Source organism: Talpa occidentalis, unplaced genomic scaffold (genome assembly GCF_014898055.3).
Source record: "Talpa occidentalis isolate TD23 unplaced genomic scaffold, MPIMG_talOcc4v2.1 talOcc4.8, whole genome shotgun sequence".
Taxonomy (NCBI): domain Eukaryota; kingdom Metazoa; phylum Chordata; class Mammalia; order Eulipotyphla; family Talpidae; genus Talpa; species Talpa occidentalis.
The window spans coordinates 34,640,351-35,784,485 of NW_023605194.1; the positions used below are offsets into that span (position 1 = coordinate 34,640,351).

At 36.5% G+C, this 1,144,135-nt stretch overlaps 3 protein-coding genes and 1 pseudogene across 4 annotated transcripts; 1 reads left to right on the top strand and 3 right to left on the bottom strand.

The window, feature by feature from the left end:
* Positions 1-20,607: 20,607 nt before the first annotated feature.
* On the bottom strand, positions 20,608-923,594 carry NRG3 (neuregulin 3). Of its 2 annotated transcripts, XM_054690694.1 has the most exons (10): positions 923,401-923,594; positions 543,983-544,112; positions 240,582-240,655; positions 139,102-139,128; positions 57,089-57,191; positions 49,986-50,112; positions 33,465-33,592; positions 28,962-29,132; positions 22,917-22,988; positions 20,608-22,679 (listed from the first exon to the last, which is right to left on the bottom strand). In XM_054690694.1, the coding sequence occupies exons 1-10, from the start codon at positions 923,537-923,539 to the stop codon at positions 22,172-22,174; spliced, it is 1,479 nt and encodes a 492-aa protein (XP_054546669.1). In that variant the 5' UTR covers positions 923,540-923,594; the 3' UTR covers positions 20,608-22,171. The 2 variants fall into 2 exon arrangements, with proteins under 2 accessions (XP_054546669.1, XP_054546670.1); XM_054690695.1 differs by lacking the exons at positions 543,983-544,112; positions 923,401-923,594 and adding an exon at positions 249,639-249,734 and having other exon boundaries at positions 20,686-22,679; positions 28,962-29,135.
* On the bottom strand, positions 385,454-385,983 carry LOC119233446 (COX assembly mitochondrial protein 2 homolog). Its single transcript, XM_037495814.2, has one exon. It carries the CDS (start codon positions 385,928-385,930, stop codon positions 385,691-385,693), a length of 240 nt encoding a protein of 79 aa, XP_037351711.1. The 5' UTR covers positions 385,931-385,983; the 3' UTR covers positions 385,454-385,690.
* Positions 416,757-420,628, top strand: LOC119234062 (eukaryotic translation initiation factor 3 subunit C-like; annotated as a pseudogene).
* Positions 923,595-958,891: 35,297 nt separating the features above from the next.
* Positions 958,892-959,766, bottom strand: LOC129145069 (pro-neuregulin-3, membrane-bound isoform). Its single transcript, XM_054690696.1, has one exon. The coding sequence runs from the start codon at positions 959,764-959,766 to the stop codon at positions 958,939-958,941; it is 828 nt and encodes a 275-aa protein (XP_054546671.1). The 3' UTR covers positions 958,892-958,938.
* Positions 959,767-1,144,135: the final 184,369 nt, after the last annotated feature.

Sequence of the window (1,144,135 nt, forward strand, 5' to 3'; positions counted from 1 at the left end):
CTCTGATTCTTGCTCCCCAACTCTATGTAACTCATGTATCTTTCTTCTCTTAATCTCTTCCTTCCTCTCTCCATGTTAATAATTGTTATAATTCTAGGAAATCTTAATGTTCATGTACCTTTCTAGGAGTAAAATCACAGTCACTATGATTACCAGGAGACCCTTAACAAGTGCCCTTCACCTCTGTTCAGCTTTAGCTACACACATTCATCTTGGAGTTAAGATTAACAACTTAACTATGAAGTTTTGACTTCCAATAATACTTTCACACCACAATCTCACACCTGCCCATGTGCTTTGTACCATTTCTACTGCTTTTGATTTCTTAGTAAATTCTAAGCCCTAAAGGGCTTGGAAATTAGACATTGGAATTAGACATATTTGGTGTTTAATCCTAGGTCCAAATGAAATAATCCTGCAAACAAATTTATTGAATCTCCCAAGGCTAACATGACTCAGCTGAACAAAAGGAAGAACACAAACCTCTGAAGTTGGAATGAATATTTGGATAGCTGATGCTTTATGCAGTTCCTGGCACAGAGCAGACATTGACTAGATGTTAACTATGTGATTTTTATATTGTTATTACCCTTCAGTCCTTCAAAGTTCTCCTGGGTTTTCCTCTTTCCCTAGCCAATAATGGATATACAAGTCATGCAATAACTCATATTCTTAACATCCACTCTTTTGAAATTCTGATCTTCTATTACAATTATTAGAGAAGGTACAAACACAATAAACTTTCCAACTTGTTTTCTCCTTTTCATTTTTTTTTTCCAAAGAAAATTGAGATAGGCAACCCCTGCATGTTCAAGATCACCAGATTCAGCTTGGTCTTGAGAATTAACTTTAATCTTTTCACTTGATCACTCCCTCCCATCATTGTTCTCAGTTTCTATGTGAATTGTTTACAGCAGTTGGCCCTTGAGGAACATAAAACTGTATGGGTCCATTTGTATGGATAATTTATTTTTTCTATTAGAAGGTCCACATTCATGGATTTGCCAGCTGGAGATATTGACTGGTTGCATCTGGGGATGCACATGCAGCTAAGAATTCTGACTAGAAGTGACTCCAGCATTGGTGGAGTTCAGTATTCATGTGGTCTTGAAACCAGTCCCTTATGTTTACCAAGGGAGAACTTTAGCTAAACTTATCGAAGTCAAAAGTTATATGCAGATTTTCAACTGCTGAGGATCAGCAACCCTAATCCTCCTATCCAAGGGTCATTCCTTCAGTAGTCCTGTACATTCCTTCAGGAGTTTACCCAAGCAAGAAAGCTTACTTTCAGCATTAAGATTCACTAGGAAGACAATTATATCACTGTATCATATTCTATACCCTTTTTCATCAGTCATTGAGACTGATGTGTCCATTCTCCCAGTATAGGTCACTAATTTCAATTTTTCAATGAGCCCATATTTTCTTGTTTCTTCTAGGATTTTCCTGCACTGGCCTCCCCCTTTAACTTTAATTTCGACTTCCCTTCTTCTCAAAGACTCCTTTCTCTCTGATAGTAAAAATTCACATAATTCTTACCCTGACATATAAGCTAAAGTAGTCAAGGCACCTTTGTCTTCCATAACATAATAATCAAATAAAAATGACTTAGGAGTTTTAGCAGTTTTCCTGTTAATTTCATAGATTAAGAAGCATGAGGATAAGGATCTTACCTTACAGAGGGAATAGAAAGCTCTAAGGTGTCTTATTCCCTGACATCAGTAAGAAGCTTTCACAACAGCTCTGACCTTGACAATATTTGGTGGTGATGGTGGTAGTGTGGGGCCTTGCTATTTCTGATGGTACAAAAGAGTAAGTGGAGTGTTGCTGTAGTATAGTATTTTCTGGTAGCAGCATGTCTGGTCCATTGACCCATTGGATGTTTCAATTTTGCTGAGATAATCTCAAACCCAAAAGAACATTCTTGTTGGCAACCTGCCTATGCTATTGGAAAGGGACAAACAAAATTAAGACTATCTAGCAGATACAGACATCAACACATAGTAATCATTTCAGATCAGTAATTACCCACCATCCCACATGTCCTCACCAATGAAAATGAGAGCTCAAAATTGGCAGAAATTAAGTTTTCACTTTTTACTTTACCAGGGGAATGCTAGAAATTAAATTTGGTTTCAAAGACAAAAATATTTATAAAGCAAATATTTGAAATAGTTGTGAATATCTGACTTTTGAATCGAAAAGTATTTCCACTATTTCTTTAAATGGCAATCTCCTGGCAGCACGGCTGCCTGCCTGTGGCTACGCTGGTATCTCTTTTTCTCCTTTTCCTAATAAATCTGTCTTTTTGAAATGTAAATAAATAAATGGCAATCTCATAATATCATTCCATTCTTTAAAACATTTTTAATGTTTTCTCATTCTTTTGGGACATAATTCCATATTGCCAAGAAAGGTAGTAAAACAAAGGATTCAGCTTATGAGCTCCGACTTTAGATTGTGGCTTCACCATTCATACGTCTGCGCCCTCATCTCTTTTAACCAGGTATTATTTAGCCTTTCTAAATTTCAGTGTTTTCATAAAGTGGGGATGAAAAGAATAGTATGCACCTCATAACTCTGAGGAGGTTAAGTGAAGCAGTTCAATTAAAGTACAGCAAATGGGGCCTTAAACAAGGTGTTAAACACCACACTATGAAGCAATCCGCAGCCTCTGCAGCACGAATTCGATCCCCGGCTGGCAAGAGAGAAATCCACATGGTGAACCAGACCTCTCCTGACTCGCCTGCTGCTCCCCTCAGCAGTGTATTTCAGTCAGTCTGCCTGTTCTGTTCCCTACTCCGTCTCTGGTGAATCCTCTCACCCCCCACATTTCTGGCCTGTACCCCAGCTCTTGTATGCATAAATAAATAAATATTTTTTAAAAAAATAAAGTACAGCCAATCACTGGTGTGGTTCACCAAACACTTTACCTGCTCCTGGAGACACAATCAAACTGGCCTTCCTCAGTCCCTTATAATTAAGTGTGGGTGTGTGACTGGCTTACTCAAGCCAATAAAACACGAGTTTAGGTCACGTGTGTTACCTTCTCATAAGAAAGTTTAAGAACTGGAGTTCATCTTGTCATGCCTTCTCCACTGCAGAGGTGACTTATGATGCCCCACAAGGAGGCTGCTCCATTTGCAAGAGCCATAGAGGGAGATCAGTATGGAACAGAATTCTTGTTGACTTACAATACACATGAAGCATGGGTGAGGAATATACCTATGTTGCTTCATGTTACTATAAATTTGGAGAAGTTACTACTAGTGCATAACTCAGTGCATGCAACTAGTGCAAAATGATTTAAAAATTAGCTCTTGTTGCTAATTCTAGTTGTGATCAACTTACCACCATATACTCCTCCTTCTCTCCTGCCTCCCCCAATCCCATTTTCCTCTTCTTCCTGCTAATCATCATCATTTTATACCTTACCTTTTAGTCTCATTTGCTTCCTCTCCTTGCTTCAGCCTTAGCAGTCATTGTCTGTTTTCTTCATCACCACATTATTATTATTTTTTTTAAATTTAAGGTCCTAATGTAGATATTATTTTGTTTTTCCATGCTTGGATTTCTCTTTAGCTAACACCATCCAGTTCCTTATGAAAACTTAACTTTCTTTTAATAGCATTCCATGACACTTTGGAATTATTGGTCTAAAGTCTTTTACAATAAAGTATTGATGATATTTTTCTGCTAAACCTTTTCTCTCAGTTCTTTTTTTCTTGTAAAGTGACATCTTCATCCACAATAGTAAAGTCTTAGAAACCTAGGAGCTATCTATTTTTCCTTTATTTTCCCTACCTTAACAACATAATGTCTTGTTAATTCTCTCTGCAAAATGCATCTTTGTCAAATTTGCTTAGATATGTCATCCCTACTAAAAGTCAAGTAACCCTTATTCTCGAATCATGAAATGATATCTGTATTTGTTTTCCCCTTTCCAACTCTTTCCTTCTTCCACCCTATTCTTTACATGGTAGCTGGAGTAATCTAGAAAAAAATCCAGCAACCCATAAATCTGATCAGTCTTTTCCTCTTAGCTACTTCACTGTCATTCACATGCTTTGAATTAAAATCTAAGGTGACTATGGTGATAGATGTGAGTGCTATGGTGGTGGGAGAACTACTGGTGCTAAACATCAGGGTGGGGAATCAAATACAGTCCCAAAATCACAGTGATGTAAGAAAATGAATATAAAAGATAGTCTTAGTTTTCTGTTAATGTTTTTACCTGTATTTGAATACTAGACCTCCATATGAGTATATATTTAAAAATAAAATTCCTAAAACTAAAAAAAACCAAAAAAAACCCCAAACAAACACTTTACCATAATTGCAGATTTCAACTTCAACCTAACTCCTGACTTTCCTTTAGGGTTGCTTATCTGTCTACAATCTCATATTTTTCTCTTCCCTGAAAGGCGAATGCCTATTTCCTATCTAAGAACTTATGCATATAAAATTTGCCATGCCTGGTAAATATCTGGAATGCTGCTTCCTGTATACTTCACATGGTTGAAACATGTGTGGGCTTAAATATGTTCTTCTGGTGGAGCCTCACATTCATCTTCATAAATGTATACCAAGTAACCTCTGCTCAGTGTCAGTGGCTTATGCATATGACTTTTGTAAACACATACACCACACATAGAGACTCACACATGCACACATAGTTGTTTCTTTATTCATTGCATTGTCTCAGAAACTTACTGTAAGCAGCGAAGATTGGGACCATTTCTATTTTATTGACCAATATGTTACCAAGTTGTTGAATAAATAAATGTTGGCCACAGTTTCAAAAATCATCATATAATTTTTGTAAAGCATTAATTGTTTAGAACAACAATGGAGGAATTTTTTAATTCAGCTCCTCAACATTACTTTTATTACCCATATCACATTACCCATATCAGCTATTACCCATATCAGCTATCTTACAGAGAGTATCACTGCTTCAGAGTTATCCTGGCTGAGAAGCCACCATGCTTTCTAGCTCTAGAGAGTGTGGGGATTGAAAACACAATTTGAAATATATTCCAATCTAAAATTTGAGCTGTAGCATCTGAAACAGAAAAATAGTACATGATATTCTTTGAGTAATTCTCCAAAATTTAAAGTTTGAAAAAAACATTTTAAAAAAGACATACATGAGATAGATGCAAATGGTGCATTTCTATTTCCAAATGTATTATAATGATTTTGGAGAATTTAAGTAGTTATTGTTGAATACCCCTAATTTCACACATGATTAACCTGTAGAATTTTAGAGTTGGAAGTGACCTTAAAAATTATTTGAGATAAAGCATGAGAAATGCACCTATAAATCTAAAGCACTACATTTGTGTGATTGTTTCCATCCACCTCATGCAACCAACGATTATCTCCCACCTGTGTTACTTCATTGACCTCCCTTCAACTTCTCCTTAATTCACTTACAACCCTGAGGTCATTTTCTACATAGAATCCAGACTCATCTTTTTAAAGAAAATCTAATGAAATCCCTCTCCTCCTTTCTTTAAAATTCTTTAATGATGCCTCATTGTAGTTAAATTAAAATACAAAATGTCAACCATGTCTTATAAAGTCCTTTGTAACCTGGCTTGTGGCAGCTTGGCTTATATGCTTATCTCCTCCACGCTTCCCAGTGAACTCAGCCATAGATACTCTGACCTCCTGGCTCCTGCCTAAGTGAGCAGCTTCCTCCTTCTACTGTAGTTGTCCTTCTCCAAGTCTTTGACTGGGTGATTCTTTTTCATCATCAGTCCTAATTTGACATATCTGAAATCTCCTTGGAGATGACTTTTCCAATTACCTGTCTAAAAGAGCTCCATTGCCTCCATTCTGATTCTCCATTCTTTCTGTTTACTTAGGCTTTTTGACAGTAAGCTGAAATTATATTATTAATTATGTATGTAGGTATTGTCTGTCCCCCCAACCCCCCTCCCCCAGAACTCTAGCCCAATGCAAGTAAGGAACTCACCTGTCTTGTTTATGACTATATCTTGCTCTTAGAACTTGATCTTACACATAGCAAGCACTCAATAGGTGCCTATGTTCAAGGAGGGAGAGATGGGAGGAAGAAATCAGGACAAGTTCACATACAGGGGGACATAGGTGTGGAGAATTATCCCATCCTCTCTCCCTCGCCCTCTCTCTACATAGGGCAATCTGGTCAGAAGGAAGAAGTGAGTGGTCTCACAGGCAAAAATGCTGTTCGACCTCTCTGCTCAGAAAGTATCCTGGTTAGTGATACATTAATTTTTTTCTCATGTCATGTGGGACCTGGCACTTGAGGACTGACTCCCTCTCTGCCCTCTTCATAATCAAACTTCATGTGGTCAAAGGATATAAATACACAATTTAGCTTCACTTCAGAGAGCAGTAATCATTATTGCCATTGTATTGATAACAAATAGAATTCTATGAACCAGCTCAGGATCACATACTATATTCAAGAAATTTTGGGAACATTCTTAATTTATCCTAGCTGTTAGGATGGTAAAAGCTTGTGCAGTTCTGCTTGCCAGAGGCCAACAGTTTTCATAGTAGTTTGATTCTGGGAACTATCTGTCAATTATTAAATAATAGAAAACTATTCATCAGCTTCTTAAGTTGGAAAGCACAGATGAAAGTTGCCATTTACCCCTGGGTGTAAGCGAAAGGAGAGTGAAATTGTTACAGTAACTTGGTGCTGTTGAGGAAATATGTCTAATCTCTGGAAAATAGAATGCCTGTGTGGGGGAGATAATAATATTGTCCTACTTCTTGTTGCCTCCTCCACAACAAACAATTGCAAAGCAGAGGCGTGAAACAGAAGATCCAGTTAACCAAACCAAAGAGGCATGCCAAAAACTAAAAGGCAAATCTCCTCAAAGAAGATACCATAAAACAACATGTTAATTAGGTTTGTAAGGACAGGAAACCAAGCCATTGCTTTTTACGGAATAGTGAAATAGCTTCCCTAAATTAGACTGTTGAAAATTATATTTTGCATATGTTCTTAATATAAAAACATCCATTATAAAAAATATAGAACGTGTTGAAAATTATATAAAATTCTCAATCTTACCATACAGAAAGAAGAGTTATTTGTACTTTAATATTTTCTTTCAAAAATATTGGGGACATTTATTAAAGCACTCAATAATCTCTCTGTGTAGGGTATTTAGTATTTCAATGCCCATCCATTCTTTTGTTACATCATAATTTAATTAAGCATTTCTCTGTAGGTGCAGTTTTGTGTATCATTCAATAGCTTTTTATTAGGTTTCTTTTATTCATATGTATACATCTATATATAGGCAAAAGACAGGAATGAACACATGATATATACATTTATCACTTAAGTTATAATTTGTGATTCAATTTTATTTTCTATATTCAAATATAATTTCTATATTTGAATTCATTGTAATACTGGGAACAATCTCTAAGAATATTTCAACTTTACAAGATTTAATATTAATTTCATCATTATATAAAATATGATTTGTTTAACCATTTGACTTGATTTGTATCCCATTATAAATAAAACTATTAGAAATTTCTTACACATAAATTCTTGTGTAATTTGCTGTATATAACTTCTATTATGAGTGTACACACTGCCATTCCTTCTTTGTTTTGTGTGTATATATGCAGATAATTTTCCTGCTTATGCCATATGTTTATTTTTCCACTCATACTTTGTTCTCACTGAGGCATCAAATTTTCTTATTTTTGTTCATCTCTATCTTTTAGAACAATACCAGGCACATACTAAGACTGCATTCAAAATTTAATTAACTAGTCAATTAATTAATATTGTTAATGGATATTGTTTTAAGAGCCCTTTATTTAAAATAGCAAGTTTCTATGTTATAAACATTATTCCAGTTTCATCATATACTTTATATTTTTACAAACAGGATTTTAATTTTTGTTTCATACAAATTATCCAATTTCAGTTTTTCTTTTTGCTCCCATTTCTAGAAAATTCTTGCCCACTATGTTCTTTCTAGATTTTTCATGGTTTTATTTATTAAATTTAACACTTTAGCTCATCAGTATTTTAGCACAGTAGATGGAATGAGTTGAAGACCTATATTTCTGTTTTTCAGATTGGCCAATTTTATAGCAAGTTTTTGTGACTAAGGTGAACTTACAATTTAAAATGTCCTTAATTTCTGTTAATTTTTTATTTATGAGGACATTTTGGACTTTGCTTTTGTTTTGTTTCTCTTTATAACTATGTTGCCAATGGAGTTAGTTTTGTAATTGTAGCAGTATAATATTTTGTATTATACTATTCTCTCCACATAGTTTCAGTTTTCACAGCTTTTTTCTCTATTCTCATCTCTGCATACTCCAAAATACTACTGATATGCTTTTTATTCAATTGCATTATATTTATGAATGAAATTGGGGTCTCTTAATAAGTTTAGAACATGGAGCTTTCCCATTAAAGTAACAATTATATTCTTATTTATTTATATTCATTAATGTTATTTAATTTGTTAGTCCCTTTAAATTTATTTCAAGGAATTCATTTTTCTATTGATATTGGATGTTTCTTAGCATATGTTTTGTAGCCATTTTTTTCTATTTGTTTATACATTTATCACAGAAATCTCTGATAATATAATTCTGTTGACTCCAGGTTTTTTTTTTTTTGATCATTCTGCTTCTACTTTTGCTATTTTTATATCTATTTACTTATTCTTTTCTTATTGATAGTAGTCATTGTTCATCTATGTTAATGTATTTAATAGTAATGACAGGGGAAGACTGACCTTGTGCTTTTTTCTGAGGGAGATTAATCCAACCTTAATTACTATGTCTAAAAGTGACCATTGATTTTGTGTTGTTAAGAAAGTGAGTTTTTCCCATCATTTACTAAATGCTTCATTTAATCATATCTGATTTTGGCTATTTATGGAAATAAATCATTTTACTAGATACACTAATATTAAAATGTCTGTTGAAATAAACCTGCCATGGCAATTTCTTTTTTCATGATGCTGGTATAATTTGCAGTATTCCACTTAGATTTTTTGCATACATATTTATAAGTGACATTGGACAATAAAAATGTTCACGAAGATAGTTCTGTGAAGCAGTATCAAAATACTAAGTGTTCTTAGATAAAAAGGTTTTGTGAAAAGGGAAGATAAAGGACTCCCTCTTCGGTGCTCATCCTTTATGTTGGCTGACTATGGTTCTGACTACTAATTAGACCCAGGTGGTGGGAAAATAAAACCAAAAAGAGCTAGTTGCCACTGTTAGAGTGAGACAGGTGAAAAATGTTACGTTTCTCTCTGGAACGCTGTTTTGATGGTGGAGACCATCTGCCTAGCACTCTCTGGAGGGCAACTTACCTCACTGAGCAGATGCCTCTGCTGGCGATGACCTCTCCCTACCATGGAACACCCGCAGAATGAGTTACCATCCTCCCCCAAGTACTTAATGCTGCCATGGGCTCCCCCTAAGAGTAGAGGAACTTGGGCCTCTCTGGTTGTGCAAGGGTTAAGATGCAACCTATGAAGAAATCCACAGCCACTGCAGCACGAGTTTGATTCCCGGCCAGCCAGGGAGCTACCCACATGGCACAGCAGACCTCTCCTGTCTCGCCCCCTGCTCCCCTCAGCAGTGTATTTCAGTACATTTGCTTGTTCTGCTCCCCACTTTGTCTCTGGTGAATCCTCTCACCCCCCCACCCCCACCCCTCTGGCCTGTGCCTCAGCTCTTGTATGCATAAATAAATAATCTTAAAAAAAGAAAAAGAGTAGAGGAACTTGCTTCTATGAGAAAAAAAACAATCTCCTCTTCTCATGTCTTTCTATCTTTTCAATTTAGCAACTGGCAAGCAAACTTCAGCCAAAAATATACCGTTTGATTTTCCCCAGGCTTCAAATTTAAGGGGTCATTTATCACAGGACTTACCAGTTTCCGAATGCTCACACACTTGGCTTCGTATGAGACAAAACTGTTCTTTGTTCATCTGAAAAACTAAATAGGACATAATTCTGACAAGTCTAAAAACAGTTCTCTCTCCTTTCAGACTTCTCATTTTTATAGACAGGAACTGAGTGATAGCTGCTAATGTTGGGTGAAATGCTTTTTACGTTGAAGTGTCTATTCCTAAACTAGCTCCTAACACTAGCTCTAAGAAGTGGATGTGCAAGGCACCCACAGTATTTGTCTCACTTATGGACCTCGGTCAAAATTTGGAAAGAATCACATTTTAAGATCGTTTTTATGTGTCTATGAGGCTATGTGTATACGTATACATATATATTAACTGTATAATATCTCATATTGATATGATTATTTATCTGTAATTACATATACATATGTGTACACATATGTACATGTGTGTGCTTGTTATAGGTATATAGCTAAACATATATAGAACATTTCCATACAAAACTGTCTGGTCCTGTAAACTCATTGTAAGTTATTAAGTACTTCTTTGCATGAAGGATTTTTAAAATTTATTTTCTCATAAAAATTCCCATAAGTTGAATTTTCCATTTTAAAACCATTTTGGTACATTATATTTCCCCTGAAAAGTCATAATTTTCATAGCAATAAGCAAAATTCATTTATGTGGTTGAAAAACAATTTGAAAAATAATTACTTTTTTCTCTTGTTTTCCGCTTATAAACTTGTCATTTTATTATTTCATAAATTTGCATCTTTATTTTTTCAAAGATATCACTTCACTCTTTTTCTTATTCCAAATATAGCTTTTTTTTTTGCCCTGACATCACTTCCCTTTTTTCAAAATGGATTAGATTCTTTCTTAGTTGAATTTTTAACTCAACTCTTCCCTTTATTTAATGTTGAATTCATTGAAGACTTTGAGGATACCATAGGGTACAGCTTTGACGGTTTTAAATATTTTTTAGTCTTGCATTTTATTTTTCTACATTTCACATAGCCAACACTTTTAATTGCTGTCACATAATTTATGAAAGCAGAATTATTTTTGTTTGCTTTCTAACATGAACATTTTCTATTTGTTAATTTTTTTTTTTTTTTTAACTTGAAGGCAGTAACAACTTAGGGAGGAAGAATAGGAAATTAGCTATTGGGGCAGATTTTTACATTGATAACTGTTTATTGATTGTGTCAGATTTCAGTCCTAATTTCTTCTTTTAAAATAATTACCTTCTTCCTTATATAATATTTGCTCTTTCATTGATTCTCAGCCATTGCCCATAGTCTTCTATTTCATATTTAAGGATAAATTTTCCTGTTATTCTGATATCACAGTTAATGATATCTAAATTCTAACATTGGAACAAATATCATTTCAAAATAAACTTCTGTATATTGAAAGTGAAATGTTACACTTTTATTCATGCCTACAACGGGCTTCTGAATGTTCTTGCTGAGATATTTTATGCTCTCTCTGCCTTGATTGTGCAGAAGCACCTCTAGAGTTTGTGTCTGCCTAATAATGCCTAGTGTGAGATAGAATGAAGAATCTTATTTATTTCTTCTATTGACAACTTTCTATTCCACAAAATCTCCTTCCAGATCTTAGGCTTGAGGGAAAACTGACTTTATTTTGTATTTAATTTTTTTAAGATTTATTTTATTTATCATATAATAACTGGGGTCTAGACCAGAAGTGCAGGGGGTAAGAGGATTCACCAGAGACAGAGTGGGAAGCAGAACAGGTGGATCTACTGAAATACACCGCTGAGGAAAGCAGCAGGAGAGACAGGAGAGGTCTGCTGTGAGACGTGGGTTGGCTCCCTGGCTGGGGACTGACTCAGGCTGCAGTGGCTGGCTGAGACTTTAACTCCTGCGCCACCAGGGAGGCCCTGAATTTAATTTATAATAACATTTCAGTAATGTGACATTTTGAAGCATATGGACAGGGAAGTACAGCCATTCACAGCATGTCTTTTATATTATTGAGACAGATGACCTGGGGACCACCACTGAATTATCCATTTGTCATCAGTGGAGATATTAGGTACAGCCAAGGCCAAGAATATGGTCCTTCTGACCTTTTTTTCTGGCACTCTGCTTGTCATATTGGGGAAAAGTAATGGGGAGCTAACTGAGTACTGGCTGTGCATGTGAGAATTTCAAATACTCTTTAAAATTGGGTGAATAGTATCCCATTCATTAGTTCTACGGATCTGACCTCATTTCTAGCACTTGTTATATCCAATCTCTAGGATTGGGGTCATCCTTATTTAACCTTGGAGATTTTATCCTATTGTGGTCAGAGGAACTATAATTATCAGAAATTTCTTAAGAGAGGTAATGATTACTAGAAAATAAAGCATAAATCTGCATGGACATTGATTTGAAATCCAGACCTTTGTTATTTATTATCTGTGAAATCTTGGGTAACTAAGCTTCTCTAATCCGTTTTCCTCATCTCTAAATTGGGAATGAAAGTTGCACCTGCTTCATAGCGTTATTATGATCAAAAAAGTTAATACAGTGAAACACCTAGACTGAGCATATTCTTAGTTCATGATAATGGTTTGCTTTATGTTAATATCACTCCTCTCAGGTTTAAAGTTGATTAGAAATTTTTATATCACCTTTTTTATTTTTTAATGCTAGTTTTTTGAGTGTAGATTGGGAATTCAGTCAGGTACACAGATGTTTCTCCAGGTCCAATGGCTTTTTTATGCAGTCGTCTACATTAGCAAACGTTATGATTTTGGGGATCAAAATCCATCAAGGAACCTGCTCCAAAAACCAAAATTAATACTATGAGAGAGCCTAGTATCTCTGTTATAGAAATATACTTATGCCAAGCAAAACTTAATGGATATATTTGTACATGGAATATTAAAAACACTGATGCAAATCAAAGTTAGATAAATATTTAAGATCATATGAATGATAAATATGTTATAAATGTTTAAAGTCCTTTGGAAATATGAGTGCTTCATTCATATAATAGCTTACATAGTCATTAAAAATATTAGGTGTAAAGGTGCTTTACTATTAAGGGAATTATCAGAGAATATATGTAAAGTTAATAAAGCAGGACAAAAATGTTTAAATGATAGATGACTCCAACTTTGTAAATTATATATGGCATATGCCTATTTAATTCAACTAAAAATATTGGAAGAAAATATTCTCAAATACCAATAGTGGTTATCTCCCAGTGGTGATTTTTATTTTTCTATGGTATATTTTACATGTAACCATGTCATATTTTTTCATTAGAAATTAAATTAAAATTCATTGAAATGATGCATTTCTGATCACACCCAAGCCAACTGCATAAATTTAACCACAGTTTATTGCATTGGCCTGAAAGGTAAATAAAAAGTAAACAGTAAAACAAGTTCAAGTAATATTAGACTGTATATATTGACCACTTCCAGAAATCAACTGAACAATGTTTAAAGCAATTTTTTAAAGTGGTCATACTAAAAGGTAAATCTACTGAAACAGCAAAAAGATCAGTGATTCCTGGGAGGAGTGAACTAGAAGCATAGAGATTTTAGAGCAGAGAAAATACTCTGAATGAGACCGTAAGTGATCTCATTCCATATTAACAAAACCTATAGACTGTATAATAACAACACTGCACTGTAATATACACTGTGGATTTTGGGTGATTATGGTGTGTTCATGTACGTTCTTCAATAGTAAAAAATGTACTCTCTGGTAAGGGATATTAATACTGGGGGAAGCTATGCATAGCCAGGGCAAAGTGTATTTGGGAAATTTCTGTACCTTTCCCTAAATTTTGCTACAAACCTAAAAGTGCTCTAAAAGGACAGTCTGGGTAAAAAAACTAAATAAAATAACTTAGAAAAGGTTATAATCCTTGACCTGGCCATATACATTTTTGCAATGTGTAGTCAAGAAATTTTCTAAAGAGGATATTCCTGATCTTGGAAGTTCATGTATTCCTTTTCTTTTAATTTTTGTGTAGAAGCAGCAGGTTGTAGGCCAGAAGTGCAGGGCCAGGGGTGAGAGGATTCACCAGAGACAGAGCAGGGAGCAGAACAGGCAGATTTACTGAAATACACTGCTGAGGGGAGCAGCAGGCAGGACAGGAGAGGTCTGCTGCACTATATTTGGATTAGTTCCCTGGCCAGGGATTGAAGTCAGGCATGGCTCTGATAGCGCTGAGACCTAACCCCTAGGCCACCACAGAGGTCTTTCATGTATTTCTTTACTAATGATATGAAATTATTATTTTCCTCTCTATCAAAAAAAAATACACCTTCTTCCTCTATACAAGCATTACTTACATTTTTTAGTGTTTATAGAATCTACCAAGCATGTAGATAAAACTGCAGTTTCCTTTCCAAAGAAAGAAAAAAGGTGTATTATAATATTAATTGTGTAGTTACTTATGGTTGTGAATAAATCAAAGCAATTTAAATGTCAAATAATGATGATGTCTAAATAACTCAAAATGTAACAATGAATGGATTTATGTAGCTCTTAAATTAAATGTTTACAAAGACAGTGTATTAGCATGGTACACTATGATATATATTTTAAAAACTATAATATAACACAGTGAGATAATAACTCTGAAATAGGTACCTATGTGGAAAATGAGATGAAAAGATACAAAGACAATATTATTATGGTTTTAATATAGCTGAATTCATATCCGATTTTTAAAAATTTTCACACTTTCAGTAACATTAACTTTTAAATAAGATAAATAAAAGCAAAGCAAAAAGAAAGTCAGTAGTTAAATCTAATTGATGCCAATGGTTTCACAGCATCAAATGCCTGTCTCTTCCATTATAGAAAGGACTCACAGTAATGTTTATTCATTTCTTTATTTGGAATGGATATAATTGGCAGGAGAGGCTAATTTTATTATTTTTTAAAAGAGTGCCCCATTTATAAAATGGTATGGTTTACTTTTCAGTATAGTTGGAAAACTCCAGCCCCTTAAATTAGTGCCACACAATTTCCAAAGTAGGTTTGCAACAAGAGGAATGAATGATTTCTTTTTACACATCTGTTTTTATAGTTTCCATCTTAAACAGATATTTTCATGAGTCAAATTGGAAAAAATGGCAAAAGTGTCCATTTAATATGTTTAAATGTTTGAGTGCAATTGGTATAATTAGTCCTCAATAGAATTTTAAACAATGAAATATTATTATGGAAAGAGGAATTCAATTTATAAAATAGAATTAATAAACATCTTATTATGCAAAAAAATTTCCTAATATCTCTTTACATTAGTTTAGTCTTAGATTTTAAGTCAGTATCTTACTGGAAGCCTTTAAGAACATTGTTATTGGTTTATTTTATATTCATTGTTTTAAGAATGACTTATTTATTGTTCTGTTCCTTTACATAAATGGATGCTTTTATCTTTCTCTGACAGAATGAAAAATGCTATTGTGAGAAAACAATAATAATAAGTTTGAAAAGTCTGTTAACACTATTAGGAAAATTAAAAGGCCTTAGGATATGTCTGTGTATGAGAAGATATTGGTTAAGGTCATGAACCTTATTACCACATACATTTGAAATGTTCCTAATTTATTCCTGTATTTTACTAACACAACTCAAAAGAAAAGTTTTTTTTCTACAAAATCATACTGGTCTCTCATTTTAAGTGAAAACTCCCTGACTGATAAAACAAGCAGTAAGAGCACAACCTAGGAAAATCTGAGGGTCCAGCTACATCAAAGACTACTAAGAAGTTACAATAGGAAAATGGTAGTTAAGGAATCCCTCCACATGGGAAAATTTCACGACAAAGTCAAGACTGTATTATATGGATTATTAAACCTGTCTTAATTTTTATTAAGCAGTTTACTATATTGCCCCTGAAACAAAGTATAGACATAAAGGAACTCTACTGCACTGGGGTGTGAGGGACCTGCATCTAGAATTATATCCCATAGCCTTCATATTCTACAGGAAATGGACATGATTTTGAAATGTTTTCAAAATGAAGGAAGAAAGGAGAAACAAATAGACTTATTGAAAAAATATTATCATCATAGGCACAAGAGTTTGTTTTGGTTAAAATTTTAAATGATAACTAAAAATATACTGACCATTTTGCATTTTTAAATTTAAAATATTGTCAAATGGGAGAATAAAATACGTTCTTAAGAAAAGGGGAAACTTTTTAACTTTCTTATGTACAATTACATACTTGAAAAAATAAGAGCAAGCCCAGCCATTTCCTTCCAATTATTTTTAAAATATACACAATGGCCACTGGTAAATGAGTAGTGATTTTAGGATGTTTTATGTTCTCCTATTGTTTTGAAATTTGAACAAGTGTGTCTATTCTCCAGACTTTTACTGGATTTAAAATCACGTTGTGTAGCTAAACCTTAAAAAGATAATAACTATATTTTCTTGCTGTATGTATTGCTTAGGAAACAAATCTGAATACACACCATTCCATGTCATGAAAATTCAACACACTTGGGTGAGCTGGAGAGAGAAAAACTAAGGGAAAGACATATAACATTGAGTTTTAACATGGAATGTGTGTGTGTGTTTGTGTGTGTGTGTGTATGTGTGTAATTGTTTAAGCTCATAGGTAAAAGGTATTAAGACAGAGAAAGCAAAGTGTAACAAAGTATTATAGTATGAGTGGTACATCAAAAACTAAATACATTGAAAATAAATTTTAAAATGTGGATTTTTTTTTGGTGAACAATTACATGCAATAATTATAATTTTAAAAACCATACAACTTTAACTCTCTTTGATTGAAGTATTTTCACATTCTGCATTGCTTTACTGAATAGTAAGGAATTCAGAGTTTGGGATCTTGATGAGGATAAATTATATATGGAAGATTTAGTGCTAGTCAGAAAGTTACTAAAAGAGAAAATGGATATTGATGTGTCAAAAACGGCAATTACAATCAAAGTTGAATAAGTAAACCTTGTGTTTGTTAGTCTATTGTGCCAAAGTCAGGATTATTTCCAAATACGAAGTAAAAGTGTTTCTAGACAATATATTCTCTATTAATTATAGAATTTATAAGGAGCTTGAGGTGCAAATAATTGAGAATATCAATAAATGTCTTATATATCTGATGAGAGTTTTTGACTGCCTTCATGAGGGAACATATTCAATTTCATGACTTCTCTGGAGAACCCCACACTCTGTCTTTGAAGCAGTTCCTTAAAAATAAGTCTGGAGTAAATTTTGCCCCCAAAATCTGGAGCAAATTTTGCTGTTCAAGTTTTGAGATTAGGTGTTTTTTTTTGAACACCCCCTTTTCATTATTATCTGTGCTAGGTAAATTTACTTTAAAAACATCCACAAAAGCCATCTTGTCTACTTCTTCATGGAAATTAAATGGAACATAATAAACATAATATGAGTGAAGTCTTATTAATAGATTAATATATAGGTTCCAGCAATTTTGAATCTTATTAAGATATTTTAACCATTAGTTTTCCAAAGGGTTATGTTGAAATAATTGGATGATAAATGACCAGGCAAAGTTTGAGTTAGGATAATTGGACAGCAAGGTATTCAATTTAGAAGGGAAACAAGATGAATAGAACATTCTCCGTATTTGGCAGATGGGTTTATGGAGCTACTGATATGTATTGGTAAGTTAGAAATTTCCATAAAGACAACTGCAAAATAGCAATTTTCTTATTCATCCCCAACAATAAGAGATTGTTGACTATCACAATAATTCTTTTATAGGCATGAATACACATGTGATCAATACAGGCATTTATGATAAAAGGTTATCCAAAGTACTAGAAGCCTGTTTTCTAGTTTATCGAGATTTCATCTGGGCCCCTCTGCTATTAGCTTTTTATCTTCACTGGGTAGTCAACATTAATACATAATCTCCCCAAATTACTCTGCTTCACCTTGACTCCTCACTAATGTTCATGGACACTGGAAATCAAAAGCACCTGTTTAGGCATCTTTGGGAGAAATTATGGTGAAAGTTGTAAAAAACAGAGCTTAGAAAATCTTATTTTATAGGGACAGAAATCACATATACACCCATAGCTTAGTCTTCATTTCTAAGAGATAATCTGGCAGAGAGTTTGATTCCAGGGTCTTGTGAATTTTCCAACCCAAGCATATTTCTGCTTATCTAAGCAAGAGAAAGAACCGAAAAATGCCTATAATATCTAAACATTGCCAAGTGGGCCGATCACTAATTGATTTGATGTAATTGGCTTCCCATGAGGCAATAACTTTCATATTTGTCAAATTAAGCAAAAAATAAAGCCAACAAAATAATCAAACAACCAAATTTAGCATACACATTGACTATACACATGTATGTTTATATATGCATATGTATATGTGTGTGTGTACAGTCACAGCAGGAAACAATTATAACAGTGGAGACCTTAAGAAATGGATTTCTTCCTTTACGCTCACAACTTCTTTAAAAGGGACAGAAAGAAAAAAGAGGAAAAGATAAAGCTTATTTAAAGGCCTCATTTCCCATGTCACATTGGGATGCATTTAAATCTGAGAAGAGCCCAGAAACATTGTGCTGGTCTTTCCTGGATGAAGATTGAATTTCTGAAGACTAAAGTACAAACACAGTATAGACATGCTATCATTTGAATACACTGCACTGAATCTGTACAATTGAATAATAAAAATGTTTTCTTTATATATAAAATGTTTCCCAGATACTAAAAGATCAAATAAAAAAAATCCCACCCCTCTTGCTGTGTATTCCTAGGTATACTATGTACTCATTTGGGAAATGTTTCACAGCACTTGTCTCAGGGCAATATTTTCTGGTTTATGGGGCTGGATACAAAGGGACCACCATACCCCCTTACTTAGGGAGTCATGGTTCCGATAGCACCATAAAGCAGGACAGAGATGAATGACTGCTGCACACATTAAGCATATTCTGGTGGAGACCTGGTTCTTGACTTGGTTCTTGGAGACCTTAACTATAGTCACTATAGTCACCATTGTAGCTGTCATTCAATGCAGAAGCCAGTGAGCATTCCCTTGAAGTCTATTTGGCCCTTTTGTTCTCTTTTTGGTAGGTTTGATATGTCATTGTGATCAAAACAGATTGATATGTGAAGTCCTAAAAAAAGTACTGTTCCTCCTCCAGAGGACTTTTCTATTGCTACTTAGAAATTATGTAAGTCATTGGAGATATGATAGATTTACAAATATGTAGTCCTTAACCTATAGTAAGGTGGATATTGGACTAGTGTGAAGCAGAGAACACTGAATGTACATAGAAAATCAGGAAGAAAACTTGGATGCCAATTCTCCCACATTATTTATACTATATCTCATTAGGATAAAATTGGTCATATATTTTGAACAACAGTGTTCCAGAGCAGTCACTGCTAAACTAGAATAATATATGCTTCATAAAAAAAAAACACATACCAGAAAATGATTCAGTGTAAAAATTAATGGGTGACATTCACACACTAGTAAACAATGACTATGCAACTTATTTAATTACAAATCTCCAAATATCTTTTCATATAATAAAGACAAGAAGCATTAAGCAAAATCAAAGGTGTCTTGTAGAAATAAGCATTTCTCTGTAGGCACATCAGCTTGAAGGGCAAGGTACCGATGGCTCCAGGTGTTTGCTATGTGAGATCAACTTTGAAAGTCTTGTTGCTATCAGCACTTGTGAGCTGGTGCCCAAAGGTGTGCATTTTGAGCTTGGCCCCTTTCCCAGGAAAGCTTCATATTCTAAAAGGAGACAAATGCCCTCTGAAATTAACCAATAATATTTGTTTTTTTCTGGAGGATTCTGTCTTGACTACCAACTAGGAAGTAAGTATATCTCTAAACTTCACATTACATTGCCAGTGGATGTTCAGACTTCAGAAAACGCAGAGAGGTTCTTAATCTACTTTTAAAAGGTAAGGGGTTGGATCAGGACATAATTCTGACAATTTTGTCACAATAAATAAATATCTTGTCACAATAAATATAGTAAAACTGCAGTGAAGCACAGAGTATACAACCCCCTAATTTGGTAAATTCTGCATGAATTCTTTAGATAAAAGACAAGTAACATTTTAGTGTAAAAGAAAGCTCAGTGAGAAACAAGGTCGATTTCAGCAGAATTTTGAGACTTCCAGCTAAGGTTTGGTATTTATGATAAATTTCCACACAATAACATATTGGATACTCAATTTGTGGGGTTTTTCTAAACCCCTTCATTAAGATCTTTCTAAAATTTCCTCAAAGATATAATAATTTTAAATGAGAACTTAGATGAATTAGACATTAGAAAATTAAACTAATCTTTGAAGAGTCTAACAATATTGCCTCTAAATTCAAAACAACAAAACTATAATAGGACAATTAAGCAATACCACAAACCTTTAGTTAAATATAAAATGCATTTCTACCAAATTGTTTTCAACATTTGAAATCTTGAATTTCCACTAAACAGCACAGATAAGAATGTTCTTTTTTTCCTTTGCATGACATTGTGTCTATTGTTAAAAAATGTTCTTAAGGAGCAATTTGCAATGTATTTTCAACAGAAACAACTTAACCTCAAATAAGAACTGTGTATATTCAATGTTTGATTTAGAAAGAGTTACATTCCATTTCAATAAAAAGTGAATCTTCCACAGGAAATTTTAACCAAGGTTTTCCCAAATTGCAGTAAAAGAAATCTTTTATATACTTTCAAATACTGTGCCTTTTTATTTAAAACAGTGTAAACATAACAACTCAACACCACCAATAATTGGAAAACGACTGATTATGTGAACACTAATTTCCTTGAATGCCCCATGAAAGTAAATAAAACAGACAAATCTTCAGGAGTAGTTTCAGTTCACCTTAGCAGTGGTAAAAATATTGCTTTATTCCAAATGAACATACAACACAATTTACTGTTTTCTTGGGGGCTTCTTGTGAACTGAATAGTCTGGACTTTATGATTTCAACAATTTATTCTTTCCATATTAACCACAGAAGCCAATGTCTTGGTCCACACATAGTAGACTTGTTATAAAATAAATAATAATGGGATGATGAGAAAGCAAATGTTACTGTCAATTTGATAATTGGTTTGTATAAATAATTTAAGTTTGCATGATTCAAAATAAACACACATCCTCAACTTGCCTTGTGATACTGATATCATTAATGAGCCAATAGTTGTTCCTCTCAAAATATTCACATCAGAAAATGATCTAGACATTGTGAAGAATTATAGAACCCCACCATGCAAGTGACCTTGAGTTTAGATCTTACTAACTGAACTTTATACTTAATGGAAAACTTTAAAGTGGACAGATCTAAGAGGGAAATTTTTTTTCTGAATATTAGATTCCCTGATGTTTCAGAACAAATTTTAGCAAGCTTTATACACACACACATGCACACACACACGCACAAAGAACACATGTGCATACAGTTTACCAGTGCTCCAGCGAGCAAGCCCACACACACACACCCTCACACACACACATACGCACACAGGCACGCACCCACTGAGAAGCGCTCTGTCGGAGCCCTAAACGATCTCAAAGGAAAACATTTCTATTAGCATGATTCTAGTGACACAACATTGTGATTTTTTTTTGTCTCTTTTTCCTATAAGAATTCCATTCCTCCCTCTGAGATTCTGTGCCTTCAAATTTCAGAGGAAGGTGGCACAGAGAGTAGCTAAGATTTCCTCCCACACCTTCTCTACCTCCCGGCCTCCTCCTCCTCCTAGTGTCTTTGTGCCATTCTTCAAAAATTAAATAGAAAACACTACATTTGTTGACATGACACCACCTGTGATGAGGCTGTCAAGTGAATAGAAATTTAGGGGTTGGGACTGGCAAGCCAAATGGCAAGGGTTATCTCCTCACTGGCATGTCTACCTCAGGGTACAGCAGGACTCTTGGAAACTGGGTAAACACCGGTGCTTTTTTTATGAGGACACTGGTATCATGGGGCTGAGGGTCTGAATCGCCCACATTTTCTATGAGCCAAAGAGGTTGATGCTGGGACTAACTGAAATTGTATTCAGAATTCTACCCAAAAGCTTCAGTTGTAAGCTTTATCCCTCCTGAAACGTTTCTTTCCCTTTAAAAAAATATTTTGTTAAAAAACACTATGATATGAGGGCGATCGACTATTTGGTTTCTTCTAAGTAGATGCTCTTAAATTAATGCATATAAATAATTTGTATTTAATTTCCTCTCTTTCCTGTTGAGCAAAGCATAGAATGCACAGATTCCTCCATCTCAAGTCACTTGGTCAATGCAGAGTCTCTTTGTTTTTCATTTCTTAAGACAAATTGTGCCTCTCGTTCTGATTTGGCCGTGGGACTCAGGGGGAGAAAGGCCGTGTTTTCACTCGCACTGTCCTCAGTTTCTACGCTGGCCAGTTCATAGTCTTCTGACCGTCTGGCATCAGTCAGAATTCGGATCTGTTCCTGGACAGTTTCTAGCAATATTTTCACTTCTTGTTGTTCTGCTATAAGACAATCGCTGACTGGAATACTCACATTGACAATATCAGCAGAGTAGGAGTTTTTGCACCATTTGATGCTTGTGACTTCAGAAATCCCTGGCATTTGCATGCAGGTTTCTTCTAGACCCACTGAAGGGATGATGGGCACAGAACTGGCCCTTGTAGATGAATATCCCACCAGGTCCTTTTGATCCAAGCTATTAAAATAGGAGTTTGTCTCTCTTGAAGGCAGTTGCATATTTATTGATGCATTTTGTTGGGTTTTTAAACCACTGGATGCATACCTGAAAAAGAAACATTACATGGTCTGCTCTCTGCTGTGTTTCTCTCCAGCAATATTCAGTCCACAAAGCACTTTCACATGCACCATCTCACTGAATTCTCACAGCAACCCCATGAGACGGATAATATGTTCCCAATTAAACAGAGAAGGAAACTGAAGCTCAGATAGGTGAAGTGACTTGCCCAAGGTCACACAGAAAATAAGTGACAGACTGAGACTCAAACCCAGATCTTCTTACTTTAAGTCCAGGGATCTTTCAACACACCACAGCTGTATAGGCAGGTGGGATATAGTCTTCCTGACCTCTATCCTAGAATACAAAGTAAATGGGGATTGAGCAGGTAAGTGTGGCCTTTCCATAGTGACAAACAGGAAACCCATAATGGCATTACTCCACTCCATCAACTTGACCACCCTCTCAGCCCGGGTTTGTTTAGCATATTTGTTGTGGTCACTTTAGTTGGAGGCAATCAGAAGCCTGGTATTTTTCTGCTACACATTGATTTTAGAGGAACCAAATCCAATAATCATTGTCATTCTATTCTCTAGAGACTGCCTTAGGCTTTGCTGAGCCTGAGGATGGAATGGGAGGCATGGAATTCCTCTCCCTGCCCCAGGATGAACTTGAAGTGGGTTTCCTAGGGGCTCTACCAATCTAGCAACTTTCAACACTTGGCTTCTGGAGCTGAGGGTAGCTCATTGGTACATAGCAATGGCTTGCCAACTACGCCAACATGCTAGAATCTGGTTAGCTCTTTCTTGCCTATTCAGAGCTAAATGAATTTTCCAGTGTCTTTCAACTTTCCAGTATCAGAGAATTGGTGCATATATAATACAGATTCATAGAAATGTGGTTTCAGGCTTGAAAAGTAGCCTTTTTAAAAGTTTACAGTTATTCATCCTTAATTTAAATGTTAAAGATTAAAATTTAAACATAATATAAACATGTACCCTCCATATAATAAATGTCATTCCCCTTGTCTTACACTACAGTGTAAGCAACATTATGTTTATATGTTTAAAGAATAACTGCAAAGGAATGTATTGTATACTGAATAGAAGTCTTTATTGTCAGGACACGATCAGAGCAATTTAGAGATAGTTCTCTCCACCAGACAGTGAAAAAAGATGGGGAACAGCTTTAGATGTGGTTGAGCCCTATATTCTCTTACTATATCCAGAACAGAGTTAACAACAATAAATTTTGCCTCAAAGGGTGCATGGTTTTAAGAACAAATCTTCAAGGTAAACATTCCTTTTATATCCTAGCTACTATCTATTTCAAACATAATAACAACAAGTAACATTTTGCATACTACTACTTAAAAAGCACTTTCATTTCTAAAAACCTTATCAAATTAAAAAAGTTTCATTTATTATTATTTTCATGTAATGGATGAATAAATTGGACTTAGAGGTACTCAAATACCTTGCCAAAAATTATACTTTTGATAGTGAAAAAGAAAAAAGTTAAACCTAATTTATCTTATTTTAATCATTACTATCAAATTTGTGTTTCCCCAGAAGACTCTAAGACCATGTGCTTCCTGCATTAGAATGAACTGACTAAATTGAAGAACTGGACTTTTTCCTCTAGATCCAAAGAGTTAAAATGAGTGGGTATGGCGAGGTGCACTAGAAATCCTTTTTGGGGATGTATAATCTTGTGCAAATTGTACAGAGAAGTAAAAGGAAATTCCCAGAGAGGAGGGAAGTCCTTACTCCTTTCTCTTGAGTATTATATTGCTGAAAATCTGAAACCAAAGTTCTGATATATGAATCAATTTCAATAAGAGGAAAGGAGATATCTTTCAAGTTTTTGTGTTCTCAGCACCATTCTGTTAGAACCATTAATATGTAAAAGGGCACACAATGTTTGCTGTCAAGATTCACTAATGTTAGTCAGTGAATAGTGATCTTGACAATATTGTATTCCACATGGATATCATCAGGTTATATTAATGGGAAGAATCTGATAGGCTGAAATGTGATGGTGAAAGGTGCAAATTCTTATACCTGGATTTAGACATTATTTGTAAAAATGCTACATAAAAAGAATTTAGGCAATTGTAGATTCAAGTAGGGAACAATGTGACATGTATAAAAAGTAATCACAGGCAATTCAAGCCAAACTTGGAGCACTCTTCTAGCATGCCTAAGAGCTGAATTAATAAGGACTTAGATGAACAAAAAGGAACAGCAATTGACTTATACACCATCTCATAAGTCAGGTATGGGAAACATGACTGCAGGAATTGAAATCTGAAATGTTACCATAACATGAAAATGTGTTTTAAATAATTAAAGCTCTCTGATGTGCTTTTGTTTTGGATCAGACATGATTTTAAGTCCCAGTGCCACCGAGTACACTGGAATCTCCCACAAATGATAGCCTCACTTTAATTGTCTCATGGTTTGAATCTATCAGGTGGTAAATAATACCAGAGCAGGGGACTGCTCTGAGGACTAACCAGATGTCTCTGCACTATGTGGACAGAGTACACAGGTAGTCCTCAGGCAACTCTTAAAATGGCTGAGTTTTCCAACATTAGCATTTGAATAGAAGCAGATACTACTCTCCAGAAGTTTAAGTGAGAGCAAATTTCTAGATGTGCTTCTGGATTACAAGATGCTCAGAGTTCAGCATCCCACGAGAGTGACAATTCTTTCACAAATTTGACTCACAGCTAATTATTCATTGAGTCATTGGCAGTATGGACTGCCTTTCCTTTGGTCGCTCAACAAAGAAATCACAAGCACATTTTCTCTGTAACTAAGTGTGTGAAAGCATCCTTTAAAGATAAAAGACTCCAGTAATTAGTCACTTGTTCTGGTTCCCAGTATTACAGGAATCAGGCCAAGGAAGTTGTGTTATCCCAGGGGACGCCAAAATCCAGTCCCTGCTAGACATGGCACTAGAGTGAACTGACTACATTGAAGGGGTCCATTTTCCCCTCTGGAGTCACACAATTAGAGATTCCATTTATACATTATCCTCCATGAATGCGATTTTTTTTTTTTGACACTCTTTTTCTGGTATTGGTGGTTTATTTAGTCCGAAACGTGAGTATTCATTCCTAGCTCTTTTAAATGGATTTTGCTAACTTGGGTTATCCTTAGTGTATTCAGCTATAAAATTCCTGAAGAATGGCTGAAGTGAAGTATGTAAAATTTCTTGCTAAGTGAGGAAGGTACTCGCTATTAGTCTAGATCCCTTCTACTTCGAAAGTGTCAGTAGAACATCGGTGATTTCATTTCTCTCTACTTAGCATGTGAACGTTAGCTTGATTTGCCTGACACAATCCGGTTCAAAGCTCTATGAGCCACTGCCATGCTCATCACTCATCCACCAGTCATGGAAAGGCTCCCAAAGAATCTCCTGTCCACCTCTCTACTTCCTGAAACTTCACTAACAGAGGTGGTGGGTTCAATCTGGGTTGAAGTTTGTGCAGAGGAGATAGGTCACATACACTGGGGACATAACTAGTAGACAGTGCCCACAAGCTTGATAAACAAGCAGCAGATGGCTGATGGCTCTTACAAATTCATTCACTAATCCTCCAGGCAAGGGCCAGATTTGAAGAGGACCTTTAGTTGCTAAATTCTATTACCAATCCCATTTCCAATCCAGAGAGACAGTCAGTCCCCCAGGAGTAGAAAATAGCTGTTTTCAAGAACTGAGAACGAGCTTGCTCCCTGAGATTCATTGTGCTGAGCACATAGCAACTTATACTTAGATCATCGTCTATCAACATTGGGTACATATCACACACTGCAAAATATATATTGGTCAGCCAGCTGGAGAGAATATTCCAAACCCAATGATGATTGAACCAAAACAAAACCACCACCACACAGACAATAAGTGTGTCTTTCAGCAGGTAACAGACAAGGCAGTGCCTGAACATGCACAGGGAAGATTTGTGTGTAAATGGTTCAACCAAGCTTGTCCTAGCACAGGTTCAGAACATCCTTACTACTGGGACATACGGAGTGATAGCAATAATAGTGTCTAACAGAAAAAAGACAGCAAACACTGGGTTCTCTTTCTCTTCAGAAAATCTCTGAATTTAATTTTTTTTTAAAGATTTATTTTATTTATATAGGAACAAGGGTACAGGCCCGATATGCGGGAGGGTGAGTGGATTCACCAGAGACAGAGTGGGGAACAGAACAGGCAGACTGATGAAATACACTGCCAAAGAGAGCAGTGGGAGAGACAGGAGAGGTCTGCTCGCCATGTGGGTTGCTCCGAGGCTGTCGGGGATCGAACCAGCACTGTAGAGGCTGCAGACAGCTTCACAGCGCTGCGCTCTACCGCCTGCGCCACCAGGGAGGCCCTCTGAATTTAATTTCACCTCAATTATTCTCATTCTCACATTCACCCCAGGAAAGAATATATATGTGTACATAAGGATAAATATACACACATATATACATATAATCATATACTATGTATATTCCAAATGGCAGATATTATTAATGATTTTGAAAGAAAAGTAATGATGAGATATGATTAATTATAACTATAAGCTAAATGGAAGTTCCTCTTTTAAATTAAGGCAAAAAGAAATTTCAAATGCATTGTACATTTGGACAATCTGACTATTATGTGGAATCTGCAACTGTCACCCCCAGAGCTGTACCAAATACATTTTATAGTCCATTTGGAATTGCTTCAAAATTACAAAACTCAGCCACAGGCTATTTATTTCATATTTTCTAGACCTCCTAAAGAAATGTATTCCTGAGTTTTTTCAATCAGCCCATCACTAGAGATAGCTGCTTTGGCCTAAGCTCGATACAGACAGTATGCAGCAAAATCATCCAGGCCAAAGCAGCACAGACACACGGACTGGCTCAACTAGAGAGATTAAAAACTAGATGATACAATAACCTAGTTTGAGTGAGGGAAAGGATTCCTGAAATGCTTGCAGTAAACCCTAAAACCCTAATTGCATTATTTTAGAAATTAGTGAAAATACTATAACAGTTGCTGTGCCAATAAATATCAGTATGACTTCTCTGCTTACTCTATGTCAGGGACAATTTCTTTACGCATATATGTTTTTTAAATGTGCCCAACAATCCTCAGGAAAGCTGGTATTATTTTGCTTGAATTAGAGATGGGAAGACATAAGCTCAGATGATAAAACATTCTCAAATTCACACAATTAATAAGGGCCAAAGACGAGATCTGAACTCTAGTCTACTTAAGGAAAGGCTACTGTGTAGGCTTGGACAGTTTATGGCAGACAAGGGAATGGCAGCTAAAATTCAACCTACACTCCATTCACCACGCTATGAACTCTGTGAGGATCTGTGTCCACTCAGAGGAAGGAATACCTTTTGCACCGAAAGGACAAATGGCAGCCATGACATCCAAAGTCCATCTTTCCACCTCTGAATGAACATAAAGATCTGAATTCAGGAAGTTGTAATCTGGCAATATGCTGCCAACATTGAACTGAGACATGTTTATGAATGCTATAGGGACGCAGATTGTATATATACACATATATATGTGTGTGCATATATATGCAAATATATACCATAGTTTAGTATTTAGGGCATTATCTATAATATTGATTAGAATATTCACTAACTTTTTTTAATTTTATATATATTTTTACATCATTTTTCATTTTTGCACAATATATGCATTTTCATCTTGGTTATATACCCATACAACTCCCACTCCTCTTATTTTGACCCTAATCCTTCCTCCCCTGATCCCCCCATAGTGTGTCTCTGGTTTATAGTTGCTTGTTGATTTTGATTTTTACTTTATTATAATTAGTCTTTTTCTTGGTCCCTTATTTAGGTTTTAAGCCAGAAAAAAAAAGAAAAATACCAGATGGTCTCACTCATATTTACTAACTTTTTTTTCAAACATAAGTACAAAGGAACACTTTAGTCCTCCAAAGAAGTCTCTGTCTTTTTTTTAAATCAAAGACAAATTCCCAGTTGTTTTACAAACTATGTGATAATACACTGCCTAAATATCTCTATACTTAGTTTCCTCCTATTGTTACAGTTCTTCTCTATTTTAGTTTCCTCCTATTGTTACAGTTCTTCTCTATTTAACATTTCCCTACTATCTATTTCCATTGTACCTATTCTTTAAAGTTAGTTTACCTTTACTGTGTGTGGAACGAAGATGTAAGCAAGCACATTAGCTAATTAATGATTAAATCAATAACAAGAACCCCAAAGAACATAATAATCTAAAGCCTTAGCATTAAGGACACCCTTCCAAAATTCTGTTGCTTTTAAGACCTACCCTTGGCAAGGTAATGTATCCTGGTCTGGGATCCTTGATTCTTCAAGTTGCTGATATGCTGGTCCTACAATTCCACCCAGCCTACTTCGGGGTGAGGGGGGTGTCCTTCTGAAGGCATTTCTGTGGAGCATACCACTCCTTTGCCCTGGGCTGCAGCAAGAGGAGAGACTCCTGCTAGAGTAAAAGAAAACCAACAAACAGATTGATCATAGCAATAACCTCAGAGGAGGGGCTCAGACTTCTCAAAAACTGCATTTTACCCCAGGACCCTGTAGTTCAAAGCCAGATTCCATCCATTGCAACATATCTGTTAGGAGGACATGAGAAGTTGCCCGACTCATTTTACCCTTGCAGATGCTGAAGGAAGAAATGTTTCTTTGTTTCTGACTTTCCAGTCTGGAACATAATGGACTAAAATAGTTGTACCTTTCCAGCCAAAGACAAGAGGTAGGTTTAAAGAATTCTCAAACTTTGATTCCTATCCAGCCTCATTATCCAGGCTGTCTCTCTAGTAGAAGTAAAAATGGTCTTGCTATTAGACACCTGACAAGAACTAAACACAGGAAGCCCTGAAAGGATATACAGGGAAAATTTCATTGTGTAACTCATAGAGTAAAGCTACTTTCATGTGTCATATGTTTCACTAAACATATATGTTAAGGCATCCTGCTTTCAACATATATGTTAAATTACTATGTTTATGACATTAAATTTTCATGTATCTTGAGAAACTAAAATATTTTTCTCTTGGATTTGCTTTTAATAAATAACTCATTATATATTTCATGTTGACTCATACATCCCAATACCCAAATAGCCATATGTTTTCAGATGCTATTAAAGGTCAAAAGGCATCAATGGGATATACTTTAGGTAGATCCTCAATGTAGGTCACTTTAAACAAGAGAACTAGATTCAATGAAAATCAACTTTTAAAAAAAAAGTTTTTTTTTTTAACTTGTCTTCACTCCTTATACTACTGTCATATGCACTGGTGAGAACTTTGCTCCTGTATAGAATTTCATGAAATGCTGGTTTATATGGTTAAAGTGATTCTGCAGTGTTCATGTAATAAGTGAACTTAGAATTGCGTGCTTCATTCTATTTGATTCTGAAAATATAAATAAAATCATATATAGAAAGATAAAAACATTTTTTGATTTTCAATCAACCTGTAAGTATTAATGGGACCAGTCTCCCAAGGGAATTTTACCTATATCACTATATTATTTGGAGTTCTGTAACTTTTCTCCCACCAATGTTATGATTATTTCAACTAATAAATGCAAAACAAATCTCAAATATTATTTAAGCTCAGACCTTAAGAACCTGATATTTGAGTTCTAGTCAACCACTTTCCTGGGTTGTCAAGGTGACTGATTCAACTCCATATTCCTCAAGTGTACATTATACTGAGTTGTGCAAACACCCGATCATATTACTACACATTGAAACACCTTCATTCTTTACCATGATAGTACTTGTGCACTGAGTTCCCTAATGCCTAGCAAGGAACCTCTAGCTGGGTCACTTAGCCAAAACAATGGCTCATGTGCTTCCCTCCTCCTCAGCTTCTATTCATACCAGTGATGTTTCTGGGATTCATAGTGTACTAAGGGGTGAGTGTTAGAGTTAGCTGCCTCTAAGTATGCACCTTGGGCCTACATGTTACTACAAACATGATACTGGGAGAGGTGCATGTCACAGAGTTCCAGAAGGAGTTCTTACTCTTTATAAAGTTCTGTTCATTGTTTAAAGGAACAAAAAGAGCTCCACAGATACCACTCTAACATAGTAACAACAGGACAGTTCTACTATCTCTGTAACTGAAGGAACAAGGGAAAGAAACAATTACCAGAACAGAGAGAGAGAGGGAGTTAAAAGGAGATGACCACTTGGCAGGCACTGTGATGCAGGAAGAGGGACATAGATGAAGCAACCAAGCAGGGAGAGAGGGGGCAGAAATGTCTGCACCTCACTCTCCTTCCATCTTTTCACTTCTTGCTGGTGCCTTATATTGAACTAACAGAAGCCAAAAGACAGGGCAGCTTGCTGGCCACTTAGTGCACAGGGCAAGACAGAAAGGTTAAGATTAAACTTGGGTCAGGGAGGTGCAGAGAAAAGTATTAGCATCATGCTGACATGTTTTCAGAGTTGCTATGGGAGTTAAAAAAGATAAAATGTGCAAAGAGTCCAGCATGGAGGCTGGCACATAGTAGGTACAAATTATTGCTCCCTGTTCCATTTCCACAACTGATGACTGAAAGGATCATGCCGATCATTGAAACCTGGATTTAAGTGGTGAACTAGTGTAGTATATACACATGTCAATTTTCAATAATGCACATCTGAAACTTATATAATGTTATAACGCAATATTTCTTCAAAATCTACATATGCTATCAATAAGTTATGTTGCCAGAGTATAATGTAGAAAATGTGACATGACATAATAGAGATTTCTTCTTTAAAAAGGAAGAACTTTTTTATATTTTGGACTAAACTTGAAAAATAATGACTTTGAATTAATAGCTTTGTTTCATTAATGATTTATTTAAATGAGCCATATTTGCATTGCACAAAATACTAATTATTCATAGCTACCAAACTGTCACAACAAAGTCTACTAGTAAGAACTAGTGACCCATCTTTAAAAATATCTGTGTACCTATGGATCAATCAACTATTCAAGCTTTCTGACCCAGTGGCATTCAGGAAGATATGGAGTAGTTTGCAGGACACATAAATCAGTGACCAGGTTATTAATCATGAAAACATTTAAGTCTACTGCATGTTTTACAAAACAAAAACCATGATATATTAAACTATAATTTACAGGCTCTAAAAGTACTTTATAAATCAACACTTGCCTATCTATCAGGACCCAATGTATGTCAACAAAAACTGCAATATCATTAAACTGAACAAAAAGGAAGGTCTCTTAAAGACATCCTTATTTAACCTAGAGTGATTCATAGAAACCAAAGAAGCTACATTTAGGAGGGGGTATATAAACAGATAAGGAGTAGTGTAGGAGGTTTGCATCTTAAATATATTAAAGGTTGTCATTTTTCAGCTTGACTTTAAAATATCTGATGTAATATAGTACTAAAGTAACATTATTCTGAATTATTTTACTTGACAGGATGGAATACCACTTCTAACACATTTGTGTTAAAATGAGCAGGGAAAAATACCATTTTAGAGAAAATATCCATCTTCTAAAAGGCTGGTAATTTTGGCTTAATTCTCTAATCAGAGAACTTCCATTAGGTCTAGTGAACTGAAATGATCTTTTCATAGGGAAATATCTATAAGTGCCTCAATTGACATAAACCAAAATTGATAGTTAATAATTAAAACAATCATAAAATAACCAAAAATATTTTAATCCTGAGTTTAGGACATTTAAGTCATTAAAAAAAAAAACTTAGCAAATCATTGGTATCTCAATCATACTCACGTAGAGTAAGAATAAAAATCATCAGCAGTACTGAAGATTAGTTTCAAACATGACTGAAATCTCACAGTGCATGTGACCATCATCAATTAAATCCTTTTTTTGAGGACTCATTGAGAAGAAAAGAACTGGATAGTTTCTTTGTACATACATATTTCTGTCACAGGGTTTTGCAAAGTGTTGCTTAAATATGACTAAGGGTCAACATTTACCATTTTTTGCTGGGACAACTATTATTTTTAATGTTTTCTTTTTTAAAAATAGAAACTTTACATGCTTAAATTTTTTAAATATGCCCTACTATAAATTTTAAGAAAGGTGCTTAAATCTTTGGACAATTTCTATACAGATTTAGAATTTACATCCTGATACACATTAACATATTGTCTGTTCTAGCATTAGTCCCAAACTTTGGCCCTTGGCTCAGAACAAATACCTTCAATTTTTAGAGTTCTAGATTCTTTATATATAAAACATAGTGCATGCACTAGAAGATGCGAAGGAAATCTGTTCAATTTTTGGATGTCATGACATGTTTAAGATAACTTTACTTTTTGGCTTCCCAAAGCCCATTTCTATGGTCAACTTGTAAAAAATGAACCATCCCATCGACAAAAGAAGATTTTATACATCCACAAATGTCTGCCAGACTTTTTCCCCTGGAAAGTTTTATTTGTGTGAGAACCATGTTGCAATACCTGGAGCGTGTCACTTTTGCTGCCTAGGGAAGGATTAGTCATTAACTTAGCAGACAGTGATAAGGCAGGCTAGGAAAACTCATGTTTTTAATAGTTTTCAGAATGCAATTGTTTCATTCACTGGTCTGTGTCTGCAGCTTTGATGGGTGTCATTAATAGTTGCTTTAGGCTTCTTATAGGGGCATTGCTGCCTGCTGTTACTGACTGACCTGCTGTGAGCTGCTTGAGCATTTACTTCAACAAGAACTACAGAAAGAGCAAGTAATGTTGCCATTCCTGCACATGTTGTCCAGACTTGTACATAGAATGAACACACCCATTCCCACCATGATCAGCTACCTGTACCTGTGGTGTTTGACAGATTGGCTTCCTCTGTCAGGAGAAGGGACCTCTGGGAATGACTGGGGGCCAGCAAAACTTGACTCCATCATTTTCTCCAATGCAGTCACAGGATGCCTTTCCGCCCTTGAATACTGTGAGAAATCAACATGCACAGAGTTGAGCTGAGAATAGATTATGTGAGGAGGGACTATAACAGTCCAGCTAAGTATCAAAAAGTTACTGGAATTTGCCAGTAACTTTTCAACTAGGCACCTGATCAGGAGAATGATAAAGATATCATTTGCATCCTATTTCTTACACACTGAAATTGCCTCCCTGCCAACATTCTCTGTGATAGATAATGTTCATTCAGGAGAGCTTTCTTTAGAATCCTGAGTCTGTGTTCTCCTTTCAGGCTATACTCCTGGCACACTAAGCCTAAGAGCCAAAAACCACTTATAAGAATGGTTTATTTAATATACATTTAAAAAACTGAATTAGAATTCAGATTACTGAAAATAGGGGCTCAACAGAACCCCTATTATTGGGTGAATAAACCTCACAACACTCTCAGAATTATGGAGGGCATGGACACAGACTATCTGCCCAACATTTCCACTGCTTCTCCTTTCAACCTGTTATCAGGCCATTACCACATCTAAAAAGAGCAATTTGTAAGCATTTCACTCTTTGTAGTTATTAGCCCTTGGCTTCTCCTCTGACTGATCTCTCATAAGGCACAGAAGCCGGAAGAAAATCTATAGAGATGACACATTAAGAAAAACTTTGTCCCCAGGGAAATAATCTGGCTTCATAACCGGTCAGCAAGTTATCAAGTTAACACTCCCTGGATACTTGACACTTGAATAGGTAGCAAGGGGTAGCAGGTTTCTTGTTTAGAAACTGGAGATGAAAATTACCATGAGAAATGATATTTTTAGAATGTTAACCAACCTGCAGGATTTGAAACATGGATATTCACATTTAATTTGTGAAAAGAATTTCACAGAAAATACAAAGACAGATATGCAATATAAATATGAGGTGTAAAACAGCATTCATTTCAAATGAAAAAAATCAGAATGGAAAAAATTAAATATCAAGCATATACACTAAAGGCAAAGATTTGGGAAAAGTAGCATTGGTGCTGATTTGTTGGGGGTGCAAATGGACAATATAAAGCAAAAGGCTAACTATATAAACTCTTTGATGCTGAATACTACTTCCAGGAATTTCCATCTTTACTATGTTTGCAGAATTCTAAAATCATTTAAGAACCAGAGTATGCCAGCAGTACAAAGGTTAAGAACAAAACAGAAATCAAAAACAAAGTGGAAACAATGGGCCACAACAGAAATGAATACTACAAAGTTATTGAAAGGTATAAAAAAAAGCAAAGTGCAAAATGGCATGCATAGGTGACTCCATTTTTTTAAATAAGGGTAGTATATTGATCAGGTATACATATATTGCATGTTCATGTATGTTTGTACATACATACATGTTTATTTCTGTGTTCACACACATGTATACATGTATATATACACCTTGTATGTACATATACACACAAATTTGAGTGTGTATGTGTACATGCATTATGCAATTACACAGGATGCAGATTGAAAACAAGTAAACTATTAATGATTAATTAGTTGTTATCTTTGGGGAAAAAGTATATCAGTAGACACAGGATATGGTGACTAGGGAAAATGTCAAAGCTTTGTAACATTAAGTTCAAAATATCAAGTTAAATGTCTTCTTTTTAAGTACTTCCAAAATAAAGCACATAGTGGCAATAATGACTTCACTCAGAATCTGAATTATACAAAATGGATTTAACAGAAGCTGGTCTATAAATGGATTTCTTGTAAAATGGACAAAGTTGACAAAGTAAGAAAAGTATACATGGACATGATCTGGAAAAAAGGGCTTCTTTGGACAACCCAAAATATCAAAGATCCAAAATAAGATGTAAATAATATCTTCATGTAAATAATACCTTCATGGGTATGTCTTTATTGATAATTAAAGTTGTTTATTACAGGGCCTCCCCTGTGGCGCAGCGGTTGAGCGCTGGGTTGAGAAGCTGCCCGCAGCCTCTGCAGCACTGGTTCGATCCCCGGCTTCTCCCTGGCCACCAGAGGAGGGTCCCGCATGGCACGCAGACCTCTACTGCTGCCCGCTGCTCCCCTCAGCAGTGTACTTCGGTCCTTCTACCTGCTCTGCAACCCGCTCTGGCTCTGGTGAATTTTCTCACCCTCCCGCGCTTCTGACTGTACCCAGTGCTTGTATGTATGTATGTATCAATCAATCAATCAATCAATCTTAAGCTTCCATATGATCCAGCAATTCCAATCCTAGGTATTTACCCAAAGGACACAGAAACATCAATTCCAAAGAACACCTGCACCCCTATGTTTATAGCAGCTCTATTTACAATAGCTAAGCTTTGGAAACAGCACAAATGCCCAAAAATAGATGACTGGATCAAGAAGATGTGGTAGATATATACCATGGAATATTATTCAGCATTCAAAAAAGATAAACACATGCAATTTGCAGCAACATGGATGGTGCTGGAAGGGATCATGCTCAGCAAAATAAGCCAGAAAGAAAAAGAAAAATACCGGATGGTCTCACTCATAGCAGGAATCTAGAAAACTTAAATAAGGGACCAGGAAAATGAATAACTATAAGAAATTGAAAATCAAAATCAACAAAAAACTATGAACCAGAGACACTTTTTGGGGGGTGGGGGGCGGGAGGGGAGGAATTGGGGTCAGAATGGGGGGGTTGCAATTGTATGGGGAATATAAAAATAAAATTTATTATTTAAAAAAAAAGTTGTTTTTTACAAACCATTCATGGAAGATTGGAAGATTTAACTGAATGGACATGTTCCTGAAATGTTATCAACGTCAGTCCTATTAGGGCATCCTCTCTTCCCCAAAGTCTAAGAAATTGGTTTGGAAATCAAACTCAGATGCCTAGAAGCAGGATGCCAGAAGCAAGTGAGATGTTCTGAGGAATCTCTTTGTAAATTGGAGAAGGCACACTTCTGCTCTGATCCTGCAGAGGGCTATCAGGGTCAATGGCCAAGTGTTTTGGAACATCCAGATTCCTAGAGAAATCACCAACTCATTAAAAGTCAGCAATCCACTCACTATTTTCTAAACAATGTATGTTTAAAAAGTTGAATGTAAATTTTGGACCATTAGTTCAGAGTTTCTGGCTTGAATGAAACTTTTGATGCTGAGAGCTAAAATTCTGGAAAAGTCTTGAATAAAATCAGCCTTTTACTTCTGCTATTCATAACATGCATAACAGATAATGATTTCTAAATCTTGTTTTTCGATTATTCCAATTATTGTTATATATCATTGCTGTCAATTGTACTATTATGGTCAATTTAATTGTTTCCCCAGTTTATTGTTCTGGAACTTTTTCTTTCAGTCAGCTTTTGTGAGAATCATTTTCATGTCAGTGACTGCAATATATCTTGAGATTCAGGTTTAACTTGCTGGGAATCCTATACAGGGTTGGTTGAGACAAGTAGGAACACTGAAAAAAAAAATGAAGAAAAAGCTATGCGAATGGCCAACAGGCATATGAAAAAATGTTCAACATCACTTGAAATCAGGGAAATGCAAATCAAAACTACCATGAGATACCATCTTACACCAGTGAGAATGGCACATATTAAAAAAACTAGCAACAACAAATGTTGGCGAGGTTGTGGAGAAAAAGGAACTCTTCTGCACTGTTGGTGGGAGTGCAAACTGGTCCAACCACTATGGAGAGCTGTGTGGAGATTTCTGGACCTACTAAACATAGAGCTTCCACAGGATCCAGCAATTCCACTCCTAGGTATTTACCCAATGAACACAGAAACATCAATTCCAAAGAACACCTGCACCCCTATGTTTATAGCAGCACTGTTTACAATAGCTAAGCTTTGGAAACAGCCCAAATGCCCAAAAATAGATGACTGGATCAAGAAGATGTGGTACATATATACCATGGAATATTACTCAGCATTCAAAAAAGATAAACACATGCAATTTGCAGCAACATGGATGACGCTGGAAGGGATCATGCTCAGTGAAATAAGCCAAAAAGAAAAAGAAAAATACCGGATGGTCTCACTCATAGCAGGGATCTAGAAAACTTAAATAAGGGACCAGAAAAATGAATAACTATAAGAAAGTGAAAATCAAAATCAACAAAAACTATGAACCAGAGACACTTTTTGGGGGTTGGGGGGCGGGAGGGGAGGGATTGGGGTCAGAATGGGGGGATTGCAATTGTATGGGGAATATAAAAATAAAATTTATTAATTAAAAAAAAAAGAAAAAAAGAAAAAGCTAATCCTTCAAATTAACATTCTACACATATTGGTTCAAAATGATTTTAGAGACAATTTTCAGTTCTGACAAATAAAAAGCTGGAAAAGTTTCATTCCTGCCCTTTAAATAAGAAAACTGACACATAATGATTGTTCTTATATCCATCAGACAATTGAGGCTGCCAGGAAAACCATCATCCTGCAAGTTGGAGCAACAGAAGAATACAGAGAATCATAGCCAGGACCCTCTTATCTGCAGTAGAATCAGCAGGAACCATAAGTTGGTAGGAATGCTTATGTCATAATTTGAATAAATTGTTGGAAACTGTTTGTGGACTAGAGTGAGAGTAAGAGTCATCTGGGAGCTAGAGAATATTCCCACACTTTCATGCATTGGATCTTCAGGAAGCACAACAAAGCCTCAGAACAAAAGGCCAAAAATATCATCCTATATCTTTATCATGGGAAGGAGAAACTTTATCAGAGCCTGAGGGAGATTTCCCGTGATGCCAATTCCCTGATTCCAGTCTTCCTGTCTCAAACAAGGAAGAAAAGAAAGAAAGAAAGAAAGAAACATTTGTGAAGGTTAGTACCCAGGAATTTAGGTTCACTAAAGATTGCAAGAGGTTGTAGAGTTATAAGGTCATAGAACCACCACCTTAACACCACACCAACAGGGCTCCTAAGTAAAGAGTAGACAGCAAGCAAGAACAGATGGTTACTGTAAGTAGAGAGATGCTAAGAAATATTTTAAAGTAAATGCTGGGATATAAAGATACTGTAGCAGAAATGATGGCTGCACTTGATAGGCTCATCATGAAACTGGAAGCAAGTAAGGAAAGAATAAATGATCTTGATTTCAATAGAAACCCCCTGAAATGAAACACAAAGACAATAAATAAATAAATAGTAAAATAAAAGCCCAAATAGGGAAATGATAGAAGATAATAATCAGATGGGGGACAAGTTTAAAAGGTATAATATATGCACAATAAAACTATCAAAAAGGAGAAGAGAGAATGGAGTAGGAACAATAGTGATGCAGAATTTAACATTACTGACAGACACCAAAACACAGATATTGGAAACACAAAGAACATCAAAACCACATGCAGGACAACTATCAAAATATCTGTATCACAGCACATCATATGAAACTGTATTAAAAAGAAAAGGAAAAAAAATACAAAAATAAAATAACGAAAATAAGCCAGATAAAATCTTGCCTATAGAAGATCAATATTAAGAAATGCAAACTGGTTCAACACTATGGAAAACTGTGTGGAGGATCCTCAAATTACTAAAAATGGAGTTACCATATGATCTAACCAATTCCACGCCTAGGAATCTACCCAAAGAACACAAAAACATTAATTCAAAAGGAAACTTGCACTCCTATGTTTATTGCAGCACTATTTACGATAGCTAAGCTATGGAAACAACCTAAATGCCCCAAACAGATGACTGGATCAAGAAGATGCGGTATATAAACACAATGGGATACTAAATGATCAAAAAAGATAAACATGCCATTTGCAGCAATACGGATGGAGCTGGAAGGGATTATGCCCAGTGAAATAAGTCAGAAGGAAAAAGAAAAATATTGGATGGTTTCATGTATACGAGGAACATGGGGAAACTGAACAAAGGGTCAGAAAAAAGACAAAGTTGGCAGGCAAACTGTGGATCTGAGGCATACAGCAGGAGAGGGAAAAGAAGCATCAAAACAAGCAGAGAGAAGAACACAAGGGACTATCGTGATGGTTCACAGGTGAGGTAGTGGTAGGAGATTTATCTGAGGGGAGAAATCAAATATTGTACAAAAACAAACAACTACACAAGAAAATAAAGTTTAAAATACAGAAATAAATATTTAATCGTAAAAAAATAAAGAAAAAAATACAGTGGATTTCAAATGAGAAATCATACAAATTGGAAGAGAAATATTTAAAATGAAGTTAAACATTTAAATACTTAATATTTAAAATCTTGAAATAACCAAGACACTAAACTAGGACTCTATTTACAGTGAAATTATCCCTCAGCAATAAAAACGAATAAAGTGAAAGATGAAAAATCTCAGCAGCAGATTTGTTCTGCAAGACCTTTTCAAAGAAGTTTTTCAGGAAGAAACAAAATGATATACATAAAAAATTCTGACATTCATAAAGAAGGAAAAGTGTCAGAGAAGTAACAAATCAAGTAAATTGGAAATATTTTATCAAATAGAAAAATGTTTATTCAAAGTGATGTACAATATAATGGACTAAAGTAAACACATAGATTGTCAGCAATTTTGTAGAGGACAGGAGAGAGGCAGAGGGAATACCCTGTTACAAAATACTTGCACTAGCCATGAAGTGGTAAAGTGTTATTTGTAAGTGAATTTAGTTAGCAAAGAATGTACACTTCAAACTCTTGGGCACCATTAAAAAGTTATAAAAAGAGGTTGTTGAGGGTCTCCCTGGTGGCACAAGGGATTAAGCACCGCACTGTGAAGAAATTCATGGCCTCTGCAGCACGAGTTTGATCCCCAGCTTGCCAGGGAGATACCAACATGGCGCAGAAGAACTCTCCTGACTCACCCACCGCTCCCTCAGCAGTGTATTTCAGTAGATCTGCCTGTTCTGCTCCCCACACTGTCTTGGGTGAATCCTTTCATCCCCCACACCTCCCTCTGCCCTATACCCCAGTTCTTGTATGTGTAAATAAATAAATATTTTTTTAAAAAAAGAAGTGCAAAGAGATGTGCAAAGAGAGGGGGGAAATATAATCTTATTAAACAATTAGAACAAGAGAAGAGATAGGAGAGAAACAAAGGAGTACAATAATAGAAAATAATTATCAATATGGCATATTAATTATATTAATAATCATTTTAAGTATGAATAGTCTAACTACAATAATTAAAAAACTGATTATCATTAAGGATAAAAAAAGCCATATATAGTCTATAAGACACCCATTTTAAATATAAAGAAAAGATAAGACAAAAGCAACAAAGTAGAGAAAAATTTGTCAAAAATGATAAAAGAAACTGGAGTTGGCATTGAGATTTCAGACAAAGCAGACTTCAAAATAAGGAAGATTATTGGGGATAGAAAAAGCATAAAAAAAGTATAATTTACTTTATGATAAAAGTGTCACTTATGATAATAAAATATTTCTTATAATTTATGCACCTAACAATAGAGCATCATGATAAAATTGATAGTATTACAAGAAGAAGTAGACAAATCCACTATTATGCCTGATGAATTTCATACTAAGCTATCAATAACTGACATTGAATTAATCAAAATCTACATTGAATTAATGCCAACATGACACAGGGACCAAGTGAACAGCAGCCAATGGCCAAAAGTGGAAAAAAAAAAAATTTCATACTAAGCTATCAATAACTGACAGATTGACAGGAGGGAAATCATTAAGGATACAGTTGATCTGAACAGTAATTTCAGTCAACTTGATCTAACTGATATTCATAAAATACTCCTTCCAAAATAGGAGACTACACATTCTTCATAAATTCAAAAATAACAATAAAATAAGCAGAAAATAAATAACAAAAATTAGGGTTAAATTGAAAGCAGGAGAAAGAACAGAGAAATTCAACAAAGGCAAAGCTGATTCAACTGATGAATAATACTGATCAATTTCTAGACAGGTTAACTCAGAATAAAAAGAATAAATTACCAATAGTGCTCCTCACTACTCCCGTGGACATAAAAAGGTGGAACACACTAAATAAATAACTATGGCCTCAAATTTGATAAATAAGTTAAAATGGACTAATTTCTTGTAAGACACAAATTATCAAAATTCACACAAGGGGAAATAAATAAATCCCAGGAAGGAATACAAACTCTGACAAGGGAAACTAACTGTATTTAAAATGCATGAATGAACATCAGCAGGATGAATGGAGCATGGGGGAGGGAGCGCAGTCCTAGACAATTTTGGAAATGAGTAGAATCTCTAAGGCTAAAGGGAAAAGTACTATGCATAGCACTGTCTGGATGATCTCTCTCTGTCTTTCTGATCTATCTATAATGTATATTACATGTGTATATATATATCTATATATACAATTATATATATATATATCTATATATATATCTATATATATATATCTATATATATATCCTTGATCTGTCTGTTGAGATGAACTTGAAGCAAGGATGTGCTCAACAAAACTGAAAAATCTACATTGAATTAATGCCAACATGACACAGGGACCAAGTGAACAGCAGCCAATGGCCAAAAGTGGAAAAAAAAAAATTGATCACAAAATAAATAAGAGGGTATTTGATGATTGGATTATAACTCAAAATACAAATATTATCCATGAATTCATATTATTATACATAAATGATGGGATAAATAAATAAGGAAAAGTAGAGACTAACTCCATGCAGTAGAATTCCAAATATCTTATTTACTGGTGCTTCCAAAGGGGGTGTATAACTCCCCATTTCTCAAGTGTGGACTACACATAGTTACTTTCTTCCAAGTAGAATACTAAGAAAAGGGAGAAGAGTAATATTACAATGGAGAAGCCTGATAAACACTACCTCAGATAGATGATAAAAGTAAGCATCAACAGTAATAAGGCATATTGCTAGTGTTAGGGGGAAAGGATGTCCTGCGCTAATCCCAGTATACCCTTTTGATAAAAGGTTATGAAAAGGACACTTTACCTGTTATGTCTTTCTCTCAAAACTCCCTAACTCCAGTCTAATCATGAGAAAAACCCCAAACTAATTCCAATTGAGGAGCAGCCTCCAAAATACTTGACTAATGCTCCAACAAGATGTCAAAGCCATTAAAAAAGGGAAAATCTGTCAAGTTGTCACAGCCAATAGGCGCCTAAGGAGACATTCACAACTAACTGTAATGAGATATCTTTGATGGGCTCTTGGGACAGAAGAAGCAATTAGATAAAAACTAAGGGGACCTGAATACATTGTGGATTTTAGTTCACAATGTATCAATGTGGATTCACCAATTATAACAAATGTAACAAGTCAACATACAATGCTAGTAATATGGGAAACTGAGTACAGGATAGATGGGAACTCTGTACTGTCTTCATGACTTTTCTATCCTAGAAACTGTCCTAAAAATAGCTTCTACTTAAAAACATAAAAGCAAAAGATACACATCAAATAAAAGAATTTAGAAACTAGAGTCAGAATTCTGCCGTCATTTTCCTGGGGAGTTCCTCAAGAATGTACCCTGCGGGGTCGATGAAAGCAATTTAAAAAAAAAAAAAAATTCTTTTATTTTTTAAAGATTTATTTTTATTTATGCATAAAAAACTGGGGTAGATGCCAGAGGTGCAGGGGTGAGAAGATTCACCAGAGACAGAGTGTGGAGCAGAACAGGCCTATAGGTCTTAGAAGATGATAATCCCTCATTTGTTTGTGGGACATACTATATATTACCTATAGGAATCAGTAAGTTTTTGAAAGTAGGGTCATTCTCATTTTTTGTCATCATTATATTTCTGGTTTAAGGAAAGCAGTGCCTATTATTTACAGAAATACACTGCTGAGGGGAGCAGCAGATAAGACAGAGAGGAATGCTGCACCATATGTAGGTTAGCTCCCTGGCCAGTTATGGAACTCTGGTAGCAGTGGTGATAGGTGATAGCCCAGAGACTTAACCCTTAGGCCACCAGGGAGGCCTGGAAAGCAATGTTGATTGTGGGTCTGCTACTCCTAGGCAGCCTATTTGGCCACCATTTTGTTACCTAAACAAGGTCAAAGTGGTCCGGCCGGTTAGGAACAGGAGCCCAACCCTTAAGCCCTTCAAATCAAACAAGAGCACAAAGATGGATCACACTGGGAAGGTTATGCATCACAAGGTATGTCCAGAATGCCCAGGGGCTGAGGACCGATGCATAACATGTGCATCAGGAGGTATGTCCAGAACGCCCAGGGGGCTGAGGAACGATGCGGAACACATACTCCTGACTTATACATCAAGAGGTATGACCAGGAATGCCCGCGGGGCCGAGGACCGATGTATGACAAGGGACCCTAGAACTGATCAGTGGATGCCTTGTTGATAAGATTAGAACCATGGCTGGGGATTAGGGTGTATCATCAAGTATATTAGAAGTGCCTGGAGGGCAGACTCACAATCCCTAATCTTCTATACCCTTCCCCTTTCTTTAATCTCCTTACAACCAATTATGTGAGTAAATAAAAGGGCCAGGATCTTGCTCTTCAGCAGCATCCTGCATTATGTAGCCTGCTCCACGACTCCTGTTTGTTAGTGTGGTGTTGTCCTACGCAACAGTTGATAGACCTGATAATCACCTGCTTGGGTCACCTCCACCACCTACCCTGAGAGCAGTAAAATCAGGAAGGAGGATGTGGGTTTACATGTCTGTCTCTCTGTGTTGTTCCTAATGCATCAATGTCTGTGTCAAAAAGTTCTTTACTGCCAGTCTGATGTAGAAACTCAGAGGATGGTGAAAATGAATGGTTGTGACTTGTTTTAGAGCAGGGTTTCATCTGAATCTCTGAAGCAAATAATTAAAAACAACTTGACCATTGTTGCTATTTTGGGAATTTTTGCACCATCTATCACAGCAAGAAGAACTATCACATTTGCAATCAAACTTGAGCACATTTCCACAGAAGTAAATAATATAGCCAGGCACTTTTCCAGCAAGCACCCCCACCCTCACTACCCGACCACCCACCCCATGCACCTACTGCCCCATCTCAACAGGTGCCCCCTTCAAACCAACTGAGAACATGTTATTTATGCTTTCTCCTCAGCCAGTCCCCTGCTATTGCTATCGGCAGGTTAACTCCCAGACTTGGTTCTATAAATTCATAGTACTATTCACTATTGTCTATAGGCCTTAGAAGATAATAATCCCTCATTTGTTTGTGGAACATACTATCTATTACCTATAGGAATCAGTACATTTTTGAAAGCAGGGTCATTCTCATTTTTGGTCATCATTATATCTCTGGTTTAAGAAAAGCAGTGCCTATTATTTACTAGGTATTAATATGTATGTGAAAAAATAGATGAATGTGTGAATCTATAGTATTGACAAATCAGAAAGTTAAAATTTGATATTTAAAGCAAGAGATCAACTTTTACACTAGACTGTTCAAAATTAATTGATTCTTAGTAACAGAGAAACTAGCTCTTCTGACCAAACCCTCTTAAACTCTCCAATGAACTTCAACTCACTCTCAAGACTCAAACGTCACCCACTTTGGGAGATGTCACTGATTTCCCCAGCCACTTTTAGATGTCCTTTTCCATTCTCTGACAGCATTTTGATTTAATGTATCTGCATTATAGAAAAGGTATGTGCTTATATATTAGCTTTTATTACTAGCCTGTGAGCTCCCTGATCTCTTCAGTTTGTATTTTGTAAGCCTTCATGCAATGATCAATATAGTCTGAAATAAGAATTAGAATAAATAATTGCTTCCTCTCACAATTATCAGAGCTGTGTTAGGCATTAAAGTCATATTATTCTCCTTGAGCATGCAAATATTATTTTCCAGTTCTTTTTCATTATGCGTTGCTCCAATAAACCTATCTTTCCTAAGATGATTCTTGAAGAAAGGGTAGAAAGTGTGTATCATTCTGTTCCCTTACTTTTCACTTATGTATGTATTTTTCTTGATTTTAAGAGAGAAGAATGGATCATTTCTTTTTTGACAACTTCTCTTTCTGCTTCTTGAAGTAAGAAGTTTTACGTCCTTGACTGAAGGTTGTAATTCCACTGCTAGCTCCCTTTCACTTAGGACACAGAAAATGAGGTAAGTTCATCTTCTTGGGTCACAACTGCTTCATTTGTAAATGATTATAATGGGCTGGATGCTTCTAAGGTGCTGCCAAGTCTAGTTCTGCAGCCTCTGAGTAAGTGTTTCCACAGCATCATGTTGCTTTACTGGACTAGGTGTTTCACATCTTGTTAAATGACTGTAAAATGAAACCCTTCCCCATGAATGTTTAATGAACTTAAGGGAATGCCAGACACAGACAATTCATTTGTTAAACACTGCAATTTGCCAAGAATTTCAAGTAGTTAACCTGGGCTTCAAGATAAAACAAAGACAGATTTGCCTGATATGGTATGTAATTTCTCCTCCCAAGGATTGTCCTGTACCAGCCAGCTTCCCTGTGATAGAAAAAAAATGCTCCCCTTGGGATAACTATTAAAGGACTCTTGTTAGGTGCTCAGAATTTCTCAAGGGTCTCATTCTGCAAATTGAGTTGGGACTCTGGATTTCGTCAGCACTGTTGACATTAGAGAAGGATTATTTTCTTTGGTTGGGGGTTATCCTGTGCATTCAGATGTCCTATTAGCATATCTGGTCTCTAACACTACATGTCTATAGCATTTTCCTTCCAAGTTGTAACACCCAGTGTTTTCAGAGGATGACAAATGTTCCCTGGGACATAACTTCCCTTTGAGAACAACTGAGTTAAATGGATAAGTGTTTGCCTCTCAGCTATTCACTTGCTGTCTGACAGAGAATCACTTTCTCAAGCTTTCATCTCCATTTCTGTCTTCTGAACATTGTAGGTATAAATTAAGTAGCTGTTGTTAAGACTAAATGAGACACTGTATTAACATTTTTTAGCCTGATTCTGTACATTTACTTTGTACATATTATTTGCTATTGTCATTATTTCATTATTTTTAGCTGTTATTTTTGGCATTGGTTCTTTATCCCAACTCTTGCCAATGGAAAAAAAAATTATACAGAACCTACAAAGGAAAAAATGCTTTCCCAAACTTTCTTCATTATATTTCACTTAAATGTGAATGCAGAAAATTTCAGTCACACATTAGATTTACTGCTCTCCCTAAGAAGACTTGTGCTACCTGGCCTCCAAAGCACAGATGCCCTAGATGTATCACCTTATATATCTTAAACACAGAATTGAAGCAAATACGCTTTTCAGTTCCTTTTTAGTGTGTTATTTATATCGATTTTCCATTAGTGTTTCTTACCATAACATATGGCATGAAAAATTGTAGTCAAATTATTATATAATTCTTATAACAAAATTATGTACAAAAGCATAATTTGCCAAATAGGAAATATAACTAGAAATACGTAGACAGAGATTATACTACACTACAAATAAATGTATTTTTAAAATAAAAGACCATTTTTCCTATTAAATTAGCAAAAAAATTGTTCACAAATGTGTAGCAAAGCTGGCAGTGACCCATATTACTTTCCAGTACTGAAATGGATACTTGCCTTTGGGAAAGAAACTTGTTCATCAGAGTCTAGTCTCTTTAAAACCTGCTGAGGTGGTCCCTTGAGCCCAAGTTGGCAGAGAGTAGAATGCTATGGCTGCACACATATAACACATATAACTTTTCTATGCAGCTGGCCTCTCATTTTTCAGGGTTTTTAAATGCACAAAATGTCCTTCCTTTTGTATCTACTCTCTGCTTGAACTCTTAATTTCTGTGAAGTTCTTTAGATAGATAATTCCTTGGAATGTGTTATCCTAGCTGCCCATTTCACAACTCAAGAAAAAATGTCCTGTATATTCTCTTTATACAAAGTTGGGATGAACATAGGAAAACACCTTTGCACATCCTATCTTGGCCCCTGAGAGAACAATCTTGTTGACTCTGACCTGACTTATAGGATCTACTGCTGCTGTCCTGTGTTAACATAGAAAACATACTGAAGGGGAGGGAAGAAGGAGAGAAAAAGAAAAAAAAATGCAACCAAAATTCTTTCAAGAGTTGGAACTCCAACAGCTGGTAATATCTTTCTTATAATTCCAGTCAAATGAGTGGTGAGGAGCACATGAGTGAAGAGTTACTGTTAAGAATGCAAATATTTTTTCATTGCACTTGTATGCTTATTGCAGCACTATTTATAATAACCAAATTACGGAAACAACTTAAGTGCCCAACAATAGTTGTGGAATATATACACAATGGAACACTATTCAGCTACACAAAATATTAATTCTTCCCATCTGCAACAACATGGATGACTGCAAAATAAATCAGGAGAAAGACATACACGATGTTTCCACACATAAGTGGAATATAAAGACTCCAAACAAAGGAACAGAAAATAATAATTAAAAAATCCCTTAGAAATTTGACTTTAAACTTGAAGATACCAGGTGGGAGTATGGAACAAAGTGAGGACTATGGTGGAATTATAAGTGTTTTGGTGGTAAGTGTGTTTGTGTAACATACATCTGAACAGGTGTATATGATTTGTGGGGTCCAAATCATCTACAATGTTGTAAACAATTGTTGTTTCAATAAAAAAAAATGAAATAAGTTTAGCTCATAAAATCTGCTTATAGATTCTCAGGACTAATTGCTTCATCCACCCATCCCCACAACAAAAGAATGAACTCTAACATAGTTTCTAACTGCTCAAAGTTACATCCCTAGGGGGACAGGAGCTCTTGTTAAAAAGCCAACCTAAGAAGAAAAAAAAAAATAAGTTCTCAAAAATATTTACTCTTTAGTCTGACCAACACCTGAGCATAGGCCCTGTCCTCACTTTCTTAGAGCACTCACTAAAAAGGACTTACAACTATAAACTTTCTTTCTGTGAGAGGTATATCCATTGCCTACAATTCAAGAATGTCTTTCTCTAGGACCTGAAAGCCATTTATTCAAAATGTAATCATTAGGAAGGCTAAGATATTCATCTCCAGGTCACTATAAAAGTATAGAATTCTAAGTTTAGCAATTGCTAGCTGAGAGACACAGCTCTCTTAATAGCATTTACAGTGACCAACTCATTATTTTTCACTTCATTTCCCTAACTGTCAAGCTCCAGATTTCCTCCCTTCCTACTCCATCTTTCCCCTTTTAAAACACCCAGTTACCTATGTACGAACAGAAGTTGAGTTAAATACACACTGGACCCTCTTCTGCAACAGTGATTGGCTTTGTTTATCGTTGTTAGATGCAGTTGCAAAGAAAGTGACACCCGCTATCACAGCAGGAGTTTTAGTGTGTGGGATAATAGAAATCACTAGAAAAATGATTCCCTCTATTTCAGAAATGAGCATTCCCCACACATAGCCATGAATAAAAGTTTAACTAAACTTTGCTGGGAAGCAATTCTGATTTATGAGTCCCACAATAAACATCTAAGTACATCTGTTGTGTACAACATAATGGTGACTTCTGGGTAATGATTTCTTAGAATTACAAATGATATATAAATTCCCAGTGATTTATGCATTTGGAGGGGTGTGAATATGTCCTGGATGATTGCCTATTATGCTCAAATACTAGGTTTATACCGTGGCCTTTGTTCTTCAGTTTTGTGCCTCAGAATCTGGAAGTACAATCTTCTGGACGGGAAAAGAACTGCTACCCTAAGAGAATATTTCAGTATGTCTTAGGCAGAATTTGGTTGCCTTTGATTTAGTGTTTTGAAATATATCTCAGAGATGATGAAAACGACTTTTAGAAAGAATTTTGGAATTGGAGATTTTGCTTTTAACTTTGATTTCTGATGTCTCTTTGAGGCCCGGTGTTAGGAAGACTCTGGAACCATGAGTGAGTCTACTCTGGCTTTCTCATACACCTTACCTTGGAGTTTCCTGAACATACCAGGCAATCTTGGGATTTCGTGGCCTTATTATTTCTGTTTTCTCTAATTTCTTGTCCTTAGCTCTTTGGCTGTCTGATGAAACTTTATATTTTTTTAAAACCCAGTTCAAACCTGACTTTGTTTTGAGTCAGGCAACATACCTACCCAACCCAATTCCCATTGGTCTCTTCTTCATCAGTCTCTGCTGTAATGTCAAACAGCTCAGTCCACATATCCCCTCTGGTTCTGGTATTTGCATTTTGTACTACACATGAGTTCCCACACAGGAGGGAACATGACATCCCTTGGTTTCCAGCACAATTTCTGATACCAAGTAAAGATTCAGTGTTTACTTTACAAACAACTGAAGCTCTTTTTATACCAGAGATTAATTTATACCGCAGATTGTCATCAAGAGCTGAGAATGAATTTTTCTCTCTTTCTTCCAGCACATGTGCACACGCACACACATAGAACTGCAAGATGATTTAAGCAGAACACTACAAAAATTTGAAAAAATTAAATAAGTCTGGTCACAGGCTCCCAAACCACTCTGAACTGAGCGCCCTGAGGTGAGCTGCAGGAGGAGAGACACAGACATTAACTTACATTCTGCAGTTGGACATGATTCTTCATCAAGTTCTCTGACTTTGCCATTGCACTGGATGATTTAAGACTGTAGTTTTTACCATTTTGTGGCTCTTTCAGCTGTTCTTGGATTTGTTTAGCTTGTTTCCTGTAGGTTTAAACAAATGTATAAATGCATAAATTTATTCTATTCATATTTTTGGATGCTCATTCATATCCAATGTCTATATTTGTCATTTGTTAAAGCTGGGTACCCTCAGTTAACAGAGAAACTTTTTCTCATTTTCAACCCCAAGAAATACTCTCAATTTAAAGAGAAGCTGGTATAATGCAGGTTTAATACCCAATGCAGGCTATCATCATGCAGGGATTAATATCCAATGGCCCTTCAAAGGCAGACAGAAACATAATGTATTGTCTTGGCCCCCTAAATACAAGAGGCCCCTAACCCTGTGTCAGCGGCAAAAAGTTGAAAATGCTCTGAAGAAATGGTCAATGGGAAAAACTCAAGTTTGAACCTGGCAGTGACATATAACACACACTTACAAAGCGACATTATATATGTGCCATTTAAATATACGTTTCTTGATTACATGACTTTCACATATGCTATAATCTGTACATATTTTTTTCTTTTACAATTTAGAAAGAGCTCATTTGGATCAACCCTGAATGTGAAGATTTATAACTGCCTCACAAATAATAAAACAATAGTTAACTGTTAAAGAGTACCTACTATGTGCTAAGCATCACTTTAAGTATTTTACATGCATCAACTCATTTATTTTATTTTTTAAAAAAATATTTTAATTTTTAACATAAATTTTATTTTTTAACAGGTCAGAGGTGCAGGGGTGGGGGGGGTAAGAGGTTTCACCAGAGACAGAGTGGGGAGCAGAACAGGCAGATCTACGAAATACACTGCTGAGAGGAGCAGTGGGGTGAGCAGGAGAGGTTTGCTGTGCCATGTTGGTCACCTCCCTGGCTGGGGATCAAACTCGTGCTGCAATGCCTGAGAATAGCTTCATTGTGCTGAGACTTAACCCCTTGCATCACCAGGGAGGCCCCTCAACTCATTTATTTTTCACAATAATTCTGTATGATGATGCCACAATGCTGTACTCATCTGAAAGGTGAGAAAACTGAGGCAAAGTGTTGTTCAATAATTTCCCCAGAGTCATATAATTAGTAAATGGTAGGGTTAAATTTGAAATGCCTGCATATTCCGCACTTTCAAAAACCACACAGAACTGTCAATTCACTGGTCTCTGGTTCTACAGCTTTTCAGCTGAGAGGATTTTTTAAACTCCAAGTAAAGTGCATATGTGGGGTGAGTGTTAGAAGGTTCATTCAATGGTTATACCAGAAGTTTGAAACAGATTACTGCCTTATTAGATGCTTTAGCCCAAGAGCTTCACAACCATTTATCAGCAGAAAACTGAGTACCACACATAAAGAAAGCTTTGTAGTCTCACTCCCCGTGCAACCCCCTAATCTTTCGCTTCTTCCCCAAGGTTCCTGTGAAAGATGGAGGAGAATGTGATTTCTTGCAGTGAGTTTCTCCTGGAAGGCAGCACTCTATGGAGCATCGACTGCAGCATCAGAGGGGCTGGCATTTGAATCCCTGCTCTATTGACCATCAGTTTTGTTTTGATGTTCTAAATCAAAATAATTGATTTTGTTAACTTTTCTGAGGCCCTGTTTTCTCATCTCTAAATGGGGTTTATAAAAGCAAGCTGTCATGGAGAGTGAGGAAATTAAAGTGAAAGCACATGTAAAATGTTGATCTTCTTTCTTCCTCATTTAGCAAGCTCAGTTGTATGAGCAGATGCTGCAGAGGAATTAGAACGTTGGCCCAAAGATAAAAGGAAGATCATATTAATTGCAACTCTCACAAGCAAGTCACATTATGTGCGACAGGATTTGGAGGCTCTGAGCGTCATTGCCTCCTTTGAATTTACAACACCAATGTGATGTAATTGTTTGTTTAAATATTTCTTTTATCTTTTCAATTATTTGGGGGACTTTTATCTCCAGTACTCTTGGTTACTTTAATCCAGTTATAATGGTCTCTTTACTTCCTAACAGCTAATCTGTAGCCTATTGTGAAAAATAAATCTATCATATCAACATGTTAAGAAGCACATCACAGCCTCAAAATCCCATCAAGGATTCACTGATAAAGCAAATGGGAGATCAGGAAGTTCTCCCTGGTAAATCACCATGAAGCAGTAAGAGGAGGTTTGACAAAGAGGAAGCACACAATTACTCCAAGAATTAAATAGTAAAAATACTAATTTTTCAGTAATTCCAAAATTCAATATCTGGGAAATGTAAACTTTTAAAGGATGTTTGTGTTTCCTAAAACTTGTAATAGTTTGCTTTCCTTTACTCTCTTCTCACTCAAGTCACTAATATTCCAGAATAAATGGACTTCCCTCCTGAGTTTGCCTCCTTCTCTATCATGCCTCCCTTCTCACAAGCACTTATAATATATTTAGCTCCTTCCTCCTTCCCCCAGCAAATGGGAACAGAGGAAAGACACATCTGATTCCATGATATACCATTAGATCTCTGCAGAGAGCAGTGTGAACACTGTATAACACACTGAGTTTTAAGTTTTCTTAGCCTAATGCATCCAAACAAAAATAAGATGTAAGTTGTAGAACTTCAAATGTCACGAGTCCGTGGGTAGACATTATTTGTTATGTTGCAAGTTGGGTTCTGGGGAAGCAGACATTTGAGATGGAAGAAGAATGCAGGATTTTTATTAGTGGTGACTTTTGGGATCAACACATGTGGTAGCAAAAGGAAGGCAACAGGAGTGGGCAGAGGGCAAAGCTGAATGTGATGCTGTCTCAGTAAAGATCTCAGCAACTCCCCTGAGGCCTCTGAAATTGGAAAGGCCTCACATAAGTTGGGGTGAAAGTCTAGGTCTTCAGAACCCTACACTGACCTGTCATCATATGAGGGCTGTGTCAGGGCACAGCATGAGCTGGAGAGAGCTGCTCTATCACAATTATGTATTAGCGACTGGGAGACTAAGACCTTCACTGAAGAAGAAAATCTTAACAGCACTCTGCCTGTCCTTAAGACAATTTCTTTGTGATGTAAAATCTCCTCCCTTAGACAATGATAACTTCCTTGCAGGGCAGGTTGCTTCCATATCTTTCTTTACTCTGGCATCAATTCTGCTTTTTCCTCCTCTGCTTTCCCTGTTGTGATAATTATCAGTCTTGCTGCCTCCTGGTGTATCCCTTCTCCTATTGCAATTCATTTTTAGAATTGAATCATGTCATGCATTTTCAGTCTATTAAGAACTTCTACAGTCATCCTCAGACTTCATAACCACATCAGTTGAAAACAAAAAGAAAATCTAGAAGAATATATAGTTGTCATATGAGCCATATCAATCAGATTGAGAGGCTCAATCAATAGTTTTATTAACTACTTAATGGGAATATATGGGTTTATTGGGAGTAATAAGAAAATTTATTGTATTCTTTAGAGCTGTTGGAGGTTCAATTTACTCAGAATACTCTCTAAATTCAAGAAAGTGTTGCTTATTTCTATCTCATCTTATTACTTCAAACTTTCATCAGCTAATAATTTGCTATAATACTCCTCTGGTGAAGTCAAGGTGACAATAGAGTGAAGAAAGAACTGGAATGGCAGATCTGAGGGACTGTGGGAAGTAAAACAGAAATGACTAAACAAATGTGAGTTTTGAGGTTAAGTCATAACTCTCTCCAGGCAGAAACTATACATCCCAGTAGACAGAACTGAGATTTTAATTTTTTTAAATTTATTTTTATTTTTTAATTTTTTTTTTTATTTTATTGATTTTTTAAAAAGATTTATTTTTATTTATTTATACAAGCACTGGGTACAGTCAGAAGCGCGGGAGGGTGAGAGAATTCACCAGAGTCAGAGCGGGGAGCAGAGCAGGCAGAAGGACCGAAGTACACTGCTGAGGGGAGCAGCGGGCAGCAGGAGAGGTCTGCGCGCCATGCGGGACCCTTGCCCAGCGGCCGGGGATTGAACCGGCGCTGCAGAGGCTGCGGGCAGCTTCGCAACCCAGTGCTCAACCACTGCGCCACCGGGGAGGCCCAGAACTGAGATTTTTAAGTGAATTTATTTGTCAACAAATGATAGAGAAGCCCTAGAATTTTGGAAGACTTGGGACTTCCAAATGAAATAAAAAAAAATTGTGTGTGTGTGTATAACTTTATGGTATGTATGAAAACTAAGATCTACCTATTCAGTTTCCACCCCCCCCAAGGATTTGGGAGGGAAATTAGAATTCTATGAATGAGCATAAAAAAAAAAATCATGCCAGGATGCTATAAGAACTTACATTGCTTTCAGTACTACAGATTAGGGGCTTGGTCTGGGATGTGGCATTCCTCTCAGGCAAAGTAAAATAAAGGAAGACCATACTGGAATAGTACTAGAAAAAGGTCTCTGTAAAAAATAAATCTTGTTCATTTTTTTATTGCTTAATTATATATACATTTCCTTATTTATTCATATTTTAATAAAAATGTACCAGCTGGGCAGGCATAGAGACAACATCTTTATTAGTCTTCCCCTACTGGCTGAGTTCTCTGAGCCTCCCATCATGAATGTGGCATTGAGCTATGTTCCACTAAACCTGCTGACACCTTGTTGAGCCCCCAAAGGAGACATTTTTCTCAGAGTCCATTTGCTGCCCAGGGAAGGAGAGATTGACAGCCCTGAAGACGGAAATCCTCTAGCTACCCAGCTGCTCTCCATTTTTGTGTTAGTCATAAACATTCTTTCCTTTAAATGTGGTACAAGTACAAATTACACTCTAAAAATAGGTGATTAACTACTTTTTCATAGTAATTTGCTTATTGTTAAATATACAATTTGTTTCTCGTACACTTGTGTGGAGCCCTTCGAACACCCTGCCGAGTTTGATTACCCCTCTCGTGCTCCAGGGCACACGCTTCACTTTGTAGTGCCCCAGCCTCTGTGCTCCAGTGTGGAAAGCTAAGTGCTAACAACAGCAAGCCTTCCTGAGTATTTACTCTTGTAAACACTATGCTGTGCTTTTGCAGTATTATTCCATTGAATTGTTAACAAATTCTATGAGGTAGGTATTTTAATCATATTTTACCAGGAAGGAAACAGGTGAAGAGGTTGGATGTGATTTGCCTCGTAATACAAAACAAACAAGTGGCAACCTAATAATTTAAAAATGGGTATGGCTAGTGCATGTGAAACCCTGACCACTGGCCCCATGGTCTCCCCTGGAGAACACTGCGTCCCATGGGCTGCACCAAGCAGGCTGCCCTGATTCTCTCTAAGCAGTGTCCCCAGACCACAGGAGTGCTGTGTGTGCCCATATGATATGGTGGACATTTCAAGAACCCACCTACTGTGTGGTGTTTTTTTAAAAAAGATTTATTTATTTATTTATACAAGAACCAGGGTACAGGCAGATTCGGGGGAGGGTGAGAGGATTCACCAGAGACAGAGTGGGGAACAGAACAGGCAGACTGACGAAATACACTGCTGAGAGGAGCAGCGGGCGAGACAGGAGAGGTCTGCCGTGCCATGTGGAACCCTTGCCTGCTGGCCGGGATCAAACCGGCGCTGCAGAGGCTGCAGTCAGCTTCAGATAGCAGTGCCCAACCGCCTGCACCACCAGGGGAGGCCCTATATTAGCATTTTTAAATGAATACTGATATTATTTAAAATGTTTGGCCATAATGCACAATTGTATTTATTGTGAGCTTTGGAAGATGATACATGCAAAACCTAATTCCCTGACAAAGAGTAAGTGTTGAAAATGGGGACACTAACAACTGTGACAAGCAACAGTTGCCTAGGAGATGTGACAAGTAAATGTAATGTGGAATCCTGGATGGGATCCTGTAACAAAAAACACATTAGGTAAAAACTAAGAAAAGTTGAAGATATGAACTTGGGTTAGTAATACTGCAGCAATACCGTTTCATTAATTTTGACAAGTGAAATGTACTGATGTGAGAGATTAATAACAGAGGAAACTGGGTGTAGGGGATAGGGGATTTTTCTGTATTATTTTCTGTATTATTTTTAGTCATCCAAAAATCTGAACCTATTTTGAAATAGTTTATTAAAAATAATAGTTGCTAATTCTAGGTCTAAGTCCAAGTATCTATTATTATTTTTTTTAGATCATAATTGTTGTCCTTTTTAAAGATCAACATACATGGTACGCAGACAGGGATCACAGACTATATCTGGAAATTGATCCATTTTTAGAAGAGCAAATGAGTAGAAAAATATAGGTCTGATGAAAAGCGATTACACATTGGCTTGGATTTCAGACAAGCTGTAAGAACAGAATCTGTGCCAATTTCTTAAGATATGTGTGCCTTACAAGAAACCGAGGGATTTAATGGTTTTTATCTACATTTCTCACTTTAAGTGCAGACTATGCCACTTCCATAAATAAAATGTCCCTGTCAGACTTCATATGGAATATATATATGTATTATATGTATGTATATATTTTTATTAGTTAAAAATAATCACCTTTCTCTGCAGAAGATCTGGTTTCTTAGCAAAGAAATGATAAAACACAGTTGAGATGTGCATACCAACTGATAAAACAAAATATATTTTATAGTATTCATATTTCATATTTGATAAAAATCTTTTATGGGTATTAGGTAAAAACATTATGAAAGGGAAACTGTGATTTGTTTTGCTTTATCAGAAAAAGCTATATATGGTTGACATTTTGGCTTACATTTTGGCTTATTCAGAATAAATAACCCCTTAGTGACAGGCAGGCCCCACTGAGCCTTTAATTTAGACAAGTGATCACAAAGTGCAAAATAAAGAGAATATTCATCATCATAGAGAGGAATTACAATTATGTGTATCAAAGATAACCCCCATCACACACACACACATACACACACACACAAAACACACACACATACATACACTTGCTGTATACCCTCGCCACAGTCTAAAAAGATTCTAAGTCATCTGTGGATGTATGATGAACCCATTTGCACAAGATGCCTCCTTGGAGCAGACTGAGAACTTAAAGTACTTCCTCTGAGAAGTAACCTTTTAACACTAGAGAGAAATGGTCTTACTTGCTTTTGAAGTAGAATGCTGCACAGAACATGCCCACGATGACAATTCCAAAGATGATACATGAAATTGACAGCACCTGCCTTTGATACACTTCTTCACTCTCTGTGAATTTGAAAAACAGAATTACAATGGATGTTAGCAGGGCACAGCAGAGACAACCTTCATCCTTGTACTTCTGAGCTGGTAGGGTTCTTTCAAAGCAAACTTTTTTGTTCCTGTCATGATAGAAAAACATAAGGAAGTTATGATTTAATTTCTTTTTAATGCTCTCTAGAATAGTTGTTTTTTTTTTGTATTTATATGGCTAAATCAGCAATCATACACTGATAATACAATTATGATTCTTATTATCAAAATATATCCATGACTTTGGGACGCACCAGGAACATACATTTTTTAAGTTATGATGGGGCTCAAAATAATCTGCTAGAGAAAAAAAATGTGTGTTCATCAGAAATTTTCTGTGCCAGTGATGATTTCTAATTTATTTTATATACTACAGATGCCACTGTGTTTTTTGATTTGGTCCTTGGCTGTCAGTGTCCCTTTCATCTACCTGCTATATGATTGACATCACTAGTGAAAGAGAACTTGAATATGCATGTGAATATTTTACTCACGGATTATACGACTTCTTCAGTATCAGTGATCTGGCATGGAAATCACTTCCTATGTTACCAAGGTTATATCCTGGAGCTTATTACAAAAAACAACAAAATTTCAAAAACAACCATTACACTTTTAAGCCACTACCATTTACACTCTCAGCTCATTTTCTACAGTATGTCTACTGAAACAGTACTTTATTTCATCAAAACCATTTTTTCCATAGGCTCAGAATTTTCTCTTACTCATCTTCCTTGTTTCCCTTTTTTATACAGCACAGAGACCACGATCCATGATTACAACCATTCATTCTCTTGTAAAAACCTTCACCTATTGTATCCCTTTCTCCCTTCCTTTTATCCATTTGTTAAAATAGCTGTGTATGAATTCAAGAAACTGCCTTCTTCATGCCTCTACCTTGAGAAGCTCAGAACTGGGAGAGACACTACATAACTGAGAAGACAGATGTCAATAAAGGCTGACAATCACATTGCTTAAGTCAACATCTAATAGTGACTAAAAATCTCATCAACCTGCTTCTACATTTTCCTGATCATTATCCATACATTCTCCACACAACTCAAACATCTGACTTACTCTCCCTCCCTTACTCTCAGATCTTCCATACATGTTATACAGGAGAGGAAGTCAGAATAGAAGAAATCATCTCCATTATATACACAAAATATATGCAACATTAACTGCATCTGTGTCTATTCTTCTTGTATTACTACAAAGCAGTAGTTCTCAAACATTTGTGTGCACTGGAGTCACTTTAAGAGGTATTGAAGTACACACTGTCACCTACTTCCCCCCGTCCCCAGGATTATTGACTTAGTAGATCTCAAATTGGGACAAAACTAATCCACAGTAAGGGAAAACATGCAAGTGGATTTGTGGTGTCAGAGTGGGATATGATGGAGGAAAGTGACATGAGGAGACTTTCAGGAGTTATAGACATGTACCTTATCTGAGATACGAGTGACATTTTATTGGCTGAATATGTCAGAATGTATAAAATAGTAAATTTTAAGTGATTTACTTTATAACATTTATAGTTGTAAAAATATTAATCCTGGAAAATAAATGAATATAGGTCATATGTAGAGAATATACAGACAATAAAATAGCACATAGTCTTCTAGCCTCCTTTTATGATTTTGCTCCTATAAGCCATTCTCCATATAGCAAGCAATATAAACTTTTTAATAGTTATATTAAATTACATGCATGCTTGTATATATATATATGTACATGAATGAATGCATACAAATAGATCTAGACTTAGATGTTTCTTTAAAAGTTTGTTATTGGTTCTCTATTAAACTTATAAAAATATCTCAACCCTTAATATGATCTAAAAGGAACTGCCTGCTATGAGGCCATTCACCTATACTAACCTCTCTTCTTTTCTTTTAACATGTCTAACCTTTAATTCGTCAGAACCTTGATATATGCTATTCTCTTTCTCTCCCTAGAATATTGTTCCCATATTTGTCTTTAAAATGCCTACTCACCATTTTGATCTCAAATTAAATGTCACCAGCTAAAAAAATCCTGCACTATACTTGCAAACATCATTGGTACAGGGGCCACATTTTTTTGTTGATTTATTCATTTGACTCACCACTGTTTCCCTAGCACCTAGTGCAGAGCTTCCCACATAATTGATACACAAAGACTTGTTGCCTAGTGAATAAATATATATCCCTGCCTGTATCACAATTTTCTGCTTTAAGCTGTGTATGATACATCAACTCTCACCCCGGGATGCTCTTAAGGTTTAACACTTCTTCCTTATTCATAACATGTTTCTCCCAGGCTTTAAACAAATCCTCCTTTCCTGAGTTGACTACGTGTAACTGACCCCATGCATTCTTGAATTCCTCTTCTCAATCCCCTCACTGGGGCTTTGTCTTCTACACCTGCCTCCATACTGTGAATTTGCACTCATATCATTTACAGAGGGCAAAGGGTCATAAGGAAAATTGTTCGCTAGCCTCAGCAAGAACTGCCTATAAGACAGACAGATACCTTCATGGTTCAGCTTCTCTCCACACTGCCTGTGTACCCTGGTTTCCTGGGTGATGTTCAGGATGTCTAGATTGGATTTGTCCTGTATTCTCAATGCTCTGCATGCCTATGCCATGCAGAGGAGGTGGTTTTATGTTCGGCCTCAGTTCACTCAAGTCACTGATGCCATCCACAGTCAGAAAACCAGGATGAGTGTTGGCTCATAGACACAGAATTCTTTGTACTAGGGCTTTCTGGGTGCTTCCAAAATGTCCCATAAGCTCCTAGTTCACCGGAAATGAGCCCATGATTTGCAGTGTTCCTCTACCTGCAGACTCAGTTGGACTACTCCCTTTTTAGCTAGGCAAGTTAGTATGACAAACAACAGACCTAGATGGAGACCAACATATACAGAGCCTGAATTCTGGAACCTTTATTTTTTTTTTTCCCTGAGACCATGTACCGAATTGGTGCCTTAAATATGATTGTTCATTTTCTAGTTCCTTTTTTTCTGTGGAAATATTTTGGAAACAAAATTTTATAAGAACTATGCTCTCTTCTCTTCCTTCCTAGGCTTTATTTTCATCATCAATATCTTCATTCAGACTAAAGTACCAGAAAAGAGAAAGTAAAACCTAAAAGTAATATCACTTTATCCACATTGCTGAATAAATGGAGACCAGCAATCATGTGACCCCAGCAAACTTTAGTTGACATTTACATTTGGAAAGATTCAAATTAAAGAAATAAAATATGTGTCACTGAGACATTTTTTGGGGTATATTATCATTTTAAAGAATGTCATCCATTCCACCCCCATGTTTGTTAGCTCATTAAAATTTCCATCTGAACTTGGAAACAAATAAGTAGCTATACTAATTATGAGGGATTGGTTCAGGAACTCTCAGTTCCTGTGAGTGGATGATTATAATTGAATAAACATGAGTTGCCTATTGTAACCTACCCCACCCTGCCTCTATATTATAAAGGATTATGAAAATGATGGATAAAAACATCTATTAAACATAAACAAAACTGTATCCTCTAAACAGAATGATTTCCACATAAAATCTATGTGGTGTTTTGTTCTTATTTGAAGTTAGTCAAATATAGCCTGGGGAAATTTACAAAATCAATTCTGAGTTTAAATCAAGAGTGAAATTAAAACTTTAAAGACTGTGAGTGAATTTATAGAGCCAGGTGTAGTTACAATGATGGTACTATCAATGCCCTTGATTCAGAGAGTGTCACATAAGAGGTGTAGAAGCAAAGGCCTGGCAATCTGGCAATTATAGATCTGACTTTAATTTTAGCTACTTTTAACATGAATGACCACAGATTTATTACTTTTCCTTTATAAACTTCAATTTCCTATCTGAATAAAGGGAACCTGAGACAGGCCAAATGTAATATGTTATAACAAGGAGTTCGATAATTCTACAAAAGCATTTAATACAGAAAACTGTTCTATTCAGAGAGGCCAGAGATCAGAGACCTGAAGTATAAATTCAGGATCTCAGGAGACAAGAGGAATGAAGACAGGGAGAGTAGGACAGGAGAAGAAAATAACTTGTGCAAAGGTCATGTATTAGGAGATAAAATTTCATGAAGAATCTGGGAGGTGTCTTCTATTGCAGGGCATCTGCACACCTGTTTTACTTGTCCTTAGCAGCTTAGCAAAGTAGAGGCAAAGGTGACATGCTTTACAATGAACAGGTCATTACCAAAGCAAGAAAGTATTGAAGGATTTGAAAGGTGAGCAATGTGATGTGGTATTATTTATATTTCTTTGCAATATAGGAAAAAAGATTAGAAGGGTAAGGGAGACACAGAGTCAAGGTAGGAGAATATGACATCATCAGGTAAGGCATGATACATGTTTGTATGACATTAGTGATAACCATAGTCGAGAGTAAAAAGATGGAAATGAAAGGTAGTTAGGCTGAAATACGTAAGGACTAGATGAAGATGCTAGTAACTAAAAACATGGTGGAGGAGGGTTAGACTTGGAAGGAAAGATATGAAACTCAGCTTTGGATGTAGACAATAAGATAACCAGGTAGATATGTAAAGTGGATATTTAATTATGTAGATTTAATTATGGAGATTTGTCACCTCAGATGAGGTGGCAAGACTCCAGATATAAATATTTAGGGAATATACATATACTGAAAGAAAGTGTGTTATAAGCTAGTCCAGGGGAAAATAAAGAATAGTAAGAATATCTGAGATAAATTTTTGAGGTACTCCAAAAGTTCATATAAGGTAGAAGAGGGTCTTGGAGAGGAGGTGAAAGGAGCAGTTAACCAGGCAAGGAAACAACAAGGAGAAACAAACAATAACAACAAAACATGATAGTATTGTGAAGAAAACATAGAGGCTTTTCTAGAAGGACAGCCTATTGAATGCTCTCAGAGGGCAAGTGAAATAAACACCTTTAATTTGGTGAGCTAGAGGCCACTGGAGAACCTGCATAAGCTCTTCTTAGGGAACCATGAATGTTGTCCCATTAACTCTCTGGGCTCCTGTCATGTAGCTTTTATGCACTGGAAGGCACTGTCTCCAATCAACCTTGTCTTCTGTCACTTCAGTCTAACTCCTCCAGAAAGCAGTAAATGCCTTACTTGAGTTTACCATTAACTTCAGTGAGAAGTTGTAAGTTAAGATATACAGTGTGTTGTAGTCTCCAACACAGAATAACCATTAAATATTAGGTTGAACATTATATAATTGCCATTGGGGGTAATAAATGGCTGAACATTGGCAAATTAAATTGGTCCTTCATTATGATAACTGTTATTATTCTATGGGAAGTTTACAGGTTTGCATTCCCATTTATAAAAAATAGATTAAGTCACCTTTTGAGCCCAAACCATCCTCTGGTTAAGTAATTATCAGTAAAGAAAGTTTTATTGCCTCCCAGCTTCCTACTTGGGTTATTTTCCTTTTCTGTATGCACATGACTCACTTTCTTTTAATAGGAACACATTTCAATTACAAAGATGGAAATTAGACAGGGTAACTTTGTGGTAAAATTTCAGAAAGCAAGACTGGACCTGTGCAGAAAGTCCTTTTGGCAAATGTCTTAGCCTAAGATTCCGCAAAAGACCAGTGCTGGCCTTTGCAGAACTTTGTCTTCCTCAAACTCCCCTTCCTTCAGGGAGCAGTGATGTTGGTTGGTGGGTGTGTACATCTGTGTTTAAACAACAGCTACACTGTTTAAACAACAGCTAACTCTTTCTATCCACTCTCATCCGTTTAAAAAAAGAATATACTTTTTTTTTTTAATTGAGGTAACATTGATTCACAACATTGTATATAATTTAGGAGAATAGGTTTATACCTCTTCAGACTTGCATTTCAATTTTTTTTTATCAATAAAATGAGGAAAATACTACAAACCTCATAGATTTACTTAGGGGTTCAATAAATCTAGGATAAATCCTACCATCTAGGATAATGGTATACAGCTGATGTAAAAAATGCCAATTTTCTTCCCTTCTCCTTTTCTCCTGAAGCCAGTTTTCAAGTCAAAATTGGGACTCTAAACTATGCTACTTCTCTTGTGCAAAAACAAACCTTCACAAAGGCAATCAGTGACAATGCCTGTGCCTGAGAACTGTATTGGAGGAATCTATTTGTATGTTATTTTCTTTAATAAAGGTTTCTTGTACTTTTTACTCTTGATAGTGGATTTTTTTATTTTTTATTTATTTATTTATTTTTTAATTTAAATTTTATTTTTATATTCCCCATACAATTACAACCTCCTTATTTTTACCCCAAGCCCTCCTTTTCCCGCCCCCCACCCCCATAGAGTGTCTCTTATTCATAGTTATTTGTTGATTTTGATATTTTCTTTCTTATAGTTATTCTTTTTCCTGGTCCATTATTTAAGTTTTCTAGATTCCTGCTATGAGTGAGACCATCCGGTATTTTTCTTTTCTTTTTCTTTTTCTTTCTGGCTTATTTCGCGGAGCATGATCCCTTCCAGCGCCATCCATGTTGCTGCAAATTGCATGTGTTTATCTTTTTTGAATGCTGAGTAATATTCCATGGTGTATATGTACCACATCTTCTTGATCCAGTCATCTATTTTTGGGCATTTGGGTTGTTTCCAAATCTTAGATAGCTGATTTTTTTAAACTAATAGTTGTGAACTCCCTAGCCAGATGTTTTGATGAATGTAATGCAAGTGGTCTTTCTTGGGGCTTGGACTATGTCTTTCACACTCTCCCTCACAGATATTCTTTGAGAAGAAAATTGTGATCCTGATTCTTAGAGATACAATCCTTGGAAAACCTGTGGGTTAGTGTTATCTACTAAAGTAGACAGTAATTAGGTCCAGTTACGCAAATTTGCCTGACAACTAGGCTTTTGGAAATTGTAAATCTTTAGAATTCTAGAAGTTTCTCCAAAAACAATTTTTTCTGACATTGTCAAAAGAAATGTGATACCAAAAGAAAATCATTGATTCAGTCTTCTTATACCACTTCCCTCTGGATATTAAGGGTGGAGCTGTGTGATCGTGTGGGCTCCAAGTCCTTATGTGTGAGGCAATGAGCAATCCTCTAAAAGGCACATCAACATTCCGTCCAAGCATGGGGCTTGAGGATTCCACTGCCCTCCTGGGAAATTTTCTTTTGTAACACCAGTTTTAACAAAGCCTTAAGACACCAAATTCAAGAATGACTTCCCTAATGTGTAGTCATGCAAGTAATGTCTCTTCCTCTCCCCCTACCTCTTTTCCCACCTCCCTGTCTCCCACTCTCTCTGTTTCACACACACACACACACACATATTTGTCAGTCATATAGAGGAGCAAAAGCTTCTCCATCTAGACAATCTTATATTCAAAATATGCAAATCACACCGTCTGTGGTAACACTACTAGGTGTCAAAAGGAAGCAAGATTATACTGATATTTCATCCTAAAATTCAACCTAACTGTACCACAGAGACTCCTTCGTATCCAAGTGTTCATTATCTGAGACACCGTTGTTAAAAGTCTATGTAAAGAAGCAAAGTCATCATAATACAACAATATTCACTAATGAATGCCTTATTTATGAAATCAGTCACTACAGCAATATTTTTCCTTGCCTAATTCTAAGCATTTATTTTCATTCATCATGTCAACCTCATAATCTGTGTAGGTCAGTCTCTCTTTGATTGTAGTCCTCTGACTCTTTTGTCCTCAATTTAACTGGATTAAGCTTAAGTGGGTTTATTCCAGCATTAAATTATTCTTAGATAAAGAAGACCTCTTACATTTGTTCCTAAAAATCAACAAATGACTGGCATAGATTAAAATATTAGGAACTTGCAATGAACTGCAAATTAACCCTAATTAGGAAATATAATTGAAGGAAAGACAAAAATATTTAGAATGTTGGAACCAGGGTTCCAACACTATTTAACTTGAAGACAAAAATGAAGGAAGAGTTAACTGGCCTGTTACTACTCACTATTAACAAAAAAGACAATGAAATGGATCCTCACCATAAAATCAATGAGACCAAATTCATATTGAAAAGGTGGGGCACATATCAGACATTGTTTAGAGGACTTCCAGGTCAGCCATCTGAGTGCAGAGGAGATGAGATGATCAGATATTGAAATGTTCCATATCTTTAACACTGTGGGAAGTTCCATTATATTCCCTACTTGCAGAACTCCCACCATTAAGGGTTGAATTGGGTCTCCCAAAGATGCCAAAGTACTAATCCCAATCTGAATATGCTCTTCTGTGCATAGAAGTTTTGGTTTGTTTTTGCAGAAGATCATTTAAAATGAGGGAAGTAGGATAGGCCCTAATCCACTATTACTGTGTCCTTATCAAAAGGAGAAATTTCGATACAGAGACAGAAATGCATGCATGCACATACTCATAAGGAAAATGCTATGTGAGATGAAGGTAGAGACTGGAGTGACATAGCTGCAAATCAAAGAAGCCAAAAGATTGCTAGAAAATCACCAGAGGTTAGGACAGAGAGAAGGAACATATTTTGACTCACCGCCTTCAGACTAAATGGACTCTGTTAGTCTTTTTGATCTTATAAGTGTAGACTGCAGAACAGTGACACAACAGAATTTTGCTGTCTACCCACTAGTTTGTGGCCCAATGTTATGGGCAGCCCTAGCACACTAATATATCCTTTAATCCATAAAAACTCAGTATAAATGAATACTCAGACTAGAAAATTTTCTCAAATCTTTCCACATTCTTATTATAGTTTTCCATAATTGCCTTATGCTGGACCAAAAACACATGTATGTCTTTCCTGAAAGTCCAGACTGAGAGCCCCTCAAGGGCAAGGATATCATCTCTATACCTGCCTCTCCGTTCCTGATTCATAGTTGGTCTACACAGGGGAGGGCACTCAAGTTCTTTGTTGAACTCAACAGCTTCTGGGTTGGATGACTAATGACATTTTACCAGTTGAACCTCTGCCTGGTGTAATAGTAAAAAGAGACAGCACTTTTCTTGGCTCAAGGTCCTAAACCCAGGGACTAATTCTGTTGCTCTTTGCAGACCTTTGTAGAAGGGCACCATTTAAAAAAAAAATTGAAAGAGAAAACTAATTACTTCATAATAAAATGTTGATATTCAAAATTATATATTATCTTATTTCCATGCAAAGCGTTCTTAGATGTGCATTAATCCATAAAATTTGATATTTAAGGGGAAATAACAGTTTAAATTCATAAGCACATTTATTTGCAACCTGCAATTTCCTTTTTTTCCCCTGTACTCCCCACCAAATATAAGCCTTCCCTGTAATAATTCCTTATCTCTCTCCCTCCTTTCCAAACAGTACAGCTCTGGCTGACTATAGATAAGTGAAAGCTATAAAACACATTTTGAAAAAAATGAAAAACCTTGGGTCTTCTCATTGATATGTCTAACATGCCCTGGCTTTCCAAGTGCTATTTCTACCACAAATAAATTATAAGTAAAAAAGCAAATTGCATCAAAATAAATCCATTGGCAGGTTTTCAAGGCCAAGGTAAAGCCAATCTTTGGCTTCTTCCTCTACAGTTAAAAGGCCTGAGAACTCATTTTTCCTGAACCTGTTATAACTGTCCCCCAATCCATACTTTTAACCCTAAGTTTGGCTACTAAGGATTCACTCTTCACTGGCAAAGTTATATTCTTAGAGCAAAACATGTGACTTTGAATAATAAACTGCTATTTTCTTGGCAATGGGGAAAATTTGACCTGATGGTTTATAGGAAACTTTCAGTGTTTGATCTGTTTTGACATAATGGGAAGTCCAGTCTACTAAAGCCCTTTCAGCTTTATCATTGGGACTGTCCTGAGTAAAGTTGGGTATCAGATAGCACAGAGCATAATTGTTGACACTAGGCTATCATTAAAAATATCTGTGGAAATCTTCAAACACACCAACGATGAATATCACGCCAGAGCTGGAGATCTGAATCTCTAGTGGTGGGATTCTAGATTTGCATTTGTTCAAATCTAACTAAGGCAGTCATGAAACACTAAACAGAGAGGAGAAATGGCAAACTTTATTTCAGTTATATTTCATTTCACCCATAATCTAAACACTATCATTTCAATGGGAATCTATAAAATATTATTAAAATAACTTCTATAGTTTTGGGTGCTAAGTCTATGAAATCCAGCTTACATTTTTTACTTAGAGTTCATTTCATTCAAGTGCTCAGTGGTTACATGCATTGGACAGTGTAGGTCAAGAGTTAGATAACAAGATTCTGTTGCAAGTCTCCTTCTCTAACTACTAATGTGATTTGACAATTTTATTGACCTTGTTTGTAGCCCAGTTTTTAATGATAAAAAACGACAGTGATCATCTCATTCTGCCTGGGTTATTTGAAAATTAAATGAAATGCTTTGCATAATACATTAATGAGTATAGTACCTGGCTCAATGTAAGTGTTCATGAACTTTAAGTGGCTATGACTATTATTGTTATAATTTTACTATTTCATGATCGTTTGCTAAGAAAATCCATGGATAAAGTTGGATTTGAGAAGTAACATTTAAACCATTTGAAAAGAAATTATCTATCTACCTATCTAATCTATCTATCTTCACCAAGTGCTCACAAATCATTTTCAAAGATATACCATATAATAGGTCACATAAAAGTCTGCATAAACTTATGAAGCTCGAAATCATAGCAAGAATTGTTTTTCTCATCACCGGTATGAAACTAGAAATCAACCAAAAGAAGAAAGAGGGGAAAGGTACTAATTTGTGTGGACTAAACAATGTGCTATTGAAGAACAGCTGGGTCAATGAGGAAATCAAGGTAAAATCAAAGAATACCTGGAGATGAATGTAAATGAAGACATAACTTATCAGAGACAATGGGATGCATCAAAAGCAGTACTAAGAAAGACATCTGTAATAATGCAGGCCTACCACAGGAAACAAGAATCACAAATAAAGCAATCTAATATTACACCTAAAAGAACTAGAAGATAAGAAAAAGCAAAATCAAAATTCAGAAGAAGAAAGGGAATAATAAAGAATAGAGTAGAAAGAAAAACAAGGAAAAACAAAATATAAATTAATATTCATAATTCTCAAATGATAATCTAAAATATGAAACCAAATGTTGGTTCTTTGAAAAGATTAATAAATAGACATCTTTAATCAGATTCACAAAGCAGAAAAAAGGGAAAATGCAAGTAAGCACAATCAGAAATGAAACACAAGTTACAGCAGATATTATAGAAATCAGGATCATAAGAGAATATTAAGAGCTTTATGTGGCAACAAATTGGACAGGTCTAGAAGAAATGAGCAAATTCTCAGTAACACATATTTCAAGAGTGAATCAGGAAGAAAGAGAAAACCTAGATAGAAGCTTTACAAGTAACAAAGTTGCAACGGTAATCAAACTCATCCTGTGAAACAAAACACAGGACCAGATGGTTTCACTCGTGAATCTACCAAACTTTCCAGGAAGAATTAATATTTATAATTCTCAAATTCTTTTTTTCAAACTATTTTTTTTTTTAATTTTTTTTTTTATAGAGGCATGTTATTTATTTATTTGTTTGTTTGTTTGTTTGTTTATACATGCACTGGGTACAGTCAGAAGCACGGGAGGGTGAGAGAATTCACCAGAGCCAGAGCGGGGAGCAGAGCAGGCAGAAGGACTGAAGTACACTGCTGAGGGGAGCAGCGGGCGGCAGGAGAGGTCTGCGCGCCATGTGGGACCCTCCTCCAGTGGCCGGGGAGCAGCCGGGGATCGAACTGGCGCTGCAGAGGCCGGTTAGCTTCGCAACCAGCGCTCAACCGCTGCGCCACCGGGGAGGCCCTCAAACTATTTTTTTTTTTAAAGATTTATATATTTGTACAAGAACCAGGGTACAGGCCAGATGTATGGGAAGGTGAGAGGATTCACCAGAGACAGAGCGGGGAACAGAACAGGCCGACTGACTGAAATACATTGCTGAGGGGAGCAGCAGGTGAGACAGAGAGGTCTGCTTTGCTGTGTGGGTTGCTCCATGGCTGGCGGGAATTGATTTGGCACTGCAGAGGCTGCGCACAGCTTCACAGCACTGCGCTCAACCGCTTGCGCCACCAGGGAGGCCCTCAAATTCTTTTGTAACATTAAGGAGGAAAACTTCCAAACACATGCCATTATGCCAACTTTAACCTGATTCCAAAACCTGATAAGACATCACAAAATAAAGAATTACAGACCAATATCTCTTATGAACATGGATGCAAAATTCCTCAACAAAGTATTAGTGGTCTAAATACAATATATTACAAGAATCATACACTATGATCAAGTGAGATTTATTCCAGGGCTGCAAGAATGACCCAATATAAGCAAATAAAAAGTGTGACACATAATACTAACAAAGGAAAACCAAAAATCATATGATCATATCAATAAATACAGAAAAAGTATTTGACAAAAGTGAGCATTTTGTTATAAAAAGCCCTCAACAATGGAAGTTAATTCAACCTAATAAAGGCCAAATACAACAAACTTCAGTGAACATTATACTCAGTGGTGAAAAACAAAGCTTTTTGTCTTAGGCTAGGGATAAGACAAGGATGTATATTCTTATAACTACTATGCAATATAGTGTTGGAAGTCCTTGTAAGAGAAATTTGAGAAGTAAAGGGTATAAAAAGTATCCAAATTGGAAACAAAGAAGAAAATGATCACTATCAGCTGATGATATGGTAATGTACACAGAAAATGCTAGATATTCCAGCAAAAAAGTATTAGAAATAACAAATGCTTACAATAAAGTGGCTGGCTAAAAAATTAATATACAAAATTCTGTTGCATATCTATAAGCAAATAATGAAACAGCCGAAAGAGAAATCAGGAAAATAATCTTATTTATGATTTCATCAAATAGAAATACCTTTGAATAAATTTAATCATAAAATGAAAGACCTGTATGCAAAACTATATAACATTGTTGAAAGAAATAGAAAAAGACACAAAGAAATGGAACAGGCATTTTGTGCTCATGAACTGGAAGAATTAGCATTGTTAAAATGGCTACATTACCTAAAGCAATACAGATTCAAAGCAATCCTTAAAAAACTCCCAGTAGCATTCTTCACATAACAGTAAAAAAAATCATGAAATATTTGAAGCGATAAAAGACCCCCAAAATAAAATCATTTCTGGGGAAAAAAGAAAAATGAGGGTATGCTCCCCAACTTCAAACTATATTATAAAGTGATAGGGATTAAAACTGGGGGGTGCTGGAATAAAAATAGAAATAAATATAATTGGAACAGAACTGAGAGCACAGAAGTAAAAACACATACATGTGGACAACAAATTGACAATAAAGGGACCAAGAACTTGAAATGGAACAAGGGAAATCTCTCCAATAAACAATGCTGGGAAAACTGGACAGCCACGTACAAAAGAGTGATACTAGACCACTATCTAACTCCATATCCAAAAATTAACTCAAAATGGATTGAAAACTTGATGTAAAACATGAAATCATAAAATATATAAAAGAAAACACAGGTGATGTTTTCCTTAACATCAGTCTTAGAGATGTGTTAGAGGACTCAATTCCAATGGCAAGGGAAACAAAACTAAAGATAGATAAATGGGACAGCAACAAACTAAAATACTTCTGTAAGGTAAAAGAAACTTACATCAAAATGAGGTTATCCTACTAAATGGAAGAAGATATTTGTATATCATAGGTCTTATAAGGGTCTAATATTTAAAATATATAGTTTACAAGATTCAACTATAATAAAACAAACAAACATGAAAAGTTATTAATGAACTCCTATTATTTCCTATTACTAGGGGAATTCAAATCCAAACAACATAAGAATGGCTGTTATCCATAAGTCAAGAAACAAGTGTTGGAGAGCATATGAAGAGAAGTGAGCCTTTACTACCGTTAGTAGTAAACAAATTGGTGTAGCCATTACAGAAAGCAATATTCTGCAAAAAATTAAAATAGAAATTCCCTATGATCCAGTTATGTACTTTGGGGTATTTTCCCAAAATAAAAAAACACTAACTCAAAGAGTTATGTATGTTTATTGCAGCATTATTTATAATAGCCAAGAACTACAAACAACTTAAGTTGTAAAATGGGCAAATTTGTGAGATATATATTATATATATATATATGTGTGTGTGTGTGTGTGTGTGTATGTGTGTATACACACACATACATGCACTGTTGTCCAGAGAGGATGGAAACACTTCTATCATATCACCCCCATAGTCAACTACTCTAGACAGGGTGGGTAAAGCTATCTCCATTTTTTTGCATCTTGCCCTTTGGCTAGAAGCCTCAACCATGTGCCATAGTCTCTAGAATTCTTCCATTGTTTCAAGTCACTGTTACAAGTAGAAAGAAATGTGGTTCCTCTCTTGTATAACCACACTGACAGTGCATATATATGTGTGTAATATTATTCAGGTATAAAAAGAGATGAAATCTTACCACTTTAACAACGGACCTAGAGGAATGGGTATAGAGGATATTATGTTTAGTGAAATTAGTCAGAGAAACACAAACACTGTATGACTTCACTAATATGTAGTACATAGAGAAATCAAACAGATGAACTAAATAAAACAAAAAAAAAACTTTTGGTCTACAAAACTGATTACAAACTGGTCACCAGAAGGGAAGTAGAAAGGAGGGGTAGGTAAATCAGGAAATGGGGTACTGTTAATGGGTGATGTAAATGCTTTAAAATTTATTGTAGTAATGGGTGCACAAATCTGTGAATACACTGTAAGTCACCGGAATTTATTGCATGTGAATTGTAATATATCTCATGAAATCTGTTATTTAAGCAAAAAAGAGCTATGAGCAAAGTGTAATGTGGGATGGGACAGAGAATAATCTGCTGTACAAGACTAGGGAAGTGACAAAGAAAGCTTTAGAGAACAGCTGTCAGTGTGGTTATACAAGAGAGGAACCACGTTTCTTTCTACTTGTAACAGTGACTTGAAACAATGGAAGAATTCTAGTGACTATGGCACATGGTTGAGGCTTCTGGCCAAAGGGCAAGATGTAAAAAATGGAGATAGCTTTACCCACCCTGTCTAGAGGAGTTGACTATGGGGGTGATAGAAGTGTTTCCATCTTCTCTGGACAACGGTGCATGAATAGTGCCACCCTGCTGTTTTCAAGAGCTGAAGATTTGAGAAAATGTGCTTCTTCCATATTTCAGCCACCTACCCTTCCATTTGAATCGCTTAGCATTTCTTGAAAGAATAGAGAAGGAGAGACAAAGAGAGGGAAGAGTGGAAAAGAGAGGGGATAAGAATGGGGTAGGAAAGAGGGAGAGAAAGGAAAGGAACAAGAAACAATTATTTAGAGTCAGTCATTCTTCCTGGATCATCCTCTCTGCTGAGGATCACAATCTCTCTGACTCAGTGATCTTCCTAACCCTGAAAACTATTTAGTGGCAGAGTTGTACTTCTTCCATTCAGTGGGGATGATTTGCTCAGTTTGTATAAACAAAGTCACACAGGGCAGGGGTCACAGGTAGTGCAGACCCTCAACCGCGAGTTAGTTAGACAGAAACAGCTAATGTTTACTGTATCATCTGTTCCTGCTGAGTTTGTCGCTGTCCATAAGCAGAGAGCCCTACTACTCACACACCTCTGACTCAGGATGGCAGAACACCCAGCTGCCAAATCTGCATTAAAAAAAAAAAAATACTAATACTCAAATCAAAAAGACATTCAATTAAAGAGCCCAATAACTGTAAGCCAAACATATGCATGACATGAAGATAATTGTGACATGTCTTGCTGGAATTTACAGAAAGAATAAAAACAGGCAACATTTCCATCCAATTAAAATAGTTTACCCAATGCCGCTGGTAATGCTGAAGACATGTGAGTTAAACTTACACAGAAGATAGAATCAACACAGGTATTTTGACAAAATGATTGACATGGCACAAAGAAGCATCAGATAATAAATTCCAGGTGAGTATCTAAACTATAATTAGTGTCCAGTTTTCTTAAACAAACTTAATTGCTTTATCATAAGGCGGAATTGAATAATATATGTACTTCCTGCTAGAAAAGCTGATCTTCCTGGAGAGGAGACATGAATGTGAGAATATCTGGAGATGTGGGCTGGAAAGCGATAAGACAGGCCCTATGATTATTGTCCATTGAAGGCAAAGGAAATGTGACACAGGGGTGCAGGGGAGAATTACGAGCAAATGGCTGTCATATTTAAACTCAGTAATTCCAAATGGCTGCAATAGGGAAAAAAAGGTAGTGGCCACAGAAGGAAAATGGAAAAAGAATAAGGGAGGGGATGACACTTAGGTTACTACGGCAGGGATTTTGGGGAAATCCCTGTGATCCTGCCGATGGGGCTAAGAGAGAATATTGTAAAATGACTGAGGCAAATGTTCAGCTATGATCCCAGAGACAGGATAAAGTAGGAGGCTTTTCATCTTCATTTTAGAGACAAGAAAAATGAAACCCAAAGCAGTTAATGTAGCTTATTAAGAGTAACAGGCCCAGGTTCTGAATGCCTCTCCTCACTGCAGATAATCATATTCCCTTTGCTTTATCCTAATTTCCTTTCAAAATCCACTCTTAAAGATGCTGAAATGGAAGCCATGCATCCTCCCCCTGTCCTCAAAGGCCAGCTGAACAGAACTCCTGTGCAAGCTGAACCTAAGCAAAAGTGGAAACAAAACATGAGAAAATATATTATCAATAAAACCCCCAGAACAAACATGTATTATCGGTCAACAAGGAACTAAGAGTCAAATAGAAGAGGTCAAGTATATTTAAAAATGCAATGAGAGTAATAACACAAAAGAAATGGAAACTGGAGAGAAACAGAGGGGACATCAACTTCTGTCATTGAATACTTAATGACCCTGTGGCAGACACTCTGAGTGGCACATAATTAGCTTCTTTCTGTCCAGGTTTGAAGGTCTAGAGATATCAAGGGCCTTTCCCAGGGTTGCACAATTAGAAGGTGAAAGGTAGAACCAAGAAACCAACCCAATTGTGTCTTTCTAAAAGTTCAAGTATGTCTTCCTTCATTCTTTGCTTCATTAACATTTACTTAACTAGGGACTTGAAGTCATCAAATGATAAGTACCTTAAAATTAAGTCTGTTTTATAAAAATAAAGGATTGTTGAATATGTAAATGAAAATCATTAAGGTTCCTATCCCTACCAATGTAATAGATGTGGGATATGAAGGAAAATAGATCAATGAGGGCTTTTAAACTTTTAGTCTGAATGAAAACTTGAGGGTAATGTCATTTCAGGAGAAGGGAGGCGAAAGCAGTTGAAAGTGTGGAGGGTGGTGAGTGTTCATCCTTCATGAACCTGTGAGTCCTTTCTTTTAACATTGCCTCTCACGCTCTCAGCTCCAAGCATGTTGTCAACTCTCCATCCTCCTGCTCACTTAAGGTAACTATACATTTTGTTCCTTCTGCTTTGCTCCCCTCTTTTCATCTAACAAGCTAGAAGTTTGTCATTTAGTGCTAAGAGCTCCATGAAGAGGAATTTTCCTTTATACCGCCGAACTCTCATGGGTGAGGTTTTCATTTTCTGTGCTTCTAGAAAACCCAATGGAGTAATCTTAATTGTATCAATTATCACATTGTGCTACTATCTCTCCCTTAGTAATGTTCACTTTAATCTGCTAGCTCAGTGGAGCTTTGCAAATTTTTTTTTTCTTTTTTCATTTTGTTCCTGCTTTGTTCCGTGTTGTTCCAGAAAAATCTAGAAAAGCAACATCAAATGCACTCAGCTTGGACTCTGAACAGGCACACACAATGGCTTTATAGGACATCTGAGAAATTAGCACTTCATGTTCTTGAACCTGTGGACAACTTACACAATTAAATTCCTTGGAGGGATCCAGCAAAGGCAGATCACCCACTCCATCACTGGGTTTGTTCAGGTCCACAGAAACACGAATATGTCTTTAAACTGATACTATGCTGGAATTATCAGTACCCCTGAAATTTACTCTTAAATGGATGATTCTATTTATAATTTTCTGTTAAACATCTTTTCTTAAACGTTACTGACATCCCTAGTTATAGAAAGTATGCTATGACATAGCTTCGTCTATGCATTAGATATTACCTGGAACACCTAAGGAAATTGCTATAAAAGTGGAAACTGAAAGGAAAACTCAATGCAGCACCTCACAATCATGCTGAGGGAACAGAAGGACACCCTCTTCTTTCTTTTCTTCTATCCTCAAAATGCTTCCTGCCACTCGCACACATTATTACCTTGAGAAAAAGTTCACACAATGACATTCTTGGATGAAACCAGAAATTATGAAAAATCTAAAACTACAGGGAAGCTCATGCCCCCAAGGTAGAGATGTACAGAAATTCTGAATTTCCTGTTGACTTTACGGTTGAGACAGCTCAGGCAGGAGGCCCAGAGAAGCTGAAATACATCAAAATCTTCCTGTTGTCTTATACACAGCAAAGGTTCATTTCTACTAGAATCAAATATCACACTGATCATTTCTGACAGATAGAAAGCATATAGTGCCAAAGAAGAAAGACGAACTTTCAAGAAGAAGAATTGTTGGAAGTCTTAGAATAAGTAGTAAACAGTTGGAACAAAATTCATCCAGTAAACAAGCTTATGGGCACTTTTCAGAGACCTACCATTTGGGAAGAGAAATTGTGTATCTGGGAATTGCTTTAAAATTTGCTTTTTGAAAGGTAAAATGGCACTAACATCCCATAGGACATAGACATGACAGCCAGGTTTTGGATAGAGTAGCTAAAAAAACAACTTCATTTTAGGAGAGAACAACAGAGTTAAGACATTTGTCAATGCTGAACACATTATATTTCCCACTACTCCCCAGCCCCTCCATTACCATTCAAGCATCTTACAGGGTTGGCAGAAGAGAATATTATAATTCTGATTTTCAGCAAAATCTGTCTGTGCCTAAGCAGATATGCATGCTTTGTGTGACAGGAGTGCCATTCTCATCATTTCTAGGAGAAAACATTCCATTTGATGCTAGAAATTTCCCCCAAATGCATGCGTTTGTTGATGATTCTGAGGCATCAGATCTCTTTTAGGTAATTCATGTTTTATCTGCACTTAAGAGACCCCAGTGATTACACAACAGAAGAATTCTTCTGCAGTTCTGTAAAACAAATCATTGTCAGGATTTGTGAGCTATGCAATATGATAATAAGGAAATACAGAAGTGCAAAACGAGTGTGGGCTGTGAGTACAGAGAAGCACTCACACTGGGAAAGATCAGGGGTCAACAAACTACAGCTAAGTTCAAATACAGCTGGCTGGTCTGTTTTTATCAGTAAAGTTTTATTAGAGCACAGCTACATCCACTTGCTTATGTGTTGTCTATGGCTCTTTTGTATTACAGAGTGCAGAGAAACAATGTATTCACAATTCAAATATTTACTATTCAGTCCTTTATAGAAAAAAAATTGCTGTTCTTTACATTCCATAAAAAGAAATTCAATGAATAAAAATTACTTTATCATGAAATGCAAATATTTAAATTTAAACAATATCGTCAAAGATTTTTAAAACTTTCTAAAATAGTTTTAGATCCTTTTCTGTGCTCTATTAACATGGAGCCTGCCTCATTAAGGAGGCCTTCTCTATCTGCATCAGCTAATAAGCAAGGCAATGTGGATGATATGGCTAGCTTTGGGACCCCAGTTTCTATAACTAATACCTTGAGGTCCAGTGGGGGCTCCTGAGCAGGCACACATGGGAGAATAGGGTGGGAGGGTCATATAACAGTTATTGCACAAACACTCTGCTGAAGTAATGATGGTGTCCATGAGCTGGGTTACCCAAGGGCTTTTCCAGAAGACTAAACTGGAGACCAGAAGGAGAATGGAGGGCAATCAGAAATTAGGAGTAAAATTAAAAAACGCTTAGAAAATAAGAACAAAAGAGAAACAAAAGCAGCAAATCATGTTAAATGGAGGTATAGTCCAAAGGATTATCCCTCTGGATCTTCACAAGTCATGAGAAAAGTTGTTTTTACTGCTCAGCCACACATAACATTATCCCAGGTTCTGAGAGTGACCAGGTCTTAAGGTCTAAACATTTATTAATGTTAATCTTTATTTCTTATTTTTATTTTTTGCATTAAACAGTGTCCCCAGCATATTGTTTTGTTTTGCTTTGTCTGTCTGTTTTAATTGGAAGAGTTCCACACAGATGATTAAAATGGAAGAACTTTCTTTTTTTTTTTTTTTTTTTTTTTTTTTTATTTTATTTTATAGAGGCATGTTTTATTTATTTATTTTGTTTGTTTGTTTGTTTTGTTTATACATGCACTGGGTACAGTCAGAAGCACGGGAGGGTGAGAGAATTCACCAGAGCCAGAGCGGGGAGCAGAGCAGGCAGAAGGACCGAAGTACACTGCTGAGGGGAGCAGCGGGTGGCAGGAGAGGTCTGCGCACCATGTGGGATCCTCCGCCGGTGGCCGGGGAGCAGCTGGGGATCGAACCGGCGCCGCAGAGGCCGCGGGCAGCTTCGCAACCCAGCGCTCAACCGCTGCGCCACCGGGGAGGCCCAAAATGGAAGAACTTTCTATCAGAAATAATCACCAGACACAACAAACTGTGTCCACAGCAAGATGATTCATCCTAAGAGATATAAAGGAAAGCAGAAAATGACATCAGGGGTTCAATACCTCATGGATGCCCAAGCAACTATCACTTTTTAACAGGCCTTTATTTCTTTGGTCACCAAAATATTATCTAAGGTCTTTGGAGCCTCTTGATCTGAACTACACAGCCGACTGGTGTCATTTGATTATAATATAATCCTTTGGAGCCAATACTATGCTTGAAATGTAAATGGATAAAGAATTTTTAGCTAGAAATTAAAAAAAAAATCTACCTGAATGATCTGTTCGACTACTTGAATCCTCTCTAATACTCTGGCTACATGCCCCTGCCCATCCTGTCACCTTCGATGTTTTAGTTAGCCTGGATTGGCTCCAAAAGAAGACGCATGACAGTCTTCTCTCTGGGAAAGCCTAAGGCCATTGGCCATAGTCCCATTTCAAGTTGCTGGCTCTGCCCCCACGGAGTTGCAGGTAGACACAGTCTTACTGCTCTGACCAAGGAAGAAATAGTTTCCTTTTCATAACTCTAGTTTGTGAATAACTGGATCCACTTTTCTCAGTCATCTGCTCTGGCTTAACCCTATGTGGATTAATAAGAAATAATAATTTATGGTTATGGAATATTCCTATTCCTCTGTGATGAGAACTTCAGAGGACAGGAGTTAGCATTAGACGGTGCTGGTGCTTTGTCCATGTTCTGTGTAGTTGTGCTTCTGTGAAAAGACCCTGCTGACAAGAACAGCAATGCCAACTATACAAGAATGACTGAGCACTCACAACATGAAGTTCTTTTCAGGCGCAAAGTCATTTAGCTCTCTCCACAGTTCTGGGACCATAACTAGCCCTAATTTCACTTGAAGAATTGAGGCACAGAGAAATTCAACTACACATTATAGTTCAAATAAAAAAATAGTTGGCCACAGACAAGCTGGCTCTAGAGTCCATACTTTACACCATCACACTACTAACTAGAGAAATATTGACTTCCTCTACTTCTATAACTAGAAAATCAGTTTTTAATCAAAACCAAAATAGTGTTGGAGAGGTGGTGTGGTAGACTAAAAGGGAAAATACACTGCTGTTAGAATGGCCTGGGTCCAAATACTAATTCTACCTTGTAATGTTACCCTAAAAGGGTAACATTAGGGAAATTCTTTGTTCTCTCTTAGTCTCAGGGTCTTCATCTATAAGATAGGAGTGAGGCTAATGCTTTTCTTGTGAGGTTTTCATAAGTATAATAAGATAATGTATGCAAGGCCCCTAGAATAGTGACTGACACATAATGAGCAATCATTTCAGTAATGCTTTTCTTCTTCTTAACTTGTCTGATGGTATGGGGGAAGCATTAAACCTTTTTCTTACTATTTGCATGTAGATGGTCTTTACTCTTATGTAACCCAGAAAAAAAGAATCACCAAGGATTGCCTGAGCTGCTGAAGCCAACAATTCTCTTTTGGAAAACTGAGAAGGTCATGACCTCAGGGAACAGGTTGGATTCATCAAGATGAGAACACCAATTTGATGAGACATAATTGTATCTTCCAAGCTGACTTGAGTAAAGGGAAAAGGCTAAAAATATTTAAAATTTCAATTATGCTACCACACAAATTTGAATGCTAGTAGGATGTAAAAGAACCTAGAATCTTTAATAGTTACTGTTTTTTTTTTTTAAAAAAGTCTGAATTATTCTATTTCATACTCAGAAGATTTGAAAAATTCATATGGGTAAATAAAAGATAATATCATTAGAATTTATCTGATTTTCCTCCTAGTGGATCCCAAACTCTTCTCCCCCCACCACAGAAACTGACGGGTTATTCTGACCCAGGGTTAACAACCAATCCCAACTAAACTAGGAAAGACACAAGGGATCATTTAGGGGAACACTCAAGTGGGTGTTGAGTGATTGATTCATTAAACTTAAGCCAGTACATTGGTAGTCCATCACTGGTCGTGGGTCATGTCCCTAAAACATTGGTAGCAAAGTTCAAACGTTTTTCTGCATATTGGTAACAGGATCCTTTTAAAATCCTTTTAGGATTCCATGCTCACTCTTGATAAGTAAGTCAAGATAAACTGAGTTTTTCCCACTGAGTTTCACTCACCATCTCCTACATTTTATAAGCACGCATGCACACATGCACACATATATACATGCAGAAGTGATGGGCAAAAAAAGAGAGGAGGAAGACTAATTCTTAATCTACCTTTACCTTTAAAACCTATTAAAAGACTCTTAAATTTAAAACAATTTCTCAAAATAAATTTTTGTCACTGATATAGATCCAATGATATTTCCTTTTCTTCTCCCCATTCTTTTATACACTTATTTATTCATGGGGCCTCCCTGGTGGCGCAGCGGTTGAGCGTTGGGTTGCGAAGTTGCCTGCAGCCTCTGCGGCAGCGGTTCGATCCCCAGTTCCCTGGCCACCAGAGGAGGGTCCCACATAGTGCGCAGACCTCTCCTGCCACCCGCTGCTCCCCTCAGCAGTGTACTTTGGTCCTTCTGCCTGCTCTGCAACCTGCTCTGGCTCTGGTGAATTCTCTAACCCTCCCGCGCTTCTGACTGTACCCAGTGCATGTATAAATAATAAATAAATAAATCTTTAAAAAAAAAACAACACTTATTTATTCATGCAAAAATTATTTATCGAGCACCTACCGTGTGCCAGACATTGTGTAAGGCATTAGAGGCAACTGTAACATTAATATTGTCCTTACTATCATGATGTTACTAGGATAGTTGGGGCCAGAGAGAAAGGATTTGGTGTTATGTGAGGACTGATAATAAGTACATAATCCAGACTTATGTCTGGGGTTTGGAAGACTGAGAATACTTCCTGTAAGTGGTGGTACTCAGATGATTCTGAAAGAAGGGTAAAGATGAGGTAGAGGCTGGAAGTTAAAAGGGGCTGCTAGTAAGTGGGGAAGGGAACAAGAGAAAACAGTATCTGCAAAGCCCATGGTGGGAAAGACAGCATGTGATATTAAAGGAACTGAGAGTCACTCAGCACAGCAGGCACTCAAGCAGCCTGGCTGGGGTTTGCTAAAGAAAAAAAGACCATACTTGCTGTTTAAAAATAGCTTGGATTGTTTTGTGGAGAACCGATTGGATAGGGACAGACAAGGGACAGAGTATATCAGCTGTTAGTAACAATTTCATAAATGGCATTTCTCTGCCTAGATAAGTGGCATTGTAGGTGAACTAAAATGGAAACTGATAATTGTTTAAGAACAATTTAATCAACTGGGTTTGCAAGTTGGGTGGGATACTTAGGGAGGATTCAAAGATGGCTTTCAAGAAAGTGATTTGATCTAAAGAATGGATAGTGGTGTCATTTACCAAGAAAAGGGGGGATGGGTCTAAGGTGGAAAGGGAGTGAAGAATTCACTTTAGCTGTGTCAAATCTGAGGTGCTGATGGGACATTTGCATGTAGACATCAGTAGGAATTGCAATGCACCCGATTTGCACACATTTATTTTGATGACATTCCAGGATCTCCTAACATTCAATATCTCCTCAAGACCCCAGGTATTCAGCTAAATCACATTTATCTACAACATATGCTGCAGAAAATCATTCTGTCTGCAAGACTGCATGGCCTCTATTGTGTACATGTGAATCTAAATCTCCAGGATCTGGTTATCAGGATGAGGGTGGCTCTCTTACTGCATCAGGAACTCCATCCACAGAACCTATAACCATTTCACAAATGAGCAAAAAAAAATCTCAGCTGTTCACAAAACTGATTTGATGCTAGAATCAGCTTTTGAAAGTCAAGCGTAGTCAAAGAAATAACCTTAGCATAATAGACACTGACAGGTTTGCAGACTTGAAATACGTGATCAATTCAGATGGTTTTAAAGACTCTGACACACCAAAGATGCTCTATACTATACTTTCAGGCTGTCTATATGGAAAAATATCAAGTAAGAATTACAGAGTAAACTCCAATAAAGCTGCCTGAGGATGAAAAGCAAAACAGTTGAGGAGGATAGTTTCAGGACCAAAAGTAAGTTTTATTTAATACATAGGCTTGGCTAATATATAAACCTGCCTACAAGAGCTTTTTTTTTATTTTTTTGCATGAAATAAAAAATTAATGAGTCCACAAATAATGACATTACTTTATATTCATGCTGAAATCTATAGTTTATAAAATACTTTGATATCCATGAAGTTATTTAAATCTCTGAATATTAGAACTTTACAAACAGTTCTTTCCAGATCATTTGGTCTATTAGGAAATCCCACCTAAACCTGCAATCAATTTTTCAACATTCAAAATATATTTTGCCTCAACTAAACCATGTTCTCTAAAACTAAAACAATTATTTAAGCATCAGAGAAGATGAAATGTAAATATCTTCACATCTGAATTGTGAAGTTTTGGAGGCTGAATTCTCTTTACAATTTTTTTTGTCAATAATGTTTGTGTGATTTTATTTGAATATTATTAAATATTCAATTTTTTATTTAAATATTTTATTTTATATATTTCTTACATCTTTTTTTATCTTTGCACAATGTATGCATTTTCATCTTGGTTATATTCCCCATACAATTACAACCCCCCTTATTTTGACTCTAGTCCTTCCTTTTCCCACCCCTATCTCCCCCCCTACCCTCGTAGTGTGTCTCTGGTTTATAGTTGCTTGTTGATTTTGATTTTTACTTTGTATTGATTAGTGTGGAGAAAAAGGAACTCTCCTGCACTGCTGGTGGGAGTGAAAACTGGTCCAACCACTATGGAGAGCTGTGTGGAGATTTCTGGACCTACTAAACATAGAGCTTCCATATGATCCAGCAATTCCACTCCTAGGTATTTACCCAAAGGACACAGAAACATCAATTCCAAAGAGCACCTGCACCCCTATGTTTATAGCAGCACTGTTTACAATAGCTAAGCTTTGGAAACAACCCAAATGCCCAAAATAGATGACTGGATCAAGAAGATGTGGTACATATACACAATGGAATATTACTCAGCATTCAAAAAAGGTAAACACATGCAATTTGCAGCAACATGGATGGAGCTGGAAGGGATTGTGCTCAGTGAAATAAGTCAGAAAGAAAAAGAAAAATATCGGATGGTCTCACTCATAGCAGGAATTTAGAAAATCTCTTTACAATTTTTATAAGATTCAGCAGATGATAGAAACACAATAATTTTTTTTCCCAAAGAAGACTGATGAAATGAAGAATAATTTCAATGTTTTTCTCCCATTTATAGCTTAAAATATTTTATTTTAAAACAGTTTAGATTTACAGAATTATTGTAAAGATAGTATATATTAGTACAAAACATTTATCACAATAAACTACTATTGATATAATATTAAAGTCTTTACTCAGATTTTCTGTTTTCCTTAATATCCATTGCCTATTCCAAGATTCCATCAGTATCCCACATATGTAGCAGTCATGCTTAAGTAAGTTCTCCCTGGTTACAACAGTATTGAGATTTGTCTTGGTTTTGATGACTTTGATAATTTTGAGGATTACTGGCCAAGTATTTTGTAAAATGTCTCTCACCTGAGATTTGTCTAATTATTTTGTCATGATTAGATCAGGGAAATTTACTTGTGGGATAAGTCATCACAGCAAATGACTTATCACGTTTGATGTTAACCTTGATCACCTGACTTGAGATACTGTTTGTCTAATGTCTCTCAACTGTAAATTTACTTTCCGTTCTTCTCCCTTTATACAATAGTCTTTGGAAGAAAGTCGCTATGTGCAGCTGACATTTATACAGTTATACTCCACATTTTTAAAGACAGAGTAGCCACATAAATGATTGAACAGTTGTCCAATCATAAATGATTGGATAATTGTTCATTCCCCCTCCCCCCATTTACCTATTTTATCATTTGTTTCTATTACTATATATAGACACATAGTTTTATTTTATACATTGGGTTATACTCCAATAAAACTTAATTTTGTTGCTTAAATTGTTCCAGCTTTGGCCATAGGGAACTCTCCCAGATGGCTTCTGAACACACACACACACACAGACATTGTGGAGATATATATATATATATATATATATATATATAGATATATATATATATAGATATATATATATATCTATATATCTATCTATATATATATATATATATATATAAAACTGTTTCTTTACTTCCTGACACTAAAAGATACTACAGGTCTATCTCACATTTTTTATCATTATTTATTTATTTATTTATTATTTATCTCATACAATTTTTGCCTCTGTCTTAGAACTAGACATTTCTTCAATAATCCCTTCCAAGTAAAAGTTTGAGAATGGTTTTAGAAAACAAGATTTGGGGTCTAAATATGCTTCAGATTACTGGGGTATCACTCTTCTAGGTTCTAGGCTCTCTCTCAACTGACAGAGCAAGGATATGGAGTGTGTATACTATCCTGTGCAAGTGTGTGTATATAAATATGCATATATATGCATACATATACATATTATATATTACTTATAATATATATACACTTAAATGAGTTCACAGTGATGTATCTAAAACTAATTCATCACAACATCAATCATTCTATCATCCCCTCCTTACCCATCTTCTCATTCCAACAGTTGAAAATCTGACTCCCATAAACTACCATCTATTTACTTAAATAGTTATATTCTATACACATCATGATTTCAGAATTGTTAGCACATAATTCTGTGGGGGGCGGGAAGACTTTATAAAGTGGAGTATAGTAATTATGTACAATTCCTTTAAGTTTTAGCTTTAGACTCTACTCTTTCATTTACATAGATCTGTACCTTATTCCCTCATGTCCTTCAAAGTGGTTGTTTTGCATATTTGTAAGCATTTAGTTTCCTTTGTCACATTCCACTCCATTCTATCCTGGAATCCTCCAGTCTCCTCAGTGATTACTTTCAATTTGGATACATTAAAACCCACTCTTTATGCTATAAAGTTCTATGAATGAATTTTGACAAATACATAGCAAAGCCTCCCACATTACACATGCATGAATAGTTACACTGTCTAAAAGTTCCCTATGCTCCAAATATTCATATTCCCCTCCTTCTTTTCAGAAACCCTGGCAACCACAGATCATTTTTCACTATCATCACAGTTTTTCCTTTTCCAGAATGTCATGTGATTGGAATCATAAAGTACAGATAATTGGCACTATTAAATTTAGAAAGTTCCTAGCCATTACTATTTCAAATATTTCATCTCCATTTTCCTTTTTAATTCTTCAGGCATTCCAATGAAGTATATGCTATGCCTTTTGGAATTATTCCATAGCTAATGAATGTTCTTTTTTTTTTTTCTTTGCATTTCAGTTTAGGCAGCTTTGATGGACCTATCTTGAAGTTCATTTTAAGTTCATATTAGGGCTACAATTAAAGATTACCTTCAAAGACTATCAAAGGCACACTTTAAATTTGTTACAATGATTTATTTCCTAGCATTTCCTTTTGATTCTGTCATTGAGTTCACATCTTTCTATGATATAACCTATGTTTTTGCATATTGTCTACTTTTTTGCATATAAGCTCATAGCATTTTAATCACAGCTACTTTAAAGACCCTGTCTGAAAAAAAAAAAAAAAAAAAAAAAGACCCTGTCTGATAATTCCAACCTTTGCATCATGTGAATTTAGTTCTGATGCTTGCCTTGTCTCCAGACTGGTTTGTATTGTCTTTTGGCACATCTTTCCATTTTTTTGAAATCTAGACATATTGAGACATATATTAGAAACTGTTAAATAGTCTTCCAGTGTGAGGATTTATGTTTAATCTGGCTAGAACTCAGGCTTTGTTTAACATACATCAATAAATAACAGAGGTCTCACATTCTCCAGTGTCCTCACTTTTGTCTCCTCTCTCAATTGTGGGCTTCCCTAAATTCTTGTTTTTACAACGAATCACTTTTTGAAGATTTTTAACTGTCATCCACTTTTATTATATGGGGTCTGGCTTATGTGGTAGTAAAGTGTGGGGTAGCAGAAGTGTTCTCTAACCTAATGATTAAATTTCAGTCTTTTAATTGGCTTGCGTCTTTGACCTGTGACCATCACAAGCATTCTTCCTTTATAGCTCCCTCCCATCTCTCCAATGCCTGCCTTCTAACACAGAAAAGCAATGAAAAATATCTCAGCTATGGTTCTCTGGATTCACTTGTCTCCCCACTGCCCAGTTAGGTCTGTGAACTCAGATGAGCTAATGAATCTAAGAAAGCATTGAGTTTTAGTTTGTCCAGCTTTTATTTGTTATAGGATGGAGTTAAACAACAACAACAACAACAACAACAACTTCCAGGAACTTTACATGTTGAATCTGAAAATTGAAGTTTCTCTATTCCATTTTTAAAGATCTTTTATTTTCTCTATTCAGACCCATCTTTGGCTCTAGTACCGATTTACACTTTTTTTTCATTCTAATATCTAAAAATAATTCCAGAAATTTGTTGCATTCTGTCAACTTTACAATTCCCTCAAATTAAGCTCATTTCTAGCTGAGCAAATATCAAGAGATTCTCAACTAACCAAAGTGCAGTCATATATGTTAGGCTGAATATTAATATAAATTACGATATTCTGCCTTATATTTCAAAATTGCAGAAACTTCACTATAAGTCATGGAGACCTAGAGATGCATCAGCCATATAATGTAATAATGGTACTCTGTCTTTCTTACGTGCTGCATGTAATGAGGATTTCATAATGGCTTGTGCTTCTAGAAATTTTTTTTGTCCTAAAGTTCATCTGAAAAAATAATTTTAAAGTTGAGAGAGGCAGTCCTAAAGGTTTTATTTGTATGCAACAATATACAAAGTAATGTTGGAATCATTTAATGATTCCAATATGCTCTTCTTCCTATATATACTAAATCATTGCTTGCTTATTTTACTTTGATGTCACTCAGTGCAAAAGTTTAGAAGAATATTAAAAGGCAGTCATCAAATTAGTTAAATGTGACCTTAGGAAGAAAATGATTTGCTCCTGGACCTGGTCTCAGTCTCAGGGGTTACTGCAGTCTACACACCAGTATGGACAGGGTTAACAACCTGAACAACAGTGACAGTGGGATTTTGTCATGTCATTAGACAGCTTTGCCATTCTGAATGGTGTTGTTGTTTCAAGCAAATGGAGGCTCCTTTCCTGTTCCTAACTCTTAACAAGAACACACACACACACACACACACACACACACACACACACTCTCTCTCTCTCTCTCTCTCTCTCTCTCTCTCTCTCTCTGTATATGAGGCTTGTCCATCAGTGACAAAGCTTACTGGGTGTTTCAATGGTTTTGGCTTTGTGCCTGCTAAAGGCAGTGACTTTTGAGACCTGGGACAGATAGTGTTGTTTGATAAGATAAAGGATGCCTGGGTGCATTTGAATTACAAATAAAGAGTGAATAATTTTTAGTGTAAGTATAATGAATCTTGTTGCCCCATCTACCCTTAAAATAACCTGAGAGGCAAACATTTTTTTTCCCTAAAAATTCAGGTTTTTTTTTTTTTTTTTTTTTTTACCTTATGTAAAGATCAGTTTACAATAATTCCCTCATGGAAAGAAATCTCAGGAGTTGAAAAGAAATAACTGATGGATCACAGGGCTTTTCCTGAAGGCCTGAGGGCCCAGGATAGGTGGGAAGGCTTGAGGCACAAGGAAAGCTGGGCTTAGAGCTGGTCACAGTGTTTACATCCATTAACCGACTTGCCACTTGAAATGAAAAATGTGTTCATACAGTTGTAGGTTGACTTTGGATAGCATTTTAATGATGTGGAAATAGAGGTTCTCTAAGTACTAAATGCCAAGTCCCATACCAAACACTAAAACGAAACTACTTCAGTTAATTCCTACAATGACCCAGAAGATGTGTCAGTATCCCTTTTTCCTATTGTGAAGTGAAGCCGCAAAGCAGTCAAGGAAAGCCATACAGTTAGTATTACAACTTAATGACTGAAATATTCCTGTTCAATTCCTTCCCAGGCTTCAGCTATGTTCCTTCATTTACACGGAGATCAAGGCCTGCATGGGCAGACAGTGCCCGCAGTGGCGAGGCACCGCAAAGGCAGGGGAACCAGGTCCCATGAAGATTTTCCTCAATTTTAAAAGTAAAATATAACACAAAATTCTCGGTGCCCTGAGTCTCACTAGTGACGATGAGGTGTTAGGATTCCATCAACATACATATGTGAAAGATCTTGAGAGAACTTGGAATATCCGTAAGGGAGAAGATAACTTACTTCCCTGAGCAAACCTCACTTGTCAGGTAGTGTCGTAAAAGGTTTTTATTTGATATTTTACTTAACCTTCAACATAATCTTGTAGTTTGTGAACTGCTTCATGTTTTAAAGGAAAATACTCAGAAAGAAGTAAATACATGTGCATATTCTTCTGTTAAAGAGAATACTGAATTGGAATTCAAACTTAAGGCTATTGGAAAGTAAATCCTTTGTTCTTCCTACATATACCTCACCGCTTCTGTGAATGTTTGTCACCTATAACATATGGAAATGAAAATTTAAATATTTATGAAAATTACTCTTGAGTGTGTAATCTTACCAAGTTAAGTAGCTCAACCATTTATTTTAAAATCTGTCAGGGGTGATTAGTGTATATTGCAGGGGAAAAATGTCAACTTTGTTTCTTACTTTGCATAATGCTTTTTAAAAACACAGGAAAATATATATATAGACATTCTTTAATTTTAATCCAGTACAAAAAGTGCTAAGCTGACCACATATCAAGGTTTGACTCTAAACTCAGCTTATAACCTAGTCCAGTGGGAGATTGATTCATTTCAACTCAACCTGAGATATTCAGATGCTAAATTTCTGAATATTGTACAGAGAATTGAAGAGCTAAGCTCCAAAACTTCTAGGAATTAAAAAAAAAAAACACCAGGAATAGGGTTATTTAGAAAGTTAATCAGGGCTATCCAAGTTGTTAGGAAACATATCAGAAATATGGTCCAGTTCTGTCACTAAAGCACCAGGAAGGAAGATGAGGTGCCAGGACTATTAGAGAAATTGGAGGTCAAGGGAAAAGCAGATAGCAGAAATGGCTTGAATGGAGGCGCCAATTATGCCGATGGACAACCTGTAGGAGATGAACTCAGAAGCCATCATCCATCCTTGATGGATACCAGGCTCTGAACAGGGGTGGGAAAATATTCTACTTAATGAGGTCCTGGTTAGTATAGCACTCCTACTTGAGGCTGTCACTTTATTTCATTTCTGCGCCTTCCCTATGAAGCATTCCTCACAGCCACTGGTAGCTGTTTTGGTCAAATGTCATACTCTCAGGAGAGTTACTAAGACTTTAACCTGAGTTAAGAAATGATGGCTTTGTGAGCTCATTCAGCCACCCTGCTACTGTATTATGGAATCAGGAACTTCACTGTAATTATTTCAGTTCTCCTCCAGTGGGTTAATATTAGACCCACATTTAATTTTCTCCCACCTTATCAAATTCCTTACTGACAAAGTCCTTTAAAGCTCAATTAATTCTGCAATATGATTACATTCCCTGAGGAGCATATAAGCATCACTGCTCTGTAGAAATGGAGACCTCCTTAGTATACTTTACTGTCAGAAAGGATCCATGAACAGGAGAAATTTCAACTGTGAGAATTTACTACAATGATGTTAATTTCTATTGTTTAATACTCATTTTATGAAAGTGTCACTGTTAAGATCCGTGCAGTGTGCAATCATGTTTAATATTAATCTGTTTATTCATACCTCTGAGTGAAGGAGAATATTTCCTTTCTACTAAGGTGGGTGAATTTAGATAAGATAAATGAATATTGCCATTCTGCATAGAAGTTTCAATTTCTTCCCTATTTTTAAACAATAAACAATAACAAATCTATTCAAAAGCTAAGGAAGATCTTTTATCCAGATGGAATCAAGCTTAACAGAATATTTTGTTTCTTCATCTCTCTTTTTTAAAATGATCACTATGAGTTAGACTAGAAAAAGTTTAGCATGGGATCTCCAATTATGACTATTTTTATGACTACAACTTGATGACTACTAGAAATTCCCTCATTTCAGAACAATAATATAAATGTTAATTAAATATGCAAGATAATACAAAATATGATAATTAGAAATGCATTCATATGTTCCTCAATATTTATGATACTTAACCTCACTTTATTTGAGGTTAAGTATCAATTTTAGGTGTGAAACCAGCCTAAAATGGACTTCATGCATTACTATTCAAAAAAATCTTATTTGCATATAGTATACTTACACATTGATTTCTCGTACTAGTTGAAAGCTCACCAGGAAAACTTTTTGTTTATTTATTCATTAAAGGGCAAAGAAATTCAGGCAATTATATTATAGCCATAAGGGTTAGAAAATTCATCACAATGTTTAAAACTTAGAAAATACACAAATTCTTTATAACTGTGTGCTAAGAATATTGTTTATTTTAAAAGATATACAGTTTGCACTCATAGAAGGAATTTAGAAAAGCTAAATTAGGGACCAGGAAAAAGACAAATTAATACAAAGTAAAAATCAAAATCAACAAGCAACTATAAACCAGAGACACACTACAGGGGGAGGGAGAGGTGGGGAGAGGAAGGATTAGGGTCAAAATAAGGGGGGGGTGCAATTGTGTAGAGAATACAACCAAAATGAAAATGCATACATTGTGCAAAAATGAAAAATGATGTAAGAATTATATAAAATAAAATATTAAATGAATAAATAAAAGATATACAGTTTGGTTTTTAAGCCATTATTTATTTCAAATCCGAAGTTCTGTGAATGGCATTTCATTTTATCATTGTCAAATCTTCCTATTTTTTATCAATTCATATTTGTTTATCAAAAAATGTCCATAGAACTTCCAGTTTCCCCTCTGATGTGTAAAAATGGTGGAAATTATTGTTTTATTCTCACAATACCAAAGTCAACAACAAAAATTTAGGCAAGGAGAAAATAGATAATTCTTAGAACAGAGAATTAAGGTCACAGTGCAAATTGTTGCCTTAAAAACTGGAATGAAAATTAAAAAAAATTGTGAAATACAGAGTATCACAGTATAGCAGGATCAAAAGCCAACTGCTGGAGCCAGAAACTGGTGAGAACACTTAAAAGTAATTGACTAATAGCTGGAGACTGAGGGTGCACTAACCTGAGGGATGAAAACTAAGAACACAACTTTAGAGTGACCCCCCCCACCCCCAACAATTTTGTGAGATTTCTGTCCAGGAATTTCTCCAGTTTCTTATGGTGAATATTGGAGAAAAATCCTCCTAAGTACCTAATTGAAGGAGAGGAAAATTTACCATTTTACATATTCCCATACTATTCTGTTATTCTTAACAAAGGACATCCTCAGTGGAAATTATTGTACTAGAGCGTAACCACCATGAGAAATGCACAATTCTCATGCCCTCCAGTCTTTGACATGGGTTGAGTGGAAAAACTCAATTACAGATCCTCCTAATCTTCATGTCTCAACTAAGGGGTGAGGAAGGGCAGGAAAAAAAGATGAAATGAACTTGTGGAGACCCCATTTCAAGGTCACAGACCAACTTCCCTTTCTCCCCCATTTGCCACTCACAACACAACATTTGTATACTATGAAAGAATGCAACTGAAAGAACTAGATATAATGGGTCTTATTAAAAAAGTCTCTAGGAAGCCCACGTACAAAGGGACACAATAACATGGGAACCAGAGGATATTTTAACCTCTGACATCTTTAACTACAGCAAACATTAAACACAGCCTAACTCCTTCCAAATCTACAAAAAACTCACACTAAAGTTCTGTTTAACTCAGTCTTTTTTACATCATGTTCAACTTTCAAAAAATAAATACCAAAAGGAGAATACAGGTAAAAAAAAAATTGAAGCAAAGTGCTGAGAATTTTCAAAATTAATGATAAACAAAAAAATTACTCAGTTCTAGAAAGCTCAGAGAACATCAAGCAGAGGATATAAAAAATAATCTCCAATATACACAAAATCAGAGACAAAAGAAACTTGAGAAAAATCTGAAGAAGAAAGGAAATTACCTTACCTATAAAGGAATAGGATCAGGTTATTTTCAGAAACTATGCAAGCAAGAATAAATACTTAAGTAAATACTTGAGAAGAGTAAATACTTAAAAAGTTGAAGCACTGTTTTAGAGGTGTAGAATCACCCCCTTCAGGTGTTGTTACCACGCTACACTCATCATCAAAGCACTCACATCAATGATGTGGATCAATGTTACTGCAATTTAAAAAAAAAAATTAAGAACATATCAACTTAAAAAAATATTGAAGGCAACAATTTAAAAGTGTCAATAAAATAAAATTTTGAAGCAAAACAAAATCAGCAACAACTAAGAATTCTTTATCTATTGAAATTTTTCTTCTAAAATGTAACAGAAATACTTTTCTTGGAAAAACAAACATTGAAGAAAATTGTCACCAGTAGAAATGCTTTGCAAGAAATGTTTAAAGTTCTTCAGTGAAAAGAAAAGTCACTGAAGTTAGACTTGGATCTAATAAGGAACAGGGGTACTCTAGAGAAAGAATAAATAAAAATAAAATAAATATTTTTCTTATACTTTGTTTTTAAGATTTATTTATTTATGCATACAAGAGCTGGGGTGCAGGCCAGAGGTGTAGGGGGTGAGAGGATTCACCAGAGACAGAGTGGGGAGCAGAACAGGCAAACTGACTGAAATACACTGCTGAAGGGAGCAGAGGGCGAGATGCGATAGGTCTGCTGCATGGCAGCAAATAGCTTCAAAGTGCTGTGACTTAACCCCATGTGCCACTAGGGAGGCCCTATTTTTCTTATTCTTAATTGAATTAATGCATAACTATTAAAAAATCATACTGACAATGTTGTAATTATAGGTTATGAACAAATAAAATGAATAACAGCAATATTACAATGGATGGGAGTGATATTCTAAGTTACCTGTACTACTCATGAAACTGTGAAGTGTTATTTGAAAGTGAACTTGTATTACTTGTAAATGTGCATTGCACTCCAGAGAAATTATTAACACAATTTCACAAGGAAACATAATTGACATGGTGAGAGAGAATATAAAATGCTATCACATGAAATACTTATCAGAACCAAAGAAAGGGAAAAAGAATGGAAGGCAAAAAAGAAAAGAAAATGAGGTTAATGAACAGAAGACAGATACAAATAGGGCACATATTAACACAAAAAATATAAAAAAAATCACTTTGTTTCTTTTTATTTAATTATTTAATATTTTATTTTATATAATTATTATATCATTTTTCATTTTTGCACAATGTATGCATTTTCATTTTGGTTATATTCCCCATACAACTGCACCCCCCCTTAATCCTTCCTCTCCCCGCCCCTAAAAAAATCACTTTAAATATGAATGGTGTAAATATATCAATTAAAGAAACGGTCAACATGTCCATGTATACACACAGAAACACACACAAATATATATATATATGACATACTTATGCATTATCTACAAGAAGCTTTTAATATGAACATACAGTTTGAAAGTTAAGGTATTGAGCAAGATGTACCACGCTAACACAAATCGAAAGAAATCAGGTGTGTGGGATGAGGGTATCCAGTCTCACTACTTTATTCACCACAGTACTGATGTCTTGGCTAAAAAAATTTTTAAGAAAAGTGAATAAGAATGAGAGAATAAAGGAAGAAATAAAATTGTCTATATTTGAAGATGACATGCTATTATCTATAAAAATCCATAATGATGCTACCATAAAATGTTAGAAAAAAATGAATTCTGTATGAATGTGCTCACTGGTCAGTCTTTTTAAGGTCCTTGGAACATGATGGATCATGTAGCAGTCACAAACATGGTTAGAAGTACATCAATTCTTACTAAAATGGATCCCTTTTGTATGCCAATTTGCATATTTCATTCCATCCACTTACCACACCTGCTCCTATGTCAGTAAGATCAACCCAGACTTCAAGCACTTCCATAGGTGCATCCTGATGATGCCCCCCTTGGGTCTTGTCCCTTGGTCACTGCCTCTTTTTCCTGCCCTGAGTCTATTTTTATTCCTTGCACCTCAACCCAAAGTGTATAATGCAAGAAGTCAATGCTCATCAGACTGTCACAGACAATAAGGAACTGAGCTGATGGGCAAGTATTTCTCCATTTCAGTTCTTAGCTGGACAGTCTGGCTTCTGAATCATATACTTCCTCAAAATATACTATGGAAGAATTTATAGTCTATGCAGATGTCCAACCAAATAACAATTCATAATATATACTTTTTTCCCCTCCTTGTTTATTTCTCCATCTTTTGCTCATTTTTTTTAAAAGAAAGAAATTTAGTGTAACTATATTAATTTCACCATGTCAACTTAAAAACAATGAAAATTATGAGGAATAAAGAGAGCCATTGCATAGTGATGAAGAGGTCAATGCTCCAAGAAGATACAATAATCCTTACCTATCAATATAACATGAAAATATATGGGCAAACAATGATAGAATTAAGGAAGAAATAAGTAAGTTCTCTATTATAGTTGGAAACATCTATATCCCTCAATCAGAAATAGACAAATCTAGCAAGGAGAATATCAGCAAGGGAAGAGTTAACTAAACAACATTACTAACCAGCTGGATCTAATTGACATTTATAGAAAATTTCATCCAACCACAGCAGAATGCATATTCTTCTCAAATTAATATAAAATATTTACCCAGATAGGCTACATTCTGGTTATAACACACATCTGAACACATTTACAAGGATAAAAAATTATGTAAAATATGCTGTCAGACAACATTGGAATTAAAATACAAACTAATAACAGAACGATAGTGGGAAAATCCCAAAATAATTGGAGATTAAACAATACACTTTGAAGTTACACATGGATGAAAGAAGAAAAATATGAGAAGTAGGAAATATCTTGAGCTGAATGAAAATGAAAATAAAGTTTATCAAAATTTGTGGGAAACAGCTGTTAGAGAGAAAATTATAACAATATATACATATATTATTAAAAAGTCATTTTAAAAATCAATAACCTAGCTGCCACCTTAGAAAATTGCAAAAGGAGAGCAAATTATGTTCAAAGTAAGTAGCAGAAAATAAAAATTAAAGCACAAGACAACAAAATTGAAAATAAGCTATCAGCTAAGGAAATCAGTGAAAACAAAAGCTGGTTCTTTGAAAAGATCAATAAACCTGATAAACTGCTAGCCAAGTTAATTTGGAAAAAAGAGGCAACACACAAATTACTAATATAAAAAAATGAAAGAGGGAACACTGCTGGTCTCATGGCTCTTAAGAAGATAATAAAGAAAAATGATTTAAAAAAACCTCCATGTCCACAGATTTTCAAATTTGATCAATTCCTTGAAAATAACTCTAACAATTCACATAAAGAGAAACAGGCAAGCCAAATAGGTACATATCTGGTAAAGAAATTGAAGTAATAGTAATTTAAAAAAAAGGTATCTAAGTAACTTAAGATTTAGTGATTAGTTTTCAAATACAATACCAAAACCATAACACATAGAAGAAAATTTGAAAAAAAAATTGCCCTTATTAAAATTAAAAATATCTGCTCTGCAAAAGACTTTATCTAGAGAGTGAAAGGATAAGCCAAAGAATGTGGAAAATATTTGCAAAATACATATCTGATAGCAGAGTTATATTCAAAGTATACCAAACCCCCCTAAAATTTAGCAAAAAGGAAACAACCCATTTTTTTAATGAACAAAATATTGGAAAATACATCTCATAAAAATGTTATGCAGTTATCAACAGACATATGGAAAGGTGCTCAAAATCTTCTGCTGTTCAGGGGATGCATGTTAAAACTACGAGATATCACTACATATATGAGAATGACTGAAAACCAAAAATTGATCAGTGCCAAAGGCTGGTGAGGGTATGCTGAAATAGGAGGTCCCACTCATTTTAGAAAAGACAAACTATTGTAGTCACTTTAAAAGAAGCTAGCAGTTTTTAATACAGCTGAATATAGCCTAACCGTTTGATTGAATCCTGAAATTCTACTCCTAGCTACTGACCTAAATTAAAAATGACAAAACCCAAAGCTTATGTCTCCCAAAAACCTACATGTGAATGTTTATAGCAACTTTATTTTAATTACACAAAACTAGAAACAATTTGTTTTTCAAAGATGAAAAAACAAATTTTGGTACAACATAAATGGAATATTCAACAATCAAAAGAAATAAGCTACCAAGTTATGGGAAGATATGTAAGGACCTTGAGCATATAGTTTTCTAGGGGAGAAAAATGATAAATAGGTGGTGTATAAAATATGTTTACAGCGGAGAAACTATTCTGCATAATACTGTTATAATACACACATAATATTATACATTTGGCAAAACCCAAAGAATATACATTACAGAGTGAACACTAATGTAAACGATGGACTTTACATAATAATAATAATGTATTGGTATTGGCTCATCAGTTGTAACAAATGTACCACATTAATGCAAGTTGTTATTAGAGAGGAAATTGTGTGTGGGAGGGACATGATGGGGAGGGAAAGTTATATGGGAACTTTGTACTTTCTGTTCAATTTTATTCTTTTTTTTATCATTTCCCCTCTTGTTTCTGAAACTGAATTTTATTTTATTTTTTAAAGATTCATTTATTTATACAAGAACCGGGGTACAGTCAGAGGCACGTGAAGGTGAGAGAATTCACCAGAGACAAAGCAGGGAGCAGAACAGGACTGAAGACATTGCTGAGGGGAGCAGTGGGCGAGGCAGGAGAGGTCTGCCACACCATGTGGGTTTCTCCCTGGCCGGTGGGGAATTGAACCCACACTGCAGAGGCTGCAGTGTGATTAGTTTGCAAAATATTTTTTTGCAAACTAATAGAGATAGCTTCACAGTGTGGCACTCAACCCTCTGCACCACCGTGGAGGCCCTCAATTTTATTCTTAACATAAAACTGAAACCTTGTAAACCTGGGGTATGTCATGGCTCCTGATTCTTCACCCATGTGCTTATAATTGCAAGACATTAATCAAACGCAGAGAGTAACAATAGGATTTATATACAAATGGAAAGTTGGGGAATATATAAAAAAAGAAAGTTTCTAAGGCCATAAATGACTGTCTGCCCACCTCAGAGAGCGTCCACAGTGCCCAGTAGTCCAAACTAAAAGCTGCTCGCGGATGACGTTGCTGTCCCTCCCATGAGAGTCTGGAGCTGGTGGCATACTGATCAGCGGTAGACCAGTGTGGGTTCCCATGAGCTAGTTACTAGCTGGCCACTCATGGGCAACTGTGACATATTTGCTATCAGCAAACCACAGCAAGTATTCCTTGACTACCTATGGAGTATAGCCCATATCACAAGGCAGTCCCGGGGATGCATAGGCCATTGTTGACCTGATTACATGACTATCTCCATGGTGGTCTCGGGATAACTCTGTGATAACATCGTGCTTTGCTGACGCAAATGTCTCTTGATGTATGGTCACGATGTCCCCTTCCTGTCCCTCGTAAAACTATATCCCATTTCTAGCCCACCCTCTGGACCTTATTCCTCATACTGTTGTTGCATGATCAGCTTTTACTCGCCTGTATGATTTCAATAAATGGCACAAGAACTTCAGCTCAAGTAGCAGAGTCTTGCCTTGCAAACCTGCTCCACAACTGCTGTGTCCCTTATCAGGTTTCAGCTGCAAAGCAGCAACAAAGTTCCTGTTGCAAAAGACCAGGACCCAATTCATGGTGGCAGCTGGGGGTGATCACAGGGGCCCCTGCTGAGGCAGCAATGCGGCATTCAGCAGCAGTGATCTGGAGGCCAGGCTAGGCAGTGCTAACGCAATAGCAACAGGAGACAGTTCCAGGGGTGATGTGGGCAGAGGCCAGTGGCACCAATCAGGAGGCATTGACAGCAGAACAGGCAGAGGCAGACAGCTCTTAAAGGTGCCAGGCATAGGCTAGTGGCACGTGTGAGCAAGGGTACCAACTGAGTTAGAGACAATAGTGAGATTCTGTGATTCAAAGTGATGAGTCAGAGATCTGAAGTGAAGGTCTTTCCAGGTTGCCCTGCTTGTTTTTTATGGCTTTCAGGGTCTTTATCTCATCCTCTTGCTCCCAACAGCAGAGTGGGTGTCAAGTCAGACTGGTCTGTTTTCAAAACTGGCATGGGTTTCAAAACCCAAACCCCACCAAACCGCCCCCCACCCCCGCCCCAAGGCAACCTGTCCTGAGGCTGGATGTGGCAGTGGGCTCAGGGGGCACAGTGGAGCCAGGCACACCCTGCTCACTCAGGGCCCACACTCCACTGCACCCCTGTGCCAGGAGCCACAGAGCTCCTTTTTTGAAAACTGTTCTTAAAACTAGACTATTAATTAAAAAAGTCTCTATCCTACTAGACCTACTCAAAGTTTCAAAACTCTAAATTAGGCAGGCATAAAGAGATCTTAATTGTCCTTGATCTGTCTCATCACAGCAACAGTGCATAAGTCTCTGTTGACCTCTCTGATACGTGATAAAAGGAAAACCTAGGTCAAACCACTATCCTATCCAAAGAATGACAATGTCTGCTGTAAAAAGATTTAAATCTGCTTCTATTAATGGAACTTTTAAAGTCAGTCCATCTGTCCAGGAAGAGTTGAAACTGGTTGCTTTTCTTTTTCTTTCCCCATGATGGAAAGGCAAGGAAACCTCACTGTGGTCATCGGAACTTCGGAGATCGGAACACTGAAAGCAAACCTGCTAATAATGTTTGCTGGAATGCCTGTGTGAAACGCTGCCAGAGATCCTGATGTCAAAGTCAAGAATCCATTTCTCTGCATGAAAGATTCTTTCCAGTAGGCAACAATTGTAACCAAAGTGAAATGGTGAGAGAAGGTTAGCATGGCAGTTTATACCACACAGATATTCAGTGTGGCACTAATGAAGAAGCTGACATATCATGATACGCTGACCATCTGCTCCAAAGTGAAGTCAAGTCCCAGGATGCAAGGTGTCGGCCTCAGTTTTCTGAGATGCAGCCAGGTTGAGGCCTGAGCACTTGACTGGAGCACACTGAGACATTGCTGGCACAGGAGGGGCTGCAGTTCCTGAGGGCAAGCCACACCCCATCGCCTCCATTGGCTTCAACACTCTCCTGACTGCCACGGCTCCTGTCCCTGAAAACAATCTGAATATTCTGGGAAAGCATCCAAATACAACCCTCTTATCTCCTTGGGAACAGAGAGCTTGTAAGCTTGGAGCTGAGCTTCTCTGCCTGTCAGGAGCCCAGGCAGCAGCTCAGCATGACCAAAAGCTCATCTCTCTCCACAGTACACTCATCTGGCTTCCTTCAGTCTTTTTCTTCTTCTCCTAGAAAGTGAGGTAAGCAGAAAGGTTTGCAGGTGAACAGTAAGGAGCTAGTGTGGATGTTCTCATTTTAGCACATTGATTACCATTTTATTTCAGGGTTGAGCAGTAATTACCACTAATGAACAACACGATAATTTGCAGCCATAAATCACCAGTTCCTTGGCTTTGCCAATTAACACAACGAATTAGTGCTTTTTTGTGCCCAGAATTTGGCAGGTCTCACTGTATCTTCCCTTCAGGTCAAGGTGTACTACAGTATGCAGAGGACTCAGGAAGATTTCTACTCAGAGGAAATATTCGGGATTCCTTGATATGAATCATGGTCATAAAGATACACTTGCGGACTAACTGGTTGACACTGAGATATCATTCTGCACCATTTGGCAACTTTTTCTTCCTGAGTGAATTAACTGCTATATTTCTCAGGCCAAGTAGGACAGCATCTGCATTCACTGCAGCTTCTGCACAGGACTGTAAATTGGTTTTCCAGTTAAATATGCACACCCAAAAGTTTCTTGTGCAATGCCCTAGCAGAAGGAAATGTTGAGGACAGGTAACTCTGTTATTGAGAAGCTACCAGCAGTTTTTTATATATTATATATCCACAGTGACTTCTTGAAGGGAAAACTCTTTTAATGAGTCAGTTGAGAATGAGAAATCTAGCTCAAGAAAATCTAGCTTGTCAAAGAAAATCTATCTTGTCAAATATAAATTTATTATTTATACCAAATAAATGTGAGATATCAGGTTAAGATTCAAAGCTCTAATTATAATGTGGCCTGCATAGCTGGCTTTATACATGTTTAGATAGTTTCATAGTTTCACATATTTTCTCCATGTATTACTCTCAGTGCCCTCCAAAGTAGGGCTACCATTCTACTTTCTCTTTATGTATGGTGTCTGTATATACAATTAGTGCTTAAACAATATTTGTGGTGTTAAACGGGAAGCCTCTGTGAAAAAAAATCTTTTATAGTTGATGCACATCATATTACACATTATAATATAGAATAATACCACATTTATTTCTTCATCAATAGCAACTACAAATATTCCATAGTCTCCAGTTATATTAAAATACAAATTTTGGTATAGGAAATGGAGCCAATTTAAATAATTCATGATATATTAATCTTTTTTATTCCATTAATGCTTCTTAATAGTCTCCAGACAGACTACCTCAACATTATATATCCCAATTAATAAAAGGATATGAACTGATTTCAGAAGGGAGGAAACTACAATAGAATCTATGATCCTCAAAGTGTTAAAAGTGGGATTTAATCAAATGTTCTAGAAAACTGTGAAATCGCAATGCAGCTACAACACAACAAAATATGAGTTTTACTTAAGGAGATCCTCCAAAATCTTTCTGTTTAATATAATATAATATAGGAAGCTAGTACTTCAAACCTTCAAAGAAATCATCTTACGAATTTATCCTCCAGGGCCTCCCCAGTGGTGCAGCGGGTTGAGCGCTTCGATTCCCAGCCGGCCAGGGCGATTCCCACATGGTGTGGCAGACCTCTCCTGTCTCGCCCGCTGCTCCCCTCAGCAGTGTCTTTGGTCCATCTGCCAGTTCTGCTCCCCCCGCTCTCTCTGGTGAATTCTCTCACCCTCCTGCGCTTCTGACCTGTACCCCTGTTCTTGTATGAATAAATGAATCTTAAAAAAAAAATTAAAAAAAAAAAAGAATTTATCCTCAAGTAGAAGACTGGAACCCAGAGAGATAACAGAGGAATCCAGTGGCTATGAAGGCCTAAAGGGTCTCATGTGGCCACAGAGAAGATATCCTGCTGCTCTCAGAAATGTGATCTAGAACTTTTTCTTAGGTCATGAGATAATTGAGAATAATAGAATTGTTAACTCAGATTAATTTGTATTGATTGCAGTTTATAATTTTCTGTGAATGCAATATAAGGACCCATTCATTTTCATCTCCATTACAATTACTAATGAAGACATATTAGAGTCATTCTTTATGTTTCCTGCTTTTTAAAAAAATGTGTATGATTACCATTGTTATTCTGAAGTTTCTATGAAAGAACAAAGCACAAGAAGCAATAGTTTTCCAAACTGCTATCTGGAGACTTCTTTCTTAGTTCCTCTGATGACAGGGTGGTTTATGTCTTCCACTCTTTTTAGAAGACAGGAATTTAAGGATAAGGAGAGATTTAGGTTTTACTTGGCTAATGCAATGACTTATGTAGAAAAATGTTTTGAAGAATAGTAGAAAGATACTAATGATGGTAAGTCACAAAATCATGTTCTTACTGGATTTGCTTTATTTTAAATTTTGTGATTTCTTGTGATCTCCAAGTTCTGTCTGGTAATACAGTTAGAAAAAAAAATATATATATCTTTCTAATATTTAAAATCTGACACTAGATTTATATCAGAATATTCAGCAATTGTAGAATAAATTAAATTTTCAGGTAAGAAGGTCGAGTAAAATCATATCACAAATCTTATTCCTTAAAAGCTATATAAATTAATATTTTAAGAAAACTCAAATGTTCAGTAGCAACTGCACAAGGAATAGAGTATGATCTTATGCCATGAGTTTTTCATGGTGCTGTCAAAAAAAGAAATGTGTGAAACTTCAAGCCCTGTGTCCGCTCATCAATGCCAGTACTGGTGAATAATAAGACTAAAAACCTTGAAGATATGTACTAATTTCCCCACTCAATTTTTGAAGATAAACTTGAGGAAATGTTCTTAAGAATTAAAACCCGAGGGGCCTCCCTGGTGGCGCAAGAGGTAAGTACCGCACTATGAAGCAATCCGCAGCCTCTGTAGCACGAGTTTGATCCCCGGCCGGCCAGGGAGCAACCCACATGGTGCAGCAGACCTCTCCTGATTAGCCCACCGCTCCCCTCAGCAGTGAACTTCGGTCAATCTGCCTGTTCCTTTCGCCACTCTGTCTCTGGAGAATCCGCTCACCCCTCGCATCTATGGCCTGTACCCCAGCTCTTGTATGCATAAATCAATAAATCTTAAAAAAAATTAAAACCCGATACACTAGCAGCAGCTCAACAAAGGCAGACATTTTTAAGAAATATACCAAAATGAGAAGTAAAGTGAAGCCCAGAGGAGCAGAATGGATTCAGGGCTGGGTGTTGTAAGCCACGTGTAATAATTTTAATAAGATTTTGGTAAAGATAGTCTGGTCCTGACTTCTAACAAGGGCTATAAGAGATCATAGTTAAGCCATCCCTTCTCATGTTTTCATTACAATTTATAAAATCATGTCTGTAGACATTTTACCAAAAAACTAAGGAAATTAATTTCATCCTCATACTTTATTGTTTACTATCATATAAATATATAAAGGTAATATCAAAATATTGTTAGGAAATCTTATTGATGTGCCTCACACATCCTTCAGTATATCCCTGAACACCTTACAAATATTCCTTTCTATGCTTTCTATGATATGAAAAAACGATTGAGGAATACTGTCTCAGTATATTTTTCTACCTCTAAACCATTACTTTGATGCTTTTTACATGAATTGTCTTCCCTCCTGCTCTCTTTTCTTCCACTTTAGATTTTATTCATCCTCAGGTCCCAGTTCAGAGAAAGCAACATCTTCTGTGTTGAATGATTAATGAGCATCCATGACATGATAAAGAGGAGCTGTGATTATCAAGCCACTGTATGTTATACCATATCTGGATTGTGAGAAATTCCCTTTTGTAGGTTAAAAAATGGTAGTTCAACACAAGGTGACACACAAACTGACAAACTTGAGTGGGGTGGGGATGAAAATATATGTGTAGAAATCAGAGCTGGCAAATATAATAGTACAGACTTCACCCCGTGTCTGAAATTTTGCTTTTTTTTATTATACATGTGGATATATGCACATACATATGCCTCTGTAATATAAATTAGTCAAAGTGGTATATAATTTATCTTTTGTAAATAATTGTTAATATACTTAAGATATGACATATATAGCATGATGATATTGGCAGTGGTCTCGTGTCTTTCACTTGGTCATGTCTGTGTGTGTGTGTGTGTGTGTGTGTATTCCATTTAGCCATCTATGTATTCAGCTATAGTAACAAATGTTAAGGCCTAAAATAAAATGAAAGACTAGTATAAATGTGTCTACTTTAAATCAAATTGGAAGTCATCCCTATTATACTCTCTTTAAATAAAAGCAAGAAGCTTTTGAAAAACATGATGATAAGATCCTAAATCTTCCATAGTGGGAGGATTAACACTAGGTCTTTGAGCAACTTAAACATAGATGTACACACACCAGTTAAGTTCCTTCAAAATGATAAATGACTTTCACATATAATTTTAGTCATTTGATATTCTGTTTGACCTTATCCCACTGTGCTTATTTCACTACTGGTGCTGAAGAAATTTTCACCTGTACTGTAGGTGCCATTCTGTGGCTGTTTAACTATCAGCTACATGGAGTCACTAAAAGGCTCATCATTCTTCTTGAGGAGCACTCCCAGCCTCGGTGGGAGTGGAGGTGAAAGGTTCATCATACAGAGAGCAGTGTTGACATGGCTGTGAATGAGGAGTCCTCTGGGCATTTGCGTAGGAAGGATTCCAGGATACTTTATGAATTATCTTTTTGGCTTTCATCCTTTTAGTCTCTCATCATCCCACATTCTAATTATATTGTTTACCACTCTGAGATATGAGCAAGATGGATCAATGGCCAAAAAAAGGCACACACACTCAATACACAAAAATGAATTTCAAATTTACCTGTGTTTTCCCAACTCAAGTATCAGCTCCATTTCAAAAAGAGGAAATGAGTCTTCCCAGCTCCAAGAATCAAAACTGGTCCCCTAGGAGAGGGTTGCTGGCAGTGATTGCATAATAGTGATTTTACAGCACCTCCACCAAGAATTTTTAAAAGTCTTTAGAGAACTATCCCAGAGAAAGAATTAAAATTTTTATATAATATTGAAAACTTTGAAATGTAAAAAATAAAGGTAAATAAATATGTTACACTATGAACCAGAGACACTTTTTGGGGGTGGGGGGCGGGAGGGGAGGGATTGGGGTCAGAATGGGGGGTTGCAATTGTATGGGGAATATAAAAATAAAATTTATTATTAAAAAAATAAATAAATATGTTGTATATTTTTTGACATTAGGAATGATCTTTGACATATCAAGATACCCAAAAGTAATTCCTATGTAACAGAGAATGAAAACTTTGTGTTTATTTTAAACAAATTCAAAGAGATCTAATAATGCATGTTCATATATAGTTCTGGTAGGAATTATTATTTGAATATCATTATATTAACTCATGTAAAATTTTGATAAAATATGTATTTTCCTTATTTAGATTGGTTTGGCAATTATAGAACTCTTGGAGCTTCAGACTTGAGGTCTCATTTTATGTTATCCTGATCAGCAGTACCAATTCACTAGCAATAAAAGCAAAACAAAAGCAAAATCCATGAAAAGATGCCTTTAAGCTAATTCAAGCATCAAAATGCTTGTAACCTCACAGCATCACATCGTAATAAGGGCATTAGCCTTTAGGATATGACTAGCTTTTCAACGCTACCACTTATTATCTCAGTGACCTTGACAAGCTATATGTTATCTCTGGGCCTTATTTTCTACATTTGTAAAATGGAAGGTCATTTTATAAATGCTCTAAGATCATTGTTTAAAAAATAAGTTAATGCATTAAAAATTTGGCAGAGTATCTGATATAGTGTAAGTACTATTTATTCTATCACCAGTAATAATTGTTTCTAATATTTGTCTGGGAATTAGATTTTATTTCATTTATACCTACATCACATCAGTTAAAAGAAGTCCATGTTTATTTTCAAAGAGGTTATAGCATGCATTCTAAAATTCATAGTCTTTCAGATATTTATAATACCTAACTTATAGTAATGTCATATTAATGTAATGACATTTGAGAAAAACTATTTGTCAACCATAAAATTGTACATGCATTTAATAACAGGAGTGATGCTATTTTGATGATAAGAAATTATATCATAGATGTAATCAAGTTATTTTTCATATGCTTGGTATTCACTGCAATTTCCTCTACCATTCCTGTCACCTCAGTAATTTCATTTACCTTATACTATCCTTATAGTAGATTTGAGGTTATGTCTGATTTATTCAACTTTTCTGATAAGTTTTGTTTTAAGGATACTGTGAAAAATACAGAAATTCCTCCTTTTTTCAAAGACAATTCCCCAGACATTTTCCTATACACCTTTAAATAGTAGTCATTGTCCTTGACTGAGGATACTTTTTAGAATAAAAGTAACATTTTAGTTCCTGAATTGTTATATAAGGTTATAAGAATAACCATTTTATTCTTGAATTCACTTCCATACTCTCTAAATGCATTCTGACAGAGCCACGAATTCTAAGAAAAACAGAGGCTGGAAAAAGGCAAAACACAGAGAAGAAATACCATCACTTTCCATAATCAAACGAAAACCACTGTTTACATATTGTTGTATTTCTTTATAAATCCATTCTCTCTGGTCCTATATTTTGTTTCTGTTTTCATACTTCTGTTGATATTTTAAGCACAGTTGTTATCTCTATTATTCACCTAAATTATAAGAGTCACCATGCTTCTTTGGACTCTGTGCTCTTTTACTCAAGAGAAGGAAGAGGCTAAGGGTAGGTTCAGGAGAACACTAACTCATCTGGGTTGAACACTAAGTTTCTAGCTGGAAATTAAAGGGGAATTTTTAAGTATCTCTTAGGTATAAGAAAAGTGACATTAACTGTTAGAAACTACAATCTTGAAGGGCCTTAAAAATAAATTTATGGGGCCTCCCTTGTGGCGCAGCGGTTGAGCGCTGGGTTGCGAAGCTGCCCGCGGCCTCTGTGGCGCCGGTTCGATCCCCGGCTGCTTCCGGCCACCGGAGGAGATCCCACATGGCGCGCAGACCTCTCCTGCCGCCCGCTGCTCCCCTCAGCAGTGTACTTCGGTCCTTCTGCCTGCTCTGCTCCCCTCTCTGGCTCTGGTGAATTCTCTCACCCTCCCTCGCTTCTGACTGTACCCAGTGCATGTATAAACAAAACAAACAAACAAATAAAATAAATAAATAAAGCATGCCTCTATTAAAAAAAAAAAAAAAAAAAAAAACTACATTTAAAAAAAAATAAATAAATAAATAAATTTATGGGGCCTCCCTTGTGGCTCAAGGGGTTAAGACACAACCTATGAATCTACCGGCAGGCACTGCAGCATGAGTTTGATCCCTAGCCAGGGAGCTACCCACATGGCACAGCAGATCTCTCCTGGCTTGACTGCTGCTCTCCTCCACAGTGTATTTCATTCATTCTGCCTGTTTTGTTCTCTACTCTGTCTCTGGTAAATCCTCTCACCCCACCCTGCCTCTGGCGTGTACGATAAATAAATAAATCTTTAAAAAGATAAATTTATGTAAATTTCTCATTTCACACAAAAAGTAGTTAAAGACCAGCCTAGATCAGCTGCCAATAATACACTTAATGTGACTGGTGAAAAAAAGAAAATTCTCTTAGACAGTGCTCCCTCTATTCGGCCCACTCTTTACATTTGAGAATTCTAAGACAATAAAATAGGGGGACTCCAGGCCCAGAATCTGCCACCTCCTTTTCTCTCCTCACCTTTTGTACCTCTTGACAAGAGTACATGCACATGCATATGGACAACTGGGTTGCATATCCAAACTCATTTAAAATTTGGGTCCTTAAAGAGCACATAGTGATATGCAGTCTACTCTTAAAAAGTCATATCCGAAGGACAGGGTGACCTGAAAAGATGCTGAAAGCAACTTTAGCCCATGTGAATAGGGAACTCTGGGCTCCCTGAAGCCTTGGAGGATGGTCTTGAGACAGTGACATGAGCTCTATAAGGCCCATCCTCTTGGTTCCATGTTTGAGTTGGATTCTGAAAGATTTGAGAGTTGATTCAAGGAAGTAGTGTGAGGGCATGTGGGAATGAGAAAGAAAAAAAAGAAGAACCCAATAAAGAGTGGGTTAATATGCAGCTTATCACTATGGACAGCTAGACTCAACCCCAAGATGAGTGCTCCTAGTGTCTATGTGGAATGCATCTTGGGATTGTCCAGCTCTGGGACAAGAAGCTGGGGTACAAATCCACCTAATGTCATCTCTCATAGGTTCAGGGTCACACTTGGGGCTCTAATTCTCTGCCACTTCTGGTGTCTCCTCAAGAAGGTTAAGCAAGTCTTCTATACAAGATTAAAGGGACCCATAAGAGTGGTACCCAAGGAAGGGGCTCAGTTGCTAGATTGTAAAGGCTATAATGAATCTCTCTTAGGTAGCTGCTAACACACTCCACTGTCTGTCATTACTGTATCATTAAGTCTTTAAATCAACATAACATTTAAAAGTGTAAAGTGAAACATTTCTACTGTACCTTACATGTGAAGATATTTTAGTTAGATAAGTGGCATTCATTTGAGAAATACAGAGATCAGAATAAAGAAAGTCTCTCAGGCTTGTTTCTATAATCTTGTCAGGTTATATTCCAGATGGATCTTTTGTGTGGTGTTGTGAATTCAGTCATGGACCAAAAAGTTTTATTTTTTTTATCTGGACATTGAGCCATATTATGTCATTTAGCATTTAAACACAATTGTATTCAAAATTATTCAGTTCTCTGAAGCATTAGATTATAGTTTAAGAACATCTCTTTGTTTCTCAAAAGCTTATTTAACTCAAGTCTAATTTAAAATTCTGAAGAAAATATTCAGAACTTCTAAATGTTTCTCCTCCCATAAGCACTTACACATTCACACAAGTATATATTTCTTCAAATTTTAAGGACTCTATTTTGCTGCATTTTAATCAAGCCCTTTTGCAGAGACTTAAACAGCACATTGTGATGATAAAAACTGCCCAAGCTGGTGATCTTTGCATTTGCCCTTCACCAAAGCAAATTTCATCTCACATGAGCAGATGGATGGAAACAGACCAACCTGGAGTCGGTGAAGGGCCAGGATGATTTCAGCTGATGACTGACGCCTGCTAATCATGAGTATGGGACTTGCTGCCAAGAAGAATAAAGAATCCAGGTTTCTTTAAAAAGCTATTCCATTTGCCACTCTGAGGCAGGGACTCCAACTCAGCTCTCAGCAGGGACAGTTTCTCAAACTTAATGAATTTCATTCCTGCTACAATCCTTTGGGAAGAAACAACCTTCCATTCTGATTACTATCCAGTTTATTGTAAAAAAAAAAAAAAAAACAACAACATGATGTAATATCTACTTTGAGGTTGTTAGCAGACTTACAAGCCACATTTAGAGGTACTAACTTAAATTTTTTGAAAAGCAGCTGTTTTTAGTTATGTTATTTTAAGTACATCAAAGTTCACATGTATTTCCATGTAGGAAATCAAAACATCATTCCTCTCATTAAAAACTACTTTTAGATCTCCTACCACTATATACAGGCATTTCATGGGAAATAAGATGTGCCTTTATAAATCCATTCACAATAAAGCCTCATTCTTTGCCAAGCACACAGGGAAGCTTCTCAAGATCTCTAGTTCCTTTTTTGGCCCTAGTTATCTTATGAAGACCCTTGAAATCAGACAGGCATGGAGCCTGGTTCCACCACGACTCATATGTTCTTAAACCTGGGCTTCACATTCTCTGAGGATCACTTTTGTTAGCTGTAAAATGGGCATGGTAGGACCTCTTCAGGGTCTGGTTATGAGCATTAAATGGTAGCATATGAGTGAGTTGCCTGGTTAAGCAACCAACATCTTGAAGAGGTGCAATAAATGTTAGACAGCTTCATTCCTTACTTTCCCTCTTATAAACTGCACTTGCAAACTCACATATCTTCTCCTAACCATTTAGTTCCTATTACTTTTTTGCCCCCCCCCTTTTTTTTTTAATTTTAAGGAAGTTAGACTGCCACATGCATACCTGAACATGTCTGGAGTCTTGGAAGCTTGACTAGCCTTTCATGTCCTATAAATGGAACTTGTCTGGCTGTTCTAGCAATGGGGCATAGTTACTTGTATATCCCTGAATTAAGAATGATCAATCTCTATTTGGGGAAGGTCATCCTTTTCAACTGGGACATACATAGCAGTGAGGGGGGAAGGGAATAACTGCCTAACTAGTCATAGTCAAATCAGCTTTACTTTCAAACAGTTTTTAAATCCTTCTCAAACTCCAACTCTTTACAGTCTTCTACTAACACTCATGGTTGGAAAATTAATGCCCATAAATCATAAAAACACTTCATGTGTCCAGCACTGTGCTCAGTACTTAACCAGAATTATCACATTTCATCCTCCTAACAACCTTATGGTATAGTGGAAGTATTTCCAATATTTTACAGATAAGGAAATGAAATTTAACCAGTCAAAGAGTAACAGAACCTTGGCTGCCATTCATTCACCTTCTCTTTTAAAAATCCTCAAACTTTAATTTTGACATTCATTTGAGAAATAGAATTGTACAGTGCTGGATTGCCTTTCATATTTTTGTCTCAAATTGCCTTCTACTATTATTAAAATCTCTTGTCCATCTTTTTATTTTTATGCCATCTTTGTGTTTAAGCTTCTTGGTTACAAATAAAGTCAATATCTACTACCCTCCTTCATTCATTCAACAGAGGCACATCAGATGCTCACAGGATATGAAGTCACAGTGTTAAGAGCTGGAAGTCCAGAAACAAATGGTTCCTACTGTGGAATAGTTCATGGCCAAGTGGCAACAATATCTGTACATTAATAGCAACACCATACAGAAAACACAATAGAAATTTTTTGGGACACAGTGGAACTGGAGAGTAAGTTGTGTCAATACAGGGGAAGGGTTTCCCAGAGGAAGAAATAAATGAACTGAGTCTTAAAGCAAAATACAAAGTTCCAGTGAGGCAAGAGGTGACAGAGTTAGAGGGTTAAGTTGAGTGGAACAAAAGGAGAAAAATCCAAATGGGAAAATGGCACATTAATCTGAAAGCAAAAATCAGTTTATTTTGAGCACAAAGAAAGCTGGAGATGTTGACACAAATGGGTTTATATGTACATTTAGCAGATTGGATTTCATACTTGTATGACTTTTACCCCCATCAATCTAAAGGAAATTGGGTAATAAGTTTTCCCTAATTTTTAAACAGTGGTGTTTTTTCAAGTTATTTTAATTTTTATTGTAAAATGTGAAGATGTATAAAAGATAAGAATACAGTCAATGCAATACATAATATTAGCAACTGCACACATTCAACTTCAGAAAATTAACACAACTAATATCTGATCGGATATTGCTAGCTCTTCCTTACTCACATTTCTTCCCTTCCCCACAGAGATAATCACTTTCATAAAAGGTGTGTAAATTTTAACCATGTATATTTCACCAGAAAATTATCAACAGGAAATCCTCACCTACATAAATAGTCATTTATAATTCTAGCTAAAAAATACATTGTTAATTTCCCTGTTTGTTAACTATAAAACATATATACACATATACATTATATGTATGTAACATATAGATGAATAAATGTATTAGTGTTTAGATTTCTTGTGGAGTGATCTACTTCATTTAGTATTATTTTCCATTGATGTATATCCATTCATGATGATTCTTTTTTCCCTATCATTCTCCTTATAGTACAATACTCTGTTTAGTTACTAATTATACCGATATTTATTTATCCATCTTATTAATTATTGCCACTTAGATTCTTATTACTTTTTTGTGGCTGCTATAAACAATACCATGAACATTCATGAACTTGTGCTTCAGTGTCTGGCATTAGCTTGATAGCACTGTCTTTAACTCCTGTGCCACCAGGGAGGCCCCATATGCATTTCTTAAAGCACATATGAGAGTTTTTTATGGTATATGAGTAGGAATACTTTTATGCTACCAATAATCAAAGAGTTTTTTGTTGATTCAAAAATTTAGCTAACATAGACCTGAGGGGGTAGGAGGCAGCAAATATTGTTTAAAAATGAAGAATGATATAAAGAAATAAAAAATAATATTGAAATAAAAATAAAGGAAAAAAAAAAAAATTTAGCTAACACTAGATAGTATCCAAATTTCTGTTCTACTAGTTTAGTTTAGTAAAGTCAATACAAATTTAGTTGAGTATATGTGCATTCTAAATTATACAGATGTTTATATTAATGCACATGTGAAATTTATATAATACAATGCTATTTCAATAAAAGATTATAAAAGCATCTAAACAAGAAATAGAATACTATCAAATGTGACTCTCCTCAAATTTTGTCTTCTCACCACATCACCCAAAACAATCATTAATTTGACTTCTATCACCATAAATCAGTTTTGCCTGCTTTTGAATTTAATAAAAATGGGATTAAGTAATAAAAACTGAGCCTCGTTAGGTCTGTGCTATTCTTTTCTGCCTATAAGTTGATCTTGAAGTATCTCATCCTGACCCTAATTTGAATTTCCGAAACAAGAAATTATGTAGAACATCTTTTCATATACTTATAGACTATCTACATTTTTTCTTCCTGTCAATGCTCATTTTTCTAATGGACTTCTTGACCTTTTCAAATTGATCTGCAGTATATTAATCTGATGATTGTTATAATGTCATGGAAATATTTTCTGTTAGTTTGTGACGTGTTTTTATACTTTTATGTTGTCTTTTGACACTAATAAGGCCTCAATTTTAATGCAATAATTTTTATTAGACACTTAATGGACATATTTTTATTGCTTGCTGAATAATTGATTTCCTACATTAGTGTCATAAAAAATTTGTTTCTCTGCTGCCTTTTTTCTGAAGTAACACAATTTTTTAATTAAGTATTTCATTTAAACATGAACTTATTTGGGGTATGGAGAGATATAGCTAATGAAAATATTTTCCAATACAAATGTTCAATTATTTTGCTGCTAGTCTTCAGCAAATGACTGCCAGGATTGCAGTTCTCAAATGCTTTAGTTAAGCATTTATGTTTTTCCTTTTGTCTCATTGATCTGTTTGTTTACCTATGCACTAATAGGTGCTTTCTTAACTTCTAAGTTTCCATTGTTAATCCCAACAGTTCCATTTTTGACATCTCGGAGAATAAATACCCCATCTTTTCTTCTGCAGGTAGGCTGTGTCTATGTTTGTCTTATTTGTTATTTCTCTAAAAAGGAAACCTACATCTTTATATCATGTTATTTCTTTCATTAGAATGATTCATAGAATGATTCATGATTTATACTATTTGCTTCTAGAACAAGTATCTTTTGTAGTAAACTATATAGGCATATAACTGACATTATGTTGATTTTTTTTCTATCAACTCTGCTAAATTCTTTAATTGAACCATCATAAAAATTATTGTGGGTAATAGCCCTTTCCTTATTACACTTTTTCTTCTTCTACGACATTTACAATCTACTTCCAATACCATATTGAATGAGAATGGAAGTCATGGGCCCCTTGTCTTAATGATGCCAATAGGGACATTCTTCCAAGATATACCAGAAAGTAAAATTGGACTAATACTTAAAACTAATTAATTTAACTTATTGCATTACTATGTTAAACAGTATGATGACATTGATAAATTCAGAAAAAAAATTGTTGGTAAAATTTGATCCAAATTTATAAAAAAAATCTTAGCACACTAAAAAATAGAAGGAAATTTTCTTATGATAGAGCTAGCAGTAGAGTCATAAGAAACAATTGTAATTAACAGTAAATGTCAAAAGATTCTACTCTGAGAATGGGAAACATATTGTGATAATTTGTAGTTATTGTATAGGAAAGTCTAGCCAGTGCATAAGGACTAGAAGAAATAAAACATTTACATTTAATAAAGAAAAAAATCTTATATTATTCAGATAAGATTTAATGGGTAATCCAAAATATCTACAGGTAATTATTAGAAGTAATAAGTAAGTTTAGCCAGGATGCTAGCTAGAAAGTCAATACAAAAAAAATCAATTGAACTTCTCCCTAGCAACAACAAAACAAAATGAAATTTAAAAATAGATATTATTTATAATAGCATCAAAATTAAACATCAAGGGATGAATCTAACAGAGATGTACAAAACCTCCAGGCAAAAATCTATAAAACACCATTGAGAGAAATTAAAGAAGATCTAAACAAATCAAGGTCTATACTATGACCATGGATTAGAAGATTTAATATTTAAAGATTTATAAGTATTTTTCAGACTCATTCATCTATTTAATGTAATTTCAATGAAAATCAAAGCAAGTTCATTTTTTCTGCTTTTTAAAAAATAGTTGGTTGTAAACAGCAGCAACAACAAAGGACTTAAGTTATGTATTGAATTTGAAGATAAGCCCGTCATACAGACAATATATATGTTTTTTCTTGTGGAGTGCCCTTGCAACTCTTCTTTTTTATTATTATTTTACTTTATTAAAAAAAAAAAACAATATTTGCTTCCTCCCACCCCCTTAGGTTAAGTCCCCATAGAATTTCCTTCCCCAAGGCACCTGTGTACTATCATCACACAGACTTACAATATTAAATGGAAATGAATACACATTTATACAAAGATGGCTACTGAAATATTCAAAGCAGAATTATGTATAATATTCTAAAGTAAGAATAAGCAAAAAATAAAAACAAAAACAATGAACAGTAGAGTGGATGTATAATGAATCAGGTTTAATTAAACTATAATGTTCAGGTGGCAAAATGCTAACCACATACAAGAAAATCAATGGCAGTAGGACAGGGAAATTTTTGTTTATGAGGAAATGAAAGTGCTGTGATTTGGAGGGGGCAAGAGATTGACTGATAAATAGCCAGCACTGTTGTTTTCTTTGACCTTGCTAATTATGTGGTCTGTATTATATAATAAATATTTCAGGTGCACATTTATGTTTTATACTCTTTTTCTACATGATCACAATTAAAAAACTATTAATGTCCCTATACGTAAAGGCCCTGAAATTGATTAGGAAAAAAAAAGAGAAAAAACGTTGCTTAGAAGAGAGATCATCTATATTCCTTTTATTTTCTAATACAGTATCCATAGTAACTGAAGTTACATGAGAATAGTCTATTAAATTCACTTAGAATATTGGCTTTCCTGGTTAGCTGTCACTAGTCTCAAAATAGAAGTCCTTCAGACCGACAGAGAGATGTCACATGCTATCTTTGTCAAAACAGAAGATCTATCGACCGGCAACATTACCCCTCTAAGACTGTATTAATTGAAGGTGCTAAGGGGAGAGTGCTGCTCACCAAGGACTCTTAAGTAAAGCTCCTTCTGTGATGTTTCAGTTGCAGTGCTGAGTCATCTCAAAGCCACTATTTCATGTTTAACTCCACCTTCCAGCCAATGAATGAAAACACATTTGGGTTGGAGGTCATGATTTTGAGATCTGCTCAACCTCTCTTTTTTTCCTGTTTTTATTTTGGCATGCCAGAAGCATGCCAGCATTAAGTTATCCAATAGAATTTAGTTTATGTTGGAAGACTGTGTAAATTAGGATTGGTTCCTAAATCAAGACAATTCTAATTTTGGAATTCTATGCGCTCTACATAAGAATTTACCACTGGATAACCTTGGTTATTTACTTTAGTATTCTATCTGCCAAATCATTCTCTGTACATGAATATCTAAAAGGCATATCAAAATGAGTATGTCTAAAAATGAACTCCTAATATTTAATCTTCCTTCCCCAAACTTGTTATCTCAAGGTCTTCCTCATTCCAATAAGAGGCAGTCATTTTTCCAGGTACTAAAGTCAAAACTCTGGAGTCACTCTTACTTTGCTTTCTTGATTTTCTCTCTCACAAACCCAATATCTGATCTATCAACAAGTTCAGTAAACTTTTCCATTCAATATAGATTCAGAATTTGATTTTAGTTTGCCTACTCCACTGCTGAAATCTTTGTTGAGGACACCATCATCATGTCACCTCTGGTGTGATGACATGTGGACTTTCATCTGCCTGGAAATGTGGACGTTCCTCTGCCTGTAAATTAACCCCCAATTCCATATAGCCTCCTCCTTCAATTCAGTCTTTAGTGTCGCCTTCTTGGTGAAGCCTTCTTGACACTCTCTGTAGAAAGTTTATTACTTGTCCTTACTAGGCATATAGTAAGTGCCCAGATATTTTTGTTAAATAAATTAATGAATACAGTTTCCCTAAATATATTGTACCCTTTATCATTTTCTCCACTTTATTTTTTCTCTTTAGGACTCATTAGATTTCTATATGTGTTAGTTATTTGTCTTGTTTATTATTCTCTGTAGCCCTTACAAGAATATTAACTCCACAAATGCAGGAATCTGCTTCACTCATGCAGTGTTTCCAATGCCAATACAATGATAGGCATATAGTAAGTACTCAGATATTTTTGTTAAATAAATAAATGAACATAGTTTCCCCAAATATATTGTACTGACCACTTTCACTACAAGGGTTAACAATCCTTGTCAAAAAGATTTTTGCTATCAAAAAGGTTCAAGGACTTTGCAAATTTTATTTTGCCCTGGGAGTTTAACAAAGCACCATGCTCATTTTAATGGACACAGGATATATAATTTAAAAGCAAATGCTTATTTTTATTTACCACAGCACCTTCTCAACATATTTGGTCATGAGATTCTGTTATGTGCATATGTAACCATTTATTTTTTTGTATCAAATAAGAGTAAATCTGTGTATGTGTGTGTATAAAACACCTCTTGATAGCTCCAGAGAACACAACATAGGAAATGTTATGTTAGAATTTAGAAATGGATTTGATTCCAAGTTCAATTATATTGAGCCAGTCTCTGAATTGTTAAATTTCTGGTCATCTGGCTCCTTTTACTCAAGGAAATTAGTACAAAAAAGGAACTTATAAACAGACATATTTACTGTTAAATGATGCCATAATGTGTACATATATTTTAAAAAAATGATCTGCAAATTGATCATTGCAAATTAAGTTGTGAACTTACATAAGTAAGTGTTCCTTATTTGAAATAATTCAACACAAATTTTCCTTGTTAAAATGCCTAGGAGTACCATTCAGATGAACAGAGTTCACCTTCTGTCCCTTCCACAATTTGTTTGGATATAAGTTGTAATTATTTTGATTAGAGATGTATATGTCAACAAATCTGATGTTAGCATATCAACAAAACTTTATCGACTGACACCCCCCTGCATGTTCAGGGTTTTCACATGCTCAGTTTCCTCAGTTGTGAAATGGTGGCGATATTTGCATAGATGTGGGTCTGCTACTCCTAGGCAGCCTAATCGGCCACCATTTTGTCACCTAAACAAGGTCAAAGTGGCCGGCCAGTTAGGAACAGGAGCCCAAACCCTTAAGCCCTTCAGATCAAACTAGAGCACAAAGCTGGATCACACTGGGAAGGTTATGCATCACAAGGTATGTCCAGAATGCCCGGGGGGCTGAGGACCGATGCATAACATATACTCCCGATTTATACATCACAAGGTATGACTGGGAATGCCCGGGGGGCTGAGGATCAATGTATGACAAGGGACACCAGAAGCTGATCAGTGGAGCACCTTGTTGATAAGATTAGAACCTTGGCTGGGGATTAGGGTGTATCATCAAGTAGATTAGAAGTTCCTGGAGGGCAGACTCACAATCCCTAATCTTCTACACCCTTCCCCTTTCTTTAATCTCCTTACAATCAATTACATGTGTCAAAAAAAGGGCCAGGATCTTGCTCTTCAGCAGCATCCTGCATTATGTAGCAGGATACATTATGCTCCATGACTCCTGTTTGTCAGTGTGGTGTTGTCTGATGCAACACATAGAGAAGATGAACAGAGATAGAATTTGTTCAGAATATGGCATCGTGCCTAGTGCATTTAAGTTTCTGGGAAAATACTAGTCCCTTTACCTTTCTTTAATTGTCTGTTTCAATACAGTAAATTTAGCTTTACAATATGAGCTACAAATATAAATTACATAAAATACATTCAGATGAATATACCTGTGATTTATACGTGTCATGCTTTCATGCACATTTTCCTAATTACCTTAGAGCAAATTGTAAAACAAAGCCTTTCACTGAAGCTCAATTATGAATGCTGATTGTAACAATTTGCTCTATACAGCAGGAATTGGAAAACTTAATTCAGAGCCAAGTTCTCTCTAATTTACCATAAACTCTTTCAGCCACACTTTTTGTTTAGTTTAGTCTTGATTTTCATTATGAAGGAATTTGAAATATCATCCAGGTAAGGGTGGAATACTACTTGTAGTGCAATAGGAGATGGTGCTAGGGTATATGAGACAAATCTAATCTCTTAACACCATTTAACAAGAACCTGTTTTAGTCTCATCTCTGATCTGGGCACAGGGGACACTCAGATGAATGCAATACACTAGTATGAGACTACCGGCACACCATGAAAACAGCAATGCAACACCAGCATGAGTACGAACTGCAGACTCTTTGTACACCACATTTCTCATTAGTGCATGAGACATTTTCCAATACATTTCTGAAGGGTGGAAAGAACATTTGTGCTACAGCATTCAAAAAAAAAATTGTTTACAAAGGTATCAGCAACCTCAAGGTTAATCATACAGAAAACTCATCGAAGAAGGAATACAACTAGCTAGACTTCCCTATGTAAATAACACTGGATTAAATGAATGAAAGATCCAAATTGGCTGCCATGGAGAGACAGATATGCTGAGGGTAGAATTCAGTAATTCCTAGAAATAGATGGATGATAAATGCTTATGGATTCCCAGGTTTGCTTCTATACATGTGAGTAAACATAGACAAGTCTTTTAATATTCCTGGACCTCAGTTCATAAAACTTATAGAAATCTGGATTCCAGATTCAAATGTCTCAAAGATCCATTTCACTCACAATTTGCTGTGATCTTGCAACTATTCATGAAAATATTCTAAATAAATTGATGGTGCTGACAGTACTAAATCTCAAAGCCCCCAAATGTGTTGGTCTCATTATTACTTCAATAATTCAGTTGGAAAAGATAAAATGATGCATTAAAACAGTTTTCATTTCAATGAAAAAAATCCCCAAACATATTTATCCTATTTGAACTTTAAAAATAGGTTCAGAATTGCCAAAAATACATTCCCCTTCTTGTAAAAGGACTTTCAAATTCAAACATATGAAAAGTGTTGTTAGTCGGACTTGAGCAACAAGACAAGAAAGGCATTTAAAAAAAAAAAAAAAGAAAAATGAGCAAGGGAAATTGAGGGCATATGAAAAAAAAAGACAGATGATAGGAAGAAAAAAATCCACTCTCCTTTGAAACAATGTTGAAACCAAGGAAATGAAATCATCTTTATTTCATGAAAAAATATCTTTGATAGAAAAATGCAGAAGGATAGAAAAGCTTTTATGGCATTTTCAATAATAGATGTTCATACATATGAGTTAGCATCTGTGTGTGACAGATTCTCAAACTGAAGCAGATATTAACCACTTTCATATTTTAAAAGGGTGATCCATTTCCAGGTGACATTCAGTAAAATTTCCCCAAAAGATGATGTATAATTCCTTATTTTTTTCCAAAGGATGAATAGTACAGTATCACATTGAAATGTACTTTATATATATATATAGATATGTATTTAGTGTTATTTAGTGTTAACTACTTCGGTCTCACTTTTACATGAACAGAAGTTTTACAAACTAAAATAGTCTTATAAACTGGGAGAAATTAAACTGGGTTCATGACACCAGCAGACTTTGGAGATATTATGGGTTCTGTTGCAGACTAATAAAACAAATATGACAGTAAAAGGAATTACACAAATTTTTGGTTTCCAAGTGTGTATAAACGTTTACATTAATTGTAGTTTATTAAATGTTCACCTGTAGCAGATGCTGTTTGATAGGATTTCACCCACATTAGAGCTTCTTTCAAAATTTTTAGTCAATACTTTCAAATCCTTCTTCTTCTTAATCAACTAAGTTGATGTAATATTCTAAATCCTTTGTTGTTACTTAAACAACATTCACAGATTCTTCACCAAGACTAGAATGTATCACCAGAAGTCACTTACTTGCTCATAAGAAGCAACTCCTCATGTTAAAGTTTATTCATGAGATTGCTCAATTCAGTCACATATTCAGGCTCCACTTCTAATTCCAGTATGCTTGCTATTTCCACTACATCTGCAGTTTATTCCTCCACTGGAGACTTGAACCCCTTAAAGTCATCTATGAGGGTTGGAATCAACTTCTAAATTCCTGTCAATGTTGCTATTTTAATCTCCTCCCATGAATCACAAATGTTCTTAATGGAATCCAGACTGCTGAATTATTTCCAAAATGTTTTCAATTTATTTTGCCTTGACCCATCAGAGGAATTACTATCTCTGGCAGCATTAGTCTTTTTTTTTTTTGTTTATACATGCACTGGGTACAGTCAGAAGTGCGGGAGGGTGAGAGAATCCACCAGAGCCAGAGCGGGGAGCAGAGCAGGCAGAAGGACTGAAGTACACTGCTGAGGGGAGCAGCGGGCGGCAGGAGAGGTCTGCGCGCCATGTGGGACCCTCCTCCGGTGGCCGGGGAGCAGCCGGGGATTGAACCGGCGCTGCAGAGGCTGCGGGCAGCTTCGCAACCCAGCGCTCAACCGCTGCGCCACCGGGGAGGCCCGCAGCATTAGTCTTATGAAATGTATTTCTTAAAAAAAAAATAAGACTTGAAAGTCAAAGTTACTCCTTGATCCATAAGCTACAGAATGGATATTGTATTAACAGGCATAAAAACAATCATTTTGTATCTCTACATCAGAGCTCTTGGGTTACTAGGTGCATTGTAAATGAGCAGTAACGTTTTGAAAGCTATCTTCCTCTGAGCATTAGGTCTCCACTGTGGGTTTAAAATATTCAGTAAATCATGATGAAGACAGATGTGTTATGATCAGGCTTTATTGGTCCATTTATAGGGCTCATTTGGAGTAGATTTAGCATAACTTTTAAGGTGCTAGGGTTTCAGAATGGTAAGGAAGCATTGTCTTCAACTAAAAGTCACTAGACACATTAGCCCCTAACAACAGACATATTAGGCCCTAACAACTCTATTGTTAGGGGCTAATGTGTCCTTTGAATCTTGAAGCCTGGACTTGATTTCTCTGAAACTATGAAAGTCCTGGACAGATTCTTATTCCAAGAAGGTTGTTTTACTGAAAATCTGTTGTTTAGTGCAGCTACTTTCATCAGTTTTCTTAGATAGATCTGGATAACATGCTGCAACTTCTTCAGTCCTTGCTGTTTCACTTTGCACTTTTATGTTTTAGTCATGGCTTCTTTCCTTACACCTCATGAACCAAACTACTAGATTCAAACTTTTCTTCTGAAGCTTCCTCACCTCTTTCAGCTTTCACAGAATTGAAAGGAGTCCAGGGCCTTGTACTAGATCAGCTTTTGCCTTATGGGAATATTATGTTTGGTTTTTTTTATCTTCTTTCCAGATCACTGATGCTTATCCCCTATAATCAATAAGGCTCTTTCACTTTCTTACCATTCATATGTTCGCTGGAGAAGCATTTTTCATTTCCTTCCATAGCCTTTCCTTTATATTCATAACTTGGCTAACTGGTGCAAGAGGTCTAGTTCTCAATATACCTTTCTCACTAAGCTCAATCATTTCTAGTTTTGATTTAAAGTGAGAGATGGATTATTTATTTTTTGTTGAGTCTCATTAGCTCTTTCTAGATTTTTGTGATCAGTCCTTTATCATTAGTGTTGTGTGCAAAAATTTTCTCCCAATCAGTGGGGTGTCTCTTTGTTTTGGTTACTGTCCCTTTTGCTGTCCAGAAGCTCTTTAATTTGATGTAGTCCCAGCTGTTTATCTTTGCCTTCACTATCACTGCTTTGGGTGATGTGTCTTTAAAGATGTTACTGAGGTGTATGTCATGTAGCGTTTTGCCTGTATTTCCTTCTATATATTTTATGGTTTCAGGTCTTATGTCTAGTTCTTTAAACCATTTCGAGTTGGTTTTTGTGCATGGTGTGAGGTAGTAGTCAAGCTTCATTCTTTTGCATGCAGCAACCCAGTTTTCTTAGCACTGTTTATTGAACAAACTTTCTTTGCTCCAGTGCATATTCTTTGCTCCTTTGTCAAAGATTAGTTGACCATAAATCTGTGGGTTTATTTCTGGATTTTCTATTTGATTCCATTGGTCTGTGTGTCTGTTCTTGTTCCAATACCATGCTGTTTTGGTTATTATGGCTTTGTAGTATAGCTTGAAGTCTGGGAGTGTGATACCTCCATTCCCCTCTTTTTTTTCAGGAGACTTTTGGCTATTCGGTGGCTCCATATGAATTTAATCAATATTTTTCCTACTTCATTGAAGAATGTCATTGAAATTTTTATTGGAATAGCATTGAATCTGCAAATTGCTTTAGGTAGGATGGCCATTTTGATAATGTTAATTCTTTCAATCCATGAGCATGGGATGTCTTTCCATTTCTTTGTGTCGTCTTCTATTTCTTTTAACAGTGTTTTATAGTTTTCTTTGTATAGGTCCTTTACCTCTTTTGTTAGGTTTATTCCCAAGTATTTGAGGTTTTTTTGTTTCAATAATAAAAAGGATGGTTTTCTTGATCTCTTCTTCAGATTTATTGTTTGTGTATAGGAAGGCTACTGATTTTTGTGTGTGATTTTGTATCCTGCTACCTTACTAAACTGATTGATTAGTTTGATTAGTTTTTCTGTGGAGTTTTTTGGGTTCTCTATGTATATTGTCATATCATCTGCAAATAGTGATAGTTTGACCTCTTCCTTGCCTACCTGGATTCCTTGTTTATCTTTCTCTTGTCTTAATGCTCTGGCTAGGACTTCCAGTATTATATTGAAAAGCAGTGGTGAGAGTAGACCTCCTTGTCTTGTTCCAGATCTTAATGGAAATGCTTTTAACTTTTCACCATTGATAATGATATGGGCTATGAGCTTGTCATGTATGGCCTTTATGATGTTGAGGTATGTTCCGTGTATTCCAAGAATTTCAAGGGCCTTTATCATAGATGCGTGTTGTACTTTGTAGAAAGCTTTCTCAGCATCTATTGATATTATCATATAGTTTTTATATTTCTTTTTGTTGATGTGTTGGATTACATTGATTGATTTTTGGATATTGAACTATCCTTGTGTCCCTGGAGTGAATCCACTTGTCAAAAAATGGGCAGAAGAGCTAAAAAGAAACTTCTCCAAAGAGGAAATGCAAATGACCAACAGGCATATGAAAAAATGTTCAACACCACTTGTAATCAGGGAAATGCAAATCAAAACTACAATGAGATACCATCTTACACCAGTGAGAATGGCACATATTTAAAAAAAAAACTAGTGACAACAAATGTTGGTGAGGATGTGGCGAAAAAGGAAATCTCCTGCACTGCTGGTGGGAGTGCAAATGGGTCCAACCACTATGGAAAGCTATGTGGAGATTCCTCAACCTGCTAAAGATGGAGCTGCCACATGATCCAGCAATTCCACTCTTAGGTATTTACCCAAAGGACACAGAAACATTAATTCAAAAGGGCATCTGCACCCCTATGTTTATAGCAGCACTATTTACAATAGCTAAGCTATGGAAACAACCCAAATGCCCAAAAATAGATGACTGGATCAAGAAGATGTGGTACATATACACAATGGAACATTACCCAACAACGAAAAAAAGGTAAACTCATCCAATTTGCAGCAACATGGATGGAGCTGGAAGGGATTGTGCACAGCAAAATAAGCCAGAAAGAAAAAGAAAAATATTGGGTGGTCTCACTCATAGCAGAAATTTAGAAAACTTAAATAAGGGACCAGGCAAAAGACTAATCAATACAAAGTAAAAATCAAAATCAACAAGCAACTATAAACTAGAGACACACTATGGCGGGGGTGGGGGGAAGGGGGAAAGAGGGAGTAGGTTGAAAACAAGGGAGTGGGAATTGTATGGGGACTATAACCAAGATGAAAATGCATACATTGTGCAAAAATGAAAAATGATGTAAAAAATATATAAAAAAAGAAGACTATGTTACTTCAATATTTTAGAACAAGAGCTACTAGGCATAATTTAGAGACTTCTTTAAATTCTAAATAGAGGATCAAAGAAAAGATAAGACTATTTGATAATGCAAACATTTCATTTAAACGTTAACATAAATAAACACAAAATAGGCAAGCATATTAAAAAAATAAAGTGAGAGATATATAAACTTTTCTTTCACTGGAACTCATTGTAGGGTTATTAATTAGTCTAATTTCAATATTGTTCTGTTACAGGGAATAGAGAGGCCCCAGGAGAGACAGACAGATCAGGGACACCAGGTCCTTGGGGCAGTCAGAATATACTCAACATTTATTAAGTTTGCTATTCAATCTAGGCATGGTTCCTACCATCTCAAAGCTATTACAATAGTAACAGCAGAGATCACTGAACACAGATCAACATAACATGTATAATAATAATGAAAAGTTTGAAATATCACAAGAATTACCAAAACATGACAGAAACATTACATAAGTATAAAGCCATCATATTCATATTCTGACACAAATATAAAGTCAAAAGAAATTATAAAATAAATACAAACAAAACTTCAATACCAACAGAACTTGATAACATAACAAAAAGTGGGTTGCACACTATAATCTCCACCAGGTAAAATGTGAATATATATATACTTAGGAAAAAAGATGGGTGGTAAAATACTTATAAAATTAGCATTATCTACACCTCCTGGATGGAGATAAATAAGCAAATGATATTATAAATTGAATTAGTAAAATGACAACATGCAGATAATGAATGAGATGATAAATTAAGATATTCTGGAGTATTTACTGCACATGGGCTACTCCAAGTGCATGGCATGTACTTCCTCACATAAATCTCAAATACATTAGGAAGTAGATTTAGACTTCTGAAGAGGTATCGACAAACCAGTTTTCCCCAAAGTAATGCACAAGAAAGCAGTTGAAAATAATATTATAGCAAGTATTACTAAGGAGATAAAACTTGTAGACAGGCCAAGATAATTATCTAAAATTTTAGATAGAAAATCAGGAGAAGGAGCAGATTTGAGAGCAGATGTAGGTTGACTGGAGAAACAATTTTCAATTATGCTAAAACTTGTTGGGGTATGTACTATTATTATTCCTGTCTTGCAGACTAGAAAACAGCCTAGGGAAATTAATGTACCCAAAGTTGCAACAGTAGTAATTAAACAATGAAGATTAAATTCCAGGAACCTGTGACCTTCTGGCACTGTGCTGAGTAGGGAGCCAGGTTTCCATTCAAAAACGGAACTGACCTGCTCAAGAATCAGTCAACAAGCTGACCTCTGAGGCCTCTCCCAAATTTATGATTAATAATACATTATTTGTTCATAGCACAAGTTTAAATAACTCTTGGAAATACATACCTATAAATGTTGTAATGCTTTGTATTAATAAAAAAAACATTACTTCTTATAAGTATGTAATGTCCAAGGGTTTTTCACTGAATAATCTAAAAAGCATGTCTTCTTATGTAACACATTTTATATCAAACAACCTATCATCCAACTGCATTTTAAACTGTGTCTTCCATATATCTCATAAAATTATAAAATTAAATATGGGAAAGGGTATGTCTGTTTTCTTAAAAATACATCATATATTTTATTCAAACTATATTCGACACTCCATTTTATAGGTGAAGAACTCAGCACATGTGTTAACCTACAGAGAGCTAGTCACTGGTAGCCGATCTGATCCTTAGCTTGTCAGATATTTGAGCTTGAACTTTGCCAGGATCCTACTTGCTAGTAAGTGTTATCCACCTCAAAAGGGAAGTACTGATGAGGTAACCTATAATGACATGTGACATAAACCCTGCTACATGTAGAATGCTGCATGAACCAGCCAAAGAATCTGGGGACATGTGTGGTTGGCAGCTGTGATATCTGCCAGTAAGGTGTCTGCGATGATCTTTGTCTCTTGGTGTTTACATCCTGGGAGAATAGCCTTTCCTCTTGTGTGAGCTAGACCTAGTGACTAACTTCAAGCAAAAAGAAGTTAGTGGTAAGAGCTCACTCTTGACCTAACAGCCAAGGAACTTAAACAAGCACCCTGAGTTAACTGAATTACCATAGATCAGTGACTGTTCTGTGTCTCCCATTCCTACGCCTGCCTTTTTTTTTTATTGCTCATTACTGTTTATTTTTTTTTCCTTCTCATCATTTTAAATTGAGGTAACATTGGTGTACAACACTATATATGACTTAGGAGAATAGGTCATGTATCTTGCAACCTCCTCTAATGTATCTTGCAACACCACACCCACGACAGACCATCTCTCCCTTTTCAAAAAGGAACATCTGTAGTTATTTTGCCTGCCCACCACAGCATGTTGGGTATATGGGAGACAGATAATTTGTCTATTTAGTTTAAGAAGAACTCTACCCTAGATGCTATGCTTAAGAAAATACCCCTAGGGAAACTTTTCTCTACCTGGACTTGGTTTAGAGGATGAGAATCAGACTTTGAGCTGACAGTATAATGGAATGATATTGGCCTTCAAGGGTCTCACATATTTGGGGGAAATATATATATATATATATACCACATTTATACCATATCTACAAAAGTTACAGCAGAAGACAGCGCACCTGACACAGCAGAGATGCACATGATGAAGTGTGAGGAAAGTTGGTGTACCTTAATTCTGTGGAACAGAGAAGGAAATCAAATGCATAGACATTAGACTGAGTTCAAAAAGGTTAAGTGTGATTTTTGAATGGTTGGGAAGGGCATGAGTACAGGAGATGAAATTAGAGAGGTGGTGAGTCAAGAGGGGCCTAAAATGTTCTAGTATTTGGCAACATTCCAGGTTTCAAAAAGCTCCCGCAGTGAAATCTGACAAAAGGATTAGGGAATGCAGGAAGATCCTTACACAATGGAGCTTCCACAGCCATGGAAAAAATACCACATGCTTGATTATTATATTTATATGAAGATTAGTTATTTCCCTGGACTATAATAGGGAGAAGATTTGATTTCCTGTGGAGCCTAGGAGAGATGGAGGTCTACACGTGGAGGAGCGACTGCCCCTCTCAAATCTTTCTCCCCAGCAAATGTCCCCAGAAGGCAACTGAAGAACTAGTGAGGGGCAAGCTACATGAGAGTGCTGGAGAGGACTGTCAAAGCATGTAGATGGTGCACACTTTATCCTCCAGGGTGTAACACACACATAAACACACACACACACACACACACACACACACTTCCATAAACATACCACACAAACAGTGTAAAACATTAAGGAATGCAGAAAGGAAGGCCATAATCTCAGTGCCTAATACATGGCAAAAAATGCACATATGGTGTATTATATCATCTTTATATCAATGTACGTTGAGAGTGATTTGTCTACACACATATGTATGGATAGATAGATTGCCCGTGCCCCACAGTACACAGAAGATGAAATATCTAACTCCATAGTGTGTATACACACACAAACAAATATAGTCTTTCCATCACAATACTTGAATCCCATGACACCTCTTTTTCTCACAGCTATAGACAAGTAGAATCATTGAATCACTATTGCAATTCCACAGCACAACTCTGGGAAACAGACACCTTGATTTTTTTCTGGTAGGAGCAAAAATGCCCATATTTTCATGAAAACATGATTGTTATTGAAGTTAGCAGCCTGAATATAATGGGGAAATGAATGGGTGGTGAGCAGAAAAAGACAAAGCTGTTATTACTTCATTAATATTGCCTTGAACTGCATCTTCTGCTAAGTTAAATACTACTTTCCTTCGCAGCTGATTAACTAAGCTAGCATGCTACCATTTGTTTTCTGAAACATCCATATTAGAGATGCTAAGCTATTTCACTCACAATAAGAACTTGGCTTCAAAATACATCTTCAGTTGCTCTGACAGCAGGACCTTCATGCCAGAACCTGTGAGATTACAGGCTTCATTCCCATGTTAAACAACCATAGCTACTGAGAGATAATTTTTTTTTTAATTTAAATTTTATTTTTATATTCCCCATACAATTACAACCCCCTTATTTTTACCCCAAGCCCTCTTTTCCCCGCCCCCACCCCCTATAGACAGTCTCTTGTTCATAGTTATTTGTTGATTTTGATATTTTCTTTCTTATAGTTATTCTTATTCCTGGTCCCTTATTTAAGTTTACTAGATTCCTGCTATGAGTGAGACCATCCGGTATTTTTCTTTTTCTTTCTGGCTTATTTCACTGAGCATGATCCCTTCCAGAGCCATCCATGTTGCTGCAAATTTCATTTGTTTATCTTTTTTGAATGCTGAGTAATATTCCATGGTGTATATGTACCACATCTTCTTGATCCAGTCATCTATTTTTGGGCATTTGGGTTGTTTCCAAAGCTTAGCTATTTTGTAAACAGTGCTGCTATAAACATAGGGGTGCAGGTACTCTTTGGAATTGATGTTTCTGTGTCCTTTGGGTAAATACCTAGGAGTGGAATTGCTGGATCATATGGAAGCTCTATGTTTAGTAGGTCCAGAAATCTCCACACAGCTCTCCATAGTGGTTGGACCAGTTTTCACTCCCACCAGCAGTGCAGGAGAGTTCCTTTTTCTCCACACCCTCGCCAACATTTGTTGTTGCTAGTTTTTTTAATATGTGCCATTCTCACTGGTGTAAGATGGTATCTCACTGTAGTTTTGATTTGCATTTCCCTGATTACAAGTGATGTTGAACATTTTTTTCATATGCCTGTTGGCCATTTGCATTTCTTCTTCAGAGAAGTTTCTTTTTAGCTCTTCTGCCCATTTTTTGACTGGAATTATTTTCTTTGTTTTTGTTGAGTCCCATCAGCTCTTTGTACATTTTTGTGATCAGTCCTTTATCATTAGTGTTGTGTGCAAAAAATGTTCTCCCAGTCTGTGGGGTTTCTCTTTGTTTTTTTTATTGTCTACTGAGAGATAATTTGGGAACAGCCTAGTATTACTTTTGCCTAATTCCTAATTCCTAATTCCATCTCCACACAATAAGTACACTTAGCTGTAGAGATACATTATAATTCCAATCCTGCCTATTCATCTCCCCATTAATTCTGCTTATCTCTCTGCATTCCTCACATCAATTTTAATTTGAACTTCATGGGAAGTAAGTGTGCTCCCTATACTTATGGCCCCAAAGCTAGAGTTGCCATATAAAACACTCAACACTGAGATAATGAGTTTTATATAAGCAATGGAAATGTTTTTATATACAAAATGGTCCACACATTCATCAAAAATATTCCTACTAAATAATTATTTGTTGTAGATCTGAAATTTAAATTTAATTGGGTATCCTTTTTTTTCTTAAATCTGGCACCCCTACCCAAAATGCAACTTTAATCCTACACAGAAATAAAATTTCAATCCTATTCATAATGCCTCTTCTACAGTTGGGGCTTAGTTGAGAACATATGTCCCTCAATCAGTATACTGGGAATCCAGAATGGGGGTAACAAGATAATATAATTTCCTTTGTAGAGAACATGGCATCTTCTGTTATGCTGGTGGAGGACTATGGGAAGAACTCAGAGTGGGAAAATTTGATCTAGATTATAATTCATCTGTACAATTTATCAATTAAGAATATTTCTTTCACTTCCATCAACCTTGTTTCTTCATATGTGCAATGAGAAAAAATACCTTGCTAGGTTTTTTTGTAGACTTTCTTTGCTCTGCATCCCCATGTCTTTGTTTCTTATTAGTGGTAATCTCACTGATGCACTAGTTCAAATATGGATAGTCCTTGAATGCAGCCTTAAGTAGTTCCTCAAATCTTATATCCTCACAGAATACTAAAATACAAGATCAATTTTTTCCAGATCAAAAATCCAGTCACTTAGATTTTGGTGATTTTCTATATCAAATGTTTAAGATTGCTGATAACTTGAAAGTAAAATGAGGTAACTCATGTGAAATCACCAACCAGCCCATTACAAAGTCATGTCAGAGACGGCAAATGTTAATTCCTTTTCCTCCACTTCTCATGAGTGCTTGAAAGCTTTATTAATAAACGGAATCCATCTTTTACATGCTTTCAACACAGTGTAGTCTTCTTCTTCAAGACACATCTAAGGCAATAAAGTGAAAAAAGTCCTCCTGAGAATCGTGGGTACAGCAAACTAGGGGGCAGCTTCACTGGACAAAGCTGATTTGCCTCTCTTCTCCCATGAAGGTGAGGAAAATCTGTTGGAAATATTAATTTCTAGTGGAAATATTAATGAAGGGAAACAGTCTGCATAATGAGTTGAAGATATAAAACATCTCTTTAGAACAAAAAACTGAAATGGAAACTCTAGATTTCATAGACATTACTGATTTTAGAGAGTGGATCCTGGAAACTTAGATGATGTTCCCTAGAATGCCTGGAAAATGGCTCCCCTTCTACAAGATAACTCATTGGTCTGTATTTTCTAAGGTGAAAATTTATCACATAGTAAAGAAGAGGATATTAATGTTTAATTTCTCTTTTCTAGAGGAATCAGAGTGACAGGGCAAATCTAAAGGTAACTTCAAACAGCATGAGTCAAGAGTTCCCATCAGTGAAGCAACTCCCAGGAACAAGTTACAACAACCAACTCATTGTAATTAGCACTTAATACATGCCAAGTTTCAAGCTACGCTCTTTAAAAACTGATTGCATTCAACCCTATGAGACTGGTAATTCCATCATCTGTTTTACACAGATTGGGAAATCCAGGATAAGAGATGATAAATCCCTCTCCTTAAGTAATACATATACTAAATGGTCAGTCAGAATTAAATAAAATCTGTCCCATTATGTTAAAGTTTCTCACTACGTAGTGGAGATCTCCTCCTTCAGAATCGTATTAGAAACTAGTAATCTGATCCATCCCAGACTACTACTCCTAATCAGATATCTAAATTTCTGTACAGGAATTCACCTTTTTAACAAGGTGACTACTGCCTGGAATAAGAGTTAAAAGTTACATTTGTTGTTTCCTGAATTCTGCTATGCTATCCATTTAGGTTATTCCATTATTCTTAGTCTCTCAAGGCACAATTATGACATTAACAGAAAACATGGTCCTATAAGTGAGAATGAGCAATTCAGGAACTGTTCTGTAAGAAAATACCTAGTAAGTCAGGATCCTTTAGAATCACTGGCCCACTTCTAGGGATGTAGAGAATTCCTGAAGCTGCAAGCTACACCTTTGAGAGGTCCTCTTGTGCCACTTATTGCTTAAACAGGAGAAATCTCCAGAAATAATATTGGTGACTGGCCTAGAATTATCTAGAACTAAAGTACATCACCTGCATTTCATTGAGATTTTGGCTTATACGTTGTATGTAATCATTTAAGTAAAAGAAGTTAAGAAAACCACACATGGTTTAAATTCACTTTGAAATCATAATTCAACAAGTATTTATTGAGTTCTTAAAATTATGCTAAGCATTAGGCTGGAGATGCAAGTTCTGTTTTCACAGAACATATTCTCTCATAGGGAGATGAATAATAAGAAATGCACAAATAAATCAGTTAAGAGAGTAATAAATGCTATGGAAGAAACAGAGGCTAATATGAATGAAATAGGAAATGCATAAAATAGGACGGTTAGGGGAAGTTTCTTGGGAGCTATATTTCTACTGCAGCCTTTACAATGAGAAGGAACCACGCATGAGTAGATGGCTAGTACTGACAGAACAGCTAGTGCAAAGGCCCTGAAGTATCAACAGAGGAATAGGTGAAAGCTGATGTAGAAACAAAGTGGGCTGGAAGGAGAATGTTAGGAAGTGAAAGCAGGGAAATAGACAATGCAGATAATGAAGGACTTTGCATGGCAGTGTATGGTGCTATATTTCATTCCAAATCCTTTAAAAGTTTCATGGAGGGAAATAACATACTTTGTTTTATGTTTGAAATAAAAAGGTATATAGAATTCAAATTCAATTATAACACAATTTATCTTTGGTACTAAATACAAAGGTTTTCAAACATTGACTCATCCTGTTTGTTCTAACAACTTCCTTAGTTCACTTCCTCCTCTGTCCACAGAAATCCTACCCTTCCCTCAAGGATACATTCAAGGTCCACTGTGCCCACTGGCTTCGCTCATTGCATCTCACCCCCACCACTTCCCCAGGTGTTCTGCCCCTGTCTCTCTTTCTCTGTGTCTACACAGACTAAATGGAAATTCTATTTTATTATGCTCATAGTGTTGTTCAGAGAGCAAGCACTTGGTGAATATTTGAAGTAAAATCTTCAGTTTGGCCCATTAGCTGAGACTTTGAATGCAACGCCTTCAGGCAACATCTCCACACAGCTACTGACAGAATAAGCTATTTAAGAGATCATTCCCCTACTTGAAACCTCTGAAGGCTTTCCTTCACAACAAGATAAAAGCATTCCTCTTTCAAAGGGTAGATAGTGTCATCATAATCTGCCCTGATCTGACTGCCCAGTCACACCTTTACTCCCTTTAAACACGTGTCAAGTGTCTCCAATTGCCCATGACTCCTGGCTGTATCTTAAAGCCCTGTGTTCTTCCATCTCTTATTTACCTGTGATTCCTTTTTCCTGTCCCTTGTGTTTCCTTCCTCCATCTCCCAAGTACAGGAATATTTTTATTCTTCCATGTAAAGAAGTCTCCAACTTTTCTAAAGACATGTGGGTGCGTCTTCCTCTCTGTTCCTTGCCCCAGGATTTGGCAGAGGACAGTCCCTAAAACTCTAGCTCTATGAAATAGGCTACTATAAAAAACAAAACAAACAAACAAAAAACTTCAGAAAACACTGCTTTCAAAGCCCTTCCTCTGAGTTTTATGAATGGCTAGAAGTTTCCTGGAACCTTTGAAATCATGCAGCAGAGGCACAGGACCTTGTGCTTCTTACATTTATGTGACTTCAAACCCTTTTATGTGTGTGACTATGAGACATATATTAACATCCTGCAGGTCTGGGAAACCCTTATCTTGACTTTAGTAAAAAAAAAGCAAATACATAAATTTCAACTAAAATTCTTTTGGCATTGAACTGCAAAAATAGGTTTACGAGTCTGTGCTCACACTGAATTGTGGATTATTGAAAGTCTATCCTACTTGTCTTAGTGTTGTTGGCTTGGGTCCACACATTCTGATTGGCTTGACTGTTGTGAGCCCACAAAGCTGATTCTCTGCTGATTGAGGTGACCAGCATCATCCTCACTTTGCTGCATTTTCAGATGTTCTATCTTACGTCCATTTTTCTCTCCTATTCTACACATTGATGTTGGCTTTTGAAGCAACTGACAAGGATAATTGTATATAAAAGTCTATTTGGTTTTTAAATTTCTTTGGGAATCAACAACTTTTTTGATAATATCATATCTATTCACTATCCACACAGAAATGCTCAATTTAGACATTTAGCAACTTTATGAAAATTATCATATTAATTAAGCAAAATGTGTGGTCCTACATTAGTTTTTAATGAGTGGCACTGATTTTTCCAATTGTTCACAACATTTTTTTTTCAGTATCTGAATCTAGTCTACAAATGTATTTATAGATGTCCATTTTCTTCTTTCTCAAATTTTTAATTAATATATCTGTATACATTCGAGTGTATCTCCTAGTTGGAGCCATTCCTGAAAAATCACTGAAAGCTTTCAACCTCATCTGAAATTTCTGACAGAGATTAATTTTATTTGATTTAGCAGTCATGGCTATGTTTACCAACTTTTACTTCTAGACACTAAAGGTACAAATATGTGCCAATGAATAATATTAATCTCATATATATAATTAAGCCAAAATATTATCCTTCTATATGTGGCTAGGTAGTTTTGGGAACAATTAAATCAAATCAAAATATCCCTTAATTGAGAGAGAGAGAGAGAGGGAGAGAGAAGGAAGAAAGGAAGGAAGGAAGGAAGGAAGGAGGGAGGGAGGGAGGGAGGGAGGGAGGGAGGGAGGGAGGAGGGGGAGGGAGGGAGGGAGGGAGGGAGGAAAGAAAGAAAGAAAGAAAGAAAGAAAGAAAGAAAGAAAGAAAGAAAGAAAGAAAGAAAGAAAGAAAGAAAGAAAGAAAGAAAGAAAGAAAGAAAGAAAGAAAGAAAGAAAGAAAGAAAGAAAGAAAGAAAGAAAGAAAGACTCAAAGGTGTTTTTGGTTAAGAGCTAAATTATTAGTACTTATAGTGAGACCTGTATTAAAAGGTTGTAGCATAAACAGAGGAGTGGTCATATTACTGAAGAGAAAAATAAATGAGAAAACAAGATTTTTAAGCAGAGATGGAAAGATGGCGAGATGATTCAACCCACCACTGTACTTAGCAAAGGAAGTAAATGTGTAAGGCCTTTACACCAATGGTTTCCATAGTAGAGTCACTGAACTAATACCCCCAATACAAAAATAATCACCAAGAAACCAAAAAATGGGGCCTCCCCGATGGCACAGCAGTTGAACGCTGGGCTGCGAAGCTGCCCGCAGCCTCTGCAGCGCCTGTTCAATCCCTGGCCGCCTGCGAGGGTCCCAAATGGCTCGCAGACCTCTCCTGCTGTGCCCGCTGCTCCCTGCAGCAGTGTGTTTCATCAGTCTGCCTGCTCTGTTCCCCACTCTAGCTCTGGTGAATTCTCTCACCCTCCCACACTTCTGACTATACCCAGTACTTGTATAAATAAATAAATCTTAAAAAAAAGAAATCACAAAATTAAATACAACTTCTGTAGATTATCTTACATGAGAGAATGCAGTGATTTGCCAATGAGAGACATTCTGTACACATAGCAGTTATCTGAATGAATGTAAAGCTACAAAGTGGCATCTGGCTCTTTTCATTTTCTTGTAGGTTGAATAAGATGAATTATCATCCAAACTCTTATGACTCATGTATTTGAAGAACATTACTTTCAAACCTCAGAACTGGATCAAAAACTGCATGGGCACTTCAAACATTGGATTGCCAGAGTACAACCTTTTTGAGTAATCATGAATCACTCACTGTGTGACATGCCCAACAGCGAGTCACCAGAAAAATTCAAGAATTCTGGGTAAGGCAGATTTAGGTTCAAATCCTGTAATTGCCAACCCTTGCTCTTTGGATGAGATACTTCAACTAAGTAGAACTCAGTTTTGTCATTTATAAGGTAAGTATAAATACTTAACTACCTTATGCTCTTGTTTAAATTCAATGAGATTATGTACATTTTTGTGGCACATACTGAATATTAAATGATGCCAGATTATATTTCTCTGACATCTAATTTCTAATGTGCTTTATCTTTTTTAATTTTCTTTTTATTTATATTTTTACATGATTGTTCCTTTTTTAAATTTTTATTTTATTTCTTTATTATTTATATATTTTTACATCATTGTTTATTTTTAAACAATGTTTGCTTTCTAACCTACCCCCCACACACAGGTGTAATCCTCAAAGAATTTCCTTCACCAATGCACCCATGTACTATTACCACAGTCCTCTGTGCTTATCCCTCCCTCCCTCTTATCCCTCTAATGTGTTTTAATATGGCAAAGGATATATAAGAAAAATGAAGCAAATAATCTTCTTATTGCACACCCTCTACAAACACACATGCAGATAAAGTAATCTGTAAATTACCATTTGATTGTATAAGAAAACAAGATATACTCAAATGAACAAGCAGTTTTCTGTTTCAAATTAAGTATAATATAGAACTTCCTGCTTAAAGAAAGAAAATTCTCACTTCTGCATCTCTAATGCCAATTTCCAAATTTGGACACACACATGAATCTAACATATGAATCTTTTAGATTTAAGAGAACACACACCAATTCATTCATAATAAGCAGGGTAACTTTAAAAAACATTTCAAATTTACATCATCCAGAAATAATTAGAAGCTGATTAACTCTCAGGAAATTATCTTTAGTGTTTACTAAAACATTCAAAACACTTTTTTTAAATAAGAGGGGATGAAGAGATAATTGCTATAAGGTGAAGTTTGAAGTAATAACCCTATCAATTCTAGATCTATACACATGTTTTACACTAAGGAAATTGAATATAAGACATTTTTAATCCTCTACTTGTAGAAAATTTTCCTTCCTTCCCTCCCTCCTTCCTCACTTCCCCTCTTCCTTTCTTTTTTTAACTTCAAAGTATGGATTTATCATAGAATAACTTTTTCAGTTTTTAGTTAAGAATTTGATTTGTCCCAAGGCCTCTAAATCCTTTGACTAAAATAAAGGTCAGAGTTTACTCAATCAGATTTGCATAAATATGTTATCATAAAACAATCTCAAATTATAAAAAAGATATGTAAATGGCAGAATTCAATTTATTTTTCCAAATGGGAATGGATGAAATTTGCAAGAAAGATCAATACAATCTTCACCTCTCTCTAAAATTTTCAAATATATTTGCAAATGCCATTATACATGCTTTTTATAAAAATGTTTTTGATGTCTAGAGCATCAAATACATCAGGACACTGTCAAAGAGATAGCTGGGTAACAAAGAGTTCAAATGGATATAATGAGATCTATTCCATGATTAAGCATTTGAAACAGTGGCCACATGTTTCTCAGATGAGAAATCCCACTTCAAGATCAACGTATTTTTCTAAACTTGACCAGTGACATGCTATTTGACCACATGTGTCATTTGGATAATTCGTTGAATTTCTTACACAACTCAGTGAGAAGTTGTACTTACAAGTCTATCTCTTGATCTGTTTTCCTAGAAAGGGAAAATTTGAACATCTGACCTTAGAAATCTCAATTATTCCTCATGCCTGCATGATTGAGTAGGTTAAATCATTAATTCAGGAAACATCAGTTTAATATAAACTAATTTTAAACTTTTTTTAGAAACACAACTTTGTGTTTTAATGTACCTTCAAATTTCTGCCTGAATTTTATCAGTTAACTTAATATTTTTAAAACTACTATTACAGAGAAGTATTTATTGTTGAAATTTCCATCTTGCAATTCAAGATGAAATTAGCATTATCCAAAACAAGAATGATGGAAGTAGAGAAGAAAGATATTCTAGAACACATTAAAACAGAACTGGCCCTGAGCACTTGTAGGCACTCTAATAAACTGACAAGATTAAATTTATAGAGATTATGCCTACGATTCTGCTTCTCAGATGAATTTATACTTAGAGATGTCATATTACTGGGATGATGACCCATATGGCTTCTAAAATCACAAATTAAATCTGAATTATTTCCCAAAGAAGTAATAAAATTTTTACATATTCAGTTAGCGCAAACTGTGGGTTGAACATTGTCTAGAATTAATGAGATCAATAGAAACAGTTTATTTACTAAGTCTATAAACCTATTCACCATTCCAAACTAACCTTCATGAGTTGCTTTTATCTGCATACTAAGAACTCCCTTTAACTTTGACTTGTTGCCCCTTCCCGTCTCCAAGGGCATTATCTGTTGCTGGCATCAACTATTCAAACACTGAGAACTCATTCCTTACAAAGTTTATAGTAATTTGGCTCTGATTTTTCCAAGATACACAGTCTTAATCTTGAGGATCAAATAGATGACCTACACAACAACATAGTTTTTTCCCCTATTGGTGACTGAATTAATTAAACGGTTTAACACAGACCTCTTAATATATATGTTGCTTCCATAGTAAATTGTTAAGGTGCCAAGACCACTGGAAGCCCTCAGAGAAAGCCGTTAGATGGTGACTGGTCCATTTCCTTTAATGGTGATAATTAACATTGCTGTAACAATTTCAGTCTTCTAGAGCTGTGCGTACATTATATGTGGGGTACATAGCTACTTCAGCACCAACCAATAGGCATGTGGTATTTCCCATAACTGTGATCATTCTACTGCATAACTTCTGATGCCTCTATTCTCAAAGCCAATGGTTGCTATAGTTTAATGGGACAAATATCTCTAATCAGTGAACCAGGGACCCAATAGTCTCAAAGTGACTTGATTCTCAGAACTTCATGTTATAAATCTAGCCATCATCAGTAAATGAGGAAAGCAAAATATCCTTCTCAACAAACAAGTATGCTGCATGACCTTGCCTATAATTTTCTGTACTTCTTCCTCTTTAGGTCACAACTTGTTCTAGGACTCTCAAAATGACTATTCAGTCCTCCCTGGTGGCACAAGGGGTTAGGAAGCAACCTATGATGCTATTGGCAGCCACTGCAGCATGAGTTTGATCCCCGGCCAGGGAGTTACCCATATGGCGCAGCTGACCTCTCCCATCTCGCCCGCTGCTCCTCTCAGCAGTGTATTTTAGTCGATCTGCCTGTTCTGCTCCCCACTCTGTCTCTGGTGAATCTTCTCACCCCACCATGCCTCTGACCTGCACCCCAGTTCTTGTATGCAAAAAATAAATAAATCTTTAAAAAAATGACTATTCATGGAATCCATTTAAAGAGTTATTCTTTTTTCACTTTCTTTCTCATCTACTTTACAATCCATGATTCTTCATTTGAATATTAACCTGAATTTTATTGTCCTTGTAGATCATAATACCTATCTAGGAAAATCCCAAATCTGTAAGAATTGAGCTATCTGCTTTTTCTATGATAAAATGTCCAGATAATGACTATCACACTAATGAGCAGAATCACAAAACAGGCAACATCAATTCTAGTATAAGTATGCAGTCACTAATCTCTATTTAGCTTCTCAAAATGTCTAGCAATACAACTACCAGACTGGTATTTTCTTTGATATATCAAAGACACAGAGGGCTTAATTAAACACCTCCCCTGTTCTCTTCCAGCATTTTTCAGTAAATGGGTCTACTTTGGCCTAAATATACATAATATAACCCTGTGGTTATCCTTGATAATCTCCCTTTTCTAAACGTCAACATCAAATCCTCTCAAATACTTGATGACATCATGTCCTAAATATCAATTTCTTCTATCCTTCAGCAATCCACTTTAATGTGATGTTCATGTTTGATCTCACCTGGAGTAGATTTGAGAACTTGAAATTTTATAATCATTAGTTTTATAATCTGTAAGTTTACTCGACTGTAAGCTCCATTGAATCAGTTTTGTCTATCTTTACTCATTATTTTATCTCTAGGATTTTGAATTTTTTTCTTTGTTTACAGTGAGTACTTGATAAATACTTCCTGAATGAATGGGCAAATTAATACATTTACATATATTATCACAGTAGATATATGCAAGAATGAGGCAAATTTATTCATATTAACATCATATAAAAGACAAATACTAAGTTCAACAAGAGCCAAATAAGTAGACAATAAATTTGGATGCAAAATCACTCAGTTTTACTAACTCTAACTCCTTTGTATCTCTACATTTTAGTACCATGATGCATATCAACCTTACATGATATTTTCTTTTTCATTTTACTCATAGCTTAAACTTAGAAAGCTATGTCTAATTGTTATGTGATTATCTATGAATACAGAAAATAACATCCATGGAAGACATTCTAATGCTTTTTAAAACATGCCATTCCCTGCAAATACATTCAAAAGAGTTGTTTTGATTTTGTAAATAGAAATGTTTATGTATCTCATACTTCAAATTAAGATGGAAACCAAAATGTACTTAAAGTAGTCATCAAGCAAAAGGAAAAGGAGTAAGAGCAGAAAAGAACAAAAACAGACATTTTTAAACCATCACCATTATTTTCTATTATTTTTGAGTGCCATCTTGCAGATATTTCCTAACAATTTGTATTTGCAGTACAATAGGAACTATTATTATCCCTATTTTACAGGTAAGAAAATTGAGAATTAGAGCAATCAAAGCCAAGAGACAAATACAGCTTCTGTATTATTCCAGGGCTGTACTTAACATTAAATTGCCTTCCCAATAAGTAGTTAAGTCTTTCATTTTGAGCCATCAGTTAGTGAAAAATCAACAAAAACATTTTTTTTTTTTGTGGCTAATAGCATCTGATAATGGGGCATTTCAATTATAATCAGAAGGAAGGAAACACTACACACATTATTATCAAAGTTAGCTTTTTCCCCAGATATATAAGAAGCAAGTTTTTAGTCTTACCCATGAATTCAATCCCCAAGTGGTCTGCTACACCGAAGTCAGCATTAAAGGAAGGGAAACAGAAAAAGAGAAAAAGATTAGAAAAAAATCCACATGGAAATCAATGTTTACAAGGCTGATCTTCCAAAGCGAAAAATGATTCTTAATTTTAACCTTGATGTTTGCTTGAAGAAGGTAATACAGATTGCCAACAATTAGGGGTACTCTGAACATACATTGATTAGTATTTCCCAAAGCCTCTGAGCTATAGCCTGGAATTTTAGATGGAATAATATTGCATCAATTACTAATTATACTAAACATACATTTAGCCAAAAAGGAAAAAAAAAAAGTAAAATAAACTGTTCACACAAAGAATATATAATACTGAGTTAATTTCAGATATTTTCTGTAGAATAATTATTAAACATACATGTATTTGGACCTCAATGTTAAGAATAAGTAAGCAGATAACTTCTGCATGATGGGCCTTAAGTAGATGCTCTTCAATTTGGCAAAAAAAGGAATGATGTTGGATTTTTTCCTTTTATTTGTAAGATGAGAAAACTGTTTCATCTAAAAATCTTATAGATACCCCAAAAGCCGACACAGAACTAGGGCATAAATCTGACTCTTGAGTCCTATGACTATGAAACTTGACACTGCTTCCCAGCAAACATGAGTGACAGATGTGTCCACATCTGTTTTCTGTTCTAAATACATATCACCAGTCAACCACTTTGACCCATTAGCTGCAAAAACCAGTGATAAACTGGGCCTGGTTATTCTGGGCGTTCAACCTTAGAATTCATTTATTTAAATAGTGTTTTCTTTTAGTCATTCAATTATTCACTCATTCAGTTTTTATTTATTTATTTTTGTGGGACCCTTGCCGGCGGCCTGGGAACGAACTAGCGCTGCAGAGGCTGCAGGCAGCCCAGCAGCCCAGCGCTCAACCACTGCGCTACCAGTTTCGGTAGCAGTAATATTTTTCTTAAATGAGAATAAATGGCAAAAATGTATTACATAATAGTATTTGTTTCTAAGACTAATTACTGAGCTTTTTAAAATTTCTCTATTGAGCAAAGAAGCTTTATTTTTAGAAAATATGCATTTACTTATCTTGAATACCTTTTTTATTTGTATATAATTCATTTATACATTTTCTTATTATTTGTATATAATTCTTATTTGTATATAATTCATTTATACATTTTCTTATTATTTGTATATAATTCTTATTTGTATATAATTCATTTATACATTTTATTTGGGTTAAATACATGTTACATAAAATATGTCATTTTGGGCCACCCCGGTGGCGCAGTGGTTGAGCGCTGGATTGCGAAGCTGCCCCCAGCCTCTGCAGCGCCGGTTCGATCCCCGGCTGCTCCCCAGCCAACAGAGGAGGGTCCCACATGGCACGCAGACCTCTCCTGCTGCCCGCTGCTCCCCTCAGCAGTGTACTTCGGTCCTTCTGCCTTCTCTGCTCCCCACTCTGGCTCTGGTGAATTCTCTCACCCTCCCGTGCTTCTGACTGTACCCAGTGCTTGTCTAAATAAATAAATAAATAAATAAATCTTTAAAAAAATAAAAAAAATAAAATATGTCATTTTAATCATTTTCAGTATATAATTCAGTGGCATTATTTGCATTCACAATGTTGTGCAACTATAACTTCTCTATTTCCAAAACTTTGCCATCATTCCGAATTCTGCTCAGCAGCAATTCCTCCTTTTTTCTCCTTCCCCATTCATGGTGACCTGACACATATTCTTCCGTTCTTTCATTAAGATGTTAAATACTGGATAATTATTGAAGCTTTAAAGATACTGTTAGACTTTGTTTCATACAGAAGGGTCAATGGAAATTCATAACAAGCACGACAGATAAAAAAATCAATTTTGTCAACTGAGTCATACAAAGAACACAAAACATACTATCAATCGTCATCCTTCACCAGGTATTTCTGGGGATCTCCAGAACTGCATGAAAACATCAAGAGGGATGTTTTCATCATTTAATCATTCATTTATTCATTCACTCAACAGCTATGTGCCATGAACTGCAGAGATAATGGGATGGAAGAAAGGTCCATTGCTTTAGCAAAAGTAGCTTCATATCCCCTCTGGCATATGTTAGAGCATCATTTACATCTTTGGGACAGTTTAATTAACTATTACATGTAAAGATTGCAATTCTTTTGGCATATACATACCTTTTGTCTATATAACAGTGGCTTACATTTACTGAGCACTAAGTATGTACCTGGAACTGCTTCAAGGTCTGTCTCACAGAAACAAAAGTTGCCATTATCCTCATTCCTCAGATAGAAAACAGGCACAGAGAGGTGAAGAAACATTCCCCAGATTACGCTGCTGCTAAGTGGTTAAAAAAAACCAAATCAGCCTAAGCAGCTAGACTCTTAACCACTGGTCTACATATGCCCTCCCTGTGAAGGAAAAAACTAATTTTTACCAAATTATCAGTAGTGAGATATTCAGGGAGGAGTTACTTAATCCACTTAAGAGAATAAATTGTTTTCAAGTATCCTCAGGCACTGTAGAAGCACCACTTATTTACTTGCTCACCCTGAATTTATTGAAGTGTGAATATTAGCTTGGTGGGGGGGGTCCCCTTTCCCTATAGAACTAAAGTGGAAAACTGGGCCTCCCCTGGTGGCGCAGCGGTTGATCGCTGGGTTGCGAGGATGCCCACAGCCTCTGTAGCGCCAGTTTGCTCCCCGGCTACCGGCGAGGGTCCCACAAAAAAACAAAGAAACAAAAAAAACAAAGAATTAATTAATATTAATATTAATATTAAATTACTATTTCTTTACTGGTTACTAGGGAAATTTTTTCATAATGAAACTGGCCTCATGTAGTTATTTGTTTGTATATACATCAAGGGATATATAGTTTTCTTTGAATATGTGTCAAACATTGAATCAGTTATCTTAAAACTTGCAATATACTTAATGAGAGTCAGCAGGTCACCACCTAAACTACAGACCTAAAACATTCTTTTTTTAATGATTGATTTATTTATGCATAGAAGAACTGGGGTGTAGGCCAGAGGTGCAGTGGGTGAGAGGATTCACCAGAGGTGGAGGGGGGAGCACAGCAGGTGGATTTATTAAAATACACTGCTAAGGGGAAGCAGTGGTTGAGATAGGAGAGGTCTGTTGAACCATATGTATAATATGAATGTATATGTGCCATAAGTTATGAATGCAAATCTGATTCTAAATTCCATGTTCCTGCATTAAATTATGCTTCTTAATTAAATAGGTAATTTTATTGTTATTATCACATTTATATTTGAACTTAAAAATTATATATGCTCATAAAGAGTCTGGAAAGTAAACAATCATATTAATAAAAGGAACTTGAAACCTTTCTTACTACCTCCTGAAAGCAATTCCCTTAATTTTTTGTCTAGTCCACTGTAGTCTTCCTTTTGTACATGTAAAATAAGTCAATTTTACACAAAATCACCCTGCATTACATACCTAAATCAGAGGGCTCTCTGTGGCCATTTCAGCCTTATAATCCCAATCCCCTTTCTAACCTCCATCACATCAGAACTGACAACATTTCTGTTGTTGAGAATAAGCCCTGACATTATTACTGTGGCCAGTCTCACACCAGACAGCTCATCAATCACAGAAAAGCAAAACCACTTTCCCAGAAAAACACACTCCCTCCTGGGTCCCAGAGGAGCAAGCACATTCTTCTTTGCCTGGGTCTTGTTATAAAACATGAACTCTTTCCTTTTCTTCTCAAAAGTCCTATCACTGATTCTTGTTGAACAGACACCACTATATCACATTGTCTTCTCTTCTAAGTAAGAAGGTTTATTTGTATTAAAGCAGGAGAAGCAGGCAGCAATGGAGACTCTGCCACTTATTTATGCAGTACAAAGTAAAGATGAACCTTCTGCTGCATAAAATGAAAAATCAAAATAGGGTTGCAGCTGAGAGTTGTGAGTGACCATTTACTTAGGCGGAGTCTCAAAAATGAGTCTTGCCTATTTAGCTTGCAGAATTTTCCAGTGAAGACATCTTGGAATATTAGGCTTAACTCTGATTCCATGTTTATAATCAGCGATTAAAGAAATGAATAAGAGTTACCATTGTATAGGAAAAGGTCTTCACTCAAATAAATTTTTATTTTATAATTAATGATAATACATTTGTATAGGTGAGTACACTTGGATTTCTGCTGCTGCAACTCCTAATAATTCTCCCAGCATTTTTCATATTTTGTTGATTTTCCTCAAGTTCTCATATTTTCTCACTTGGCACTTCTACATACATCATTTCAAATAATTTTTAAAAATTAGGCTGTAAAGTAGTGCTACTGAGCCCCAATTTAACAGTGAAAGAAAATAGACTTGAAAAGTTAAAGTTCATATTTGTAGATTTCTGGACTCTTAAGGTAGAAAAGTTTATTAAATCCCAGGAGTAAAGGTAGTGTTTCTTTTGCTCACTGACTTATTACTCCAGCCTATCATAGAGTCTGACATTTTGGAAGTACTCAATAAATATTTATTGAATGAATAAAATGCCATATGAGTCAGCCCTTTTGCCCACTGCATGAGATATTTGCATTCCTTCAAAGACTATTCAGTTGGTTTTCTGTCACCTCTGATTTTTTAAAGATTCCAAAGAACATGACACCTGTGGTGCTAATTCTTTAAACATTGAACAAACAATATCCACAGATGTTTCTAGAAAACTTCTTCAAATTAAAATGCATTTAATTCCTCCTTTGTGAGTCTTCCTTACTGGTGTACAAAAATTTCCAGATTGTTACTGAATAGATCCAATATATGTATGTCTTAGATTATAACTGATTAGATAAACTGGAATCTTCTCCCTGGCCCCTTCTTCAATTCCTCTGGTCCTTTTCAAATATAGGTGACAGTAAATGGTTTTTGAATGTTTTTCATAATTCCTCCAATTTTCTTTCTTACTGAAGATACATTTTCATGAATTTTTTTAAACATAAATTATATTTATAAACCATAATGCTTCTTCCCAGGCTATATTTGCTACTGTAGGCTTAAGAGTTTCTAGGTACTTTCGATAGGTTTCCATTAAAACACACACATATAAAACAACAGACAGACAGACAGATACACACACACACACACACACAAACTCCATATTTGAAGTTTCACAGTTTATTTGTGAATCACTTGCAGGGGAGAAAAGAGGTAGTCTTTAATTTTGCTGCTCTATACCCTCAGATAATTGAGTCTTTTTCACTCAGGTGATTACTCACATAAGAAGTTCTTATTTTAATGTCTTTTTTTGGGGGTGGGCTGGAGTGGGTAGAAAGCATTGCTAGCCACAAGAGTTGCAGAGAAAAACCTTCCCAAGACTTTCATCCATAGCCACCCATGGCAGCCATGCTTCTCCTTCCTGTGCTCATTCCCTGCCTTTCTTCCACATACAAATCAAGCTATGACACTCTTTTTTTTTTTTTTTCAGATCTTATAAATCTTTCACCTTTTACAAATTGAGTTCTATTTATGAACTAAATGGCAGTACTTTGACACAACATGTTTTCTGTCTTCTGAGAGCTCCACATCCTTGCATGAGCTGCTTTTTCTTGCTCATCTCTTTAGACTCAGCTCAAACAACTCCCAGGAGGTGCCCTCTTTACTAACACTTTTTTTTTTTTGTCTAGCAATCTTACCTTCTTCCATATAGGTGTCCTGTCTACCAGGCAATAACTGTTCAAAGTATTTTTGTTGACTGAATACAGTTGGATAAATAATGATTACCTGAATCAATCAATTCATTTTTTAATTACACTTATTTATGGTGTCTAGTATATAGCTATGCTCTTATGGTATATAAGATCCTGCAACTGGGAAGAAAATGTGGCAACCTTATGATTTGTATTGTTGTATGTTTCATTGCTTCATTCTGACAATTTAACATATTACAATATGGGTGAACATCTCAATTTTATATTTAACAGTATGTTTTTTTTTTTAATAAAAAGCACTAGCATAGGGATATTTTCATAGCTTATGATCCTTATGCTGGATATTTCTGTTACAAAATTTAAAAGTCACATCAATTTATACTTATAAACCCCTGAACACCTGGGAATACTTGATAATGAGCACAACAGACAACATACTTGGGCTCACTAATGGATTAATTTATTACTTTTACAGCCTAACAATGTAGCAATAGGATGAAACTTTTTCCCTCTAAATGTATAATCATCTGAGACTGTTATTTGTGTCATTTAAATGCAAGAATAATTCTTCTTTTGCTACCTGCTTCCTAAATCCATTAAGTAGTTAATAACATAAGGACTAATGCAACCTTCCTTTATTTAATAGAAATAAAGAAATGGAAATTAAATTGGTAGAGCCTTCTCCCAATAATGAATTCCCTCAGAGTAGCTGGATTATTCTCAGTAGTGTAAAAAAAAAAAAAACAAGGAAGGCTCTTTCATTAAAATAATGGAAGAAATCATTATCTAATTTTTCCTATAATTAGCTGGGGACTCAATGGAATCCAGGTACTTAGAAGTTCTAACCCTCATCCTCCCACTATTTTCTTTTACAGTCTTGACACTTTCTATATGTATTTTCTAGATATTTGAATGGAAACAATCCATTCTGGTCTTCCTATTAATGAGATATCCTTTTCAAGATGTTGTGCAGATGTCAGAAGTTGAGTATGAATTAATTTAAAAATTCTGATTTACATCACTCAGGCATCAGCAAGGCAAACAATAGAGGCTCTAACATTCTTCTTGGAAATGGTCATACACAAATGGCATACATGAGAATGTATATAGATGTTTCCTCTTTAGACATCCTCATAGCATCCTTTCTAAGGATAGTATTTTACACATGGGGAAGATGAGATTCAGAGAGTTGGATTAATTATTCAAGACAGTTAGCATCTTGTTCATTAAATCATGTTGTGGTCACCCACAGAAAAACTCACTCTTGTCTAGCATGTCATGAAAATTGAACATTAGGGATCCAGCTCAGTCTGTTCCTCCCACACTACCTCCACATTCTCTTCCCAATCCCAATATTTCACTTGCCCCTGTGCACTTTGGTGACATGTATTCATTTACAGCAATCACTTCAATTGATGCCAGTTCTAAAAAGCATTTTTTTCCCACATAATGTCTCCAACAGAAATTCTTTTTCATGGAATCTTTTCTGTATATTATGTGCATTTATTATATTATCTAGTACATTATATAAAATATAGAAACATAAGTTTCATTACATTCTAAGTATGGTAGCTGTCTTTTTATTTCCCTAACTTCTCCCATATGACTATAAGCAAGTTAATAAAAAGACCACGCTTAAATTGTCTTTATGTTACAGATTCCAGAGTTCTTGGCACAGAGAAAGCATTAAAGTAAATTAAAGAAAACGAAAGAGCAGCATGGATTTTTGAACTTCCGTTCAATGTGGTTTCTGTTTCCAGTAGCTCCTTCTATCCTGCATCACTTCCTTTATTGCTTCAGGTAAAGCAGATCTCAGTAATAAAAACTAAAGTTTTTCAGTTGCAAATCCCTTGTTCCAGAATGAATCAAAGTATAAAATAATAGATTAGATAAGCAAAGTTCACACTCCCTCTGCAGATTATGTCAAGGAAAGAAATGGAGGAGAGCCAAAATGCGTAGGTGGTGAACTGCAGAAATAAAAATGAACATTGCTGTTGTCAGACCATGCAGGTTTTACCACACCCAGTGCCCCAACTAGGGGAAGTGAATGAGAGTTCCCCAACAGGGCCACTTTGTGCTACGCAAGCACTGTCCCTGAAGGCAGCAAGACCACAAAACACCCCATGCCCACTGTGCTCCAAACCTCAGCTTTAAACTGAAAAATATAATGTCTAGAGTCTAGAGACATGGGTCTCAGATATGCCAAGGACAGAAGCAGGTAAGCCTCACTAAGTCCCCATGCACCTGATAGGCACAGTCATTGAGAGCCTGACATATGAGTTATGATGTTGGGAAGACTATAGGATATAACAATGAGCTCTGTGGACAAACATGACAGTAATTGGGACATCTCAGCAGATGCCAGGATGGATAGGCAAGGGTACAGGGGATTTAACCAACCTACAACTTCTGCCTTCTCCTACCTGAAACTATACCTGGGCCCTGTGTAAGTCATGCCTCTTCCCAGAACTTTGATACAAACTGTAAGGAACAGGAGTTAATGAATTGTGATTACATTTTTCTTTAATCCAATGCAATGGAAATTAAAATAGGAAAAAAAAGAAATTCAAATAATAGAAATAATAATACGGATTAAATTTAGGAGGTCTTAATCTACATAGGCACTCCTCTACACACATTACATGTCTATTTCACTAAAAACCAACATAAATTTTATATAGTAGATGTTGGTTCCATTCCCTTGTTAGAGATTAAAATGACACATATAGAGGTTTAACTAGTTTCCTCAAATCTCGACTAGCAGGGTTGGAATTCAGATGGTTCAGTGCCTTTTGGAAGTAGAGGGTACATTTCTTCATCCTAGACTAAGAATTTTTTTAGGGCACAGGCCATGTCTTCAACATTTTTGTTTCCCAGTCCTCAGTCCAACTATTTGATTGCTAGAAACTCAAGCAAACTCAATACAGCTGGATTCAGAGACTGTATTTTGAGTTCACTGAATTGAAAGAACCGAGTTGTTTTTTTTTTTTCAATTATTCTAGTAGCTTCATAAAGCTCCACAATTATGTTATAAAGCTCTTGCTATCCTGTCTGTGGTACTTTGTTATGGAAAACCTAGCAAATTAATATGCAGGTGAAACCTCCCCTTACCAGAGATTTACATTCTAGAGTAGGGAGAGAAATAGGCAATGACCAAAGATACTCTATTTCTTAATGTCTATCTGTTTAAGAAATAAACTGCAACACTAGTGATAAAGGACTGATCACAAAAAATCTACAAAGAGCTGATGAGACTCAACAACAACAAAGAAAATAATCCAGTCAAAAAATGGGCAGAAGAGCTAAAAAGAAACTTCTCCAAAGAGGAAATGCAAATGGCCAACAGGCATATGAAAAAATATACAACATCACTTGCAAGCAGGGAAATGCAAATCAAAACTACAATGAGATACCATCTTACACCAGTAAGAATGGCACATATTGAAAAAACTAGCAACAACAAATGTTGGCGAGGTTGTGGGAAAAAAGGAACTCTCCTGCACTGTTGGTGGGAGTGAAAACTGGTCAAACCACTATGGAGAGCTGTGTGGAGATTTCTTGACCTATTAAACATAGAGCTTCCATATGATCCAGAAATCCCACTCCTAGGTATTTACCCAAAGGACACAGAAACATTAATTCCAAAGGGCAACTGCACGCCTATGTTTACAGCAGCGCTATTTACAATAGCTAAGCTTTGGAAACAACCCAAATGCCCAAAAATAGATGACTGGATCAAGAAGATGTGGTACATATACACCATGGAATATTACGCAGCAATCGAAAAAGATAAACACATGCAGTTTGCAGCAACATGGATGGAGCTGGAAGGGATCATGCTCGGCAAAATAAGTCAGAAAGAAAAAGAAAAATACTGGATGGTCTCATTTGTAGCAGGAATTTAGAAAACCTAAATAAGAGACCAGGCAAAAGACTAATCAATACAAAGTAAAAATCAAAATCAACAAGCAACTATAAACCAGAGACACACTATGGGGCGGGGTGGTGGTGGAGGGAAGGGCGGGGAGAGGAAGGACTAGAGTCAAAATAAGGGGGGGTGCAATTGTATGGGGAATATAACCAAAATTAAAATGCATACATTGTGCAAAGATGACAAATGATGTAAGAATTATATAAAATATTAAAAAAAGAGAAATAAACTGCACGACTGGTGAAATTCTTAAATTAGATAATATATGCAGTTTTTTTTTAAAGATTTATTTATTTATTTATACAAGCACTGGGTACAGTCAGAAGCGCGGGAGGGTGAGAGAATTCACCAGAGCCAGAGCAGAAAGCAGAGCAGGCAGAAGGACCGAAGTACACTGCTGAGGGGAGCAGTGGGCGGCAGGAGAGGTCTGCGCGCCCTGTGGGACCCTCGACGGCGGCCGGGGATCGAACCGGTGTTGCAGAGGCTGCAGGCAGCTTTGCAGCCCAGCGCTCAACCGCTGCGCCACCAGGGGAGGCCCAGTATATGCAGTTTTATAGACATTGCTACTTGCATTCATGATGTCTATACATTATCACACTCTTTTCAAAGTGTCAATGTATCCAACTAAAATACTCCATTTTTCAGTTTTCCTTGCACCATTTAGAGTGGCCATATGACACAGTTCTATCATACCAAATGGAATAGACAATTTGTAGGTTGGGTTTTAAACAAAGTTCTTAAGAAGACAGATTTAATTGACCTTTTAAGAAAAGATTTAGCCTTTGCTAAGTTCCACCTCCTCCTTTCAGCCTGGAGGGTGGATGAGGCAGCCGTCTAGCTATTATAAGGCTATTATAAGACTTGAATGAAGATGGAAGCTACATGTTAAAATGGTTGATGAGAATAACTTGAGAATTTGAATCTCTGCAACAGTTTCTGGTGTCGTACCAGCGTCAGACTCCATACACCTCAGTACCTCTCATAACTTCAGAAAATAAGGTCCATAAATTATCACAACCATCATTTAAGTGGATGACCTGTTTCCTGCAGCTGAACATGATCTAAATTTGTGAAAGTACATGTACAATTTCTCACACATAGTAGACATGTATTTGGTATATTCTATTTGTTTCTATCGACTGCAGAATTCATTAATGATAATTTTAGATAAATATTCTTTATAATGGATATTGTTTTTCTAGAAACAAGTATTTATAAGCTATTATACTATATTACATGACTGTTTTACAATTAATGTTTTATCATCTTTACATTGTATATACAAATTTTTTACATAAAATATATATGTACAAAAGGCACATATATCATTTTTTCTTTAAAAAGGGAAATCATTTATTTATTAATTTTTTCAAAAGATTTATTTATGCATACAAGAGTTGAGGTATAGGCCAGAGGTGCGGGGGTGGGGGTGAGAGGATTCACCAGAGACAGAGTGAGGAGCAGAACAGGCAGATGTACTGAAATACACTGCTGAGCAGAGCAGTGGGCAAGACAGGAGAGGTCTGCTGTGCCATGTGGATTAGCTCCCTGGCCTGGGATCAAACTCATGCTGTAGTGGCTGCCAATAGCTTCATAGTGCTGAGACTTAACCCCTTGCACCTTCAGGGAGACCCCCCGCCTCATCTTCTTGCTATTATTCTCACAGTTTTTATTTCCTTTTGGTTGGTTGATCTGCTTTTTCAGGTAGGGATTTTTCTATTTTTGATTTTTTAGCAGTCCTTCATGAATTAACATTAAACTGCCTGCCTTCCCTTTCAATTCTACTTGATATTGGAAAAAAGTTATTATTCAAAAATCCCTCAAAGTGAGCTCTATTTATTCCACAGAAATATATTTTAATAGGCTTATGGAAGAAAGCAATATCATCTGCTGGTAAAATTTCCCAAATTTCACAATGTTGAAATTGAATATTTTCTTAGCATTGTGTGTTGTATTATTTTCTCTCTCAGCATGTTTCAAATCTCTTTTCTTCTGCTTACAATCTCTTTCTTCTCTTGTAGGCCACAGTGCATTGGTTAGAAAAAGTCCAGTATATGTTCTGCACAGCACAGAGTGCTCATTCGTGCCCTAGTAGCTGTCACAACATAAACTAAAAAAAAAAAAAAGGATTTTCAATTTCTAAGTTGTCCTGAATCCATAATCTCACTCAGAAAACAAGATGAACATCTTAGTATGAAACTCACCTCTCCAGGCATGATGATGAGGTAGAGGGCAACTAGAGAATGTCTCAACTGTGGGCTGTGCAACATCTCTACTAGAATCAGCCAAAATGCATGTTACAAATGCAAATTCTATGAGCTATACTTTCAATAAACTCCCAGAGTTATTCTCAGGTGCATTTAGTTTGAGATCTATGAAATTTTCACTGTGTCTGCTTGTGTGCATGTGTTTATGGCAGCTGAAAGGTTAGGTTGCATTAATATTCTGTATCAGTACTTTTCATGGTTAGATTTCATAGAAATATTCAAAGTAGACAAAACAATATCTACTGCATTGTAGTTTTCTCATTTCAAGAATTTCTATTTATCCTTTTGCTAAAATATTTGTACATTTCCACATCAATTTGTCTCTTTCATATTGCAAAGACCTGAGACAAACTTATTTCCTTATTGGGTTCTTGATTTTTCTGTTTTCATTATATCCACTTGCCCTGAATTCTGTCCTTCTATCAGATATTTATTAGGATTTTTGACATCAATATTCTCTTTTTTGCCTGCCCAGGCATATTTTAGTTCCCCTTGTGCCTTATACATATAAGCATATATTGACATTTCTCCACCCGGATTACAACTTATTTTGTAGATCAGCAATTCCCCCATTTTCAATCATTTTATATATATATATATATATATATATATATATATATATGAGAAAGGAAATCATTTGTTCTCATCAGGAAGATATTTATTGAGCAGGAAAGTCCCAATGGACTATTGTCAGTGTTTGTGGCAGCAAGAGAAATGATACTGCTCCATCAACTTAATTTTATTCCCAGATATCAAAGGAAAAAGATAGTTAATAACTATCGATCACCCATTAGCCAAGTTCTGTAATAAGCACTACTACTGGTGTGTATATAACAAAATAAGCCTGTAACTTTTGAGGTTCTTTAAATTTCTAATCAATGCTTTGGAAATTTGATAAACAGAAGAGATGGAATCTGTTGTTTTTGTTTTAACACTGATTTAATTATCCCTTTGTTCTTTTGGGGAAACAATTCCATTATTTTGCAAAAAGTGTCTGCTTTGACTCTAGTTATTCTGACACAGGTAGAGTTCCTTATTAGGTAAACATATGGCAGAGCTCTGTAGATCCTAGGAGATGAACTACTTGTGCTATTATATAAAAGATTATTAAAGTTATAGACAGATTACATCATAAGAGATGATTTCCCCACTTTCTAGATGAGAACATTGAATTCAATAAGGTTAAGTAAATTGCCTAGGGTCATATAACTGATAAATAATAATGTGTCTCTGAATACAAGTTTGTGATTCCAGATATGTACTATTTCTAATAGTGACATTAAATCACTTTAGGATGGCAAGGTCAGACTTCTGGCCCAGTCCCTGCTCTCCAGAGATAGCTCCTTTCTTAGCATGGGGCTCCAGCTCTCAAGGACATCTTTATATCTGGGTGAGTACATAGTACAGCAGTACAGTATTACAGGACCTAAAAGCAGGGTCCATATTGTGTGTAAAGGAATTTAGTTAGAACAAGATACTTAAGGAAATGTTTTTGAAGCAAACAAATGAGGCACATAAAAAGAGTCATTGACCACAACATATTAGCCAATAAACATGCTTTTATAATTTCTGCCATTGTCTGTGATTTATTTTACTTTAAATATAGAAAATGCACCTAAACTCTGTTTGCTATGCTAGAGGATGTTGCTTAATTTTTATATGTCCTTATATACATTTCTCTGCAGATATCTTCATCTATGACTAAAAAATGTGTTGGCATTTCACATTTAACTATATAATTGTGTGCATGAAAAATTCTTTTAAAAAATAAAATGTATTTTGCTTTATATATTTTGTTGCTTGGTAGATTGCATCCTATTGGTTAATGGCTGATTATCATCTTGATAAATTGTGCTTTCATCATTACTTAATGTCTCTCTTTATCGTGATTCATTCCAATTAACATTACCTTACCTCTCATTAATACTGTGACTCTTTTTTATGTTTCCTTATTTTGAGTTTCTTAATATATTTGGCTAGTATCTTCCCCCTCATCCTTTTATTTATTCTTCCAGTTATCATTGAAGTGTGTTTCTCTGAGACAGAATGGAGCTGTGCTTGGTTCTGACCTAATCTCTATCTTTTAATGGGAGAGTTCAGTTGTTCATATTTATTTTAATACTCAATATGTAAAAGCTAAGTCCTCTGGAATTTCTTACTTTTATTTTTTATTGGTATTTTCCTTTTCTAATTAACATCTAATTGAATATGTTGTAAAGTCTAATATTCTAGATACTTGGGAGACATCAGTGAACAAAGCAGAAAAAAATCCTATGCGCCAAAGGACGGGACTTTGTGTTCATCAAAGCCATTTCACTGTTCTTGTGGTCACAGAGGAAAATCACATGTCCCAACTGCCCTAATAGTTGCTGAATTCTGGCCAGTGTAAGAAAAGGCATATGAAAAAATGTTCAACATCACTTGCAACCAGGGAAACGCAAATCAAAACTACAATGAGATACCATCTCACACCAGTGAGAATGGCACATATTAAAAAAAACTAGCAATAACAAATGTTGGCGAGGTTGTAGAGAAAAAGGAACTCTCCTGCACTGCTGGTGGGAGTGCAAACTGGTCCAACCACTATGGAGAGCTGTGTGGATAGAGCTTCCATATGATCCAGCAATTCCACTCCTAGGTTATTTACCCAAAGGACACAGAAACATTAATTCCAAAGGGCACCTGCATGCCTATGATTATAGCAGCACTATTTACAATAGCTAAGCCATGGAAACAACCCAACTGCCCAAAAATAGATGAATAGATGACTGGATCAAGAAGATGTGGTACATATGCACAAAGGAATATTACTCAGCAATCAAAAAAGATAAACACATGCAGTTTGCAGCAACATGGATGGAGCTAGAAGGGATCATGCTCAGCGAAATAAGTCAGAAATAAAAGAAAAATACACTCATAGCAGGAATTTAGAAAACCTAAATAAGGGACCAGGAAAAAGATGAATTAATACAAAGTAAAAATCAAAATCAACAAGCAACTATAAACCAGAGACACTACGGGGTTGGGGAGGAGGCAGGGAGAGGAAGGATTAGTGTCAAAATAAGGAGAGGTCCAATTGTATGGGGAATATAACCAAAATGAAAATGCATACATTGTGCAAAAATGAAAAATGATGTAAGAATTATATAAAATAAAATATTTTAAAAAAGGGATACACTCTATTTCCAGGCATTTAAACACCTCTCTGATGGCCCTACATAGAAGGACTGATATGTGGGTCACAAATGAATTCCTAGGTTGTTCCCCATCTGATTTTGGCGATGTGGAGAACAGCACTCTCTCCCATGCCCACCAATGGACATAATATTTCACGATGATAACACAAATAAAGCTTTCTTGTGTCAAGCAGCAGATTTTGATTTGTTATAGTTGATAGCTTTATGTATCAATGTGGCTAAACTGAAGTATTCAGTTATTTAATCAAGTGCTAATGCAGGTGTTTCTGTGAAGATATCTAACATCTAGAATCAATAGATATTTACCTACTTTAATTAAAGAAGATTTTTGGCAATAGAGTGGATAGGCCTCATTCCAGACTCAGAAGGCCTTCATTGCAAAACCAGTGATTTCTCAGAGATGAAATTTTTCCTTAATACTATAACATTTCCAATTTGTTGGCTTACCCTACAGATTTCAAGCTTGCCACCATCCACAATTCCCTAAAATAATTATTTTGCATATGATTATTAATTAATCATCACTAATTACTTAATATTACATGCATGTAATTAATTATATTATATAGAAACAGAAGGAACAAACAAAACACATGTAATATTCCTATTATTCCTAAACACCTAAATGATCTTCAGCTTTTATTTTATTTTATATTGAGGTAATGTTGGTTTACAACACTACATATAATTCAGAAAAAGCAGAATAGGCTCACACCTCCATCTGTATGTTACCACACCATACATACCACTTTAGTACCCATAAACCTCCACCAAGTCTACTGGCTCCCCTCCCCCAATCCTCATTGTTTTAGATGAGAAAGGGATAGGGGATTCAATTGGTTGTATTTCTCTGAGGAACATTGACTGATAACAGATTTTGGTACCAGGAGTGAAATATTAGTTTCTTAGGATATCTGTAACAAACGACTGTAAGTGAATGGCTTAAAGCAAGGGAAAAGTATTTTCTCACAATTCTATAGGCTAGCAGTCCCAAACAGAAATATTTACAGGGTTAATTCTTTCTCTAAACAGTATAGAAAGAGCCCTTTGCAGCCTCTTCCAGTTTTGGTTGTTGCCAAGTAATCCTTGTGGCAACATATTGCAGTATTTGCCTCCATTATCATATGAATGTCCCCCCTATGTCAACTTTGTGCCTTCAAACTCTCTTTAAGAAGGTACCAGTCATTGTATTAGTGTCCACCCTAGCCGGGTATAGCCTCACCTTAACTTGATTATTTCTGCAAGGAACCTATTTCTAAATAAGGTTATATTCACAGGTATAAGGGCCTCAACATATCTTTTTGGGAGACACAATTTAACCCATGCAACATGGTCACTAGCATACTATGATTAATATAGAAGCAGAGATCAGGCAGAAGTGATAAACATTAATTTCAGACTTGCTCATACAAATTTAAGTGACTTCAACCCTCATCATTTTAAGTTGACTGGAGGTAGAGAATCCAACAGAGGATACTTAAGTCTTGTGTGAAACAAAGACACAAGAAATAAATAAACCCTTGTTCTGTTAATTTATTGCAACTGGGGAGTTGTTTCCTTACAACATTTAGAATATTCTCTTTAATAATTTTGGATTTATTACTAGCTGAATATCTTCTTCTTGTTTGAAGATAAGTGATATTAGACATCATATTACAAATTTGATTATTTTTCAAATTTCAAGCATTTATCATACAAAACCTAATATACTTTTCACTTTGGAGGAGCCCATTTATTAGGTTGATATATAGAATATAAAGGGAAAGTTTGATTTGCCTCAAAATATAAATTAAATGCACCTGGCATTAATGAAGTTGATATCCACAAATGTTTTATTTTATAAGCTTTAGTACTTTTCTTTTTAAAAAATTGGTATGAAAACAAATTAATGTGTTTAATGTGATAAATTTTCCATCTCAATTCAATTTTCCACTTAGCACCAACTTCTCTAAATCTGTGTTGAGTATGATTCTGTCATCATGAAATAAACCAATGCTCCTTTACATTCAATTCAAAATAAAGAGATGAGTTTCTATTATTGTCATACACTATGAGATGTTTACAAATGCTTGCTTTCAATCTCATCATGAATGCTGCAAAATCTCTTCTGTCTTTGTACAACTTTCCTGAGGAAACACAGACTTACCATGGATAGAGTTTGATATATTTGGACACTGTACTTATATGCAATTGAGTCAGCCTCTGACTTTGTGAAGTGTAAAATGAAGGGAGGAAATTATCAGATGTATGTGGCTCAGAGATAAGACATTAACCCTGGCATTCTGATTCTAGGTAAGCAATATTCTTTTATTTTTCTCATTCTGTTTCCTTTTTTTTTTTGAAAGATTTGTTTATTTATGCATACAAGAGCTGGGGTACAGGCCAGAGATGTGGGGGGTGGGGGTGAGAGGATCCACCAGAGACAGAGTAGGGAACAGAACAGGCAGACTGGCCAAAATACACAGCTGAGGGGAGCAGCGGGCGAGACAGGGAGGTCCACCTTGCCATGTGGGTTGCTCCCTGGCTGGGCGGGGAGCGAGCTCATGCTGCAGAGGCTGTGGATTGCTTCGCAGTGCGATGCTCAACCACCTGCAGCACCAGGGAGGCCCTCATTCTGTTTCCTTTTATAATATCTGATACTTACTAGTCTTCCATACTCAATCAAAAGCATGCATTTTTTCATATGAGTGTTTAAAAGAAATAAAAATAAACTTACGGTAAACATGAATATGCAAAAATGTTGTCTTAGAATGACTCTGTTAGAGACAGTACGGGTATATAGAATTTCCTATCTCCAGCTACCTGAACATGTGGACATTAAAAAAGCAGGGAGGGCATCAAAGTGCAAGAGATTGAGAGGTGTTTGTTGAACATTTTCACACAAGCTTACATCGAAACCAAACCATATTTTGCTTTGATAGGAGAGTGTGTGAAATGTTTTTCTGATTGCTAAAGGTAGCTTCTAGGAAACCACATGAATATGATATTTATGATGAAAGCAGCCAAGCTTCAGAACAATGTGTCTTCCTGAGAAAAGGTGATAGCCTTTCTCCTGCTGCAAATCCTTCTTATTAACATAATATACATTGTATGATATAATGTAATAATAATATAGTATAACAATATAATAAAAATAATATATGTCTGGAAATGAAGGAGGATCAGACTGAAGATGGAAATCATAGCTCCAAAAAGCCAGAGGAGAACTTCAAAACATGACATTGTTTCCAAGCATGCTTTTTTTTTTTTTAAAGATTTGTTTATTTATGCATACAAGAGCTGGGGTACAGGCCAGAGATGCGGGGGGGTGAGAGGATCCACCAGAGACAAAGTGGGGAGCAGAACAGGCAGATTGACTGAAATACACTGCTGAGGGGAGCAGCGGGCGAGACAGGAGAGGTCTGCTGCACCATGTGGATTCCCCCCTGGCAGGCCGGGGATCGAACTTGTGCTGCAGAGGCTGCGGATCACTTCATAGTGTGGTGCTTAACTCCTTTCACCACCAGGGAGGCCCTCTACATATGTTTTTAACATGAAAAGCCTAAAGTAGGTAGAGTCCAAGATGAAAATGATCATGGCAATAATGGGAATACAGCAGTAGTGGCAGCGAGGAGGAACTGAAAGGTCACCATCTCCTAACCACTCTGCCCACCTCCTTAGACTGAAACCAGAAGCCAATTTATTTTTAGATGAGAAGAGAGTGTCAGAATCTGATTAGAGGTGTACAGCAGCCCTGCGATGGTTAGTGGTATTCAGGGGGAGAGATGACCATCCACGATGAGAAAAAGAGGTTGCTCATAATATATCCTTTGCTCTATTAACATTACTTTTTTACTAAGATCAATGACTCTGCTTTATGCTTGTGGTTTTCCTCAAATGCTAAATAATTTCTGGCTGTCTTTATTTGCAATTTACTGATACTCTACCTTGGTCACAGAGTATTGTCCGGGGTGGGTGGGGTGGTAGGAGCTGTTTTTCCTGGATGTATCACTTGGAATCAAGTCAGAGAAAGAAAAAGGCCAGTAATGAGGAGAGGACTCATTATTAGTGTTACCTGCAAACAGTTTAGTAATCTAAGTTCATCCAGCTAGGAGACTGAATTGGTGTGTTTCAGGAGAGGGCTTATGACAGATGAAATCATCAGTGATTTCAGTGTTTAGGAACAGGCCCAACGAGACCAACAAAGAAGGCACAGCTTGAGAGGCAAAGACTCCCTTTCAGGATAGCACAGCTCTCATGCCCTGTAAGAGCAAATATACAAAGCTGTAATAATAATTGATGATCTGGGCTTGGTATACCTAGGGTGACAGAACTACCAATTTGTACTTGCTGATCTAGGCTTTAAAAAAAAGGTGCAGTATATCACACAAAGGAACAGATAAAGTAATTGGCTTTATTATTTTTCTCAACCCAGCTTCACCTCCATTTTCCAGTATAAAGTGGATTGAAGACAGGCATATTAAACCAGCTATATATTTTTCTCATGTCAATCTTTAATCTTCAAAAAAATACACTCAAATTTCAGCTGCTCATTCCTTCCAAATAACTTAATTTGGAGAAATTAGAACAGCTGAAAGATGAAAAATGGGATAGCCTGAGGATGGAGCTACAGTTCCCATCTTGCAACATATATATCATGACATGCAATGCTTAAAGTTCCGTGGAGAAGTTTATGGCTGGGCACGGCAGGGTTAAATGCAGTGGGATACCAGTAGACTGGGACATGGAACTAGACCAGCCAGTTGTGGTGGGATTGGTGGTGTGGGTTCCACTGCAGCTGCTGCAGATGGGAGGCAATCCAGGAGGGCAGGTGGAATATGGCTCCCAGCAAATAGCGTGCTATTGGGTAACTGGTGAGAGGCCAGACAAGCAGTCAAGTCTCAGAGAAGACCAAAAAGGATGGGCAGGTGGAACACAGCTAGAAGCAGCAATATTTAGACCCAGGCAGGCAGCAAATGTTAGTGAAATCTGTCAGTGAACAACAGGATTATCCATGGGTACTAGGTCTGGGTCAGGATTAAAACTCCTTGTCTTTGCAGGGTTGACAGGAGCAAAATAACATCTCAGGTCTAAAGTGACTGAGTAGAATGCCATCTAGCTCTGTTGATGTTCCATATTGATAGAGAAGGAATAACTGAGAAGAAATCACATGGATGGAGTACCTAGCTAGTGACTATAAATGATTAGACATTAGTTTTTTGTCTTCTTCCTGATTTCCACACCTTCATATTAGCAGATAAGATTAAAGTTCAAAAAAGTTTTGAAGGAAGAACTCCTTTCTATCAGAGTGGTAACCCTGAGATTCAAGTAATCCAGTTACCAGAGTGTTTTAATGAAATCCACTCTCAGCAGAGTTAGTGGGAAGAACATTAACCACGAGGCCAGTGAGGGGGAAAATGGTTTACTTAGATTTGATGCTGAGCCATTTTGTATTTGCTTTATGTGAAGGTTATAAAGTTGTCAGGCTATATTGTAATATTGACTTGACTGTGACTTCTTTGTATACACAAACTAATCAAGACCTGTGATTTTCAACACACACACACAATTACATACATACATTTTTATTTCAGTCTTGTTTTAACACTGTCTTCAGCACTTTCTTACTAAATATATTTGCAAATGCATAATTTTATAATGGCAGAATAACATTCTATCATGTGGTTATTTAGATAAACAATCTCCTCTCATTGTATATTTTTAAAAGTTGCCATAATAATAACTATGCAATGTTATTACATCCTTGCATATAAATCTTTGATCACATTTCCATTTCCCAGCATGGAGATTACAGAATCATAAATACAGACTCCTTTAATATTACCATACACATTAATATTGCTAGCTATTGCCAATCTGCTTCCCCAAAAGGTAACACCAATTGCTATTCTCACCACTGACAGCACCTAGAGGATAGTGAATTTTCAATAAGGCTTGAGGGAAGCAGGATGCTTGGGCTGATCAGCAATGAGGAGGAGGGATATTTAGGCTGAAATGATTTCAATTATGAGTTTGAAACTTTGTCCATTGCTAAAAAAAATCTCCATCGTTACAGACTAGCTCTATCATATCAGGCAGAAGGGGAGTCGGAACTGTATTTCAGAATGAAGAGCCATATTTTATTAGAAATTATTTGTTTTTGCATTATTAATGGTAGTAATCCAAATTTCCACATTTCTAACAGATTGTTCCTTGTGTAATTCTCTAGCATCTGCTCCTGCTAATGCATCATAAAGGGAGAAAATAGAGATTTTCAGCAATATGTAAGAGACAGGTTTTCCTGGATATTTGTAGAATACAAATAATTTGGGTACCCGCAGGTGCAAACAGGTCACCTCTTAAAGAAAGTCATAGCATTATTATTCTCATCCCAGGGTGATAAGTAGTGTAAAGGGTACATTAGACTTGAATAGCAATGCTGACCAGAGTCTGGGCTGAGCAGATAGAGATCCAGCTGTATGGCCTGGGGCAAACTATTCTTTTTCAACACAGACTTGTCTCATTATAATAATTATTGTCATAATTCTTAATATGGTTATATACAGTATGCAAAATGCAAACAATAGATGCTATTGCTTACAAAAAGTAAGATTCTATATACATTGAGATGTTTTCCCTTGTTATTTCTAATTAAATAATTACCTGCACACTGATTGGATAGTGGATTCACTTCAAATGCGAGTGAATTCTTTTTGAGTATTGAAAAAGACTGAATCAGCAGCGTCAAGTGCAGATTCCCCTCTTATCATATCACTTAAGTTTCTTCTTGTTGTTGAATCCTCTGGCTCAGGAATGCTCAGGGAGACCTACCCAGATCACTTATATATTGCTTGGGTCAGGTCTCTTCTTGGTCTCTCTGATCCTTTTAAGGACCAATTCATCTCAGTGGTCAGATCAACTCAACAGCTTAAAACAAGGTTGGCATCCTCCAAAACTCTCAAAGGCTAGGTATAGACTTAAATATGAGTCTAGAATTAGATGTAAGCTAAAATAAATAAATAAATAAATAAGCAGAGGAGCCTATGGCCAACACAATATCATCTGAATACCTTTTTTTTCCCCCACAAGCACTGTTCTAGCCAAACAGGATATATAGTGGCGGGTAGAGGCAGTACAGGGAATGTGTTTACCACCAGGGCCAGCGATTTGAATAATACTGTGGATTCCTTCTTTTACAGTCTTATTCTGACTCTTCTTGTCCCCTAATTTGAACCATTCCACAGCTTTACATTTACATTCCAAACTACACAAGGACAATTTGCTTAAGTGGATTCCTTCAACTCTGTTATAGAGCCAGAGTTTGGAAAGTGAGTTAGTTTTTGGGGCAACCTGAGCAAGTAAGTACATTCCCAAGAACATTTCCACCTAAAATATTGCTTTTACAGGTCCACATGTGCATCATCTTTTCCCACTCACCTTACCACTTACAGAAGGATAATATTATATGTATAGGTGAGGAAACTACATTGATAAATAAAAAGATTTTCTATCTAGCCTGCGGTTAACCTAGGGTTTAATTCAAAACTTGTAACTCCCAATTTTCTACTCCTTCTGAATGATCACATTGTAAATCATCTGTATACCTGCAGTGTAGTTCACAAATATATTTAGATTTACTCTTGCATTTCCACTGAAATCAAATAGTGAACCATTGTCTAGAAGAGAAAATACTAATTAATTTGATTAAAGTTCAGTATACTAGAATTAGTGTTTCTTCTACATTGTTTTGGACTGCTTCATTTCTATTAGATGTTAGTGCAAATTATAAGAAAAATGGATCTTTAGATAAAAAAGTTTAAGAAATTTGAATGCTGATGCTAAGCTAAACAGTTTCCTACTGAAAGACTATCTCTTTCTAATATTTCAATGTGATTCATGATTTTGTAAAGAAAAGAAGCTCTAATATCTACCTCATCCATATCTCAATGGAATACATTTGGGAAAATATTATGTTAATGTTAATGTCACCTTTAATTTGATAAAAGATAACTATCAAGTTATATGGAACTCAGTCCTCTGATATGAAACGCAAGGACATTTATGCATTTGAGGGTATGGCTTTGGTTTTATTTATGGCGACCTGTCCTCACTTGTCCATAAAGAGGTAAGTCTATTATTGTCAGGGCAGTGATCACTCATTGTCTATAACCAGGGCACAACCTTATAGAAAAATCAACCAAAAATATAGATTTGACTAGCTTTTAGAATAATATATTAACTTGAACTAGTCTGTCCTGCAAGATTTATTAATTTTCGTCAATGTTAGCTGTAATCACACAAGCAAACAAAAATTTAAAAGATCTAGATGTATTAATATCTAGGTTACTCTTCAGATACCAAATTATATTTCAAAGCAAGTCCTCTTAATCCATTTGCTCATTTGTCTCTCAGCAGTTGTTTCTCAATTTCTCAAATCAAGAATCGGGTAACTCCAATGGTTGCAGAGTCCTTACTCTATAAGTCCTGGATACTTCAATTTGGCTTTTTAGGCTTATGTTGATTTGACTCCACTTTATCTGCACAGCTTTCTGGTCTACTATTCCTCAGTGTATCTAATCGGTCAGGCTGGTTCTTGTTGCTGAGCATCATGAAGATTTTCATTATACTCTTCTCCCAACCTGGGATCCATTATCTTTTCCTCTCTGATTATACAAATCCCAAATTAAACTCACTTCTGATGGAAACCCATCTTTGACTATTCCAGGCCTAGTGTGGCAGATAAGAAAATGGTGACTCAAAGAAGTTCAACTAATTGTTCATGGTCAGAGACTTAACATACAGCTAAGGCAGGCTGGGAATTCAGGAGTTCAGAGCTCCGAAATCCTGCTTTTTTCCTTTGCACACTGTTTCTGCCATATATGTATTATAGAACTTCACTGGAATTGTAGTCACTGAAAACAAAAATAATGTAAACTTTCTAGGCAGTATGGGACATCAAGGAATTGTACATAAAAAGCAAGACCAAAAAATTGACTCTAAAATTCCATAAATAGGGATATCATGAAAACATGATTAAAACCTAATACTCCAGCACACACACCCTGAAATTATTAAAAAAGAAAAAAAGCTTTATAACATTTACTAAAAAAAAAATCTCATTTTCTCTGTAGAACTATACCTCAGGGCAAACTTCACCTACAGGATAAACTGTTTATCAAATGTATTCCTTGTCATATTTTGCAGAGTATTAATGCCTTTCACTTCTCATCAAATGTTCTGCACAACAACCAGAGGACTGTCAACTGAAGAGATAGGGAAGAACTTGGGTTATGCTGGCGTCTGATTTAATTTCATTCCCTTGCTAGTTAAAGTTTGCATCTGTTTATCCTTAGATAACCGCTCACAACCTTATTTTTCAGCTTCATACAGCTTTCATGATTTGTAAAATTCTCATTTCAGTCAAGTGAAAAATCTTATCTGTGATTTAAAAAATTGAGTCATGGAAAAATTCAAAGACATATCTGCTACTCATATTAGAATATTCACATTCTTATAATTGCAAGAGTTGGTTACATCATGTTTATTGTAGTTCCTGAAAGTCATTTGAGACAAATTACGCATTTGCTCTAAAGCAAAGGAAAAAGAAAGAGGTCTCTAAGGACCCAAGTTAGCAGACAAGGTATACCACTCTACCAGGTACAGGGACTAGGACAAGTGACTTAATCTCTCTGCTTGGTTTCATATCCGTATATCTGAAAAACCTTTTCCTGTATTCTTTTCTCCTATAATTAGCCAGGGGCAGTTAGTAAAAAATGTCAGAAAATACTAATGAGTACGTATCTCTTGTTTCTGAATTTTTAGATTGACAATAAACTTTTATGTTCCCAGCAGTATATTTTTATAATCAAACATATTTCATACACATTTCCTCCTTTAATCTCATATTTGCTCTGGCCAAGACTCTAGCTAGGCAGTCCTCTCACTGCCACACTGCTCACCCTGGCCAAGTCTGCTTGGTTAAGGAGCACTCATGCAGAGGGTAGCCAGCTTCTCTTTATCAAGGAAACACAGAATTCTGGTGAACACTACTTGGCAACACTCCTTTGTAGGAGGAATGTTAGAGAGGTGTCCTGCCTCTGGTGTGTGTCAGTGTAAACTGCTCTTTAGCAAAGAAAACATAAGAAAATATTAATAGTGGTTGTCATTGCACAGTGACACTACTGGACAGATAATTAAGTTTATAATGATATATTTAAATTCAGTGAATCATAAGGGCTCACATAAAATTACTTTTAATATAAAAATATGAACTATTGTATTTTTGATTTATCTTGTTTAAATTGGCTCTGGGAGATATTTTGTTATTTGAACCTATTATATCTTGGCTTCAAGTGAATTAGCTATTGTTTTGGTTTCAGGGCAAGGTCAAATTGATTTATGAAAGCTATTTGAGATTTTGTTTTTAAATCATTCAAAGCATCAAGTATAGAGGAATTATCACAGATATAGGCCATTAGTTACCATTGCAGTTTAAAAATCCACCTTCTGCTACAGAACAAGTATTTCCTTTCATTTCTGCAATCACTAAAACAACTTACAGAATCTTTTCTACTGATCATTCCTCTGAATGGAACTGAGGACAAGGTGGCCCATACAGCCAAGCAGTGCTGGGTACCCCACTATCTCAGGAACTGTGTGGATTAAGTCCTCATTCAGTACTGAGAAATACTCACCCCAGATTCCCAGGATACAAATGAACTAAAAGTGAGTCATGTTCATCTTTCTGGTACTTCTAATATATTAATGTCACAACTTGATGGAAAGCACTGCACACCTTTTCTCTCTCTGCTTCTACTCACAAATATCTTAACAGAAACACACATTTAACATTAACAGCATCAGGGTCTCCCCGGTGGTGCAGCGGTTGAGTGCTGGGCTGCAAAGCTTCCCACAGCCTCTGCAGCACCGGTTCAATCCCTGGCCACTGGGTGAGTGTTCATCATGGTGCGCAGACCTCTCCTGCCGCCTGCTGCTCCCCTCAGCAGTGTACTTTGTCAGTCTGACTGTTCTGCTCTCTGTTCTGGCCCTGGTGAATTCTCTCACCCTCCCGTGCTTCTGACTGTACCCAGTGCTTGTATAAATAAATAAATAAATCTTTAAAAAAATAAAATAAAATTAATAGCATCAAGCTACATTGAAAGGCACTCAGCAATAAGACAAGAGAAAGACATACAAGGAATCCAAATAGGAAAAGAAGAAGTCAAACTATCACTCTTTGCAGATGATATGATAATATACATAGAGAACCCCAAAAACTCCACAGAAAAACTAATTCAACTAATCAATCAGTTCAGTAAAGTGTCAGGATACAAAATCAACATGCAAAAATAAGTAGCTTTTCTATACACAAACAATAAATCTGAAGAAGAAGAAATCAAAAAAAAAATCCCATTTATTATTGAAACAAAAAAATTAAATACTTGGAAATAAATCTAACAAAAGAGGTAAAGGACCTATACGAAGAAAACTATAAAACACTGTTAAAAGAAATAGAAGAAGACACAAAGAAATGGAAAGACATCCCTTGCTCATGGATTGGAAGAATAAACATTATTAAAATGGCCATCCTACCAAAAGCAATATACGGATTCAATGCTATTTCAATAAAAATTTCAATGACATTCTTCAAATAAATAGAACAATTATTGATGAAATTCATATGGAATCACCAAAAACCCCGAATAGCCAAAGCTTTCTTGGAAAAAAAAAAAAAAAAAAGGGAATGGAGGCATCACACTCCCAGACTTCAAACTATACTACAAAACCATAATCATCAAAACTGCATGGTATTGGGGGCCTCCCCAGTGGCGCAGCAGTTGAGTGCTGGGTTACGAAGCTGCCTGCAGCCTCTGCAGCGCCAGTCCAATGTCTGGCTACAACCCGGCCACCAGAGGAGGGTCCCACATGGCGCGCAGAGCTCTCCTGCCGCCCGCTGCTCCCCAGCAGTGTACTTTGGTCCTTCTGCCTGCTATGCTCCCCAATCTGGCTTGGTGAATTCTCTCACCCTCCTGTGCTTCTAACTGTACCCAGTGCTTGTATAAATAAATAAATATTTAAAAAAAATAAAATAAAATAAAAAACAAAGATTAAAAAAAAAAAACTGCATGGTATTGGAACAAGAACAGACACAGAGACCAGTGGAATAGAAGAGAAAATCCAGAAATAAACCCACAGAATTATGGTTAACTAATCTTTGACAAAGGAGCAAAGAATATGCACTGGAGCAAAGAAAGTTTGTTCAATAAATGGTGCTGGGAAAACTGGATCGCTACATGCAAAAGAATGAAACTTGACCACTACCTCACACCATGCACAAAAACCAACTCAAAATGGATTAAAGAACTAGACATAAGACCGGAAACCATAAAATACATAAAAGGAAATATAGGTGAAACACTACATGACATGCACATCAAAGACATCTTTACAGACACATCACCCAAAGCAGTGATAGTGAAGGCAACGATAAACAGCTGGGACTATATCAAATTAAAGAGCTTCTGCATAGCAAAGGAGACAATAACAAAACAAAGAGAAACCCCACCGACTGGGAGAACATTTTTGCACACAACACTAATGATAAAGGACTGATCACAAAAATGTACAAAGAGCTGATGAGACTCAACAACAACAACAAAGAAAATAATCCAGTCAAAAAATGGGCAGAAGAGCTAAAAAGAAACTTCTCTGAAAAGGAAATGCAAATGGCCAACAGGCATATGAAAAAAATGTTCAACATCACTTGTAATCAGGGAAATGCAAATCAAAACTACCATGAGATACCATCTTACACCAGTGAGAATGGCACATATTAAAAAAAAAACAAAAAACTAGCAACAACAAATGCTGGTGAGGTTGTAGAGAAAAAGGAACTCTCCTGCACTGTTGGTGGGAGTGCGAACTGGTCAAACCACTTTGGAGAGCTGTGTGGAGATTTCTTGACCTACTAAACATAGAGTTTCCATATGATCCAGCAATTCCACTCCTAGGTATTTACCTAAAAGACACAGAAACATCAATTCCAAAGAACACCTGCATGCCTATGTTTATAGCAGCACTATTTACAATAGCTAAGCTATGGAAACAACCCAAATGCCCAAAAATAGATGACTCGATCAAGAAGATGTGGTACATTGGGCCTCCCCGGTGGTGCAGCAGTTGAGTGCTGGGTTGCGAAGCTGCCCGCGGCCTCTGAGGCCGGTTCGATCCCCGGCTGCTCCCTGGCCACCAGAGGAGGGTCCCACATGGCGCACAGACCTCTCCTGCCGCCCGCTGCTCCCCTCAGCAGTGTACTTTAGTCCTTCTGCCTGCTCTGCTCCCTGCTCTGGCTCTGGTGAATTCTCTCACCCTCCCGTGCTTCTGACTATACCCAGTGCATGTATAAACAAAACAAACAAAACAAACAAATAAATAAAATATAAAAAAAGAAGATGTGGTACATATACACAATGGAATATTACTCAGCAGTCAAAAAGATAAACACATGCAATTTGCAGCAACATGGATGGCGCTGGAAGGGATCATGCTCAGCAAAATAAGCCAGAAAGAAAAAGAAAAATACCAGATGGTCTCGCTCATAGCAGGAATCTAGAAAACTTAATAAGGGACCAGGAAAAAGAATAACTATAAGAAAGAAAATATCAAAATCAACAAACAACTATGAACCAGAGACACTCTATGGGGGGTGGGGGGCGGGGAAAAGAGGGCTTGGGGTCAAAATAAGGGGGTTGTAATTGTATGGGGAATATAAAAATAAAATTTAAATTAAAAAAATAAAGCTAATAACAAAAAAAAAGAGAGTAAATTCACTTTTCAAAAAAAAAAAAAAGACAGACACTCAGCAGCTTGTGAGAACAAAGACCTGGGACTAATTAATTCATCTACAAACTAGGATCAATCACTCACCTTCCTTGGAGACTCAGTTTCCTTAAGTTAAATGAGAGCATCAATTAGCTGATTATAGTATCCTTATATCAAATTTTCTATGAAAATGCATTCCTAATGCGTGACAAAGTTTGGTATAGCTAATCAAAGTTTAATTTAAATATGTAAATGCGAAAATACTGTTTCCAGTAAACTATTGAACAAACCCTGCCCTCTCTTATGATGGTTTTCCCTCTAGACTTTCTAAGCATAATGTTTACTTTATGATTCAACGCAATAAGCTAAAGTATCTCCAAAGTGACAATCAAACTGCAAACATCTAGACCACATAATGTATGCTAAATATACTAATTGGATTTTGTTTTTAGATACATAAGCAAAAGTCTACTTCACATTGCATGCTAGTATATACTATATAGGGAGAAAGTATTTTTACAACTTGGATGACAATTATCTTTATTTCTCATATGACAGGTTCATCATAATATTTAATTGTATGTTACATGATAACAATTGCTACAGAATGTGTATTTGTCTTTCTCCTGCTGGGAGAATAAACAGGTAGATAATTTGATCCAATAACATATTTTGAATATTAACTTGCTTTGATCTCTATAATTGAAAAGATCTATAAAGTAATGTACTTGGGGCAAAGGGGTATAAAAGACTGAATGTCCACTTCTACTTAAGTGTCATATGTTAAATCCTAACACACAATGTGATAGTATTAGAAGGTAGGACTTTTAAAGGAGGTGATTAGGTCAGAAAGGCAGTGTCCTTATAAAAGCAATCAATGTCCTTATAAAAGAGACTCCAATGAACTTCCTTACTCCTTCTGCCATGTGAGGACACAGTGAAATATGGCCTTCTCTGAACCAAGAAGAGGGTCCTGATCAGACATCAAAACTGCCTATATGTTGATGTTGGATTTACTGGCCTTCAGAACTATGAGAGAGAAAATTTCTGCTGTGTATAAGCCACCCAGTCTAAGGTATTTTGTGATAGTGTTTGGAGAGGACAAAGAGAGCAGAGAACAGAGACTTCTTTTCTTTTTAATCCAACAAAAGGCGGCTGCAGGCTGCTTTCTTCTTGGGAGAGTGGAGACCTCAGTAACCTGCCTGGGGCAGTTGATGTCATAATTTTCACAAGGCTCTCAATCATCACACTGTATATGCTGGTTTGTAAGTCATCTGTCTGATCCATGAGAAACATACCTGATGTAAATGTTTTAGTGTAGGGGATTTATTGGGGAATGTGCTTGGTAACAATACTTTAAAGGATTCTAGAAAACAAAACTGGGCATAGGCAGAAGTTAGTTCAAAACAGAGCAAAGATCTAAATGCAAGAGCTGATACTACAACTCTCTCAGAAAAAAAAAAAACAAACCAGATATAAATCTTCATGTCCTTTTGTTAGCCAACTGTTTCTAAGATATGACAACAAAAGCACCAACAACAAAAGAAAAAAAATAGAATGATAAAAATTAAAACATATTTGCTGCACTTCAAAGCATATCAACGAGAAAGCAAGAAGACAAGTCATAGAATGGAAAAGAAGATTTTGTGAATCATGTATCTGTTAAGGGACTTCTCTACAGAATACGTCAAGAAGTCTTATAACTCAGCAATTAGAAAGACTCCAGTTAAACAACAAACTAAAGATTTAACTAGATATTTTTGTCCACAGAAGATATGCCAATGGAAATATACAATAAACACATGAAAAGAATACTCAATATCATTAGTCATGAGGGAAATGCAAATTAAAACCACAATGAGACTTCCATGCCTACTAGGATAGCTAGAATTACAAAGATAGACAATAGTAAGTGGTGGACAGGGTATGGAAAAATTGGAGCATCAGATATTGCTTGTGAGAAAGCGAAATGATGTAGTTCCTTTGGGACAGCTTACCATTTCCTTAAAATATCAAATATAGGGATGCCATCTAATCCAGCAATTTCACTTCTGAATAATACAGGAGAGAATTGAAAACAAATATGCACACCAAAACTTGTACACAAATGTTTAAAACAGTATTATTTATCAATCCAAGCCAGGGAAAAATCCAACAATCTATCAATTGATGAAAATATAAACAAAATGTGTTCTATCCAAATAGGGATATATTATTTGCAATGCAAGTAATAAAGTGCCGATAGGGACTATAATGTGGTTCAACTTTGAAAACATTACACTTAGAGAAGTAAACCAGACACCAAGGCCACATATTATAGAATTCTATATGTATGAAATGTCCATAAATTGCAAATCTATAGTAACAGAAAGTAAATTAGTGGCTGCCAGGGACTGGACACCGTGATAAAGGGAGGGCAGCTACCAAAGGGCATGGATATTTTGTTTTGTTCTATTTTTGAGGGGGGGTAATAAGCATATTCTGGAATTAGTGAAAATAGTTGCCCAACTTTATAAAGACACCAAAAACATTAACTTTTTATATTTTAAAGGATATATTTTATAATATATGTTATGTATCAATCAATTAAAAAAGAAAGAAAAGGAGCACTAAATTGCAATGCATTTGTAATCTGGAGCTCAGCTTAGTTCTCAGTTTGTTCTGAAGATAGAACTGTTCTGGGGTAAGGTGATAGGGGCAGGCTTCATTTCCATTAGCTGCAGGATGCTGGCCATAGCTGGGAGGATGAGGGCCTTATTCCTAAAGGCAGGATATGATGAAACACACTCTGTCCACATATTATAGGTCTCCCTCACTACTCTCTTGGCTCTGTAAGCTGAAGAACAAAGCCTGATAGACTCACCATCTTATTCTGGTGTCTACATAGTGACTGATTAATGTGTTAGATGAATCAATGATGGTCCCTTAGTTTGTTCCATTTCTGGGCCCCTCATCTGTTCCTGAAAATATTTCCCAGTTTTGTTCTGAGAGTGTCTCTTTACCTTAAGAAGTCTACCTTACTTTCAAAGAAGCAAGTCTCTGAAGATGCTCACTTTTTCTTGTCAGTACTTTTGCATCTCCAGACCTACCAAACCTTTGGTACTAGAGAAACACACTTTGTTTTTATCCTATCGTCCACATTCTGAATTACCTTAAGGAAGATTTTGCCATTAGTGGCTTGCAGAAGAACAAAATAAATTGGAGACAGTTTATTATAGAAATACAAATGTTAGAAGAGTGAACATGAAAAAAATATTCAGATGATTTATTTATCACAAAGACAGCAGAATCAAAGGGGGGCTAATAATTTGAGGTATACTAGGCATTAATCAATAAATGGCCAACCAACCTGTTAGCTCCACTATATAGTCAAGCACATATGTCTGCAGATAAACCAAAGAATAGCCACAGTCACTGTTGTGGAATTCAGACCTGCCTTTCACAAGCTTAGGTTAAAGGATGAAAAAGCAACATTCAATCTTATCACCAAGTTTCAAAAGAACAATTATTTGGATCAAAAACAGAAGAAAAAGGATTTAATGTCTGCCTTGAGTGTCAACTTTTTAATGTAATCATGTTAGTTTCACAACAATGGTGCATATAAATTGGTAACATTTTTATATTTTTGAATGAAATAAACATATGGAAGTTCAATGGCTTTACCAGTTTTTTTAAGTTACTAAATGTGATATTGCAAAGCCAGCCTGGGATTTTCAGACTCCCAGATTTGTATTCTGTACACTCTGCAAGCTTGGTTTTCTAAATGGCCTATGTATAAGCATCACTTTTTGTGCTTACTAAGTTGATATATTTCCCGGATCATTCTTCAAAACCATTCAGCAAGTCTTGGAAGGGACCCAGGAATTTGTGATTTTTTTCAAGTTAAGTGTGGCAACACTTCACTCAACCAGATCTTGTTGTTCCTAACCTTTCCAGTGACAGAGCCTCATAATTTAGAAGTCAGCTTGAAATCTTGAAAGCAGAGCAAGATGACTCTGGAAGCAGTGTGCGAATGAATTGGAGACGTAGCTGCAATAAAGAGACCTCTTCAGATAATCTTTCTAGCATGTGATGAGAAGAAATGAGGTCTTGCACTTAAAGAAGGCCAGTAGGTCTGATAAGGGGGGAGGGGACTTGATAATGCTGGGCAATGGTTGGCATAACAGAATGGGCAAGGCAGCCAGTCTGTCTCCTTTGCTCAGGTGAATTCTGGACCTGTTGAGACTGTGATGGTTCTTGAAATAAAATAAGATCATGACACAAAGAATGGAAAAGGACTAGGAAACAAATACCTTACTTGTAGGAAACAGTGGATTTGGAGTCATTTTAAAGATTTTTCTCAGACTTTAAAGTATTAAGAAATATCTTCTCTTCTTAAGATGTTTCAAAAAACATTTTTTATATTGTAGCTACAAGATGCAGAGCAAAACAACACCATAAAGCTAATATGTACAATAGATGGCTCCTCTTATTTTATCATCTTGATCTATTTTCTAGTGAGAAACCACAGAAAAAGATTAAAAGGTCACCTTTTATTTAAGAGAAAAGAATATATGTTAATAGTAGATGTCTTGAAGTAATTTAAAAAATGAAATCAAATCTAGACTCATCAACTCCCAGTAACAACTTGTTTCTTACAATAATTAGATAACAGGAGATAGAAGAAAATACTTAGCTGATAGTATACCTTCTTTCCTGAATGTTATTAATAGATTTCAGATGTTTTAATGCATTTTGATTCAATGAAGCAATTTCAAATTGATTAGCAGCAAATTCAAAGTCTATACTATAGATGAACTTACCTATATGTCTTGCTAGAGAAGTTCTGAGGACAAAAAATTCAGGATTGAACACTAGGATACAGAGCTTACAAATATGAGGCAACTGAGTTGTAAAATCTGCAGGGAGATAATCATGAAGCATTTATACTGTAATTTAAGGTCAAAACCACCATTGTAACTATGAAAAAAGAAAAGTAGAAGAAAATGGCTAAAATAACATTTATTATAAGAATGTAATATACAGGGCCTCCCTGGTGGCACAGGGTTTAGGCACCACACTATGAAGCAATTGAGGTCTCTGCACCACAAGTTCGATCCCTGGCCTGCCAGGGAACAACCCACATGGTGAAGCAGACCTCTTCTGTCTCGCCCGCTGCTTCCCTCGGCAGTGTGTTTCAGTCAATCTGCCTGTTTGTTCCCCACTCTATCTCTGGTGAGTCCTCTCACCCCCCACATCTTTGACCTGTGCCCCAGCTCTTTTATGCATAAATAAATAAATCTTTAAAAAAAATGTAATATACACCAGACACTGTGGTATACATTTTATCTCATTTAATCCTCATAGTAATGAAGATAGACAAATATTCACAGATGGTGCAATTAAGCCTTAGAGTTTGTAATTTGTCCTTACTGGAAAGCAGTAACTAATAAATCAGGATTCCAAGCCATTCATCTGATGTTAAGTGATATCAACTCTTCAAAGAGAACCATTCTATTCTCTCTGCTGTTCAAAACTCAATTAGTTGTTAACCTTGTCACTTATCTTATTATTCTCAAAGTCATTGTTCAACTAGACTGGTATCCTGGGGACATTCTTAGAATAGTCCCACCTTTATTCACTGAATTTCTCATTTCAAGGTTCTGTTCTGCATATCCTCCATAAAATGTCCTCCCAAGGCATTCACCAAGTGCCACCCCATCCCTTCATCATGGGTGATCCTCTTTACAAATGATCTCATTTGCCTTGGGAATTCATAATGACTTCAGCCTAGGAATTCACTTTCCATGCTACTCTATTTTATATATCTTGCAGTGCTAGGGATACTAAGCATGTAAAGCTAACAATGAGACCCTATAGAGCTTTTTTTCATTCTATAGAACTCAGTACAAGACCCAGAGTAAAATGCTTTTCATCATTAGCATAAAATATAATAACTGAAAAATTAACTTAGGTTTTACAAAATGGGATACAGAGGATATTCCATCTATGTTGTCTCATCTATTTTATCATCTCATTAAATCCTCTTAAGAAACTTGGATCAATATTATTATAGCTTAATGTAATTATTATGTTATATATAATAGATATAATTTACTTCATATAAATAACAGTTAAATGAATGTTAAAGTAACAAAGGATCTAATAGGGCATAATAGTCAGCACAAGGTCACATCATGGGGAAATCATACTTATCTTTGGTGTCTCAGTATTGACAATATGATATGTTTGATGAATGAATAAATGTATAACTGGAATTCAAGTCAGACTTTATAACTGCAAAATTTCTACCACACCACTCAGGATGGTTTATTTGACAGTGTTTGTTTGTTTCTGTTTTCCTCATCAAGTCTGATTTCAGTGTGGGTTACATGGTTTTGACTTTGCAACATAATACAGTAAGTTCCAGTGAATACCAAACTCAGCTGAGAGAAAGCAATAATAGCTAGCTTAATTTTAATAGGGCTAAATTTTCCATTAATGATGACAAACAATTAATGGTGACTTCAAACAAGGCTAAGCTAAAAATGTGGCAGTGTGAATGATCCCAATTAGAAAAGGTTTCTTAATTATACTTTTAAAAATTTTCACAAATGCATTAGGATTATTCAGGATTTAAAAAAGCAAATATAATCCACTTTCTTCAAAGTAAATGAGTGGCATGTAGTTAGGGCAGGTCAACAATAGTTTCTATCCAAATCAGAAAAATGAAGTTCAAGTACATTTATATGGACAATCAGGTCCATTTAACATTTAAAGCATTAAGCTCGTGTGGGAAGCCTGCTTTTCTAAAAGATGGTTGGGCTAGAACAAGGCAGGATGAGGTGAGGTCAGTCTGACAAAATGGGAGTTGCTGTATAGCTTCCTCTTCATTAGTTCAGAAATTTGATGGCACATCAGATGGAACTGTCCTGCTCTGGAATGTATATACGGTGATGGTTGGAGGATTTTAATTAGAAACTTTGAACAGAGAAAAAATTGAAAGACTTTTTATAAATAAAACATACAAATATAAAGAAAACTTAAATGAAAATTTAAATTCAAGAGTTGTCTCTGAGGTCTAGCACCTTGTAGGTACATCCACAGTAATTGAAGCAAAGGAGAAATATAAAAACCATTCAAAGGGAAGAATCTGCTTATGCTGGAAGTAAGTCTTCAGTGAAACAGATCTCTGGTATGTGGCACAGTGAATTTCTGGTGTAATATCCTGACATTCCTCCTTAGTAAGAGTAGTTCTATTTATTCCAGTTTAATTCATTTTCACCCAGTGTTGTGGGGCATAAATCTAGATGTGTCTTGGGAACAAGTTAAGTTCCTGGAGACAAGTTTAACTGAAACAAACGTTGGTCGATGTGAGCACAATAGGCCAGGATTAGAAGTAGAAGAAAAGTAAGACTATAGAAAAGATAAAAAGAATGAGTAAGATATGCACCAGAAAACAGGCCACAGAGCACTGAGAAAGGTAAGATTTATTTGGCATGAATATTTACATCTTCAGGCTTAAATATATAGAAAAATTCTACCTTGTAGACCTAGTTAAACCCCTACTCTTGGAGGGGTTTTAATTCAATTGCTGGCACCATTTGACTTTCAGCAAATTATTTAATACTATTGGATTTCAGCTATGTTAGTTATCAAATTCTTCTATTGAAATTTGTGGTCTTGGACTGATCCAGTGTGTGGAGAAGAGGTAGAAGGTGATTCATGAAGCAATAAGTTCCTAAGACCTTCATGATCCAGGAGGGACTATTACTTGGAAGGTTATTAGTGGAATGCTGAATTAAAGGGAAAGAGAAAAAAAAAAAAAAAGACCAAACTGGGGAAATATAATCACCAGTATGAAAAAAGGAGAGAACAGTTGATATTTAAGACTAACTGATATAATTTCCCTACCTCCATAAAGAATCAATATATTTTTATCAGGAAAACATTTTGGTACTTTCTAGTAGAGAGGTCCTTATTTATAAAACTATCTAGACAGTATGCCCTACAAAATGGAACATTCTCAGGACAGGTTTGGGATAACAAAGACTGCATCAAAGAGACTGCATTTGTCTACGTGTTGTAGTGTAAGAGGCATATTGAGATTTCCAGGGCAAAGGGAATGGAGATCAAATGCATCAGAAAGACAGGAAAGAAAATTCTAACTATATGGGGCAAGGGGAAATCCCAAGAAAATGATCAGGAAGAGGAAACTTTGTAGGTGGTAGTTAGGTAATAGACATACAGACACATAAAAGAAAAAAAATTAAGAAGAAAAGTGTCAAATTTTAATGAATTTTTTGTTACAATAAGCTGTTAAGTAAATTCAACTTTTATCTCCCCAAATCTTTGCTATTCCTTTGGCAAATAATGAATCAGGCCCTGTACCTGGGGCAAACGGTAGATAACAGTTATTCAACAGAAAAATAAGCCAGAAAGAAAAAGAAAAACACCGGATAGTCTCACTCATTGCAGGAATCTAGAAAACCTAAATAAGGAACCAGGAAAAAGAATAACTATAATAAAGAAAAAAATATAAATCAACAAGCAACTCTAAACCAGAGACACACTATGGGGGGGGGCAGGGAGAGGAGGGATTGGGGTCAAAATAAGGGGGGTGCAATTGTATGGGGAATATAAAAAAAATCTTTAAAAAATAATAAAAAAAAGAATTCTGTGGATTGAACTCAACTGAGTTGTGTTCCTGAAACAATTATCTTATTTAAAAAAACAGTTATTCAAGATAAGTTGCTGGAGAAATCCCACCTTCAAATAAAGAAAGAAATTCCTTGGCATTTTATTGAAATTCTGGGGAAATCATGATGAATGTCTTCAGGATGCCATAAAAATTAAAAATTAAGTAGCTATTTCAAAAGACAATAAGACCAAAGCCAAAGCTCATTTATATAGGTTTTGAAAGACTCATAATTGAACTAGGAGGATAATAACCATAATGTACAATGTTAGAATAATGATAATAAAAATATCTATCTAAAAGCAGACCAATATGGTTGGTTTGGTTTTTACTTCAGTACTTATTAGTTGTGTGATTTCCAGGAGCTCATGTGTTTGTCACACTATATATGTCAAAGTTAACCCAAAGATGCATCCAAATAGTAAGCAATACAAGGACCTGTTTGTAAAGCTACATATTGATGTAATTTAAAATCGCTCAGCTATATATGTTTAGAAGAAAATGCTGTTTTTCTGATCATTCAATTATATTAAAACTTACATCAAAAGAGATCCTGAGAAGTCTGCACAGATGATGGTGAGCAATGATTTGGGATGAAAAGAAAAGCATTAGGAGTGAACCATGCCACCTGCACATAATACCACTTACTTTCTGCATCCCGAATACATTTTTTCTCTTTAAATAATTTTATCGAAGAAACATTGGTTTATAGCATTATATGAGTTTTGGAGGCACAGCATTGTACTTTGACATTTGTATAAGGTTGTTGTTTCAAAAGTAGATTTTATTTTGTACCCAAGTATCTTCATTACCTAATTTGTTCTCCTAATCTGTCTTTTAAAAAAATGTTTAAATTTGGGTGGGTAATAAATATTCATTATTTTAACCACATGTCTAGGTGCCTTTTTTTTATTGTGTGATGTAGGTACTATGTGTATCAACAACAATTGGGAGCTTTTAAGAAATATAAACTCTTTGGACACAAGGATGGTTCAACATCCGAAAATCAATCAACGTTATCCAACACATCAACAAAAAGAAATATAAAAACCATATGAACAAGAACAGGCACACAGACCAATGGAATTGAATAGAAAATCCAGAAGTAAACCCACAGATTTATGGTCAACTAATCTTTGACAAAGGAGCAAAGAATATGCACTGGAGCAAAGAAAGTTTGTTCAATAAATGGTGCTGGGAAACTGGGTCACTACATGCAAAAGAATGAAGCTCGACTACTACCTCACACCATGCACAAAAAACGACTCAAAATGGATTAAAGAACTAGACATAAGACCTGAAACCATAAAAATACATAGAAGGAAATATAGGTGAAACACTACATGACATGCACATCAAAGACATCTTTACAGACACATCACTCAAAGCAGAGATAGTGAAGGCAAAGATAAACAGCTGGGACTATATCAAATTAAAGAGCTTCTGCACAGCAAAAGAGACAATAACAAAAACAAAGAGAAACCCCACCGGCTGGGAGAACATTTTTGCACACAACACTAATGATAAAGGACTGATCACAAAAATGTACAAAGAGCTGATGAGACTCAACAAAAACAAAGAAAATAACCCAGTCAAAAAATGGGCAGAAGAGCTAAAAAGAAACTTCTCCAAAGAGGAAATGCAAATGGCCAACAGGCATATGAAAAAAATGTTCAACATCACTTGTAATCAGGGAAATGCAAATCAAAACTACCATGAGATACCATCTTACACCAGTGAGAATGGCACATATTAAAAAAACTAGCAACAACAAATGTTGGCGAGGTTGTGGAGAAAAAGGAACGCTCCTGCACTGTTGGTGGGAGTGCAACCACTGGTCCAACCACTATGGAGAGCTGTGTGGAGATTTCTTGACCTACTAAGCATAGAGCTTCCATATGATCCAGCAATTCCACTCCTAGGTATTTACCCAAAGAACACAGAAATATTAATTCCAAAGGGCACCTGCACGCCTATGTTTATAGTAGCACTATTTACAATAGCTAAGCTATGGAAACAACCCAAATGCCCAAAAATAGATGACTGGATCAAGAAGATGTGGTACATATACACAATGGAATATTACTCAGCAATCAAAAAAGATAAACACATGCAGTTTGCAGCAACATGGATGGAGCTAGAAGGGATCATACTCAGCGAAATCAGTCAGAAAGAAAAAGAAAAATACCGGATGGTCTCACTCATAGCAGGAATTTAGAAAACCTAAATAAGAGACCAGGAAAAAGACTAATCAATGCAAAGTAATAATCAAAATCAACAAGCAACTATAAACCAGAGACACACTTTGGGGGGGAGATTAGGGAGGGGCGGGTAGAGGAAGAACTAGAGTCAAAATAAGGGGGAGGGGTGCAACTGTATGGGCAATATAACCAAAATGAAAATGCATACATTGTGCAAAGATGAAAAATGATGTAAGAATTATATAAAATATTTTAAAAAAATGTCAAAGGAATATAAACTCTTTGAACCCCACCTAGACCTAGTGAATCATAATCTACATTACAACAAGATCTCGAGGTAAGGCATTAATATTTTAAAAACATGATCTAGAGGAGTTATGTATTTTGTTATTGGGGGTCATGTAAATCAAATATGATATCAGAGTAGATGCCAATACTTAAGTCACTCGACAGTGCATTGAATTTCTGTCTCCAAATGGTGGATTGGGGAAAACATGCTTGTCAACCTCTGATGTGAGCAAAGACTGTGTGAAATCTAGTCCACAAGCTGTTTTACTTGTTTACTTAATCATCCATCTTAGTTTCCTCCCCAAAGCATGGATTAAGACAGGGAGGTAATTTAACTCTGAACATTTCAGAGTCAGCCCAGTGGAGGCCTGCTAGTGAAAGCAGCCCTATATGGCAGGAGAGGAAGGGGGATTGCATTGGAAGGATCTGCCTCAATCCAGGCAGGTGTTGAGATGTAGGCCTATTAATGCTCACAATTTTATTTGTTTTGTCTCCAAAGGTTAGTTAATTTAGAGGCCATTGCTTTTATTGTTAATATGGAATAAAGATGACAGAAAGGCTTAACCAGGTATGTGCAGACCAAAATGGAGTGTTCACAGTGGTTCTTCTGCTGGTCATATTTATTCTTCAATTGTCTTATATTATTGCAATGGGATCTGACAGAAAGATGGTTCTTAAACCAATGGTTCCCTCTGTTATCTCTCTAGAATTCCTTCATTTTAGGAAAATCAAGACTGGTTAAAACTCAAAAATTTAAGGCCTATTTGCCTCTAAGGAAATACAAAACTCTCTTTTTAAAAAAAGAGAATATATTTCATTGGCATAAATTAATTTCTGCCCATTTGTTTACTCAATGAGTATTTAACGGGCATGGGCATAGGCATTAGTGATATGGCAGTAACCAAATAAATGAAGCTTCTTCCCTCATAGCATTATTAATCTAGTGAAAATATACAGATACTATCAAAATAATCTTGCAAAGATGATAATAAATCATAAGGAATCAGAGATTGCACTGCATATGTGTGTCAAAGCTCAGGGAAAAGACACTACTACTTTATAAAGACACTACTACTTTTAATAAAGGGTACTCAAGGGAGCCCTCAATTGAAAAGTGAATATCAGTTGAGACTTAAAGAGAGGAGACCTGCAAATGTTGGAAGGAACATCATTCCTTCCAACATGCATTCAAGGATATTCAAGGACACCATTCTCCACAGTAAGATAGAACATTTTATTCTGAAATTTTATGAAAGTTAAAGATCAAAATGTTATTACATAATCATTAAAACCAGACACAAAGTTCTCTTTGTAGCAGTAAAATAGCTTTCATGTATTCCTATCTATCTTATTGTTATTTTCCTAATTTAGACCATAGCGTCTCTTGCTGGGACTATAGATACTTTACTTGTCTCTTATCTTATAGTCACAAATTAACCCATCCATCTCGAAGAGAAAATGTGCTCATGCAACAACTCTGCCTAAAATTTTTCAAAAATATCCACTGGATATTTGGTGGTGAGAATGGTATGATACATACAGTTGTGGAGGTAACTATACACCTGAAACCTATACGCTATTGTAAATTATTTTTACTTCAATTAAAGAACAAAAACAAAATCCATGTGGAGACAAACTATTGGAGATCCACCACTTACTCATTCACAAAGCTTAATTCCAAATGGATTTGACATTTAAATCTAAAAAAGCAGATCTTTAAAATTTTTCAAAGAAATTAAAAACAAAACTGATTCATGACCTCAGGCTAGAATTAATGAAAAATACACAAAGATGTAAAATACACAAAGAATAAGGACAGAACTGACAACTCTAACTACAGTGCAATTAAGAACTTTTGTTTATCAAAAACAATCAGTAAGCCATAAAGTGGGAAAATAATTTGCTATATTCATAATTGACAGAGGAATTAGTGTCCATAATATGTAAGGAACAATTATAAATCAATAAGAAAATCTTTTAAAAGCTTTTGTGGGCTTTTCACAGAATAATAAATATAAAAGTCAATCTATTAGAAGGAAAAATATCCACGCCTAATAAGTGGATTATTGAAATGTCATTTACAATCCAATAGATTATCCTACATTTAACAAAAGAAGTACTTGATGACAAGTAATGAAAAGATTGTCGGGACAGGGTATAAATCTGTGAAAATAATTTGGAAGATCATTTAGAATTCTTTCCTAGAAATAGTGTCCTATGTAAAGTCGATACTCTAGAGAAACATTTTTGCACTATGTTTTGTCCATCAGAGGACATACATATATATTTTAGAGTAACACTAACGGTAAAAGTGAAAAAATAAAAATTAGCTATAATAAAGCTAAAATATAATTGAACTTGGAAAGTAAGTTCTCCACAGTCACATTAATCAGCAAAGGTAAATTTCATTAATGCAAGATTGGATATTTAAAAATCACCTAAGTATAATTCAATACTGTACTATTTAAATATGTTTCTGAAATGGGAGTTGTTAAAGTTTCAGTTACACAAGATGAATGAATGCTGCAGATATGCTGTACCAAAATGTACAAGTTAACAATACTGTATTGTGTACTTCAAAAATTATTGAGGATAGGTTGCATATGAAGTACCCTTGTCACAATAAAATAAAATTTTTAAAAATGATTGCATTATATATTATGGAGATATGTGCACAAATTTAACAATATTATTTTTCCCCTCAAGGATATTTAGATACCATAAACTAGAAAGACACAAGCCACCAAAAATAACAACTGATTCACAATGGCAAAATAAAATGAATCCATTTCTTTACTAGGTTTAAATCAATATAGGTATTTATTTCCTGGAACATTTAGTAAAATGCCCCTTATGTGGTCTTGTATCATTTAGATTTAAGTTTGTGATACCCAGTAAATATAAAGTGTATATTATAAGAAACAACTAAAATGAAAAGAGAGATTCTAAGGTGTTTTTTATCCAAAATAACTGCATGATATTGCAGGCGGGTTTTTTTTGTTTGTTTTTGTTTTTTCACTACATGCACTCATATAATTATGCTCAAAGGGCATATACAAGCACAATTACTCAAAGCCCATGAAAATTAATTGGAAATACGTGCAGAATCTATGGATAATTCATAAATGTTCCACCTTCCCAACATGGATTGGGAAATACTAGCTCCATTGCCACCTTGTAATAAAAAGTCATTTTGCTGGAGAAAATGATAATAAATGCTGCAAGATGAAGAAGAAAAGGAATCACCTGTGAGAGAAGATTACTTAAGTAAAAATGAAAAAGAATTTGAATACTACTTTGAGATCCCAGGCTGTTCCTACAAAATTAGATGTGTTTTGCAAGGAAGTAAAAAATGAATTTGCTAAAGTATGCCACGTGATTGTATTTGCAATCATACAAGAGAATAAATAGGAAGAAAAAAAGGCATGCTACATAAATCAGTCTCAGTCTCTAACGTGCATAGGAGTAAACAGGGGATCTTATTAAAGGGAAGGTTCAGATGTAGTTTGGTTGGGTGGCATTCAAGGTTCTGTCTCACTAACAAGCTCCCAGGTGATGCTGATGTTCCTAGACTTGGACCACACTTGAAGGGCTAAGCACAGAGGAAACTACATTGTAGTCCTCACAGACTTGTATTCAGTCTTAGCTCTGCTACACGTAATATGTGACTTGTATGCCTGACAGTCTTGGTGTCATAGGTAGATATGAACAACAACACAGCTCACCTGTTATATGTTCAGATAATGCTAGTAAATCTCCAGACACAAGGTAGGCATCCGATGACTGACAATTTCCTTTATTGAGTGCTTGAAACTATCTGTTCAAATTGATGTGATTGAAAATACAATTATTACATCACAAGTGTAATGAAAATAAATGGGCAAGATGTTAACTAAATAAATGAAAAATTAGATGTCATTCCATTTTTATAACACTTCTCTTTTTATGTACTTTGATAGATTTCTTGTTTATAAGCTGAACATGATTAAAGGGAAAAAACTGTTGAGGTATGGCAAATATTTGGAAGAGCAAGAGGTTATCACACATATTCTGAGATTGTGACTTCCTCCCATGATAACTTTGTCCCACCACTACTTAGGGCTTTGTCAGCAAATAATATTCTGGAGAGTTGTAATTTCAACACATTAAAGCAGGGAAGAGCTGAAGTAAAATGGGATCTTGAGTCTTTCAAGTGTATGTAGAAAATTAGTAGTAATGTTTCAAAGGTAAAATGATCATATGGATACCAGATAGAAATTGAAAGTGTAATAAGCAAATAAATATCACTTCAGAGGTTATATACCTGATGTGCTAAACCTTTCTAAAAGTAATTATATCACAAATACTTATGCTCACATAAAGAGGAGAATGAAACATCTAATTTTGTGCTCTGACTCCAGAGAAGCCACCAGATTGCCATCTACATCATCTCACTCCAGCTTTCTATTTGCCGTTACTTGATTCACCTTTTTTCTCCTCTTATTTAATTAGTCTGGATTTATATGCTAATGGCACATGACAACATCAAAATGTACCAAAAGGTGTCCCTGAAATCTGAAACAACAACATTTTAAAATTAATGGCTTTTCAAGAAAGAAAGTCTTTCTAAAATCTAATAATCGTTAGGTTTGGTTTTAAGTGGAACCTCCTTTAGTCTCCTTTTAAGCAATTTTGGTCTCTGAGAAGCTTGGTTAACTATTCATTGCTTTGTAATCCTCTAATATCATCCACTCACATGCAATATTGAAATGAGTCAGGATTTTTGTCTTTAATATGAATTTCTATAAAAACAGCAAGAACTAAACTAAGACTTCAATTATATAACTCAATAACACAATAAAATAAATAAAAAATAGTGTTTTCTTCCTAAATATTTAGAAAAATCTTTGCTCACAAACCTCCTGGACCACATTTTAGCTCTTCTCCACCTCCTCCACATTGTATAATTTAGATGAGTGTAACTCTATATTCATTTTGTTGTTGCTTTTTAAAAGCCCTTTAAGTACTTCTTTCAGGAGCTTGATATTGATGTATTCGTTTCATTTTTACTTTACAGCTCCTTAGCCTTCCTCCTTTTTTTTTTTTTAAGATTTATTTATGTATGCATATAAGAACTGGGACACAGGCCAGAGGTTTGGGGGGTGACAGGATTCACCAGAGACAGAGTGGGGAACAGAAAATCCTTAGCCTTCCTTCTGCTTGACTGGTAGTCTTGCAAGATAAAGTATTCCAGGTTGAAATATCTCTTCCCATTGCCACTCCCTCTTGCTTATAAAGTTTCCACTGAAAAGTCTACTGCATTGTAACCATTGCCTATAAGTTATTCTTCTATAAGTTATTCTTCTTTCTCTCAATATTTTGAATAGTCTACATTATTTTGTTTGGAACTGTTGGATCTTTTTTTATTTCCCAGATTGTGATGATATTCAGAAATTATTTCTTTTTTTTTTTTTTAAATATTCTTTTTTTTTTTTTTTAATAGAGGCATGTTCCATTTATTTATTTGTCTGCTTGTTTGTTTGTTTTGTTTATACATGCACTGGGTACAGTCAGAAGCGCGGGAGGGTGAGAGAATTCACCAGAGCCAGAGCGGGGAGCAGAGCAGGCAGAAGGACCGAAGTACACTGCTGAGGGGAGCAGCGGGCGGCAGGAGAGGTCTGCGCGCCATGCGGGACCCTCCTCAGGTGGCCGGGGAGCAGCCGGGGATCGAACCGGCGCCGCAGAGGCAGCGGGCAGCCTCGCAACCCAGCGCTCAACCGCTGCGCCACCGGGGAGGCCCTCAGAAATTATTTCTTTAAATATAAATTTTCTTTGACTTTTTCTTTCTCTTTTCCTTCTGGAACTCCCTATAAATGTATTGGATACCATTTTTATTTTTGAGCTCTCACTTTTTAAAATTGTTACTATTTTGTCTCTGTTGTTTTATTTGTATGACCTCTGCCATTGTGCTTTCTAGTTCATTAAGTCTCTCTACTATTTGCATTTGTCTACTGTTAAGGCCTTCTATTGATGTTTTTAATTTGGTTATCATATTTTTTAGATCCATTAATTCCTCTTTGTCATTATCCATTGATTTTCTTAATTTGGTAAGTATGGTTATAACTGTTAACTTAAATTTCTCAGCAGGCATATTCTACAGTTCTGTTGGTTGAGAATTCCTGGATTTGCTTTTTTATGTTCCAACATTTGTGATATGTTCTTCTATTTGTTTTTAGTTTTTATGATTTGTAATGGGAGTTCCTTTTTCTTATCTTAATAAGTTGGTTTAATACCCCCCCTACAAGAAGCTGGGCATAATCCTAGAGTTCTCCCCCTCTCCCCAGGATCTTAGGTGTCTGCTATTTCAGATACTGATTCCTTTATATCTATGCAGATGGTGGTGGCAATGGTGTGGGTAGATAGGAAAGGAAAAGTAGGACCCCAAAAGTTTGCCTCCAATAAACATAAAGTCACTCTTCCCACAGTGCTTCATGTACCTGGGTTGTGTGGTAGGGATCCACAGTCAGCCACCCACCTTGGTCAACCCTTTAGCCAAAACATCTCCCAAGTCTCATGCCAGTCTCAACCTCTAGACTGTAGCTGAGCAATAGATATAGCATTGGGTGGGGACTGTAGTTGAAATGGAACCACTGCTGGGAACTTTTCTCTTTGCTTTTCATGAATGGAGTTGTGCATAGGGTGCTTGCATCTGCTGTTAAGATCTAGGTGCTTCAAACTATGGTTAGTGAGCACATTCAGTTGTCTCAGTTTTGGTCCTGGGTTGGGGGCAGGCAGGTGTATTGCATAGCACAGCCTCAGTATGCAAGTTATGCCTAGTCTCTGAGCAGACACAGGTGGTCCAATCTAATTTGGGATCCAACTGTTCTAGTTTGGGAGATGGGCTCAATCTGGTAATCACTACTATGCGCCCCTACTCATATAGTTCTCCAATGCTGCACCCACTGTCTTGCATGTCAACATTTTGCACCCTGTTTTCCAATGCAGTGCCCAGTTTTTTAAGCCCTTAATGTGGGCATGTGACCTTAACATCAGTGGCGAGGGCACCATTCAGCATCTACCCCTTCATCTTATAGACTGTATTGTGCTGGTGTCATGCTAAACACAATTTAATTACAGTTTTTCCTACCCTTTTCCACCCTATCAATGCTCCTGATCAATACAACAGACATGAGTTTACTTTGCAGGAGTTTTTATGTTTCATTGTAGCTTGGTTGTAACTGTGGAGGTGAGCACAGCATCATCACTTGCCACCATCTTGTAGGACTCCAAACCTATAGAATTTAAACTGTCTTAACTGAGAAAATTAAAGTCAGTTAAAATGGTTGGTAACGACAAAGGAATAACAGACTAAAAGGAATCTATGAATGTCACAAGAAAGTAGAATAATATCTCAATGTTTTATGGAAAAGAGATGCTGGGCTAGAATTTTATATCCAATGAAATTACATTTTAGGAATGAGGCATATAAAGTCATATCTATTCAGACAAACAAAAGAGAGAGTTTGCCACAAGCAAAACTTCACTAAAGCACAGTATAAACATTCCATTTCACTTAAAAATGAGGTCAAATGAAAATGCATAAGAAAAATATATGAAATTATATCCACTAAAAGAATAAAATAATAATGTAATATTTGTAAGCTGTCAGAGAAATAAAAATTGAATGCAAAGAAGGCTATAAGAAGCTTTGCATCAGCCATGTTAAATTAACTAGGAGTGAAATGCAGTCCCCACGGTACACAGCTTGAAAACAACAGTATTCAGACATTGGAAATTTAGCAGTATCGAACTGTGATCACTGATGGGGAAAATGATGGAGCTCAAATGAGGTAAGTCCTCTGATTGTCCTGGTTTTTCACCTCGTCATGTTTTCTGGAACACACTTTGAGGATGAAAAGCAGAACTCAGTGGTGTCACTAAACTGGGGAGATAAAGACAGACATCTGGAATGCTGAAACATTTAAAATCACGGTCCTTGTTGGCTTCTAATCTGCTTTCTGTTTCTTTAAGTGTCACAATGGCAGGGGTGATTCTTCCTGGCAGCAGTGATATAGGTTTTAGCTTTTCTAACATTTGCAGAACCTTTCAAATTGCCCCCAGAGATGCGGTTTCAAGTGACCTGGGCCACTCCTCTGAGCTGAGAGACATCAGAACCCACTGAGTAGGATCCCATCTTCAGAGGCTTGAGTTTCCACACATTCCTTCCATAGACTAATAAATATTAATCACTTCAATCCTTCCCTCTGTTTCTCAAACACACAGCAAAATATACATATGGTAACTGTTTCCTGCAGTTGCTACATCAGTGGTAATTCAAGGTACTTTTTTTAAAGATTTATTTATTTATGCATACAAGAACTGGGGTAGGCCAGAGGTGTGGAGGGTGAGAGGATTCAGCAGAGACAGAATGGGTGCAGAACAGGCAGACTGACTGAGATGCACTGCTGAGAGGAGCAGTGGCAAGACAGGAGAGACCTGCTGCACCATGTGGGTTAGCTTCCTGGCTGGGGATCGAACTCATGCTGCAGTGGCTGCCAATAGCCTGATAATGCTGAGGCTTAACCCCTTGCACCACTAGGGAGGCCCTTTTGCTTGTTTGTTTTGTTTTCTTAGTCACATAGTTATCTTTATATCTAGTTAATATTTTGATATTCAATTAATTTTTTTAAGGTATGTGATTTCTGTCTTTTAATAGAGCTTTCTGATAAGAGTGACACAACAAGAAAATTCAATGTGGAGAGTCTGAATACGAAAGGTAAAGCTATAAAATTTTTGAAGGTAATATGGGAGTATATTTTGGAAAATTCATGCTGGGATGAATCTTATGGAACACACTGCACAAATTGTAACATAGGTAAGTTCTTCATTAAAATTTGTAATTACCCTTTTTGTTCATCAAAAAGCATCATAAATCAAGGAAAAATATAAATCACAGATTGGGATGACATCCCCAACACACACACACACACACACACACACACACACACACACCCACACACCCTACATCCATACTACATACCCAGAAACCCTTACAGCAAATAAAGTATTATTGATCACTAGGTAAAGGCTGGTAACCAAAGAGAAAATTAGGTAAAAGACTTGAAGAAACACTCAAAAAAGGAGATTCAAAGGGCCATAACACATAAGAAAATATAGAGAGGAAAACACAAATTAAATACAAAACAAAATACATTTATATATGTAGGAAAGTGGCAAAACAAGAAAGTCCACTTTTGAGGATGTAAAGCAAATGAAATGTCAGCTGCTGCAACCACTCTTGTAAAAATCATAGAATTGCCTTTCACATCATAACATGCACCTCCCCTTTCCATTCAGCCAAACTATTCTAAATGTATACTCTAGACAATCTCCACATATACAGAATTCTACCTTCTTATCCCTTGGTTTCAGTTGTTGGTTCTTCCTATTTAAAATATGCAACAGTGAAAAATGACTTTTTCTTCCAGCCCTATACAACATTCTCCTTCAAGTACTATGTAAATAGTTGAAAATAAAGGCTGAAACCTCTCTGTAAACATGCAGGAAATCAATGGAAGATTCATTAAAGCACAATATCCAAGGTAATCATAATTTATTTTCTAAAGTGTTTTGAGGAACAGGAAATTTTTCAATAATCTTTGCTGTGTTTAAGATAATAATGCAATTAATTAGTTTTCTTGAGAGACTTCTTGGGCATTTTATAGACGATTTCTTTTTCACACTCCTAGGAAAGAAGTTACCATGCATTCAAATTGCAATCAATGCAGCCTATGCTATGGAAAGTTATAGTCTTCTTCATTCAATGTGTTTCAGTCACATAAGGCTTAAAATATAATACTAACATATTCTACCTAAAATGGAAGGGGCAGGATTACTTTCTAATATGTATATTATTTCAGGGCATTCTTAAACAATCCAATAATTAGTAATAATAAATAAACAAATTTATTGACAACTCCCAAAGGCATTGAGTCTAAATGTGACACAGATATTTTCTAATTTAACATTTTATAGATTAAACTGAAATATGTTAATTTTTATGTGAAAAACTGAGTTCAAGAAAAGCTAAGCTACTTGACTAACGTTACATGGGGTGTGGGGTAATAAGAATTCAAACCCAAGTCTCTTGCTTTCAACAGGACTCTGCTTGTTCTACTATACTTCCAGTTCTCTAATATTATTTTGAATTTTTATTTTAATTTTGGGGGTTACATTTTTGTTCATCCATGTGTGCACATGTTCCCCTCACCCTCCACCAAACCACTCATGCCAATACCCCATCTTCCTCCCTCTGCTTGCTTAGTCCTGTAAATATTTTGAGTGTTGAGTGTCTGCCAAGACAGCATCAGACATTGAGAATTAAATCTCACATTCCATTATAGTGATCTATTTTCATCAATAATATGAAATAGAGGAAAAATACAAAAGAAAAGGCTAACTGCTAAATTTAGTTCTATGCATCATGCCATGGGAGCAAAGTGAAGGAATATATGTGCTATTTGGAGGAGGAAGTATGTTAGGGGGAGGGAAGTTCATAAAGGAGGAGAATTTGAACTGGGTCTTGCAAGAATGAGTAGGAGTTTGCAACACTGAGAAGAAGGATACCAAAAAGATTAAAAAAAAAAAAAAAAGACACAAATGTGTCAAAAGTTTGTAAATACAAGAATAAAGTCCGGAGCCTCTGCAGCTCGGGTTCGATTCCCGGCCGGCCAGGGAGATTCCCACATGGTGCGGCAGACCTCTCCTGCCTTGCCTGCTGCTCCCCTCAGCAGTGTATTTCAGTCTGTCTGCCTGTTCTGCTCTCCCCTCTGTCTCTGGTGAATCCTCTCTCTCTCACACACACACCCCTTCCCCAGCACCTCTGGCCTGTACCCTAGCTCTTGTATAAAAATAAATAAATCTTAAAAAAAAATAAAGAACTTATTTGAAGAGTAGTTAGAACTTTTTTTTACTGAAGTAGCTTTGCAATTAAAGGGAGAGGCTTTCCGGGAGGTCAAAGGAGACATTAGGAGGATTGATAGAATAGGATGTCTAGCTACTTAGTAGAATATTCTCACATGTGATTCTCAGTGATGCACACTTGAAACTTATATAATGTTATTTCAATAAAACATAAAATACTGGAAAAAAAAAAAGGAGGAACAAAGAGTTCAGAGTGGAGAATGTGACTTGAAAAGAATATCTGATATTATCTGGTAGAAAAGGCCCTCGTCTTTGTAGTGCCTGGGCTCATTAACCACCACAGCATGTGCAAGGACTCCAAGTAGACTTCCCACTCAAAGCTCTTACAGAATTTTCATCACCCGGAACCTTATAAACTCAATAACCTTTGGCATTGACACAGCCCTATTGATAGTAAACCTTTCAGTTCTGTCTTTTTTTTTTTTTTTTGATGAAATGAAGGTGAGGGAAAAGGAGAAATTAACAATGGTTCCAAAGTTTATGTTCTAAATATATGGGAAAAGGTTGTTGTTATTTATAACTATGAAAAATATTGGAGAACAAAATTTTTAATGGGAGAAATAAGAGCAGGTGTTAGACATGTTAAATGGGAGATACTCTTCAGACTTCCAAGGGTGACCCATACATTAGAATGTAGAAAACTAGTTCCAGAAACATCAGAATTCATATGGTCTTTAAAAGCTATATGACTGGATGAGATCACATACAGAGGGAGTATGGAGAAAAAAAGTGAAATAGCCCTTAAGTACTTATTTCCAAGAGATTCCACAGCTACCTCTGAGTCAAAAGGAATTTTTACCAATTGCCTTTGAAGAGTTTCATATATTTTTGAGGTGTGTGTGTGTGTGTGTGTGTGTGTGTGTGTGTGTGTGTACTGAGGGGTGTTTTACTCTCTGGGAACAGGTAGATGTTCACAGCGGGAAGTTCACTGATGTCTGATCAGAGTCCAGCATGGGTCAGAGTTCCCATACTAGGTGACTCCTATATTAGGGAAGATTAACTTGAGAATGTATATCTTTCCAGAAAACTGATATACCATAATGAAATGCCAGCGCTCTGGAAACAGTGCCAGTATTAAGCATCTGTGATTCCAAACCTGCCAAAGGACAGTTACTTGACAACAAAAAGATGTCTGGATGGAAACAAGGTGAGAAAAGTCATTCCCATATTAAGTCTCTGTATTATAGAGATTGCTTTATGTATACTTCCTCATTTAAGTTTCACTTTTAAAAAAGGAACCTGAAGCTTAGAGAGGATAAATGACTTTTCCAGGTGTGACTACAACATAACAGCAATAATAATTTCGTAGCTAGCATTTACAGCGCACTTAGTATTTTTAAAAAATTGAGATTTTTGTACCCATTATCTCATTTAATTTTCACCAGAACCTTATGAGAAGATATGATTGTCTCTACTTTATAACCATGTAAATAGAAGAGAAGACAATCTAAACAAGTTGCCCAAAGTCATACAATTATTCTTGATCATAACTGTGTGTGTCTCAAAAGCCCACACTCTTTCCTCAATACCAAAGTAACTTCAAGGGTCATCGTTTGTCCATCTGCAATCTTCTCCATATGATGTGAAAGAGATTTTCACTTTTCTCATGAACTTTCAGAATAAGAAAGGTGAATAATAACAAATAAGGTGAATGATTACAAATAGCAAGTTTGCAGAAATTACAAATGAGATTATTGAACTAATGTTTGTAAGAATGTGCCCTTGGGCCTCCCTGGTGGTGCAAGGGGTTAAGCACCACACTATGAAGCAATCCACAATCTCTGTAGCATGAGTTCCGATCCCCGCCTGGCCAGGGAGAAATCCACATGGTGAGGCAGACCTCTCCTGTCTTGCCTGCTGTTCCCCTTGGCAATGTGTTTCAGTCAATCTGCCTGTTCTGTTCCCCACTCTGTCTCTGGTGGATCCTCTCACCCTTCCCCCACATCTCTGGCCTATACCCCAGCTCTTGTATGTATAAATAAATAAATATTAAAAAAAATGTGCCCTTAAGCAAAGATGAACCAAGCATCCTTTTGTATGATGCAGTTGTCTAGTTGTTTTTATTGATTTATCAGGAGATGGATGAGTAATTGGACTTCCCTATCTGGTCTATCATGGAGAGTCTCATGCAAATAAGTGCAGAAATATTTGCATGAAGTTTTAAAGGATATTATCTATGCCTTTACAAAATAAATGTCTAAATCAAGCCCACACCAACACATCTAATTCTCCAATTACCTTGTCACACTACAACAACATTGATTGGTGGATCTATCTTTATCTAATACAGATACCTTTATTAATGGGTAGATGAATTTGAGGAAATGTAGGAGTTTGGGTGCTCACAAAGCTCTTCTTGAATCCCAAATTCCCATTTCAGAGTCACATGACTTGACTAAAAGCAAAGTCATGATTTCCTCCACCATAAAACAAGTATTTATGTTTCATCAGAAGATTGCTATAATGATTAGACAGAATGACAAAGTAAGGAACCTGGTAGACAGTCCTGTTTCCTGGCTGGTCCTTCTCTTCCACATTAATCCTGATATTTCAGAAAATCAGTACCTGAAAGATGTGTATTTCTATCTTGAAATCAACATATCTGAGTAAGGACCATAAACTGACAAGGATATGAAAGATTCTGAGTAGTTGCCATAAACTCTAGTATTTTATTTTAGTTTTAGTCCATTAGATCTGCATTTACCAATTTGATCACCTTGAACAGTGTTTGTTTTCATTGCAGTTAGATCATGCAGAGTAGCCCCAGGCCGATTTACAAAGTGTGAGGTATGTACAAATCTGCCTGCACATCCATCTTCTGCTGCTGCACACCCACCCCTAACATTCAGTCATTTATTAACATCTGAATTGCTATTCATTTGTGTCAATACACCAAGACTTTCCCTTATCAGGGTTGAGTGACCTCTGTGCTCTTCCTTTTCTAATAGTTAATTAGATATTCCTTATATATATTTGATATCAATGAGGTATTAGAGTAAAATGGATTTGAGTCTAAAATTTCTCTGTACGTGCAAGTAATCTGTGGTGAATTTTGCCATCCTTTTACCCAGATCATAATTATAACTTTTAATATGTAGAATGATAGCCAATCAAATCTATATCTAATGGTGGAATTTTTCTAATTTTAATAAGAGATAATTTTTTCTTTTTTCTAAAATGGAAATTGGTTAGTGTGACTTGTTTATAAGAGATTTTGGTCATGTTAAGGAACCTAGAGAAAGCAAAGCATGGATAGCAATGAGTCACATTGAGTGTTAAATATGTCTATTGGAACAGATAATATGGATTTAATACTACATCACATAGTTAATACATGTAAAGACAAATGCATTAGGAACCTGTGAGCATATCCATCCTCCAGAATATTCCTCTCCTTAGAAATTCTCTTCACACAGAGTCTTGAAAGATAAGCAAAGTTTGCCCCAGCTAAATAGGCTTTTCATTCTCAATATATCTGTTATATTCAATTCTCTGTTGCCATTCACTAGCCTGGCAAAAGGCAGTTGAAGATTACAATTTTCCATTTGCACAAAGTCTAAAATTATGAACTTTGTGGATACCAGTGACACAATGATTAACCCTCACTTCCATAACGCCACAGCTTGACGTGTGTAATTCATTGTTGCAGGGCTTGGCAATCTGCTAATGGCCTTCATTCCAGCTGGAATATGTCAGCTCACTTTTTGAAGACAAAGAAAGGACCAAGATAGTTCTCTAACATTATCTTGCCAGTGTGTAAGGAAACTGATAGAGTCACCATTTCAAGTTTTCATATATTTCAGCTCTGTAGTCTAATTCCCAATGAATACTGATCCCCAAAGAGATAAATTTTTCAAATTCCTGAAAACCATTTAAATGGCTTTAAAATATATATACATATGTATATATATACATAGTGCCACATCTCTGAAGAACAACTTTTCTCTAGTAAAACACACCAATCTCAGCAAAATAAGAATATTGCAGGATGTACCAAATGTTCTAGTATTTAGTTTCCTGAAATATCTTTGCTGTATTTATTTTATTCTATTATTTTTTCCTGTGAGCAAAATGCTTATTTACCTTAATAGCTGTATCTTTGCTCTTTCAGAAAGAATCACTCAATTCTTTCCTACCTTTCAGCTTCCCTAAATTCTGCCTCCCCACTCCACCCCTGTTAAGAATAGTTGCAAAATTTTTCAGGTAACAGCCTTTCCAGCCCACCTAGATCCTCAGTTGCTCTGGGCACCAGCTGCCCACACTACATCAAGTCTAAGGATTTAGATTCTGTTTAACATTACCTTAAGTCCAATAAAAACTCAGATTCTGCTTCACTTTATCTTTAAGTCCAACAAAAATTCAAATTGAATGACTCCTAGCCATACTTAAAAACCCCTTTGGCTGGTAATGCAGACATTGAGATTACTTTATGTCTTTCTCTTAGTGTTGCCACATCTTAACTAGTGCCTTGCATTCTGGTATCTAACTTCCCATATTTTCAAAATATTCTGATACAAGATTGTTAGGGATATTTATGCACTTTCATCATGGTTATCATGAACAGCAAAAGGGTTAATATTGAGAGCTTATGAAGTATAATCCAACAGCTTCAACATGCAACATTCACTCTCTCCTTCCCCATAAAACTGAGTACAGTGACTTATCCAAAATTGGTATTCAACAACTGCTAAAATGAATCAATGACACTCATTTTGGGGATGTTTAAAAATTAAGCCAAATTAACGATGAAGTATGCTTCCTTCCCTTTTCTGCCAATAGACAAAAATAATTAAATTGATATTAATTTACCTGGGCTTACTCATTTGTTAAAACCAAAATCAAGGGCCTCCCTGGTGGCACAAGGGGTTAATAAGCATAGGATTGTGAAGATATCTGCAGCCTCTGCAGCATGAGTTCAATCCCTGGCTAGCTGGCTGGGAGCTACCCACACAGCACAGCAGACCTCTTCTGTCTCGCCTGCTGCTCCCCTCTGCAGTGTATTTCAGTCAGTCTGCCTGTTCTGTTCCCTACTCTGTCTCTGGTGAATCCTCTTACCCCCTGCACCTCTGGCCTGTACCCCAGTTCTTGTATGCATAAATAAATAAATCTTAAAAAAAAATCAAAAGGGAAAAATCACAAAAATCCTAGCTAAAAAAAGATTTTATTTTCCCACTCCAGGAGAGTCAAGATATAGAAAACCACTGTACTAAAAGAAAGTTTTTAATAGTGTTAACTTGATTTTCAAATAAAGGGTGAATACTGATTTATAGATGTTAGTAATGGGCTATATAATACACAGATATTCAGTACAGGGTTGATATGTGCTGGGGAAAGATAAATCATATCGAAAGAGAGTATAATACAAGCCAGAATGCCAAAGGGAAAACAAAGAGAACCAAAGGCGAAAAGTTCAAGGAAGACCTTGAAGTTAAAATCACAGCCAAACTTGGATATGAAAAGCCCATTTCAGGTCTCTGCTCTGGTACACATGGGGCTGTGAAATTAGAACATGTTTAATACCACGACCTAACATCTGTCCTCAGGCATTGGAACCTCAACAGGCCAGAGATAAAACCATGGCAAGTGAGAAAATCAAAGGTGATCATAGAAACCACTTTTCTATTTGAATTGCAGCAAGGGGACAGGAATATTGCATTGCTAGGAGTAGTCAGGAAGTGGGCAATGAAAACTGCCCTGTATCACTGCCACTTTTCCTATTCTTTCAGTCCAGAGCCTGCATGTAGACATTTTGCCACTGGGATTGTAACAGGGTGATCCCCAGGATATGGGGAGGTTCCAGATTTCCTGCCCCAACCAAGGGAGGATGGAGCTGAGCAGGGAGTGAAGAGGCTGCAGAGGAGAATGAGGAAGGAAGAAAGAAGGATGCAGAGCCAGAAGGAGACCTGGAGGAGGCGCATGGAGCCAAGAGACACGTGAAGAAACTACAGTTGCCTTTTGGTCGTGGACTGGGTGACACAGATGTGGGTGAGAGACCCGTAGGGAGGTGATAATGTTCCTTTTTTGTCTTGATTTTGATTTTGCTCTTTTCCTTCCAGACTTGACCGGTTGTTTTTGATCCTTTTCTGTGGGTCCCCACTAGAAGATGCTTTAGACTTGTGATAGGCTTTGGGGCCTTATTCTGGGCCAATCCTGCTTGGGTGGAGTTTTACCCACAAGGGGATGGGTAACTTTGGGTGCCTGATTTAGAAACTATATTCTTTGCCTTTCCTATATTGTTTCCTAATTGTATTAAAGTTCCTTCCCATTAAAGTCTCATATGTTTTGTATTGATGTGGCAGATGGCAGAACCTATTTACAGCAGGCAGGTTTGCTGGTTTGGGGGTACCCCTCTCCCTGCCCTGTAACAGGATTAGAAGGAACCTAGGATAACCAGCCTACCTGTGTCTGGTGCGTGAACCCTTCACTAATATTGCCGCGAAGGGTTCTCTGGCCTTATTCTGCCAGACTAAGTTAATACTGACAGTTAATATGTGTCAACATATCATCTCCCAATTGTCACTCCAGTTTTCAGAGGGATTTCGCTTACATTAGGACACAATCTCTTTACCTTTCTTATTTCTAGACAATAAAGCTCTGCTAAGGAAATATGACTCCAATATTGTTACTTCTTTGAATACAGTATAGATTTGTGAGAAATTCTGTCTAGAGTTTATAGTCTTTTTCATGCTACCACCTTATATACATGTAAATCAGAATGAAATTGGCTTTTCTTTCTCTCTTCTGTATTGGCACAGAAGGGTCTTTTGTTTACCCAGCACCACAACCCACTCTGTATGTTGGTCAGCACTGAGCTGAGTGAGTTATGTGATGCTGTAAATACCAGGGCATAATGTATTGTGAGAAAAAGGAAAATGTTCTTGCATATTTTTCAAGCAGGTACTCAAAGGTCACTGTATTGTAATTTATGCTAACTTGTGTTGTTCAAAACTTTTAATACCTTTGTGTTGAGAACAAAAGCAAGTTGAGACTCTATTGCCCTCAAGGAAGCAAAGCAGGGCTGAAACTTAGCTGTGAGTGGCCACATCCACATTAGTTTCTATGTAAATGGGTCCCTGCTGGATCACCACTCCCAGAGTGATCAAACTAAACAAATCACTTGCAGATTACACAGAGTGAGGTCAGGAAAAGCAAGTAAATGTTAAAAGAGCCCATTTCAGACATGTAGTAGGAGGTGTAGTAATAGGAGAGTAAAAGGAAGGAACAGATTTGGGAAATATTTTGGGAGCAGAAATGAGCAGACAATGATATTTGTTTCAATGGCAGTGTGAGAAAGAAGGTAGCAATGTAAGCTTTTGGAGTTGTGAATCGGAGAAAATGAGAGGAAAAAAAAAAAAACATTTTCCAAGTGATGGAATTTTAGATAAGGTATAGACTTAAGCACGAAGTAGGTGATTTTAGATATAATTCACATTCCAGTGTGATACCAAAAAGACAGATGGATAGTCATTTGTGGAGCATAGCCTGGCATATTTAGAATGCAGGTACACTGAACTTTATTTAAAGTTCATTTCAACTTTAAGAGTTGTTGCTGGCCCTCTACATAGTTGTAACAGGGTAATCCCCAGGGAAAAGGGAGGTTCCAGGTTCCCAGCCCCACCCAAGGAAGGGTAGAGCTGAGCAGGGAGGAGGAGAAGCAGAGAGAGATGGAGATCAAGGAGATCTGGAGGAGGCACATGGGATGGAGAGACATGTGAAGAAGCTGTGCTTGCTTCTTGACCTTGGACTTGTACTAGGAACTTGGGCGACATGGAAGGAGACACTTGAAACAGATGTGGGTAAGAGATCTGTGGGGAATTTAATAAAGGCAGCTTTTCTCTTGATTTTGGTTTTGTTCCTTTCCTTCCAGAATTGTCTGGCCTCTTTTGCCCCTTTCTTATGGGTTCACACCAGAAGGTGCCTTAGACTTGTGGCAAGCTTTTGAGCCTCAGCGGTCCTGCTTTGGGCCAACCCTGTTTGGCTGGGCATTTACATCTATGAGGGGATGGGTAACTTAGGGTGTTTCATGTGAAAACTATTTTACCTATTCTTTCTCTTTAATTGTATTAAAGTTCCTTTCCATGGAAGGTCTTACGTACTATGAGTAGGTTTGTCTTTATAGAGTGGATGGCAGAACCTATTTAGAGTAGGCAGGTTTGGGGGTCTTGAGGTATCTCTTACTCTGCCCTGTAACACAGTGAATTGAAAGAAATGGCTAAGAGTTATAGGGAATGCCATTTTTGTGGCATCAAGGAAGAGGAGCTCCTGAGGCAGAACAGAAGCAGCAGCTGGAACAGATTTAAGCAGACTATCACCTGCTTGAGGCCAGAGGAGAGACTTGCAACAGCAGCAATTTTAATGCAACAAAACAAAAATGAAGATTGATAAAAATGCTTATTTTCTTCTGTATTTTTTCCTGTTTCTTCTCTTCATAGACATTAATTTTTCTTATTAGCTTGTTTTGAGTTTTCTTAGTTCTGGTACATGTTGTTCCTTCATAGCTTTTTCATAGAACAAGACTTAAAAGCGAAAAATAGAAAGGTTAATTGACAATATATTAGATCCTCATTTTCTAGTGTTTTGGGAGCATTCTTCTGGCACAATTTCATTGCCTGAAGCTTTAATTCTTTATAATTTTGTATGGTCATTGACCATGGTTTTTCTCATCTTCCCTTCCTATTTTTCTCCACCTTCCTCTTTCTTCTCCTCCATCTCCTCATCCTTTCCGGGAGTTTCTCTTTACTTTTGGGAAGGCAGGTGGATAAGAGCTGTTTTTCTAATGTTATGGCTCTAGAGCTCCCTCTCCTGTCATTTTGGCAAAGTAATAAGCAAAAAAATATGACCTCACATTCACTGATAGGCTCTCTGCTTCTGTTTGCTTTCCACGCCACCCCTCCCTCTTACACTAATTTCTCCTGCACCCTATTGTATCTATTCTGATAAATTTGGGTTTTCTCTCAGTAGTTTCTCAACAGCCTAGTTGTTTGTTGTGAATAGAAGCTTTATTTGATTAGCTTTGAGAGTGCACATTCCCAGATTCTCCAATATTCAGAGCTCACTGCAAAGACCCCAGCCTCACCCATGAAACAGTCATGCAGCTGCGTCTCTCATGGACCCAGTGGGCTTCCAGGAGGAGCTGTTTCATGATCTGTGGGTATTACTGGGCTTTAAGAATTTTATTTTAATAATTCATGAAGATTTTGCACTGTACTTTATAATTTTTGTTTGTTTTAATAGTACCATTTTTGATGTCTTCTTATTGAGTAAAATATTTCCGTGGGATGCACTGTGTCCATGACCTATATGAGCCTGAAAGTACATATATCACTTTGATTGTCAAGCTCATGGGTCAGTCTTAGATGCTTCAGTGTAGCTGTGGGGATGGTGGCCAAATTTCAGTGGTATTATTTATCCTGCTTTTAATAATATATAAAACTAAACATGATTCCTATGGCAAAGGATAGAGATAAGATTTCAAAGAAATATTACTGAAGGAAATAAGGAACTCTTGTAGAGAAAGAAGGAGATCTTAACATATATGTATTTTTTAAGCAAGAGGAAGAACAGGGAGAAGAGAGAATGAAAAGACAAGCTTCGAATAGAGAATGCAGTTCCAAAGGATGAAATCAAAAAGACTTTGGAAAAAATGATAAACACATGCAATCTGCAGCAACATGGATGGTGCTGGGAGGGATCATGCTCAGCGAAATAAGCCAGAAAGAAAAAGAAAAATACCGGATGGTCTCACTCATAGCAGGAATCTAGAAAACCTAAATAAGGGACCAGGAAAAAATAATAACTATAAGAAAGAAAAAAATCAAAATCAACAAACAACTATGAACCAGAGACACACTATGGGGGGGCAGGGAAAGGTGAGATTGGGGTCAAAATAAGGGGGTTGCAATTGTATGGGGAATACAAAAATAAAATTAAAAAAAAGACTTTGAAAAGACTTTTTATAAAGGGATTAGCTCTGAAACACACACAGATACACAGACATATACATCAGGGCACCTCCTCTTTGGCCATATCAAATTATCATTAAACACTTCTTTGAAGACCTCCAATAACAGCAAAGCATTATTCCAAATAGGATTTCCCTGTAGAGAAGTCTTTATTTTATTGATTGGAGGGTATTTATTTCTTGCATTTTTGCCTGTGAGTTTTAGTCCATTTCCCTCAGTGTCAGTCATAGACAATAAATTAATGTCTTTCCATATGATGGTTTGCCTGGGGAAATTTGAGCTCTTGATAGGGGGTAAGAAGTAGAAATGCACTCTCTTTTGTCTAGCAGAGTGACACATTTGAGTGACTTGCAATTTAAGGAAAAAGCTATGCAGTGACGTACAGGTTAATGGAAGAAAGGAGTACTCAGAAGACCCATGTTAGCTGAGATCCATTCTGGGAAAAGAGTATACGATTCTGCAAATGTGTTTGCCTGAACCCAATTCCATTTTGAGATAGTTGGAAGCCTAAGTAAGCTCCAGGGCAACTTGTTCAATTCTACCCAAGAGTCATTTGGTCTGCAGCCAATCCAAGTTCTTAAAAATATGACAACATTACAGTGTCTACAATTAATGTTATTTTTTTCTGTTTATTAAGCATTGCATTCAGTCAAAAAAGTCTTAGCCTTTAGGGAATAAACAGAGTAAACAAATGAGCAGATTATGCTTTTATGAAACCAGAAATTGCTTGGCTCAGCTGAATAAGCAACAATTTAAACTTACCAATGAGGAAATGTTTCAGGCCAAGAAAAGCCTTTTGGATACATGGAAATTCTACCTGATCAGTTAACACTAAAGAATTGGAAAATAAAGAGATTCCATGTCATACTGGACTCAGGCAGTTTTCATTCTATATTTTGAACCTACGGCTGATGCCAAGGGATATTTTGTAGGGGAGAGAGGATTTAGTCACAGGTTTGCGGAGTTTGATATTTTTCCACCAAAAAATTATGGATAACATTCTGAGTACAACAGCACGTTTAATTTATTATTTGTGGCATTTTTCTATACTCTGGACATACAAGAAGATATAAAAGTGAAAAATAGAACACCAAAGATAGCTGGGCTAAAAACCAAGAAAACATTTACACAGAGTAGAAACAGAGTGATGTTCACAACTGCTTCAGTACTCTAAGTAGTTTGGGGAAATCAAGACAAAAAGTGGTAGTTGAGAGTTGAATTATTCTAGGTTTAAAAAAAGGGAAGAGAAGGGTAGGAAGGGGAGGGGATGCAAGGGGAAAAGGGAGGGAGGGAGAGAGGAAGGAAGAGCATATGGTATCATATCCTAATGTTAAATATGCATCTATCCTCTTGAGGGAATTGTCTAGTTTACTGTGCTATTTGCCTCATGATTTGGTAGAGCAAATAAAATGTGAGTACATGGTAGGGCCCCTTGTGGAGAAAGCTATAGAAGGCAGCAGCCAATTTTCCCATATCCTTTTGGTCAAGAAAATTTCATCCATGGAGATCCATTTGGGTCTCAGAATGAAGGTGATGATGAAATACATCCATAGCACCCAGAGCAGAATTAAGCATGAGTGAGAAATGAAAAATTTTTTTAAGATTTATTTGTATTTATTTATGCATACAAGAACTGAGGTGTATTTCAGAGGTGCGAGGGGTGAGAAGATTCACCAGAGACAGAGTATGGAGGGGTACAGGCAGATGTACTGAAATACATTGCTGAGGGGAGCAGCAGGTGAGACAAGAGAGGTCTGTTGCACCATGTGGGTTAGCTTCCTGGCCAGGGATCCAACTCATGCCACAGTGGCTGGTGATAGCTTGATAGCACTGAGACTTTAACCCCTGTGCCACCAGGGAGGCCCCATGTTGGTCTTTTATACCATGGAGGTAGTGGAGTAATTGGTCAATGCAATATAACCTACCTTATCCTAACGAAAACCTGGACCTGAGGTATTGATGGGTTGGGGAGGGTTTGTCACTGAACACTTTCCAGAGTTGTAGCAACTGGAAGATGGAAGCCAGATACCCACAATGAGACACAAAACTTCTAAGAGACTAGATCTGTCATGTCTCTAATCCCAACCTGGCACACACATGTCCAATCACACTGTAATGATTTTTTTCAGTTGGCTATGGGCCAGGAAATCTTAGGCAGGAAAAAGTGAGCATAAACAGAGAAGAAACATGAAAAAGAAGAAAACAGTAACTCACTCAAAAGTGAACAGGCAAATCCAAATTCCAAAAGTCAGTATGCTACATTTAGCACATCCAATATACAGTAAAGGAATTGACTTCAGATGGAATAATGAATTTTTAAAGAGGTACAGAAGAATTTTTCAGGAGAAAAAAAAATTTAAGTTTGAATTTTAAGAATAAATTCTGAAGCAAAAGCGAAGAGAAATAAAAACTATGTTTTTACCAATAGATTTTAGGAAGAACCAATTAAACATACAAAGAGTTAGAAAATCATTATGGGGCCTACCTGGTGGCGCAAGGGGTTGAGCACCACACCATGAAGCAATCCGCAGCCTCTGCACCACGAGTTCGATCCCCAGCCAGCCAGGTAGTAATCCACATGGTACAGCAGACCTCTCCTGACTCGCCTGCTGCGCCCCTCAGCAGTGTACTTCATCAATCTGCCTGTTCTGTTCCCCACTCTGTCTCTGGTGAATCCTCTACAGAGCTGGCCTGTACCCCAGCTCTTATATGCATAAAAATAAATAAATCTTTAAGAAAAATCATTATGAAAAATATTTAAAAACTAGTCACACTATGAGAAAGATTAGTAAGTGGATGATATATTTAAATTTTCATTCAGAATGCAAGGGAAAGGCAACATAAAAATATATTAATTACTTTTAATTTTTTTTTTTATTTTTATATTCTCCATACAATTGCATCCCCATTATTTTGACCCTAATCCTTCCTTTCCCAGCTCCCCCCCGCCCCATAGTGTCTCTGGTTTATAGTTGTTTGTTGATTTTGATTTTTCCTTTCTTATAGTTATTCTTTTTCCTGGTCCCTTATTTAGGTTTTCTGGATTCCTGCTATGAGTGAGACCACCTGGTAATTTTCTTTTTCTTTCTGGCTTACTTTGCTGAGCATGATCCCCTCCAGCTCCATCCATGTTGCTGTGAATTATATGAGTTTATCTTTTTTGATTGCTGAGTATAATATTCCATTGTGTATATGTTAATGCAGGAAAAGAAACTCTAGAAACTTGTGATATAAGGGATAACAGAGAAGCAATATTTATAGTGAAAAATCTTCAGAATTAAAGAAATATACAAGTTAAATGTAAAATGCCCTTGAGTATGTAACTGGAAATTAAAAGCTAAATTTACATCTAAATGTGTTTTACTGAAACTCTATCAACCTATAAAACAGGGCCTCCCCTGGTGGTGCAGGCAGTTGAGCACCGTGCTGTGAAGTTGTCCGCAGCCTCTGCAGCACTGATTCGATCCTGGCCTGCCAGCGAGGGTCCCACATGGCACAGCAGACCTCTCCTGTCTTGCTCGCTTCTCCCCTCAGCAGTGTATTTTGCCAGTCTGCCTGTTCTGCTCCCTGCTCTGTGCTGGTGAATCCTCTTACCCTCCCGCGCATCTGGCTTGTACCCCACTTCTTGTATAAAATAAAGAAATAAATCTTAAAAAAAAAAACAAAAACATATAAAGCAGAGCAAATATGAGACATACTCCCAGAATGGTGAAGAAAAGCTACTCCTCCAATAACTCTATGAGAACATAGGCAAAAATTATTAAAGTTAACTTTTTTCTGGAATTCTTTAAATTAACCAAAGGTTTGCAACAATTCAAGGATTATTTATTCAGAAAAAAAGGCGAAAAATGAATAAGAACAGCAAACTTTGTACCATTTTAACTAGCTCTGTTCCATTCTCTGCTACCTACCCTCCATCTCCATGGGACTCTTAAACTAATAATTTAGCAACCATGAAAGCTGTGAAAAGCAGGAGCCACTGGAAGGGGTGGGATGGGTTTGGGGCTTCTCAAAGGTTCCAAACAGAGAATTACCACTATTTGACTTGTCCCATTCATAGAACTAGTCTTCTGAAACAGAGCTTGCTTAGTCTCTGGGGAGTTTGTCAAAGCAATCAGCAGCAATTGTTTAACATTAACTGCAGTTGTCTGTGGCAGCAATACAAATTGAGCAAACAAGAAAGTGGTCAAAAAACTTAGAAAATGTGTTGAATCAGATGCCTGTAGTGACAGGATTTTATAGTGTATGCCTTTGAAAATCTTCAGCACATTTTTGAGGATCTAGAATGTGGTAGCCATGCCTGGGTCTGTGCATAGGTAAAGGAAAGATCTGAGTTGGCCCTAATCTTTCATCTTGTACTGATATTGAGTCTTCACTCAAGCAAGAAGAGACAATCGTTGTGTTATGGGGCTGTAAACTGCTAGAGTATGAAGACTTCCTCCAGCATACAAACACATACTCACCCCACAAATTTTTGGCACATGGAAGGAGATACATTGGTTCAAGATATTAAAATATTTAAGGACAACTATAAAAACTGACTATTCAGTTAATGCAGAAGTGACTCCAGTCATCACACATGATGAAGAATACAGACTTTAAAGATAATTCTAGGTAAGTTACTAAACAAACAAAACCCAGCCATTAGCAGCAATTACAAAACATAACAAACAATCTTTTGCAGTTTTGCAGTTGATAACTAATACCTGATTTTCAGAGTTGCTGCCCTATGTTACTTAAACAGTCCCGTTTTCAATAATTATAAAGCACAAAACACACAAATATAAGGACAATAAAAGGGAAAAAACAAAAAGTAGTCACTAGCAATCTCTCTGAGAGAGCTCAGATATTTCACTTAATGGAAGCATATTTTATCAATTATCATATACATGTTCAAATATCTACAGGAAGATATATCAGAATAATTAAATGAAGTCATGAGAGCAATGCCTCATAAAATAGAGATTATCATTAATGATGCAGATATTATAAAAAAGAATAAGAGAAAATATGTCAATGAAATGTGCAACAACTGAAATGATAAATTCACTAGAGATTCAACTGTAGATTTCAACAAGCAAAAGAAAAAAATAATTAATGTGAAAATAACTAAGATGATCTAGTTTGAGGAACAGAAAAAAGAATAAATAAAAATGAACAGAATCTTGCACAACTGTGAACTGTAAATCACATTGAAAAATACATAGTGGAAGTTCAGAAGGAAAAGAGGGAGAAAATTAGGCAAGTAGAATATTTGGAAAAAAAAAAAAAAAACAATAGCTGAAAACTCCCCAAATTTGTTGAAAAACATTAATTTACATATGGAAGAGCTCAGTGAACTCAATGGAGGATAAGTTCAAAGGGAATCTAATTTGAATACCTCATTATCAAACTGTCAAACAAAAATGACAAAGTGATATTCTTGTAAATACCAAGGGAAAAAAATGAGCCATCACATACAGAATGTCCTCAATATGATTATCAACACACTTCTCATAAGATACCATGGCATCAAAAATGCAGTGAGATGACATATGTAAAATATGAGAGACAAAGACTGTCAAACAACAACTCTATATTAACTAAGGGAGAAATTCAGGCTTTGGTGTGTGTGTGTGTGTGTGTGTCTGTGTGGTGTGTGTGTGTATGTGTGTGTGTGTGTGAGAGAGAGAGAGAGAGAGAGAGAGAGAATGAAATTGTCACTAGCATACCTGTGACACAAGAGATACTAAAAGGAATCCTTCATGCTAAAATGAAACAACATTAGGCAGTACCTCAAATCTTCATGAAAAAATAATGAGCAATAATAAAAGACAAATACATAGATATATTAAATGTAGTATGTATTTTATAGCTATTTTATTCTCATTTAAAAGAAAACTGCATAAGCAATACATCTAACTTTGTTGATGAGATTATGACACATAAATAACTTGTACAATAATAGCACAAAGAAAAAGAGGAAATGGAGCTATATTTGAGCAAAGTTTTTGTATACTATTGAAATTAAGTTGTTATAATACAAAATAGATTGTTTTAACTTAAGACATTTATTGCAATATACAGGGCAATGACTAAGAAAATACAAATTTAAAGCATATAGTTAGAAGAAATGGATTTAAACTGTTTCCTTAAATATATCTATTTAATATACAAAGGGTTGTTATGGGAGATTAGGGAACAAAGAAAGACATAATTCATGAAAACAAAGAAGAGATGTTAGTAAATTCTCCCTAATCAGTAATGACATTAATTGTAAATGTGTTTGACATTTGAATCAAAATAAATATATCTCAGACTAGATATTTTAAGATTTATTTTATTTATGCATCCAAGAACTGGGGTATGGGCCAGAGGAATGGGGAGGTGGTGAGAGGATTCACCAGAGACAGAGTGTGGAGCAGAACAGACAGACTGACTGAAATACACAGCTGAGGGAGCAGTGGGTGAGACAGGAGAGGTCTGCTGCACCATGTGGGTTAGCTGCTTGGCTGGGGATTACTTGTGCTGCAGTGGCTTTTGATAGCTTCATTGTGTTGAGATTTAACCCTTTGTACCACCAGGGAGGCCCACAATGGATATTTTAAAAATGATGCAAAATATACTTTAGATTCAAATTCTCAAATAGATTACAAATAAAAGAATAGAAATACATGCCATGCAAACACTCACCAACATAGAGTTTGAGCGGCAATATTAAATAAGACAAAATAAACTTACAATAATGTGAGAAGAAAACCCTTAAAAAGAAATGTTTGTAAATCATACTGTTAATAAGGTGCTAGAATATGGAATGTATAAAGAACTCTTACAGTTCAACTATAAAAGGACCAATGCCTCCTTTCTCTAATATATGTTCTTGCTCCACTGTCAAAGAGTAGCTGTCCATATATGTGTGGGATTACTACTGGGCTCTCAATTCTACTTCATTATTCTGCATGTTTGTTTTTGTTCCAGTACCATCCTATTTTGATCACTATAGCTTTGTATTATAGTTTGAAGATTGGGACATGTGATACTGCCACTTTTCCTTTTCTTATCAGGATTGTTTGGCTATTTGGGGTCTTTTGTGGTCTAATATTTATTTATTTCAGTAGTATTTATTCTCCTTCTTAAAGAATGTCATTGGGACATTGATAGGGATTGCATTGAATGAACGTATTGCTTTGGGTAGGATCACCATTTTAACAATGTTAATTCTTCCAATTCCTGAGCAGGGAATATTTTTCCATTTTGTAAATATTTTTCTCTTATTTCTTTTAACATGTCTTACAGTTTTGGTTGGATAGGTCTTTCACTTCTTTTGATAACTTTACTGTTAGTAATTTAATTCTTTTTGTTGTAATTATGAATGGGTTTGTTTTCTTGATTTCTTTCTAATTCATTGCATGCAAAGATGCAACTGATTTTTGTAAATTGTTTCTGCCACTTTAATGTATTGATTAATTATTTCAATTAGTTTTTTCACATGAATCTTTATGGTTTTCAATGTATATTATGCAACTGCAAAAAGTGATGGTTTTATTTCTTTCCCAATTTGGACTCTTTTTATAACTATTGCTAATTTCTCTAGCTAGGGCATTCAGTACTATACTGAATAGTATGGCAGAAGTAGACATCCTCTTTTACTACTGAGTATGATGTTGGTTGAGAATTTGTCTCATTTGTTCAGGTATATTCCATCAATTGCCAGTTTTTTGAAGGTTTTTAATCATAAATTTAATATAAATCTTGAATCTTATCAAATGCTTTCTCTGCATTTATTAATATAATCATATGATTTTTATCTTTTGTTAATTTGGTAGATTATATTTACTCATTTTTGGGTGTTTGTCATTCCTGTGTCCTGGAATAAATCCCACTTGGCCATAATGTGTGATCCTTTTGATATATTGTTGAATTAAGTTTGCTAAGATTTTGCTAAGGATTTTTCATCTATGTTCATCAGAGAAATTAGTCTGTAATTTTCCCTTTTTTGGTTATGTCTTTGTTAGGTTTTGGTATTAGAGTGAGGTTGGTCTCATAGAATGTATTTGAAAGCTTTCCCTCTTTCTCTTTTTTTTTTGTAAGACTTTGAGAAGGATAGATATTAGTTCACCTTTAACAGTTTGTATAATTTGCTATTGGAACTATCTATCTAGGTCCAAGCTTTTGTTTTTTTGGGAGAATTGATTACGTTTTAAATTTCCTTGCTTGTGATTAATCTGTTCAGGGTTTCTATTTATTCCTTATGTAGTATCATAAGCTTGTAGATTTCTAAGAATTTGTCAATTTCATCTAGATTATTCAATTTTTTAGCATATAGATACTTGTAGTAATTTCTTATGATCCTCTTTATTTCTGAAATGTCTATTGTAACTTAGCTTTCATTTCTATTTATCATATTTTCCTCCCTTTTATGTTAGTGAGTCTAGCTAGAGGTTTTTCTATCTTGCTGATTTTTTTTTAAAGAACCAGCCTTTGTTTTAATAAGAATTGCAACTTTTATGCTCTTAACTAATCTTGTGGAAAAGATACAGCAATTTTTTTTTAAATTTTTATTTATTGATTGATTTATACAAGCACTGGATACAGTCAGAAGCGCGGGAGGGTGAGAGAATTCACCAGAGCCAGAGCGGGAGCAGAGCAGGCAGAAGGACCGAAGTACACTGCTGAGGGGAGCAGCGGGTGGCAGGAGAGGTCTGCACGCCATACGGGACCCTCCTCCAGTGGCTGGGGAGCAGCTGGGGATTGAACCAGTGCTGCAGAGGCTGTGGGTAGCTTCGCAGCCCAGCGCTCAACCACTGCGCCACTGGGGAGGCCCAGATACAGTAAAATATTAACACTTGTTAAATTTAGGTGGTAGATGCACATATTTATTTTCAGTGAATATTAAGATAAGGTACTCACATCTTTAGAGTTATCTGTAGAAACAGGACCTTAAACTTATTATCCTCTACTTCCTTTTTTCAAATGGTAGATATTTGGTACTAGAGCATCAAGGAGGCTCTGGTAATTTATTACCATTATATAATTCTATTTGCTGACAGTTATAACAAAATCAACCTAGTGAATCATTTAGGTTTTCTTACTCTCAAACAAGAAAACAACAAGAAGCTACATCCTTTAATATCAATCAAAATGAAGACAACAACAAACAAAATAAAAGATAATAACTCTTGTTAGAACAATTTTCTAAACTACTTTCATAGGTAATATTTAAACAATCTTAAAGGAATTTTCAGTTTTATTCTTTGCCATATGATTTAATCTGTGGATGTATGTCATATGAATAAGGTCATTATCTTAAGTCTAGGTTTGTTATTCCTGGAGTGGCCTTTGGGAAGAAAGTGGAAGCATACCCAAGTGGTTTTGTCCTCAGCACGTTAGCCTGGATAAGTTAGGCTCAGAATTCAAAGCAACCAGTGATGTGGAATGGTCTTGACATTTGAATTAGAGTTTTGACATTCAGATATATTGATACTCATTCTTCATTCCTATACATTATACTGTAAAGACAAAAGTAACAAACAAGTCAAGGCAATGCCACATGGACTCCAGAGCGATGAATAATGCCATTTTTTTTAGGGTTGCAGGAGAAGTCTCAGCCTATATTTTAAGACAGAGATAGATCATGTTCATGGGATAAAGGAAACTGCTCAGGGCCTCCGTGGTGGCACAAGGGGTTGGGACACAACCTATGAGGCTGTTCACAGCCACTGCAGCATGAGTTCAATCCCCGGCCAAAGAGATACCCACATGGTGCAGCAGACCTCTCCTGCCTCACCCGCTGCTCCCCTCAGCAGTGTTTTCAGTCAACCTGCCTGTTGTGCTCCCCACTCTGTTTCTGGTGAATCTTCTCACCCTCCACACCTCTGACCTGTACCCCAGTTCTTGTGTGCATAAATAAATAAATTAAAAAAAAAAAAAGGAAACAGTTCATGCTTAGTTTAAAAGAAACGAATCAAAACAAGTGATATGTCCATTATATTTTCTTGTCCCCATGAAGTAACTATTTTCCATAATGCCCTTTTATAACTTCTAAGTCCTAGAAAATTCATACTCCTATATTAACTGTTCCATACTTACTTAGACATTAAACTTGTTCTCATCTTAATGAATTCATAGTGTGACGTATTTATCTGGAGTTTTTCAAAATGGATTGCCAAAGAATCATTTTGTTAGGTAATAAGGATAAAGTTTAAATGAGACACAATTTTGCCTTTACAAGACAGTGGGACACAAATCTACTGCAGCTGGCCATAGCATTGGAGTATCACACATGTTATGGTGAATGAACTAAAGGAGAGTACAATATTAATAGGGCATAACCTAAAAGGGTTAGGGACAATTGCTGACTTAGTCCCAAAATGAGACTAAAAAAGTAAAAAAAGTAAATGCACAAAAATGGTGTGTTCATCTGTGTGAAGCTTTGTAAGATAGCTGGACCAAGCTGAGTGAACCTGGGTGTTTAAGCAATAGGAGCAGCAATAAATACTATTGTTTCAAAGATGAGAAAAGTATGGCACACCTAAAAATTTGAAAGCAATTCTGAATGGCTTGTTTCGAGTATAAGGATATATACCAAGAGTGCTTACGTTAGCAAAGCAAGCAGGGTAGAGATAACAGCAGTATTTGAAAATCACTATGATGACACAGATATTTTTTGTTCTGATGCATCCATTACTCTTTTTTGCTAAAAAACAGAAACTTGATTTTTCTTTCTTTGACTATAAATCACTGCTCAGGAAAGAGAAATAAGAAGGGTTACTCAACCCTATCCCACATGCAGATTGCACAGTTGGATAAAGTTATCTAGTTAGAATGAAATTCAGGACTTTTGCTTTGTGTTTGTGTGTTTTAAGGTGGGGGAGCAAAGAACTGAAGATTATTTTCCTTACCTTTGCGCATGATCCTAAATCTAATGGCCCATAAGAAACTGGCATGTATCTTATAAATACTGTGAGAGAGTCAATCAGAAGAAGCAAAGCTAACTGTTAGATTTGGTCATGTAGTTAGAGCTTAGAATGAAACCTTCTCTGATGATCTGAACTTTATAGTTATGTAATCCAAAAAGTAGGCCTTATGGATTATTGTATGAATTGTGTTTTCTGTTACATGTAATAAAGTACAAATTGATGAAATCAGAGTATTTATCTAAAGGTGATGGAAATGATGGGAGTTAACTATATAATTTTAAATGGAGAGTAATAAAATGTGTCCTCTAGAAATATAACCTTTATTTACGAACAAGAAGATGGCATAAACTCATCATTCATTATTCCTTCCTTTAGAAACAACAACACATTGAAAAGAACACTACAGGCAACCATAAGAAACTGCTGACAGGTGGAAAGAGGAAGATAGACTGGTCAGGGAGTACAGGGCTGGAGGAACAACACTGAATCTTGATACTTCCCAGTCCTAACCCACTCCCTACACCAACAGCTGGTCATGATGCGGTATCTCCTAATCCCAAACCAGTAGGAGAAAGCAGCATAGCTTCACCCCCTTTTTTTCCCCCTGAATAAACTAGAATTTTGTAGAAAAGAAGCCAAAGAATGTGCTCTCTGCCTCTGAAGGTGGGAGTTTCTCCTTTCTCTTCTTTCTGAAGACACTAGACAGCCCAGGTAGCCCAGAGCCCATGCATTGATTAAGCAAGAGACCATGGACAACCAAAGTCCAGGGGAAATACTCTCCCATGGTCTATGTAACATGGAAGTCCAGCATGGGGAGGCACTTTATACATCGCGAATGGCACCACCAAGGATTAGCTAAATACCTGACTATATCAGGCAAACTAAACAGATGCAAATAATACCTCAAAGGCCCTGAAAATTAAGTTGTCATTAGATAACTGCAGCTCAAAAAGTAGGTCAGTACTTTCATGCTAAACCTAAAAAGGACAATCACTTGCTATAAAAGAAATTTCAAATAGGATCCAATCACCCAACACAATCGTCAAAATCCAGATTATCACTGAAAATCACTTGTCATATCAACAATAAAGAAAATCACAACTTGAATTAAGAAAGACACAATACTGAGAAGACACAATACTGAGAAGACACAGATGCTAGAGTTATTTGATAAATATTTTAAAGAATCCATTATAAAATTGCTCTAACAAGCAACTGTAAATACCCTTGGAATGAATTATAAAATAATCTTACTCAGGCGCGCAGACCTCTCCTGCCACCCGCTGCTCCCCTTAGCAGTGTACTTCGGTCCTTCTGCCTGCTCTGCTCCCTGCTCTGGCTCTGGTGAATTCTCTCACCCTCCCATGCTTCTGACTGTACCCAGTGCTTGTATAAATAAATAAAAATAAATCTTAAATATATATATATAAATAAAAATAATAAAATAAAATAATCTCACTCAAAAATATTAAAAAAACAGAAAAACAATCAAATTAAAATTGAGCTGAGAAATACAATAACTAAAATTTAAAAATCACTGAAAGAACTCCATAGCAGAATCAATACAATAGAAGAAAGAATCAATAAACTTTAAGATAGAAAAGAAATAGATCCTTGCCTATGGATTAGAGATCAGAAGAACTAGAGAGGTTGGTAGGGATATTAGAATAATGATCCAAGGGACAGAAGATGCTGATATGAAAATGATATAGAGGTAACAAAGAAAGAATGAGAATTTAAAAAAATTGTATTGTTTTGTATTGAGGTAATGTTGGTGTACAACACCATGTATGATTTAGAGGTACAAGATTTTTGAGGTGTTGTAGACAGAACAGAAATGGGTGTAAGAAAAGGAGAAACTGAAAGAACTTCAAATTGTCTTAGGCAACAGAATGAATGATGATACAAATGACAGAAAGCAGAATGGGTTTGGGAAAAAGAAATAATGAGTATAGTATAGTATTTATTTATTTATTTATTTATTTATTCATTCATTCATTCATTCATTCATTCATTCAAGCACTGGGTACAGTCAGAAGCGTGGGAGGGTGAGAGAATTCACCAGAGCCAGAGCGGGGTGCAGATCAGGCAGAAGGACCGAAGTACACTGCTGAGGGGAGCAGCGGGCAGCAGGAGAGGTCTGCGCACCATGTGGTACCCTCCTCCGGTGGCCGGGGAGCAGCCGGGGATCGAACCGGTGCTGCAAAGGCTGTGGGCAGCTTCGCAACCCAGTGCTCAACTGCTGCGCCACCGGGGAGGCCCTAATGAGTGTAGTTTTGAATTTTCTTCATTTGAAGTGCTACTGAGTTGAATGATCTGCCATGTCAGTTACATATCTTATGACTTAGTAATTAACTGATTCTCATTTAATCAAGAGAATCTCGCTTAGTAACTGGCATTTAGTAGGTACTAGTAAGTTTTGTGAACATTGGAATGAATACATTAATGAGTTTTATTTTCCTCAAAGTTTTAAGAACATTTTCTCCTAGTTTTAACCAGCTTAGACACACTTGATCTCCACACCTTTAACCTTGTCATGATGCTAACTTTCTGGAATATCAAATATCCATAGGTAAATGAGACTGGTCAGTAAATGTTGGATGTTTTTGCATGACCTCAAATGGAACCCAAACGCAGCAACTGCATTTAAATCCAGACACTACAGACCATAGGATAAAATATTTGTATCATTTTTTTGTCTTTGTTTCTTTTTTAACACAAAAACAGTTGTTTTTTAAATATTTAAAAGAATTCTTCATTTTATGTATATATATGATTAAATTAGATCATCTGAGACAAGTTCATCAATTGCATATTATTTTATTTATTATTTTTATTTTCTCCAAGATTAACAACTTGTATGAGAAGAAAAACAATGAGCCTAGGAGAAAGTGTAGCAGATTCCTGAATGTTAACCTACGTGGAACCATTTTCCTCTATCCTCCATTCACCTCAGTTAGGTATATCACATGGCTTTTCATTGCTGTCTAGTACTGGAAGAAACATTTTTAGATCATCAGTTCTAGAATGTCTGCCCTACAAATTCAGGAGATTACTAATACTTCAACTAAACCAAGATCTCAAGGGATTCACACCAGTGTCTTACCTCGTACCTCTAAGAATAGCCACCTCTTTCTTTTATCCCTCATTTTAAGAATGCCCCACTGGGGAGAGTCAACCTCCATTATTCTCTTGAGCTCTTTAGTATTCTGCTCCTTCACAATGGCACCCATAGGATAACCCTAGTTTACTCAGTCAACATCAAGAAAGACAAATTCTGCCAGTCCTTCCCATTGTATCTGCTCTGCACTTCTGAAGTTGTGCCCTACTGTGATGTCCATTCAGATGACTGCCAGAAATATGTTCAAATTACCAAACATATTCCAGTGTTTCTTTCCACCGTTGTTCTGAAGGCTTTTCAGTCTTCCCTTGACAAGTTCTGCTTCCAGAAAGTCCCTTAGTTCATCTGAAGAGGAACCTAAGTCACTTCCGGATGAAGATTTACTCTGACACAAATCAGGGGTCCCATTTGCAGTGTTCTTTATAGATGATCACATCACTAGCCATTTGTAGAAAAATGTATGCCAGGACTACAGTCCACAGTAAAAATGTGATTATTGTCTACATTATGGTTTTGAAAATTAGGGTCATCATTTTGTAAGCTTATGCTCAGATTCTGGATACACCCACCTATTTTTCTAAATTACTTCGGAGAAAGGAAAAAAAAAGGAGGCTTTTCCACTATTACACTTATTATACTCATTAAAATTTAAAACTTTCACATTTATAATTTAATGTAAATACCATGCATATTCATGCTGCTCTTTGATTTTCATATTTAAAGATACAAGGTGTAAATGAAACAAATAAGAATAATACAATAGCTCATTTTCTTCTATTCATTAAAGAATCAGAGTTCATGGTTACTTTATATGGATTTATATCCAATTCTACATGCAAAATATTTTAAAATCTTAATACTAGAAATTGTAATCTCAAGCTTAAAACCATATAGAAATGAAGTTTGGGTATGTAATGTGATAAATTAGTTGGTTTACCATATAAAGCAAAGCATCCAATTCATTAAAGGGGTCTTACAATTCCCAAACACTTCATTATTTACAATGTATATGAGTGTGTATAGAAAAATGTTATATATGAATATACACATAAAATTTAGCGAGAGTTATGTCAATCCACACAATAAAGAGAAGTGAGGCTTACAATTATTTTTACTTAAGCTAGCAATTTTTGCATTTCTAACTTTACAGAGCTGACTTAAAATTTAGTTTTCTAATTCTAATCTACTAGTCTTTATCACTTGTGCAGAATATATACCAAAATCAACAATCTAACTCATGTGCATACTAAATAAATACCACAGTGATCAGAACTTTTCTGTACTTCAATTATATTTGATGTATAGAAAAAATATTCCAAATATTTTTTAGTATTATGATTATGTTTGTAATTTTCTGAAATTCAGAAAATTATATAAAAGCTGCTATGGTTTGAATGCTTGTTTTTCCCAAAATTTATAGGTTGAAATTTTCATGCCCAAGGCGATGGTATCAGGAGGTTGGGTCTTTGGGAGGCATTTAAGTCATAAGGATAGAGGCCTTGAGGATGAGATTAGCACTTTATAAAAGATGCCCCTATATCTTTCCCTAGATCCTCCCCCAAAGTGAGGATACAACAAGAAATCTGAAACTAGGAAGAGGGTCCTCTTCCAAACATGCTGACACCTGATTTCAGACTTCCAGCCTCCAGAATTATGAGAAACAAATTTCTGTTGTTTATAATATACCCAGCCTATTGCATTTTGTTAAAATAGCCTAATGGACTAAGACAACAATCTTAGTTGCACCCAGAATTCATTAGAGTGAACACTGGAAATTTAAACGAAATATTTAAACACTATTGAAGTATATTTTCTCAAGCTATCAGCCAATATTAATAAGAAAGAAGTACAGAAAGAAGGATATAGAATATGTATTTGGAACTCAGTTCTGCACTAGTATTTTGAGGTATTCTAGGGTAAGAGCACAAAGAAGCCATGTGGCAAGTATATAATAAGTATATGGTATCTTAGAGGATTATGCACGCAAAAAAATCAGAATTATCTTCAAAAATAGTCCATAATGATTGGTAATTATCCTATTTCATAATATTTATTTCTATTTTCTGTGTTAAAATGTACTGAGTAATTTAGGAACAATTTACAGCATTTTTTTTTGATTTTCCATAACCAACAAAGATGAAGATAAACAATTTTGAATGTTAGAATGTCAGGTTTTTTTTAGTGGTATCTTTTCAAAGTCTAAGTAAATACATACATAGACAACACTTATACATATGTTTCATTTTATTTCATGGTCAAACTGCTTGAAATTTAAGCTTAAATTTGGGAGTAAACTTGAACTTCAGAAATGTAGATACACACAACAAAAGCTGTTTTCAATCAGAAAACCATGGATTTTGTCTAAAAAGCCTTTGTCTTTAAATCATTTGAAATTTAAGTTTGGAAAATCTATTTTAATCAAATGTAAGAAATACAACGAAATTCCACATTAAAAAGGTGAAGTATTTGCTATCATTAAAATAGCCAATAACATTAATTATCATCAACGAATGGATTTAAATGCATGTATTATGAGCATAAATTCAGAGAATGATGCTAGAAGCTATGAATGAAAAAAAAAGTATTAATTCTGGAAGAGATGGGCATCTCCTCAATTACTTGGTGTCAGGTGGTACATATTAACATGAAATTTAAAATCTTTAGCATATTTTCTGCTTAAATGTGGGTGATTGACTACATGCATATATTTTCTTTCTTAGGTCTTACTTAAAGAAAGGTATAAAGATCAACAGGTATAAAGATCATCAGGTTATAAATTTAAAACAAACAAGAGTCTGTTAAAGAATCAAAGTATATAAGAAGTTTCTACAAATTCTGGAAGGTAGCAAGTCCAAGGAAGAGCTGTAACCTTTGCCCTGAGAAGGAGGAGGTTGCAGAGTGGGACACCATGAGGAAGCAATACAGTACTCTTTATAAAACCAAAGAAAGGGTTTTAGAACTTAAAAAAGGTCAAGCATACTTGAGAGTATGAGGAAGGCATTTGCCAAAACAAATGATGGTGTTAAGGGCGGGACAAATACCATGTTTGGAAGTGGAGACATTCTCTACCCTGTCTCCCTACTCCTGACTCAGGAGAGTCAGCATGCAGGTCTGGTCCTTAAAAGATTAGAAGGCACTTCTAAAGAGAAATTTAGAAGGCACTTCTAAAGAGACATTCTGGGGCTCCAGAATAACAACTCCTAAGCCAAGCATTCAAAATGAAGACCTCAATCTATCGGACATTCCACACTAAATAAAGAGCATCCAATAGGTTTCTCATTCTCTGCTCTCAAATGTAAACGGATCATAGAGATCAGAGACAATAAGAAATATCAAATTATCAACAATATTGACTTTAGAGAGATTTTCATTTATTGTGGTAAAAATTCCAGGGAAAAGGAGGCTGTGAAGAGCTCTTAGAGATGAAACAGTTGTGTTTAAAATAATAAGAATTAATAATAGTGTGAAGATACACAAATATTTATCTCAATAAGGAAAATTGACAATATTTTCCAAAAAAGGTAAATCTGAAGCGTTCTCATTATTTTCTCTAATTCCGTGGATGCTAAAACTGATTATATCGTGTAGAAGACTTGTCCTCTGAATAAGAAGTATTTTATTACTATAACAGAACTATATCCCATCCCTCTTTCTCCCCAATAACTCCCTCCCACCAATACCTCTATTACTAAGACAACATTATTGGTATGGGATAAGAGAAAGATGCTATAGTAGAAAATTCACACCTATATTTAAATCAGCTACTACCCTGCTAACCAACCTCAAGCAAATTATGAAACACAACCTCACCCTTAAAACTATTTCTAAGGTTAATATCCTAGATACATGCAAATCTGGAAGAAAATATGTCAAAAGTTGTTGCTCTGCATCATTAACAAGCTGTGGTTATTTTGTTAATGTTCAGGCTGCCCTTCTCAATTTTCAATATCCATGTTAAAAATCAGCATCACAGTAAAAATGAGATGAAAAGTAAGGAAATACTGGTGAAAAATATTTTCACTGCTTTGGAAAATGTTGTTGCCTGCTCTTTACTTTTGAATATTCACAATAAAAAAATAAGTAAATTTGGATCATTGCCTATCAATAAAATATTCACAAATATATTAAAATAACAACTCTGAGCAAACTCTAAAGCCCTCATCTCATTTTGCATTCAGGAGTAATTTCACTGGAACTATGGACTCATACATATATCAAAGGAACATTTAAAAAGAGATTTTTGTTCAAAGAAATAGTCACATCAAAGTAATCAAATAAGAGATAATAGTGACTAACTTCTACAAAGCAATATTATCCTTTCTGAAATGAAATCCTTGAACACACAAAATCTGAGTTGAAATCAAAACTGATATTAAATTTTATTACTTAGAGATGACTTGCTATGTTGGTTAAGAGCTGACATTTCAAAATAATTCCAAAAATCATGTTCTGTTGGATGATATTTATTCTTTCCACAAACTGAAATTCAATCTGCAAACCTCACTCTGCATTATATATGCATACCATACTGTTAGCATTTCATATCAAGATACTAAATTTTTTCAGCAATAATTTTCCTTCAAAGTGAACTGGCATGAGGTAAAGAGAAGAACAAAGCTAATCAATTAGCTGATAATCTGTCATGGCTTTCTTAATGTTATTGTGTTTTTCTTCCTAAAATCCTATCCTTGGTATTTATTACCTCTCCAAGTAGTGTTATCATTTAATGAATGGTGATTTATTTCAACTACAGAGTAATCATCATCTTTTAGTTGATATTTCCTTTACTAGCTGTGAGATTGAACAACTTGTCATTTCTCATTGACCATGTATTTCTTTATGATAATTTCCATTATAATTCCAACACTGGGGCCTCCCTGGTGGCACAGGCAGTTGAGCGCACTGTAAAGCTGTCCGCAGCCTCTGCAGCCCCGGTTCTATCCAGGCCTGCAGGCGAGAATACCACATGATGAAGCAGACGTCTCTCTCGACCGCTGCTCCCCTCAGCAGTGTATTTTGTCAGTCGGCCTGTTCTGTACCCTGCTCTCTCTGGTGAATCCTCTCACCCTCCCAGGCATCTGTCCTGTACCCAGGTTCTTGTATAAATAAATCTTTAAAAAAAATAATCCCAACACTGGAATTTTACTGAAATACAACTCTCTTCAAATTAGTTTATATTTTTAAATAATTTACCTTTTTCCCATTTATAAAGATTTAATCCCCTAAAATTTAATTTGTGTAAATGGTGAGAAACATTATCTAACTTTTTTTCTTTTTACAAGTGGTTAGACAACTCATTTGTTCTTTGCTGACTTAAAAATACCACTTTCATTATCTAATTTTCACATGTACTAGATTTTGTTTTGGAAACAGGGAAGGTACTAATAGTTTTCTAACTTCTGACTTATCTCGCATTTATTCTGATGAACTTCAAAGTAGTTCATCAAATCCCTCCCCGATTTTATCAAATTGAAATAAATTAAATTAAAATTAGTTAAGTGTAGGGACTCCCCTGGTGGCGCAGTGGTTGAGTGCTGGGCTGCGAAGCTGGCCGCAGCATCTGCAGCACCGGTTCTATCCCTGGCCACTGTTGAGGGTCCCACATGGTGCGATGGACCTCTCCTGTCTTGCCCGCTGCTCCCCTCAGCAGTGTGCTTCGGTCTTTCTGCCTGTTCTGCTCCCCGCGCTGGCTCTGGTGAATTCTCTCACCCTCCTGTGCTTCTGACTGTACCCAGTGCTTGTATAAATAAATAAATCTTTAAAAAAAAAATTAGGTAAGTGTATTTACCAGTCACTTTTATTATTATTTTTATAGATATTTTTTAATTTTTACATCATTGTTCATTTTTAAACAATATTTGCTTCTCCCCACCCCCTCAGGTGTAGTCCCCATAGTATCCTTCACCAGCACATATGTGCACCATCACCTCAGTCCCCTGTGATCCCTCCTCCCTCCCTCTGATCCCTCTCCCTCCTTCTCCCCTGCAGCAGGTCTCTGATTTATAATTGTCTGTTTTTGCTTTGTTGTGTTTTGTACTGTTATTATTTTTTACACTGATGCCTTATTGGGTTTCCCTATATTCCTGCTATAAGTGAAACCATCCGATATTTTTCTTTTTCCTTCTTTACCAGTCACTTTTATAAGCAATATTGGTACAGAGCACAGACAGTGTGGGGCAGTATAATTTATTTATTTATTTTTTAAAGATTTATTTATTTATACATACAAGCACTGGGTACAGTCAGAAGCACGGGAGGGTGAGAGAATTCACCAGAGCCAGAGCGGGGAGCAGAACAGGCAGAAGGACTGAAGTACACTGCTGAGGGGAGCAGCGAGCGGCAGGAGAGGTCTGCGCGCTGTCTGGGACCCTCGCAAGGAGGCCAGGGATCGAACCGGCACTGCAGAGGTTGCAAGCAGCTTCGCAACCCAGCACTCAACCGCTGCACCACTGGGGAGGCCCGGGGCAGTGTAATTTAAATTGCACTTTATGATATGTCTCCCAAACCAAGAACATGGCAGAGCTGATTATGATTATAAAGCACAATCTCCCCTTCCCTACTTCTCCCCTTCTCCTCTCTGTCTCTTAGCTCCCACTCTTAATCACACAGTGTTACCTAGTTTTAACCACATAGTTTCTGCATATATCCTATACTATATGTCACAGTATATTTGTGTTCCCCTAACTTTCCTACCTTGAAACTCTAATATCCAGTGTGATGGTACTTGGAGATGGGGGCCTTTGTGAGGTAATTAGTTCTTGAGGGTGGAGCCCCCCATGATGGCCTTTTTGTCTTTATCAGAAGAGATTGACTCTCTGTGAAAATTCAAGATAGCCTTTGAAAACTAGAGAAAAGAATCTGGTGACATCTTGTTCTTAGACTACCCAGTTTCCAGACGGTGAAGAAAAATGGTCCTTCTTTCAACAACCCAATTTATGTTCATTTTTATAGGTGGCTGAGCAAAAATAAGACCCTATTTAAAAATTTTTATTCCTAAATTTTACTGACTTTGCATTGCTTTCATAAAAAGATACAATTTTCCTATCATATTATCTCTTTAAGTTTTATTTTATAGGTGAGTGCTACTTACTGTAAATGAAAGTTGAGCCACATGTTGATTAAAATTTTCTACTAGTCACATAAAAAAGTTGAATTAATTTTTGTTAATCTTATTCAATATATCAAAAATACCATGATTTCAACTTACAATCAAAACTTAGAAAATATTTTACATTTCTTTTTTTTATGGTCTTTGAACTATGGTTTGTATTTTATACTTTAGCAGCACATCTTAACTTGTACTAGCTACTTTCATGTTTTTATAGTCACATGTGACTAAGCACTACTATACTGTACAGCTCAGATATAAGAAATAGAATGATTTTTGTAGGAAGATTTTAAGATGTCACCATTTTGAACATGTAAAGTATATCTAATTGTTTTTCATTTAATATGGGATTTCCAGGTAAAAGAAAATTAAATGGTATATTTATAAAGTTCCTTATCCCTATATTAATTGCTTTGTTATTCAGCTTTCATTAGTTGTCCAGAATAGTTTTATTTTATTATTTCATTTTGTTTTTAGAAGTTTAAGTCTTATTTTGACTCTAGAAGGAATCCTCTAAAATTCTATTACTATTTTGATATTTGTCAGATTGTTTTGGGTAATTATTTCTTATTATCTGAGGAAAGTACTTTACAAATATATTTCACTAAGAGTTTTTAAGTAGGAATAGCTGTTTATTTTATTAATACCTTCTGTTTCTCAGGATAATTATATGGCTTTTTCCTGCAGCCTATAAATGTAATTAAAAACATTTCTAAATTGACATTCTAATACTGTACAATTATTGCAAAACATTTTTGAAATAAGTCCCATATGAGCTTATTCATTCTCTATATAAAACAGTTATTTGTCTTCCCCAAAATTCAAGGAGGTGTAGTTTTCATTGGACCAGTGTATTCAATGAATGTAGAAGAATTGGGTGTCATCAAAATATGTTTGTTAGTACATAAATGCTGCTACTGACTAGGGGCAGAATAACTATAAATCATTATAAGAACCCAGTGCATTTCAGAAAACTTAATTTAAAATGAAGAGTGGACTTCTGGAAACTAGTGTACAACTGATTGTATACAAAATATTTTGGACTTTTTGTAATGCAATTTAGAAAAATGTCATTTTATCTCATCATTTAGAATCTCTACCTCTTATTTCTGGTCCTATTGTTAGGCTTACTAAGAACTAAAAACTAAGAACTATGTTTATGTTGTATGATAAGAGATGATAGTGGTATTTTGCTTTCTTATTTATGTTTCACTTTATCAGCTCAGGCAAGAGGTTTCCAAACTATATGGTAAGAGTATAACAAACCCCAAATCCTAGCCACATGCTAGGATTTGGCTTTCTTTTCTCTTATATTTGACTTTCTTTTCTAAGAACCCAAAGAGGTCACCTTGATTCTGTGATGTAAATGTGAGTACTGAATGGAGTTTTTTCTATTCTTTATTTCATAGGTTTGACATTATTTCCACACTCCTGGATTCAGCCCAAACACTCATTTCCAGCTGCTCTTTCACACAAGACCCTTGGAATTATCTATTTGTGTGTAATATGCATACTATTTTCTTCCTCCCTTTCTTCATACCTCCCTTTCATTTTGCTTTCAAGAACAGTTTGTATTATCAATATTACAGATTTCAATTTTTGAGCAATAGGGATGTATTGAGAGGATTTTTGTCAATGAGAGATATGACTCTTGGTCACAAATTTCCTTTGTCTCAGGACTTATGTGTCTGTTTGTGTTAGCCTAATTTTACTCGAATACAGACATTTTTCTCATCACATTAGTTAGATACCCCATCATTGGTCCCCCCATTTTAGTGTATGCTACCTGTGCCAAGAACAAACCAGGGGCAACCAGAGCAGGATCTGCATGTGAACAAAATGGCATTTGATGGACTTTTATTTCTTTTTATTTTAATTTTTGTTGACCTTGTTAGTGTTTTCACAGTATAGACTTTCCCCCCTCAGATGCAGTCACCATAGCACTCCTAATTCCAGATCACCCATAGTCCCCCACCACAGTCCACTGTACTCTCTCCCACACAAATTCTTACACCTCCCCCTTCCTTTCTCACTCTGGAAGCCTTAAATTATGCTCAGCTTTCAAGCATTGGTTTGAATGTTTGTCTTTGTTTGACCCTTTATTTGGTATCTTATATTCCACATATAATGACACTATCTGGTATTTATCTTTTAAAAGGTTTTATTATGATATCTACTAGCAGACAGTCCTTACAACATATTCTAGTTTTCATTCTTTTCTGCTCTGGGTTAAATATGTTAATGTGGCTTGACTGGGGGTAGAGGTGGTCTCTCACTATTAAACAGGAATTCTTTTTACATTCGTTGAATCACACAGGCTAGTCTATTGATATAACCAATCTCTCTTGCTTATTATTTCTTCTCTGTATACAGAGTATATGGAAAACAACTTTTCATTAGCTTTCCATGCTGAGATAGAAGTGCCTCTATTGCACTTTCCTTTGCCATTGGAACATGGATATGGGAGGCAGGAAATGAATAGCTACAAATTGCTGACCTGGTTCTTCATTGGTGCAAAGGTAAGGATGAACAATCAGTAATTACTAGACTCCCTTTTGTTAAAATTCTGAAATCTTGAAATAATGTTTTTTTCTAGAGGTGAAACTGAGTTTATGAGACATTGCAGTAGGCTATCATACATTAATTCCTAACTTTCATTTTTTTTTATTGAAACAGAATTTACATTCACTGAAATATTTCTCTTTCCTTCTTTTATTCTCTCTAGAAGATTTACTTCTTACACTGCATGACTCACAAAAGCTCTTCTACACATGCTGACCTGGTCATTTATCATTTAACAATGGTTTTGCTATGTATTTTAATTTTTAAAATTCTCTTAAAAACTTGCTATCAAAACAGATGTGCTGTAAACTTCCTCATCTGAAAGTGTCATCCAAGGGTATGCCCAACACTGAGCATTACAGACACTTGAAAAAACATAGATTTGGGAGGCTACTGGAGCATTAAGGTCAACTTCAAGGGAGACAATAAAAGCAGAATCAGACTTGTAACCTTCAGCAACCTCCCTTCCACCTCAACTGCAGTAAATTAAAGATGTTTCCTCAGACATGGATTTGACAGACTACACAGTGAAATAATTTCAATTCACATGAGGCATTTTGTCCAAGCTGACTTCACTGATACCAGTAGCGTAGAGAAAGACTGAGAACAAATTATCCTGGAGATAATTACAACTCTAGAAATAAAGATTTTCACTATTATCAGTTAAAGCAAAATCTCCAAATGAAATTAACAGTTTGGGGTCAGATAATTTTTCGTTATGGGGCACTGACCTGTGCATTGTAAGATGCCTCTGAACCCTAAATGCAAGTATGTTTACTTTAGCCACATTTTCTGTTAAGGAGAGGACCTTTTGTAAAAAGGATGAATAGACCTTGGGGAGCAAAATGTTGAGGTACAAAATGGTGCATAAGAGAGCAAATAAGTACAAATGATTTCTAGGTTCCCAGGATGATTGGATTATATCCCAGTTCCTGAGAGAACTTTGGCCTGAAATCTGATTCACCATCTGCTTTATTAGAGCATTCAATGGAAGACTAAAAATAAACAATAAATTTTCATTTTTAGAGAATACAAGTTTACAGAGGGTGTCCTTAGACTATAAGTCAGTGAGCATTTTAGATCTAACAACAAAGTGCAAAAGTATGTTTCTGAAATATTGGTTAATATTAACAAATGGAAGACATTGGCATCACTGAGGGGCAACCTGGGTTTATGAAGACCAAACAAAATCAAGTTTACCTTATTTACTTCTTTTATCACAATGGTAAGCTGGAAGATTCTTAAGGACAAGAAGAAAATAAAATATGGACCAGATTTTGTGCTGTGAAATAAAATCTGTGTTTTGTAGAGTAATTCATTAATGGTGGAATGGTCTTCTCCATCCTAAAAGATATTCCTCTTCCCTAATCTTTCTCAAATTTTCTTTAGTTAAAGGCATTCTCTTTCACCTCTGAGAAATATCCCCCCTGTGGAAACTAAGGATGTCAAATTCTCCTCTTCCTGTGCCAAACACTGTCAGGAGTGAAGTTTACTGCCTAAGCCTCAATAAAACTTTGGCTTAGTATCTTGCCTGCAAAATCAGCAATAATAAAAATTTTAGAGATTTTGTTTGGGGGGTGGCATGGCAGATTCAGCAATGAAGTGAAATTAAATGAAAATTAAGGGACACTAGGTGTCCTATGTATGGTAGGAGCCAATTAACTGAGGTGGCGTTCTGTTTTGTGGAAATCTTAATATGTCTTCTTCTATGGCTATGAAAAGGCCTAGAAAAGTACTTGATATGCAAATTTAATTCTTTCCTACCTTTCATGTCTTACTTTTTTCCTCACTTATTTTTATCTTCCTTAATTGTATAACCTTGTTTCTTCAGCTTCATTAACTTATGGTCCTTCATGGTTACAGTTAAATGTAATAATCAGCCCAAGGCTATATCTAAAGTTGTAATTAGTTTTGGGTAGGGAATGAGTCATTGAGACCAAAAGAGGAAATTCCGAGGAGGTAGAGGAAGAGGAGAAAATTGAAGGAAGACTTACCTGCCTCCCTCTTATATATTTTAATACATTTAATAAACCTTGATAATTAAGAATATTACATGGATGAACAGAGCAATCAAAAAGAACAGAACAGGAAGATTAGAAATAGAATCAAATACTCATTTTATTTTACATTTTTTATAAATATATGATACAATTTAATTTATCAGCATTATTATCTTGCTATTAATGAAACCATCTTGCAAAATCAATGCAATTATTTGCAAAAAAAAAAAACTACCTTTCTCAAGATTTAAGCATAAAATAATGAAACTATAAAACTGAAATGGACAAGTTATTGACCAACTGGAGTGAGGAAGATATTTTAAAAGTATTAAAATCCCCTAGTCACAAAAGCCTTATATTTATTGTAACATAAGAAAGAAAGAAGGAAGGAAAAGAGAAGGGGGAGGGAAGTGAAAAGGAAAAGAAAATGGAGAGGGAAGGGGGAAAGTCAGGGAAGAAGAGGAAAGGCAGGCTGGCTGGCCTCCCTGCTCAGTGTGAACTACTATAACCAAAGACAACTGCAAAGGTCAAAAGAAGACAACTATTTGAACCTCATATTGCTCTCAAAGACCTAAATTTCCTTACGTATAAACTTCTACAAATCATTAAGAAAAAGACCAATAATTGAATTAAAAACTGGGCAAGGATAAACTCATGTCATTTTCAGCAACATGCATGGAACTGAAAGAGATTATGCTCAGTGAAATAAGCCAGAAGAAAAAAGAAAAATATGGTTTCACTTATAGGAGGAATATAGGGGAACTATATAAGGCATCAGGAAAAAATGACAATAATAACAGCAATAAAAAAACAAATTAACAGGCAACTATAAATCAGAGACATACTGCAAGGGAGGGGGAGGCAGAGGGATCAATCAAAACAGGAGAAGGAAGAGAAAAAGGGACTATGGTGACCTTTCACAGGTGCATTGGTGGTGGGAATTTTACAGGGACTACAACTGAGAGGAGAAAGCATGCATTGTAAAAAAATGAACAATGATATAATATATATATATTTTAAAAAACTGGGCAAGGAATTCTAATTGAGTTCACAGGAATGGGGGTACAAAGGTTCTGAAATGTGAAAAAAATACTCCATGTCAAAAGAAATTAAATTAAAAACTATGGGTGATAACACTCTATTTTGAAGACTGAACAAAGATAAAGATAAAATAGTTTTATAAGACAGTGTTCTATGCTGAAGAGACCCTGAAGAAATAGAGGTTTTGGGAAAGGCTGGCATTTAAATTGGTATCACTCTGAATATGACAGTGAGGAGAACCCCAAAATCTGCAAAGGTGCATATATTCCTTTTCTGGAAATTTATGCTACATACTGTTTAAAATAGTACTGTAAACAGCAAATAACCTAAATTCAAATCAACAGATGATCTGCTAATTATGTCATATTATGTTATACGCAATCAGTGCAAAAAGAAATATGCTATGCAATTATAACAAAAAAAAAAAGAATGCCCTATATATAGAAATAAAATGATCTTGAAGATCCATTGTTAAATGGAAAAGACAGGTACGGAACAGAGTATAAGTCATTACTGATAAACAGGAAAAAATATTTTTTTGTTCCTTTTGCTTTTATAAATATATTACTATATATATATGAATGTATGCAATCACATATTTATTTTAATTTATAAATGTTATATAAACTAACTATTAAGATTTATAAGAAACTAACTTGATATTGATTGCCTGTGAAAGAAGGATTGGAACAATGGGCGAGAGTAGTAGACTTATTGTAAATCCTTTTATATTGTTTGACATTGAACAATGTGGATGCATTACTATCACAAAATATAAACTAAATTAAAAATGTCGCTGTATCTCTGAATGCATACACAGTGTTCCAAACCCATGTTAGCTCAATTAAAAAAATTGAAATATAAAATAAATTAAATAAATAATAAATTAAAATATAAAATAAATAAAATGTAAAGTAAAATAAAAGTAAAAGCAGAACAAATAAAAATGATATTTTAAGTTCAATTTTAAAGTATTGTTCCTATAGTAGTATCCCTAAGATACTAAATGAACTTTGAAGTGAATGGACTGAAAATACATTTAAATGTAAGAACTATCAATAGTAAAACATTTTACCTTGGACAAGACTCTGTTTCATCTATTTAGTTAAAATATATCTAGTGTCCGATATGGAAGTATCTTAGATACATATAAAAGCAACCAAGCCCTACAATTCCCATTCTCTTGTGTAATCTGCACTTTATTTTTCAACAATCTGCTGATTAGGTTTCATAAAGAAACATACATTACACAAGAAAAACAAATAGAAACATTTAATAAATAGTTTGAGGCTTTGTTTGGAAGTATAATGATATAAACTCAATGAACACTACCATTTTACAAAAAATGTCTTGTTAGAGCAGGCTACACCTCTCAATTTATGTCTCCATATAGCCTACAATAATTATCTATATTTTTTCATGTAGAGATAACCTCCTTAGTCTATTTGTATTGCTCAAAAATAAACAGGATAACAGTAACTATTTTATCTTGCACTTAGCAGAATTAAATGACAATATATAGAACATATGTAAATGTACCTGGAAAAGTTTTTAGCTCTTTCGTAAATGTTACTTACATTATAAAAATGTTTGTATTTTAAATTACTAATAGTTCATTCTTATTTCAGGGGCAAATTTACAGATTACCCATAAAACAATCCTATTGGGATTGGAGTGGGGATTTTGACGAATATTTCGGACTATCCTATGGGCATAATCATGGAGTTTTGCTCTGAATCAAGAAATCAGGAAAAAATGGAAATTTGATCATCTCCTCATGGTTTAAAACAGTGTGAATCTCTGCTTATCTTCCAGATCAATTCCACATTAATCATCCCACAGAACTTCCCTAAAGGGATGGAAGTTTTGAGGATTCAAATTAAATGGAGAAGGTGGAGATACCAACTAATACAATTAAACAGTTAAAATCGATGAAAAGATAGAGACTGAAAAGCTAAGAGAAGCAAAAATTTAAAGACTTAGTACCTGTTCTAAAAAATATGTATCCCAATATAAAACAAATTATTGAAAATTCAATTTAACTGCTCATAATTTTATTAAGTACCGGTTGTGTATCAGGAACTGCATCATATCCTTTGTAATACTGTAAGGCTTTATATAGTCATTCTATTCCAAACTGTGGGTATGAACTAGGTACCCATCTTTAAATTTGAAATTAATTTGTAATTATACTACTACCCATGATACTTAGTAAAGACACTCATTTTAAGAAAGGATGGAGAATACTTTTAACTCCTCATGAACAATAAAGGTAGAGAGATAAAAAGATTCTTCCTATAAAACTGGACCACCACATGCAAAAAAAAAAAAAAAAATGAAACTAGACCACTACCTCTCACCGTGCACAAAAATCTACTCAAAATGGATAAGAGAACTGGACATAAGACCTGAAACCATAAAATATATAGAAGAAAATATTGGTAAAACACTACAAGACATATGTTGCAATAAAATCTTTAAAGACTCATCACCCAAAGCAAAAATAGTCAAGGAAAAGATAAACACCTGGGATTACATCAAACTGAAAAGCTTCTGTACAGCAAAAGAGACATTAACCAAAACAGAGAGACACCCCACTGATTGGGAAAAAAAAAAACTTTGCACTCCAATCAACTGATAAGGGACTGATCACAAAGATATACAAAGAACTCACACAGCTCAACAAAAACAAAATAAACAATCTAGTCAAGAAATGGGCAGAAGAACTTAAAAGACATTTCTCCAAAGAGGAAATGCAAATGGCCAACAGGCATATGAAAAAATGCTCAACATCCCTTATCATCAGGGAAATGCAAATCAAAACCACATTGAGATTCCACCTTACACCAGTGAGAATGGCACATATCAAAAAAACAAGCAACAACAAATCTTGGTGAGGATGTGGTGAAAAAGGAACGCTCCTACATTGCTGGTGGGAATGCAAACTGGTCCAACCATTATGGAAAGCTGTCTGGAGGTTCCTCAGTCTACTGAAAATGGAGCTACAATACGACCCAGAAATTCCACTACTAGGGATTTACCCAAAGGACACAAAAACAATGATTCAAAAAAACACCTGTACACCTATGTTTATTGCAGCACTATTTAAAATAGGTAAAACCTGGAAACAACCCAAATGCCCAAAAATAGATGGCTGGATCAAGAAGATGTGGCATATATACACAATGGAATATTATTCAGCTATCAAAAAGATAAACTCATGCCATTTGCAGCAACATGGATGGAGCTAGGAGGAATTATGCTCAGTGAAATAAGCCAGAAGGAAAAAGAAAAATATTGGATGGTTTCACTATAGCAGGAATATAGGGGAACCAAATCAGCCATCAGTGTAAAAAATAATAACAGTACAAAACACAACAAAGCAAAATCAGACAATTATAAATCAGAGACATACTGCAGGGGAGGAGGAGGGAGAGGGACCAGAGGGAGGGAGGAGAGATCACAGGTGACTGAGGTGATGGTGCATGGGTGCTTTGGGGAAGGAAACTCTATGGGGACTACACCTGAGAGGGTGGGGGGAAGCAAACATCGTTTAAAAATGAACATGTAAAAAAATTAAAAAATAAAAAAAAGATTTGTCCTATAACTATTCAAATAACAACATCCTACTTGTCACTTTGTCCTTGAAATGTCAGCTCTTTGATTTAAAAATAAACCACAATATTTTATTTGCCCTGAGCAGAAAGCACTTTAAATTTAAGGTACAAAATCAGCAGATTTGAATTTAAATTCTTAGAAACTGAATAATTTTGGAGGTTCAATTAAATTCTCTGAGCGTCAGCTTTCACAACTATAGAATGATCATGATATGATGAAGGGTGGCCAATAAATGAGGAAGCATAGATGAGAGGCCACACAGTATCTGGCACATAGTAGGCCCTTGTTCCTTGCAAATCCTCCTGATAAAATTTATGCTATGGCCCTATTATTAAGAGAAAACCCCTAGACCCTGTTTCTCCGATTGCTGCCAAAAAGGTGGTCAATTTTTATACTTCTCTGCTAACTTTTATAATCTACATTACGAGGGACTATTTACAATTTGTGTGTTCCATTTTTAAAAACTGTGTAAAAACTGAGTGATGGTAGTAGCAAATTAGAAATAAAGACAGTAATAGCACAAAATTATTCCATTTCAGCTTGTCAGTTACACAAAGTGAAATTGCTCTATCATCTTGTCCTAAAATAGTGCTCTCCTAGAAAGGAGGATGAGCATGTGGCCTGGTACAGCACTGTGTAGGACATTTCCCAGCATCAGCGTGATATAAAACACTTTCAAAAGAAATAAGTAATTCTGCCACTTATCTCTGAAACATAACTGTTCCTGGGCACAAAAGGTAAATAAACAGAAATGTTTAGAAAAGCCTTGTGTGAAAGTCATGTGAAAACATCATGAGCAAGGTGCTCTCAAATGGCCTGTACTGTTGGATGAAGACCAATGTAGTCTCAGGGTAATTTTTTTGCTTTTGTTTTTAATTTTAAAGCTTTTTTTTTAGAGATTTATTTATTTTTATACAAAAACCAGGGTATAGGCCAGATGTGCGGGAAGGTGAGAGGATTCACCAGAGACAGAACAGGGAGCAGAACAGGTAGACTGATGAAATACACTGCTGAGGGGAGCAGCGGGCAAGGCAGGAGAGGTGTGCTGCGCCATGTGGGAACCTCGCCGGCTGACTGGGATGGAACCTGTGCTGCAGAGGCTGTGGACAGCTTCACAGTGCAGAGCTCAACCACCTGTGCCACCAGGGAGGTCCGAATTTTAAAGCATTCTTGATCAAAGTTTCCATCATTTTTCTTTCAATTCTTTCTGACTCAAAAGTCTGTATTTAAAAACTTTCAGATAAAAAAGAGCACTGGAATACACACAAAAGATTGTTGCCTCATAGATTTTCAATGTAAATGCCAGATAAATGATCTGGGAGCAAACTGCATCATGTACAAATCTGGGGGAGGCATGCTGTCCTCAGGCATGAGTAACAAGTCAGTGTGACAAAGGAGAAATAGTGTATGTACAAAAGTGAACTATGTCAAGGACTGAATGACTCAGGCTTTGAACAGCTTATCTTAATGGAGATCCATTAAGATCCCCTAAAGTAGAGCTGGTGGGGCAGGAGCATTGGGAAGACATGGAACTTGAGCACCCATCCTGAGGTGGATGGTTGTCCCAGGAGCTACTCAATTTCTAGCTTACAGCTTCTGCAGGTGCAGGTGCTCTTCAGGGAGTCACAGTGGGCAGAGTGAGGTCCTGTTGGCAGCAAACTGATTACACAACACTCCAACAAAGGGCATGCACACTCTGATAGAACTCCCTCACCTATCTGGCTTTGATTGTGCCCTATTCTGCCAGTGATTGAAGTAGCAAATGGAAAGATACTGCTAGCTAAAACCAGGGTGCACAGCTTTGTGCCAGGATCCATATGCAATCTTTCAGAAGACACCTTAAACTCCCATACAGCACAAGAGTAAAAAATCACACAGAAAAATAATGATGCTCAAAGGAAGGGGATGGGACCAAGCAAGGTATCACACATTTATCACTTGATGGGAAAGAATTGCTATCGACTTTGGAAACAGTGTCTTCATTTTTCATTTTTATACTTTGAAACTTACGGGTTCAAATTTCAGGCAAGTTATTAACTAAATGAATATCCTAAATGCAAATAATTGCATGTACTTTGTCTCTTCATCATTAAAATGAGGGCCTTTATTATATGTTCTTCACAGGGTTGTATGAGGATTACCTGTAAAATGCTGAAAAAAAGAGCTAGCACAATGTGAGCATCAAAAAAGTGTTATCATTGATTTGACATATTCATGACAAAAGATTGTCATTCTTTTAATAGTTAATATATATTCTAGAAAATTGGAAGAATACAGAAAATATTCATAAAAAATAACATGTAATTATACCACAGTTTGCAATATTAAGAGGAAGCATATACATTTTACAAATATGAACTTCACAATGTTTTGTCATTGCAATTATTCAGAGCTCTTTTACTCTCAGTATCCTAGGTTAGATGATAAATTATATGGTCTTCCTATTGACAAAATATATATACTGTTTTGAATCTTACATTTCATTTAGTATCATTAAGGAGTGCTTTATTTTTCATGGTGAGGAAAACTCAAGTATTATTAACTAAATAACTAAAATAGTTCATAAACTAAACTAACTCTGAACTAAAATAGTTCACAGATTTGGTTAACTAAAATAGTTCACAGTAAAGGGCAAAACTTCTGCATGTATCAAAAACACCATGAATAAACAACAGCAATATGGAAAAATTACTAATTATGGAATAGTATATATTTATAATAGCCAAGTTATGGAAACACTCTAAGTACCTAAGGACAGGTGAGTGGATTAAGAGGATGGTATATTGACACAATGCATTACTACTCAGCTATAAATAAAAAGATGAGCTCTTGCCATTTGAAACAACATAGAGGATAATATTAAGTGAAATAAGTCAGATGGACAAAGACAAATATTGGATGGTTTGAGGAAGAAAGAAGGGTAAAGAGCAAAGTATGGAGGGGGTCCAGAGGAGTATGGTGGAAAATCTGGGTGCCTTGGTGGTGGGTGTGTTGTGGTAACATACATCTGATAGGTATGAGTTTATATCCCTGAATCATACACAGTGTTGCAAACAAATGTTGCCGCAATTAAATATATATATGTATATATCAGTATATACATATGCACACATTTTTGTGATAGTACACAAGTTTAATATCCTCAAAATAACAAACTCCTTTAAAGACTTGAATGTGAGCAAAGAATAATTAAAAATCTACAAAAGTACAAATGAAATTGATCAAAATATCTGATTCTTCTAGCAATCAAAGAAATTTAAAAAACCGGTGAGATATATTTCCCGTAATGTTAGTCACCGAAAATTACTATTCATTCTGGTGAAGGAAAAAGTGAAATCAGCTTTCTCATATTGTGCTCATGGAAATGCTAATTGATAAAACATCTTGAGGAAAATTTACAAAGCCTATTTAAAAGTCTAGAAATGTATCCTTAGTATATAATCTGTGCCTCAAGGTAAAGACTTTTGCATAATTCTTGTCAATCACTGTAATCATGAAAAACTGGAAAGACACTAAGTGATCCAGCATAGATAATTGGTTAAATCATCTATATCTAATTCTTATAATGTTGTATTCTTTAAAATAATAATTTACAGGAATATATGATTACATAAGACTCTGGGGAAAGGATCACAATATATTAACAGGAAGGGAAAAAGCAGATTACAAAATATTTCTGTAATGATCCCAACTTTGTAAGAAAAATGAGTATTAGGTGACAAGATGTTAGCATTTAATTCTTCCTAACACAGATTTGATTAAGGTGTCAATAGATAATAGATAATGAAGTATGAGATAAATCACTGTGTGCAGAATCTATAAAGGAAATAAATAATCTAGAACCATTTCATAACACTTGGTCTCCATCACTGACTTTGAGAAGATAAACAAGACCTATGAGCTCTCTTAAGACGAGTCCAAATGGCCCCTGAGCAGGCAGGAAGACAGGTCATCATTTTTCATGCTGTAGGACACTCCTAGTAAAGCACAGCTGAGCTCATCTCTGGAACCATAAACCCTGCTTTCAATATATTGGTTAATAATACATATTTGTGCTGGAATCCATATGCAATACTACATGAGAGGCACAGGATACTTTGGAAGGCTCTGCACAAAAATTATTATTAGTGGTTAATTCTAAATGAGCTAATCATGGGAGATGTTTTCTTTCATAAATATATTCGTCTTAGTGTTCTAGAAATAATACTTGCATGTTTGATTAGGTAAAGTTATGAGCTTTGTACAATTTAAAAGTGCAGACTTAGACTTGAAAATATTAGCAATCAGATAAATATACTGCTGCCCCTCCCCCAAAAGTCCAGTGCATGGCATGCTGGGAATTGTAAGGTGCAGGTGATGGAGGTCAGGGAAGTCAGGGGGTGGATTTTGGAAGCTCCACCTTGTCATGAGCCTCCCATTGGCTCAGTTAGTTCCTCAAAGTTCCTCTAACACTGGCACATTGGGAAGGAGATATGAGGAATTGGTTACCCCAGCACACCATTTGGAAGTGGCTCACTTTCTGGTGCTCCCTGCAGAGCTAGAACCACATGCAATTGCTAATTTATCTTTCAGATTCATGAAGTGATTGTTCCTGGAAAGTTGGGGCACACAAGGCCAGTATGGACTGATGGGAACTCTAAACCCAAGTCATCTATTCTGCTGGCCTTCCTCTCAGGCATATCTGAACCAGGCTCCTGGCAACTTACATGGTACTCTAAGAGCAGAATCTGTGTTCAAAGATGCAAAGAAAATAAAGTGTGAATATAAATCAGTACTGTTAAAGTAACCAGATTAGGTTAGCAGATTAGATTAGCAGAGCAAAACTTAACGAAGTTCTTAGGCTTCGCTCTCCCAAAAGGCCAACCAGCCAGTGCTTGCTGCTCAGCTCAAGCTGTTTTATCTTATCCCAAGCCTTCCCTTTGATTCACAGAAGGAAAGAAACCAAGCAGCATGCCAGTAACTTCCTTACACCTGCTCACTTAAGTCTGTAAAAATCCTTCACCTTTTATAGCTCTTCAAACTCCTTTTTATCTGCTAGACAGGGTGATGCCCACTTCATGAATTGCTGAATAAGAGTCTGTCAGGTGAATAAACTGTGTGTAGAAAATTTCCTATGAACTGTTTCTATAAATCAGATCTAAAAGTCATCCTTCATCCTCACAAACTGAATGAGAGTTTAAGCTTAACAAGTTCCAGGCCAAAGCTTGGGTTTGCAGATTTGTCACCTGAGGTGAGCTGTGAGGACACTGAGTGTTGGATGCAGGTGCAGAGGGGAAGGCAGAGTGAAGGATGGGGATGGTGGCCTCCAGCTATGCTGGAGGAGCACCCTCACTGTGGAAGGATGTTCCATTCTTGGGTTCAGAACAGAACCCATACTCCGCAGTTGCTTTCAGGTCTCCACTGGCCAGTGATGAGCTCTGAATCTTCATAACTCAGGTTGGTGTTTTATCCTACAATGGGAGGCCAGTAAAACATCTGAATCCTTGGCCAGCTCATGCTTCTTCATTTTCATCCCATTCTGCTTCAGGTCAGATAAGGTTGGGTAAGTATGGTAAGGAAGAGAACACAGTACAGGCGTATACAGGTCAAGCCTCTGTTCTGGGGGAAAAGGGACTATTTCTGAAACACATCAGAAGTCACCCAGAAGATACTGGACTTCTGAAAGCTGACAACTGCCATCCACGAGCAGCCTGGTGGCAGCTGCAAAGAAACAAGATATGGATGCAGGTGCTTTAGAAATGCTGCATTAGCTGATGATGTCTTCTCCAAAGTAAGTCCTTTGCTCCAATCTAGAGTCTGTTCCTCTCACCGCCTTCCTTCTGTCCCCTGCTTACTCATTCTTTCTCCTGCTTTCTCATTCTTGTGATGAGAATGTGGCTTCTGTATTCTGAGTCCAGAGGAGGGTTTGATGAAACTGACAGTTACATGCATGAGATGTTTTTCAAAAACTGGATACCAAGGAATTTTGTAAGTTTGACTCTTTTGTGTATTACAGTGTTAATTACAGGCTTGCTTATGGGGGGGAAGGAACTTTGGAAATAGTAGGTGTGAGGACCCAGCCTAGGGGTTTGGCAGCCATTGAGTCTCTTACACTGACATCCTGCCATCATTTCCCCCGAATGTACACAGTTTGAAGTTTTATTTGTTTTTTAATAGATTGGCAAAGGTGCACATTTCTGATCAACTCTGCATTGCCTGTGGAAGAATAAAACAGCAGAGGTTCCAAAACCCCTGTTCATACAGATTTCACTGAATAGAACATGCATTCAGCTACTGGGGAGAGAGCATCAAGGAAGAAGGGATGGAGAAAAGAAAGAAGACGAGGAGAAGTAGAAGGAAGCTTATTTCTTTTGTACAGAGTCATTCCAGAGATATCATCAACAGCAAATTAAACAATCCTTCAGCAAGAATTTTGACAGGAAAATTTCATTAGGGATTTCAATCTCTATGGAAGCTCAAGTTGCTGCATTACAATATGAAAATTGTGCAAATATTGTTCCTTAGAATAATGTTGGCTGCAGGTCATTGAGTCCATCAGTGAAATTTAGAGTGATGAATGTCATAGCAAAAGTAACTTGATGAACGAGAACTCGGGGAAGGAAGGAAAGAGCCCTGTCCTTGGAACTCAGGCCCCAGAGTCATTTGGATCAGAAGTTAGATTCCAGCATTAACTAATTGTGTGACCTTGAGCAATTTTATTTAACAGATGGGAGGCCTAATTTCCTCATCTCTAAGACGTGAGCAATTGCAGTAACTGTCTGCTAGATTCTGATTGCGAGGGTGTAATGAGATAATCCAGGTAAAGCCCCTTGGCGCAGTGCCTGGCACATGTGAAACCTAAACTCATATTAATATGATTATGGTGATGAGTAAAGGAAGTACGCTGGTGTTTATCTGGTGCTGACTTCCTGTCACTTGCTGGGAGAGTTGCTGCTAGGTGTTATTATTGGCATTATTCAAATGAAAAGTCTGAGGTTCAAGGGTCAGATAAATGAGACAAAATCATAAAGGGATAAATATTTCCACAGACTTTTGCCCATGCTTATGTATTCATATATTTTTCTCCCTTGCTGGCCTGTGTGGATCTCAGAGCCTAAAATCCTTTACACACCTTTGCATTAACAGAATCACACCAATTACATGGCCCTTGGTGAGGGCTCAGGGAATATTTTGGAAATGGAGTGATGATTGCAAAAATAAATGGCTGTATGCATGGATGAATAGAAGATATATTTTCTCATTTAAAGTGTGTCTTAGGAAATCATCTATAGGTTTATTTTTCTAATTTAAGGGCATCCTGGCATTTTGAGTCACATGAAGACGTGCCAATTTACAGAAAACATGAGAAAGAAAAACATTCATATACCTTCACAATCTAGAAACTGAAAGTCCCTTATAGAATTTTAGCATATGATATTTTCTACATTTTACCAAAGGATGTTCCTATTGCAATCTTATATGAAAATATTTTCTGTCTTGCTGTTTCACTTTATGGGAATATTTCTTAGAATAATCATTTTAATGGTAGTTTAATAAGATATTATAGCTATCCCATCGATATTTTATTTAAGGATAATCCTGCTGGTTTTCAAAATGTGTCCACTTTTTTTTACCATGATAAATATCATTGCACTAACTACTTTTAATATAAGACCTATGTTCTCAGGCTTACAGACTCAGACCTACATAGTCCTTATGTAGGTCTCATCTACAACTTTTCAGTAATGAATTATGGAATCCAGTCAAAAAACAAGGGCTTGATTAGATTATTTAAAAAATATATTATTTCGGGGCCTCCCCGGTGGCGCAGCGGTTGAGCGCTGGGTTGCAAAGCTGCCCGCGGCCTCCGCGACGCCGGTTCGATCCCTGGCTGCTCCCCGGCCACCGGAGGAGGGTCCCACATGGCGCGCAGACCTCTCCTGCCGCCCGCTGCGCCCCTCAGCAGTGTACTTCGGTCCTTCTGCCTGCTCTGCTCCCCGCTCTGGCTCTGGTGAATTCTCTCACCCTCGCGCGCTTCTGACTGTACCCAGTGCATGTATAAACAAACAAATAAATAAATAAACATGCCTCTAAAAAAAGAAATAATAAAAAAAATATATATATATTATTTCACCCATTTTGTACCAGATGAAGCCTTCCCCCAGGACAAGTAAGGGAGGAAGGAAGATGGGCAAGAAGGAAGGGAGGAATAAATGAAGGGAAAAAAGGCTAAAAGGAAGAAAGAAAATAAAAAAATGGAAGCAATGGGGAAATCAATAGATAGGGATGAAAAAGAAGGGAAAAGAAAGGAAAGAGAAAAACAGAGGAAAACTAGGTACATCAGACAAAATGAAAGAAGAAAAGGAAAAGGAAGACACCGGCAACTCCATCTCCTATGTAAACTTTATAATATTCCAGATGTCTCCAACGGCAACCATCCCTTTCAGGCAACAGTTTGGCAGTGGCCAAAGTTCAAGATCAAAAATCTACAAAACACTTCAGTCACTTCCCCCAATATGGGTAGTTCTGGAGACCAGAGTTCACATTTCTAAGAAGAGAGATAGCCCAAGCTGGGCTCAGAGTTGCTAGCTTTTAGTCAACCTTCATTTTTTTTCAAGGAGAGCGAAATTTGCCAAGAAAAGAGTGATTAATACTCTCTAGTGGCTAACTCACCAAGATAAAATACAATTATATTAAATTTCATATACCTTTTCCTTTTAAAAAAATCACTGTATCTACCTGAGGAAATGTAACTAGAAATTTACAGAGGAAATGAAAAAATATACATTTTGAAAGGATGCTGAAAGAGGGCTGGCATATTCATTATGCAGCGACACACTAACAGAACAACCTCTTTCTGTAGTCAATACACAAATTTTGCTAAAGTTGGTGTTATGTTTGTTTGGTGTTCAGAAAACCATAACATTGCCTTCATGATTTGGAAATGCCTGTCATTATCCTCACTGAACTAAACTGCCAATTTAATAAATGCCCCCTTTCCTTAGTAGTGATTCAATTGTAGCCATCATTGAAAGCACAGACGTAAAAAAAAAAAATCATATTTGACCATATTGGGCATATTAGCATATAGAACATTACTTTTTAATACATATAGAAAGAGAAATTCATGACTAGCATTATTTCTATGGCAAATTGTCTTCTTTCATGAATGGAAAAAAATGTCATTCGTATAGTTATGGTTGATATACAGTGTTGCTAAAATGAAGTTTTCATATTGAAAGTTTCTTACATAATTTTATATGCATGTTTCCTTATTTCAGTGAGTATGTAAAGGTAATTAATTTAACATTATCACAAATTACCAAGTAGAAAGTAAGAACCAATATGATACTCTAATTTACATAATATTCTTTTGGAGAAATAATAGTCCTCCATTGCAAGTCCTCAAAGGAGATCGATAGTGGCACTGAATCTAGAAAACCACCATATTGCTGGAGAAGACCTAGTACTGTATGCAGTTAGTTCTGAGCAAGTTTTCAACTTTAACATCCGTCACCATTTCCACCTTTCTACAATAGCAATGATTTGTTGCTATTTTAACGATCCTGATTGAGCAAAGGAGGCAATGGAGATGTATAACTTAAGCTCTCGATCCGAAAGCACCCACCTGTTTATGAATATACTGATAGAAAAGCAAGAACAGATAAAACCTGGCTGGGCTGAGAGACGAAGCCCAAATTAAAATTAATAGGTGGTCCTTCTAATACACTCCGAAATGTGGTATAAATATAGGTACCCATCTGAAGCATTTTGAGATGCTTACAGACTCCACACCTGTAGTCATCAAGCCTTTTCCAGATTTGGCTAGAGTTGCAAGGGACACTAGCTCTGAGAAGTGTCCCCTGCCCCCTACAGATAAAAGGCTGCTAGGGGCATTCTGGACCAGGTCCCACCCACTCTACAGTGCCAGTTTCTGAATCTTGCCAAGAGGTTCTTTACCACCTCCCTTTGACTGCAAATTAAACTGTATGCTTATATTGTCCAATGGGATTCCCCCCAATAAATTCATACTGAAGTTATATGCATTTGGCTTGAGTGGTACTAAGAAAATTAGCATATTAGAGATCTCCAACCTGATAAAACAATATTTTCTCAGAGTAAGGGCTGCATATATGTTGTGTAAGAGAGAAGAAAAACGCTTGACCTACTTGGATCCGATAAGATGGAATCAGTTTTCGGCAGAAATTGATCACAGCGGACACCCTGGTAGCCTTCTTTGCACCTGAGAAAAGGGGAGAGATGACATATGCATGTGGTTGTGAAAGATCCAAGATTTCAACAAGCAAAATGGCCAGCAATTACATACATGCTAGAACAGTTTGTTCAGGCTTTTACTTTATTTGATTCAGTCTCTTTCTAACACCGACAGATTTTAGAGTCTATTTCTGTTCAAAAACCAGCACTGCTTTGCTTTTATAGTTTTATATGTAGTACCTATCAAACAAATTGAATAGCAATTTAAGCTTCCCTTCACAGCAATCTGAATAATGGTCATTCTCATACAATTCTGGATACAAGTATATTTTTCCTTATTCAACACACTGGTCTCTAAAAGGCTGCAATACTTTCCAAAGCATTATATTGTGAGTGTCATTTATCTAATGAAAAATCATTTTCTCACGTAACTGACCAAATATTATCAACAGATTTTAGCTATTGTTCATTTCCTTTCATTTTTATTACATTGTTCATTTGCTATTTTTATTTTTTAACTTATTCTTCAAATCATTTAAGCCATTTGGCCAGAAATAAATGCATTTGTTTAAATTTGGCAAGTTCTGAAAAGCATCTATCTCTATGGGCAAGGTCTTTGTGCATTTTCTCTAAACTCACCTTTTTCTCTTCTATATTCAGTAAACATGTGCTAAGTGCCTGCTTTCTGCTAGGCATTGTACAAGGCAACTTTGTGAGGCAGGCACCATTTGGAAGCGAGGAATTTGCCTGGAAGCACCCGCAATGAGGCATGTCACCTCGGCCCTGCCAGTCCTCCATCGTGTCCTCACACAGCTCATTCAATCAGGGCTGCTTGGCTGCCTTGGACAGCATCGGCTCATCAGCTGGTAGTTCAAGGAACAAATACAGCCGAGGCCCCAAATGCCTGCCTCTGCACAGTCTCTGTGAGGAAGGAGGTGGAGTTCAGTGGTAGGCTTGAAGCTTAATCTTTCATGCTCAAGTTAAGCAGAGAAGCATACATTGTCGCTTATGGGTAAATCTGTCCTAGTTACAGAGGAGGAAATTGTGCTGCTAGCATAAAAATCAGATTTAAAAAACAATCCTCTGGTTGTTACAAATCTATGAAATTGGCAAAAGAATTCAAAGAGACCATTCTATCAAAGATTGGAGCTATCAGAGACTGGAACTATTCTTTCTTTAGAATATGCTTTGTTTTCTAAGTGTGATAAACTACTAGATAAGGGCTATTGTAACTTCAGGAGCAACACAGAAAGGTACCTAGGTCATTTTTCTACCTTTCCTTGTGAGCCAAATTGGAATGCAGGTAATCAGACAGACTCTCTTTAGTACCTTTATAAGCCTGGCACTCTGGAGTCTATTTGGCAATTTTCCTCATAGACCTAGAACAAAGACTTCTGATATATCAGGCCCCAAATACCCAACAGGCAATTGAAGGAAAATTTTTAAGCAGCCAGCCACATATTTTCATGTATTTTATTATTTTTGATTTCTCACTTCTTGCACTTGAACTAAAGCAGTATAGCACTGGTTCTATACATGTTAAAAGTCGGATAATGTTTAGGAACAAAGCAGATCTATGATGGAAAGAAGATTCCTATTCTCTGAAAGCTGCTAGTCTGTGCTTGTTTAGAATGACCTGAACCACAGTGCTCTAGTATTTTTTCCCTTTATGATGAGTTATATGCTGGGTGCATCCTATTGTGTGTATCCATGTCTTGGAGGTTCCTATTTCCTTCAGATAAGGGAGATTTTAAGCACATTTTACTCTTTGAATCTTCACTTAATATGAAAATGGTATCCTAGGGAGAAAGTTGCTTTTAAGGAGCAATGCTTTTTGGTTTTCTTTTGTATTTTAAGGGTTCTCTGTTACTTAAAATGTATCATTCCATTTGTGTGTGGAAAAGAAAATAAGAGATGTTTAAAACTGTTCTAGTCTAAAACTGATTTTCCACAAGTTTGAATCCACTCTAAAGCATTCAGACCTCATGAGGGAAAACTGCATAGTGAGTGTCTTCATCTTGCATTCACACCTGGGTGTTGTGGATGGTGATGTGAGCCCTAGTCCAGTCCAAGAAACCTGGCAAAAGGCCTGTGATTGGGTCTACAGAAAATCCTGCTCCCTTACAGGGGAGGTAGACCTGCTACTTTTCTTTGGTGCTAGACTTTAAGGACAAATTAAAATTTCTATTTAAAATTCACACCTGGGGCCTCCCCGGTGGCGCAGCGGTTGAGCGCTGGGTTGCGAAGCTGCGCGCGGCCTCTGCGGCGCCGGTTCGATCCCCGGCTGCTCCCCGGCCACCAGAGGAGGGTCCCACATGGCGCGCAGACCTCTCCTGCCGCCCGCTGCTCCCCTCAGCAGTGTGCCTCGGTCCTTCTGCCTGCTCTGCTCCCCACTCTGGCTCTGGTGAATTCTCTCACCCTCCCGCGCTTCTGACTGTACCCAGTGCATGTATAAACAAAAAAAACAAACAAACAAACCAGCAAAAACAAATAAAGCATGCCTCTATAAAAAAAAAAAAAAAAAAATAAAATTCACACCTATGTCACCTGGATAAGATCAGACTCACTGATACCCATAGGCAGAATGTGGCTAACTGGTAATGCCGATGAACCTGTATTGAATTTATCACATTATCGAAGACATGAAGAAAAGGGAAAAGTCTTAATGGAACAGGGTGGTCCCCAGGGAAAGGGGAGGTTCCAGGTTTCCTGTTCCACCCAAGGAAGGGTGGAGCTGAGCAGAGAGGAGGAGGACCTAAAAGGTCCTATAACACTAAAACATATACAGTGTTAGAAACCAGTTACCTCAAAAAAAAAAAAAATTGCTTTTTGAAAGATATAAGAATAAGAACAAAATAAGTTCATACAGCAGAAAGTTCTTCTGTTTACTCATCAGAGTAAAGCATAACAGTTCACATATAACCATTAATCATAAATAGGTATTTTCTAAAAAAGCACAAACCCTTACCTTAGCCAGGTTAATAATCTAATTTTCTGTACTCGACATTGCTTTTAAAGCACCACACAATTGTTCCAGTCTCTGTTCTCTAAATTTCTTTGTCCCTTAAAAGTCTTGCATCACAGTGATTATATTAAAAATCACAATGTTTCCTGGTGCTTTAAGAGGAAAGTTTTGATTCTACAATTAAATGCCCTGAGAGCAGGGGGCAGGTTCAGAACAGGAAATATAGCCAAGATTGCTTAATAGTTGTATAAAAATATTGGGAGAATAATTACTAACAGCATAAAATCACAAAGCAAACTCAGTGTGTAAAAGCTAAGAAATTTTACTTTGAAAGATACTTTTCTTATACATTTTTAAGAATTTATTCTGGCTGTGTTTACTCTTGAGGTGAAGGGGCTGCCACTTCAGAAATCAGCACATTCTTGATCATGTTGCTTAGTTTGATTCCAATTTAAAAGGCAGTAGGGAAGGGCATCCTTGAGGAGGAGACAGCATCCTCAAGGATGAGCAGGGTAGTACAGATGAGAGGTTGGAGAGAGGACAGTGGTAGGGTTGCCATGAATAGGAAGAGATTGGCCCATGGCAATGGGGGTGTAGGGACTGTTTGACTCCTCTGGTGATTCTAAACCCAGATCAGATATTAGCAAAGGGTCTCAATCCTGGTGAGTCTCACAACCAGGACCATCACTTTCTGCAGGGACAGGGTCAGGTGTGTGCTTACAAATGCAGACATCACTTCTTCTACTCTATTTTTCTAGCTTCGTCTTTACCTAAAATAACCCCTTCTATTCATTTTTCCTCTCCTATATTATCCTGAGGAAAATCGCAGTTTTGTGAAAAGCTTAAATGGCAATCCTGGTGTAAAAGAGAAATACTGTCAAAGACGAGAAATACAAAATGCATGATTGTCAGCTAGAATCCAATACTTTGTTTGGTATAATAAAGTAGAAGTTACTTAACATATCACCCAGCATAGATATGGAAGACCTGAAGGAAAAGACTTCGAAAATGTCCAGATCCTTTGCCAGCGTGCGTACTGAAATCAGCATCCTTTGGCTTATAAAAATGATCACTGTCAGGCTTCCCCGGTGGCGCAGCGGTTGAACGCTGGGCTGCGAAGCTGCCCGCAGCCTCTGTAGCGCCAGTTCGATCCCCGGCCGGTTCGATCCCCGGCCGCCGGCGAGGGTCCCACATGGTGCGCAGACTTCTGCCACACCCATTGCTCCCCTCAGCAGTGTGTTTTGTCAGGCTGCCTGTTCTATTCCCTGCTCTGGCTGGTGAATTCTCTCACCCTCACGCGCTTCTGACTTTACCCAGTGCTTGTATAGATAAATCTTAAAAAAAAAAAGATCACTGTAACCATCAGCCCTCCTGCTAACTCTTTATTATCCCCATTTCATCTCTTACAACACTTTAGGCCCATTTCCTGAATAACAACTAAATTAGAGTTAATATTAGTGAGTTTGAGTAAAAACTGAGGAACTCTCACTTGTGACCAATAGCCAGTCTCCCTGCATTTTCAGAATTTTCTGCAATTATCCCTTTCCCTCCATTTAGGAAAACAAAATGGGAAAAAATGTAAGCAGCATAAAAACTGTTCCATTAAGGGAACTACATTAGTCTCTTGATCTTCAGCTCTTGATTCCTGGTCATTTACTCACGAATGACAGGTGTTGCCATTGCTTCCCTGTCTTCACCATCTCTACTCTGCCATTGGCGGCAGGGTCTTGATTACCTGCACAGAGAATCTAGCCCACATTTGGTCTCTGAGCACAGGTCTTCCTTATCTGTATCACAAGTGAGTTTACACTTCGTATTTATGTGGATGTACGTTAGGTAAATTATTAAGTAATCCTATTGTCTGGGTACAATGCAAATAAAATGGTTGTGCTAAAGGAAGAAGGAAAATGAACACAAACTCAGGGCTGATTTTATATACATGCCTTTGGCCATTTTTAATCCTAGGTATCTTATTCTTAGCATATCTTTAAAAGATGCATTTTACATATTTTATAGAGAGAAACACGTGTGCAGAAGCTGGGCTGTGCCTACGCTCCAGAGGTATGCACGCTTCCTTCCTGGAACCTTGATTTTAAACAAAATTTAAATTGCCAGAAATCAATTAACTTCACGAGGGAAATGGTGGCAAACTGCATGGCTTGTTTCCTGACTGTAACAACTTTTATTCATAGAAAAACATGAAATTACTATTTGATGCTACAGGGAAGTAGACACTTTGTCAGTGATATACAACTCTGCCAATTTTAAAGGGCCTATTAAACACTGATTTTCGAAAAAGGAACAATCCCTCCAGGTATTCTTTTCTATCACCTGCCAAATCTCCTCAGTATTAATGTTAGTCTTCAGGTGGGAAAATGGAAAGATCATCAAGCATTTAAACTTTACTTCTCAGAGGCAGGTTGGTTGGGAGCACTGCCTGATTTTAAGCCTAGGATCCGGTATTTTCTAGCTGTTCATATTTCTTCTGCCTCTTTTTCTTACCTACAAAATGAAGATAATGATAGCAGCTCCCTCCTAGAATTACTATTAGGAATAAAGCATAATGACTCATGGTAAACAATCAACAAATGTTAGATTTTTTTTTTTAAGTCTGAATTTGGAATCATCATCCCTCCTTTCAAGTGAGAGAATGGAAGTTCAAAAATCTAAAGTTTCTGACCCTCAAATCACACAGCCAGTATTTGGACTAGGTGAAAACTCAATTGAAGTGCAGGAAACTTAAACATCTTTCTCCCAAATTACATAGCCAGTAAGTGTTTGAACTAGAGGAACTCAGCTAGGGTTGACTTCAAAATCTTTTTGTTATGTAAATTTAAAAGGTAATCACTAACTATGGATGGCAATATATTTCAAGAACACTGCCATTAAAGAATAATAATGATATTTCTTAATTTCAGACTGTCCTCAATTAAAACACTCAAAAAAGAAACAAAACAAACATTTTAAAAAGAGAACAGACTATCAATGTAGGGTAAAGAAAATATCAGGCTTTTCTGCCCTTCCGCCATCAGGATAGATGATGGATCCTTGTCCTGAATGCATGCCTGATGGCGGGCACCTGGAGTAGGGTGTGGGCATAGGTAGATGGGATTCAGCTGAGCTAAGACTGTGCTTTCAAGGGCAGCGTCACGGGGACACCAGCAGCAGCAGTAGAAGCTGAAGCCGAAAGAGAAGCCGAGAAGCAGCAGAACGAACTCCAGAGAGCTCAGATAGAGTGAAGACTTGCCCCCCAGCCAGCACCCCTGCCTGCCATATGCCTGGTGAACCCCAATAAAAAACCTGCAAAACACTGAGGACTCTGACTGCTCCTTTACCCAGTCTGCATGGGATCAGAAAACCTGCACTGTGGCCTGTCCTGCCCCTACAATCAATAAAGTGAATCATCCAGCAGTGTGGAGATGGAGAATATAGGAGTAAGAATCCCAAACAAGGTCTCAGTCTGAATGCAAAGCTTAAACTGGGTACACCAGAAACTTTTCTAGCTAAGGCTCTGCACTAGTTTATTGGCTAAAAAGCTATTTGATGTTAGAACAAATTCCCTTCCCTGTTACTGCTGAAGGTGGAATCTAGCTTTGGCTGTGAAGAATATTGTGACACTGACTAAATTGTATGCTTTCTTTAGCTGGACTGAGAATTTAATTAAGTGGTTTGATTTAAAAGGAGGACTAATTAAGACAGCAAGATCTTTAAGGTATCCAATTGGAATTAAAATCACCTACAGACTGTCTGCAGAGTTACAACCTTTCCAAAATCCTTTCAAATATAAATGGAAGAATTAGGAATTGGAGCAATTTAAGTGACAGATTGACAGCTGCTTTCAAATTTATGAAGGTGTTCCAATGTGTTACCAATAACATTCAGATTTATCAGTAATCCCTTGGCTGAGACAACTGTTGCTAATAAAGTTACTCATCTGGCAACTATGAAGTTTCTTACTAGTGAAGTTGTGTTTACAATCTTTAAAAAATGTTAAGGATTTATTTTAAAATTTCCCTTTAGTTTGAATTCAAAAGCAGGTGGAGGTCAATTCTTTGATCATAAGACTTATGAGTTCAGAGGCAGATGTGGAAGCATCTGCTAAAATTCAGCAGGTGAACTGCATTCTGTTACTATTTGAACCTTAAAAAAAGGGAAAAACTAAGTGCAAGCCTGAGAAGTTAAAAAAATACATAGTATGACAAATGTGTATTTACTCAACCGCAAAATCTTCTCAATCATGTGTAGAGGACTAGGCTTGTGTCCAGCAACCACTGGTACATTTCATTGTTCAATTTTAGTATCAGGGAAGACAGTGCCCATTCACTTGAAGTCATTTTACTCCCAGTTATGGTATATTAATTTCTGGGCAATTAGTAGCTTAGCGGTTCTTATATCAGACTGAATAAACATCTTGATCTTTATAGAGAATTCTGCCCCTACTTAGTCAAGACCTTCACCTCCATCTCACTGTCTCATTAACAAAATTGTAACACAGAACATGGCACGATGGTAGCATAAGGCTATATATTTCAGAGTAGCTATGCAAGCTGAAAAAGCCATGCTATCTAACTTAGCTTTGGTTTTGCTGCATCTAAAATTTTCGAACATTGCTTTTAGGTTAAGAAGGTCAGTAAAGGAGTACTGTGTTCTTCCTCTCACAGGAAGACTTCCTAATTCCATTATCACATTAAAGGTAGTAAAATAACAATTGCCCTTATTAAAAAATGTCTTAGGGAGCAATTTATAACAGGTGGAGTAAGAATGAATCTCACTTCATGATTCAAGTTGAGAAAATGCTACATTACTAATTTCCAAGTATATACAAAATCTACCGTGAGAAATGGGAGAAATTCTAGTTTCCAAAGAAGGTAGTCTTTTGTTGTTGTTGTTATATGGCTCATTTAATGGTCTGATACATGATTTACAAATTGTGCTTGAAGCTAATTTTAACACTTTAATTATTTTTTATTTTATATAATTCTTATATAATTTTTCATTTTTGCACAATGTATGCATTTTCATTTTGGTTATATTCCCCATACAATTCCCACCCCCTTATTTTGACCCTAATCCCTTATCACCCCCATCCAATCCCCATAGTGTGTCTTGCCTTCTCGCCTTCATGGTGGAAAGATGTGTCCTTTGGATGCAGGTCAATGCCCAGTTCTGCCACTTGGAAGTGTGATGGGGGTGTGTGGCTGCTCTTTCAGAAGCCTCAGGTGTTAATATCTAAGTGGTATTACCAAGTCTTGATTCAATGCTTGCTCTGTGCACATTTGCACACACTGAAACATAGCTGAACACAGAGACACACACTCTTTCTCTCTTATACACACGAGCACACTTCCATTCCTAATACATGTATAATAATCAGAAAATTTAGACAGATGATATAGGTTATAACATTAAAGGCAGGCTCTCTTCCTCCACTTCCCTAGTTAATTAAATTAAGTTCCCACGACTGCCTTTGAAATATCCTAGCCAGTAGCAGACCAGGATTTATTATTCATCCACCTCCTATGATTCTTCTTTATTATTTTCAGTTAAGATTTTACTAACATTGAGAAATTAGTCAATCATAGACTTTCTCTAATGCTTAAGGCCAACCATTAGCAGATTCCTTCACTAGTTGCTTAGAATTAGAAGAGTAATTGACTTATATGCCCAGATTAATAAAAGCAGGAAAGGTAATGACCTTCCTTGTCAGTTTATAGTTCAACAAGAAATATAAACTGAGATACAGTAAAATGTCCTAAATTTACTTGGTCAAGAAATCTATGCCATAACAAAATATCACAAATGCCTTAAACAACAGCAATCTGTTCCTTAAACAACAGAATTCTAACAATTTTGAAGAATTGCATTCTAAGATTTAAGTTCCATTGAGATCTGCGTCTGGTGAGAACTCTCTCCTTGGTTGCAGATGGCTGCCTTCTCGCTGTAATTTCACATGATGGAGAATCTCAATCTCTCTTTTCTCTCTCATAAAGCACCACTCCTATCAGATTAGATTCCCACCCTTATGACCTCATTTAACCTTAATTACCTCCTAAATCTCCTGTTTTCAGATACAGTCACATTGGGAATTATGACTTTAACATATGAATTTTGGGGAGATGTCATTCAGTACACAGTAGTTACCAAGCTGGGGAAATGATTTCTATAGAATGGCATTGTCCGGAATTTGGATTCTCTTGTCTGTAGGATGTCACATAAAATACAGAACATTCAGTTTAATTTGAATGTCAGGTGAATTACAATATTCTTCTTCAAATGTATTCTGAAAGTAATATTTGGGACAAACCTCTACTTAAAAATCTATTCATTATTTATCTGAAATTCAAATTTAACTGGGTGTCCTATCTTGTTTTCTCTGAATCTGGCAATTTACCTAAATGAGAGTAAAAGAATTTGAATAGTCAGAGAACTAAGAACTATCAATCCGAACACCTAATTATGTTTCTGTTAGAGCTATATTCGGTTCTGACAAATTTAATCATCTCTTATTTTAAGAATGGGAAAATTAGGGCCTCCCTTGGTGGCACAGTGGTTGAGCGCTGGGCTGCAAAGCTGCATGGAGCCTCTGCAGCACCGGTTCAATCCCCGGCCGCAAGCAAAGGTCCCACATGACACGACAGACCTCTCCTGCCTCACCCGCTGCTCCCCTCAGCGGTGTATTTCATCAGTCTGCCTGTTCTGTTCCCCACTCTGGCTCTGGTGAATTCTCTCATCCTCCCATGCTTCTGACTGTACCCAGTGCTTGCATAAATAAATAAATAAATAAATCTACAAAAAAAAAAAAAAAAAAAAAGAATGGGCAAATTACATTTACTTCGATAAAATGTACAAGGGACACCCCCACTCCCCAGGTACATTTGGTGGATAGAGCAAATAGCACATAGGAAATGCACATGTGGTGAGCCTGGAGACTGCTTTCCTAATTGCCTTTTTGTTGTTTCTCAATAAGCCCATTTTGTTAGTGAAACAACTGGCTTCTTTTGTTTGAGCTCAACATGGCCAAAGCACCAAAAAGCTGCTTCAAGTATATGATGATTATCCAATGAAGTAAGATTGTTTAAAATGTTAGGCGTTTTGACCTTGTGGATTACTAGCTACTACTTTGCATTAAGGTCTGAATAAAAAGAACACACTAACCAGCAGTCCAAGTGAGACCAAAGGAAGAAAGGCGGTTCACTTTTCCTACCTCTCTTTACCCTGCATCTCACTTTATTCAGAATAAAGTTAATACTAACACATTCATATGCTATCGAATCAGTGAACACAGATGTGCAACATAAGGCAATGATAACCCAAAATCAAAGATCAAACATAAGAGAATACCCTTCAGGAGGACTGCAAAGACCTTTCTGGAATTGACGGTCTCAGGAGGACACAAGGAAAGAGTATATCAACAGGAGATCAAGGTGGTCAGCTATTCTTTCTTCCTGGGTATTGTGGGTGATTTCCTTAAGCAAAGCATTACACAGCTTGATAAAGAAGAGTGAAAAGAAAATAAATCTCAGGGATAAATCTTATTTAAAAGGCATCTTTATGATTGGCATTATAAAGGAGAGAGGAAGCTCATTAGTAAAGGAACTGATAAAACCACTCACAGCATGCTTCAAAAAGAAGTGGTAATAATTATTGTCTCTCCTAGAAAGGGGGCAATATATCCAAACAGTGTCATTCACAAATACGTTTACAGACATCACAGAGGAAGCTGCAAAAATCCCATAGCTTTCTGATTTAATTAAGTAAAGAAAAAAAGAAAAAAGTAAGACTTTTATAGTTCACATGCCTGGATCATAGAATGTTCTACATGAAACATGACTTTTTAAAAAGCCATTTAAAAAACCCCTAGAGTTTGCTGAACCCTCATTCAATAGCATAATTTTCCCTGTTTCTCCCAGGATATTACTGTACAATCAACTAACAGGGTGCAGCATTTCTGCCGGCAAAAGGAAGTGGGCAGCTTTGATCAGAATTCACAATAATATATCTCCCTTGTGTGATAAATGATTTACTGCTGAGGATAAATGCATATAATCTTTCATTATGTATGACATTCGTGAGCAACAAGGAAGCTTTAGACTGAATGGAAAGTGATTTCATATTAAAAGCCTCATGCAACTCAAACTGAGATGAAAGAGGTCTTGCATTGGAAAAAAAAAAAAAGACACAGGCTTGCAGGTTTAAATGGATGCTCACTCAAATATAATTGTTACTCTAAGTTTGAAAATCTGTTAGGAGGAAACCAAGGAATTATGTGACTAGATCAACTTTAAATTTGGACATTTTTGAACCACAATATTCTATGTACTTCAAACTGCCATTAAGACAAACTTTGAGAACTGAGGGCCTCCCCGGTGGCGCAGCGGTTGAACGCTGGGTTATGAAGCTGCCCGCAGTCTCTGCAGTGCCGGTTCGATCCCCGGCTGCTCCCCGGCCACCGGAGGAGGGTCCCACATGGCGTGCAGACCTCTTCTGCTGCCCGCTGCTCCCCTCAGCAGTGTACTTTGGTCCTTCTGCCTGCTCTGTTCCCAGCTCTGGCTCTGGTGAATTCTCTCACCTTCCCGCGCTTCTGACTGTACCCAGTACTTGCATCAATCAATCAATCAATCAATCAATCTTTAAAAATAAATAAATTAATTAATTAATTTTAAAAAAAAGACAAACTTTGAGAACTGAAAATTGTGATGCGACTAGGTAGTGAGTAGAGAGGAGCTGGAGTTTAGTGTAAGTGGTTTAAATTCCCAATATCTATAGAATTGCTAGCTAAGTTGGAAAAGGATAGGAAGTGTATGCTGGTCTCGTATGAGAAGGCACTTTCCAAAATGTCTTTTGTTGTTGCTGTTATTGAATAAACACATTTTATTGGTGAAATACCCACTAACTTTTTATTTAAGTTACCATAACTAAAGTAGATAAATCAAGAAATCAAGGTTTACTATGTTATATACAGAGATACAGCTGACAACCAGGAAAATGCCAAACACAAGTGGATGAATATGTTTGCCTATGTGTGTGTGCCAGGGTGGGGAGGCGGGCCGAGGAGCAGGGAATTGGTGCAGACTCGGGGATTTGGGAGCAGGAGAGTTGATATAGGAAGGTAAGACCAAGATTGGTGGCTTTTCATTAAAAGAATTTTTGTACTAACATTTTGCATATCAGGGAAATGCAAATTAAAACAACAATGAGATGCCACTACATACCTGTTAGGATGCCAGAATCTGGAACACAGTCAATACTGTTGGAATAATGGGTACTCATTCACTGCTGAAGAGAAGGCAAAATGGTACAGCCACTTTGGAAGGCAGTTTAATGGTTAACTAAACTAAATATACTCTTACCCTAAGATCCAGCAATCATGTTCCTCAGTGTTTATACAAGACAGCTGAAAACTTCTGTCCAAACTTCACAACAAACTGCATATGGATGTTTACAGCAGCTTTATTTATAATTATCATGACTTGAAACAACCAGGATATCCTTCAATATGTGAATGGCTAAATAAACACTAGTATATCCAAATTATGGAATATTATTCATTGTTAGAAAGAAATAAAATGAACTATCAAGCTGTGAAAAGACATGGAGAAAATTAAATGTATATTACTATGTTGAAGAATTCAAACTTGTATGATTCTAATTACATGAAGTGCTGGGAAACGCAAAACTATGGAAACAGTAAAAAGATTAGTGGTTGCCAGGGGCTGGAGGATGACAGACAAATGGGTAGAGTGCAGAGGGATTTTAGGGAAGTGAAGATACTCTGTATCATACCATAACAGTGGTCATGTGTTAGTATACATTTGTCTGAACCTACTGAGTGTGCAACAACAAAAGTGCTAATGCTAGCTACCGACCAGGATGATGATGTAGGTTCATCAACATAACAAATATGGCACTGGGAGGTGCCAGCATGTATGGGGACAGGGAGTATATGGGCTATCTCTGTAACCTCCCTCAATTTTGCTGCAAACCCAAAACTACTCTAAAAAAATAATGTCTGAACAATATGTATGCATGTGCATATATATATCTTCCAAATTAAACCATATATAAGTATACATTTTGACCCAAATATAAATATTTCCTGATACTGTAAAGTGGTATAATTAGAGAAAATCAGAGTCTGTTCTCACCACCTCATTTCATGGAGGACAGCATTTTAAAACCAAGATGGAGGACTTGGTAAAGACATTAAATGCATAAAGGGAAGAAGAAGGATTCAAGAGCACAGATTCTGTTTCTAAATTCAGTGTGCTTTCTGTTATTTCACATTTCCTTGCCTAAATCCATATGCTAGCCCTGACGCCAGACTTTTCTGAGTCTTTCTAGTGAGCGTACATGTTATGTTGGAGAATTGTGAGCACAAGTCAATTGGATAGAGTCCTGACAACCAAATAAGGTCACATAGAGTGGCAAGATTGACCTCCTAGGTTAGAAAAGATTGGACAGTAAAACATGTTCTAAACCTGGATGTTATATAGAAACTAGGCAAATAAAAACAAAAGTACAGGTAAGGATGGGTAAACCAGAGAAAGCACAGAAGGGGATATTATTTAAAACATTGATATGGATAAGATTATTGACCATAATTAAAACAAAAGAAAATGGAACCTGGTAAAAGTTAAGTTGACGAAAATTAAGTAGCTAGCCATAGAGAGCAATTCAAAAAGGAATTTAAAGGAATGCTATTTAACTGAAGTGTTTGGCAAATTGAAATGCAAACTCCAAAGATGAGCAGACTTGAAATCAATAAAACATGGTAACTATTTTATAAAAGTGAGGGAGAAGAAGATAATTGAGAGAGAGATATTTAATTAAGGTTGATCTAATTGATATTCATCTATGTGTTTTACCTAGAAATAAATCAACAAAAGAATGCCCTCAGAAAATACTTCTGCATCGTGTGGTAGAAGAGTTGACAGCCATCTAACCACTTCGAGGAATTCCTCTATTCAAGTACTGAGAGTTTTACTGAGGTTCCACAAAGTACTCCTCATGAAACTGATTAAAAGGAGATGTGGCTACCACAATTTTATAAATGAGGGGATTAATGTTGAGAGAAATTAACTTCTGTGTTCCTGGAGCAAATGGAAAACACAGGTTAGAACTTGGATTTAATTTGAAGTTAAAACAACCCTGGAGGCAGTGCTTATTTCTATACCCAATGTTGTTCTTGACCAGAGCGTATGATGCATTTAAAGTGCTCTATTATGTTATTAGCTACTGTTTGAGGAAGAGAGGGCTATCATTTTAGATTTAATGTAAAGATAAAATTGAGACCAAGAGTATAATGATTTGCCACAGTTATATAGTGACATGATTTAATCTGGAAATGTCTAAAAGAAAAGTACAATATTTAATATCATTGATAATTAATATGGCTTTAGACTTAATAATAAGTTATATTTAACATCTCAATTCATATAGTCATTCAAAATTCAGTATAGTTAGAAAGAAAGAAGCAGTATATCTGGAAACAGAAACCTCTTTAAATATTTGAAATGAAGAAATGTAATAGCGAATTGACTGCACAGAAGAAGAAAGGATGCGTTAAACAGAGGAGAATAAGGAAAGAGGAATTGACACTAGCATGCAATCAGGCTTATCCTGATCTTAAGATGAATGGCCAAAGGGAGAAATCCAAGGTAGGGAAATCAAGGCAAAGGCAGCATTGGATCTATCAGACAGGATGTAGAATCCTAAATGAATTCTAGCAGATTTGGTCATTTACTCTATATAGCACACAATGAGATATCGTGCTCATATTTTAAAATGATATATAATCAGTATTAAATTATTAATATAGTTATAGGTATTATATGAAGTATTTTATAATTATATAATAAAATTCACACCTATATAAACTATAATGCTTATTAATACAAATTATATTTAATGTATTATATTCATATGTATGTAACATAAAGATTCATTCACATTTTGTGAACACCAGCCACAGGTGTCTTTTCCCCTGACTCTTCCTAGATAATAACTCTTACTAAGTTTATAAAGAACTTTAGTAGTAAGTCCATGCACCAGTATTCATTAGGAATTTCACCTTCCTTCCAGTCTGCACCCAATTCTACCATAAACACCCACTCATGCATAGGGAGAAACACTTGGATTCACATCCTGCTCACAGCACCTTGGGGGAGAGAATTTGCCCCCCTGGGCACTCATTTCCTCCTCTGCCAACAGGACTAATAGTGCTGACCTGGTGTACAAAAGAGAGTCATTCCTACTAATTATTTAAAACTCATAAACACTTGCGAAGACGAAAAGTTCTAGTTTTCTCATTCAGTTCCTTGGGTTCAAATAAAAAAGCTACATTATATAAAGGTTTCTGGAAGACTTATTACCAGACCTCTATCTAAAAAAAATTGCACCACAATTACAACTTTAATGACCTACTCTAAAATGTCCCAAGGCTACAGCATAATTAGTCCATTTTATAATTAGTACATAAAAAAATCACTCTAAGAAATAAATAAGAAGTGACTGGGGCTCCTGGAAAATGATCCACAATATTTGATGTAGAAAAAGAAATATTTATCAAGTGCCTAAATTATCCAGATATGACGCTAGACACTTCATATACTAAATTATGTATTGTTAGTTTAGCGTTGTTTTATTTGAGGTACTGAAGATGAACATTTGAGGTTTGGAATGATTAAATAATCTGATCAAGTCATAGAGCTAGTTAAGTTTGATTTGTGCCCAGGGTTTTCAGTGACTCCTCATTATTGAACTTCGTGAAAATTTTAACTTATTTTTCTTTTGTCTACAGCAGTGTCAATTTCACTAGAATCTTTAGTGTTAACTTTTGTTGTGAACAGGAGTATATCCTGAAGGAGAAATAATCAGAATTAAGAAGATGATGGTCCTGTTTTGGGTGACAGGAAACCACATGGAGAATAGGTTTACTTGCAATGTCATCTGTTTATAGGAATATTGAAAATGGATTATTTAGAGAAATATGCTGGTGAATGGTGGAACTGATGAAAGTTTCCTTTGAGGGAAAAGGGTGTGCTTGTTGTCATCACAAAGGTGATTCTAGCTTGGGACACTGCCTTTGAACTTTTCTGTGAGTCCTTAATGGAGAGAAGGACTTCCAAGTGATGGGGGATGCAAGGGAAGAGATTGGTTCACTATTAGAAAAGATTTTAACAGATCTATATAGAAATGAAAAGTCACCATAGAGGCCTGAGAAGCACGTGGCCGAACATTTAGTATTGTCTGCTCAAGTAACTCAAGATGTGCCCTATTTGGAGACATTCCATATAGGAACATTCTCTTATGCACGATTTAATATAGTTCTATAAGCCAAAGATATTGCATGAGAACACTAAAAGAGCAGATGTCACCTAATATTTGCTTATAGAGTATCTGAGTTTTAAAAACCACGATCAGGGCCTCCCCTGGTGTTCAGGCAGTTGAGCACAGCACTGTGAAGCTGTCCGCAGCCTCTCTGTGCTAGCTCAATCCCTGCTTGCTGTGGAGATACCCACATGGCACAGCAGACCTCTCCCATCTCGCCCGCTGCTGCCCTCAGCAGGTATTTCAGTCAGTCTGCCTGTTCTGTTTCCCGCTGTCTCTGGTGAATCCTCTCACCCTCCCACACATCTGGCCTGTACCCCAGTACTTGTATGGATGAATAAATGAATCTTTAAAAAAAAAAGAAAAAAATCACAATCACTGTTCAATATGAGAGGTTATTCACGTAATACAAATTCATGGTTTAAGATCAAGATTCAAATGCACCAAAATGTTTCTATGTGTAAAACTTAGTTAATTTTATTATACTTGTACAAGTTTTAAAGTTATTGTATTTTTTCTTTATTCTGAATATTGCAATTCTAATTTATTTTTGTGAATAATTTAGAGGATTGGGCAATAAGTTTAGCCCATGTTAACCTAAAAGAAAGCAAAAAAAGACTAGTTCTAATTTAAGACATGTAATTCATAGTAACAATTTTATTTTCAATGACTAAATATAAACTGTTTTCCTCAATAAAAATGGCTTATAAAAGTATTTGCTTTAATATTTCCTAATTTTAATCATCTACATTCTAGTGATCAAGGCATTTTAATTTCCTAATACAGATTAAGTAATTCTGAAGTCCAGTTCACTGGTTGTTCTCTGTGGATCTTTAAGTTATATATTAATATCTTTGCAATCAGTGGCAATCAGTTTCTACCCTAATTTGCTACCCATGACATTATTAGACTTGAAATACTTAGAGAGTGTTAAAATATCTAGGGCCTATTATTCCTTCTTTGCTGCTTTCCTCAATAATCATGAATGTCTGTCATGAAATGCATCTAAGCTTCATTTTCCTTTGTATACAGGAAAGTTAATTTTATCAGATGTCAGTGAGGCTGACTTCACTTTTAGTTACTATCAGAACACATGGACTCCTCCCTGTCTATACTTTTTGAACTTCTGCAGGATAACCTACCGTAAAAAATGTGTGCATTTTGAGTCTCAGCACCAATGCTTTTGTGAAAATCATTGAGAGAAGTAAGCTTTCTTTCTCTTTCTTTCTCTCGCTCTCTCAGAAGTTCCCATCTACCTTAACAAACTGTGATTCTGTGATATGCAGAGATGAGTATGTGTTTACGTATGAGTTTATGTATAAAAATTAGTTTTATGTGTAAGTGCATATCTATAGATGACATTTAAATGTATACTCTTATTAATACTGCCTCAATTTATACATTTACCTTAAAACTAAATCGCTAAAATATTCTTTATTCACCTTGAGGTCTTCTTGTAGTTGTTTAATCATTATTCTGATAATTAAGTTTCTTGCATTTTTTTCTACAGAATTACATTGACACCAAAACACACTCAAGTTCACTAGTTGTATGGTTATGGTTTAACCTTCCAGTGACATTGTCTCTCCTTCATGTTATAGTTGGACATAATTATTTAAAGCTAATAGCAATAACTAATATTATTTATTTGGAGTGCCAATGTCACTAAGATACTCATTTTACATACTATCTTTAAATCCTATGGTATTGGCATTTTGATGCCCATTTATTAGTTGAAGAAACCAGGTCTCAAATGTTCAATTATATGTATGGAAATCACCAGTAGAAACAGAAAAGATAAAATGGATGATGGTTGAAGGTAATGCATTTTCTGTTACTTCAACACTCAAGCAGAGGTGGGTTAACAACTTGTGAGGAATGCCACCAAAGGGAGTTGATATTCATCACCAGGCCTTTTAAACAACCAAATCTGTCCTTTTTTTTTCTTTTTCCTGAACCCTACTAAAAAAGTTGTACCCACTATTTAGAAGTTAAATAGTGGTGATGATTGATGGTTAAGGGAGTTACAGAAAGACCTTGTCCCATCTATTATTCAGAAATTAAAATTTGCATATTGTAGTGAAAGGCCTTAATTTTATCTTTCACTTTAATGTTTCAGAGTACCATCACAATGTCTATAAGACATATTACAGCTAACAGATGTTTAATAATCAAGAGATGTAGACTTTTCTCTATATCATTTCAGTGAGCCACTGATTTGGCTGTTAGGAAGAATCATCATTTAAATATACTTGAGTTGGTAATTTAAATAAGAACTGTATGCATTGCTGATTCAAAAACTCTTCTTTGATTTAACACAATATTCTTCCTGTTAGACTATTAGCAAGACATACAATTCCTGTTTACATTTGGCAGTTTTCTTATTTTGTGTGAAAACGTAATCTTTTATTTAGGGAATGAGCCATTCCATATCCAGGGAGGATCAAAAGTAATCACAGTTAAACTGAAAACGGTAAAGCACATCTTTATCTAAGATAAATATTTGAGGTAAATTAGAAAAAAACCCAGATTCTTGGCATTTTAGGAATAATAAAATAAATGCAAAGAAAAATAATATAGAAGCATGAGATGCAGACACTTTCAAACATCCTTTTCTTTGTCCCTGAAACAGACTGATTCTGCAGCTGCTCACAGCAGGCATCTTAGTGTAGGAAGGAAAGTTCATTTTGTCAAAGGAGCGTCCATTCACATTTTCAGGAAAAAAAATGTGAGAGTTGAAATGAGTGTTTTTTCAGAGGCAAGAATCAAGAGGCAGAATAATAACCAAATCTAAATCATAGCAAACTTCAACACAGTCATCACAGTCATATTCATTTGGATACTTGGAAGACTGAGTTGGTTTGGTGAAGAGACTTGAAACCTAGGTGGTGGGTTCTCACCTGGCCACTTAGAACTGCAGGGCATGGATGTAAAAGAAGACTCATGGAAAGAAACAACAACAGAATTTATTTACTGGGAGTGAGACAAGCAAGAGCTGGGCTAGGGGGAAGGAGAAAGAAAATTTACAGACCGGTCAATAACAAGATACAGTCTTTCCTGTCCCAGATATTGTCTGAGGTTCAGAGACCAGAGTCTAAGAAGCAAGCCTGAGAGCAACATGGCACCTGTTTCACTCAGCCAGGCAACCCAGGACTGGCTGGGTGGAAGAAGAGGCCAATCTGGCAATCAGAGGCAGAGCAATGGGGTCCAACACGTGGGGAAGAGGACACCAGGTGGCCTGCTGAGGAAGAAACCAAAGCACAGGGTATACAGTCAAGCTGAGGGGCCAGTCTACATGAGTTCTTGCCCTTGTAAAGTCTTCACGGCCAGTGTGCCCTGGGGTTGGGGCCTGCAGCTTCACCCACAATTCCCCCCCAGTCTGTGCCTGCAAACTTTGGTTGGATGCATCATGTAATAGAGCACAGAGGTGACAGGTGGCAGATGGACAGCAGTGGTTGCAGATCAGCCTAGTTCAGGCAGAAGGACTGACAGCTACAAAGGGAGGGAGGTAGGGGCAAGGGAGTATGACTGCTATGGCCCCTACTGGACTGGCGTGGAGGTTGCTCCTCCAGCAGACTCAAGTTTTAACACTAGTCAGTCTCAAAACATAGTTTATTTTTTTCACAGTAAAGTCCATAATGGTCCCCACTCCCTTAAAATATACCAGGCTCCAAGTAAGGACTGGATTCACTCTCTGTATTAATAGTTTCTGGATAACCTCAGCTCTTTTCATATCCAGTACAGTGGGAGGAGAGATTGGTTTCTTTCCATAAGTTTTCTCATTTGCAATAAACAGTCAGAGTCAGGGGTGTTTTCTCTTTGAATGGCTCCAAGATCCTTTCCATTGCTCAGGCAGTACTCTTTGGCAGCATCCAAGACTCCTTGCCTTTTCTCACACCCCTTATCCATGCCAAGAAATGTGTTAGGCTCTACACGGAACCATATGCAAATCCCACTTTCTCCCTACCACTGCTGCCACAAGAGTGCCCTACCACTCTTGCCTGCATTATTGAAATATTTCCTTTTCTCCCTACCACTGCTGCCACAACTCTTGCCTGCATTATTGAAATATTTCCTTTCCTGGTCTATATGTTACAGTCCCAACTCCTTCATGTCTACTCTGTATGTCAAACCAGAAAATCCTTTGAAAATCTAAGTTGTATTATCTTACTTCTCACACGTACTCCCCATATCATGAACATGAAAGACAAACCCCTTTTTAAGACTTGGTCTAAGGAACAATAAGACCCTCATACTCTCCTCTTGTCACCCCACTAAACCATCTTTTATGACTTTTCCTTGACCATGCCATTCCAGACACAATGGCTCCATAAAGCCAGTGAAATACACCAAAAATACTTTCATGTTCCATCTGTCTGAGATGCTCTTCCAAATTTTATTGGCCATATTTATTTTAATTGTGAATGTTGAAGCTTCTAAAATGTACATACAACAGATATGTGTAAATAAACAAATTGTTTAAGCATATAATAGAATATAAGCCTACAGTAAAAGTGAAAGCACTACTTCCAAGTTAAGATGCACAGAATTTCTGCTTCAAAATTCCTCTGCTTAAAATAAGAATCTGTAATGGTTAAAGCATAAAAAAGGAAAATGTAAAAGTAGCTTCTAGTCTGATTCAGAAAAGGAGCAGAAATCGAAAGTAACTGTGCATTTGCCAGGCTCTGACTACAAGGGCAGGTACCGGAAGCCTGGACTTCAGTCCCTCTGGTAAAAGAGGACTAGAAGGGATCCAATGGCATAGACAAGCAAAGTCAGATTCTCTGTTGAAACAAAGGGGACAGCACATGTGGTTCACTCCTACAAAGAAAAATAGTTTTAAAAATTGCTTCTGAGAAAAATAAAAGCCTAGGATTATAGCTCTAGAATGGTACTATTCAATAGAATGGTCCTCAATGATGGAAAGAAGCTGTCTACTGCAGGCTCATTAGAGACAAATGGGCAACTGCATTTTAAATATTACCCCATCTCAATGATTGGAAATTAAATTTTAATACCCACAATTGGCTAGTGGTTACATGATTGGATAACACCACTATAAATACCCAATAGGCCAAGGGGAAAGAGAGGATGAGAACATGGAATTCGTGAACTGATTAGACTCTGATGGCTTGGGGACTACATCTATTCATACCTGATATCAACACTTCATAAAGTCCAAGCCTGCATCACATGAATCCAGGGAGATTAGAGAAGCAATTGTAACAGCAATAGAGAGAGAGATAGACATTAAGGAAAATAAGCAGGGAGCAGAGAACAAAAAGGCAGGAAGAGAGAAAAAAAAGGAGTATAAATTGAAATGAGACTGGAATCAAATGTTGAAAATGCATTAAAAAATTAATTCTATAGAAGTCAGTCAATAAAATTCACTACAGAAAAAATGAATTATGGAAACTATACAAGTATTTTGAAAGATGTTTATAATACTCAATGAGATAAATTAAATGTTAACTTAAAAATAAAAGAGCATAAAAAAGCACCCCTCCAAAACTCTTATCTGATGAGTCAATTAGAAATCAGGCAAATAAAATATATATGATATGATATAATTTTAAAAGTATATGAGAGATAAACATAACAAATGCAATTAAAAAACAAATTAATGAATTGAAAGATGGCAGGTCCTAGAAAACTCACCCCAAAAGAATCTAAGAGGGGCAAAAGAGTAAATCATATAAAACATGCTGAACAGATGAAGAAGTTGTGGCATATGTTTGACATCATTCTTAGAAAAAAAATGACAGAAAAGCAATATTTGATAAATAACAGCAAAGGATTAAGATTGAAAAGATAATAATTTTCCTATGCAAAAACATACTAAAAGTGCCAAAATATTTAACTTTTAAATAAAATAAACCAATCCACAGCTACACATATTATAGTAAAATTGAAGGACTTCATAGCAAAATAGAAAAATCTCAAAACAAGGAAAAGGCTGCATTAAGGAAAAAAAATAAACACATGGAATATGAAATACTGAATTTACTGTGATGACTTCATGAGAAAGGAATGAAATTTAAGGGAAATTTTCAACAAACTCTGTTGTTTTTGTAGTCTTATTTCATAAAAAGAACTTGAGATCAACTGGCAACTAATTATATGATGAAATTGAGTGTTGGATACAAAAGTGTTCTCTATGTTTTCTAAAATAAATTTTTCAACATTTCATATTTGTCTACTTTTTGATTATATGTCTACAATAAAATATTTAGAAATAAATGTACTCGATGTACACATATCATATGTAAATGGTTATTAAATTCATAAAGGATGATGTTGCATGGAAAAAATATAGAACATGTTTCCCTGGTGCCTGTTAGCTGAGGACCAGCCCTGCATATTGGCAAAAAAAGGTGAATATTGTCCAGGATGAAGACTCACAAAGGTGAAGACTCACAAGGTTTACACAGTGAAAGCAGATATCCAAGGGACATTAGCTTTGTAATATTTTACTTTTTTAAAAATATAGTGAGAGGGCCTCCCTGGTGGCACAAGGGGTTATATGTGTTAGCACAATCAGCTTATCAGCAGCCACTGCAGCACAATTTTGATCCCTAGCTGGGGATGTGACCCACATGTTGCAGCAGACCTCTCCTGTCTCACCCACTGCTACCCTCAACAGTGTGTTCTGGTAGATCTGCCTTTTTTTCTCCCCACTCTGTTTCTGGTGGATCCTCTCACACCCCACACCTCTGGCCTTCACCCCAGCTCTTGTATGCATAAATAAATCTTTAAAAAATAAATAATATAAAATACAGTTAGATATAATACAAATATTGTGCTATTGATAAATAACTACTGCATTTTTGAAACATTATATAAAATGATTTGACTCAAGCAATACTAACTAGGTAATCATCTTAGAGACTCTTCACAAATTTCTGATGTCCCCCATATATGTCATTTGGGAAGGCATGCTTTCTGCTGCCCTGCTACTCATCAGCAGTACCTATGGCTGCTATGGTTCAAATCCCTAAAACAAGCCAGATTGCTAAGTTTTGAGATCAAATGTGATCTGTTGAGAAAAAAAAGAAAATCAGAATCAGTAGATGCCCAGGTGTCCAAGTGGAGGGCTGGAGGGCTAGACGGCCAGGTGCAGGGTGTCCCTGTGACTCTGTATTCCCGTATAGAAATCCAAAGAATCCAAAATTCTAAATAGAAACCCAGTCTTTTAGATCACTATCAAGGCAAGAGGATAAATATGGCATTCAATAACTCTTATATATTGAAAAATAACTTGCAAGTATTTTCATATATGGTTGATGTCTATGATTGTCCTGAACTGGTCCCTTAAAATATTAGGGGCAAAACTAGACACAGTTTCCATATAAATGGTGGTTCAGGAATTAACCGGATGTCTAATTCTAGGAAAGGTGAGTGGAATTTCATAGGCAAGCTAGACACCTTGTCATGCAAATGCAAAAATAAGAAAAGCTTCACTGCCGGATAGATGACTTGGATAGATTTCGCTTGGCAGTTCTGTCTTTTCTTTTGCTTGTCTTTTATGTAGATGATTGAGAAAGATTATCTCCAAATTTGCTTTGTTCTACCTTGGGTAACAAATCAACAGGAGAAGCCCTCTTCGGCAGCACTGATTAATTCTGCGAGCAAAGTTAGGTGAAATTTTAAACTTGGGAGAAAACAGTCATAGAACCTGTAGCTAGGAATGAAGGCAAAGATGAAAGTGGTGGTAGAGGGACAATAGGTCAGCTGACCAAGATATACCTGCTCACTTAACTACCAGTGGGTATCACATTTGAGCTTGCATCAGAATCCTTGGGGACTTGTTAAAAAGACTGCTGGGCACAATCCCCAGAAGCCTCTGATCAAGACCCCTGCTATTCAAAGCAAGGCCCAAGAATCGGTAGTGTCAGCACTGTCTGGTAGGAAATGCAGACTCTTGGTTACCACCACAGTTCTTATAATCAGACTCAGCATTTCAACAATTCCCCAGGTGATTCACATCCATAAAGTTTGAGAAGCACTTGCCCAAATGGCTTGCCATGTATTGATTAATCATGAAATTCAAATGCCATTGAACTTGCACTTCCCTTTACTGCAGTTTTGGCCTTTATGTGGATTATGGTTTCCTCTAGTCTTATTTCTCCAACAAACTAATTCCATATGCATTTGATTTTCAGGATTTTCTGTCCAATGATCATATCCCTACTTACTTATGAATACTACTATCAATGTATTCTTACTTTTATATTATTTCTATCATTCAGTGATTTGGGTGAGATGGGTACAGAAGATATATGTGACAAATCTGCCTTCTTGATATTATAGTCTCAAGATATTCTTTAATAAATAACATTTTAATCAAGTATATAGTTGAATTGGGAATTGAATCAAGTCTCAAATGCCAATACTTAAAAATATTTTGATAAAGGATACTTTATGAATGACAAATTAAGGTCTAACCACATTAAAAATTATGGAGTAAATTTGCAAAATTTTGGAAGATGAGGGCTGCCAATAGATTGGAAGTGGTCAAATATTCCTATTTCAGAGATGAAAACACAATTGAATAAATAAATAAATAAATAAATAAATCAGGGATACTGTAATATAAAACTGCAAAGATTTATTACAAAGTTCTCTGTAGGATTGGAAAAACAAGACAAATCAAACTAAAATAATTTTCTTCTTTGGTAGTATTATTAGACTAGCAAACTAGAATGACATAGATAGAATGGTTTTTGATTTTTAGCAAGACATATGATGTCCTTGTGGGCAAGACAGGGATATGATACAGTCTGGATTTATAGGTTTATAGTTAGTATAAGTATCATCTGTACCTCATAAGTGCTGACAAATACCAAGTCAGACAGAAGCCTTGGGCATCATGCTGTAGGCTCTGTCCTTGCACTTGTTCTTCATTACATTTATACTAGTGATTGGTATAAAGATCTGGATGATGTGTGTGGCTTTTTGGGGGAAAGCAGAGATGACATGAAAGCAAGCTGAGAGAAGAGCTAAGATGATGGATGATATACTGGTCAGGTTCAAACATACTCTCAGAAACACAGTCTGAAAGGAATTCTCAAAAGATAGCTGAAATTTATATAATAAAGCACATTATATTGATGATACTCAATTATACAAAGGTAGAATACAGGATTTTTTTAGGCAGAATTTTATATGATTAAAATCTTGAGGTTCATTTAATGGCATATGGCATAAATCATAGGAATTTTAAAACAATTTTTAAAAGGCACCTTATTTGGTATTAAGATGAATTTGTTTTTCTATTTTTTAAGATTTATTTATTTATGCATACAAGAGCTGGGGTGCAGGCCAGAGATGCAGGGGAGTGAGAGGATTCACCAGAGACTGAGTGTGGAGCATAACAGGCAGATCTACTGAAATACACTGCTGAGGAGAGCAGCAGGTGAATCAAGAGAGGCCTGCTGCACCATGTGAGTCACCTCCCTGGCCAGGGATGGAACTGGTGCTGCAGAGGTTTCAGATAGCTTCATAGTGCTATGTCTAACCCCCTGCATCACCAGAGAGGTCCAAAATTTGTTTTTCTAATTAATAAATGTAGGTGAATAAAGTCATTGTGAATTAATTAACAAGCTATTGGAGAGATCTGATGTTCAGGACAACAAAGAAAGTCTCTTGCAGTTCTAATTTCCTTGGGATGCCTCAGTGCAATAATGTGTATTTTTTACCAGAACAATTAGATATTGTCCAGAGAGCATTCTTACTTAGGTAGCTAGGCCAACTGCCTCATTCCAAGAACTTAGGATTTCTTAAGTAATATATTAATATGAAATTAAAAATAAACCCTTATAAGAGTGTCCATTAGGAGTTGAATCTGAATGCTTGTCACAACGCTCTTCCTTAATTATTGCTCGGGCCTGACAGGACTCAAAACACATGATCACCAATATATGCAATTAGAAACGGTTGGAAAAAAACAGTCTTTCTACCTGAAGTAATCTGGGGAATATTAGTTCCTTAGTTTTATTAGTGACATGCATGTTAGGGTCTATGAGGATAAATTTGGGTTAAAAAAAAAATCTGGGTCAAACAAAATGAAACAGTTATCATTTCTTTTTAAAGATTTATTTATTTATTTATTTATTTATTTATTTATACATACATACATACATACATACATACATACATGCACTGGGTACAGTCAGAAGTGCGGGAGGGTGAGAGAATTCACCAGAGCCAGAGCGGGGAGCAGAGCAGGCAGAAGGACTGAAGTACACTGCTGAGGGGAGCAGCGGGCGGCAGGAGAGGTCTGCGCGCCATGTGGGACCCTCCTCCAGTGGCCGGGGAGCAGCCAGGGATCAAACCGACACTGCAGAGGCTGCAGGCAGCTCGCAACCCAGAGCTCAACCGCTGCGCCACCGGGGAGGCCGGAAACAGTTATTTTATTGCAACGTAACTAATGTTATAAAGTAACTAATGTTAACTAAGATATCATGAATATCTTGTGAGGATATGAAATGGCATATTTCCTCTAGCTAATGTCACCATTAAATCCCTCTTAAAAATATCTTGTGCAAAAACACTAATCCAAAAGAGAACCCACCCTTCTATGTATATAGCGGCACTATTTAGTGTAGTCCAGATATAAAGACAAGCTAAGTGGTCCAGAATAGATGAGTGTGTCAAGAAGATATGGTATATATACACAGAGGAATACTACTAGTGATCAAGAAAAGATAAACTCATGCCATTTGTGGCAACATGGGTAGAACTGGGAGGGATTATTCTAAGAAAAGTGATTCAGAAGCAGAAAGATAAATACTGCATGATTTCACTTACATGTGGAATATAGCTAATATGAATCTTGAGTTGTTTTCTGCCAAAGTTTTCAAGCTTAATATCTACAAATTGGGATGAACTGAGTGGAACTAAATGTTGTGAGATGATGTTTTAAAACATTCAGAATAGTATAACTGGGTGTGCAAATATAAACAAATAACATCAACAGTACTCTTGGTACTACCAAGAAATTGACTATTCAGAAAAGACTGCTATATATTTCTTGTATGTATAGCTTGCTTTTAAATTTGCTCATCATCCAGCACATCTGAACTATTTTAAGAGCATTCAATTGTGCTTATAACTGGTGCTCCTTGCAAGATCGTAGTATTCTAAACATAAATTCTTGAACTGATATTGATGCTTTTGATCTTTAGGTTGCTTCTGATCTAGAATATGTAGCCACACTCATGGAATCTCAAGAGGACTCAAGTACAACCACATACTTCTAATCGATGCCAGAGTATGATTTTTGTGTTGTGAATATAGGGTCAAGTTTAACGTAAAGGAAGAAGATAATCCTAAATAGTTATTTTATAGTCATTAGCCTTACTACCTTGCAAATGACTGACTGTGTTCACGGGTAAGAAGAACCTGCTAGGATGGAGGAGTAAGGTGAGTCACCAACGATAGTAAATTGTTGTTAAATCACTTATACTATCCTGCTTTCTAGTGATTAATAATTGTTTATTGCACTGATTAAAGTTACAACTTTTGTTTTCAAGAATTTATGAAATAGGGCCTCCTTGGTGGCCTAAGGGGTTAAGCACAGCACTGTGAAGCTATCCACAGCCTATGAGTTTGATCCCTGGCCAGGGAGCTAACCCACATGGCACAATAGACCTCTTCTGTCTCACCTGCTGTTCCCCTTAGAATTGTATTTCAGTGGATCTGCCTGTTCTGCTCCCCATCTGTCTGGTGGATCCTCTCATCCCTCACATCTCTGGCCTACACCTCAGTTCTTGTATGCATAAATAAATAAAAATAAATCTTTAAAAAAAGCATTTATGAAATACTTCAATATTTAAATATAATTTAATACAATGCAGGGTGTTTTCCTGCATTGCCCTTTTGTATTTACATTTTAGTTAATTAACTCTAAGAAATCTCTCATTTTTATTTCTCCCATGGTAAAATAGGGAAGTTGAAGCTCCTAAGGCAACATGACCATGACTCCTCATTTTGTAAACAGAATTACTTTGTCTTGAGATTCTTCAGTGTCTGAGACTACTGCTTGCACAGACATGTCTTCAATCAACTGATAATTTGTATTTGCCAAGCATTTCTTTATTTATTTGGTTGTACTCCCTGCATTTCTCCTAGACAGGTTAAAACTACCATTCAGTACACAGGATGTTGAAACAAAGAACACAGAAGACAATGTTTAAAAAAAAAAAAAAGAACTAAGGCTCTCCGCTTACATATGGCTTATAAAGAAACTTTCATAACAAAACAGATGGTTTATAAAAAAGAAATGATTCTCAAACCCAGCTGACATTATACTAAATAGATGATCAGAAGGCACCTACCAAAAGTGATCTGATTGTAATACCAACATTTATAGTACATCATGCTTGCCTCCACTTTCCAACAGCCTCTGTCAAAACCTAACTGCATTTTTTTTAAAGATGAGATGCTTTTATCTTAAAATAAAGAGCTGTGCCCTATTTCCACCTCAGACTATCTAAGATATCCTCCCTTATGGGGAAAAACAGAAATTTTTGGCTCATCAAAGTGATGTGTTAATAATCTTGGCAATAGTTCAGTTTAGTATAGGTGCTTCTCCAAACTTCCACATCAGACTCTTTTCATGTATCTAAACTTCCTGGAGTGACAAGTCTTATATGACTTTGAAGCTGGTTTTCTCAAGTAGAAACTTCCAATGTATTTCTCAGTCTACAATATAACCCAGATGAATCAATTTCAGTGTGTGATCTGACTTGGGGCTTTGATCGAAATGATTTTCACTTACAATGTCTGTGAAGTGTTGAAAGCAGGTTCACATGTACTGTAGCCAGCTGTCTCTCCACAGGTGAAATACCATATCTCTAATTGTACTTATCCTTTCTGTATGTCTTGATGAAGGACAAAGCAAGACAGCATTATCATGCTTCACCATGCATACCTGTCTCCTATATTATCCTTTTGAATTGAAATCAATGCACAGACCAAGTTATGCATTTGTAATGAATTAATATAAAACATGCCATAAAACTAAAATAGATTCCATATACACACACCTGCAAATATGCATACATGCTTAAATAGCAAATGTTTGTATAGATTTTGTGCTTGTGTAAAATAATACATGGACATTGCCCTCTTATGGGACCATGGGTCATGGGGAGAGGGCATGTATAAAGCATTCAATTAAATACAAAAGAATGAATTAGGTAAATCGATAAACTCTGGAAACTTCTGGTGGGGCCATATGGCCAAGGCAGTTTGCTAGGCTAAGTGAAGTCACAATTTCAAATGAAAACAAACAAACAAAAACCCAGAAATTGTCCAAGATCTTAGGTGGAAGGGTCAATGAACTATGTATGTGGTGGCAATTTGGAGTAAAAGTACAAGAATGAAGATGATCTTTGATTACATTAGGCTGAGAAAAACCTTAAGGCAATTTGAGCAAGGACAAAGTTCCTAATTGTTATAGTTAATAGTAACACCAACTCAAAATGGATTAAAGAACTAGACATAAGACCTGAAACCATAAAATACATAGAAGGAAATATAGGCGAAACACTCCATGATATGTACATCAAAGACATCTTTACAGACACATCACCCAAAGCAGTGATAGTGAAGGCAAAGATAAACAGCTGGGACTCCATCAAATTAAAGAGCTTCTGCACAGCAAAAGAGACAATAACAAAAACCAAGAGAAACCCCACCGACTGGGAGAACATTTTTGCACACAACACTAATGATAAAGGACTGATCACAAAAATCTGCAAAGAGCTGATGAGACTCAACAACAACAAAGAAAATAATCCAGTCAAAAAATGGGCAGAAGAGCTAAAAAGAAACTTCTCTGAAGAGGAAATGCAAATGGCCAACAGGCATATGAAAAAATGTTCAACATCACTTGTCATCAGGGAAATGCAAATCAAAACTACCATGAGATACCATCTTACACCAGTGAGAATGGCACATATTAAAAAAACTAGCAACAACAAATGTTGGCGAGGGTGTAGAGAAAAAGGAACTCTCCTGCACTGCTGGTGGGAGTGCAAACTGGTCCAACCACTATGGAGAGCTGTGTGGAGATTTCTGGACCTACTAAACATAGAGCTTCCATATGATCCATTAATTCCACTCCTAGGTATTTACCCAAAGGACACAGAAACATCAATTCCAAAGAGCACCTGTACCCCTATGTTTATAGAAGCACTATTTACAATAGCTAAGCTTTGGAAACAACCCAAGTGCCCCAAAATAGATGACTGGATCAAGAAGATACACCATGGAATATTACTCAGCATTCAAAAAAGATAAACACATGCAATTTGCAGCAACATGCATGGCACTGGAAGGGATCATGCTCAGAGAAATAAGCCAGAAAAAAAAAGAAAAATACCGGATGGTCTCACTCATAGCAGGAATCTAGAAAACTTAAATATGGGACCAGGAAAAAGAATAACTATAAGAAAGAAAACATTAAAATCAACAAGTAACTATGAACAGGAGACACTCTATGGGGGGTGGGGGCGGGGAAAGGAGGGCTTGGGGTAAAAATAAGGGGGTTGTAATTGTATGGGGAATATAAAAATAAAATTTAAATTAAAATAAATAAATAAAAAAATAATTCAATCCTTTGCTATTCCTTTTTTCCTCCTTTCTTCCCTTCTTTTCCTCCTCCTTTCTTTTCTTGCAAGAGCATTCAAAAGCAAACATAGATAACAGGGACTTGCCTGGGATAGACACCCAATCACTTCAAGTTTAATACAAATTTATTTTAATGACATTTCAGGACTTTACTATGAAGTCATTCATAAACCCACTCCTATGATTAAAATTTCAAGCATGTGATCCATATTCATATTTATTTGAATTATGCAATGCAACCATCATATAATGGAAACAATATAAATCTTCAAGTCAAAGGGGGTTGAAAAATATTTTGACTTTGGAGCAATTTGTTGAGTGTTATTATGAATGGTAATAAAAGCTAACCCATTGTATGCTTACTATGAACCAGGTATTTTATGCACAGTCTTACTTGTTCCTAATAATCATCCTATGTTAAATATTTATATTACCCCTTATTTACTTATTTATTATTTATATTATCCCCATTTTACACTTGAAGACACTGAGACTCTTAGAATTTAGTAGTTGTTTAGAGACCAAAACAAGAATGAGGTAAAGCTAGGAAGCTAGGATTTGAATCTGAGTCTGTCTTATTCCAAAACCCATTTTCTTTATTTCTATACTGTTATCTATACAAAGTAATTTATATAATAGAGCTTATGTAGAAAAGAAAATGCTATTTCCACCCACATTTCTGCACTTTTATATTTTTGCAATTGTGAATTTTTTCTCATGGTGTTATTTAAATTTCCTCGATTTTGAAAGCATATGCAACTAAGTAAACATCTCTGTACAGATTCCCAGATGTGATATCCAAATCATCTCGGGTAACCTTCCTATTTCCTTAAACGCCCCCTCTCACACCAACCAGTATTACAATAAAATTACTAGCTTTTTTTTTTTTTTTTTCTTACATGGCAAACCAGCAATTCATATCCCTGAGTCTAACTTTATCCTTGTGTTGTGAACATTATACATAATGCAATGTTTCCAGAGTCAAAAATAAGAAGCTCAGTTGTGTTATGAACCTACACAGTTTTTGAGTTCTATTTATTTGTATGCTATATTATAAGAAGAAAGTGGGAAAGCATGTAAGAGGTTCCTTGGAGGTATTTAAAAAACAGTTACTGAGGTTCAATTCAGTGTAGCTGGAAAATTGGTTGTTGATTAATTTGGCTGCTCACAATGTCAGATGGATTTTCCTTGCCAATCCTGTGCCTCTCATACGACAGGGCAGGCGTACTTCACCTACAACCCACTCAGCACCAGGCTGTCACATTCTCACAAAATTACACATTGATTCAAAAAGGCAGATACTGATGGTTCCCCAGAACTAGGCCAATTACAGAGTGACTCATTACTAATGACTTTCTGAAATCAGGTCTGAAGTACCCTTTTCTTTCCAGTTCTTTCCCTCCCCACCACAATCACCAAGGGTCCTCTTTTCTCTATTCCCTATGTTTTCCCATATATTTCTGCTGCAAAATAAATTTAAGATTCATTAAAGTCCTGTGGCAAGTGACAATATCCCACTTGCTATTGGAGTACCCATAAATTTTGTACTCTGTTAGTAATGTGACATTTTATTCATCAATCATCTAAATACTTTGAAAAACATGTTTACATAAAATTAGGGATGGTGTTTGTTTATACCTCTCAGCTCTGGTAGTGGAAACTGAATATGTATGATTCTCTTTTTTCTGAAGAGGGAGAGTTCATGAATGAACTTCTTAGGGGTTACAATGAGCTGGCTAGCTGCCTGGATTTTCTGGATGAGAACGAGGTCAACTTAGGAACACAGATTTCTCAATTTTTTATATGATTCTTCTTCAACTTGACAGCCTTTCCCACTCCAGTTCCCTTAAGTAGTCTTTGGCTAAATTTTCTGGACTTTCTTAACACTTTCTCCAACATCATCATCTAATAATATTAACCATATTAAAATTGTGTTAGTACTGTCATTTGAAATCAACAAAAAATATGGTAGTCCTTTAGAAGCATATGCTTCTAGGTATCATGAAAATTATATAAAATTATATGAGGTTCAAAATATGGAATAGTTTTTATTTTATCACTTAATCCATATTTACTAAGTATTTCTTTTGTATCAGCACCTGATATTTGGACCATGACCTTTAAAAGTTTCAACCCAGAAGAGGGACATGTAAACAAACAAGCAGAATAAGATGTACTGATGGGAATTCATAAAGTACATAAAAATACAGTGGAGAAGAGTTCATCATAGAGAAAATCAAGTATAATGACCTTTAACTTGCAATGTGTCAACAGTCAAATGAGATAAAGTATGTGCTCTCAATTTGAATGGAAAATGGTAAATTTTGCTAAGACAAAGTCAAGTCTATCTGCTTGCTAGTTTTCTCTGAGCCAAAGTTGGACACATTGCCCTGTACATTCTCTCAAAGCTCCAGACCTTTCCCTTGGTTTTTGGAAGTGTTTTCCCCAATTGACTGGAAATGCTAATGAGGTGGCACATGTCTGCCTCTTCCCTTGCTGCCAGCACCCCAAATCATGCCTGTTTCTAGAAGAGCCTCAGAAAATGCTGATTAAATATGAGAAAAAATGGTATTTCTTTAGCCTGAGTTGGGTTAGCCCTAGGGGCAAAGGGAATCATAAAAATGGAAGTTAATTTTATCCCTTCTGGGTTTCCCTCGTCCTCTTTCCTAATTTACCTAATGACCTCTCAGTTTAAATCATTCCAAGCAATCATGAATTATAAGGTCAGATTATGTAATCACCTTAGATATTCCTTTTAATTATACACATGAATATTCTTATTATAAACTCTTCAATGCCTCCTCTCTGTATAATGGTGACATTTTTGCCACTGTGATGGTGACAGGGGAAAATATTTGAGTTAAGCAGTGAAACTGCATAGTAGAGGACTACTAGGTCTGTCCTTACTTCTATAGAGCTCTTCTGTTTAAAAAAGTAACAATAATATTGCATGGAAATTCTAGGGAAATATCTCAAATGTTGGTGTGTCTATTTTTAGCAAAGAGAAGTGATTCTCCATTCTGTCTGAGAATGCCGGCACTTGGGAGCAGCAAATAATGGATGTGAGGAATGTGGTGTCAGCACATGAGGTGGGAGCTGATGATATAATGCAAACAGACAACTGTCAAGGTGATTCAGTACACAGTTTCTCATCTTGGACCACAGATGGAGGTGCTGACTCAAAATGGCTCTGGAGAAAGCCTGTAGGTAAAGGCTTTAAGGAAAAAGTCTCCTTTCATTTATTGTACAATGCAGCACTTCAAAATGACATAAGTGGAGTTATAGTTTCCTAAATAAAATAAAATGGGGGTCAAATGATACAGGAAGGATAAGAAAATATCTACTTTGGGAAACTTAAGACAATAATTATTAAAGACCATATTTTCAGTAGAGTATTTTCCTCACCAGTAAGATAAGCGCCATCATAGCAGACAATGTGGAAAGTGAATAGAAAGGAAAATGGAAAAACCTATTCTTGCACAGTAATTATTATTAAAATTTACAGAAATTAACAAGCCCTTTGTCATATATTTTTAAAATAGATATTAGAAATTATACATGTGTTTGTATTTGTATATGTCTACACACAATATACATAGCTGTATGCAGCATTTTCCTTATAACCATCTACACCATATTAGTACACCGAGTCAATATGTCTTATAAGTCTTTCCACAAATATTGTTCCTCTGTGTTATTTCAATTTTTAGGTCTTGTTTTATGTGGAAATTTACATTCTTTGTGCATACTTTTCGTCTTTATTATTTTTATAAATTAAAGTGTTAAAAATTAAATTACTTAACAGTGAGAAATTACTGAAATACAAAGTAATTACAAGTTGCTGGGATAGATTATAGAACCATCTTAGATTAGATCGTTTGTCTGCAACCAGGATTTGGATTTGAAATTCACTGTGAGGATATGTGTGGGGGTGGGGAGTAGGGAGGACTGCTTTATTTTTAGGTTAATAATTTTTTTTTAATCATAATTATTGTTCCCAGGAATTCTGTCTCAGGTGGATTATATAAGACAGTTTCAGGTAAGAAGAGGGAGAAGAATGGGTGGAAGAGAAGGATGATGAGAAGGGAAAGAAGTAAAGAGAAGTGATTGAAATGGCAGGGGCTGCCAGGGAGACTTTAGCTCTGAAAGACTATGTAATGGGGATTTAAGAAATGAGCTCTGACTTTGGAAGAGCAGAAGACCAGGCATATTAAGGTGGTAAGATGAAAAGTTGTCAGTGTATCATCTTAGCACACATGATGTAAGTATTCAGTTTTTATGATCAAAGAAGGTTTTGTTTGGTTTATATTATGACAGAATAAATACAACTGTAACTTCAGCTTTATGATATATAATTAATGCTTTCTTTAGTAATTTTGATAGTAACACATTTGCTTTCTGAGAAATATTTTTGAATATGGGGAGAACATGCAAACTGGAACTACTTATCTCTCCATTTGCATGTAAAATAAGTCCCCCACTTAGGAGGCTTATGTTATGGGGGAGTAATGGAGGGGTAATCCTTATCCAATCAGTCAGAGAAAGCGTAGGTGCCAATTGCTTCTGAAGCTAAGATTTCTTTCTTTCTTTTTTTTTTAAAGATTTATTTATTTATTTATTCAAGCACTGGGTACAGTCAGAAGCATGGGAGGGTGAGAGAATTCACCAGAGCCAGAGCAGAGAGCAGAACAGGCAGACTGACGAAATACACTGCTGAGGGGAGCAGCGGGCGGCAGGAGAGGTCTGTGCACCATGTGGGACCCTCGCCAGTGGCCGGGGATCAAACCGGCACTGCAGAGGCTGCGGGCAGCTTCACAGCTCAGCACTGAACCGCTGTGTCACCGGGGAGGCCCTGAAGCTAAGATTTCTTAATGTTACTGTAAAATGAAAAAATAAAGTAACCAATAATAAATTTAAGGAAAACACTCAACTGAAATCTAAATATTCTCGAAGTCAAAAGACTGTCTTTTCTTGTACATAATTTCTTCTAGATCACTGTAAAGCTGAAGATTTCTGTCAACATTATGGTACATTCTGCCTACTTGTACAGAACTGAGTTATGAAAATGAAAATAACCCATTAGTCTCATGAATCAAAATCCTGCTATGTGGACTTACACCTCTTGTGGCATTGAGGTCACAAGAAAATGATTGGTCATCATGAAGTAGTTTCAAAAAATACAATCCCTTTGGTTTCAAGTATTCACCTTCATTTACCTGTGTTTGGCAATGCATCATGGGAAAATGTTAGCAGGCAAGGATGAAGAGACATTAAATAAAATATACAGGTCTTCTACACTGTTAAAAATTCTGGTATAGCTGTCAAGTGCTCACCCATCTTTGACTTTTCTCTTTTCTTCACTCATTGTAACCCCCCATCCAAGTAAGACACACCAAAGTTCTAGCCAATGAAATGTGACTGTAATTGACATATGCCATTTTTAGTTGAGCCAATAAAAAAGTTTGTGTATGACCTTCCAATATTGTTCTCTTCCAAAAGCTGTCCTGAAATGTCATTCAACCTATATCAATGTATAACACAAGTGTTAATTGTGTTAGGCTGATGGTGGGGGTTTTTGTTATTGAAGCATATCCTATCCTATAATTTTATACAGGTGCATCACCAATGCTTTGGTAGTAATTCCTGAGCATCTGGTGGACTGACATAATAATTACTGATGTAGTTCTAATGGCAATTGAGTTTTCTAAGTAATCCAAATGGGATCAAACCTTTATGCATTAATTGATTAATGAAGACCAATTTAGGTTTATCCTGCTGTGGTACGCACAAAGCAGGGGAATGATACTTTGATTTACCAAATTATAATCATTTTATAAACATACATTATAATCATTCTAGCAGTATTCACATTATACTTTTTTCCCAGTTATCATTTAGGTTTACATTAAGTCCTTAATATCTTTGATAGGTTCTTGGAGCGGTAATTTCGTGTGAATAGACATATAATGAAAGCTAGTTTACCACAAACTAATTGATATAAACTAGAGTTATGTTCCTAAGGCACATCTCTGGTCACAAAAACATTATCTAAGTTCTAAATAAAGACTAAAGAAAAAAAACTCATGTAATATTAAACAATAATTTGTATCCATTCACTCATTCATTTTCTAACCTGCTTATTCCAGTTCAAGGCATCGAGTGACCAGAACCTATGCTGGCAGCTCAGGATGCAAGGCTAGAACCAGCCCTGGACAAGGATGAATTTCCACTGCAGGATACATATATACCACACTTATGCTCACTGAGACTGGGAGAATTTAGACACCCCAGCAAACCTAATGTGTGCATCTTCGGGATGTGGGAGAGTTCCTGGAGAAAAGCTGTATAGACATAGGGAGAATATGTATACTCCATACAGTGTCCCCTGCTAAGAACCTCTTCTCTTTATCATGTTATAATAAAATGACTTTTGAAGGTAACAATGTACTTTCAGCACCTGGTGTACTTGAAGTTTAATTGTAATTCCTTTAATCTTTCTCCTCCCAAAGAATCAAATTGCCAACATTTGTTAATTTTTGATAATTTTATAAGGAGTCACCTAACATTTCCTTTATTTTCAAAAATATAGCATTTACTTTATCAAAGCAGATTCACTTTCTTATCATGAACATTGTCTCTGCTAAACGGAGAACTGGCTTTTAAAACATCAGGGATTCAGACACACAAATTAGAGTGTTATATTTAGAGTGTTCTTTCTTTTTGTCTATCTGTGAAAATCCTGTTGGGGCTTTTATAAGCTTAAACAACTTCGAAGTACACTGGGAGCCAAAATCAATCCATAATATCCAAAAATAAAAAGTTTATGGAAATTACATCTAAAATTATTAAGGCTGTGTTTTCATTTCTCACTAAAAAAGACTTATAGATTAGATTAGCTCTAGGTGAATGTCATTCTAAATCACTTGATTTATAAACCTGTTACTTAATAAAATTCTAATTTATATGCAGAAATTTGTTTATTTCTTAGGAAATAAATATTACTGTAAATCAGGAAACTGAAATTAGCTCATTAATTGGAAGTGCTCAGTAAATCCTTTCTAAATGAATGACCAGGAACCACAGAAGTGATTTTTCTGTAAATAATTTTGGCCCTCAGGATCTTCAAAAATATTTGTTAACCCACAAAATCTTTAAGGCTCATTAAAGAAAATTTCAGTAGAAAGCATCAATTAAATCATAACCAATCTGATTATACCACTAACCCTCAGGATTTCCTAGGATAGAAAACTAGAGAGTTTCTATTCCAAGTAGTCTGACAGATTGATTAAGTACCTACTACCTATTAGGTAGGCACCATGAGAAATTTTAAGGAGAACATGGGTAAGTTTAAAATTCACATGAGTCTAGCTGACAAGTGAGATATTTAATTACATAAATATAATAAGTTGCAGGAGATGCTATAATACAAACATGATCAAGGACATTGGATGCACATGTGGAATAAGGAATAATTATGCCTGGGGAAAGAAACAATGAGTTACATTTTATTTGTGTTTAAAATATTGGGTAGGAGTCCACTGGTGCACTTAAAATGCAGAAGATGGAATGAAGAGAACACATGGGAGGGGGTGAAGTGATTCACCCCCTGTGTTTGCACAGTGAGCTAAGTGATTCTTGTGTTGGGTGTGGCTGACACGTGAGATGCAGGGTAGGAAAAAAATGGCTGAAAAAATCATCTAGGTTGTGCCTTCCAGAGTTGAAAATGGAAAATGAAATAATTCAAAATTTAGATGACAGTCTGGGGACTCAGGCAAACATCCAGAGTAGGAGAATAAAAATTATCAGATTTGGGAAGCTGTCTGCTGGATGGCTGAAGGGGCAAGTTCTAGATATCCAGATCTGCTCCCTAGACCCATTTTAATTCTAATGTGGATCATATTCCTCCCTCTAACCCCTGCTGCCTGATATCACTCTTCTACCCATCAGTGTACCCCGCCACACACATCCACGTGTACACACCAACCCACGCCCAAACTGATTCCTACTTATCTTTGCTTTGAAACACGTATCCTGCCTGCAAACAACCCTCCTCTATTTTTCTAAATCAAGACCATCATTCATGATTTAGTCTGATTTCCCTTCAGACAAAACAACAACAAACAAACAAAAATCAAACCACCAGAATCTCAGCAATGCACTAAAGGAACAGATTTATATTACGAATGACTTAAACCTGATAATCTTGAAGCACAAAGAAGAGCTATATCAGAATTACTAAAATGATTTGCTCTGTTCTTGATGGTCCAGGAAACAAAGGACAATTACAAGCAAGAACACAGTGACATGGAAATGTTAATCGGGCCTCAAGGAGCAGCTGCAAGCAAGTCTCTTCCTGCCTTGTAGAGAAAAATATAAAAGCTGACAGTCAAATGGCTGCCTGCTGAGTAAAAGCACAGAGTTTGGTAAGACTCAATGTGAACCAGGGCAAAGTACATTTTGAAGCCCATTAAGCCTCAGGAAGACTATAAATAAGAAAGTCTTAAGATGAATCCAAAGTGGTTAATGAGGCCAAATGTCTCGATTGACCTAAGATGGCTGCTCCAGAGGGCATGATGGCTTACTTACTGAGAATGAAAGCTTGTCAGCAGGAAGGCTAAATTGATTCTACCTGTGTTTCTTTAACATGAAGTCATCAGGACGCAAGTGTTTGGTTCTCTGGGAAATCCAAGAGTATGCCTCATGCCCCATCACCCATTATTCACAGACATTTACTTCTTCCAGCCAGGTTCACTGATTATTTTCTTCAGGACCAAATTACTTCTCTTAGACACCCAGACCATGTATACATTGATCAGATATTAGGGATTTTGCAAAGCTATATTTAAAGGGTATCTTCTTGAGAGGAAAATCAATAAAAAAGATAAACGATGGGCTGGTAGGACTCCAACACAGGTATTTTGAATCCTGAATTGACTACACTGAGTCAAATATAACTAGCATCTCTAGTTACCATAACCATAGCTGATGCTTTTGGAAACTTCTCATGTTAAAATTAGATGTTTGATATTTTTAATTCTCTATAATTTACTTTTCACATGAACCTATGTAGTAGTCAACAAAATTTACCCATGTTACATATAATTGGAGATAGTAGTATAATAATAGTACCTGCCTGAGAAGAAGGTGGTTGTAAAGGTTCAATGAAACATAAATCCAATAGGGTCATGTCTCTCTGAATTAATTAATATTAATAAATACAAGTTTTTTTGGTAATTTTGATCATTTTTACTTTCCAGACACAGCAGTATAGATGTCAGCTTTCAGTTTGAATCATAGTTTGGATGAGAACACAGATAGACACTGGCGTGTACAGTAGGTTGTGGCATTGATAGAAACATGTTAAGGCAAAGGCAGCATTATAAAGGAGGACTGCTTAGCCAAGAGTGAAGCAAAGTAAGACATTTCTTAAATGCTTTGAAAATTACTTGCCAGAAAGCAATAATATCATAAATATGAACTGGGGTGGCATAAACCATGAACAGAAAGGAGAGGAACAAGGAAAGCTTCTCAGGAAGTTGTTTGAGCTAGCACTTGGTCAATGGTGACCAAGTGATGAACAGAGAAGTGTACTGAGCAGAAGAAACTACATGTGCACAGTCAATTTGAAAGTCTCAAGTCTCTCATTTGGGTTGTATACTGAGCTACACAGCAGGAGTGGTCTGCAGGTGGAGATTCCTGGATACCATAAAAAAAGACACAGAATTCAACTGCAGTATCAAAAATTTTTAATCAGGCAAAGTAGAAGGAATATTCCTATGGAGGGGGTACTATACTGGAGAGAGAATGTTCAGAGCTAATAAGTAACGAGTCGGAACTACATAGAAATACAGTCAACAAGGCCATTTTCCTCCTCCCCTTTTTGGCATCTCTGTATCACAAGTTCCTGTGGTCCTGGTCAGGTTCCAAATCAAGAGCACCTATTTTCCTTGTTTTATGTAAAACTGAATTTGAACTCAATGAGAAAAAAGGAGTCATTTTCTTTCAATAATTCCTTTCCTTCTATCCTACTACAATATACTTTTTATAATTTATTCATCTCAGGGTGCACTTACACAGTGCATCTGCTTCATCACTATTTTATAATTTTTTCTTGCTTTAAAATTGCATGAGCCACTGAGAAGCAGAAATGATGGGTAGGGGAAATAGTTGTGCTCTTGTTAGATGATGGTGTGGTTAAGATTTGGGGGGCCTGTACCTATTTGGTCATCTACACAGTCTTGCCCATTCAGCTCTCATTTATTTTACATATTTATCTTACAATATTAAAAATTAAAACCTTCTAAGTTGGGCCTCCCTGGTGGCGCAGCGGTTGAGCGCTGGGTTGCGAAGCTGCCCGCAACCTCTGCGGCGCCAGTTCGATCCCCGGCTGCTCCCCGGCCACCAGAGGAGGGTCCCGCATGGCGCGCAGACCTCTCCTGCAGCGCCCGCTGCTCCCCTCAGCAGTGTGCTTTGGTCCTTCTGCCTGCTCTGCTCCCCGCTCTGGCTCTGGTAAATTCTCTCACCCTACCGCGCTTCTGACTGTACCCAGTGCTTGTATAAATAAACAAACAAACAAACAAATAAATAAATCTTTAAAAAAAAAAAAACCTTCTAATTTCTTGAAAGATTTCCTCCCTAGTCTCATACTCATTTCCCCAAACTTACTGCCATCAAGTCACTCTTGTGAATGTCCTAAAGTCTAATTTACTTATTACAGCAATCAAGGGCCTTTAGAATATTCCAAAAAATTATTTCCTTGATGCATCCTAAAATTCTAATACAATTTTTTGAACAACTTGCTATAACTCTGCTATACACTTTTTCATTTGCCCCCTTTCTCTGTTTCATTCGACAAATAGGTTTGATCACATTTCCTCTATAGAGTATCTCCTTTTCTTTCAAATTTGTCCCGAACTTTTATTAAGACTACAGTGTTTTTCTTCATTAATTACTTAGAAGATGCATGTGGAATATAGTCAAAACTCTAGTAATCTTTTCTTTACTTAGAGTGTGCCAAACATAATGGAAGTAAATTATCAAAGTTAGAGAGGAAAATAGTAACATTGGCCAAATTGTATTGTTTCCTCTGCACCATCAGTACAAATTGATTACTGTTTTCATTTAGAGCTCAGCCTTTAAATTTGCTTATTAATGACAATGGAAGAGAAGTTTTTTTTTTATTTAAAGATATGTCCACTTTTTTCTTTCAAAAGGAAATTTAAAAATCATATGATTACATCAATAGATACAGAGAAAGCATTTGATGAGATCAGACATTAAGATCCATTTATGATAAAAACCTTCAATAAACTGGAGAGAAGGAGCTTACCTCTATATGATAAAGGCCACATATTACAAAACCACAGCTAACATACTTAATGGTGAAAAACTTAAATATTTTCCTCTAATATCAGGTATAATACAATGATGACCACTCTCACTACTACTATTCAACATAGTATTAGGCAAGAGAAAAAATTAAAAGAAATTAAAATTGTAAAAGTAGGTAAAATTATCACTGTTTGCATATAACAGAATATTATGGTAGACTTTAAAGACTCCACTAAAAAACAATTGTTAGAAACAATAAATTACTAAAGTTGGCAAGCTACAAAATCAATATACAAGTCTTTTGAATTCCTATATACAAAAACAGAGAAAGAAATCAAGGAAACCATCCTATTAAAATTGCACCAAAAAGAAATAAGTACTTAGGAATAAACAGAGGTGAAAAACCCATACAACAAAAACTATCAGACATTTTTAGAACAAATAAAGGAGAAACAGATATGGAAAGATAGTCCATGCTCATGGATTGGAAGAATAACTATATAAAAATGTCTATCTTACTCAAAGCAAAATACAGATTTAATACAATCTCTGTCATTTTAATAGCTTTTTTTCAAGGAAATAGAGCAAACATCATTGAAAATTGTATGTAACCACAAAATACCTCAAGTGGTCAAAACAATTCTGACAAGGGAAAAGAATGGTATCATCTCACAGACTTCAAATTATACTACAAAGTAACAGAAATTAAAGCAGTGTGGTATTTGAATAAAACCAGACACACAGATCAGTGAAAAAGAATTGAGAGCATAGAACTAAAGTTACACATTTATGGACAGTTAATTTAGAACAGTGGAGCCAAGAAAACATAATGGAAAATGGAAAATCTTTTCAGCAAATGTTGTTCGGAAAATTGGACAGTCACATGCAAAGGAATGAAGCTAAATCACTATCTCACATCATAAACTAACAACCAAAAATAACTCAAGAGAGATCAAAGACTTGTATGTAAGACCTGAAACCATAAAATACACAGAAGAAAAACAGAAGTTAAGCACTTCATGACAGTGACTTCAATGCAGTTTTTTGGGACTTGACTACAACATCAGAAAAACAAAAGCAAAAACAAACAAACGGGATGAAATAAAAGTACAAATATTCTTCACAGTGAAAGAAACTATCATTAAAATAAAAAGACAACACACCAGATGGGAAAAAAATATTTGCACATCATATCTCCTACAAGGGTTAATATCCCAAATTTACAAAGAACACAAACAACTCAAACACAAGAAAACAAATAACTCAATTATAAATTGGACAGAAGAACTAAATGGGCATGTCTCCAAAGAAGACACATAAATTGGCCAGCAGGCACATGAAAAATGTCATCATTACTCATCATCAGGGAAATGCAAGTCAAAATCACAATGAGATTCCACCTCACACCTGTAAGAAAGCCCCAAATCTAAAAGACCAGAAATAACAAGTGTTGTTAAGGATGTGGAGAAAATGGAATACTTATTCACTCTTGGAGAGAATGTAGGCAAGTCTAACAGCCATAGAAAACAGCATGGAGATTTCTTGAAATAATAAACATAGACCTACCATATGATCCTTCAATTCCATTCCTATGTATTGACCAGAAGGATACAAAAACCACTAATTTGAAGGAATACAGGCACTCCTATATTAATTGCAGCACTATTTGCAATAGTCAAGTAGTGGAACAAACTAAGTGCCCAATAGCAGATGAGTGGATAAAGACAATGAGATATAAGCACACAATGGAATACTACCCAACAATAACAAAAGATGAAATCTTGTCATTTGTGACTTCTGGATGGAACTGGAGGGGATGTGCTAAGTCAAATGAGTCAGGAGAAAGACAAATATTGGATAATTTCACGTATGTGTGGAATACAAATAAAAAAAGTAAAAGAATAGACAAAATTGAACTGAAACATGTTCTTGAAATATGACTATAGCTCTGAGATTACCAAAGAGAGGGTAGCAGGCAGGGGAAAGAGAAGAGGGGTCCAATGGACATTGGTAGAACAATACTGGGTTTTGGTGGTGGGTGTTTTGTGATATCATACACATGTGAAATCATACACATTTCTCCACACACAGCTGATTACTGAACCTATACCCCTAAAACATACACATTGTTGTAAACCAACATTATTATAATTTAAAACAAATAAAACATCAATGAGCATTATACATACTTGTCTCTTGGTTCAATTTTATGTGTTTTCCAAAAACTAGAAAATAATCTAAAAGATATGTTAAATTGACTTAGTTTTGAATAATGTGGGCATCACCTTTGGGAGAAATAAAAATGTGAATTTTGTCCATTGTGATGCAATAAAAACCTCTAATTTATTTGCTTGGTGGAGAGAGAATGATTACATTTCCCATTATCCCTCAGGGAATAGGCTGCTTCTTCAATCCTTCTGCTTTAATCTCCATATCTGTACTTATTAAAATGTGTCCTTGTATCTAAGTATAATAGGATTACCCATCAATGGGAAGCTAATGCTACTTTATTGCTTGGTGAGATCTCTAACTCAATAGCTAAAAACAATGAACACAGGGGCATCCTGAATATATACACAGAAGCACATTTGTGGGCTGCATGGTATTTCCAAAGGCATGAACTCAACTTGATAGCATGTAGGAAAACTGTATCTCAGAGCTTTTGCTCATAAACTGGCATTTTCTGCAATACCTATTTGCCTGTGCATAGTTTAAGAATAAGTAAAGAAAGAATAAAACAAGCAAGAAAGTTGGTTTTCTAGTTCAAGCCCATAATAGTTTTGGACTAAAATAACTGGACTTTATTCTTTTCTGAGAGTGCAAGAATGCAACTATTACTTAGGAAAACAACATATGAAAGAATATATTTGAACAGATTAGGTGGAACCTTTAACTCAATTTAAAGTGTCTTTCTATCACCATTAGGGTAGGGAGAATGCTAGGTTGGATCATCAATTTATAGTTTTTTGACTCATGGAACTTACTAAAAATATCCTTATTTAAGACACCTTAGCAATATTTTTAATATTAGTTTATTAAAGACATCAATATATTTTGTACCTGTAGAAACTACTGTAACGATGAAAATTACATGTTTAATTTAATGTTACTGATATATGTTACAGTAGGCAATTTTTTCTTCATTATTAAATGGATTTCTGTATTCATGAAGCTACTACATACAAAGTTTTTAGGAAGTATTGTGATCAAGGTGAATAAAGGGGAGAAGAAAAAGATGGAGGAGAGGAGGGAGTTAGAAAAATAAAATGAAAACAGAGTCTGTACACTTACAGAGCTAATTATTTGGGAGAGGGCATGTGGGGAGCATGCCCTTAGCATGCTCTGCAGATAGAGCATGTCAAATTCTGTCAAATTCTGTCCTTAGCATGCTCTGCAGATAGTTTTAGTTCCTATCCTATTTAAAGGAACTGGAAGTAGAAATTACAGTTTTCATGTGAGGATTACATATGGGAGTTATTTTTGTAAGGAATTCAATCATCAGGACAATAGTCAAGGAAAACTTTAGATCAACATCACAAAGCTGAAAATAAATTTACATGTTTAAAATTAACATAAAATGTTTATGAGACATTAATTTTCAGGTTTTTTTTTTGTTTAACATACTTTGAAAAACAATCAACTAATCAGCAGCCCTCATAAGTGGGTATCTCATAAGTGGGTATCTCTGGTGAGTTGTACAAAGTCACTCAACTAGTATTTGTAACACTGTAATTTACCCTAAATCAAGCTAACTTCAAACTTTAAGATACCCACCACTACATAAATGTAAAAACATTTTCACACTATCTTTTCTCTCTCGCTCTTTCTGTGTGTGTGTGTGAGATGTTCCTCTAAAGTATGGTGAAGTCCCAAGAGGCAGGAAGTTTGAGCATGTGGCAATGAATGTGAGGATAAAATCAAGCTTAGTTTCCAAACTAGGATACCTAAAAACAAAAAATAGTGACAGTGACAGGACATGGTGCCTCAAAGTGCAGAGCACTTCTAAGTCTTTTTGTTTCTTTCCACCTACTCTACCCTAGAATACTTTTACAATCTTTTGTGCTCCAAATTCTCTTCTGAATCCATGGCTGTCATCACTCTGAGAGTTATCAGTGCCTTTAAAACTTCCTGTTCTTTTTCTAGTATTCTGTCAGTAAGCAGCCACTGAAAATGAGGATCAAGCCATGCCTGTGCTGGATACCAGGGAAAGAGAAACAAAGGGGACAGGGATCCATTCCAGGGAACTTAAAAATGGTCAATTACAGGAGATGGTTTCAATGGGATGGGATCCTCCACAAGAAGTTGCATTGTAAATCACCAAATATTTATTGTGTGCGTAGCGTGGACCAGAGAGTGTCTGAGGTTCTCTCTGAGCCACAGCGAACACTTATCATGGATTCACTCAGATTCTGTTAGATAATAGGCCAGTTCATTAAGCAGCAAGGAAAGCAAAAGAATAACTCATTCATTTTAGAGTGTGTCCCTTTTATTGGCAAATGATAAGCACATCATTGTGCTGGATTTCAGGAATCTATTATATCCTAGAGATGTATAATAGAACACGAGTGTTCTGCTAGTTCCAGCTGATGTTGCCCACTAATTCTCAGCAAATATATAAGCCTAAGATTAACAACTAGACTGAAGTGGAAAAGGTTTCTACTTATTCTGAAATTATTCTGCTTTCATGTTTTAATTTGATTTAGCTTATAAAATGATTTAGATCATTAATATTCATTTGGACAATCAGCAGCATATAGATATTCCCCATTGATTTCATCAATCAATATGACCACAATTTTATGAGGTAGGTACTATTACTATCAGTAGTTTATAAATGTAAAAAATAAGTCTCAGAAAGACTAGTAAATCACCCAGCATTAGTTAATTGTTCAATTAGTTAAGTGGTGCTGATAGGTTTCAAATCAGGTAATTGGGTTTTGGAGCTCCAAAACCCAAACTTTTATTTTACCAAATTCTTATTTAAAAGGCGGTTTTCCAACCATATAATTCCTATCAGAAGTAAAACTTACCAATTAAGAAAGATTCCTTAAGAATATTTTAATATTATGCTCTTCTTTGAAATGCAAAAATCTGATAATACCTGATTTAAAGTCTGGGTTGCAAGGGCACAGGGAAAATAACATGAGCAACTTGGAAAAAGTAAACTTGCTCAATGGCCAGGATGAAAGTCTTTAGAACAGCTTTACTTTTAACTTCAGTAGTGGCCATGGTCACACAACTGAAACACCTGGGCCTGGAGCACTCAGGCTGGGACAGGATAGGAACTGAAATTGAAGCTGTTTGTAATTAGCTGTAATTTTTTAGCTTTCAAGTTTAATTCTACCACTGTTACATCATGCAACTAGAGAAGATACTGTGTGTTTCTAAATAAAAGAAATGGCTCTGAATAAAGGTTCATCGTATTCTTGATCATATTGAGCTATGTGGAGTACCCAGAACAAATATCAATTCTGTGTTGGGCCATAGCATGATGACGGGCAATTCATAAACACTGAACACACTGTATATCTTGGCCTTCTCAAAAAAAGTTCAGAGAATGATGATTCAAATTATGACGAGGGAATGAAAGTTACTATAGGAACAATATCAACCCCACTGGGTAGAGGTTTTTGACTTTAATCAAAATTTTAATATTTTTTAGTGTTTTATGGGAAACATATATTCCTGTACCACTTGTGATACTGGACAAAATCAAGGGGTGCCCAAGGCCCCAAAGTGCTAGAGGGGAAAACCCACAGTGCCCATTTTAAGGGTTCATGGTCAGGTCACCTGTGTGCATAACAGCAAAGTAATCAAAGTCTATTGTGCTTAAGATTTTCAATTGGTGAGAAGTTCAAAGGAAAGGAGTGTGGGGGGAGGGTGGGGAGAGAGGGAGGGGGGGAGAGAGAGAGAAAGAGAGAGAGAAAAAGGCACGTGAGGGGGCTGGGTGGGGGAAGAAGTGTGAGGATTTCAAAATATGGACTCCAATCAAACTCTGAAGTCACCCATCCTCTTGTGGATAATTGTTCAGCCAAATAGGCAGGGCCCAAATTGAAACAGCCAAGACCCAAGAGCAGAGCCACCAGGAGAACTAATCCAAGGCACCTCCCAGAAGGAAACACAAGGGAGAGGTTACACAAGGTCCAATGAGTAGGAAAGAAGGTGAGAACCAAAGTTCAAAATGCACTGTGGTGTGGGTAGGAGTGTTCACCAAGGCCATGGGAACAAGTGACTCCTCTCACACTTGCATAAATGAAAATTATTTCAAAAGAGTCAATATATTCATTACATCATCATATGCTGATTGGTTGTATAATGTGTCAGGCATTCTAATAGTCAAGGTTTAGCAGTAGATAATATAGAAAGGATGATATACCTTGTGCCTCTCAGTCAAGAGGGGATCAGAGGATGGTACTTAAGACCCAATCTCTGGTATCAGCCTGTCTGGGTTCAAATTCTAGCCTAGGAAGTTATCAGCTGTGTGATGTTGCACAAAATATTTTCCTACTAATTTCCTCATCTAAAATAAGATAGTGATACTAGTACCTCACACAGTGTTAATGAAAATTATAACATATATACATATATAGGATGCCCTGTAAGGGTCTTCATATAGCCCTGCTTGGTACTAGGTAAGTTCCATAAGGGTTATTTTCTATTATAATTGTATTTTGTATACTACAATTATTAATACTCTGAGTGAAGAGAAAAATTCAATTATTATTATAATAATTTTAAAAACATAAATAGTAAGGCTAGGGATTTTTCCCAATTGATCTTAAGCAAAATAAAAATATTTTAATACATACTGTTGAATAATAATAAACTTCTCTAATTCCTCTATTTTTATTCTCTAACTTTGAAAGTCTTGCCATTACAACTGGATGCGGAATTCCAGATACTATCAAATGCATGAACTTACGGCTTCATAGAGCTTTGTTCTTTAGATTTTCTTGCCCAGGTATTTAGACATGAAACATGAATTTCTGTGCCTGTTTGTAAGTGAGGTGTGGTACACCACAGTAAGTGTACTAGAACTCATTGTAGGAAAAACTTGACTTCATCTGAGAGACTTGAGACTCTCCATCAAGGACAAACTGGCACCTTACTTGAGTGTACTGCCTTTGGATCTGGTACTCCAAATGTTAGCAGATGTAGAGACTCCTTGATGAGCCAGCCACTGAATATATTCAAATGACTGGTAAGTAGCGAGGGCCATTCATTGCTAAGGTCATGAAGGGAATTATATTTAGCCACTATTAAAAGCCTAAAGATGGTGACATTTAAGTCATATTTAGGAATAACTGAAAAGTCAAATATAACTCTAGGGGAAAACTAACAAGTTAGACTAGAAAGATAGGTCACATGGACCAAGTAAGGTTTTGAATTCCAAGCCAGGGATTCTTAACATTGTCTCAGACAACTGAGAGTCACTGAAACATATTTGAACAAGAAAGTGGAAAAATGAAAAAATATAATGTGTGTAAAGATTATATAGTAGTATGTAAGAAAAGATTGGTAGGCAAGAATATCAATTACATGGCATTTGATGACTAATTCCATACCCTATGTTCTCTCATCTGTCTAGTTTCATGGCATACATATTTGTCACTATTCCAATTTGAATAAATTCAACTATCTTTTCCCCTGGGTTTCCAGCAGAGTCCCAATTTATAAGTCTTGCCTTGACATTCTTTCTGGTTTGTACTCTTATTCTCAAAAGTTTCCCTACTTGGAAAATAAGTCAAGGCTACCTTAAGATCATCAGTCACTATGGAGCTTTCTTTTGTGTGCAGTTGTTCAAATCACTCTCCTAATGTCTCCTATTATTGTTTAAGTTTCAAAGCTCAGCACTGTGCCCTAGGCACTTTCTTTTCTTTTTTTAAAGATTTATTTATTTATGCATACAAGAGCTGGGGCACAGGCCAGAGATGGGTGCAGGTGGGGTGGGGGCGGTGAGAGGATTCACCAGAGACAGAGAGGGGAACAGAACAGGCAGACTGACTGAAACACACTGCTGAGGGGTGCAGCAGGCCAGACAGGAGAGGTCTGCTGCACTATGTGGGTTGCTCCCTAGCTGGCTGGGGATGGAGCTCGTGCTGCAGAGGCTGCAGACTACTTCATAGTGTGGTACTTAACCCCTTGCACCACCAGGGAGGCCCCCGCTTTCTTTTGACTCTATATTCATTCTTTCTGAGCATTTGCTTTCAGGCCTCTGGCTGAATTTATCAGCTATTTGAAAAAGACTCATATCTTTATAGTTTCAGTAAAGATCTTTCCTTTGCTTTCCAGACTTGACTTTCAGTTGGCATCTTCTACATCTACCTGAAAATCATTTCAAACTCAACCTGCCTAAAAGCCATAAAGGAAGATAGCCTGATAACCATATCTCTGGTGTGCCCTATCTCAGGAGGTAAAACCCACACCCTTTTAGTTACCAATTCAGAATTCCAGGAGTGATCCTTTGCCTCTCACTTTCCTTCACCATATCTGATCTCTCAACCACTTCTAATTCCAAATGCCTCTTTCTTAAGCTACTTACCTGGCCAATGCCTGCTTCTTTCTAGTTTAGCTCAGTTTTCACTGCCTCAAAGAAAGTGCATTGACTTTTCTATGTCATTTCCCATATTCTATAAATTCATAGACTTAGTTCAATTGGCAAAATGAAAAACTATGCAAAGTAAGTCATGGGAAGGAAGTCACTATCTGCTGTGCAGATTAAGATCTAAAATAAAATGTCTTAATCTGGAAGTACATATCTACAAATACTGTTAACAGTATAAAAATGTAAGAAGAAAATACTTGAAAATAAAACAGAAGATTTCAGGTCTGAAATTTGGGAACACACTCATTAATTAAACTAATCAAAACTTTATCTTCAATAAATAAATAACAGCATATCTTCAACTCATTTTTGGCTGCTGCCTAATTATTATTTCCCAACTGATCATTTGGAGCAATCACACATGGACATTGAAGTGTCCCTGATAACAGTTTAACCTTTGAATAGTTATATTAATTCAGCTGAGTTGATTATCAGTCTGTGATCATCTCCACTACCTGTGAAGTGTCACCATTAATCCTACTTTACAAATAACAGAACAAGAAGGCAAGAAGCTTAGTCACTTGTCCCAGGTCACAGTGAGTGTCAGGGTGAAGTACTGAGTATCCCCAGAACACTTACCTGTGGTACCTCAAGTACATACTCTGCACCCTGCACAACAGAGACGCCAAAGGATGAGACTCACTAAGGTACTGACCCCCGCACCGTCCATGGTCTTCAGCATGCTCATCATTACAAATCTAGGCTAGATCAAGGCAACTTGCTGCACAATTAAGATGCTTCATATAGGTAGGTTCTGAAAATATCTAATCCCTATTTTCATAAAAACATGACCAAAGAAAGCTTCCCCCTACTTTTCATTACATTAAGATATGCAACCAATGTGAATATTACTCAGAGGAGGGACCCAGCTAGAGGTCATTTTTTTTTTTTAAGATTTCTTTATTTATTTATACAAGCACTGGGTATAGTCAGAAGCGTGGGAGGGTGAGAGAATTCATCAGAGCGGGGAACAGAACAGACAGACTGATGAAATACACTGCTGAGGGGAGCAGCAGGCGCATCAGGAGAGGACTGTAGCACCATGTGGGACCCTCTCTGGGGGCCGGGGAATGAACCAGCACTGCAGAGGCTGTGGGCAGCTTCACAGCCCAGCGCTCAACCACTGCACCACCAGGGGAGGCCCTCATTTTTTTTTTTTTATAACAACAGGGCTTATTGAGAATGAGGTACATAAAGGGAAATACACAAGTTCCAGGTATTGTAGATGCTTTGTAGCTTCAAGATAATGAAGCATGGTGAGTTTGCAAGGTGTTCCTGAGGCTCTCAGGACACAAAGTCCATGGACTAGCAGGGTCTGACACAAGGCACATGATCTGGCACACTAGCAGAAGACAAATAGCTGCAGATTCATTATCACAGTTATTCTCCACCTAAGAAGAAATCTTGGAACTTGGGAATATTCTGTGCAAAGAATTTAGCAGAGGCTTCAAAGCTCACTTTTCCATGATCTCTTGAGAAATCTGTGAATTGATGGGAAATTCAGAGTTCCAGACAAGAGGGGAGAACCAGGTTACAATCAGTATACTCTCCTTGAAAGCAATGCTTCTAAAAGTACAAATTGGAGACCTAGATCTCCAAGTCTCCAGTAATTTGTGAAATCCTTTTTGTGTGTAAATTTATATTCTTTTCTAAAAGAATCATAAAATTATATAAACTTTAGGATCCACAAGGAACGATCTCTGTTTTGTGCATCCTAGAGCTTATGATCTTGTTTCTTTTCAGTTTCATATTAAATATGCTCCTTGAATTGATGGTTAGATGAATAAATTGAGGGAAGAAGGTATATACTGAAGTTATATGGTGGGGATGGGGATCTTTCTACTAGTTTCAGGATATAGGTAGGTATTCTGTCTCCAAATCTTTATAGCCATATTTGGCCATGTGGGTACAGAAGTAGGTCATTGGATTGGAAAACAAGAATTATGGAGCTTACCAATAATTACAAGTACTATTTTATCTCTAATAATTTGCTATGAAATCTGGAAGAAAGTGAGTTTGTATGTGGGGTGCGTGTGTGTATGTGCTTGAAATGTGTTGTGTTTTGTGCAATGTGCTTCTGCTGTGTGTGCTTATGTATGCATGTGTTTTTGCTCATATGTTTGTGCTTTATGTATTGAGGTGGAACTAAAAGTCATATTTATTTATTTTTGAAAGAAAGAGACACAAAGAGAAAGATTAATGGAGATGTGAAAAACTAGAACAAAGGAACACAAAGAGGGAGCAATGGTGACTAATAGTGAATAGTGAGAAGTGAAGATGGGAAGTAATAATGAATGGATGGGTGGATGAAGGGAAGGAAGGAAGGAGAGAAGAAGGCAAAAAGGACATGGCACCAGATTTTTGTAATAACCAGAAGCAAGGTTGTCATCACCACTTTTGGAAATGGGGGTTATTAATTTAAAAAAAATATCTTGTAGCTCTCCTGACATAGTGACTCTTAGTAAAGTGATCTTTAATTGGAAAAGTCTCCTCTTGTCACTTGGGCACCGAAAGGAGAGAAAAAAAGAATAAGGTGCCATATGTTCAAACCCTTTGATTCTCACTGCACATTTTTGATAAATATGTCTCACAGGGGCCATATCTGCCAATGGCAAGCATTCTTTACGTTTTGGAGTTTGCCTTCCAGCAGTCACATAAAATCTCACCACTGAAAGTTGCCAGGGAGCTCTGGAGTTCTGAAGTAAATAAACCATAATTGGTAGGGAGTTTGGGTGGCAAAATTAAACTGAAGAACCAGGAAAAAAAAGTACCAAATGTTCACTCTTTTTTCACTCAAGAAAATCATTTTTCAAACTTTGTACACTGCCCCACACTTAGTACTCTCACTAGAGTCCAAGTATCTCAATTTCATACTGTAACAGTATTATTCCTGATCATTATTAGTATCACTATCATAAATAACTGAATAGATAAAGCTGTTTATATTCATTCTTTGCTCATACAATCCTTAATTGTCCCCCATATTTATTTGTATGATGTTGGATTTTTGATTTGCAACATGTATCTACTTGGATAAAACAAGACACATCACTGATGTTAATAATACCACTATTTGATTTGTAGTGGCAATTATAGATGATGATGGTGCTAGTGATGAGGGAAAATAAAGCAGAAAAGCCATTTGACTGATTTTTTGAGCACTTGAATTATTTGAACAGATGAGAAATAGCACAACTCAGTTTTAAATTTATGTCATCTGATTTTGTGTACTTCACCAATAGCATAACACTAAGTTGTAACCAGATAATTGAGTCTACCTATGATTTACAGGTAGATATAGCTTCCAAATTCATAATCCTTACCTTTTAGGTATGAGAGCCTAATTGTGTTTCATTCACTCTTAGGCCACCACAGACTTTAAGAAAACTTGGTACACGAAAGATACTCAGTACTTGTCTCTTAAATAAAAATCAATACTCTTTCCAGTGTCTACACAGAGTATAGAAACTTGGTCTAAAATGTCAAATTAATCAACTAATTAATTAAATTAATCAATCTCTGCTCTTTGTTCTTGCCAGTCCTAATAGAAGCCACACAAAGATATTGAGTCTGGAGCCTTACATTTTAAAATTTGGGAAATTTGACTATGTACCTATCCAGAAAATGTCCTCTGATCCTTAGGTGAAAATAGAGTTGACTCATTGAGAAAAAGACCTGATCCTTATAAAATCTTCTAGCCTGGGCTGAGTCACCATAGTACAAACTCCTGAGTATTTTCATCCTGCCTCAAACTCCTGTGTACCTGACTATAGGTGTGTGACAATGCATCCAGCATGGGCCAAGTCTTCCTCTATTGAGAAATATAAGTCACAGTTGGGAAGCAACTTCAGCTTTAGATCATTGGCCCTGCCCATTGTGGTGGGAACATAATCCTTCATGTCCGCAATGGTTAGGAGGCATTAAAGGGCCACTCCTGGACAGTGTATATTCTCAAAATCATGACACTGCCTCAGGGCTGTACAAAGACTAAAACCTCTGTGTGCCAACAGGGAGGGAATGGCTCACAAAGTTACCTGCTTTCTTTGGGCCTCAGGCTATACTTTAACCACTCCTGAGTTCATAGGACTATAGTCCCTCATTTTCCCATTTTCGTGTCAGTGTTGGTATCTGAGGTGAGGAGATTGGACAGAAGGGCTGAAACCTCCTGATGTGGGCTTGTGTCAGAAATTCAGAACTCCACTACTTTCTACTTAAATCTGGGGTCACTGAAATTCCTAGCAATGGAAATTTGTCTGCTTAGAATTACTTTTCCATAATTTTTTCCCTATGATTTGCAAGAACCTCACTAAACTATGCATTTATTTTTTAATTTTTTTAAATTTTTATTTTTTAAAACATTTATTTATGCATACAAGAACTGGGGTATGGGCCAGATGTGTGGAGAGTGAGAGGATTCACCAGAGACAAAGTGGGGAGCAGAATAGGCAGACTGAGTGAAATACACTGCTGAAGGGAGCAGCGGGTGAGTCAGGAGAGGTCTGCTGCACCATGTGGGTTGCTTACTGGCTGGCCAGGGGATTGAACTCATGCTGCAGAGGCTGCAGACAGCTTCATAGGTTGTGTCTTAACTCCTTGTGCCACCAGGGAGGCCCTAAACTATGCAGTTATTATGCCTTGTTTCTTTGTTAAGCTATTCCACAAATATTCCACAAATATTTATTAACATTTTCAAGGAAAAGAAAGATGAAAGCATGGCTGGAGCATTGACAGTGGTTGATGTGGCGTAATTTGATTCTGGAAAAGTTAGCTGAAGAACAGGAAGTCACTGATGGGTTTTAATAGTGAAGGGTGAGGACCCTAGATAAACATCAGATAGGCAGTTTGAAAACTAGCTATGATGAAGAGAAGAATAAGAGTATCAAACAGATGGCAATGCCAGCTTGAAAATTATTCAGCATTGGGACACAAAATTATAAATGGTGGAGACAATGGTGAAAGAAAATGCATAGATCACACAAACAGGAGTCAAATTTAAAAATGGTAAAGAGGGAGAGAGTACAGTCAATGAGGAGGTTTAGGCTTCTGGTCTATGGAGCTTGATGGTGAGGGTATTACACTGAAGTAAACATGAAAATCACAAAGTTAAAATGTTTGTAATTGGGATTTCAGCTGTAGGCAATTTGAATTTAATATATCATTGAGATAGTCACGGGAAGAAGATATGAAAGTCTACAGCTCTCAGGAGAGTTTGAGCTCTAGATAAAGATATCAAAGTCTTGTGCACATAGATGGTAAAGAAAATCGTCAAAGAAGAGAATACAAAGAGACAATAAAAGGAACTGAGAGAGTAACACTTAGTGACTGAGGAAGTGTTAAGAAAGGACCTTAACACATAGTGATTGAGAAAAGGAGGCTAAACTTGCAAACACAACTGCAAAGTAGTAGCCAGGGGAGGAAAAAGTCATAGTCAGAGGAGGAGGAAAGCAAGTTGAGCACAATAACACAGATGCCCAGAGGAAAACAGAGCAGAGAGGACACGTTCCACATAGTAAAATATTACTGGGATTTCAAATGAGATGAGGACTCAAAATTGTTCTTTATGCTCTGTGATGTGAAAGTGCATGGATATTACTGTATTAATGGGCCAAGGAATCAAAGCAGGATAAAAAAAAAGGCAATGAAAATATACCAAGCTAGCTTTGTGCATAAAAGGAGGGATCAAGGAACTGATGAGGTTAATAAATAAACTGGTCAAAAGGAGATGGGTATTTTGAGGGAGGAGCAACTGAATTAGCATAAAGAGGATGATTATGTCCAAGGTATTATCATGAAAGTGGGTGGATATGATGGAGTGAAAAAATTTTTGGAGAGAAGACTGCCAAGGGCATAATGTAGAATTGGAATAATGACAACATTTTGATAAAAAGACAAGATGTAAAAAAAAATTCTATATGTGACAATAATCAGGACAGGATTAAGTGTGGCATAATGTGTCTCATTATATTTTTCAAGAACTGAAGGAGCAAATGCTATTGGATGGGTGGTGGGTATTCAGTGGAATGCCTGCCCTACTTTTAGACCATGAAATGCATGGGGACAGCATGAATATCAGTGTTCCCTGGAGAAATTGTGTTACCAGTAGGTAGTCAGGTTTCAGGAGGGGGGTGCATATAGAAAAATGGCAAAGAATAGGAATAGAAGTCTAAATAAAAATCTGTAATATTTTAAATATAAATAAGTGATATATGGAATTTGGAATAAATACATGGAATAAATATATGGAAAAATATCATAACAGAAGAATTTGTGAGAAGGGATAGGGGATGGAGTTCAAGGTAAGCAGCTACAATACACAGGTCATGAAATGTAATTAACTGATGAAAAGAATGTGATACGAACACTGAGCATTCAGTATCAAAAAATGAAAAGAGAGAGCTGGTTGTATTAGTCTCAGGTGGCTGTTTGAGTCTATGCTTTGACTCCCTAAAGCCATGGGTTCTGACCTTCATGATAATTGCTGATTGTATGACCCTGGGATGAAATCACCTAGATGACGGTGACCCTGAGCTAATGACTTATACATATCCAGCATATATCCCATTGAGAAGCTGAGAAAGTTATAGAAGACATTGCATCAAATTTTCTGAGCTCATGGGTCCCCTGAAGACCATCCATTCATACACTCTAACTTAATTATACATGGTCCACATTATTAGGATTAAATCCCAAGGTGCTTAACTTTGTTGCATTATGCTCATTTTAAATAGTTTGTGCCTAGTGGGCTTGGGAGACATTCCCAGTAATAATTAATCTGAATGAAACCGATCCTCCTTTCTATTAATTAAAGAATGCCTTTTCCCCAATAATTGAATGAATATCTTCATTAGAAAATTGTTACTAATCCACTGCTGATGAGAAAGCAATCCTGGGAACGTGTGTCTCAAATGTTTTACAGATTACTGAATTCCTTGGCAGGGATTTTTTTTAAATCATCTGGCATAAGGAGGGCAGATGGACAGGATGAAATTACATGAAAAAGGAGGCAGGATAAAGTGATGATAGAAACTTTGCTATATTAGAGTATTTGCTATTTCAAAGATTGAAGCAGCCTCAGATAGTGTTGTCACGTGGTGCTATGTACCATGTGTAAGTTAAAAAAAAATATGTTTAGAAGTATGAGGTTGAGGGTGTAAGAGAAAGGTAGATTTGAACACATCAAGCCATAAGACTTATTTTCTCATCCCCACTACAAGTAAGTTATCTCCAGACAGCTGGCATGCTTTGGGTCAGCATAAGGCTGACCAGCTCACTGAACTAAGCTTCCAGTGAAATTTTACATCCAACCGAGGTCAGTGACGGAGCAGTCAGGAGGCTTAGATGGAGTTTCCTGATTCCAGACATACTTTTTACCACTGATTTTTCAATGTCCAGGTAGGACTTAGGTTTGGAAGGCTTGCTGCAAACACGCCCATTACAGGTGGACAGGCTGGAGCACGCTGTGAACGCAGGCCCAAGCACCTTCAGAGTGATTGTAAAATTTTAATGCTGGTAGTGACAGTGCTAGCATCCTCCGCTGGTGACAACAATGTCCCTAAAAGTGTGGCAAGTTGTTGGCACCCTTGAAGATCTCACTGAGCTCATGACATATTGACTTTTCACAAAGTCAGTGGATACCCTCTTCCCCCTCTATGAAGTTAGAGGCCAACCAGCTTAACATTTGTAAAATCCCCCTTTATCATTCGTCAATTCCTTTTATGACATAAGGCTGGGATATGTGCTCGTGGAACTATTTATGGGAAGAAAGATTCCCAGGTAAGTTGTAGTTCTTCACACACCCTCTCCTTTTCAGGTACATAGGCTGGGTTTTTGTTCTTTTATCACAATCCCAAATTGGTTCATGCAATGAAGTCCCTGAAAACCCCAATGATAGTTGGGGTCAGGAAGTCCTCAGCCTCTGCTTAAGTGGGAATTATGACCCCTGATGTCCCTGTACTAATGGTGGTTCTACAGGGAAAACTGTCACCATCACTGGCTGAGTGATAACTCAGTTTATTTACCTCTTAGAAACTGAGTTTTGAATTGGGAATTTTTTCCTGACCTCCCAGCGACTACTCCTTATCTGGCCAATATTTTTCTCCATTCTTGCTTGGTAAGAGAATTTACTTTCATATTTGGTGTGGCAATGGGAACAGCTAAAAGATTACAGATAGACATCACAAGATGGGTTTTCAAGATGTTCTTTCCAACACAGTGTTTCCCTTCATTTATATTAGAACTGGAGTTCTTGTAGCTATCTTGTGGCCTTGAGGTTGGACATTATATTCTAGAGAGGGCAAGGCATAAAGTTAAATGGAAACTGTGATCCCTTGACTATATAGGGGTTTCATAAGTGCCCCTGTCCTTAACCTCAGCTCATTATGAGGTCCCTGTATGAGAAGAAATAGAACTTTATTCTGTCTAAACATCTTTGGTCAAGTCATGAGTACCTAAATGACATTCCCTCCCAGAGCTGAGAGGAATGAGACTTAAAACTGGAGGTGTATATGAACATGTGAAGGTTGTTGCAGGGACATTGATGCACTATACATGTCAGTTTCCTTTGTACTTTTGCTTCAGCCTGTCTTTCCTGAAACACCAGTAGCTGCTTGAGTTGTAACTGACTTTTTGTCCCTGGCACTGAGAGTGGAAGTATTTCCTTGAGTAATATTAAGACACATGCCTTGATATCAAGGACTAGCTTTGCATCTGTGCATCTTTGGGAGGCTAGGATACCGCCCACCTTCTATTAATTACAAAACTGTGAGATAGTCCATGTGAATTCATGATTTAAAAAGTCTTTAAGAGCCTTGTTGGTGCCTTTGAAAGCTTTCTAAACAGAATGATTATGTCTGATGGACAAATAACCAGCAGCCTACAGGACACTCTCCCACCTCCCACTCCGCTCCCTATGTTCCTCTGCATTCAAACATCAAAGTCACTTCAATAAAATGATAAAAGAAATGGAAAAAGGAAAGAGATAGGCATGCCAGCACACAATGCAAGTCTATTATTTTGGAAACAGAACTCTGGGCACAACACACATGACATCAGTATTGCCAGGCACATCAGCCACATTCAGTTCTGTGCTCTCTTCCCTGACTGTTCAGAGCTGTTTTAAGAAAGGCATGGAGAGAAGGGGTGCTTGTCCTCCAAATCCTCCACAAAAACCCCGCCAACAGATGCAAACCTAGTGGCAACTGCTGGAAGATATCTATTATTTAGTTCAAAACATGAAGTTTTAATGACCCAGGAGTCTCCCTTTAATGTTCTTATTTCAATCATCTGTTCTTGTTTCTTATTGAAGACAAACACTCAATTAGTGTGAGTGTTTTTTTTTATTATGTAGCAATGTATTCATTTCCAAACTACCTAAATAGACCACTATGACTCTCACAGACAGTCCTATGTAAATACACCACACACAACCCTGACTCCGCGTAGACACTTAAAATTACAGAATCACTGCTCAACACCTAGGATCAGTGCAGCATCCTCTTTCCTATAACTCTTATTATTCCAATAATTCCTATTGCTCCTGGATTGAGCATATTTAAAGGTGCAAAGATTTGGCAATTGAATCAAATGTAACAATTTTAAATCGAGCTCCTGTTACTGCTTGCCCAGTAAACATTGCTATGCCTTGAGGATCCCCACATAAATCAGACATGGTCTTTGTTCTCAAGATGTTCATTGTGCAGTGAGCCCCACACAACTGAGACTGGCACCCTGAGGAGCTCATTACCCTAAGATGCATGACTTAATGTTAGTTCAAGAACTGGTCTGAAATGAAATTTCTTTCTTTTCAGGATTAAAAAGTTGAGCAATTTAAATATTCTTTGTGATTCTCTGCTTTCATGAAAAAGGAGCTAATCATAAAAATTAAATGAGAACACACATATAAATATACATATATGCTTACATATGTGTAGATCATTTAATATATTTATGTTAATATATATGTAAAATATCTCTATGTCTACACCTAGCTATACACCAGAGTACCTAATAAAGATATGTGACAATTTTAAAACCTACCCTTATGGAATGACACAGTAATAGAAAAAAGAAATAAAATAACATATGTCTCGTGGGGTCATTCTCCCCAAAAGGGTCAGACAAGCTTTTATCAATGTGCCCATGGTACTCTCTTATCAACTTTCTATGGGATGTAAAGGTCAATGGAGGAATTGTAAGCCTTGGGAGATCTCTCTGCACCCATTAAGAAGAAATCTAAGCTGACTGTATATAATAATACAATTTCGGGTCTCCCCTGGTGGCGCAGTGGTTGAGCGCTGGGCTGCAAAGCTGCTCGCAGCCTCTGCAGTGCCAGTTTGATCCCTGGCTGCCGGCGAGGGTCCCACATGGCTCGCAGACCTCTCCTGCTGTGCCCGCTGCTCCCCTCAGCAGTGTATTTCATCAGTCTGCCTGTTCTGTTCCCAGCTCTGACTCTGGCGAATTCTCTCACTCTCCCGTGCTTCTGACTGTACCCAGTGCTTATAAAAATAAATAAATCTTTAAAAAAATAAAAAAATACAATTTTTTTATACCTTAAGTACATCTGTTTGGAGTGAAATTATTTTCAAATATTACACAATGGATGTTATAGGAATGGAACATTACCATTTCTTAATTCCTTTAAGTCCAAGGTTCAGTTAGCACCACAGCCTTATTCCTTTTATTAGAAAATGACACCAACTTATATTTAGAAGCCTGCACACTACACAGTCAGTGAGCATACCAACTCGCTTTATTTTAAAATGAATTGCATGGTGAGTTAACTACCTGCCAAAAAGCCTGCAATGTAAGATAAAATGCTTAAGAATAATAAAATGCATTTAAATCCTCTCATTCAATGTAGTTCTTCCAACCTTCACGTAAGAGAGAAGGGAGTCATGTCTAGCCTGTCTCATGATTTATGGTCACCTAAAGTCCCATCCCATGAAACCCAAGGAAAAAATGGCATTTATACTTTCATGTCACAAGTCCTAAAAACTGCACAAGTAATGTAGTCCTCTTGCTTAACTGTTCTACTAAACTTGTTCTCCAGCTGTAAATTTTGCCAGTCACAGTGACTCTTTGAAAGAGAAAACTCCACAGTTGTATCCAATTTTTGGCAATGCAGGAGAGAGGGGGGGGGAGAGAGAGATTGATTTTAAAGGGCAGAGGACCCCTATATTCACTTTTTGTGATTGTGTGACATGGCTCAAAAATCCTATCTATTCAAATTTGGTGAGACCCTCACTGTTGAATAATAGTTCATTTTCACCTTATTCATTCTTTGTAGCTATTTCAAACCTTTCCCCTCCCTCTGCTACTTTTAACCTCCTTTCCCATCATCTCCAATCTTAGCCAGAATAAGGTTTATTTTTTAATTTTATGTCATCATTTTATTTTTATCTGTACAGTCAGTGTGAGAATGGGATCCCCTTCCCTTCCTCCAGAGAGCTCTGTTATGAGTGTCTTTTGAATCCCTGAGAACTTGAGGAGAAATGTCTTAACTATAAAATCAGGCCCTTCCATTTTCTATGAACACATTTTTACTCAAATGCAGAATCTATGGTCCATTACTAGAACTTCTGAATTATAATCTGCATTTTCATGAACTATTCAGAGACTTTGTCTGCAACACATCTGGAGAGCAGTGGTCTGGAATCTTCTCTCATTGACACCTTCACTCTTGACTGAGCCCTGACTAAAGTGCAAGCATCTCTAACGTATCTTTCTTCTATCCTGCTTGCTACTTTCCCTATTTAGCATCATCTCACTTCACTGCCCAATTTGTGAATACATGACTGCTGTTTCTCTCTACCTACTGATTCCATATTACCTTACAACCTTCTTCAATTTTTTAATTTTTCCTGGAAATCATGACACTTACCAGTGCTTTCTGCAAAGATATATTAAACATATAAGTCTCAGTACTATCATCCCATGAATAAATATCACTAGTTGAGCTTTTGGTATATCTCATGAGCTACAATAATAAATTCTACATTTATGTCAAACTTGCTATTTTGTAGAAATATTTACTCAAGTCCTCTCTGTGCCTTTTATGCTTTCCAAGTACCCTTAGCATTAACAATCTGATTCAGTTCCTTAAGATGTTCACTTCTGCCCAGACAGATATTTTGGGGGTTGTAGTGGTTATCATTTGATGCACAATAACCCTCCGAACAGAGCAGTTTATGAGAGCATTACCTTTATTACTTTACATATTTTCATATTTTCTGAGTGTTAGAAATTCAGAAGCAGCTGAGCCTGTTGATTCTGTCTCAGAGTTTCCCATACCATTGTAGGCTAGATGTCAACCAGGCTATAGTCATCTGAAAGCTTCATTGGGGCTAATGCAGGGTTCCTCATCCTTAGAAATATTGATATTTTGGCTGGTTAATCATTTGCTCCAATGAGATTTATTGTGCATTAAAGGATGTTAGGAAGCATATAACCTATACTCTTTATTTTTTTCTAAAAGATTTATTTACTTATGCATACAAGAGCTGGGGTACAGGCCAGAGGTGTGGTGGGTGAGAGGATTCACCAGAGACAGAATGAGGAACAGAACAGGCAGATCAACTGAAATACACTGCTGAGGGGAGCAGCAGGTGAGTCAGGAGAAGTCTGCTGTACCATGTGGGTTTCTCCCTGGCTGGCCGGGGATCGAACTCATGCTGCAGTGGCTGCGGTCAACTTCATAGATTGCTGTTAACCCCTTGCGCCACCAGGGAGGCCTATACTCTTTAGATGCAACTAGTGCCTCTCTTCTCATTTGTGACAATCTGTATATCACTAGATTTGCCAAGTTTCTTGGGAAGCAAAATCACCCCATTTTAAAATAACTTGGCTAAAGTTTCTATTTCCAAGATGGCACAACACTGTTGACTGAAGGCCTCAGCTCTTTTGGCCATTGACAAAGAGGCTGTAGGTCCTTGTCACAGGAGTTTCTCTATGGGGTTGCTTAAGTGTCTATAACTGGGAGCTAGCTTTCCACCAGAGGAAATGATCCAAAAAGAAAGTAAAGAGGAAGCTGCAATATCCTTTATGGCCTAGTTTTGGAAATCATACTTGTTCACTTTCATGATATGCAATTTGTTAGAAGCTAGTCACTAAATCAAACCCACCCTCAAAGGGAGAGGACTAAAGCTCCATTTCTTAAAAATAGATGCATTTCTGAAAATATTTAAAAAAATATTTTTTAAAAGAAAGTACCTTATCACATATAATGCTAATGAACTTAGAACATGAGATAATCTGTTTTTTTGCCCTGTCTTCATCTTACATTTTATTCATCTTTTTATTTTTTTGATGCCTTTTTTTAAGGATTTATTTATTTATTTATATAAAAACCGGGGTACAGGCCAGATGTGTGGGAGGACGAGAGGATTCGCCAGAGATAGAGCGGGGAAGAGAACAGGCAGACTAATGAAATACTCTGCTGAGGGGAACAGCGGGTGAGACAGGAGGGGTCTGCTGCGCCATGTGGGACCCTTGCTAGCTGGCCGGGATTGAATGGGCACTGCAGAGGCTGTGGACAGCTTCACAGCACAGAGCTCAACCGCCTGTGCCACCATGGAGGCCCGATGCCTCTTTTCTTTTCCCTCCATGATTTCTTTTTTTTTTTTTGACATTTTTTTCCTCTGTCCCCTTACTGAAAAATCCACTGATGTCTACTTAATCTGTGGATCTCTAAAGTCCTTTTCACAGATACCCCTTTGTTTACAAGTCTGTTTTGTTCCAGAACTCCATGCTCCACAGTCACCTCCTTCTAAGCTACCACGACCCTCACTTTACACTCAAATGTTGTCTGACAGCTGGTCTAACTTAGAAAATGAAATAGTTGATCTAATTTACCTACTTTCCCCCTTTATCTCTCCAATCCCTTGTTACTTACTGTCTTTCTCAGTTACCAGCCTAATTACAACCTTTCATCTGTTATAGAATTGGGTATGCAAATTTGAATACAAGTTTCTCCTCCAGTGAAATGTGTAAGTGTCTGAAAGAGATTTTTCCCAGTGTGTGGGCTTGAAATACCTGTACCAGAATCATGTAGAAATCCTGTCTCTATCTGGACAGACTGACTGTCAGATCTCTGCAGGTGGGACTCAGCATCTGCTCCTTTTACAAAAACTAAAATATCACTGAGTACTTTTTTTCCTTTCTACAGCAATGTCAAGTAAACAGTCTTATGAACATGAAGAAGCTCTTCTGGATTTCTAAGAGGAGAAAGCTACATCAAACTTTTCTGCCTCAGATAATGACTTGGCTACTTAAATGTGGTTATATAAACCAATGCAGAATCTGGACTAGCCATCTCAATCTTATTTTGTCTATGAGACTCACATCAGAAAGATTAGAGATCTGTCCAAATATGAACCATCTTCACATCAAAATTTGACCATCACTCTTGTGACTTTCTTTTTACTAGCTGATAAGACACAGATAAATCCTTCAGTCTAATATAGGAGAAGCCAATCAAAAAGCATTAGGTATTTTTGCTGTTATTTTTAATCAGCTGCTACAAATTAAGAGGCAGTGTATTAAATATCAGAACATTTCTTTGAAACTACCAACTTTTTTCAAGGAGTTAGCACTTGCAAGTAGAGCCCAGGGTCAGAATACTACCTAATGAGTAACAGTCTAGGCAAGGTTGTTAGAGTGAATGAAAAATACTAAGCATGGGAAAAACACTATGCAGTCTGAAGGAAAGCACATGCAGAGAGACACAAGTTGGAGAAACTTGAGATTTGGGGATCTAGGATATGTTAGTTTTTAAATTTTTTGTTGATCTCTAAGTAATCTCAAAGTACCACCTGGTCCCATTATTATTGGTCCTCACTGACTCAACAGGGTTCATTTCCTGGAAATTCCTAGATTTAGCTGAGTCTTTGAGAAGCTTACAACAGTGCAACAGAGATACTCACTCCTTCACTGAAAATGTCCACCATCACAATTAGTGATCTGTGTGTTGTACTACAAATATGTTTCCATTTAGAACTGTGAAACACTCTTGATGTGGTACCATTCTGTACAATTCCATCCAATCTCCTGCACTAAGACATTTGAGGAACTATTTGCATGGCTTTCAGTTACTCTAGGATAACCCCAAACCCCTTTAAAACACCTGCCTAACAAATTTCAATGTTGGTAGGAGATTTACTATTGTTTTAGAGAAAACCTAGTTAATAGGCTGATAGGACCCTGAATTCTCTCTTACAGCACATTTATTTTAAAAGCTTTCAATTATAAATCCTTCCTCTTCTTCCACCCAAAACTGTCTTTTCAAGGACCTGGGAACTATCTCCCTGATATACTCTCCCTTCCCCTCCTGTCCCTGTAAGAGAATAGGGCCTAACTTTGCTGCATATTCCAAGATAAGAGTTATCTTTATCTTTCCTAATCACTTCCATAGACTTTCTGATAACTTCATCCACAGTCTCTATAAAAACCTGGCTCCATTCTTTTCTTTGAACTGTTGCTAGAGTGGGTTTTAAGGCCAAGAGGTAGCTGGTAAGGAAGGGGAAGTATAAGTCCCAATCCCCAATAATATCTAGTGATTGGTTCCTTCCCATTCTTTATTATGAATAATGACATTTTCTCAGTTTTATTTAGAAGTATCATATGAACACAATGATACTCTCCCTGTCATATTCTGATCAAATTGCTAAACTTAAACCCTGCTTTTATAGAAATTCTGGGGCCAAAATTGAAATATGTTGCCAATATATTGCTGAAAGATGACAGCTATGATCCCTAGGCACCAGAATTGGGAATTGCTCCATGAGATAGGAAAGTTAGCATAGAAGAAAGGATTTGGAGAAATGGAAGAGATACTGAACCAGGGCTCCACACAAAAGCCTTGTTTGCTTTTTTCCCTACATCTGACACCAGTCACTCCAGAAATTAAAAAAAAAAAAAAAGCAAAAACACGATACACTTAAGCTACTATAGTTCACATGGAATGGTAACACATGCTTCAAGAAGATACTAGAAGATTCTCTAGTTATGACAAATGCAGCGTAAATTAACCCCTTCTATTATAAGTGAGAAGCTTTCAGCTATTCTTTAAATATTGTTAAAATAGCATCAAGGAAATATTTCTAGGAGTACCTGGCTTCAAATAAATTTAATTTTCTAGTTTAGTTATTGCACTACTGACTCATTAAATAATAGGAAGAAAAAAGGAAAATATAAAAACATATGGTAGAAAAATGAAGTCAGATTACCATTGTTAAAGTATCAATAGGTTCTCCCAAAGCTTTAAATTATTTTGAACTGAGAGAAAAATGTGCTGGTTTTATTTCGTCTAGTAGATCCAAATAGAGAAAAGCAAAGGTCAAGTGGGGTCATATATACTAAAATTTGGATGCTTGACTTTATGCCATCATTCTTGTTCAAGTCCCATGGAGGGAAAGACCATGTTTCAATGGAAATCTATGCATTTTTAGCATACTATTTCATGATAACTGATTCTTATTCTGTGAGTTATTTTTATAACTTTGTAAACTGCAGATAACTAACAACAATGCAAAATATTTTTTGTCTAGCACATGCACATTCTTGAGGTTCAATTGACTTCCCTCTCTCACAGTGAAAGAAATCAGTTTTGCATAGTCACTTAAATATTTCTAATTATAAATCCATTGGTTCTTTAGATTCCTTTTTCAAATTGGTTGTAAGTTCTCACTAGTTTCCTCATTAATAAGATAAATTAAATATTTAACAAGTTGAGAATCATACATTTATCTTTCTATATAAATCATACATAACAGCTCAAAAACAAAACTAAACAGTTAAAAAAAATCATGATTCCTTAAGATTAAAAGAAAATAAGGAGAAACATTACCAGTAGTTTGCAAGCTAAAATTTTTATCATTTAATTGGTTTATGAAGGAAACACCCTAGAAACCTAATACCTATACCTGCAGAAAGGGAAGGTAAAAATAAACCATTTCCATTTATGAACCTCAGAAAGGATCAGAAGTTAAAGAAATCAGGTAGCCTCTGAAGATGGGATGGAGCTGGAAATGGGTAGCATGAAGTTTGAAAAAGGAAAATTAGAGGCCCTACCCTTAACCTCAAAGATAGTTCTAGAAAGCTGGTAGTCAAATACATAAAGCATAAGAATGGAATGTTTATTATTAGAGAAACTGATCAGCCAAAGAGGAAATAACTATTGCTGTTGGTGAAATCCAAATGGCCATAGTTTCAGAGTTTTCAAATCAACTTTTTAAAATTTCTTTTACATATAGACAGTTAAATATCATATATGAGAAATTCTGAGAAAATAAAAGAGGAGGATTAGAGGAAAAGAGAAAGAAAAAAAGGAATTATGGGAACAGAGAAACTAAATTGGGGACCCAACTGACAAATAAGTAGATTAGTCCAATACCATACACAGTATTTGTGAATGTAGCAACAGTTATTTTTATCTCAATGGAAAAAAAAATAAACAATTTAATAATCAACGTTTGAAACAACTGATAGTTGATGGCTTTTGCGGGGGATTGTAAAAAGTTAGAATAGAAAAATTCTAACTGGATTCAAGTCTTTTTTCTTTCTTTCTTTCTTTTGGATTTATTTATTTATTTATACAATGGATACAGTCAGAAGCGTGGGAGGGTGAGAGAATTCACCAGAGTCAGAGTGGAGAGCAGGCAGACTGATGAAGTGCACTGCTGAGGGGAGCAGTGGGTGGCAGGAGAGGTCTGTGCACCATGTGGGTCCCTTGCCGGTGGCCAGGGATTGAACCGGCACTGCAGAGGCTATGGGCAACTTCACAGCCCAGCGCTCAACAGCTGCGCCACCAGGGGAGGCCCTGGATTGAAGTCTTTTCAAAGGTGATGCATTTTGTAGGTTTTTCTTAGCTCTCCTGATACACTTACAGAGCACTAAAAAGTTAGTATTTGTGTCTTGGGATACTGTGGCAATCATATCTTCAAAGACTGTTATAAGGAGAGAAGTCAAGATCTATATATTTTTTAAAGAATTTTATTTAAAAATTTTAAAAGTGTATAAGTAGACAAAATAGTATAATAAACACTATAATTCATTTTAATAATGATTGACTTGTGGTCAATCTATGGTCATCTTCTGTCCTCCAATTATTTTAAATCAATCTCATCATTTCATCCATACATTATTTTCAGAACCTACTGCTACATGACAAACATCCACTGAAATAAATATACATGCTTTCACATATGAGTATATATATATGTATGCACACTTCATTCTCATATAACATTAATAATACTTTCTTAAATAACCAAATAGAATCAAATATTCAATATTCTTATTTCTAATTGCTACACAAATGTTAAAAATAATTTTGCAGTTTTTTTTTTTTTTGCTTTGAATCTATCTTTAAATAAAGTATACACATTACAGTTGGTTAGTATTTCTCTTAAGTTTCTTTCACCCTATAGAGTTCTCTTTTTTCACTGTCTTCAATACCTTTGTTGGAAAAATCATGCTTTTTTTTTTTTTTTTCATGTAGTTTTCCTGACATTCCTTTTTTAATAATTTTAGCCATGGTGTCACATAATAATTCTTGTATATTTCTGTGGTTTTCTCTAATTCAATAGTTAGATCAAGAGGCTTGATTAGAATGGGGTCATGTTTTGTTAATCAAAACTAATTCATAGGTGTGGATGTTCTTTCACTATAAGTAGGTGATATTTGATTGTCTCTCATTTATTGATATTAACAGCCATTAATAATCAATGTCTAGTGCTATTGATTCATTTGTAGCTGAAAAGTAGTGATATTTTAATGTGAACAGTATTTTCTCACTTGCCAGTTGGAATATTAAAAAAAAAAAAAATTGCTGCTCTGACATGTCTGGCCTGGTCTGGCCTCCAGTTGGAGCCCAGAGGGGGATCTGGCCGCCTCTGGGACAGACCATGGGTGCAGGGAAGTGCCCTTCTGACTCGCCATTTTAGAATAGGGATATTTGCTTCCACCAAGACTCCTTGGAACTGGGAAAGGGCTGCCCCCACAGCCAGAGTTGAGCTGAAAAGCCCCCACACACCGGATCAATGGAACCAAATAGAAAACCCAGAAATAAACCCACAAATTTACAGTCCACTAATCTTTGACAAAGGAGCAAAGACTATGCAATGGAACAAAGAAAGTTTGTTCAATAAACGGTGCTGGGAAAACTGGGTCACGACATGCAAAAGAATGAAGCTTGACTACTATCTCATACCATGCACAAAACCAACTCAAAATGGATTAAAGAACTAGACATAAGACCTGAAACCATAAAATATATAGAAGGACATATAGGTGAAACACTACATGACATACACTTCAGTTACATCTTTAAAGACTCATCACCCAAAGCAGTGATAGCGATGACAAAGATAAACAGTTGGGACTACATCAAAGTTAAAGAGCTTCTGCACAGCAAAAGAGACAGTAACCAAAACAAAGAGAAACCCTACTGACTAGGAGAACATTTTCTCACACAACACTAATGATAAAGGACTGATCTCAAAAATCTACAAAGAGCTGAAGAATCTCAACAACAACAAAAAAAAATAATCCAGTCAAAAATGGGCAGAAGAGCTAAAATGGAACTTCTCCAAGGAGGAAATGCAAATGGCCAAAAGGCATATGAACAAATGTTCAGCATCACTTGCAATCAGGGAACTGCAAATCAAAACTACAATGAGATACCATCTTACACCAGTGAGAATGGCACATAATAAAAAAACTAGCAACAACAAATGTTGGTGAGGTTGTGGAGAAAAAGGGAACTCTCCTGCACTACTGGTGGGAGTGCAAACTGGTCCAACCACTATGGAGAGCTGTGTGGAGATTCCTCAACCTGCTAAAAATGGAGCTTCCATATTTGGACCCAACAAATCCACTCCTAGGTACTTACACAAAGGACACAGAATCATTCATTCAAAAGGGCACCTGCACCCGTATGTTTATAGCAGCACTATTTACAATAGCTAAGCTATAGAAACAGCCCAAATGCCCAAAAATAGATGACTGAATCAAGAAGAAGTGGTACATATACACAATGAAATATTACTCAGCAATCAAAAAAGATAAACTCATGCAATTTGCAGCAACATGAATGGCGCTGGAAGGGATCATGCTCAGCGAAATAAGCCAGAAAGAAAAAGAAAAAGACCAGATGGTCTCACTCATAGCAGGAATTTAGAAAACCTGAATAAGGAACCAGGAGAAAGACTAAATATAATAAAGTAAAAATCAAAATCAGTAAGCATCTATAAGCCAGAGATACACTACGTGTGGCAGGGTGGGGGTGTAGGAGGGATAAAAGTCAGAATAAGGGGGGTGGGAATTGTATAGGGACTATAACCAAGATGAAAAAGTATACATTGTGCAAAAATGAAAAATGATGTAAAAATATATAAAATATAAAAAAAAAATTGCTGCTTTACCATTTGGTTATCTATTGTTGAAGAAGAAAAAAGAAAAAGAAGTTTAAAATCTCATTCTTTAGGTTTTTAAAACAATGAGTTGATTCACAAGCATCCCAATGGTTAATAATCACTTTTGGGTTTTTTTTTTTTTTTGGTATTACTGTGGTTGTATTAATTTTAAAACATTTTGATGTCTTCTGATCAATTACAGTAGTCACTGACACTGGCCAATTGGCATGATTCTCTAGGGGCTTTGACTTGAAGTTGGCTCATGGGCGCTTCTTGATAGGTCTTTGCAGTCTCCTACTTTCCTCATTCCCTATTATTTTAACATTTCAGACTCATTTTATACATCAGTATAGTTATATTCCATGCCTAGAATCAGTTACTTGTTCAAGGAACACTGGTGTTTTGTTTTGTTGGTTTACTGGGCATAAAAACAAACAAAGAATGTGGGACAGAAGCTCCATTTAAAATTTTTAAACATGAATGACATATAAAAGACATTAAACAAGACTTGAATTTTGTGAAAGAAATATAGATTTACACACACAAGTTAACAAATACAAGCCTGGTAGGACAAATGAAATGAAATATTCCAAAATGTTAATGTAGATTTTTCTCTGTGTAATTTAATGATTAAAAATGACTTTTCACAATTATATGCATCCATATTTAACACTAAGCATATGTCTCTCCAAGAAAAAAAGGAAGACTGAATATTTAAAAGGAATTCATGTTTTGTGGTTAGGTTTTATATTATGGTAAATAAAATTACTTTCCACCCCCTGATAACTCATACAAGCTGTCCTTGAAACAATAGTAAGCATGAAATAGTTAATATTTGCAAGGCACTTTAAAAATGATAGGTCTGTGTAGCATTATACCATTTAGTTTATGACATATTAATAATGCATTTTATTTATCTGGTATTTGAAGTAGGGCTTAATGAATTAATAAACATGATATCCAATCATATTTAATGAAGACCTTTCAAATGACTCATCTAAATGATTCTGCTATAATTTTATAATAACAATTATATTTATCACTTTTATAGCATTTGCTCCTTAACAGTATTTTGCAAACACCTAGTTAGTTAATGCTTAATATATTCATCTTCCTGTAAAATGGGAAAAATGCTATCACTGCTCTTTTCTACTAATAGTACAGTCTACAACAAAGATACATTCAAAAATTTGCTCTGTTCAATTCCAGAGAAATCTCACTACTACAGTTGACTCTTGAACAGCTTAGGGATTAAGACCACTGACCCCATTCCCTTGCAGCCAAAAATTCATGTATAGCCTTTGACTCACCCCAAACCTTTACCAATAATCTGCCATGGACTTGAAGCCTTACTGATAACATAAAGAGCTGATTAACACATGTTGAGTATTATATGCATTATATACTATATTCTTACAACAAAGAAAGCTAGAGAAAAGAAACTTAAAAAACCATAAGGAAGAGAAAGTACATTTATAGTAGGGCAATGTGTTTATGATACCATAAGTTTATGTTGTCTGTTTGCAAGAAAATCTACATAAACTCATATAGTTCAAAGGGTGTTGTTCAATGTTCATATGTGCATGATTCTGGATTTGAACCCAGGATAAAACATTTGTAGGGCTTCAAAACAATCCTAATAAGTACTGTCAGAGAGTCAAGTATTTAACTTGTTCTTTATAAATAAGGCCAAGTGGCCTAAAGGGTTATGGCTCTAAATCAAAAGTGTCTCGTAGACTGGATAAAACAACCAGGACTGATTCAGCCATTGCCATGAATACCTATTGCAGAGAAAAATCTTTTAAAAGGGAGATTGGACTTTTGTTTAAATGACAACATGAACATAGTTTCTCTGATTTTCAATAGGAGTGTTAAAATTCCAGAACTTCTGGCAGCTCTGAGTAATTTCACCAAAAATTGAAAGAGACGTTTCATCCTAAATTCTCACAGCTAAATATCCCATTGGTTTTCTAGAATGGTTGTAACTGACCAAATATGGAGATGCCTGGCTTCAGAATCATCTGATTGTTCTTTAGATGGGTAATTGTATCCTGTTCTCAGTTTAATGTCTTCATACATAAAGAGACCCAAGTAGCTTACTCAATTTGATCTTTTCATGTGGTAACAATAGAATTCAAAGGAATGCTCTCAAATAAAAAATTTCACTTGGATGGACTTACCAAGGTAATGATGACAGGACCATAGGACTTTTTTTTTTTTAATAAATATGATTTGAAGAATCCCTAGGAGTGTGATTTTGGATATTCAGATGTCAGGTGTCTGGCAAGAGACCATTCAGAGCAATGGATGAGATCCAAGCCTTGCCATAATTTGGGAAAACCAGATGGGGCATCAGTCACAACTCATTTCAGCCTCCAGGTCAGACCAGGCAAATGCAAATTTCAATAATAATCTTTTATGTGAGCATTTTTAATTTAACCAAAATATTTCCAAGATGCAATTTAATGTCTAAGTACTTACATTCAAAACAGAACCAGGGCCTCCCTAGTGCTGCAACAGGTTAAGACACAACCTATGAAGCTATCCACAACCTCTGCAGCAAGAGTTCGATCTCCGGCCAGCCAGGGAGAAACCCACATGGCTCAGCAGACTTGTCCTGACTCACCCGCTGCTCCTCTCAGTAGTGTATTTCAGTCAATCTGCCTGTTCTGTTCCGCACTCTGTCTCTGGTGAATCCTCTCACTCCCCACACCTCTGGCCTGTACCCCAGCTCTTGTATGAATAAATAAATCTTAAAAAAAAAAAAGAAAACAGACCCAAACTCCAGAATTAAGTCCACCTGTTATACAGTTGGATCAATTCCAAGTCTTTAATCTAGATGCAACATATGTGGAGTAATCAATTGCACTTTTGAACGTGGTGTGGAAAATGGGTGCATTGCTACTCCAGAGGAGAATTAGATCACAACTTCTATACAAAGACCATTTCATCCAAGAATAGTCCTTGTAATTTAATATATGCACTTCATACAACATCGCACCTTTCTTTGCTTCTTCTCTAGTTTTTTATAATTTAATTAACTCTAAGCTTACATAAGATGCCGGTACTACACATGGTTTGTACAAGCTGGTTGATTCCTATACCTTTGTAAACACCAGGCTACTGATAAGTTCCCAATGCTTGGGTATTTGAATGTTTCCATCTCAAGACTCTGACAATTAATACAACTTGTGGGGCATCACCAATATTAATTATCTAAATGTATCCACTCCTTCTCTTATTAACTCTCCAATTAATAGTTAATTGTGCTACACATGTCTACTTTTTCATGTTCCCAACAATATAAGTTGAGTTTTGGGTAGAGCTCCTGCATAGGCCATTGATCTGTGACTATGTTCATATAGTTACATCTTTAGGATAAAGTATCCTGTCAGTTCTGTAGCAGACTCTGATGGTTACTATACAAGAGCTAACAACTCTATTTCTTTGCAAACAGAAATTTGGTTGGATTTACAATACTGGGCACAGTTTAGATATGGTTAATGTTAGTTAAAAATTATCATGGAAGTTCTACTCTTATATGCCAGGTACTTACTTTTCTAACAGCTCTCCCCATTAAGTTTAGTTATGTGTCCCATTTCTAGAAGATGTCTTATGTCATCTGTAATATTTGTAGAAAACAGTTTTCTTCCAAAAAATATAATACTTTTATGCAGCCCTTTTCCATTCTTCCTTAAACAAGACGTGATGCCTGAAGCTACAGATGCTACTGTGTGACCAAGAGTTGATGAGTCAATGGATGGCAGAGTGAAAAAATAGGACAAACCTGGCAACTAATGATGTTGATGAAACACTGCTCTATAGACAGACTCACTTATATCTGGATGCCTTCACTACAGGTTTTTACCTATTGCAACCCATAGTATTCCTAGTAGGTATTAATTTCCACTGCCACAATAGTTTGCACAGAATAAGAGCTGAATTAATGAGTATTAAATGAATCTAGTCATAATTGTCAAGAGAAGTAAAATAAAATTTGAAACAAATAATAACTGTAAGTGGATAAGGGACTATGAGTTAAATTAGTATGATTCAAAATTATTTTGGGATACCTAAAATATATTGCCTGCTCTGCTAATTGCTAATCACAAAGGGAAATAATCTAATAACTACATAGTGCTCTCTTTTAAGACGCTCACCATCTGACAGAAGGACATACATGGGGGAAATAGCAATATATGAGTCACTGCCAGATTTTGCCAGGCGAATTTCAGAGAAAGTCAGAAAGATGGGGTGTTTGAACACTCGGAGAGGAGTGTTTTCAGTAAGAGAAAGTGTGATGTTAAGGAGGAATAGAAATTGAAAAGCACACTCCAGGTAAAGTGAAGCACATGAAAGTGTAATATTTCTGAATCATTCAGGTAATAGCAGGTACCTCAAAGAAAGCCTGTGGATGTCTAGTTACCTAATCATTGGCAGCATCTAGCTCCAACCTCCTGAAATAGTAGTGTCAGTGTATACAATGTGTCCAGAGGCCACATTTTCATCAATGAACAGCCCTCTGGCTTTTTTTTTTAAAGATTTATTTATTTATACAAGCACTGGGTACAGTCAGAAGCGTGGAAGGGTGAGAGAATTCACCAGAGCCAGAGCGGGGAACAGAACAGACAGACCGACGAAATACACTGCTGAGGGGAGCAGTGGGCACTGCAGGAGAGGTCTGAGAACCAAGCGGGACCCTCGCTAGAGGCCGGGGATCGAACCGGCGCTGCAAATGCTGGGGGCAGCTTCACAGCCCAGCGCTCAACTGCTGCACCATCAGGGGAGGCCCAGCCCTCTGGCTTTTAACTTGATGCATCATTATGTCCATTAATAGAACATGAGAGGGAATCTACATCGAAATATTTAGGGTGAAAGAGCCACTAATGGATTGGAAAATATAGTCATATGTTGATTAACTGATTGATAGATTGTAAAGAATGAAATAAGGGCATAAAATGTTATCAATAGTTGAGTTTGGGTAAAACTGAGGGGGCCTTTAAATGCTTTTATTTTCACACCTGTTTAGTAAATTTGAAATTACTTCTAAAGCAAAAGTACAAAACAATAGTAATAGCAAAACAAAACAAAACAAAATAACAAAAACAAACTGAATATTTTCAAGGCTGCACATAGTTACACCATCTTAAGAGAAAATTAAATTTAAAACAAAGCTCTGAGCCAGTGTAGAAATCAGTACTGCCAATAGTGCTATCCATAAAGACTAAAGAAAAAACAGAAGGCATCTGTTCATGCTTAGAGTCAATAGGGGCAAGAGTTGAAGGGAAATTAAACACACAATTTAAAAAAAAATCATCTCAAAGATTATGTAAATTTCATCATTGCCATGAGATTGTAAAGAACTCATGCATTTACACCTGAAGAACACACAGGGGTTAAGTGGAAACCTGAACTGGAACCAAAAATTCTCAGGGGCTCACAAAGGGTTGGGGCAATGCAGCAGTCCAGAATGTTCCAGGAAATCTCAGGATCCAGGTAGACTATACTTAGAAGTGATGATCATTAGCAGGAGAGCTTTCCTGCATCTGTGGAATTTGAACTGGTATCTGTCACATCAACTAACAAGATTCCTTACTCAAAACTTCACTGGAGACATTTCTATGTCCCTCCATCGCTAGGGAATTGGGAGGATTACTTAAAAGCTTTCCCAAAGTTCTATTATGTTCATGTTTCAGGAAAGAGAATAATGAATACTCCCCAGAAATTTTCCTGAAGGGAATGCTACAACAATGGCCAAAATCCTGCCTTAGAGAGGTTTTAAAATAAAGGAAGCAAACCACATTGTCAATAACTCAGAAGATGGGAAAAAAACTGTGTGCATGGTCAAGAGATAACATATAGTTATTTTTTTTAAAGATTTATTTATACATAGAAGAACTGGGGTGTAGGCCAGAGGTTTAGGGGGGTGAGAGGATTCACCATAGACAAAGTGGGGAGCCAAAAAGGCAAATCTACTGAAATACACTGCTGAGGGGAGCAGCAGGTGAGACAGGAGAAGTCTACTGCCTGTGGGTTAGCGCCCTAGTTGGGGATTGAACTCATGCCACAGTGGCTCCTGATAGCTTCATAGTGCAGAGACTTAACCCCTTGTGCCACCAGGGAGGCCTCCAAAAGTTTTATTTTCAAAGGGTTTATAATAACAATGAGAGGTATTTTGGATTCATATGAAAATTAAATATAAAGTGGCCATTAAACATATTTTCAACTAAAATAGTGGCAGGAAATTGCCCAAGTGTGAAGAGTTGCTGTTTGGGCGATAAGATTACAATTGGTATATCCTATTTCCACTTTTCTTATGATACCAAATGTCTCAGTAATTTACCCCCTGCTATTATTTTTATTAAGGATACTATTATTTTTATTAACTTAGAGCAATGTGAAAACTGTAGATCCAATCTCATCTTGCCAACAGAGGTGTAGTATTGCAAAGCTATGTTGAATAAATTTTCACAGCACTGTTAAGTTACCTCTAGTTGCTTCTCTAGACTTTTTATTCTCTTGCCCTCCCATATTCTCCTTATTGATTCTTATTCCTACTAAAGTTGGGATTTGTAATAGCATATACATTAGCCTTTGTTTAGGGTCAAGAATGCCACACCCCCTTCCTGAGGCTGTGGTTTGGTTGCTGGCAGTACATGCATTGCTTTTATTGGTGGTGAGGGGCATGAGCCATGTCTTTTGTTGTGTGGTGCACTTATTTGGTGTCATTTTCCCAAAACTGCCCAAAAGCACATTCTCCTTTGAGCCATCTGCTAAAGAAAAACTCACCTCAATTCTCTTCACTATCAAAGAGGGATATTAGGTTGGACTATACAGGAGGCAAAGTCATTCCTAGGAAAATCATTTTTTTGTTCATTTTTCTATCCTCGTTGTCAAGCATACCTTTTAGAATTCTCTTCAGTTCTAAATGTGATTAATGACAAATAGATCTCTTCTCTCCCAGTTTTTAAGTCCTGTAATATAATGAACTCATGATAGAGAAGACGTTTTTAAACCCATTTTTAGTTCTAAATAAAGATGCTAAATGAAGCTCTTTGTAAAATCTCAACCCAGGAATTACTTAACTAGTCTTTAATCAACTGTCAGTCTCATCATAATAGGAAATACTATTTCATGCAGATACACATTTGGGTAGGTAACTTATTTGGAAAATTCTACCATAGACAAAGAATTTTATACTTCCTGCTCATTACTGAAAGTTTCAATATGAAGTTAAACACTTCTTGTGGAGGGATCAAGAGCAAAACAGAAACCTGAAGCAAAAGAAACAACATAAAGGACTGAAAGATAATCATTATCAACATAAAACTATATACCCAGAAAAAACTTTCAATAAGAAGACTGAATTATAGATAAAATAGAAAATAGAAAATTCTGAAAAAACAAAAGCTTGAGTTATCACCAACTGATCCTTACCAGAGAAATTTCTAAAAGATACACCTCAAGAAGATGAAAAAAGTTGTCAGAAGAATTAAAGTGCCAAGAGAAGCGATTAATGAAAAATATTGTAAAATTATGGAGACATCTTAATATTGATTGTACAAAAAAGAGAGAAATACTATTTAGCCCCCTCACATTTGAAGAAATGAATTTCACAGAGGAGACACAGCTAACCCTCATTGAAAGACAGCAGCAGACACAGTTCTAGAGAAAATCCTGCATTTCTTCCGGTACACTCTGTGACCACCCAAATCTCATTGTGTTGACTCTATGGCACAGAAATAAAGGAACACTCCTTCCAGAGAGGAGGTGTTCAAATCATTGAATACAATAGTAGATAATATCCCCAAAGACTCATTTGTACTCCATTTTCTTAGCTGTTCCTGAAATGACAGAGCTTCCAGTCCCTTCTCTGTACTGGGTCACCACTTCTAAGCACTGCCCAGAAGTGGCCTAGAACTCACCAGATGCTACACTTGAGCTGCAAACAGGATGTATGTGGAATCAATTTCCTCTCTGCAAAACAGTCAACAGTCAAACCTACCTTAGCTCTGAGCGGTAGCATCACAGAGGGGTGAGAAAAGCCAACAGGAGCCCTCTTCTCTTGGGGCTAAGTTTATTTTTAGATACCCTACAAGTGAATTTTGAGTTGTGGTTTGAATGGTGGCAAAATTTAATTTAGTGCTGGAGTGTGCAAGCGTTCACTTGGCATTTGTGCTGAATAAATGCAAGAGCAGGGCAATGTCTGTAGGCTTCCCTGGAAAGATAGGCAGACTTTGTGAATATTTTGGTAATGATATTTCAGAAGATTCTTTTTGTATGAATTTTGAATATGAGATAAAGTTTATCATTTAATTCTGAGATATTACATGCCATCGTGCTTCAAATTGTATGGATTATTTTCAGTGTATTACTTTTTAATTAATTTTATTTTTTCTACAGCAAAAATAAGCTGATATAATTTATTCCCTGTCCTTCCTTTCATGCTGTTAACTGCATGCAGTCAAGATGCTAATTACAACCACCTAATTTAAATACCAAGTTTGCCCTGAAATAGATTTCCAGTAATTTTGTGAAATTACCACTGGGCATGGAAGATGCAAAAAGTAAGTTCAAATAACTGGTATTTTGCTTAAAGGAATTTAAATGAAAAACTCTGGCATTTTCAGCATCTGTGACCTGCAGATTACACTGAGAGTGTATGGAGAGGGTGGGGGGAGGCAACTGTGATTAGAAATGCACTGATGGAGGCAAAGTGAAGTCCTGTGGCAGAATCAAAAAGGACTATTCATCTTTACTTTGGATACCTTTCTGAAGCTAGCCAGAACTTTTGTCAGAAGTTGTATTAAAATATAACCAACACAGAGCTATTTAAACGACAATGAATAACAATGTGATTAAAGAATCACTAAACCAATCTATAAATAGTCTTCAGTCATCCTCAAGCAGCTGATAATAAAAATAAATGTATAGAAAGAACCAGGGCTGAGCAGCATGGGGATGTGTCAGGGAGCTATTATCAACATGTAAACTGTGTCTGATAGGGAACTTCCCAGTACTGGCAGAACTGGGCAGAAAAGCAGTCTTAAGGAATGGTAATGGACAGGTCTCAGCTCTTGAAGGCTACAATTCAAGAATTAAATGATGCCAAGCCAATTGAATGACATCAAATTCAAAGTTCTTGGAATAAATGGATTTAGAAGTGGGTAGAGTCAGGTGAAGAGGTATCTCAAACATTAGATGGAAGAAGGGTCAAAGTTAATTATTTCTACTATACTTTATAACTCTTTAATCTGTGATTTTAAAAGGTATTGCACTTAAGTGAATTTGCATTTATAGCCAAAGGGAAGAGGTTTTTTAAATGACCTGTAAGAATGGGGATACTTCCTTATTCTTGTCCTTATTCCCTGACAATGAGGGAGTCTGTGGGTGACTGCAGAAGTTTGGAATTTGAAGCTTCAGAATAATTTCCATGGTCAGTATGGAAGCCTTTCCTGGGTATATCCCTTCTTAGGGCACATGTGAATTTCCATCATACCCAGGTCTTTAATGTTAGTAAATTATCTATAGGTGTATTTTTCAAACTTTTTCATGTCTTCAGTGTCTATATAATCTCCAAAGGAAAACTGCCCAAGCTCACTGAAAGTACCTATTCATCGACAAACATTGATCATCTAAAACTTGCAAGGATCTATTTTTCAAATAGCTGATTCACAGCATAATTAGAGTTATGCAAACATTGATGGTGAGACTGAATGAATTGGTGATAATGAGGGTTCCTGAATGTAGGGCTCATTCATCTTCAGTGATGTCACTGCCTTGTCTACACAAATCATCAATGACTCAGAATCCTCTCACCCCCCCCAACTCTGGCCTGTACCCCAGTTCTTATATGCATAAAAAATATTTTTTTAAAAAGCCCTACTATCGAGATGACATAGTAAAGCCTTCTGAATGGCAGAATTCAGAACCCCTCCAATTAGCCTTGCAATAATATTAATCACATATCAAGAATTCCATAATGACCAATGGATTTTTTGTCTTTTTTTTCTTATCAGCTGGATCAAATCTATCAAAATAAGGAAATAAAATGCACATTTGCACTGCCCTCCTTTAAAATTGTGTTACTTGAGGTAATGTTGATTTACAACACTGTATATATTTTAGGGGTGTAGGTTTACAAATGCATATTTTCACACTACCCCCACCACAAAGCCCCAGTAATTCTCCACCATATCCATGAAGCTGTTTCCCCCATTTTCTGTCAGTTCCCAACTCTTCCCTTCTGATAGCCTCAGTTCCACATTTAGAGTTCATGGGTTTGTTTTAATTTGGTTTTGTCCATTAGTTGTTTTTTTTTTTTTTAATATTTCACATGAGTGAAATCATCCTGTAGTTGTCTTTCTTCATCTGACTTATCTCACTTAGCATGTCTCCTCAACTTCCATCCATGCTGTGATGGGCACTAACTTTGTTTCCACAGGTTAGCTGTTGTGAACAGTGCTGCAATCAACATAGAAGTGCATATATCCCTTCAAAAGTACTTTTGTATTCTTTGGGTAGATACCTAGGTGAGGGATTGCTGGGTGATATAGATCTATTTGTAATATTTTAAGAAAGTTCTGTACAATTCTCCACAGAAGCTGGATGAATCTATATTCCTGCCAGCAGTGTACAAGGGTTCCCTTTTCTCCGCACTGTCACTGACACTTGTTTCTATGGTTTTGATAGGGGCCCTTCTCACAAGTATGAGGAGGTATCTCCTTGAGGTTTTGTTTGGCATTTATCCGATGATAAGTGATGATGAGCACACTTTTATGTACCTCTTGGCCATCTGTATGCCTTCTTTGGAAAAGTGTATTTAGTGCCTCTGCTTGATTTTTGATTGAGTCATTTGTTTTCTTTATGTTGAGTTGCATGAGGTTTTTTTGTAGATTTTTGGATATTAGTCACTTGTCAGATGTATGGTGTGCAAAAATTCTCTCCTATTAGCTATGTTGTCACTTTGTTTTAATGATAATTTTCTTCTATTGTATTGCCTCCTTTTGCATCAGTTACTGCTAGAGTAATGATGCATTTCAACATTTTTATACATCATGATCCTATAAACCAACATTCAATTATGTTTCACTTTTTAATTTGTAAATGCTTTTTGACATGCACACATCTGCCATCAGCTCAGATAAGACTGAGGAGGAATGGTTAGGCCACTAATGCGTGAAATCTAATTGACTGGCTCAGAACTCCTCCATTTACTTCTATCCTGCTTTACAAAGACCAGAGAGATGGAAAACAAAAATGGAGGCTGTCTCTAAAGTGTCTATGCAAAGCATGGTCCTACATTAAGAAGGAATGTCTCATACTAAGTGCTTGCTTCTAAGGAGTCAATGCCATGGTTAACAAAATGGATTTTAGATGCTTGTTCTACATTTCTATGAAGGGTATGTTAGTAAAACTATCACATACACCAACTTGGTAATAGGAGAGTTATTTGTGTGTTTAATTGAATTTTGGATATTAAAGGCATTGTTTTTGGTTGCAAATATTATTAGTTGTTTGGGATGAATTACTTTTTAAACTAAAAGGAATGCGGGGATTAGAAAAGTACATGGGTTAGGTTCACAAATCATACAAAACTTTTTTTTAAAGATTTATTTATTTATTTATTTATTTATTTATACAAGCACTGGGTACAGTCAGAAGCATGGGAAGGTGAGAGAATTCACCAGAGCAGGGAACAGAACAGGCAGACTGATGGAGAAATACACTGCTGAGGGAGCAGCGGGCACGGAAGGAGAGGTCTGTGCGCCATGTGGGACCCTCGCCAGCAGCCGGGGATCGAACCGGTGCTACAGAGGCTGCGGGCAGCTTCGCAACCCAGCGTTCAAATGCTGTGCCACCGGGGAGGCCCATACAAAACTCTTTTCTACCACTTATGAATAATAAGAGTGGAAGTTTGCCTTGAGAGTCATGTGCTCCTTTTCCCTCAGTGAGTATATTAATACTTATTAAATGGATTGCTGAGGAAATAAAAACCAGCCATGTTAGTGGGGTCAGGCAAACTTGGCATGTGCTCTTGGCCAGGCTGGTTTGGTCTCGGTGGGTCATTTGGGATTCCAGGTTGGCAGAACGGGTAGGACACATTTAAGAATTTACCTTCCTCTTCTCTCCCTGAGTTGTACATTTCCTCATTTCCCCTTCCCTTGTAAATAAATCTTTTGTTAACCTTTAAAAAATATATATCAATTAAAAAAAATGAAGGACTCATAAAAAAATAAATAAAATGGATTGCTGGAAGAGCAGAGGAGGCCAAGACTGAGAAGATAGTAGCACGGTATCCGGAGTATGCTACAAGCTCTCAGAAATGCATGAACATTACTTTCTTGTCTATCCGGAGTGGGAAACACTTTAAGGTACTTTCCAGTCCCTTTAACAGTTCCTCATACTGATTCATGGTGAAAAGTGCATTACCAAATACACATATTAATACTGCCTTTTCTTGTATTTAATCAGGGGTTTGTGATTTCCAGGTACTAAGTTGGGTCTAATATTCTATAAATTAATTATTCAATTGCATTTATTACTTATAAAATATACCAACCTGGCATGTTATGGCTATTTTAAGTTAAATACTCTCTATAAACATATATAATTGTTAATTATATTTAATTTGACAAATATTCCATTCAATAATTTATGTTCTCACTTGCGTAACACAGAGTATAAAACTACTATGTATTCTAGAGGTATAGAGATATTTCACTGTGACTTAATTGCTCATGCATAATGATAGGGATCACCACATTTTGCCACCAAGGAAAAATGAGAACAGTTAAGTTAAAAAAAGGAATGCAGGGGAAGTTTGGTAGCAATTAGAAGGAGATAGCCCAAACAAAAGTTTCTGCCTCCAAACATGAGCTCTGTTGCAATTTAAGGAAGTAGGAAATGATGAAAGCAGGTGAATTTTCTTTTTTAAAAATAAAATGCATGGTTTTGAGTTTTTTTCAAAATCAGAAAAAATAATTAACAAAATGATCTACAGGATTTTTACATAGATTATCTCACTTAAGTTTCACAATAATACTGAAAGTTATGCTACTTTTTCCAGATAGTCAACAAATTTGATAAAATGAAAGCGCAGGCAGGTGAAAGAATTTAATTCTAGGTCTTTTTGTGTCTAGGTTCATGATAGTTCTGTTCCTTCTAAGGGAATCCTATTACAAACCGTTGGGAAAGGTGAAGTAGGAATGCAAGGATGATGCTGTGACTGCAGGAAGCTTTCTTAAAGTGTCTTCCTTAAGGTGGGCCTCCCCTGGTGGCACAGGTGGTTGAGCACAGCACTGTGAAGGTGTCTGCAGTGCCGATTCGATCCTGGCCGAGGTTCCCACATGGGGCAGCAGGCCTTTCCTGTCTCGCCCGCTGCTTCCCTCAGCAGTGTATTTAGTCAGTCTGCCTGTTCTGTTCCCCACTCTGTCTCTGGTGAATCTTCTCACCCTCCCACGCATCTGGCCTGTACCCCGGTTCTTATATAATCTTTTTTTTTTAAAGTGTTTTCCCTATTGTACCTGTCCCTGTATAAAGGATCATATACAATTATGGATGCAATAGTCCAGGCCAAGGTCACAATATAAGTTATTTTGGCTGGATCTGAGAGTTCTACCTTGTTCACATGCCGAAGATATACCCCAGAAAAATGAACAAGATTTCATGCATAAGATAATTTTTATAATTAAAGTTCTTTGCCTGTTTTACAAAGAAAAGGGTTTACTCTGCAAATTTCTGCCTCTTCCACATTCCTTCCTGCTTTAGAAGAGGTGTGAGGCTTTCTGTCTCAGTATGACTGTACTGTGATCTGGCTGAGAACTCTAGAAAGCTGGCCCAACTACTTTGTTGAGCCCTGTATCTATACCCAAAGTCTAACATGATACCCTGGCTCCAGAAGATGCCAAGTAAAATGTGTGGATGAAAAAAAAAATAATTGAAATTCTCAGACTCCTGAGACTGAGCACCAATCTGGTTAAGAGTTCACACTGGAGGAGAGACAGCTGGACTAAGAACATTTGGGAGGGGTCACATAAGCAGATCCCTCACGGCAAAAATACACAGATGCACAGATATTTTATAAAGTGCCAGAGAAGGAGTGTGGGATTAATGGGCTAGTTTGGGCAGTTCATTGTTAATAACTGATCTCCAGAACTCTAAAGTCCTACTCCCAGTCTTCAACAGGAGGGATCTAGAAATTACCAGCCATTTATATCCTTCTTTAGCTGTTGAGGATTTATAAAAGGAAACAATAGGATACCTGGAATCTAGCTTATGTTCTCACTCTGATTACAGGTACCATTAAGGGAATTTCTGTTCTTAGTCAAATAAAAATAGAACTCCCAAAGAGCAAAGAAATTCCAGGCAGAAATCATGGAATAGAAACAATGCATGCATTATAATCTCTTTTAGGTTTAAAACATTAATAGAAAAGGGGATGGAGATAATGGAACAAACAACATCTGTCTTAGGTAAACAATTTTTATCAAACCCATTGCTACACTCTGTATCATCCCCCACCCCAAAACCATAGGAAGAATATTTATTATCTCAAGAAAGATAATCTATGTCTAAGCAAGAAGAGGAAGACCATCATTGTATATAATTAGTATTGCCTTTATGACAAATAACACAGCTAATTTTCCAGGTTCTGATTAAATTTTAGTAAGAGGAAATGCCATAGACAACATATAATTTTATCTCCTTACAGAGTAGGCTCTGGAAGGATGTTAAATATGTTCAGCTGTTTCTCAATTATGCCATTTTATAGCAAAATGTGGACCCAGATGGGCATAGCTTGTGATATCTGGCTTCAGGTAAGAAGAATGGAACCTGGAAAACTACAGTTAATAATTATTTAAGAATCATAACATCTCAGTGGTTAATACTGGGTTCTATTTCACCTAGCTCAGACTCTGAGAAAGCAATACAGACATTTGGACATCCTGAAAGTTAAAAGACTTGAGTCCGTCTCTGGCTGTAGTAGCTGAGAGAAATGTGGATAGTGATGTCAGACATGCCTGAGCTTGTAACCTCTACTGTACTATTTAGTAGCTGTACGATCTCAGGAATGACCTATCATTTCTAGAGGGAGGTTAGTCAGGGTAGCTTTATTTTAATTTTCTGTGAAGATTAAATGAGATTTGTGTTACTTTACCTCAGTCTAAACTATTTCAAGTTAATCAGATTAATTTTATTTTATAGTCAGAAAGTACTAATGGCTTTTTAGTCAGCTCTCTGACTTTCACCATCTCTGTGTAATCCCCAGATGTTACTAATATCCAAGTAGTACTTATTCTTAGTCAGCCACTGTACTAATCACAAGTAGCCAGGCATTTATTCCTCACAACCCATAAAGTGACTATTATCTTCCTTTGAAAGGGAAAAACTGAGGTTCAGAGGAAGTGTGCCAGATAACAGAGCTAGTAAGTTGTCAGACCTGTGTTTTGTTGGGGGAAGATGAAATCAAGTAGCTGACTCATTTCTCACCAACATACTTGATAGAGATTTCCAGCAGGTCTGACTTTATCCTGGACAATAAAACATTAATTAGACTAATAGATAAACCTTAAATAGTGAATCCTTTTAATTTACAAAATCCTTCAAGACTCTAACTCTCCAAATTTAATGTGAAGTAATAAAGACTGAAATGGAATTTTCAATTCAACCCTGGGCACTAGTTCTCAGTGACACTGAACAACTTCACTAATCTCAGCTGTCTGAAAATGAAATTAAAAGTCTCCATTTCACTGAGATGTTATGAGTGTTAAATAATTATATAATATAGTATCCTTGATATTGATGACTACAGTAAGGATACAGGGATAATTATTGACCTGTACACAACAGGGGCCAATGCCCTTACAGAAAAGAATGAGGTCTAGTGTTTCTTATTTTTAAAAATGGTGAATATGATGACTTGGTGGTGGTGGTCATTTTCTAGGACTTCCACTACAAACTACCACAGAATGGGTGGTCTAAATAACAGGAATTCATTTTCTCAGTCCCAGACATCAGAAGTTCAAGGTCATGGTTCAGCAAGGTTGATTCCCACTGAGGTGTTTCTCCTTAGCTTAAGACATTATCTTCTCCTACAGTCTTCAAGTGGTCTTTTTCTGTATATGTCTGTGTCCTTATCTCTTTTTCTTATAAATCACATGAACTAGGATCCACACCAATGACTTCATTTTAACTTAAATACCATGCCAATGGATCTATTTCCAAATACAATCATATTCTAAATTCTTGGGGTTAGGACATGGGGGGTATGGGCAGGAGAGGTCTACTGTGCCATATGTGGGTTAGCTCCTGGCTGGGGATCAAACTCAGGCCACAGCTGTGATAGCACAGAGACTTAACCTTTAGGCCACCAGGGAGGCCATATTTTTATTTTTTATAACACCTGCCTCACCCTTACACCCATCCTCCAATTATTCCCCAGGGTTAACATCATTTCAGTGTTCTGCAACCACTACTTCATTTTTATTTTGTTATGTCCACTTATCCCCTTAGTGTTTCTATATTGTACATAGGTGAAATCATCTGATATTTCTCTTTATCTTTCTGGCTAATTTGACTTTGCATAATCTGTTTGTGGTCCTTCCATTTTGCTTCAAATGGCAAAATTTCATCTTTCCTTATGGCTGTATAGTATTTCATATAATATACATAGCACATCTTCTTCATCCCATCTTCTATCAGCTGGCACTTAGGTTACTTCCATATCTGAGATATTGTAAAAGGTGCTGTAATAAACATTGTAGTGCACATAACCCTTAGAGATGATGCTTTTATAGTTTTTGAATAGATATACAGAAGTGGGATTGCTGAGTCATGCAGTTTTCTAAGATAAATCATCTATTTTCAAAAATGGCTGTACCAATTTTCATTTCCTCTAACAGCATATAAAGGTTTCTTTTTATGAATATCCTCACCAACACTTATTAATAGTTTTTTTGATGTGAGCCATTTTCACAGTTGTGAGATGCTATCTGGAGTGAACATTTAAAAATGTTTACCCTATATTTTCCTTTACCTAAATATTAAACTCTATTGCCTCTCCTTATATTAGTGAAGTTCCAAAATACAGAGACATTACACAATATAAATGGAAAAAATACCAATAATGATTTGGCCCAATATTTAGATTAATAAAATCTTTTTAATGGGCCTCCCATGGTGGCGCAGCGGTTGAGCGCTGGGCTGAGAGGCTGCCCGCAGCCGCTGCAGTGCCAGTTTGTTCCTTGGCCGCCGGCGAGGGTCCCACAAAAAAAAAAAGAAAAAGAAAAAGAAAATCTTTTTAATAATATAATATCAAAGCTTGGGCCTCCCTAGTGGCACAGGGGTTAAAGTCTCAGCTATCAAGCTATCACTAGCCACAGTAGCATGATTTTGATCTCTGGCCAGGGAGCTAATCCACGTGGTGCAGCAGACTTCTCCTGCACCCCTCAGCAGTGTATTGCCTGCTGCTCCCCTCAGCAGTATATTTCAGTAGATCTGCCTGTTCTGTTCCCACTCTGTCTATGGTGAATCCTCTCACTCCCACACCTCTGGCCTATACCCCAATTCTTATATGCATAAATAAGTAATAAAAATAATATTATCAAAACCTCAATCATTCTTTGATTTGAAATAGGATTTTAAATTTTTTTCCTGATTATATAATTACACATTTGTTGTGATAGAAATTAAGAAAATATAGTACAATTTGAAGACTGTAGTAAAGTACGAAAAATAAATATCACTCCTATCCTTACTTTCCAGAGACTATCTAAAGATAAAATTGTGCACTTTTCCAGATAGCCTTCAAAGACTTACATGGAAACTATTACACAATTAAGGGCCAAAATTGGCATTGTATCATTAATACCATGCTCTTTATACTAAATATTATATTGTGATCATAAAATTTAATTCCCTTAAATGTGATTTTAATGGATAATTAACATTTCAAAATATAAATATGGTTTCATTTATCGCATTTCCCTGAAGTTTGGCTTAGGGAGTGTTCATTGTCTTGTTTCTCTTTGTGTATTCTTTTCTGTTGTGGATGGGATATTCATCCCCTTTGTTTATTTCTCCTGTTATGTTTGATAACATCTCACATATTTAAGCCGAGGGATACATATATTGATATAAAATGGCATCATATATTGTTTTGTTTTTAAATGTTTGACTGGTTTACCTATGGCTAAACATTGTAAAACAGATTTAAGAAGATGAAGGCATACTCCTTACTAAACCAATTAACCGAAACTACTTGGCAATCGCCAAGAAGTGCTATTACTTCATTCACATGTTGTTGTCATCCCTTGACTATCTTTTGATGATTTTTGCATCAACTTTCTGCTGCATACAGGCTTCTTTTTCTTCCCCTCTCTTTATCCCATCACTTTGCCTCACAATCACATCCCCTACACACACACACACACACTTACACACAATATCTGGCTAAGCTGACTGTCATTTTTGCAATGTCTGGCACCACAGCTCTGGCTGGCTGGCAGTGATGATGACAGAGAGGCAAGCTTCCCTGCCAAAGTCAAAGACAAATATCACTCTTGCAATAAAACTCAATTACAGTCAAATTAATCACAATAATGTTGTTGCCTATTAGAGAAAATGGACCAATTTGGAGGAAATCTGTCTAAAACATTGGGAGAGCCTTTTACCCACAGAAGCCCTGCAGCCCCAATGGGCAGAAGAGAGATCACAGGTGGACTTTTTTGGCCAGGACCTCAGGTCTCACTGGAGCCTCGAGAAATAGCTTTTTCTCCCTAAAGATATTTTATTTTAGCTATTTTATTAAAAGCAGCAAATAACCTGAATTAACAGCACATTCGACACATTTATTTAGTGCAGACAGATGTTCCTTATTTTCCTACATCAACAAAACTCCCCAAAGCAATTGGAGATGAGGAAGAGCTGCAGGAGGCCTTGCAAGGTGCAGAAGAAGAAACCATGATGCCAAGGACTACAAGCCTCATTCTTATGAAATTTGGTCCAACTTCCTTGCATTGGCTTCATACCAAACAGTACAAAGTACTCACTTTGATATTGTTTTTCATAAGAAATCTCATTTCTCCTAGCTATTTATTCTTTGTGGACTTCATAGGAAGATTTCACAGAGAGGGTAGTCAAGTCGTGTCTGTTACACAGCACAATTTTATTAATCCCTAGGAGATGTGTATGTTCCAGACTGTGATCCCCTAGAGGTCCTCCTTAGTCAAGAACTTTAACTGGGCCTCCCTGGTGGCACAGAGGTTAAGTATCAGCACTATGAAGCTATCACTAGCCACTGAAACATGAGTTTGATCCCCAACCAGGGAACTGGCCCACAAGGCACAGCAGACCTCTCCTGTCTCACCCACAGTTCCCCTCAGCAGTGTATCTCAGTAGATCTGCCTGTTCTGCTCCCTACTCTGTTTTTGGTGAATCCTCTCACCCCTTTCACCTCTGGCCTACACCCCAGGTCTTGTATGCATAAAAGAAAAAAATAAAGCTTTAAAGTAAAAAATAAATTTAGCTGTCCACTTCCATGTGTGTGCATGTATGTACACTCTTTCTCCAAGCTTACACTGGCAGAGTCTCTGTCTATTGCTGTGAACCCCTATTAACTAAGGTAATCAGGAAAAACAGGGTTTCCAATCCCCCTATGTATATGCAGACAAATAAGTTTACATTCAATTTTATTATCTAAAGGATGTACTTAACCTCTTAGGGTTTCAATTTTTTTCATATATGAAGTAAAGTTATTCATGCCCCAGAACACTCTGAAAGAGATCAGGAAAGATAATCTACCTAACATGGCTAATAGAGGATATGGGCCAGTGATGCATTTCAAAGAATATCAGCATCCTTCCCTCCCTATGCCCGAAAAGTATTGATGGGAAGTGGGACAGATATAGAAGGAAATAGAAGGAAAATTTCAACAAAGATATAATCAATAGATGTGAGAGATGTTATACTATGATGTAGTGTTTAATAAATAGATCATGACAACACTAAAGGCTACAAGAGAGCAGGGCAACACACCTGTACAGGACTGGAGTGATTTACCAGGGGCTTGCTGTGTAGGACAAGCTGCCTTGAGCTAGGGCATAGGATGAATTTGTCACATGCAGGTAAAGCACAAGGATATTCTGTGTGAGATGTGATTTTGGGTAAGTTCTCTTGAATGTGGAAGATTGGGATTAAAACACAGAAAAGTGGTCACCATTACTTTGGGCCACCAGCAGCATGCAGCTTGCTTCCATGTAAACCAATGTGTTTAAGTTGAGAAAATGTAGGAAAATAAAAAAAAAAAAACATTGCACACAAGTGAGCAATGTGTAAAATCACTTCTTTTTGATAGAATGACTATCAGTACCTGCTCCTCAGTGTTTATATTCAAGGTCTAATCTCTTCCAGTATGAAAAAAGAAAACAAATGAGTGCTGCTAATTAAACCCAGGTGATAGGACAATAAAATATTCAATAATGTGGATGGCAAAAGTATATTGTTTTAATTGTGAATACCAATGGTTTTCCAGTTACTATGGCAATGCTGTTTTCTGAAAAATTATAATGGATTTTTAAGCACATTTTGAAGGATGTTGTCTTGGGGAATGTTTTTCTAGTGTGTTTAACTGTCAGCACTCATGTAGTGTGTGTGCCCCGAGTGTGTCTGTGCCTCTGTGTGTGTACTGTATATGTGGCATGTTTAAAAGCAACTATTGTTGAGGGTGAGAACATGAGTATTTAAAATACGTACCGCGCATTCTTGGTATTTTCGCTAGTCTCACATGAGGAGTTAGTGCAAAGAAAGTTCAGGTAATCAACATGAAGGAATTAAGGGATTGGCTTTCATATGTTTATTAATCTCTTTTTATCTAAATTTATTTATTTATATCTTTGCTCATTTTTTTCCTGACCTGTTTCCCTTTCCATTTTTCATCTCCCTCTTCAGGGATTATAAAAGTCAGATTTTATTAAACAACCCCCCCCACACACACACACGTTTAATATTTCTTCCATCAATAAGATGAGTATTAATGCCTAAAATTTATTAAGCAGATTCAAAAATGTACTACCCTATGTGGCACAAAAGCCCATTTCTTTCTTTTTTTTTTTTTTTTTCAGAATAGAAACATAGGTAAGTTTTAATGACATTGGGATAAATTCTTTCACTATATGGAGAGGTTCCACAGGTAAGTTCTAACATCACACATAGTTTGTTACAGTGGAATATATTCTGGAAAACATCTGCTTATTTACAGTTTTATTTTTCATAAGGAAAATGTCATAAAGTTTTCTATTCCAATAATATGATTATTTTAGCAAACATTGGAATTGAAGGAACTGCCTAAAAGTATTGGCCTCTTCCATGTTAATAAAGCCCTTTTTTTAAAAATAAATTTTATTTTTATATTCCCCATACAATTGCAACCCCCTTATTTTGACCCCGATTCCTCCCCTCCCCGCCCCTAAAGATATCTCTTGAGCTATAATATCACCAAGTGTCTTACTCAAACGATTTTCAGATCTTCCTAGAATAGATTTCTAGTAAGCCACGTGGCTATCTGTAAATGCCCCTTTGAGAATTTTAAGACACACTATAAAATTATATATTGCAGAGGTAGGTTTATATAAAAATTATTTTTAAAAGGGCAACATTGAAAATGTTATATATTGTGATTAGTCTATAAGTGAAAGAATAAAGGAGGAACGACTATTACAGGAAACAGAGGAAAGAGAAAAATATAATAAAGAGGAATGGTTTAACAATTAAGTTAAATTGAGTACGTATTGTTAGAGTCATTGAATCTATAGCAGAAAACATTAGAAAATTTCTTCACTATACACTCACGTTCCTTTATTTTTTTCTAAGAATCAGATAATATGCTAGTGAATTATCTAGGACACATTTCTAACTTCACAAATGATGTCTTGACTGAATACTTCTGCACGGCTAGAGTAATGAATAATAAATCATTTAGAACTTTTATGTGATAGGTAATTAATAAGAACTTTAAGAAGTTACTAGAATATTCAACATCTTAAATCAATAACATCTGGATTCACAGATTTCTAAATTTAGTTTCAATAAAACAGTTGTATCAAATAATAATGAGCCCTAACAACAGACACACTTGTTTATCAATTAGAGCCACTGTAATAGATCAGTGGTTTTCCAAGTGGGGTGGTAAAAATGCTGCATCAAGATCATCTGAGATTTGTTAGTAACATAAATTATCAAACCCCACCCATCATTATGGCAATCAGAAACTGGTATCTAAAAATCTTTGTTTATATACAAACTGCCTAGGAGATTTAGATGTAAATTAAATTTTGAGAATCATTGCTTTCCTTGTGTAGGGAATAAATAAAAGAGAGGTGAGAAAAATGGGTGTCCCATAGCAGCAGGATAGAATAATGTTTAAGACTGACTTCTGAACATAAACTGCATGCAGATCACTTATCATAAACTTATGAACTTCATTCAATTTACCTTTCCATAATTTTTCAGTTTCCTCACCTGTTAAAAATCATAAAGCATTATATGCACATATTTAATGTTCTGTAAGTACTTATTTTATTAGTGATTTTCTAATCCATAAAAATTTGAGTTAACAAGTGTTTATTAAATTCAATTTAAAATAAAAAAATCAATTTATTCACACTATTCAATTTGTTAAAATTAATTCTGGCTTTTGGCACAAAACTCTGGTATTTATGCCCACAAATTTTGAATAAACAAAATTAAAATGAATAGAGCATAAACCTGCCAAACTCTTTGGGAAATGCTGCTCTACACATCTGTACTAGAATAAAGGTTTTTCAAACTTGGCTCCTGTAAAACATGAGTGTTCTACAAGATGACCCAAAGTGATTTGCTGTTAAAATAAAATAATGCTGTCCCTCTATAACTTTAAAAATTGAGTATTTCAAATGTAATTTAAAAATTAACTAAATTTATTTATAAGTATCTGTTCTTAAACTACTATAGGCATTATAAGAACTACATGCATACAAAACAGGAATATTTTTTATAATATATGTATTAATATTTTTTAAATAATTCACTGTATCATGCTTCTGAATATTTCACAAAGCATATTCTGAATTGTGGACTCTCAGACTAACTGGAAATTACTATTTTAAAGAATATTCATCTCTTACTGCATGCAACAATTTTCTTGTTTTTCATCTACTGAGCAACAATATCAATACCATGGTTGTTAAGTCTTTTCAAATGATTGGACTAAAACTCTGTGATCTAAATAGCTACAGAGAAATTTTGAGGACTTAGAATCACATTTACTTTAGAAAACAAACTCATTTTATATTCCAAGAGATATTAGTAACACTTCATGCTTCTTGACCACACAACATTTCCTGCAGTACCCAGTGAGGCTAAGCAGTACCTTTGTAGTCAGAAACATATTTTAGAACATTAATACATATTTTCAATGTCAAACTTTGCAGCCGAAAAATGTATTCTTATCAGTACTGCATACATTTTTCAAATAAACATTACAAAAATACGAAAGTGTAAAAATCTTATGGCATATCTAAGAAATCTATTGTGAAGGGATGTAGGAAATGTCAGTAATATCTCACTAAGCATCAAATTTTTGTTAAAGAAAAATAAGACATTTATTTTAACTTCTGTGCAAAGGAAAAATTTTCAGTGATACCAATTTTGAGAATTTCCAGAAAGAGTGGCATTTATTCTTCATGGTAAATTCATGCCACATAGACATTCACCAATTTAAAAATATTGTTATAGTGTTGTAATATATACCACTAACAGAAACTGCTATTTTGGGTACAGGGGTGAGAAGCAATGTTATTCTTCTTTAAAACAATTTTCTTTTTTTAATGTATGTAATTTTTGATCATGTTACTATGCTACTTTTAACTTTAGAAAAAGAGAAAGAAGGGATATGTTAAACATTTAACATATCCATTCCAGCTGAAAAATCACTGAAGACAGATGCAACATTGATAAAGTCATTGCTTAATGACTATTTAATAAGGTACAAAATACCTGTAAAAACTGTGAGCTGGTATAATTAAAATGTACTCATTTATTCTAGAGATTACAATAAAATAGACATTGTTGCATAAGATTGATAGGGATTTAAAGAACATCCTTTCTGATACCCATTTGATAAATCATTAAAATAATTATATTTTAGTTTTAATTATACATACCCAAAAATGTATGTTCAAAACATGATTGAGTTGTGTGCAAATGAATATAATTATTAAAATTATAGATATTTAAAATATTTGTTCTTTTTCATAATGGAGTACAACAGTCATTAAAAAACTTATCTGTTTAGACTAGAGCAAAACTTCTTAATCTTTTCCTTATCAAGGTATATCCTTGAATTAAATTCAGATGAAAGTCACACATAACTCCCAGAATAAATCTGTGTCCCTTTTCTCCATCTCAAGAAAGCAAAAAGAAATATAAATGAGTTAGAGTGACTTTTTAGCCTCAACCTTGAATGATACCTTTTTAAGATAGTGAGTCATTTTGAATTTCTGAGTTTTAAGTAGCACGGATTGATATTTATGTTGCACTCCTCACTTATAACCAAAATTATTCCAGTGTGCTCAGAACTAAGTCCCACAGACAATTGAGCAGATTTCAAGACATGAAAAGATATAAACCCATTGTTTAGGATTTCTATTGTATTTTTCAGGAATTATATGTTAATATATTGCATATAATATGGGGAGACATTAAAATGTGAAAAAGTCCGAATTCCCCCAAATAATCATTCTTTATTCCCTAGAACCTGTCAATGTTACCTTATGTTACATAAGGAATTCTGCTAGTAGAATTCATGTACCTTAGAGTAGAGAGATTATCCAAGTGAGCCCAATCTAGTCAATTAAAAGCTCAATCAGGTAAAAGCAAAGAACTTCCATGAACATATGCAGAAAGGATGCAGCAACAGAAGTCACAGTAATTGAAGCAGAGATGCATTTAAAGCACCACTGCTTATTTCAAGATGGAGGGGCAACAGACAAGCAATACAGTGTGCACGAATGCGTTCAGAGAGGCTCTGGCTGACCACTTGCTAGAAAAGAGGAATCTCAGCCCCACAGCCTAAGGAGCTAAATGTGCCAACCACCTGAAAGAACTTGGAAGCAGAATATCCTCCAGACATCCAGCAAGAGCCAAGCCAGAAGACACCATGGCTCCAGCAAAGCAGACAAATCAGTCAAGCCCACCCAAATTTCTGACCTACAGAACTAAAAGGTAATACATGTATTTTATTCTAACCTGATGAATTTGTGGTAATTTATCATAGTATTACTAGAAAACTAATAATGTGGCATATTAAAGTTATGAGATGAAATTAATTTTATTTTGTTCTTTACCCTTTTGACTTTTCCTAAGTTTGCAATGAGGAAAAAATATAAATTTTACCTTACTGAAGTTTTAAGTTACATGGGTGTAGCAGCAGGAAGGCCATAGTGCAGGATCTCTACCATTCAAGCAGACAGGTGAAGGAGGGAGTCCTGGAGCCCTCAATGGCAATTCAGGCTTTTATTGGGATTTTACCAAGTACATAGCAGCCAGGGGTGCTGGGGGCTGCGAGGCTGGCCTCACTCTCTCTGGGCTCTCCAGCATTCTTTCCTGGCCTTTGCTTTTCTGCTCCTTCACTCTCCTGTTCCGCTGGAATCCCAGTGACACCACCCTTATAAACCCAATCTCTCAGCTCAGGTGAATCCCATCTACATATGCCCACACCCTTCTCCAGGTGCCCACCATCAGGCATGCATTCAGGGCCGCAGGGAACCATCGTTAATCCTGATGGCAGGAGGGCAGAAAAGCCTGATACTTTTTTACCTTGCCCTGCAATGGGCTTTTAATATAGGTAAGGGTCAGTATATTTATGGCAATTCCATTAGTAAATCAATCGTAATTGTTAGCAAGTGAGTTTTCCAACTAGTTATATTGCACTTTATTCTCTCTCTCTGAAAGTATAAGATATTGGCATAGTGTAACTGCTCAGTGTTTTAATCAAACTTATATATTTTCCCAACTGGTTGCCACCACTATTCTGGTATAGAAAATAATGCTCCTGCAACTCTACAGTAGAAATCACTTCCATTTCTTCTTGAGTGTATTGTCAGTGGTAAGTGGGTCCCTCGAATTTGCCTCAAACCCTCAAGCACTGTGAAGTCGCACACCACATCAGTGCTGATCAAAGTCTGGGCCAGGTCTGGTACACCTTGGCAGATGTTGACTTCAGTCATGGACAGAATCTTATTCTCTTCCCATTTAATATAAAATATTACACATGAAAAGCCATGGGATTCAGAAGCTTAGTATAGAGGCTTTGGAATGGGGGACTTTGATTCCTCAAATTTTATTTCCTGGCCTATCTTTAGAGTTAACTTCCTTTACTAATGTGTTAAATTTACAAACAGCATATGACAACTCTTAGGACAAAAAAATTAAAAAAAATCCCTTCATAAGAAAAGAGACAGAATAATAATGTAATAATGTGTTATTTCCCTATTAATTAAAATCAAGAGAGATACCAGGAGAGGAAAGCTGAAACTGTAAATGAATGAATTGTTAGAGGCTCAGTGGAATTTTAAGCACCAGAGGGGGTCTAGTAACAGGGATCCCCACCTTTTGTGAGTCATACCTACAATGTTTTCACAGTGAATATTGAGGAAATAACCCCTGGTATCTCTAGCAGGTGACAAGGAAAAGTAGTCATTGTGAAATACGCCCAAAACATTCTGGATTTAGCATAGTCTGCCTTCAAGAGAAACTACTTTAACAGAGCCTACCAGACCTGGGGAACGAGAAATACCACAGACCACTTTAACTTTCATGTAAGAGAGGGGACTTGCCAGATAATGGCTACTGCCAGCCTTCCTGTCCCACCTAAAGGATGGAAGACAACTTCAGAAGCATTTGTGAAGTTCTGGTCAGAGGCATAGGTTCATTAAAGTCTGAGGCCTTATCACAGGAATATAGAATATTCTCCTCCCTAGCTCACCACCATTATCAGTAGGACTCTTGTACAACAGGGATGACAAAACCAAGGACACCAGAGGAAACTGACCTCTGACACCTACACCTTCAGCAAACAATAGATGGTATTTGAAAAAGAACTGGAATTAGTTCAAATCTATATGGCAAACTGAAAGGCAGACTCTTAATGAAGTAAAAATATAAAGAACTATAACTCATATGCTATGAGAGGAGAAACAATGATGATTTATGAGCACATGATATTCCTCAATTAAAACCAGAGGTGGGGAGAAAAAAGTAGAAGACCAAATAAAAGTAGTAAAGAAAAAAGACAAGGTTAAGGAATGTAAAGCTATAATAGATATTAATCCAAATACTTAAAAAATCACTTCATTTTTCTAGCTTTCTTGAGGTATAATTGACAAATAAAGATCTTTAAGGTGTACAACATAATATTTGGATACTTGTATATACTGTGAAAAGATTACCACAACCAACCTGATTAATGTACCCATCACTTCCTTTCTTTTGTGTCTGTGGTGAGATTAAAGATCTATTCTTTCAGCAAAGTTCAAGTGTATAATGCCTTATTGTACATTTGATCTCCAAATCTTATTCATCATGAAAAAAGTGAAATTTAGTGCACGTTGACCAACATCTCTCCATTTTACCTACCCTCCAGATCCTGGAAACCACTGTTTTAATCTCTGCTTCTATGAAGTAGGACAACACAGTATCTGTCCTGTATGGACCAAGTTTATTTCCCTTTTCATAGTGTCCTCCACAATGTTGTCACATGTAAACTAGATTAAAAACTCACATTTAGGACCTAAACTTGTAAAAACTGCTTGAAGAAAACACAAGGAAAAAGTTTGTGACATTAATCTGTGCAATTGTATTTTTCAATATTACTGGACAAGCACAGATAACAAAAACCCAAATTGGCAATAGAATTTGCATCAAATGAAAAACAATGCAAGATAATGTTAGGGGGAAATTGGTAAGTGATGAGGGAGTGTATGGGAACTTTCTGTACTGTTCACTGTGTTTTTCTATAAACCCAAAACTTCTCAAAAAATAAAGTATGTAAATTAAAAAAAATAAATAAAAAGGGATGTATCATTTCCTTTCTGTAGGGTAAGGAAAAATGTCAGGCTTTTCTGCCCTCACACCATCAGGATAGATGATGGATCCTTGCGGTCCTGAATGCATGTCTGATGGCGGGCACCTGGAGTAGGGTGTGGGCATAGGTAGATGGGATTCACCTGGGCTGAGACTGGGCTTTTAAGGGCGGCGTCATGGGGACGCCAGCAGAAGCCCAAAGTTGAGAGAGAAGCAAAGAAGCAGAAGCAGAGATCACTTGGAGAGTCCAGATAGAGTGCGGATTTGCTGGGGGATGGGAGGCCTGCCAGCCTCCAGGCCCCCAGCACCCCTGCCTGCTGTGTACCCGGTAAATCCCAATAAAAGACCTGCAAAAACCACTGAGGACTCTGACTCCTCCTTTACCCGGTCTGCTGGATCAGAAAACCTGCACCGTGTCCATTCCTGCCATTACACTTTCAAATATACCATTTGTATGAGATCCAGTTTCAGGTGTACAGAGAAAACTAGTAACTCTCCTGTCTTTGTGTTGAATCTAACTTATTTTATCCAGTTATTTTTTGTGAATTGATTCTAATTATAAAACAATTATTTTTTAAAGTACAGAGGTATCATAAATGAACATATCTAAAAATAACCTCATCCTTGACTCTTTCAGAAACAACTTTTATTACAGCAGCAAATTTTGCTTTCTCTTAAGTTCGGGCTTGAACATCAACTATTGGCTTTCAAAGATGAAACAGTGGGTGATCATAATTAAAAGGATAATACTAGGGCAGAAGATACAGGACATAGGGAGGCTAGAATTTCCAGCAGGATTACAATAAAAGTTTATCATATATTGTTTCTACATTATTTGCCCTCCTATAAAAGAAAGTTTAAATGATACTCAAAGATGCTGAGTTTTGACACAATTGCCTTTGTGACTATACAAAAAAGGACAATATTCCTAGAGCATATAAAGAAGCAGCCTTATCTATAATGAAAAAAAATCTATTTGAATAAAAAATGTTAAGCTATTTTGGGGGGTCAGCTATGTAAATATCACTGCATTCCAGCAGTGGTGCTCTTGGTCATATTCCTGATGACACATCACACCATTTCCCAATGGAGGATAATTCCAATGAAGCTTCCAGGGAAAATTTGCAGATTCTTTACCTTTTGTTTCACTTATCATAGCTTAGGCATACACACATTAAGATAAAGAAAATGTATGGAATCAAAGAACAATAATGCACATACAAATAAAATAATACAATGATATACCCATTTTTACAAGTACCAATTTCTGACTTTAGACCCAAAAGGCTAGTGATATTTACCAATTTGCTTGAATGTTTGCCCTCTCACCTATTTATAATCTCAAGTAATTAGCTTTTAAACTATTTTCTTTTCACATGGAAACTGGAATTTATTAACTGTCATTCCTGTTGTCTCCTTAAGGAAGAACTGCATGGCCATGGTCAAAGGTGGTTGCTCTCATGGTCAAACCAGGAATAACCTTCTGCACAGGTGTTCTGGCTGATAGAAAGGATGTTCAGGTGCATTTCACTGCTACTCCAATTGCTCACTCATTCTACCCCTATGGGAATTGACCTTGTCTGCTATATGTCAAGAGGATAATTCCAGATAAAGAAAACTTGGGTATTTATTGTATCCTAGCAACTGTGATTGGGTCTTTGTATGAAATATTTAATTCTCAAAGCAATTATATTACGTGGGCATAATTTATCATATTTAACTTATATTACCTAACTTAGAAAGCAGTGGAGTCTCTAAACTGAGTTTTACATGTTTCAAAGTTCAGGCTATGTGTCAACATTAAAAACTCAATAAATATAGGGCCTCCCTGGTGGCACAGGTGGTTGAGCATAGCGCTGTGAAGCTGTCAGCAGCCTCTTCAGTGCCTGTTCGATCCCCGCCAGCCACAGAGCAACCCACATGGCGGAGTAGACCTCTCCTGTCTTGCCCGATGCTCCCCTCAGGAATGTATTTTGTCAGTCTGCCTGTTCTGTTCCCGGCTCAGTCTCTGATGGATCCTCTCACCCTCCCACACATCTGGCCTGTACACGGGTTCTTGTATAAATAAATAAGTCTTTGGAAAAAAAAAACTCAATAAATATAACCTTACATATAATAAGAAACTTCACCCATAACATTAGAAGTGGGTCATTATCTAAGGAACAGTGCAACATCTTCCCGGAAACTAACAGCTTTTCCCTTGATGTGACAGTACATTTACCCCATTCCTTGAACTCTAGTAAGAGTCATAAGCAAGTAAGGGCTACAGAACATAATAGTAGGAATGCAGGCACAGAGTCATTACCACAAATCTCATTGTGAACCCAGCAGGTCAGAAAGGACAGCACATGGAAGGCAGATTTCAAAGACTAGAGAGCAGACAGTGAACAAGACAGTTAATCCTAGGTTAAGAACAAAGTACCTAGCAAAAAAAAATCCAGACACTAAGATCAGGTACCACATCTTGCTTCTAAAACTGCATTACTTACTTGTAGTAAAAAGCGGAAAGAACAGCCAAGGAATTAGGACAAGAAAGAAATGGATATCCTGTAGATTCATCAAATTTGATTAACTATCCAAAGCTGATAATAATCAGTAAAATTAAGATGATAATAGATAGCCAGTAAAGGAAAATTGGTAAAATGTTCAGAAACTATGATTAAATGCATTCCAATCATAAGAATATCCAAGCCATGATTTAGTACTCCCATCTCTAAAAGAAAATACTAACCAAAGAAAAATGCCACCATGAAAAATTTCTATGTCTGAAATGGTCATTTTAGTATTTTGGGATAGTCGCAAATGGAAACCTAATATTTCAGATGAAAAGTAACTATTAAATCTATGAACAAACTAGGAAAGTATTGCTGGCAATGATGTTAACTATGGAAATTGGACATTAACAACTGTAAATTCAAATTTCATTATTATGTAATAAAATATATTCAAATAAGGCTATAAGAATATAGTAAAACAATTCAATTGAATATGGCAAGGACATTGAAATTATGTGCCAAAGATAGTTCACAGTAGGACAAACCCTGTATTTGTAATGGGAATAAGGGAACTATGTCACCCACATGTGACACATAAATTCCTTGTTGAATCAAGGAATTTATACTAGAGGCTTTGCAACCATTTCACTCATGCAACAAAAGGATGGTGGTCATCAGAGGATATCTGCTAATACTTTTTGTTTTTTTCAAATAATTTTTAAGGACCATAGCCCTTCCTGTCATAGAAGGCCTAAACCCACTCTGGGACCAGGCATGGGAGAGTGGTTAAGAAATTGCAACGATGGGTACTGAAAAGGTGCTTGACTCACCTGTGAAGTAGGTTTTAGACATCATCTTCTACCCCAATAGTTTTGTCTAACTCAGAAAGGAAAAAAACAAAGTGAATTAGAATTCCCATAGGGCACTTATAGTTCTAGTTTCTCCCAAGTGACTGGATAATTGAACTGACTGTCAATAATAAAATCTATGAAGCAGTTATCCAGTCACTCTCTATTCTCACAGGATCCAAGTGGACAGGGAGACATGAGAATATGTCCTCTTGATGACATATTAGCCACATTTCTTCTGTCAATAGCAGTCAACAGAAATAAGCAGACCATAGAATAGGATAATACAAAAAGCAATTACATAATTCTAGGATCTCAAAAGATTTGGGGTTTACCTTTTTCTGAAAACTTGAAATGTCTATTCTGCTGTAGAATTTTTATTTATTGACTGTATAACTGTATGACAAACATAAAGTTTATTGAGCCAATGTATTTGAATAAATCCATATGCTTTCCATACTAAAAAATGACGAATTTACTATATTTCCTTTTTTCCTATCATTTTCACCTCTTTTCTTCCTGTCCCAATCTTATTTTTCTAGTGAAAAATTAAATGTAAAGACTTGTTGAAAAACTGTACAGTGAAAATACATATACCCCACCAACTAGATTATACAATCCATATATATATATATATATATATATATACTCTACATATATTCTACAAATATAAATATATGTAATGCAACATATTATATTAAAATATATGATAATACTTATGTACAATCTGTATATCCTTTTATCCATTATAATTTTATTTTAACAAATTTCAAAGTAAGTTGTAAGTATCAGTATATTTTACTCATATTACTATGTGGGTATATAATTAATTACAGCTTAATATTTACTTGTATTTTTTAATATAGAGCAACATGCAGTAAAATACACATATATGAAGTGTACCCAAAATTGTATATATTTTTTTCCTTTATAATTCTCTAGTGCTTAACATTGTACTTATATGGGTTCATATTTTTCTCTTTTCCTTGGCTTGGTATGGTTCTTCACTGTTAAGGCTGAGGAAAGCAAGCTAGTTTGTTTACACTCTAATCTTATTTGTTCAGAGCATTTTCTTATGCTGATTTTTGTTAGTTTTATTACTAATACAACATTGTCATGGTTTATTTTCACCACTACACCTAAATATTTTATAAATATTTAGTCCTAGTTCTATATTTAAAATGAATTGATTGTGAATATTTTTATATCTTTTGCTTCCCTTTGAGCTGAGTAATTCTTAGTATTTATAAGTATCCATTGTCCATTGTCTTTGTACCTAATGTACTACACACTTGGTTTTCGCTTTAACATTGTGACAGATGACAATTCCATCACTTATTCTCTATCTTCAAATCTCCCACAACTCCCTGGTCTCATCCCCCTCTGATGATTTTGCTACATCCACCACTAATAAAAGTATTGGTGAGAATGAGTTCATCTTTCTATCACCAGAGTCACCAATTTATATCATCTCTACCTACTGACTTTACTTTGCATAATATCAAAATGAAAGAACATGTGAGCTCCTTCTAAAACCCAAACATTACCTTCTGCCCTTTCATAGGTTACATATATTATATATAGTTCTAACTCTTTCTCCAGACATCACTCTTTCTCCAGTATATTCAGAAAAATCCTTGAACAGATATTCAATATATTCCTGGTACACTTAGCACATATTTTCTTTTTTTCTTTTTTTAATTTAAATTTTATTTTTATATTCCCCATATAATTATAACCCCCTTATTTTGACCCCCATCCCTCCTTTACCCACCCCCCACTCCCCGTAGAGTGTCTCTGGTTCATAGTTGTTTATTGATTTTGATATTTTCTTTCTTATAATTATTCTTTTTCCTGGTCCCTTATCTAAGTTTTCTAGATTCCTGCTATGAGTGAGACCATCCGGTATTTTTCTTTTTCTTTCTGGCTTATTTCGCTGAGCATGATCCCTTCCAGCACCATCCATGTTGCTGCAAATTGCATGTGTTTATCTTTTTTGAATGCTGAGTAATATTCCATGGTGTATATGGACCACATCTTCTTGATCCAGTCATCTATTTTTGGGCATTTGGGCTGTTTCCAAAGCTTAGCTATTGTAAACAGTGCTGCTATAAACATAGGTGTGCAGGTGCTCTTTGGAATTGATGTTTCTGTGTCCTTTGGGTAAATACCTAGGAGTGGAATTGCTGGATCATATGGAAGCTCTATGTTTAGTAGCTCAAGAAATCTCCACACAACTCTCCATAGTGGTTGGACCAGTTTGCACTCCCACCAACAGTGCAGGAGAGTTCCTTTTTCTCCACAACCTCGCCAACATTTGTTGTTGCTAGTTTTTTTTAATATGTACCATTCTCACTGGTATAAGATTATATCTCATTGTAGTTTTGAATTACATTTCCCTGATTACAAGTGATGTTGAACATTTTTTCATATGCCTGTTGGCCATTTGCATTTCCTCTTCAGAGAAGTTTCTTTTTAGCTCTACTGCCCAGTTTTTGACTGGATTATTTTCTTTGTTTTTGTTGAGTCTCATCAGCTCTTTGTAGATTTTTGTGATCAGTCCTTTATCATTAGTGTTGTAACACATATTTTCTTTTTTTTTAAATTTTTTTTTATAGAGGCATGTTTTTATTTATTTATTTATTTGTTTGTTTGTTTGTTTGTTTTGTTTATACATGCACTGGGTACAGTCAGAAGCGCGGGAGGGTGAGAGAATTCACCAGAGCCAGAGTGGGGAGCAGAGCAGGCAGAAGGACCTAAGTACACTGCTGAGGAGAGCAGCGGGCGGCAGGAGAGGTCTGCGCGCCATATGGGACCCTCCTCTGGAGGCCGGGGAGCAGCTGGGGATCGAACCAGCGCCGCAGAGGCCGCAGGCAGCTTCGCAACCGATCGCTCAACCACTGCGCCACCGGGGAGGCCCGTAACACATATTTTCAATCAGACTTCCATACTCAACCCTCTACTAGAGTAAACCTTATCAAAACTATCAAAGAACATTTAGCCAAAACAAATTTTCATAGATATGTTCTAATTTTTTTTTACCACTTGATATAAGGGATAACTTCAGCTGTTTGTTCCTCCATCCATCCTTTCTTCCTTCCATCCATCCACACATTCATCCATATTTAAGTCATCTTTTCTTGACTCTTGCAGTATTACATCTGTCTGATACCCTTCCTACTTCACCGATTATTCCTTCTATTACTCCATCACAGAAATTCTCTTCTTTACCAACTCTAAATATTGTGTGCCTAAGAGAGTAGAGCTATTTAAAGGAAATAGAAGAAATATTAATTTCCATAGTCATAACCTTGGAATACATATTGCTCTTCTCCCATTTGTGGATTATCTCTTTTCCGTCACTCAGAGCCCTCCTCTGTGAAGAAAAAGCCAATCAACACTTTCTTCTATGAAAAATAATTTGATTACTCAATTGCAAATGTTTGCATCCATACTGTCCCAAAAGAACTATATAGATTTGTCTACCTGAAAGAGAAGTAATTGCGGTGACTGCTAGCTATCTTAGTGCAAGGACAGTTTTCAAAATAAGATCTTTAATAGTGAGTAAAATGTCAAAAAAATACACTGTCAAATTGTTCACGCTTGTCTATAGCAATGATGAATTTAAATAATTTTCAATCTTAATAACTCACACCTCTGTAGTAACATAGCATGTCTCTTGCTGATTCATGTGCAAGCCTAAAAAGATCACAAATCATAACTTACCGTCAGGGTACATGCATTATAAAGTGCATTGTAAGGTCACTGTCATAAATTAAAACAAGTAGTTTTTAAAAGCATACAAGAACTCAATGGCGGGGGCAGACCGGGCGTGCAGGGAGTGCATCCTGCATCGCCATTTTAGAACAGGGACATTTCTCCAGTAAAGACTGCCTGAAACCAGCAGAAGGCTCCTGGAGGAGCCAGAGGTGAGCTGGGAAGTTCGCCTACGCCAGGCCCCTTCTGGCCTGCAGTCCCAGCCCAGAGGGGGAGCGGGAACCCACCACCAGGGCAGACCTGGCATGCAGGGAATGCGTCCCGCATCACCATTTTAGAACAGGGACCTTTCTTCAGTAAAGACTGCTTGAAACCAACAGATGGCTCCCGGAGGAGCCAGAGGGGAGCGGAGAAGTTCACCCAAGATGCCGGCCAGTCCCAGCAACACAGTGTCCCAATGCATACAGCAAATTAGAAAACAGACAGTAGGGAGTGAAAGAACCACACACAACCTAGCAACTCCACAGGAAAAAAGCACACCACAAAAAGAAAACCACCCCCCAGATTGCAACGACAGTAACTTGGAAGAACTGTGCCTTCCAGAAAGAGAATTTAAAATTGCCATGATTAAAAAATTGACAGAAGTCATAAAGGAAAACAATGATAAGGGAAAAATAATCAACGATCTGAAAAAAGAAATTGAGTCCCTAAAGAGGGAAGCAAAAGAAACGCAGGAGATAAAAGAATTAATGGAGGCACTAAAGTACTCTGGGAAAAGCAATGAAAGCAGAATAGATGAAATGGAAGAACGAATAAGTACTCTTGAAGACACAGAAATAAAAAGAACCAAAACAGAAAAGGAAAGAGAAGTATGAAGGAAAAAGACCAAAGAAAGACTTCGGAAACTATCTGACTCCATGAGGAAAGGAAATATAAGAGTTACAGGAATACCAGAAGGAGAGGAGAGAGATGTAGGAAGAGAAAATATTCAAGGAGATAACTGAAGAGAACTTCCCAAATGTGAAGAAGGAGTTGAAAATTGATATACAAGAAGCAAGAAAAATATCAAACTTCCACGACAAAAGGAAAAATACAGCAAGACACATAATAGTAAAGCTCCCAAGAATCCAGGATAAGGAAAAAAAAATGAAGCTGACAAGAGGAAAGAAACAACATTCAAAGGGAAACCAATCAGGCTGACATCAGACTTCTCCGAAGAAACACTACGGGCAAGGAGAGAGTGGAGGGACATAGTCAACAGACTCCAAGAAAACAGATGCCAACCAAGAATACTCTATCCCGCAAAGCTCTCCTTCCTCTATGAAGAAAGAATAAGGACCTTCCCAGACAAACAGAAAGTCTGGAATTTCATTACGACTAAACCCCCACTCCAAAAAATACCACAAGGAGTCCTAAAGCCAGAATCTCAGAGGGACGAATAACAACGAAAGAAGGCCAAAAAAAAAGTTATTAAAAGAATAAATAAATAAAATCAAAGGAAAGACAAACACAATGGCAAATACAGATGCTAACATATCAATATTAACTCTAAATGTAAATGGACTAAACTCTTCAATAAAAAGACACAGAGTCGCAGGCTGGATTAAGAAACAAAACCCAACCCTTTGCTGTCTCCAGGAAACACATTTAGCTACAAAAGTAAAAAATAGACTCAAAGTTAAAGGATGGAAAACAATCCTACAAGCAAATGGACCAAAAAAGAAAGCAGGAACAGCCATACTTATATCAGATAAAACAGATTTCAAACTCAAAAAGATAAAAAGAGACCCCATGGTCACTACATTATGATCAAGGGGACAATAATTCAAGAAGAAATAACACTCATTAACATATATTCACCAAACGAAGGAACACCAAAATATATCAGACAACTATTGTCATCTCTGAAAACAGACATCAGAGAAAACACATACATAGTGGGAGATTTCAACACACCACTATCAACAATGGATAAATCAATGAGACAAAAAATAAGAACATACATCAACATCATAAAGGCCATATATGACAAGCCATCAGCCAGTGTCATTCTCTATGGTGAAAAGCTGAAAGCATTTCCATTAAGATCTGGAGCAAGACAAGGATGTCCACTCTCACCACTGCTTTTCAATATAATACTGGAAGTCCTAGTCAGAGCAATAAGACAAGAAAAAGACATACAAGGAATCCAAATAGGAAAAGAAGAAGTCACACTATCACTATTTGCAGATGATATGATAATACACATAGAGAACCCCCAAAACTCCACAGAAAAACTAACTCAACTCATCAATCAGTTCAATAAAGTGGCAGGATACAAAATCAAACACAAAAGTCAGTAGCCTTCCTATACACAAACAATAAATCTGAAGAAGAAGAAATAAAAAAAAAAACACCCCTTTTATTATCGAAACAAAAAAAATCAAATACTTGGGAATAAATCTAACAAAAGAGGTAAAGGACCTATACAAAGAAAACTATAAAACACTGTTAAAAGAAATAGAAGACACAAAGAAGTGGAAAGACATCCCCTGCTCATGGATTGGAAGGATAAACATTATTAAAATGGCCATCCTACCAAAAGCAATATACAGATTCAATGCTATTCCAATAAAAATTTCAATGTCATTCTTCAAAGAAATAGAACAATTATTGATGAAATTCATATGGAATCACCAAAATCCCCAGAAGACAAAGCTCTCCTGAAAAAAAAAGAAGGGAATGGAGGCATCACACTCCCAGACTTCAAACTATACTACAAAGCCATAATCATCAAAACTGCATGGAATTGGAACAAGAACAGACACACAGACCAATGGAATTGAATAGAAAATCCAGAAATAAACCCACAGATTAATGGTCAACTAATCTTTGACAAAGGAGCAAAGAATATGCATTGGAGCAAAGAAAGTTTGTTCAATAAATGGTGCTGGGAAAACTGGGTCGCTACATGCAAAAGAATGAAGCTTGACTACTACCTCACACCATACACAAAAATCAACTCAAAATGGATTAAAGAACTAGACATAAGTCCTGAAACCATAAAATACATAGAAGGAAATATAGGCGAAACACTACGTGATATGCACATCAAAGACATCTTTACAGTCACATTACCCAAAGCAGTGATAGTGAAGGCAAAGATAAACAGCTGGGACTACATCAAATTAAAGAGCTTCTGCACAGCAAAAGAGACAATAACCAAAGCAAAGAGAAACCCCACCAACTGGGAGAACATTTTTGCACACAACACTAATGATAAAGGACTGATCACAAAAATCTGCAAAGAGCTGATGAGACTCAACAACAACAAAGAAAATAACCCTGTCAAAAAATGGGCAGAAGAGGGCCTCCCTGGTGGCGCAGTGGTTGAGTGCTGGGTTGCGAAGCTGCCCGCAGCCTCTGCAGTGCCAGTTCGATCCCTGGCTGCTCCCCAGCCACCGGAGGAGGTTCCCAAATGGCGTGCAGACCTCTCCTGCCGCCCGCTGCTCCCCTCAGCAGTGTGCTTCAGTCCTTCTGCCTGTTCTGCTCCCGCTCTGGCTCTGGTGAATTCTCTCACCCTCCCGCGCTTCTGACTGTACCCAGTGCTTGTATAAATAAATAAATAAAAATTTTTAAAAAAATGGGCAGAAGAGCTAAGAAGAAACTTCTCTGAAGAGGAAACACAAATGGCCAACAGGCATATGAAAAAATGTTCAACATCACTTGTAATCAGGGAAATGTAAATCAAAACTACAATGAGATACCATCTTACACCAGTGAGAATGGCACATATTAAAAAACTAGCAACAACAAATGTTGGCGAGGATGTGGAGTAAACGGAACTCTCCTGCACTGTTGGTGGGAGTGCAAACTGGTCCAACCACTATGCAGAGCTGTGTGGAGATTTCTGGACCTACTAAACATAGAGCTTCCATATGCTCCAGCAATTCCACCCCTAGGTATTTACCCAAAGGACACAGAAACATCAATTCCAAAGAACACCTGCACCCCTATGTTTATAGCAGCACTGTTTACAATAGCTAAGCTTTGGAAACAACCCAAATACCCAAAAATAGATGACTGGATCAAGAAGATGTGGTACATATACACCATGGAATATTACTCAGCATTCAAAAAAGATAAACACATGCAATTTGCAGCAACATGGATGGCGCTGGAAGGGATCATGCTCAGCGAAATAAGCCAGAAAGAAAAAGAAAAATACCGGATAGTCTCACTCATAGCAGGAATCTAGAAAACTTAAATAAGGGACCAGGAAAATGAATAACTATAAGAAAGTGAAAATCAAAATCAACAAACAACTATGAACCAGAGACACTCTATGGGGGATGGGGGGCGGGGAGGGGAGGGATTGGGGTCAAAATAAGGAGGTTGCAATTGTATGGGGAATATAAAAATAAAATTTATTTTTAAAAAATAATAAAAGCATACAAGAATAGAAATAACAAGCAAAGAAAGAACAATTTAGTGGTATAGTATATGAAGTAGGTGATAAAAGTTATATGATTTGATAAAGAAAATGCCTCACTTCTCTAACAAAGCCCATATCTCTTTTTATATATTTTGTATATTTATCATTATATAACTGTCATTGATACATATACTTTAGAGATAAAATATGGATATACATTATTATTTCAAACACAAAATGCCAAGAGCAGAATAATTCTTCTCTCCCTAATATGGCTCCCTGCAAATCTTTCTCACACTTGGAAGTAGGTACCAGTATAATACCAGTCTCTCTCTATACCCAACTGCCACTGAAAGTGAGCTGTCTCTATAGTTTCCATTTTCCTCTATAGCCAAGAAATCTACAGGTCCTGCTATTCATTGCTATAAAATTTCTCTCAAATTGACACCATCATCACATTTTTTTTTAATTTGTTTTATTTATTTATGCATGCAAGAGCGGGGGTGTAGGCCAGAGGTGCAGGGTTGGGGGTGAGAGGATTCATTGGAGACAGAGTGGGGAGCAGAGCAGGCATTGACTGAAATACACTGCTGAGGGGAGCAATGGGCACGACAAAGAGGTTTGCTGCACCATGTAGGTAAGTTCCCTGGCTGGGGATTGAACTCATGCTGCAGCGGCTGCTGATAGCTTGATAGTGCTGAGATTTAACCCCTTACCTCCAGGGAGGCCCTGTTTTGGTTTCTTTTGCCCCTTCTTGTCCTCATCTCATATGTTGCTACCTCTTTGTTTCACAACTTAAAACAAAAGTATTCCTTGGGGCTCAGGTAGATCCTTTTCTTTTTTCATTATTTTCAATAATAATTAACTCTTAAAATGAGGGGAAAACTGTACATCCTGTAGGATATCTTCTAGCAGCTCAAATGGAACTCATCATCACTCTTCCCAACTTGCTCTACCTTTGTTGACCTGAATGTAATCAACAGCCACCCAAAATAGATAACTGTCTACCTCTTCTACCCTCTCCCATTTCTAACACCCACTTCTAAGGAAATTTAAATTGACTCCATGAAACAATGTTAAAAAATCCAGTCTTTACTTAGCCCTCATCTCCTCTTGCTCAACACCTTTCTCACTTAGTAGCTATTTTTATGGATATTTCAATACTACCGAGTTTAAAAGGCAAGAAGAGAAGCTGGGTTAGCAGGGAAATGGTGAAGGACCATATAGTTGGAAGATACTCTCAAAAGATTTTCAAAGCTGAGTCAGTTTTTCTACAGTATTTTTTCTTAAGTCCCTTAGTGTTACCCCAGTTGAGCCTTCTCTCACTGTTCTTCCATATATGGAAATTGTCTCATCTACAGTTGGTTCTCCTGATCTCCCCAAAATTTCTTCCCCTGGCATGAATTTTACCACTGGCATTTCCTCAGCCTAGCAATCTGATTTTTGAACAGATTTATTTAAATGATCCTGGGTTAATAAGTATTCCCTGATATTTATTTCTGGCATGAGACCAAATGTTTGACCTATCATCAGAAATAACTGCATGCAGTGACTTTTCCTTTTTCAATCAGACTTACATATCCTGTTGCTAGGATCTGCTTTAGTCTTCTCAGTAAAAAAAATTCCTATAACTCTAACCACAGGGGACAAATATCAAATGAGGACATTCAGAAAGAGGTCCTGTTGAAGTTCCTTTCTCTTGTCTTGAGGCGAAGAGACAGACATTCATTTAGTCCATGGCACAACTTTTTCATATATATAAACTTCTTCATAACTACCCCCACCCAACCTCTTTAAAGAGCTAATCTCCATTCTCTTTCAATTCCAGAGGTGCATAAAGGATTTTAAGAACCGTAGAAAAGATCTCCATTATTTCCTCTAAAAGTTTGCATTTGGTCTAATATATCACTTGGAAATTGTTATCTTTTATAAACTTAAATTTATTTTTCACTCACACTATTCTCATGTATATTGCCAAGTCCTTTCTAAATCTAACCTGTCTAAACTTCCCTCACCCCTCCCTTACACACACAAACAACACACACTTACAGTTCCAGTTGTTTATTTAAGGTTGCCTAAGATTTAGGAAAGCTCTCTTTCATATCTTTAAGAGTCTAAACCCAAAGCTAGAAATTGTTTTTATTAAAACTCATATGAAAGGCAGTAAGAAAGATGAAATTATGCACAAAAACAAAGCCAAAAGGGTTGAGAAACAGCACTATACTAATGTCAGAAAAGAAACAAAGAGCAGTACAAAAAGAAAGAGGAAATGATGTGAGGAAATGTTTAGTGCAAATTCAATCTCAAGTAAAGGCAGTACAGAGCCTTCTTCAGGAATAAGAGACAGATAATTGGAGGAAGCAAAGTGGGTATGGAAACAAAGGAATCTGAAACCACTGAATATATCTGTATTTTGACTTCTGTAGTCTTTTCCCTTGGAACACTGCCATCGACTTCTCCAAGCGGGATACATGATCAGTTTTGCAGTGCAATAACCTGGCCTCTATTCTCCGTTTGTCTTAAATCCCTAATGAGGGTGTATGTGGGGAGAGGCAGGAAGGAGGATGTATGGACTGGTTTCTTTTGATAAATGTTAATCAAACCCCTCTGATCTTTTGCTTTGTTCTGTATGGCCTGCTGTAAGCAGTTTAATTCATATCCCCACTAGGAGCTGCTAAATACTTTTACCCCAAGGCTGGAATCTTTATCCATCTAAGATTCCTCTAACCAAAATGAGCCTGCTCATCAAATCTTTCCCTCCTGCCACTTGATAGCCACTTAAACTATCAAAGTCTCTACTTCACCCAAATCCTTGTCCTTCCGCTCATTATTACTAGTCATAGCACAACTTCCATTTATGAATCTCCTCAAAAGAAGAACATGATCCACTAAGTCTTCCATTACTTCCACTCTGATCTCTATCTCTAGTTTCAAGCACTAATGGAGGATGGCAGTAATTCAATGTGTGTCTCTCCTGATGCTGCTGCAGTGTCTTAGCCTCTCACTGATTCTTTGGTAGATAGCAAAGGCTCAATTTGCATGTAAGGATGTTTATTATAATCAAATCTAAGGACCTGAAGGAAGTCACATATATATAAAGATAATATGAATTAGGATAATAGGAATATCATTCATTCACACATTCATTTATTATGTAACTTTATTAAGTATTAAAGAAGTTCCTTTCACTCCAGAAAATAGCAATTATGATAATAATAAAATATATTTATGAACCACATTCACACACTTTTATTAATCTAGCCACTCAATAATTTGTAAACTTATGGAACAAAGAGTATCTCAGTTGGAAGGTGGGTCTAACAGAAGTTAAACAGGTTGTACAAATCAGAATTGAGTTAGCGTAATTTAGGATGCCAACTTTTTTCCAACATCATATGATGGGCAACTCTATTTCATAAGGCAGGAGGAGTCCTGTCCTCAAGGATCTTATATTCTAGCAGGAACAACACAATGAGGGCTATAAGAATGAGCCACGAAAAAATTTAAGTCAGATTCTGACCAATACTGCATCTAATTGAATAACAGAGGTAATAAAATAGGCTCTAGTATCTCTAGGATACGTTAAGTACAGAATCTCATGGTTTAAGAAATTCTCTAAATGTCTTAACCCTTCTGTAGCAAATAAGTTTACTACATATAGAAGATCTGTTCCATGGCCAATTATCTGGGTTTGATGCCTTTTTCATAATGACAGGAAATTTTCGTTTCCCAAGAGCAGTTATATATAACCTCTGGAGTGCTGAAAAGTAAGTTGAAAATCTCTTTCATGTAATTATTTTTCTCTTACCGAACACACCAAATTTTGACCTTTTGAGGGACGGTGACCATTGGTGAATGGTATAAACCAAAGGCAACTTAGTAAGTAAAATAAACAAAAGAATATGGAGCCAGAATGTAAGCACACATGGGGCTAAGAAGAAATTCTGAGAGCCATGGGAAAATAAATTATATTTTTATAAGATACAAGAATTGTGGAAGAGGTTATAACCAAGATACAGTTACCTCACTCATTGTAGGAAAGACTGGTAGAAGCAAAAGGAATGTCTGGAAAAATATATGTGTTTTTCAAATTGAATCTTTCCATATTTTACATGCCTGGATTTCAACAGGTTTATATATAAAGTTTGTGGACCTTTGGGAGGAAGAGAGAGATACAAAACATGTTACTAAAGAAAAAGAAGGGAGAAAGAAGACATGATGCAATAAATATGTGGTTCAGCAGTTCTGGGACAAGGAAACAGAAAACATTTCCTGGGGGAACCACTAATACACCAAAGTGATATAACTAGTATTGAGCATATAATAAAAGCCTGCCCAATGCCTGGTCTATACAGTAATATGAAAACATGGTGAAAGTGCTTTAGAAGCTCTGCCTCTTCATCTTGATGCATGTTTATATTCTTACATGGTATTTCATCCAAATATATATCCAAATCGTACTCTGAAGGAGGTCTGCCTCTTTAAAACCCACAAGTAAGCTTAGTGGGAGTATCACTCTTGATAAGAAAATATATGTGATTGTTTAACAAGGATGATCCTGATGTATTCCCACTTTATTATTAATACATAATATGAACTCTGGCCTCTGGCCTCACAGAATTTTGGTTCATTCTTTTTAGCTTTAACTTTGGTGAATCCATTGTTGGATTTGCTCTTTATTCACCTACATTCCAGGAGTCTTTGACCAATACTGTTTCCCATCCCTGTTACAGAGAGAAGAACTGTTCTGGCATAGGAACTCTTGGTATATAAAGTTGAATTAGAAATTATCCTCAGTCTAACCCCTAAGGTGATTAATGTTGGGTGCTACCAAAATGTTCTGACCAAACTCAAGTCTCCTGAAAGCTTTGTTTTTATGCATCACACTCTATTTCTACGCTGTGCTTTATGTTATCACATGGAGGGCAAGAACTATGACAGTTCTGGACAAGAATCATCTATACTGCTGAACACAAAACTGAGCAGACAACCACATAGAGCCAGATTATTATTGTTTCTAGTAATTGTGAGTTTCTGAAACTTAGATTCTACATAAGAAACATTTTGAAAAATTTATGGAATACATGGTGTTATTGATAATTGTGAAGATGACTGTGCTTACATACCCATATTTCCAAAGACTACTTTCTTCCATGCTATAAGATTGAGCCAAACTTAAATGCACCAAAAGCTCTTCAAACTGCTGTCTCACTTTTAAATGCTTGTCTTAAATAACTTTATATATATATTTAATAATGTAAGACATCTTTTTTTAAAAATATTTATTTATTTATACAAGCACTGGGTATAGTCAGAAGCGTGCGAGGGTGAGAGAATTCACCAGAGCCAGAGCGGGGAACAGAACAGGCAGACTGACAAAATACACTGCCGAGGAGAGCAGCGGGCGCTGCAGGAGAGGTCTGCGAGCCATGTGGGACCCTCGCCGGCAGCCAGGGATCAATCTGGCACTGCAGAGGTTGCAGGCAGCTTTGCAGCCCAGCTCTTAACCACTGCGCGACCAGGGGAGGCCCTTAAATAACTTTATATTTTTTAAAGATTTATTTATTTATATATGCATAGAAGAACTGGGGTGTAGGCCAGAGGTGTGTGTGTGTGGGGGGGGGGTTGTTGAGAGGATTCACCAGAGACAGAATAGGGAGCAGAACAGGTGGAGCTACTGAAGTACTGAAGTAAGGGGAGCAGTGGGTAAGACAGGAGAGGTCTGTACTGCACCAGGTGGGTCAGCTGCCTGGCTGGGAATTGAATTCAGGCTGGGGATCAAAGACAGTGATAGTACTGAGACTTAACCCCTAGGCCACCAGGGAGGCCCCTTGACTTAAAAAACTTTAACTTCGAACTGTTTGCTTCCCTTTTTGGAAGGAAGAGAAAATTAGATAAAATGTATTTACATCTGTGCCCATCATCAATACAAAGTAAAGTAGGGGAGCATTAAGGTCCAGAACTCAGCTTCCTGGATTTACATTCTGATTTCAACACATCACTACTACATAAGACAGAATTACCTGTCAGTTTTGCTTCTGTAAAATGGGATTGAAAGCACATAGCTCAAAGGGATATGAAATTCAATAAACATTTATTCAAAGAGGTTAGCATAATAGTTCCATGGTCATCTATATTTTGTGGTTATAAGTAGTTTGAATAATGTTATTACATATGATTTTTATTTTAAAAACATCAATGATAAAAATATTTAAGTACTTGTACTAGATGGATCTAATAATTCATCTGAAACTTCTAATGGTAAACCTACTTTTTGAAAAATCTGACAGTTTTGAGCTAGTAATTATAAAACTTGTTATGGGAACAAGACCTTTCTGTATTAAGGAACAAAAAGAATGTACTAATATATCTGTCACGTTGTTTATAGTGCAATATTAAAACTGATTATGGGAGACATGGGCTACCATGAATTTATACAGAAATAGTGTTATAGTCTGTTTTTTATATTTAGCAAGTTAATAAAATATAGGCTCAGTTCTTACAAATCCAAATTCATCTTGTAGGAACTATGCATCTCCTTTGTATTCTCAGTATATATTAGAGCTATTATTGTAGCAATCCATCACTTTGGGTTTCTTAGTTGGAAAAATCAGTTTGCCAAGAATCATTTTTTCATCCTGCCATGATTCTTTAAAATCTCAGAAAACAACCTGAACATAAATCAAAGGTGTACTAACTCTGACATAAACCAGAAACCAGCTCTGAAATAAAAATCATCTTTTCAAAGAAAGTCTGGGTTTTCAAAAATCTTGAAACACATTATTTTAATGTTTTGGAAATTACAAAGGTTTATAGCTTTCAGGGTAGACTCACTGGTACTAGACTTAAACATAGAATTATATTGAGTTATATAGTCCTACTCATTAAAACCTAGGGATGTGTATATATATATTTATATATAATAAAGTTATATGTAATATGCAATGACATCCAGGTATAAGATCCACGAAAAAAGGAAAAAGCAGAGGCTCCCTCTTGGAAATATCTATCAACCCATTTCTTCAAATTATTGATAGTCGATATTAATGTGATCTCTAGATATTACTATGCTAAATGCTATGTATGTTATCTCACTTCAATCTTTTTTTTTTTTTTTAATTTTATTTTATAGAGGCATGTTTTATTTATTTATTTTGTTTGTTTGTTTGTTTTGTTTATACATGCACTGGGTACAGTCAGAAGCACGGGAGGGTGAGAGAATTCACCAGAGCCAGAGCGGGGAGCAGAGCAGGCAGAAGGACCGAAGTACACTGCTGAGGGGAGCAGCGGGTGGCAGGAGAGGTCTGCGCACCATGTGGGATCCTCCGCCGGTGGCCGGGGAGCAGCCGGGGATCGAACCGGCGCCGCAGAGGCCGCGGGCAGCTTCGCAACCCAGCGCTCAACCGCTGCGCCACCGGGGAGGCCCTCTCACTTCAATCTTAAAGTAAGCCTGTAAGGTAGGTATTATCTATTACATTTTATAGATGAAAATCTAGCCCCCCAAATGTTGATTAATCTATTCAAGATCACACAGAATGCAGTGTCGATAGTGACTTGAGCCCAATTGAACTCCTAAGGAAGTATTTCCACCACAGCATATTTCTTCTGTACAAAGGGGGCTGCTGTTACTAAATGCAGACACTGTGACCTTTCTACTGTATCTACTATCATCATCTCAGGTTATAAATAAAACGCATTTATCAGCATCAACCTAAGCCTTGTTGTCACATATCCAGCCAACAAGGATCTGTTCAATAACACCAATATGGAGGCTTCTGTGCAGCCCTACTGACCACAAACTTTTAGACCTTACAGTAGAGTCTTTTCTCATAATGCTCCAGGTCGCTACTCTTACTACTCTAAATGACCAACTTGACTTATGCCATAATTATAGGATCTTGAATCTACAGACTGTGTTAACAAGATCAAAGAGAAGAGATAGACATCAGAATTCAAACAAACTAGGAGAAGAGATGGGGGATAAAAAAAGAAGAAGGAATAGTAGAAAATAGAAATCTGTGCATTGTACAATATTTGTGCACACATCAATCTGTACCTTTGAAACAAACTCTTCAAACACCTAGAAGATATTAAACAAATATTTAAGTCTGAGCCAAAGCTGCCTCATTGCAGCATTAGAGGGAAAGGATGATTTAGAGTGCACAAAACAGTTTTTTTTTTTATGCTAAAATCCTTCTTTCTGACAACTGCTCACCAAATGTACACATTCAAATCTGTCTCTAGGCAAGGGGTTTTCAGTAAAACAGTACAAGTTCAAATATTTATTGGCTTCGTTCTCTATCAGCTACCCTGAACATGGTGGAGGTGTGGTGTCAATGTCATAAATCCTGCATGGGGGTCACCTTGTCCTTGATGTTGGATATCACAGTGTTAGCCAGGTTGCTGTCAGCAGTGGGAGTGTTGTGGAAATGAGAAGTGGTGGTGGCCACTCTGCCAGGTGCTGTTACTAGTGTTTCCACTTGAAACACTGATAATGTCACAGGGAATAGCAGCTGCCTACCAAAAATTTCCTCCTCTTCTTGCAAACTATATTCCTCGGCTTGCCTGCAATTTGGCTTGCAAAGTAACTGAGTTCTAGCCAATGAAATGCGAGAAGACATCATTCATAGAATTTCCAGTTCAGTTCCACAAAACCTCGCACAGACATTCAATCATGTTCTCTTTTCCTTTGGGTTGAGTAGGCTGGTGAACCTTAGAGAAATCTTAAATATCACTTGCTAAAATTGCAGGACTGTCATCATCCAGAATTCCTGAATAAGTGTGTGGAAAGAACCCTGACTTTCTTGACCGCTTGCTTTACCTGAAACCTCTGTGAATTATTGTGAAGAGGTAATCTTACATTTTATTAACTAGTATGTGTGACTGTATTCCTGCAGCTTTGCCTTCCCTTATTAATTAACACAGTGACTGCAGAAAGGAAGAGGAAAGAAGAAAGGTAGGAAAGAAGGGAGAGAGGGAGGAGGGAAGGGAAAGAGGAGGAGACAGGGTCATATAATCCACAGAAACAATTGAGATTTATTCAAAATGCAAAGGATAAGGCCTCTAGTGCTTCCCAGAAATAACTGTTGGCATTGGAGGAAGGCTTGAGTTCCTTGTAGAATGAAATCAAAGGGCAAGAAACTGTGTTTTGTGATCATTTTTATCCCTATATTCACCTACAGGTTGTAAGAATGAGCAAAATGTGAATAATTGAATAGAGGTATGTTCCTACTTCAAAACTCTCAAAATACTTACATAATAGCATTCAAGTCCTTGGGAAATGGTAAGTGTAATCCTTTCAGAAGATTTTTTTTTTTAAACCTGTGTTTTATGAAGACAATGTGACTTTGGAAGAGTTACTTAACCTCTATAAGCCTCAGTTAAATCATGAAGCTAAGAATATTTACTTCATAGTGTTAGTGTAAGGGTTTAAGGAGATGATACAGTCAAGGAGAGCAAATATTACTGAGACTTTGACATTTTCAAAAGAAAAATAAAAAAATAACTCCTTAAGGACACACAAAGTGCTTATATTGCTCAGGATATCACTGCAGATGGAATTGAGTTTACTGATTTCATGCTTTACTAACTCCTTTGCTTGTTATCATAGTTTAGAGCCTATTAACATTATAAATGTTTATCATGAAATCCTGCCAACTTTAACCACATTTTCAAGTAGTTTGCATCCTTCTGTATAATTCATTTATGAAAATGGCAGTTCAAGAAGCCTGTTCTCCACAGTGTACGTGTACTATCACTTGGAGGTGTTATTGATGGAGATGAGTATGCCACGATCCTCCATTGTAGGCTGAATTGGTTGCAGGACTCACCCCAATGTCTCAGCTTTTAGGCCATAGTATAAACCCATCATCCATGCTGTGAGCCCAGCAAAACCCAAGAAGCTTGTTTTTACTAATGAAGCTCTAGAGAGGCCCCCCAAACTGAAAGCTTGTATGTCTCAAGTATGAGCAAGTATATCTCAGGTCCTAATTGTGCCATGTATCTGTGTTCTGGATGCCACTTTCATATTGATGTCTTGGTTATTTCTGAATCACATACCTGGATTATGTCCCTGCTCTGAATCTTTTTTCTCATGGATAGAAACCTGATAAGATTCTTGCCCATTGTGTGGGCCCTACAGAGTTGGAAACTTCTTCCCTTTACAAACAACTCTCCCAACCCTTGCCAATACAGTAAGAATTTTGGGCCCAAACTACAAAGCCCATGTAGGACACCAACCTGGCTCCTATGTGATGCTGAGCATCAACAATACCATAATTCCTGTAGCTTCATATGTAAACAGTCTGCTAGTAGTCTGCCCTGTCCCAGACTGAGCACATATGCACCATGACCCCTTGTTAATAGATTGTTGTGTGTGTATATAAACCACCTGGGGATAATGTTAATCTAATTCAGTAGTTCTGGGGTGGTGAGATTATATTCTTCTAAAAAGTTCCCAGTGGATGACATTGTTGTAGGACCACATTTTGAGTAGCCAGTGATTATCTTACTGACCTTCTCCCTTAGTAGCCATCAAGCGATGGGATTCATCCCTCATTTCCATCAGGGGCATTCTTAGCTTCCTCCAATGATTCACTTTCCTAAGCTCCAGGATATCTGATAATAAATTACACCCAAGTGATATTGTGCTAAGATAGATTTATTTATTTATTTTTTTGTGCTAAGATTTAGAAACATGGACTCTGTACACACATGCCCGTCCAAAAATCATAACTTACATTTACAAGATTGTTGATGATCACGCAAGTCTTATTAGTAATAAATATTAGATAAAACTCCTAATTTTGTTGCTGTTCCTGCTATTAAAGCTCAGACTGGTGCAGACATCAATAGTTGGGTTAATTTGTATGGGAGCTATACTGATGTTCTTTACTTTAGTTCTTATTAAAGTGTGAAAAACAGCTCAAAATGTCACTAACATTTAACATGGGTGGTAGCATGGAATTATATGCAAGAAAACAACCATTTTTTCAGTGACTTTTGCAACTACATCTGGATACGAACTATTATACTCTAAACATTTCTGGAAATAACCCATTTCAACAGTTACAGAACAGAAATTTGATACTGATTTTATATTGTTTTAGTTAAAGAGAAAAACAGATTTTTAAGTTAGCTCACTGAAATTGCCAATTACCCTAGTCAATGGGAAATTGCAAACTTATATGAAAAAGTGAATCCTATGGTAGTGTCAATGCTGACGATAATGTTCTCTCAGTTACCTGGCTGATTGTGTTTCCAAGCTTGTGGCACTCTGCATTTACTTTCCATTTAAAGGAAGAGAAGATCAAAACCCTTTGTCCATGTATTTAACACATTTTTTTTTTCAGACTCCAAGGGGTGTCTTTAGTAGAGGTTCTCTTAGCAAGCTATATAAATATCTAAATCAAGTAGAAATTACCCCTCATTACCAGTCCTTTAGCAATGTGATCTCACACCTGGAATGTTCCCCACCTGATGTTTCAATAGGTTCATTATGAGAATCAGTAGTACATTTCCTCCCCAGTAGCAACTCCACGTGCCTAAATGAACATCTGGTTGCTAACACAGCTGGCAATGCCTTGATTCCTAATTGGGTGACATACCTTCAATCAAATTAGTGCCATTTCTTCGGGGTTTGAGTTGTTCTATTTTTCCCAGTTGCGTAATTTAGCATCCAAACAAAGAGGGTCTATCTAACCCCAAAATTAACTAATGCCTCACTGAGTTGGGTTTCGCTTACCATTTCTTATCTAAATTTTGGAAATTCATCTATGGTTTCTGGAACAAGATTGACATGAACAGCACTAGTTTTCCAAGTAGTATCTTGAGAACAGGGTTGAGGCAGAGTGAAAGGTATCCTGGGTACTAAGAAATGCACTGGGGTAAGGCAGAGTGGAGGTGGTCCTCCAAAACCTTGTGAAGACCAGTGATAATAACAAGTCATAAAAGCAGAACCAAACATCCATTCAATGCTGAGCCAATATTAGTGACAAAAATAAGTAAATATGAGGGAGTCTGACTGATCTTAGTATTACTATGGAAATAGTTTTGACCTTATTAAATCTCTGAAGTGGCAGAACCCTGCTCCCCTTCCCCGCCCACAGAGGCGGCACTCTCCGACTGGCAGAGAGGAGGAAAACAACAAACCAAAACGACCAACAAGAACAAACGACGCAGCAAGCGGGACTGGGAGTGGAAAGGAACTATTGCAGCCACCACACCCCGTGAACGGGAGCTGAGGCGAACCCTGCAGGATTCGCCTCAGCGGTGAGCGAACGGCTCCGGGCGCCATTAGAGAAGAACAAAGACCCCGGGAGACGCGCACACAGCCCGGGCTGACGGTAAGCTGGCGCGGGAAAGCGGCGCGCTTGGCGCGCTTGAAAAGAAAACGCGGACCTGGATCCCGGCTGCCCAGGTCCCCGCGCCTGCGACCTAGGCTTGCGGGGAGACGCGCAGAGGCCCTCACTGGGGTGAAAGTCCCTCCCTGAGTGAGCAGGAACCAGGCGCCCAGGCAAGGAAGCGGGGTGCAAAAGGCGCCATTCCCGAGCCACTGAACTGGGCTACAGCCCGCGTCCTGGACCTGAGGGCTTTGAACTGAGACCCGGGGCACGAAAATTCGGGGCGTGGGTTCTCCACGACGGTGGGGCACAAGGCAGACACAGCACCCCAAAGCTGTTGAGGTTTACCCTACCATTCCTGCTCTGTTCCCTGTCCCACGGGTTGGGGGGGGGCGAAAAACAGCCCCCCAAGGACAATAGGAGAGATCTCTGGCGCCACCTAGCGACCAGGAAAAAAAAGTCACTAACACCCCATAGAACAGGAAATTTCTTAAGACTGCTTGAAAAGGGCAGAAGGCCTCTGGAGGACCCAGTGGCCAGCCGGGAAGTTAGCCCACCCCACGCCAGGCCCCTTCCGAACAGCAGTCTGAGCCCACAGAGGGAGCAGGCACCCACGTCCGGGGCAGACCGGGGGCGCAGAAGAGTGTGCCTGAAACCGGAGGCGCAGGGTCTGCATCCCGCTTCACCATTTTAGAACAGGGACATTTCTTCAGTGAAAACTGCCTAAAACCAGCAGAAAGCTCCCCCAGAAGACAGAGATGGCTCCTGGAAGAGCCAGAGGGGAGCGGAGAAGTTCACCCAAGATGCCAGTCAGTCCGAGCAACACAGTGTCCCAACGCATACGACAAATTAGAAAACAGACAGTAGGGAGTAGAAGAACCACATGCAACCTAAAAACTCCTCAGGAAAGAAGCACACCACAAAAAGAAAACCACTCCCCAGATTGCACCGACAGCAACTTGGAAGAACTTCTGAGCCTTCCAGAAAGAGAATTTAAAATTGCCATGATTAAAAAAGTGATAGATCAGAAGAAGGAAATAGAGTCCCTAAAGAGGGAAGTAAAAGAAATGCAGGAGATCAAAGAATTAATGGAGGAACTAAAGAACTCTGGGAAAAGCAATGAAAGCAGAATAGATGAAATGGAAGAACGAATAAGTACTCTTGAAGACACAGAAATAAAAAGAACCAAAAAGAAAAGGAAAGAGAAGTACGAAGGAAAAAGAATGAAGAAAGACTTCGGGAACTATCTGACTCCATGAGGAAAGGAAATATAAGAGTTATAGGAATTCCAGAAGGAGAGGAGAGAGATGTAGGAACAGAGAAAATATTCCAGGAGATAATTGAAGAGAACTTCCCAAATGCGAAGAACGAGCTGAAAATTGATATACAAGAAGCAAGAAGAACACTAAACTTCCACGACGAAAGGAAAAACACAGCAAGACACATAATAGTAAAGCTCCCAAGAATCCAGGACAAGGAAAAAATAATGAAACTGACAAGAGGGAAGAAACAGATAACATTCAAGGAAAACCAATCAGGCTGACATCAGACTTCTCTGAAGAAACACTACGGGCAAGGAGAGAGTGGAGGGACATAGTCAACAGACTCCAAGAAAACAGATGCCAACCAAGAATACTCTATCCCGCAAAGCTCTCTTTCCTCCATGAAGAAAGAATATGGACCTTCCCAGACAAAGAGAAACTCCGGAATTTCATTACGAATAAACCCCCACTCCAAAAAATACTACAAGGAATCCTAAAGCCAGAACCTCAGAGGGACGAATAACAACGAAAGAAGACCAAAAAAAAAAAAAAAGTTATTAAAAGAATAAATAAATAAAATCAAAGGAAAGACAAACATAATGGCAAATACAGATGCTAACATATCAATATTAACTCTAAATGTAAATGGACTAAACTCTTCAATAAAAAGACACAGAGTTGCAGCCTGGATTAAGAAACAAAACCCAACCTTTTGCTGTCTCCAGGAAACACATTTAGCTACAAAAGATAAAAATAGGCTCAAAGTCAAAGGATGGAAAACAATCCTACAAGCAAATGGGCCAAAAAAGAAAGCAGGAACAGCTATACTTATATCAGATAAAACAGACTTCAAACTCAAAAAAATAAAAAGAGACCCCAATGGTCACTACATTATGATCAAGGGGACAATACTTCAAGAAGAAATAACACTCATTAACATATACTCACCAAACGAAAGAGCACCAAAATATATCAGACAACTGTTGTCCTCTATGAAAACAGACATCAGAGAAAACACATACGTAGTGGGAGACTTCAACGCACCACTATCAACAATGGATAGATCAACAAGACAAAAAATAAGTAAAGAAACTAAAGCTCTAAATAAGGACCTAGAGCATTTGGGCTTAACAGACATCTATAGAACACTAAACCCCAAAAAAACGGAGTACACATTTTTCTCAAGCGCACACGGATCATTCTCCAGGATCGATCACATACTGGGGCACAAGACAAACATCAACAGATACACCAAGATTGAAATCATACCAACCATCTTTTCTGACCACGAAGCCATCAAACTAGAAATAAATCATAAAAGGAAGGCAAGGAACTATCCTACCTCATGGAGATTAAAAACCACACTACTGGAAGACCACTGGACTAACGAGGAGATCAAAGAAGAAATTAAAAAATTCTTTGAATTGAATGACAAGGAGGACACCAATATCCTAAATGTATGGGATGCAGCAAAAGCAGTAATAAGAGGAAAATATATAGCAATAGAAGCTCACATCAAAAAACAAGAAAGAACTCAAAGAAACAACCTAATCTCGAAGCTCAAAGATCTAGAAAAAGAACAACAAAAAAAACCCAAAACCAGTAGAAGAAAAGAAATAATAAAAACCAAAGCAGAAATAAATGAAATTGAAACTAAAAAAACAATCCAAAAGATCAATGAAACCAAGAGCTGGTTCTTTGAAAAAATAAATAAAATAGACAAACCCCTAGCCAGGCTCACAAAGGAAAAAAGGGAGAAAGCACAAATACACAGGATCATAAATGAAAGAGGAGAAATCACAACGGACACAGCAGAAATCAAAAGAATAATCAGTAACTACTATGAACAGTTATATGGAAACAAGTTCAACAATCTAGAGGAGATGGACAAATTCCTACAACTCTACAATCACCCAAAGCTAGATAAAGAAGAAATAGAACACCTAAACAGACCAATTACAATCAGCGAAATTGAAATGGTAATCAAAAACCTCCCCAAAAACAAAAGCCCAGGACCTGATGGATTTACAAATGAATTCTACCAAACATTCAGAGACGAATTAGTGCCTATCCTTCACAAACTCTTCCAAAAAATTGAGAAGGAAGGGACAATACCAAACACGTTCTATGAAGCCAATATTACACTAATACCAAAACCGAATAAGGACAACACAAAAAAGGAAAACTATAGGCCAATCTCCCTAATGAACACTGATGCAAAAATCCTCAATAAAATTTTAGCTATCAGAATCCAACAATGTATCCATAAGATAATTCACCACGACCAAGTTGGATTCATTCCAGGGGCACAAGGATGGTTTAACATCCGAAAATCAATCAACGTTATCCAACACATCAACAAAAAGAAATATAAAAACCATATGATAATATCAATAGATGCTGAGAAAGCTTTCGACAAAGTGCAACACCCATTCATGATAAAAGCCCTTGAAATTCTTGGGATAAAAGGAACATACCTCAACATCATAAAGGCCATCTATGACAAGCCAACAGCCAGTATCATTCTCAATGGTGAAAAGCTGAAAGCAATTCCATTAAGATCTGGAACAAGACAAGGATGTCCACTCTCACCACTGCTTTTCAATATAATACTGGAAGTCCTAGCCAGAGCAATAAGACAAGAGAAAGACATCCAAGGAATCCAAATAGGAAAAGAAGAAGTCAAACTATCGCTATTTGCAGATGATATGATAATATACATAGAGAACCCCAAAATCTCCACAGAAAAACTAATTCAACTCATCAATCAGTTCAGTAAAGTGGCAGGATACAAAATCAACACGCAAAAGTCAGTAGCCTTCCTATACACAAACAATAAATCTGAAGAAGAAATCAAAAAAACCATCCCTTTTATTATCGAAACAAAAAAAATCAAATATTTGGGAATAAATCTAACAAAAGAGGTAAAGGACCTATACAAAGAAAAACTATAAAACACTGTTAAAAGAAATAGAAGAAGACACAAAGAAATGGAAAGACATCCCCTGCTCATGGATTGGAAGAATAAACATTATTAAAATGGCCATCCTACCAAAAGCAATATACAGATTCAATGCTATTCCAATCAAAATCTCAATGGCATTCTTCAAAGAAATAGAACAATTATTGATGAAATTCATATGGAATCACCAAAAACCCCGAATAGCCAAAGCTCTACTGAAAAAAAAAGAAGGAAATGGAGGCATCACACTCCCAGACTTCAAACTATACTACAAAGCCATAATCATCAAAACTGCATGGTATTGGAACAAGAACAGACATACAGACCAATGGAATCAAATAGAAAATCCAGAAATAAACCCACAGATTTATGGTCAACTAATCTTTGACAAAGGAGCAAAGACTATGCATTGGAGCAAAGAAAGTTTGTTCAATAAATGGTGCTGGGAAAACTGGGTTGCTACATTCAAAAGAATGAAGCTTGACCACTACCTCACACCATACACAAAAATCAACTCAAAATGGATTAAAGAACTAGACATAAGACCTGAAACCATAAAATACATAGAAGGAAATATAGGCGAAACACTACGGGATTTGCACATCAAAGACATCTTTACAGACACATCACCCAAAGCAGTGATAGTGAAGCAAAGATCAACAGCTGGGACTACATCAAATTAAAGAGCTTCTGCACAGCAAAAGAGACAATAACAAAAACAAAGAGAAACCCCACCAACTGGGAGAACATTTTTGCACACAACACTAATGATAAAGGACTGATCACAAAAATCTGCAAAGAGCTGATGAGACTCAGCAACAACAAAGAAAATAATCCAGTCAAAAAATGGGCAGAAGAGCTAAAAAGAAACTTCTCTGAAGAGGAAATGCAAATGGCCAACAGGCATATGAAAAAATGTTCAACATCACTTGTAATCAGGGAAATGCAAATCAAAACTACCATGAGATACCATCTCACACCAGTGAGAATGGCACATATTAAAAAAACTAGCAACAACAAATGTTGGCGAGGGTGTGGAGAAAAAGGAACTCTTCTGCACTGTTGGTGGGAGTGCAAACTGGTCCAACCACTATGGAGAGCTGTGTGGAGATTTCTGGACCTACTAAACGTAGAGCTTCCATATGATCCAGCAATTCCACTCCTAGGTATTTACCCAAAGGACACAGAAACATCAATTCCAAAAAGCACCTGCACCCCTGTGTTTATAGCAGCACTGTTTACAATAGCTAAGCTTTGGAAACAACCCAAATGCCCAAAAATAGATGACTGGGTCAAGAAGATGTGGTACATATATACCATGGAATATTACTCAGCATTCAAAAAAGATAAACACATGCAATTTGCAGCAACATGGATGGCGCTGGAAGGGATCATGCTCAGCAAATAAGCCAAAAAGAAAAAGAAAAATACCGGATGGTCTCACTCATAGCAGGAATCTAGAAAACTTAAATAAGGGACCAGGAAAATGAATATAAGAAAGTGAAAATCAAAATCAACAAAAAACTATGAACCAGAGACACTTTTTGGGGGGTGGGGGGCGGGAGGGGAAGGATTGGGGTCAGAATGGGGCGTTTGCAATTGTATGGGGGAATATAAAAATAAAATTTATTATTTAAAAAAAAAATAAAATACAAAGAAAAAATTCAAAAAAAAAAAAATAAAAAAAATAAAATCTCTGAAGTGCTCTTAGAGACATGAGGGGTCCCTGGGTCATACTTTGAGAATTACTAGTATAATGTATAAATTTCAGTATTACCTAAATAATATTAATATAAAAATATAAAAAATATAAAACACAATTGTCCATTTTTTTTTTTTAAGATTTATTTATTTATTTATACAAGCACTGGGTACAGTCAGAAGCATGGGAGGGTGAGAGATTTCACCAGAGCTAGAGCAGGCAACAGAACAAGGAATTACACTGCTGAGGGGAGCAGCGGGTGGCAGGAGAGGTCTGCACGCCATGTGGGACCCCCGCCCAGTGGCCGGGGATCGAACTGGCGCTGCAGAGGCTGAGGGCAGCTTCGCAACCCAGCGCTCAACCGCTGTGCCACCAGGGAGGCCCACAATTGTCCATTTCTATTCCCCATTTAAAATCTCTTTTCTGTTTTATTACATTCAAAATCAATAATTAACAAAGTAAATAAAATCTAAAAGCCAGAGTTTTTGATGATAGCAAAAGTAAAATAACGTTTTGTACAGATGTAATGACATGTTATTAGAACTTTTCTATATTTGCAAGTAGGTCTAAAACATGAAATAAAGATAATGAACAGAAATTATATAATTTAAATCCTAATCTACATATTTGATAAATGTGTATAAAGCCAAATCTTTTTTAGGCAATTTTTTCTTATTATCATAAAGTTTCATTAGTAAATGGTAAGTGGCAGAACCAGCATTTGAACCCACACATTCTGGTTCTAGACTCTTCTAACCAATATAACATGCTGCCCAATCCTGTGGTTATCATTGTAAATCAGTGCAGTTGCCTTCTCTGGCCATATTCTGGAAACTCATGGACATGTGTTGAACCATTAAATAACCACGATCCTCCTCCCTCTACTTCCCAGACATGAACGATACCTATTGCCTAGAAAGGACTTTAGTCTCAGATCTCCTGGCTAAATATTATAAAGAAGTTACCCAGATTGATGTGGGTAACAGGAAGCATAAGATAAAGGGGAGTCAAGTCTTAGGTTTACCAGAGCGTTTTTCAGGAGTTAGCCATTGTGAGGGACCATGGCCACAGGCTGATATCCCTTCATGACAATGCTTCAAACTTGGAGTGTTTCTTACTGAACCTAAACGGGGCACAGGCTTCCAAGCAACTCTTTAGTTGGCTAATGAGATAAAAACTACATTTTTTATGCATCTGAAGTTCTTTACATGGTTTACCTGATTCAATCGTCAGTATACTCCTATAAGGTAAACCAGATGGTAAACCATTTTAACCCCCATTTTACAAATAAAGGCAGAACAGACTCTCTAATATCAACTAGCTTATCCCTATTTGCAAGACAGTAAGACCCAGGATGCGACTGAAATGTCCATTCATATGTCACTGAAGTTTTTAGTCAAACATGCAAGATCAGCTATATGCTTTGTGAGAGTCAGTGTAAAATGAAAGCATGGGACGCTTGTTAAAAATTATGAATTATATGTGCCTCCCCGGTGGCACAGCGGTAGAGTGCTGGGTTGCAAAACTGCCTGCAGCCTCTGCAGCGCCGATTTGATCCCTGGCCACCGGGTGAGGGTCCCACATGGCGCTCAGACCTCTCCTGCTGCCTGCTGCTCCCCTCAGCAGTGTATTTCATCAGTCTGTCTGTTGTGCTCCCTGCTCTGGCTCTGGTGAATTCTCTCACCCTCCCGCGCTTCTGACTGTACCCAGTGCTTGTATGTATAAATAAATAAATCTTAAAAAAAAATGAATTATAGGACAACAATGACAGCAAATTAAAACTAGTATGAGGCCCTTCTGAGCCTGTGCAATGGGTCCTGTGCAATGTATGAGTAGTATAACTGTGAATGCAAAATAATCCCACACAATGGAGTCCCACATTAGAGGCAAAATTGTATAAAATAACATGCTTTGCTTCTTATTTAACAAATATTTTTAAAAGCATAATACATATAGTATCTGATCCCAAATGGGAAGACATTTACAAGAAGCTATGAGAATCATGGGACCAAATCTTAAGTTCTAAGCATTTTCAGTCACATACAAACATAGACTTAACAAGAACAGCACATAAAATCTAGGCTTGTTCCCTCTATTGCCAAAGATTAATTATCATTTTTATTTTTCAGTGGTAAAACAAAAATGGTGTGTCTTGTGCAGTGAATTATTGATGGCACTGGTGGGGAAAACACATTTGGGATTTAGATTGTTACTGAATCAGTATTATTATTATTTTTAAATAGTGCATGTCCTAAAGTGGAATTTTCTCTTATCACTTTAATATTGATATTTTGGTAAAACTGAAAAGTGCATGTGCACACACAAGGAACTGACCTTTAAAGATAAATGGTGTGCTTTTTTCCCCCTTATTTTGGCAACTAATCCTTCTATCCCTCTTTGCAGTATTTGTAGAACATGTGTTTTTTTTTTTTTTTTTTAAGGATTTATTTTTTATTTATTTATACAAGCACTGGGTATAGTCAGAAGCGCGAGAGGGTGAGAGAATTCACCAGAGCCAGAGTGGGGGACCGAACGGGCAGACTGATGAAATACACTGCTGAGGGGAGCAGAGGGCGAGACAGGAGAGGTCTGCAGCGCTGTGTGGGACCCTCACTGGCAGCCAGGGATGGAACCCGAGCTGCAGAGGCTGGGGGCAGCTTCACAGGCCAGCGCTCAACCGCTGTTCCACCAGGGGAGACCCTGATTTTTTTTTTTAATACACATTTGCATCAAACCCACTGAAATATTTCTTTCCCTAAACTGTGTAAGTTCAGAATTTGATATGTAGTTCATATTTCAATTCTTCATCTGTCATCTTATTTGCTGAATACTCAGTCTATTGAACTAGAGTCAATGGCCTCTTATCTGTCCTAGGGGAGAAAATGGTTTGGCAACTAAAAAATATGCTCAAATATTTGAATTTCTACCCTGAAAATAAACTTCAGATTTAAAATTAATTTCAAAGAGGGAGTTTCTTTCTCCCATATTTTCCCCATATTAAATAATTAAATATAAAGTCCAAATTTGATGCTATATAAATATAAGCTATTTTTACATAAACATAATTAAGGAAAGATGCAGCAGCTCTCTCTATATAAATACACATATACATATGCATATATAGAGTGTGTATATGTTTATAAACATGCTTATCTAGATCTAAATCTATATATGCAGGTTTTTTCATTTCTACATCCCTAATTCAGATGCAGATATACATTGTAATTACCTTTAAAACCAGCAGTATCTCTGATGAAATTGTTAGAAATCCAGCCAAGTATTTTCTTCAGAACATCTGATTTTTTAAATTGAACAGATGTCTGAGAATATTCTACTGGGGAAATGTAAAGAACAATGCAGGAAAGGAACTGTACCATTTGATAATAGTGAATAATGGTCGGCAGTCATACAAAAGAGACTTTGGCCTCATCCTTGTATTTCCTTATCTCCCATACCCTTGTGAAAACAGAAAGCTAAACATGGTATACTCTGTCACTTTTTGCACCTGCTATAATGTGAGCTATGTGTCTAACTCCTATTTGATTTCCCCATTTTTCTTCTGATACAGAAATTGAATTATGATGTACTTCCATTTGTGACTTCACAAATGCTATGAGCCCATCCTGCTCATAGCATCCCCAGGAAATAAAACGGGGAAATGAAATTTTTTTTTAGATAGAGATTTATTTTTTTTTTATACAAGTGCTGGGGTGCAGGCCAGATACACGGGAGGGTTAGAGGATTCACCAGAAACAGAGTGGGGAGCAGAACAGGCAGACTGATGAAATACACTGAGGGAAGCAGGGGCGAGGCAGGTGAGGTCTGCTATGCCATGTGGGATTCTCACCGGCTAGCCAGTATCGAACCCACGCTGTAGAGGCTGCAGAACAGCTTCACAGTGCGACGCTCAACTGCCTGTGCCACTGGGGAGGCCCAAGGAAAATTTTTGACAATACATTTTATGTTTAGACAAATTCAACCATATTAAGTTCTAATTGCTGAGATACTAGGAATGAGGAAATGGCAAAACAATGTTTAGCTAGCTATTGCTGAGTTCTCCAGTGTGGAAAGGTTGTGTTGAAACTTTTATCAATTAAGTAGCAACAACCAAAGTGAATTTATTTATTTATTTATTTTTAAATTTCATCATTGTTCATTTTTAAGCAATATTTGCTTCCCCTCACCCCCACAGATGTAGTCCCCATAGAGTTTCCTTCACCACTGCACCCATGCACCAGCAACTCAGTCCCCTGTGCACCTCACTCCCTCCCTCTGATCCCTCTCCATCCTCCCCCACTGCAGGATGTCTCTGATTTATAATTGTCTGTTTTTGCTTTGCTGTGTTTTGTACTGTTATTATTATTATTTTTTTACAATGATGTCTTATTTGCCAAAGTGAATTTATATCCTGGAATGCCATGTAGTATCTACATGAAGGAAAAAAAAATCTAGTTACTGACCTAATACCTTCCACAAAAAATTAGGTCAAAGCAGATAACTAACCTAATACAAAACATACAACCATAAATTAAACAGAAGATAATATGGGAGTAAATCTTAGTGACCTTGGGTTTGCCAATGAGTTTTTATATAAGCACCAAAAAGCATGATATGTGAAAGAAACAAAAAACATTAATAGAACTTAACCATTTAACAAAATTCAATTAAAATATGAAGCTTCCACTCTGTTAAAGGTGCTGTTAAGAAAAAGTCAAAAGACAGTTGGGTAATATTTTTTATAACATATATTTGAAACCGGATTTGAATCCAAAATAATACAAATAATTCTTAAAATTTACCAATGAGAAAATAAACAGCCCACTTAATAAAAGGGTAAAAATTCAAAATGGAAGTCAGAAATGATCCGATGGCATGTGAAAGTATCATGAAAAAAATGTTCAACATCATATGTTATTAGGAATTACAAGGTACCACTAATCATCTACCAGGAAACACAACATCAGTTATGCACAAGGATATATTCTTCTCAAAGAACTAAACATACTCTTACCATATGATCCAGCAATCATGCTCCTATGTATTAGCTCAAGTGAGTTCAAAACCTTATGTTCATAAAAACCTCCACATGCACGTTTGTTTAATTCATAGCTGTTCAAATTTGGAAATAACCAAAATGTCTTTCAATAGGTGAATTACAAATAAACTGCTATACCCATGCATTTAAATATTTTTAGTGATAAAAATAAATGTGGTGTCACACCATAAAAAAAATGGAAGAATTTTTAACACCTATCATTAAGTAAAGGAAACAAGCCTAAAAATGTACATGTATGATTTTAATTATATGGCTGTCCAAGAAAGACAAATCTATGCAGAGAACAAAAAGGATCAGTTATTGTCAGGGCTTGGAGAGACAGGGGGAAGAAAGAGTAGGTAAAGCATAGGAGATTTTTTTAGTGCAGTGAAACTATTCTGAAAGCAATCTGTATGAAACTGTAATGGTGGACACATGACATACATTTGTGAAAATTCACAGAACCATATAATGCAAAGACTAACATAAACTATGGAACTTAACTATTTTTCAATATTAGTTCACCAGTTGTAACACATGTTAAGAACAGGAACACCTTAAAAAAAAAAAAAAAACTCCCCTCATCAGTGTATTTCGTCAGTCTGCCTGTTCTGTTCCCTGCTCTGGCTCTGGTGAATTCTCTCACCCTCATGCACTTCTGACTGTACCCAATGCTTGTGTAAATAAATAAATAAATCTTAAAAAAAAAAAAAAAGAATAGGAACACTTTGTGTGTATTGGGAGTGGATTATATGGGAACTCTGTAGTTCCTGCTTGTTTTTTCTATACAGCAAAAACTATTTTTTTTTAAGATTTATTTATTTATTTATATAAGCACTGGGCACAGTCAGAAGCATGGGAGGGTGAGAGAATTCACCAGAGACAGAGCGGAGAGCAGAATAGGCAGACTGATAAAGTACGCTGCTGAGGGGAGCAGCGGGCAGCAGGAGAGGTCTGCGCCATGTGGGACCCTCCTCTGGTGGTCGGGGAGCAGCCGGGGATCGAACAGGCGCTGCAGAGGCTGCGGGCAGCTTCGCAGCCCAGTGCTTAACCGCTGCACCACAGGGGAGGCCCAACAAAAACTATTCTAAAAAATAAATTCTATTCATCTTGGAGAGTAAGTTTATATATTTATCATGTTCAATATTAAAGGTGATCCTTATACTGTATCCCTGATTTTCATCTCACTTTCAGATTCAACTTGACCCAAAAGTTTGATTATTAATGTGAAGTAAATACAAACAAGATTTCTTTTTCCAGAGTGATTATTTTTCTAACCATATCCACAGATACAGAATGAAAAGACTCAGGAATTCGGGAAGATGTTTAAGTTAGTCAAACAATATTGCAATTAGAAGACTAGTCATCCTCAGATACCTGTGCAGTGGAAACCTAACGTTGAGAACTAGGGTTCAGGGAAGAAAATGCTCCTGATGGATGCTTTCTTTCCTGAGGCTAGTTCCCAAGTTTTTTTTTTAATATTTATTTTTTTTACATCATTAATTTTTGGATAGTATTTGATTCCTCCCCTCAGGTATAGTCCCCATAGTTCTCCCACCACCATAACACTTGCAATCCATCACCACAGTCCTCTGTTTTGACCCCTGCCCTACTTCCTCCCCTGTTGTATGCCTCAGGTTAGCTACCAAGTTTTTCTAAGATTGATGATATAAGATAATGGGGTGAAATCATTGTTGTTAAAACACAGGGGAAAAGCATGTGAGAATTTAATGCTTAAGTACCAGGTATCATGCTAAAAATTTTATCCATATTTCATAGAGCACACAATAGACACCCTGACAGGTATACATTAACACATACATACACTGTCCTTGCCTGCCACACACATACACACAAACACACACAGTAAGTTTTATACACACACACACACACACACACACAAATATATGCCCCAAAATTTGAAAGAAGGAATTAAAGAGGGGGAAAGTGAAGCAAGATGAATTGTCAATTAAAGAAACTCTAAGATTTAAGTGAATTACATTTCGCCAAATTAAATTCAACCTTATTGCTATATGCATTCTGACTTTATTCAAGGTAAGTACCTTTATTCATGGTATGTTAATTTAAACTGGGTGTTTTTCAATTGAATAGAAAAAAAGTCATAGTATACAGTTTCCTTAATTTACAGATTAGTAATTACTCTTCTATTGGCACTGGCTGTTTTTTTAAGGATGATTTTAATTAGAAATTCTAATTAACTGTACACCACAATCATCTTTTTTGCTTCTTCATGAAATTACTCCTCATAAAGCAGGGTAAATGGAAACCAAGTTGCAATCAAAATGAGCTATAGATTAAGAAATAAGCATTGCAAATCTCGAAGCATCCACCAGAATTCAGGAGCTCTTTAAGCAAGCCTGGACCTATCTATATCTATGAGGTCATTGAGGTCACATTTAATGAATGATTTCATTATTTCAGTCACTGAATTAAATAGAATAAGTTAATTTGATCAAAGATAGTCACATTTTTAGTGACCTTGGAAAATTTTCTCAGATTTCCCAGGTGTTGGTTTCTCATTTGTAAAGCAGACAATGCTAATTGTACCTACCTCAAAGGGGTTTTATAAGTTAAATGCAGTAATAGACACAAAGATTCAGCACATTACTGATCCATTAAGCACCACTATATGCTGGTTATTATCGTTTGGTAGTGTAGTGTGGTTGGTTAAGAGAGTGAGATTTTATTTATTTTTTTTAAGATTCATTTTTATTTATTTATACAAGCACTGGGTACAGTCAGAAATGTGGGAGGGTGAGAGAATTCACCAGAGCCAGAGCGGGGAGCAGAATAGGCAGAAGACCGAAGACACTGCTGAGGGGAGCAGCGGGCGGCAGGAGAGGTCTGCGTGCCATGTGGGACCCTTGCCGGTGGCCGGGGATTGAACCGGCACTGCAGAGGCTGCGGGCAGCTTCGCAGCCCAGCACTCAACCCCTGCGCCACTGGGGAGGCCTGAGAGTCAGATTTTAAAATGTGATACAATGAGTTTATGTTCTGATTCTATTGGACATTGGGCTATTTAACTTCTCAGGATGTTTATTTACCCACCTGTAGAATTACTACATTTACTTTATATTACTATTGCAAAAATTAAATTGAAAGATATTTATAAATTATCAACTGTCTAAGTCAGGGTGGGCAAACTACAGGCAGTGGGGCCATTCCAGCTTGTTTTCTAAATTTTCTTTTGATAAAAAGAAAACTCATTTTGTTTACTTATGTCAAGTAGCCACACCAGAGATAATATGGCCAGCAAAGCCTAGAATACCTGGCCTTTTACAGAAAATATTTGCTGATACCTGGACTAAAATAGCAATTAAACTCAAAACATTCTTGTAAGAGTTTATACTGATATTTAACACTTAATTATTTCTAAATCTATAATCAAGTTGCTGTACAGTTTGTAATTTTCTCATTTTTTAATACTAGGTATAAAATATCTGATTGCATTAGTGGGTAAGATTTTAATGCAGGCTTACTACAGCACTGATCACCTTTACTGTAATGAATGCTTGTGCATCAATTACTTATTGGTCTTCGGTGGAAATGCTGGTTCTGTCTACCTCTATGAGAATATATGTAGAGTTGATGATGGTTGCCAGGGAATTATAGGCTTTCACTAGAGTTGTCTGTAATCAATTTATCATTAAAAAAACTTGGCAAGTAAATTTTGTAATGAAACTCTTTAATTTACAAAATCCACAGGAGAAAATGTTCAAATAAGAAAGACTGAAAGAAAATGAGCTATAAATCAGGTAAAGTTTAGCACAAAACTAATTTTATCAGGCATTATATATTTATGTTTTGTTGTTGAGAATAATGGTGCTAAGGAAGTGCTGTGTCAAAAATCCCAAAGTGTTTCTTATAATTCATCACAACTAGGTCACAATATCCTAAATATCCATAAGAAAACCTTAAAAGAGAGGAAATACTTTCCACTTTGCAATATCCTTCATGGAAATTTTTTTTTAACTCCCACAAGTCAATTGGATTAGTATTTCCTAAATATGAGGATAGTTTTGATATGATCTATCAGTGGTTTCTCTTCACAGACAAGTATTCAATAACAATGTTATATTCGACTTCACTTTTGCCTCCAGAGAAGTTTACTAAATTCTTCTGCTGGATATATTCAAATATGAGACCCTTTGATTAACTAGACATTTACAATGAATTCTGTACGGTTTGTTCCTATTTCTATTATATAAGACTTATTTAATTCAATTTAGCTAGAATACATTTTAAGCATGCTGTTTGCTTGTTTCTTTGCTCCGGTGTTATGCTAGGCACTAGGATGGCGAGATTTCAATACGGCACTTGCCTTTAACTAACCTAATACAGACTTTAGAACAAAAGTTATGTTCACCATTTTGAAATAAGGGATACTTTTAAAGCCGAACCAGAGGAATACATTAGATAATCTTGGTATACAAAGAATGATGTATTGCATTCCAAAATAGTGTCATTCAGAGAAAATTTTGGCAAGAATGCTGTATTTAATCAGACCCTGTGGATGCTAAAACTAACAAGGTTGAAATAGGGGGATAAATAAAAAAGACAAAAACCATTAAACAAAACATAGAATTAGGAAATATGAGATTCATTGAGATGGAGAAAATAGAATGAGCTGAGATATGGGTATCATTGGAAGAAATGCTATTCAGATGATCAAGGGCATCGGTCTTCTGAAAAATAAAGCACGAGCACAAATAGGGATGGATAATTGTTTTCTGACTAATGAACAAGCTTATGTCCTAAGGTACTGCTGTTGTGACAGTTCATAAGATAAAAATATCAGGAAATTTGCCACTTTTCCAGGGACTTAGAATATTTATCAACTATAGTATAGAACTTCCAATGGTAGAGTGAACACAAAAGATTGTCACCTACAATGTCTAGTTCTTCCAAATAACATGGGAAAAATTTGTGAGAGGTTATTATACAAGATTTTATTTTTTATAGTTCTCCAGCTATGGTCCCTCACATATTTAATCATAACAGCATGCCTTTTATTCTTTTATTCCAGTCAGAAACTAAAAACACCTAGTTAAATGTTTCTACTGTTTTTTTCTGAAAAGCCCAAGTTCATTGCGAAGATTACAAGACCAAGAGAGAGGGAAGAAAATACTTTTTTAAGGCACCAAAAAAGAAAAACTCCATTAAAATAGCGAGGAAAGAGGGCCTCCCCTGGTTGAGCGCTGGGCTGCGAAGCTGCCCGCAGCCTCTGCAGCACCGGTTCGATCCCCGGCTACCGGCGAGGGTCCCACATGGCATGACAGATCTCTCCTGCCGCGCCCGCTGCTCCCCTCAGCAGTGTGCTTAATCAGTCTGCCTGTTCTGTTCCCCGCTCTGGCTCTGGTGAATTCTCTCACCCTCCCATGCTTCTGACTGTACCCAGTGCTTGTATATATAAATAAATCTTTTTTTTTTTTAAAGAAAATTAAAAAAAAAATAGCGAGGAAAGAAAAGCACATGAGTGATTAAGGCTACACTTAACTTAGAATCAAGTAGACTTCTTCATACCACAGCAATGCAGAGTCCTTAGAACAACTTTTGATCCTCCTCATTTTTGTAAAAAGGACACAGAGGTCCAGAAGTTCATTAATTTATTTACAAACATTTATTGAGTATCACCTACACATGAGGGACAGTTTCAGGTTCTTGGCATACATATCCATTAATATGTAATGAGAAAGAGTTAAAAAGTGCACTGTTGAAAATTATTTACCTTAAAAATCAGAGGACATAAATAAAATGCAAATTTTCTGACTTCAAAAATTTCTGCTCTTTCGATTAACCTATATTGCCCTTTAGATTTTGGCCCCATAGCAGATGTTAATATAAGATTTTATAGTGTAGACCTATAAAGGAACTGTCGAAGGAGCAATGTCATCAGACCAATTTATCTATACCAGAAATCTGATCACATCGATCCTACTTAAAATTCTTCAATGACTCTCTGCTGTATTCAGCACAACATTTAAGTACACACACAACACTTCATAAATTGGAACCTAACCAAGTGTACACACTTCACAATTATTGTTTGTCTTTCTCCCTATGTACCCTGTTCTCCCAAAAAGCAATTTAAGACTTCTAAGTCCTCCAAGTCTTCCATAACTGTTTTCTAATTAGAATGCCTATCTCTACTCGTTTGTAAACTTTACAAATGCATATGCACACATCATGTTTCTTGTCAGGGAAGTCTTCTTTGTCTTACATTACACTTGCTTTGGTCCCTTCTTCCTGAAAGTCCTAGATATTTCAGCTCTTAAACAGGTTGTGTTGTATGTCAGTATTTGCTCCAGTCTTTGAGCTCCATAAATTAAGGGTATTTATCTGTGGGTCCTTGTAGTCTTTATCTGTGCATCCTTTACCTGCGGTCTAGTTAGTATATGACAATTATATGTTGTATATGCAACTGAACTCTGGAAATGGCTATATAAATAATATAAAGAGTTACTTATTATGGAGGGATGCCAATTGAGAGATGTTTCAAATTAAATCTCAAAATATTGAAATGGGGAAAGATAAACTTGTGGAAAACTTTTAGCACAGATGCCAAAAGTCATCTCCTCTGGGAATTTGGGGTGAGGGAAAAGTTTCAGGAAATGTATATAGCTTGATTAACATACCTATTGCAAACAGACTTTCAAAAATAAAACCAACATTTTCTCAAAATTGTGTCAAAACTCCACTTAAAATGAAAGAATAGGCGATCCTCTGAGAGGCTGCCTTAAAAAGCAGTGTCATCTTTGCCCTAGGATCAGCTGTGGGTCCCTACAAAGGGAAATGAAGTAGATTCAGGCAGCACATACAATTCTACTTTTCACTCAAGATTCAGCAACATCCACCAAGATCAAGGAAAAAGAAAATCTCATATCCCATATTCGTACCCATCCATCCTTCCTTTGCCAAGTCTGTTTCTGTCTTCTAGTTTTCTAGTTACAATCCTATTCCATATTCCTTAATGCATTTGTGACTGGCAGCTGCCTGTCTAATGAGATCCTCATTCTCCACCTCCCCCTGGTTGGACAAGCTGCACCTTGGCATCAAATTGAATGCCAGATAAGCAGAATTCTTATATGTGCAATTAAAAGTCACTGGAGTGGAGATAACAGCATCCTATGGTTAGTTGAATAATTCATGGCAAAATGTCCTCTCTTTATTCATAGCTCTTTACACCCTTGACTTGTTAAGCAGCTAGCACTCACACCAAGAGCTGGTTTTGGCTGCGACATTTCTTAAGCAACTCCTCTGATCAGGTATTTACATTTTTTACATGATTTTTATTGGAACTGCTAGAAAAATAAAAAGGAAAGATGAGGACAAAACATGATGAAAAAAAAGAAGCCTAACGATACTTGGACAAACCACATTCTAGGTTTTATTTTTTTTTAATGAGTACTTGAAATTCTACATGCAGGGACTATCTTCCAGTGTTTAAATCATTTATATCTGACTGTTTTTCACTTGGTCACTTATTATTAAAGCAGCAATCACAGTTTTAAAATTCTATCCTTTATTTGAAAGTTAAGGGTAGTGGACAAAAAAATAATGTCAAATCAAAGGAGGTGTAGCTATAAACTAATAGTACAGAGAATACACAAAAATGAAAATGGAATACAAGTGAAGACATTTATTTCATTTCAGGGTCTATAACTGAATTCAACTTAAATACCTCTAAATAAACCATCAACTTTGAAGAATAATATAATTCTTTCACAAAATGATTGAAGTTGCCTTCAATTTTAGGAGAAAAATCCTAAAATACCAACCACTTCCTCATGGGATAATTAGAAAATTAATAAGGATGAATTCAATATGTATGAACATAGGAAGAAGTGAAAAAAAATGCTGAAGGCAACAGTTCAAATAAAGGTGGAGAATTTGTACAATATAACATGTGTAATATAGGATTCACTTTTCTAAAGGGAAGAAGAAATTAAAAATCTTTAGCTGCAGAAATTTTTATAAAAAGATAGGAGTTAAAATAGTTTAATAAGGCTTTTTTATTTACTTAGTAAAATATTTAACAGTGTAAAGATATTCAAAAGAAAAAAAAATTGTTAATCTTCCTTGACTTCCCACCTACCCATTTCCAAATATGGTCATTTTCACAAATTGGATGAAATGAACTTGGTAGATATTTACAGAACATTCCAACCCCAAAACACCAGAATATACATTCTTTTCAAGTGCTCACAGAAAATTCTCAAGATTAAATCATATGTTAGGACACAAAACAAATCTTAATAAATTTATGCAGGCTGAAATGTATCAAGCATCTTTTAGGATCATAATGATGTAAAGCAAGAAAATTACAGGTTCAACTTCTTTAATGAACACAGATGCAAAACTGGACGTAGGATATAAATAGATAACAAAATTCTAGCTAAAAAATTCAATAATATTATAAATACTCACACACCATTATCATGTCAAATTTATTGCAGGGATGCAAGGATGGTCTAATATCAATAAGAGGTATACCACATCAACAAAAAGAATGACAAATGATATATGTTCATTTCAACAGATGCAAAAAATATGTTCATTATCCCTTATTATTAAAATAATGCAAATAAAAATAACTTTGAGATATTACCTCACTCCTGTGAGAAAGGCTATTATCCAAAAATGCCAGAAACATACTGAAGAGAATGTGGAAAGAATAGAACCCCTGGTGGTTTCATTGCTGGTGAATTATAAATGGATGCAGCCATTATAGAAAGCACAATGGAGATTCCTCAAAAAAAAAAAAAAAAAAGAAAGAAAATAGAAATCCCACACGATCAATTTATCTTATTACTGGGAGTTTCCCTGAAACATACAAAAACACTAATTTGAAGAGAAATGTGTACCAGCATGTTTCCTGCAGCACTATTCACAACAGCCAAGACTTGGAAAGAGACTAAGTGCTCATCAGCTGAAGAATGGATAAAGAAGATGTGGCATATATACACAATGGAATATTGTATTCAACTGTTAAAAAAGAAGATGAAATTCTGCAACAACTTTGATAAACTTAGAGGAAATTTGCTTAGTGAAATGATATGGAGGCAGATAAACACTGTATAATTTCATTCATGTGTTGTACATATAGAAACAGAAGAACCAAAAAAAATAATTTTTAGACTATAAGAAATAACAAAAAATTAAAATCCATAATTTATAACCCCCAGTACAATGACCAGTATGATACGGGGTTGCTTCCTCATTTAATTCATCATTATTTATGAAATTCCTATGAGTAAGTCACTCCTAAGAGGGATGACACAGATTATTTAGGTATAGACCATACCTTTAGAATTTTTCCAGGATAGTGTCTGTATTCTAATAACTGAAATAAATAAATAACCTTGGTTTAAATAGTATAATGAATGTTCATGGACTATTTCTATGAAAGTTTATAATGAAAATTTAAAACATTTTAAAGTGATGGTCAGATGTATTCGAAGGTGTTATGGCATATGAAGTTTATGTAAAGGCATTTATGTTGAAGTAATAAAAAGACAAAGAAATAGGGCCTCCCCAGTGGCGCAGCGTTTGAGCACTGGGTTGCGAAGCTGCCCATGGCCTCCGCGGCGCCCGGTTCGATCCCCGGCTGCTCCCCGGCCACAGGAGGAGGGTCCCACATGGCGCACAGACCTCTTCTGCCGCCCGCTGCTCCCCTCAGCAGTGTACTTTGGTCCTTCTGCCTGCTCTGTTCCCTCTCTGGCTCTGGTGAATTCTCTCACCCTCCTGCGCTTCTGACTGTACCTAGTGCTTGTATAAATAAATAAATAAATCTTAAAAAAAAAAAAGACAAAGAAATAAACATAAACAATAGATTGAGGGCCTCCCTGGTGGCGCAGCGGTTGAGCGCTGGGCTGTGAAGCTGCTCCCAGCCTCTGCAGCACCAGTTCAATCCCCAGCTGCCGGGCGAGGGTCCTACATGGTGCGCAGACCTCTCCTGCTGCCCGTTGTTCCCCTCAGCAGTGGATTTCGTCACTCTGCCTGCTCTGCTCCCCGCTCTGGCTCTGGTGAATTCTCTCACACTCCCACACTTCTGAATGTGCCCAGTGCTTTTATAAATAAATAAATAAATCTTAAAAAAAAAACAAAAAACAATAGATTGATAGGAAAAGCAAATGCCCAGCTTGGATAGATCACAGGTAAAGTGAAGAGAAATAGTAGAAGCTGTAGAGAAGTCTACTTAGGGTTTATATCATGAGGGGTGTTAATGAGTAGTTTGAACATTAAAAGGAAGGTAAATTAAATCCAATAAAATAGTTTGAACAGAGAAATGAATAAGAGTATGCTTTGATAATAATTAGAACATAAAAATATGCTAGACACTCTGTATAGATGTTACCATTGCCTAGCAATATGTCCAACTCATCTTTCTGAACATACAGAAAGAGTGTACTTCTCAACCCTCTTGAAGATAGGAATGGCCAAGTAAATTGGTCTGATCAATAACATATGTCAGAAGTAATGGTTACCACCTGCAGGTGGTAATTTAAGAATAGATAAATCTTTGGATTCTCTTCTCTAGCCAAATCTGTCAGACTGAAAATGGAGAATCAACTGAATTAATCTGTAGATATTTTGTAGGTGAGAAATAAGCTTTTTTTTTTTTAAAGTCAATTATTTTATTAAGGAAGATAAATTACTTGAATGTTATCTAGTTGTAGGCAGTAGAAAGAAACATGTTAGAAGTTAGATTTGCTGCCCCATGAATACTGAGAACCCAGACTTTCTGAACTCCTCCATGGCTTGATTTCACATGGGTCACTTTCCATTCAGAGGATTCTGGAGATAGGATTCTTTCAGCTATCAAGTAAGAGTCTTTAGATCTTCTCTTAGGTATCCAATGAAAATATAATCTTATTTTTCAGATTCCTCTGCAGGATTAAAAATTCTCTTTCTCATTGCATTGCCATGCTCCCTGCTCTTGGTCCTTTTTTCCATGTACTCTTTCTTCAAGCATTTTCTCATCTCCCGGTCAAGATCATTGCAATGGCCAAAAAATTTCAGAATGCTGTGATTTTTGTGACATTCCTTAAGCAAGTTAATCAAGACGTTGCATTCTTCAGTGTGCAAGTGTGGAGATAAGTCAGGATGCATCTTTAGGTGAAGGTGATGGAGCACAGCAGAACAAACCCAACACGCGGCCACTCCGGGAGAAATAAGCTTTTATTTTATTAACACCTGAATATTTTGTCTTGTCTGTTACTGCAGCAAGACATAATCTAAGACTGATTGTACACAATCATCAGTGCTTTCAATGAGTTCACTAAAATATAGTTGATAATCAATTACTAGATAGCACATTACTATTACACAACATTTCGCTGTTTATACACCATTGATAAATAACAATTGTCCAACAAATGTTATGTCTTCCATATCTTTGCCTTTTTCATCAATTTTCAGGCATGCTGCCAGAACTTACAATGACCCAGCAATTAAAGATTTATTAGCTGTTACAGCAAGGATCTAGCTATGGCTTGCATCTGTTCTAATTCTTTTTTACATTATGTGCCAATTATAAAATATTTCCATTATCACTCTGCTTTTAAAATGAATGAGATTTTATTACCTACCACTTAATAGATGATAAAATTAAGGATAAAAGAAAAGAAAATTATACAACATTGCAGGCTGTTTCACTTTTAGAACTTATAAGCTTAACTTAAATAGTCTCCAGTTTTCAGTACACATTGGTGGCTGCATAAGAAGAGGTGCTAGAAGAAAGCAAGATATATATGAGTCTATTAATTACTACAAAGGTGAAATGTGAAGACCTTCATTAAGGAAAAAAAAAAAAAACATTTGGGATGGTAAAAAATAGTTACCTGTAAAGACATATTTGGAAGCAGTCTTAACAGGATTTAAGAAGATTTGATGAAGAGGAAAGATTTGATTAGGGTTTCAGAGATGGTAAAGAGGATAGTAGAATCATTGAGAAATAGAAATATCATGCACAGAAGATTGATTTGCATATATTTGTCTCAACATATTATCTCCCAAGCTGAACTATGATAGTAAACAAAACAAATATCAAGTGCAAATGCTTGTCTACACAGAAGAGATTTATGAGAAGCATCATAATGCTCATACATACCTGGGAATGCATGTTTATGTAAACCAACTCATTGTTTACATAGCCACTCAAGTCACTGAAGTTTTACTGTGGTTAGTGCATATTTCTCCAATTCAAGCATCTTTACTGCAGAATCTGGCTTGGTAAATTTGTTATTTAAATTTCATAAACCACAATTATTAATCATTGGAATTTCAGACTAAGATCTGGGTTTGCCCTTTAATTCATTAACCTCTCAGAGCCTGAGAGGTTAAGAGAGTGCTATGCATTCCAAATATCAAGGAAGAAAATACTTCCAACATTTCCTTATAGTTAGGATGAGGTTATATGTCCTTATAGTCAGTAATGTAACAGGAAGCGATACCTCATTTCCACTATGAAGTATATAGGATTGGTGGGCCTTCAGCCTCTCCCTCCTCCCTTTAAAAGTGACCATGGGGGAGGCATGAGAGGAAAGTAGCTTGGATTCTTAAAGAACCTCTTGTAGGATATTTGGTGTGAGAAGTCACCAAACCTTCAGCAATTCTATGTAAACAAGAAATAAACTGCCTTATTGTTATGCCACTAAAATGTTGGAATTTATTTGTTACCATAGTGGAACAAAACACACTGTGAGTGATTATCTTGTATTGACCTAAACAACCTCTACTAACAAGGTCTATTATGTTTTCACAAGGATACTTTTTTTTTACCTAGAAGTTTCTTCAGTTTATTGATTTAATATCTACCACCAGGTAACTTAATGTATCAGTTCTAGTTCTATTTTGTACAATCAAAATACCACACCATTATAAAAACAAAAAAATACATTCATGTGACTATCTCCTATATTTTCTTTCCTTTTAAAATCTAAGGTGATCAGAGTGTTTGGGGACGGAAATGTGTCTTCTCAATATTTTTTTCTCCTTTACTAAATCAATAAGTAATTTACAATTTTCTAAGCCAAACTATAATGTTGGAAATTTTCCTAAAACTTTAGTTTCTGACTCTATATCTATACATATATTTTTATTTGCCACATTTTTTTAAAATATAGAAAAATGCATCTTCATTTCTTCACTGTTCCAATGCCTTAGATCATGCATTTGTTATTCTACAGTTTATTATGAATGAAGCTTTTCTTCTTTTCTCAGAACTCACTCTCAGAATATATATATATATTATATATATATATAATGCACATCTATATTTCTCCAAAAAGTAAAATAAAATGAAATTGTTAAAATAGTTTCAACTAAGGGCCTCCCCTGGTGGTGCAGTGGTTGAGCACTGGACTCCGAAGCTGCCCACAGCCTCTGCAGCGCTGGTTCAATCCCCAGCTGCCTGCGAGGGTCCCACATGGTGCGAGAGACCTCTCCCGCCATGCCTGCTGCTCCCCTCAGCAGTGTATTTTGTCAGTCTGCCTGTTCTGTTCCCCCCTCTGGCTCTGGTGAATTCTCTCACCCTCCAGCGCTTCTGACTGTACCCAGTGCTTCTATAAATAAATAAAAATAAATCTTTATTAAAAAAATAGTTTCAACTAAAATCTCTCATATAAAAGACAAAATAAAACAGTTTAAAGGAAACATACTTGCCATTTTTCCTGGTATTATAAGCCAAATTATGAAGATAAGAAAAACAGTTAAATTTTATTTGGAACTTTATTAAGTCCCACACACTAATAAAAATTAGTCCTACATATTTTATTCATTTATAACAATAGTAGCAATGTAGAAACTCTTCACCTTATTTTGTGGAAGAAACTGTGTCACTTGCCCATGCACTCCATAGCTATTGTAATAATCAATGTAGCAGAACAAAGGGAAATTCAACTCACACCTTGTTCTCAAACCCACGCTTTTAAAACCCGCATCATAATATCTCTTAGGAGAAGCCTTGAATTTTTTGTTAGTTTGTTTTTTGGCTGTTTGCTTATTTCTTGCCCTGGACCTGGAGTGCCTTTCCTATCACAATAAAATTGTATCCTTTCCCTTGCTGAAATACTTGTCTTGAGTTAGAAATTAATGGCACTTTAATGTGACCTGAAGCAAATCATCTGTAGGGCGCAACATCAAGAACTTTCCTAGTTTCATGGTATTGAAGACAGACATATAATCTTAGGTCTCTGATCTAAGAGTGTCACTGAATCTAAGAGTGTCACTGCCCATCATAAACCAAAAACAAAATAGAAAACAATGGAGCTTGATAGGTGTCTGCTACACTGCTTGCATTAGTCCCCTGGGGAATGAGCTACAAGCCAGCATCTTACTTAACTGCTATGTGTGACAGTAACGTGGCAACTACATTACTCTATAGCAACCATAGTTTATGCTTTCAGAAAACACATCCTTAAAGACAGAGGCAGGAACAGCATTGGTTCCATAAAGATCAGGTATACTATGTTTATTTCTTTGGTTATCTCAATAGGGGTAAAGAATGGAGGTCAAGGTATTATTCAAAAATCATAGTAATGGGCCTCCCCTGGTGGTGCAGGTGGTTGAGCACAGCACTGAGAAGCTGTCAGCAGCCTCTGCAGTGCCAGTTTGATCCCGGATAGCTGGCGAGGGTCCCACATGGTGCGGCAGACCTCTTCTGTCTCGCCCGCTGCTCCCCTCAGCAGTGTATTTCTCCTGTTGTTCCCCACTCTGTCTCCGGTGAATCCTCTCATCCTCCCGCACATCTGGCCTGTACTCCAGTTCTTGTATGAATAAATAAATCTTAAAAAAAAAAAATCATAGTAACTACAACCTGTCTCCCCAGGATGAACATCCTGAGAGAGTTGTTTGCAGCCTGGCTCCCATTAACTATATACTAAATGAGGGAGTTAGGGTCCAATGAGTCATTTGCTGGTTGTTAACAGCCAAGTGAAATCCTCCATTAGCCCTCTATGTACTAAGGCTATCATGCCAAGAAGATCAAAGACATAAGGGAAGGGGAATAAAGATTGTCTGTATTAACCTATCGCTATCTGACTTGCCTACCTGACATTTCACCCAGTATTTTACACTCAAGTCTTCTACACAGTGTATAGTCTCCCATATGCTCACATTATTCTATGTTGCTTTCATTCTTTCTGATGTTCCTTTTGCCTGGAATGCCTTTCTACCTCTAATCAATATGGCAAATGCCTAATGAGCCATCAGCTTTCTGTGGTTTCTTTCTGAACATTGCTCCCAACAGTGTTCACTGTGCCCCCTAGCACACTGTATTGAAGTCATCTAAGCACACAGAATAGGCGTTGCTCTCCTCTGCAGGATCTCACTAGAAACTGGCACCAAGGAGGTACTCAACAGAGTAGGGAATGAAAGAAAGAATGCACAAATTAGGAAAGTGAGTTTTCTTTTGGCATTCTTTTTGATTTACAGAGAGGACTCCTGTTGAGTTATGAAGGTAGTGAGCACTCAGAGAATGGAAACTCATAACAAAGAACACATCCCCATATATTTCCCTCCCTTAGTAGTAATAGTTCTGAGGTATCAGGTTACCAGCACAAGAGAATCCTATTGTGGAAAATCAATTTTCTTAAGAGCAGCAAGCTAGAGGAGTTACAAGCTAAGAATTTCCATTTCTGCTTGCGAAAGACAGAAATTCAGGCATGGAGTCACTTAAGAGAGTTCCAAAGCAGATGTTTCATTTAGTTGAAAGTTTGTTGAAAAACCTTGAAACTCACGGATTAAATATATTTCATTAGTTCTCAAAGATGTACCCAATCTTAGTGCATTTACACATGACAAGACTTTAACTCTCTTCCAAATGCACATCAAATAATATTAACTGGCAACCAGCTAAGAGATGGGACAGTGATCAAGATATCATGGAAAACCCCAGGTCTTGCACCTTGTATGCTTTTTCCAGCCTTTTTCTTACAAATACCCTTGGGAAAGGGTGCATTGGAATGTCCAATCAAAGTAGAATTTCTAAAGCAACATTTGAATTTAAATAGACTATGAAATACAAGTTTTAATCAACTCAGGAGAGGCTCCATCCAAAGAAATATGGAAAATGAATCAACAGACAATATAATTATGCAAAGTAATATCACTGACAGGCTCAGCTCAAGCATTTATAAACATTTTTTTCTTTTTCCAAATGAACTTCTGATTCAGAGGATGAGATATCATTTATCAGTTGTTTATCCAAAGAATATATTCACATGGAAAAGTGATTAGTGAACTTTTATTTATCAACTGATCTTTTTGCTATAAGGTACCTCATACCTGCGGGAGAAAAACAACTATTAACTGTTTCTCCAAAACTAAGCCCTTATTTATTAGTTTGTTTGAGTATACAGAAGCAGAGGCACATGTTAATTTATTTAATATTATTGAACATTTGTGAAAAAGGTTTAACAACATTCCATATTGGATGATTTCTATTCAAACATATAAGCTTAATTAAAATACTCAAATCAAAACCACTTCAGTTGTTAAATATCTTAAAAATGCTTTAATTGTCAAAATATCTGAAAGAAGATATGTAAGATATAATTTTAGCATAGCATCAAAAATTAGAAATAAGACAGATAACAGGTTGACTACCAGAAGTGGAAACAGTGATATCACATGGGTAATTAAACATAATAAATATCACCTAGACAATGATTATTAATGTGAAAAATTAGATTCTGAATTAATTCAACCACATTTTATTTTAATTGATGAGGACACATATTAATTTAGCTAATAATTTCCTGTGAATTTTTTATGGGAAAATAGGTTAAAGGTATTTAATAGTTAAGTGTGTATATATATATATATATATATAAACATTCTTTTCTCTCCCATACATAATGACAAAAAAATAAAATGACTAGGGAATATCACAAATTTTGATCTTGGTGAGATTTCAGTGAAGGATACACTTTTATTTATTTGTAATACCATGAAAGTTTTTTTTAAGATTATTTATGGAATTGAGTATCATGACGTAAATCTTTACTTGTTGCTGACTTTATAAAATATACATTTGCCTGTCTGGGTTTATTCAACTGCCCACTTGTCCTTCTTGGACACACAAAAAAGCCTGAGTGCAATTATCAGGAGGCTTACAAGGCAGGCACAGGACATGTGAGTCCTGTGACTAAGACTTAGTGACTGAAATATGATTAGAATTGAAGTGTGCACAACACAGGAGAGGACAACAAATAAGGATGTGGAGGAATCCTGTAGAACTTGAAATACTTAAGATAGGATAAAGGAAAAGTGTCAAATTAGATTGTGAAATAATAGCTGAGAGATAGGAAGAATTCAGAAAAGTGAGATATATCTCACATTAAGACAAGAGAAAGCTTTAAATAGGCGAAAGCTATTGAATGTGTCAAATGAAACTAAGAGGTTAGAAGATGAAGACAAATACAGGGCAATTGAATGTAGTGACCTTGGCAAGAGCAGTTTTATGCAGTTTGGATAAAATCTCAACTACAATCGTTGAAGAATGAGAAAAGGAGGTTAGTGACAGTATCAATGACATTTTTCAAGAAATACTGGTATAAAGATAGGCAGAGGACATAGGGTAATGGCTGGAGATATATGAGAAGCAAATGAAGTTTCCCCCTTCCTTTTTTTTTGGCTTAAAAATGAGAAATTCTAAACCATAAAATTTTATCAATGATCATTTGAAAAAGCCATAATTACATTTGAACAAAAAAAGAAAAAAAAAGAGGGTCATTTAAATCACCTAATCCTTGAGAAATCATGCAAGAAAATAATCTAGAATATGAAGGACTTAACAATTCATAAGAGATAGGACTTTGAATTAATTTAATAGAGGGCAAAAATAGAAAACAGGTGTTGGGGAAGTGGATGTTTAGATTTGTTTTGGGGAAGAGAAGGACATTTCCATTTAAAGTCTTCTACTTTCTCAGTAAAGTATAAAGTTATTTCAGCAATAAAGTAAGTAAGTTTAAATTTGCCAGTGGGTTTTGGAGAGAACAGTGTACCTGAATTAGTTGTTTTCAAGAGTACAAAAAAGAGCTTTTTTAGACAATTGTGGTAAGACTACTGGGAAAATTGGTTCATTTGTATATAAAAGTGAAGCTGATCTGGTTTAAGAGGATTTTTTTTGACAATGTTCTGGTACCCCTTGGGAATGGACAAAAGTAACTGGACAGTTGGGCTCATCAGGATGAAAAATTTGATGCTCCAGAACTATAAAAGAATAAGCAATTTTTTTGCATTTGAAGAGTCATAATTATGCTCTTATAGACATGGATAATGGGATATAAAAAAGATAAACAAAAAGATAAAATATGAAGATAGTGGTCTTTATTTTAGTGAAAGATAGAGGGAGCAACAAGAGAGCTTACCATATATCCTCTAACAGTGGACTGGCTATATCTCAATGAGATTGTCAGGTCCTAAGTATTTGAATTAGGACATTTGAGTTTTCAGGGAAAGAAGACATAGTAAGGAATGGAAAGGGAACATTTAGGAAGGTATAGAATCACTGTTTCAAGGCAAAGATGAATTGCAACAGCTTGCAATATAAGACAGTCTCTGTAAGAAAGGGATCTTTCTATTATAATGCAATCCTTGTCAGTGTTTTTCACATAAAAATGTAGATATCAATAATATCTTAATATGCCCATAAGTATAGATATTCAGCATTGCTTTTTAATTGTTGCAATAATATCCAGTTGTGTGTATTAAATTAATCCTCTATTTTGGGGTATTTAGTTGTGATTCCATCTTGGTAAATTATGGACTAGAATTGAAAGAATCTTACTTGTACATTCATATTGAATGATAATCTCATGCAGTGTTTCTAGGTGTGTCTTTGTTCCTTCAGGAGTTCTCAGATCATCTCTTTGTGTGACAATAGGAGTTTTGAAATAAGGAATATATAAAATATTACAGCTCTCAGGAGAAGTCATTTGCTCCAAGAATGGCCTGAGAATAGTCTCCTTACACTTTCGTAGTTTGTCTATACCAGTTATATTCTATTAGGGCATTATAGATAATTCAGAGTGGCAAGTTTGATTTTTTTTAGGAGGCTAAATTTTCATACCCATGATAATTCCACTTGAAACATACTGTGGAATCAAGAAGTTCATCTACTTCTTAATTTTAATTTACCTTCATTTGCAAACTTAATTCCACACTTTAGGAAGTATAACATTTTGATGTATTTGTTTGTTTGGTGTAAACCACTCTTCCAATGCCCTGTGTAAAAATGTACTAACATTTACCAGACGATCCCAGATCCTGAGGATTTTGAAATGCAGCCTATGTCGCTATTGGAGGCAATTAAGTCTACAGATTTGCATTAAATTGAAATATCATAACTGCCTTATGAGCTGTTACTTTTTTTAGATACCTAATTAAATCTTATAGATAAACAAACAGAAAATATCTAGGCAGGTGTACATGTACTTAAATATCATGAAATGAGGGGGATGGAGTTGGGTCTTATTTCAATATTAGAACTGGGTGACTGTGAAAGAAACCTGTATTATATCAAGTAACTAGCAAGAAACTTTAAGTAACTAACCCCATCTCCACTCCTTTCAGATTTCTCTGAGTCATTTTCTGAGGTTTTACTCCTAGATGTGGTTCCCAGTATATAATAGAAACTTTTTTGGATGCTTTATTATTCAGCTATCTCAGCAGTTCTATTCAGAACATTAAAGACTGTATGCTTTTCCTTTTGATCTCACAAGAATATCTTCAAGATGATGCTAATATTCACAATTTAAATAACAGGTAGTGCAAAAATCAGCATTTAAAAATCTCTTCTGTGAACACTTCCATTTATAAAAGAAGTTTGTGACTCATTGGTTACACAAAAGTACAGATGTACTGTAGAGGTACAGAAGGAGGTACAGAAGTTTCTACAAAATGAGAGAAAAGAGAAAAGTAATTTTATGTGTGTTTTGTAAAATATACCCATTTATAAGAAAACATAAAATGATGTGTGGGGAAGAGGAGGTTTCACTAGTTAACTAGTAAGTGTTCCTATTTTCTTCTAGAATGAGGAAGAAAATATAACAAGACATTATAGAAATTATGAATAATAAATCTACTATTCTCAAGGGAAATTGAGTTTTGAAATACTCTGTCCAGCTTCATTTTTGTCTATTTTAGAAAGATTTCTGACTTGGCCTTTAGAATTGCAACATTCCCGAAATACCATTGTTTGCTGAAATACCTGACAATTTTCATCCTAAAAGAATCTTCCTAAAAGATTTTCTTCCTGAAATAATTAGGGCTGTGGGCCTCCCTGGTGGCCTATGGATTAAATCTCAGCGCTATCATCATGAAGGCTTGAGTTCAGTCCCTGACCCGGGAACTAACCCACATGTGGCAGAGCAAGACCCTGCCTCTCTCACCAGCTTCTCCCCTTAGCAGTACATTTTAGTAGATCTGCCTGTTCTCTGGTGAATTCTCTCACCCCCTGCACTCTGGCCTATACCCCAGTTCTATGCAAAAAAAAAAAAAGGAAAAAAGGAAAGAAAAAAAAAAATTGTGGCTGGGACACCTTGGGAAGGACAGTGCCGTTTAAAAATGCATTAGGTCTAAGGCTAGAGGTATGAGGCAAGTAGACAACGTTGAACCAGGGACTTAATGTCTCTGGTAAAAGGTGATAAAGTTAGATTTGCTAAGTATATTGCTAAATGACACAAGTCTAAAATACTGATTAGTAAACAAGTACCATAATGAATGCAGTAAGGTGCTTAAAGAATTAGAGGGTCTTGTATGGAGATATGTTTCCTCTGTATTCTGCAGCATATCAGTGAAATGATTGTAGCAAAGTCCAAGGTTTTCTGAAATAGAATGTTAGAATACTAGCATGTTAATCCTACCAAGCATGTTCAAGACATAATCATCCAATTTCTGGCTAATGGAAGTGATATTTCCTTAGATATTGTATGGGCTTAACCCCTTACTGATGTTTCCAATTTGGGGTTTGTCATAATTCCATATATATTATGTTTTCATTTCAGTTTTAATTTACATAACACCCCATGAAAGTAGGTATCATTGTATATGAGAACTTTAAACACAAAGTGAACGTGTAGTGATGGAATTAAGATAGGTGGAGCTGGGTTTTCAAACCAGGCAAACACTCCCCTGTCACCCATGTTATTGCCATGTCCCTGTTGTCACTGTCTTATTTTCTTAGCAAAGCCACTGTGTACAAAGGAAAGAAGTGAGTCTAATGAAGAAATTGAAACACCAATGAAGAGCTGAACCTCAATCAGTGGAGTCAAAGTTTGGACAGAATCAGCACAAAACTTGGTCATTGGATCCTTTAGCAAGAGCGACTCAGGCTACAACTATTTTGAGGACCACTCTGGTTTCAGATGGTTATCTCATTGGAAATTAGTCCTCACCAGAGGTGGACTGTGGAGTAAATTTTGCAGAAAAATACATATTCTTATTTTTAATAAAATTGATTTACTCTTATTTTGTCTTCAAATTTTCAAAACAAAGAACTTTTTTTTTTTTATATTTTAGGATCTAAGCACTATGGTAGGTACCCATGTCATAATTACACACAAACCCAGTCCAATGGTAGCTCAGCCCACTGGAGGACGTCAGCACAGGACATTTACATTCTGGCTCATCTCTTGGGAAATATCTTTAGCGAAGGGAACCATGTTTGGCACTTCCAAAATCAAAACCTCTATCTCCACATGTTGTTTCCAGTACCCATCTATCTTCTTAGTACTTGTCTCTTCCAATCTATTCTTTCTCAGTGTGTTTACCACTGAATTCATCTCATTGAAAAATGCCAAGTTTCATATTATTGGCACCCAGGCATCATCACCCCATTGACCAGTCCTAACTCCACTGATGCCATAAATACACCTAAGCCAGAAAACTAATCATCCAACATTGATGAGAAATTAGGGGAGCATGTGAAATCCCCGTCTGAACTCTTTGAATAATTTTGCAGAATTAAGGAATTTGTTTGTGTAATTTCTCTAGGGAAAAGCTAAATTATTCTGCATCAGCTTTGTAACAAATGGTGATAATAGCTATTTTGGAGTTTAATGTAACAGGAGCCCAGGCGGTAGAACAGGTGCAAAGGGAATTAAATTAAAAATCTCTCTCTTTAGCAAATCAATCTGCCTGTGTTTTCTATAGAAGGTTAACTGTTGGGCCTGGGTCCCCACCCTTGCCTTCCTCAGCTACCTGTCTGAACCCAGAACTACTTGAAACCATTTGGTATCTCACCTACTTTGTACTAGAAAGAGCTCTAATCAACTCTGGAAGTAGGATTAGAGGGACTGAAAATAGTTGAAAACCCATACCGAGATCCATCAATAAATTTCTTGTAGCTGATTTGTTCTTAAATTCATCTTTTTCTGAGTCTAATAAAATATAAGCTATATCAATTGTATGCTAAACACTGCACTGTATGTTTAACACATATTACTTCATCTATTCTGCAAATAACAGCCATTATTAATTTGTTTTACATATGATGAGGCTAAATGGCTTACCCATGTGCTATAACTAATAAATGTTATAATGAAGATCAGAGCCCAGTATTGCCCAATTTGCTCCAAAAAGAAGCAACTCATGTTCAAGCTCTTCATGCACCGAAGTATTCCCTATGAGTCAAGGAAGATTCTCCTGGTAGCTAAAACAATCTACATAATCTTGCAAAAATCTTTTATTTAGGCCTGTTATAAAGTCCAAAAATTTGGATGAAATTATTTGCCCCCATAATAGAAAGTTAGAACTTGGTAGATTTTACTAAACACAAATACTGAACCTTAAATATAAAAAATTATATACTATAATATACATATTATATATTTATTAATTATATAACACATATATGTATAATGTTTGTGTGTGTAATAATGACCACTATAAGACCTATAGTTAGGTATATATTGTTATTCTTTGAAATTATATACACACACACACACACACACACACACACACATACACATATATACATTTTTTTTTTCCCTGAATACCTTAGGTCTGGCACTGTCCAGATTCCAGATTATTCTCTTACTCCTTTCCCTGTCCCATGCTGTTCACATCACAGAACAATTGTCCTTTCCATTTCATTTACAAGTCTTCTTGCCATTAAAGAAAGGACAAATGGGACAATTATATGGTAAAGTAGAGAATTGGATTTTTAATGGTGAACTTAAAGTAGTATATGTACATGTTGATTTTTCAGCATACCTAAAATACATACATATATATATATATATATATATATATGCTGTAATGTAACATTACTTCAATAAAAAATATTTGTATAGTACACAAAAAACCCACAATTCAATCTTTGAGTGAAGTGTTAAAAATTCAACCACTCCAGTGGCGCAGTGGTTGAGCGCTGGGTTGCGAAGCTGCCCGCAGCCTCTGCAGCGCCGGTTTGATCCCCGGCTGCTCCCCGGTCACAGGAGGAGGGTCCCGTATAGCGCGCAGACCTCTCTTGCAGCCTGCTGCTCCCCTCAGCAGTGTATTTCGGGCCTTCTGCCTGCTCTGCTCCCTGCTCTGGCTCTGGTGAAATCTCTCACCCTCCCGCGCTTCTGACTGTACCCAGTGCTTGCATGTACGTATATATAAATAAATAAATACATAAATACATAAATAAATCTTTAAAAAAAAATTCAACTCCATTTATTCAGCTTTAGATACTATTTTCCATAATTTAGCATACATGGGAATTCCTAATGCTCTGTGAAATGGGGAGCATGACTCCCTAGCTATTTGTGTACTGTATTTGAGCATGTACTCCCTAGCTATTTGAGTGTACTGTATTTGAAACTTCATGTTGAAAATGAAGAAATGTATCCATTCTGGACTGGGTGGGGAATGCAAAAGTAGTACATTGGCTCCATTGGGAAGTTGGCAAATATATGTGTATACATATGCATGCAGAGAGAATGCATTTTTTTTTTGCAATGCCAATACTGTCTCATTATTGCTTTGTTGTCTCTCTCCATCCCTCTTTCTTTCTCTGACCCCCCTTTTTTTAAATTCCTTTCCTTTTTTCCAAGTACTTGACTGTTAACAGTTTTGGGTATGATTTGAGTAATTCTCCAACATTATTATTTTTTTCTTTTTATTTATTTATACAAGCACTGGGTACAGTCAGAAGCACGGGAGGGTGATAGGATTCACTGGAGCCAGAGCAGGGGTCAGAACAGGCAGACTGACGAAGTATACTGCTGAGAGGAGCAGCGGGTGCAGCAGGAGAGGTCTGCGCGCCATGTGGGACCCTCGCTGGTGGCCAGGGATCAAACCGGCGCTGCAGAGGCTGCGGGCAGCCTCACAGCCTAGCACTCAACCGCTGTGCCACTGGGGAGGCCCTCCAACATTATTATTAAAATGATTTTGGAATATTGCACATATTGCAAGATATGTAATTCCATTTTTTTGACTGGTTACTTTACATTTATATTTGTATTGTTTGAAGCTACATTTGGACATCAGTCAGGTGATTGAAACAGATATGACACATGAATGAAAAAGTTAGCTAGAGATGAATGACTGAGTGGAGGTTGATTATATATTTGGTATATTAGTGAATACTTTCATGTTATAAAGACCCACATCTATACACATCTTCTTAATAATAGTGAATTGAGTAAATAACTGCCATTAGATATCATGAGAAAATTAGAGTATAAAATTATCTCCCCTTTTTTATTCAACATATCATAGATTTTTTTGATATAATACATAGAAAGAAGGTAAGAAACAGAGATATAAGGCAACTAGACAGATTCACACAGCTTGTTAACGACAAAGAAAGGCAGAGACAACCTGGTTTCCTGCCCAATATTTTTTACTTAATTAATCCATACTTACTACAGGATTCAATTTTTAAAATAATCTTGGTATTTATTATGTAACTTTCTTGTTCCTCACTGTGGCAATTCTTTTTTTTTTTTTAAAGGTTTATTTATTTTTATACAAGAGCTGGGGTACAGGCCAGAGGCGCATGATAGTGGGCCAGAAACAGAGCTGGCAACAGAACAGGTAGATTGATTGAAATACACTGCTGAAGAGAGCAACAGGTGAGACAGGAGAGGTCTTCCTTGCCATATGGGAATCTCCCTGGCAGGCCGGGAATCTAACCCGTGCTGTAGAGGCTGAGGACAGCTTCACAGCAGCCACTGGGGAGGCCCTGCTGTGGCAATTTTTAATGAAGAATTGGTAAACAATGAAATTTGGTGCAGTTCAAATTGTATGAATAATTCTATATTTAGAATGCAATGTTAAGGAATGGAGTTTTGTATGAATTTAAACGTTAATACCTGTTCATTTTAAGAACAGATTTCTTTATTTTCAAAAGAAGAACTGCATCATTTCTGATTCTACCTGCAATGTGGCCATTCAAAATCCATTACTGAGGGAGAGGATTTAAAAGTTAATGGTACATTTTATATTCAAGGAAAAACTCATCTATTTTGCGGCTAGGAAGATAGCACTACCTGGAAGATGTATGGGCATTTAGAAAGTGTTTTTTGGTAAAATTACTTCCAAAATTTGAATGGAACATTTATAACAACAATACTTATTGAGAATATAATAATGTATGAAATGTTAAAATGCATATTAGAGGTAAATAAACTGTCATAAAATTTATATTGAAAAGAGATTTACAATTAAAAAAATAAAATTCCTCCCCCTACCCAATCCAAAATAAAATGAATACAGTTCTCATAAAACTAGAAGAAAATTCATGTGTGACTTAATTGTGTTCACTTACATGTACAACTCTGGGTCACAAGTATGCTTGTTTTTTCATTTTTATACTGAGCCCTGGAGATATGTGCAATTGGATAGATTTTAAGTGGAAGCTCAATATTAGAATCTCTTAGGTAGTTGCTCTTGTATTTCCTAGTCCACTATTTCTGAAATATAGTTCCAAGTTGCTGTAGGTAATGGAGAATCTAAAGGAAATGCTAAAATGAAATGTAGTAGATATAAAAGTAATTCTGAAGCCCCCAATTTTATTACAAATCTATGCAAATTTCACCTTTTACTTGATATTATACATGTATGCCTTAATATAAAAACAAAATATTATTTAGATCCCTTGAAAATAATATGTTATTGAGCTTAGCTCTCTGTAGATAGCAAATTAGCTGATTGTACCTGCTTCTGGACACAGTCATTTGCCTAGGGGTCAGTTCTGTAAGTTCATCTAAGATGACAATGTCTGGAATGTTCAAGGAACAAATTAGTCCCATTTGACATTTTCCTAGTTTTCCTGGGACCCTCTACTTGAGTATTGCCTTCTGAGGCTACAGGGAAAGGGCTAGTCAGATCATGTGAGTACCAGGAGGTTATGGTTTAGCCCATCCATCAGAAAGTGTTTCTTTGTTTTAATTTATACCCTCATTGTAAAAATACTTCACATCTAAAATCAGTATCATGCTATATCAGTATCATGCTATATCAGTAGTGTTTTATGGCATAAAACACTAATCATCACATGTACTTTTTAAAATAACAATATAACTATGAGTCAGGTGGTTTTATGCATTTTTGGGAATTAAAAAAATGAGTCTTTAAATTGCTTGAAAAATAAGAAAAAAGAACTGATTGAAAACAAGGGAATAACTGTCATTTATGAATGACAAACCCAAGCCTGTTTCCTTGGAAATTTATTTACTCTTTGGACAATATTTCAGAAATCTTTTCTTAGTTCTCACATCTTTAGCATTGCAAAGAGGTTCCAAAGAATCTTACTTTTCGCTGGGTGAAGTCACCATGATTTATCAGAAAGAATACTAAGCTACTACAGGAGGCAATAAATTCTGAATTTTGACACGGAGGAACTATACAAGTTTTTGAATCAGTCATCACAATGATCAAGAGCCTCATCTTCTTAATCAATAAAATGTGTGTGCAAAAACTTGCCTCTGGAAACATTATAAATTGAAGTAAAGTATATGGATGAAAACAGTCATCACTGTCCTTCCAATAGAGTAAGACTTGAATTTTACCTTCTCTGATTCTCAGACAGAATTCTCCATAAACCCTAATATACTGATAAATAAAAGTCCAAGGTGAATAATTTCTGATTTTAATTTTATTTGCACAAAGAAAGAGTGATAGATGGATCGATCGATAGATGGACGGATGGGTATATAGATAAAAATGAGCAGCACCAGTATTTTTTTTCTTTTTTCATTTTGAAATAGCTCTAAGCTTGCAGGAAAGTTGCAAAAATATTACAAACACCCTATTATTTTCCTCAACTATTTGAGAATAACATGTTTACTTGATGTTCCACTACCAGTGAATACACTAATGCAGTTTTCTTTAAAAGAACATTGAAATTAGGAAATAATTATTGATCAATTACTACTCTTTAACCCTTAAACCCCATTTAGATTTTTCTAGTGTCCTAATAATGAGTTTTAAATGATTCAAATCAAGGCCATACATTACATTTAGTTGTCATATCCTGTTAGTCTTCTTCACTCTGAATTTTTCAGTATTTCCTTGGCTTTTATGGCCTTGACACTTGTGAACATTGCCCACTAGAAAGTAGGTAATATGTAATATCACATATCCCTAAATTTGCATTTGTCTAATGCTTCCTCAATATTATATTCGGTTTTTGTGCCTCTGGAAAGACTGTTGGAAAAATGATGTTGTGTTTTTCCTGTTTCTTCCTATCAGATGTTACATGTTTTGATTTGTTCCTTTACTGATGATGTTAACTTTGAATACTTGATTAAGGTCATATCTGCCAAGCTTTCCCACAGTAAATGAAGTTAGTCACTTCTTACTTCTTGTAATTCTACATATTTTCAGGGAGTTACTTTGATATATAAATATGAGATCCCTCATCAACATTTAATTGTTTCTCTCATATATAAACAGTTGCCTATAATCTGTTGTCAGTAACTCAACCTGTACTCCCTTGATCCTCCCTGGTCATATGTCCTCCTTACCACACTCAGGACATAATACCAAGGCCACATGCTATAGTCTCTTCCCACCATCCAGTGTGCATGCGCCCCCCACCCCACACATACCTTATCTAAGTTGTTTGAAAACAACAATAAATATCTTCTGGATTGGATTATTTCCAAAGTCATAGGAAGAGGAAAAGGAAGGAATGGATAAAGACAGAGGAGAAAAGTTGGGAGGTGGCAGATGAAGGAGAATAGGAAACACTGTAAGAAAGCACAACCTAGTTCTAGAAGCAGATTAAGACCATTCTTTTGCATTTCCGATGTCAACAAGGTCACCAAAGAGGAATTATTGACTAGGAAAAAAAGTAATTACAGTATGTCTATGGAGATTATCAAACTAGAAGAAATGGGACAGAAATAATAATAAACTTTTCTACCTCCCAACTTCAAAATAAGGAAAATAAACTAATCTTCTCAGGACTGAACTATGAACTATGAAATGAAAGAAAGAAAAAATGAGAATAGATTTCCAGTTATTCTATAAAGAGATTGGCTGACTGATGTACTCAAATTAGTTGATGATATTAATATACAAAGGAATAAGAGCAATCTTAATGGATACTGGTAAACAAGGGGCCTTACATTAAAACTAACAATAATGATGGAGACATATTTGTCATCATCATCTAAGTACTGTCCTTCAGAGCTATGACTTTACTATTTACTAACTTATTCATTCAAGTTCCTGGACAAGTAGATATAAATGTAAATATAGATATGGCTATAGAGATACAGATATCATTAGTTCATGCCGTAAAAAGATAAATAAAATAATTATTTTTAGCATCCAAATAGTCTTAATTTTTTTTTCTGATGATAATGGGGTTTTCTTATAGAACTTTTGGTAATAGTAGTAAAGTCACTTTATTTTAAAGGATCTTTAGAACAAAAGGGGTAGGGCTAGAACTAGTGATTTGGGAACTGCAAAAATCCCAGTTATACCACATAGACATTCCTCACCACAGCAGTGTTACCTGCCAAGTCAGCTTTTTTCAGCTGGAATAATATCTATGAACTACTGCTTTCAATGGAGACAGCTGACTGCACCACTTGGTTGTCATAGTTTAGATTGCCAGTATATAAACAGGTAACACATTATAAACGTGTCTCTTCTGCAATTAAATGGGAGTAGTAAATACAATCCTAAAAGATTTTCTCTTGGGCCACTAGATAAGGGCTTGGAATCTACGCAATGAAAACCAGAATTCTGGTCAGTCCTGACTTCATCAGAATAAATCCCACCTCTGAGGACAACAGAAAGTCCCTCAGTTTTTTGTCTGTTGTTTTCCAAACTTCAATATTTGGTGTTCCTTTTAGTAAACTTACCTAAAGTTTACCCCACCAGTCTGAATAGCAGTAACATAGCTATATTAGAAGGTAGATTTCCTTTAAAGGGAATATTTCATTGATTTTGTTCCCTCAGTAGCTCTGTTCTCAGTCCTGTTGCAAGGAAACCATTATTTATTTTGTTATGGAGGGACATGTGGATAATATTCAGAGTCCAAATTCATCTTATACTTTTCAGTGTCTGCTTGACTTGCATGTCCCCTTGCTGCCCATTGTAGAAGATTCAGAGGTTCACAGACTTAAGTATCAGCATAGATTACAATCAATAGAAAAGTCAAATACTTTCACCACAAATTATGTTAATAATTTCTTATTAACTATAAAGGTTTAGAATCTGATCAAATACTGCAAAGACTTTAAAAGAAAGAAGACAAACCTCAATTATTAAGTGTGTTATTGTTTTTTAGGCTAAGTCTTTAAGTCCCTATTCTTATATTTAGAATAGAAACCACAACTATAAATAAATAGAGTTTTGTAAAGATGAAAGCACACATTCTCAGGCTGAGACACTCAAGATTCAAATGCCAGCTTGGCCACTTTTTTTGGCTTGTGGCATTGAAAAAGTCACTTAATCCTTTGGTTTAAATTGAAAACCTGGGATGGCAAAATGAGACTTCACTAGACAATCCTGAAGATCAAGTGACATAATAGGTGTACATTTTTGGGACCCAGAGAAGTCTGACTGACTGTTTACTATTATTAGTTTCATTATTTGAATGTCTTTGGAACTCAGCTGGTCCTCAATCAATTTGCCTTGTCATATTTTCCTAGATACCTACCTGCAAAGGCAAAGTGCATTATCTCAATGTCACAAATTGCAAATAGGCATATACTAATCTAAGCAAATTCTACAAAGGGCAATAACAACAGGGATTTTAATAATATGTCTTATAGGTTATTGCAATTTGTCATTTACAGACCACTTCCGTATTCTGCATATCACTTAATTTCCAATAAAATTTAAAGAGGGGGCCTCCCCGGTGGCGCAGCGGTTGAGTGCTGGGTTGCGAGGCTGCCTGCAGCCTCTGTAGCGCCGGTTCGATCCCCGGATGCTCCCGGGCCACCGGAGGAGGGTCCCGCATGGCGCGCAGACCTCTCCTGCCACCTGCTGCTCCCCTCAGCAGTGTATTCGGTCCTTCTGCCTGTTCTGCTCCCCCCTCTGGCTCTGGTGAATTCTCTCACCCTCCCACACTTCTGACTGTACCCAGTGCTTGTATAAATAAATAAATGAATCTTTAAAAATAAATAAATAAATAAAATTAAAAAAGGGACTCCTCTGGTGGCGTAGCGGTTGAGTGCTGGGTTGGGAGGCTGCCCGCAGCCTCTGCAGCGCCAGTTTCGATCCCCGGCCACCGGCGAGGGTCCCACCAAAAAAAAAAAAAAACCAACAACAAAAAAAAATTTAGAGGTGAAGTAACAGACTAAATGCTTTGCATACCCCCCAAAATTCATATATTGTTATCCTTACCCACAATGAGATAGAATAGGAAGTAGGACCTTTGGGAAGGGATTAGGTCATGAGGATAGAACCCTCTTGAATAAAATTAGTTTTGTTCTAAGAGACTTCACTGAAACCTCCATTTTTGACCAAGTGAGCCAAAGGAAGATGGCCTCCTAAGACCCAGAAGCCAACTCTCACCAGATATGATCTGCCAGTGCCTTGATCTTGGAGAACCTGGACTAAATTGTGTGAGAAATAAATTTCCTTTGTTTATAAACTACCCAATCAATGGCCTTTTTTTTTAAACATATATATATATATATATATATATAGTAGCACAAACAGGCTAAGGTTGGAGTGACTGCATGCATTCTACAAATGAGTAAACAGACTCTAAGAATATTTTCATAAGGATGTTGCCCCTGGGGTTTCAGATCCCAAGTATAGAGTGTTTGCCTTTCCAACAACAGACTTTTTGGTCAGAGCAACCTTAATACATTTTTACAATAAATCTTTACTAATTTTAATTCTTTATTAAATTGTCTGATTAATGTTCCTAATAATTTATTACTGAAACTGAGGATACTTGGAGTCCAAAAAATATACTCACAACCTTGATGTTATCCTTTCTGACTAATCAGCAAACCATGAACCTTTCATGAATGACATAATCTTGGGTCTCCAGATTCTTAAATCTACACTCCAAGATCATAGTGAATTGTCCATCACAATTTCATGACAGGATTAACCTCTAGTCTGCACTCTATTGATTCAAGCAAGAGGAAAATTGACCTCTCAACTTGATTCACAACATTTTAACTGTTTGAAAAGTATTAATAGGCAAAAATAAAATTTGTTATAACTCTTTACTTGCAAGTCAAAGCCATCCTCTACTGCTTATTTCTCAAAATACTTATTCTTAAAGAAGTATAAAAGCAAATGGAAAATGTCTGCTTGCAGTGTAATTTCAACCCCTAACTGTGTGAGTGAAAAAAAATTTAATTCTTATGATTAAGAGAACACTAGTCCAAGTCAGCCTTGTCTAATGGGAAACAATTTCATTCTTGTTTTTTTTGGGGGGGCTGTTTTTTTCTCCTGTCCCCGGATAGTTCTAGTACGCCATTTTCCAACATCAGTTTCTCATACTCCTGGTAATTTTTAACAGAGACTATTTTCTATCTTGAAGTAGATCCAGACTTCATGAAAACAGTGTTACAAAATCTCTCTGAATGATAAGTCTGCTTTGTGAAAAGCACAGAAACATAGATCAATTATTAGAATGTAATTGCTTAGCAAAATACGCTCATAGAAGACCTTGGGACATAAACTCGGAGTGACTAACATAAACTGAGCCTGGGACCAACATTTACAAAGCAATTATAATACCACCTGTCAAAGGACTCAGATTAAGGAATTTCCAGGACAGCATAAATCCAAATTGTACTAGCTAGTACAAGAGTGCTATTGCTTTTATGAATGTCAATTTGTAAAATATAGATTAAAAATATATTTGCATATGGAATTCTTAGAAATTTCAATTAGGTTAAGTTTTCATTATTTAAAGAAAAATATGAAAGCACCTGTTTTGAGTAAAATATTAATTTGGCATAAAAATAGTTCTATAAAAATTCTGTTTAGACATATTGGTTTCCAATATGGCATTTAATTAATTGTGATAACATTATTAAATATTTATATTATAATTGTATCATTTTCTAATATAGCACTTGAGCCCACTGTGATGAAATTATTTGTTTTATATATATGTACATATATATAACATAGGTGTAAATCCATATGTATTATATATATAAGGGTTTCTAATATATTAAGCCCAATGCAATCAAATCATTTGTTTCATTTTACATATTGCTATATTTGTTGTATCTATTGTTATGTATGTATGTGTATGTACATATAAAGGGTATGTATTAATTTTCTTCAATAGAATATTTGATAATAAGGATCATATTTCATGCACCTATTTTTTGGATAAGGCCTGGGGACTCCATGATACTTCATGAATATTTGCCAATTTAATAAATTAATAGGGAAAGAAAGAATTGGATCTGTTAATTAAGATTGAGTGGAAATGAATATATAAGTTCTTTAAAAAAATCCATTATTTATTGAGTACATCGGTTTCTCTGTATGTCTGAGAATGTGTATGCAGATCACTTTGTCACTAAAATCAAAGGGTGATTAAATGATTCAATGTGAAAATCAGGATATTTTTGACTGTGAAATGGTGTGTGACAAATAATGAAATTATTTATATTTGTATTTTTTATTTTTAATCATTTATTAGCTAACAAGTTGGTTTATTGGTAAACATAAAATATGTATATTCAGAACACTGTTCAAGAGTAAAATTTTTATAAAATATAAACATTTCTCTTGTTATTTAACAGAAGTGCAATAAATAAAAAAAACTTTTCAATTATTTAGATAAGTGAAAATTAATATTAAATTAATCATAGTTCACATTCATACAAATTAATATTTTTATTAATATCTATATCTAATAGAATATTAGTGATAAAACACAATTAGTGGGAAACAGCCCACCATTGACTGTTTGCAAACCTGCCCTTTCAGTCGGTATTAAGGAAACCTCCAAATAATTGTTTGCTAATCTGCACTTCCAGTTTTTGTTACTGAGCCCGCTGGCTGATTGTATTCTAATCTTAGAGTCTCATTGACTCCTAACAAGTCCTAACTACCTGGTCATTTATTCTTGTCAATTCCTTAGTCAAAATGACTATAATCTATCCACCCCTCTCCAATCTTATTGTTCCTGCCTTAACTTGACATCCATGGTTACATGCCCCACCCTCTAAATATTCTTCTTGACTCAGAAAAAAAAAGTTTATTGTTCAATGCTTAATTTTAAAAAACTAAATTCATGTAGCTTTCAAATTACTGTGAGATGGTTTACTTTCATTTGAAAGAAGATCCACAACCTTTAGATTGAGTCCATAAATTGGATGAAATTCTATTATTGGTGTTAACTGACTAGCATCATTTAACTGTTTGCAAATAGTCTCTTAATAAAATCAAGACACTTGCAGGTACTATAATTTCACATTTTTTTCACACACACAATACTTGCAATAGAACATAAGTAAAATTAATTTAGAAGAACAATCACTTGACAAAATAAGCTTCAGAGCTATCCATGTCAATGTGTCATCTTTAGGTACAGTCTCTTAAAATAACTAGTGACTTTTGAGGAAGATGCTATTTTTTCTTTTTCATCAGACTTGCGTTTTGACTTTTGTGCTGTCAGTGATATTATTATAGGTCCCATGGGGGATGGTAAACTAAAAACTTACAGTTTTATAAATCACATGTTTATCATCAATTTTCTTAGTAATTGACAATTACTTCAGTACACACTTTTGGGCAATTCCTGCTACAGAGCCTTATTTCAAAAAATAAGCATTACCAAATAATAAGTATATAGGTATTAATTTATGTAACACTGCAAACAAAACCACTGAAACAATAGCATTGCTGCTGCTTTCTATACAATCAATAACTGAAATGCTCTGCTCCTATTCTCCTTCCCTATCTCACAAATTCCTAACCAGTACTTTCCCATGATTCTCTCTGACCCCTTTCTCAAACTTGTGTTCTAGTATTTTCCTGCATCATGCAGATTTAGCACACTTCACAGAACAAACACATCAGTGGCCAATGGGACAACTCCATCCCATACTGAAGGTATCTGAAGTCAGATACCTCCCACAGGTATCTGAAGCCAGAGGAGTAGTTAGCTGTCCCCAGATTTTTGTGTCTGGGAAGACTTTGTTATATTAGCAATCATCCTGCATATTACCCTTGAAAGAGAGAGCTATGTTTTATTTAGAAAGCATTATGAAAGCAGAGGTGAATAATTTGTTGAACCTATAGTTCAGTGTGTCAAATGAGAGAACAGTAGACTGCACGTGTATCTCACTGCTGGATAAGATGTTGGAAGGGTCTCCCAGTGGTGCAGCAGTTGAGCGCTGGGCTGTGAAGCTGCACGCAGCCTCTGCAGCATCGATTTGATCCCTGGCCACCAGTGAGGGTCCCACATGGCACGACAAGACCTCTCCTGCCGCGCCCGCTGCTCCCCTCAGCAGTGTACTTCGGTCCTTCTGACTGTTCTCTCCCCACTCTGGCTCTGGTGAATTCTCTCACCCTCCTGTGCTTCTGACTATACCCAGTGCTTGTATAAATAAATAAATAAATAAATAAATAAATAAATAAATAAATAAATAAATAAATAAATAAATAAATCTTAAAAAAAAAAAGAACTATTTATTAAAACAAAAAAAAAGGTGATGTTGGAAGCTGAAAGTCATACTGGGAAATCACCAAGCCATTCCAGATTATTTAAATGTCATTATTATTAGTAGTAACATCTCATTAAAAGTTAAAACAAAACCAACTAGAATGCCAGGTAGAAGGTAGACCAGGTCTTTCCTGAGTTGCCTGAGCTAGGCAATGCCCCAAAACAAAACTGTTTAGTCAAATATGTATTGTTGAAAGTGACAGGGATTTTTCTATTCTTTTTTTCTGGAATTGGCAACATTTTCCTTAAACCTCCTAGAAAAAAAGTTCATCTTTTCTAAACTAAGTATCAATAGCATGGATCAGAAATGCTGGACAAATGAAAATGTATTTTCACTCAGCACTTGATGAAGGCCACAAGCATTTAGAAAACCACTGAAAAATTCTTAATAGCATACTTGTTTCCAAGACAGCAGAGAAAAATATGAGATTTTAAACAGTAACTACCTCTGGAAAATCCATGAGTCCTCTTTTTGAAGGTCATCCTGATAGTGGAGGAGGCCTTGAAATTCACTCCAGAAACATTCAAACTAGGGAAAGCTCTTCGGTATTTGTGAGTATTCAATGCAGCTTCTGTTGGATTACTAACTATGATGTGATATCCCTACCTGATACTAGCACTATAATCATTAAATTTTTTTTAAGGTTCATGTTGCAACTACCTGATCAAAATGTCCACTTCATGTTCACCTTCTCAGAATTACAATATATACAAATTTTCCTCAATGTAAATGTACTCCCATGTATTTAATCACCTTTCCCCAAACTTTTGCTCTCAGACTTAAATGGGCATCTGTATATGCTACCTTGATAGGTACTCATTTATTAAATAAGCAGTTGCTGACCACTCATTTTGCCCCAGCTCCAAATCAATTGTTTCTCTTACAGAACAAATTTGATCCCCTTCTTCCATATGACATTTAGCAATTTGTTGTCACAAGTAAGGGTGGAGGCAGTACTACAAGCTAAAGACCAGACATGCTGCTAAACATCCTACACCATATAAGACAGTTCCTTTCTCCATCACAAAGGACAATCTAGCCCACAGCATCTATAGTGCATGGAATAAGAAACTCCATTAAAATAATAGATAAAATTGCTTCCAAAAGGATAAAAAATCTGTTATTTATACAAACTGCGGAATGTAGTCAGGAAGGAGAAAAGTCAATGTAGTTCATCAAGATTGGATAGTAAGATTTCAAATTTCCTTGATCTAAAATAGGGGATAGCATGATGGTTTGCCTTAAGGAATTCCAGAAGATGACTATTACTGCTCCCAAGCTTCCCAGGAAGTCACACCAAAGTTGAGGCTCCCTTTCAGCTGAAAACAACTTCTCTTTTCTTTTCTTTACATTTATGGGTTATAAATTATCAAAATTACTTTTTTTAAGCACTTTTGTTTTTCAAGTATAACTTACAAAGAGAGAAAGTATAAAATGCAAATGTTTACAAAATATTCAAGCAAACATTAGGATAATCAATTATTCAGGTTAAATCAAAACTAAACCAAAATAAACCCTAGAAATCTCACTGTAGAACTGAAGCTATGATGGAGGAGGGTCTGAGAAGGAGGGGACACAGGGCTATGGTGAAGGATTTTGGGTACTTTTGTGGTGGTCATGGTAACATGTATCTGAATAAGGTTGAATCTATACTTGTTAATCATGCACAATGTAGTAAACCAATGTTACCTTAATAAAAATGATACATTTTAAACAAACAAAAATAAAAACATAGAAAATAGAACACTACTAACATCTCAGAAGTTCTCTATACTTCTCTTCCCCATCCTGATCTATCTTCTCAAATATAAGTACCATCCTTATTTAATATTATGATGCAATGCCACTTAAATTACATATATATAATTATATAATATAATATATATTTGTAATTATATATTTATTATATATTTATATATAAATTATAAATATATAATTATTACATAATTATATGATATATAATCGCATCTATATATAGGCAACACAAAAATCAAACAGTCAGTAAACCTCTTATATATGAATATATATATTATTCAGTAAACCTCTTATATATGAATGACCTATCACTGTGAACATAATAGGAGAGGAGACCAGGGGAGAAATGCAGTTCCCAATGAAGATGCTAAAAAGCCAGTAATTATAGACACTTGTTGAAGATGCTAAGTGCCACAGGAGGGGCCCAAAGTTCCCTGGAAACAATATATTAAGGGACAGAATATTTCCAGTCAAGGTGATAAGAAAAGACCTCTGGAAAAAAAATATTTGTAGGATATAAAGAAATTAAACTACATTTTTCTAATTTAAAAAGAACATGAATTTTTAGGCAAAACTTCTATAATTTAAGACCAACTCTAATAATACTATTTATACAACTTTGAATATCCTACTGAGATTTTATGAGTATCATGCACCCTAGGAAATATAGTACTTATCGAATAAAGAGTGAGATAAATAAATGAAACAGCATAGGTTAAGTTTCTAAAGCAATGCCTAGGTTCCTAATAGCTATGTAATATATGCAGTGTATATCTAACACATACATGTATATTGAATTATTTTAGTGTGTAGATACATGAGGATATCCCCATAACCCAGTAAAATATTTTAGATTTTTTTTCCCCTAAATATTTAATTATTTATGCAAACAAGAGCTGGGGTGTAGGCCAGAGGTGTGGGGAGAGGGAGGGTGAGAGGATTCACTGGAGACAGAATGGGGAGCACAACAGGCAGATCTACTGAGATGCAATGCTAATGGGAGCAATGGGTGAGATAGGAGAGATCTGGTGTGCCATGTGGGTCAGCTCCCTGTCCAGAAATCAAGCTCCCGTTGCAGTGTCTGCCAATAATATCATAAAGCTGTGACTTAACCCTTGTGTCACCAGGGCAGCCCCAGACTTTTTGTCTTAATGAAAAAAAATAGCACATTTACATTATTCACCACTAAGTATGTTTTTCTTATAATGCTTGATATTTCAAAGTAAATTACATTATAGTTATTTTATTTAACCTTTTTTGTCATAGAAATCTATATACACACATTGCCCTTAGCGTAGACAATGGTTATATTGTTAATTTTTGTTTAAATCATTCTGAAATTGCCACTAGATTGCTAATTGGATGTTATTAAAGGAGAAAAACCTGAGATATATTTCATGCTTTTATGAGGTAATTTCAACTGATCATTTATAAAATGTCTCTTATTTTAGCTCCTACGGGAAAAAAGAACATGATTGTTAGATATGTGTGAGAAAATTTTCAAGGGTGGTGGTAAAACATTTATCATCACTTCACTAGGTATGTTCTACATTTTAACTCACGACTTTGAGGAAAAAAAATAATGTCCATTCTCAGTCCAGCTTTTGGATGAAAGCATACAACAGAATTGAAAAGGACATTCAAAAGTGGTTCAAATAACTGAAAGTTCACAAAGAGGTATATGGGCATCTAATTAGAACAACAAACAAGATTATATAAAATGTTGGTTATAATGGGAGCTAATAAGTCTGAAGAAAGATGAAAGTCCTTTTAGGAGAAGAACTGGTCCTCTGACTAGAAGAAAACATCATAGGGTCTTTGGATTAGAAAAGACTTGTGGTCTTCGGTACAGAATTGCAAACTCCAATTTAGAAATTAAAAGCATTTAGCAAATAGAAGGAATGGATCCCACCCACATTTTGCAAATCATATATCTGATAAAGGACGTATATGTAATATGTATATGTAATACAAACACATTGATAAGTATTGATGGGAGATAAAACCTAAGGGATACTTCCAATATATCACATAAAATAGATGAAAAGATATACACCATCATTAGTTATCAGGAAAATACAAATCAAAGTCATGATCAAAAAGAGGGTCAATGAAAGTTTTGAAAGGAATGTATAGGAACTGCAGTCTTCATACACTACTGCTGGGAATACACACAGTATTTTGGGAAACAGCCAGGCAGTTTTCAAAACTGTTAAACATATAGTTACCATAGGCTTTAGCAATTCCAAGCCTCAGTATAAGTCCTAGAGAAATTAAAACGTGTGCCTCACAAAAACTTGCACACCAAAGTCCATAGTAGCAATAGTCAGAGTAGCCCAAAATTGAAAGCAACTCAAATATTTATCAAGGAAGAAACTGATGATTTTCATGTAGTAATATCCACACTATGCAATACTGTCCCACAACAAAATAAATGAAATAACAATAAATGCCATATTATAAATGAACCTTAAAAGAGTGCTAAGTGAATGAAGCCAGTCACAAAGGAGCAGATATTATATTATTACCTTTATAAGAAATGTTCAAAGTAGGAAAATCTCTACAGAAAGACAGTTTAGTGTTTTCCTAGCCAGAGTTTGATGGTGGGGACGGGGAGGAGATGGCTAAGGAGGGCAGTGCTTCTTTGGGGAGTAATGAAATTGTTGTATAATTGATTGTGGTGATGGATGTACAACTACAAATATCCTAAAATATACTGAATCACACATTTTAGCAGGCAAATTGTATGGCATGTGTATTATATCTCAATAAGATTGTTAAAAAGCAGATTTGTTAAATGTTTGCGTTTCAGATAAACAACATATAATTTTATTTATTTTAATTTTTTTTTTAAAGATTTATTTATTTTTCTACAAGAACTGGGGTACAGGTCAGATGCACAGGAGGGTGAGGATTCACCAGAGACAGAGCGGGAACAGAAAAGGTAGACTGATGAAATATACTGCTGAGGGAATCACCAGGCGAGACAGGAGAGGTCTGCTTCACCATGTGGGGTTCTCGCAGGCCAGCCAGAATTGAACCGGTGCCGCAGAGGCCGCGGACAGCTTCACAGTTTGGTCCTCAACCGCCTGCGCCACCAGGGAGGCCCAACAGCATATAATTTTAAAGTACACTATATAATTGATGCTACAATCTTAATGTATTAATTTGACCAATGCACCCCATAATGGATGCCATTTTATTCTATATACTCAATACTTACAGAACTCTTACTAGCTGCAGAGTCCGTACTGGCTTTGGAAGATTTGTAAGTGAATTAAACAACCCATCTTCTCAAAGATCTCACAGACTAATCCTGGATATAGAACCTAACAACTACTTCCAAAGAATAGTGAAATTAATGTACCACAGCATATATGTTAAACCGCTACTCACTACTATCTTAGTTTTAGGCCCTAATTATCCTCCTTTTCAGATTTTTTTGTGCCCCTCTCTCTCCCCCCCTACACAGAGTTCTCACTAATAGTGATCTTTGGCTTTTAGCTTTAGCTAAAAGTTTTAGCTCTGTCTTTACCTCCTTTAAATTCTTCACTGATTAGTAAACCAATATTGATACATTATTAACTATAGTTTTCATTTATTCAGACTTCTCCAGTTACATTTAACGACCTTTGCCCATTCCAGGATTTCTCCTAAGATACATTACATTTGATTTTTTTCCATATTTATAATTTTTAAATTATTTTTATTATTTTTTACATCATTGTTCATTTTTAAACAATATTTGCTTCCCTTCACCCTCTCAGGTGTAGTCCCCATAGAGTTTCCTTCACCAATACCAATATTGGTTTACTAATTATAAACAATGTACAGTGTTAATGTATGATGTTCATAGTAAGGGAAAATGGATACAAGCTATAATATATGGGGAATCTTCCATTTTTGAAACTCTTCTGTAAGTCTAAAATAAAAATAAAATAAAATAAAATAAAAATAAAATTTTATTCTAAAATAAAAAGTTTATCAAATATCCAAAAAAATTCTTCATTAATTATGCAATGTCCATTGACTAAAGTCCTAATACTACACCATGGACAGTTAATCCCTTCCCAGAGAGGTTCTATTCAACCTCTCCAGTCTCAAATGTTGAGTTTCTTCCCCATGTTCCATGCAGCAGGCACAATGGATTTTGCTATATCAAAACAGAAACATTCTTTCAAATAATATTTGAAAAGAAGGGACTATGTATTAGAGCAACTTTAGTTTGTATTAAACAACTATTTTGTTCTTCAGAGCACCTGACTGGATTTTAATATATAAAAAAGACCCCCACCTAAAAAATGTCATGCCAGCCTGGGTGCTGAGGACATTATTATGAAGCTGTTGTAGAACATTCCTAGTAGAGGGATGGGCAAAGGAGTTTTTTAAAAAATAATGTTTTAAATAAATGTGAAGGTGATTACATCATTATCATATAAATTCCTGCTTTCACATCTACCCCATAACCCGCACATTGTTAACCTTAAAGCTATTACATTCAAAGTGTTTTGAGATTCTTGGGAGTAGGGGCAGGATGAGGAAGGGATGGACCTTCACATCTGAATCAGTGTAGGGAGGAATAGGGAAGCAATCACAGGATGACAATGCAACTCAAATTTAGAGGAAGTCAAAATTTATAACCAGAAGTGACCTTGACACTATAAATTCCCTTAAGAAATCTCAGAACACTTGAGGGTACTTTGGATAATCAAAGACCATGGAACAGGAGCTATATTAAATCAAAAGGGCAGAGGAAACTGATGCATAAACTATGCCAATTATACCCACAGCCTTACAGTGCCTCGAGTTAGTGCAAAATTGTTCCATAGGATTCCTATGAAAGTCACTGAGATCACACTGTAGCTGCACATGCCAGAAGTGAACATCTGGGGAAAAGCAATAGGATTACATTGATTCATAGGGGAGCACACATAATATCATTTCCCCTTGACCTCTGTTGAGCTAGCTTCATTATCAAATCTCTTGGTGTTATGAGAGGCATTAATTTCTGAACTGTTCAGGCTGTTATGTGGATTTTTAGTATCAGGTGTCATCTATTATACCTCACAATGGGATTTTTTGAACGTGAGCTTGCTGATAAAATCAAGAACCAATCCAACAAATGGGAAATTGTCCATTCAGACCAACCTCCCATCTACCTTTCTCTGTAAAAATTTAATAACCCGGTCACCAGTTGTCCTTGAAGATAAAACCTCTACCAGTGTTAACTCAAGATGTGTAAATTTCTTCCTATATCATAAAACAAATATAAGCCTAATCAAGAAAAAAATGCCTCCATTTGCAAATTCAAATAAAATATTTTTAAAAAGAAAAAGTAACTTTTAATGTTCATCACAGCAAACATTCACAAATGAGTAATACATGTGTAGGGGCAGAAACATTTATTTCTAATGAAAATACCTACAAATACTTTCTAGTGAAAATACAACACCAGGTTGTGACTTGCTCACCACTAATCACTAGACTGAAAATTCTATGATAGCAGGGATTTTTGCCTCTTTTGTTCACTGGCCTAATCAATCACCAGTTATTGACACATTACACTATTGGTCATTTACTTTCTTCCCTGTAAATGCTTTAGATTTCAAACAACATGACCACAAAGTCAAAAGACATCCCTTAAAAAATATCTGTTCATTGTTTTCTATGTGCCAATTGTAATTTTAGGTATCTTTTTCCTTCATTTTACGGGTTGGTGGAATTTAAGAAAAGTGTCCTAAGTTACAGGCAAATAGAAGAGTTGAAACATAAATCTTGGTCTTTCTTATCCCAGAGCTACACTTGCAATCTCTATCTAATGTGCTGTTCCACACATAAATAAAGATCTATTCCAAGGGCCAGAGTCTCTGAATATAAAACAAAACATGCCAAGACATAAGTCTTTGCTTAATGCCAGAGTTTGTTTTATTGTTCTTTCTATTGGTAGTATACACTTTATACAAAATTTTGTATAAAAAGAGATTGTTTCATGCCATAGGTATCAATCCAGTTAATGAAGAGTTAGCCATGTGAGTTCTGGAATAGCTAATTCAACTTTTTCTAGCAGTTATGTATCAATTTACAACTGAATTTATTCTTTCTCCCTCCACACTCCTCCACTCATACACACTGCCAACAAATAAATGATATAATGAATAAAGATTCATATGCATGATGTTTTAGAACACATAATTATATCTTGCATAAGAAGAGCTACTGTTAATGTTATGGATGCTTACTGTGCCACCATAAGATAAATATTCCTCGGGTGAACTTCTAGCTCAGCTAGTGCAGCCACACCCTCAGCAGCCCCTCAGCAGCACAGACTTGTAGTGTTCTTACCAACATAGGCTCTGACAGCAAGACTCAATCATCCCTGTTTGGGAAGGAGATCTTCATCTAACTTGTCGGAGGTAACTGTGGTAAACAGGCATTGTTAACAATAAACAGAATACCAAGAGAGCTTTGAAAAGTGCCAAGAATAGGGCCTCCCTGGTGGCACAAGGGGTTAAGATGCAGCATGATGAATCTATCTGCAGCCACTGCAGCATGAGTTCCATCCCTGGCCAGGGAGGTGACCCACATGGCACAGCAGACCTCTTCTGATTTGCTCACTGCTCCCCTCAGTAGTGCATTTCAGTTGATCCACCTGTTCTGTTCCCCATTCTGTCTCTGATGAATCCTCTTACTCCCCAGTTCTTAATTCCATAAAGATTCCCGTACCTGTACCCCATTTCTTAATTCCATGAAGATTCCCGAGGGTACCAAGTGTCCAGAAGAATGTGAACTCCTGGGAAAAAATGCATAAAAGCTAAGAGCATGTGGACAAAGAAAGCATTCCCCAGTTCTATATTCATATCCTGGCTGGTTTGGAGAAATATTTTCAAGAATGATGGGATGATAAAGAGGAGGAACAAGAACAATGGCAAGGCCTTGAGTGCCCTGTGCCAGAAGATCCAGAAATACAATTGAGAGTTTTGAGTTTCATATTGTAAATTATAAGCAGAGCTCTGAACAGTCTGCAGATGAAGATGCTGAAAATAACAAGAAGGATTCAGAAGGTTCTTCAGATGATGATAAGGATGATGATGGAGTCAATGCTGTTAATTTCTTAAAGATCAAATCAGAAGTTCCCTCTGGGAAGGATTTGCAAGTTTCTCTAAAAATGGAGGATGATGAGGACTCAGCAAATAAGCAGAACCATCAGGTAAACTGTCTTTCACTTTGACTTATTTCACTCACTAGAATGGGGAGAGAGGAGGAAGGTGATAGGATAATGGCTCTGGATCTTTGGTGTAGGGTGAGTGAGCAGATGGAGGTGTGAAGTTGTACTCCCAAAGTTATATTGTTATGTAAATGACTGGCAAAACAATAAAATTTAAAAATTGGATGACAAGTCAGAACATCCAGAAGATTATAGAACAGGTTCCGAATCTTCTGAATCAGATTCATAGGAGGAAGGAAGGAAATAAGCCATGTTGGCTTCAGGATTCATGTCCCCCACCACAGAGAAGGACAAGAAAGTGACTAAGGAGGAGAGGACAAGGCCTAGGAGAAGCACAGTAGTACATTTAAGTGCCTGACTGACAAGGAAGACAACAAAGGCAGAGAATGGTGAAGGGTCCAGAATGGAGCAGCCCTTGTTAAGGAGAAGCCAAAAATGTTGAGCAATTTGAGATCACACACACTGCTGCTTCAGGAAACTGAATAAGATCCTTCAGGCATGAGGAAAGACAGTAACTAATTGTGCAGCCCAATTGAACTGCTATAGCTGCTACTTCAGATTGCTTCTGAAAACCACCTAGGGGAGGGTATCAGTGTCAAGATCAAGTTCAGTATCATTGTTTCTCATTAGAACTACAACCTCAACTTGGTCACATACATGGAGTCTGACACATAGAAGCACTTGGAAGGCATAAATGAGCTGATGGACATCCTATTTGTTAGAATGAACATTCTGAGGGTGAGAACTTTCATGATATTGACCAGCTTCTAAGGGTCTATGGTTATATTCTAACTCTGGTTATATTCTAACTCTGGATGAAGAGTTTACCAAAATAGTGCCAATACTGGCCCTCATTCCAAAGAGTATGTGGAGAACCTGAAGCATGAGGCTCAGGTGTGTGTCATGATGGGCATGCACAGTGCTGCCTCGAGAAGACATGGTTTAGAACCTCTGTCATATCTACTTTAGGCACATTTTCCACACCTACTACAAGTTTGATTATAGGGCTATAGGTGGCACATTACAGTTACCCCTCTTTCCACTGGCATCTCAAAGTCTGAACAAGATCAGACAGAACATGAAGGTTAGGACACAGCTGTGCTTATGGAAAGAACATGCAAGTATATCTAGTTCTATACAGACCTTTCTCGCAATTGTGCCATCCTCTGCCCTATCTACCATCATTCTCTGCTCTCCTACTGGTATTAGGGACCCATAATCTCATGCTCACAAGCTACCTATAAGGCAACAATCAGCATGTGTAAATGTCAAGATAAATCCTGAACTACCACCACACTATGGCATAACTGGATATCTGTGCCTTCTGTCAAGGCCTGACCAAAGATGCACATAATACCTTGCTTATATCCACTCAAGCTGCTGGCTCAAGGAGCATCTGGGTCAGTTTCTGCTGCTCTGTAGCCTGAAGGAGCACAACCAGGAGCAAGAGAAGGCAGAGAAGCCCCCACAGGAATCCTTTCACTAAGACAACAACCTGGAGCTGCTTGAGAGTGTCTACCTGGTGCCTGTCATGTTACTGGAGATCTCCCACATGGCTACCTGTAAGAGTGATGCCCACCAATGCATGATCAGCAGGCAGGCCCATCATCAACTTCAGGAGGTCCAGCACAGCCCTGGTTGGGCCCTCTGGAGTCACCGAGGGAAAAAAGTAAAATAATCACTAATGGGAAGCTGATGGCTTTCCTGGACCAGTGAATGCCAACAGTGGTTATTTACAGCCCATTGCCGAACAGAACCTGGCCTGCCTCTGACTGAAAAGCTGAGCATTCTGGTGGAGATAAGAAGTGGGTGTTTGACCACAAACATGGTACGTAAGTGGCTACTTCAGAGATTAGAAGGATGGCAACAGGCTATGGATGCAAACTTGCTACAGCCAGCAGCAGGGACAGACAGGCCACTAAGTCCTAAGCCACACTCCAGTTATTAAAGACCTACTTAAGGATGATTAAGAGAGAGACAGACAGACACACAGATATTGTAGATAAAAAATAATAAAGTTATATATTCCTAGACTAAATTCAGCAGTGACTACAGTAGCAGTTTACTTTAGGGATCACTAGCAATTAAAGTAAGGCAGCATCCTTTGGACAATGTTTGAAATGAACACTTACAATCAGTTAAATCAAATGAATAATCATGATTAGTTTCCTTAAATAACAGAGTAAAAGCGTCAAGCTTATTTAACATACCTACTTTCCCCCGCTTATTTTTACATTTCACTCTCTACAATGACTCCAGTGAAAAAATGCAAAGAAAGACAGAGTATGTGTAGAAGCTGTTAGAATCTCATTAGGCCATATGGTGTCTATAAAAGGAAGAAATTTCCACCAAGACCTAAGAAGAATAATCGGACAGAATCACTCCAATGTTCTGTTGGAAGAATCTGTCAGAGTGTGATGATTCTGTGATAAAATCAAAGGCTTTTCTACCAAATTAATTAGTATGAAGTTCATTTGCATAGGAAGAATTGCAGATATCATGAGATTTTCAAAGAATCTAAAAATTCATTAAAAAATAAAATGGCCTAGAGAAAGCATTGCTTCATATACGCTTTATTGAAAATTTTTATCATCATTTACATTTTTGCCTGTATAAGACAGGGTTTCAGTGATGAAGGCTTCCTGGTTTTTAGCACTAAGTAGATTGTGTCTGTCATGTATATTTTTCTTTTGAGATGACATTGCTCTCTTGGTCACCCTTACACAAGCATTTGAAAATAACTTTAATCACTGGCTACATGAGAAATACTAAATACAGAAATAAAATGTGGATGGGAACTTGTCTGAGCCACAAAGGTAAAGAATATCTTGCTGCAATGGTAAATAAAGTTGACTGATAAAGGGAAGGTTTATTATTGGTTAAAGAAATGTTGTTTTTCATCGGATTAAAAAATTCAAGAATCGCCATTATGTGGATTACTGTTACTTTTATTTGCAACCTCATTTATTCTAATGATTCCAATAATTATTCCAATTATCCCATTTATTCATTTTATATTTGAACATATTCTGCCATTAGCCTGTTACATGGATATTGTTTTATCTTGTGGCCATAAGACTGACCTATAAATCTGAACACCTTGAAAGAATTTTCTGATATTATGATCACTTGGAATCATGTCATGGTAAAATCTGTATGGCGTACTTTGAAAGGTGCAATTCCTTACACAAACAATATAAAAAGCAGCTTGAGTGAGTCCTTTCCACTTATCACCCCTCATCCCTCCTGGGCACTTTGTGAGAAATGAGGGTCCAAAATGAATAAGTCTAACAGAGAAGCAGTGAGGTGAGAAGCTAACCATTTTATTTCTCTTCAAAAGTGCAGGAAATAATGAATCTTAATTTGTTCAGCACTTAACCTAGACAAAAGTGTCTCATTTGAACAATCAAACAACAAGTTTAAGGCTTGAATTCAAGTGAGTAGAAAAATTATGGAGGGAGTTGTCAAAGATGCTATTTGCAGTCTGAGCAAACCTTCTAGTCTACAAACTTTGAGAAACCTACACTTCTGGTCTCCCTAAGATATATTATTTTTTACATTTTTTTAAAAAATGATGTAATACTGGTTTGCAACATTGTATAAATTTGTGGACTGTAGTGTCACACCTTCAAATATATAATCCCACACCCAGCCCACCACTGAAGTCCTAATAACCCTCCACCAACATCCAATTGGTACCCAGTACCTGTATGTCTCATCTCCACATCCTTCCTTTTTTGGTAACCACAATTTTGCCATTAGATTATTAGGGGTATTTTTTTTATCATTTTGTTTATTTGTATTCTGCATATGAGTAAAATTGTCTAGCATTTGTCTTTCTCTGACTTATTTTGCTTAGCATACTCATCTCACATTCTATATTGCTACAAATGGCAAGATTTCATCTTTTTTAATAAATGAACAGTATCCCATTGTGTATATAGCACATTTTCATTATCCGATCATTCATCAATGGGGACTTAGGTTGTTTCCATGCCTTGACTATTATAAATAGTGCTGCAATGAACATATGGGTGCATATATCTTTTTGAACTAACGTTTTCATCTACTTCCCTAAGAAGTAGTCTATGCCATGACATCACATATTCCTTAGGATTCGTTTACAGTGGTTTGTAATTATTATCTTGGATACTGCTTGGTACTATTTGGATTTCTGCTGTTTCATTGCTGGTGCCTATTTTCAGAGATTTAATGTTATTACAGTTGATTTTACGGTGATAATGTTTTAGTTTCCATCATTACATTTCCTCTTCAGCTTTCACTTTCAATTGATGTTCTTGATAGCTGTGGTGTCAACAGGCTAAAATTAATTTGATTGGGGAAAGTTATAAATCAGTAATATCTGGTATACTTTAACTCCCTATAATTAATGACCAATCTGAGATTCTAATCTTCATGCCATGTGTGAAAACAATGCATTCCATGCTGGGTCTGCAGTTTATAATATGCTAACATTTTAATCTACTCTATTTGAATGAAAGTACATTCCCATAGGTTTTAGGAAATATTGATTTCTTGTGGGAAAATACTCAAACTACTAAATGCACATGAAACCCCATAGGAAACCCAATTTAAACCTTAGAACATTTAATTACAAAGCCTTCTCCTTAATTGGTTTGCAAAATAACCTGTCGAGGAAATACTCCTTTAGAGGAATTATATTGGATAGGGAAAGTACTACCCTTTGACAATATTTCTTTAGTAAACTTTGTGAAAATCTGGGTTGCCCTTACAATCTTGCGATTTATTTTTTTCTATCAACAGATGGACAGAAAAATGCACAATAAAAAAATCACCACTGCTATATGTATCTTTATTCCTTTCATTAGAGACTTATTTTCTGCACACAGACATGTATCTTTAACACAAGGAAGGTGTCAAAGGCTTAGTTCCAAATCTTGTGCTTGAAGTCACAACCTATTCTGGCCTGGCTTAAGGTCACATGAAGACTGAGAAGTGCCCTGGTCAGGAACATACCTACCTACCCCACAACTGGTTTGGCAGAATGAGATACAGCACCCACAATCCATCCCGCTGAAGCCCGGGCTACCTACGTCCTCACGACAGTGATGGTCTATTAATTAGGTGTGTGCATACCACACCTACTGCCTCCACTTTGGGAGCTGAACCAGCACCAATTCTGTTTGACTTGGGACTTAATTCCTTTATTTCGTCCTTCTCAGAATGATGTTTCAATTTCCAGAATCTCCTAGTCATGGCCATATCTGCCTACAGTCTCCATTTGCTGTGACCCTTCTCTCCCTTTATTGCACAGCTCTAAATCAACCCGTGCCCAGATCTTACCGACTCCCTCAGACTGGCACTTTGTACTGTTAACCCCATTACAAGGGAAGTGCTATCCCTACCAGTAAATTAGTTGTACAAGTCTAGGAATGGCGGGCCCAACTTAATCCTAGTTCCCCCACTAGCCGTCAGGGCCCAGCATGGCTTGAAGTCATTATACAAGGTTTTATGACAGCACATTGTTCTCTTTTATTCTCTTTCTTCCTTAATAGGCTTGGGGCAGCAATGTTCTGAACGCAATTTCCACCTCATGATTACATTTTGACATGAACAGCAGTCCTTGTGGCATATCTTACCTGTACTGCTGTGTGTAACTTTACTGATAATCTCAAAAAGGCAGTAAAATTGGTCAAGAGACTGTACCTCTTGAGAGGCTGGGTGAAAACCCTGGGGCTTGATCACAGCTTGAATCATGAAAATTACTACATTGGGAGCAGACATTATTCAGTCGAGTAAAGTAAACCATTACATACAATGTGAGATTTACCTAAGAGTTTACTTATGAATAACTTGTTTATTCTGGTTACACACCTAGTTTATAGAGTAACACACAAAACATTTTTAGAGAACACTTCCTCAATCTGTTCCCAAAACATACAAATTCCATGGAGCTCTGAGGCTATTCCAGGGTTGACTTGTTGAGAAGATAAAGAAATAATTGATACCACGGTTGAAAATAGAAAGGAAAGAAGAACAAGAAAGGCAGGAGGGTGTGGAAACCAGAGGGAGAGAGGAACGAGGAGTAAGAGGATGAATCTCAGCTGGATTGAAAAAAGGCCACGCAGCAGCATTTGTGTTTCTCTCAAAGCCAAAGGGTCACTTCTCTGCAAAATCACCACCGAAGTATTGTGTCCACTAAGGTTTTAGCACAGCAGGCAACAAAATCTGTGCTGGCAGATCGAAGCATAAAGGGAGCTGAGATTAGAAGGAACTGCTTGGAAACAAGGAAATAAAAAGCTGGGGTCTCTTGTCTTTGTAAGGAGAAATCCAGGTAGCGCTCGGACATAGGCTATGGAATTTCTTGCACAGTCTCTTAGTGATACATATCAAGATAAATGAACTTCCATCCTTAGAATATTCTTAAGAATATGACTGCAAAGAGAAATTGTGGTTTTGCTCCAGCTTGAGTTTTTTACTCACATCTTAGTCACAGAATATAGAGTGACACTCATGGCCCCAAGGATTTTCCCAAGTGAGTGGGAAGGGAATCCTGAATATAGTCAAAAAAAAAAAAAAAAAAAAAAGCCAAAAAACAAAAGCTCTTTATCCCTAGCATGCTTTATAGCAGCATTGCACCATGTTTCAGACTTTGCATCAGGCTGTCCCATGAAATGTTCTCCTTTTATCCTTAGTAGTATCTGTATGTGTTTGCTAAGATAAAAAATCAAGCAAGGAGATGAACTGACTTGCACAAAGCTACAATCTAGCGAGTGGTGGACCAAACTAGAATTTGGCTGGGCTTTTTGTCTTAATCTAATACAATCACTTGCCTGAAACTCCATCATTTCCAATTTGAGGGACAAATAGAACTCCATGTTTTTTTTTTTATAAGGCTGATGTGCAGTTGGTATGAACAATACAATGATAGCAGTGTTGAAATATTAAAACACCTCCTTAACAGTTGATAAATAGCCATGGGCTCTCTAGATGCCATACAACAGCCAGGTTCGACAGTATGACCCTTCCCAGGGATCCTCAGGCCTCTTCATTGTCCCCCAGTTACAGAGTTCACCTCCGGTATTATCAGGGAACTACTATATCCTGCTGCTGTATTATGGTTGGCATCTTTTCTGATTGGCTGCTGTCAGTTTCATATGATAATATTTTTAATATCACTATGTTTCTACTTAAGTCTCAGGGAAGATAGCAGGATTTAAATAAGGGGATCCATCTTAGATTCCAAAATTATCTGTGGAATATTTAAAATAAAAATAGGTCATTACTTTTCCTATGGTCTTAAAGGAAAAAAAAAAAAAAACCTAATAAAAGCAATTTACCTCTTGGCCCACAGTGTGTGCCTCATTGAATTTTCCATTTTGGTGCCCTTTTTTACTTAGCATTCTTCCTAATTTATTAGAAACATTAATCTAGAGGGACTATGTATCTATGCCATAGTTTAAAAAAAAAGTGTGATGTGATATATAGTGGCACAGAATTATCCTTTAGTCATTAGCCAGGTTCCAGGAGAGTCTATAAGAGCCACTCACCAAGAAGACTATAAATCATAGGCAAGAGGTTTCCCAGCTGACTCCAAGATACTGTACTTTGTTATCTTCCCAAACATGATGGTGCTTACTTTGTATTCTAGCTCCACTTTTCCATGTTATAATATATTCATTTAAATGCAGATTTTGTTATTCTGCTTAAAATCATCAGTCTATCAGACAAACACCTGTGGGGAAATATAAATTAACCTATCTCTGTACATTAGTGGGAAACACTAAGCTTGCCACAATTATCAATTTGCCCTCAGGGTCACCTTTTTTATCTTTCATACATTAAGAATCCTGTTCAGAATCTCACTATCATGCCTTGCCATCCAAAGTGTGTGCCTCTCATTAATAGGACAACTTGGCTTGGATGAGAAACTCATCCATAAACCTAGGGAAAAATGTCATGCTGGGGAAAAGCACCATTTATAGATGTGCTGATATCAGTGTGATACATCACAATGCCTCTTACTGCTCTATCTGGAAGGCTATGCAATGGCTCTTCCCCACACAAGCACATTTAAGCTGGGAACCCAAGGCAGTGCTCATTGAGAATCTCATTTGAAGTCTTCTGGCTGGTTGTTCATGAAGGGCACAGAGGGGGAAATTAGACTTTTCTGAAAAGTGAACCATGGAAATCCACAGATAAGAGCAGCTTTCAATCGTGTCACAGTAGAGTATAGATATCTGCCAGCCCTTATTCTGTGTTTTACAAACAGCCTTTCGGTCCACATTTATAGCAAATTGGAAGGTAGGGAGGACATTTTCTCCATTTAATGGATGAAATTCAGAAATTACATTACCCACAGCTGTTGGACATGCTGTCCAGTTCCTCTAAACTATGTCCCACTTCATTAGTTCAAAAGCAAGTGTATCTGACAACACAGTAAAGTTTGACCACATGCAAATGAAAGCACTGGTCCCATTAGCTATCACTGCATGTTGTATCTGAAGACAGTACATTAGGCTGGGGTTGCAGAAGCCCTAAAATTTGAAATATTCAGCTTCAAGTACTAGATTTGGCACAACAGCTTTCCTGAACACTCAGCACAGGATTAGGCACCCTTCGTGACCTGTTTTAAAATATTCCTTAGCCTTGGAAATTGTCTTTCTGAATATATTGAGGGTCTCATGAAAGCCACTGCCACAATGTTTTATTGGCCCAAATCCCCACAATGTTCATAGCACAATTTTCATAGTCATTTAATAAATACATTGAATGAGTAGTTGATATCCAACTTGGTCCATGGCTGAGGAAAATTGACTTCGTGATATAAATACCTTGACCTAGTGGGTATATTTCCAACAACACAGTATGCATTGGATGCTATAACTCCATAGAACTGACTTTTCCACACTCTTTGGCTCTGAATCCAAGTTGCCTCAGGAGTGACCTGAATGTTTTTTTAGTATTTGACTAGGTTTTCTGCAGAGGCAGAGTGTGTAGGCAAGCTAGCATAAATATGTCCTTTCTTTGGAACCTTTACTTCTCAACCAAATATCAGTATAGTTTGTTGTTTCACTTGCCCCGTAAATCTCTGATGATTATGCACTGTCCCCTGGAATTAGAGTGCAGTTATATGATAACATTGTGAATCTTTAAGGAAGACACCCAGGCTGGGAATGTGGTGACCTACTATTGTACCAGAGATTGAGAGTTCAGAAAGTGTTCCTATAATGGGTTCTCTAAAATCAGAAGCCAAATACTATTAGAAACCTTACAGAATTTTCAGAGAAAGAGAGGTGGTGAAGGATGGTTTTGTGAGAAAATATAATAGTGGTTGGAGAGCTTGGTCTCAGTTGCAGTCTCTCTGATTAAAATATGCATAGGTCTTAAGATCAGTTGGGTTTATCAGACTCCTCCCCCTTAAACTCTCATAACAAACTCCCTTATCTCAGAAGAATCTACTGACTAGATTATCCTAAGATCTATAAGCTAAGGATTGAGACCAAGTGAATCTATAGGTCTTGCTCATTCACTCATTCATAAATCATCCTGGTTATGTCTCTTTTTTTTTATTTTAAAGATTTATTTATTTATTTATTTAATACAAGAACTGGAGATGCATGGGAGGGTAAGAGGATTCACCAGAGACAGAGGTGGGAACAGAACAGGCAGACTGATGAAATACACTGCTGAGGGGAGCAGCAGGCGAGGCAGGAGTGTTCTGCCACACCATGTGGGACCCTCGCCAGCCAGCCTGGATCAAACCCAGCAGGATCAAACCCGGAGCTGCAGAGGCTGCAGACAGCTTCACAGTGCAGCACTCAACTGTCTGAGCCACCAGGGGAGGCCCTTGGTTATGTCTCTTGAATTCATTTCTTCATCCTTTGCTTTACATGAGGAAAGTTACACAGTTTACATATTGAAATCATCCCTTCTGTTCTGTATTATATATATAGACACACATCATTTTCAAAAGCAATCAGGAAATAGAGATGCTTCCTGATTCATTTCCAGACTTTTTTTTTCCTAATAGGAATGGGTAAGTGATAAAATGAAACTTATCTCCATTGAGACAAGTAGCACTTTTTAATAACTCCAGATATACCCTTATAATCATTTAGTCACATATTCTTCACAACATATCAGGTAAATCAAATAGGAAGACAAAAGAAAGTAAAACTTGGAACAGAATTACATTTTAGATAGGCTATATATTTAAATAGGTATATTTCACAGAATAAGCTTAGAAATGTCTAATTTAGAGGGTCTGAAATGAAATTCCAAAGGAAAGCAACTTCTTTGCAGACAGTAATATAATGAAATTCATGAAGTTTCACATATTACAAAGCCATTTCAAAAATTACTTTAGTTGTGTGAACAAGATAAGGTGGATATTATTGTCGCATTCAATAAGTGTGGAAACTGAGGCACAAAAGAAATTTGTATTTCCTCCAAAGTCATTTACTTAAAAAGTAGCGGTCTGGGGATTCAAAGTCAGGTTATCTGACTCTGAAGATTCAGTGTTCTTGTCAAAACGCAGACATATGTAATTATTTCTTAGCATAAAATTTTCATTGAAATATAAGGAACAGCATTCAAAAAAGATAAACACATGCAATTTGCAGCAACATGGATGGCGCTGGAAGGGATCATGCTTAGCAAAATAAGCCAGAAAGAAAAAGAAAAATACCGGATGGTCTCACTCATAGCAGGAATCTAGAAAACTTAAATAAGGGACCAGGAAAATGAATAACTATAAGAAAGTGAAAATCAAAATCAACGAAAAACTATGAACCAGAGACACTCAATGGGGGGTGAGAGGTGGGGAGAGGAGGGATTGGGGTCAAAATAAGGGGGTTGCAATTGTATGGGGAATATAAACATAAAATTTATATAAAAAAAGAAATATAAGGAACACCAGTTATAAAAATCAGTGAATATTCCGCCAACTCCTTTTTATTTCTGTACCTAGCACTGGAGAGTATAAAAAGAAGAAAGTACTTTGTGCTTACAATAAAGTCTTTTACAATTTAAGAGTGAGACAACACAAACACCTAGGGAACTTGAAAAATTGTGCTGCTAAATTGTTTTTTTTTTCCATGAGTCTGTATCTATCAGAAGAAGTGAAGGACACTGCTGACCTGGTGTATGCAAGCCTGTCAGCCATTACAAGAGAAATAGGATTCTAGAACATGGTCAGTTCACAATTGAGACTTTTAGGCTACTGATAAAATAGGAGGAAATAAATTGAGGAAATGAACCAAAGGTACATCAATTCCTGCCAACATATATTTTGATACAGTTTCCCCCACATCACTCAAATAGAATAGTTCTACCTGTCTTTTAAAAGACTTGATCTCTTCAGATTTTATTCTTTCATTCAGTCCTTCAGCAATCACTGATTGGTGGCCTATTATGTCCAGACATTGATTAGTGGATTGTAAATATAGTAGTGAACTAGACAGACACAATCCCTGTCCTCAACAAGCTCACAGTTTGATGGGGAAAGAAAGATAAAATACAGATAGTGTTAACAAGTAAATGTTAAAATGCAGATAGTTGTTAATAAACAAACACAGAGCGATGTGCAGAAAAAAAATGTAAACCTACTGTTATAGAGCAACCCCAATATTAAACAGGTTCCTGGCTGTGGGTCCTCACCCGCGTGCTTTAAAGGGACTTATGAATACTCTACTACAGACACACGCAAAAGGGTTAATAAAAGGTTTATTTACAAGAGAAAAAGAAATAAGGAAAATATACAACTCAGGGAGAAAATAGGGAAATAAAGTCTTTAATGCGTCCTACCCAATCCGACGACCTGGAAACCCAAAGTCACTCTCTGAGCTGGCCGGACGCTGCGAGCTGGCGGAGAGCCAAAATGGAGAGCCCCCCAAAGCCCACGTGTCTGCCTTTTGTATCCACCTGGCTGCTTAACCCCACCCTCAGGTCCCAGCCACCTTCCCTTTGGTGGTGATGGGATTTGGAGTTCCCAGTGTCTTTGGCTTTGACCTGGGGTGGGGGTGGAGTCCACAAAGCCTATATGGAATTTGCTTTGGGACATTCTTTTCCCCCTAACACTACCATCTATGGAGTAAAACAAAGCTGGAAACACAGCTCAGTCCCATTATAATGGTAGAAGAACTGATATTTTTAAATATCAGCAACAAAGGGTAGGTAAAAAAAAGTCATCATTTGAACAAAGGTCTGAAAGAAGAAAAGCAAGACATGCTGCATTCTGGGAAAATAATATTGTAAACGTTGGAAATAGTCACAACAAAGATTCTGGAGCAAGAAATGCTGGACGTGTAAGCATGCAAGGCCTGGGAGAGCCAAAATGTCACAGTTGGTGGGTTCTCACAAGTGTGCTTACAATTGCAGGACATGCCTCAGGCTCAGGATTTATCTACAAAGGGAAGAGAGAGATAGAGAAGTTGGGAGAGAAGGAAGTGGTAGAGGCAAGGCCAGAAGCAATAGCAATGATTTGAAGGTCAAAGGTCTTGAAGGTCATGAAGGTTTCAAAGGTCTCTGTGAGGGTTTCTGCAGAAGTGGCACCACAGTAGTCAGCAATAGCAATCCGGAGGCCAGGTAGCACTGGATATCGGACAGATCAGCACCAAAGACAACAACATCAGAGGGTGGTGCTGGAAATGTCAGAGGCAGATACAACAGCATAGAATATATTCGGCACAGAAACAACAGCAATTAACTTTTTTAGGGACACCCAGCAAAGAGTCAGTGGTGTCATTCAACAGGCAATATCAGAGGCAGAGTTGAAGGTCAGGTCTTTGAAGGTGTTGTGCTAGAGGACAGGGTTCAGAGTTACAGGTCAACAAAGGTCTTCTGATGGATCTGACTGCTTCTCCAACTGTCTCTTCAAGCTCCTCTTCAAAACCTCTTCAATTCTTCAACAACTTTCTTTTTAAGATTTATTTATTTATGCATACAAGATCTGGGGGTATGGGGGTGTGTGTGTGTGTGTGAGGATTCACCAAATGCAGAGTGGGGAGCAGAACAGGCAGATCTACTGAAATACACTGCTGAGGGGAGCAGCGGGTGAGATAAGAGAGGTCTGCTGTGCCATGTGGGTCACCTTCCTGGTCAGCAGGGGAATTGAACTCATGCTGAAGTGGCTGGTGACAGCTTAATAGTGCCATCTTTAATCCGCGCGCCACCAGGGAGGCCCTCCAACTCCCTTCTCAAGCTGTTTGAAGCCTGATTTATATACTCTCCCTGGTGCCCACCCTTTGAATCTGATTGGTCCTTTTACTTAATTAGCACACATGAAATCTTCAATCAGTTTGATCAATTTATAGTCCTACACATTTGCATAACTGAACACTAGGGATCAAAGGGATGGGCTTTATAACCAGTTTGGCTTTATAACTGCCAAGAGGGTGGTTCCAATCCCAGTTGTTTGATTGGTGCTGGTCAAGCGTCAATCAAATTGGTCCATTTTCAATATCATGGAGGGAAAAGCCTGGTGTCTGCCCAGACTTAACCTGCATTGAGGTCAGGGCAGCCTCCTGGGCTGAAGGATTGCAAGGAATGACGGGTAGAGCCAGCTTCTTTAGGGCGAGAGGCAAACGGCATCTGACTACTCTCATTAGGGCTGGGTTTTATAATTTAGGGGACCTTACTTCAGAAGGAGGGCAAGACAGACAATACTCTGGGATGATATGAAAAAGGAAGTTTTACAAGATGGGAGGGAAGAAAGCCACTGGGGAAGGAACTAGTAGGTCACAAAGCAACTGTGATATCACAAAAAGACATTGACTTTTGACATGCATAAAATGGGGACTCTCTAGGGGTAAGGTGATCTAATTCATATTTTAAAAATTATTTGTTAATAATTCATATTTTACTCTTGTTACTGTGTTGAGAATATATTAAAGGAAGACAAACGTAGAAGCAAAAATGCCGTGGAAGGAGGTAAATGCACTCTAGACAAGAAAAGGGGTTCTAACCCTGGTTTCTTCTTTCTTTCCATTGACTGTGCTCCAAGTGGTCCATCCATTCAAATTCATTCCTTCACACATCACTAAAGCTTTGATCACTTCCAAATCTGTCTCATTAATTCTATATTTTTATAACAACAGCCAACAACCAAGTCCCTCTATGTGAATGTTCTCCAGTTATCCTGAACCACAGTATGTTAAAGTTAAAATAATTTTCCACCTTAGTAAGATTAAAACTCTTTATTATCTTATTTAATATTATAAACCCAGTCTTCCACCTATAAACTTGCATCATACTCCCTTGTTACTCCTAAGCAAATAACCATCTGCCATTTTTATACCCGTGACTCTGTTGTCATCTTTCTATGCCTCTTGCTGCTGCCCCAGTTTAAAAAATCCTCTCATTTTTCCAAAGGTACATACCTAATGTCATTAACAACTGTTCACAGATAGGATGGATCCATTTAAACTACAGGTACAATAGTTCAAACAAGACTCATGGAAGAGTCAATTTTTTCTACCTACGGTAACATAATGATCATTCGGAACTGACACATACTTGCGGTACTACCAATGGACACACAGTCTGTCAAGACTCACCAAAAGGATTTTTAACAGATTACATACAAAACATAAAGTGTAATCGAAGGTTTGTACGCACAGTGCACTATAAGCAGATCAAGAACTGAGACTGCTGAAATAATTCAAGCTATAAAAGGCTGGCATTAAACAAGCAGGGGAAGTTAACATGGAGGGAAATGGATGGATTCACTGATCATTAAAAAGACAGATTCAGTTGAACTTTTCAAGTACATGCAGTGGAGATGTTGAGGAAGAGAGGTTTAAAAAAGGATACTAGTCTTTAGTTTATAAGATCAATGTGGCTCAGCTGAATTTTCAGATCACTGCAACTCTAACTGGGGCTAGCAATCATGAAATTGAGGAAACTAGTAAATTATTTGTTAGATTTCAGAGTAGTCGTTGTCATTGTGAGTATAGTTAGAAACTTCAGGGATTGAGGTGACCTACTACATTCCTCCTCTAGTTCCAAGGTCCTGTTTGTGCACCTCCTTATCCAATGAATCCCCCTCTTCTCTAACAATTGCCTCTCTTATCCTTCTCCAGAACTTACTTCTAAACTTTAGGACATATTTATATATAGTTTACAAAGTCATTTTTCTGTTTTATACTCATAATGTAGGTATCTTGAGATCAGAGGGTGTTTTGCAACTATTTTATATTATTTATTTAATTTTCACAAGAATTTTTTGTTAAATTATAACCAATTCCCAGTTGACAAAACTGAGGCTTAGCCTATACATCACGGAGGTAACAATTTACCTGCAGATTTGTCAAATACCAGAAACCTATATTTTTACCATTTATAAAATTCTCAAGTAAAATAGATCTAATTAAACTCCCATGAATGAATTTATCACTCATTAGTGCCCAATAAATATTCTGAATATATGTCACAAACTCATCACATCCTGGAATATAATAAAGAAATGGAAATAATGGATCATTTCTACTCTACTATTTCTTATTTAGATAACTTGGAGAAAACAATTATATATCAGAAACTAATGTTTCACAAATTAATCAATTCATAATCTTTCTTAAAATCATCTGTAAAATGATAATCTCTAAAGAGCAAGGCAAGATCAAGAACATGTGAAGAAATGAAGGAGCAGATTGCTAATTATCATTTTTATTATCTTCTAGGAACGAAAGGAAGGTTTGTCTGTAATTGCTTTGGTAGGCAGTCAGAGCAAATGAACCTGAAAAAAGCAATATTCCTTCTCCAAAATTGTTCGTTGTCTCAATTTTCCCTTTGAAAATATCAGCCAAGCCTTTTTTTTAACTCTTTGCAAAAACAAAATTAAACTGAATTATTGGGTAGCATTGTAGGAAGTCCACAATGTTATCTTTTAAGCCTCTAGTGGTCGGGTCTTTGACCAAGAATGGATTTATTTTTCTAATTGAATTCGGCATTTTGTTATATGACTACAGTATAAGGAATATACTCACATGTTATTTCATTTAATCATCACTAGGCCAGGCCTATCTCTCAGAAAATCTTTGTTTTCCCCCTAATAATCACAACCGTCTATTGGCATTTCCATTTCAAGTGGGTTTTTCCTCCCTTCTAGTCACAATCTTTCCATCTCTGCTGGGCAATGGGCTATCTTATCAAGCTTTCCTGTTGATGCCCTAGAGTCTCAAGAGTCCTGAAGTTGCCCAAACTGAATGGTGATTCATGAAATGGACTATATTTTTCTTATGGCACAATATTCTGTGAGCCTCTTGCACTTAATATCTTACAGGTTTTTCCTGAAAGATGTTTTTTAAGTTGTTATTTACAACTTTTTCCCAAGAACCTAAGCACTGTCTTATGGATACCTGGGCTGATATAATTTTGAGTGACTGGCAACAAGCAAGTCTCCAAACCATTACTTTTCATTGGGAACAAAAGCTTGATGCTAAACAAAAACTGTATGAGAGAATCTTCTTTCCTAGTAACTCCCATACTGTTTTGCTTCTGCATGCTTTCAATCCAGGAAAGTCTACCTCACAATTATGAAAGTCTCACTGAGTTTTAAAGGTAAGAGCACTTTTAAAATCATAAAATCTGCTTACCCACCAATGGTAAATCCCCATTACAACACCCCTCCCAAATGTTCATTTCATTTGTGATGAAGACATGCAGTAAAGGTTACAAGATAGAAAGTCTATATTTTGAGTGAAAACACAGCTCCCCTACTACATGCTGGTCCTGAGCATAAATTTATAGCAAGGATGTAATGAATTATGTTCTGTCTTTTTATGTCAATCTGCCTTAGGACAACACAATCAGGATTTTGTCACCAAAAAGAAAAGTCAATGTAAAGTAGGAAAAAAGAATCACTCTTATTTTATTTCAGCTTAATAATGGATTTTTAAACTAATTCTGTTCAAGAGTATGAACAATTCACAATGATAATCATAGTGAAACAGTATGTTCTTACAAAAGACTATTTTGATTTTTGTATGTTTATTTTGTCTTTTAAAGATTAAGAAGTGCTAAATAACAAAATTCCAATTGAGTTAATTAAAAAATCAAATTAGCTATATTGAGCGAATGATTCATGTACTGTTGATTCATGTACCATTCATGTAATCCACCTAGCAAGTTGAAAGGCACTGTGAAATATCACACAAAATGAAAAGGTTTTATAGTCAGAAAAAGGGTCTGGCCAGGTCAGAATGAAAAAAAAAAAAAAGAAGGGTTAGAAGGGTTACTTTGGTAAAGTCACCTGACAGAAGAGGGTTTTATCATGCAGATTACATCCTGAGCCACTAAAGCAAACCAGGAAATTCCTTATTTCAATTTATACTTTTAGGAGGGATTGAAACTTCAATTAATTTAGGAATTAAGTCTTGGTGGACCAGACAGGAACAACTTCATTCATTTTGGGTCTTTTTTTTTTTTTTTAACAGAGGAAAAATACAATCGTGCAAAAGTGATATGTAAGATTAATAGGAAGGATAGGGATACTCAACTTGCATTTAATGTAAGTATTTGCTCCACAGAGCAACAACTAGTATTTTGGATATGATATTAATTCAACAGAATTTGGAAAAAGTCTCTTGGTTTTATTGAGAATGACTGGTAGCCCAATCTGATAAGTGAGAGAGACTGCAACCTTTAATCAGAGACTCGGTCAAAAAAAAAATTCAAACTTCAGTTAGCAGAATCATTCATAAATTCAAATTTTAAATATAAAGATCAATGCACTCACCCTATTAGGTATATTATCTGGCACCATATATCTCTATAACTTTGCTTTCAGTAATCTATCCTAAGTAAATAACATGAAATAGAAAAATAAATCACGCACAAAATATTTTCTGCAGTACATGTTTAAAGGGGAAGATTTGGAATTAACCTAAATACCCAGTAATTGGAAAAAGGTTCAGTAAACACTTATTTGATGTTTGGTAATTAATGTAAATATCTACAAAAAATGGTTATTTACAATGAGGTTATGGTAACATGGGCAAAGAAAATAAAGCATGATAGAAATATATAAACAATATGCTCTCAAATATGTTAAATAAATACCAATAAAGATAACAAAGACTGAAAGAAAATACACACTCTACTAGAGAGTGCTGGAGATATAGGTGATAGCCTCCTAATTCTTATTTTCAAAATGAATATGATTAATTTTTAAATGGTAAGGGAAGAATACTTACATAAAAAAACACTGACTCTTTTAGAAATAGAATATCAGCTCACATCCAAAACAGCTGTACAGGTTACAGTGGTGTTATACCAGGTTTATGAAATATGAATGCTGACCTTGTCCCTTGCCATGTAATGACATTGAGTGGTGTTTACTGGAGACAATTACATTTTCTCTTACCTTTAATTCTTCAAATTTTATCACCAACTACAATTCCTTCAGCTTAAAATCATTTGGGAAGACCAGTCTTTTCTTAAAGTAACATTTTCTTCTTTTGTCTTAAATAATTCTGAATAGATTACAAAAATTGTATATATAATGCTAATGTCAACATTTTGTCAATGAAGACTTCTTGTCAGGGAGAACAAATCTAAGTCTGTATTCCAAGCAGCTCTTAACTTCTGAAAGTCAATAAATTTAAATTGCAATGAAGGAAAACAAAATCTTATCAATTGTTCTTCAAAAATCATCCTGCATTATTTTTTAAAAAGATTTTTTTTATGCATACAAATATGTGTAGTCCCTGATGGTGCAGCAGTTGAACGCTGGGCTGTGAAGCTGCCCACAGCCTCTGCAGCGCCGCTTCAATCCCCGGCCACCGGCGAGTGTCCCACATGGTATGCAGACCTCTCCTGTCATGCTCGCTGCTCCCCTGGGCAGTGTACTTCATCATTCTGCCTGTTCTGCTCCCCACTTTGGCTCTGGTGAATTCTCTCACCCTCCCACGCTTCTGACTGTACCCAGTGCTTGTTTAAATAAATAAATAAATCTTAAAAAAAAAGTGTAGGCCTGAGGTGGGTGTGTTGGGGGTGGTGGTGGTTAAGGGTGGTGAAAGGATTCACTATAGATAGAGTGGGGAGTAGAACAGGCAGATCTACTGAAATACACTGTTGAGGGGACCAGTGGGCGAGATAGGAGAGGTCTGCTGTGCCTTGTGGGTTAGCTCCCTGGCCAGGGATCTAACTCATGCTGCACTGGCTGTCAACAGCTTAATAGTGCTGATGACTTTAACCCCTGTGCCACCAGGGAGGCCTCTAGTCCTGCATTATTTAGGCAAGAACTCACTGACAATGCTTTTATGCCCACATCCTTAGGAAAGGAAGTGATTGGACCCTAACATGTTTCATCTTCCTCTTAGAATGTATCTCCATAATAGGGAAAGAGACAGCACAGTGGACATGTGTTGTTTTTCGCACCCTGCTTATGTGCAGCCACCTTGGATTACAAGTCCCAGTATGCTATGAGCACGACCTCCTGAGAGAGGAGCTACTGGGAAACAGGGGTAAATTTAAACATCCATACGTGGCTTATAACTGAACACATGGCCTCTCTCTTGCTTCTGCAGCCCAAATTGCACCCTGCTACTGCTGGGAATGAGACATGGATGAGACATGTGGAAGACAGACATGTAGGAACATTTGAAAGAGGTACTCGAAAGAGACAAATGGGTGACAGACACACAGAAGGGTATGTTTGGCAGCTATTATCTTACTTTGTATTTTTGCATCTCTCCTTCTGCCCCATACCTGCTCACCCATTTTTTGTGGTTTCCCACCAGAAGGTACCAAAGGCTCGTGGCAAGTTTTCAGACCTCAGTGGCCCCCATGTGGGCCAACTCTGTTTGAATAGGCATTTACCCACAAATGGATGGGTGATTTGGGGAGTTCTATTGGGAAACTATTATTAGGACCATCATTAATTCTCTTCTCTATGCACATCAATTCTATTAAAGCCATTTTATATTAAGAGTCTGTTTCCTTTGCCTTTCTGTTTCCATGGGTGGCTACGTCATTATTTGAGCATTTAACCCTTGACACTTTGGGGTGCCTGGGTACCCTCAGTCACATGGTAACATTCCCCTCTGGGTTGATACAATGTGACAGATAAAGGTAGTCACAGTTGGCTAGAGGCAGTCAGAGTGGATTTCCAAGCAAGATGGAGATGCTTAAACATTGAGCCACCCAATTGCTTGGAGGTCATTCAAAAAAACTTTATATGTTTTGAATTTTTTATTTTGTGAACAACCCTCAACTTCCATGAGATATACATGTGTCCTACAACATTTTGATCAAACACAAGACTTGGCCAACTTTTTCAGATTATTCTCAACAGCACTTGAAAGGGAAAACAAATTTCTTCTTCCTCTAATATTGACTTTTGACAAGTAAAACCTAGTTGGAAAAAAAATGCAGTGGAGAAGAACAAAAGAAAAAAAGGAAAGGAAAGTGATGTAAGACAGAAAAGGATCGAGTAAGACAAAATGCTCACTACTGATCCTTATGAACTGAGATTAAAATCAAATATTGGTATTTTTTCAGTAGGATAAACCTAGCCCTTGTGATTTATTATGGCCCAAGGAAGCTCAGGGACCATAGAAGGAATAGAAATTCCTTTGTAACTTTTCAAAACTCAAATTAAAAAATAATAGGGGTTAGTCCATCTCTATTTCTGATATGCCTCTAACAATAAACTTCTTAGTTGCCAAATTTTCAGAAAATTATGCTATTTTGGATCACCTGAAAAACAATTCATAAAATTTAAGTTTCAGAAAAATGAAGAAACTTGAAGTTTGATTTTAATACCAACCATCACACAAACAACAAAAAAGTAAAACTTAAAAAATACTAGTTCAATTTTTTCATTTACAGATGGTAAATGGATGCTAGAAAGGAGAAATGGAATGCCTGGGTGATGGATTTAGAGGCAGAATGGATATTGATGCCTTTTACATAAAACACATCTCTGCATAGGAGATATTTATTTTTAGAAAAATCACAGGTTTTTTAATGGTAATGAAAAAATAAAAGTCCTTTAATAATTGTATCTGATTCTCTCATACACATATATCCACACATACAACCACAGTGGAAGAAAATTTTAAGTTTATTTTATCACAGATCCTATTATTTCAAAATTCCATAGCAAAAGTTTTGGAGAGACCATATTTGGATTTTCTTATTTATATGTGTTTCTGTTTGGATTTCATTACTTGTAAGTGATACAGAGAAAGGTAGAAGTCAGCAGAAGATATAAAACTAATTCTCTTCTCTATTTAGAAATACAAACTCCAGGTGCTTTCTCATACCCCATTTTCCATTTCTCATATCCCATAGCCACATTTAGCATTTTATTACAGGACTGCACTTGAATTCAGAAAATGCTGAAGTCACAATAATCCAATGCCATGGAGTGACACCTAAATAATACAGGAATGCTTTTTAGTGGGTAAGAAGTTACTGCTATCTGAAACTGAATACAAGGTTCAATTTAGCTGTACATGGATTCTGGGATTAAATTCACAAAAGGGATCAATCATATCTCTGAAATAGGGAGGTGAACCCTGATGTTTAACTTTTGGGAGATCACTGACCTTTTTTTGTTAAATTGCAATGGATATTGTCCTCAAATAAAGGTCTTTCTGTAAATGCCCATTAATGTTTATATATAATTTTTTTTTTTTTTTTTTTTTTTTTTTGTTTATACATGCACTGGGTACAGTCAGAAGCACGGGAGGGTGAGAGAATTCACCAGAGCCAGAGCGGGGAGCAGAGCAGGCAGAAGGACCGAAGTACACTGCTGGGGAGCAGCGGGCGGCAGGAGAGGTCTGCTCGCCATGTGGGACCCTCCTCCGGTGGCCGGGAGCAGCCGGGGATCGAACCGGCGCCGCAGAGGCCGCGGGCAGCTTCGCAACCCAGCGCTCAACCGCTGCGCCACCGGGGAGGCCCAATGTTTATATATAATTTCAGCACTTTGTGGGACTAAATCACAAGACTATTTGTTTTATGGTTCATGTGTTCAACTTGACAAATCATAATGTGACAAATGTGAATTATATATTTATATTCCCTCTCTGAGCCTCAATTTCTCTAACTGCAAACTCTACAAGGTTGGGCTTGATAATAGATATGATTATTTCCAGTTCCAAAATATTTTCATTCTCTATTCAGTCTCTACCCTATCTATCCTGAAATAAAATTATATAATCACTGTGAACATAGGGGGAAATCCAAGCTGAAGGTATTTTAGAGGTTCATGATGACATCAGTAATTATGTTGATGATTTTTAAAAATTTATCACTGAATGTTACTTAACTCTCATTTAAATGGAAAGAAGAATTATCCTGACAAGACAGGGAATACTTCTGAGATTGTTACTTAGTTCATTTTGTTTCTGCATGAGATTGAAACCATTTAGCAGAAAATCAAATTAACATTTGCCAAGAAATTAAGATAAAATGTGAGGATCACCATGTAAAGCTATTTGTCATTCTGGAAAGAATGGATGACCCATGCCAACCTTCGAAGTCAGCTCCATGAGTAATTGGGAATTATTAAGAATTTTAGAGGTAATGGACAAATGGAGTTAGATATGGGTAAACGCCAGTTGATTTAAAGAAGGAAAGGACAACTGACTGTGACAGATTCACTGTCCATGAAGATCAAATTATTGAAATACAGTGTTCAAAGAATTCTAGAAGGGGGAGACCTTGCTGTTGTAAGAAGAGATTAATCTAGGGCAATTACAGTAATCTTGAAGAAAATACTTGAGAATAATTCTGATTCTCCCTGATATCTCAATGATTAAATTCCCTTTATTTTCTTAACTAAAGCAAAGAAAGCACAGACAGCATCTAATGACATTTAAGGGAAAGAAGCATCCTGAGTTTGCTGAAGCAAAGCCAATGGATATTCTTCCATTTATTTATAAGTCAGAGGACACTCAAACAAAAGCTGATTCAGGGCCTTTCCTGAAGTTGATAACTGACCAGTCCCATTAAATAGCAACAAAGATCAATGCTATTGAACTAGCTGGTTATTTATAGACAATCTGAAATAAATTTGCATAAACTTATGACTAATAGGTAGGAAATGAGGCTTTCTTTAGATAACTGAGATGGAATCTGCAAGCATTAGGGGAAACATAGAACAATCCTCAGTTTCTGAAAAGTTAAAACATTTAAAAAAATTATGTTACAAACTTTCATGCATTCATTCAACAGGTATTTTTCTGTGTATCTACTATGTCTTAGGCACTGGTTTAGGTGCTCAGGATACACCACTGGGACAAGCACATCTCTGTTCTTGGGGAGTTTACATTCTAGTAGAGAAATTTAAACAATGATCACCTAAATAAGTAAAATATTGAGTGTGCTAGGAGGTAATATATCCTATGACATTTCTTTTAAGAAGTAGGAATCAGACAGCAAAATCAGGAGCAATGAATGGCAATGTTTACACTATTAAATAGGCTGCTCAGTGTAGGGACCACTGAGAGTGTAAAATAGGAGCACAGACTTGAAAGGAATGAGGCTTTTAGAAAGCTGATATTGAGCAAAGAGTAATTGACCAACAGGGACATCTGTAATCTATAACTGGATTGTGAGGGTATGACTAGATACAACAAGGAGAGAGAAGAAAGATGAGAGACTGACCATTTTTTTTCTCTGAATGAAATGGTGAGACGGATTTTACATTATGGACAGAGATGACATGATCTGAATATTATGATCTGAATTCATTATGAATTCATAACTCATAATTTTCAATATGACTACTCTGGCGGTCATATTGAAATAGGCTGCACAGGAACAAAGACTGAAGTACGGAAAATTGTAATCTTTATTGTACTATTTATTATAAACAATCCAGGTGAAAGATATGAGGGTCTGAGGTCAATATAATAACAATAGCTATAATAAGAAGTGAATAGATTTTGAGATGGGGAAGATTACTGAAAATTTAAGTTTTGGGGAGAACAGGAATTAAATACCGGAAATGTTAAGTTTGAAATATATATTAGACATCCAAGTGGGAAGATAAAGTAGACATTCAGAAATACAATTCTTGAGTTGGAAATGACGAATGGGATCAAGATGCAAATTTGGAAGTTGCTAAATACTTTGGTTCATAGGTGAATTGGTGGTGGGAATTTTACAGGGAATACACCCAAAAGGAGAAAGCATACACATATGTATTGTACAAAAATGAACAATGATGTAAAATATATAAATAAAAATAAAAATATTAATTAAAAAATTTCAGTCTCACTAAAACCATGAACCTGGAATAGATTCATGAGGTCATGAGGAGAAAGAAAGACAATTGCATCAAAGACTGAGAGGCTCCTGTGATTGGAGCCTCATGGGAGATTGGAGAGAAATGAGAGTGAGTGCTCAATAAAACAGAAGAATTAAGAGAAATGCATTTGATTCAGTCAAGTGAAGAGAATTTACTCAACAGGAGGACAAGATAGCCTTGCTGATTTATCATTGAGAACAGAATGATCTCTGGATGAGTATATGGGTGAAGGCCAAATTGAAAGTTATAAGAACAGAAGCAGAGAAAGTGGCAACCTGGACATAGACAACTTTTGAAGAGTTCTGCAGTAAATGGAAGCAAAAAAGTAGGGTGGTTGCTGTTGGGGAAGTTTGAGTAAAGTGATGATTTCTTTTTATCATCAGCATTAATCCCGTATTAATATAGAGACAATAATGATCCAATAGAAAGAGTTGTTAAATCAGATAGAGCGTAAATGTCATTTTGTCATTCAATGGTTTTATGATTTCTGATAAGTGCTCAAATTATTCTACTTTACCAGACATGAGGTTGTAGTTTGCTTTAGGTAAAAAGCTCTGTCTAGAAAGATAGCACTGGATTGTGGAAAGATTCAGAGAGAAAGATTTATAATCTAGGTCTCTTACTTAGAAACTGTACGACCATATCTTTTCTTTTCATATCCCTGGCATCCACTGGAATTTGGTAAGAACTGAATAAAACTACACAAGTAAATTGCCCAGAAGAGTAGCTGACACACATCAGGTACATCAGGTACACACATCAGTTACACACATCAAGAGTAGCTGACATACATCAGGTACATAATAAATCTGACCTGCTTTCATTGTTTTATTATATCTCAGATGAGATCAAAATTCTATGAATGGTCATCTTCAGCATAAAGTACTTCAACCTTACTCTTTGATTGATGAATCTGGTCTGCAGTCCACTTGTAACACTACCTTCACTTGAGTCTCTCTTGTGACTATTCATTAGGCACAGACTATTGCTTCACTTCTAACAATGGCTTTACAATGATATCAAACTCTGCCCACTCATGACCCCCAGCTTTGATTCTTTTGAGCTCCAGTCATATGTGCTATCGCCCTACTAGTCTACTGCTAAACTATTACCAGGCATATGAAAGGTTGTTACAGAAAACTACCACCAGAAATATCAAGTGAACCTGTATTAGATATATACTAAATATTCCCTAGCATAGTTTTTAGACAATTGATTTAGAAATATTTCCATGTCACTAAGAACATGCAAATATATAGCGTGGTAATAAATACATAGAAAAGTATAGTGACTAAAGTTGTTATTAGAGTTGTTAAAGCACCCATTTCTGAGTCAAATGGATCTGAATTCAAATCCATTTGAATCATACCAGTGGAGGAAAACTGGAAAAGTTAATGAGATTTCTAAATCTCAATTATCTCACCCGTAAAGCAGGGATAGGTCAGTAGGTCCCAGTCTCCACATACCATTTTTGTTGGAGGATGGTTGTAAAGAGTAAATAATATTATATGTAAAACACATCATGCAGAATTTCACAAATTAGAAGTTCTTCATCTTCAGTATGCTTCATGCTCTGTTACACTTGGGTAACTTTTAAATAACCCTATCTACAGTGGGCTTGAAATTATGAAATGGTCTGTGTCAGAAAACAACAAGAATACTCATAATTATGTGCTTTATTCTCTTCACATAAATGCAAATGAATTTCGAACATTTTAATTAAATTTTATTATTTTCACTAGACTTGAAATAGATTTGGTGCACATACAATACAATAGTTAGGGCTTCTTTATGAAAGCTAAAAGTCTTATTATTTGCTAAACAAATACTGTATCCATGTGATACTTTTAATTATTTTGAGCCCATGGAGGTTGAAATCAATATATTGACCACAGTGTATAATATACTAAAATGTTACATTTGCCTCCACAAATTGGATTTGAAATTCAGTATGCAAGATTTTCATGAGATACCCCAAGGAGTCTAAAAAGGAATGGCATTGTTTTAGTTCTATATTTTTCTTTTTTTAGAACTAACACAAGTAGATGAACTGCTAAGATAAATATGAGAGCCTTTTCTTTTTGTAATAAACTATGTAATAACTGTACAGCTGGTCATTTTCAAGTGGTTACACCTGGATATGAAACCTGAATAAGGATTTTTATGAACAATCAAACTAGCAATAGCCTCTTGACATGTATAACCTGGAATGTGGAGCTTATTCAATTTACCACTATTTTTTAATGTGTACAAATCTAGCTGGTGATGCACAGAACATGAGTTTATGGTGACAGAGGTCTGCCTTTACACATCTGCTTTACTCATGAGAAACCACACAACTTGGTCAAGTTACTTATTATCTCTGATTCTTTATTTATTTATCCATGTGAAAGGAGCAATGACAATTTTGAGAATCAAACAAAAAAATAAATGATGGAAAGTATGTATTAGATTTATACACTCCCTCCAATGTAGTTTATATTTATCACTGAAAACTTTGAATTCACAAATCCAAGATCTAAGGAGAATATCTAAAGAAGAAAAAACTCCTGACTTGTACATGGATTTACAAAATTACCAAAAAAAAAAAAAAATCAGGTTAAAATAATGGGAAAATATAAAATGTTGTGGGCTGACACTGATTGTTTCCAGAATTATTCCCAGTAATTTGCCTATACTCATTTACATTTTACCTGGGGTATCTTGGTCTTCATCAGATACAGAATATCCCTCATAAAACTTTATGATAATTTTTAAATTTTATTTTATTTTTTAAAATCAAGTATTTTATTTTTTAAAAAAATCATTTATTTATGCATATAAGAGCTGGGGTGCAGGCCAGAGGCATGGGGGGGTGAGAGGATTCACCAGAGACAGAGTGGGGAACAGAACAGGCAGAGTGACCAAAGTACACTGCTGAGGGGAGCAGCGGGTAAGTCAGGAGAGGTCTGCTGGGCCATGTGGGTTGCTCCCTGGCTGGCCAGGAATCGAACTCCTGCTGCAGAGGCTGCAGATAGCTTCATAGATTGCGTCTCAACCCTTGCACCACCAGGAGGCACTCATTGTTAAATTTTAAAGAAATACTAGATGTCCCTTCCTGATTAGATTACCCTTCAAGAATCCTACTACTCTATGTATGTGCTTGGCATACTAAAAGGCTTAATTTCCTAAATTAGTCAAATTAATATTCAAAAGCACAAGCTCTCTTGGTACCTGATGCTAAAAGCTATTGACATCCTGTTTCTTGAATTATTCAAATGTACATCGTTATCAATTTGTATAAGGGCGCTTTATAAATTATAAACAAGCAATTCATTGAAAATTATATTATTTTAAAGTTTATCTAAAAATTAGCCTGTCTTTAGATTCAGTTAAGACACTGCAACACTATAGGGCCATTTGGGTACAGCAGGGTTATAATGGTGACATTACTGTGTTGAGTTCTTTTAGGTCCTACACTGGGGCTGTAAGGGACAAGTCCTGCAACAGCATTCAAGAGACTCTAACCAAGTCTGTTAGATGCAGGGTGTAGTGTTAAAGATGCTATAATCACATTTTCTTGTTTATACCACAACACACCCTTCCAGTGGCACCATTCCTTCCTACACATTTGTAGATGGTTTCATTTTCATTTTTTTTAAAGATTTATTTTTATTTAGTTTTGCATAAGTACTGGGCTCTAGGCCAGAGGTGCAGGAGGTGAGAGGATTTACCAGAGATAGAGTGGGGAGCAGAACAGTCAGATCCACTGAAAAATACTGCTGAGGGGAGTGGCAAGTGAGACAGGAGAGGTCTGGTGCTCCATGTGGGTTAACTCCCTGGCCAGCAGTGACTGGCTATAGCTTGATAGCAATGAGGCTTTAACCCCTGTATAACCAGGGAGACCCTTTCTTTTCTTTCTTTCTTTCTTTTTTTTTTTTTTTTTTTTTTAGATAACTAATGCATAACAGAGTTGAGGTCACAAGCAGAATGTATTGTGGGAAAAGTTCACAGAGTCATATAATCCAGGACAAAGTCATATAATCCAGGACAAGCAATTGCTGCTCTCTTCAGAGAACAGAGAAAGTGAATCTCACATCTAGAATTAACTGTAAAAATGCTCCCTTGCCAGGCCTTCTTGGTGGCACAGGGGTTAAAGACACAGTGCAGTAAAGCTATCTCCAGTAGGAGTTTGATCCCCGGCTGGCCAGGGAGCTGACCCACATGGTGCAGGAGACCTCTCCTATCTCATCTGCTGCTCTCCTCAGCAGTGTACTTCAGTAGATCTGCCTGTTCTGCTCCCCACTTTGTCTCTGGTGAATCCTGTTACCTTTCCCCAACTCCTGCAACTCTGGCCTACAACCCAGTCCTTGTACACATAAATAAATAAATCTTTTTTTTTTTTTTCATTTGAACTGTTCATTTTTTTTTAATAAATTTTATTTTTATATTCCCCATACAATTGAACCCCCCCATTCTGATCCCAATCCCTCCCCTCCCACCCGCCACCCTCCCAAAAGTGTCTCTGTTTCATAGTTTTTTGTTGATTTTGATTTTCACTTTCTTATAGTTATTCATTTTCCTGGTCCCTTAATAAATAAATCTTTTTAAAGAATGCTCCCTGGCCAACAATGGTTCTATTTGGATTGCAGGTCACATGACAAGTTCTTTCTACTAAACTCTGTTTAGACCTTAGGACTTTTCACAAGGAAACCACTGACAAAAGAGTCCCTGGCTGTTCAAGAGCACGGGCTTATGTGAGTGGAAGGATATAAAGTCAGAACATGTAAAAACTGGAGGGGGAATGGTAGTAAGGTACCAGGTATTACTTCTTTAAGGGATAGAAAGCAAGAATTTTAAAATAATTATACTACTACTACAAATAATAATTATTATTTAAAGTAAAACAATAGTAATTGTCACAAAGACTCATAGTTACTATGTGTTGATGTGTCAGAACCATGCTAAATTCTTTATACACAGCATCTCAGTGAATCTTCAAACCAACCCTGGGACAGAGTTATTATACCTTTCATTATAATTTACATTTTCTATAACAAAACTAAGGGTCCCAGGTAGTTGATCAATCTGCCCAAGAGCACAAAATCAAAGGGTGGTTGGCTCTGATTCAGAAACATCTTAGGTTTACTCTGAAATTCAACTTCTCACCCATTGTGCTGCCTGGATTGCTCCTGAAAATCAGGACGGGTGGCAAGTGTGGTGAGGAAATACACACATTTTGAGGTATGAAGCATAGCCCCAAAACATTGGTTATGGCAAACAATGTTACGTCAATAAAATTTTTATTAAAAAAAAAGTAAGTCAGGAAGGAAAAACAGGCCAGTGAACCATTTACTAAATATTCAAACTGTGCCCAAGATCCACAGTGTGAAACCAGGTGGAAATGGGCACATATTTGACCCTGTTTCAAATCACTACATTGTTTTTTTTAGACCAAATAAATCATTACAAATAATTAAAAAGGCTACAGTTTCAAACACAATAGGAAGAAAAAAAATACTAGATTGTGCAGAGTTAAAGTTTAAAGGATAATTACATTTACAGATGGTCTTTGCATGTATGAAAAGCAAATTAAAATCTAAAACATATTCTTTAATTTTTTAAAAAATAATTACTGAAATTAAAAGGTAGGATTTGCTCCTGCCTCTAAAGTCTTAAGCCCTATAAAGATGCCTAAATGCTAACAGGCAAATCAAACTCAGTGTAAATAATCTAATTCACCTTAGTTCAACTGCTGGGGCAACCAGAGATTATACGTGAAGAATTGACTTTGAGCAATTGGTGCTGTTCACACTTTCCAACTCAAGATGCTATTTTAGGAAGTCTCCTTTAGTAAGGGGAGGGAAACCTCTTTAAAAAGGGAATGGCATCTTATTTTTTTTTTTTTTGATAAAAAACTGCAACTGCATTGTAAATTTTAGGGATGTCAACGAAATTACAAAGAGGAGAATCAATAATTACTTGGGCCACCAGATTTACATCATCAGCATCATCATGTTGTCATCACCACTTACTTTCTGGATATTTACCAAAGTTCTCATTTGAGGAGTTATAGAGTGTTTGTTCCATTTTGTAAATATCCATGGAGCCGAGAGGACCGACCAGTTCTGACTCCAAACCTTGAGAGCTTGAAATCAGAAGTCACTGAATCCTTTACAGGGCAGACTTAAGAGCTGCCCTCCCTTCATTGCTGTACTGCCTGCTATACCCAGACTTGGTGAGCTCACCCTATGTGTGCTTCATGGGAAGCACATTTTCCTGTTAGCTTCTTTTGATTTCTAACATTGAAGCCCAGTCCTGTAATGAAGGCCACGCTGGCCTCTGTCCCAGGTTCTGCATACCCAAGTATGGTGTGGGTCTATTCCTAGGAATCCCCACACCAACATAACTTTTTGTCAGGACTCTTCTTTTCTACTTTGATGCTCTGACTTTCCTAGACAGATATTTTAAATGTTGGAATTTGTCTGAACTGAAATTATTTATTAATTCATTAACAAAACAAAGCAAAAAAAAAAAAAAACAACCACCTTAACACCTGCAGCTGTTAAGGAGTGTGTTGACTGCTGAAGCAGACACTTGTTTACAGCAATGTCTACTCCCTGCCAGGGTTTATTTGGGGTAACCCAAACTCTGGATTTGCGGATCTTTCATACTTGTCCCACATCCTAATATTCCTGGTACTTTGTTACATACTCCCTACTCACTATCCACATTCTCCTTGTGATTGTATCTCCAGGAATATAAACAGAACTTCATGGGCTGGGCAGAGATGACTGGTTCTCTGCTTCCCAAACTTTATTGAACCTACCAATCATCTGGAGGGCTGGACCCCACTCCCAGAGACTGATACAATAGATCTGGGTGGGGTCCAGGAATGGGCACCTCTGCAAAACTCCCTAGTGCCACTGGTGTTGCCTGTCTGAGAACCACTTATGTAACTCTGACCAAGTCCATCTCTCTACCTCATTTCACCCAAGTTCCACTGCTTAAATATAAGTACAAGGGTGCAAGTTCTTGCCACTACACTAGAAAATTCTCATGGTCTCAGCTAAATGTTAATAGATGAGAAAAGAGGGAGTAATGACTTCTTTCCATACCAGAATACAGTTAAACCTAAAACCATGCACGGGAAATTCAGAGCTGCTATAGGATTGTTCTTGGCATCACTCTATTTTGGAAGAAGGACTGCTGGGCCCAGTGTGATCCCCTTCCTACTGAGCTCAATTATGCTTACAAAGGTTCAAAGCAATTAAAAATTGCAACTGAAGAAAGACAGGTGTTACATACTTATATTTGTATTTGCCCAATAATTTTGTAGAGTTTTACAAATGGATTCATTGTCAACAGGATATTTCCAATTCTTAGTATTCAGCTTGTCTATATTTTCTATTTTTATGTTTTTGCCTTTTAGAATGAGGAGTTACTAAAGAGATACCAAAATTTTATTTTTTTATCTTTTGTTGTATTATTTTTTCATCATGTCAAAGCCTTCAGGGATAAATGGATAGAAGCACAAGAGCAGACTTACTGCCAAGATTGGAAATGGTGATGATCACCACAGTAAAAAACAACACAGCAACAAATATTAATTAGCTGCTGATAGAGGAACAAACAATATTGAGTAATCTTATTTAGGGTGTTTGCATTCATCTACAGTAATTATTATTTTCATTTCTAAGGGGGAAGCTATTTTTGATTCTATAATGCAAAAAGAAAATGAAGTTTAGTTAACTATATTGCTGGAATTGAAAGTTTTCAATTATTTAAGTGTATATTATATTATAAAATAAGGCTATCAATTCATTTCACCAGATAGCACTGAGTATTGCACAGAGAATGTTTTAAATCTGTGATGTATTTTGTTCTTCACAGTCTCCCATGGAGGCTGCATTATGTACTAATTAAAAGCACAATTAAATTATTCCCCAAAAGCACAGTGACGGTGCAAAAGAGAAATATGTAGGAATAAAATATGTACAAGTAAAATTGATAGAATTGGATGTGCGAGGGAAAAATCAATTTTAAAGCCAAGTCAGGAGATGCTTAGGCACAAATGGAATTGATCTGAGAAAACACAATACAAATAGTTATGGAGGGGGGAGGAAATACAGACTTGCATGGAATATTAATATTAGTAAATATAATAATAGCCAACATTTATTGATAACTCTGTATAAGTTAAGCACTAATCATGCTTTACACAAATATTTTCAGAAAGTATTGAGTCTGTACAACAACCTGATGAGTAAATAGTATTGATTATTTGAAAGAGAGGAGGGCTCATAGTGGTGAAATTAAGGATCAATCCCAGTTTTTTTGACAACAGTCCAAGTTTATAATAACCAAATTCCATCAATTGCCAATATAAGGCATAGTGTAAGTAAGTGTGGGGATGTTGTATACTGACTTAAAAAAAGCCTATAAAGAGGCAACGGTGAAGGAAGAGACAAGGCTACAAGGAGGTCATGAAATATAAAAGAAAGAGCAAAGTAGAGAACACTCTGCCTCCACTTACTGGGATCCTGGGTTCAAAAGGCAAAAATGTTAACATCTACAGAAACTGGCTATAAGAATGGAAAACCAGATACCAACACACGGCTGCATCACGTTACTGACAAGCACACAAAGTATCCTAAGTAATGGAGACATTTTAAGAGGCAGAGAGTCTACTCTGTGTTGAAACTGGCAATGATTGCTATGTGGACAGGAGGGCAAATGTATCAAGGCTGCTAATCTGAAATGGCACCATCATTGCAGATTGTTAGCATGCAGTGTTATGGTCTACTCTTGTGACAGCTTTGCTTTCAGCCTAACCAAGCATTGCATTTTTAGTTTGGTCATGTAAATGGCAGCACTTTGGCAGCTTCACTGTTGTAGTTGAACAGCTACTAACAGAAAGGGTGAAGAGTATGTTTAAGGACCCCCATCTCAGCTTTGGAATTCCCTGAGGCTGCTTATTCCTGCTCTTAACCAAAGCATATCAATTGTCACTCAACTCCTATTTCAATTAAAAGATTTCCCCACTTCTACCCAAAGGACACAAAAACAGTGATTCATGAGATACACATACACCTATGTTTATTGCAGCACTATTTACAACAGGTAAAACCAGGGAACAATCCAAATGCCCAAAAATAGATGACTGGATCAAGAAGATGTGGTACATATACACAATGGAATATTGTTCAGCAATCAAAAAAGATAAACTCATGCCATTCACAGCAACGTGGATGGAGCGAGAAGGAATTATGCTCAGTGAAATAAGTCAAAAGGAAAAAGAAAAATATCGGATGGTTTCACTTATAGCAGGAATATAGGGGAACCAAATAAGACATCAGTGCAAAAAGAATAATAACAGCACAAAACACAACAAAGCAAAAACAGACAATTATAAACCAGAGACATCCTGCAGGGGAGGAAGAGGGAAAGAGGGGTGAGAGGGAGGGAGGGAGGAGCACAGGGGATTGTGGTGATGGTGCATGGGTGCCTTGGGGAAGGAAATTCTATGGGGACTCAATCTGAGGGGGTGAGGGGAAGCAAATATTGTCTAAAAAATGTAAAAAAATGATAAATGTTAAAATAAAAGAAATAAAAAAATAAAAAAAGATTTCCCCAATTGCTCAAATTGGTTATTTGAAACAATTTTCACACATGCAGGATTTTTGTTTTTTTACATGTAAAGCTTACTTGCTAATGAGTCAAGTACAATACCAAAAGTCTCACCCATGAGTCCACTCCCACCCACAGCCACACATTGCCCAGTCAGGTAAGACATGAAGCTCTGCAAATTACACTGATTTAACTTCAGATGTATTACGTTCTCAAATATACCATTCTCTTTTTGGAAAATGGAGGCCATATTAGCTACTTCATGGCATTGATAAAATAAATAAAAATGTCTTTTGAAGTTCCTGGCAGAGAAATAAAGGATGCTCAGCAATACTGCTGCAATTTCTTCCTTTTGTCCCAACATAAATATGTGAATGGCATTTTTATTTCTTTTTTTTTTTTAAAGATTTATTTATTTATTTATTTATTTAATTATTTATTTATACAAGCACTGGGTACGGTCAGAAGCATGGGAGGGTGAGAGAATTCACCAGAGCCAGAGTGGGGAGCAGAGCAGGCAGAAGGACTGAAGTACACTGCTGAGGGGAGCAGCGGGCGGCAGGAGAGGTCTGTGCGTCATGTGGGACCCTCCTCCAGTGGCCGGGGAGCAGCCGGGGATTGAACCGGCGCTGCAGAGGCTGCGGGCAGCTTCGCAACCCAGCGCTCAACCGCTGTGCCAACGGGGAGGCCCGGCATTTTTATTTCTAATCCTGATTCTTGATCCCCTTAATACTGGGCTCCTGGATGCTTTTTCTAAATACGGCCATTGAGCAAACTATCAGTACTTCTAACAGAATGTTATCTTATATATATTACATTATATGATCTAAACATAATAGTATATACCCAACCAAAAGTTGTTATTTAAAATTTGCCATCTGCTTTTAACTACATAGAATAAAATTGATATGCAGAATTATTAAAACTAATTATAAAACATATCTCAGAAAAACACTTCCTATTTGCATCCAGTTTAAGAAAAGATTAGCAGGATGAATATGCAAAATGGCTATGATTAAATATAGCAGTCACCCTTAATTTTCTTATCCAAAAAAACAGACACAAACATCAATGTGAGGGTCAAATTTTCAAAAGTAAAATCTTAAGTCCTGTGACTCTATGAAATCACAGAGTTTGTGAGAGAATAATATGAAATTGGTAGGCAAGGAGGGTTAGCATTCTGTATTTTAGAAGTTTAAGTACAAAAACCATCAAAATAAATATTGTTGAAGAAAATGTCATTGGATTTGGCAAATAAGGCCAGGTAAGTTTTATAAAGAGCGATTTCAATGGATTGAGGGAATCTAAGCTAAAATTCAATAAAGTAAATTGCCAATTCAATAAAGAAACAGTAGTTACACTAACTCATCATAACTTTGAAATATAACAATTCAAGAAGTAGCAGGTACAAAGCGTAACTTGGAATATCAACAGATTCCCTGGAGGAGATTTTCATGGCAGCAGAGGAGCAGATTGACCAAAACTAAGCAACATATCTTAGTGTGGAAAGAGGAAAACAAAGTAAACACTCAAAAGGTAAGAAAGTAGAAGGGATTTAAGACATTGATAGGAGGTTAAGTTCTATCAAGATACTTGGTTTTCCTCCAACACTGGAGATGGATTATTGCTCACAAATATCCATAATCCCTTTGTTCCATGGAAGGAGTGCACATTTACTTCCATTGGTCTTGACCATGTGAGTTGCTTTGGCTAATGAAATGATACATCAATAGCTATGAAATATACTATATCTGAGCAGAAACTTTAAGAATAGGTTGGACTCAGTTTTCTCTTTCCCTATGCTCTGAGGACCATCATGTTCCATTATAGCACCTGCTTTAAGAATAAGAAGACACATGGATCAAAGCTAAAAAAAGCTGAGTGGAACAGACAAGAAACAAATAGGATGCTCATAGATGCCAACCTACAACATAAATAATAGAAATATATATTATAAGCCATTATGATTTGGGGAATTTATTACCAACAACACTAGCCAATATATTAGGGCATAAATTTATAGAAAAATAAATTCATGAGGTCCCATCCTCTCCTTTATTCCTGGCATAAATGATGTTTCCCATAGGCATAGAATATTTCACTTAGGATATACAGATCACCATATAGAAATGCCTTTTATTTTTAAATCACATCACTGCAATATAATTATTTATGAAGTTCACTAGTTGGCAGTGTACAATTAAATGGTTTTCAGTGTTATGTACAGAGTGATGCAACAATCACCATTATCTAATTTTAGAATATTATTATCCACCCCCCCACAAAAAAAAAAAAAAAACAACAACAAACCTTGTACTATAAAGAGGCACTGCATCTTGCCTCCCAGTTGCAGGCAGCCACTAATATCCTTGTTCATTTCTCTATATATGCCTATTCTTGAGCTTTCATAGGAGAAGGACTATGGTCTTTTTGTGTTTGGCTTCTTTTATTTCTCATAAAAGAGGAACCTCAAAAACATCAGGCACTTCTTTTTAGGTCAGGGCCGAAACACCTCTTTTTGAATGGCAGACTCTTTAACTATCTGTTAAATATATATACACATATATAATTTAACCCTCATAATAACCTTGAGCCAGAGGTATTATTATTAATATATTTCACACAAAGAAACTAAAGGCTCAATGAGTAAATTCAATTCCCAAAGTTGAATAGCTCTTAAGTGACACCACCAGTATTGAAAACCAAGTCAGTTTGACTCTAACCCCCATGCTTTCTTCCACTCTATTACATTACTCTATATTAATTTCAAAGGACTATTTCTTAAAACTGTCAGTTATCTAAGGATATTAAATTGCATAGTAGATATCCTTCAGCTGTATGCCATGAACCTTTCTACATTGTCTTGTACCAGAAAAAGAAAACACAAGAGAACTGCACTATGCTTTTGAAATAGGCAAGGTAATTTAAAAAGCAGATAAAATGTCGAAAGTAATGACAAAAGAAGCCTGTCTGGATATTGAAATGTAATCCACTTCACCCAATCAATTATTCACTACATAAAAGAATACTAAAAAAGATTAGGAGGATCTTTCCTATTGTTTTTAATTATTTCCAAGTTTACACTGGTATGACATATAAAATGATTTAATAGGATAAGTCTAAAGGACCTCAAACTAATTTCCAAGAGAGACACAAGTCAGCACTTGGTCTGATCTCAAATGAGTAGAGTAGCCTTACAATTGCTGAACATCTAAAATCACCCCATTAACAGAAGCTATGGCTTCTGTTAATCCTACTAGAAAGTTTAGTAGCGTTGGTGGGACAGAGCTACCTAGGATTCAGGTTATTACTTTCAGATTAATTATGCATCTTAAAAATGTAGTCTTTAAATCCTAAATGAGATTTGATAGGGGATTTCTGCAATTAATCCTAACTAATTCAGAAGAGTTCTTTTTCCTTACCCCTTTTTACATCACTGAGTTCTTGGCCTCAACACAGTTTCAGAAGCCCCAGAGTCACCGTAAACCCTACCAGTCTGTGGCCCCCTTCAGTGAATAATTAACTGCTAAATTCAATTGATTCAACTTTCTCAAAGCTTTTCAAATCGTTCCAAACACCACTGTCATGACCCCACATCTTACATTAGGCTTTATTCCTCTCCACTCCCTAACTTATCTCCCTAATTCTAGCCTTGCCTTTAACCAATTTATTTCATATTTGTGTTGTCAAATAATCTTTCCAGAGCAGTTTCTATTCTCATCTCTTGCCTGCTAAAAGCATTCAAGGTTGCACAATGCCCTATAAACACCACAATCTGAAGGTCAGCCCTTTAAAACAAGACCTAAATAACTCCATGCTCTGTATTATACTCAGTTAATTCCACATAGCATGAGTGGTTAAGGGCATGAATGCATGTGGATTCAGATACTTGTCCTGACTCATAATAGACAGGTTATACATGGAAAAAGTGAAATAATATAATCCAGCTAACAAAGTTCTGTGAACATATATGTCAAACCCTTAATCATATGATTAAAACTGAATCATATGTTAAAACTTAATGCTATATGTTGGCATTGAACCACTGCTGAAGTTCAAGAAAATTATTTCTTAATGCCTTGATCATGTTCTTGCCCCATCTCTGTTTGTGAAACTATTGGTCTCACAAATACCTTCTTCTTTATAGGGCTCTGAGATCATCCCACCTCAGGCCACAAACATGTCCTATAGTCTCCTTCCTATGCTCCTCATTTACTCTGGGGACTTCTGCCATCAGCGCTCATAGGTCTCCATACGAAGGTATCATATACAGCATTCCTTGTCTCTGTGAACCTTTTAAAGATCAACTTCATGAGCACTGGCCCTCTCCCCACTCTCATGAGATTTTATAGTCAGATTCTGCTGTCTATTCTGGCTAAGGGATACCTTCAGATTTGTCATCCCTCCTCTGCATCAGAAAAAAATTGAATGAACTAACTTATCCATTCCTCAGGATTCATCTCAAGTGACATTCCTTCTATGTAGCATTTTTTTACTTTTATTTTTTTCTTATGGTAAAATATACATCACATAAATTTTAATATTATAGCCATATTTAAGTGTACAGCTCTGTAGCATTAAACACATATAATGCATCCACCACCATCATTGATCATCAGAAATTTTTTATGTTGTAAAACTGAATCTCTGTGACCATTAAGCAAAAACTCCCCTCTTCCCTATACTCAATCCCAAGCTCTCTCTATGAATGTTTAGAGGTAAGATATAGGTACTTATAACGTGTAAAGTCATACAGTATTTGTCTTTGTAAGTGGCTTATTCCTCTTTGCGAAATGTTTTCAAAGTTTACCCATGTTATAACATGTGTCAGAATGTCCTTTGTGACTTAATCATCTCTCACTGTATGTAAATTTTAAATTTTGTCTGTCCACATTTCAACTAAACTGGGTTGCTTCCAACCTTTGCTACTGCAAATAAGGCTCCTGTGAACATGGGCACACAAATATCTCTTGAAGTCCTAGCTTTCAATTATTTTGGCTATAAACCTGAAAGTACAATTTTTGGATGATTAGGTAATTTCATTTGTAATTTTTTTAAGGAACTTCCATACTACTTTACACAGAAGCTGTATCACTTTACAATCCAGCAGCAGTATACATGTGTTCCAATTACTCTGTATCTTTGCCAAAATTCGTTCTTTTTGTTTTGTTCATAATCGGAGCATTCTAATGGTGTGTCTTACTGGTTTTGATTTCAATTCCCTAATTCTTGCTGATATTAGGTATCTTTCCAAATGCTCATCCATTTATCTTTCAAGAAAGGTCCAAATTCCTTACTATTCTGTGCTTAAGCATGTGTTTATTTACAATTCTCCCATATACACAACTTTCTTTGAATGTCATACTTTATCTAAAAATACCACCCCTTCCTCTTCTTGGTGTCTTGGTTGTTCTATTTTGTTTTAATCAATAATCTCTTGCTTCATGTGCCACAGGTCTATAGTTCCCTTGTAATTTTCATGAGCCATGCATGTGTTATTCTCATCTGAGATTTGAGCTACATTATGCTATCTGAATTCCGATATAGATGACACAGAGATCAGTTCTTCAGAAAGTCCACACAGGTTAAAATGTGGTACACGTACCCCTGTCTGCTGTCTCTGGTTCACAAAAGGGAACTGGGGATTGAGCCTCCATTTCCTCCAAACTGTGTCCCACTGTGTGCTGGATGTGGATGGGGTAACAGTAAGTAAAATGCCACAGAGTTTCCTACCATATCAAATGTGGCTTTTCCTTGACAGGGTGCTCACTTGGTTGCTATAACTCTTTAATTTCAGAATCCTATGAAGCTATTTCAGTTAGTCACTAATTGTTTTTTATAAAAATATGTATATATATATATTTAAATTTAAATAAAATTTAAATTTAAATTTCTGGATTTATATATATATATATATATAAATATATATATATATAATCCATGGGGGAATCTTGCTGATGTCACTCATGTCTTCACACTTGAAATCTAAAAAATGGATTTTTCTCACCCCTAATACACTGGATGTATTTCTTTAAATACTGGCTACATTTTACTTTATAATTTGTTTACCTCCTGCATTTTTTTTTTTATTCTTGTCTCCCTCTAAATTTCCTTTCTTCATAGAACACAGAGCTCAAAGTCTGGCTCTGCATAGGCAGTCAGTCTTAGTTTGATGTATTAGACACTATAAAAAGGCACATCTATTGTGGTACATATATACCATGGAATATTACTCAGCATTCAAAAAAGATAAACACATGCAATTTGCAGCAACATGGATGGCGCTGGAAGGGATCATGCTCAGCAAAATAAGCCAAAAAGAAAAAGAAAAATACCGGATGGTCTCACTCATAACAGGAATCTAGAAAACTTTAATAAGGGACCAGGAAAATGAATAACTTTAAGAAAGTGAAAATCAAAATCAACAAAAAACTATGAACCAGAGACACTTTTAGGGGGGCGGGGGTGGGAGGGGAGGGATTGGGGTCAGAATGGGGGGGCTGCAATTGTATGGGGAATATAACAATAAAATTTATTATTTAAAAAAAAATAAAGACTCAAATAGTAAAAAAAAAAAAAAAAAAAAAAAAAAGGCACATCTATGTTAACAGACATCACATCGTCCAGCACCATACATGCCATCACTATTTTTCCTGCCTGAGCAAGCAGCACTGCTTTAGCAAGTGTATCAATATTTGAACATGTCCACAAAAAACCCAGCTTGATTTTACTGATATCCTGTAGTTGGTATTTTGTTATGTTAGCAGACTGGTTTTGGAAATTGCATCAGACACTGTGCATTGATTCAGAAGGGAAATTAGCATCACTTCTCCACAATGCCTGAACCACACCCCTTCCCTCAGTGAAAAGTAGATATTTACTTGGAAAAAGAAGGCAGCATTGTCTCTGTTATTGGCTTGAGGTATTCAAAAGATTCTGGAAGCAGCTCTAGCATTTTCAAGAATAAGGGAAAAACAAAACAAAAATACAACAAAAAAATCACTAAGTATATGAGTCTCTCCAAGTAGTTTAAAGTAAAAGACTGCAGGATGCTAATTAATTCCTGTTATCTGAGATAATGGGGAGAGAAAGAAGAGGGGGGAAAACATGCTTGGCTTTCATTACCACACACAGGAGTCCTTCTGAAGAAAGATGTTAAATGTCTCCCCTGAGGTGTGTGTTGTCCTCCTAAATGAATTAGTCAAGTAGAAATGCATATTATTTGGACAGGGATACCCAAAGGGAAATTTCCATATAAAAATGGAAATTTTTGATAACCCATTAGAAAATATTTTACTAAGTAGCCTCTGTCATAAGCAATCTTTTTAAGGGAAAAGATTTGTTGGAAGGCACCATAAATTCTCTCTCTCTCTCAATATCTTATCACAATATCACAATACCCAATTAATTCAACATCATGAACTAATGTGCATTCAGGCACACATGAGCATATGCCCCTAGTCTAAGTTGGCTATGCTTCTCACACACTCAGAAAGCTTCAATAGGCCTGGTTCTTAATTGAAGAGGCAGAAGAGGCAGCCAGACTTCTAAGCACTCAGAGTCCACAGCCTCTACTTCCACATAACATACAAATCACTCCTTGACCTGCAAATCATGACAATCTGAAGTCAGTGTCTCTATCAATTTGGTCATTAACTTTCCTGATCAGAAGTGTCCTACCTACCTCCAAAGAGCAGCAGTCTTTGTCTTTTACAATGCTACTTGTATTTCAAGGTCTGAAATATTCCTGGCTCTGTGGATCCTTCTTTGGCACATTCCATGGACCCCAGTTTTGTTACAGCACAGAGTGTGAGCCCTTTTTGTCTGATGACAGCTGTCTTCCTGGTAATTGTCTCAGTGGTTGGTACACACAGGTGCTCAATAAATGTCTACAGCAGTAAAAAAAAGGAAGGAAGGAAAGAGGAAAGAAGAGGAAGGGAAGGTAATGGAAAACTCAGAGAGGGAGGGAAGTACCAATTTTGAAAAGCAAAAATAAAAAAGAAAGAGGGTCTCCCTGGTGGAGCAAGAGGTTAAGACACAACCTATCAAGCTATCTGCAGCCTCTGCAGCATGAGCTTGATCTCCCGGCTGGCCAGGGAGCTACCCACAGGATGTAGCAGACTCTCCTGTCTCACCCGCTGCTTCTCTCAGCAGTGTACTTCAGTCAATCTGCCTGTTCTGTCCCCCACTCTGTCTCTGATGAATCCTCTCACCCCCCACACCTCTGGCCTATACCCCAGCTCTTGTATGCATAAATAAATAAATTTAAAAAAAAAAGAAAAAATAACTCAACAGGGCAAGTGAATAGATAAAATTGTCTTAAATTTGTATATAAGAATAGTTGTGATGAGTGGCAGATGTGTTCATTTATTTGACAAAGATGATAACAACTGATGTACTTGAAACTTGCTTGTCTCTTGAGCCATAAGAAACCTTGCTCAGAGCAAGAAGTCAGAAGTCTTGCTTGTTTTTCTCTCAACATCCACTGTCATTGACTTCAATGCATAGATAAGTCCATCTTTCAATCTTTCCCTCATCACCCTTCCCCATGCCCTTGTAGTTTGACCAAGATAAAGGCGATCAGAATACCTACTTCTCTTTAGCCATGCTGAAGATTAAATTAGATGAAATAGATCTAAAATGCCAGCTAATACTTGGTGAGGCATTTCCCTGTACCTGCAACACCTGCAGTCCATTCTATTCCTGGCTGTAATTCAGCACCCTCCTCACATAATTCTCTGCCTAGGAGAAATCTGTCAGGTCTTTTTGTATCACTCGTCTCCTGGACAATGCCAATATATCCATAGAAATTCTCTCCTCAATGTTAAGATAAAAAAAGGGGAGAGGGTTTAAATGATTTGTTTTTTCAAAACAAAACAGTTCTAGGTCATACTGAAGGTCTCTAAAATGTAACCAAGTTTTCAACAATTTAGCCCCTTAGCTGTGCTCTTTCTCAAGGTCCTATACATAGATATAAATTCAAAAGAACTATTTTACACCACAGTTTATAGTTATTCAACCTGCTGCCACATCAGCTAACTTCCCTCGAAGGGATGAGCACTGCTATATCTAATCCTCCTCAGGCAACCAGTGTAATGTGATGCAGTGAGACTGAGTCTAGGAATCATACAACCTGGGTTCAAATGACAGTTCTGAGACCATCCACAAATCCTGGTACAAGATAATTTAGTTGGTATTTAACTCCGTTTCCCTGTCTACGCAAAGTAAACACTAATGTCAGAGGTTATTCTAAGTATTAAATATTATTGCCTAAGTAATATGCTAGAAATAGGAGCAGCTGGGAAGCTTTTTTTCCCCTTTTCCTTAGCAGTTATTTGATCACACAATAATTACATAAAAGGCATGACATCAAGACGGACATACAGATGAGTGCAGATAGGTCACCTTATTTGTTTCTTTGCAATCGACTTGAATTTAACTCCAAATATCCTCTTCTGTCAAGGAAGAAAGAAAATCGAACATATTCATCATTGAGATTAAATGCTTCCCTTCAACATGCCCCTAAGTTCAATGGTACAAACTCCAGAGTTTTATGTAGCATGATGCATCGGCTTATTAGTCACAGGGTACAAATCCCCGTGGATTACCAGAGACTAGTCTAGTGTCCCTGTCCCCCTGTTTCCTTACTGTTCAGCACTCAGGGTGCTGAGGTTCTTTGCTGCAGGTACTCTATGTAGACTCTCCTCTCTGAAGGCAAGATACCTTTCTAGTATTCTTCAAGAATGGGACACAAATTCCCAGTAGAATAAGACCCACAATTTTTCTTCTCCTTTCCAGGACTGAAAATTACTTTGGGATCATGAGAAAACATCTCCCATTTTTCTTGTTTCCCTCAGAGGTATTCTGCCTCTTAAATCTTCATCATGAATTTGGCAATTTGGAGAAGATAAAATTAGTAACAAAGGCCTCTTACAGGTTAGGAGGCCCAGAACCTGTCACCTTGAAAAGGAAAAAGAGAACATGCATAAATATAAGTTTATATCTCAGAGTTTCTCTTGCTATAATAATGATTGCAGATGTTTGAATAGCTATCATTAGTGAGTTCAAAAAATACCAACTATTCTACTACAATCAAAGACTAGAACTTGCAAATAAAGTGCAAGACTTTATTGTTTGTTAGGCTCCTACATGTGCTGTCTCGGTTGATCTTATCTTGGGGTGGGGGAAGGAGAAAAATGTGTAATAGACCCTGTTTTTGATAGGCTGATGGAAGCTTTACAAAATCAATCTATGGACTTTCTAGGTTGCATATACCTAAAGCTCTATGCAGCCATCATTTTATCTGGACTTTCTTGGCCTCAAGTTCTGTAGTCAACTGTCCTTCATCAAGGTGCTAGGACCCAAGAATCTTGGAGTCCAGCATCATTCCTCCTTCTCCTTCCAGTCCTGATTTCCTCATTGGGTGGGCTGTTCTGATAAATGGCTCCTAAGTCCTGAGCCTAAAGTGATACCTCAAGACCCTGCTCAAGTTTCAATTCTTCCAGGACTGAGAACATGTCATGTTCCTCCCTGTGCCTCTACGACCTAAGTGTTTCCTCTTAGAAGCAATCTGCGTCTAGGCCCTGGCTTTTCTACCCCAGCTATTCTCTAGATTATTTAACCTTTGTCAAGTTACTTACAACCAGAGGAATTTGTACATCTTGATGTGTAGGATCAGCTCCTTATAGAAGGAGAATAAATAGAATAAGAAGCAACTTGTGTTCTCTGAGTACTAACAGTGTGTCTGAGAGTGTCTGTTATTTACTTCATCAACCTGCATGATATAGCTATATCAATAATTATGCACTTTTAAAAAATACTAAAATGACAGCTCTATACCAACAACAAGAGGAAAGCAGAAATTACCTTTCATACAAGATCCACATGATGTCAGTGTTCTCCCCAATACCCAAGACCAGTCCTCTAGCTCCCAAGTCCTGCGCCTCCAACATGATATGGTTCTATTTCTGTCCCAAAAACCATTTAAGTCCTGCTACTAATATGAGGACTATTCAGAAATATAGCCCAACTGGGCTTGCTAAACTGCCTTTTAGCTTTGGGCATGCAAGTATATGGCCAGCCTTCAGCCCTTGTCGGTGAGACAGAAACACTGGACACAGAGCTGAGAAGCCTATGAAGTTAAATTGTTAGGGAACATATAGGAATCTACTTAATGGAGCCCTTTCTTCGCCTGAGAAATTGGTATACTTGGAATTCTGGCTTGAACAATTTTTTCAATCACATGGTAACTCACTTGAGATATCCCAGAGGGAAAATTCTTAACTTGATATCAAATTAGTCAACTAGAAATTGCCCACAAATGTGTCTCTTTTCTGCATCAGCCAGAGCCTAATTAAGACCCTGGGATGGCTGTTACTTTGTGTCTGTGTTGCTATTCAGTTAATGGCCCTATTATCATTAGCCTTGCAGTCACTCCTGTGTACCACTGTAGAGATGCTCTTTAGAAGACAACGTTTTGAAAAATAGTTTCCAGAAGAATCAATAACAAACAACTTAGAACACTTCCCAACACCCCCACTGGTGAGGGAGGCCAAACGGGACTGTGAACAGGAGTCAGAAACCTAGATGTCCTGGTTCCTCTAGTACTCTAGACAAAACAGGGGTGTATTTACCCTCTGTAGGTGAAGGATAATATACCCGTTTCTTCAGTGTTTCCTGTTGTGAGGACCATAAGCTGTAAACACCAACACATTATACAAAAGTCAGCACTACTAGTCTATTCTAAGTCCCATCTTCTGACAATTGATTGATGCAGCTCTTATTTGCCTGATTTCCTCTCTCATTGTGCATTGAATCTAATCTCTTCATTTGCCAAGATTTCCCATTTTAGCCTAGAGAAGCAAAGACTCTAGGGCACTTGCTCATGACTGGGAGGCTGCAGAGCGGGTAGACCTCCCAGGCAAGGCTGTGGTCTTGGCCAGGCCAAGGCCTCATCCTGACCAGCCTGGAGCCAGGTCTCTTGACTTATAGGCTATCTCCACACCAGCAGGGGGTGTTGGATCTTTAAGTTCCTGTGATATAAATATCCTGGATATCATGTACATGTGGATTCCTTCTCATTTAATTGGTAGTTTGGATTCCGCTGCACAATCAGCCTTCCCTCCATCGAGTCAATTAGCTCCTGCAAATGCACTGGGTGCTTCTCAGGCTCTATAATTATATCTTAGTGTCAAAAATCAAAAAGTGGAAAGAAGCAAACCCTAACCATATGTCTCAGAGGTGAATGTCAGCCTCTAGGAAAAAAAAAAAATTGAGCCTAATTCTTCACGTTTTTCTCTGTTTGGATCTTACATTAGAGGGATATTATATCTACTTTTTAAGCATATGATGATTTAAAAATGACCTGACCCTCAGTGCAGGGGCACTGTCAAAGCATTATTTCCCTTGTATGTCAAATTAGAATTAAACCCTTTTATTTCCCCACCCAGTTCACAAGACTCAGGCAAGTTAGAAAAACAATTTCACAGTTAATTCATATATTTATTTGAACTTTTAAAGTCTAAATTACACTATAAACATAAGATAGCATTATTACTTTACTTGATAAGATATTTCTCATGAGCAGAACAGGGAATTAATTTGCAACAACACACCATTCAGCATCTGCCCCTTTCAGAATCAACTCTCAGGGTCATCCTTTTCAACATTCACATAAGGGATATTAGGACATCTATTTTCTTTTACTATCTAACTTGATTTGGCAAATAAATCCACACACCGAGGGTGTAGCAGGCCTAATCTGTGCACATGCATGAGCTCTGATTGAGGCAGATATGGAATTTTGCTTTCTGGGGGCTCTGCCATGTGGTGGTTATCCAGTTAACCCATTATCAGTCTTGGGATGGTATGAAGATCAAGGAATATTGTATCACTAAATTATCAAGCCATAGAGCCTAATTTAATGACAGTTCCCTCTCTCTTTAAATGCTTGTGGCATTGTTAACAATACAAACTGACATCAAGGAATAGCTCATATGCAGGTTTTGGCTTCTAACTCTAGTTCTTCCACTGCTTGTTATTTCTTTAAAAAGAGAATAGGGAATGAGGCCTCCCCATATAAGTACTGTCCTTGGACTTTATGGAGAGAGAGCAATTTGGATGCTGTTCTTGACAAATACTTCAGTCACAATTAAATGTTGCTACTGTACTTAGGACAAAGGACAAGTGATCAAAGAAGACTAATTATAATTAATTATGACCCCTCTCAAAGTCTGTTCTTGATATTTCAGCTGCCATGTGAATAGATGACAAGGCTGAGGAAATAACTGCCTGCCATCTGTCTAAATATTCAAAGCAGGAGCAAAAAGTGCTCGGAGGGTAAGTCAGTCAATGATTAATTAAAATCTTAAAAGTTGTGTTCACTAGTCAATTTATGAATATGCCCAAACCTAAGGAGACCAAAAATATCTGGGATTCTGGTATCCATCAATTCCAGTAGGACTTTTTAAAACATGGACAGATATGGATGAAGAGCTTGAAGACTGTAGATATCCAAAGCTCAAGGCGAGCCCTATTTTTTTTTTCTTTTCCCATCCTAGCCACTCAAGCAACTTTCCTGATCTACAATTTCTGCATCAATCAAATAAGAAGATAAAATAAAAGGTAGTGCCTAGTCTAGTCACCTTGCAAGATCAACACAAGAACTGAGAGTGAGACCTCCCACGCAATATGCACAATATCAGATTTCCTGGCTCTTCCCAAAGCATCTGCTTCAAAGAGGCTTTGCTATCCACAATCCTCCCAATCACTCCTGATCTGGAGATCAGTTTAGACTCTCGCTTGCACTGCCTCTCTCCCTCCAATGAAATAAAATATCCTCTCTGTCTTTTCAGTACATCTCCTCAACTCAGGTCCCACATTCATGATCTAAGTGCAGGACTCAGCATCTATGGGCATCATTTCTTCTTTGGTTTCCCAGTTTCCAGCTTCGACCATCCATTCCGTCACTTGCTGCCAGGGTACTTCCCACAAACTTCAAGTCTTACTAGGACATTACCTTTCCAGAAATCCTTACGTCAGATGGCTCTACAGCATCTATTATGCCAACAGATGTAAAAACAAAACAAAAAGTACAAACCTTAAATATTTTTTTTCTTTTGGAGCATCAATATATAAAGCAAATAAAGGTAGAACAACAAGACTATAAGTAGGAAAAAGTATTCTTTAAAATATCATCAGTTAGTCCCACAAAGTATCCCTGAATTATATCTGAGGACTCAAGAACATATTTTAATTTACATAATGCAAATTCAACATTAACTTCCCCTTTCTTCATCTCCAACTCAAACTCTAAAGATCTCATATCTTAAATCTGCTATATTGTGATATGCTCAATTACTTTGTAGCAGCAAACTCTTATATTTCAATGGGGTTTTGGAGTCTCTAAAGCCCTATCCAATGCCTTATTCAGTTATTCTGCACATATTATTCAAGTATTAATTATGGAGCAGACACAATACTTAGTGTTGCAAAAAAATAAAGTAAAAGAAGTTATCCCTGTTCTTTCACATGTAACTAATAGTTTAATGGAGTAAATAAATACTGGTTCAAATCATATGAAATATTCAAATATACTGTATCAAATATACCCAAATATAAATAATTTCATATGACTCAATCTATACAAACCACATTCCATAAAATCTGATCCAAAATCACTGTTAGTGGATGTGACATGTACTGTAATGAAAATATTAAACCAAACAGACCACAGAGGCATAAATTTGAGCAGGAAGCTGGGAATAAACCACAGAGGAGAGGACACTGGACACACAGCAATATTGGGAGTGAATGGTCTAAACCAGCAATCCAAGAGCATACACAGAATCATGGCTTAAAAACACTTCAGAGTCATGTGGAAAACAGCCCAGATAAAAAGTAGGTAATCTGTATGCCAAAGGAAGAGAGGACCACTTCCAATTTCAGCACAGATGAGGACAGTTGAAAGGATGGGCATAAGCGAGGTCAGTGGGCCCATCCTAGAAAGGAGCGCTCCCACCCTGCAGTCCCCACAGCATGGCCCCAGGGGCCTTACAAAGGGACTACAGAATATTACTAGGCCCACAGCAGTACAGACTTTCTGCTCTTCCAGAACTGCTTGCTTAGCCAGGTATCCTGCCTGCTTCCAACACATTCTCCACAACTCATGGCTCTGCAACACATAGATCCAGAAAATATGCACTGTCTTCAAATTTTATCATGTTCAGCTCAGACTCACCCAACAAGAATAGAAAACTATATGATGGAAAGAGCAACAAAATAGAGCAAATGAAGTAGCACTATCAAGGCAAAGGGAAGAAAAGATATGGTGAGCAATTATATTTATCATATAATCAATAGCTAGCATGTATTCATTAATTATTATGTGGGAGAGTGACGCATAAGCTACAGATATTATGTGCAACTCATTATTATAACCTTTAAAATAACTACTATTTTCCTTATTTTACAGAAAACAAGTCACAGAGAGGTTAAGTGATTTGTCAAAGGTTACACAAATCAAATGATAAAGCCAGGACCCTAATTTCCTAAGTTGGTGCCCTTATTCACTCTACTCTACAGTTCTCCATAATTCAATAGTCAAATTCAGTCTTTAAAACATAATTTGAGGTCAGTATGGCTATTATTTCTGTTTTAAAGAAAAAACTGGCAAGGAGGATGGATAAAGAAAAAATAACATGAGAGAGCTTTTAGAGAAAATTAGAATGGGTGGTACAAAACATGGGGGGATTTTCCCCATGCTATTTGGGAAGAAGCAAGTAGAAAATCCCCTCCCCCTATTTCAAGGAGATAATGACTTTGCCATTCTTCAACTCCTCTGACACTTTCTTTTTTTCTTTTTTTGTTTTTAATAAAGAGAATCTTTTCTTTTCTTTTTTTTAAAGATTTACTTATTTATTTATTCATACAAGCATTGGGTACAGTCAGAAGTGCGGGAGGGTGAGAGAATTCACCAGAGCCACAGCAGGGAGCAGAGCAGGTAGACTGACAAAGTATACTGCTGAGGGGAGCAGCAGGTGGCAGGAGAGGTCTGCGCGCTATGCAGGACACTCCTCCTGTGGCCGGGGAGCAGCCAGGGATCAAACTGGTGCCGCAGAGGTGGCAGGCAGCTTCGCAGCCCAACGCTCAACCGCTGCGCCACCAGGGAGGCCCTCCTCTGACACTTTCTAAAGTTAATCTTTGTCTCTTCCATTCAGTCTCACACTCCTGACAACAACAGGAATGAGCCCATAAAAATAGAACTGCTCCCCTTTGAAAGTGATCTGTTAGGATCAAGGGGTTTTAAGCATTGAGTTACTTTTACTAATAGACACTATGGTTTAGGCCCTGAGAGAAATAGCATTCCCAGAGAATCATAACTAGCAGGAGCTGGGATTGATGTGTTTGGTATTTTGTAGTGGGTGTTAGGCCTTTCCCTAGAATCATGTGGTCGCTGTATGACAGATATATTAGTGGAACAAAGGTTAAATTCAAAGGACTCTGTAGAAATCTTGAGAAATAATTCGATATGGCACACAGCGAGTAATGGTCTCTACTCCAGATATTAAAATGGGAGAGAAGGGACATTTTTGGAAATTGGGGCAACAGACAGAAGAGCCCACACCCCAACAATTCATGGTAAGGGCTCAGGTTATGTCAGAATGGTGATAACTCAACAGGGGGTTGGTACATGTGGCTCAGGTCAAAGTTCATGGTGAAGGATAGTCCAAAAGATTAGGATTCTTTAGTGGCCTCAGCAACCCCAGGGTATGGTATGGGAATATGGGAGAGGGTAGCCTCGCCATGACTAGAGGAAAAGAAATCTCTGGGTACAGTAGGGCAAGCAGATGACATCAATCTATGGATATTGTGAGTCAATTGAGAAATTCAGTTTGCAATGCTGAGAAGCTTCCCTTTTTTCAGGCGAGAACAATGCAGTCAAAAATGCATACATGCTAGTAAGTCTTCCTGCCCACAGGGTGCTGAAGCCTGGAGGACAGTTATATGAGTACAGGAACACTTCTACCCCAATCAATGATAAATACAATTTTCTCCAGAAAAGTGATGTTGCAAGAGGTTGGAGCTTGGTTTTGGAATCTAAAGGTAACAGGGAAGGCATTTAAATCAAAGACCATCTTACTCAAGAGTAGATGCTTTAATCACTTTGTTGCCTTTTTGGGACAGAGCTTGGACTTTGTCCCTGATCATACTAGTTTCAGTTTCTCTAATATCCACCATCGAATCAATAGGTAGCCATGCATTTACTATTTACTACATATGAAATTCGGTCATATATTTTACATATGTGACTTATGTCATTGGTACAACTTTTAAAATAGCTATTTTTTCCCTATTTAATTCCCCATGGCCATCTTTGTACCATTCATGAAGAAGCCAATCTCTCAACGAATTTTCTTTTTGTGTATGATTGTTTATACCTCCGGCTGATAGACCTTGAACTCATTATAGGTGGTGTGACAAATACCCTGTGAGTGGCATTCATCTTGTACCATGACTTCTTGGAAAATATCTGGAACAGAGTGGATGCTCAAAAAAGCATTATTATTGTTGATAATAAATGTAATACAATGAGCTATCAGGCCAGGGGAATATCTTTCCTAGAAGAGTTTTACCTGTTTCTCCTCAAAAGCACTTACACTGATTCACCTCAGGCAAGATGAAAGGCAGGACAAGCACGTGCAGTTGCCCTTGCCTGAGCTGGAGCCACATGGCAGAAGAAGGGGTCTTGGCAGAGAGCTTGCTTGTCAGTGACTCAGGAGGGACCCTGAACACACACCATGATATCTTCATGCTCACAGGGTCTGAAGCCCATTGCCAGTATTCTTCTTCTTCTAAAGTCCTTTACACAGGATGACTTCCACTTTCACCATGTTCTTTTCCTACAGAGCCATGTTACATTTTCTGTTTAACCTGAATTTAAATGATAAGACTTAGAACCCAAACAATGGGTGCTGGACCCTCCTTAGGATGTCTCTGTTGGGGAAACTGGTCCAGGAAAAGAAGGGGGGGTTCCCCACTCCCACGGCTGTCCTGAAGTTTTCACTCCAAAGATCAGTGTCTTTACCACAGGACAGGAGTGACCTAGGTGAGTCTCGGCTGACATTCAGTTCCCTAGGGACTATCAAGAATGTGTTAGTCAGGGCTTTCCTTCTATACATCTGCTATGTGAAGAACTGTGAAGCTGAGAAATAAAATGAATAGATGTTAAAATAAACAGATGTTAAAATAAAATAAACACAATGCAGTTTGGTTCCATTTACCAGATATTTATGGGGCTCTTATTATGTTCCAAGCTAGGTGCTAGGTTCAAGAGACATACAGCTGAGAACATGCCTAATAGAGGAACTAGAGGAATCTGAGTGGTGAAGATATTGCAGTCTGGTATGCTTTACTTTTAATAGATGCACAGATATATTTACAAGGACAGATTACTTCACTTTGGGGTTGTGTGCAAAGAAATACCAACTGTATAGAGTATTGAAACTTAAATAGTTTTCTATGATGGTTCAAGGTATTCCAGAAAGAAGAAATGATACCTTCCATCATACATTGAAACTGCTGTCTGGTGGAGGGAAGGGGTACAGAGAATTGCCAAGACAGATGTTAGATTTTTCCAGCATCTGCAGCTGGCACAACCTGTGGCATTTCTATTAGTGTTGGATTTTTTTGCATTTATTGGTATTATAATTTTTCATACTAAGTATTGAGCTTTCTTTTATTGTAGTGGGAAAATTTTGAGCAGAAATTCCAAACTTTTATCACATGAAAATAAAAGGCTGCTCATTGGGGCCTCCCCGTTGGCGCAGAAGTTGAGCGCTGGGTCCCAAAGCTGCCTGCAGCCTCTGCAGCGCTGGTTCAATCCCCGGCCACCAGAGAGGGTCCCACATGGAACGCAGACCTCTCCTGCCGCCCGCTGCTCCCCTCAGCAGTGTACTTCGGTCCTTCTGCCTGTTCTGCTCCCTGCTCTGGCTCTGGTGAATTCTCTCACCCTCCCGTGCTTCTGACTGTACCCAGTGATTGTGTAAATAAATAAATCTTAAAAAAAAGGGGGGCCTCCCCAGTGGTGCAGCAGTTGAGCACTGGGTTGCGAAGCTGCCCGCAGCCTCTGCAGTGCCGGTTCAATCCCAGGCTGCTCCCCGGCCACAGGAGGAGGGTCCCACATGGCACGCAGACCTCTCCTGCTGCCCGTTGCTCCCCTCAGCAGTGTACTTTGGTCCTTCTGCCTGCTCTGCTCCCCACTCTGGCTCTGGTGAATTCTCTCACCCTCCCGCACTTCTGACTGTACCCAGTACTTGTATAAATAAATAAATCTTAAAAAAAAAAATAGAAATGAAAAATAGAAAAAAAAAGGCTGCTCATTGGAAGGAAATCCATGATATCAGTTTTATGTGACTATTTCTTATTTGGGGAGGCTGAGTATGTAAAAGCCTTCAGAATTCAGTTATCAGGATTCAAATTCAAGTCCCTTCACTCATTAGACAAGTGACTTTGGGCAAATTACTAAATTACTTAGTGTGTTGTTCTCAATTGCCTTATGCTTAAATGAAAAAATATTATCTACATCATAGGAGTATTATGGAAATTAAATAAACGATATGTTGCAAATGTTTTCTCTAGTTTATTGTGTGCCTTTTAATTTTGATTAACACATTTCTTGACTTAAAGAATTTTTTTTTTCTTTAGCATTTAAGTGTCCAAATATACAATTTGCCTCTATGGTTCTTTTTATTGCTTTTGTTGTTTAAACCACCATTTTCCCTCCCTGAGGCAAAGAGATATTCACTTGTGATTCACACTTCTTTTCTAGATAAACTTTTTTTTTTTCATTTAAATGTTTAATCCATCTGAAATTATGTTTCCTGAATGCTGTGACATGAAAAGAGATAACTTTTTCCATCTGAATAGTTACATGAGACATAGCAAGTGATTGATCCTTTCCTCACTGATTGGGGACACCAGCTTAATAACACTTTATATTTTGTACTTGGGGCTTTGTATTTTATCTCCTTGATCTACAAATTTGCCACACCATCTTCCTTTTTTAAGTTTTTGAATATTTATATAACATCTTTATATAACATCTATCTTCCATTCTTTGTTTCCAAAACATTCTGTCTATTCTGCTTTATTCTTCCTTATAAATTTTAAAAGGGAGACAATGCATAACTCAAACTTCATAATGAGAAAAAGAAAAAAATATATATAAATGGATGAAAATAGAAAATAACAGTTGAAGGACATGATGTAGCAACAAGCTTTTTATGCTTATCTATGAAATCAGATTTCCTTGATCATCCCCCATTATGGGTATGTCATTGAAGAGAAGTTTCCAGAAGAACTAAGATCTCAGAGGGTATTGAATCATCAGGGTCCTATTAGCATAATAGAAATTGCTTAGACCTGATAATAACTAGATCACCAGGGAATGGAATCCCACTACCAACTAGCAATTGACCCGGGCACAGATGTGAATGATAGCAGTAATCACTGTGATTTATTGAGCAATCAATAAAGACCAAGTACATGCCAAATCCCAAAAAGCAATAAAACGTAATGACTATGAGAATTAATTTAGGATTCAGAAAGTCCTGGGTTCTAGTCCTAGTTTTATTACTAATTGACTGTGTGACTTTAGAAGTCTATAGCATTTCTGTTGTAAGAATATGATACATAAATATCAGGTAGCAAAATCCCCAGAGTGATCCTCCCCTGCAGCAACACTATTGTCAAGTTCAACTCATAAAAATTACTTGAGTTAAAAACCTTCTCACTTTTGAATAAATAAGATAAAAAACAAAAACAAAAACAGAGTACTGGGCAGTTTCACGAAATTCATGCAACTGGTTAGAGCAGAGTTCAGGCTAGATTTCTTTGACCTCAAAGTCCCATGCTTTGAAGTCATGCATTATCTTTCCTGCATTCATTCTCACAGTACATAAACAGGGTGATTTTTATGTTGCATATTGTTTTCATTCCACATGGAACTATTTTTATTTGAGAAAATTGTGTGTCATGTTCAATTTACATATTTTCTTTGATTTCTAATCATTAGTGTAATGATTATAAGAGACTATCCTAGGTAGTAATAAAAACTGTCTTATAAGCATGGTGACCAACAATCCTGATTTGCCAAGTCTCTTCTAATTTATCTGTACTACTTGAGTGCATGAGCTGAGTTGGCATACCCTGGGGAGACATGAAAGAGTAACTGTAGAAAAGGACAGTTTGAAAATAAAGAAACCTTGCTTATCATATGATTTAGATTTTCAGCATGCTTTATTCTCAGGCTGAAATAAAATTCATACTAATATGATTACTAATAGTTACTAATAGTAACAGTTACTATTATTATGTTGAAGTACTTGTAATTCCATCTAATAATAATAATCTGTGAAATCATTGCTCTTTCTTCATTTTAAATATGAGAAACTAAGGTTCAGGGAGGTTTCCCAATATCACTGTCTGGTAGAGATGGTTGTCTATGAAAGATTCATATTCTTCTACCAAAGAATAGAGTTTTTGCTTGAACAAACCCTGAGATAATAGCAAAACTTCTCAGAAGTCTTCATTCACTTGGGTCACATGAGACCAACTTTTGACCAATGGCATTTGGGTAGAAGAAATGGACATCCTCTCAAAACTAGTCCACAAAACCCACATTTTCTTGTTCTCATTTTCCAATGGATGTTGATATTCATGGATATATGAGAGCTATATGACACATATGGTTGATATAGAAGGAATCTGGTTCTTGAATAAATATATTACCATAACTAATGCAAGTGTTTATTAAAAGGGTTACAGAACTGTAATTGTTTTTTTTTTTTTATAGAGGCATGTTTTATTTTTTATTTATTTATTTGTTTGTTTTTTTTTTGTTTATACATGCACTGGGTACAGTCAGAAGCGCGGGAGGGTGAGAGAATTCACCAGAGCCAGAGCGGGGAGCAGAGCAGGCAGAAGGACTGAAGTACACTGCTGAGGGGAGCAGCGGGCGGCAGGAGAGGTCTGCGCGCCATGTGGGACCCTCCTCCTGTGGCCGGGGAGCAGCCGGGGATTGAACCGGCGTCGCAGAGGCTGCGGGCTTCGCAACCCAGCGCTCAACCGCTGCGCCACCAGGGAGGCCCCAGAACTGTAATTGTTGAAGATAAACATCCCACAGGGGAGGACAGCTGATTATGAGCTTATTTTTATCCAGATTTATGTAAAATGTGTTATTTCAGTCTCTCAATGGATGGATAAGATGGTTGTTCAGATTTCATGATGATCCAAAGTAAAAAAAAAAAGAGGGTTTTCCTGTAGATATTATACTATGACAAAAATAAATTGGATTTTCAATTTGTAAAGTACAAGTTACAGATAACATAAGAAATATGGGATAAATTTAACTGATGAAAATGAAATAAACTGTGTTTTAAACAATACAAGTCAAAGCCAATAGATGTTCACTTAGAAGCACAGTGAGTTCTGCAAATGAGCATGTGGTATTCACGGCACAAACCCAGCTGATTCAGCAAATGTACTGAATATAAAATCCATCATGTTCTGGATGGACAGCCTGACTTCATAGCCATAAACAGAATTATGTCTAACAGCCCAAGGCTAACACCGCAAACAATGAAACACACCATTACGAGTTTATAGAACAAGGCTGTGAATACTAATAATTATTTCCACCATGGTTGGGCCATAAATAGGATTATTAGACATCAGACAGGATGACAACGCTGGTTTTGCAAAACATCTTAAATATAGAGATACTCACAGGTCTGGAGGGCAAAACACTAGATGATGCCATGCTGAATATTGAGTAAAAAGGTTGTGCACCCTACTTACCACTGAGACATTCCATAAGGCTAACATTTTTGTTCTGAATTGTAAAACATATAGGGCACTCCTTAAATAATATTTATTTCTCCTTTTATCCTGGATGGAATTCTACAAAGATAATCGGGCAAGTAGGGTTAAGCCATCATCACCATGCAAGCAATGTATAATTCAAATCGCTGTTGCCCTCTTGGGGCAGACTTTTAAAATGTATATATTGCTGAAGCACTACATAGCTCAGATGCCCAAAAGAGAAATCATGTATGTGGTATCTTGAAATAAAATAGACAAGCTGGGGAGCACAGAGGAAGGCTGATATACATCACATGTTAAGATTATTCAGTAGTTTTATTGATTTTATTTACATTTGCTTCTATTCCTCTGAGAAGCTAAATAAACTACTTGTTGAGGCAAACACTAGGTTGGCTGCTTTATTTTGTGAAATGGGAAACAAACACCCCATCTTCCCATGCCATCACTCCTGGGTTTTGCTAAACTGTTTGCATTTATCAGGTAAATTTTCTAATGTTAATATTTGCCTATGTGAATTCACCCTACTTTTCACATTCACAGGTGATTCTTCATTTATTTAAATATTTGACAGCCAAATAAATTGTGCTGGGGCCCTTCTAGGATCAAATATGTACTAATTCAACCAAGACATGGCATATAACTGCTAGGTACATGGACTCTGAAGCAAGACTGTTCAGGTTCAAATCGAGACACCAACCCTTATTATTTGAGTCATCTGGACAAGTTATTTAAATGATCTGCATCTCAATTTCTCATCAATAAAATGGGTATAATAACTTCACTCTCTGCTAGAATTGTTCCTAAGACCTATATAAATTAAATTGTTCATAGTATTTAGAAAACTACCTGGCATACACTGCTTACTATTCTATTGATTTTTGTTATTTCAACAAGAAAGAGCTCATTGGTAGCTATGCAGTTAACATAAAAGATAAGGATCATAATAGGAAAAAAATACCTCTGTTATCAATTTAAAGATAATGCAAGGCTGAATACTGGGAGAACATTAAGATAAACCCAGTCACCTTCTGTACAGAAGTGACCATGGGAAGCAAAGCCCTCAGCTGTGGCAGGATACCTGAAGATTACTTTATAGTCTGCTATTACATTGTGATCTCTGTTGGATTAAATAAGATTTACCAAAAGAAAAATGCCAAAATAGAATTTGATAAATTATTTGCATTGACCAAATTAAATCCACACTAATTATTCAATCAATAAATACAGTTAAAATGGATTTTTAAAAAATCTGCCAAAGCCAAGGATAAGAAAATTGTGATCCTACAGCTGCACTGGATCTAGTGAGTAAAGGTTCTGAGAAGACTTAGCAAGGAGAGGTTTGTTAGATGCTTGTAAATCTCTATAAGAGAATATGAGTAGATTTCTTCAGGAGGCAATATCCAGGAGATAAATGAAAGGTTTTGTAAAGATAGTGTAGTATACAGAACATATTAAACACATAAAAGTTATAACCTATTACAATAGATACATAAATTAGAATATAACATTTAGTATATAGTATATACTTTAGTATATGAACTGAAGTTAACCCCAAAGAGAAGTTGTACAGACAGCTGCTAACACCACTCTCTGGACTGTCTTTGGCTGGTTAGCTGGCTGGAACATTTGCTTAAACAAATCCACCATTTGTTTCATTTTGTAGACGCTCTGCCTTAACAGACTCTACTGAAAGTCTTCAGTGCTCCCTCTGTTAGTGTAACATACCCACAATAACCAAAAAAAAAAAAAAAAAAAAAATGGTGGTCCCACCTCACTGTTCTATTTCACCACCCTCTCTTCTTTTATTTATTTATGCAAGAGCTGGTATATAGGCCAGAAGTATGGGGGACGGAGGGTGGTAAGTGGATTCACCAGAGAGAGTGGGTAGCAGAAAAGGTGGATCTACTGAAATACACTGCTGAGGGGAGCATCATGTAAGACAGGAAAGGTCTGCTGTGTGATGTAGGTTGCTCCCTAGCCAGGGATTGGAACTCCTGCTGCAGTGGCTAAGGATAGCTCATAGTGCTGAGACTTAACCCCTTGCTCCAGCATGGAGGCCTAACAGAATATTATTTCTTCTTTCATGTATTAGCTAGAATGCCTTCATTTAGGAAACAGTAGAGACATAATTCTTTCCTTTTACCAGGTTTCAAGATAATAAATGTATTTCCATATAATCTTTGAAAGATGAACAACTCATACCTATATTTCCTTCTGATGAGCACCCCATGGATGGAATCTGTGTTTATATCTGTTAGTGATCTTCCAAGCATTGAAAGTAACTGACCCATATCAAGAGCTGTGAGCCAGAGCTCACAATCACTTCCGTCTCGAAGCCTCTATAGCTTTTTTTTTTTTTTTTCAGGCAGAATCATATAATCCTTCCCAGGTGCCCTCTTAGCTTTTTGGTACATATTCACATTAAACATTATTTTGGGGGAAGGTGGATACAATAGAGTAATAGATAACAAATGAGTTGAAGTAGAAAAGTGAATTAATCTTCAGTTTGTCTCTATTAAACTGCGGGTTCTTGGCCAAATTACTAAAGTTCTTCAAGTGTTAGTTATCATATCTAAAAACATGGTTATTAAAATAACTGATGAAATAATTTCCATAAATCAGTTATCAAAGTGCCTGACACTGCACGTTGTCAAAACATGTTAACTATTATAATTGTTCTTGAGTCTAGTCTGTTTGTCTCTGTCTCTCTCTATCTCTGTCTCTCTCTTACCTTCTCCCCCAGCCTCCTACCTTCCCTCCTCCCATCCCTCTTCTCAGGTCTAGAGATATCCTGCTTGAAGTTCAGTCTGTGATCTATATATAACCCTTACTTTTCTAAGCATTATATTCAAATGTAAATGTGAGGAAGATATGTAAAAGTCAAAGAGATTGCAACAATTTCTATTGAAAGCTCTGCAGGTGGTTTTTTATTGTAGTGACTTGTATCCCCCTAAGGAATGACACACACTGAGCCCAATTATATCAACTTCTGCTTCAGCCTAGAACACCAAAACCCGGCTGGCAGAAATAGGCCTGTTAGATGTTACTTCCAAGTAACTTCTATTCACATCATTCCTAGATGTGTCTTGTTTCATAGGATATTCACACAGAAATAAGAGCTTTGATACCCTGGTCTTCACAAGATGTCTTTACCTTCTATTTCTGATTTAAAGATTTCTGACTATTGAAACTCATAGTTTCTTTTCTCACAGATAACACTAAGCTTTGAAACAAAGCAAAACTTCAGTTTTTCTTAGAACATAAAGCCTAGACTATACCACTCTCCCAATGTCTCCTAATTCCTCCGTGTGAATTCCAGTCACCATAGTGTTCTTTCAACAGCTCAAACTTACAATGATACCTCCAAATGTAGTCCATTGCCCAGACTATTTCCCATATCTGAGACCCTCTCTACTCCTGACACATGCTATGCCTAACTAAATCTTAAACACATTTTAAATACCAGCTAAATGTCATTTCTTTTTGAAGGCAACCTTAGCTCTTCAAAATAGGCTATAGAACTTCCTATCAGCACTTCAAAACCTACATTACAGTTCCCCATTGTATTCTTCACAAGACTGTTTGATTCATGTCTACAACATCTGTAAGCTCCATAATGGTGGGAATCAGACTCTTTTCCATATTGTAGCATTCAGCACTGCATTATCAGAGTTGGCGTCAGTAAATAGTTATTGAATGAATGGCAATGAAAATGAAGAGTCAAGGAAAGGTAATTCACATGCATCAATTATTTACTAATGCTGGCAGCAGATTGGTGGGAGCAAAAACATGATTGCCTATTATTGTTACTTTGACTAATCACCACATTATTCCAAATGTGGAACTCAGGACTCTAAGAAGTGAGCCACTTGTCTACAACACAGCAGCAATCTGAGAATTATCAGTAAATTCTCCAACCAGAAAAGAGAAGAACACTGTTAAGGTCCAGACCCATACTCCTTTGTCATACATTCTTGACTAAAATTTGCAAATATCCTCAAAGTATAACAAGAATATTCACTGGAATATGGCTAAGTCCTGACTGTGTGTGATCCTGACAAAATGGTCAAGGAATTTCCTTTTCTGAGAACCACTAAAATACTTTAACTTCTATCCCCATTGTTATGAACCCACGACATTTGGTTTTCCTCATCTGGAATTAATTTTCATTTTCCTTGTTTTTTGTTTTTAAATAACAATATTACAAATATCATATTTTAAATAAAACAATATTTTTATTTTTAAAAAGAAAAGGCTAATTTTATATTTTAAATACTTATTGAGCTGCAAAATAGTGAATTTTATGTATCTCACAAAATTTTACTGAGATAACAAATAAAATCATATACTTAAGGTATAAAATGATGCTTTGAGAGGGTCTCCCTGGTAGCACAAGGGGTTAAGCACCACACTATGAAGCAATCCACAGCCTCTGCAGCATGATACCCGGCTGGCCAGGGAGAAACCCACATGGCAAGGAAAACCTCTCCTATCTCGCCCGCTGCTCCCTTTAGCAGTGTATTTCAGTCAGTCTGCCTGTTCTGTTCCCCACTCTGTCTCTGGTGAATCCTCTCACCCCCCACATCTCTGGCCTGTACCCCAGCCCTTTTATGTATAAATAAATCTTTAAAAAAATGATGTTTTGGTATATATGTCTGGTGAAAAGGCCAATGTGAACTAATTGAATTTTTAAATAGTATGACAATCATCTCACAGTTATTTTTTGTGCACTAAGAACAATTATAATATATTGTCTTGTGATAGGTTGTTGACACTGGAATTTTGGTGGAAAGTAAATGAAATACGTCCACATGGAGGTGTGAACAAATGGTCAAACAATAAAACTTGAAAAAACATTTTAAAATAAGAATTCTCTCTCTCTCTTCCTCTCTCTCAGTTGCACCCCTCTCCATTTTAAAAGGATAGATGTACTAGGAAAAGTAGAAAAGGGTTAAAGGAGGTGCCTGCATAGATACAGGTGGGTAGAAAGCTATCTTTTTTTTTTTCATAATTTTTTTAAGGATTTATTATATTTATACAAGAGCCAGGGTATAGTCCAGATGCACGGGGGTGTGAGAGGATTCACCAGAGACAGAGCAGGGAACAGAACAGGCAGACTGATGAAATATGGTGCTGAGGGGAGCAGCATGTGAGATAGGAGAGGTCTGTTCGCCATGTGGGTTGCTCCGAGGCTGGCGGGGATCGAACTGGCCCTGCAGAGGCTGTGGACAGTGTCATAGTGCTGCGCTCAACCACCTGTGCCACCAGGGAGGCCCCAAAGCTATCATTTTTTTTGCTTAAGAGCTTAGCAGCAGGCTTCCCTGATGGCGCAAGGGATTAAGGTGCAAACTATGAAGCTATCTGCAGCCACTGCAGCATGAGTTCGATCCCCAGCCAGGGAGCTACCCACACAGCACAGCAGACCTTTCCTGACTTGCCCACTGCTCTCCTCAACAGTGTATATCAGTCAGTCTGCCTGTTCTGTTCCCCACTCTGTCTCTGGTGAATCCTCTCATCCCCCCCCCCCACACCTCTGGCCTATACCCCAGTTCTTGTACGCATAAATAAACCTTTAAAAAAAAAAGAGCTTAGTAGCATTCCATTTATTATATACCACTTCTTTCTAATCCACTCATCTATACTGTGCCCATAGGTTCTTTCCATAATTTTGCTACTCTAAACAGTGCTGCAATGAAACAGAGGGCTTGTACACTGTTAGTGGGAATGTAGACCAGTACTGTCCTTATGAAAAACAGTACAAATAAGTGAGATAATGCAGTATTTGTCTTTCTATATTTGACTTATTTCACCTAGCAAGATGTTCTCCTGGTTTATACTTGGTGATACAAATGCTACGATTTTCTATTTTTCGAAGAATAATATCCATATGTGACATTTTTACTCCATTCATCTATTCACCAATATTAAGGTTGTTTCCCTATCTTGGCTATTTTTAATAATTTTTCAATGAACATAAAAATGCAGTGAATATTTTTAAGATCATATTTTTGGTGATTTTTTTATATAAACCCTGAAGGGAAATTGCTAGATCATATGCTGATTCCATTTTAATTTTTTTGAGGAATCCTCATAGTGCTTTCTATAATGGTTATACCAGCTTACATCTCCATAAAATGTGTACAATTTTCTCCACATACTTGCTAACACTTCTCTTTTGTCTTTTTGAGGATAGCATTCTCATATGTGAGAGGTAGCATCTAATTGTGTTTTTTTTTTTTTTTTTTTTTTAAAGATTTATTTATTTATTTTATATAAGAACTGTGGTACAGGCCAGATGTGCAGGAGGGTGAGAAGATTCACCAGAGACAGAGTGGGGAACAGAACAGGCAGACTAATGAAATACATTACTGAGGGGAGCAGCAGGCGCAACAGGAGAGGTCTACCCCCCATGGACTCTCGCTGGCCGGCCAGGATTGAACCCACACTGCAGAGGCTGACAGACAGCTTCACAGCGCAGTGCTCAACCACCTGTGTTACCTGGGGAGACCCGAATTTTGGGTTTAATTTGCATTTCTCTGATAAATAAAACTGACTTTTCATATACCTATTATACACTTGTATATCTTCATTTGTGTGGAATATTTTGAGAGATTCATATTCAGGTCCTTTTCCCATTTTTAAACTTCATTATTTTCTTGGCTACCACATTGTAAGAGTTGTAAGAGTTCCTTATATATTTTTTAAACCAACCCCTGATCAGATGTATGTTTGCAAATATTTTCTCCCACTTCATAGATTGCCTTTTCATCTTTTTGATTGTTTCCTTAGCTTTGCAGAAGATATTTAGTGTGAGGGATTGTGACTTGTCTATATTTTTGCTTTTGTTGCCCCTACTTTTTGTCATATGTAAAAAATCGATGGGACCAATATCAGAAATATTTTTGTTTTCTTCCTGTGGTTTTATACTTTTTACACTTTCAGGAATTACTTTCAAGTATATTTATGTATTACTTTTAAGTCTTTAATGCATGTTGAGTTCATCATTTTATATAATTTCAAATAAGGGTTCAATTTTATCCATTAGTTTGTGGATTTCAGTTTTTCCAGTAAATGAAGAAACAAGCCTTTTTCAGTTGTGTTCTTGGAACTCTTGTCAAAGATCCCTTGACTATTAATGTGGACATATTTATTTTTGGAATCTCTATTTTGTTCCATGTGTTTGCTTTGACGTCTGCTGTTCTGCTTACTCTAGTTTTGTGATGTATTTTGAAATCAGGAAGCATGATAGCTGTAGATCATTCTTGTTCAAGATTGTGTTTGTTTAGGGTCTTTTAGGGTCCCTTATAAGTTTTAGTATTATTTTTCCTATTTCTGTAAAGAATGACACTGGTATTTTAATAAGAATTGCATTGATCATGTAGAACACATTGAGTTATACAAATATTTTAATAACATTAATTTTCTAATCATCTCTTCTGGATTAAGACTTGCCAGTATTGTTCATCAACTTCATGGTATTATGGAAAAACTGTTTCATCAAAGAAAATTTGATTTTCCTGGTAAACCATGAGAGTCAGTGAACTATACCATTATACAAAGTACTGACATTTAGAAAACTTTCTATAGTTATGAAAATAGATGTTCAGAGAGGTTAAATGACTATCAAATTCACAGAAACAATAAATAGCAAGACCTAGGTTTGAAATTATCTTTTGATATCAAGTCCAATGTTGTTTATACTGCAGTCCAGTTGATAACATATTATCCTTTCTCAACCACAGGTTAAAGGACAGGAATCTGCTACCAACACCATTATCTCTGCAATCCTTCTCAAGTATATTAATGTTATCATCTGGCAACTAGTTATGCAAGTGTGATTCACATATTCATGTGATAAACTCTGCACGTTAGTTTCAGTTTATTTTTTTAAGTTATAATCTATTTCTCTCCTTGACGCTAAACAAGCATTATTTTGATGGTCCTTTTTTCTTGGTCTCCAGAAGAATAACCAGTGTTCAAATGTAATTATCACTCCCGGGAGACTACAAAATTGCTCCAGGATTTTTTATTTATTTATTTATTTATTTATTTATTTATTTATTTAGGGTGGGTTTTTTATTTTATATATTTTTTACATCATTTTTCATTTTTGTACAATGTATGCTTTTTCATCTTGGTTATACTCCCCATACAATTCCCACCCCCTAATCCCTCCTCCTCCCCACCCCCTGTAGTGTGGTAGTGTGTCTCTGGTTTATAGTTGCTTACTGATTTTGATTTTTACTTTATTATAATTAGTCTTTTTCCTGGTCTCTTATTTAGGTTTTCTAAATTCCTGCTATGAGTGAGACCATCCAGTATTTTTCTTTTTCTTTCTGGCTTATTTCACTGAGTATGATCCCTTCCAGCTCCATCCACATTGCTGCAAATTGCATGAGTTTATCTTTTTTGATTGCTGAGTAATATTCCATTGTGTATATGGAAACAACCCAAATGCCCAAAAATAGATGACTGGATCAAGAAGATGTGGTACATATGCTCCAGAATTTAAATGGCACTAAAGAAGAAAGATTAACTGCTAATCTGTTGTGCCTAAGGAAATCCACAAATTTCTAAACCCAAAGAGATTTGTTCTGTATTTATAGGACCTGAAGTCACATTCCTTTCTGGGAAGAAATCCAAAATATGTGTACATTTTCCATATTTAAGCTGTGTCAGCGAGCAATTTACTATAGTCAGCAATGACCATAGTAAACAATAAAAATGCCATTTTAATCACTCTTGAAATTTAAAAATCATTTACAACATAGGCTGAATAATTAGAGTGAGACAATAAGGAAAAGCAAAATGGATATTGGAAGTTAATATATGATCTCTCGTGTTAAGTGTTTAGCACATTAATTTTATGACTGCAGATACAATGATTACAATAATTTGCCAAGAAATCTATCCTTTTGTAGCCACCTAGATTACAGGCAAATTGACTGTATTAGTTGAAAGATGATTCAGGTATACAGGAAAAAATGTAAAAACTCCACAAGAGTTCATAAAGCTATTTTTAGCAAGATAAAGATATCGGTTACATGTAATTGCCTCATAACTTCAATTTTATTTATTTATTTATTTATTTGTTTGTTTGTTTGTTTGTTTATACAAGCACTGGGTACAGTCAGAAGCACGGGAGGGTGAAAGAATTCACCAGAGTCAGAGCAGAGAGCAGAGCAGGCAGACTGACGAAGTACACTGCTGAGGAGAGCAGTGGGTAGCAGGAGAAGTCTGCGTGCCATGTGGGACCCTCGTCTGGCTGCCAGGTTGGAACTGGCCCTGCAGAGGCTGCAGGCAGATTTGCAACCCAGCGCTCAAGCGCTGCGCCACTGGGGAGGCCCAACTTCAATTATTTTTAATGAACATGTTTTATTCAAAATGTCTGAGGTGAAATAAACATTGCAAGAAACCACAATAAAACAGAGGGGAAATTAAGGAAGTAAAAACTTATCATTAATGAACAAAAGCAAATTATATAGATTAAATAAAATAATACTAAAGGGGGGATATTTGGGAAAATAATGAGCAAGAAAATTTAGATTGTTTAAAGAAAGAGGCAAAAGAAACAAGCAAAAGATCTACAGTAGATATGATAAATGAGATGTAACAAAAAGGAGCTATTTTTGAAAGTTGCAAAAAATATTGTGGGAAAATCTGATAGCATAAAACTGGAGAGTCTAGAGGAAGATGTTAATGACCAACAGAGTAAAATATGCAAAACCGACTTCCAAAAAATGGTAGAAAACCTGAACAGTACAAAGTGGAAAAAGATGGGAATTATTACAATTAACTATCTACCATTTTAACGTGGCCTAAGACTCAGAGGTTTTCCACATACATCCTAAAAACTTTAATATAAATTATATCTATTTATATAAATAATATTAAACAACTGAAAAATGTGCAGGTTGTGATACTTATTTCGTGAAACCTAAAAAAATTCTAAATATTCAAACCTAATAAGCATAACACAAAAAGGACTATATGTCAATTACTTGTATATATATATATATATATATATATATATATATACACAAAAAATTCAAAATAAAATACTGACAAAATGAATACGGTACTGAAGTAGAAGAACAAAATACCATCACCAAACAGATCTTATTCAGAGCACACAAAGACAATACAACCTTACAAAATCTAAAGTGAAAATCAATTATTAAATAAGTAATTATGCATATCAAATGAGAACAACCAATAGGTAATTAATAAATAGCAGCAACTTCCTAGTTAAATCAGAACAAAGAAATAATTAAATTTGGGATTTTGAAATAAAAAAGTAAAAATAAAACAGTTCTTCTATTCATAAGTAAATATTTAAAAAAACAGAGCAAAATAAGAAATTTAATGGAATTCTATAGTTGCCAACAAAACAATGCCTATTGTTTTAAAATTTTAACTAATTCAGTAGTACAAGTAGTTTACATTAAGTATTAACATACCATAAGAAAAAGCAAATTTTATTTACAGATATTTTGATGATTTAACTACAAAACCTTAGACACCACTAAGTGGTTACAAATTTCCTAAGAGAATTTAAGTTATATATGGAAAGATTTCATTTAAAATAGTGATTATCCTGTCAAGAAAATAAGAAAAGATAAATTTAATAGCACACTTGAAGGAAGTAAAATTTTAAACTACAAAATGTACTGAAAATTATAAATGAGAACATAGAGAAAATATCTTACTCCTGAATGAGACATAATATCATAAATTGCTTTCCCAAATTGTACATAAATACCATTTCAAATAAAATCTCCATTGAAATAAAAGACAAGTGACTTTACCAGAACAAATACCAGGGAGCAGGCAAGAAATTTTGAAAAAGGAGAAAAATGTCAGAAAGCTTTCTGTTTGGATTTTAGAATATTTAGCAGCTACAAATATGAACAGCATTTAATATAAAATTAATGTAAAATATATATACAAATATAATAGCATTATATTATAAATATAATAATTGATATACTAATAATATAGTGAATAGAAACATACAAATAGGACTAAAGAAACAATTTTGAATTTCAGAAGAAGACACAAAAGCACATTATAAAATATATGTTTAAAAAGAATGATAAGATTCAGTGGAAAATATTTCATTAACAGTACTGGTATAATGGACTGGGCATGTAAAAGAAAATAAAGCTAGAACCCCAACACAAACCACAAAAATAAATTATAAGTAGATAATTTATTTATAAATGAAATATTAAATATATAAGATGCAAATCATGAAATTTCTCTATCAACCTGGAATAGTTGAGAGTCTAAATCAGGACTGATATTTGAGGAGCATAAGAAAAAGGAGGTGGCAACAATGACTATATATACTAATTTTATAATGCCTAAAAATTAAAAAAAAAAAAGAAAGTCAATCATAAATGAGCATAACATTGAACAGGTAAGGAAGATAAAGACTGAAAAAGCAGAAATGCAAAATGTCAATAAAGAGATGAATTTTAAATTTACTGCTAGGCAGGAAAAATGCTATTTTAAAGATATACTTAACTTATATAACATTATAAACCAATTTTACCTCAAAAAATAAATGTATGTGGTATAATACATTTGAAGAGTATGAAGCTATATTCCTAAAGTGTATAGTGTTGTAAACCAAGACTACCTCAATAAAAACAAAATTATAAATATTCACTCCAATGTCAGTCAAATGATTACTCAATTAAGGTTTTAATTCCTTCCAAATGAGCCAAGGATAACAAAAATAAATTAATATATAACCTACTTTCTTAATCTAAATTCACTTTCCATAATATATATATAGCTCATTCTCTTTCAGTAATCAATTTATATGTCATTATAATGACATTATATAAAAATAATTTTAAGCAGATGTACTAGCAGATTACAGACAATATTTCTGATAGATTCTTGTGGTTTACTAAGAAAATAACATTATTTTAATACAGTTAAAATTCATGACTATATTGCTTTAAATAGCATTACAATGTATACTACTAGATCAGCAGTAATTAAAATACTATGATATCAGCATAAAAATAGACACATGGATCAAAGGAACATAATAAAAAGCCCAGAAATAAATCCACACACATATTTAAACTTGATTTATGATAAATGGAGTCACAGCCATACAGGATAAAGGAGAGTCTTTAACAAAGGACACAAGGAAACTGGATGACCAAATACAAAAGAATGAATTTGGAATACTGCATAACTCCATACATAAAAATAAATTGTAAACAGAAAATTTAAATTCTAAGATTAGATATAAGAACAGCAACAATAAAATAGATGGGAGAAAACATTGGTGACACATTTCATAATATCACTGATATCATGTATTTGGAGAAGTGACCCCTATGGCAAGGGAAATAAAGGAAAAAATAAATAACTGGGATTATTTCAAATTAAAAATAATGTTTACACAGTGAAAGGAAGAAGACGTAGATTATAAAGACACCCTACTCAGTGCACACACACTCACACACACACATATACACACACACACACAGTATTCAATTTAACACCAAAAAGCAAACAACCTAATTAATAAATGGGCAACTGATCTGAACAGCAATTCACCTAAGTGGATATTCAGAAAGTCAACAGATATGTAAAAATACAAATGGAGATGCACATGGAAACTACAATGAGATTTCACCTGTCTGTGAAAACAGCGTATTTAAAAAAGACCTACAATGACAAATGCTGGATTGGTTGTGAAAAAAATAGAAATCCTAATACATTTGTTGGTGGGAATGTAAAGTGGTACAACCATTTTGGAAATCAATTTGGATTTCCCCTAAAAAAATTAAAAATAGAGGGCCTCTTTGGTGGTTTATGGGTTAAAGTCTCAGCACTATCAAGCTGTTGCCAGCCACTGTGGCATGAGTTCAATCTCTGGCCAGGGTGCTAACCCATATGATGCAGCAGACTGCTCCTGTCTAGCCCACTACTACCCTCAGCAGTGTATTTCAGTAAATTCATTTGTTCTGCTCCCCACTATGTCTCTGGTGAATCCTCTCATCTACCTAGCACCTCTGGCCTACACCCCAGTTCTTGTATACATGTGTAAATAAAAATAAAGCTTAAAAAAATTGAAAATAGAAATGCCATAGACCCAGCACTTTGGACATCAATTCAAAGACTATGAAACCATTAACTCAAAAATTATATGTTCTACAATATTTATTGCAACATTATTTAAAATAGCTATGGTTGGGGCCTCCCTGGTATCCTACAGGTTATATCTCAGCACTCTCACTGCTAAGGCCTGAGTTTGATTCCCAGCTAGGGACCTAACCCGCAGATGGCGCAGCAGACCTCTCCCCGTCATGCTGGCTGCTCCCCTTAGTAGTGTATTTCAGTAAAATCCACCTGTTCTGCCCCCACTCTGTCTCTGTTGAATCCTCTCACCCACCACACTGCTGGTCTATACCCCAGTTCTTCCACACAAAAAAGTAAAGAAAAAATATAGCTATGGCATGGAAACAACCTATGTGCTCAGTGATAGAGGTTCGAATTAAGCTGTGTTACAGCCATACCATGGGATACTATTCAGACATAAGGAAAAATGAAGTGTTAGCATTTATAATAAAGTGGAAGGAGTTAGAGGGAATTATGTGTAGTAATATTAGAAAGACAATGTAAAATATTGGACATTTACATAGTGAACAATTAGACAAAGTCAAATCTTTTTAAAAAGTAGTAGACACTAATAAAGGAAGTGTGGCTTCTAAAGAGGGAATGGGAGAGAGAAAGGGTCCAAAGGATGTAAGGGTTGGTGGTGGAACAAAGTGAACTGATCACAACTTTTTGGAGTAGTGGTTAAGAGGTAGTCAAAATTTTTCAATCTTGGCTCTATTATTTGTTAGCTTTATAAATCTGGACACTTCACGTGCTCCTTAATATCTTAATATCTAACAAGGACATCATAGTACTATCTTATAAGAAAGCTACAGTTACATAAAAATGGCTAAATATTGTAAAGATGGAGATAAAATGGAATTATATTAGTTTCTTTTTTGGATTTTATTATTATTTTTTAATTTTCTTAAAGAGAGGGAAAAAAAAACTATTGCAAACAAGTCAGATTCCTACAAATGTAATATATAAATTCAATACAACCCCAAATGAAACACCAGTGGGGGTTTGTGGACAATGGGAGTGGGGTGGCATGCTTCATAGATTGACATTTTTATATTGAAGACTAACACAAAAAACAGATAATGCAACACTAACATTGAGTTTGTATATTTGTTTCAGACATGAAAATAAAGCTTATATTAAATAAGCCAACATCTCCTTCTAGAAATTGAATCTTAATCTGTAGTTTATATTATTGAATACAATTCCATTGATAGATAGTCACCAACTGTTTATCTGCAATTAAAAAAAAATCCTCTCATCAAAAAGTACATAATACATGTCTGACACTAAAAGTAGCACAAAAATGAGCTAAATAACAAAAAAAAATATAGCTATATATTAGAATTCCCTTCAAATAATAAAAAGTCATATTTTATATGATTCATATATTCAGCTTATTTAGGGCAAAAAACACACTTATACAGTGAACATGTCATTATCACCAAATTCTGGCTGAAAATATGCCATTTTTAACTGAAAAATTTTATCAGAGCATAGAAAATAAATTACCACATAGTAAAGCTGCCATAAATCATCTAGTTCTTCCAAAATCTAAAACAAATTGGTATCTATACTATTTCCGGAATTCTAACATACTCTGAGGATTACCACTGGCTGCTAAATTCCAATTTGAAAACAATAATTCAGAAAAACAAGGCCATATGTTACTGGCAGCTTGGCCAACAGCACTTCGGTCATTGCTTGTAATTTTCTGGCTCAGAGGCAGTATACAGCATGGTTGATAATAATCAATACTAAATATTTAAGACATGAGGGATGATCTTTTTTTGCTATCGTCCATACAAGCATTTTACAAAGTATGTAGAGCAGAACATTAGGACTACAAAATTGTCTGGGTAAAACTGACAGTTGCTTACACAGTCAACAAGATTTGGAAACCAAAACACATTAGACCCCCACTCTTGGAAGATCATAGTTCATACAAATATACTAATGGTCTCAAAATTCACTCTGGGAAGAATCCTGTTTAGGTTTGTTTACCAGTTTTTATCAACCATATGTGACATCACACTTGCTTTTATTCTAGATCTTCTCCTATTTCCTTCTCCAAAACACACATATAAAGTAACTATGACATTCCTTAAGCTACATCTGATTCAGAATAGGCAAAACTGAAGGTTTGCTGATCGAATGAACAACTTTTCCACAACGCTAAAATAAATGTACTGAAATTGCAGATCCACAATTAAGGATGGGGCCAAGCTGAAGATTCTCTGCAATAAGCCACACAATCATGCATGTCCTATAAATAAGAGGAAATGCAGCTGAAATTCTTTCGGGTGTCCAGGCTAGCAATGCAGGTACTGCTTGATGGATTGATTTACTCTTTTTCTTAGGCAAGTTTGAAGTTAAATTGATGGTAGTTAAAATAATATACTCAAATGGAAGTCAGATTCCAGGAGAAGGCAACATGCTCATTTCCAGAAAGTTATCACTACTCTAAAGGGAGAGGAAGTTCTATTTGAAAGGCATGGTAATGCCACAAAGCATTACTCGTGGGTACTTGGGAACTGATACAGAATGGACACATTCTCACTAATTTAAAGGAGCAAATGAACACTAAACTAGGGTGCAGTTTTGCCCGTAATACCATCCTAACTTCTGGTCATGAAAAGAAATAAAAGTGGAAAGATAAAACCTCACTAAGTAGAGCTGAATAAGCACTAAAGAAGCACTTGGGAAATTCAATTTTTACAGGTGGACAGCATCCAACAATTTGGTTTTAATATCTGCTGGAGGGTGATCCAGAGCTCTTATATAATAGTTGTGTGTTTTTTTCTAAACCAAGTGCAAAGGCTTTAATAACTTTCCATTTAGGGTATGCCCATCGGTTTCCATGCAAAGATTATATAATCTCTGCCACATAGTCTTCTCTATTCCTCTTCTATGTAATGCTTAACAGGATAAATGTTAACTTACTCTGATATAGCATCTGAACTGATTTTCTCGTTACTTAAATTGGTCCACCAAGTCTTTCATATTTGTCACACATGAATCAAGAGCACCCTTTTTTTGGAAAATAAATCAATGTTATACTTGGTTTCAGAGCCTTGGAAATGAAAACAAGATAGAAATTGGAAGCATTATTTATTTTATTTGCATTTGATAACCAGTGAATTTTGCTGATAAGCTGATTTTTTTGAAATTCAATAGTATTACTTTTTGCTGCAGTTTTATGAAATTTAACATATGCAAAGGTTCACGTAGCTACCATCACAAACAATATCTCAAACCGTGCAAGCACCACAGAGAATTCCCTCATGCTTCTCCTTTAACAACCACACCCTTGCTCAATTGTCAAAGCCTAGCAATCTTTGATCTATCCCTTGCATTTTCAGGATATCATCAATGGAATCATAAAAATATCAATTCTGGATACTGTCATTTAGAATAATGTCTGTGGAGATTCCACTTGACAGTATATATCAATAGTGTAGTCCTCTTTGTTACTGAATAGCATTCTATCGTATGCATACATTGCCAAATGCTTATCCATTCACCCACTGAAGGACATTTAGGCAATTTCCAGGTTGGGGCAAATGTCCTGCTATAAACATTCTTAAGCAGGTTTGTATGTGAATATAAATTTTATTCATTCAGAATAATTTCCTAGAAGTGGTGTGTGAGGTCATATAGAACCTATGCTTAACCTTGTAATAAAAAGGTAAACTGTGTTTCAGAGAGATTCTGTATCTCTTTTGATCATTTTGTATGATCAAAATGTATCATTTGGATTTGAACACACAAAGAAAGTTGTAGTATGGGGGAGGAAATAATTCTTCATAGGTATTTTACATAAGATGGGATGTTTCCTTCTTAGAGCAAAGATGAGAAAGCATATATTAAATAAATTTAACTCCATATTAAATAACTCATTTAGTTCATTTTTTCCTTGAAGATAAATACAGTGTAAAATAAAAATTGATGAAAACTAAAATGTAGTTATGTGCTGCATAAACTACAGTTTAGTGTGAAATCATTGCATCTCTAATTATGATTTCTGTTCTCCTAAGAACAGCTGGTATTACTGAATGTTTTACAATGTGCAACAGACTCAGCAAGGCAGGATCACTGAGAATTGTTTTCTCTCATTACTAGGACACAGGGGCAAAGAGGACCAAAGTCAGTACAGAAAACAAAAGCACAGAACAGGTGAGAAACCAAGACTGAGCCTTACATCAACCTCAATCTGATATTTCAAGTAATAAGTTTTCCACTGAATTGTTCAGGATAGAGGAAGAAATAAGAAACAGTTTTAGAAGTTCTTTGCCTAGAAAGGAAGAAAAATTATAGAGAAAAACTGAGTCCTTGGTGACTTCTTTGGAGTCACTGTATAAAACATACCAGAACAATATAGTCAAATAGTTCCTCTAAGTACATTAGCCCATTTGAACTAAAGTCCTGTCATTTGTCATATATCCTTCCATAGGTGTTATATTGAAAATCTTTAAACAAACCTAAAAAAATGCAAAATATAGTGAAAAATCTTAGGGCAAACATGTAAAAAGCTGGAATAACATAAAATATGGTGCTTTGGATGGTAAAGGAAGGTTTGTTTTAGAAATTATTCCCATATGTATTAGATGAATGCATATTTCTTTCACTGAAGAGACTTGTAAGTAAAATTATTTGATTTCAAAATTGACTCAGACAACACATCAATCATAAGTTACTGAATGGTGAAGCCTATCTACGAAAGAGAAAAAAATAACGTAATTGAAAGAAGACTGACTTTAACATGTATGGATACAGAAAACTATTTACATTTTCTAAGGCTCAGAAAATTGGAATGCACTTTGGAGATCTCAGTTCCTGTTTTAGGCATGTGATCAAATAGAATGCATTGTTGTAAACCTTCACAGGCTCTACACTTGCAGGAAGATGTTTTGAGTATTCAGAGATACTCTGTTTGACTTATTGATCGCTCTATCTGTGTTTAAATTAGGAAAAAAATACATCAAAATCTAAGAATATTTTCTGAAATTATGATTAAATTTTGATCCAAAAACCATTAGAATTCTATTTTTTCAAAACAGTTTATTTCATTAAACTTAGGGTAGTCAGCAATGGATAACAGTCCAGTTTAAGACATAACACTGGGCTTCCTTGTAGACATAAGATGTTTTTAGTGTATCACTATAATGTCAAGTTCAGTATGCTCAGTTGCCTAATCATATCCATAAAAATGCACAATTTATTGGTCTGGTTTCTTTGAGACCACTAAATACAAAAAGTCTTGTTTTATCTGAGAAAGATCTGTAAATCTCTGGGGAAAGTTTGTGAAGCTTAAACATCTGCCTGCATTAAAAATAATCTTTACTTGAGCTTATTTTTTAAAATATTTTTTTTAAAGATTTATTTATTTATTTATACAAGCACTGGGTACAATCAGAAGTGCGGGAGAGTGAGAGAATTCACCAGAACCAGAGCGGAGAGCAGAGCAGGCAGACTGATGAAGACACTGCTGAGGGAAACAGCGGGCGTGGCAGGAGAGGTCTATGCGCCATGTGGGACCCTCGCCGGTGGCCGGGGATCGAACCTGCACTGCAGAGGCTGCGGGCAGCTTCGCAGCCCAGAGCTCAACCGCCGCACCACCGGGGAGGCCTATACTTGAGCTTATTTTTTGAGTCATTACTTAAAGATAGAGGCCCAACCATAAAAACATTGTTAACATTATAATTTATTCCATCAACAACATTAACACGTGGGTGATTTGATCTGACTAGATCACATGTAGCAGCTGATTCATTTTAAAAGATCCATCCAAACCTGGTTGTTCATAACCACAATCAGATCCCACATGGGGATAAAGCACCTAATAGAAACTAAACTCACTTTCTCTGGAGATGAAGATAGCCCACAGCTCTCTCCTCTCCACTCTCTGGACCACCTTCTCAGACATACACATGAACTGACATGCCTGTCTTTCACAAACTTGTCTATAAAGATTGACTGCAATTTTTTGCTCTCATGGCTTGAGCTGCTCTGAGAGGTTATCTACCTGGTGGTGTTTCTTTCCCCTTTTGCTATACTAGAAAGCACAAAATCACATTGACAAATAGGAATTAAATGGCAAAGCTAATTTCCCTATGGGGCAGCTCTGAGTTAGGACAGGAATTCCAAAATAAGTCAATTAGACATGTCACACTAAGGAGTTTGAACTTTATCCTGAAAGCAATGTTTAACAGTTCCTACAATACTACTGAACATTGATTTGTAATAGATTTATGCAAATTAAACACATTCTATAGCCAATATAGTTTACTTTGAACCCTTGGAAGATGTTCCCTGATTAAAATATTGATTGTCTGTAGCTTAAAATTTGCAAGAAACCATCTAATGCAGGAACTGAGAGGAAATGCATTCATGATCTTTTAACAGACTATATCACTGTATTGATGATTATCTGAACAAAGAACTGTGTATACCAAAAATGAGAACTAGAAGTATTTCTATACTAAAAACAATAGGTAAATACACAAATTACCTGGATATACCTACAACAAACAAACTTCAGTTTATGGAAAATGTCCTCACATTTTTTTAAAATTATGATCAGTGGGGCTAAATTAATTGTCCTTTCTTGTTCTAACAATTTTATAGTTAACAGCAGGCCAGGCAAAATGAACTCTGTCATAGGGCCAAACAAGTATTCAGACTTGAGTGTTATAAAGATACCACTGCCTTTAAACCAAATTTAAATGCACCTGAATAAATAAGGAAAAAATACTAGGGTGGTCGCTCTACAATCATTCTTACATTAAACTCTGTACATCAAAATCAAAATTATTTTTATGCATGATAGGCAGTTTCTCACTAACAATTTTCTAAATTGCCTAATAATTTTATGTAGCATAATTACAAGACTCCTGCTTGTGTATTTCTCCTTCTCTTCACTTCCATCTGAATACAAATTAAGGGTAATCAGTAGCAAGCCTTTATGGTAGAGGCTTACCACATAATGCAGCAATGGAGTTATGTAAAACGAACCTACCAGGAAAGCCCTTGAAATACTTCTTCCCTTAACAATACAATGTGCAACAATATAAAGGAAAATTTTCAGACTAAGGAATTGTCTGAATAACAGTGGGTGACCATTTGAGACTGAAGCCTCATGAGTCATTTTAACTTCCAAATTTTTGCTGAACATTTCAACTTATGACCAGTATATGTGAGCCAATATTTGAAAATTTGAAAGTTTGAAAATTCAAATGCCCTATGAGTGTTTCCCAACTGGTTAATTTTAACATCAATTTGGCTAAGCTATGTTGTCTCATTTTTTTTGGGCAAACTGTAGTCTGGATGTTGCTATGAAAGTCTGTTATAGATGTGATTAATATTTAAGATTAGCCTTAAATAAGAAGATTGTCCTTGATAATAGGGGTGGACTCGAATTGGTTCAGTTTTTCTGACAACAGTGATGATATATCCACATTTATGATTTTGGCCATATCAACCTACTATTAACATATTATATCTCCTTGAATCAAATTAAAAGCAAGTCCTTACTTCCATTTGCCTATTCCTAAGAAACATAAATATAGTTACTAATCTGATGTTTTAGTTCTTTTTTCTCCTACAACACATTAATAAACAACCATTGACTTTAAAAAATGATCATCATGAAACTAATAACATGCTAGAGGTTTTGTCATTGGGGAAGCAGATCCTGACTCATTTATTTTCTGGGCTTTATATAGATTAATAGAATTGATTTTTCCTATGATATAAAATTAAACCATTTACCCTTTATCTCTCACCACTTTTTTCGCTTGGCACATATTTAACTTTAATTTTATTACTGTGCCATCAGAATTTAGGATACTCTTACATAAAACCTCAAATATGGAATTTCTGGCGAGGCAAGGATCTATCTTTAATTCTCACTATTCATATGAATGAAACATCTAACAAAACAATGATCAGAATCCAAATATTCAAAGAGAAGTAGCCTTTTTCTTGCTCTTCCACATTTTATAATTTAGTAAAGGACCCATTCCCATATCATTAGTTACTTAGAACTCAGAGGAGATAGTCAAGAAACTGAGTGATTAAAAGAGATGCCCAAGTTTCCTGCTAAGGGGTGGTCAGAGTCTGAAGCCTGGGAAATTTTTTAGGGGAAGAACAGCCACAGAGTGGAGGAAATAAATATCAGTTGGCCTGGACCTTTGCTGTTGTTGATTCTCTCACTTGACATGAGAGAACAGAGGCTCAGAAACCCGTCAAGGCTACACAGCTCGAGTCCTGCTCATCTGATAGCACTATGTCTTTTTTTTTTTAAGATTTATTTATTTATGCATACAAGAACTGGGGTACAGGCCAGAGGTATGGGGGGTGAGAGGATTCACCAGAGACAGAGCGGGAAACAGAATAGGCAGACTGATTGAAATACACTGCTGAGGGGAACAGGGGGCAAGTCAGGAGAGGTCTGCTGCACCATGTGGGTAGCTCCCTGGCTGGGGATCGAACTTGAGCTGCAGTGGCTGCAGACAGCTTCATAGGTTACCCTTGCGCCACTAGGAAGGCCCTGATAGCACTATGTCTTAAACACCAGTTTCCTTAGTCTTCTTTCCTCCCTGGAAGAGATTTGTTTTGAATTAAGGTCACAGAGCCAAAGAGACTTCATTTCATATAATTATTGCTTACTTCTATCCAGTTTGTCCTCCTTCCATCTTCTCTCCTTTCCTTTCCTTTCCCTTCTCTAGCTCCCTTCCTTCCTTTCCCCTTTGTAAATACTGGATACCAGATATTGATTTGACCACTGGTCTCAGATATTAAACAGAGTCTCTTCCCAAATCTTGCATTACTCCATCTCCCCATGTGAGCATAGGAGACTTCAGCCTCTCTCCATGATGCTCAAATTAGCTGCTTCACCCAGACCTCTGCTCTCTAATGATGTCTGTACCTTCCAACCCTATTTCTAAGCCATACTACAGCCCTTGTGTCCATTTAAACCAAACCATCAAAGTGTTCAAGTACCATGTCCCTGTTACCTGACCTAAATCTATCCTTAATTATAAGGTTTATTAAAGTTATAAGGTTTATTTATTTTTACCTTTGGCTCAAAAGAAAACACTTAAAAGAGTTCACAGATATTTTTCTGAAAGTTAGAAATATTGATTTATCATTTCTAATATAGTATTTTTGAATATATATATATATATATTTAAATATTTATTTATTTATTTATACAAGAGCCGGGGTACAGGCCAGATGCGTGGCAGGGTGAGAGGATTCTCCAGAGACAGAGTGGGGAACAGAACAGGCAGACCGACGAAATACACTGCTGAGGAGAGCAGAGGGTGAGACACAAGAGGCTGCCAAGCCATGTGGGACCCTCGCCGGCCAGCCAGGATCGAAATGACGCTGCAGCGGCTGTGGACAGCTTCACAGCCCGTGCCACCAGGGGAGGCCCTATTTTTGAATATATTAACACTCTGGAATTAGTTTTATAATGGTCGTGTGGAACTGTTTTCTCTCTTAAAGGTAAACAAAGTAACTGTCATAAAAATAATTGCATCCTGAAGTCAGTGAGATATATTTCTGATTTTGCTTACCAGTGGCAGGGTGTCCCCTGTGGTGCAGGGGTTAAAGACACAGTGCTATCAAGCTATTGCCAGCCATTGCAGCACGAATTCAATTCGTGGCCAGCCCAGGAGCAACCCACATGGCACAACAGACCTCTCCTATTTCTCCCACTGCTCCCCTCATAAATGTGTTTTAGTAGATTTACCTGTTCTGCTCCCTACTCTGTCTCTGGTGAATCCTCTCACTTCCCCCACCAACTCTGGTCTACACCCCAGCTCTTGTATGCATAAATAAATGAAAACAATAAAATAAATAAATTGTAATCCTGTCATGTGTTTAATAGTTAATGGTGTGTGATTCAGTGCAAATATGACTTACCTAATTTGAAAGTGCTTTATTCTGGACCTAATTATTGCAATAATTAGTAGACAGAGAATTTTCTTTCTGACAATAAACTTTCCATAATTTTTAGACTGAATGCTTACAAGAAAAATCACAAATTTTTCTTGATATACAAGAGAGGTATATACTATACCTCAAGGTACTATAGTCAGTCTAAGTAAAAACTTGGCATATGTTATCATACAGTCATTTATTTTCACTTCTACACTTTGAGGTTGCACGTGTAGAAAAGTTTTCTCATTATCAAAGCTTTATAGGCTTGTACAAATTCATCTGGTACATTTCCAGCCTGCAAAGTTTTCCATTGATATTCAGTCTTCCTGGAATTTATGCTTTAGCAAATGTCACTGAAAAAAGAAGAAATGAATAAATGGGGGTAATTATTTATGAACTGAAATGAAGAGAGGATAAACAAAATGTTGAATCTAGTTTTGTCGACATAGTTTTGAAATTTTCATTACGAAATGAATTATAAGTTTGCAATATATAACTTTGTATTAGTAACATATTTTAAAATTGAACTCTCTGTCATTATATGAAATGATACCTCTAGTGGTAAATTGATCAATTTCGTGAGCTAGTTAAAAAAATCCTATCTGCCAAAGATACATCCACTATATACTTAAAGAGGGTTGAGTTACATCCATGAACTCCTTGAGATAACATCAGACTCAAGCAAAGCCATCTGAGTTTCTGAACACAAGAAAAATACTTATTTAAGTCTTTAACATTAAGCTCTTAGTAAAAGAACATCTTGTCCCAAAAAATATTTACTCATTCATCCCTTTGTTAGTTTCTGTCAGTAATGAGACCAAAGAATCAAGGTCCCTCCACCACTGGAAAAATTATACTGAGGAGGACAATTGAGGTTGTGCAGACTTTCATTATTTTATTAATATTTGCTGAGTTTAAGAATTAAATCCCCTCTACCAATTTAATCAATTTGTACACATTACATATGCACATTTGTATATATCAATTATATGCCAATAAAGCTGTTTAAAAATCCCCTCTAATTCTGAAAACGAATTATTCCCATAACACATGAAATACAAAATACATTCAATTCTTCTGTATGGAAGAATTGACAATAATGGAAAGACCAGTGATCTCATATGTGGTCACAAATACAGGACCAGTGTCACACTATAGTACATCACACACACTTGTGATACAGAGATTGAGAGAGAATGAAATTTGGATCACATGAAAGGTCCTTGCAAGGGCTAGGCTCTATGATGAGACAAACATGTCGACAATCTTCAATCATCTGATACATACTCTGAGGAGAGTTTATCTCAAACAAACTTTCAAAATGTCCACCCTGACCATTCTAACTGGATAGCCTCCCCCAACATGTCCCCTGTATCAGCACTATATTTGCTTCCTTTCCAGCACATCTTAAAATTGATTATACATATGCTTATTATTTCCTATTTTTAACCTGTCTACCGTATTACTATAAAAACTTCATGAAGAGGTGGACCTTATATTTTACTTGTATTTTTGGTTATTGTATTACATTTTATTGAGGTAATGTTGGTTTACAACACTGTATATGATTTCAAGGTATAGGTCCACACCTCTTCAGTTTTGTAAGTGTTGAGTAGTACCCCACTGTGTATATATTCCACATGTTTTTCTAATCCACTCAGCTGTCCTTGGGCATTTAGGCTATTTCTATAACGTGGCTATTGTAAATAGTGCTGCACTGAACACAGCACTAAATATATATCTCCTTTCAGATTATATATATATATATGTATATATATATATATATATATATATATATCCTTTCAGATTAGTTTTTGTATTCTTTAGATAGATACCTAGAAGTTGAATCTTTGGGTCATCTGGTAGATTTTAATATTGTGAGAAACTTCCATAATGTTCTCTATTGGAGTTGGACCAGTCTACTCTACATTGGGAAAGTAGAACAAGGATTGGAAAAACCATGATTATCTAGAGCTATCCTGGATATAAAAAGAATAACAACAATAACAATAAGTTTCCCATTTCAGTTCTAGAAGTCAAAAGTCAGTGAAAACTAACTCAATCTTGGAAGTCACAGGAGAAAACATTTTAAATTTAGTCTTTGATAAGAAGAGTATCTGTCTCAGTGTAAAATAGACCAAAACCAACAAATTTCTAAGCGCACATAATTGTTGAACCATTTTATATATTCAAAATATTAATAAGAAAATGATTCTAAAAAGTCAAAATACAGTATTCCAGTCTGCTTATTGTGTATACAACATTATGAAGTCACTTTACTTCTCTAAGCCTCAGTTTCTCTGTCTCTCACTTTAGCAATCAGCACCTGCTCTTTCTCTCAGGGATCCTGCAGGATTCTAAACACATTGTGTGTCTAGACAAATATGGAACCTTTAAAAGTCTGCAACTGTGCTTTGAAGAGTATAAGCTCTGAGTACTTGAAGTCGAATCCACAAGTTACTTATGTGAGCTGAAGATACAATTAACAGAGACTGTGTTTCGTAAGAGAGAGTAAGACCCTGATAAAGTCATTTGACTTTCCTGGGCCAGTATCTTTCCCCTTCACTGGCTTGAGAGAGATGTATTATCACTATTTTTGCTATTGAATTATATCCTCTTTGTTGTACTCTGATAATTTTATCAGAGGATATAGATATACCCCATGAGAAATTAAAAGGTTTTTTGCCCTCACCTATTATTATCCTAAGGTTCTAAATTCCTTGAGTACATGATTTAACAATATAATTGCTAGTTAGAAAATTAAGGTAGGTTTAACATCTAATTCATTGAGTCCTCTTAGTAATTTCTCCCTGCTTAGAGATATCCTTGGCAATGTGTATAGTTGGCCAAAATGACTACGGCTGTTTGAGGCATTAACTTGCTTTCCTTCTATCTTCATGTATTTTGACAATATTGACCTTGGTATTGTCAGAAATACAGCAATACAAATGATTTTTAATAAAACATGTTCCCGATCTAGTAGTTGGGCAAAATGAGAAAAAAAAAAAATGATCTCAAGGAAATCTACCAAAATCCAAGAGAACAACGTTCTTGTACCTCATTTTGTGAATTAACCTTTCAGGGTCCAATTATTTGCAAATATGTTTAATAATTCTTCTAGATACATAGACTGAGAACAAAGCTAGGAAAGATGTGACCACAAAATATGTCTTTCAAGCCTGTGAAACATTTCTCCCTACTTCATCCCTCTATTATTATGTTCCTGCCACAAAGGTCATACTTTATGTATTCTACTAAGCAAATCCACCCCCCAGCTCCTGCTGTTGCACAAGGTATATTCCTGTGATGCTCTCCATCCTGATGCCCTTGCAGCCTTCCAGCTTCTTCTCATCCTCTCTTCCACCTTCACATGCTTTGTAGTGACTAACCAACCAGGCCCTTTTAGGTCCATGCACCTGAAAACTTGACACTTTACTTAGAATCCCTTTGGCTTTAACCACAATACCATCACAATTTCCTTTGGAGAACTGCATCATCGTTTGGTTCTAAGCTTCATTGGAACAGAGATGTGTCTCTTTTACTTACCACTCTTGACCCAGGCCCAAACTGGTGCTTTTCACCCTATAGTCATGTATATCCTAACACATTCACACAGGCCCTATAAAATTCACTTTAATAGACTTCATTTGTAGCAAATGGCATATAATCCTCAAAAATTTTAAATCCATAATATAAACACAAAGAAATAACTGACATATTTTCCCAGAGCGAAATAAAGCTTTTGTGTGAAAAAGTTCATCTCTGAATAGTATTCTTCTATCCATCCATCCATCCACTCAACAGATATGTACAATAAAAGGATTAAGATAGGAGGATCTGGAGTAAGATGGTGTACTTCTAAATTACAACTTCTCTAATTACTTTGTGACAACTTTGGCAAGACTGTGCCTCAGAGGTCTTGGCTGTAAAATTGAATAATAAAACAAGTGTGCTATTAGGTAAATTTAGCTGAGGACCTGATAGTCTCCAGAACTGACTAAGCTCAAACCAACTGCATCTTAATCTGACCTCTACCTTCAAACTCTGTGGAGCAGCACAGCATCACACCAACCTTTGTGGTCCACAGAATGTCCAAGAACAACTTGAAAGGGTGAACTGTGCAATCCTAGGTGAATTTGTGAATTTGAAGACCCCAACTCTTCTCCCTTTTTTGTATGAAGACAATTGTACCAAGATTTAAATATCTGTTTGTGATACATTGCTAGAAAGAAAAATCCCTCAAATACCAGATCACAGTCTTAGGCATTAGTGGGAGAGTTCACTCAAGTGAGGAGTGAGTTATCATTCTTCCCTATATTTAATTTTTTTTTAATTTTTTTTTTAGAGGCATGTTTTTTATTTATTTATTTATTTATTTGTTTGCTTGTTTGTTTATACATGCACTGGGTACAGTCAGAAGCGCAGGAGGGTGAGAGAATTCAGCAGAGCCAGAGCGGGGAGCAGAGCAGGCAGAAGGACCGAAGCACACCGCTGAGGGGAGCAGCGGGCGGCAGGAGAGGTCCGCGCGCCATGTGGGACCCTCCTCTGGTGGCCGGGGAGCAGCCGGGGATCGAACAGGCCCTGCAGAGGCCGCGGGCAGCTTCGCAACACAGCGCTCAACTGCTGTGCCACCAGGGAGGCCCCTTCCCTATATTTAAACCTTAAAATCACCACTTAGGGAAGCAAACCTGAGGTCACAAAAATTACGTAAACAATCTAAGGCATACAAAGTAATTTTCTCATTTATTAGTTAAAATTTAAATGTTAAAACAGTATGTTGAAGTTCAGGGTGACACTATCATTCATATTTCACAAATGGAAGTCATTGAGAGCTGAAATGGTATGTTCAAAGCTACACTTTTTGATAAGAAATAAAAATGAGCTTGGAATTCAGGTCTTATCATCAACTGTTTGCTGTTTCTAACAACAAACTTGACTATTGCTCTCATCTAATATCCATTTCTCCATAAGCAATGAATTTTATAAAGAACTCCGCTCCCACTTATGTACTCTAAATCCTAGAAATATCGCCAAAGGCAAGAACCATATGAAAACTGAGAGTGTTAATGCATTTCAAACTATCTTTGATCATATATATATATACATATATATATAAAACAAGTCCATGTATTAAATCATGTGCACTGAAATAGATATCATTGGAGGTAAATGTTTAAATTTCAAGATACAAGTTATTTTGAAATATGTCCTTTTCCAGATGAGTAAAAAGAGTGACATATAATCTATAAATTACAGTGGAATCTTGCTAATTCTAATAAGTATTCAGAAGGGTCATTGACAATTAATGAATCTTGCAAACAATTAAATGAAATAAAATGCTGGCTAAAAGGCAATTTTTCTGAATGGGGGATTTTTTTTTTCCTGCTGTGGACAACAATCTGGAGTCTGCTTAAGAATAGACTGTGAGAATAACAGGGTTTGAGTGATGGGGCATTCAAAGGAATAGAGTTTTCACTGGGAAAATAAGGTCAATATTTCATCATTAAGTCCATGGTTTATGAAGTCCCTTGGAAAATGCTCTGAAAATAATTACCTAACATAAATGCCTCCTCGTGTTTTTATGTGTTTAGATGAGAGGGTTTGTCAGGCTTTTTCTGTGCTTGCATTACTTATTCTTGGCCTCAAGCTGGGAAAATTATTCCTGTCAAAGATCACATAGATCCTTTAAATTACAACAATAGATATGGACAATTCTTGAAACCAGCTATCTTTACTAAAATAGGGAACATTTGAATTATTGAGATATGTTCAGCTATCATTTCTGTCAAAATTGAAAGCAAAAGTGAGACAGGGTCTCAAAGAAAATATCCAAAAGCACAGTGACCAATTTTTAGGGTAATGATTTATTTAGCATGTCATTACTGTAACAGTATGTGCATGCACTTAACACTTATTTTATCCCGAAGGTCAAATAATGATTGAAAGTTTCATTGATTTCTCTTAAGCTATAGATAGAAGAGGATATGCACACTAAGCTTTAGGCTAATATGCTGTTGGGAGAAGGCTTACACTGTGCAATTCTCTACCAGTGCCTTGAAAGTTAAGGAGAGAAATAAATGAATAAAAGACTTCTTACTTAGTAAATATCACTTAAAGTATCAAAATCATAAGATCTGGCCAGTTTTTGAATAATAAGTTGGGGTAATTTTGCTTAGGGGACCTACTTGAGCAACAACTGAAAATAAATGTGACCCACAAACAAACAAAAACCATCTATTTAGTTAAAAAAGAGAGAAATATAGGTTTCCTCACAATAACGAAATAAGCACAGTTCTGTATATGACAGTACTTTCTTCTTAGATTTGAATTGCAGAAAATGCATGGGTCAATGCTGTGGTTAACAGAAATAACTTTGGGGAATAATAGCCACCAAAATTCTTGATTTCTAAGGCATTTTTTCTCTCCTTAAGTAATATATATTCTGTCACTTGTTTCTTTGAAATACATATACAACATACTAATATCCATTAACAACCTAAAAGACAGATTTACAATTGAAATATCTATAATCAAACATTTCTATTACTTTTTTTTAAAATGTCAAAATAAAATATAATGTCTTCATAAAAATTTTATCCTAGAAACCTTATTTTATTAATTCTATTTCTAATGGTCCTCAATATCAGTTATACAAGTTTTTAATTTGTCACATATGAATTCTGCTTTAAATAACTGAAAAAAAACTAAAGAGCATCTTCTCCCATAAACTTGCAGGCTCTCTCACTCATGCTTTTGTTCTCCATAACTTTTATTTATGTATTTTTTAAGATTTATTTATTTATGCATATAAGAACTGGGATACAGGCCAGAGGTGTGTGTGGTAAGAGGATTCACCAGAGGATTCACCAGAATGGGGAACGGAACAGGCAGATAAACTGAAATACACTGCTGAGAGCTACATTAGGTGAGACAGGAGACTTCTGCTGAGCCATGTGGATAGCTCCCTGGCTGGGGATCGAACTTGTGCTACAGTGGTTGTGGATAGCTTCATAGGTTGCGCCTTAACCCCTTGTGCCACCAGGGTGGCCCCATCTCTATAACTTTTAAATGTCATCTAATGTTTGCTTTTACAAACTTGATGAAAAAGAAAAAACCTAAAACATTGTGAAAAATAAGATAGAGATATCCAGAGGTAAATACAAAAGTTAACTTAATCCAAATAAAGCAGAAAATAAGAATACCAAACAATTCAAACAAATTCTGTTTGTAAGTTTACTAGATTTAGGGTTCCCTGTGTCCTAAGATTAAAGGTCCTCATGACCCCAGTTTTAGATCTTTCACAAATAAAAAAGGAATACTTTGATAATGGATCAATAAATCACTCAGCATGTCCTGCATGCATGTAAACCTCAAGTTAAAGAAGGGGAGTGAAAACAGTGTGGTGTGATTGATTGAGAGCCCAATCAAAATATCAAGTTGTCCCAATTCTGCCTTGTACTGTATAGAATCTTTGCATGCTAGTCCCTCTGCAGAAAGATAAGTAAATAAATATTTATCTGTCTGCTTTTTTATTCACTTATTGGCAGAGAGACTATATACACACACACATATATACACACACACATATATACTGTATACATATATATATAATATAATCTATGTCATATGTTTACTTTTAGGCAGAGAGAACAGTGTGCACAGATTCCATCAGTCCCCTATTCTTCTAGCTTTACTCAGTCCACTAGGTTTAGCTTACATGTTACCTTTTTCTAGCAATCACCCCAAATTAGTAATTCCAATTGGAATTACTTATTGATATTCTATTGCTATTCTTCTTTCTCCAGAAAAAAAGACTTAGTGGTGGGGTAATAATGGAAGAATTCTCTGTCAGTATGTAAAAATATATTGTAACTATATCTTGTCTCAGAGGTATCCTCAAACTAAAAGTATATAATAATTACACCTGCTCTCATAGTTACCCTCAGGCACATCTTATTTTCCCCACCAGCCCAAAAATCACTAGACCTGACAAAGAGATAGCACAGGATAAGATATGCACTTGGAGTTATAAGCTTGACAAATCTCTGCTTCATCTTATCTTTTTTGAGAATCAACCTTATTTAAATTATTTAATAAATACCTAAGTTGCTGAATCTCTCAGATCTCACTACTCTATGTGTAGCCCATGGACCAGAAGCATCAGAGTCACTTAGAACTTGTTAGAAATGCAGAACCTTAGGTCCATCCAGACCTAGAGAATCAGAGGCATTTTAACAAGATCCATCTTTGATTTGTATGCAGATTAAGCTATGAGAAGCACTGTTACAGGAACCTTCTATTTCCTCACCTACAAAATTCAGATAACAGTCACTAACTCACATGGAGGCTAAAGATAGAGCCATGCAAAATGCTTAGCCCAAACATGCCATGTGGTGTGCACCTGATGAATGGTAATACTTAGTTTTCATTTCTTAATATCACTGATTTTGCTGCTTGTTTATTATTAGCTTTATCACTTAAACTCTCTTAGCGGCATCTCTAAAACCAGAATGATTATATGATTATATATTCTATCAATTACTTTTTTCTTTTTCTATATCTGCAAACAATCAATATAGTACACGATGTTCCTTATCTTTTCCAAGCTTCTCCCTTAAAGAGCTGATTATCAACTGAAACACCTATATATAGTTAGTAGCTTTCAAGGAACAAGCATTTGTTGGGCAGTATAGAAAAACACTGGGGGTGTTTTAGATACCTCCATAATCCTATTTTTGCAGGCAGACCTATAAATTTCTAAATGCTATATTAAATGGAAAAAACAGGGTCCTCCCCGGTGGCACAGCGGTTGAGAGCTGGGCTGCTGAAGCTTCCTGCAGCCTCTACAGTGCCAGTTTGATCCCTGGACACCGGCAAGGGTCCCACATGGCATGCAGACATCTTCTGCCATGCCCACTGCTCCCTTCAGCAGTGTATTTCATCAGTCTGCCTGTTCTGCTCCCCACTCTGGTGAATTCTCTCACGCTCCTGTGCTTCTGAGTGTATCCAGTGCTTTTATAAATAAATCTTTTAAAAAATAAATAAATAAATGGAGGAAATAATTAACAAAGGCTCAGGACATAAAAGAATATGATTACTTTTCACTGATGTTGCCTTAGATCATTTAAATCCCTGGTCTCAATTCCTTTCTCATCAGTACTCACAGAACGGGAAAAAAAAAAAATCGTTGAGTTTCACAATAGCTGAAAAGCATTTTGTATTACATTTGTATTTATATACAAATTTCCTGGATTTTAGTTGGTATAAATCCATCAATTAGGTAGTGGTTTTTTTTTAACTTTTTTTTTTTTTTAATTTATTTATTTATACAAGCACTGGGTACAGTCAGAAGCGCAGGAGGGTGAGAGAATTCATCAGAGCCAGAGCAGGGAGCAGAACAGGCAAATGGACGAAGTAAAGTACACTGCTGAGGGGAGCAGCGGGCATGGCAGGAGAGGTCTGTATGCCATGTGGGACCCTCGCCTGGTGGCCAGGGATCAAAACGGCACTGCAGGGCCTGTGGGCAGCTTCGCACCCCAGCATTCAACCACTGCGCCACTGGGGAGGCCCAGGTGGTATGTTTTGGAAAACAAAACAAAAGAGAGATTATTCTGCTACTCAACACAGCCACAGGCCTTTCATTTTTGTTTACTTATTAGGTGAATACACTTTTTCAATTAAATGTAGTTGTTCATGATTCCCTTTTCACTAAGAAAATAGCCATGTATCTGGAATATTACTCAGCATTCAAAAAAGATAAACACATGCAATTTGCTGCAACATGGATGGCGCTGGAAGGGATCATGCTCAGCGAAATAAGCCAAAAAGAAAAAGAAAAATACCGGATGGTCTCACTCATAGCAGGAATCTAGAAAACTTAAATAATGGACCAGGAAAATGAAAAACTATAAGAAAGTGAAAATCAAAATCAACAAAAAACTATGAACCAGAGACACTTTTAGGGGGGCGGGGGCGGGAGGGGAGGGATTGGGGTCAGAATGGGGGGCGGCAATTGTATGGGGAATATAACAATAAAATTTATAAAAAAAAAAAAAAAAAAAAAAAAAAAAGAAAATAGCCATGTATCCCAGAAAGTGAGATGAATAATTTGTTCTGATACTCATTGGGACCCACAAACAGAAAGCAATGTCAAAAATAACTACCATTTGTCACAATCTCAGAAACTGTGGCAGTGGTGGTTTAAGCACATTCTAACAGCAGACTTGCATTACATTCTTTAGAAACACTGTACCAAATTGCTTTATCCTGTTTCCCTCAGAAACTGAAGGGCATGTGAGAAACTTGTCCAGGGAGGAACAGCTTTGTCAAGTGAGAAAATCAGCACAAGCTAATTCCAGTTTCTTTTTTTTTCTTTATTTATACAAGCGCTGGGTACAATCAGAGCGGGGGAGGGTGAGAGGATTCACCAGAGCCAGAGCGGGGAACAGAACAAGCAGATTGACGAAATACACTGCTGAGGGGAGCAGCAGGCCCGGCAGGAGAGGTCTGTGCACAATATGGGACCCTCACCGGCGGCCAGGGATAGAACCCATGCTGCAGAGGTTGCGGGCAGCTTCACAGCCCAGTGTTCAACCGCTGAGCCACCAGGAAAGGCCCTAATTCCAGTTTCTTCTGCTGTGTTTCTGGGACATCCTGACAGGTCCTGAAACCCACAGTGCTGAGGGTTAACCAGTGTCTCCTTTGGACTCCTTTCTTTCTGTATTTGGTTTAGTCAAGCTCCACTCTCCTTTGCTTTGTAGTAAAAATGCATAATTTCCTTGCCTCTTGGAAGATGATTTCCCCCCCCTTCCAGTAACCTGAAGCCCATTTTTTGAAATTGAGGTAACTAACATTAGGGTCTCCCTTTGGGTATCACCACCAGTGCACCCACCACTGAATCACCCACAGTACCTTGTGCTTCCTTCCCTTTTCATTCTTAGCCCTCTCCTCTTCCCGATAACTCGCCCCCACCTAGATGTCTGAAATATGCAAATATTTTTATTTAAATCAAAAAGGGTTACTTTTGAAGTACATTCAAATTAAAAGGGTATTTGTATCTTTATAATAGAATATGCATTTTGAACATCATTACATTAATTATCTTATGTGTTTATTTTTAGCTGAGGTAACACTGGGGTATCTCCATCAGACATTACCACCATAGTGCACCCACCACCAACATGCCCATCCTCCATCATCACAGACTATTATGCTTCCCTTCTTCCAAGTGCTTTCCCCTCCTTACCCCTCCTCCCTTCGTTTATCAATTCTATAGTCATCTTTTAAAGGCTAGTTTTTAAGTTTGTCCTTATATAATCCTTAGCTTGGTTTCTCTATATTCTATATATTACTGAAGCATATTTTTAAATGTTAGTTTGGGGGGGACTACATCGTAATTCACTGGTGGAGGGGGGGAAGTGATTGCACATCTCTTAATTAAGTTCACAGTTGCCACAAAAATGAAAGCAGAAAGCTTAACACAATGGGAACCAAAGGTATTTGATTTGGGTTGACCTGTTCTAGTTGGCTCTGCCCCCTTAGCAACTTCTTTTAGAACTTGGGAGAGAACACATGGTCTGTAAAAGAGGTTGGTATAAATAAAACTGACCTGGTATTTTGGGGACATTTCTAGATTTGTATTGTCTCTCCTTATTCCATGACTGCTGTCCTTCTGGTATCTCCAGGGGCGTCCCATTGGCTGGTATTGTTTCTCTCCCCTTGCCAGCCTTTCCCAGGGCTTCTGCCATGGAGTTGTTGGTTTTCATAGCTCCCATGATTCTTATGGTTGTGAGGATCAAGGGTTACTCTAGGCAGCCCTGCAAGTCTAGCCAAAGCTCTGAAGATTCTACTTTCTGAGTACTCTGCCTATTGCACAGATTCCCGCATTATCTCGAGGGGAGTTTCAAGAACTCTAGCCTAGTGACTGACAAGTCAAAACAGGGCTCCTCCGTTACATTCACTGTAAGTGCTCCAACACAGACTCCCCTTGGGGTGAGGATAAATAGCAAGTTATTCAAAAGCTGGCAACAGGAGGTCTTTCTTTGCCTTTCTTCACCCCTCTGTGAGTAGGCAGCTGGTATTTACAGTTTACTCTCTTGGATAAGATGGCTGTCATTAAATATCTGAAAGGTAGTGTGGAGGTGACATTAGCCACTCTTTCTTTGAGAAGAGGAATGCTAGCTATCTCAAAAAGAAAAATATTGGTTTAGTCTCTTGACCACATATTTCCTAGGAAAGTATGGCATTTTGCCCTTTTGCATTACAAAGTATCCTTGTAAAAATAAGGTAACAGATTCATTTTCAACAGGCGTTTTAAACTGTGGCATTTAGGAGCTGGCCAGTGACTTTTCTTTTGTCTGAATAATAAGCATCTGGAAGATACTGAATAGGATAAGAAGAAACTAACTGTCATGAGTGAATTTTGCCAGGAAAGTGCATATCTGAGTTGTTTCTTCCTAATTGGCACACTGTTTTTAATTTTATTTCTCACTTAGACAAAGCAAGACTCTGAGACCATGTGCTCTCTATGAAATGCAAATAATATTTCCCTTCATTACAAAGGGATTTTATTTTTTAATGAATACACTTTGTATTCAAAATTGCAACTCTAAATGGTGATTCAGCTTCAGGAATCTACATTCTATTAGCTGTATAATTTGGGAGCACCTTTTTCTTCCCCGTGTGCTTTTCTAACCTGCCATGAGATATGTTAAAGCAGATTAAAGAGTATTAAGACACTCAGGCAATAAACAGAATAGCGATAGGAGTCTAGACATTGACAGGGAAAGGATAGCCTCAGGGAATTAATGAGGCAAAAAAAGGTTATCCCCTCTGGATGAGCAAACAGCCATTGATAAAAACCAAGAGAGACACCAAGAAAAGCAACTCGGGTAGACACAGCAGGAAGGTCCAGACAAGATATGAGTCAATGCTCCTTTGATTTTTGGGACTTCAAGAGTGATAGCAATGGCAAAAATTTGAGGGTCTGCAATTTGACAGGCAGAGGGCTACAAATTTTGAAGGGTTGATAGCAAATTCAAATGACTATACCTAGCATCTACACAGTATACAGGCTAGTCAAAAATTTCCTGTTTATAAAAACAAAGAAAATCTAGATAATATCTAGGTTAAATTTATATACACTCACACACACACACACACAGAATCCTTCTCATTCTGGACCATTCAAATATGCATGGATTTCAGTTTCATTAAATAAACACTAGTCCCCCAACAACAGAGATCAATTCCAATTTCAAATTTTAGTTACCCCCATATGTCAACTGCACCAATATAAAGTATACCCTTCCCCTTCTAGCTCTTCAGCCCACAAATCACTACGTGAATAACACATGCACATCACGATCAATGGAGAATCATGTAACTTCTTTCAAAACCTGTCAGTGATTGGCCACTGTGTATATGTCAGTTCACGAGCAGACAACAAAACACGTGGCTGTGTGGCCTTCCTGCGTCCCAGTGATAAGCCTATGTGGCATTTGTAAAAAAAAAGAAAATTAAAATGGCAATCAGTTAATAAGATGAAAACGCAACAAGGAAACAAAAGTAATAAAGTTGTAGGTGAAATCCAAATTGAACATAAGTGAATTTAAAGAACAATTACTAACCAAGGACACACTGACACTTCTGTCATTTAAGAGACTGTTGCACTGTTAGAGGGATTCAGTGATGACACATTATTGACATAAATATGGAAAGTGGTTGTGATGAAAAAGATGAAAATGTTCTAGAGGAAGTGAGATTACCAAAAAAATACATCTTCATATTAAGGAAATTTCACACCAATCAAAACTCAAAGGATAAAATGTTGGATACTCATCCAAACTTGAAAAAGAATATAATTTTACCATTGCATAGAAAAGTCATTTATTTCATGGTATAAGTTATAGGACTAGGGAAAGGTAATAAACCCTGTTAAAATCACCTGTTTTTTTCTTCTTTTTACAAAAAATAAAACAGTTAAATGTTTGATGTTTTGAAATAAAATATACTCAATAAAAGTCTTACTAAGAATGTTTTAATGTTTTTGACCAAAAAAATATAAAGGGCACAGAACTATTCATTATTGGAATCAGTTTGAATAGCCATTTTACACATTCACTGTATAAAGCAGGCCTTTCTGGATGGTGGATGCATGGATAAATGGCTAGACAGACAGGTACCATTACATTTTCTATAAATTATGTTAAAATATTTCAGCCAAGATAGGGTAAAATATAACTCCATATACTTATTCCAGTCTCACACAAATAGGATAAGGATATGATCCCAGCAGTTTGTCTCTGACATAAGGGTAGTCTTCTAAAAAAGGGTTCCATGGCTGGATTCCAGTAAGGTTAACAGAATTCTGGCCTAAGAATACTTTCATATCTACAACATGCTTGGTGAAGTACCTGAAAGTTGCTTATATGTTTGTACTTATTTGCTAGCAAAGGTTGCTATATGTTTGTATCATTCAACTATTGCCCAATATTATAGAAAAACAAGCTCAATATCTCAGTGACCTGTAAGGTATTTCTTTTCCTATAATGTTGCAGTGGGCCATTAGAGTTTCAGCTGGCCCTACTATGCTTTTTGTCTCATATTGCTGGAGGGGCAGCAACTACCTGCAGGATGTTCTCTTTGTATTCAAAGAAGAAACCAAGAAAGCAAATCCATACTCACAAGCACATCTATGTCTCTCCTAATTATAAGCAAACACCCTGATGAGTGAATGAAATTATACATCTAAACCCTAAGCCAAAAGGCAGAGGAGTATTCCAGACATCCACCCCATAGTGAAGTCAGGACAAGACTGTGCCTGTAACTATACTACAAGAGGGAAAAGGAAAATTGGGACCAATAACTCTTTCTACTATAGCAAGGGAGAGTTCATGTTAAGATTTATTTTCATTTTAACATAATACCTGTAGGCAGCTAGGAAAAGAGAAAGGAGACCTCAGATTCTCACTTACCACTTAGGAGGTTACTGATGGCTCTTAAAAAGAAGAGCCCATCAGTTATGACCAACCACATTGACAAAGTTCAGTTTGCAAAAAGTGGTTTGAGTTCTCTAAATATAGGTAAACTGTATTTTCTTAATGTGTCTAATAAAACAATGCTGTATAGTAATTTAATAAAAGGAAGTGTTTGCCTGACTTTTGCAACCAAATGGCAGTTCAGAAGCTCTGCTGCTTTCCCTAGCTTTGTGTACAGTCACAGTTGACAATCCATAACAGAGAGGCTGCATGAAGAGAAGAGCCTACTCCACAGGCTTACTATCCCAGACTGTAGAGTCTCACCCCTTAAATGAGTATAGTCACCACAGGCAATTTGAATCCTGAATTGTTCCTCCTATAGAGTCCCATTGTCTTTCTGAGCCAATGAGAGAGGGGGTTCCTTGCAGCAGCCTGCTCATGGAGGAGGATGGGCTCAGCACGGGCCTTGTGGGTGTCTGCTTGTCACAGGCCTGCTTTGTAAATATGCTCTTGCATCTGTTCTTGAGAGGATTGAAAGCAGGCAGGGAAGATTGTGACAAGAGAGAGGAAGAAACCCCCTCAATCTCAACCCAAGAGGAAATGCTCTGTTTGGGCTTCCTGTTAGCTCCTTTTGTCTACAGAGGTGACATCAGTCAGCACTTTGCAAAAATAGCAGTGTCATGAAGGGGGACCTGGTTCACAGAAGTAAGCAAAAGCAAGGCACTCTTTCTATAGCAAGGCACAGTTTACACATTGTACCAAGATTTGTGTGTGGGTGTGGTGATATAATTTAGAAATAGGATAAAGTAATGCAAAGGTGGCAACTAGTCTTTACTTGACACATATATGGCAGGCACCATTATTGATTCAGAATTTGTGGGATCTGAGGTTACCATGAAGAATCTCTGACCCCACACCCACAGAAACACTCTGCAAATAAGAAAAAACAATTCTGAATTTAAATAATCATGAGGTAGGCGGCTACAGACAGCACAGTTTAATGCTGAGAGGGAGATTTGTTTGCTGATTTACACCTTTAATAAACACTTTTGAGAACTCACCAGGCACCTACATCTGCACTAGGAAGAGAGGTCACTACCACATGCATGCATCTCCTCTCTGTCCTATTCTTAGAAATAGGAAAGAGGATAGCAGTCCTATTCTATGCTGATATCCCAGATATAAAATTATACAGATTCTTAAAGGATTAGATGAAGGCACATTCCATCAAATCCTCTTTCTTTTTCCTCAACATGACCGATGCTTTCCTTCCTTACATATTTTTCCAGTCTTACTGAGATATAATTGGTATATACTGGGTAAGTTTAAGGTGTATAGTATGATGATTTAAGACATGTATAGATTATGAAACATTTACCATATTTTCTCTCATTTTGACATACCTGTCCCCTTCTCCTATGACTTCACTTGCATCTTTTCCTTTCCTTCTGTCAATCAGTGATCACTGAATTACTCTTGGTATGGATAATATAAATTACAAGATGAGTTCAATGGGGTTAAATGAAACAGATGTGGAACAGTCCATAGACTGCTTAACAAGTGAGAACATTTCACCTACATCCTATTTTAACCCATTCCTTGCAGAGAAATGAGCTACTCACAATGTCAAATAATTACTTACAGACATTCTTCAACAAACAACTTTTTTAATCTTGTAGATTAAATGGCCACAACTGCCACTAAAAATCATATAAAACCTGCAAAAAAAAAAAAAAAAGTAGTACGACCTCGCCACAAGCAATATGTGATTTGTACAAACACTGCAGCCTGCAGATAACACCTCTTCCAGTTTGGAGTCCATTCAGCACGGCATTTCTTTCTCCTGGTTAGATCAATATCACACTGATACATGTTCTGCCAGCCAAGCTATAACGCTGCATTCTTCCAGGACTCAGTAATATAAAGTGATTTAGTGCTTTCAGCTTGAAAGATATTGCAATGAACACTGTGATTTATAAAACAAATGGGCTATTGTCCTAAATAAGTTTAAAATTATATAGACCTGAGGAAATAGAGTTAACTAAAGTTTTAATGCTCTTAGCCTATTTTCTGCTTAGCAATTTATACAGACACATAAGCAATTCAACTCAGAAAATGAAACAGAAATTTATAACGGGAATCTTCCCTACATAATTTCCTTAACTGAGTGCACCTTTTGGCATTTATTAGTGCACCAAGTCAACTTTCTACATATCCTTCTTAAATCCAGGCAACTGTCTATATATTTACTGAACCCATAAATCACTGTATTGTAAACACTTGGGCTATCAGAAAAATATGCTAATTGTAGAGGACAGCATATCTTATATTGAACGCTAGTGGCATTTCAGAATATTATTTCTCGCTTTATCACAGAAGTGTGGTAGGAAATAGAAATGACGGGAGCACTAGAAGCCAGAGGAATCTAGGCAATACATTGAAAAGCTGCCATCTCTTATTCTCAGTTCACATCGGTGAAGACAGCAGAGTGTGATAACAGTAGATGGGATATTTTCATTTAATCTTTTAAATGTATTGGCTTAGAAATGTGAGTGGAATTCACATGGGAAAATTCTAATGCTTTCCCTAGATTCGTTTTTGCATGAACTTGAAAAAGAACTCAACTTTGGCAGTACTATTGATGAGATTTGTTACAACAGAAAAAAGAGGAAGAAGGCAAACTGGATGAGAATTTAAAGAGTAACTTGGTCACAACCTGAAGATTTTATCTTTATTTTTGCAAAAAGACATGTATATAGGTAGAAACAGTATGCATCCTATGATGTCATATTTAGCTTCTATTTATAATAAAGAGACCTCAAAAGAGGGATGAAAAAAAAATAAGACAAAAGTTTATTTCCCTCACACATAACAATCTTAGATGTATTATTTGGGATGATGAGAGGACCAGTTGCTTTGTGAATTTTCATGCCCGTAGGCACACCTGTCCCCTTAGGCACCCCGGACTTCGCCTGAATGGAAGTCTGGTCTGGTCTTTTCTGTGCCACATATTCCAAGGGGAAAGACAAAGATTCCAAAGCAAGGGTTTTTTTTTTTTTCCCCCACATGGAAAAGAACTCCAAATTATACATAATGCCCCTATTCAAGTTCTCTTATTTGGTCACACAGAGTTGCCAAAAAACAACAGAGGAACAAAATGAGGTCTACACCTGGGAATGTGCTCAGCTTAAATTTTGCCTGTATTTTGCTAACATTTGAAGGTATTTCTAGTCAGATTAGTTACTTTCAAAGATCACTCCAAGCTCTATTTAAGTCCTTCTACCGACTGTGTATTATTTTATAGTGTGGTCTCCCTTCATAGTAGATTGAGAGAAATAGCAATATATTCCTTGTCAGACACAGCAGAGTTTAGGAGAAACTGGCTCAGACAAAATCCAGGCAGATCTGGGAGTGTTTTGAAGCATCTGATAAATAGATGTGTTGAATCACTTAATCAGCTGCAAGTTCATGGTTAGATTTCAATATGGCAGACATTGTTTGGAGGGAAAAAACTTTCCCACAATGACAAAACTATTAAAACTGATCTTGTTTAGTCATTCAGAATCATACTTCACCAAAAGCCTGAGTCTTTTCCCACCCATCTTTTTACACCTGATCCCAACTCACCCTTCTCAGACCTGAACCCCAAATTTCTTGTCATTTCAAAACTGTCCCCATATAACATGGGTATCTATAGCTCACTCACTGATGCTTCTATCTGTTCCTAGGCTCGTGGGTCCTAAATTGCATTCTGCTTCACCCAACTACAACCTGAATGCCAAATTATGCCTTTTGCCAGTTCTCTGTGGAGAAATGGGCAAATTTCCCTTTCTGTCTCTTAGAGAGTTTCCTTTCTTCTGCCTAAACTCCTGATACTGAATATTGATTTTTTTTAAAGGGTGGGTCCATTTCTTTTTAAATATTTTATTTATTTCTGCATAGAAGAACTGAGATGTAGGCCAGAGGTGAGGGGATTAGAGGATTCACCAGAGACAGAGTAGGGAGCAGAACAGGTTAATCCACTGAAATACACTGCTGAGGGGAGCAGCAGGTGAGACAGGAAAGGCCTGCTGCACCATGTGGGTTAGTTCCCTGGCCTGGGATCAAACTGAGGCCTTTTGTAGTGGAAGCACTGAGACTTAACCCCCAGGCCACTAAGAGAGACCCTGAATTTGAACTCTAGGTCCTGAGAAAGTAATTTTGCAGCAAAGTGGCACATGCATCTTGTTCAAAGTATACCTTTTTTAGAGTGAAAAGGACACTGTTAATAATTATATAGGTGCAAAGATGTAAAATGAGATTGTCTTGGGCAAATCAGATGTATGCTTCCCTTTTTAATAAGGCAATTTCCCTAAAATGACTTGTGAGGATATAAATCTACTTCAGGATGTTTAAATTGCCACTCTGAGAATATTCTTTTACCTAAGAGCTCATGCTAAAATTTTTTGATAAGTTATAAAGTCTTTAAAACTAAATCTAACTCAAATAAAATATGAGCTTTCCCTAAGTTACTTCACCCAAACAATGACATAGGAAAAGTTATTTAAGGAAGCAGACACAAAATCTCCTAGATGGTCTTCTGAAAATGGGCCAGTAAGTGGCCCATTATTCTTAGGGAAGGAATGTGATTTAAGGTATAAAACATCACTGGGAATAGACAGTTTCATAAGTAATCTACGTTGTTCCCCATAATAACACAGTGAAGCAAGTATCACATGCAATCCCTGTTTTATAGAAAAGAAGTTAAATGTCAGTAAGGTCAAAGTAACTTGCTTCAGTGGTTGACTGAACCACTGGACAGAAGTGGCCCAAAGGATAATAAATGGCACCAGCAACACTATAATAAATATACTGCCCAAACAGAAGTTCTGACGCTTGTAAGAACAGAATTGTTGCTACACTTTATTTAAAGTCAGTGACTTCAGACAATCACACTCTAAATATATTTTCATTTCCATAATACCAGTTACTGACATAGTACCTAATGAAACTTTCTAAACCCATTTAATGTCCTACTTATTGTATGGCACTGAATATATCTTGTAAGAAGGATACAAAATATATTTAAATTTTGCATACTGATGGACATATGTTTCCAATATTTTGCTGCTTCAGGGAAATGATGAATATCTTTATTGGATAATCAATTTATATTGTGTTAGAATGTCTGTAAGGTCAAATCTGATAAATCGAAGTATTAGGTCAGAGGTTAGGTGTATTTCTAATTTGAGAACAAACTGTCCTCTATTGTAGTAATTTATACTTCCACTTACATGAATGCCATTTTCTTACCTGATCATCAAAATAGTGTTATCAAACTCTTTATTTCTGCTACCTTATTAGGTTAAAAAATGGTATCTCAATCTTACACCAGTGAGAATGGCACATATTAAAAAAACTAGCAACAACAAATGTTGGCGAGGTTGTGGAGAAAAAGGAACTCTCTTGCACTGTTGGTGGGAATGCAAACTGGTCCAACCACTATGGAGAGCTGTGTGGAGATTTCTGGACCTACTAAACATAGAGCTTCCATATGATCCAGCAATTCCACTCCTAGGTATTTACCTAAAGGACACAGAAACATCAATTCCAAAGAACACCTGCACCCCTATGTTTATAGCAGCACTATTTACAATAGCTAAGCTTTGGAAACAGCCCAAATGCCCAAAAATAGATGACTGGATCAAGAAGATGTGGTACATATATACCATGGAATATTACTCAGCATTCAAAAAAGATAAACATATGTAATTTGCAGCAACATGGATGGCGCTGGAAGGGATCATGCTCAGCGAAATAAGCCAAAAAGAAAAAGAAAAATACCGGATGGTCTCACTCATAGCAGGAATCTAGAAAACTTAAATAAGGGATCAGGAAAAAGAATAACTATAAGAAAGTGAAAATCAAAATCAACAAAAAACTATGAACCAGAGACACTTTTTGGGGGATGGGGGCCGGGAGGGGAGGGATTGGGGTCAGAATGGGGCATGTGCAGTTGTATGGGGGAATATAAAAATAAAAATTATTATTTAATAAAAAAAAATAAAGTAAATTAAAGTAAAAAAAAAAATGGTATCTCAGTGTAAATAAGGCCCTACCCCCAAAGAAACATCATTTTTGACTTTATATTAATTATGTGGTAATTATTTTATCTTGATTTAATTATGCATTTACTTTTTAATAGTAACTATTTCTAAAAGATTTGGGGAGGGCTCCCCTGGTGGCGCATGTGGTTGAACTCAGTGCTGTGAAGCTGTCTGCAGCCTCTGCAGTGCAGGTTTGATCCCGGCTGGCCTGCGAGGATCCCACATGGTGCAGCAGACCGCTCCTGCCTCGCCCGCTGCTCCCCTCAGCAGTGTATCTCCTCAGTCTGCCTGTTCTTTTCCCTGCTCTGTCTCTGGTGAATCCTCTCACCTTCCCATGTATCTGGCCTGTACCCCGGTTCTTGTATAAATAAATAAATCTTTTAAAAAAATAAAAAAAAAATTGGGGGAGATTGGTAGTCATAAAAGTTGTTCAGAAATTTATGTGTCCATTGCTGATGCATGTCCACAATTAACTTTCCCATCTTGATTCATTTTATAGGGAGAGTCAATCCATGCAAAGGGAAGGGTTTAGATGATAATATATTAAATTTGCTTTTTTCAATTAAAAAAATATGTTAAATGGTCAGTCTTTCCATTTTTTTTTATGAAAGGGTATATTCATAGCCTTGCCGATGACCTTCTGAAAAGCAGGGGTGTTCGTGAGGACAGCAGTGAGAAAGGAGGGGACACTGCACTTCATGCACCAGCTTGTAACAATGGTGGCCAGTGCTGCTAGTTGCACCCTCACATGAGTATGAGAAACAGGAATGTCAATTAAGGCAGATCTGGTATTCTTAAATGAAAAGATAATTTTTTTAAAAGATTTATTTATTTATTTATACAAGCACTGGGTACAGTTAGAGGCAAAGGAGGGTAAGAGAATTCACCAGAGCCAGAGCAGGGAGCAGAACAGGCAGACTGACGAAGTACACTGCTGAGGGGAGCAGCGGGTGGCAGGAGAGGTCTGCACGCCATGTGGGACCCTCGCCTGGTGGCCGGGGATAGAACCGGTGCTGCAGAGGCTGCGGGCAGCTTTGCAGCCCAGCACTTAACCGCTGCGCCACCAGGGAGGCCCTGAAAAGATAATTTTTTAGAGAATGAGGAGATTGTCATTAAAAACATACATGAGTACTTTATAAGAAAGTATCTGATCATTCAAAACAATATGATTTGAAAGTAAAAATAATAGCAGTCTTAATTTTCTAAGAGTAAAGAGAAAGAATAAGGTTAATACTGGTAAAGTAACTGGGAAAAATGAAATATGTTATAGTATATTAGAAAAAAAAAATGCCAACATTAGCTCCTGTATTAAAAACAACAGCTTCTAAGAAGCTATTTTATGACCCACTGTTGGATGGGCAATATTTTTAATGTGACATTGAAAAAGTGGATTTTTCAGAGTATAAAGGAAAGTAGTGAAAATATCTTCAAAATGAGTCAATAACACTTTCTTGTGTACCTATGAGACTAAATACATATTTTATAAGAATTCTTTTGATAAAATGGTCAAGGTCTTTAACAAGAGATAAAAACTTGAAAACATCTATAAAACGATTGCCATGTTATTTTAAACCAAAATAGAAAATTTATGATGACAAAATGAGACTTGGGGGCCAATATTTCATTCTCAAGCTCAACTCACCTTCCTTTATGATATTAGAAAAATATGCAAATAGCTATTTAATATTGTTAATTATTCAAGCCACCTAATTGTTAATGTTTTATTCCTTATCTCCCAGCATAAGGAAGACAACTCATATGGAATCCAATTTAAAATAATGGTAGGATTAGGGAAAAATAACTAAAAAAAATAGCTATACTAAAGTAAAAATCAAAATCAACAGGAAACCATAGCCCAGAGACATTCTGTAGGTGAGGAGGAGGGCGAAGGACCAGGAGGGGTGGGAAGAGCACAGGGACTATGTGTGTCTATGTGTGCACCTGTGATGATGCACAGGTGAACAGGTGGTGGGAGTTTCATGGGGAAATCATACACTGTACAAACATGAAGGATGATATAATATATATATATTATATATATATATTTTATGTACATATATATAAAATAAAAAAAATAATGGTATGTATATCCAAACACCAAAGGAATGTTTCTCTGCCCAAGGATTTTATTTTTTTAATTTTTTTTTTTAAGATTTATTTATGCATACAAGAGCTAGGGTACAGTACAGGCCAGAGACGCGGGTGGTGAGAAGATTCACCAGAGACAGAGTGGGGAACAGAACAGGCAGACTGACTGAAATACACTGCTGAGGGGAGCAGCTGGAGAGACAGGAGAGGCCTGCTATGCCATGTGGGTTGTTTCCCTGGCCGGCTGGGATTGAACTTTTGCTGCAGAGGCTGCAGATTTCTTCATAGCGCGGTGCTTAACACCTTGCACCACCAGGGAGGCCCTGCCTGAGGATTTTAGATAATGAAGTTTAGTTGTTTACAGTTATTAATGAATACCTCTCTTTTTCATCTAAATATTCATGGCCTTTAAAAATATCCATATGTTAGGGTAGTCAAGGGGCTAAGTCTCAACATTATGAAGGTATTGCAAGCCACTGAAACTTGAGTTAGATCCCTGGCCAGGGAGCTAACCCACACGGTACAGCAGACCTCTCCTGTCTTGACTGCTGCTCCCCTCAGCAGTGGATTTCAATAGATCCACCTGTTCTGTTCCCCACTCTGTCTCTGGTGAATCCTCTAAACCCCCCACACCTCTGGCTTACATCCAGTTCTTGTATGCATAAATATATAAAAATAACTTTAAGAATTATATCCATATGTTAGACATATCTTTTTTTACAACTGAAAGGGGAGATTAATGGGGGATAAAAGTCAACAAATGTGGGCCTCCCAGGTGGCACAGTGGTTGAGCACTGGGTTGTGAAGCTGCCCGCAGCCTCTGCAGCGTCGGTTCGATCCCCGGCTGCTCCCCGGCCACCGGAGGAGGGTCCCACATGGCGCGCAGACCTCTCCTGCCGCCCGCTGCTCCCCTCAGCAGTGTACTTTGGTCCTTCTGCCTGCTCTGCTCCCTGCTCTGGCTCTGGTGAATTCTCTCACCCTCCCGTGCTTCTGACTGTACCCAGTGCTTGTATAAATAAATAAATAAATAAATATCTAAAAAAAAAAGTCAACAAATGTGCTTAAACTATATAACAATTTATATCTGATGTAAAAGTCTCATGGAAAATGATTTTACTGACAATTTTTTCCTCCAGCCTAATCACAATTTGCAAAAATTGCTCAATATATATCCAAACTGTAGATTAAGCAGTTTTAAAATGAAATAGTTCTGATTGCAAAAATTAATGTTCAGCATAAGACAATTTAAGAAACAGAAACGTGATTTCACATTTAAAACATTATGTTGTTTTTTTCCCCATCATTCCCTCTCTCCCTCCCTTCCTACTTTCCTGCCTTCATTTCTTTCTTTCTCTCTCTTTCTCTCTCTCTCTTTCTTTCTCTCTCATTCCAATTTTCATTAGGGTAATTCATTTTATAAACACACTTCACCTAAGCATTGTTTAATATCATTTCTTTATATCAAAAATCATAACAAATTAAACTTTATAGCAATAATGCTCATTAGTATAGTATTATAACTTACTTGCCTGTAAAACATTGTCCTTCATTCTTTGTATGAGTCCTACTTTAATTATGCTTAATATGATTCATTCCACTGATGTGGAGAGCTCTGAGCAATGCTTTGGGAAAAGTGCTTGGTCCATACACTGTCTGAGACATTACCTATCAGTCACAGTTATTCTATACATTTTATATATTAACAGACATTTCTTGTTCCAGAATTATTTTAATATCTTGTATTTAAGAGAATTTTGTAGCCATTACTGCTGTTCTTGATTATTTGGGATGAAACTAAGTATGATAAGCACACAGTATATCTCTAACCAGTAAAGGCATTAAAATGAAGAAAAAAAAAATCCCAGGAGGAGTTTTGCATAAAAGGAAAACCTAAAATCACAAAGAAAATTACAAAAAGGTAAAAAAGACCATTCAAATGTGAAAAAAATAAATAAGCTTGCCAATATTAATAGAATTAAAATATTAAGTAAATTAATGATGGCAGCATATAGTGATAAAATTAAGTACATCAAAAAGATTTTACTTGAAATGAATGCAGACTAATGGTTAGCTGCACGTAAAATTACTTTTAAATACAGGAGATAAATTATTGCAAACCCATCTAATTGGCAAAAATAAAGGACTTGAGCAACATCATCAGCAGTGTAATTAGTCTGAATATTGCATCTTTGATTTAATACATTTTTGTTAATGAAACATTTTAAAATATTGCTTATTTGAAAGGTTATAAAAAGGATTTGATTAAAATCCTTATTCATTTCAAAACTAGCATATTTAGTCATGTGGATGTATATTGTTCTATATGCTTGTAGATCTCAAACTCTGACGGCCATGACAAACTTGTGAGATATAATTTTTAGTTTTATTCTCCCATTATATATTTTTATTCTTTTTGCTAAATAACAATTGGGCCAGGAAGGAAATCATGATACAGCAACATTCTATTTAAAAAAAAAAAAAAAACTACAGAAAGAAAAATGAAACACTGATCCATTTATATCTGTATGTATATCTATATAGCTAGAAAAAAGCACAGATGTTGTGAAGTATTTCCTATTACAAAGAGACATACAATAAAGCTTTTAATCTAATTTACTAAAAATTACAAAAAACTAATTTTTTATCTTTAACAAAGATAAAAATTCATTGACATTCTGAGAATATATTTTATAGACTGGTAGATGCACTTAACTGGAAAAAAGGAAATACTTAGAAAACAGAGAAAGAGATAAATATATAGTTGTATAATAAAATTATAAATCAAATGGACAACACTCTTCTGAGTTATAGAAAATAGAAAGTATTACCAGAAAATTAATTTCAAATATAAAGCAATATTATTAGTAGCTGTTACAAGTATTTCCTTGAAATTTAGAGAGTAAATGAAGTCTTTTAAGGAATTCTATGGAATGAAAGTAGAACCTATGTAATATAATAGTTTTAATAAAAAATTAAGGTAGGTCAATTTACATAATGAATATTAAGTTAGAATCTTAAGTACATTATTAGTGGTTGAAATTAAGCTACAATATTAAGTTTATTTTATGAATACAAGAATATTTCCATACAGGCAAGACTATTAGTTTAATATACTATATGAATAATAAAAAAAAAATCCATACAGGCAAGACTATTAGTTTAATATACTATATGAACTGTTTAATAAGAAAAAAAATTCCATATGTTTTCATAAAAAGTCCTATGCACACATTTTATCCATATGAAATGAATATATTGACAATGTACAGATATACTCTTTATAAAAGTCCAATATGAAATAAAGCTACCATTAATAAGTAAGCTTTAACTTATTTAATGTTAGTTTGGACTAGAGAATAAGTATGATAGTATGTAAAAATCAAAGAAGAAAATTTTATCCCAGACTTCTTTAAAACAAAAAACAGATTATTTGAACACTGCATTATTATAAGATAGCAAAAGTAGACAACTTAAATTAAATCTAACTGATATGCCAAATTTATAAGATATCCAGATATATAACTATAAAAATCCGTGTCTTTCCTATAACATTATTTATATATACATGTATATATTATGTATATACAAATATATGGCCTGCTATAATCTAAGCAATAAACAAATACAGGGTAAAATAATCACAAGGGCTATGTATGTGGATGTAACAAAATCCTCCAACTATTAAACTATCAAGGGCATGCTATAGAAACACTTGAATTAATGCACAAAAATAACACACACAGCAGGCTGTCCTGGAATAATGTTTATTTCGTTCAGCATCATTTCCTTATAACAATGATGAGAATTTAAAAAAAAGTCATTAAATAAATGATTTATTGGAGGATCTGTTTTTGTTATGTATCTTTAGCTTAAAGCCACAGTTTCTAAGAACCTATTGAAGATGTTAAGAGAAGGCTTACTATATGCAGAGAAGAAAATAAAATATTATAAGATGAAAGTCTTTAGCCAGTACTGGAAGACTGCATGCAAAAATTGGAATAGTGCTGTTCTATGAAATAGAAAGTTTTTTTAGTTTGTATTCTATAAATACAATAAATGAATTTGTACTAAAAATATAAATAAAAACAAAATTAAAGACAATGTTTTTTGATATATTTTATTTAATTAAGTGACTTATTTATTTTTAAAGATTTATTTATTTTTATACAAGAGCTGGGGTACAGGCCAGAGGTGCAGGAGGGTGAGAGAATTCACCAGTGACAGAGCGGGGGGAGCAGAACAGACAGACGACTGAAATACACTGCTGAGGGGAGCAGCGGGCTCTACAGGAGAGTTCTGCCATGCTATGTGGGAGTCTCTCTGGCAGGCTGGGAATCGAACCCATGCTGCGGAGGCTGTAAACAGCTTCACAGTGCTGCACCAACCCCCTGCACCACAGGGGAGGAGGCCCTTATTTATTTTTTTATTGAAGTAACATTATCTCACTATACTCTTTATGGTTCAGAGGTATAGAATCACACATCTTCAGATATATGTTACCACAATATATCTTCAGATATATGTTACCACCAAGATACTCACATTCCTCCACCTTGTCCACTGGGCCTCCTGCACATTCTACTCTCCACCCTCTCCCTTCTTCGCTGGTAGCCACAATTCTACAGTCAGACTTTTAAGATTTGTTATTGGTTTGGTTCTGTCTACCCCTTATTTTGTTTCTTTAAATTCTACATATAAATGAGATTATTTGATATTTGTCTTTCTCCTTCTGACTTATTTAACTTATTCCCTCTAATTCAATTCATGTGTCAAATGCCAAGAGTTCATTTTTATTTCATAATATTCCATTTTGTATACATCCAACATCTTCCTAATCCACTTATGTGTCCTCCTTGAACACAGGTTATTTCCATAACTTGAGTATTGTTAAGTAGGGATGCAATGAATATAGGAATGTATATATTCCTTTGTTATTTATTTATTTTTAAATATTTATTTATTTATGAATAGAAGAACTGGGCTATAGGCCAGAGGTATGGGGTTGCGGGGGCAGTGGTGGTGAGAAGATTCACCAGAGAAGATTCACCAGTGGGGATCAGAACAGGTGGATCGACTAAAATGCACTATGAAGAGGTGCAGCAGGAGAGACAGGAGAGGTCTGCTGCACCATATGTGGGCTAGCTCTCTTGATGGGGATCAAACTCAAGCTGCAATGGTGAGACTTAACCACTAGGCCACCAGGGAGGCCGTATTCCTTTGAATAAGTATTTTTGCATTCTTCGAGTAGATAACTGGGACTAGAAATGCTGGATCATATGGTAGATGTACTTTTAATAATTTGGGAAATCACCATACTGTTTTCCTTAAGGGCTGGACCAGTCTACATTCCCATTTACAGTTTACAGATCCTTTTTCTCCACATCCTTATAAATGTTAATTAGTTCTCTTTGCTCCCCATCAATGTGTGATGTCCAGATTTCACTCATTACTTGAACTTGCAGTCTGAGCCACCTTGGTATCAATACAAGTACACCAGGCCACAGGGGGAAAAAAAAATCAAGATTCCAACAGTTTCTTTTATCAAGTTATCCCCCACTATCACACCAGTTTGTTTCCTACTCCAGCTTTTAGATGGCACATACTGGAAAATTCCAGTCTTTCAATTTTCTGGGAGGATTCTTAAAATGTTTCCATGTGTTGGGGGCCTCCCTGGCAGCACAAGGGGTTAAGCACAGCACTATGAAGCTATCCACAGCCTCTGCAGCATGAGTTCGATCCCAGGGTGGCCCGGGAGCTACCCACATGGCTCAGCAGACCTCGCCTATCTCACCTACTGTTCCCCTCAGCAGTTAATTGCAGTCAGTATGCCCGTTCTATTTCCCACTCTCTCTCTGATGAATCCTCTCACTCCCACACCTCTGGCCTACACCCCAGCTCTTGTATGCATAGATAGATAAACCTTGTTAAAAAATATTTCCACGAGTTGATGCTTTCTCTTAATAGTTCCTCCAAACGGATGTTGGTGTGGTACAAGTTTAACATTTAGGTAGAAAATCCTCCTATTCTTCATTCTCTCCCCTACAACTCAAGTGGTATTTCCAAATAAAATAATTCTCTTTGAACAGTTTAAGAAGGTTCTAAAGTCCTCAATTACCATTAGCGGTTAAAGACCAAGATTGACCTTTCATTTGATTATTCAAATCTTAGAGCTTTTTCATTTCTTAGCCCAAATGGCTGGTGGAAAAATGTTAAATTCTATCAGCTACAGGTATTGTTACTATAATCTCTGCCAACAAGGTGACCCATTGAGGAAAGTAGTAACCCTTCAAAACCAACCTAGTGCACCAAGATGTAGCAGCTTTATCGGCAGAAATCCCAACTTACTGTGGGCTGGAGAGTAGAGTTAGCCTCTCTGCTTTCTAGGATTATTTTGCTGTTGTTGTTTTTGAGGGCTTTTTTTTTTTTTCTTTGTTTGTTTTTTACCACCCCTCCTTCCCCCAAAGAAAAGTTCACTGCAGAAGAGTCAGGAGAGAATGTTTCATCTCCACCAGATGATTATACAGAGTCAGCTTGGTCTCTAGGCTGTAATTGATTCCAGGTCACCAACTACTCTTCTGCCTTCCTGTGAGCTCACCTTTGGAGCTCTTGATGTCCCTTCCTGCTGGGAGTCTTAATCTGATCTGAGATCACTCCGTTCTTTCCAGAGATGGATTTGTTCTTTGCACTTTAAATTTAGAGAAGCATGATTCAGATTCTTCATTTCTCTCCTAAAAGTAATGCAACCCTTATTATACTACAAGCCTCATTTTTCTTTATAATTCTGCATTCTAAGGAGTATCTGGGGTGGAAGGAGGCAGGCTGACAAACATACAGGCACAATTGTGTGACTAATACACACAGATACACAAAAACTTTATACTCATCTTGCAGGACTGTGGATTATGCATGTCTCATATTTGCAAAACTAAGGAAGTCTGGTTAAATGAATATTAGCTACAGGACAACTTATTGAGATTTCATGTACAGAGAATGAATTAGCAGGTTCTATAGATTAAAATAGTTCATACCTGCATAAAATGAACCTATTTCTTTTGTGCTTAATATCCCTTATTGGTTTTCTTTGTCTAAAAAAAAAAAAAGGCCTTGAAAAATAAAAAAATAAAACAATCTACTTTATATCCATATAAAGGGTGTCCATTGCTTATTAATCAAAGATGCAGACATTAAATAATAATGAGATGCCAACTTACATGTATTAAATTATCAAATAGAAATTAACTCAATGCAGGCAAGACATTTTTGGATCATGAGCCATGAATATTTTCAAGGCCCTGCGTCAAACAATTTCACTTCTAGGTTTCAATTCCAAAGAAGCAATATGAGTATTCCATCTTTAGCAAAGACTTGACAGAGAGTAAGCAGTCAATGTGTACTAAGTCTGGGTGAAAGAGAAATAATGGAAAAAGTAAGAATGAAAGAGAGCAAGAGGGAGAGCAATGAGAAAACATCTAAGTATGCAGCCATGGTACATTGAGCTAAGTGTGGGTACCATGCCTAGTACAGCAGTAGGAACTTTAAGTGACAATTGGGGAGACTCATGTAGCCACATGGAAATATGTTGTTAAGTGGTGGTGGTGTTGGGACACAGGGAACAGAACAAAATGACCTGTTTTTTTGTATGAAATACCAAAGAATTCTCAGAGTGTATAGGAAGAGACGTGGAAAAGACATTGCCAGATGAATAACATAAACTCTTGGCATATTCAGTTTTATCTACTGTCATGAGGAAAATCTATACTGAATTCTGCTAATATTGTGAAAAGTGTTATGTGATGAAACAAAACTCAGTTGCTGGAGGAGATTAAGGCAGCAGAGATTTTCACTGTAGGCTGCCACTGGAATGACCTGGGAAACTTTCATGCTGAGCCCTACCTACAGATATTCAAATTTGTTTGTTCTTCATGTGGGCGGGGCATTCAAATGTCAAATATGCCTGGCTAGTTTGACTACACAACTAAGGCTGAAGTATGCAGATGTAGAGCATTGCTTTTCACTGATAGAAATGCAGTAAAATACATAGCATTTACTGACACAGGTGAAAATGAAGGAAATCACTCAGTATCTTCACCTGATTTAAAATTTGGATGTAACCTTATGAATTACCTCTAATCACTTTATTGCACAATGAACAAATTAAGGTCCACAGCAGCTAAGATACTGCCAAGTGTCATGTGACATAGGAAGCAGCAGTCTAGATTTAAAATATCATTTTTGGTAAATCAGTTGTCCTTTTGAAAACAGATTTTTCCATTTTTAACTCCAAATTTAATTTTTAATTTTGCTAGCATTTTGTCCTGTATATATATATATCATGGCTTTTTTTAAAATAAGAAAAACAGTATTTTATGAAGAAAGCCTCAGATAAGTTATCTTAGAAGAACCAGATTTCCAAGGAGATGTGATTATTGACAATTTTTAATAGTTATATATCATTTCTTTTGCTGTTGAAAGGGATATTTTTTCCTAAATTGATTATTCTGCTCTGGGAACACAGTACTTATACAGCCTAAAACTATGGAAGATAACATGTCTATAATATATCTATAACATCCCCCTGATATAACAGAAACCTGAGGAGACATTTGGCTTACAGACTGTTGTGGATGACATGATGACAATGGATGATGTCATTTATCAGGTACCCAGGGATTCTTACTAGACAGATATGAGAACTAGTAAGGGAACAATTAGAGATAAATTAGGGTTTCCAAGAGCTTCAGAAACATATTCTCAAGCATGTATAGGAAATCTTACTCAGACATAATTACTGAACAGCATGTAGAGGGAGAATATATTAAAATGATAGAACTAAGAAAAGATCCCTGGGGAGGGGACAGGGTCCCACTGTGGGCTGGGCCATAAGATCTAGTTCCTTACTGCTCTAAGTGTGGGTCAGCAAACAGCATGGACATCATCTGGTACCTTACTAGACTTACAGAATCACAGACCCAATGATTCAGTTTATCATAAAATCTCCAAAAGATACAGCCACTTGTTAAAGTTTGAGGAACATTAGTCTGATTTGCTGTTTCCCAAATTTGACTTAATAATGGAATCATCTGAATGCACTATTATTTGGTGCTATCTCAAGACCTGAATCAGAAACTTCTGAGGAAGAGGCTGAGAATTATATTTTTAACTATTACCCTCTGTGATTCTTACCACAGGTAAGTTTGACAAGTTGGAAGATGAAGAGTTTGATAAACAGTCCTAAGACTGATGCTCAGTCTTGCCAACTACTGGCTGGGTATCTTTGAAGAAGCAGCTCTCCCTCAGATCATCTTTCTTTGACATCAAATGGAGCTACAACATTCCTTTGCAGATTTAACATGAAATTTCCAGAGGCAATCAATGAGCAGTGTAAAGTATAAAGTGCTTGCACTTAATAGGTGTGAAGTAGAAGATGGAATTTAACAATTTTGTTGTCTCCTGTTTAACACTTGAATTTTGTCCTCTAAAAAATGTGGATGAAGCAGATTGTCTAGGATTCTTTTCATTCATAAAATATATCTTTACTGAGTAGGTGGCAGGTTCCAAAAGCAAAGATGAACTCACAGCCTAGTGGGAGAGTCAGGTAGGTGAACAGGAATATTATAATAGAAACAGTTTTGTTCACAAATGAGTCATCTCATACTCTGAGATAATGTTTTGGTTAGCTTGTGGGGGGAAGAGATCAAAGCTACTATTTAATATCATTAAAATAATCATTATTTCTTTCACATATGCCAACCCAGGCAGAGCAGAAAGAGCTTCCCAGAGTACGGAAAATAAAAGCTTGTCTCAGAGAGTAAGGCTTCTCTGCGACTTCAATTGTGGCTGTAAATTAGCCCAGGAGAACACCCCAAACTGTAGCAAAATTATGACCTCATTTAAAGTATATGCTTTATCAGCTCATCCTTTCTGCCAATTTTTCCCAACTAGTGTTTTTCACTCTCCATTGTCCTATTATTAGTCTCTGTTTTATAACTGCTGGAGAATGTTTTCCCTCCAGCAGTGGGGCCACCCACTGACACACCCCACTCCCTCCTGAGGCTTAAAACTGAGAGCCCCTAATTGAATTTTTCCTCTTCAGGAACACAGAGTGGTTGGGATCAATGTGTTGTCAGAGGACTCCAGGGTGGCTAGGCTCAGCACTCGTTGGCCTTTTGGTATCAGTTTCCTTTCTCCACACTCTAATCTCTAAGCATCCCTCTGCCCCAAAGTCTGAAGTATGTCTAATGATATTTTCTGCTGAAATAATAACTCCTTTTCCCTGATATTAGCAATAACTGCATCTCCGGTGTGTTTAAATGAGAAAGCAGTCTGTGAGTAAGTAGAACATTGCCAATTAAGGTACTCAAACTTTCTTTTTCTGGTTTGTATCACCGTTTGCCAAAATGTTCAGTTGCTACCCCACCCCTTCTAAGGTGAACCCTACATGGTGATCTTATTGTGAGTTGCATAGAATTTCTGCTAGAAAATGATAATGCTTTTCATTTGGAAAATGTGGGATAAGTAGACATGTACAATTTGTCAGGAAAATGTGAGTTCTGGAAAAAAATTACTTCTTACATATGAGGTGTTAGTAAATTATATTTTACATATGTAGATAAAATCATAAATTAATTTTGGATAAAGTAAGAGTATCTTCACTTCATAATCTATAATCAATGTAACACATATTAGATTTAAAAACCATACTTTAACCTGCTCTTTCTATTCACCATAAAAATTCACAGTTTGAAGGACAAAATAAAAATATCATCATCTCTTGATTTTTTTAAGATTTTATTTATTTACTTTTGCATATAATTGAGGTGCAGGCCAGAGGTGCAGGGGATGAGAGAATTCACCAGGGACAGAGTGGGGAGCAGAACAGGCAATCTACTGAAATACACTACTGAGGAGAACAGCAGGCAAGACAGGAGAGGTCTGCTGAGCCATATGTGGGTTAGCTCCCTGGCAGGGAATCAAACCCAGGCCATCGCAGTGATAGCACTGTGACTTAACCCTAGGTTATTATTTGCAAGTCTGCTTGAGGAGGATTTTTTCTCTAGATTGATCAGTCAGGCTTAGAGTTCCCTGGGATCCCCAATGTAGGCTTGGCACCCAGTGATTAGCAGTGCTTACCCACCATGGATTGTGTTGACTGCTTGATGCTACAATTAACAGCAATTTCTATAAAGGGAGAGAGCTTTTTTGTTTTGTTTTGTTTACCACTGAACCTCAATATCCCTCCTTGATATAGCTGCTGATCATAAAATAATAAACGAATTGGGGTATCCCTGGTGGCCTAGGGGTTAAGTCTCAGTGCTGTCACTGCAACGGCCTGAGTTTGATCCCTGGCCAGAGAGCTAACCCACATATGGCGCAGGCCTCTCCTGTTTTGCCTGCTGTTCCTCTCAGCAGTATATTTCAGTAAATCCACCTGTTCTTCTCCCCACTCTGTCTCTGGTGAATCCTCTCACCACCTGTACCTCTGGCCTACACCCCAGTTCTTCTATGCAAAAATAACTAAATCTTAAAAAAAAAAAAAAGAGTTGTAGAGGCACCCTCCAAGATAACTTCAGAATCGCTGTCTTTGATGTCTTTCTATGAAACAAAGAGGGCTTGGTTCTCATTTTTGAGTTTTTAAGAATGAAACCTAGGTATCTAACTTACTAGTAGAATACTAATTGCTTGTTCACCTGTATTTCCACATAGTTGGGGTCTAATGCTCAGACGGAAGCAAACTGGTAAGAATACCATGCTCAGGAAGGAGGAAATTCTGTCCAGTGTCCAAGCTGAGGCTAAAGTAAGAGTTAGTTCAGTAGAGGGGAGACTGAAGAGGGCTCTGCAAATTCCCTCATTTCCCCTCATTTAAAATGTCTTAATGTTTAAAATAAACTTGGTGAAATAATCCATAATCCACTTAAACTGTAGCATATGTCGGGGTTTCATCCTCATTCTGTGTGGGAGCTACCAAAATGCTCCAGCAACTGCGACAGGACTGTGCTCCTCGAGGCAGGAAGCAGCCCTGGGAATCAGAGCCAGTAAGTGCTGGCAGGACCTCCCTGAAGAGCCCTAACGAGTAGAACGGGCTGAAGGACAGAAGGGGAGGAGAGCTTTCCACACATTCCCCCTTAAGGGATTGTCACCAGGGAGAATCTTCTAACAAACAATGGCCTCTTGTTCTGCTTTTCTCCTAAACTTACAGCTTGAATAACTACAAGGACTCCTAATGCTGAAAAGTGTTCCTACCCAAGATCAGGTATTGTCGATTTTTATTTCTCTGGGCTGATTTTCTTTAGTTCCAATTAGTGAGTATAAACTGAGCTACCTGTGTGAGCAGATGCTGAGTAGCCATCAAGCGTTCCTGGCACAAGACAACTGACCTGTCTACTAGGCTGCTGACAAAAGAGCAAAACAGGCACTTACTTTATTTTACTCCACTAAATTCACCAATTGCTAACTTTACACCAGACAAGCACACTTTACTGATGTCAATAGTCATGTCACTATAATTGTAAAGTAAATGTTTACCTTTTGTAATGTAAATTGTAAGTGGTAACATTATTTTTCCCACTTAACAGATAAGAAAACTGAGTCACAGAAAACACATGTAACTGTCATCTAGTAGTGCTGGAACATCTAAAGAGGAATTGGTGGAGCAAGCAGAAGAGAAAAATACCTGGCAATTAGTTATGCTTTTTAAATCATGTTTTTAATCAATATTCGATCTTTTAAAGATATTGTCAGACAGCGAGAACTTCCCTGAAATAATCAGATTTGTGCCAGAAAAGCCTGATGACATCATGACTGATAAGAAAATGCTGAGGTCTATTGACTGTAACAGCACTGCAATCATTATGGTGTTTTAATTACTAGAAACCTCATTAAAAGGAGTTAAGGACACACCAAAAATCTGTTATATCACTATTACTTAATTATAATACCTCACATTTAGATAGCATTTTAGAGTTTTTAATTGATGTTCACACATATTTGTCCCAATAATATTGCCAGAAAGGACCAATTATCCCCAGCTAATGTTTGGTAAATAAGTCATCTTGGTAGAATACCAAAAGAATTGTGTGTGTGTGTGTGTGTGTGCATGCATGTGCATTTTATGAGACTGCACATTTATATAAAAAAACAAGGCTGGTCTTAAGCCTCGCAAAGGAAAGCAACTTAAAAATCACCTATTCAAAACGATGCATTGTCTTCCAGCAATCAGACATATGAAGTAAAGCTAAACATGCCTTGTTCATCATGTTTGAGATTAGATGTTAACATACTCTATATTCAAAGAGGTTTCCCTTATATTATTTTCTGCGGGCTCTCATAAGTTATATCATTTCATACCATCAAGGATTTTACTGTCTACGGACTTAAAACGCTAAACTACACAAATCATAGAACTTTTGGAAAACTAGTTTAAGAATGAAGGAAAAAAGTAAGAACACCATTTGGTTTTATTTTGAATCCTGACTTTGCCAGAGTGAAACAGTTTTTGTTACACAGTAATCCCTATAGAAAGTGGAGGTTCCAGGTTCCCTGTCCCACTCATGGTAGGATGAAGTTGAGTATTGAGGAGAAGCTAAAAAAAGACTGAGAGAAAGACCTAGAAAGAGGGCTGGGAGAAGATGAGTAGGGCTGGAGACAAGAGTAGAGAAGGTCCATGGAACAGAGAGAACTGTAGAGAAGTTGGGCTTGTCTGGCTGGACTTATACCAGTGACTTTGGGGAGGTGGAAGGAGACCCTCAAAAGAGACAGAGATAGGGGTGAGAGAACCACAGGGAGGCTGAAAAGGCAGACTTTATCTTGACTTGTATTTTGATTTTGCTCTTTTCATTCCAGACTTGCCTGGCCCATTCTGCCTCTTCCCCCACCAGAAGGGATGTATGGCAGGATCTCAGGCTGCATGGCCCTGCTTGGGCTAACCCTATTTGGCTGGGCATTTACCTACTAGGGGATGGATAACTATGGGTGTTTCATGGGAAAACTATTTTAACTATATTCCTTCTCTTATATCCATTGCACACTAATTGTATTAAAGTTCTATTCTATTGAAGGTTATGTGCACTGACAGCATGGTTGTCTTTATGTGGCAGATGGCAGAACCCATTTACATCAGGCAGGTTTGGGAGTCCTGGGGTATCCCTCCTTTTGTCCACTAATATTTTCAGTGTACATTTCTTCATTTAAGTATATTTTTGTTTCATGTCAAAGAACAGTCAACAAGCCATTTCATCCTTTCACGGATTTACAAAATCAACATCTATTTTATATTAATGATGTGATAATGGCAAGTTATATTGATGGGGTAGGAAAGGGAAAAAATCCTCTTAAATCTATAAATATTCAAAGAAAACAAAAATCTTGAAAAATCAAGAAGTGATTGCAGAATTGAAGAAATAGTAGGAGAAAACTGCTAATTTATCAGTCAAAATTGACAGTAAGAAACCTGAGTCCTCAGAAGACACTGAGGGATTTTATGGCATGTCCCTCACCCCCTCTTGTAAATCTAAGTCTTGTTTTAATTAAACAGGAATATGATAACCAATCAATTTTTTTCATAAGATTCCACCAAACATGCTTTTGCTTGGTTTCTGTATGAGCAGAAGGAAGGAAAGAAACTTTTGCATAGTATTCATGAGCCATTTGCAGTTTTTGTCCATTTCTGCTTTCAGTTCTTGCATTAACCTTTATTTTATTTTATTTTTATTTATTTATACAAGCACTGGGTACAGTCAGAAGCATGGGAGGGTGAGAGAATTCACCAGAGCCAGAGCGGGGAACAGAACAGGCAGACTGACGAAACATACTGCTGAGGGGAGCAGCGGGCTGCAGGAGAGGTCTGCACGCCATGTGGGACCCTCGCCCGGTGGCTGGAGATCAAACCAGTGCTGCAGAGGCTGTGGGCAGCCTCACAACCCAGCGGTCAACCGCTGCACCACCGGGGAGGCCCTGCATTAACCTTTTAGGGCATTTATTAGTCAATCAGCCTCTTTCTCTCTCTCTCTCCATCTATCTCTCTCTCTCTCTCTCTTTCCTTTTCTCTTACATAAAGAATTGAAGATTTAGGATAAATGACTTACCAAAAAAAAAAAAAAATCACACATCCAGTATAAAGCTGAGCAGAGTTTTTAACTCCAGTCTCTCCATCATGAACACTCAGATTTGTCTCATGTGCCTCTTACCCCAAGTTGTAAAGACAATTTATTAAAAAAAAGTGAATTCTTTGATACAACAAAAAAATGCAAGTCATAACAACCACCTGAAGAAATACAATTTTATGCTTTAGATAGATGTGCCAATCAAATTGGAAAACATTTAAGTAAGTTACAAATCTTTGACTGTTAACTAAAAGATGTGTTACTGTTCTTTGTCAAATGTGCTTTTCTGGTCTTTGGTGTGATTAAAGTAGCACATTAATACCAGCTCAGGTCCAATGCAAAGAGGTTAAACTAGAAGAAAGAAACCATTAACCAAAATGCAATAAAAAAAGCAAAATTATGCTTATTGTGTTATTGTTTCATTTTCTGTTTAAGTTAATGAGACTATTTTGACACACTTCATCCACAGAGGAGACAAAGAAGGCAAATGGTGATAACTTGGTTCATTTCATCATTTCTTTTTCTGCCATCAGCAGACTATATGTTATGAGCATGGCTATTGCAGATTACTCAAATTAAGTCTGGACTGTGGCAAACATTCTCATGAACACATATTTGGTAAACTTGAAAATTCTTCTAAGGTTTTGTACCCTGTTATTCAACTCCATTCTGCAGTGACTCTGCCTGAGAGCCTGTATTTATTGATATTTCAGTCTCCATCCTCTCCCATCAATGGAGTTCAGGTATATGTGCCAGGACTCCATTTCATTCCGACATGCTTCAACCACAGGAAATCATTAGCTGCCACTCTAAGAGCACTTACTGGAGAACTACTTGATAGAGAACCTCAATGGGTAGAAGGGCTAATGCACCTCCAAAGTGCCAGAGGAGGGGTCACCTGGTCACTGGCTGGTGCAGGAAGCTCTTTTCAAAAGCATCTGTGGAGAGGAATAGATGGAAGTGGACTGGGTGACTTCAGTTCCCACCATACCCATGGGCATCATCTTTCCCATATTAGATAAAACATATCTGCCTGCCTTCCCCTTTGAGCTTAAAGGGGAGAGAATGGTGGGGAGCAACACTTTCATCCAAGAGCAGGACCCAGACTGGCTGCAGCAAGCAGCTGTGGGTTGTGACTGGATACAGCCATCCTTGTTTGTAGGTGACAAGTCAGGCCGGGGTTGGCCTTTAATAACTGAATCCTAATCTGCTCTCCCCACAGTACAGCTTAGTGCTTTCAGCCAGGGAGTCAGAGATGCTCACAATTCCAGGTGTGGGACTATAAAACGGGAGAAGTGGAGGCCACGCTGGGTGGATACTCTGACCCTCCTTAGCTGGTAGCTGTTCTGCTTATATAAGTGCCCCACTCAATCCTTCTTAGTTAAATTCATCTGACCCTAGACTCCATTCTGCACCATTCCTGCCCCTCAATTCCAGTACCAAATTAAAAGGAGTATATGGTGGGGGTGGTGGGGGGAGGAAAGAGCAAAACACAGAGAAGGAAGATCCTGTAATTTTATATAGTTTATTTAGGATATAATATATTTTGCCAAATTGATTCTCTTAAAAATGGAAGCTTTGAGTTCAAAGCCTACTCAAGGCAGAGCAGACAGAGAGACACAGTAAGGAACAACAGTTCCTTATAGGGCTTGCTACCTCTTTCTGTAGCTTCCCCACTTACTAACTCCTAGAAGCATTTTACCCAGATTGCTGCACAGTCCATCAGCCTCTTTATGGAAGCAGTGCCTCAGGCAGTGGTTGCTATTAGACTGCTTTCCTCTTTTTTTCTAGCAGTTCCATATTTCAAGTGATTCAAGCATCTTCAAGTGAATTGCTTGATAGATTTCCAAAATGATCACTACAGGTCAAATTCAGCTCAAATGCTATCCTTTACAAAGTTTTGAAAATCTATTTTTGCAGCAAGGCTGGTGAAACATTTAATGAGCTTCAATTCAGAAGAGACACATCCTTTTTACTTGAATTTGGCCTCAAAACACATTTGTACCATTCAAATGCCTAGCAATCTTTTCCGTTACAATGGCTACCTCTTTCACGCTGGTGAAATACATTTCAGATAGTCCTATTTCCCAAGTTCTTAAATTTTCTAGAAATAGCATAAAGTAAACACATTAGAGAAGATCCTGTTTTTATTAAGAATGCTTTGATTCAAGATGTTTCTAGTGATCTGTTTTCTTCTCTATCCAGATTCATTTCTCTAGAATATATCTTCCTACTACTTAACCCCATTTTTTTAGTGTTTCAAAACACATGAATTTAATATGAAAAATAATTATTATAAAGACTATAAATGAATTATTAATAAAAGGAGCAGATACATTCAAATAGGCCTATAGCATTTAATCTGAAAGGCCTTAATGGAAATTACTCTTACCAGTCTAATAATATTGAATTATAATGATCTCAATTTAACTGAAACAGGGACACTATCTATCATTCTTAATGGAAAGATGAGAAGCAGGGGTCAAGTGTCTTAACCAGGTGTTACATAAATGAAATACATGTGCAATGCAGAGATCTCAGAAATCATAAAATCCAAAGGGAAAAAAGTCATGAATCCTATTTTTTTAAGTTAGTTCTTTTTCATTATTGGATTGCCATTCTATGTTCAACTTTATAATTTTATATCCTGATTATCACACATAACATGATATGTTTAGCATTTTTATGTCTTTAAAATATTTTGAAGTTTCGGGCCTCCCTGGTGGCGCAGGTGGTTGAGCACAGCGCTGTGAAGCTGTCTGCAGCCTCTGCAGTACCAGTTCGATCCCTGCTGGCTGCAGAGATACCCACATGGTGCAGCAGACCTTTCCTGTCTCACCTGCTGCTCCCGCTCCCTTCAGCAGTGTATTTCAGTTAGTCTGCCTGTTCTGTTCCCCACTTTTTCTCTGGTGAATTCTCTCACCCTCCACACATCTGGCCTATACTCCAGTTCTTGTATAAATAAATAAATCTTTAATTTTTTTGAAGTTTCTAGTTATGTTGAATTCATTCAATGTATAGATTCTAATTTATAGAATTAGAAAATTCTAAATTTAGACTTTTTTGGCTATTACAAATAAACCTGTGGTGAACATCCTTATAGGTAAATTTACACATACATTTCTATAAGCTAAATTGTTAGAAACAAGATTTTGAAACCTACCAAGACAACCTACCTTAGAGGCTTAACAATGTATACTTCCCTCAAGTAATGAATGAAAATGTTTTTCTGCACCCTTATCAAACTCTCATTTTTCTCCCGGATGTTTCCTTTTTCTACTCTAAGTTTCACTATATACCAAGTCTTATCTTTACTAATCAGTCAACCAATGGTATATACCTTTATATTATATTTAAAATTTAACAAGATCGTTTGTCAATTTAGCATACTTTAAAAATCCCTCTGTCAATTTATTTTTAAAATCTTGGTACCTCTTAATTTTTCATTAGTTTGTTCTATAATTTCTAATAATTAATAATATAATTTTTGAAAGTCTGAAATACATGGAAAGGTGAGAAATTAAACATTAAAAAGTAAACAAGAAAAGTTATCCAAAAATTCCCAGATTTTGAGCACCCTTTCAGGATTTCTATCAAGAAATATCTAGGTAGTTTTACCACTGCTCTTCCTTAGCAGAAAAGTGTTACCACATGCTCAATTTCACACAGCATATAAAAAAATGTTTTTATTTATATTATCATAGGATTGCAATATATTTTTAAATTTTTAGAAAATATAATCTTAAAAATCTCTCAGAAATAAATGTCTAATCTTTTGAAACATGTGAAAGGTAAATTAATGAGCTAGATTTTTGTATAACCCTTTGTATTGCTGCTCTGAACTACTAAATTGTGTGTTATTTAACTTGAAACATAATCCAGCTAATAATGTGTCATAAAGATACCCTGGTAGCATGCCAGTCACATGAAGGTACTTTCCTTTGTTTTTCTCATTTTCTAATGATGAAGTATTTCACTTGCTTACTCCAAGTACACTACGAAGTATAGTGCCATTTAATTCCTAAATTCATTTTAGTATGTATTTAGGCAACAGTATCTTGGTGATAGGTGGTGCTCAATAAACATTTGTCGAATGGAGAAGAATGAATGGAACGTACTATTAAATAGAGTGCTGTACAAAATGGCACATTATTAATAACTACATTGGAGTTCTTAGAAGTGGCTGATGCAGGAACAAATGTAAGCCTTTTATTTACAGCAAAGCCTGGGAGATGAATGGCTGGCACATTCAATGTGTGATTTATTCATACACACTAGTAGGAGATTTATAGGCATCTATTAACCTACTCGAGTTCCAATTCTATCTTAGGCTGGTCTTTTGTCATGATTAGCTATGTTGTGACTCTATGTTAAATAACAGGTTGTCTGCGCTGAAATATGCAAGAAATATGAAGACAGAAGGTCAAAATTACACTTTTACATCGTGCCAGTTAAACCACATATATAGCTCTGCTTCTTTATGTTCCAGAAATTAGGCATGTACACATGTACCAAATAAGAGATTTTTTTGTGCACCTGAGATTCATTGTTACAGATCAAATTACGTCTCCCAAGTAATTCATATGCTGACATCCCATCCTACAATAGTTCTGAATATGACCACATTTGGAGTATGGGTCTTTAAAGATATAATTAAATTATAAAATATGGAGATTAGCGTGGACCCTGACTTGATGTGACTGAGGTCCTTCTACAAAGAGGATATTTGGATACATATCTACAGAAACGGGAACACGCGACGAAACAGGGAACAGATAGCCATCTATAAGCCGAGAATAGAGGCCTGAAAGAAATCCTCCCATTAGGCTCTCAGAAGGCAACAACACTGCCCACACATTGATCTCAGACTTCTAGTCTCTAGAACTGTGAGAAAATGTATTTATGCTATTAAACCACCCAACATACAGTACTTTGTTGTAGCAGCCCTAGCAAACAAATCAGTGCAATAACTAAGAGAGAAAACAGTGAGGCTTACACCAAGAGAAAAGGATCATTTTACTCTTTTCAACTTGTCATCTTTGGAAAAGATGAATCATACCAGCCTGCATACCATGGGGGAGCGGGGAGCGGGTTGATCTGATGCTTTACTCTAGAAAGTTTGCTTTTTTTTAGGGCAAAACATCATCAAGTTCATTGTTTCAAGTGAAACTTTTTTTTTTTAAGATTTATTTATTTATGCATACAAGAGCTGGTGCACAGGCCAGAGGTGTGGGGTGAGAGGATTCACCAGAGACAGAGTGGGGAACAGAACAGGCATACTGACTGAAATACACTGCTGAGGGGAGCAGCGGGCAAGACAGGAGAGGTCTGCTGCGTCATGTGGGTTTCTCTCTGGCCGGCCGAGGATCGAACTTGTGCTGCAGAAGCTGCGGATTGCTTAATAGTATGGTGCTTAACCCCTTGAGCCACCAGGGAGGCACTTAAGTGAAACTTCTGAGTCATTCCTTCATCAATTTATCAGGATTATAAATTTAACACTGATGGCATTGCCCATTTCCACAAGATAATCCCACTGGATTGGCGAAGACAACTTTCACATGTGCTTGAAGCTTAAATGCACTTTAAGCTTTGAAAAGGTAAGTCACTTTTGGCTTTTCCCTCAAGGTCTTAAAGTCACTTGTGTGCTTTCTACCTGTGTCCATGTTAACTCAAAAACATAGCGAGAGAAGAAGAATTTGGAAAGGAACAACCCTCACACTCCTTCCGCCCCCCACCCAGATTCACAGAAGACAGAGGCAGGATGTCAATTTTGTAGATGAAATAAACCTAATGGCACCGCCCAAGGAACATGAAAACCACCATTTCAAGCGGAAGAGGAGATCACATTTCATTATCCTTTGACAGGATATACTGTACTTCTGCCAAACCTGTGCCTTCACCCACTGTGTCCACTAACCCACCCTCCCTGTGAACAGACACTGGTTCATAGAGTCAGGTATGAATTGCTGACATGTTGCAAGTTCATGACATTTCTCCACACCAGCTTAATAAAACAACATAGAAGAAAGTTTTATAATAGCAGTGGAGAGAAAAAAAAGTCATAATTTTCCCTGTTTCATGATTCACAATAATTAATTTAATAACTGTGTCATATGAGACGAGTAAATAAAGAGAAGGAAAGGAGTGTGGATAAAGAAGATCACTGAAGCATACACAATTGCAAGGAAAAACAAATTACCAGGGTAGTGCTGGAAATAAAAGCTTAGTGGAAAATATTTTTCTGATGCTAATTTGATTCTTCTATGGAGACTTAAAGCTGCAGTGTCCATAAGTATACTATTTATCTCCGCTTGTTTTTATTTTTAGCTGTTATGTAACCTTATGTCTCCAAAAACCAATTAAACACCTTTCTGATCTCCACTGGGAATTTTCCCTAAGTAGTTCTCTATCTCAACTATAACAGGACTATGATTTCATTTACAACATCTTGCTGGAGAGGGTTTCATCATCAGAGGTGTTTAAAAAAAACATTAAATTAATAAACGAGGGCAGAATAAAAATAAAATGCAGTCTGGACACAGTTATAGTCTCTAGGGTTTGGTTCACAATATTCAGAACATTCACAACATTCAGACTCTAGATCTTAGATGAACAGTTTGTGTTGTTATGTCACGGTCTGTAGATACACGAGAAGGAAAAATTTGAGTCCCAGAATAAAGCGTCTAAGTCCCATACCATAAGTATACACTCCTAATGTTAGTAAAAATAATTATTTCTATTCAATTGGTAGATATAAAAGTCAATCTTCCTTTACTTGATTAGGATAAAATTTAAACCTTGACTACTTGAATTCAGGTTTGTGCTCCTCATATACTAAATTTTATCCTTCTCCATATTAGACTCTTGATTCTGTCATTCAAACAGTTGGATTGTATTCATCACAGGCATTGTACACCTAGAGCTCAAAGCTGACCTCAACCTCCCTGAAAACCTGGCCTTAAGTGCCAGTCACCACAGTCACTTACCGACAGTGTTTATGGGACCCCGTCAGGGTTTCGATCACAAAGCACTCGCCGTCATTGAGACAGTATGCCAGGTCCTTGTCTCGGCAGGGTTTGAAGTGCTCAGATCGCTCAGTGGAATATGTCGTGGTATCTGCCAATGGAAGCACACAGAGAAGGGCGGTCAGCACTTCATTCTGATACCAGCAGCCCCTGCAGTTGGCCAGAATCTGTGCATGGAGGTATTCCCATGGGCACTGACCTCGGGGAATCTAGGCAGACAGGATAGGTCCTCCCTGGTACTGACCAAGCACAACTGGATAAGTTCACTAATAAAGGCTGAAAGCTTGTATCCCTTCTCCCTCCCCCAAATTCACAGATTAAAACTTAATCCCCAAAGAGATGGTGTTAGAAGACTGGGCTTTGGAGATTAGGTCATGAATGAGATTAGTGCCCTTATGAAAGAGACCCCAGAGGGCTCCTGCACCCATTTGGGTCATGTGACTGAACAGCAAGAAAACCCTCTACGAACCAGGAACCCTCAGCAGGCACTGAATCTGCAAGTACCTGGTATTAAACTTTCCAACTTCAATAACTGTGAAAAATAAATTTCCGGATTTTGCTTTTTTCCCCCAGGGTGAGGGAAGGAGTTTGTTTATATATTTATTTTCAATTGAGGTAATGTTAGGATAACCACTGCCACCATAGTGTGCCCACCAACAAACCACTCATTGTCCACCGCCATAGTCCTCTGTGCTTCCTTCCCTCCTTGTTCTCATCCCTTGCTCACCTCTCACGCCTCTCTGGATGCTTCAGTTGTATAGTCACTTTCAAGGGTTAGTTTTTAAATTTGCCCTATCTGACCCATAATTTGGTTTCTCTATATTCTACCTATCAGTGACACCATCTGATATTTGCCTTTCTCCTTCTGACTTATTTCACACTACATCATTCCTCCCGGCTCCATCCATGTTGCTTCCAATGGCACGAGTTTGTCTTTCGTTAATGCTGATACCCAGTCTATGGGATTTTGTTCTAGTAGTCCAGGCACTAAGACAACAACCACTATATTCAATTGTCTTATTTCTCCACCAGACTATAATAATTGGAATCACTCCAGAGAAGCCCATTTGAGGACACATCAACAGAAAACACTAAATGATCCTGCCATCAAATACTCAAATCAGTTTTTATTAATTTAAGTTTTAACAAACATGTTGTATATGAAGAATTGAGATAGCATTTTCCTTTTATTGTTGCCAAATGTCATCAAACATCTGATCAATGTATGTTGTGACTGTTTTGTGGAAAACAATCTCAGTTTTTTGTTTTTTTTGTTTTTTAGTTACAGCTGTAATTCACTAATAGCTAGGCCAATTATTCTTTCACTTTCTCCTTTTATTATGTAATTAAAATGCAAATGTTCCAAATTCTGAGACAGAATATCAAATGTGAAGAATGTTTCTGTTAAATATTTAACTGGACCAAATTATTTAACTGGATTCAATTGTCATCTTTTAGCATTATCTCAAGCATATATTTTTAGGATTATAATTACTGATTTTTTTAATTAAGCTATTTATCTACATCTGTTTCCTACATATGAAATTAATGATAAATATATACTATTTACTGGACACAGACTATAACCACATGTGACATTTTTTCTATTTCAGAGTTCGAAAACATTTAAATATTAGCACCCATTCCTCTGTGAAATTGAAGAAAAAATATATTTAAGAAGTCAAAAGTTAATTAAAAAAACTCAGCTCTTTTAATGTCATTTTCATAGATCTAGATTAATAATAATGTTCAACAGCATAGGCTTCTGTACTAGCTTAGTGACAGGAGGTCACAATGAGCCTCTTCCTCTTCATCATTCAGACTGAGCAGAGGGTGTATTAAAGGAAATCCTCTTGTGTCCTTCTCACATTTAAAATCCTCAGTGGGCCCCCTTTCCATAGGAATAGCTCCAAATTCCTTAACAGAGCAAAGATGAAACAGCTGGATATTTGCCTTTCTAGTCTCACCTGGAACCCTAAAATAAGAGTCATAATTTCCAACTGAGATTCGATTTCTCTAAAAACCAGGAATTGTCACACTGTTTACTCCTCCTAGACTACATTTTTTCTTTGCTGGAAGACATACAGAAATCCTTCAGAGCTTATCACTATATTCCCCTCATCCGTCCCCCATCACCTTTTATCATCCATATTGCTGTTTTCAGTACATTCACTGCCTGCAAATAACTATTTGTTAAAATGTCCATCCATTTATCCATTTCTTTAATTCCTTTCCTGAGAGCTGAGTGTGTCTTAAATAGATTTGGTACTCAGTACTTCCTAAGTCTGATAACTTGAATATCACTAACAATGTAAATGTCATTGATAAAAGGTACATTCATTAAATATTACAATTGCACTGTAATCATATAAAAGTTAAAGCACATCTAGCAACACACATTTAGATACAATTTCACATTCATGTTATCAGTTAGTATACCCATTCTAATACAGATGAATTTGTAAGACAAATATTGCTTTCATATTCATATAGGTCCTAATTCACATGCTACTGAAATACATCAATCTCCTCTTTCTTGGTGGTACAATGGAAACTTTTTTTTCCATTTCAAAATAGCTTCCTGTTAATACTTTGGCATGACATAAATGATCTGCTAAACAGGCATATTTTCAATTTTCCAGGATCTCCTCTACTGGAAAGATTTGTTATCCAAGACACTTTGTAAATAGTTACTTTCTTTTTATGGGAAATATTTAAAATTCAAGAGCTCTGAGCAAGAAATTCAATATGAGACCCCACACAGTTGACTGCTACTCTGACTGCTGCGTGATATGAACTCATGACCAGTTAAAGTTTCCTTTAATTTCTTATTATTCATTTTTCGTATTCACTGATCATTCCTCTAAGAACAGCTTGTCATTAGCTTAACCTAAGCATAAAAAGTGAGATCCTCATTTCATTATCAGTGATTTTAACAAGCTACAGACTCTAAGAGCAATACAATGGCAAAGCAGTTACAACCAATTAGTTTCTATCTGACAAGGATTGTCTCTGGTGGTTACCATCCCATTCTATCAACTTTTCTCCCCACCAACTTATCATCTCTCAGCACATTACCGGGGATAAGAGTTCCGTGTCAGTGCAGTGCATCTGCAGAAATCCGAGGTGGAAGAGTACAAAATGTCAGGTTAAACATGTACTCATATTTTCTATTTCCATAGCTTAGAAAATCCAAAAATTCACTTAAAATGTCTATGCTTATTCCTCAAAATTACTTGACTGAATTCAAAGAGATATTATTAAATATTTTAAAATAATAAACAATGATATCATATTAAGTTCATTAATTCTACAGATAAACTGTAATTATTAATAAATTTGAAATCTTATAATTTTCCTAAGTATATCCTACATAATATCCATATAACACTATTTACCTAAAATCACAAAGGCATTGGGCAAAGTAAATAAAATTAGGCATGATGTGAAATTTTACATTTGTAACACATTATGCCAAATGTGTGGATAAAAAGATAGAAAAGTTACTTAATGGAACCACTGGGCTGTTCTACTAACTCTAAGACTAAAAGTATACTGCATCTAAGTCACTGTTACTCAGGCTTTCTATTACTTACAACCAAATACAGCCAACAAAGAGATAGTAATATCCTCTAATATTTGTATATCTGCCTATAAGAACATTCACATATTTAAACATATGAGATGCATTATAAATTATAAAAAAACAGAACAAACATTACATGGATAAAAGTAAAACAGAATATAATTCGTTATTTTCCTTCTTGCCCTAAGGTAACAAAGCTTGCTCTGATATTATATTCATCTGAGGACATGGGACATTTGTGAGGGTGAGATAATAGGTAAGATCTAACTCCAAATTATCAAACAATATCCCCCAAAATGTCAGGGTACCTTAGCAATTGGATATAGAATTCTCATCTGTAAACTTGTCCAATATTATTAGAACCTATTTATATTTTTTTAAACTGCCATCACTTTAAAGATGGTCTAATACAATGTTAGTCATAGTATATGGCACTATCAATATTTTACCATGTATCATAAGTGTAACTTAATAAATAAATTTGTTATAAAGTTATATATTGTCTTTAAAAAGTCATATGGATGAAGGTCTAGATAAGTAAACCAGGAGGGTCATGATATTCCCATGAATCCCATTTGTCATTCAAGAATGCTTCATTATCAGAGAACACTCTCCATTGCATCACTTCATGAATCTCTCACCTGATTGGCCCAGGAGCTCATAGGGGTCAGAGCAAGTCCTAACATCTCCGATTTATGGTTAGATATGGACACAGAGGTGCACATGATGGCCATTTATCGAAGAGTGATCTATTTACATGGTGAACATCTGTCTGAACAGTCTGTATTGAAAAGTGTGCACACTTTTGCTACTATCAGATAAGAAAACCCTATCTTAAAAACTACTATATAGAGTATTAACACATATCTGAAGAAGGTTGATCCTAAACTGGTGAATCATGTACAGTGTTGGAAACCATTGTTACCTCAATTAAAAAAAAAAAAAGTATTATCTAGGAAATGAATAGAGGTTTAGAAGTTAAAACATGAAAAGGGTTCCAAGAGCAACTCAGGTAAAGTACATGAAGAGGTGAGAAAAATCAACTCTACAGCACTAAGGGAAAAGTTAGAAGAGAAAATATTTGAAACGAGAAGTCGTGCAGGACATAGGAACACTAGCTTTAAGATGAACAGAGGTGGTGCTTAGGAAGTGCTTTTCAAGCACCATGACCAAAAAGAAAGATCTTAGGTCAAGGAAGTGCTGTTGCTGGCCTGAGGAACAGTTCCCATTCATTTGGAGCCAACGGGACTGTGCAATTATCCAGATCACTCAGCTGGCACTTGCTATATGTAGCTTAATGTTTTCTTATATTTTTATGGGTTTTGGTCTCTATCTCCAGGGAGGTCAGAGAGAGTGCTTTTCGCTTAAGTTCTGTATTCTTTCCACTTCATGTAGCATACATAGTAAGCAATCAGTACAGTAATTAAACGCACAGTGGGAGGTCATGGTGGTTAATTCATTAAAGGCAAAATGGAAAGAAAATGTAAGACTGGAAAACAGAAATCCCTGTAGATTTTGCAATAAATGTTAATTTATTAATGAATTAAAACAATGGCTGGTTTTCCCTCTTAAATACTGATTTGAACTGCAATATTACTTATTGAGTTTTCTATGCTACCAACACAACTGCACACTTTGGGAATGCAGATTTTGTTGTAGAAACAAAAGTACTATGGGTTATTACAGATAATTATTGCAGTAGAAAATCAAAGAAAGGGCAAGCTTAATTCAGGCTATAGTTATCTGTGAAGAGTTCCCAAAGGATTGGCACTGGAGTTAGGTCTGGAATGGGCATGATTTAATGGGCAAAGAAAAGGAATTCTAGATGTCAAGAACAAGGAAGGAAAATGATAAGGCACAGTGGACCCTAAATATATTCTTCACATCCCTGACTTGCAAATATGGGTTTCATCAAGCAGTTCTTCCCTTCCCTCACTGAGTTCATGACATGACAATTTTCTAAGAAAAGTTAAGAATCTGGTGATACAATCTAAAAGCTTCAGGATTAGCACAATACTTTTACAGATCAGGGGCTATTTCCATATGATTGACTCCAGCAGTGTCTTCTGAAGGAGTGCAAATGAAACCTTGTGCGATGTATTAAAATTCCATGTTGAATCTGCCATTTATCAGGAGCCCAAGAAGGAGCACTGGCATGAGACTGAGTTATAAAATATTTAATGGTCAAGGGAAATTGCAAGAAGAATGCAATGGTGTTTGAAAAGAAAACAAACCATTTCTCAGGTGGCTAGAGGCAAAGATAGCTTTTTCCCTGCTTCCAGAGATCAGACAATTGTTCACTTTGCTTGCATGGGAGAAATGGGGAGTGTAGGGCGAGGAATTTAAAAGTTCAATTGAGTCATGCTGCTGCTGCTGCTGAGGACTGACAGTTCCTGATATATCCCAGAGATAACAATTCTTGCTGCAAATGAATAAAACTCCCTTGTTAAATTTGCATGACGTACCTGCCACCTTCCAGTTTGAAATTTTGCTTTTAGAAGCTATGTGCCAGCTTAAATAAGCCTACGTGGGATATATACTGTTCAATGGACATTCATTTTTTTTTTATAAGAATTGCAGAGCTTTTCCTAAAGCAGGATATTTTTCTTTCTACTTGCATGTGTGCACATGCCTATAAAAATCTACCTACAACTATAATAATTATAATAGCAGCTACTATCACGGGAGACCTTGGCTTGTGCCAGGAACTCTGTTATATCAGAGACACATTCACATATCTCTGGATCCTACATGGTCTAGTCTGTGGCTAGCTATCTCCAAATCCAATAGATGTTTACATATATTTTTCTCATCTTGTTTGAACTCTCAGAACCATCAGACATTCTAATATACCTCCACCTTCATGGTAAAACTTTTTTCATTGTCTTCTACATTTCACATAGTATTGATTCTCCTCTTGTTTTCTGGTTGTTGGCACTTCTGTTTCATAGAATTTGTATTTAAAAGTCAGATTCCTTAAGGACTGGCTTTCAGATAATTCCTGACATCATGTTGGCTGTCCACACTGGGGAAAGTGTTTCACTCTTAGCAGCATCTTCATTTCCCACATTTACCTTTTGATGATTTATAGCAGGGGAAAGTCCCTTGAACATGTAGCAACCACCTACTATTTGGAGTCCTTGTGCCAAACTGCTCAGACAACAGGTGACACATCCACCTTGATAGCACACCTGGACTCTCTCCATCTTGTGCCTAAAACCCCATCACTACACAAGATCAACACATCCTTGATCATTCTGCAAATCCCCACACAGACATAGAAGGCTCTATGAGGTTCCACTTTTTCATCTGCCTCTCACAATATTGGAATAAGTCAAGACTATGACTTTATATACACTGTTCCTCTGACCGATAACACACAATGTATATACCTCTGCCTCATAAAACACTCCCAATAGTTTTAGACCTTCATGAAATGTGAGCTCCTACTAGCCTTCCCCAGATCCTCAGGTTATAAGCAGCTGACAGTATGTAGAACTCCTTTGACATTAATTTTGCCTCTAGTACTGTGGTAATCACTCTGATGGACAATTTAACTTTTACCTGTCTGCTCCTCACTCTCTGACCAAAATAGATCACAAAGTCCTGGGAATCTAGAGATGCTGGGTGGCTCCACATTCACTTTTATGTAAGAAGGGCTTGGAGAGTAGGTTGAAGTGGAAACTAAACTTATTATAATGCTGTCTTTACATAGGAAATATGCTTTTGTTTCTACTGTGTGTTTAACTGGATCCTTTGAAAGACTGATATTACAACCATCATTCTACTTTGTTTTTATGAGTCCAGCTGTTTTAGATTCCACATATAAGTGATATACAGTATTTGTCTTTCTTTATCTGACTTATTTCAATTAGCAGAAGACACTCAATATTGACCCCTACCCCAAATAACCAAAACCCAATTGTGTCTTGTCTGTAACTCTGGGTATGAAAAAAAGTCAATCAAAATAAGTTTCCCAAAGAAACTATTAAAGAGACCTCAGGGTGTACTCACTCTCGCTGACAATAAAAAATAATGACAATTATGTTAAATAACTGTTCTTCAAATTGAACAGATGTTCAAATGCAAGGACTCTGATTTTAAGCTGTTTTGTATCCTCAGCCCCTACTCTAGCTAGGATATGGCTAGACTCACAGCAGAAAATAAAGAATGCTAAATCAGGTGGAACAGTTAGGAAGAAATGAAGGGTCACCAGAAATAAAGTAAAAGACAAAAAAGGTGCCTAGAAATTTTAGGCAATTGAACATGTCCAAACTAAAAAAAAAAAAAAAAAAAAAGGAGGGGACAAATTGCTGACTATAATTCTAGGAAATCAATAATGTAGCTTTAACCCCTAATGTGCCACATTTCTTCAAAAATGGACAGTCTAGAATTCATTCAGTCACTAAGTCATTCATCATTCATGACGAAGTCATTCATCTTCAGGTCTGAGGGATAAGCCATCATGTTATAAAACAATTATATTGTTCCCCATATCTCCTCCTATGAAGTATCCTATACATCATTCATTTGACTTCCTTAAGTAGCCTCATTCTCTGCATCCTGGTTCATCTTCTCAGTAACTGGGGGAGGGGTGGCGGGGAGCTCATTCTAAGCAAAAAGGGAAAAGACTTTTTTATCTGTACGACACTGGAACTCTGTGCTTTGACTTCAGTGCGTGGAATTAGGCATGCCTAAGTTTAAGTATCTAATTTCACACTTTGTGATATACCTTTACAAATCCAGACTTGCATTTCAACTCTGCTACTTTATTGGCATTTTGAATGCTGGTAAACTGAATATAGAAAAACATATTTATGGGGTTTTGTGATGACTAAATGAAAAAAAAAGAGATGATGTCTGATAGTGAATTTTATATAATTCTTGGCAACAAGCCTTTCTTGCCTTTTCTTCCTTTTAGTAAGTAAGTCAATACATTTATGAGGGATCTTCTTATTATCCAAGTCTGCAATGCCTCTGTATGATGCCAATTAAAATAATTTATTTATTTAACAATTTATCGCTGAACATCTACTATAATAAGATTGTTGTTGAACACTGTACTAGTTCCTGCAGTGGAAGTGAGGAAGTCAGCTCAGAGCTCCTAAGACATGTGGCTGCCTCCCAGGGACTGCCAGGCATATGTGACTGTCAGATGTCAGAGGAGATGCCTGACTTACTCAGCTAAGTGTTGGGCAGGGAGAGGGATGACATACACACTCTTATCAACCAAAGCTTACTTACTTGTTAGCACTGGAAACTGGGATGGCTACAGAACTTCAAATATAAAGATACTCTTCCAAAGAGGCATCCAAAGATGCCTCTTCCAAAGGCATCTCATAGATTTTTCCATTTGCTACTAAATAGACTACTTTGATAAAGCAAAGTCATCCCATCACATCATTTTGTCTTTAATAAAGACAAAGTCACCCCCATCAAATGCCGCAAGCACACAGCGTACAACTCTCCTATCTTACTTATCTCATGAAAATAACTGAGATTTTTCTGCATTTTTCCTTAAAAGTTTATATATATATTTGTCTTTTTTCAGAGAAGAGATGGAATTATGCTATATGTCATTCATTCATGATTGCCTTACTAATCAGGGAAAATGCAGACAAAAGCTGTATGGCTAGAATAGCATGGTACAGAGCTTATGAATCTTGTCAGATCTTGACCTGCATGTACCACGTTCACCTGATTTTTGGCAAGTTCTTAATTTCTTACACATTTTACATTATTAATTTATTTACATTAAGTTCTTTATTACATTAAGTTCTTAATGTAAAATGTGAATAAAATATCAATTATCATTCATTTTTATAAACATTAATTGGGTTCAATGCATTATAGACATCTAGTAAATATAACTTTGATGTTCTCCCTCCTTCAGAACTTTCCTTACCATTAGGTTAGACATTTCCCCAGAGAAAACACACACATGTCCAAAAAGCATGTAAAAAGATATGCAATGCCATTAATCATTATGGCTATAAACATGAAAACCATAGTGAAATACACTTCACACACACTAGAATCATGGCAACAAATGTTAAACAGAAGAATGTGGAGAGATTAGAACCCTCAAACTTTGCTAGTGGGAAAGAAACATAGTACAGCTGTTTTGGAAAACAGTTTGGCAATTCTTTGAAATGTCAGACAGAGTTGCCATATGAACCTGTTATTCTACTCCTAGGTATAGACTCAGAAAACTGAGAAAAAAAAATTCAAACAAAACGAATGATCATACTTGTATAGAAATGCTCACAGAAGTATTCACAGCAAGATAATATAAATAAACCTACTGATGAGTGGATAAAAATGTGATTTATTGCAATGACAGAATATTATTCACCAGTAAAATGACTAGTAAAAGTCCTGAAATATTGATGCTATCCATGCTATACCATAGATGGATATTAAAAACATTATGCCTAGTGAAAGAAAGTAGAGATAAGGTTTAATTGTATGATCCCACTTCTACAAAATGTCTGGAATAGGCAAATCTACAGAGACATAATGCAGATAGTGATCACCAGAGAGTGGGAGACATGACAATTTTCCTGTCTGCCTACCTACTTTGGTTTTCTATAGATGCCCTTATTTTTTTGTTCAGCTTAATAATAAGTAAAAAGTGACAAATATGGTTCAATAGTTTAGATTTTACATAAAAATTAGTTAATTTCATGCTATGCCCTTTGAAAGAAACACACATCCCAAACCATTTGTGCAAAAAAAAAGGAAAACATCATGTACTTCTCCAAAGCTGCTTACATTATTGACAAAACTTTACTTCCAGACCTCTGTTTCAGAACAAATATTGTTTTGAGAAAATAGGTCCATTCTCTGTGCTTGTTGGAAAGCAATTAAAGCCAAAATCAAATAGCCATAATCATCTGTTCATTTCCGACCCTTATCTCTCCATTTGCAGAAAGAGCTGCTATGTATTAAAGTGTCTGTGGATCATTCAATAATTTTAGTATTAGTGGAAATGGTGGATTTTAAAGCAGTGCTAAGACAATTTGGAATTTTTAACAGAAGTTCCAAATAAAGTACAGATAAGAGGCTAGGAACCTTCCAAATTTTGCTTCCGTAATTGTTGAAGTCACAAGATTTGCTTCCTTTACCTTGACTTAAACTGTTACCCAATAAGCATTAGAAAGTAGAAACTTAATCATTTTGTTGACACTTCAAGGTTTTACTAAGGGGGAGAATGTCTGTCTTTCCCACACTTGGACTTCAGTCTCTTTCTGCTGTGACTTTTCCTGATCCATACCTCATTAACATCCACTGTTATCTATTCTATTCAGTGAGCTTAAACTGAGAGTCAAATTTAGTTCATAAAGAATAATGAGCAGGAAAATATGGTCTATGGACAGTCTGGGCTGCAACTTGTTTTTGTACATAAATTTTATTGGAACACAGCTAAATTCATTAGTGTAGACATGGTACATGACTGCTTTTGAATTCTAAATAGCTTAGTAGCGTGATGGAGACCGCATGACTTACAAAATCTAAAATATGTACTATTTGACACATGGTAAAGTTTGCCACAACTTGGTATAAAAGATTGGAGATGGTAGTTGGTTCTTTATACATTATATATTTAACATATTTGAACTACTAGAAACGGTTGGCATTGATTTGAGTGCTTTAGTGTTATGTATTTCAAAAAAATAAACAAGCTGGAGAGATCTAGCTAAAAACCAGACACTAGATTTTAGAGTAAGAAAGCCTTGAAACTGATCCTCATACTGATATTTAACTGCAGGTATAATCTTGGACACACTTTTTTAACATTCATATCCCTTGTATATAAAATGAGGATAATGAGAGTACCCACTTAGGATAATTAGAGTGATTTTGGCTAAGAGTAAAAACAAAACAACAAAACAAAACAAAAAAACGAACCTCAGAAAAGCTTGAATTAGAAAGAAAATGGTATCACCTCACTTAACAAAAGATGGTTCCTGGATTAATTCAGTGACTTAACTGGATCATCATGGACCCAGGAATCATTCTGTTCAGGCATCACCAGTTTTATTCTGAGGCCAGTCTCCCTAGTTACAGGCCTTGGATTTTTACATTATAGCTGACATAACTTTTCATAGACTTATATCACTTGCCCAACTTTTAGCCAGTTTTCAGTTTGGTGACTGACCATTGCTCTGAATAGTTTTAGTAAAGCCCATGACCATGAGGAGAATGGATGATTATCAGAGCAAAACTAGAATTTAGTTAGAAGAAAGGTCACTGAAGACATGAGAAGATAGCCAATAATAACAGCTAAGTTTTTATGAAGATTCAATAAACTAATACATACAAAACACATAGCATGTGTTCAATAACTACTGTGTCTTCCTTAAAGATGTGATAACATTTATTTGTTGGATTGGTTGCTGTGTCCTTCCAAATCTATATACTTGCATAAAAGAAGTTTGAATTTTTATTGAGAGTTATAGAAGCAACAAATATTATTACATTAGATGCCCCCAAAATTCCACAATTAAGTGAGATTGGGTAGGTATCAATATCAAACACAGGCACCTCTGTATCTTGGTTTCAGCACACACTCAGTGTCTCAGTATTATTCATATCCATCTATGTGAAGTGTGCATTAAGTGTGCATCAAACACTTATAAATTCCCAAGGTCTTTCAGCATAACTAACTGCAAAGTAAACTTAATTAAGCTAAATGAATGCACCATTTTTTTAAACAAAATCACTCAACTCATTGAATGTCCATAATTATTAAAATGAAGTTTCCCTTAAAGACTCCCAAATTCTTGCCTGACTGGGGCATCATCTTCTGGAGCTATAATTTGCACCCTTTCTTCTCTGCTTCAGAGATACAGCATTCCACATTCCTTTTATCATAGATCGTATTTCACTAATTATAAATGCTAGTTAACCTGTTTCTCTCCCCTTCACCAGACTGTAGACTTCGAATGAGCAAGTTCTGACACACAGAAGGTACTCTTTCTAGGTTTTGGGGGAAGATAATTAACGAACTTAGAGATCAATCAAGAATGGCCATATGGAAAGACTTTGTGTTCATTTATCTGCCCATGTTCATTTATCTGCACTTACTAGATTGAAAGGCACACCCTTACTCTTTCTTTTTCTTCTAGGGTTTTCACAAAGGAGGGATATTGGTGCCATCCAAAAGTGTTCTTTTGTTTTTCTTTTCCTCCTTGCCTGACTGGGATTACATAAAGGGAATACTATTCCACAAAGGGAACTGCAAATAGACTGATACCTTACCCAAAATAAGTAGTCAGTGAAGGGGAATAAACATGAACCAGGAAGAACTACCAGTAGATATTCTGAGCAGGTCTGAGGAACTCAATTTGCTAAATTATGGGAGATTTATTCAAAATTATCCGACAAACAAAATACACACATCCCAAAAAACTTAACTCTGGATACACTGATCAGACACAATACAAAGAAAGATGTCCTTGAAGAATAACATTGTGGAGTTTATAAAGCTCCTACCTCCCATACCAGGAGGCATTCTAGGAGCATGCCTCCATGGCACAGTGCTCTCTCATAAGTTCTGCCTTTTGGAAGTGCATCCATTACCCACACAGAAGTTAAGAGTCTATACAGTTATGCACTTTCCCTGGTCTTCCCACCTGCCATTAATCTGGCATCTTCCTGTGTCCTCAGCATTCTGGTGCTATCTTTATTATAACACGCATCACTTTGCCTTGAGCGCCAGCTGATTTTGTGAGTGGTTACCATTCCTGCCTCCTATCAGAGAGAATGTGAGCTCCTTGAGGGCAGAGGCCATGATTCACTCATCTTTTTTTCCCTTATGGCTACAGACCATCTAACCTAATCCAGAAGCAAAGGCAGGACTACGTCTTGATCAAAAACATGTCTGAGGAGCTCCTTCCCATTACACTTTACTGTAAAACTGAAAGCTTCTTTGTAAACAGACTGTGTTCCTTATGAAATTAGAATTTTGAAAAATGAGAAATTACGTTGAAGAACCTGAATGCTGTTCCTTTCTGTGTGATTGTCTATATAAGGAGAAAAACATTCTTCGTGTTCTCGTTGTGAGAGTGAGGATACCAAATATAAATGCCTGTCTTTGCCTAATTCTGTTTCTTGGGGAGACATACATATCTTTCTAATTTAAAATTGTCTCACGAGATTGATTTTGGAAGAGACAGTGTTAGATCACAAGAGTCAGTTTCTTTCTCTACATATGGCTTCCCAAACATCGAAGACCAAACTATTATAAATTGATCACATCAAAGCCATCACAGATAAGAAAAGTGACTGATTGTCTCTATATCGATCTTATGTGAGTAGAAAGATAAACAATGCAAGATATGCTTTTTGTGGCTTATTAGGAGAGGAAAGACTCCATAAAACCTGGATGTGATTTAAAATGTGACACCAGGATGCCTCGTAATGCAGGGCCCACCCCCCCTGCTCCATCAATGGTAGGTATGCAAATACAGCTTGAATGGGCCACTGATCATGGGTGTTTGAAGAGATTTTTTCAATGGGCAAAACGTTAGACTAGATAGTCACTAAGGTTCCTTCCTGATGTCAATCTGTGAGGGATAATTCCTGGATTTAAGTTTCAAGGAAGAGACACAGAGAGGGGGAAGAGAAATAGTTGACTCCTAGCCCTCTGCTTCCCATGGCGGAGGATAGGCAGGTGGTCATGTCACGATGCTACACAAATGCAAGGCGTAGGCTTCCAGGCTAAAACACAGCATGTACCAAACACACTGACACAGTGTCTTAGTCAAAAATTAGAGCTGTGAAAGCTGATTAATTTTGCATCCAACTGAAATTCTATTTCACAGCAAAGCAGTTCCCCAGCTGTGAAAGGATAAGCACTATGGTTCCAAGGAAATCAATGATCCCGCTCTAGTACTTAAAACATCCTCATGATTCCCTTTGGGTGACAGACAACTTTATAGGAATATTGTTCTGATAAATCAAACTTCAAGCATTCTTACCTGTGGGCAAACAATTGCCCACAAAACTCCTACACTCCTCTGCTGTAGGTACTTAATAGCTCTCAGCCAGAAGAGCAGCATGGAGGTCAGGTCTCTGTCTGCTCCTGCTCACATACCCTCCCTGAGTCTAGTGTACTCCATTCTGCACTGCAGTCAGTCAGCACTGCATGGAGATTAAATTGTTCAAATGGTTCTAATAGTGCTGAGCAGCAATATGTTCAGCTTCCAGCCCCAATCGTGGGGAACATTTACTTTCAGCCACTTCCACAAACAGGTTGAATGGTCAACATAGTTTTTCTCCAAAAAAGATTGAGAAAAATTTATCCTAATTACAGCCATAAACAATAAGAAGATAAAAAGTCTTCAGAGGGGATTAACATTTTCTTTCTGATGTCTCCAGACCTTTGGATATGGTAATGTGAATGTAAATCTTCGAGAAGGAAATTTAGGAAGTACATTTCTCACAGCTTACTTAACCATGGGAAACTTTGTTCCTGGCTTCCAGTGAAATTTCAGTTCCACAGAAACATAGTTTAGGAAATGCTGAATTAAGATCAAACCTATGGGTCTACAGCATAGGGGAATTTCTAATGGTGTTTTCTAGAAATTATCTGTAAAGTATTTTACAGAATTCAGAGCCTGATAAAAATAACATTCAATATGGAAATGATTTTTCATGAAAATCTTGGTGATGCTATAAAATCATCTCTACTTGCACAAGTGCCTGGTCAAAAGTAAGAAGTGGTGAGGTCAAGTTAAAGGAGGACACAGTGTGGAGATTAATGCTTGAGCAAATAGATAAATCATGACCAAGACCAGGGAGTATTCCTGGACAGAGGTAGGGGCAACAAGGGCCTGGCCTGTCTGCACTGGGGTAGAGCTGAATCCCTACGTCATCAATAGAGAAGGAGCCAGCTTTAGAACCATAATACATTGGATTGAAACTCTGTTCATACATCTGATTGTTCCAGATAATGAAATTGTACTGCAGTAAATACAAAAGCCAGGAAACTGCAAAAAAAAAAAAAAAAAAAAAAAAGCTTGTGATGTTCAACAGAAAACACAACTTGGAGCAGTGGGTGACAAGAGCCAGGATGTTAAATAGAGGAATGGGCGACAGAATAATCCTATCAATCACATCTGCTGAAGGTCATCAACAGTGCCATTTTATAAGAAAAATGTATTACGTTAAGAACTCCAATATATATTATTATATTTCAGGTGCTAAGTTGATATATATTTACACTGACTACTTCAGAAGCCAGATGGATAAATTTGTAATTGCATTCAAGGATCTAGTACCAGAGATGGAACAACAGATGAGAAAAGATTTATTATCAAAAAGCTGATAATATTTCCAATTTTTTTTAAAGATTCATTTATTTAAGCATACAAGAGCTGGGGTGCAGATCAGGGGTACAGGGAGGGGGAGGGAGAGGATTCACCAGACACAGAGTGGGGAGAACAGGTGGATCTACTGAAATACACTGCTGAGGGGAGCAGCACGGTGAGACAGAAGGTCAGTTGCACCATGTGGGTCACCTCCCTGGCTGGAATCGAACTTGTGCTGCTGTGGCTGCAGATAGCTTAATAGTGCTGAGACAACCCATTGCGCCGCCAGGAAGGCCCACTTTCTAAATTTAACCTAGTAATTCTACATAGACTCAACCAAGAGGAAACTATTCCAAATATGAAAAAAAAAATGTTTTCCAAAGATATGTATTGCCATGTTACAAGTAGAAACAGAAAAACCACAAGATTTCTAACAATAGAATTGTTAAGTAAATTATATTGAAGTAATACAATGAGATTTGATGTAGTTATAAAAAGTAATGTTGATGAGGTATCATCTGTTAACATGATTATGATGTTAGACAAAGAATGAAAAAACAAAGATATAATCAATACTATTAAAATAACACCATTCAACAAGAGTCCTATAGCTGAACATGATTCTACACATCCCTCTCTTAGCAATTTTTCAGGATTTTTTTTTTACAGGTGCCACCTACTCTTATGAAAGAAAATATAAATATACAAATACTATCCTATTGGTGTCAAAGCTGGACTTTGCTATCAAGGTATGCCTCACTACAAAAGCATACTTAAGTAATAATTCTATATGTGGAAAATAGTTACATCTAAAAAGAAAACAGCAAACAAACAGAAAAGGAATGAATGGACATGGAGGATTCTGTCCCTCAGGTGGGCACATTAGATATCTGGGTTTGGAGCCAGAAATGTCATATACCTGAGGGATTACTGTAAAGAAATAAGGCACCTTATCTTATGTGGTCATTTTTTAGAGTCATTTCTAAAAAATATCATATCAGAAATGATATGACAAGAGATCTAAAAATGGCCTTGCCTTTGCTCTAGAAATATGTACTATGCATTTTCTCACTCCTGTTCAGTATGTCTTTTGTTTCAATCTGTCCTAAACTAATAATATGCCCTAAAATATGATTTCAAATAATTCTGATTTTTAAAAATAATCTAAGCAAGTACATACCTTTGGGTGAATGAGATAAGAGAAAGGGGAAAAATGGAATATAAATGTTTAACAATGAAATTCCCAGAAAAGGTGAGTATGATATAGAATTAACATAAATTCTCCTCTTATAGGAATAGATCTTTATTTTTAAAGAGCTTATTTTTCAGGAGAATGCAGTTCCTCAATAAAGTAGCACCCTGGAACTAGCCAAGGAGAAAAGAAGCCACTCTAAAAATACCTTAGTAAAAATGGAAAGAGCTGACATTTCCTTCCCCGCTTCTGGAACAGCTATCTCTGGGACTGCAGGGCCCTCAGCTGTCCAGTTGCTTTATCCTTCACTATCCTTTATACCTACGCTTCTTGAGACAGGAAAATGTGTGGAAAATGGCTCAAATTTTCAGTCTGAAAGCACTTTCATTTCTTAAAACAGATTGTTCCAAAAAATTACTACAAATAAGTGCCAACAACAGAATATACGACACTCCAAAAATATGCAGGGATAAAGCAATCTGCAGGAATAAATAAATTCAGACTTTAAACTCTTGGCTCATCAACTTCTAGTATGTGCCTAGATATTTCCCTCTGGCATGAGTCCTTGAATAGGTGTCATCTGTTCTTTCATTTATTCAAATGATTTCCTTGAGTGATGATGTGCCATGCATGATGGAAGTTCTTTGTGAGGATAAGAGATGATTGGACATGGTGCAGTCCAGTCCCCTAACCCTATATCTATGGTTAGGGAAATAGAAATTGAGCAGCCCTTGCTAGGTTCATTTATGGACTTGACATGAGTCCCCAGGAGAGATGGTCTATAAACCACATTGATGTTGAGTAAAACACAGATTTTATGACTGAGTCTAGAATGCTACTCTGCCACAGAGGGGCATGACTTAAGGTCTGACCCTTTGAGGATACAAACATAAGAGTCATCCAAACAGGATCCTAGTCCAAAATACCAGTAAAAACACTGGTTCTTATCCTTCTAGCAAATGTCCTCTTCATGAACTTCTGAACCAGAGAGCAAACTTCTGCAGGGGAAAAAAAAAAAAAATTTAGGCTCTTTGTCCAGAAAACAGAAGCTATTGTTTACCAAGATCTGTTTCTTATACCAAGTCAGTCATTGACAGAATTATGTCATCCTAAACTTAAATAAGCTAAAGTCTTAAACCACTAATGTGGATGTATTTGGAGATAGATCCACTTTGAAGGAGGAAATGATGGTTTAATGGAGGCACAGGGGTGAGTACCTTATATAAGGACAAGTGTCTTTATAAAAAGAGGAGATATCACAAGTATGTGCTCATAGAGGACTATGAGATGACACAGCAAGAAGGAGACTATCTAAAAGGGGAGAGTACTCTGAGAAACCAAATTACTAACACCTTAATCTTGGATTTTCAGGATACAGGACTGTGAGGAAATAAATTTGTGCTGCTTAAGCCACTCACTATGTTGTATTTCATTATGATAGTCCTAGGTGACCAGTATATCACATGATGACTCACAAGTCAAATGTGTTAGTTTATGTAAGATAATTAATCTAATAAAATAAACACCATGTGAGTATCTACCATTGTGTCTAAGATCAAGAATTTAGATATTTCACAAAGAATGAAATTGATCCCTGTGGAATGGGCAAAAAATGAGCACTCAAAAATACAATATCTGAGAAAATAAATATGCTGAATGGAACTGAAGATAGCCTTCACTTTACAGAAAAAAGAGTAGAGTACTCGAGTACATAGAAACAAACAGAAAACAAAAATATTCTTAAAAAGAAAAAGAATCAAGCATCAGTGAAGTATGGATCACTTCAAACAGCATATCAAGCTTTAAATCCATGTGGCATTAATTGGAATTTATCCAAGAGAGAAAAAAAGAAAAAAGAAAAAAATAATTGTGTAGCTATTTTTTAAAAATTCTGATAAAATTAAAACTTTTATAAACCCATAAAATCAAGAAGCTAAATAAATTGCAAGCATTTATATGAAGCTATATAAAGTCACACCATAATCAAATTAATAAATTAAGTAATAAACAGAAAATCTTTTATAAATAGTCAATAGAAAAAGAAATTTTATGGGCTAGAGAATAAAGATAATGACAAAGGGCCTCCCTAGTTGCACAGGGGTTAAAGTCTCAGCACTATCAAGCTATAGCCAGCTACTATGGCCTGAGTTTGATCCCCCTGCCAGGGAGGTAACCCACACATGGGGCAGCACACCTCTCCTGTCTCACCGGCTGCTCCCCTCAGCAGTGTATTTCAGTAGATCTTCCTGTTCTGCTCCCTACTCTGCCTTTGGTGACTCCTCTCCCTCTCCCCACACCTCTGGCCTACACCCCAGTTTTTCTATGCATAAATAAACAAAAATCTTAAAAAAAAAGAATTACAGCAGATTCTTGTCAGAAACATTTCAGTCAGTTTTAGTTCATAAAAAAAAAAAATTGGTATTGTTAGTAGAGTGAATCTTTAAGGAATTGGAAGGAAAAACAAAAAACACAAAAAGACAAAGAACATTTAATCTAGAATTCATTACCCAGCAAAAATATCTTCTGAAAACAGAGGCGAAATAAAGTCATTTCAGATATCCAATAGCTGAGATTATTCAGCAGAAACAGAGCTGCACCATAAGAAATAATAAAAGATGTACTTCAGGCAGAAGAAAAATACCAGCTGGAAATCTGGATCTACATAAAGGAATATGGAGCACTGAAAATGGTAATTGTGTGGGTAAATATAAAGATTTTTTCTTGTTATTTAATATCCCAAAACTGCTTAAAGCAAAGACAATAAAAGTATTGTGAGGCTTAAAATCTATCTAAAAATAAAATATTTTATAACAATAGCATAAAGGCCAGTAGGGGAGAAATGGAACTGTACTGTTTTCAAATTATATATGAAGTGTTATAATACCAGTTGCCCTTGGATATACGTAACAAATCACAAAACTATGGTAAAACAACATAAGCAAAATGAAACAAGGAGTTCAACGTATTAAGACACAAAGAAAATGTAAGTTCAAAGGCAAAGACTGCATATTGATTTAAAAAGGAGGTCTCAATTATCTGCTTTCTATAAGAATATTACTTTAAATATATAACTCATAAATACTTTAAAAATAATTATATCTTAAGCAAACAAATCACACAAACTATACTGAAAGAAAACTCGAATACCAAAAGAAAGTTAAAGTCAGACAACATGAATTTCATAAACATGAAAACTTGAGATAGAAAAAGGTTATTGCAGTATGATAAGTGGGTTGGTTAACTCTCCAACGATCCATAAAAATTGCAGTCTTAAAATGCATGAAGGAAACAGCTTATAGAACTATAAGGAAAAGTTGACAAATTCACAATTATAACCTTTTTTTTCCCTAACCCTTACCTTCAATAATAGTTCAAATAGACAGCATATATAAGGATATAGAATACTTAACAGTATCAACTAACTTGACAAAATCGACAGTTACTGAGGACTCTGCCTTACCATATTTCATCAAACACATATTAACATATTTAAAAGGATTTGACTTAGAGAATGCATATTCTTTAAACACAATGGAATTAATTTACCAATTCATAACAACATAATATTTATAAATATACACTTCTACAAAACCAATGTAGTAAAGAAAAAATCAAAAGAGAACGAGAAGTTAGAAAGACTATTAAATTGAATGAAAATTGAAGCAGAGTATATCAAAATTTGCTGGATATAGTAAAAACATGAAATGTATAAAGATGAAGAAGGATGGAAGAAATGTATAGCACTGAAAACCTGGGTTAGGGAAGAATAAAATTCTCTTATCAATAATCTTAGGTTTCTACTTTAAAAATAATAGGAAGATCAAATAAAATAAAAATGAAATGTAATGAGATCAGAAATCAATTAACTAGAAAAAATGAAAATAAGAAAAAAAATCTATGAAATCAAAATTGATTTTTAAGACCAATAAATTTTATTAATTTCTACTTTGAGAGAGTAGGAAAAAAGAAAGATTAGATAAATCACTAATAATGGAATTGAAATGATAATACTCTAATTCTAAAGATATTAGGAATATAAGAAAATATTGTTAATGACTTTATGCCAATAAAATAAAATGCTGTGATACAAAGAATGAATTCCTTGAAAGATACAACCCATGAAAGCTCATTCAAGAAATAGATAATTTAATCCTGTGGGTAACTGCTGAATTATTTATATCAAGAAATTGATTTGCAGTAGAAACTTTCCACTTTAGTTTTCACCCAAGATGACTTCACTGGGCAATTCTACCATATATTTAAGAAAGAAAAAGTGCCAATTCTATACAAGCTCTTCCAGAAAACTAAAGAGAAGTGAATATTCACCAACTTATGAGACCAATATTTCCTCAATACCAAAGCCAGCCAAGACATGATAAGAAAATATGTACAAGTATTCTTCATTTCAAAAAATGAAAAAAAAAATACTTAACACTGTTTTAGCTAATTTGATTCAGCAATATGTAAAAAGAATACATCATGGCCAGATTGTAGAATTTCGGCCAACTCATGAAATCAAAGTAAAGGTTTTGGAAGTTCTTTCAAAGGAATATAAATCATCTCACAGTAATTTGAAAGCTAGAAAAAATTTAGTTGGTAAAAAACTTTACCCCAGGCATTCAAGATTTGTTTAACATTCCAAAATCCATCAATATAATTCACTGTAACAGGTTAAAAAGAAAAACCATATGGCCATCTCATCTATGTCTGTTGAACAGTGACTAAATTCTACCCTGCCTACACTATAAAGTCCCATCATATCCTTCATCTAATTTCTCATGATTTGGGAAATTTAATTTTTAAAAAAGGATCAGTACATGAAATATGATTTTTATCATTATGTGATAAAAGGTGGATATACAAATTATATATATATATATAATCCATATATATATGTTTATATGAACAGTACTAAATAAAGTTCATATGAACCATCAATCATTAAATGTTAAAAAGCAACATATCATTATTTATAGATTGAGAGTAAAAATAAACTGTTTTTTAAAACATTCAAAAAATATTCCACATAGTGATTCTCATTTTATTTTAATTATGAAAATATGACATTTTTCCTTCATTTTCTCATTTCTGATTTTTTTTTTTTAAATTCAGTATCACTATAATATTAGAAGAGTCTGTGAATGAGTGTTTTAGCAGGTTTTTTTTTGTTTATTCCAGGAATTAAAAAAACAGACTCCTTTTAAATGGTTTTTGATTTCTACAATTCTGTACATTCTACATTACAAATGTCAGTATATCAAATAGAATCACATGTAAATTATTCTGCACGATGCAACTCTGTGACATAAAAGTAATGAGATATAATCAACATTTCTTTTTCTTCTACAGATTGCAATTCAACAAAATATTTGTCTTCAGACTGAGTCTCAGGAACCCATGCTTTGAAAAGTAGAACATACGGTTGTCAAAGATAAATAACTTGCAAATATTTTACCTGAGTATCTTTAATTTATAAATTTGCAAAGAACCATGGAGAAAAATAATGAAGGTTTTATATATACCAACAAATACAGGAGTGCCTAACTTTAAATGTCTGCAAAGCAAAGGCAAATGCCAACTTGGAACCCATTCTCTTTAATAAAATCTAATGAAAACTTTCAGAAAGCCAGAACCAACTAAATATTATATAGTCCCTTGTATTCAAATATTCCTGACTTCTGTCCATAAGGATTTTTTTTTAAGATTTATTTATTTATTTATACAAGCACTGGGTAGTCAGAAACACGGGAGGGTGAGCGAATTCACCAGAGCCAGAGCAGAGCGGGGAGCAGAACAGGCAGACAGACGAAATACACTGCTGAGGGGAGCAGTGGGTGTGGCAGGAGAGGTCTGTCACGCCATGTGGAACCCTCGCCAGCAGCCGGGGATTGAACCAGCGCTGCAGAGACTGCGGGTAGATTCGCAGCTCAGCGTTCAACCACTGAGCCACCAGGGAGGCCCATAAGGATATGTTTTATCTTAGATCATCTGATCTTTTTTTAAATCATAACATTTGCTTACATATTCTTCACCATCCTAAGCTCAACCACACATTCAAGTCAAAGTGTACAGAGAGGGGAATTTTTTTTTTAATTTTAATTCTAGGGTTTTTTTAATCACTATTATAAATTATTGAAATTCCTGTCACATCATGGACACTGAATAACTACATCATCTCAATTTACAACACAGGCAATTTTTTGCAAAGCATTCCAATTTAGATTATGACTATATGTATTAGATCATAATAATAAGAGTGAATTCAATTTACAACCTATATTCCTAGTTCTCTAGTATGCTTGGAGAATATATATTACTAAAATATTATAAGATGATAGAATTTTTTATCTTTTTGAAATTTTCTTACCATTGTGGCAACATATCACTGTCACAGCTGTCATTGGTATTGTCATACCATTAATCTCTAACTCGGAGAGTACGTGGGTGTCCCGAGGAGAGCTGACAACAGGAACAAATCTTAGTGACTACCCCAACAAGGGAACAACTGTCAGTCTTGGGACAAAAACAGAAGGGCCACGTTAACCAGACTGAGAAGAAGTCTAACTTAACCATGAAACAGACAGACTGCTCTTGCCTTTTTAAAGCTTTTTAGTGCAAAGTGTCAATTCTGTGTTAATTGGTGTTCATGTATGAACGACGCACTCTATGTTCCTAACATGACACACTGTATATTTATTATAGGCTCTCCATGTAACATAAAACTATGGAAGATTCAATGATGTAGCAGGTGGATCTCTACCTTCTCAAAGCTATTAACTTTGGGATCAGTAGTAGGCAATAGGATATTACAGAGGTAGAATGAAGCAGAAATCAAATTATAAGTCCTACCTCCAAATTTTGGCTATCCCATTTCTTACCTGAGGGACCTGAAGTAAGTTCATATGTTATCTCCTCAAATATAAGAGGGAAATAATAACAACTCTCACATGGTTTCAAAGAATAAAGAAGGGACTGGAAGGAATTCAACACAGTTCCTGGTATATCATAATGACTCCAAGAATAATAGCTGAGTTGGGATTCAGGGAGCTTGAATCACTCTCCAAGCCCAGGAACTCTTACCCTGTTTCTGCAAATATCCACATCCTAATCAGCTATGAAATGATCACAATCACCTTGCTAAGAGAAAAAATTAAAGCTTTCTGAATATTACATTTCAAAGAGATCTCAATAAATGATCAAACCCAATGCATTTACTTTATTTTTTTTTTATAGAGGCATGTTTTATTTATTTATTTGTTTGTTTGTTTTTGTTTTATACATGCACTGGGTACAGTCAGAAGCGCGGGAGGGTGAGAGAATTCACCAGAGCCAGAGCGGGGAGCAGAGCAGAGAAGGACCGAAGTACACTGCTGAGGGGAGCAGCGGGCGGCAGGAGAGGTCTGTGCGCCATGCGGGACCCTCCTCTAGTGGCCGGGGAGCAGCCGGGGATTGAACCGGCGCCACTGAGGCCGCAGGCAGCTTCGCAACCCAGCGCTCAACCGCTGTGCCACCGGGGAGGCCCCCAATGCATTTACTTTAAATAGTTAAGCAATGACTTGCTAAAGTTCATCCATCTAAATATTCAATGATTCAGGTTTGGATCTCCTGTCTAAACACCAACCTGAAATCAAACTCCAATATTCCTACTGGGCTAAAATGCCTTCTCTTTGTCCAGTCTTTCACATCCCCTTTTTCTCCTCTCCTCTTAGTTCCTCTTGGGTTTCTACTTGACAATAGTAATGACTAAGGTATTTTATTACGTATCCTACAGGAACACCCTAGTCATCAGTAAATTAGCCTCCTCACCAGATAACAAAATTATCCAATATGGTTACAGTGAACATATTGGCAAATTTTTATGTCTCCAACATTGATCTTAGTGAAATAAAAATACACTACCTGGAAGAAATAATTTCTGAAGAGTTAGAATTTATTAACACCTATTTCTCTATTCACTGACTGCAAAATCAATACTACCTACCACAATATAAATGAAATATTAGAAGACAATGGCATGTAGTTCTCTTGCATACCTCATCTATTTATGCAAACCTTTACTCTAAAATTCTTCAGAAAAGCAACTGAAATCCATATCAATACACCAAATTCTCCAGTCAGAGAAAAGCAAAGCAGTCTGTCACTAATAGATTTAGCCAAGAACCTAATTTTTTCTGAGGCAACTCAGACAGACAGTTCTCTACCCGTCTGGCCCCAAACAGATTGACAGATCGAGCTGTGAAGTCAGCCATAGAGGACTCCATCAGTACCACCCACTCTGGGCAGCTGCAAACTCAGCTGGTCCTCACCCTCTCCAGGCAGGCGAGTGGCCAGGCAAAGGCTCCAATTCATTAGGAAGACTGCCTGTGAGTACTGGGGTTGGGTTTTGCCAAACTGCAAGTTATGCTCCTAGAAATGGTCAAAGCAGGCACTGTGGGGTTTCTGAAACCACTATTAAATAGGGAGACCATGGTAATCTGGTTACAGTCTCTGAATCAGGCATTCAAAGAACAAGAAAGAATAATTTAGAAGAAAGGCAACACTACACCAGGGACAATAGACTGGAGGAGGGCTTGAAATCCCAATGCAAATTGCATGCCTCTAGGTATCAATTTGCCTTGCAGCGGAATTTAGGCTTCCTAAAGCTAAATTATGCATACAACAGCCTCATTATCCACAGTGGTATTTTCATATAAAGATTTGAAGACAAAATGTAAGCTTGCCTCTTGGAGCCTTTAGAAAAAGCGATTGACTAATCCACATACGGAACAGCTCTGCTTCCACCTGCTGCTGTCTATACAGATGGGGAAGATGTGACCTCGGGGACTCCCAGCAGCAGCAAGCACCACAAGCCCAGCTCTGCACGCACCGCCATCCTGGGCCTCTTTCAAATGCTGCAATTTTGCAAAACATTTTAAGCACATTATTCTAAAGTCGCAATGCACGCAGCTGGGTTGCAGTAAGAGATGTTTCCTATAACAATATTTGATGTTTTGTTGTTCTCACACAAATATATTCTTTCTGGTACTGACCAAAGTTAACATGTTTGGGAGGTCTGTTTTTCCACACAAGCAAAAAAACAAGCATTTATTATTTATAAAGATATTTTTTAGGTGTTACTTTCCCCTAGAGGAATATTGTTCCTGGAAGAATTTTTTTTTACTTTCCCTCGTTCAGCAAATATTATGGAGCTGCCACTCAATGAAAGCTGGAGTTAAAAGACAAACTAGATGTTGCCCTGCTTTCAAGATGTTCAGTTTCTATTTGTGAAATAAATAGGCCAATTCTGTTGCAATACAACATGTTCTCTGCCATGAAGGCTAAGCAGAGGCAATAATGGAGAGAAGTAGTGACATTTGAGTTGAGTCCTGAAAGAACTGTGGATTTGTCAGAAACACCATGAAGGCAGAGTATAGTGTTTGCAGATGTGTGAAGGTTGTGTGGCACACAGGTGTGTGTAACAAGTGCCAGGAGGTGATGGGTTCCATGGCTGCTATATCAAGGGGTCAGGTCATGAAACATCTTTCATGTCACGTTGAGTCTAGATTAGATACTGGGGATCTCAGAATATTATTAAAAATTCTATGGGAAACAAAAAGCAATAATCTTAAAACCTCTTTTCTTTTTTCTTGAGTGCTACTTACATATATAAATTGGGAGTTGTGGAAAATAAACTGTAAGAACCAAAGCCACCTGTGATGTCACACACACAATTGAATCTTTACATTAAATCAAGTATTCTGGAATTGTTAGGGGGAAAAGGATGTCCTAAAGCTAATTCCATACAGGCTTTGTGGACTCCACCCCCACCCCAGGCCAAAGCCAAAGACACTGGGAACTCCAAATCCCATCACCACCAAAGGGAAGGTGGCTGGGACCTGAGGGTGGGGTTAAGCAGCCAGGTTTGGTATAAAGCCAGACACGTGGGCTTTGGGGGTTCCCCCATTTTGGCTCTCCGCCAGCTCGCAGCGTCCAGCCAGCTCTGAGAGTGCCTTTGGGTTTCCAGGTCGGCGGATCAGGTAGGACGCATTAAAGACTTTATTTCCCTATTTTCTCCCTGAGTTGTACATTTTCCTTATTTCCTTTTCCCTTATAAATAAACCTTTTATTAACCTTTTGTGTGTGCCTGTAGTAGAGTATTAATAAGTCCCTTTTAAGCGCGCGGGTGAGGACCCACAGCCAGGCAACCCATTCAATATCGGGGCTGCCCTATAACAGAAAGAGTGTGAAGAGGCAATGAATCAAAAGAAACCGGAAGGAGACTTAGAAGGAAATTGTGATAAGAGCTAATCCAACAAGAAAGATATGAGAAAACAGGGTAGAATCAGGTAAGCAACAGTGAGGAATGAGATGTTGGATGACAAGCAAGGAGACTAAACAGAAAACTATTGGTCATTGAATGTTACCAATTTGTTGTGACCTAGAGGAAGGAAAATTTATTCAGTATTTCATCAAATATTTAATATCAACTTTGTGTGAGATACTTTGGTAGGTGATGAGGATAGAACTAAACTGAAAAAGGCCCTTCCCTTCTGAATTTGACATTTAGATGAGGAAAATAAAATATATCTCTGACTTGGCAAACTGGATTATCATTGTATACCCATGAGAGGAAACTCATGTCTGTTAGAAAAAACAGATCTATTCTGCCTTAGATATACTGAATTTGAAATATACATCTTACTGAGGAATCCTACAGGATATGAAGACATTGCATGTTCTGTACCTTTTCAGAAAGATTAAGACTGTTATCTCAGAAACAGAGCATTCCAATATTCAGGAACTGGTGACAATGAAAGGTAACAACCAGCTGATTAGAAAGGTAAACAGACTAGCAAAAATGATTTCATGCCACACAAGTAATCTTGAGTCAAGGTAAGTGTGACTTAAGAGAATAGCATTTATTCTGCCTGACAATGCTGAGCACATGCCCAGGAAGTCCACTCCATGTTCTGTTTTGTTTTAAGATTTATTTATTTATACAAAAATTGGAGTACAGGCCAGATGCATGGGAGGGTAAAAGGATTCACCAGAGACAGAGTGGGGAACAGAACAGGCAGATTGACAAAATACACTACTGAGGGGAGCAGCAGGTGAGACAGGAGAGGTCTGACACGCCATGTGGGTAGCTCCCTGGCCGGCTGGGATTGAACCTGCACTGCAGAGGCTGCGGACAGCTTCACAGTGTGGCGCTCAACCACCTGTGCCACCAGGGAGGCCCCCACTCCATGGTTTTATCTGAACAAGGGTCCTTTGCACACCATGAAAGCAGCCTCCATAGGTAAACTCAGTTCTGATTTGACTGAGATTCTAGAAAACTGAACTGACAACTCGATGCCTGAGAAAGATGAAAGTGCTTCATTCCCCATAGGGAAACAAGGACATAAGTGAAATTGGGTAGAGGTTTTCAACCTTTTCCTCTTTAGAAGTAGAAACTTCTTATGAAAAGAAACCTTATCCTCATTTGTAACAGATAAAATGGAGCAGATGAGAGTGTGTGGCAGAAATGGGGCTGCAATGCAGGCCACATCATGAGCCCAGAATGGATCATAAGCTAAAGTAGGCTCCTAGTCCACCCCCTTCATTTGTACCAGTAGGAAAAAGAAAAAGGTCTATTGAGGCAAAAATACTTGTCATTCTAAAAACAGTGCTGAGTTTGATTTGGAATCCAGGTCAGTCCACATTTACTTTCCATTTTTTTCTTAATGCACCAGAATTGTCTACCAAACTGGTTTCAAAGTACATCTCTTCATTGAACACATTCAGAGACAAAGCAAATTTCTATTTAATGTTATTATTGTTAATATATTAGTTTACACCCCCAGAATACTCATATTGCTTTAGTTACAAAAAAAACAAATTGATCTCTATAATCTTATGATAGTCATAGAAGGGTCTTGAACATTCTTATAACTTCCTAATAATATTTTAAATAAATTCCACTCATACTTTTTCAAGGTAAAACTACAGTGCATTCTTCTGAACTGTTTGAAACTATAGAAATGGAAGGGAGAAGTGGGTTATAGAAGAGAAGGCTTTCAACTCATGTCCCAACAACAGCTCCAGGTTCTTATACTAACAAAATAGCTGCTTGGGAGGCAAGAATAACTATCAGTAGAAGTTTGTAATTATTATAGGCTCCAGTTTTCCCTCACCCCTCTTACCACAACTATGGATGCAAAGGGAAAGATCACATATGTGCTTCCTTTGTCTCTGACACACAAAGATTCTAAGGTAATCATTACACACATTCATCAGAATCCATTCACGTATCCAAAATAAAGTCTTCTTTCAAAGGTGTCACATTGGACGGCAGGGCCCATAGGGGAGCAGTCGCTGCCTTCTCCTTTCCTGTCAGTATCAAAGTGTGATCCAAGCAAGAAGATGAAAAGACCAGAGCTTCTAGGCACAGTCAGCCTTTGAGTAAATGAGGTCTTGCCCACATTGACTGCCATGCTTATTTTACTTCAGGCCATTTTGAAAACTTAAATTATTCCTCAAAGATGAAAATATGCTCTGTAGTACTCTAACCTGCCTGTGACGGAGTGTGCTGGGGATACTGGGAAGGGAGCTTGAAAAGCTTTGCCAGCCCCTGTGTTTGATTTACTAGGATCTACTTTTAACAGACTCCATATGTTGCTAATAACAAATCTCACACAGCTCTTATTTTTAATGGGCTCTATTATGTTAAAATCTCATATGTGTACATGTATCTCTTTAAATACAGGCCACAAATACAGCTATTCCTTTATAGAGAAAATTAATAAAAAAAACAATCTGCATGCCATTATTATTGGGTTGTTGGAAAAGTCATGATATATTTTCTCTTTGAAAAAACAGCATTGTGACTTTTCTGAAGACCCAATTTTTAGTTTGGATAAACACACTTGCACACATATATTCAGCTAGAGCCCCTAAAGTCTAAACTCAATGTTCTACAGTTGAAAAAATTAAGTTCCATAAAGTTGAGAGTGCTATGTAATGGCACAAATTTTGGACAGAATAAAAGAATCTGGGATGGTAAACCTCTCACAATCTCTGTCTTTTACTACTCTTCATCTCTGTTTGATGACAGCTACAAAATGCTGGAAACAAATAGCTGTCATTTTTTTTTTACTTTGGCATTAATTTCCCCATCTAAAAATGAGAAGTTTGGATAGGTTGATCTCTGTGGTATCTCCAAATTTAAAACCCAGCCATCTGGCAATGTTGGAAAACTAGACAGAATAGGGATAATAAATGAAAAGTGTGGAATATCAAAAGAAATGAGGCAATCTGATTATAATTTTAAAAGGGCATCAGTCCACAACTCTTGCTTCTTATGTTACATCAACTCTTGTAGAGGAAGATAATATTGGGCAAATTAGAGAAAATATAAATAAAAACTTTGACAAGAATAATATTTTTTTCAGTATTTAACATGTTTTAAGGACTTTACTTTGTTAGTTTATTCTCCCTAAAGCCGTAAAGGGTAGATTCTGTTATTATTCCCCACTTCACCCTAGAACCAAGGGATGTTTAAAGAGGTAAAATAACTTGTACATGTCACTGAGGCTGATTAGAAAGCAGGAGAGCTCATATTTCAAACCAGTAAAGTCTGGTTCTTTCACTGGAAGAAAGATTAGAACAAACATGTGGGGGAAAATTCAGAATCAAATAATTCATGTTCAAGCAGATGAGGCCTTGGCATTCTCGATCTGTCCCATCCTATCTACAGAACACTTGGCATTGTCCATTTAGCCATTCTTTTGCTTTACATCCAGGGCTTCAATGTCCAGAGAGGATTAAATGGCTGTTCAGCTAGTCTTGTAAAGTTTTAAAAGACTCCCAACTATTGGCTTTGGACACATAAACTCCGATCTGTTGAGTCTGACACAAATAGAAATCATGACACATATTCAAAGAATCTCACCTTAATTGGCTGGATTCCAATCACACGCCCTTTAGGATCTATATATTGTCTAACCAAGCTTCCTGAAAATTCCTTCAGTGAGAAACAAGAGGCTCTTTATGAAGACAGGACTGATTATACTTAGTGCTCCTTGGTAAGGTCATTTCAGGAGATGTATTCTGAGACTGGTGTGTTCAAGCAGCACAAATCAGGCCTTGTCTTAAAGGACAAGTCATTTTCGATTGGCTCCACTAAAAGATGATGTCATCATCTAATAATAATGGCAATAATTCCACTTTATGGTGTTTTACAATTATCACTCCACTTTCATGGATAACATTTAACTCAGCAAAGCCTTTTGAATGAACAGACATTATATTACTAAACAGGCAAGAAAAATGAAGGGAAGTTGTGATTTATCAAGGCTCCGTGGACTAATGATAGTTGTCCACAATCTCCTTGCTTTGGAATTCTTTGACCCTCAGTTGGAAATAACTCCTTTTACACTTCAGGTGCCATCTTGCAATACTTCCTAACCCAAGTTCAAAATCACTATAAATTTAAGGGAGAAAAAAGAGGAATCCCATGAATTAAACCTTAGTGTGAGTAGAATAACTTTAATAATTGCCTTTCAGGTACCTTTTGGGTACCGAACTTGCTTTGTAGGTGCCAGGAACTGGGATGCTAACAGGTATGAGAAAGAGTCTGGATAGCATAGTCTTCATCTTCTTCTGACATTTCAGCTCTTCTGCCAATCTCTTGATTTTGTACATGAGTTTTCCTGAGGATAATTTGGATGCCTTTTCAGAATAGTTCTCTCAAGTACTTCTACCTTAGCCTTCAAAAAATGGGCTCATATACACCTGTATGTCTTCAGTGGCACTCTTCAGAAATGCCAATTTCAAAAATTATATGAATTAAGCCTTCCTGCACTCTAATTCTTCCTTTTGCAGTTATTTACGAAGATCCTTGTTACTAATTGGTAATACAGATAAAGAAGAAAATAGGGCCTCTTTGGTGGTCTAGGGGTTAAGTCTCAGTTCAATTCCTGGTCAGGGAGTTAACACATATGGTGCAGCAGACCTCTTCTGTTTTGCCCTCTGCTCCCCTCAGCAGGGTATTTCAGTAGAGCTGCCTGTTCGGCTCCCCACTCTGTCTCTGGTGAATCCTCTCACCCCTTGAACCTTGGGCCTACACCCCAGCTCTTCTACACAAAATAAATAAAAATCTTAACAAAAAAAAAAAAAAAGAAATTATCCTGCATGTGAATATTGAGGGGAAAGGGAACCACCACTGGAAGAAAGCCAACACTAGCTGAGTACTCAACTGGCACCTGGCTTCTATCCTGGATGCTTTATGCATGCTACATCACTGACTTCTCATCACCTCTATTATATATGTTTTATTGTCCTGATTTGGCAGGGAGATTAAATAATATGTTCCAAGTAACTCAGTCAGAATGTCCTATAACTATGATGAGGTGGCTGAGATGACACCTGTTCAGACTGATTTCAGACTATTGAGATGATTATGATCGCAGGGTTTCCCCCCATCTACCATTTACTCTTAAATGAATGTGGCCAAGATGATAAATTTCTCCATTCCTCAGTTTGTCTAAAAAAAGGGACAGGGCCTTCCCTGGTGGGGCAGGTGGTTGAGTGCCACACTGTGGAGCTGTCCGCAACCTCTGCAGTGCCAGTTTGATCCAGGCCCGCCAGTGAGAACCCCACATGGCCAGGCAGACCTCTCCTGTTGTGTCCGCTGCTCCCCTCAGCAGTATTTTGTCAGTCTGTCTATTCTGTTCCCCGCTCTGTCTCTGGTGAATCCTCTCACCCTCCCGCACATCTGGCCTGTACCCGGGTTCTTGAATAAAAATAAATAAATAGTCTAAAAAAATAAAAAAAATGGGAGAGCGGCTAGAAACAATAGTTTTACTGTCATAAACTGTGTGGGGTATATAATAAAATAATACAAGGAGTGTCCCCAGGACCCAGTAACTGGAAAGTATTTGGTAAGTTCCTGGTAACTAAGAAGCAATAAGACCACATCTACTCATCTGTTTTCCTAATTCTACCTGGTGCCTTGCATTTCCATATCCTCCATTTTTTGTTTTGTTTTTAAGTGTAATGAGAAGATTTAAATAACCCTTTTTCAGTACAGCCAGTGAGAGCTGTCAATCATGAAAATTTTAGTTTCCTAGTTATTTACTTGGTCTGTCTCCATTGCTATACAGATGGAGAAGAGAATGAGCCAAGAGATCATTTCATTATGTTGCACAGGAGTAGTTAGGAAATGCTGCTATAATCTCATTTATATAAAGAAAATTATTTACAATAAAAGCATTTGGCATCTAGTGAACCTAAAAATAAGCAATTGTCTCAAACAATGAGGATTCACTTTAAATTAAGCCCATGCATAGCACCAGTAGTCATGGGGGAAGTTGGAAAGATATGTCACCATCTCTTGGCTCATCTTTAGAGGAGCTACACATAGTGTTCCCATGGTCGACAACACTCGCTAACTTCTAGTACTGAGTCTTGTCTGCGATTTGATCCTGAAATTAACATCTTCTACCTAGGTAAAGGGGTGAGAAGGAGAAAGATAGTGATAGAAAAAGAGTCCTACCTCTTCCAAAACTAGCACTCACTCCATACACTTCTAACAGCATTTTGCTGTTAGTAGAAAATGATTGAAAGAAATTGCTGGCAAAGTCAAGCCAGCTAGCCTTCTGGCCCTTTCACATACAATAGTCTAAAGTGGTTGATGTGTATATTTTGGAAAATGCAATATTATTCTTTTGTGTTCAGTTGTCTCAATGTTATTCATTTTCTTTCAATTTTATTTGAATGAAAGTTGAAATCTCCAGACTACTCTGATAGTTGTATAAAAATAGTTTTATGTGGTAGAGAATTCTATCCCCACAGCATTAACACCATACTAACATTTTGGGGGTTTTCATTATTTGCAGGATAATAGACACAAGCCCAGAAATGAACAGCATTCAATCTGAGTTTGCCTGATAGAAAAATCCATAATTCATCTCTTTGACTTACTCAGGAAATGGCACAAGTAACATCACCTTTTTGGTGCCTGCTCTAACCTTCTCCTCACAAAATAGAAAGTGCAAGAATGAAGGAGATGGATGTTATTGCCGCAATGGCACACTAAAATCAGAGGTCACTCTTACATGAAAAGATTACTCTGACAGCAGTGGGAAGGATGGATTGGAGGGAAAGACTGGAAATTTCCAAAGAAACCAGTTGAGCAATTGTCTAGAATATATAATGAAGGACTGAAAAGGAGTTTATAGCAAGAAGGGAAAGGAGTAGAACTACAGAATTACTTTGGGCTACATATTGGTTAAGGGGACTGAGGGTAAAGAAGGTGTTGAGGCTGCTATGATACTCACGCTAATAAAGGCCAAAACTAATATGAACACTAGTAATAAATGAAGTTAAATCAAAGAAGGGACATAATTGGAAGAAACAATGTGGATAGAAAGGTGCTGATGTTACATGCTGACTTAGGACACTACACAATTTACATGTTCAAACCCCCACCCATGACTTCTACCTCTCTGACATTCTTATCAAGAGCTTCATGCTTCTGCTTCTGATATGTGCTCCTTGGTTGCCTCTTTATTTTGGTGAATTATTTAGTCTCCCTTTCCTTACTGACCTACTTTGGCCTATGACTGGAGTGTAAATGACTTCCCTTGAAGTCATATTACTGACTCTCCAGTTGCAGAACAGTGTAGAAATCTCCCCGATGCACACACTTGGATCCTACAGGGAATCAGAAATCACTAGCAATCAGCAGAGAGCTTCTTCAAGGACTTCTAACAATTTTTTGAGGCAAAGGAATTTGTTAAATGAAGCACTATCACCTTCAACTCAACTAAGAAACAGTGAAATACAGCAAGTGGCCAAGTAGGAATTGTTTTCTTTTAAATTTTCATCCATGGCAGTTCATAAATAAAAAGAAGTATCTTAAAACCTGTACCAACTAATTTTTCTCTAGATCTCCAATGTCATAGCAATTTGCATGAAATATATTCATAAGCAACATTGGGAGAAGAATGGAAGATGGTAGCTTAAAGATCATCTCCTTCACTCCCAATTAACAACTTACATAACCTAACCGTATCCCCATGATCCCCAAAGGCCATGGGACTAGAAGGCTTTTATCAGGCTGGGGAGTGCTGGTCTCAGCCACTGAATGTGGGAACTTAAGGAAGTAATTCTGAGTTCAGGATTACAATATCTTATAAGAAAAAAATAACAAAAATAGCCACAAAATGTATCCACTCACAAGAGAAAACAATCACCATCAAACAAAAGAAAATATGATTGAATATTTACAAAATAATTGAAAATGAAGTTATCACAAATTTATGATAAAACAAAACATGAAACATGAATATAAATTGTGAAAAGTGAGTGCAACTACAGAAAGACATGTAATATGAATATGAGTTGATAAAAGTTAGAAAATAGAAGATTAAGGCAAAATATTTATTTATTTATTCATTTTAAAGATTTATTTATTTATTTATTTATCCATTCATTCGTTTATTTATTTATACAAGCACTGGGTACAGTCAGAAGCGCAGGAGGGTGAGAGAATTCACCAGAGCCAGAGTGGGGAGCAGAGCAGGCAAAAGGACCGAAGTACACTGCTGAGGGGAGCAGTGGGCGGCAGGAGAGGTCTGCGCACCATGTGGGACCCTCCTCTGGTGGCTGGGGAGCAGCCGGGGATCGAGCCGGCGCTGCAGAGGCTGCGGGCAGCTTCGCAGCCCAGTGCTCAACTGCTGTGCCACCGGGGAGGCCCTAAGGCAAAATATTTAATGGAGAAAAATGAGTCCCATCTGCTGGTAAATTTGAGATTTTGAAAAAAATATTTGAAGAATTTTACTATAACTTTCTAAATTTCAAATCAAAGGAAACTTAAAAACTTAAAATGGCTGAGAGAAAAAATGAGAAATGTAGAATATCAGCTAAGAATTTTCAATATGTATAATTCACATCCTTAGAATCAGAAATTCTAAATGGTGAAACAAGAAATAAATAACATTATTTTTAGTATTTTAAATTAAAAGATGTAAAATAAAAGTGATTCAAAATTGATAGTTTCAATAAGCATAAGAAAAAATTGCCTCATAGAGTCAACAATGTAAAACAACCTGGTAAAAGTTTTGGAAATTTTCATTGATAATTTGAATTGATAATTTTAATGGATAATTTTTGCCTAATTGCACGAAATATTTTTAATTTTTAAAAAGGAAAAAAAGACATCAAGCTAGTCTTATATGCCTGTACATTTTCAGCAATCTAGACAATATCTCAGGATAGAAAAGTATGAGATGATTTCATATCTGTCACATAATTATAAAAATATACATATTTGAACAAGAAAGAATAAAGTTAGTAGTGTTCCATCAGAGATAAAGGACTTTAATTAATCTCTCACAATGTTGATAAAGTGAACAAAAACTATTAAAAATATGAAAATATCTAAAAAGAACCAATAATATAATTTTTAAATCTATCTTTGTTTATTATAATAAACAAAGATATTATTATATCTATATTTGTTTATTATAATCTATATTTGTTTATCTATCTTTGTTTATTATTATCTGTATATGTGGGCATTTGCATATATAAATCACATTCAAAATAAAAATATATTTAAACTGCACAGCTGTACATTTATTCACCTGATTGATGAAAAAAGCATTTCCAAATGCCAAAGTTTTGAGTATAGTGTGTTGCTAAAGCTTCAGGAAGACTCATCCCTTTCTGGTAAGAGTGTTGACCAGAAAACCATTTGGCTCTACTCAAGAAAACATACAGACACAGGGCCTCCCCAGTGGCGCAGCGGTTGAGCACTGGGTTGTGAGGCTGCCCGCAGCCTCTGCAGGGCCAGCCACCAGGCGAGGATCCCACATGGCGCACAGAGATCCCCTGCTGCCCGCTGTTCCCCTCAGCAGTGTACTTCATCGGTCTGCCTGTTCCACTCTCTGCTCTGGCTCTGGTGAATTCTCTCACCCTCCCATGCTTCTGACTATACCCAGTGCTTGTGTGAATAAATAAATCTTAAAAAAAAAAAAATGCAATAACTTAAAAAAAATACACAAACACATACCCTATACCACAATTCTACTCTCAGGAAATGTGTCTAGACTTACCTGACTAAAGGAGAAAGATAGTGTTTTTAACTGCTGCACTCCTCATAATAGCAACATTAAAAAAAAACAAACCAAAAAACAACAAAAACCTTAAATAGCTACAGCAGAGAAACAAGGTACAATTATACCCATCTCCTCTTGAAGATCATTAGTGTTTTTTCTTCTAATTTTACTACTATAAAGAATATTGCACCTACTTAAAAATTATGTCCTATGGCACATCTGGTGACATTATTCAAATGTATGAGCCTCCAACTACACTGTAACAGAGTCCTCAGACAGATTAAAGAGGGTAAGAGGAGACAGTGTTAGGTTGTGTGTTCTTCTGAGCAGGTATATTTTTGAGAAGGAACATTAAAATTATTCTAGGATTTTTAATTGTTTTTTTTTTTAAGTAGAAGAGAGAACAATAGGGCCTTGATAGTGTCTTGCTGAATCTTATTCCCATTCAATGGTAGAGAGGTATGTTTGATAAGTAATGCTAGAAAAGTGAACAATAGCTAAGCTATGGAAACAACCCAAATGCCCAAAATTAGATGACTGGATCAAGAATATGTGGTGCATATACACAATGGAATATTACTCAGCATTCAAAAAAAGATAAACTCATGCCATTTGCAGCAACATGAATGGAGCTGGAAGGGCTCATGCTCAGCAAAATAAGCCAGAAAGGAAAAGAAAAATACCGGATGGTCTCACTCATAGCAGGAATCTAGAAAACCTAAATAAGGGACCAGTAAAAAGACTAATTGCAATAAAGTAAAAATCAAAATCAATAAGCAACTATAGACCAGAGACACACTACAGTGGGGGCTAGGGTAGGAGAAGAGGGTTTAGGATCAGAAAAAGGGGGTGGGAATTGTATGGGGAATATAACCAAAATGAACATGCATACTTTATGCAAAAATGAAAAATGATGTAAGAATTATATAAAATAATTCATAAAAAATATTATACTAGAAACAAGACAATAGCCCATTAACATAATACTAAAATACATTTGAATCAATAAACATTTCATCTTTTTTTCTCCGCACCAAAAAAAAAAAAAAGAAAAATGAAATGAAACACTGAGTCTTCTAATTATTTAATCCAATCTCAGATAAAAAATTGTGGTTAAACCTGTCACATATTTCATTGAACACTTAATGAATACACACACAAAAAAGGAAGACTGTTGACACATGTGCTTTGAGAATACACTGCAATAAGCCAGCATTACAACCGTTATTGAGATAACAGTAAAAACTTCAAACTATTTACAAGTTAGATATGTTAAGGGCATTAAGTCTATATACACTAGGCAAATTGGGGTATAGACCCTTTCTTTTTTTTTTTTTTTAAAGATTTATTTATTTATTTATTTATACAAGCACTGGGTACAGTCAGAAGCGCGGGAGGGTGAGAGAATTCACCAGAGCCAGAGCGGGGAGCAGAGCAGGCAGAAGGACCGAAGTACACTGCTGAGGGGAGCAGCGGGCGGCAGGAGAGGTCTGCGCGCCATGTGGGACCCTCCTCCGGTGGCCGGGGAGCAGCCGGGGATCGAACCGGCGCTGCCGAGGCTGCGGGCAGCTTCGCAACCCAGCGCTCAACCGCTGCGCCACCGGGGAGGCCCTAGACCCTTTCTTGTCAGATTTAAACTTACTCGAATTCTTGTCATCATGAAATTGAATACTGACTAGTTTGTTTGCAAGAAGCTCTCCAGGGACATTCTGACTTAACTAAAATGATTCGTTGTCAAATAACCTGTCACTTAAAACACAGATGTTATTTCTACTGGTGTGGGGTGTGAAATTGCATTGTGCTTTTGTTTGTATTAGGAAATTGAACTTATCAATCTTTAATATTTAATCCATTAACTGACCTCACAAAATGTGTAAAATAAATAAAGCATTACATAGTATATAAACAAGTGTAGTACAGTAGAATTTTCTGAGACAGAAATGTTTTCTCACGATGCTCTACCCAATATTGTGGCCATTAGTCATATATGACTCTAATCAGTTGAAATGTGACTAGAGAGACTGAGATATGGAGTTTTAAATTTTAACTAGTTTAATATAAATAGCCATATGTGACTGGGATATAGCACAGTTTCTCTTTGAAAACTCTTTTCTTCCATATAAGTGATATTACAAAGTAAATGTAGGTTACCAAAAACATCATTTAAAATACTACAGGAACTTTTTCTTCTGCAGAGGCAACTTTTAATAGAATTACAAAGCAGATCTCTAAACTATCAAGTGGGATAGGAAGTAAATAATAACTTGAGCAACAGGGAGACAAATACAGGGAAAGGAAACAAAAACTAAAATGAGCAAAATAAATAACAAATCTTAAGATGGAAAAAATAAAATTATACATACTGACACCCTTAGTGTAAATGGAGTCATTTTTCATGGTAAAGCATAGTGTATTAATAAGACTAAAAAAAAAGGCTCAAGCCATATGTTGTTTACATACTCCAAAAAATAAAACAAAAAAACTTAAAACCAAGTAATTAATAGCTGACTTATTGTCAATAAACAAAATCCAGGCAACATGCTATTAGGCCAAAGCAAAGCAAAACAAAACAAAATCATAATTATCATAATTAGTAATAATATGTCAGACAAAGTGAGCTTAAACTTAAAACTACCAATCAGAATAATATCGATAATTACTAGAAATAATGGCAAGATTTACAAAGAAAAATAATAAAATTGGAAACTAAACGTAGAATTAAAAAATAAAAGTGCAAAAAAGACTGTGGTAAAATAGATAATTATAGTAAGACATTTTAATTTTCTTCTTTCAGCATGAGTTAGGTTAATAAAAATTACATTAAGATATATATATAAATTTAATTCACTAGTTGGAACCTGAGTTTAAAAATCTAGAATGTAAATTCCATAGAAGCAAGACTGTTTTGTTTATTTCATCTTCTCCCCTGCTTGCAATTATGTATGGTACAAGGCACTCAATAATTTCTCAAGAATAAATTACTTGCTATATACCAAATATTATTTCATTTAAATAGAAATATATAGAGACACATATAATAAAATATCAAAAATCTTAAATACTTGAAAATTTAGAAGGCACTGACATACACTTTTGAATTAAATTGGAAATTATAATGTTAGGGATAGATTGGTGGAGAAGCAGGTAAAAAATAATTTTCTGTGATTTATATAGAATTGTCGGTTTGATTGACATACTGAAACCTTGTTTTCAACAGGTGTTAGATTATATTGGTAAAACATACAAATATATGCTGATGAAATATAATATTCAAATTATTTGCCACAGGAGCTACTTTATGCATATTTTACCTCCTTTTTTTTTTTAACAGGAAAATGATGTTCAATAAGTATTTTCTTAAGTCAGGGTATAACTACCTCTCCTCTGGAGGGGCTGACATGAAGCCCAATCATTTCATAAGCTATCCCCTGAAGTAACAGAAGTGAGAGAGGAAGTGCTTGATTTTGACTGCCTGTAGATAGAAACTCTCCTGTGCCATCACAGTCATCTCTGAGACTCTTTTCCATAAGCAATACCCTACCTGTGAATATCTCTCACAATTGCCTTGCAATTTCCCTGACCTGGTCCACCTGCATCCAGAGAAAGTCTCCACAAAGTAGACAGAATGGTCTTCTCTAATACAAAGCAGATTGCCTCATCTCATCCACTCTCAATCTTACTTAATAAATGTAGAGGGTTTCCTCAGTTCATTAAGGTAAACTAAAATGCACAATACAAAATGTCAGGCGCTACATACATTCACCACTGCTTATTCACTCTCCCCCTTTCTCTCTCAACTCTAGTCAAAATGACTTTCCATTAACCTTCTTCCTCCTAAACACTAGACCTTGGGATAACCTTACTACCTACACTGTGTAACTCATGCTTCTCCATTAGACACCAGGAAAAAAATCATTGCCTCAGGAAAACCTGGCCTCACTCCCATGATTAGGGAAAATCCACCACTATATGCCTCAACTGAACCAGGATCTCTTTTTCATATCACTTACTAAGTGGCGATTTTACATTTATCTATGTAAATTGTACATTTATCTCTATAATTACTTTAGGTAATAACTTAAGCTCATGAAAGGCAGGGACTGTGTATTTTTACCCCTGATTTTGTTCACCTTTGAGTTTATAGAGCTTAGCACTGCACCAGCCACATAGGAAATTCAATAAGTACTTATTGAATTTGTGAATAAATTTGGACAGAAAAACAATTATGACCAACTGATAGAAGATGCTGAGAAAATAAAGCTAACAGAAATATTTGAACAGACTTTTCCAAATTAAACCCAGAGATTAAAACAGCATAAAGAATTCCTGAACAAAATCCGCCATAATAGAATGCATGAGAGAAATTGGAGAGGCTGACAGGTTTCAGAGGATCTTTATTTCTTTTAAAGATATTTTTGGAGTGTTCATTTGGGAAACTATGTTGGAGACACCAATGGTGCTTCCAGAATATGACAATTTGCAAAGTAAGATTCCCTGAGATTCTGTTATCAAAATTTATTTGACTCTTCTCTCCTTTATGTAGGATCCCAGATGGTCTCATCTATTAAAAATGTATCCTTGATAACAAAAAGAGACTTCATAGAGGTCACACAGTTAGAGATTTTGACACTAAGCTCATTGTTCATTCCACTACAATATACCTGCCACTCTTGAGTGGTTTATAGCTGGCAATCAACCAATTCTATTACAGCACAATCATCAATCTTTGGTCTTTTCCATAGATTCCCATCTACATTTTAAATGAAACTACTCATATTTATTTTTGTTTTTGAAATTCAAATGTTGAATAGTGTATGAGTTCAACTCTGATCACTTTAGGAAATATTAGTCATATTTTTAGTGAAACAAAATAAGCCCATGCATTGTGTATTTAAAAACAATGAAATTTAGCATTAGTCATAAAAGTCATTTTTTTTACATTCGTCATTGTATAGTATGACTTTCCTGTTTATATCTTATCTACTAAATTTCATTTCAGGGTTTCCTGATTTATTTGCACACATTATTTAAATTTATTTGGAATTTATTATATTTATCTATCATTACTTCTTATAAAAAAACTTGGTTATAAACTCACCGTGTTTCGGAACTATTAAAAAATGAAAGAGAGAGAGAGAGAGAGAGAGATAAAGAGAAAAAGAACAAAAAAAGCCAGAAGGGAACAAATAGAGTGACAACCACTGTTAACTTATCTATACCTGCTACCTTCAAATATTTACGTTCTTCAAGTACAGGAAATATGAGGTATTATGCATGACAAATGCAGATTTTCTTCAAGTGGAAAATAAATAAATATAAGTAGACAGAAGACTCCAAGGAAATATGCAAACTTCAGCTTGAGGAAAAATCATGTGGAAGCAGGAAATAAGAAAAGAGCAGAGATAGTGAAAATATTTTAAATTTTCATGGTCTTTATTCTAAGTGACAAGCCAAAGGATTTAATTTTTTTAAGAATTACTTAAGAAGGCTTGTAGCATAATAGCCCACAAATATGCCCTCTAATTATAGACTATCATTGCTGTTTAGAGCAATATTGTTGCCAGCTTTTTACACCTTCACAAAAAACATTCAACATTCCATAGTCACTTTACTAGTGGCCCTATAAATAAGAGACTCGATATTTCCATTTATAAATAAATATGTTTTATCCATCTTGCATCAATCCAAAGTTAATTTTACTTACTGTTAAATAAACTGGTCATCTTGAAAAAGGTTTGAGATATGAACTGCTCTTAGAGGGGAATGAGATAGTCAAAGCACGGCTTCAGAAGAGACAGACTAAAGTTAAATTAGAATACATGTCCAATGTGTTGATGCCATTTCTCTTTTTGGGGGAATCCCATAAAAATAGGATATTTCTTCTCCTTGGTGGGAAGTGAGGCAAAATTTATGCTGGAGGGAAGTCAAAGGCCAAAACCAGGACATATAGTTCAAACCATCCCATCTGGCAAAGGGCAAAGAAGAGACAGGAAGGCCAAAAAGGGAGAGTAAAAAACAAGTTTGTCAGACGCTGTTTGATAAAAGTAAGAAATTCCATAAATGAAGAGGTTTCTTGAATGTTTCAGTCTGCTACCATGACCCAGAAAATTATGACAAATTAGGAGGCTGAAATAGATATGCATCGGGATATATTTAGGTTTACTCCAGCAGAAATTAAAATCAGTTTTTAAAGACTCATACACTATAACACAGTAAATAAAAGGTGGGGGAAAAAATGAAGACAGCCATGCCTGAAAAAGCATATCCTAGTGACCCACACATCACTAGAGAGTGGCCCAATTTAACTCTCATATTTCAAAAGCCCAAGAGAAGGAGAAAACAGAATCCTATATTTCACATTGATGATAGGAACATACAATGCCTCAAAGAAATTTAACAAGTTCTCAGAATAAATTATTTCTTATAGTATAATCAAATCATGATTATCTAACTCAATTCTGTGTGGATCAGTAATAACTGAACTCAGGCACTAGTCTGTTCTCCCCATACTTGCTCCAAGAGGTAAGCTTCAAAATTCATGGCTTTTAAATCACTTAGTTATTGTTATTATCAAGTCTATTTTTGATCAGTGCTGAATGTACTATCATTTTTGCAGTGTCTGCCTAGTATTTAGGTTGCCAGACCACGGTGATTTGCCAAAAAACTAAATTCAACATAGGACCACCTGGGATGGAGGGTGGAAAGCATAACCAGTACCTGAAAAGAAAATCTCCTACCTGTGCAGGGAACCAAGGGAGCAAGCATGGCAGAGTTCAATGACTTGTCCATATATTGTGTTTTGTCTTGATTACTTGCCATTTTGAGATAATTGCAAATTGATATGTAGTTATAAGAAATACTACAGAAACACCTCCTGTAAACTTTACATAATTTCTCCCAATAATAATATCTGGCAAATGTATATAATACAATGTGACAATCAGTACAGTGGCACTGGTCAATATATCAAGATGTAAGACCATCTTGAAAGTAATTATACAGTATTTAACCTATTGGGATGGGCTTTTCAAATTTAGCATAATCCCCTCTAGATTTATCCCACTTGCTGAATATATCAATAGTTTATTCTTTCTTACTGTTGAGTAGAATGCCATAGTTTGGCTAGAGTAGAGTGTGGTTAATTAATTATGTCTTGAAAGACAACTGGGTTGTTTTCAATATTTGACTATCAAGAAAATATCTATGAACATTCACGTATAAGTTCTGTGCAGGGTCTTTCCTGCACAAAGTGTTAAGCATAAGGTGTTAAGTACAGCATTGTGAAGCTACAGGCAGCCTCTGCAGCACCATGAGTTGGATCCCTGGCTGGCCAGGGAGCTATCCACACAGTGCAACAGACCTCTCCTGTCTCGCCTGCTGCTCCCCTCAGCAGTGTACTTCAATCAGTCTGCCTGTTCTGTTCCCTACTCTGTCTCTGGTGAGTCCTCTCACCCCCCTGTACCTCTGGCCTGTACTCAAATTCTTGTATGCATAAATGAATAAATCTTAAAAAAAAAAAACAAGCTCTGTGTAAATATGTTTCCATTTATTCTATAATTTATGATGAAGACTGCAATTGCTGGGTTTTAGGCATTTGTATATAGAGTGTTTTGTTTTGATTTTATTGTGGTAAATAGTTTTCAATACCAGTAGATGTTTAAAAATTCCAACTAAACATCCTCAAACATTTAGTGGTCACTATTTTCTTCTTTTCTTTTCCTTTATTTATGTCTAGTCATTTTAATAGTTAAGAAGTGATATCTAAGTTTGTGTTTAAATTCCCATAATGGGGCCTTCCCGGTGGTGCAGCGGTTGAGCGCTGGGTTGCGAAGCTGCCCGCAACCTCTGCAGCGCCGGTTCGATCCCCGGCTGCTCCCCGGCCACCAGAGGAGGGTCCCACATGGCGCGCAGACCTCTCCTGCCGCCCGCTGCTCCCCTCAGCAGTGTACTTTGGTCCTTCTGCCTGCTCTGCTCCCCGCTCTGGCTCTGGTGAATTCTCTCACCCTCCTGCGCTTCTGACTGTACCCAGTGCTTGTATAAATAAATAAATAAATAAATAAATAAATAAATAAATAAATAAATAAATAAATAAAAGTAAAATAAAAAAATTAAAAAAAAAATAAATTCCCATAATGGTGTAAGTGGAGGCAAATGGGGGAGGGGAGGTCCAATAGACTATGATGGAGGACTAGGGGTGCTTGGTGGTAGGTGTGGTATGGTGACATACATTTGAAGAGGTATGTCCCTATACCTCTAAATCATATAAAGTGTTATAAACAAACATTACCGCAATAAAATATAACACAATAAAGATAAGTCTGCAATTTAGGATTCTTCTTAAGGCAACTGGCAAATGAAATTCCCTTCCTGAGAATGATGTGGCGGCAGGAACGCAAGTATTGCAGTTGGCAGAAATAAGGAAGGGTAAGTTTGTAGTCGAGGAGATTGAAACCAGAGTGACAATTGAGGAAAATCCATTTTGAGCGATCATTTGTTCAACAGATGCCATACCTTATTTGAAAATGTCAAAAAAACAGTAAATTTAGAAAGGCATATATAGAAACTTCAAAGGAAACGGGTCTGGAGGGAATCAAGTAAGGCTTGTTGTTCTGATGCTTGGAGATGCCAAGTGGAACAGTGGTTATTAAAGCCATTATTTCTTTTGCAATTACTAAATGAACTTTCCATTTTGTAAATATATATGTATGTGCTATCTAGAGGATTATTATTTTGAGAGCTCTGGTTAAAATACTATATTGAGGCAAAAATGGTTTTCATTTGGTGTTTTTATATGTTAAGACAAAATGGTATATAGCATATGAAACTTCATAACAAAAAATTGAAAGTTTAGAGGAACTCAATATTATTTTACTATATGACAAACTCCCATAAACACAATCTATGTTATTAAAATTTAGAAAATTGGGGCATCCCTGGTGGCGCAAGTGTTAAGATGCAGCCTATGAAGCTATCCACAGCCAGTGCAACATGAGTTCGATTCCCACCCAGCCAGGGAGCAACCCACATGGTGCAGCAGACCTCTCCTGACTCGTCCGCTCCTACCCTCAGCAGTGTACTTTGGTCAATCTGCCTATTCTGTTCTCCACTTTGTCTCTGGTGAATCCTCTCACCTCCACACCTCTGGCCTGTACCCCAGCTCTTGTATGCAGAAATAAATAAATCTTAAAAAAAATTTAGAAAATTTATCTGTTATCACAACTCAAAAAAGCAAATTTTTGAATGCAAAGGATGAGAATCATTATAAGGATAACCTGAATGTCTTCCATATTTTTTTCCTCATTAAATCTTTCACAGATATTAGAACTTATATTCTTATATGTCTAAGGAGTATTTTACCTGAGGTACAATAGCTTTGTTCACAGTTCCTAGTTAGTCTCACCCTGCTCTGATTTTTGCTTTTTTTTTTAAATTTATTTATTTATTTATACAAGCACTGGGTAGAATCAGAAATGCGAAAGGGTAAGAGAATTCACCACAGTCAGATCAGGGAACAGAACAGGCAGACGGAAGAAATACACTGCTGAAGGGAGCAGTGGGCATGGCAGGAGAGGTCTGTGCACCATGTGGGACCCTCACTGGTGGCCAGGGATTGAACAGGCGCTGTAGAAACTGTGAGCAGTTTCTCAGCCCATCGCTCAACCACCGCGCCACCAGGGGAAGCCCTGCTCTGCTTTTTTCTTGCAGCTGAAGGAAGAAGAGCTATTTCATGGAGTGGAGGACAGGGAGATGAATGCTTCTCACCCATCTGTGCTACTATGTTAGACTCTGGCACTGATACAGCAAAAGATAAAGTCACAAAAGGGAAGCAGCCCAAGGCCAAGTTCGATGAATACAGTTTGAAGAAAGAGGGCCTCTTCCTCAGCACTTTAAATCATAGAGAAACAAAAGTTGAGTTACCAACATGCAATCAGAATGTTCCAGTACTCCTAAAAATCACATCCCTGCAGGGAAGCAGTAGCACTTTTTCTAAAGAAGCATGTGCATAGCACTCCCTGTCCTGGGTGAGAAGAGGTGCTCAGGTCCTGCAGTCATTACAATGTGCCCATCAATGCTAATGTGACCCCAGGTGGACTTACTGGCTGGCAGAGGCAGGTACATAGGGATATGACAAGTTACTTGTGACCTACCTGATAATTGTTGTTTCATAACATGCATGCAGAGAGACAAACAGAAAGTCTGCACGTCATCCTGCAAAGGGAATGTGAATCATCTGAACAATGAAAGGATGGGAAGGCCTACAAACTGCTGGGTCAGCATTACTGGCCCTATGGCAGCCACATTCCGTTAGAACATGAGCTCCAGAGGGCAAAGGGTTTATTTTGTACAGTTTTATCCACACTACTTGGAACAGTGCCTGGCATATGATAGGCACTCAATAAATATTTGTTGACTGAATGAATACATGCCGTACTGCATGGCATGTGGGCCTGTGTCCAGCTGATTCCTCCTTCCTGCCCAACTCCTATGCCATGAGCAACAGTGAATGCTGTCCTGGCAAAACAAAACAAAACAAATTTCTTCCATACATATGTCTGAGCCCTGGGCTCTTCCTATTCACTAGTAGTATGCCAGTTAAATTCATTAACCTTTCTGATCCTCAGGATTTTTTTTTAAAGATTTATTTAGTTATGCATACAAGAACTGGTGTACACGCCAGAGGTGTGGGGGGTGAGAGAAGATTCACCAGAGACAGAATGGGGAGCAAAACAGGCAGATCTACTGAAAACACTCATGAGGGGAGCAGTGGACGAAACAGGAGAGGTCTGCTGTGCCATGTGGGCTGCTCCCTGGCCAGCGGGGAATCAAACTCATGCTGTAATGGCTGCCAATTGCTTGATGGCATTGTCTTTAGTCCCTGTGCCACCAGGGAGGCCCTGATCCTCACTTTAGTAAAAAAATAGGAATTATAATAGCTACTGAGGAGCGTTGTGAGTATTCAATGAACTAGTGTAAGTGAAATGGGTAGTGCATGATAGCCTCTCAATAAATAGAAGTAAAATTCCATCTCACCATTCAATAAATGCATAGGTAATTTATTTGAATGGAACCAGGCTTTTTAAGAAAGTGAGAAATATTCAGAGAACCAAAGAAAAATTATCTCTCACAATTTTCCAAATAATCACAAAACAATGAACAATGAATGGGACTCCTCTGGGTTTCCCCTTACAAACAATCATGTATCTGTAATTTGTTTCCACAGAAATGTATCAAGTCGAAGATTTCAGCACTGGGCGTGGATTTTTTTTTTTTTTTGTAGGTTGCCTTTTCATTTTTATTTATTTTTATTTTAACATTTATCATTTTTTACATTTTTTAGTCAATATTTGCTTCCCCTCACCCCCTCAGATTGAGTCCCCATAGAATTTCCTTCCCCAAGGCACCCATGCACCATCACCACAGTCCCCTGTGCTCCTCCCTCCCTCCCTCAGATCCCTCTCCCTCCTCCTCCCCTGCAGTATGTCTGATTTATAATTGTCTGTTTTTGTTTTGTTGTGTTTTGTACTGTTATTTTTTCTACACTGATGCCTTATTTGGTTCCCCTATATTCCTGTTATAAGTGAAACCATCCAATATTTTTCTTTTTCCTTCTGGCTTATTTCACTGAGCATAATTCCTTCTCGCTCCATCCATGTTGCTGTGAATGGCACGAGTTTATCTGTTTTGATTGCTGAATAATATTCCACTGTGTATATATGCCACATCTTCTTGATCTAGTCATCTATTTTTTGGGCATTTGGGTTGTTTCCAGTTTTACCTATCGTAAATAGTGCTGCAATAAACATAGGTGTACAGGTGCTCTTTTGAATCACTGTTTTTGTGTCCTTTGGGTAGATCCCTAGGAGTAGAATTGCCAGATCGAATGGTAGCTCCATTTTTAGTAGATTGAGGAAACTTCAGACAGCTTTTCACAGTGGTTGGACCAGTTTGCACTCCCACCAGCAATGTAGGAGAATTCCTTTTTCACCACATCCTTGCCAACATTTGTTGTTTGTTTTTTTGATATGTGCCATTATTATTGGTGTAAGGTGGTATCTCAGTGTGGTTTTGATTTGCATTTCCCTGATGATAAGGGATGTTGAACATTTTTTCATATGCCTGTTGACCATTTGCATTTCCTCTTTGGAGAAATGTCTTTTGAGTTCTTCTGCCCATTTCTTGACTGGATTGTTTATTTTGTTTTTGTTGAGCATGTGAATTCTCTGTATATCTTTGTGATCAGTCCCTTATCAGTTGAATGGAGTGCAAAGATTTTTTTCCCAATCAGTGGGGTGTCTCTCTGTTTTGTTTAATGTCTCTTTGGCTGTGCAGAAGCTTTTCAATTTGATGTAATCCCCAGTGTTTATCTTTGCCTGCACTATCACTGCTTTGGGTGATGAGTCTTTAAAGATGTTTCTCAGATGTGTGTCTTGTAGTATTTTACCTATATTTTCTACTATATATTTTATGGTTTCAGGTCTTATATCCAGTTCTTTTATCCATTTTGAGTTGATTTTTGTGCACGATGAGAGGTAGTGGCCTAGTTTCATTTTTCTGCATGTGGAGGTCCAGTTTTCCCAACACCATTTATTGAACAAACTGTCCGTGTGAGGAAATTTTAACTTGGCCAGATCAAATCTGCTAGTCTGGAAATTAGTCCTGATGACCACACCAGTCACTTACATGATGACTAGATTGGTCCAACATTAGGTGTGGTCCAAAGTTTCAAGAAGCCAGAAGACAAAACTCCTTTCTCAGGTTGCTCATTAGTATATCATCCTACTGCCAAATATTCCTTCAGTGCTAGTCTTGTGACTACCATATTCTGTTTTCCTCTATGCCACAATCAACATACAACTGAGCTTGAATTTAAGTCCATCAAAATTGATCTTACTATAAAAAAAAAAAAGAAGCTAACCCATATGTCACAGCAGACCTCTCCTGTCTTGCCCGCTGCTCCCCTCAGCAGTGTATTTCAGTAGATCTGCCTGTTCTGCTCCCCACTGTCTCTTGTAAAACAATCATTCATCCATCTAACATGGGTATTGAGAAGTTCCATGTACCAGGCACTGCTGGGGAGCTAAAGAAATAGTGAACCAAACAATTCCCACCCTCCTGGAGCTTACATTCAATGGGGGATGTCAGAGGTAAGAAGGGGAAACAATAAAAACATGTTTTACAAAATCAGACAAATGCCATCTCTCCTTGTCCAGGATGCTGTCCACTGCACCTCTACCTGACCCTTACTCCCAGTCATCCTCCTCCTCCTTTGACACTTGCTGGCTCATGCTCAGTCAGCTGTTATTCCCTTTTTCTTCTCAGTGAGGTTTTAATTGCCTTGTGGGATTATTCTCCTGTTTTTACAGTACTGTAATTGACTCTTTTCCTCCACTGCTGAGTGCTATTACAGTGTGTCCTACAAGTTTGGGAATTCCCTAAAATGGAACTTTTAAAATATTCCTCAACAGGGCCTCCCCTGGTGGCACAGAGGTTGAGTACTGGGTTGTGAAGCTGCCCGCAGCCTCTGCAGCACTGGTTCAATCCCCGGCCACTGGGCGAGGGTCCCACATGGCACTCAGACCTCTCCTGCCACCCACTGCTCCCCTCAGCAGTGTACTTCGTCAGTCTGCCTGTTCTGCTCCCCGCTCTGGCTCTGGTGAATTCTCTCACCCTCCCACACTTCTGACTGTACCCAGTGCTTGTATAAATAAATAAATAAACAAACAAATAAATAAATCTTTAAAAAAATATTCAACAAGCAACTATAAACCATAGACGTTCTGTGGGGGTGGGGGGTGGAGGGAGTAGGAGCAAAACAGGGGTGGGAAGAGCACAAGGGACTACGGTGATGGTACATGGGTGAATTGGTGGTGGGAATTTCACTTCGTATCAAAGGGTGAAATTGTCTCTAATTGTCTCTGCACTGCTACATTAGTTAGGGATAGTGGATATAGAGATTAAAAACTAAATTCTTGGACATAATCTTATGTGAATTTCTCCAATGTTCTTTGTGTGCAATGATAAAACCTGTGGTTAACACAATCACAAGTTAAATACACACAGACACACAGACACACACATACCACCATGACCTTCATGAAGAATTGCTAAACAAAAAAAAAAACATCTGTAACTGGTGTCTTTTCATCCATTTCCTTTGAAACACATCCTAAAATCAGGTCTTGGGATAAAAATCATTTTAAAAACAAAGCATATGAGTTTCAAGTATAATTTTTTGGACTTTTATCCTCCCCTCATCAACCCACTGTGTTGGAAATCTGAAAGCTACAAAACCCTGAAGACAGTGGTGGGCTCTTTGTAAAAAACATTATATGAACATAGAACATAAAATTACCTATACCCTTTATAGCTGTTCTCTTTTGAAAGGTGGGAGGATCTAATCCAAGATACCAAGGAATCAGCATTTGATATTCATCCCACCTCAGGAAACTCAGGGACAATCCTAAAATTCTTTTAACTATAGCAGTATTTTTCCTTCCATTTTAATAAACTGAAGGATCTGAAGGAATGAAGAATGCCTATCCTTAAGCCAAGGCAGCTCTGGCCTGTGTTTGGAAAAGTATATGGAAAGAAAGAGGGGTGAGGTGGGGGGCAGGCATTGGCAGGAAGTCAGCAGGGAGGCCAGGATTTGGAGCACACACGCTGACTGGCGCAGAAAGCAAGGTGGTGAAAAGAGAACACCATATTTAGTCCAACTACTGAAATTTCCTTCCCTCTGCTCACCAGCCTGTATTTTCATGTAGCATGAAATCCTAGTAAACAATATCAATCACTTCCTTCTTGGGATAATGCTGTTTAATGAATCATAATATCCATCAATTTATTAGGCTACCACATCCTTGGGAATCAATTCCAAAAAAATAAAATTAAGTAAATAAAGATATCTTAAAAGGCTCCTAGGAAGATGAGCTGCACTTTCTTATCATGAGATTGGTTAATGGGTAGTGCAATCTTTAGAAAGCAGGCCATATAAATAAAGAAAAAGCAGAAATCATCATGGAATTACAGTGGCCAGACTCATGAATTTCTCTTTGTCTGTTAAAGTTAGAAAATACACTTTATCTTATAACAACTTGGTAATTCAAGTTTGTCTGCTAAGACGCTCTTTGAATTACTCTGTGACTGTGTAGGGGTTAGTCTTCCAGAACCACTGACTGAATGATAACCTGGAACATTTCAAAAGGCAGATGTGCGTTCTACTTAGAGGTAAAATTTTGTAATTAAAGGGCTAATAGAAGGGGATTTATCCCTAAGACCTTCCCAGAGCAAAGTGTTGGTATTAACCATACAAACAAAAGATAAACATTGGATGGTTTCACTTATGTGCAGAATATAGAGAAACCAAAAGAAAAAAAAAAGAAAGAAAGAGAAAAAATGCAAAACTTGCTAGCTGACCACAGACCTGAGGCATACAGCAAGGGCACGGGAAGAGAAGTGTCAAAACAAGGGAGTGTGGTGATGGATTACAGGCTCTAAGGCAGTGGGAGAACAACAAGGACTAAACCTTAGGGGAGAAATCAAGTATTGTACAAAAATTAACAATGATATAAGAAAAGAAACTATTTTTTTTAAATGTTAAAAACAGGAATTGAGCCACAATCTATTTTCTGAAATATGGTCTTCTGGGGATTTTTTTCAAATAGAATTTAAAGAGGTAACTAAAGTCAAGTGCATTTTATTTTTTTTTTTTTTAAGATTTATTTACTTATGCAAACAAGAGCTAGGGTACAGGCCAGAGGTGTGGGGGGTGAGAGGATTCACCAGAGACAGAGCGGGGAACAGAACAGGCAGATTGACCGAAATACACTGCTGAGGGGAGCAGTGGGTGAGATAGGAGAGGTCTGCTGCACCATCTGGGTTGCTCCCTGTCCAGCCGGGGATCGAACTCAAGGCTGTGGATTGCTTCATAGTGTGGTGCTTAATCCCTTGCGCCACCAGGGAGGCCCAAGTGCATTTTAGACATAGCACGTTGTCCTTTCTACATGCAGGAACCAATTAAGAAAGAAAAATGGGGCCTCCCCTGTTGGCGCAGCGGTTGAGCGCTGGGCTGCGAGGCTGTCCACAGCCTCTGCAGTGCTGGTTCATTCCCCAGCCACCAGAGAGGGTCCCACAAAAAAAAGAAAGAAAGAAAGAAAGAAAAATGGGGCCTCCTCTGTTGGTGCAGGCGGTCAAGCACAGCCCTGTGAAGCTGTCCGCAGCGTCTGCTGCATCAGTTTGATCCCAGATCCCGGCCAGCCAGTGAGGGTCCCACATGGCATGGCAGACCTCTCCTGTCTCACTGGCTGCTCCCCTCAGCAGTGTATTTCACTCAGTCTGCCTGTTCTGTTCCCCGCTCTGTCGCTGGTGAATCCTCTCACCCTCCTGTGCATCTGGCCTGTACCCCGGTTCTTGTATAAATAAATAAATGTTAAAAAAAGAAAAAAAAAACAAAGAATAATGTATTCAAAGAACTAGAGAACCATACATTTCTAGAAATCAAATAGAAAGAAGATCTTTTTTTTAGTGCAGTTTAGTACAGCAGTTTTTTTTTTTTTTTTTTTTTTAATAGAGGCATGTTTTATTTATTTATTTGTTTGTTTGTTTTGTTTATACATGCACTGGGTACAGTCAGAAGCGCGGGAGGGTGAGAGAATTCACCAGAGCCAGAGCGGGGAGCAGAGCAGGCAGAAGGACCGAAGTACACTGCTGAGGGGAGCAGCGGGCGGCAGGAGAGGTCTGCGCGCCATGTGGGACCCTCCTCAGGTGGCCGGGGAGCAGCCGGGGATCGAACCGGCGCCGCAGAGTTCGCCGGCAGCTTCACAACCCAGCGCTCAACCGCTGCGCCACCGGGGAGGCCCCAGTACAGCAGTTTTTTACTACAGTTTCTTGAAACACAAGCGACAAGCTTAAAGAGCATGTACCTCTTTGAAGAAAGTCAACACACTCTAAGATGAAGTGGCAAGATAATTAAAAACAAAACAAAACAAAACAAAGGATTGAAAAGAGAGGGGAAAAAAATGACCCAGCCATGAATATTGAATATTCAATGTGTACTAGAAGTACTGAAATTAAATTGGTATATAAAAATAGATGAGAAAAAGAAGGGACATAACAAATGAGAAATTAAAGAAAGTTAAAGGAAACTAAATTAGAAATAGAAATATATCAGTATAGAAAAGTTGACCTTTCCAAAGAAATAGTAAATGGCAAATAGCTCCCCTGAAAGTCCAGTATTTTAAAACACAATTGCTTGTTAATAAAGTGCCCACTCGGCACAGTATATAGAAAGTCCAGACTCAACCATCAAGGATGATGTACGTATCTTCCACGCTTACTCTTATGTCTGTGTAAACAAGCATCTCCAGCTTCCCATACAGAAATATAACTCCTATGAATTTAAATCTATGACAGCCCGTTTCTGGTTGATTAAACTAAGTTGTTTATGGTGTCTGTAGTATGAATTCAACACAGGGACAATTAAACTATCCATCTCTAGTGCAAGGGGCACCCTGGCATCAGCATCTGACCATTCATCACTTGCCATGTACCTTTTCATTGTCATCTCTGCAGCTCCTTGATACGCAAATATTGGCTCCTGTTCTGAAGAGGGTTCATTTGTCACTATCATCAGGTGGCATACAGTGAGTGTCAGTTAATTCAAGGCTCTGAGCTTGTATTTTGCGTTGAAACAATTCATAATGAAAATCCATGCTGGGAATAACAATGTATTCTCCCTCTCTTTCTCCCTTCCTCCCTCCTTCTCTGTCTTTCTCTCACTCATCCCTTATTTTCCCTCCTAAGCAAACTCCTACGACATTGGATGCTGCATATACTGAGTTAGAGATATCTTTTTTTTCACCCACAACTTTGTTCCTAAATGTAGCCAAAATTAAGTTGAACTAATTTTGGCACAAATGAATCAAGGTTGCATATGAAAACTTAAATTGCTGAGTTATAATGGCAATTTTCCCATGAAAACTTGACTTTGTGTAGTGCCAGAAAGTACCACATGTAGGGCCTCCCTGGTTGGTACAAGGGGTTAAGCACAACATTGTGAAGCTATCCACAGCCTCTGCAGCATGAGTTCCATCCCTGGCCAGCCAGGGAGCTACCCACATGGCACAGCAGACCTCACCTGGCTCACCTGCTGCTCCCCTCAGCAGTGTATTTCAGTCAGTCTGACTGTTCTGTTCCCCACTCTGTCTCTGGTGAATCCTCTCATCCCCCACACCTCTGGCCTGTACACCAGTTCTTGTATGCATAAATAAATAAATCTTTTTTAAAAAGAGTGTATCACATGTAAATAATTAGTTATTATTACATTTCTCAAAATGTAGTGTAAATTCAGGCTCTTCAAATATACTTGTGCAAGGAAATATGAGAAACCATGGATGTAGTTCCTGAATGGTACTGATAAACAAAAAAATGCACTAGAGTCCAACACAAGAAATTAACTCCAACTCCATAACAAAACAAACCAGGATCCAATCCATCCCTACTAGAATCTCTCTCTCATTCTATTATCTTCTTGTCCAATGATGGAATATACAGTCGCTTTCAGGACTCAGTGCTAGGATACACTCATTGTCCTAACGGTCCTTCCTGTAAACTGTATGTTGAGCTAATTGCATTAGTGGTACAACTGAAAATTCTATACCCCCATCTCTCTCCACCCTCACTGACCATGTCAGCTCAGTGTGGTACCAGAATCTTACTGTTTCTGTTTTACTATGTGTCATATCTAGAATGCCAGGCCCTCTCTGAGTATTTCCTTTCTTAGTCACCACAGAGAGTCCTGTTGTCCAGTAAATCTCTATAAATCTCATTCCTAGGGCTAAATCCTGTTTTCATTCCTTCACACCATTCAGCAATCATGCAATCTCCATAACTGATGTCCATGGATCCATGACTGATGTCTATGGCCGCACTCCACCACAGATGGAGAGTGGTTCAGCAATCTACACTACGACAAAACAAATGGTTAAAAAAATAAAAAGAAATAAACTACCACACCCTTTCCTAAAGGAAATATTGAAGAAAGTTCAATATAGAAAATAAAAGTGAGGCTGGAATAAGAAAGGACCTCCCCTATTTTTAGGTTATTCCCTGGAAGTGCCTGTGTGATGCTTTGAGGTTTGCAAGGCCAGTGGACCACAGCATTTGTGCAGTGCCTTGCCCCACTCTGACGGGGCACAACACTCTGATGGGTCCAACAACTGTGAATGTCTGGATCTTCTTCCCCCTACCCAGAACTGGCTAAGAACCTCAGGATGTCACCCCAAGTCTTCCACTTCATAAGAGCACTAGTTCAAACTGGTATTTTTTCCCATAGTTTACTCCCTCAGAACCTTTTCATGAAAGAGGCAGCTTACACTAAAGAGAAAATAGAATAAAAAGTAAAATCTACTAAAACAGGTTACAATTATAAGATATCACTAGTTATTGCTAGTGCTTCTGTTTGGGTGTCCAAAGTAGGCATCATTCTGTTCTGGGTGGCCACATGGACATGGAATAGATTGTCACTGGGGAGCTGTGAAAACTGTAACTTCCCTTCCCATAATTTCCTATGTCTCATGCAAAGGGGCTATTAGAGCATTGCTAGCTAATACAGAGATAAACTAATTTCCTTACTGGGAATAGAGGATATGCATGAAGAATGAGTATAGAAGTTGCAGAGTACACGAGTTTCAAGGTAGATGATAGGCCTTTCCAAAGGGTTTTGCAGTTTCCAAAATGACCCTTCAAAATGCCTACCATCACCATTAATGGCACAAGGATTGTGATTAGGGGACAGTAGAATTTTCAGGGTAGTGTTTTTGGTCATCTTTTATATCATTACTTCAATATTTGTACAAACCAAGAAAGGAAGAGCATCTTTTGATATTTGACAGTGAATACTGATGGGTGCAGTGAGGAAATGTCTGGGATACAGTCTTCCAGGAGGATATTCTCCAAGGACTTGACTGTATCACAGTATCAAAAGGCAGCAGCCAGAAGAAACTGTCACTTGACATGCTGAGTCCAAGGGCTGTGTAAAAGATCTATAGTTCTTGCCTTAATATCATTTTATAAAGTTTAGTGTTGATATAAGACATCATCTTCATTAACATACATTCACAGAACAAAGATACTTTTCTCAGCTTTTGTCTCTGAAAGGGTAGAGGGGAAAAAAGTCTGAAATGCTGATTCTCTCTCTCGCCTTCCCTTCCACTTGGTTTTTACCAAGTATTTTCCTAAACTGTGAGTGAGACTGCCCCAAATCCCCACTCAGAATTCCTGACAGAATTGCTGCTAGATCAGCCTGGAGGCTTCTCATTCAAGTTAAGTTATTTCAATCCCATTGACCTCTCATTTACTCAAAGAAGTAGATTCAATAGCAAAGTATTTGTTCACTATATTTTGAGAAGCCTTCCAGGGAAAGGCCATTAGTTACTGCAGTAAGCTGAGGATAGAAGCGATTTTACTGTCTCTTAGGATAACTAATTTCGATTGATCTAGTTAAGCTATAAAACATGTTGCCAAGGTTAATTATAATTCATCAGTCACAAAAACACACGGCATTCACTGATGGAAACAGTCCCGCATATTTATTTTGAGGTGTGCATACAATATCGTGAGCCATCAGTTTTAATAATTTTTCACTCCATGTTCATTGTTGGGAAAATGGGATTTAAGGAAAATCATTTAACCATCCCCAAATGGATTAATGCAAAACAATTTAACTTTTTTTTTAATTCTTTATAAAGAAAATCAACAGCCAACAGAAATCAGTTGACAAGTATAAAAGGTTTTCAGTCAGTTTAATCTCCATGAAGTGTTTATTGATGTTATGTGAAGCCAAAACATTATTTAGATAAATGCCTTTATTGTCTAAGTGAATTTTGGAAAAAGGATCAGATGTGTTTCTTTATGGCTTTTTTTGTAGGTAAATAGTAAAAAAAAAAAAAAGACTGCAAAGAAGTCAGCAGTAGTTTCACTTTGATAATTCTTTTCACGAGGTGCTGACATTGATGAAAAATTTGGAAACTTGGAATCAAAACAAGAATTGTCTTCCAAGTCCAGAGGATATTTCCCCTAGCACAGTTTGAGTCAAATGACCAACATGTGCACTGCTGCCTAAGGACTTTAATTGTTAATGACCTTTCCAGGAAAAAATAAATCTATTAATTCATTCATTATGAAGTGACTATTTATGAAGCCTACTCTGCAGGCCATTCTGTCATATCAGCAATAAATAAGGCAGGTATGGCTTCTGTCTCCACAGAGTGGACAGTCTCATGAGAAAGATAAACCTTTAAATAAATGATTATAATAAAGTACACTGGGAATCATCTTGGAGCAGCACATGACACTATGAAAGGAGACTGAAGCAGATACCTAACTTCATAGGACAGGTACAGTGTCCCAACAGAAGTGCTTTTAAGTTTAATGATAATTCAGAAGTAACTTATGTAATTAATAAATGCTTCTGAATCATAAAATAAAGTCAAAGAGAAGAAAGGATAGATCGAAGCAGATTTGATCAGACGTCTTACATTTATTTAGCCACAAGATTCCTTTGGCCAAATTACCAGGTCACACATGGAATACAGAGCAATGACTACAATTAGTGAACATAAGATTCAGTCAGAAAAAAGAGGACCAAAACCAAGAACTAAACACCGTTTTCACTCAGTCACTTAAGAACCTGTTTCTTATTTTCCATAGGTCCAGCATCCATTCTCAAATCATTTTAACTAAGCTAGAATAACACCGCTCATTCACCTCACTTGTATCAATTCTCCTTGCTTGAGAGAAAACTTTTTAGTGGCACCATGGGTGGTGCCAGAGGCCATGCTGAAAGAAAAAGAAGGAACAGGCAAGAAAGGCTACAAAGATCTGATCCCAGATATTACTAAGACCCCAAGATAGCCTTGCTCTAAAGCTATCACATATCATTCAGTAGCACCCAGTACATAAGCACAAAAGTGGGACTCAGCAAGATGTGCAGGTCTTCAAGGAATTCATCAGTGCCCATGCACTTTTTTTGCCAGTCTTGGATTGCTACATTCTGTAATGGCATGCAGTCAGAAGAAAGAAACCAAGAATGGTGAAAAAAGAAGAAACAAAAGGACACAGTGACATTTCCTGGAGTTCTGGGGAAGAAAAAACAGTATTACTCACTAGAATTGGAATACAGTTAAAGTATAAAGATGGCATATTTAAAGATTAAACCTTGAGGATCTTTAGATGAAGATAATGAGAACTTTCTACAAGGTCACTGCAGCATTAATGCTATGATATGACCAGAGCAGGCCAGCATGAAGTAATAGGATGCCACTTCCTTTAACAAGAACTTGAAAACAAGATTAAAGGTAATAAATAGAGCCAAAGAGGGAAGGTTGTTGAATTTTACCAAATTTCTTGTAAGATTATCATTATTTTCCCAAAGTAGAGATTCTTGCTTGCTTGCAACTAATATATGTATATTTATGTAGCTGTATATATCAATGGATTATATATGAATTTATAATAAAAATAATACATGCTTATACATGTTAGCAAATATATTAGCTAATATACTTGCTTGATATAAAGTGTGTGTGAATATATATAATTTTAAATTATTTGTAAGAAAATAAGCATGATTTGAACATGATGTATGTAGCTTTTATCATTTTTTCAAATTATAAGGCCTTTCCTAGAAGAGAATTATTTGATGAACTGGGTGATCCTAACCTCTAATTGCAATGATGCCAAAGAGCTATTTCATTGAGAAATATATATTGGAATCTTTTTCCAAGCTTATGTTTCCCTATTTAAGAATCCATTTTTCCATTTATTTTATGATTTAAAAAGCATTTATTAATCACATGAAGGCACACTCTAGATTGGACATTTTAAAAGGACATTAAAATAACACATATTGCATTGAAAATGACTATCCATGACCATTTTTAATTAAGAATTTGAACATGCAAAAAAGCTGAAAACAAATACCAGCTTTGGAGCATCTGAAATTTTTCTAAATCACATATCTTCACTAATGAGGAAGAAAATAAATTTACTAGGAATAAAATATGTTATTGTCTTTGATAATTTTAAAAGTGCATATAAGAAAATTCAGGATTTTTTTTTTGAGCTTAAGCTAATGTTGAAAAAGGATATACACTATTTTCTTGAAGATCCATGTTTCAAAGCATTTAAAATAATTTTGTGGGCCTCCCCGGTGGCATAATGGTTGAGCGCTGGGCTGCGAAGCTGCCTGCAGCCTCTGCAGTGCTGGTTTGATCCCCAGCCGCCCGACAAGGGTCCCACATGGCACCCAGACCTCTCCTGCCACGCCCACTGTTCCCCTCAGCAGTGTACTTCGGTCCTTCTGCCTGTTCTGCTTCCTGCTCTGGTTCTGGTGAATTCTCTCACCCTCCCGCGCTTCTGTCTGTACCCAGTGCTTGTATAAATAAATCTGAAAAAAATAATAATTTTGTGCTATAAACATATAGAGGTCTATTTCAAACATTTTTTCAGTGCTTATTATGTTTGAATCACTGCAGATATAAAGATGATTATGTCATTTTTTTCTGTCCTCAAAGATCTCAAAGAATAATAGTTATCTACCTGTCCACAAAACCAACTCATAAAATTATATTGTAAAGTATATATCATCATCTATGCAGACAGAATAAAAACATGGTATTTGCCTCTATTAATAGGTTAGCTTGTTTAAACTCTGCAAAACCTTAAAACATTGGTTTTCATTATCAAGTATAATCCTGTGTTGTATTTATTTGTGACAGCACAGAGCAAAACCATGTTAAAACATTCTGGTGAGTTCCTTAACATCTTTCTTGAGGAAGGGATTTCTAAAAACGTCAACTGGCTATATAAAATAACCTATAAAAACACAAAATAATCATTTAACTTCAGTATTTAGTAATTTGTTGATAATTTCTAAAAGAATAGGAAATACATTTTAGAGTCAGTCTATGTACATCATGTAGAATGTGATTTCATTGAGATTAAATGCAAAATGTTTTAAATAAAAGTGGCCATTTTGGGACACGTATGTATAATGTATGCTCTGTTTACACTAGCCTCTTGAGATAATGGATTTATATGTGAATTGAGGTTGATTACCTACTTATGACCATTTTGTTCAAATTATTCCCCCTGATAAGAAATTTGGAAAAGGAATTATGAAGAAAATTAATTTATTATTGCCATTAAATAAACAGGTCACCTTCCTAGTTAAAATTGGTTTCTATAACACTATGCATAAACATCTTCAGTTCTTAGAGGAATGCTGTATCTCTTCACTTACTTTCATAAATTATTTGCATATTAGAACATTAATAACACCCCATAGTAGGTGATGATTTTTTCTTCCAGGGCCTATGTGATCCCAAGTATCAATGGAAGCATAAGTTATATTTAGATGTTGTGCCTAAATTTAAAGTATGATCGTATCTACTAGTACACTTACATTCTACCTCCTAAATCACCTTTTCCCATACACATAAACTTAATAAAATTATATATTTTGAGATTTTTTTTTAAAGATTTATTTATTTATTTATTTATTTATTTGTTTGTTTGTTTGTTTATACAAGCACTGGGTACAGTCAGAAGCACGGGAGGGTGAGAGAATCCAGGGAGCAGCCGGGGATCAAACTGGCGCTGCAGAGGCTGCGGGCAGCTTCGCAACCCAGCGCTCAACCCAGCTGCACCACTGGAGAGGCCCTATTTTGAGATTTTTGACTCATGTTTTTTGGTGAAAATACAAAGAAGGGTTGGCAAATAAGTACACTTACAAGAGCCAACATTTTTACTGAAAAATATACCCCATCTCAGACATCTCTGTTCTAGAGTCTACTGGAGAGTATCATTGCCACCATCTCTCACTGCTGAAAATCACACTAATCTAACCCTGAGTATCTTTCACTGTTTTGTTGTTGTTGTTGTTGTTGTTTTTTTTTTTTTTTTGCCTTGAGGGAAATTACACTCCAGTTAAGAAACAGTCCAGCTTTTCATGTCACGTCAGTGCCTGAACCTTCTAGAAAATTCCTATTTTAACACGCTACAAATTAAATAAAATCACATAATAATATCTTCTGCTAAATGTCATTATGTGGAGCTGTAGTCTAAGGCAAACTTCTTAATAGTTCCCTAATCCCATGAATATGTCAGCTCTGGGAAGATTTCAGTAATAGCACAATACCTTCAAAGGGAAGATGGTGAATTGAACAAAGCTATGGTTTACATTATTGTTGAACTCAATTTATATTGAGTATTGATAGATGTACAAGTGCATCAATTAAATCACAAAAAGAAACTAACAGCTATCTGGAATTTTGGATTCAGAGTTACAGTGAGAAATTGCCATTTTACTTCTTTTTTTAAAATTATTTGACTTTTTGCTACATAATTGAGCTTTTTTGTTTAAATAAAATATTTAAAAAATACAGCATATCACAGTGTATATTTGATTCCAAACAGTAAGAGAGCTGGAAGGGACACTGACAAATCATCTGGTCTATCAGTCTTCTATCGTCTGACAGGAGGTTGCCCAGATATTTCTTGAATCTTGATAATGGAGACAAGAAAAAATGTTCAGACAAATTGAGATAAGCTATGAGTTAGATAAAATGGAGGTTTCCCAACTGAGTTAAAAGTTTTAAGAGAATGAAAACAACAAATTATCAGGAACATCATGGCACTCTAGATGGTGATAGAGAAAATGTTCCATGGAAGGAACTTCAAAAAATCCTGGCTGAAGTTTAGAGAGAGGCAGCAAATGTTAGACTAAGAGTAAAGCAGTGGGTCTCGAATGGGATAGGCCTGGCTTTGCAAAGATCTCCAATCTATTCTAGTTGTATGATTGGGTAAGAGGTTTATTCTCTTGACTTATCTGATCAAATGAATAATAAATGCAAATTGCAGCACAAGATTAATAAGATGAAGTGTACGAAATTCTTGCCATATGTTGTACAAGCAACACCAATAAAATAAGCCCACCTAATAATTAAAATTTTTAATTTTTAACATTGTTACTAATTACCAGGTTTGACTTGGTTGAAGTTATCTAACAGCCCCAAGGGTTTTATACTAGCATAATCCATTGCCAAAGGTTTCCAAAGAAATAGTATGAGTGAAATAGTTCTTATTTTTTAAATTAGAAGTTTTGTAACTTGTAATTTCTTATCATATTCATATTCTATCTTCCCTCAGTGAAATAATCAAACACAAATATAAGTCATTTTAATTCACTTTTGTTCCTAGATAATATGTTTAAAGCTAAAAATTTTAGGAAGAAACGTATGAATAAAAGTGAATAATTCTAACTTTGAAAATTAATTCTTCCCTTAATATGGTAATTCCAACTCAGAGAAAAAGGCTGTGGATTTTGTTTTGAATTCACTTAATCTTCCAGCCAGCCTTGAAATTTCAGTGATAAAAGCTTCTGTGATCTTAAGAGACTTTTCTAGACATTCTCATCCTTTTTCCACATACTAAAGTTTTGCACACACAATTTCAGACAATTTTAAGTGTTCTCTTCACAACCATTGAAGATTATTTTACATTCACTGACATTACAGGGATTATATATCTTTTATTTTAAAATTCACTTGCAATTTAGGAAAAAATAATACTTTGTCCTCTTCACTTCTCTCCGAAATCATGGATATCATCAGAGCTGAACAACCACACAGTTTCAAGTCCATATTTTGTGTTGCAAGGAAGCTGCAATAAATTTGTATCTTTATTCTTCTGAATAAAACCATGTAACTGAGTTCTTAGTTCTTTTCACCTCAGATATATTTGGGAGAGAGTGATACTGATGAGTGAGAAAAGAGTGGTTCTCCGTTTCTCTGGCTCACTTTTATCACCAACTTCTATTTTTTGCAGGGATGAAGGAATGCAAGAAGACAACCACTGTTTGTTCAAATGAAAGAAAATCTTGTGGCATTTCTTTCACTGTGAGAACTTTTATGAAGTGAGTTCTTTTTATTTAAGATTGACTCTCATTTAAATGTTTTTATTCATCACTATTATACTACTTAAGTTCACTCAGTGAATTTATATGAAAAATAGTATTTTTGTAAAAGAAACCAAACATTATGAATATATTAAGAAACTGTTTGAAGTGGATTTATATATGGTATACCCTATGTTAGAGATTTCAAAAGCATGTTCAAGATATTGTTTGATATATTTTCTTCAGTTGAATGCAATTTCAAAGGGCCTATTAAAATGGTTTAGAATTCCAAACTGGCTTGAATTAAAAACATTGTATCATGTTCATTTAAATTTTAAAGATATGCTTTGAAAACCTTAAGGCACATTAAAATAATTTATTAAAAATAATCATTTAGGGCCTCCCTGCTGGTGCAAGGATTGAGACGCAACCTGTGAGGCTGTCCGCAGCCACTGCAGCACGAGTTCAATTCCCAGCCAGCCAGGGAGCAACACACATGGCACAGCAGACCTCTCCTGACTCGCCTCACTGCTCCCCTCAGCAGTGTGCTTCAGTCAGTCTGCCTGTCCTGTTCCCCACTCTGTCTCTGGTGAATCCTCTCACCCCCCCACACCTCTGGCCTATACCGCAGCTCTTGTACACATAAATAAATCTTTAAAAAAATAAAATAATCATTTAACTAGCATTTGTGAATAAAAGCAGAGGTGTGAATACAACACCATTCTTGTACTTTTCTAGCACTGTCTACTCTATAAAAGAATTTTCCAGCTTGGAATAAATGTGCTAACATATGACTAAGCAGCCACAGAGAACAATAAATGTGTACAGATGGGGTCAAGAGGTCAACATAAAAGTATAACAATATAGGACAGTGAAGAATAATATATAACTGCAAAAATATAGATAGGTGCAACCATGTAACGAAGGGTGGAGCAACGCTCATGGGTTGAAAAGACCTATTCGGAGTCTATGAGATTCAAAGGAAGTTACAGTTATGCACCAAAATACAAATAGACAATTGTGAAATCATTAGAATCTTCAACTGGATGATAAATGCAGAGGATTAAATGCATAGCCCTAAGCACTTGAACTGACTCATAACTGTAAGCAGGTCAACAACTTTAAGGTCATGGCAGACCTTCTAAAGGAACAACCAAGGTAACCAAGAGACAACAAAGGCAGTTTATCACAAAATCTTTGGTAATTTTTTCTCAGGTTCATAAATATAGAAACACAAAGAGCACACAGCATGGGAGGGAGGGAGGGAAGGAGGGAGGGAGAGAGAGAGAACAGATCGTTACCACACGTATGAGCTATAGGGAATATGTGAAAGGATACATTAAAAACAATTCAAAGGTTTTTTCAATTTAGGAACAAAAAAAGTAGAAAGTAAATCATATGTTTTGGTTTTTGAAACAAAAAAAATTGAATCTAGAAAGCAAATAAATCAAAAGAGATTACCCACTTTATCAACAAATGTAATTACCAAGTTCCTTATATGGAATGCAGCCTCTGGTTAAATCTAAAGCACTCAATGTTCATATATAGTTACAAAACATGGTCTCTTTTTTCTCATTACCTTTATATAATGCTCCAGTGGCTTCCCATTACATTGAATAGATTCCGAGCTCTCAGTGACTGGCAGCAGCCTCCCCAGCATCTATTTTTCAATCCTCTATTCCCATGTGCTTGGCACCTACTAAGGGGCTATTCCTTGCATCTTCGTCTGAGTTGGGTCACTGTCTTCCTCTCTGCATGAAAGGCTAGGAACCCGTGCTTTTGCTCTGCTCATGCATTATCATCCCTCAGGTATCAGTTCAAATGTAACCACAGCTTTCTTCACAGTCCAAAAACTGGTCACACCTCACCTTGATCACCTCTACTCTATCATCTTACTTTATTCATAAAAAATACCAACGTCTAAAATTATAGCATAGTAGTTTGTGAGTATACTCTTTGATTGAGTACATTTTGTTTCCACAAGAAAATGGGTTTATCTCTTTCACACACTGCTGTGTTTCTAGTATCTGAAACAGACCTTAGTCCCAGGAAACACTTAAAATATTTGCCAATTACTAAATGACCATAATTCTGAACATCATTTGAAGGTACTTAATACCATTTTCAAGAAAGAAATAAGATAATCTGAAACCTCTCAAATATAAACTACATTAATCTAAGAGAATCAATGTCCTTTGGAAGATACGAAGCTAAACAACACCATGCTGTGCCTATTTTAAATTTGATGCAGTAAAAAATAATAGAAGTGCTAAGGCTCTCTCTTCACAGCATCAGTTCATGCTAGATGGTGGGGGACAACAGTAAATCAGTGGTAATGCTTACAGGACTCCAATCAATTAGAGCTAATTAGCAAGAAGTAGTATTATATAACATTTAGCCAAGGGTGTTCTCCATCATCTATATGATTAGAAGCGACAGTGACAATAGAGGTTAAGGGATAACAGGCAAAGGGGTTCTTTAATGAGTTTTAAGGGTTTTCTTTGTTGCTATTCTATATAATATGCACAAGAACAGCTACCATTTATTGACCCAAATACTATACAAAACCTTCTGTCTACATGTTTTATTTGATTAGGAAAATAAAGTTGAGGCTCAAAAACATTAATTGGATGCCCAAATTACAAAACTAGTAGGTGTTGCAGCTGGAGTTTAAGTATCATTTATCTACCTTGCACATACTTATCTGAGGTTTCTCCCGCAAAGGAACTACTGCCAATCAGTTATCATTGGCCCCAGGACTGAAACCCATTTGCTACAGAAGGCAGGAACAAAAATTCACCAGGTCTTGAATGAATTCGATTCTGCTTTGTGGTAATATAGTATGAATTAGATTCTGCTTTGTGGGAAAGGGTGTTATCAGATGAAAGTAATATTATAGAAGAAAGCACAAAATTGGGAAAGCATAGATATGTGTTCAAAAAACCACAGGCTTTGTATCATAAATGCTGTGATAAAGTAGAGAAAAAAGGACAGTCAAGATGATAATGTCTTGTTATTATATGCAAAAACAAGACAAAAAATGTCTTGTTATTATATGTTATTATATGTAATAATGACTTTAAAGGCATTAAGGTAGAACCCAACAACAGAATACAGGAATAGAGTAACAGGGACAGCACCAATCATTTAAAAGGCAATAATTGGTCAAGTGAATGACAGTAAGATTGTGTGCCTGATCCCAATCATGGCAAAAATGAGAAGGAAATGGATGTATGTATGCCAAAGCCATGATTCTTAGGACATGGGAAGTGATCATTCATAGGGAATGAGGGAAAGAAAGAACAAAATTGTGTGATGATAGCTAAGAGTCTGAAAAATACTTGTGTGGGCAACTTTCTTTATATTAACATATTTCATGGTCACAAAAATTTTATGAGGAAGATACTTTAATCATCCCTGCTGACAGAATAGGAATCTGAATCACGGAGACATCAGGTAAACTCCTCAGGGTTTATGCACTAAGTATGTGACTGAAAGAGGATTTAAGCCCAATTCAATCTGGCTGCAGACTCAGCACTATACCAGAGGAGGAGTCAAAGAGTGGTCCTTGGGTAAGCAGCACCAGCATCATCTGGGATCTGTCAGAAATGCAAATTCTGGGGCCTTACCTCAGGCCTGATGATTCAGAAGTTCTGAGAGAGGAGCCCAAGTAATGTGAGTTTCACACAATTGGTGTTGGCCTCATTGAAGAGTGAGCAGCACTGCACTGAACCATTAGAGAATTTTTTTTTTCTTTTTTGCTTCCTGCCTTTAGTGAGATAGAAATGACACATAGCAGTGTGTAAATTGAAAGTGTACCGACTATTGATTTGATACATTTGTGAGTTGTAAAATGATTACTATCATAGGCCACTGTACACGTGTTACAGCTCATTTAATCTGAGATGCAAGGCTGGATGATGCAGAGGCTGGACAGACATTCAATAAAACATAGAACTGAAAGTTGAAACAGTATTGGGAAGAGAGGATGAGTTCATCATCATTCCTGTTGCATCTGGGATACTAGAGGACTTGGATGATCAGTGAATAGTGAGTGAAGACCAGAATTTGAGAATGCGCGAGGTAGAGATGAAGATAAGCTGTGCAACCACATGTTGCATTAGCTTAAACCCGGAAAATAGATGGAATATCCAAAGACTTTTCCAGAAAAGCTCTAAGGGCAAAACATTAAGGTTGTTTATGCTTATAAGAATAGAAGAGAAGGATCATTCAGAGCTGGAAAGACAGAGCTATTAGGAAGAATCAGATGTCACCATGCAAGCTCAGATGCCAACAGGCCCTTAAACAATTACTTTCTATGAGAAGCTAATGTGCAACTGGAAAAGGAAGGGAGAAGAGAATTTCTAGAGTTCATCAAACAGTAACTAGCACCAGAGTAAAGTTAAGATTACTGAACTTATAAATTTATTCATTGAATTTCTTAAAGTCATATGAGAAAAAAATGTAGAGGAAGAGAATGTTTAAAGCACTGTCATGAAAGTACACTGAAGGAAGTACTAGTGGTAAATATAGACAATGGTTTGAAAAGTTTAGCAATAAACAAAAAAAAATAATAGGAGGATGGTGACAGAGACAGAGGAAAAATGGGCTAAATCTGCTAAAGGCCTGCCAGCTGTACAACTCCAGGGCACTGTTCAATAGAAATTAATATAGGGTCACTGTGAAAAGGACACTGCTTCTCTTCCTCAGAGAAGGCCATGATTACACAATCACCATTTATCAGGCCTCATCCCACCACCCAAAAGAATTAAGATCAGTCCTTGGCTCTAATAGTCTAGCTCTGCATGGTGCACTAGATAGCCAAGTAAATATAAATCAGCACCTCAGTTTTAAAGAGTCTTCAGTCAGTGATTCCAAAATGAGAGAAAGCAGCCTATATAGTAGATAGAACTGACTCAATATTGCAACATACTTGCACATGTAGGCTAGGGCCTATTGTCTTAATAATACAACCAGTATTCAGAAAAGGAAGCTTGGAGATGTCTACAAAAGTAAGGGATGGTGGATTAAAAACAAGCAGCTATTGTAATTTTTAAATAGGGCAAGTTCACAGGGAAGAGGAGCATTTCAGAATGGTGGGACTTGGTATGGAGTAGTTTTTGAGATTTAAGGGATTTAGATTTTACCAGGGTAACAAAAACTGTTGGGGAGGCAGTTTAAGAAGGAAACAAAAGGTTCAGACCAACCATGTTGGGTTATGAGTCTGTATCGCCATCTACTATAAGCCACGACTTGAATAAACTATTTAATATTTGAAAGCCTTAATTCCCTCATCTAAAAAATGATACTTACAGTAGAACCTTGCAAAATAATAATCCTTCATAAACATTTGTTAAAGAGATCAACCGAGGGCTTACTCTAGAAGTAGATGTGAATTTAGTTTCACTTTTCCCTTACCAGCCCATGAATTCAGCAAGAAAGTAGTGAGTTTTGGAAATAATTTCTTCAAAATTTGGTTCCAAGAGGAAGAGTCTTAACAAACAAAACACTCTTACTAATATCCATATAATCGTTTTGGCTATCATACTATAACTTTTCTCCAAATTTTGCATTTTATATACAGAACATTTTTTACCCTTTTCTCCAAGCACATAGCCCACCTGTCATTAATTTAAAAAAAAACCTCTGGAAACAGGTGTCCCTTCCATAAGTGTTATCTCAAATGGGTTTCTGTAGGACTCTCTCCGCCCTACGCCAATAGAGTGAGAGGATTCACCTTCCATCCAGGGAGGACACAAATCATCCCACCTACCCGTTACTGTGCAGAGCTGAGTAAGAGGTTCCATTAGGATACAAATTTTATGACCTATTCAGCACAGAACTAATTAAATTAAACTAACTTGTCAGTGGTAAAGATTGAAATCATGGGCAAATCATGGTTTAGTTCTGAATTGACAGTATCTATGTTGGCTAGTTATGGAAGACATTCTACAAGTTTAGGAAAAGTAAAGCCTGAAAAACAGGTATAAATGTGTATGTGTGTGTATGAGTATGTGTATGTAGTATAAGAAGAAATAATTGTAGGTTATACTTGGGTAGTCAGACTAAAATGCTCTGCCAAATGTTATTTTGAACATTTTTACTATATCAGTTCAGCAAAATTAATGCTTATAAATTCTGGGAGCATAACTGAGAGAGAAAACCATTAGCTAAAGGCTATAATCTTAGCACATTGAAAGAAAATGATTTGTACGATAAAAATGCTCAGCACAGAACTGGGAATAAAAGATTTTTAAAGTGTTCAAAATCTCATTCAAAGCACACAAATTTTGTGGATTCAGGGACATAAATCCTAAACTGGTCTATCTTCTCCCATCCATGCCTTAAGTGACTCAAGCTTTAACACTACCTTTTGATCATCTCTATCTTGTATGTCCATTTTTTCCCTCTAATTTTTCTTCTCTGAGATATCCTTGTCTTTCCCTTCTCAACACTTTCTAATAATTTACGCCCACCTTCTGTTAGTGGAATCGCAAAGATTTCTTAGTTGCTTTGATAAATCCCTGACTTATACTTCTAGAAACTACCTTATGCACTTCAGCAAGACAAATCTTACTCTAGTGTCACTTATATCAAAAATAGTCCCATACCGTGCTAGTGATTCGGTATTTCTTAAAAACAAATACAATACTGTCAACTTGTCTTTTAGATATAAGCATTGATGGTTTCACCATGAAGTATATCTTTCATTCCTTTCCAAACTCATTTCACACATCAAAACACTCCAATGTCCTGGTCCCAGTGGAAATTTTAACTGAGGCCGTTCTAAGTAGGAAGTTCTGAAAGGCTATGTGTGCTGGACAGGGGTCTTGCCTATGGTCTGGGGATAACACCGACTCCTGGCTGGATGTTGCCAGAGACCTACACTTTGCATTTGCTCAAATGGAATGTACCTCCTGAATGCACGAGTTCAGAGGAAAGTGAAAACAAAATGAGAACAGTTGCGTATGGGTAACACAAGAGCTAGAACTAAAACAAATGTCACACATAACAATCTTCAGCTGGATGTATCCCCTTGCTGTTAGGGTGCAGTTGAATATTTTAAGATCCCAAACTAAAGCAGAAATCTTAGGAAAACCAGGATAATCTCTTCTGTGAAGCACTGGTCAACCTTTGACTGTATTACAATTTATCTCCTACATCCATTTTAATAATCCACTCAAACCTCACCTTTATTTTGATGATTCCGGCCTTCACTGACACTTGTCACTTCTTTCAGCACATGAAGATTGTATGCCAACATTACACTACACTTAAAAATATACTGCTTGTAACATTCACTTCATGTTTTAGCCATGTCTGCTGAGGTTATTTCTTTTATTCCTACTTTCGTTCTAGTTACATTTGGTAAAATAGAGATTGCAATGGTCTCTCTGCCACCAGTCACTACCTTCCTAGTCCATCTTTACTCTGTTCCCATAGCAATCGCAAAACCAGAAACCGATCCTAACATATCCCCACTGAAAATATCATTGCTTAGAAGATAAATGTCAAACCTCTTGGATATCTATTCACTGTCTTCACCCAATCTATCTTTACAATGTTATTTCTAAACATCTATTTCAAGATATAACTACATTGCCCACTTGAAATTTCCTGAACAGGAGAACATAAGTTGATGTCTCAGGCCTGTACTCAATCCAATGGACATGTCAGTTATAAGAATCCTCCCTGATACTGTAAGAAAAACTTGACTGTATCCTAATTATACTCTCACATTGCCTTGCTTGAATCTCAAATACCTCTTGGTGTTGTAATCTTTTGCATGTGTTATTATCCCATTACTCCATGTTCCACAAAGCCAGAGCACTGAGCACAAATTCCAAAGTCATTATTTTCCCCAAGCTGTTTAGGAGATTCATCAATAAGGTGAATTACTAAGTCCACTGTTCCAAGACAATCTTTTTTTTTTAAGATTTATTTATTTTATTTATACAAGCACTGGGTACAGTCAGAAGCATGGGGAGGGTGAGAGAATTCACCAGAGCCAGAGCGGGGAGCAGAACAGGCAGAAGGATCAAAGTACACTGCTGAGGGGAGCAGCGGGCGGCAGGAGAGGTCTGCACGCCATGTGGGACCCTCACCCCGTGGGCCAGGGATCGAACTGGCGCTGCAGAGGCTGCAGGCAGCTTCGCAACCCAGAGCTCAACCACTGCGCCACTGGGGAGGCCCACCAAGACAATCATTTTTGTAAGAAGATGGTGAATTACAAATATAGAATATGGCTAAAAAGATATATATATCTTTTCTATAATCCAAAGAAACAGCAAAGAGTTTATGAATCAACATTGACCCTATTAATCATGGGAATGAATATGAAGTTTGTGCGATAAGAAAGAAAAAACATGGGATTGTAACAACAGGAGATACCTTGTGTATAAGGTTGACTTCAATGGTAAAGTCACTGCTTGTAATTTCAGCCTCTCTAGCTCTTTTGCTGCCATTTTATGTGGATTTTCATATTTATTTCTTTTTTTCATGCTTGTCCATTATCTTTGTTCACAATAATGTCTATTGTGTAATTAGTAAAGAAGAGCATTGGTCTTAAATATTTCACAGGGTCTTGAATTTAAGGTTACTATAAACAGACGTGGTGCTTCCAGGTCATCACACTGGGTTTACCAAGAAAGCTTCCTGTAAATGACCTTGCCCCAAGCACTACTGATTTATTCTGACATTTGACAAGTATTTTGACAGTACAGATTAGTGTATAAATCTCTGAACAATGAAAGACCCTGAGATGAATTGATCTTCAGTTTTATATAGAAAATAATTTGTCAAAGAGAACAACTGTTTTTAAATTCAAACACTAATGATAAAGGACTGACCACAAAAATCTACAAAGAGCTGATGAGACTCAACAAAAACAAAGAAAATAATCCAGTCAAAAAAATGGGCAGAAGAGCGAAAAAGAAACTTCTCTGAAGAGGAAATGCAAATGGCCAACAGGCATATAAAAAAATACTCAACATCACTTGTAATCAGGGAAATGCAAATCAAAACTACCATGAGATACCATCTTACACCAGTGAGAATGGCACATATTAAAAAAACTAGCAACAACAAATGTTGGCGAGGTTGTGGAAAAAAGGAACTCTCCTGCACTGTAGGTGGGAGTGCAAACTGGTCCAACCACTATGGTGAGCTGTGTGGAGATTTCTTGACCTACTAAACATAGAGCTTCCATATGATCCAGCCATTCCACTCCTAGGTATTTACCCAAAGGACACAGAAACATCAATTCTAAAGAGCACCTGCACCCCTATGTTTATAGCAGCACTGTTTACAATAGCTAAGCTTTGGAAACAACCCAAATACCCAAAAATAGATGACTGGATCAAGAAGATGTGGTACATATACACCATGGAATATTACTCAGCATTCAAAAAAGATAAACACATGCAATTTGCAGCAACATGGATGGTGCTGGAAGGGATCATGCTCAGCGAAATAAGCCAGAAAGAAAAAGAAAAATACCGATGGTCTCACTCATAGCAGGAATCTAGAAAACTTAGATAAGGGACCAGGAAAAAGAATAACTATAAGAAAGTAAAAATCAAAATCAACAAACAACTATGAACCAGAGACACTCTATGGGGGGCGGGGGGTAGGGAGTGGAGGGATTGGTGTAAAAATAAGAGGGTTGCAATTGTATGGGGAATATAAAAATAAAATTTATAATAAAAATAAATAAATAAATTCAAACACTAGGATTTTTCCTCAACAGCAAATGATTCCTTTGTCTGAAATGAACCCATGATGACATAAAGGTTTCCTTTCATCTGGGGCAACATTAATTCCATAAGACCATAGAACAGTCCTGAAATCTTTCCCAAAGACTGGTCTGAAGCCTTGAAATTCTCCCTAAGAAATGATTATGCCCACCATCCAGCTTTTATTTTCTATTTTACAGTTAGTTTCTTGAGAAAATCATTTTTTTTCAAATCTTCACAATTCTTGTCTTCTAAGCCACACTCATTTTGTCTTTAATTTCCCAAATTCCAAGTAAAAATAGGTATGTGTTATTCTCAGAGTGAAAATTGATAATGTCTTGGGTGTGAATATTTCCATCTTTAAATACTGGGTCTCTAATAAAGGAAACATGTGACCTCAAGAAGATCATTTCATACCTCTAAGCTTCAATTTCCTCATTAAAATATTAAGGCTACTCTTCTCTTAGTTTAACTGTTAGAGGAGGCAATATATAAATGTACGTCTAACGCACATTCTACTTGAGAGTACGCATTCAATGCATATTTCCTCTAATGTAGCATTAGGGACATTTCACAACATTTGGCAAATCACTTAATTAATATCAAACAAGTAAGTTCACCATTTACCCTTCTGCACTGGCCTTTTTGTAATGACTTTTATTTAGTCTGGGTAATGAAAGTCCATGTGATATATACAATAAAGATGCCTACTTAATTTGTGAATTCATATTTCTGATTTCTCAAATACATACTTAGTATATCCCATACACAAATTCAATTTATATATCATCTCTCTCTCTCAAGCTCTCACAGCAAAATAATGGACTCTAATATGAAAAATTATCAAATATAGAAATGTTGAATCCCAATTATGAGTCACATGAAAAGCAGAGAGACACTTTAAAATGATAAGCACACCTATTATCATCATCTACTCCGCAGGAGCACTCCATTTTCCATCCATGACCAAAATAATTGAGCCTGTAAATAAAGTAGGTTGGAATCATTTTGAACTGCTATATTTTCTTCTGTTACAGTATCTAGAAATACTGCCACATCTGGGCACTGTTAAGTAATAAGACTGCTAAGAAGAGAAATGGCTATGCAAGTTTGCTGTCTTTTAATGGTTCTGTCTTCAATACTACACATAAAAGGAGGATATTTGATAATTATGGGGAGGACTTGTTTTTAGTCAGATACTTAAAACAGGAGAGAAACTGAAGTGACAGAGTTAACTGTTTATGCAAGGTCATGTAGTTAACAGCTAATAGGGCTGATTTTTCAATTGATTTATCTAATTCCAAAATATTCCATCTACATTAATTCTTGCTTTTTCAGGATGAGATGTAGAAAAATTTTGTTAGGCAGACTTTATGGGAAAAATCAGAAATATGTTTCCTCAATATTTGTAAAATATCAAAAGTCAATTAGAGTTATTTTAAATATATCCCTTTATTCACTTGATTAACATGGATTGAAGACCTTTTATAAAAGGTATAATAACCCACTGGGACATTAACTATTGCTGCAGGATTCTTGGAGAAAGAAGTGTTTTTTGTTTTTTTTTTAATCCATTTTCACCGCTCTCCCCTCACTTCTATTTTCTCTCACTAGTGCTCTCACATTTCAGAAAGGAAGGAGATTGCCTTTAGAATCAATTTCTCAAACAATACTTTTTGGTATTCAAAGTGTTTTACAAATCAGAAATTCTCACATACAATCCAAATATCTAGCTTCTTTGGAGAATTTAAGACTCTCTTGCAACTGGGTCCACTGTCGGAGCTAAATTCTGTGTTTCAGAACAGGAGAAAATGGCATGAGACTAGTACAGGTTATAAACCATGTTGTCTACACATTGTCAACTGAGAGAAATAGCAATTCCATGCACCATGACCTCTGATTTATCTGGCCATCGTTTGCAGAAAAGTCATTTCCTAGAGAGTAGAAAAGCATGCCTCTCTTTGAAGAGGGAGAGGTAAAGCTCCTGCTTCTCTTTTCTCTGCAAGAATTAGTCATTAATTGTACTGGATTTTGGCAGTATATAAGCACAATTAACAAATGAATATTGCTATGATATTGTAATCCTTGGTTTATTCAGACTCCCTTAATTTTGACCCAATGTCTACTTTTCTGTTTCAGGATCCCATCCAGGATACCACAATACATTCAGTTGTGATCTCTCCTTCAGCCCCTCCTGGCGAGAGTACCTTCTCAGACTTATCTTTGTTTCTCTGACAGTTTTAAGGAGTTCTGGTCAGATACTGTGCAGGGTTTCCTACCACTGGAATGTATCTGATGTTTTGTCACTAGACTAGACTTACCAATTTTGGTAAGGAAGACCATAGAAGTCATACAAAACATCCACCTCTGTATAGAACAGTGAAATGGTACATACCATCAACGTGGCTTATGGTGGTTGATGAACTTTGTTACTTGCAGAGTACTATGTGTCAGGATTTTTCCCATAAATTTATTCATTTTCTACTGTAAATTTTTTGTGTGTTTTTTCCACATGTACTCTTCGAAAAGAAGTCACCATGAGCAGGACCCAGCTAAGAAATGGGGAGTTGTGCTCCCCCTCCTTGAGAGCAGGGTAGCTATAAGCATTATTTGGAATTCTTCTGCACTGAAAATTGGTTTCTTGCTCCCCATTTATACAATTATTCCATTAGTTATATCAATTTAGTGCAGGGATATTTATTTTATCTGTTGTGTTATAATCTATACTACTTGATTTATTCTGTTACACAATTTTTGCCAATATGGTTTGTTAAATATGGATTCTGAGATCCCTTCTTTTCTGTGCTAAAAGATGTTCCAGGATCATCTTGTATATTTCCCACCCCAGCTCTAGAATCTGCCACTTCTCCAAGGAGCCCTAGTTCCTTTTACTGAAAAACAAAATTAGAAACTAAGAACTAGGCACTAAGTCTGCTTGTGGCTACTGAGGTCATCAGCTATACTGTCAACACATTTTAGAACTACATCATGTTTCACCAATACTTACATTTAAAACTCATGACATTCCTCTAAGAAGTACTGTGTGCCTATTGTGTCACTAAGGAAATGAATTCTCTGAGAAGTTGAGGCACCATGTTTATGGCTTGAATCTAGTTTAAGGTAGAATGAAAGAAGCATTTATCAAGCAGTCTCATTTTTCTAGCATTGTGTAAGGTGTGGGATCATAGAAGTGAGAGGATCTGGAGTCTTTCTGAATCTTACAAAATAATTTCAGAGATACTATTTAAACATGTTAAATGCATAAATAATTAATCTAACATAATTGATCCATAAAGGAAAAGTACTTGGTATTGATACTGTTAAGAATGAATGACAGGAGCACTTACCATAATACAGAGGGGGGAGGAATTTCATGATGCTTTGTGAATGGCATTTTTAAACTGACACATTTCAAGAGTGACAGATAATGAATGGGGGATGGTTTCCATAGAGAGGAAAAAGTATAAGCAACATGTGCAAAATATTGGAAAGAAGCTTAGCATGTGTACAATGTTAAAATGAGGTCATGAAAGTGGAGTATATTCAGTAAGTGTGAATTCATGCGTCTTACAGGTTAAATAAGAATTTTTAATTTGATTTTATAAGCAATGGGGCATCACAAGAAAAATCTTAAAGCAGAACAATTAAATGATAAAGTAGGATCTACATATATTCTTTTGACTACTATTTGGAGAATAAACAGGAAAAGGGCAAAATCGAATTCAGGGACAAATTAGGAAAATATTTTGGTATTCTAATAGGATGGTGGTAGTTCAGTCTGGAGTGTTTCAAAAGGAAGGACTAGAGTCAAAATAAGGGGGGAGGTGCAATTGTATGGGGAATATAACCAAAAAGAAAATGCATACATATACATTATGCAAAGCTGAAAAAAGATGTAAGAATTATATAAAATATTTAAATAATAAAAAATAAGTACTTGATACATGCTTGCTTACAATAACATCAATTAAAACAAATGACTTTGAAAAAAAGATTAGAAAACTATTTATGCCATAGGTAAAAGGTGGGAAAATTAACTGGACAGAAAATAATAGTGATATTGATGGGCAGTGAAATATGAAAGATGAGAGCTCAGTGAAAGATGATAGCCTTCCAAATAAAAAGAAATATGGATTGATAGATTGATCAATTGATAGATAGTAGACAGACAGATGTACCAATATAAACAATCTCTCTAATTGTGTAATTATTTTCAATGTTTTGGTTGGCTGGCAAGGTAGAGAAGGTTGATGGAGAGGGCTATTTTGAATTAAGTGTGGGCATAGAGAGGGAAAAGTATAATTTACAGCTAAGTGTTGTAAGTATAATTTAAAGTAAGTATAATTTAAAACTAAATGTTGAGGGAAATGCAGAGTTTGATGGGGTGAAAGAATACTGAAGGTCACTAGCCAGCTCACAAGAGAGAAAGTTCGCTACCTGAATGAATCATTTTAACAAATAATGTTAGATATGATGCAGTTTCTGGTGCTGGCAAGTTTTAAGGCAAATGAAGCATGCAGTTAAGATGAATGGGAGATGAGATGAAGAAAAAGAGAGAGCAGGATGTTTGATGAAGTAGCTATGTGGATGTGAAGTCTCTAATACTAATGATAATGTTTGCAATAGAGAATTCTCTGGGCCAGGTCCCAGTCATTGACAAGACCGGTAGCATCTGGTGACTGGTTGTGGAGAGAGACCAGAGGGAACACAGTGGGAGAGTCAGTTATAAAAGTCAGTGGGGCAAGCAGGACCAGAGGTATTATTCCGTGCATACTACTTTAAAACTATTGTTCGTATTTGGTAAACCTATCATTCTCTCCATTCCAGGACCTTGTAATGTCATCCTGGACAAGTCATGTACATTTTCTATATCTCACTGTCTCATTTATTATATGGAGTTAAAAATATCTACTGTTCTGTGATTTTAATGAACATCTCATGGAACCATGAATGAAAATGCCCAGCTAGAACAGAAGCTTCCAATTGCCTGTGTTTTCTCATCTATAAATGAGGTTAATAATAATACTCATTTCATAAATATTATGCAAAGATTAGGTTACCTGAGTCAATATAAGGGTCTTAGAACGGTGTCAGGCACTTGGTAAAGGTCATATAAGCACTGGCTTTTTTTTTTTTTAATGCTAAAAGAAACACAAGGTAAAATACCTGATCCATGAGTGAGTAATGTTTGTACTGACAATATTTTTCCTCACTCATTGATTTATATAACTCTCCTAAAGAAGGAGTCAGTGATTTTCTCTTCCAATCCATCTATTATATGGATGAAGGAAGAGGGCCTTTAGCATCTGATTGCTGTCTGTCCCCTCACCTGCTTGGGAGCCAGAGGACACCCTGGTATGTCAATCCTGATGCTATATCTACAGCACCCTGTTGGGTATATTGTATGGGGTGGTGCCCTCTGGGGAGCAGCTACGGCCAGTCAGGGGACCTGAGAAAGGCAGAAGGCAGGGGCTACCTCCGTCCTTCCTGAGGCTCATGGGACATTTTCAGGAGCAAGACCTCTTTGCCTGTGCCAGTTGGATGCCAGCATGGAAAACCATCCCTCACAGAGAGGTGGTACTGCCAAAAAGCACCCAGGCTGCAGTGATTGGAGTTAATTGACCTTTCTTTACCAAGGGCTGCTCTGATGTGCCTCGTTAACCCTGATGACCACATCATGCTTTTTTTTTTTTTTTAAAGATTTATTTATTTATTTATATAAGCACTGGGTACAGTCAGAAGTGTGGGAGGGTGAGAGAATTCACCAGAGTCAGAGCGGAGAGCAGAACAGGCAGACTGACGAAGTACACTGCTGAGGGGAGCAGCGGGCGCGGCAGGAGAGGTCCCTCCTCTCTTCCCTATGTGGGACCCTCACCAGTGGCTGGGGATCGAACTGGCGCTGCAGAGGTTGCGGGCAGCTTCACAACCCAGTGCTCAACCGCTGCACCACCAGGGATGCCCGACCACATGGTGCTTTTTAATGAAGATTCATACTTTCCCAATTCTCAACTTAAACAAAGGGCACTTTTGAAAAGTCTAAATCCCGCAACGGTCAATCTTTTCTTCAGAAAATTCCAAATTTTCCCTGCCTGGTGATCAAAAACAGACACAGATGCAGAGGTGAAGCCTGTCAGTGTGCAAGGAAATTCTGACCATGACCATTCCCCCATAGGCCAGTGCTCCTTCCAGGTCTGCAAGGCCCCTGTAATATGGACTCCCCGCTGTCCTGCAACATGATGACTTTGAAGAGCTGCCTTCTTAGGAAGCATGATCCAAGCTCGTGCTTGCTCTCTCTCTCTCTCTCTCTCTCTCTCTCTCTCTCTCTCTCTCTCTCTTTTCCTTAGGGAGAATAAGTTGGTTTCTTGGAATCATCCCTTTCAAAGAATAAACACAAACAGAAGTAGCTGCTCAGCAGAGCAAATTCAGATGCTTGCAGGCAGGTGGGTAGATAGAGGTAGAAACTAGTTAGCTTTCATGGGAAGGTCTATGATAGACTGGAGATACCTTTCATCAGAGGCACTCAGTAAATTCTGCTCTAGGATTTTGTAGCACAAAGCCCAGTATGGTCAGATAGATATTTCAAGAGAAACTGGATATCAAGATTTGTGATAAGTATATGTACAAAACCTCTCAGTTTGTAAATGTTAGTGGGTAGAATTCTATTGCTCTTAAAATTGTGTGCACTGACATTTTTTAAGTCAAATTTAGAAGACTGTGGGTCAAATGCAGTCTGCAAGTTGTCCAGTGTAGCTTCTGAACTCCAGTGTCACACATGGAGCAATGAAAGTTGCCTTAGTTTTATCCTTTTCAACAAAGCATTGAATCCATGTGGAAACTAAAAAAAAAAAAAAAAAAAAAAAAAAACAAACAAAACTTTCTTTGCAACAGACACTGGAAAGCTTACTAGAGAGGAATCTTCAGCCTTCAAGTAAGCTATAACATAAATGGGAGGATGAATAATGAAATCAACAATCACTGTTGTGCAATATGTAAAATGACAGGTAAACATAGGGGCCAGTGGGATAATAGTAAATTCAGCCATGGACAAATCAAGCAAGGTTTCCTAGAAACTGTGACCAAGACAAATGCTTTCTTGATATATCAGCAAAAGCTACACAGGTTTCCCCGGCTATCTGAAAGTGGAACATTCCTGTCTGATATGATTTGGGTAGTTTATTTTTGGTGTTTGGGAATGCTCAAAATTTTTTCATATGAATTAATGATATCAACATTTCTAGACCCAAGGGGTGCTGTGTTCCTTATTTCTATCTTCTGATTGGGATGTCAAAACTTGCTTAAATATTTATCTGGATGTGCAAAGACTACCAACTTAGAATTCTTGAAATTCTCACTCCATCTCTACCAGCACTCTGAGATCCACACACAGAGCTGAAAAATCATGATATTTTCCTCATATTATTAAATATACCTTGAGAAAAATCCAAGCAAAAAATAAAAGGCAAATAAAGAAAAATGAAACTATTAATGCTGATAAATTAATCTATAATTCTTATGACATTTTTCCATCATTTTGTTAATATACTTTTTTCAATTCTGAAGCTTGTATTTCTGGGGTTGTTCTATAATATATGAAAAGATCAAACATTACAAGAGGAATCCGCCTATGGACAGGGGTTTTGCTTCACTTGGGTCACTGTTTGGCTCCAGGGGGTGCTCAGGAGATGAGGATATAACCTAGGTCCTCTGGATGAGGAGCATCAGGTATCCTACTCTGGCAGGTGTCTCAAGAGCATCTTCCATGCTCACCCTTGTGGAGTCCCCATGCCAGCCCCCATGCATACAGAGTTTACAGGGCCTTCTTCATTCCTGCAGCAACCTTTTTCTTTTGTTGCATTGATCACATGATTGCCACATTTGCAAAATGAATAAAGTGAAGGTCAACTGATTTAAATCTTAGCATAAGCCAATGCAATACAGAAACAAAGCTAACTTTAAAAATAAAAAAAAAAAGTATTGCAAAAACCACTATGCTGATAGCATCATCCAGGGTACTCAGTAAACATAAGCCTACCTCTCAATGTGAGACTCAGTCTGTTTTCTATATCATTCAGCAGCAAGAGTGGGTGTGTGTTTTTCCTCCAGAAAAAGTCTCCTTCAATTTTTTTCTACTTCTGTCAGTCAAGTGGGACAAAGTATGGGCCATTTATTACTACTCTTTCTCAATTAGGAAAATTTACTAATTATTTTCTCTTTAATTCAATAAAGATTTCCTCCTATATGCCATAGGGGTACCACTTAATAAGGTTAAAAACTAAGGCCCCACTCTTGGACCAGCAGGAACATTTAGGAGGCTTGAGTAGATAAGGAAGTTGATAAGGTTACCATGGGGACAAGGCCAAAAGACCCATGACCAGAAAAACCAGCCCACCATGACCAGAAAAACCAGCCCACCTCCAGGAATGCAGAAGTAGAGACTGGACATATTTCTCTGTCAAAGGCCAGTGCCAAGACCAGAAAATGGTGCAAACAGGCACCCCAAGTTAGAAAGCCAACAAAAACAGAGTATAAAATAGAATCTCAAATCCTCCTCTGTGTGCAGACCTCTGTGTCTTGCCCCTGCTCCCTTGCAGATTATTTCAATAAGTATGCCTTTTCTGTTTTCTACTCTGTGTATGGTGAATTCTTTCACCCCCATGGCCCTGGCTTGAACCGCTATTTTTCCCCAATACACTATACACTGTACTTCTCAGTTTGTTAACATAGCATTTAAAACCCAAAAGGTGTGGGAAAGAGCTCTCCATAAGTACCCTCCATTCATAAACCCAAAGGGCCTTTGGCCTATGCATATGGGTCTGCTCAGCAAGCATAGCAAGATGGGAGGTGAGTATCTACTTGACTGAACACCTTCCTGCTCAGGGTTATTACCCTGTCCTGTGCTGGGAACTGAAAGCCTACACAATGGCAATAGCCCTTCCCCAGGAACTCATAATCCAGGAGGAAAGATAACAACATGTACATGAATAACTGATATATCAGATAGAGAGAGAATGGGCCAAAAGAAGCCTAAAAATAAAGAGCTTTGCTTAACAGCTTCAGAGGGGATAGACTTATTCTTGATCTAGAGGATTACAGAAATCATCAAGGGACTGGTAGTCTTTGTTCTGAACTTTGTGAATGGCAGGTAGGATTTTATATGCATAGAGATAGAAAGAAGTCATGATTCTAGAAAATGAGACTAGCACAATGGGGAAGAGAGACACCAGTATTGAATATTATACTGAGAGGTATGGAAAGTAATGCTGGAAAAACAAACCAGCAGCATTAGGAGGGCCTTAAAAGACAGATTAAAATTGTGAGACAGGGCCTCCCTGGTGGCGCAGGTGGTTGAGCTCAGTGCTGTGAAGCTGTCTGCAGCCTCTGCAGGGCCGGTTCGATCCCCACCAGCCTTGGAGCAACCTACATGGTGAGCAGACCTCTCCTGTCTCGCCTGCTGCTCCCCTCAGCAATGTATTTCGTCAGTCTGCCTGTTCTGTTCCCCACTCTGTCTCCAGTGAATCCTCTCATCCTCCTGCACATCTGGCCTGTACCCCAGTTCTTGTATAAATAAAAATAAATCTTAAAAAAATAAAATGAAATAAAATAAAATAAAATTGTAAGACAATATGGAGTATGAATATAAAACAGCTTAGTAGCATTAACTAAGCTATGGCCATTCAGCTGCTCTGTGCAGAATATCCAGGAAGCAAGGGATCCAAAAGGAGAGAAAACATTTAAAATGGTGGTCAGTTATAACAGGAATATAGGGGAACCAAATAAGACATCAGTGTAAAAAAAAAACAATAACAGTACAAAACACAACAAAGCAAAAACAGACAATTATAAACCAGAGACATCCTGCAGGGGAGGAAGAGGGAGAGGGATCAGAGGGAGGGAGGGAGGAGCACAGGGGACTGTGGGATGATACATTGGTGCCTTGGGGAAGGAAATTCTATGGAGACTCAATCTGAGGGGGTGGGGGGAAGCAAATACTGTCTAAAAATATTAAAAAAAAAGATAAATGTTAAATGTTAAAGTAAAATTAAATAATTTTTTAAAATCATTGTCAAAATCACTAATATTAAAGCAATAACAATAATGGCAGCACAAAGATAGCACTTACCAGGTGCAGAAATCATTTTAAGGATTTTTTATTAAATCATTTAATTATTTTAAGCATTTTTACATCCAGTAGCATACTGATCCTTCTCAAACATCTTATGATGTACAAATTAATATTATTACCCATACTTTACCAATGAGAAAACTATAAAACTGATCTTATGTGCTCAGGGTCACCCAGTTTGGAAGGGCAGAGTGAGTGATCTACCTTTACCTCTATCCTCTGCTTCTTCACTGAGAAGCCTGCTTGGCATTTTAATGAGAAATGATGAGAGGATTAAGACTTTATACACAGGGCAGGAGGAGTAGAGTGAGGAGACCACAATGCAGCCTTCAGAAGGTAGTGGAGTTTGTAGATACCACGGCCTGAGGATTTCAAGAGAGAGGAACTATTCCAGAGAGTCAAATGGCATAGAAAAGTCAAGGTGGATTCAAATTCCACTAGCAAATGCCGTTACAGTGGGTTAGTGCTGCTTCTGGAGTCATCAACTTTAATGCAGGGGGAGGGTCTAAGTCCCAGCTGCAAAGTTGTATACTAGGAGTAAGGAAGAACACTTAGAGATGCTACTGACATTTTCATGGTAAAACATACAAAACATAACAGTGTGGGGGGCACTTATAGCACTAATAATTACCATCTTTGATATCATTACTACCGTTATTATTGTTGTTATCACTACAAAATAAAGAATCCTTACAGAAAAGGTTGACAGAGAGAAAATCAGCAGTCAGTAGTGATGGAAAAGATGACACTGATTATTTCAACTCAAGTACGTAGACACACCTGAGTGAACTATCTTAATAATTATAATTATTATAATCATTACAAGTCATTGTAAATATCCATGTGTTAGGTTACTTAGAGATAAGCTATTATATTCTGACCTAAATGTCTCAGAATTCATCTGAAGGTTTTGTTCAATAAAATTAAGTGTTTTTTTTTTTTTAAGATTTATTTATTTTATACAAGAACCAGGGTATAGGCTAGATGTGTGGGAGGGTGAGAGGATTCACCAAAGACAGAGTGGGGAACAAAACAGGCAGACTGATGAAGTACACTGCTGAGGGGAGCAGCGGGTGAGACAGGAGAGGTCTGCTGCGCCAAGTGAGACCCCCGCCAGGCCGCCAGGATCAAACCTGTGCTGCAGAAGCTGCGGGCAGCTTCACAGCAGGGCAATCAACCACCTGCGCCACCAGGGAGGCCCAAATTAAGTTCTGTATGTCTCCTTTTTAGAGGAAGGCTGTCCCCGGGATTTTAATATTACCCTGGAGAAAGTAGTATCAAGTATCAGACTGTAGTCTTTCGGGGACCATGCAGCAACTTCAACCCAAACATACATGTGGAGATGTTTCATTATGTGCAACACACACGGCCGATGCTGAAAACATTCACCAAAATGAGATGTAAAAGAGCAGGTTTTCTGAGAACAATTGTCATCAGTGACATTTCCCTTCACTTCTGAGGGCAACATTAGACCTTCCTCAGCCTCTTATCCCAGCAGCTGCCACTGCAGCTGAGTAGAAAGCAGCATTATCATCGTTTCTGACATTTCCTAGTCCACTATAGCTTACAGCAGATTTTTCTGGAAGTAATTTTAATATACAGCAGGTCCCTGAATAATGTTGCTTCCTTTAATGTTGTTGAAAACAATTCAGGCCAGCTTTGAAAAAATGATTTGAGGACCTACTTTCATTTAATGTTGTTACATTTAAAAATTGCATTTTTCAAGAAGCTATCACCAGTATTAAGTGAGGATTCACTTCATCTTATAGCAGATCTTGTGGGTATCTAAAGCAAAGCATATGGTCCTTAGAGATGACAAAAACTAGTCTGAGAGATGTAGTATCTTGCTTGGGGCCACACAGTTAATGAGGGCCTCGGGTTGGGGTGCAACATATATTTCCAGACCCTCTGACTCTGCACCTGGTACTCATCTACAATATCCTTGAAAATGCCAATTCTCTCTCTTTACAGTAAAACCAAAATAAACCATGTTTATGTTTTAAACTAAGAAAAAATTCCTTTAATTTTTTTTTCTTTTTTTTCCCCAGCAGTAACTGTTTAACCTCTTGAAGAAATGTAACCCCTCTTTTGGTCAGACATCAATTACTGAGATTTATGTTCAATTTTTCATGCCAAAGCATTAGCATAGCCCAGTTCTCCCTGGTAACTAGGGAAGCAATAATTATACTGTTTGCTAAAGAATCAGTGCCCTTGTTATTTATCTCCAGGAAAAAAAAAAGTTTGTTTAGACTTTTATCTCCCATGTTTTCTCTTTAATAAATAGTTATGTGGCTAAATTATTCATCACAGAGTGCTTCCTGGAGAAAATAAATTCAAAAACATGTTGTAACACCCTCAAGAAATACATGTCAAAGCCTGAATGATTCTCAGTATGCATGAATGGGGCACAGTGGAAACTTTGGAGGATGTGAAAGCAAAATAGGCTAGTCTGAAAATGGTCCCAATTCACTGTCTTCAGAAAAGGAAGACAGCCACTGGGCCAACTTCTTTCCTTTTCAAACAAACTAATTTGCACAGGAACTGCACTTCAAATTACATCTGCAAACTCTGCTGAATATGTGGTTACATGTGAAAACAGCACCAACCTAAAAATTTCACTGCCACAAGGACTAACTATATTTCTCATGCTTTCCTCAGGAATAAGTACCTGACTCTCTCGCAAAATATTTTGAGCCCAAAATGCAAGAGAGTGGACAAAATCAGATAAATACTCTGACCATTGGCATTTGCATGGATTATTCAAAATATGAATTGGAATAGACAAATTCTAACTTTCCATGAGAGCAAAGCAAATGTGAGAATGCTGAAATGAATAGTAGATAAAATAATTTTGTTAATGATTGTCAATATTGTTCAGATATTCCTCATTTTTTATCTTCTCAAAATGTGAGTCCATATGTGGTTAAATTCACGTTATAGTTGTTTAGTTATAATGGACATACAAATAATAGTTGCCACTAATGGAATGTTTTTATTATGCCAGGCACTTTACATATATTACTAGCAATTTAACAAATTTTTGAAAGCCAAGCACATGGGTTCTCTTTTTATAGCTGTGAAAACTAAATTTCAGAAAAACAGCATGATCCAGTCTAAACCATATTGCTCCTAAGATGCAGACTTAAAAATTTATATCTAACTATGTGGGATTTTTTCTGTGGGTCTTCTCCTTTCATTACTCCGTAAAACTATCATCCTTTATAGCACTCTCCATAATAACAGCCCTACCAACACAAAACATATGGGAAAGCAGACTGAGAAAGAAAAGCCACAGAATCAGACATTTAGATCAAACACACACATTAAAAGTCATCTATTCCACTGTCTCCATTTTCCAATTAAGCAATGGAAGTCCAAAGAGGTGCAGTGTCTGACCCAAAAATATTGCCACAACGTGGGTGTCCAGATTTCTAATCCAGTGTTAACTTTACTCAATGCCCCATCTTTCTAAATTCTAAATGCCTGTCACAATCTATAGAGTTGATGCAATAGCTCTCATAAATGCACTGAAGAATTTAACAGACAGATTAAGGTAATAATCTTCTTAAAGAGCTTTGAGATTATCAGAGATTCAGATAAAAAGCCATAATTAGGTTCCCTGCCATTTTAATAGCACAAATGCTATTGTCAATGTCCAAACCATAAGAGAGTATTATAGGACAAAAGAAAAAATTCACAATGGGGTCTTTCTATGCTTTTAGGTAAAAAAGTCTATTGATGATAAAAGACCATGGATTCTAAATTTCCTTTATCAGACTGGATTAGGCAAGTTTTTGCATACCTTCTTTCTTACCTATTAATCTCACACAGCAAATTAGCAAAAATACAGAATCATAAATAACACTAAAAAATTGCCCTTTTACTATGGATTTCTAGGCAGAAAATCTCTTTACTTGAAATTTCTCCTGTGAAATATTATCTCTAAAAATTGCATTCATATTAGCAATTTCATATAACGACACAACTACAAAACATACAAGAAAATAAATTTTAAACAGTCACAACTCAGTTGGTAGCTTCATCAAAGTCAAAAACTTAAGTGTTGTAGCCAGAATCAATCTCAGAAAAATTGGAGTAATTCACCCACTTTAATTCTCATATAATAATGACAAATCATACTGGAAGCTATTTTCCTTCAGAACTTGAATGCATTGCCACTTTTTTTTTTTAAATTTCCAGGATAATCATTGAAAAGTCTAGTTATTCTAAGTGCTGATCATTCATTTTGATCTCATTTTTCTTTTGAGAAGATTTTATGGTTTTCTCTTTAACTCTAAAATTATACTTTTTTATAAAAATGCATTATTATGTATGCTTTCTTTGTGTGCTGTTGCATGTAGCTTTAAGTGTGCAGAAATATTTCTTTTATTATTTATTTGATTATGCCTTATCCATTTTCTCTTTCTCTCTTTTCAATTATTTAGAGACATTCTACAGCTATCACTGATGCATACCTGTGATGCATAGGTTTGATTTTACTAGAAGACTGTTTATTTTTCGTATCTTGTACTTTTAATTTGAGTTTGATTCATGACACCCAACTTTACCTTTAAAGAACAACTCTAAAACATGAAGCAAAAGATGAACAAAGGAAAAGGTAAAATTTAGTAAATCTCACTTATCAAGGTGGCGAAAGACAACTTTGTAGAAAGTAAAAATGAACTCACATGTGTCTTCCATTTGTGAGTCTTGTTTTCTTTGTGTGTGAATGTGTGCATACATTCATGTGCATGTATGTGAGTGTGAGAGTGTGTGTCTGTTTGTGAAGTTTGTTTTCCTTGAGGATCAGACAGATTTAAGCCAAAGGCTTAAGCACATATGCTAAAACAGGTCTTAATATTTCCTGTTCAAAATGGTGAGGCAGCAGATAGAAATTTAGAGAAGTGTCAGTGAGGAACAGACTGCATTTGGCAGTACAGTCCTCTTTCTAGTAAATCAGAAGTGACAAACAAGGCAGAAGAGGCTAAAAGGGTGGAGAATGGGTCCCCCGACTGAAATGTGCAGAAAAGCAGTGTCTGGGGAGCACTTTCACTTCACTATCTTGTTCTTATGCTCATTCTTGTTCTCTCACACATGCACATCCTTTATTCTCCCCATTCTCCATAGGAACTCCAAAGTCATCTTTTATTAGAAAAGTAATCAATTCCCTCAAGAATTTGCCCCAAATTTGAATATACAACCCTGACCAGGTTCTCAGTGAAATAAGACAATTAGGAGCTACACTCCTTAGGAAAAAAAGTTATAAGTAACAGTTTTCTTGTCTTTGACTTTCTGAACAAATCATTTCAAAACCATAGGATTTCACTTAGAACTTACAAGTTGCTCAGAAGAAAAATAAAAGCCCATAAAGCAGCACATACTTTTATTTGTTTTGTCCAAGAAACGTTTCTTAGCACCTCATACCTTACAAGGATATCAAAGTTAGGGAATTGGGAATTATATGGCAGGAGACTGAAGTTGGATTACTTTTCAGTCTGACCTAAAATGTCAGTTTCCAATTTTTCCTAACCTGTTGTTAGGAATAACTTAAAATTATTTAAGAGAATATCATTGATGTAAATATGTTGTGTATATTTATTTTCCAGATAAACTATTTTTCCTAATTGGAAAACAAAAATAATTTTTGTAGTATCTTTGAAGAAACATGTTTATAGAAACTATCACACAGGTTGTCTTGATTTTTTTCCATTAAGTAAACTTTAATTTGGTGACTTTCTAATTTTGAAAGCAGAAGAGTGTGATCCCTCCACTTAGCAAAATGTCTATTGTTTTACACAGATAGTAATTCACAAATGTGTACATTATGGAAATATTATATCTCCAAAAAACACTTATTCTGTAATGCTTACAAAACATTCCATTCTTCTACTTTAAATCATTGAGGAATTTAACTTTCACTACTTAAGATAATTAGTTTGACACTAATATAATTACTAATAAGCACAAAAGAACAAAGATTACAAGATCAATGTAAATAATGACAAATTATGTCACTTCTCCAAGAAAGATGGGTTTTCCCTTTTTGCCATTAGTCATAAGCAGACAATTAAAAACATATTATGTGCTAAACCAGCTAAAGTAATATGTCTTCCTTATGGTTATAAGTTCACTTAGTTGTTGTTAATGTAAGAATCTGGGGATAAGGCTGAGAGAGAAAAAAAGTAAAGAATACCAAAGGCCCTCATGGGTCTTTGATACAGAAGATATCCCTTTGCTTATTGACAGATATGCTAATTTTACTGTTAAAAGTTTAGGTTGTAAGTTGACCAACTCCTCAAAGTAGAAAATGTCAGAGTTGGAATTTGATCTACCTTGTGTCAATCCATAATTCAAATGCAATTTTGTCTTTTGCACAAATTTTCTTGCATGTAATTCACTTCTCAGCCTGCTGTAATATTTATGGGAGATATAAATTATTTGAAGAGAATCAATAAATCTTTTATTTTCAACCCAAAGTTCAAAGAATGTCATCTCCAAAAGTGTACGCATACTCAACAAACCTTTCCTCTTGCTTCCCGAAAGTTACAAAGTTTTAAGAGTGAGACACTATAACAGAATTCTTAAAAAGAGTAGAGGCTTTCATTATGAAATTGGACAAATATATTTGCCCATGTCATGATGTTGTCAAAAATCAGATGATCTTTACAAAATTGAAGCACCGGGCAAATAAAGGAGAAGGAAACTCAACCAATAAGGATATTATAAGCAATAACTGATAGAAGCCCTCTCCAAACACACTTGTATCAACATTAATAAAGGAAGATCTAATGCCATTCCATTTGACTGAAATCCAAATCTATTGAACTTTCAGACAAAGTAAATAGCCTATTTATTCTTGAATGAGCTACATAATCAGCTAAGTGCTTCACTCAAGTCCATCTTTCTCCACTAAATTATCCCTGAAATAGTGTCAGAGATCTCTGCTGACACTAGCGACTGATTGAAAAGTCTTTTCCCTTAATGGAATTAGGAACACATTTGTAACTCTTCATCTTCCTTTCAGCTTGAGTTCATGCTTCAAAAATTCCAATTTAAACAGAAATTCAGAGGAAGAGAAAGGTACTAAAATCATGTCACTATTACAAAACTTTTATTTTACACTAATTTTATATCTACCCTCTTTACCCTGTGTTTGAAGATGAAATGTAAGTCTGAGGATGATTGCCATTTGTTTTAAATGCATATAATTTACCAATTCAAATCAGTTATCCTAACCAATGGGAATTTCTTTTTAATTTTAGTTTATCTCAGGCTGGCATAATTATGTAAAATTATATTGATAGTGATGTTAATTGATGGGAACAGAGAAGCATTTTGTTTCAAAATACCCAACTTAAAAGCACATGCTCACCTCTATTGAGAAATCTAGATTAAAGCAGGGAGAAGAAAAGGAAGGCATCTTTATTGACTCATACACAAACCAAAAGCACTTTTGATTTAAAAAAGCACTTTTGTTTGATACAGAGGTAACATGTGATTTTGCATTCATAAAAAATAACAATATTGGGGCCTCCCTGGTGGCATAGGTGGTTGAGCGCCACACTGTGAAGCTGTCTGCAGCCTCTGCTGCATGGGTTCGATCCCGGCTGGCTGGCGAGAACCCCACATGGCGCGGCAGACCTCACCTGTCTCGCCTGCTGCGCCCCTCAGCAGTGTATTTCAGTCAGTCTGCCTGTTCTGTTCCCCGCTCTGTCTCTGGTGAATCCTCTCACCCTCCCACACATCTGGCCTGTACCCCGGTTCTTGTATAAATAAATAAATCTTTAAAAAAAATAACAATATTGACTATATCTTTTTGGTAGAAAAGGCATTATGATATTTAAAAAGTCATTTTTCTTTTTCCACATGTAAATATAATTAATTTTGATGAATAAATTCAAAAATATGTTAGATGTTCTATTGAATAATAGATGGTATTAGAAATCCTAATTCACTCTACAGGAAAAATGAAACTACAATTAAGGTAACAACACTTCATATAAAGGTGAATCAAAAAACAAAATATAGAATGTAAAAACTATAGTTATTAGGATGAATTATAGATGTATAACTTTATGACATGGGTAAAGCAAAGAACTTTCAAACCAAAGCACTACAAGAAGTTTAAAAAACATAAGATGACAAATTAGAGAACAGAACTGCAGTATTTAAGGTGATGATAAATTTACAAGTCAACAAGAAAAAAGACTAGTCAAAACTGCAGTTGGGGGAGAGGGAAGGAAGCAGTATTAATACGGAATTTATAGAAGACAAAACCTTGACACCAAATAAGTAAATTTATTAGTGATCAGATATACTGAAACAAAAGTAAAATATTATTGCATGACATTTAAATTGGCAAAATTGTGTAAGAGACAGGAAAACCAATAGGATACTATAATCTAGGACTGATGAGTCAAATTAAGTGACACATGCCTTACAACAAAGGAAGTATATCCCGAGAGAGACAAACCAATATATGAAATATGTATATATCAACAGAGTCACTGATCATAGAGAGGAGTTAGGGAAAAACTAGATTTCCACTACTGGGAAGGAGGACAAGTGAAATATATTGGCTACACCAAGGAACTATCATATAACAATCAGCAGTGACTTATTAGATGATCTCCTAACAATATGGAGGAACCTTAAAAAGTAGCATTTAATCAAAACAGGCAGAAATAGCATTAGCAAGTAAAGATGCATGTATATAAAATGATAGACATTCTTCAAGAATACACAGAAATGAAAATGTATACATTATATACAATAGAATAGTTATTTCAAGGAGGCAGATGAAAAGGACTAAGAAATGGGGACATGAAGGGTCAAGTAAATACAATAATGGGGTGGGGAAAGAAAGAAAAGGATTAGAAGATGCAAATGTCTGAATGCAGTTAGCAATAGAAAGAATAATAGCTTTGAAGTGTAAGGAACATGACTCTAAATGTTCATAGCCATTAATTGTCAGTGTGACTTCGAACAAGGCCTGTAGAACTTTCTTCTTTCTAGCAAAATTAATAATAATTGGCATTTCATGCAATAATACTTAATATGTCATACATTCAATAAGAACATATTTTCTCATTTTAACCTTTTTTATAAGGGCATCCATATATGCCTATTGGGGGGTGTTACTGTCCTCAGTGATACTTAGAATTTAGTCTGAATTAAAATTTCTTTTCCTCAAACTTCTAAAATGGGAAAATACTATTATTTCATGAGTTGTACATAAATTCACACTTTAAAAAAAGGATTTCATAATTTAATCAAAATCAGTAACCATGTTGAAAAAAAAATCAACCTGAAATATGAAACTAAAGCAGAATATTAGTTTTAAGATTACTTCCAGTATTTTCAAATCAGCTTCTTTATAATTAAGGTTACAGAAACCAGCAGTGAGATTGCTGAATGATATCTCAAAATACACCTTATTGATTGATACTTGGAACCAATATTACATTCTTTTACACTTTGTTGGTACTAACCTGCAAAGAGGATTCTCCAAGCTTTTAGAAAATTAAAATGCTGAGGAGCAAAGCAACAAAATGTATTTGTTTTTGTCTTGCTCCAAGATTTGAGAAAAGCATCATCTGGAAAGAAACTTATCTTCTGAGTGCAAAAGTCATGTAAAGACTTCTGTTCATTTTTCAAATCACTGGCATATTTACGTATTTAGAAAAGATACATATCAATTTACAGGTCAGAATTGCAGCCACTCATTTATACTCAAAGGAGAACTTGCTGGAGAGAAATTCTGCCTACAGTCATTGTTAAGCGTTCATTCATTCATTCACTCGTTCAGTCAAGAAAAATTCATTAAGCACTGCAATGTGGCAAAAAAAAAAAAAAAGTGGGGCCTCTCCTCTCCCGTGGCGCAGTGGGTTGAGCGCTGGTGCTGTGAAGCTGTCTGCACCCTCTGCACGTGGGGTTTGATTCCCAGCCAGCCAGGGAGAACTCACATGGTGAGCAGACCTCTCCTGTCTTACCTGCTGCTCCCCTCAGCAGAGTCCTTGGTCCATCTGCCTATTCTACTCCCTGCTCCGTTTCTGGTGAATTCTCTCATCCTCCTATGCATCTGACTGTACCCCACTTCTTGTATAAATAAATTTAAAAAAAATCTTTAAAAAATGCACTGAGGCTGTGTATATATATTAATGGCTGAAGCAACATAGTTTAGGTCTCATGATGTATATAAGTGACTAGGATTTTTAAACCAAAACAGAAGTAAATATCACATATTGAATTTCAAATTATGATAAGAATAGGCAGGAAAAACAGGGTTTTAAGAAAGGAAATAATAGGAAGGACAGGGTATTTGTAAAGGTTTTTTTCAGTAAAATTTTAACTGATACCTGAAGGATATGAAGACTGACCCATGCAAAGAAGAACAAAGGTATATAAGTAGAAGGAATGAATAGGTAAAAAAAAAGGAGGCAGGAAAATGTCCATTTTTGGAATTATAGTCATCACTCTAGTGCTTGAGCCTGGCACTGTGACAATATTACAGGTTGTGAGATTAAGTCAGACCCATCAACAAGAGGCCTCCATAAGACCATGGCGTGGGATTTGCTAACATGAAAATCATCATAGGAAATCATTAGGAGTTTTTGAAAAGACAATGTCAATATGTGTGCTTAAAAGATGATTTGGTTTTCATTTGGTGAAGATCCATAGGATGGCTTTTTCTTTTATTTTTTCTACCAGAAAGACATGGGAAAAGAAAATAGTGGTTTTGGCTAAACAGTTGACTAAGAAGCAGGTAAGAAGTGGACTGATTAAGATGCATTTCAGAAGTCTTGCTGATGGAGTGGATAAAAGAAACAGCAATAATGAATTAGAGTTTTGGTTTCAGCAATATGGGAGCTTGTAATACAATATACTATTATGGGAAAGATTAAATAAAAGAAGCAAAACATTTACCTGCACATAAGAATGCTAGCTTTCATATTCTGGAATACAACAAGTGAGTGGGGACATGTGGCTGAGAAGCAGGACTTTCCCTCATGGTTTGGTGTGGAAGTCACAGGCTTTGAGAATAAAACTGACCTCGATGCACCACCTTACGATGAGCTAAGGACCTGGCTGACCCCTTCCTAATGCAATTCCACATTCACTTCCCAATACAAATCTGCAAGATGGCTTTGATCAGTTGCATTTGAAAGTTGACAAAATTGATTATCTTATTTGTATCTCATTCAAAATTACTTGGTAAATAATAGACTTTAGATTCAAGACTATAACTAAAAAAGTATAGTACCTAAAAATCTATGTTTAATTTCTTGTTTAAAAATAGTAGCAATCTGGGCCTTCCTGGTAGCGCAAGAGGTTAAGAGACAACATATTGTAACAGGGTGGTCCCCAGGAAAGGGGGAGGTTCCCTGCCCCACCCAAGGGAGGGTGGAGCTGAGCAGGAAGAGGAGAAGCTGAAGAAGAGACTGAGGAAGGAAGCAGGATGGAGCCAGGAGACCTGGAGGAGGCACATGGAGCCTAGAGACATGTGAAGAAACTGCGCTTGTCTTTTGGTCGTAGACTGGGTGACACAGATGTGGGTGAGACCCATGGGGAGGTGACAATGGCAGCTTTTATCTTGATGTTGATTTTGCTCTTTTCCTTCCCGGCTTGTCCGGTTGTTTCTGGCCCTTTTCTGTGGGTCCCCACTGGAAGATGCTTTAGACTTGTGGCAGGCTTTGGGGCCTTGCTCTGGGCCAATCCCATATGGATGGACTTTTACCCACGAGGGGACGGGTAACTTTGGGTGCTTCATTTAGAAACTAGACTCTTTGCCTTACCTGTATTGTTTCCTAGTTTTATTAAAGATCCTTCCCATTAAAGTCTCATGTTTTGTGTTGATGCGGCGGATGGCAGAACCCATTTAGAATAGGCAGGTTTGCGGGGCTTGCGCTGCCCCTCTCCCTGTCCTGTAACAATATGAAGCTATCTGCAACCTCTGTAGCATGAGTTTGATCCCTCAGCCAGTCAAGGAGCAACCCACATGGCTCAGCAGACCTCTCCTGACTCGCCCACTGCTCCCCTCAGCAGCACTGCTCCCTTTGGTCAATCTGCCTATTCTGTTTCCCACTCTGCCTCTGGTGAATCCTCTCACCCCCAACACCTCTGGCCTGTACCCCAGCTCTTGCATGCATAAATAAATAAATCTTTTAAAAAAGTTAAAAAAATAAAAATAATAGCAATCTGGAGCAAGTGAAAATGAAGTGTGTGTATGTGTGTGTGTTTGTCTATGGGTGGGGTATGCTGAATAATGCTTATTTTAGTACTATCATTATCAACACAAAGCAAGGAGAAAAGTACTTATTAATACAGATACACAATTCAAAACTTCATTCATGCATTATAAAATGTCAACCACTTGGCAGGCATTGGGCAAGTTTCCGGGTCAGCAAAATAGGCACAATCCCATTATAGCACATCTCAGAGTCTAGCTATCTATTATGCTCAAAATACAATTTTCTTTGCACAATGCCACACCAGTCAGCCAGATTAGCCATGCACACACCATTCACATACAAGGTCAAAATGCTGAGTGTTGCAGAAGATAAAGCACCAGGTGAGCTGTAGCACTAGAAGAGATAAAGTGCTGGGGAAGTCAAACACCATGGGTATTGAGAGCAGCAGGTGATTACTTGGGATGGAAAGGTCACAGCAAGCTTTATTTATCGATTAAGTAAAATACCTAGAAGCTAATAGGATCTGAATTAGGTGATATTTAAAGGTATAAACAAAATATGATTTCCCCTTACATTATTAGTACATCATTAGATATTTAAAAATTACTGCTATTCTAAAACTTTATCTAAAGCTCAAAATACAGGAGATTAAACCCTGGTGCAGAGATTTGCAAACTTTATGTGTAACAGAGCAGAACAGAAAATAGGTTTTGGCTTTGTGGACAACACAATCTCAGCAGCATCTGCTCAGTGTTGCTATTATGTCAGGCAAGCAACAGCAACAATAAGTAAATGAATGGGTGTGGCTGCGTTCCAAAAATGTTTTATTTACAAAGCAAATGAGGGGCTAGATTTGGCCTACAGACTATAGTTTGCATTCCCTCCCTAGTCTCATATTGCTCCCAAATTTAACAGAATTATGTCACTTAAGTTACAGAGAATGCATGGGAAGAAACTGAGCCTAATTAGGATGTCAGAATAAAAAAAAAAAATTCTTGGAGGGGACAGAGATTGAAGCAAAGTTCTTTCTCTTGAAGATTTTTGCTAGGAGAGAAAGTATAAACCAATTTCAATTAACAGAGCAACAGAGCAGGCAAGGCCAAAGAAAGCAAGCAAGCTGTGTGGAAGGATGGGCAAACGCAAGGTGTGTGGGAGGATGGCAGCCCCACAGGTGAGGCAGAGAGGACAAGTCACTGGCTGGGCTTTCAGCATCAGCTGCCCAGCCCTGGCCTACATCTCTAGATTTGCCCCAGTGGAAAGAAGTTGGTGAGTTGAAACTAATAATAGGAACCCAAATCCCAGGGAACTTTCACAATCTGTTCATGCTCTGGTTGACATATTTCTGTCCTCCTTTCTCTTTCTTCATCTGTTAATAATGATTGATTTTTAATAAATATTTATACCAAATTGAACTTATTTCTTTCCTTCCTTCATCATCCAATTTTAGTTTTATATTACTTTCTTAGTGCTAATATATTTTTATACCTTTAAATATTTATGTGTATGTCATTTTATACATCAATGGCATTTTGTTTGTCCTGAGCTATGAAAGATAAGCAACTCACCATATTGCTCCACCCCTCACTTCCTCTTCCACTTTGCATCTCAACTCATGTCAGATAAGCCATTCCTGTGCCATTATCACTGGTATTCATTGTGCCTTTAGTTGTAATTCTCAACAGTTTTTTTCTTATCACTACAATTAAAATATTTAATGATTATCTCCAGTCATTTGCCATAGTTCCTGTATTCATTAATTTTGGCAGAATATTTTTATAGGAATCTGAAAACTAGATTCCCAGAATTATTACATGTTAGGAAATGCTTGTCAGCTACCATTACTTTAAATAACCCATTGGCTATATTTAGGAATATGAGTCCCACTGTCTGTCTTTCCCTAAAGACACTGGAGGCAATGATCTGTTCTTTGCTAATGTAGAATCTTCCCAAGTGGAATTGTGATGAGGCTACTCTTTATAGGGACTTTTTTCAGTTTCAAGCTTCTCAAAGAATTCCCTTTCATTTTAGAATTGAAACCATTTAGGATATTGATGCTGATCATTTTGTGCCAATTTTTCCAGACTATAGATTTTAAACTATAAATTCAAGTTTAAAAAGTTTATTCTCAAACTGTCTTTATTTCTGGAAAAATATATTTAAATAGTTTTCTTCCATGTGTTCATTTCTCCTTTTCAGGAGCAGATATGTTGAAACATTAATTTTTTTCTTTTTTATCTTCCATATAAATTTCTTTCTCTTAATTTCATAATCATTTTAACTCATTGTTCATTTTAATTTCTTTTTGCTTCCATTTTTCACTTACCATGTTTTTTATAGTATTTTATCAATTTCTATTTTTTTGTGTGATATTTCCAATGTAACTTTCATTTCTGTTAGATTTAATATTCTTTTCTACTAGTTTCCTTGATTTATCTGCTTATAGGTTTTCTTCCTGTTTTCTTGCTGTGGTTTTCTGAATTTTTGTTTCCTGAATTTCTATTTTAATACTTTATTCTAAAGAGGTTACTGCTTTATTATTGAATGTTGCTTAATTGTGATGAGTATTTTGCCATTAGTTCATTTTATCTGTGTTAAAATTGTTCTTTTGCAAATGCACTTATCAATTAGAAATGTTCCTATTCTCTTTGGAATTTACTGGGGCCTGGGTGTACCCCTTTTCTAGAGTTACCTGAGGAAGGTACTGTTTCATGCATGCCCATACAGGAACATCGGGGACATAGGGTACATTACCAGGCAGTCTGTTAGACAGGTGATCTCATCTATAAAAATGAATGATGACTGAAGTTTTGGAGCTAATAGCACAAGGATCACTTAATTAAGCTGCAATGTCCTTGAACTGAAATGGAAAAAAGTTACAGAGACATAGAAAGACTAACAGATCCAATAAGTATATTCTGGAGTAACATTTCTTACCAGGTCATCTGCCAATGCCATGGTCTTTATATTTACGAGGAGTGTTTATTGAAGAAGCTTTTATTAAATCTTTTCTAAGACTTCCATTATAAAAAAAATTCCCAGAGTTTGTTAACCTTTACTGAGTGCAACTGGCCAAAAGAATGAAAAAAGTGACATTAAGAAGGAAACAGTGTACAATTTCAAACAATTTTACACATCTTCTTTGTCATGGAATGAAGTTAGATATAAGGTAAAAGAGTAATCAAGATGGGAAGGCAAACTCATTAAGCTTTTTTTCTTAATTGAATCCACTACTGAAAGCACTCCTCAGAAATCTTATAAGAACTTTAGTTAGTGCTCACTGTACTCTCAATCACTACTGTCATTTATGATTGATTTCAGGATTCTATTGACATAATAATTTGAACATCACGTTTATACTAGCAGAGATAGAAGCCACCCAAGAAGATGCAGAATAAATAACATCGCTGATCACTACTTCCTAAAACAGATTATGTGTGAAATAAAGAATAACTAGATTTCATAAGCAAACATCAAGTTGAAAATCAGGAAGTGATGCAATTAAAAAAAAAAAAAAAACCCGACATTAAATACAAGAATGAGTCTGTTGGAATGTTCTTAGGAAGTATACCTGCAGACTGTCTCCAAAAAGACAAAGAAAGCAGAAAACAGCCATAACAGAATGGATGGTTCCAAGGAAAAGTCATTAACTAAACATTTCCTATTTGTATAAAAGGAAAAATACCAGTTAGGATGGACTGGGTGCTCTTATACTTACCGAGAAACTACAATCCCATGTGGAGGATGCAGAGTGCAAAGTCATGAGAAGAAGTGAGCAAAGACAGCATGACCATGTGTCATGCTTGGGGCAGGTGACAAAGGAGACAGAGAGAAAAGATCCTTATATACTTCTAAACTCTGGTTTTTAGTGTTTGATTGACAAACATGCAAGCAACTTTTTAGAGAACATTTAGAGAAAAATGAAAAAGGAAGGAAATAGTCCTAACCTGGAAGGACATTTGAGACATTTAGTTCAATATTTCTCAATTAAATAGCAGGAATCTAGAAAACTTAAATAAGGGACCAGGAAAATGAATAACTATAAGAAAGTGAAAATCAAAATCAATAAAAAACTATGAACCAGAGACACTTTTTGGGGGGTGTGGGGCGGAAGGGGGGGGATTGGGGTCAGAATGGGGGGGTTGCAATTGTATGGGGAATATAAAAATAAAATTTATTATAAAAAATAAATAATTAAATCATAAAAAAAAATAAAAGTTTCTGAAAAATGTTTTTCAAAGCAATTGGGTAAATTATGTTAACATTTAACCCTCTGTTTTCCACCTACAAATGAATCCAAAGTAATAATATTGAAATATAGGGTGCTCACAATGCCTCAACTGTCTCAAGCACCCAATAAATGTCTGTTACTGTGATTGCTTTTCCTTATAAGAAGTAAGCACTAAGATGTCCTCTTTCAAAGAAAAATTAAGACCTGGGTTTCCTGGAGGTTGAATAGCTTGCCAATGGCTATATGAATAATACATAGCTAATAAGTATGGAAACAGATTCAAATAAAAACACATAAGGCCTTAGGAGCAGCAATGTAGACTGTAGTGTTAGCTCTACCTGTTTTCTGAGATGAATATCCAGACAGTGCGAAATCCTAGGCATGACCAAATGTCCCTAGCTTCTAGAAGTGGTCATGAACCTGAGAACACCTTGACATAGAAATAACTAACTGGTCCCTAATAAGGAAGACTAGGCTCAAAGTAGAGAAACATGATCTCAGTATTTCAGGAAAAACTGGATGTTGAAGAAGTTTTACTTTCTTAATCCTGTTAAAGTTGTTGCTTTTTTAGGATCTGAGTTATAAATGCACAGGTTATTGTGGAAAAATTTAAGAAAATTAGAAATAATCTTGTACTTGGAGACACTAAGAAGACCTGACAAAAAGACCTAAATTTGAACAAATAAACAATAACTATTAGAGAGCTCAAGAAGATAAGTTGAATGTAACAGAGGTATAGAGAAAGCTCACTAAATGATACATGATAGAGACATGCCACATGCTCTTAAAACATTTCAACAAAAAGAGAAAAAAAGTACTAAAACAACTAAAAGGCAAACAAAACTACGTAAATGTATTCAAATTCTTTCTCAATCATTTCATTTTAAGTTATTACACAGTGATTGTACGAGTAGAACTGTGAAGAGGATATTCCAGTTATAAGAAATATCCTAACGAATTTAGTCAATGCTTTGCCCAGAATCTTATGTATTTATACCTATATAACTATATAATCTACACAAGAGGATTGAAAACACTCAGAAAGGTACTGATTTACATGCCTGTTTGTTTTATTTTGTTGGCTTTGCAAGTACTTTCCTTGGACAAGAACTGATTACTATACCTCACACAATTTATTTTAAAAAGTATTTTCTTTACACAATTTATTCTAAAAAGTATTTTTTTACAGAGTATATAATCCAAAATATTAAAGAAATTTAGGCAGGTTGTTGATGTAAGGGATAGTTTCCCCTAATTCTTCCTGTGTTACTAAACTTTGTCATTTATAACTTTTGCTGCTGTATTTTTAATGTCTTACTCATTTCTTATAACCATGATATTGACAATGACAATGATTTTAATGATTTGGATGAAACATTGTGTGTATAAGCATGAAGGCTTGTGAATTTGTTCATCTAGTGTTTTATTATTATTGATGGTTTCTTGTCCATGCTGCTATAGTGTAAAATGGCTTTCGCTAGGCCGAACTGTGTGACCTGACTTGACGTATTTACTCAATCTGTTGTGACATGCTCTCACCCTCTCTTTCTTACTGGAAGAGAGAGAGAGAGAGAGAGAGAGAGAGAGAGAGAGAGAGAATAGTGCACCATTAAGATTTTAAGCACATTATTTAAGATAAATAATTCTTGCTAGAATCCAGCTTATCATATATTAACATCTAATATAGTTTCTAGTGGCAATAACACAAATAGTACCATTACTTTTTTTCAGATTATCATGTTCTTTCTTTGTAAGTTAAACTCAACTTATTTCAGGTTTTTATTCTGTAGTTACAAATTGTTATTATATTTTATTTGCTGCTCGTTTTCTCCTAGTAGCATTTAATTATTTGTTCCATCTATTTGGTTTCTTAGTCAAAATTCTAAACTATAATATTATTCCTTGCTTTTACTCACATTTAAAATAATTTTTTTCTGCTAGCTCATACATAATATCTTATTTTTTCCATACTATAGCTTTTGTGATCTAGTGATCATAGTCTCAAAATTTCTCTAAGTTATTAGATAGCTTTTAGAGCAATTTCAAGTTAAGGCATGTCTATGCAATTATTGTTTGTTTTATATTGTTTTGTATTTCTAATATTAAGGGTGATACCTGTTGAAAGATACACTTTTTGTCCTGTGAGAAAAGAAATCGTCTTTTCTATTATTGTTGGTATATTTATGACAAATAGCTGTTGAATGTTCATCAGATACTTTCTTGGTAACTGAGATAACTATGTAAGATTTTAAGAATGTTTTATTTTGATGTATTTTATTAATAATTTTCCTTGAGTGATATAAGGTCATCATTCTAAGATTAAGTCCTTAGGTTTCAATAAAGAAACATTTTCATATATTACATCCTATTTGCTAATATTATTGTGGATGTTTTCATTCATTTGCTTATTCAACCAAATAATTAGCAAGCAAGCACTTACTAAAAAGAATTGTGTTGGGTTCTGTAGAGGTTGAAAGATTAATAAAAAACTAACTATTATCAGGAATTTCAGTCTTTTGGAAGGGACATATATGAACACAACCATAACACTAGATGTTCTGTTTTATATATCATAAAAGTGCTCTTTTATTCATTGCTAAATATTTTTTCATCTTTTTCAGTGTGTTAGACACTGTACTCCTAACAGAGGATAACCTGATTAAGAAAACAGCACAGTGCTGACTTTAGGAAATGCCTAGTATGTAGTAGCCATATCACCACACTAGCCAAATATTTAATCAAAAAATTACTAGCTTTCTCCAAGGCTCTGTTTTAAGTGCTGAAATTGTAACAACTAATAGAACAGCCCTAATGTTGCATATTGGCTCTCATATTCTTATGACATATAACTAAATATGTCAGTACCCTGTTCCAAAGCTGTTATGGGACATAAAGAACTTTGATCTTACTAGAAAGGCTTGCCTGAAAAAAATGATACAAGTGGAATTTAAAAAAAATATATTAGGTATTGGTAGGTCAAAATGTGGCAAGATGAAATAAAATAAGAATAGAGAGTTGAAAATCTAAAGTTGAGACAATCGGGAACAGAGTGTGCTAAAATGAAGGTACAGAAAAAAGTTGGAAGTTATAGAATTCGATAGACCATAAAAAATGAGAATTTACATTTGTATCCTAGAGCAAACAGAACCACTAAAAGCAGTTTCTTTAAGTTTCAGAGATATATGGTCAGATGTAAGGGTAAATAGCCTTTTCTTCCAGTTCACAAATTTCTTCTTCAACCATTGCTATACTTTCCATATCCAAGATTCCTAGTTGATTCAATTAATAGTGACCCCTTCTGATATCAATTCTGTATGTTTTTGTTTCCTATTTGCTATTTTTTCAGTGGTAAAAATCATCTTTTTGGCTCAGTTTAAATTAATAGACTGTTGAATAAGATTTTCCATTAGGAGATGTTTAATTTTTTGACTGTTTTGGCACTAAATTTCTTCATGTTTTTGGAACATCAGTACACAGGTTCACTGTATGTGTTATTTTTGTGAGTATGAGTTTGAGTAATAATCACCTGTGCAATACCATTGTTAGTCATTTCTACTTGGTTTGCCGGGCATCTTTTTTCTCATTGTATATCAGCACTATCACAAATTCAGTCAGAGTCAGCAGTAACCCTGACTGTGTTCCTCAGAAAAACAAACTTTTTAATAAAAAATCAAAGAGATTTAAAAACTTGATTAGCATAAGGTTATATCACAGCATATATAATATATATATATATATATATACACATATATAGAAGACCATACAAATGCACCCTTTCCTTTTAGTTATAAATATTAATAAAATAAAAATGCAGACAAATACACCTACAAGGACTTTAAGGGAAAAACATTGTAAAACAAAATAAAAAAATAAAAATAAGTCTGCCGCTTGTGGCTCCAACATAGCACACACCACCCCCCACCACACCCACACCCACACACAAAGATAAATTCACAACCATGGAAAATAGTCTGTGTTGTCAACCTAAAGCAAGAATCCTGAAGCAATTTCTGACGTGAAACAGAGGACATATGGAAAAGTGAAAGGAGCTAGCTGCTTTGTATCACTTATATGGTTTCCTGGAGTCAGAAAACTAAACAGTTGGCCTAAAGACTAAGGCTTTGTGTTTTCCTTTGCCATTCCTGGCCCTTTTATTTTATCATTCCTTCCCTCCTATTAGCTGACTACTTTTATCAGAGAAAGAACATCCAGAAAATAAAACAGAATGTGAATAGTGCATGCATATAAAGTGTGTAAGGGGCAGGGCACTTATGGAAATGCAGATATGGTTGGTGTGAGCATGGCTGTATAAGAATATGCATGTGGAGTGGTGTGTTGGAGATGGTCATTACCCTATTTCATTACATTCTGAATCAACAAAAGACAGCAAAAACCCTGGTAGTATGTTAGTGAGTAGAGGACATCAGAGAGGACATGGTATATAAAGAAGATCACAGTGGAAAAATCACACTAAAACTCCATATTCAAGGTACTGAAGAGCAGGATTAATACTAAGGATATGAAATCAAGTTAGAAGTTTACCTAGAATGTAAAACAAAATAATAAAAATAAAAAGCTACATATGGAGGAGAGAAAAATAGAGAAGGAACATCTAATTATTGGTTATTATTTTTTAACTGAATATATTTGATATGTAACATTATGCCAGTTTAAGAATACATGTTAATTTGATACAAGTTGGAAACTTGTAAATATTGTAATAGGCTTGCCATTTTCATGATAATTAGCACCTCTATGACATCACAAAATTATCATCTATTTTCAATGTTTGGTATAATTAAGTTCTGGTCATAGCATGTTCTATGATGACAAGGCAATAATGTTACCTATATTCATTATACCGCACATTAGACCTCTAGGGCTTCTCTAACACCCATTGCACATTGACTACTTTTTATTCTCAGGGCTACCTCAAAAATTTTAAAAAAGCTACAGGAGAAAACTTTTTTTTTCTAGAAAGAAGTGTTCAATTAAAAAAGAGCAAAATCAGAACACATAAACACTTGGGAATTCCCATGACCTCTAAGTGCTTCCTGTTCCAGGAACTAATCATTCATGTATTTATTGGAAGTCATAAGATTACTGGTGAAAAATGATTTATCTCCTCACAAAAACGTCTTTTCAAACCACGATTCCCCAAATAGTCTTATTCTTTAGTGGCCTAAAGACTTACTTCCAACTACATCATGGGAGATAAGAATAAAGGAAATGCCCCTAGGCTGACCTTAGTAACTTAAATTAAATAAAAGGTGGAACTGGCAAGTTCCCCAGGCTAAAATAACTTCAGATTAAACGTTTCTTTCCAATTCTAGAAAATTCATTCAGATAATGTTTGAGAATTTATATATTCCACGATAGGATAGTAAGGGCTAAAAGGTAAAAGTCTCACACTCTTATACCTGTCCAACTGCCCAACCAGATTCCAGACATTGCATCACTGTCACTGTCATATTGCTAAATGGAAGGCCCTACCATAACCGACACAGACAACTGTGCATGTCCTAACAATGCACCACAATGTTTCCACTCAAAGCTGTAGACACTCTCTGCCTACATTAGCGACTAGTCATTCAATACTTTGAAGGCTATAGCAGCTTGCAAAACAATTTCTTTTTTTTTTTTTTAAGAAAGGACTCCAGGAGATGCTAAGTTTTATTTTGTCTTCTCTGAATAGTTTGATTTGCTTTCAAATGTTACACAATGCAAAGAGTTTAAGAGAAAACACAGGATGTAGAGGTCTATTCAAAGTAATCTCCCTCATGTTCATCCAAATTATCAATGGAGACATCAACATACTTGTCTCTGGGAACTGAACTTGGAGGCTGGGTTTTCTTCAGCTTTCTTTGGCCTGGCTGCAGATTGGGAGTCGTGCTACTTCTTATTTAACTCCTTTCAATGGCCTTTGTTTCCTCCATCCCCTGGAGCAAGAGGGAATTCCCACTTTGGTCCTTTGGGGCCCTCACTCCATCTACTTTATTTTCATGTCTTCTTGCTGGTCTTTCCTTAGATGGTTGAGCTGGAACTACAATGCCTCCCACCACTTATAGGGAGTCCACTATTATTTTGAGTCTGAACTCTGAGATGGAGCAGGAGAGTTAGAACTTTCTTCATTCAAGCAGTCTCCTTTGGTGGAGGGGCTGGCTTTACTTTTTAAGACTATTCAGGTTTGGGAGGCTTAGAAATTGGAGAGTAATGCAGCAAAGAAAGTCAAAACAATAAAAACAAGTATCAGACATTCATAAAACAGACAAGTCAACAACATCAAACACTATGAAAAACTACCAGACATTAACAAACATCCTGAGGTCTCAAGACTTAAAAGGGAAGAGGATGAGGAAGGAAAAAGGGAACATAAGAGATGGTGGTGTGGGGAAAAAAAACACATGACGTTTCTCTACAGTTTCCAGTTATTGTTTCTTACTGATAAATAGAATGCCTGTTTGTAATAATGTGGCTTTAAGTCATGGGTTCTACTCTGTAATTAGTCTCATTAACACTAGACAGGATATAGTTGGAACTACTCAAGTGATTTCACTTTGTATCTCTCACAGCAAATAGTGTAATGCCTGATATGGAACAGGCTCTCAATAAATATGAGCCGAGAAAGTAAAAGGGATGACAGCACCCACCTAAATACAGTCTACTTAAAAGAAATCCTTACAAAATAAGCAAAAAATAGTCATCTGTAATATTTCTAAGAATTAAAAAAATTACAAGTGACAGTCTTCCTCTTGACTTAATATTTCTTTTTTAGAGACTTCTCCTCTCATGCATTTGTGCCAGGTGTGGCTGAGGTCCCAGTCGGTGATGACTCACTTCCTATCCTCGACTGTTCCCATTCATCTTCCTGAGTTTTTTTCACTTTGCCAGCTTGGGTATCTCTCCTGAGACCATTGTTCTAGTTATGGTCATCCAGCATACACTGCAATTTCTCCTGTTCCTTCTGCAGCCACCCTTCTGCCTGTCATTCTCTATCAGCTACATCAATAGACCATGTCCCTCCAAAGATAAACGCTGCTCTGCCGGATGGAAGGTGCTAGCAGAGAAATCAATTTCCTTAGGATACTTCTGAGGCTTCAGACTCTCTTTATATTTTTGTGGGAAGGGAAGAGGTGGACCTCTATCATCACCACTGTTATCATTCCTAGAATAATAATCTCTGGAGCTCCACAACCAACCATTTAGTGTGTCGTATCTGCATGGTCCCCACCTCCTATATACGGTACCTGATATCAAATGTTCTTCTAAAAGGGCCTGTCCTGGAACATAGCCTCTATCACCATCTTGGTTGCCTTGGTCATCATAGCAATCTCCATAGCAACTCCACATCCAGGTGCCAGCCATGATACTACCTAGACCAGTACCTGCCACAGGATCAGTCTGCATCATATTTGTGTGGTTGTAAGATTGGTTGAAATCATTTAGATACTGGAATCAAAAAATCACATTTGAGAGAGGTTAAAAAAACTGTTCATTGATGATACAATCTGAAAGATTTTGAAAAACGAAGGCAAAAGCAAAATCTGAGATACAACATTACAGCACAAGTTTGGAAAGACTGCTTCTGACTTTTCTATTTTATGACCTTTTTTTGTTTTTTCTCTTCTTACTATATTTTTTCCCTTTGGCATTAAGTAGAATTCAAATCAAAATATATGCCTAGAAAAATATCTCAGTTCTAAATCAGGTCTATTCTACAATGAGGAGTTCTAATCATTTTATAAATATTAAAGATGTTGCAAAGTGAAAATATCTTCCTTTGGGGCCTCCCTAGTGGCATAGTGGTTAAAGTCTCAGCATTATCAAGCTATCACCAGACACTGTGGCATGAGTTCGATTACTGGCCAGGGAGTTAACCCACATGGCACAGCAGACCTCTCCTGTCTCACCCATTGCTCCCCTTAGCAGTGTATTTCAGTCAACGCGCCTGTTCTGCTCCCCATGCTCTCTCTGGTGAATCCCCTCACCCTATCTCGCACTTCTGGCCTACACCCCAGTTCTTGTATTCATAAATAAATAAAAATAAATGTTTTTTTTATATATTTTTTTTAATAGAGGCATGTTTTTATTTATTTAGTTAGTTAGTTTTTGTTTGTTTGTTTATACAAGCACTGGGTACAGTCAGAAGCGCAGGAGGGTGAGAGAATTCACCAGAGCCAGAGCGGGGAGCAGAGCAGGCAGAAACACCGAAGTACACTGCTGAGGGGAGCAGCGGGCGGCAGGAGAGGTCTGCGCACCATTTGGGACCCTCCTCTGGTGGCCGGGGAGCAGCCGGGGATCAAACCGGCGCCGCAGAGGCCGCGGGCAGCTTCGCAACCCAGCGCTCAACCGCTGCGCCACCGGGGAGGCCCAAAAATAAATCTTAAAAAAAGGAAAATGTCTTTCTTTGGCACCGTTGCAGTACTTTATCACCCAGTCATAAGTGCCGGACAAGGAAGGAAGAAAAACATCACAGCAAAATGCCTACTTTGGACTTTTACCTAAAGTGAGGTTTAATATTTTTAAACTGCAAGCCATGGAAAAAAAATGAATTTCTTGTGCTCCTAATGATTTTGTACAACTAATTTTATACATCTACAAAGTCCCTTTAGCCACAAAGCATAGCAAATTTACAAGTTCCAGGATTAGGGTGCAGACAGAAAAAAAGGAAAAAAAGAAAAACTATAAATTTATATAAATTTAAAAGCAATGTTCAGGTGAAATAAAACTTAGAAATCAGTAGTGATTACATGCCATGTACTATGCTTGTGGTATTGAGAAACAGGTTTGAAATTTAGGAGATTTAAAAAATGTTAATGGAACATGTTTTTAGTAAAAGCCTTATCTGCTCTCTTCAATTCTCACCCTTAGTTAAATTGCCTCAAAGTCAAGGAAAACTTCTGGATTTCCTTTAGGAACTCCTCAGTGTAATAACTTTAATTTTAGTTATCTACCATAAATGTGAACTTGAAAGTTTCCTGAAGCCATTTTCACTCTAGGCTGTAATATAAGAAATTCACTTCTACCTCCAGATAGAATTTTCCAGCTTGGATTTGAACCAATCTTCCTCAAATCTTTTCATCTACTATATTCCAAAAATCTATTTCACATTGCTAGGAGCCATGATGAATTGTGTGTTTATATGGCCTAGACAAGAAAAGAGTATCCAAAGACCTTCAGCAGGTTTGGTTGTATTTACTTATAGGTGTTAATATATATATACACATATATACTGAATATATATATATATATATATATATACATTCAATAATATCAGCAATACATGCGCATGCCCATATGAAGACTCATAAGATCTTCCAACTCCTGTTTTGTTCTTTTTTTTTTTTAAGATTTATTTATTTATACAAGCACTGGGTACAGTCAGAAGCACGGGAGGGTGCGAGAATTCACCAAAGCCAGAGCAGGGAACAGAACAGGCATACTGATGAAACACACTGCTGAGGGGAGCAGCGGACACGGCTGGAGAGATCTGCGCGCCATGTTGAACCCTTGCTGGCGGACGGGGATCGAACCGGCACTGCAGAGGGTAGCCTCACAGCCCAGCGCTCAACCACTGCACCACCGGGGAGGCCCTTGTTCTCCTTTCTTAACAGTAAAATTATCTCAGTTTATTTTTAATGGTTTGTATGTCAATTTTTTTCTATAACTATCTTCTGGTTATCTTTCATCATTTTTTGGTTTTATTTTCTTTATCCCCTTACCATTCTATTTGTTTTTTAAATTTCTTAATTGAGTCAAATGTATGTTATCTTACTACTTGTTTTTTGATTGTTCTTTAACTGCTTCAGGATACAGTATCATTCCCTTCTCTCTTTTATTCACAACAGTGGGGTGAAATATGGCAGAGAAGATGTTTATGCAGTACTATTTAAAGGAAAGTCATTTCAATTCCTTGGACTTTTGTGTACCCATTATTATCAAAGTAATCAAGGTTCTAGAACTACCTTCTTATGGTACATTATTTGTGCACAATAAATGCATCTGGAAAATTTGAGAAAGTAGAATTAACAAATGTGTATATGAAGGGTCCCAAAATAGCTGTGTAAAATTGGGTCACAAATTGCTCAAGTTTAGTGGCTATTTATATAGGATCAGTTTGCAAGCAGATCCCAAAATTGTTCCATCTTTCACTGTGTAATTAAAGCAGTGGAATCATTTATTTTTTTAATCAAAAGATTGTATAGTCTGAATCAGTGAACCTGAAGTTGGAAGACTGTTTCCCAAGAGACAGTTAACAAAATCTAGAGATATAATGCATTGTCCCCATTTGAGAAGGAGTGCTGTGCGTATTGTGACTGGCATTCTAGTGTGAAGAGACCAGGGAAGCTGCCTGCAACACACAGGGCAGCCTCATGTTCTAACAAAGAATTATCCAACCACTATTTTTAATAGATTGAAGGTTAGAAACCAATGTCTAGATTACCATAATTATACATAAGGACCTATTTCTAGCTGATTGCTCAAGATGAAACAGTCTTTGATGTAGTACATTTCATTGATATGTGCAGGATTGTAATATATAAGTGCAGTTTTTCTCACAATTGTAAACATTCCTTTGATCATTTTAAGAAGCACTCAGAGAAAGATTTCTAATATTGTACAAGCCCAAATATTCAAGTTTAATAGCCTTCTTAAGTGTCTCATCTATTGGTTTCACAGTCATTGTTTGTGATGCAAATTCATTTCCTGACTTCCCTGGAGGCAATCTGTCCATCTGTCACTCCTCCAGTCTTTCATTTCTAGTCCTTTCTTTCTAACCCTAGTGTCCACAAGACAAAGCCTCAGGGAACATTTGTATTAGACTCAGATTAAAATCCAACAAATAAAATCCAACAAGAAGAATATGGAAGTGACTGAGATAAGCTAGAAAATGGATTTCTAAGTAAGGAAAAGAGTACAAGCAAACGCAGAGGAAGAAAGACATGTGGGAAAACCATATAACACCAACCACACAGAGGACTCAGGGAGAGAAGAATGGGACTAGAATACACACGTTGAATGTACTCATCTGTGGAGTGACTTGAATGAAGATGACTAAGGAGGCTGCTGAATCGCAGGCAAAAACCCCCTTTATGAATGGATATGTGTAATTGGTATGTTTTCCCCAGTAAAGACCAGAGAGTGTCCTCAATGACCTCAATGACTATTGAACTGGGACCCAACATCTTCTGTCAATGGATCTAAGATTACAAATTTTTCTGGATGGATAACAAACACATTTAAACACTATTTTTGCCCTGAACTAAATTTGAATGATGAATTTTCATGAAGTTAGTAAAAAGAATAAATTGGGAAAATACTGACAACACAAAGGCTCGTCATACAATTTGCCTTGTTAAAATGTATGAGACACAATCTAAATTCTTATATAAAATGACATTTTTCATTACTATTAATGACCATATAATATTTATCTTCTGATTTATATGATTGAGAAAAGGTGATATTTTACTTATATATTAAACACAATCCACTCATTGATATTCATTGATTTTTTGGGGCCAATCAATCTTTCCAAAAGTGCATTTTCATTGGGTATTTGAGATTATACATTATGAGAATACTGACAAGATGTTAAAAAAATATCCAGACCATAAAAAGAAAATGAAAAAAAAAAAAAGTAAGATATGAGGATGAGGGCCAGTAATAAAAAATGACTTTATACTGAAAGAAAAATGAATTTCCTTTAGAAGGTAAAATAACATAGGCATTTTAAGGAATACAAAGCTAATGAAAGATATTACAAAATGAAATTTTAATAATATTTCACTTTTTAGAAGGTATATTCATGGCATGTATCTGCAACCTTAGTTTCTGCAGTAATCAAGTGAAGGAAAAAGTGTCCTATTAGACACTAATTTTAAACGTGCTCAGAGGTTGGAGCACATGAAATCAATGATGCCTTTGCCAAGTAGTCTGTGTCTTTAGGGAGTACTCACTATTTGCTAGGCAGATTTGCAGAAATCACTTTACATGCTTTCTTTCATCATCATAATAACCCTATGAGATAAATACTATTATTATCCACATTTTACAACTGGGGAAAGTTAACCACAAAGATGTGACGCAATGTGCCAACTTCAGGAGGTGCAACAGTGGTTCTCAAGTTTAACAAAATCAGAATCACCTGAATAGCAATACCTTAAAAACAGAGATGCTAAGCCACACCCCCCGAGTACTTGATTTAATAATCTGGAGTGTAGTCTAAGAATTTGCTTATCTAACAAGTTCTCAGGTGGTCCTTATGCTGCTAGCCTAGAATATCTCTAGAATATCTGAGCTAGAATTTGGCTAAGAGTGATTGTGCCCAGGCAGTCAGGATGCACAGTCCATACTTTTAACCATAATATAGGGTCCACCAATATGTGGCTACAATATACATTTGACAAAGGTCACTGTCTTTACACCCACAAAAGCCCATCATATGGAGCAGAAATGGCTGGTTTCTAGTTTTTGTTTTGTCAAATCATAGTCCCGCTTAACAGATGAAGAATACCAGAAAATGAATTTATATGAGAATCCTTTTAAGTCAACAGCACACTGGACAAAGATTGGGAAACCTGTTTTCAAGGTCTACTTTTTACATGAAATTTTCTGGTTAAATTGTATCATTCTCTATACCTGGAAACATTATTCTTGAATACAACTTGTGATTCCAAAAACCGCTAATACTCACTGCTACTTTAACACATTTAAAAAGATACAGTATTAAAACTTGCCAAGGATTTTATAGATAATAGAGATTCATCTAGACAACAGATATAGGTAGATTTATAACTATATATATTTAACTCATATGGTCATCTCTATATATTTATACCTATCTATCAATGTTGTGTGCTAATTTCTACTATCTTACCTGTAAAACACCACTGATATTTCAGAATATTCTCCATACTAGATATCAAATTACAAAATGATTGATTTTCAGCATGTTCTAAGTCATCCATATCCTTGGGTCTAAAGGAAATATTATCTAGGGGCCTCCCTGGTGGTGCAAGTGGTTAAATCTCAGTTCCATTAAGCTATCTGCAGCCACTGCAGCACAAGTTCAATCCCTGACCAGAGAGCTGACCCACATGGCTCAGCAGACCTCTTCTGTCTTGCCTCCTGCTACCCTCGGCAGTGTATTTCATTCAATCTGTCTGTTCTGCTCCCCACTCTATCTCTAGTGAATCATCTCACCCCCCAGACTTCCAGTCTACACCCCAGCTCTTGTATGTATAAATAAATAAATCTTTTTAAAAATTAAAAAAACAAAGGAAATCTTCTAGTCTATGTAAGAAACAATACACACAAATAACAATGCATATTTCTATACAAGTCATACACAAAATCAGATAATTTATAGCAAAGAAATTGGTCTATTTTCCATAAGTTATTCAATATTACTCGAATTGTTTATAAGGCAATAATTATTTATGATTATCACATTTCTTGAAATTAAAAACACAGGTTGGCTCTTAAAAATGTAAAAAACTGATGTCTTATTTGGTTCCCCTATATTCCTGTTATAATATATATATTATATAATATATATATAATATATAATATAATATTCCAATATTTTAAATAATAACAGTACAAAACACAACAAAGCAAAAACAGACAATTATAAACCAGAGACATCCTGCAGGGAAGGAGGAGGGAGAGGGGTGAGAGGGAAGGAGGGAGGAGCACAGGGGACTGTGGTGATGGTACATGGGTGCCTTGGGGAAGGAGATTCCATGGGGACTCAATCTGAGGGGTGGGGGGAAGAAAATATTGTCTAAAAATGTAAAAAATGATAAATGTTAAAATTTAACAAATGAGAAAAAAAAGTAAAACAGAGCTTCAAGGTCCTATATATGTCAGATGCACTGTGACCAGAAGTTTGTCTGTTTATAATAATTTGGGATATATAATGTTGAAAACTAAATGCCTGCTTTGGGCATAAATGACATGATTTATTTTAAACATTTTGATGTTTAACAGTAATGGCTTGAAAAACAGTAAAAGGGTCCTTCCCTGGTGGCACAGGTGGTTGAGCACAGCGCTGTGAAGCTCTCTGCAGCCTCTGCAGCTCAGGTTCCATTCCCAGCCAGCCAGGGAGATACCCACATGGCATGGCAGACCTCTCCTGTCTCACCAGCTGCTCCCCTCAGCAATGAATTTCAGTCAGTCTGCCTGTTCTGTTCCCCGCTCTGTCTCTGGTGAATCCTCTCACCCTCCCACGCATCTGGCCTGTACCCCGGTTCTTGTATGCATGAATAAATCAATCTTTAAAAATAGTTATAAAAAAAGAAAAAACAGTAACAGAAGATGATTCTGCAGAAAGTTGTCTTAAAATGCATGTGCATACACATGCATTCACACACACACTCATTAATCAGAGTGGCGACATTGGTCATTATTGATGAGAAATAAATAGATTTTGATTTGGAGATGAAAAAGAAGGAGTTGGAGAAGAAACTGCAACATAGTAAGTTTCAAAGAATGTTTAAACAAAGAAAGGAAAACTATCATGAAGTAAAATGAAAGCAGAAGAAATCCTGAATATTTTAAATGATCTACTATCAAAACATCACCTACAAACCAAATTGTCCTACTTGCTATCACCTGTATTCAAGAAAGCCTGTATTCAAATTTGATTTATAGCCATTTTTTATTCAACTGACCTCGTATTAAAGATACCTGTTCCAAAAATAGGGTAAATTATTTCTCGTCATTCTGCACATATTCTATTATGAGACAAAAGCATTTTGTTTAAAAATTTTCTCTGAAATTGAAAAGAAAAAAATTCTACTCACTGCATTGTCAAAGACACACATATTCTTAATTAACTTCACATTAATTAAGATATAAATGATATTTGTCACAGGGAGGAATCATAAACAAGATGCACAAAGTTTTAAAAGATGGATAAAAGGACAGAGTGAGTGAAGCCCTAGCTGGAGAAAACAGAAAGTCAGTATTTTTATTTCTTTCCCTCTTTTTATTTTTTAGAAGAGAATTGGAAGAAACTTGTACAGAAATAATTGTGAAAAAAAGTGTCAAAAATAAAAGCAATAACAAACATGTAAGAAACATATGAAGAAGTTAAATGTTTGCCATTCTCACACAGGGCAGTGAGTATGGCCACCCCGCAGGGGAGACAGTGGCCACCCACCTGGACACACAGTATCAGGCCATAGACAGTATGGCACAAAGGCCACAATATGGCACAAAGGCCATAATTTTCTTTCTTCATGATAAAACCCTTTATATTAATGGGTAATCTGGCCCTTTCTCCAAACTCTAGACAATGACCTCTATTAAGCTAAAAAAAAAAAAAAAAAAAAAATCCTATTAGCACTACTGCTCTGTCTTAGACAGGGGAAGATCGGGCCTGTAACATAAAACCAGTCACCAAAACTAAGAAGGGAGTTCTGGAGATAGTTTACATTTTTTCCCCCAAAACTGTTTGCAAGAACAGAAACTTCCCCTTACTTATGCCTCTTGACTTGGCCATCTTCATGGCTGGTCAAAAATGTCAGCATCTTGAAAACTGAGTAAGCCAAGCCAGTAAGAGTTAACTGGTTCAGAAAAACAGTTTGGGAACATGGAGAATATGTGGGTCCTTATCAATGACTTCAAGTTGTTGGATTAACCATTTCTGTGGTTATTTATCCTTGGATTTTTGTTTTATGATTTTTTTTTTTTTAAACCTTGCTCTGAAGACATACTTTATTAAAAAATCCATATCAAGCTAAATTAAATATTACGCCATACAGGTGCCATCATAATGTTTAAGTGCATTAGGGCGGGCTCTGCACACTGAATTTTACATAGCGTTGCTGATAGACCCTAGATTTACTTCACTATTATTTTCAGCTGGTTTAAAGAATATTGTCTGATCTGCCCCACATAGCAGTGCAAACCATTAAGGATGAGCCCTCCTCTTTGCTAGAGGATGATTTTTAGAACTCTTGCTCTGTCTCTAGAGATACTCTTGGCTAACTCTGAGTGTGTCCTGTATACTCTTACTCAGCCACTAGCAGGACTGCATTTTTCTGCCAAGGCTGCCTTCTACTCCCTGGAGCCAAGTCTGGCATTTCCTTAGAAAACAACACAAATGAAACAAAGAGAGAACAAAGATTTTACCTCAAATGTCTTCATTATATTAACATCCCGCACTTACTTGCTGCGAGACTGTCTGAACTGTTTAAAGAACTCTTTAAAGAAAAAGAAATGTAGCATCAAAATTCTAAATTTCATTATTCTTGAGAAGAATTTCCTAGAGTTTAAAGTTTGGTTAATAACTTAAAAATAAATCAGTGGTCTTATCTTTAAAATCATTCATCATATATTCTAATCACTAAAAGAAACAATTTAATATACAGGTGATAAAATACATCAGTTTGTATATTAGAAGTTTTCTTATGTTAACTCCACCTACTAATAGGAAATGTAATACCATGAAGGCCATCAGGATTTTAGGAATCCAATAAATTCTAACACTGATCAAATTCCATATTTGTGGCAGATTTTTTAATTAGCTCAAAAGGTCATTCCTGTTACCCATATGTTTCTGTAAGCATAAAATGATGATGAATCCATAATACTATACAGAGACATGCAGCTTGTTTTTATCAAGTACCAATGAAAAGCACAAATGCTTATTTCCTTACTGGAAGTCTTTGCATTAATACCAAGGAGCTATTTTTGAAAGTAATTATATAATATTTACTTATTATTATATAAAAATCAGTTTGTGCATAAATATGAATGCTCAATTTTACATAAGGTTTAAAATGTCTATTCATGTGTTTTGACAATACTTGCAACCTTAAACAGGTTGTCATTTTGATATTGTGTTGATTTGGGTGTTTTCTCCCCTTCCATTTAGCTTCCTTTTTGATTTTTGGTCTCATTGCCGAGCTTTTGGCACAGTGAGAAAGCAATTTTCTCCAGAGTCAAAATTAGTACTGCATCATGAATTATTCAGCTCAACACATTGCTTCTTGCAGCACCCTGTGCTCTTCCAGTCCCAAAGTTTGAAGTCTTCCCTTTCACACATTCCGATCTCCATTCAACCCCCTGCCCTTCACAACTCCCTCCTCCCAATATGGGAGGCCAGGAGGCTGGCACCCTGGCACCTGATTGAATTGGCTTTATATTTAAATTTCAAGTCACATAGCAGCCTTCTAGCTAGAGTGCTTCAGAGCGCAATCACATGAGGCAGGCTGTTTCCACATAAAACAACTTCAAATAATTTCTGTGAGATGGGAGCCAGCCTTTAATAATTTCACCTTAAAATAGGCTCATTGAGAAGAGTCTGACCAAGCCGAGGAGGACTAAATAAATATAATACTAACTTTGTCTTTGAAATATTCATATACGGCAATGCTAATGTTTTCTTAAAAAATTTTTCTAAGCAAAGACTTGTCTAGATATGTTATAGTCATCTTTCAGTTTTTTCCCTATAACTTCTCAGTTCATTTATTTTCTCAGGAAAATATTTTTATATATCTAAAATAATACCAATATTGATACCTATTTATAGAAATTAATATAGACAAATATAGGTGTAGATAGCTATGGAGATAGAGATATGTAAACCCCACTACTTCTTTAAGTGATACAAATTTTAAAAGAAAGAACTGCACATTTGTTTATCTATTATAAGTATATATCTTTGCTGGCTTTCATTATATCACCTATGCAGTTGTTAAAAAGCCACACACTTCAGATGACTCAAGGTTGACTTTGCATGGAGGAGGGTTGGAAGCTGCACCTTACCTAGACTCATGATATAATGTGAAACTGAAAGGATTTCAGAAAAGAAAAAAGAACCCACAAATTTAAAACTGATAAAATGTAACCCTTTTTAATGTTTTCTTACAACCAAAATCAATGAATTCATAACTGCCCTACTGAACTGTCTTAAAAATGTACTTCTGAGATAATTTTTCATTGATGTTCCAGAATGCAAATTATATATCTATCATTTCACTGTTCCAATTGATTGCCAGGCCCTATGCTGTGTTGTTCCAGTTATTCAAAATGCAGTGGTCACATTTCATTGAGTAAGAACATGTCTGATCATCCAAATCCAGGGTGTAGAGATGATTATTAAATAAATATACTTCTTAAAGTGTATAATTCTACTTATACATAAATGATCATTGACATATGTTGCTAACTCTACAGTTCTCTGTTCAAACAGATTTAATTGGGACAAGACAGGCCTCTTTAAATTAGAAAATATACCATATTCCTTTTGAGAGTGGTGGTTTAATATGTATGTAAACTTCAGAATTTAAAACATTGAAAATATGCTGGATCTTGATTTTGATAAATAGATGGCATTAGACTCATTTACGTTGGCCAGTAGCATGCTACATGCAGCATTTTACTGCTGTTGTGGAAATGATTAATTTTAACTGCATGCCAAGATTCAGAATTTATTTTCTGAGAATTTCTAATGCTGCAATGCTCAACTTATTTTTAACAGATTCCTTGACAATATTAACTTTGTGATTCTTGATTTATTCTTCCAAGTGTGATTTTACGGTTTGAGTAATCACTGTTTCTCTTCCATCAGTTCTTTTTTCCCCTTCTCCTCTTGATCTCTCCTCTCAATGTCATGTAGTTGTAAGAAGAGAAATTCTGGTGCAATCCCCCGGGGTTAGTTGATGAGCATGGACCATATGTTCCTGACTTTCTTCAGAGATTACTGTGTGTATTACACTGACAAACCAACTTCCCAAAACAATTCTGGATAACTTTATATTACACAAACAGCTTGCTAATGAGTCGTGGTGGCAGTTGCCATATTTTAGTAATATTTATTAAATTGTTATGAGGCATGAAACAGTATTGCTTTATCTCCATGATGAATTAGTTAAAAGCTAGAAGATTTTGTTTTTGAAAAAAATCTTTCTTAATTAACTCTCCTGTAGTTTTCTTTATGTGTGTGTGTTTTGGTCATATGTGTTTTAATTACTTTTCCCCCTATAAGTGGTACTTATTCAGGGATGACCAAAAATATTATCTTTTACTGCTTTTTTTAATCTTACTGAAAAGACAAAGAGTAAGGTGGTCAAGTATTGTGGTTAAGGATATGGCACAGCCTTTGTGTCCTCATTTTTTTAAAGATTTTAGAATTTATTTTGTGTGTGTGTAGAAAAACTGGGGTGTGGGCCATTAAGTGCAAGGAGTGAGAGGATTCACCAGAGTGGGGAGCAGAACAGGCAAACTGACTGAAATATACTGCTAAGGAGAGTAGCAGGAGAGACAGGAGAGGTCTACTGACATGTGGGTTAGCTCCCTGGCCAAGGATCGAACTCAGGCCACAAGGCTGATAGCTCTGATTTAACCCCTAGGCCACCCCTATGTCCTTATTTTCCCATAATTCAAAATGTTTGATTTCAATATAAATGGAATATAGGTGCAATTCTAAGCCATCATTCTTACTTGCACTTAAAGGGTTTTTAATTTTATTTAATCATTATTTATTTTGAAACCAACAAGAAAGGTTTAGCATATTAGACATATTGCTTCTTTCCAGACAAAAATTTAAATCTTTCTTGTATAATGGATATCGGAGACATTAAGTAAGTTAAATAACTTCCTTATGCCTCAATTCCCTCATCTATCAAATGTTAGTAATGGTTGTTACAACCTGATTGTTTGTATTAAATGAGACAGTGCATATAAAGTGCTTTGCAAACAGTAGTGAAATACTATACAACAGTGTTAAGCTATAAATCAATTACCACTCCTTACACAGTTTTCCTATTTTTGCAAAAATTAATGCCAACTAGTGTTTAGTGAGAACTTATTGTGTGCTGGGCACCACTGTAACCACTTACATGTGTACAATTATTTGAATTCATTCTGTATTATCCAGAAGGGGCTAAGGTACAGAAAAGTGAAGTAACTTGCTCAAATGCAACCCCTAGTAAAAGGTCCCATGCTTTTTACTACTGAACTCTAAATGCAAATAAATGTTTTCCCTTAAAGTCCTGGAGTCTTCTTTTGTAATCAATAAAAATAGAAGATATTTAAAAAATTGCTGAAATAATTCACTCAGTCAGCTACTCCTTCATTTGACTAGGGCAATTACATTGATTGCCCAACACCATTACACTATCATCAGGAGAGAACTAGACTTCCAGATTGGAACAAACCTTAAAGGTCATTTAGTTCAGCAACTCATCTGGAAAGCCTATTGCTTCTCCAGCATGTTTTCCTTTCTTTTTGTCAAAAGCAATTAAGAAAACAGAAACGCAGATCAAGGGACTCAGCATCTAAGAACAGGAACCACAAAACACAAGAACCAATGTGTCAAGGGCCTGAGTCTCTCCCAACCTCAATTTCCTTATTTGTAATGTGAAAATAATAATATTAACCTCAAAAGACAGTTGTGAGGCTTAAATTAGATGAAATATAAGAACTTAACTTTGCAAATATGCTATGTGATTAGTTATTTGAATGTGCTATTGCTTCTATTTTAAGGATAAAGATGAGAATGAATTTACAGTTGAAGAATTGTAGAATACCCTAAAAATAGAAAAAAATTATTTTAATGTGTAGCTTGATGTAAATGTCACTGAGAGAACTACAAAAGGTAGCACTCATTCAATGAGTCCTGACATTGAAAAGCAAACAAATATTGCATCCAGCCCAAAGGGAGAGCCAATGGACAGTAGTGAAAAGTGCTCAAGGGTGGTTAAGTCTGAAAATAAAAATTATCCTGGTATTGGGGAGATTAGAAGAAAAAGGAGAAATACACCTTAAGGACAGGAATACTCTCCCTGCAATATGCTCAGTTCCAAACACACTGTGGGCTAGCAAGGCATTCTGAACTAGCCATATCTCTGGCATCTCAGAGTCCAATTCTGTAGCTTTCTAGCATTTCCACCAAAGAGGTAAGCCTGGGAAAATGAAAAGAACTGGATAGATATTAAGACAATGAGATTGGTCATTTGTTTAGTAAACTCTCAGGCTCTGGCAAGGAAGGAGCTAAACATATTGTTTAAAAGAAGTCATGGAGATTTCAACTGTTTGTTACAAACCTGTTCTTGATTTCTGAGACAAAGAAGTAAACAAAACCAAGGAATTGAATATTTGAAGATGCAAATTAAAGGACAAATATAGGTACTTTTGGAGGTGAGAAAAACAAATAGCAACATATTTCTCAATAAGGAAAGGCATCTGACACATACAAAGGAGTCAAGAAACGAAGGAAGGTGTAGATAGAAGGAAGAAAAGTGGAGAATCACTGGATGATGTGTGCGTGGTTAATGGAGATTTAATGACTTTGATGATCAGGAACTGAACAACTGCTCTGCTATTGGAACAAAGAATTAGGAAGAATCAAAGCATTACTGAGTAATAACTGGGAACCAACAGTGATTAAAGTGTACAAATGAGGTGTGATTCAAAGACGGAGCAGAGAAAATAATGATTTCTGGAGTTGAAAATGTAGTAGAGATAAAGAAAGATCCTTAGGGAATATCAAGGTGCTTAGGTTGACAATGAATTGAGTATGATGGTGATGGAAATATATGACCTCATTTCACTAAAACATCCTCTTCCTCACCTGGCTGAGCAGAACATCAGTGACTCCTGGTCCCTCAATAGAACACTGATGAAGGCGTGAGCATGAATTTCCAAATGCTCTTTCTACAAGTCCTTTCATGCCTTGCATACCTGACTTTGTCATTTTGGACAATCTTCCCTCTGTGACCTTTGGTCCTAAACTGTGTTTGATGATATTGTGCCAATTTCCATTCCTCTTATTGAAACTTCTTGCTTTTCCTTTATATGTTCTCTTCTTGCTTCCTTTCTCGTGGACATACCTGAGAGTCTGTCTTTGGCTGTCTTTTCTCTATAGAATATTTTTCCAATAGTTCTTATTTACTTGGGAACTTTACCTAACATATTAAACTGTTAAAATGAAAAGGAACTAGCAGGATGCAAAACCACATACTTAAAATCTGAGGAAGTAATCCTAACAAATATAAAATAAAGGAAGAAAGAGAACCCAAGGTACCATTGAAAGTCAGAGCCAGTTTGAGTTGGAGCACTGTAATGTTATTCTGAATTGTAATGAAATCTGGTTGAGAGTTAAGAGATGTGTCAATAGGTGTAACTAGCTTGAGTTTGGCATGATAGTACAGTATCCCCAAAATTTTTCATATATGTCTTTAATATCACCCCTCTGAGTTAATGTCCACATTCCATTTGCCTATTGTACACTTCCATGTGTGATACAAATAATGCTTTGCTCACCAAATCTGATTTTCTCCACATGTTGTGTCCATAAGAAGACTCCATTTTGATTACCGTAGCACCACGTGATAGGTTCTGGTCAATGAGGTAAGTGTAGTAATAGCTGCATGTATAGAACTGATTACAAAACCTGTTCAGGGTCCATACTCTCTCTTTACTTCTGCAGCAACCCTAGGTTCACAGGTTTAAGGTGATAGCATTTCAATGAAAGGAACTCAAATTGCTACAACATTGCTTTTGAAAAATGTCAGCAAACTTGATAACATATGGCACACACAAATTAAGAAATTGAAATGAGATGCAAAGGAGAAAATTACAGGCATGAGGATACATTTTTACAGATAGCAATGAAAAATAAGACAGTACCATAGGGTCACCAGTAATAGACAGACATTTCCCCATTTATGTATAAAAAGGCAAATGAAGGAAATAAATTCCAGAATCCAGAGAGATTTGTTTGTAGAATGACATTTGACTGGAACATTACCCTTTGAAAGAAGCCTACAGCCAGCAGACATAAAACTCCAACCTAATTTCTTCTCCTACTCTCCAGTCATCCCCTGCTTTCCTCCATTGGCTAAATCCAAGCAAAAATAAACATAAAAGTAGTCCATTTGTAAGTATTCTGAGACATACATCAAGCTGGAGAACTAGTAGATTGCATCAAAGAGCAGATATCCAACATGGAGAAAATCTACCAAAGAAAGCTACCAGACCCTCGGACTATGGAATGAACAAGAAGAAAATGTTTATTATATTAAGACATTGATGTGTTGGCATCATTTTTACTATAAATTAACAACAGCACTCTTGACTAATAGATAGCATGCGTATTCTTTCATTGACTCAGATTCTATAAGGTCCCTAAAAATATTTGAGTTATACAGTGAAATGTGTTCCAAATTATAATACACTACTGTCTTACTACTAAATTGCTTAGACAACTTTAATGAATCAAAGAAGAGAGACACAATGCAATAATTAGGAAATTTTTCACTCCAAATGGAGTTTATGGTAACCTGAACCTGATTGAGACATTTGTTTTTTACCAGCATTAAAATATTCAGTAACAGGGTAAGACACCCCCCCCAATAACCTGAGATGAAATTGTATATAGTTCAATAATTTTTGTCCTTCCTTCACTAAAATCAGAATTGACTTAGATAGAGGCTGTCGACGACACATATCATGGACCACAGCCAGTGTGAAATGCACATGTAGCTTTAGTAATAAAGACCCTTTCTAGTTTTGAACCATTAAGATTTTGCATTTATTTGTTACCATGAAATAACCCAATCTATACTGACTGAGACAGGAAACTGGACATATAATGGAGAAATTTCAATCACTTGTCACCCTAGCTCTAATTCCCTATTTGGACTCTTATGATTTGATTTTCCAGGATGGTATACCCAAAAGAAGAAAGGTGTCTACACATATCCATACATTATTTTATTTGTAATTATTTTCTAATTTTACTAAGTAGTTTTATACAATTTTATATTTATGATCTTTGTCATTGTTAGATCACCTATGAAAGATGAATATGTTCTTAGTTTGTAGACAAAATTATATTTCTAAGCAATGCTGCCATATGAGAAGTGTCTCCAAAGACGGTAAATTGAACTTTTACAGTGAACATATCCATCCTGCCTTTGCTAATGGAAGAAGGTAAGTACTTTTAACATCAAATATTAATTATATACAAACCCAAACCAATTTGAATTTCTAATACTCAAATACTGAAAGACATTTTTATTGCTTTCGTCTGCCTTACTCTCTACTTATGGTCTCCTGCCCACTTTTACAGAAATGAAATACTCATTTAAATACAATCTCAACCCTTCTGTTCCTTTACCACTCACTTATTCTGAAGTCCTGCTAGTGAAGCTTAAACTTTTGCAGCAGCTTCCTGGGTGGTGTCTCTGACTTCATTCTTGTCTTTATAATCCATCCTACACATGACTCACAGATGGTCTTTCTAAGCACAGCAGCAATTATTATTTTCTCTGCTCAAAATAATTAAATGATTCCCTGTTATACCACCTTCTTCATCTGGACATTCAGGTTCTCCCCAAAGTGTGTCCATCAAATCTAGCACATCACCCTCTGTGGATATCACATATCAATTAAAATGAACAGCTTGTTGTCCATAAATGTGCTTTGGGCTAAGGGACTTTTAGGAATGAAATTTTATATTTTCTAATACCATTCAATAGTCTTTTTTTTTTTTTTTTAAATATTAAATTTTATTTTTATATTCCCCCATACAATTGCAAACGCCCCATTCTGACCCCAATCCTTCCCCTCCCGCCCCCCACCCCCAAAAAGTGTCTCTGGTTCATAGTTTTTTTGTTGATTTTGATTTTCACTTTCTTATATTCATTTTCCTGGTCCCTTATTTAAGTTTTCTAGATTCCTGCTATGAGTGAGACCATCCGGTATTTTTCTTTTTCTTTTTGGCTTATTTCGCTGAGCATGATCCCTTCCAGTGCCATCCATGTTGCTGCAAATTGCATGTGTTTATCTTTTTTGAATGCTGAGTAATATTCCATGGTATATATGTACCACATCTTCTTGATCCAGTCATCTATTTTTGGGCATTTGGGTTGTTTCCAAAGCTTAGCTATTGTAAACAGTGCTGCTATAAACATAGGAGTGCAGGTGCTCTTTGGAATTGATGTTTCTGTGTCCTTTGGGTAAATACCTAGGAGTGGAATTGCTGGATCATATGGAAGCTCTATGTTTAGTAGGTCCAGAAATCTCCACACAGCTCTCCATAGTGGTTGGACCAGTTTGCACTCCCACCAACAGTGCACAAGAGTTCCTTTTTCTCCACATCCTCGCCAACATTTGTTGTTGCTAGTTTTTTTAATATGTGCCATTCTCACTGGTGTGAGATGGTATCTCATGGTAGTTTTGATTTGCATTTCCTGATTACAAGTGATGTTGAACATTTTTTCATATGTCTGTTGGCCATTTGCATTTCCTCTTCAGAGAAGTTTCTTTTTAGCTCTTCTGCCCATTTTTTGACTGGATTATTTTCTTTGTTGTTGCTGAGTCTCATCAACTCTTTGCAGATTTTTGTGATCAGTCCTTTATCATTAGTGTTGGGTGCAAAAATGTTCTCCCAGTTGGTGGGGTTTCTCTTTGTTTTTGTTATTGTCTCTTTTGCTGTGCAGAAGCTCTTTAATTTGATGTAGTCCCAGCTGTTTATCTTTCTCTTCACTATCACTGCTTTGGGTGATGTGTCTGTAAAGATGTCTTTGATGTGCAAATCCCGTAGTGTTTCGCCTATATTTCCTTCTATGTATTTTATGGTTTCAGGTCTTATGTCTAGTTCTTTAATCCATTTTGAGTTGATTTTTGTGTATGGTGTGAGGTAGTGGTCAAGCTTCATTCTTTTGCATGTAGCGACCCAGTTTTCCCAGCACCATTTATTGAACAAACTTTCTTTGCTCCAATGCATAGTCTTTGCTCCTTTATCAAAGATTAGTTGACCATAAATCTGTGGGTTTATTTCTGGATTTCTATCCGATTCCATTGGTCTGTATGTCTGTTCTTGTTCCAATACCATGCAGTTTTGATGATTATGGCTTTGTAGTATAGTTTGAAGTCTGGGAGTGTGATGCCTCCATTTCCTTCTTTTTTTTTCAGTAGAGCTTTGGCTATTCGGGGTTTTTGGTGATTCCATATGAATTTCATCAATAATTGTTCTATTTCTTTGAAGAATGCCATTGAGATTTTGATTGGAATAGCATTGAATCTGTATATTGCTTTTGGTAGGATGGCCATTTTAATAATGTTTATTCTTCCAATCCATGAGCAGGGGATGTCTTTCCATTTCTTTGTGTCTTCTTCTATTTCTTTTAACAGTGTTTTATAGTTTTCTTTGTATAGGTCCTTTACCTCTTTTGTTAGATTTATTCCCAAATATTTGATTTTTTTTGTTTCGATAATAAAAGGGGTGGTTTTTTTGATTTCTTCTTCTTCAGATTTATTGTTTGTGTATAGGAAGGCCACTGACTTTTGCGTGTTGATTTTGTATCCTGCCACTTTACTGAATTGATTGATGAGTTGAATTAGTTTTTCTGTGGAGATTTTGGGGTTCTCTATGTATATTATCATATCATCTGCAAATAGTGATAGTTTGACTTCTTCTTTTCCTATTTGGATTCCTTGGATGTCTTTCTCTTGTCTTATTGCTCTGGCTAGGACTTCCAGTATTATATTGAAAAGCAGTGGTGAGAGTGGACATCCTTGTCTTGTTCCAGATCTTAATGGAATTGCTTTCAGCTTTTCACCATTGAGAATGATACTGGCTGTTGGCTTGTCATAGATGGCCTTTATGATGTTGAGGTATGTTCCTTGTATCCCAAGAATTTCAAGGGCTTTTATCATGAATGGGTGTTGCATTTTGTCGAAAGCTTTCTCAGCATCTATTGATATTATCATATGGTTTTTATATTTCTTTTTGTTGATGTGTTGGATAACGTTGATTGATTTTCGGATGTTAAACCATCCTTGTGCCCCTGGAATGAATCCAACTTGGTCGTGGTGAATTATCTTATGGATACATTGTTGGATTCTGATAGCTAAAATTTTATTGAGGATTTTTGCATCAGTGTTCATTAGGGAGATTGGCCTATAGTTTTCCTTTTTTGTGTTGTCCTTATTCGGTTTTGGTATTAGTGTAATATTGGCTTCATAGAACGTGTTTGGTATTGTCCCTTCCTTCTCAATTTTTTGGAAGAGTTTGTGAAGGATAGGCACTAATTCGTCTCTGAATGTTTGGTAGAATTCATTTGTAAATCCATCAGGTCCTGGGCTTTTGTTTTTGGGGAGGTTTTTAATTACCATTTCAATTTCGCTGCTTGTAATTGGTCTGTTTAGGTGTTCTATTTCTTCTTTATCTAGCTTTGGGTGATTGTAGAGTTGTAGGAATTTGTCCATCTCCTCTAGATTGTTGAACTTGTTTCCATATAACTGTTCATAGTAGTTACTGATTATTCTTTTGATTTCTGCTGTGTCCGTTGTGATTTCTCCTCTTTCATTTATGATTCTGTGTATTTGTGCTTTCTCCTTTTTTCCTTTGTGAGCCTGGCTAGGGGTTTATCTATTTTATTTATTTTTTCAAAGAACCAGCTCTTGGTTTCATTGATCTTTTGGATTGTTTTTTTAGTTTCAATTTCATTTATTTCTGCTTTGGTTTTTATTATTTCTTTTCTTCTACTGGTTCTGGGGTTTTTTTGTTGTTCTTTTTCTAGATCTTTGAGCTTCGAGATTAGGTTGTTTCTTTGAGTTCTTTCTTGTTTTTTGATGTGAGCTTCTATTGCTATATATTTTCCTCTTATTACTGCTTTTGCTGCATCCCATACATTTAGGATATTGGTGTCCTCCTTGTCATTCAATTCAAAGAATTTTTTAATTTCTTCTTTGATCTCCTCGTTAGTCCAGTGGTCTTCCAGTAGTGTGGCTTTTAATCTCCATGAGGTAGGATAGTTCCTTGCCTTCTTTTTATGATTTATTTCTAGTTTGATGCCTTCGTGGTCAGAAAAGATGGTTGGTATGATTTCAATCTTGGTGTATCTGTTGATGTTTGTCTTGTGCCCCAGTATGTGATCGATCCTGGAGAATGATCCGTGTGCGCTTGAGAAAAATGTGTACTCCGTTTTTTTTGGGTTTAGTGTTCTATAGATGTCTGTTAAGCCCAAATGCTCTAGGTCCTTATTTAGAGCTTTAGTTTCTTTACTTATTTTTTGTCTTGTTGATCTATCCATTGTTGATAGTGGTGTGTTGAAGTCTCCCACTACATATGTGTTTTCTCTGATGTCTGTTTTCAGAGAGGACAACAGTTGTCTGATATATTTTGGTGCTCTTTCGTTTGGTGAGTATATGTTAATGAGTGTTATTTCTTCTTGAAGTATTGTCCCCTTAATCATAATGTAGTGACCATTGGGGTCTCTTTTTATTTTTTTGAGTTTGAAGTCTGTTTTATCTGATATAAGTATAGCTGTTCCTGCTTTCTTTATTGGCCCATTTGCTTGTAGGATTGTTTTCCATCCTTTGACTTTGAGCCTATTTTTATCTTTTGTAGCTAAATGTGTTTCCTGGAGACAGCAAAAGGTTGGGTTTTGTTTCTTAATCCAGGCTGCAACTCTGTGTCTTTTTATTGAAGAGTTTAGTCCATTTACATTTAGAGTTAATATTGATATGTTAGCATCTGTATTTGCCATTATGTTTGTCTTTCCTTTGATTTTATTTATTTATTCTTTTAATAACTTTTTTTTTTTTTGGTCTTCTTTCGTTGTTATTCGTCCCTCTGAGGTTCTGGCTTTAGGATTCCTTGTAGTATTTTTTGGAGTGGGGGTTTAGTCGCAATGAAATTCCGGAGTTTCTCTTTGTCTGGGAAGGTCCATATTCTTTCTTCATGGAGGAAAGAGAGCTTTGCGGGATAGAGTATTCTTGGTTGGCATCTGTTTTCTTGGAGTCTGTTGACTATGTCCCTCCACTCTCTCCTTGCCCGTAGTGTTTCTTCAGAGAAGTCTGATGTCAGCCTGATTGGTTTTCCTTTGAATGTTATCTGTTTCTTCCCTCTTGTCAGCTTCATTATTTTTTCCTTGTCCTGGATTCTTGGGAGCTTTACTATTATGTGTCTTGCTGTGTTTTTTCTTTCGTCGTGGAAGTTTGGTGTTCTTCTTGCTTCTTGTATATCAATTTTCAGCTCCTTCTTCTCATTTGGGAAGTTCTCTTCAATTATATCCATGAATATTTTCTCTGTTCCTACATCTCTCTCCTCTCCTTCTGGAATTCCTATAACTCTTATATTTCCTTTCCTCATGGAGTCAGATAGTTCCCGAAGTCTTTCTTCATTCTTTTTCCTTCGTACTTCTCTTTCCTTTTCTGTTTTGGTTCTTTTTATTTCTGTGTCTTCAAGATTACTTATTCGTTCTTCCATTTCATCTATTCTGCTTTCATTGCTTTTCCCAGAGTTCTTTAGTTCCTCCATTAATTCTTTGATCTCCTGCATTTCTCTTACTTCCCTCTTTAGGGACTCAATTTCCTTCTTCTGATCTATCACTTTTTTAATCATGGCAATTTTAAATTCTCTTTCTGGAAGGCTCAGAAGTTCTTCCAAGTTGCTGTCGTTGCAATCTGGGGAGTGGTTTTCTTTTTGTGGTGTGCTTCTTTCCTGAGGAGTTTTTAGGTTGCGTGTGGTTCTTCTACTCCCTACTGTCTGTTTTCTAATTTGTCGTATGCGTTGGGACACTGTGTTGCTCGGACTGACTGACATCTTGGGTGAACTTCTCCGCTCCCCTCTGGCTCTTCCAGGAGCCATCTCTGTCTTCTGGGGGAGCTTTCTGCTGGTTTTAGGCAGTTTTTACTGAAGAAATGTCCCTGTTCTCAAATGGCGAAGCGGGATGCAGTCCCTGCGCCTCCGGTTTCAGGCACACTCTTCTGCGCACCCGGTCTGCCCCGGACGTGGGTGCCTGCTCCCTCTGTGGGCTCAGACTGCTGGTCGGAAGGGGCCTGGCGTGGAATAACTTCCCGGCTGGCCACTGGGTCCTCCAGAAACCTTCTGCCCTTTTCAAGCAGTCTTAAGAAATGTCCTGTTTTATAGGGTGTTAGTGACTTTTTTTTTTCCTGGTCGCTAGGTGGCGCCAGAGATCTCTCCTATTGTCCTTGGGGGGCTGTTTTTCGCCTCCCCCCACCCCGTGGGACAGGGAACAGAGCGGGAATGGTAGGGTACACCTCAACAGCTTTGGGGTGCTGTGTCTGCCTTGTGCCCCACCGTCGTGGAGAAACCACGCCCCGAATTTTCGTGCCCCGGGTCTCAGTTCAAAGCCCTCAGTTCCAGGACGCGGGCTGTAGCCCAGTTCAGTGGCGCGGGAGTGGCGCCTTTTGCACCGCTCCTGTGCCTGGGCGCCTGGATCCTGCTTACTCAGGGAGGGACCTTCACCTCAGTGAGGACCTCCGCGCATCTCCCCGCAAGCCTAGGTCGTCTCCCCGCAAGCCTAGGTCGCAGGCGCGGGGATCTGGGCAGCCGCGATCCAGGTCTGCACTTGCTTTTCAAGCGCGCCGAGCACTCCGCGTTTCCGCGCCAGCTTACTGGCAGCCCGGGCTGGGTGCGCGTCTCCCGGGGTCTTTGTTCTTCTCTAATGGCGCCCGGAGCCGTTCGCTCACCGCCGCGGCGGATCCTGCAGGGTTCGCCTCAGCTCCCGTTCACGGGGTGTGGTGGCTGCAATAGTTCCTTTCCACTCACAGTCCCGCTTGCTGCGTCGTTTGTTCTTGTGGGTCGTTTTGGTTTGTTGTTTCCTCCTCTCGGTAATGCCGTCTGAGCTAGAAACCTGGGTAAACGCTCTCAATAGTCTTTTGATAATATGTTTAACTACCGCTCAGATCTACCCAATTCTACCCCTTTTACAAGACTATGCCTTCTTCATCTATTGGGGGTATCAGTAAAAATAAATTAAAAAAACAGGAGTTCATCAGTCTTTTGAGACTGATAAAGGTAGAGACCTTGACATTTAAACCACTGATTTTGATTCAATCTATGATCCATGTGGATATAATCAGGACATCCTGACTAGAAAAGCCATTTAGCTCTATCTAGAGAGATGTAGACAATGTTTTCCTATTAATGATTATACAGTTCATAAAATATGAAATAATAAGTTCATTGATTTATTAAAATATATCTTTGTGGAACTATTTTCTAAAAAATTCTTCATAAACTGTATGACAGATTTACATTTGAATGTTCTGTGTTCAATTTCTCAAATACTGGTCACTTAGGAAAAACTGGTGAAGATTTACATATAGCTTTTTTTTTTTATATTACTCTTTCTTCATTGTTCCTCAATCCCAATGAGCTGCCAGTCTGAAATGACCACACTCTAAAATTAGATTTGCTACAATTCTATCTCAACATACAAATCAAATGTTACCTTCTCTTCAAAACTTTGACATGTCAATCTATTATCTCAAATAACTAATGTGAATCAAGTTACTTAGTGGATACACTGACTTATCTCTGAATTCATACCTGTGTGAACTTGTGCAGTTTATACAACTCACTTAAACTCTGTTTCCTCCTCTTTTAAATGAAAATAATTATACATACATGAGAGGTAACACAGTAGGTCTTTTTCACTTTTCCTTTCTTTTCATTACAATGTGGATGAGCTTATTTTAATTATCAATCTCCCTAAGTTTTACACTTTTATGAACATCACCTATCACTGCCTTTCTTCTACATCTGTAGCAGAACTAAACATGAATGAATGAATGAATGAATGTTGAATTAATATACTTTGTCTCTAGGAAAAGTTACAATGGCTATTGTAGGAAAATCTACTGAATGAGGGCTCTAAAGTTTCCCTTTCATAATAGTTACCTTTCAAAACTATCACAACTGATATTTTTCTGATGTTTTCTACTTATATTACTCTTTCTTCTAAGCACACTTCCTTTACCAGTTCCCTGCTGAAAAGTCAACAATTTTAGCCAAATTGAAGGTGTTGCCTCTCAGTGACCACAACTTACAGGTCTCCTATCAAAATGACCATTATTCTAAGAAGTTAGGGCCTCCCTGGTGGCGCAAAGGGGTAAGTGCAGCACTGTGAAGCTATCCACAACCTCTGCAGCTGGGGTTTGATCCCCAGCCAGCCAGGGAGCTGCCCACATGGCACAGTAGACCTCTCCTGTCTTGTCCGTTGTTTCCCTCAGCAGGGTATTTCAGTGGTCTACCTGCTCTGTTCCCCACTCTGTCTCTGGTGGATCCTCTCAGCCCCCGCACCTCTGGCCTGTACCCCAGTTCTTCTATGCATACATAAATCTTTAAAAAAAAAAGTTAGTTGGTCTCCTCAAGTAGATTTCATTATTATCTTTCCTTTAATTTCAAGTATAGACTGGAAAACACAAAGAGCTGATTAAAACACCACAAGGGAAAATGGACAGAAATGATCTAGGATAAGTCACAATTTAATCTTATGAGAGCCCCAAAGTATTCTAAGGCTATATTAAATCACCAGAAACTTTTGGCTAAAGTACTACCAGTATCCTATTAGTTAACCACAAATTGGCCTTATACCCATACACTTATTTTGGTTTTATTTATCTCATTTATAGGATGGGTAAGTAGGAAAAGGGGGAAATGACACAGAGAAAGATAAAATTCGACTTTTATTAGTGAATTTAATGTAGTATATACACATTAATTCCCAGTGACGCACACCTGAAACTTTCATAAGGTTATGATGTAATACTACGTTTTTTAAAAATAGAGAAACCAATAAATAATGCTATTTGTTAAACACTTTCCCTCTAGGGAAGTAATTTGTGTCTACTGTCCATAATGTCTAGATCGTTCTCCTTCTAGATACTGCCCAACTCCATGTGCCCACTCTGCACCGCAGCCCTGTTTGGCTGTTTGTCTTTTCTTGTTGAAAATGAGGGCCTCCCTGGTGGTGCAAGGGGTTGAGCACCACATTATGTAGCAATCCACAGTCTCTGCAATACAAGTTCGATCCCTGGCTGGCCAGGGAGCAACCCATGTGGCGCAGCAGACCTCTCCTGTCTCACCCGCTGCTCCCCTCAGCAGTGTATTTCAGACAGTCTGGCTGTTCTGTTCCCCACTTTGTCTCCAGTGAGTCCTCTCACCCCCTGGATCACTGGCCTGTACCCCAGCTCTTGTATGCATAAATAAATAAATCTTTAAAAAAAAAAGAAAGTGAACTTGCCTCAGCTGAATATGAACTGAGGGTCATTTTCTCTATTTTAGCAGTAATAGGACATGGATTTTGCAAGCCATTTCCTTGAAGCTCGCAACTCTGAACTCTTTGTTAGTTTACCCAAAAGAAGATTTTGGCTTTACCTCAGGGAGTAAGAGCTAGGAAGATGCACATGCTTGACTTTGGTCTAAATGCATCACTGTACTAGCTGAGCGACTCTGGGGAACTGATTCAGCCTTTATAATCCCATTCCCTCCTAGGAATACTCTGATGTTAGAATTAGATCATATGGTTGATAAATTTATAAAACATTTGAAACCCATGCCCACTTCTTTCCTCCTACGTCCTTATCCTTTCATTCCCTGTGATAAGTAATCAGAAGTCTGAGTAATCACATGGTCCTTACCGAATCTTGGTCTTTCTTCTACTTGTAAATTCCAAAATTACCTACAAACCAAAAATTCAATGCTTCCATTCAACATGTACATAGATATATGCTCATCTGCTCGTATTAAGTATTGGGTAGGCACTGGTTATTAGAAGAGATTATCAGTCTGTCAGGACATACCCAATCTGGTACAGGAGTCAGTATCACTGAACTCTTGCTGCCACTGCTACTATTAGTACTACTACACAACTACTATTACTACTGCTGTTACACTACAACCACTACTACTAGCACTACTATTACTACCACTACTACTACCACCACTAATCCACCAGAACCACCACCAACCACTTCGGCAAGGGCACCAATTATATTAATTGAGGGTGAATTATAAGAGTACTGAGCTAAGAAGCCATATATTTATCACTTAACGTAACAATCTTCTATTTTGTTCACTACTGTATTACTAACACCTATAAGAGTTCCTGATATTAGGAGGCCTTCAATAAATATTTAGTTGTTGGAAGAAGGAATATAACCCTTATAACAATTCTAGGAATAATAATTCCCATTTTGCACATAAGGAAATTAAGGCTCAGGGACAGACAAACCACAACAATAATTTCATAAATCAGATGACAAGAGTGAACCCTTTATTCTACCTCTACACTTATATGCACTCTCTCTCCCTCTTTCTCTCTTTCTTTCTTTCTCTCTCTCTATCTCTCTCTCACTCTCAATCACCAAGATTCAAGGCACTGGTCTTCAACTTTTTTGAAAAAAAAAAAAAAAAAAAAAAGTGATTTTTTTTTTTTTTTTTTTTTTTAGAAATTAGATGAATTCAAGAAAACGTGTAATGTTGCAGACAGGGACATAGATTGCTTCCTCAACCTACATCTAAACCCTGGTTTTATATGCATTACAAGATTACAAGATAGATGTCACCCTGTAATGGAAGAAATCACTATCTTTGTTATCTGGCCATGTACAACTTAATGAAAGTATAAACAGGTGAGAAAATCAAGGTTCTGCATAAAAATGCCTAAAATCACTTCTTCTTAAGAAAATTAATGTTAAAGACCTCAAAAATGCATCTGCAAAAATAAATTAGTGTTTTGAAAAACAGCTCGATTTATCTGTTCACTTAAAACATCAATATTAAAGTGTTTCCCAATTCAGTACTTAGTTCATTAGCTGTAGTTAGTGAATCAGCTCCCAGAACATGTCCTATCATGGAGAACAAAGCAAAACTGCAACCAATTTCCTAGAAGTAGGGTCCAGGGAGATAGATTCCAGGAAGTCCTACAAATTTGTTTCATGTTTTTTATTTAGCTTTGAGAAACCTGTCACTATACACTATTCTAGGCTTTAAAGAAAACTGAACAAATTAAGTAGTATATACTTGGTTTTATTGTTTTCATTAAGTAACATTCATTATGACTTAAGTTTCAAGTGTGCATCACTGAGAATCAAAATATGTACATTCTACATTAATCATATGTTCTTATTTATCTGTTTTTGAGCTACTTTAAGTATATGACATTTAGAATCTGGCCCTTGTTTGTATATTCTGCACTTTCAATATACAAGAAAGGATGAATGAATGACTGAGTGAATAAATAAATGAAACAACACTGTTGCAAATTAAAGATAATCTGGCCTTTCCCAAAATTAATGTTTGTTGATTGGGACTGATTGTAGAAGTAGTTTTGAATTTTTTTACAAAGATTTATTTATTTATGCATACAAGAACGGGGGTACAGGCCAGAGGTGTGAGGGGTGAGAGGATTCACTGCGACAGAGTGGGGAGCAGAACAGGTGGAATGACTGAAATACACTGCTGAGGTGAGCAGCAGGAAATCAGGAGAAGTCTGCAACACCATGTGGGTAGCTCCCTGGCTGGGGATCAAACTCATGCTGCAGTGGCTGTGGTTAGCTTCATAGGTTGCCTCAACCCCTTGCGCCACCAGGGAGGTCTCAGTTTCAAATTTTTTAAATCTCCTTTGTTGATCTGAACTGTGTACTATAAATGATATATATCCCATTCAGTCAGTACATGTAGGGCTGCTACCTATCTATCAAAAATTTCTCTACTTTCTTCCTAATAACATAGACAAGAATTACAAATGTTATTCGCTCTTTCTAACCCATTTTTTATTTTGTTTCTCCCCCAAGGAATTATTGCAAAGATAAAAATCTGCCCTTTGTTTGATCTGCTACTAAGGGAAATAGCATTTATATATCTTTTTCATCCTATTGCATCTGAAAAATCATGACAGTAGCTAGATAAGCTGAATGTTTCTTCAAGTGATGTTTTCAGTGTTTCCTTTCCCATAGGAAGTGATAGCCAAGTGAGGACTTGGTGACAGCTAAGTGATTAGAAATAGGACTTTATAATGGAAGTGTGGGTCAGGTTTTATTTTTCATAAACTAATGCCAGTTACTATGTACAAAATAGTCAATGCTTTTTCAGCTCTAGATGCTTTACACAATTGTAATTAAATGTCCAGCCATTTGATCAGTCTATGCCATATAATATTATGAATAAAACTGTAAGGCTTCATGAACAATGTAGACAAAGTTGCTATATCAAAGAACAGATTAGTTATTGCTTTGTTTTGTTTGTAATAATGACATGTTTGGGGGCTAGAAAATTAGAAACAAGGTCTTTAAAAAATAAAAAAAAAATGAACAGCCCAAATACCTCAAAATCTTTTTTTTTTTCTTTCTGAACTTTATCAAGAATCCCTCAAGTTCTGGAATAGCCTTGGTTCTAATATTAACTGAGATAAGTGTTACTTACTCCTTCATGTACCTTTATACCATCCAGTGCTGTTTATCTGGTATAATATATTTCCTTTTGACTATAGGCATAACATTACCTTTTGGGGGAAAAACAGTTCAACATCCAGAGCAGGCATTAACAGTAAAATTATAAATAAGCCAGATCACACAGATAAAATTTTGAAAATTTTGATGCACTATTCCAAGCACTTTATAGGTGTATAGTCAAATTGCATATACTCCTTCATTACAGAATATTTTTTGGAATTGTGGAAGAGGGGTGTGTGTCTTAAAGCATACTAAAGTCCCCATATGATAGAAGTGAAAACTCAGAATTAAATTGATCTACTGAGCTTATTAAGTTCCTTGATAACTAGAAAGAAGTCTCATATTGTTAAGAAAAAAAAAGCAGATTGCCTTTATACAACAGAAATAATGCATTCACATTCACTGAGCTTTACTATTTTACAGGTGCTGAGAGAAATTCTGAAGGCATTACAATAAGATTAATGAACAGTTCAGAGAATTGTGTTCAGAACTATAAGCAACAGAACTGGATTTGGGGTGACTACACCTTTCCCAGAAATCAATCTACATATGGAAGAGTGATTCCTAATCCTTGTCTACTGAAGATTGACCTAAAACCTGGATAAATCTATCCAGAAAGGGCATGCTCTCCTAAAGCAGAAGTGGAAAAATAAGCTGCTGCTGATATGGCCAATTTTACATCTGCCTTTCATAGTCTTCCTCATCTCACTCATTGCAGCTCTTTGAGAAAAGTGTAACATTTGATATTAACTGGTCAGAAAGAGTTTGAATTGCACATAGTGTCTTACTGACCAAGATGCAGTCAAGACGTAGTGAAATTTAATACTAATAATGACAATTATTTACATATACAGTGCTGCTGTGGTGTATAAGACACACTAGCTTTTCTCATTATCTTTTAGCATAAATAGGCCTTTTATCTGTATTTTACTGATGAGAAAACCTAGTCTGTAGAACAAGGAAAATGGAAATAAAGTGGTTTTATAAGATCACTAAAGGTGAAGCTGAGATATGAACCCAGTTTTTATGTCTCCCAGGCTAGTATTCTTTCTAAAACTTTAAAAGTTGTTAAATTATACCAGAAATATGAAATGAAAATGAGAGTTCTCAAAACCATTTCAAGTGCATCATCTTATTTATATCTCTTCTACACAACACACTAATTTGTCACTATCCTGTCAGGCTGAGGAAACTGAGTCTCTGAGGGCTTAAATGTGCTGTTTTAAATGTGCTGTACCTTCAGTGCATCCTGATTAGAAGGACACTGTTATAATGCACAGCATTTGAGATATGACTACTGGGTGTTTCCACCTTGTCACCAATTTATAATCTGTTACTATGTGTGGGTTTTCTGTGAAGTCTCAGATTTAGAAATCGAGGCACAGCCCACTATGCTTTCCTTTCTGCTGCTGAGAAAAATCACCACAAACTTGATGATTTAAAACAATAGGAATATATTATCTGGACCTGCAGGTCCAGATCATGAGTCCAAAACAGTACTTACTGAGCTAAAACCAAGGTGATGGGAGAACTGTGTTCCTTCAAGAGATTCTAAAGATATATCCATTCTCTTGCCTATTCCAGGTTCTAGAGGTTGTCCAATTCCTCAGTCCATGACTGCCTTCCACCTTCAAAGCCATCAATGCCTGGTCAATCCTTCCCATTTTGTCTCTCTTACCCAGAATTTCTTGTTATCTTCATTTAATTACATCACCCTTATGATTATTCATCCCACACAGGTAAACCAGAAAAATTTCTCCGTTTCAATATCAACAGAATTAGTAAGCAATCTTAATTACAACTGCACCTTAAATTACCCCTTGCTATGAAACATAATACATTCACAGGTTCTGGGAATTAGGACATGGACATCTGATTGGCTCATAAAGGGACTGGATACATTATTCTGTCACCATATTCAGATACAGAGGTACAGCCTCTCAATAGTTTAAGAGATGCAAGTAAGAAAATTGTGTTCTATTGCACATTCTTACAGCGACAACACTTATAAATAAAGCTTCAACCCACAGCTTTGGAGATGGTGCTAATAACCCTTGAGTCCCATACAAACTGACCTATACTTGGCAATCAATTGAAATTTCTGACCCCCAGACTAAGAGGATTTGTTTATAATTCTTAATTGCTCGTTTGTTTCATAATAAGCAGAAAGACAGTGTCTGATCAAAGTCAAATGCAAGGTTAGACTCCACAGTTCATGTACATGAATAAGAACTTTTCCAGTACAAACACTGTCCCATCTAGCAGCCTTCAATTCAGTGCCCAGAAGCCCATATGACCCTCTTTCTCACCCGAGTCTGGAGTGACTACCACTACAGGCTGGGTTCTTTTCTTCCAATTAATTTGGATCAGGCCAACACTTATCCCAACACATCCCAAAATAGGAAAGCTATTCCCTGCCCAACTTTCACACAGGAAGAAAACCAAGCCAAATATGTTGGGAAAACCTCCTAGAAAAGATAACACATCAACTAAGCCTTGAAAAAAAAAAAAATGATCCAAAGGAAAGGTAGAGGCAGTTTTAAAAAGAGAAGAGGGCACTTGAAAAGCCACTGATACTGAGAGAGGTGGAGTGTTTGGGGAGGGCTAGGCCTGCTAGGAACAAAAGATCACTGTGTCCTCCTTGGGCTTCCTTGATGAAATAACTTTTACCAGGGGGGCTTCTAGAGAAAATGTCCCCAAACTCACTATATCTAAGTTAAAAATCAGCATGATTATTAAAGGCCCAAGTGAGACGCTCCCTCTTCTGTCAAACTTTGTAAGATAATCCTCCCACCACTGCCCTCCCACAGCACTTGCTTCTCTGCTCAGGCCGCTGTCTGACTCACAGAGCTCGGTGTGCACGACATGTCTCTCTCCTTCAGATCACGAACTACTGGGAGGCAGCAACAGTCCTCCCACCGCCACATGGACTGACCTTCCCAAATCTGTGCCCACACTCCTGCTTTCCCGCCTGTCACAGGCAAGACAAGCCTCTGTTCCTGACTGAGGCAGTGACTTCACTGATATTCTGGATTTTATGTCTCTTCAGCTCAAGGACTTTGTTCCCATAGAAATTTACCTCCCACCTTGCAGCAGCATTTACTCATTCTCCACTCTTTTCTGAACAAAAATAACTAGCAGCCTCGTCTTGATCCTGGTGCCCATCCACCTACAACTGGATCTCTTGCTCTTTGTCATAGCTCTCCCCCAAAGTCATCCATCCATGCTATTTACATTTCCTCACCGCCCATTTTATTTTCAAATTACACATATACTTGCATCCCAGGCACCCCACTCAAACTGTTCTGACAAGGTCAACTTCAGCCTCCACATTGCCAGATCCAAAGTGCACCTCCTTGCTTTCTTCTCACTCTCTTACAGACATTTCATAGAGCTACATCCTCTTTCTTAATACACATTCTCTGCATTAGGAAAAATGATACACATGTAAGGATATCCCAAGTGCAACAGGAGGGTAGTGGAGAGTTCTTCTGTGCAGGGTAGTGGTGTAACTTGATTTACATCTTAAAAAGCACATAATAGCTGCTAAATAAAAAAAGACTATAAAGCAAAGATAAAGTTTAAAACTTCTTAGTTTACATCTATCATGAAAATGACCTTTTATGAATAATTTTGCTGACTCTTCCTCATGATGGAACCACTAAATGTTGTAGCAATTCACAATTCAATCCTGGAATCTCCTCTGCCTTCTGTCTGATGTTTATCTCATTCTGGTCCAGGAGTTACTGTAATCTCAATACTGTTGATTCTCACATTTATGTCCACAGTAATGACTGGTCCCTTAAGAGTATTTAACAGCCTAATGTTTAGATAGCATTTCAAATGAAACAAGTTTGGTTTTTCCTACTCCTACTCCTAACACTGCTGTCTTTTTTCCTCCATACCCCCCCCCATCTCCACAAGTTTCAAACCCTAGAACCATTAGGAATTTCAGGTTTTCTCTTGTCATTTGCATACTTTCCATCAGCAGGCAAAGGTAGCTCTACCTTACTATTTTTTTTCTTTGCACTTCCACTGGTCCCACACTAAGTCAAACAACTAGTTACTCTTACCTGGAAACTGCTAATAGCCCTCATTTTGGTCTCCTCCAATCCTTGACTCTATAGTCTGGGTGTTGTTTTTTGCTTGTTTTTTTGTTTTTATGTATTGAGCAGCTATAATGAGTTTAAGATGTAAATCAAGTTATATCACTATCTTGCACAAAAGAACTCTCCACTACCTTCCTGTTGCACTTTGAATATCCTTAAAGGAGCTCTAAAATCAAGACCAACTTCTGTTTACCTCTTCCAGTATACCTCATATTTTCTCTGCTCCCCTGCCCATTTCTTTCCCCTTTTCATACACATATCAATCATACAAGAATTTTCCCCCTAATTTTATATGCTTGTTCCCATTGAGGGCTTCTGCAGTTGCCACAACCTCTGCTTGAACATCCTTCCTTAAATTAATATTGCAAGTCAAATGTAATGGTTTCAAAAAGTCCCTAAGACCACCTAATCAAAAATTATGTTATAGCAGATTTTCTTATTAGTAATTATCACAAATTTTTTGTCTCTTGGTGTATTTCCTCTGTAGTCTCTCCTCTTGTTCACTAGACTGTAAACTTCATATCTCTCTTATACACGAAGTAGAGGCCCTGCTCATAAAATAGTACCTGATACAAAATAAGGGCTCAATAAATACTTGTTGAGTAAATGAATGAATATATCCATCTAGACAGAAGAAGAATAGATATCAGGAGGATACTAAAAGTCAATAAGGAGGGCTGGCAATGTAGTGTGTCTCAGAGACCGCAGGGCATACTTGACCTAGAGTCTGTACCAAAAACATCCACAGGTCTGCTGGATTTTGGCTACCAAGTGGGTTATGCAGTGTCCTTAGGCAATCCCAACAAAGCAATGAGCTACAGGGTTCCCCTCAACAGTGGTAACCTGTGCCCATTCCTGCCAATTACTCAGTTCAGCTCTGAGCATAGTACTGTAATTATACCTATTACTAATTAAAGGACAAAATAAATGTGAAGTGCCAGTGAAATACTGCACAGGAGTAAAGCAGCAATTATATTTATTGTATAATTTCCATTTGGCAATTATATTGATTGTACAATTGAACATACTGCATAATAGTGATAATTACAATTGTTAACATTCTCTGCTGGGAAGAATCCAAGTGGGTAAACAGGTTGCTTTGAGTTACTGACAATCAGAACAGGGAGTCTGGAGTTTCTCTTTAATTCTTACACATATTGATCAGAGATATTTCCTTAGGAAATACTGAAGTTTGAAAAACAGACCTTTCATGTTTGAGAAGGAAAATCAATTGGAACCTTTCAGTATCTTGCATTGATAGAAGCAGATAAATGCAAAGGGAAATCAAACTCAGAGAAAAAAAGGAACACATTCCTGGGCTAGAACTGAATTGGCAACAAGCCTCAACCACAGGACCAGAGGCAGCTCGGAAACAAATCCCAGGGCATAAGAAAATAGCACTGACTGAGACCTGAGGACAAATCAATCCTTCTTAGTCAATAATATCTGCATAAAAGCCCTCACCCAAAAGAGGACAAATAAGGGACTAGAAGAGTGCTTGGTAAGAGAGCCCGTGTGCTAAACCATAAGACCTTTGAGTTCTCCTTACACATACTCAGAAAGAAGGACACATGGAAGTTTTTTAAACACAGAGTGAACTAGTCTTTGAATCACTTTCATATAATGAATACTGGTACCGTGTGTACACACACACACACACACACGGATATTTGTATTTCCCCTACATTATTAATGGCTCCCTACAGACTTGTTTTTTGTAATTTTTGAAATATTTTCTTTTATATATTTTTTACATCATTTTTCCTTTTTATACAATATATGCTTTAACATCTGGGGTATAGTCCCCATGAAACTCCCACCACCAATTTACCCGTGTACTATCACCATAGTACTCGTGGTCTTCTCATCCCTGTTTTGATATAACTCCCTCCAACCCCCTGCAGAATGTCTCTCATTATAGTTGCCTGTTGATTTTGATTTTTACATTATTATAACTATTTTTTCTCCTGATCCCTTATGTGGAGAATAGAAGTCAATGGAGATAGATATTGTCAGTGATATAAGAATTATAGCAAGGGGTAAATGATAAATTCTGTAAACTCTGGCTGAAGACTGAGATGCAAGAAAATGATAGACGAGTTATAGTTAAATGTAATTGACCAAGGAGACAGACTCACTGTGAAAGCCCTGCTTTTCATTTGAGAGCCATGGATTTGGTTTTAAGTATACGTACAAACATTTCATTTACATTTAAAAAATACTGTGACTTAGACAGTATTGGTATTATCCCCTTTTTATAGGGCAAAGAAATGAAAGTTTCAGCAGATACTGTGCATTTTTTCCCAAGTTCACAAAATCCTGAACATTCCACCATCCATATATTCAACATTCAAGGAAGGGACCACCATTTCCAAATCAGGGGCAAATCCAGATTATCTAACAAATTATAGGATCTTACTTGGTTTTAACCAATCAGAGCACACTCACAACTCTTACCAGTGACTGCCTGGGGTGACATAGGATCCAGTTCTGACCAATGTCATGTCAAGGACATCCTGGGAGTAAAGAAATGTGGAAAGGAGTCTCTTCATCTTATGAAAGATAAAACAGAAAAAAAAACATTTTCTTTCTCCCTCCACTGGAGTTTGTTATGTCTGTGTGTAATGCCTGGTCCTGTAGAGCCAACATGTATTCATGAGGGGGAAAAGATGTGAATAAAACTGAGATACTGAGTATGTCAGTACAGATGGTTGGGAGAAAACCTAGATCTTGGATACTATCATTGAGCCACTGAATAAACCAACACAGAACTACACTCTCTCTGGTGAGCTATTGTTTTTAAGGAGTTTTTCTCTATTAACCAGTTGAAAGTTTTCTCACAGGACCAAAGACACAGAGGTAAACAAATTTGTTCAAGGTCACAGAGCAAGTATGAAAACTGGTCTATAAACAGAGAAACCAAACATTCCCAAATTTTGTATTCTTCAATTTCTTAACAAAATGAGTAAGAAGTGGTTGGAAACATATAGAAGGAAAATTATATCTTTTTTGACCCATCTCTTGATAAATATTTGGTTACTCGCAATGATTAAATAAAAAAAATGAATACCAAAACCGAACAAGGACAACACAAAAAAAGAAAACTATAGGCCAATCTCCCTAATGAACACTGATGCAAAAATCCTCAATAAAATTTTAGCTATCAGAATCCAACAGTGTATCCATAAGGTAATTCACCACGACCAAGTAGGATTCATTCCAGGGACACAAGGATGGTTCAACATCCGAAAATCAATCAACGTTATCCAACACATCAACAAAAAGAAATATAAAAACCATATGATAATATCAATAGATGCTGAGAAAGCTTTCGACAAAGTGCAACACCCATTCATAATAAAAGCACTTGAAATTCTTGGGATACCAGGAACATACCTCAACATCATAAAGGCCATATACAACAAGCCAACAGCCAGTATCATTCTCAATGGTGAAAAGCTGAAAGCATTTCCATTAAGATCTGGAACAAGACAAGGATGTTCACTCTCACCACTGCTTTTCAATATAATACTGGAAGTCCTAGCCAGAGCAGTAAGACAAGAGAAAGACATACAAGGAATCCAAATAGGAAAAGAAAAAGTCAAACTATCACTATTTGCAGATGATATGATAATATACATAGAGAACCCCAAAAACTCCATAGAAAAACTAACTGAACTCACCAATCAGTTCAGCAAAGTGGCAGGATACAAAATCAACATGCAAAAGTGAGAAGCCTTCCTATACACTAACAATAAATCTGAAGAAGAAGAAATGAAAAAAACCATCCCCTTTATTATCGAAACAAAAAAAATCAAATACTTGGGAATAAATCTAACAAAAGAGGTAAAGGACCTTTACAAAGAAAACTATAAAACACTGTTAAAAGAAATAGAAGATACAAAGAAATGGAAAGACATCCCCTGCTCATGGATTGGAAGAATAAACATTATTAAAATGGCTATCCTACCAAAAACAATATACCAATTCAATGCTATTCCAATAAAAATTTCAATGTTATTCTTCAAAGAAATAGAAAAATTATTGATGAAATTCATATGGAATCACCAAAATCCCCGAATAAGGGAATGGAGGCATCACACTCCCAGATTTCAGGCTATACTACAAAGCCATAATCATCAAAACTGCATGGTATTGGAACAAGAACAGACACACAGACCAATGGAATCGAATAGAAAATCCAGAAATAAACCCACAGATTTATGGTCAACTAATATTTGACAAAGGAGCAAAGAATATGCATTGGAGCAAAGAAAGTCTGTTCAATAAATGGTGCTGGGAAAACTGGGCCACTACATGCAAAAGAATGAAGTTTGACTACTACCTCACACCATACACAAAAACCAACTCAAAATGGATTAAAGAACTAGACATAAAACCTGAAACCATAAAATACATAGAAGGAAATATAGGCAAAACACCACGTGATTTGCACATCAAAGATATCTTTACAGACACATCACCCAAAGCAGTGATAGTGAAGGCAAAGATAAACAGCTGGGACTACATCAAATTAAAGAGCTTCTGCACAGCAAAAGAGACAATAACAAAAACAAAGAGAAACCCCACCAACTGGGAGAACATTTTTGCACACAACACTAATGATAAAGGATTGATCACAAAAATCTGCAAAGAGCTGATGAGACTCAACAACAACAAAGAAAATAATCCAGTCAAAAAATGGGCAGAAGAGCTAAAAAGAAACTTCTCTGAAGAGGAAATGCAAATGGCCAACAGGCATATGAAAAAATGTTCAACATCACTTGTAATCAGGGAAATGCAAATCAAAACTACCATGAGATACCATCTCACACCAGTGAGAATGGCACATATTAAAAAAAACTAGCAACAACAAATGTTGGCGAGGGTGTGGAGAAAAAGGAACTCTTCTGCACTGTTGGTGGGAGTGCAAACTGGTCCAACCACTATGGAGAGCTGTGTGGAGATTTCTGGACCTACTAAACATAGAGCTTCCATATGATCCAGCAATTCCACTCCTAGGTATTTACCCAAAGGACACAGAAACATCAATTCCAAAGAACACCTGCACACCTATGTTTATAGCAGCACTATTCACAATAGCTAAGCTTTGGAAACAGCCCAAATGCCCAAAAACAGATGACTGGATCAAGAAGATGTGGTACATATATACCATGGAATATTACTCGGCATTCAAAAAAGATAAACACATGCAATTTGCAGCAACATGGATGGCGCTGGAAGGGATCATGCTCAGCGAAATAAGCCAGAAAGAAAAAGAAAAATACCGGATGGTCTCACTCATAGCAGGAATCTAGAAAACTTAAATAAGGGACCAGGAAAATGAATAACTATAAGAAAGTGAAAATCAAAATCAACAAAAATCTATGAACCAGAGACACTTTGGGGGGTGGGGGAGGGAGGGGAGGGATTGGGGTCAAAATGGGGTGGTTGAAATTGTATGGGGAATATAAAAATAAAATTTATTATTAAAAAAAAAAGCCCAAGATGAGTATCAAATTTGGGGGAAAAAATTTAAAAATACAAAAAAAAAAAAAAAAGATGATGTGGTACATATACACCATGGAATATTACTCAGCATTCAAAAAAGATAAACACATGCAATTTGCAGCAACATGGATGGATCTGGAAGGGATCATGCTCAGCGAAATAAGCCAGAATGAAAAAGAAAAATACCGATGGTCTCACTCATAGCAGGAATCTAGAAAACTTAAATAAGGGACCAGGAAAAAGAATAACTATAAGAAAATATCAAAATCAACAAACAACTATGAACCAGAGACACTCTATGGGGGTTGGGGGGTGGGGAAAGGAGAAATTGGAGTCAAAGTAAGGGGGTTGTAACTGTATGGGGAATATAAAAATAAAATTTAAATTAAAAATAAAATAAAAAAGATAAATTGCTATTTAAAAAAAATGATTACCAGCTTTGTTATAAGAAAAAACCATAAATTTTAACAAATGTTTAAAAGAAAATTTAAAATATGTGTTTGAATTAAAAAAAAAAACCAAAAGCTAGTGGCCATAACCCTATTGGTGAAAACAAACAAACAAACAAACAAATAAACAAAAAAAAAAGATTAAGTCTTTTGGGAACATTTCAATCTGGCTTTCTTGTCTTCTGCTTGAGAAGCAATTAATTCATTAATAATAAATATGAAACTAATACTCTAAATCAATGTGTAATGGACAATGTGCAAAGTTCTTTAAAATTGTTCTAGGGCCTCCCTGGTGGCGCAAGGGGTTAAGACACAGCCTATGAAGCTATCCGCACCCACTGCAGCATGAGTTAGATCCATGACCAGGGAGCTATCCACATGGCACAGCAGACCTTTCCTGACTCTCCCACTGCTCCCCTCAGCAGTGTATTTCGGTCAATCTGCCTGTTCTGGTTCCTGCTCTGTCTCTGGTGAATCCTCTCACCCCCCCACACCTCTGGCCTGTATCCCAGTTCTTGTATGCATAAATAAATAAATCTTTTTAAAAAAAGAATGTTCTAATGCGACCCTCTGAGCAACACTGTGAGGAAGATATTACCTCCCTGCTTTTACTAACACATTATTATTAGAAAAGGGGTTTTATCCAAGGAATCCAGTCTGCAATGACCAGGCAAGGCCTACATTTCAAAGTACTTTTTCTGAACTGCATGCTATATGTACTGCTTCCCCCTTTTTGAATCTTATTTTTCGAAAGTATATTTAAAATACACAAATATTTAGTTAGTAAACTAGAAAATAAATTTAAAAAGTAAGTTCCAGCTCCATTAACATTTTGGAATAATTATTTCCCCATGAGTAGAGCCAAACTACCATATTTATATAAAATTTAGTCATTTTAAAAGTTTTCCACTTTACTTTGTTATTTCACTGTTACTGAAAATTGAATGCAGTATGCTAAAATAGATATTTTAAATTATGTTAAATATTCAAAATAATTTCTGAAAATGTACTTCAGAAATATCATGTAAGTAAAGGATAGTCAAAGGTGGCATATGACCCTTTGAATAAACTTAAGTATATTCCAGAACTAGAACACCTTCACAATGGTCTTGCTCTAGAACTGATCAGCTCAACACTGGTGCTCTTAAATATATGAGGAAACCAAAAAAAAAAAAAAAAAAGCTTCTTCTAGTTCATGAATAATCCAGCATCAGAGGTCCTGGTTTAGAAAAGGCAGTTAAAAAAAAAAAATCTCTGGTTTTAATCATTCTCACAATCAAATTTCTATTCGCTCAAAAAAACAAATACTCAAAATTTTTATTAAGCAATATAGTTCCAGGATGAGATGATTAATAGAAAAACATGAATTTTGGAAATATCTTTAAAGGCATTTCATCAAGAAATTTAAAATAATTTTTGAAAATGACTATCATAATAAAGTTTTCATAGCCATGATATAAATATCCAGAGGTGAGGATGCCTTAATGACAGATAAGAATCCAATTAAAACTGCATCATCTCAAGAAGATGGTAAATAAAAGCTTTAGGAAAAGTGAAGTCAATTTTTTTTTCATTTCACCATTTCTACTGGGAGCTTTATCTATATGCCAGTCTGCATGTATTTCATAGCTCAAATAGATGCATATTAAGATATGCTTAATATCCAGAGTTCTGAGGAAAAAACATTCTAATTAGCTCATGTTATTTATTGATTTACATTTTGTATTGAACTAAAATATATGAAAGTAAATTATAATAAACATCTACCAAAAGGCCTCCTCCATACACTAGATGAGAGAATTAAGACTGGGCTCTGTTCAGGTAAAATGCTTATGGATTTCATGAAATGAAGGCAAGCATAGCAAAATGATTACCATTTCCTCTATGTGTCCTCAAATGGGATGGCCCTTGTTACTACTTAGTTTCCCATGTGAAATAACACAGGCATCTCACCAGTCCAGAAGAGCAATGTTCCAAAGTCTCAGAATTTTCTACAAAATTCCAAGGGACTCAAATGCCCATAAAGTCTTTGATATATATATGCATGTGTATATATGTATGTGTGTGTGTATATATATATATATACACACACACACACACATATATACATATATGTATGTGTCACATACATATATACATATATGTATGTGTATGTGTATATATAGAGATAAATGCATATTGTACATCATAAATATATAAGCCCATGTGTGTTTATTCAAATATGGACCAACCTGTACCTCATGGTCAAACAATTCATTCAACTTTAATACATTCAAAAGTTCTTAATTATGACCACAGCCATATATTTGCTCCTCACATGCCTGTATTTCCACCTTTTTCTTGCATTCCAGATGAAAGATAGAATGTATGTATATGTACACACCATGTGGATTTGTTGTGTGCCAGTTAAATAACTGAGATATTGGTGGAAGTGAGCCTCAACAGGTCACAGCTTGACTAATGCTCTTGTCAGGGCCAGGACTAGAGATGCAATCAAGGAGGCTCATGGTTGCCTCTCCTGTAGGAAGGAGTTTTTTGGGGTAATTCCAGCACTGGTCATGACTGAAAGGAATGATAAATTATCACTTCAGTGGGAACAGCAAAGATGCTTCTCCTCTGATTCTCACTGGATCCCTTTTCATTGGTTGGGATTTAAGTAGGTGCATGGGGACATACTGAAAGAAAAACAAAGTATTGTCTGTTCTTTAACACGTCTCTTTAAGTTATCATCTCTTTGGGGTTATGCATGCTTCTAAAGAAATTATCTAGTTTTTAAGCAATGAATTCCGGAGTCACTCACTAAGGTGATACCAAATAATCTCATGCCCACACAGACATTTAGACATGAAGTGATGTGATAGCTCTTGCTACCCAATGACAGGGAACTAGAGATATGCGAAAATGTGGATATATCTGTGAGGAAACTCAATTTTTCAAAGTATATTTTAAAAATAAAGATACAGTACCAGTTAGAGAGGCTGGGTGATAATACAGGATGATGTCATATGAAATCATTTACATTGGGGATACATCTGGCCTTGATCTTATTTTTTTCCTAAAATAAAACATTATAAGAAGCAAGGATGTAATAATGCAGATTTTGAGTATCTTCTGAAATTACTTTAAAAGACATTTGAGCCAACACTAATATTTAGTAGCTAGACAGACAGCTTGCTGTCGCCCAGGTTTCTGGTTCTGTTTTAACTGGTGAAAGTCACACATTCCAGTAATATCTTTTTCAGTCTAGATAAATGAAATAAGTATATCCCGTTTGTGTGTATGGATATTTATTCCTATTTCATATCATCCCAGTCCCATTGACTGGAGTATGCTAGTAGTTGGATAATTACATTTATTTTGATAAATTGATTTCAATTTTAAATTATTTTTCCTGTTACTACAAAGTGAATTACCTTCTGCAGAGATTAAAAGGACACAGAGCATCTGCATGCAGGACAATTTTGAGGAGGATTAGAGACAGAAAGAAACAAGAAAATATGCTAAGTTAAAGGGGGAAAGTCAAAGCTATTGCCTAACTCCCAAAAAAACACTATTCCTTAAACAACTATGGAGATGTTTTACTGTTTTGTAGTTTTGTCACCTCCTAGCACCTGGCTGGCCAAGTAGTAAATACTCAGTAAGAGTTTTTATTTTTTTCATAACTCTCTTGCAAGAAAGGGTCTGATAAGAATCTTTTTTTTTTTTACATTTATTTATTTATTTATACAAGCACTGGGTACAGTCAGAAGTGTGGGAGGGTGAGAGAATTCACCAGCGCCAGAACGGGGAGCAGAGTAGGCAGAAGGACCGAAGCACACTGCTGAGAGGAGCAGGGGGTGGCAGGAGAGGTCTGCGAGCCATGTGGGACCCTCCTCCAGTGGCCGGGGATCGAACCGGCGCTGCAGAGTCCGCGGGCAGCTTTGCAACCCAGTGCTCAACCTCTGCAACACTGGGGAGGTCCTTGATAAGAATCTTGAAGGCCCCTGAGCCAATGGTAGTTCAGAGCCTGGGTCTCCCAGGGCCTGGACTCTTCTTTTCATTTTTAACAAACTCTGTTTCTAGCCTCTTAAATAGTTATTTACTGATCTCTCCCACAGGGTCACAGGTAATAGACTCAAGATGCTGCTGCCTTTTACTCACACTGTGTAAAGCACTCAAAGATGCCCTGTCAATTAATTAGCAGCTTAATTGGAATGAAATTATGTAATTAAGCATCTCATTTCCAATTAACTATAAATGTTTATCAGCTCACAGGGATGAGACTTTCCAGGGGCCTTCATCCAGGTCCTGTTGGTTTTGATAGTAAGTCAATGTCTTCCCTTCCCTTTTTTCTAGCAATAAATGCATGATTTTAATGAAACCCAAAGATAAGCTCCATATACCATTCAGATATTAGCTTATATTTTATAGGCACTGATGACCTTCCAAAAGAAAATATGTTCACACTTTGGTAAAGTCTATGTATTAGGTGCCCAGGAAAGGTGAATGGTTAAATATATATATTTTTAATAAATTCAGTGTTTAAAAATATCACAAGGATTATGTTTAGTTTATATATTATTTTTTATATTTATGTTAAATCTAATATTATATATAATTTATTGCATCTGTGTGTAAGTATGTATGTATGTATGTGTGTATAGACACACACACAAACCCATACAGCCACTAGAATATAAATAACTGGAAGGATTTGTGCAACTTTGATAGCATTTTCATAATTTTCATATATATATATATGAGTTTTAAGTTGCTCTATGATTAAAGACTCCCATTTTTTTCTCTCATCATCCTGTCAAGTGATTTAAAGCATTTCTCTACCATGGTAAATGTTAATTTTTCCCAGGAACTACTCTCTGCCTCTCCCTTTTTAATGGAAGCCCTTCCTCCAAATCAAAATCTTAGCCAGCCATTTGGCCAAGTATTTGCCACTGTCAAGTAAGCAGCTGGAAGGATGTGTGCAATTTTCACAGCATTTTCTTAAGAGTCAATTGCTTGCTTTCAAATTCGTATGTTTTGCCCACAGCAGAAGTGGATGTTTTTCCAGTGAGCCATGATTAAATTTGGAGATGATGAAAACTCCTTGGGGAATAACCAGATAGAACAAAGCTGAGCCCGAATAAAACCCTGTACAGTATACAACCATCTTCTCACCTTGCAGTTTCATGTTTAGACCAAAGTTTCAGAACCTTGGCACTACAACAGAAAGTAAATAACTTTTACAACACAAAGCAAATAACTTTTTATCCTGTTTGATATGTGACATTGTTGGGTATATTTCCTATAACAGCCTAAGCCTACAGTTTCCAAAGTGTGGTCTACAGAGAAACCTCTCAAGTCTCTTTGAGGTTAAAACTATTTTGTTAATAATGCTAAGATATTCTCTTCCCTTTTCATTTTGTTGACATTTGCACTGATAATGTAAAGGCAAAGCACTGTCTGATTAAAAAAAAAAAAAATGTGCACTGCCCCATGCAAATCAAAGTAGTAGCACTTACTTGTGCTAATACTAATCATAGTCTTTGCTGCTAAGTTCTTTTAGGAAGAATTGCTATTTAAGAATGTCCTTGATGTTAATAGTAAAAGTCATTTATTTTATTAAATCTCAACTCTTGAGTATACATCTTTTAAATATTCTATGTTATGAAATGAGAAGTGCACACAGAGGACTTCTAAGGCATACAAAAGTCTGATGGTTGTCTCAAAAGCACTGTGCAATTGTTTGGGTTGCAAGCTGAATTAAATGCTTTTTTCATGAAACACCACTTTTACTTGACAGAATGGCTGATGGACAGAATAAAGTTTTTCAGCTAAGACATTTGGCAAATATTTCTCAAAAAATAGTGTATATGTCATTCAGGGAAAACAGCTGATAGTATATTGATAATCAGTTGTTGCTGATGATAAATTTCAAGCAATGAAGAGAAAATTAGAATTTTGGAAAACTTGCATTCATAACTGTGAGCCTGTTAGCATATGCCATTTCTTTTGTGATGGGTGGTGAGCTCAGTACTGCAATTTTTCTGATGTTGTACCATCATAAGTCAATATTTGGGAGATCTGCATAATTCAATGAAACAATATTTTCCTAATGACCAACATATATGAAATGATGTACAGGAAAAAGATTCATCTAAACTAGAGTACTGACCAGCAAACATTTATGTCACAGAATACAAAAGTTTATACTATATAATTTCAATAATTTATATTTCCAATAATCTTTAAGAAATGTTACTTATTGAATGAAGGCATAAAATTAAAAGAAAAACCAAATGATCTTATTTGATTGTAAAAACCATTCTTTCCCTAACCTTATATTTGTGGGAGGCCAGTTTTCCTCATATATTTCCACCACACCAACAGAAAGTAAATAATTGAATGTGGAGGCACATGTAATAACATAGCTGTCTCCAATGAACGCAGATAATAAAGAGAATTCTAAACATATAAAACAAAGCTATAGCAGATTAGAAATACAAGAAAACAGGAAGCCCAGATCCCCTTCCACTCCAGAGACATTGATCTGAAAATAATTCACAGACCAAATTAATAAAACAGTTAAGAAATACATGCATCTCGGGTGGCATAAAACCAGTTGCAATGAAGCCAATAGGAAAATATGTGGTACCCTCTTAACACAATCCTTCTTCCCAGCATAGCATTATGTAATTGGGAGAAGCATGACCATGGCCAATACTAACAGAAAATCAGGAAATAGTCTCATTTATAATAATATCAGAAAGAAAAAATATTTAAGAATAAACTTAATGATGAAAAGACCTGTGCACTGAAAAGTATAAAACATTGCTGAAAAATTTAAAGACAAAAATAAATGTAAAAATGCCCCATGTTCACAGATATACAGATTCAATGCAATCTCTGTCCAAATCATTGTGACAATTGGTAAAAAATAGAAAAAAAATCCTAAAATATACATTCTACCTAAAAAGGATCATGAACCATGAGTAATCAAAATAATTTGGAGAGAAGAATAAAGGCTGGAGGTCTCATACTTCAAAACATATTTTAAATTTATGGTAACTGAAACAATATAAACTAGCATAAAATCAACTATAGTACTGGCATATGTATAATATATCAACATAAGAAAATTTAGCCCAGAAATAAGGCTAAGCAGGTACACTCAAGTGATCTTTAACATGAGCGCCAAGAATACACAATGAGGAAATTATATTCTCTTCAATAAAAGGTGTTGTGTAAAATAGATATTCACATGCAAAAGAATAAAACTGGTTTCTTATGATAGGGCACTCACCAGTCACCATGTGAATGCAGCTCAAACAACAATGAGATTTTACTTCACGCTTATTAAAATGGCCATATTAAAAAAAAAAGCTGAAAATAGTAAGTGTTGGCTGATGAGGATGTAGCGAAGTCACAATCCTGGTACACTGTTGAAAATTAAAAACAGAATTTACCTAAGACCCGGCAATCCCACTCTTGGGTATCTATCCAAATGATCTGAAACCAGGATCTTTAAGCAATATTGTTACTCCTATGTTCATCATAACATTTTCACAGTAGCAAAGAAGCTGAAATAAAGTACACATCCATTGAAGGAATGGAGAAAGAAAATGTGCTATATGCAGAAAATAAAATATTTAGTGATTAAAAAAGGAGGGAATCCTGCTATGTAGCATAACAAGGATTAATCTATGAGGACATTAGGTAAGTCAGTCACAGTAAGACAAACACTACGCGGTTCCACTTTATGGGGTGTCTACAGCCATTCATTGAAGTAAAAAGTAAAATGGTTGTCATCAGAGGTTGGGGGGGTGGGAAAACGGGGAACTGCTGTTCAAAGGATACAAAATTTCATTTAAACAAGATGAAAAAATTCTAGAGATTTGCTATACAACACCGTGCTTACGGCTAAGAATTCTGTATAGTACACTTAAAATTTTCTAAAGAAGTTAAATTTTGTATTATATTTTTACCTCTCTCTATATAGATAAATGTTTTTATCTGCATATACCCTTGGAATATATATATAACTAAAATATAAAATAATACCACTTCCTTTTTGTTTTGAAAAAATGATTCATTTTTCATTAAAATTGTTTCATTAGCATACATTTTATTTTGATTTCAAAATTTAATGAAATATTTCTAAGGTTTCTCATTTTAATGTTTAGTATCACGATTATTAATAGTTATGGCTCACTGAAAACTCTGAGTATTCAATAATCTCTGTGAATATAAAGGATTCCTGAGAAAGAGTTTGAGACCCACTAGTTTAACTATAGTCTCAATAATACACAAATTCAAAACATTTATTTTTTCAAATCTCATTGGTTGCATTTATTTATCATGCAGTCTTCTAATCTTGGGTGCTAATGGACTTCTCTAAAATTCAGTTTCTTTATATACAGAGTGCTTTGATTTCGTCCAGAAATAATTAAAATATTGCATATAATTTGTCATTGGTAACCTTTTGTTATGCTTATGATTAATTTCCTCAGATAATTACAAAATCTTTATAGAAGCATCAATAAGATTATTCTTTCAGTATATTCTTATATTTAAAAAATAATCTATCTATAGTTTGTGAGAAAGGAAAGTAGATGTAATATGTAAGACAATAAAAGACAAAATTGAAAAATACTAGTAATATAAACACAGCTGACATTAAATGACTGCTGCTATCTTCCAGGCACTGAGTTATATTATTTATAGAATAGAAATAATACGGCCCTGTGATGTAGCAAACATTATCATCATTGTGCAGATAAAGAAAGGTGAGAGACTATGTAGTTCAGTAACTTGTCCAAGCCAAAAAGCAGCACAGTTGGGCTTTGGAGTCAGAATTGAAACAGAGGCCTCTTTGACATCAGAGCTGCCACACGTGTGAGTATATGTGTGTGTGTGTGTGTGTGTGTGCACACATGTGTGTGTCTTGTTAAAAGGGATGGAGTTTTATATTGTCAAATATATGCATCTTCTGAGCTGCTATGTCATTTGAGCTAAGGAGAGCAAATCCAGGTCAGTGGCAGTGCCACCAGCTGTGAAACAGGTCAAGAGAAACAGGAATCGTTGAGCTTGGGAAATTACCGGAGGATCAGGGGATGCTATGTCACTGTTCTCAGCTGGAGACAAAAATAAATAAACTTGTCCTGTAAAGTGCAGAGGCCATGGCACTCACCTCAGCCCAAATACCACAAGAGAGGGGAGATCAGAGACAGGCTGTGACAAACAAGGATGGAGTTCAATTGACTCACTCTAAGTATTTTCTTCTCCAGTACCTGCTCCATGTAAGAGGTAGCCTGTGCCACTCGCAGAGACAGAAATGAGTAGGGAGTATCAAGCACACATTTCCATCTTTCACCTCTATTCCAGTGGCAAACAGAAGTACCTAACAGGTAGTAAGCTCCCTGGGGTTCTAGGAAAAGATAGACCAACCAGGGCTGTCTAATATCAGAATAACAGATGAATGGTTGGATAGGGATGCATATACCCTTGAAAGAATGTTGATAAAGAGTACTTTCTTAAAGACTAAGACATACCAGACGTATACCAATAGCATTACATTTCCCAAAGTATATTCTGCATGAGACACTCATCAAATGGGTCTGTAGGCAAAGAGATCTGGGAAGTATATATATATATATATGAATCATGTTAATGTATAAAAGGCTTTGAGAACCAGTGCAGGGAAGATACTTGTTTATGATTGTTTAAAACAGAGTTTCCAAAGTTAAATGCAGAAATAATACCTTATGAACACATTTTGGAACTGTGATATGAAGGGGTGAGGCAGACTCTGGACTAAAAATAAATGAGTAGACCTAATCTGGATAAATCCTTAATTTCTTTAAAGATCAGATCTCTTACTGGTAAAATGGTCATGACAGCAATTACAGCATATAAGCGTTATAAGAATTAAATGAAACAATACATTTCATTTAACATTTAACAATACATTTCAATTCATTTAACAATATATTTCATTTAACATACATACATTTCATTTATATAATATATAACTAATTGTAAAATATAATTAGCATGTCATATGCAGATGATATATATGGTTTATAGTATATTTATGTGACTAAACAATATATATATTTATATAATTTTAAGTGATATCTCTCTACTCAAACATGTCCATCAGTCCATATTAGTGTTTCCTTGCATAATAATTATAGAAGTAAAAGCTGATTCACTGGAGTGACTTTATGAGTACCTGACAATGTACTGGGAAGACAGTGATGGATAAAGTGTAGTATCTTTTTTTTGAGAACACACAGTCCAATTAAGGAGGAAGACAACTGAATGGCTAAGAGCTAACTGCATGGTGAGCACTCTCCTAGAGGTTTGTGCAGAGTTATGGAAATGTTTATTTTTCCCAGGGCAAGTCATAGAAGCCTTCAGAACTGAGCCTTGAAGGATAGATGATAGTTTCCAAAGCAAAACAGTAAAATAAACATTTAAATGAAGTGAAACTGCTATGATGTCCAGAGAGGTGATGTATTACCACTTAAAGGGATGTGGAGTCCTCTGAACAGGAGGAAAGAAGACAATGCTCAGCTGGGGGAGGCAATGCTGTAAAGACATTGCCTGTTAAAGTATAAAAGGAGTATAAAGGAGTTTGGACTTTACCTTAGGCATCTGTGAGCCATTAAAGATTTTCTAATAGTAATGGCAAGACCAGTTTAGGTTTCAGAATGATGATCTGAGACCAGGATCAGGGAAGTGAATCTAAAAGTCAGGAAGCAGATAAAAGTCAGTTTTCTCCCCTCACCCATTCACTTATTGGTGAGGGCATGAGCCAGAGCAGTGCTAGAAAGGAGGGGATACAGGAGGTAAGAGATAGTGGCCTCCCCTGGTGGCGCAGCAGTTGAGCGCTGGGTTGCGAAGTTGCCTGCAGCCTCTGCAGTGCCGGTTCGTTCCCCGGCCGCAGGCGAGGGTCCCACAAAAAAAAAAATAAATAAATAGAGATAGCAAGTAACAGTGTTGTCTCTTTTGTGCTAAATGTTGGGAGAGACTAGAGCGATAGGAAAATAAACTAATGACAGACATTCTAACTGGAATAACTGGGTGGAGTAGGACAATTAACCATGATCAGAAAAAAAATGAAGGGGAATCAAGTTTAGAAAGTCATAATGGGGAAAGACTGTAATATTTAAAATTTGTAAGTAGAAAGCTATAAAAATTAAGGGGACTTCAAGCATTTACAGTTAGAAGTAGAGGTCTGTTACTTTTTATTTTATATATATTTTACATCGTTCTTGTACAATGTATGCTTTCTACCCTCTGGTGTAGTCCCTGTGAAATTCCCCCCACCAATTCACCCATGTTCCATGTATCACCATAGTCCCTTGTGCTCTTTCCACCTGTTCGGATTCTTCATCCTCCCCTTCCCCTACAGAATGTCTCTAATTTATAGTTGCCAGTTGATTTTGATTTTTAATTTATTATGATTATTTCCCCCCCGATCCCTTGTTTCCTCTACATTTCTTCTATAAGTAAAACCATCCAATATTTTTTCTTCTTCTTTCTGGCTTATTTCACTGAACATAATATCTTCAATTTGAAATCTAATATGGACTAAAAATATAGCATTGAAAATCTAACCAGGGATCTTCCTGGTGGCCTAGGGGCTAAGTCTCAGCACTACCACCACTATGGCCTGAGTTTGATCCCTGGTCAGGTAGCTAACTAACATATGGTGCAGCAGACCTCTCCTGTCTTGCCCACTGCTCCCCTCAGCAGTGTATTTCAGTAGATCTGCCTGTTCTGCTCCCCACTCTGCCTGTGGTGAATCCTCTCGCACCTTCCTACCCCCAACACAACTCTGGCCTACACTACAGTGTGTACACACACACACACACACACACACACACGTAATCAGAATGACTCAGAATGAGCTCCAAACCATACCAGAATAAGCAGGAGGTTGTGAGATGCAAGGTAAAGGTAAAAATAAGAGTCCTCACCTTCAGCTGGGTTATAGTTCAATCAGGAAGAAAAATTACACAAAGGAATGAAAGAAAAATTATGTGCTAAACTCTGGGCTATTTATTATAGCTGCAAGACTATACAGAATACTATTTAAGCCTTGAAGTGGAAATGAATAAAATCTCAAAGGGGATTTCTATACTAATGAGAAACAGAAGAAGTAGAATTTCATTGTCAAGAGCAAAGGATAAGCCAGATGTTCATATTAGCATTATTAAAGGAGGCTAAAATGAGGAAAGATTGGGGTAACAATGGGCAAAATTATGGAAACAGGAAAATACATACTAAAGAGAAAACAGACAAAAGTTAAATGGTTGGAAAGATGTAAGGATAAAGGGAGAATAGTGAAATTATTCAAAGGTTGAAAAAAGCAGTATGGAATTGATGTAGCTGCAATAATTTGACTACAGAAATTACAACACTTAATATATAGCAAGGGCTCAATAAATCTTATGTTTTTCATAAGGTTCTTGTGTTTAGTTACCATGAACCACATGGTAATTTTGAATGGTGTACAATAGGCAAATTGGGTGCCAGGTAAGGAAAGTAGCTGCTGCTATAATCTAGATGCATGAGAATCTAAGTTAAGGTATCTACACCTAAAAATAAAAGTAAAAAAAAAAAAAAAGGAATTAGACTTTAAGTATCAGTGCAAAATGGAAGTAATGCTAACGAGCGGTAAAGAGGCCTATACATGTGAGAGTGGGTCTCTAGCTCTGGCATCTCAGTGCACAATCTCGGGTATGGATTTTGGCCTGTGCACCTGAGCGTTGATGTTTGTGTGCCTGCCTGCCTTTGTCTCTGGGTCTCACTGTTTACGCTTTTCATTGTGTATATGTGTGTGTTCACACAAATGTACACTTGTGCCTCTGTCTCAGGTCCAGGATTCCTATATGCATAAGCCTTCACATCTTGCTCGTCTGCCATTACCACTGTTGGTTGTGACATGAGATCATCTGGTCATGTGGTCAATGTCCTCCATCCATGTCTGCATGTCTCTGATACGTGCCTGTGCTCACATCCTTCAATAGGAGTCTATATGATAGCTGTGAAATCAGTGCCCATGTATATGTGTCTGTATTCATATATGTATGTGAGGGTGTACCTGTGTTTGTGCATATTTTCTAAAGCTTTACTGCAGCAGCCCAGTTGGTGCCTTTCCGCAGCTAATGTAAAACTGTCAAACGGCCCTGAATGACAAATGGAAAAAGCCCTCACTGCACACAGCTACACTGTTTTTTAAACTTTTAATAGAAAATTGATCTTATCTTTCACAGTCTATTTCACTACATATCAATGTGCAGATGCAAATATTTCCATGCCAGTAACAAAAAGCCTGTATCAAACCAAAGTGATCTTTTGTGTAAACTGAATCTGAAATTATTTTCTTTGCTTTATAATGGTGAAAACCAAGCAAAGCATTTCTTGAGCCATAAAATTTAATTTAACTCAAAAGTCACTGCAGCTTATGGATTTTCCTTTCTATATAGTGATATTCATACTAGGGACCTGGGGTAAAGATTCTTGTTGATTTTTGTAAACTCTAGAAAGCAGATATTTTCAAATTTTTACCTAATTATTAATTAAATAACTGTGATGAATGATGGTTGTTGGCATAATATTAAAAAATGAGCAGGGAAGAGCCATGCCAACTCCACTATTAGTGGGTTCCTCACATCATATATTTTGTGTATTTCAAGTGAGAAGGGACACGTAGATATCTCCAGTCAATCTTACAGGGAGCTAGAATGAAGAGGCAATTAAATTTGCATAATGTCATGATCCCTGCCATGGGGGCAGGAATTATATCACATGAAGCCTCTATGGCTGGTAAGATGGAAGTCAATCTCTATTTTCAGATATAAGCAAATGGACTTTCACTGAAGGCTAGCTGCAACCCCAGGATCACCATTTGGGATCTTGTTGTCGTGGAGATGACATTCAAGCTTGTATTTCTCTGTTCCATTCTCCAGTTAATGAAGCTACTTCCCAAAAAGGTATATATTTTAAGAGCCTCCTAAAAGCATCTTCTCCATGTTTAGAACTCTCTGTCCATACTAAAAATAAATAAACAGGTATAAACCTAACTTTCCTTGTATAAATTTTAAAGTCAAATCAGCTGTCAGAAAATTTTCCCATATTTAAAGTCCTTTTTTCTCTGCATGGTTTGGTTAGTCACTACAGCTGACTCAGATTTTAAACTTCTTAAGCTGTTTCCCAATTCCATAGCAAAAATTTGCCTAGTAAAAATAAAAATAAAAAGGTTAGTCAGCATAAGAATCCTCGAAGTCTAATCACTAAATTAATTCAGTTGGATTGCATCAGAGAAAATCATACCTGGGTTTTCTGGTTAACTTCCCCACGCAAAACCCTATCCCATGCCAGGTGCTGGGAACACATCACTGCCTGCCCACTGATGTGAGACAGAGCACTTCAAACACTGGGGAATGGGACACAGAGCTTGTCTCAAGGCCTCAATATCTATTTTGCTTTTATTTTATAGAAAAGAATCCTAATGCTTTAGTTACACCCATTGCCAAGTGCTAATGTCTCATTCCTCATCATCCCTTACAAAGGTGGCTACCAACTTCTTATAAGATACAGGAAGAAGTATATAATGATACTTCTTGGGGCTCTTTCAAAAGAGGGGGGGATTTTCTTTTCAACCTGACTGCTGTCTGGAATATAGGTGCAGTGGTGGGGCATCAGCAGCTACTTTGAATCATGAAGTAATTTTGGTATTACAAACAATGAGGGCTGAGAAACAACAGCAAAAGTATCTGTGGTCCTGCAATCATGCAGCAGCTATCAGCCTTAAAATGCCTACCTTTGACTGCTCTTACGTAGGAGAAATCTGTATTTCTACTTTGCTTAAGCCACTATGTATTGAATTTTATTATCCACAGCTGAGCTTATTCTGTTCCAATAAAGCAACCCCCTTGCTCCAAGGCACTCAGTGGTTGCAAGAGAACTGCTGCTCCATTCATTAAATTCCCATTCATGACCCAAATGTCTCTGCAGACAGCAACTCAGTAAACAAGTTAGTCAAGTGCCCGTGTCATATTTCTCTGGTGCTGGCAGGATCAAGGCAGTGCTTGAATCTTGGAAGATGGGGCATATTGGTGGGAACTAAGATAATGATATGGAGCCAAGAGAAGAAAGGATTGCATGTTAAGGGATCAGAGGGTCAGGAGATTGAGGGAGAGAAAATGGTTGACTATTAGTACCTCTTTCATTTCTCTGTTTCATTTACCCATATAATGGGAATTTTGTAAATGTTTGACATATAACACACTGAATTATATCAGAAGACTAGGTCTGGATGAAAAGACAAGGAGAAAAACTAAAATGAAAAAACTAAAATATAATGTCAATAATAAAACTAAAGACATTTATTATAATAAAAAGTGTAATGTCTTATAACTTCACTTAAAGACAAATGATCTCAGACTGTGTAAAAACATTAACCAACAAACTTAAGTCAAATTAAAATAGAAAATTAGAATTCAAGGTATGAATTTAAGGATTTATATTAAGTGAGATGTGGTTTCTCCCATCTTCTGATTAGAGTACCTCGAAAAGCTGAGAAAAATATGAAAACTCATAACACTATAATGAAGTGAGGAAGTCTAGCAAGGATCTCAGAAAAACTGACTCTAGTTGTAATGCTGGTAATTAACATTTAATGAGAGCTTGTTTTATTCCTGCACTATACTTCACATTTCATAGGCATCAGCTCTTCAATTCTTACAACAAACCTCTGAGATATGAGGTACTTTAGTTCCCATTTTAAAAATGAGAGAACTGAATTTTAGTGAGACACTCCCCAAGGTCAAACAGAACAAATGTAGAAGTTCCCAATCAGGTATTTGATTGTGAACCATATGGACTTTTATGGGAAAAAAAATACACAGATTTAAGCAAGCATCATACTAAGTTTGATGTGACTGCAGACACAGTGTTGACAATTGTCAGGATATGATGTTAGTTTTGCTTATGTTCTATTCCCCAACTACGAAGTCATGAACTAGTAATCAGAAAGAGGCCACATGCACTCCCTACCTTTCAAGTAGTACTGTAAGCAGAACAGTATGTTATAACTTTCCCATCCCATGCCATTTTTCTGCAAGAATGAAAGGAAGTATATGTCAGAAACAATATGCCAGAACCAGGTAGAACAGGTCCAGGAAAAAGTCTATTACATTGTGAAGTCATAGCTAGTAACATGCTGAGTGCAGAATTTAGACCTAATAGAAAGATAAAATAGCATAGTTGTTCATGTCCTGCAATAGCTCAGCAAATTAGAGAACAAAGCAGTGGAGATACAAACAATTTTAATATCACAAGATCAGCAGTCCATCAGGAAAACACTTGGCAAATGTAAGACTTAAAAATTGAGGGGAGAAGGCAATTTGTTTATACATAAGTCATGTAAAGACGATAGAACAAAAAAATCAACTAAATGAGATCTTATCTCATTTAAGCATGAGTAAAAAAGAGGGAATGGGAGGGAGATAGGAATGGAGGGAGGGGGAAGGGGAGAAAAAGAGGTGTAGGAGAACAAGATAAAGACAACAGTCATTAAATAACTCAGGAGAGAATTATAAAAAATAATTATAAATGTATCTACTGAAGGATCACAAGAAAATTTGAGGAAAACACACAGAATCTTTAATAAAGCACAAGATTGTTTATAAAGCACAATGCTTTACATAGAAGTAGTCAAGAGAGAAGTTGAAATTCAAAGTTGAAAACAGAAAAAACTTTTTGCAGTTGGATAAAATGATGAGATAAATGAGATAAGGGAATATATTAAGAAAACTACAAATTGTGGAATAAAAATTCATATTAGAAAGCAATATAAAGGCAAAGTAATTCTACAGAAATGTAAATCAGTTATTATTAGAAATAGAAGTTTGAGACATACTGTAAAAATTCAGGAAAAAAGTTGTAAACAAAGGAGATGCCGTTACAAATGAGATCTTCACATGTAGAGAACTATGAGTATAGGATCCAGAAATATAGTAACTGTTGTTCCCGAACAAAAGACCAGATTTTTAAAAATTGGAAAAATGAGTAAAATATTCTAAAAGGAAACCACTTTTTAAAAACAATTATTTTTCCAAATCAAAAGAGTTCACATTCCTAACAAATGCAAACATAACTATGCAAATGAAGCGCCATAAAAAAACACATCACATGTTAAAAACCTGGTTAAGAAACAAATAAGCCCCTCTCTCAATTTAGAGCATGCTCCAAAGCCTGGCTGCTCACCCTCCAACTCCGTGCAAGCAGATTTGACTTTGGCTCCCCAGAAAGGGTAAAGAGAGGCTCAGAACTGCATCACTCACAAGTAAGGATTCGGCCTGTCAGCTAGGATCATTATTCTGAGTGATCTGACTAGGTGAAGTCAGTGTAGCATGCTGAAAACAAAATGCTGAAAACTAGGAAGTTACATTAAGGTTATAAATGTTGGCACTTTCATCATTCTTCCCTCACATCTATCTCCATATTTTGACAATATGTTTATTACACATGCGAGAAGAGTGCAAGACTGATTTTTTTTTTTCCAGAGGAATAAGGCAACTCTAAAGGATATGGAATATTTCCTTGTGAGATCTTTTAGATAGTGCTCAAGTGGAAAATCCTCACCCACACACAGAACTCTCATTTTTGGGCACCCTGTTACTCAATATGTCAGATATTCAAATATTGATAAACTTTTAAGGAAGCCATTTTATATGAAAACAAAATACTTTTGCAGGAATCTTTCTTTTTTTAAAGATTTATTTATACAATACTGGAGTACAGTCAGAGGCGCGGGAGGGTAAGAAAATTCACCAGAGACAGAGTCGGGAGCAGAACAGGCAGATGGACCAAAGCCACTGCTGAGAGGAGCAGTGGGCGAGGCAGGAGAGGTCTGCAGCGCCATGAAGGTTTCTCCCTGGCAGGCCAGGAATTGAACCCGCAATGCAGAGGCTGTGGACAGCTTAACAGCATGGTGCTCAACCCGTTGCGCCACTGGGGAGGCCCAGGAATCTTACACTATACAGGGGAAATACATTTTTAAAAATAATGAACAGTAATATCCTCTGAAACAAGTTTAAACAATGCCAAGCTTCTAAGAACTTATTGGAGAAATAAACACATGTAGCTAAATTCACATGTTTTGGGAGACAACTGTATAATTGGAAATTTCCTGAATTAACCTACATTGAAATTCAAAGTGGCATAATAAAAGTGTGCTAAAGTTTGCACATATTCTATTACATTTTTACAGTAATAGCAATTATTATTAAATTGTCTATTGGCTAGACACTCCCATCACCCTGCTCTTTGGTTGCCAGTGCCACTAGGTCATATTCAGAGCAAAATTAATAGCCATTTGTTTATTCCTAAAAGTCATATCTCAGATGGAGAATGATTATCCCTAGACTGAAAACCACTTCAGTTCAGCCTAACAAATCATAAACACAAGAACTAAAAGGATCAAATGCCTTCTAATCAAATTAACTCTATGCCAAATGAAGATAAAAATTATTTGTAAGAATCAAAAAACACCAGCATCTAGCAGGTAAAATTTACAATGTCTGGTATGTAATAAAAATTTATCAGGAATGCAAAAAAGCAGGAATACATGACATGATGAAGAGAATAAAGGGAATTACAGTCACTTGAAAAAGTAATGGCTGAAAATCTCCCTTACTTGATAAGATGATAAGCTAACAAACCCAAAAGCTTAAGGAACTCCAGGGCATAAATTAAATGAATAAACAAAGAAAAGAAAATACACCAAGGAACATTATGATCAAATTTCTTAAACAGGTGATGAAGAGAAAATCTCGAAAATAGCAAGCAAAAAATGGCACATTATATACACAAGAAAAAGGGTAGGAATGGCTGTAGGTTTCTCATCAAGCAAGAGAGAATCAAATAATGTCATTAAAGTACTGTGGAGGGGAAAAGGGTTTGAAATTTGCTAGCAGAAACTCCTCCACAAAAAAAGGTGAAGAGGGTTACAAATATACAAAGTCGGAAAGAATTCATCACCAACAGACCCATACAACTAGAAATATGAAAGCAAGTCCTTCGGGCAGAAGGAAATTAATACCATATGGATTTCAATGAACAAACAAAGACTGCAGGAAAAAGTTATTGTGTGGTAAATATTTCTTAATATTTAATTTTAAAATATACTTGATTTCTTAAAAAAAAAAGTAATAACAACCCACTACAGAGTTTCTAATATTGGGATATTAGAAAAGGAATGACATTTTTCAATACAAAATGCATCAGGAATTTTCCAACAACCCAATATATGCAAAAGTAAAATACTTGTCAATAATAGCAAAAAGACCAGAAGAGGAAAAATGGCAGATAGCATTTTAATGTTCCTATATTACATGTGGAAGTATCAGCATCACTTACAGGTAAACTGTGGTAAGTTAAAGATCTATAATATAAACCCCAAAACAGGCACTAAGATTAAAAAGAAAAAGCACAGATTTACACACCTAAAAAGCCAACAAAGGGGATAATACGGGATCATAAAAAATATTCCATTAATTCAAAAGAAGACAGAAAAAAGGGGGGAAAGTATAGATATAACAAATAGAAAATGAATAGCAAGAACACACATGACCAGATGATATGGGAAATTTAACATGCAGAGTAGCTGTATTTAGATTTGCATATTTATTTATTTGCATCTATTTAGAATGTAGAGGCCTCTTTATTTTTTAAAAAAATTATTTATACAAGAACCGGGATACAGGCCAGATGTGCTGGAGAGTGAAAGGATTCACCAGAGACAGAGCGGGGAACAGAACAAGAAGACTGACGAAATACACTGCAGAGGGGAGCAGCGGGAGAGAAAGAGGTCTGCTGCACCATGTGGGTTGTTCCCTGGCCAGCCGGGATCAAACACATGCTGCAGTGGCTGTGGACAGCTACACAGTGTGGCGCTCAACTGCCTGAGCCACGAGGGAGGCCCAAGGTCTCTTTAAATTTGCTAAAATAATCCTTATTTTTTTTTTCAAGGATTACTTTCCTTTAGAACATTTTAAAATAGGCTAATTTAACAACATAAAATGCTAAACTCTAGCTCAATCCACCCATGCTTTCCTTAAAATAAGACAAACCCATAAATGAAATTAACAGGTAAATTTTATATATATACACACACACACACACACACGAGATAAAGAAACTTTTTTTTAAAGATTTATTTATTTATACAAGAACTGGGATACAGTCAGAGGTGCGGGAGGGTAATAGGATTCACCAGAGACAGACCGGGGAGCAGAACAGGCAGACAGACAGAAAGTATTGCTGAGGGGAGCAGCAGGAGAGATAGGAGAGGTCTGCTGCGCTATGTGGGAATCTCCCTGGCCAGCTGGGAATCGAACCCGCTCTGCAAAGGCTGCAGACAGCTTCACAGTGCAGCGCTCAACCCACTGCACCACCAGGGAGGCCTGAGATATAAAAAAAATTTAACATTCTTTAGTTATTAAGAATTTTTACAATAACAAAAGTGATCGCCAAAGAAAAAGAAGTGGCAAATATAATACTTCCAAAAGAACAAAAACCTGACTATAAGTATGAAAAATATCGCTATTCCTTAATTTTATAAATATAAAATGAAGCACAGCACTATTCGGTGCTGCCAAAGCAAAGGGGAAAAGTCACCTTCATATAATTCTAAATAGACTTTAGTCAGTCTACAACAAATAAATGATCACTAAGGAGATTTGGTATTAGACATAAAGCACAAATTGTAATTTTTGTACCAAAATGAATAAAATCATCATGCCATTTCTCTCTATACTTCTACTCATTAAAATTTATTCTATGGAGAAGAATGGTAAAAAAAATGATAAAGTTTAAACTGACGTGCCACTATTCTTTCAAGTTAACAAAATGTACGAAGCAATGTAAATGTCCAACTGTAGAGAATCGGTTAGCAAATTATGACACTCATACAATGGAATGTCATCTAGTCTCTGAAATTACACTGTAAGAGTTTTCAAGCTTTTTTTTAATTTTATTTTTATATTCCCCATACAATTGCAACCCCCTTATTTTGACACCAATCCCTTCTTTCCCCGCCCCTCACACCCCATAAAGTGTCTCTGGTTCATAGTTGTTTGTTGATTTTGATTTTCACTTTCTTATAGTTACTCTTTTTCTGGTCTCTAAGTTTTCTAGATTCCTGCTATGAGTGAGACCATCGGTATTTTTCTTTTTCTTTCTGACTTATTTCGCTGAGCATGATCTCTTCCAGCGCCATCCATGTTGCTGCAAATTGCATGTGTTTATCTTTTTTGAATGCTGAGTAATATTCCATGGTGTATATGTACCACATCTTCTTGATCCAGTCATCTATTTTTGGGCATTTGGGTTGTTACAATGAGATACCATCTTACACCAGTGAGAATGACACATATTAAAAAAACTAGCAACAACAAATGTTGGCGAGGTTGTGGAAAAAAAGGAACTCTCCTGAACTGTTGGTGGGAGTGCAAAATGGTCCAACCACTGTGGAGAGCTGTGTGGAGATTTCTTGACCTACTAAACATAGAGCTTCCATATGATCCAGCAGTTCCACTCCTAGGTATTTACCCAAAGGACACAGAAACATCAATTCCAAAGAGCACCTGCACCCCTATGTTTATAGCAGCAGTTTTCAAGCTTTTTTATATTTTATTGTTTTTCAAAACAATTTTGAAATAAAATAGTTTAATGTACAACACATTAAGTTTATAGCTTGTTAAAGAAAATTAAGATGACAGATGGGGAGTGATAATTCCATCTACTAAGACCCTAAGACCCAGGTCATTGCATACATAGTTTGAAATCAGGATTATATACAAATAATGAATAAAAATTCTATGCATCCTTTATATATGCTAATGCATACACTGCAACATTATTTTTAATATTTTATTTTATATAATTTTTACATCATTTTTCATTTTTGCACACTGTATGCATTTTCATTTTGGTTATATTCCCCATACAATTGCCCCCCTCCCTTATTTTGACCCTAATCCTTCCTCTCTCTGCCCTCTGCCCCCTTACCCCTCCCTCACCATAGTATGTCTCTGGTTTATAGTTACTTGTTGATTTTCATTTTTACTTTGTATTAGACTTTTTTCCTGTTCCCTTATTTAGGTTTTCTAAATTCCTGCTATGAGTGAGACCATTTGGTATTTTTCTTATTTTTCTTACTATACAGAGTACAGTATTTGAAGCTACAATTAAAAAATTCAATCAAACATGAAAAATATGAGAAGCGTAAACACTATGACTCCTATAACTTCTACTGCTACTTTAATTTCTCCTTCTAATGCTGTTGATTTACCTTTTGAATCTTAACTTCTCTCCTAATCCCCAGACTACTCTACCCAAGTTAAAAGTCAATATTCACAAAAGTAGAACTTATATCACCTTCTTTGGTACAATTCCCCAAACTCTCTCCTCCTCTAGTTTTCCATAAGCAAAAAATACTGTTATTTCTTAACTCTTTTTTTAAACCTGTCCCTACAGGCCTTCAGCCAAGTACTGTGATCTGTACCTCCAAATCACATTGCTAATCTACCCATCATCTCCCTCACCATCACTTGCACTCAAGTTCTTTAAAATCTACTCTCCATATATTAGTCAATTTTTTTTTCAAAGTTAATGAAATTACATAGATCCCTTGCTTAAAATTCTTCAATGACTTCCCAATGCACTTAAAATCCAACCTCCTTACCATAGCATAAAGAGCCTCTATTATCTGATGTCTGACATTATGGATGATTTATAATCTACTGCTGTCCACCCTGTCCATTAACCTGAAGGCCTATGACCTCAATCAGACCCAGAGTGTTCCTTCCCAAGAGGAAGTTTCTAGAATGTTCCTCTCAATATTCAAGTCTCTGTTCAATGAGACCTCCTTTTACCACTTCTAAATGATTATTCTCTTCTCAGCTCTCACCTACCCCACACACTGATGTCAAGGATTTGACATCATGTATGCCTCTATTTGAATTCATATTTCTCATTTTCCCACAGATTTATTGAATAATAATGTCTAATCTAAAATGCAAGTCCTTAACAACTATATTGCTTAATTATTAGCAATGCTGCAGTTATATTTGGGAGGTGATCTGAAGTTAATTCTTTGTTCTTGTCTACATTATTAAAAGTTTATATGATTTATAAACACTAGCTTTAAAAGTAAAATTAAAGGTAACTAAGCAAACACTTAAAATAACAATAGTAAAAATTATGGTATACAAGAAAGGTGGTATTTTCCTTGAAAATATGATCAAGTCATTCCTTCAGATAATTTCTGAGATATTCTTTGAGGGGAAAGGTCAAAGAGAAATTTATTTTACAAGAAGAGAGAATAACATGAATGAAGTATTGAAAATTTTCGAAGAAATGGTGTAAGTTAATTAGCCTTCCTGGAGAAAGGCAGGAAAACAAGGGAGAGAAAAGCAGTTTGACTTTTCACTGGCATGAGTGATTTGCTTACATTAAGCCACAAAAAAGCCAAGAGCACATTAGGAATTGAACTGAGGATCAATAGTCTATAGAACAAACCCCATTCTCTTTTGCCCTGCCAACTAGTTCCCATTGGGGTAATAGGATTTTAATAAAGTAACTGGTAATTAGAGATGGGGCTTCACATGGTCTACTTAACCTTGTTTTAGATAAGGGACCAGGGAGAGGTCTGAAGTGTTTTAAAACTCAAAGAATTAAGTAATGAAGGAAAGGAAGACTTTGGCATATGTGTGCCAGTTGACTGGAGGGAGCTCCTGGTGTCCTAATTCTCTAGAAAGGAATAAATCCTATGATTACATGCCCACATTGTTTCCTTGGTTTTACTAACTGGCTTCTCTTTGTAACAAGAACCACAGACTGAGAAATTGGAAGCTCACTACATTGCTACTTTGGTGCATTCTCTGGTGTTCAATGAGACACAGCAGCCAGCAGCTTGGTACCTTGCCCTTGCCATTAACTTTAGGATGGTTTACTCCACCCAAAAAGGAATAAGGTGAAAAACAAGGTGACAACAAGAGGAAAAGTCAGTGAGTGAGTTTTGCAATGACAACAGGGTTCCTTGATTGATAAAATATTATACAACAATGATGGAATCACATCAGACAGAGAAGGGCACCTGGCACTACCACAATCTGCCCAGTAAGTGCCCAGTAATTAAAAAAAAATGGAAAACCTGGTGGACATGATTGAGTAATTTGATGCTTTTCTATAACCTGTAATTCACAGGAATGCAGATAAAATGGCCATCTACCTGTCCTTTAGCTACAATGTTTGAGCTGCGGTTGACTGTGAAATTAACATTCACTTGAACTAAACATAAAGCCAACAGGTAATAGCAAAAGTCATGAAGAATAAGAATTGATCCTTTAAAAAACTGATCTGTTTTCTTTGGTTTGAAGAACAAAATCCATTCTAGTTAAAGGAAGTGTTATTTGTTTAGCCTTCATTCCATTCAGGATGTTTTCCCTTCATGAATCTCCATGGAGCTCAAATGAGAGTTGCAGACCACTACTAGTGGGGATAATCAAACTCATGGATCACTTTCTTATATCAAATGATTAAATATATTCATGTAAGAATTAATACATGGCAGTATATGAGTTTGAGAAGTAATGTGAAGGACCATGGCTGACACACCCTGGCAGAGCTTAATTACTCTGACTTAAATGCAAAGTAATCCAGGATTTCTATCCATCAAATAGGACTAATTGCAGTTGATACCCTTCTTTCCTAGAGGGATGCTGCGATCATTATTCAGATAGCGTGGGTCAAGAAGCTAAGGATTTGGTGACGACAGTTCTGTTATTGAAAAGCAGTAAAGGATGGTTGAAGAGAGAACAGACTTTCAATGAGACAGGTCAGTGTTTCACATCTAGCAACTCAATTTACTAGTAAATATATAAACTACATTTAACCTCCGCAGCTTCAGGTCCCTGATGAGTGAAAATGGGAAGAAAAAAAAAAAAACACTTCAGCCAAGTCCATGTCGAGATTAGAGCCAATACACAAGGTGCTGACCCACTAAACATACAAAATAAAGTGATTGTTTTATATTTCTTATGGATCACTTACTCTAGGAAGCACTTCCATAAAGAAATCATTTAAATGATATTGCATGCCCCCTTAAAGAGGGGGCTGACAGCTTGTGTTATATTACCCACTCAAACTCTGAGAACAGGTAACCCACAGATATGAAAAGAGTGACTGATGACTGAGATTCATATACCATCTCTATGTTGGTGACTCCCAACACTTTCTGATCTAACTCCTTCCTGGTGTCACCCAATTGTTTGTTTGACAGACCAACCTGAACTCCTGATATCATTTAAGATGCTCCATATAGAATTATTTTTTTCTTATTCTTCCCTATATTCTATCTCTTGCTAGTCTTCCTCTTTCAACAAATAATAAGATCTTGCACTCAATAAAGGAAGGTTTACCAATGTCTAAACTCAACAGGGTATTGAAATACATATCTTTCCACACCCTCAGGACTCCAGATATCAGACATATGTTGAAATTTTGCAAATTAATATTTGTTAGTTTATATTTCCCTAAATAATAGTAGATTGCTTCTTCTAGCTGGCCACTTAGAAGGCTCGAGTCCATCCAAATGCTAATGCCTGGATCAGACATAAAACTGTTTCTATACAACCACAATTGTTGACCAAAGACTGACTGATTTTCAGTCTTTTTTTTTAAACATCATCTTCAATAGCTCACATTTTAGAAAATTCCTGCATAAAGAAACAAATACTTCATTTTTTCCTGAGTTATTCAAATTGATAATGGTGTTTTTCTCACTTCTAGTTCCTTATTGTTTTGGGTAATACAGGGCAGAGAACTCTACACTTTAAAATGTCCTACAAAGGGGCCTCCCCTGGTGGCACAGTGGTTGAGTGCTGGGCTGTGAGGCTGCCTCTGCAGTGCTGGTTCAATCCCCATCTGCTGGGGAGGGTCCCACATGGTGCAACAGACCTCTCCTGCTGTGGCCGCTGCTCCCTTCAGCAGTGTATTTTGTCAGTCTGCATGTTCTGTTCCCCATTCTGGCTCTGCGCTTCTGACTGTACCCAGTGCTTGTATAAATAAATAGTTTTAAAAAATAAAAATAAAAAAATAAAATGTCCTACAGAGCTCATATTTATGATACATTTTGTTCACAGGTGCTTTGAGATATCTGAAGCCCTGACAAAGCCTTCATTACCCTATAGCTTTATCCAGAAACCTGCAGAATTTCAAATTTTGTAACTGTTTGTATGTCTTTGTGATTTCCTTTTTTTCTCCCCCAAATTGAGTTCACCTCCTCTTCCAAAGTACAAGCTGTCAGCAGACCTGCCCACCCTGGAGAAAGATTACAGATGAAGACTTAGGCACAAAGTGGATATACGAGGTGGACAACTGTGAAGAGTTCCAGGCAGTCTTGGAAGCTATACTACTTGGTCTTTCACCCTATTTTTGCACTCTCTCATTCCACATTTCCCTACAAATACTATCAATGTCTCAAAAGGAAAGAAAATATTGGGGAATCAAAGAATTGTTGAGGACAGATCATCATAATAAATACAGTATCTTCTTTCAGATAATCACTCAGCATAAGACACTTATATGATTCTGTGGTATTTAGGGGATGCAATATGATTTGCTTTTTTATTATTTTTTGAAAAGGTTAATTAAATTCATACTTGTCAACCAAGGTAGAAAAATAGAGCTTAAATTATTTCAGACTCTGTAAGTTCAATAAATGTCCATTCAAAAACAAACAATTAACAACCACTTAAAAAAAACCTCCAGGCTCAATGCAAGTAGCTTTTATTCATGAAGCCTTTCTACTACCTTCCCATGAAATGAATTTGGATTTCTCCCTCCACTCAATTCCCTGGATCCTCTCCATAAAACCTTCTACAAGCACTCACTCATAGTTTATATTTGAGTCAATTCTGTCTTTTCCCTTTCTATTGTTTTTAGAAAAGTGGTATGGCTTTACTTTTATTTTTAGCCCTCTTCCTTAAAAATCAAGGACAATATCTTGCAAATGTTAGATCAATCCACTTTTCACTTTTTCTGTTTTGATTCCTACCTTGCAAATTATATCCATTCAAAAGTTTAATGAGTACCTACTATATTCAGGGATGGTGCCAGATGTTTACAGGGTTAAAAGCTTAAATAAGATATACTTTCTGCTTCTGAGGCTTTTTCTGTTTAATCACAGATCACAGAAGCAGAAAAGTAAAGCTTACTCTGTAAAAAGAACTAAAACTAAAGTGAACCCAGATTACTATGAAAGAAAAGATGGGTCTAGTCATCTACTTAACCCAGATAGGAACAATGGTGAAGTGAAATGGTACTGGAACTGAATCTTGAAGGATGAGTACAATAAAGGTATCAATAAAAAAGGGGCATGACAAATAAAGGGAACAGTATTTACATTGACAAGAGACCCTGCAATGCATGCTTAAATTTCCAAGAGGTTATTGGTATTAGGGGACTGAGAGAGTGAGGGAATGTGAGGGTGTAGTGGCAATCAGGGGTTGCATCCTGAGTGGATTTAAATGCCAGGCTAATTTCCTGAGTGTGATGAAGAACCATTGCATATGTATCCTATCACATGCATGTCAGTTGAGCTTAGCTGCCTAAGTTATGAAATCAGGGATGTTACTTTCAGGTGATACAATGCACTATTCTGTAACTCGCAGCCTTTATGGAAGTCTTTGTTTTGTTAGCTCAAATAATGATTTTTTTTTCACAGTTGGCCTTTCTTTTGTTCTACCTATTTGTTTTATTTTGTTTTTCCTATTTTGCAATTCTCAGAGAAAATGAAATTTGAAGCACAGGAAAATAAAAATAACATCATCAGCCAAAAACTTTCATTTCCTTCTTACTCACTTCTCATGTAATATTTTGAGCACTTGAATACAATTCTTGCCATGTATTTTCATATCTTTACCTGAATGGAAAGTAAATAAACTAATCCCTTGTGAGAGATTTCATTTCGAATGTAGTGATGATCAAGTTGTAAACAAAAGCCCCTTATTTTAATCAAGCAAAAAATTATTAAAACAGAGAGAGAGAGAGGCAGAGAGAAAGATTCAACACACATAAAAATAATATGCCACATCTCTCAGGACTTCAAAAGCAAGCATTTCTGGCATTTTATTTACATGTGAAAGAAAGTAGGAAAGTCCAAAGGAATAATCTCAAAACAATGTAAGTAGAAAGCTGATTTGACAATAAATTTGCAGTCTCCAATCACAATCCACATCAGCTGTAGCCTCATTAAAGTCAACAGTTGCACAATTTAGAGAAGAATATACATCCAATTTATCCAAACAGATGCACTTCTTAAAAAGACTTGAGATTTTTAACACCATAATTACCTCTCTTAAAGGGCCCTTTTTTCCTTTTCAGCCCTTTAAATACATACACACTCATACACACACACACAAATATGCATGACCAATCAAACTCTCAGATAGATACACTATGAAATACCACCTAGAAAATCAATTACATATACTCCTTAAAGGATACTCGAGACGTGTTTACAAGACTAACAAAAACTTAAGATAAAAATGTTAGTCACATATGTAAATAAATTTACAATCATTTTGAGTAAATAAAAATTCTTTAATTTTTTTTTCAATTTTTTTAAACTGGTCTTTATCTATTAATTTAGTTACTTTATAGTCCATATATTAGTGACTACATCCAGTATTTATCTTTCTCCTGATCTATTTCACTTAGCATTATCCCTTCCAGCTCCATCCATGTTGCCACAAATGGCATGAGTTTATGTTTTGATCACTGAGTAGTTGAATAGCTGTATTTTGCAAAACAGATTTCCTTAGTCACAAACCTCTAATGTGTTGTCAGTGTGGCCCTGATATGAGGCAAGAGATTTTTAAGAAAAAAATCCAAGATACTAGTTACTTCCTTTAATAAGCTATCAACCTGTTTCTTTTTGACTCATTATGTACATTATGTATTACAGATTGAATAGTCTTTCTGGAATATAATTTGTAGCTATTAAATAGCTTTTATACTTTTAAATGACTGTTCCGTTAAATGCAAAAGTAATATACTTTCTTCAAGAGTAAGGCAGCCATTAGTCAGCTCACTCTTGATTATTAATGAATGACACATTGAAATAAGAAAATATAAGTCTCTTCCCCATAAACTCTATATCAAATGAGCTTAACAATGTTTAATAGTGCAAGCAAAGATACCCAAAGTCAATGTCCCCTGAAGCAAATCAAAAGAACGTTGAACAACTTCATAATGACCATTAAATCACAGTCATTACTACAGACAAGGTTTCCTGCTGGGACAGTGACAAAGTAGTTTAAAGAAAATTAAGAAACAAATTAAAAATATATAAGCTCTATTGTTGCCGCTAAGAACTATGATAAAGTTCTAAACAGTTTCTTTTTGTGGGGTATTAATAACAATTGATGCTTAAAACTTAAATTTGCTTGTATAGCATATTCATGTCATTGATCCTATTATTAATAGCTGCTAAAAATGTAAGAAACTATAAAAGGAACAAACAATTTAACACACCAGCCTCAACTTAAATTGCAAGAATCTCCTTAAAATCTCCTTTGGTAAGTATAGATACCATGGGCCCTAAAACCTGAGTGAGGGGATATATCCCACAAATCCCAAATTCTGGAATTTTGCTGGAAATTTCTTTATAGACCTCCTTATGAAAATGTTTACCCAAGTGATATTTATTTTAATAACAGGACATTTCAAAAAATACAATGGTAGAATTAGTAAGAGGTGATATTTAAAGCTAATTAAGGGGAAGGGAGCTAATAGTTACTAAGTATCTACTATTGCCAGGCCCTTCAGAGAGGTTTTCTTCATCTGAGAAGATAACTTTATTTTTAGATGAGAAATAGGGAGCTTAGGAAATGATGTATCCCAGCTGGTGGAGTTGAAATTTCTATCCAGATATATTTGATTATAAAGATAAAGGAGGGCACAATGAATATCTGTAGGGGAAAAAAAGTAATGAAAATTTTTAAACATCCTGCTTAGTTTTGGAAATTAATAGTAGTCTTTCTTAATTCAAAAAGCTGAATTTTGTTTTAAAAAATTTCATGTCCAAATAAATACAAATTGAGAACAAGCACCCAACTAATCTGAGCCACAGTTCTCTATAGCTCCACAAAAATAAAAATGGCCAAATCTTATGAAGAAAGGAAAGTCTCTACTTCAACACTGAACTATATCAATTTCATTACATTTCTTCATTAAAACATATTTTATGTTGAAAATCATTATTGTGTAAGTCAGAGAGTTATCAATTAAATTTCTAGCTGAAAAGATACACAAATGTAAAAACAGGGAGGCAGCTGTGATTAGGAGAGAAGATCTTGCTACCCTATTTTCTGTACATTTTTGTATTCTCTAACTTTTCTATTAAACTTTTATTATTTTCACAAATACAAGAAATGCAAATAATGAAATGAATTACATATGCTACAAATATATTAAATAAGGCTACAAGGTCTTGGATCACCAGTCAGTAGAATTTAATTAAATGTTTATATAATTTTAAAACAAAATCACAGTCTGCCTCAGTTAACAAAAGTCTAGAATGTTACTCTATTGAACAATCTCTGTCTTCAACTGCTTTTGCTGTCTCAATCAGCTATCATAAAGAAGACATCAAATTAGCAGGTGCATGCTAGCATTAAGCCAGTCTCTTTATTATGTTATGCTTGTAATTAGCATTTATAAAAAAGCCATATGAGAGCCAGTGAAGCCTAGGGCACAAGGAAAGTGCTATATAGCATTTCCATATGTCTCCTTGATAATTACAGTAATATATGACACAAGAGCAAGCGATTAGTGATATTTTATCAATACACTAACCACCTTCTCAAAAGGCAGTCTGAGTTATCTGTAATACATAATACCTTTTCTTAAAAGTAAATGACTGATAACATCAGCAAGATGGACAAATAAGATATTCATTATACTCCCTTAACAATAAAATTTTGGCATCTATCCAAGAACAAAAGTATATTTGAAAGAGCTGGGGGATCCAGTCCCACAAGTCAAAGGACTTGGGAGGAGTATCACTGACCCATGTGACAGGCTTAGAGACCAAAGTTCCAGCCGTGAACTAGTTGTAGGTCTTCTTGGCCATGGTCCAGAGCCCCTGGAGAACAGGCTTAGACAATCACCCCCAATGAGGAAGCTTTTTCTGTAAGTCTGGGAATCTAGCAGAGAAGTTCCAGAACAACATTGGAGTGAAAGCAATAACGTGACTTCAGATACACTCATGAGGGAAGAGTTTAAATTTATCCAGGTGATCACTTCCCCACGGATGTACAGCTCAGTGCCGAGAGATCTTCCTCGGCCCACAAGTTCTCTCATGGGGGAAAGTGAGAGTGTAAGAGTAAATGGGGAACCTGGGTTCCCCAATTGTGAGGGACAATGTCAAAGAGGCCCACTCCCCAACCTCATCCAGAGTCCCCAATCATGAACTGTAAGACCAGGGTATAGGATGAGGCTATGAAAGGAGCAGATAGGACTTTCAGAGGGCATTAAGGGATGTGGATCATATTAACCCCAAGGGATGAGTATGTGTGTCAGAGATGACATATGACTGTATTTGTAAAAAAAGGTTATTGGAGGGGACTCCCTAGTGGCGCAAGGGGTTAAGACACAACCTATGAGGCTATTAGCAGCCACTGCAGCATGAGTTTGATCCCCGACCAGAGAATTACCCACATGGCACAGCAGACCTCTCCTGACTCACCTGCTGCTCCCCTTAGCGGTGTATTTCAGTCAATCTGCCTGCTCTGTTCCCCACTCTGTATCTAGTGAATCCTCTCACCCCCCTATCTCCTACCACCCCCCCCCCCCCCGCCCCCAGCACCTCTGGTCTGTACCCAAGTTCTTGCATGCATAAGTAAATAAATCTATAAAAAAAAAGGTTAATGGAACCCACCCCCACTCACTCATTTACATATGTTTATGGCAGCTTTCATGGTACAATGGCATGCTGAGTAGCTGAGAGAGAAGGGTCATGATCCACAAAGCCTATGATACTTACTATTTGGCCCATTACAGAAAAAGTTTGCTCACATTTGATTCACAACTTAGCTGGGTATTTTCCATATCCCAGTCATTTAGGCTAAGCCTATTTTGTATACCATCAATTTAATCCTTGCAATAAACTCACAAAGCAGGTATTACTACTTTTCCCATTACACATATGAGAAAGAATGAGAGCAACAGATTCACTAATTTGTCCAAACTCCCTCAGGCACAAAGTTAGGATTTGAATTCAGGTTTTCTAAGCAAATCCTAGATGCTGAAGAATCACAGTAGACAACACTCTTGCACAGGACAGTGATGACCACCAGTCAATAGAATCGAGACAGAATTCATTAAATCTTTGGAGAAGTAAGAGGATAAATCTTTATTACATAAATCTTTATTAGACCCGAGATGATAAATCTTTATTAAAGTCAATATATAATCCAAATGTTACTTACAGACAACTAAGATGACGCATCCAAAAGAAAAGGGAAAAAAGGTTAAAAATAAATAAATAAAAGGAGATCAGGGAATGAGAGGTAGAGAAATGAAACCAAGAAAGAAAATGGAGAAGTTCTGCTTCCAAGAGTGAGCCTGTTCCAAGAGTGATTCCTGTTCCCACCTAATCTGTCTCATCCCGATGTGGGATGCTCATGTTTTCCTTGTATGAGGTTCTAGTGATGAAAAGGCAGGTATCTATCTTCAATTATTTAAAGAAAAAAAACAATGGTGACGCAGCGGTTGAGCGCTGGGTTGAGAGGCTGCCCGCGGCCTCTGCAGCGCCAATTCAATCCCCGGCCACCAGGCGAGGGTCCCACATGGGGCGCAGACCTCTCCTGCCGCCCACTGCTCCCCTCAGCAGTGTATTTCATCAGTCTGCCTGTTCTGTTCCCTGCTCTGGCTCTGGTGAATTCCCTCACTCTCCCGCGCTTCTGACTGTCCCCAGTACTTGTATAAATAAATAAATAAATATTAAAATAATGATAATAATAATAAAACAACATTTCCAATCATTGCACCTGGAAATATTTTCAAACTGATTCTTAGACATGTGTTATTTCAGTTCCAAGACCCAGTGACTTCGTGCCCAGCCCTGTGACTGTCTAGCAGCATCCTCGGCAAGGCTGAATGCAAACCAGCCTGGATAAGATTCAGACTTCTGGATCCCCTTTCCTCGTGCAGTCCTCTGTTCCTGTCCTATCCTCCCTGACTTGGCTGGCCCTTTGCTATGCTGGGTTTGTAAAATTGTTTTCTGAGCACCACACAGTTTAAATCCTTAGCAAACATTTTTGTTACATTTTGCACAAGGTTGAAAATTCTGGCACAGCAGACCTCTCCTGTCTCACCTGCTGGTCCCATTAGCAATGTGTTTCAGTAAATCTGCTTGTTCTGCTCCCTATTCTGTCTCTGGTGAATCCTCTCACCTCTGCATCTCTTGCCTGCACCCCAGCCCTTCTGCACAAAAGTGAATAAATAAAATCTTAAAAAAAGATTGAAAACTATATCTAGGCTTTCTGTAAATTATTGCTTTGTCATTTTTCCTTTCTTCTAACAAGGCTCAGATTTTATCAAAATTCTCTTTTCTAAAATAGAACTACTGCAGAACATAAGTAGATTTTTTTTTAAACCTTTTTCCTTTCTGTATCATTATTTTGATATATACACTGTGAAAAGACACAGAAAAGGTCCCGGGCTTAGAAAAAGCCCCAATTTTGTGAAATTTAGCAAATGTCTCTTAAAGACTAAAAATTCTGGTCTGGATAGCCTTGGTGAGCATTAGAAATAGATGAAAGGCAGCATTTTACTGCTGTGCGAGGTGATCAGGGTGTCCAGGAGCCCTTTGCACTGGATTTTGTGATGTTAGCGCTTGTCCTTTACAGGAGTCAAACTCTAGCAGCTTAGAGGCTTTGTGATTGTTTTTTTCTCATTTAGACTGCAGTTTTATTTTTTTAATGAGAAAATTGGTGAAAACTGGAAAATGCAAACTTAAAAAAATTGTCTACATTGTCAGAGTCTCCTTAGAGATCAGAAATTAAGCTACTTGCCCCAGTGGTACCACAAAGAGGAGACCTGAGCTGCCCCCTCTCAGCAGGGCAGCAGCTCCCCCTCAAGGGACACTTTTAAGGGTGCCTTACCTGCCAGCTCCTGGAAACTGTTAAGACTTCATTTTATGGGGGGCCTCCCTGGGGGCGCAGCGCCCAGCGCTGGGTTGTGAGGCTGCCCGCAGCCTCTGCAGCACGCAGTTCCATCCCCGGCCAGCAGGTGAGGGTCCCACATGGCGAGCAGACCTCTCCTGCTGCCTGCTGCTCCCCTTAGCAGTGTACATCGTCAGTCTGCCTGCTCTGCTCTCTGCTCTGGCTCCGTGCTTCTGACTGTACCAAGTACTTGTAGAAATAAATAAATAAATAAATAAATAAATAAATAAATAAATCTTAAAAAAAAATAGACTTCATTTTATGCGGGAGGAAATCTGAAAAATTTACCAAGATGCAGGCAGCTGGCCCATGGTGGGGTCTGACTCACTTGAAGACTACAGTTAAAATTCTATCCCATTCTACTTCTACCTAGAAAAACTGAAAACAAGCTAAAGGGCCAGAATTGGACAAGGGCTTTTACCATATCTGCACCAAAACTGTAAAACACATGGTAAAAACCTTGTGAAAATATGTTGAGAATGTTTAAGCTGAGAATCTACTAGAAAGCTTTAAGGAAAAAAAAATCGGTTTTCTCTATTTTCAACATATACTACAGGGCTGTTAACTTATTCAGAAGGCTCAATCCCAAGTCACACATTTCTATAGAGGAATTTTCAGGGAAAACAAAGTCAAAAATATAGTTAAGTTTTAAAAATATTTTCTTCATTTCAGCTGAATTTTTCACATCCAAAAAAATGTAAAAAGGTCATACTATAAATACATAGAAACTGCTCATGGGTAATAAAGTGCATGATAAAATGTCCAAAATCAACATCTGGAAATATAGAGCAATTAAATTTTTTTTTTTTTTAGAGGCATGCTTTATTTATTTATTTTATTTGTTTGTTTTTTGTTTTTTGTTTATACATGCACTGGGTACAGTCAGAAGCGCGGGAGGGTGAGAGAATTCACCAGAGCCAGAGTGGGGAGCAGAGCAGGCAGAAGGACCGAAGTACACTGCTGAGGGGAGCAGCGGGCGGCAGGAGAGGTCTGCGCGCCATGTGGGACCCTCCTCCGGTGGCCGGGGAGCAGCCGGGGATCGAACCGGCGCCACAGAGGCCGCGGGCAGCTTCGCAACCCAGCGCTCAACCGCTGCGCCACCGGGGAGGCCCGCAATTAAATTTTAAATAATGATAAAACAGAGTTAAAGCATCCCCATTAATCAATTATATTCACTTTTAACTCTCTTACCTACCTCCTGGCTTTATCAATATAATCCAAGTTTCTGGGTAACTCCTTAATTAGAAAAGTACTCTTAATATATTAAAATAATATTTTTAGAATCGGTTCCATCTAAGAGAGAACCATACAACCATGGACAGTAACATATTCCTCTGCCTTAGCCAACATATTCAAATCTCAGGCTGCATTTAACTAGGCCCTAAGACCCCAAACTATTATTCCCTTAGGTTAAATTCAGCATGGAAGCAAATTTTACTAGGCATGTTTTATAATCTATAAAGAAAAATGGGCACACTTTGGGTGGGATCAGCATGACTTAGTTGTCTGAGGTCAGAAGCCTTAGTTAGCTCACCCATCACACCTCCACTTTGTCTGTTTTTCTCCTATTTTCTGACAACAAATGAGTGGTAAGCAAATTAGATGCTGAGATCAATTATAAGCTGCACCATTTATAGTTTTGGTCTCAGACAAATAGCAGATTTTACATCTGTAAAACAGCAATGACAGTAACACCTATTCCATATAGTGGTTTTAAGAGAATGAGAGAATGGCCAGTATTCAATATATGGTAGTTATTTGTAGGTAGTTCTGATATCTGCTTTCTTTTGATCTTATCTGATCCGATAAAACTACTGATGTTCCTCAACCTGAGAACTGGACTTACTTAATTCCTAGAGTCCTGAGGAACTCTGGAAATGTATCAGAAGCTAGCAAGTAGGGCCTGGCACTCATGTGGGCGAATGTCCAGGTCCCTGAACTGCCACTAAGCTGTATCTGTTTCTCTGTTCTTTCCTTCTGTAGCTGACTAGGGCCCATGAATCTCTTCACTTTTTTCAGCTCCTACTGTCAGACCTGACTCTCCATCAGGGAAGCCTGCAATCTCTTGTGCCTGTTTACCACAATCAAGGGTCCTATCATAGGGACATAATAAGCAATTATCTTTTCAAACAGTCCTGGAGTTGTCAGGTTATAACCAGCTCAAGCCAAGCAGGTTATGGGTTATTCTCCCTCCTTTCCCAATTTTCCATCTCCTCCTATATCACAATACCCAAATTAATTTAACCACTGAATGAGTGCACACATTAGAAACTATTTGGTCAATATTGTTAGACTACACTATTATCTATGGAGGAATTAAAAAAAAAAACCAGATAAAAAAAGCATATCCTACATCTCCCCATAAGGCTTGAGGCTACACTTGAGGAAGATATTATTGCAAATGATGGTTCCACAGAGCTCTAGGAAGTAAGCATACCTTCACAGTTTGTCACCCAAAAGGCACATGAAGTTGAATTTCAACAGTCCACACTTCTTTAATGGGTGAATCCTGGGAACTCCTGTGAGATGCTTACCAGCCCATTTACTAGAGGTGATAAATCAGAATTCAGGAGCAGAGACAAATAACACAGATCACTTGCAATGTATTTCCAGGATAAAATCCTTGAAACACTAAATGACATATGAAGTAAAACAAACACTAAAATGTTGAAATATGTAATTCTTTATAAACAATCCTGGCCTTTTAATTGGATTTTAGTAAGATCTGGGAATATATAGGTCTTATAACCCTGCTTTATAATCTTTTTCTATGCATTTCCTTTGGTAGAAACAGAAGCAGAAGTTAAATATTTGCATTGATGGTTAATATTGAAAAAAATACTTTCCTGAATTGAGTACTTGATCATGTCTTATGTCAAGATTTGAGAAATTTAATCCAGTCATAAAATACATCCTGTTGCCACTCTAAGCAAATATAATTTTAACACACTTCCCACATCAATAACAAGGCATTGGTCACTCATTTTCAAGTTTAGAATGGTTCATTGACCTTCAAGGTTACCCTACTCTTGTCTGTTTCAGTGGTTTATGGAGAGAGTGGCTACAATAAAAATACAAAAGATGTTGTCTTCTTGATGTGTACTTAGAAAAGCCATGTTCTGGTATTCTTCCAAGTTTGCTGTAACATTTCCATTTTATCCACAAAGACTCACTATGATAGCCAAATGGAACTCATCTGCCAAGTTATGTTAACTACAGTTGGCTCTAGTACCAAAGCAGTGTGAGCAAAGTACATAGTGAGCCTCCCCATGCTCAGCATATATCAAACTAATAATAGGTTTTGCAAGATGAAAGTAAAGCAGACATTGAAGACAAAAATTCCTATGTGATGAAAGACTGACAATTTCAATAATAAAACAGGATTTTAAACGGATGCTGAAGGCATCATAAGAAAACCTAGTGATCCTAGTTATGTGCATTATCCATTTCATTCTCACAAAATCCCTGTGAAAATACATGAGCTTTGAAAGTCCCATTTTACAGCCAAGTGCTCTGAGGATCTTGAAACTTAAAGAAAAGGTCAAATGTGCTGTAAATGCATGCTGAAATTTACTTCTATTTGATATTTACCAATTGGGGAGGTCAATAAGATTGTAGGAGAATATTTGGTGTTTTCACTCATTTATGAAAGCAAATATGCTATTCAGAGCTAGCAAAAATTGGCATTTCAGTTCACTAATTCCTTGGGGACAGAGGTCTGGGAAAACACCATGTCCAGTTCTAGCACACACACAAAACCACCCACACCTAGGGGAAAGATTTCATTTCAGCAATTGATTTTAACTGCTGTGCCCAGAACTGTCAGGGCGATGCAAAGCAATGCAGACAGTTGCTTCCCTCCTGAGTATGATTCCTTCACAAGCTATTGAGAGGCTGTCCCATAGATACAGCAGCAGTGGCTTTAAAAAAAGGAGTGGGGCCTCCCCGGTGGCACAGCGGTTGAGCGCTGGGTTGCGAAGCTGCCCGCAGCCTCTGCAGTGCCGGTTTGATCCCCGGCTGTTCCCCGGCCACCGGAGGAGGGTCCCACATGGCGTGCAGACATCTCCTGCTGCCCGCTGCTCCCCTCAGCAGTGTACCTCGGTCCTTCTGCCTGCTCTGCTCCCCGCTCTGGCTCTGGAGAATTCTCTCACCCTCCCGCGCTTCTGACTGTACCCAGTGCTTGTATAAATAAAAATAAATCTTTAAAAAAAAAAAGGAGTAGGATGAGTAAGATGGAAATACTGTTTCTATGAAAGAAATGAACTCAATTCTCAAAAGACAGCAAGAAGAAGAATGAGACTACTGTTTATTGTGTGCCAGCTTTGTCTTCGATATATTATAATTATTATCCAATTTAGTCCTTCCAGCAAACACCATTTAGAAGTGTTATATATCTCTCCCTTACCCATGAAGAAACAGAAGATCAGCCGTAACCATTCTGTTTAACATCACAAATGTCACACAGATTTTCAGAGGCCGATGTGCGAGTCCCATGGATGGTCTGAATCCAGAGTCAAAGTTCTTCTTTGCTACTTTTCTACTTCCCTTCAACAAAATCACATATGTCCATGATTCTGGAGGGACTACACATTGCTCCCCATTTGTCTTGAAATTCATTTGTCTTGAAATGAGATATAGAATTCACTTTTTTCTCTGGAATCTTATCACATCTTTTTACTAATTAGTCAAGGAGACCAGTCTTCTTTAAGGCAATTCCTCACCAAAAGGGAGATAAGAATGAGAGGTGACAGGTGTCCTGGGCAGCACTGCCCACTATAATATACAACTCATAAATCTTGGACAGCAGAAGCAGGTGTGTTTCTGTCCTGAGGGACCAATTCCCATTAGAGCTGCTTCAAAGACCACTTAATACAAGATAGATGTGACCCAGGGTAGAAACACAGTATTGTCAAGATAATTTTTAAAAAGTCCCAAGTGACTAAGAACATAAAAGAAATTGTTAGAGTCAAATTTAGTGAAGGCAGAAAACATAAAGGAAAAGGCAATTAATAGTTTCCGAAAAGCTAGAGCATTTCTCATGGAAGGGCATATGCTCTTTCATTGAAATCTTAGGAGGTACATATAATTATCACATTTAGACAGACAATGGGCTAATGAGCAGTAAGTGAGGCACCAGGATTACCCAATTCTAGATTCCATGTTTTTTGGGTAAATCATACTGACTCCAAAGGTTAAGCAGAAGACAAACTGCTGAATCAAACTGATGGACCTGCCTAGAAAAAATACAGCACAAGAGGCATCTTGTGAACAAGAAACATGGGCAGAATCTAGGTCAGAAACTATCGATATAAGCAACCCTTTGCTTACTACACCCACCACTGAACTGAATTGCACATTATGCTATTGCAGTAACCCAATGAAAAGCAGCACACTTAATCATGCTCAAAAAGGCTAATAGCTTGGACCAACTGAAGACATTTAAACCAACCCATGCATTCTATTTCAAACTACACACATTAGCAAGCAACAAGTGACATGCTGAATTCTCATTTAATTGCCCCAGTTCATCCTTATTATCATCAACTCATGTGTATTTAATCTCCTAATCCTGTGACCTAGATTGCCTTGACCCTCTAATTTGATTTTGACTTTTGGTCTTTGTAACATTTGGATCCAGTCGGCAATCTTGAACTAGAACATCATTCATTACTTTTTTTGCTTTTGGAGCCTCTTGGTTTTCATGGTCTTAAAAAAAGAATCTCTTCATTTACCTTATAGCCCCTGTTCCTCCAAGAGAGATACAATATTTTGTCATAGAATCTTCTATTATAAATATATTTTTCCTTATCATATATAATGCCTTGTCATGTTTACTAGTCCTTTCCTGAATGTAGCTGAACATAGAATAGATGCTCAACAGTACCCTGGTTCTGTAAACCCCATTCCAAGCCCCATATAAATGTTCCCATTTGATCCAATAAACACGGACAAGGGAAACATCAATCAGAAGCCTGTGCTCTCTCTGCTCCTAATGTACACCCATGCCTCAGCCTTCTCTGGGTGCAGGAGAACATTCTGAATGCCAGGATTCCTTAGGAACACTTCCGTATCCCCTGGGATGAGAGAGGGTTTTCAGGCACTGACCAGGCTGACTGTTATTTCATCCAAGTATCCTTGTGTATTTGTCTATGGGTTTCCTTGCTTTCCCCCTAGAGGGTGAGGTATTAGACAACAGATTGAGTACTGCTACATCTAAAATGATCAACTAATGCAGCAATCATCAGCATTCAGAACTGCTTTGCTCCAGGAGTACTAGGCTTTGAGATAATAGGTTATTTGTGCAGCCAGTGTTTTTTTTTTTTTCAGTGTGATGAATTAGGTAAAAATTATCATTAAAGCTTGATAAAATGCAGGCTCTTGGCCACATCTTGTGATAACTGATTTACAGTATATATTAGTGGAATCCGTCATGATTATTTTTGTTATTTATGCTCTTTTTTTTTAAAGTAGTGCAACATATGAGAACCTCTGGTTAGGTGAATAAATGCTAAAAAGAAAAAAGCAGCATTGGGAAATCTCATATAGAAAGGTATGAATCTTCAGAGGAGGAGGAAAAAGACAGATGGATGGCATCAGGGTCATTCCCAGTGCACGGGCCACTTAGTGTCACCCATGCTGAAAGTGGCATTTATTTATTTATTCATTCACTTATTTATTTATTTAAAAGATTATTTATGTTTGCATACATGAGCTGGGGTGCAGGCCTGAGGTGCAGTGGGGAGGGGATGAGAAGATTCACCAGAGACAGAGTAGGGAGCAGAATAGGCAGATCTACTGCAATACACTGCTGAGGGGAGCACTGGGCAAGAGAGGAGAAATCTACTGTGCCATGTGGGTCAGCTCCCTGGCCGGAGATTGAACTCATGCTGCAGTGGCTGTGGATAGCTTCATAGTGCTAAGACATAACCCCTTGTACCACCAGGGAGGCCCGAGAGGGGCATATATTTAGAAGTAAATATTGATTGGAGAAAAATAACATATCTAACCCTACTGTTTATTTCAATATCAGCTTTTTGTAAAAAATGACTAAAAGAAATTTTAGCCTTTATGATGATTTGGCAAGGTTATATCACATATAAAAATCTAGAATCTACAAGCATGTGTGTGTGTGTGTGTGTGTTTTAAATGTCCAGACATTTAAAAGAATAGGGTTACTTCCCTGAAGTCAACAGTTCAGTTGTAGACAGACATGTTGTTTCTCCACGACTGACTCAAAAAATAAAGCCTGTGCTATGTTCATGGGAAAGGTGCTCAGTAGGGTGTGACAAGTGATGACTTCCTTCAGCCTTTTTTTTTTTATATATTAAACCCACATCCACAGGCTGCAGGTACAAATGGGCAAGATAAATTAGCCTCAGGTGAAAAGAGACCCTGAGACCATCTCTGCCACCCTGCCTGACCTTGAGTCTACATATCACAGAAATGAAGTGGTTCCATGAACTGGCATAGAACGGTGGTCCAAAGTTCTGGAAAGTGTTAAATGTCAATGAGCCACATGAAAAGCACATTTACTTCAAAAGAAACTCACAGAAATTAATACCCAAGATAATTAAATGAATAGAGAGGAAGCATATGCATCATAAACACAAATTGGATTATGTACCACTTTATCCTAAAGTTCACTCATTTTATATTCTTAATACTTCATTCAGAGTGATGCTTAATACTACTTTTTAGGAAGACAGTTTTCCTGTCTTTACTTGGAAAGAAAGAAAAGTCCTTCCACTGGTTCCTCAAATTTACTTACTTATATATGAAATAACACACATAAATCTATATGTATACATACCCACATATACACATATGGGTGCTAATATTTCTGAATATAGAAAACTGGTATGTCACAGAAATTTTAGAATAAACTGGCATCCACTTTTGCACAATAAAAACTTATCCAGTGATCTATACTCACTATCCACTGTTCTGTACTTTAAAGTTTTTTAAAATTACAATTATAGAGACATCATCAGTATAAAATATTGCCCATTTCATGGAAGTATGAAGTCCAATGCCAAGAGACAGGTAGCAGTTTTATTTATGCTAAGGCTAGAAGTCATAAACTATTCTTGAGCCGTAAATTTTGGAATGTAGGACCTCCCTGGTGGTGTAGCGGGTTGAGCACAGCGCTGTGAAGCTGTTCGCAGCCTCTGCAACATGGGTTCGATTCCCAAGTGGCCATGGAGACTCCCACATGGTGCAGCAGACCTCTCCTGTCATGCCTGCTGCTCCCATCAGCAACGTATTGCGTCAGTTTGCCTGTTCTGCTCCCCGCTCTGTCTCTGGTGAATCCTCTCACCCTCCTGCACCTCTGGCCTATACCCCAGCTCTTGTATAAAAATAAATAAATATTAAAAAAAAAATTGGAATGCAACTTAAATTAAATAAATAAATTAGTTCATAAATAGTAATTAATGTAATAAAGTGTTACTGTCATAAATAGTAATTAATGTAATAAAGTGTTACTGTCAAAGTTGAAGAATTTGTCCAAGCTTTAACACATTGACTATTTAAAAAAATAAAGCCTTTCATGTACTCTGCTTAGTACATGATAAAATAAAGCCTTTCATGTACTCTGCTTATTAAGGATAGAGAAGTCACCATCCAGCAAGAGAGAGCTCTGCCCTGAAATGTTTACGGGTTCTCTGGTAACCAAAAGTATAATTTTAAAACCAGATAAAGTGATCATTTCTATAATTTGAAGTGAGTGGGCAATTAATAAAATAATGAGTGAATGGAGGAGTATAATTAACTGGAGGTTTGAGTCTAATAGAAATAATAGAATTCACTATTAAAAATTTAACATAAACTAGACATCCTTTATCCTTTCCCCATTGATACTGTTGATCACTTAATTTGAAACACTATTTTCTTGTCTAAAATATATGAACTATTCCCCAAAACTTCACAGAAACAGTGCATTATGGTTTTTGATTGAGGTGTTGGGTCATATTTGGACAGGAACTAAAAATATTATTAAAACCCAAACATGGTAGTTAGAATCTGCTGACTATGGAACATATTCAAACATTAACTCATAAATCTGGTAATTCATCCAAGCATAAATATTTAAAATAGTATTATGAGATCTGCACACTGCCTTCATGTTTACTTAAGTTAATAATATGAAGGAGTTTAAACTAAGGATGAAGCAAGTTGTGAATTCTTCTTTAGGTATTATTGAGAATATTGCTTTCCTTATTTTCGAATAAATGGATTCTTCACAAGAAAAACTGAGATATTGCATGTGCGTGTGTGTGTGTGTGTGTGTGTGTACTGCACTACTCACTTTGGTTTAGAGTTAGTCTTTTTTCCAGAATGTTATTTCAGAATGCTATTAGCATATTTATTCTCTCCTTAAAGACTTCAATGGTAGTGTAACTGTCATAATATTGAGAAAGCATGAGGCCTACAAAAGGAAAAAAAAAACAGTAATATAGTTTACAGCCAGGACAATGAGGATGTAACAGTAAGCTTTATTAATAAGCCTCTTGTATATAGTCAGTTTGATACAATTAAAGCAACAAACACTACCATAGTCCTAGCATTCTAATGCCACCAATTACATTGAGTACAAGGAAATTAGAATCTTTCATGTGATATAATATCATTAAGCACAACTATATTGAAGCATGATGGTGTCATTTATAAAGTTAACTGTTTATGTTTTCTATGTTGGTTCAGTATATTAGTGACTTTGATGCATTTTAAATGCAAATTAATAGCAAGAAACAAAAAAAGGATTGCTGAAACTGCAGTTATGCATGGAATGATCATTTTCCTCAACAAGCAACCTTATTTCAGGAGCTTGCTAATTAGAAATAGTGTCCCAAAAATAGTACCATTGCTTTCCAAGCAAAAAATGGTCAAAATTACCAGGAAATAATGTCCACTTCACCTCAGATTTTCCTGATACAGAGACCAGTTTTATTTACTGATTCATAGTAAAGTATGACATTGTCTGTAGCTTCATTCTAAGAATGAAGTAACAGCAAATGGTCCCGTATGCCTTAATAGGAAGGAGTATATCTTTATAAGCAGACCAATGTACTCAGTCCACTTGTGAAATGGATATTAAAACTGATTAATAATTATTTCTTTCATATTGAATATGTGTTATCTTTGGGCATTTTGCATTTTTATTTTTTTTCTTTCCCTGGAAACAAATAAGCACAAGGGTTAAGTAAAATAAAACACACTCATAGTTTTGTTTCCATTAAAAAAATTGTTTGAATAAAGGCAAAATTTAGATAATTGAGATCTGTTGGTGAAAATCTCTAGTAAATTGCTTATCATCACTTACAGAGTTCAGTGAAAACTGAAATTAATGGATTAGAAATTTTGTACTACCCCAACTTAAGGATAGGTATCACTCTGAGTTAGGTGGAATAAACACTATGAAATATTCGTATTTGGCTGAGGAACGAAATGGATCCTGGTGTGTTACTTAAACCCATGAGACTCTTGATCCTTATAAGTCTGTATCTGTGGCTCTGTATCCCAGCATCCACAGTGCTCAGCACAGCCTCAGGCACAGAGTAGGTGCATTACAAATGCTTGCTGCTCCATTCTCTTTGAGCTCATGACCTATGTTGTCATTTGGGCACAAATGATGCTGAAATAGGACATGAATTCTGTTATTTCAATCTCACTAATGGCCATTTTCTCGGATCAATTAGTTTTAAGGGGCAATAATCTGAGCTCTTTATTAATGTGTCTAAATAATTGATCAGACAGGCCACCAAACAGCTATTTCTGCCTCAAAAGCAACTGAAAAACATCACCAATTCCTGCACAAACCTATTTATCCATCATGATATTTGCTTAAATATAGGAAATGTGCTAGTTAGAGCTGCATGTGCATTTATGCTTAAGATCAGTTAAAATACTCCAAAGTGGGACCATTTCATGCATTTGGTTAATACCCTGGCACTAGGAGCTCAGTGTAAATACAAATATCACATTATTATCTTCACACAATATAAAGACTCAGAGCAGGTTGTGGGTTCCAAAGACTAGACTCTCTAAAGTCTGGGAATCTCAAGTGTATTATCTTCCATCCCCTTTCTTCTACACATATTCACTCGCTGATATGTAATGATCTCACAAGGTTTCAAATTCAAAATCTGTAGCTGAGATAGGGAACCAGGATGAAGGAAGTTCTAAAATTAACTACAAACTAATCACATGTGATAAACAATCAAAAATATCACTGGAAACTGAAGACAAAAGAAGCCTTCTGACAATGCACTCTCTGGCTTTGCAGGAATACTGTGCCTTGGGAACATTATCTAGAATTTTGAGTGAGCTGAAATTTCAAGTAAATTAAGGTGGAAGCATATGCATGCCCTGCTTTCCTCACTGACATGCTTGTTATTGGCTGATTGCTCCAGTTTCAATTTGTAAACTCAGAGTGGAAAGGCTAATCAGTTTATTCAGCTTCCTTGTAGAAATGCAGGAAATAAATTGGATTTTTAAATAGGCTCTTAAAAATATTTCTGAATACCTTTTGAGTCAGAGGCATATAAGGTATTTTTAATCAATAATGCATGACTCAAAGGTTCTCAAAATGATGGACATCAGAAATGTTAAGGTAAAGGAAATTTAAGGTACTCTGCAAATTTGTTTAATGCAGTATGAAAGATCTCAGTCCCTCATTCATTCCACAACAAAAGCAAAAGGTATTTCCTTATCAAAATCTGACCCAAAAGAGGTTTTCTGTGGTGGGATGCAGGAGACATTGACTAGAAATAACACACAAAATGAGAGTTTTAATATAAAGAATTCAAATGTCATTTCCTAAATTCTGGAAAGCATTTCTTCCATATTTTGCCACAAACTGAGTTTTAAAAACAAATTTTGAACTCCTGCCTACTTGTGACTACGCAGGTGCCCTTTTCACTTTTTTCCTGATAAATCTTTCCTCCTTTCCTAATTCCTAATGAACATTTCTTTTCAAAAAAAATTAATAAAAATAAATTTTGAAGGTGAAGATCTGTAAAACATGCAAAATCATTTATGATAAATTCTTAGAAAAAATGAAATAGCACTGAGATATTAATAATGATCAATAAAGGAAATAAATATGTCATTATGCACATGGCCTTAAATGATGATACATTATTAATAAGGATGATTGCATGCAACAGGATATATATACCAGCACAAGTTTATAGATGGTGTGGAAAGAAAGCCAGAAAGGTATGAGTAGATCTGAATACAAGTCCATTTCCGTCATTATGAAGACAGGGACGCTGGCCAAGGTGCTTTCCATGTATGGGTTTCAATTTCCCCATTTGTAAATTCCAAATATTTGAATTGATCTTTGAATCATTTTCCAGCTGAAGGACAGAATTTGAGAATTCAAATTTACAATTTGAGAATAAAGCGCTTCAATTGCCTTTGATGAAGGGAACTAAGCATAGACCCTTCCTTTTGGCTTTGGAGTAAAGCCTCCAAGCACTGAAGGGGCAGGAGAGAAATGCAGACTGGGGATGCCTGGCTGTGTCGTCTCTCCAGAGTGCTTGTGTTCTAAATAATCAGTCTGTGCTGAGTGTGCTGGCTAGTAGTTCACTCTGGGGCAGGGTGGGATGGGCTGGGACAGGTTATTGTTACATGTTCTGGTGCCAATTAAGAAGAAGAAAAGGATGGCAATAACCCCTTCCACCAAAGTTACCTGCACATGTTCATACAAGTCCCCCAAATGCCAGTGACCAAAGTGTTACCTGATTTTTACATATATCTGGCAACAACATGAGTGTTAGAGTAAAAATTGTACATTTGGTGAGGGTATGAGTAGAAGAGATAAAGATCGCAAACTTTTCAGGAGAAGGAAAGAGTGATCATTGTAAAGGAGTCCAGGAAAACAGAACTGAACATTATGGAATGTAAGTTGCTGTTTTGCTTGTTTAGTCATACTCTAAAAATTATAAATTTTCATGGAAGTAAAGAAGCCAATCAATAAAGAACACAGTAAGAAAACTAAGCGTGTTCTGAGCAAAATCATTCCCCTACTGGGTTCAAGAATTTGGGGTCTCCCCCTTCCCACTTCCCCAATCCCAGTTCACTGGCTCTAAGTTTGCATCTGATTTTATGCATTTCCCTGAACAGAGCTGTCAGCGCAGCTGCCCTCCAAGGCTTGAGCCACCCACCCAACAGAGCTAAAGCCACATGGCCCACAAGTCTCCTCCAAGTGTTAGGGCCAGACACAGAGATAACTTATTTTTTGCTCAGCAATTGAACGTCAATTCCAAACAAGCTTTTCATAGAGTAGTGACAAGGCAGGATTTGAAATTTCACTCAAAATTCTGACAATACTACTATAGAGAAAGATGATTGAGACAAGTATGTGGACCCTCTCCTATATGGCCAGTGGGGACTCCAGCTTAGATTTTTGTGAATAAGCAAAACAAGGCCTTCCATTGCTGCTGGTACCATACTTTTATAACAATACCTTAAATTGGCAAAGAACTCACATATGTATTATTTCATTAAATATTTCCAACAATCTATGAAGTTAGCAGGATAAATGTCATCTCTTCTTTTAAATAGCAGAAACATGAAGGTACAGAGAGAGGAAAAAATGTCAAAGCAGAATTTTTTTAGTTCTTCTGATTTCAAAAGAAAAAATACAATTTGTATGCTAAATGCCATAAAGGGGCAAAGATAAAGACCATTAGTCAGACTCGGACTAGATAAGGTGTAAATTTAAATGAAATCTGCATATTATCTGTACCTTGTCACTACAAACTTGATGCCTTCTGGACCAGAAGATCTCTGATAGTATTTGATTACTAACCATCCAGATTTTGCTTTGTGGATTTTTATCCTGACATTTCTATGAAATAGAACCTTTGACCTCAAAGCTATAGTCAGTGCAAACGTGTACATCTTTGTAGAGAAATTACATTCGCTCACTATACACACACACACACACACACACACACACACACGGAGCAGTATCTGTTAGTTAAAGGAAACTATTTACTTTCCTTTGTAGCTATATATGTGACAGCATGTGGAGATTTAATTCACTAAGCCTTCCCTACCTTAATTCTGTAAGTCTGAGTCTTTAGTAGTGGCCTAAACTCACCATCTAGTGAAAAAGTATTCAGATCTGGTTGACTATCACCTCAGTTTGCTGGAGACAAACCTATTTTATGGCTGTAGCTTACAATGAAGATTACTAACTCTCTCTTTCATTCAAGTGTCCTTATTTGGAAAATACATCTTATGATCACCATAATTAAGATCTTCATCTTGTCCTTCTCCCTATAGTCTTTATAATAAAAACAATATTGTAATCCCAATAGATTAATTTCTAGCATGAGCTCAATAATACAAAGAATGAAGACATTAAGTTGGATAAATGGATCTGGAACTTCTAAAATACATCTAGGCTAAAAATAGGCAATTTGGAGATTCAAGCACATCCATGGTGTTTGAAATCTATAACTGACCAAATGGTTGCTGAGAATGAACAGTATGGAAAAAAGAATAACTAGAATCAGGGTAAAGAATCTCAAATTTTAAATGCCATAGGAGAAAAGAGCACAGGAAGTGAGAAACTGCTAGAATATAGAGGAAAACCAGGGATATGTCACCAATGGAAAACATTGTTGCAAAAATGAAAAAGTTATTTTTTCAAACACAATGTGAAATCATATAAAATGAACATTAAAAAACCTGGAATTGGGGCCTCCCTGGTGGCCTCGGGGTGAAGTCTCAGCAACATCTTCGCTGAGGCCTGAATTTGATCCCCAGCCAGGGAGCTAACACACATATGGTGTAGCAGACTTCTCCTGTCTTGCCTGCTGCTCCCCTTAGCAGTGTATTTCAGTAAATCCGCCCGTTCTGCTCCCAACTTTGCCACTGGTGAATCCTCTCACACCTGGCACCTCTGGTCTACACCTCAGTTCCTTTATGTATAAATAAATAAATTTATTTATTTTTTATTTTTATATATTTTTTTTCTAAATGCAATGTGTTAAAATGGACTGGTTCCTGAAACAAAATAAAGACACATGTGGAAAACTGATGAAATCCAAATAAAGTCTGTAATTTACTTAACAGTACACTAACAATGTTAATTTTAATTGATAAATGGTCTAACCATCATTATGGTTATGGTGATGGTAACATTAAAAGAAAGAGGGTGAAGAGAATGCAAGACACCTTGCTATTGTATTTGCAAATCTCCTGTAGGGATATAAAAACATCCACGTAAAATGTTTAAGCTATTAAAACTGGTAAAGTTTGTGATAAATGACATTAGAACATTTAATAGTCACATAAATTATCTCTGAAGGCAAAATGAGGAATAAAAATGAGTATAAATCTTGAAGTTAAGAAAAAACAAGCCAAGCAACTACAGAAGAATGTAAGCTCTAGGAAGGATTTGGTTGTTTTTACAGATGAGAATAATAAAGAAGAGAGGGCAAGATCAAATAACCTGGTGAAAGTGAAAGGAGAATTCCTGGGAAGGTAAGAATGAGGAGAATCTATATAGAAATGGTGCAATGAAAAGGAAAAAGTTAGGAGCACACTATTAGAAAAAAATCAAAGAGAAAAGGCAGGGGCAGGTAGGGGTACAGACAGAGGGAGCTGTTTTATAAATATGCTATCCATTATCCCAGGTTGCTGGGGGCACCCCTGCTTGGGGCCTCTTCAAAATATATCATTCCAAACAAGAAATATCATTGTTATCCCAATATTTGAAAGAACTTCAACAGAATAAACTAATGTTAAATGTAAAGCGATGATTTGCATCAGGTTAAATTAGATCTACTTAAATTTAGAGTAGATTTTATTTCAGGTTAGAAGATGGCTGAATAACAATAATGTCCTTTGAATATAATAAACGGAAGTTTGGTGAATATCATTTAGTCTCAGAGCTGTACATAAAACCCCCCTTAGGAAACTAATTTTGGAAAATAGAACATACACACATACATTTACATACACAGCAAACCCACAGAAACTGCTTAAGTTTATGGTAAGGGAGATACCATTGTCATCTAAATGAGAATGATAACAGTCAAGATTTCAGTTGTCTCCTAAGCCTAGAGTAATATTTTTTTCATCTCTGCCAGAATATTAAATAAAGTAAGCCAGTCTGACAGCAAAGGGTAAGAGCAAGTAAAAAGGCAATGAATACTGAGAATATGAGGGAGTCAGTAAGCATGGTGTATTTCAGCACGACAAAAAAAAATATTGCATTTTGATGTCATTTCTAAGTAAAATGTGTTTGTCAAATGGGGATAATGATTGGTCTATTGAGAAGCCAAAAATCGGGCCATTATTGGATGATACGATGTTTTGCTCTGTCAAGTAAATAGTCTGTGATGAATGACACAAGACTGAAAGGAAGCAATAGATTACACCATGGCTTCTTTGCCTTAGAAAACATTTATTTGAAATCCAAAATTGTTAAACATTTCTAACCATACTAATTATAGATGGGAATATATATTCTTTGGGATCTTATGTGTGCCAGGCAAGGATTACTTGTGAATTTCCACAAAATATAGCTAATCTAATTTATTGATAATTTAATCATCAGAACACCAATACTCCTATTAGTCTCGTTTTGTAGATGTGAATGTGTAAGTCCAAAATGTTTAATTTTGCTAAATTCTAAACCTAGATCTCATCAACTCAACAATCAACTCTCTGAAACTAAGCTTGCTAGACTATTATCCAGAAAGATCACTGAGATGAATGAAGGAATAAACGGACAGTGCAAATAGTATCAAAATAATTTGACTGAGTGTTGGGGAAAATAAGCCAGTCTTTCTTTGACTCTAATTAAAATCATACACTGAATTGTTGAGATAGGTGTATAATAATGAGTATCAAATGTCAAAATTGGTTTCTCCAGGGTCACTTAGAGATCAAAACAAGGAAGAACCTAATATAGATTGCTACTTTACAATTTATTAAAAAAACAGATGATCTAGACACATTCCAGACAAATTAAATAAAAAGTTTTAAGAGTAGGAATCAGACAAATCATATTTTTTTTAATTTTTTAGATAATTTCAGTGGGTAGCCAAACATTTAGAGCTATTATTTTAGAATCCTTAGTAAATTTAAAACTGCCTCAGAAACTAATAGTAGTAGCAGATGAAAGAACAGAATGCTGCACACACTGAATTTTTAAATTCTAGTTGCAGGATACCCTACTTTTCCAGGAAGAATGCTTGAAGCAAGCACCAGGAACACAGAAGGAAGGACTGAAGAAATACCACTCAATATCACCAAGGTGATCAGTCTGAAAGTAAAGAATCCAGTCTGGTTTATCAGACAATAAACAGATTTTTATAGTGAAAGTAAGGAAGGCTCAGGAAAGCTGGCCTGCATAATCTTCTGTGCTTGCAGCTTCTCAATAAAACTGCACAGAATTCAAGGCTGGCACTTGGTGCCAGGGAAGGGATTAATCAAAAAATGAATAGCAGGAGCAAGCCATTCTCTTTTGGTGGTGAAATGATTGCCTTTGGAAGGGAGAGAAAACATTAATATTGATATTTATATTGCTTATATTGTAAATATTATAATTATGTCCAAATATTTCTAATATTATGTTTTTTTTCTAATATTATGCTTTTTTATAATTATGTCCAAATATTTCTAATATTATGCTTTTTTAATATTGAGCTCTATTTATATGTAAAAAGTACCATGATGCTAGAGGCTTTGTGTCTATCACTTATTCAGTCCTAAAAATAATTGCACATAAGAGAAGACTGAAGGTCATTTAACATTCAAGGTAAAAATTTATAGTATCAGGATCTGAACATAATTCTGCATGATTTAATTTTATCAGTTTCCACTTTGGTGTCTTGAGTGTTTATTCACCCTCAAAAGTATTCTTTGACCTTACTATTCGATTGTAGTCAAATCTGAACTGGTAACACAGAGTGGAATTTAGGCTATAAATGGTATCAATGAGAGAAAGAGAGAAAGGAGGGAAGGAGGGGAGTGAGTGAGAGAGAAGTCATACCAGTAGATGCATTATAAAGGAAAAGGAATTGTAGGTTTGAGTTAGAAATAATAAGACATAATTTTGAATCTCAGGGACTTCATAAGTGTTAAAAGAGCTCATAGATGGCCTCCTTTGTGGTGCAGAGAAAAGTTAAAGTCTCAGCGCTATCAAGCTATCGCCAGCCACTGTGGCAGGAGTTCGATCCCAGGCCAGGGAGCTGACCCACCTGGAGCAGCAGACCTCTCCTGTCTCACCCTCTGCTCCCCTCAGCAGTGTATTTCAGCAGATCTGACTGTTCTGCTCCCCACTCTGTCTCTGGTGAATTTTCTCATCCCCTGCACTTCTGGCCTATACCCCAGTTCTTACATGTATAAATAAATAAAACTAAAATCTTAAAAAAAAATAAAGAACTCATAGAAAGTGAGGATTATGACCCACACACTGCATAACCTCCCTTTCCATAAAAGAAAAGTACAGACTGGTTATCTTCTCATCTTGCCCAGGTCAGCATATCAGGATCATAAAGGTGAAGGCATTCAGGGAAAAATGTTTTCAAGAATAATCATCAAGTAATTGCTGGATAAGAAAACCATTGGCTGTAGTTGCCCTTGAGCAATCACCTGAGAACATGAGACTGGAGAGAGAAAGTTAAGAAACTCCACCCATATTACCAAGAGAAAGGTAATATGGGAGAAACAAAGTAAACGTCAAACACCGCAGGAGCTGAATTTGATCAAATGTCTGCAAAGGGAAACTAATGAGCAAAAATACACTAACAAATTGGCCCCTAAGTCATGCTAACTCACACCTCTGCGCCACAAGCAAAAGCAAGCAAAGCAAATACTATGCCAGAAGCAAACTTGAAATGCCAAGGGGAAAAAACTCAACTTAATTGGCCTAAAAGATGGTTATATATGACTACTGCGAAGAAAATCCATGCCCTACCTGTGTGAGAAGTACAAAGTAAGAAACCACAAAAGACCAAGGTTTTAAAAAATAATGAGTTAGTATTAAACATAATAGTGATAACAGAGCACTTATTCTAAATAAGGTGTTATTCTAAATACTGTACATGTGGTGATACTTTTAATTTTCAGAACAACCCAGGAGGCAGTGCTATTAGCCTCATTTTACAGATAAAAAAAACTGAAGAACAGAGAGGTTACCTAACTTATTCAAGGTCACCCTGGCAGCAAGGAACAGTTTAGGAATGAAAATCCAGGCAATTTGTTTCTATAGCCCAAGATTTTGTTCACTTCTCTACTGCCTCTGTGATGCAATTCTGTCCATAAGCATTTATTAAATTATTATTATACAAAGAGTTTGTGGGAGATCCAGAGAAATTAAACAGCTCTCATTGCCACAAGAATTGATGGAATGCTCTAAGAGTGAAATAAAGTCAGCACAAAATCACAAAATTCAAGGGACTATAATCTGTAATATAAAGTCTATGTAACACTACACATGACTTTCTGATAATATGAGAGGACATAGTGATGCAATGAGGAAAGCTGGTGTGTGTTGGGGAGGGAAGAGGAATTGATTCTTCTATTATAGCACCTTTGTGGAAAGTACTTCACATATACTATGTCCATGAATCTTCTCCTTGAAGGAACTATGGATATATCTTCCAAGCCTAAATCTGAAGAAACCAAAACAGTGAGCAGGTCAATCACTTACTCACAGGTACATTGTCAGAACCAATATATGCCTCTTACTCTAATTTCAGAGTCCAAGGCCCTTCCTCTCTCTCTCAAACACCTGCTTGGAAAATTTCTGTGAGGTGGGAAGAAACAGAGACAGATCAGAAGGTAATTGTGACTGGCATGGAGAAGAGGAGAAGGAGAAGAAGAAAAATGTCCTCCAGCCAAATGATAGCACTATGGTGGGATCTAGGCTTTACTGGAAGCAGTGAGATGGAGGGTCAATTTCACAAAAGCAAGGGACACTCATTAAATATGGGACTCTCAAATAGTCCAACAAAATTTTGACTATATGTAGAGAAATTAAAATGGAGACAAATGCTCCTACACAGCAGCAATGCTTTTTGCATAGATTTTTATCTATCCTGCATCATACCAATTAACCTTAAGCTGATGGTACCCATTACTGCAGTAAGAAGGCACAGTGGGAGTGGAAGAAAAGATAGAGGGAGTTCGGAGGCATATGCAAATATCTAGACAGGCAGAAATGAGCCTGCCCAGGGCAGCAAAGGGTGGTGGGAAGCACACCTTTAAATGACTGATTCCATGGCACTCAATATTAGTCTACAGAACTGTCAATCAAACTTCATACACTTACATGAGGTAGGTAGACATCTTGTCCTGTTTTGCATAATTTGGTCTTTCAAAAACACTAAATGGATTTTCATTGGTAAAGATGCTGTTTCTAGTTAGTACATTTTAAATATTCTTTAATATTTTGTTTAAACATACATGCAAAAAGATAAATTTAATAATTCACTTGACTTATATCATTCTCTGAGTGAATAGGAAAACAGAAGCCAAGGAAGCATGCATCAAATAATGCAAATATAAAAAACTGAAGAAACCAGAAAGGGAGATAACGAGGTGGGAGTGGGGGAGAGAGGGAACCCAGTGGAACATGGTGGAGGATTACTGGGGCACTGATGGTGGACATGGTGTGAAGATATGCATTTGAGGAGGTTTGAACCTATAACCTCAAAGATGAAACAATGTAAACCATCTGTACCTTCATAAACATAGTTTTATTGTTTTAAAATTTTTAATTTTTTTATTTTGAAATTAAAAAATTGGGCCTCCCTGGTGGCACAGGTGGTTGAGTGCAGGGCTGTGAAGCTCTCCTCAGCATTGGCAGTGCTGGTTTGATCCCCACCAGCCTTGGAGCAACCCGCATGGCGAGCAGACCTCTCCTGTCTCTCCTGATGCTCCCCTCAGCAGTGTATTTCATCAGTCTGCCTGTTCTGTTCCCCACTCTGTCTCTGGTGAGTCCTCTCACCTGCCTGCGCATCTGGCTTGTACCCCAGTTCTTGTATAAATAAAATAAATTTTTAAAAAAATAATTTAAAAAAATTCAAAAAATTAAAATATAATTTTAAAACAATAAAACTGTTTTATTTTAAAATTTAAAATAAAAAATCAATTTTATTTTTTAATTATATTAAAATAATATTTTAAAATTACAATAAAAATTTTTAAAAATCATTATTTCAGGGTTCTCCTATGAAACTATTTAAAATGCTCATTCACAAGCAGGTAATATCCCTGAACTTATTTAAAGATTTGCTTTCTATAAAATGCAGATTAAGTATTACTACCAGTTATAAATAGCATAAACTTTTAAATAAATTCAGAAATTTACACCAAATCCAGAAAAAGAAATGATTGTCATTGGTCTCCTGTAGTTATAAAGCTGAGTCATCCCTTTCCATCACTGACTATGCAGTTGGAGAGGACCTGGGTGTGTATATATATATATATAGCACCATTACTGGGTCACTCACTAGAGAAGAAATGCCTTGGGATTTTATGGAGGAGCTCTTTCACATATATCACCGTTTCTTGAATAGGCTAAATGAATTTAGGAAAAAAAGTTATTTTTTTTAATTTTCCAAAAGTACCATCATAATTCATGTTTTTTAGAATAATACTTCCATTTACATTAAAGTTATTAATTTACTTTAGGAAACAGTTAAGTCATCTTCTTCTATAACACTGCCCAAGAGTTTCTATGTAGGAACAGCAGTAGTGAAATACTTGAAAAACAGTTCTGTGTTACTTCTCCATCATCCTCAACCTCCAACCACATCAACTCTACTAAGGATCTGGGGAAAGAAGGAAGAGATGTGCTCACGTTTCAGAAATGTCACTTCTAAAGCTGGAAATACTGATAACATATGAATTTTTTTCACCCTGTCTCAGCCTGGTATGAATATGATAAAGCTGGCAGTGATAAGCAAACAGATCAACTCCTGATATAAGTGCATGAATGAATTTTTCAATTTCCAAATGGTTGGTTTTTACAAGTTACATATTAGCTGGCAAAATTCTCACATGTTGGGCCTCCCCAGTGGCGTAGCGGTTGAGCGCTGGGTTGCGAAGCTGCCCACAGCCTCTGCAGCGCCGATTCAATCACTGGCTGCTCCCAGACCACCAGAGGAGGGTCCCACATGGCGCGCAGACCTCTCCTGCCGCGCCTGCTGCTCCCCTCAGCAGTGTACTTCGGTCCTTCTGCCTGCTCTGCTCCCCGCTCTGGCTCTGGTGAATTTTCTCACCCTCCCGCACTTCTGACTATACCCAGTGCTTATATAAATAAATAAATAAATCTTAAAAAAAAAAAAATCTCCCATGTTTAGGACAAAGTTTATGTAGTACCTTTACAGAATTAGTAAGCAAGAACACAAACTCTGCAGGGCCAAGAAGAGCTGAATCCAAGTTCTCACCTCACCAATTTCTGGCTATGAAATTAAGTAAATTATTTATATTCTTTATGCCTAAGTTTCTTTATCTGTGGCCTGAGGATAATGATGCCTAGCCAATGTGATTGTTCTGTAGAGCAAAGAAAACCTTCTATTCTTTTATAGCCTATTATAACTTTGTATAAGACCCATTAAAAAATCCAACAGACAGATGATAGATGGACGGACGGGCAGATGGATGGATGGATGGATGGATGGATGGACGGACATAAAGATAAATGTCAAAATACAACTCACAATTTGCCTTTAAGAAGAGAATAAATTGAGAAATTTGCCTCATGGTCATGCTGATCTGCAAGTGTCTTCCACTGAGAGGCCTGTTTGAAGTATCTACCATAGAACTAATGTGAATCTTGACATATTAGTCTGTGGGATTCCATAACTAGGGAATAGGAGCTCATTAAAAGTCACTCATCTGTTTGTATTCTTTAACACATTTGCATAAGCTACAATGCTCCTTTTTTTTTTAATTTTCTGTGTCTACTGCTAAGAGAAAAACCATTTTCTATTTTCTGCATTAAAAATACTCAAGATAATACTCAAAAAGACAAAAAAGAAAGCAAGCAAAAAGAGAAATTTTGAGAAAACAAGGTCATACAGTCTCTCACTTTTTCTTTAAGTCCTAAAGATAAATGTTCAGGTCTGTGAAGAGGCTGGTTCTCTCCTTTTCTCAACTGGGCTAAAATAAATGTTTAAATAGTTCCACTTCAAACCTGTGGCTGCATTTTCACACTATTAAAAAAGAAAAGATCCACAGTCATTTTCAGTCCAAAACCCATTCTAAATAAAGTTTTCATCTTTTCTTGAGTCTGATTCCTAATATAACACAATCTCACCTCTCTTACTTATTCAAAATTCACTTTTCTGCCAACTTTGACTATTCTTAAAGAGGCATGAGTCAGAGAAGAAAAACGAAGGTCCCTTGGTGGCTAAGGTACAAACTAAAAATATATGTTAATCAAAGCGCATATGGATTTTTTAGTTTTTCAAAAAGGATGTCCTTACTAAAAGCCTAATCACTCTGGTGGTTACTTATTACAATCAATTGGAATGATCTGGTTTTACAGCTAATGAAAGGTCTACAGAGCAAAGCCCCAAGGCAGTGGCAAAAAATCAGGAAGTGAGGATTAGAACCTTGAGGTTCATTGTAAGGATAATAATAGCAATCTCTAACAATTTGTGTTGATGCTACCAACCTTCTTCTTAACACTTTATGTGTCCAACTCATTTATTCTTTACAACACTATTTTTACTGTTGAAGAAACAGAGGAACTGAAAGACTGAATGAACAGGCAATGGAGCGGAAATCTGAATAAAAGCTGATTGACTTCAGGGTGAAATAAAAAAAAAAAAACACATGTGCAAACACAAGAGCTATAATAGGAGCTTGGGGTGATCCATAAAAGGGCAATATTAGGAGTGAGTTATAAAACTCCATAAGGTTCAGCAGTTTCTAGATGGGCTAGGCTCTGACTGCAGTGTTTTCCGATTTTTTGCACAAGGCTCTCTGGAAAATGCCACACATCAGATCATGTCAGGTGAAAACAGAGGATGGCTTCTCCTAGTTTTGTAGAAAATTATGTGTTGGGGTAACAATGTGTGGCTTTCCCCCCTTACACAAAAACATTGATCCCAAGATTCATCTCAACATTTAAGAAATAATTTGACAAAAATTAAATGAATGTGTCAAGAATTAAATATACAAGAGAACCCCATTTAAGAGGGCTTAAAAATGGGGAAGCAATGTAGACTTAGAGTATCTCAATTAATTTACCTCTGTAGGGAACATGTCCTAGGTATGAGTCACATACAATCCTTGAGTTGACAGAAGAGCAAACATAAAGGTACATACACTCAAATTAGGGTACATACATCACTGGCAGTGTAATATAGGGAGCAACCATTTCTCCCTTGAGAAAATGGAATGTTTCCAGGAAGAAATCACCCTGAAATGTGAGTTATGAAAGAAAAAGCTACATGACTGACTCCTAAGCCCCCAAGGTAGACGAAAAGGGAAAGGCATTCACATATAGGGATAGATGCACAGGAACACTGGGATGTGAACCACCAGGCTGGATTGGAACCAGTCAATAAATTCCTGGGGCTGGGTTATAGAAAGGCAAAGCACTGGAGCTAGGAGTCGGCAAGACTGGGAGTAAGGGAATGGGCCAGCTGAGGTCTTCTGTAATGGAAGTAAATCTCCAGGCAATGGAATTTCTGGAAGGGGAAGAGTATGACAGAGATGTCAAAACAGCGGTTTAGAGGGAGCAATGCAATTTACATGAAATAAAGGCCCTCAGCTCTTTTCTTTGTAAACTGGGTGAATAAGGGGTTAGAACTGGAGTTTTCTTTGAATCTTACTTTTTCAGACACCAAGATACATATGGGCATCATGCCACAAGTCATTAAGAAGAATTATATGTATATTAAACACTTTTGTTTACAAAGGGAAGTGATTGCACAATTACATTTTAGAAAAATTTACCTCAGAAACATCAGAAATAGAAAATATGCGCTCAAACAGTCAAGCTTTGGTTATTTGGAAGTGTGCTTCTATGAGATCTCCATCTGCTAAAGTATGCCCCAAGAAGTAAATGCCACTGGAATAATACTCACCCCAAGCAAAAACATTTAAAATGGCATATCTGAAAGCATTCATAGTTTCTAAATTAAATGTTGATACATAGCATTTCCTATTCCTGTAAAGTCTAAAAAAAGATATTTAAGAGCTAAATAGTGCTTTGTTAGCTACTCAGAAAACCAAAGGGCTATTTAAGAATTAATATCTCAATTGCCCTTAATTTTAAACTTGGCTATTAAAGATGCTCTCCTTCCCTCCTACTGGGAATTTGTGGTAAATGAATAAAATAATATTATATATCAAAGCAAAAGAGACAAAAATCACCTGGATCTAACTACTTTTTAAAAAAAAAATTGGGTATAGCTAATCATTGTTTGATTACTGGATGTAAAGAAGATAATTTGTTTTCATTAAATAGTAATAAGCAATATAAATATCTGCTTATATGAAATTTGATATAATAAATCATATAACTGTAGCCCGATAAAGATGACTGGTAGGGAAAACATCCATTGACTTCAGTCACTTCAGTAACTCTGGGAGACTAGTGTCCCAGGAGTTGAAGCTGTGGGGAGTACACAAATTCTCTCCGCAAGACAGCAGTATAAAGAGAATCTCCATCCACCTCAGAGAGTCAACATGCACTTGTTTGTGGCAAGACATGCTTGAAGTACTTTTGTGTATCTGCTCATCACAAGTATTTACTGAATATTCAACCAATACTTGGAATCCACTAGGCTAAGAGGAAGCACCAAGAAATATCAAAAAAGGAATTCTTGTATAAGACAAAACAGCTAGCAACCACTGCCAAATCCAGCACAAGTGTTCTTAGTATAAGTGTTCTCTCTTTCAAGAATTTAACTGCCCTTCTGGACTTGGATAGTCTTTGGGACTGTCTTTGTTTTGATTCTGTGAGCCTATCACATTATATCAAATGAACAACCAAGTCCTTTCAAGAATCAAAGGCCTCAGTTCCGAGGGAAATGGAATGACCAGTGTAGGGTCAACCTGGATGGGGAAGATATTTCCCCTAAAACAGCATCAAGAAAACAGGGTGATGCTAAGTTCAGACATCTCTCAAAGTTTCTTCCAAATTGTTGCATTAAAATTAGCACAAAGGGCAAACTCAGGATTATTAGATTTCTTGGGTTCTTTAATTCAAGTCTCAGTGAGGCATGGTGTCCTTATTTGATTATATAATTTTATTATACTCCACAACCAGAATGATACAGTATTAGAAGAAATGTGTGGCTATATCTAGAGGGGCCTACTGAAGAGCCTATTCTTTACACTGACACAGTGTCCATGAAGAGATATGAAATCTCTGGGTAAAAGGAGGAAGAAAAGTTGTTTAAAAAGCCTCAGCTCATGGAAGGGATTATGCTCAGTGAAATAAGTCAGAAAGAGAAAGAACAATACCAGATGGTCTCACTTATAGGAGGAATGTAGGGGATCCAAATAAGGGATCAGGGAATAGAAGTAATTATAATAAAGTAAAAAATCAAAATCAATGGACAACTATAAACCAGAGACATTCTGCAGGGGAGGAGGAGGAGGCTAGAACAAAATGGGAGTGAGAAGAGCACAAGGGACAATGGTGATGGTACACAGGGGAATTGGTGGTAGACATTCCACAGGGACTATAGCCAAGATGATAAGGCACACATTGCATAAAAATGAAGACTGGTGTAAAAATAAGTAATATAAATAAATAAATAAATAAATAAATAAATAAATAAATAAATAAATAAAGCATCAGCTGAGACTACCAGGTGAGTGAACACCCACCTCCACCAGAATGTTATCATGGAGAGGGAACAAGGTGCAGGAGTGATGGAGGAAGTAGAAGTCAATGGACAACTCAGTCTCCATTTCCTCACATTGGAACAAGTGATGTTTTAAGATAATCAGGTCTTGATTTTCCTTTGCTGGTAAAAGAAGGTGCATTGGGAGGACACATGATTAGTGGATTGCTCCAAAGTCTGCCTTTTCCCAAAATAAAACTGAACAACTGAGAAGATTTAGAAGTCCACCAAAAGGTACTATTTGTCAATGATCTTATTACATTGCAATTTAGCAAAGATATGGAGCAACTTCAAGTGTGCAAGTGTTCTACCGAGGAGGGGAGACTTAAGCTTTGTCAGTTAAGAGTTTATTCTCCTAACCACTCTAATGGTTCATCATGGGAGGGAGTTTCCAGGGAAATTCTAATTTTAAGGAATTGCCAAAAGTCATTTTGATTAAGTATGGCCACAAATAAGGCAAATAAGGTTACAACTACCTAATATTTCTAGTGTGTCTCAAACACCTCAGAAGAGATTTTGAAAGAGGAGCTGCCCAATTTCTGAGCAATTTCATTATCATGTGAAGGTTTGTACTTTCTCCAGAAGGCTTCCTGGAAGGAGCCTCTTTTGGCCATTTGTTTGCACAAGCACTTCTGTACATGGGTATATGTTTAAAAATGTCATTTTTTGTAAACACACCTTATCTACAAAGTATACAAATAAAAAGATTCACAGAGGCAGTGAGCGCTAAAAATTATTTGAAATTTTTAGCATTTAAGGTACTTTTATTCCTTCCCCTAAGAGACTTTCTTTATGGATCAAGTCAGAAATAACTGAGCTAACACCAAGTATACAGCTGAGAGAAATGAAGAGTTTTCCACACAGAAACCTAAATACAAAAGTGCATAGCAATATTATTCATACTAGCCAAAAGGTAGACCTACAAAACTGTGGCATACAATGAAATATTCTTTAGCATAAAAAGGTATAAAGTGCTAAAAAATGCTGTTACAACATGGTTGAACTTCAAAAACATCAGGTTTATGTAAAAGAAGTGAGACACAAAACACTACATAATACATAACTTAATTCATATGAGATGCCCAGAACAGAGAACTCTATAGGGACAGATTAGCAGTTGCTTAGCACTGGAATGTGGGAGGAAGAATAGAAGGAAAGGAGTGATAGCTAAAAATACAGGGGTTCTTTATGAGTTGGTGAAATGTTCTAAAATGGCTGTTTTAGATATCTGTGAATATACCAAAGGTCATGGAATATACATTTTAAATTTGTAATTTCATAGTATATGAATTATACCTCATATTTACTAAAACTAAGGTACAAAAAAGGCATACATGAAACCAGCATGGCAGGGTCCCCTTTCAACTTAGGAGATATGGCTGTATTCCTTTCCAGTTTAACTAGGATCTCTGATTCATGATCCCTCATTTAAAAGCAAATTAAACTTTTTAATATGCAAAGAAAAACTCTAACAAAACACACTGATTTCATCTTTCCTCAAAAGTCAATGGGGTGCTTTTCTCCTGCTATCTCAGCTGGTGAAGGCAGGACCCTGGGGCCAAGTTCTCAATCAGCCTCACAGGATCCCATGAATATGCTTGAAACTACCCAGGTTTCTTGGAGTCCTCATGCGGACCCTAAAGGGAAGATAGGGACTCAGTATGAATGACTTGTGACTAACTTTTCCATTTCCTAACCATGGATAAAACATTTCTTGGCACTTCTGCTATCTTCATTTTTGGAAGACAGGTACTTCTTCCATACTTGTGAGCTCTAATTATGGTTACAGAACACCTATATATTCTCTTTAACTTGTGAAGACAACCTAGCAAGTCTAGATCTGGATGGACTACATAGACTAAATCTTATACTTATTATCACTTTTAATCATTATTGGCAAACTAACAAAAAGCGTGTTCATTTTTTTGTTGTTGTTGTTGTTTAAAAAAAGCAATCATCTATAGCCTCAGTGTCTGACAACATTTTCGCTATCCTTTCTCTGTTCTATCCAAATTACCACATTGCTTTCAGTCTCCTCGAACTGTTCTCATTTTTTCTGTTTTTCCTAACCAAAATGGAAATTTATTTTTATGTAAAAATAGTCAAATACCAGGTCGATCATAAGGCTCAACCCAATGGCATTAACATTGCTGAAAATCCTAAGAGTAAGGTGCCATGTGGGAACTTGTGGCCATAATTCACATTAAGCACAGTCTCCACCAGCACACAGCTGCACAGTGGTCAGGGCCACAGGCTCTGGGGCCAAATGGCAGGTGTTCACATGCCAGGTTCATCACTAAACAGCTCCATAACTTTGGACAATGTCTCATCTCTCTCCTAGTATTTTATTTGTAACACAGTCATCCCCTCCATTGAATTATTGCAAGAAGTGAGATACTGTATGGGAATCATTTAGCACATTCACTGTCTGAAACATAAAAGTATTTGCTGTTACCACTTCTCTTCTAGGATGATTTACTTTTTCTATATCACTGTTATCTCAATTTCCTCCAATTTTCATTCATTCCATGAAAATCCTGGAAAAAGCAGAAATTCTAGTAGTGATTTGTGTTTCAGAAAGGACATGCTGGGGGTAATGTTGCAGGAAGAAAAGAAATAGTGTGAGGTGAGTAAAATGAGTTAGGAACAGTATTTCACCAACCATCACTCAGCATTATACAATACAGCTAGACAGAATAATTAGTAAAGCTTATCTGAGTAATCCCCCTTTTATGATGAGGCTGTGAGATCACTGGAATACATTCCTAGCAGAACATTGCAAGCAGAACACTGGAATACATTGCAAGCATATACATTGCAAGCAGAACACAGGTCATGGCCTGGCAAATTTCAGATTACCATAGTCACAGCTGGTGACAAGGTGGAGCTGCTTCAACAAGATCACTTGAGTCTTTAAACCATAGGTGACCTTTAGAATGTCACCTAAATTTATAAGTTCCATAAATAATAGATGTGTCATAATTCATTAGCAGTTTGCAACAAACTCTAGTCCTCACTAATGAAGAAACACAATTAAATAAACAAATGTGCAAATTATCAACTGTTTAAGAAAATACTTGATAAACATCTTCACTAAATTACATTTAATTTTGCCATTTAAACTGCCTCCTGTGGAGTTTAACTACACCATCAAAAAATGGCTACTGCTTATAAAACCTGAAACAAAGGTAGTGAAATTTTCTGTTTGACTCTTATGGGGCCTGTTCCATAATATTCCTATAAAAGAAATAACCACATGTTTTGTGCATTTCTGGATGTTTTCTTCTATGTTTGGCCTATAAATGCTCAATTCATAAAAAAATAATAAACAAAAATAGAAAGCATAAGCTAGACATTTGTTTATTTATATTATTTTGATTAAACAGCTTTATACTTTTTGGATTTATAAGATTGCTAAAAAGATGGCTGTAATTACATGATAAACAAAATACACTGTTGACTAGAAGCCAGTCTAAGTGCATCACAAATTAATCTGTATGAACAGGTTGAAGAATGGTACAGTCAAATAATGTATTAAGTTCATCAAATAATTTAATAGAGACTCTCATAATGTATTTGATATTAAAAAGAGTAAATGTGGGTTATGGGATAGTTCAATGAGGTAAATTCATAGCAAACTTTGTTAATCGATGGATCTTTGCAACCAAAGGGCTGCCCCTAACCTTGTCCAATGATCTAAAAGATGAGAGGATTTGGGGAGACTTAAATAATGGCATTAGGGGAATGGTAAGGTAAATGGCAGATAATGTGATACTTGAAGGCAAAGATAGGGCTCTGGTATGTATTTGCATCAAATCCAAATGAGAATATTTATTTGGGATGATGCACATTCTAGCTTTAGAACTCTCAAAGATTAAGTCAATTTTTCAAAGACACAATAAGGGAGACCTGGTTTAAGAAGAGAAATTATCAGAAAAATGCATTGGAACTCAGTTAACCCTACATTTTTTTAGGGGTAAAGTTATTTTATTCACATGAGAAAGTATTGAAAGAAACCAAATATTCAATATAAATATTAATGTGAACAAAATATGCAGTAAAATTGTTCATGGTGGTAATTCAAATAAACACACACATACATGTATTTACACACAGACACAAATAAAATGGAAATCCACTGAGCTATTAAAAATTATGAGTTCCTGCCATTTGCAACATGGAGGGAACTGGAGGGGATTTTGCTAAGAGAAAAAAGCTTGTTTGTACCCACATCCAAGATCTCTCCCCTGATTTTCAATCTGTACACAACTGCACTTTTGACATCTCCAAAGGGTTCTCTGAAATCCAAACTGATGTCACTATACTGTCCTTCCTGCAGTCTTCACATTCTCCTAGATGTCCTGAAAACCTTCTGTATTATTCTACATACAAGTTAAAGAAAATGTCACTTAATTTCCTTTTAAAAAATATATAGAATCTGGGCCTCCCTGGTGGTGCAGCGGTTGAGCGCTGGGCCACGAAGCTGCCCGCAGCTTCTGCAGCGCTGGTTCGATCCCCGGCCGCAGGTGAGGGTCCCACATGGCGCGCAGACCTCTCCTGCTGTGCCCGCTGCTCCCCTCAGCAGTGTATTTCGTCACTCTGCCTGTTCTGTTCCCCGCTCTGGTTCTGGTGAATTCTCTCACTCGCCCGTGCTTCTGACTGTACACAGTGCTTGCATAAATAAATAAATCTTTAAAAAATATATATATATAATCTGACAACTTTCCATCTTGATATCGCTACCATTGTGACCCAACACATCTCATAGAATAGCTTCCCTTTTTCTCTCTGTGTTTCCATTCTTGCCTCTCTGCTCAGCTTCTAACACATTATTGATTGTGAACAAATTTTCTCATTCCTCTAACTTACTTCTTTAATGACTTTTTATTTCACTCCAAATAGAAGCCACAATCCTGACTGACTTGCAAAGCTTTATACAATCTACTCTCCTGTCATCTCTCTGATATTATCTGCCATCATCCTCCCCATATTCATTCCACACAACATTATTTCCTTGCTATTCCTCATCAGCGACAATCCAATCTCAAGCACTTTTCATTTGCTTTTCCTACTACCCAAAATACATTTACTCAGATACTTGTATGGTTGGTTCAATCTTACCCTTCTGTTCCTGGCAAAAGGATCTCAGTTAAGTTCCTGGATGTAATACCAGATTATAACCTCCCTGTTCCCTTCCCAAATTTATGTGTTTCTGTGGTACTTATGACCACCAAAGAGATCATAGGCGACCTATTTGGTTCACCATTTTTCGGTGGCAGAGATTTGTACTATTTTGGTCACTGACTGCTATTTCTCCAGCAACTATTTCACGTATGCTCATCAAAAGTCAGTTCAATGAATTCAAGAATCACTATGATTGAGAATATATATTCTAGAATCAGACTACCAGAATTAAAGTAACAACTCAATCATTTATAATATTCATCATTGTCTTGGTCAAATCTTTCAACTTTGAGGCTTAGTTTCCACACTCAGTACATAAAGATGATAGCAATAACTAAATTGCAGACTAGTTGTTAAGATGACAATTAATTCTCAATTAAATATGACAATTAATGGAAATCATATACCATCATGTTTGAAAGATATTAAATCTTCACTAAATGGTATCAAATGGTATCAATGATTAGAAAGCAAGAAATAACAGACAATATCACAATAAGATGTCTGAAGTCAATGAATCAACAGAAGTGAACATGTCTTGACCTGAGTATAAATCTGAGTTCTATTATTATCTAGATTTAGATTAACAACCTCCATAAATTCTGAAATCCTTATATACATATTGAAATAAAAACACCATTTCATCTATTTGCTAGTAAGACAAAATAAGAGTATAACACTGTTCTTGGTATCCACAAAAGTGATAGCTAAATAAACATTATTGTTACAAAATCTGGAATTTGTTTTTATGGGTGAGGATACCTTTTGTCTTTCTGATGGCCCTTGCAGTTACAGACCATTCCCCTAGAGTCAAGTTTGCTTTCTAAGACCAAGAACCTGTTCCCTCAACCTCCACCTCTTCCTTGGAAACTTGTATCTCATGGAAGTGACATGAGGAAATAAACTGATCACACTGTATAATTCTTCTGACATGAGCCACTGATAACTGATTCATTTATTCCATACATGTTTATTAACACCACTTCTATGCCAGACTCTGAGGGATGTACACCAGGTATACTGCAGTAACTAAAATTATTCATCCTCTGCCCATGCAGAACTTTCCATTCTAGAATGTGTGTGCAGGGTAGAGAATGTAACGTTATATAATGAGTTAATCCTACCAAGGTTTGTTATTAAAGGAGGGAATCTATACTGTTAGTAGCATAGGAATTTGACTGTTGGCAGCAGGCAAACCAATCTGAGTTGGAGGCCATTCTATGTAACTATCTGTATTATACCCATGCTGTGGCCACACAAGGTCCTTCTGCATTGGCCTCTATTAATCCATTAGGAACACCAGCGAATTCCACTCCTTCACAGAAATCAGACTTAGCTATTACTACCTTGTTACTATTATTACTCTTATTGCTTCTGATATAATTACTGTTACCACTAAAGTGTATCTTTATTAATTTTTCAATCATTGACCTGGTTTTCCCTTTACATATTAATGTAAGAGGTCTCTTTACTTATGGTGTCTTCCAATACTGAGTACACTGTCAATATTTATACCCAAAGTGTTAAAAAGGTCAATTTTACTTGCAAATATATGGAATATTTATATCCAAGTTGTCAAACATACTAAGGTCAATTTTATTAGCAAAGAGAATTATTAAGAAAAAAGCAAATGAAGGCTAGCAGACATGCATAGTGGTGACATTTCAATTTATCTCTAGCTCCTTATGGACTTCCAAAACAACGACAGTCAACATTCTCATGTTCAATCTGAGGTGCTGGAGTTCTGAGCACTAACACTATTATCATGTTCTCCCTACAATCAACCAAAGGAACATATATAGGGAAATTAGTGACATACTAGCAAATATATCAATAACAGTTTGAGGAAGACTAATGCTAACTTTATGGATTACTACAAATCAACTGTAATATCCAGATTTTTTCTTACTGTGCATTGAGATGAAAAACTTGTCTTATTATTTTATTGTTCCTTAGCTGGGCAGATAAAATGGCATGGTGACACATTATATGACAAAGTCACATAGGAGAGATTCAACCTCAGGCAAAAAAAAAGAAAAAAAAAAAAAGGGCAAACATGATCTCTCTAAAGAGCTCAATGACTTTACAGAAGGGAGCCTCCCTGTTGGTGCAAGGGGTTAAGCATCAGCACTATGAAGAAATCTGCAGCCACTGTAGCACGAGTTCAATCCCAGGCCAGGGAGCTGACCTACATGGCACAGCTGACCTCTCCTGTCTCACCTGCTGCTCCCCTCAACAGTGTATTTCAGTCAATCCGCCTGTTCTGTGCCCCACTCTATCTCTGGTGAATCCTCACACACACACAAACACACACACATACCCCTGGGTCTAGCCTGTACCCCAGTTCTTGTATGCATAAATAAAAAATATTTAAAAAAAAATCTCAATGACTTTATAGAGATGGCAGATGGCTGGGACCCACTGTGGCAACTGACAAACCAACCATTGCCCTATTCATAGGTAAACCTCATTTGCATTTTCAGCTTTTCTTATTTATCTCCCTGATTTGGAAACTTTAATAGTCTAGAGGATAAATAAGAATATTATTAAACTTCAACTGTTTACTCATTTTGCTTGTTGGTAACACCTTTATTTCTCTTTTTTATTCTCTCCCTCATTTCCCACAGTGATTATCTCAGTAACTCATTCAACAAAGGAATGAAGATGGAGTTATTGATGAAGTGACACTTGTTAAGCACACACTGAATGGCTAGCCCTGTGTGATGACAATGGAAGGGACTCACAACTTATCCCCTTCAAATGAGTAAGAATCTTGTGAAACTGCTGAAACCAGGCATCTGAAACTCATTCCTACAATATAACTGGCAATGCAAATTTCTTTTCTGATTTTTTCCATCTGTAAAAATTTAAAAAGTGAGATATGCAGAGCACATAGAAGTTGTCATATAATACATGCTTACTAAATGACATTTACTATTATGTAGAAGTTATTATTTCAATGTTTCATAGTCCTTAACAACATTTTGTAATCTTCCTATCTAGATTTTAATGGCTTTCCTTTGAGTTCTTTAACAAGTTACCATATTTTCCATTCACTCTGTCATTGTTTTATATAGCCTTGAGTGCTGCCCATGTCTAATTCTCAGTAGCCTCTATCCCTGTGCTTTGCCTAGCACACAGGAATTTCTTGAATATATGATGAAATAAATTGTGTATCAAGTGGAATTACACAGAATCACTTAATTATAAATGTCTAGCATTTTGTAGAAAGATTATATTTTCCTTCATAGATAAGTGCATCTTCTCACATTTTAATATCTCTGAATATAAATGTTTACTTGATTTCATGACAAAGATCCAAGGCAACAAGGTTTAAAAAGCAGCCTAATCTTGGGCCTCCCCGGTGGCGCAGCAGTTGAGTGCTGGGTTGCAAAGCTGCCCACGGCTTCTGAGGCTCCAGTTCGATCCCTGGCTGCTCCCCGGCCACCGGAGGAGGGTCCCACATGGCGTGCAGACCTCTCCTGCCACCCTGTACTTCGGTCCTTCTGCCTGCTCTGCTCCCTGCTCTGGCTCTGGTGAATTCTCTCACCCTCCGGAGCTTCTGACTGTACCCAGTGCTTGTATAAACAAACAAACAAACAAATAAATAAAACATGCCTCTATTAAAAAAAAAATAAAAAAAAAGCAGCCTAATCTTAGATAGGTAAGCGGGGGGTGGGGGTGGGGGGGTGAGGGATAGGGGGGAGTAAGAGAAAGGTAAGAAGGGGGGAGATATGAGGAAGAGAGAGAGGGAGGGAGGGAGAGAAAAAGAGAGAAGGGAAGGAGGGAGGAGAGGAGGGGCAGACAATTAGCATTTTGAAAGGAACTTGAGCTTGTAAATCTTTTGTGTATGAGGTTCCACACTAGTTGAGATGGGATGTGGTTCTGGAGGGCAAACCTTGCTGGGTTTTATTTCTAATGTCCACACACTCGACTTTGCACCAATGGCCATGTATTCCTGCTTTCACAGCAGTTTTGACACTCCCAGTGTGGGAGCTTGAACATGGCTGCTTCCAAGCCTAGCTCATTAGCTTCATCTGATACTCAGCTTCTGACTGACCACACCATCTCCAAATGGCAACAACGGCCAAATCCCTCTGTTGAACACTTGGTTTCCTTAGGTAACTGATATTTAGGCTGAAGTGCTGGTCTATGTATCAGACTTAGCCAGTGTGAAACTGTCAATGTGAGGCCACTGGAAAATAATGGATATAGATGTGCTTACTAAATCATAGGCCCAAATATGAAGGCCCCAGAAGAACTGACCTTTGTTGTAATGAATATCCCTCAGGTCATAGCTGCATGGAATTAGTCGCATTATTCAATTGAAATGCCATTATATATGACATAAAACTTTGCATACTCAGCAGCATGTCTTAGATTTTACTGTGTCACATCTGTAGTACTCAGAAATTCTGGATGTCTCTATTCCTTCCTGAATGTTAATGATGCTAATAACTTCTTTCCTATAATTGCAATAGTCTTGATTGCTATTATTTATGTATATTTACTTTCATGTTCACACATAATATATTGATAATGTCCCAAATTGTTTTCTAAGAGGGTGGGTGGGTGGGTGGGTGGGTGGGTGGGTGTGTGTCTGTGTGGAGAGAGAGAGAGAAAGAAATGTATGCATTTATAACAGATGGCTCAAATCCTTCCAAAGATGATATAGGGCATAAACAAACAAATATATGGACAGAAATACAAGAGTAAATTATTGATAAGGAAACAAAAAAAAGTGGTAGGTAGATTAGAAATGTGTGGAAGTTCATTTTTTTTTTATTTCCCCTCCTCCGACACTTAGCTTTGATCTAGATTAGATTGAATTGAAAGAGTTCAGGATGTACAGAAAGAAAACACACACACACTCCAAAAAAAAAAAAAAAAGAAAAACATTTCTGTCACATTTTATGTGACAGGAAAAGGGCCCCCTTTGAGCCAGAAAATGCATGGGAATCCATTTTTCTATCCTCTGCTCTATCTCCTCCTTATCCCTCTCCACCTCTCTCTTTTCAATTTCCCTTCTTGCTTTTTTTATTTAATTGCTCAGTTATTTATCATCCTTCTCTCATTGTTTCATCCCATGGCAAAAAAAAAAAAAAAAAAAAAACCATCCTGCTGTAGTGATAGCATATGCATCTAGAAGTTGAAGAGAAAATACTTCTCTCTACCCTCAAGAACTGCGAGGTACCCTTGAGAGTTAGACTATGATGGAAATCCTGGAGAGGAAGGAACTACAGACAGAGATCCCTTAATTCACTGTGTGAACTGACAACATTTCTGGGCTTACTTCTAAATAGGACATACATGTAACAGACCCAAGGAAAGGCTTTGAAAACAGAACTATGATTTCAGACAGGAAAGTGCTATCTCAACCTTACTCTTTGAAGAGATTCTTTCTTACTCTTTGAAGAGATCCTTAGACCACAAGTTCGCTGATAAAACCTACAACTAGATGAGACCCTCCAAGTACATTCTTTTATGTCACAATGGGAAGCACAGTGATTGTTTCTCTGATTAAGAAAAGGGCAGATGCTTAGCATGTGATGATCTCTTCTTCGATTAGGGAAGGGTGGAACAATTAGTCAAGGATAGATGCTTCTTCTCAGTGTCAAGGGACTTCATTGCTCTTAGCTCCAAATACTGTGCATGCCAGAGCACGCCTTCAGGAGAAGACCAGTTCTGAGACTACTGCAGTGGTCTGATTTGGGAACTTTCAGAATGAATAGATGAAAAAAAAAAATGAACAAGGATATGGGAGATTTGAACAGTAATATCAATCCAAATGATCTAAGTGACATTTATAAAACTACTTAAAAGTATATTCTCTTAGCATAGCAGAATTATACTAGAAATCAACTATACAAATTTGGTAAATCCACAAATATACAGAAATTAGTGCAACTCTAAAAGAACCCATAGACTAAGACATTTAAAAGTAAATTGAAAAAGTGCTTTTATAAGATGAATCAATAAGAAAATGGAATCTATCAACATTTGTTGGGTATATCTAAATTGGTCTTCAGAGTAAATTTATAACATTTTTTTAGCCAAGTCCCTAAACCAATAACCTAAGTTACCACAGCAAAGGAAACTAGAAAAACTAAGAGCAAATTAAGCACAAAACAGACAGACAGAAAGAAATAATAAATATATCAATTGTGTTGATTAAATGTTATTAATGAAATAGAAAACTGAAAAAGGCAATCCATTAAATCTGAAGTCAGTTTAAATGAAAAAATAATAAATTTGATGAAACTCTAGGCAGACTTATCTAGAAAAGGAGAGATACCACAAATCTAATAGCAAGAATATAAAGGGAAAATCACTAGAAGCCCTCACAACACCAAAAAGCAAAGAAATAACTAAAAATCACTTTAAATCCATAGATGAAATGTACCAAAGACTTTTCATAGATAAAATGCACCAATACTTTAAAAGACATAAATTAACAAAACTCACTGAAGAGCCCTCTACCTACTAAAAAAACTGAATTTTTGTCAAAAATTTACTAATGAGAAAACTTCAAACGCTGACAATTTTACTGGAGAATTGTACCAAAATTTTAAAGAATAAACCATTTTTATATGAGACTTACTACTTTTCCCAGTCAGCTGGCTACACTTGAGGGCTAAACGCTTCCAGAGGATTCCCCATGTTGAAATGCTTAGTTTAGGGTAAACTCATGTTTGGCTAAAATGTGTGGCTCTACTCCCATTTTGAGAATTTGTTTAATGTGCTATACTGAATTTGTTCCACTTAGTGTTGAGAGTTAAAGTATTCATACAGAAGGGTTCAAGTTTAGAGCCATATCCCTGGACAAACTGCTTCACTCACAAAGAATTGCCCGCTGACTTTTGTTTTCCATTTCTGGTATTTTTCCCCACCCACCTGTTCAAGTCAGATTGGAATACTTCACTTCTGTTCACTTCATTTCAAATTTGGTAAGAATGTTGAGACTCTCAGGTGTCAGTGGATCTCAGGATAAAAAGGATGAAGAATAGATCAGTGTCCTATGTAGTGTCACAAAATCCTCTCTATTTCCTTCATCAGCAGTTTTTGACTGAAGCATTGTTTGGTGGCCCTCCCATGCTTTTTAATGTAGTTAATACTGGCAATATTTGAACAAAATTTTAGATCCTTCTTTTTACCTTATTGTGATTAGTGAAGAAGATACTGTGATTCTGCTTCCAGACAACATCTTCAGAAAAGCAAACATTTCTTTAAAAAGTTCAACACCAGTTGGAGAAAAATGTAATTCAATATAAGAACTTTGCAAACACAAAAAATCCAATAAAAAGAAATTATCTTTCTAATATCATGCCTTTATTCTGTAAAAATATTTAATAAAGTTTTCCAATGTCAATTCATGGCTGTTAAAGTCTATTTCAACATGAATAGAAAAGACCAAGTACTTCATGTTGATAAATCTGAATAGTAATAGCAGTTAACATTTGTGTGTAATTTGCATAGAGGTTAATATCTTTTATGTATTTTTGTTAACCAAGAAGAGACTTTAAATTCTATGTAATATTGGATTTTTCAAATTTTCAAATTATTGAAGTAATCTCTTGGTTGTCTCAAACCAAGTCTAGTATGAGAGGTTAGGGAATATCAGAAGCAGGTGCTAAGAATGTTTGTTTAGGCCCCCAAAATGTCTCACCTATTATACATGATCACATGTTATACACTATCACATGAACACAGTAATTGAAAGTTCATATTTTAACACATCAACAGATGTGTGCTAAAACATCCTTTTGAAATTTAGAGACTAAAGCCTAGTGATTCTCCACATGACTAGAAAATAGTGTTATGAGGTCTAATCCATATATTATTTGATATAAGCTGTGGGTCACTGTGATACACAGGCTGAGCATGAGTCCTATGTGTACAATTCAAGTCAGAAACAAATGCATGTGTATGTTTCCTTTGTATCTCTTTCTTGTAGGCAGACTTTATATGCTAAATATATATATATGTCTATATATACACACACACATATATATATAACCTATATTTAGGTTAATCAAATTTCAAAAAGCTTAAAATTATTACTTTCGACTTCAACGTAAATTTCTAACTAATCCAAAATTGAAAGCATGGTATCTGAGGTCTAAGATTCCCAGTGATAGAAATGCACAAAGTTTGAGTACATTATCCATTGTTTCATATACACTAGTTAAATGATGTAATTTTTCAGATTATCAGTGCAATATACCAAGTTGGCGGATCATAGATACACGCTAATATATTAACTTACTAAGCTACACACGGTGTCAGAGACTTTAGCTGTCTAAAAGCTATTTCTTCATCTGAATAAAGAGGACACAAAAGTAAACATCTCAGTGTATCAATGAAACAATATGTGTAAATCATGGTGTCTGGTGTGAAAGCAATTAATAACACTAAGACCTTATTATAAACAAGACTGAGATTTTATCTCACTTGCAAGTAAACAATTTAGCCTACTATAACTTTGTGGATACCAGCCAAAGACACAAGACTTCTAGGACACTGTTCTACAAAGACATAGCAAGAGGCAAGAGCATTAAGTCTGTACCATTCCCTCCCCCTCTCTAAGGCCAATGGGGCAACCCCAAGCGTCGCTGAGGAGCCCCAATCTTGGGGGAAGTGAATCTTTTAAATTAGGCTCTGAGAATATGTGCCTGACTTTTGCCCTAAAGGGAGACCTAATCTTAATGCATTGGACAGTAAACAATGCATTGGACAGTAAATGCATTGGACAGTAAACAAATCTGCCTTTGCTCTTCCAAGGTCATTTGTTTGACAAATATCTTTGGAAAACATAATCCAGAAGAAAGGTTGTCAGTGCTTCTGCTCACTGGACATGAAGAAATACAGGGCCTCCCTGGTGGCGCAAGGGGTGAGGCAGCACTATGAAACTAAGGCAGGGATTTACCCACGTGGGGCAGCAGACCTCTCTTGTCGTGCCCACTGATCCCCTCCGCAGTGTATTTCTGTTGGTCTTCCTGTTCTGTTCCCCACTCTGTCTCTGGTGAATCCTCTCACCCTCCTGCACATCTGGCCTATACCCCAGTTCTTGTATAAATAAAAATAAATCTTTTTTAAAAAGTACCAAAGATCCATAAAGAATTATATCCCTACAGATCGAACTTACTATGTTTCTTGGGGTAGATAAATTTAGGGAATTCTATGCACAGCACATGGAGAGAGAAACAAAATAATGATTGCAGATCTGGTAAGGATTCAAGGAGATAGTGTCTGAAAGATAAGGAATGTATGTCTACGTATATGTGTGCATGTGTGTGTGTTTGTGTTGGAAGTAGGCATGACTGACAACAGGTAACAGGCACTATATCAGACAATTTGGCATAGCAAATTCAAAGGCTTTGAAGTTAGACACACTTGGTTTTGATTAGACCTCTGTCATTTATTAGCTGTGTAACAGTAGACAAGATATTTGATAACTCTGATTACATGTCTTTAGATGAATAATGGAAATAAGAATGAAGTCTAGGGCCTCCCCTGGTGGCGCAGCAGTTGAGCGCTGGGCTGTGAAGCTGCCTGCAAGCCTCTGCAGCGCCAGTTCAATCCCTGGCCACCGGGCGAGGGTCCCACATGGCGTGCAGACCTCTCCTGCTGCCCACTGCTCCACTCAGCAGTGTATTTCATCACTCTGCCTGTTCTGCTCCCCACTCTTGCTCTGGTGAATTCTCTCACCCTCCCACGCTTCTGACTGTACCCAGCGCTTGTATAAATAAATAAATTAATTAAAAAAAAGAATGAAGTAATTCATAATGTGAGAGTTTAATTACACCGTGCATATATAGTACTCATATGGTCTGCATATAGAATAAGTCCCCCCCCAAAAAAAATGTTATCTATTATGTTCATTTCTTTGTCTTCAATAAATATAATCTCAATTATTGCCATTTTTCACCTATGAAAACAGTGGCTCAGCAAAAGTCAGAGACCAGTCTTAGATTATACTTCTATAAATATCAAACCTCAGATTTTAGCCAGTGTTGACTCACAGACACCTTTTAAAACTGCACTACACCATTGCACCCTCAGTTAAGAGGCAAAGCTAGGAATCTTTACAACTCAACCATTAGCACTTAATTTCTTGTCTTTTCTAATACATGTCATACAAATAAACAAAATTCATAAATACTTAAATACAAACCTTTAAATATAGACACTCTAGGAGACATTTTAATCTCACACCAAATGTTATTTTGCCATGCTATTGGATTCCCATTTCAAATATATAGAGAGTTGAAACAGTAATAAGCCTTGTTTGCCCCATTTTAACCTTATTGGATATTCGACTCAGTTCCGGTTTATGTGCTCTTGAGATGGTTTAGAATCCTTTTCATGCAATCTGTTGATCCACTCCCTATCAAAATATGACAGCAATATCCTGTAAATACTTTGCTAGTGCAATGAGTTCTAATCCCCACAGAAATGACTGGTGCTTCATTTAAAACAATGAAATTGCCTGCTTTTCAATTTCAACTGTTGACTGATGCAAGTTTCCTCCTCTTTCTTTTAACTTTTCTCACATTTATAAAATTTGAAAATTTATTCCTAATTGACAGATTTACAACCCATAATTACACAAGATGTAGCAAAGAAAGGCAGCATAAAAGTCACTGTATTAATGTCTTCACAAGACAAATTTCTGATACCCATAAACCACAAACTAGTATGGTGAATTCATGATATTTTCTCAGTCAGTTATTAACTTAAACCTATAAAATGTTTATACCTTTAACACTATTAATGTTCTCAACAACAAAATATAGTGCCCTTGAAGACTTTGGCAATTTAAATGGCAGAATTTCATAACACTCTACAAAGAATTATTTCATATTTGCAAACACTTGTACCAGGATTACTACGGTACACTATGGAATGCCAAAAAGGCAAACACACCTGCCTTTATATATTTAGATTCAGAGATTTTAAAGTCAAAGGTAACTATGATCCAGTGAATTTCAAGCTCATTATGAAAAGGTTGAGGAATAAAACCAATAGAAATGAATGACTTGCCTATGATCACAAATAGCTGAGAAGGATCTCACTGAGGTAAGAACTTGGAAACCTTGACTGTCATCTTAGCTGTAATGGTTATTTTGGTAAATCTCACTAAATGATTGTCCACATTCCCTTCTATGATAAAGGAATTTTTTCAAGTAACACTGAAATGCTCACATACATACAACCTCAGCATTGCATAGTACCTTTTCCAAAGACCAATCAATGAACTATGGAATCAATTTGCAGTTTGATCATCTCAAAGAGAATTAGATACTAAAAACAAATGCTTAACAAATTTTCAACGAGCTAATTAGAGAACTAAAAGATCAGTAGATTGGGAGTTGCCATGACAACAAGCATGCAGGCATGAACAAAGGGTTCCTCCTAGCTATCTCATCTAACTGTGAATTAGGCACACCACTCCCTCTGCAGTCTACTTTCTCCTCTCTAGCTTACTTCCTTCTCCAGACATTCCAGCTTCCTCCAGACCACCTGTTTCATGTAAAGGCATAATCTCTGTTAAGAAGAATGCAAGGGAAAGACAGGTTGCTTTATAGCAGCAGTTATAATCAATATAAATATTCAAGTTGCCATTGCATTCTGGGGCTTTAAAAGGGGAAAAAATGAAGCACTAATATAAAAAGTAAGAAGCACACTATTTTAATGGAAATTGTGTTATCCTTTGTGTACTAATCATTAGTATCCTGAAAAAACATCCACAGATTGAAATGGGTAAAAGGGCTCAATTTTATGTTGAAAAATAGAACTGAACTTTTAGTGGTGAATATAATGTAGGATATACAGATGTTGAGATTTATAATAATGCACATCTGAAACTGAGTTAATGCAAAATGCAATGTTATTTCAGTGAAAAATTAAATAATAAATAGACATCTAAACTTTGCATTAGTGGCTTTAATGCAGGCAAGTAAATTTCCTGTGTATTGACTTTAAAAGACAATCAAATTCTTCAAAGATTGAAGATTTTAATCACTTCTCTTTCTCCTTAGACCTGTATTTTTATTCCACATCTCCTTAAATGCTCTTATCCACATTTAATATAGTTTATGTTTGAAAGTCTTTAACTGATTACTTATCAGTAGTATTCTGATTAACATAATTCGGTAACAGGAAGGTCTTTTTCCAGCATTAATTTATTAGCCCATTATCAACTAACATTTCTAAGATGCTAATTAAATGTGCCTATATTTCAAAGAAGGTCCTAGAAATAAAAATTACTTCCATTACATGACATTTTATTATTTTATTGATCTTCTTAAAAATAGAGATATAACCCCTTGCTCCTCTGTGGTTACTCTTTTATAGAGTACCTACAAGCACAGGATAGCAATTATATCTGAGTCTGGTTAATTGTAAGAAAGCAAAATGCTGACACTGTGATGCAAACTCATTTCAACAGAAAAAGTTAATTCTGCTTATGACTAAAATTAAAATTATTTGTAAATTTTGTCTATGAAGATAGCATCTGTAGAAAATGAATGACTATATTAGGGAAAAGTTGAGTACAGACACAGCTTCCTATTTCATATGTTCAATGTCTATTAAAACCAAGTGAACAAGATACAGTTTCTAAACTTTAAATAGTCACACACAAAGGAAATTTATTCTTCCCTGGTCGAATTCTCATTTCATCTGCTTAGTGACACAGCCTGTGCATTCAATATCAACAGGAACTCTTTTGCACTTGGAAAGAAATAGCAAATTACTTATATAAACATAGCACTCAAGTTACGCATGAAGGATTTTCAATTCTTACGACACAGACAAAAGTATCTCTACAAATCTGGACACCATTTAGAGAACAAAAGATATAGCACTTATATCTACTGGGTAGAAGACATGTTAATTTATCAAAATATCAACACATGAATAAAGTACAATTGTGTTACTAAACACAAGAGAAACCAGATGATATCAAGTGGATTATTGATTAGGAATCTCAGTGACAATTGTCAGAAACTGGAGCAGTATGGCTTAGCAAGGCAAGATAAAGGCGGGGTCCAAGCAATCACCTTGAATCAGTTTCTCTGGAATACTATGCTCTGCGCTCTGCCTTCATCATAGCCATTAAGGGCAAGGAAGGTGAGCACTGACTCTCCAAACCCTATCTACTCAAAGGTTTTGGATCCATCGGGGGTACTTGAGAATCTTTTTCTCAGACATCCCAATAGAGTTTTTATTCCTTCTCAGTGTTTCTGACTTGTTCTGCATCTAGTTCTAAGTCAGTCAATATGGCCTGGGATATGTGATATGTTTGCTAACTTAAGACAGGAGTGGGGTGCCTCCTTGGAGGAGCAAGGGGTTAAATCTCAGTGCTATCAAGCTGTCTGTAGCCATTGCAGCATGAGTTCAATCCTGGGTCAGGGAGCTAACCCACATGGTGCAGCAGACCTCTCCTGTCTTGCCTGCTGCTCCCCTCAGTAGTGTATTTCAGTAAATCCACCTGTTCTGCTCCCCACTCAGTCTCTGGTAAATCCTCTCACCCCCCACACCTCTAGACTACACCCAGCTCTTGTACGCATAAATAAATAAAGCAAGTCTTTTAAAAAAAAAAAGACTTGAGTGGGACCCAAATTTGGGGCAATATTGAGTGTTTGGGATAGCTTAGATTATAAATGATATCTGAGAGGTACGAAAGGGTGAGGATATAGAAAAGAACTTTGTTAATTCTATTTCATATTGTATTCATAATTTCTATGGCGACGGTTAAAGTATCATTTCAAATTTGGTGACAATATGTTAAACACTATTATATGCAGTGCAGAATGCTATGAGGAAAAGGAAGTTTGATGATAAATAAGACATGGTTATATCCAAGAGTACTTAGAGAGATCAGATACACATGAACTTGAGTTCACCTACACTGTTAGTGGGGCTGGAATAAGTGTAAAATGTACTTCACAAACAACATGGAAGTCTGGGAGAGGGTGGAGTTTACATAGCATGTACTTAGGATTTAGTGTGTGATCCCTCAATAAATGTACTGTTAGTTCAAAGATTAGAGAGGACAACATCAGCAGATAACAATGTGGTCAGGGAAGGCCTCAAACAAGAGAGGGCTTTGCAGGGCAGGCAGGTAGTTAACCACCACCATCACCCCACCCTACCCCTCAAGAAAAAAAAATTAAATAAAATAACACAGAAGACTAACAACGAAGCTCAAACAGTGACTCTTGGAATCATTTTCAAAACTCTGATTTATGTCTTATATCCATAATGTCTTAATAAGATAGACAAAAGGATTCCTTACTTTGTCGTAAAACTCTAAGTCTGTGTTGCCCAGTGAAATAAATAAAATGCACTTTTCCTATCTTAAAGTTAAGCCTCAGCTAGCTCCTTGTTGCCTGATTAAAGATAATTTAAAAAAATTCTAAAAACCTGTCCTTTCAAAAAGGCTTAAATATTTTGTGTAACGTAACTTGCTCTACAAAGTCATGGTGATTATTGCCTAAGTAGCCTTTTTTGTTTTGATGGGCCACCTATACCCAGATGAGTAGTGCCCATCTTTTGAAAGTTCAAACTTGCTTAAAGACAGTGGCCTCAGATTGACAGCCTTGCCCGTCAGCCAGGCTTAATCTTACACATCCTTTCAGATTTTCCAAATTCCTTTTACTGATGGCAATGTCACCTTGATAAGGCATTTGAGAGGAAAGAGATGCAAAAAAATGATACCAGCTATCTCAAACCACATTTATCAAAGTTTAGGAAGGACGAAAGATTTGAAGTCACCTCCAAATATTCACCCTAATTTCATACAATAACCGCAGGATCTAGTTTTGGTTTTGTGTTTGCTGTTTGATTTTTGTTGTTGTTTTTTTGTTTTTTGTTTTTTGTTTTTTCTGCCAGGATCCAATATGCATAATTCAGAGAACCAGGAAACCACAGCAAGCTGCAAAAATGTATTAAGTCCACTCAGTTTCCTTTCTATCTTTAGAACCTCCATGATGATGGTTCTTCCAATTGTGTTAATCAGGGATTATACTGGTTCAAGACCCAGATCAATATGAAGTGCATCTGATTTCAACACTGCTAAAAACCAGGTTGGGCTGAAAGAGCAGAGAGAAAACAAAAATCAATTTTTGTTTAGCTTTCCTAGCTTGGCATGTGTTTGGCAGGGAAGAAAAGCAGCTATTTTTCCAAAAATTGGACTGCAATCTGATTCTCATCATTTCAAACAGTGAAAAAGGTGAGTTCTGATACTTAGAAATGTGACAATGCCTTCACCTTCAGCTAGTCTTTTAGATTCTGTTGAAAATACAGATACCTTCTTTTTTTTAAATTTATTTTGAAGTAACGGATTTATAAGATTATAATGCATGTATATCTTATTTAAAGGCCAATGAAAGAGTTCAAAATTAAAAGCTTAAAATACAGATGAATGCACATTAAATATCCTATCTACTTTAACTCTTATTCTGTTACTAAAGCACATTTTGACTATTATCATGAAATTATTTTAAACCCTTTCAGGTTTAAATTATTTTTTCTGATTCTCTATAAATTATCTAGCCCTTCTTTGGTCTAAATGGAAACTAGTGCAGTACTATTGCCTACCCTGTATGGTCAGCTGAATCCCCCATGGAATTCATAGTAACTGACATATCCCAATTGTCTGTATTATGTGTTTTATATGACACATGTCACATCCTGGTAGAGCATGTATTTCCCCAAAGAGAGATCAAAATTTGTCTTGGGGCCTCCCCTGGTGGCGCAGCAGTTGAGCGCTGGGCTGCGAGGCTGCTCACAGCCTCTGCAGCACTGGTTCATTCCCTGGCCTCAGGGAAGGGTCCCACCAAAAAAAAAAAAAAAAAAATTGTCTTAAGAAATTTTAAAGAAGCAGTAGTCTCTTCAGAGAGAGCAGAAACAATTCAAAGCAGCAAGGCTAAGGGTTGAGATGTGCCTACCAGAGTCCTCTCTATGGTAAGCAGAATTTTGTTTTGACCATGGTAATGCCATCTATAATGAATTGATTTAAATATTTGTTCCTTGTGCTAGTCATTTCCTGGTGATATCAACTGTTCAACACAGATAAATATGTTCTCCATCATGTATGGTGGATTGAAAACTATAATACAGTCACACTTCAAGGGAGTCTTATGCAATGCTAGCATTGCCACACAGAAAGGAGCTGCAGCTCTGGGCATGAGGTAGTAACCTGCAGTGACCCATGTGACTAGAGGCACTCAATAGAGCTGAAAGTTCTGTAGAGAAGCAATGATCTTTCTCAAATTAACCAAGAGGGAAGCTAACAAAAATGTAATGGTTTTTACTTGGGAATGATCAGGTGCTGACATTTGAGGAAATACCAACCCGGGGTTGCAAAAAGTTGAGGGAGAAATGGACAATTACAATGAGAACAGATACTGCTACATCTTGACTAAGGCATTTCATATCAAGAAAATAATGCAAAAGAAGCAGTAAGGATAAGGACAGAAGTATGATTCATGTTGGTATCTATAATAGTAGCAAAAGCAAACCAAAATTAGCACATATGTATCCAAAATTAGGAGAGGAGCTAACTAAATTATAGTTCCAAAGCACAAGAGTATTACAAAGACATTAAAACTGGGATTACTTTGTTAAAACAAGCAAGTTTTTATGGTATCATTCTGAACTCTAAAACAAGCACAATACAAAATAACACAAATTTTAGGATTCCAATAAATCCATGGAAAATAATATACAAAAATATACAAAAGGGCCTCCCTGGTGGCGCAGCAGGTTGAGCACAGCTCTGTGAGGCTGTCTGCAGCCTCTGCAGCATGGGTTCAATTTCCGGCAGGCCAGGGAGATTCCCACATGGTGTGGCAGACCTCTCCTGTCTCACCTGATGCTCTCCTCAGCAGTGCTTTTGGTCTGTCTGCCTTTTCTGCTCCCTGCTCTGTCTCTGGTGAATCCTCTCACCCTCCCTTGCCTCCAACATGTACCCTGGTTCTTGTGTAAATAAACAAATCTTTAAAAAAAAAATATATATATATATACACAAAAATAAAATTGTAAATAATTGTATGAGGCAATTATTTAGTATTGAACATGTCATTATTACATATTTGTCTTTATACAAATAGAATAAGAGGAAGAAATAAACTTTGCTAAAAATTATAATAGACACTGAAAGTATCTTCATGCAGAACTTAAGTAAAGGTTAAGTTTTCAGTACCTGGAAGGAAAAACTTTTCTCTATTAAGGTATAAACAATTGGCAATTGTAAAGAAGTGTATTAGATTATGCAAACACTATATCAGATTGCCAACAAGCAAGCAAATCTTCCCTACATCTCTCGCACATATTATAATCATCAAATACATGATTTTAAAACATAGGAATAGACATGTATTATAACGAATGATTCAAAATATTATACAATACACAAATGGAGCACTGTCCAAAGAGCTTCAGAAACTGATGGTATCCCAGAATGGATACAATGTCACTGTAAATTTTGAAGAATGATCTCAGACCATATGTGCAAGCTTTATTTAAGAATCACAATCATTAGCAGAATGATATCAGACCTAATATAAAAATACATTCATAATGCAGAAGTATTTTCAGTTGTTCCTTTCAATAAAAAACAAATATATGTAAGAGTGCAATACAGTGGAAAAATGGAGCCATTTGGAGATCTAGATTTTTCAACCAAAATGGGATTCTTGGGGGAGGCCCCTCATTCAGGCCCCTTTCCTTCAGTACTTTTGAAACTGAGAAAAGCAATAAAGCATACCCAGACCAGTATAGGAAACTACCAACACTATCTCAATCTGTGTATTTTTTATGTCAGACTCACATTCTATATAAGATACCACCCCATCTCTGCAGTCTTGTTTTTTTTTTAATTTTTTTTAAAGATTTATTTATTTATTTTTATAAGCACTGGGTACAGTCAGAAGAGCAGGAGGGTGAGAGAATTCACCAGAGCCAGAGCGGGGAGCAGAGCAGGCAGAAGGACCGAAGTACACTGCTAAGGGGAGCAGCGGGCGGCAGGAGAGGTCTGCGCACCATGTGGGACCCTCCTCCCGTGGCCGGGTAGCAGCTGGGGATAGAACCGGCGCTGCAGAGGCTGCGGGCAGCTTCGCAACCCAGCGCTCAACTGCTGCGCCACCGGGGAGGCCCTCTGCAGTCCTGTTTTATTTGTTCCCCTAATTTCCATCCACAGTGTCCTATCCTACCTCTGTACCACTTCAAGGACAACCTTCTTTTCAAGCCCAGATTCCCAAAAGCCATCTCCTTTCCCGGCTCTCTCTAGAACAGTTTTAATGTGTCTTTGAATCACTAGCTGGGAAGTCTTACTTCAGTTTTAAAATCCTCAAATGTAAAAATAATGAATTTGAGCTAGAAACCTGTTCTCATTTTAAATATTAAGATTATGTGGAATGGAAGGGCATGACCAGTACTTTAGCAAGATGGAACTATACCCTATGTGTTTTAAAGCTTGAGATGTTTCAAATTCCTTAATTTTACAACACTGTAATCTTGACTAGTGGAATGTTTTTCTTACCACAACAAAGAAGAAAGCAAATCAGCAGTTCTCATTTCTGTAAAGAGGCTAAGTAAATTTTCTGTTAAGCATTTAAATGAAGGATACAAGTTAAAGTTTAAATGAAGCAAAAAAAAAAAAAAAGATGTTGGAGTTTAAAATAGCAGATTTTATGTTGTAGCACAGAAACCATATCTAAAGGAAATTTTTTGTGGTTGTTACAGTTTTAACAAGTGAACTCAGCCAGTTCAAAGCAATAACTTGAGACCATGGCCAGGAATGAGCAAGCTGTCTCCCCAAGTGCTTCCAAAGGTTCTACTCAGGAAAAGCATGTCTGGGCATCATTCATGGAGGGCAAGGCAAGGGATTTCCTTCAAAATAGCTGGGCATAGATAGGCTGTGTACAGTTGATTTTTGAGGCTGAGTATGGCTGTACATGGTGAAGAGACTCTGGAACGCTGTTTGGCATGGGTTAAGTGCTGGGAAGTGGAACAAGTTTGGGAAGTGGGAGAGAGAATAAGTTAAAAGAGAAAGTTTCAGGAGACCAGGCAACACTGGCGTCAGGTGTATGCGAGCCTTGACTAAACTGAATGTGCCTGACACAAGAAGAAACAGGCATCTGGAAATGTTAAAATTTCATGGGGAGTTCTGATGGCAGAATGAGGACTAAATTCCAGAACATATAAACATCTTCAGGAACTGTTCTAAAGCTAGTAGTTTCCTCTGAAGCTCAATTACCTTGGAACAAGTAATTCCCCCAAGATATAAGACAGGCACTATCCAGGCTGAACTTGGAGGTGGAAAGAAAAGATGGAAGTTAGGAGCAGCTCTGGAAGAAGTTGAGTTTTTGTCACCTCTGTGGTGGCAGGAGGGGGCAAGAGCAATTGGAGTAAAGGGACCTCAAAAAACATGAAACAAAATAGTCTACCCATCAGACTTTTAGTTACTGTTTCCCCAAAGCATATCACACATGCAACCCTCAACCTTGCTTTCCTTCCTTCTATCAAATAATCATTCTTATAATATGAACTAAACAAATAGAAAATTACGCACCAAAAACCCTGGGGTGATGGAGTGAAAGTCAAGAATTTTAAAACAACAATCTTTTCATTTAGTTTCTACTCATGAAGGGGATGCAAACTCATATGCAACAGAAAACAAGAGATAATATAAAAAGTCAATGTGAGTGTTGGGGATGGGGAGGGGGAAGCATCCGGATGATGGTATACTGAACACACAGAACTCAGGTCTCACATTAAGGTCATGGCTACCCTTGTGTCGATGGCCTTATAGAATGCCTAGAACTTATTAACATTTTGTCTTTTTTTGTCCAAAGAAGCATAGTTGCAGATTTTAATGTCAACTCCTCAGATGTTTTTAATTCAAAAATAGGACATAACTATTTTTTATTGCAGCTTTATTCATAATTGGATAAAGGTTTACTCAAAATTGAATTCATAATTGCCAAAACTTGCAAACAATCAAGATGTCCTTGGGTAGGTAAATGGATAAATAACTATGGTTCATGCAGACAATGGAATATTATTCAGAATTAGAACTGAATTATCAAGTCATGAAGAGACATGGAAGAACCCCAAATGCATATTATGATGTGGAAGAAGTCACATACTATTTGCTTCCAATCACATGACATTCTAGATAAAGAAAAGAAATCGAGCATTGAAATTAGGTCAGTAGTTCCAGTGCTCAAGGGGGTAGGAAGGATGAAAAGAGGGAGCACAGTGGTCCTCAGGATGAAAAAACTACTTCATATGATACTCTAATCAAAGATACATGTCACAATACATATTCTCAAACCCGCAGAATGTAATGGACAACACCAAGAGTGAACCCTAATGCTAACTATCAACTTTGGATTATAATGATGTATCAACACAGATCCATTAACTGGAACAATGGGACCACTTAGGTGGGAGATATTGATAATGTGAAAAGGCTAATCATGAGAGGAAGGGAATATTTGGAAAAATTTTGCACCTCCTGCTCAATTTTTCTGTGAAACTAAAACTATTCAAAAATAAAGTCTTATAGAAATATGTGAATGCATACATCTGTTCAAATAAACCCTTTGCCACAAAACACACACACACACACACACACACACACATATCTGCAATTAAAATGTGGTTAGTAAGCCACCTCAATGAAAATACTAGGTCTTTGCAGCTTGTCCTTTCACCTGCCAAGCTAATCATCCATCTGTGCCTAAGACAGGAGTTGCTTAGGATGTCTATACAACTTAATTCCTACAAAGTGCTTATAATTTGTCCACCACTAGACACCATTTGCTTTTTAACTATAAAATATTTTTATCTCACCTTAAAATTTCAGCATTTAAAGACTTACTATGGCTTCAGGAATCTTAACTGGCATAGATTTGAGGACAGTTCCTTCACTTCTTTCTCCCCTTCCATGGCATTAACTATGGCTTAGAGCACTCCCCTAGGATAGCTGGCTAGCTTCCATTCACCTTTCATCAGAAGACCTGGCTTCATCGCCTTCTATTTTTCATTTTCACTAAAAAGTAATCTCCCCAACTCTGAGGAAAATTACTTGCTTTCTTTCAGAGTTGTAACTTCATTGAATTTACTTCATAAAGATGGTGTAAATCCTGGGTCAGTTCCCTGAGAACCCAACTTGTGCACCATGGATTTGAGGTGTAGACAGATCTGCTCACTTTAAACCTGGATAATCATGCATGTACCAATAGAACCACATGGCTCTGTGTGTCTAGAAAATTAAAAAAAAAAAAAAAAACGAAAAACTCTGTTGGTGGCAGCGATATTCAAGGACATACAACTTGCACTTTAGGGCCGCTCACTTAAGTTTTCATTTTCTCTTCACACAATAAAATGGTGTGAAGTAAAATCAAGGCCCAAGAGATCATCTACCTGTTCATTTGGATTCAAAGAAAAAAGGATCACGATCAACCTTAATTAGGCCCAAATTGAGTACAAGGAACTGACCACACAGCCTACCTCCATAGCATAAAAGGCAAAGAGGATAAATAAGAAATTAGAAAAACACTTAGTATTTTTATTTAAAATCACAGAGAGAAACAGTCTATAGATCAGCTGCAAATTAGTGTACTATCAGGACTTATACAAGGACCCAATTGGGAATTGTGGGCATCTCTCAAAGAAAAGCTTAAAACCAGAGAGGAATAGATGATACTGGACAGAGGCTACTGAAAGATCTCAAATCCCCCTATATTTCCCAGCCATTCCTAGCACTTAGACTTGGTGGTTCAAAGAAGACAGGTCACTAAATGTCACACTTAATAGGACTGGCTAGTGTGGCCTTGTATAGGTCCTTTTTCACTGGGTCATTTTAATATTATTTTATTTTAAATTTGTGGTTATGCCAAATAAAATATTGTAAAATCCAATAAGATGTCCTATATAAAAGTTGTACTGGGAATACAAACAACTATCATCATGCAATATTCCCTATATAAAAATATTTGTGGGAATATTTTTCACTCCAACATGTTTGCTTATCTTATGAATTGCTGAAATTCCTTATTTCAGATAGTGATATTTTCAAATATTGCTACTGTCATCCAGAAAATAAATGCCAAGTCTAAAGTACTAAAAGCAGTTAGCAATGGTTATGAGATATAAGCAGATCTAATTTTTATTTCCAACGGGTTTGAAATCCAGTGTATTTGAAGTATCTAAATCATACCTTATATAAAATCTTAATATTTGTTAAAATGAGCAGAATGTATAAATTTTCCAGGAATTATAAAATAAGCACTTAGCAATGGAAGTTCCCCTACTTAATTTGAATTTAATTAAGAGTAATTAATAACTTATTTCAAAGACAGAAGACATTGAGGGTGAGTAAATGTCAAAGAGAGGTGATGATTTGTCTTTCTTGAATCTCAAAAATTAATGTTTGATGAGCACTATTTCCTTACAGTAAATAAATGGAGAAGTCATTTTTATTATAGAGGAGAAAAACTGGCTGTTTCTAAAATTATGCATCATACTTTGACTCCAAAAATATTTTCTAGTTATCCATTCTAAATGCCTCTGTTATATGCTATTATTTTGCCCAAAATTGTATTATTCTTAGGTTGTTGATGTATCATAAGAATCTTAGAATTACAGCTCAAAAATATAAAAGGGATTTATTCTCTCTTCATCACTCATTAAGTAAGCCAAATATCAACATGCCTTTTTACAGGTAAGACCATCAAAAACACCCAAGACCAGTAGTTCTGGAGATAAGGCAGTGCAGATGTTACCTTGAGTGCCCACAAAATTTTCTTTCTACTGTGCCACAAAGTAATCATTTAAGGAAAAATCAAATGGATAATGAAAACCAAAAGAATTGTCACAAAATATACTTGAGAGTAGCTACAACCAGAGTTAAATGATAAAGGAAAAGATCTTTCCACAGCTTAGTTTTCTTTAAAATGAGGAAAATGAATGACAATAACCTGGACCACAATTCAGCTTTGATCATGAACAAAGCATAAAACTTGCATACAATCAAAACCACAAGAAGATTAATAAAGGAAGCATTATACTAGCACATATACAATATATAAAAAAGAAACAGTATCTGGGATACATAAAAAATTCCTTCATATAGGTAAGAAACAACCCAATACTGAACAGAGCAAAGCTTATGAATGGGCATTTCATAAAGAAACACATTTTTTATTATACATATAAGATTCTGAATCAAAGGATGAAAATTCAAAGAAAGATATAGAGGTTCTATGTATCCAAAGGAAAAATTTTAATTCATTCATTAATTTAATAAATAGTTGTCAAATAACAACTCTACCAAACATGATACCAGGCATGGGAAGTAATCATAAATATGCTTTTATGAATTTTGGAAGAAGTATTACATACACAACAAAAAATGAAACTTAAGAAGATCATATTAGAGAAGATTCTGGCTAAATCTACATTTTAAATTAACCTCAATTCCTCCATCTCTCTCATAGACCAAATAGAACCTTTCCTTCTACTCTGAAATATCAATCCAATCTGACTCCTCAACACATTTCTAGAATAATTACCCCAATGTCCCATTATCTCTTGCCTGGTTTTCTACAGTAGACTCCCCACAGGGATCCCTTCTTCCAATATTGCTGTCCTGAAATGCAGCTTTCCTTAAAAGCAATCACAGTTATATTTTAAATGTAAAGGAAAGTGTGTCATTTATTTGCTCAAAACCATGCAATGAATTACCATAACTCTTAAGGTAAAATCCAAATTTCCCTCCTTCCTCACCTAGCCTCCAGCTACCTCTTCACCAACATCACCAGACATGCTCTTTCTGCTAGCCACAGTCCCCTTTCAGTTCTCCCTGGAACATATTAAAAATTCTTCTGCCTTAGAGTCTAATATGGAGACCTCACCCCACCCCCAGAAATTCAGATTTTGTTAATTTTTTACATAGGACCCAATCATTTGCCTATTTTCTGCTATCCCTTAAATGTTCCCTTCCTCCTCAATTTTTTTTTTTTCAAATTTACTTACAGTTCCTTGTCCCTCTCTATCCCCAAACCCTGCTCTATTTTTCAGAGCACTTTGCACCACTTGACATCATGCTGTTGCATCTTCTTTTTCATTTTTAGACTCATACTCTCTCACAAATACCACTGTTGGTTGCCTTTGTCACTGGACTATAAACTGCTGAAGCATAGGAATTTTATTTTGCTCTAAAATTGTATCTCTAAATGCTAGAACCACAGTAGACCTATCACAATATATTAGACATTAGGTAATGCACCATAAAATTTTGTTTAATGAATAAATGACTGAATTTAAAAGAACATATACACATAAATATATTTATATAAATATACAGTAATATAAATATACAGTATATATAATATATAAAGTGTGTGTGTGTGTTTGTATGTGTCTGTGTGTATGAGGGAGAAAGATCTTTTCAACCAAGAATTCCAATATGAGGAAATTATCCTAAAGAAATTCTCTCTAAACAAAAGGAGGTGGATGCTCTAGTATTCATTTATGGCATTATCTATAATGGTGAAAAATGAGGGATAACAATACAGGAGTCACCAAATTATAGCTTATCCATCTTCTGTGATATAAATGGTACCAAAAATATTTTTAAAAGAATGAGGAAGATTTGTGTAATCTAAGAGAGAAAGAGCCCCAAGATACATTGTTAAGTGAAACAAAAATGTAGGTCATTGGCACAGCTATCTTTTTGAAAATTTGATAATGGATAAAAGATGCCATATTTTATATAGGGAATGTCAAAACAGCACTATATATAAAAGAAGTCAGCAAGAACATTTCACAGATTTAGGGACACATGTTATATTTCTATGCTCTGATTAATACCCTGACAGACCTGTGAATGTGATAAAATAAAAGGAGTACCTTCATTTCTGTGTCATTGCCTGGCTGCCCAGGAATCACGAATCTCAGAGGCGGCAATTTTCTAATACTTCCAGGTAGCTGCTCTATAGTCTATCTTCAAGTAGTGAGAATGTATTCTACTTTGTTGTCACATTCATTATCTTTTATCCTGTCTTTTGTCAAGTTGGACGAACAGATTACTTCCTTTATTTCTCTGCCCCTCTTTCTAATTTTATAAATGATATGCTATTATAGACAAACTAGGAAAGACATAAAATGCCAAAGCAAGATAAACATGTCACTTCTAATCCTAACATCAAAAGAAAATCAATATTAAAATCCTTGCTTATGCTTTTCATAGAGTAGATATCCATATACTCTCTTCCAAATCTGGTGTGTTCCCTATAAGTAGTGTAAATCAAATATAAGCATTCCCCAAAGCATGAAATATACATGAAAACAAAATTTCTCTTGCTATTTGCTTTCTATTTTAGTTTATAAATGCTGTAAGTATTCCATCAGACATTTGTTATTCAATCGTCTGCTTGCTCAGTGACACTGGCTTTTCTGCTGGAATTCGAACACGTTCAACATGCTCTTTCCCCAAGGCTTTCATTTGGCTTTTTGCTCTATCTCGAATGGCCTACTCTCTAACCCTCCCTCAACTTGTCACCTTATCATCAAGAATATCCCTTAACACTCAATTTGAAATCACACTCTTTCATCCACTATCCCCTATCATTTCCCTGCCCATACTATGTTTTAATAACACTTATTGCTGTCTGACATATAAAATAGTTTTACTTGTTTCTTTTTTGTTTAATCATTTGCATCTGTAGCATGGCAAGATTTTTTCTCTATGTTCACTGCTTGATGCCCCATGTCTTGAAGGGTACTTGGCAAACAAGGTAAGAACTCAATATATATTAAGTTGTCCAATGAATGGGAGTAATGAATGTAAATTTGCTGGGAATTACATTATCACACTATGAGGTACTCAAGGTACAGAGTGTACTACACAGGTACAGACATTGTACAAGTAACCAGTCCCCTTTTAGTGGACATCTGATTTATTTAAGATATCTCACCATTATAAATTCTATAATAAAAATCTACATACAAAAATCACTACTGACATATTTTATGATTGCCTTAAAACAAATTCCCTAAGTTAACTACTCGGTAAGTACATATGCTTTAATGGCATGCTGCATGTTGCCAAGTTCCCATGTTTGGTTATTTAAACAATGGGTATTAGCTTACAAATAGCTATTAATTGAATAGGCAAACATTGTTTTAATCTGCTTCATTCTGAAGACCAATTACTTTCGAATGGTTTTTCATATGTTTCTTAGTAACTTTTATTTCCTTGTTTATGATTTGTTTGTCCATACATATCTATTCCCCTTTTTATCACATCTTTCTTGATTAAGTGATGAGTTTTCATTTATCTTGAAAACATTAATTTTACTACAGCACTTTAATAAATTGTTATTATTTTTCCAGTTTGTCATTTGTGTTTGTTGTGCTTTTCTTCATTTGACACCGATATTTTATTTTTTTGTTTCATTAAATGTACCAATATTTTCCATCATAGTTTTCTACTTTGCTTCAATGATTCAAAAGTTTTCACCATCCTATGGTAAAATGTACTCATCTTCAGAATTTCATTTTTGGACTTTTTAAAAACTTTCTTCCCTTTCTTTTTCCATGGAAATATTTACTCTCTTTTAATATGTGTTCAACTGCCATATTTTCCACCAGTAGCCTTGAAGTACTCAATTTGAAGGAACTAACTTCAGAGGTAGTAGCCCGCTGCAGGGCAGAAGAGCGGGCAGCTGTGCGTTCCATGAGCTGAACTTCAATAGAAAGCAGGGCAGATTTGAAAGCAGCTGTTCTAAGTCAGACATCAGCTCAGCCCATATACTTTCCTCTTGTTCTGACTGACATATTTCTTGACACATGTAAAGCATGTGCAAAGCCTAAGATTTGTTATTTTGTCGATTAATGAGGATTTTACCAGATGGTGGTTAGTCAAATATATTCACTCAGTGGAAAAAAATTGAGGTATCACGTGGTTTTCCTTAATATTGACAGACTATTAATGAGAGGAGAATCCCTTATTTCACTGTGCCAACACAGCACTGGAATAAACACAGAAGTTTCTCTTTCTTTCAACAAGTTATGCCAGTCTTCCCATTTTTATGTTTTTTATTGACTTTTTTATTAATCTATCATTGTCTTACATACTTATTTAATTTTTTTTTACACTATAGGTGTGGTACCACTCTCAGGTGTGGTAATCATAGTTCTCCCACCACCAAAGTACCCATAATCATCTACCATAGTCCCTTGTGCTCTCCCCACATTTTTTCCTTCTCCCTCTTCCTTCACCCTTACCTCCTAGATACTTCAGTTCCATAGTCCAATGATTTTTAAAGTTTGTCTTTGGCTGATCCTTTGTGTGGTTTATCTATGGTCTACATACAAGTAAAATCATCTGGTATAAAGTCCCTGGGGAAGAAAGTCTGATGGTTCCTTAAAACACTAAAAATGGATCTACCATGCCACCCAGCAATTCTACTTCTAGGAATCTAACCAAAGAACACAGAAACAGTAATTTGAAAGGACACCAGCACTCCCATGTTTAAAGTAGCATTATTTACAATAACCAACATATAGAAACAACCTAAATGTCCTAGAACAGATGGATAAAAAATGTGGTATATAAATACAATGAAATACTACCCAGTGATCAAAAAAGATCAACTCATGCCATTTGCAGCAACATGGGTGGAACTGAAGGGATTATCATAAGTGAAGTGATCCAGAAGGAGAAAGACAGGCTTCCTATTTTTGTCATTATTTTGTATTGAGTAATTTACTGTGGCAGTTTTTGGGTCTGCTACTCCTAAGTGGCCTGTTCGGCCACCATTTTGTTTAATCCTAAGCAAGGTCAGAATGGCCTGGTCAGTTAGGTACAGGAGCCCAACCCTGCAAGGTGCTCTTCAAATCAAACAAGAACACAAAGTTGGATCACACTGGGAAGGCTATATATCACAAGGTATGACCAGGAATGCCCGGGGGGCTGAGGACAAATGCATAGCATGTACTCCCAACTTATACATCATGAGGTATGACCAGGAACACCTGGGGGACGGAGGATGGATTTATAACAAAGTACCCCAGAAGCTGATCAGTGGCATGCTTTGTTGACAAGATTGAAACAATGGATGGGGAATTAGGGTGTGATCTCAATGACAATACCAAGTCATCAAGCAGATGAAAAGTGCCTGGAGGGCAGACTCACAACCCCTGATCCCCTACATTCTTCCCCTTTCCTTAATCTCCTTCCCCTTTCCTTTTGCAACTCCCTCTTATGTTGTGTATCAATAAAAAGGCCAGGATCTTGCTCTTTAGCAGCATCCTGCATTATGTAGCCTGCTCCATGACTCCCATTTCTTTATCAGTGCAGTGTTGTCCAATGGAACAGCAGTTTTTAAAGATTTATTACAAAATAAAACTTCTTTCTCTACTAATTTTAGACATATTTTATGTTGTCTATAACCATAAACTTCTTCAAATATAAACTACAATATATAAAATTCTTCAAATATAAATACAAACATAACAACCAATTAAAAATGCATGAAGCAAATAAACAGATCTCAACCTGGAGTCAGCAGATGTAGGTCTGGATCATGTTCTCATCACTTTTGTGACTGAGCATTAATATTCAAATTCCCTAATCTCCACTTTTCTCATAAATTAAAAATAAGTATGTGTGTGTATGTGTGTGTGTGTAGCCATTAGTGAGTTAAACATGCTCATGCACTAGACCTCCATGGTGGTACATGGGTTAAAGTCTCAGCACTATCAAGCTATCACCAGCCACTGCAGCATTTCAATCCCAGGCCAGGGAGTTAACCCACATGGCACAGCAGAACTCTCCTGACTCACCCATGTATTTCATTCAATCTGCCTGTTCTGTCCCCCACTCTGTCTCTGGTGAGTCACCTCACCCCCTGCACCTCTGGCCTGTACCACAGTTCTTATATGCATAAATAAAGGTAAATCTTAAAAAAAAATGCTCATGCAGATCAAGTGCCTCCCATCATAACAATACATGAATATAAACCTTCCTAGGGGTATCTCTGGCTTAAGTTTCCTGAGGCAGAACTTCCACCTGCCTCTCTAAGTAATTTTTTCAGGATGACAAGTATGTCTTAATTTTCCAATTTCTTTATACCAAAAGGAAACCCAAGCTATCTCACAGTGGAAGTGTGGTTGGTTGGAAAGAGATGGCAGTGTGTTGACTTTGTTATATGGAGTGGGGTGTGAAATGGAAGATTCTCTACTGTGCCCAAGTGCTTTTCCACTCAACACTTATCCCTCTGCTTCTTTAATATCATAGGGAGAAAGCGACTACAGGAGAATCAATCCAGATCTTTCCATGATTTGTCCAAAGGAAACCAACACCTGGGAAAGAATTAAAACTAGGTAAGCCCCAAACTACCTATAAGGACTGTAAATAAGGAAGGCTCCCAGTCAGCAAACCCCTTGGTATAGAAACAAGGTACAACCTCACAAACCTTAACACTAGTATCTATTATTTCACTTTGCCAAGCATAGCCTCTTTTGATGAATCTGAATTCTCCCATGCATGTACTTTGAGGTTCAGCTGTTCTGCCAATGCCAGATGAAGCCAAATTTCTAACTGAAATGCAAGTTGACCCCTATTCCATACTGATAGTGTAGCCATCTAAGATGTTATTTAATGACATGCTCAGTGCTTCTGAAGATAGGAACAAGAGGAATGGGTTTCTCTTTGGGGACAGAAAATACCATACCAGGATCATAAATTACCTGAAGCAATTTGTGTTCCTACTTATAATGTTCAAATCCTAATCCAATTAAACTCTTTTGTGGACAAACCATTACTCAGATATGCCTCTTCTCTTGTTGGTTGACTTATTTTAAATATTTAAAAGATTTTATGGTGATTTAGTGAAAACAACAATGTTATTTTATTTTTATAGCATCCAGAGTGTTTTTTAAATACACAGGTCTGATTATTTCATTCCATGCTTTATGATCTGAAGACAAAGACCTGAATAAATAAACTGACTGAAAGGCTCAGCATGGCCCAGCTTGATCACTTCAGCTGCCTCATTCCTTACCAGTGTACCACTGACATTTCTAGAATATTCGCTCCCTCTCTCAAACCACTCCCCATGGTGTCACTCATTTCATCTAAGCAATTAATTTTAATCATTTAAATCTCAGTTCTAATATTACTACTTCAGGGAAGTCCTCCTTGAAGTCCTGTTTATATATTCCCACAGTGCTTCATATTTCTTTATAGCAGCAACATCACAGCTTATCATAAATTTATTTGTGAATTTATGTGACTACTAAATTTCTCCTTCACTAATTTTAAGCTTCTTGAAAGCAAATAACATATCTATTTTGCCTGCCACATTATACATTTAGGTAAATTTTATTGAAGGAATTAGGAAATGAAGGATTTACTATTAAACTGAACATTTATGTTCTCATTTCAAATTTAAAAAAAAGTCTGTGCCACTGTCATCAGGAACTGATGTGGCATGTATATCTTCTGTATCTCACAGTGGTACTAAAACCAAGTGAGATATTAAATACCAATTGTTAAAAGGTGTCGTAAATAGTTAAGTTCCGTAACAGCATTAGTTGTTGCTGTCATTATCGCAAAGCTATAAAAAGGGGAAGAATGGTTGCTCTTCATTAAATTATTCTTGGAATCCTAGTATTTATTAAACTGAAATAGCACTGTTGTATACTCACTCATTCAATATTCTTTCATTCATGAAATATTAATCAGCCATATACTACTCAAGGATCATTACTTATAGGCAGTTTTTTGGAAGGGTATGCAAATCTGAAGGAAACAGAAGAATATACGTATTTGTCTTGTATGATAAATATTCAACTAATGCTACAAAAATAGAAATTATAAATTTAATTTCCCTTTAGAATCCATAGCAATGCCTATATCCCTGAGGGCAATGGCATATGTCAAGTGAAACTGACAAAACACCATTTGAAAGAAATGACAGAGATTGCTTTGGAAGCATTAAGATAATGACACAAGCTCTCGTGAGTAGCTCTCTTGCACCACTCTGTGTTAAAAACAACCATTTGGGGTCTCACTGCTCTGATCATGCATTGGCCTCTGAAAACAAGATAAATCCACTGATGCTATTAGTCAGTGCGAAGCTGTTGGAAAAGAAACAACACATGTGACATAAAAGGTAAGATGGGATTATTTCTTAAAGCTAAATAAAAAAATGACAAATATTTAAAAAAAAAAATAGATACCTACTCCCTGATGTTGTAAAACCTGAGTTACAATCACTGATGGCTTCAAGAATGAATTTTCTTACAAAACTTAAATGGAAACAATTCTGCTCCAGATATTCAGGAGACAACTTGCAGTCTTAAATTTAGAATGAAATAGAAATGTTCCACTCTTGGCAGATTTGTTACACATGCTATTTTAATTTCCAACTTAAGTGAAAATAAAAAGATACACAATAAAATCTTCAATTACAATATATTCTTTAATATCTCTTTTTTATATATTTAGAATTTTAATAGCTAAAAGTGGATAGGCAATCTTGTGTTTCATTTGAGAGGGGTTAGTGAAGTTACTTCTATATGTTGGTTGATTTACAAAAAAAATTGAAAATCATCTTAGTGGGATTAGAGACAGGAATATCAATAAACAGGATCCAAAGAATTATGAAAGTCAATTCTGTAAAACTGAGTGGAAGAATGGAAGGCAGGGAGAGAAAGGAGGCTCAGATAAAAGCAATAGTGTTATCTTCATATGTTACTACAACATCCACAGTGCTCATCCTACACATTCATGCAAAGGACTGCATTTCATATTCTGATGGATGGGGTAAAGCAGTGGCAATAACCACTAGCAAAGACCTGGTGGAGGAATCATAACATGACTCATTTTTTGTAAAAATCTTAGGGAAAGCTACAGAATTTCATAGACATTGTAACAAAATACAGTCAACTAGATCTCCAAGAAGCCAAAGGAATCCCAGTTGCATTACCCCTTTGGAGAATTCAATGTCTTAAAAACTTAAAATAAACACACATACATTCACATATGGAAAATTTAAAAACTTGAGTTGAAAAAACTATGGAATTATTTTAAGATTACAGAGGAAATGGCAGGAAAGTATTGGAATCCAGAAAAATCTGACCTCTCTTCATTTCCATTTCCCAAAACTAAACCCTTTGTCATGAATGAGAAAACCAGAGTGAAGGAGAGCCAAGCATATCCTCCCTGGTCAGGTTTCAGTGTTTGTCACATGGAGAAGGAAGTTAAGGGATGCCCCCTTGGTGCAGACTATCTGTGGCCCCTTCCTCTCAGCATGCATAGTGCTGGTCACAGGTTTAGTCAGCCCAGGTGTCTTCCAATCAAAGGACACCAATGATTCCTCTAAGAGTAAGGCCAATTTTCCATTCAGACACTGTGAAACTGAGGTGGACATTATTTCCATTAGAAATTACTGTACTCATTTTGGCTGGAATAAATATTCACAAGACTAAAAGAAAAACAAAATTGCCAATCAGATGATATTCAATAAAAATTAAAGCATATTCTTGAAATCATTGTTTACAACACCACTTAAAATGTTCCCTGTTGCATCTTTGATTCATGCATAACCACCAAAATTACTACTCACAAGAAGAATAGAACTGTTGAACATATTTGAAATCATTGTAGTTCAGGCTGTCAATGTTTGGGGTAGAAAAGAGTACCTCTCAGCATTTTATAGCACATAGTAGGAAATAAGTCAGTTTCAACAAGTCTGCTTTCCACAATAATTCTATTTTTGGCAGCACCGAAGCTGCAAATATTTATTTTTGTTATGTACTGTGTAACCACACTATGCTCATCCATTTTAATTATTATGAGGATAACAGGAAATATCCTTACCTCCTAGAATGAGACATACACATAGGTGAGTCAATACCAACAGACTAGGAGAAATGATTTTGGCAACTTAATATTAGTAATTGCCGTAATCATTGTTTATTAATATAAATGTTGCCATTTATTAAATAACAGCTTGGATTAAGACACTGTGGTAACCTGAAGTCTACCCTCCACTATCAGCAAGGTCTTTATTATTAAACCTATTCAACAAAAGGAGAAAACAGAACCTTAGAGCTGCTGGTTTGCTCCAATAATAAGGATCCTCCACATGGCATAGCTGAGTATATCTGAACAAATGAGCATAATTTTTATACTAACTTACAACACATTTAAATAAAATGTTATTGATAATGGTCCAGGGAAGACATTAAGAGCCTGTTAGTTATGGTTCTTAGGGTAAAGATGTCCCCTAAATTGGCTTTCACAAAACCTTCCTGTGAGGAGAGAACAGCATATGAAAAGCACAGTATCTGCCCCAGTGTAGCTGAGGCTTGGAAAACCAGCTGGAATCACTCACACAAAATGAGTGATAAGTAAGAACAATTAAACTTAGACTAGAGATTAAATTTGGAATGGAAATGAAAAAATGAGCTATTTTCATGTGGGTTATCTAATAGACAACTAATTTAAAAAGTCTCCACCCAAATTACCCATTTTCCATTGTAACATCTCCTTCTTCTTTCTATTACCTATCTCAGAATATGGCAACTCCAGCCACCAGCTGCTCAAGAAGGAGGTTTTGGCGACACACAAAGTTCTCTCTCCTTTGCCTCTTAGTTCTTAGCTATCACTGTCACAGAACCTATCCATTTACCTTTGAAATCTTCATTGAATTCATGTTATCTCATATTTAATGTCCCAGTCACTCACTAAGCCACACTTATTTGCAGCTTAATCACCTAAACTATAGCAATTTTCTCTTGCATCAAGCGTCTCAAATCAAGCTCCTTATAGACTCCACCCACAACTAAATGAGATGCCCCTACAACTTTCCCTACCCCAATTAATGAAAACTCTGTTCTCCCAATCAATTGTTTTGACTCCAAGTCTTAGCATCAACCTTATCTAGTCTCATTGTTCATACCTCACCACCACCCATCAGCAAATCCTGTTGGCTCTATCTCTTCAAAATATATCCAGAATCCAACCATTTCTCAATACCTCTGGTTTAAGTTGCCATCATTTCTCACTTCAATTATTGAAAAAGCTTTCTGTCTCCCTGTTTCTGCCCTTATTGCACCACAATCTATTTTCAGCCAAGCAACTAGAGTAATCCTTTTAAAACATAAATCATTTCACTCCTCTGCTAAAAACCCTCTAATGACTCCCCCTGTATAACAGAGTAAAAGCTAAAATTCTCAGTCACTCATAAGGTCTCTGTTTGACGGGGTCCTGTTACTTCTATGACCTCATATGATGCCAATCTCTCCTTTGCTTGCTTTGTTTCCATTCTGTTAGTCACATTCTTTCTCCCTAAACACACCAGGCATATCATCATCTAATGGGCTTTGCTATAAGTGTTTTCCTTTAAAATTGCACATCCAGCATTCCCTGTCCTTTCTGGTTTCATTTATTTCCATGATTTTAACTCCTTCTAATAAAATACCTATTTCACTTATTTCATTTTATTATAGTTTCCCTCCCACTGGATATATATGCCCCAAGAGGGCAAGAATTTGTAACTGCTTTGACAATTGAACTGACCTTAAAAAAAAAAAAAAAAGTTGCTCCTTAACATGTAAAGCTCTTCCTAGAATGAAGACTATATTTTCTAGCATTGATTGCATTCAGGAACTGTCATGAAATGACTTTTCAACAAAGGAGTATGGATGAAAGTAATCTGTGTTTCTTAAGAACTATTTCTTCCCCATTCTCTCCCCTTTTCTTCTAATTATTGAAGGTAAGAGTGAACTTAGGAATTGGGGATTTCCATCAGTCTGGATCTCCTTGTGATCACATGTCGCTGGTGGCTCCAACCATCCACTAACACAATCCAACACTCACCCTCCTGTCAATAAAAAAAAATTGACTTGGACTCTATATAAGCAAGAACTAAGATTTTATTGTGATAAACTACTGAGATAATATGCCAATGGCTATCTCACATTTCTTGAAGTGTTGAAATGCTCAAGAAATAGTTGTTAAATAAATGAATGAATAGAATGAAACTATGAATGCAAAGAAAATGCTAAAGATGTAAATAACTTAAAATATTGTGAAAGGTAGTGAATAAAATAATGAACCCACTTCCAATTTTTTTTTTTTTGCCGTAAGATTCCTTGTTCTGTATTTTCTTATATGCAAGCTTTCCTATGATATAGTACCCATACTCTATTTTAGGACACCCACTTTTTATTTTTTTAAATTTCCCTTTCATAATTATTTTGCATTGTTCTTAGTTACATTAGGCTGAAGTGCATTAAACAGAGCTGATCTGTCATGCTGATATTTTTCAAATATTATATATCATTATGAACTCCAACTTCTATTGTGGACCTGAGGTATCCATTATTAGTTTCTTGTTAAAAGTACTCTCTATCCTCATAATCCCATTCTTCCTCTTGCATGAACTCTAACTTGTCTACCCTTACATTCTTAACATAGAACAGAATTTAGAATAGTTCAGTACTTATTGAGAAAAAAAAAAGTGGACAAAAATCTTCATTACTTTGGTCTTTGAGAGTTTCAAGATGTTATTAGAGACTAGGTAATTGCCTGAGGTACAAAAATTATGGTCCATATCTCCCATAGTTTGGGAATGTGGTTGACTATTAACGTTTTAAGAATGTGGTTGACTATTAACGTAAATCTCCTGTGTAAAAAGTACACGAAGAACTGTATTACCAGGTTAATATGACCCAATAATTATCATTCCCTTTCCTTGGGATTATTTGAGCTTTCGGTCATCAAAAAAGTTATTCTTGGTGTTAGTGAATTTGAGATATTTTCAAAAAGGGCCTAAAGAGTTTTGATCACTGAACAGGTACACCAACAGATTTTTTTTTAATTTAAATTTTCTTTTTATATTCCCCATACAATTACAACCCCCTTAATTTGACCCCAACCCCTCCTTTCCTGCTCCCCACTCCCCCATAGAGTGTCTCTGGTTCATAGTTGTTTGTTGATTTTGATATTTTCTTTCTTATACTCTTTTTCCTGGACCCTTATTTAAGTTTTCTAGATTCCTGCTATGAGTGAGACCATCCTGTATTTTTCTTTTTCTTTCTGGCTTATTTCGCTGAGCATGATCCCTTCCAGCTCCATTCATGTTGCTGCAAATTGCATGTGTTTATCTTTTTTGAATGCTGAGTAATATTCCATGGTGTATATGTACTACATCTTCTTGATCCAGTCATCTATTTTTTTTTTTTTGGGTTTTATTTTTAAGCTTCCCCATATTGTAAATAGTGCTGCTATAAACATAGGGGTGCAGGTGCTCTTTGGAATTGATGTTTCTGTGTCCTTTGGGTAAATGCCTAGGAGTGGAATTGCTGGATCATATGGAAGCTCTATGTTTAGTAGGCCAAGAAATCTCCACACAGCTCTCCATAGTAGATTGGACCAGTTTGCACTCCCACCAACAGTGCAGGAGAGTTCCTTTTTCTCCACAACCTCGCCAACATTTGTTCTTGCTAGTTTTTTTAATATGTGCCATTCTCACTGGCGTAAGACGGTATCTCATTGTAGTTTTGATTTGCATTTCCCTGATTACAAGTAACGACACCAACATATTCTTGATGGTAATGAATGCATGCTTTTCTGTTTTCTGTTGCAGTGATCCTAAACCAATTGAATATTTATGTTTAGTATTGCAGTTACCTAACTATAAACAATGTTCATGAGAACATTATGCCAATCATATACTCTAGAAAAGAAGCTGTTACCTTATAAAAAACTCCTTATTAATGCATTATTTGACCCCAAATAGTTGCTCAATATTATACACATGTCACTTGATGATGAATGAAGAAAAAAAATTTCTAAGAGGATTTATAAAGTTTTAAAGGATCAGTAAGTCATCTAAGTAAAACTAGTGCATTTTATTCTAATACAATAGTCCAAGATGTAATAAGAATAATTTCCTTAAAGGCAAACTTCCAGGATATATGCCAATGATTTTGTGCACTTCTATCATCTCTTACATAAACATCTTTCTCAGAGAATGAGTAACACTAAGACTTTTCTCTCTTTCCCCATCATATAGATCTTTAAGAGAATGTTAAGTTACTAACAATGTATCACATGCATGAAAATATATTTTTAATACTTTCTTTGACATAGGAAGATAAGTTTAGTAGCAAAAGTATTTACTGAGTTCAAAATTAGGGTGTGGGGTGGTGTATTACTCAGCAATCAAAACGAAAAACTCATGCCATTCGCAGCAAAATGGATGGAGCTAGAAGGGCTCATGCTCAGTGAAACAAGCCAGAAAGAAAAAAGAAAAATACCAGATGGTTTCATTTATAGGAGGAAGGTAGAGGATCCAAATAAAGGATAGGGGGGAAAAAAGTTATAATAATGTGAAAATCAAAATCAAGCAAATATAAAACAGAGACATTCTGCAGGGAGGAAGAAGTAGGATCAATACAGGGGTGGGAAGAGCACAAGGGACTATGGCGATGGTCCTTGGGTGAATTGGTGGTGGGAATTTCACGGGGACTATAAACTAAAATGAGAAAGCATACATTGTACAAAAATGAAGAATGATGTAAAAAATATATAAAATTTAAAAAATAAAAAATTAGGTTGTGAAGGTAAAGAAAATTACACAGCATTGCATCAACCTCAGATGTAACATACTGCAACTGTTTCTTAATTATAATCTAATGTACAAATTTAGATTAATTTTGAAAGTTTATCAGTATATAAAATCTATAATTCAAAAGGATAATCTTTTAATTAATAATATGATTCAAAAGAAAGTTGTACACAGTCATTAAGGGCAAATAACCTGAAATCAGGATTAAATGGAAATGAATTTGTTGATGGCAGTGAACTCAAGATACAGAGACTCGAACGAAGTAAAGATACACTTAGCAAACTCTTACAGAACACAGTGGTTAAAGACAAATAGTGAAGATATCAGATGCTTAACATTTCTGGACTTCTAATTTACTTTAAATTGGTTTTGAACAAAGTAGATAAAGGAAAACAATCAGATATTATGGCAGAAAACACTTCAAAGGTAAAATTGGAAAAGAGATTTTGTTGTATAAAACTATTAAGTTTTTGTTATATAAAACTTTGTTACATAAAACTATTTTTTTTTAATTTATACAATAGCCGGGGTACAGGCCAGAGGCATGGGAGGGTGAGAGAATTCACCAGAGACACAGTGGGGAGCAGAACAGGCAGACTGATGAAGTACACTGCTGAGGGGAGCAGCGGGCAAGACAGGAGAGGTCTGCTGCACCTTGTGGGAATCTCCCTGGCCGGCCAGGAATGGAACCCATGCTGCAGAGGCTGCAGACAGCTTCGTAGCACTGTGCTCAACCCACTGCGCCACCAGGGAGGCATACACTGCAAATGAGTTAGTACAAGATAGACACACACACACACACATATCCACACTCAAATGACAGGAATACCTAACCACTGAAGAGACTTGGCTGGTTGAAATAAGTCATCGATTAAAGCATTGCATAAGATGTTATACCCCGATTAAAATGTTTCATAAGATAATGCAGGGTTCATGTTCTTTACTTTATTCTATTGTAATTCACCTTGTACTTAGAGTATGTAACTTAACTTGTACTTGAAGTATTTAACTTAACATATATAAGATTCTATAGCACCTTCAAGTGCTCTTAAAGAATACAAAATATTTTTTAAAAGACAAATCAAGATCTTAGATTAAAAGCCATTGTGGTAATCAAAATAAGGTGACACAGATGAAAGAATAGACAAATCAATGCAAGAAACAGACCTACATAAATATACTGAATTGATCTCTGACAAGAAACAAAACCAAGACAATGGGGAAAAAAAGGTAGTCTTTTCAACAAATAGTGCTGAAACAGCTGGGTATACCTATGCAAAAACATGAATATAGGTACAATAATTTTTCACAAAAAAAAAACCCTCAAAATTGATCACTTACCTAAATGTAAAATGTAAAATAACACTCCTAGACAATTACAGGAGAAAATCAAGATGACTTGGTTTTGGCAATAGAATTTTTGAAATGACACTAAATGCATAATTGATAAACTTGGCTTAATTAAAAAAAATAAATATTGTGGCAACATTGTATATGATTTAAGGGAATAGTTGCACACATTGTCAGATGTATATTACCACAACACACCCACCACCAAAGCACCCATAATCCAATATTGACCCTCTTTTTTTTGTTTCCAAGCCCCCACCCTCCTTCTCAATAGTCTCAATCTGAAGTCATGTTTCTAGGGATTGCTTTGGTTTAGTTTTATTTTTTTTTTCTTTTTTTAATGTTCCTTTGTTTCTCCTAACTACACAAGCAAAATCAGCTAGTTTTTGTCTTTATTTTTTTGACTTATTTCACTTAGCATAATCCCCCTCCAGTTCCACCCATGTTATCACAAATGACAATAGGTCACCTCTTTTTTTATAGTTGAGTAGTACTCCATTGTGTGTATATGTCACATCTGTAAGAAAAAGGAACCTTTGTACACTGTTGGTGGGAAGGTGGACTCTTCCAGCTCCTATAGAATATGTAGGGCCTCCCTGATGGTGCAGCAGTTGAGCGCTGGGCTGTGAAGCTGCCTGCAGCCTCTGCAGCACCGGTTCGATCCCCGGCCACTGGCAAGGGTCCCACATGGCGCGACAGACATCTCCTGCCGCACCCGCTGCTCCCCTCAACAGTGTATTTTGTCAGTCTGCCTGTTCTGTTCCCCACTCTGGTGAATTATCTCACCCTCCTGCGCTTCTGACTGTACCCAGTGCTTGCATAAATAATTAAATCCTAAAAAAAAAAATATGTAAGTTAGTCAAAATATTAAAAAAAAGACCATATGATACAGCAATTCTACTCTTTGCTATTTATCCAAAGAATGCAGACACTAGTTCAAATGGATATGTGAACTATTATGTTCACTGTTGTACTATTTACAATAGCCAAGTTATGGAAACAATCAAAGTGTGCAAATAAAGATGAGTGGATAAGGACCATTTAAAAATTCTGTTGACATTTTCACACAGATAAGAACACAAGTCACAGGCTGAAAGAAAATTATGCAAACAAAATATTTGATAAATTACTATTTATATTATACAAAGAAATTTTAAATTAAATATTAAGAAAGTAATCAAACTCATTATAAAACAGACCAGGACCTAAACAGAAAATTCACCAAAGAAGAGATACAACTCACAGAACCATCTGAAAAGATATATGCTAACAGGAAAATGGAAATTCAAACAATGAGATACCATTATACACCAATTAGAATTCTGGAACACTGCCAACACTAAATACTGGGGAGGATGTGCAGTCACAGAGACACTCATCATTGCTGGTCAAAATGCAAAATGGCACAGCTTGGTGGTTTCTTATAAAACTAAATATACTCTTACCATATGATCTAGCAATAGTAGTCTTTGCTATTTACCCAAAGCAGTTGTAAACATATGTCCACACAAAAACCTACACACAGATCTATATAGAAGTTTTATTCAAAACTTGGAAGCAACCAAGATATCTTTCAGTAGATGAATGGATAAATGGTGGTACATTCAGATAATGGAATATTATTCACCACTAAAAGGAAGTGAGCTATAAATCCACAAAAAGATGTTTATAATACTGAATTTATGAATTTATGAAAGAAGTCAATCTGAAAGATTAATTACTATATGATTTCAACTACATGACTGGAAAAGGCAAAACTACAGAAACTAAAAAAGCAGTGGTTGTCACAGGTTGGGGAATGGATGAATTTATTAGGGTATTGAAGACATTCTGTATGACACTGTAATGGTAGATGCATGTCATTATACATGAGTCAAAATCCACAGAACTATGCAAAACCAAATGTGAATCCTAATGTCTCCTATGGACTTTGGGTGATAATGATATGCCAATGCAGAGTCATTAGTTACAATAAAATTACCACTAGGCAGGGGACGTTGATAATGAGAGATTATGTTATGTGTGAGGATAGGATTGTATCAGAAAATTCTGAAACTTCTTCTCATTCTTGCTGTGAATCTAAAATTTCTCCAATAAATAATGTCTGTCTTAAAAAAGTACTTTATGAGGGGTGAATAGATTTGTGTATAGATAGATTAAGTATTACATAGAGAGAGACACATACACACACACATACACACACTCTCCAAGTGAAGTACAAAGCAAGTTCTAAGGACTAATAAAGACAAGTTTTAGTTGAGTTGTGGAAAATTAAAAGGATATTGTAGTGTGGAAACAATAACTCAAAATATACAGATTAAGGTTTAGAAGGATGAGGAGGATTCTGAGAATATATAAAAAGAGGGTTCCAGGTAGGTAACAAAAATACAGATACTGGGGTAAATAGGAAGAGGTTTGTTAAAGGGTACAATCTTTCTCAGATGAGTGAGAACTGAAGATATAATATATAATGTGGTAACTACTGTTACTAACACTTACTGTATGATTGACATTTTCTAAGAGCATACCTTAAACTCCATAAGGGAATGGTTTCACAATATACACAGAAATGAAATCATCAAATCATGCACTTTAAATATCTTACAATTTTATTTTATCTTTACCACTGTATCTCAATAAAACTGAAAAAAATATGCTGGGGTAAAAGAAAGAACCGTCAGTGTAATAACAGTACAATCTGAGTACAGAATAGCATTTGTGGCAGGTTACAATACACATAGCAGGACACAGTGATTGTTGCCAAACCTCCCAAGAAGTTTGATCTTAGTTCAATAGTTCCCAAGTACAGGAAGCAAGGAGAGGTAGATGACCATATTGAGTGTCACAGTGCAAGAAAACAATTTAGAGTTAAAAATGCCCCTTTATTAAGATAAGCAAGAAAAAGCAAAAAGGTCAGCTGATAAGCATTGGCTACATAGTCAATAAAAATTGGATTACTCATTTCTCATATTTAATGCAAAAGGTAAAAAGGGCCTTGTCAATCTGTGGCTCAAACCATCCTTTATAAAGCAAATACACACCCTGTTTACTAATGTTTATTTAGAAATAATATGCAAATCAGAAGAGTCAACAGCCAGTTCTTTAAGAGCTAAGCATCCATGGTGATGCTGGGCACTGCAGGGATACTCTGGGACATTTGGATGCTGTAAGCATATTTGTGCAAAGGGATAATCAACCTCATGGTAGTGGAGACTTAGTACAGAAAGGTGATGAAAACTTCTCATTTTAAAGTGAAAGTCTGTGGCAAATCCAAGCAGGGGAATTACTTGCCTCAAACAATGTGAGTAGCAAAGTTGGAGGTAGTCCTCAGATTTCCTGAGTTCCATTCCACTGCTCTTTTCACCACTCTAATTGAATAATGCATTTTCTGATTGAGTGACCTCTTAAAAATTAATATCCTTTTATCTGTAGCTTCTGAAATAGGAAGCTAAAAATCAATTACCATGTATAGTTTTCTGGTAGTAAAAGTTATATCTGTATTAAAATAGCTAAGGATGGATAGAAATAGATAAATATCAATTTGAAGAATTCTGGATATACTATTTTACCCATTTTACTGCCATTAAATGACTCCCAAATTGATCACAGCCTACAATCTCCCCACTATTTCCAGAAAACTGCAAATGAGAGAATATAAATCCCCTCCAAAGTTACAGAACCATGTTTTATATTTGACAGAACAGGATACAGACAGTGGGTAGGCACAGGGATGTGGCTAAGGAAATGACCAGATCAAAAATGAAGAATGAGTAGAGGAGGGATATTAAGCAGAGCAAGAATATTTGTAGAGACAGAACAGAGGGTAGGAATAGTTCCAGAGCAAGCAAGAGGCAGAGTAGAGATGGTAACATGAGCGCAAACAGTCTTCATAGTTTAAATGGTATCTGCTTGACAATGTGACAGTCTCCTGCCACTTTCCATCATAACACCTACAAAGGCAGAGGAAATCTGATAGCAAGTAGGAAGAGTTTCTACATGCCACTAACACATTGTACCCTGCAGACGAACACCGCAACTCCCACACCAATGAGAACCTCATCCAATGAGAATTCATCCATTTATCCATCCGCCCAGCCAACCATCTAGTCAGTCAACAATATTGGTTTTGAATATTTTATATGCCCCGATTTATAATTAAAAAACTGAACAATGTAATTCTTAGAGTGATATTAGAAGAAAATTAAAACTAAAAGATGGGATTGAAAGGACTGAGTAAATATGGAAAGGTTTTCTGCCATGGTAATATTGAGTCTAAGAAGATGTTTGAATGTCTGAGTACCTGAACACCAACTGACAAAAAGCACAGCTCTCGCTCACCTCCACCAGTAGCCATCTTAGCATATCTGCTCAGAGTTAGAATTTCTGAGAAAAGAAATGGAAAGAAGACTGTGTATTGCTAATGAGTATGTGGAGTGGAGAGATGGTGATGGTAAGAAAAAGAAAAATGAGATAATATTCCATTCTACAATATAGCATTCTTGCAAATTAAACTCTAAGCACAGTTTGGGGGAAATGTAGATTCCTAGCAGCTGTGATTATTGGAATTTTAAAGTTTATGGATTTTATAGATTCAAAATATCAGGTAGCCAGATGGTCATAGGAGAAAACGTTTCAAACCAGCATGTCACAGAAGATGAATGTCAGCTTGGTTTTTTGAATTGGGCTGTGGGCCAAGTACTCAAAGCTACCTACTATCTAGCTATTGATCTGTAAAGGGAATTCAACCAGCATCCAATAAATGCAGAGAGAGGCCATGCCACAGGCTCTCCATCGACCCTTTATCTTGGAAAACAGGTGGTCTGAATGGGCTTAACTCATTGCAATCTGAATATACAGAAAATCTCACATAAAATTTACAAATCAAAAATAAAATATGTCACCTATATGGAATACAAAAAGGTAAAACAAGTGGTCAAATAAAGCCAAATCAAAACAAACTACAGAAATCTGACTAAAGAAGTGGGGCTATCAGAGCAGCAGGGGGAAGGGAGAGAATAAAGTGGGGAGTGAGCACAAGGGACCATGGGGGTAAAGGGCTGTGGATAATTTGGTGAGGGGTATGGTATAGTAGCATCACCTGAAGGGGGAGAGCTGATACCTCTAAATCATATGTAATGTTGTAAATCTATGTTACCTCAAAATAAATGAAAATAAATTTTAAAAAACTATCAAAAAAGCTACAAAGTCAGGAAAGGAGAAGTAAAGGGTAAAAATTATAAAGCTTCTATAGAATAGTGGTCTTTGGAAATAATTTTTAATAGTAACTGAAAGAAAATTTTAGAAAACTATTGAGAAGCCCCCATCATTTATAGATAAGGAGATATTTAAGGAAGTTCTAATGACACCAGTGGGAGAGGGGAGACTCATTGGAAATATTAAGGAACAGAAAATAAATAATGCAAAACAAAGATGTGATGTGAAGAATACACTCAAGCCAGAAGCCTAAGATGAAATGGTAAAGACAGATACTAAAAATCAAAAGCCAAAGATGTAGGCAAACCTAAAGAGTGAAGCAGAAATTTTAAAAGAAAAGCAATTATCAATGTTTTACTTGAAGTCTTATAACCTGGGGAAAATGATCTGATCCTATCATGAAAAGTAGTGGCTACACTGTAGACAGAACCCATGGAAAAGCATGTGTTCTTATCCTAGTTTTTCATTTGTTATCACATTACAAATATTAGACAGTCCAACTTAAGGTATAGCAGAGCACCTGCCCAGAAAAATGCACCATTATGTTACTCCTATTTATGCTGCGCTTCATGTGTGATGGTAACAGGATGACACTCTCAAATTGTAAACATTACTTAAAAATATACTATATTCAAATGAGAAATTAACCAAAATTTAGACTATAAGGATGGGTTTATATTAAAAAATGACTAACACATTTTGTCATTGTAATCTCAAAAGTTCCAAAGATATTCATCAGTCAATTATAATTTATGACATTATTAAACTTCAGCACCACAGGAACAGAGCAAAGGAATATTTTCCCACAATATTTTACTCTGAGCTAAATATTTGAGGTAAGAAACAAGACACACTTAAGTATAAATAAACCTACCAGTTCATGAACTTGAGTTTGCTTATTTGCTTTCTTCTCCCTGAGATACTATCTATAGAATGTAGATTTTTACAGAAGAAACATCATACAACACTTGAATTAAGCATTAAAAGAATCATTAACATCTTCTGCCATGCAGCTGTCCTCACTTTAATATGTCTAAGTTTGAGAAGCTCAAAGTTCTAATGTTATTTTAATGACATCATTTGTTTCCCAGGGACCAATGACACAGCCACAGATTCTCATACATTTTAAATGAGAAAATAAGACATTGTGTACATCTATAATAATCAATAAAGCAGAATAAAAATAACACAATTTCAGGTCTTCTTTGGGGAAAAAACCTCTAATAAAAGAGTTTGCAAATGTTACCATTATATGTCAGTTTACATTGCACTAAATAATTATTACTCAAAATTATTTGTATATAATTTTATTCAAGATATTTTGACCTGGAATTAACTTTCCCTTGATATTAAAATCCAATAAAAGCTAAATGACAAAATTTCACAAGAAGCATCCAGTACATGTAGTTCCAATAACTCAACAAAATAATTCAAAAATTGTAAACATTTTTCATTTGAAAATGGGAGGTTATCCCCCACATATTACTGAAGCTAATGAATTCTGAACCAACATAAACTTTCCTGGCAGAAAAAGGCAAGCTTGAATTGTTAATTCTAAATGTAGTCTGTGTTTATAAATGCACACATTCTGTCTCCCACATGAGTTCATTAAATTTAAGAGTTAGAGAAGTAAATAGTGGGGGAAATATAGTATGATAAACTTCAAAATATCTTTTTCATTTACAGTTTCAATGAGAAATTTATCAGTAAATCTAAACATAATTTGTTAATACCTTACATTTCCCAAGACATTTTAGACATTTTTCATTTAATTCCCTGAAAACATAGTTGAAAAACCTATGCTTTGCATGGATATTTGTAAAAATTGAGACTAAGAAAACTTTAAAAACTAAGAAAACACCTTTAAAAACTACCATTAGAAATTAACACAATAGCAGCAAATACTATATCCAAGCTCAGATTTTCAATAAAACTTTACTTGTCCATTTATAATTTTGTATCATTAAAAATCAATATGTTCTGCCAAATTTTCTTTGAAAGTTTACTATGTTTACTATGGGTGAGTAAAAACCCTTATCAAACCTTATACTTGTGCCACATTAAATCAGCAGCTCAGAATAAACTTGACCTGGACTCTAAGAATTCAAGATAAGGCCCAAGTTGTGATACTGTGTGGCTGGATCAAGTTACCTCTCTGAGCCTTGGTTTTCTTAACTGTATAATAGGGAAACTGCACAGGACAGTCTTCAATTCCAGTTCTTGATATTGAGAAGACCACATTGTCTTTTACTAAAATACACTTATCAGTAGATCATTTTTTTTCCAGATGAAAAACAACAACAAATGTAGACCCTGCAATATTCCTACTTGTTTGTTCAGGAGCACTGTATACTCAAACAGCTATCTACAAATAATTTGAAGAATATTATTTCTGGGCCTCCCTGGTGGCACAGGGGTTAAGAACAGTGGTATCAAACTATCACCAGTCACTACAGTATGAATTTGATACCAGGCAAGTCAGGGAGCAACCAACATGGCACAGCAGAACTCTCCTGTCTTGCCCACTGCTCCCCTCAGCAGCATATTTCGGTAGATCTGCTTGTTCTGCTCCCCAATCTCACTCCCCACAACTCTGTCCTACACCCCAGTTTTTATATGCATAAATAAATTTTAAAAACTTAGAAATAATATTATTCCTAAGTAAAATAACCTGTTCATAAGGAAAAGGGTATATTTTGCAGAAGCTGCTATAACTTACAAATGAGAGATCCTTCATTTACTCACAGATAATTCTAAAAAGTGACTTTTGCCAGAATGCAAGCAATTAGGTTCAGTGCTAGATCCAGGGGAACAAACCAGGTTTACAGATAGAGCTGAGACAGACATTTGCATGAAGAAATAGTATTGGTCACCTCTAAATTGGGAGGCAATATGTGCCAGCCCTTCACTTCAGTTCATAGTAGGATCTAGAATCGATGAGAGATTAAGGTATTAAAAAAGTGAGGTTAAGGCTTACACATATCCCAAAGGAAGCACTATGAACCCACACTGCTCAGTTTCCTGCTTAGGGGAAGAATTCCATTAAAGCACCAGAAACCCACAATGATGCTTTATAATAAAGGAAATAAGGTGAACTCACAAATTCTAAAAACAGTAAAAGGCCTTAGAAAATGGGAATATTTGTAAGGAGTGGTAATAGCACTTTTTAATTAAGGAGGAACACAGGTTAATTGCATGTAGCCTACAGCTTTGGGAAGTAAGCAAAGCAGCATTCATGGCATGACATTTGGTCCTCTTAAACATCAGTTGACATGCGATGTTTACCTGTTAACTCTAAGGATGCAACATGACACTGAGACTTCAATCAAATGTGATCATTATTGGGCATGTCTGAAGGTCATATTGGGAAGGCTTTTAGAATAATAGTTTACAGGCACGAGCCTCAGCTTTTATACAAATTTATCTAAAAATTGCTAGGGTAAGGTGCAAGAACCTAAATTTTGGCATTTTCTTTTTCTGACAGCAGCATGCTAATGTAGTGACCAGTTGCGGACTTTGGAGCCAGCGAACCATGGACTGAATCCCCAGCTTGAATGCCTTGCTGTTAAATGACAACAGGCAAATTGTTTTATTCTCTCCATGCATCTCTGTTAAGATCTTATTATTTTTAATATAATTTTATATAATTCTTACATCAGTTTTCATTTTTGCATAATGTATGCATTTTCATTTTGGTTATAATCCCCATACAATTCCCACCCCCCTTATTTTGACCCTAATCCCTCCTCTCCTCTGCTCCTTCCCCACCCCCTCTGGTTTAGAGTTGCTTGTTGATTTTGTTTTTTTTTCTTTATTATAATTAGTCTTTTTCCTGGTCCCTTATTTAGGTTTTCTAAATTCCTGCTATGAGTAAGACCATCTGGTATTTTTCTTTTTCTTTCTGGCTTATTTCGCTGAGTATGATCCCTTCCAACTCCATCCATGTTGCTGAAAATTGCATGAGTTTATCTTTTTTGATTGCTGAGTAATATTCCATTGTGAATATATGCCACACCCAAAGGACACAAAAACATTAATTCAAAAGGGCATCTGCACCCCTATGTTTATAGCAGCACTATTTACAATAGCTATGGAAACAACCCAAATGCCCAAAAATAGATGACTGGATCTTACTTTATTCTTTAGAGAGCCTGCTACTGCAATTTTGATTGTTTAAATGTTCTGCTCTTAACTCTGGATGTCTTAAAGAAAGATATGTTGGTGTAGTTTACCAACCATATTGTAGACAGACATATATGTGTCAAGGGAGAGATTATCAATTAGAAGTTCAATCCCCATATATCAGAAAAAAAGCATGAAAGATTGCATATGTATTCATTTATTTAGGTAGATATGTAGATATGTGTATATGAATGTACCTGTGCATGCATGCAGAGTAAACTCATAAGCTTGTTCGTGTCTGAATGCATGTACATGAACATGTGTGCTTATGGATCGTGTGCACTGTGCAGTTATATGTGCATGTATGTCTGTGTATGCATGTTTGGGACACGGAGAATTGCTATGTTAGAGGTGATTTGTTGGAAATGGACATGAAACAGTACTGCACATGGGAAACATGATTTTTCAGGTTCAACATATTTTAAAAATATATTCAAAGAAATTGAAGTAAAAATATCTGTGGCAGCTTAATATATTCACCTAATATCTTATCAGCTTTTATCTCCACAGTGGCAAAAATGTAGATAAATCCTTTGAGGATAGACAGATCAAGGTCTATAAATCCTGCTTTTTATCCTGATTAAATGTACATAGAAGTATTTAATTTTCATGATCCTAACCAATAAGCACCTACTTTCAAAAACTGTTACCTGACATAATTTGTGGCATTTTGGATATTTATTGAATATTTCCTTTTTTTTCCTAAACAAGGATTGGGGCATATGAAGAAGGTTTGGGAGGGTGAGTTGGTAGGTGAAGTTTTAGGAGACATCATCAGGGAGAAATCTAGGGACTCAGAAGTGAGGTTGTGAAAGGATAAACTCTTGATGGTTTCCAGTCTTCCTAAACGTCACTCCTTGAGTCAAGAATACACCCTTCACAAATTAAAGCTAACTCTATAGCAAGAATTTCTAATCCTGTCTCAAGGCAGCTGGTGGGAATTTGGAAAAGGACTAGTGAAACTAAATAGAAATTCATGACAGGTTCACTGTTCTGCAAAACCCTAGGTTCTCAGGAGAATAAAGAGGAAATATCATGCCTGAGAAATTAATGACTGCATCCTGCTAATCACCAGCCTAACTTGCTACTGAAATTGTAAAATGCCACATTTCCCCAGAGCTGGAGCTATACCCCAGTGCCATTTCCATAATATTTAATGCTATCCCCAATGTGGGACTGTAAATTCCATCCACAATTATTTGGCTCCCATTTGATAAGTGAACAGTCCCTGATACTGCAATCGAATTTCATGGCTAATAGGCTTTCTGATTACTAGGAATTGTTGGTATTTAATTAAAAAAATCTTGCTTAGCCAAGACAGTCATTATTTTCTAATGGAAGTTGGATCATTTCATGACATCTTTTCCTGCTACTGCTGGGGTGTTGGCAGCACTAATCATCACTCACAAATGGGCTGCCTTGCGCTGGAATTTGGTTGTACGATAAAAGTAATGAGAACTTTTCCAGAGTTTTTAAAGCTGCATAATGCATTATCCTTTTTATAAAGTACAACCTGTGTGTCTTCTGGGATTAGGTAACTTTGGTACTTTGGCACACTGAATTATCAGAACTCATTGTTTTTACAAAAATATATGATGGTGGCAATGGTTCCATAGCTTTGCTAGATATGCTCTTGTGAGCTCAGTGCAGTTTCACTAACTTTGTAAAACCACCTGGGGTAGGATTTGCAGCTTCTGTCTTCCTTCTAGATACATACTGACCAAGAAGGGGGAGAGAGATGTTCAGGGAATGGGAACATGGAAAAGAGGGTGACAGAAACAAGATTAACCAGCAGGGGGCCTCCCCTTTCGGTGCAGTGATTGAACACTGGGCTGCGAAGCTGCCGCAGCCTCTGCAGCACCAGTTCGATCTCTGGCGGCCTGCGAGGTTCCCACATGGCACGCAGACCTCTCCTGCTGCGCTCGCTGCTCCCCTCAGCAGTGTACTTCGGTCCTTCTGCCTGCTCTGCATCCCGCTCTGGCTCTGGTGAATTCTCTCACCCTCCTGCGCTTCTGACTGTACCCAGTGCTTGCATAAATAAATAAATAAATCTTAAAAAAAAAAAAAGATTGGCCAGGAGGAAAGACAGGAGAGGGACATGTCCAATGTTAAGCTGAAGGGAAGGAGGAAAGATAAGTTTAAGGTAAGGGTGTAGTCCCAGAAGCAAAGAGAAAAGTGGGCTAGAATGGGTCATCACGTTCAGCTAACATTAGGCATCTGATCAGAAGTCCACAGAGCTTTCAGTGAATGCCAAATTAGCTCCATCCAAGCCCCCTCTAGGCATGGGGAATGGAATTTTACATAACTGCATGAATGAAAAAAAAAAATCATAGTCTGCGTTCCCATCGTCAAAAATTAAGTCCTTTCTCTGCTATTTACAAGCACTGTCATTTTTGTTGAGTTACATAGTTCCTCCAGGATTTCTCATCTACAAAATATACCTACCATCAGAAGATTATAATGAAGATTAAATGAAACAATGTATGATTAAGGGTTAGTATTTTGCCTAACCATTAATTACATGTAATATTAATTACATGTGTAATTATCATGAGAAGTAATTTATAAACACTATAAGAAATATATGACAATATTTTAAGGTAATCATTAGGAAAAAACCTTGGGTTTCATTTTTCAAAATAAAGTTTACAAATAATTCAGAATGGTTTTCATATTGGAAAAGTCTCCAGTTTTCTTTTCCTTAAACAAATGAGAGTTGAATATTTTATAACAAACAAGATCAATACTTTATGATTTTACTAAACAGTTTCAAGTTTTTTGAGGTTACATTTTAGTTCTCTCTTTCTATATACATATATATGTATTATCTATATAAATTAGCATATCTATCCTGCAAAAGATTCCAAGATGTCAGAGGCACTTATGAGCACCTTCTGTGTGCTATAAAGAACCAACTTATTTGAGCTGATGCATCAAGGGAATTCACAACAAAACATAGTATGTCATGTTTAATTCCACAAGTCCTTGCATATCCACTTTTTCCCAAATTCTCACAGCAATCCTTAAAAAGTATGTATGAGGCAGATGTCATTAAAACTGTAACTAAAGGAAAACTTAGGTTGACCAAATTTAAATAACTTGTTAAAAAGGTGAACTGGGGTGAGCCTCCTACTTGATGACGTCCAGTACCATGTGTGTTCATAAAAACATCATGTCATTGGTACTAGACCTGTTTAAAAGACTCGTGCTGTATTCTATCTCTGAAAAACTGGTTAAATAAACAAGGAAGAAAAAAAGGGAGAGAAAACGTTTTGGCCACCTTGGTTGAGGGTCAGTATAAGCTTACTCCATAGAATTTGTTCAGTGGAATGTGTTGTGTGCATATGCCCAACCCAGTGCAGGTGCCTGGGGACTGTTGTAGATCACCTGTGGCCCTAGTGCCATGTAGCCAAGCTTTAATCTGCTGAGCTCCATGTTCTACTGGATGGAGTTGGGCATGATGCCCAGCAAAAGTACAGAGGATGCTTTGCCCTTACTTTTTGGCCAGCCCCTGTGCCAGGGGGCTGTCGGGCAGTACTGAACTCACTGATGGTTCCTTGGAGTGGAGCCAGGGACTGCGAGGCAGTCTGACTCCATCCAGAGGCTTTTCTACCAGACAGAGAAGTGTTGTTGTCTGTGATCTGCCATGGGAGGTTCTCAAGTGTGACTAAAAATATATTCTGTCTGACTCAGAGGGGCACTGTCAACTTGGAATTCAAAGTAAGTGAGGTGTCTGTAGCCAAAATGAAAGAGAAATTGTGCTGATGATTATAAATTATAATCTAAATCATCCCACATTGATTAGAAAATCAACTTGTTAAAAGTACAATCACTATATAGTGAATCTGGTCATTGACATGTTACAGCAAGTCAGTACCCCAAAATCTAAAAGTGACCCTGAACCCAGCATTGCTGTGACACTCCTTGCCTCTTTATGCAAAAAAAACAAAAATATAAACCAAACAAACATTGCAGGGAGGGAAAGAGAGACGACCTGGTTTTAGTTATTGATATAAAAAATAAGGGGAGTTTCGGTCCAAAGAGTAAAAGTTTCAGTAATGCCTGAAGGAAAAATTCCAGAGTCACTACACCTTGAGATTATTGTTAACAATAGTGTACTATGTGCACTTACTCTTTTAAGAGGGTAAATTTCATATTATGTGGTATTTATCCCATAAATTTAATTTTTTTAAATTTATTTTCTTATATCATTGTTCTCCCCTCAGGTGTATTCCCCATAGTTCTCCCACCACCACAGCGCCGTGCACCATCACCATAGTCCTTTTGCTCTTCCCTCTGCTTTTGACCCCTCTCTCTCCATCTCCCTTGCTGTACCCCAATGTTTAAAAGCATATTGATATTCTTCTACAGGAAAGAAGACATGTCTTGACTTTAGGATCATAAACAATAAATCATTGGCTTTGAGTCATGCTAATTTAAATCATTACAACTTGGTAGTTATTTACCTTAATTGAGTCTGATTTCTTTACCTGTGAAATGGGTATAATAATCTGTTTCAGGGTTGTTAAGAAGAATAAATATGACAGCAATTATGAAAGTAAGTAGCCAAATATTTAGCCCATAACCAGCACACTTCAAGTTAATCCTCTTTTCTTCATGATTACAGCTTCTTTGTTATGTCAGCATGTTCTTCCAATTTAAAGTGAAATACAGCTCTGATCTGATAGCCTAAAGTGTAAGTCAATCTTTTAGATTAGATGCAATTTTTGCAGAAATCTTCATGCTTCATACTCTTCGTGGTAATTACCTCCCTTTTCTCTCAAAAGCCCTGAGTGGAGACATATCCCAAGATCCATTCCTGTCCATGATTATACTCCTGAGAACCAAAATAATAGATGGAGCAAGAAATAGGCCTAGACTCCACTGCAGAAACAGCAGAAGAATGATATTGCTCTTTGCATATATGCAACTGCAAATACAGTCTTGGAGTAAAGATTGCCTCAATGGCATACATATCGTAAAAATTCAGTTTCATGTAAAAAATTCAGGTCACTCAATCTATGCATCAAAAAGTTTCCTAAGCATGAATGTGATAATTAAAAGCAAAATTACTTAATATCTTAATCAGCACAGTAAAATTTGCACAGTGCAATATTAGCCTGAAGATACCACAAGTATTGTTTAGCAGAGTATGAAAGAAACAATTGCTTCTTTGCCTAACCACAAAAAGAATCAGCGGAGATTCTGATAATTTTGCCCCCAATCTCTATGTACTTATTTTGACATACTCCTTAAATAGATAAGATGTATCTTTTCAAAAACTAGTAAGAAATAGTTAGAGAGATTCATACATGGTGGCATGTTTTCAGAAAGAACAGTATTGCCACATTGTTAAAGAAATGAAAATTCAAATATTTAAGTTATTTTAATAAGACGCCTGGTCTAAAGTTTAGTATAGCAACAATGCTAAAAAATGAGGACACTTTTTTTTTTTTTTACTTTCATTAGAGTAAACAATGCTTGCCCCAAAATGCTCAAATGGAATACATTTATTGCAAAGAAAATTAAAAAAAAAAAAAAACAAGTGAAGGAACCACAGGGCATACATTTATATTTGTGCCTCACAGCTTCAGAACATAGAGAGTTAAAATAAAATCCATGTTTTATGATGTTGTCTTGAATACCACAGGCACTGATACACATCTGTTCATTTCTCTAGTATCACTTTACTGATAGAGTAGGGTGATGCATTTGGCTCTAGGTCAGAACTCACTCCCTGGAACCCTGAAGCTGCAGTGAATTCTGGAAAGCATTCTGGGTGAGTCTGGCTAGGAAGCATAAGTACAAGTTTCTTTATCATCCTATAGGGCAGGATGATAAAGAAAATAAAACCTACTATATATACTTAGTCCAACCTCAATTCAGCACCATGGACAACACTTGTTAAAATAAATTCCCTGTAAGTCTGCGTTTAAGAGACAATTTCTTTGGGTTCTAAAGAACACAAGTAAAAAATGAAGTGAGTATTCTGAGAAAAGTAATAGAGACAGAAAGCTCCTATGCTATGTTTTAGTCCACTGGGTTTGCAGTATGCCGGACACTGAGGGGCTCTGGGGTCTCCCAAACAAGACAGGTCAGGTACTCAGCTGCCACTGAACGTACAGTCTAATTGGCAGGAAAACCAAAAACCAAGGTAGGAGAGAGTACATTTATGATAAATCATGACAGAGTTAAAAAGGGGGTAACTAAAGAGGAGGCAAAATGAGAAAGTAGTGTGAGTAAATGCAGGTAAGGGCAGGAAGCACTCCAGGGAAGAGCAGGGGCACGAACATTTAGTACAGTTGCTTCCATTTCAGCTACAATCATTGTCTCTCATCTCCACCTCGACCCTGTGAAATCAGGGCCATTATTCTCATTTTAGATATAAGGAAAATAAAACTGAAAGAAATTAAGTAGCTTGCTTCACATCATGCAAGTAGAAATTGACACAGCTCAAATTCTGTCTTAATCAAAATACTCTCTGCTGCCCTGTACCCTTTTGTAGAATGCAGCCTATGGTTTCCAGAAGATAGCTGCCATTTTGAACAAACAAGTGCAAACATTTTTTCAATCAGGTATCTGAAATAAGGATTCTAGAGAACTAGTTTTGTAAGAATACACCTGAATTTCAAGGTCCTTTATTAATAGGCTCTGTTGATAACAGTCTTTGTCTCTTCATCCTAGACTCAATGTTCAGTTAATTAAAAGAAAGAACTAACAGATTATAGACTTAGGTAGTAAAGGATTAATACTGCTCATGCACAGGAATTTTCAAAAGATTATGAGAATAGTGTAAAAAGTCCAAGAGAAGGAGCTAGCTCTAGCTTCATTGCTTTCTCAGACTGCCAAACATACCATAAAAGCAGATTCTCTGACCACCTAGCTTAAATCATTTATAATATAAATCAAAATAAGAATCTTCCATTTTCAAATATATTATAATGTTAAAAGACCTATGATTTTAAAATCTCTGACAGATGGCTAGGCAGTAATAGAGTCTGTATTTTACAAATATAAATTGAGGTTTACAAAGTATAAAGGATTTTCTTGAGATCAAATATTATGGGAATAACAAGGTCAGGTAAGCATGGAGTTTAATTTAAAAATAATGTGTGATGCATGATGCTTAAAGAGAAATCTAGAGATGATTGAACTTTACTCAAACCCCGATGCATCTCTCAGGGTGACAAATGCTTGCTTATCAAACATGTGCTCACGTGCTCTCATTTAAGCAAACATATCAAGTCCTCATTTATTCTATCTGTAAACATAGGGTAAATATTCCTGGTGCCAAATGCAGCACATGTACCATGCAAAAATGAAAAAATAGATATAGACCGAGTCTCAAAGATGATTGAGAGAAATAATAAAAATTGAATTATAATCCCACATAGTCAACAGTGATTTATTCACAAGCTATTTTGAGGTAGAGAATGACAAAAAACAGGGAGATATTGTTATGTAAGATTACTTAAGGTACATGCTTGGAATGAATATATTTTTTTAAATATTTATTCACCAGCTAATTTTGAGATAGAGAATGACAAAAAATGGGTAGATACTGTTAGGTAAGACTACTTAAAGTACATGCTTCAGAGGAATATATTTTTTAAATATTTATTTTGTAGAAGAACTGGAGTATAGGCCAGAAGTGAGAAAGATGAAAGGATTCATCAGAGACAGACCAGGAAGCAGAACAGACAGATTTTACTGAAATAAAATCTACTAAGGGGAGCAGTGGGTGAGACAGGAGAGGTCTGCTGAGCCATATGTAGGTTAGCTCTCTGGCCTGGGATCAAACTTAGGCCACAGTGGTGATAGTGCTGAGACTTAACCCCTAGGCCATGAGGGAGGCCCTTAAGATGAGTCTTAACAGATAAATACTAATTATTCAAATAAGATAACTAGCAGACAAAATACCATGGGGAAAATCTGTGCTTCAGGGGAAAACTGCATCCCCAAGAGCATTTTTTTTTTTTCAAATTATTTCATTCTTACTTTGCATGGCACCATTTTACAACTCTGAAAATTATAGATAGCTGATGTGGAATAATTTCTTCTTGGACCTGCAATATCCTGCTCATGGAATTTCAATCGACTTCCCTCTCCACGATGAAAGAGGCTAATTTTCTATTCTTGTCCTCTATATTTCCCCCCCCGACCATATCCAGCCCCAAAACTGAAAAGGAGGTACATCACGAGACCAGAAACCTAGCTCACACAAGGAGGTGGGGGTAGAAGAGATTAGCACAGCCATTGACACAGCTATGGAAACCAAGATCCTTAGGCACAGCAACACAGTAATGGAACTAAGATCCTTAGGCACAGACCACACAGTTGCTGAAACTAGTATCCTTAGACACCAATGCCTAGATTACAAAGCATAGCATCCAAGCAGGTATCCCAGGGCACATCCAAAGGTAAAGATATGGAGATTAAGCCCATTGTAGAATCTTGGGTCCCTTTCAAATTCTAAATAGTTATCCAAAATTAGCAACTAACCCTAAAGATCACAAGGAGTGACCCCTCCCAACAGAAGAAGACTGTATCAGTGCAGTCTCTGCACTGGCTCTGGAAGCAATCCCACTGCCCACCTGTGACTATGCAGGTGCCTCTTTTCACCATCTCTCTCCCTCTGCAGGGCAGCAGCCTTCCTGCCTGCCCAGACCTGTCAAGGCCGCCTGTCTGTACCGATGCAGGCCTCTCTTAGCAAACCTGTCCCTTCTGGAGCAGCTCTTCCTGCCCACTTGTGTCTATGCAAGTGTCTTTAACTATTTTATCCCTTCCCTAATAAACCTGCCCTTTAAATATATATTAAGATATATTTAAAAAAAGAAATGCTAACTTGCCTTCATTTACACATCTGTTCAATGTTTCTGATCTATAATTATGTCTGGTGTTTTTTTTTTTTTTTGGGGGGGGGAATCAATTCTCCTTTGAAGTCAAAGTCATTTTATAGGTTCCTTCATTAATGAGATTAATATTTTAAATTGTTTTATGAGAGTCATGATTTTAAATGTTTTGAGAATGATTCTCAAACAGTATAGTTCAAAATAAAGATAGTGAGGACAAAGGGTATCTACTTCCAGGAGTATCACATGGTCTTAGAACCACAGGGAATAAAGTTTAGGTGCATAAAAGATGATGCTGTTAATACGGTTGAAATTTTTTTCTCCACTGAAAATGAATATAGTCTCCAAACTATCAAAGGAAAGAGACATCTGAGTTAAGGTACAATCAGCTATTACCAACCACAAAAATGTATTAAATAACTCTTTTGTCCTTACATTTGAAATGAGAACTATAATGAGATAGTCCTCCTAGAACTCAAGAATTGCCATTGTCAAATGTGATTTCAACAGACTTTGATTCCATTTAAACTGTCATTATTCTGATCCAGTGGGAATAGTGTCTTCAAATTTTGAAGATTCTGAGTATCCATAATGAGGATTTTCTACTCTAAGGAAGAACAGAGATCGAGCTGTTCTCTCCACTGCATTTATGAAGCAGCACAGCAACATAAGATATTATCAACTATAGCATTAGAAAAAGTTGGGAACCAAGAAGAAACCTGGAATGAAAAAAAAATTCCTTTGCATTTTGAAATATTTCTAATCTCTCTTTTCTAGTTATGTTACAGGACAAACCCCAATATAAAATGGGTTGCCTGACTGTGGGTCCTCACCTGCGTGCTTAAAGGGGACTTATTAATGCTAAACTGCAGACATACACAAAAGATTTGTTTACAAGGGAAGGGGAAATGAACAACTCAGGGAAAAAAAGAGGGAGACAAGTTCGTAAATGAGTCCTACCCATTTCCGCTGACCTGGAATCCCGATGACCCGATGACCCGCCGAGCTGGCAAAACCTAACATGCCTCGTGGCCAACCCTCCCTCCCCCAGGCTCACATGGTCAGTTAAATACCCAAACAGAGAGCCTGGTTGCTTAACTCCGCCCTCAGGTCCTTGCAACCTTCCCTTTGGTGATCATGGGATTTGTAGTTCCCAGTGTCGTGGGGGTGGGGTCCACAAAGCCTGTATGGAGTTTCCTCAAGACATCCTTTCCCCCTATCAATTTCCCCTTTTCTCTTTTTGCCACTATTTCCATGGTTCTAAAGATGAAATATATGAATGCTGGGATACAGTCTCAGATGAAAATTTTCAGGTTTCCAGTGTGAAAGAAAAACAGTCTCTTCAGGTATTGTCCATTGTGGAAAGCAAAAGTCCTCCATTCCTGGAAAAACAGTTCAACAGTCCAAGCCAAAAAAAAAAAAAAACACTAAAATCTGGAGGCATTAGCCAAAGAAAGACAGCAAATATATCGAAATCACAGGGGAAAAAAAAAGTCTTAAAATTGGTTAAACTTATGTTAAAATTTTTTTTTTTTCCTGTGATTTTGATATTTGCTGTCTTGTTTAGCTAATGCCTCCAGGTTCTTTTTTTTCTTTTGGCTTGAATAATGGACTATTTTCCAGTAATGGAAAACTGTCATATTGGACATTCATGGACACTGCTGCTGCTAATTGTTGCTTCTCTTACACACATTGTAACCCTGAAAAAAGACTGTCTCCTAAGACTACACCCTGAGATCTGTACCGCCATAGACATGGTGGAATAAGAATTAAAAGGGGGGATTGTGACAGGGTGGTCCCCAGGAAAGGGGGAGATTCCAGGTTTCCTGCCCCACCCAAAGGAGGGTGGCACTGAGCCTAGAGAGAAGCTGCAGAGGAGACGGAGGAAGCAGGATGGAGAGCCAGAAGGAGACTTGGAGGAGGCACATGGAGCCGACAGACACATGAAGAAACTACACTTGCCTTTTGATCATGGACTGGTTGACACAGATGTGGTGAGAAACCCAAGGGGAGGTGACAATGGTGGTTTTTGTCTTGATTTTGATTTTGCTCTTTTATCTCCAGACATGTCTGGTTCTTTCTGACCCTTTTCTGTGGGTCCCCACTGGAAGATGCTTTAGACTTGTGGCAGGCTTTGGGGCCTTGCTCTGGGCCAATCCCATTTGGATGGACTTTTACCCACGAGGGGAGGGGTAACTTTGGGTACTTGATTTAGAAACTAGATTCTTTGCCTTTCCTGTATTGTTTACTAATTGTATTAAAGTTCCTTCCCATTAAAGTCTCATATGTTTTGTGTTGATGCAGTGGATGGCAGAACCTATTTATAGCAGGCAGGTTTGCAGGGTCTGGGCTGCCCTTCTCCCTGCCTTGTAATAGACTGAGTATCGAAATTATCATTAATATTCTGAAAATATATGTTAAGCTTCCTTTTTTAAGGTCAGAAATCACTACCAACTGGCACTTAATAATACATGGAATTTGCAGTTTCATCAGAACAGCTATATCATGATTTTTAAATAGACATATGCAATTAGCAGAGTTGTGTTTTATTTTCAAAATTGTGGCTGAAATGCAATAGTGAAAGCAGCCCAGTCATCCACCCCCAATACCAATGCCATTATTAGTGTGATTAAATATGAACACTGGGGTCATGCACACCTCCAAACCAGGAATGGCAACCTGTTCCTTGGGCAGCCCAGAGCCAGAACAGACCACGTATATGTGGTGCTGCAGGGTTAGATTCAAACATGACAAGACAATGGGCATTTATGTTTCTAAAAATTATAAGCCAAAGCAAGTCTTTCTTTCCATCCACAGGGATAGCCAAAGTGCACATGGGGAACTAGTAATGATCGAGGGATTTGTTTATTTGATGTATGAGCACTTTGGCCAAGATTTGAGTTTATAACGTAAGGCCCTGGCATTACATATCTCCAACCATAGGACATGGTATGTTTTTCAATTCCTTTTAGAACAAAAGAAATATTTTTTAAATACAATAACATGTTAGTAGTGCTTCCTTGAAATACATGTCTAGGCAATGAGATTGCTTTCTATTTCATTTGATATGTGCAGTCACTTGGATAATCAAGTAATTCCTATCTGTATCACCTTGAAATTATTAGCAGTAACTAAGAATAAAGAGTTAGAATATTATAATTAAAGGTTGAAAGAGGCATAGCTAACTTGTAAAATATTAACCCTGACAGATGCTTTCTAGAGAGTACCTTACTGTACAACACCCATTCAGATATTTAATTAAAATCCCTGGTCCACATAACACAGGTCCATGGGAATAACAGTGCTTCATTATCCAATATGACTTAACACTAATAGATGTGTGCACTCAGTTGAAACAACTTTACCTAAAATAATGTGGCATTAAAGAGGACTGATGAAATTGTGTATTTAAATGAAACATGTCTACCACGATGTACACTTGGAAATGGTTTAGGGATGATGAATGTAACTGGGGACATTCGACTGCTTCTTCGTGAGTGAATATCTTTGATTTTAACATAAATATTTGAATACCAATATATTAGCTTTCATTTTATCATCAGTTATTGCTGGGGGATTTCCAGATTTCAAGAATTTTTAACTTTACATAAAATACAAAGTACTTCTACTTATTTTACTTTCCTGTTTAAATGTCTCCAAGAACACCCCATTCCCAATCAACTGAGCTCAGAATTCTAAATGTTGTTTTCTCAACATTCTTGGTCCTTGTACAAACTTACTTTTGCAAATTCCTCTTCCATTTACTTCTTTACATTTTGTTACACTCTGCCACTATTTCTCTAACTTGTCAAGGAAAAATCCCTTCATTTTGCATGGTCCCTTTCAAATTTCAAATTCAAATTTGAATATCAAATTCAAATTTCTTTGCTTTTTTCCACTCTCTTCGATCAGATCCCATAACTCAGCAATTCACACCTAAAATTGAGTGGTAACTGATTTTTGTTAACAAGCCAGTACTATTATCACCTTACCTTAGGTGTATACTTAAATGAATAGTTTATCATTTTAAGCAAAAGTTTATTTAATTCAAAAATGGAAAAGCAAATCTGGACAGTTTCCCCCATAATGTGGTATGCATTTTACTTGCCTCCTAGAGTAATATTATGGTACAGTCATGTTCTCTCTCTTAAGAGTGTCTGAATTTTCTTTTTATGAGTCACTTAGCACTTATTAGACTATCATATACCTACTGACCTGTGATTACTACTTATCACATAGTCACTGGCTCTTTTCCTCATTTGGATATAAATCCTACAATCCAGAGCTATTCAAACTGGGACTTAACAGTTTGCTCCCAACTGTCATTCCACATTGAAGCCAAACATTACTACTGTTAACAATTTTACCATTTCCATTTTCTGTGATATTTCCTAAATAAGGAACAGGCCAGGGTGTGGTAGAGCCAAAAAGCCTTGTTCTATCTCATTGGATGTGCCTCCCTCCTAATCTTTTTCTAAGGTACACTTCTGGCTGCCCTCCCACAGACATCTCTCTTCCAGGAGAACAATCAGCCTCAAGGCAAGGATTTGAGTCAAGAGCTGTTCTGTTTCTGTTCTGATCCTTGAAAAATCCATGTCAATCAAGAAAGAGCAACTGGTGTATTTGAAAACTGTGCTGGTGTTCCCCCTTATGATTTAAACCCTGGATTTATATCTGAGGACTATTTCTTCAAAGGAAATAATTGCTAGAGGTGGTTTGCCAACATGGGGTGTGCACTATTGTTATTTTTTTATTTGACATGATTTTTTAGTTTCTGAAGGCTTATTGTAATACCTCTTGTGATGGTAAAAGCATCCTTCAAATAATTATATAAGCCATTAGAAGTATCAAATGTCCCCAAAGTCCTAATTAGCTCATTATTGGTGAATATTAATCATTTTTTAGAATCTTAGGTGAAATTATCCATCTTCTCTGCAGGGTCTCTGGGAACCCTCAAAGAGAGAGAAATCCACAAATCACAACAAATCTCAATGAAGTCCATCAAAAAAAAAAATCTGCTTTTATCTCTGGACAAGTATAGATGTTTCCAATTTTACTTCTTTATTTTAAATTTTTTTCTACTAACTATGCACAATGTAATCTCTGAAACTGGTTATCTTCAGAAACTCCAGAAGATTTTACATCAACGAAGGTAGAAATCAGAGGAATATACTGGATTGACAACTTTAAATGGAACAGAGTGACTAATCATTAGATTTTTTAGGGAAGAGGCAGGGTTATGAAAAACAAAACTATTATTCCAAAAACAAGATATATGTACAAGGAGAGTTAATATTTCTAATTTCATTTGTTTTAAATATTTATTTTTATACAAGAACCGAGGTACAGGCCAGAGATACGGGGGGTGAGAGGACTCACCAGAGACAGAGTGGGGAAGAGAACAGGCAGACTGATGAAATACACTGCTGAGGGGAGGAGCGAGGGAGACAGGAGAAGTCTGCTTCATCATGTGGGATTCTCACTGGCTGTCTGAGATGGAACCCACGCTCACTGCAGAGGCTGTGGACAGCTCCACAGTGTGGTGCTCAACCGCCTGCACCACCAGGGAGGCCCATGAATTTCATTCTTACACAGTCACATCTCTGTCATCAAATTGCAGGCTAGCTACAACCATTAACACAACAGCTATCATTTACTGATCCTTTACTACATACCAAACAGACTGCATATGCGTAATTCAATTTAATACAGCCACTGTAGGAAAGTCATTTTTAACCTTTGTTTTACAAAAGAAAGGAACTTTTCATGAGAAAAGTTAACTTGCTCAACATCACGCAGTTAACAATAACAACAATGGCTCCAAACATAGATCTGATTGGCCCTAATGACCTCTCCATTAACCATCAAACCATGCTGACTCCAAACAGGTCAGAGAGCTTATCAAAAATCCTAAAATGGTAAACATGTTTCTTGGACATTTTGTGGGTGATAAGTATAGTCAAGGTTCATCCAATACTTTCATGAACTTAGAACTTTGTTCTTTCCTACCTCAAAGGGCAGCCAAGAGCAGAGGTGTGTCCCCTCAATAGTTAGCACCAGAGAAAGGGTTTGTATGAGAAGAGATAGGTGCTATCATAGTACGTAGCTTTGCAATATAAAATTAGGTCAAAGAAATACAAAAAGTATCAATCACTGCTTGTATAGTGTTTTCCTATCTTTCCCATTCACTCATTTTTGTTAACATTTTAAAAGTACAGGTTTATTAATAAAAGAATTAGAGAGACACCTGCATAGTCAGATGGTCAGGAGAGCTGTCATTCCTGTTTAGCAAAGGCAAAAAGTTTGTAAAAAGAAACACCTGCATAGCAACAAACAGGCAACCAGCTACTCTGCAACCAGCTACTGAGTACCTCATAAGAACGGATCATCCTGACTAAGCAGGATAGAAAATGTCAGTTCTAAACTGCTGTAATGAGAACTTTGGTTTTACAATTTTTCTCCTTCTGCATTGGAAGAAACACTACTGAAGAACAGAAAGAAAATACCACTGTAACCTGAGGTGGCTCAGTATACCAATTAGGAATGCACATCTTAGGAACTGACTCCAAATCACGGTGGGTTGGTTAGTTTTTCTCCTATTACCAGAAGTGTGGAAATAGGTAGAAATTCAGTAAAGGTTGGGCATAACAGGCTTTTTTTCTAGTTCACAAGATGGCCCCTACATTACTGCAATTCTAAATGCTGTGTCAGGATTTAAGGAAAAAGAAAAAGTAGGAAAAAGGTAGCAATGCAGAATGTCTTCATAAAACATTACCCTATGACAAACCCCACTATGATAAAAGTTGAGAAAACCTTTCCTAGAAGTTTCAATAGAAAACAGCCAAAGAGTAAATACTGGATACTAGATTAGACAACAAAGTCCAGGACATATTTCCACAACCCCAATCTTATAGCCTGGAGTCAGAACAGTAAAATCTGACTAACCTGGTTTCATCCTTTCCTCTCCCACCTCCAGACTGTTCCTCTTTCCTCCTCGTGACTATGTCTCAGTCCTGGGAGCTTTCTTTCATTGGGCAGGCATAGCTGTTTGGATGAAGGCCCTATACATTTGTGCTTTTGCAAAACCTTCCATCAACACAAACTGTAATACCCCCCATGCCCACCCTCTGCAACTCATGGATACCTAATCAGGTCAGTTATATCAGTTCAAGTTAAACCTAGTAGAGAGACTTGATACTGGGGTATGGAGTTAATTTTGAATTCTTAATTGAAAACCACTAAAAAAAGAAAAAGGGAGTGCCAATATCCAAGTGGCATTTTAAAATGGTGATGTAGCTAATGCTTTCATCAGATTATTCTTTAATGCACAGGAAGAAAATTATCTGATTTGACAGTAACATCATTTCTAAATTTTTGAGGAAGAGTTAAGTTAATAATCTCTAAATTCATCCTTTCAAACATAGTTAAAAATTATTTCCCTGGAGAAGAAATACCCTGAATTTCATAATGGGCTAAAGCAGTCTGTGAAAATAGCTCCCCCTGGAGTTGCACAGGGCATAGACAAATTCACTTATTCCAAAAGGCTCAGGAAATTAAAGCCCAAAATTTGAAGAACTTACTATTACAGAGAACTTTAATATCTATCTTTCAGTAATATACTTCATACTTTAATTTTCTAAAGCATATGCCTATATAAAGTACTGAATTTTGTGTAAAGAGGCAGCATTGAGGTAACTTGAACTATCTGCATTAATTCGTATAGGACCATGTCATTGAATAACCACAAAGGATCCCCATAAAATTGACTTGATATTTTTGAAGAAGTCTTGTGTTCATTTAATCTTGTGAAAACCAACTTATGTAAAATTACTAACTTCTCGTGAAAGAACAGCAATATCATGAAACAAGAAATTGATACCTGCCTGGATCAGAATATACTGAAACTAAAACAAGCAAATTCAAAAATAAAAAGCCTAGAATAATATAGGTAATTTCCACCTTTTCACTTGTAAGTAACAGCTCTCTTGCCTAAAGACAGATTTGAAAAATTCAACTCTGACATATTCTATTTTTTTGCCATAAACCTTATGAATCTTATAAACCTTACAAACATTATGAATATAAATATATTTACTGAACTTGTAAAACATTGTTCTTAATGAAGGGCCTGATTTTTTTCCAGAAATATTATATGGGTGTTTTTTTTAGTTTATTTCTATTTATATCTTATCTCTCCTCCAAAAAGGACTTAACAGTTTTTCCTGTTGATCACTTTAGAAAGATTAAAAAAAAAACACAAAACAAATATGAAAAGTTTCTTTACACAAAATTTAACCAATAATCTATTAAGAAATTATTGGTAAAGTATGAAAATAATTGGAACATAAAAGTTCCCATTCAATATTTTTGCTGTGATCAAGCTCCAAAATTGACTCCAAAGTTCCCAAATTGCCAAGAAAAACCCTGCACATACTGGGCTGGGGCGGGGGGGGGGGGGGGGGGGGGGGGGGACAGAAAGGAATCAAAATGACACTTTATCTTTTTCCAGTACATTTTTAAAAAATGTATCTTTCACCTATAGGAATATAAGTGTTATAAGAAAATGGGCATAAGATAACTTTCATAACAGGATGCATGACACTGTTTCATGTTTGTTTTTTCTTATAATGGCCTTAGAATGACCTATCAATGAAGATGTTATTTCACCGGGATACACTCATATGGTTCAAATTAGCAACCTGTAGTAGCTTAATGGACTGAGAAACTTTCTTTATAGCAAAGACCTTAATATAGTTAATTGCCTTCAGGCTTTTCCTTTGCTTTTGAAAAATCACAAACAATTGTTCCAATAGCAAGACTTTGAAAGACCAAATGACAGTTACGTTATCTGCTTCTTCCTATAAGGAATGCATCATCTCCTGAAGCACACAGGTTGGAATGGACACTACAGTGATGTCCTCCTTGTCGTATGTGTATTTGTTTGTTTGGGAGAGGGTAGGTAGGTGGTGGGGAGAGACGGTCTTTGACTGAACGGGATTGGAAGCCCAAGCAGGCAGGAAAGACCTTGAAGGTTCTCTATGAGCCAAACCAGCTCACCAATCAAAAAAGGAAAACAATCTCAAACAAAAAGTAACTATAACAAATAAACCCCAGCAATAAATTCATCAAAAGAATGAAAAATATCCCAATATGCTCATTAAACAATTTGTGATTCTCCTGGCAACCTAAAAAAATACAACTTCAAACAACAATAATTACAAGACTTAAAAATCTTAATTTTAGTATTGGTGACATTTCAGAGAATAGCCAGGTTCATAGCTTGCTAGTGGCAATGTAAAACAAAAACAAACTCTCTGGAAGGAATATTTATAAAAAATATGAAAATGTCCTTAGAACAGCATTTGCCTAAAACTGAATAAATTATCATGGACATTTAAATATATACATTATTTATAAAAATAAAGTATTCCAAATTACCTACACACCTGCTCTGCAACCATGCCGGGCCAGGTAGGTTCATCGGCGGTTCAGGAAGCTTGAAAGAGAACCGTGGAGCCCTTGGCATTATCCCCAAGATTAGGGGAATCAAGCCAACAGGGAGACCACAACTTGGGCCCCCCTGGGAATCCCTATATGCTCTTTCCTCTCTTAGAAGTTCTCTGACACTCTCCACTGCACCCCACGTTCTTCCGCTCCTGACCTCTGCTGTGCTCTCTGGCCTCTGTGATGCTGCCCTTATATGCTCAGCCTCCAGGCTCAGGTGCGCCCACTTACGCATACATACACACTGCACTCCAGGGGCCACCATCAGGCCCCGTGTAAGCCCACAGTGTGGACTGTAGATGCTAATGGCGGGAGGGGAGAAAAATCTTAATAACTTCCATTTACCTACAATATCCCAAATAGAATACTGGCTAAGTTTTCAAAATACAACACAGCCCCTATATTTAATGCTATAGTCAATTACACACACAATGGGGAAAAATCATGAACTTTGAGGAGTTCTTACATTTTGTGTAGGAATTGCTCTGCATTTTCTACCTTTGATAACAAATAAGTACTTGTAGCAGCAGGAAGGGCCACAGAGCAGGTTTTCTATGATTGGAGCAGACCGGCAAAGGAGGAGTCCTGGAGCCCTCGGTGGCTTGTTTTGCAGGCTCCTGTTTGGATTTACTAGGTACACGGCAGGAAGGGGGGGCAGGGGGCCAGGAGCCTAGCAGGCCACCCAGCCACCAGCAAGCCTTACCTTTTTCTGGGCTCTCTGACGTTCTCTCATGGCCTTTGTTTCTCTGCTCTTGTACTGGTCTCGCTTTGCTCTTTTCGTTCTGCTGTTCCTTCCCTCTGCTGGCGTCCCCATGACGCTGCCTTTATAAGCCCAGTCTTAGCCCAGGTGTATCCCATCTACACATGCCCACACCCTGCTCCAGGTGCCCACCATCTGGCATGCATTCAGGACTGCAGATCCATCATTAATCCTAATGGCAGGAGAGCAGAAAAGCCTGATACTTACCCAACAGTACTATTACTTCTAATAGTAGACAAAGTTCTTAAAATTAAATTCTGAAAGCTAAACTGTGGAGTAGAGTTAGAAGTAGCCTTTCTCGCATTAATTTAAAAAAAGGCAGATTTTTTAAAAATTAAGCTGTTTGAAGTGACGTCCTAAGAACCCCTGGGACTAAAATGGTTTACTTTCAGATACATGTGGATATTTTACAAGAGTCCTGGAAAGTTCCTTGCAAAACATCTTTGTCAGATCCTTATAAATCAGAACATGTTCAATTGCTTCACTTAGCACTGAACAGATTGAAAGATGCTGTGCTCCAGCCTCAGGCTGCTCAAGGAAGCTCCAAATTACAGTAATTACAAATTTAACCTCTTAAATAAATTAAGAGTTGCAACGAGGAAGACTGTGTTGTCTGATAGGCCTTGAGGAGAGTTTCGGAGGGTTACAAATAAGACTCAAATGTGTACTCCTGAAGACCCTGAAGATCGCTGAATCACTGGATTTCACATGAGAGGGGACTTAGAGATCATGCCCTATTTTTTTTTTGAAGATTTATTTATTCATGCACACAAGAACTGGGGTGCAGGCCAGAGGTGCAGGAGGGTGAGAGGATTCACCAGAGACAGAGCAGGGAACAGAACAGGCAGACTGACTGAAATACACTGCTGAGGAGAGCAACAGGTTAGACAGGAGACGTCTGCCACACCATATGGGTATCTCTCCAGCTGGCCATGATCGAACCCGCGCTGCAGAGGCTGTGGACAGCTTCATGGAGCTGCACTCAACCCCCTGCGCTACCAGGGGAGACCCGAGATCACACCCTTTTTAGCCTTTTCTACTTTGTTCAGATGGGAAGACTGTCCCCAGATAGAGAGTGAATCACCACCCAAAGTGTCAAGGCCACAAATGGGAATAAACCCAATCCCTGGATCCCAGTGAAGTGCCCACTGCACATACCTGGCAACTAGCTTTATTACATGGATGTATCATTACACAGAATTCTTTTAAAAACACCTTTTCCACAAGCACTATCCAAGGCAGCACTTTCCAACAGAAATATAATGAGAACCACCTACATCATTTTCAATTTACCAGTAACCATGTTTTAAAAAAGGAAAAAGAAGTAGGTAAAATTAATTATAATAGCATATTTTATTTAATCCTATATATAACAGTATTATTCCAACTTGACTGCAATGGAAAAATTACATGAAATTTTACATCTTTTCTGGTCCCAAGTTTTTGAAAGTCAGAGTGATTTTTACACTTAAATGTGTCTCAATTTGAGCTAGAAAATTTCAAGTGCTTAATAACCAGTGGCTAACAGTTCACATATGGAATGAGCAGATGTAAGACATTGTTGGTCTTACAATTTTCAATACCAAAGGGTCAGATCCAATAATATTTAAGTCTCTATTTAAAGACAGGAAACTATAAGGAAATCACCTGGAGCAGACATACCACTCATAAGGAAACAGCACAGACACAGAGATGTAGTATAGAAACGTCAATGCCTTTCTTGCTTTGACTGATAGCTTAACTAGTAAAATATTCTCTTAACAAAAAATAATGCTAATTCAATTGAGATGTATTAAAAGCAGAGGAAGAATAAAAGAGGTCAATGACTGACAGAACTGTGGTCTTTCTCTTTTTGGTGGAGGCATTAGCTGTTTATCGAATATGCAAAGACCTTCCTTCCATTAAGAGTCCCAGGTGGCTTCAGCTGAGAAGACTGTTCCCTCCACTTTCATTCTGCTTCCTGTGCTATTTAGTCCTTGACCTCCAATCTTCCCAATCAGATCATAATCACCTTGATGAATCTAGATCACAGTGTGCTTATCAGGACTTCCAATCACTGGAAAGTAGCAAAGCTCCCTGCACATTAGAAGCCTTAAAAAAATAATAATAATAATGGGACCTCCTCTGGTGGTGCAGCGGTTGAGCGCTGGGCTGCGAGGCTGCCTGCAGCCTCTGCAGCGCCTGTTCGTTCCCCAGCCGCCGGCGAGGGTCCCACAAAAAGAAATAGATGGGTTAATAAATCAATGGTGCCTATTCTAAACTTCATTCCATATTTCAGAAAATACTGTACAAAAATAAAGTAGTCAGGGGAAAAAGAGCAGGCAATGTAAATCTTCTAGATTCTCATTAGATTCAAAAGATAGGAACTTAGCTAAAGGCTACAAATCAGGAGTCACATAACTATACTGACCAGATGCACTATCTAAGATTATGCTTTAAATCAGTAAGATTTGGGGGGCCTCCCTGGTGGCACAAAGGATTAAGATGCAACCTATGAAACTATCTGCAATCACTGCAGCATGAGTTTGAGCCCCAGCCAGGGAGCTACCCACATGGCGCAGCAGACCTCTCCTGTTTCGCCCTCTGCTCCCCTTAGCAGTGCATTTCAGTCAGTCTGCCTGTTCTGTTTCCCACTCTGTCTCTGGTGAATCCTCTCACTTCCCGCACCTCTGGCCAAAACCCCAGTTCTTGTATGTATAAATAAATAAATATTTAAAAAATAAATATATCAGGAAGATTTAATCTTACATCAATGGAAAAGCACAAACAAAAAGCTAACAGTTTATATTATAGTTTCAATAAACAACACAATCAAGTTCATAAAAAATAAATCCCATTGCATTGATTCAACAACAAATTATTACTTCAATATTTGGTAGTCAGATTAGCAAAACTTTTGATGACTCAATAAGTGAATTTGATATTCTCTATTACTATTCCCAACCACAGATACATTGGCTTTAGACATATTTCTACAAGACTGGGATTATTGGGCTTCCCCTGGTGGCGCAGCGGTTGAGCGCTGGGTTGCGAGGCTGCCCAGAGACTCTGCAGCACTGGTTTGTTCCCCGGCCTCCGGCGAGGGTCCCACAAAAGACTGGGATTATTCAGGTGCATTTGACTGAAGTTCTGGAAGGCCAATGTCATACACTACAAAGTCAATTCCAGCTACACATTCCTGCCTAACTTTTCAGTATTAAAATAGTAAGTAGCCTCTAAGGAAATTTCTTTATTTGATTTTTTCAAGAAAAAAAAAGTATTTTATTTCTGGGTGTGTGAAAATTCCATTTTGGCCTTTAATATATAGGATGTGTTTTTGTCCTTGGGTATTATCTCTGGCAACTGACTTAATTCCAAACCCAACAGTTTAGGAGTATGTGGCAAAAACATCTAAAAATCAATAGAGCTTCCCTGCCCCTCAATTCCAGAAGCCTTGCTTACCATCCTGTGAGAGCTCATCAGCCAGTGGTTCCACTTGCTGCACTTCTAAATTGATTGGAAATGCCCTGACCCAAAGGTCAGGTGGTAGTGTGTAAATATAAAGGCTGTTTCACCACAGAGCTCAAAGTTCCTCATTGCAGGAAGTCAAGAAGGCCATTCCGAAGGCACTGGTCTGTGTCCCACAATAGAGGGCTAACAATCTTCTCAGGCATGGCCCACATTTCTACTTCCACAAGATGATCAAAGAAATGCCCCTGGAATTTCTGCAGGACCCTTGCTAGAACAGAGCCTTCAGAAATTCCTTCCAAACCAGTGGGATTAGAGGTTTCAGTGTTTTAAAAGCTCTAAGAAATTTAAGTCAATCTAACCATATTTTAAAATTTGCTAATTGTCACATCCTGATATGAAGTGATATTTAAATAAGAATTTTGAATGACTTGCTAAATCTCACATAAATGGATGATTCTTTAGAGAAGGTTGAAATTACACCATTTAAACTGAAAGGCTGCAGGACACTGCAGTGCACACTAAACAAATGGTCAAAGACTCAGATTGTCATGTGCATCTTGGGGACTCGGAGAGGTCAAATCTGTGAGGCTCAGCTTCTTAAAGAGCAGTTTAGGATCATGGTTGACTTGAAAAGTATAATAAAAATCTCATCTTGGAAATATTTTATATAAGTTTGACTGAAATCTTAGAAACCTCTGTAACCCAAAAACCTCTCTGGTCCCAAGTTAAGAACTCCTATAATAGGGCCTCTCCGTGGTGCAGCGACTGAATGTTGTGCTGTGAAGCTGTCCACAGCCTCTGCAGCACAGGTTCAATTCCCTGCCAGCCAGAGGGAAACCCACATGGCGTGGCGGACCTCTCCTGTCTCTCCTGCTGCTCCCCACAGCACTGTCTTCGGTCCGTCTGCATGTTCTGCTCCCCACTCTGTCTCTGGTGAATTCTCTCACCCTCCCGCGCCTCTGACCTGTACCCCGGTGCTTGCATAAATAAATTAAAAACGTAAAAAAAAAAAACCTCCTATTATATCCCTATCCCTAGAATACATGCTCAGTGGGAGCTGGGTGTTTTCAGAACTTTGGACAGTTCTGATACCTGATGGATGCTTAAAGGGTATTGGTGTTGGACATCAGTAAAAAAAATAGAAAAAAGTGTTGAAAGATTAAATACAGCTTATGAAATTTTAAAACACTGGGTCTTCCTGGTGGCACAAAGGGTTAAGACACAACCCTGGTTGTCATTCCTTAATCAGTATACAGTTTTAGTTTTACAACCTAGACTAAATATAATAGAAAAACTTTTAGACTGTAAGACCAAATTAGTGGTTTCCAGAAAGGAAAGGAGGAAGGAGGCAGGTAAATCAGGTTAAGGAGGTCAACTGTATGGTGAAGGATAGTAGTGGATTTTAGTGCTAAACTTAAGGTAACATATGCAGATGCTGATTTATAGTGATGCACACCTGAAACTTACAAAAGGTTATGCCAAAAAATTTAAAAAAGAGTTATATAGATGGTAGTTGTACAGCATTATACATATATTTAATACCATTGAACTGTACATTTAAAAATTATTAAGATGGTAAATTGTATGGTTTATGTGTTTTACCACAACATAGAAAAGATATGAGCAGATACTTTGATTTTCATCAAAGAAAATGCATGATAGGCAAATAACTACAAGCTTTTGGATATCAAAATAAAACCATAAAAGTGTCTTCCACTTTTTCTTTCTCCAATTCATCCTTTTCACAGTTTGTGATCATCTTTCTAAAACACAAATCTGATTATGTGACTTCCCTATTGAAAAATCAAGATACTTTTCCTGTGCCCACATTTTAAGAAAAAACTTGAAATACAGCAAATGGTGTCTTTATTCATCTGGCCTTAACTTGTTAACCCAGCACCTCCCATCTCACACTTCACACCCAATCATTAATATTTCTCATGCTGAGTACAAGTCTGATTCTTTATATTTCTATGCTGTAAGGAGGTCCTGACTACAACATTTGGCTTCTTATATGCCTAGTAGACTTCTAACTCATCACTTGGCCTAGATTCAAAAGACATTTTCCTGCTTACAAGTTCACTTAGCAGCTCAATGGACAAAATACCTCTTCTGTGCTTCCACAGTATAGACATTTGATTGTAAAACTTAATCTGCATTAAGATTATTCATTTGGCGGCCTCCCTGGTTGTCTAGGGGTTAAGTCTCAGTGCTATCACACTATCACCAATGCTGCCTGACTTCGATTCCTGGTCAGGGAGCTAACCCACATGGCACAGCAGACCTCTTCTGTCTTGCCTGCTGCTCCCCTTAGCAGTATACTTCAATAGATCCACCTGTTCTGCTCCCCACTCTGTCTCTGGTGAATCCTCTCACCCCCTACAACTCTGGCCTACACCCCAGTTCTTGTATGCATAAATAAATAAAAATAACTCTTTAAAAAAGAGAGCCCAAATGACAATGGTGATGAGAAACAACCATGGAGTGCTTATATTTACTGTGTGCTATGTTCTTCACTTTACATGTATTATCTTTAAAATTCACAAGTATCTCTCTGAGGTAGATATGAACACATTGCATAGAGAAGGAAACTGAGGTTCAGAGAAATTATTTACTCAATGTCACATAGCTGGTAAATAGTGAAGACAGGATTTATTCCCAGGTGATTTTCTGTTTGTTGTTTGCCAAGAATATTTTTGTCAAAAATCTATGTTGAACTGACTAAAACCAATTCCCAGAGATCTTTCCTGAGAAGAGCTAGGAAAGGCTGCTAAGAGACAACATGTTCCACTGTGCTGCTTTCCAAATGTACTGACAGATTAATCAGGTGATACATTAATCAGCTGTCATATAATCTTTCTCAAAGAATTCAAGTGAGAACTTTTACATTTCATTTCTTACATTTTAAGGTGTGTCTAACTATGACACCGGTGTTCCCACCTAGAAGTGAGTTTCTCAAACCATATGATTCAAATGCAGATTCTAAGAGGAAGAAATTTCTGCTGTCACATTGACAAACACACTTGATTTTAAAAAGTTCACCAACTGCTAATTTATACAGGGCTGGGGATTCCTAGAAAGTTGTAGCAGCACCTACTGCTTCTTCAATGACTCAGACCAAAGATTGCCCTTTCTCTCCCATCCTACATCTCTTCTCCTTGCTGACCAGTCTAAGCTTTCCGGTTTTCAGAGGCTCTCTACTTCCCCCCTCTTCCCTCTGGCCTGGTATCACTAGGCTCCTCTTCAAAAATCTCAGCTTTCACACTGTTGTGCTTTATTCCAAGAGTGAATACTGCCCTTGAGTGGGGCCTCCCCCATGCCTAAACTGGGCACTTTCTTGTTGCTTCCATGAGTTTCTTCAGAGATCAGTCCCATACAAGCAGTGGTGTTTCATGCCCATTAAAATTAGTCCCATTCTTCAATCTTGGTTCAAATCCAGCAGCATGTGGTCCTAGGCAAGACAACTGTGATACACAGAATTTATGTGGTGATTAAGTGCATGATACATAAAAAGTACTTTGAACAATACCTGGTCCATGAAAGTTCAATAAATACTCCTGTTATATTTATTTATTTATCACATTTCTTTTCTTTTAGAGACACTTTCAACTTCTAAGGGAGAAAAAAAAGAGATGGTTAAAAACACCAACTCTATGCCTGTGAGACCTGAGCTTAAGTGGAACCTTGTATAAGTTGCTTTACTTGCTTAGCCTTGTTGAAGAGGCATTCCACAGTACCTGTATTGGAGGATGCCCTGGGTTCAGGTGGACTATTGTGTGCAAAGTACACGCCCTAGCCCTAGCACAGAAATGCTAAATCTACATATTAAATAGCTCTCTTTAACACAGCCCCTAAATGACCTTACTCTTCTCTAAATCCCAAAGGAACCATTGTTATTTGCTCACACTGGATGACATTTTTCTCTGACTGCTTCAGTGGCACATCCTTCCAGCTACATGTGAGTTCCCCCAGAGCATGCACCATGTTTTATATCTCTTCTGAACTTCCCCTACTCCCAGCAAATAGTAAATACTACAAATGTAAATGCCAGAGAACCACTGGTCAGTCATATTTGAGTATCACCAATATATGCTATTAAAGCAAATATGGTTTATTTATATAATTTTACATCTGTTAGAGTTCATAATCAAGAAAAAATGGTGAGTTGTTATGGTGTCTTTTGAAAGAGCATAAAAATTGAATATAATTTAATAGCAAATCCATACAAATGAACTTACATAATATGAAAACATGAAATTGCATGTAGTATAATTGAGTAAGAATATTAGAGAATGGACACAATCTAGTATATACAAAATTCTATAGACCCAGTTATTATCAATTAAAAAAAGTCCTTGTTTCAAAAAAATCTAAACTGTGACTTTGCACAGGAAAAATATAACTTAGAGATTTCTGGATATTATTCACTGAAACATCTTGACTAATATTAACATTTAAATTCTCTGAATTTATGTTTTTCAAAAATCACACACAAGTGAAAAGAAAATAAAACTTGCCAGTAGGACCTGTTCTGTATTTTCCCATTGGATATATCTGTGTAACCTCTGGCCCTACATCAAGAGCCATGGATGACAAGAAAAGGCTCTGACCACTCCACTTTGAGATAGAGAGAGGAAATTTCCCATGTAAGCACAATTCTATGTGAGTGAGGTGGGCTAGCTGGGAGTTTTAAGTGTCACTCATTTGGCACCAGGCTGTGTCCAAACAGAACAAGCTTACTAGGCTGACCTCTGAAGCCAAAGTTTGTTTTGAAATCCTGAGAAATGTCTTAGCTAGATACAAGAAGGTCACATATCACAAAGACGGGCTACATATAATCTGAAGTTCATCAGAGAGTTTTCATTGCTCTTCCAGAGAAGCAACTTCCTGTGTGGCCTTGAGTCTGAGCAGCCTCCAGAGTGCCAGCAAGATCCAGTGATTTGCAAGCGGTGGGCCCTCAGTGCAATGAGAGAGGGGGCTTGAATTCCCAGCCAGCTCTAGGCTGGCGGGGTTGGTCCACAAAGCGTCTGCTCTAACAATTGACCATCTGTACTTTACACCTTGGGAAAAAGTGATGCCAAGAAGCAAAGTTTTCAGGGATGAAATCACTTCTGGAACTTTTTCTGCTTAGAGGCAGGATTTGTTTTTGGTAGCAGAGGGAGGTGCAGCAGCAGATGACCTGCAGACTGAGTATTGAAGTACACAAATTGCCATATCAACCAATGGACTGTTTTATGAATGTACTCCCCAAAGACCAGGGGTTACACAAATTAAATAAGTAGTCTTTAGAATTACTATACCCTTTAGACTAATAGGAGGTATCGATAATCTGGACCTAGTGTAAAAACTTACATTTTCAAACCACATCATATTTTCACAAAAGCTTTCTCACAAAGATACCCTTATTTATCCCACTAAGCCTGGAAGAGGATGAGAGATGGTTTTTAAAATCATAGCACAGTGGTTCTGAGCATACATTTTGGAACGGGACTCTCAGGTTTGAATCCTAGGCTTGCACATCTTTATGATTTTGACCAATGGCTTTCATGCCCAAGGATACATTTTCCTCACTTGTTAAACTGAGAGAATTTGTTTCTTCTTACAATGTCTCTTGATGATTAAGTATAACGATGAATGGGAAATCCCCACACCATGCGCCTGATTAGAACATTTGGAAGTTTTCTCACTATTAATGGTTCACAGAGGTCCTGCAGTGTGTCGGAGCCATGCAATAAGGCAAATCTCACTGGGCTGAACCCTGTTATCTCTATTTTTCTATGGCAGAGAGAAACAAATATGTATGGCTTCTCCTTCTCTTGCTGATTGAGGAAGAGTCCAAAAACAGCACAGTGCATGTCAGTGCCCAGATGCCTGGGTCAGAAAACAGACCCTTGATGTGCTTTTACCCTGAGCTGTGTCTCAGATCCTCCATTTTAAGTGGCTGCCGTGGGTCGTCCCCAAGGCAAATGTCCAAAGGAAACATGAGAGGGGCAGTCCTCACTCTTGGCCCCCTTCCCTCAGTCAGGACACATTGTTGCCCTGTAGAAAGATGGAGTTCCCCTCTCCAAATACCCAATGTAAGATTCTAGTAGGAAGATAGGCATCCCTTTCCCTTATGAACTGCTACACATTGTTCAACCTTGATGAGATTTCCTGCAGCTTGAGAAAAAGTGACTTTCATGGATATGAGGTGACCACAGAGAAGAGGAGGCTTTGGTGGGGATGGCCAAAGGAAGAGATGTCAGAATAAGATGCTGGACCTCTGCTCACACACAAGATACATTACTTGGTAAATGCTCAACTTCCTGAAGCCCCTAAAGACCCTAAGAACATTGTGCTTGATTTAGAAGATAAATAAAAAGAAGATAGAACCTAGTTTTATATCTCAGGGGCAGGGTACAAAGCAGACCAACCTTGGATAATCAAGAATACCCTACTTTGGGCAGGTTTATCATTTCAAGTTTTCTTATAATTTTAGAAGCAAAAATACAACTCATTTTATATTTCAGAAGTTTCTATATTACTTTTTCTCATATGAATAAATACATAGTAATATTTTATTACAAATGCCTATTGAAGTAACACTTGTGGATAAAGGCAAAATAGTAATACAGCTTTTAAAGAAAATGCATATTTGATACATCTACATAATTAGCTGGGAGTGGTAGCACATCTTAACGAAACTGCAGTTAAATTTTAAAATCAACTTCATACTTGAAACTGAATAAGTAAAATGCAGGCTACAGCATTTCATTTTGTGGGGCTGACAAAACAGAGCTCACAAGCTTTTCTCAAACACAAGGTCTAGGTTAAGCACAAGCCTTACACTGAAAACCAGCTGAAAGGCTATGTTTAAACAATCAACATACTCTTAACCAAATGCCCACAGTGTGTCCAGTGAAAATATATTCAAAGTCACTAATGCAATGAGCCCCTGAAAATTAACCATAGATCTTTGGCATTGAGGAGGGGAAGAAGGAAGGAGAAGGATGAAAACAGGGGAATGGGCAGAACACAATGGAAGCAGTGCACTATGGTAGAGAACTATGGATGCTTTGGCAGTGGGAGCGGGTACAGTGACCACACCTGCGAGTTGCAGGGGAGCCAGGGAATCCTATACTGTTAAAACACTATCAAGTATCTAAAATAATGGTCCTTCCATAATAAGAATGTGTAGAGCATCACCTGACTTTGTTCTGTGAATAGGCCTTTGAGGTTGTTCTGATTTTACTATTTCTATTCTTCATTATACTAAATATTTAGTGGTGTAAGATAATACAAAATTTTTAATTGCAAAACGTTAAAAAAACAAAATATTGTTATTCACAAACTGTCCACATAGAAAATTCAAAATCAATAAATAAATCATAATTAATAAGATTGCTTAGCACGTGTGCTGGATTAAAAATCAATATACTAAAAAATTATTTTATATCAGCAATGAATTACAAGGAAATCTGTTTTTAGATAGTCACATTTATAATAGCACACACAATAAAACAGCTATGACTAAATCTAATAAACATATGTAGGACTATAGAATAAAATAAGAAAACTTTACTAAATGTCATAAAAGAAAACATAAATAAATGAGAAATACATCATGTTCATATACCTGAAGGCTATAAAGGCAACTCTTATACATTAATCTAAGAAAACAAAGCAATTTCAATCAAAATCTTATCAGCATTGTTCATACAATGTGGCAACTTTAGGCTAAAATATACATGGGTACATTATAGGTCAGCGTCTGTCAAGGTAATTTTGAAGAATAAGAAGACTTAATGGATATCAGGATTTACAACAAACCTACAGAGGTTAAATAATGAATATAGTTAAAGGGATAGAAAAAATAAACCAAAATAAAGGACCTGGAATAAACTCATGAATGAATGAAAACATTGGTTAGAATAGGTTACAAAAAAAAAAAATTTTGATGAAAAGTTCAGGAGCAACTGCTATCCACATGGAGAAGAGAGGTGGGGGTGGGGGCAGAATCTATTTCTGTGCAAACAACAAATAAACACACATACCAAAAAAAATTCTGATGGACTAATAGCTTAGATAAATAACATTTTAGGGTATAATACAGATAATATATTAATGACCATCAAGAGGACACAAAACCAAAGTAACGAAAAAAGGGAAATCTGAACAAATGAAATTGTGTTCAAGAACAACACTGTCAGTTGGAAAGTAGAAGAGTGCAGTCCTCATAGAAAACAGTATGGAGGGTCCTTGAAAGATTAAAAATGGATGTCCCATACAATTCAGCAATCCCACTCCTAAGTATCTACCCAAAGAACACAAAAACACTAAATTGAAGGGAAACTTGCATTCCCATGTTCATTACAGCATTATTTACAACAGCTAAGGTATGAAAACAACCTAAATGTCCCCAAAGGATTGTGGATCAAGAAGATGTTGTATTGAAACAAAGTGGAATACTACTCAGCAATCAAAAAAGACAAATTCATGCCATTTGCTGCAACATGGATGAAACTGGAAGGAGCTATGATAAGCAAAATAAGTCAGGAGAAAGACAAATACCAGATGGTATAACATAAGTAGAATACAGAGAAACTACTCAAAGAAACAGATAAAGCTAAACCTAAAAACTAACCCTGGAAAACCTGTTATAGAACTGAGGAGTCCAGAAGGGAAGGGGAGAGAAAAGGGTGAGACTCACAAGGTGTGGGGAGAGCACAGTGGACTAAGGTGGTAGACCATGGGTCCTTTAGTGATGTGTGCACTACGCTAATAACACTTGAAGGGGGTTAAGGGTTCTTTACTCCCAAAATGCAATGATGTAAGCCAATATTACCTCAATATGCAGACAGAATTATAGATCTATGCAAACAAAAAAGAATATTATACAATGTACAAAAGGAACATGTACCAACTGATTTACATGAAAAGTAGAAAAATAGAAATATGAGAAAATTATATGAATAAACAACTGAAGGAAGATACTTAAATGGTATATGGACACAAAAATATTTGGTAATAATCAGGGAAGCATAAATTACAACAATAATCAGTTATACTATGCTAATCAAATTACCAAATATCAGTAAATCTAACTGATTTTAGAACTTGGAAAAACAGAATCAAATTTATAACACATAGTAGGGTAAACTAAAAGTTAGATAATGTTACCATGGTTGAAAACAGACACGACTTACCACCCAGCATTTTGATGTTTACATTTGTGCCCTAGAAAAACTTGCACATATTTTCATAAGGTAACATTACACTGAAGCACAAGTCACTCAAACACATGCATTGCCATTATGCTAACTTATAAATTTGAAAGAATCATCACAACATTCTAAATTGGATCCAGACTCTAAAATATCATTTAAAGCATTTGTTTACTGTAATACATTTCATTGAGAAATTTAAAGTCAAGCCAAGACCCTAAGGCCAAAATAATAATAATAATAATAATAATAATAATACCCAAAAAACATTTGGGAAAGATGGAAGTAACTTGACTGAGATCACTCAAAGTATTTTTATCAAGAAACTAAGTAACAATAGCTTGAATATTACTTTGAGTTATCCCCTAGTGTTTATTTTAGAAATGTCATAGCTCATAAAGAAGGTCAAAAAAAATCTATCTTATTTGTCATGTACTGGGGTCAACTTTTTTCATGTCTCACTGAAAGGCTAAACTTTCAAATGTTCATTGAGCTATATAATTCCATGGGCTACATAAAACTGGTAATTTTTAAATGTCAATATATGTCATCTTTGGGATTTCTGAAGTGTTTAAATGTTTAATCTTATTTCATAAAATATCACAAACTATATTTGCAGATAAGTTTGGCTTTTATTCCTAATCAATGAACCATCAACCCTGTAGACAGAGTATTACCAAAAGACCTACTACATGGCCTTTTGTCAAGGAAAGAACAATGGGCAAGGATTTATAAAATTTCATTTTCCACTTACAAGCTACTGAGATCCCTGGCCTTTGGTAAGTTATACTTTATCCCTAAGTCACAGTTTTCTTATCCATAATAGGCATTCTTGACCCTCATCTTCACATCTCAGACTTTAGTAACAGGAGAGCAGATAGCAAAACAGACATCACATTTGTGTGTTAGGGCTGTTACAACAAAATATCAGACCTACGGGCTGAAATAACAACAATGTTTTTCTTTTTTTTTTAAATCTGGAGGTCAGAATCCAAGAGCAAGGTGTCAACAGTGTTGATATCTTCTCAGGACTCTGCTTTCCTTGAAGATGGATGTCATCTGCATGTGGTATGAGTCTGTGATCAGACTTTCTCATCTTTAGAATATCAGCAGCCATTTTGGATTAAAACCTGATCAGAGCCTAATTTTAACTTAATTACCTCTTTAGAGATCCCCATGTCCCAATGCAGTTACATCCTGAAGAACTAGGGGTTATAGGACCTCAACATATGAATTTTGGCAGAGAATTAAGTCCATGATATAATACCTAGGACACATCATTACCTTTGACAAAAAGATAGTTCTTCAAACTATGAAATTGGTTTATTTATGGTCAGATTAATGATGACTACAGCTGCAGCCATGAAATTGTATCCAATCTTAAGAAAAGATAAAAGAATGGAGAGTTCTTCACTGACACTCAAGATCTTACTCCTTTGGTTTCCCCTTTTCTCCTGCCTCATCAGTCTCTTTCTCTCTATTAGATTATTCCTGTTGGCCTGCAAATATTCCCTATATGGTGACTTTCAGACTTCTAACATGGTGATCCACAACATCTCTATAGATAGAGAGTATAGATGAGAAAAAGGATAGGTTCCAGTATTAAGACCACTGGAAAATTCACAGGTCCGGTCCCCACCTTCTATAAGCACCCCACCACCACACGTTTGTTATTTTTCACAAAGCAACCAAAGTGATCTTTTAAAAATATGAATTAGATAATACAATTCTTTCCTTCTTCCCCAAACATACAACCTTGACACAAGTTTTTTGTTTTTGTTTTTTTTTAAAGATTTATTTATTTATATATACAAGCACTGGGTACAGTCAGAAGCATGGGAGGGTGAGAGAATTCACCAGAGCCAGAGCGGGGAATAGAACAGGCAGACCGACGAAATACACTGCTGAGGGGAGCAGCGGGCATGGCAGGAGAGGTCTGCGCGCCATATGGAACCCTTGCTGGTGACTGGGAATCAAACCGAAGCTACAGAGGCTGCGGGCAGCTTCCAGCCCAGCGCTCAACCACTGTGCCACCAGGGGAGGCCCTTGACACAAGTTTTTAAAAAAAGAATAAACAAATATGCATTTGCCATATAGCTTTGGGAGAGACAATAGACACTAAAAGAAAATACTTTGGTACTATTTTCTTGTAGATGAGACTAGTGGAAAGTATGGAAGAAGAAAGAATTTATATAAAAGAGCAATTTCCAGGAGGTTCTGATGTGGATCAGTAAAATCAGCATATTCAAAGCGATCCTATACCTGACAGGCAGTATGTTTTGAGCGCTTGCAAAAATTAAGTCTGTCCTCCGAAATGCATAAAACGGACTTAAAAGTTGCATGGTGATTATGTGCTCGTTGGATTTCCTGGGGTAGAAGTTGTTCTAATTGTACTGATAAAGATATAAGGGGAACATGGGCCTCCCTGGTGGTGCAGCGGTTGAGCACTGGGTTGCGAAGCTGCGCGCAGCCTCTGCAGCGCCAGTTCGATCCCCGGCCGCCGGGTGAGGGTCCCACATGGCCGCAGACCTCTCCTGCCGCCCGCTGCTCCCCTCAGCAGTGTACTTCGGTCCTTCTGCCTGTTCTGCTCCCCACTCTGGCTCTGGTGAATTCTCTCACCCTCTCGCGCTTCTGACTATACCCAGTGCTTGTATAAATAAACAAATAAATAAATAAATCTTTAAAAAAAAAAAAAGATATAAGGGGAACAGATAGCATAGAATGAAGCCTTCCAAAAGAACAAGTAGTCATCATAATGCTTAGAGAACCCTAATGGAAACCAAACTCAAGTTATCAGTGGCCTTTTCTGGGGTTTGCGAGGGAAGATGTGACTGGGGAAATGCACTTGGAGCATCAGTTCTGTTCAAGTTCTCCTAGTTAGACTCCACTGGAGCTAGGATTTCACCCAAGTTTTCTGACTCTAGGAATATGGCCCTTTCCACTCGTACACACTGGGTGGTCCTAATAACATGTTAGTGTACCAATTTATCAGTGTGGAGGAGTGGGGGAATCCTAAATACGTTTTGAATTCATTCCCTTAATATTTCATCAACATGACGATCTCCTTATTCTCTGAGCTATTTTCTGATCTATAAAATGATACTTAAAACCATAAATATAATTATGTGGGAAGTGCCTCACACATGCGCAGAGCATCAAGGCCTCAATTCCCATCAGTTTTACTGAAGAAACAAGGCAAGGCCTTTTGGTCTGGATTTGAAGTGAGAGAGAAAGGAAAATATAATGGTTTCACTTTTCTTCTGATTTGAAAAGCAGGGCATATACGTCACGTGTACAATTTTAATACTAATTGTATTACATGCCAGCATTTAGATGGTAAGAGATACAGCTATGCTCATCACTGGTATTCATTCACCCAGATATTTCTAAATCACTTCTTGACAAGGTGGGATTTCCACTGAATCCAACAGTGCTCTCTCTCTCCTCCTGGGAGACAAAACGTCCTATGTCTAGTCTGCCCATGTCAGTATGTGACACGGAGAATAATGCTGGCATCAAGGTGCAGACCAAAGGATGCAAAACAGTAAATAGCAGCAACCCTTGTATTTATGCAAAAGGGAACACTGCTGGTGTGTAGTCGCAAGGAAAGCCATATGCAACTGAGTGCTTCAGGCTTGAAATATAGGTTTCTATTCCCCCAAGGGCTTCATGAGGTTCTGGGGTGATGAAAAGCCATGTTGCACTACACAGGATGTGTTTTTTACAGAAAATGTTACAGATAGGAATATTTACGTTGTTTGATTTGTGTCTCCATCTGCATCAGTGCCCTGCTGAGTCAGGTGACTTGGAAGGCTCCTCCTGCTGTCACACAGGCTTGCACACCATGGATTTGCTTCTTGTTTCAAAATTATATCTCAATTTCACCATAATCACTTTCCAGCTGTCCCAGAGCTCTCTGTGCATAATTGTGTATCTTAACATTCAGTCCCTTGGATACACAAAAGAGGTATTATAAATATCTGGAAACTACCTTCTTCCTCACCACATTCCCTACAAGAGATACAGTAGCACAGCCAAGAGAGGAGTCATTCTATCCTGAACTAGGGTACAGAGGGAGACTGTGCCTACAAAAGGCTTACTCAAATGGTGTGAACTGATGGTACAGCAAGCAACACATCTGGCCATGAATCAGAGATGCAATCCATGTTCCAATGACAGGAGCTTACACAGGAGGTAGACAACATTCTACCTAATGCAAAAGAGCACACAGTTACTAGAACAACACTGTACAAGCCTGAATAGCAAGCATCCTCTATTTTTAAATAAATAAAATCGAATGTTTTTATGCCACATTTAACTTGCCCAGCAATAGGTGTGCATAGTGGTTGCATACAAAGGAGCAGGATTCAATGAGGTTGAGTAAGACAGAAAATGAAAGGGGAAACAAATACTGAAGGACAGGAAGCCTCTGCAGGCCCACAGAGAAGACTTTCGGCTTTTCAGACAAACATGAGGTGTGCCTGGTTGGAGGTAATGAGGCCCCTAGAAGAACGGTTTATATACTGACACAAAGATAAAAACAGACTTGGCAAATGAAGGCATTATTTGGAGGTTGATTTGAAGTTTTGTTAGTTAAAATGTTTGCCATTTTATATAATATTGGATGCTTTGTCCTATTTAAGTGACACAATGAAAGAAAAACACAAATAGGAAGGATTGCAAAGATGAGTGAGTTCATCCAACAGATTTTCAAGCTTGTACATACTGCATTATATGCATGTGTGCAATTTTATTTAAAATTTAGGGACTCTTTGGTGTCCCAGGCAATTGAGCGCCACACTGTGAAGCTGTCCGCAGCCTCTGCAGTGCGGGTTTGATCCCTGTTGGCCAGCAAGAATCCCACATGGTGAAGCAGACCTCTCCTATCTAGCCTGCTGCTCCCTCAGCAGTATATTTCTTCAGTCTGCCTTTTCTGTTCCCCACTCTGTCTCTGGTGAATCATCTCACCCTCCTGCACATCTGGCCTGTACCCCAGTTCTTGTATAAAAATAAATAAATCTTAAAAAAATAAATAAATAAAATTTAAAAAATCTTTAAAATTTTTAAAATTTTTAAAAAATAAATAAAATTTTAAATTTAAAAAATTTAAATTTTAAAGCGCTCCAAATAAAGGAAAATGATTGTCCAAATTACTAATCCTATTACACTGCTGTTATCATAACCCTCTCCTCAAATCAGGAGGAAATTTATTAGGTCCCAAATTCACATCTAACCTGAGAACATCAGAAATAACTTTAGGAATAATTTTAGAAATTGGATATGCATTTTCCTCTTAGCCTCTCATTTGGGATAATGGGGTAGCTCTGAAATGAGAAAAATAACATTTCAAGAAAAGATCATTTAGATTTTCTGAGTTTAGGAAGCCCTACTAAAAATTCATTTGTTTCATTATGTGTAGAAAATAGAACATTTGGGGTATAAATTATACATTCTTATTTTTCTCTGTCCTCCTTTCTCTTCAGTCCTCTTTTTTTCCTTGTAGTTTCTTTTCTCTGCTTTCTTTTGCTTTTCTTTCTCATTTTTTTACTTTTTTAAATGTATGAATATTAAAGAGCATCCTGGAAGTTTTCTTCAAGCAGCAGCAAAAACATATTTTTAGAACATGATCTTTGTCTTCACTGTAATAGGAATTTGTTCATGGCGAACTGTTCTCTAATTCAGAGTAGAAAAAAAAATTAGTGGGATACAGGAAATGTTTGTTTTGTTTTAGTTTGGAATGTCTATATAACATTTGTCAGGGTATCATACTAAAAAATCTAAACAAATTCACAAATTGAATAAAATTATTTTAAAAGAGGAAAAAAACAGAATAGCAGCTTTGTTCTGGTAAGTCTACTTAAAAACAAGAATCAATTTACAAGAGAAATTATCCTATTGCAATGTACTGCATTAATTTGAGATTTTCTTTCAAGTTTCCCATTATCCAAATTTCATACTCAACTAATAAGTGCTTGCTACAGAGGTAAGATTACGAAGTTAATATATTCAATTTGGGTGTTTTTGGTGAATAAATTATTCTAATAATATTTTCTATTTTACTCATATTTTCTCTAGAATTATTATAAGAAAGCACCTATTGAAGAGGGTTTCAGGTTGTAAATATTAATCATTTAATGGTTTTGTTATATTTATTTTGATGGTGTTTTATAATGTTTTCTCTTTTTCTATCTGCATTTATGTCTCTTTTTTCTACCAATTATATCTGTCAACGATAATCTCTCATCAATATGAATTAATAAAGAAGACAGATTCTGAAGTGACATCTGCCACTTATATCACAGAAAATAAACAAAGACAAGTATACAGGGAAAGATCATGCCTGCACTCACAACAAGGAGTCCCAAATTGCCTAAGATGGGGCATGATGCTGTGGATGCTTTAGATTATCCCCAGATCTTATTACCAACTAAAATCACTTCATTTCACATTTTAATAGCCATCCTGCATGTTGATGTGATCTTTGAACAAATATTGTGTGTCTAGTTATCTTAGATGGTTCCCTTTCTTTTCTCTCAACACTCATTCCACTCATTCATTCATTCATCAAATAATTTTGAGAATAAACTTTATGCCACACACAGTTTTAGTGCTTAGAATACATCAGTGAACCAAGTGGGTAAAGATCTATGTCCTTAAGGAACTCATGCTGGGGAAAGGAAGAGAATAAACAACACATGTAACAAATAAGTAAACTGTACCGTTTATTAGAAGGTGATTGGTACTACAGAATCAAGAAAAGGTAAATCAGAATAAGGGAAAATCAGAAGTAGGGACAGTAACAGAATTCAATTGAAAATAGTATACTCACTTCTCATTAGAAGACATTTCATTAGAGATTTGAGGAAGATACTCACCAAATGAATATTCAAGGGAAGACCTAAGGTAAAAACATGACTGGCAGGTTCAAGAAAAAGCAAGGAGGCCATAGCACAGCTAAGGGGAGTAAGAAATAGGGAAAAGTATCAAGAAAGAAAAGGATCTAGATCATGTGGGACTTTGTAGCTGCTGGAAGAAATTTGGCTTCTCCTCTGAGTGACACAGGTGCTACAGCAAGTTGGATTAGAGCAGTGATGTGACATAGTTTTACATTCCTAAAGGGTTCAAAAAAGGAAGGTTCCAAAAAGTAAGAATAGAAGCAGGGAGGCCATAAAGGAAGATTCTAAAAATTAAGGGGAAAAATGAAGGATAGTAGGAACAGCAGTTTTAATAAATACTTAACTTGTTAATATGTGTTGAAATTGCAGCTGACAGCTTTCCTGATGCAGTGTGAGGGAGGCTCTGACAGGAAGGAGAAGCCAGGACAACAGGCTTCTGCTTCCAGTCTTGGATCTCACACATTGACCACTCACATTCTGCCAGAGAAATGTACCTGAACTACAAACTTGACCATGTCACACTATGGCTTATAACTCTGCAATGGCATTCTGAAGACTATCAGGGGAAAAGTGATGCTGTATATACATCCTCCATGTGTCACTTCACTTCCCTAAATGTCACAATTGTTTTCTGTCCAACTGGGGATAAGGATGACCATTTCATAAGATTTGGGGAACAATCCAATACAAAAATGTATATGAAAACTACACTTTATTTATGTTACATAAAATACCTGATGAAGGAAAATATGTATTTTAAAAGCACAGATCAACTGAGTTCCAAAGGATTATCATAAATAACTTGTAAGGCAGAAACTACTTAGTCCTTTAAAAACAAAGAGAAATAAAAAAACAAAGAGAAATAGAATTCTTATCATCTGGAATCTTCCCAGTTTCCAAGCTGATAAGTTTGGACAGGATGCCATCAATGGGTTAGGCATGGTTATGTTCCCAAAGAAGTATATTTAAAATAAATATTAGCGAAGAAGCTAAAACAGCCAAGAAAATGATTGTGTGACAAAGGCATCTATCTACACATGTCTGATTATCACTTTCTCAAGTTGTACTCTGTATGGATAAACTCCCTCCAAAATTGGATTTGTATATATCTCCATTATTTAGAAATAATAAATTACCAATATAAGAACATTCAAGACATGTATGAAGCATCATTTATTAAAGTTATAACTGATACTTTCAGGTACAAATGTAATTTTATTTATTTTATTTTTATTTGTATGTTGTTAAAGGGATAAAATAAATGCATTTTATATGTGCACAAATAAATTTATTTGGTAATTAAGAACTCATTTGAGATTGTGCTATGACTGCCAAAGAGAAAGCATTAGTGCTCTATAAGAGTCTCATTACAACTTAAACACTTTTATAAAATGTCCTGACCTCTCCAAGGTAAAAATTGTTTCTCAAACAACAAATTTTCATTTTAGTAAAATAAAATATCATACCATTATCCTAACTATGTGGAATTAATTTTAACTACTCATTTGGCTAAGTAACGCTAGATTTTAAAAAAAAAAAATATTTCAGACATTGCAGAAAATCTAGGCATGAATTTGACTGAAATTATTCAGAGTAATAGAACAATCCTAGAAAATGCTACCCCCAAGTTAGTAGTGATATCAATATTGGATTTTACTGTGTCTTAAAATGCATACAAATGTATAATGCATATACAACAAAATGCAGCTTATCACAATTACTACAGATATTAATTTTGTTCTTAAAAATTACATTCATTGGGCCTTCCCTGGTGGCGCAGCGGTTGAGCGCTGGGCTGCGAGGCTGCCCACAGCCTCTGCAGTGCCGGTTCATTCCCCGGCTGCCGGCGAGGGTCCCACAAAAAAAAAAAAAAAAAATTACATTCATCTATTTTTGCCATTGAAAATATGACTTACGATTTTCAAAAGCACCAATAATAGTTTAGAACACTGTAATTATTCAAAATAACACATGAAAACATTAATGCTTTTCTTTCAAAAGTTCGAGAGTAAGTTTTGGAAATTGTTCTACTAATATTTCATCATTTTCCTCAAGTTTTTCTGTTAGTTTTAGAAAAGAAATTTGTTGTTGAGGCTTGAGGTTTCACAAGTACATTTTTTCAATAAAGTACAAGTTTTATCTTTCATATAAATGAAACCTTTTCACTGTGAATAGTCATTAAAGTAATAAATATCCTTGAAATCTGAAAATGTTTCTTTTTAGAAAGTTCCCTTGCTAAGTGTTGGCTGGTGTTTTTTTTTTTTTTTAATTTTTTCAAATTGGTGATGTTTAAATATAAAGGGCAGCCCCATTTGAGATATATGCTTATGCTTTTGACTAGGCGTACTGCTTCCAATGGTCTAGATATGAGAAAAGGGGGGAAGCACAGAAGAGAAAATTAACATTAATAGCGTCTTTATACATGGCATACATTATTCTAGCACAGAATACCTTTTGTGTCACTTATTCCTTACAACAGTCCTACAGGTCAACAATACGGACACCATTTTCCCAGATGGGAATATTGAACTCAGAAAGCTTTGGTAATAATGACAAGTCAGAGTGTCAGTGGCAAGACCAACACCACAGCCCAGGTTGTTTGACTCCAACGAACCATAACATGTTGAAAAATGAAGACACTAACACAACACAGAGTTTACAGAATCAGAATGGTCAGGCTGGGAGACAGGATTTTAGAGAGTTGACTTCTATCTCTGGGAGAGATTTCTGAGAATTTCTCTAGTTAGAGAAGCACCTCTAATAGACCCTTCCAACATCAGATCCAATTAAAGTGGATAAACACCAAACAATTCAACTTTCTAGATAAGCTTAAAAGTCCATCTGTTTGATGAATGGATTAAGAAGACACAGTAGACATACACAATGGGTACTACTAAGCTACCAAAAAAAAAAAAAAATGGCATCTTGCCATTTGAGACAACATGGATGGAACTGGCGAGAATTATGCAAAAAGAAGTAAGTCAGAAGGAGAAAACCAAACATTGGATGATCTCATTCATATGTAAAATACAGAGAAAGAAAACAAAGGAACAGACAAAAACAAACCCTAGAAATCTGACTGCAGAATTGAGATTATGGAGGAGGAGGAAAGGGCCCCAGGTACACTGGTGGAGTCTTCGTGGTGAGTGACATACATCTGAAAAGGTGTGAATCTATACCTCTGAATCATATATGGTGTTGTAAACCAGCATTACTCTAATAAAAATAGTACCAACAGGGCCTCCCTGGTGGCGCAGGTGGTTAAGCGCAGGACTGTGAAGCTATCCGCAGCCTCTGCAGTGACGGTTCAGTCCCCGCCAGCTTCGGAGCAACCCCATGGCAAGCAGACCTTGCCTGCCTCGCCCACGGCTCCCCTCAGCAGTGTATTTCGTCAGTCTGCCTATTCTGTTCCCCACTCTGTCTCTGGTGAATCCTCTCACCCTCCTGCGCATCTGGCCTATACCCCGGCTCTTGTATAAATAAAACAAATCTTTAAAATAAATAAAACAAAATGTTTAAAAAAATAACAATACCAACAAACCATCCGTTTGGTGAGTGCACACAGGTTTAATCAATCTTCTTATTTCTTATTATTTAAACTTCAGCCAAAGGAAACCAGGCCTTTCATCAGACTGAAAATATCTTTGCAACCATCAAGCTCATTGAGGACAATGAACTCCAAGAACTCCGAGACCCAGTTGGTCTCTTTAGGAAAGGAGCTGAAACTCAAAGGCAGTTGAAGTAGAGACCACACATTATCATAAATGGAGAAGCACAAACTATCCATTCAGGTCAGACGCTACAGCAGAAATTGGCTTGAATGGCACGAGCATCTGAATATTAAAAATATAAAAATGTAATCTGATTTATATTAGATATGAGAAACTGTGCTGAGACTTTTGAGAACACACAAATGTAGCTTATTCTCTGTCCCTAAAATGCCCAGGATAGGGGGAAATTATGTACAAATAAATAACATAATAAAGCAACGATTTTAAAGAAAAAAATTAAAATATACTGTATTTATTTGAAATCTATCTTGGACTGAGCACAATGACTCTACAATCATCTTAATGTTCCTAAATCCAATTATGCATATCCCATCAGTTCTACTTTACAGATGCAAAAACTGTGGTTCAGAAGTATCGGTTAGCATACCAACCACCAACACAGTGTAATTGGTATGTATTAATCAAATTTAGTGCCCTCCAAATATATAGCAAGAGCTGTGTATTCATTGTCTTAGAGATGGAGAAAAAGAACACAGCCACTTCAGAGGAAGCAGGTCTGCTCTGATGTCTCCGCGTTAACTGTTCTTGGAGGAGAAGACATGTAAGGGTAGTGCTTAAAGACAGACAATGTTTACACACAGAAGGCTGAAGGGGAAGGACATTCTATTAACGACCCTGCACAAGCAGAAAGAAAGGCAAGTAGTGAGTCAGCAAGGGGCTTGACTTGGCTAGATCCCAGGATACCAACAGACCTTAGCTGGACAACTGCAGTAGAGGCAGGTGGGCACCAAACCCCACCCTCCACACAACATACACACACACAAATGCCAGGATAATGGGGCCCTCAGTACACAGCAGGCATTGTGAGGCCCAGGAGGCCTCAGAAGATGAGTGTGCAAACCAGATATTATACAGGAATGTTAATTTGGTAATGCACATGAAAGTGAGGAAATTTTTAAGACTCTCAAAAATTCTGAAGCATGAGAAACCCTATTTAGACTATTCACAGAAACCTTACTGAGTTTATTAAAGAATTTAAATACAAGATTTTAAGAAAGATAATACTAACTTATTTTTTGTGTTTATTTTTTTTTTCTGCTGCAAAACATGCATTTGACACCACATTCATGCTAGGAACCATTTTAGATGTACCCAGAATTAGTTTTAACTAAATCACAGCTTTGCATTACAATGGCAATGTTCCAAAATGTTGATATAGAAAATTCAGATTTCCAAAAGTATGCATCTATGCCACATATATACAGGCTCGCCCACATAGCAATAACATTCTCTCTCTCTTTCTCCCCTTCCTCTCCACGTCTCTATTTTTTCTTCTCTCCTCTCCCCCCAACCTTTCTCATCCTTCTCCCACTCATTCTCTCCATAAGCACACAGGTTCAACACTATCACTAAATAATCAGAAACATTAACACAAAATGTCCTCTGAATTTCTAAATATGCATTCATCGTGTATTTGTGAAATAAAAAATAATGACCAATTGGCAGAAATGTATAAATATTTCACCCCAGTCAGATTAAAGAACCTGCTCCATGACATCATACTGCAATGCTATTAATTTTTCATTAAGCATATGTTTCAATAAGTAATAATATTCCGACTTACTATATTATGATAGAAAGTAGAGACAGGAGGAAAGTAGAAATCCATAAGCCATTAGGTTGTCTCATTTCAAACAATGATACTGGCAATATTTTCCTGAAATTCAGCTGAATGACAACAGTTTAAGGGATACACTATAAACTTCAAATATATATAATGCAACATTTCATGTCTTGTATAAATATTATGATGTTCTACCATTGCCTTTAAACAATAGACAGAATGTTGTATTCCTAATGGCCATGAGATGCATTAACTGTTACAAATAAGCTAGCACACCCTGTGATAGTCCAAAAAATTTCAACCATTTTAATACTCAGACAGCTGTACTCTTCTTATTTTTGATATCTGAAAGCAGAATCCCTCTTAGTAAAGTCAAAATACATTACAAAGAAAGAAAAATTTCTGAAATGGATGTAAAGGATGATATGCAGATTGACAAGTGCTTTCCAATGAATAGGGCCGTGTGAGAACAGTTAAGGTCCATCTGATAACATCTGCATAGGGATGACTGACATAATACAAAAACTTCAGTCCCTGTATCTAGGTAAGTCCCTGGTGAAAGACCAGAAATTACAAGAACTCTGTTAAAATTGAAAAAATCAGACTCACTGAAAGTATCAGGCGATGCTTCTACATTCATTCTCAACCTCTTCCACTCTCCAAGCTATCATAAGGAAGTAATTGAAAGAACATACTAATATTCCATGACATCCCAAACTGAAAGACAGAGGCCACAACACAAGGGCGGTCAACATAGCAGGCTCAAAAAAGGAGAGAGACTGCTTCATTAGGAGATACTCACAAGGAGCAGAAAGCACAATATCAGCCTTCCCCCTTACACCATCCTTCTGGGAGCTTCCCTAACAGTCTGCCTCACCATGGACAGTCACAACATAGTAAAGTATAAATGCAGGGATCTCTGGAGTTGGGGCCACTCACAGTGGAAACTCTTGCTAGAGTAAGCAGCCATAAAATGCATGAGAGAAAAGTGAGGATTATCAAAGGACCTACAAGAAGAGATTTTTAGGGAAGTAGAGGACTGTCAAAATAAAGAAATTGATTTTTCTATACAAAATATGATAACATTGGAGGAAGGCCTTATTGGGGTATATCTCATATACTTGCACCAAGTAATAATACAACATGATTTGTGAGGCATTACATAATCACGTAATTCTATCAATGACCAAAAGTGAACTCAAAGAAAGAATGGTTGGATTAGATAGAAAACACCATGGTTGAAATTTTACTGAGTTAAATATTACAAAAATCAAATGGTGGGAAAACTGAAATAATTCATCTTGAAGTGAATGGTTACGTGTTGAGAGGATGGGACATATGGAGGACATAGTCAGTGGACCTATTCATACAAAACAAACATGAAAAATCAAGTAAAGCAAATGTAGTTATCAGAGAAATAATAGAAAATAATTTTCCTCAGCTAAAGAAAAATTTGAGACTTCAGATATGTCTCAATATAATGCAATACACTAAAACGCTATAATAAAAAAACTGTTTACAAAAAAAAAGCTGAACTAAGCTAAATCCCATTAAAATCAACTTTTATTTTCCAGATTAAAAAGTTTTAAAGGTATATAAAAAAATACAAGGAGTCAACTTCAAAAGATCTAAACTAAACTGGACTAGCTTCAAATTTGCTTATTACATAATCAGGTGGCAGAAAAGAAAAGAACTGAAAATACCCCAATCTTTTGAGGAAAATAAACCAAAAAACCAAGAACTAAACACTCAGCATGTCCTTAATTAATTGACAATTTATATAAGCACCAGAAATTTATTTGTTCATAAGCTAATTCTCTCAAAGCATTGAACATATTCTTTCTGTAGGGAAAAAAATAATTAAAGGCATATTTTACCTACTTAGAGATTAAATTAAAAATTCAAGAGTTATAAAGTCAGTTTTGAAAAGAAGAGAAGATGGACTGAGAAGCTGGATGAGTTATTTCACAATTTCTTTTAATATTATCACTAATTTAAGTTTAGTGCACTATCCAAAATAAATGGTCAAATATCTACCTTATATACAATTATAGCAATTAAATATCATAGATAGAAAAATATAATATTGTCAAAATGGAGATCTGAAAAATCTCATGGGATGATAAATTGCTGTTTAAAACAGTAATAGTAAACATGAATGAAAATAATTCCATTGAAAAAATTTACAATTATAGCAATTAAATATCATAGATAGAAAAATATAATATTGTCAAAATGGAGATCTGAAAAATCTCATGGGATGATAAATTGCTGTTTAAAACAGTAATAGTAAACATGAATGAAAATAATTCCATTGAAAAAATTTAAGGTTACTTTGCTTTGTTTCATTGTTAGAACAGTACTGATAGGAAGGAAAGTGATATAACTTTAAAGAGTATAGGTTGGCGGGTCTCCCCTGGTGGCACAGCGGTTGAGCGCTGGGCTGTGAGGCTGCCCACAGCCTCTGCAGCGCCAGTTCGTTCCCCCGGCCGCCGGCGAGGGTCCCACCAAAAAAAAAAAAAAAAAAAAAAGAGTATAGGTTGGCAATATGGAAAAAGAAAACTTAGAAATGGTAATACCCTTTGAAGAGCAATCACATCTTCTTACTATGCCCAGTAAAACAGTTTAAAACGGCAAAACTATGGATTAGTGTCCCATTATGTATATAGAAACACATCTTCTTTATCAAATCATGTCAGTGAGCAAGTATGTTGTTTTCTTGGTAAATAATGCTGCAATAAATATGGGGTCCATATAGCGCATTGAATTAATGATGTTTTGGGTTTTTTGGTAAATATCCAGAAGTGGGATAACTAGATAGAAAAGAATTTTTTTTTTAAGTAATTTCCACAGTGTATTCAGTAACAGCTGCACTAATATATAATCCCACCAACATCTTTTCCAATGTCTGTTCCTTGTCTTCTGGATAATAGCCATACTCACAGATATGATATGATGTCTTATTGTTGTTTTGATTTGCATTTTCTTAATAATAAGAGATGATGAACATTTTTTCCATGTGCGTGTTGTCCATCTATATGTCTTCTTTGGTGAAATGTCTATTTAGACCCTCTGCCCATTTTTTGAGTTGTTTATTTTTTTTGTCATTGAATTATATTAACCTCTTGTTAGACTATTACACACAAATAAAATTTTGACCATAGATCTCTTATTCTTTAGGCCTCTCACAGGAACTCACAGTCTGCAGACAATATACACATTGCTGTCTTGCAGAGAATGTCTGTCCTAGATTACAGCACAGTTGTGACAATGGGTTGAGAGAAAGACCTTATCTGAATGAGAACCCCAAAGTAAATGGGAAAGTAGGCAAAGAAGTGACAAAAGAAATCTCTATAGGAGATGACAAAGAGAACTATCCTAGCTCATTCACAGCTGTAGAAAAGGGACCAAAAACAAATATTGTTGAAATAAGCATTAAGTAATTGCAATAATAGAATGAAATCCTTTCTTATGGTAGAAATAAATTGTGAAGTCATCATAATGTGTGAGTTTAAAAGAACATGTTTTGGGCCTCCCCTGGTGGCGCAGGTGGTTGAGCACCGCACTATGAAGCTGTCCGCAGCCTCTGCAGCGCCGGTTCGATCCCAGCCAGCCGGTGAGGGGCGAGGGTCCCACATGGCGCGCCAGACCTCTCCTGTTGTGCCTGCTGCTCCCCTCAGCAATGTATTTCAGTAGATCTGCTTGTTCTGTTCCCCTCTCTGTCTCTGGTGAATCCTCTCACCCTTCTGCACATCTGGCCAGTACCCCGGTTCTTGTATAAAATAAATAAATCTTAAAAATAAATAAATAAAAGAACATGTTTTTCTAAAACTACATCCATTTATATGTAAATTTCTCAATCCCAGAAAAATGAGACATAGCCAATTTCTTTCGTTTTTCCCAGATGGGAACTGAATGGGAGGGCAGATATATTCTCAAAGACAATATTGAGTTAATCACAATTATGACTGTAGCTCTCAGCAGCCATCAATAACTTCTACTATGCTGTAAATGCAAATATCTCTAAAGGAAAGTGTGTACCTCAATTGTAAACAAATATACTTCCCACATGTAATCCTATAGAGAGTTCTGATAAGAGAAATGTATCATCAAAAAATAAAATACTTTATTTATAAAAACCCTTTGAAAAATGCTAGATTTTTCATAGTCTCAGTTTTCAAGTAGCTTAATATAATGAAAAAAAGTAACAGTTGATAATTATATTGATTTTATGAAAGAACCTAACTTATAATGAATAAGATTTTATTTTCATTTTTGAAAATAATATAAAAATAGGTACTTACTGAGTAAGAGAATACTAGACAAGTTAAAATTAACATTATATTTCATCCCAAAATAATTTCAGGAGTTTTTCTTATGCTTATTCTCATAAATTACGAGGTAATAAATTATTGGCTAATTGATAGTCATAGAAATTATTGGTGCCTGGGAATTTACATAGTCCATTCCAGAAATTAAAGAGTTTTGACTTTAAAAATGTTAAAAGTTGATAAATTTATTTTGCTTAAGATATAAGAAACAACAAAATTAAAAATTAAATTAATGTTTTTCACAAATTATTATTTCCAATATCATTAAATATTATCAAATAGTAGCCCAAACAAGTTGAAACTTATTCGGTTTTGGTTTGCTTTAGTTTTGATTTTGGTTTTCTTTTTATACCATTACAGAACTATAAAGCAGTGTTTTCTATGAACAACTCCTCTACCTTTGTCCATCTCTATCTTTTGAGTTAAGGAAGGTTGGCTGATCATTTCTGTAATAATCTGACGTATTTGACAGGGGAGGGTATCCTGCACAGTGTTTGCATTTCAGATAAGCTCCACATTAATATTCTACCACAGAATCACGTATTAACAAATTGTTGTGGGTTTTTAGCCTATTAAACCACCAGATTGAGTTTTCATTAGCATCCACTGAGCCTGTATTTTTAGCTATGGTATTTACCAGTTGCCAAGCTCTATGTTCAGCAATTTATATATGTGATATTTCACAAAGTCTAATATTTTGAGGTTATGAGAAACATTATCAAAGCCAAAATGGGTCAGAGAGATAAGCAAAATACTACTAATGGGTCCATTTTTCAAAACAAAACATCATTCACTAAAACAAATGATACACTGAAAACACTGATCAGTGGTGGGATATCAGCTTGAAGAGTCTGTAAGTTCTTTCCTGCCCAGCATTTGCTGGTTCTGTGCCCCTCCATCTAGGCTTCTGTCATGTCACAGGACACAAGATGTGCCTGGCTTTTACATGAAATCATTACCCTTGCAAGTGGGAAAAAAGCAGCTTTCTCAGGTTTTTGACTCAAGTTATATTCTATTTCATATTCTGACTACAAATATCAATACAATGAAAACTTGACTCATTTCAACCAATTAAATGTTTGGGGAGAAAGAGTTAAATATCTTTGTTTGCATTTCACAAGCAGTAAAAAAACAGCTATTTTCTTTAAATTTTTAGCAACAATATTTTCCTTAAAAAGAAAAAACATCATGGGCCTCCCCAGTGGCACAGCAGTTAAGCGCTGGGTTGCGAAGCTGACCACAGCCTCTGCAGCACAGGCTCGATCCCTGGCCACCGGGCGAGTGTCCCACATGGCACGCAGACCTCTCCTGCCACCCGCCACTCCCCTCAGCAGTGTACTTTGTCCGTCTGCCTGCTCTGCTCTCTGCCCTGACTCTGGCGAATTCTCTAGCCCTCCTGTGCTTCTGACTGAACCCAGTGCTTGTATAAATAAATAAATAAATAAATAAATAAATAAATAAATAAATAGATAAATCTTTAAAAAAAAGAAAAAGAAAAATCATGACAAATGCAATTTACTTAATTTTTACTCAAATATTGAAGATAAAATAAAGATATTTCAGCATAAACAACAATATCCCTGGTACTGTTTATTAATAAGGCTATTATGAATCTTTATTCTGGGATTTTTATCTGAAACCTTCCAGCATCATAATATATTTAAAAATATGTTAACATCAGAAATGGATATGTTTTCAAGACACTTAACGGCAGTTAATGAATTTCTCTTACTGAATTCTCCATATTGCATCAGAACTATGGTTAAATGGAAAAATAGTGAAATAAGATAAAAAAAATTATGGGGCTTCCCCGGTGGTGCAGCAGGTTGAGCGCAGTGTTATGAAGCTGTCCACAGTCTCTGCAGCATGGATTTGATTCATGGCTGGCCAAGGAGATACCCACATGGCGCAGCAGACCTCTCCTGTCTAACCCGCTGCTCCCCTCAGCAGTGCTTTCAGTCCATCTGCCTGTCTGTTCCCTGCTCTGTCTCTGGTAAATCCTCTCACCCTCCTGTGACTCTGACCCAGCTCTTATATAAATAAATAAAATATTTTTAAATTTTTTTAAAAAATTACAAATTTCTGAATATGCTGCAATCCTAACTTCAAAAAGTTGTAGCTTCTACAAGAGCATAAATAATTTAAAGAACCAATTAAACCAGTTTTCTCATATAAAACAATGTACATGATTTCCTAAATAAAGCAAAAAAATATTCCCTTGGCAAAAATACTTAAGTATCTTTTAGATTCATTTTCAAATTCTCCTCATTTAATATGAGAGTAAACAGCCTCAGGATATTTCTCCTTTCTTCATCACTGTTTAACAGCATATGCATAGCTAACAGTATTAAATTTATAGAATATTCATGTCAGAGGGAAGTTTGGAAGTAACCCAGACCTACTCCATTGTTTCACAGACGAGGAGACTGAAATCTAAAGAGTAAAGATAAGGACAGTAACTTTGTAGAATAAAAATTCCATCACAAACACCTTCTCAAAATCCATGTACCAAGCATTTTCCACTAAATATTCTGGATCTTCAATCCCTTTCCTTAGCAACATTCTCATAAGTATCCATATACTGTCTGTAATTTCCTTCGGGGGTGGGGAGAGGGGAAGGTGTGCTTGCAATTAGCCTCCTTCAAATTACACTCCAGTTCTCTGCTCTTCTTCACAGTCCACCTTCTGGAGACACTTTTCTACATATTTTTTTCCTCCACTTTCCCATCTTCTGTCCATTCCTTCATCCACTTGAACCTTGTCCCTATAGACACCTCTGCAGAAGAGCATTTTTTCAAGGTTATCAATAAAATGTAAGTCACCGAGGGACAAAATTCTCATTTACATTCTATTCAATCTCTTAACAGTATGAGCAGTTGATGCATCCTACTTCCTTTAACACTTCGCCTCTAGATTTCTATGACCAACATCTCTCCTTGGTTCCATTCCTGCCTCAATCACTCTCAGATTTCTTTTTTATTTCTTCCTTCTCTGTTGACTTCTAAATGTTGCTAGAACTTAAGACATGGTGTTGAGTCCTCTTTTCACCATCTAAACTCTTCATAAGTGATCTAATCCTAGATCTCTATCTGCTGACCATCTCTCTGCTGACAACTCTCACACTTACACCTCCAACTACAGACTGGCTTATTGAACTGTACACTTAGCAACTTCACTTAATTTTCTAAGGGGTATCTCCAATAGAACTCCTCATTTACTACATTCCAAAAAGGTGCCCCCACTCAAGTTTTTTTTTTTTTTTCCAATTTTATCAACAGTACTATCATCTACCGATTTCAAAGGGCAGAAACATAGGATTATCCTGATTACTCCTTTTCCCCTCATTATTCCTGCATTAATAAATTGTAATGCCACAGTATGTATTAAATAAAACTCCATAATCATTGTTGTTCCCAACAGCTTAATGCAAGCCACCACAAAGTCTCATTGCATTACTCTTACTCGTTTCCCCTCTCCAACTTTGTTCTCTGACTTATCCATTCTTTAAATAACAGCACAGGTCTACTTTATTAAATACATCCTGACTTGGAAAGCCATCAGTGGTTTGTCATTGCACTTAACTAGATCCCACATTCCTTACCACAGCTTGTAAGTCCTCACATTCTTGGACCCATTTCTAGCCATCTAACTTCCAACCCATCTCCCCTCTTTTCTCTGCCCATTTCTATGTTTCAACATCATTTTGCTTCATCAGTTTAGTCATGCGTTTTGCAGGTCAGGATCGTGTCACTGGCCTTCCTTCCTCTGGAAGTGGTTCCTTCCGTCATTCTTTGCAAGGTTTCCTTTTTTACTTCCTTTAGATTTCATGTAAATAGTTACCTCACAAAAGAGGACTTTCCTGAGAATTACTTAAGAGCAGGTTCTCCATCACCATTTTGTTCTATCTCAGCACATCACCTGTAGTCTTCATTTCATTTCTCACCATCTGCAGCTATTTTTTCTTTCTTTCTTTTTTTTTTTTTTTTTTTTGCATTACCACCCACACGCCAATGGGAAGCTTCCTCTGTGAGAATGGAGCATTCATGAAAACAAGCTCTTATGTTGAGTACTTACTCTTATATGCCACATTCACTTACAACTCATTTGGAGACAGATGGGATTCTACCCTTGACACTACCCAAAAAAAACCCTAACTCAGGTTCCATTATAGTACTTGGTAATTCATAGCTTAGAAAATATTATTTAGATACCCTGACTTTCAGGAAGAATTGAGTTTCCTGCATGAGATTCTAGTTTCCCATATCATATTTATTTCAGAGGGGCAGGGAAATGTTTCCAGATTCCTTTGACAAGAGAAATCAGTAAGCATTAGCAATAATAAGAATAGTAATCACCACCACTTAATCTCCCATTCGCCTAGCTTAGAAAAGAAAATATCATCACATATATATAGGGTGAGGAAATCTTGGTTTACTTTCATTTTATTCCTTACAGAGTGGATTCATATCTTAGGTCTGCCACTTAACTAGGTCCACAGTGCAACAGCTGGGCTGACTCATGTCATCTATCTGAACAATCTACTTAAGAAAGCAAGTGTGGCAATACTTAGTTCAGAGTATTTACATGGATTAAACAACAAAACACTACACTATCACCCTTATATATGGTCAATATATGGAAATGTATTTTTGCTTAATCTCTGCTGTTGTTCTAGTTTATTAAATGTCATTATAAACCAAATATTCTCTTAGAAATTATTTACCAGGAGACTATCCTCTAGTAACAACTAAAAAATAAGTGAATTTTACATCTTGACTCATACATTCCACTGCTAATTATTATCAGCTACAACAATCTAAGAATGCTGTTGTGATACAGTATATTGGAAGCACTAAACTTTGAACAAAATGTAGCAAAAATATTTCAGTGTGTTTCTTTTAATAAAATAAACATTTTCACTAAATATCTCAATATATCTAGGAGACGCAGCTATTTTTTTTTAGATACCAAAGCTTTAAGGTGAATTTACAAGTGATTTTAGAGCTCATTATTCTATAATTTTGCAGTCATATTTTCTGCTCTTTCACTTATAATCCATGTATAATGTTCCAGTCATTTATATTGATCAACATACTCTTATCCAATTCTAAAATGCACTTAACAAAATTTAGTTACATTACATATTCTCCAAAACCCATTTTGCCACATATACTTGACATTAACTAGAAACTTTACACATTTCGCAACATCACTTCTTAAATCAGATTGTATTGCATATCTACTCTAGACTAATTAATATATTAACCATCACTTCTAAAAGTTGTAAGATGGGGTTTTGTACTATTGATAAACAAGATAAAGTATTATTAACATCAGAGAATTTACCATCAAAAAATATACCCGGTATCCACAGAGACTAAAATAATATTTTTCAATACTTACATATGTCATTTTCTCTTTTGCCATACAATAGCAACTTATCCGTGCAATAATGGGAACTTAATAGTTGTAAAGTAAAAAAGATTCAGTGCAAGAACTTTATATGTTTTTCCCTTCTATGAAAATAATTAAAAGACTTAAGTACAGTAAGCTTTGTTTCCAAGTGTTATTTTAATTTCAAAATTTTTGAGATTTAATTTGCAAAACATATCATTATTTTGAATACATGTGCATGTTTCATTTTCTATGGATTTTGTACATTTGATTAAAAATGTCTTAATTTTCTTAACTTGCACAAAGTATATCTTTCAAACTTATGATTAAAATTCAAAACATTGCTCACTAGTCAATACTGTCACTATTAACATTTCCAAATCCTGCAGCCAAATTTGAGCACACCAATTTTTATAATATTTATACAATATTTATATCCCATATTTATACATATTTTAATTCATAATTATGTATCTTCATAATCAACGATCCATTTTAAGTTCAATTTGTATTATATGTAATAAAAAGTTACAATTGCTACAAATCCAACCATGTTCTTCCTAAAAACACTCACATGTTATAGTACAAAATTTGACTGAAAATCTTAATATATATTTACAACAGAAAATCAAGTCTGACTTTGCCTCAATTAACCATTAATATGCTAACATAAAAATAAAATGTAACCTTTTAGTTATAGTAAAATTGACTTATAGGCTAGAAAGTCAAAAGAGAAGTTAATTAAAAGAAAAAATATATATATATAAACTTTTACCTTCACTGTACTCCTTGTACTAAATGGCTCTCTCACATTGTGACTTGAGATTTATTACAGTAATTTTTGCCAAGTGTGCAATTCTCTATAAGAACTTATGCAAATAGCTCTATGCTGTGCTGCACTATATTACACTGTTCTTTTCCACTCTATTCTATTTTTCTCTTCCATTTTTCAGAACACTGATTGCAATCTAGCAGATTGATTTTATGCCCCACTCATGGGTCACAACCAGCACTAGCAAAAACACTGATTCCTGCTATGTGACCCAATGGACAATGAAAGGAAGCATCAAAAATCCACATAGTTCCAACTTGAGCCTCTCACACTGAAAGCATCTTCCTTAAATACAACAGTGTCTCTGGCACAACCTCACCTCCCTTCTACCTGCCTCCTACTCACTTTCCAATCAATCCTATTCCCAGAGGTAATCTCTCAGCTCTCTCCCTGTCTTTATAATCACTTGCTGTGTCAGGGTTCTTACAGTAAGAACAGTCATATTTATCTAACAATGGTTGGGATGTGTTAGAAATATGAATGATAACGATTACACTGAGTTTAGTGGTTCTATGTTTGAAATACATCAGGATTATAAGGCAATTTCAAAAATAAGGATATTGTTATCCATGCAAACTTCTGGAAATAATTATGGGATGCTCTGCTTATAAAGTCCGGCCCAGATCACTTCAGAACAGTCCATCTAATGGCGATGCAGAAACTTTTAGCTGGATAATAAGAGTATTTTGGATAAAAGGGCAGTTTCTGGAACCGAAGTCTTTGTGTTGAAATTTCTTCCTACCTGTGCTAATACTGTACTCAGTTTCCATAATGTAAAAGTGGATGATAACAATATCTGTCTCTGTGGAGCAAAGGAAGGAGGGAGCTCAATGGATTCTGGTAGAGAATTATTGATGCTTTGATGGTTCAGCATGGTGCAGTAGCATTTGAAGAGGTCTTAACCTATACTCCTAAAACACATAGTGTTGTAAACCCTCAATTATTTCCATAAAAATCATTTAATATAAAAACATTAGCTAACTCACAAAGTTGTTTAAGGAATTACAAGGGTTGAGTTATACAAAGTACTAACAGTACACTGGCACTTGACAAAAACACAATGAATGTTACAAAATGTATTTATTTTCTTATTGTTTAATTCCTTCTCTGGCATGGCTACATATGTATATAAATCTTTGTATCATTTTTCTCCTTAACATTTTGTGGGCATTGAAAAATATTTCCTCTAATGCCTCTGCTATTTATGAAAAACACATTTTGAAGACATTCTTTTGTATTTCTTACTATTTCTTTTCTCCTACTATTAGCATATATTGTATAATGCCACCTCCAGAAGAGCTTTGCAGTTAATATATTTGTTATCCATTCTTTTGAATCTTATTTTCTCGTGTATAATAAAATAAATGTGATCCTCAGTCCTTGGATGATACGGTCCCTAATTTTCAAAGGAGCTGATGACCTAGCAGGGTGGAATGAACACAGAGACGAATAATGACAGAAAATATATATTTGGTAAGGGTTTCACTCAGTGGAATAAATTCATAATGCTTTGGAAACATAGAGAATAATGGAAATATTTATGCTTGCATAAAGATTCACAGAAAAGAAAGCATTTAAATTGCCTCAAAGCAAGAATAGGAGTTTGGAAAATGAGAAAGGAGTTCAAAGGCACAGAATTTTAAGCAGAAAAAAGTTCACATTTGGTTTTAATAAGAAAATTTTAGAAGATTTATGGAAGATAGTTTTGAGAGCATGAGCTTAAAACAGAGTTAATACTTGGAAAATGACAGTAACATTCAAGAGGAAGTCTGCCAAGTTTCTAAATCAAGGCAGTAAGAATAGAATGAAAGTAATGAAGGAAGAATAAGGATTACCCAGATTTAGAGGTGAGTGTATGGGGAAGCACATGGTAAAGAGAATGGCAAGTAAAATTAGATTTTCGCCAATTAATCATGACTGTATTAGTCTCCTATGGCTACTATAACAAATTACCAAAAACTTTGTTATTTAAACCAGCATAAATTTATTCCCTTAAAATTCTGGAGGTCAAAAATTCAGAATCAATATCTCTCGGTTAAAGTCAAGGTAGGGGGACCTCCCTGGTGGCCTATGGGTTTTGTCTCTGTGTTATCACCACTAAGGCTTGAATTCAATCCCGGGCTAGGGAACTAACCCACATATGGCACAGCAGACCTCTCCTGTCTCGCTGCTCCCCTTCCCAGTATATTTAATTAGATCTGCCTTCTGGTCCTCACTCTGTCTTTGGTGAATCCTCTCATTCCCAGCACCTATGGCCCACACACCAGTTCTTCTATGCATAAATAAATAAATAAATAAATAAATCTTTTAAGACTAAATAAGTAAATGAATTCAAGGTACAGTTGTGCCTTTTGGGGGCTCTGAAAGGAAAATATTTGCTCAGTTGGCATTCTCTAATAACCACCTAGATATCGTGGTTTGCAGCCCCTTCTTTCTCAATGCCCATTAATCTAACTTCTGCTGTGGTCATTACCTGGCTTACTCTCTTCTCTGACTCTTGACTCTTCCTCTTATAAAAGCCACTGCCATTACATTCAGTCCACTGGATATCCAGGATAATTTCCCTACCTCAAATTCTTTAACCATACCTTCAAAACCCTTTGACCAAGTCAGGAAGATTCACAATCTCTGGCAACTCTGGAGAGGAGAGACTGAGACTATCTGGGCTTTGCTTCACTTTAGGCACCTTTACATATAGAAGTAGGGAGACAGGAGAGGACAATACTTCAGATCAGTTTATGATGTGCTTCCTCCAGGCAGTGTGACATCCTCACTAGAGTAATTAACACCTAATGTGGAATCTGCAACACATTTAAGTAGACATTACTGATTTTATAAGAAATGATGAATAATAGAATCAATAAATCAAATCAATATCAGTGTTAAAGTTAATACCAACAATTGACATTTTGGTTGCCTCACACAAACTATGTTCTCAGAAAAGTACAAAAACTAAAGGACCAAATATTGAAACAGGAGCTTTTTTGCCTATCAGTAGTATTAAAGCTCACAAGTAAGAAAAAGCAATGAAAAGAAAGGCAGGACATCCACCAATTCTTAGGGCAACCAATTATTTAAGGACAGAAGCAGCTTCTGTGAGTTCCAGGTATGATAGGACATTTCTACTCAGCTTTATTGTCTGGTATTTCAAGTCTGACTTTTGGCTCAGTTAAGATGATCACAGACTCTGTGTCCATTTGTTTCCAAACATGGATATAGTGTTGGAGTTCCATGAATTCAAGGGCATTTAGTGTTCTGTCTCTAATGTATCTATATCCAACAGGGCCAAGAGTCAAAACCCATCAACATCTCTACCTACTGAGGCCACAGTCCACATGACTGGCCCACTGCCTAGGAATCAAGGAAGCAAGGTTTTAAAATCATTGTTGTTGGCTCCTTCATTGTGGGGTTATTACAACAAAGTGGTATAAACTAAGTCTACACTTCTCCCTGGAGTTGTCATTTTATTACCTTAACAATATTGTTAGACTTATTAATTTAAGAGCATTGTGTACTTAACTGTGTCCCTTCAGATTCACAGATTAAAACCCTAGCACCCACCACCTTAGAATGTGACTGCATTAGGAAATATGGATTTTAAACTGGTGGTTACATCAAAGTGAGGCACTTAGCACTGACCTTAAGTCAATCTAACCAGTGTTAGATACACAAGGATACACAAAGCAGATCTCAAGGATGTGTGTGCACAGAGGAGAGAGCATGTGAGAAGGCAATAAGAAGGTAGTCACCTGTAAGAGACAGTAAATTTCTGTTGTTTAAGTAACTGGGTCTGTATTATGTTATGGTAGCCCCAGCAAAATAATACAAGATTACAATACAATAGCAAGATTTGGTACTACAGAGTAGGGTTCTACTGTAACAAATACCTAAAATGTGCAGCTGGTCTTGGAACAGGGTAATTGGTAATGGGTAGAATCTGGAACTGTTTCAAGGCACATGCTAGAAAAAGCCTAGATTGCCTGGAAGAAACTCTTGGCAGAAACGGATGTTTCTATGATGTACTTCTGCTGATGCCTCAAATGGAAATGAGGAACATACTGTTGGACTGTGAAGGAAAGGTGATCCTTGTTATAAAGTTATAATGTTATCCTTATTATAAAGAGAGCAAAATCTTGGTGGAGCTGTGTTTCAGTGTTTTATAGAAAACTGCAAGTGACAGAGCTGGATTTTCAGTTGATTGCATTTCTAACCAAAGTGTTGAAAGCATCACCTAGTTTTTTCTTACTGCTTATAGTAAAATATGAGAGAGATACACTGAAGAAGAAATTAAGAAAAAATGAACCAGAACTTAAGAGATTTAGAAAATTCTCAGCCTATCAATGTTGCAAAAAATGAGAAGTGAAGCTCTGCAGATAACACCAAGGGTGTGTCAAGAACTGGACCATCACCCCATAAACAGGTTATGTGTGTGACTTGTGGATCTAGTCAGCAATCTCAGCCAGAAGACAGGAATAGAGATAGGGCTGTACCAACGGAAACTGTCAGCTTGGCAAAAAGGCACAGACATGGGAGAAAATGAAAACTGACTGCTGGACTGCTGAGATTCTGAAGGATGGTGCAACAGACCTCGCCGGCTGCCAGTCTATGATGGCCTTCAAGAAAGGGGAACGATAACTTCAAAGGTTATTCACAGACTGGCAGAGCTGTCATTACTAGCATGGCCCCGCGCCCAAGGGCAATGTTGTCTCCCTCATGATTTCAGAAAGGAGGATCTCTTCTTTGTTTGCAATGGACCAGGCTGCTGCTCAGGCCATGAGAGGGCAACACTGCTGCCCAGGGTTCAGGTGACATGCTGTCTCAGGATACAAGTTCCCTGGTACGCCCAGAGGACAGAGAATGGAGCCAGAGAGAACTATTCTCAAGTATTACAAACAAACGAATTTGGCCTGCTAAGTTTTAGACTTACTCAGGGCCCATGAGTCTCTTCTTTTTAATACCCCCTTTTTTGTGCCTGTCCTGCTGCTGTATTTTAGAAGCAGATAATCTGTCTCACTTCATAAGTTCACAACTAGAGAGGAATTTTGCCATGGGAGAATCAGAACTTGAATCTCACTTATACTTAACTGAGCTATGGGTATTTGGTGGTGCATCTAGTGTGGTAATAGTATTGAAGGGGCAGATTCTATACCTCTAAATCACATACAACATTGGAAACCAATGTTACCATGATAAAAATAAACAAAAAATTACATGAGATTTGGGATTTAGAGTTGATTCCTGAATGGATTAAGTTTGGGATATAAGTATATATCCTTAAAAGAGGATATTTGACATACCAAGAGCAATCAAGGATGTGCGGGCAGAGAAGAAAAAGATAGTGTGAGGGACCAGGTAATCACCTGCAAGAAAAGGAGAGAAAACTAAAAGAAACCAACCCTGCAGTACTCTTGTTCTTCTACTCAGTCTGCGGTACAAACTTGTACTTGAGTTAACCAATGAAAAGTCTGGACTATGTGGGGAACAGATTGCATTTTATATAACGTGCTTGTGTCTTCTTATGGCAAAGTATCACCTTACCATTCTCCTAACCAAAAAAAGTTCATCAGTTTTTCAGTCTTAAATATAGCATCCCAAGGTCATGGTTTAAATATTAATGCTGGAAGTAGTTAGAAAGCCTTGCCTCTCTTTTGCTTGTTTGGTTTATAAGTGCTTGTTATGATTTGACTTTCCCAAGAGCCATGGGAGACAGAGAGTTGTCTAGGATTAATTAATTTTCCCAAGTTTATAAATGTAGTAAGTGAAGAATAAAATCTCAGGCCCAAGTCTTTCAATTCCAATCCACTGACCTTCAAGAACTCAAGAACAAAAAAAAAAGAACCCCCAACTCCTACTGGCACAAAGAAACTCATTTTTTTTTTAATCAAGATACATTTAAAGATTGGAGGAAAAAAAAAAAAACAGATGCTTTAAATCCAAATAGAACAGATAATTGAGCTGAGATCATTTCTTATTTAGGTAAAAATGTATGGAACACAGGGCAAAGGTAATGGGAAGATGAGATATAACATTAGTAAGAGTCACCTTTCAAACAAGAGCTGGCCTGGTACGCCTCTCTCCTAGGTACACCTGTGACCTCTAGTGTGTTCTGGTCTTTCTCATGTTTCCTCCAACTGGTCTGTTTATGGGAGTTGCATGCAATGGTAGACTGGCTGAGCAGCTAAGGGTAACCTGGGTTAAACTGCCAATTTACGAAATAAAAAAAATGCATTATCACTCTCTTGAATGGAATAGTTTATTTTTGGGAATCCACATGTAGCTGCAAACATGGCTCCTGTGTGTTTACATCAATGATTCTCTAGGGAGGGCTCAGGTTGTGTTTCTTTTAACCATCCCTATCACAACATTCTGATGTAAGCTCTTATTATAAATCAAATTACTAACTATATTTGCCATTTGCAAAAATAAAAATCAGTTGTAACAAATGCACCATTCTAGTGGGGGATGGTGATGGTGAGGAGGTATGCTAGTGGCAGGCAAGGGGTTTATGGGTCATCTCTATACCTTCTGTCCAATTTTGCTGTGAATGTAAAACTGCTCTTAAAAAAATCTATTTCTAAAACAATTAAAAAAAAACAGCAAACTAAACAAAAAGAAAATTAACCAGGGCAAATTATAAAGCAGAGGGTTGTTTCTAAGATATGTTTCAGTCCACCTGGGCTTGCATTTTCCCTAATTTAAAATTGCTACTTCATAGCTCTTGAACAATCTGGGGAAAGTACCTCACAAAAATGTCTCCATTCAACATCAGCGAAATTTAGTTTCCTCTTTGTTATTAGGATATAGTTAGGTTGGGAATCCAAACCACTGCAATATTTACCTCTATGGTAAAAAATCAGTGATATTTCCTGCACACAGTTATCTGAATTCAGCCTGGGATTTTTAAAAAAGAGCCAGCAATTGGAAGCTGAAAAATACTCCACCTTGGGTATAAACAGAAATCCCTGTCATCACAATTCATTTTTTCTATTACTTATTAAATAATATATATGTTCATTCTATTTTCTAAATCATAGTACTATATTATAAATACATTTCTCTATTAGTGGTAAGCAATACCTTCAATGTTAACTCGTAGAAATGTTCCACTGGGTATTTTACACCCCATAATACTCCCAATATAAGAAAATTTCCGCTCACTTCAATATGTTATTATAATCAAGTATGTCCCCAAAGAGAAGTCTCATGTCTGCCTTGGCAGAGAACAAGGCACATTCACCAGCAAGCCCATGATATTAAGTCTCCCGACACTTCAGTTGCATAGACTATACTCATGTTGTATTCTTGATTTTGTCTCTTTCATCTTAAAGTGGGGACCCCAAATTGTATGGGGTCTGAACCCCTAAAAACCGAGTCACCCCAAGTAAAAGCATTGTACTCAGATGAGACATGAAATTTAAGCTATCTGGCTCCTCATATCTTGGCCTAACATAATGACTCATACAGTCATGCCTGGCTTTGCTATGCCTCTGACCCAAGAAGAATTCTCAGTACTTAATTTACCCACAAAAAAGCTAGTGCTTAGCATTAAATACCTAATATAGATTAGATATTGCCATATACCTCATCTAAGTAGAACCCTTATATCCAGGGACAAATTTAGGTTTTGCTCTCATACAATGTGAGGAGCCCACTTTAAGAAAAATAAAACAAAATAAGGGACACAATATTAAGTATACGGCAGTGCACCTGAAGGATCATGAGGCTTACTTTTCATGAATATTATCATTAAAATTGCAGTATGGAAATGGTAACTGAGAGTTAAACTACAAATTACATTTTTGCCTTTGTGAAACTACATAATCAATAAAAATGGCTAATGTTCAAGTTAAGGGAAAAAATTTTCTCTACTCTAAACGCAGTTGAAATGAGTCATAGACCTTATTGTTGCAATTATTTTGCACTTCACTACCTTTAACACTGATTATGTCTAGAGGGGTAATTACTCACAGAGCAAGTAACAAATAGCATATCCCTGACACGTTGACTTACCAGTAATTGCCAGTTACATACACAGTCACATTTACTATGCTATATGCACAAAGATAACAGCACTTCCCTCCTTGTCACCAATTTTATTTTTCTTTCTGTTGCTATAAAAAGTTGCAAAAGTACTAGCTGATAACCTAAGAAAGTTATTTTTAAATATCTTCAAACCCTGTCTTGGATAACATGACCAATGGATAGAAAAGTTATCATTAGCACTAATACAAAATGCATTAGGCCTTTACTGAATATTTATTATGGATTAATATCTGGTATTACAATAGAAGCAAAGGTTGTAAAATTATGTAGGAGGTCTCTTTAAGATATCTCATAGAAGAAGGGATATATAGTTTAAGGAAAATAGTGAAATATGATAAATGTTGGAATGTGGAATACAGTGCTATCAAGAGATTGAATTAAAATGCTCAATGGAGCACAAGCTTTCACTCCTCTAAACACACACACCTCACACACAAAATCTTCAGGCATGAAAAATGTAATGGCTATAATTAAACAGCCTCAACCAAGCAAAAGGCAAATAGGGAATGCTATATATATATATATATATATATATATATATACACTGAATATATATATACTGAATAATCAATAAGAAATTGATTATAAGAAAAAGAACTTAATCCTGTCAAATGCAACCATCTTAGACTTACCTAACAATACGTTCTGCTTATATTGATTTTAATTTTTTTTGCTATTTTCTCTTTCAAAATGCAGTCACAATGAAAGATTGGCTCAGACTTCAAACCTCTTAGTTGGTCTGTTTTCTCCCGCCCTCCCTGCTCTCCCCTACTCTTTTCTTTTGCCTGCATCCAGTACAGAGGGACCAGAAGTGTTAATGTGAGTTTATTCTTTTTTTGGTGGTGGGGGAATTCTGTATTTATCAGGAACAACAAAATGTTGATTTGTATCTACAGTTCTCATTATTCACAGCTGATTTTCTCTCTAGTGCATGTTGGTTATTGGTCCCCTCTATGTTGCAGGTCTCTAAAAACAGCTCCCAACAGACATAAGGTTGTCATTTGGTGCTCTGCTGAGGGTGGTATGAGAGACAGGGAATCTCTTGTTTGCATAGGTGACCCAGTCAAAGAGCAGCATTTCTTCCCCAAGCTCCTCGTCATCTGTTCACTCCATGATCCTTCTCCATCCTGCTCCACTCTATGGTCCTGCCCATCCATTCTCTCTGTAAACTGATAGTCTGGGCCCTGGCTCCCAAATCTCACTAGAAGTGATCACTCAATGCTAAATTAGATGCAAAAGTTTCTGGGGGTGGGAGAGTAAAAGATCTCCCTTTTTAGATTCTATTGTCTCCTAAAATTTACCTCCTTTCTAGTCCTCCTCTAAGACGTGGTGGCTAAGAGTAGAAATGGAAGTCCACATAAATAACTTAGTATTTAGAAGCAACATAGAAGTGTTCCACAAAATACACTAGAAGGACACTAGAAGTGTTCCACAAAATACACTCTATGTCCCTAAGTTGTAAATACAACTACATAGTGACATGAAAGGCCAGTTTTGTTTATCATTCTCATTGTTTTTGCAAAAACGAGGTAAATAGAAGAGCTATGGGAGAGAGGTTTTGGGGACTGGGACAACCTACACCCTTCTTAGCTCTCAGCTCCACCCTTCCTGGCAAGTAGTCAGATACTATAGTAGCCAGGTCCTACATGGACCACCTAGCCCAAGTCTAAAACCTGACCACTCTTCACCTTTCCCCACTACAGCCACCTCTTGGAGTGACTAACATTTAGACAATCAGCATCCTACAAAAAGTCTACAGAGAAAGAGCAAGGGTTTCTAGGTAGGGAATTCCAGAAATAGGACAGAGCAGAGGCTCTAGGAACTTCTTAACACCATTCCCAATGCCTCCATAATAAGGATAGAGCCTGCCAATCTATAGGGCACAAAACAGGAGCCTCTCTGTTCTTGACATCTATGGCTCTTAAGCAAAGTGGGGAAACTGTTAGGAAAATAAAACTAAACCAAAAGTTGCCCTTACCAGGCAACGACTCTTCATATTTTTTATCCCATTACATATTATATTTATGTACATATTCAAAGATATGCTGTAAGAAAGACGGAGTGCTGACAAGGATATTTAAATACACTGAAAACAATATTGTGAAGGACTCTCCTAGCAAAGTCAGTGGCCTTGTGACTGGAAATACAAATATCAATTCATATATAGTCAAAAGAAATACAGAAAGCAGGCTCAGAAATTGTTAAAATAACAGGAAATCAAGATAAGGAAAGCTATTCAATTTATATAAAACACAATAAAAACTGAACTTCCAAACATATAAAGGAAAAAAAAAAGTCAAACATAAAAAGAAAAGCTGACACAATACTTTCTAAGAAATTAAGCTCACATGAGCAAAAATAAGAATATATGAGGATATATTAATGCAATTAATAATTGAGTCTAATATTTCACCCCATATGCATTTTTTGCAAACACATTAAAATATTTCTCTAATTTTTCATGTGATATAATACAAAGTTCCAATATATTTAAGTAAATTATAAAAAGCCCCATTCACTACCATTATGTTATAAAATTTAACATTCCAAATAATAAAATAAATTTATTTTAAAGGTAAAATAAAAGACAAACTTTTAAAATTAAGTAAAACTTAGATTAAATAAATATCAGAAAAATTGCTAGCTGTTTTATAATTATTAAATGAGAATAATAATCAGAGCAAAAAAATTTAACACCTAGGAATTATAGATAATATGGTAGTGAGATAAAAATTTATAGTCATAAGTATAATTAATATAAAAAAATTTTCTTGGGAGAAGAATATATCCTTTCCTCACAAGATAAACTAAACTCTAACCAGAGACACCAGCAATAACTGAGGCCTGACCCAACAACACCCTTGCACACATGGCCCAGAGGATTTTCAGCACTTCAGTACATTCCCTGAATTCCTCAGAGTCAAAGCTCACTGTCTATTTTGTTTGCCCCTTTGTTTGTAATGCTTAAGTGCTGAATGAGACTTAGTGTATAGTTTGCACTAAATAAATAATCAATTCACACATTTACATCTAACATATATGTATGTATATGTGTACACACATTTATTTACATCTTATATATCATAGAAATTAAACAGTGGTTTTACCTCAAGAATAGAAAAAAAATATCAATGGAAGAAAATTAAGGGGGCCCAGGGAAATATATACACCTATATGGTAACCATAATAAAATGAGCAAAACATATTCACAGAAGAGGAGCTATAAACATTCAATGGGAAAATATGAGACATTTCACTAATAAATCAGGTTTATAGAAATAATACATCTATATTTGTATCAAACATGTAAAACTTGAAAATAATTCTATGATGGTCAGTGTTGATGAGGGTGTGAGAGTGACTCTCTATAAAATACCTTTTCTGAAAGGCAACTGGTCAATCTCTTTAAGAGGGATGTTCACCTTTTGAGGCAGAATTCCATTTCTAGAACCCATCCTAGAGACCTGGTCACATACTCACCAAGTGACACAAAGTGCTAGATCAGAAATAACCACCAAGGCATTGTAACATCATTATATTCAGTGAAAACCTGGAAACAAATCTGTGTTCATCCAAAAGGGAATGGTAAAATTTACTACTATAGAAAATTCTAGTCACTACAAAGTAATTCTCTCCAGCTCTTTAAAAGGGAAAAATCTGATCTATATGTAAACATCTCCAAGTTGACATGGTTAAGTGAATAAAGAAATCATAATACAATTTGTAGAATCTAAATTCATTTGACTAAATTATATATATGTGCACATATATGTGATTGTGTTGATACAGAGGAAATGGATGGCTACATACAAAATTGATAAAACTGGCTAACTCTGGAAGAAGATAAGCAGGGGAAAGGTAGAATACATGGACCGAGAATTTATTTCATTCTTGTTGTCTAAAATTTTTATAAACAAAATGCACTCATGCATTTTTTCTATGATTAAAAATAAATCAGCAAGAAATGGCAATTTAATAATCCCAAAGCTATGAAAACACAGATGTAAGAATGATTAATACTTCCTGGATTGGGAATGGACACAAATTCTCTCTGCTTCTACATGAAAAACATAACACACAACTGAGAGAGAACAAATAAGTAACCTAATGAAAATGTTACTTCCTTCAGCAACAAAGCATGTAACTCTACCAGAAAGCTGTAAGATTACATGCCCTGAGGACTTGGACAAGGCTTCACATTGCCAGAGCAAGCCTGAGCAGTCCACTGTGCACAGTGGACATGTGTTCTATCGTGTACAACAAGGTCCAATCAGGGGCTGATGGATACTAGTCCACTAGGACACAAGCAATGCAATGGACTTGATCCTTAGGTTTAACGGCTAAAGATTAAAAAGGAGGGGCCTTCCTGGTGGTACAAGGGGTTAAAGTTGCAGCACTATGAAGCTATGGCAGCCACTGCAGCACGAGTTCAATCCCCAGCCAGGAGCTAATCCACATGGCACAGCAGAACTCTCCTGTCTCACCCGCTGCTCCCCTCAGCAGTGTGTTTTGTCAGTCTGCCTGTTCTGTTCTCTATTCTGTCTCTGGTGAATCTTCTCACTTCCCACACCTCTGGTCTGTGCCCCAATTCTTGTATACATAAATAAATAAATATTTAAATAAAAGATTAAAAGGGAGAATTTACATGAACACAATAAAAACATCTGTATATATTTAGAAGGAAGGGCTAGATTCTATTTATTTCAAATATTTTTCTAATACTTATAAACTGAAGAACAATATGTTACCCTGTCTCAGAGGCCTTGTGGCTGTCTGTAGTTTCCAAAGATGAGGAGAACACTATCTCCCACTGTGTATTCCTTGCGTTGTTACTTGCCACTCACTCATGTATCAAGATGCGAAATTGTTTTCCTCTCTGCTGAGTCTGCACAGGTTTTGAGACTACTTTGAACCACTGAATATAGTGCAAGTTGTGCCATTTCTGAACAATGATGTTAATTGGCCTAGTTGTTGTCACTTATTACCTCTTGAAAGCCACTGTGCAAGAAATATATTTCTTAGTCCTGTAAGTGTTGGAATTCCAAGTCAAGTGGACAGACCTTAGAGCATGAGAAGCCATGTTGTGAGCAAAGCCAAGCAGCACTGAGGCAACCAGAGATATGGCTGAAGAAGCATTCTTGGAAGGGTTCCTCCCACCCCAATACACCAGCTGAGGTCCCTTGGGTCAGAGATTAACTTGCAAGCTAAGCTTTTTCCAAATTTCTGACCCTCAAACTCATGAAAAAAAATGAAGTGATAATTTTAAGTACTAAATTCTGGGGTAACTGTTTGCAGCAATAAATAACTGGAATATCCTTGATTCACATGAGCATTATCCACTCTAGTCTTTCAGAAGATGGGACTATACATTTCTCTCTTGGATTTCTGAATTAAAATACATGAGTAAATCAGATTTTTGTCAGAAAAGTCCCAAATCCAAAAGTTAGGGTTCAAAAAGTATATACCATATCTAATAATACAATCTATAGGGTTTGAAATTATAATTTTTACTTTAGATTTCATTAACTGGTAGTCACAATAGGAAGGGAGGAGAACAACCCTATATATAGACTGGTTTGTAGTAAGAGATCCAATGTGATTTTGTATTAGCTCACTGAATGACTCAAGAAAGTGAGTATCATGATATCAGTGGTATGTGGAATCTAAAACAGTCAAACTCAAAGAAACGGCAAGAATAGTGGTTACCAGAGGCTTAGTGAAAGTTAAAGGAAACAGAAGTATTGGTCAAAGTGTACAAACTTACAGTTACAAGATGAATAAGCTCTGGGTCTCTAATGCACAACACAGTTATTTTGGTTAATAATACTGCATTATATACAGCATGTACCAGAAATAGAAGGTGGCTTGTTAAGGTACAGACCATGGGTTCCACCCAAGTGGTTTCATTTAGTAGGTCCGGAGGGCGGTCATGAATTTCTACCACTAACAAACCTGTTGGTGTGGAGCCTTGCACCACCCCATGCTGCCTTTCCCTATCTGACAATGAATTTTTTGAGCAGTACTTGGGAAAAATATAAAACCAAGCCTTGCTTTTATTCTCTGAGAAGAAAAATAACTCTTGTAAGACAAGTTCAAACAGAATAAACTAATTATATATGCCAATAGCAGCATAAATTACCAGTTAATACTAATACTAATTAATGAAAAATGTGCTGAATTATGTCCAGTTTCATCACAGACCTTACAAACAAAGAACAGCTGCCCATAACTGACACAGTTAAGTTGGTTTTGCTTCTGATTTCCCCCCACTGCATCCTGTTAATGGCAAAATGCCACTGCAGAGGCTGTGAGAAGTGATGTGTCAAAATTGTCAACTAAAATTTACACTGCATGGATTAAGAAATGAATACAAAAATAAAGCAAGTTGAAATATAAGTGTGAAGTCCAAAGTACTATTCATTCATTCATTCATTCATTCATTCACTTATTCAACACATAAACATCCCATGCTAAAGTCCAGTAATAGTGCCATGGGCTGTGAATCATGAAACTGTATCCATAAAACTAGAGTACCAAATTTTACTATATGGATGTATATATGGAAGACTACACTAATCTTATTCTCCTCTTGGAGGGTAACATTAAACTTGAAATTCATAATAATTCTGATGTATATTTAAATTATTCATGTTAATTCATATATGTATAATTTGCCACTGCACTTCCAAACTCAAGTCCCATGACTCTCTGATACCAGATAGCTTTTCTCTGCCCATATCTCAACAGTAATATATTTTGTACTGATAGTGAAGAGAATGTTTTTTTATAGTATACAGAGTACAATGTTGAGAAAGACCTTAAAAGGGGATGCAAAGTATTAGAAGTTATGGCCCATATTCTCAAAGCATAAGCATGACAAAGGAATGAAAATTTATCATTCAGACCTGAATCTTACGTAGCATCAGGTCCTAAGAAGTTCACGATCACAAAAGGGAGAGGTGGAGAACAAATTAAATAAGATTTCTTAGAAAAATGAAAAAAGAATGTAGAGAACCAAGAATCAATAATGTCTATACACAATGTAATCATAAAATTTCCACCAGTAAGTTAATGTCTAGATTTTAGGCCATCTACTTTACAGAATGGAAAATATTTTCCAAAAATGGGAATAATTGGGGCCTCCCTGGTGGCGCAGGCAGTTGAGCACAGCACTGTGAAGCGGTCCACAGCCTCTGCAGTGCCAATTTGATCACGGCCGGCCAGCGAGGGTCCCCCATGGCGCGGCAGACCTCTCCTGTCGTGCCCGCTGACCCCCTCAGCAGTGTATTTTGTCAGTCTGCCTGTTCTGTTCCCCGCTCGGTCTCTGGTGAATCATCTCACCCTCCCACGCATCTGGTCTGTACCCCAGATCTTGCATAAATAAATAAATAAATCATTTTTTAAAAAATGGGAATAAGATTAAATACAATAAAATAGGAAAATTTACATAAAATAAATTCAGCGATAATTCTATAATGATTATGAAAATCAGTAACAAAAATATTTATAGACATATATTGTTTGTAGGTACATAAAGGGGGACTTGTAGGAAAAGATTGTTTCTGACCCATTCGTTTCATTATTGTACTCTTTTTAAGTCATTTTAGACATTTTTTTCTTATCACTCCCCCAAATGGCTCCCCCCATTAATTTTTTTTAAAGATTCACTTATTTATACAAGAACTGGGGTACAGTCAGAGACGCGGGAGGGTGAGAGAATTCACCAGAGACAGAATGGGGAGCAGAGCAGGCAGAAGGACCGAAGTACACTGCTGAGGGGAACAGTGGATGAGACAGGAGAGATCTGCCACACCATGTGGGTTTCTCCCTTGCCGGCTGGGATCGAACCCGCGCTGCAGAGGCTGTGAACTGCTTCACAGCACAGCACTCAACCCGCTGTGTCACCAGTGAGGCCCCACCCTCCCATTAATTTTAATATCTTAGATATACTTCACCTCTGTTTATGTACTACAGGTATATCTCTAATTTATACATAAAATTGGTAAAAATTTTCACCCTCTCCAAAGCAAATCTTTGCCCCTTTGAATATCTATCCAACTAAATTACTGAACAGATGTAACTTTGCCTTGAACAGGAAACTAAAGAGGTGAAGGGATAATGTCATGTTTTTCAGTATTTTTCAGAAATCCACATGCTTTATTCATATTTTTTAAATTAGGAAACAAAATAACAATGGCTTATAAGCATGTTTTTTTCCTGAATTGGCCATTCTGCAAAAACTACTTACTTCCTAGAAATCTGAATAAACAAAGATTTGTCATAATACTTCCCCCCAACAAACTGTGACTTCAAGGTCCCAACAGACATTAAGACATGTAGAACTTGCACAGAATTGAACTAGAAATTCACCAATCTAATGCATCATTTAGGTACTGTGTGATGGTGAGAACATTTGCCAGAGCTATGGAATCTCCCAGTTTAGTGTGTTTCAGCATAGCTCCCTAACTGACATTCGGCTGTGAAAGTGGAAACAGCTCTTAGTGATTTACTCCAATCCAGAAAGATCAACTGATGTGACTTGTATCAAAAATGCCAGGGCCCCTGGTTATACTTGTATCAAAAATGCCAGGGCCCCAGATATACTCTCCGCAACCTTTCATGGAAAAAACAAAATTAGACAAAGGAGAACGTATGTTTACTTATAAAGTAAGTGCTAAACATATATTTTTGTTCAGTCATCAAGACTTCTCTGTAAATTAAATAGTATCTCTCTTTGATGGTTGTAAAAATAAAGGCACAGGAATTTGAATACTTCATTAATACCCATTTAATTATTAAGGACTCTAATTCTCAATATTTCTTTCCTGTTCCTAGTTTACTTAAAGGACCTTCCTCCCATTCATTCACTGTACAAGGGTTTGCAAAGCACTGTGTAGGTAGTGGGTCAAAGTAACAAAAGGCATATGAGGTTCCTGCTATTAAGAATTTTACATTCTAGGGCCTCCCCGGTGGCGTAGCGGTTGAGCGCTGGGTTGCGAAGCTGCCCGCGGCCTCTGCGGTGCCGGTTCGATCCCCGGCTGCTCCCCGGCCACCGGAGGAGGGTCCCACATGGCACGCAGACCTCTCCTGCCACCTCTCCTGCCACCCGCTGCTCCCCTCAGCAGTGTGCTTCAGTCCTTCTGCCTGTTCTGCTCCCCGCTCTGGCTTAGTGAATTCTCTCACCCTCCCGCGCTTCTGACTGTACCCAGTGCTTGTATAAACAAAACAAACAAACAAATAAATAAATAATACCCAGTGCTTGTATAAACAAACAAACAAATAAATAAATAAATAAAACATGCCTCTATTAAAAAAAAAGGAAGAAGAAAAAAAAGAAGAAGAATTTTACATTCTAGGGCCTCCCCGTTGGCGCAGCGGTTGCGAAGCTGCCTGCAGCCTCTGCAGCGCCAGTTCCATCCCCGCCTGCTCCCCGGCCACCAGAGGAGGGTCCCACATGGTGCGCAGACCTCTCCTGCCGCCCGCTGCTCCCCTCAGCAGTGTACTTCGGTCCTTCTGCCTGCTCTGCTCCCCGCTCTGGCTTAGTGAATTCTCTCACCCTCCCGGCTTCTGACTGTACCCAGTGCTTGTATAAATAAATAAACAAATAAATCTTTAAAAAAAAAAAAAAGAATTTACATTCTAGTAGAAGTACAAGATTAAAAAAAAATACATAAGTAATAATCCAAATAGTAATAACTACTATGAAGTGAGTAAAGCAGGGTAATAGGATAGAAAATATGTTTGTATGTGAGTGCAGGTGGGAGAGTTGATTATATTAAATGGGAACAAGGTCCTGAATTATATAAAGGACAGAAGAGTTCTTTATGCAAAAAGAGTAGCACATTGAAGGGCTCTGGGGAAAGAATAGCATTGTATTAGGTAGGAAAATATCAACTGCTATCATGAATGAACCCTAAAACTTCAGTAATTTAACACATTTTTAGTCATATTAACAGTCCAGTGGATTCTTTGGTTGGTGGACCTCTTTCCTCCATCTGGTAATTCAAAGAACCAGGTTTCTTCCACCTTGCAGTTTTGCCATCACTTAGGGCTATAGAGTACTTTGTGTCCAGTCTGTAGAGGCAGCACAGTTGCTGCCTTATAACACTATCCAGGAAGTACTATGTCCTAAGTGAAAATTAATCTCTGGTGCAAAGCAAGCTGTAACCCATAAACCCACCCACGTGCAATCCCACAATTAGGAAATGAGAGGCATGCATTTGCTGTCAACTATCTCTGGCTCAAAAATTGGTTTTTGAGGGATGAATAAGAGGTCAGCATGGCTGGGACATTGTTGAATCTGGAGGAGAGTGTTAGGAGAGAGTTCTGAGGAAGTTAAATGCATCAGATAATATAGGGCCTGAGAGGGGACCTAAGAGGATTGGCCATTACGTTAAAAGTGGTAGGAAGACATTGGAGTATTTAGGCTAAATATGAACATGATCTCATTCACATTTCTAAAAGACCAATCTGGCTTCTACCTTGGAACATAATCTGTAGTAGAGCACAAGTAGAGAAATTAGGAGGTTTCTGTGGTAATAAGCCAAGAGATTGTATTCAAGATCAGTTGTCAGGAAATTAATTTGTCAACATGCAGGTTTATTTGAAAGTAGTTACAGGGTATATGATGAGAGGGGTAAGTGAATGAGAGGAATCGGGAGGACTGGTGTATTTTCTACAAGGGTCCAGTTATTGTGGCTACATAAAAAATTATCCCAAATTTAGTGGTATGTCCCTACCCCCAAAATATCTGGGTCCTTATCTGGATGACTCAAAAGATAGGAAATGGCATAATCTGAAGTCTATTCATTAACAACTATGGCAGTTCATTCTGTTTTGAATTAGAGACCTTATTACTTCTCCACACGAGCTTCTCCAAAAGGTGCCTCCCTGGGGGATAACGGGGGCTCCCTTGCAGCCTGGTGGATGGAGAAAGTATCCTCAAAGAGAGCTAGATGGAATCTTTTTGTCCTAGCCTCAAATGACACCAATCATCACATCCGCTGTATTATATTTGTGTAACTAGTCAACTCCCCCCCTTCCACCAAGTTTTAAGCAGAGAGAATATAAACACCATTCTTAAGGGAGGAGTCACATTGTGAGAAAAGCATGTGAGATGAGAAATCTTTATTGTGGTCTTGGAGAAGTACAATCTAAGCAATGAGATAAAAGATGTCATGAATTTAGATGGGCAAGGCTGGGTAATAATCAGATTTTTCTGTGCAAAGGACTCAAAATTCTGTCCTGGGTATATAAAGTTTAAGGTACCTATTAGACCTCTAATTGGAGATATCAAGTGAGCAAGTGGATAAATGAGTCTGGAGTTTATTGGAAAAGTGAGAGCCAAACATATTTTGGTGTCATCAGCATAGAGTGGATATTAAAGTCATGAATCTCACGAGATTGCCCGGAAGGAAGTTTAGTTGGAAAAGAGGAGGAGAACTTAGTACTGAGCTCAGAAATATCAACTTTTATTTTCCTGTAATTTTGATGTTTCAGCAGATTCTTCAGGTACTGTAGGGTATTCTTAAATGTATTTAAAGAATAAGATGGTGGCAATGAAACATAGTTAAAAATGAAGTTTCCACAGATTTTGCCACCTGTCAAGACCCAGGATCTATAACGAATTCTTACAATCACCCCTCAGTGGATATACATCTAATCAGTTCTCAACAGACTCATTCACAAGACTATGAAACCGAGGAATGAAATAAATGGGCACTATTGCTTCTGCAGAAGTTGTCCACAACTCAGCCTTCCCATAGGAACATCAGCTCTTCCTGTTTGATGGTCTTCAAACCGGGACATGTGCTCTTACTGTCTCTATGGCAGCTACCAGTCTTCAGACTCAAACTAGGACACGGCCTCTGCAGATGTTATCTCCTTAATCACAAGTCAATTTCTTTTTTTTTTTTCCTCTCTCTCACCACTCCCCTAAATACATGCAAACACACAACATGTACACATACATAAGAAAGTATACCTACTGGGACTATTTCTTTGAAGAACTCTAATACTGATTTCAGATTTCAGCATGAACAATGAACACAACCAATTCCAGCTCACTAATGTGAATCTTCACACAAATGACACATATTATAAAATTAGACCAGTCAATACTCTACAAAAACCCAGGTAAAAAGTTAGGCACTTCAGAGAACTGGTACTGGTTTTTTTCTTGTTTGTTTTTTTTTTTAAAGATTTATTTATTTATTTATTTATTTATTTATTTATTTATTTATTTATTTATTCAAGCACTGGGTACAGTCAGAAGTGCGGGAGGGTGAGAGAATTCACCAGAGCCAGAGGGGAACAGAGCAGGCAGAAGGACCACCGAAGTACACTGCTGAGGGGAGCAGCGGGAGTGGCAGGAGAGGTCTGTGTACCACGTGGGACCCTCGCCAGCGGCCGGGGATCGAACTGGCACTGCAGAGGCTGTGGTCAGCTTCGCAGCCCAGTGCTCAACCACTGCGCCACCAGGGGAGGCCCGAACTGGAACTGGTTTTAACTCAGCAGAGGTTTGTGAAACAAGTATGCCTGCTTTTGAAATGGCATTTCCTTCTTCCCAGGATTTTGCCATGTATGTTGATTTCTAACAACCTATCTAAAACAAAAGTCCACAATGTCTACAGCTATTTTAGAATGCCCTCATTCACTATCCTCCTTTTGTAAATTTCGATCTTTTTATCTTGCATTGTCTGTGTACAAGATGGGCAATCAGAAGTGGATTGATTTGTAGTTGAATCCCAGACACAGCAGGAAATTATGGGGTTCCAAAAGAAAAACAGAAAGAAAGTGCCTAAGTTCGGCTTGGATTCCTTGATTTCATCTTTGCTCCCACAGAGTCCAGAGGAACTTGCCTGGCAAGTGGGTGTGTTAGTTAATCTAATGGTCAAATCACTTGGGGGTGATTTTTTACAAGTATCTATTGCAGTATTGCAGGCATATAATCAAAGGAAGAAAACTTTTAAATTCCAAAAAGAAATAGGACATTAACCATAAAGCATAAATCTTGCTGAGTGTCATACTTGCGGTATTCAAAAGGCTCGAGCTAATAAAAAGAAAATGTCTGTCAGCCCCAGCACAGAAACCTAGTCAGACATTAGCAGCAAACAATTCCCATCCATAACGGGGCTGCTTCCTAAATTAACTCTGCTCCTACAACCTAAGCTCTTCTCAACCCCCTCATTCCACACTGAATATTTATCTAAAATGTTCTTGTTACATATTTTTAAAAGTGAATTTAAATAGACTGGAATGCTCTAACTCTTCTATACCTGCTAATCATTTTAAAAGATATTAAAGAAGGAAGGAAATACACTGATTAAGGATTTCATCACTTTGGGGCTGATCTGAAAACAAGCAAAGAATAATGCTCATTATCCAATTTCAAGGCTAATTCAATATATCTGACTTCCCAAATATTCGGATTAAAAACTTGAAAAGCACTTTATAGTTTTATCAAAAATGTTATGGTTTTAATGAGTCAAGTCTCTTCCTGCTTAAACAACATAAGCCAAAAACTAAGACACAATAAAAACCGTCCTGCTCTCATTTGAGAAAAATCAAAGAAGTTTAAAATCCAAGACTGTAAGGGAATAGAAAACTCTAGCGATAAGTTTTATTTTCAGATCCACACAACCACTAGAGCAGAATGAAACTGTGCCATTTTATGTTTGTTATAAACTGTGTCATAATATCAGAAAGGCAATGACTCACATTCTGGGAAGCAGGGCCATGGACTCCATGGCACTATTTTAGATGTTCCGTAACGTGATACTTTATCAATCCCAGTATTATCATGGGTTACAAACTATCTTGAGTTAGAAAAAGATATGGACTTGGTGATTCACAAGAGTATATTACAATGAACCAGAAGGTACAAATTAAGGTCTTTTCAGGCCCCCAGAGGCCGCCAAAAAAGACAGCTATTATAAGAAAGACAGAGCTCTGCTGACATCCAGGTTGTAAAACTCCCCAGTAGGTATGAGGCATCATTACCTCCAAGGCAAAGGCCATGAAAAGCACTGCAGAAGGACAGACAAAAGGAAACTATCTCCTAGAGGCATATACCTCCCTCTAAGTTTTCCATTCTAAGGAAAGGAAGGAGCTGCTGGAGACACAGACTTGTCAGTGTGGGAAGGTCTTCAAGAACAGAGGCAGCCATGAGTTCTGCTTTGGCTGCACTCAGTCACAGACCTGCAGGTCGCCCATTGCTCCTCGAGTTAAGGAGGAACATCAGAGAGAGATGGCTTGAACCTGCAGCTACGAGGAACAAAGTAAAGAAATGTGAGGCCATAAAACCCACACCCAGATCCTAGGGAAATGGCTGTGAAAGGCAAATGAAACTGTGGATGACTGACTTGCTGGAGCTGCTGCAATTGGGGCCAAAAATGCAAACAGACCAGGTATATACCCACTTGGCTAGTCAGAAGTATCAGCCAAATATCCACTGAGGACAGTTGAACCCCTAAGGAGTGAACCCTGTTCAGTGGGACCAACTGTGGTTGACTTAAAAGGCTGAATCCAGAGTTTGGATGATCAATGATCTGAAGCAAACCTCACACAAGCAATCAGACTTGCCTGTTCTCGTCTACCCCCTTCTGATTCCTTTAATAGGATAAAAAATTGAAAAAGGTGATTGGTTCTTCCCTCTCAATCTCCCCTTCCTTCCTCCCCACCCCCCCACACTTTCTCTCTCTCTCCCTCTCTGTCACCCAGCTGAGGAAAAAGGGGAAAGACAAGCTCCACTCTGGGCTTACTTTTTAACAGCTATATACAAAGCATAATAAGTTGCATGACACATTTTAAATAATCTATTGTAGATACAGAGCTATGAAATCTGCCCAACAAGCCCCTCAAGGAACATACTCCCCAATTCCAAGGAGCTGAAATGTCAGAAATAGAATGAAATAGACCCACTTTGTGCTTGTATCCCAGCAACTGAGGAGCTGGAGCTCCTCAATCAGCAGTTGACAAGTGAATAAAATAACTCAAATCCATTTATTATAGGCAAAACTGAATTCTCCAGGGGTTTGTGGGGGTGTTGGGCACCCTGGGTATGAAAAGTCCCTATGTGTGCACAAGCACAGCAGTAGGAGTTTCCAGGATGTGAAACACTAATTGCAAAGATTATTTTTAAACTCCCAATAACCAGGAGGTATTTCATTTCTGAAACACATCTAATTTGTTTGCTTTTCTGTTTCAAATCCAGGGGAAGGGAGAAGACTGTAAAATAGAACCCATTTTACAGGGAGAAGAGGGGCAGACCATAGCTGTTCAGCTGTTGAAGTTTTTCTCCTGCCTGAGGAAGCCACTTCTGAAAGAGAAGGAAATTCCCTGGACCTTCCTTATCAATGCTAACTTGAATGGTGGCATAAAGTCGCCTACTTTTGGAGATAAAAACGTTTTGAGAGAAACGTTCAGTAACCACATGAATCAGTCATATTAATATGATAAATTCCAATATTCTAACTTTCTAAAACCTCCTATGATTAATTCCAGATACCCCATTGTTTAGGGGTACATCCTAATTAGTATTAGCATCAAATAGCATTTTGAAGTTTAGGCTATTTTTACTCTCAAGACCAAGATTATCAGGATCTTTAAAAACTTCAAACTCAAAAGCTTATATCAGTTTATATTTAATTAATAGTCTATATTCAAATAAAAACACATACAAACTGAAAATAGGATATCAAAAGATGAATAATGAGTTTTGAATGAATCATTCTCTCTATTAAGAATTTCAATTTATAGTTGTGTTGGAAGACAACAAAGAAAAATGAATAATGTTCTCTTATCATTTTATTCACTATGAAATGCTAGTGAATAAAATAAAATACTTTTCAGCTAAAACAGAAATGCCCAGCAACTGATGTAATCCTTAAATACATAAAATCTAGCTGACGGTGATGGCTACTTTTCTGCAGAATGAGGCACCCTGGTTTAAATGCACTCTGACAAGCCCACACCTCAGCAAGGCATCTTTTGGCTTCAGAGTTTTTGCATGATAAAGGAGTAAGAAAAACACAGTTCCAGTCCCTATAAATCCTTGCTCTTCTTTGTTGGCCTTTGGTTATTTTCTTGACCTACCTTGACCTTTCCTCATCTGTAATGTGGAGCTCTAGACACCACCACAGGAGAAAAATGCTTCATAGGGGCCTGGACCACAGCAAGTGTTCTGACATAACTAGATCTCATTCCTTTTCATGAAAACTCTCTCCCTTTCATCCCAAATTTGACTACACTGAGAACAACTTTCAAAACATACACAGGAAGTATGAGATATGAATGTGGTTTGGTGAGGATGAGGATGAGAGGCTATGATTGATGAGAGGTTAAAAACAGAAAAGTCAAAACTCATTGACTAAAAACAGTGAGATTCAATTTGGAATCTTAATGCTTGAATGGTTTCCAGAAGTTCCAAAAACTTGGCATTACACAACCTCTCTGTAGACCCTATATACCCAAAGAGGTGAACCTAGAACAGGACTTCTGCTTAATTTCTGATGCCCCTGGAAATTAAGGCAATGCAATGGTGATCTGGTCTCCAAGGTTGTCCTTCCTGGGTTTTCAGAAGCTTCACTTGAATCAGAACCCTGACCATAGCAGGTGCAATTAATACCAAGGCCACAGGAAATGTGGTAGCAAGATTTTCCTGCAGTAATGCTTTTAAATTGTCATGGAAATTTTTTTCATACAAGGAGAAAGGATTTTAATGTTTCTGAATACCTCCACAAATGAAATGGAAAATTAATTCACTTTCCTGGTACCCTGAGGACATAAGTAACTGGCATTTAATAAATACCAATTTCTCCAGGCCTAAATGTGAGGATTCTAACATCCTCTTAACACATACTTTTCAGATATTGCCCCTACTCTTAACCTTAAGCTCCAAATGCAGAAAGTGATGTCAGACAATAATTAACAACTACTCATTTGCCAGATTTAACTTCCCTTCTGAAACAGCCCTGAATACCTGGACATATCAGACAGGAGCACCAGTATGAAGTCTGAAAATCTGGCCAAGAGAAAAAAGGCAGTTCAAGAGCAAGCCCCCCAGCTCCTAAACAGGCAATAGTAGTCATGTCCCTAGGCAGAGCCCCATCACACCATTGCATATCATAAAGACAAGGGAGATTAGCATAATCACCTAAGGATTAGTCCCTTGCTTATGTGTATAATAAAGAATTTAACTTGCCCTATATGAGATCTGGCTTTTGCTCTCCTGCTTCCTGGAAATAATCTCTACCTCTAGAAATGTGATGTTTGATAGGCATGTCTTGGTTTACCTGGGGTTCTTAGTTCTCACTTGACAGACTAACAAGGTGACTTAGAGTAAGGGGCACATGGTATCAGTCCATTTTCCTAAAGCCAAGCACACTCCCATAAAAGCTCTGGACACTACTGCTCAGGTCAATCTCCCCGGTTGACAACAATCTGCATGCTGGCATACATCAATGCCAGGAAGTTAATGTTGTCTACACTCTAAAGGAGAGGACAATTGCAAGTTCCATGAGAGAAATTTCCTGGGCTCTGCTCTATGTGCTGCTTCCCTTGGCTGATTTTAATCCGTACCCTCTAATAAACCATAACAACTGTGGGTGTAACAGATTTCAAGAGAGTTCTGTGAGTCCTTCCAGTACATTACGGAACCTACGAACGATCATTGGGAGCTTTCAATTTGCAACTGATGTTAGAACTTAACAATTGGTGTTAGTAGTGAGAAAATTTTGTACACTGCCCTCTATGTTCGCACTTTGAGAAAACCGAGGTTGGTAAAAGTGAAGTTGCTTGCCTAATGAATGATCTGCCTAATGAAGTTACAATTTAAAACTATTCTTTGTCTTTCCAGCTCCACTGTCTTCCCACAGAATAGCACAACCTGTGCAAACAGGCAGCACAGGTCTCAGTCCAACAAAATGGGACAGTTATTCAGAATGGGCTGAATGGCAAATAAGATTCCCTCATTCTAGTGTGAATGAGATAATCTCCAAGCTGAATAGTAGTGACAAAATCTTCCCATGGCCAGAATTGTTAGCTTGGGAAGGGTATGACTTTTGGAAAAATAAACTCTAGACTTCCTTCCCAGCCATAATGTCTGTGTATGTTTTCCTGGAATCTGAGGATTTCAGGAATTATTAAACAACAAACAACGAACAGAAACAGCAATAGTTAAGTATCCTGAGGATTTTAGAAGAGAAGGAAAGAACCAGAATGCTAATGGGTTACAGAAAACTTGGATCTGAGGGTAGAGTTTGTAGACACAATGATGAGGGAGTAGAATATGTGACTGCAAACCAGGAGCACTTCCTGCATGTCAAACATTAATAATCCTATTTTTTTAAAGATTTATTTATTTACTTATACAAGCATTGGGTACAGTCAGAAGCGTAGGAGGGTGAGAGAATTCACCAGAGCCAGAGCAGGGAACAGAACAGGCAGACCGACAAAACACACTGCTGAGGGGAGCAGCGGGCGTGGCAGGAGAGGTCTGGGAGCCATGTGGGCCCCCCGCCGGCGGCCAGGGATCGAACCGGCACTGCAGAGACTATGGGCAGCTTCGCAGCACAGCGCTCAACCGCTGCATCACCAGGGGAGGCCCCAATAATCCTATTTTTAAAATGAAAACATGAAGAAGGGAAAGTTAAGTAAATCTCTTAGTGTTACTGATCATATACAACACAGATAGGGAATTACATTCTTAAACATCCCAACCTGGGATGTCTGTGTCTCTCACTGAGCTCTGTGGGCTATATCCAATCTCATATCCCATTCCTGGAACGACAGAATGTTCTGCTCCCTGCCAGTGCTTCCATCACATGGGACTGTCTCCACATTCAGTGACTGGGCTAGGGGGTGCAATGGTGGAAAGGTTTCATGTATCATACTGAGTTCTGTTTAACCTAGAAGTACATCTTACTAGAAAAAAAAATAACATATTCATAAGACATGCTTACTCCAGGGCTCTTGAGGTGAACAGGTGGGCACAAAGGTTATATGGTGAGACTATCAGAATGCCACTGTGAACAACAGGATCACAGCCAGTGGGGACAATGACATCTGCTGTTTATAAGCAGAATGTTCAGCCATAGAAATTATGTCAGTTGAGAGATAAGCCAGGTCACACCTGAAAAGTCTCCTTGGTTAGTGTTATGAGTTGGGATGTGTTTCCCAAAAAAAAAAAAAAAATTAGTTTCAGTCTTAAACCCCAGAACACTATTTGCAAACAGGGTCTTCGGAGAGCTGATGGAATTGAAATGAGGTTATTAATATGGGTCCCAAACCAACATGACTAGAGAAAATCTGGACATGGAGATAGACATGCATAAAGGCAAGATGCTGTGGAGAGGCACAGAGTGAACATCACATGAGGATGGGGCACAGGTTAAAATGATGCTGCCACACTCCCAGGAATGTCTGGGATTATTAGAAATTGGAAGAGTCAAGAAGGATCCTTCTGAAGGTTTCAAGGGGATCATGACCCTCCTGATTGATATCTGATATTGGATTTCCAGTCTTAAGAATTTTAAGACAATACATTTCTGTTATTCCAAGCCATGCAGTTTGTGGTAAACTGTTAAAGTCTATCTATGGAACTAGCACAGTCAGAGATTAAGTTTTGAAAAGATTAAGAGAGATTAATGTTCATTCCCAAAGAAGAGACCACATTTCATATTCAACCTCTTGAACTGCAAAAAAAAAAAAAAAAGAACTTTTCTAAGAATAACTCAGCATTATAAAGAGGTTTGTCCTGAGCAGGAGAGTTAAGGTATTTAGCAGATTCATGTATATGATGGAGAACTCATGTGTTCACAAAGTACTTTCTTTTCTAGGAATGTGCTAGTTGGTGAGCAGAATGCCATAGATTTAGCTATGCATTACTCCTTGTTATGATAAACACACACACACAAACACACTCACATACACTACCTTCTTAACATCACATTACCAAAAACCAAATACTGACCTTCCAGGGTAGGACCAACCCACCACCCCCCACCCCCCAAAGTGTTTGGCCTTTGCGGCTCAGCTGCCACTCAGAGCCTTTGGTGTAAAGTGCAGAGAGAGGACTTTCCCCACATGGTTGTCATCTGGTGGTTTAAGTCACAAAGAAGAACAATTACATCAACATAAGTTAAAGACAAAGGGAAGTCTTTTCCCTTCTCATAATAAAAATATCACCTGCATTAGTTTGCTAGGGCTAAGGCAACAAAGTGCCACAGACCAGGTAACTTCAAACAACATAAATAAGAAAATAAGCTCATGGTTTCAGAGTCTGGAAGTCTGAGATCATGATATCAGCAGTTAATTCCTTCTACGGTCTGTAACAGACAAAATGCCCATGCCTCTCTTCTAGCTTCTGGTGGTTCACTGGCAATCTTTGGTATTGCTTGGCTTATAAGTATATTAATCTTATCTCTGACATCTTCACATAGCATTCTCTCTGTGTTCATGTCTAGCAAATGGCCCCCTTTTATAAGGACACTAGACATTTCAGATTAGGGGTCTACTCTACTTCAACATGACATCATCTTAATTAATTGTGTTCGCAATGGCCCTATTTCCAAATAAGGTTACATTATAAGGCAGTGGAATTAGAAATTGAATTTGGGGAAAATGGGGGAAGGTACAAGCCAACCCATAATGCTACTACTGCACGACTATGTAAAAGTATTTTTAAATATACTTATATAAAGATTTTTGAAGTACACGATTATTCTTGTTTTCAGAATAAAAATACCATGTGTTCTATAAAATACCAGTGGCTTCATTCCCAGAATATACTTATGGATAAAAATCACAGTTTAGAAGACGGAGATGAAGAAAAAAACTGTAACTCAGCATTACTAAAAGCAGTGCTATCATGAAGGGTCTTACTACCTTTATTCCCATTCATTTGGGGAACCAATTATTAGGCTAGACCTTAAAGAAGATTTTTTTTTTAAATAAGAAATAAAAGAAGGGTAAAGACAATGTCATCCAGATCTTTCAGAAATTAAAATCAAACCACGGAGACAAAACAACGAACACAAAACAGTATAAGAACTAATCCAACTGTGTGAAGTAAGATATTCAGGCAATGACTAGAACATTGATTCAGGAAGCAAAAGATCACTAAGAAGTGGATGGGACACAAAAGGTCTCTCAGAAGGAGATGATGTGCTTGATTAGGTCACAAGTCTGACTGGCCTGAGAGAAGTAGGGTCAGATCTGCCTGGTGATGGGCTTGACCTCAGTCCAGGAGCACTGCAATCTGGATGGAGTCACAGGCAGTGCTGGGAAGTGGTGGAAAGGCTTAAAATGGCAGAAGTCAGACCCCAGAAGTCCAGATCATACCAGACTACGGGTTTGGCCTTTTTAATCACAGTGTTTGCAGTAAATATTCTTCTACAGTTTTTTAGATGTTCCATGAATGCTTTAATGGAATGAATAATTTCAATTTGGGATTTACAGCTCAAGATACACAGAAGTTTCATTCACCACATAATGCAAATTGACTCTCTCTGCTTCACTGTCCACTTTTGGTTTTCAGTCCATATAAGTCCAGCATGAAGTTTTGTCTTTTGACTTTTGCCGAGTAAAATGAATAACTCCCTGGCCTTACTGATGATGGAGGACAAATATAGGGGAAAAAAAAAAAAAACCCTGAAAAAGAGGTGTGCCACAAGATCAGGGACCTGACTCACACAAGGAGGTGGGGGTAGAAGAGATTAACATAGCCACTGACACCGCTATGGAAACTAAGATCCTTAGGCACAGACCACACAGTTGCTGAAACTAGTATCCTCAGGCACAAGCAGACTAGTATCCTTAGGCCCGGATGCCTAGATTACAAAGCATAACATCCAAGCAGGTCTCTGGGGGCGCATCCAAAGGTAAAGATAGGGAGATTGAGCCCACTGTGGAATCTCTGGTCCCTTTCAGATTCTACAGAGTTATCCAAAATTAGCAACCAACTGACAATGCACAAGGAGTGAGCCCCGCTCCAAACAGAAGACTATCAGTTCAGTGTCTGCACATTCTCAGGGCAGCACTACCACTGCCCACCTGTGACTACGCCTCTTTTCACCAACTCTCTCCTCTGCAAGGCAGCAGCCTTCCTGCCTGCCCGGCACCTGTCAAGGTCGCCTGCCTGCAACCATGCAGGACTCTGTTAGCAAACCTGTCCCTTCTGGGACAGCTCTTTCTGCCCGCTTGTGTCTACGCAAGTGTCTTTAACTGTTTTATCTCTTCCCTAATAAACCTGCCCTTTAAATATAACTAATGTCTCTGTCTCGTGGCAAAACTCGACTGGGGAACTCGCTACATGTCCGTGAAACAGGAGCTCTGGTGAAACCTTTCCCAGAGTGATCCAAGGCCCTCACACTCCAAACCCCCAGATTCAAAAAAACAACACTAACATTTACAAACAATTAGGTCTGTAACTGTTACGGAGCAGCCCCGATATAAAACGGGTTGCCTGGCTGTGGGTCCTCACCCGCGCGCTTAAAAGGGACTTATTAATACTCCACTACAGGCACACACAAAAGTTTAATAAAAGGTTTATTTACAAGGGAAAGGGAAATGAGGAAATGTACAATTCAGGGAGAAAATAGGGAAATAAAAGTCTTTAATGCGTCCTACCAGAACCGCCGACCTGGAAACCCAAAGGCACTCTCAGAGTTGGCCTAGCGCTCCGAGCTGACGGAGAGCCAAAATGGGGTATCCCCCAAAGCCCACGTGTCTGGTTTTATACCAAATCTGGCTGCTTAACCCCACCCTCAGGTTCCAGCAACCTTCCCTTTGGCAGTGATGGGATTTGTCTCTCCCAATGTCTTTTGGCTTTGGTCTGGAGTGGGAGTGGAGTCCACAAAGCCTGTATGGAATTAGCTTTAGGACATCCTTTTCCCCTACATTCCCAATCATCTTTTAGTTCAACAGTTTTTGAGTAGTTTCATTCCACTTATAGTGAAATTTCTCAGTCTGTAGCACTTAGTTCTTATTCACCACTTATTTACTGGAAGTTAAATTAAGTTTTCTGTTATTCTTCCAAGAAAAGGATATGACATCATATTCAAGACTTTGCATGTTACAGTATGATTTTTAAAAACTTCTCATAGCTATGCAATTACTTTTTTTTTTTAAATAGAGGCATGCTTATTTATTTATTTGTTTGTTTGTTTGTTTTTTGTTTATACATGCACTGGATACAGTCAGAAGCACGGGAGGGTGAGAGAATTCACCAGAGCCAGAGCGGGGAGCAGAGCAGGCAGAAGGACCTAAGTACACTGCTGAGGGGAGCAGCGGGCGGCAGGAGAGGTCCGCGCGCCATGTGGGACCCTCCTCTGGTGGCCGGGGAGCAGCCAGGGGATCAAACCGGCGCCGCAGACGCTGCGGGCAGCCTCGCAACCCAGCGCTCAACCGCTGCGCCACCGGGGAGGCCCTGCAATTACTTTTTTAACTTCTAAGTATATCAAATTAGAATACACACATAGAAAAATACGTGTTTGTGTGCTCATACATGCTCAATAATTTCTTTTCATAACTCAAAATCCAAGCACATTTGTGACATTAGCACTCAGATCCCAACATGTAATTACTTCTAAATTTTTATTTTAGTTTATTCCGGGTGCATCCAAAGTACACTCTTCCTCTAAATATGCAGGTTGAAAGCATACTGCGGCCCTTTGTAAATTACAGGTCCTCTTTTGTCTTGTCTTATATTGCCCTTAGGCATGGTATGTGGATTTCTTTATCTTTGCTTACTTCCATTTGAGTGATTGTTAAATCTCCTGCTCATATCTGAAGTGTAAATTAAGGGGTTACCACAAGCTGAGTATGCTGAAGAGAAGACATTCATCCACTGTGGCTCTGTTGGACTAAGGTGGGGACTTCTCCCTCCAGCTACTACTACCCCCCACCCTCGCAGAAGAAGAGCATGGAAGTCATAGCACATGCATTCTTGCACCCTAGTTCTTCCCGTCTGAGCACCAATGTAAGAAGACTACACCTGTATCAGGTATTAAGTCACCCCTAATTCCCATCCCTCTTCAAGACACCCCATTCTCACCATGGAGGGGGAATTCATGAGTGAATATTAAAAAAATTACCAGTGGCAGAAAAAATAACATGTAACCTACAGTAACAGCAACTTATTTATAACAAAGAGATGCTGTTTCCTAGTTGTCAAAATTTTTGAACCAGGTAGTTAACAATAATGCTGGTTGGGAAGTTCTTCCTCTTTTAGAACAAAATTCTTTATTTCTGATTCACTCAAGACTAAATTGCTTTGTTTTATCCTTTATTCTTAATCTAGGCAAACTGAATGTACCTCTACCCACTTTCAGATTTAGGGGGTATCTGCTCCTGTAAAACAGAAATGGGACAGCAAAGGTTTTCGGAGTCTTTTTTTAGTGAGCATTTTAGTGGGAAACTAGAAGGATAATTATTCCAGGAGATGCTTTGAAGAAACATGTATAAATGGGAAACCAGATTTTTTAAAGAATGGCACACACTAACCAAAAATGTAATGCAACTAATTCTATAATCAATAAGAAATGGAAAATATGTCCATGTGGTAAGGGAAATGATGTCATATTAAAAATGGGTGCCACCAGGAGAAAACACAAACTAGCAAATCGCCAGCCATTCTTATCTAAAAGAAACTGATTTTAGTATTTTGTGGAGGGGGCCCAAAAGACCATGATGATGGAAGATACCATGAGAGCTATGGTGGTGGGTGCGGTGTGATAACATGTATCTGGAGGTAACATGCATCTACCTCTGAATCACAGAATGTTGTAAACCAAGATTGCCTCAAAAAAAAAAAAAAAAAAACCCTAAAAGTGATGTGATTGATATCAATACTTATGGAGATTCTTTAAGTATTAATTCATAGCACAAAATCATTTATATTATTTATATTTGATAATTGTATCATAAATGAATTCACCCTACTTTGAATGAATACATACATCCACCTACTGCTGGCTTCCAGCTTCTGATGAGCTGCTATAGTGAGAAGGTTCACTAATGGAATTACCAAAATACAATATGAGTGAGATATTCAAATTAGAATGGTGGTTTAAGGGCAGTTAAGAGACTTGGTATTGACTCAGTACAGGATTTAGAAACTTGAAAGATCATTATCTTTCCAACTTAAAATAAAAAGTTTAGATTAAGGTATATCCAAGGTTTTGGGCCTCGCCTGGTGGCACAGCAGTTGAGTGCTGGGCTGAGAAGCTGCCCGCAGCCTCTGCAGCGCTGGTTCGATCCCCAGCCACCAGCGAGGGTCCCACATGGCACGCTGACCTCTCCTGCCTCCCGTTGCTCCCCTCAGCAGTGTATTTCTTCGTCTGTCTGTTCCCCACTCTGGCTCTGGTGAATTCTCTCACCCTCCTGTGCTTCTTTTGTTTTTTGTTTTTTGTTTTTTTTTAATTTCTTTTTCTGAAGATTTATTTATTTATTTATACAAGCACTGGGTACAGTCAGAAGTGCGGGAGGGTGCGAGAATTCACCAGAGCCAGAGCAGGAAACAGAACAGGCAGACCGACGAAATACACTGCTGAGGGGAGCAGCAGGTGCTGCAGGAGAGGTCTGCGCACCATGTGGGACCCTCGCCGGGGGCCGGGAATTGAACTGGCACTGCAGAAGCTGCAGGCCCTCCCGTGCTTCTGACTGTACCCAGCGCTTGTATAAATAAATAAATAAATAAATCTTTAAAAAACAAAACAAACAAAAAAAAGGTATATCCAAGGTTTTATAAGAAAAAGGGGAGGAAAATGAGGGTTAGAACAAAGTAGGGAGGAGGTCCGATAGCCTAGGTAAGGCAAAGGACCGTGGGTGCTTTGATGATGGTGGTGATGTGATAACATATATCCGAGGAAGTATGTACTTATTTCCCTAAGTGATATACAGTGTTGTAAACCAGTATTACCTCAATAAAGAAAAAAGAAAAGAAAATCAGAATTTTCAACGAAAATGTCACTAGTCATGGATTGTTTTTTTCCACTGAATTATTGAGTGGGTATACCATTTTGGAGTAAACTTAATATTTATTTAAACTTGAGAGAATTTGTATAACTCTACTTATAACTAAGATCTGAAGAGTACACATCTTTTCAGAAAGAAGGTAGTATCTATAGTAGATAATGTGCCTGTTCTGCTATTGCATGCATATATTCCATGTCTTTTTTCAAGAATTTGTTCACAACAGAACACTGAAAAACAACCACAATTCTGATATGTAGAGAAAACAGCACACACATCTTTGATGCCCTAGAAATTTCAGTCCTGGATTGGAGTCTTCACTTTGTAAACTAATCTCAGGAAAATTTGAACCTCTGAATTATTCATTTGTGCAAAGATAAATCTTCCTCCACTAAGGATATATTTTAAAGTACAGGAATAACTCATGAAATTTTAGGCCTGCAAAGCGGTGGTAGGGAGGGGAAGAATGAAAAGCTAAACTTTGATGAAATGACTTCTGAAATGTGGTCTTCTGTTGGAAGAAAGTTAAAAACATCATGATTTAGTGCTATGGCTGATTTTGCTTCAAAACTTTTTTTTTTTTTTTTTCCCACAGAATAGTTAATGCAGGAGCTCAATATATCAGTATATCAAGCCTAAACTCTGTGGTTAAAAGGAGGTTGACTATCCCGGAATCTGGCTCACTGAAAGTCTGTTCACCATGCCTCTCATATCCCAAGAATACATCCTGAATTAATCCTAGAGATATTTCTCCAGAATGTCCCAAAACTGCAGAACATACTATGAAAAAACTGGATGCATTGTTAGGAAAAGCAGGGTTCATCATTCATGGTTATAACTTTTTCTTTTTTAAAAGATTTACTTATGTAAGAACTGGGGTACAGGCCAGAGGCACGGGAGGGAGAGAGAATTCACCAGAGACAGAGGGGAGCACAACAGGCAGATGGACCGAAGACACTGCTGAGGGGAGCAGCAGATGAGGCAGGAGAGGTGTGCTGCACCATGTGGGTATCTCCACAGCTGGCTGAGAATTGAACCAGCACTGCAGAGGCTGCAGACAGCTTCATAGTGCTGCTCTCAACCCGCTGTACCACCGGGGAGGCCCAATGGCTATAACTTTTAAGAGCTATTTTTGCCTCTTCTTTAAGCTGCATCAATTTCATAAAATTATGGTTAATAAATGGTAATTTTTAAATGACTCCATAGACTGGTATGAGAAAGGCATTTTATTCCAGTCCCCCAATGTGATCAGAGATTACACGTTTATAACTTTCATTCACAGTATTTCTTTCAAAATTAATATATGCATAGATAGAAAGTAATATAAGTTGCCTAGAATCACCAATTTGATTTGCCTCTCCAAATCGAAAATGCAAATTTCGAGGTAAATTACCAATTATTTTGCTAAAATTTAATCTGATCTTACCTGTTATCAACTTATAGTTGAAGGAAAAATGATTAATAAGCATAATTTCAGTGGTGAGATTCAATGACATAAATGCATAATATCTCCCTAAAGGCCATCCTCCTGTTTCATATTCTTTGGTAGTCACAAGTAAAAATTATGAACTGGTGTGGTAAAATCTAGAAATAGAATTGTCTCTTGTGCATGCTGTTAATAGGGTATGTAACAACATGGGTGGAAGTAATTTGGCATTGTATATCCTTTTCATCTTGGATTCCCTGCAGTATCATTTTAAACTTTTAAAGCTTCGTTTTATTTTTACTGTGCTTCTTAGAGAATACATAATAAGGTAAGAATTATATGTCTATTGTAACTTCATAAATGAGAAGGTAAAAGCTCATATATCACAGGCACACATGGGAGGGCTTCAGAGCTACTTCGATTAATAAAATGAGAAGCCTCATCAGAATTAAGATGTGATAGGATATAGATTTAGTACGTTAAAATATATCACAATCTAATATTTTAGACAATCTGATTCATATCCTTCAATATCCATTCTCCAATTTACTTAATTCTTCAGAATTAAGATGTGATCAGGCATAGATTTAGTACCTTAAAATATTATATCACAATCTAATATTTTTGACAATCTGATGCATATCCTGTAACATCCATTCTCCAATTTATCAAGGCAATATAACCTTCATTTTTAAGTGTGCATATGGACAAGCAGAATTAGACTACATATTTAAGTACAAATAGACATGACCAGGGAGAGTTAATAAGATTTAGTCAAGTGTACTGCAAGCATCTTCAAGAACTATCTTTTTTTTTTTTTAAACATTTTCATAATCTTTATTTTCATTGTGTAGGTTGACTAGCTTTTCTCTTCCTAATACACTTTTTCTTTGTTGAGGTATAACTGACATATAACATTGTATTATATTAGTTTCAAGTGTTACAGCATAATGATTTCAAACTTGACAGACGGTTCATGAATAATCAGAAGACCTTTTAGCAGAGGACTTCAACAACATTACCATTAAGATCTAAGAGAATTAACAGAACACTGCACCCAGCAACACCAGGATACATATTACTAGAATACATATTACTCTCAAATAGATATGGAATATTCTCCAGGATATAGCACAGAGTAAACCACAAATCAGGTGGTAACAAATTTAAGAAGTCATACCAAACATTTTTTCAGACCACCATGGAATGAGATTAGTAAAATATCAGCTTCAAAAATTCATAAATATTGGCAATTGAACAACACATTCTTGAACATTGAATAGATTAAAAAATAAACCACAAGGAAAATTCGAAAATACCTTGAGACAAATGAAAAAGAAAAACAGTGCATCAAAACCTAAGGTATGCAACAATACCAGTACAAAAGGGGACGTTGTTAGCAGTAAATGTCTATGTTAAAAAACATTTGAAATCAACAACATAACTGATACTTCAAGGGACTAGAAAAGGAAAAAACTACACATGGAATTTTCAGGAGTAAAAAAAAATTATAAAGTTTAGAGCAGAAATAAATAAAATAGGTAGTAGGATAACAATAGCAAAACATCAATTAAAAGTTCTTTTTAAAAGATAAAACAAAATTGACAAATGTTAAATTGTCCATATTACCCAAAGCAACCGATATAGTCAATGTAATACCTATAAAAATTCAAATCTATTTTTTGCATAAATAGAAAAAAAAATACTAAAATTCTTATAGAATCTCAAAGATTCCTGAATAGTCAAAACAAAATCAAGAAAGAAAAATGAAGGTGACAGGCTCATATTTCCTGATTCCAAAATATATCACAAAACTACAGTAACCAAGAGTATGATAGTAGCATTATGACAGAGACACAGACTAATGAAATGAAATAAAAACCCAAAATAAGCCCTACTGTATATAGTCAAATTATCTTAGAAAAGGGTTGCAAGGTTACATAAAGAATGACAAAAGAATAGTCTCTAAAAAATGTTTTTGGGTAAAATGGATATTCATATGCAAACAAATTTGGATCCTTCCTTAGGTATACAAAAACTACCCAAAAATGGATTAAAAATTTAAATATAAGTCCTGAAACTTAAAAACTCTTAAAATAAATTATAGAAGAAAATCATCATGACATTTAATATGACAATGATTTTTTTCAATAGGATACCAAAACATATCAAGCAAAAAAAAAAATAAAATAAAAATAAAAACCAGAAAAGTAGGACTGATCAAACTTAAAAACTGAGCATCAAAGGAAGAATAGTCAGCAGAGTGAAAATGTAACATACAAAATGAGAGAAGGGCCTTCCTGGTGGTGCAGGCAGTTGAGCTCAGCCTTGTGATGCTGTCCGCAGCCTCTGCAGTGCCGGTTCAATCCCTGCCTGCTGCAGAGCAACCCACATGGCCAGCTGACCTCTCCTGACCCGCCCGCTGCTCCCCTCAGCAGTGTATTTCAGTCAGTCTGCCTGTTCTGCTCCCTGAGCTGTCTCTGGTGAATCCTCTCACCCTCCCATGCATCTGGCCTGTACCCCAGCTCTTGTATAAATAAAAATAAATCTTTAAAAAAAAAAAAAAAGGAGAGAAAATATTTGCAAACCACTTATCCAGAACAAACACATAAAACTTCTACAATTCAACAGCAACAACCCAATTTTAAAAAACTGGGCAAAGTACTTGAATAGACATTTCTCCAAAGAAGTTATACAAGTGGACAACAAGCATATAAAGAGATGCTTAAAATCACTAATCAACAGGGAAAGGCAAACGTTTAAAACAACAGTAAGATATCACCTCTCATCTGCTAGGATGGCCACTACTGGAAAAAAAAAAAAAAAAGAAGAAAGTACTGGTGGGAATGAGAGAAAATGAAACCTTTTTGCACTGTTGCTGAGCACGTAAAATTTGACAAATGTTAAATGAACTGAAAACAGTATCTTAAATGTTTATGATAATGTTTTTGATCATAAAAGTTCTTTTACATAAAATTCTAGTTCATATAAAAATTATTTCTTGAATAAGCAAGATATCTAAAATAATCTCAATACTCAAGCAGTCATCCTTCTGTAAAGAACATATCAAAAAGAGATACAAAAATGGGAAGGAGATGATTTTATCAACTCCTTGAAATCATCAAGGAGCTGTTTTGTTTTGTTTTGTGGGGATGGGATATGTTGAAATAGACCACAGATGATAAACAGGCTACTTTAGCAATAATTTAAAAAAATGACAGTTAAATCCACAAAACAGAATGTAACTCTAAAGGTTTTTATCTAATAAAATCTATCTCTTGTAAGCCACTTGTCATCCTAATACAAAATATACTTTTTGCAATTTTTTTTTTTCAAAGTAATCATTTGATTGCCTCTGGTGTTGATTAGGGAATTACTTATTATAAATTATTCTTATAAAGACTAGAATTCCATTGATTTATTTTCCCCCCAAATAATACAGTAATACCTAGGGAAACTTCTAAACTGTTTTCCCCAGAGACTAGATATGTTACATTCCCACCAAAGTGTATGAGGATTCTTTTTTCCCACACCCTGGACAACACTTTATGTATCAGGTCTCTTGATACAGGCCATTTTCTCAGGTATGAGCTAGTATCCTGCTGTAGTTTCAATTTGCATTTTCCTTATAATTGATGATAAGTAATGTTTTATGTGCTATTGGGCATCTGTATTTCTTTGGAGAAGTATATTTAGTTCTCTTCCCCATATTTTTCCCATATTTTTATTTTAATTTTCTTGCTATTGACTTGCATGATTTCTTTGTAGATCTTGGATTTTAGTCCCTTGTCAGATGTATAATGTGCAAATATTTTCTCCCATTGGGTAGGGCGTCTTCCTTTTAATGACAGCTTCTTCTTTTCAGATAGTCACATTTGTTTTTGTTTGTTTCTCTGCACATCGCAGTCAAGTCTCCAAAAATACCACTAATGCCAATACTGCAGAATGTTTTGCTTTCATTTTCTCCTAGGAACTTTAAGGTTTCAGGTTTTATATACAAGTATTTGATCCATTTTTAATTAATTTATGTGTATGCTTTGAGAACGTGATCTAATTTCATTCTTTTGCCTGTGGCTGTCCAATTTTTCAGCACCATTTGTTGAATGAATTTACCTTTCTCCATTGTATTTTCTTGGCTCCTATGTCATAAATTAACTACCCATAAAAGTGTGGCTTTATTTCTGGGCTCTGTGATCTATTGCAGTGATCTTTGTGTTTATTTTTATTCCAATACCATACCGTTTTACTATAGCTTTGTAGTATAACTGAAGTGTGGGAGTGCAGAGCCTCAATACATTTTTGTCAGGATTACTTTATTCAGGGTATGTTGTGGTTTCACACAAATTTCAGTAGTGTCTGCTCTATTTCCTTGAAGAAAACATTTTAAACCAAAGCATTTTAAATAGTGATTTCAATAGCAGTCTCTGGGAATATGTTCCTTTACTGAATCTAAAGCTTTAGTAATTAAATAAAAGTCTGTAGGAATATGTTCCTATACTGATTCCAAAGTTTTAATAAATAAATAAAGAGAGCTTACTATAAAATAAATAGCCTTGATTTAAATACTTTGCATGAAATAAAAAGTTCCTAGTATCTCCTGGTACTCATTTTTGGAGTAAGGTCTCTTATTGAGTTAACGCCTAATTGAGGCTTGGCCTGGGACGATATGAATAAAAAAATGTAATAAATCTGCTAATAAATAATAAAGTCAACAACAAATTCTGGTACATGTTAACATTTCAGCAATTTAGGATTTAATTCATCAAATATTGGTTTTAGTATTTATAACACAAATTTGTTCATACAAGAGTAAAAACAAAATTACAAAGATTATTGTGACCTAAAATCAATTGCAGCAAAAAAGCACAAATCCCAACGTACTTAAAACTTTACTCTTAATTTATAATAAAAAACACAGTGGTTCATTATCTAAAAGGCCAAAAATACCTTTAAAAAATCTCTCTGATATAATTTGAGTGGATGAGTCACTTTCTGCAGATTTACTATCTTCGAAAGTATAGTCTCTCCACTAAAGTGAGCTCAAGGGGAAAGAGAGACATTTCTATTGTTGTAAGATAGAAGCTCTATGTGTGTCACAGCAATTACCTCAGGGGGAGTGTCCGATGCTCAAGGAGAATGACAGACTAGAAGAAAATGCAAAATTCAAGCACAGATGAAATGATGGCAAAGAAAGAACCACCACGGTGTTTAATGAACAATGCTGCAACTATTCATTACGCCTCTTCTCCAGCTGATCATTAAGCTTTCAGCACTGTTTATGCAACAGAAAAGGAAATGTTGACTCAAGATTTCATACACTTACTATTCACACAAAGAAGAAACCATGAAGAGTATAATCTGCAATTACAGTACCTGCTGAAACTGGATCGCTGTCATTGAACCTGGTTATTAGTTGTTGTAAGTGCTGTCAAATGCACTACAACTTCTGAATTGGGGATCTGCCTGGAATGAACATTTAAGATGCAAACTTGAAAACTCTTGAAAATTAAAAATAAATAAAATTGGTTAATAATTTAATTCAAATAAGAGATTCTAAATAGTGGTTTTAAATCTCTAAGATCTAATGGTAGAAGAAGGAACTTTTCTTTCACAATTTAGAGTTTGAAAAGTCAAACTAGTTTATCACTACTTTAAACCATCTTCACCATGCTTTATAGAATAATGGTATTCAGTCTTACTTGAATGATGAGTATAATTCATTCACGCGATATGATTTCTAACAGTGCTTTGGCATATAGGGATCATAAAAATGCACTGAATAAATGGACTTAATTATGAGCTTACATGTAGTAAACTGCCAGTAGTATACTCTGATTCCGCATTATTAAGTACAACTCTTTGCAAACTAACATGAGAATTGAGTGGTAACTGTAAGAATATGTCACATAGAGTATGTTAGAAATAATTGCCCATACAGCATTGAGAAAGGAGCCTGAATTATCAAATTAATTGAATCTATGTTAAAGAGCTGTTGTGAGGATTAAATGTGATTAAATAAAACCATGGATCTGGAAACTTCTAGTACGAAGCTTGACTTGGTGGTGTAGTAGACACCATTAGAAAAGTTTATATCCATCTTTCTTAGATTATTAATTATCTTTCATTTTGACGTGAGTCATAATAAAGGAACAGAAAAATCATGATCCTTCAGGTGGTTACTAGAAGCAATCAAACACCGACTACTTTTAAAAACAACACTGAAAAATTAACTGGAAATATATCGATGAGACCTATTTTGAAAAATGATTAATGTTGTCTTGCATTGTTTTTTTTTTCTAAAGGTAACTGAAATACCAAAGAAATTTGGTAATCTTGGGGGCACACTCAAAGAGAGGAAACATGAGTAAATATTACCTTGGAGCTGATTCAACACAATATATTGTTCCAAATTAACTTTATTTTTTTAAAGATTTATTTATTTATTTATACAAGCACTGGGTACAGTCGGAAGCGCGGGAGGGTGAGAGAATTCACCAGAGCAGGGAGCAGAACAGGCAGGCTGACGAAGTACACTGCTGAGCGGAGCAGCAGGCAAGGCAGGAGAGGTCTGCACGCCATGTGGGACCCTCGCTGGTGGCCGGGGATCCAACCAGCACTGCAGGGGCTTCAGGCAGCTTCGTGGCCCAGAGCTCAACCACTGTGCCACCGGGGAGGCCCCCAAATTAACTTTAATTGAGAGTTCAGAAATGGATTTTGAAGAATTCTGAAGAATCATTTATTACCTGTGTCAAGCTGCAGTTTACATATATTTTCCTGAATTATTAGGTGTTTATGCTCTTTTAAAGAAATATGTACAAAGTGGCAAGGGACCACAAGGGACTGTTGGGATGGGCTATAGGAGCTTGGCGGTGGGTGGGGTGTAGTAACAACACCTGGAGGATATCCTTTATCTCTAAAACACAAATTGTGATGTAAAAAAAAAATGCTAACTCATTAAAAAAAAACACTGAAAGAGAGATGTAAAGGCTCCCTTTTCAGTGGTTAACTTTCTTTAAGAATGAAATGTAAGAGCTTGGTTAGCTCCCTAGACTTTTAAAGGTAAGTACAGATAAGGCCTACTTTTTCCTTTCGGGAACCAGTATCACTGAAAACTTTATCTCCTGTTCTAAGTTTAATGGACAATTAAATCCTGTTGGGAAAATGGAGAGTCAGTGGGGTTTTGTTACTGTAGTCTGTTTTGTTTACATTTTGAGAGACTTGGTATTGAAAATGGTAGGTGTGGAAATGCAAGAGAGCGGGGGGGGGGGGGGGGGGGGGGGGGGGTCAGTGAAATTCAAAGGTGGGAAGTAAAGAGAGAAGTCCCAGAAAAACTGAATGCTGATCCTTGGAACAGTCTCCAAGAAGATAGATCTTACCATTTCAGGATTATTTTGCTCACTTTTCTTATCAAGTTATTGGGGTAGAGTAGAAAAAGGGATAGAGAACCAGCATATTACCCCTGCTTCATTGTTTATATCATTTGAGGACTACAGACACAATGCTTGATAAACTGTGAGTTTTAAAACAGTATTAAATTACTCAGAATGTATTTTCCATGGATATTTCTTTTAAATAGTTTATTTTAGTATTTCTTGCGTAAAATCAACACTGAGTTTTTTAAGATCCTCATGTTGTTAGTCTCAACTGTGTTTCTGCATAAGAATTATGTGAGGAATGTACAAAACTACCTGGGAAGGGGATGTGAGGTTGGACATTTAAATCAACACCCCTGCTGGTAAGGGCTGGCACTGGAATTTTTTAAAGAGTTCAAGTGTTGTTCACATGGAGTGAGGGTTAAGAACAAATGCCCTAGATTCTATTAAATGGTAGGCATTACATAATTTGTTACTTCCTTTAAATAGAACTGAAAATTTGTTTAACAAAGAGGTTAAGCAAAGCTAAAAAAATAATATTTTGGCTCATTATGAGGTCAATATTTTAAAGATTTAAATTTGAATTTGTTTGACTCTAAGTTGTGATTTAATTGCAAATATTTATTGATTTGGAGACAATATGTACCTAAGTATAAACACCAGCTTATCATTATTTTGATAAGCATATATGACATTTATTGATTCTTAGGAAAATACTGACCATATTAGCAATAGTGTCCTTTTTTCTAAAAATTATCCCTAATGATGTTTATTTTTCATTGCTGTGATTCATTAATTTATCCCTGGCACAAATACTGAGTACCCATTACATGCCACCAATTTCTCTAGAGGCTTAGGAAACAGCAGAAAACAAAGATGAAATCTGTGCCTTCATGGCACTTATACTCCACTGGAGAAGTAAAAGTTAATTATACCTAAATAACTGACCAATTATTAAAATTCAAAACACTGACAACACCAAATGCTGGTGAGGATATGGAGCCAACAAGAACTCTCATTTGTTGTTGATGGAAACAGAAAGCAGTATAGCCATTTTAGAAAGTAGTTTGGCAGCTTATTACAAAACTAAACATACTCGTATATATGTTACAATAATCATTCTCCTTAGTATTTACACTAGTTGAAAACTTATGTCCATACAAAAATATACACCCAAATGTTTAGCAGCTTTATTCATAATTGAAATTTATCCCAAATTGGAAGCGACTAAGACATCTGAATACATAAGCTGCAGTGGTACATTTAAACAATATAGTTCAGTGTTAAAAAGAAATGAGTGATCAAACATGAAAACGCATAGGGGAAAATTAAAAATATATTAGTAACTGACAGAAGCCAGTCTGAAAGGGCTACACACACACACACACACAAAATCATCATACTTAGATGACATTCTGGAAAAGTCAAAATTACAAAGACAATAAAAGATCAGTTGATACCAGGGTTTGCAGGAGTGGGAGAAGATGATGAAGCACAGGAGAATTTTAAGGCAATGAAACCATCCCGGGTGATACTTTAATGGCAGAACATAACATTATGCATTCATTAGTACTATACAACACAAAAAGTAAATGCTAATATAAACTAATAATATTGTATTGATAATAATTCATCAGTGACAACAAATGCATAACAATAATGAAAGATGTGAATTAAAGGAAACACTACAGAGTTGAAAGGAAATCTTATGGGAACACACTGTACTCTCTCATCACTTCTTCTGTAAACCTACAACTGCTCTGAAACATAAATGCTATTAATTTAAATAAATAAATAATGACTAAATAAAAATACAGTCAGGTAATTATTGTTTGTTATGTCCCTAAACGCATATTACTTTATTCCATGTTAATTAATAACAACTCAAGTAGCTCATTTGTAGCCTATTAAGCTGATGACAAGATAATTAATATGCAATTCCAATAGGAGGAATGAGTCATCATTGCAAGGGGGTATACATTTTAGGGGAAAACTTGACCCACCTTTAAGTTCTTGCAGGGGGAGATTTAGACTATGTTCATTCTGCTTGATATGAAAAATGAAAATTAAAGCATATAGGGTATTAAGAATTCAGTCTGTGGAAACAAGAAAAAAAGAGAAAAGAAACAATGTGGCATTTGCTTTCTAACTACTTCTTGACTGGTTCTAGAGCATGTGGTTTCCATCAATTCCCATATAAATGATCGTGTTCATCACATAGTTAATGAAAAGAATTGCAAATGACCCCAAAATCACATAGTACTTTATTTTTATCTTTGCCTAGGCGTAAGAATAATAATTCAATCATCGATTATAATCGCTTTGTTTAATTTTATTTTTAAGTCACTACAGTACAATATCATTGCCACAAGCCATGCTGTAAAATCTAAAGCACATCAAGCCCTTTGTGTATTTTATCTGATTAAGTCCTCACAATCTCTCTGCCAGGTAAACATTTTCTATCTCATTTATGCTTTTACTGAGATCCAAGGCAGTTAAAACCTTGCCCAAGGCCACATGACTAATAAGTGGCAGTCAAGCAACATTTAAAGATAAAACTGGAAGCTTGTATAATTTTGGGTACTCCATCTCTCTGATAGTCAGCTTTGCTCAAAAGTCACCTCTGTTTGCTTGTTTATAATTTAATTTGATAACAGGTTTGGAGATAAAGGACTAACAAATAGGAATACCACCATAAAAGATCTAAAATCAAGTTTATTACACACCAAAAAAAGGTGAGCATTTATTTTATATAAACACTTGTTGTGTTGGTAAATCTCTTAGAGCTGCTTTTAAAATTAATAGAATCCTTAAGTAAAATTCCATTTTACTTTATAGAAAGTTCTCAATTATTGGAGGTCAACAACAACATAGAAAAACTAACTTGCTATTCTCTCCTCTACAGTATCATGATGACCCTTTCTTCTGCAGATTTTTTTTGAAGTATTCATAAGATGGGGGAAAATGGCATTTGCATCCCAATCTTACTGCTGTTTATGCAATGGTCGATTTTTCCTGTAGCTGAATGCAGTCTTTTAGCAGATACTTCTCCTAGAGTCATTGTAATTTTGGCCTCTTCACCTTTCAGGAGAGAGTTACACAAAAGAATCCTCACCTCTCCCTGATGTTTAATCAGAGCTCAGCATGCTAAGGTCCTTTTATGAAAGCTCCCTGGCAGGAAATCAAAGCCCTTTCTTCAAAAACAATAAAACATGAAACAGAAGGATGCATCTGTCAATCAAGATAGATTTCTCTTTAAAAAAAAAAAGGAAAAAAAAAAACCTTAAAGAATAAAAAGCTTTCACACTAATTAATATCCATTAACACTCCCACCAGTTTAAAGGCTTGAGTAAAGTCAAGAATTATCCAGCTAATTCAAATCCTGAAGGTGGTTTTGCATCACTCATCTGGATTGACAAGAGAAAGTACTTCCCTAAAAAAGACTAGGAATAATTAATTCTAATTTGCACTTCATATTTGCAAGCACAACCTCAGAATGTCAGACCTCACAAATTTCCTTAGAGTATGACATTGCAATCAATTATTCAAAATCAGATCTAATTCCATACACATCTATTGCTTATCCACATAACACCATGCACTATGGAAGGTTTTAGAAACAATGAAATGCTTAACTCATTCACCTTTGAACAGTGCAGTCAATTGGAATTCTTTCCATCAACAGTTTTCCCACAACCTAAAGTCCTTTATATATGTTAAAGACAATCACAGTACACCAAAGTCTCCTTGTATCTTTTCCTGAATGCTCTCTACATTATTTCTCTCAAGTGCTTATCCACTCCTGGACACATATTCATCAAGATAGGTCATTATATCATCACCAGCTTTTTAATCATCTTTATCTTTGCCAATGTAATTGTTGATAACAGCTACATGTAATTTTAGAGGAAGCTCTCTGGGTCCTGCAGGACATGTGGAAGAAACCTTACAGTATGAATTTCTCTAAGCATCTATGAATCAAATACACAGAACACTAGATAAAAAGGACGTTTAACAAGGTCTAATCAATTTGGTATTTCTCCCTTTTCAGGTCCTTATTTTTCCTTCCACCCTGTAAATATGTAGTATGTAAATTTCACATATATTTCTCCTCCTTCCCCCGCCAACAAATATACAGGAGTTACAGAATAGTAACTAGTAAATAGATAATGCATTCAATTAAGGAACTTTACATATTGTTACGGGGTTTCCTTAAGTAACAGACTACTTTCCTTCAAATAAGACCAAGCAAACCAAGAGGAAATGAACAAAGTAGAAAAAAGTTCTAATACCCTGACTAAAATTTGACTTCTGAAAGTTAGTTAGAAGCTTAAGTAATACTAAGGTGATGGAAAGTCTGCACTCACAAACTGCAGGTGTCAACAGAATCTTAACCATAACTAATCAGGATGTCCCTGGGTTTCCTTCAGCCCAAATATGCTCAATGATGTAGTTCATACTCACAATAAATCTAAAAAATTCTACAAGTGAACTTGTCGAAATACTTTGTGATCATTTGAGGAAAACCACAATCAGTTCCCCTAAGGTAGAGGTAGGGAAAACTCATTCTGGAAAATGATCTCTATCAGAACAGCTTCAGAATTCAAACAATTATCTTTCTAAATTCTTCACCTATAGCAATGTTGATGCAATCACAGTGAAATATCAGATATGACAAGTATGTACTATAGGGATATATTTTTGTTACCTTAACCCAGACATCATTTCCTTTACATTATGGACTGGAGAAGTCACCAATTTCTTTACTAGTGCTAGCTTATCCAGACAACCCATGGGAAAGTACTTTGCTTCCTGTACTGACTCCCCTCCCCCCATAAAGTATGAATGACAATCTGACCCAAAGATATCCCCTCTTATTTCTCTTCACTAATCCTATTGGGGTCTAGTTTCCACAGGGCTCCTGATTACCTGAACGCACCGTGCCCACTCCATTCTCCCAGCATTCTTTCAGCAAACATTTAATAAGCACCTACTTCTTCTCAGTGCTGGAGACTTACAATGAGATGCCAATTGAAGGCACACAGGCAGCCTATTACAAAGTACACCCATCCCATAAATATTTGCCCAGACCCAGGTATCCACAAGGGCCTAGCTAACAAGTTGAGTGGAAGAAAGAACAAGATAGGTGTCTAAATATGCAAACCTAATGCAGTACAGTGAAGGCAACACCACAATCTGAGCAAAACATTATATGGCACAAAGAAGCAACAGGAGAAGGAGAAATGGAAGGCTCCAAAGAAATAACATTCTATGGTAGTGTAAGATGTTTCTAGATCTACAGCATCCCAGCCAGCAGAGACAAAAGATGCCCAGTGTCTTCTGGGGGTGTGGGAAAACAGGAGAGGAAATGAAAGGCAGCAGGTGCAATTTGAAAGGCAGGCTGGGGTGAGTATATGAAGGTCTGTACCATATAAATTTGATCAAGGAAGTAAAGGGTTTGCACAAAGACAGGTGTTAGAATCAGGATATAATTTAGAATGATGATTTCAAATACACTCAAAATCTGATAAAAGAAATAAAAGAGAAATATACTATGTGAGAGATGACAAACTAAACAAAGCCACATATTTAAGAATATTAAAATCTCATGTCATTTTCTAGTAAAATGGTAATTACCAAAATGACTACAGGTATTAGAAAACCTAAATATGTCAGCAACCATTGAAAACATTTTCCAGGTTTTCAATTTTTAGAAATATTGTATTATAGAACGCTAAATGTATTATAGAATGCTAAATATTTATAAAGTGGAAAATATATAATATACCAACTGACTATACCCATATAGTCAGTTTCATATTATTTCTATATACTCTGCCCCTGCACTGTCCCTGGGGTTATTTTTAAGCACAGCCAAAACATTCTATAATTTCTTCAATAAATAATTGGGATATTTAAAAATATTTTCTAAGGACTACCATTCCAAAACCACGCTATGAGTGAATTTTTCAAACTTCTTACTTTTGGAATAAAAGACGGAATTGAAATGTACGTGTGACGAAGAAAGATGACAAAATACTAAGAGGATAAAATCGATTATAAATTAATTAGGAACAGAGAGGGGGCGGAGCAACATGGCGGTGAGGAGACGCTGCGAGTAAGATCTCCCATTAAAAAAAAGTTAATAGGGAGGAAAAGCGGCAGGTCCCAGTGAGAACTGGGACACGGAAGATAAACAGGTGACGCCAGCGAACTGCCCGAAGAAGAAACTGGCCATAAAAGAGGACTAGAAGGGAGGGAAGCGCAGAACCCTGCTCCCCTCCCCCGCCCACAGAGGCGGCACTCTCCGCCCGGCAGAGAGGAGGAAACAACAAACCAAAACGACCCACAAGAACAAACGACGCAGCAAGCGGGACTGTGAGTGGAAAGGAACTATTGCAGCCACCACACCCCGTGAACGGGAGCTGAGGCGAACCCTGCAGGATCCACCGCGGCGGTGAGCGAACGGCTCCGGGCGCCATTAGAGAAGAACAAAGACCCGGGAGACGCGCACACAGCCCGGGCTGCCGGTAAGCCTGCGCGGAAACGCGGCGCGCTCGGCGCGCTTGAAAAGCAAGTGCAGACCGGGATCGCGGCTGCCCAGGTCCCCGCGCCTGCGACCTAGGCTTGCGGGGAGACGACCTAGGCTTGCGGGGAGACGCGCGGAGGTCCTCACTGAGGTGAAGGTCCCTCCCTGAGTGAGCAGGAACCAGGCGCCCAGGCACGGGAGCGGTGCAAAAGGCGCCATTCCCGCGCCACTGAACTGGGCTACAGCCCGCGTCCTGGAACTGAGGGCTTTGAACTGAGACCCGGGGCACGAAAATTCGGGGCGTGGTTTCTCCACGACGGTGGGGCACAAGGCAGACACAGCACCCCAAGCTGTTGAGGTGTACCCTACCATTCCTGCTCTGTTCTCTGTCCCACGGGGTGGGGGGGAGGCGAAAAACAGCCCCCCAAGGACAATAAGAGAGATCTCTGGCGCCACCTAGCGACCAGGAAAAAAAAAGTCACTAACACCCTATAAAACAGGACATTTCTTAAGACTGCTTGAAAAGGGCAGGTTTCTGGAGGACCCAGTGGCCAGCCGGGAAGTTATTCCACGCCAGGCCCCTTCCGACCAGCAGTCTGAGCCCACAGAGGGAGCAGGCACCCACGTCCGGGGCAGACCGGGTGCGCAAAAGAGTGTGCCTGAAACCGGAGGCGCAGGGACTACATCCCGCTTCGCCATTTGAGAACAGGGACATTTCTTCAGTAAAAACTGCCTAAATCCAGCAGAAAGCTCCCCCAGAAGACAGAGATGGCTCCTGGAAGAGCCAGAGGGGAGCGGAGAAGTTCACCCAAGATGTCAGTCAGTCCGAGCAACACAGTGTCCCAACGCATACGACAAATTAGAAAACAGACAGTAGGGAGTAGAAGAACCACACGCAACCTAAAAACTCCTCAGGAAAGAAGCACACCACAAAAAGAAAACCACTCCCCAGATTGCAACGACAGCAACTTGGAAGAACTTCTGAGCCTTCCAGAAAGAGAATTTAAAATTGCCATGATTAAAAAAGTGATAGATCAGAAGAAGGAAATTGAGTCCCTAAAGAGGGAAGTAAGAGAAATGCAGGAGATCAAAGAATTAATGGAGGAACTAAAGAACTCTGGGAAAAGCAATGAAAGCAGAATAGATGAAATGGAAGAACGAATAAGTAATCTTGAAGACACAGAAATAAAAAGAACCAAAACAGAAAAGGAAAGAGAAGTACGAAGGAAAAAGAATGAAGAAAGACTTCGGGAACTATCTGACTCCATGAGGAAAGGAAATATAAGAGTTATAGGAATTCCAGAAGGAGAGGAGAGAGATGTAGGAACAGAGAAAATATTCATGGATATAATTGAAGAGAACTTCCCAAATGAGAAGAAGGAGCTGAAAATTGATATACAAGAAGCAAGAAGAACACCAAACTTCCACGACGAAAGGAAAAACACAGCAAGACACATAATAGTAAAGCTCCCAAGAATCCAGGACAAGGAAAAAATAATGAAGCTGACAAGAGGGAAGAAACAGATAACATTCAAAGGAAAACCAATCAGGCTGACATCAGACTTCTCTGAAGAAACACTACGGGCAAGGAGAGAGTGGAGGGACATAGTCAACAGACTCCAAGAAAACAGATGCCAACCAAGAATACTCTATCCCGCAAAGCTCTCTTTCCTCCATGAAGAAAGAATATGGACCTTCCCAGACAAAGAGAAACTCCGGAATTTCATTGCGACTAAACCCCCACTCCAAAAAATACTACAAGGAATCCTAAAGCCAGAACCTCAGAGGGACGAATAACAACGAAAGAAGACCAAAAAAAAAAAAAAGTTATTAAAAGAATAAATAAATAAAATCAAAGGAAAGACAAACATAATGGCAAATACAGATGCTAACATATCAATATTAACTCTAAATGTAAATGGACTAAACTCTTCAATAAAAAGACACAGAGTTGCAGCCTGGATTAAGAAACAAAACCAACCTTTTGCTGTCTCCAGGAAACACATTTAGCTACAAAAGATAAAAATAGGCTCAAAGTCAAAGGATGGAAAACAATCCTGCAAGCAAATGGGCCAAAAAAGAAAGCAGGAACAGCTATACTTATATCAGATAAAACAGACTTCAAACTCAAAAAAATAAAAAGAGACCCCAATGGTCACTACATTATGATTAAGGGGACAATACTTCAAGAAGAAATAACACTCATTAACATATACTCACCAAACGAAAGAGCACCAAAATATATCAGACAACTGTTGTCCTCTCTGAAAACAGACATCAGAGAAAACACATATGTAGTGGGAGACTTCAACACACCACTATCAACAATGGATAGATCAACAAGACAAAAAATAAGTAAAGAAACTAAAGCTCTAAATAAGGACCTAGAGCATTTGGGCTTAACAGACATCTATAGAACACTAAACCCAAAAAAAACGGAGTACACATTTTTCTCAAGCGCACATGGATCATTCTCCAGGATCGATCACATACTGGGGCACAAGACAAACATCAACAGATACACCAAGATTGAAATCATACCAACCATCTTTTCTGACCACGAAGGCATCAAACTAGAAATAAATCATAAAAGAAGGCAAGGAACTATCCTACCTCATGGAGATTAAAAGCCACACTACTGGAAGACCACTGGACTAACGAGGAGATCAAAGAAGAAATTAAAAAATTCTTTGAATTGAATGACAAGGAGGACACCAATATCCTAAATGTATGGGATGCAGCAAAAGCAGTAATAAGAGGAAAATATATAGCAATAGAAGCTCACATCAAAAAACAAGAAAGAACTCAAAGAAACAACCTAATCTCGAAGCTCAAAGATCTAGAAAAAGAACAACAAAAAAACCCCAGAACCAGTAGAAGAAAAGAAATAATAAAAACCAAAGCAGAAATAAATGAAATTGAAACTAAAAAAACAATCCAAAAGATCAATGAAACCAAGAGCTGGTTCTTTGAAAAATAAATAAAATAGACAAACCCTAGCCAGGCTCACAAAGGAAAAAAGGGAGAAAGCACAAATACACAGAATCATAAATGAAAGAGGAGAAATCACAACGGACACAGCAGAAATCAAAAGAATAATCAGTAACTACTATGAACAGTTATATGGAAACAAGTTCAACAATCTAGAGGAGATGGACAAATTCCTACAACTCTACAATCACCCAAAGCTAGATAAAGAAGAAATAGAACACCTAAACAGACCAATTACAAGGAGCGAAATTGAAATGGTAATTAAAAACCTCCCCAAAAACAAAAGCCCAGGACCTGATGGATTTACAAATGAATTCTACCAAACATTCAGAGACGAATTAGTGCCTATCCTTCACAAACTCTTCCAAAAAATTGAGAAGGAAGGGACAATACCAAACACGTTCTATGAAGCCAATATTACACTAATACCAAAACCGAATAAGGACAACACAAAAAAGGAAAACTATAGGCCAATCTCCCTAATGAACACTGATGCAAAAATCCTCAATAAAATTTTAGCTATCAGAATCCAACAATGTATCCATAAGATAATTCACCACGACCAAGTTGGATTCATTCCAGGGGCACAAGGATGGTTTAACATCCGAAAATCAATCAACGTTATCCAACACATCAACAAAAAGAAATATAAAAACCATATGATAATATCAATAGATGCTGAGAAAGCTTTCGACAAAGTGCAACACCCATTCATGATAAAAGCCCTTGAAATTCTTGGGATACAAGGAACATACCTCAACATCATAAAGGCCATCTATGACAAGCCAACAGCCAGTATCATTCTCAATGGTGAAAAGCTGAAAGCAATTCCATTAAGATCTGGAACAAGACAAGGATGTCCACTCTCACCACTGCTTTTCAATATAATACTGGAAGTCCTAGCCAGAGCAATAAGACAAGAGAAAGACATCCAAGGAATCCAAATAGGAAAAGAAGAAGTCAAACTATCACTATTTGCAGATGATATGATAATATACATAGAGAACCCCAAAAACTCCACAGAAAAACTAATTCAACTCATCAATCAATTCAGTAAAGTGGCAGGATACAAAATCAACACGCAAAAGTCAGTAGCCTTCCTATACACAAACAATAAATCTGAAGAAGAAGAAATCAAAAAAACCACCCCTTTTATTATCGAAACAAAAAAAATCAAATATTTGGGAATAAATCTAACAAAAGAGGTAAAGGACCTATACAAAGAAAACTATAAAACACTGTTAAAAGAAATAGAAGAAGACACAAAGAAATGGAAAGACATCCCCTGCTCATGGATTGGAAGAATAAACATTATTAAAATGGCCATCCTACCAAAAGCAATATACAGATTCAATGCTATTCCAATCAAAATCTCAATGGCATTCTTCAAAGAAATAGAACAATTATTGATGAAATTCATATGGAATCACCAAAAACCCGAATAGCCAAAGCTCTACTGAAAAAAAAAGAAGGAAATGGAGGCATCACACTCCCAGACTTCAAACTATACTACAAAGCCATAATCATCAAAACTGCATGGTATTGGAACAAGAACAGACATACAGACCAATGGAATCGAATAGAAAGTCCAGAAATAAACCCACAGATTTATGGTCAACTAATCTTTGACAAAGGAGCAAAGACTATGCATTGGAGCAAAGAAAGTTTGTTCAATAAATGGTGCTGGGAAAACTGGGTCGCTACATGCAAAAGAATGAAGCTTGACCACTACCTCACACCATACACAAAAATCAACTCAAAATGGATTAAAGAACTAGACATAAGACCTGAAACCATAAAATACATAGAAGGAAATATAGGCGAAACACTACGGGATTTGCACATCAAAGACATCTTTACAGACACATCACCCAAAGCAGTGATAGTGAAGAGAAAGATCAACAGCTGGGACTACATCAAATTAAAGAGCTTCTGCACAGCAAAAGAGACAATAACAAAAACAAAGAGAAACCCCACCAACTGGGAGAACATTTTTGCACCCAACACTAATGATAAAGGACTGATCACAAAAATCTGCAAAGAGCTGATGAGACTCAGCAACAACAAAGAATATAATCCAGTCAAAAAATGGGCAGAAGAGCTAAAAAGAAACTTCTCTGAAGAGGAAATGCAAATGGCCAACAGACATATGAAAAAATGTTCAACATCACTTGTAATCAGGGAAATGCAAATCAAAACTACCATGAGATACCATCTCACACCAGTGAGAATGGCACATATTAAAAAAACTAGCAACAACAAATGTTGGCGAGGATGTGGAGAAAAAGGAACTCTTGTGCACTGTTGGTGGGAGTGCAAACTGGTCCAACCACTATGGAGAGCTGTGTGGAGATTTCTGGACCTACTAAACATAGAGCTTCCATATGATCCAGCAATTCCACTCCTAGGTATTTACCCAAAGGACACAGAAACATCAATTCCAAAGAGCACCTGCACTCCTATGTTTATAGCAGCACTGTTTACAATAGCTAAGCTTTGGAAACAACCCAAATGCCCAAAAATAGATGACTGGATCAAGAAGATGTGGTACATATATACCATGGAATATTACTCAGCATTCAAAAAAGATAAACACATGCAATTTGCAGCAACATGGATGGCACTGGAAGGGATCATGCTCAGCGAAATAAGCCAAAAAGAAAAAGAAAAATACCGGATGGTCTCACTCATAGCAGGAATCTAGAAAACTTAAATAAGGGACCAGGAAAATGAATATAAGAAAGTGAAAATCAAAATCAACAAAAAACTATGAACCAGAGACACTTTTTGGGGGTGGGGGGCGGGAGGGGAAGGATTGGGGTCAGAATGGGGCGTTTGCAATTGTATGGGGGAATATAAAAATAAAATTTAATATTTAAAAAAAAAAAAAAAAAAAAAAAAAAAATCGATTATAAATAAGTGATTCCATGTTTTGGAAATAAGATGACGATTTACTTAGTGACAGATTAATATTACTCTTAATATTATGAATTTGGAAATATATGTAAAAACATTAATTACAATGAACATTTGGTGATTGGCATAATTACATTTCTTTGCATTTCATTTCATTTAAACCTATTTCAAAGTATTCTGAAATGAATGTGCATGTTTATTTGGGAGGAAAGTTTGAAAACAAAGTTCATAGCAAATGAATATAGTAAAATATTTTTTTTAAAAACAGACTCCAGAGGGCTTCCCCTGGTGGCATAGCAGTTGAGCACTGTTGCCCGCAGCCTCTGCAGTGTCGGTTCGATCCCTGGCCACTGGCGAGTGTCCCACATGGCGCGCAGACCTCTCCTGCCACCCTCTGGTCCCCTCAGCAGTGTGTTTTGTTGGTCTGTCTGTTCTGTTCCCCGCTCTGGCTCTGATGAATTCTCTCACCCTCCCGCGCTTCTGACTGTACCCAATGCTTGGATGGATGGATAGATAGATAGATAGATAGATAGATAGATAGATAGATAGATAGATAGATAGATAGATAGATAGATAGATAGATAGATAGATAGATAGATAGATAGATAGATAGATAGATAGATAGATAGATAGATAGATAGACAGATAGATAGATAAAACAGACTCCAGAGTAAACCAGGGTAGCTCTGTGATCAGTGGTTGGGAAGGACTAATGGGGGAAGAAACGGTGAGATGATAGATGTTGAAGCAAGAAAATTTCAGGGATAAATTCCAGGGTCTCTTCAGAAATTTAATCAATTGAAGTGAGTTACTCTTTCCATTTTCTTGTTGGTTGCAGGGTGCCACAATAGAGAAGAGATGACTAAAATTTCCAGTCAGGTCAGGCAGATGACAGGTGATACAGCTGATAAGTAAGATCATATCTCTCTTACAACTCTCCTTTTTTCCCAGGGTATTCCATTAAATTCCTTTTTTAAGATTTATTTATTTATGCATACAAGAGCTGGGGTGTAGGCCAGAGGTGTGTGGGGGGGTAAGAGGATTCACCAGAGACTGAGTGGGGAGCAGAACAGGCAGATCTACTGAAATACACTGCTAAGGGGAACATCAGGTGAGACAGGAGAGGTCTACTGCACCATGTGGGTCACCTCCCTGGACGGGGATTGAACTCCTGCTGCAGTAGCTGCAGATTGCTTCATAGTGCTAACAATTAAACCACTTGCACCACCAGGGAGATCCTTATTCTGTTAAATTCTTTATAAATTACATCAAAGCTCCCTGTCCTATAGTGGCATCCTTTAGGTCATGATATCATGACCTCTGAACAACAGCATAATTAAATTCACCATCATCTGGCACTTGGCATCCATCTGACTTTGAGGCATGTCTTATAACGCTATTTTTTATTATGGTTTTATTTTTCATACATTAGTGCCTTGGTCTGGTGTGACCAGCAGCAGCAGTGAAGGAGACACAAATCAAGAAGAAAACCTTCAATCAAACTTCCTCTCAGAAGTGGAATCCACTCACTACATGTTGCCCTGGACTGCTGATATCCACACAGACTGCTTCTGTCTTCTTCTAACTCTGCTCCTCAGATATTATTCTGTGCTGGGACCTCTAGATACTCATGTGACTATCGTTTTTTCCTAAGTATTTCAGTTGTCTTTGTTCTGGTGTCCTAAATTCTCCCCAACAGTCAGCAACTCAGCTAACCCTCATTTTTTTTTTTTTTAAGTTGGGGGAAGGTGTTGGTCATTTGCCAAATACATGCTGGTATACAAATTGATACTTCATAAGAATTCCACCTCATCTGTAATATACACACATATATACAATCTTATTTTCTCAACTACATTACAAATTACTGGAAGCAATGATGATGATGAGGAGGAGGATATGAACAAAGATTCTAACATCCCAGTTGATATTATGCATGGATGCCTAATAGGTGTTATACACCTCACATGTTACTGTCAACCCTGATGTGCCTTCAAACTAAGTATTATCATTCTGCTTTCATAGATTAGAGAAACTAAGAGAGATTTAAGAAATAGATCCAGAATTAATACCTGGTTTTGAGGAAAATGTCCACCTGACTTTCAAAGCTCCTACACATGCTTACCTCCTCCACTGACTCAGTGCTTATTTCAGTCCTGTGACCCACATCACAGTTTAGCAAGTGCTGTACCTCTTGCAATGAAGTTCTAGGTCAACTTTTATCCATACAAACTCTGAGCTGACCTTGATAGGTATTCAACAGAAAGATGTATATTCTACAGGTACTGTCCCCCAAAATAGGAAGCCTAATTGGAATGACTGGACCGAAGCAGAAACTTTTTAAAGTTACTCTGTAATAATAGTTAATAGGGTGAAATAAATAAAAAAGCAACAGGCGTTAAGTACCAGATGCTTCCAAAAATTGCTTGACAGGAGAATGTAATGATTCCATTCCCTGCTCTTGGTCAGTTAGATGCTTATGTGACAAAGAAAGAGGCTTGAACAAGTCAAGTAAACCATTTGCAACAGAGCAAATACAAGGAAAATATTAATGATGTTCCATTAGTAAAATAAAAGACTATCACTTCCTAATAGCAAGTCCTTATTTGCCTTATGAACCCTCCTTGCACTAAATTTAAAGTGATTTTCCAATGACATCATTGTGAAAAAGATACAAGCCATAGTTGCAAGTAAAACATTCATTAAAATGGTTTATCTTTATGCCTCATTACTAACTGCTCAGAGAATATGAAATATATTTTACAGAAAGAAAAAAATCCAGGCCTCCCTGGTGGTGCAGGCAGTTGAGCGCAGCGCTGTGAAGCTGTCCACAGCCTCTGCAGTGCCGGTTCAATACCCGCCAGCCTTGGAGCAACCCACATAGTGAGCAGACCTCTCCTGTCTCTTCCGCTGCTCCCCTCAGCAGTGTATTTCAGTCTTCCTGTTCTGTTCCTCACTCTGTCTCTGGTGAATCCTCTTACCCTTCCGCATATCTGACCTGTACCCCAGTTCTTGTATAAATAAATAAATCTTTAAAAGAAAAAAAATCCAGAAAGCAGAGTAAAAGATGAAAATATAGTCTTGCATTTCTTTGTATGTAACTGAAAGTAGATGATTAAGTGCTTTACCTAGGAATCCCAAATAGTGTCAAGAATTTATGCTTGCATTTTATTCTGTCCATATTCTAGGAGGAAAACCATTACTGAATTAATGTCTGAGTCAAAAGACTGAAGTTTTTTAACTTAACCTATTAGGAAACTAACCCTTGAAACTCTAAAATTACAAACACAACAAATGCATGGGCCATTTAAAATCCTTTCTGTAATAAGATGGGGTAATAAATACACAAGTAAATAGCATGTGAACAAACAAATCTACTTTGGTGAGGCAGCACGTTTACACAGCCACTTCCTAAACATTCCATGTGATGTTCAAAGTACATTTGAGAATGACGGAATGATTCCTGTTCCACTCAGACTACACCTCCATTGTTTCCTTAGTATATGAATTTAGATGTCAAAAATAATGGAAACACCTTCCTCTGAGAGTTACTTCAATGCTCTCAGTCTCCTCCCTGCCAAGATACAGCTTTAAGGGGGTTCAGGGGAAAAGATGTTTTCTAAAATCAAGTCTGAAGCTAACTATGAAATCAAAGACAAAGTGCCTTATGTGGTAGATAATAAACCATTGCATGCATAATATGAATCAATATTTCAAATACTTGACTTTTGAGTTCTAAAAACAAGCATCTTCTTATAACAGTTACATTTCATATTATCATGATTCTGATTTCAGGTTTTACCCAAAACCTACTCTGAAGATAATTTATACAAAATACTTATCTTATTTTGAAGATAGCAAGAATATTATCATTCACTCATTCATTCGTCCATTCATTCTCCTCTCCATGCATCTATACCTTTAGTCCACCCAGTTGACACAAATTCTGAGATAATACTTTAGATAAGGTGCATGTATGGGTTGGAGTGAAAAGGCAGATGAAAAAGGCTCGTCTATAATTATTATCAAAAGAGAAGGTTATTATGCACTATGAGAAGTGTGAATTGTTTGGGGAGATCAGAGGAAGAAAAGATTAATTCCAAGTGAGGGGCTTGAAGTAAGACTCTTTATAGAAAGTAGTATCGGAATTGGTTTTTTAATAAGTTAAATGAATTAAGCACCCTTAATAATTTAATTTTAATTTAACCCAACTAAAATCAGACAATATGTAATCAAGGTTCTCCATTAATCCAGAAATATGTTTATAATCTTTGACAAGTCATTAAGATTTTGAGCCAGGATGCTCTCATCCAGGGAACGCTGTAGTCTAGAAATATAAGCCTTACAACTGGACAGAACTGAGCCAAAGTCTTAGTTCTTCCCCTCAATATCCATCTGATCCCTGGCCTATTTCCTAACTTCATTGTACTTCAATTTCATCATCAGTTACATAGAGATAATAACAGTGCCTACTTGGTTGGGATTGTGTGTGGGTATGAGGATGTGGGAGTGTGAAAATTAAGTTTTAATATTAGATAGAGCCCCTAGAATGTTGAATAACATAAGTAAGGGTAAAAGGTTATTTCATCTACTATAGGCCTGGTTGGTAAACAATAAACTAAACCTGCAATGTGCAATATGGTAGCCAGTAGCCATATGTGACTAATAATTGAAAGCGACTAATCCAAACTGAGATGTGCTATTAAGGATTACAAACCAGGTTTTGAATACTTAGTACACAAAAAAGAATGCCAAATATTCCAGTGATTTTACATGTTGCTATATTTTGGATATATATAGCAGGTATGCGGCTCAGGTATGTGGCTCACAATACAATGCTATTGGCCAACACTAAACTAGAGGGAATCTCTAGCCTCAATGGAGAGACAAGGGGTGTCCTGTGAAAAGAGGAGTAAGCATTTCTAAAATTTCAAAGCTCCTTTGATGTCCCAGGTGTCCAAATGTCAGAGTAATTGCCACACATCTTTCCAGTACCCTGGGCAGGTAGAAGGAATAATGTGCTCTCCTCGGAGGGGCTCTCAGGAATCTCACAGAGGTACTAGAAAAAACCCAGTTATCATTAGGACAGGGGCATCCCAGCAGGTAACTAACTCAGTAGTCTTTCCTGACTCATTTACTGATGTGATAAACCAACACTCCATTTTCAACAGTGTCAAGTAGCTCATTACTCACTGATTCAAAAAATGTTGATAGCTGAGCACTAAAGATTTTTCTCAAACAATATTTGATGTTGTTTATTTTGGGTGACAGATGAAATGAAGAAGTATCTAGAGGTTGGTTGAATCATGAATTTCAAGAACAGTTAAATAAATTTTTAACTTCTAAACACCCATTTCATTTCCTTTTTGGTCAACTAAAAGAAATCTGTATTTTTCTGCAGTTTTGTCATGGTGCATAATCCAGTTTCTCCAAGTCAGTTGACCAGTCATGAGCAGAGAAAGTGATTCTGTATTGAGCATCGATACAATCTAACCTAAAATGGGCCGGTCTATGAAAAGGATAGCAAAGATCGGCCGGTCTGATTAATGCGTAAAAAATGAAAGTGATCTTTTTATGAGGGAGTAGTACAGTTCATATACCAATGTTACTACAAAAAAATCATAAATTTTAATATCTAATTTCCAGAGAGAATAGTCCATTAATAAAGAGGAAACTACTTTAATAAATTACAAATTATCCCAGTGTAAAATATTTGCCCAAGTGATCTTAAAGCCTAGGGCCTTCATAGGATACTACCATAATGAATCATAACAAAAATAGCAGCTGGTGTTTCTGTTGCTAGCTTAAAAGTACTTCATATCTAATGTGAATCATCAGACAACCTATAAATTACATAAGGGAGGCACTGTTTCCCAATTTTATGAAGCCAAGCATTTTTACTTAGTAAATAACCAAGGCAAGAATCAAAATTCAAGTCTTTTGAAAGCAAACTACATACTCTAATGAAATCCACAAGTGTCAAGAATTCAATAGATATGGAAGACCTGTAAATTTTATTTTAAAAATTCAAAAAGAACATGTGGGCAAGGATTTGGAGTTGTAATGCTGACTATGATGGTGAAATTGCCTGAATAGCTGTATGAAAAGAGTAAAAGGACATTATTTCTTCAGTACTTTGTAATTTTTTTTTCACTACAAAGGTAATACCTACTTCTGTCAGAAATAGAAACAAGATGATTTGAGTATCTATAAATTTACACACCAGAGAAAATCACCATTAAGATGTCAATAACAATTGATGCCTATACAGAGGAGACCTTCAACATAGTTAGGTGACAATTACCACCAATGCTACCTTCCACAGTCTATATAGTTGTACCACCTGGTACCTGTGCTACAGCCACTCTGGATCTATGCAACATTTCTCATGGGATCATATGATCTCACAAGATTTCAACCTCCTTTTTAAAAAATCACAGTATATTGTAAAAATGTTACAGCGCACACTTCAATTTTTCTATATTCATAGTTTTCATTGGAGTCAAAGTGTAGTCTCCCTTCTAAAAAAGGTAAGATGAGAAACAGAGTGGCCTTGTTTGTTTATTATACATTCCATAGAGATTCACTGACCATCTTCTATCTCAAGAGTGCTGACTAAGTGCTAGGTGAGAGATTGCAGAAAAGGCCAGCCATGGTTCTGCCCTTAATACCTTAAAAGCCGGTAATAGCACTTGGTTCTGCATGAGGACACTGGCCAATGGGCTCATTATTCCAAAGTGGTGAGGAAGACAATTGCAGGTTTTGTTGCTTTGTTATTTGAAGCTCCATTATAGCTTCTACTAAATAACCTTTCTTGCGAAAGTCCTTGGTTATTCTGTCAATGTACCTTGAATAAATTCATCCATAAAACTGATAAAAGGTGGTGCCAGTCTCTTCATTGCTTTATACATATTATCTGACTTTTCCTCCCAATGATCTCATTAAGTAGTGTCTACAAGCACCTCCATATTAAAGATTTGGAAATTAAGACTTGGAAACATTAATTAGCTTGACTAAGTTTACACAACAGATTTATCTGACTCCAACAGTCAAGCTCTTAACACCACACTCTATTGCCTTTAAAATAATGAACATGGAAAGATAGTCACAATACATCAAGTAAAATAAGCTCAGCCCAGATTGTTCTAGGTGATCTGATCCCTGCCAACCTTATATCTTGTCATCCCAGTTTCCTCCATGATTCAGTCCTATGATTCTTTCAGACAGATGCAAGAGTAAACCCAGCTCTCTTCTTACAAGAAGGCCCTCTCACCTGTTCTCAACTCCACCTGCAATGTTCTCCTAATTCTCAGCATGACTATGGATTTCAACCTAATGACTCACCATAAATGGCACTCATCAAAAAAGAGTGCCCTGTTCTAGCATATTCTCAGTGATAGCACTCTCTACCCACTCTCCCCTTTAATATATGAATTAAATATATTTTGGACCAGTCAGTAAAAACAGTATTCTATATGTAAAAACACACTTAAAACTAAATGAGTGCAACCAAACACACTCACATATACATGCACACCATCTAAAGCCTGGAATAAAATACAAAAAGCAAGAGAAAAATTCAGAAAAGTAAGGAAAAAAGCATCTTGAAAGCATTATTCTGAGATTTCAACCAAAGATTTTTTTTGGAGATGTTCTATCTTTCTGCTTGCCTGCACTAGCTAATCTAATTAACATGCATTACTCAGTATATTTCAAAAGCATAATGCTAACTAAAATAAGCAGTAACAATCTTTTAATTTTTTTTGCAAGAAAGCATTTTTTACTCTAGCAGATGCTGTTCTTGTCTAGGTTCCCTCTATATTACATATCCAAAGTCATGACAAGTAATTTAGGTATTAGCTCTGTTGCCTTTGTCCTTTATAGAATATTATTGGGGAGGCAGGGGAGTGTTGGAAATGGACAGAATGGTTGTTACAATAAAATCAGTAACAAGCAATTAAGAAGAAACTATCCTTCCTGATATTCTCATCAAAATAAAGAAAGAAAAGTAATTCTGTGCTAGGGCATGAAAGCACAGATAAATCAACACCCAAATCAAGAGCACAAAATGAGACTCTGCCATGCCCAACCTCCCACAAAACCATACCTGTGTAAGGAGGACACTTCCATTGCCCTGTGAGAGAAGCGGAAGCAGAGACTGAGGAATAATGATGGCATCCTGAAAGACTGATGCCTGAGGGGTGGAGGGAGCAGCCTGAGTAGCTCTTTGAGAAGTTGTGGAACATTCCAGGACTGGCAGAACAGCAAGCTTTTAATCTGTTTTATCACTTTCCCTGAAAATCCCACTTTTTTCATATCCAAAAATAAATAAATAAAAAGGGAGATAAGAATAAAGGACACTTGCATAGATACAAGCAGGCAGAAAGAGCTGCTCCTAAAAGGGACAGGTTTGCTAAAAGAGAGATTTGCATAACCACACGCAGGCAGCCTTGGGAGGAGAGCTGCCGCTGCTGCTTTGCCAAGGGAGAAGGTCAGCAAAGAGAAACACCTGCATGGTCACAGGTGGGCAGGAAGGCTGCTGCTGCTGCTCTGCAAAAGTAAAAGGCTGGTGAAGAGAAACACCTGCATAGGCATAGGCAGGCAGAAGGGCTGCTGCAAATCCCACTTTTTAAACTGTTACTCCCTTGAAAATGAAAGAATTCTCCAGTTGGATGAAAGGGACAATTTGCAATTTTTTGTTCAAATGCCAAAATGCCTTTGAGGCTTTGCAGATACACACATGGCAAGAAGGCTCACAAAATATGCATTGGCGGAAAAGAGGGTTAACTTACCCTTGCCTTAAAAAATTGGCAGTGGGGCCTTCCTAGTGGTGCAAGGGGATAAGGACAGCACTGTGAAGCTATCCTTAGCCTCTGCAGCACAAGTTTGATCCCTGGCCGGCCAGAAGCAACCCACATGGCACATGGTGCAGCAGACCTCTCCTATCCCACCTGTTGCTCCCCTCTCCTATCTACTGTATTTCAGTAGATCTGCCTGTTCTGCTCCCATGCTGTCTCTGGTGAATCCTCTCACCCCCTCTACCCCCACCTCTGGTCTGTACCCTAGCTCTTAAAAAACTGAAGAAAAAAATTGGCAACCAAATAAAAAGGACTTTTTAAAAAAATATCTGCTGGCACAAAATTTTTATTCATTCTAAGGATAAATTTCACTCAGTAACTTGGCTTTACTTGAAAGAGAAAGCTTAGGGAAACTATGGAATGTCTCTTAAGAAAGAGCTTATCAAAAGAATTGTATTCCCCAGTGTAAGGGCAGGAATGGGCCAGTGCGCAGGTTTTCTATGATCCCATGCAGACCGGGTAAAGGAGGAGAGAGTCCTGGAGACCTCGGTGGTTTGTTCAGGCTTTTATTGGGATTTTCCAGGCACATGGCAGGCAGGGATGCTGGGGGGCTGGGAGGGAGGCCTGCCAGCCTCCTGGCCCCCAGCAAGTCTTCACTCTTTCTGGGCTCTCAGATGTTCTCTCTGCTTCTCTGCTCTCAGCTTCTCTGCTCTCAGCTTCTCTGCTCCTAGCTTCTCTGCTCCTGCTGGTGTCCCCGTGACGCCATCCTTAAAAGCCCAGTCTTAGCCCAGGTGAATCCCACCTACATATGCCCACACCCTACTCCAGGTGCCCGCTATCAGGCATGCATTCGGGACCACAGGGTTCCGTCATCTATCCTAATGACAGGAGGGCAGAAAAGCCTCATACTTTTTACCTTACCCTACACCCAGTCCTCATTTCCCAGAGAACACAGTTTGTGTGGCATCCTTGGCAACACACAGATAAGCTCAGCACCACCAGGGCAGGGCAAGGAATGTGCTCACCTGAACAGGCAATACTAGAGATTTCTATTTTGGGAGAATTTTCATAACTAAGCTTAAAAAATAAGCAAAATGGAGTATTTTGTGGTTTGTCATAGGTTATATCTAATATATGTTGTTTAATTTAGGCTGTAAATTATAGTTAAACCAAGTATTTGAAACATGTGTTCTTTGAACATTATCAAATACACAGAACTTCAAGTTTCAAGGAAGGGCTCAGATTGAAGTTACCATAATGGAAGGAATTTGGGTTTTTGTGTCCTTTTCCAAACACTTTTTGATTTTGAGGTGGTGTAGGGTAAAGAAAATGTCAGGCTTTTCTGCCCTTCCGCCATCAGGATAGATGATGGATCCTTGTCCTGAATGCATGCCTGATGGCGGGCACCTGGAATAGGGTGTGGGCATAGGTAGATGGGATTCAGCTGAGCTAAGACTGTGCTTTTAAGGGCGGCGTCACGGGGGGACGCTAGCAGCACCAGCAGCAGCAGCAGCCAGAAGCCGAAGCAGAAGTCGAAAGAGAAGCCGAGATCACCAGAGAGCCCAGATAGAGTGAGGATTTGCTGGGGGCTGGGAGGCCTGCCAGCCTCCCGGCCCCCCAGCACCCCTGCCTGCCATATGCCTGGTGAACCCCAAATAAAAAACCTGCAAAACTACTGAGGACTCTGACTCCTCCTTTACCCGATCTGCATGGGATCAGAAAACCTGCCCTGTATCCAGTCCTGCCCTTACAATTGGCGTATGTCGGCAAGATCCATGCAGACGGGTATTGGAGCCCTCCGAAGACCTGGAGGGACTAAGGAGAACAGACTTTGCCTGTGACGACGCTGGAGGCACCATGGCGGTATAGAAGATGGATACGTCCACGAGCTACAGGATGAGACCTGGCGTGAAGGAGACGCCCGAAAGGACCAGCCAACGACACCAGAAAGGACCAGCCAACGACACCGGATAGGACCAGCCAACGACACCGGAAAGGACCAGCCAATGACCCCTGAGGCAGCAGGCCATTGCTGAAGCAGGGAGAGGCCAATGGACTGATAGACTGATGAACTGATGATTTTGGACTGACAATCCCGCCAGAAGGCGGAGGACCTTAGCAGGTTATGTTTATTTTTTGAGAATCTGGGGGTGGCCAGTGGGCCTAGATGGCCAAAAGCAGCCTGTTATGCCCAGCAGCCAGGTGGAGGAGAAAAGCCAACTAAGAAGGCAAAAGCTGGTACTAATGATAAGTTGAGAAGCCCTGAGTGGCTGTTAAGCAGCCTGGGTATGCTGAAGAACTGTGAGTCTCGTAAAATCACCTGTGGGTGATGCCCTGCTCATTCTTGAGTGAGGGTGAGGAGCTGAGGAACCTGTCCTTGGGGGACGGGTGGGGAACGTGGCTTGGGGTGGAGCCCAAGCCACATGTAGATTTTTGATCCCCGACCCATGTGCTTGTGCAGTGGGTTGGCCTGAGTGCAGGGGTCTGCGAGTCGCATGGGTGGCTGTGAAGGCCGAGTGTTGGAGCGACTGCAGACAGAAACCCTGAGGGTTGGCGATTACCCCCAACAGAATAAAATTGCCAATCCCAGAGCTAGTGCATCCTGGGGGTGGATGCTGTGTGTGCCTTGTAGCCTAGACTACAGCCAGAGAAGGCCAGGAAGCCTGACGGCTCCTGGTGTGATATAGTAGATGCCGTGAGTGATTCCCCTCCCTCGTATGAGCAGTGCCTTCGGCAGCAGATTTGGTGGCTCATCTGCTGGTACCAATAATTAATTGTCTTTTGCACTTGGTTGGTGCCCTGCCTGGACTTATTTGTGTTCTGTTGTATTTTGTTATATTGTATTTTGTTATATTTGATGTATTTGCTTTTGTGGGCCATGGCTGCATTGTTTGTTTGCTTAGAAAATTGTATATATATGTATAGACTATATGGCAGAAAACCCTGAGGGGGTGGACTGTAGGGTAAAGAAAATGTCAGGCTTTTCTGCCCTTCCGCCATCAGGATAGATGATGGATCCTTGTCCTGAATGCATGCCTGATGGCGGGCACCTGGAATAGGGTGTGGGCATAGGTAGATGGGATTCAGCTGAGCTAAGACTGTGCTTTTTAAGGGCGGCGTCACGGGGGGGACGCTAGCAGCACCAGCAGCAGCAGCAGCCAGAAGCCGAAGCAGAAGTCGAAAGAGAAGCCGAGATCACCAGAGAGCCCAGATAGAGTGAGGATTTGCTGGGGGCTGGGAGGCCTGCCAGCCTCCCGGCCCCCCAGCACCCCTGCCTGCCATATGCCTGGTGAACCCCAAATAAAAAACCTGCAAAACTACTGAGGACTCTGACTCCTCCTTTACCCGATCTGCATGGGATCAGAAAACCTGCCCTGTATCCAGTCCTGCCCTTACAGGTGGTTTTGTAATTTGCCTTTTGCTATAAAACAGAACTGAAGAAGAGAATAGGGGTATTTTGCTTGGTGTCTGCAGGTGAAAAGCAAGAGGAATGGATTATGGAGTGGTAAAGAGTAAGCAGCTCATAGGTTATCACCTGCCACAGCCATCAAAAGCCCTCTTCTAGGATTTTGTGAGTGAAATTTGACCTTAAAAATGCTAATTGAGAGGGGCCTCCCTGGTGGTGCAGTGGTTGAGTGCTGGGTTGCGAAGCTGCCCACAGCCTCTGCAGCGCCAGTTCGATCCCCAGTCGCTTCCCGACCACCTGAGGTGGGTCCCACATGGCGCGCAGACCTCCCCTGCCGCCTGCCACTCCCCCCAGCAGTGTACCTCGGTCCCTCTGCCTGCTCTGCTCCCCGCTCTGGCTCTGATGAATTCTCTCACCCTCTTGCGCTTCTGACTGTACCCAGTGCTTGTATAAATAAATAAATCTTTTTTAAAAAAAAAAGCTAATTGAGAAACCCTCTAGGCAAAAAATTTATTCACTTACTCACTTGAACAGTAGTTTAGATATTCTGTAAAACTCCAGAAAATGGACTTTTCAGTGTGCAACATTGCAAAGATCACTCTTAACAACACAGATTTCAGAACAAAGGGAAAATAGACACAATAGAATAATGCAGTGACCATATAAAATTTCTTTCAAGAACAAAGATAAAAAGAGGAGTCCAAACATGCAGCATAAAAGTATTATGTATGTTTTCTTTAAAGGTTTTATTATCTCTTTCCCATTTTGATTAGAAACTGTGTGCCTTACATGTAAACATTATTGCTTTCTAAGAAATTGAAATTGCTTTGTAGACATAAACCTTGTCTTTATTCCTAGAAAGAGAAGCATCTGATTAATGTCATGTGGATACTACTAACTTCTCCCTCCCTCACTTCTCAAAGAGCCTTTTAAGACATTGCCAATAGGCCATTCTTTGTTACTCTGTAGTAACTCTTGTGCCAAGAACTGTTCACAGGTTTGCAGCCAAAATTGGATCAATGTGCAATAAGCATTTTTGCTACAAATGAGTACATATCCTGTGAGATGAAAGGCCAGGTTGCACAGCTCAAATGAAGCAGGTAAAACACCCTCCAATCTCTGCATATGGCAGGACCAGAGCCTTGTTCCCTAGATGCAGAGCTCTGCTTTGTGAGTATGTGCGTGATGAGTGATGGAAAAAGTCCATTCATATCAAGCTGCAAGCAAGTGAATGGTAACAAACAGAGGAGATGTGTGGATATGGTCATGATTGCTTGTAATTATCTCTTACTTATTTTTGTGATAAGTCTATTAATCTTTTATTTGCCCTACCCCCCGAAAATGTTTTCAAGCATGTGACCTCCCTGGTGGTACAGGGGTTAAAGTTTCAGTGCTATCGAGCTATCGCCAGCCACTGCAGAGCTGACTCACATGGAGCAGCAGACCTCTTTTGTCTCACCCACTGCTCCCCTCAGTAGTGTATTTCAGTAGATCCGCCTGTTTTGCTCCCCACTCTGTCTCTGGTGAATCCTCTCACGCTCCCCACCCTGCACCTCTGGCCTACACCCCAGTTCTTATATGCATAAATAAAATAAATATTTTAAAAAATTTCAAGCATTCTTAAATATTCATCTTGGAAAACAACTATGTCAAACATACCTAAATAGCCACAGCATCCCTTTTCTATTCCGGTGTTCTGTAAGCTGCTTAATCTCAAGGTAGAAAGGGACTTCATAACTGTCTTCAAAGAACCAGACCCTCTTCATTTCACCCTGGTCATGGGAATGTGCTAGGTAGGGGACACCTGCCTACAGTGAAGCAACCCACAAAGTTATTGTGACTGACTTTCAGGTGGTCATCTTGCCTTTGCATTACCTCCACATCACCATAACCACCACTGCTATGTCACTACATCTCAACCATCACTATCATCACCATTATCCCATCCCGACCACCACCACCATTAGCATCACGCATAACTTGGGCTAACTAGTCACCCAAAATAATGAATGCTGACCTGAGATCTGGGAATAGAACTTTATTGGAGGGTGTTTTACCTGCTTATTTAGAAATAAGGTCTTTGCAGATGTGATCGAGATGAGGTGATACTGAAGTAGGGTGGGACCTAAATCCAATATGACTGATGTCCTTTTAAGAGAGAAACTTGGACACCAAAACACAGACACTCAAGGGAGAAGTCCATGTGAAAAAGGCAAAGAGATTGGAGTGATAAATCCCTAAAGCTAAGGGATACTAAGGATCCGGGCAACCACCCAAAAGTGAGAAAAGGCATGTAAGGATTCTCTAGAAGTATCAGAAGGAACTTGGACCTACCGGGGCACTGATTTCATATTTCTAAGCCCCAGTCCTTGAGAAAATAGGTTTATGTTGTCTTAAGTCACTCAGTGTATTCTGTTATAGCAGCCCTAAGGAATCAATACAACTCCTGCCATCTCAACTACCTCATCATTCCCACCACAATCAGCACCACACTTCCCTCCTTATCACCAACACTGAAAAATACAACGAAAAAGACAAATCCGATCACTTCTTTTCAAGCTAACACTGGGGCTTAATTTCCATGGTCAGTAGCTGATGCCACAAAATGGACCCATGTAAAGCCTTAGCCACAAGTGGTCTGACCCCTGCTTCTGAGGTCACAGATTTGGTTATCTCTCCTTTTATACCCCCCAAACTTCTAATCTGAGCTTCACATGCCCACTTGTTCCCATCCCCACACAGAGAAGAACAAAGATGGCTTGACATGAAAGAGACCAAAGAACATTCATTTTAACCCCCTAATCAGACATGATAATAATCTCTATAATGGTAAAGAAACTGGTTTAAAATCAATGAATCAGCTCCAGCTGACTTCGATCCAGAACTCAGATTTCCTGACCCAGTTAACTGGGTAAGACTGTTTGCCACATAAGTGGGTACAGTGTTTTTTGATACCTACTATTAACTATTAGGAAACTATCAATGGAAAGTATGAACATTCTCTACCCTGCAACTAACTCATTCACTCATTTAATCTTAACAGCAAAATGGCCCACAGATTAACTTACTTAAACATTCAGTATGATTACACTGATGATATCACAAAATGGATTTAAGAACGATGTTTTCTAATATTAGCTATACATAATTGAAAATGTTTCCAGTGACAAGGGTTACTATTAAGCCTATATACCTACAAAAAATTGAAATAACTTGAAGGTCTTCTCAAAATATATGTAAGGAAGACTTTTTATCACACAATCAGGAAGAAACTTACGAATCAAAGTTAATGAGATTATCTACATCATATCTAAACATCAGTAAACTAAACAGGGCCTTTGTGTTCTCAAACATCAGGTAAAGACAAAAAAAGTGATAAACACAATTACGCACATTGATTTCTTCAGTTCTTTGAAAGTCATCTCATTGTACCAGCTTTCAAATCAGAGCGCCTTAAGATGTAATATCTAATACTAAAATGACACTCCTCTAAACCCCAACCTCTGGGAAATTTAGGAAAAAGGTGTCAAAGAGTTTGTACTTCTGGGCCTCCCTGGTGGTGCAGGCAGTTGAGCCCAGTGCTATGAAACTGTCCGCAGCCTCTGCAGTGACGGTTCGATCCCCGCCAGCCTCGGAGCAACACACATGGTGAGCAGACCTCTCCTGCCTTGCCTGCTGCTCCCCTCAGCAGTGTATTTCTTCAGCCTGCCTGTTCTGTTCCCCGCTCTGTCTCTGGTGAATACCCTCCCATGCATCTGGCCTGTACCCTGGCTCTTGTATAAATAAAATAAATCTTAAAAAAAAGTTTGTACTTCTGTTGTACAAGCTAAGAAGCACCACTGTTAGAAAAATAAACTGTTAAGATTAGTTTTGCAAAACAAAATGCAATTAGAAAGAAAGAATTCTAATTCTAAGAATTCTAATTCTTAGAAAGAATTAGTCTACAGTTAGCCAGTAATCTGAATATTCTCAGCTAAAAATATTTTTAATCACATTTTCTTAACTTCAGTTTCTTTGGAGATAGTTTTCTTTCTTTTTTTTTTTTTAAAGATTTATTTTTTTATTTAGATAAGAACGGGGGTACAGGTCAGATGCACGGGAGGCTGAGAGGATTCACCAGAGACAGAGCGGGGAACGGAACAGGCAGACTGACGAAACACATGCTGAGGGGAGCAGTGGGCGAGACAGGAGAGGTCTGCTTTGCCATGTGGGTTGCTCTGAGGCCGGCGGGGATTGAGCTGGCACTGCAGCTGTGGACAGCTTCACAGCACGGCGCTCAACCACCTGCACCACCAGGGAGGCCCTGGAGATAGTTTCCTTAAAGATCTTTTTTTCTTTTACCAAGGTGCTAGTGTCAAGATGTAAATGAGATAGTAATTCTGTCATTAAAAAAAAAAAAACTGTATGAATGAACTAATGAAAAAGTATATATTTTAAAATTTAACCATTCAGTAAGGTGTGTACTGTCATTATTTTTGAAGATTTTGAAATACTAAGTATTTATAGTCTGAAATTCCCATCATCATCACTCTTTCAGTCTCCAACAGAGAAGTTACCACAACATACAGTGATGAATTGTTTTCTTCTCTTAAAGCAATAAAAATAGAACTTCAAGCCTTCTACTTAGCATGTATACTTGGAAGCTACTATGTTTTCTTTTTGATAATGGATGCAGATCCTCTATGATTCTTAGAAGCAAATATATATTCTAAAGCCAAATATACTGTGTGTTTTGTTTAAATTCTTTCCCCCTAAATAATTTATTTCCTTGTAGAAATAGGTTGTGTAGATATAAGGTAGTAAACCAGAAAATCCCTCAAATGGTGCTACTTTTCCTGGAGCACATATCCTGCTGGAAAGTCTAACGGGCTTGTCAAAGTTAATAGGCGCCACACAAAACCACTGGCTTCCCGACGCCAAACCTCTTCTACTCCTGTAGTTCGCTCTCAGTAAGACTACCATTCACCCAATTTGGACTGATTAAAGAAGACAGAGGCATAACCCTCTACTCACACTTCATTTCTCTCTTTCCTAACCTTTTTGCCCCTACTTATTCCACACAAATCTTTATTGTAGATGATACACTTAAAGTGTTTCAAATCAAAAATCTTATAATCGCTCTTTCTACTCCACTTCATGTCGAGAGCATCTTTCACTCAGACCACTGCGATAGCTTTTTAACTGTCCCGCTCGCTTCCACTCATGCCCCTCTGTTGTCTATTCTCTACACACCTCTACTCAGCAGTTTCCAAATATTTCCCAATTCTCATAAATACATTCAAAGTTCTTAATGTAATTTAGTCTTGCCTAACTCTCGGATCTCATATGCTGACATTCTGTCCCCATCCCCTTCACCCCATGCCAAGATCACACCAGATGCCATGCTGGTTTGGGACAGTACAAACATACTTCCATGTAAGATCTTGGCACATGCTCTTCTGCTAGAATATGTTTTGTGCAGATGCTTTTTGAGCTTTCTCAGAACTTTTCAAATGATACTTCCTCAGAGAGTTCTCCAGCAATCCTATTTATTATAGTATTTTACCAATAGTATTTTACCAATGAAGAATGAACTCTTCATTGAAAATGACAATCAGGATTTAGGTTATGATGGAAAAGGAACATTTGGTTGCAAATGTTATGGAAGAATAGGGTGTACTTATTCTTTGAAAGTGAAATGTTCTTTTTCAATGAAAATAAGATGATGATGATGATGATGAAGAAGAAAACATAAATAGTAACCAACACTCATTGAAGATATACCTGACATTGTCCTGGGTATTTTATACTATCAGCTATTGATGAACTGTAATACCCATTTAACTCATAACAATCATATGAAATCGGTACAATATTATCAACTTTTTAACATATGAAGTAACTAAGAAAATATCTTTAAAAAGCTTGTTTACTACCAGGCCTCCCCTGGTGGCCCAGTGGATGAGTGCTGGGCTGTCAAGCTGCCCGCAGCATCTGCAGCACTGGTTCTATCCCCGGCCTTTGGCGAGGGTCCCACATGGTGCGCAGACCTCTCCTGCTGCGTCTGCTGCTCCCCTCAGCAGTGTATTTCGTCAGTCTGTCTGTTCTGTTCCCTGCTCTGGCTCTGGTGAATTCTCTCACCCTCCCGCACTTCTGACTGTACCCAGTGCTTGTATAAATAAATAAATAAATAAATAAATAAATAAATAAATAAATAAATAAATAAATAAAAAGCTTGCTTACTACCAAACAAGTTAATCAGAGCAAGGTTTTAAAAAAGAAACATGAGCAAACAAAATTTAAAAAAAAATAAGGATACCAAAATATTTAAAGCCTACTTATATTTGTACAGGGCTTCTTCCTTAATAAAGGAACGATGGCCCAAGAGATTTGCAAGTCTCTCAAAAAGCAAATTCCAATAATGCAATCACAAACAATCCCAGTGTAAAACAGAATAGGATGTATTCAAAATGATAGTCCAGCCAAATGTTAAGGGATGATTTTTTAAAAACATGAAGAAAACATGAAAAATGGGTACTGGGAAACTGCTGATGAAGCAATAATGACCCAAAAGACAAAGTAAGAAAAACGCGTGAACTTACAGAAAGAGTTGAAAATTGTAATTAAAGGAGATTAACCAAAGGTTTTCCTTAAGTTATACACTATTAAATCTAATAGGATGCTTTCTCTGCTTCCTGCTCCAGCTATATGAATTACAGTAACAGAAGTAAAGAATGACATTGCTTTGCAATTCCTCTCTGATCCATGTTATGTGGGAAGGCTTAAAAAGAAATCTGGTAAAAGAAATCACATACTGCAACTCTCTAAAACTCAGATCTGTGGTCGAGAAAATAACATAACCAAGTAGCAGAGTGTTTGCAGATAAGAGCTTGTACCACAAACGTGGAAGAATAGGGAAAATGGGAAAGATGCCAAAAGGACCCTGAAGATAACTGAATACAGTATGATTTGCTCTAATAGAAAGAGGATGGAATCCATGACTCAGGTAAAAATGGAAGAGTGATTTGTGAGTGCATTAAAAGACAGAAACAGTGATCACTTAGGAGTCATTGTGGATTCATGAAGAATGAATCAGGTGAAGTGAATGCCTTTTCCTTTTTGGCTAAATTTAAATAAATAGTACATGATGTCAAATTCATGAGTGATATAAAGCTGGGAGAACAATTAATACACTACATGAAAGGACCGGGAAAGCCCTTGTCTGGAGGCCTGATATTCAGTCCTGGGTTTAACAATTATAATTGTAATTATAATTAAGAGAAACTAATAATAATAATAGCTAGGTCTTTTTATCCCATTTTTAATTTCTTTATATTTATTTTCTTACATCATTGTTAATTTGGGGGCAGTATTTGATTTCTCCTCTCAGGTGTAGTCCCATAGTTCTCCCACTGCTATGGTCTTTTTAAAGCACTATTTATCAGGAGCTATGCTTTAGCATGCATCATCTGCTTTTAGTCTCACAACAACTTTCTGAGGCAGGAACTATGATATCCCCATCTTAAAGATAAGGAAACAAACTCAAAGAAGGTGTTAGCAAAATTCACAGCCATTTACAAGGGAGGTGGCTTGAGAGTTGTTCAGGGTTAACTACACACCCCCAATGACAGCAAACCAGGGTGTGTGAAGCCCTGTCATCTGAAGAGAAATCCATTTCTTAGAGAAGAACAGGTCCAGTGAAAATAAGATGCAGACTTCACATATGAGAATGTCTGTTGGCGGAACAGGAACAGACTTGTTCTTTTAGTTCCAGGGAATAGGTTTAGGAACATGGGTAAAAGGAAGGATCTGACTAACAATGAGACAGCGCTTCTAATGATGAGCAGCATCTGGTAATAGCAGGAAAAGTCTAGGGTGACCATACCACAAGCCCAGCTGCCCATGGAGATCATCCAGGGACTGGGCAGTCATTTCCATCAGTGGACCATCAAGGGATTTAAACAAGAGACAAAGGTTAGACAGAAAGTTCATCAGATTCCTTTCCAAATTCTGAGATTCTGTGAAGATGCAAATTTATATTACTAAGATATATTCTGAAGTTTCAAGGCCAGATATGTTTATGTCTGTCACCTAGTTGATAAGATACCCTTCTTGATCATTTCTCAAGAACTGATGGTGGATGCAAACATTTAGAGTGTGGGCTCAGAACTCTGCTGGAGTTATTGAATATTTTTGCCACCACTTTTAGATCTTAACATGGAAAATACAAAACAGTTGAACATGTTTGTTTTCATTCACTCTGCACCATCGCCCTGAAACAACAGTGATTTGTACTGTTGGTTGGGCAAGGTCTTTTGGAGACAGCTAATGAGGCTTTCGGGCCCTGGTGGCTGCATCTCTCCAGATGGGTTCGCTCGAGTGTTTGAAACTGTTCAAGGCTGACCATATGACATACTGGTTTTCAGCATACTATTATCTTTCAACCAATATTAAGCACTATTAGCCAAACAGAATACCAGAGACAGCAATTTGGCTGGATGCAATGTCTCCATGCAACATTTATCTCCCTTCTGGAAGTTGGTTGTGCTATGTTTACACCAGTTTATTTAATTTTGTTTTCCTTTATCACGTTAACCCACTGTGTGGGTTTTCACGAGTTAGAGTAGAGAAAAAATGCATACATGACTTGTGCCTAATCTTTTATGAAAAACACAGCTGGTCCTGTTGCTGTTTCCAGCATATATGGAAATGATTGTGAGATTCAATTACATGATGTGCACCTGTGGGTCAGGTGGTGACTGAGATAGAACCACATATGCTGGGCAGCCAGGGCCTCTGAGTGTGTAAGAAAAAGGGAAAACCTGGGCCTCCCCTGGTGGCACAGCAGTTGAGCGCTGGGCTGCGAAGCTGCCCGCAACCTCTACAGCGTTGGTTCTATCCCCGGCCACCAGCGAGGGTCCCACATGGCTCGACAGACCTCTCCTGTCTGGCCCGCTGCTCCCCTCAGCAGCGTGTTTCGTCAGTCTGCCTGTTCTGTTTCCCACTCTGGCTCTGGTGCATTCTCTCACCCTCCTGTGCTTCTGACTGTACCCAGTGTTTGTGTAAGTAAATAAATAAATCTTAAAAAAAAAAAAAAGAAAGAGAAAGGGGAAAACCCCAGCTCTGTGTGTACTGTATGTATCGGGTTGTCAGAAAAGTCATGACACACTTTTGCTTGAAAACACAGAAAAAATACATCATTAATTTTCCAGCAACCCCATAGTACAATCACCTTTTGAAATATTTTAGGTTCCAGGTGAACAGTTCATTGGGTACAATGGAAAAGGGATTTTCAAATCACAACCCTGGTTACAAAACCAGGACTCTCACATCATCAGCAGGAAAAACTCAGCCCAGTTACTAAACTATTTCGACATTACAAGTTCCTTTTCAGCAAAATGGAGATAATCACAGTACCTGCCTCATTAGATTATACTGAGAGTTGAATGAGATATTTTCTAAATGCTAAAAAGAGTGCAGTTATTCTCAACATTATTATTACTTTCAGTTGTGTCCTTTAAGCAAGCTAGAAGGTGACATGCACTCCCATGTTAAAGACATTATAGCAAGAGAATCAGTGGTTATACTCCATATGCAAAGGTGCTCTGCATCCTATGGACACCTGAAAACCATCTTCCCTACTCTCAAGGCACCTCACAAAGCTGGCCAAGGCTACCTCATTACCATGCAGATCTGTAACCTCTTCTTCTTATCCCACTCTTGTTCATTATTTCAAGAAAGTCTCTTTGTCCTTTGTTTTATTTAATAAGAAATCTTAACTTCAGGAATTCATCTACAATATCACATTCATGATGTGCTTCTATAAAGAAATAGGAAGACCAAGATGCCCTTGTGAAATTAATTACAGAAAAATCAGTGGGAAACTCACAAAAAACACAGCTAACCCTCCCCTTCACCCCCCCCCACTCCAACACACACTCATGTCATGAAAGTCATCGTTTCTCAGATTACTGAAACAGTATCAGAACTCTGGCTTCCCTTCTGGAGAACAGCTTGTCCTGCCTGGATAGTGGACATACTAATGTATGCCTCCTGGACTACTGTTAAGAGCAAGTGCATGAGAGAAATGAATAGCCCAAAATGTGGCCACAGGTAATCATCATTTGTGTTTTCTCTGTAAAAGCCAAGTGACTTTCAGAACACACTAAATAGCCCACTAACTCCTGTAATCGCTCCTCATAATTTCAGAATTTCTTATGTGAGTTGGTCAAAGATCTCATTTACTGGGCCTCCCTGGTGGCGCAGGGGTTGAGTGCTGGGTTGCGAAGCTGCCCGCAGCCTCTGCGGCGCTGGTTCGATCCCCGGCCACCTGCGAGTGTCCCACATGGCACGCAGACCTCTCTCCTGCAGTGCCCGCTGCTCCCCTCAGCAGTGTACTTCGTCACTCTGCCTGTTTTATTCTCCGCTCTGGCTCTGGTGAATTCTCTTACCCTCCCACACTTCTGACTGTACCCAGTGCTTGTATAAATAAATAAATAAATAAATCTTAAAAAAAAAGATCTCATTTACTTTTAAGGTTTAATAAATTGATATTTTACTATCCAATGGTGAAGATTTCAGATACATAAACTACATATTTTATGAATACAAATCCAATACTCCCTATAAGAAATTGCACAAGCTTATGATATTGTTAGATCTGGCATCTCTTGCTCTCTTTACACTCAGTGCTGGAAGCATAGAGAGACCTGGCTGCAAGCCTTTCTACCTGCCTCCCAAGGAGCACGGCGGACTGACTGGACACAGCCTCTCAGTGGTATCTGGAGCAAATCAATCAAGTCACTATGAGTGGTAACTACCTGACTAGCCCAAGCAAGACTGTAGGAACCCTCCCCCAACTTCCTAACTTTCTTTTCCTTAGGGGAGGGAGGTGGAGGAGGGGAGAGAGAGAGAGAGAGATTAGAAAGTTGTCTTTAAATATCAAGAAACATTTCATTTTTCATCTCAACTTAAACTGCCATCAGTATATAGTTTGTGTTCATTATATCACTGCTATTTGTTAAAAATAAATTAAAAGCTCATATAATTCTGAGGGGGGAAATATAACAAACCTCTTCTAAAATTGTTCACTTGCTATTATAGTATTTCTAACTGTAAACAGATCAATATTTCAGCTATATTTCCTTATAAATAATAACATGTGCCCTGAATGTTTTGATGTTTACACAGAATTTTCCCAAATTACCTGAGGAATCTAGTTATCATTTACAGCATTTCCTCCCTGAGGCTGGTTCTACATTTGTTCTAAATTTCACATATAAAATCTACAAACAAATTTCAGGGTAAATTAATTTTAACTCTAAATTGTCTATATTATCAATATGTAAGTAACATAAATATCTGAACTATTTTATGGAATATGGCTAAATGAAATTCAGTGATTGTGTAACATATTTTCAGTGATTGTGTAGCAGATTATGTAGCATATTTTCCAGCATTCACTTGAAAATGTCAACATTGTCAGAAGCAGTCTCACAGGTCTGCTATCTAAACTTGAGGAGATAACATATGATACACAGTTCTACAAATTTGTAATCCACATTGTATTATTTGTTTAAGATTTTCAGACTCTCCCAAATTCATTTGGCTTTACTTTTGAAGTAACTTAAGAGCAATAATTTTCATGAACATTGAATGTAATTATTTTGCCAAGTTATCTAGGCATTAGGAAGAAGGTGTGTTAAAAGGGGAAAAAGTGTTATCAACATTTTTCCCTAAAGTAGACACATAGCAGATTTTTCCCCATTTTTCTAATTGTTTGAGGGAACTAAATGTCAAATTCCACACTGGTGCCAACTGAAATGCTACTGGCTGCACTTGACAAACACTTGACTGTCAGAGACCTACAGATCTGTCAGGCCCTTTATTCAAAGGAGGCTCCAAGGTGGACAACCTTCAGTTGCTTTGGCAGCTCCTGAAGTCATCAAGGGCCATGTTCTTCATTTCCAGTCTGCAGTTTTATGATCCTAAGGTGGCTGCAGCAGAACCAGCCACCACAATGCCACTGAAACTTAGTAAGTACAGGTCAGAACACAAGTTCCCCAGCGGCTTTCCCTCCTTTCATTCTGATAAGATACCCTTCCCTGCTGCCTCCAGCACATCATTCCCTCCCTCTCCATGGCCAGAACTATGCCCACTCCTAAAGCAATCACTGGCAAAGAACAATGGAATCCCCTTGGACAGCTTACCCAATCACAGCACATCTCTCTGGGATGCCAGTTTTCACCAATGACATCAATTAGCAAGACTAATGAGGAAACTATTTTACCTAATAAAATGTTGGTGAAAAACAGAACTTTCAAGGAAAAAGCTCACTGTCAGGAGAAGAGGCTACCATGCATTAACATTGAAAAGATTCTAATATGTGCCAGGGATTATGTACCATATTTTCCTTTGGATTGTTCCATTTAATTCTTGTAACATCTTTGAAAGGCAGATACTACTATTCAAATTCTTAGAGAATCAGATAATAAAACACATAATGTAAAATTAAGAAGGTATTTATCAATCTTTTAAAATATCATATCAACTTTTGTTCCTAATAAAACCCTGGAACATCTGGATTACATGAAAATTAAGGAAATATTTAAAATGAGAGAAAATGAAATTTCAGTGAAAATTTTAAGAAAATTAAATTTGAGAATCCCATGGTTCAGCAAAAGCTAAATTTTAAATAATTTTGAATACTTACTACAGTATTTATTTTCTAAAATATTCCTTATATCTAAAGGTATATGTGATTTTTAAGCCTTCTTTCCATTCTTCACACTATATGGCAAATATTTTCTCTGGCTATGATTTTAAAGAAGTGATGTGTAATAACTATACTTTGAAAATTTGTGTTAGTATTTGAAAGTATTTGTGAAGAACTCCCTCACGCAAAAATCTTGAACACATTTTCATTCTTTCCTACTTTTCTTTCAGATAAAGAACTGGAGATAGAACTACTGGACAAAGGTAGGGAAGCAAATTGAAATATTTCCCATCAAATGATCCAACCATTCCACTCTGCCTTTAGTAATGCTCAGTATCATGATAAAAAAAAATATTGTGAAATCTTGAAAGACAAGAAAAGTTTAGATTTTCTGTAAATATTTTGTTCAAATAGCAGACTCAGCCAATCTGGAGGTAGAGAGGGAATCTGAGTCAGAGTGGCCAGGGGGCCTCACACAGGGCTGAAGAATTTCCAGGGCTGACTTGCCAGGGAGGATGCATGAGGGAAGACCACCCTCTTACACTCACACATGCACACACAGAATATAAATCACATCAATGAGAATGTAACTATGGTGAAAAGAAAAATAACTATTACTTGAAATCTTGCTTAATATTCTACAGACTCTCTCAAGATACACTTTGGAAGGGATGCATTGCAAAAGTATTTCTTACTCAGCACTGAAAATCAGTCCCTAAGAACAATCAGTCTGAAGAGAAATGGCATGAGACTGGATAGCTAGAACATCCAAGAGGGTTCTTCACTCTTCTCTTCCACTTGTGTTTAGCGTGTCAGAAATTGAGACATCAGATATTGACACAGAGCTCAGTTTCCAACTGAGCATCGCACACTTCCAGGGTAATCATACCAAAAGGGCATGCTGGTTGAGTCTGCCTTTCTCAAAGGCTGAGAAATTCATGTCCAGATGCCTGGAAATGGATATTTTTCTGTCAACACTGTTAAGGGACTTAAATTTTCCCAGCATCATTCTTTTTCTCTCTATAGTGCTTTCCAGCCAGAAATGTGTATTTTTCTCCAAACCATCAGTTCCGAAGTACAGTACTAAATATTTTAAATTAAATTTAGCTCCCAAAAAGAAAACATTAGCTCATGAAATAATGTTCAGCCTCTCATAATTATTTCAATGTGCCTCAGTGCTCACCTATCAAAAAGATCTCTTAGCTGCCAATGTGTAAGTTACCAATCTGTTCAGCACCTTGGTTTATAAGATGGTTTGACATCTACAGACTTTGCACCAGTTTTATGTGCTAAGATACAGCCATTGTTTTAGCTTTTGAAAGTGAGGAAATTGAGGTTCAAGGAGAGAGAGTCCATGAAACTAGAGGCAAAACTTGGGTTCAACCTAATCTTCCAGACTTAATATCCACTGTTCAGTAGCACTTATACTTGCACATACACAAGGATTGTAAATAATGTCCATAAGAGTATAACTATGATCAGAAGTAAAATAGCAACTAAGGCATGCATTCCAATCCTAACTGCTGATTTTCAACCTAATTAGACAGTAATAGCATCAAATAGTGGAAAACAAAACCATTAAAGTTAACATCCACATTAAAAAAAATTGAATAGTCTACCAGATTAAATTGGTAGGGGTTCCTGTTGGGCAACTGAGGTTGGCTGCTAAATGTATTTGAACTAGTAATCTCAACATGTAGGTCTATTAATTTGGAGGTGTCATTAGAATTTATCAGTCTTTGAAATAACATTTTTAAGGTTTTGTTCAATGCCAAAAAAAAAAAAAGTGAAAACATGGTGGACACTAAGGCAAGTTGCAGAGACTTTAAAATTCTAACACTTAAGAAGGACAAATTGCCAATGATCAGCAAGAGTCAGATTTTTAACCCAAATCAAATAATTCAATTTTTGGTTTGAGTATGAGTGGCATGCTAGAGAAGGGGCCTCTCAGCAGAAGCAACCCATACAGATAATTGAAGCACTGAGTCTCCCTGCTCCTCCTGGAGGAGACTGAGCCAAAGGAAAACAGATGCCAAAAAAGCAGGGAGCAATACGATGCTGGTGTGGTCCTGCTCTCTTTCAGGTGGTTCTATTTTTAAAATGTGACATTTTAAAACCAAGTGTCACTTAGTGATTTGATGTTCACCCACCTCTCCACCGCCCCTGGAGCTCACTAGGTTTCCATGGCACTTATTAGCAGGAACAGCAGTAGACTCCTAGTTGCTAGAGACACCGGCTGTCATAAGGCCCAGGTGCAGAGGAGCTTATGCTCTTTCTCCCCAGAAGCTGAGTCTTATGTCCAGCTCATCATCCACACCATGGAGCAGGAAAGAGGAAATGAAACACAACTGAGCAAAGCCCTGAGGAAGTCCTGGAAAAGACAGGATGGAGAAAGTAGGAGCAGCACTGGTGCCTTCTACTCTCACAGGGAAGGTAGCAATGTACCCTCTGGATTTTAGGAATTATTTATGATCTGTGTGTGCATGTGTTCAAGCTTTTGATCTTTCTCATAACTATACTAGCTATGTAGTGGTTGGTTAATTTAGAACCCTGGCCTGGTTTTACTAATGTCAAATAGCCCCTGAAGCTCCGGCCCCTACCGCCACTTAGTCAACAACAGTTGCACTATGCCTTCTTTGCTGATTCCTTGTGACCATGACCCACTGGCAACATTACTTAAAAGTTTAAGGGGAAAAAACTTTGTTACTTCAATTCACTGGATGGAGTTAGTACTTCTAAGCCTCAGCTCTCCCTTAGAGCATCTCCGGCAGTGATGGAGCCATGGGTGATGTAGAAAGACATCTGGCCATCAGCTCTTGCAGACAGAAAATATTCACAAACCTCCCTGTGAAACCCACCTTTTATTTCAATAACTGACAATGTTTACTCATTGCACAATCAAGTTGTAATAAACTAAATTCTCAACAAGTGCTCAGTTCATTTTATTTTTGCATGTCAATATACATAAACACAGAGCCTTTAAAGGTAGGATTTTAGATATTTTAACATAAAGTGCAAAAAGATAACAGAGAATTAAAGTACCATTTCGTTTTTGTTAAAATACATGTCCATAGAGCTAAAACTTGAGCTAATATTTAACAAAGATTCACAGTATTATCTCTGAGTGGTAGAACTACAGTTGGCTTATATATTCTGCTTATAGCTTGTATTTTCTAATTTACTATAGTGAACATATTCTATTTAATACTAAGGAGAAAGGTGCTCTCATAAAACTATAAAATACTAACATGAGCCACTTAGAGTCTGAATTAAATGTCACTCTGACTCTGTCACAGCTCAGAATTGTGTTCTAATCCAATGGATATGACCACATTCTAATGTCAAAATCCCCATACCAACCAATATGCCAGGGAATAATGCCTCACATTAGGACATGTTAATAATAATCGTGCCATTGAAAAAGACTCTTGTTTTTATAACAAAAGTCTCTTGTTTTTGTAACTAAAATTCAGCACCTAGAAATTCTGTTCAATTAAAAAAGACAGTGTGATTCTATCTAGAACTGGAAGAATTATTTATACATCCAAATGAAATATTTCACAAGTGACAGTAATTCCTATAGGCCTCCGCATACCTCTACTTTTAGAATCCATTTGTTCTTATGTATATATGCATGTGTATTATAAAATTGGACCTGCCAGGCTCCTCTATATCTGTCACAGGAAAGACAGGGAATTCATTTCCTAATGTTGTAAACAAGCAAACTTCACCAAATTTTAGGACGTGAATTGAGTCCCACCTGAGTATCACAAAAAGACATGCTTATTACTAAATGGTGAACTGTAAAATATCCCATCAAATATATACTACCTTATGAAAAGCCTGTCTGTAAGATGTGGGGGGAAGAGGTGAGGGGGAGATGAAAGGAGGTAAGTCAGAATTGGCAATTCAAAAATTCCATGAAAATGTTAATCTCAAATTTAGAACTTGGCCTCAGGACTTCTGCCACCAGGAGATTCAGGAAATGTCTTGCCCAACATCCTCACTTAAAGAAGAACCTGAGATTTTGGAGTCTGAGTAGTCTATCCTGAGGTCTCCAACAACCAAAAGGCAGAGAACTAGGTCTGCCCATCCCAAAGTTCCCTAAATAAGACACGTTAACCTCTCCAGCATCTTCCTGTCAATTTCACTAGAGTCTTTTGTTCAGTTTACAAAATGGCAGAACATCAAAAAAGAAATGGTAGCCTCGGCATAGGGAGATTTTTGAAAAATGAAGAAAACACCTCGGGAAATGTACAAACTTTGCCGCCCTGCTGAGATACCTGAAGCAGGCTGTACTGCTAATGCCACACAGTACCCCACCAAATCTCAGAAGGCAGCTGCTGGGAATGCTGAGTCCTGAATTCCATTCATCACCCAGGCTTCTGGGAACAGCTTTCCTTCTTTGACTCTCTCCCAGGGCACATGTCAACAATGCTTCTTCATCAAAAGCAAAAATATTCTCAAACATTCAAACTGTCTGATTTTCCTGGCACAAAAGCATCTCTATTTTGGGAAGGTCCAGAGGTTCAACTAACTGCATGTAACTGATAATTGAAGATTAAAGTGGACTTCCCAGCACAGCAGTGAAAAGAAATTGATGGAACAGCTAGGGTACTCTTCCCAAAATGCAGCATCTGTAACATATTTTTATACAATTCATTTCATACCTTGTAGCTGATATCTGGAGGGGAAAAAAGCAGTTCTAGTGGGGGACAGATGATTTCATTTGGTAAAGTATAATGTCTGGGGAGATGTGAGAAAAAATTCAGTGGCAAACTTCAGGGAAGTGTTTGATTTTTAAAAGTGTCCCTGGCCAAAGATCACCCTTCTCTATGATTTGCTCACCAAGAGGCTTTCCTGTCAGTATGAAGTGCTCACTGACAATTTAATTCAAATTTCACAACGGGAGTGTAGCACATAAAGACTTTCTGTACCTGGCAATTTAAGTCTTCAAACCTAACACTTAGATATGCAGCTACTTTATGACAACCAGGTTAAGAACACATACTCACTGTGAACAACATTTAACATCTGTAGAGGGAGCTGAGAGTTGCAAATTAGGTTCATGGTTGACATGTCTTTATTTTTGTATCTATGTATTAAGAGAGAGAGAGAGAGTGTGTGTGTGTGTGTGTGCAAACATTGTGATGAGTTAATTTGGGAAAATGTTGATCATCTATGAAGTTTTGTTTCAACTATTCTCAAGTTTTCTCTTTAATATCAGTGGTGAAACAAAATATTTAAACTACTACATGGGACCTTCACAAAGTCTTAACGATTGTTAATGCCATTTTTAAAAATTAAGGGTTTCAAATTGTAAACAAATTTTGCCAGTTTCTCCATTCACTCACTCCAAAAAAATGGACCACTATTGCCCTCAGGCAGTCCAGCTAGCTGAAAGATATATATATATATATATATATATATATATATATATATCTCCTCTTTGTGATTCCAAAATGAATTGTTCCTAAGCCAGCGCATGCAGAGTTCGGATGCAGAAAGCCTACTAGAAGGTACCAGGGAAGAGAGCTGTGTTTTTCTAGCAGCATGTTTTATTGGACCTTTTTCCTTTAGGGTTAACATTTTTGTGTTATGTAGTCATTTAGAAGTAATAGAGCTCTTTAGGGTTTTATAACACTCAGTCATTTGCAATGCATTGTAGGAAACAGCATTTCATTATTTACCATAAATTACTCAGAGCAGTTCACGATGAAAGACAAGCATCGTATGGTACCACAGAAGGTCACTTAGAAGCTTATGAAATCAAGTGATGAAAGAAAAACATAGATTTGATCATGACTTTGTTGAGACTTTCCTCAGCTTTGTCACCTTCCTTTCAAAAATGTCTTCTTATCCAATATACAAAGACCCAAAGCAATAACTAAAAATATTTACCTTTACAGTAAAAAGACAAACTGAAGGTATCCCAAGAAAATAACAGTAGTCTATGTCAGCTGGTTTATTATAAATGTTGACGTCAGTGAAAATTATCTGATCAGTGAAAAATATAGGAGGGAAGCTATTGGTCATTAGTACTAATGTAACATATGTACTTACACAGCCCCTCTGTCTGGTAACAAGGAGCAAGAAATTGAGTCTTTAGGAGTAATGAATCTGATTTTATTGAAGGGCTGGAAGAACAAAGTGGGTGATACAACTAATTTTAGTCATTCATATGTAAATGAATGGATGTGGTTCACAAGTCCATGGCAGGCACTCTCTGGCAGGCCCAGGGAGAACCTTCTCCCACAAAGCTCCATCCTCAGGGTTCCTGAGGCAGCAGCCACTACCCAAGGGGTAAGTGGACACAAGGAATCAACACCACCACTGCCTTTTGCATGCTATGCAATGTCAGCATTCAATCCCAAAAGGTGCTAAGTGGTTTCTGGAAAGAGGACCTTGGATGGAACCAGAAGGGTGATATGTGAATTCAAAAGCAGTTTATGCAACTGAAAAATCTGAAGGCAGTCACAGGTCAATTTAGGTAAAAGCAAAAAAATCAAGAGTTTCTTCCAGTTATGTTCTTTGTATGATACAAATTTTTACATATTCAAATCTACCACGTTCAGTGAAGTCTAGGCTATGTTGATGTGCCTATGAATAAACTAAACGTTTTAAAACATAGACCAATTCTATTGCTTCTCACAGCACTAAGAATAGGTACCAGAATGAAGTCAATGCTTAAACACGCACAGCGCAAATCAAAGACCGATCTTTAAATGATTTGGGACAAATTAGCCTTGGAGAATCTTTAGAATGTGCTGCCGATTCTTCCCTCAAAGTAAGCCTCCCTCCAAAATCCCATAGATATTTTGCTACTTCCTGACACCAACGTTCACTATGTTTTCCCAGAGCAACCTAGCTATGTCCTCCTATTTCTTCCCTACTTGATTAGGCTTTTCTCTAAGGAAAAGGTAAGACCACCTCATTCATTCCAAGGCATCTGTCTCCAATAGGCCAGATGCCCATCCCACACAGCTGGGTACATGGAAACTTCTACCTTAATTATTGACCCTTTTACTCCCTTGATCTGACCTCACCATTTTCTCTGCCTAACCCAATTCTCCTTTGAAAACATCTACATTTGTTCTGATTACTACTTCCTGAAACAGGTTAATGTACTTTTCAATTGGAGTCATACACTTCAGCATTTATTGTCAGAAACATATGTCTTCTTGACAAAAAACATAAATGCAGGTAATGAATTATCTTTTTGTGTGCATCATGCATTTGAATGCTTACAGATCTTTGATAAGGCACTCTCCGCATATAAGTGTGGCTTTACTTGTAAGATATGTGAAAAGTGTGCAAATTATACTGTATCAGAAACTCTCCTGATACAGTTGAAAGCTTTATGTAATACAAACACAAGGTTTCCACTCAGGTGTCTGCATGGAGTCTCACTAAGCAGAGATCCCAAGAATAAATCGATGTGCCCAAGGCGGTGAAGCCAGGAAGATCCACTTTTTAATATACCATGAAGAAAAGACAACAAACATTCAGAGTTTCAGTAAGTGGCAAAATACACAAGCTCAAGCTACCACCCTCGCGGAGGAAAGTGGTAAAAGCCAAATGAATGTTTTGAAAGGTTTTTTTATAATTTTAAGTTTATATTAATATATACAGAAAGTGCACTTATCATAGGTACACAGCTCAACAGATGTTGATGAATACAAGTCACCTATGTCATCAGTATCCGGATGAAGCAGAATATTATCAATAGCATAAAGCCCCACGTCTTAGGTCCCCTTCCATTCACTACCTTCCTCCTTCTCAAAGAGTATCACCATCTTAACTCCTAACACTACACATATAAAAAGAATGTTTTTGTCCTCTTTTTAACATCAATGTATTTGCGAGCAATCCTAAAACACTTTGAGCACAACTCATTAACAAATTAAAAAGGCGTATGCCCTACAAATCACCACTTTCACTGGTCTATTGAATTTATCTACCTGAAATTCAACCACCTAACTTTAATATGACAATAAATACCACAAGAGTCTGTGAGAGACTTACAGCAGCTAATAAATCTTTGAACTGGTCATTCCACCAATGTATTTGTTCAGATTTGACCTAAGCCTTCCCTTCCAAGACTCTGAAGTACAAACAAGACTTTGCAGTTACTTTCTTCTGATCCTAAAACAGACCAGGTGACTGGTTAGTATAGGCACAATTAATTGTTTTCTATCAGCTATATCCATTCCCAGCAACACTACTAAATACTGCCCAACCTTGTAGACATGAAGAGCCATCTAGTAACTCATTACATTTCCATTTTCTTTATTCCTTTAAGGTCAAGGTTAATAATCAAAGACCAAGCATAAGACACTCTGCCTTCAATAAGGCATTATTTCCCAGGAGCAAAGGAAAAGCACTTGTATTTCTACACATCTGCATTTCACAGCAGGAACCCAACTCATTCAACATTTAATGCTGACACCAAAATGAAGACAGTCTTAGACCTAAAAAAAATTCAAAAACCCAAGACCAACGGTTGAACTGATTCACAGAGCTCATTCTTTATTTTCTCCAAAGTTTAATAACTTCAGTTAGATGGACACTTCATGACCATTAAATAAAACTTAGAAAAAAACAGCAAAGTACAAGTAAGTGAAATAGAATTCTTATTTCATAATTAAGAAATCATAACCATTAACAGTTTGGTACACTTCCTTTGAATTTAGTTACTATATATTAAACACATGTATTAATTTCCATAGTTTAATATAACTGGTATCATATAATTTTCTACTCCAAATTTGAGGTAATTATATAACTTTACCAATATATTTTAAATTATTAAACAAAATTTTATGATTATAAAATCTATTACATAGGTAATGTAGAAGTTTTTTTTGTTGTTTTATTTTCCTCTAAAACATGCAAGTAAACAATCACTAGCTAAATATTTGGCTTTAAGTTCAAGCCTTTTCATTGACTACCTTTCTGTTACCTGCCTTTCCAAGTGAAAAACCACACTTGAGACACAACCTGAGATTTCTCAACTTCCATATTACTTATTGTGGAATGAAAATGTAAAGCCACGAGAAACAGGTCAAGTTATAAGAACATATAAATGTATGATCTCTTAAGCTTGCCCACAGTATCAACAAACATGTTTTTAAGGTGACTTATTTTTATGGAGTGTATCCAAATTAATCAGTTTAGTTCAATAGAAACCACAATTAATTCACAGGTTTGCATATTATTTAAATATATTACCTAATTACAGTAACAAGAACAACCAACATAAACAAGCTTGGGAGCTAATACAAATGAGTGGTAAGCTCACTCTCATTTAGAGAAGGCTTAAGCCCTACTAACTGTGGCCGTTCAGCATGAAGTGGCCATTTGTCAGCTTTTTACTGCAGAAATTAGAGATTCTCATACTAAAAATTCAGTTACAATTCAGTCAAGAGTGTTCAATATAAATATTTCTGAACCACATTATTTTTTTAAAGATTTATATATTTATTTATACAAGAACTGGGGTACAGGCCAGATGCGCAGGAGGATGAGAGGATTCACCAGAGACAAAGTAGGGAACAGAACAGGCAGACTGACAAAATACACTGCTGAGGGGAGCAGTGGGCGAGACAGGAGAGGTCTGCTGCGCCATGTGGGACCCTCGTCGGCTGGCCAGGATCGAACAGGCGCTGCAGAGGCTGCGGCCAGCTTCACAGTGCCGCCCTCAACCACCTGCACCACCAGGGGAGGCCCCACTACATTATTTTTTAATTCCTCATTTCTCTATTTTACCACCATGCCAACAAAAACTTTTGTTTAGCAATAACTTTGGGTAAGCATTCTTACTTCCCCTCCTCTTTCAGCATAGCTGTCATTCTTAAGTCTGTGGGAATCATTCATACTCTCATGGGATTTTGACAACAGATGATTCCTGACATTATATTATTCTTATCCTTCTGCAGGGCTAGTCACATACTGTATAACCAGATATTAGCATTTGACCTATTTCCATTTTGCTCTTATGTATTTGTGTAAGTAGAAATTCAAAATATCTCACTTTAACCAAAAGAATATTTCTTCTCAGGAACTTTGGCTACACAGAAATGTCATAAGAGTAAGGAATGATTGAGTCTAATTTAGAGTATTATTGGCCAATCCTCAGGGATTCATCAATATTCCTCTTCTGAGAGCTGACGGATAGTCAGTGGTGGGTGCCTTTGTATGGTTCCAACAGGATATGCATATATGGCTCCCAGGGACATTGCCGACATTGCCTACCATAGAACACCCAACATTTACTGGGTAGGGTTGGAACTCAGTGTCTCTAGAACCGCAAGGCTACCGCTCCAAATGTGGCCTGACCCAAAATTGCCCACTCTCATCACATGATGAAACTATAATCAAAGCCAATGTGGAATGGGCAGAGAAGACAATTTTGGCAGGATTTTAGGAAGCAAAGAAAGTATGTAACTATTTTCTGTCCTCGTTCTATTGAATCACCTACTAGAGCCATAGGAGAAAACACAGTTACCAAAGGTCAAGGAATTGAAGTTTATAGGAACACATTTTTTACCTTTTGTTGAAACATCTCCCCAATTTCTCCTTGGACTGGAAACTAGGGCAATTTCTTTGGTTATAAAAAGGCTCCCTTGCCCATTTGCAAAGAACAGATACAGACTGGATTACCATTAACAGAATTTAAAATGTCAAAAGCCACCGCCTATGGGCTAAGAGGTTGAAAGTCAATGTACAGACCCTGCATCAATGTGTCAGATTTGGGGTGCGGAGAGATCATTTATAAAATGATCTTTCAATTTCCCTGATGCATCAACTATGCCACTTTTATCTGAGTATCTCAGGCAATTTTATCACCACTCTAAGCCCAGCTCAAGTACTTGCATGATTGAGAAAACCATGTCCAGCCTAAGACCTATATGACTGTCTTTGGGTCTTTATTGCAGCAGATAAATAACATTAAGGATAGTAAAGTGCTGGCCCTCCTGGCCCTCTGCAAACAACAGCTCAAAATTCTCAAGTTCCTTCCAAGGTTGAGATTCTGTGAAAAAGTCTTTCACATTTCTAAAAGAAAAATTCAAGGCACAGAAGTCAATAGAATCTGACCCAAAAATGAATATAAAGGTACGATTTTATCTTAGTGAACTATGACTAACTCCATGGCAGTTCACAAGAAGATGATGCCAAAAGTCACTTGCAGTAACACAAAGAGCATCTTAGGAAGCAGGCTAATATGTTCAAGAATGAGCATCAAATGTTTAACATAAAATTATACTCCACTAAATATGGCTGTGATATACATTAATGCTAAAGTAGTTATATTGATTCAGATGATTTTTCATGCTCTTCAAGCCTATGCTGAATCCATGAGACAAACTATCACTTCTAAGAAAAGGTTTCAAAGATAAAATCTTATTATTGGAAGGTGCTATGCTTCTATTTCAAACTTAATTCTGAATTCAGTTTGCAGCTTGTTTCTGGCTAGCCTCCTGTTATGCCCAGGAATGGCAATCTATGATTTATGGACAATCACCAAACTGTCTTGAAAAATAAAGACTTAACACCAAAAAAGTAATACTTCAAAATATAATTCAAAATGATTTTTCCAACAAGCACAGACTTGAAACAAGATGTTTTCAAAATGCTAATATTAAAGTTCCCAAAGTTCAAAGGCATGCAAGTAAAAGAATGCTCTCATAGATGCAAGCAACCTACTATTCCTCTAGAGCCTAAATTACAATGACTCCTAAGTTAAAAGGGGCATAAAATGCAATGCAAACATTGCCTCTTGTTAATAAGGTGGTCTCCAAACTCCGAGAACTCTATGACAATAAGACAAGGGATGGAACAAAAAAGGAAATATGAAGTATTCTTTCTTTTATCAAAAACCTTCATATTTCACATTTCAGATAAATTTAACAATCTCACTCATTTTCCCTAAAAGTTCAGGTCTCTTCTTTGATAAACATATGTTCAAAATAAGCTTTACAAAACATCCACCAAGTAAAGAATAAGAAATAGTGGGCTCCAATTTTGACTAAATTTTCAAGGTAACCGGAGATAGATTTCCACACCACATTCCACCGTGTGCCAGTGGAGGGGAGGGACAGGGAAGAGATGGAAGGGTACACAAGAACCATCTCTCATTGTGATGAAAGATCCCTCTGCCTAGGTAGCAAGCTAGTTCCAATATTTCAGCTGAATTCAACAGCCTGATATGTTCTTGGATGAAAATACCTAGTCTATCCACTTCCCATTTCTCTCGACATGAAGAACAGTGGAGTGTTCTGCAGCTTATCAGCTCTTTTACAAGTGGAATTAGAGGCAGGTTGCTGCCATCATCCTCATTATCCAAAAGGAAGAAGTTCAAGTTCTGAGAGATGAAAATGGTTATTTGATGCTGCACAGCTATCACAGGATTCAAGGCTATAGATGTTTTGTTTTTTTATACAAATCTCTGTTACCTACCATGTTTAGTCCCTAAAAAATAAGGTCATGACTGATTCATATTTGTTAATGCTGTTACCTACTAAAGAAGTCTAACCTAGCACCCCATGAGCCAGCTGTCATCACTCCTCCAGTGTGATGAACACTATCAAGGCCATGGTGCAAAGGCCACAGCCCCCAAGCCAAGCTCAAGGAAGTCTGAGCATGTCTACAGCCACCTGTTGAACTTCATGCTTACCAATACTCAGTCAAGGTAAGAAACCTGTTTATGTCAGCTATTCCTTTTATAATTATGTAATTTAGTTAAATTTTTTGTAAGTCAATGATATATGATCATGGAAATGAACAATAATTGTAGTTGCTATTAAAATGTAGTTGAAAGCTCTGAAGAACCTCTAAATGGTAAGCTTTTTTTTTTTTAATGAATAAAGTTACCTTGAGGTATATGGGCAACAAAACTGTAAAGATTTCCAGGGCAGGTGGTATTTTGTAGTATTTACAAAGAATTGGATGCAGATTCTGTCCCAAAGTTTTTAAAGAAAACACAGGTAATTGGAGGTATGGCTTATTAAAAATAGAAAAGAAAAAGACACTAAGCTCAAACTGGGAGGCACATAAACCCTCCCCCTCCAAAAAAAAAAAAAAGCACTGGCCCTCTTATCAATATATCAAGATATGTATAGATTTTAAGTTACATTTTAATTTTCTGATTTTAAACCATTACTTTTACAGACTTTTTAAATTAACTACAATAGCAATACCCCGCATCAATGTTTAATTTTCATTAAAATGAATAAAAAATTGAAACACATGGCATGTATTATAAAAACAACATAATCATGTTAATAGAACAAAAGCTAATGTTCAATTGTACAACTGTTTCGTGATATCACATAAGAAATGCTGTAAAAAGTATATCATTTGTATAGCAATCTATGTGGGACAATAAACAGTCACTAGTTGTATTCCAAGGTTATGGAATCCTTAAAGAATGTTTAATTTATAAAATAAAGCACTGTCATTTTAATAACTCAAACCTGAATGAGTAAAATTTTCTTTCTCTAATCAACTTAGTCTAATATGTCTTATCAAAAGAGATGATTTTGAAAACACCTTGAAATGACAGATATTAAGAATACCTAAGAAAGTACCTTTTAATGAAGTAGTTATAAACTAAAATAAAAGCCTACAGAATAAAAATCAAAAGCCAGTAAGTAATCTTCAGATAGAACCATGAGTTCGACTGGGTGAAGTAGAAGTACATGAAGTCCTCAATGAAAGTGCAATGAAAGTGAAAACTCAAGCTAAACACGTGTCCTAAGATATTCATTAACAATTGTATTAACAGAAAAAACCTATTAGGTACAGTTTCATTTTAATATTACGAAACTTCCAATTGACTCTACTCCCTCCTCCTGCCTTTACTATGTATTTGGTTGTGAATGGAACACTTTCTTGGGTGTAGACAAGTGAAATGTCTAGGATCTTAAAATGTTTCAGTAGTATTTGTCAACATAGTACCAGCTCTGTGCCTCACCCAACACAAAAATCTAAAGATAAAAACAGTTTCAAAGGGAGAAATATGAATTTCAGTTCTATTCACAAGCAATTCAAATGCATTTTACAGACTGAGATTTATGGCTCTTCCTTTGCTCTTGTACATTTCAGGGCCAACTTTCATGTTCCATTTTCGACATCCCAGATAAAATATTGAGATATGGATGGCATTGGATATGAGAGTTTATGAGCAAAGAATTTGTACAAAAGAAGCAAACTGAAAATCAGCCTTCTTCTCTTGTGGTATGGAGGAGAGGAAGGACTGGGAAAATACTCCAGCCGGAAGAGAAGAAGTCTTGTTCATCTCTGCACTGGATCTCCAAGATTATACTGATTGCAAACTCTGCACCAGCACTCTCGCTTATAATGCAACCTGGATCTAGAAAATTTGTTTTGTTTAGTACCAGTGAGGAGTTGACACAAATCATTCTTGAGGGGTGGTTTATTTTTTGCTTTTGGTCTTTCTTGCTGCCAAGTTTGCAGATCAACATGTTGTGTTAGAATGGTGTGGGGAGAGGGTGATGGGGGCCATCCAGGAAATAGCACAAAAAAAGGGATGGATTCACAAATCAAGCCTGCAAAAGGGATACTCAGCACAGAAACACCAATCTCTTATCTCAGGCAGGAGGCACTGAAGAGGAAGTGTCTTAATGCACTGAGACCAAACCAAAGCCCGCCCTAAAAACAACCTTGCCAATTCTATGCCCACCCACCCCCAAATTTTGCTGTGGACCATGAAGTACAACCTTACAGTCTAAAGAGTGAAGTGTATAGTTTTATTAACTGAAGTAGCAAAGTCTCATTATCCTGTATCAAGGCCAAAGGATATCAAAATATAGTCAGGTTGTAGCTAGTGCTCACAAAGTTATCAATTGGATTTCAGAACAAACAGTTATCTGAGCTCTAAATCTTCTCAGTTTGGCTACCACACAAGATTGAGGTCAGTATCTTCTATGTTGGAATTCCTTTGAAGGCCTCAGTGCATGTAGCTAGGAAATGTATAGACGCAACTTTTAACAAATTACACCTAAGACTGCTTAGAAAACAACTGGGAGAACTATTATTGAATAATCATGTTTAAAAAAGATGGAAAGCAGTCAATTTTATGGATGACACTCTTAAAAATTACAAAAGATATAATAACTAGGTGAAGTACTACTGAAGATTTGATTGCAATAAAATTACCCCATAGCATTTTTAAACACAGGTAACACATTGTGCACTTATTTCTTTACTACACATACTCTTCAAGATTTGTGATCTTATTCATTAGATCTTATTCATTGGAATTAACGCTAGACATTCTAAATACGACCCAAAGAATAATCCATTAAAAGTGGCCCTTTGGCTTCAATACTGGATTTTAGTTAATGAGTCTGATCTTTTACCTGTTGAACACTACTTTCAGTTGAGTAAAATAATCTATGTTTGCACGGACAACATTCTACATATAAGTTTAAGTCTGAAACACAATCCAATGTGCTATATAAAAGGTTGTTTCTAAAAGGGTCAAAATCAGTTATGCTTTACTGCCCATTTCTGGCTTGAAAAATTTATAACCTAATTTACACTTTCAATGCAAAATTCTTTGAAGATGTTTTGGTGAAATATTCTCCTAGCCGTACTATGTTTAAGATATTTGTTTTTAAAGTGGTCTTATGGGAAGGTTAAGTCCTGGGTAACCAGCTGTGTACTCAAGAGATTTCAGCAACACAAGTGGAAGTTCTGCTTCAGCTCACAGTTGGAGGATAACAAGAGCAGAGTCAACTTCCAAGACTTTCTTCTCCCTCTGCCTTTCCAGTTCAATCTTTCTTTGTTTTTGATGCTACAGGAAATTAGATACAGTCTTCTAAACTGGCCTTCCCCAGAGCAAAAACAGTTTTTGATCTCAAAAATCCTATTGTCCATTAACAAGTGTGTTTATTCTAGGGTGAACCAGCCTCTTCTACTCCAAAGAGCTGTGTTGCCTTTACAGGCAAGATCCTTCTGACTGACCTAAGATAAACACAAAGACATTCATTCTGTAAGCCTTGAGATGTTCAATTCAAGACCACAGTTCCTAACCATTGAAGAATTCGGAGTCAATCTCAAAAAAGAACACCACCCTTACGAGTTCTCAGGTGCTGCAATACAATCCATGACTTTTATTTAAAAAAAGAAAAAAAAGGAAAAATCTACTGAAGGTTGGAAGTAAGAGGTGGGGAAAAGGGGAATTTCTCTCCTGGGAACTTTAGAGATATAATCAAAATCAGTGAAAAATATGAATGCAGATGTCAGGCCAGTCTTCTGACTACAGTAACAGTGCTGATAATCCCTCAAATGAAATCTTTACTTCCTTTTGCTAATCATCCTGCAATCTTGGACAAAATAATAATTTTTATTAAACTATCACTTTCTTTAAATAGGTAGGGTGTGTGGTAAAATTATCTTTTATGCAAACTATATAATCTTCCTTTCATTAAAATTTCCCTTGTTGATACATGCAAACCAGGTCAGTTTCTGCTATATTTGCATACTTGCATTTTATCCCTTAATTCACCTCCTCCTAAAGGTTTTTTAAAAGGAGCAAAGGCTGGACCTCAGTAAACATAAAATAGAATACTGCTTATATGTCTACGTGAACACTGACACCATTTACAGGTTCCCCCTCCCCCTTTTCCTTGGGGCTGAGAGCCCTGTCAATAATCATTACTTATTAAACAGGCTGCCATTCCCTTCTACAGAATGTAGGAAGGGAGCAGAGCGGGGGTAGAAATAATTACCTTGGGCTTTTCTTTAAAGACCTCCGGAATGGAACGCAAGAAAATCAATTGAGAAAGAACATGAAATACCCCCCCCCCATGTAGACACACACACACACACACACACACACACACACATATACAAGGTTGGAAGTACACCCACACTCCATTATTCATATTAACTGCATCAAAAGATTAAAAAAAAATCTGGGTCTTCGGCATAGACACATACATTTCCAATCCATCAACTATGTTCACACATACACTTGCACATCCTTCATCCCTCCACAAAACCAAAGCTAGATCTGTTGAAAGAAGCCTCTGAACACCTCCTAAGAAAATGTGCTCTCAAAAATGACTGCTTCAGCCAAAGAAAAGAGAAGCATCAAGTTACTGGTTTGACTGCCATTCTGGTTTGTGGCAGATTCCCTCATTCCCTTCTGCTCCCTATGGCCCAATCTATTTTTAAGTCTAATTTTTTCCCAAAGCAGAAAATGGGCAATGACATTTCTCTCTTGAAGCTTACCCACAAATACATTAGATGCTTAAACAGAAAAAAAAAAAGTTTCAAGGGTTAAATTAACATCCAGGGTAAGACCACAGGCCAGGGAAATGAAAAATTACCTGATGACTAAAAGCAATCCAGGAATTCCTACTCAAGAGTTAATGATAGCACTATTCCTTTCTCCCTACAGGTTATGACTCAAAACAAAATATGCTATAAAGGCAGCATAACCAGACAGTTTTTGGAGAATAGCCTTGCACATAACTTGCACTGGCAGGCTGGGGGTTTGTCCTAAATAACCTTCACAGGTTGCACAAACTGTTCCCATATCCTGATCAATAGTCAGATTGAGAAGCTTCCTAAGATTTCCTTAGAATAAGAATAAGGTGTGGGGTGCGGTAGGGTGGGAGGTCAACTAGTCACCAAAAACATCTATAAAGAGAGAGAAAATATACACTCCTATACAAATACACAGAAAGATACCATGCTTGGGGTAAACTGGCCACCACTGGCAGCAATTGAGCCCAGGCTGAAGATACTACATTCAAAGGGTGACCTGTTTCAAAAGGGTTGGATGTTCTCATTCTTGAGTGCAGAAAAACTCTTCCATCCTACCTTTATTTTTCAGGCACAGAGGGAGGGGAGATGAGGTTTACACCCCACCTATGGGAAAGGAACAAAAGCAAATGCCTGGCAGAGCTGAAAAAACTCCTCCTTCTTCAGGACCCTAGAGGTGGCAGCTCAGCACAGCTCCCTTCATATTTCCTCAAGTTAACTCACTCTTGGCGTCCAAGGAATCAATTTCTACACCTTGGAAAGGCCATGGGCAGGTTTAGAACATGATCAGTTTAGCCCTTCTCCATGGTGCCTCCTTTCCTCAGCTACCCCAATGGCTTCTAATTAACCCTTCCTGGCCCTTGCCTGGGTCAGGGCTGTTCCAAGTGTCGGCAGCTTCATTCTACATCTCCATGAAACCATCAACCCCACCACCACCACCACCTCCCCACATGGACATAACTTCCCTTTGTGGTTTATGGTCGGTCAATTTACATGTGCTTTTCTTTCTCTCCTTCCTATGGGCGGAGAAAGGGCTCATTGCTTTGGGGAAGGCCCTCCCTCCCCTCCCCAGCTCTCAATAGGAGCCAGATCCTAAAGCTAGCCAGCAGGTCTGCAGAGAGGAGGGCTCACACTTGAGTTAACCCATTGAAGGGAGTTAGATTTGTTCTCATCTGGGACCCGCTGAAGTAGGGCCCCATAGAGCTCAACAATCTCCCTCATCTTCCTACAGCCCCCGGCCCCACAAACGGCCCCAGAAGAGGCAGGCACCTTTTTCCTCCCTGGTGACCATGGCCAGTTTTAAATGTCTCACATTGTCTCTCCAAACCTGGAAAGGGGGGGTGGGGTGGGGTGGGGAAGGGGGAGCTAAAAAACAGACGGCGAAGAGAAAAGACAGCGAGAGAGCAAAAGGGAAACTCAATAGTAAATCACCAAGCCCAACCACAGTGTTTACTTACGAAATTTGGGGCTGGTGCTAGTTTCTGGAGAGGTGGTGGTAGAGGCAGAGGAAGAGTAGGAGGAAGCAGAGAAGGCAGCATCCTGAAAGGGAGACAAGGTCCAGGAGGGAGTAGAGTCGTGAAGGTAGGAGGAGGTAGCATATGCCGCAGTGGGCCAGGAGGGCATCGCCTCGGTACTGGGAGTTCCCGGCCCTGGGGGTCGGGAGCCTGGCGTGCTGCTACTAAAGAAAGGGGCTGTGGTGGACAGGACCGTCGGGGGGGCCGCAGTGTTCCGTGCGGTGGTTGAGCGCGGGCTGGCCCGGATGGGCACCCGGTGCCCGGGAAATCGAGTGGGAGCCCGCGTGATGGTGGTCAGGCGGGTGCTAATCCGGTTGGGCGTCCTGGAAGAGGCGGCACCGCTGGCCGAAGGGGTGGCGGGAGACGTGGTGGCCGTGGTCGTGGTGGTGGTCTCCATGGCCTTGGGGAAGGAGCTGGGCTTGGAGAGGAAGAACGGGTCCTGGCCCATCCCCTTGGAGTCCACCAGGTCGGTGGGCACGTACTCCTTGACGGAGCCCACCACGATCCATTTGAGAAGCATGAGGCTGAGCCCCAGGCCGATGAAGCCGATGAACAGGGGCACCACGCACAACCACGTCTGCTGCCGGTTCCACACGATGCAGTCGCTACAGCGTAACTCCCGGGGGGGCTCGGCCGCCCCTTCGCCGCCGCCGTCCGGGCCCCCGCCCGCAGCCGCTGCAGCCGCCGCGGTGCCCTCCTCTGCCGAGGCGGCGGCTGCCGAAGCGGCTCCAGGTGGCGAGGCAGCGGGCGCCCCTTCACTCATCCTAGGAGCCGGTCTTCACCTTCGCCCCCCCGAGGGCCGCGCCAGAGGCATGGGGCCGCGCGGGCCGGGCGCGGGCGCGGGCGCGGGCTCCGGCGGCGGCGGCGGGCTCGGGCGCAGGCAGCGGCCGCGGCGGCCGCATGCAAATCGGCTCCCTGCCCCCACGCCCTCCCCCGAGAGGCGGGCGGCGGGCGGGGAGGGGAGCGGAGGGGGAGGGGACGCGGCCGGGGAGGGGGCGACGGGGCGCTCGGGAGAGGGGTGAGACGGCCCCCGGCGTCGCCGGCCGGTCAGGGAGCGGCGGGGCGCGTCTCCAGCCCTCCGAGCGGCCTCCTGCGCGCCGGTGCCCCGCGCCTGCTGCTGCTGCTGCTGCTGCTGCTGCGGCTCCGGCTGCTGCCCGCCTCCTGCGTGCGCCCCAGCCGCGCCGGCATCCTCGGGGTGCCCGCCCGGCCCGCTTCCCGGGGCGCCCGCCCGCCCGCGCCGCCGCTGGGCCTCGCGCCGCGCTCAGGGGCCGAGCCGGCCGGCCGCGGGGTGCCCGGCGCGGAGAAGCCGCATTCCGACACAGGGGGCCGCCCGGCTGCCGCGCGTCCGGCCCACGGCGCGCCGCGCTCCTCGGCGGCCGCTCCGCGAGTCCGGGCTGCGAGGTGCACCTGTTCTTCAGCCGGCCCGCAGCCAACCCTCGGCCGGCACTCCCGGGAGAGACCAATCCGCGCGCAGAGCGGAGGGCGAGCGGCCGGGCTCGCCTCGCTCCCGCCGCCTGCGGCCCCGCGTCGCCGCCGCCGCCCGAGAGTCAAACTCCGGCGAGCTGCGCCGCGCCGCGAGCCCGGGGCCGGGGCGCACGAGGCGCCCGCGGCGGTGCTGTCCGACCCGCGGCGGAGGAGACGAAGCGAGCCGCAGAGGCTGCGAAATCGCTCCCCGGCGCCACTGCCGGATCGCGCCTGGGGGGAGAGGCGGGCGGGAGGCGCGTCGGGGATCCCCGGCGTCGCGGACCCCGGGAGGCGGGCGGCTCCGGGCGGGTCTCGCTGCCGGGCGGGTGCGGGGTGTGCCGAGCCGCGGTGGACGGGCTGGGCTTCAGGCGGAGTGGCGCCTCCCACCAACACCTAATGGTGGTTTCTTAATGCGCACAAGATAAATAAATGATCCAAGCAAACCCCCGCTTGGAAATGTGTGGCAAACGCAGCTCCCGACCGATCGTGAGCCCATCTCCTGTGCGGGTCCTGGGGGGTCGGAGACTGACGCTGCGGGGCGAGGAAGCTGGGGCGTGTGCGCGAGGGAGGGTGTCTGTGCGCTCCCCTGCCCCGGGGCTGAGGTTCGTGCAGCCGCTGGAGAACCAGCTTACCCTCTGAGTTTCTGCTGGCGGAGCAGACCACCGTTGTGCAGTTAGTTATACCAGGCAGGTACCTCCAAGCCGATTTACGATCACTTACCTTTTTACAAAGTATCGTTTTAAATATAGATGTACGAACAGGTACACAGGTCACAAGGCAAGGGAGTGTGACAGGTAAAATTTAAAACGGTTTGGGTTGGTATCCAAAATCCTGGTGTTGAGTTCTTCCTCCAGGAGAGAGGCACCTCATGTTGCCTATATCTCAAGTGAAGTGGGGGACCTAATGGAGAACAGGCTGAAAAAGGAAAGGGTAAAGAGTCAGCATAAGCATGGTTTATGCTGATGGTGCAAAACCTCACTGTCAGCTCTCCCCAGATGTCTGGTCTAAAGTGGAAACCAGAAAGATTTTTTTTTTTTTTTTTTTAATTCACAGGCTCCTGGAATGAAGAGGGTAAGGATGGCAGCCTCCTCATATCTCCCCAGCCCTGCATGATTGGCGTGAATGATAGGACCAGCTCTCTCTTATCCTATGATAGTCTCCACATGATGAAGTTTACAGGGTGTTCATTTTATTCACAGAGAGCCAAGGGTACATTGAAAAGACTGCAAAGAGCAGAGGATGCATTGAAACTGGAAGCCCCTGGGAGCTGGTGCCTACCAGAGTATTTTGAGAATTTGAGAAGCACAGACACGGTTAATAAATTATTTTCGATGGCAGTAATGCGGCTGTCACCTCTTTCAGCTATAACTTTGAGACTTTCCCCACAGGAAAGCTTTTGATATTTAGTTTGCTAGAACATGTCCTGATCCAGTAATGCTGAATTATGGTGAAGTGTGTATGTGTGTGTGTGGGGGGGGGGGGTTAGAAAGACCACAAACCCTTGAATCTATATTCCTTCAGCTTTCCAATACAAGGCATTGTCCTCTTAAGTAAAAATTGACCAAATCTATACCTTCTGTGACTGCTGAGTAGTTGCTGGTCAGCCTGTCCTTTATAACAAATAAAAAAGTTAGCTTGCACATGAAATGTTGTGAAATTATAGCAGGTGCTGCTGCCAACTTTATATGAAACAGAAAATTACTTTTCCCAAACATTCCTAGTTTATAGCCCACCACTCTCCGCCCCCAGTTTTCCTGTAGCCTCTCCCTTTTTTTCTTCCAGCAGAAGTAAATCTAGTGTACAAAAAGGGGTGCTGTAATGCTGCTGGGCTAGTACTCCCCTGAAGCTGCAGCTGCACAGCATTCACCCAATGTTGTCTCAATGATCCCCAATGCCTTCTTCATCTACCTCTCCAAATTCCCTCCAATTCTCATTTCCACTTGATTTTACAACTATTCCATTGTTCCCTGAAGAGCTCATTTTCCCCCAGATCCCAAACCACTGCAATTGACTATCCATTAGCTGCTCCCACAGTAAACATCATCGCTACAGAAAAGGGGGAAAAGAGAGAATCCATTGCTTTGATAACTTTGCATTGGGGGTGGGTTGTGCCAGTCCATCTGAGGAAGTCAGCAGGTGTAGCCATCATTAGCTTGCACTTTTACTACAAATCTCCCTGGTAGCAGGAGGTAAGTATTAGAACTGGAATTTGGAAGGGGGAGGTGTCTACAGCTGAGTCAAGGACAAGTGGGGCGGGGAGGGGACAGGACGTTTTAGCTGTCAATGAGCAGCCAGCTGCTTAGCCCCATGATAAGGAGAAGTTTCAGGCTAGTGACTCACAGCTCCATAAAGCAGAATATTAGGGAAAGGGTTTCATACTAAGACTCTGAAGACATGAATTCAAATTAGATTTCCCCCTCTTATTAGCAGTAGTCACTCTAGACCTCTGTTTTCTCATCTTTGAAATGATGGTATAATACCTATATGAAACTATAGGGCATAATACCTGTATGGTATATAGGTATCATAATACCTATATGGTATAATACCTATATGAAACTATAACTATATGAAATTATATAGCTCATTGAACTATTCTCCTGCAGTATCTTATCAGCACAATTACCAGATATCTTCCTGTAGAGACATATGTGGATTTTTCTAACAAAAGGTCATGATATACCTCAACCTCTTCTGAGCTTCATATCTACCTGAATATAATCACCTTCTGAATATCTCACTAACACATTAAATTAACATTAGCACATTAAATTCAGGAATTCTAGCCATTACTTAAAGTTTACTCTTACTGAACTTCACTTTTTCCCTTCAGTGACACCAGTATCCCCTGACTGGGAGTCTCTTTGCCATCTCTGACTCCTTACTGCCCATACCCTAGTTTCTATGAGGTGGCATCATTAATTTTCTTTATTTGCAATATTACTGTCCAGGGTTCCCTTCATTATAAATTTTTTGGCAAAGGTCCATCTTTTATAACCACAAGAATCATCAGGCTGGTTGTGAACATGGCCCAACACCCCCAATGTGTCATTCCAAAATCATCCTAGCCCAATAGTCGTCTAGACCCATCTTAGAGCCCCAGAGAAGGTGCTACTTCCTGGAGAACACCACCCAGCCTACAGGGAGTGTATATAAGAAGATGCCTTCTTTGCATTTCAGCCAATAATCTGCATTCCCATATATCACCCTTTCTTCTAAGCCCATTAATTATGTAAGTCTTACATGAAATTGGTGCCAGGCATGGAGAACACAACAGAAAATAAAACTCCTACCTGCTGAAGACTTAAGTGGTAGAGATTGACAATAAATGAGGAATTATATAGTCTATCAGAAAATGAGAAGGGCTGTTTTGAACCCCAAAGAACATGCCACATTCAATCCCAATATCCTCAATCTGTTTACCATATAAAAAGCCATGACAGCTTAACACCAGAGTGCTATTAAGCTATGCATTACCTAGATAAATGTACTTACTACAGAATCCAGTCCTATAACACTCTGCATGGCCTTCCCTGGAATCATTGTGTAGGAAATGTGATATCTCAAAATATTTCAAAAAGAGAACACTTGACAAAGGGTTAAGATGGTTACCCATGGCTACATAATCCCTATTTTCACTTGGTTTAGAAGTCTATTATTACTAGAATGAAACATATTACATAGTAAATCATGGTCACCTTTATAAGAGAATCAGATTTTCTTCATAGATCTTAACAAGTCACCTTATTTATATTTCTGTGGATGCTACATGTCATATGATTAGGTCCCTAAATGGATCTGTCTACAATATCTTGACTCTAAGGATCTGAGCATTACATCCTAATTTTAAAGAAATAAATACTAAAACATTTAATTCTAAAGAGCAAAACGCCTAAGTGGAAAGGTAAAGAAATCTAGTTATAATAGTCACAAAAAATAATTGTAGCAATATTCAGATTTAAGCTATTTAGGGTGTCATCTGATAGCATTCTCACAAAGTAGGAAGTACTGATTGCTGTATATCAGGATGTGAAAATAGAACTTTTGGATGAGGCACTGAAATAAAATAGATGTAAAATTTCAATGGGAGGAGTTCAGTTGTAACAGTGTGGTCCCCAGGAAAGGGGGAAGTTTCAGGTTTCCTGCCCCACCCAAAGAAGGGTGGAGCTGAGCAGGGAATAAAAGAAACTGGAAAAGAGACTGAGGAAGGAAGGAAGCAGGATGGAGAGCCAGAAGGAGACCTGGAGGAGGCACAGGGAGTAGAGACGTGAAGAAACTGCGCTTGCCTTTTGGTCCTGGACTGGGTGACACAGATGTGGGTGAGAGACGTGTTGGGAGGATAACAATGGCAACTTCTATCTTGATTTTGATTTTGCTCTTTGCCTTCCACACTTGTCTGGTTATTTCTGATCCTTTTCTCTGGGTCCCCACTGGGAGGTGCTTTAGACTTGTGGCAGGCCTTGGGGCCTTGCTCTGGGCCAATCCTGCTTGGGTGGACTTTTACCCACAGCGGGATGGGTAACTTTGGGTGCTTGATTTAGAAACTATAATCTTTGCCTTTCCTGTATTGTTTACTAATTATATTAAAATTCCGTTTCATTAAAGTCTCATGTTTTGTTGATGCGGCGGATGGCAGAACCTATTTAGAGCAGGCAGGTTTGCGGGGTCTGGGGTGCCCCTCTCCCTGCCCTATAACACACTAAGGTCGATTTTGAAAGTGACTCTTGTCCACAGAAACCAAGGCAAGACTAAAGAATGATGCAGTTCTCTCTGGACCTGCAGGCGGCGGTTTTAATAAGCATGGCAATTTACATATAAGACTTTGTCTTTGATAGCTATGACAGAGTAGATCTCCACACCTGCCCACAGGAAATTTAAAGGTTTATGAAAAGACTCTAACCTGGTTCAGTAACATATAAAGTCCATATGACTTCCCTTGCACGTGACTCTACCAGTTACGTATCTGAAATGACTCCAGCTGTGGACAAGTGGGCAGAACAAGGCCCAAAGACAGGGGAGGGGCCTCAGGTTGCAAGTATCATTTCCGGGGCAAGCAGCAGTCATGTCCTCTGGATGACCTGTTCCAACAGTTGCCAGAAGGCAAAGCCACAATTTCAAAACAGGTTAAAGAAGAGCTGGGTAAATGGCACAGGATGCAGGGGAGATTGAGAGGGCGCGTACATAAAGGATTTCTCTGGCAGAGGCCGTGCTCTGAGTTCAGAGTGCAATTAAAGCCTTTTTAACTCACAGACATCGAGAGGAGCCTCAGGCAAGAGTCCTGAGAGCACAACTGAAGAACCCTAGCGTTTGGCCACTGCCCCTCCCTGGGCTGGGATAAACACACAAGCCTGAGGAACCCCAAGCCAAGAGCATGGCTGCAGAGGGTACTTGAAACACTGGCCATGCCCAGAAGAAATGAAGCCAAGCTACAGCTGTCTAAACCCACTTGGGATGTAAGGTGAGTGTAGAGGAGAAACAGAAGTTAAAAACGTGCTGGAAACTCAGTGCTAAATATCTATGTCATATCAAGATGGTTGTGTAATTTTTTATTTTTTTGAGTTGAATTCAAACTTCCTGTATTTCAGTGTACCAATGTGGGTACTTTATTCTTGGCATTCAGAATCGCCATTAGTGCTTATCTCTATTTTCAGGTCTCTTGATAATTTTATCTTTGTTCTCTCCAGTGTCTTTCCCACGTATTGGTAAATATACACTTCTTAGATCACTTCACCATCCAGCTCTGTTTTTTGAAATCATTTTATAGGATCTGAAATGAGAAAACTGTAGATAGAAGTTTGCTTTGACAATTTGCTGATCAAGCAAACTTAGCGGACCCGATGCTTTGGAAAGATCCAAGGAACTGTCTTCTCAGCCTGATCAGAAATAAGGGGCTCAGGTTCATCTCTTTCCCTCTCTCCAGAATGAAAACAGGATTCTGTTTAGCAATTCAAAAATTCTCACCATTCTTAGATCAGGTTAATTAGAAGTGAACCTGCAAGGGTAGCAGGGATAGAATGTAGAAGGTCATCCCTGAAATGCCTTGCTATAATAGAGGGAAAAAACATCTTTGTCTCAAGAGTCATTATTCCTGATAATGGCAGCTTAATACAGCTGCATTCAAAAAGAGTTAATATGCATTCACGTTTATATCAATAACACTTTGGCTTCATCTCACCTGCTTTATAGAAATCTTCATTCAGCTCCCTTAGATTGTAGGACAAAACTTTTAGAAAACTCTATGGGGAGAAAACACTCATGTAATGTCCCACAAGAGATCACTGGTTCACTTTATGTCCACATCACAGGGACTGCCTGCTGAGCTGTGCAGAGAAACCTGAGGACAGATTGCATTGCTTCCAAGCCCTGAGACTTGTGGTCACAGTAAGTGATGTGCCTAACGTGGGTCCATATTCTTATTTTACCAAACAATATTATGATAAAATTATGAATTTTGAGTTACTTCCTCCCACAATCTTGTCTGAGCATTATTGGTAGTCTGTGAAGGTTTTCAGATGCTGCACCATCTATTTCTTATTTTCTGTACCAGGTCCAGAAATTTATTCATGACATAGATCCATCATCAGTAAAAGAGAAAGAGCATTCCAAATATCAGAAGAGAAATTTTGACTTGAAGCTGACTTTCAGCAGGTTGTTGCAGTTAGGAAATGTCTTGGGTAGTATGTGGAGACTGATTGGCTTTCAGTAGGCAACACAGAAAAAAATAGCAAGTATTTTTATTTAATTAAAATCCAAATTGCCTATGAGGAGCATTATCTAAGGAGCCCACCTTTCTCAAAAAGTTTTGCAGAAAATATTTACAGGAATTTGGCACTGTGTTCTTGCTTAACAAGCTGGATCTTGGTGGTGTGTATGCTTCAGGAGCTGTGAAGAGGCGTTTGTGGTAAGGCGCTGACCTCTTAGCTCCAGGGAATGAACATACATTCATTCCCTCCTATGTATCTCCCGCAACCCCCATCTACATACCACGTGACCTCCTGAAATTAAACCCACAAAATAACCAAGGAATAAGTATTAATAGCTCATAGCAGATTTGGCCCATCTGTTTTGTCTCCAAGAAAGGATATCTCAAGAGGACAAAACTTGCTTGGTGCTTTTAAATTGAGAAAGAGAAAAGAAAAACACGACCTAGTTTGTTTCAGAAAAAAAATATCAGCTAAAACCAAAAAGGCTAACCTTGTGAGGCTTACCCCTTGTGAGATAACTAAGGCTTACCCCTTGTGAGATAACTAATCCAAGGGGTTAGTTATCCTGCTTTTGAGACTTTTACCATTTGTTGGAGGATCCTTTCCTGTTTTAAACAAAGATCATAACAAAGGTACAAGTGTGTATGTGTGCTCACTCTTGAAGTGAAATGCAGACAGTAAAGGGAAAAAAGATTTTTTTTAAGGACTACTTGGTGATAAACTTATCAACTAACTCAAGAGATCTCTTTGGAATTATCTGAATTGAGTTGCAGTTTTGTTTAGTATTGTAATACCAACTGAAAAAAAAAAAGCGAGAAAGAAAAAGAGTAAGAAAACTGATTTTATTCAGGTAGTTGCAATATGGAGAGCACACAGATCTAAAGATCAGAATGTCTCCATGTGGTGGTTTTGCCTTCGACTCTTATCAGGTGGGAGGAAAAATGATTTACATTTAGGGTTGCTTTCCAATTTGAAGTCTCATTCAAGTAACTGAATAAGAAATGTTCATCTCTGCATGTAATCTAGTTTCACAGGGGACAGACCTAATCTTTGCCAGTCATTAATGAGATGAAGAACAATAAGTTGGAGGGTCTGGTCTTTACAACAGGAAAAAGGAGAAAGGTCTTTGTTTAACTTGACCACAAGTGAACATGTTGTGCATCTGCAAGTCCTAAGAGAGTCATGAAAAGTTTTATCTAAGTCAATTGGGGGTGTTGGATCTTGAGTTAAGTCATTTCCTGGAACATAAAGAGTTGAATACTTCTGAAAGCTGAAATTGTGATGACTTTTCTCACAGCCTTTGCTGTTTTCCAGGAGTTCAGTGCTTCTGTGAATTTCAACACAGACATTGACATATATTCATAGCTCGCTTTTTAGCACTTTAAGAATGTGTGTGCTTATAATTGTAGTAAAAGTAAGAACAGTGACATGTCCTATAAATCTATGCTTCCTTTCTACATGGAAAATCTAAAGTAAAATTACCCCTTCCAAGCCTTAGTACCAGTGAAAGAGTATAGCAATTCCACAGGGATGAGACAAAAAACATACTGAATTTGACAAAATATTTTTCATATTCTGGTTGCCTTAACAGAGGATATTTTAGAATTTAGAAGCCATAAAACTGTATCACAGTAAATCCTTTAAAACCATGGATATGATACTAACCAATTTATAAAACACAAAACAGTATCAAGGCTTTTTTTCCCCTTGAGTTTAGCTAACATACAGTTGTGTGTTTTTTAATTCATACTCTCAATTATCATTTTTTTAAAAATTAGCATGTGGTATAAGGAGGTGAGGATGTCTTCTCTTTTGGACTTTTGACTGATCATTGACATACTTTACAAATAATTGTTTGTGTCTGCTTGTTCTTGGTGTGTGTGTTTATGTGTGTGTGTATGTGTGTATAAAGAAGCACATGGGAGCAGATTTTATATTAAGTGTCTAGGAAACAAGGCAGAGTAAGAATGGGATTAGATGTATGGATTAAAGCAAAGAATATACTGAACAAGATGATTTGATTCCAAACACTAGTAAAAGATAGGAAGTGCAAAGAGATAACTCTGGGTTTGTTTACTCAAAGGAATTTCTCAGAGTTTGGAAATACAAAGTTGAAGCCCCAGAGACTAACCAGGCCAACTGGCTTCCATGACACGTTGAAAGAAGAGCCAGATTTGCTTCAGAAGCAGACAAACCGAGTTTAGAATGGTGGCCAACTGCAGTATTGATGGTTCTTATATGAAAACTCCCCACTAGGACTGGACTAAGAAAATTCATCCAATTCTGACTTCTGAATAATTGTAAATGGAAATAATTTATAGTCTCTAGTGCACTGGATAAGATTAAAAACCAAAATGGCACTATTTATGGTTAATGGTTTAAATATTAAAGAAAATAGTAGAAAAATCTCAGAATCATCACTTTGGGAATGACATAAGTATAATAATAATCTCCTTGGGATATACTCAGTTAGCTAGAAAGTATTCCCCTGGCAAGCAGACCTAGAAGAAGATGTTGGTGCTCACTTGCCTTAAGGCAGATTTGCAAATAATTACACACTGCTTGTCAAACCCCACACAGCTATGCCTGTTGTCCTTTCATTCTCTTAAAGTCCTAAAGAAGTAAAACTCATAGTTACCCTTTTTAACAGTTCTCCAGGTTACACAGCTGACTTTTCTATACAGCTAGCTGAGGAGTAAAATAGGTGGTAAGTAAGGCCTGACTGGTATTTAGCATAGATTTTGAGCCCCAGATGTACCCTTAACTTCTCTGCTCACTGAAGTGATAAGTGCACAGCTTCAGTGAGAGGAGAGAACCTCAATTGTGTAAATGAAATAGGATCCCCAGGGTATCTAGAGGCTCTGGGGCATGCCAGCTTTGTTGAGGTGCCCTGCTGCACCCGTCCACCACCTGCAGGCAGGCCCTCAGTCCACAGCATGCGTGGGCTGTGGGCCAGCACCTGCAGAAATGGCTGTGACCTTTGACTTAGCTTCACCAAAGTATTTGCAACTCAGCTTAAGGCTTCTCTGCATTTGGAAGCAGGGTGAGATTGGCCAGTTTTGACATGCAGAGTTCTCGTTCTTCATGCCTGCAGATGAAAGACGGAATGACCCCATGATGTCACCTCTTTTCTCTCTCTCTCATACATACACACAAATTAAAAGAAGCAAAGAAGAAATAGTTTTTTTTTTTTTCCATAGGGGAAAGGAGTCTTTTGGAGAATTTGGATGATGCAAATATGTGTGAATTTAAAAATGAAAGGTGTTGCTTTGTTCTCTATTATCTATACAGAAGGAATGAGATCCTGGGTGTGCTTTGCTAATTCAAAGGGCCACTGGAATAGAGCTCCTGGAAAGATTTCTTTTCTTTTCTTCTCTCCTCCCCTCCCCTCCCCGCCCCTCCCTCCCCTCCCCTCCCCTCCCCTCCCCTCCCCTTCCCTCCCCTCCTCTCCCCTCCCTTCCCCTCCTCTCCCTCCCCACCCCTCTCTCTTTTTTGGTGGGAGGTATCATTCCCTTTAGGACTTTCTTCAACATACTTGTGGATTGCTGCAGTGTCTGGTGTTTACCAACTTCTGATTTTTTTCTGGTATCCCCTTGTAAATTCTCCTATAGGACACCAGGCATCTTCTAGCACTTTTCAATCCTAGATGGATTTCTAGAGGTTATAAAGCAGTACTAACTGTACCAAGTTGGGAAACAGGTTACTGTCTGTGGGTTCTCACCCTCACACTGATAATTGTAAGACCACTCAGGCTCAGAGTGCAACTAAAAAAAAAACCCAGCAGATTGGAGAGACCAAAGAATTTCTAAGTGACAAGTGGCTTGCTGTCTCACCCCAGATAATGTCCACAGTGTCTGTTAATCCCAAACAAAGGCCATTTGTGCTAGATGGTGCTGTCCCTTCAACAAGAGTCTGGAACTGGTAGCACACCTGTGAGCAGGGGACCAGGATCCATCTCGCAGTGGCAGCTGGAAATGATCACTGTGAGGTTACTGAGGTGACACCACAGCAACCCCAGCTACAGTCTGAAGGTGAAGCTGGACAGCACTGAACTCCACAACATAGAGTGGCAGACTAACAGCACCAGGAGGCATTTGTAACTGCTAGGTCTCTGCGAAGATCTACAGAAGCCTGGAGTTCTACAGAGGTCTTGGAGTTTGTAAAAGTCTGCTGAATCCTACACAGGTCATCTGCTTGATGCTTCTTTGAAGCCTGTCTGCTGAATCTTTTCCTCTCTTCAGAGACCTTCTGCTGTATGAATCAAACTGGCTGCTCGCTCTGATTATATCTTCTTCAGGGTCCACACCCTACAAGCCTGGTTGGACCATTTTTCAATCCTAACTCAAAGAGACCTATAACTAGATATAGCATAATCAATCTGTCAGAATACTGTGAAGAAGAAAGACTCTTGAAAGCAGCCAAAGAGAAATGACACATTGTGTATCAGTGTGTCAATGAGATAAGCAGTTGGTTTCTCATCAGAGCCCATTATGGTCAGAAGACACCGAACATCTGTCAATGACCTGAACATATTTTATTTCAAAGAATTGAACATATTTCAAAGAACGATTCATATTCAAAGAAAGAAAAAGGCCCTTATGTAAGAATTTTAAATACAATAAAAATGTCCTGCGAAAATGAAGGAGAAATCAAGACATTCTCATATATAAAAGAAAGAAAGAAAAAACAGAATATGTTGCTGGTGTGCCTTTCTTACAAGAAATACTAAAGGAAGTTCTTTCCCCTGAAGTCAAAAGACACTAGACAATAACTTGAATGTACCTGAATAAAATCCACCAGTAAAGATAACAATGCAGGTAAATAGAAAAGGATAAACAAACTCACTTTACTTATAACTCTTCTTTGATGTCGTTTAAAAAAAAAAGTATGTACCAGTAATTATGCATGTACAAGACTGTGAACATGCTTAAGACCTGACGAGGCTTTTAAGTTTTTGCTTCTGCTCAACTTGAGGTTCTGCATGAGCAGGAAGTAAAGGTGAAGGCAGAGTTGCAGACTGATAGTGTCCAAGCCAAACCCCAACACATATGTATTTCACAATGTACTGATAGTAAGACAATGTACAATGTTGACATTCACATAAAAATAACAGCATGAAGGTGTGGGGTAGGTATAGAATTATATAGAAGTAAAGTTTTTTATATTATGAAATTGTGTTGCTATTAATAAACAGCAGGTTGTTATATAAGTTGTGAATTGTAATCTCCACAGCAACCATTGACAATATAACTAGAAATAATAAAGGAATTCAAATGGTATAAGCACTGCAAAATATCTATTTAACACAAAAGAAGGCAGTAATATATAGAGGACCAAAATTGACATTAGACCTGTAGAAAACAAAGAAGTATGGTAGAGGCAAATCCTATCTCATCAGAATAATGCTGCATAATATATGTATCTATGTATATATAATATTATTAATATAATACTATATTATTACCTACTGCTTATATGTAAATATTATATCTAATACACACACATATGGGATGTAAGGAATACTATGACAAATTGGATGCCAATGAATGAGATAATCTTGAAATAAACATTCCTATGAACACTAACTCTGAAAGTGATTCAAAAGAAAAGAGTCTGGCAAGAGAGTGGCAGAGGGAAGTTGCTGGGCTTGCCTTTTCCATATACTGACAACTAGATTGCAGTAGAGCAAAACTTAAAAAAAAAAACAAACTGATGAAAAATAGACAATCACAGAATACACTTTGCAGAACATTCCCATTGAAAGAGTAGAAATAGCTTCAGGTGAAATTTGTTTACAGTGATACCACGGTAGTACAAGCCACCATAGAAAGGGGCAGCAGGGCCTTTCTTGCTGTTTAGGAGTTAAGTCTCAACACTATCAAGGCCACTGCAGCCCGAATTTGACCCCTGCTAGGGAGCTGACACACATGGCTTAGCAGACCTTTCCTGTCTCACCCACTGCTCCCCTCAGCAGTGCATTTCTGTAGACCTACCTGTTTTGCTCCCAACTCGGTGTCTATGAATCCTCTCACCCTCTGTACCTCTGGCCTGGACCCCAGTTTTTGTATGCATAAAAAAAATCTTAAAAAGAGAGAGAAAGGTACTACAGTTGTTGACTTGGGCACATGTCAATATCAGGGAATCCTGAAACCCAGCACTTCACTGGGTGAGGGGCTATGCAGAAGTAGCCCCCAGGACAGAGGGCATACTGTTGGAGAGCTGCAAGGGTAAGGATTTACAGCCAGGATTACTGACTTGAGCCTGAGACTCAATATAGAGCAGCTGAAACCTGAATCAATGGGCAGAAATAGGTTGGGTCACCCTGTTTCTCCTTATAGATGAGACTACTATTGAAGTTGAGCCTAGGATATTCAAAAAATCTGCAACCTCCTGCTCCAGGGCTGAAACCAGAACAATCATGAAACACTTTCATAAACTAAAGTTGACATACTTATTAATAGCAAAAGCAGACACCCCAGTATAAGGCTCTGTGCTGGAAAAGAAAAGTGAACAACTCCTGACCAGTGACCTCACATCAATTACAATCCAAGCCCAGCACAGAAATAGCCTAGAGTGGAAGCAGAGGCGAGACTGTAAGAGATACTAAGACTGAGTAACTGGTTTAGAGGAAGGGATCATTATGGATCCCCACCACACAATTGTGGTACTCACAGCACAGTAGGAGGTCTGTATCCCTGATGTTTACTGGAAGTGACCCTTTGATGCTTTACTGCCCTGACCTCTTGTATACCTATTAACACTCACCTGTACTAATTCTCAGATTACTTCAACAGACTGTTGTGCAATGACAACAGTCTGAAAATTTATCTCTATTACAACCTATAAAAATTGAAAATGAGAAGACAGAAGAACATACTACAATGCGGGAGACAAACATCCCCAAGAGGAGTCTCACTATAGCAGAACTGCAGAAATTGACTGAAAGGGTTCAAGCTAACATTTCTATCAATGAATATAGAAGGAAAAAAAGAGAGAGAGGATATGAAACAGTGACAGAATAAAGATAAAGAAAGTATGAGACAACTACAATTAGAAATAGTATTAATAGCAGACAAACGGAAGCACTGGGAAAAATTGTTGAGCTCAAAATTTGTGTGTTGGAAAACACACAAATAGAACAGTAAAGAGAAAAAAAATTAAAAAGATGAAAATAGTGTAAGAGATCTTTGGGATAACTTACAGAAAAATAACACACCTAATATCCATATTCTAGGGGATCACTTGCTAACTCCATACACAAAAACAAACTTCAAATGCATTAAGGATTTAGATACAAGTCCTACAACAATAAAGTATACAGAAGAGAACATTGGCGATATGTTCCATGACATCAACAAGAAAGATATTTTTAGTGATGACCACTGTGGCAACAGAAATAGAAACAAAAATAAACAGTAAGGATTACCTCAAGTTAAAAAGCATTTATGCAGTGGAAGTAAATACAAGATGATTAAAAACAGACTGTATTGAATGGGAGAAAATAGTCATACAATATCTAAGTGGCAAAAGATTAATATCCAATATATAAACAGCTCAGACAATTTAAAACTATAAAAACAACCTAATAAATAACTGGGCTGCAAATATGAACAGACAGATATTCATCAAGGAGGATATCCAGAAGTCCATTAGACATGAAAAAATGATCATTTTTGTTTCCAGTAAGAGTCAGGTTAAAACCACAATGAGATACTATCTTAAGCCTGTGAGAGTGGCACATATTAAAAAGACCTCCAGCAAAGTGTTGAAGAGGATGCAGAGAAAAAGAAACACTATTACACTTTGGTGGGAATGTAAACTGGTGAAACCAATGTGGAAAGCAATCTGGATATACCTTAAAATGTTAAAAATGGAAACACCATATTATCCAGTAATCCCACTCTTGGGCATTATCCAAAGAATATGAAATCATCAACACAAAATCTCTTATGTTCCATAGTGTTCATAGCAGCATTATTTCTGATAGCTAGGACATGGAAGCAGCCTAAATGGCCAATACCCTTTCTTGAGAAAAACACAGTAGCTTATGAATAGAAGAAGTATTTCTCTTCCTGATAAAGGAGATCTGTGAAAAGCCCATAGCAGACTCACACTTAATGGTGAAAGACTAAATTTTTCCTTTGAAAATTAAGATTAATACAAGAATGTCTGCTCTTGCCATTCTCTTCAACAATTAACTAGATGTCCTAGACACAGCAGTTTGGCAACCAAATTAAATAAAAGACATCCAGATTGATAAAGAGGAAGTAAAACTATCCCTACTTGCAGATAACATGATCCTGTATGTAAAACATCCTCAATAATCATAAACAATAAATAGAGCAAATATTTTCAACAAATTTCATGCCATAAAATCTATACATTTGCAATGAAAACTCTGACAATAATTTAAGAAGAAAATTCCCACTCAAAATCTCATCAAAACTAAAATATTTAGAAAGGAATTTTACACAAATATAAGATTAGATTATGAAAACTGAAATCACTGAACAAAATTGAAGAACTTATTCTGTGCCGATGGATTGGAAAATTTAATATTGTTTAGATGGTGATTTGGTCCACATATTTAATGCAATTCCTATCAAAATCCCAGCTGGTCCATTTTTGGAAAATGACAAACTGATTCCAAAATTCATTTGGAAATTCAAGAGATATAAAATACTCAAAACAGTTTTGGAAAGAACAAAGTTTGAGTACTCACATTTCTGGATTTGAAAACTTAATATAAAGTTAGATTAATCATGATTATCTGTTAGTGGTGTAAGGATTAGCATGCAAATTGATGGGATAGAGAGTCCATAAATATACTCAAAACGTATGGCATTGATTTTCTATCAGCATGCCAAGACAATTTAATGGGAAAAGAATAGTGTTTTCAACAATTGGTGCTGGGAAAGCAAAATAAATTCCTGCAAAAGAATAAATTGGACCACTTCATTCCCTCAAACAAAATGTAAATCTAAATGGATCAGAGACCTAAATATAAAAGATAAAACTATTAAACTCTTCAAGAAAACATAAGTAAATATTTATTACCTTGAATTAGTGTTTTTATATGATAAAAAAAACCACAAGGAACCAAAGGAAAAAACCAGAAATTGGACTTCATAATTGAAATAATTTTATTTTAAAGGACACTACCAAGAAATAAAACTATCCACAGGATTATAGAAAGTATTTTAAAAGTTCATGTCTAACAAGGGCCTAGTATTCAGAATATATAAAGCATTTTAGGACACAAGAATAAAAAGAAAATGATTCATTTATAAAATAGGCAAATAATTTCTTTTTTTAAAATTTTTATTTTATATATATTTTTACATCATTTTTCATTTTTGCACAATGTATGCATTTTCATCTTGGTTATAGTCCCCATACAATTCCCACCCCCTACCCCTTGCTTTAATCCCACTCCCTCCTCCCCCACCTCCGCAGTGTGTCTCTGGTTCATAGATGCTTGTTGATTTTGATTTTTACTTTATTATAATTAGTTTTTTTCCTGGTCCCCTATTTAGGTTTTCTAAATTCCTGCTATAGGTGAGACCATCTGGTATTTTTCTTTTTTCTTTCTGGCTTATTTCACTGAGCATGATCCCTTCCAGCTCTATCCATGTTGCTGCAAATTGCATAAGTTTATCTTTTTTGATTGCTGAGTAATATTCCATTGTGTATATGTACCATATCTTCTTGATCCAGTCATCCATTTTTGAGCACTTGAGTTGTTTCCATAGCTTAGCTATTGTAAATTGTGCTTCTATAAACATAGGGGTGCAGGTGCCCTTTTGAATTAATGTTTCTGTGTCCTTTGGGTAAATACCTAGGAGTGGAATTGCTGGATGCAAATCAAAACTACAATGAGATACCATCTTACACCAGTGAGAATGGCACATATTAAAAAAAAAACTAGCAACAACAAATATTTGCAAGGATGTAGAGAAAAAGGAACTCTCCTGCACTGCTGGGAGGAGTGCAAACTGGTCCATCCACTGTGGAAAGCTGTGTGGAGATTACTCAACCTGCTAAAGATGGAGCTTCCATATGATCCAAAATAGGCAAGAAATTTGAATAGACATTTCTAAAAAAAAAAAAAAAAAAAAAACCCACAAAATACAAGTGGTTACAAAGCACAATGTTCATCAGGGAAATGCAAATCATAACCATAATGAAATAGCACTTTACATTAATCAAAATAGCTATTATTAAAATAAGGACCATAATAAAGTGTTGGCAGAGATTTGGAACCACTGCACCCTTCACTGTGGGAATGTTAATTTGTGCCACTGCTTTCGAAAAGTTTGTCAGCTCCTCCTCCTAAAAGGAATTATCTTATTACCTAGCAGTAGTACTCCTAGGCATTTATCCAAGAAAGAGGAAAACATATGTCTAAACAAAAACTATTACATGGCTATTCATCAAAGCATTAGTAATGACTAAAAAATGGAAAAATCCAAATAGTCATCAATTGAGTACACAAACAAAATATGGGATATCCATGCATGAAATATTATTCAGTCATGTATTATGTATCCAGTTAAAGAGGATCAGCATAGCATGTGATTCTGGAACCCTAGTGTTTTCAGTAAGGACCCTGACTTTATTACTTCTAGCTCTGTAACTTAATAATAACATTAACCATCCAAAGTAGTTTTATAGTCAAAGTGATTGAAACAGAGATATATGTTTAAAACAATACGCACTAATGGATTAGGACAGTTAACTGACTTGTAATCCTTACTGGAAAAAAACAAACAAACAGGAAACTATTTTTTTTAACATGTGAATTTTGAATAATAGGAAGTCAGAAATAAAAGACCAAGATACAGAATGCAAGTGACACCTACTGTGACAGATCCTACGGCAGGCTTACTGATGCAACTTGAACATCAATAATGCTAAGTACAGGTTAGACAGACCACTGCAGCCAAAGCAATGGGCAACTGGGTGGTCTTGCTCAAAGAATTTATTGCAAGGTCCATGAGTTCTTCTTGGAAAATGAAAGGAAAGCTGCATTTTGTGACAACCAGATAATTCTTTGCATGAGGAAGAAAGAATACAATATAGATATGTGAAGATATCTATGAAACCAAGCCTGGTTAATATTTTAATGGGATTTGGTGGATGCATCCCACATGCAAATATATATATGGCTACAAATGCCCATCACAAATAGGCATTGTTATAAGAACTAGACAGTGGAAATAAGTTCATTTTCCTCAGATACCTTATCAGAGCAAATCGAGGCTGCTTAAACATTCAAAATCTGATTAAAACACCCAATAAAAAGCCTGTTAAATGTACCTGATTACCAGATCCCCATTGTGGGAAACTGCAGCAACTAAATTCTAGAATAAATTTCAACTCACAGTCAGAAACAATATAAAAATGCCATTTTAAGTGGTTCAGAAACCTAGTTTGAATAAATTCCAAAATCACAAATTTGCATGAAATCACAAGCTGTATTGCATCATCTATTTTCCTCTTCCTTCCCCTCTCTCCCTTTTTTTTTGCTTTCATATTAAAAATTTATCTAATAATTAATTCTTAACAATTGAATAAATTTAACCAGACTAACCAGACTTTCTACTAAATAATGAAACTCCATTGAGAACTTCCACACTTGCTGAGGAAGATATCTTTCTCAAAAATACACAATTCCAGTGCTACCACTTTCTAAGGGAAAGATGCTTTTCTAACATCCTCTTATTCATAAATCACATAGTTAAAAAATAATTCAGACAAAGATGTTGGGTAAATCTCTTTAGAAGCTAACATGGCACTGCCATTTTGCAATCAAATAAACACAACTTACAGTTCATTTAAGTTTTTTAGCATTGTGATTATGCAATTCTCAATGAAGTTTTTAATGTTACTTCATTACTTACATTACTTTTTGTGCATAAAGACTTTACTTTTTATATAGTATTAATTATAATGTGCTTAAAATATGCTCATGCTTTATTAGATAAAAGTAGCTCGTATTAGCTACAGAAGGCAACTTATAGGCTCACCCAATGTTTTCTCTGCAAACCTTGTTCCCTCTCTTGCTACATAGAAGGAAATCTTTCATAGGTCAGGGATAATTTATCTCTCAAGGACAATAGATTGGATATGAAGGGTATGGGAGAGGAAAGTCTCAAGAACGATTACTGGACTTTTGGTTTGGTTACCTGGATGTCTGATTGTGCCATCCCTGGGAGAAGGTGGAGTTCATAAATGTGGTTGGGGCATATCGAGTTAGACAGTCTATGGAACAATATAGTAGGCTGCTGGATATAAAAAATTGTAGCTCACAGAAAGTGTAAAAGTATAGATAAACTGAAAGTGCCAAATTAATGTTTTATTTATGTTTATTATGTTTGGTATTATTCTTGCACTGCAAAGTGTGTCCTTGGAAAATAGAGGCATGAAAATTCCGAGTGTACCATTGTCTAGTCTATCTTTATTGATATTCAAAATCTATGTGAAAAATTTTCTCAGTACAAATCAAATATGACTTGACTTTGGGAAATAGACATCAATGGGATGAAATTCACCTTTAAATTCTCAGGGACTCATAGGTCTCTGAAGACAGGCTATAGACTACTATGTATAACTCACTCACAGGCATTGCATTCATGATAAGTTATAGAAAAAAGTCTGAGGTGCATTTTTTTTAATCAAATATATCCAGAGCTATATGGAAAACAAAAATCTAACCAAAGCCTTTTCCTACAATAATAATATTATTATAGTTTAAATTAATTATGCCTATTGAAAACTTGGAAGATTTGATGACAGCATTATACTTTGTATCCATGTGTTTGGGGAACTGAAATTAAAGTTTAAAGTATTTTATTTCTAAGCAGTACTTTGCAATAAAAGAAAGTTACACTGTTTCAAATATGGTCAACTTTTATAAAATTTGAGGTTTTCTTAAAAGATGCATCTTTCTTTTAAGATGCATCCTATCTTAATCCCGTTCTCTGGGTAGCAGTTTTTGTTCACAACCCACATTAATTTCCCATTGCTGTGTGATGTTAACTCAGTCTTTTCTACCTGTGATTCTTTTTCTAGTATCAACTCTGTTCTCTTCCAAGTGATTTAGAAGCATATGCCTAGAAATCCAAACTCAGATTATGACCATTTGCAAGGTTAGTAACTTTGATAGTAGGACATAATGCACTAAATCAAAGAACCGGAGTATTTGCCTGACTGGACAGGGAGTTTATAAATGCTATATAATCACAGTGCCAAAAGATGAAGATAAATGATTCAGTGTGAGCCAAATGTTATGTTTTGGTTTGACTTGAATATAAATGCATGTCTGAGAGAGTAAGAGAAGTCTGTTAGATATAACTCCAAACAAAAGACCGAGCTTAACTCCCAACTCTATGTCACATTAAGTGTAAAGCAACAGATAAGAAGATTGCATGTTTGTGCATTTAAGAACCTCATTTGTAAAAGGGAAGAATAATGCTTTCTTCACATTATCATTGGGAAGACCAAATATCTTAAACATATAGATGACTTGTGCTCTGGTTGACATGTTTATATGAAGATAAAAGGCCATAAAATAATGGTTCCAGTAAAGAAAATATTTGTAACAAATAGTATAGGCAAGTCATTCTGGGGGAAGAAATGGGCTCACAGTAACCATTACAAAGGTGACTTCCCAACTCACCCCTCTAGAACTGCAGCTCCTTTAAAATTCTTCCATAGATGTGAGATGTGTGTCATATAAAAATCATCACCTGCCATTTTAGATTAAACAACCTTATAACCAGACACTGAAATGCTGCTGTCTCCTTTCATGAATGAAGGTTCAACAGACGTCAAAGTGGCTTCCTCTTTAGAGCAACCCACCTCTACAGGAATTCTTATCCTTCATCCAAAGAGAATTTGTATGGAATTTGGGACTGTATTCCAGTAAGTTCTCAATAGAATTCCTTCTCTCCAAAATTGATGCATTATCTGTGTTTAAATTTGTGCATCTCAACACTTTTATTACTTCCCTTGACAGTCGGGCTCTCAGTCAACAACAGCTAGTATTTTTGGGTTAAGGTTGGCAACCTGGAGTGAATAGTGCTGAGTTTTCAAACTGTAATCTTTTGGCACACAGAGATATAGAAGACATTCATGTCCATGCTGAAAATAGATAATTATAACATCTCTTTAATGACTTACTTGTAAGACCTTTCTGTGAAATAGTCTTGCAATAAGAACCTTTTCTCCCCTAGGCATTAACAGCTTTCTTTATGAAACACGACTCATATTTCTTCATTTCTCCTATGAGTAGGAAAGAAAGGCTGAGTTGTAGTTTACTGGGTCTGTACTCTAGAAATGATTATTTTTTTAGTTGTTTCTCCTCTTCCTGATACACACACCAAGAATAAATTTCTCTAGAACTTAATCCTGTTTTTTGGTCTTCTAAGAATTTGGTCTTCACTAAAATAGATCATACTTCCTTCTTCTTGACTACTTATAATTCATAGCTGAATCTTGTCTTCAATTTCAGTAATTTCACAATATTTTTGTTTCCTGGTAAGCTTATCCCTTTATATTTTGCTTGCTGGCTTAAGTCATTAATAATTCCATAATATTCCCTGTGTCTGAATTTAATACAAGTCAGAGCACCACAGCTTTGTTAGTGGTAATGTTATAAGAACTTTTCCTCATTATCTTTTTTGTTTCTATTTCCATACATGTCTGTGCATCTCTAGACCCGCTGATTTTCATATATGTTCAGTTTTATTTTGCAATTTGTAACAGTGTCTTGCTCTTTTTTTTTTTTTTTTTTTACTTTTCCCTGACTTCACCTTGCTTCACTCCTGGGAGGTTTTTGTTTTTTTTGTTTGTTTGTTTGTTTTTTTGTTTTTAAGCTAGTGGTTATTTTCACTTTTGACTTCTTTAAGCAACACCACCTGCCACAGGTCAGCAACCTGTTATTTAAATCCCCAATTCAAGCAACATTACAACTGCACTTGCTGGGCATTATTGAATTCATGCTCTGTTATTTTGTCTTAATAATTTTATTTTGCTCATTTCTTTTACTATACACTACCCCATTTTATTTTTCAGAAATAGACAGCAAATAAATAATAAAACATTTACTTTACAAATTAAATGCTTGATCCAAAAGCACCTGTCTAAATTCTAATATAACTACCTCAAACTTTACAATCAATGTGAAAACATATGGTGATCACTAACTTAGAGAATGAAAACATTGGAGAATGGAATGCTGGTGATATCACTCTCTCTGCCCTGCTGCTAAGTTCAAAGGACTGTTATTCTTTGACTGAAACAACTTATAGTCAGATCTTTCCTTTCAGGCCAGGAAAACAACAACAACTAGTATTTAGTATAATGAAATCTCATGACCAGGAAACAGTGAAAAGCCAAGGAATTTATTATTATATGGTAATACATTTGTGTACAGGGTGCACATGAAACTAAACGTTACTAATTGGGAGTAATTAGAGGGGACTCCACTCCACTTGAATTTCAAACTTTTAGATAATGGAAGAATTTCAAAGAAATACAATTTTATCATTATAAATAATACACCCAGTAACACACACTGCGGGCAAACTGCTGCCAACTTGATTTCTTGCCAGACTTGATTTAATAATGAAAGAATTTCTAATATCTAAATGTTTTTTAAATTGGCCAGGAAGATGAATGAGGCTGGGTATTTTCCTGAAAGAACTTGTGGTGTGGAAAGCAAATAGAAAAAATTCTATACAAGCACATCAACAAGGAGAAAAGCTTGAGAAATAGAAGCGAGAAGGTGAGGTTCTATGAAGAGCCCCAAAAAAGTGCCTTCATCTGAAAGGAAGTCTTGAACTTATAAAGTGACACATAGTGCTTGTATAACAAAAGTTTAATTTTAATGACAATTTATGTATTGTCTGTGAAAGTATTAGAAGAACTTTTGGGAAAGAGTTTGAAAGATCTTAGAACCTTCTAATATTCAAAAATTCTCATTTTTCAGATGCCCTGAAAATAGAGATTAAGAGAAGGAAAAAAAAGATTCTAATAAAGAAAAGAATGCTAACATAAATAAGGAAAATTGAATGGGAATTATTGGTGTTTTGAGGGACCAGGTCTTAATTAGAACAAACGTATTTAAACAGCTACTGTATTTAAACACATTGACTTTGGAGATTTCCTATGTCTTCTGATGCATGCTTGGATCTAATTTGAATGATTTCAGTGAACTGAATGCAGTAAGTTACCACTAATTTTTTATCAAATTGAATTGATTTTAAAAGACGTGCTGAGGCCACACTGTGAATTCTGGTTTCACAGTCTGTGTGCACTAGTTACCCCTGTCTCTAAACTGGTTCAACCTGAGCTCTGAGGATGGCAATTGAATGTATTGCCATTGAATGAATGTATTCGTTCATTCAGAAGCAGTAATTGCAGGTATCAGAATAAATGTCAGTCAAAATAGTAATTAAAATAATTCCAATCTTTAATTCATATCTATCAAAAATATCTCAATCCTACTAAAATGAACTGGACACACTCATCCTTTTTCTCTCCTTTACAATTTGCTCTCACCTAAATGGATCTCATCGTGAAAGCCGTTCACTCCTCACCTCTCTACTGCTGCATCCTCCCGGCTCTTTATTCTTACTTCTTTGCCCAACCCTCTCAGCTCTGTACAATATATATCAGCTTTACCTCCTCTGTCAGCTCTTTTTCTGTTTCTTTTTTTTTTTAAGATTTCTTTATTTTTAATACAAGAGCTGGGGGTACAGGCCAGATGCGAGGGAGGGTGAAAGGATTCACCGGAGACAGAATGAGGAGCAGAACAGGCAGAGGACTGAAATACACTGCTGAGGGGAGCAGCAGGCATGACAAGAGAGGTCTGTGCATCACGTGGGGATCTCCCCGGCCGGCGGGGAATAGAACCTGCACCACAGAAGCTGCGGACAGCTTCACAGTGCTGCACTCAATCCGCTGCTCCACCGGGGAAGCCCCTTCTTCTTTTTTTAAAAAAGATTTATTTATTTATGCATACAAGAGCTGGGGTACAGGCCAGAGATGCAGGGGTAGGGGGGTGGGTGAGAGGATTCACCAGAGAGAGTGGGGAACAGAACAGGCAGATTGACCAAAGTGCACTGCTGAGGGGCTCAGCAGGTGAGTCAGGAGAGGTCTGCTGCACCATGTGGGTTGCTCCCTGGCAGGCTGGGGATTGAACTAGTGCTACAGAGGCTGCGGATTGCTTCATAGTGCAGTGCTTAACCCCTTGCACCACCAGGGAGGCCCTCTTTTTCTGTTTCTTAACACAGCCATCCTATACTCAATCATATATCTCAAAGTTCTAAAATTTATTTTTGTATGAGACTCACAGCCTTAGAGGGTGGGAATGATGGAAAAGTCAAATGGACAGGATGGCATTTCCATAAAGATTGGGAGGAACATGGAGGTGGCCAGAGTATCCAAATCTCTTTTTCCTCTCTCCCTCCTATCTTTTTTCATTTCATCTATCTATCTGTCTATCTATCTATCTATCTATCTATCTATCTATCTATCTATCTATCTATCTATCATATTCTCTTTCTCTCTCTCTTTTCCTCCCCCCCTCTTCTCACCCAGAACATACAATTATTTCTATGTTAGCACATCTCCTTCTAAGAATGCAAGTAAATGCTCTTAGATATTTTTGAACGTATTGCCAGGTATAGTCTGTTTACAACTTTCTAAATATCTTCTTTCAAAATTTGAAATTGGTGGATAGATGGCTTCCTGGAGAACAGACACAATACTACCAAAAAAAAAAAAAAAAAAAAAAAAAGGAACAAACCATAATCTCAGGATCTCTTTGCATTAACTAGCTCAAGAGTATGTGCTTACCAGTTGACAGCCCTCCCAGTTTCCAGCTGCCACTAGATGTCCCTCCTAGCCAATTCTGAAATGCAGGCACACTTTCCATCCTTCCTGGGGTCTCTGTAGTGTACATGGAAGATGTCCAGGTGCACCTGCTCAGCTCCAACACTGCATTCACATATCAGAGAGGGTTATTTCCAACCTAGTGTTGATTCTGAGTATATTTGAATGGCTCTGATGGGGCCTGAGAACTCTGCTCATCATAATAAATCAGACATGACTTCTTGCTTGTTCTTGCTTGTTCTTTAGGAAACAGAGTTATTAGCCACCTAATTTCAGTCTTCTCATAGCCTTCAGTTCTGAATGTCATTTCTCATCCCTGTTTCTCAGTCACTACACCCTCCTTTGTGCCATATTTATTTCACCAGTGGGAAATCTTTGAGGCAGAGGGATGATGCAGTCCAATATGATCTATTGAACTTTGTGGCAGACATCCCATAGTGATCCCCAATGAACCACACCCCTGTAGCATCCTTTCCCTTGTGTTCTGTAGAACCTGTGACTTTCGTCTAACAATATGATATCACAAAGTTGATGAGATGTTACTCCTAAGCTTGTTTTAAATTATATGGCAAATATGAAAGGCTTTTACAGATGTAATTAAGGTCCTTCCTTTGTTGACTTTAAGTAAAAAGGTTCTTATGCTGTCTCTCTGTCTGTCTGTCTGTCTCTCTCTCTCTATCGGGCTTTGATGAATAAATCTTCCATGATTTCTACAGTTAAAAGAACCTAAGCTCTGCTAACAACCTGAAGGAGCTTAGGAGTGATTCCTTCCAAGGTCAGACTGCCAAATAGAGACACAGTCTAGCCATCACCTTGATCCAAGCCTTGTGAAATTCTGAGCTTAAGACCCAATTTACTTATGTTGGAACAAGGACAGGCTCCAGATAGCTTGGGTCAGGACTCAGCTAAATTTGAAGTAATTTGTTACACAGGAAGTTATGTAACTACTCATAGTAAATGCACTCAAACATACTTAATTAGCTGCTTGTGAATAATTGGAAGTCTTCACTTTGCACTTCATCCAAATGCTAGGTGGTCCTCCAGGTTTTGTTTTATTTTGCTTTGTTTTAGTTTAAGGACAAAGGGCACTTATCTTTGTTGCTGTCATAAAGTTATTTTTTTTGTGCCATAAGAAATCCATCACATCCTGATCTACTCAAGTGTGGGATCTACCTGTTGCCTGATGGCTTGTAGCCAGGTCAGGTTTCATATGTGCCCCCAGTCACCAGAGACAGGGTTAATAAGCACCTTGTGCTCACGTCAGGGATCCCTTCTAGAAAGTCAAGGCTGATTTTTCAGATAAAGGAAAACCAAAAAAAAAAAAATGCTGTGTAAAATAGATATTTCTATTATTAAAGCTACCCAATCTATGGTATTTTGCTCTAGTAGCCTGAGCAGACTAAGACACAGAGAAGCCACTGGTCACCCATCCAGTAATATATATTGGGAGATGTATACTTTTCAGTCCTCATAGCAGCTTATAAGACTAATTGACCGTTTCTTAAAATCTCAGCAACCAAATCCTGGAAGAGTCTTTGAAGTCAAATTCTCATTGTATATCAAAGGTAGTCTGCCACATACCAGATAAGAAAATAATACTTAAATACTACCAGTGACACAGCACTAGATGTGAAGACATCTGGACTCAGGCTAGTTCAGTATCTATTTGATTTATTCTTAAAAAAGCTTCTAGCATATATTCAGAGCTGTTATCTCAATGGAACTTACATCCAGCTCAGCTATCCTAAAAGTATTCCTTAAGAATGTATCCTTAATTTCTGTCCTCTCAGAGAGTTCTTTGTAATTTGAAGAAGAGTCATGCATATTCTTTTTTAAAAGATTTATTTATTGATGCATACAAGAACTGGGATTCAGGCCAGAGGTGCGGGGGTGGGGTGTGTGTGTGAGAGGATTCACCAGAGACAGGGAGGGGCACAGAACAGGCAGACTGACTGAAATACACTGCTGAGGGGAGCAGCGGGTGAGGCAGGAAAGGTCTGCTGTGCCATGTGAGTAGCTCCCTTGACCAGGGATCAAACTCATGCTGCAGAGGCTGCACGTAGCTTTACAGTGCTTTGCTTAACCTCTTGCGCCACCAGGGAGGCCCCATGCGTATTCTTGAATTGAATAAATATCAATTAAAATTCTCACCTGTGATGTGAACGCAAATCTCTCAACCCCCTAACTGCTCTACACCAAGGCAATATCTGTCTATAACATGTATTATTTGTACCAGAGTCTAATGTTTGGCAAGCCAGGTATGATGAGGTTCTAGTAAGTCCTCTTCCCCATACTTTATATTCCCATTAATTCAATTTTCACTTCAATAGCATTTTAGGAGGGGCTAATAATATTTGTTACTTAATGCAAAACTCCAAGGGTTTAAAGTCCCTTTTGTCCACTTACTACCTGTAAACCTGCTTTCTTCATCAATTAATTAATACAATATCAATTTTATGGGTTTGGCAAGATTCTGATTAGATATTGCTCACAAACAACATCTGTAATATTGGGCATATAATAAGAAATCGCCTAAAATTGTTAGTTTTGTTACAATTACTATTGTTATTGTTACTCTAATCACCCAGTTTTAGAATGTATGGTCAACTAAATTTCCCATCATCAGATATTATATTCAGCATTTCAAAATGCAGTTATTGCCTCTTTATCATATCACTAATGGTTAACTCCACTTATTCAGTGAATCCTGTTGCCAAATTAAACCAAATACTCATCTTCACATGTCTATTTACATCATAGGAATCTACCAAGACTTGGACATTATCTTTGAATAGCTACAAGTTGATCTTTTTTAATAGAATAGAATAAAAGCGGTAGCAACAATAATAACACCATTTATTGAATGCTTTCTATGTGTCAGTCATAGAATTTACACACACACACACACACACACAAACACATACACACTTATCTTGTCCTGATTTTCCCATTGATAATTTGAGAATAATGATCATGACAGTGATAGTAATAGCAGCAGCTGCTCCACTCCCTTAGTCACAGAGATACCAGAGGAATAAAAAGACAACATCTGGATGTGTCTTTCCCAGGATCTGCTGCATTTGCCAGCAGGATTTGCATTCCTGACTGGTACTGTTTCATAGGCAATTTCTTTCCCCCTATAAATAAATATTCCCAGAGGACCATTGCAAATACTAATTCAATTTTCCTTTGGCAAATATATCATGACTCTTAACATTTCTATAGAATTTTAGTCTTATAAAATGCTTTCATAAGCATTATCTCATTTAAACCTCACTCAAATACTAACCAAAGAGCCTTAAAGAACTTTATAACACTTATAGCAAGTCAAGCAAAACCACTCATCACCTGATGAAATTAAGAGTTGAACTAATATCCTCTCTGGTCTCTTCTCAGTCCACCACATAGCCTGTCTTCTGATAACGACAGCCTAGCAGCCTGTTGGCCTAAATAGGAATCCTGTTTCTACTGATTAGCCTATGTGTGACCCTGGGAAAGTCACATGACCCCTCTTTCTGTGCCCACTTTGCAAATACTCAAACTAATCTCCATCATGCAGAGTTGTTGCCAAAGGCGATAGTGTGGATAAAAGCACTCTGCAACCCTACAAGTGTTTCACAGAGATCATGGGTGTTCATCACACGCATATGGAATGTGAGTGTAATGTTTTCCATGGAATTGGGATTTATTTCCATTCTGTCAGAGTGATAACTACTGGATGATCTTTGCTTTGTACCCTTTGTCTCGCCATTTCAAAATGTGTGCCTGATAAAAATGTACAACTTATAGCCACTGATAAATATTTAGGTGTAAGGCCTCATTTTATTTTTCAGTTTAGGAACTCATTTCTAGTATATCCTAATTTCCCCTACTCATCTTAATTTGTTCCCTATTCTCTTGCAAATGAAGAAAAGCCAATAAAATAACAGCAATGATTTTGCCTCAGAAACAAATCTTTAATAAATATATAATGTTACATAGTTGGGGTAGATGATTAGTGATGTTCTGTATTGCTTTGATGCGCTGCTCAAGCAGAATAATGCATTTTATTTACTTAAGCTTCATTGTTATTTTGTGAATCATTCACACTATAAAATATGTAAATATTGATATAAATTATTTTTAAATTGTAGTGTTGCAAGATATTTTGTATTATTATTGTTGTTGTTTCAACAATTTTGCTTCTGAATTTAATAGACCTTGCTTAGGAATTCCAGACTTCAAACAGGACTTAATAGGTCTTCTGCAAAGTTTTTCGTTCATATGTTTATGTACTGGAGAAAATATATCTAAGTAGCAACTGAATAACCCAGTGTTTTTGTTCAAGAGTTTATCTGTAGGATAGGCCTTATAGTGGATACAGTAACAGCAGTTTTGGAAACTGCTTTGCAATTTTCAAAATGCTTCTACCCCACACATAACTAAGATTAAACACATACATACAGGTTTATCAGGAAAAATGTATGAAATACTACTGTGTGAGGACTAGTTGGCCATATTTGTCTTAAATGGCAATGTTACTGGTAAAATGTTCAAGATTTGTCCATTACATATCTTGTTTCTTAAATCACACTAAATGAGGCAAAACCTTAAATGATGCTCACCAAATTCACTAATCCCACTAAGAGCTTGGAAAATAGGATTTCATGATCTATTGCAATAAGTAGCGTAGTTATAACTAAGCAAATATATTGGGAAAAATATGTTTGTTATTCAGTTTTCCAGGTCTTTTTCTTTCTTTAATCAACTTTTTCTCATATAATCTATCCCATGGAATGAGCAAATTGGTTTAACACCTCAAGCAGATAAAGTGTCAGTGGACAAATTAGCAGAATGAAAGCATACTCACCCATAGGTACTTAAAACTTTTTTTCATAATAGTGAATACTGGAAATGTAATTGGAATATACAGCATAATAAGACAGAAAACCACCAGTTTTTAAAAAATAAATTCAAGAGTAGAAATATCTTAAACAAAGAGCTATCCTGTTTTCTTCCTGCTGATATGTTATAAATATTTTGCCCTCAACCTCCCATTGTTTGAGATACCAAACAATGGTATCTTTCCTTCTTCTTTTACCCCTAAATTTGTGAATTGAGAAGGACATAGCCACAAAAAGCTCCTTAAGTCAAAAGCTATGCTCTATTTGTTCTATTTTCTATTCTTTTTTTCTTTGATCACTGCAGAATTCTGACTTATTTTCTACTTTCTCTTCTCAAGAATTCCCTACTCCCTTCGCTGCTTTAGCATGGCACTCTCTTTGCACTCCTAATATTTATTGATGTACTTTTTCTAAGTTTGGGCTGGTTCCTACATCTCAAGTATATACCTTCATCAGAAATGAACTTTTAATTTTCTTCTTATAAAAGTCAATACACTCTTCCTTTGAGATTTCAGTCATCTAACTTTCCTTTTTTGAAAGATCATTATTTATTACATTTCTAATGTGATAATTCAAAAAATGTGTTAACAGCAGTGTGAGACAAAGATGAAAGTTGCCATAAAACCGCTTAATAATAAAATCACTACCAGTGTTATTAGACTTTTTAAAAGTTAAATATATTACCGTCACTTCTTGCCTGAGTACCAAGGTACTGCACCTCCAGGCATTACTTCTCTGGCTTCACACTCAAAACATACCTACAAATAAACTCATGCTCTCTTCTTCAACTTGCCTAATCCTCTGACCTCTGTCTTCTCTAAACTTGGAGCCTCCTCTCTCTATGTTGAAATCATAGTTGACTACTTTTTTCTCACGTTATCAACATACTTAAGGAATTAAGAAATCCCATCAGTTATTTCTGAATCACAACTATTCTGTTCCTTCCTTTTCAATCTCTACTGAGATGGCTTTGCATTAAGTCAGAACAATGAAACTGTCCTTGTATCCAACAATTATGCCCAAACCCTGCCCATTCCCTACCTCTGATCAGTTATATTCTTTATTGCTAGAATTTTCTAGATAAATACTGACTATAATCATTTTCCTAAATTTCTAAATGATTCTCAACTATTTAAATAATCGTAGTTTTGGTGGGCCCTGCATAAACTAAGTCTAATCAACATTTCTATCTTCAGTTCTAATTGTTGTTTTACATGTACTTGAAACTCATTTTGGTGGCATTCTAGATATTACCATTAAATTTCTAGTTTTGGATCATTTTCACATGCTGAAAACCATTTGTACTATAGCTTCGATTCCTCCTTTCTACTTATTTGCCACACTATTCTATCAGTATCTATTAATTTACCTTTTACCAACTTGTTTATCATTTTTGCAAAAATATACATACTTTATTTTATTCCAGCCTTTTATTCTTTCCATAACTTCTGTCATGCCATGCTTATTATTGTCACCATTTGTTTGACATTGCATTTTCTCAAATAGTTCTTATATATCAATTAATATATGTAGAATGCAGAAAATGAACAATATGTGATAAGCTAGATGGAAGCTAAAATAATAGTCTAGTCTCTAAAACAAATGTCACCAATATTTTTAGACATTGTCTTTAATTTTTCTGCTCTATTCAGTTTTTCTCATCTTTAAACAATGTGTGATAAATATGTGGTTATCTATCTTTAAGTTTTAAAACTCAAAGATTAGTATAAATTTTATTACCTTGTTTCCTCAGTCATGGATCCAAGAATGTACTCAATATGAGTTCATTAAAATGAATATTGGATAACAATTACACACTTAGTTAAAATTAAAATTATTAGTTAATGTGCGTGGAATAATGTGTATAATGAATATTCATACCAATAGCCGGTAAATGTCATAATGGTAGAGGTATGTTAACTCTTTATAGTACTCCAACATAATATAAATTGTTGAATAAATGAATGTGCTGAAATCATACTCTGGGACACAGAGTGTATAAGGAATTCATACAGAATCTTCCTGTGATTCATCCATTTACATAGAATTTTCAGTTGCATGCTTTTCAAATAGATTGCTGCAAGCTGATCAGATGGTGTGTAACTTTTATATGATAATAAATATTGTCACATCCAATATTGTGGTTATGAAACAAAGGAAAGAAACAAAATTGTTCATAATGGGAACTTTAAAACTCATCAAAAGGGTGAGTGGGCAGACATGATTGAATATAATTCATTGGTAGTGTAGGTTAGGCATCGCCCAAATGTTAAAAATAGAACTCCCCAAGAAGTTCAGGACATGTTGCTCCTGGCATGTGGTTTATTTGTGCTGAGGTCAGTCAAGGTCCTGCAGGCTCAGAAGAAACTTCTGCCACTCCCTTAACTAGTATGTCACTATGAAAAGTTGTGGATATTACTCAGAATCAGGGTTTTTGCCAGAAGGCTTTTTATTGGAGAAACCTATATTGGAGGAAGCATCTGTAGAGACTACCTTGCCTCTCTTTAAACTGTAAACTTTCCCACACTAGATAAAAGGATACTTCCACATGTACTGGTAGGTGGTTCAGATTTTGGGGATAAGTTCTGGAGCCAATGAAATGAAATCCCTCCCTGCTCTCTGATTGGCCTGACACTATTCTCTGTATCTCTATCTCTTTGATATCTCCAGGTCTCTTTGTCTGCCTATTACCTCGGTTGTTGGCAGGGCTGTGAAGATTAATTCAGGATTATTTCCTGAGAACTCACCATTTCTCACTCTCCACTAGAGAAAAGAATATCATGAGGCACTAGTGGGATGAGAACAACATGTGTAGGAAAACAGTGTCTGACTTCATCAGGTTTATTTGTGTGGGTGTCTAGGTGCATGTAATTGCACCTGTCAAAAGAGGCTTGAAAACTGCCTATTATTTGATGCACACACTTCAGAATAGTGACGATCAGCAAAGAAAATTTGCTTTCCCAGAACGATAGCAGCAACAGCAGCAGTAACAATAACAGAAAACCAACCAAATTATGGTTAAGCTGCTCCTAAATCAATGCATCTTAAACACTGTGATTATATATTTGTATAAAACTAATGTGAATTTTGGCCTCAACTACACCTTCTAGAACAATCATAAACCCAGAGTGTCCAAAGGCAGAACACGGCTAAGCCTTAACTTATTTAAATCTATTCATTTTACCTAAAAAAAAAAAAACCCAACAACCTGAGGTTTTAATTGGGGATGAAATCAGGTCAGACTGACATAATTAGTCAATGGAAGAACTAATGTTACACACCATCTCTTCTATGTGTCCTGAGATCTATCCTCTCCACCAAATGGCTTTTCCCTCCCTCCCAAATTACTCTAAATGCCAGTGATCTTTCTCATTTAAATAATGCAGGGATTTAAACACAAAAGTTTTAAAAAATCACACCTTTAAAATGTTAATGCGGGTGTCACTATGCATATACCTATATATCTATCATTATCTTTATTCAGTGTTCAATTATGCCCTAAATGCAAATAACATCCTGCCATTTTCTCTTGTGGCAGAATAAACAAATTGCTTCAGAAACTAGTGCAAAGATATTGCCTTTTCAATATTTAAAATAAATCTCTCAGTCTCTGTTTCTCTCTGTCTCTCTCTGTCTCTCTCTCTGTCTCTCTCTCTCTCTCTTTCTGTCTCTCTCACACACACCCACCCCCCAACTTGCTGGTTGAAATAATACACATTTTAATTTTTCAGGTCACTGAATATTTGTCCATTGCCACCTGCTACTTTTTCTTGATTAAAAATTTCTTTCTCTACTAGAATATTGCTTCAGTTTTCAGTACCATAAATATGTGTGTATATATACATATTTATATATGTGTGTATATATACATATTTTATGTGTGCATATACATATTTACATATATTATATATTTAATACATATAATATAATGTATATATAAATATATGTGCATAGTTACATATATAAACATATGCCTTGGTTTTAGTCAAGTTCAACAGCAGAAGTTTGGCAACTTGAAAGAATTACATTTGAGTGTATTGGTAAAAATTTTGGATAAATTCTTAATAACTTATTGAGGAGACAAGACCTCCCCTTTTGCCCTGACTAGGGTGACTATCCCCCATATTGTATTCCAAAAGAGGAGAGATTCAGCAATTTGCAGGCTGTTGTTTAGTTCAGAGGTTTAAAGGTTTATTAGGTTTACAGAAAGGATTGATATTAAATATAAAGGGAAAGAAGAGTAAGAATATTGAGGCTGAAAGTGTTGGGATGTAAAGGATATCATCTGGTATCTCTCTGATTTTCTCCATGCTGGAAAATAATTGGACAAGCATAGGACAGATTGATGAAAGATAAGAGCAAAAAAGAAATTTTAATAACATGTATGCCTCTTGTATGCATGGACGAGACATAGCCTCTCTGTCTCTTTCTGTGTCTCTGTATCTATTTCTCTCTCTGTCTCTCTGCCTTTCTCTATCTCTCTGTCTCTTTCTCTCTGTATTGGCCCTGACATGGAAAGACCAGGGAAGATGGCTTTCCCAAACACTGCCTGTCTGCAAGCAGAGGACTTGGAAGATTCTAAGTAGTGACCCAAACCTTAATATTTCAGGAGACATAAGATTCCATTGAACACATCCTTTATGGGACTGGGGTAAAAGGAAAATAGAAACAACATTTTTGACCGTTTGATGTCATATTCCCATATCTGTCTGCTCATGACTGAGGGGTTGTCAGGGACCCCAAACATGTGGGTGTCACTATGCATAGATCTATATATCTATTATTATCTTTATTCATGTTCAATTTTATGCCCTAAATGCAGATCAGGTGTACATACTCTAAAAAGGACTCTGCCCAACACACACACACACACACACACACACACACACATACACATACAGATACACACACAAAGGCAAAGCAAGCATACTCTTAGTATGAAACATCTGTAATAGAATTAGCATGGGAAAAGAGAGAAGAAAGGATTTCTAATAACAGTTCCCAATAAAACTCCAAAAATTACCCTCAGTAATTTTTGTCAGGCTAGACAAGTAAGTCTAGCCTGAACTGGAGCCACTGAGGCCCAAATGCTTGCCAAAAATCTAAAGTACCTTTTGGCAAGGTAAGGCAAGAAAGGGGTTAGGCAGGCCTCAGAGAGACAGGACAGAAGGAGACTCAAAATTTAAAATGTGCCACATCATCCAAATGGAGTCAAGGTAACAGTTTGCATTATCTTCACCTGGGACCAGAAACAGCTTCCCCACATGTGTCTCACCCATATCTCTTCCAAGTATCTCTACATGTCTCTCCTCCACATGTCTCCTCCAAGTCCCTTTTAAGTGTCTCCTTCCACCCATACCGGTGCAAGTCAAAACCAGGCAAACAAGTTAGATGGGCACACATGCCTTCTGTATTATATAGGTCCACCTGGCTGCTCAGCCCTGCGCCTTTTTCCCAGTAGCTCCCCTAATCAGGAAGTCTGGTTCATGGCATACTGGACTTGTAATTCAAGCTGACTACATATAAGTGGGAGTGGGGAGAAATGGTGCCTTCCCTTTTTGGTGGTGTATTTGTAACATACCCATCCATACTTTGCTCACCTCTAGTTTGACAGTTTCAGGGGTCTGAACATTACATTCTGGAGAATGTTAACTCTCTAAATATCACTAAAACAACCTGGACTCTGTAATTCTCAGAGAAGAAAAGACAAGGTCAAATTTGTTGAGACTAAGCAATTTGGGTTAATCTGGGTCTTCTAGTGAGAGACTGTTAGATTTGCAGGGGAAATCATAATATAGTAGTTTAGGACTGCTGGATATAACAAGGTGAAGATTTTAAGGTGAGCAATTCAAAAAGTCTAAACACCTAAATTACTTGTTGGTACTTCCTATTGAAGGGTTGAGGGGAAATTAAAAGGTTTGGAGAAAATTAAAAGGTTTGGAGAAAATCCTAATGAACCATCAGGTTACTTGACAGGGCAATAAGTTCCTAGAATAGCAGTTGTGCTAGATGAAGACAATGGAATGCAATGACCTGTTAATACAAATGTTAATGCAGGTGTTAAGCTGTGTGTGTATGTGTGAGATATGTAGTTTTGAAGATCTGATTTCATATCTTTATCCTGAGTAATATAAGCTAGCAGAAGGGAAAATCAAGAATTTCTTCCTGCATCAGTTCTTTTAACATTGCATTCTTGATTTGAAGCATTTATTCAAGCCTTGGGAGATATTTATATATCTATATCTATATCTATATCTATATATCTCCTTATATAGGGGAAGATTCCTGTCTGTAACATTTTATTATGTGTTTTATGGGATTATATATTTATAGTTCATTTTGTACAGGTGAAATGTACAGTTGTACATTAACAAGATGTCAACATAATCTTAACTCTCCTAGGATCTCAAGATCTTTAAGATACCCTCTCACGTTGAATATTGAGTAAGAGTGTCAGTCAAGATATATACTTATTATGAGTCTGGCAGCAGTAAAAATAACCATTTACTTCTTGAACCTGAACATATTTATTCATGTCTTTATATTTTAAGAATTGACATATCAAGAGCAGAGTTCTATCTCAATAACTTCCTGAAAATCTCAGGTTTTTGGGAACTCTATCATCAAAATCTGTTTTGGAGATTTATGGATATATAAATACTGATGGATCATGTTTAAGTCTTCTATATGTAGGGGGCACTATTCTGTCGAGCTCTCTTTGCATGTATCAGGTAACCTGGTGTATGTAGGAATAGAAATTATTTCTAGGGCCTCAGTAGAGTCAATTTAGCAATATATTATCTTAAGGTGGCCAGATATCAGTGGGTGGGATGGTGTTCACACAAAGCTTCAAGTGATTTTCATCTTATCATTAGTCTGGGCTTAGCAACTGGGAAGTTATTTCAATTCAGATGGAATCAGAAATAAAAGGAGCTGAAGGGATATTTTTCACTCACTAGCAAAGTTTATTCAAGGTACAGGGAAATTAAATGTGGAGGAAAGACAAAGTTTTGAGGAGAAGCCCGTGTTAAGACCAGCACAGTGAAATCTCATTTATTCCTTCATTTATTCAACTTCCAATAGCAGTGGCTTGGGGGATAAAGGAACTATTGAATCCTGCTGTGTTTGAGAAATAAAAAGAAGCCAACTTGAGTTTGTGTTTGAGGAATGCAAAACCATGAAATTGCTTGGAGCTTTGCCTACTGTAAATTTTGTGTAGGGAATATAGGCTGTATCTTTGGACATAGGCAACTCAATATACAATTAGGACACTACAAACAAAGGAAACTAAAGCTGTATATGAGGATCAGTAAATGTATTTGACACAATATAGAGAGATCAAGCAATATTTATATGTTGATGTTAATGGGCATAAAGGAAATTAAGAAATGATCTGGGGATTAGGATCTGCTATCTTTGCATGATTCTGCTTGAATATTAATTTGTTATTCATGGACAGAAGTTAGTTGGTTTGCATTAGTTATATAAATTGTTTTCCCAAGATATGAAAGTCATAGTAAAAGTCATAGAAAATTTAACCTCTTGTTGTAACTAGTCTCCAAAGATGTCTGCCATCAATCTTTTCCATGCTGCTACTCACATCAGGAGTTGAAATTTACTTTATCTCTTAAACCTGAAACTACTTAGTGATTTGTTTGACTGATTCTACTTAGTGAAAGTGAAAGTGAAACTATATTGCAGTCCCAAGGTTTTTCAGTGTCTTCCTAGACTTACAATGCTTGGCTTGGGGACCATTCTTGAAATCTGGAGTCCAAGTCACATGCAGGGACTATATGTGGGTTCCCCAGTTAACTATCCCAGTTGAGCATCCGTCAATAGTATGTGTTTGGCCACCTGCCTTGAGACTAAGCCATCTCTTCACCCTAGTCGAGTGTTCAGATGTCTCTAGTCCCAGACACAAACTGAGTGCAGTCTCATTAGACCAATTAAAATCAGTCAACCCACAGAGCCTAGAGAAAAAATAGTATGCTGTTGCTTTAAGTTATAATTTTGATGTGGTTTATTACCCAGCAATAGATAGCTGGAGTACTTCTCAACGTACTATTTACTGCAAATTTCTGTCAGTTCACAGTAGGTGGATTTTAGACAATTAGGTGAATGAATAAATCCTTGACACAGACTAAAACTGAAAACACAAAAACTTTCTATAGTTCCTTCTTATGTGTCCCCTGCCTACCCTGTTTCCCAGACAACCGTATGCTCTGTGTTAGGCAGCAATGAATTCAGTCCTGACAATGTCATGATTTCCACTTTTAATATTCTTACTTTATGATAGAATTTGTATTGCAAATTATAATCTGCTTCACTGATCATATTTTATTTGAAGACCCTAATTGCATGACTTAAAAATAATGGTGATATCTTGGTATTCTAAGATTTTCGATAGCTCCATGAAACTTTGTAAAGAACAAAAAGTAAGCAGTTCAGAAAGCAGCAATTAATCTTAAGGTGTTAAAGAAGCAACATTAGTTTCTATGATATACTAGGAAGTGTATCATAGTATATATTAAGAAGTTGTGTTGAAGAAGTTTAGGCAGAAATAAGCTTCTACATGGCAAAGAGGGAGAGGATAATACAAGCAGAAAGATGCTTTTCAAATGTTTCAGGATTTAGATTAGAGTACAATAACTTTGTTATAATTTTCTTACTCTGTGGCACCAATGATAAAATGGATAATGAGAAGTTTAAAGTATGTTTTTTAGAATTACAGAAAATTTGGGTCTTTTGATGTCACTGGCATTATATGTAATTATTTTATAATCCAAACTGGCAATCCTAACTGGATACATGGATAAGAATGATTAGAAATGGGAAAGTGAGTAGTATATGGATAGTATATGGTATAGTATATGGTATGCTAAGAACCTTTGATGAGTCTTCAGGGGTGCTATTGCTTATGCCATTATTTTTTTCAGATGACCATTTAGAAAAAAATTCAAAGGATTAGAACAATATAAAGTTTTTTTTCTTCCCCATGATGTTATAGTATGCCTCTCTAGAGGCATAGACTTCCTCAAACTGACCAAGGATAAGGATAAGAAGAAAAAGGGTAAAAGAGAAGAGAGTATCACCTGCAAACACCAACCTCTAGGGGGAACTCAAGGCTTTCTCTTATCCATTGATTCTCCCCTCCCCCACAACTGTTCTCTAATAACTTCTGATTTTCAGTCCAGTGTTTCTTCCACTTACATCACTATATATTTGTGTAGATATAAACACTCACATATTCTTTTATGTATAGCCTCTATCTGTTTCAGTATATGTGTATATTCCCTATGTGTCTCTGTGTGTATATGTACTTACATATCATCAATAAAGTTGGGTTTCTCCTCTTTAATTCAGTAATGATATGAAGTTACTGCCTATTAGACAAAAACACAAGCAAAATCTTAGCTGAAAAGGCACTTATTTTTAACTGAGATGCCTTTGAAACAATTAGAATCATGCCTGATAGATACTGAATAATTCAAGGAAAGTTGCAGATAATGCATGTTCCCTCTTTGCAGTTACTGCCTGATATATGTCATCTGAGAAATGATGTGGTCTGATGGATTTTTGCCCCTTATGACAAAAATAGAGTATTATGTTTCTGTAATTATCTTGAAATATTTTAGCAGTACAACCCAGAATCATATCAAAGTAACTGAAATCAGATTTACAATAGATTCCAAAATATCAGTATTTTTTAAAAGGAAATTACCTGATTATATCTGGAGAAATTTTAGAGATTCCTTTCTCTAGGTGGGCCCAGTTTACCTTACCCAGTATACTTTTAGGAACAGTCGCATGTATACATTTTTCACTATCTAGTTCTCTATTGGGCAGTCAGCAAACTCTCGTGTTTGGAATATGAGATAAATATTTTATAAATATGAAGCTTTATTTTGTACATTATTTTCATTTGTGAGTTGAAAAAAAATCTCAAACATGACATTTTCCATATATTTAGCTATAAATTATGTGGTATCTTATGATTTTATGGTGCATTTTTTATCTCATTATATATATAATATAATATATATTTTATATATATATAGCCCTTGAACTAGGCAGTTATGATTGCAATCAGACAAAGAATCTTAAATTTACAAGTTAGGAAATTTTTTGCTAGATCACATAGTTGTAAGAGTTAGGATTTGATCCTAGGGTTTCTGGTTTTAAATCTCGTGGACTCTTCATTACAAATTAGTTACTAATTACCAAAGTATTTATGCTGGGATATTTTAATTCTTAAAGAATAAACTTGTTATTTTATCCTTTTGTATAGGTTACACCTTTCAGGGTCATAGTGTTTAGGAAAAACCATCTCAGACAATGCCTGGTATTCTTAGTAGTGATTTTCAAGGATGATAACAAATGAATAGAACATACACAATCTGCATTTAATTGGACAGCTTTAAATTATGAAGTCATTCTCTATGTGTAGTAGAACATCAATAACTTATTTGTGTTCGCATTGGTGTTTAATGTTCCTGAAATCCCTGTATTTTCAATAGCCACTGAGATACTGTCATATATATTGATACTGTAATGATCCTGACTCATGGAAGGTAGGGGCAATGAAGATAGATTGACTTAAATGATCAATTAGAAAGCAATCACTTGTTTAAGAAAACTCTCATAAACAGACATGAGAAAGGTAAGAACAGATAAAAACCTGACCATGAAGCAAAGTCCCACCTAAATCAAAATTAACTGATAATATGCCTCTGAAAAGTGGTATAACTATAGACAGTGAATTTGAGGCAATTTGAGATGCTTATGGACAACATGTGTGTAGTCCTAGAACCTTCTGCAAGGTTTGGAGGGACACAGTCAGGGAACCCTTGCTCCGAGAAGTGGCAGTTCCCTTTTCTACAGGTGGACAGCTATCAGTAGCTCACTGACCATTCTGCCCACTCTGTGCCAGACTCTAGAACTTTGCCAGGAGGTTTGCTACCTTTCCCCTCTGCTGCCAATGTATATGCATGCTTATATTAGCATAAGGTGGATTTCCCTCAATAAATTCATATTGTGCTTATATACATTTGGCTTGAGTCATAAGTGAAATCTTCCTATTTTGTCAAGTTATTAATCTAGAAATCCCAAACCTTATAAAACAGATATGATTTATATCAACTTTCCAGGTTTTTGAAGAACAGGCTTCAGCAAACGCTAAACCTTTTGGAAAGTCAAAAAATTTCTTCCTGTCTGTCTGACTTAAAAGTCCCTTACTAAGAAAACCCATCCATTGAGGGATTCCCCCCTCTCATTTCAAATGACTATTCCTTTTATTTTTATAATTTTATTAGGTTCTTCAAAGATCCTCCTGTTCTTTTGTTTTAATCTCTGTATTTGCATTTATATCTTTTTTTGTTATTTTAACAAGTTTATATTGTTTATTTTGAAGTTGTAAGTTGGTTTACTTTTTCTAGTTTGTGTAGTGTAAATTTCTATTTATTTTAACTTATGGGTCTCTTTTCGAGGTCTCTTTTCTTGTGTGATTTTTTTTTATATTTGACAGCTAATTTGTCTTCATTGGAACGTATTTTTTATTGATGTCACAGTATCTAGTTATGGATAGCTCCCGTTGGTGTATGGAAGATTACTTTTTACCTTTGGTATCAGTTCATCGTGGTGGACACATGTTTATGTGAACTTCTTATCTTAGATTTATACATAGCAAATATTATAAATTCAAACAGCACTATCAAGCCTAACATACACTAAAGTTTAGTGCTCCTGATAGGGTAGTATCCTCTCTGGAATCTAGGGTCATGGCAAACTTCTTTGCTCCTTTTTGGGACTTTGAGTGGAATATTCTACTTCCCATTCTCATTTCATAAAGTGAATAATCTTTTAGGGAGCCAAACTCTATATAGGAAATTTACTTCAAGTTTCCTGCTTCCATAACCTGAAGCATTATGGTTTGCTCTGGTAAGTCGAATTCCCTTTGCTTTATTATCCACTACATGGTTAAATATTATTTGAGTCAAATTACTATTTAGTAATCTCATTAAAGGAAAACAAAACACTGATGAAATTCTTTAGCCATGAAGAGTCAAATCAAATTAAATTAAAAACTATTGTATTACAACTGAACTGAATGTGCATGTGAACCTGGAATCCAGGTTAAACAGTGACATAAATAACACAGATGCTCTAACTATGGAATCATTTTTAAAATGTGTCAAAGACCTTGCTGCAACTAAGTTCTTTGCAAACATTATCTGAAATAATTCTAAAAACTTTCCTAAACATTTTGTAATAGTTATGTCTATTCCATAAATGAGGAAATAAAATTTAAGATAAATAATCTGTCAAAAGTTATGACTATTAAATGTTTATATTATGGAGCCACGAGACTAATCATTATACATGTGATCACATGCTTCATGTACATAAAAATGTCCTTTTTGTTCAAAATGATTGTTTTTAAGGCTCATCAGTAGAGATTATGAGTTTCCATGATAAGATCAGGAATATGCTTTATAGAAAATGTCCTTTGAACTTGACAAGTATGTGAAATTGAGAAATAGTACACTGAGATTAAGTATTACTCAGACACCAAAACCAAAGGCAAGGATAATAATATGAACTATATATTTTATGTTCCAAAAGAAATAGTTGTCAATACCTATTCAATTTATTATGATCTAATAGAATTGGTCACAGAAATAGAATATTAAAAAATAAACCATCCTCCAATTTCTAATATGTGTCCTGGTAGTTATCATTTAGAGAGCAGGGATAACACTGTACTGGAATCTTGTTGACCATATGATATCATTTTTGCCATCAAAGTATAGCAAGGAGACTAGGCCAGGCCTTTCTCAAAAACAAATCCTTTCCCACAAGATTTTAAATTACAGAATTAGAGTTACTTTCTCAGTTATCTATCAAAGTGTATTTTTCTCCCATAAGCATGGAATAAAGGATATATATTTCTATTCTATTTTCCCCAGTGGCCTTCTTTTCTTCTGCTCTGACTTTTGCCTTAAAACATAATACATGGTTCCTTATGCAATCTGTTTTGTTCCCCTACTTCTTTTATTATCTATTTGTATTAATTAATTATTTTACTTTACATAATATTTGATGCTATCTCCAAATAATATGTGTATCTTTGTTTCATGACAATTTTTCACACCAACGATGTGAATCATATTTTTATTTTTCTGTGATATTTTCTCTGTACATATACAGAGAATATCACATATTTTTAAGAGTGACTGGTATATGTAGGAAAAGTGCACCAAATATTTTCAGAAGGATGGATGAGAATATGTATTCTGGCTATCCAAAGGTGATACATAAGATTTTTAAATTTCCAAAATAATGATATCACAGGAGAACAAGCAGAGACTTAAGTGGAGTATATTTAAAAATTTCAATCTGAGTTCACTTGTAATTTTATTTTATAATACGACAATGCAATCATGTAATAGCAACAAAATGAATGTTTGAGTGACTTCAAAATATTATAGTTTATTGACAAAATACTGGAGAAATTTCCATTAACATCAAGAACAAGAAAAGTATGCCAGCTATTTCTAGTAATATTTATTTTTCTTGAAGTTATACCTAAAAGAATAAGATAGGAAAAATAAATAAAAGACTTAACTTCTGCAAGTGAGACAAAACTTGCCAGTATTTCTAGCTCCTTCAGTTATATACCTAGAAAATCATTAGAATAAAATGAATATTTCCTTCAAGTCCTAAGTGTTGGGGGCTGTGCTAGACTGGCTCTTTGAGATGGGTAGATCTTTTTTTTTTTTTTTATTTGTTTGTTTGTTTGTTTATACATGTACTGGGTACAGTCAGAAGCACGGGAGGGTGAGAGAATGCACCAGAGCCAGAGCGGGGAGCAGAGCAGGCAGAAGGACTGAAGTACACTGCTGAGGGGAGCAGCGGGCAGCAGGAGAGGTCTGCGTGCCATGTGGAACCCTCCTCCGGTGGCCGGGGAGCAGCCGGGGATCGAACTGGCACCGCAGAGGCTGCGGGCAGCTTCACAACCCAGCGCTCAACCGCTGTGCCACCGGGGAGGCGAGCTGGGTAGATTTTCTTGGATCATCTGAGTGGTCCCTAAACATAATCACAGACATCCTGATAAGAGGGACATTTTACTACAGAAGATCATGGAATGAAAGGAGCAGAGGGATACCAAGAGAGAGATATGAAGATGCTGTGTTGCTGACTTTGATGACCATGGAGACACCCTGAAAGAAAAAATGCAAGGAATGCAATTCTACAATCTTGAAAGGCAAGGAAAGTGGTCTTCCCTAGAACCTGAAGAGGGAAAATGACTTCCCTTCAGACCAATGAAATTTTCAATTTCTAACATCCAGACCATAAGAGAATAGATCTGTGTTGTTTTAAGTCCCTGTGTTTGTGGCAGTTTGTTATAGCAGCAACAGGAAACTAATAGAAGAGTAAATAGGATTCTTTCATAAAGTCTACAGAGAATATCACATATTTTGGAATTAATTTTATCAGGTCTATGCTTTAAATAGCTTTTAAAAACATACTTAGGAATATAAAAAGATGTATTTAAAAATATAATAATGTTATTTTAAAAAATTAGCAACAACAAATGTTGGCGAGGATGTGGAGAAAAAGGAACTCTTCTGCACTGTTGGTGGGAGTGCAAACTGGTCCAACCTCTATGGAGAGCTGTGTGGAGATTTCTGGACCTACTAAACATAGAGCTTCCATATGATCCAGCAATTCCACTCCTAGGTATTTACCCAAAGGACACAGAAACATCAATTCCAAAGAGCACCTGTACCCCTATGTTTATAGCAGCACTATTTACAATAGCTAAGCTTTGGAAACAACCCAAATGCCCAAAAATAGATGACTGGATCAAGAAGATGTGGTATATATACACCATGGAATATTACTCAGCATTCAAAAAAGATAAACACATGCAATTTGCAGCAACATGGATGGAGCTGGAAGGGATCATGCTCAGCGAAATAAGCCAGAAAGAAAAAGAAAAATACCGGATGGTCTCACTTGTAGCAGGAATCTAGAAAATTTAAAAAAGGAACCAGGAAAAGAATAACTATAAGAAAGAAAATATCAAAATCAACAAACAACTATGAACAAGAGACACTCTGTGGGGCGTGGGGGGCAGGGAAAGGCGGGATTGTGGTCAAATTAAGGGGGTTGTAATTGTATGGGGAATATAAAAATAAAATTTAAATTAAAAAAATATAATAATATTATTTTAAAAATACATTTAAAACCTTTATTTCATTCCAGTCAATATTTTATTACTTTTGCTTCAAAATTTAAAAAAATTATCCTATTTTTTTATATGCAGGGATAAATCTGAGGAACAAGTAAGAAAAAATTACAGGAAAAGAAATTAAATAAGGGAGAAAAGAAAGGGAATTGAATTACCATGCTAAATATGAAAATGCATTGTTAAGATACAATAATACTCTTTTCAAATTCTCAATTCTGATAGTGCCACGTTGAAGCAAGAAATCCTTTCTTAATAGAACCAGATAGGCCAACAACCTCATGTGTATATATATAAACATTTTAGCATCTGATAAATGTGACATTTCCAATAAAGGAGAAATTATGAATTATTCAATAAATCATGCTGAGACAATTAGTTATCTCTGTGGAGAAATTATATACTTTATGCCAAAATAAATTCCAGAAAGATTAAAAAATGAAATCTAAAAGTAAAACAATAAGTAAATGAGGAAACCTTTCTCTAAGTAATTTAAAAGCGACATATGTGACTAACAGCAGTCCAAAATATTTGTATCTCAAAAACTGGGAAAGTTCGATCCCGGCTGCTCCCCGGCCACCGGAGGAGGGTCCCACATGGCGCGCAGACCTCTCCTGCCGCCCGCTGCTCCCCTCAGCAGTGTACTTCAGTCCTTCTGCCTGCTCTGCTCCCCGCTCTGGCTCTGGTGAATTCTCTCACCCTCCTGCGCTTCTGACTGTACCCAGTGCTTGTCTAAATAAATAAATAAATAAATAAATAAATAAATAAATCTTTAAAAAAAAAAAAAAAACTGGGAAAAAGTAAGCAAAAGAAAAATGGCTAAAGTAAGTTAGAAAAATGTATTTGAAAATTTGACCAAAAAAGTTTTTTATAAGAATTTTCATATGTAAATCATCAACAAATGTAATACTTCAATAGAGGTGGGTAGAGCACAGAAATAGATTACTTGTAAAATATACAGATGGCTATTAAACTTTAGAGGGAAAAGTTCAGCCTCATTCATAATCAAAATGCAAAAAATGAGATTCTGTTTTGCCTTCCAAATTCATAAAAATAGGGAGGGGGGAATTAGGCACAGTGTAGTAATTACCATTTTTAATATAATGAACACATATCAGTGTAGTATTAACAACTTAAAAACAAAGAGTGAAGAAATTTCCAGAAACTTTGCTCTCCTTTCTTCACTGGTTAATGCATTTGACAATTACTCCCTTCCAGGCAGTGTGCTGGAGATGCATGCATAATTGGAGGGTGGAGCACTAGGGGTCAATTCTTTTTTCTTTTGTTGTTCAGTCTGTGTGTTCTCTGCCAGTGTGTTTCCAAGCTCACTAATTTTCTCCATTACTTGCATTTTTCTGCTGCAGAGGTCCTCTACTGCATTTTAAATTCAGTGACAGTATTTTTTTAGGTTTATTAGTTCTAGTTGTAGCAGTCTCACATTTTCTCAGTTTTTGTTGTATTCCCATTTTATATCATCCATTGGTTTTCTTAATTCATGAAACATAGTTATGATGGTTCCCTTGAATTCACCTTCAGGCATATTCCACAGTTCTGCTGGATTAACATTTCTCTTGGGGGTCTCCCCTGGTGGCACAAGGTGTTGAGCGCAGCGCTGTGAAGCTGTCCGCAGCCTCTGCAGTGCAGGTTTGATCCTGGCAGGCCGGTGAGATACCCACATGGCATGGCAGACCTCTCCTGTCTCACCCACTGCTCCCCTCAGTAGTGTGTTTCAGTCTGCCTGTTCTGTTCCCTGCGCTGTCTCTGGTGGATCCTCTCACCTTCCCACACATCTGGCCTGTACCCCAATTCTTATATGCATGAATAAATAAATCTTTAAAAAAAAACAAACCATTTCTCTTGGATATTTTTGCTCCAGCATTTGTGATATGTTCTCCTGTGTCTGCATTTTTAATTTTTATGAGTTGTAATAGGAGTTTCCTCTTTCTTATTCCAATAAATTGGCTTTATACTCTTCTTTCAAAACCTGGGTATAACCCAAGGTTTTTTACCCAGGATTGTTACATGTCTATTATTTCACAGACTGCTGCATTTGCACACATTCAGATGGCCAGGGAGGTATGATAGATAGGCAGGAACCAGGGAAGTAGTGTACCTCAAGTTTGCCTCCACAGGACATTAAGGGGTCAAGCTACTGTGCTGTGGGTACTGACATGTGATGAGGATCCACAGAAATTCCACAGTGGAGGGGATCTTTGGCAAAAATTTCTCATCTGGTGTTATGCCAGCAACAACATCTAGGATGTAGCTCTGGATGAAGACTATAGTTGAGACAGGGACACAAGTTGGACATTGTTCTCTTTGCTTTCAAGTAAGTAGCTTTACCCTGGGGTGCTTGGTGCTGTTATTAAGGTCCATGTGCTTAAGCTCTGGCTAGCGAGGGCGTTCATTACTGTCTACCCCCTCCATGGGGGGTCAGGCGGGAATTTTGAATGTCACAACCCCTAGCTGCAAATAGTAGTCACATCTTTGAGGAGACACAGGTGATCTGTGTCTTCCTCCTGGTTCAGGATCCAGCTGTTCTAATTGGAAGCCTCCATCTAGTAATCACCAGGCTGTACCCTACTCCAGTGGTGTGTACTCTGTGCCATGCAGATCTTTTCTCCAGGGCCATGCTGGGTCTCCAAAGTCCTCTGTGTGGACATGTGTCCCTGAGTTAACAACAGCAGAGAGGCTCTGACCAGCTGCCAATCCTCCTCTCCTGGTTTGCATTGCCCTGACATTCCTGCTGTAGGGTAAGGAAAAATGTCAGGCTTTTCTGCCCTCCCGCCATCAGGATAGATGATGGATCCTTGAGGTCCTGAATGCATGCCTGATGGCGGGCACCTGGAGTGGGGTGTGGGCATAGGTAGATGGGATTCACCTGGGCTAAGACTGTGCTTTTAAGGGCGGTGTCCCGGGGACGCCAGCAGAAGCCGAAAGAGAAGCCAAGAGAGAAGCAGAAGCAGAGAACGCTGGAGAGCCCAGATAGAGTGAAGACTTGCTGGGGGCTGGGAGGCCTGCCAGCCTCCCGGCCCCTCAGCACCCCTGCCTGCCATATACCTGGTAATCCCAATAAAAAACCTGCAAAACCACTGAGGACTCTGACTCCTCCTTTACCCAGTCTGCATGGGATCAGTAAACCTGCACTGTGCCCATTCCTAAACTCTACACCTGCAAACACAGTTTAATCACAGATTTTCCTATTTCTTTCTGCTAATTATTGCTCCTCATGCATGTGGTAGTCATCCCTTTATCTTTCAGGGATTGTTGACTGTTGTAATTCAGTTGTGAATATGTGGAGGAGGTGAGGCCAGAGTCTTCATTCTGTTGCTATCTTGCCAGACTCAAATAATTCAAGTTTTGAATACACCCATTCAAGGGACCTTTTAGATTAAGGTTATAGTTGCCCTCTCCCCACAAATAAACAAACTTATAAAACAAGATCTCATATGTCAGAGTAAGTAAACCCAATTAAGCAATGTTCTTTAAAAAAAAAAAAAGGAAAGAAAATGTAGAAGCAAAGAGAGGGATCAAGGGAGGAGAAGAAGGAAGTAGGTGAGAGAAGGAAACAGAGAGGACTCTCCTGTGATCAGTTATCTGGGACTTTTACTCCCTCTGTTCTCACCATGTGGATATGAAATTACTGTATCAGAGCGGTGAATGGGGCTCAGTCCTGTAAGTCCCCAGATCTGGAAAATCAAAATAAGAGTTCTGAACAATAGTCCATATAACTCTCTGGCTCAGTGCAATTTTTTAATTATTTAAATTTATTTTTGCATTGAAGAACTAGGGTGTAGGCCAGAGGCATGGGGGATGAGAGGATTCACCAGAGGTAGAGTGGGGAGCAGAACAGGCAGATCTACTGAAATACACTGCTGAGGGGAGCAGGGGGTGAGACAGGAGAGTTCTGCTGTGCCATGTGTTTTAGCTCCCTGACTGGTGACCAAACTCAGGCCTTAGGGTGATAGCACTGAGACTTAAACCCGGCAACACTAGGGAGGCCCCACAATGCAATTTTTCTGGACCATTTTGCTGTTTCTTTATGATCTCTTAGTAGGAATAAAATATCTGGGTTTTTAAAAAGAAAAAAGTCCTGGGCCTCCCTGGTGGTGCAAGTGGTTAAGCACCACACTATGAAGCAATACACAGCCTCTGCAACACAAGTTTGATTCCCGGCCGGCCAGGGAGCAACCCACATGGCACAGCAGACCTCTCCTGTCTCACCTTCTGCTCCCCTCAGCAGTGTATTTCAGTCATTCTGCCTGTCCTGCTCCCCACTCTGTCTCTGGTGAATCCTCTCACCCTCCCCCCACATCTCTGGCCTGTACCCCAGCTCTTATATGCATAAATAAATATTTTTTTAAAAAAATCCCATTCAGCCTCTTCTCATTTGCCAACTGTGTTGTTTATGAGATGGAAAGATAGAGGAAACTGAGCAAAAGTGAGTGAAGGGAGAGAAACAGAGGCAGATTGGCTTCTGTTTATGAGCCCGTGGCTGTAGCCCAGAAGATTTCCCGATTGAGTTCCAGTCACCTCACTCTGTGAATGGGGCTGGGCCAGTGACATTTCAACAGGAGCATTAAGATCAGACACACATAGTGACACTGACATTTGCAAGTTCATCAAAAAGACAAACTGTAACCCATGGTTGTTGTATTTTTTTTTTTTTATTTTTCCAGAGCAATATTTAGTTTCTCCAAATAGTCTAAATCTTTGAGGAGAAAAATTGAGAGAAAAGGAAACCACATTTCTCATTAGAAAGGTAAGAAATTAACCCAGGCCGTTATTGACTGTCTCCTATCCTTGAAAGTCTCTCTAATTTGCTGACTCAAAAGGATGTCTTACTCCACCTGGGGACTCCTCTAACCCATATGCCATTTATCACTTTTCCTTTCCAATCTTTTATTACAGGCATAATCCCAGGTGTACAAATCAGATCCCACCAAAAAAAAAAAAAAAAAGGGCACATTTATCTGTGGTGTTGAAAACAACTTGATGAGGTAACTACTACAGAAGTATGAGACATGGATAGGGTTAAGGAAACCAGCAAGTGATACTATGGTACTTAGGGAATAGCCACAGCAAAAAGTCATTACCACTCTATACCTGAAGGGCACAAATAGGAAATGGAGTTATTAGATTCAGTGAAACTTAGAACTATGGATCGGTGGATGTTCATTTCTAGTTGTAGTCATAGGGTAGCATAATCATTGCCAGAAAAATTTCTGCTTAGACAAGGAAAAAGAGTGAGTATGCGTGTCAGGAGCGGAGGGAGAGGGGAGGTGTGGGTGGAGAATGGGTCTTTTTCTTCATGACCTGGTGCCTCCTATTTCCTTCCATTAGTTGAAACCAATCAGCAACCACAGGGGTGGAAACCAAGAGATATAGCTGCCTCAAAGTCAGTCCTGTTAGGCACAGAGAGAGCAGATTGGATGAATAGGTCAGCCATGGGGACTGAAAATCAAATTACTAGACCATCAGATTTACTCCCTTAATATTTCCTTTGCATCTCAAATGACTGAAGAATACAGCAGGACAGGATTTCAATGTGGCAGTTGATTCCATGAAGGTGGATGTGGCAGAAATAGCAGCAGGAGTAAAACTGGTGGGTGAAATTTTGGATTCCTGTTAGTTCTATTGGTATCACTGACTGCTCAGAGTGTCCACATGAAGAAAGGGTCGGATTCTAGAGATCTGCAGCTGAGAGTTCACTTCCTCTTCCTTCTCTTAAGTGTCCACCTAGAAATTCCTATTGATTATCTAGATTATCTTCTATGATTTTACTGTTATTGTCCTAGAGTCTGGAAATTCTTAAATCCTTTGTGTTTACAAGTGGTTGAAATCCACATTAAATCAAATTACCAACAAAAGGGATGTATTGAATCATATAATTTAGGAAGCAATTGGGATAGTGTAGGGTAAGGAAAAATGTCAGGCTTTTCTGCCCTCCCGCCATCAGGATAGATGATGGATCCCTGCAGTCTTGAATGCATACCTGATGGCGGGCACCTGGAGTAGGGTGTGGGCATAGATAGATGGGATTCACCTGGGCTAAGACTGTGCTTTTAAGGGCGGTGTCACGGGGACGCCAGCAGAAGCTGAGAGAGAAGCAGAGCCATGAGAAGAGCAGAGAGGATGTGAGAGAAGGTCGGAGAGCCCAGAGTGAAGACTTAGAGGAAAACTACTGGGGGCAGGCCTCCCAGCCCCCCAGTGCCCCTGCTTGCCGTGTACTTGATAATCTAAATAAAAAACCTGCAAAAGCCACTGAGGACTGACTCCTCCTTTACCCTTCTAGAAAACCTGCCCTGTGTCCATTCCTGCCCTTACAGATAGCTAAGAGAATTAAAGAAAAAATGCAAAATCTGGATTCTTAAAGGGAAGAACACAGGATTATTTTCTTTTTTATATCCATCTTTTATCTCTTTCATACTGAGCTCACATTTTGCAATTGCAAAGATGCTTTCTCTGAGTTTGTTGGTTGTCTAATGACTGACTTAAAATTGGATGCTTAGAGTCCCATAAAGTCCTGATGAAAGATAAATGTATTAATCAGTAGTTCTGGAAGAAAAGTTCTGGAAAGGATTCTGCCTGGGTTTAGGTCCTGAGACCATCCTTCAAACAATACCCTAGGGAAGAGGATGGAATATTCTAACGGGGATGAGGCGGTATGATGGGCATCACAGCTGATACCACACAGCAAGTGATGGTAGTTTAATTCCTCAAAGTTAGGAACACTTCTTTATCAAGAACATCTTGGAAAAAAATAAGTTCTCTGCTTTAGAAGATGAACCTTTACTTGATTAAAACATATCTCAAATACTTTTACTGTTTCTGGTGTGTCTTGAGACAATTTTGGTAACATAGTATACTATGAGAGTAATTGCTAACATCATTGGTCAACCCATTAAATGGAATGTGAGCAGCCAACCATTTAATGTTAATGAAAACCTACAGGTGAATTCCTAGATACTTGTTCAATATGGGAACACATGTGTCCTGGAGCCATGGGAAATTAGGAAGTACCTCTTTGGCAGATATACCATTTTGAAGTGATAGTAATTGTCATAGTGACCTTTAGAACCTCCCTGTAGCTCTGTTTTTTTTAGATGTATATCAAATTCAAACCTGCTCAAAAGTCCATTGTACTTAACATGGAATGTCATAAACCTCTGCCAATAGTTACTTCTCCTTAAAACCCAGCTCCTGTGTCTCTTAATTGGGTCTGATAAACTGATGAAATTGCTTCCTGAGTTCTGCAGTCACCTTATTCTCTTCTGTCTTTCCTTGTGGTAGTTTGTACCCACCCCCCCCCAAAACACACTCACACACGTTCACACACACACACACAGATATTATTCTTGAGTTCTTTCTCTCTTCAATAGTCTAGCTAACAACATAACAGATATTTGAGGAGGACTCTATGGACTATTGCTTTTCTCTAATTTCTTTGCTGATTCTCTGTCTGTTTCCCATGGAAGGTCCATTTACATTTTGAATATGAGAATGAAGTCTGCCCAGGAGTTTTCCTCTAACTTTTTTTATAACTGTACTATGAGGAAAATCTAATTTTCTTCAGTTATTCTACTAGAGTAAACTGTTTTCTTCTATTTTTTAACTTATGATCTCCAAGCTCAAGTTGCTAATGCTAAAATGAGCCACCAACACAACAGAACCATCACTGAAACTAAGTCTGCTAACTGCATAGGATTGATGCTCCCAGGTTGAGAGAATTTAATTGCATCCAGTCCAGAGGGCAAACCCTTGAGTCATTTACCAATACTCAACCATGTAACCTTGTGCACTTAGAAGTCCAAGTGAGTCCTATTTTTTTCATGTTTCTTTGTTTACTCTCAAAATTATCCCAGTTTGGATAACAAATTATATGGCCTGCACCTGACATTAGAGTAATGTGGAAAGTCCATCCAAAAGTGCTAGTATGCCAGATCAGCCTGAAGTGTGTGGTATGGTCTCTGCTATAGATAATGGTATAGTTTTCTTCTCAGAGCAGTTGTTCTTCAGAAGCAAGGGGAAAGATCACTCACTGACACACCCCACCCCCTGCCACCAAGAATAAAAGTACAGCCAACCATGTTCTAGCCCAAAATGTTTGGTTATGTTTCTAGCATCTCCAATCTTGGAAAAACTGAAGTACTAAATTGTTTACTGGCCTTCCATACTCATGAATTTTCTAATATAAACTTTATAGGGAAATGCTGATCTATTGAAGAACAAAGTATAGGAACTACTCACCCCATTGTGCTCTGTTTGGAAGGAGTTCAAATTTAATAGTGTTCAGAATATGATATCTTTTTTGGGGAGTGACAACTGAAATAATATCTTATTTTTTTTTCTTTTAGGGTAATGCCTAAATCATATTCTGAACTTTTAGAAATAACATCTTTGAGGTGGACTCAGTTACATTTTATTATATAGAAGATATGCTTTTATTTTCAAAATGAGCACATCTGAACTTGACTTGTTCACTTGTGTAGATAATATACCCTGAATCTCTTTAAAGTTGCAAACTAATGTTTTCTGGTGGTTTTATTTTTTTTTTAAGGAATATTGCTTAATTGGGCTTTCTTACCCTAACATATAGTGATCTTGTTATTCTGAATATTTTCACATAGCTAATGCTTTTCACAAATTATAAGTATTGTACAATATTGAAACTTGAGACACATTTTCTAATGTTGTGTTTAGATCCTGGTGGAGAGAGAAGGACTGTATTTAGGCTGACTCAAATGGCTCTCGTGGGTACAGGGCAGGTGGGTGCTGAAAGTGAAAAATGACATCAAGGACTAGATCCAAAGATGGATGTATGAGAAATAGGTCAAGAAAGAAGGAGGGAAGCTCTCTGAATGTTCAGAACTTGCTTTAATAAAGCCTTTACTGCACAGTATGTCAGTGTGTTGGTATGGCTTAAAAGGACCTGGCAAGGGATCACTTGATGTGTTGTTGCCTCTGATCATAGACATTGTTTAAATATAACTGAGATGTAAAGTCAGTTGAATTTCATCTTTTGAAAGTGGTTGAGTTTGATTTTTTGTTTTGCTAGGTCTAGTAGATAAAATTCCATGTCAAATACTTAAATGACAAAAACGTCTTTATATATTTGTCATCTCTCTTCTGAATCAAAGTAAATCACCTTTTTATTATTTATCTTTTTGTTTTGGTGTCATTTTCTTTATTCTAGGATTCTGGAAGTTTCTATATTTGTGTATGTATTGTAAAATACTCTCAAAAATGTTACTAGAGACAATTACTCTAGAGAATTAAAAAAAATCTTAGCAATTGGGTCTTTCATTTGCTCCCAGGAACCCATAAGAAAAATGAAAAACTAAACAGATTCATGTGAATATTCATAACTTGATATGGCTATGAGTCACGAAGGACTTTAGAAGGATCTGGTTTATACTGAACCATTAAGGAAACTAGGAATGAATTCCTCATAACATCATTCTGCCAGGAGTATTGGAGAAGACATTACTTCTCAAATCCCTCTTCTGGGTGCTAAGCTGATCAAGTTATTACCCTGTAGAATGCATTTACAAAGAAATAGAAAATTGAAAAGAATTCCATAAATAATTTAATTATTAAAAAATTGACGATAGGGCCTTCCTGGTGGCGCAGCGGTTGAGCACTGGGTTGCGAAGCTGCCCGCAGCCTCTGCAGCGCCGGTTCGATCCCCAGCTGCTCCCCGGCCACCGGAGGAGGGTCCCACAAGGCGCACAGACCCCTCCTGCCACCCGTTGCTCCCCTCAGCAGTGTACTTTGGTCCTTCTGCCTGCTCTGTTCCCCGCTCTGGCTCTGGTGAATTCTCTCACCCTCCCGCACTTCTGACTGTACCCAGTGCTTGTATAAATAAATCAATAAATCTTTAAAATAAATAAACAAATAAATAAATAAATTAAAAAATTGATGATAATTATGTAAATAGGAAACAATCTTATCAGAGAACTGTTAAACTGAATATATAATAATATATTTATTATAATAATATAATATATGATGTCTGGACATTGAGTTTTTCCCCAGAATTATAGGATTATTGGGGATCTTTTTATTCTCCTTCGCTATACCCAACAAGGTGCTTATTTCCCATTTTCTTGAACTGCAGCAATATAGTGTTTCATTCACCAATTTATAGGCAAGCCATTCAAAATTAGGGCAATTTTGGGCCTCCCCGGTGGCGCAGCGGTTGAGCGCTGGGTTGCGAAGCTGCCCGCGGCCTCTGCGGCACCAGTTCGATCCCCGGCTGCTCCCGGCCACCAGAGGAGGGTCCCACATGGTGTGCAGACCTCTCCTGCCGCCCGCTGCTCCCCTCAGCAGTGTACTTCGTCATTCTGCCTGCTCTGCTCCCCGCTCTGGCTCTGGTGAATTCTCTCACCCTCCCGTGCTTCTGACTGTACCCAGTGCATGTATAAAGAAAACAAGCAAACAAACAAACAAATAAATAAATAAAACATGCCTCTATTTAAAAAAAAAAAAAAAAAGTATATTAAAAAGTATATATCAAAATTAGGGCAATTTTGACTACTAAGCAATTTTTGACTTTTAATTGTACCTATAAAGTCTGGGACTTCATTTACATTCTGTTGTTTGAAGCCATGCATAAGACCTAATTCTTATATGATTTTCTATAAAATTTCCTTTCCAAAATAGGTAGTGAATATTGTAGTCTTTAAGAAGAGTAGAAAGAATAATATACAAACTAATTCTGGCACTTCCTAGTATTACCACATTCAGCACTTCACTTACATCCTCTTGGCCTGAATAAAACACCAATCTTATGGAACTATGTGAATATTAAAGAAAATGAAAGCACCCAAGACATCTAAGATATTTAAAATACCTGGAGCATAGTTAGTAATCAACATCTGGGAGCTCTTCACATTGTAATCCCAGTTTCATACTCTTTCTTCACATAAGTTTCTTCCACAAAAAAATAAATCCTCTTACATTTGTAAGAAATACAATTTCCTGCAAGTTCTTAACTATTTTTCTCATCCTATCTCTGTAAGAAGACTTCCTATAACAAGTTGGTTACCAGATTACAGTTGCTGATATTTTGATGAGACCAATTAGAAGAAAGCAACAGATGCAGTCCAGCCTAATGGGAAAATAAGCATGTCTCAAGACCTAGTAAAAACCCTGTAGCATGGCATATAGTACAGGAACTGCATTCTTTCATTTCATGCAAGGAAGATAAGGGAATTTAATTTCCTAGCTTCGAGAAATCTAGACCTATGGAAGAACATAATACCCTACCTTAGATCACTTAACAATGATAACTTGAGAGAAAACAAAACAAACAAAATCTTCTAGGTAATAGCCTGCAGGAATTTGTGATACTGTATGACAGTGTAGTTAGAGGTTGTGAGAGCCGTCGAAAGTCTATGGAATTTCACAATAGATACATCTCTATTACCACCAACATGATGGAAAGTATTTTATGCCACTTGTTACTCTTGAAGAATTTCAAAGACAGAATGACAAAGTTCCTGGACAAATCATAGAAAGAAACAAAATTTAGTAAACCAATGCTGCTAAAAATTAGTATTAATCATATGTGCCACTGGTCCTATAATCATTAGTTTATATAGAGTGTATCACTGATTAAGAGTGAATTTCATCTAAACATAACTACATAACTTCATGGCCAGTGGATGTGGAGTTGGGGAGTAAGAAAAGTCACCTGATTGTGACTAGGGACCTGACTTCATAAGTAGGGGAGTAAAAATTGTGTACCTCACAAGCATACTTCATTCTAATGAGTTTAATTGGATGAAAGCTTTTACCTTAAATTGAATTTCATTTTTATCCATTAATTGTATTTTTTGTAAAAAGCATTCATTCCCATTTTAGAGATGAGAAAAATTGATTTGGTTAACAGTTTTAAGTGAACATTCATAATGACAAAAAAAAAATGACAGATAAGTTAGGATGAGCCTGAATTTCGAATCCCATTACTCTGATTGTTTAAAGTTTGGTCTTGTTTCATCATTACATATTTCCACTTGTAAATCTGTACATTATGTTTCCCTGGTGTGAGAATTCTTAAAAAAAAATGTATATTTGCTTCTATAGCTTTATAGAGACTATCACCATTTCATTCATACTGCTTCCCTTTATTTTTGGCTAACTTTTGCACACACAGTTTTTAAACCCTTGGAATATTTATTCTAAGTGACAGGAGTGTCATGGTCATTCATGGTGGGTCCCTGCTGACCACACCTGAATTTATGTTAAGTAGATGACTCAGGATGGGGCCTAACTCTTCTAAAATCTCCCAAAGGGTGATTAGAGGGTTGGGAAATTGAGCCATCTGATATCTGACCAACCTCCAGAAGGCTGAGAACCAGAGATTGAGTTCAGTCTCTTGGCCAGTGATGCAATTTATCATGCCAACACAACCAATAAAAACTCTAGACAGCTAGGCTTGGGTGAAATGGCTGGTGGATGGCACACCCAAGGGATGACACTCGTTGACGCCACAGGGAGCAAGTACAGTAACTTTTCATTTGTGATTATCCAGACCATGCCCCTTGTATCTCTTTTATTAGCTGGTACTCATCTGTCTCCTTTTATGCTTCAGTAAAACTGTGATTTAACTATAGTGGTCTAATGAATTCTGTCAGTCATTCTAGCAAATCAATGAACCAAAAGATATAGGAGCCCCCATATTTGTAGCAGTTAGTCAAAAGTGTGAGTAACCTGGGAATCCCACACTTGTGGATTGTGTCTGAAGTAAGGGCAGTCTTGTGGAAATTGAACCTTTAATTTCTGAAGTTGGCTGAATGCTCAGTAGTTACTATCAGAATTACATAATAAAAGAATCCATTTTTTACCCTTTTTGATTTTGAGATGCTTTAATATTTTTACCTACATTCAGGGAATAGAAAATACAGCATAAGCATGCCATGGTAGTGAGTATAAAAGCGTTGTCCACTCAACTGAAAATCACTGAATACCTTCTCTGGGTTATAACAGCTATAGCTACTTTTATATGTATTTGTTAGAAGGAGAAGTGATAAGCAATAAACTTTTTACACAGTTGATTGAGTTACTGGGACCTACACTAAAAACTGCCTTTCCATTGGCGCAGGGATGCAGTATGACTTGAATCATGATCTAGCTTTTGCAGGAGTGTAAACAACCATAAGACAGCCACAAAAGGAAGACTTGAAGACTTCATCTTCAGAGAGAAGTATGAAGTCTTTGATGATACCAAAAGGTTATGTTTAGGTACCTGAGGATAACAACGTTTAAGAAAACTCTGTCTGGGGCCTCCCCGGTGGCGCAGCCATTGAGCGCTGGGTTGTGAAGCTGCCCACAGCCTCTGCAGCACCAGTTCGATCCCCGGCTGCTCCCCTGGCCACCGGAGGAGGGTCCCACATGGCACGCAGACCTCTCCTGCCGCCCGCTGCTCCCATAAGCAGTGTGCTTCCGTCCTTCTGCCTGCTCTGCTCCCCGCTCTGGCTCTGGAAATTCTTCCGCCCTCCCGCGCTTCTGACTGTACCCAGTGCTTGTGTAAATAAATAAATAAATCTTAAAAAAGAAAAGAAAAGAAAAGAAAACTCGGTCTGAAAAATTTCAAATATTTCAAAGAAGAGCAATGCAATGCTATAGTTTTTGAGATAGTAGACTTTAGAAACATTTCCTAGTTTTTTGGTTTGCATTTAAAAATTAATATATTTTTTAAATATTTCTAAAATTTGTCATGAATTTAAACTCTGTGAGATTATGGAAAGAGACATATATACTTATAAATTATTCTCTATTAGTAGAGAAAACACATAATAAAATATGACACTGAAGAAAGAGAAAGATGGTTACAACAGATATTAATATCATTGTGAACATTCAGCATTTCCTTCTATGTAAGATAATTTTGTTACCAGTTGCCTATTCATGGGGATGCCACATTCTAATAGAACAAGCCTTCTCACTGGCATTCTGTGAAGAAAGATGAGACCACATGTAGTAGTACTAGTCTAGCCTCTGAAAACTCTGAAACCAATAGCTCAACCATCTGCAAATGTATGACAAGCCAAACTGCCAACCAATCTCAGCTAAGATCAGCTGATTCCCACAATGTCTGAGATGATTGTTCTTGGTCATTGTTCTAGGGCAACTTATGAAAAGCAGTCAGATATATACAGAAAAACACGTAGCTGTAAATGCTCTTAATATTAGCCAAGAAAGATAAAATGCACACACACACACACAATAGTTCTATCAAACTTCAGTAAAATTTACTGATATGGAGGCAAATATAGGGTTGGTAGACATAGGTAAGGAAAAGTCATCATTTGCTGTGCAATAAATTGATAATGTTTGAATTGTCTTCAAATACAGTGTTTTATTTTTCAGATAGGTTTAAAAAGAATTCAAATTGGAAGGATCCAAACCACAATATTAAAGTCTGTTATCTCCAGGTGTTGTAACCATAGCTATATAATTTTTTTTATTATGTATTTTAGTTTGAGTTCTATCTGAGAAAAAGACTTCCCATGATGTTCTTTATTTGGGAAGTGAAACAAGGAGTCAGAGTGAGGACATAATGAGACAAAAGTGGTGGAAAAGTCAGTCTAAAGGTACTACTGTGGGCATCAGGTGCTCCATTCCACTCGAACATCCTGAGAAGAATTCCGAATGTCTTCCAGAAGGACTGAAGGCTAGAATGTTTATCCAGCTTCCATTCTTTGATCAAGAATTGACTCCCAATGCTTCTATCTCATAGTCATACAAGGGCTGAGTTGATGCCTACAATATTGGAATTTGGGGCCTTCTCTGGTGGTGCAGGAATTAAGTCTCAGTGCTATCAAGCTATTGCCAACCACTATGGCATGAGTTCAATCCCCCACCAGTTATTCTTTGTAATGGCAAACAAATTTTATTCTAAAAGCATCTAGATATGATACACTTTCTTTCTCAATTACAAAAAAGAAGGATTATTGGGATCATCTTTATTATTTACATTCACAGCATCATCTATTTAAATATATTACTGAAAACATTAGGACAGCTTGAAACACCTACAAGCTTTATAAATTGAGTGTAGGGTCATCAGTTAAATACACTGCAGAGTAAACAGACTTGCAAAGAATCATTGTCTAACAAGGATCGTTTTTAAAGACACTAGAAAGCACAAATTCAAAACCTAAAATGTGAAAAAAAATAAAAATAGGGCTATTTTATTTATATTCTATTATTTTATTCACTAATTCTTCATTGGTTAGAACTATTTTCATTTTTTTTTCTCCTATTGATCCTTATAATGGGAAGGACCAGCCCAGAGATGTACACTGTCCCTGATTAGAAAGGGAAGCTCCAGGATTCAGCCTCTCTCTCTAGCCTCAGCAGTGAGCCAGGCTTTCAGTACTGACTTTTTCTATTTTTCCATCTGACAATTACTGTCTTGATGTGATGCATCTTTTCATTTTCATTCTGAGAGTGTATTTACTTATCTATTCCTTTATTTCACCAACAAATGCCTATTGAACACTTGTTGTTTTCCAGGTATTATGCTAGGAGTTAAGGTTAAATGCTGAGTAAGATAGAAATGGCTACTATCTTTACAGACCTGTAAGATGTTTTTAAACTAGATAGTTTTATGAACCATCTGTCGGATTTGACATAACATTGTTTATCTAACTACTATCTTGCTATGTCTTGACTAAGATTTCTCCCTCCCTTCCTCCCTCCCTCCCTCCCTCCCTACCTACCTCCTTTCTTTCCTTTTTAAATTTATTAAGACTTAATTAGCTTAGTTAGAAGAAATAGTCCTATTTGGGACAGTTAAAGTCTTGGAATTTTCCAACTGCAGCAAAGTATTCAATAACTTAATTTGCCATAAGATTCTATAAGAAAGGATTTTCCTTTATTAGCTATTGGAAAATATATAGTCATAGCTATACATGTCCTTAATAACTTATAAACATTTATTCTTACAATGAATCATCTTCATTCATTTATAGAGAATGATAAATTTTAAATATTTGTGCAAAAAGCTCATTTCAGTAAGAGACTACATTAATTTTAACCATGTTTATATGGACTATGCTCCTTCAATTTATTAACCAATCTTGCTTCAAATGCTAGATATGAATAAATCTGTACTTAACATCAGAACCTATTAACTGTGAAAAATCATGTCAGGGTCTCCTTTGCCATACCTCTTTCAGAAAGCACCATCCTACAACTGGGCCTATCTTCAAAGGGACAGTGGGGACATTCTCTCCAGATCCCAACCTGAATTTTTTAATGCATGTTTTCATCTCTATCTAGTGTCTCGCTACTAGCAGACTTTGTTGCATCTGCTTGCATTTGGCACCATGGGTCTCCTCTTTTGTACTAAGTTCTTTGCTCTATATTTCTTTCATGACCTAAAAGTCTCCTAAATGAATCTCTTGGGTTGTTCTATTTGCCTTACCTTTTCCTAAACTAACTACTTGAAATAGAAACTAATTTTCTTTAATGGTTTAGAAATATGTAAATATCTTTGCTTGAAACTAAATCTTAACTGCAATAAAGGGTTTTGGCTTAAAATGCTGATAAATTTAAAACTTTGCAAAAAATAAAACAGCATGGTGTCAGATTTACCTTACATTCTAATTATTTGTTTAAGAAACGTACACACAACTTCAATACATTTTAATAGGCTGCTGAATTCTGTTTTCCTGGTTTACATGTGCTAAATAACTAACCCACAACAGGAATAATGCCTTTACTCCTTGAGCTCATTAACTAAGAAAAAGAAAATTGTAAAGAAATTTATAGTGAAAATAAAGCAGCACTAGGCATTACCTAAATGTATAATTTACTGCTTTAAGCCTTGTTTTTGGCTTTGAATTTCCTTATTTGTCAGTTCTTCTTCTAACATTTAATTTTCTCAACATTCATTCATCAGTCTTTAAGCAAACATTTAAATGTCTATTGCTCTGTCATTGATTAGACATTGTGGTAAAAGGCCCAATGTTAGTCACAAAGGTGCTTAGAGAACGGAAGAGATGTTATTATATAAATCAGAAATCTAAAGTAATATAATAATAATGATATCCAGTCACTCTTCTGTTCACTTATCAAACATTTTAGTTTGCTCTATTGTGCATAAAAGAGGGAGTGGGGAATGAGACTAGAGATGTGGAAAACCTGGATTATGGTGAGGAAATAGGTCACTTTATAGATTTTAAAATTTAACCTATAAGAAAGCAAAACTTGAAAACTGTTAAAAGAGAAGGTGATGTCATCACATTTTGTTTTAGAAACGAATGCCACCCTAGCTGCTATTGTATAGGAAGGCGGGGGTGAAGCCTATTGGAGCACACTCACAGAAGTACAGTTATAAAGGTTAAAGCAAGTTCTAAGAACAATGAGAGAAGGGCTAATTTGAAAATTGAAGATGTAATTTAATCAGCTAAATGGGGGAAGTTACTAACATTGAAGAATTAAGGCTGGCTGGATGGTGGTGGTGCTGACAATGGGAGTGAAGACTAAGTGAAGAGGATCCAGTGGAGGGTTGAACTTTTCAGTTTGGATAGGCTCTGAATTTGTGGTTCGGTGAACACTTTCAATATTCAGGGGAATATTTGAGCAGGTTGTAAGATTTACAATCATGAATGTAAGAGTGATAACCCAATCATGCAGGTGGAAAGAATCACCAAGGGAAGGTATGTGTAGGAAAGAGCACTGGAAATGGGGCAAGCCTGAGGTGGAAACTCCAAAACATAAGGAATAGGAGGAGGGAGATCTCTTCCAGGAGAAATGAGAGGGTTTGCTAGAAGGGGGAGTAGGTGGGATCACTGAAGCCGTGATCATCAATAATTGAACCACCTCATCAGTATCAGTTGCACCAATATGTTCATGTACATAAAAACTGAAACATGACCAATTAGTGTTTCATTGGTGACCATAGTTTAATCCATGTCAGTAACATTCTGAAGGTAAGAGTTATGCTATGGAAGAAGCAGAAGATACCAGGAAATGAAGAAGTTGAGACAAATAGCAGATTGTGTTACTTTGAGAAGGTAGAATGTGTATAGTAGGTGGCAAAAGACATAGATTTAAAGGAGAGTTGTTGTATTTCTGGATACTAGAAGCATAGTGTTGTCAATGCATTGGTCAGCCAGTGGCAGAAGACATGACGAAGACACAGTCTACCCATGTCTGACGAAATAGGAGATGTGAAATAGTATACAGCCAAGATAAACCTGCGTGTGATTCTAAAGGGAAAGTTATATTGGACAAATGTTTGGAATATGACAGTAGAACCGGGGAAGATCATGCCCAATGGATTTTACCAGATAACTACTAGCTGAGGGTCAGCCTGTGGAGAGCAATGAGCAAAGCATCACTTTGACAAAATCACTGGATGTCAGTCTTTAAGGAAGATAAGAAATAACTATTTTGTCAATACAGCACATACTTATGAGAATATATAACATGCTTGACATGACCTTTGCCATCAATGTGCTTACATGTAGGTGAGATGAAGAACATTCTAGGAAAAAGCTATAACATGTATAGAGGGACAAAGAAATGTTCATTCCTTGAAGAATGTATATATTTGATAGGCAAATATTTAGTCATTTTAACATATAAAGAACATCTGACATTAAAAGTATCATCAATGACAGATGAATGTATACAAATATAGCTGGTTTATAAATTTATAGAATGATTCCGAATCATTGTCACATTAATATGACTTTTTTAAAATGTTTGTCTTTATTTTTTTGTTTTGTTTTCTTTAGTTTTTTTTTTTGAATTTTATATTTATATTCCCCATACAATTGCAACCCCCTTACTTTGACCACAATCCCTCCTTTCCCCGCCCGCCACCCCCCCTCCCCCAGGGTGTCTCTGGTTCATAGTTGTTTGTTGATTTTGATTTTGATTTTTTCTTTCTTATGGTTATTCTTTTCCTGGTCCCTTATTTAAGTTTTCTAGATTCCTGCTATGAGTGAGACCATCTGGTATTTTTCTTTTTCTTTCTGGCTTATTTCGCTGAGCATAATCCCTTCCAGCTCCATCCATGTTGCTGCAAATTGCATGTGTTTATCTTTTTTGAATGCTGAGTAATATTCCATGGTGTATATGTACCACATCTTCTTGATCCAGTCATCTATTTTTGAGCATTTGGGTTGTTTCCAAAGCTTAGCTATTGTAAATAGTGCTACTACAAACACTGGGGTGCAAGTGCTCTTTGGAATTGATGTTTCTGTGTCCTTTGGGTAAATACCTAGTTGTGGAATTGCTGGATCTTATGGGAGCTCTATCTTTAGTAGACTGAGGAATCTCCACACAGTTTTCCATAGGAACCGAATGGAACATTATATGACTTTTAAAATATTTTATGTAGGAAATTTACAAATAGACATTTCAAAATAAACAGTGGTGAATAGAATAGGGGGCTGTACTGTGTATGTTAACTCGTGTACCCTCTTTGGCAGACTTGTGAGATCTGTCAAATATTAAGTAAAGGAACTTCTACGAGCAGAGTATTTCTAATATTTGCAGATTAAAAATGCATAGATATAGAGACAAACAAACACTTGCACACATTTTAATAGACTATATAAGAAGCTTTTTGGTGCAGCTGGCTCTTAGGAGAGAGACTTGACATACTGGTGAAGTGGGGGAGTGCTTTTACACTGACATAAAATATTGCGATAGTTAAAGTTTTTCATTTATAAATGCTATTTTTGCCACTTAAATAAACATATTTTACATGCACTAATGCATGCAAATATTTGATAAAATAGTGCTTATATTGGGATATCTAGATATAAGAAAATAGCATACAGATTTATGAAAAAGTTTCAGCAGTATTCCTAAAACATCGAGTGATTTTCAAAACATTTTTAATGCTTTTTATGCAAATTAATAAAACACAGACAAACTTGGCTTTCTTACAGTGTGAAAATTTAAAGAAAGCAACCTGTAGTAAAGCTTTTGGATTTTAAGGGTCATAGCTACACTTTAAGATAGAAAAATGAAACTATTTGTACCTCTGTGTTTACTCAGTCTATAATGTGCCTAAACCAGCAGCAAATGTGGTTGTTCTGTGCATTATCTCTGTGCATAATAGACCACAATGAGATTATGTATAAAGCAAAGAGAAAGATTAATTTCCCTGACTTTTATGTTTACTCTTTCCTATTGGAATATATTTGCATAATAAAGATTTTATTTTTCCTAGGCATATTTTTTATGGAATTGGGAGAAAATAATTATATCAGCTGTGAGATTTATATGTCAATATTGAATGAGGACAGAGAAAAAATAGGCATGTTCACCTTATGTCAGAAATTTGGAGGAAAACAATATGAAAATGATAGGAATTTCGTTTTTTGCTCATTACTAACCAGTGCAATAAAGGGAAATTAAAATGTATCTTCCTCTTCTCAAGGGACTGTTGAAAATTTAATATAGTGTATGTTTGGCATAAAATTTCCTTTCTCTGAAGGTAATGTTGCTTTATTCTAAACATTTTTTGTTTCACCAGCTAAGTTGTACTTTGAAAAAAAATGTATCAATATCCTTCCCACTGTCCATGGTCCTGTGCTCTAAAACTCATTCTGCAGGTTTCCACAGTTTCAGACATAATTATCAAACTAGAACTTTATTTACATATTTGGTAGAAACCTATAAATGACTTCCTAGGAATATCTGAATATGAAAATTATTCCAAACAAAATTAAAAAGTGGTGTTGGCAAATTTTTAAAGAGCCAAATAGTCAGTTTTGAAGTTATAGCACATAGCTGCATGGTTATTTGGCGTTACAATTTTTGTACAAGGCAAATTACCTAAATTTTCTTTTTAATGCCACATATGATTCTCTATTTTCTATAATCTTCCGTCTAAGAGTTAATCTGGAAGATGTGTAAAATTTTAAATTTAAATTTTATTTTTAGAAAATTTACATTTATATTATGCAAGTGCATAGGATTTGAAATGATAGTCAAAGTTTAATAAAAATATTACATATTTTAAATTTGTTTCCAAGATAATTGTTCTCAATTTTCAGGTGATGAAATTAAGAGAATAAAGCAACTTGCCCAAGGATGCATAGCTACTAAGAGAGAAATGTAAATACGATTCCTGAGTGGCCCGAATGCAAAGCCCCACAATATTTTCAGCACCCTGTAATTCTCATAATAGCCCTCTGAACTGTCTTTTCTCTCCAGCCTTAAAAGGCATCTGCACAACTTTCACTAACTGCCCTCATCATTTAGAAAGAGACTGTGTAAGTACTTCCCAAAACAGCACCATTGGATTCGCTATAAGCTATAATGAAATCCCAGAAATTAGTGTCCAATAAAGCTTAACAGATCTCAGCCCTCTCTGCCTGCCTTGAGGCTGCACAATGCAGTCAGGCTTGTCTACTCAGTGTCCTCCTTCTAAACAATGTTGTTGCTACAAGGCTGCATTCATGGGTACAAGCTATGGCCATGAAATTGAAATAAGCTAAATGACCTACAAGGAACTATTCCAGACTTAGCTCCATAAAACATTGACATTGACTAATATTAATCTATTTTCTGAGCCCGTCGCTATCAGGGTTGCCAAGGAAGTCTGCAAATTTCTGATCAAAAAAAAAAAAAAAGAAAGAAAACTGAAGGTATGGTTGTAATATACATCTTTAACCTTGGTCTGATCTCAGAAGAGTTTCTCCTCACTTATTCTTTTAACCCAGAGCTCTCACAAACATTCCACCTTGATGTCATACAGTTGAAATATCAACTTGGTTTCAGTAGATGGAAAAATGTTTATGATTAAAGCACTAAGTGGCTAAAAAGTCTTGTTTTGCATGCATGTCATGAAAGAAGAATTTGCTTCATCTGTACTATGGTGATATGATGACCCCCTACTCCCCCACTAATGGAGAAATCCTCTGCCATGAATGGTACAAGGCCATCAAACATATAATGTCCAACATTGGACTAACGAGATAGGCAGCAATTCAGGAGCCACGTATACTTAAGCCGAAGGAGGAATGGACTATAGCATGAACCAGGGGGTCTCTGGGAAGCAGGCTTTGTAGTTTTTGTTGAACAGTTGCTATTTGGTACCATAGCACATGAGAAAATATACATGAAATTTTGCCAACAAGGGAGTCTCACCACAGCCATGATATCCAGCATATTTGTTGGGGCTTGGTCATGTACAAATGGGTGATAGCTATGCTGCTGACTCTAGCCATTAGCACCTTTAAAGATTGAGCTGAAAGTGTCCAAACACCCTGCACCTCATAAAGTACATTGTTTACAATGATAATCTATGAGTCTGAAATCCTCAGGGCTGATTGGGCAGTGGACATGCCAATGGTTTGGGGGTTACCTCTTAGGAGCTAAAGACAAAGATCACATCTGTATTTGAGCAAAGTTAATCCTTTACTGCACACTAGCTTTCTCTCTGTAGCTCTGACACCTATTCCTCATCTTTGATAGCATTGGACAAGGTTTCCTCACCTGTAAAATAAAAGAACTAGATTGGATTTAACACTTAACTCTGAGGATTAGGTTTGGTTTAGGATAAACTGAGATATTAGTGAATGTGGAGAATGAGGAAGCTACTGGAAATGTGCCTCAACCAAAGCAATTCAAAGCAATTTATGTAGTGACTTTTAGGAAAGGTTTAATACAAGGAAATTTCCTACCAATTACTTAGAAGTGGAAGTAGAAAATCCTAGTTAATAAATGGTTTCTAAGGCTCCATCCACACCTATTCTTGGAGGATAATATGATTTTAAGAAAAGACAGTCTGTTGTCAGTTAATAATTTGGATACTTTGTATTTTAGGTAAAAATGTGAAGATGCAATTATTTGTTTTATTCCAAAGTTATCATGATCATTTCTAATATTTTAATGAACTGCATGTGACTATTCATGCTATAATAACATCATTCTCTGGTTGCTGGCAGTTTATATAACATAAACTGCTTTACGTTCTCTGTTAATAGTATCTTTTAATTTTGTATTTATTTATTATTATTTTTAATGAAGTATGAGTATTTGGTTTTAAGTAGAAAAGAATCCTCTGTAGTCAAAGTGCAATAAACAATGATGAATATCAAATGCTACTATAAGAGAAATATTATATTGTAGTAAATTATTAGAAAATATCAAATGAATTTAACTGCATACTTTGGTGTAGACTAAAGAATGAGAATTTATATATTATCTATTATAACCCCATTCCTGCAACTACTTCAAGGGAAAAGTTGGGGCTAGATATTTACTCTAGCACTGCGAATTTTTTGCACATAATTTGGGTAACTTGGAATTCCAAGATGTTTTATTTGTAAACTGAGCAAATTTTGACATATTTTTCTTAATAAAATTTGCAGGCACAGTATCAAATGAAGAATTCCTTCATCCGAATTTGAAAGATGTTCTGAAAATGCCTAGGATAGGAAGTAGTTGACTTAGGTGTCGTTTCCAGCTTTGAAATTCATGAATTTGTGACTTTGGGTCCTAAATAACTCTTTTCTTATCAAGTTTTCATGAGTCTATTGAGAGAATTAAACAGAGTCCCCTCGTTTGTGCAGTCCTTGAGGTTGATTGTGTGGTCTTCTGTAGTCTAGTTAACTATTAGACATATATAACCGAAAAATAAAAAACAACCCAGAATATATTTTTTTCCTATTTTGTGAGAAATCGTTACTGCATTCTAATCACTTGTTTGTGATTGCTTCACACAGGGCTGCCAGGTAGGTTCAAGGTCTGCTATAACTCCACTGAATGAGTCTGTATATTTTATGCAGTTCTCAAGTTTTGTTTTGTTTTTTTTTTACTTTGTTATAAAAGTCTGAATAGAAGTCTAAGCATTTGTTTTTCAATTCATTTGACCTTTAAGAACAACAAACACACTCCTAGTTTTGCCACTTCAATCAAATTACCAGCTATAAAGGGCATGCATTTGCTACTGCTGACAATGATTACTAAGAAGCTAAGCTGCGTGGTCTCAAGACCGTGCAGTGCAATTGTTTATGTAATGTAGACAGTGATATCACACGCCTATGATGTATCAGCCCTGTTTTCTTCCATAGTCAACTGGAAGTGAAAGTCTAGAACAGGCAATACCTATGTTAAAACCTGATCTAGTGGTGACTATTAGAGAACAATACCAGTATTTGGTGTTATAAAATGGATTGTCTCACTTTAATGAGAGAACTTTCTCTGCGGATGGAATTGTACATATGGATTAAATGGATAAATAAGTTTTAATTTGCAAAATGGATCATTCCAACCCCTTTGCAATAAATAAAATTTAATTCAAAATGCAATGTGAAAAACCAGAATGCTAAGGTGAGAATGCTTCATTGAAAGGAAAATAGTTTTAGCAATCTCTGAATATATTTGCTAATAATCAGCAAAAACCACAATTCTTTGTGAACAGCTGCAACCAATAGCCAACACTTCAGTTTTCACCAAGATATTCCAATTTAGCAAGTTCTGTATGTTCTCCAAATTGCATCATCAAAAACATACTTTTAAGCTAAAATCACCACATTAAATAAAATGTATAGTGCATTCTGGTTTCATTTTGAATGAATAAAACTTTTCAACTAAACTGAAGTAAAGCAAATCAATTAGGAATCCATCTAGAGAAAATTAAATCTCAGGAAATGTCAAGTAAAAATGTGAACCTTTAAAATCGCTTGGCTTCCACTGGTTCTCAGAAATCTGTGCTGTCAAGGTTAGGTAACACTTAACCCATTATATTAGTAATTTTCAACCCTGAGTAAGTCTTGCAGTCACCAACGCAGACTAAAATAATACTGATGCAAAGGCCCATCACAGATACTCTGTTTTAATTGCTCTGATGTAAGGTTCCAGGCATTGGCATTTTAAGAGTTCTTCAGGTAATTTTAATATACAGTTAAGATTCAGGACCCCTGAGTAGATGTACTCATTATGAGCACATTCATTTTTCCCCCTATTCAGTAACAAAATACATCTTCTGTTTCCCTTGATTCTGGAAATCATGTCCACCAGATAATTTACATGTTGCATGTGGTCTTTTATAATATGTTGATAAAATAATGTAAAATATTTTATTCATGTCTCTCTAAAAATGTCACCATAATGTTATCATTCTCAAGTATTCTTGTGCATTAATAAAGGGTTCTGTTTTCTTTAAATTTCCCTTTAAGGATCTTGTTTTGGACACTACAAAATCAGAGAGAGAGGCATAAAAGAATTTCAACAAGTAGATGTTTTTAGTAATACATTGTATTATCAAATTTTTATAGTAAGCTTTGGAGTTTAGATATAGAGCAGGAGTAGAAGGAGTAATGGGCAGCAGGAGTAGATTCAGTGGCATCACAGTGTAACGAGTACTAGTGAAATGGGGCAGGAAGTCACTTTGTTGAACAAACAAAGTAGTGGAACTTTGAGCAGTGGCCCTGGACAGTTGGTCAGAAAAGCAAACTTTAGGGCTTCCCCTGGTGGCGCTGCTCCCCTCAGCAGTGTACATCGGTCTTTCTGCCTGTTCTGCTCTCCGCTCTGGCTCTGGTGAATCTCTCTAGTGAGAGATCACCCCGCCTTCCCCCCACACTTCTGACTGTACCCAGTGCTTGTATAAATAATTAAATAAATCTTAAAAAAAAAAAAGCAAACTTTAGTGATGAAAACATAGAGATAGGTAGTTGCTGGTGAGGGAAATGGAAAATGTCCAGGCAGAGCTGTGCCTCCACATACATGTGAACCAATGAGATGACTAGCTTGAAGGGGCACCACCTTAATGAGGGTGTCATTGAGAAGGACAGTGATGGGGGCCAGGTGCTGAAGTGCAGGGAGATGAATATCAATAGTAATAAGGAGCATGTCTTGGGTATCAAAAGGAGGCACCACTGAATAGAGATCCGAAGGACAGGTTGTTTTGAGAGGGATACTCTTAAGCTGTGTAACACAAATGAAAACAGCTATAAAGAGCAAAGTGTGACTATTATGTAGATGATTGCTAAGGAGCTCATATTTGAGTTAATGAAAGTGAAATAAGTTTTTTTTTTAAAGATTTATTTATTTTATTTATACAAGCACTGGGTACAGTCAGAAGTACAGGAGGGTGAGAGAATTCACCAGAGCCAGAGGGGGAACAGAACGGGCAGACCGAAGAAATACACTGCTGAGGGGAGCAGAGGGTGGCAGGAGAGGTCTGCATGCCATGTGGGACCCTCGCCAGTGGCCGGGGATCCAACTGATGCTGCAGAGGCTGTGGGCAGCTTCGCAGCCCAGCGCTCAACCACTGCGCCACCAGGGGAGGCCCGAAATAAGTTTATTTTTATACACTGATACAGGTGATTCTTTGAGAATGACAAAGTCAGTAAATATTTTAATTAGACATTAGATTGCTCACAAAGTTTTTGTGTAGAATCTCTTCTGGAGGTCAAACCTCAGATACAGGATTACGAAAAAACAACACATATTTCTAAGAGCTGAAAGTTATAAACAAAAGTACTTATAAAACAATACAGTTAAATGATGTGATTTCCATTATCTAAGTAAGTGGTATTACTCTAGACTGAAGAAAAATTCTCAATGGTAGTCATGAAGACATCTTAACTAGGATTGAGGAAAAAGATCTAAGATGAAAAAAAAAAAAAACAGCTTTACTATCAGGAGAATATTATTAGAAAATTTATATTTTTCCTGTATTACTGCTGGGTTAAAGAGGAAATATAAGTGAAATTGGAGTAGTAGAAAAAACAAAACTTCATAATAACATGATATACTTCCAGGCAAACAGTCAAAAGTATACTATGAGGCAAAATCATAGCTTGAATTATTTATTAAAGAGAAACGTGATAGTAAATGAAATAAGCATGTAATTCAAGAAATCATAAAAAGGAGATTAAAATAGACCTGAAATTGAAGACAAAAGCAAAACCATCAACAATAAATTTATAAGATAAATGAAGTTCAAATAGATATATCAAGAATCTTGTACCTTGATATAATAACCATATATATATATATATATATACGCACTGTCAATATGTATATTGACAAGATTAAAAAAGGGAAATGTAAAACTCACAGACATGTAACACAGGAGAAATGGGGTATAATCATAGGTGATAGGATAATATGGTTTCAAAACTTGGCAAATGATTTTCTAGGTAGCTATAATATATTGAAATAAATTCAAGAAGTATTTAAAAAACTTAATTATCAAATAATGATGAAAAAATAGAAATATCACTTAAATTATTACCAAAAATGTGGATGCTGAGACTTTCAGGGCAAATTCTATGGTTCATCAAGAAACAGATCTTTGGGCCTCCCTGGTGGCACAGTGGTTAAAGTTTCAGTGCTTTAATCGCCAGTCACTGTGGTATGAGTTTAATCCCTGGCCCATACCTCTGGCCTACACCCCAATTCTTATGTATAAATAAATAAAATAAATCTTTAAAAAAAGAGATCTTTTTAATATTATGTAATTTTTTTCTAGAACATAGAGAATGAAGCTATCCATTTTGGTTTATGTCAAAATTGTAGTATGTTTGTAAAAAGGAAAAAAACTATTATGGTAACTTATAAATACTCAATATTAATTTGAAATTAAACATATCAAATTATTATATCAAAAATTGTACTATTAATATTATATTAAAAGACCCAATTTGGCTAGTAACTTTTTTTTTCAATATTGTGAGAGTAGTCCAATTTCAGAAAGGTTTTGAACTGCCTGCTCTAAATGAACTATTTTAAGGTATTAATACCAAATTCGCATTTTAGAATTTTTCTGAAGTGTTGTATCATATAACTTGTCTCTTCCTCTAACTCCCTGACCAACAATACTTCTCTAAGCCTTCATAATTCTGGTCTAGGTCTCTTTCAATGGAATTTCAATAAATATATCTTGGGAACTACTAGTTGCTGTTGCAGAATTTGTTTTTCACCCCTATATTCATCATATGATCAACTGCAAAAGGGATTTGATAGTTCTTGGCAAATCATAACTGGGAAGCCTGGATGGGATATTAGAGATCATGTAGTTAAATATCCTGATCTCATTAAAGAAATAGTATGGCTGTAATTTTATTTCTAGTCTAAAAAGGAGGTGCTAAGTTTGACTCTGATGTCTAAAATATATCATTAACAGAAATGTTTAAATAAAGAGAGACAGTTTTGGAAATGGTATGGAAGAGCCTGCTAACTATATCCCAATATCTGTTCTATCCTTTATTCAATAATAAATTACAGTTTTTGCAGAGCACAAGGTCACTTAGAATAAAGTATACATAACTTCATCATCTCTGCTGCTAAGTGTGACTGACTGTAAGATACCTGCAGAAGTGGTATAAATAGCATCTGAGAGTTATCTTTAAAGGGCACATTTTTTTCTTTCCTTCCCTCTTCCTTCTAACTGGCTGGAAGATGGCCTAATAGCTGAAATTGTTGCAGATGTCTTGTACTATTAGGTGATATTGAGATTGGAAATCATGCACAGTAGACAGAAAAAACAGAAGGAAAATGGATTCCTGACCCAGTTCTTTGCCAACCAGCTTTGACAACTACCTTTGTCAAGGAGAAACAAAGGTAGACATTTGTTAAAGCAACAAGACAGTTTTTATTCAAGCCACTGTAGTACGACAGAGAAACTTCCATAAAAATTGAGCTTATCAACAATCTGGACATGAATGACTGAGAGTTTTAAGGGGAGAGTGAGAAACTAGAGAGGAGAAATGAGAGGGTCTCCAGTATAGTTAGAGGAGAGGAAAATCATGAAAGCTGGAAGGGGGCTGATTTTTGAGAACTGTTATGCAAGCTAGGCAGCTGTTGGCTCAGGATCTGTATTAGCAATCTAGGTTAGAACAAACAGTAAATTCTTATGGCAGCCTTGAGCATTCTCAGGCAGGAACTTAACATATCTGACTCTTTCCAGGGACACAGTCTTCAGCTGCTAGAAATCGTGCTAGTGTTAATTCAAGTCTCTAGTGTTAGGGGTTTGTGAAATTATTTGTGCCCAGAGTTTGCAATTCTCAGAGGTCAAGGTTTATAGCTAGTTGAAAAAAATGGCTCAGAGAAGCCTGACTACAGCATGGTCACTGTCAGACATTTTGACTATGTAAATGATAATAATTTCAAAGTTGTTTAATACTGTCTTGGACTTGTTTAGTCTAATTATTATGAATTGTAATGAATGCAGGTTATTTTCATTGGAATAGATTTTATTTAACTTTGACAATGGGCTATACAGTACAGATGTCAAGCAGAGAGCTCATATTTAATGCTGAAGCTTATGAAAGAGATCAGACTGGGGGAAATTAACGTTAAGAATATTAACAAATCTATGAAGGTTAGTGTTCAAGCAAAGGCTAAAAATGACTGGGGAAATGAAAACAGCCAAGGATACAGCCTAGAGGCATGACTACTTTTGGTCACATGTCTTAGATTGATTTTCCAAAATTGGTGATGGACTTACTTTGCTTCATTTATTATTTTTTTTCCTTCCCCGCTTTATTGAGAGATAATTGATAATTTAAAACTATCTATATTTAGCCTGTATAATTTGATGACTTGATATGCAAATACACCATGAAATAATCACCATGATAAGCTAATATCCACCATCTCATATAGTTACCATTTTCTTTCTCTTTTTTTTTGCTGTGGGTAGTAAGAACACTTAAGCTATACCCTGTAGCAATTTCAAGTATACAATACAGTATTTTTAACTATAGTCACATTGTTATAGATCTCAAGAGTTTATTCATCTTGCATAACTGAAACTGAGTTTTTTGGCCGATATTTCCCAATTTCCTCCACCCCTCAGTCTCTGGTAACCACCATTCTATGCTATGTTTGTATGGTCTTTTAATCACTCAGAAGAGAACTAGCTTTTGGATTGAAAGAGGTAGGGAATGTTTGATAAACACATTCAAGTGGGAGAAAACTGTCTTACTATCTTCTCGAACCAATTCTTTCCACTTAATAGGTGGGAAAGCTCATTTCTCTCTTTCATTTCCCCCTCCCATTGTTGTCTAATTTGCAGATTGTTCAAGACTCTTCTTGCTGTGAAACATCCTTATTTGTTCTGATTCCTTTTTTTTCTAAGTGTTCCTAATCATTGCTTTTTCTCTATATGATCCACTTGTGCTCATGTGAAAAGTAATAATGCAATGTGAAAAGTAATAAAGGGAAACTGGTTTCTTTATAATGTAAAAAGTATTTCATAATTTGAAAACTATTTTTAAAGATTTTTTTAATTTATACAAGAACTGGGGAACAGGCCAGAGGCGCGGGAGGGTGAGAAGATTCACCAGAGACAGAGCGGGGGAACAGAACAGGCAGAAGAACCTAAAGAACTGCTGAGGGGAGCAGCGGGCGTGACAGGAGAGGTCTGCAACGCCATGTGGGAATCTCCCTGGCCAGCGAGAAATCGAACCCGCACTGCAAAAGCTGCAGGCAGCTTTATAGTGCGGTCTCAACACGCTGCACCACCGGGGAGGCCCCTGAAAACTCTTTATTAATGCACTACAATATTCAAAGATGAAGTGTTATTTTAACATTATATAATGTATTTTTCTTGAATATCATATTAACTACCTTTTATAAACATGATTATAGACAATGAATTTAATTATTTAAACACTTGACTGAGGTTAACGGAAGAGAAAAAAGAAAACCCTGAATAGTGTACTAAGTAAAACATGAAACACCTTTCCCCCACGAAACTGAAGTATTAATGATAGTAGATATTTAGGCTTGTTAGGAAAAAACAAATGAATAAACAAAAACTCTATGGCAATAGGTTGACAATCTCTCTAAGACTTGGGAATGATTTTTAGATTTTGATATTCATGGTCCTCTCTCTACTTCAGAGAGTGAAAACATGGCTGACTTGTTCAACAAAAATATTGGAGTCATCAGCCCAGAGAGCAAAATTTGGAGCTCATTATCTATGACTGTCACCTCTTCTGCCTCATGTGCTCTCTAAAGAGGTACACTGAAGGGACTCCCCTGGTGGCACAGGCAGTTGAGAGCAGCGCTGTGAAGCTGTCCACAGCCTCTGCAGTGTGGATTCGATCCGGGCCGACTGGCAAGACTCCCACATGGAATGGCAGAGCTCTCCTGTCTCGCCCGCTGCTCCCCTCAGCAGTGTATTTCAGTCAGTCTGCCTGTTCTGTTCCCCACTCTGTCTCTGTCTCTGGTAAATTCTCTCATCCTCCCGGGCCTCTGGCCTGTACACCACTTCTTGTATGCGTGAATAAATAAATCTTTAAAAAAAAAGAAAAAGAAAAAAACAACAACCAAAAAAAGAGGTACACTGAAGAATACAAACATTTTTCAACATGAAGTTTAGAAAAGAGAAATTGCCCATATGGTTATGGGCTATTGTTAATAAACTTAAATGGTTCTATTCAGCTCAGTGTAATTCAATTGATAGCTTTTGGAAATCAACAATAGCTAAAATTATGCTAGACTTTACAGATACAGAATTATTCCAGATACGACTCCTGTGTCTGAGTACAATAAAAGGAACATAAGTAAATATGTGGCTGCCAATCACTGCACTTAATAGTAGATATATGCAGCTTGGTGACAAAGACAATTGACTGTTGGCAAGTTTGTAAAGAGATTGTGACTTAGGCAAGAGAAAGATGAAGAAATGATACTTAGATTTGGTAAAAATGGGTACATAAGGATCATCAAGAGGATAGCAGGCAGTAGACAGGGGAAGAAATATGTGGAAGTATAAAGGAATATGTGGCATTTTAGCAGAGTTGTAAGTATTAAGGGTAACAAACAGAGGAGTATAGAGAAAAAGAAAGGGGAAGCAGTTAAAAGGGTAGAGGGAAGACCAAAAGGGTAGAGGGAAGACCATTTATTCCATGATAAAGAATTGTCTCCTAAACACAATAGAAGAGTTATGGTTGAGATGTATGACTTATAACTATGATCCTGACACCACTGCAGAATTAGGAGCTGGGTGGAGTGGGGGAAGAGATGAATGAATATGGAAGATATGAAAGGATGTACAGGGGTCTAGCATTGCAGAATGTAAAACTCCCAGAGAAAACTGATTATTAGGAGCTCAAAAAAATAAAGATCTGAACTCATGTTACAGAAGTAAGAATGGAGAAAGAGAACAGGATTGAAGATAAGAGATTTGATGACTTATGGTAAAGGCAAGTATCTGAGATGATTATGTTTTATATCAGATAAAACACAGTATTCATTCTGTTAAGGAATGCAGATGGAGGAGCATTGGCCTTTTGAGAAAAAAAGAATATAAAAATAAAAGAAATTCATGGACACCACTATTTGCTAAGATGAGATCCTTGAAGCATCCTAGATAAAAATTCTAAAGTTTCAAATAATAAAAAGTCAGAGAATGTTTGTACTAAATAATTCATGATGGATTAAATCATGGCCTGTCATCTCTGGATTTTTAAAGATGCTCATGATGAATCATGAGATTGTTAGCATAATTGATTGGTAGTTGAGATGGTTATAGTTTCTTATGCATACCTTGTGATTGACATGAGCAAATAAATTTTATTACAAGAAATTTAATTTTGGCATTTATTAGCTTTTACACAAAATATAAACTCAAAGCATTATATTCATGGTATATGAATTTGCTCCTTTAATGATACATTATTAAGTATTTGACACATATAAATTACTGATGATATGCTAAATATCAGCATAACAACTTGTGGAAAGATTTATGACTTTATATTCAGTCTCCAGTGTTAAAGAGTTTCTTAGTGGAATATGAAAACATGTTTCTTAGGTTATCTTCCCTGAGCAGATTCTGGGATGGAGACTGCATGCAGTAAATTTGTTGGGTAATGCCATTGTGAATAATATCTATGAGGGATTTTGACTGGCTCATTTGTGGTTCCATATATGTTTCAGTAATGTTTGTTCTGTTGCTTTGAAGAATGCCATGAAACTTTGATAGGAATTGCACTGAATCTGTATGTTGTTTTGGTCAGGTGGTCATTTTAACAATGTTGATTCTTCTAGTCTATGAGCAGGGAATATTTTTCAATTTCTTTATGTCATCTTCAATTTCTTTTAATAATGTCTTATAGTTTTCATTGTGCAGGTCCATCACTTCCTTTTTAAAGTTTACTCCAAGGTATTTAGTTCCTTCTCATGATAGTAAAGGGGATTGACTTCGTTCTCTTCTCATTCATTGTTTGCATATGACAACACAGCTAATTTTTGTAGATAGATATTTGTAACCTGTCACTTCACTGTACTGATTTATTGTTTAGTAGTTTTTTTTACTAAATTCCTTGGTATTTTTCTATGTATATTTTCATGTCATCTGCAAATAGTAATAGTTAAATCATTCTTTGTTAATTTGGGGTCCTTTTATATGTGTCCCTTGTCTCATATCTCTAGCTAAGACATCTAACACTGTATAGATGGTAGTGTATACCTGGTCTTAGAGGAAGAGCTTTCATTTTGTAAATTGTGTATTATCCTTTCTGTAAATAAGATTTAAATCTTATTTTTTCATTTAATTAAAAAAAATCACTTATACATATTAGCAGAGCTTACTCTGTTGAACAGTTACATTTTATTAAATATGTTCTTTGACCTTAGATCAGGGCAGTTTTCTTTGTCTTCTCTAATTTTTTTTCACAGTATTTTCTTGCAAACTATTTAATATAGTTAATCCCCATTTCTCTTGTTTTGTCCTAAATGAATTTGCTTCTTATATTTAAAAATTTTAATGAGATGAATTTCTCAAACATTTATTCTGATTCACTGTTTTACTCTCCTATTTCCAATTCTGGACCTGCTGTAACCATTGCAATTAATCCAGTAATTACCATTTTAATCTATTATCTTCCTGGGGTTCAAATTTTTTTTTTAAATCTTGTGATTATTTAAACTTTCATGGAAGGGGTTTGCTATGAAGTTTTGCAGTTTTGCTAATAATTCAAGTGAGAGACATCCTTTTTCTGCCATCTTTAAATTTAAACAGAATTTTAAGAAAAAAAAGTTTTACAATGGTTTTAAGATGGTATATGTCACTCATTCTAATAGGCAATGCAACTAATGAACATAATATTCAAATAATAGGTTTGTTACACCAATTCATAGCTTTATTTTGATATTAAGAGAATGTAAAAACCATGAAATTTTATTGTTGCATGCTTTCTAATTAACCTGTCACTTCACTTATATAGAAATAGTATAGAAATTTGATGAATAATTGAACTAGAATGATGAACAGCTCATACTGATGAAAAGAGTCAGAAGCATATCTTAAGAAGAAAGTTTGAAGGGGAAATGTGAAACTGTCTTAAAAAAAATCTCAAGGCTGCCAAGAGGATGAAGTCTTCTATTTTTGTGGAGCTTTAGGAAATAGAAATTCATATGCTACAATCCAAAACATAATATTTTAAAAATTCAGAGCATTCATGCCAAACAAGAAAAGTATTCTCACCAGTAGCTGTATGACTATGAGAGACATGTGGGAGAATCCCAGCACAGGCTTGGGAAGACAGGGGTGACCCAGACTACCATCACCATTCCTCTTAATCATGAGCTTCTGGGGTTCTTCTTTTCCTTTTCTCTCAATCCCAGTTCCTAGAGCAGGATTGAATTTGATTGGCCTTGTATGGACAAGAATGCCTAATATTCTTTGATTATACAAGATACTTTTATTTTTGAAAGGTGCATCTTGATTAAAATATAATTTATATATTATACTATAATTGAAGAGTCTGTATAAAACCTACACAAGATCATTTACCAAAGCTTTTTCATAATTACCAGAAATAGGAAGTAACCAAGTTGTCCTTTCGTAAATGAAAAACAAACTTTGTACTTCCGTAACAATAAACATTGTGGAGTAATAAAAGAATTGAGCTATTAAACAAAAAAAAAAAAAAAAACACATGAAAGATGCTTAAAACCACATTGCTCAGGGAAAGAAGCAATCTGGAAAAGATATATGTTTATTATTGCAGCTATATAACATATTACAAAAGATAAAACTATAGACATTATAAAAAAATCAGTGATTGTCGCAAGTTTAGGGGTGAAGGACAAATAGATGGAATATGTGCATTTTTAGAACAGTGACACTACTCTGTATGATACAGTAATGATATAATAAGCCCAAACTCAGAAAATATAAAGCACAGTGAACCACAATGTAAACAATTAATGTTAGTGAGTAATGCATCAGCACTGGCTCATCCAATGTAGCAAATGTGTGATATCAATGCAAGAAGTTAATAATAGGGGAAAATGTGAATGGTGGGCTGGGAGGGAGCACATACCAACATTCTGTATTTTCTGCAAGCCTAAAAGTATTCTAAATAGTAAAGCCTGTTAGCTTGATAATAATTACTTACGAACTTTTACAACTTATAGAAGAAACTTTGAAAATAATACAATGAAAATGATCAGTGCTATATGAAATGAAGACTTTAAAAAAAAAAAAAACATGGAAAGATACATTATCCCCCTGTCCTTAGTGTTTTCTGTTCTTCCTTTTTAACTGGAAAGTCATGGGATAAATTTTATTGATGATCCGTGCTTATACTTTAGGGTTCAATCTCCTACACGTTTGTTTTATGGTCGGCAATATTCAGCACAGTTAGCTAGGATTATTTGCTTTTTTATTGTTTGGTTGACTTTATCACTTTTTAAAAATATAAGGCTCCAGGGCACTTCTTGTGTTCTCTTCAATTTAGATTTCATTTTTATGTGGAAACTCACAATTTATGCCATCTATGTCCAATTCACACACATGCACACACACACACACTATATACTGGCACATAATATTGTGTATTGATACACATACATACTAGCCCAAGAACTGGTCATGAATTACTTAGAAATAGCATTCCTGCCTAAATGATGCTGTGTGGGCTTCTTTCAAAGATATTTTCAATTGTGCGCTTGACTCTCCCTGAGGCATATCTTTTTAAATTCTGGAAATCTGCTTCTCTGCCTCCAGTTAATTCATCTGTTGGCAGAGTGATTGGAAATAATTCATTTTTAAAAATTATTCAATATAATTGGGAGAATTTGTACACTTGACAAATTGTTGCTCTTATCTGTTATCTTTGTCTTCTCCTATGGTGGCCAAAGTGGATATATTACTTTTAATTTGGGCCATTTCTATTTTTTGCCTCCAGTATAAATCTGTGATTTTTTAGAATTCAATTCAGCCGAAGTTAGGATAGAAATTTGAAGGTGCTCTGTTTCCTTGGAAACCTAACAGATACTTCATGCTAACATGGGGACTTGAAACTTTTGGCATTGGTGCATTTTGCCTAACTCTAAGACCCAGCTTAAAATAGTTGGAAATGTCTCTCACTTTTGAGGATGGGGGAAGCATTCTTTTTAGCCTAATGAACCTCAACTACTAGAACTATTTGAGTTCATGCTATAAACTGGGAAACTCATTAATCTTCTTTATTATTTCATAACTTCCTTAAATAAAAGTATTCACAAACAGCAATAGAAAGAACATTGTCTATATATATGATCTGTCATTTTAGAAATAGGTGCAATCTTTTGGAAGGAGAGCTGTAGGGCCTGAAAAAATTATAAAAGAAAGTAGGATAGTCTCAATATTTTTTTAATCTAAAGACATGTTCTAGATAGGTATTTATATGACTATTCTAGAACTTTAGAAGTCTGCCAGAATCACCCACAATCAGAGATTGCTGAGCCCTATGGATTTACTATCTCTCTAAAGATTCACCTGAAATACATATTTTCCTGGGTTTTTCTTTGGGTAAATTTTGTAATTGTAATTCAATCTCTTTAATTGTTGTCAGTCTATTCAAAATTTCCATCTCTCCATGAATCTTCAATTTCAGTAATTATGTCCTCCTAGGAACTTGTCCAGTTCATCCAAGTATATATTTTGTTGGGATACAGTTGATCATGTTAGTCTTTTCCAAATTTTATATATATATATATATAAATATATAAATATATATATGTAAATATATATATATATATATATTAGGTTGGTATTTACATTCCCTCTTTATATCTGATTTTAAACATTGACTGCTCTCATTTTTTTTTTTATTTTAAAGATTTATTTATTTATTTATTTATTTATACAAGTGCTGGGTACAGTCAGAAGCGTGGGAGGGTGAGAGAATTCACCAAAACCAGAACGGGGAACAGAACAGGCAGAGCGATGAAATACACTGCTGAGGGGAGCAGCGGGCACTGCAGGAGAGGTCTGCGCACCATGTGGGACCCTTGCCAGTGGCCAGGGACCAAACCAGTGCTACAGAGGCTGCAGGCAGCCTCGCAGCCCAGCGCTCAACCGCTGCGCCACCAGGGGAAGCCCTGCTCTCATTTATTCTTAATTTATCTCATTAAACAATTATTATTTGGGTTGATGTTTCCTGAGAGCAAACATTTAGTGTTTTTTTTTTTATTTTCTCCATTGTTTTTCTATTCTCTTTTCTATTTCTTTACTTCTCCTTATTTTGGGTTTAGTTGTCTCTCGTTTTCCTAGTTTCTGAGGATAGAAGATACATTTCTGAAGTCTTGGTGTATTGTATTTGCATTTTCATTTATTCCCAAGTGTTTTCTAACTTTCCCTATGATTTCTTACATGACACATTACTTATCCAATCATTTTTCCTTTATTGATTTATAATTTAATTTCATTGTGGTGGACAATATACTTTGTATGATATCAATTCTTTTAAATTATTGAAACTTGTTTAATGGCTTGCATATGCTCTAGACTGAAAAGTTTCATGTGTACTTGATGTCTAATAATCATTTTTTCATATGAATGAAATCATTATGCTATTCAGATGATTTTGACATTTATTCTGATATAGAATTAATTGATTTTGGGATGAAGTCAGGGCAGATTTCATTATTTTTACTTCATTGGAGGTAAAATAATTATGGTTAGCTTAGTTACAGAACATAATTAAAATCCCAAATAAGGACTGAGCATAACTCACTAATGGCACTAGTTACAGGATAGTTTTCACAGAATATGTGGCTGAGTCAATTCAAATAAAGAAACAATTTTTTCAACAACATTTGGTTCCACTTTTTGTATAAACATCATTCTATTATATAATCATCTGGGCTGCCAAGAACAGTGCTTGCACATATCAGGTGTTAGTAAATGGTTATTAATTAATTAAGAATGGAACTGATATTTTTATTCATTTTTTTCCTTTTAGTAATAGAAAATTGTATTTACCTACTTTAAAAAAAATTGCCAAGATTTTTATTTCAGTAGCTATTGCTGCATAACAAACTATATCAAAATGCAATGATGTGAAAAACAATTTTACCATACTCTTGAATTCTGTGCATCAGGAACAAAGACAGGGAATGAAGGTAATGTATGCTATCTGAGGCCAAAACTAAGAATATTCAACAATTGAGGATAACTTAATGACCAGGGGTTGGAGTCATCCAAAGAAAGCCTAGCTTATACATATAACTGTTGATGCTACTATCAGCTAGGATGTCAAGCAAAGTTTTCCTAGAGCAACGATGTATATTCTGTTTAGTGACCTGGACTTCAGTCACAGGATGGCAGCTTCAGAATATTAGGACATCTTCCATGGCAGCACAGTGATTCATATGCAAATTTCTTAAAAGACAGGGTAGAAGCTGAACTTTTTCTTTTGTTCTAGCCACAAACATTTTACAGCAATCCCACTACATTATTTTAGTCATAAGTAAATCCCAAGACTGTGTAGATTCAGAGAGGTGAGAGGCCCCTCCTTTCAGTGGAAGATAGCCAAGATCACAGAGTTATAAAGAATAGGAGTTAGCAGTATGTATCTGCCTACTTTTGATCACACCAATATTTATAGATCATTGTTAAGGTACAAAGAAAAGTGAAAATCAAGTCCAGAAATAGGAAAAATTATTCTTTTTTGCCTATTCCCTTTGGGTCAGTAATGGAATTGACGTAGGCATCTTTGGACTCTTTGACTCCCAATTTCTCCTGTTATTATTTGTCTGAGGACAAGTTATTCACAAGAATAACTGATAATAATGAAAGCAAAGAACATAAAATTAAGTCCAAACTCAGTAGCACTCTTGCTTGGTTCAGGCATGGAGTCTCTTGGTAATATACAACAGGGATTCCTACTTACTTGTGAAAATCTTCCACTCTTTGTACCCATTCCAAAACATTCACATTCCTTCATGGGACCTAAGAATAACTGATCTTTTTATTATTATCAAAATAATGCATGATCTTTGTGAAAAAAAAATACGTAAGTATGAAGATTAAAATTTGAATTTATCTTAATCTTCTCCCTTTACCCAAAAATGTATAGATGCATGCATCTAAAAAATGCAACTAAAGAATGAGATTCCATGAAATTAGCATTATGGAATTTTTGAACTTAGTAATGATCTCATTCATATTTTACCAAATAATAATACATATATCTGTTGTAGCATTTATTTTGTCATTACTTCTTTGATCAATATGATTAAGCAATCATCATATTTGTAAGGGATAAATGTTTTTACTCTATGGTTTTCATTTTAATTTGTTCAATATCTAGCATAGGGTATTTTGATATGTATGTTATCCATATATATTCTTCTATGAATCAATTTGTACTTTTGCCAACTTTTTAGGATGGTTTGTCATTTTAACTTTGTTTTATACAAATTCTTTTTTTAAAGATTTATTTATTTATGCATACAAGAGCTGGGGTACAGGCCAGAGATGCAGGGAGTGAGAGGATTCACAAGAGACAGTGGGGAACAGAACAGGCAGATTGACCAAAGTACACTGCTGAGTAGAGCAACGGGCGAGCCAGGAGAGGTCTGCTGCGCCATGTGGGTTGCTCACCAGCTGGCCGGCCAGCCAGGGGACCGCTCCACAACACTCAGAGCCACCATATTTTCAAATGGTCTCTTGTCATATAAACAAACCACCCATAAACATAGTTGTTTGAAAGAAGTGTAACATTTATTTTATTCACAAATTTTCAGTTTGGGAAGGGGTTGGTGGGACTTTTTTTTTTTTTTTTTTTTTTTTGCTTTGTGCTGTCATTTGTCCAAAGCAAAGCCTGGATGAGAATCATCTGAAGAATTGTACTTACTTACATGACTCTTTTGATGCTGGTTTTCATCTTGGAAATTGGCTGCAATTATTGCCTAGACAGATAAAAGTGACTTCTCTTGGGGCTTGGGGTTCCTCAAAACATTGTGGCCTAATTCCAAGAACATGCATCTCAAGAGAGATTTAGTAAAAACTGTATCTCTTTTCTTGAACAAGTCTCGCGTGTCATGCAGTCATTGCTGCTGCTTTCCATTTGTTAGATGCAAGTAGCATAGAGTGATCCATATTCAACAGGAGGATAATCAGTCATTAGAATTCACATTTTGTTTGGAAGAACATTAAAGACTCTAAGGAAATGTTTGAAAAGCATAAGAGATATTCACCTTTGGTAACAAATTTTTACCTTATTTTTTGTCTTTTATTTTGTATCATTTAGTCATTTAACCACTTTATTCAATAATGCTCAAGGGTTTTGAGTGTTGACATTGTTAGGATTAGGGAGGGCTTCCCTAATCAAAGGTTATAAAGACAGTTTCTTGCATTTATTTTAATGAGATGTGAAGTCTAATACATATTTTTAAATAGTCATTTCAACAGAGATTAATGAATAGCCCATCATGTCTGATTTTGAATGTCACCTTTATCATCAAATAAATTTTTATGTTTCAATAAAACTGCTTTTTTATATCTATTTGGTCCCCTTAGTTTTTTTTTTCTAAATCAGTTTTCATGTGGTTTTTATTAATGCAGTCTTATAGAATTGTAACATTCATGCAGTAGAAGTGTCCTAGAATAATTTTGCTTCATGGAATCATCTATAGTATGTAAATAAAGACTTCTTGAGTACTCTTGAAGTTAGTGGGAAATTTATTGAAGTTAGTGGGGAAATTTATTGTCCAATTATTCATCTCTAGAAACTGGGGTAGGGTGGAGGTGAATACATTTGTTCTAAACACCTTTTAATCATGCATTTTGTTTTCCAGATTCCTTAATACTTATGATGTTTTTGTCTTCAAGTTACTTTCCTCAGTGTCCCACATAAAGCCAATTATGAAATGCCACCCTTGAAAAGGCCCCAGTTTCTCATAGTAGTCATGAAAGATTGGTTTGAATTTGAGGAGGTTTTTTTTTTTTTCCAAAAAAAGTTTGGGATGGTAATTAGTTTAAACTAAAATTCATGTATTTAGAAATAGCTGCTATTTTAGTCAATACAAGTTGCTCATGTTCCATGATTTTCTTCCAGTCCCTAATACCGTTTTCATATTATTTATATCCCCTTTCAAGAAACTCTTACATAATTTTAGATTCTCCTCATTTGTCCAATTTTCTCCTTCTCGAGAAGGCTCTGGAAATATATTTTTTCCCACAGAGCAACACAGTTCCCCTTTACACGTCCATCATGGTCCTTATCTTGATGTGCCCCAGTCCAAACCTGAAAGTTTCATTTAAACTTAAAAAAAAAGTATACACCCATGTGTATATATAAAAATATGTATCTGTATGAATACATATATACACATACGTGTGCATACATATACACATATATGCATATATATGTATATACGTGTGTGTGTGTGTGTGTATATGTGTTTCTTTCACCTTGCAAACAGAAGATGAATTCTAAGGTAGAGATCATCTAAGAGCCAAATTTAATTTTCATTAGTGTTTGGATTTAGAGTATTTTAAATTTATGGATGCATTTTCTTGGCAATCACCATCATAATAATCTCAAAACAGATCATATGTATATATAAATCATCCCAAGCACACTTCCTTCACTCCTTAAGAATTTTTCTGCCTATTATTCAGGTTTTCAGTCATGTATGTCAGAACATTTTCATCATTTCCCACATTTTGGCTGTCAGCCCCCACCAGCCCCTTCTAGGATGGCCCAACATTCTCAGCCGTAATAAGGGGTAAAGATGTTATTAACTAGCAGGCAGCTGACTGCCCTTTACAGGAGGATAAAGTATTTTTTTTGCTTTTTCTTTTTTTTTTTTAAAGATTTATTTATTTATGCATAGAAGAGCTGGGGTAAAGCCAGAGGTATGGGAGGGTGAGGGGATTCACCAGAGACAGAGTGGGGAGCAGAACAGTCAAAGCAACCGAAATACACTGTTGAAAGGAGCAGTGGGGGAGACAGGAGAGCTCTGCTTCGCCATGTGGGTTGTTCCCTGGCTGGCCGGGGATTGAAATCTTGCTGCAGAGGCTGTAGACTGCTTCATTGTGTGGTGCTTAACCTCTTGCCCCACCAGGGAGGCCCAGGATAATGTATTTCCATACTAACCAAGCCTTGTTCTTCCAGGTTGAAGTTACTAATATGAAAGGAGAGTAATGGTGGTAACCAACACAGGACATGTCACTGATCACAGATAGCTGGAGAGGTTATTAAATAACCTCTTCTATGGTTATTTCAAGCACACACTCTCAAGATACCACTTGTATTTATAAAGAAAATTCTTACCCCTGTATCTCATTTCCTGTATCATAAATCACTCTCAAATGCATCACCAGATACTATTCAGGGTAAGGTTAACCAAGTACTTGTAACTCTGCTTCTAAGAATGCTTATTTCAAAATTTAAGCTAATAATACTGTCATTAATGCAAGATGGGAATGCTAGTGCCAGAATAACTGGCAGTGGCAGAGTTGAGTGTCAACGCTTTATTGAAGCATTGACTCTACTTTATTTGAACCACAGTGTCTTTGCTGTCAGTAATTTTGGAGAGAAAAAGCAGACAACATTCTGCTCTCTCTTGTTTATCAAGTTTTATATAAATGTATACATTAGGTGTCTTTTTTTCTTTCAATGAAATTGGTAGTTTCTCTTCTGAATAGTCCACTTAACATAGTTATGTTTGACTTTTGTAACCTAAGATACAATGGATTTTTTTTTTCACTTTTTTGGCAGTTATTATATGTAAGGATTGATGTTTTTGTTTGGTTGTTTTGAAAAGATATACATATATGCATATATAAATTTGATTTGTTTATATATACACCCAAACATATGTATTATGAATTTCATACATATATGTGTAGCTGAAATCCTTAATGTGGTAAACTTAGCAAGACTATTTCCCATTCCTTGATCTCTAGAAATTAGATTTCTGTAAGATTATTGTAAACCTGACACAAACAACTGCAAAAAAAGTACATACACATACAGAGACATGTGTGCCACACACTGGAAACTGGCAGGAAGAAATTTAAAAATTATTCTGTAGGAACTTTGTCATAATAAAAAGGTGCATTAGATTCCCATGAGGCAATCAGCAATAGAAAAATTGAAATTAACCCCTGAATTGAGTGACTAGAGCAATTTGAATGGCACACTAAGTAAATACAGTCAAATAATTAGATGGATAAAATAGGATTAGAAAAAGGGAACTGAAGGAAAAACAGGCATAGTTTAAAAGGTATTAAATAAAACTTCTAGAAATAAAATGATAGTCCTGGATATAAAAAGACACAATGAATCTTAAATAGTAGATTAGGCACATTTAAAGAGTGATTTGGTGATTTGAAAGATGGGACTAAGGAAATTACCCAGAATGCAGCATAGAAATGAAAAGACAATATGAGAGGTAAAAGATGTACAGAATGTGAAAATGGCATAGAATAAATCTAACAAAGTGATACAAAGTTATAATGGGGAAAGTTTTACAAAGTACATACAAGAGGGCTGGTATTAATAGGTGTCTCATTTCATGGACAAGAGACTCAATGTCTAAAAAATGTCATCTTCTCAAATACAAAAAAAATCTCAATGAGTTTTTCACAGAGTTTAGCAGAGTAATCTGCAATTCAGAGTGTGATAATAAATGTCTGATAACAATCTTGAATACTAGAGCAAAATAAGCTAAGAAAAACGTAGAGAGAAATTTTTGTACCAGATATTCAAATATATTATAATGCTACAACAGTTAGAACAGTATAATATAGGCAGAGGAGTGGACTTATAGACAAACAAAACAGTGTAGACCACCCAGAAAAAGTCCTTCATGGGAACTTGATATATAACAAGTTGTAGTTTTCCCCCTTCCCCTATAGTCTTTCTTTTAAATATCCAGATGTAAACTAGATATTATGGATCATATGGTCTATGGCCCATTTAATAAATTACTGTAGATTATTTGACAATTTGATTTGGAAAAAGTTATGAGATTAGATCCCATCTTATGCTGCATATGAAATAAATTCCACATGAAATAATAATCTAAATATGGAAAGGAAAACTTTAGAATGCTTAGAGAAAAATATAGCATTTCAAAAAAGTAGGTTCTTTGCTCTGTAGAGAAAGAGTTCACAGGCAGGGTTGGATGTATTTAAAGCAAAGAATTTGTCTTTCTTATGATCCTTAATGTATTTTCTTATTTTTGTGCTTTTCTTTTTTTTTCCTTGGGACCCTTGCCGGCGGCCAGGGAACGAACCGGTGCTGCAGAGGCTGCGGGCAGCTTCGCAGCCCAGCGCTCAACCGAAGTGCCACCAGGGGAGGCCCATTTTTGTGCTTTTCTTAGATACTCTAATCCCTCATTGGAAATCTCAGCTCTTATGCTAGTATTTTCATGTACAGATTGTTGGTCCAATTGAAGTTTTTTTGTGGGGTTGGGCTAGCAGTAGAAATCCCCATGCCACCATTTTGTTGACATCACTGCTCTCTGTTCTTTTAAATTTTTTAAGTTGTGTTTTTTGGTGCAGAATATGTTCTTGGTGAATGTTCCATGTGAGCATGAGAAAAATGTGTATTCTGCTATCACTGGATGAAGTAATCTATAGATGTCAACTATGTCTAGTTGATTGATGGTGTTGCTGAGTTCAACTATGCCATTACTGATTTTCTGCCTGCTGCATGTGTCCATTTCTGAGAAGGGAGTTGAAATCTACAGCTATGACAGTGAATTCTTATATTTCTCTTGGCAGGCCTACACCTTTTGCCTCCCATAGTCTTATGATGTTAGGCACATGCACATTAATGGTTGTTTAGCTCTTTGGGAATTGATACCTTCATGGTTCTTGACCTCTGATAACTTTTCTTACTAGATACCTGCTGTGTATGAAGTTATTATAACTAATCTTTCCTTTTGTTACAGTTAGCATAGTATATTTTTCTCAGTCCATTTACTTTGAATCTTTATGAGTTATATTTAAAGTGGGTTGTGGGGCCTCCCCGGTGGCCCAGCGGTTGAGCGCTGGGTTGCGAAGCTGCCCACAGCCTCTGCAGCGCCGGTTCAATCCCCGGCTGCTCCTCCGGCCACCTGAGGAGGGTCCCACATGGCTCGCAGACCTCTCCTGCCGCCCGCTGCTCCCCTTAGCAGTGTCCTTCGGTCCTTCTGCCTGCTCTGCTCCCCGCTCTGGCTCTGGTGAATTCTCTCACCCTCCCGCGCTTCTGACTGTACCCAGTGCATGTATAAACAAAACAAACAAATAAATAAATAAAACATGCCTCTATTAAAAAATAAATAAAATAAAAAAATAAAGTGTGTTTTTTGATCCATTCTGACATCTCTTTTAATTGGTGCTCTTAGACCACTGACATTCAAGTTGATTATTGTTATAGTGGGATTAATACATTCTGTATTAATGATGATTTTCTATTTGCTGCCTTGGTTCTTTATTCCTATTTTTGTGTTTTACTCTTATTTTACCTTTTGTGGTTTTAATTTAGCAGTTTATATGATTCCTTTTTCTGTCCTTAGCATATCAGTTATAGTATTTTAAACCATTTTAGTGCTTTCCCTAGTGTTTTCAATATACATTTACAACAAACTCAGGTCCACTTTCAAATAACACCACACTATTTCATGGGTAATGCGAATTCCTTATAAAAACAAAATAATCTCAGGCCTCCCTGGTGGCACAGGGGTCAAAGTCTCAAAGCTATCAATCTAGCATCAGCCACTGTGGCATGAATTCGATACCCGGCCAAGGAGATAACCCACATGAAGCAGCAGACCTCTCCTTCCTGTCTTGCTGCTCCCCTCAACAGTTTATTTCAGTAGACCCACCTGTTCTGTTCCCCACTCTGTCTGTAGTGAATCCTCTCACTCCTTTCACTCTTGTCTACACCTCAGTTCTTGTATACATAATTAAAAAAAATTAAATCTCAATTCATTTTGCTGTTTTTTTTTATCATTACTGTCATTTATTTCACCTACATATAAAGCTATAGATAACATATATGATATATACACAAACATGTAATCAAATACATTGATCTATTTTCCTTTTGAACAAACTTAGCTTAATTTGAAAAAACAAGTTTTTATTTTACCTTCATTGATATTTTTTCTTTTCTTTTGTCAATATAAGTTTCTGACCTACATTATTTCCCTTCTTTCTAAAGAGCTTCCCTTTCCATTTTTGGCAAGAGAGGTCTACAGACAGCAAACTTTCTTTCTTCTTCACTTTTGAAGGTTAATTTCACATGGTACAGAATTTTAAGTTGATGTATTCTTTCCTCTCAACATTTTAAATATTCACTTTACTCCTTTGATTGCAAGACATATTTTTTTTCTCTATAGTTGAGGGTTGTTTTCTATCCTATCCTTTTTTTGTTTTTTTATTTTCTTTAGGGTTTTCTCTTATTTTTGGATTTTTTGTTCTTTGATGGGCTTAGGTGTAATATTTTCATTTGGGCTTTTTGTCTTCTTTTGCTTTTTTGAGTATGGAGGGGGCATTTATGATGCTCAAGCTTCTTAGATCTGTGATTTGGTTTCTGGCATTAATTAAGGAAATTCTAAGTTATTATTATTCTAGATATTTCCTTTATGTTCCTGTATCTATTTTCCTTCTGGTATTCCCATTATATGTATTATACCCTTTGTAGTTGTTCCACTGTATTTGGACATTCTGTGTTTGTTTGTTTTTTAATTTTTTATTGTCATTGCATACTCTTTTTTTAAATTTTATTTTTACATTCCCCCTACAATTGCACCTCCTCTTATTTTGACCCCAATCTCTACTTTCCCTGCCCCCCCATAGTGTGTCTCTGGTTCATAGTTGTTCGTTGATTTTGATTTTTTCTTTCTTATAGTTATTCTTTTTCCTGGTCCCTTATTTAGGTTTTCTAGATTCCTGCTACGAGTGAAACCATCTGGTATTTTTCTTTTTCTTTCTGGCTTATTTCGCTGAGAATGATCCCTTCCAGCGCCATCCATGTTGCTGCAAATTGCATGTGTTTATCTTTTTTGAATGCTGAGTAATATTCCATTGTGTATATGCACCACATCTTCTTGATCCAGTCATCCATTTTTGGGCATTTGGGTTGTTTCCAAAGCTTAGCTATTTTAAATAGTGCTACTATAAACATAGGGGTGCAGGTGCTCTTTGGAATTAATGTTTCTGTGTCCTTTGGGTAAATACCTAGGAGTGGAATTGCTGGATCATATGGAAGCTCTATGTTTAGTAGGTCCAGAAATCTCCACACAGCTCTCCATAGTGGTTGGACCAGTTTGCACTCCCAACAGCAGTGCAAGAGAGTTCCTTTTTCTCCACATCCTTGCCAACATTTGTTGTTGCTAGTTTTTTTAATATGTGCCTCATTGCATACTCTTGATATATCCTCTAACTGAGAGGGTCTTTCCTCAGTCCTGTCCAGACTACTAAGAAGTCCATTAAAGTATTTCTTTTTAGTAGTAACTTTTCATCTCAAACATTTTTTGTATCTCTGTTTACATTGCCCACCCATTCTAATCTGCTATCTACTTTATCCATTAGGTTACTTAGTATATTAATAAATATACTAACTTAGTTATTTTAAATTCCTAGTCTGATAATTCTAATATCTCTACCTTGTCTTTTTCTGATACTTGCTTTTGTTACAGGGTACCCCAAAAGGAAATGGGATGGCCTGGGTATGCTTAAAAAAAAAACTCAGAACAAGATCCAAGTCAGGTACACAGAAAAAGCTTAATAAAAAGTTTATATACTTATTTACAAGGGAAATAAAAAGAGGGGAAGGGGGGAGAGAAAGAGAGAGAGATAGGAAAATATAAAGGGAAAATATTATATTTTTGCCTTTTGTTAGGCCTCAGAATTTTTTTCTTGATAGTTACACATCATGTGTGTTTATGGGGTAAAATAACTGCTATAAACAGGTCTTGGTAATGTGGTGGTGAGATGTGTTATAGGAGGGAAAATACTTTATAGTCCTATGATTAGTTTTCAGTCTTTTAGTGAGCCTGTGTCTCTGGACTATGAACTTAACAAATGTTTCTCAGTTATTTTTCTCTCCCCCTTAGGTACAACAAGACAGAATGACTAAGGAGGGCTGGATCTGGGTATTCCTTTCCTTGATTCAGTTCCCCAGGCTCTGATAATACCCCCACTGGTTAGCCTCTATTTAACTAGCTTCCCTGGGGGTAAGTTTTGTTAAGAAGAGTAGAATGCTTTGTTGTATTTCACAGTGACCCTTTTTGTCCTAGTCTTGCCAGAAGTTCAAAAGAATTCTTCTCTGATATTTACTATGGGAATTTGGCTGTACAGCTGGAGGTAAATCTCACTAATTAATGGGGCTATCCCCAATCATCAGAGTTTTTAGGTTTTGCTGTTGTCCCCACTGGCCTGCAGCAATGCACCAATTACATCTCAGGTTTTCCCAACCTCCTCTGGTTCCTGCAGCAGTTTCCACACATGAATCTATATCTACAAGCCATGGCTCTCTATTCTCCTGTCTGTGGTCTTGACCACAGCTTTGCCCTGTGTCCTCCCTCTCTTCTGGATCCAAAAAGAGTTGTTGATTTCTAACTCTATTTAGCTTTTCAGTTGTTGGGATGGAGTGGTGGGGAGCATTCAAACTCCTTACATGGAAACTGGAAGCTCAGTAGGCATAGTACACTTTTAGTATCTCAACAATTTTTCCTATTTTATGATTTCTCCTATATAGCATCCTCTTATGTAGATGTTTCCTTTATTAGAAATCTCTGTAAACATTCATTGATATTTTTATTATAATGATCTTCCTTATTTTCTGCATTCCCTCTCTTTCCGTTAGGCTGAAATGTTTTTCTCATTCATGTAGTGCTTCAGTAATATGAAGTGGGTTTTTTGGCATTCTTGGAGAGTTTGATGTTCTGTTCACATTTTTCAATAAATGACTAAATGAGTTATTTTAGGTATTTGGCAAACATTTACTCAGTGACTAAGACTAGTTATTTCTGTTGTGAGCATTTCCACAGAATGTAACTACTTGACTTCAGGTTTCTACTATTAAGTCACTGGGATATGCCAAAATTGGGGCTGTCATTTAAGTTACCTGAGCAAGAATTATCCAAAAAAGTAAAGAAATCTTTCCTTCTGCAGTTGAAATGATTATCTGGTTCACTCATTAATTGACTGCCTTCTTACTCCAACCCCCTTTGTGTTGTCCTTCTTGTGGAGTTCTGGTATTACTTCCTTCCTAGAGCTGCTGTTCTCCTAATTTCTGGTTTGAATACCAATACAAGGAGACATAAGAAATAAATACAAACTCTAGGGAACAGTTCTGCTAGATAGTGCTAGAGCACCAGTTCTCAAAGTGTAGTCCAAGGGCCAAAAACAATTAGCATCCCATGGGAAGTAGTCAGAATCGCATATTCTTGGACCCAGCTCAAAACATTTGACTCAGAAAATCTGTGGGTCAGGCTAAGAAGAACTTAGAACTCCCTCTAAGCCCCGGAGGGAGTTGAGGTATAAAATGACTGCCCTGAATGACTTTGCTCTTCCACATGCCTTAAATTTATGACTTTGAAAATCATCCATTCCCTTTTGTTTATAGATGATCTGAGTTGATCTGTATGTTAAGTGGGGGGAAATGATTTTCATTTCTAAATCAACCCTGTGGTGCTTCCTTCTGCTTGAGATTTTTCCACAAATCTGTGTCCTTGTTCTTCTGTGGCAGGTTTCCTCAAATTAAAGTATCCCACAGGGACTCCCCGGTGGCACAGTGGTTGAGCGCTGAGTTACGAAGCTGCCCACAGCCTCTGCAGCGCCGGTTCGATCCCCGGCTGCTCCCGGGCCACCGGAGGAAGGTCCCGCATGGTGCGCAGACCTCTCCTGCCACCCACTGCTTCCCCTCAGCAGTGTACTTGGGTCCTTCCGCCTGCTGTGCTCCCCGCTCTGGCTCTGGTGAATTCTCTCACCCTCCCGCGCTTCTGACGGAACCCAGTGCTTGTGTAAATAAATAAATAAAATCTTTAAAAAAATAATAAATAAAGTATCCCGCAGCCTCATTTTATGCACTATTTTGAAGTTGTCTGGATACATAAGTTGGATCTATATGTTTATATATATATATATACACACACACAATAATAAGGAAATATAAATAGTAAATAGATGTGTATATATACATGTACATATGAACATGGTATATTTGTATGCATGCATATGTTTACACACGTAGCTATCTATATATTGTCTTTATTATAGAGACCTACTTAACTGTAATGTGAGGAACTATATTTTGCTCCTATAAAGTACACATTCATTCTGTTACTGAATTTTGTGAATTGTACCCCAATTGTGGCTAGTCTTTCCATTCTTCTCCAGTCCCACTGCTACCATGTTTTAAATTCCTTCACTTAAGTTATTCAGATTTCATAAATGTATCTTCTAAGTCCTTATTTATAGAAGAAGAGTGAGAGCAATTAGAACCTTGAAGAAATAGAAAATCATATTGAATCCACCTTTCTAAAGCTGTTGGTTAATTTTTTTTTATTTTTTAATTTTTTTGGTTTTTTTAAAGATTTATTTATTTATACAAGCACTGGGTACAGTCAGAAGCGCGGGAGGGTGAGAGAATTCACCAGAGCCAGAGTGGGGAACAGAACAGGCAGAATGACGAAGTACCCTGGGGAGGAGAGCAGTGGGCAGCAGGAGAGGTCTGCGCACCATGTGGGACCCTTGCCTGATGGCCAGGGATCGAACCGGCGCTGCAGATGCTACAGGTAGCTTCGCAACCCAGCGCTCAGCTGCTGCGCCACTGGGAAGGCCCTGTTGGTTAATTTTTAAATGGGAGATAACACAGGCTTATTATATGAGTTATGGAAACCAACACATTTAATGAAAACATCTTGGTAAATTAAGTTTTTTTGTTTTTGTTTTTGTTTTTGTTTTACTGAAAAGGATAATAAAAATATTCTGGGCATGAACAGATAGCACTTTTATATAAAATGACTTTTCCCACCAAAACCCACTAATTACAGTGTATCCGTGCACCTTAGTAACTCTGAATTCTGTTTTCCCTCAATCCTGAGATCTTAGTCATTGTAAGATACTAGCAGTGTAATAACTCTTCAAGAAATGAAAAAGAAACGATGACCACCATAATAAATATGTGCATACATTGTAAAAAATATTTCAGTGCCAGAAATGTTAAAATGAGAAACTGGTAAATAATTTAAAAGGAACTATCATGGGTAGAGAAGCCATAACTATGCTATTTCATGTTAACAGTGACTGGGAGCTGAGTTCTGTCAGCTCAATGTGTGTGTGAGGTGAGAGGTTGTTTTCTCCCATTTGAGGAAAAGGAAATCAAGGCTCAGAGGAGTTCAGTAATTTGCCAGTTTTACAAATTGTGAAAACAGCATGGACATATATGTCTCAGAGATTTCCAATTCCAGGCTCTATTTGGTGCACCGCATTGCCTTTGTAGAGCAAAATGTATCACCACTTAATCCCAACAGAGGCATAAAATACTGTTCTCTTAGTTAGCCAAATGACAATTGGCCTACTTAATAAGCTTAAAAAATAAATCTTCATTCTGTCTCTAGAGCTAACCATAGAAATGACATCACTATTCTTAGGGAGTGTAAATAATCCCAGCTTCACTTTGAGAATTTCTTTTCAATTGTTACTCTCCAATAATTTAACAAGCAAGGAAAATCCTTAATCACTTGGTCTATACAGAAAGTGTACAATTTTAGTTTTCTCCACTTAATTGGAAGTGAATAAAAGCTTCAAAGCTTGCTGTAAATCCATGTATTTTAACTTTAAACAGAATTTACATGTAAGTATTTTCTGATTGCAAAAAGACTAAAGGCAGATTCCGTCTGATGGTGAACTGCTGGGATTTCTCAGAGTATATATGTGGTAGTCTTTATGCTGTTTCTGAAGTTTTCTTAGTCATTTTTTTCTTTTTAAAAGTAAATTGTGGGCCATTTCAACTGACTGAAAGTATGTGGACACAGAGAAACATATTTTCTTTAACCCCAACTGTGCATTTGTTGTTTCCTGTTCCAGTGGCAACTTATATTACTACAAATGTACTATTTCCCTGTCTTTTCTCCTATCTGAGCTCAGATTGTTACAATGATATGTATAGAATAATTCCTTAATAGACTGTTATTTAGAGACATTATAAGCTACTGACTAAGAGAGACTGCTGTGGAATAGACTGTCCGAGATACAATTCAATATGCTCTTTAGTGGCTAGGCATTGTTCTCACTTTTAAGTTCATCTTTGAGGTTGGAGTAATAATGAAACTGTTGTCTGTAATGAGAATTAAATGACATAATGTGAGTAAACTTTAGTAAGTGCTAGCTACTTCTGAACATATTTTACACTAATGGAAAATCTTTTCCCCTAGTCTATAGCTTCATTGCCTGGTGCGCTTTTTAATAGGCTCATGCACAAGTGTTTTGCATAGATGAATATACCCTATTATATATTTTTTAAAGATTTATTTATTTATGCATAGAAGAGCTAGGGTGCAGGCCAGAGGTGTTGGGGGAGGGGTGAGAGGAGTCACCAGAGACAGAGTGGGGAGCAGAACAGGCAGATTGACTGAAATACACTTCTGAGGGGAGCAGCAGGCGAGACAGGAGAGGTCTGCTGCACCGTGGGTTGCTCCCTGGCCAGCCGGGGATCGAACTCATACTGCAGAGGCTGTGAATTGCTTCATAATATGGTGCTTAACCCCCTGCACCACGAGGGAGGCCCTACCCTATTACATTTTGATTGGGATTTTCCTTTCCTTTTTTGCTCCTTCCTCCCATCCTCTCTCCTCTTCCTTCCTCCCTCCTTCTTGCTCCCTCTTCCTTTCCTGGGGAGATTGGGAGTATGTAAAAGGAAAAGGACAATCAGGGAAATTCCAGATAGTCAAGGAAAAGTTTTCACATAGAAAATGAGTATTATCTTCATTACTAGTATCTTAGAAACTATGATGGTGTAAAGGAACAACCTCAGTTGACTACTTGATTGGGAAAAACTCAGTTTATTCCTTACCGCTTATTTCTTCCTGGTGTTCTTTACTTCCACACAGAACACTTCTGGCACTTCTGGTCACTATATGTGCGGAGGTTTCCCCCATGCCAGTCAATTCTCTGTGACACCTCAATTCTGACACTATTCATCCAGACATAGCATCAAGCTCCGCAGGTCAATTGCTCAGTCCTGCAAAACTTCTGCCTCCCCACTGTTTTTCACATTCCAGTTGCAAAACACATGAATTCTCAGTGAACTGTTACTTCATTTTTCAGAGATTATGCTTGCTTGTTTTTATTATCCACAGGTTTGCATTCTTTTTTATGTTTTTCCTACATGTATTTCCCAATTTTTGTATGATGTATAGGTATTACTTTTTCAGTGATGTATTTCTATCAGTGATGAATTTGTATTTTTTATCTACACATTTCACACATTCTTAGTAGAATAATGGGCAAAGCTGTTAAATAGGCAATCATGAAAGTACCAATAAGAGAGAAAAAAATGCACACTTGATATTTTAATTCTTCAAAAGTAAAAATTAATATCGTACGTTTATATGTAAATCAAAAATAGATGTTAATATCAATGTTAATGTACACTAGCAGTCATTAATGCAGCTAAAATGGTAAAATCATTTTGAGTGAAAATATAATAATATTTTTGAAGTTTTTAAGACATGAAAACTTTGACATATCAATTATGATTTTAGTAATATCCTATAAGAACATAAAAATGGATTATGAAATGTACAAATGTATTAAATATAGAATTATTCATAATATAATACTGTAAGACTTGGAAACCACATTAATGTCATAAATTTGAGAAATTATGAACTGTGTGATATATTTGCACAATAAATATATGCAAATACAGATAAGAATGATGAATATTTTTAATCAATATGAAAACAGCTTTTATTATTTTATTTAAAGCACAATATGTATAAAAATTTATTTCAATAAAATCCCATGTATGTATATGCATCTTGAAATGTATATGTAAATGGTAATTCTTATTTCTGAGTGATAGCATTCTCTATCACTCTATATTATTTTTACTTTATCTTATTTCCTTTTAGAACATATTTATTTTCTGTTTTTTTAATAATCAACATGATGTGCTATTAGTTTTAGATATTAAGAAATTTAAAAGTTAACAATACAAATATCTTTTTTCTCTTTCAGTGTGTGTGTGTGAGAGAGAGAAAGAGAGGTGTTCTGGTTCATTATTTACCCAAAGTATTCTTTCTTGCATACATGTGATCTAAATATTGCCATTAGTGTCAATAATTTGCTGATGGAAACTTGTAAGTTAGTTGAATTGGGAAAGGAAATTATTTTCTTCCCTGTGGCAAGTCTGAAGATATGTAGTCAACAGCCTTAAACAGAAGATTTAACAATGAAATAAGTCACAGCAATAAATGTGCACATCCTAACCATAAAATATCATTGGCAAGTATTAGCCATTTCTCTGCCATTGCAAACCCTCATTTGTCATTGCTCCATAGAAATGATATTAAAAGTTAGCACATTTGTTGTTTCATATCCCCTATTTTTATGAACATTTTCCTTTCACTATAGAAAGAATTGTTATATGAGCTGTTGAACTGCTTCTGTTTTCTTATCTGCCTGTTTCTGTTTTACTGTGTCCATATACTCTTCATTCATCTTTATTAGATATGCAAAAGGCTGAAAAAACCTGTCTGGTGTGAAAGTTCTTGTCAATTATTTAAGGAGGAAAAAAACCTCTCTAGGATGTAAAGGCTTATGGAATTGTTCTGGTTTCTTTTCCTTATGTACTTAGCCAATATTTGCTGCCCAACCCCACAATTCAAAAGGATTCAGATTTTCTTAAAATCCCCATAAATCACAGCACAAAAGCTTTCACTCTAATTAAAACCTGAGAGAAATTAGATCTCCTCCAATGGTTAATGAGGTGTGAATTGTGGTCTGCATGGACTAGAATGTAATGACACATTTTAAAAGTTGGCCTTACTCAGGATTAGACTAATGTCAGCAAATAGAACACCATTTACTGTATTATTCTGATCACAGTTATTTTCTCAAATCTGTTAATAAATAGCACTATTAAAATTTCATTCATTTTGGGCTTAGCAATCAACCTTCAGTTGTAGTACTTAAATGCCCAGTAGAGAAAAAGAATAATGCCTATAGGAGATTTCATCAGTTGTGCTTCCTAGAAAGGAATATGACAGATGTTGGCATCGTGGGACCAAGGTAAGCAAGATCTGTTGCTTGCCAGAAAAACAGTGATATGGGTCACACACAAAGGAAGTATATAAGCCAAGAACCAGTAAACAAAGCATATGGATAATGTACCAGAAAGCTATTAAGTAGACAATGAAACTCAAAAGTAAGAATGTTTGAGAGCTTGGAAAAGCAACATTAAGACTCCTAGATAGAGAGCCATAGAGCACTAGCACCACATACAATCCATTTACTTTCACATTTTACTAAGCTACTAATATTCCTTCATTTAAAATGTCTCTCATTCATTGAACTTTTCTAAAATCACCTGTGAAATATGGATATGAAATTTATGGTAAAGATTGCTAATAACATTTCCATTCTAACATATTTTGTCTTAATTAATTTCTCTTCTTGGGCTTTTAACTAAATTTTGAGATTATACTGTATATGTAATTTTATAGCTAGTCTTATAAGTTTAATCCATACATAGTCTATTAATAAATATTTTTATTGGCTAGATAAAGTTGTATTGGCTTTAGGACTTCTTGTAGAATTTTTTGGAGTGGGGGTTTAGTTGTAATGAATTTCTGGAGTTTCTGTTTGTCTGAGAAGGCCAATATTTTTTCTTCATAGAGGAAGGGGAGCTTTGCAGGGTAAAGTATTCTTGGTTGGCATTTTCTGCCTTGAAGTTTCCTGAATATGTTACTCCATTCTCTTCTTGCCCACAGTGTTTCTTCAGAGAAGTCTGAGGTTAACCTGATTGATTTTCCCTTATAAGTTATCTGTTTCATCCCCCTTGCCAGTTTCATTATTTTTTCTTTGTCTTGGACTCTTGCAAGCTTTACTATTATGTGTCTTGCTGTAGTTTTCTTTTCATTGTGGTAATCTATATTTATCTCCTTTTTCACACTTGGGAAGTTTTCTTCAATTATCTCCTTGAATAATTTTTCAGATCCTTTGTCTCTCTCATCACCTTCTGGAATGCCTATAACTCTTATATTTCCTCTTATATTTCATGGAGTCTGATAATTGTCTAAGGGTATTCTCATTCTTCTTCCTTTGCACATCTCTCTCTCTCTCTTTTGCTTCTTTCTATGGCTCTATCTTCAAGAGTACTGATCTGTTCTTCCATTTCCTCGGTTCTATCTTCAATGCTCTTCCAAGAGCTCTTTGTCTCATCCAGTAATCTTTTAGTCACCTCCTTTTCTATTATTTCCTTTCTTACGGTCTCATTTTTGTTCTTCAGTGCATTGATTATTTGTCTCATCTCATTATACATTTTAATCATCATGATTCTAAATTCTTTATCTGATAGGCAGAGAAGTTTAGACAAAGTTATATTGGGATATGACTTTTTGTCTCAAATTTTATTGATTTGTCACTCAGGTACATAAATACATAATTTTGAGAGTACAACTTCACACCTCCTTTAGTGTACTTGCCCCTTACTTCACTCACCCTCCACCAAAGCTATAGTGCCAAGCCTTATAGTGACTAGGTTTTGATTTGAAACAGTTTCTATACATTTATATTTTTCCTTTTTTGCTTAATATGCAGAACTTCCTTGAACATATTTGTTCAAGTACTCTATCTTGAAAACATTGTTAAATTATTTTTCAAAAGCAGTTGTAATTCATTACCATCACAAAAACAATGTATTTGACCTTTTTTTGAATTTTAATGAGCAGATGAATAGCCAGAATTTTTTGCTATTATTAACAAATTTTGTTGAAGTAAACCCTGATTCTGTAAGGTCGTAAGACCAGTCTGAAGTACTGAAGTGCTGACCATCTCCCTGGTGATGCCAGTTCCATTGATTCATGGACCACAATTTCAGGTTTTATTTGGAAGTTTTTGACTTAGGATGGTGTGAAAGTGACAGGCATTCAGTAGAAACTACAATAGGATGTTCTCACATTGACACCGGGCAGTGACAGTGAGCTGAAATTCTGATTTGCATTTATAAGTTGCAATATTTTCAATTTACAATGAGTTTATTCAAAAGAAACTCCATTGTAAATTGAAGAATACTATAGCAGATTACATGTTCAAAAAAATCCCATCCACTGTGAATGTTTGTATTCTACTGATTTTTTTTTAAAGATTTATTTATTTATTTATTTATTTATTTATTTATTTATTTATTTATTTATATAAGCACTGGGTACAGTTAGAAGCGTGGGAGGGTAAGAGAATTCACCAGAGCCAGAGGGGAGAGCAGAGCAGGCAGACTGACGAAGTACACTGCTGAGGGGAACAGTGCGCAGCAGGAGAGGTCTGCGCACCATGTGGGACCCTCACCTGGGGGCCAGGGATCGAACCAGCACTGCAGAGGCTGCGGGCAGCTTTGCAACCCAGTGCTCAACCTCTGCGCCACCGGGGAGGCCCTGCATTCTACTGAATTTTGAATATTTTGATAGTAGCTAAGGTGTAATCACAAAATATTAATTCTTATTTTTTAAAACTACTAATGAGACTAAATAGTTTTGGAAATTCTTATGTCTTCTCTTGCATTCTTGATCTGTTTGCATATTTTTGTCATTGTTTCAGGAGGATCCCTGACAATTTTTGTATGTATTTATCATTTCTCAATGTATTATCATCCTCAAGATCATAAAATAAAAGATGGATAAATTTGAATATAATGTTAAGGTATTCTATTTATTAATGTTTTTTAAAGTGAAATGGCACATTATAAATTCTGAAAATGTATTTTCAAAATATATAGCTTGCAACAGGTTAGTCTTGAGTCTATAAAGAACTCTTAAAATCAACAAGGAAATTCTAATAGAAAAGTGAATGAAATAAATGAGCTGTCATTTCAAAAGAAGAGGAAACACATATGGCTAAATTTTTTTAAAATGCTATTCTCATTAGAATAATAAACATGTCAATCAAGATATCATGAAACTCAATTCTTAAAAAATAAAATTTCAAACTAAATCTGAGAGTGACAATTGCTTGAGGAGTTATGGAACAAGATTCCCTTACACATTATTGATGAGAGTTTAAATTGGTACAATTACTTTGGGAAACTGATCTAGCATTCTCTTGCAATGCTGAACTTTCATGTATTATACACACAGCAATTGTAAAATATAAACCCATGAAAAAAATCATTGTGTAACAAGCGCCATTTACAAGACTGATAATAATAGCAAAAATTCTGAAAACAACACATGTTCACAGAAAAGAGAAGGGATGCCTTGATGTGTATTAGGGTATATTTTCTTTCTATGTTTCTTTTTTTCAAAGATTTATTTATTTATGCATACAAGAATTGGGGTACAGGCCAGATGTGTGGGGGCAGGGATGAGAGGATTCACCAGAGACAGAGTAGGGAACAGAACAGGGAGACTGACTGAAATACACTGCTGAGGGTAGCAGTGGGTGAGTCAGGAGAGGTCTACTGTGCCATGTGGGTAGCTCCCTGGCCGGGGATCAAACTCATGCTGCAATGGCTGCAGCGAGCTTCATGGGTTCCATCTTAACCCCTTGCACCACCAGGGAGGCCTAGGGTATTTTTTCTAACAGAGTAACCCAAAGATATAAAAAGAATCATCCAAACACAATAATGTAGACAAAGTTTAGTAATATAATATTGTGTTAAAAAGGAAGTCATAGAAGAAATATATAACATGGTATTTTTATATACAATTTTGAAACAAAAAAAATAAATGTATTGTTTAGGTATTTGTATTTATAAGAAGAACAAAAAGAAAGAAAAAATATACACAGTTCGTTATATTTGTTATCTCTGAGCATGGAGGTAAAAAATGGGATAACAAAAGGACATTAATTAGATGTATGTAACATATTTTGTGGAGTGGTTGTAATTCATTAACTGGACATTCTATGTGTATTTCTAATGTCAGGTTGAAAAATCTGTTTTTGTAGTAAAGACCTTGTATTACCAAGTATTAAAAAAAAAAGATTCAATAATCTCTTGGGCATAAAAAGTCCATGCACAAGAAAAAAGAGAGACCTCCAGCAAAATTTAAAACACAAAAAATAACACTTTGCTTGAAGGAAGATAACCAACAAAATTAGCAAATTAACAGCTAGACAATGAATTCACTCCAGAAGAAAATAAAAATAATATAAGCACCTCAAAAATACTTTAAAATAATGCTTCTGTGTTTTTTTTAATTTCAAAAATATAAATTAAGTCAAACCCTTGTCTAAATTGTATAAGAAATTCTGAAAGTCATCAAAACTAAAATAAAGATAGCTGGATATAAAATAAAGCCAATTAGAAATCCATTTAAAAACAAAATAAAAAATATTTAAAAATATTTTTTATTCAGTATTCAATTGAGAGAATAGAAAAGTACATGTTCAAAGCTGGTTAGACATACTGACTGATGTTATGTTTTTACAAGAAAAACATGGCTATGCATGTATATTAAATATCTAATGGCAAACAATTTTAATATCAAACTCATTTCTTCTCAAACGTTTACATTTATCTTTTTGCATTGATGTCATTATCTATCTAGAATGAATTTTCCTGTTTTATATGAAATATGGATCCAATTTTTGGATTTCCACTTAAAAATTCCGAGGTTTCAGAATTATCCCTATGGTCCCTTTCTCACTGATTGAAGAAAACAGTTCTACCATATGTCAATTTCTAAATATGCATGAGTCTGTTTATAGGTTCCCTACTGTTCTCTTTTACTGTTTGATTAGCCCTAAACAAATACATCACTATATTTATTTATCTTTGTAAAAATATTTATATACTGTCTGGCAAGTCATCTTGTTGCTCTCATATTTTAACTACCTCCATTAAGTTGTAGCATACATTTTACTAGATATTCTTAGGCTCATTGTGGATTTTTATGCTATTGTGAATGTAATATTCAATATTATTTCGTAATTGGTTTGTGTATTGATCTTTCTTGCACCATCCCTGCTCAAATCATTTAACACCTCAAACAGCATATAAATTATTTTATATCTTCTATGTGGATGACTACATTATTTGGAAATGTGGACAGCTGTGTTTCTTTCCTTCCAAGTCTTGTATTTTCTTAATGGCTACATTCTTGAATATAGCAATAGTTATAGTAGCCTTTTTTTGTTGTTCATGACTTAGAAAGTTTTATACTTAAATAAGTTGTTTGCGTTATAATTTTCATACATACTTAGCATATGTGAAGATTTCCTTCTATTTTTCATTTGCTAAGATTTGTTTTGAATCTTGGGCCTCCCCTGATGGCACAGTGGTTGAGCTCTGGGCTGCAAAGCTGCCCGCAGCCTCTGAAGCGCCAGTTAGATCCCTGACCACCGGCGAGGGTCCCACATGACACGCAGACCTCTCCTGCTGCGCCCACTGCTCCCCTCAGCAGTGTATTTCATCAGTCTGCCTCTTCTGTTCCCAACTCTGGCTCTGGTGAATTCTCTCACCCTCCCGCGCTTCTGACTATACCTAGTGCTTGTATAAGTAAATAAATAAATATTAAAAAAAAGATTTGTTATGAATCTTTTCAAAATTTTATCAAGTGATTTTTCTACATTTATTGACATATTTTTCTTCTCTTAAATATTAAGATATGTATTTCCTTTTTTTAATACTGCTTACCTATTGTGGAGTTTGCATTATTCGTAAATACTCACTCATCCCATTTCCTGTAAGAAGTTTATACATCTGTGCCCATTGTCATGTGACTTGCTATTGTTATGTCAACCTTAGTTAGAGGATGGATCCTTTCCTCAAGCTATGCACTTCTCTAGATCAATGCTTTGGTTACAGCTGAAGACAGGCACAGCCTGGAGCAAAGCTGCAGCTTGGAGCAGAGCCATAGCTGGCCTGCAGACTACATGAAATAGGAATTATAAAGAGAACTATTTGTTTAAGTCACTGAGATCCAAGGATTATTCCTGCATCAAAGTTGACTAAAACAGCCTTATTACATAATGTCTGTTACTTTACAACAATGGGAAAAATCTAAAACCTTAAGTTTGAGCAAAAGAGTCTTGGTATAACAAGACACATACTATGAGATCTCATTTGCATAAACCTCAAAAACTAGTCAGTGGTGTTAGAGGTTACCCAGTTACCATGGGAGAAAGGACAGTGACTGAGAGGAGCTGCGGTGCTTCTGAAAAGTAGCACTTTTCACCTGAAGTTTAGTCTTATAAACACTTAAATAATTTCTGTAATTTATATGCATTATGCGTCATTGAAATAAAACAATATGAAATAAAATATGAAATAAAATAATAAAAACTAAATATCAAACCAGCTCAAAGGTCTAAAATTTTTGTTTTAACCTTCATATTTGCGAAAAATATATATTCTTATATAATGGGTATTTCAAATAATGGGGAAATCACAGACTTCCTAAAAATTTATGATGGAATAATTGGCCATCTCTTTGGAAGAGTATAATTTTGTTGTTCTGAAACTTAAATCATATGTTAAAATGAAATGCATGCCATGAGGGATAAACAGGAAAAGTTAACCATGTAAGAACTAGAAAAAGTATGTGCAAATATTGCTCTAATTTTGAGATGATGAAGACTTTCTGAGCATTAAAAAACAGGATAATTAAAGAATATAGATACCAATAACTGTTTAATATACATCTTTTGAATGGTTTATAAATTATCACATATAAAATAAAAATTCTAATAAAAAATTATTTACAGATCAGGCACGAGACTAATAAACTTGAAACCAAAAGTGTTCTTTGAAGTCAATTAGAAATTTATCTTATGGTAATGACTAATAGATAAAAGGATATTGAGAGGGAATGTCAAAGGAAAATATAAAAACACTAATGCCATAATAAATATAATATAAAATATTCAGTTTTGCAATAAAATAAATGCAAGTTAATAAAACATACTGCAAATAAACAACAGGCAAAACAAAAAGAGGGGGAGAATAAGAGAGAAGATGAAAATAACATGATCAGTGTTGTCATGTGGCAGGAGGAAAGGAATTTCAAGTTAGGTAGCATTTTTCCCTTTACTTTTGTTTTAACCTCTTCAAAATAAAGTAAAACAGATTCAGAAAAACATATAAATGTCAAATTAAGTGGAATGTTATCAGAAAAACACTCTTGCCACCAAATTCCAGTCCTAGCAATAGAATTTTGCCAGGCTTGCCAAAAATTCTTTCTTTTGACTCCTCATAATCTCACTTTCATTTTTCCTAAAGTCTACGCGATCTTGGTGGAGGGTGTAGTGTGGTCACATACATCTGAGGGGGTGTGATCCTCTACCTATGCATCATATACAGTGTTGTAAACCAATGTTACCTCAATTAAAAAAAAAAAAGAAATATGCACAATCCTGACCTTCATAGTAAGCTTAGTTTTCCTATAGTTTTACCTCCCAAAAATATATCCTCATAATTTAACAAAATCTTTTGATCCACACAGTCCCCTAATCCCTTTGTTTTCTTTACAGTTTATCTGTTTAAAATTCTGAACTTTTGACCTGTAGAGTTTTGCAAACTCTGGAAATTGCTGATTACATGCTCAGCCAGGATTGCAGCCTAAATCAGTAAGACTAGATAGGAAAGACAAAAAGTCTGGGTTGTTCTGTTAGCAACTCAGTGCCCATTCAATGCCTCTATCCATTGATCCATTGGGAAGTTGGCCCATGGTGATGTTCAGCTTTTATAATTGCTTTTTCACTTATTAGTCAGAATCAAACTAACAATTTCCTTTACTTAAACCAGCAAATTAAATGAAATAAAAAACATATTTTGATTCTTAAATGATACAACTCATATAGGAAAGCCAGGAAGAATGCTTGGTATTTCATTTTTATTTTTTAGATAATAGATTGTTCCCTCAATCATGTTCTTAAGTGGATTTATTCATTTTTATTTCAATATTTTTCTGAACTTAATACAAAAATTTGGTGAATTTCAATAACTCGTGATTATCTTTTTGGAAGACAAAATGTCCTCTTTATGGCAAGTCAAACCTCTTCCAATTAACTCTTGACATACCCATAGTAAGTTTTGAGAGTTTCCTTGTTCTCTGTAATGTCAAGATGTACTTCTCTTGACTCAGACTTGGAGACAACCATTTATCTAAAACATACTGGTCTATCTTTTTAATGGGACATGGTATCCAATGGATAATAGAACACTAGGATTATGCATCCCTTTCAGCTTGTTTATTACTGTTACTAGTCCTACTGACAAATTATGTGAGCTACACACACTCACGGAGTATTCATGAATTTGTACAAATATTTCAAATTCACATAGAGAATTATAGAAATTTTAATTAACATCTTTTGTATTGTGTTTGTGTCTTCTTCTGAGAATCTGTTTCTTAAAGCTATAGTGAATGATAGACTTTGATTATCCCATAATCACATATTTACTTTGTCTATTTTTACGCACAGCCATCTCAGAATAGCACTTCTAATTTTACCACCAATTTTATGCCACAGATATTTCACATGCACTTTGAATCTACTCTTCCAGTTCGCTCCCATTATTGTACTTGTATAATATCTAAATCAACTGAGCACATTATTATTACACACTGTATTCTTCTATTTTAATCTTAATTTATGCTTAGCTCCACCAGTAATTATATGTTTAATGATCATTCTTATGAATGATCTTATGAATTTTTTTAAAGTTATTTTGTTTACTTAGCTAATTACCTAGTAGATTCTTTAGAAAGTGTCAGGAAGTACAATATTATCAAACTTACATGTTAATTAGTACTAGTTTTTGTAAATATGGTTTTTAGATTTGAAAGTCACATTTGTTTGACTTAAAATATTTACTTTAAATTCCTTCCTTAGGTAAATATATTACTTGGTTTTCTTCATATTGTTTATGTATTGCTTTTGAAACATAAGATGATAATGAAATTTTTTACCCTTATAAATATACTGAATTTTTTCTCCCTGGGGAGAAATGCTTCTTCCACCCATTTTTTCTATAAAGTATGGGATTTTCACTAGAATAATATAAGGTATTATTCATCACTCTGTGGTATTATCAACATGTGTTAGCTCTTTAAATGCTTTATATTTAATAATTGAAATCTTTTTTGATTTCAAGAAAGTTTTTGTTACTTACATTTTTGGTATGTCTTTTATTCCCTTGACTTGATTTTATTCTTCAGGCATTCCTGTTACTCAAAGGATGGGTGTAGTATATTATTTCCAACATTGCTTCAAAATGTTTATGTTTATTTATTTTGCAGATTTAAATATTTCATTGTTTTCACTATAGCTCTTGAGACATTATCTATTTTGTTTATTCACTTTTTTACTGAGGTGTAATTTACATATAGCATTATATTAGCTTCCAGTGTATACTATAATGATTTGATATATGTATATACTGCAAAATGATCACCACAGTAAGTCAACACCCATCACCATAAATAATTATAATATTTTTCTTGGGAAAAGAACTTCTAAGATTTACTCTTTCAAACATGCAATACAGCATTATTAACTATAATAAGATGTGTACATATTAACTATAATAAGATGTGTACATATTCCCAGATCTTATTTATTTTGTAACTGAAAAGTTTGTACCTGAAAGTTTGTACCTTTGACCTCCTTCATCTGTTTTATTCCTGTGTTTTATTCCTAATTCAGTCATTTCATTTTTAAAAAATAAAATTAAATTTTATTTCTCTTTTCTGACTTCTGTCACCTCATTTGAGGTTTTTAAAATGCACATTTATATTCTGTCATATCTTGTAATATTTTCTTTTTGCTCCTTTTTAAGATGGGAATCTTGATATTTTCTGTGGCAGTTCTTTCTGGTGTGCTTTCTTTATACATAGGAATATTATTATTCTCTTCAGCCTCATCTTTTTTTTGTTAACATACTGTGAGGTAGGTGACTATTGATCATCTTTTGAAAAATGAATTATCCTCAACTTTTCAAAGATGGTAGATTTCAGACTAGCTTTTCTTATCATCTCCCTCTTCTGCTATTTTTGTGTAGGCTTCAGTTTTAAGGTGGATTGCATTCTGAAATTTTGGACTCTCTTCATTTTCACCTGGATTTTCGTTTTACATTTTATTGTAATGCCATACCTACAGGGGCCTTCTCAATGTGAGGACCTAGAGTCCTTTCCTAGAAGGGAACTCCAGGAAGTCAGTCTTTAAAATTCATGGTGAGTGAACTAGCCTACCCTCTTGAGTTTTTACTACATTCTTCCTGTGCTCAGCCCCTATTTAGAAAGAGCAACACCATCCCCTGTCATTCAATACTGTTCTTAAGTTATGAATTATTCTGAGAGTCTATATTCTCTTGTGTGTCATCACTGCATGACTCTATTTTGTCCCCTCCCATAGGGCACAGAGCTTATATAGGCAGTTTGTCTTTGTCTGCTTGTAATTGGAGGTTGTGGTTAAAATTTGTAACTGACCTTTATTGTAAGTGCTGTCCAGTTCTCAATCTTGCTGCATCTTTACTTCAGTTGCTTTAATATGTAGACTCAGAGATATTTAACATCTATGCATTATTTCCTCCATCTTTCCAAAATGCTGATGGATAGGATTTTAAGAATTAATTAACACATTAACTAATTTAATTATGATAGTGCTTTTTAGTCTGGCAATGTGCACAAAAGCATCGGGTAGCTAGAAACAATCAAATTTTGCTTCTCATTCATAATTATTATGACCACAAGAGTTTTGGAGTGGATTTATAGCTGTAAAAATTAAAACAATGTACATTCATAAAATAACATTTGATTGGCTCAATGATAAATGAATAAAATGCTCTCTACTCATTGAGTTTCTCTATGTTTATTCAGAAATGAAAACATTAAGTAAGAAATTAATCTTTAAAAATATGCTCCACAATATAATCATTACAGCTTATATTAATAGATTGAGATAGACATGTCTCTTTATATACTTATTATCTAAAGATAAATAAAATATTACAGCAATTGGTTACTATAGTAGAGCTTTAGGAATTTATTTAGACCACAAACTTAGTTTTTAAATTGTGAATCAACATCCTGTTCATCCATTTCAACCGATTATGTTCTTTAAGTTGTAACCTAAAAGTAATGGCTGCCAAGGTGCAACACATTGGAATTGTAAATAACTTCCAGAAAGGCTTGTGCCTTATCTTACTAAAAGGATTTTTCTTCTCTACTGACCTCTGCAACTTGTTTTATTTGCAATCAGTAAAGAGTTATAGGCTTGAAATATCTGATTTTGATTTGGGGTGTGGAATTTCCCATCACTCAGAGAAGGCTGTGACTTCCCATTAAATTTTCAGAGGTAGAAGTTCAAAAGGAAATAAAATCTTCTAAGCTATAGGTATACTGAAAGGAAATAGGAAAACAAAGCCTCTGCTTTTTTTCTGTCATGTTTCATTGGTTTTTAATGAACTGTTTACATTTATTGAGTAACAAAGACAAGCCAGATGTTTAATGGTCCAATAAAGTAATTAATCAGTACTTCTGGTTTAACAGTGTTTTGCCTATCAGCCTTCACGGCACAATTTCAAATATATTGGATTGTTTAATTGCATTAACCATGCCCAGTTAATCCTTTATTATAAAAAATAGCAATGGAATATTTTTATTTACCTCTTTTACTTTGTTTAATTATATATGATCACATGAAGTTGGAATTTGAAAATTTGTCAATTTATCCCTTCCTCTAATGATTATTAATATTTGATTAATTATATCTTGTTCAGTCTATCAGATTCTTTCACTTTTATTTATTACATTGTTTTGGTTCTACCTCAGGTGAATATTATTTATCTTCTCAAATCTTAAAATTGTTTCCCCTTATTTTAATGTACTTTCAAGAAAATGTTCCAAATAATCCAGATCTTATGTCACTCCAGACTCAAAATGTTTCATGGATCACCATACCTGTTTATAACAGAGGTTGCATACTCAAAATGCCCTTGAGGACCTGGTAGGTCAAAAGGAGTGCCTCAACAAAACAATAGGTCTTAGAAGCTCAGCTGCCAATTAATTTCAAAACATCCTCCTGAGCAAAATTAATGCATATGCAGATCAAAAATCTTCATGTTTGTGTTCTCTGGGAAAATAGAATTCCAAATCTAGACACAAGCATACAAATCACCTCATAACCTGTCCTATACTCATCTTCCCATTATTATTCTTAAGAAATGAGAAGCACAGATCTTCCTTTGTCTGCACCCCTGACCCCAAAACAAACACATACTTTGGGATCATACCTGGTCCTTTTTCAGTATTCAAATTACTGTATTCCTTTGTGGAGAATTCCTCGGCATCCAGCTTATAATTATAATTGGAGCTGTACATAAATTGTTGCCTGTTCATAACACAATTTGAATATATTATCATGGCATTATGATTATTTATTGATATGAGTTTCTTTTTTTTTCTTGAAGAGTGGCTGCATGACCCATTTTTTTTTATAGAGGCAACATAGTTGCCACACCACACCCACACAAAAAGCACACAGTCTTACACCATGTTGTGCCCACTCCATACTATGTTCTCCCCCACCCCCCATCCCCTCTGGTAGCCTCAACTCCAGTCAGAATTTTAGAATGTGTTATTGGTTTGGTGTCTCTATATTCCACGAATAAGTGATGCTTCTTCATTTAGTGAATATATTTTGATATATTTTATGTTTTCCAAATGTATTATTCCCTTAATCATTACATTGTATCCATCTCCATCTCTTGTTATCTTTTATAGCTGGAAGTCTGTCTTTTCTAATATAAGTATGGCTGTCCCTGTCTTTTCTGGTCACATTTGCTTGTGGGATTATTTCTGAACACTGTACTCTGAGACTACTTTTTTCTTTGGGGTTCAGGTGCATTTCTTGGACACATTAGAGGGATGAATTTTGCTCTCTAATCCAATCAACCACTCTGCCTTTAAATTTGTGAATTTAGGGCCTCCCCGGTGGCGCAGCAGTTGAGAGCTGGGTTGCAAAGCTGCCCGCAGCCTCTGCAGCGCCGGTTCGATTCCCAGCTGCTCCCCGGCCACCAGGTGAGGGTCCCACATGGCGCGCACACCTCTCCTGCCGCCCGCTGCTCCCCTCAGCAGTGTACTTCAGTTCCTCTGCCTGCTCTGCTCCCCGCTCTGGCTCTGGTGAATTCTCTCACCCTCCCGCGCTTCTGACTGTACCCAGTGCTTGTATAAACAAAAACAAACAAACAAATAAATAAATAAATAAAACATGCCTCTATTAAAAAAAAAATTGTGAATTTAGTCCATTTACAGATAGGGTAATTATAGATACAGGAGGGCTTTCTACCCCCATTTGTCCTTAGTTTTCTGGTTTTATTTTATTCTCTCTCTCTCTCTCTCTCCCCCCCCATGTGTGTGTGTGTGTGTGTGTGTGTGTGTATGCATGTTTTTTTCTTGTATTTACATAAGAGAGTGCCATTAAACATTTCTTGGAGGGGAAGTCTAGTATTGGCAAAGTCCTTCAGCTTCTGGCTTCTGTTTGAGAACCCCTATATCTTTCACTTGTGTCAGAAAGAGATCCTTGCTGGATAGAGTTTTCTTGGCTGGCAGTTTTTATCTTTTTTTCTAAAGATTAATTTATTTATGCATTCAAGTACTGGGGTACAGACCAGAGGCGTGGGGGGGGGTGGGAGGATCCACCAGAGACAGAGCGGGGAACAGAACAGGCAGATTGATTGAAATACACTGCTGAGGGGAGCAGCGGGCTAGTCAGGAGAGGTCTGCTGTGCCATGTGTGTTTCTCCCTGGCCGGGGATCGAACTCATGCTGCAGTGGCTGCGGATTGCTTCATAGGTTGTGTCTTAACCCTCGCACCACCAAGGAGGCCCTGGCAGTTTTTATCTTTTAGTATTTTGATCATGTCACTCCATTCTCCTCTTGCCTATAGTGTTTCCTCAGAAAAAATCAGATGTAAGCTTGATTGGGCTGTCTTTATAGTTATGTGCTTGCTTTGGTTTCCCTTTAGTCCACTTATAAGTGATGCTCCTATATTGATGTATTATTCCCTTAATCATTATATTGTATCCATCCCCATTTCTTGTCACTTTTTTTTAGCTGGGAATCTATTTTTCCTGATATAAGTATAGCTGTTCCTGTCTTTGCTTGGGTCACATTTGCTTGTGGGCTTATTTCTGAGCACTTTACTCAGTTCATTGGTAGAATTTCAGTATAAAAATCATTCCCAGATATTATGTCTTTTTAGCAGTAGAAGGACTGAATGTGTGGATTGTGAATAGGTTAAGAATAAGGACTTTTTGGTTTAGTGGAAGAATTTTACAAACTACACACCAATTATTGTAAATTTTTGTCCCATTCACTTAAAATGAAACTCTGAAAAGATGATTTACTTTTTTTCCCTTTTTCACTGTATTCAAATGAATTAATAGTACTTTATCAAGTTGCAGACAATATATGAATAGGTACTTGATGCAAAGTATTTGTACAGAGCCTCACACATTGCATGTAGTGGCCTCCCTTATAATCCAGGAAAATTGGTTTCCTCTTCCTTCTTCCCCTCTACTTGGAAGTTTTATAGCAGCCCCTCTAAGAATACCTCACAGTAATCAGATGCTAGTGCACACTGTACCAGACATTGTGTTTATTGCATAAAATTCTTGGGATCTAAGCCAGAAATGGGTACTTTTGAAAGTTTTGAAGAATGTTGAACTATTCCTTCACCTAAAAACCACTGGCCAACATGACCATGTTTTAATTCAGATGCTCTGTTCCACTTGAAATTCCAAGTGCATTCTTAATAATCTCAGGAACAATAATCCCAGTGAGGATAAAAATATGGTCTTAGTGTGTGTTCACAGAAAAGGACAGAATTTTGCCTACATGAGTGAGAACAGGGATGCTGCTGATACACTCTGAGCTACCCACCTATCAACACAAGATAAGCAGGCGGGGTTTAGGATGTTTTGACTTTTTGAACATACTAAGTTTGAATGGTTTGCTGAACATCTTCAAATGGAAGAGCCATCAGGGGAAGATTTTGAACTAACACTTTAGAAAATAATATAAGAAAGCAACAGAGAATGGTTACTTATATAGAGGTATCACTTCTCATTAATGCAAACAAATTACCTCTTTCTTCATTGGTCTGAATTTTTTTGCTTCTTGAAATTTATGGGGTAATTGGACAATAAATAACAAAGCCTTACAAAGCAAAACGAAAAATACCTGCCAGCTGGTTTTATGTTAGCAGTCATGCAGATGCTAAACAAATGTAACCTGAACCCCAAATTTAGTTTATTTTATGAAATTTGATATTTCACTGTCTCAAGGTTGCAATATGTGACCAGTATATGTTTTTAAACTCATATCACCACATACAAAAAAGTACACTGTGCATTTAAAAGCTCCTTATGTATCATGAATATTTCTGTTACTTTTTTTTGTTCTCATTTCAAAGCCAAAATTTCTTTAGCAATATGCATGTATATTCCTGGGGAAAAAATAGCTAGCACATTCCTATGATTCACTTTCCAAATCTGGCCTCGTTTTTCATGTTCCTTTTATCATTTAATACCTGGTGCTCTTGGTATGAATTTTCAGTTTCTTTCTTATTCCTGTAGCCAATATATAATATTTCAATTGATTCTTACACTGAATTTAACACACCTGAAAATGAAAATCTGTTGTCAAACATGAATATAAGATTGGAAAATGTATTAAATGTCAAATATGCATCTTCATTCCAATTTATTTACTTTCTAAGAATAACTACCATGAAGAACAATCCAAATCTCCGAAGCATTCACATAAACAATCTTAGGAGAATTCTATTCCAATGTGTTTTCTTTGTGGTAGCTTAATGAACTTCTTTAATATGCCTCCACAACTCTTAAAGGACATATCAGCTTACAAAAGAACAACCCTTTACTCAACTGTGGCTTATCTTGTCATTCTTAATCACTTTCTCTGACTGCTTCTCCTGATTAGAATTCAGCTGTGATGCCACAACTTAATATTTATATTGTCCACATCTTTGAATTTAATATATTTTTCTGTAAACAAAATCAGCCACAAAGCATTAAACTTCTCTGCTTGGGGAAATTTGGATCTCAGTATAAGGAACTCTTTCCTTTCCCACATTTGGAGATCATGCATTTAAAGTCATTGATAAGGTCTGTGTCAGTGCCCTTCGTAAATCAAATCAAATGCAATTTTTAATCAAATTAGAGAATTAATAAAGCAGAAGAGATTGCATTTTTGGTAGTGTTCTGCTGAGAGCACATGAGTGGATGACTGCCATTTGTCTCACAATCTGTTTCTAAACTATATAGTTCTCCAGTTTTCAAATCAACAGCATTCAATACAGTTATTTATTTTGGAACTGATATGGTTTTCAAAGATAACCAGTTCCTCATTTAAGAATGAGGACACTGAGATCTGATATCACTCGAAAAAGTTAGTAATAAAACTGGCAATAGAAACCACATCTCCTGTATTCTCAGTGCAGGTTTGGGGTCTGGGAAGTGATTAGTTAGAATGCCATCAGATTATTCTAATGCAGAGCACATTGAACATAGATAACACAGAAAAATATGTAGTCATGGTTAAATCAAAAGTGTGTCATGGTTCTGTTCGTTTAAGTTACAGAAGAAAAATGTATGAATTCATTTCTTTACATGTGTTCGTACATAGGTCCTTAGATATTATATGAAGTATGTGAGATGACCCCAGTGTGATAAGGGGCCAGGACACTGAGCTAAAAGTAATCAGGAACAGAGATTATCTGTCAAATTGAAAGCTAATTATATAACACAGGTTCATTAAGCCTTTTATAATTTATAGAAAATAGAAACACCAGAATTAAGATTTTTTAAAGACATTATAGATCAACATAAGATATGGTTGGAAGTGAAAGACTAGGTATCTATAAGTAATGATTCTAAATGAGCTACAGATTTAGAGGTGAAATAGGTAAGTAAAGTTTGTAACGTTATCAGTGGCATTGGCTATACTTGGGAGCCTAAGGAGGAAGTGTGTGTCTCTTAGATGTTCACTCTGCCGTACTGTAGAGATGTACATGGGAGACAGGAAGGGACAAGGTCTAACTTGGGTTTCAGCCTGATGGGTTCATGCAAAACCTCTGCTCAGGCCACTCCTGCTGAGTGATTTGGGAAGGAAAACAAAGAAAGAAACCTGCAATTCCCAAACTGTGGGTTATTTTGGGTTTATTAACACAGTCCCTGAAAAAAATGTTCATCACTGTGTACTGAGCCATCATCCTAAGAGTCAATAGCATTATTTTCTATCCATATAATATCTTTATTCTGAATTCTCCATAGATCCTTGACTCTCTTATTTGAGTGTATCAAAGTATGATAGTATACATAGACACACAGTGGAAAGGAACAGTTGAGCGACTCCAGGCTTTATATATAAGTACTTAAATCTAAAACTATGAGAAGATTCTCTGAGGTCCTGTTGATTGATTGCTGTTGTTCCCAAATAAATGCTGAAGTCTTTGTATAGTTTGTATATATTTGGCATATTTGTATACTTGTCGTGTATGTGACATATATATTTCCTTGCTTTTGGTATCCTATACAGAAGTGTAGCATATTTAGATTACATTTCACTTGATTTATGTATTGATGTTGGTCATTATAAATTCTGGGTTGTTTGTTGTTTTGGACTTTCAGTTTAGTAATTAAGAGCAGCTGTTTCAATGAGATTGCCTGGGTAAAATGCTGATGAAGCTACTTCCGAGGAAATTGACTTAATCTTAATTTGAGCAATTTACTTAATCTTTCTAAGCCTCATATTTTCAAACTATAAAATTGGGATAAAAATAATACTCACCTCTTATTATTATTATGAAAATTAAATCAGATAGTTTACATAAAGCATTTAGCTCGTATTAAGTATTCTTTGTGTTCATCAAATGGAAGATATTATTAAATGTTATTTGAATTATCCATTATGCTTAACTATTTATATCATCATCATCATCATCATAACAATTATTAGAAAAGTAAACACATATGTTGTATATTATGTTCTAGACACTATTAGAAGAGCACTATTTACATACTGACTTATTTAAGATTCAGAAGAGCCCTCTGAGGTAGGAACTGCACTGATGGTATTTATAGATGATGACAGCACCAGAAAGTCCAAGCCAAAGTATGTTTTTTTGGGAGAACTTTTCATTAGTCTTCTATTTTGGCAATATTGATTGATGGTACCCTATGTGGCCTTCAGTTATTTTCAGTTTTTGGACTTGAGACAAAGAAACATGAAGGAGAGAGATTTTCCTTGACATAAATTTAAAAGGTTGTTTTAGTTTAAAATAATTTAATTTTTTTTTAATTTTTAAGAAAAAAATGATCCTTTGATTTTTTTTTCTCCAAATTCAGTAAGGGTAGGGTACAGGGTATAGAAATCAAATGCCAACTTTCCTACTTGGGATATAGGTTTGTTATGATTTCTATCAAAAGTCATATTCATAATACTGATTAAGTGAATTTGGTTTTGCTTCAGCAGCAAAGTGATGTCAAAACACACCTGCTTAACCTCAGTTCTGCTGAAACTCCTCCATTATGTTCTCAATAGAAGATCAGACTTTCTATAATTAAACTCAACTTGATTCCCTCTTGGGATAAGTCAGTTCCTGAGCTCTTCTTCCCTTCTCTGGGCTCCAAGAAGACATACTCATCAGTGTCTTCTAATCATTAAGAGGGTGAGCTTGAAATGAATATTGGTTATCATTTGAGCTTCTCCATAAACTTGGTTTCAAGTTGTTATTTATTTTTACCTTTTTAAAAGCAACTTCCCAGAATCTTGTGGCTTAGATATTCTGGTTTTAATGATAGGTTTTATGTCTTAAAAAATCTCCAAAGTGGTTGCAATATAACTTGCAAAAACTTCAAGTTTTGCAGGTGAATCTTTAGGAGTAAATAGTTTCAATATTTATTATGTGTGACACGTAATTTAAAAAGTAAGCTGTATTTACAGTTCCATATGGTGTGTGATACTTTTAGTCTCCTCCAATAGTCACTAACTGCCTATAAAAGACCATGATGCAAGAGATTTTTTTAAACCTGTGTTTAATCCTTATTTGATTGTGTTTCCTTTTTATTTTAAAATTCAACCTGAATCCTCTTAATTCCTCTTCATTAGAATGTGTCTATTTAAAATTCAGGACAGGAAATAGTCTTTATTGTTGATTGTTGATTGGGGTCTCATTCACTAACTGTTCATTTCAAAGAATAAATTACTAACAGATTAGGTGGAATAAGAGGAGGCCCAACTTAAATGATACAAAGGATAGCAAAGCAGTGAGCTTGATTAACACCCACTGGATCAGAGTGTGATCAACAAACCAGGGGTGGTTCTACAGAGCACAAATAGATGTGGTGTGATATATAGACCAGCTGGCCTTTTCTCTGAAATTGTAACTCGTAGTACATCTCTTCCATGAAAACTTCCTGATTCGTTCTCTCCCATTCTTTTTTAAACCTTAGACTGAAAATAATTTCTTCTGCTAATATCCATAGTCCAAAACATAATAGTTATAATAATAATAACCATTTGAGTGCTTACTGTGTACAGATCAATTATCTTATTCAAACAGAAAATTTAATTTTGATTATTTGTAATGATTACAAGTTTCATGGCACATGTTTGGCATGTAGATAACACTTAAATGATTGCTGAAAGAAAAAGTAAAGAGAGAGGGAATGATGTAAAACATTGAAATACCTCCTTTCCATGTGGTCATACAGCTTGGTTTTCTCCATCCTTTTGTCCTTGTAATCTCTCCTCTTCACTGATAGTCTAGACTTGTCTCTTCAATTCTTGGGTCTCATTCCTACAGTATGGAGAACTCAGAGGTGAAATAATAACTTCTACAGAGTTTTCAAAAATCCCCACCTCTATATTCCATTTGAAATTATCAAACATAAGGATATATAGCCAATCAAACATAGGGATATATAGCCGACCAAACAGAACCTGAATAGTGCCTTCCAACAACACAGTTTTGCCTGTCACAGGGATGTCTTCATTAAGAAGATTTCAGTCTATAGGAGTCAGGTAGAGGACTGGAACTCATGATGTCTGAACATGGGTATTATTATCCACAGAGGAACTTCCAAGAAGAGAGAACTAGGGGCCAAGACCAACCCTTCGTGGGAAAAACATTTAAGAGTAAGTTTGGTGTTAGAGTTTGTTAAATTTGATTCCCTATAGTATGATTAAATTCCTCAGAAAAATATTTTTAGGTTATGCTTCTTGGGCAATAAAATGAGAAAGAAATGTCCCAAGCTGTGAAGTGGCTCAAAGTGATAACATCCCTGTAGAGCATCAGCAATAGAAGGATGGAGAAGATGCCAATACAGGAAAGAGTGAGGCTGAAGTTTCTTCATTTATGTCTGGTAAATTGAAAAATAAATCATCACTTTCACCAGAAAAAGAAGCACTTTTTAATTTTAGGATAAAAGTAGCAAGATTGATATAATGGATAGTGTTGTATATGATATGGTACAAGCTAATATGCCTTCGCCAAAATACTCCCACGATGTACACAATCCTCTTGCCAGCTAATTTGAAAACATGTCTCAAAAGCCTTTAAAAATGTGCATATCCTTTATCCTAGCAGTTTTTTATTTCTGAATTAACAACATCACCACAATGTACACATGTAATATTTGTAAGAATTGACACTATTGTGCTATTTTAGTATTAAAAGATAGATTAAAATATATTCTTAAACATATAGTAAAATTAATAAGTGGATAATTAGATAAACTGACATATGGATTGAAGGGAATACTTGAAATAGATGGAAAAGTATTTACTTTATAATGGAGATTTGTACTGTATATCTTTGTAACTAATTTACAATGTAATATATGTATTATAACCTTATTTTAAATATGCAACTATATGTATATCACATCACAAAAGTATATTACATTGTTGTTACCTTATAATATATATCATCTGACAGTGTTGCATGGATATTCACAAAAGTGAGTTTTACATATGTATAGAAGACATACATATACATATATATATATATTCTTAGTAATTGGATTAGGCATAAATGCAAACATTTTATTGCCTAACCTTTAGTATAGTTCCTAAAATTTTAGAACAAAATTATTCATTTTTAGTCAGAAAGTTAGAGTAAGATTTAAAAGAGTTGGGGTTACTTACATGAGAATTTACATGAGGAATTCTTTCATGTTAATTGATGTGTTACTACCATTATTGACAAATCACCATTTATTAAGCATTTGTTATATATGACATCCACTCCCATAGGCTTCAGTTTTGTTTTAATGCAAACAATAATTCTACTGTTTTGTCCCTTGAACAGTATAGAATACTGAGGTCAAGTGTAGCCCAGTGTGTTTTACATGGTACATAGTGTTTCTGACTCTGCACTCTTCACAGGCTTATGTGTACATGCCTATATGTATTTAGACTCCATAAATGAATCATGAACACTATCAAAGGAGAGGTGGTATCATAAAAACACCAAATAGCATTTTCCAAACACAGTTTGATGAGAAATATCTCTCATTTTATAAAACAGTATCAGTATGTTCTCATGTGTATGTATATGTCATAACAGCAGTTTTCAAACCCACAATCCTAATTGTCTGGTGCCTTTACCATAACCACAAAGTCAGGACAACCGCAGTCCTTGCCTTACTGTTTGTTTTATTGGAATGCAAATTGTCCCTCCCCCTGCCAGAAACTGTATTTGGATAAGGCCCTGGGAGAGGTGTGGACACACAATAAAATTTGTGAAGTTCATGTCTAAAACCTTTCTCAGTGCATAAAATGAAGAAAAAACTTCCCTTTTATCTCAGTTTTGCATGTAAACTGATTCTGATTCATCCTTGAGAGCACCTGAATTCTTGTATTTTCAGGGCAACAAACAACATATGGATCCCTTCCTTGAAGTCTTAGCCTCTGGTACTTCTACAGAACATGTAGTTAAAGGAATCAAAGGTGGAACAAACGGACTGTGTTTTGCATAATGCTAGAGAAACATGATTCATTTTTTTAGTTTCTTGCTTTTCACATCTGTGAGTTCATCTTGAATCCTGATTCTCTTTTGTGGCGCCCACCACTTGTCTGGACTTGGGTAGCTATGAGGGGTCCAGGGAGAGGTTCTCTGTGCCCTGCACTCAGAGGGCTGGATGACACCAGTGCCTACAGCACAGAGGTTGTGAGAGAAGTCAGCTGTGTATTCGAGGCTGCCAGAGCAAGCTTCCTTCCTACATTACACCTTCCAGGCTCAAAACAGTTCCTGCTCTGCAGAAAGGACCAGGATAGAGGGATTCCCTTTCAGAATGGAGGGATTCCCAAATGTCACTTTCCTGCCTTTTTCTGGAACGTGGGCTGCTAGTGCTTAACTCCTCCAAAAATGTACATGATACGAAATAGTTCACATAATAACATTAAAATTGACAGTGTGGTTCACAGATGCTAATTAATAGAAAAGTAGTTGTTCCATTTGCCAAATGAACACACTTGTGTCTGAGCATTTCAGTGCTGTCCTGGGTGTCATTTTAGTGAGGGAGTTCTCATGTCCCATACCCAGATCTCTTTCTTGGGTCCTGGCTGCAGTACTGGGAAGTTAATGAAAACAAAATGTATGTATCCTTGCATCTAGTAGCTCATCTTCAGTCACATGTGGGTCCTCTAATCAGCTGTTGTACTCTAAGCTGGACATCTTTTACCCCATGAAAGGGGTATCCTTCTATCTTTAAGAATGGAAGTATCTCGTCTTTCCTCCTCCTCAAAACATATTGTATCCCACATTCGCTGGCTATTACTACTTATCACACTTGCCCATTCTATCTTTTATTTTTCTTACCCGCCAGATTTGCTGTATCCTATTTTGGTTTCATCTCTTCAGTTCAGCACTTCTTTCCTGTGTTACCTAATACGCCAGATCACACAAGTCTTATACTTTATACTGTACAGAAGCAGAATCCACCACTAAGATCCATGGATGCTACCAACTTGCTCTCCTGTGTCATACAGGAAGCTCATAGACAGCTTCCCCTCACACATCCACACTTAAAACACATTCACATTTGTGCATCTTTTTTCAAGGACTGGCTTCTATCTTACTCAGCAATCTGAGCTCTTGTCTTAGTGGTCTATTTGTTACCAAAGACAGGATCTGAGCTCTAATTAGCCTATTACCTCTGCTCTCTCCTCAGAGCTACAAATCCAGTTTTGTATCCTTGACACTAAAACTGGTTAATAGTGATGGCTGCTCGCTTGTCAAATACCTTTATCTCTCTACCTGTGTTGTGCTATCCTATGCCTTTGGGACACCTCAGTCACTTTGTCTGGGTTCCTGACATGAAGAGTTACCTGTTCTACGATATATGGAGAATGATCATTTTGAATACTGTGTCAATTTGAGGGTACCAATCCTTCTGCTCTCTCCACTCAATTTCTTCACCTTCAACCACTCCTTTATCTCCTCGAGAGGATGATTCTTGGTCTCAGCCTCTCCCTGTCTGGAACTATCCATGGCCTAATTGATTAGCTTTCTTGATAAAGCAGAAGGGATGGACAGAGATAAATTAGCATGAAAATATTTCAACAACAAGTTGTAGGCTCGGGAATTTTTTCTGTCTGTTTACTTTTATGTCATGATGAATAATAATTTATGATGTCATTGTCTTTCCCGCCCTTTTCAATCCCTGGCAGATGATGGATGCCCAGGAAACAATTTCTGTCTGGTGGCTCTTTCCCACTCTCTCATATTCTCTTACCATTTCTATGACACAGTGACCCATGAGGGGGTAATGGGAGGCACTCCTGTTACTCTGAGAGTGAGCAAGAAGATTGAGATTTATTGATTTTTTACACTGTCACTGACCCTACAAAAATAGTCTATTTGATTTGATCAACTTTTTATCCAGGAGACAGTAACGTGTGCTGGGAAAAGACTTCTCCCTTTCCTTACTTTTGTTCTCTTTTCTCTTTCTCCTCCTCCTTCTCATTCTCTTTCTTACCTTCTTTTTATAATGGATAGAAATTAAACTTATACATTTCATATACTAGAAATTCAAGCTAACTTTCAAATATGGAAGGCTGTTTTCATATATTTCATAAAACCATGATCATCTTTCACAAATGTAATGCCACACCTGAGTCTTTTATGATTTGTCCAAATAGGTTAGCTTTGGAGGAATCAGTAGAGAAATAATCTGTTTGGGTATGTTATTATACATCATTTCATAGTACCAATCATGTGAGTCTCTGGAGTCCGTCAGTTGAGTGGAGGCTTTATCTCATCAGCCCTGCACTCACATCTGCACCACAACATTGTCAGCAGCAGTCCAGACAGAACCATCCAGCAGTGACCAGAAGTTCCTCCTGTAGCGTCTTTAAAGACTTCTTGCATTATGGTTCTGTAAGTTAATAGGCACTCAAAAATGATTTCTCACTGTGTTTGAGGTAAAAATACATGAATGCCTATCTAGAAATCCTAATTTCTCTAAAAAGTTCCCAATCGGGATATTGTGCTCAGAGGAATCGTAGTAGTTAAGTTGTAATGGAGAACTGGTATGTAGTATGCCTGCTGTCCCTGAGATCTCCCCAGAGTCCAGAACTCTAGATACACTACTTCCTACTTTCTTTTAGTTTAATTTTAGGCCTTCCCTGAAATTAGTACATTTTCAGTAATATGTGCAGGAAAGGTAGGTATTATCTCTACATGTAGATTCCATGCTTACAAATTCTAAGTGGAAAGAGGAGCAAGATAAGGTATGGTGACCTATTTTTTTAAACCTGCTACTCTTTATAAGGACCATCATGGTTAAAGCATGTATGGCTTCCAGGTTCACAAAAGTCCTTGTGTAATGAATTGAGCATGGGGAGTGCAGAACCTTTTGTTTTAGAAGATGGGTGGTCGCAAGAGAATATATACACTCAATATTAATGAATGGAGCAGACAACTGATTTTTGTATACTTTACAAGACTTTTTTTGTATGTGCATAGTTGCATATTTATTCCTGTATTTGTTATTCCCTGTTTCCCATACAAGAATTTGAAAATTTATATGGCAAATGAAAATCTTTTTGATCATTCTGTATGATCATCGGCAAGTAACCTCGTCCTTTGTAGATGCAGTGTCTATACTTTTAAAGTAGAGGCCCGAAGCTATTTTGCTCTTTGTAATGCTTTATGATAACTTAATTATGAGAGTTTATAATAAAAGCCAAAAAATGTTATACAGCTCTTACTTTATTTCTCTTTTTCCTGTTCATTATTTTTTATTTTTATTACTATTATTATTATTCATTTTGATAACCCATTACCTTTTGAAAAGCACTTAGCATCTGGCATGGCGCTCAGTACCTAATACATTATATAAACTGAAAATACATTGTGTATATATTTGAATATATGCTAAATGAAGAAGATTTGGAGTTTATACCAAGGGTAAATTTGTTATACATTGATTTTTAGTATGGTAATACTATTCACTAATGAGTTAATATTAATTTGACATAGAGCCAGATACTTTACATTTATTCATGCTAATAAAAAAAAACTTGCAAAGATAGTATTATATTTTTTATTTAACGATGGGAGAATTTGAGCTTAAGTTTGAAAACTTTATAGAGTCATAAATACATATACATCAACAAATGCTAAAGCCAGAATTTGAATTCATTTGTTTGGTGACACATAATCAGATAGGACCACAGAACTCTGTTCATGCCAGTCAAAAGGCACATCTTTCACCCAAAAGGAAGCCAATATAAGATCATAAAATAATCTCTTGGAGGCAGAAGAGGGGATGGGTAGAACTTGGAACTGATGAGAATTGCTAGAGATCACTGGGTTGACACTCTATTGATATTCCCTAAGGCTTAATGGACATGTAGGACTCTCTCTTGGGTTTTTCACTTGCATTAGCATACAATGGCATACAATTAGCATTAATTGCATAGCAATGGCATACATTAGCATACAATAGCATACAATTGGATCTTAGGTTACATTAAATCACTTTCTTTTTATGATATTTTCCTCAAAATTTAACAATATTATTGTTTTGGCCTTCTGGGTCTCTTTCTTTTGTTCTAGTTTTTAAATGTAGTCAATATTTGTGAATATGTGCCAGAGCACTGAATGCACTTATAGTATATTTATAGTATAGGTTGTAGCCCAACATACTGTACTTATTAACTGTCTAGAATTTATGATGCTTTTTCATCTGAAATAAAATTTCAGAAAACAACATTTTAGCAGCTAAAAATGTAGTAGGGCTGACAATTGGTTTGGTAGCACAAGAATACCTGAGTCATAGCTCTCTCATCCTGCTTGAGTGGGGGGCGGTGAGATCTATGGAGAGGGTTTGGGACCATGTTTGGATATTTTCATATCCATGAGTGGGAGGATCCATGCATACTGGCTATACAACTCCAAGAATAATCTATAATCTGTTATGAAATTCAAATGAGAGAGAGCACCCATGGGACCTTGAGGTGTGATCTATAGATAGGGCAGAATTCTCTGGAGTTTAGGTGCTGCTTGCAGAGTTTCCAGCAAAATGTTTAGGTTTAGGAAAGTTAAACATCATTATTTATAGCATGTGATTCCAGTTCAGTATGAATTGGACTCTTCCCATTAAAAATTCCATCCTTCTAACATTTTCTCTTTTCTTCCAGAAACTCATGGGTTTCTAATTTATACCTACTCTCCTGGAGCAAATTGACTTTGAAAGGAAAACCTCTAAGCAAAACTCTGTGTCAGATAACCTGCTTTTGTTTGTGTTTGTGTGTGTTGTACAAATAAACTACAATGTGTCCAAACAATGTCCTCCGTGCAACTTGCAGGTGCTCTAAGATAAGAAAGACAGTTATTTCTAGTCAGATGGATGTAGAGTAATAATAATCATCTCACAAAGATCAGACTCAATTTGTGTGCTTCAGGGTGCTTCGTTAGAGGGTGAGTAATCCCTACTATCATTCTATGAAAAGATAAAGATTAGCTGCAAGCTGGACTGGCTCAGAATCCATTACCACCCCCCAAAATCTCAGCTTTTCCTACATCATCCGGATTTCATTAGTAGTTCAGCTTTCACGGTTTCCAACCACAAACCCTGCAGTCATCTTTGTTTTCTTTATCACCCATATTGCTCATCAACTGTGCCTCTGGTTTCTATCTATTGTGTAGAGAGCTGTGGAGCGTTAGATCATTTTGGGAGATGGGTGTTAAGGAGTCGATGATCCAGGAAAAAAAAAAAACACATATTCATATACAAAGAAGAATTGACATAATTTCTGGTAGTGGAAAGTCTTACTCACCCTTGGTTATGGACTCAACAGTAAAATTTTTAAACTCTAACATTTCAAAAATGTATCCAATCATAAGCAGGCTTCTATGTCTCATTTCAATCTTTATCTTTTATCAGAATTTCAAAATGCTGCCATATCCTAAAAATCCAAATGTGACCAGATTATATCATTCTTGAAAAATATTTCCAATTACTTCTGCCCAGTGCATGACTACTTGAGTGTATGATTAGCTTCAAATTTGGTTGTTATCCTGTTTTCCAGGCAAAGAAGTTTATATACAATTTTTAAAGCAAACAATTGATTTTTATACTTGGAAGTCTTAAATCATGCTATTCCAACTCTATGCAGTTTTCTCTTTTTCCAAACTGTACGTGCCCAACACTTTCATACCCTCTGTCATTCTCCCGCTTCAGCTAGTTCATCTTCATATTTACTTTTCAGCTTTAGAGTCAACTTTTAACTCAATTCTTTCCTAACCTCTTTATGCAGAGTTAAGCATTTCCATAGTTATGGTTTGAAAATCACTTTATTTTATATTGCTCATCACTATATGTCATTCACTTATGATTAGTTCTTTGTCTACCTGAATTTGTGGAGTTTAGACCTGCTCATACCTTTATCCCCAGCACCTTTCATACACTTTGGCAAATAGTAAGGTACTCAAACCTACATTTGAATGTATTTTTTAAAATGTTAAATAGTTTATCATTTTACTTTCCAGGGCTTTAATCCACAATACATGGTCAAGTAGGGTAAATTTCAAATTCCAGGTAATAATATTCAGATACATTCTTGTTATCACTGCCTCCAGTCCTGAGGTCTTGAGAGTTCTTAGAATGCTTTAAATATGGAGGATTTTTCATAAAGAGAAGAGATAAAACAAGAGCAATCACCAAACAAATCATTCTTTATGTAAGTTCTTATACTTAGGATATAATAGAGGGAAAATGAAATGCATACAGGGATTTAGGGAACCTACGTCTCTGCAGCTACTTTCTTAGTGATGACCTTGGAAATCAGACCCATCTCCAGAGTTGCACTATCCAATATGGTATTCACTAGTCACAGGTAGAGCTTTAAATTCCAATGTCAATCAATTAAAATTATATAAAACCAAACATTTAGTTTCTTGGTAAGACTGACCACATTTCAAGTGTCCAGTACCCATGGGTGGTTAGTGGCTACCACATTAAACAACGTAAACATCTACATTTCTGTTCATCATCCAGAGAATTCTACCAGACAGAAAAGATACATAAGATTTCCCAAGCCATTGCAAGAGTCACTTTTGTAAATGCAGCATGCTTTTAGTGGTTCAAGATTATAGCAAATCTCAAATACACACATACGTATCTTGTCTTTGTCTTTATGAATGGCCTTTACTGACAATCTCTCCAGCTTCATGATTTTTTGTAATATCATATTCCTGTTATATGCTACAGGAAATGATATTCTGACAAAGTAATAATGCTCTGAGCACCTACATATGATTTTGCTGGAATTCCTGTTTATTTAGCTAATTCCCAAGACCCTTTCTTGAGTACATCCATCAGTAATATTTCCCGTGTATTAACACAATCCGATGTGCTTATCTCTCATCACTTAACACGATGAACTGTCAGATACCATTTTCCCTGTATTGTAGTCCTTCACCTCTATCATGTGGTGAATATGGCTAATAGAGCATAGTGAATTATCTTATGGAATAAACACATCCTTTTAAATTCAACAAAAAGGTAGGTCCTTTTACCTACCACTCATCTTCCACCTTCCAAATATGATATATTAATGATTCCTAAATACGACAATAGTTTGAATTAGATATATTTATACAGTTACTTCACAATGCATAGCCACATTATTCACTGATTTACAAATTTATTCTCTGACATATTTTTATAAAAATGAGAATGGAGTATCTATTAAGTTAGTTACCTAAATTATTAGCTCTCATTTATTGGTTTTAGTAGACTTCTGCTTTGCCCACACCCAAGATTATGGTTACACATTCAGAAATGCTTTTCTGAACACAAAGAATAAAACATGAAGTTAAAGAAATGTATCATGAGTTGTAATATTCAGAGAAATAATTGGAGAATGTATTATATTGTCAACATTTAGCCATTATAATCACCTTTAATCATCAAAGCTGCCTTGGAGTCTTTAGTATTTTAACATTAATTTCAAAATAATTTATTCTATTATTACATTGACTTTCATACGAATGTAAATGAACTTAATAAGATGAAGCACAAATGTAATGTTAGAACAGAAGTGTAATAGAAATTGTAACCCAAATGAGTACACTCCAAAGCAAAGAGGGTTTTGGCTGGCTTCTGTGGAGGAATTTTCATTTCCTTTTAATCCATATCATAGACTTGTTGTCACATCACCAAAAGGGGAGATAAAAAATTCTAATGAAACCTTTTTGCATTTAAATGGTAACTTGTGTTCTGTGTTCATTTGCTTTTGAAATTAACTGAAATTGTTTTGAAAACATGGACATTGTAGGGTTAAAAGTACCATTGTGAATGTGACTTATTCACACACTTGCCTGTATTCTCCCCTACGCAGTCTTTAATTCACAGAGATTTTTCAGACTCTTCATTCTTATTTCTCAATTAAATAGAAAATGATCCTTAATTTTATTTTTTTATAAATTATCAGGAGTATTCAATTAGTCCTTGTCATTAAGTCTAATCTGCATTGATTGCCTGGGAAATAATGACAAAAATTAAATGTGCCTATTTAACTCTTGAATACTAGATAAATATTTCTTGATGTTACTTCATTCTAATTAAAGATGGTGAGACTATGAAACTATACTTTGATCTTTGGATATATGGCATGTACATCTAATGTGGATTAGCTTGGGTTTCTTTACCCTCTCTGTTGTTTTCATCTTGAACATTTCTATAATTTCTATAATTATACATGTTAACTATGTTGTAGAATAAATACTAAATTAGTAAACTGTAATGTTTTGATACCCTGAAAATAATATCAAGACTATTAAATAAATAAATCTATGTTAATAGACTGCTTTATTTCTCAGGTCAGGCTAATGAAAATACATTTCATGAGTTTAATCATCAAATAATCAAACTAAAAGAGAAAGTGAGTTATATAAACCACACACATGACTCTTTATCATCTTTACTATTTGTCTCCTCTACCTCTTGGTAATGTTAACTCTGACTTCCCCCCCAAAGTCTTTCATTCTACACACACATAAATACACACACACACACACACACACACACACACCTCTGTACAACTACAGGACATGGAGTCATTTTGTAGGTCACCCTCCAACTGTCATCAAGTATGAAACAATGAAAAATATTTACTCTTGAAAGATCAGTACACAAAACAGGCAATGATTCTAACCTTTGTAGAACTTACATTCTAATGTGGAGAAGCAGAAAAATAGAAAAGCATAATAAATAAGAGTATTATTTATAAGTGAAGTAGCAGGATACAAAATCAACACACAAAAAAACAGTAGCCTTCCTATACACACACACACACAAAATCAATCTAAAGAAGAAGAAATCAAGAAAACCATCCCTTTTATAATTGAAACAAAAAAATCAAATACTTGGGAATAAACCTAACAATAGAGATGAAGGACCTATACAAAGAAAACTATAAAATACTGGTAAAAGAAATAGAAGAAGACACAAAGAAATGGAAAGGCATCCCTTTCTCGTGGATTGGAAGAATTAACATTATTAAAATGGCCATCCTCCCAAAAGCAATATACATATTCAATGCTATTCCAATAAAAATCTCAATGACATTCTTCAAAGAAATAGAACAAATACTGATGAAATTCGCATGGAACCACAAAAAAACCACAAATAGCCAAAGCCCTACTGATGAAAACAAAGGAGAAAGGAGGTATCACACTTCCAAACTTCAACTTATACTGCAAAGTCATAATAATTAAAACAGTTTGATATTGGAACAAAAACAGACACACAAACCAATGGAACAGAATAGAGAGCCCAGAAATAAAGCCACACTTATATGGACAACTACTCTTTGACAAAGGAGCAAAGAATATGCAATGGAACATGCAAAGATTGTTCAATAAATAGTGCTGGGAAAACTGAACCACCACATGCCAAAAAAATGAAACTAGACCACTACCTTTCACCATGCACAAAAATCAACTCAAAATGGATAGAAGACCTGGACATAAGACCTGAAACCATAAAATATATAGAAGAAAATATAAGTAAAACACTACCAAGCATATATCTCAGTAACATCTTTTAAGACTCATCACCCAAAGCAAAGAAAGTCAAGGAAAAGATAAAGACCTGGGATTACATCAAACTGAAAAGATTCTGCACAGCAAATGAGACATTAACCAAAACAGAGAGACACCCTAATGATTGGGGAAAATTTTTTGCACTCCATACAACTGATAAGGGACTGATCAGAAAGATATAACAAAGAACTCACAGGATTCAACAAAAACAAAGTAAACAATCCAGTCAAGAAATGGGCAGAAGAACTTAAAAGACATTTCTCCAAAGAGGAAATGCAAATGGCCAACAGGTAGATGAAAAAATGTTCAACATCCCTTATCATCAGAGAAATGCAAATCAAAACCACATTGAGATACCACCTTACACCAGTAAGAATGGCGCATATTAAAAAAAACTAGCGGGCCTCCCCTGTGGTGGTTGAGTGCAGCGCTGTGAAGCTGCTGGCAGCCTCTGCAGCTCGGGTTCGATTCCTGGCTGGCCAGGGAGATTCCCACATGGCGTGGCAGACCTCTCTCTCCTACGTTGCTGGTGGGAGTGCAAAGCAAACTGGTCTAACCACTATGGAAAGCTGTCTGGAGTTTCCTCAGTCTACTAAAAGTGGAGCTACCACATGACCCAGCAATTCCACTCCTAGGAATCTACTCAAAAGACACAAAAACATTGATTCAAAAGAACACCTGCACCCCTATGTTTCTTGCAGCACTATTTACAATAGGCAAAACCTGGAAACAACCCAAATGCCCAAAAATAGATGACTGGATCAGGAAGATATGGTATATATACATAATGGAATATTATTCAGCAATCCAAAAAGATAAACTCATGCCATTCGCAGCAACGTGGATGGAACTAGAAGGAATTATGCTCAGTGAAATAAGCCGGAAGGAAAAAGAAAAATATTGGATGATTTTACTTATAGCAGGAATATAGGGGAACCAAATAAGACATCAGTGTAAAAACAGTACAAAACACAACAAGCAAAACCAGACAATTATAAATCAGAGACATACTGCAGGGGAGGAGGAGGGAGAGGGATCAGAGGGTAGGAGAGAGAAGAACAGGGGACTGAGGTGGTGGTGCATGGGTGCATTGGGGAAGGAAATTTGAAGGGAACTATACTTGAAGAGGTGGTGGGGGGAAGCAAATATTGTTTAAAAGTGAACAACAATGTAAAAAATTTTTTAAAAGAATAAAAAAATTATAAAGTTAAAAAACAAAACAAAAAAAACAGTATTACTTATAGCATTGCTTGTTTTTTAAAAAGATTATTTACGCATAAAAGAACTGGGGTACAGGCCAGAGGTGTGGGGGTGAGAGGATTTACCAGAGACAGAGTGGGGAACAGAATAGGCAGATTGACTGAAATACTGCTGAGGGAAGCAGTGGGCAAGTCAGGAGAGGTCTGCTACGCCATGTGGGTAGCTCCCTGGCCAGGGATTTTTGCTGCAGTGCCTGCGGATAGCTTCATAGGTTGCGTCTTAACCCCTTGATCCTCCAAGGAGGCCCAACATTGCTTGTTTGATGGTTATAATACTGTCAGAAGGTGAAGTCTTCTAGGGAAGTAAAAAGATAGAGCAGGGTTGGGTGTGTGTACATTGGCAGATCTAAGGTGGAAATTTTATATTAGGCCTTTCAGGGTATTTGAGAACATGGGATCTTAGCCAACATTTGAAGAGCTGGAGAGAAAAAGTTCTCCAGTTGTGGGGAACAGCTAACGCAAGGGCTCCAAAGTGAAAGCATATCTAAAATGCACATGATAGCGGTTATAGAGCACAAACTCGATTGCTACTGTACTTATAAGTTCTAAGATATAGGACCACCAGTATAAGTGACTGAGGTGTAGTGGGCGGTAACATCAGTGGATGACAGGGTTTTATGAAGTGACAGATGAAGATACTGAATGCATCATTTACGTATTCAATGAAATGCCAAAGAATTAAGGTAAAAGTAATATTTGCAAGAATATTTGCAAGAAGTTGAATTCATTGAGACATGAAAGGAAAATAGGTATTATGAAAGAAGAGAATGATAATTCCAAAAGAAACCAAATTCCTTCAGGACCATTTTAAAGAGGCATGCTCTCTCAGAGAGCTATGATTTATGAGCTATATTAAAGAATAATTACATAATGACAAATTCTCTATGTCCCAGTGCCTGTGTGGATCCTCAATTTAGGATGGACTTAAGAAATTTGAATTATTTGTGAATAACTCTACTTAGTGCATAGGGGACCCCAAACCTCTGTCCTGATTTCAGGGTTTCCTGTGGCTTGTGGTAACGGTATTGCGTGTCAGCTTTTAGGACTGAATTATTTTACATGCTAATGGCTAATGAAAACAATAAGACAGGCAGCATTTGTCCATTAGGATTTCTTTTCTTTCTTCTGTTTGAAGAATGCTTCAGGGTGTCTCTGAAGTCCTGTATAATTCATCAGGATCTGACTGGGAGGGTAGTTGGGGATATGAACTATTTGGTCCTATTAGCTAAATTTGATGATGTAATTTACAACATAAACAAATAATAGCCTCAAACAGATATACTCTCTGAAATTCTATTTTTCAAACAGAGTAGTTTTCTTCCTGAACTCTCCTTTCTATTGGACAGTGAAAACATTAGTTTAAATACCGTTGGTTATACTCAATATGATTCAGTAAGGTTTTCCTTTTCTGTCAGATAAGGTACCATTTTGTCATTTATTGTCTGAATAAGTCACCACTTCAGTATGGCCTCTTCCATTCCCTCTGAGTTTCTTAGCATCCGTGCAGGTTTTAATTATCATTGTAGGAAAGTGTTGGTAGAGAACAGGATATATGTATGGCCTGTGGCATTGTTGGTAACTGATTCTGATGGTTAGGATGACCAAGGGAATGAGCAGCTGAGGTAGGATGGAAGGTTATAGCACTTGAGGAGAGCATTGCAAAGTGCTTGAAGGTGCTTAAAGAACAGGATATCAGAAGAACATACATATATTGAAATAGCAAAGAATTAATATAGGATTTTTATTTACAAATTTATCATAGTCAGTGTATGTAGTTGACATGAATATATAAAGCTCCTATAGCCTTCTGGCACATACGTAAGTGTTTGTGAATATTTACTACTATTCCAGGGGAGATACTTGTTTTACAGTCTCTGCTCATTGCATAGCCTTCCTTTGCTTCATACTGCTCATCCAAAAGCAAACCAGCTCATATATTCTGACAATGTTTTCAGCTTGATTTGGAACCCAGGAGTAGGACAAAGTGTGGGAGAAAAAGAAAATGAAGAAGTAGAAGCTTATGCTCCTTAGTGCCTGACACTGGGATAGAATACTCTTTGACCTCAGTCATTTGGAGTTTATTTTTATTCTAAGCTGTGAAAGGTCTCCATTTCAAACTGTGACTTTTATTTTGGCACTCAGATTGAGATAAGAGTCTCTCAGGAGCTCTCCCCAGGTAGGAGAGCACTTGATGCTTTATATAATCTTGTTTATGAGTTTTGAAATACATGAGAAAAGAATTCTTAAGGTAGTCAAGCATCAAGAAGAGAGAGGCAGACACAGCCACATACAAGTGTCCACATCTCTGCCACTTTCCAAAGCAGGTGGCACATAAACTTCTAATAGAATATGACAACATACTCTTACCAATTTTCTGTCCACCTTCATTCACATACCCTATTATGTGAATGATAGTGCATCAAAATTGTGTTGCCAGCCAAATAAACATTTTTGGTACATATTGGAAAAAAGACTGTGTGTCTAAATTTTCATCAATTTGACTTGTGTCAGAGTAACAATAGGACAAAAATGTCAACAAGCAAATAGTCAGGGAACCATGGATACTGAAATGGGGAAAGAGCCCTTTCTCTCTTATCTTATTCAAAGTCTGATAAGGAAAACCTGTGAGAATCTGGCATTTTTTTTTCACTTGTTACATGACTTTTATTTATTTTTTATTTTTTATAATAAATTTTATTTTTATATTCCCCATACAATTGCAACCCCCTTATTTTGACCCCAATCCCTCCCCTCCCTGTCCCCCACCCCCCATAGAGTGTCTCTGGTTCATAGTTGTTTGTTGATTTTGATTTTCACTTTCTTATAGTTATTCATTTTCCTGGTCCCTTATTTAAGTTTTCTAGAGTCCTGCCGTGAGTGAGACCATCCGGTATTTTTCTTTTTCTTTCTGGCTCATTTTGCTGAGCATGATCCCATCCAGCGCCATCCATGTTGCTGCAAATTGCATGTGTTTATCTTTTTTGAATGCTGAGTAATATTCCATGGTGTATATGTACCACATCTTCTTGATCCAGTCATCTATTTTTGGGCATTTGGGTTGTTTCCAAAGCTTAGCTATAGTAAACAGTGCTGCTATAAACATACGGGTGCAGGTGCTCTTTGGAATTGATGTTTCTGTGTCCTTTGGGTAAATACCTAGGAGTGGAATTACTGAATTATTACTGACACTAAATTTAGGAAGGCCTAAGGGCTGTGCATTATCAAAGACATTATAAGGAAAAGAAATCTTTGGTGGCCGTTACTAAGAGTCTCTTTGACAACCAGACTACATGCTCCATTCATAAACTATTACTCAATATATTGTCAGCAGCAAATGGAAGAAGTTTGTGCTTAGTGTACCTATCCATGTATGAACTCATAATTACCTTCCATGTGGGTACTAAACTGCATATTAGATTTGGAATTACGTAGCAGTTCTATTGAGAGATGATCTAATCAATTTTGTCTTTAAATCATGGACATAATATCCAAGAAGGGAAAGCAGATCATTTAAAGCTATAGATATAAAGTAGATTTGTGATGCCATATTGTCTGTTAGGAGTCTTAGCACCTGATGGCTGTGACCCTGGAACCCATAAATTGATCAACCATATCCTTTAGCAGATTTCCTTGTACTGTTTGTATTGTGTTCAAAAAGTCATAACTAGACAGATGTAAAAAGTAGGAAATGTTTAAATAGGACCTCCCTGGTGGCCTAGGGGTTAAGTCTCCACACTATCTCCACTCCAACCCAAGTTCAATCTCTGGCCTGGGAGCTAACCCACCTATTGCACAGCAGACCCCTTCTGTCTCACCGGCTGCTCCCCTTAGCCATGTATTTCAGTAGATCCACCTGTTCTGCTCTTACTCCATCCCTGGTGAATCCTCTCACCACCACCCCCAACACCTCTAGCCTGCAACCGCAGTTCTTCTATGCAAAAATAAATAAATAAAATCTTTAAAAAGAGAAATGATTAAATAACCAGAAATCTTAAATTTTAGAGTTGTTCTATTATTTCTAAATATCTTACTCATAGTGAAAGGACCAGAATCCTACTTGCCCTTTGCTTTGGGATAGATGAAAAAGTGATTATGGTGTATAATGCTAGTTAGTACTCATTTTTCATTCTCCTTTTTCCTTCACCATAGAACCCTAAATAGAAGGTGACCACCCAAAGGAGACTTCATTTCCCTCCCTTCTTTGATATTATGTATGGCTAGACAACTATATTTCAATCAATAGAATGTAAGCATGTGTACCATTTCTGAGCCATGCCTTTAAAGATAATATACATAAATTCAGCTTTCTTTGCTTTTTTCCCCTCTGTTTAGAAAAAATTATAATGATATAAATTGAAGCAACCATTTTATACCAGGGAATGGTATCCACATATTGAGGAGCAAAAAGTACCTGACAATGCAAAAGAACAGAGAGAGACTCAATTCTTAGGCTTGGACTGATAGGTGATATAACATACTTAAGTTATAACATGTTATTCTGAGTTTAGATTCAAAACTGAACTAAAAGTAGTTTTGTATTTGAAAATAAAGCCATTAGCATTCTTGTTTATGAAGTTAATAGCCGTGAGAGAGACAGTGAAGCTAGCGCTTTGATTCATCTTTTGTCATCTTCTGTCAATTTTTACTTTTTCAGGAGGGAGCATGTAGGCAGGGCAAATAGACCCAGGACTTTATTAACCAAAGGAGTTCCAAACCAGGAAAAAGGCACTTTCCTTTGTAGAAAAGGAAGGAGTGAAGTCACTTGTGACTCAGAAAGTGACTGACTGATGTGGGTGGGGTGGAAATCCCACCACACTGATATGATTGTGAAGACCTCAAACTCTTCTGTACACCTTAATGTAGTCCTTAATATACCTTATTATATATTTTATATATACCCTAATATACCTTATTATATACCTTAGTAGAGACCTTAGCATACTTTACACAGACCTTCCATCCCTTATATAAATGCATCATAAGCATTTGAAACTGTAGGGAATGGCCAAGGCACTCTGCAATTCTTTCTTTTTTTTAATTAATTTATTCATTTATACAAGCACTGGGTACAGTCAGAAGCATGGGAGGGTGAGAGAATTCACTGAGCCAGAGCCGGGAGCAGAGCAGGCAGAAGGACCGAAGTACACTGCTGAGGGGAGCAGCGGGCGGCAGGAGAGGTCTGTGCGCCATGTGGGACCCTCCTCCGGTGGCAGGGGAGCAGCCCGGGATCGAACTGGCGCTGCAGAGGCTGCGGGCAGCTTCGCAACCCAGCGCTCAACTGCTGCGCCACCGGGGAGGCGCAACAGTTCATTCTGTTATCAACTACTTCTATACCTAATAAAGAATCTAAACCAATAAATCCAAATTCACTTTTTATTAATTACTATACTGGTGACTGAACTTTTGACCTGTTGATTAAAAAAAAATACATTTACCACTCAACCCCATGAAGCATATATAGATTCCTATTCTGGCTGTAAATTTAGAAAAATTGCAGTCTCTTCTTAAATGTTATATCACTTCCCTTAAATAAATGGGGATTTCTAGTTTTCAAGTACTTGCTGAAACTACATTTGGGATTACCATTTAGAGATAAACTAAGGGCTTTCCTTTATTTGGAGATGAGAATGTTGATAGTTCCTATTTCCATTTACTTTATTGAAATGCTGCCCATCTTTCCAAATACACTTCCGTTAAAGGTATCTACTCAGCAGTTTGGAACTTTAGTAGAGAATTTATAAATCACATTATTCTATGCCAAGCTCACAATTTTAACAGTCAATAATGGTACAGTAATAAAAATAATAGTTCTAATTTTCTGGTCAAGCAAGGAGAAGAAAATTGTTCTATTTCTTGGAAATGTTAAACTAATTGAGAAAAATACTTAAGGTAATCATAATATCTTGGCCATAGCAGTTTTATTTTTTCTCTTGTGTATTTATTATCTCTAACTCTATGAAGAGTAATGAGATCAAATACTCACTTAATGATTTTATTTTCTCATTTAATTAAAATGTTCAGAAGAATTCATCACAAGAAAATCTTATCATGAATTTTGTATAGGGGTACACTATACCTAGTTTAGAAGAAATTTCCTTCTCCAGATCATACAATTGGAACAAAATTTGATAATATAGTACTACCTATGTTTTGACAATAATATAATATTATAGCAACTTAATAATCTAAAACTTTCTATTGGTAGAGCTGGAATCCTAGGTTGACTCTTTCCTTCCGTATAGATTAGAAATTTGTATTTTAAAGTAAATATTTAGTCTTTCTTATAGAAGTCACTACATTTTTTTTTTAGATATGGAAAATGTATCACAAAGAGAGTGAATAGCTTTCCTAACATCACAGCTAGATGAAACAGAAATTGTTTGTTCTGAATCTGAACGTTTGCTGTTTTAGTGATATTCTTCTATTCTAGAAGTTAAGGACTTAATATATTTCCAAGGTGCTTTGTGATTCACTCTTCTTTCTTCCCTTTATTTAAAATTTCGTATTATATGTATGGTGGTTTTGTTTGGGTTACATGGAAACCAGGGAAATTTCCACCAATGATGAAATTACTGAAGTTTTGCTCAAAACTAACCAATTTAACTAAGTTCTTATTATTTTAAAAAGTGCATCTAAAGATGATAGAAGAGCTAGAATTTCCATGTTGGCATTCTCCACTGAAATCCCTAAGTGCAGTAGACATCTCCACTAATTTCATCTATTATCTATATTATTTATTTTCAAAAGATGATGTCTTGTGAAATAAGGAAAGATGTCATATTAGCATTTCTAGAAAATAATTATTTTTGGGTTGTGTTAGATGTCAGAAAACTACATGCTGCTTGGTAAGAGGAATGTTATAAGCTGTGCTACAATAAAAACTGTAGAATTTAAAATGAGCCAAGATTACCATTCTGGTTTACCATTAATTACTGTGTGAACTAGGGTAAGTGAAGTAACTTCTTTGATTCAGTTTTCCAATGGTAATGTTCTTAAAGTATTATTCTTAAAAGGTCCATTTCATGATTTAACAGATAATAGATTATCTACATAAGCTTATTCTCCCCTGAACCCCCCCCCCACACACACACACATAAAACTTTAAACATGAAGGGGCAGTAAAGGGATTGAAAGACAGTGAAGAATCAGTATGTCCATTTTTTTTTTTTTTTGGTGGGACCCTCGCTGGCAGCCAGGGAATGAACCGGCGCTGCAGAGGCTGCGGGCAGACTCGCAGCTCAGCGCTCAACCACTGCGCCACCAGGGGAGGCTCCAGTATGTCCATTTTTACCACCTTTTTTGTTGCTTGTTGATTTTTAAAAGTCTAATTGAATAGCTGTTATATAATTTTTATTAACCAAGTTTTTAGCATCAGAAAGCTAGGGATTATTTTCTTGGTTGTGGTTTTCTCCAACTACAATTACTTAACCCCGCTGAGCCTCAGTTTCCTCAGTTGTGAACTGAGAAATACCTTCTTTGTACTATTCCCCTAAGAATTAGTTATGGATAAATATTATAGCAGTAATAAAAATAATTTTTCATTTATACAGTGCAATATGAATGAAAGGATATTTTTTGTTACGTTTCCTACTGCTATTATACTATCACTTTTAAGACCTATGAAATCTAACTAAAACTGACTAACCATTAATATATATTTTATATTTCCAAATAGACAAAATCAAGCAAAAGTCTAGGGGAAAACACAAAAGCAAAACTAAGTAAAAGCACTTGCATTTTCCCTGAAATAAACAGGTGATTTAAAAATGCATTCTGTATTATACAATCTGCAAAGTTTTAGAAAAGAGAATGACAGTAGGTTAAAACATACCTTTTTTGCAATTCTGTAATCATCCCTTTCAAATATGACAAATTGTGGCATTCTATTTAAGATAGTGAGTAGTCTGTTAAGAATTAGCCTTTCAAAATTCTCACCCTGCTTTCCATAATTCACAACAAAATTACATCTCCTATTTATGTGGGAACTGTTTGCTCCAAATGCCACCTCTTCCTTCTGATCGCTCATAATCAGGCCGAGATTCGCTCATGCTGGAACATCACAGCAGTAACCACAGCCAAGAGCTCAGGATTTCTAAACCTGATTAGTTTCTGCATTTATATTTCATCATTGACATATCACTCTTTAAATAGATCGAGGACTGTGAATGTTTGAAATGAAATTTACACATTTAACTACTGAAAAAGATGGTTCATTTCTTCAAGAAATTAATTCACTCATAATGACGAATGAAAGACTCTCTGAATCATTCATTAATTTAACTTTTTCCATCTCCTAGAAAGCAGCCCTTAATTTATAGGAATATATGGAAAGAATATTATAGTCTTTCACTTAATAATTGATCAAAATAATTACTCCAAAATGTAACAAAGCATTTTACTTAAATATTTTATTTCACCAAATTACCACAATATGAATATTAGACAAATTAAGAATAAAGAAAATTGACATTGAGTGAGTACACCATGAGTTATTCTTTTGTAATTTCTCCTGAAATACCAATAATAACTTATGAAATTTACTTTAAACAAACACTAAGACCAAACACCTTTTGCAAGATTTAGTAAAAAATTTAAAGCTAAAATCTTAAGTAAATAAGAAATATGCTTTATCCACCCCCCCCCCCAAAAAAAATGCCAGTTGGATTTTCTGAGGCAAGAGGATGAATTCCTGTCTATTCCCTTCAGGTTTAAAAACCCAGGAATTGTACAACTTGAGAAGTGGACATCTGTCCCTCCAACATAGTGCCCGTGTTTTCTGATTTATGTTTGTGCATGTGAGTGGGTGTGTCTGTCCACATATATGTGGTCAGATACTGCCTATTTGCCTTACTTATCACTTTTCATTTTGCTAGGATTTGGTAACAATATAAGCAAAAACAACAAAACAAAAGGCAGGGTGTCAAAGGCTCTGGATGTGAGTTGTTACCCTCTTAGTTCCCTGTTATGGTCAGATAGAGAAATGGTGGTGCTTCATAGGAATGGTAGGTTTTATTGTCCATTAGTGTCAGATAATTTAAATTCACTTTGTTTCTTGATGTTTAAAAATTAAACTGAATTGATCCAGTTATTGGTCACATTTCATTAATTCTGTCATTTACAACAATTTCTTTAATTTTCGGATTCAGAACTTCAGATAATAAAATTATTCTTTGAATTTTAAATATTATCTTTATGATAAGTATAAAGGAGTGGAATGTGAACCAGCAAAGAGGATGTTTTAATTACCTTATAGGCACTATCATATTTAGTATTCACAAAAATTCTATAAGAAATCATACTATTGTGCATATTTCTAAAATGGTGACATGGGTTGTAGAGAAGATAAATATGTTGTTCGGTGTTGCTGCCTTGTGTGTTATGATAAGGGTGGTTGAAGTAGAGACCAGATATGAGCTTAGATTTTTGAGTACTTTTTTTTAAAGATTTATTTTTATTTATTTTTGCATACAAGAACTGGGGTGTAGGCCAGAGGTGTGGTGGGTGAGAGGATTCACCAGAGACAGAGTGGGGAGCAGTTTACTGAAATACACTGCTAAGGGTACCAGCCAGCGAGACAGGAGAGGTCTGCTGCACCATGTGGGTCAGCTCCCTGGCCAGGGATCAAACTCAGGCCATCTCAGTGACAGTGCTGCGATTTTAACCCTAGGCCACCAGGGAGGCCCAGATTTTTGAGTACTCTTGCCCACAGTGCTCTACTGCTTGAATGTTCTCCTCAACTATATAAAGATATGCCTTTTATGTCTGTCATTTATCTTCTATATTTATGAACCTCTCCGGAACATAATTTAAGTCTTTATACTTTACATCTACATTGTTACAGAATATCTGAAACTTTTCCTCCACATATAAATACAATATTCTGAATTTGTTACAGCTTCAAATCTTTGATAGCATTATATTTTTCTTTATTTGACATTTCTGCTTCATTTTAAATTATTTCCTAAAGATTAAAATGTAGCTGCTTCTCACACATTTTTTTCCATTTCCTGATTTATCATCATTGTCATCATCACTCTATTCCATTTTACTATACTTAGTCCATTATCCTCTGTTGAAAATTTGCAGTATGTCACATGGCTGTATGAGGGAGACCTCCATTTCGCTTATCTATGCCTTCAAGTCTTGCCTCCATAAACCCAAAATCTGCACAATAGCTTGGTTGTCATTTTTTAGGTACACTTATGACATGTTTTCTACCCTGTTATTGTTTCCATGTGGTAATTTTAGCAAGGTTCCATATGAAGGACTAAGATGCATGTTTGGTTTTTTTTAATTTTATGTATTTTTTACATTTTTCATTTTTGCACAATGTATGCATTTTCATCTGGTTATAGTCCCCATACAATTCCCACCCCCTCTATTTTGACCAAAATCCCTTCTATCCTCCCCACCCCTGTAGTGTGTCTCTGGTTTATTAGTTGCTTGTTGATTTTGATTTTTACTTTATTATAATTAGTTTTTTTCCTGGTCCCTTATTTAGGTTTTCTAAATTCCTGCTATGAGTGAGACCATCCGGTGTTTTTCTTTTTCTTTCTGGCTTATTTTGCTGAGCATGATCCCTCCAGCTGCATCCATGTTTACCCAAACTACGCAGAATCATTAATTCAAAAGGGCACCTGCACCCCTATGTTTATAGCAGCTCTATTTACAATAGCTAGGCTATGGAAACAACCCAAATGCCCAAAAATAGATGACTGGATCAAGAAGATGTGGTACATATACACAATGGAATATTACTCAGTAATAAAAAATATAAGACCCATGTTTTTATGCTCCAATCTTTTCCTAAAGTTGAAATTTTCATTCATTTGCTCAGGAAATATTCTCTCATTTTACACTATTGGCTTTAGAATCTACATCCATGTAGATTTTCCATATGTAATTAAATTTGCTCTTTTCTTCTGCTAATCTGTCTGAAATTAGTTTGATTGCTTAACTAGCCCCCAACTTCCAAACTCTATTAGTGCCATTGTTTTTGTGTCATTAGTTGCATTCTGTTGGTTATGTCCCCTAACTTCCCAGCATACTTCATTTTTATAAGCTAGTGACTTAAGCTTTATCCTTTTTCTTGCAAAAAGTAAGTTCAATAGTTAGGAAAAAGGTTTAGACATTTGTTGATTTTACCCAACAACAATTTTCAGAAATAATGCTGTTTTCTACTTTTTTAATGTATTGTGTTAGGAAAATGCTTAGAACTTTCTTGATTTTAGCCAACAATAATTTTCAGGAATAATGGAGTGGAAAATCGGGATGGGGGTTAGTCATCTGTTCTCACTTTTTCTGATATTAATCCAGAAAGCAGGCAATTAGAATGAATGCTTTAAAGTGAGTCTCACATTATGATATGGACAGTTCATTGAAAGTTTTTATCAAACTCTAAATTCATTCTGATTTATGTGAAACACTAAGAGAGCCAGCTGTTCATAGTGTTCTCAATAGCAAGCACTTTACTAAGACACAGAAGTTAATTAGCCATCTAAAAGAGATGATACATATAACTGTGACCCTTTGAAGTCATTTGATCAATCCAATTTTATTTGATCAAGGCAACATTATTAAAAAATGGAATAAATATCATTACATAAACCTTTCACAACTTTAAACAGATCATAGAAGTAGGTAATGTCTGGTGTATCACATAACTATGAATGTAAGAATTGGGTCATCTTTACTGTGGCCAACTCCTAGATCTTCCACTCTGTCCCTCTTTAAATTATGTTGTAGTCCTGGATTTCTTGTAGTTATGCCTCATAGGGCAACCGCATATTTGACATTTATCATTTTTCTCATCTCCAGTTTTTCTGTTTTCAACCAAGGCATAAAGTGAATGCCACACCATTATTGTTCATTAAATGTCACAGCACTAATGTCCACAATCAGTGCCCATGCTGATGTTAATTTCCTTTGCTATTTTCCCTAAGGCAGTCCAGTCTTGCTTCTGAAAACTTCATGGTTTCTGTTGTATACAGCATCTCTTGATACATATAGAACAGATGACTCAAACATTGAGCATGCCTTAAGCCTTTGATGTCCCATGGAGTTGAAAGATAACCAGCTGTTTGGTTTTTCTCCAACTGTTTTTTTGCAACATGCTCTAATCCCAGGAATCAATCATGAATCCATGGGACTGTTCCAGAAGCCAAGTTCACTGAGAGATTCCAGACTGTTGATAATCTCTACTCCCCTCTAACTCTTGTGAATTGCTTCTAAGTAAAAGTTATAATTCTCAATAGTCTTTTTTTAGGAATTAATTCTTCAGTGAAAATTTTGCAGCACATCTTGCTTGTCTTAACTCAATCCTTAAAACATTCTCAGAGGCAGTAAAGAATTAGAGAAAGCATATTAAGCAAAGTAAAAAACGGAGAAAAAAAGCACACTTCAGGTAAGGGAAAACCAAGCATTCTGTTTTGGATATTTAAATTTGAGTTTGCTATAAAGGTAATTCATTATGAAACAACAGTAACTAGAAGAGAAAATATAGGAGTCAATAGCATAATAGCTCTTGTTACTTCTAGAGGAAGCTTCCAAATCTTCCCAATCACTCATATTTAGAAGATTTAGCATGAGTCTGAGGGTTATGAGGCATCTCAGCCCAGGAAAACCGTAATCTCTGGGGTGCTTTGAGATATTTTTCCTTGCTATTCACATAACAGTATTTGGTAATACATGACTTGCTCTCATGCTCTAATGCCACTGTATCTCCCAATTACCAGTTAATCAGTTTACCTTCCCTCAATGAGCTGTAAGTGTTTTCAATTTAGTAACCTTGGCTTGAATCTTATTTATGTTGAATCTGGTAGTCTTATAAATTCCTTGAATTGATGTTATATGAAGGATTAAAATAAAACTCAAAGCCTTAAGTGTCTTTGACATTTGAGAGACAGAAATACGCTATAATTTGTGAGAGGAAAGTAAACTAGTCAATTCCCTTTCCAGATGCTAAATAGTATCACCAAACAAAAAAAGAAAAAGTAGTAGGTAACAATAACATTAATTGGTAGTAAGTAGTTAGTTTTCAAGCTTTCAAGTCTTTTCTGTTTTTCAGAAAGAAATTTTAAAAAAATTGAATAGCTTTCAACATTATTCACTATGCAAATTATAATAATTAAGGTTTAAAACTAAAAGTAAAAACTAAAAACCAGGAAAATAACATAAGAAAAAGAAAAACAAAAAAAAAAATAAGGCAAAGAAGAAACAGAAATATTACACCAAGTATAACCACCAAATAAAATTACTCAAAGATGTCTATTCTGGCAGCCTCCTTCTCTTAATGGGCTTCTCATTACTAGATCCATATCAATTTACCAATTCTCTCTCCTTAAATCACCAAGGATCATCATGTCACTTAAACTAATGGGCCTATGGGGAACCTCATTTTATCTGACCTTTAATTACATTTGCATTTTTTAGTAATCCCTTCTTTGATTTTCCCCTCTTTTATAGTATATGACTCCACATTTTCCTGGCTTTTCTCCAGCCTCCTTCTCCACACCTTCTCAGTTTACTCCTTCTTCCCTATCAAGAGTTCAGTAACCTGTGTTCCTCAAAGCTTAGTTATGAGTACTTCACACATTCTTCATTCTTCAGTAAGGTTTATGGATATATAATTCACATAAAAACTCACCTATGCAAAGTATACCATGCAACATTTTTCAGTGTATTCAGACATGTTCAACCACCACCACAATTTGGGAACATTTCATGATCTCAAAAAAGAGACCCCCACACTCTTTGGAATTTATGTTGTAGAAATAAAAAATACTATGCATCAAAAAAAAAAAGAGAGACCCCTCCAGACTTTTATCACCGCAATGGTGGTTAATTTGTATGTCAATTTAGCTAGTTTATAGTACCCAGATATGTGATCAAACATTATTCAGGACGATTCGACATAAGTGTTTTAGGATGAGACTAACATTTTTAAAATTGAAAGAATATTTCATTACAAAATTAAGTTTCAGGTGTATATCATTGAAAATCAATGTATGTATATACTACATTTCTTCACCACTAACAGTCCAATTCTAGCCTTCACCATATATTAGTCCCCTCTAGCCAATTTACCTACACCTTATCTTCTTCTGATAACCACTAATTGGTGTTATAGTCCAAAGACTTAATTTTTTTTTATTTAGTTCACCCATCTGTTTTCCCTATATTTTCACATATAAGTGAAATCATATGGTGTTTGCCTTCTCTAACTTATAACACTATAGATCCATCTATGTTGTTACAAATGACAGAATTTTATCATTTTTTATAGCTGAGTAGTATCCTATTGTTATTATATACACATCTTCTTAATCCATCCATCTATTGATGGCCTTTCCAAATGTCCATCAATAGCACACTTTTCAACACATGTCACTTTAGAATGTGACATGGATCATTTGAGGCACTATAAGCTTCAAGAGATGCTGTTACCATTACCTTAAAAAATAAAGATTACCCACATTTGGGGTCGACATTTTTTATTTGAAAACCCCATCTTAAGACAGGGCAATATCTAGAGCATCTGGTTCTGTCATCATGTGAGATGCCCTCCTCACTTACCGATGCCCCAGGTCCCTATCCCATTCATTAGGTCAAGATTAAAAACCCTCAGTCCATCTCACTTACTGTAGAATTTATGGTCATGAATTCTCCATAAGAAGATAATTAAATTTGTTTTTTCCCCTACTAATCTTAAGTTAATTTGTTTGCTCTACCAACCCCAGAACAGTCCAGAGGGATAGGGAATTTCACCCCCCTCTCCACCCATCCCATGCTTCTTCAGAAACATACAGTAATGCTCACTTCAGAAACATACAATAATGCCCACTAACAACTCTGTTCTGTCCTAAATAAACATATCTTTCCTTAAGTAAAAAAGTGTTTGCTATCATATATTTAGTCTCAAATTAAATCCACCACCCCATTTGCCTTGCAACCAAATCCCTTCTCTTAAATTTCTCTAATGTTGAATCCTGAAGTCACCTTTAACTCTAACTCTTAACTACGTTTCAAAAACATCCTATATACTGACACAAAAAGATAAAAAATAATGCAAAATTTATCTTGTCCCTTCTCATCTTGATATCCTTCACTGGATTCCCATTTCTCTTACAAAAGAAAAAAAAAACTAATAAAAAAGCTAAACATACCCCTGAGCTGGACTCTAACCACCTTCCTATGTTGCCTTATAGCCCTCAACATCTTACTCTATGACTTAGCCAAAACAAACCAGTTTACAGCATTTTAAATTATCTGGTCGCCTGCCCATGTTAGCATTTCACGTGCTGTTTTCTCTGACTGAAAACACTTTACACATCCATCATCAAGGTGATCCTTTAAATCACATCATGAGAAGTAAATTTTCAGACAAGTCTTAAATTATGCACTGAGTCATTTTCCCTGCTATGAGCCCTTTTATTGTGCTTTATTTTTTTAACAAAATTTATTAAAATTCTATTTAGATAATTAACTGTGACTATTTAATATCCCCCCACAAGAATGTATGCTCCCTGGGAGAAGAGACTTCATCTACCCTATTCATTATAGATTAAGTGTTTAACAGTGTCTTAAATATGGCTTAACCTCTGTAGTGACTTTTTAAATAAATTCATGAACAATAGGTCAGATCTACATAGTGATCTTCTCTTCTCTTTAGTAAAGATGAAATCACTACTTCCTTGTCTTTATGTGAAATCTACCCTCTTCACTTGAAAATACATATATACCTCCTGTATACAAGAGAAAGAGGCATCATGACTGAGTAACTCCTCCTATATGGCTTCAGACTCTATCTTAAAAGGCTCATCTAAGACAGAGGACTTTAGCTAGAGGTGTTGGGGAGGGAGGAGAAGGTCAGTTATAGGAGAAGGCACAGTAGACAAAACTATGCAGATTAAGTTCTGCTTTCTCCTTTGAAAAGAGAGGACATTAGGTCTTCCCACTATACACCCTTACATAAGTTTATGTGCAGATATCTTTTTCAAAAGCAGCCTCTACCCAGACTTCAGAGTCCCTCCCATTAAATCAGTCTTTTGTTAGAAAGACATTTTAGCAAGGAAGATTTTTGCTACCCTGTAGTATTTTAACTTGTGTGTATGTGTGAGTCTGTGGCCATCTATGTGCATGTTATATAATCCTGGGTATAGGTATGTGATCTTGTATGTGCATGTGTTTGTGTATGGATATTATCAACTGCTATAACCAGGTCTGGTGAGTTACAGCGTCTTTGTCATAGTAGAAGTGTTATAGCTCTTAAGTCAATAGTGTTAACAGATCTTTCCTTACAGCTCCATTATTATAGCAGAAGTTTTATAACTCGCATGTTAGAGCTTACTTGTAATAGCATTACAACAGACTTTTATTGGGGGCTTTTGAGTTGCAATCTCGAGGATACAGACTCAAGGATCACTTGAGCTGAAGATCCAGGGAAGCTTTGGGGACCACCTTATGTAAACATACAGAGTAAGGCCAGGTCTTTTTTATGAAACTGAGGTTTCTTTTCAGTCAGTGCAGTTTTGATTGGTGTAAAGTTTGTCAAGTGGGAATTGGGTCAATTTCAATTCTAAGTGTGACTTGCAGTGTGATTTTTTTTTTTTTTTTTTTTTTTTTTTTTTGCTGTGGATGTGTCTGTGCATGCCATGATATGCTTGGATGCCCAAACTTGTCTGAGACCAGACCTTCAACTGTCACCCTTTTCTGTTTGCTTGTTACCCAGACTCAGGATAGCTCCATGTTCATTTTTTAAATATTAATCAACATTTTTTTATATTGTGTATGTGTATGGATATAGAAGTGAATCTAGAGCAATGCATGAGTTATCTACAGGTTAAAGGTACTATTGATTTTTTTCTGCTTAAAAAGATTTCTTTGAAGTGACGCTGTATATCTTAGATAATCAAATTAAAACCAAACATTAAAAGATACTTAAGAATGTTAAGAAAGCTTATTGGGTGAAAGTTTAAATCAATAAGTTAATTAGAATAAATAGCATTTATATATTAATAGAACAAATTGTATTTTGCAGTCTCCTTTAGTATTTAGCCTTTTACTTTGGAGAGTGGCCACCAACATCCCTTTCATTGGGAGAACTTCTGAAATTTGCATTGGTAAAACTCAGTTCAAAATAGTCTCTGAAACAAACTTTATTTTTTAATTTTCCAGTCCAAATATTTATTTTTTTAAAGATTATTTTTATGTGGACCTTTCTGGTGGCTCAGGCGGTTGAGCACAGAGCTGTGAAGCTGTCCGCAGCCTCTGCAGTGCAGGTTCGATCCTGGCCAGCCAGCGAGATACCCACATGGCATAGCAGACCTCTCCTGTCTCGTACGCTGCTCCTCTCGGCAGTGTATTTCAGTCAGTTTGCCTGTTCTGTTCCCCACTCTGATGAATCCTCTCACCCTCCCATGCATCTAGCCTGTACCCCAGTTCTTGTATACATGAAAATAAATCTTTAAAAAAATAAACAATTATTTATAAAAAAAAGATTTATTTATTTATTCATACAAGAACTGGAGTACAGGCCTGAGATGTGTGTGGCAGGGTGGGGTGAGAGGATTCACCAGAGACAGAATGGGGAATAGAACAGGCAGACTGACTGAAACACACTACTGAGGGGAGCAGCGGGTGAGACAGGAGAGTTCTGCTGTGCCACGTGGGTTGCTCCCTGGTAGGCTGGGGTTCGAACTCGTGCTACAGTGGCTGTGACTAGCTTCATAGGTTGTGTCCTAACCCCTTGCACCACCAGGGAGGCCCAGTCCAAATATTTAAACCCTCTCAAGTTTCTTTCTTATTCTCTCCTAGAGTTTTGTGTTCTGCTTCCTTAGTGAGAGTTCATTAACATCCACCATTGAACAATTCTATACATAAATTTCTTGATTTTGCATTTCCCCACAGACTCAACATCCCTGGGGGGGGGGGGAAACTTTCTTACATTTGTAGTATGAGTGAGAAGAAAAATTTCCCCTCTTACCTTTGGGTTTTCTTGGGTGGATCAAATCAAATTAGTATAGGGCAGATTAATAGGAGGAAAAGAACTAAATTAATTTCATACATATGCAAAGTCCACACAGAGAGTTCTGTTTTGAGGAGGGAAAGGTAAGATGAGGTGTATGTATAAGAACTGAGGAATGGGGTATGAGTCTGGGGCTTCAAGGAGAGAAGATGGGGACTCCTAAGATGAGGGAAAGATGATTCTCATGAGAGAGAAGTGATGCTCAGTAATTTGATGTTTTTCCTGCCATACAGATGGTTTTTTTAGATAGAAATGTTATTAGGTTAGGTAATGACCCTAATTCTGGGTAATTTCATTAGACAAGTTTTTATTTTTCTAGGTAGTTAAGGGAATGATAAAAGTTTTGCATAAACTTCAGGGCATCTATTGATCTCATCTTGAAATAATCCACATGGAAAAGTGGCACATGTGTTGGGGAGATATGTTCTGAACAACATGGGGATACCTCTCTTCCGATAGTTTTAGTTTTTCTTAGTATCTGCTAAACCTGTTTCCTTTTATGGATTCACTGCTATACCAAACTTGCTTCCAAGGAAGCTTTCCCTAAGGAGATCTGGAGCTTCTTGAACTTGTAGATATGTCCCCATTGGACTCAGTGAGGACATATATGTATTCCATTGTGGGCTGCATATCAAAATATTATCTTTTATACACTTTTGAATTCAAGGTCGGTATTAATATTTTCTACAGCAGTAAGAGTATTTTTGTCACTTTTTTAAAGCAAGACCAACTTGCTCTGCTTTTCATCTATCTTTTTCATTCAAAATTTATCACATTTGGATGAAAAAAAAAAGTCTTCATTGATGTCTTTGTGTCCAGGAGCAAGTAAAACAAAATAAAACATAAACAATTGGGATTATATCAAACTCAACAGTTCCTGCACTGCACAGTGAAAGAAATTGTCATTAGAACAAAAAGATACCCTATGGAATGGAATAAATATTTGGACACCATACCTCTGACAAGGGGCTGATATCAAGATCTACAAAGACCTTATAAACTCAAACAAAAACAGAAAAACAGTCCAATTTAAAAATGAGCAGAAGTAGTAAATAATCACTTCTTCAAAGAATACATACAGATGGCCAAAGACATATGAAAAAAATGCTCATCATCATTAATGGTTGGAGAAATATATCAAAATCACACTGAGATCCCATCTAAAACCTTGCCCATTATTAAAAAGACCAGAAAAACTTAAGTGTTGGTGAAGATATGGAGATAAAGGAAACATTTTATACTGTTTGTTGGGGATATAGACTACCTTAACCTCTATGGAAAACAGTATTGGGATTTCTCAAAATGTTGAAAGGAGATCCAGCAGTTCTCCTAGGTATCTACCTGAAGAATGTAAAAAAAACACAATTTTATGTAAGCTCTCTTATGTTCATTGTCACACTATTTACAAAACAACTTAAGTATCCAAAAACAAATGAGTGGATTAGGAAAATGTATTTATACATGATGGAATACTGCTCAGCTATAATAAAAGATAAATTCTTGCCATTTGCAAGAATATGGATGGAACTGTGTGGGATTGTGCTACATGAAATAAGTCACAAGGAGAAAGACAAATAGCAGGTGTTGTCATGTATATGTGGAATGTGGAGAAATAAAACCAAGAGTTTGATAAAGCCAAACTAATAATAAAACCCTATAAATGCGACTGGAGAATAGAGGCTACCAGACAGGTTGCTTGAAGAGCAAAGACGGGAGGGAGCATTATGGCATATGGTTGAGGACTATGGGTGTCTTTGGGGGGTGTGCTTTGGTGACAACACCTAAAGGCAATGATCCTATACCTCTAAATCATATACAATGTTGTAAGCCTATGTTACCTCAATAAAAAAAATCAATTATGTAACAAAAAGAGAAATATTTGTGATGAAAAGGAGCAACAGCCACATTAATTTTGACTATTCCTTCCCAGCTCAACCTCAAGTCATTTATTTACCCAGAATGACATATCTTAAAAGGAAGATACTCAAGTAAATTCCTTATTTCTTACACTAACACATAATCATAAGACAACATCTGAACAATAAATAAGTTATGCTAATAAATAGCATATTTTCTTGTGTAGGTTTTTTTTTTTTTTTTGGCTTAACATAGTCAAAGAAGACATCTGACTTTGTAAAGCCAAAATGAAATGCTTATTGAGAAAAGTTGTATTGTCACTGCAAACAAATAACTCTAGCAATACATGGCTATTGAGTGGAAGTTCCCTGTGAATAGGCACAGGGAACCTTTTCCACTTGACAGGACTCTGATTGCAATGATTACAGACCAGGCAAACCCACCTGCTGATCAAAGAAGTAATTGAAATTCAGTCCAAGAAGACATGGAAATAACCAAGAATCATGCAAATGTACAAGTTTTCCACTGTGACTCTTTCAGATACTATGCAGAATGCTTCAGGATGAAGGCTGGTCAATAGATGCAAATGCTGTGATAAGTGTGCAATCAAAAAAAAACAAAAATGCATGACACTTTTGGCTTATAAAGGCCTCCTGCCTGCCCTGGCTAGCTCTCAAGCAGGGATTGTCCGAGCATCCAGGCAACAGAGAGCCAATCTCTTAAGTATATGGGTTGCCTCCTGGTGAGGTTCATTTGCACTCAAGGGAATAAACATTGCCATTAAACAAATCCTCTCTTACTTAATCATGTCAAAAGCAAATATTTTGCTATTTGTACTATATGTCAAAAGCGAAGCTTTTGCAAATCTTTGTAGACCATGGTAACCTTCATTTGTGTTCTTTTATTCTTATAGCCAAGCAATTGTCACATAACCAAGTCAGTTTTCCAAGTGAAAACAGTATGTGCTTTACTTTGTATAGAAAGATGAGTTTTGTGCTTTTGAGGCTTTTTTCAAATAATATGGATAATTCAGATTGGATGATTTTTAGCTGTCCTTATTTATGTAGTGCTAAATAATATCTGTATTCTCACTATAGACTTGTCTAGGATGACCACATCCCCAAATCTCACATTGCACCTTCTAGGCAATCAGTATTACACAATTGTTGATACAGCACTTTTGTATAAAAATTCTGTGCCAATTGCTAGAGGAAATCAAAATGTACCAAAAAAAAAAAATGGGTTATGAGTCCAAAAAAGTTTCATAAGGAGTTTTCATAAATTTTGATGAATTGATTAGAAAATATATCTAAGGGTGAATTGAATTAACATTTATTATCATGAATATCTTCTGTTATGGGATTTATTAAGGTTATTTTGGTTAATTTTTACAACATCCCAAGTGAAGAATCATTATCTCTATTATATAATTAAAAAACAAAAGTTCAGATGAGATAACTCGCAAGAATTTAAACAACCAGTGGGAAAGTGGAAAACCAAGGACATAAACTCAGAGACTCTCACATCAATTAAGGCTTCTGGAAGTTTACACACTTAGAGAAATGAAGTCCTCAGGTATATATGATGATTTCTTTAAAGCTAATCGGAATTATCCTAAGCATGGAATAGAAAATAAAGATGGGCTGTGATATAAGGTTGATCATTACATAATTCTGTTGTTCTTTGTATGTTTGATCAATTTCAACACCAAATTTAAATGTTTATTAAAATATAAAAAATAAAAGTGAACTAGACTTATTGAGAAATTCAGGATTAATAAAGCAGTAGATATTTTGAAACATGGAAGGATAAAATTGCTCATAAAAATTTAGACAAGAGGGCTTCCCCGGTGGCGCATTGGTTGAGCGCTGGGTTGCGAAGCTGCCCGCGGCTTCTGTGGCGCCGGTTCGATCCCCGGCTGCTCCCCAGCCACCAGAGGAGGGTCCCACATGGCGTGCAGACCTCTCCTGCCACCCGCTGCTCCCCTCAGCAGTGTACTTCGGTCCTTCTGCCTGCTCTGCTCCCCGCTCTTGCTCTGGTGAATTCTTTCACCCTCCCGCGCTTCTGACTGTACCCAGGGCTTGTATAAACAAACAAACAAACAAATAAATAAATAAACATGCTTCTTATTATAAATAAATAAATAAATAAAAATTTAGACAAGATTCAATAAATAAAATTGAATAGCATTATACATCTTATTTGAAGCAAGAGCTCCAAGGTCATAGTGCATGATCATAGAGCCTATATTCAAGAATATAGTGATCAGCCAAAATGTCACTTATGTATAAAGATACATTAGGACATTTTTTGAACCAAAGTTTCAAAGACCACCCATATCTGATCTCTTGATCAATGAATCTTTGGTTAAGTGAGATAGCAGGTGATGATGTAATTGGGAATTTACATTTGATGAGATGTTTTCCATAGTATAGTAGATTGCAAATAAAATTTTAGCAATAACCTATAACTAAAGTTTTAAATATCTTGTGAGAATAGATATCATTCTGAAATACATTTACAGTTGGACAGGTCAAGTAAACAAACATAAACAGAAAATCTGAGTAATGCAATCAACTACTGTTTATGGAAATTACTAGTTATAGTCAACTGTTTTATTCCTTTAAAGACAGAATCACACTTTTTTCTTATTCATGGAGTTTTTTTTTTGAACACTATAGTTGTCCATAAAGGAAATTATAATAAATTTCAAATCATATTAATTCTATTAACCTTATTCTGTAATTAATAAAATAGTTGATTACAAAAAACTATATGGAGATTAAGAAAATACTTCCTAGTTAATATCAGGATCAAAGGGGAATCAAAATAGGGGGGGAAAAGACAGAAAAAAAAAACATGCAATATAATGAAAAGGAGAAATCATAGAAATATCTATGGGATCAAGTTAAAGCTGTACTCAAAAGTTTTGATATTGGGCCTTCCGGTGGCGCAGCGGTTGAGCCCTGGGTTGCGAAGCTGCCCGCAGCCTCTGCAGCGCCGGTTCACTCCCCAGCAGCTCCCCGGCCACCGGGCGAGGGTCCCACATGGCGTGCAGACCTCTCCTACTGCCCACTGCTCCCCTCAGCAGTGTACCTCGGTCCCTCTGTCTGCTCTGCTCCCCGCTCTGGCTCTGGTGAATTCTCTCACCCTCCCACGCTTCTGCACTTTTGACTGTACCCAGTGCTTGTATAAATAAATAAATAAATCTTAAAAAAAAAAGTTTTGATATTATATACTTGAATTCTTTTGATATTAGAGAAGAAAGAATGAGAAGATGATCTAGAAAGTCAATTTTAAGAATTAGAAAAAAGAGGGAAAATACATAAATTAAGAAAACAAAAGTTATAGATTAAAGTTGAAATCTATAAAAATGGAAAAACAAAATATTGAAAGAAATGAAAGTTTATTTTCAAAACATGGGTCAACAAAGTAAATAAATCTGAGGGAAACTCAAATTTTTTAAAAAAATTTTAGTCAAAACATAAAATATTAACAATGACGAATTTTGACCATAATTACTGAACAATTTAAAACAATATTGTATAAATGGGAATATGTTAATAGTGAGAGCATTCTATGATTTTTTAAAGTATTATATATTGAACTTGATGTAAGAAATATCAGAGGTATATGTGGTATAAGTGTGATTCTGGCTTCAAAAAGTGAGTTTGGGAGTGTTCCTTCCTCTTCATTTTTAGTATCATAGGAAAACAATAGTCATAAATTCTTTAAAAGTGGTAGAATTCATCAGTGACATCATCTCTTTCAGAACTTTGGTTTCTTGGGAAACTTTGATTACACTTCATTAAAGCTGTGACAAATCTGAAACCCAGGCTCAAAGTTTCTTATATGGACAGAATAAATAGTTATTGATAACTCTTGCTGTACCATTGTTTTCCTGTCTGCCATCCATATCCTCATAGTTTTGCCATTTCTTGGCATGTTGCATAACTGTCTGCTGTCAGCATCTGCATCCCTATTTGTAAGGGCTTTCTCTGGCCTAGCATCTTGTGCTGGCTCGTGGTAGACAAAAACTTATTTGAGGTATTAAAGACTTTTGGGAGTTGAATTTGACTAATGAGTGGGAGTAACTCATAGATAATTTTATCCTTCAGTAGGATAAAATTAAGTTCTAGTTGTCCACTGCGTTAACTTGTTTTCCTTTCCTCTTCCATTTTCCTATATTCCCTTTCATTATATTGAGCTTTTTATCTATGTTTTCCATCCATGCATGGAAGTCTTGCAGTTACCCCACAGCATCCATTTGCCCTGATTGGACATGTGATTAGACTGATAGCCATCAGTTAAATTTGTCTGCTTCTCTTATAGCTAGGTGTCTCCATGCAGTATGAGCAGAAGTGATGTGTGTGATTTCCTGCTCATTCCCAAATATTAACTACTTTGTAATGACCCTGGTTCACTTCCCCTTTTCTGTACACAAGAATTATATTGCTTAGATCATGTAGAAGAAAATACAATTCTGAAGACAAGCAGAGGAATGATAGAAGTATCCTAAGTCCACGAACAACCAAAAGAAGGATAAGCTAGCTAAACTAGACTTGTTAGACAGTTATTTGAAAGCGAAACAGACTGCTACATTACTTAAGTAACATTTTTTTTTTATCTCTTTGACTTAGCTACTAGCCCTCTTCCTGATATACAGCATCCCTTCCATGTCTTCAGTCTAATTTATATCACCTATGGTATTGAGTCACTGGTCATTTAATCAGTAACTATAGTGACCTCACTGACTGCATCCCTTCACCAAGTTTAAGAAGCACATGGAAATTTTTAATATATTTTTCTCAGACTTCTAATAGTTCTAATAGCTGAAAACCACATATTTTCTTGCCCCATTTGTGCTCTGTAATTACATGAAATGTGTACTGAAAATCATCGAGATCTTGGCTCATAAACCAGATTCCTTGGTCTTTCTATTTAAATATTAGCAGTGAGGAAACTGGCAGCAGATGGCGTTCCCCTGGCAACCATGTTTCTAACTCACCAGTTCCTGTCAGTACCTGCTTGAAGGTTTAAAACTTGCAAGCAGTTTCATTCTTTTGACAGACTTGTTGAAGAAATAGCAGAGACCATCTCTGGGAGCAAAAGCTTTCTGAAACTGTCAGCCTTGCTGCATCCAGTTCATTTGGAGGGCAGTTGGTTTTATCAGCAGTTCACTTCTGATGCACCATCAACTGCACATAAATAATTCTTGTTCTCTATTAACTGGCTTACTCAGAGAGGCAGTATTATGATGACAGAGATAGGAAGGTAAACTTAGTCAATGCTTAAACTAGATAGTTGTATTCTGGCAGTAACTGCAGAGGACAAGTAGCTGAGAGTGTTTCCAAATGTGCTGTATGTACAAATCATCCATTAAGCCAATAATGACCACCTTTGGAAAAGCGACTACTCCCATTTGGGGAAGCATCCGCATCTGTGGTAGTTTGGGTTCAGTGCAGGGTCTTCTTTAGGAAGTACTCCTGAGAGCAAATTTTGTGTAAAAGAAGAAAAGAAAAGATGATTGGGCAGTGGGAGAAGTTCAGCTGTGATCACTAAAAGCTTCATCCATTCCTTTACAGTCGACCTACATTGTGTGGAGTGGAGGCTGGACCTAAACTCCTATATTGACCAGTTGCTATATGCAGGTGGCCCCCCAGGGCAGCAGTAACATGGGACAGGCAGATTTCTTTAGTGATAGGGAATTTCTAAAGACAATAGCTTTCAGCTGTCAATCTTCCTGAGAACTTTGGGTATAAAAATAAGTTTGAGAAACTCTCAAGGAGAAACCTGGATGATTTATCACAGGATCTCCTCTATCAACCATCCTAATCACTTCCATGGTGACTTCAAATGACTGTCCCCTCTAATAGCTTCTGACCCTTTGCACCCCTGCTAAAATGGTGATTTAATCCGGAGTCAGTTGCAAATACCTATACTGTGACTCATCTGAAAAAAAAAAAAAAAATCCCCCAATCAGGGTGTCTCAGTCAGGGTTTTGGGTGACACCAGATCTTAAATACTCCCTTTCCTTTGCTATTCTTAAATTTCACTAAATTGCATTGACTGTCTTTGTTGCAGTACTACCTACAACTCTTCTTGATTATTCATTCTGCTATTCATCATTCCTATGCCTTGCATTGTCCCATGTTGAACAGTTTTTGTCCTTGAAGTAGGGTTTTTATACAAATAATTATTGACCTCTGTCTGATTTTATCAAAAGTACAGTGTTTTAAATTCAGAACTTTTACCCCCTCAACCCTTGACTGTACGGTGTCCTTCCAGCTTGCTGTCCAAGAACACAGTGTAGACACTCATAGATAGCTGCATCTTGAACTTAATTGAATCATAAAAAGTTTCCTCTCTAAAATGTCAGGGTTGTTTCCATGTATGATTTATTTACTACTTCACAGTTTAGAATTCATGAATTTCAGGAATTGATGATGACTTTGAAAATGCCAATGTTTTAATTTTATTTCATGAGTTTTTTTCTGTTTAACTTTGTTTTCAGTTAGATATTGCTGTGCTGTTTTATATAAATGTTTATTTACATTTTGTCTGTTTTCTCAATTTTTTGTTAGCCTATAATTCATCTATATTTCTTTTAAATAAGTTGTCTCTTACTGTTCCACAATCTTTTTGCTCTTAAATTTTCTGAAGTTCTATGAAGTTGCATCTAAGCATAGAAATCTTTACTTATGCCTCTGGAATAAATATATTTAAGCCATTGAACATGTAGTTCACTACTTTGGAAAATCCTAAATCATTATTTTTATATATATTAAATTTTATCATTCTCTGTAGTCTCTTTTTCGCAGAATTTTTCAATTATATTAGACCTTCTCATTTTGTTTTCCATACCTGTTTATGCCCCCTTTACTTTTTAATTTGTGCTACATTCCAATATTTTTTAAATTCTATCTTCAATCAATTTCTTGTCTGTTCTTTAATGCTTCATAGATTTTTTTTTATATTTTATTTATTTGTTGTGTCTTTTCTTCATTTTAAACATATTTTATTATCTTTATGACACATTTATTTCAACTGTTTTTAATTTAAAATATTTTATATTTTAAATTAAAACATTTTATATTCTGTAGCTAACAATTTGCTATTCTTGGTGATCTAACTCTTCTGTTCCTTATTTTTCTATCTCTTGCTTATTGTAGCTTGCTTTTTAATCTACAACTTTCTTTAGCATAATATCACCGTTGAATGGGTGAGCTTTATCTCTAAGATTCCTTCCTGGCCTATTTTGATAATTTGTCCTATCTAAGACCTTTGATCTTTCCCTTAGGCTACTTTATCTACCTTGCAGCTTATACCAAAACTCTAAAAGCTAGAAAAGCAACCATGATGAGGTCATAGCCTTCAAAGAATTCACAGATGGACTCAGAATGTAACAATTACATCAAGTTATTTTAGGTCATATTCATAGTTACTACCATTCACATCCTTGCCCTTCTCCTTCTCTGTTCTTTACCTTTCTTTCCATACTGCTACCTGTAAGGGATTTTAATGAAATTCCCACTTTTTAGTTCTTTTTCTCTGGATGTCAAATATGAAAGAACAGTGAATGAATGGGGAAAAACTGTTTGCAGAAAGAAATGGAGAGAGAACAAATATCTAGGGTCAGTGCTGTGTACTAAACATTGATACAGAAAGGAGAGACGGGAAGTTAATAGAATGAGAGCTAGAAAGAATCTGCACTGTGTCAGATACGATCTAGAGGAAAAGGACTTTCAAAGAATATTTCCTCTGGGTAATAAATTGGAATCAATCTATGTTCCTAGAGAGTCACAAATAAAGACTCAAATTCCGTTTTTATTTCTTTATTTTCCATGAACTTGATTGAATGCATGGCTTGTCATAAGAATTTTTTGAATTAGGGAGATACATAGTAAACAAACCAGGCACACAGTTTATTGCCATGGAGTTTACATAGCACAGAAAAGTGATTTTAAAAAATGAATGAATAATTAAATAATACATTAGTTTGATATAAATGTGAAGACAGAAGTAAAAGAAAATTAAGGGGACAGAGATGGAGGGAGAAACTACTCTTTAACACAGGGTTCTTAGGTAAAGCCTCTGTGATTAAGCAAAGACCTTAAAATTGCTGGATTTTGTTTCCATAAATAAGATGGTATAGGAATGAGCTACCTGAGAATCTAAGCTGTACTGGAACTGCAGTTATAGTACGGGTAAATTTAGGTTTGGGGGAGGCCAGATTAACCAAGCAATTAAATCAAGTTTAGGTTAGTGGGTTTATAAAAGACTTACAAAAGGATGACAAAAGTATCAAGGGTGATCAAAGAATTAGGCAGTTAGGAGTGAGAAAAATGTGCACAGAAAATAATGTTTATAGAAGCATAAAAGAAACTGGAGTGGTTTAGTGCAAGTAACTTGATTTGCTGTAGCTGATAAGGTTATAATGGTAATTAAATTGAGATATGCAAGCAGAGGCAAACACAAACGTATGTAGGTAACAAACTGTACAGTCTAGATATTGCTTTGAAGTCAGTTGAGTAAGGAATGGGATGATTTTAAGCAAGGGAGTAACAAGTCTAGTATTTATGTGTTGGAAAGATCAGTCCACATGTTGGATAGTGGCTAATATATATAGAATGGATTGAAATTGTTATAGGACAGGGAGAGGGGCAGCCCAAACCCCGCAAACCTGCCTATTCTAAATGGGTTCTGCCATCCGCCGCATCAACACAAAACATAGGAGACTTTAATGGGAAGGAACTTTAATAAAACTAGGAAACAATACAGGTAAGGCAAAGAGTCTAGTTTCTAAATGAAGCATCCAGAGTTACCCGTCCCCTCGTGGGTAAAAGTCCATCCAAATGGGATTGGCCCAGAGCAAGGCCCCAAATCCTGCCACAAGTCTAAAGCATCTTCCAGTGGGGACCCACAGAAAAGGGTCACAAACAACCGGACAAGCCCGGAAGGAAAAGAGCAAAATCAACATCAAGATAAAAGCTGCCATTGTCACCTCCCCATGGGTCTCACCAACATCTGTGTCACCCCGTCCATGACCAAAAGACAAGCGCAGTTTCTTCACGTGTCTCTAGGCTACATGCGCCTCCTCCAGGTCTCCTGGCTCCATCCTGCTTCCTTCCTCAGTCTCTTCTACAGCTTCTCCTCTTCCTGCTCAGCTCCACCCTCCCTTGGGTGGGGCAGGGAACCTCCCCCTTTCCTGGGGACCACCCTGTTACAAAATGAGCAAGATTGAGGTCAAAAAAACTAGTTACACTAATGTATTTACCTAAACATGGACATAGTTCCTAATCATGATTAACTCTACTATGTGTAACTTGAATAACAAAACTCTCTCATGACTTCAAGTGATACATACATCAATATAGTGCAAATATTTTATTTTTATGTGATTAATATTCCTTACATTGTCACCTTGGCAATTTCCTAGGTAGGGCAGAAGCCGTTCATTCAATATACATTTATTGAGTATTTTTGTATCACTCAATGCCAGGTAGTTTTCTAGCAACTGATCACTCTACAGAAAATAAGGTCTGGATAAAACAATGAAAATTTATAATGAAACATCCAATTATATTGCTATTATTCTTTATTTTAATTGCTGCTGAAACTTGCCCAAATTTTTATCGATTCCTGAGAATGTTTTTCCTCTGGACATCTTACTGATTCATTTATTTCATCAATAAATACAATGATCATAAATATAATTTCTGGTTACAGTGCACACTGTAACTCACAGAGTTATTATAACTCATGAGTTCAACGGTTATATGACAGGATAAGTTGCCTCTTCCCTCTAGTTATTTTTGCAGTCACTTCAAGTAAACTCACCTAATCTTAAGGAATTAAATATCTGGACCTTTGATGAGGTCACTGTTCACTGTGTTTCAATATTACACATGACTCTTAGTTTAAGTTATCTGAACCATCAGTTTATTACAAAGAAGGCTGCTATTTGCCCACATTATATTACCTGTCCCCAGTACTTCATTTTTGCACTTCCTCTTTTTAAGTAAATCATTACAGTTTGTTTTACAAACCTCAACATGCTGTTTTTCCTTTAGCCAGAAAATGAGTTCTCTTCAAAACAGTTTAACCATACACCACTCAATTTCTTTCATCTACATAATCTTTAATGACTAAAACCTTTATCTTCAAAATTCTGCACTTATGGTGATTACTTTATATTATCATTCAGAGTCGATCCTAAAACCAGCACTTTACCCTTCTGTTATTCTTTATTTATTGAAGTAGTATTATATTCTAACAGTATATAAGTTTCAGGTGTGCATCACTGAGAATCAACATGTGGACTTACACATTAAGTTCACCGGTAAATATCTAGTTCTATCCTTCATCATGACATTGTCCCATTTGTCTTATTTTACCCACCTCTTACCCTTTGTGAGTTTATTTTGTCTCATTTAGTTTACTGTATACTTTCTCTATATAGCACATATGAGTGAAATCATATGGTATTTGATTTTCTCTGGCTTACTTAGTCCACTAATAAGAATACCCTCTAGGTCATTCCATATTACTACAATTGGCAAGATTTTTTTTTCAATAAGTGAACAGCATTCCTTTATGTATATGGACCACATCTTTTTTAACCACTAGTAATTCAGTATTTAGGTCTATTCTATCTCTTGGCTGCTGTAAATAATGTTGTAATAAACATGAAGGTGTATGTGTGTGTATGTGTGTGTGTAGGGTTATGATTTATATATGTATATGTATGCAATATCTTTTTGCAGCTTATGAAAACAACAGATAAAACAAAAACTAAAGTGAATCAGGACTACATCATTTCAGAATGCTTCAGTCATTATCAAGTCACAACATATACATTAAATTGAAAGAAATTTGCATTTGGTATGGGAAATAAAAAGTCCATCACAAAGATGCTGTAAGGATGCTGGTAGATATTGAGTTTACAGATATGTGTACCTATAAGTTTCTGAGCCATTGTTGTACTTCTGTCTGAAACTTATCCTTAGACCTGATGAACTGTACTGACTTTCTTAGCCAATCCCACACACTGAATGAAAGTACTAGGTAATTTCCAAAGATCACTGCATAAAGGATTAAACTAAAAGAAGTAACCTCAAATTTTATTTTGGGGGGTTATTTTAGCAGTATTTTGATCTCAGTGTCAATCCTTAATACCTCAATATTCTTGTTAAGGTTTACCATCTCGGCAGTCAAAGCGGAGATGCTAAAATTACTCATATTTTCACAAAATTGGAATCTATTGAAATCTTTCCAATGTATTTGACTACTTTGGCTTAAGGTGACGATGTGTGTTAGAAATAAAACGACTAATTTGAAATTTTTGGGATACCTTATTTGACATCAAAGCACATGCATGATACAAATAAAACTAGGTGCTCACATAGGAAAAAGGAAGATGCCTCGCATCATAGTCACTGTGATGACTTGAGCCCATATGCAGATAATCTTGTGATGCCTCAGTCCCACTTTCTACAGAATAACACAGGTGTGAACTTGCTTCCTCTTTTAGGGATAGCAAAATAGAATAAAGAACTGAATTAATTTTCATTCATTTAAAAATAATCTGCCATGGGCCTCCCCGGTGGCGCAGCGGTTGAGCGCTGGGTTGCGAAGCTGCCCGTGGCCTCTGCTGCGCCGGTTCGATCCCCGGCTGCTCCCCGGCCACAGGAGGAGGATCCCACATGGCGCGCAGTCCTCTCCTGCCGCCCGCTGCTCCCCTCAGCAGTGTACTTCGGTCCTTCTGCCTGCTCTGCTCCCCGCTCTGGCTCTGGTGAATTCTCTCACCCTCCCGTGCTTCTGACTGTACCCAGTGCATGTATAAGCAAGCAAGCAAACAAACAAACAAACAAATAAATAAAAACATGTTTCTATTTAAAAAAAAAATTAAAAAAAAAAGAGTAAAAATAATCTGCCAATATTATATAGTTAAAGAGCATGAGCCTTGACATTACTGAAATAAATTGAATATCTGAAAAAGTTCAATTTTTCAGATATTTGCTTTTGTGATTTTTATGCAAGTGGAACACCTCAGGAAGTTGCTTTTCATGTGAAATGGTGGAAATATTGATTGCTTCAGTGTTTTGGCTGTGCTTCTGTTTTAGTTTGAGGCATTAACTGCCAGTTACATCTTGGTGCTTTCTAAAGAACTGGTACACATTCAATTCATCTCCTTTATTTCAAAATTCCAAATAAACTATGGATTAGTGAGGAAGTCTCAGGATTTTAATTAATATAATGTTTATAAGAAAGTTTTCAGCATTAAATGCTTATATTAAACAAAGAAGAAAGATCTCAAATAAATTAAACTTCTACTTTAAGAAATTAAGGAAAAATAAATTGTACCTAAAGCCAAAAAAGGAGGAAATAATAGATTACAAAAACAAATTAAAAAATTGAAAAGAAATCAAACAAACAGCTGTTTTTAAAGGTTTAATATACTTAATGTACAGATTTTCAAAGGAGAACAGAGAGAAGACCAAAACTACCTAAAAATTAAAAGAGGAGAATTCCATCTTATTCACATAAATAGAAGGGATAATAAAAGATACTTTAATCATAAATTTGACCTTATAGTAAATGAATCAGTTCCTTGAAGGAACTGATTATATAACCTATTATAACCTATTATATAACCTATTATAACCTATTATATAACCTATTATAACCTAGTATAACCTATTAAAGAAGATACAGATAATCTGGAAGTTCCATCTTTAGCAGGTTGAGGAATCTCCACACAACTTTCCATAGTGGTTGGACTAATTTACATTGGGCTGGAAGGGATCATGCTCAGCAAAATAAGCCAGAAAGAAAAAGAAAAATACCAGATGGTCTCACTCATAGCAGGAATTTAGAAAACCTAAATAAGGGACCAGGAAAAGGACTAATTATAATAAAGTAAAAATCAAAATCAACAAGCAACTGTAAGCCAGAGACACACAACGGGGGGGGGGGGGGGGAGCGGTTTGAGAGGGATTATGGTCAAAATAAGGAGGGTGGGAATTGTATGGGAACTATAACCAAGATGAAAAAGCATACATTGTGCATAAATGAAAAATGATGTAAAAAATGTATAAAATAAAAATACAAAAAAAGAAGATATAGATAATCTGGATAATCCTCAGCCTATTATAGAGATAAATTTGTAGTAAAATACTTAAAAAAAAATCACTTTGGGCTCAGATAGTCATAAAAAATCAGACATTTTTCCTTAGATTAAAATGTAGTTACTTTTCTTGAAATGAATACAATTATACAGGAATCACAATATATTTTCACATAAAGTGTTTTGAATTATGAATAAATATAATTGAATATATATAGATTATTCAGGTATATATAAATATATGTACTTACAGATATATATGCACGCATACATAAATATATTTGAAATATATGTACATTTATTTATTTATTATTGTGCTCTGGTCAAGCTTTAGATTATATATACTGCTCAGGAGAAAAAACAAACAAAAAACTAATGACTGTTTTTTTACACAGGATCTGAATTCCTCAATTTGGAGTATTCCTCTTTTGTTAATAACCACTAAATTTGGTTCAGAATATTGGTTACACCATATGGAATTTTTAAGAAATACTTGTTTCAGAGGAAAATCTATTGTATATTTAAACACTGATTCCTTATTTAATGTACCAAAGCTATGTATCTATGCTTCAATATTGAATGCCCATATCTTCTAATCAAATTGGATTTCATTTCTTCATCTTTTTTTTAATTTTATTTTTATATTCCCCATACAAATTGCAACCCCCTTATTTTGACCCTAATCTCTCCTTTCCCTGCCCCTCCCCATAGTGTGTCTCTGGTTCATAGTTGTTTGTTGAGTTTGATTTTTTCTTTCTTATAGTTATTCTTTTTCCTGGTCCCTTATTTAGGTTTTCTAGATTCCTGCTATGAGTGAGACCATCGATATTTTTCTTTTTCTTTCTGGCTTATTTCACTGAGCATGATCCCTTCCAGCTCCATCCATGTTGCTGCAAATTGCATGTGTTTATCTGGGACTATATCAAATTAAAGAGCTTCTTCACAGCAAAAAAGACAATAACTAAAACAAAGAGAAACCCCACCGACTAGGAGAACATTTTTGCGCACAACACTAATGATAAAGGACTGATCACAAAAATCTATAAAGAGTTGAAGAGACTCAACAGAAACAAAGAAAATAATCCAGTCAAAAAATGGGCAGAAGAGCTAAAAAGAAACTTCTCCAAAGAGGAAATGCAAATGGCCAACAGGCATGTGAAAAAATGTTCAGCATCACTTGCAATCAGGGAAATGCAAATCAAAACTACAATGAGATACCATCTCACACCAGTGAGAATGGCACATATTAAAAAAAAAAACTAGCAACAACAAATGTTGGCGAGGATGTGGAGAAAAAGGAACTCTCATTTCTTCATCTTTTTAATGACCCTGTCCTTGATGATACTTTATTCTGTTATTAAAGTTTTATTCTATTATTTAGGCTATATGAAAAACATTGCTGAGTGATGAACTATAGATCCTATGAACTTTGTCTTTTCAAGGTAAATTCAAGTGCCTTCTTCTAGACAAATGGAGTCTGAGGCATCCTGAAATAATCAATTACTAGTATCAGGAGCCTTGTTTTGTAAAATTTCTGTGCTCCTTGGCAATGACCTTACCTTTCTTGACCTGTGCTGTTTGAAAGATGTCAACATTCCCTGTAGATACATTTGGACCTGGTCAGAAAATGCACTTTGGGACCAATTAAAAAATATTCCCTTTGTAGTTTCTTCATGAAGAACTGGTTGTGGGTTTGAAAAATAAAATAACTTTTCAAGACCATGAATGGTTCTGAAACTCTTGGTGTTACACGCTTGTTTTGTGGGTACATATCTCTTGCATTTGCTGTGATTTTACCTTGTACTTTAAATAAAATAGACTATAACATTGTATTTAACCACAAACTGAATGTTGTATGTCATAAGTTATACTATATATAATTTATAGGATTTTAGACAAGTTAATGAAAATCTTAAAGCCTTAACTTCTTCATCATGATTAAAATAAGGGATAATTACAGAAATTTCCTTAAGGACTTTAAAGATTTAATTATATGTAAAGCACCTACCTTTAGTTATATGTAAAATATATATACTACCTGGTGTACACTAATCACCTTATAAAGGCTATCTGTTGTTCATTATTTATAAAAAGGGACTTAAGCACTATAAATTCATGATCTTGTTTGATTATAAACATCTATGCAATATAAGTTTATTTTTTAAATTTCAGATGAAATAAATGACCCCAGAGATACTGTTAAGTTTCCATGAAATAATAAAGAAACATGGACAAAGTAAATGCCCATTTAATTCCAATCCTGCACTCTTCACATTTATTATATATACCAGGAGACCTTAAAAGTAGAGCTATCCTACAGGAGGCGCTGCCAATTCAGGGGCTAAACATGTCAGCACTGTTTTCAAAATGTTAAAACTCCATCCCCTCCACAATTCAGTGTCATTTTCACTCCACCACACTGGTCTAAGGACAATGATTTCTCTTCTGGACTATGTTAATGGCCACTTCCTTGTCACTTTGATTCTGCCTTTGCTAGTTCCCACCCCAACACATAAAATGTATCATCAACACATTAGACTACAAGATGTTTATTTTTTAATAAGGTCATATCATGCCTCTGCGCAAAATCTTTCATTGGCACTGCATGTACTTCATTTGCCAGGATGTTTTGTGAACATTAAATGGAGATAAGTTGGTACATCGTTAAGTGAATATAAGTATCCTAAAGTTGTCTTTAACATTTTACATATGCATTGTTGGTGTCCTGAGACCATTTTCAACAGGGGTATGGAAGCCAATCACAACAGGAAACAATTCTCAGACACTAGCAGGATATCCAAGAATTTTAATCAATTCTGACACTATCTTTTTAGAGATAGCATCAGGTTCCACAAGTTAAGGGCTCAGTTTCCCTAGACTGCCCTCTGCCCTCTACTTCAGATGCTGACTGCAAGTGTAGGTGGCTACCTGGCCTTCATATCAATTCATGACAGATTAGAGGTTCCCAGGAGCCCTTCCTGAGACTTCCGCTGCCTGTTGTTAGCCTGGGTTATTATTTGTGCTTCTAACCAGCTGGCTTTAAATCAGAGGTTCCCAAAGTCTTCTCAACTTTGATTAATTTGCTAGAGAGGTACATAGAACTTAGGAAACCCTTTACTCTTTAATTCACCTGTTTATTACCATGGATACTCACAGATATGAATCAGTAGCTAGATAGTAGAGATGAATAGAACAAAGTATTTGGAAAGGTGTGGGACTTCCATGCTCCTCAGATCTTCACAGGTTCTCACCCACCTAGAAGCTCTCCAAAGTTCTCCTGTTGTATTTTTTTTTAATTTTTATTTATCTATGCATAGAAGAACTGGGGTGTAGGCCAGAAGTGCAGGGGCTGACAGGATTCACCAGAGACACAGTGGGAAGCAGAACATACGGATCTAATGAAATACACTGCTGAGGGGAGCAGTGGGCAAGACAGGAGAGGCAGCTGTGCCATGTTGGTTACTTCGAGGCCAGGGATCGAACGGAGGCAGTCACGGCGGACCTTCGCATTGGTAGTGCTGAGACTCAACACTTAAGCCACCAGGGAGGCCCTCCTGTTGGATTTTTATGAAGGTTTTATTATGTAGGCATGACTGAGTAACTGATTGAATTAAAATCTAAACTCATTGAACTAAATCTCATTGAACTAAATCTCTATCCCTTGTCTCCTCCCTGGATGTTGAGGGGGTGGTGAGACTAGAAGTTTCAACTCGGGAATCACATGGTTGTTTCCCCTGGAAATGAATTCCCATCTGCAAGTGCTTTTCAAAACCTACCTTCATTAATATAACAAAAGATAGATTTGTCATTTACAACACTGAGGAAATTCCAGAGGTTTTGGGAGCAGTAAGCCAGGAGGGTGAAAGCCAATACATTTTTTATAAGTCACAGTATTGCAACATATAAAATAAATCTGTAAAACATATTACATATGTCTGGTAAATATTTATCATATAAATATGCTACAGACCCTAGTGGGTCTCTTGCCCTCTAGGGAAATAATTTACCAGAAAGCACTAGGTGTAGTTGAACCAGACAACTCATTAGAGCTCTTGCATGAGGGCACCAGTGACAGAAAGAATTAGTTTAACTCTCCAGAGGGAGTTATAACAGAGGAGATATTTAAAGGGTAGGTCTGTGAAGTGAAGAGGAGAGCAGCATAATAGCTTGTTTTGGGCTGGGCTACGCTTCGGCATGCACAGATGGATTACATTCCAACTGTGATGGAGAGCTCTCTGCCTTTTTCCCTCCAGCAAATTGTGAGATTACAGTTAATCATAGTTCCGGTCTATTATCTAATGCTTTTTGTGTAGTATGGCACCTCATGGTGGTGGGCTAAACTGGTCAGGGCTCACCACTCCATTATTTAGTCCACCTTTTTAAACGGGACTTGAGACATCTTTCATCTTCTGCCTCACAATTTCTTTTACCTAGGCTGACTGTCTCAAATATAAATCTATTCTATATATATGTATGTGTGTGTATGTATGTATATGGGTATATGTATGTATACACACACACACACATATATATATATATATATATAGACACATATATATTTGCTCTTTTTCCTTTCTTCATGGTTTATATCCATCATTTAAAGAAACTGAACAGACTCATCTAAAAGAGCTTATCTAATATAAGTGTAAACAGACTGACACAAGAAAAGACCAAAGATCTTTACATTTCCTGGGCAAGAGCCCTCTTTACTTACCAAGTCATTTTTAGAAAAAGATAACTTCTTTGATTATGTTCCTTGAAAGTTGAACTTTAAATGTATGTTCCTGAAATAGGGATAAAAACTGCTTTGTTTTGTTTTTCTTTTTTTCATCATCTATTGTTGCCACAGGCAACTTAGAAGTAAGGAAAACTATCCCATATTTCAGACTCAGTATTTATTCTGTTTGTGAGTAAATTACCTCTATACTCGATGCCTTATTTTCTTCAAACAAGAAAAGCCTATATTATAATTAATTACAAGTTGAAACATTTTGCAATTCTGTGAATAGCAATAAAATTTAGCAAATCCTTGGAATTGTGTTTATCCAATTAAACTTTTCAGTCCTGTAATTAAAAAGGATTAGATATGAGCATAAAGCAGAGCTTTCCGTTTACCCTTAGAGAAAAAGACTGGCTCATGATAAAAATACCAAAGCTGCTTATGTTTACCACAAAAACTTTTAAAACATGTTTTCCATGTTCTTTTGCTTTACAGATATAGTCTCATTACTGTTTTCTAGTCTAGGCTTTGCATCATGTTTGAAATCATATCCAGGGAGAATGTTTCTGCTCGTCTTATATGGGTTCTACTCTAACTGCTTTGCTTTCACCACTGGTAACTCTAATATCTAGCTTACTTTTACTTCTTGGCTGCAAGTTTCATTTGTATAGATAAACAAAATCTGTATATGAGAGGAAATTCAAGGCTGCTTGGTTCATTGCCTGAAGATTGCTCCTGTTATGTTGGTTTTGTCAAAAAAATTCTTAACTTATTTGAAGTTTGAACCATTTCAATTTACTCTAATTTCCAACTTAAAGGTTTTTAAATGGCATATATGGCAAATTAGAGTACATTCAAACTCCAGAAGGCCTGTAGAACAGGCACTTCAGAGGCGCCTGTCAGTAGAGGCCACCCCCTCCTCTGCAGGGTAAGGCCCAGGTGTGGGAAGTTTCCTCTTATTCTCCAGGAGATCTGTGCACCAGGAGATCTTTCTCGGGTTTCTATTCCCTTTTTAAAAATTCTTATATATATATATATTCATTAATTTATTATGCCAGTTTGTTTTATTTGGCTTATTGCTGTATTTTTCTTGAGGTAACATTGATTTACAACACTGTATAGGATAAAGAGGCATAGGATTATACATCTTTAGATGTTTTCCATTCCTGCATTCAGTCCCCTTCGTGAACACTAACTAAATGAAGATTCAGGAAATGACAAGTGTCCCTGAGGGGTGTACACAGATACTTTCAGGCTGGAGTTCCAGGAGATTCTAAACGGACATCCTACTTCACACTCAGCCTTTAAACATTTGTTGCAATTTCAGCCATTTTCTTTGTATTCTTGGGCAATGGTCTGACCCCTGTTTCCCCTCAATATTTGTATGTTGAAATCCTAACACCGGAAGGTGACGGCATTACTAGTGGGGCCTTTCAGATGTAATGAAGCCATGAGGGTGTAACCCTCGTAAATGGGATCAATGCTTTATAAAAGAGACTCCAGAGTGACCCCAACCCTTCCAGCACGCAGGCTACAACAAACCAGCGCAAGCTATGCCCCATAAAGACCCTCACTCATAGCTCCACATCTCAAAAGTCCAGAATCTAGAACTGTGAGAAATAAATGGTTGTTTTATAAATTATCCAGTCTGTCCTATTTTGTTACAGCCACCTGAAGTGGCGTAGGTCCCCTGTCTATGACATTTGTTTCTTCCTCCTGCTTCTCTGCCTGTCTCTTTTTTGGATTTGAGGTTACTCTATGACTACAACTCTCTGATAGGGTAGAAATGACCCAGTATAGTTGTGATCAAAATGGGATAAGTTCTTGCCATTTGCTACATCCTAAGCAGAGTCAGATCAAATCTTAGTTCATTATTTTTCAGTCTGTTGTTGGATTCTCACATGGATTCCTCTTTAAGAATGCTAAGGCATGCTTGATGTCATCCTAAAAAGTTGAGATATCTTTTCTTCATAAATGACAGAAACATAAACTGATTCCAATTGCCAGATAAATATCAGAACAATTTACACCAGGTAAAATGATTCAATAAAAGTCAAAACTCTTATTTTTCACCCTTTATTTGAAACACCCCCCAAGCCCCCACAGCTGGCTTTCATCTTTGCCATATATTTTTTCACTCTTTCTTAATTTTCATTTGCTCTTAATTTTTGTTTGTACTTCTTCTCACCTAAACTCATTTCATTTGTCCTCTTATTAGTGACTGCACCAGAAATTCAAGTCCCACACTTAACATTTCTTTTGTGGCCCAAAACAGCTAAATCTGATAATTTTTAAATCACTTTCACTTTTAAGTATTTTTACTTAAGTGCTAATAGGGAATTTAGGATATATACAAAAAATTAGTATTTGAGTATTTTTCCCCACCATTTATGTATCTGATTTCACTCAAGGTGCCTCAGATACAGTAGCAAACACATTATTTTTCTTTTCTTTTATTGCTGTAAGATTTTGTGGTATAAGTATTGGGATTATAAATAATACCAGGAGTCTTACAAGTATATTTTGTGATCATATGTATTTATAGGCATATATAAACATTTAATTCCATTTGCATATTGTAAAGAAATAAGTATAAGAGGAATAGGATGCATGTGTAATTTGGTAGTAATAGTGTATGAAATGAATACAAGGCAAAATAAGTGGAAAGATATTGGACTCTTCCAGGCATTTAAAAATACAAACTAAAATATTAAGGTAAGGTGTTAATCTATGATGAAACAAAACAAAACAAAAAATACATAATAAAATAAGGCCTTAGGAACCTAATACAGTTTTACATATTTTTTTTGTCTGAGCTGGAACAAGCAATTTGAAAAACAATTTAGCAATCCATTTTAATAAGGATGAAACATTTATATTTTTACTTAATAACACTATTTCTTTAAATACATATCAGAATAATTTGCTAGAAAATTATGTTTGTGAATACTGCATATTTGTTTCTAATAATACATAGTTTGTTATTGTTGCAGGTATTTCAATATAGCAAAATGGTAAAATGAGTTTTATACTTTCCTACATTGTGTTAGTAATCCATTAGTAGTCCATCTGTAATCATAGACACTCTTAATTAAATTCCTATCCTAAACTTCTCCACATCAGTTCTAAACTCCTTCATTGCTCATTCTCCTTTAGACAACCAAATGAGGCAATGAAAATATTCCCTTCTAAAGAAAAGTTTATAATGAATGGAGTTCTACATACTGTTTTCCATAATGGATTCCTCAATTTACACCCCCACCAATAGTGTATATGGGTTCCCCCTTTCTCACCATATCATCTCCAGAATATGCCAAAATAAAAAAGAAATTAATAATAATCTCATTCACCCATCCAGAACCAAACTTGATTCCAATGTAAGGACATTGGTTGTATCTTGGATGGTGTGTTATAGGATGAAAAAATCACTTTTTTCTTTTGCCCTTTAGGTCTTATGTTTTTTCCTCTGTCAAGATTACAAATAAAGAATGCTGATTCTACTGTCTGCTAATAAGCTTCTTCAACAAAAATTTTACTTCAAACACAGTTTAAAGTCTCTGTAGCATTTGCAGTAACTTAGCAAGATTGAAATAATTATGTTTTTAATAAGATTTGCAAATCATAGCTCTGGTGTTTTTAGCAATGCTTAATGGCAGTTATTGTGGACTAGGTGACTTTGAAATTTGAGGTAGAAGATAAGAGAAAATTTACCTGTGTGACATTTTTATATTACGTAAGTGTATCAAACTCCTTATCAAATTAAAAAGAAAAAGAGACTCACATTTACTTGTAAAAATTTAACTTTGCTTGAGTGATTTTAGTATAGCTTATTAGAAAATCGCAATGATTATTAAATAAATAAAGTAGAAGATTAATGTGGATGCAACAAATACTTGATTTTTATTGTTTTCCTTAGCCTAGAGATGTGTGTTTTGTAGATACTTTCTGTCACCTGGTCAGTGACACACATAACCCTTTATAATTGTGTTGTTAGCATTTATTATTCTATTTAATTCACCAGTGCAGGAAGTAGCAATCTACTGTTTAACAAATCCAAATCTATCTGCTCTCTCCTTCATATTCTCTTTGACTGCAATGTACTGTCTGCATCGTTTCTGGAAAGAATTAGCTTCTATTTTGAACACCCCTCTTTATAGAAGTTTTAAACCCTCTTTATAGAGGTTTAAAATCATTTTATCTCATTTGCCCATTTACCCAAAATCATGATGATATTTATCAATTTGTATCATTATTATCTTATGAATCTGACCAGTTAGAAAATCCATCCATATACACATCATCAAAGGAAATGTATGATACCCACATAGAGTTAAATAAATTTTATTAAATAAGTAGAATACTGAATTTAAATAGCCTAATGCTATTTTAGAAACATAAAAGGCCTTCAATAAATGTTACTTCCTTTGTCATTTTCCTGGGCACTACATGCTACAACCACTTTAATAAAAGGGAAATACAAACTAAAGAATATAATAAAATAGAGATTATAAACTTGAATTTTATTCCATGCAATATTCTAGCATTTTCACTATAGTAATTTGTTTTAAATAACATTTATGTATAGAATTCCTAAGATATAAGTGAATGCCTTTTCTCTTTCTCTCTCTTTTTGGTTAAGGATTATTCTATTTTCTGTTTTTTGGAGTAAATTGTATAAAGCTGTTTTTTTCTTAAATACTTGGTAGGAATCTCCTATTAAACTCTCAAGGTCCTATATTTGTGTGTGGGAAGGGGTGTGTCGACTTTGTGTGTTAAATACTAATTAAAACTTTTTAAAGTACAATGAGTTCTAATTTCTTATTTCTTCTTGATTCAGCTAAAGTAAGATATGTTTCTACATATTTCTTCAGTTCAGTTCATATAAATTTCAGGCTAGAATTTCCATTCCCATGATTGTAAATTAAAAAGTATCTGTATTGGGCCTCCCCGGTGGTACAGCAGTTGAGCGCTGGGTTGCGAAGCTGCCCTCAGCCTCTGTAGAGCCGGTTGGATCCCCGGCTGCTCCCCGGCCACCAGAGGAAGGTCCCACATGACGTGCAGACCTCTCCTGCCACCCGCTGCTCCCCTCAGCAGTGTACTTTGGTCCTTCTGCCTGCTCTGCTCCCCGCTCTGGCTCTGGTGAATTCTCTCACCCTCCCATGCTTCTGACTGTACCCAGTGCTTATATAACTAAATAAATAAATCTTAAAAAAAAAAAGTATCAATACTGTCACGCCCGCTGCTCCCCTCAGCAGTGTATTTCATGAGTCTGCCTGTTCTGTTCCCCACACTGTGTCTGGTGAATCCTGTCACCCTCCCATGAATCTGACCTGTACCCCGATTCTTGTATACATGAATAAAGAAATCTTTAAAAAAAGTATCTACATGATAGATATTTTAAAGGTGATTTTTAATTTATGTAAAGTATCTGAATATAGTAAAGACTCAAAAATTAATTTACTCATAATCTTGTCAATAGGAGAATGAAGATGATCTAATGACTTTTTTTTAAAATTTATTTTTGTGTAGAAGATCTGGGGTGTAGGCCAGAGATGTGAGGGGTGAGAGGATTCACCAGAGACAGAGTGAGGAGCAGAACAGGTGGATTTACTGAAATATACTGCTAAGGGGAGGAGTAGGTGAGACAGGAGAGGTCTGCTGTACCATCTATGGGTTAGCTCCGTGGCTGGAGTTTGAACTCAGGCTGTGTCAGTGATAGCACTGAGACTTAACCCCTAGGCCACCAGGGAGGCCCCAATGAACTTTTCTAACCCTCTTAGTAAACAAACTATATAGGAGCTTATTTATGCCTCCTGAACAAACAGGTGAAAATGGGCATTGTGGTCAACTGCAAAGGATAGCAAAGAGAATAAGCACCCACTGAACATACTATCTCATTTGATTCCTTCAAGAATTTGCAAATTAACTATTTTAGAAAAGTGGAGAATCTCATTTAGTATATGTAAATTAAGATGTTGATTTATAATGATGTACACCCAAAACCTATATAATGTTATAAACCAAGCTTACTCTATAAAATATTTTTGAAAAAAAAGATTAAAAAACTGATAATGTTTAATGTTTTAGGAATATTTCCCCTTTACCTCTTTTTAAATCTAGTTTTTTTAGGGAGGGGTGATTTGGAAGAGGAGTGGAATTAGATCTCAATTACCATTGATCTGTTTTTTCTCCTACCTTCTATATTTTGACATAGTCTCTAGCCAGCGGAACCACCTCAGAAAATCTTTTAATTACATATTTTTATGGCAACTGAAGATTTCATCTTAATTCTTATCATGGTTTATATGCTAATATGAGTCTTACTTATTTATTTTTGTCTCTTCATTAATAATTTTGTTGAAAGGAGGAAAGGTTACATAAGCTACTATGATCAACATTTAACCACAATATTTATTTGAGTGGGACTTTATTTTCAAAAATGTTCAGTTTTATTTAAATGATCAAACATGTTATAGAAGCCCCACACTATTACTTTAATAGTGAAATAATTGGAATAATTTAAATTCAGAAATAAGGGAGTTTCTATTAAATAATACGTCTCTAGAATGCCTATCTTAGAGGCTATGCTAGTGAATCATCATTTAATAGTCCCAGGGATCATAGTGTATGGCACCAATGAATCTGAATCTCTGTGATTATATTGTGGGTATCTTCTGTTTTTCAAAGACATGAGAGAAATAGTAATACATTGGGAGATTTCAGGACCCCTATTCTGCAACAAAAAGGGAAAATCATTTTTAGAAATTATAATTTCTAAATAAGGTAAGTCAACAGTCAACATATAGATAGGAGAGATAACATTATATATAGCAGATTCTATTCCTCAAAAATATGATACATAAATTGAAATGCTTTTAGAAATTGTTATATGGTTTTAAATGGCATTTGTTGAAATATATACATTTTTGAAGATTGATAGCATTTATATAATAAGTAAAGTCACTGGAAATTATCCTGAATGGTGTTTTCAAAAAAACAGTATTTTTTTTAAATGAAAGGTAAGAAATTTTATCTTTCTTATCTTATCTAGCAAATATATTAAGAATATATGGAATGTAAAGAAGAGAATTATAAAAGAACACATTTTTAAGAGCTTGCCCAAATATGGAGTAACATATATTAAATCATCACATCACAAAAGTACATCTAAGCATTAAGAAAAAACAGGTAATATTAAGATAATATTGATAAATAACATCACACTAATTTTTAAAAGAATCTGTAATTCAAAAATTTTCATAGATAAAATTAAAATGAAAAGAAAATCATGTATAAATGAAGCATACCTGACAAATGATGGATGGGGTTTTTATAAATCACTCTTAAAATTACTAATCAGAAGATGAAAACAGAACTGGAATTATTAACAAAACCTATAATAAGCCATTTAGTAAAATAAATGCTACTGACAAATGGACATAGGCATAAATATTCAAATTCACTAGCAATCAAAAATGCAATTTTAGTAAGAATGTGGACCAATTTTTTGCCTATTGATTTTGAAAAGAATTTAAAAAATCTAATTCACTAGGTGCAAGGTGAGGAAAAATGAGTACTTTCAATCACAGCTGACTGGCATGTTAATTGCTAGAAACTTACTTTACTTCAATTCAGAAATATTTATCAGAAGCTCTGAAACTCTTCATGTAATTTTACTGAGAACTTCTACTTAGGGAAATTCATCCCAAAGGAATAATCATAAATTTGTGCATCAACTTGGAATAATGCATAATATATGCATAATAATATATATATAATTAGAATCAAAATCCTAAATTTCTATCAGGAGGAGAGTGGTTACTTGATTTGTAAGTACAGACTCAAATCTGTAAAACAAGATACAAAATATGGTTTTAAAAAATACATGCATAGATAAAAGGAAACAAAATAAGACAGTGAATGAATGGGTCAATAATAAAGATCCCAGGAATATGAATAATTCGATAATATATTACATGTACCACAAATGACAAACTCATTTTTTTAAGCTTTAGTTATGAAGAAAGTCAAGAAAGTACATTACTTGCATACTCTTAGGTGTATGAAAAGCTAGTTTCTATTAAAGCATAGTAGTGTATGTCATAATAATAATGAATAGCACTATTTGCTGAGATTTTATATGCACTAATTTATTCCCCATGGCAGCCCTCTAAAATCATACTGATTATTACCTCTGCTGATAGGATAATTTTTGATGAAAATTATATGCAAAACTTTGTAGACTGTCTCCAATATATAACTGTATTTATTATACGAGGAAATCAACAAATGTTGAAAATTAATATATAGTAAGGGAAGTATCACAATTTTTTTGTGAAGTTAAAGTACTCTTTGAAGGGTAGTTTTCAATAAATTAACCCACCATATTAACACAAATAAACTGGATTCTGACTTTATGCCAGATACAAAGATAAAGTAAAATAAACTCATAAAAGATACACATAACATTACTAGAAGATATGTAGGAAGATATTTTTATGATAAATAATTTCTTAAAGATGACCTTCCTTAAATTTTATTATAATTAAGTATATCTGTTCAATCAATGGCAATACTGACAGTTAATGATAGATGTGCAATGTCTAGAATATAAAAATTATTTCACAAAGCACCAAAATAAAACAGAAACCTAATAAAATAGTTAAAGGTTGAGAATAAGCAGCACAAAGGGGAGAAAACACTTTTGTCTGTAAGTATTAGAAGTGTTATTTGCAATAACAGAAATGCAAATTGAAACAATAATGGAATATCACTTTAAACCAATCTGATGGACAAAATTGTGAAAATCTGATAATGCTATTATTAGTGTTAGGCAAAACTACATACAAGCAAGGCAATTCCTTACTTCAAATCTCAGTCATGAGTTTAGAAATCCTGAGGGTCATCTTCACTTGTGAACAGCTGGCTACAAATTTGAAACTCCCACAAATTCCCTCAGATTCAAGAATTCGCTAAAAGACCACAGAGAAATCTGGAAAATTTCTATACTTAAATTACAGTTTTGTTATACAAAAGCATATAAATTCAGAACAAGCCAAAGGGAGAGATAAATAGGAAGGGATCTGGAAGGGTTCCAAATATGAAGCATCCATTGTTCTCAGAGAGAACAATTGTTACCATCTTGTCGATGCATGGATGATGCTACAGAGTATTGCCAACCAGGTAGCTCACCCGAGCTCTGATATCCAGAGTTTTTACTGATGCTTCATTAGGTTAAATCACTGTATCATTGGCCATATGGCTGAATACAATCTCTAGCCCAAATTCCTTTCCATTCCTAATATAACATGAGTGAAACTTCCAACCCTCTAGTTGATGAACGATCTCTCTGGGGTGCTGATCTCCTTCCTGAGTCATTCTACCAGCATGATCTGGTGTCATCTTAGGGACCCACCACCATCAACAATAGATTCACTGTCATCACTCAGGAAATTACTTGCATTTAATGGCTACCATGCTTGAATGGTAATATAGAAGCTAGACAAATCTGTTATCACACAAATCTTGTCAGTGACATGACCAAGCAGGAAATCTTGCAAGCTGATGATGAAAATGCAGATTTGGTACCCCACTTGAGAGGCAGATTTAAAGTACTTAAGCTAACTCGATATAGATAAAAACTATTACTTAGAAATACCACTCTTGGATATAGTTTCCAGGGAAATCTCAAACCAATTTATAAGGAAGTATGTGTTAGGTTTTCCCCAGAAGTGTTGTTTCAGGTTACTGGATCTGAAGATAATTTTTGAATTCACGTCAGGCAATAGATAAAATGTCCATGCAACAGTTGTAGCAATAATTTAGCTGTATAAGCAACACGAATTTATATTTTAAACAAGTCTGCATGTGCAGAGAAAGGAAAAATAAAATCTGCAGTAATTGTGCACTTTAAAAACACAATGGCACATAGCAACAAGAGTGCACATTTCCTATAACTTAAAATTAAAAAATGTATGTGAACACATAGCAAAAACTCTATTGGGGGGGGATAGTTGTAAATCATTTGGAGGTGGATATGGAAGAGAGATTATAAGTGAACTGAGAGCAGTGATTAGCGAACTGAGTAGTATTATTAACACTTTGATCTTAGGGCTTAAAAAGGGGTGGGGGCATTCTTTTCTCAGTTTCTTTAGGTTAATGGCTATTTTTAAATGGCTGTGTGACTATGTATGTGAAAGAAATTTGTTAATTCATTCATTTAGCAAACATTTATCTAGTACCTACTGTGTGCCAGACATTCAGCCATTTAATGAAAATATAGCAGAAAGCTCATTTTCAGTCCTTGATAACCAGATTTATTGTGAATACAGACGTGTGCACCAATCTTTACAATACTATGAGACAGATTCCAAGAAGCCTATGGAAGGAGCTATAGAGCATGTGAGGGAACTGAGGTATTCTCTCTCCAGACCACACATCATTTCCTCACATGCACACTTCCATAGTCATAACACTAACTGAATTTTTTCTAAAAGTTCATATTTTTGATTGCTGGAGGACAGGCACCTGGTCTGTCTCACTTGTTACAGATTCATGCAAGCCTTATACAAAGTGTAGGATCTTATAGGCAATCCATAAATATTCATAAAATGAATAAGTACAAATGGCCCCTGGTTAAAATTTCAAATGGATATTTCTACTTCTTTAGAATTTATTTTCATAAATTTCAAAAGAAGAGCTATAGTTGATAATGACAGAAAAATGCCAATTTACCCAATATTCAATAAATCAATAATGACAGTGAAATTAAAACTACATTTATTACTACCCATGTGATGATTTCAAAATTAACCATTATAGCTTAATTTATTACTCATTATTTTCAAATTGCCATACAGGTTACCATACTATCCTGTAATATATCTTATTTTTGAATGCACACTTCAAAGGGAATTTTCGATGCCAACTTGGAGTTAGGCATGGTACAGTATTAGCTAGTGAGCATTAAGAGATGAATAAAATTTCCATTCTGTTTTTCATGAATCTCATAGTCCATCTGAAATGACATGTATATAAATTCATTCAAAGAATTTAGAAATACGGAAAGTGGTGCAAGAATATAGAGAATGAAAGGAAATTTAGTATGAAGTTAAAGAAGCCATAGGCAACTCAGAAAATACAGTATTTGAGTTATCTCTTAAAAGACAAACAGGAAATTACCTTTTCAGTAATTAGGAATAATCATCTAGGATGTATAAATGACATACTTACAGAATAAATCAAGGAAGTGAACAGTATGTCTCAGAAACTGGAATGAATAAGGTATGGCTAAAACAGTTTGCTCTTGTGGAACAGACTCAACATGAGTCTCTAAAAACAGTGTGGACACTGATGACTAAGCCTGGAGTTTTAGTTTTATTAAATAGGCTATGGGAGATGATCAGCTGTATTAAAGTTCTTTCATTTTTTTTTTTCTAGAATTATAGTTTCCTGGCTCACTAAGTTTCTGGTTCCTGGAAAAACATCATTCAAAACTGAGTGTAAAAGAGGCTATGAGTTCATACATCAACTAATCTTTTCACCTAAGTATTAGTACTTGGATTTGGCTTATAAATATAATTCATTCCAGACACTATTTTGAGTTTCATATTCTAGTGTGGGGTTAAATATCTCAGAGTCATGGTGTTTGCTGAATCAGGACTATAACTAAATTATCAATATCTCAACTTGACACAATCCATATCTACCCACATGTATTCTGCTACAGACATTAAAATTCTCTGTGGAGAATGGAAATTTCTTGCACATGTATATGGGTAGGGTAAATTAAATAAAAAAGAGTAATGTGAGGCTGCAGACACAAGATAAATGGTGCATAAATCCAGATATTAAATTAAATGTTTCACTGGGCAATGATGAAGTGTTTTTGCTTTCTCCTAATGTATAAGAAATTGATTAGCTAAATTCCAAATTCACAAGGTAACTGACTGGTACTCATTTTGCATAATTCCTGAAAAGGTGCTTAATACACATGCAATGTCAACCACAATCCTAACGTAAACAGTAATTTCTTTGCTTGTCTATTTTACATGTGAGCTGTGAAATACAAGAATTATGGTAAAGCAGTGAGAACATTTAGAATGCAAAAACTACCCAATAATGAGTTGCTGATTTTAATCATTTAACCTATTCTGTTAACAAGCATATTAGGAAGTATGTCTGTATAAGACACTAGCTTTCTTTCGGCTTCTTACTATTTTTTGAGAATTATTTATTAACTATGGGGTGCGCAGTATTTCTCCTGAAAATTTCTTACGATACTTCCAAGAGTAAGAGACTGACTCTGGAGTCAGAGGCATAGAGCAATTATCTTGGAGACATTGGTGGAGTTGGTTACACAGGGAACCGAGTGTCTCCTTGCTCTTGTAGCAACTAGTAATATAACGTTTGGGTATAAATAGGGCACATATTTACACATAAATAGGCAATATAAACTTATTAACTCTTTTTTTCCTCAAGTTTCAATGAAATGAGTAAAAAAATATGAAATAGCTTGGTAACATACATACTATTAATAAAGGGTTTCAGACATCAAAAAAAAAAAATATGTTCCAATTTAGAAATTGAGTGTAAGTGGTAACCCATTACATTACATAATATAGAAATAAAAATAATGTGGAAAGGAAATTAGTTGGATCCCTCCTGCCCCCAATCTGGATTCACAGAAGCAAGCACAAACAAAAACAAATTAGAAGCAGCAGGGGCTGAGAATCATGAGAAACTTTGCTTTGGGTAACCAGGAGCAACTTGAATAACTTAAACAGTTCCTGATTGTACCAAATCAACAACAAGTCAATTTACTCTGGCACACATAATATTATTCTTTTAACACAAATAAATTGCTCAAACTTAGGGGATTGCTACAGCCAATTCCTAAAGGCTTAATGAGAGAGGAATGGTTCCTGATTAACTCAAGCATGGTTAGCAAAGCAGTGTTCT

Coding starts and splice junctions, on each gene's coding strand:
- LOC119233446 (XM_037495814.2), bottom strand. CDS start 385,930: ATGCATCCTGACTTATCTCCACACTTGCACACTGAAGAATGCAACGTC.
- NRG3 (XM_054690694.1), bottom strand. CDS start 923,539: ATGTTCCACAACTTCTCAAAGAGCTACTCAGGCTGCTCCCTCCACCCC. Junction 139,129..240,581: donor TTCCATCTTATCGGATCCAA/GTAGGTCAAGCG, acceptor ACTTCGGTGTAG/CAGACCACTTGGGGATTGAA. Junction 29,133..33,464: donor CAATCTGTCAAACACCACAG/GTACAGGTAGCT, acceptor TTACTCTAGCAG/GAGTCTCTCCTCTTGCTGCA.
- LOC129145069 (XM_054690696.1), bottom strand. CDS start 959,766: ATGAGTGAAGGGGCGCCCGCTGCCTCGCCACCTGGAGCCGCTTCGGCA.